Consider the following 1,153,433-nt stretch of genomic DNA (forward strand, 5'->3'; position numbering starts at 1 on the left):
TGAAGTCCTCACTCTTCTCTCAGGTCTCCACCTCACTGGATCCTCATCAGTCAAGCTTCTGTTCCAATGCTATCTTCTTGGGAAAGTTTTCTTAGATCCTCCTAGCTAAAACATTCTTCCCCATAGACACCCTCCTCTCATCGCTGTGCTTTACTTTTGCCAAGGCACCTAGCACTATGTGAAAGTCGTATGTGTTTATCAGTTTGCTGTCTGCTTTACCCATCAGAAAGCAAGCTCCATGAGGGCAAGGGACTACAGTATGTTCCTGTGCCTGCCACACTACCAGACAGGCAGTCAGTGCATGATAAATACTTATTGAGCAAATGATCTCCATGGAACAAGTCATAATCAAGTTCATAAATAACATCTAAAAGGTCAGTCTCTATACCTGGAGATCGCACCTTGTATAGGAGTCCAGGGACACTGGCCCTGCAGAGAAAATTCTGTAGCCAGCTCCTGGCAGAAAGGGCTCCTGGCTCAGACCAGAAACCCAGTTGGCCATCAAGGACTTCCTGTGCTCTTGCACTGATCTTCCCTCACCATGACCCCAAGTCAGAGGGCAGCGTGAACTCAGGGGCCTTCCGGTGGGTTTATAAATAAGTCTGGGCTCATTGCTGATCCCAGAATGGCCTACATGGCAACTTGCCCTCAGCTTGCTCAGATAGTAGGACTGCTCCCAGCGAGGTCGGCAAATAACAGTTATGGAGAGCAACCCAGAACAACAACCTGGCCTGCAGATCATGTTAACACCACACACTTAAGACCTTCTCTCAAACCTTGACCCCAGTTTCTACCGAAACAGTTTTTCTCAATCAGGCCCCAGAGTTAGGTTTTATTTTATTCATTGAATCCATGAGTGTAGGATTAAGATGCTTCACTGTAGTGTAAATTTCTTGCCTTTCAAAGGAGGAGCCAGTGGTAATGAACTTCTCAGGCTTGGTACGGTAAGGCAGAATAACTGAATGGGTGAGAACAGGGCTCAGGTGGCAGATGGTTTTGACTTGAGGGCCTTGGTTCTCTCACATCCTAACTGGGTCACCACAGGTGGGATGTCCCGTGTGAACTCGAGCATTTTACTTAATTCCTCTGAGCCTGCACCTCTTCATTTGTAAAGTGGAAACAACTCATAGATTTATTAGTATAGATTAAATTACATAATGTATGCAAAACACTTAGCATAGTGCACCCCAATGAGATATTGCCACCTATAAAGAGTCTAGCAGGCATTTTCTAACTTCTCTTCTCAAATTCAGAATAATCTCTTCCAGGGACCACAGAACTAGGAAGGATGCAAGGCCACATGAGTTGATATCAGGAAACTATGCAATTCACAGCATGTAGATACCTGAAGCCAGGCATGGCTAGAAAATGCATAGCTACTAGTGGGGAGTTAAGAAACACTGTCAGTTCAGTTTCAGCGTGGATGATAACAGTGCCTGTGGACACTATGTTCTACACAACTCCACAGAAAACCGCCCAGTGAAAAACACGTCACCTAACCCAGGCTGCGTGTAGTACAGACATGCCATGAATGTTGTCGCCATTTATGGAAACAATCCCTTCCCAATTCTACTGAAGGTAGTCACAGGTCCCTTACCTCACAGAGCTACTTCTGTCTTCTTGATATTTATACCATTGGCTTAGATTTATGCAATTCCTTCCTGTTACCCATTGGCATGTAAGTTGCAGTCCAGTTCATTTAGTATTCACAGTATTTCAAGGTGATACACAAAGCAAGTAGTATTGATGCCGTTGTACTTTTTTTTTCTTGTTTCTATTTTGTTTTAACACAGGAGGAGTATGAGACCCAGAGAAGCTAAATAAGCAACTTGCCCCGAGGTCGCATAGCTGTTCAGTAGCCAGACTGTAGGAACACTTAGTCCAGTGGGTTCCCGTCCACAACAGCACTGCTCAGACTGTAGCGTGCAGAGGGATCACGGGGGATCTGATTACAGTGCAGTTTCTGAATTCAGTATGTTGGGGGAACTAGGATTCTGCACGTCTGACAAGTTCACAGGAATGCTGCTACTTATAGAATATTCTTCTCCATACCCTCATAACAGCCCTGCAGTAACTTCCTCAAATGCAGTTGAATCATTTGGGTATTCATTCATTTCCCCCAACTAGACTATGAACTCCGCAAGAGCAGGAGCTATGTTTTGTTCACGACTTTGACCTGGCTGCCCAGCACCAAGCCTGGCAAAAAGGAAAGGAACGTATATTTTAGAAGAATGAAGGAAGGGCCACCTATTTTATTTCTTGCTTTATTTTTATTTTTTATCCTCACCCAAGGACATGTTTATTGTTCTATAGAGAGGGGAAGCTGAGAGAGAGAGGGAGAGAAACATCGAACAGCTGCCTCTCACACATGCCCCAGCGGAAAACCAAACCCACAACCTTGGCATGTGCTCTGACCAGGAATCAAACCCCTGGCCCTCTGGTTTATGGGTAGATGCTCCAACCAGCTGAGCCAGGGCTTTTGTTTTTTCCTTAATCCCTTCGCCATTTTTTCCCAGCCCCACAACCTCTCTCCCCTCTGACAGCTGTCAGTCTGTTTCCATTTTATTTATTTTGTTCATTAGATTCCACATATGAGAGAAATCCTATGGTACTGGCCTTTTCCTAATTGGCTTATTTCACTTAGCATAATGCTCTCTAGGTCCATCCATGCTGTCACAAAGGATAAGATTTCTTTCTTTTTTTACAGCTGAGTAGTATTCTACTGTATAAATGTACCACAGAAAAGCAATCTATTTTCAATGCCAAAGCCATCATATTTGAATGTTAAGACTCTTGCTACTTATTGAAAACGGATATTTATCAAGTAACCTTTGTTGTCTCAAGTCAGATGATGACATCTAGTTGTCATCGACACATTTCAAAATAGCATAACCAAAAGAAGTTTTGAGGATCATCTAGTTTAGACACCTCTCACAGAACGATGCCAGGGTCCAGTGCAATAGAGCCACATCTGGGGCCAATTGGATGGGCTAATGTGAGGTCATTCTAAGGGAATGGGGGAAGTACAGAACAAGCAGGGTGATTGAGGCACCCTAACACTCAGCTGGAAGACAGCCACATCACCCCTGCCTCCACCTGGTGATGCTGATAACACCAATCCACCATGGGTCGTGGGTTTTCCAAGTGCCAAGAACTTGAAAGTTCCACACAGCATCTCATTTTATCCTCTCTCCACACCTACAATATAAGCACTTACTGGTAGGTAAGGAAGGAAAAGCATAGCATTATTAAGCTGTAAGAGGTGAAGCCAGATTTGGACCCAGGCAGTGTGGCTTCGGAGTTGATACTTCTAACCACGTTGTCTACTGCCTGGAAGCACACAGGAAAAAGAAGCAATTGCCTGAAGATGGGAGTGAGTTTACTCCCTCATCAGCAACCTGATAACAGGCTGAGACAAATCCCAATAGAGGGAACTGGGGAGAAATACATCACACGAGCAGGAGATGGCCCGTGTATGGAAAAGGAAGGGTCGGACAACGTAGTGTAGAAAAAATAGGCTTTTCTGTTACAGCAAATGCTCAAATAGTTTGATTCTATGTGGCTTGTAGTTCAATATCCAAAACCACTGAAAAGTTAAGTACGAGTCAGTTAAGTAGTAAGTCTCAAAGGTCCCAGGTTCTTTTCACACTCCATTGGATCTCTTATGAAACTTGTATTAATAATTGGGCGAAATCTGAGAGGGTCATCACATGGAAGAGACCAGAGTTTTGTGAAGCATGTATATCCAATGTAGCAAGTTAAAAAATCTAAAAGACAGAGAAAACGTTTTTTAAAAGCTTAAAAAGCAGAAGTTCAACTGTTATGTTTTAACACTGTCAGAAAATGAGGAATCAAGAAAACAGGGGAAGAGAATGCATTGTCAAATTGGATATGAGGCCCTGACTAGTGTGGCTCAGTTGGTTGAGTGTTGTTCTGCAAAATGAAAGGTCACAGGTTCAATTCCCTGTCAGGGCACATGCCTGGGTTGCAGGCCTGGGTTCCCAGTAGGGGGCATGTGAGAGGCAACAAATTGGTGTACCTCTCACACATTGATGTTTCTCCCCCTCTTTTTCTCCCTCCCTTCCCATCTCTCTAAAATAAATAAATAAAATATTTTTTAAAAATCAGAAAATTTTATGACTCAATAGTGTAGATTGCAGGGGGATTCTACTTCAATTTATGGAAATGTTTTATAAGCCATAAAGTACTAAATAATACACAATACTGTTTCTATGTAATGTTCTGTTGGTTTTGAGAATAATTGGAGATGTCATCAAATTAAAATCACTCAACACATTAAACTACAAATTTTTATCCACAGGCATTTAATATGAAATTTACTTGCAAAGTAAGGGAAGTCAGCTTCCTAAGAAGTTACAACAACATATATAATAGACAATAAGTCAACAAAGATAACAAATAAAATTTTTAGAAGTCTTCCCACAATTTCATCTTCCAGACTTGTGGGTGTAGTCGTAGAAATTAATATCCAGTTTTTACACGTCATATCCAGAATGCTCCTGTGTCCTAGGGAAAAAAGGGAGAGAAGTATCCTCAAATGAACACATAATTCTGATCAATTAACGCAATCTAATATTTGCACTGCAAAGAAACAGTGATGAGGAAACGTCTTTAAGGCAAGACTCCACATAAGTGTAACGAATAAACCAATAAACTAAAATGCTTTACTCCTGAATGAACTAAAATATTTTTCATCTACTCATTTTGGCCACTTCATGTCATAGTCATAGACTGTTCTATATGCTAAACTTGCCTTCTTTCTAAAAGAAACAATTCAACCACTTTGTAAGGTATGTAAATGTCTCATCACTGCTATACACCCAAACGAATATAATGTTGTATGCCAACTGTAATTGAAAAATAATTTTTTAAAGGAAAAGAAACAGCTCAAGAAACTATCAGAATAACTCTTCTCTTTTTGTATTATCAGTATTTATGAAGTCTTAGATGTTAAGTTATTTACATTATTTTACAATGGAGTCAGTGAAATTATCATTCTTCCAACCCATACAGTATTATCAGGAAATGAAAATCTGAAAACATGGAAAAAGGGAAATTTTTTTTAAGTTTTAAAAAATTAAACAACAAAAGGTTTTTTTTAAATTTTTTTAATTTTATTTTTTTATTGTTATTCGACTACAGCTGTGTGCCCTTTCTCCCCATCCCTCCACCCGACCCCAGCTGCCCCCCTCCCTTCCCCACCTCCACCCTCCCCCTTGATTTTGTCCATGTGTCCTTTATAGTAGTTCCTGTAATCCCCTCTCCTCACTGTCCCCTCCCCACTCCCCCCTGCCCATTGTTAGATTGTTCTTAACTTCAATGTCTCTGGTTATAATTCGCTTCCTTTTTTCTTCTATTTATTATGTTCCAGTTAAAGGTGGGATAAAGGTATTTGTCCCTCACCGTCTGGCTTGTTTCACTTAACATAATGCTCTCCAGTTCCATCCATGCTGTTGCAAAGGGTATAAGCTCCTTCTTTCTCTCTGCTGCATAAAACTCCATTGTGTAAATATACCATAGTTTTTGGATCCACTCGTTTGCTGATGGGCACTTAGGTTGCTTCCAGTACTTGGCTATTGTAAATTGTGCTGCTATGAACATTGGGGTGCATAGGTTCTTTTGGATTGGTGTTTCAGGGTTCTTAGGGTTTCAGGGTTCTAGCAGCGGAATTGCTGGGTCAAAGGGCAGTTCCAGTTTTAGTTTTCTGAGGAAATTCCATATTGTTTTCCACAGTGGCCTCACCAGTCTGCATTCCCACCAACAGTGCACTAGGGTTCCCTTTTCTCCACATCCTCTCCAACATTTGTTTGTGGATTTGTTTATGTTACAAAAGGTTTTTTTAATTTTCTTGATCTCTCCCTCAAGATTCTCTCTCATATTCTGGTCCTCTAATAAAGAGTATCAATCAATTTCTTCCACATTTCAGTGTAAATTAAACAGCTTTAAAATAGCTGGAATTTTAAAAAGTATAACAGAATTTATAAAAGTATTAAGTTGTGGTTAGTTTAGCATACTCTTGGAACATTTTACCAAATGTCAGTCAGGTAGAAAGTTTAGAACATTCTAAACTCCTTTTTCAGGAATGCAAGGTCAAATAAGCAATTTTCAAGTGCTTACTTACATCAAAGTCCCTTATATACACTCAACTCATAAAGGACATCAGTACTTTTAAAAAGTGGCAAGATTGGGGTGGTGCTATATTCACTCAAAGCCCAAAAGGCAGGTTGAATTGTGAGAGAGGAGACAGAGAGAGGGAGAGGTATATATGACTTACGCAAGAGTAATTTTCTCCCACTTGGAGCAATCTTGACTAATTTCTGTAGTAACTAGCCCCATTCCTGAAGGAAAGACTCGTGCCCTGAATCAGACAGCAATCACCAGCAAAGAAAACACCTATGACATCCCTTACATTCAACAATTCCTTTTGCCTATGTTTCAGAAATAAGGGGTAGGAATAATACATTGGTTTACAAAATGACTTCTCTGTTTCCTATAACCTCAGCCTCCAAATTGTTTCCTGTGTGCTCTGAGGGGTACCTTCAATTTTCTTCAACGACAGTAAGAGAGAGGCTCAAATAGGAGGTGAGGGAAAGACCAGACAACTGGTAGGGATCGAAGAGTAGAAACCCATTTCCTACCTGACTGGATCCCAGGCTGTGGCAGATGGCACTGGTTTGGTTTTCTCTCTGTCTGCTCTGGCTAGAACAAAGTACACTCAGCACAGGTGGTCTCTTGGCAACTTTTGCTCCTGGGTCAAAGCACATTAAAAGGTTTTATTGGATAGTGAGGTAGTGTATACAGTTGAAGGGTAGGGAGTCTACATAGAGAAACTCTAAAATTACTTCTCACAGAAGTCAGGAAGGAGATACTGAAGAGGACTTTGGAAAATATGACACTTTAATTTCATTTTTATCACAAATACATATAGCTAAAAACTGTACCTTTAACAGAAGAATTAAACTGAATTCTAGGCTTTTCCAAGCAGGACAAACATTCACAACACTTTTTAAAACAACTATTCTTGGGGGTAGAGGGATGGGAGAAATGTTTAGTGTACATACTTATAACTAGTAAATAAATAAGTCCTGGAGATCTAACACATAGTACAGTGGTTATAGACAAAAAAACCCATTATAAACATTAAACTTGCTAAGAAACTAGATTTTAGTTGTTCCCAGCTCTAGAAGAAATGAGAACTGTGTGATCCAATAGAGGTGTTAGGGAACGCTTGTGTGGCAGTCATATAATATAAGTGCATCAAATCAATGTCATACTCCTTAAACTTGCACAATGTTGCATGTTAAATATAACTCAATAAAAAAATTCCCTAAAAATTATTTTAAATATATTTGCTTCAATATCAATCATAACGACCAATAAAACGTCTCTGTTTATATAAGAAACTACAACTCATGAAATTGTATGTCTGTTATAAATTCAAAAGTTTTAAGATTTTTATCACTTTCATGAACAAATGAGAAAACAGAGGAGTGAGTTTATTACGAGAGACCAGGCTATAAAGTTCGGTCAAAAAAGGAAGATTTTTTTTGTCCAATAAAACGATGATTATTATAACTGTGAAACAATAGAAGCACTATTTAGGAAGTTGTTAAAACATTTAAAGATGAATAAAACCAATACCTATGACCACCCGTTACAGTCTTAGGTATATACCCTGAGGAAAGGCGTGAATGTCCACACCCAGGACACGTATCCAAACACCATCTGTAATATCTTCAACCCGAATGCTCATTAGTAGATAGATGATAAATATTCATATGATGGATTTTTTACAATAATGAAAGTTAAGCTACAGCTCCACAAAAAAACAGAGCTGATTTTTACAAGCATAATATTAAATTTTTAAAAAGCAACATGTAAAAGAAAACACACAGTATAAGTATATTCATGTAAAGTAGAGAAACAGAGTTAAAAGTGCATAGTTTAAGAAACAAACTAGATACATAGAACAAACTGATGAGGAAAGTGGGGAGATGGGCAGAAAAGAAGAAGGGGACTAAAAAGTACAAACGTCCACCCTGGCCAGGTTGCTCAGCTGGTTGGAGAGTGCACCAAAAGGAGGTTGGGGGCTGATCCCCATTTGTGGCATGTACAGAAAGCAGTTGATCGCTCTCTCTTTCTCTCCTCCTCTCTCTCTCAAATCAATAAACATGTCCTCAAGTGAAAATTAAGGGGAGAAAAAGTACAAACTTCCAGTTATAAAATATGTCATAAGGACATAACGCATAAGGCATACAGTCATATTGCTGTAATAACTCTGCGTGGTACTGATGGTTACTAGATTTATTGCAATGATTGCTTCATAAGGTACTTAAGGTTGAATCACACCTGAAACACACTATCGTAGTGGAACTATGATTAAAAGTTTAATTTAAAAAGTGCACAGTTTAGTGGCTGATGTACAGGTGGCAACAGTGTAGAGGTAAATACATCCAGAGAAGTGAGGCACTGGCTACCATAAACTGGGGAGAGTGGTGACTTCAGTGAGAGTAAGGGAAGGGGGGTAGACATGAGGAGCTTCCAGCAACGTTTCATTTCTCGTCCTGGATGTGGTTACACTGACAATCACTTCTTAACTACTTGTTAAACTGTAAGTAGAAGTTCTATGTGCTTTTCTGTCTGTATGTTAGACTTCACAATTGAAATATTTTAAAAAGAAAACAGAAATACCTACAAATGTAAACGGTGGATGTAACGGTCGAGTTTGAGCGATTTTTTTTTCTTTTGCTTTTTCCATTACTCATATTTTCATTTAAAAGAATGTTGCTTATATAACTTTAGACAATGAAAGACAGTGGTCCTCTAACTGCTAGTCTTCTTCCTCCCCATATATTTAGAAGTAACATATACTGATTTTATTTCTGTCAAAAAAATCATTTAACAACTGATTATAGCCTGGTCTTTTGTAATAAATTCATTCTTTTGTGGAAGAACATGTTCTTGTCTCATTCAAAATGCTCATGAGGACCAGGAATGCACGTGATTCCTGTTTGGTTCTTCCCTTGCTAGTAGATGTTTGTAGATCTAAACCATTGAAGGACACAAATTGGTATCATCACAGGATTACAAACACTCAAATTCTATTGTGCGTTACAATTACATGATCACAGTATTTTGATTTACATTAGCTAGAAGCTCAGTAATCAAGTGTTTTTTATTTGGAATTTCTGGGACATTCTTTTGGGGAAAAACAATTTAACGACCAATTTTTTAGGGGAAAACTGTTATTGGATAAAACATGCACCAAAAATATAAATAAATTTCAATGGGTGAGGAAACTTTTGATAGTATAGTCGAACATATATAGTGTGACTATCTCTTAGACCATGGCCTTATTGGAATGCAGTATTCAAAAACCAGAGTTAAAATAATGTCACCTCCAATTTCTGTAATAACACATCATAGGTTGCTTCAGCCCAAACATATTTCATGTTGAAATTTCAGATGATTGCAAATAATTTCCTCTCCTATTTGTATGCCTCTACCTAGTTTTTACCCCCCTCCTATATCCTGGGAATCAATTTATTATTTTATAGAATATACTAGAAACAGAACGAATATTCCCTTACCAGGTTTTTAAAACTTCTCTTTATTTTTTCTTTTGTTTCCATCAGGATTCCAAATGATCTAACGCAAACTGACCTGTTCACTGTTTATGGAATGGTGGAACAGGGGTACCCCATAAAGCGAGTCAGACAGACAGAGAGCAGGCGTAACCCTTGGTCTCTGGAGTTGAACTTCACTGAATTCTCTGTTCTTCAGCCTGATATCAGCTTGAAGCCTCTTTTCTTTTCTTTTTTAAAATGTTATTTATTTATTTTTAGAGAGAGGGAAAAGGAGGGAGAAGTAGAGGGAGAGAAACATCACTGACAACGACGTGTGAGGGAAACATCAATGAGTTGCCTCTCGCACACACCCCAACCAGGGACCCGGCCCACAACCCAGGCATGTGCCCTGCCCAGGAATCGAACCAGCGACCTTTGCTTTGTGGGGCAACACTCAACCAGCTGAGCCACACCGGTCCGGGCAGCTTGTAGGCTCTTGATTAAAACCTTTACAAACATGTTTTATGAAAAACAGAGTTTCTCAAATCAACTCTGACCCCTGAGACTAGTGCATTGACCAAAATGGCTTGGTGCCATGGCAAAACCAAAACAATCCAAAACAAACAACCCAAAACACACACCCCTCTATTATATAAAATTATTCCTACTAATTATTTCTACCAAGACATCACACCTTTCTCAATTTCTCTCAACTTCTGCTCTCTCGTTTTATGTATTAGGCGTGGATCCTTGGTCAAGACAAAACTGTAAAGTCTCTTTTTCAATCAAAAGAAAAACACTTTTCATTGGATTCAAATTTATATTCTTAAACACGAGTCACATTTCAAAAAATATTTTCTTTTTTTGACGAGATGTGCTAATCCTACTTCTTGTTTCCATCAGTATCTAATGGTCAGCATAATATTGACAGAGCTGCCTTGAGACACATGTTAAAAAATGAGATAAAAGTGAAATCTGTCCATTTTTGCTTAATAGGTCACTTATGTAAAGCACAATAATGACCCTTTATTGAGGGTCAGGTATGTGCCGGGCCATGCCCTGCAGGATCAGGATGGGGAGCAGCTGCCCAGGCTACAGCACTCTGTGTTGGAGCCTAGATTCTACTAACCTGGGACTCCAGTCCCCAAATCCTCAACTGCATGGATTTGTTAATGTTTTCTCATAAAAAGTCACATTTGAAAAGATCTACATTACAGTGGAAACTGACTGTGCTGAAATGAAAACATCCACGTGTAATTACCAATGGCCACTCTCTTTCTTTGGTCCTGGCTCTTTTCTGCAAAAGTGAACTGCTGGTGGAACAGCAGGATGGACAGTCTTGTGCTTCCTCTCTGGGCCTGAAGACCCCGAGTTTGCCAGAATATCTTTACAACAGCAGTTGTTAAATTATTCACATCAAAACAGTCTGCTCTTTGTAAGTGGAACCTTCATAAACCACCACTAGGAAGTTCTTCTCTAGCAACCAGATTAGCCGAAAGTACAGTTTTTAAATCTAGGTTTTTTGGGTTTTTACTACCGGCAGTTTTATTCTTGTTTATTATTAGTTCATTATCTATCCACTGATCAACTTATGACTGACAAGTTCTCCCCTTGATCTCAGCATTAGCTGGACAGAGAAATAACAAGAGTGCTTTCAGGACACGGTGGTTGAGAGATGGGTCTGGATTTAGACTGATGGGGTTTGACTCAGATCTGCCACTTGCCACGAGAACTTGGACAAGTTACATTAACTCTCTGTGCCTCAGCATGTCTGTAAAATGGGGTGATGATAATAGCATCTACTTCTTACGGTAGTGTGAGAATTAAATGAGCTAATACTTGTGCCTAGCAAGTAAACATCTAATAAGAGAGGGTGACTATTATTATGAATTATCATTTAGCCTATTACATCATAGATGGTACCCTTTGAATGGACCATTCTTTTCAGTTTCTTTTTAAGCACTTAAACAGGCAACACTGTCACATTGCTACTTATCCTTTGAAACCCAGTGTTACCTCCTCTGTGATCCATCCTGACTTCCTCTGGTAGAATTCAGTGCTCACTTGTCTGTAACGTGTCGCAGCTCCCTACACTGTATTATGGTGGTTTGCATGTACCAGCCCCTAGGGAGCTGCTGTCTTCCTAGAAAGCGGGATGGCCTTACCCATCCTGGATCCCAGTGCCTCACAATAACTGCATGTATACAGTTGAAGCTTTCTTGGAAGACTGAAATTTCATTTTTTTAAATGATAATTACAACAAGAACAGCACATACAGCAATGAGCAAAAGGAGGATTACAGTTGTGAGTACACAAAACAATGTATTCTTGTATTATTCATTTATTTTTGTATTATTTATTTGTTATTTATCTTATTATTATTTTAATTCTGTATCCTTATTTAATTTATCCTTTATAATTTATCCCTTAGATAATGATGGCTGGTAATTTAGTCTACTTTTGCTCACCCCTGCATATTAAGTCTGCTTTTCCCAGCAAATATTTTAAAACTAAAATCCCAGAGTTGGGTGCTTTTAATTTATCTACATATGGAAAAATGTCTCTTGCCCATTAAAGTTATGTTCAGTAAAATTACCTTTTAGAAATCATATGGTAATTATGTCTTGGTGTTTTCATTTCTGGGTCTTTTTTCCCCCTTGTAATTAGGAAACCAAGTCAAGTTGTTGGAAGGCACTGACAAGTATACGGCACCAGCCCTAGGATCTCAGGATAGGAGTGTCCTGTAGGGAGGGCCACCGTTTCTATGACATAATGGAGACTTGTCCCCTTAAGACTCCAGAAATGGATGCTGGTCTAGCAGGGCAGGGTACAGAAACTCCTGAAATCTAAGTTATTCATAAGCTAAAGAAAAGTCAGGTATGTTTAATAGTAAATGGATTTTGTATGTTCTATAAATTTCTAAAATTTGAGTTCAGGTTGCATTTTCTGAACTAATTAAGGCTCCATTTGATTCTCCCAAAACTGAGTTATGTGAGAAAGGAAATTTAATGCACATCTGAGAAATTAATTCATCAACAATATGAGCCTTGTATGACAGAAAGCTTGAATGAGAATCATAATAAACAGCACATGGCTTTATACTTACCGTATTTTTTGGACTATAAGACGCACTCCCCACCAAATTTGGGAGGAAAATGGGGGTGCATCTTGTAGTCTGAATGTAGCTTACATTTACATTGGTGAAATATTATGTTATTTATATTATTAAATATTTTACCACCTTTTTTGCTTCAAAATTTTTTTCCTATTTTCCTCCTCTAAAACCTAGGTGCATCTTATGGTCTGGAAAATACGGTAAATGATTGCAGACATGATTGTTGGACCTTGTTTCCTGATTAATATAGGGTTTCAAGGAAATTTTTCTCTTTCCAGCTAAGGAAAACAACAGTAGTGAAAGGTCTGCACTATTACGGAAATGCTGGCACTGGAAAGATATTTGCGATTTTGTGAACTTCTTACTTGACAAATGAGGCCCAGAGAAGTATAGCAACTTGTCTGAAGTCACACAGTTGCTTTTCTTCAGAGCTACTATCCTAAATGCCTTGGCAGTTTTTCAAAATCTCTGGTAAACTGGATTCTGCATTTCATAAGATGTGGCTATTTGGAGATATTCTACCTTCACCACCTCCCAGCTTCTTTGATTCAAGCCAAGGTAAGAGCTGAGAGCCCGGAGTAAAGGAGGCCACAAGTGAAAACTTGGCCAGGCAGACTCACCAGGTGCAGAACTTGACAAAGTGGACTTCGACTGAAAACAAACACGTATGCTCTGTCACACTTGGTCGGTGGAGTGGGGCTTCTGAGAATGTAGATTTGGGGGCCAGATGGAACTGGTTTTAGATCCTGGTCCTGGCTGGCATTAGCTCTGTAGCCGTGGCCCAGGCGCTTACCACCACCTGCCACCTCACCTGGAGAACCGCGATAATACCCGCCTTCAAGGGCGTGGAAAGGATTGTATTCATTACTACAGTTAAGAAAGGCCTACATGTGCTTTGATTTTAATCTCATAAAACCTTATGAGGTGAGTTATTACACTTCTGTTTCCTTAGTTGGAAAGATGGGCCTATACATGCTTTGATTTAATCTCATAAAACCTTATGAGGTAAGTTATTAACACTCCTATTTCCTGAGAGGTTAAGTAACACGACACAAGATCACACACCAGGGATGACCAGAGATTTGGAGACAAGTCTGTTCAGCTCCAAAGCCTTAGCCACTGCACTGTCTCAGGACTGGAAAAGGCAACACGAGAGCCCAGCAAGCTGCCCGACACTGGATAAAATACTGATTGGCACGATGAAGCAGCAGAAGCAGAAAGATGGCCGCTTCCCTGCAGCCCAAGTACAGTTGAGAGACATGAGCGATCAGAGGGATGAGAGGGAAACCTGCTCCTCCAGAGGGGCAGGGCGCCCCAGACCTGTGTGGAACCGCTCTTCTGCTTTTGTCTTCAACGGTACTTCCCGGGCTTTCTTTCTGTGTCAACACCTGTCCAGGTTGAGCCTCCCCAAGCCATCTACAACCATGCCTCACGTGTTTTAAGTAAATATTTTGACCCTAGAATAAACTATTTTTCTACACATGACCAAACATCTCCTCTTAATTATTCACTCCCAAGTGTCCTGAAGGCTGAGATTTCCCGTTATCACACTCCTGCCCCAAATAGGAGATTGGGCATTGTCCCTAAGAAGACCTAAATTACTCAACTACAGGCACTTAACATGAAGAAATATTCTAGAACCCAAATAATCAAAATGTTTTCAACCTTCTCCCTGCCAAGTTCCCCCCCCCTCTCTATGAATGACAGCTGTAGTGTACTGTTACAAGGCCCGATGAGTTTTCCAGGGCACTGGCTGGGCCCCAGGCCTACCAGGCTTCAACAGGAAACCCCAGCACAGCAATGCCGCCCAAACCTCATCCTTCTATACAATGAGGATGGGACTGAGGGTGCTTGTTTTTTATCTGCAGAACTCATACATCCAAACGAGTGTCATCACAGGTTTGGGATTGGTGAGTGGAGGACAGTAGAAAATCTCTGGACCTGTTTCCATTCTAAAAAGCATTTGCCAAAATCGTTTAAATATCTTCTTGGACTGCAATGCACACTCCTCTGCATAAACTCATGGGTGGTGATTTGTCATTCACAGAGGTACAGGTGTGATATCTGAAACCAGCTAAATGTTATTTGGAGTCAAGAAGCTACATGGCTAGGCTGGAGAACACAACTTCCAGTTAAATAAAAGCCTGTGACCTCCTTTTAGGAAGAATTTTTATTTCCAGCATGTAGCACAGGGATTAGAACAAAATAGGTGCCCAATTAAAAAAAAATGTGTGCTGAAGGAAGATGAGCTATGACTTTATGGTGCTGTTCTCCTATGCCTCACAGACTCATTACTTAGGAGGTGAACCCAAAGAGGAGCCCCGTAAATCAAGGAGTCATTTTTCCAAGAATATACAGCCTTCCAAGGGAAAGACTGCTTGTTTTTGCTGAGTTTGGGGTATGAAAGTCCTGTGGACTGCTACTGTGTCATAATACAGTTTCCTGTCTGTGCTTCTCATGTATCATGGAACAAGTCCACTTCGACCCATATCGTGAAATGTCTTCTACATTACAGCTTACTGACCCCTTGCTAATTTAGTACTGTGTCTTGCACACACTTAGAATTGCATAAAAGTTTGCAGAACAAAAGTTTATAGAGGAAAACAAAAATCTCATCCTGTCTGCTGAGTTACAGGGTGACTGGCACTTTGGGAAGCAGGTGTTGTTGGAGACAACCCTCCTTTCTGTCTCACGCAGACATATAATTGGAATCTAGCAAGGCAGCAAACCGGTCCTTTGTAACCATAACCACAAGAAAACATTTAGAATGCTGACTATGGCAGAGCAGGTAAGTTTGGTAAACAACAGCTTAGGCTTTGAAATGGTTTTGCAAGGTTCCCCACCATCACTGATTTTAGCTGTGGCCTCGTGTTCTGAACTACTAACTATACACCACCCTTCCATGCCCGCATCCTCAGCATTCACAACACCTACACATCCTGAGGATGCAGTTACTAAAAGCAGCAGAAGCCAATTATTGTCTCAACAGCTTAGATTAAAGTTCCCCATCAAGTACCACATTGAAGGCTCTAGGCAGGGTCCAGCACAGATAACTCCCCTTTTTTATTACAAAATCATAAGCATGTAATTCTGTAACATAACAATGTCACACTCAAGTGCACCATATGACATTTTTGGTGAAATGTTCAAATTAAAACTGTAAATTATCACACCCATATTATTACTCTACCAACCACACTCAAGCAGGCCTTACTTCTACCGGACCCTGTAGGCTTTAATTTGAAAACAAATGAGAGATGATTGAGAAGATTCAGGTGCTGGAGTTATTGGGGTGATCACTTCACAAGTTATATAAATGTCTAATTATGGGGCGGAACACCTGAAACTAATATACTATTGTACATCAGCTGTAATTCTAAAATAAAATTTTTTAAAAAAGAAGATTCAGGTAAAATTCAAGTGAGGGATTTCTTAAACAATGTTACCATACTTGGCCACTTTATATACATTATGGGTAAACCCCACTACCCTGTCAAATAGGTGATGACTCTTATTTCACCAATAAGGAAACTGAGGCTCAGAGAGATTGAGTAAGGTCACGCAGTTTGTGAGTGGTCCAAGCCAGGGCTCAGTACCAAGAGGGCTTTTCTGCCTCCTTCCAATTCACTATAATGCCTCCCTTATACATTTTATCTAGAAGCCCGATGCGCATGCTCAAGGGCACTGAATGTATGGAACCGAAGCAGAAAGCTTTATCAGTTTATAGTCCTGAAGAAGGACTGGAGTGTCAGGTTTCATCCCTGCTCTCAACAGAGCTGGACACCAGCCTTCCTGGGCGTCAGGGTCCTCCTTTCCAGACGGAAAACACAGTGACCTACTTTGCAGGACTCTCAGAAGCAACCATTATAGAAAGACTTCATAGACAAAGCCTTTGCCTAAAATAACAAGAAGGCAATGAATCTGTGGAACAAGACAGGTACCCTCTCTCACCCAAATCTCAAACATGGAAGAATGACAGGACCCAAATCTCCTATCTGACACTCCCCTGCGATACTTTTCATAAGTGAAATTTCTCTTTGAAATCACAGAAATCCTCTGTTTGGAGAGGAAACAGGGGAGATGAGTACATCAAGCACAGCCACAAGGCTTGTTCGAGTAATCTAGACATCATCAGTCCCTTGCTTCCTCCTGCCTTTATTAAACCAGAAGGAAATGGAAAGAATAGAATGCCAGTTCATTAATTTATCTAATAATCAGCCTTATACAAATTGAGCAGATGCTGAAATGCAGGGAAGGGAAATAGGCCTTATGAATCTAAGTTTTAACTTACTATATTCTCTCTCTATTAGAAACAAACAACAGTCATACTAAACTTTCTTCCTATGTCAACATTTTAAAATACCACATTTTTTAAAACCCAAAACTTACCGTTCAGGGGTTCAATAAGAGAAGAAGAGAAGTCCGCAGTCAAGGAGATGATCCCTCTCTCTCTCTTTTGTGAAAAACACCATATGCTCTTAGATGGATCAGGAGTCACTGGGCTGTTATTAATAACCGGCCTAGAGCTTTATGAAGAAACATGAGCCAGACCATTGCAGGAGGAGGCCAGTCGAAAGGAACTGACAGACACAGGTGGGATAAATTACGACCAGCTTACACTTAGGCCCACACAGGAGCTCGAGTACCCCATGGGGAGGGCCTCAGCGCTTTCGCAATCAATAGATCCCACGTCCAGCACTCTAAGAGTTCAACAATCAGCTAACAGAAATATCCTTATGTTTAACTCCCTTGAAAAACGACATGACTCACTTAATCCTATACTATCCTTTGTTCTTCTGAGAAATGCTTTCTTGTGGATATCTGAATATATTCTCAAATTTATCCATTTTTCCCTTGTTTACATTGACTCCCCCTATTTTTACAATATATGAACAAATGGATTTTCAAGGCCTGGCTGGGTGGCTCGGTTGGTTGGAGCATCATCCCGTACACCAAAAGGCTGCAGGTTTGATTCCTGGCTGGGGCACATACATAGGAACATAGGTTGAGGGTTCGACCCCTGGTTGGCATGCGTTTGGGGAGCAACCGATCGATGCTTCTCTCCCACATGGGTGTCTCTCTCACGTCTCTCTCTCTCTCTTGCTTCTTCTCTAAGATCAATAAACACATCCTTGGGTGAGGCTTTTTTTAAAAATGGATTTTCAAGTGTACATTATCAGTATTCTGAGATTTGTTTACCTGTGAGCATGTCAACCTCTCCCCCTCAGGGATCCCAAAGCAATCCCTGGGTGTGTGTGTGTGTGTGTGTGTGTGTGTGTGTTGAGGGGCAGGGAGGTGGATCTTGGGAAGGCGTAGAATTGAAGTCTGAAGAACAGAAGTGTACCCCTGACCTGGCTCCTGGTTGGCAAAAGCTCTCCTCTTTTGAAAAGCTGTATTTCAGAAAGCCCAGGTCCATGCCTCCACTGTCCCCGGCAACTGACATCAAATTGTTCGGGCCACTAAGAGTGTCTTCAGACCTAAACTATATTAAACACTGGCTCTGTACAAAGTGTTAAAAGAAAACAGATGATAAGACAAAAGTTATTAAAATATGTAAAGGTATTAATTGAAGGGGAAAAATGCTTGTGAAATTGCTTCATTCTGAAGGTTCCAGCTGCCTGTCACCCCGACTCAGGCCTGGAAACTGGCCCTTTTTTCACACTAAACCCTCTTTCAACTAACTGCTGAGAGTGGGGAGGCTGGAACACCTTACAAACCTCACCCAGTGGAGTGGTGTTCTGCTGAGGCAGTTGCCCCCCCCCACAAAAAGCAATATGCCTGTTTAATAGATGGGTAAGAGTGTATGAAGTAGGAAAAGAACACAATTTTTTTATTACTCTGATACATTTTAAATTTTTGAGTAACCACTGAATACACCTATCTTTGTAAAACATACTCACAAACTATAGTAAATATGTTATGTTCATCATACAACACAAGTAGGATTTTTTAAAGATAAAATTTAAGAATAAGTGAGCGTTCTCTCAGCGCTACCAGTGGGTCCCTGGGCCATGAACACCCCAGTGTGCAGAGGGCTGGGGAGTGGTGCAGAACCGCAGCTTCACCCCTTGTTGGCTACTGTGGGTTGAATTTTGTCTCTCAAAAAGATACGTCCAAGTCTTAACCCCTGTCTTAACCTGTGAATGTGGCCTTATTTGGGAATGTCATGTGACGAAGGAAACAGACACTTGACTGATGTGTCTACCAGCCAAGCCTCCCAGGACTCTTGGGCAATTCTTGGACTGAGGCTCTCTGCTTGACTTCTAATGTGATGCACAGAATCTCAGAAAGTCCAAAGGACTTAATCATTCTCCTAATATGGCCCTTCACAGATGGGGAGATGGGGCCCAGAGATTACAGTGTGTGAGTTCCAGTCTGGCGTCTACTGAAACCTCCTTGAGCCAGGCAGAGTAGCTTTGACAGCCTTAAGGAACTTAGCCAAGTGGGAGATAGGTAGGTGAACACACTCAACAATTTCCCCAAACCTACCATGTCTGGGCTCTGAGCTTGCAAATGCCATTCCTTCTGTCCAGCCAACTTTTCTTCCCCTAGATCCCCACTGTAAATTTTTCCCATCAGTGACTTCTTAGTTGTACCATTACCTGCCCTGGGAGTGCTTTCCCCACAAGCCAGTCTGGGTTCCTTGACCTGCGCGTGTCCTCCCGAAGTGCCCTTTGCTTATCTTTCCTGTACGGCTTTTTCACCTCTTCTCCCCAGATGAGCATTAGGTCCTGAGGACCACATCTAGAGCTTGGTTTCCTTGTCTGTCCTATTCCTGACATAACGCAGCCCCTCTGACGTTTGGAGGTGTGCACAGAGCACAAGGGAAACACAGGTAGGAAGGCTGACTGATGGAGGAGGTGATGCCAGGGCCCAGTTAACAGGAGAAGGGGAAATTTGCCAAGAAGCCCGCAGGGAAGGGCATTCCAGGGAGAGCCCCTGACGGGAGCAAAAGTATGGGGAGGAGGGGAGTGGATACAGGTGGGGCAAGCTGCACGTAGCTTGCATTGCTGGAGGATAAAGAATGAGGCTGAAATGGCCTGGGATAAAATTGAGATTAAGCAGGAATACATAAAAAACTCAGATATTCTGTTTCACCCCTGGTGAGCAGTTTAACCCCAACCAAGTTATTTAACCTGTTTGTCTGTTGCATCACCTGGAAACAGAAGATCATAATGTCACCCTCACAAAACTTGTTGCAAGGATCGAGTTAACATGTGGGAACGTATAAATGCACAAGAGTAAGAACTACGAAAGTTCTTCCTATTTTTATTATGTTGCACACTTCATCCTATAGACAAGATGGGGGCTTATGTTTCTATTCTAAGCAGCAGTGCAAAGTGGCCAGGTTTTCCTTTAGAAAAGCTTGTGGAGTTGGGGTTACTGAGCAGGTCCTGAGGCCAGAAAAGCAGCGGAAACTGTTTCCTACAACAGCCCAGGAGCGACAAAGACTGCACTGACTTGAGGCAGGAGGGCGAGGACGAGCAGGAGTAAGCAGCATTTAGTAGATGCAATTGGCAAGATTCAGTGTCTGGCTAGAATTGGGTGGGGAGAGACTGCCCAGGCAAAGAGTCGGCGAGCACTTTCTATGTATCAGGTGCAGAGCTCGATTCTTGAGGCCAAGAGATGCTGAGGAGCCGGTGCAGGGCCACAGTGAGTGAGCAAGTGGGCAAGGGAGACTTGAAACTCTGTCTCTAGGCGCCGTCTATGTACTTCCTAACACACCCTGCTGCAGTCCGGGAAACGGTCCTTCCCAGGGATAAAATTTCTGCCTTTCACATCACAGCTCTAAACCCATACAGAGGACCAACAAGGAAAATTCGGGCACTGAAGGAGGTGGGAGGAGGACTTTTGAACATCCAGGGCCTTCCACATCAAAAATGATGAAAGTTTCTTACCTCAAGCCACTCACATTGGCAAATTCCTTTCATTCCATTCATTTTGATGTAATGTGTTTTATGCAAACTTGAATACTTTGCCTCTCCCTCCCATTTTTATTGCTAGAGGCAGATCTCTCATGTTTATTTCTTAACTTTCCAAAAGTGTTGCAGTCTCACACTGCCATTGAGTATATGACATAAAACATAATCTCTGCCTCCTGCCCAGGCCTCAGATCCTAAAGAAGCTGGTGATTGAGGGGGAGGGGCCTGTGGGAAGACCTGCCCCCTCATTGTCTTCAGCAAGGACCAGCTCCAGAGGTCTACTACATCCCCACTGTCTTTGAGAACTACATCGCAGACACAGAGGTGGACCCTAAGCAGTTGCAGCTGGCCCTGGGGACACAGCAGGGCAGGAGGACTGTGATCACCTCCAGCCTCTCTCCTACCCCAACAATGACATTATTCTCCTGGACAGCCTGGGAAACATTCCTGAGAAGTGGACTCTGGTGGTGAAGCAATTCAGCCCCAACATACCCATCAGGCTTATGGGCAAAGGAAGGACTTGAGGCAAGACCAGCACACTGGAGAGAGCTGGCCAAGGTGAATCTGGAGCCCGTTCCACCTGAGGAAAGCCAGGACATGATGAGCCAGATCAGTGCCTTTGGCTACTTGGAGTGTTCAGCCAAGACCAAGGACAGGGTGCGGGAGGTGTTCAGACGGCCACTCGCAAGCTGGCCTGCGGGTGCGCAATACTAAGCGTCCGAGGGCCTGCCTCATTCCCTGAGATCCCCAAGGCCTCCCCTCTTTCCCACTGCGCTTGCTTTCACAGGGGTTCAGAAACATACCCGTTCCCCAGCCTCACCCTCCTTTTCATTTCTCCCCAGGCCCAAGATTGCATGGAGTTTCCCAAGCTCCCAGCCACCCCCCACCCCCCGAGCCCCGCCCCCGGGGTGGTGGTGGCAGGCCCCTCCTCCCTCCCAGCAGGAGGAGAGTTCTGCTGCGGCTGCCTGCGTCCAGGGCCAGGGTCCTTGGTCCCTCTGGCCTTCCCCAGAGGATCATCAACAGCAGCACTTGACAGGCTCCTGGCTCACGTGCCTGGGGTAGGGGACTTGGAGGATGAAACCCAGAGTCTGGGCCCCTGGGGTTTCTGCTATACTTGGTGGGGGGCATGAATAAAAAGGCCATTGGCTCCAACATCTTAAAGAAAAAAAGAAATGAAAAACACCCTATGGAATTATGTATTCAAGCTGTTTTTAAAGTATCTTTCCCTCCGTTTCATTTCAAGAAGCTGGTTTGAGGCTTTTTGTTTTGGGTTTTTTTTGTTTGTTTGTTTTGTTTCGTTTTAAGTAGAACCTGGCTTGATAAATGTGTGTTGCATGAAAGAGTCCATGAAGCTAGAAAGAAAACTGAGCAAATCCTCAAACAATAAAATTCAAGACCCAACACATTCCCTTCTCACAAGCTCTTGGCCCCTCCAAGTGCCCTCAGGGCAGCGGAAGGAAGTGGCCCTTGAACTCCAGGTTCCAAACATCCCTCAACAACACTGCCCAGGTGGGAGAGAGCTGTTCCTGTTGTCACTGAGCGGAATGCCCAGGGTCCCAGGGGGCTGCAGTGTGGTTTGAGGAAGGGGGACTTGCTTCTTGCAGGAAGGTTCTTCCAAATGAAGGTAACCAACAACAGGCGCCCAAAGCACTGCCCCACAGTCCCGGGTCATAGTTATTAGGAAATGAACTTCCTGTCCTTAATCAGCCCAGTATTTTTAAAGAGATGAGACTGGCTTGGGCACCTTGGGGGACAGTATGGAGGAAGTGACAAAGAGCAGTTATCAAGCCATCAACTGCGCAGTGTCTCCATCCTATCCGGCTCTGTTTTGGCCCAGTTTCAATGTCTGGGCCAGTCCAGGGAAGGCTGTGGGACTGACACCGGGGCAGGTGGTGGGGTGTTCTGCCCCGGCCTCAGGCCTGCCAGACATGCCATCACATTTTTGAGGTGGAGACTTGATAAGAACAAGCACAGAAGTAGAGTGTCCCAAATGAAATTATATAAAACTCAGAACAGTCCTGAAAGGTGATCTGACACCTTTTAGACACAGCATTCACACGTCACCACTGCCAAGAAAAATAAATGTTGGTTTTGAAGAATGCCATTGTCTTTTTGTAAAATCGCATTTTCAGAAAGTGAATACGAGAAAGAAAAACTTAGAGATACGACACACTAACTTGGTATCTGTCATCAGAACAGTCCTGGCTCTGTACAGCCGTGGGGTAGAGGAATTTAAAGTAACAGTGAAGGCTCAAACCTGCCCTACGTTCCAAGTCCCTGCTGTAAGAACTTTGTATGTAGAAACATGTTTACCCCACACAACTCTACGAGGAAGATGCAAGAACAGACTGAGCGGTTATGCAATTTGCCGCAGGAGCTCAGGGTCAGACCAGGGTCTGAAATCAGGCCCGTAGGTCCCGGTGCCCATCCTCTCCCCTGCCTTCTGAAAATAGACACAAGGAACTAACACAAAAGCATGTTTTGATGAAGGAAATTTTTTTTATTGAACCCTTTGATTTAATAGACAAGACTAAATGTGTGATGGTCCTTTTAGAGATGGAGTTCAGAGTATCATAAATGTCCTTTGACACACTTGTGGCCATTTAACATTGTTTTAAATCAAATGTTTAAATATCAAATGAACTGCTTACCCTGGTCTCCCTGTAACCAGCTTTGACAAGAGGGTAAACATTGGAGAAGTATAATTGGTAGAAACTGGCTAACCTGGAGAGTTCAAGATGAATGAGTATTGGCATCCATCCTCTCTACACACAGGCTAACCTTTCCTTCAGACAGGAATGGGCTTGATCAAACAAGCTTAGAGATAATTCCATTTATCGTGCGAAAATAAAGAAAATGCAGCTCATGGTGCAGGCTCATAGGGATTTCAAGTCAAACCTGGCTCCGTGTTTCAAATGTGGGGTTTTCTCCTCCCACTTTTAGAGAAACTCTCAATGCATAAAATAGGCCAATAATATGGTTAACCTGCACTTTATCTGAAAGGTAATAAAGTTGTTTAACAATTGAGGAGCTTAACGTCAATTTAAGGCACTTGTTTTCCTAAAACACACAAAGAGTAGGTCATATAAAAATAGTCACTTGGTTTTTAATTGCATTACAAATAAAATCATTCCTTTTCCCCTCCAAGTGGCTACAATTCCCATCTCAGTAAATCACACCCATCTGAAGTATTTTCTTTATGACCTAGGAAATCAGGGACCTCTTTTCAGATGAGGGTATGGAATTTGAAGATAGGGTTCCTCAGATTAGGAAGGGAAAATGGTTGGAAATCTGGGTGCCAGGAGAATCAAATCAAACTTTTTCTGGTTCCATGGCTCAGCTGTCATTGTCCTAGACCCCACCCTATTGAATTGACAAATTTTATCCTTGTAAAGTAGGAGGAGAGTAGAAAATGGTAGCGGTTCCCTGTACTCTACATTTTTTTTTTAAGTTTTATTGAACCATTTGGTTTAATAGACAAAATTAAATATGTGATGGTCCTTTTAGAGATGGAGTTCTAAGTATCATAAATGGGCTCCAGCATCCATGTGGCCATTTAAAAATTTTTTTAAATTACTATTCTTAAAAAATAATAATAAGATAAAATTACTATTCTGGCTAGTGAGACAAGTGAGTTAGAAGCTACTTAAAGGTCTGACATTGGTCAAACAGGACATTATTCACACCTAGGAGCCAAACCCGCGAGGACTGACCCCTTATTCTGCGTCTCACCTTGACTTATGTGCAGTCGTGCTACTCAGCCTGGGAGCACGTTGTGTAATGTGAAGGCACTTACGGCGAGTCATGAACAACCGCCATTCAGCAACTTAAAAGCACCCAAAAGTTGAGCTCATATTTCCACAGAGAGAATGAAAACTCAACGTAAAATAAAGCTTAATGATTTCCTCTCCTTAATCACATTCTTTTTTTTTTTTTAAGATTTCTTTCATTCATTTTTGGACAGTGGGGGAGGGAGAGAGAAAGAGGCAGAGAAACATCAATGTGTGGTTGCCTCTCATGTGCCCCCAAGTGGGCACTGGGCCCGCAACCCAAGCATGTGCTCTAACTGGGAATTGAACCGTCAACCTTTTGGTTCGCAGGCCGGTACCCAAGCCACTAAGACACACTAGCCAGGGCTTTAATCACATTCTTAAACTGAGGTGTACTAATGGGGGGTTTCACTCCATACTTGTTTAAGTATAGACTGTTTCTTTAGAAGGCCCATGACTGATACACTTTCTTTAGGTCTCATAAATTTGCCCTAAACCTCTTTTGGTCCCAAAGTTCCATAAGGTCAACCAAAAATGTAATGACAGCAACGTCACATCTCAACTAAAAAATTGGAACCCTAAGGGACAGTTGTAGTCAGTGGCCTTTTCCAAGCGAAAGGGAGGCTCCGAGCATGCCAGTCCTATTATCTGTGGAAATGTGTATATGGGAACGCACAGAATAAAGGAGAGAACGTCCTCCTGTTTAACTTCACCAGGATATCAATCACTCCAACCCAGTTGTCCAGAGTCAACAACTCGTAAACCCATAAACCGAGGCTCAGGCCAGAACCACTTCTCACCATGTTTCTCACTTCGGAGGGTGGTGCATAAACACTGCTGCCTTCCCGCACAAATTAGATCTTCTGTGGCGCCACCGCTAGCACCTTCTCCCAACTCCCTGCTTCCTCTCCGTTCTTAAAATCTCTTGATCCCCTCCTCTCCATTTCTGAAAATTTTATTATGAAAATGATAAACACACAGAAGTAGAGACTAGTATAACAAATGTCCCGTTATCTCTCACCTAATGTAGGGAATCAACATATCGCTTTCTTATTATTTGCTGGGCCTGTGCCAGGAACTTCCCATGCAGGCCTGGCTCCAAATGGGGCTTCGATTTTCACCTCTCAGCGTTCTCCTTTCCCCTTTCTCTTTCTCACACACACGCACCACCTCTAGCTGTGTCAACCTTCCCTCATTCTGCAAATACCTCGTGCTAGGGATTCGCAGACCGCAAAGGCTGCAGGGACCACACTCTTGATAACTCATGTCGTGGGCAGAGTGACCACCGTGTTTGCAGGGGCGAGGCCCTGTTGCAATCTCATTTTTCCAGAGAAATTAAGAATCTTAATTTTTAAAGAAATAAAAGTCTCCCTTTAAACCAAAAACTATTTCAATTTTTCATCACCTGTGACTATGTGAGGTGGTGGATGTGTTAAGTAAGCGCATCGTGGTAATCATCTTATGACACACACGCACCTGTATCAGATCTTTACTCTGTACGTGTTAAACTGCACAACGTTATGTGTCAATTAGTTCTCAATAAAGCTGGCGGAGGGGAAAAAATAAAATAAAACATGCTACATTTTTTCCACCTTCGGCGAATTTTTTTTTTTCATGAATACTTCAGGCCAAACAACTTAATGATGGTGAGAGGTACTTGGCGCACAGGCCACCCACCTGTAGCAGACCTGGTGCAATGTGTCACACCCCTTGGCCCACCCGATTTCACCAGACGCTCATGTACCCTGCCGGCATCCCTCATCAAACCTGGGGTGGCTGCTCTTGGCTTTGCTGCCTCAGGCTGTCAAGGAAGCCTCATGCACAATTCAGAAAATCCAAATGTGGGTCATTCTCCCCATGGGAACCTTCCACCAATACAAGAAAGAGTTGGTGGATCCAAGCCCAGCATCCCTGTCCTCTGGGGGAATAACTCGGAGTCCCCTTTTAAATTATTCCCTGGGGAGACTCCATGGGGCTGCGCTTCAGTTGCCCACAATGCTAACAAGCTCATCAACCCAACGGTCACTGGTTTGGCTTCCTCCACGATCTCATTCTACTTTCTGGAATCACCGTGCACCAAGTCCTTGTCTCAGTCTGTTTGCAGGGGACCCAGTCCTCACTTGGATGGATGCTCTTACTCCAGGTTTTGAACATGCTGTTCCCTCTGTCCCTAACACTCTTCTCCTAATTCCCACCTGTTCTTCAACCATCTGCTGAAGATCAGTTTCTCTGGAGTCTTCTCTGACCTTCCCTTTCTTCTAATGCCGAGGGCCCCTGCTGCACCACACTTGGATGACGCTGCTCACACTTGTAGGCAGTAAGCTCCAAAAGAGAGGGAACTGTAGCCTCCTTGCCCTCCACTGCATGCATTCCCAGTATTGTACACAACGGCTGGCACAACTTGTTTTAAAAATATTTGAAGAATGAATGAAATTATATTGGAAAGTTAAGAAGTTGCAATCGAAGAACCCAATACTCTCTATAACTTAGTTTACAGTATATTCATTGGACCCTAATGACAATGCATTCATTGGGTCCTAATGGCCCCATTCTCACTCCTATTTTGTACGTGAGGAACAAGCTCAGAAAACTGACTCAGACCAGACTTGAACTCCCTGGACACTTTCTACCCGACTACGTTACACCTTGAGGCTTTGTGCCCGACATTAAAGTGACTAATAGGTGGAGTGATTCAGTTCCCGAGGTTAATCATTTCCCAATAGTGGTTCCATCCAGGCAGAGCTATTATCCCCAGGGCACGGGGGCAGAGGAGATGTGGACAAAGTTACTCAACCAGACTTAACTCGAATTTCAGGAGTTGCCTTTTTATAGTCCTTTAGGAACATTGAAAGAGCCCACACCTAAATCCCTAAGACTTAAAGCAAGTTTTTGTTGCTTTAAATTTGAGATATTGTAGTTTTCATCTTTAGAAATTCAATTTGGTCTTTTTTGTATTTTCCATTTCTTTTATATGCTTGTGCTCCCCTCTGCCTTCTTGAACACATGGACAGTGTTTAGAATAGATATTCATCACCTCGACCGTTAATTCTTTCACCTGTTTCACTTTGGGGCTGGCCGGACTTTGTTTTTAAAATGAGAAATTTTAAAATCAATTACTAAGATCTCTTTTTCAAATAATTAGTAATCTTTAAAATTGCACTGTCATTAGTAGGGTATAGGGTGATATGTAAGAGAACAGAAAGATTTAATGGACAAAAATTAAATTCCTCATGTCAACATAAACATCAGACAAACCATAACTGACCATGTACTGATTTCTTCCTCTATTTTCCATTTATTTTATTGTTGTCCAAGTACAGTTGTCTGCCTTGTCCTCCCACCTCACCCCCACCCCAGCCATCCCCACCTCCCTCCTGATTCCACCCCCCCCCCACCTTGGTTTTGTCTGTGTCCTTTATAGTTGTTCCTGAAAACCCTCTCCCCGCCCCCATTATCCCCTCCCACCTCCCCTCTGGTTACTGTCCATTTGTTCTTAATTTGTGTCTCTGGTTATATTTTGCTTGTTTGTTTTGTTGATTAGGTTCCACTTAAAGGTGAGATCATACGGTATTTTTTTCTCTATTTCTCAAGAGAATGTTTGAAAGTTGGGGCATGAATTAGACATTAGTGACTTAATACAACTGCATGTCCAATTAAAAAAAAATTTTTTTAAAGCCTGTATGTTAAAAACAAGAACCCAGATTTAGTTAGACTCTCATATAAACACAAAAAAATTTCTAAGCCAACCATTTCAATTTTAGAAGAAACATGTGAACACACAGCCTCTAAAATGTATTAAAAGGAAAAAAGGGGCACATGTGGCTTAAGCTTTACCTTCTTATTAATGCATTTTGGGTAAATCCTGCTTTCTTCAAACGCCACCTGAAATCTGAATGGCTATGCCCATTACACAGATCAGAAAGCCAAGGCTGGCAGAGGAAACCAAGACTTAAATTCAGGCTTCCTAGGTAATTTCCTGGTCAACATTTCCATCAAGTTATAATTAAAACCTAGCTGCCAAGAGTAGGGAAGCATTTTGAGATTTTGGCCATTTCAATTTACATGACTAAGCCAATTAAAAATTCCTTCTATTAACTAAGTTAATATGGAATCTTGTTCAAGCCTGAGTGAGTCAAGGCTCGAGATTTATTTAGCGGTTTTAAATAAAAAGGGTCCCAGGTTTAAGTAGTTTGAGCTCCTAAAATGGTATCACAGCGGGGTCCTGGAGGACTGTGCTCCTGAGACAGGATCCTGCCCAGTACTGAGCCTCCCCCTCAGAATGTGGGCTCCAACTGCCGGGGCCTTACTAATGCAACTGGTGAGCCACCCACCCCTGCCCCACCCAAACATGCATAGAAGTCCCCAAATGCTCACTCTAGGTTTCTTCCTAAGTGAATGGGTGTGGAAGGGACTTGTCTCGTGTCTTACTGTGTGTGAGAAACTGTACTAAAGGCTTTCATCTGAATTTCCTCATTAATATAGTTACAGAAGATCCTTGTTTCATAGGTAAGGAACCTGAGTTCCAGAGAGGTTAAGTAACTGGCCTAGTGAAAAAACTAGTACTCACACCTAGAACTGATTTGAAAGCCAGGCTTCCTACAAAGTAGGAAGCGGAAACCATACAGAGGGCTTTAAAATTTTAAGAAAAGCCAATATACCAAATACAATGTCCAAAGACTGAAAAAATATATATATGTATTTGTTTACAGTAACATTTTGGGAATTGAGAGTGGCTTTCTTTCCTTTATCGCACTCTCCTAGATTTAGGGTTTTAAATTGATATATAACACAGATAAAGAACAATGGACAAATCATAAGCATATAGCTCAGTGAATTTTCAAACAGTCATTACATCCAGGCAACCGGTCCCTCTTGTGTGCTCTCCTTTACTTTCTAAGGTAGCCTTTGGCATTTAGAATCTAAGTTTGATATCATGAGAAGCAACTGGGGAACCATTTTCATTTTCCGACTCAAAGACCAGAAAGAAATAAGGTTTAAGGGCCAAGAGTTACATTTTAAAAAATTATCTTTATTTAGGTTTCTGATTCAGCACATGTATCAAAGACTAATCAACATAAAGAAGTAAATAAGACATTAATTGGAAATCTTACATCTCTCTACACTCTGACCAAGAATGTCAAGATTGCCACTATCACCAGAACTCCAACCTAGTCGCGCCATAGACGCGCTATCAGGGACACACAGTGCGCACCAACAAGCAGAGGCAAAAGACACGCCAGCACTCGGCTCTCCTCTCTTCCTTGTTGCCGTCTTGCAGTTTGACAGTTCACTTTTGCTCTCCATGCTCAGTTCCAAATAAAGTCCAAAGAATCCTCACGGTGAACCTGGCCAAATACTCTTCTGGAGGAACGCATTCTTTAACTGTTGTGCCTGCAACTCTGTTTTTGCCAGGGCGAAGTTCAGATCGAGATGTACAATACAATCTAGATGACGGTGCAGACTAAGTCAAGGACTAAAGTTGAGCAGTAACCCGAGTTAAGGCATGAATGCGCGCGCACACACACACGTCCACACACAGCACCCACACTGTCACGAACACAGGGTTCCTCCAATCGCCTAACGAGAGGCAACCAGGCCTTGGCAGTTAAACACAACGGCGGAGCATTCTGAAAAATGCTCCCCATCATTTTATGCTAACAGCTGTGTGTGTATGTTGAATCAAAAAAAAAAAAGAGAGAAAAAAGAAAACTAGAAACAAAACAAACCTAAAATCCCCTTAATCTCTTACAATGGCTCTTGAGCATGGAACTCACGTAGCAGCGTCAACGGCTGGCTCTTTAATAATTTGGAAATAAAAGGTTGCTTTACTCTATTTCTTTGGTAGTCATCACTACAAAGTTCTCAGTGTTGGTTACTTACAAGACAAGTACTAGACAGAAGACTGAGTTACACAGAAATATTTCTTCTGTACTGATTTAAGATAAAAATATCGAGCTCTTGAAGCACAACTTACTATGCTTTTTCTTGTCTGTCTGGGCACCCTCTACGAGCAAGGCTTTGGGCAGGAAAAGTCTGTCTACCTAACAAAGGGTGATACGTGTTCTGTTTCCCTACAACTGCACAGTTAACAAAAATTCACACTCAATTATTTCTGGTCAAATCAGAAGCCAATTGCAAAGGGACAGCAGCACTTGGTGTCAAAGTCACATTCTGGCCACATATTCATTCCATGGTGGTGGCCAGTATCTCAGGAGCTCAGAATTTCAAACTCCTTTCAGTCAAAAAAGGGGCAAGGTAAATGAAATCTTAAATACTTGCACCATCTGCCGAATTTCTAGAATTCTGTCTACAATGCCAGCACGCTTTTGGGAGAAAGCAGTTCAGAGCCCAGAGAGCGGTCAGGTATCAGGTGATTTGGTTTCATGTAAAAGGCATGGTAATCTGGCAACAAAGTACTTATCCTATTAGCAGCACAGTGGTAGCCAAGGGTCTCTATCAGCAAGACAGCAAAATGAAGCTGCCGAAGCTACTGCTGGCTCCCGTCTGCCTTTGGGATGGCTACTGATTTTACAAAGGCCTCTGGGAGTCTGTCCAGGGTAACTCTGGGCGAATGGGCAAGAGGAATGGCAGTAACCATTTCCAGCCCCCATGAGAAACGGCTGAGGTAAGTCAGCTTCCCATGCGGAAGGGGGCTCCTGCCCCCGTGGGCTCAGGGTCTGAACCTGATGGGTCCCTGGTGGCTAAACAGCTGCCAAGAAATTGCCTTTGCAGGTACTACCCAAGTGTGACAGGTTCCACATGGGGTCATAAAACACTTTAAAAGGACATGAAACAGCATAAATTCAAAATAGTAGTGTTTGTCCATCAATTCCGAACGTCTGCAGGGAGAGGAAGCTAGATTTATGCTGGAATGGTGCTGTTTGAAGGGGCTGTGTTTTACTTTAAAATGAAATGACTCGTCCAGGGGACCCAGCACTACATTTCGGCAGAAGTCTGAATGTCAAGAACCTTGTCTCTAAAAGGCATTTGTCAGGAACTGTTTGCTCACTCCAAGTGCTTTGTCATTCACCATATGGCAATGTTTTGACATTTGTGCTTTCAGGAGGTAACTGAATTGAGAGGAGGCAGAGGAAGATCACTTCTTGTTTGAGTGCAAGACACTATCCAACAGCACTGAAATCTCTGAACTTGTAGAAGATTCTTGTAAACATATGCCATATTTCTCCGAGGAGAAAAACCAAGAACTGTACCATGAAGGCAAATTCTGTTTGCCTGCTTTCAGGATGCCTTGGAATGGCGATGTACCAGGAGGGGCAGGGAGCTGTTGGGGGAATCCCGGGTTTGATCTGACCCAGTCTGATCATGTCAAAAATCTTAACCCTCAATAATATGCCAAACTTCTCCCCCTATTTGAGAACTGTACTATGATTATGTATATTACACACACATTATAAATAAAATTTATAGAGACATAGGATTTCTTCCAAACAACTGAGGAGTGACGTTCTCAATTTGGGGGGGCGGAAGCAGGAAGAGGTGAAAAATCCTATTGTTGCTTTTACTCTCGAGTTCTTAAAATGCTAGTCAAACACTATCAGCCAACAAGACTTTTTCTTTCTGTATCTCTTAAATATGCATTCAAAGGCAAAATGGAGGTTTCTATACTGTACAATATTAAATATCTACAATGTCATTCATGGTTCCTTATTTTTAGGAGTGTGTTCAATAAAGAGCTAGCTATTAGAGATGGTTGCCACAAAACATGGACTCTTAAAAATTACTGATAAATTAACTTTCAGTCCTCTGATTATATCCAACAGATACACATTCTCATCATAAAATATACATTCTCTAGTAAGTTATTTTCATCCACAGCATATATAAATATGCAAACACAGGTGGTAAAAATCACTTTACTACCAAAATACAAAACAGTAACTGCTGAAAAGCAAAAATAAAGATGTTGCAAGTATTAAGAAAAGAGTGACTCACAGTGTTCCACTTCAGAGTGAAACCAAAGAATTTATTTGTGCTAAATGAATGGAAATAATGTATTCAGAATATACTTCTTGGTACACACTGCACTCGCTTATACTGGACAAAAGAAGCAGTCATCAATACTAACGTGCTACTTTCCTCTACACCTCTTTGCTGCCAAGCAACAAAGTATTGTGTGGCCATTATGCCAAGATATTCCTATAATGTTCATTTCAAATAATATCTTCTAATAGTTTTGCACCTTTAAAATATTTGTCAAACTCTACTGCAGGGGAACACAAAGAATGGAAGGGGAAAATAGCTGTTTGTTGTCATAGTCGCATTGCCTTCTGTAGCAAGAAATCAAACACCACGTTCTCATCAGCCATCGCAACCGCTGTGGGAGGACATGTATGGACTCACGTTAGCGGGGGCCAGTTCGGGCAGATTAACGTTAAGGACAAAGGAAGAATCACACTTTAATATACAATATTTAACCATCCCATGTAGGTGGAAAAGGTACAGCCATGTGATCCGCCACTTTTTGGCCATCTGTTTTACAAGAGGCATGGATGCTAATATATACCGAAAATAAACTAGAAAAAGTGTATCAGTAGAAAGCTCTATTAAACAGGACACTGTCTTGGGCACTGATCTATCTAACTTTCCATTCTGCACTGAAAGCTAGACTTTCCAGATTGTAGTGCTAAATTATTGGGATGTTTGGTAAACACCACTATCGTGGGGGTGGGTGGGTGGTAATAACAGCTCAGTGATTTTCTGCAAATTCATGGAAAAAATATAAAAAAGATATCCCTTTATATTTTACAAACCTAAAAGCCAGGAAAATGAAGCTCTGGGGCCAAGCAAAGAACTGCACACTGCTGCTGAGTTGCCAGATACCGAGTAGCAAATGTTCCAGCCAGGGAATGGACATACGTGTCGATTCAAGTAAAACACTGATGGAAAAAGTCGTCTGTTTAGTGTTGTAACCCACAACACTGGCTGCGTTTCTGACAGACATTTACAACACAATTAATAGTGAAGCCTAGATAACCTCAGTGCAAATAAGTCAGATCCAAATAGGCCAGGGAAGGAAGCCTTTGGCATTGAGCAGACGGCTCCACTGGACGAGTCCCAACATGAGATTCAGACTAAGCACATGCATTAAGGCTGGGCAGAGGGGTGCACCGAATGTGGCGGAGGGGCAGTCGGCGTGGTGGCTGCGGAGGGCACTGTGGGCTGCATGGGCGGTGGAGGCGGAGGCGGAGGAGGCTGGACTGGGGTCTGTGTGTTGGGAGACGGAGGCGGCGTGGGCCGTTTGAATTTGTCGGGGCTGTTGCTTCTCCGTGGTGAAGGCCTCTGGAAAGGACAGGAATATCAGGAGATCAGTTCTGGTACAAACGGCTCATTTCTAACACTCCCTGACTCGGAGCTGAGTCCAGTAAAAAACTGACCAACGAAGAAGAGAAAGCAGTGGTTTCCTTGTCCATCCCTACTGGTTTCTAAACTAGTAATGAAAACTTAAACAAGGTCAAGTTTATGCCTACACCTATGAAAAAGCAAAATTACTGCGGAACTTGTGTTGACCAAACTACTGGACTTGTGCCCCTTTAGTGAGACAGCCCTATTAAAACACAGTCCTCACATCCTCCCCTTAAATCTGTCCCAAGTTCCTTCTATCACTAAAAGAAAGTTTTCAATATCCTGAAAGCTGAAGATCAACCAAAAAGTTTCTGCTTTTACACGAAGCCCATCAAACCAGCAGAGCAGCTTCAGAGGGATCTTACATGCTTTTACAGAACAGTTTCTTCCTTTAAAGATTCCCTTATTGGGATCCTTCAGTGCTGTCCTATTCTCGAAATCCCTATTAAATACACTTCCAACTGCTCTATCAGTTGACTAAATAACCAGTTCTGAAGAAAAAAAAAAGTTCCCTGAGAAAGGTTTGAATCAGATGCACGTAAAGTTCCTTCCAATTTCAGGAGAAAAGTTCTGAGTGAAACTAGAATAAGGCTAATTTCAGGAAGAATACCGAGGGTCAGCGAACTGTGAAGGCGCAGACAATAAATATTTTAGACATTATGGCCACTAACAATAATGCGTTATGGCAAGGAGCTGGCCACGGTTCAATCAAGGCACTGGCCACGGTTCAAAATGCACTTCACAAGGGCCATGTTTCAAAGAGAGTGAAGCTGAAATTTTGCTTCAAGGATGGATTTCAGTGTCAGCACCAGAATTTGATATATAACTATTAGGGAGTCTCTACAGTTTTTAAGGTGAGCGGGGGTGGGGGGGAGGAGGAAGAAAGGTGAATGTCTGGGCACACCCATCCTGGTCTCCTGAGGAGGGCCAGTTGCGCCCACCATCTGGAGCAAAGCGCTGCTTCCCACCCCACGGATACTCACTGTGATGCCGTGGGAGGCTCCCATATGCTGCACATGAAGACCCGGGGAATTGTAATACGACATTCCGGCTCTAGTCAGTGAGGTGGGTGGGGTGAAACCCACCGTGTGACTTGCATACGACAGACCTGCAACACAACAGCACCTTGTAAGTATTATTTCAAACGCAAATTACCTCGTGTTGTCAACCATCCAGGAGGCTTTAAAATGCAGAAGTTCTCAGTCACCCACAAAAATAAAAGTAGATGAAAAGCACAGTAAACTCCCTGGATGGCCTGCTGGATAGCAAGGGATATAAAAGTCCCGCTCTGGAAAAGAACAGAGAACCCAGAAATAATTCTGAGCATGCATGGTCAAATGATCTTCAGCAAAAGTGCTGGGAATTCACAATGGGGAAAGGGTAGACCCTTCAACCCCTGGTGTTTGAAAAACGGGACATCCACATGCAGAAGAACGAAACTGTGCTCCTACCTTACACCAAACACGAAAATCAACTCAATGGATCAAACGCTCGAATGTAACACCTGAAACTAAAACTCCTAAGAGGAACACAGGGAAGAGCTTCCTGATATTTCCTCGGCAATGATTTCTCAGATATGACAGCCACAAAAGCAAAACAGTCATCAAACTAAAAACGTCCTGCTCAGCAAAGGGCACAATCAACAGAAGGTAACCTCTGGATGGGAGAAAACAGTTTCAAACCACATACCAGGCATGGGATTACCATCCCAACCGCACCAGGAACTCCTAAAGCTCAACAGCAAATAAATAAATAACCCAACTAAAAAGTGGGCAAAGGACTTAGACGCTTCTCTAAAGATGACATACAAATGACCAATAGGCTTATAAAAAGATGTTCAACACCACCAATCATCAGAAAAACGCAAATCAAAGTCACAATGAGGTAGCACCCTACACCGGTTAGGATGGCTATTACCTTATAAAAAAAAAAGGTAAGTGTTGGCAAGGAATGCGGAGAAACTGGAACCACTGTGCACTTCTGGCAGGAATGTCAACTGGTGCAGCCACTATGGAAAACAGTGTGGAGGTACCTCAAAAATTAAAAATAGAACTACCATATTGCACAGCAATCCTCCTTCCAGGTATTCACGCAAAGAAGTGAAATCAGCATATTGAAAAGGAATCTGCGCCCCCACACTCACTGCAACATCACACGGTAGAATCAACCTGAGAGTCCACCAATGGGTGCGTGAAGAAGATGTGGTATATACATACAATGAACTACTATTCAGTCTTTCAAAAGAAAATTCTGTGTAAAGAGTACATAAATGGACCTTGAAGACACTGTGCTAAGATAAGCCAGTCACGAAAGAGCAAGTACTTACAGGAGGCATCTACATCAAACTCAGAAGCAGACAGTAGGAAGCTGGGTGCCAGGCGGTGGGGGTGGAAAGAGATAGGGAACCGTTCAACGGGCCAAAGTTTCAATTACAGAAAAAGTGCTGTATAGCGCTGTGTATTACAGTCAAAACGTTGTTCAAAGGGTAGATCTCATGTTCAATGTTCTTACCCCAGTTGGAAAAACAGAGGCAAGCCCTGCCAGGAGACAAAACCACTGTGCGCACAAGTGAGCGAGCGAGCGTGCGTGCGTCTGCAGCCCTCCGGCAAACAAAAATCACCACGCGCCTCTGCAATTTCAGGATATTCAGTGACGAAAACGAAAGCTCTACATGTGCCAAAGTTCCCCAAAAGAAAGTTATACGGAAGGAAGAAACAAGCCCAGCGCACTACAGTGCTCTACAGTGTTTACCTAAGACCTGGAGTCATCTACAAAGTGTTTGAGAGGTACACGCGCCCCAACTCCCCACAGTTACTAGTCTGGGTGGAGGTCCAAACAGCTGGAGGTCCAAAGAGGTTTTTGAACAGCTTTGGGAACACGAGCACAATCTTAATTCCATTTCCTAGGAAAGTGATGAAATTTAAGAGAAAGGCTATGAAAGTGGATCCTTATCCCCAGAGAGAGAAGCTCAGAGGGTTCAATTCATAATAACAAAAATAAGATCTAGCCTATTTTCTAGTATTACAAGGTTAATCACTATTATGTTAAACTGCTAATCAAAAATCTTCAGGTTTAAAAAAAAAGGTGGAGGGAAGCCTTTATAGTTGATGGGTGACTCCGATTCCTGTTGCGTAGAGTTTAATGCTCTGTTTATTTAAGCCTAAGGAAATCTTTAGAAGCTTGTAATTTCCAGTTCATTGAATATAATGTTGTGGTCATTGGGGAAAAAAAAAGTCAGACGTTTGCTGGCAATATTAACTTTTATTGTAACAAATATTCTGTAGGAAGATCTTATTCCATTTTCATTATGTTGACTTTCGTCACACTCTGTCCCTGTAGTCGGGGTTTGCGTGTATAAATAAGCTATTTAGTTTTCCCTTAAACTACGCAGTAACACCTAGATATTTTTTGCTTTCAGCCAGGCTAAGTGAGAACATTTATATCCTATTTTAAGTCCCATAATATCATCAAAGTAATTTTTATCTCCTATTTGGCAGCAGAATTACTCCTATTCTAGTCCACTGTAGTCCTGTACACAGTGTATCAGCAAAACCTGAATTTTCAAGTGTGCTTTTCACTTCCGTTTTTATTAGAAGAATTTTGGCGATGGTGCTGTTCCTATAGTTTTCATTTCCATTTTAAGCACTTGGGCTCTTCTCCCTCACCATTTGACACTGGCAGTCTTGCACTTTCACCAAATTATGTTAAATATTGTTTCACTATTTGAAAGGTAAATTTCCTAGGATTTAAGAAGCATCCTCTTCTTGATTATATGTGGACTTAGGTGGATTATCAATGGGGAGAGGATTACTTTTCAATAATTATTTTTCAGGATTGTCCATTATTTTATACAGCTTGAGAAAGAGGCATTCCCAGGGAGCAGATTCTGATGTGCCTACATCGGGGATGAGGGGCAGTGACTGACGTCTGCAAAAGGGTCCGCATCCCACACGCACCATGTGCTCCCACCACCCAAGTCGTGGTTTTGAATTCCACTCTGCAGTGAAAAGACCGAGGACTCCTTGGAGAAATGGGTGTCTCTAGGCCTGAGACGGGGAATGTACTAAGTGAACCGGAACACCTGGTGATGCCAGAAGTGAGGAGGTGCTCAGAAACAAAGGGAGGTGAGACGTCAGAGCAGCAGAGGGGCCACCACAAGAGCCCCTAAGGTCCACATGGGAACAACAGGAACAGTAACACAGACAGTGTAACATCAGATTGTAAACCAAACACGAAACAATGTCCATGAGTCCACGCTGATTACAATAAATGACTGAATAAATAAGGGAGAAGAGACAAATCTCTCATGCAGAAGAATTTCAAATTATTTACACAGGGACTCGGCCCTCGAAGAAATGGAAATAACTCCCCACTCTTTAAGTGTGGGCTGCACATAGGGACCTCCTCCCAAAAATGCGGCACAGAAAGGAAAGGGAGAATAAAAGCGTACCTTAACAATGGGCAAACCTGACAAAACCCTGCGTCAGCCCAGACGATCACGGTCAACATCGGCAGTGTGAAGTCACCTCAGTGGTGTGCGCTTTTGATGTGATGTCATGGGAATGGCACTGTGCCTCCGTGGTCTTCTTCCCCAGAACCCATGACCCCTGTCTAACCACGTGGTGAGCGTCAGACAGATCCCATTTAAGGGACAGTCTGCTTAAACACACCTGAGCGGTACACCTTAGAATTGACAAGGTCATCAAAAACAGGGAAAATTGAGGGACTGTCTCAGCCAAGAAGTGCCCACGGAGACGTGACAACTAAATATAATGTGGCCTAACAGGGATCCTGGAACAGGAAAAGGACGTGAGATCAAAACCTCAGGAAATACAAGTGAAGTATGGGCCTGAGTTGAGAATAATACGTGAGTATTGGTTTATTCGTCGAGACAAACATACCATATATTCACATATAAGATGTTAATAATAGGGGAATCTGAATATAGGATACCCAGGAACTCTACTACTGTTGCCATGTTTTTGTAAACCTAAAACTATTCTAAAACGTAATTTTTTAAAAGCTACTGACGTTAGATGAGAGCAGCTAGTCATAGAAGATAGAACAAAGAAAAAACCTCCCATCTAATCCTGAAACGACTATAAAATTTAAAGGTCAAGTATGGGAGGAAAACGTGGCAAAGAAGATTGAAAAGTGGAAGGAAAATTGGTATATGAGTCACTGAAGTTAAGACAAAGCATTTCCATGAGAAGGGAATGGTCTGCTCTGTCAGACATTGCTCCAAGGTCAAATAAAATGATAAATATTGGCAATTGCAGCTGGCAACACGGAGAGGCTGCTGACCTTTGAGAGTGCAGTCTTGATGACGTGGTGGTGATGGAGTCAGGTCAGGGAGCGTTAAGGAGGAAATCATATCTAGACTGTATGAATTTTTACAGTGTTTCCATGTATGACTTGTGTAACTGAAAAAACGTTTCTGTCCTTAGGTTGCTTATATATGTGTTTGTTTTCTTTAGCAGAACTATATCAGAAAATTGAGGTGGCAATCAGAACGGTATAAAGAAGCAGAAATAAAATCATCCAGAATCCTTTGATCCAAAGGTGGTGTTAATATTTTACTGTTTTCAGGTGGCTCCTCTCCCTACCCCTACTTCTTGCAATTTTCCTATAGGTGGTTGGTTTTATATGGATTACATTTTTGTATCTTGCTTCATTTTGCTTAGTGGGGCTTTGCTTTTGTCATGAATTGCTTTTAATTAATGTCTTGAGCTTGTGGACAATGAAGTCCTAATCTTCTACTTTAGTTAATGCATTTCTCTCTCTCTTTTTTTTTTTATTGTAGTAATCATTTAATTCTATTAGGCAAGAAGGAGTTTACAGGAAAAGGAATGGTTTCCAGATGAGGGATGCTAAGTTTGATTCTCAACATGGAATTTAAAGTGTCTGTAGAATGTCTGGTAGGCATTTGGAAATAATACTGCAGTGTTCAAGAGGTATGTAGTTAATGCATTTCTGTGTCAGAGCAAAGGAATTTATTCCAGCAAGAGCTTCATAAAGCCATAGTATTTTATTTAAGTAGGTTGGTTTTGGGGATTTGGCATTTTCAACCCAGGTTTTTTGGATTCTTACTCTGTATTATATTCCTGGGCCAGAGCGTCAGATGCATGATGATTAGAACTTACAGGAAAACAAAAATTAGTGAGACATTGTCTCTGGCCTCTGCGAGCTTATAATCAACCACAGGCCTGAGAAGTGGGGGGGAAATACAAGAAAGAAGAAACTCTTAATACAAGGTCAACTGCAATGAATTTTACATGTTTTATATCCCTTAAAAAGCTTAGTAGTTAAACTGTAGTACAACTACTCCATGGAATACTACTCAACAATAAAAAAAAAAATTAACTTGATACATGTAGTTAAAATTGACTTGATACATGGATTACAAAGGTGTTGCAATGAATGAGAAAAGCTAATCTCCAATGGTTACATACCATATGACTTTATTTCTATAATAACCTCAGTGTGAATGAACTATAGTGAAGGAGAGCAGATTAGTCCTTGCCAGGGCTCAGGGTGAGAGAGAAGGCGTGACTGTTAAAGCAATCCCACGATGGAGTTTCTCTGTGAGGGAGCAGTTCTGTGTCCTGACCGTGGCGGCGGGTACTCGAAGCTGTATGTGTGATGAAACTGCCCTGAGCTGCACATAAAACCAGATGACATCCAAACAAGCTGTACTGGAGTCACTCCTGTCAGGGCGATGCCAGCTTCCTGGTTTTCGTCGTGTGCTGTGGTTGTGGAAGAAAATCATTGCGGGGTGCTGGGGGGAGGGTGAGAGGAGGGTACATGGGAGCCCTGTAGTATTTCTGCGGCTTCCTGTGAATTATAAACTATTTTAAAACAAGTTGTAATAAAAAAACTAATTTTAAAAAAAGGTTCAAACAACAGAGATCCACCAGCTTAGAGCGCTTTTGAGATAAGCCTCAAAGGAGACCTTAACAAGCTGAAACTTAACAAGCCTTTACTTGGTACCAGGCCCTCTCTGAGCACTTTGTGATATTAACTCATTTCATCCTCTCAACTGCCTGTGAGGCCACTGCGAGAATCTCATTTTACAGCTGAAGGGTTAGAGGTCCACAGTCACTCAATGCCCAGTGGCAGGACTAGAGTCCGAGATATGGTGGCAGTGGGCTGTAGAGTCTGGACTCTCTGCATCTTCAGAAAGGCTGGGTGAGGGCCTGACCAACGGGAGGGGTGGGTAAGGACGGAGTAAGTGCAGTTCTGTAGTGAGGAAAAGATATGCCAGGCAAAGGGCATGGTATGAGCTGAGATGTGGATGTCAGAATCAAGAGTGATAAGGTCTCTGTGGTTCTTAACGCCTGCTGCCCTGGGTCCCTGTTCCCCACAGATTCGCACTCATTTGATTTGGCTTGGTCGAGGCTCTGACCTCCACCAACCCAGAACATCAGGAGATAGTTTGGAGCCAAATGCACAGGCCTTTATAACATCCAGAAAAGAGGATTTCTAATGCGCGTCTTCTTCCTAATGTGTGTCTTTCTTTTAGGACAATAAATCAGAAAGCAGAAAAGATCTTTACTATGGTAATGAAACCCAAGTGCTATTTGGGGAAAAGTGAGAGGCAGTGAAGAAGGGAAGCTTTCAGAGTGATTAAAGGCTACTGGAAGTAGGAGAAAGAGTTTTAGGAGCATCCTTTGGGCAAGAACAAGGGGTGATGACCAAGACATAGATCAAGACAGAAAGTTGTGTTGGTTTGCAAACTGCTCCTCTCTGTGCTGCTGGATGCCAGAGACAGTATGTTGGCCCTGAGCGGACAAACACTGCCATGGTTTGTGTAGAATTTTCTTTTGATTTCACCTTTTAAAAAGAAAGGAAGGGAAAGGAAGGGAAGGGAAAGGAAGGGAGGGGAGGGGAAGGGAGGGGAGGGGAGGAAGGAAGGAGGGGAGGGAGGAAGGAAGGAGGGGAGGGAGGAAGGAAGGAGGGGAGGGAGGAAGGAAGGAGGGGAGGGAGGAAGGAAGGAGGGGAGGGAGGAAGGAAGGAGGGGAGGGAGGAAGGAAGAAAAGAAGGGAAAAGAAAATCGCAGCACCACAGAGCTGGGCTGGATCCTAAACTCACGAAAGTAAGCCATTTCTACCTGACGCTCTATCGCTGGCCACCTGCCTTCCTGCGGCATTTCCCCTTTACCAACCTGAAGGGCATCTCCCATTTTTAATTTTCTAATTATTGTAACAGATAATAGGAGATGTCACCTTACTATGAGGTTCTTTTACTTTCAAAAACCACAAAACCTCCATTACTGCTGCCCTTCCAAGAAGTCACTTCACTTTATTCTGCTGGGAAACTCCTCCACTTTCCTCTCCCTGCACACACTTCCCCGCCCCGTCCCCCTCCCCCCAAGATCTGTTTAAAATCTGTTTACCACCAAGCACAAGAAAATCAGTCTCTTTACTTCAGTCACAAGACTCAATCTTTGGCCTGCTACCTTTTCTTTCTTCCCTCCACTCTACTCGCCAACCTCCCGCCCCCCACTGCTTCCTCTTTCTTCCTTGCTGGATCATTTACTTGCCCTCCTGGCCTGAGAGCTCCATGCTGTGCTGGCACTGGAGCCAGAGACCCCGGGGAGAAAGTTTTCGGGGTCAGATGAAGACAAGCACGCCTTTGAGGGAGAGGCTTCTGAGGAGCAAAGCCAGAAGCAGAAGCAAAGCCAGCTTCTTCTTGCACGGCCTGGCTACCAGGGCCGAGTCCTACTCACAATTCACTGGAAAGAGCAGGACGTAGCCCTTGCTTGAAAGAACACAGGCTTTGCAACAAGACATGCCCCTACTCGCCACTTCCTGGCCATGTGACCAGCAGCTTCCCAATCGCTGCTTCCTCAATTTTAACATGGGAAAAATAATGCCTACGTTAATTCTTCCACGAGTAAAAATGAGATACTGCATGCAGTACATAAGGAAAGAACCCATAAAAGATGTGCTATGATCCATCTCAAAAATCTACCCAAGGTTTTGTCAATGCAGCACCACTTAAAATCATAAAGACAGTCTTTTAAAAAAGGTTTCTGTAGTTAAATTCCATTTAGGTTAAAAAAATGAAGAAAAACACCAGCTGGCACTATAACATTTAGGCTTAAAAATTACACACTAAGACTCAGTTTAGATAGTGATTTGTTGTTGATGTTTCTCAAAAACATATAACCATTCTCTCTGTTTACGAGACTTTTATATGCCAGAAGGGATGCCTAGCAATGTAGCAGAAATCAGTCCCAGATGTAGCAAGGACATGTACTCACCGGGTGATATAGGCCTGCTTGAGCTTGGAGAAGGAGTGTAAGGGATTGGGCTGGACACAGTGCGAGGTCTTAATCCTTGTGCAGACATCTCGTTAAAACACCTAAGAGGAGGAGAGGGATGATCAGAAGCGCCTGCATTTCAATAGTTCCTAAGGGGCCTCCCAGGAGAAAATGTTTGGGGTTCACATATTGAGGTCTGGCTCCTGAATGTGTAGAGAGTGATGCTGTGGCTAGGAGACACATATAATGGACTCCTGCTGCTCAGTGCTCGGCAAACCTCTCCCCTCAGGGCCACAGGTTGGGGGATCTGGATGTCCCAGCTCAGGAGGGAGGCCGGGTGACAGAGCTGCACCACACAGCAGCTCTTCTCCGTCACACAACCACTATGTAGAAGTTCACTTCCAATGTCCCAAGAATTACAGACATGTACACGTTTTAATGGCTAAATTTAACTTGTGACTTGAAACTCGAACCCAAAGAAGCCCTCTGAGATTCATGTGATCAACTTAAAGCTTAAGATAAGTCTTCCTGTGAACTGGATGTCAATCATTTACAAGGCAAGGCTTCCTTAACAAGCAGTCACATGTTAGAATATTTTTTAAAAAAGACATTTAAAAGAACACTGATAAGGAGAAATTTCTGCTTGAGAGACTCCCTAATATGCTATCCTCAACAGGCCTGACGGCCAAAGGAAGAAACAGGCTGAGCCTGCAGAAAATCTCAGCCCTGATACGCAGTCAGTTCACGAGAGAAACTGGAGCACTGTCATTCCTACGCTGGCTTGTTTGACGCAAAGAAAACCCAGCTCCTGAATTTGACATGCGTCTCTCAATGAGCCACCCACCACTAGCGCACCCTCTACTCTTCAGTGAGGCCGCCATGGTGGCACCAGGCTGGACCCCTTGGATTCTGCCATCCTGCTAGCAGCTAGGACCGCCTCTTGGTCTTTAAGAAATAAACTTACTTGTAAATGTCTCAAGCATCGGACTATTTTCTTTCTCCCAAATGTGACATCATCATTCCCGGTAGGGAGAGGAGACGCCTTTATTGCTCTACCTGAGATAATCTGACCTACAAAAGACAAAGCGAACCTTCTGGAGTGAATACCAGTTCTAGGAAAAGACACTGATGGGGGAGCCTGAAGTAGCTTTAGCGTTATCACCATAGTTGGAAAACACTCCAGAGTGCACCTGACTCGAAATCAAGTACAGGGAGCTGTGTGTGTTAACGGACGGTCTGCTCTGTGTCTTAAGGTCATTAACACAGCAGTTAGTAAGTTATTTAGTACTCGAGCTGGTGTTTTTCGTCAAATGGTTCTCAGGGGATAAGGATTTCCCAGAATGGGACATTGTCAGAAAGGAATCAATGAAATTCAGAGTTAAGGATGACAGTTTTATGCTATAAACTTTTAAGAAAGAATACTCTTCATTCTTTTCAAGTGATGAAGTATGCACACAGATGTTGTAAATAGGATGACCCATTGTTTTTGTAACTTTTTAAATTACAAAGTTATAGACCTTTGTTATAGAAAATCTCAGTTTTCTTGAAATAATATCACTGTCCACGACAAACTGATCAAGTCCTGTCAGCCCTCTGGATCTATTCGATAACACAAGTAAGAGCTGATGTGGTAACATTGCCCACCGGTTTTCAAATCTACAGTCTGTAAAACTCATCACACCATTAGTTGGCCCTGGTCTCAGACACTGGCTACTCAGTTCTGTTGGAGGGGCCCTGGAGGAGGCTCAGTCTCACCTCCCACACGGAGACGCCCACCATGTAAGGCCAGGGCACCCCTGATCCACACCAGGGAATTCTCCTACAGAAATGATCTGGTTCGGAGACAGGCTAATTTCCCAACTGCTGAGTTTCTCTGCTGGCTAAACAATTTCTCCAATGTGAATCTGTGGCTTATCCTAACCATCACCTTACTCTCAAGTACCGTGTTGGGGGTGGGAAGGGGAAAGAGGAAGAGGGGAGGGAGAGGACAGTCTGGATGAGAGAGAAATGCTGACACCATTTCTTCTTGTTAACCCATTGATGGCTCTTATTTCAGCCCATTTCTCAATGGGACAATCAAGGGGTTTGATGTTTGGCTTCAGCAGATAAAGGCATTACATTATTATTTTTTTTAAGTAGCTACAAAAAGGCTCAAAAGTTACTAAGTGTGTTAAGGCAAGGCCTCTGGCTTTGAACAACCTCCTGTCTCCTACTGATTCTTTCAACTGTGTATATACATCTACTTCCTTGGGTTGTATGATGGTTTGTTTACCTGTACCTATGATTTAAGGTTTTCCCATACTTGAAACAGACATAACACAGGATTAGACAAATTCATCAACAAATGCAAACTCTGCTTCTTGACACATAACCCTGCCTCCACATCTCCTCTCACCAAATAATTTCGGAAAAGCGATTTCTTTTCATCTTTTTGGGTTTAAGGAAAATGGTCCATCTTCTTCATTTACCCCATTCTCAGCATCTACCTGTGATGATGAACACCACTGCATCCAACAAAAAAGTGTAGAAGCCATTTCCTCCCCATGTAACAAGATGTAAGGAGGGACCTCTTGGAGCCTTTAAAAAGAAAACAAAAAACAAAAAACAAGGATCATAAGACACATGCACACCTCTCATCATCCATCTCCAAGCTGGACTCGCTCTCAGAGAGCTGTCGGCAGAGGGCTTCCCTCCTCTCCATCTCCCTCTGCAGCTTCCTCTGCAGCCGCAGGTTCTCCTCTCTCATGTGACGCTCCTCCTCCAGATACTGCGCCATTTTCTCTGAGTCTGAAAAGCCAGAGTTCTCAATGAAACCGTGTCAGGCAACCATACACAGACCTTAAAAAAGAAGACAGCAGCCCAGCTCCTGTGCTATAGACAAGGGCTGTATCCGGACCAGAGTTTTCACTCTCCTACACTTTCAAATCTGGATTTCAAGTTTACCCCAAAGTGCCAACGTTTACCAGCAATCTGCAGTCAGAAAAACATACAGAAAGCGGCCCTGGGAGTTTAGGCATCTTCACTCCCACTTACTTGCCTTCAGAAGTACCTGGTGCGGAGGAGGAAATGGTGGAGTTGTAGCTAAGTCTGGGTTGAGCAGCTACCAGGGCTCTCTGCGTGGCTGGAGTTCAAGGGGAAGGGGCGCAGTCAGGGAAACAGATCCAGCTCATGGGCTCCCCTCTGGGCAACAAGTCTGCTGCTGCTCAAGTCCAGGAAGAGTATGGCACGTCACCTACGGGAGCCTATCACACCCGTTAGCACCCCAGTGCACTGTGGTGGAGGCACGCGGAGAGCCAATGTACTAGGACAGGCTTGGTAACAGTTATAATTCTTATTAAAAAAAAAAATCGACAGAGTAAACGGCTTTCATATTTCAAATGAGTCTAATGTTTAGCGTGTGTGTGACTCACATTCCGGCTTCCTGAGTCAGAGAGCAGGCGAAGACCTGCGTGCAGCCAGGCTCTCGGGATGGCGTCTTGATTACGCCAGACACCCCCTCTGAGGAGCTGCACCCCACAGGGGTGGGCAAAGGTAGGTTCACAGTTGGGAGTACGCAGAACAGTTTATTCTTGCGTTATTACGTGTTATTCGTTTGCATTACAACTATAAAGCTACTTGTGCCCACCCCTGTATGTCGGGTCTCTACTGCAGCACCCGTCTGCCAGGCCAGAGCTCTCCAGCCCCACGGTGCAGACTGGATCCAGGAATCTGCCATGCGGAACTGACATCTTCACCAGGCTCTACCCTCCTTCTGCAGGGTTCCCCGAGGTTATGGGCAGGACTCTGGCCCACGCCAGCACCAGGCCGTTGAACAGCATCACATGACCTCCTGGCTCCTTTTCTGGTTTACCTCAGACGGAATCTGTGTTACTAAGTAACCAAAAAAATCTTTTTGAAAAACTCAGCATCTACCCATCTTCCTGCTTGTTCCTTTTCCCTGTCTTAGCCCAAGAATTTGGGAGAAGTAAAATCTCAAAAACAAGGTGGTATCTACTTCTCTATTCTGAAAATAGCTACATATTCAGAGTGGCCACGATCACATCTGAGAGAGAGTCCTATGGGTCACTGCTCCACATTATCGGTCCAGGTGGAAGAAGGAGCAGAATGCCACATTGGCCATTTCTCTCCCACAAACTGACCTTATTTCAACTTCCATGTCCACCAAATTAGTTTGTTTTAAGCAACTCGATGAAAGTCTGGTGTTTTAGCAAATAATGACTTTTGATGATAAATATTTAGTGATTTCCAAAACATTGTCATTACAGAATATATAAAAGCTCTTGCCTATCTTTATTCTAGAAATTCAAATAAAAATACCAGAATTATTAAAGTCTAGTATGTACACTAAACACTAAATCCCTTGGTTGTTTTCACTATATCCAAAATCCTGCTATTTAATCCAGTTGCAAAAGTCTCTTTAATTGAAGGCATGCTGGGAAAATATTTACAAAGCACACTTTTAATATAAACATTTTAAATTACTTCATCCCATATATGCAAGTGTGCAGCATTTTTCACTAGCTCTACAGGAAGCATTAGATTGTCCCCTTGGAATACTTATTGTTTCTAGACCCAGAAGAGCGGCTGTCAGAGCAAGTTGCCTTGTTTTTTCATAAATAGGAAAGTTTCACAGAACTGAGGATTCATGAGGCTTCAAGAACAATCAGTTAAAAGGAAACATTTTTCAAAGAAAATGGCAGTCCTGTCCCACCTGTGGAAATCAACAGGGGGAATCCTTAAACAATCATCTGTAGACAAGAAAGCTGGTCAGCGGGAGTGGTGGCTGGAAGACTTCCTAGCCATTCAGCAAGTAAGAGAGAAGCCACAGGCGTGGAGAAGGCTCCGGGTCCAACACCTCTGTGCATTACTGACCCAGGGCGCTCCCTGGCTGCCGTCTGTGGGTACACTCCCACACCTGATTTCAAGAGCCTGGACTTTCTCCCAGGAGTCAAAACTTACCTCCTTTCATACAGAGCTTCCTAAGACTGAGGGGCCACAGCTCATGTCTCCTTATCTTTAGCCATCTTTCAATACTGAGTCAGACAGCATCAACCGAGAGTGACTTCCCATCAGAGTCCAAAGAGGTGGTTCCCAAATGATCCAAAGGTGGTCTATACATTTTGCATTACCTTTCAAGTTTATGGTTAGAAAACACCAATGCCCACACCCCACCCAAACCAATTAAATCAGAATCCCTGAGGATGAGGCTTCTACACTGGTATACTAACCAACTCCTCCCCCCTCCCCCGGGATTCCAATGTTCAACCAGAGTTGAGAAATATTGGGAGAGAGCTTCAGGTCTGCTACAGGTCTCCAAGTTGGACTTGGAGGATGAGGATGAGGTAGGTAGGTGAGGAAAAGTCATTAACTCATTCTTTACATCCAATCCAAACCAACCGTGAGAAGCTAAGTGTTGAGAAGCTAAGTGTCCCCTGCTGCTGTTCGGTTCGGCTTCTCTGCCCTAACAAAATCAAAACAGCTCTGATGGATGCTTCTGCTGGCGTCTGCAATCTCTTCAAAGACCAAACGTGGTAGGAAAGAAGTAACGAGAATAAAAAATTCTCACCAAATTTCTTCTAAAAATGTCTGGGGTACAAGGCAAGTATACCAGAGGGAAAAAAAATGCAAAAAAAAAAAGACTAAAAAATAAAAAAGCAAACTGATAGCACTGGAAAGAATTCAGAAAGGTGCTAAAAGACATCTGTTGGCCCAGCAGAGCAAAATCTTTAAAAAAATCCTAAAATAACATTTGAGAACTCCTTCATTTGTTTTCATGGAGTATATGTTGTGGTTCTCAACCCAAGGTATACAACAGTTACTTACATTAAAAAACAAATCAACATACAGATGACCAGGCTTTGCCCCTAGAGTACGGCTAGAAACCTGTATGGGGTTAGACAGAATACAGGACTCCCAAAGATTCCCAAGTCCTAATTGCTAAAGCCTGTGACTATGTTACCTCACATGACAAAAGGAATTTTGCAGATGTGATTAAGTTAAAGACCTTAGATGGGAACCTATCTTGAATTATGTGGCTGGGCCCAGTGTACCCACAGGGTCCTTATAAGGGGGAGGCAAGAGAGTCAGAGTGAAAAGGAGGTGTGACCACAAAAGCAGAGGTGGAAGTGATGCCAATGTGAGGGTGGGGCCGTGAGCCAAAGCATGCAGGCGTCCTCTGGAAGCTGGAAACAGCAAAGGAGCAGATTCTCCCTTAGAGCATTTTCCTGCCGACACCTGGATTTTAGCCCAGGAGAGACCTCTTCTGAACTTCAGACCTCCAGAACTGTAATTCAGGTGTGGGCAAAAGTAGGCTTTCAGTTGTTCTTATGGAAACAACTCATTACTTTAATAAATAATAAGACAGGAATAAACTGTGTTTCATGCACTCCCAACTGTAAACCTACTTGCCCATCACGGCATAATCCGTTTGTATTGCTTTAAGCTACGAGGCTTGTGGTCTTTTGTTAGTATCAGTAGGAAACTAACACACTGTGTTTTGTAAAGGCTCTTGATGTACCATCCCAGACCCACTAATGGACAAAGTAGATCACAAATGAATTTTAGAAGAGAAAGCAAAGATAAAAATCACTAAAACTTTAAATATATATTCCATTTGACTCTGCAAATCCTAGTATTTATCCTGAAAAGTGTTCTTAAACAGTTTTATCAAATGTGTATACAGACGTCCACTGTAGTCACAGCCTCATGACCAAAAATGGTCCATTGGTATGCGGCTCGTTAAACACAGTATGGGATGACCAAATAATCAAATACTGATGCTGCCTTTTAAAAAAGGGAGTAAGGCACCTCTATCTACTGGCAAGGAAAAGGTTGTAAACTATAGTAAGAGAAAACAGAAAAGTGCAAAAGAGTATGTTCACTGTACTATTATTTGTATTTTAAAAGTTTATATACACACATATCTGGAAAAACATATAAAAATGTGTAATTGTGAGAATTGAATGGCTGGGGATCAGAGGTGAGAAAGAGACTTATTTTTCCCCTGCATACCTTTCTCTACATTATCTAATCAAACAAATAAGCCTGAGCAGCCTAAAAGCAGAAAACAGGAGACCCACGAAAATGCACAAGGATCTCATCAAGTATTCAGAAATCTAGTTCCTTTCATTTCCAACTCAACATCTCGACCTTTTCCAAAATAATAAGTATAAATTTCAAAAGCATTTATTCAAGTACCATGAACAAATGTTAGCTACGGCTAAAATTTAGCAGTAAGGAAGATAAAGATTCTAATCTCTGCATTAATGCCCCCAAAATACACTGTGGTCTCCTGCAATATTTTGTTAGCACAACCCTAGAGATGAATGCAGGGGAGAAGATTAAAAATAATACCTGGGAGTCTGGAGCCTCCTGAAATTATTTGAATTATTTTTTAGGAGTATTCTAAACTAGCTGCCCTGCCATACAACAATAAATTTTTAAAATAATCTATTCCAGGCTGACAAGATAAACATGTATTGATAATGAAATACAATATGAATTTGATTAGTACAAATTAAATGGTAAATGTCAATGAAACCCTGTATTTGGTAAGTGGACTAATCTGCAGACGGAAGACCAGTGAAACCAGAGGTTACATACGCTGTAACTGAGCGGCTCTCAGCTGCTTCTTCAGCCGCTCCACCTCGTTCTTTAAAAAGCGGATGTGGCGCATCATGTTTTCTGGAGAGTCGATCTCCATGGAGATGTCTCTAGGTGATGGGGGCGCCGAGACCGGCTGGTCTAATTTCTCCTGCAGGATTCTGTATTGGAAAAAAATCCGACAAGGAGAAACGGTTTGCCTTTGAAAGACAAAACAACATACTAGCTGCAGGATTTGTTTTATAGAAGCTCCTGTAATGAATGAATTACAGAATGAATTCACAGGGCAGCTTATCTTCTCTGCCCCCTTTATATCAACTTCTGGTCACCCCTACCTCGCTTTCAGGGCAAAGGACAGAGCGGAAGGATCCACTCTCCTTTTTTTCCCCTTTAAATAACCACTGGTAAGTACGCATTCCTGAAAAAATCGCTAACACTTGCTTCTAAATAGTATATCTGGCATACAGAAGGCATTCAGAGTTATCTGTTCATGAGATATTTGACATGTCGGTTGAGGACATGGAGATACTAGAGGAATTTCACTCTCTCAATGCTTTCAGTTGAAATTGATTAACTGCATAGTATGAATCTGGATGGTGGCATAGCATGGAGACTCAACTTATAAAATCCCTCCTGAAAAACCAATCCTGAGGGAGTGGCCAACTGGATGAGAGGCCCTTTGCTTCTGGCCATAGCTAAGGTAAAAAGTTAAAAACAAAACAAAAATTAACAGGTTAATAATTGGTAGTGCCACCCCCTCCACCAATTATGGTTAGTTTGAAGCACATGAAATGCTTATTTATATTCAACACCTTTTAACTTACAAAATGTCAATTTCACATTACTCAACCCAATAATCGTGATACATGACTCGACTGTGTTCTACAAAGGAAGACTGGATGGCCACAGACCTCCATGTCCCCTTTGATAGGCTGCTGGGTTGGGTTTTTTTTATCTTTTTACATTTGAGTTTGCCCTATTGGGCATATTGTGAATAGGGCCTGCCTTAGTTGAGCAAACTAGTATGTTAAATGTTGTAACAGTCTCTACATTAATTATGTTAAATAATGTTTCCTAATTCCATGTATTAGTACCGATACAAAATGCAAAACACAGCTGGTTCAACTATAGCTTGAATATTTCCCTGTAGATATACCTCTAATCTTCACTTTTCTTACAGCCTGTGGTGTATTTCTATTTTGCAGATCTTGAGATGAACTCAAAATAATTTATAATGTTCATCCGAATCCAATACTTTTGGCAAAAGGAGCTCGGTTAGCACACAGAAGATCCTGGTGAAATGCATTCATAAGCATTTTCAGGAAACTCCTTTTCAGTGCCCACCCACACATCCCACACACAGAACCAGAACTCCTTGCCGTTCTTCAAGCCCTGTGTGCAGCCCTTAGAAATAAGGACCTAACAGGATCTTGCAGAGGGGCTCAAGAAATGTTTGCTGTTGAATGACATTTCAGATCCACATGCATACATTTAATGCAAAGACTCTGAACCTTAACCTATGTGCAAGTATTTCTTTATAACAAGTTTTAAGACAATTAGATAATAATTATTTTATCAGAACCTCAGCCTTCCTAACCAAGTACATTCCGGAGATGTGTAGTAATTAATGGTATGTAGTATATATGCTGTGCACTTGCGAAAAGAATGGGGAAGTTAGTTCAATAAGGTAGAAAAATTGAAACTACAGCCACCCTTCAAGAAATTTAAAGGCGAACAATAGCACCTTGACCAGTTTCTTCATAGCCTTTGACACCAAGTGGAAAGACATTCTACTGGGACAGTGGGAGGGAAGCAGAAAGAGGTGACCAACATGAAGATAGGTTAGAAGGCTTTCAACACTTTTTTCATTTGGCAAATTAAATGACATGCATCAACCACAGAATTAAATGTCTCTTTGTTATTCTTCAGTCACACCCAGAATAGTACCCTAGTCACATACACATATCCCACACGGAACAGCAAGACTAAACAAACCGCTTTTCAGCTTCAAGTTTATCCATTCTTTTCCAGAGACGATTAACTAGTGCTTCTTGTTCTTGTTCCAAAGTATTTTCAAGGTCAATCTTCTCTCGTCTCAACTAGAGGAAGAAAAAAAGTTTTACTGGCAATAGTAGGCCACCTAAACTTCGTTAGTTAGATTTCTTGATTGGACCATTAAGACCCCTTTACGTGGAGAAAACTGCAAAAGAAATTTTATGGCACAGACACATTAAGTACATCTAGTTCCTAAACTTTGATTGAGAAAACCAAGACAGTTTCATTCTTTGATGTTAAATCTTAATTGTTGTACAGTACATTGCTTGTATTAGCACTTATTCAAGACACATAGCTGTCTTCCTTAAAGAGGGTGTGGGGAGTTCTGCTAACTGGCCATACCAGGACTTATCCACCCCGACCCAGCCCCCAAGTCCTGCATGTAGTTCAACATTAAATTAAAAAGATTTTATCCGCATTTATATAAATAACTCAGACACCTGAAGATAATTCTACATACTGGGCAATGGATGCATATCAGTATGTCCTAAAATACAAACGTAGGCAAAAAATGATAACCACGGAAGTCACAATACTGGTTACTTCTGCAGAGGTAGGGAAGAAGGGAAATTTGATTTGGGGCAGGGTATGCAGTTGTGAAGGGAACCCCAAACTGCAGTCTATTCATACAAAGAAGCAATAATGGAAAAATTCATTTCATCAATCAATACTGAAAAACATGAAAATATTGAAAACAATGCCAGACACTGGTTAACAGGATGCAGCAGGGAACCAAGAAGTCAGAAAGTTCTGCCTTTGTGGAACTTACATTTTAACGGTGTCAAGACAGTAAATGAAACAAATTATACACTTGGTAGAGGGTGAAAGGGTATGAAGAAAAACAGGGCAAGTGAGAGGGACAGGAAGTGCAATGATAAATAGATTGCACAGTGACGGGGAGAGGGAAAGTGTTCTATCAGTTTTGGTATGTGTCTATACGTTTGAGATGTTACAGAATTTTAACAGGGATTTTCTTTAAAAAGAGAGAAAGGCTATGTTACCGCCCCTATGCTGTCCCTGCAACCAAGAGCAATCCACCTTTTCCATCCCTGAGTCAACAAATTATTTTTGATCACACAGCTGCAAAAATGTCAAAGTGGCAGATTTCCCATTCCCTTAGGAGGTCACAGAGGCAAGCTCCGCACTGATCACAGATCCCTGTATATGCAGGGAAGTGAGACCAACACCGTGTGTAAAACGCACCTTTTTAAGCAACCAAAGTAGACACCATTCAACAAGTAAATGAGCCCAGATCACATAGTCAACGAAGAATACAGCTTTAAGATATTTTCTTTGCATGGGGAAGGAGGGAGGAAGGAATGTGATTTCAGAGGAAGTAAGAAGCATTTTGTGCTGTGAGGTTGGGGGTGGGCTAATGGCACGCTGGCTCCTCAGAATGTTCAACAGCTCCTACCTGAAGCCATGAGGAAAAAAACCTAGAAAGTCTTGCAGGACTCCTACATAACTTAGTGATTCTCCGTGCTGACCACATGTTTGGCCAAGCTCGGAATATAATTCACAGCCATTTTTTAAACAAATAAAATTCTAAGGCATTTGTCCGTTATGGACCCTGTTCCTGTGTTTAACTAAAAGCATTATAGCAGGTACATCGTAGGCAAGAAAAAACTCAAGCAAGGCATCATCTATCTTGTAGCAGAGAAACTTATGCCCAATTACTTTTCATTTTAGAGTATAATCATGCATAATGCTAACTAACAACTCTGAAAATCAAAAGCAAGATCAAGCAGTCTTTGCCTATGGATAACTGACTAGACATGTGGCTCTAGCAAGTACTCACCTGCTGTGAGCCTCAGCCTCCTCATCTGTGAAAGGAGAGGTTGGCCTGGTTGACTTCTGAGGCCGCTGTCCTGTCTGGGCTACCCATTCTATCATTCTCTATCATTCTCAAGATGGCAGCCGTCTTCAGTCTGAACTAGCTCAGGCACTGATTTTCAGAGCTAGAAGCAGCAGCAAGACAAATCATCTAAACCCACACTCTCGTTTTAGAGTTCAAGAAACCACCGACTGGCCTGAGAGCTGACTTGACTCCAGCGAAGTGATACCACCAGGAGAGGAATGCAGACACTATGGTGTCCGAAAGAGCTGGGTCCCGTCCTTCCAACAAGTACAGGGTGTCTTAAGGGAAAAGTAGGATTTGGGGTAAACTATGCTATGGTTTGTGAGCCTATCTGCCGACAAGTCTTGGGAGTAGCAGAGTAGGGGGCAACTTCATGAGTCTGAGAGTGTAAGGGAACAGATGAGAGCTGGACAAACGAGTTGGAAATGAACACGAATCTCGGCTTCTTTTAGAGCCAGCTATCCATTGACTGCCCACTGCAGCAAACCGAGGCTTCCTGGGAGTGACACCTGGGTTTGCTGTACCAATTTGCTCTCCCAATTTATTTCCACAAGGCAGGCCACACGGAAGGTCCCAGCTCAGCAGCTTCGACTTGGGTGTCTCATTACACAGGCCGGCAGCGCTGGAGGAACGCACACGGTTTAGCGCCTGAAGAGCAGGGTTTACCGTCTTGTTTCTCCAACTTCAAAACTTTCCACTTTTCAGCACCGCTGGTGAGTTCTCATGGACATTAAGGGGCAGCGAATTAAAGAAAATGGTATTATTTATGACTATGATTAACTCCCCCTTAAATTCGTTATCATAGTTGCCCTTCCACCCCCTGCTCACTAATTCCACAGCCTACACATTTAGACCCAAAGTGTCCACATCAGTTCTGCCAATTCAGGCAGAAGGAGATTTTCAGTGCCTGCTCTACTTTCCCGATCTCGAACAATCCTCAAATCTAGCAGTATGTGTTAAATTTACAGGGTAAGTCAGAAATTCATGCTTAAGTCAGAACATCAGCCCAATGATGCATTGCTTTCATTATGCTAGTCTCTATCTGTATTACTATCTCCTATTTCCTTCCTAATAATATATGATCACGTTTTAATTCAGTGTTCATGCAGTAGGCATCGTCATCCATCGCCAAGCATCAGATTCTCAGGCTAACCCGAGCCTCTTCTGACTACGTATTCTGCAAGCACCAATGGATATAGCCGATTTGTAGAACATATTCATTTGAAAGGCTGCTTTGTAACTAAGTTCAACGGGCTGCCAAATTCTTTACTTCTCTTCAGTAGCTCTCCTTCTCATCACAGGTTAATTAATATCAGACCAAGAGTTCTTATTTTGTTCCCAAAATAAATACAGAACTTCTTTAATGGATAAACCTAGTGTATATAAATATGACACTCATTTGAATTCACAGCCCTTCCTACCCGTGTCTTCTCAGTGGGCAGATACCAACAGCCACCAAAAAGCAGAAGATAGTGAGCAGCTGAGAGATGGCTCCCAACACTACCAGACTTGTCTCACTGTAGCATTTTCCCATTTAAAGGGAACTATGACGCTGGGGTGGAGGCAGAGGTGAGGGAAAGGAACATCTGACAAAAAAGACATGAGAATGTTAGCCCACCACTGTACTCAACCACAGACTTCTGAAAGGTTTTAGTGGATCTTTTCAATCTACGTTGAAAAGTTTTAGTCTAACTATCGTACAATCATCATTTCTATGAGAAAATGTATTTCGAACCCCAAATATCTGACTTAAAAAACAAATTCTGGGTCTGGGGGGATGAGTGAAGAAGGGGAAGGGATTAAGAAGCACGAAGTGCCAGTTATAAAAACCACGGGATGTAGAGTACAGCACAGGGAATGTAGTCAATAGTACTGTAGTAACTGTGTGTGGTGTCAGATGGGGACTGGACTTACCAGGGTGATCACTGCATAAGCACAATGTCATACACCTGAAACTAATATAATATTGTATTTTGACTATAATTGGAAGGAAAAAAAAAGTTTTCTAAAAGGCAGCCCATTACAACTAATCCAAGATAACAGAGAGAGGGGAAAGCGCATGGTGGGCTATCATCTAAACTGAACATAGACACACAGTCTATTATGATGTACAGTAAAAAGTACTTAGAATGCTGATGGTGTACAGAGTGTAACTAATGTTTAAAAAAAGAAATAGCAGAGTACTGTCTAGGTCCTATGTTAACCAAACTCTTAGAGTTGGCTAGATTTTTTTTTTAACAGAAAGAGGCAAACCCAAAGAAAACAAGTAGGTGATGGGGGTTAACACAACAATCCCCCAAACCTCCCAGGTTAGGTAGTAGTATCTGAAGGCCATTAACGGCTCAGCCCAATTTTCTATCAATTTATTATGTTAATACCATAGATGTTCAAAGTGGTGACTGTGGAGGTATATCAGAATCATCTGGGAAAATAAAAAGCACAATAATCAGAAAATGATTAAAACAAAGTCAGAAAAACTGACAGTTTTTGCAATGGACTAAATGTTTGTGCACCCCACCCCCACCCCATAAAAAATTAACACGTTGAAGCCTTAATCCCCAGTGTGATGGTTTGGAGCTGGGGCCTCTGGAAGGTAGGTAGTTGAGTTGGCATCATGAGGGTGGGGCCCCCACCATGGGATTAGTGCCCTTTCTAGGAGACGTGAGAGACTCTGCAGCTTGCTGCAGCCTTGAAGATGGCCCTCGCCAGCACTTCATCAAGCTGGCACCCTGATCTCAGACTACAAGACTCCAGAACTGTGAGAAACAGATTTGTTCTTTATAAACCAGTCTCTGATATAAGTTATAGCAGCCCAAATGGGTTACGACAGTTTTGTTTCTAGTAGAGACAATAAAAGATCTTAACTCATTCTATCCTACTTTGCCAACACATCTGAGTTAATCAAGGTTTTACATATACAGGTAGTCCTCACCTAATGTTGCTGATTGGTTCTGTGACTTTATGCAAAACAATGTGTAATAAAACCAATTTTACCCTAGACTAATAGATACAACCAAGAGTTAAGTTCCTACGGCATCTCACGAATGTTGTAAAGAACCGATGTTAATCGAGGCCCTGCAGCACATGTAAAGAAGTGACTAATGGGACTCATGAGGGAACTATTAAAACATACCTTGTGTACTGACATGAAGAGCGGAGAACAACGTACAACGGTCCCTGCTGCAAGCTCTGCAGCAAAGCGGCAGAGACGAGTAGAACTTAAACACTGCCTCAGTTGGCGCCTGTTCAGGCAATCAGTGGACTTTCACTCAGCCCTGGCAATTCTCCTAGGCTGGAAGACATCTGACCCTTACCTTCTGGAAAAAAACCATTTTTTGAAGAAATCAAGCAGCCAGTTTGTGTTACAGATGAGCTACGACAGGTGTTCCTACAGCACGGAGCCCCCGAAGTACCTATCTGATTAATCAAGCTGAGGCTGGTTTCAGAATTAAAAACAAGTTCTAGGTCATCCCCACAGCTTGTGCAATGCTGAGCACAGAAGGAGCCAAAGGAAGCTTGCCAGGGGAGAGTTAGAGAGAAGGAAAGGGAGGATGGCCACGTTCATGTGTAGAAACGAGATTTATCTATGTACCTTGGAAATACACTGACAGAGAAAAATAAACATGCAAAAATCATGACGCATTACATATACAGCAAGATAAACAGAGCTGTCCCTTGGACGAAAGTAATACTGGTGATAATTTACCTTCCTACCTTTTCCAACCCCCACCCAATTTAATGAAATGCATTATTTTAACAAAAAAATCTAATCCTAAAAAATGACTATTTCCTTATATAATTTGTATACCCCTTCATTTAGGGTGTTAATTTACATCTATAAAATACAGAATGAGCCAATAAGCTCTCAAAGGACAAACGGTAGTGAAGACTTAGCTAACTGGAAGACTTGAGAATTTTCCAGATTGCCCAGAGTTAACCTTCTTTATGAAAGCTTACAACTTTTTCTTCTCAAAAATTGTGTTCCTGTAAAAATTAGTTTTTTGAAATGGATATAACTTCAGGACAGCATTAATATCCCATTAACTTTCACATGTGGAAAACGGTGCTGTGTATTTCATAATTTACAAGCTCAGTAAATGTTGCATCTGTTCAGTGATGCTGAGAAATGAAGGTCTTTATGAAAGACACACATATAATTACTCAGACTTCCATAGTTTCTAGACTTAAATTTCCATCACATGGATATCAGCACAATATTAAACAAACTTGTGCACTAGGTTTATAATGCTAGGGGACTCTTGTACCAACTAATTGCCATGGATGGAAAGCAGGTTTCAATGTCCTGGGTGGACATTCTTCTGGCTACCTCAGGAGTGCAGTGGAAACGCCCTTGGGAAGGAAGTCCTCTCATAGTGTACGTTGCAAATGCACTATTACATCAGTGGCTACCATCTGTCCATGATCTAAAATAAAGTTCCTCAACAAAATAACATTAGGGAAACTTTCTTTGATGTGCTTTATCCAAAATGGAAACGCTTGGATAAAAGAAGTCACTTCTTTCTAGTCATTACCACACCCATCCCACTGCCTTACACAGAGCTGTTAGATTTACTGGGCCATTCATTTATTGGCTGTGGCTCAGCAAAGGGAGACTGCCTCTTCTAAACCATCAAGCGAATTCTTGTTTTGGTCCTAAAGAAAGACTTCATACATTTCAAAAATCGGAAGCAACTAGACGTCTCAGTGTAGCATCTCTGGCCTTCGGTGCCCCAGATGCAGCACACCAATGCCCTTCGGTTTAGCAGGCAGTCTCCACCCTCAGTGCATGACCAGCAACGCACGCTGCCGGATCGTGATGAGGTTCCTCTCTACACATGAAACGCATTTTGAATATTTTCCCTGCCATTGTGTAACACTGTACAAACGGATCCATGTGGCAAGCGGCATTGGATATTTCCAAATAGAGTCGGACAAGATGGAACACAGTGAGTTTCTGTACTTCTTTGAAACAGGGTGTAGGGAAGGAATTCTGCGGGGCAGGGTGGGGGGTGGGGGCGGGTTGTTGTTACATCCTGTAGAGCACAGGGGGGCAAACACAAGGCCTGAGGGCCAAATCCAGCCCTCCACCTTATTTTATCCGCCCGGCACAGCACTGTTTCTTGTTTCTACCCCGCAGCAGCGCTGAGCTCCTTGCCCCTAGTTAAGGAGTAGTTAACTTACACAGTCCTAAAATTACATTCAGCCCTTTGAAGGCAACTGCAAGGCTGATGTGGCCCTGGTAAAAATGAGTTTGACACCGCTGCTATACAGACACTTATCTGTGTCTCTGGCAGAGCTGTGTCACTTTCATAGGTCTACAGTTGGGACCTCTTGGTTGGCGTCAAGACGTGCTGACAGCTCCTTGATCACAAAATAAATCTACAGAAAAGAGAGCCTGCCGAAGCTTCTTCCGAGTACTGCATATTGCCCTTAGTTTGCCTACTTCCAAGGCACCAAATCCCACTCACTTCTCACCTATGGTCTGAGGCTTTCCCCCTTCCAAATAAACAACAAGTAGAATGCTTACACCCAAGCTTCTCAAATAGCCCCGACATCCTCAAGGATTTGGCTACAAATTCCCACAAAGTGGACTTCAGGGTTTACTATGATCATGTCCGGCTGTACCCCAGTGCAGCTCATCTGAATGTGCACACACAGGTTATCACTTTTTACTGCCCCCCAAAAAGAAGCAAGGCAGCAAGTTATATACACCATTGTTAAACGAAAGGAGGAGGAGGAGGAGAGGGAAATGAAAAAAATATAAATAGTTGTTTGGGGAAGCTGTAGTCTAGCTCATGTTTTATCATTTTTGTATTTATATGTTTTCCAGTTTTCTTAAAAAAGCCATGGATTAATTTTATAATGCAAATGTTTAATAATACAGATCCCTAGACTTCTATCAGTGGAGGTATTTAAAATCAAATTGCAAAGTATGCACAGTGGTCACTAAATTTCGGCTCCTTAATGCAAGTGAACCCTCAAGGAACACGGATGCTCTTTGGGGAAACAAAATGGCACACAGACCCAGCAGGCGCTGCCCAGAGCGATGCGGCGGAGCCCTCCCACTGCCAGGGGCTGCAAGGGCAGCTGTGCGCGTGAATGAAATACTTAGAAACCCAGTATGGTCACACTGCCCATGAATTTAAGAAATATTTGGTTCCACCTCAAAAAAACAAAACCAAAAACCCAACCAAGGACGCAAACCTGAAATGAGCCCCTAGCCACTCTATTCACAGCTGTCTCAGTCAGGAGGACACAGAGGGTGGTTGCCTGCGTAACTCACGTGAGTTAGTCGTTCTGGCTACTCAAATAGCGTCGGCACTGTGCGTAGACTGGCAGCGCTGTCAGTTTCGTTTGTACTCGGAATGAATTAACTTCCAGACATCTTGCAGCCTTCACTAAGAACCACTGTTCTAAGCACCAGAAACCTAAAACGTCCCTGTCTTCCTCCTACAACTTAAAATATACTCTGTTTCCTTGTTTCATTTTAGAAAATGAAATGAAATTTTGTTCTTTTTTTCTAAAATAGTAATGCTGCTCCTCTCTACCACACCACTGCACAGAGCATCTCTCATCACTGTCCCTAGGGTCACTGGCCTCCTGAGACAGGGCTCCATAAGGCCAAGGGCCTTTCTTAGCGGAGTGTGTGGCAAGTGCCGGGCACATAGCAAAGGTGTGTTGAATTCACGCAGGATGTGTGCCCTCCAAGTGCACTGACTGCAGCATGGACGAAAAGGACGTCAAAGCGCTAGGGTCACAGATGACATATGAGCACAGAGATTCATAAATTAGACAGGTAACCAGGTGAAGGAAGGTGAGCCTCAACATTATTTGAGACTCAGATAATATGCACGCACATTTTCCTGGACATTTATATAATATGTCACATACCATATGGAATAATATAATGTCATTTACCATAGACATTAGGAGGAAACATTCATTATTAATGGCAACAGCTACAATTTTTGGAGAGCTGATTAGATGTGACTCACCAGGGACTTTACCTTACAGGGAATTTATAGGGAAGAAACAATTTAACTGTTTGCTAATTACTATTTGTGTGCCAAGCGTTACAAGAGAAGGACTGAAGGTTTGGAAACACTTCATAGCACAGATACCCTAAGTGACTGGGAGGGCACGTAGGTAAGACGAACAAGGATGGAGATGGGGAAGGAGAAAGCGGTCCAGGTGGAGGAAACAGACCCATGGAGATCTAGGCCAGGAAAGCACTGGGCACATCAGAGCATGTTTCAAACTGCAGGTCACAACCCATTAGTGGATTGTGAAATTAGTTGAGTCAGTTGTGACCTATATTTGGCTAAAAATGAAACAGGGTTGAATGAAAATCAGTGCAAAGCATGTAAGGTTGGTTGATGAAAACTTTCTCAGTCATATATACAGTAACAAAAACACCGGTGCACTGGGTTACATTTCAACTGACTTCTGGCTATGCAGTCTGCACTGGAACAACTGCAGCAGAGGGATGAAAGGACTTCACTGTGCCCGGCGAGGGAAGGAGGCACAATGGAGGATTAACCCTCCCGACAGACCGACAGGTTAGATATTCTGTCTGCTTCCCAGCAGAGATCAAACTGCTTGCCTGACACCACCCAGCTTATCCAGATGGAAGGAAAATTTGAACCTAGAGAAGAGCATCCCTGAACTACAACAGACTAAAATACTGTTGGTGCAAATGAATGCTAATGAGTGAGATTTCCATTCCAATTCTAAATCCAACCTGTAGATGTGGTCCTCTATAGTTTGGGAGGAAAGGGCATCTTGGACAGGCAAACATAAACCAAATTTCAGGAATGACTGAGAAAACGACACAGGACCCACTGCAGGGAAAGAGTAAAGTGTCTCACACATGGTAGGCGATCCTGTTCATCACGTGTCAGCTGAATTACATGACATGACTAATGCTCCACTAATTTATCCCAGTATTTTTCTCCTGTACCACCTAATGCACAGTTAGGCACGCAGTCCACCTGTTTACGGCTGCTGTTTTCTTCTTTCCCATAAGACAATTTTCTAAGCCAAGTACACAGAGGGCCCTCGTATCTGCTGAGCTGAAAGTCACTTAATAAATAAACCAGTATGTGCCTTTTAATGCTAGTTACCCTTCTCCAGAAAAGAAAAAAAATCCTTCGTAGTTGGCAGAAATCATTCAGATCAAGATTTCTTGACACAGAGAATATTCCAATTTCTAAATGTTCTTACCTAAGATGATGTGAATAGCAAATGAGAGGCTAACAGTGAAGACATGTTTGAACAAAAGCCTTCAGCTAAGGGCCACCAGTGTTTGTGAGGAGCCCCTAACAGCAGTAAAGTCATGGTGACTACACTAACCCAGTTTATTAGGCCAATACTATTAGTGCTGCAAAGACCTTGTAATTTTACATCATTCTGAACATGATTTTTTAAATTGTCTTTTGGAGTTAAACATTTAGGATGCTAAATAAATGCCAAAATTTTAGGGTAACTAAAATAAGTGATTAAGAACTCCTCCCTGGCTGGGTGGCTCAGTTGGTTAGAGCATGGTCCCGATACGCCAAGGTTCCGGGTTCAATTCCCTAGTCAGGGCACATATAAGAATCAACCAATGAATCATAAGTAAGTGGAACAACAAATCTCTCTTTTTCTCTCTCTCCCCTCCCCCACTCTCTTCCTCTCTCAAATTAATTAAAAAACACACACACATGAAAACACTCCTTAGCTATGTAACTTGAGGAAAGCCTCTTGTTTTCTGTCTGGGCTTCCATTTCTGAAAAAGCAGTATAGGCAGGTTAGGCCACTCACAAGCCAACTTGCTCTGTCACCAAGCAGCAAGCCGCGCCACGCCCTCCTCTACAGCAGGTTCTGGGCAGACAGAAAAGGTGAGCAGGAGGCTGTTGTCCCAAATCCTGGTTGGAGATCCGATGCCCCTGACTCTGGACTTCCTTGTGATTTCCCCACTGGCTCATGTCTCCACTAGAGTCCGGGGACAAAGGCAGTCTTCCCCCACACAGTCTTCCAGCTCGGAAACCCTACGAATTCATATATTGCAGAACACCAGCAAGGACAGACAGCACCATTAACAGCACAGAGACCTGGATGACGATCAAGCTGGTAACATTCCCTCTTTGAAGAACGAAAGGATCCCAGGTTCTGGGTACGAGGGAAGAATAAATGCTGTCTGACTGATTAAGTGTGCATGTGAAGGCCTGACTTTTGGGGAGAGAAACTTAACAACGAGGGCCTTCTGGCCTGTGAGCTGATTGGGGCTTACTTTGAAAAAAAGGCCAGGACAAACATGGTTAAGTCTCAACCACTGTTAAGGTCTCCTTTACAGATAATGGGCAGGGGCCTACTTACAAACCAGTATAATCCAAGCTACGCCTTTAAACAAACATATTATGGCCAACACAAGCCCCTGGTACAAGACCTTTCCATATCCCTTCTGCAGGTCCAACCCCTTAGGTTCAAAAGATGGATTATTTTAAAATTATTAGCAGCAACCACCTCATGGTGAGTGCTTACAAAGCAGGCCTTATGTGAGCCACCTTACGCTCTCCCCCATTCACCATATCTAACTCAGTTTGCTAACACTGCCATTTCATCAGTAAGGAGACTGAGGCTCAAACGTGAACGGACTGGGACAGCAGGACAGCCACAGACGAAAGAATGAATTTGGGCCCCTATCTCACACCGTACCCAAAAGTTAACTCAAAATGGATCAAAGACCTAAATGTAGAAGTCAAAAGTATAAAAGTCTGAGAAAACACAGGCATAAATCTTCATGACCTTGGATTTGGCAATGAAGTCTAAGGACAGCAAAAACCAAAGCAAAAAAAGAAGAGATAAACCAGACTTCACCAAAATTAAAAATTTCTATGCTTCGAAGCACATTACCAAGAAAGTAAAAAAAAAAAAATCAAAGTACATATTTGTGAATGATATATTTGATAAGGCACTTGTATCTAGAATATATAAGGAACTCCTGCAACACAATAATAGAAAGACCTTGAACAGATATTTTTCCAAAGACGATATACAAATGGCTAATCAGCACCTAAAAAGATGCTCAACATCATTAGCGATCAGCGAACTGTAAAACCACAAGGAGATACAACTTGACATTCACCGGCATAGCTATAATCAGTATAGCGCAGCCACTCTGGAAAACAGCGTGGCAACCTCTGCAGAAGGTAAACACAGAGGTACCATGTAACCCAGCAATTCCATTCCTAGGTATGTACCCAAGAAAAATGGAAACAGATGTCCACACAAAAATCTGTATATAAACGTTCACAGCAGAATCATTCATCATAACCAAATGGTTGAAACCACCCAAATCTCCATCAAATGATGAATGGATAAACAAAATGTGGTATATCCATACAGTGGAACATTATTTGTCCAGGAAAAGAATGAAGTATGGACGCATGCTACATCATGAATAAAAACATTATGCTAAGTGAAAAAAGCCAGTCACAAAAGACCACATACTATATGATTCTATTTATGGAAAGTATCTACATAAGGGCAAATATGTAGACACAGAAAATAGAGTAGTTCCTGCTTAAGATGGGTGGGGGTTAACAGCTGAGGGGCACACGGTTCTTTTATGAGGTGATGAAAATGTTCTAAAATTGACTGAGGTGATGGTTATACAACTCTGAATATGCTAAAACCAATGGATTATACATTTTAAATGGGTGATTTGTATGGTATGTGAATTATATCTCAATAAAGCTGCTAGCAAAAAAAAAAAAAAGTGAACCAAGATATTAAGCAGAGGAAACAGGTTCACATCTGGTTCCTTACAAGTACTGTGCCCAGGTCTGGAACGGTGCACCGAACCGTCTTCCAAATGACAAATGACCACTCTCCAGTCACCTGTCCAAATCGACACTTCTTCCAACAAAGCAGTGGTGGGGCATGAGACACATCGAAAAATTGCCTGCAAATAGCTTATAATTTTGTCAGAAAAGCAAAGGCATGTACTACACATACATTATTATAAAGCATAGTGTAGTGCATGCCTTTACTCTTCTGATAATAATCTGTAGTATAGAATACATTATATAATATAGAGAATGACATACAGTATATAATATAATACAGATGACAATTCCAAGAGATGACCACAGAGAAAGTCAGAGAACATCCACGGATACAGAACAGAGATTTCCTTCCACTGGAGGAAAAAAAAATAAACATTTCCCTTAAACAATGACTAAAATTACTTATAGTGAAACAAAAAAAGGAGTCAATTCCCCAACATTTACTCATCCTCAACCTGTCCAAAGCACAGGGGAAAACGTTTTACGATGATGTGAAATTTCTCCACCTTAATTAAAATAGGGACTTAATATCCCGGATCTGAGTTTATTTCTTCAACAGGGCTTAGCAAAGCATGTATTCCATGGTGGAAATCCATTTCTTTACTGTTGAAGTCTGAAATACGCACTAAGTCATTAACTCAGAAAGAACGTACACTTTGAACCTCATTTTAAAGGGGTTCAGTTATTGAGGTCACCAAAGAGCGGTAAGAGGGTACAGGCGAGCCACCCTGTCTCTTAGGGGCCTGCGTTTCTTTGACGCTAGGCCACTACCTCCCCCTGGTGGTCACAGCGAAAGGCTGGGGCTTACAGCCCTATTTCCCAAGACCTCCTTTGGAGCCTGTGAACAAGAGCAAAACTGTTTACATTATTGACCACCATCACTGTGAAGGCCATGACCAAGTGAAGTTCTCACAACACCAACTACTGGAAGAACTTCACTTGGTTAAGTCTTTATTAACAAGTACCACTCACAAGTACTTGTTGTATCAGGTACCCGAAAGGGACTCTTCAAAGCCTTAACTTGAACAGAACTACCTGGCTATTGCCCATCCTGGGAATTAAACAGGTGACATTTGGAACAAAATGCTTTTAAACTGTGCAGGGAGAATCTAAATTTAGATACTGTACACTAATTCTAAAGATAAATGGTAAAAATACATTACTCTGAATATGTATAAAATAGTCAATTCCTGGGAATGGAACTTTTTTTTTCTTTTATCTGAAAGGGATAGAAAAAAAAATTTAAGGCCATTATTCATAGTCTTGGAAAACCTACTAACATCCCTCCCTTCAACATATAGGTACAAGAATAACACAAAAAGTCAGCTAAGTTTCAAACAAACCCTGACTTTTCAAACCTCACATTCCCATCACCATTCATTCTCAGGCATAATGACGAAGCTGGAGAGGAAGGGTGATTGAAGAACCTGTCAGCACAGATACACAGAAAGATCCCAACGCTGGGATAAATCAGACAACTTAGCATGGAAGAGTTAGTCAAATCATCAAAATGGCAATAGGAATCCAAATTGTTAAGAGCTGGAAGATGTTAACCAATATACTGAATTTTACATGGAAACCAGATAATAGTACACCATGGTCAGCCTTGTATTCATCTCAGGGAAGTAAAATTTCAGGACACTAGAGTGGGGAAAAGCATTAAGAGCAGATCTAAGCCAGGAATTAACAGGTAACTGTCTGGCGCACCAACCGTGGTGGACCAGTAACAGCTGCCTACACTTCTGTGTGTCGGAGTCCAAGGACCTGTCCAGACTCCCACAGGCGAGGACTGTGACCAAATACTAATATCTGCCAAGGGCAATGGACAAAGGGATTATGCACTATTACTTTCTACCTTTTGTGCATGTTTAAGCTCACCATTCCTGATTTTAGTTTGTCCTTCCCTGTTTATAAACAGAAAACTTGGGCCCAAAGAAGTTAATGATGTTAATTCAAGGTTATACAACTAGTTAGTAGTTGCACTGGGTGTGCAACCAAGTCTATGACTCCATATCTGAATCCACAAATCTAGTTAGGAGAGGACAGGTTGCATAACAGGTTGTTAATAAATACAAAAAAATGCTAATGTTTGTTCTGAAGAACCCTAGAAATAGAAGCTTTAGTTCCACCGCCACACTGTCTCAGGAACTTTCACACAAACTATCCTGTGGTTAAAAACACATTCTTCCACCTTTGCAAAAAGGAACCTAACATTTCCTGTCTATAAATCAGTACGACACAACACATCTCCTGAAAGTTTATTAACTGCGGTTAGAGAAAGAGAAAGTACGTGAGAGAGTGAGCAGGTGCTACGCAGACCCTCAGTGCTGACTTCAGAAATGAAGTCTCCACTGTAGCAACAAAGAGCTGAAAGAGTTTTCACTTATATTCCTCACAGCATCTTAAAAGCTTAAAAGGACAGTTGATGATATGAGAAAAAACATGCGCAGAGACCTTTAGATTCTTACCTGCTCTAATGTCAGCTGCTTAGAAATGGTATCATTCTCCAGTTTTTTAATTTTCTTCATCAGTTTGTTGACCTGGAATTCCTGCTCCTGTTCAAGGTGCTGTTCTAACTCAGCTTTCTCATGCTGCAACTGGAAGGCAAAAAAGACACAGCTGTGGCAATCAAGGCACTAAAAAAGTGGCTTCAAAAGCTGGTTTCACTGAGCAAGAGACATCACCACAAAAGTTGTTCTCACTTACGCTCATCCATTCCAATGTGTGCCTAGTAACCTGTTTCTCACTGGTTGCTTAACTTACAGCCAACAATTACACTGCACACACACAGGTGCTTGATCGTAGCCAAAGGCCGAGAAATGAAAGGGCAAATGCGCGTGAGCATCAAACCATGATTAAGGCGGATTTCAGTTTTTACAAACATGTGATTGACTCTGTAGAGAGACTGGGAGGCTAGGAAATGAGGTAAGGGAGGAAACTTATTTTTTAACATATAACCATAGGCATAAAAATTAATAAATTATAAAAGAAATTTTGTACTGTCAGTTTTTATTAAATGAATTAGTTTACTCAGATTTATATACAGTGACTTGGCCATGTATAATGCGCACCCATGTTTTTGGCCCACACTATCAGAAAAAAAAATCTTTTAATTTTTAAAGTCAATTTATTTATTTATTTATTTACTTATTTATTTATATTTAGAAACAAAATCAATGATCATATTCCAGGTTATTTTGTATACAGAGATCATTGTTGCTTTCTAGAGTTATACTTTTAACACATAAGCATAAATAAAAGAATTAAAAACATTTATATAGATACGGAATTAGCACTTCCCCTTTATAATGTGCATTCTTATTTTTCCCTCAAAAATTTGGGCAAAAAAGTGAGCATTATACATGGCAAAATATGGTAATGTGTGTAGAGTAGGAAGAGATGTTACAATCACAAAACATACATACTTAATTATTCTGAATGCTATTTCCCAATGAGCTAGTAAGCATGCTTTGGCAAAAGTAAGGACAACTCACTATCTTTCTATAATGAGATCATACATCATACCTCCTACCATCTTCCCTAAAAACCAAGGGGAAAAGCCTCTTACTTACGTACTTAAAAGGTTATGGTGCCACTGGAAGAGAATATTCAAAAAAATAATTTACTCCAACCTTTGAAACCAAAAAGGAGTAACAAAAATCCAGTGGGCACACAACGGGTGGGGTTCTCATTAATAAGGATGCACAGTTTCCAACAGTTTCAACTGGGGAGTTTTGCCGATCCACAGTAGGGACTAAAAGAAACAATACCCACAGAGCCTAATACTTTCAGAACCAAGGAGAGATGAAATAAAACCTATTAAAACCAATAAAGCACATCCAGTTTTATTAGGTTTAAGATGACACTGCCCCCTAGTTTGTCCGTTTCTTTGGGCAGACACTGTGTACCATGTGTTAGGCAGGCACATCGCCCTATTTTATGTCACAGAACAGGTTAGTGGACCAAGGCAACTCCGCAGAAACTGGCACCCAAACACTGCTCTGAACCTCAAACCTGTGTTCTCCCACTGGTATTTGGGCAAACCTGAGAGGGGTCGACTTCGGACTCTTGACCCACTAATGCCCCATTCACCTTTGGCATTGGAAAGTCAAACGATTCACCACAGAAAATAACGAGCCGAGCAGGCTGGCCCAGAGGATGCTGCGTCTCTTTGTAAACCCCGTCTAGGGTGCAAGGGACAACAGAGGAAGCTCATCAGGACCCGATCAACCTCGATACCTACCTCTCCCCACATTCGACAATCTCCACTGCTCTGAAAGCACATATTTGGGTTAAAAAAAAGGAGGTTTAAAATCCAACATCGTCTTCTAACACTGGAAATGTTGACTAAACAGATGCTATGTTTTCTCCAACTGTTTTTGATATGCAACTCCAAAACAAAAAGCTGGTCAACCTTGCAGGGACCCAGAAAACAAGCAGACGTGAGGAGGTGCTTACAGTGACAAGTCTATTTTTAGCTAGCTCTTTAAAACTCAGGTTCTGCAAGATCAAGCAGTAATTAAAAGAACTAAGAAGAATGGACAGAGAAGAATTCCTGGCATTTCAGACACAGAAGATCCAAATGGGGAAAATATTGACGTACGAGGGAACAAATAGCAAAATGTGTACATCTTCAACTAACATTTTTATTCTATGAACATTTTCTATGTGCTGTCCATCCGCAGATGATATGCTAATGGTAGGTAAAACCTATGGTTACGGTATCATCCTTACCCTAAGGTAATTTATTAACACTACGCTTAAATGGTAGCTACTGGTTTTAGAAAAATGAACTTTAGTCTTATAACCTTTAAATCATTTGCATAAAGCTTTTCTTGGAGTAGCTACATTTTCTCCCAATATGTTTTCTATTGGTACTATTTTTATTTGAAAGAACCTTGTCTCCTTTTTTTAGCATTAGGCTTCTGTCCTGAGGGAAATTGACACAATAAAGGATGCAATCTAAAACTGAAAAATCTCTTCCCCACCAAGCAGCACTTATCACAGAATACTATTCTAAGAGAAGGTTCTCATTGGCTTACCAGAAAATATTCATATTTAGACGGATGGTCTAGTACTATCAATATCTGATTAATAAAATCCATAAAAGCTCTCAATTTTAAGAGGTAAAGCTCTCAGAAGCTATACCCCAAGGAAAACTTGACAGTAAAGATGTCATAACCAGAACTGAAGTAAGGTCCTTGGGTTCTACTAACACATTTGGAAAACATCAAGCCATCCTGAGCTCTGTTTGCCAAGAATTGTTTTCATCTTCCCCCAAAGACAGAGCTGAAGCGAACAGCTTTGCTGTCTGCTGCGTTCTGCCATCTCTCAGGTGACATGCAATGCAGAAGCAGGGCATGAAGTTTCTGAGCAGAACACTAGAGACAGAAAATGTGCTTCTTCCTTGGAACAAAGAATCCAGCAATAAAGAGAGAAAATCATGGGACGAGAGTTAAGATGAACAAGGAGAAGGAGGCAGAACAGGGGAGGGGGCCCAGAAGACATTAATAACCACAGAGTTCGCTTCACTACAGTCTGCCTGAGAAAAACCCAGAAATTGATGGTTTTAAATAGATACCATGTAAATTCAAACCATTTGGCCCCACAGGGTTTAAAACAATACCTTGAATTCACTTGACTATTTTAAAGCTGCAGCTCTTGAGTACAAACGAAAACCCGAAAAGGAAGCTGGTGTAGGCTGACCCGAGACTATCGGAAATACAGTCCAGTTTCATCTCAGAGCAGCATCTTCAACATGGGCATAAAGTTCAAGGCACAATTTTAAATTTCTAATCAAAGGTCTTAATGCTTTTATGAGCAATTTTAAATCTTCCAAGAAGGTCAGAGATCCTGAACTAGAACAAAACTAATTCAAACTAAGAAAGAGTCAAGCGAATTCTATTAATGTGTTTGAAATACAACTTATGTGTTTGCCTTAAATATATTTAAAGCAAAATGTTTACTTAGGTAGGTTGTTTTTTTTCCCCAAATCAGAATTTTCTGTAAATGCACTTTTTATAAAGTAAATCTCAAACATTATGGAATACTTATTTGTGCAGTGAAAGGTTAATGTTAACAAAAAAGAAATCCCCATGAAACTGAAATCACATTACATAACAGATGATTCACTGCAGTACAGTACATTTTCACTGGAATTAGAATTATATACATAAAGAATTGGTCCTTAGGATTCAGCATGAAAACTATTAACATAACTGAAAAAGCCATAAGCAAAAATATAACTATGAATCTGTAAGTTTTACGTACTAAAACTTGGAACATTTTCTCATTGTATTCGATTATATGTGGAGTCCCAAAGCGAACTTCGGCCCATTAAAAAAATACAAGTATAGCAATAATTTGATCTAAAACAGGTTAGATGTAAGCATCATTCGATTATCAGTAATTGTTGTCTTATAATTTACAAAGGCTTTCTGGAGACATTTCAGTGGTCCAGTCCTCTTGTATAGGAGATTCAAGAACTCTTCACTACATTTATTCTGGGCAAAATTCTCCCTAGCAGGTAGAAGCACTGAAAATCGTTCACCTGAGAAAAGGACCATAGGTGCACAGGTAGGTTGGCTGTTGAGGCAGGTCAGCATGCAGCAGGTGTGCCAAATCCCAGGCTGGGCTTGTCAATCCAGCCCAGGCCAAGTAAGGCAAGACTTCTGGGCACCTGTCTCAGAATCCAGCTTTCTTAACGCAACTTGAAAATAAACTCAAGCCCTGGACAGGTAGCTCAGCTGGATGGAGCACTGGCCTGTGCACCAAAAGGTTTGCAGGGTGAATTCACAGTCAGGGCACATACCTAGGTTACAGGTTCAAGACCCTGCCTGGACATGTACAAGAGGTAAATGATTGATGTTTCTCTTTCTCTCATGTCAATAAACATATGCTTGGGTGAGAATTAAAAAATAAAATAAAAACTAAAGAGGAAAAATTTGAAAATAAACTCAAGATACCACTACCCCTGTTTTCACTAGTCAACACTAATATTTCTCTGTGTACTAAGGACAGTCCCACAACCATCTGCACTGGACCAAGTAAAGGCCACCATAAGACAACCGCACATTAAGTCACTGTGATATAGGTAGACATGGCCAGATAGCCCAGCCAGACCTTGGGGTACGGGAGGGGCCACAGAAAATGCCCAAGGCAGCACCACAGTGCCATGTTGCCCCAGTAACCGAGCTAGCACAGCAGGTAACAACAGGTTCGCTGCCCCTTGGCAGAGACAGGGCAGAAGGAAGTCACTGTGCTGAGTTTTCATGAGGTTAGAGCATGATGAACAAAGGGAAAAGCCCTCCTACTTCCTTCTCGTTCCTGATTGAAGGGGAAACCATAGGACACAGCAGCACTTCTACCATAAAGGTCAACATGGCAGCAGGGGGAGGTGCTGACCTGCCAATCTAGCCTGGGAAAAGGATAGGATTGGCTGGGCAACTGGACCCTTCTGGAGTATGCAGAAGACTCCAATGGGAAATTTAAATGGAGGGGAGACAGAGTTGAGCTTCTTCCTCTGGGATTCATAGTATGGACATGGGATCTGAAGCATTTGTAGAACCATTGGGCCCTGGAAGCCATGTGACTGGGCAGCGGGCACTGGGCCCTGTGGCCAGCATGTCAGAGCCCCTGCACAGCCAGCCACAGCCTTTGGCGGTGGCCCTGTGCCCCTGTGCAGGAAGTGGCAGTGGCTGCATGGCGGTGGGGACTGTGTGCGTAGACTCCAGGGAGAAGCCTGAAGCTCAATGTAACCAGAAACAAGCTAGGCTGCCTAGATAGTCATTCTGCAGCCACCTGCGGTGTTTTTAAATGGGAGAAGGAACTTCAAGCACAGCCTTGAACTGGTCTGGCAGAGGGTGGCGAGGTTTTTTCTCTGGGTTTTCTGGAGGGGACAGGCTGTGAAAAAGAAGCCTGCCATTCTTCCAAATTGTATAGCTTTTAAATAAAAGACCTCTTTCTTTCTTTACCAAACCTCTGCCTCCAGAGTTTGCCTATGGGTGGCGGCTGGCTGCAAACCCCACTTTCTGTTTGGTAACAATTGGACTGTCAACAATCATCATGTCATTAACACGAGCTTTGAAAAGAATGTTCAAAACTCTCTCTCACAACACGGAGTCTCTCAAACACCAACTTTCACAACGGCTCCACGGAGCAGCCTAAGCAGAAAGTCAGCCTCCCACCTCAAACTCGGAACATCACCACCGAGTGCCTCACAGGCCCACACTAATTCCCACCTCCTCCCCCTGCTGTTACTGGTACTGGTATTCTCAGTCAACACCGCCCATCTCTTCGTTACCAAACGGCATCAAGGCAGCCTCCATAACAGCTGTCAAACACAGCTCTTCTTTCCATGCTCATGCCCCAGTCTAGTTCGAGTCTTTCACTCCTCCCCACTGGGCCACTGTCAAGGCCTCTTAACGCATCCTCCCAGATCTGGTGTAGGTCATCCTAGCAGACAAACACTAATACTTGAACACCCTGTTCAAGACCCTTCAACAGCTCCCTATGACTTGCAGACTAAGTTCAAACTCGTTAGCAGGATGCTGAAGTCCCTCCACAATCTAGTCCCTTTACAAACTCCCTGTGCTTGTCTTGTACTATTTTCACACTCAGCCCAAGAGACAGTCTAAGGTTTGTAAATATAAAATACCTTCAGGGTCTAGGCATCTAGCAAACAAAAAATAGATGACTCTTAAGTACAGGGAGCGGTGGCAACTGCTGTTAAAGGCAAAGCTTGCAAGTTTTTAAAATGAAACCCACTGTGCTGGCCAAACACTCTGGACACTTCTCTGGTCCAGGGGCTTCCTAGTCACACTGAACCCCTCTAACACAAGCTGTTGCGCATGTCCTGCCCCCTCCCCACCAGTCACACTGTAGCCTCTGCCTAGAGTCCCTGAATCTCTCCTCCCTCCAACTTACAGAAACTGGGGGGACGGCTCAAAAGACATCTGCACTGTGCCTTCCCATACACCCTAGCATAAGGTACACTCCCCCTCCTTAAGCCTGACAGGCACAAAGTGTACTTGGTGCATATTTTAATGCCTAGTTCATTGTGTTGTTTACATTCTTTCTATTAGTTACTTCTAAAAGTGGCTAACACTTCAAGGCACTAGTTCCTATGTGCCAAGCACTTTATGTACATCAATACACTAAATCACCATACTCTATGGTCGAGACTCCTGTCTGCACTTTACAAAGGATGAAACCACAGATTAGAGAGATCAGGTAAACTGCTCAAAGTCACACAGTTGTTAAAGGGTAGATTCGGAGTTAAAACCTAGGTCTCTAGCTTCGAAGCCTTTGCCCTTTTACCCCAGATGTGTGCTGCCACGCTCAGGCACCTAGGTACACCCTCAAGCACCTCGAGCACATTCTCAATCACCTTCACAGGACTGCAAGCTCTATGGAAGACAGTGACCAGGACTTACTCAATTCTGTTCGAGAGATCTAGAGAACACCTTATCTACTGATTAGATAAATGATACCCCCACTTCCTATAGACTGTTTTTCCCTGGATAAGCCTCAGAATGAGAAAAACTAGGCAAGTATAAATACCATTAGTGCATATGTAGTATCCTCAGGTGACCAACACCCATATCAAGGAATATGACATTGCCAGCTCCTCCAAAGCCTCCTGTGTGTCTTCCTGGTCACAGCCCCGTAACTACCAGACATAATCATTCTGATTCTTAAGGTATTTAACTCCTTGCATGTCTTTTTTTTTTTTTTTTAATACTGCCTATTTATTTCTGAACAGTAACTTTTTTTCTACCTTCTTCTGCTAAATGATCTTGTGATTTCATTCATCCATGTTATTGAGTCTAATTGCAGTTTGTATTTTATTGCCTTATTAGTATCCCATTGGTGAATATATCATGATTTCTCCATTCCATGAACGATGGGCATTTGGGTCATGTCTAGTTTTTTACTATTATGAACAATGCCACAGAGAATATTCGTCTACACACCTGGTGCACACGTGCACACAACATGAAATAGATCCAGGAGCAGAAATCCTGGGTCATAGACAATGAGTATTTCCAGCCTCATTAGGTAATAACGAAGTGTTTCCAAAATGGTCGTAACCATTTCCATGCTGAGTCTTGTTGCGCTGTACGTCCCCTCTCCTGATCACTAATGGGGTTGTGTACTTTTTCATGTTTACTGACCATTTGGCAATCTATTCACGTGAAGAGCTTGTTGAAGTCTCTTGCCATTTTTCTTGAGAGTTGTCTGTTTTTCTTACTGATTTGTAGTTCTATGTCAGTTATATATGTTGCAAATATCTCCTTCCACTCTGGTTTGTCCTTGCAGTTTCTTTACACGATTTCCTATGATACATCTGTGGTTCTCTTCCTAGACAACACTGCCATATTTATATCTCTAGACCAGGCTTCTCTGTCCAGAGAACCTCTGTCCAGCTACTTATTTATCTTCATTTGGATGTCTAGATAGCTCAACTAAACTTCTGACCTTCTCACTCCAAGTCTGCTCAATACTTGTGTCTTTCCCATCTTAATTCTTCCAGTTATGGAAGTATTTCTAAGTCTTCCTTGATCCTGTCTTGCTCACACCCATTTCTAATCCATCCTCAAATCCCACAGGATATTCCTTTAAATGCATGCTAAATCTACTGGTCACCATCTTTACTACTACCATTCTAGAACAATCTACCCAATCTCTGTATGGATTACATAATATCCTTTAAGAAAGCTCCTGGCTTCCCCCTCCCCCCCCTGACTCTATAATCTCTTCTCAACATAGCAATCAAAGCAAGATCATTTCACTACCTTGCTCAAAATCCCCTGATGGCCCCCATCTTAGAGTGAAAGCCAAAGTCCTGACCAGAGCTTGAAAGGCTCTACGTGATCTGCACGCTGGCCATCGAACCCCCAGACCTATTACCTCCCAATCTCATCTCTCACTCCCCAACCCCCAAGCCTCCATTCCAATTACACTGGCCTCTCTGCTGCTCCTCCAATACAGCGGGCGCAATACCACCTCAATGCAGCAGCAATTTCTTGTTCTCTCTGGCCTCACCGCTCTTCCCTCAGAAATCCACATGACTAGCTTCCTCTTTTCCGAGATTTTGCTGATATTACCTCGCTGTCTGACTTAAAATTTTCAACAGCCCCTTACCTGTCTTTACAGTGTTCTATTTTTTTTCCTGTAGTGCTTAATACATTCCCATGGTGTTTGAAGCTATCTTTTAAGTTTTCACATTCAACTGGTCATTGTTAATTACAGAAGTACATTTTTATGTGGAAAAACTCAATTATTTACCGGGAGGTTCTTTAAGATTTTCCTATTACCCAGTCACAAATGAGTGGCAGTCTTAATACCCCTTTCAATCCTTCTTTTTTTTTGCCTTTCTGCACTAAAACAATGATGAACACAAGTAACTACAGCAGGCATCACGGTCTTGTTCTTGATTTTAAAGGGAAAGCTGTTAAATTGTTGTAATTAAACACAATGAACTTTATTAGTGCCTTTTTAAAGACACTAATAAAGTTCTTGGTCCCCTATGATTTTATCATGAATTGTTATATTTTATCAAGTCCCTTCTCTCCATCTATAAATATATTTTTCTTTCAATTCTGTGAAAATTGCAAATTACACTTACTAATTTCCCACTGTTAAAGTAACCTTGCATTCCTTGTATAAATGCAATATGGTCAAAGTTTTATCCTTTTAATATACCGTTGGATTCATTTTCCTTGTATTTTATTTAAGATTTTTGCTGATGATTGGTATTTCCCTGTAACTTGCCTTTCTTGAGCTGTACTTAAGTTTGACCTTATGGTTATGTTAGCCTTAAAATAAGCTGAGAAGCGTCTTTTTTTTTTCCAACTTTAGAGTTTACAGAAAATAGGAATTATTTCATCTTTGAATGTCTGGTACAAGTCTTACTTAATGCAACCATTTAAGCCAGAAAGTCTTTTTCTTAGTCTGCTGATCAATGAATGACTCAATTTCTCTCATAGCTTAAAAAACTCATGCTTTCTATTTCTTCCTCATTCAGTTGTAGAAAGTTATGTTTCTCTAAGAATTTTGTCCATTTCATCTAAAACTTCAAAGGTACTACCATATACTTACTCATAAGTTACTCACTTATCTTTTATCTTTTGAATGTTTGTAAGAAAAGTTGTGATGTTCCCAGTTTCCTAACAAAGATGTCAAGCTTGGCTTTTATTTTTTTGAATGTAGTAAACACGGCAGTCGATATGTGATAAATCCAATATCCAAAGTCTCTGTGAAGTCCACTTCTGTTCTGTTTTCTGCTGGTTTACCATTCATGAAATCTCCTATCTCCAGCTGCCTGGCTCTCCTTGTGTACTGTATTGGACAATGTATGTGAAATTTTAATTGTAGGAGAAACTTATGGCCTAAGCTGATGGTATCTTCCCCCAGCAAGTTTCATTCTCTTTTGCCAGTTTGGATCCATCTTAATCCAAAACCAAAGCTTCATGTTCTCTAGTTCACCCAGATGACGCAAAACGGGTATGCTCGCATCCTGGAGGTGCAGCTCTTCACGAATCCAGCTTGAATGAAGTGGGGGTGATCTATCACTGTGTCCACCTCTGGCCAGCCCCGAGATCTGACTTCTGTAACACCAGCCCCACATTACCAGAAGCACGACTCGAGTTTCTCAGCTGTTTCTTAATGAACAGCCAATGCTCTCAGGACAAAAGCCACCCTGAGTGCGGGGTCTCAATTCCCATCCTCTCTGGAATCTCAGCCCAAGAGGTTCTTCCTATGCTGTTAGTTGTTTGACACTTTTAATAAAAATTTAAAAGCATTTTGTTTAGCTTTTATTCATCTTTAGTGAGGTCTGTCAGAATTATCTAATCTGTCATTTTCCAGAGAGGAAGACACATAACTTTTCAAAGGAGTGAAATAGCTAGGTCCTTCCAGAAAATTAATTACCCTTTAAATGTTATTTCCTTCTCAGCACTGTCAACACCAAGGACTGGAGTCAAGCCCTCACTTCCGAGCAGATGGCCCCAAGAGAACATCAGACTTCCCATCCACTCAGAATAACTAAAGGGCTAAGTTGGAGTTTCCTGGATTTCCAACTCTATGATGCTGCTTAAAGTAGTCATGGCTTTAAAGAAATCTGGTGGTTAGGAAGGAGGTTAGAAAACGATGCTCTACAAGTAAGATGAAGTCCTGTAGGCTCTGTGGTCAGCCTCCTGCACTAGAAATCTATTAAAACTAATAGTTTTTTTCTTTTAGCAAACAGAGAGTGCTTAGCCCAAAGCACAATTCATTCTAAACTGAGACATTATTATAAATTACAGTGAAAAGCCTCATCTTTCTTATCTAGCTTATGAATAAAGAAGGAAAAGAAAGGTTAAGACATCTGTAAGATATAACTGTATTTTAAGGTAATTACTGGGCTGGCTGTAGTTCATAGTTTGAAAATAAAAAGAACCCTACACCAAAAATGCAAAACACTACAACATTTATAACTGCAAAGCTTTAAAAGCATTTGAAAAGCGTTTCCAGGGATTGATACAAAAGTATCCTTCAATAATCAAGATTTACCTTTTCAAATAGAAAGAAAATGCTCACCTCTATTCTGGTGAATAAATCAACTTCTTAGACCTAGCTTCATCTAAGTATTTTTATTTTCATTTTACTTTTACTGTTAATTTCTCTCTACCTGCATTTTCTCACATTTTGTCAGGAAGTCAGCATAAGAAGCTTCTCAGCCCTTACTCATGGCATGAAGCCCTTACAGTTTGGGGAATCGTGCTGGTACATCAAATCTAATCACAACGTCAACACAGATACACACACTTTGAAAGAAACTCAATGATGACTTAAGACTAAAGGAGTGCATCAATGCTACTCCTTTCTCATCATTAATGCTACCGTACTTTCTAATCATTATGCACCTTATATTGGACTGAGAGATTTTTAGCATGCAACTAACAGGAAATTTCCAGTTTCTAGTTTGCCTTTTAATGGTTGCAGCATTTAAAATGCATTAAAAACATCCCAGGAGCTCATGGCAGATGTATCGGGAATGCAATGCATAAGCTCCTGTTCCATGAAAAGAAACAAGGGACAGACAAAGCTGAGGGTCAGCTAACTTGGAATGAAAATCATTCTCACTCACACACACACTCTCTCTCTCTCTCTCTCTCTCTCTCTCTCTCTGCCCCAACTGTTCTGTAAGCTATTAGGTGATACCAATTTTTTCTGACCAGCTCTAATAGCCCTGAAAAACTAAAAGCCAAGCAGTCCGCTGGTCTGCACCTTAATAAAGAACATATTTCAAGTCTCTCCTCCGCTGCCATTGGGAGAGCCAATTAATCTGAATGGATGCAATGGCAGTCTTAGTCCAGGTGCCCTTGAAATTAACAAATGGAGTTACATACATTCGTATCTTTATGACATGAGTTTACTGACTGCACAAACAAAAATCACTTCACTGCCATCTTAATAACCTAGGTAACTTGGAAGGAAAAAAAAAGACAGCCTCAGATTCTGGTTTACACGCTTGAGAAGAACGGTACTGAGAGTCTCTGCTCACTTCTTATACCTGCAGCCACATGCCCGCTACCCAGAGACACAGCCTTTCTGGGGTTAGGGAGGCATCTGCTCCAGACGACCGAATCCATTAAGATGGCACTGGAAGGAGAAACTACTCCGGAACAGAGGGGAGGAGAGGGAGAAGGCAAATAAAGTTTGACAAGCCTCCATCTAGGTGAATGGACAGACTTGGAGATTTGTTAAACTTCTTCCTCCCAGGTTTTATTCCTGTGCTAACAGAGATGAAAGAATAATGCATTGCATGATATCATTCTGAACCACTGCTCGGCCATAGATCATTCGGTAGAGGCAGCTTCAGCAGTGGTTTCTGCCCACAACTTCCTTCCTTTCCGCTATATATCATCTTTCCATAGATGCTAGGAAACTTCAACCACTTTAATTCCAGGAGGCATTCTAACCTCAGGGACCAAGCTACTAATAGGAAGAATAAGCCATGCCACTTAACAAGTGATCCAGAAAACTTCTATTCTTAAGTACTTTCAATAATCAATAAGAATGTGCCCTCCCCCAATAAGGATATGGGTATCATAATTTCTATTATAGCTATAGTGGCATTTTCTGAGGACCAGATCCAATTTCAAATGCAAATCAAAATTACAATACTACAAACCTATTTTTTATTTTAAGGTTTGAAATTTCAAAGTCAGATCAGATTGAAAGGAATCAGAGATATATGTAATGCTCAGTATTCTTCTTATCTCAATCCTGTTCCAGGGTATTAAAAAAAGGGAACAGTATTAACTAACTTTTGGCAGTGGGATGGTTCAGAAGACTGTAGGCAACAATTGAACAATTTCTTTTTCCAAAGAGCAGGAAGTGAACTTACGTATCAGGCTTACATAAAAGCAAGTGAGAAAATCCACAATTGCTAAAACCATTATTCATCTCAGCAATGACAGGTCTTCCAGCTGGCAATGGTGAATGGAGGTTAACCGTTAGCCAGCGGAATTAGGAATTAAAAAAAAAAAAAGCTTGAAGCCGGTGGAGTGAATCATATCAAGAATGACAAGATGGTTAAGCTAATCATCAGAGTGTCTGTGTACACCAGTTATGAACAATTTGGGCAGTCTAGAATCTTCTATCACCCACAAATGAGCCTGCCTCTGCAGGGAGCTTCAATGTATTGTTGTTCATGATGAACAGATACAACTGTAATACAGGACTCTGAGTTTTCAAAGTCAGGGACACAGAAGGAGGTTTCAAAAGGTAATTATAAAGCAAGCATCAGAATTTTAAAATACCCTCTTCAGAAAATAAGATAAGCAAACGGTCCCCCTTTTTCTGCAGTTTTGCTGTCCACACAGTTTCAGTCACCTATGGTCATTTGGGGTCCAAAAATATTAAGAGGAAAATTCCAGAAATAAACAACTTCTAAGGTTTAAATTGCATACTGTTCCGAGTAGCGTGAAGAAATCTTGCACCACCCCGCTCTATCCTGTCTAGTACGTGAATCATCCCTTTGTCCAGAGTAGCAACGCTACAGAGGCTCGCAACCCATTAGTCAGTCAGTACCATCTTGGTTATCAAAATGACTAGCAGGAAACCACACTGCTTGTGTTCAAGTCACCCTTATTTTACTTAATAATGGCCCCAGAGCACAAGAGTAGTGATGCTGGTAATTTAGACACGCCAAAGAGAAGCCGTAAAATGCTTCCTTTAAATGAAAACGCGTGTCTGTACAGGAAAAAACATAGTATTTATAGTATATATCCATATACATAATACTCTCTGCAGTTTCAGACACCCACTGGGGTCTTGGAATGCATTTCTCATAGATAAGGGAAAACTACTGTATTTTGTAATTGTGAAAAAAAATTCATGTTGTTTTTACAAAATTAGAAGGAAAAGGGCACAAGAGATTAGCCTAACTTGTAAGTTCGGTACCCAAATATAATTACAGCTAACGTTTGGAGAGTAGCCACTCAGATTATTTGACATATAGCACTGCATGAATTTAAAGTGTATAACATATTGATTTATATACTGTAATGTGATTTGTAGTGAGAGCACCTCCACCACATCACAGAATTATCACTTCTTTTTCTGTGGTGGGAATCACTGAGATCTAGTCCCTTCACAAGTTTGATTAGAACATAACGTTGTTGTCTGCCTTCACTGTACTGTTCATTAGGCTTTTTTATTTAACATGCACTTATAAATCAAATTCTGATGAACAGTTTGCTCACCCAGCATTTCTTGTACATTTTAATTACAAATTATGATTAAACTACAACCTCTCTTCAAGGCATTCCAGGGCAGAATTTAGTTCTGATACAGGCTTATGCTGAGTTTACCAAGAAGTACAAGGAACTTCTCAATCGGACAATTTTCACTAGTCAGGTAATCAATCCCAGTCGAAGCTCAGAAGGATACAGATTTTTCGGACAAGAATTTTTCCAAAATGAAGATATAATTTTGTGCCAATTTATCAGCTGTATGCAAAAGCAAGGGAGAAAAACTGCATGTTCTCTTGTGTGTGTGTGTGTGTGTGTGTGTGTGTGTGTTTATTTCAGTGCGCATTAACATATTTGGAGGTGTTTAAGCTGTCTCCCAAACTTGACCTTCCAGAAGGGCCAAGAGCTGTCGTCCTCTCATTTCACTTGAAGAAACTGGATTCAGTTTATAAAGGTATTAGATACCAGCTCATTCAGCAAATGGGAAGGAAGGTGTCTCCTCCACAGTAATAAGCTCATTTTGTTCTCAGGCCCAAAGAATTCCTTTGAAATGCACATAAAAGCAATGTCCAATCAGTCTGAGAGACAACAGCCAAAGCATAATGACAAAACCAAAATTGTTCAAGAAACTGCCTCTCAGTGGCCTTTGGGTGAAAAATGCTGAACACTTTCATGGAGAGCAGATCAATTCACTCATTTTTCTATCTGTGACACCTGCTGTACGGTCTCTTAGCAGGCTTTTCACAACAAAGTCCTATCCAGAAGCAACATCCTAGAGAGCCAGATTAAAGTAATTACATAGTTCAAAAAGTCTACTGGTACCAATTACTCTAAAAGTCTTCCAGATGGAGATCACTCCTTCCACACTGGGTGGCAGAAAATGTGAGCCTTCCACGAAGGACTGGTTGAATCGAGGAAATACACACTGAGGAGCCTGGGGATGGATCACAAAGGCCCTCAGCCTTTCTTCCCTGCAGTATCCAAGATCTCCCCAACTCACAGGAGAAGAGGGCTTCTTGGGTATTTACCACAAAATGGCATGTAGTGATACCTGATGTTTAAAGTGAGAGATCACCTATTGTACGCAGAACAGACATAGCTCTAAAGAGACAGCAAAACCACACTCCCTGCCACCCGTCTCCATTCCAAAGTCTAAGAACCAGGAGTGGGAAATGACGAGTTATTACTGTGTACAGAGTTCGTCTGAAAAAGTTCTGCGGATGGATAGTGTGATGGCTGCATAACAGTGTGAATGTATTTAATGTCACTGTATTACACATTCAAAAAATGACTGAAATGGAACATTTTATGTTTATTTTACTACATATGTACCTCCTAAGAACCAAGCCAGGATTCATGAGAGATTATCTCAGAGACCTGCTGACCACTCATTCATCCAGATACTGTGAGTTAGATCACTAACAAGCTACAGACCCATCCAGAGTTCCCTAAACAGTAAGAGTCACACCTTCATACCATACCCTTTGTTTTGACGGAGGGCAAACCTAAGACCAGCACTACACTGTCCAGAGAGTACCCAGCCATGTACTACGAAAAATAGAGACATTTACTGAAGATACAAGAAACACTGTACATAGGACAATGATGCCTCACTCCCCTTCAAAGTAGGCACCTTCGGACCTCACACAGTTCTCCCTGGAGGGACAGACTCATGATGGACAACACCTTCCCAATCAAAAAATACAGTTAACATGGTCTTGATCTCGTTGCCACGCCTTCTTTGGGCATGGAGAACCAAGCAACTTCCATTGGGATGACTGGGTCTTCCTATCCAGATCACAGCCATAGACCCACCACTCATCTCTGGTTATGACCTTGAGGAAATCTGGTTCATCGGTAGTGGTTTGAATAAAGTCATTAGCAACTGCAGCACGATGTTCCTTCTGCTCTGGCAGCAGAAGCCACGGATTGAATTTTGTCACGACACATTTCATACCAAGATTCTGCATCAAAATCTTGGACCCAGTAGTTTTGGAATGCCCAGATCAGCTCCTAGTTCTCCCACTGTCAGCTGCCGATATTTGTTGACTGCAGCCCACACACGGTCAACTTTCTCAGGAGTTCTGCTTGTTGCAGGCCTTCCAGAACATGCATCACTTTCAACAGATTCTCAACCGTCTTTGAAGCATTTGTGCCACATTTTCATTTGTGCTCCACTCACTACATTGTCCCCAAAAGCTTTCTGAATCATCCAAATAGTTCCCACAGAGGAATGTTCAAGCTTAATGCAAAATTAGATGCAGATTTGTTGCCCTACTCATTCAGTCATTTTGAATGTGATGGCCACACAGTACACAGGCTCCCTCAATGGCATCTACTGCCCCCACTGACTAGTACAGTGAAGTCATCACTGTTCATGCATGCACATTCCAATCTACCCTCATTGGCTTCCAGGTTACATCAACGTCACGCAAACCGTTCTTGTTATATTAACAATGGCTGAACTCTTTCCAGATAAACCTTGTATTACTTTTGGCAAAAAGAGTTTAGTGTGTTGTTCAATTTAAATATAAGTTTCTTTACAAAGATCCAATGTCTCTCAAAATTTTTCTGACATATGAAAAATTTTTCTTTTGACCAAGTAAAACTATTTTTTCAGACATATGAATTATAAAAAAAGAATCACTGTATTTCTCCAAGTTATGGATTTAGAGGATGCTCAGAGCTTAAACTTTAAGTTCAAACTTTCTTATGTCAAGTGTATTTACTGTAACTAACTCCCCTTTCTGTTACTCATGGCTCTTAATGTTTTCACTCCTACTTCACATCTTATTTTAATGTCCTTGGAAAGTAGGTGGGGCATGATAAGTGAATGAAAGGCTGATTATAAACTACACACTAAAGAAGCACTCACAATGAAGATGAGTCTTTACAGAGAAAAGGAGCGTGATCTGGCTCGCTTTTGACAGCTTCATAATGTACTTTGGTCAAATAGTCCAAATATTAACAACCATGAAAGTTGAAAAAAATGTTTCTTACAATGTTAAAAATTAGGGCGCCTGATTACAACACACCAAACTCAGAACAAAAAACCATCATTGCATCCCTTTAGTTCTAGAAGCAAGAGGGAGAATAAGTTGTTTAATGCTGCCAAAGTGAGACATAGTCAAAGGCCAAACTAACATTCCCCCTCATTTTTCCCCCAGTAGAATGCACATGAATAAACAAAAAGTGTCCATGCAGAAATTCTGCCATAAATCTTTGCTGGACACAAATGCCTGGGTACCTCTGTTCTTCACATTTCGCCAGCTGCCATATAAATCAAATTTTTCTGCAAGATTATAATGGTATCTTTATTCAGTAACCAGGTAGAAAAATGGGAATAAAACAAAGATTGAGGAAAAGTTGCCCAGGCCACTATATAGTCTTAACACTAAAGTTTCTATACCAAAGTTTCCAGTCTTCTCTGATAGGATAATCCATGTTGGATGGGAAAAAAAGAATTTAGGAAGTTTTTTTTTCAGAGTCTTGGATATCCTTTTATTATAACCTCATTAAAATACACATGTCAACCAAATTAAGGAAGGAAATTGTTAGTTATGCCAGTGAATGGAAAACACAAGGGTGTGTTTCTATTTCTCACAGCCTTGTGACAAAATGAAACCAATGGTCCTCCTGGGATAGCTTTATCTCTGCTCACTATTTTGAACAAGCTGTGTTAAATGGTAAGAACTCAATATTCTACTTATTCTTAAGTCCATACTAAGTAACCCAGAAAATGTCTGCCCTAAACAAATTTTAGTTTTGTACTTCACTAGTAAGCTTTCGGTGGGGGAGGGGCGGGGAGAGAACCTTTGAAATAAAACAATCAAACCTTCCCATATGTTTTGTGTGGTGTCTTTTACATACTATTGGTGATTAATGTTAAGTGTTAATAAATGTCTGTTATTTGTTCAGCAACATATTACTTAGCCATTTTAACACACATAACCACAGATTGTGAACATCTTCTTTCTTTCCCCTAAAGGGACATCTTACTTTATATCCTCGTATTTTAGTACCAAAGACCCACTTCTGACTGCCCAAACTGTTTATGCATTCATTACAGATGCAACATACAAGGAGAAAGAAACCTCACACTTGGTATTAATCCTCTTATTTCCCAAATACTGCACGCTGCATTTGCTCCCAGGCTAAGGCCTCTGAGTCCTCAGAACTTCTTGAATGCTGGATAAAATATCTAACATTCCCTAAGCAGACGAGCTACGGAACCACAGTCTTAAGTACACGCTGCTGCCATGTTTACCCAGCACTTTTTAATCTCCAAAGAACATTAGCTGCAACCTCATCAGCAAATGTTTCAAGCAAAATGCTCTATGTCAAAGTCATTTTTTCCTAGAAAGGACAACAGCCAGAGAAGATGAGAGGGGAGAAAAGATAGTTTACCTGCATCAATTTTCTGGAGAGCTCATTAGTGAGGAACTCTTCTTCCTTCTCATAATTTACAGCAAGGGTTTCTTTCTCCTTCTGCAATGCCTGAATTTTCTTGAATAACGTGTTACTGATGAATTCTTCTTCCTGCTCAGCCCTGGCTTGCTGTTTAAAAACAAAAATTAAAAGGGAACAAACAAACAAAAAAAACCACATGTTAAGGAAACAGGAAATTTACTAATTGAAATATAGTTCTTATTTCCAGAGAGAACACCCATTTTAATTAGAGCTCTATTTTTAACTGTGAACCAACATACCTAAGAAGCACAAAACAGAGGAAACTCGGCAGCAATCCTATTATCCCAAGGGCCTCCCTGTACTATGTATGGTCCCTCTTCTTAAAGCAGTATCTCACAGAAATTAACAAAGATTGTTTTGGCAGTTTTCAGAAGCAACCCGAAGTCAATTGCCAGAATAGAGAAAGTTCCTTCTCATATGGCAAATAAGTCTAATCCTGAGGTATGTGTATCAATTCACATGTCTGTAAGTCACTACATCTCAAAAGTTCATACAGCAGGTCCTCGCATAATGTCGTCTTGTTCAAGATCATTCATCATAATGTTGATGAGATACGCAGGAACTTAACTCTTGTTTGTTATCAATTAGCCTGTTTGGCAGCAGTTCTAAGAACCTATCCACAATGTTAACTGAGGACTTACTGAAAATAAGTCCTGAAAATATCTAGGCAAAGAATTTCAACTCACTGAAAGTAAAATTACGTCACCTCTACTGAAAGGGTTGGCATATGTCATTGAAAAAGCACTACAAATACACACGGCTTCATTTGCATGTTCACTGAGTAGTTACCAGAAGGAAATAAACCAATAGCTGAAAAATACTTATGCAAAGTAGTAGGAATCCAGGGGGTAGAGAGTAAGGGTGGACGTACAAAAGGAGTTTCATTGTTTTACTTTATGTATTTCCCTACTGGGAATTTTTTGGAGGTGTGGGAGAGAAAGGTCAGGTATTACTGAATTTTTTTTTAATTTTTATTTATTGATCTTAGCGGAAAGAAGGACGGAAGAGGGAGGGGAAGGGAAGCATCAATTGGTTGTTCCACTTATTTATGCATTCATCGATTGCTTTTTGTTTGTGTCCTGACCGGAGACAGAACCAGCCACCTTGGCATGTTGGGACACTCTAACCAACTGAGTCACCTGCCCAGGACCAGGCATTACTGAATTTTAAAAACAGATTAAAAGGGGGTCAGGCGTAATTCAATGGAGTTGAAAATATTCTTCTGTAGTTCTGTAGATCCTCTCCTTCTACCTATGTATGAACAGAATAAACAGAAAAACCGACCATCCTTGAAGCAAATTAATGTTTTCAGAAAGAATGTACTTGTTTCAAATGGACCAACTGTATTCACAGCCCTTTTTAAACCGCAACATTTTGATGCATTAGTCCCCAATAACGCATTTCTGTTTCATCTGCCAAATCAAGGGAAGGAAAGCAATTCCAAGCCTGGTCCAGCACCTGTCACTTAGACTAACAGGAGAGCCAGAGGGCAAGACTCAAAAGGGCACCTGCATTAAGCAATTACCACCTTTGACTGTAAAAAGTCTGACAACCACTCCCGACTCTGGTGGTTTAGATTTCTGTACAAAGTCACCAGAGGCCCCGGCACCCACACCTGAACAGGCACAGTTTCTGGGGGTCCGTCGTTCCTGCTCCCCATCACGGAGGCCCGGAAGAGGCGCATCTGTCCCTGGAGCTGCCGGCCCTGCCGTCCTATAAAAGACTCGCACGCAGTGAGTACCAGACTGAGAAACACAGTTACGTAAAAAGTGGAGACCGTGAGAGAAGCTCTAGCACTCCACTTCTCTAAGAAACTATACGGGATAATCCAGGAGAGCCGAGCGATTAGCAACACATCACGGCTAATAAATCTGCATCATCAGCCAAGAGCATCCAGTGTGCAATCCGCCACATCCCCAGTGGCTCCCTCACACACCTCATTTCGTGTCAGCGAGTCTCAATGTCCGTTCCGCCCACTACGATCAAGGGAAACTACTGAGGACTGGTGCTTCCCCTCCCCCTTTAAATTAATCCCCACTCATCTTCAAAACTCATAGACTTCAAGATCTCATACAAGTGCAACGGGCAGCAATCCAAAGAATTTAAAGCATATCTGACACATATATCCAAGCCCACAATCTGCGCAAGCGAGATTGACAAAGTCCTGTATGATTTGAATTTTGCTTATTCTAAAGTTACATGACAAAAAGATAGAGCGGACATGTAATGCTTTTGTCGGTGATTCCTCATTTAGAATTCAAAAGGGTATTTGCCATAAATTAAGTTCATTAGTAAATCAGACTCAACTCTTTGCAAGTTAGTACCAGACATTCAGTATTTTAGGCTGGTAAATTTAATCACAAGTAGTAAGAGAGAACCAGGCTCACTGGCTCAGCCGACCACCTTCCCTTTGCACAGGGGCCTGGGGGGCCTGGAAGTGAGAAGTGGAAAATAGGAGGCTAGGCCCTAAGAGCTTGTTCATGTAGCTTCCACCCACTCCCCTTTCACCTAACCATTAAGTCATGGGGACAACAGATTTCAATGTAATATGAAACGGAATATTCGACAGAAAGTTTGGGGTGGGGGCAGGAGGGAATGGGGAATGACTGGTAATGATACAGGATTTCTTCTTAGGGTGATGAAAATTTTTGGAATTAATGCTGAGTTTATACAAACTTGTATACCAAAACCCAGTGAACTGTACACTTTAAAAGGGTATAGGAATTATATCTCAAGTAAGGAAAAGAACTCTGATAATGAACCGGGTCAATATTTCACAGAGCACCTGGTTTCCTATGCAGTTCTTCCCAGTGTTAAAAAAGCAACAAAAGACCCAAAAGGCCCTCGTGGTAAACCCCACCAAGACTGACTTCCTAACCTCACTGTAGTTTCAGCCACTCCCAGGAATGGAATTTTAAACCCATCAGCCTGGACTTTCCTGGTCTGGGCTAGTGAGGTTTTCTGCCGGACACAACCTGCGGCCTTCAGGACACTGGCCTTGCCTGCAATAATCCACTTTTGTTCACCTTCCTCGTGCCACCCTCTGTCTGCCTGCAAACACCTTCCATCTTGCACAACTCCTCCCAGCACCTTTTTCTTTACTAGATGGCTGCTGCCCAATTCCTGAGTCGTTCAATAAACCAATTAGATCTTGAAGCTGACTTGAACTTTTGTTCTTTATCACCAGGCAAAGTGGCAAAATTTAAAAGGATGGGGGCAGGGAGATGTGGAAGAGAGCTAGGTCTGCTCTAGAAGTTCCTCTCAGACTAAGTGACACATCACCAGTCGTGAGAGACGGAAGCCTTGGCAAACAAAATCATTTGCCACTTTTGAACAGCCACTTATTTCTAGGCAAACTCGTTAATAAAAACAATGCCACTCTCAGGACCCATTGAATAGCATGAGGAACTATTGTTCTATGCAAACTGGAGAAACCAATCTAACTCAACAAGGGGGTTAACTGAGCCTAACAGATTTAGCCAAGTTTTTGCTACTTAGTAGTTCTCACTGGGGCTGTTCTTCTGCCTCCCACAGCACCTAAACATCCACAGAAAAACCATCCGAGGGGAGGACAGGATTCCAGGTCCCCCAAACATAAAGCCCTACTTCACCCTTTTTTCAATTGGTCACAGATCATTTTATAAATTAACACATAAATGACGACAAAACACAAGAGGCTGTATCTAATTACAGCCTCAGAGGAAATTGTTTTTAAAAGGTCAGATAAGGTGTGCTGACCAAGTTAATTATCAGAGTATGAGCAGAGCTTTACAGAAAAGCAACAAGTATCCCCTTTGATCTTAATCTTAGACGCAGCCTTTTCTTCCCCTAACTGCAAAACAGGCCTTTTTATTTAAGCCATAAAATAAATCACCTTTCCAATTTACCCCCACCCCCCAGGAGCAAGCAGCAAACTCCACGCACCACGAGCAACAGGCGCCCCAAACAGGCCATATGTACCACATGGAACCGCCTTAGTTTTATCTATGTATCTATCTATATTTAATCTGAAATGCTTAAAAACCTCAGCACACCTAAATATATCCCAATTCAAAAATAAAACTTTATTTCAAAAACTAAATAAAATTGTATTTCAAGGTTTACCTATAACTCAAAAGGAAATGTAAATTTAAAAAATTAGGAAATTTTTGAAGGAGGAAACACCTTTTCCTAGTGTTTGCATATATTTGTAGATTGAAGATTGGAAAACTCTGGGGGGAAATCAAAAAATCTGTGATTATACGTTCATGTACAATGGTTCCAGTTGTTCTGTTTAGAACTAGAGTGAATTTGGTATAATCTTACTCACTTATTAGTAGCTGTCATTTTGCCCCTCACCTAGCAGTAATCGCTCCATGTCTACTAATGCAAGGACTAGAGTATAAAATATCTCTCCATCATTCTTTCCCCATCCTACCAAATATCCACTATAAAAAGGGGGGAGGGGAACAACAAAGAACTGTTGGAGGGGGGGCGGGCACGGAGGGAAAACAGGAGAAATTTACCAAGTCCCCTGGAAAAAATAAACACCAAAAGAATGATTAAAGAAAACTGTTCTCTCCTGAGTGAGCCCTTAGGCAACCACCCTCTAACTGAGCACGATTTTCTGCTCTAAGGAAAACCCGGTTTGTTCCAAGCCACTGCTGTTACGACCAAGGCACAAATTGGAGAGTAGACCCCACTGTGGCTGTTCAGTGTTTCTGTTCTTTATCAGTGGCATTTGGAGATGGAGGGTCAGTGCAGAAAGGGGAATGTAAAAACTCTCAATGGCACTCACTGCTAAGGAGAAAAATCCAAGGGCCAAAACCGGAATTACGTAGGATGATGCAATTCATGATCTGTCAGGAATTTTTTAAAAAAGTAACCTTTCAAAGCAAGAATTACAAGCAAAATCAATTCAATAGCAGCCACAGGTAAAGAATATAATCAAGAAAGTTCAAGTGACTACCAAGATAATCAAGTGATTACCAAGATAAGTTGCATTTGTTTTTTAAAAAAATTCCTTTTAAGTTGATTGCTGACTTGTTTTCATACCAAAAAAATCATAAAACTAAGATAAAACCCCTTGAAGCTCTAATGCATAAGAATCCAGACAGGCTCTATTTATTATTTAAATCATTTAATTTAGGAATATATTTAAATGTGTTTAGGAATATATTTAAATGTATTATTAAATTTAGGAATAGATTTACATGCATTATTCTAATTATGTGAATTTACCATTCCGTTGACTAGTCACTTACAGTCCACATTTTAATAATTTTAACATCGCAGTTTGAAATAGCATCTAACACCAAATTATTACAAAAGGTAGGAACCACCCAACACAAAGCCAGGCAACTGAATACAGTCCTGTTCTTTCTCCACTGTCATTTATGAGGAGTACCACGGCACTACAGATTTTTCTGGGAGATGCTCCGAGTTCAGCAGAACTCATGACTGAGGGCTGGCACCTCTCACAGGATTAGCTCAAATATCAGTCATCCCACCGGCTTTAACACCACAGACCACTGTCCTGCACTGTCTAACATTTCAGTGTCCGTACTGCAGGGATGGGGGTGAGTGGCAGGTGATGCTTTCCTTCTTCTGCTGGAAGAACTAGGAAATGATTTCCATTACATGCCTGAGAATTACAACTCTCTATTTAGTCAGAGGAAGCACTACGTTCTTTTGTGCTTCTTCCACATATTGCATACTATCTTATATTTCAAGCAATTAGTAGTCAGCAAATGAATATATTCTTTATTAAATTCCAGCATTCCCAGCAAGTCACCAAGTACCCAGGGATCAGAGCGGAGTCCTGAGTGGGCCTCATAACTGTACAATTCTGCCCCAGACACTACGCCTGAGCCATGTGTACAGGACTGCAGGAGAAGAAAGCATAAACAAAGGGTGACTTCCAGGACAAGAACTCGGACCCTAACAGTACCAGGTTTGATGGAGCTGCAGTGCCTCTCAAGCCACAGAGAGAGCAGCCCTCACCACGGCTCCACAACAGGCCGACACATACAATACCTCCTGCATGTCCTATTACACATGACTAGAACACAGCTCTGAATACATGCCTCACCACTTGAATTCAATACCACCCAAACTGGTCCACACCCAATTCAAGACAAGTCCACTGGTCACATGCTGGGATACAGAACAATGAGGAATTGCTAGGGAAGTTGCTAAACGTTTACACTGGATTATGAATTTATCTCCTTGTGGCCCAGGATAAAGGGAGCACCAGTTCCTGGGCCACACTTTGAACAGCACTGGGTTGGGGGAGGTTCATAAACACCACCAGACTCTAGAGTCATGGTGCTCACAGATGGCTGTGCTCACCTCCAGCTGTGTGACCCCAGAGGAGCCACAGGACCTCTCTGGGCCATTGCTCTGTCCTCTGCGAAGTGAAAAATAATGGCACATCCCTCTGAATTGGTTGTGAAGATAAATTCAAATAATTCACATAAAGAGCTTATAGTACCTTGCATGAGTAAGCACTCAAAACACACAGAAAGGCTTGGAGAGGGGGCATGTATGGGAGAATTAATGAGAACACACTAAAGGCTTCTGGAGTCTTCCTTCATTTAACTAAAAGGAGAAATGGACAGAAGTATGGTACGTCCATAGAAAAAAATATAGCGGAACCACTGATAATACATGATTTGTACGTACTGTCACGAAAAGATGTCCAGTAGCAAATGGTCAAGTGAAATGCCAAAGCTGTGTGTGTGTCCGTGTGTGTGTCCATGTGTGTGTCCGTGTGTGTGTGTGTGTGTGTGTGTGTGGAAGCAGGGAGGGGAGGAGGGAAAGAAGATGAGCACAGGAGAGGGGAAAGACCCCACGCTGAGCTCGCGCACAGAAACCTACAGCACGGACACAAAACCACTATGACTAAGTTAGCGGAAACCACCTATTTAGGACCCCTCTCATACGACCACTACTCTCCCCCCACAATCGGCAAAGGCTTCAGACATCCCAAGTCTCCCAAACTATAAAATAACTTTATCTAAAACAGTACAAAGAAATAAAATGTGGTAAATGAGCAGCACAGAACTAAAATAGATCAGACAGTTTTGAAAAAGAAAACAGAACCTCTTGAAATAAGTGCCTAAATTCCATCTTGCATTTTCATTTCAACAGCAAATTCAACGCAGCTGAGTAATAAAAGGGCTGAATGAAAGACCTAAGAACTAATCCAAAATGTAGACAAAGAAACAAAAAGATGAAAAATGTGAAAGATACCAATAGATATAGGAAAGGAAATGAAAAGACTTATTAACACATTGGACTAAAGACCAAGCACAGCAGAGGAAAAGGAGGGGGAGAATATCTGAAGAGATGATGGCTGGGAATATTCAATCTTTATCTGTACAAACATTTACAATCTGAAAATATCCCAGAATTAATGAAAGACCTCAATCTATAGATATAAGAAGCTCCAAGACACATTTTAATCAAACTGCACATTAAGACAAAATCTTAAAAAACACCCTAAAACAAAAAACACAGATGATCCACAAAGAAACAAACAGACTGACAATGACTTCTCAGTATCACCAGGGAAGGAGACAGGAATATTCTCAAAATGCTAAAAGGAAACAACTGGCAGACTGCACTAGGATGTCAAGGAAAACATCTTCCAAGAAAGAGGCACAACCCATAGTTCCAACATAAACCAAAACTGAGAGCGCGAATCACCAACACACCTCACTGAGGGCTTCTGCAGACCGCACCTGATGATGTTTCTCTCCCTTTCCCTCCCCTCTCTAAAATCAATGGGCATGTCCTAAGATGCAGATTAAAAAAAAGAAAAAAAGACATAAAAGATTTACATGAAGAACATAAGTCTTTACTGATGTACAGTAAAACAATGTGTGAAGATGTACAAAACTTACTTCTGTAAAAATGCCAATTCTTCCCCAGACAGTCCATAAATTCAACACAGTTTAATCAAAATAACAACAGTGTTTTGACAAACTTAAGATGATTCTAAAATTCCCACTAAAGCACAAAGGCCAAAAAGAGGCAAGACTCCTGAAAAAGAGTATCAAGAAGAAACTTGCCCTCCCACACTCCTTATAAAAGTATAGCTATTATCTCACACGCTGCTGGTAAGAATGTAAAATGCTGCAACCACTTTGCAAAACAGTCCAGCAGTTTTCTCCAAGCTAAACCTTGAGTTATCCAATGACTGAATCCACTCTTAAGTATGCTATATCCAAGAACATAGAAAACCTACTTTCATGCAAAAACCTGTACACAAGTGTTCATAGTAGCATTATTTATAGAACCACACAAAAGAAAAAGGAACCAACCCGATACCCATCAATTGATGGACAGATAAGCAAAATTTCTTATGACTGTAAAAAAGAACAAAGTACTGCTAGTATAACATGGGCAAACCTTCAAAACTTTTTACTAAGTAAAAGGAACCAGACAAAAAGAGCCACATGTGATATGATTCCATTTATATGAAAATAGGTAAATCCAATGGGACAGCAACGAGTTTAGTGGCTGATTAGGGCTGAAGGTAGAGGGAACTGAGAACTGACCAATACAAGGGCACGGGGTTTGTTTTTCAGGGTGATACAAATGTTCTGCAATTAAAGAGTGGTGATGATTGCCTAACTTTACTAAAACTACTGAACTGTGCATTTTAAGAGAGGAGGGTGCCTCTGGGATAGACAGCAAGACTTCCAGTCCCCAGGCAGAGCCCCTGCTTCAGGAGGGGTAGAAGCCAAACAGGTCTGTGTGTGGAGCAAGGGAGGAAACCCTCTTCCCCAAGACTGGGGCAAAGACCCATTGACTCCAGAGAAAGGGAAGGAAGCTCTCCTGCCCAACGTCCAGGGCAGGTTCAAGTCAAAGACTGGCCACAGAGGAGGAATGCTGACAACACCCTGTCTCCATAGTCCAGGCTCACAAACCCTCCTAAGATTGGACCAGAGAACTGGGAACCACCCTCACCCTCTATGAGGAGCCTAGAAATGAGAAACAACCAACAGTGCTCTAATGGTGAAGACGGGGCAAGGACGTGAAGATATAGCCCGGGCATTCAGGAAATGCTGATAGCTGTGAAGGTGAAGCAAGACCCTGAAGGAGAGCGAGGTACTACAGGCTCCACTCCAAGTATAAGGTAGGAATAGCAAGCAGCCACCACTGAGAGAATTTAAAGCTTATGGTACAATGTCAGAAATAATCCAATAACAAAACTCAAACCCAGCTCTAGTACTGATCAGATTGGCTCAGTCCCACAGCAATGGCCTAACAGAAGAGGAACATGCTCATTTCTCAGTCTTCTACAGATAGGGTCTGGAGTCAGTCAAAAATTACAAATATCATAAAAATGCATGATCAGAAAAAACTATCATTCAGAGACAGCAATCAACAAATTTTACTTAGAGATGATGTAGATGGTAGGGATTATTAGACCATTATTTTATAATAACTATGATTAAAATGTTAAAGGATTTCATGGAAAAGATGAACAACATGCATTAATAGATGGGGAATTTCAGTGAAGATGGAAACTAGATGAGTTAAATGGAAATACTGGGAATAAAAAAAAAAAGACAGATGTGAAAAATTCCCTCAATGAGATAATCAGTAGACTTGGTGTAGCTTAGGGAAGACTCATTAAATGGAAAGATAAGCCAATAAAAATTACCCAAACTTAAATAAAAATTGGGGGGGGGGAAGAGTGGCAGGAAGAGACAAATCATTAAAAGAACAGGAGCAAAAGGTCTAATTGTGTAACTGAAGTCCTAGAAGAGAAAGAGAGCAAGATAGAAGAATTACTTGAAAAGAGAAAAGAATTTTCCAAAATCAACAAAAATAAATTCAAAAAGTTCAAAGAACCTTAATCAGAACATCAACTGAAAGCAGATATATGCCCCGAATACTCATATTCAAACTGCTGAAAAATCAAAGAGAAAAAGAAAACCTTGAAAGCAGCCAGAGAGAGGCCCACACTGAGTGAAAAGGCCGTCCTCAACTGATGGAAACGCCACATACCAAAGCAATGACTAGTATCCAGAATATAAAGGAGGTCAGTCCTGAAAAAGTCCAGCCATTGTTAATATAACAAGAACAGTTTGTGTGACATTGATGTAACCTGGCAGCCAAGGCGAGTGGACTGGAATGCTCATGCATGAACAATGATGACTTCACTGTACTTGTCAGTGGGGGGAGTCAACACCACTGAGTGAGCATGTCTATGAGCATGTGTACTGTGTGGCCATCACCTTCAAAATGACTGAGCAAGTAAAGCAATGCATCTGCATCAAATCTTGTGTTAGGCTTGAATAGTCCTCCGTGGAAACTACCCAGATGATTCAGAAAGCTGCAGCCGTGGGCAACTGGTGATTGGCAGCTCCATCATGACGGCGTGCACCCACTCACACATCACATCTCCTGCAGAATTTTCTGGGGAAACATCAAATCACCTGGGGTGACTCAGCTCCCCTACAGCCCAGATTTGGCACCCTGTGACTTCTGGCTTTCCCCAAAACTATGAGTAAAATCACTTTTCTTCGTAGGCCAGTGCTCAATCCACTGAGCTACACCAGCCAGGGCTTAAAATCACTTTTGAAAGGGAATAGATTTCAGACCACCAGTGAGATTCAGGAAAATATGGTGCGACAAATGATGGCAACTGGGAGAACTGAGTGAGGTCCCAAGGTGCCTACTTTGAAGGGGACTGAGGCATCATTGTCCTACATACAATGTTTTTTGTATCTTGTATCTTCTTCAATAAATGTCTGTATTTTTCACATTACATGGCTGGATTATCTTCTGGACAGACCTCACAAACAATTACTATAAAGAAATATAACCTCTAACAGAAATATGACATAAGCAGGAATTTTGGAAAAACAAATATTTAAATGGCAATTTAAAAAATTTTCATAATCAGCAATCTCATTAGTAATCAAAATGGTGCAAATTAAGATCACCATTTTCGCCCTGGCTAGTGTGGCTCAGCGGACTGAGTACCAGCCTGCAAAGCAAAAGGTCACCAATCAGACTCCCTATCATGGCACATTCTTGGGTTGTGGGCCATGTCCCCAGCCAGGGATGGGGGTGTGGGGGTGGGTATGAGAGGCAACCACACATTGATGTTTCTCTCCCTCTCTTTCTCCCTCCCTTCCCCTCTCTCTAAAAGTGAATGAATAAAAATCTTTTTTTTTTGTTTTAAATCACCATTTTCTACACCCAAGATTAAGGAGTAAAAATTAAGAAATCTGATAATACTAAATGTTGACGTGGATCAGTGAGAAGTCTCATACAATGCACACACGTGTAAATTGGTACAGTATTTTTAAAAATTAAATACTTTTTTTTTAAATGTTTAATGAACTCTGAACTTTTTCTTGGCCTCCTGCCCCACCATGGGATGCCCCACTTCTGCTGCTTTTAATGCCTCAGAACTTTGGTGTCATTGCCCTCAGACACCGCTCTGCCATCCACAATCCTGCGGGTCGTGGTCTTTGGATGGTTTGCAAGGAGTGGCTCTTGTCCAGGGCGCCAACAAAATTGAAGTCCTCCCCTTCTTCCAGTAGGCTGTGGTAGGTGGCAATCTCAGCCTCCAGCTTGACCTTGATGACCACCAGTGGGGCCTCATACTCCTGGGCCTGGCGCTGCCCCTCTGCCCAGGTCCGGGCCAGCTCTGACTCCAGGTGCAGCAGGATCCCACTGAGTTGTTCATCTGCATGGCATAGCGCATCTCCACCTCCCTCAGGCTGTTCTCCAAACTGGCCTTCAGATTCCTCATCGAGTCTGGGTCAGTCTCCAAGGACTGGACGGTACATCTCAGCTCCGTGAGCGACATCTCAGCACGCCTATCTCGGTGGTCTGAGAGGTGACCCTGTGGTGCTCTCCTCAGTCTGATGGGACCAGTACTTGTCTAACTCTTCTTGGTTCTTCTGAGCCAGCTCATCATACTGGGCTCAGATGTCGGCCATGATTTTGTTGAGGTCCTGTGATTGGGGGCACCCAACTCCATGGTCAACCCAGAGTTGGAAATCTGGTTTTGTAGAGCATTTACTTCCTCCTTGTGGTTGTTTTCCATGAAAAGCAACTCTCCTTTGAGAGCCTTCATCTCTATCTCCAGCGCAGCCGAGTGATATTGTAGTCATCAATGACCTTTCAAAACCCATTGATGTCATTTTCCACAGACTGGCGCATGGCCAGCTCCATCTCATACTTGACTCTGAAGTCATCAGCAGCAAGACTGCCATTCAGATTGCCATTCCACTGGCAATCTGTGGGATGATGTGGGCATTGTCCACAGAATTTGCAAAGATCTGAGCCCTCAGGTCCTCAATGGTCTGGAAATAATGCCCCCAGTCTCTGACCTGGGGTCCCTTCTTCTCTAGGTGTTCTCAGATTTTGGTCTCCAGTCTCTGATTATCAGCCTCCAGGCTTCTGTCCCTCTCCAGGTAGGAGGCCGGGTGGTCATTCAGGCATTGAGAAGAAAGGAGTCAGATTGATCTAAATTATACTAAAATGTAAAGGCTTTTTTCCTAATCCTGATGAGTTTTTGAGAGACTAGGAGGACAAAACAGGACCCTTGCCTGTGTTCTTTTCTTTTTTAAGGTCCTTATTTTATTTATTCAATTAATTTTTAAAAAGATTTTAATTATGTATTTTATTAGAGAGAGGGAAAGGGAGGAAGAGAGGGTAAGAAACACTGATATGAGAAAGAAACATCAATCACTTGTCTCTCGTACACACCCCAACCAAGGACCAAACCCACATCCCAGGCATGAATGAGTCCTGACCAGGAATCAAACCAGTGACCCTTCGCTTTGCGGGGCCAACACCCAACCAACAGAGCCACCCTGGTCAGTAGAAGTTCACTCTATCAGTTATCTCTTGTTATGTATAACAAACCACCCCAAAATGTCATCATTCTCTGGATGGATGGGTGTGGTTCCTTGTCTGTTTCACCAAGCTCACTCATGAGGCCATATCAGCTGGCGGTTCAGCTGAGCCAGACTGTCCAAAATCAAGAGGGCAGGAAACAGACTCGAAGAGCCTCCATCTATCTCTGAATGGGAGGAGTAGTAAAATACTGTGCCTGTAATTCTCAATGGAGCACACTCAACCACAATACTTCCCTTTCTCAAAGCTTCTTCCCTTTTTTTTTTTTTTTTTTTTGAAAGGCACAGATTTCCTAAAACTTCTCAAGGTTTTTGGTAACTGATCAGCATGGGAGAGGAGCAAGGCTAGAATATGGTTCATACTTCATGTCAGGTATAAGCGGAAGGAGGACAATCTGCCTTGTTAATGTCCAAACTAAGTACAGTCAGAAGCTTTTTTTCTTTTTAATCTTACACAATACATTCATAGGGCTAAAACTCATTTCCTCTCTTGTTGACAGCACCAGAGCACAGAGTGTCTCCCGGCGGAGTCACAACCCACTTTCCCAATCATAAACGCAGGCACAGCTCCTGCAGGGTCACGATGGGTAACCTCAGATTTATAAGCGATATATAAAAAGAGATCAGACACAGAGACATCTGTGCATAACAGTCTCAAGCCACAGGCAAAAACAAGTGTCACACGCTAGACAGAGATCCATGAACAGAAACACAGAGGGAGGAGTTACTACATCAGCGTTCTGTGCGAGCCACATCACCGATTAACTTAAATCCATGGTCTTCACGCTGATGCATCACTACCTCCTGGGTGCACCTTGTTCAGAAGCCACGGGGGAAGCTCCCCACCGACTGCTCCTGGAGGATGTGTAATTAAAACTGAGGTCTCTCTCATTTTCCCCGAAGAAACCGCCAGCGCCCTGTATGCCTCTGCCTATCCCCAGCCACTTCAAAGTTTCCACACCTGCCACTGGGGCCGTGACTGAGGCCTGGGGAATAGGGATATGACGTGTCTGCCACTCCCCCTGCTCGGAAAAATGAGGGTCACTACTCAGTTGCCACCAGTACAGAGAGGAGCGAGCCAGGTAAGGACATCAAACTCTATAGAGTATAAAGAATCAATAGGGGGCACTTTGGAAAAGTGACTTCTAGAACAGGGAAGGAAGGAGGGCTAGCTACTGCAAAAAAAAAAACACCCCAAGAATCCACTTCTCCCACTCTTTCCCCTACAAGGTACATTTCAAAAGCCAGAGAAATTGTTGAGGAAATCAAAAATGACAAAAAAAAAATTGAGGAAAGAATAAACTCACCGGCAGTGAGTTTCACCCTGGAAGGTAAGTTGATTACAAATGAATATTATTCCAGACCAAATAGTGGTCAGGCACCATTCACCACCCGCCTAACTCGAAGCTTCCCTATGCCAGGAGCCCTGTGTTTCTACACATGTCCCCACTACCGCCGACACCGTCAGCGCTGAGCTTCAACACGGCTCCCAGGAGGCATTCTCCACCTGCTTCCCCCCAATAATAAGGTCCCAGCCAGAACAGCTGACAAGGAGAAGTGGCCACTACAGTCATTAAGTTTTTCCAATTTAATTCAACACACAGAACAGAGGGCTCCTCCACGGCAAGTGCTGTTTGGACATGGCAGTGAATGCCACAGACTATGTCCCCGCCCCGGAGGGGGACGTAATCCTCCTAACAATTAAAGGCAAGCAACATCATTAATCCGTATATTTAGCAATTGGCCTTGGCTGCAGAAAATAGCCTGAAGAATCAAGGGATTTAAAATGAGATTACACTACACAGAAGGAAAAAGGCTAAGTATTTTATCCATGACAACCACTGAAGAGATGGCTTGCACATCGCACTCTGAAACTGCTGAATGAAGAGCATAAAGGCACACAAATACACGAATTTCACATTATATTATATGTGTGTGTGTGCTTACATGTGTGTGCGTATATAAACATCTAGTGTATATGTGTGTCTATATATTCATAAATGGATATTTAGCTCCGTGGACTCCATTCCTACAATAAGTGACAATGGCGGTCAGTGTTTAAGTACTGATTGCATTTATGGAACTGTAGCAGGCTCCTCCACACATTCTCTCATTTAATCCACACACTGGTGGCATACAGTTCAGCCCCACATCAGGCATGGGGGAATGGCCTGTGAGAGAGAGGTCAAGCAATGTGCCCAAGGATCCAAGCTACTAAGTACCAGGGCTATAAGTCACACCTCCATCCTGGACCGGCTCCAAAGCCCCTGGTCTTCCTACGGCCTACCCCACCACTCCAGTAACAATGTCCTTCGCTGGCCCAGGGATGTAGCATCTTGCTCCAGAACCAAACCCACTCCCTTTTTACTGAAGCCGGCATGACCCATGCTGCCCTGCAGTGCCTAAGCATCACAAAGCAGCTCTTCTTAGGGAGGAGATACCCCGTAATTTCCTTTCCCAAACAAAGTAGTGTTGGGTGACTGACAGGTCATCTTTACAAACTGCAAAGGAGCCGCTTTTTGCTACTGCTACCTCTGCTGCTACAAGTAGGAGATTATAAAGCTCCTGATGGCACACACGCCATGCATATTGTTCCCGTGTGACGACAGCAAGCTCTGGTCACTCAGCTTTTCTCCACACACTCCCTCCTCCATGCCTGGCAAGGGTAAAGAAAGACACGTCAAAGAGACCATGGGGGCAGGTCTGCCGTAAGCAGGCCAGTGAGGATGTGGATTTAAGCCTATAAAGAAACTGCAGGATAAAGAAGGTCCTCCAAGGACTATCCATCACATTCAGAAATAGCAGTCCCTTCTCATAATCTACCACAACTCCTGTAAGTAAGGACTTAGTTAACAAGGATACATAAAATGCATTCACTTATCGTATTGTGCACAAACATGCACCTGGGAGGGGCTGCCTTGTCGGCAAGGGATTCCCAAAGCCCAATATCGACTGCATCAGCAACACCTAATACCCATTAAAAAATGAATAAATAAATAAACAAACTACTGGGTGGGTCAAGGCATGGGGCCCAGAGGTCTGGACAGGCAGTCCAGGTGGACCAGAAGCAGAAGAAAGGACACTGTACTAGCCCGGGGGGCGGGCTCCGCTCTGGTCCTGGTTTTATTTTAACTCCTCCTTAACCTTGGAAAGCTTCCTTCTTCACGAAGCCTGCATTTCGCCCTCTGAAAACCATGACATAATCTAAAGTCCTTTATGGCATGGCACAGCAGCTAAGGGGAGGAAAAAAGGAGTCACACCTCAAGATGAATTCTTGGGAACACCTACTGTCGCCTGAGGACACTGAGGCTGACTAGGAGGGAAGTGGGAACCAGAACCCACATCTCCCCCTTCCATGCTCCTCCCAGTCGTCATCCTGCCCTGGGAGGCAGGGAGGGATCTTACCCTGCTGTGAACAGCCACTCCTATGAAGTACCCCCCAACTCAGCTGATACTTGGTAGTAAAAGAGAATATTTCTATGATTAAATATAAGGAAATACAATTCTCCCCCAAGGGTAATAGGCCTCTGGATCAAGGGACTTAAAGGAGAAGTGAATTAAAAAAAAAAAAAAAGAATTGCTACATACGAGTAGAAAACTTCCAAGCGTATTTTTTAAAGTCCATTATGAAAAGCATTGCTAACATTGTTATCCACTCGTGCTAGACTCCATGCTAACACATGTGATAAAACTGATTCACATTACAGGCACACTGTATCCCTTCATCCTGCTTATTAAATTGCGTCTTCTCTGTGATTAAATGTTCCTCCAGCCTTTTTTGATGTTGCAAATATCCTAACACGGATGTGCCAGAACTGGCTCCCTGACATTCCAGACGTTTCCAATCCTTTCTGCCGTAAGAGCTGTTACAATGAACGTGCTTAAACTATGTCTGATACTGTACCAGCCAGAGGCACTTCCAGCAGGTTCCCCAACCTGGGGTTTCCGTTTGCAGTTAAGACACAGGGATTTAGGCAAACTGCGTCCTACCCTCACAGCTGCCAAGCTGTGTCTGTTTCCCGTGCAGATGTAAGCGAGAAAGTGGCAGCCAATTTACTTCCCGCTCATCCAAAGGCGTCAAGGGGTTTGGCCTCACACTGACTTGCTGTGGAAGCCAACCACAGTGCTTTGGTTAAAGGGGAAGACTGGCTTTGTGATTTGGGGGTTGTTGATGTAGGGAGATTCTGTTTTCCCACGAGGAAGGAGGAAGACAAGGGTTAACTTCTAGTGAGGGTTTAACTTTCAGGATAGTTTCTACTCTGGATGGACACAAGGACATAGTGGTCAAACACCTCTTTGATGCCCAGAGCTGGGTCTGTGCAGCCAAAGAGGACAGCTTCCCAGAAAGGGAAAAAAAGAAAAAGAGGAGGGCGACAGCATTAGACAATACATGAGTAGTGACTCTCCCCCGACAGAACTTCCGAGAAAGCTCACTGATCCACTGTCGGGAATTAAGGTGAGACCACGGCACAGGTCCCCAAGCCTTTAAACCCAGCTCCCAAACCCAAAAGACTCTGCAAACCAAAAGCTGGAGCCATCTGGCAGAAAGCCCACCGGCCAGACCACTTATTTGGTGGCAAAGCCTGATCTGAAATGAATAAGCCTGTTTGCAGCTTTATTAACACACTCAGGGCGCTGTTCACGTGTTTTGCTGGACTGCTGCTCTAGCCCATTAGAAATGTTATGTTCTAGGCATGTGCTCAGTGTTACCTTGCCATACCCCACCCCATTATGCACTAAATTGTGCCCCAGCTAAAAAAAAAAGTTATGTTGAAGCCGTAACCCCAAGTATCCGTGGCTGTGACCTGCTTTGGAAAAAATGTCTTTGTAGATGTAATCAAATTAAGACAAGGTCATTAGGGTGGGCCTTCATCCAACAGGACTACTGTCCTTATAAGAAGGGAAAACAGACACACCGGGCGGTGCCCTGTGACTGCAGAGGCAGAGACGGTGCTGCAGCTGCACGGTAGAGAGCAACGCCCTGAACTCCTGAGGCTGGCAGACGGGAGGAAGGAGCCTCCCTAAAGGCTTCTGAGGAAGCAGGGCCCTGCCAACCCCTTGGTTTCAGACTCCCAGCCCACAAAACTGTGAGAGAACAAACTTCTGTTCTTTTCAGCTACCCAGTTTGTACAGTATTTTCTTGTGGCAGGCCTAGAAAACTAATACGCCGCCATCCCCACCACTAAAAAAACCTTAATTCCAATACACATCTGGCCCCATGGACAAAGGACTGCGGCCCTACGTTTTAATGTGGGATTTCATTCTGCCTATTTCAGAGTAACTCTAGGCTTCATCTACTGTTTCTGGCAATCAATTTGTATATAATTTTGTGAAGATTCTGTAATAAACTGTTATTTTAAAAGGGTAGGGGGGAGGAGAGGGAGACAGGGAGAACACAGGACATGTATACAGCCTTTGAAATTAGGAAGACAGAACAGAGAGCATCTGAAATGCTTTATATGAGAATAAATGTCCCCCATTTCAATGCTGTTGAGGCAGGATTACATTTAAACAGAAAACAGCTGTCAAAATGCTGCAAAATTAACCATGCTTAGTCAATCAAACAGAATGTCTACTGAGATTCTGTACTGGAAAGGCAACAAAGTAAAAGGAGTTTAATGGGGAAATGCGCTAAATGCATGCGTGTGGGTAATAAGTGTATTTACTCATTTCCATACTCATTTATCTAGCAAATACATGCCAGTAAATGTGTATGACATATTCCAGAAGGCACGGAGACTATAATACAGCGATAGTGAGGGACACACCCTTATACTCCAACAGGAAGCTACAAAAGGGCAAGTTGGTCTCCTTCCAGCTCTGAAAATTTCTTTTGGGCGCTACACTTGCCTTCTCTTCTCCTCTACAACGAAGACTGAAGTTTGTAATTTGGTAATTTTTGTCAAACATATTAAAATGATCACTTTGAAATATTCTACTTGCAGAAAGGTGGTTCCCAAATTGATCAGAGATGGACAGAGATGGACATATGAAGGCATTCACTGAACTGCCTTCTGTACAAATGCAAACAACCCGTTCATCAACAGAGACTAGTGCAGGCAGAATAATGCCACCCCTTCCCCACAAAAAAAAGATATTCATGTTCTAAATCCAAGAACCTATAAATATATTACTTACATGGCTAAGGGATATTAAAGGAAGAGATGGAATTCAGGCTGCTAATGAACTGACCTTGAGTTAAGGAGATTATCCTGGGATAACTGAGTGGGTTCGCTATAATCACAGGGGTCCTTTAAAATGGAAAACAGGAGGCAGAGAGGTGGTCGGAGTGATGCCCTTGAGAAGGACTATAAGGGACCACCAATCAAGGAATATAGGCATCCTCTAGAAGAGGGGTGAGGGGAGGGAACAGATTCTCCCCGGAGCCTCCAGACAAGGCGGCAGCCCTGCCAACACCTCGATTCTCACCCAGTGAGACCGGTCTTGGACTTCTCGCCTACAGTACTCTAAGATAGTAAGTGTGTGTTTTCAGCCACTAAACGTATAGTAATTTGTTACAGCACAAACAGGAAATACTGGCATAAATGGTAATGACCCTGACAATGGAATAATGATGCTGCCCTAATTAAGAACAAGTGACAACTGTCATAATGTATTCTCAGTAGGAATGACCCCGCTGGGAGTCACAGCAGGGTCCGGATGATGCTTGCTGAAAAGATGCACACCAACCTACGGATGCGTTAGAAGTGACCAGAAGCACGTAAGCCAGAGCAACACAGGTCACTCTGAGGGACAGCACTGCTGACACAGCCTCTGGACAGTAAACATGTTTTTCAAAGTTTCTGCAACAAACAGTTATCTATCATCAGAAAAAAATGTCTAAAATCTGGCAGAGATTGCTCATCTAGGTCAGCTATGACAGGCTCCTCAGTGACTGAACCAGGTAAGGCCTGGGACAGGCAAACTCTTGAGGGGTGAGCAAGAGCATGCAGAGGACAACACAGAGGTTAAAAGTGCCTAGAAGTTCCAAGATTCTCGTCCAGGGGAACTTCAAGGACACGGACCTCTAGACTGAGTTGGGCACACAGCAGGTACCCCTAGCACTGCCAGTTTATTGGAAAGTTGCTGCTCTGCTGAAGACTGCCCCACAGGTCCAAGCTGCATCTCCCAAGCTGCCAAAAACTTAAGTTAGTTCTCCAGTTGCGACATCGCATAGTTTGAGTGAGCGAGTGGGGTGCCCCAACACGACTGGTAACTTCAAGCCCTAATATGTTGAGTGGGTGATTTTGGTGTATGATTTTACAGAATGCAAAGTGTTTCAAGAACACATACATCATATTAGGGCAAAACCCCGGTCCCCAGTTTGATGTTTTAAGGACTACATAGGCACCAGACTGGGTAAAACTAACCAAACCAAAAGCTCCATTCATTCCAAGCCTGCCACATGGTATAATGAATGTTTTTTCTTTTTATTGAATTTATTGGTTAATAAGATTATATGGGTTTCAGATGTACAATTCTATAATAATATATCATCTGTATATTGTTTTGTGTGTTCACCACCCCAAGTGAATGTGTTTGATATGATGCCACAAATATAGATATCTGGATATAATTTGGTACTACACACTCCTACAAAAATACTAAAGTAAATTCTGCAGTTCTGAAAAAATGGTTGCTAAAAAAACCTCGAAGAGCAATTTCAATCCCAGGTCTGTGTGTGATGCACACAGACAGACATGAATGTCTGTCATTTTATTTTTGACAGACATTCATGTCATTTTATGAATGAAATGTCTGTCATTTTATTATTTAGATTTTATTTGTTTATTTTAGAGAGGAGGGAGGGAGGGAAAGAGAGGGAGAGAAACATCGATATTAGAGAGATACATCAATTGGTTGCCTCTTGCACACCCCCAGCCGGGGACCTGACTTGCAACCCAGGCATGTGCCCTGAGTAGGAATCAAACTGGTGACCTTTCGGTTCACAGGCCGGCACTCCACACCAGTCAGGGCCATACCTGTCATTTTTTTTAAAAAATCATCATTGACGTGTGACATGCCCAGCTAAACATTACTTGCCATCACTATTCTCCCACCACGAAAGCTTCTGACGTTTTTAAAAGCATCTCCTATGTAGAAAGGACAGCAGCTCTAGATGTTTTCTACAGGCAAGATCCACCAAGTTTAAGATAACTGTCATGCCATGTAAACCCTGCCTGTTAATTAAAACAAATCAAATCAAGGCAACTAACCCCCCAAAGAGCCAAAGGTACTTTTATCTGTATGTACAGAAATCGCTCATATTAGAGAAAATGAATATAGGAACGTATTAAAAAATTATCACCTAGTAGGCTTTATTGCAGGAAAAAGTGGACCGTTCAACATTAAATGATGTATCATATATTTCATTACATTAAGATGTTTTCAATATCTTCTCAACAGATGTAAAACATGTGACAAAAGTCTGCTCATGCGTGATGGCAAAGAAAACAAAGCAAACATCCTATGTCCAAACTTCTACCAAAAGCTGTTGTCGGACCACGTGGTTAAGAATAAAGCACTAGAAGCACTCCCATCACAGCTGGGAATACGAGAGGACACCGGCTGTCATCAGTATTACTCAACACTGTGCAGAACGTCCTAGCTCACGCAATAAACAGAGAGAAAAAACAGTTGAGGTGCTACTTATGTTGGGATTAGCTCCCAAGGTCAGCATGTAAGTGGGAAATGGCAAAAAGCCAATTCTCCTTCGCTTATGATGTGGTTGGGGTAGGGTGAGGGAATCCCACTCTAGTACAAAAACATGCCCCAGTGCAAGAGCGCAAGGAAACACCAGCAGCCAACTGAGCAAGGACAGCCTGACCCGGAGCCCACAAATGTCCATGGAATAAGAGAGCAGAGGAGCCGACACTGTTTACATTAGTACTCGGTTTAATAGGTATAAATAGCTGAGCATGTTAAGTTAAATGTATGATCTAATTCTGTGGTAACTGGAAGATGCTAGAACGGAGAGACATAAATCTGTCATTGCAGATGTCATTACCTGAGAAGTGCAGAGAATCAATCAACAACTTTAGTTCAGCAAGGTGACCAGAGCCAAGCAACATTAGAAACATGAAATAAAATCATTCCTAAGCATGAGAAAGTAAAATGAAAAACACCCTACTCACAATGGCAAGAACAGGGTACCTAAGAAGAAAGATGGCCAGCCTGAAAATCCCAGATGAAGAAAAGTGTTTTGAGAAGCCTCGCTAGTGGGTCAGAATAAGGACCATAAACCTAACAGTTAGATAACGAGGAGATTTGTAAGAGAGAAATTCCCCCAACACAAAATCCCCCCAGGGTCTAAGAGACTGGCCGTGTGTGGGGGAGGTGGTCCTAACAGTCACGATGATTCTGCAACCAGTACGTCAGGACTTGCATACAGCATAGTGAAAACCTACTATAAACTCACAATAATCAAAATATAGCCATTAACACAGGAACCCAGAGATTAAGGGACCACCAAAGAGTACACATAACTAAATCTGGATTTCAATGGGGTAAATGGCCATATATCTAGACAAAAATAAAATTAGACAAGGCCTCAAAACACAGAAAGTATTCTACTTGAAATCAAAACTATCTACTGTATTTTTCGGACTTGGAGACGCACTTTCCCCCCAAATTTGGGAGAAATATGGGGGTGTGTCTTATAGTCTGACTGTAGCTTACATTTACATTGGTGAAATATTATGTTATATATGTTATTAAATATTTTACCGCATTTTTTGCTTCAAAAATTTTTTTCCTATTTTCCTCCTCTAAAACCTAGGTGTATCTTATGGTCCGAAAAATACGGTACTTCTAGCCACCTGCCTCTCTTGTATTCCCACCCACTTGCATGGGTTTGACGCTCTTTTTCCACTGATCCCAACACTCCCCATCTTCTTCGCTTCATTCTCTTGAACACTGTCAGGCAGGGCGTTGCCAGGTGAAACTCCCCATTCTCACCAGCCAGGTCCACATGCTGTCCATGAAACCCGAAGAGAATGCACACACAGCTGCAGCTCACAGATATGGCCACATTTACAAGCCTGCCAGTAGCAAAACGCAGGTGCCAGAAATCAGAAGGTTAAATACGCTGTTAGATAAGAATATTAGAAAAGCATATGCTTGCTGCTCAAGGCCCATGTGAAAGGGTCTTGTGAAAGGTCTAGCTCATGTAAAAGGGTCAGCAGTTAAATACTCTGTTAGACAAGAATATTAGAAAAGCATATGCTTGCTGCTCAAGGCCCACTCCTACGTAGCTCATGTGAAAGCACCAGGAGCCTAAGAATGTAGGTAACCCAGAATGTGGCCCACAGGCCCCTACCTCCTCACAACCAATCAGAACACTGAATCGCCAAAGTGCAAGCCTTCTGCTCAAACCCCGCTCTAAAAAGTGATCACAATGAGGTAATTCAGGAGCTCCACGGGCATCCCTAGATGAAATTTTCTCAGACTGAAGACCCCCGTTTCAGAAATTTTTTTCTTTGTGGGCAAGGAGCTGTTTCCCCAGGGTGACTGCTCATTTAGGCCAAGCCATGGAAGAAGGGAAGGGGAAGGGGAAGAGGAAGGAAAGAAATGGCTGGAGAGTACAGAGGGGAGTCACATCGTCTCAGCCGCCCGAATCCTCGCGGGAAGCAGGGCAGTATAAATTCGCAGCCATCATCTGGCTGTGAGATCGAACCATGACGTCACAAGGGGCCATTAAGAAATTTGGGTCACTGTTTTAATTACCCTCACTCAACAGGTAAGAAGAGAAGGGTAAGTGTGATTAAGCAACTGCCAAAGGCCCATGTGACTTCACAAGGATTACCTAAAACCTCTGACAACCAGTCCACACTGGGCAAGCCCAGACACTAAGAAGCCTGGAAACAAGATCTGAAGGGTAATGTCCTAAATATACTTTCTGTTCCAATTCTTACTTGGTACCTTCAGAAATAAGTAAATATCTACTAAAGGTCAACCCTATTTTAAGAATACCCGTATTATAAAGTATAGATCTATGAAAAACAAAAGCCTAGAAATTTTCCTTAAGAAAAAGGAAGCAGCAGCCCCCAATATCCAGGAGCTGCTCCAAGGCTCACTGCTAAACCTCAATATTCTTACAAATCAATGTGACACTTACATTAGGTCCGGTTGTTCTCCTCTAGGACATAATCGATCTCTTAGAACCACAGCTAACAAGGTCACTCTGGGACCATGACAAAATGAGACAAAACAAGGTCATGGAGGAAACCCACAAAGCATCAAACATCCCACTTTCGGGCTACAATGTGCGACCAATGCTTCTTCACCAATTACAGCTATCCTCCAACTCTGCTCTGCCCTCTCCCCTGGTAAGATGTGCTGAGACACTCAGGGAACTGCCCTCACTTTCTGAAAACACCCAGTCTAGAGAGTACCACACTTTCGTAGACCCTCCCCAAATTACCCAACCAACACCCAAGTCCTGCAGTAGTTTCTCTCTAACACTCTCTTTCTCTCTAGGCTTCGGTGCGTGATACACTGAACTTGTTCCCCGACAGGTGTGTCCCGGGTGGTCACTGGCTGAAGGGCACAAATTTCACAGGGCAAATTTCCAATTTCTTTCCCCATTAAGAATCCACCTGCCTATGTTTACATTTTGATAAAACCAAATTTAACCTCTTTTACAAACAAACTTTTCAGGCTCCTGGATACTCATAAACGCAAGTTATGGCCATACGACAAAATGTGTCTGGCCTAGACTGTGCATTCATCAAGATTTTCACTCCATTCTTTTATTTTTTTAAATTTAACTTTTATTGAATGTATTGGGGTGACATTGGTTAATAAAATTATGGAAGTTTCAGGTATGTAATTCTACAACACACCATCTATATATGGTACTGTGTGTTCACCACCCCAAGTCAAGTCCCCTTCCATTGCTATGTATCCCCCTTTTACCTTCTTCTATAACCTTTCACCCCCTTCCCTCTAGCAATCACCCCACTGCTGTCTGTGTCCCTCAGTCTTTCTTTCCTTTGCTTGACCCCTTGGCCCTCTCACCCAGCCCCTGACAGCTGTCAATCTGTATCCATGAGTCTCTCCACTTTTGTTAGTTTATTTTGTTCATTAGATCCCACATATAAGTGAAATCATATGGTACTTTGTCTTTCTCTGTTCTTTTAAAAAAATTCCGAAATGCAGTTCCCTGGTAATATATTGAACGCTTTATCCTAAGGACTCTGAAACTCCAGATAGCTTTTTCTCTTATAGTTCACGATACCTCATAGACTACATTTTTCAAATTTACAAGTTTTGAAAATACCAACTATACAATTAGGGGATTTTATAGCCCTAGAGTACAAATGTTTTTTTCTAGACATTCAAGGTCTTGAAACCCAATCTCAAAAAAAAAGAAGAGAGGGAAAGAGAGAGATCAACAACAGAAACGACTCACAGATATAATGTTGGGGGAAAGAAGTTAAACACTAAAGAGTCTATTCTGTATGATTCCAGTAAAACAGGGCTCCACCTCAGGCCAGCAGAGGGGTAACGACTGGAGGGGGCAAAGCAGGGTCCCTGGTGTCATAATGTTCCATTTCTTGACCTGGGTGCATGTTAAACAAGTGCCTTCAATCTGTGAAAATCCGTCAAGCTGTGTATTTAGCTTGTGTATATATCATGTATACTTCAAAAAGTTTTAAATGGTGGGGGCGCGGGTGACGATGAAGTAGGAGCTTGTCACAGTGATGGGGGATTCAAGAGTTGGAAAATTTCAGTTCAGGTAATAGCTAACAGCTTAGTAACGAATGCACGTAAAAAGCTTTTGTTCCAGGAACTGAAGGCACGACCCACCCTGACTCCAGGAGACTGTAAAAAGTTCCACCTTTGTGCCTCAGGAGGACTGCAAGCAACTCAAGATGGAATCTGAGCCACTGTGCTCCAGGGTGAGATGAGGAAGGCCCAGGACACAGATAAAGACCCCTGCTGCCCAGGACACTCACAAAGAATCATGGGGCAACAGATGAGAGAACGCTGCAGGTTTTATCTGATTAACATTTTCCCTGAATTCCAAACCCCTTACCTACACTTCTCTCTTCTCCTTATACAAGAGGTCAGTTTAAAATGGAACGTAAGATGGTCTGTAAGGGTACGTAACCCAGTCTTTTCAGATCGCCAGTCATCTGAACAAAGCACCCGTAAAGATTCGACCCCTGACCGTCTCTGCCTAGTGGTTCTGGTAGTGACAGGCAGCCCAAACCCCGGCTTTTCCAATTGCAACAGAGCAGCCTCCACTTAACTGAGACTCTGGAGATGACATGTCCACCATTTAGAACACTTTAACTTCCCCAAGCCTCATTGTTCATCTTAACGGAGGCTAACCACACACTCACAGGGTTCGTTTAAGGGTTACGTGAGACAATGTCTGTCCACGGCCTGGCGCCTGGTACATAGAACATGGTGATCCAACGGCCCGAACGCACGTCCTACAACCCAGTCTCTGCCCCATGTCTCCTCCCTCCCTCTCAGGGCAGGGTGGTCATCTCTGACAGCACGCAGAGACGGCGCCAAGCAGATCCATATCTGACCGCCGCTCCCCTCCGGCACTCTCTTTACCTCTTCCTTCGCCCACCTGGCCAATCCAGTCCCGTCCGGCTGGTCTCACCAGATTCCTCCAGCTGCACATGTTCTGGCCATCTCCTCAACATCTGCCATTTCACGTAATACCCATCTCCATCCTCCACACTCCCACAGCACTGGCAGTACTGTCCATCGGGACCCCTTCTACCATCTTCACTTTGTTCTCACAGACGTAACCATTTAAGGGGTGCTCACTTCCCACCCATGTCATGGGCCCTGGTAACGGAAGTCACACCAGGCAGCACTTTCCCTACGAGAATGTGAGGCGTGGGCCCTCCCCAAGGAGTGGGTGTGCACCGGAGTGTGACACACATGTCCTGTAAGACTTAAGATGAGAACGTTTTTAAGATGAACATCCAGGCAGCATATTCAAAAGAAAAAAAACCAAAGCACCGGGCTTTAGGTGGGGGAAATTCCACTGGCTTTCTCTTGGTGTCCCAGAAAGGGCACAGTGAGATGAGACCATTGTGACCCAGTCCTCCCAGAGGGGTCAGCTGAGGGCCTACTGCAATTTCAGATTCCCTTGGGATAACTGTTATATACCAGTTCATTCTAAAAGCATTATTCTTTGCATAAATGTGTAAGATTTTAAAAGGGGAGGAGGCATGAGCAGTCAGAGGGGGGGACCGAATGGAGCTGAGAGTTACACAGATGCTCATCAACAGGTCCTACGCATTTTGAAAATTTAGCTGAGTGTCCCAGCACCTAGCACCTTTTGTTGTCCTAAAACTGAGGAGCTTTACTTGGTATTAAGACCTAAGAAAACAATTTCCTCTGTGAGTCCCCATACAGGGAACACTGTGTGACAGGGCAGAAGGCAGCCTCACAAACACTCTCGTTCCCATGTCCCTGTTCCTGGGCATGAACACTGACTACTCAGGAATGAAGGGACCTGGGACCTGAAACCTCCTATCGAGATGGTTGGGCGGAAAGGAAGAGACACAGACAAGCGAGAGAGGAAGGAGGGAGGGAGGAGGGAGAGAGGGAGGGGTGTGTATGATGTGGCTAAAATCTGGTGAATTTAGGTGAGAGCAGAAGGGTGTTCACTGCACTGATCTGTCTAGTCAGGGGTGTCCAACCCGCGGATGGCTATGACTGCGGCCCAACACAAAGCATAATTTTACTTAAGACATGACTTAGTTTTATTACTAAGTTTTTATACTGTTTTATTATTCAGATATGTACATTTTCTACATTAGTGATCACAAACTTGGGACCTGCTCGACGATTTTAAAAGATTATCGAAAGGGCTGCTGCATAATTAGGGTTATTATATGAGGACTTTTTTTCTTATCTGTGGTGGTGGGTACCACGAAAATTATGCACAGGCCTTTTTTTTTTGCTCATCAGTTTTCGTTAGTGTTTGTGTATTTAATGTGGGGCCCAAGACAGCGTTTCATCTTTCAGTGTGGCCTAGAGATGCCAAAAGGTTGGACACCCCTGGCCGACATTTTAAATGAAAAAGACTGTGGACTTGGTAGGAAAAAGGGAAGAAAAGGAATATGTTGTTACCCCAGAGCACAGTGAGTAACAGGATTCTGAAGAGTCGTCTCAAGGTAACGAATCCGCTGGGTTCACTGCCCGCTATGAGCGGGCAATTGTACCTGCATAAAATACATCCAGAAAATACTTTAAAAATGCCTAAGAAACTAGTACTAGTGGTTATATCCATGAAGATAAACTGGGGTCAAGAATAAGGCTTATGTACCTTTTACTTTTATATGGCTTGAATTCCAAATGCACCAGTTATTTAGTGTTTAAACCTACCTTTCCTAAAAATACAAAACCACTTATGTTTTAAGTTTTAACACGGAACCTACGCATTTCACATTAGTGAAATACAAGTCTCAGAGGATCCCCACAAAGTGAGAGAGAGAGGGCTTGGCGCTGGGGAAAAGAGATGAGCAGCCAGTAATATTTAATAATGGAATGGGGGGAGCACACACAATACATACCGGGGAAAATGCCAGTAGGGTATTCCCGCTTGCCTTCACCTACAGATTAAACCCGCCACGCAAAGAGACGCGGCAGCCTCGGCAGGACACACGAAGGAGCTCTCTACCTTACAAGTCAGCAAAGCCTGTCTGGCTCCGGCTCCCTCTGCAGACCAGATCCCACGCTGGATAACCTGCTTCTCCTCCACTCAGGCCCTCGGCAGCCGATCCTCCAGGAGGGAACTTTCCTACATTCGACCTCTGCCTAGCTAAGCCTCTAATATCAATTGTTTCTCCTCACTCACCTCGACCTCTCCTCTGGCCCACCTCACTGGTAACACCAGCGAACCCACTTTTTCCTCCAGGTTCCTTTCCCACCCCCGAACTAAGCAGCCAAGACCTGAAACGTGCACATGAAACATTTCACATAAACACAAAGGTGCACAGGCTCTGACACGGGAAGGTCTTCGGGTTCTGACTCACTCCAGGGGCAGATGGAGGGCTCCTCGACGCATTAGTAAAACACCAAAAATCCCACAAAGGCCAGGAAGGGAGCTAGTTATTTTGGATAAACTTACTCTATATCCACAGTCCCTGCATCTTCATTCCTTCTTCAATCCCCCAGCCAAGTCAGGAGGTTTGCCTAACAAGCAGTAAATCTTTTTGCCACATTTGAATTTTAAAACGTGAAAACTATTGAAAATGTGAAAAACACGTCCCAATGAAAATCTAAAAAGAAATGGATTAAAATGTCATTTGGGCAGGCCAAATGTACTCATGTGAAGAAGGTTGTGGACTAGAACAAAAACCTGTTCCCAAGTTCAAAGGTGTGTGGCCAGTACAACTCCTCGATCGGATGTTTTAAATACCAAAGGGTGTATGTACAGAAGCTACAGGGTTAGAAGCACGGTCATGGCCTCGGCACATCCCACGTTCTAGAAGACAGTCTTCTTTTTACGTGGTATTTTTAATAAATGTTACTGAACAAAATTCTTAAATGATTTAATCTGTATACCTCTCATATAAGTCGAGGAAAAAATTTTTTTTTCAATTTTTAGCCAGAGCACATGTCTTTTCAGGAAGGAGGAGGTGCAGAGTACAAAGAACAGTCTACAAATCAGGAGACCTAAGTTCAAGTTCTTCCCCTACTACTGGCTACCAGACTGTACTGAAGTCATTTGATTTCCCCGGTCTATCATTTGGAGGAAAAAAAAAAAGAGGGTGAGACTAGCAATAAGTGACATTTAGAGTATTCTCCGCTCAGAAATTTGAAGACAGCAAGAGATAAAGCCAAAGAAAAGGTCTCTTCCCTTCAAATGCACACCTTACATATTGTGCTAATGGTTCCGGTTTCATTCACAAACTCATCAGCATCCGAAGAGAGACTACAAACCCTGTCTAAACTGGCCCACCTACTTCCAGATGCTTCCCAAGGCCACGTCCAGATCACACTCTGACCACACTCGTCTCTCGGTTCCTCAAGTTCACCATGCTTCTGTTGCTCTCAAGATTTCTGCATGGCCTGTTCCCTCGGCCCAGAACATGATCTTACGAATCTTCTGCATGGTTAACTTGTATTCATTATTCGGCCCACGTGGCACCTCAGGGACGCTCTCCCGGGCTGTCCCAAACTAGTTCAGTTCCCCCCGTTCATACCCCCTGAGAACCATCTGCATATCTCTTGATGTACCTTTCACAATTCTAATTCTGTAATTTGCAATTAGTTGTCTGACATCTATCCCCCACCCCGCTAAAATATAAGCTTCCAAGAGGCAAGGACTGTGTCCTAGACCCTAGCACAGTACCTCATACACAGACTACGCTCACGAGTCTGTGAGATCAACAAAGATGGCTGGCCAGTCGGTCAGTACAGAAGCAGATTAAATTTAAGGTCCAGAGCTTTAAACCTATCTTTAAGCAGGGGAAATGGAAAATACTGTGGGGTGAAATAAAACCACCAGATAAACAGAGTTGGAAACTAACCAGGTGAGATAAATCATGCCAATTAAACTTAACTCTACTTCAGAAGGTTCTGGAGAAAGGAAAAGGCTACAATAATAGTATCCAAAATGCAAACAATTCAGTAATTGATGAATTCATCACAGGAGATTGATCCTAATTCAAGATCTTATATGAAATACAAAGTAAAACTGCACAGAAAAATGAGGGGGGGGGAAGATACCAGGAGATGTGTTTCTAGTAGTTGGTTATAAATTCAAGTAGTTTAATTCAGTTTAGAAAAACATCATTACTTGTATGATTTCCTCTGATTTCTCTTAAAGGCTCTGTACATCAGTTAAACAAAAACACAAAGTAGTCTGTTCTACACTTTTAAAAAAAAAAAAAAAAGAGCAAATACGGCGTCAGATTTACCATAACATCACAACAACATTTCCTGTAGATTATAAGTGACATTAAGAAAACATTTAAAAACTTAATTGTGGCTTAAAAAACACCTAAAGCCAAGACAAAAGGGTTAAGTGGCAAATGGGAAAGTTTTCTGCAAATCAAAATTAGAAAAAAGGACAAGAGAGAAAGGATAAGAGAAACACCAACATCCCAACAGACAAATGAGGAAGACTATGAACTAGGCATTTATAGAAAGGGAAATGCAAATGCTCTTACAAACATATAAAGAGATGCTTACCCACCCCCCCACCCCCCGAGAAATGCAAAGACTAGACCAAGATGCCACTTTCCAAGTACCAGACTGGAAAAATCCAAGTTGACAAAAGCATGATATGGGGTCACACATTCTCTCTCATATCCTGCTAGTGGGAGTATAAATGAACACGAGCTTTATGGAGGGCAATTCGGCATCATCTATTCAAATTACACATGTATAGGACATCTGACCCAGCAGTGTCTCTTCTAGGAATCCACCCAGAAAGGTGGTATACGTATCTCAAAGTGAAGGAACTCCTCTGGAGTCAACTTGCCTAGGTGTGAATTCTGGCTGTGCCACTGGCTGGGGTATGATTTTGGGGACATCACCCAATCCTCTTTGAGCCTCAGTCTCCTCATCTGTAAAATGGAGATCACAATACTGCCTACCTCACAATACTGACATGGGGACTGAGCCAATATAAGGAAAGGGGTCAAGAGAGTGTTAGCCAACGCAGTGCACCTCCTTAGATACACACTCAGCCACATACACGGTGGCCCATGTTCCCAGTTACCCTGTTATTTGTGAGACCAATGACTGAAAACAAATCAGATGCCCAATGGTTGGTGACAGCCACACAATGGTTTACCATGCAACTGGAAAAAAGAATGAGGAAGTAAGAGATGTACTATTAGGAAAAAATCTCCAAGACCTAATTAAGCAAGAGAGAAAAAAAAAATCCCCACAGAACAAAGAATTATCTATACCTTTTGTGTAAAAGGGAAAAGGCAACCATATCATGAGACACTTTTCCTACTAAAAAATTCAATTAAAAAATAAAAGAACACTATGGGTAATTAGGTGTCATGAGGTGTTAGGTAACGTTATGGTGGTATTCCCAACACTGTTCTCATTCTGCCATAAATACAAGGCTATCAAATCAACAGGCTGAACATCTTAAACCTACACAACGTTATGTATTATTTTTTATGTCAATTATATCTCAATTAAGCTGGAGAAAAATAATGTGGGGGGAAAAGCACAGCCCTTTCTCAAGCCTCGGGTACAAATATTATGCACTCACAAATATGTTTACCACTGATGCCCAAACTTTGTTGCTCAGTCAAAATCAATTTAAAAATTACCTCAGAATCTAAAAAAATACTAATGCCTGGCTCCTCTCCCCAGACCCTGAAGGATGTGACCCCAGGTATCATGGCTCTGGAAGTTCTCTAGGTGATTCTGATGGACAGCAAAGTCTCAGAACCACAGATTGAAAGGTGAAAGGCTACGGACAGAGGTCAAATTATACCCACAAGGAGCAACGGCTTCAAAAATAACCACTGTCGCTAGCCCCCAACTCAGCGGCCCACTTTAAACACTAGCTGACACAGGCAAGTGAGAGCACAATGACGTGGACCGTCCTTGGAGGTCATTTCCACAGCTAGCACCGTCTGCATGTCTCTTCCTTGACTGACTCATCATCCAAGTGAAGGGCTTGTCCATCCCGTCCCGACTGAAGCTTCATTTCCCCCCTGAACTGACCCAACTCACACAAGTCCAGCAAGTAAAACTTCTGGTATAAAGAGACTTGCTACCGTTTGCCTCATTCTCCTTCATGAATTATGGCCAAAGGTAAACTCAGTGTCCTTTTGTTTCCAAGAGCTGAACTACCAGACCCCTCTCCTCCTTATCTGCCAGGGAGCTGAGAGTGGAAGGAGCCCAGGCCTGGGAGTCAGGCTATCTACCTTGCAAGCCCACCTGCCCCATTTACCCACACTGTTCCCTGGCCAACAATTCCACAGCATTTCACCTGAGCCCCAGAGCCTTTGTCTGTAAGGCAAGGCACCCCGGAGACTTGCTGTGAGACTCAAATGAAATGCTGAAACCATCCCATACAGATGCTGCACAAGTTACAGATTCCAGGGCTGGAGATTCTAGGCAAAGATGCTTTTCTCTGTGTGTGTTGGGGGGGAAGGGGGGCTGCCCAGAACACATCTGTTTGCACACACTGCCCACAGCTTCTTGTCTGGTGCTCTCCAGACCTATGTGGCTTCACACACAACAGAACTTCTAGAAGTCCCACATGTCAGCCCATCTTCTGACGAAATAATTCCTGCATCACGCTCACCAGACATTTCCCAGCTAAAATCAAAGGGTTCCTCATTTCAGATTTCTTTGAGGCCGAGCTGTAAAAGCCAAGATTCTTGCCCCACATACAGGCGGTGACGACCTGAGATTCCTGTTGCTATGTATCATGCCAGCGGGAGGAGGCCGCTCTGCATACTGTCCTGGGGACAGAACCAGCAGGACTGGGATGCCTGGGGGACTGATACCAAGAAGCAGGACAGCAGGTAAAAGGTCCCAAAGCTTGTTGGAGACTCACTGGGGGAGAAAAGAGATTAAGATCAGGAGCCAGCAGTCTCAAGGCCCAAGGGTAAAGGCTTAAAGCAGAGGGAAGCAAGGGCAACCTATTTGATTCCAGAAAAGCCTTTGCTGTTTACCTTTCAAACACAAATTTACTAGGGAAAATATTATTTTTTAGATGTAATAATAGTATGGGGCTTGTAAAATCCTTCTCAGAGATGCAAAATGAGCTATGAATGAAACAGCTTTAAAGACAAAGCCTGTGTTGATAATTGGAGAAGCTGGGTGGTTTGTACATTTACTTCCTTTTGTGTATGTGTGAAAATTTCTATAATAAAAAGTTTACAAAACCCTCTATCATCATAAAAACCAATTTCACAGCAGGGGAATGTGAGAAACATATTCTAACAGCGTGATCAAGTGCCAGACGTTTGGGGCCAGGAGACAAAGCCACTAAGTCACTAATGTGAGGAGCTTTTCTCCTCCCAATGCGTGGTGAGCATCCTCATCAGAGCCCTGGGTGCAATGGGACCCAGGCACCAAATGTAACTGTCACTGGGTGCGAACTCCCTTCTGGGGCTGGCGAGGGCCCCCAAGCTGTTGGACGACAGACTGAGGAGATCAGGGTGCAGAACTCCCCACCTGGCTTTCTCCTATGAGAAAATTCAGGTCACCCATAAGTGACAACATGGACACATGAGAAAGTATTCTTCGGAAGGGGCTCTGAGGCCGAAGAGGGGTGGGAAAAAGACCCCACAGTATCAATTCAGTCGCCCGGAGCTGCATACGATGCTGGAAGTGTGGAGCCTGCTGTTTCCAACTTGGTCCAGGCAGCTCCCTCCTGGCGTGCCCTTCACTCACATCCTCCTAGGGGAATAAAAACCTACAAGTCTTCCAACGTTCTGTCATCTGTGCAGTGCTCAATGACCACCCAGCCAAACATAGTCATTTCCTTTTCATTTCTTCCTCAGCCAGTCCTGGGTCCCTCTGGCCCAAGAGCGCTCCACAGACCTTCCCCTGCTCTGCAGCGTAGGGTGACCTCTGCAGGTTGTGTTTCCCAGTTCCTAAAAGTCAGCTAAGTTCCACCTGAACTCAGCCAATGAGAGGCACTGGCCAGAGTCTGGAGGATGGGAAGCAGGAAGGTGTTTCTCCCCTTTCTTCTCCACCTTGGGGAGCATTTCTGTCTCAGGCCCACCACTGTTCCAGCTTTCTCTGGGTGGCCCCTTTGCCTAGGCTCTGGTAACACCACCTCCTTTCTCTGCCTCCAGAGGGCATGGGGGAGTGGTGTCCTGCTGTTTCAAACCACCTGGCAGCCTCACAGCACCTCCCAGTGGGTTGTTTTCTCAGCAACTCCACCACTGGGATAACCAATTCCCTGGTGCAAGTTCTCTCCTTCTCACTCCACATGGTTTCTTTTCTCCCGTGTGAACCCTGACTGGTCAACTTACCATCTTCCTTCAACCACGGTGTGGTCACTGCTATCTCACCTGTCTCTCCTACCAGCCTGGGAGCTCCTTCCCAGCAAGCCTGAGGTACTCTTTGGCCTCTGGGTGCCCTTAGCCCAGGGTGGGGCAACCCATTATTATTCATACCCGGCCTTGCTCCTACAAAGGCATCTCAAGCACATAGTGGGCGCTTAGAGGTGTCCAAAAACTGCTGAGTTAAATGAACACCAAGGAAATCTCATCATCTATATAAAGGTTAGAGAAAAGTCACAGGAAAAGAAAACCCTTGGAGATATGTTTACAGGCAAAAGAACAAGCCTTTGAAGGAAAACTGATTATAAGGATTCACTAGTGGAGACTCAGAGCCACTGCCCACATGGCAGGGCAAGGACTTCGATCGGGAATTCCAAAAACCAGCCAACCAAACGGTGCTATATTCTGAATCCCCACAGAGAAGTTCACAGAACCTCACAGCTGCAAGTGGTCACAGAAATACAACCCAATGGGTGAAGGCAGGGGGCTCCGGAGCCCGGGGCCCAAATCCTGGCCCCAGCACCTACCAGCTGAATGGCCCTGGCAGGTTAACGTCTCTGTACCTTGGCTCTCTCAGCCGGCAGAGTTGCAATAATTGTGCCCTGTGGCTTTGTTTCAAGAGCTAAATCAAACTGTGCACATTGGCTTCATCGGTCATTACCTGCAGCACAGCTCCAGGGGTCTCAAACTTGACCACCCTCGGGGTGGGAAGTAAACAAGCGTGTGACAGCCACGGAGGCAAGAAGCACCAGGGACAGGTGATGCTGAAGACGAAACCAGAGCATCTGTGCCTTCTTTCCTAAGACACTCTCTTTCCAACCAAGGTCATTCATAACTCTGGAGCCAAACCACTCACCTGTGGGCCAAATGCCAGCTGCCAGTTTGCAATCCCTGCATTCTAAACAAGTGTTCTCGATGAAACGAGAAAACCAAGACCCCAAAAGGATATGTCTTTGCTGCCTGGCCCCACAGACAGTGAGAGACCAAGAAGCCCTGTTCTCCCTGAGCCATTTTAGGCTCAAGAGGAAAAGAGAAATGAAACAAGAGGGCTGGTAGCACGTGGCCCGATAAAGGGAGACACCTGATACATGCAGGCAAAGATGGCCTTCAGGGAAGAGGAAATAAGGAAGTGGGTGGGTGGTGGAAGGGCAGAAAAAGTGAAAGCAAAGTGAGAGCCCTTTTGCTCTCACTTTGAGGATAAGGAGAAGGTGACGTCCTGAGAAGACCCCAAAGAGCCACACTAAGGAGAGGGCACTTGGTTGGTTTCATGAAGGAGGAGAAGGGAAAAGGAAGAAGATGAGCAAGAAGCAAATCCAGAATCATTGGCTAAAGCAGGAAAAGGAAGATATGCTGAATGCGTCCTGGGGGCTTTCATAAGTCACATCATTTATCCTCAAAACCTGGGAGGTAGGATCAGGACCCCTTCATAGAAAAGGAGGCATGGTGTCTTAGGGGTCAGGTAAGTTGCCATATGATTACAGAGCTAGGAAGGAGCCGAACTGAGAATTTTCTAATCCTGTGGGCTGTGTTTATAAAATACAGGATGCCCAGATACATTTGCTTCTCAGATAAACAATGAATAATTTTTAGTATACGTATGTTTCATGCAACATTTGGGACTACATATACTAAAAAAAGTATTCACTGTATCTGCAATCTGAATATGGCTCCTCATCCTGTTTTTATTTGCTAAATCTGGCAACCCTATCTGATTTCCAAGTATTTCTGCGTTATACCAAGTTCTCTCAAAGAACCCTGGGGTGGAAAAACAGAGAGTAGTTGAGCAAAATTGAAAGGAAGAATAATTCACACAGCCTAATGGAGGCTGCTAATCTGCAACACAAAATTGAAAGCACAAAAAACCAAAAAAGGTGACCAGTGGACACCACAGGAATTTTGGAAATAGAGAAAGAATACACTGGACTTATGAAAAGCAGCAAAGCCTACTGGTTTTCATTTGTGGGCTAACAAGTGAATTCCAATCACCTGATTACATCACCCATCAGGTACCAATGACCCAGAGTTGCAAGACTCTGGGCCAAGTCAGAACCAAGCAGATAGGGATTAAAGTCATTAGTGTGAATCTGTCTCACCTGAAAAAGAGTTCAATGGGAAGGCATTCACAGTAGCCTTGGAGGGAGACAGGGAGAAGCCAAGGACTCCTTCCTGGTAGTCTTGGCTAGTGCCCGCGCCCCCCCCCCCCCCCCCCCCCCCCCCCCCCCCGCCCAGAGATGACAGTGCGAGAGCTAAGGGCATTCCTGGGTTTGAGATGGCTTACTGTAACTTGTGTCTTTACAATGCCAGTGGTGTCCCTGAATTCCACAAACTGTCTCTCCTGCCCCCTTTCATCATACCAAAAGGCTCCACACCAGGACAACAAAATCGCGACATACCCCTAGTGAAAAGCATGTTCCTTCAACCTTCGAAAAGTCCCCAGGCTACCATTTCTATCGCTAGAGAGATCCAGAGGCAAGAGAAAGAAAAGAGGTCACTTGAGTCCCTGCCCCCAAGGGCTCACAAGCTGGGGCCGTCCTTCTGTCATCTGGGGACTGTAAGGACGCTCCTGCAAAATCAGCCAGTGTCAAGGCTATTCATGTTTTGGTTTCTCTTCTTTAGGCCAGCAGTTAAGCAGAAGTGGTACTTGTGTCTCGGTGGTCAAGTATGCCCTCCAGAATCCACACCCCTTCGAAACAGGGTCAAAGGTTACAGGACAGAGAAGCAGGCTTTGATTGGCTGCTGCCCACAGTGCTAAAAACAGAAAACTGGGAAGAGGCACACATGGGTTCTTTTTTCAAGAAATAATGGAAGGAACCCTGCAACTAACCTACAAGGGGAAAAAAATGGATCTTTTAGGAAATGTGTTTGTCTCCTGCAGTCCTATTACTTTACAGGGCCACACAGGCCGGTTTAACCCTGACTCACCAAACCCTAGGAAATGGGCCTAGTTCCCAGGCCTCTGGCAAGTGCCAGAGAAGGGCAGGCCCTGAGAAGCCAGGCTGCAGAGCTCCCCAGCCTGAGGTCTCCGGAGTTTGGTGCTTGTTGCCTCCACCACCCGCTCTGGGCTTTCCAGAACATATTCTGCTGCCATCATCTGACAGGATAATCAAGAATAGTTTTTGATTGTAAAATACATTTTGGAGAACAATAGAAAGGGTTGGTTACTAATAATGGCCCTGCTGGCCTTGCCAATTTCATTTCTTTCCCCGCATTCAGGTTCTTCCTGAGTGAGGGAGGCCTGCCTCCTAATGCCACGACCTTCGAATTGTCCTTCACCTCATGACATGAAGTGCCCTCCTTGATCACGGTCCCAACTCCCCAGATGCAGTCTCATCCCAGTTCTTAAATATGGCACCCTGCCTGGCATACAGCAGGTGATCAATTCATGTGCTGAAAAAAATCCACTATTACTGTGCTGGTCAGACTATTTTTAAATAGGGGTTTTAACGTAAGTACTACAAAGAGACTGATGCCAGACTGGGATGGGAGCCCAGACAGCAGGGCCATCGGCAGAAGTGGCCATCTCCTGGGGTTTGATGGACCGGGTACAGGGATGGAAGAGACCCAGGCCCAACAACAGAGGGGGACAGCGCCAGCGAGGGGTGCACAGGCTGCCCCCCAGGCGCTGAAGGCACCCTGTCCATCACTGTTTCTTTTCTGAGGCAGGGAGTTTGTGGCCTTGGAAATGCTCCCTGGGGCCTGGCATCCTGAGAATTTGCTATGGTAATGGGGCAGCCCTGACTACGGTAACTGAAGGAATTGAACACTGTAGAAACAACTAAAAGGAAAACCGCTTAGAAATTAATTTCTATCCCACCCTCCCACAGGCTGTGGAGCCTTGTGCTTAAGCTCTGAAGCCAGACCTGGGTTCAAATTCCAGCCACAAGTTACATACCGTCTCTGGGCCTGAATTTACAAGTCTGTACTAATGGCTAACGTCAGTACTGATCACACAGAATGATGGTGAGGATTACATGAGAAGATATATGCAAACCCCTCCCGATAGTACCTATCCCACAGTAGGCATGGGATCAACACTGGCTGTTCACACAGCAACACAAAATAATTTGGAAGTAGAGCGATGCTAGTAAATAAGAATTGTTTGTCATTCCCTCAAGCTTTTCTTCAAACTTTCATAAATTATGGAATATTCAAAATGCTATCAAGGAAATCAAATACTCACAACACATTTCATTTTTTAAAAGAAGCACCTATCATGTATTTGGTGTCAGGGCAAAGTCCTTCCTCCTTCCTGGAGGACAAGCTGCCACTGTGGATAACTCCTTCCCAAGGTTCTGCACCTCTAGGTGCTTACTCTGAATGCAAATTGGAGGGGAAAAAAAGAAGGAAAGAAAAGGCACCAAACCCAGGGCTGGTGTGCCATACATGTTTGTTGAAGACACCAGATGTGTGACAGCCAAAAAGCAAAAAAAAAAAAATTAGGTGAGAGCAAGATATCAACAGCACTTTAACCAAAAGGCTTTAGGTCCAAATTCATAACTTCAACACCAGGGCATTGAAAAGCAGCTAGCTGTTTCTATAGATCAGAGTAAGCTTTCCCTTCAAAAAAACAAAAACAAAAATTAAACTACTAGAAACAGAGGTTACGAGGGGCTGGTGGCAGGGGGAACTGAGTTACTGTTGAGTCCAGACGGAGGTTCTGTTTGGATGAGGAAGCAGTTCTACAAAAGGACAGTGGAGATGGCTGCCCTAGACTGTGATGTACTCAGTGCTGCTGAATTGTATGCTTAAAAATGGTTACAATAACATTTATTTGTGCATATTTGACCACAAATTTTTAAATCACTAAAAAAAAAAAAAATCACTGGCCCTATTCTCTGGGACCTACGGTACAAGCTACATGCATTCAAGTTTCAAAATCATTTGAAATAGTTAATATACTTTCCAAAGAGACGTGGCACTTTATCAGGTAGTGATTTGAACTTAAGTGAGTCCAAACTTCTACTTTATGGCATATATACTTAAAATTGTACTCTTTGGTTAGTAAAAACATTAAAATCATCTAGCTGATTTTCCCCTCTCAGATTTTAGTAGCTTCTATAAACAGGAGCTACTAAACGAAGCAGACACACAATGTTTTGACTCTCAGCAAATGTCTTTGTTTAAATAAATTAAGGCCTGTCCAATGAAGAACCAAAAGCAACAACAAAAAAACCTCAATCGAATAAACGTTATTATTTGAGTTGGTGTATTTATTAGGACAATTGAAAAAAAAATCGCCACTTACATGCAAACAATTTCATGAATTGAGAAGCTCTTTCTATAATTAAACACCAAATAAATTTTTCCCAAGACTATTTTAACCCTTTAAGTCAGTTTCGAAAAGCCGATTAACACAAAAGACTCTGTTCACTTACAGAAGCAACCCAGTCAGGGTTTGAAGCAGGTACAAGATTTCTAGGAACTTGCTGCAGCTCACCCGAACTCCACGCTGCTTTCATTCTTTCACTTTCCTCTCTCCTTCTACGGAAAACTTTTCTGAATCATGACCTATGTCTGGCTGAATATCCCAACCCTGCACCTCACTACCGAGCGGCCTCATTTGATCCCAAGTGCCCTAAGATGCCCTGGAGGGTATTAACCAGATCCCTCTGGACACACACCTGGCACCCAAGGATGACTTGATCTGGAACAGATGTGTGGAAGATTATCCTGTCAATCAACACTGCTTTAAAAAAAACATAAAACTGGCATTCTAAATTGCCCGTAAACTAGTATCTCTAATTTTAAGATAAGAAGTCTTTGCTTGCACAGATTTCGGACTGAAGACAAGAAAATGTCAGTGTATCAAACAATATTTTATGAGAGCAACGTGGGTGGGCCCCACAATGTAAGAGAAATAGAGGGAAAACCTCCTAGATCATTTCTATCTACAGGCAGATGTAAATCATGACATTAAAACATCAATGGCACTTCTTTTCAATCATCACCACATAAAAAGGAAAATTAAAAACAAAAAATTAGAAACAAACAAAAGCCTCCCATGCCACCTTGACACAGACAAATTGAGCAACAGCTCTCCCCATCTATGCCTTAAAAAATAAACTACAAGCTAATTAAACTGAGTGAGTATGACACATTGTTTTCCTTAAAGGTATTCACAAAACAGACGACCCTCATTCCCGAAGGTGGAAGGTGACAGAGCCCGTCCTCCCTGGGCACCTCTACAGGTGCATGCCCGAATTCCCGTTCTTGCTTCCACATATATTATGGTTATCTCTGTACTTCACGACTCCCTGGGCTGGAAAATGCTGGAGAAGGCAGGCCCATTCCCTCTACTCTGAATTCCCTACAACACCCAGCCAGGGCCAAGCTGAATGAAAGTCAAGTGCAATCCTTGGCAGGCTGCTGGAGAAGCCCTTACATTCTTTCTGAATATTTTGGAATATCTGGCACACAGTCAGCCCTTCACAAGTACTTGTAGGTTGCACCCTGCCTATTTCAGGCTGTATTTGTCACATACCATTTTGTGCCTTCCTGAGGAGGCAAAGGGAGGGGGGAAGTCATAGAAAATTTCCCAGCACTAACCATGTACTATAATATATTGAAATCCTTAAACTACAACCTACACATCAGTTCTAGGGACCAATAATAAGGAATGGGGGACAGTTACACCTAAATAACCATCCATTAAACTATTAACCTCCCCCTTTCTTTTAGCATTCTTCTCCCTAGAGGAGAACACCTATACGAAGTGAGTTTGCAATTTACTGGTACGAGCACTGGGATAAAATTGACAGCTGTGGGGCTCGACAGCCCTGGGGAAGGAGGAAGAGTCTGCAAGTTAACACCACCCCAAATCCGGAGGACTAGAAATATCTTCCAAAGCGTTAGTTTCCCTGTCAAGAAAATTTCAATCACCACCAAGCAGGAACACACCTAACCTGGAAACATTTACTTCCCCAGCTTTACCAAGAATGCAATCTACCTCAAAGCAACTGCATTGTGATTGAAAACAAAAAGCAACACCTTACCCAGGGAAGGAACAAACAGGGAAAATGACTGCTGCTTCTTTGCTCCTCCCAGCTGTAGCGCAAAAACTCAGGTTAGTATTTCTAGGTGTGAACGCAGTTATCTCCACAAGACATGATTTAAGGAAAAAGAAAAAAAAAAAACCACATGTACACTATGTGTGATGCTATAGCAACCTCCCAAACCCCACTCTCAGGCCACACGCGGCCATCTACTGTGCAAGGATTCAGTAGGTGTCCGGATCTTGCTGACACTTCCCCAGCTGAAGCTCCAGGTCCTTTCACTGATACATCCTCCTTGCCATGGTCCACAGTTGTTCCCCAGAGGCAGCTGTGGGGCGTTTCAACATTAAAGAAAGTCAAAAGCAATGCCTGGAGTTATTTGTCAACAGGAGCAAAACTGAAGGGGTAAATCTGAACACTTCTAACAGAGCCACTTCTTCCCCTAAGCCTTGCTCAAAAACCCTGGGTGAAGTGTACCTGAAGACCCTGTCCCCTTTCAAAGGTGAAATGTATCACGAATCAATGTCTAGGTGTACGCTACAAGGTAGCCTACAACATCCCCGACAGTTGGAAGGCAGGAGCTTGGGGCACACACTGATTGTAGTTGTCCCCCAGAGTATACAGTGTATCCATTCGTCCACCCGATCTGTTCAACAAACTATGGAGAAGATGGTGTTTGCTTGCGGTTGTTGAGGACACATGCAAGAGAGTGACTCTAAGGAGCACAAAGTCAGGAGACAGTATTACTCACCCCAGTAAAAAAAATACAAAACAAAACAACAAAAACCCCATGCCTCTGGAGTCAACCCAAATACTCTACCGCACCCAGAAACTGAGGAATGGGAGTGAACTGGGCAAACTCTACATTCCCCCCTAAAAAATTCACACATCCCCTGGGGCAGACCTTTGTGATGGGGGTGGCGGGGTGAGAGATGGCTCCTGTGGGACATGAATGGGCACAAAACCAAGTGGGTGGCTGGCAAAGAGGCAGTGGCAGTGTACACTCAGAGAGGGGAGAGTCACAGTCCGCTTGGATTTCCAAGGCAAATGCAAGGGTGCGAAGGGAGAAGTAGGGAAGAACAGTTAAGGACATGAGGTATATCGTAGAAGAGCCAGAGAAACCTGCTAAAATTAATTCCCACAACTAGCAGTTCAGCCCAGTGAGAGCTTCAAAAGTGAGGGGTGCGTCTGTGCAGCCAGCAGGGGCCAGATCATATGGAATGTATACCACGAGGATGTTTACTTGATCCAGAGGGCAGTGGGGAGCCCCTGGAAGTTGTAAAGCAAGCAGTGACCACTTCGGAGTTTTGCTTTACACCAGTCTATCTGGTTTTGAACAAGAGTCACCACAAACCAGACACTGGAGATTCTCTGAACTAGTCTCCAACCCAGCAAAATAAGCAAGAACACTGTGAAAAGATTGTTACAACCTCCACTCAGGTTTTGTGCCTTTGCAATGAAATACAAGCAGATTACATGAAACACACAAAAGGAACCTACAAATGTAAAGAACTTTAACTGCAAAAGAAATTTAAGAATAATCTCTTTAGGAAGACTGAACTTGTGTACAATTAGACCTAACTGCGGAGGTTGTACTTAAAGTTCTGTCTAAAGCTGAGTGTTTCCATGAAAATCTAAAAATGTTTTTAAACAGGAAAAAAGAAAGACACAATATACCTCTTTACAAGGGCAATGTTGATCTGCTATCTTCAGAGAGTCTGCCAAAATGAAGTCTTTAAAATGCAAAATGGTGTATTAGGGCTTCCAGGATAAATAATCCAAAATCCACAACATTAACTCTATGGTGGCTTTTATTGGTTAATGAAACCATTACACTGTTACTGTTTAAAATAGCCGGGTTTTTCTAATCAGGCCATACCAACATGTTTTTCTACTACAGGTTCCAAATGCCTTTGTATTTCTGTATTTCCATAAACTTCTATGATAAAGGACTAATTTTATGGTTAGAAAGATACTTAATAGTGCCCCTTGCTGGTGTGGCTCAGTGGATTGAGCGATGGCCTGAGAGCCAAAGGGTCCCGTTCGATTCCCAGTCAGGGCACATGCCTGGGTTGCAGGCCAGCCCCCCGGTAGGGGGCATGGGAGAGGCAACCACACACTGATGTTTCTCTCCCTCTCGGTCTCCCTTCCCCTCTCTAAAAATAAATAAAATCTAAAAAAAAAAAAAATATATATATATATATATATACACTTAATAATGATTAGCTTTTATTTTCAAACCAAACACATGCTAAAGGTCTTAACTAGAAAAGCACACACGTAGAGAATTAGCCACTAGGTGTGAGGTCCTGGCTACACTCTGAGAACACCAGCAACTAGTCCAGAAGGTTGAAGCCATTCACTTACTGCCCACAATTGCATCTCCTCACCTTCTCAGAGACCACCACCCCTGAATACCTCTCACTAACAATGAATCAGATCAGGGCTTCCCAACCTCCACGCCTTGGACTGGAGAGTGCAGGCCTGTTAGGAACTGGGCCGAAGAGCAGGACGTGAGCTTGAATATAATGCTCTTGAATCATCCTGAAACCATCCCAACCACAGTCTGAAAAAACTGTCTTCCACGAAACCAGTCCCTGGTGTCAAAAAGGTTGGGGAGCCCTGAATTAGATAACCTCCAACTCTCACCACAGTACAAACCAGAGAGATCTAACCCATCATCTACAGGCTACTCAACAGGGGGACTGAGCATTTGTTTTTTGTTTCTTTTCTTCACTCCAAAGAAGAAATTGTGATCTATAATCAGCAGCCTGGTTCCAGTGCTGACTTACTAGGAGAAATTGAAGAATCACTTGAAACATTCCACTCCACCTTTAATTCTTCAAAAAAATACTAGGGGCTTGAGGCCCCCAACTGTAACTCCCAGATACACTGGTAGAGATGGATGAAAGCCCTCGTACATCTGATTCTTCCCCATAGATGATGTTTACCTCGAAATGCTGAGAACACAGACCCAAGAAAACAGTCCTGTATTAAATGGGTCGGTAGATTGATCAGAATAAGCACTAAAATACAAAGAGAGAGAAATGACCATTACTTATGACCTTCTATTGGTCTTTGGACTTGGTCAAAAAAAAAAAAAAAAAAGAGGGCACAACAATGAGATCCCACTACACACCTGTTACAGTGGTCAAAATCCCCAACACTGACAATCTCAAATGCTGGCAAGGATGTGAAGCATCAGGAACTCTGTTTCATTGCAGGTGGGGATGTAAAATATTGAATTACAGCCATTTTGGAAAGATAGTTTGGCAGTTTCTTAACAAAAGAAGTACTCTTATATACAATCCAGTAATTGTGCTCCTTGCTATTTACCCAAATGAGCTGAAATCTCCTGTCCACACAAAAATCAACACACAGATGTTTACTACAGCTTTATTCATAATTGCCAAAACTTGAAAGCAGCCACATCCTTCAGTAAGTAAATGGATATATTGTAGTATATCCAGATAACGGAATATTATTCCATGTTAAAAAGAAATGAGCTATTAAGCCATAAAAAGACATGATGGAAACTTAAATGTCTATTACTAAGTAAAAGAAGCCATTCTAAAAAGGCTATAATACTGTATGATTCTAACTCTATGACATTCTGAAAGGGCAAAACTGTGGAGAGAGTAAAAAGATCAGTAGCTGCCAGGGGTTAGGGAAGGATGGAAAGGCAGAGTGCAGAGGACTTTTAGGGCCCTGTGTCTCCTCTGTGTGATTCAGGTGGATACGTGTCATTACACTTTCGTCCAAACTCAGAGAATGTACAACAGCAAGATTGAACCCTAATGTAAACTATGAACTTCGGGGGATTATGGTGTGTCAGTGTTGGTTCAGTGGTTACAAAAATTTACCACTCCAGTGGCGGGTACTGAAGAGGGGAAGGGAGGTAGGGCACGGAGTACATGGGAAATCTCTGTACCTTCCATTCAATTTTGCTGGAAATCCAAAAGTGCTGTAAAACATAAAGTCTATTAAAAAAAAAAAGAGGGCACCTCTCTCTTTTCCAGGGTGTAGCTACTTAGCTATGTACCCTCCTGATCGTGTTCAGGGAAAAGACATCCATGATCATCTTTTTGTGCTCATGAACATGACAATTAGTATTATTAACTAGAAGAACTACTACGAGCCAGGAAGGCAAGTAATAAGATCATGGCTCCGTGTTTGCTTCAAATGAACTAAAATAGTGAAAAATCTAGCAAGGCCTTCACTGAACTGAGTAGCTAGGCCTTGTCACAAATTTCCCAGGCAGCGACTAGCAGGGGCTATGTTTAAGTTAGTGTCATCAGGGGTTGTACAGCTTAACCTTGACATAAATGACAACACAGTGTTCTTCAAGGGACTCCTTATATCCACAGACCCATTTCATGTAGTCACACACTCTGGTCATAGTTCAGTTAACAAAATTTTCAAAAGCTTAAAGGAACCTCTTCGCTGCATTTGCCTTAGTAACATGTGACAAGTACTAAGGAACAGGTAAACCACTTTTACCTGCAAAGGTAAGCACTTTTATTTGTCTCCCTGAATATATTCATCAGAGATTAAGGAATAATTGAGAGGCTTCTGGTACTTGTAAGCTGTCACCTAAAACAATTTTTAAACTTTACTCATAAGGGCATTTCACAAAGTACATTTGGTTGGATGTCAGTTTTAGCTGAGGGCAAGGGCTAAGAAATAAAGCCACCACCTCACACACTCTTCAAGTGTTCAGAAGGCCTCTGATCTTACACACCAGGAATGAACATGTTTACATGTTTGTCCTTGCAAAACCAACGTGTTTGTGTACAATTTACAGACCTACTTATAATATGGTCAAGTGTAAACAGATAACCCTTTCATAGTATCTCCACTCCACATTCTCCCTCCCAAACAAATAAAAACAGCCTGAATTGCTTACTGTATGCGAGAGGCTGGAGATTCTGTTTCATGTAAGTTTTACTACTTTCCGTGGTTCACATTCTCCAAGACACTCACCCTCTCATTTACTAACTCAAACCTTAAATAAACTGCTTCTACCAGCTCCCCCCTCCTCTCAAACCCTCACTCAGCAGAGACATCTCTCTTGGCTGAGAAAGCTACAGAGGCTTGGAAGCGGCTGCCTTTGGAAATGTATCCCCCTTCGTACCAAAGGGGCACACTTCAAGAACTTCACAGTTCTAGGTCCGATCACCAGGGCTGGATGTGAGCATGCAAAATGTCTTTCTACAATCGATTTCTATTTAGGCTGCCAATCACACTGAAACTTTAGAGTAAACCTGCTTCCTAAGCAAATTCAGACAACCAACCAATTCCCATATGTGAGCTTGCGTTAGGAGAGCAAACACACCCATTCACACATACACACTCTCACTCCACCACCGAAGGCTTTCACGACACAGGGGCATCATAAACTTGCCCCACTTCCAGAGTGTGATCTTTGACCCATCCCCAAACTCATATCTTTCTCCATTCTGAAGGTTCAGTATAATCAGCTATTGTGCAGCAGCTATGGCAATTCATTCCTTTGATTTCTTAACGTTTTCTTCTCCGCTCCTGGCTGGGAAACTGTTTTGATCTGAATAGAGTTTTCTGCATGGGGATTCTGCATATTAATGATGTGGCTAGCTGGCAGGGATGTTAGGTGAGAGCACTCGATGTACTTTTTCCAGTTATGTTTCGCCTCATCACAGCTGTAGTGGTCTTTCTAGATGCCTGATACGAACATTACGCTCTTCCGAGCAGCCTCCGGGAGCGAAGTGGAAACAGAAGAGACAGCCTGTCCTTCCGTCAAGTACCTGGACTCACAGGCAAAATACCCCCGGACACTTCATCAATGAAATGAACACATGTACGCACGTCTTGCTCAGCAAGGGAGTCGCTAAAGTCGCTAACCTTTCACCCTGGTCTCTGCCTGTTCAGGCTTCATACCCTTCACTCTGTCCAGACCAGGGTAAGATGCTGCATTCTCCCAGCTGTACATTGCCTCCTACAGCCCCCACCCCCACCCTCCCCACCCAGGAAAGGACTGCCAACAAGGTAGGAGCATCGACTCCGTACCCGCCCTTCCCTCTCGATCCTGGCCAGAAAACTCCACTTCCCGGATTCCCGGCCACTCTCTCCCGCCCCCTCCCCGGGCAATCCAGTTAGCTCGTCCTGACGCCAATGAAGTGCCCAGCCTAGCTGCGCACCCCTACCCCCCCGCACCCCAAGCCTGGCCCCCGAAACAGGCCCCAGCTTCCGCCCTCTCCCCTAGGGTAGGGCACCGAGATTCTGGACGCACCCCTCAGTCTTGCTAGGACTGAAAAAGTCCCACCCCGCCCCCCAGCCACAACGCCAGCCTCTAGCTCTGCCCGGGAGGGGCCTTCTCTCCAGAGGTGAAAAAAGAGCGTGGGTAGGTTGTCCCAGCAGTCTTCTCCCACATTCCGCAAGGGGCCTGGACCCCCAGGGAAGACAGACTCGGGTGGCCCCGAAGGGACACCTCCCTCTCCCCGACCCTGTGGAGGCCGTCAGGTTGCGAGAGAGTGAGCTCGCTGCGGGACCCGGGAACCTCGGGGAGACTGGGGGCTGCCTGGGTCTGGGTATGGCCTCTCCCGGGGGCAAGCAGAGGTCGGCGCTGCGGCGCATCCCGGGGACACTCACGATGGTCACGCTGGCTTTGCGCAGGTCGCGGTTTTCCTCCTGCAGCGCCTTGCACTTGAGTTTGTAGGTTTCCAGCTCTATCTTCAGCACCTTGTTCTCCTGCTGCAGCGAGGCCAGGCGGTTGGTGAGCTCCTCCAGACGGAACGGGGAGATGACAATGCCCCCAGATTTCCCACCGCCGCTACCTCCGCCACCGCCTCCACCGCTGCTCCCACCGCCACCGCCCGAGGTCGGGGAGCAGGACGACTGCATGGCGGCCGAGCTGCTGCTGTTGCCCCCCGCCCCGTCCGTGTCGCTCTCACTGGCGCTGTCCGCCATGGCTGCAGCGGGCTGGGGTAAGGAGGAGCAGGGAGACAGAGACGACGACTGCGGCGGCGGTGGTGGCAGCGGCGAAGGCTGGGCTGCGAATGAGTGGGCGCGGGGCGAGCACAGGGGAGCGCCGAGCTGGGCGCCTGGCACCAGGGCGCAGACTCGGAGCGCGGCGCGAGAAAGAGAGGGAGCTTCCCGCTGCCAAGGGACCTCCTCTGCCAGAGAACAGAGACCCCGCCCGGGCTCGGGCAGTATTGCACTGAGGCTCGCTCCAGCCGGCCTGGCGCGCTTGGTAGGCCACCGAGCTAAGCTATCCGAAAGCTCCGGGACCGTCCGGCCGCCACCGCGGGCCCGCCTACTGGCGTCCGCCAGCGGGCCAGGGACGCGCAGCCGCTGCGAGAAATCCAGGCTAACCTCTGCTCCGGCTGCCCGCTGGCCGCACGTGTTCTGAGGGAGGGCCTCCGAGTCCCCTAATTTAAATCCAAGGCCGCCCAGCCTCTTCCGGGCTCGCGCCCGCCCCTGGGAAAAGGAAAACCAATGCCCCACTAGCCTTGCAGGTGCTGGGGACACGTGGAGAGGTCAGCCGGGTTCCGGCAGCCCGCCCTGGACGAGTCTTGGCCCCATCTTCCGCCGCCTGTGTGTGCTGTGTCTCCCTCTGTCTGTTTCAAACCTCCACGCAGCCCTTTCAGTGTTCTGTTAGTGAGCCCGACAGGGAGGCGTTGAAGAGCCGGTAGAGAACAGTAAGTTCCGCTGCGAGGAGCGGAGCGGGGTGGGGTGAAACACCACCGGCCACAGGTTAACCTCCTTAGCAAAGATTTGCTGAAGAACGCGCCACCTTCTTTACTCCCCTTAATAACTTAATAAACCCCACTCGGCTCAATTGTTACACAAGGTGCGACTTTTTTTTCTTTTTCTATTTACATCTTGCAAACAGTACCAGGACATATCATGTAATTGGATTAAGACACTAGCATGTAATCCAAAAAAAAAAAAAAAAGGATAACACTTTTCGTGGATTGAAAATCCTCTCTTTAAGTGCCAGTTTTCCAAAGTAACTGCAGACATAGAATTATGCTCTACAAACAGTGGTGATTAAGTAGGACTCAACATAACCATCACCTTTCCTTACTATAGTCCTGCCCACTTCTAGAAAACTTTAATAAATCAAAAATTAAACCAATTACTCTAATGTGGTCTAACTCAGGGTTCTAGTTTTGAAGCATAAGAAATTTAAAATGAAAACTTTTATCCTCTCTCTCCCCCCCAAAAGAAGGACTTTTAGGAAATTGGCAGGTTGAAAGATTCGAAACATACTGTTGACACAGAACAGCTTTCACTTATGTATAAAAATTGGAAAATGAAACTGACCAGACTAGTTTTATTATCCAAGTTTAGTCAAGGGAAGAACAAACATATGGAAACAAGAAATACAAAAAAAAAAGTAAATTTTTTTTTCTATTTCTTTGAACTTTTGGAAAAGTTTATAACGCATTAAGAAGTATAAAAATAGTGGGGGAAAGAATGATTTTTATTTCCACTCCTTCATTTTCTTTAAACCTAAATTTGATCTAATAATTAAACTGTTATTCAATGGCTATCGGAAACTGCTACCTCGGGAAAAACTAAAACTCCAAGCGTTCCAAATGACATCATCTTTTACCAAGATGGCTGCTTCTAGCAGACCGCTCAGAACTGCCAACCGCAATTAACCCCCAAATTTCTCCTGTTTTTTATTGTAGTGCCAGAAAACCTCTGAACTCGGTCGCGTCGGGTGGGGGGGGGGGGGGCGTGGCCTTACTCTTCAGAATCGTCGAGCCAATGTAGTCGTTCTGTTAGAAGTGATCCAGTTTAATGTTCACTGAAACTTACTTCTCTCCCCAGCGTTTCCCTTGGGGGGTCTGGTACATGAGACAAGCAGCTCATTAAATTGGAAACGGCTTCTGGAAAACTCACTTGCTGGGTGAAATGGAAGAGAAGAGCTAGCGGGGAGTAGCACCACAGGGGGAAACTCAGATTTAACAGCATTCTTTCCACTTTATTCAGCACCGTGATAGAATCTTAAGGGCCGGTCTGGCTTCCATACTTCACAAGTTTCTATTGTGCCCTAACCCACAGTATGTTAAAACTTCCACTCTTAGAATTTATTGCAACAGAAACATTCCTTCCAAGCAAGGGGGGCGGGGGGGGGGGGGGGGAGGTGGCTCCGTCTTAGCTTTATCACAAAGTGCCTCGGAAAGGCGGACCACTGCTTCGAGTCAGCCGAGGGGTGGGGCTTAAAGTGCCTGGCTTTCTTAAAGGGCCCACGTTATAGTAAATTTAAGAATCTATTGGTCTTGAAGAGCATTTGGAGAAAAAGTACATTTTGACATGATGCTTTTAGGCAGTAATCCTGTTTAGTAGACTTTAGGGGGAAAGCTATCTTCTGAAACTTCCCTGCTGATACAGATGGGAATAAACTGGAGAATTTTTTTTTCACTGTGGTTTTTATTGTTATTGCAAAGCAGAAGTGTGTCTAATTTTCTACTTCTTGTAAAAGTGATTCTTCTTATAAACAGACCATTTATCACAACACTGGTTCAGTAATAGCATTACAATGGAAATACTAGTTACAAAACCAATAATACTATTATAAAACTCCTTCTTAGCTTTCTGGGGGAAATCAGAAGAATAAATGGTACTTTGTGCTGTGTGGAGGAAGAAGAGATGAATTTAGACAATCACTTCCATTTGAGACATAATGGTATTTACCTTTGCCCTAGATTCAAGTTGGAAAAATGTAACAACAAAGGAAAAGAGTACCTTAGAGTCTAATTGCAAGGCACAACACCCAAATCTTTCACTGTCTAATGCCATTTGTGCAGCTGATTTACTCTATAGCCTTGGAAATTTCGATACTAAAATTGGAATAATGGCATAAATCATAGGGAAATTTGGTTTTTTAATTTTTAATGGCTATAAATAAATGTCTGTACATAGCTTTTTACATCAATGTCAGAATGAGTAATTGTATTCAAACTGTGAATGGATTTGGCGGTTGCAGGACCCATCATTACAGTTTTGAAAAGAATTTGGATAGAATCATCGAAGAGTGTGCCACTGTGGTGCTATCATTTCTTGAAAGACAGGGTTTATTTAAATATATTTTTGATTTAGAGGTTGGTTCCAGTCCCTGGGTCCAGTATAGGGTTTCTCAACCTTGGCATTATTGACACTTGAAGCTGGAAAAGTCTTTGTTGGGGTAGGTCTGAGGAGTCCTTTCCTGTCCTGTAGGATGTTTAGCAGCATCCCTAGTCTCTATCTACTAAATGCCAACAGCACGCCAACCAAATAGTTCTCCAGATGTTACCAACATCCCCACGGGGACAAATTTCCCCCAGTTGAGGACTACTGATCTAGTCAAACAGACATCTTTGGAGGGCAAAAGCAGGGTCATGTTGGAGTGGCTCTTCTGACAACACATAGCTTACGTCCCCCTGAACCATCAAGAGAATTCTCTCTCTCATTTCATATTCCCGCTTTCAACTATCCAGGAGATCCTGAACCCAAGTCACCATACCCACACTTCTTACCATTGCTTGTCTTCAACTACCCCATTTCTTTGCCATGTATTTTCAGTATTTCATACCTATTCATGTCAAACTAGCTTTGCAGCTGCCGCATCCCATCCAAAGAATCCACCGTGCAATATTAATTATATATCTCATCTCTATCTTCATGTTTGTGTTTGCTCATCATTAGTTCACGAAATCAAAAGCATTTACAAATGCAGCCTGAAGAAACAAGTCAAAGGCTGAATAAAGTAAGTCAACTAAAGTAAGTCAGCTTACTTGACTGTCAAGTAAGAATGTCAACAAAAACTGAAATATAGGACTTGTATGTCTGGAAATTTAGCAGCCTACAAAATCTAAAACTTGTCTCAACACAGATCATATAGAATTGCTGAACAGGAAATGCTTTTTAAATTCTACTAAATACACAGCAGAACTTGAAGGAAAGTAAAGGGAAATCCTAGGCTCCAAAAGCAAAGAAGAAAACTGGAAACAACCCAAATGTTCACCTACTACATAAAGCCTGTTACATTCATGCAATGGAATAATATATAGCACTGAAAATGAACAAACCGCAACTACATGAAGCACCATGAGTAAGCTTCAAAACAATGATAAGCAAAGGAAGCCAGAGACAAAAGAGTATGTGCTGTATGATTGCACTTATATAGAGTTCAAAAATAGGTGAAGTTAATCTATAGTGTTAGAAGTCAGAAAAATGATTCTCCTTGAAAGGAGATAGTGTTTGGAAAGGATCCCAGGAGGTTTCTAGTAATGTCCATTGTGTGAGTACTTGTTACAAAGGTATGTTCAGTTCTGAAAAGGTACAGTGTGATCTATTTATGATCTGTGTACTTTTCTATATGTATATATACTTTAATAAAATGTATGATTTTAAAAAGGGGGAGGGTCTGGGCATTATAATCCAGAGTAATAACCTGTCAGCTGAAACTAGGGCAGCAGCATTGTGGGTCTTGTTAATCATGACATTTGAGTTCTGTGCCCCTGAGGGATGGGACTTGAGGCTTTGGGTTTGTGCGAGGAAAGATGTAACTAAGACACCTACAAAACGCCAGACCATCCAAGAGCTACACATAGACCGCAAGGCTGGACTGATGGGAAAAGTCTTCCAACCAACAAATAGGAAAACAACAAGGAAACTTGTTTAACTTAAACTGGATTCGGAGCTTTAAAAAAGGTCTTTTTATAAAATTTATTATCTAGATTTAAGCTCCACAGAGTCAGGAGTTTCACATACATAATTTATATTACCTACATAGTCCAGAAATCCCCAAGATGACATAACATCTAAAAGTTGGGCTGGCATGGGAATTCTTTGGGTGATACAACTGTTCTATATCTTCACTGTGGTGGTGGTTACACAAATGTAAACATTTGCCAAATTTCATCAAACATACTTAAAAAGGGTATCTGTACTCTATGTAAAACCCAACTAAAAAAAATTAAATGCTATAAAAGAGTTGGTGTTGGGATGATACTAACCATAGCTCACCTGACAGAAGCAAGTAAAAAAATTCACCTGAAGCAGTCTCAACATGTAAATGGGATTGCAATAAAAATATATAAAACACAGAGAAATAATCCATCATGAACAAAAGTTAGCAAACAATAAACAGGATGTTATCCCTTGAACATCCGTTAAGGCAAATGTTGACCATCATTGAATTTAATAAGATTAAGTATGTTTAAAATAACTGGAGCCATAAAAAAAGGACTAAAAAGCATAACAACACAAAAGAAAAGTCAGAATTGAAGACAACAGTCAAATTTACAAAAGAACCAAATAGAACTTCCAGAACTTAGAGGAGGTTAAAACCCATTAACCCAGGGATGTCAAACTCATTTTCACCGAAGGCCACATCAGCCTCGTGGTTGCCCTCAAAGGGCGGAAAGTAATTTTAGGACTGTATAAATGTAACTACTCCTTAACTAGGGGCAAGGAGCTCTACATTTGGTCCTTTGAAGGCAACTGCAAGGGTGATGTGGCCTCCCTGTGAAAATGAGTTTGACCCCCCTGCATTAACCAAAGACCAGGACTATACCTGCAGTCAAAAAGCTGGCTTTATCTAGCTTGCTGCTGCAAAGAAAAGTGTACATCAGTGCAACAATGAGAGGGATTTATTATAGGATTTGTGCTTGAACTGGGTAATTCTAAGCAAGGTTTAAGAAAGCAGAGGTCAGTTCTGGATCAGATGTTAAGAAGTACAAAAAATTTGATGACTGAGTATCTTGATAATTTTTATGTAAGAGGCAGGAATATTAAAGTGGGGCTAGAGTTATCATTGGCAAAGAAGCAGGAGTTACTCATATCGGTGAAGAGTTCTTTTAGTTATTTTGGGGGCTGCAGAGGGTTTTTTTTTCTGTCTTTTTCCAAACATCAAAAGGAGAGGCTTTATTTGATCACTGTTTTTATTTTGTGAACATTGTTTTCTTTCCATTAGAAACACCTGAACTGTCACCTGAGCAGTTTTTCATTTTATTAAGTGATTAAATATTAAAACCCTCAAGGAGTAAACCAATGAACAGACTGGACACAGCTGAAGAGAAGATTAGAAAGAAGGAGATAGATCTAGGAAAATTAGAATGCAGCACAGAGACAGATACAAGAGCATATTAGAGACTGAGAGGATAGAATAACAATGTCCAACATGCATCTAATAGGTATTCAGGGATTAGAGAACAACAAGGAAGAATGAGAGGCAATATTTAAAGTGATAATGGCTCAGAACTTTCCATAATTGATAGAAAATATGAATGGTCATATTTGGGAGTTAAAATGAGAAAGGAATAGGGTAAATAAAAGAGCTGTATCAAGAGACATTCAAGGCAGTCATGGCTCCTCTTCACCCAACCACATCAAAATTACAACTAAAATATAGAACAACCATTACTCAAAATTGTCAGAAATTGAGTTGAATGAAGTCTGACAACTACGGAATTAAAGAAACCACATCCATCCAGACTGGTAGGAGGGGTGCTGATGCAGAATGGGCTGGTCCCTCACCCACGTGTGAAGGATAAAAATTTGGGAGGGATTCCTCAGGAGGGAGGAGTCCCAGCCCCACATAAGGCCTCCCAGCCCAGGGTTCCAGTGCAAGGAAGATAAGTCTCCACAACTTCTGCCTACAAAAACCAGTGGGGGTTAAGTCAGTGGAAGAAACTTCTCGAGTCCCAAGCAATTCCTCTTAAAGAACCCACACATGGACTCACCTACTCAGACTGACTCCCACTGAGCTCCAGCAGCAGGATAGCAGCTTGAAAGGTACCAGTGGTATACAGGGAGAAACTGAAGTGTCTGGCATCAAGGCAAGCAGCGGCCATTGTCCCTTTTCCAAACCCTCTCCCCACATATCTCAGATTCCCTCAACCTGGTTAACACTGTTTAACCTGCCTTGGAGATCCCCAGAGACTCTGTCCCACCCAACTTACAGGTCCATCCAAGCTGCTTTTCCATATGAATGGCTGATCTTGGCTCATGCTTCACAACTTCCTAAATCTTCTCAAACAAACAACAGCTGGCCTCAGGGAACCCCAGGCCTGGTACTAGCAGCAGCCAGCTTAGATTCACAGCTTGTCTTTGCCTGGGAATCTCCAAGCCAAGTACAAGTGGCAACCATCTCAGATTGCTTTATACATCAGGAAGGGTGGCACAGGCAAAACACAGGTAGGGACTGACCTTGGCCTGCACCACCTGGGAAACCCCAGGGCCAAAGTACCCAGTGGACAGCTACAGACCACATCAGAGCACCACCACCCTGCCCCTGCAAGCTGTTCCTCCACAGAAGGCAGATGGTGGTAAGTGGTCACAGCCAATCCTTGTAGCTGACTAGCCTGGGTAAATCCCTACCATTGACCTGCCAACAGTAATCAAGGCTCAACTACAATAGGAGGGTGTACTCAGCCCACACAAAGGGTGCACCTTGAGTACCCAGCTTGGGTGACAGGGGAGACTGTGCCACTGGACCCTACAGGACACCTACTACATTAGGCCACACTCCTAAGACATGGAGTCAAGGCAACTCTACCTAATACATTGAAACACACAGGTAGGCTGCCAAAACAAGGAGACAAAGAAACATGGCCCAAATGAAAGAACACATCAAAACTCCAGATAAAGAGCTAAATGGAATGGAGATAAGCAATCTATCAGATTCAGAGTTCAAAACACTGGTTATAAGGAGGCTCGAGGAACTTAGTGAGGACCTCAGCAGCATAAAAAAAAATCTCGTCAAAAATGAAAGATATATGAATTGAAGTAAAAAACAATTTACAGGGAAACAACAGTCGAGTGGATAAAGCTGAGAATCAAATTAATGATTTGGAACATAAGAAAGTAAAAACAACCAATGAGAACAAGAAGAAGAAAGAACATAAAAAAATAAAGATAGTATAAGCAGCCTCTGGGACATCTTCAAGAAGTCCAACATCACATCATAGGAGTACCAGAAGGAGAAGAGAAAGGGCAAGAAATTGGAAATCTATTTGAAAAAATAATAAAAGAAAACTTCGATAATTTAGTGAAGGAAATAGACATGCAAGTCCAGGAAGCACAGAGAGTGCCAAACAAGATGGCTGCAAAGAGGCCCACTCCAAGACACAGCATAATTAAAATGCCTAAGTTTAAAATAAAGAGAGAATCTTAAAAGCAGCAAGAGAAAAGAAGTTAGTTACCTAAAGGGGAGTTCCCATAAGGCTGTCGGCTGATTTCTCAAAAGAAACTTTGCAGGCTAGAAGGGAATGGCAGGAAATATTCAAAGTCATGAAAAGCAGGGACCTATAGCCATGATTGCTCTACCCAGCAAAGCTATCATCTAGAATCAAAGAACAGATAAATAGCCTCCCAGAGAAGAAAAAACTGAAGGAGTTCATCATCACCAACCATTATTATATGAAATGTTAAAGGGACTTATTTAAGAAAAAGATCCAAACAATGATCAATAAAATGGCAATAAATATAAATCTATCAACAATTGATTCTAAAAAAACAAACAATAATAACAAAGAGAGAATCATGGATATGGAAAGCCTTCTGATGGTTGCCAGATGGGTGGGAGTGTGGGGGAATGGGCGATGAAGTGAGGGGATTAAGAAGTACAAATAGGTAGTCACGGAATAGCCATGGGGTTGTAAAGTACAGTATAGGAAATGGAGTAGCCAAAGAACTTATAGGCCCGACGTATGGACATGAACAATGGTGGGGGGATTGCCTGGGGAGTGGAGCATGCCAGGAGGAGGGGGTCCCCAAGGGGGAAAACCAGCACGACTGCAATAGCATAATCAATAAATTATAATTTAAACAAAAGAAATTCAAAAATATACTGGTAGAAATTCTGAAGGATAAGTCCAAATAATAAATAAATAAAATCTTATATAAAACCAGAGAGAAAAGAGAAAACAGAGATTACCTATAAAGAACAATTAACTATAGAGTTCAACAGATTTCTTAATAGAAAAGACAACCAGAAAAAATCCGAATAAATAGCAACCAGACACATACAAGGTTATAGAAATTTGTGCAAATATATCAGGAAGCATAGTACGTGCAATTGAACCTACCTATAAAAACACAGAAATAATCAGACTGGAAAAAGGAAAAAAATCCATCTATATTTTTTACAAGACTATAAGACATTAGCACTAAGGACTTAAAAAATGTAAAAGCAAAAGAATGAAAAAAGATATACATACACAAATACCTACCAAGAGAAAACAGAAAATTGAATAAGCCATATTAAAATGAGCCCCTGATGGAAATCAAAAGCTCTGTAGAGTTTTTTAAGTAGACACCTAATAATTGAGGGAAATAATACCAGGAAAATATAACAACTAAAAATTTTATGTGACTCATAATATAGCCTCAATCTATGTATTAAAAGTTAACAGAATTATAAGCATAAGTTGACTAATCCACAATCATTACAGGTGATCATAGCACATCTCATTATTGAAAGATTACACAAATGAAAACTTAAAAAGAATGTGGAAGATTTGAACACAATTAACAAAATCAATTGTGTGCGTGTATCTGCACCCAACAATCACAGAACAAATATTCTATTCAGCACACAATATACCAAAACTATGAGTTAGGCCACAAAGCAGGTCTCAGTACATAACTTCTGTATTAGATGCTTACTCTGTGCCAGGAGCTGCTTACATGCTTGAGTGCCGTACGTGTATTAACTTGCTTAGTCCTCTGAAAACCCCACTAGAATAGGTACTATTATTATCCCCATTTTAAAGATGAGCAAACTGGGCTAAAAGAAATTAAGAAATTCACCTGAGCTCATCAACTGATAAATTGGAAGAATGTGGTTCAAGTTAATGCAATCTGCAGACATGTGCTTTTCTTTTTTTCACAGAGGAAATTCAAAAAGATACACAGAAGCACACATTCTCAACACCCTGAATTAAGAAGTTTTGCCATTTGGTCACATTGTTTTAGTATTTTCCTTTTCTAAAAGACACAGAACATTTACAGTTAAGCCCCTTTCAAATCAGTTTTATTTCCACCTTCTCCATAATAGATATGTATCCTTCCAGTGTATATTTTTATACTTTTATAATGACCAAATCTTGCATTATTAAAAATGTTTAGCCCTGGCTGGTGTGGCTCAGTGGATTGAGTACCAGCCTGCAAACCAAAGGGTCACTGGTTTGATTCCCAGTCAGGGCACATGCCTGAGTTGCAGGCCAGGTCCCAAGTGGGGGGCGCACGAGAGGCAACCACACATTGATGTTTCTCTCCCTCTATCCCTCCCCCTCTCTCTAAAAATAAATAAATAAAATATTTAAAAAAATGTTTAATGATGATTTTGGTGAACATGTATATACATGTGTACACATATACATGGGCCTTAATTTTAACAGTTATATGAAGATAAAGGGCATTTTTTGTAGGAAAAATAGCTTATGGTATAGACCAAAAAACAGTGAGAAATTCAGTAAGGCCAGAGCATAAACTAGAAGTATAATATTGGCTTTATATTAAAGCCAATAACTAGAAGTATAAATGGAGACCAGATTTGAAGCTATTATTTTATGCCACAAGAAAGAATTTGGATTTTATTTTTTGGGAAATAAATCAGAACAGCTGTTTTTTTTCTTTCTAAGGAGGAGAGTGATATATTCAGATACACTAAAGTAAAATAGAGACATCATAGTGTTTCACCCAAAAATATTGTCGATGTAACCACAATGCAATTATTATTTCTAATAAAAATAACAGTAATTGCCTTAGTATTATAAATACCCTATTGATATCAAAATTTTCCTGTTTCTCTCCAACATGTTTTTTATTCCTGGCTAATTGAAACCAAGGTCTAATCAAAGACCCTACGTTGCACTGCTTTTGGTTCTTTGTCTCTTCAGTCTCTCTTATTTTAGTAAAGCCATCCCATCACTTTTTTCAGGTCATTAACATACTGAAGACACTTGTATAGTATTGCACTTATAGATTTGCCCAGTTTTTTTTCTTTAGATGTTGTCTCAACTTTTTCCTCTGCCCTTTATGTTTGTGTAAACCAGAGTATTGGTCTAAAGCTCATTTAGATTCAGGTTAAAACTCGTAGCAAGAATGAGTCATAGGTGATTCTGTGTGCTTTACATTGCAATGCATCAGGAAGCGCACAAGGTCTGGTTGTTGACTAAAAGTGGATGCACAAATTAATCACTGAGTTAAAGTGAGGACATACAGGTTTCATTATTGCAACGCTATGGTTTACCTTTTTCTCCCACCACATAATTGGTGGGATGATATCTCAGCAATAGATGCAACTGTGTTCTGGCACTTGACCAGAACACAGCCAGTTGACCTGGCTGGTGCGTCTTAGTGGATTGAGTGCCATCCTGCAAACCAAAGGGTCACTGCTTCGATTCCCAGGTAGGGCAAATGCCTGGGTTGCAGGTCAGGTCCCCAGTGGGGGATGCATGAGAGGCAACCACACATTGATGTTTCTCTCCCTGTTACTCCCTCCCTTCCCCTCTCTAAAATTAAATAAATAAAAATCTTAAAATTTTTCAAGCACAGTCTTCCATGCTCTTTTCTTTTACAACTAACTGTAATGGTGACGCCCCCAAGGCCACCACAGAGGGCCCTAACTTAAGATGGCAGAGCCCCTGTCAGCCTGGACCCCTGAAAGACTACATATAGAAAAGATATTTGCACTGCATATAACTGACAAAGGATTAGTCTCCATATTCTATAAACAATGACTGTAAATACATAAGAAAAAAGATAATCCAGTAAAAAATAAAAAGCAAAGGACATTGATCAGACAATTTAAAAGAGCCAGAAAAACAAATTGCCAATAAACAAATGACAAAATACTCAATCTCACTAGTAGTAAGTGAAATCCAAATAATAACACAGTGAAATACTCTTGCAAAGCCCTTAAGTTGGCAACAAAATTCAACTCTAACAGTATCAAGAATTGGTAAGAACACAAAATAATGAGAACTCTTCTGTCATTCACTTCTCATAGAGGTATAAACTGCAGAACAATTTAGTAATGTCTCATAAAGTTGAAAATGCACATTTATTACATAATCCAGCAATTCCATTCCTTACTGTACCTTCTAGACGACAACCACGCATGTGCACAAGGAGACATTAACAAGAATCTTTGCACAATTTTGTGAAAGAGCAAAACATAGGAACAAGTAAATGTTCATCAACAGCAGAGTGGATAAATCAGCTCATTCTGTATAGCAAGGAAATAAATTGAAAATGAATTCTCTAGAGCAATAATTCTCAAAAACATGTTAGGGGGAAAAAAAACAAGGAGTGGAAACATAGTACATATGATACAATTTATATAATGTTCAAAAGTAGGCAAAACAATAATCACTGTGAATACTTAGATTTGTAGTCAATATGTAAAGGCATGCATAATGACAAGCACCTAATTCAGGATAGCAGTTTCCTCTAGAAAGGGAGATAACAAAGAGCTTCAACCATTTTGTAATATTTTATTTCTTTAAAGATAACTATATAAAGGATTTTATGTAAATGTAGATTTGATCCGGCTGGATCATGCATGCCTGACTCTTCAATACTTTTTGGTATGTTTGAAATACAGCTGATCCGAATTATTCATGAATTTGCCTGCCCCGAAAATTTGTTTGTAACTCCCAAATCAATATATGTGGTGTTTTGTGGTCATTCGCAGCCATGCACAGTGGAAAAATCTTGAGTCACGTGATAATGCATGTTCTCTGCTGAGACAGAACAAGGCAACGCACTGCATTTCAGCCTTTATAATGTAAAAAGTGTGCTTTCCATGGTCTGTTTAGTGCCTCGTGTTTTGCATTTTTGTGCTTTTTGTTGACAATTTCATTAAAATGATCAAGTGTAGTGCTGAAGTGCTGCCTAGTGTTCCTAACCACAAGAAGACTGTGACATGACTTAGGGACAAAATGCTGTGTGTTAGATGTTTCCTTCAGGCAAGAAGTACAGTGCTGTTGGCGGTGATTTTAGAGCTAATAGATGAACATGTATTATATAGTGTCTTTAAAGAGAAGCATGCATAAGACAAGGTTATATATTGGCGGGTTGATGAAAGCATCGTGACCAGAGGCTGGCAGGAACCTAATCTGTATTTCCCCTAGGAGCAATGGCTCCCAATTCAGTGTTTCCTGATTTGCTAATTCACTGTTTGCAGAGATAGTATAGACTGTAAATACTGGGACTAATGAGTCCATTGGATTCAGTTAAAAATATTATGACATGTATTTTCAAGAAAGGGGCAGGCTGTGGTATTTCTCTGAAAATGTTGGAAAAAATGAAAAGGATGTTAACAAGAAAGAAGACAGATTTCAGGATGAATCTAATCTAACTACAGAATGATTTGGACCATATTTCCTTGTGTTTTTATATGGCACTTTTTATACTTTTGAAAGGGGAATATACCCTATAATCCATGTGTTCATTGAATGCAGAAGTATTTCTTTTAATAGCCTCAAAATATTATTACACTGGTGGTAGGTTGTAGCATTGTTTTATAGTATAGAAATTATGGTCAGTTTAAGTAAATTTTATAAACTTTGTTGATACCCAGCAATTTCAAGAAGAACTGAGCAGGCGGCTGGGGACTGAGGATGTGACCTGAATGTTCTCTCTGAGGCTCTGCTGTACTCGGGCAGCAGGTGTCTTAAACTTCATCATAGATTTTTTTTGCTCTTTCATGATGGAAGACATAAGACAAAAGGGGGAACAACTTTTGAAGAATAATTGTCTCAAATAAGAAAGGCTGAGGGATGTGTCAGCAATGTGGAGTATCAGCGGATCAGAGGGAAGAAAGGAGTGTTTTCAAGCGGGGGAGGGGGGGTGGAGTAGAGCAGGGTGAAATGGTATGAAAGCCAAATCTCAGAAGGTACCTAGTTACACAGTTCTTGAGTTTGGAACCGTGTAAATGTTTTGCATGATTAAAAAACAAAAGAAATTGTGTTAATTAAAAAATTAATTCTTAAAAATGAAAAACTGACTCAAACAAAGAAATATAGGAATTCTCTATACTGTCTTTACAACTGTCCTTTAAGTCTAAAATTATTTAGAAAAAAATAATTTTGTTTAAACTACCTGAAATAATCTTTTTTTTCTTCACCTGCAGACATGCTCATTGATTTTTAGAGAAAGGGGAAGGGAAGGAGAGAAACAACCACAGAGAGAAGAATTACCACCAACCATTGGTAGTTGCAGGTTCAAAGAGAATATGGAGACATGAGGGATGGACCTAAATCCAACTTGCATCCTGGAGTCTGGAGCTTCTGTACAGAGCTGGGAGAGAGCCGAGTCCAGCTGAATCCAGGTGAGTCCAGACAAGCACAGCCAGACTATAGGTGGAGGCAGAACAATAGCCCTTCAAAGACCTCCTCACTCCAATCCCTGGAACCTGTAAATATGTTACATTAAAATGGCAAAAGGGAGTGTGCAGATGTAATGAGAGTTATGGACCTATAACAGGGAAATTCTCCTTTATTATCGGGATGGGTCCAATCTCATCACACCAGCCCTTGGAGCAGAGAACTTCCTCTGACTGGAAATAGAAGAGATGTGGCAGAAGGGGAAGTCAGCTTTCTGGTCTAAGCATGAAAAGGATCCAGCATACTGTCACTGGCACTGAGATAGAGAGGCCCATGTGCATGAAATGGAAAGAGGTTTCTAGAAGTTAACAGTGACCCCACGCTGATAGCCAGCCAAGAAATGGGAACCTCGATCTTACATTTACAAGGAACAAGTGTATGCAACAACCTAAGTGCACTTAGAAGTCGAGTCTTTCCTGGAGCCTCTAGATAAAAGAGTCCAGGCAGGCCAACAGCCTGAGTTTGCCCATGGGAAACCTGAAGCAGAGAAACCGGCCAAGCCAACTGGGCTCCTGAACTACAGAACTATGAGATACAATAATAAATTTGTGTTGTTTTAAGCTGCTAAATTTGTGGTAATATGTTTTGGCAGAAATAGAAAAGTAACACACTATAAAACACAATATTTTGGCTGCATATTTCTGGAGGGATATATTGTTAGGACAAAAAGAAGAATCATAAATAAGAAATTTCATACAGGGAAGTCTTATTTTTAGTATTTACATTGGCATTATTAATTTGAAATGATTAACAGATTTATCAGTCATGGTTCTGGGAAGAAACAAATAAATCACAATTTAAGATAATTTGAGGAGATTTTTTTAAAAGATTTTATTTGTTTATTTTCAGATAGAGGGGAAAGGAGGGGGTAAGAGAGGGGGAGAGACGTCAATGTGTGTAGAGAAACATCAGTCATTGCCTCTTGCACACCTCCATCTGGGGACTCAGGCCACAACCCAGGCATGTGCCCTGACTGGGACTCAAACCAGCAAACTTTTGGTTTACAGGCTAGTGCTCAATCTACTGAGCCCCACCAGTCGGAGCTGAAGAGAGTTTAATAAACACACTACAGAAGTGTGAACAGAGTGTAAGGAAGCACACAAAGAGTGATGAAGGAACCTACCATTCCTAGACTTAAAGGGACTAGGGAGTCATTCCTAGAATCTGTAAGGAGAGAGCTGTATGAAGGTAGCTATTTGATAAAACCAGTGAATATTGTTAAATGAATGAATAAATGAGCAAACGAAATGAATGAACTAATTTGATTAAATGGTAGGTCTAAAAAAATCTGCCCATACAAAATACATAAGCAGAAAAAGAGCTCTATGTCCATGAATGGAGTATACTTCCTGTCCTATTGACATGAGAAGAGCCATTAAAGACGTTTTCATGATTTGGGCTTAATCTCTTGCTCTTCTATGACCCACCAATCATTGGTAGCTGCAGGCTCAAAGAGAATGTGGAGACATGTGGAATGGACCTAAACCCAACTTATATCCTGGAGCCTGGAGCCTCTCTCTAGAACTGGGAGACAGCCAAGTTCAGCTGAATCCAGCTGAGTCTAGACAAGCACAGCCACAATAAAGCCTGGAGCAGAGCTTCTCAGCCAATCCACAAGCTCATTCCCATTGACTCAGAAACATTGTTCTGGATGTTGCAACCAAAGCAATTGGGCAAGAACAAACAATAAAAGGCATATGGATTGGAAAGGAAGAAATAAAACAAGTCCATTCACAAATGAAATGGTCTATTATATAGAAAAACCTAAAGTATCCACTAATAAATTACTAGAACTACTAAGTTCAGCAAGTTTGCAGAATTCTAGGTTAATATGTAAAAATCAGTTGTATTTCTATACACTAGTAATGAACAATCAAAAAATGAAACTAGTAAAATAACTATATTTTATTTACAACAGCATCAAAAGTAATAAATATTTAGGAATAAATTTAGCAAAAGAAGTACAAGACTTGAACACTAAAAAACTATAGATTATTATTGAAAGAACTTAGAGAAGACCTAAATAAATGGAAAAATATTCAACTGCTTGAAAGACACTATTGTTAAGATAGCTATACACCCCAAATTGATCTACACATTCAATGTAACGCCTAGCACAACCCCAGCTGTCTCTTCCACAGAAATTGTCAAGGTGATTACAAAATTAATATGGAGATGCGTGGAATCCAGAATACTGAAGAAGAACAAATATGGAGGACTCACACTTCTCAATTTTAAAACTTACTGCAAAACTACAGTAACCACAACAATGTAGTACTGGAATAAAGACAGACTTATAGCTTGATAAATAGAATTAAAAGTCCAGAAATAAACTGAGTGAGATTGGACCCTCTACTTCACACCATATAGAAAAATTAACTCAAAATGAATCATAGGCCTGAATATAAGGGCTAAAACTATAGCACTCCTCGAAGAAAAATATCTTCTAGAATTTGGATTAAGCATTGGTTTCTTAGATGTGACCACAAAAGCACAAGTGACAGAAAAAATACAAAAACTGGAATTTATTAAAATTAAAAAGTTCATGCTTCAAGAACACCATGAAGAAAATGAAAGCTATCCCACATAAAGAAAATATTTGCAAATCATATATCTTATAATAGAGTATAACTAGAATATATAAAGAATTCTTACTACTTAACAGCAAAAAGGAAATTACCAAAATAAAAAGTGAACAAAGAACGTAAACACACATTTCCCCAAAGACGGTATACAAATGGCCGGTAGCACCTGAAAAGATGCTCAATGACATCAAAAGATATCATTTGTCACTAGGGAATTTCAAATGAAAGTCATGAGATACCATTTCACACCACAAAGAAAGAAACAAACAAAAGTAGACATTATCAAGTGCTTGTGAGGTGGTAGAGAAATGGGAACTGTCATACATTGTCGTTTGGATTGTAAACTTGGCAGGCACTTTGAAAAACAAGTTGGAAGTTTCTCAGGATATCAAACATATTATTACTACCCAGCACTTTTATTCCTATGTATATACCCAAAAGAACTAAAACATATGCCCACATAGAAACTTGGGTGCAAAAGTTCATAGCAGCATTGCTCATAATAGCCAAAAAGTTGAAACACCCCAAACGTCAATGAATTGATGAACAGATAAATAAATGTGGTATATCCATACAAAAATATTATTCAGCTATTAAAAGGAATGATGTACTGGGACAGGCCACAACATGGGTGAACCTTAAAAGCATATGCTACATGAAAGAAGCCAGACATAAAAGGCACACATCATATGATTCCGTTCCTATGAAATGTCCAGAGTAGGGAGATCCCCAGAGACAGAAAGTAGACTAGTGGTTCAAGGACTTGGAGGAGGGGGAACTGAGGGATGACTGCTAATGGGAATTGTTCAAGTCCACATAGACAAAAAGAGGAGCTTCACGGTCTGTTTATTTGTTTTTTAAATGCATGCTCTCATATAATAAACCAGAGATCACAAAGCAGGGTGTTTGAGCTTTGGTTACCATCCTACCCAGGTATGTCACTCTGTCTTATCCTTGCTTCCCTCCCTTCCTCTCTTCCAGTTTAAGCTTTTCTTTTCACTACAGAAGTTTTAAAACAGATTCAGAATAGATTGTATAATGACTTTTTATTTGAGAGGACAATGAACGGTCAGACATACCCATCATCTACCTTTTAACACCTATTATAACACATGGCCAATTTTTTCATCTACCTCCCCATCGACCCCTGCGTTAGGTTTAGTACTCTGAGAAGGAAGTGTAAACACGGGATAAGATACATGGACAAGAGATTTATTGGGGAAAATGCCCCTCAGGAGATTCAGAGAGTTGTCAGACTGCACTGCAGGGTCTGACCCCTGTGGAGAAGAGAAGGCAGAGATGAAACCTGGGGAGGAAGAGTCTTTGACTCAGTACGGTTTTAGGAAAGTTTCAGCAAAACCAATGGGGAATTCTTGAGCCAAGGTGACATGTCCTAGGAATGGGCCTGCCTTAGAGGTCTGCCGCACTCAGTCATTGGCTGAGGAGTGTGGCCTCAGTTTAAACTGGTGATGAGTTGATTTCAAAGCTCAGGTCAGGTGGGTGCAGTTTTGTACATTCACCTAAGCTTTTCACAAACAAAACTGCACATAAACAAACACAAAATTTGTATTATGCTCAAATCCTTCCCTGATAAATCAATTGCATTGGAATAAAGTCTCATTTTCAAAACAAGCATTATAAGCAGAACTGACAGAACAGCAAAAGATACCTCCACCTCCTCTTCAATTAGCACTGAAAAAAAAACAGTGGAAAACTATGGGAGCCTGGTGAGTCACCGGGAAAGACTGTGTGCCATGGCTGTTCCTAGACTGGAGTTCAATCTCATTTCCTCGATGTGTATATGCATGGGTCAATTTCTACGTTTGTCAAAAAGAATGAGGTGAAATCAAATATGCCTTTGATATTTAGCTTTTGTAGTTAAAACTCAAAGAGAATTCTCTAGAGAAGTTTGTATCATCTGGAAAATTGCCTTTATCCTTCAATTCTTCAGGTCATTCACTGTGAGCATTTCAGTTTCTCTTTCGTTTACCTTCCCCAAAAGGTCATCAGTTTTAAAAGAATTTTTACTAAGGTTCTCAGGAATAGCTAACCACTTAGGAATACATTTCTTTTGTCTAAGACACTACTAATAAAAAAATTTAAAGGCCTTCAGTTCCCTATTCCTCACAGGGGAAAAAATGATAAAGCATACATAATGTTGGCAATATGAGTACAGTATTTTTTTTAGGGCAGCAAATTTATTTTAAAAGTTTCTTTATATTCTTGTAATTTGGGAAGGAATGGGGCAGCCCAGGAAAAGGGACCAAATGAACCTAGGAAATTGATTTATGTAGGTTTTTTATTTTATTGTAATATATTAATAATTTTAGAACTTACAACATTCCCTGGAATGAATAGTTACTGGAACCTACTCCAAAATAAATTGTAGAAACTGTATATCCTTCTCTACTTAAATTTTGATTTTTGAAAACTATGTGATCAGTTAATCATTAAAGAAGCAATAGTTCACTTTTTAACCTTCATGTATGTATATTATTTTCTCCCACAACTGTTACAATTTGGCTTTTTAAGTAAGGTAGCTTTATTGGACTATAAAAGAACAATAAATCTAATATAATTTTATGGGTAAAAACTTCCCATTTTTGCAAATAAACCTCCACTTCTTCCAATTAGTTTTTCATTCCTTTAATGAAAGATAATTTAATATTATTCTTGAAGTAATGTTTGTAGTGGTAACATATGATAATGAGTTATTAGCCACTTAATTACTGCTTTTTGAAACAGTATTGAAGATGGTGAATTTTCTGTGTAACTCTTTTGCAATGATATAATAATTAAAGAAATAAATTGCATTTTGTAGATGGCAATTAAAATTCTCTTTTCCTCTCCTTTTACTGAGATTAGAAACAGTTTCTTGCTTTTGGTTTTGAGGATTTTTACTCTATGTCAAAGAGTAGAAACTGTCTTCTTAATAAAATCCATTAAAAAGCCTCATTTTTTATGGGTTTTTTTTTCTCATTTTTTTAAAATTAAAGGGAAGGAATTCAGCATTTACTGTAACTTTTTAGGAGGAAATGTAGTTCAGCCCCAATTAATGGCATAAATGCTCCTTTAAAAAAGAATCACAGCTAATAAATGTAGAAGAGATATGATTAGAATGTCAGAATTCTACATCTCTCTCCCCCATGAAATAATTGATGGAGGTAAGGGTCATCAATAGGCGCTAAATAATTTGGTAGAACATTGTTGAAAAAGAGAATACTCTCTTGATGCCAAAGCATTTATTCCAAATAAAGAGGAAAAGTATCTAAAGCAAACTGGCAGTCATTATCATACATAGTCACCACATTTAGAGATACAAATAGTGGGATAGCAGATTAACTTCCATGGCCTAATATCTTTTTGTAAGCAGGTTTTTTTGAGTCACAAATGCTAGCCAAAAGACTGGTTTGGGGGCATGGAGTCTAGACTACCTAGGTAGAAAAGGCAGTATGTCAGTTGCCCCAGAATTTTGCAAGCGTTTTTATACATCCAGTATGTGGAAGAGAGAAGAAAGAGCCAGTTCCGGGAGAGCAGAGTCCACATAAAGAAATGTTGGTTCCTGTGGATTAGCTGGGGCAGCGGTCTGGGAAGCCCACGTGTAAACAAGTGAAGGCTCCTGGGATTAGGTGGTGCCCAGCTAACGTAATCTGCAGAAACAGCCACCTGGAAATTAATCCAATCTTCCAAGAGGCCAAACAGAAAGGTGAGAAATCTTTTGTTAACCAGTCAGCAGTCATCATCAGACTAAAAGTTGTGTCTCTTTCTCTCCTTCTCCAGCCACTGTAATTTTATTTAGAACATCTCAGAAATTTCTTCTTATTGTATATATGCCACAAATGTTTAACCCACATTGAAAGAGGCCTTTAGATCTAATTTCCAGCTTATAACACAAAGAGGTCGGTGATAAAGGATCAAGTTGAACACACTATAAGGAAATCATAAATCAGATCCAGAAGGCAGACACAGCACAACTACCTGATCTCATAAAATACTCAACACCATCAAAAATTGGAACAATATTCCAGACAAAAAGATATGTAAAAGCCAAATGCAATAGAAGGATTTGATTGAATCCTAATTTAAAAAAAAAAAAAAAAAGAACAGCTATGGAAGACATTTGGACTGTTAGAAAAATTTTAATTTTACTGGGTGTTAAATGACACTAGGGTATTGACGTTAATTTATTTAAGTTTTATTTATTTATCTATTTTTCAGAGAGAGGGGAAGGGAGGGAGAAAGAGAGGGAGAGAAACACTGATAGAATAGAGAAACACCTCTAAGGGGCCGAACGGCAACCTAGGCATGTGCCCTGACTGGAAATAGAACCAGTGACCTTTTCCTTCACAGGACGACGCCCAACCAACTGAGCCACACCAGTCAGGGCTGGTGTTAATTTTTTACATATGACATTGATATTCTGGTATGTAGGATCATTTCTAAATTTTTAGGAGCTGTGTCCTGAAGTACAGATAAACTGATGTGTTGTCTGCAACATCTTTTCAAAAATACATATATATGTGTGTATATATATATTTTTAAAGGGAAAAATGTAAAAATAATGCTGAATAGAAATGGCTGATTATTGAACTAATCTTTCAACTTCACCACATATTTAAATTTTTCATAATTAAAACATGGATGAGGTGGGAAAAACTTCAATTTTTATTTCAGTGAGCTGGACGTTATTTCCTACAACTTTCATAACTCTTTGAGAGACTTAAGAATATGTGGAATCTCGGCAGCCCAGTGTAAAAGTGGAAGAGAAGTACAAGATTCAGTCTCTTACCCTCACACACGCTATGGACCAAGCTCCTTGCATAGAACCAGAAGCCTTATCTGAACTGAGGTGGTTTCTTGAGTGCTATCTCAAGGCAGGTGCCCACAAGGGGAAAATAATTCTCCAAGATGCTAAAATTCTCCAACAATATAAATTGAAACAGAAGGGAAGGAAAGACAAGCTCATGACACCCTCAAAAGATCCTACTGTCGGGGGGCCTTTGCTCAGCTTGCGAAATACTGAGACTCCTGACCAGTTCTGGGGTACGGGAACCCATAGACATCATTACTGAATCCCAGGGGGAAGAAATCTTTACTAACATTAAATTGAGCCTCACGAAATTGCTGATATGGGGCCATATCTGACCAAAAAGAATAGAAGTTTGATGTGGCTCAAGTTATTACTTGACTCTCCTCCGAGTCCTTGACAAAGGGTCACCCAGTCCTTCACATACAATGGAAAGATTAGGGAAGCCCATTTCACTTTCATTCAGCCGTTTTAGGATAGTTTTTCTTTTGTCCAGATGAAAGTTGCCAGTCTGTAAGTACCACTCTCTCCCTCTCTGTGGCCTGGCGTGGCCCTTAACTCTCTTCCAATTTTCAAAAGCAGTTCTCAAGTTCTCCGGTTGCTCCCATCTCCATGTTAAACATTTGTGGCTCCTTCAGCCATTCCTCGTTTGACACAATTTTAAGTTCTTTAATGATCATCCTTGAATTTCCTCTGGAGAAGTTTCTGTTCTTCAACTGCCCAGTGTTGCTTAATCTTGAAATTATTGACATTTTGGATGAGATAATTCTCTGTGTGGGGACTGTCCTGTGCATTGTAGGTAGTTGAGCAGCATTCCTGGCCTTTATCAACTCAGTGCCAGTAACACAACATTCCATCACCCCTAGTAAGGACAAAAACATTGTCTACAGATGTCCACTGAGAGCAAAATTGTCCTTGGTTGAGATTTCCTGGTTTAGCCACCAAAGAAGAACACGGAAGAAATTGCGAATGTTAACAGACAAACTCTCCAACCAAAACCAAGTGACCCTTGCCCTTTCGGAAGAGTGGGTTGCTCTGCATAACAAAGGAAGGATTATTTGTAGTTCAAAAGGGAGAGGATGAGAATAGGAGTTTGGAGAGGAGGCATACTCCCCTGAAAGTTCTGATGTTTTCAAGCCTGAATAGATCTGAGTACAGACGTGTCTGAAACGTGATTTTAGAATCTGCTGCCATGTTTACTCTGTAACAGACGTCAATGAAATTTACTATGCTTTGGGTTAGGTTTGTCAAAGAGTAAACCGCAGGACCAAAGTGTCACTTGTGCTAAAGCCCATGATGCCAAACAGAGATTTAATACCTGGTTTAATTGTAGTTTCAACCTCTCCCAGAAATAGAATCTTAACCAGTCTAAAATTTTCTGCTCAAGCACCAGTAATCTGTCGTGTGGGTCGTCTCCACACCATCCCCCAAAGGAAAAAGAGGCAATTTGAATGATAAAACCCTTGCGATTCCCTGATTCCTCCCCCACCAAAAAGAAGCCTAGATCTAAAAAGAATGCTTTCTCTTCTACTAATGCCCCTTCCACACCCTTCTTCCTATAAAAGCCTTCCATTTTTGTACAACCCCTCAAAGTGCCCTTCTACTTGCAGGACGGGATGCTGCCCGATTCATGAATCACTTAATAAAGCCAATTAGATCTTCAAATTTACAGGGTTGAATTGTCTTCTTTAACAGGTCGTATGACTTGTAAAGCTAAAAAAGGGATTCAGTTCCTTATCTGGGTTTGTTACCAGAAAGGGGATCTGGCCCTTGAGCGGGACTGCCCCGGGGCCGGCTGGAAGTGTGTGGGTCCTTGACTTTGTGCGGGAGAGATTTCACACCACCAGTCCAGGTGACTTTGAGAGGACTCTTACAAAGCTGGGTACAAGTGAAACAAGGGCGGGCCTAGAACAGAAGAAGAAGCAGGAGAGCCAAGGCTGGGCTGCTTAAGCTCACTGGGAAGTCAGAGAAAAGGGGGCCTTGGGGACAGTTTTCTGGGTTTAGCCTGGGACGAGCTGCTGCTGCCCACTGCTCACCTGGTTGCAAGTTTCGTGAGGTCCCTTAGAGTTTAGGAGAAGCACACCTGTGGGGGAAGAAGGAAGGAAGGAAAAGGCACAGGCATGCTCCCCAGAGGAAGAGGGCACACTGGGCCCTTTGTCTTGAGGGTTTGAAAGGCCAGGGTTGTAGGGGAGAACCTCAATAAAATATTCATCAGCTTTATGCTGATGTGCCAAAATGAGCTTTATTCCTTCAACTTCATCTGTCTTTGAGTGTGGTTGGCAAATGGCACTAATTTGATTTCTGCTCTCTCACTGAGGTGGGTGATATAAGCTGTTTACCACTCTGGCTGGGGAGGAAGTATGTAAACCATTTACTTTAAAGTGTCCTCAGTTACAGATAGGATTTTGCAATTTTCAAGTTGGGCTTGGCCTTTTAACTATCTGTTTCCACTTGTCCTGGTTTACTGGCCTGTCTCAGGGCCACATTACGCTGAAGATTCGTGTATGTGTGTATGTGTATTTATGGAGTTGTTTGGGGTTTTTTTAAGATTTTATATTTTAGAGAGAGGGGAAAGGAGGGAGATAGAAAGGGAGAGAAACATCAATGTGTGGTTGCCTCTCATGCGCCCCTCACTGGGGACCTGGTCCGCAACCCAGGCATGTGCCCTGACTAGGAATTGAACCTGCGACTCTTTACTTTGCAGTCCAGCTCTCAATCCACTGAGCCACAGTAGCCAGGGCAGGAGTATTATTTTAATACAGTAGTTAAAAGCACTGACTTGAATTAGACAGCTTGAGTTCAAATCATGGCAGTGCCGTGTTACCCCTGCCACTATGCCATGCTGCTTAAGCTTCAATGTCCTCACACTCTAAAATGGGGATAATAATGCTGTCTCACAGGAGTACCTGTGAGGATTGAAGGAGCTTGTGTACGCCCTCAACAAATGTTTGCTACAATGATTTAGATGAGTCTTCACCCGTTTAAAAACATGTTTTCTTCCACATATGCTGACGTTCACAATTCCTCATCATGGGTTTAAGTCTTTGCTGTTGTTTTTCTCTAAGTGCAGGAATTTACATTCATCTCTCATCAATTTCATCTTCGTGAGCGCATGACACCCAAAAGCGGGTAACGTCTGTTTCAATTTCAACTTTACCTACCTCTTACCAGACTTAAATTTTTCAAAATGTGGCAAAGGACTAAATCAGTGGTTCTCAATCAGCGGGGGTGATTTTACTTTACAGGTGACATTTGGCAAAGTTCATGTGGAGACATTTTTGGCTGTCACAACTGGAGGCCGTAAGTAGTATCCGGTGGGTAGAAGCTAGGGATGCTGGTAAACATCTCAGAAAGCATGTGACAGCTCCTCACAACAAAGAATGATCTGGCCCAAAATGTTAATAGCTCTGACATTGAGAAACCCTGCATTAAATTGTGAACGTCAGTTGTTGTCTATTCTAGCACCAAACAAGCCTATTGAAATAATTTTGATTTCTTACTCTGACCTCTAATATTTTAGTGCCTCCTCCCTGCTGTAGATTATGCTTACATTTGATCAGCATGCCATCTCCACCTTCATTCCGATTATAACTAAAAACTGATAGCGTCTAAGGACAGAGCGTACCAGTCAGGCTGCTGTGAGGTGTTCCGCGTAGCAGTTAAGCATGAGTGCCCTGACGTGAATTCGCTGGAGTTCTAGTCCCCTCTCCGTCTACCACCAGGTGTGTGACTGGGGGGGTTGTTTTACTAATGTGTGCCTCCGCCTCTCCATTTGTAAAACAGAGAAAGAATAATAATACTCCTATAGAATTGCAGTGAGGGTTACATGAGACTAAAGCAGGCAAAGCATTTAGTCTGGTGACCAGCCCACAGCAAGTGTTCAGTGTTAACCCATCACCAACCACTAATTGAGTGAGTATTCCTTCTTTGTAGTTGTTCAAGGATTTATATATTCCCTGCTCTCTACCACGATTCAAACCACATTTTACCATTTTGTGAAAATAATAAAAATTATGACGCTACTTGTTATATGCTCTGCTGAAATCCTGTCATTATACATATTTTATTAAAAATAGTAACTCTAATGACCTTTCTTTTCTCTTTTTATTGCTAAGACCACTGTGAGTGCCCCAGAAAGCTGAGCTCTGATTACCTTGAATGCTCCCTTTGAAGTGGCTAGATGCTTTCTAATTTATTTGTTGAAATTCTGTTAAAATTTAATGAGACAATGCATGTGAATAACTTATTCCCATGCTTACCACATCCAATACTTTCATAAATCTTAACTCTTACTGTTATTAAAAACACTACAATTCATAGTTAACTAAAAACACGATTCACATTTGATCACGACAGTTTTCTCATAGATATGAAGGCTACTACGATTCCTTTTTGGAGAAATGGCCAAAATACCAGCCTGAGTTCCCCAGTTGGGGGAGTTGCTTGGGTTGAGAATTCTTTAGGAAAGAAGCCAGGAGGCCCAAGGAGGGGATCAGGTTGCTTAGGGGAAGGATCATTGTCCTGAGATGGGGCTTGGATGGTGCAGGCCTCAGCGCCCTAGGCCCACAGAAGGTCTGGGCAACAGTAGAAAGGAGGCAGACCCCATTCAAGGGTGAGATTAGGAGAGATGTGAGGTGTCCTCCAGAACCCCGCATCTGGTGCAGTGGTAACAGTGAGCAAGTGAGCGAGGCAGGGCAGAGAGCCGCGCAGGCACAGTGGCAAGCTCAATGACCACTCCCAGAAGGCACCGAGGCCCAGAGGACGCCAGGAAAGAGGACTTTGCTCCTTCTGCAGATTCTGGTGCCTCAAACCTGAGCTGCAGCCGCCTGCCCCTAGGTACTGGGGTCAGACGGTGGTGAGTCAATACAGGAATGAATGTGCTTAGGAGTAAATAAACACCATGGGCTGAAACTCAAAGTCCAGGCGCATCCCCTGAGGTGCAGGTGTGTGGAGGGGCCTGGCTGGTCTGAGGCCACGACTCTGCCCAAACCTGAATTCCTTGAGGTGCAGGTGGGATTTTGCATGGAAGTTTCCCAGCCCAGTGGAAGTCATGTGCCTGAATCTGGAGTTCTGAAATGCCATTTTTAAAAAAAAAAAAAAATTAAATTCACATGACATAAAACTTATCATTCTAACCACCTGGAAGTGTATAATTCAGTGTCAAATATATTTACAATCAATTTTTATTTGTTAAAGTCAATTTTAACAGTAAAGAGTATGTATTGAATTCTTACCATGTAGTGCAGCATTTAGAATAAAATTCAAAGTTCTTACTACAGCCTACAAATGAGTTGCTTTGACCTTCAGAAGGATTGGACATATTCGTTCTTTAAGTAAGTATATATGTTGATCAGCAGTCGGTGCAAGTGCGATGGGCAGAAAGAATATCAGTCATCCAAGAGAAAAGGTGAGACTGCTTTTCTGCAAAGGGTAGTTGCATCTCATTAGGTGAAAGTCCCTCTATGGAAGCTCACATGCACATCATAGTTACAGAAAGATGAGTAGCTGAGGGGTGAACAGTGAAGACTTTTAAACTACGACTCTCAGCAGCCAATTTGTAGTGTCTCAAAGGGCTGAGGAGTATTTGAATTGTGCCACGTCAGGCAGTCAGCAAAGCCAGGCTGTAGGAAACTCTTCCTGGAGGGAGAGAGGGAATGTAGAGTCCGTGCCGAGGGTGCTGTCTGAGGAATGTCCTGCTTGGAGACAGCAATGTCTTGATGTGTTTGAGAAATAGCTAGGAGCTAATGTGAAGAGAGGGAGCAAGAGGGGACAGTGATGGCAGAGCAATGTGGGAATCTGAGAACACTTGCATGCCACTAAAAGGATTTTGGAGTTTATTTCAAATGAGATAGGAAGCTACGGGAGGGTTTGAACAAGGATTCCATTACGGTGAGGAGAAAGTAGACGGGCTTGTAGATGAAACAGGAATGGCCATGCATAATAGTTGAAGCTGGATGACTAGATACAGGGTTTCATTATGTTATTCTCCCTTCTTTTGTATTGTTTAAACTTTCCATGATGAAAATTAAATAAACAAAAAAGAACCCTTCAGCTTCTGTGTTAAAAGTAGGTGGAAGAGAGGCACATGCAGTAAGGAAAGAGGACGGGTTAGAAGCTCTGTAGCTTGAGGAGAATTAACGGTGGCTTGTGATGATTAAAGTGAAGGGGCTGAGAAGCAGGTCGGTTCTGGGTGTATTACTAAGGGACAGTGGAAAAGATCACGTAATGGATTTGGATGTGGAGTGGGAAAGAAGCAACAGTCAAGGATGACTGAGGCGCTGGCAAAAAGTTGTTATAACTGAGATGGGAGAGAATGAGGGATGCGGGGGAAAATCGAAAGTTCAGTTTTAGTCCTGTAACGTTTTGCATGCACATTAAAGGAAGTGCAGATGTCAAGTAAACTGTTAGATATAAGAGTCTGAGGTTCAGGGGAGAGGTCAGGCCACACATCCAAATTTGAATTTAGCAGTGGGTAGATAGCGTTTAAAGCCGTGAGTGAGACTGGATGAGATCACCAACTGTAATTCTCTAATGTTCTGTGATTTCTTTTCAAAAACAGACCTTCCTCCTTACAGAGCTCTCTCTCTCTCTCTCTCTCTCTCTCTCTCTCTCTCTCACTCTCTCTCACACACACACACACACACACATACAAGTTGGTTCTCTCAGTGCAGGAACAATAGACTATCTGAGAAATGACCGCACACAGAGCTCTGAGTGCACACATATTAATCACTTTTATGAGGACTTCCAAGTGTCATTTAATAAATTGTATGGTCCTTGGCCACACTAAATGGAGTCCATTTGTTCTGGCAGCAGGAAAAGAAATAATTTTACATCTTGAAGGGTACAATGGAAGATGAATTAAGTCATTCTCTCTCAATGTCAGTAATCTCAGTGGCTTTTTTGAATATAAAGTGTTTAGCTTTTTAATATGCTAGTCACCTTTCTAAAAATATGCCAATGAAAATGCCCATAATTATTTAAACCAAAAACCACGTGTGAGGGCTAAAGAGCTAAGATTGTGCTTTCTCACTTTGGGCCTGCTAAGCATTGTGCTCCATGGGGCCTTCTTTTTCCACCGAGGTATTTATAGTATTTTCCCAGCTGGCTGATCATTACAATTGCCAGAGGTGATTGTTGGGCTCCACCTTTAGAGACTGAGTCAGTAAGCCCGGGGTGGAACACAGGAATATGTATTTTTAACAAGTGCCAAATTTGGGAAATACTGCTAAGCAGTGTCAAGAAGCATTTGATTTCTTCTCTCTCTGTGGGTGTGCTTCCCATGCCCATTTTTTCCTGCCGCATTACAGGTTGGGTTTTTTGGTGGTGGTGGTGGTGGTGTGTGTGTGCTTTACATCTGCTTCCCTTTTACAGTTGGCAGCAGGGAACCAGGATGTGAGATGAGCTGGGGTGGGCTGTGGCAGTACTGGATTCAGATAGCGGGGACTCTTCTGCCCTGACCCCAAAGTCACTCTCAGTCTGGTCACTTTACATAGGGCTAGGCTTGTCTTTGAAGCTAAGCCTCTGAAGTTAGTAGACCTTGAGGAGAGTTTAGATGTAAACACTACCTTAAGAGAAAAAGGAAGGTGAGACGCCTGCCACTATGGCACTCAGGAAACCAGAAAAATTCATGTTGATACTTTGGGGGAAATGGAGGACACACAAAATAAAATGATTTTGAGACATTTACTGCTCTGTGGGGCTGGGCCAGGTAATTTTCCCCTATTCAAGGTAATGAACCCCCTGAATTCTGTCTATGGACTTGGGAGAGTCTGTGTACTTCTTGTTGGGAATCTCTGCTCTAAATATACTCTCCACAGAGCGAAACTTCAAAAAATATAGATCAGAGCACACCACTCCCCTGTTAAAAGTCTCCAGGGACTTCCTCTTGGCTTAAAAGGCCAAGACTCTTTTGATACTCTCTTCCCCAGAAGCCCAACATGATACTTTTCCTAGGTTCACCTCTTCAACCTCATCTCACAACTCCCCCACCCCCGTGCGATATAGCCACACTGGCCTTCTCCTGGTATTTACCTCAAGGCCTTTTTCCTACTCTTCTCTGTACTTGCAATATCTTCCCTCAGTCTTCACTGGGCTGATTTTATCTTCACAGTTCAGTTTCAGGTATAATATTGCCACCTTATCCTCTAGAAAACATTTCTTACTAGCTAGTGTTTTCCTATTTATTCACTTGTTTACTGATTTACTGTGGTTCTCGCACTACAATGTAACCCATGGGAAGAGGGAAACTTACCGAATCCAGAAATAGCTATGTTTAGAATACTGCTTGGCCCAGGGTGCCCACTCAGTAAATATCTGCTGAATCAATACATGAATAAGCAAGAAAGAAATTAGCAGGGTAAATAAGGACCAAATAGGTAAAGGGGGCTATCTCGGGGATAGGGCTGGTGAAATTGAAGGGGAGGAGGAAAAGCCTTGATTGTTTTACTTTATACTCTTTCTTCTTTTTCTGTTTTTTTTGTATTTTTCAAATAAACATATTTTACTTAGAAATCATAAAAGTGAAATAAAATATAAAGACATTTCAGTCACTTACCAAAATTTGCATTTGAGAACCTTGCCTCCACATTCTTGCATAAACACCATTGCTTTTGTTTTCCACAAAAGACCTAGTCATCTATTTTGGTGTAAAGCCATATATTAGAATGTTTTCTGAATAGGTATCTGTCTGGGTTTTCTTGGATATCACTAAGGAAAAGTTTAATAATTAAATGGTCTCTATGGTAACTAACTCAGAGCCAAGACTGATCCTCAAGGATAACAACAGTGGATATTCCAGCACTGGAAACATTTTTTGGATTTCCCTCCCGGTTGGGAGCAACCTGTGTGTTTAGTTATCTGAGCAACAGTCTTAGGGACCTTCCTTAGCCAGAGACTTTGCTTTACAAATATGACCTGAATCCAAACTGGGAGCAAACCTGTGATGAATCAGCCACCTGGGTCTGTGAGGTCCTGCCCCTGCTACACAAGTCTCTTCCTATCAGAAACTTACTTATCCCTCCCCGTCCAGATAAGAAGTTAACTCTTGAATGACATGTGAAACTTGAACCCTTTACACCCCTCACATGATCTTTACATGTCTATTCTTCTGTGATATTGATGGCAAAGACAATTGCAGACAGAGAAACATGAATAAATGTGGTGGTTAATTTTATGTGTCAACTTGACTGGGCCACAGGGTGCCCGGAAGTTTGGTTAAACATTATTCTGGCTTTCTGTGAGGGTGTTTTTGGATGGGTTTTACGTTTGAATCGGTCAGCTGAGTAAAGCTGATTATTCTCCCTGATATGATTAGACCTCACTCAATCAGTTAAAGGCCTGGATAGAAGAAAAAGGCTGAGTAAGAGGGGACTCCTCCTACCTGACTGCTTTTCAAGCTGGGGATTAAGTTTTTTTTCTGACATATTGAAGTAACTTCCACAGAGAACAAAAGTGTTTATTACAGAGAAAATAATAAAAAGGTGCTAATTTAATACTTTCACGTATTACTAAAGTTCAGTTATAACAGCAGTTGTTCAGAACAGCAGTGCTCAATCATTTTATTTTCAGGACTTCATTGCACTCCTAAGAAATTTCTGAACTCTTTGCCTTTTTTTTTAATGTGTTACATTTATTAATGTTTACCTAGTAGATATTAAAACTGAGGAAAAATGTATATATCTTAAATTAAATTTCCATCTAAAAATAATTATCCACTGCATATTAACATATATAAATACGTTTATATAAATAATTAATTTTCAAACCAAAACAAAATTCAGCAATAAGAATGATATCGTTTTACATTTTTGCAGTTGGAGTCTCCTAGGTGCTTCTGCATTCAATCTGCTGTGATATCTTGCTCTAGTTAAAGTATGTGAAAAGAATCTGGCCTCACACAAATTTGTAGATGGGGAAGAGAGGTATTTTAATAGTCTTTTTAAATAACTGTACTGTTCAGCTAGACTTGAGGAGGTTCTGAATGGTGGTCAATCTGTGGCTTAGTTGTAATTTTGATGTGGCCGTGGGAGGATTTCTACCTATGCCCCCATCTTGACCTCTAGCTATAGGATTTTCATACATGCGTCTTATCAGGTAGAGGAAGTTTCCTTCTAGTTGTAGTCTCTGAGGGAATTGCAAGCTACAAAACTAATTGTCTGCTAGGCATAATTTTGAATAATTAAAATATTATATCTCAATTATGTTCTTCAATCTTGATGTATATTATCTTTTCAATAAAATGTTCATCAGTAATACCTGAGTCAGTTAGAGCTCTTCTCTTGTTTTGGACAGAAAAAACCACACTGACTAAGGTAAAAAGGGGTGTTATTTGATCACATAAGTGGAAGTTGCTCACGGGGACTTGCGATGCCATCAGGGCCCAGTTTCTATCTCCCAGGATCTCTGGTCATCTTCTTTCTGGCACCGTTTTTAGACATCATCTCTTCTTATAATGGTAAAAGTAGCCAGCAGTTCAGATCTTATGACTTCTCATATTAAAAGCCACCAGAGAAGAGTGTCTCTGTCCTGGAAGTCTCAGCAAAAGTCTCGCTGCATCCTTGGCCTGGGTTGGGTCACTTGCCCATCCCTTAGCTTGGCCTGGGGAGTGTGATAACTTGCTTGCCTCAGGCTTGTGTCCAGTGTACTACCTGGAACTGGGGTGAGGCCAAGGTCCCCAAAACAACACAGTCTGAAAGTAGAATTATAGTGAGTGATTGGGAATGTTGGAAAAATAGGTGAGAAAGTGAAATTTCAAGTTCCTGATGAGGAAAAGGCCCTCCATGTGGGTGGTCAGTACTACCTATGGTTAAATTTTGTGGTGGCACAGAAACAATTTCTTATCAAGTTTCTACTAGGGTTGCTGTGCCAAGAGGCTGTAGAATAAATGCCATGGTTGACAATATGTGGGTTCTAGCCCATCGCAGCATTTGTAGTCTGAGCTACCTGCTAACACCTTTAGGTGGCCTGGGACCCGTGCCCAGGCTGGTACTGATAAACCCACAGAGCCTTGTTAGCTGTTAACTCCTGGCACGGCTCTCACGGCTGTCACCCTCAGGTCCGGAAAGCAGCCTCCTCAGGCATTTCATTCTTATTCTTTTCCATTCTACTCTGTACACGTTGCCCTCTGGGTCACTTCTCATTGCTTCCCGATGTGGACCTCTCTAACAGCCCTCAAAAACTGCTCTCTGGCAATCTTACTCTGTTCTCCACAACATTGTCAGCCTCTTCTCAGAACTCGTTATGTTCTTGTCTTAATGTAAACATGGCTTTTCCTTGACATCATCACTTTTCAGGCAGTTTTCTTGAAAGAAGCTGGCCATTCTTTCTTCGTCTGTGTCTTTGCACCAGGAAATGGTAGCCCCTTAGGCCTTCATTGTCACTTCAAACCCCGACTCTCCAACTGTGTACAAGAAGCCCTCTTCTCTGAGTTGTAGGGTACCCAACTCTGACACCCACTACTCTGCCTCGACTAGTCTGGTCACTTCTACTGTCCCGAGGATAATGACATGGAGTTCCTCATCAAGAAAAATGTGAAATGAAAATTGTCTTTTCCCTATCTCTTCCAGTCCCCCAGTAACCCTACCTGGAAACAACTATTATCACCAATATTTGGATTTCTTCCAGAGGTGTTTTATGCAAATATAATCATATAAACATATGATTATATACTATATATAGTATATACTATATATAGTATCTTGGAAATACACAAATAGTAGAATGTTCTATGCAATGTTCTGAATCTGGTTTTTTTTTGCTTAACAAAATGCTTAGAATAATTATTCTTATCAGTACATGCAACTTTTCCTTTTTTTAAAAAAGTCTTCTGTCATTTTAAATAATTGTATTCTTTTTTGATACTACAACAAAACTCGGCAGGAAGTAGTTTTTTGCAGGTTAGTTAAATAAAATATGTGGTGAAACCATGTAAGTATACTTTCCATACTATTACATTAAAATCTACGGGCTTATCTTACATTCTGAATGAAAGTCACGCATGACTCTGTATCATCATGCATTGGCGATTTGGAAAATATGACTTCCCTGAGTTTGTGCAGCTTTTCTGTGTTGACACATTTCATTTTATAATAGCAAAAATGTTACATTTGTTAATATCATCATCGATCTCATTATAGGGGTCTGTAAGCCCACAGAAGATTTCAAGCTCACAATAGCTTCTCTCATTCAATTTTGGTTTGATAGCTCAAACTTAAGGTAGCAAATATTTAAGCCATTTTCTTTGAAATGCCAGGCTCACTTTGTTCATTTTTGAGAACATGCTTGCTAAATAACCAGGACTCTAAACTATAGTCTATTAGTTGTTTTTTCAGGTGAAAATGGAATTCCATTAAAAAAAATGGCTAGATCAGCTCACAAGTCAATGATCACTAAAATGCTTCTTCTTGAGACAGCAAAAGCACTTTATTTTCCATTTCATTACACTCACGCACACAGAAATGGGGGGTCTGTTTTACTAGGGATATTCTTAAGTAAAACTAGGTTTTTGCTATTGTTCACTTGGTGCGTAGTGGTGAAAACACAATGCGTGCTGGTATGATCTGTGCTGCTGCCCTCACTCAGGCTGAGAAGGAAGCAGATTTACTCGCCATTGTCGCAGGACCGTCAGTGCACATAATGTGGTGAGAAAGCAAGTCATGTTTTATATCGTTATGAAAATATTTTTACCCCATAAGCTCTCTAAAAGGATCTCAGGGTACTGCAAGTCTGTGGATCATACTTAAGTTCAGAACTTATGCCAACAAAAGATGTTTTTTTCTAGGCAAATAATTTATTATCGTATTGTTTAGAATTTACCCAGCTCATGGTAATAAAGTACAGGCTTGCTTTTAGTCAGTTTTATTGCTTTTACGTTCTCCACAGACAATACACCCTTTTATTTCCCAGCCCTGCTCTTGGTATGCCACTGGATGTTTTATATAAAATATCTATCTGTCTGTCTGTCTATCTATCATCATCTATCTGTATGATATATTATATATATATATATTTAAAGATTTTATTTATTTATTTTCAGAGAGAGAGGAAGGGTGGAAGAAAGAGAGGGAGAGAAACATCAATGTGTGGTTGCCTCTCACGTGCCCTCCACTAGGGACCTGGCTGGAAACCCAGGCTGTGCCCTGACTGGGAACTGAACAGGCGACCCTTTGGTTCGCAGGCTGGTGCACAATCCTCTGAGCCACACCAGTCAGGGGTATCGTATATATATTTAAATGAGTTATTTATTAAATGCATTTATTACAAATATTTTCTCCCAGTAAGTGGTTTGCCTTTTCCGTCTCTTAGTGGTCTTAATGAATAGAAATTCTCTTTAAAAATAAACTTTATTTTAGAATAGTTTTAGATATACAGTAAAGTTGCAAAGGTAGTACACAGAGTTTTTATATGTCCCTTACCCAGTGTCCCCTAACATTAACATCTACATTGCCATAGTACATGTGTCACAACTAGGAAACCAGCATTGCTACACAACGATGAACTAAACTCCAGACTTTATTTGAATTTCACTAGTTTTCCCACTAATGCCATTTTTTTTTTTCTGTTTTTGAATTCAGTTCAGGATTCCACATTGCATTTAGCCATCCTGTCTCTTAGAACACTCTGTTCTGTGACAATTTTTTAGTCTAAGTTTTGGATGACTTTGACAGTTTGGGGGGATACTCATCAGATCTTTGGTAGGTGGCCCTCAATTTGGGATTGTCTGATGTTCTTCTCATGGTTAGACTGTACTTGTGGGTTTGGTGGGGAAGGCCCCAAAGGTGGAGTGCTGTTCTCTTCACATCATATCAGGACACTTGTCACTGGTGATGTTAACTTTGGTCACTGGGCATGGTCAAGTTCAACGGGTAAATTGTTTAACATAATGTTGTATTTATCCTTGAGTGTGGTCACTTCTTGCTTTATATATTTTGGAGCTATAATGTTAGATGCATACAGTATTGAGATTGTTATATCTTATCAATTAATTGAACTTTTGTCATTACACAGTATCTACTTCTAGCAATGTTTAAAAATTTTAAATCTGTATGTTTGCTACTGATGTAGTTATACTGGTTTTCATTAGGGCTAGTTTTGGATCCTTAGTATATCTTTCCATTCTTTTCTTTTTCAGTTTTTTTATTGAGTATAATTGACATATTAATTCCAGCTGTACACTATATAATGATTTGATATTTGAATATATTGTGAAATGATTACCACAATAAATCTAGTTAACATTTGTCACCATGCATAGTTACAATTTTTTTCTTGTGATGAGAACTTTTAAGATTTTCTCTTAGCAACTTTCAAATGCACAATACAGAATTGTTAATTATAGCCGTATGGTGTATATCATATCCTCATGAATTACTTATTTGATCATTGGAAGTCTGTGCTTTCTGACTGCCTTCACTCATTTCCACCCTCTTCCCCAACCCCCGGCGCCAGCAACCACCGACCCATTTACTGTGTCTATGAACTTGGTTTTGTTTTTCATTTCTTTTTAAAATTCAGATTCCACATGTAAGTAATACCATACAGTATTTATCTTTCTCTGGCTTATTTCACTTAGCAAAATGCCCTCAAGATCCATCCAAATGACAAGATTTCATTTTTCATGGCTGAACAACACTTCATTGAGTATAAATGCCACATTTTTAAAATCCATTCATCCATCCATGGACCCTTAAGTTGTTCCCACATCTAGGCTATTGTAAATAATGCTGCAGTGAATATGGGAGTTCATACATCTTTTCAAGTTAGTGTTTTTGTGTTCTTCAGATAAATACCCAGAATTGAAATTTTTTGATCATATGGTAGTTCTGTTTTCAATTTTTTGAGGCACCTGCATATTGGTTTCCATAGTGGTTGTACCAACTTATATTCCCACCAATAGAGCACAAGAGTTCCCTTTTCTCTACATCCTTGTCAACAGTTGTTACTTCTTGTCTTTTTGATATAGAAATTCTTAATTTTAGTGGAGTCTAACATTCTTTTATAATTTGTGCTTTTTATGCTTATTCCGAGATTACACTTCTGGCATAAATCCCACATGGTCATAATATATTATCCTTTTTACCTAAAGGCAAAAAACCATATAACTTCTCAATAGAGGCAGAAAATTTTTCATAGTTAACAATTCTTTATGAACTCTCAATCTAGGAATAGAAGGAAAGTCGAGATTATGCCAATTTTTAAAAATGAGTTGGAAACTATACCCTTCTTTTTTCTGGTCTGGAAGAGTTTTTTTTTTTAATATACAATTAGTATTATTGTTTTCATTAAATGTTCAGAAGAATTCACCACTGAAGCTGTTTTGATTTGAAGTTTCCTCTGTGGGAAGGTTGTTATTTAAGGATGCAATGTCATTGATAACTTAATTTCATTCGGACTTCCTGTTTCACTTGCATTAGCTTTGGTAAGTTGTGTTGTTTAAGGAATTTGTCCATTTCATCTACATTTTTCACTGCTTTCTTGAGTTTTAATTAACATGCCATAAAGCTCTCTCATTTAAACTGTACAATTCATTTTTTTAGTGTTTTTTCAAAGTTGGGAAACTATCACCAGAACCTAATTTTAGAACATTTCCATCACTCCAGACAGAAACTGCTTGCTCCTTGGCAATCCCTCCCATTTCTGTCCCCAGGCTTAGGCAAACACTAATTTACTTTTTGTCTCCATAGATTTGCCTGTTCAAGATATTTCATATAAATGGAATCATAAAATATGTAGTGTTTTATGTCTGACTTTTTTAGTTAGTATGTTTTTAAGGTTCATCTGTATTGTAGCATATATCAGTACTTTGTCCCTTTTTTCTTTTTAAAACCAATTTTTATTAAAAGGTATAACCTCCATACAGAGAAGTGCACATATTTTAAGCACAATAAATTTTTTTTAAGTGAACACATTCACAAAATCACCAGCCACATCAAGAAATAGAACATTACTTGGACCCTGGAAGCCCCCTCATGTCCCATTCTTAACTTTACCTCCTCCTTACGAGAAACCCACATCCTTAGTAATAGCATAGACTAGGTTAGCCAGTTCCTAAACGTAATAAAAATGGAATACTGTAGAATGTGTTATTCTGTATCTGCTCCTCATCAACAATATACTTTGAAAAGATTGCTTTTTTCAGAGCAGTTTTATGTTCACAACATAATTGAGAGGAAGTTAGAGATTTCCCATACACCTCTAATCCCCCCAAGTGCATGGCCTGTGCCATTACCAACATCACTGACCAGAATGGTGGTGCAGTGCTCACCAAGGCTGACCCTGCAGTGACCCAGACTCCCCAAAGCCCAGAGTTTACCTTAGGGTTTGCTTTCAGTGTTTTACATTCTGGGGTTTGAACAAATGTATCATGACGTGTAGCCCCTGTTATGGTAGAATACAGAGTATTTTCACTGCCCTAAAACCTACTTCGTTCCTTTTTATTGCTGACTGTTATTCTGCTATGTTGACATATACTACATTTTGTTTACCCACGCACCAGTTGATGGACATTTGGCTATTTTGAATAATGGTACTATGAATGAATTTAAGTACAAGTCTTTTTATGGACATTCATTTCTCTTCTGTTGATAGCTCGGAATGGAACCGCTGAGTCATGTGGACACTCTGTGTTTAACATTTTTGTAAAACTGTTTTCTGAGTGGCTTGTACTACCTTACATTGCCACTAGCAATACCTGAGCGTTCCAGTTTTTCAACATTCTTGTCAACGTCTGTTATTTTCTGGGTTTTTTCCCCTAAAAGTACAGCCATTCTGGTGTTTGTGAAGTAGCATCTTATTGTGGATTGATTTGCATTTCTTTAACGATCAATGATGTTGAGCATCTTTGGGGGTTTATTGACTATTTGCATATCTTCTTTGGAGAAATGTCTGTTGAAATCTATGCTTTTTTTAATTTCTGAAAGTGTATTTGTTAGATTTCTCTTGATTGCATGTGACAGAAACCATCTCTACCTATCTGAAATGAGAGAGCGGAATTTACTTTGCAGGTCGTGTGGTGTCTAAGGGCTCAGTACAGTGAAATGAGGAAAGATGGGCCATGGATGCTGGGAGATGTAGAACATCCAGGAAACCCTCTTTATCTTTCCTTCTCAGTTGCTTCATCCTGATCTCTCTTCAAGGTCTGGCTTTCTCTTTTCAGACCACACAGCAGTTATTGCTAATTCTTAGGTTTTCCAGTCTTCATATTAAAAGAGCACTCAGACATCTCTTAGCCATATTCTAATTTCCAAGGGAAAAGAAAAGATTCTAATTATCCCAACTTGGGTTATGTACCCATCCCTAGACCAGACAACTGTGGCCGAAAAGGTGGTAACTCATATATAACCAGGTGGATCCAGGGCAGACATTGGCAAGTCTCACTGGCCCATAACCTGTTTTTGTACAACCATTGAGGAGAGAATGTTTTTTGCATTTTTAAAGACCTGGGGAAAAAACTAGCAAACAAAAAAGAATATGTGACAGGGATGTATGTGATCAGAAAAGTCTAAAATATTTATTATCTGATCTGTTAGAGAAAACGTTTGCTCATTCCATCTAGGCGGAGGAGAGCAGCTTCTCAAAAAAGAGGAGGCAGTGAGATGAATAGGTCTACCACCCTAAAAGAAATCTGCAGACCACCGATTTCATAGGATATGAGCAAATGACCCCACGCTCAGTGTGCTTGGGAAACAAGATAGCAAAATGTAAAAAGACCTCTGTTTTGCAGAACTTGTCATAATAGTTGATAAGCTAGAAACCTTTGTGAACCTTCAAGAATCTATAAGAGGAAGGGATAGTACGTTCTGTTTCCCAAACTTATTTGACCACAGAAACTTTATTCCCTTCTACCTCCAAAGAAATAGTATTTCTTGGAACACACTTTGGGAAAATTTTTATAAGTAAGCTCTCACGCGTACTAATATGATCTTTGTTTCCAGTCTTCCTTAGAATTGAGTTCAGCAGTGACTGTATTCCAGGTCCGTGGTGCCATATGTCATGCAGACCCACAATGAATAAAATGAGTTCTCTGTCCTCAGGGGGTTTTTAGTCTAGTGGGAGAGGCTGATAGAAACACAAGCTATGCTATAAGGATGTGGAGAGGGCTATAAAGGGCAACATATCATATCTAGAAACATGGAGAAGGGACACTTCCTCAGCCTGGTGGAGTAGCGGTGGGGACATCCAGGAAAACCTTATTGATTGATGATGGAGCTGAACCTTAATATCAACCAATAGAAGTTAACCAGGAGAAAAAGGAGAACAAAAGATGAACTTTTGCATAAAGGCAGGTGGAGGCAGGTGTGTTGGATAGAGTTGCATCATTTTAAGAGTAATTGGGTAGAGCTCAGGGATTGGATGTAGGAGACGAGAGAAGAAAAAAGCAGCAGATAACTGTGAAGGTTATGAATTGGACAATTTGGTGGGGACGTGTAATGAATTCAGTCTTGGGTTTGTAGGGCTTACTGCCCCGCAGGCCACCCTGCTGGAGATGCCCTGTGGAGGGCGGGCACATGAGGCTAGAGCTCAAAAGGGAGGTCTGGGCTGGAGATACAGATGGAGGAGTCATCACCATGCAGATGACAGTTACAACTATTTGCCTACTTTTTAATTAGGTTATTTGTCTTCTCAATATTGTGTTGTAAAATTTCTTGATGTATTCTGGACACAAGTCTTTATCTAGTTTTGCACATATTTTCTCCCAGTGTGTGGGTTCTCTCTCACCTTCTTTTATGGTGTTGTTTGAAGTACCAAACCATATTCCTCTGATTTCTGTGGATCTGACGAATGCTGTTTCTATTATCTCGTGAACAATTCTATGTAATTTTTTGAAACTTGAGAAGGTTTAGTTCCTTAATGGGCTCATGACAAAATGTGTGCTGCTGCCTCCTGGATCCCTGGTAAGGGTTGCTCCGGTTTATGTTTTGTGGACAGAACCTGTGGGAAATAATTTTATATTGGAAAGAATTTTATAGTCCACATTGCCTTTCTGTTGGAACAGGAACAACTTTAATGTCATAGCTGTTTACATACAGATCATGCCTAAATCTGTTCATCAAAACCAGATGTAGATTCTAAAAAGCCCTAATGCCAAGGCTGCGGCTATGACCAATTTAATCAGCATTGCTAGGGGAAGCGGGGACACCCAGGCATCAGTGGCTTTGAAAGGTCTCCAGGTAATTCCAATATTTAGCTAAAGTTGAGAACCACGGTGGTAGAGTCCTCTGCTGGACTTCATTTCCGTCATTCATTAAATCAACAAACATTTATTGAAAGTCAGCTATGTTCTGTACACACCGTCAGGTGCTGGTTATTTAGTGGTCAATAGGAAAAAAATAGTCTGTGCTCAAAATCTAGCTGGGAGAGACAGATGCGAAATAAAACATTGTATGAGTAATCATTTTATTGTGGTTTCAAGCTCAGTGTCTAGTAGATAAATTTCCATTGCATATCCTCAAGTTCATTGTGCCAAAACTGGACTCTTAATTACCCACCCCAAATCAGTTCATCCTGGAGGGTTAATGCCCATTTCACCCAAGTCTTGCCTCTCTCTCCGTTATACTTCTCATCCAGTCAGTAACTAGGTACCATGTTTCCGCCTACATATTGTGTCCCATAATTGCTCTTTCCTCTCAATCCCCACTGTATTGTCTTAGGGCAGGTCCTCATCATTTCTTGCCTGGATTACAATAGGTATAATAATACCTATGACTAGGTATACCTATCATAATAGGACTACCATAGATTGGTTCTCTTCCAATCTAGTCTCTATAATACCATCAAAATGATTGTTCTATGATGCAAAATATTTAATGGCCCCACAAGACTTCTAAGATCAAATCCAAGTTCTTTACGTGGCCTTCCATGATCTGCCAATTTTTCTAGCCTTAACTGCAACATGTGAAACCCACTTTCCTCCCATGCTGTTTTTGTTATATATCGCTATGTAACAAACCTTCTGAAAGCTTAATGGCATAAAACAACAACCATTTATGACCTAAGAGTCCCAGAACATCATTTCTACTGATCAGGCAAGTCAGTAAAGCCAGTTCAGGGGAGAGGAATTGCACCCCCACCTCTCACAAGGAGGAATAGCAAAGAATTTATTTGTGGATGCCTTTAGTCTACCACACCAAGTAAATGACATCTGTTGAGCCATAGGTCTCTTTTTCCTAATGTCATTTCATTTGCATCTTCCCTAATTCCTCAGTTTAGGAGATTAATGCTCTTTCAGGCTTGACTCTGGTGGTCACAAACACTTGCTTAAGAGGGCAACTGCATGCTGCTTTTTCTGTGACTTAGCATTTACTGAGTGCAAGGCAACATGCCCTAAAAAAAGAATAAACCGAGCCCTGGTTGACGGTCTAGGAACCTTTCAAGCAGAGTTGGTCCTTCTCTCTTTTGTGCCATGACTATATATTATATTTGTGCCTATATCACATATTTTTACAATCATTTATATATGACTGTTCTGCTCCTAAATTGACTTCATATTCTTTGATTTCATCTAAATATTCTCAGTTGTATGTAGCTCAAATCAGTGTAAACAAAAAGTCTGCATGGGAAGAAGGCAAGCTTTATTGCCTCAAGATCAAGAAATTGATTTTTTGAAAGGGTGGGGTGACACTGGTATTTGACATGACTGGGTCCAGGCAGCAGATAATGCATGTGATCTCCCTTGAACCTTCTTTACACTCCCTTTTATCTCTCTCTTCTCTCTTTCCTCTCCTCTTCTTTTTCCTTCCCCCTCACCCTCTTTCCTCTCTTCTCCCTTTTGCCTTCTCTCTGCTTCACTCTGTGTGGTAACTTCCCTCACTTCTACTGCAGACATTTTTCCTCCACTTGGTGGACAATTTGGCCATAGTAGTATTAGATTTCCAGAATTGTGTCCACAGAGGCAAATGGCAGTCTTTCCTGTTAGTCCCAGATGAAAACTCCTAAAGAGGAAAGGTTTCGATTTAGGCTGGGGAGTGGAGCGCTTGTGGAGAGCAGGACCAATAAAATAGCATTGGTCTGGTCAAAAGACCATAAAGCATATAAAACAAAATAGAATCACTCGTGTCAACCAAGATGGCTGCCAGTCAGCCATGACACTTTGATTCAAGAGGAAAACTACCTAAGTCATGCTAGACACATCTGGCAAGGAGACACAGCTAAGGTATCTGCACACATGGTCAGAACAGCCACATCTGCACAGCTCCTGGGGAAATTGCCCACTTGGCATCAGGGGTGCCAAGACATTTATCAAGAGACCCTGAAGAGTGGGGTATACCACTCTCAAGGTATAACTGAGGCAGGCTCCAGACCACTGCCAAGACAGCCAAGCTCCACACACCACAGTGCTGCTCCAGGCCACACTGATCTCTGTTGGCATCGGCTGCGGAGGTTCTGCCCTGCTGCCTACCTGGCTCCAGAGATTCTTCCTCAAAAGACACTGATAGCTCCCTGACTCACTGTGCTGTCTCCTGGGGCCACAGACTGAGACTCTGGGACTTATCTTTGTTATCCCCCAATTCTCTCATGTGATGTTATTCTCTCTGATTGTTTCTGAGTGATTAGTGTTGTTACTAGGTTAGTATGGATTTGAATTAAATCTGCATTAATAATAGCTGAATGAACCTACATTAACAAGATCCCAGTGAATAGCATAGTCACTTGTGTTGGCTCCCTGTTATTTCTTGGTGCTGGTGTCACTTGTAGGACTGGTGGTCACACAGGCGGCTTGACACTCGTGGTTCTTAAGGCCCAGATTAGATGATCTGAGCGGGGACCGAAGGCCAGCTTATAGGAAAGACTACTGTGAACATAAACTCGCGACAGCACTGTGGTTGGCCAACCTGCGATGCTGGGGAAGGGCTTGTCTGGTATTAGAAAGGTGGTGGGGAGTTGTCCCAGGTCAAAAACTGTAGGCTACATGGTATTTGTCTCTGTTTCCCCAGGTCCCTGCTGAGTCACTGGCATATAGCAGGGGCTTCCTAAATGTTTATTGAAGGAAATGAATGAATGAATGAATGAAGGAAGGAACAAATTCTAGACCTGAAATGGCTCCCTCTCTGCATAGAAGCCCTAACTGTGCCATTCTCTCTGACTTTTCTCACTGCTTACAGAAGTCAGGGTTGCTTTTTAACTGCTTTACAGCCACTCTGTGTGAGTCTATCTTAAAGGTACTGACATGTAAAAGAACATGATTAAAATATTAAATCCCTAGGCTTTATTTGGTTTCATATTTAGTTTGAGTTTGTTAGGTCAAGAAAGGTTTAATAGGTGTGGTGTGTCCTAGAGCAAGATCCTTCAGGAAATCGGAGTTTCAGTGTGAGTCAGTGCTGAGGTTGGGGCTAAAACGCAGCTATGAGTCTCAGCCCCTCATCAGTACCAAGCGATACGTGCTTGACTTGAAAACTAATGCAGTTTCTGGTGACCTTATCTCAGGCAGCAATGTTGTGTCACAACCTTGGCCTGGATCTTCTCAGGTGTAATCTGAAACTAGCCCTCCTATGGGAGGTGGGGCAGGGACAGACCCAAAAGCGGCAAGATGAGTAGTTTTCTGCACCCGCTTGTCAAATCTTTAAAGTTTGTACGGAGGCCTCACCTGAGGTCAGTCACGTACACAGAGGGCCCTTAGCAGAGTTTAGTCACATGGCCATTCCAGATAGTCTCATCACTACATTTCTATCTCAAGGATATGTCCTTGGGCAGTTTCTAGTTCTGGGAAAGGCAAACAGACACACATTCGAAGCACCGGGGAGGGGGTGTGGAGCCTCCAAGTGCCTGGGGTTCAGCTCATGGGTCAACTCTGTAGTCACGTCTTCTTGATGACCTTCCCTAACACGTAGTCAATCCACAATTCCTCTCAGAGGCTGGTGATTGAACCAGAAGCTTTATGAAAACTCTTCCTGAGATATTTGTGAAATATATTTTATTGATTATGCTATTACAGTTGTCCCAATTTTTCTCCCTTTGCCCCCCTCCACCTGGTACCCCCTTCCCTCCTGCAGTTGCTGCCCTTAGTTCATGTCCATGGGTCGTGTGTGTAACTTCTTTGGATTCTCCATTTCCTCTGCTATTCTTAACCTCCCCACTGTCTATTTTGTTCCTACTAATTATGCTTCTTAATCCCTGCAGCATTTCCCCATTCTCCCACTTTCCCCTCCCCAATGATAACCCTCCATGTGATCTCCATTTCTGTGATTCTGTTCTTGTTCTGGTTGTTTGCTTAGCTTTTGGGGGATTTTTCCAAAGATTCAATTGTTGATACTTGTGCATTTGTTGCCTTTTTAATGTTTATGGTTTTTATCTTTCTCTTAAATAAGTCCCTTTAACATTTCCTGTAACAATGGCTTGGTGGTGATAAACTCCTTTAGCTTTACTCTGTCTGGGAAGCATTTTCTCTGCCCTCCCATTCTAAATGGTAGCTTTGCTGGATAGAGTGATCTAGAAAGTAGGTCCTTGTTTTTCATCACTTTGAATACTTCTTGCCAGTCCCTTGTAGCCTGTAAAGTTTCTTTTGAGAAATCCACTGATAGTCTTATGGGAACTTCTTTGTAGGTAACTCTCTGCTTTTCTCTTGCTGCTTTTAATATCCTCTATCTTTAACCTTTGGCATTTTAATGATGATGTGTCTTGGTGTGGTCTTCTTTGGGTCCATCTTGTTTGGGTCTTTCTGTACTTCCTGGACTTGTGAGTTTATTTCCTTCTCCAAATTAGGGAAGTTTTCTTTCATTATTTTTTCAAATAAGTTTTCAATGTCTTGCTTTTCCTCTTCTCCTTCCGGCATCCCTATGATTTGGATGTTGGCACATTTGGAGATGTCTCAGAGGTTCTTCATCTCTCCTCATTTTTTGAAATCTTGTTTCTTTTTTTTGTTCTGGTTGAATGTTTACTTCTTCCTTCTCTTCCAAATTGTTGGTTTGAATCCTGGCTTTCTTCCCTTTTCTATTGGTTTCCTGTGGATTATTCTTTATTTCACTTAGTGTGACCTTCATTTCTTCCTTTATTTTTTCGCTGTACTCAAGAAGTACTCTGAGCATCCTGATAACCACTGTTTTGAACTCTGCATCTGATAGGTTGGCTATCTCCATTTTGCTTAGTTTTTTTTTCTGGGGTTTTGTTCTGTTCTTTCATTTGGGCTATTTTGCTTTGTCTCCGCAATTTAGCAGCCTCCCTGTGTTTGTTTCTGTGTATTCAGTAGCACTGCTTTTACTCCCTGTCTTAGTAGCGTGGCCTGTGTAGAAAATGCACCTGTAAATTGTGTAGGGTAGAGCTTTAGGTAATTGCCAGGGTGAGGCAACCCACTTCACTGCTTTGTGGATGTGTGGGGAAGGCTCTGAGAGGGGTCAGTGCCACCACCTGGCATCTGGCAGTTCGACCGGCACTTGGCCCATTTCCAGTCACTATACCCTCATTCTGTGTGCCACCGGCACCTTTCCAGCTGCTGCTCTGGTGGTGAATCCTGGAGAGGGTGGGTTTGCATACATTCTAAGGCTGTGCTGGCCCTTTAAGTGGTGAAAATCCCACAGTTTCTTCTAATGCTCCAAATCCTGCTAGGTTTCACAGCCAGAGGTAAAAGGGACCTATCTTCCTGGTGCTGGAACCCTGGGCCATGTGGTCTGGTCTGGGGCTGGGATCACTGGCTTCCAAGGTATCCCTGCCCCATTTGTTCCATGGCCACTGCTGCTGCCACTTTTCCATTCCACTCTGCCCCTTGTACCCATCTGGATGAATGTGTCTTCTTTAAATCCTTGGTTGTCAGACTTCCATATAGTTTGATTTTCTGGTGGCTCTGGGTGTTATCAATTTTGAGATATAATTGGGAAATTGTTATCAATTTTGAGATCTAATTGAGAAATTTCTAATTCTTTCTATGGTTGTACAAGGAGGCAAAGCATATCTGCCTATGCCTCCGTCTTGACTGGAAGTCTCTTCCTGAGACTTTTTTAAAATTCACATTCACTGTGCTCAGAGAGATGAGAGAATGTTAAAGACCCTTCATCATCTCCTTCTCACTAGAAGTTATTTCTTTTGACACTAGTAATATGAAACAGAATCTTACAGAGAAAGAGAAAGAAAGGCTAAATGATTTCTGCAGTTCATTACCTTCCAAGAGTAATGCTAAGCACATCATCCATGGCCTGGTTCATTTTCTTTTCGGACATGTTGTCTGTGCTCCATAAATGCTAAATCATAGACAAACAGGTAATACTCTCTCATTCAAAGAAACATTGTACCATTGGTATAGTCACTGGGCTCTCACCTCAAGGGGTTCCCAATTCTCTCAAGATACTAGGCAAGTGATAAATAAACTAAGTCTCTGCATTTAGTGGCCTTTCCCTCTGATGGAGGACTCAATTAAACCTATAAACAAATACACACATGAAATAATTTCAGTTTATAATACATGCTATACATGTGTTTTATAATGTATTAAATATGATGGGATTTAGGGCAAACTTTAGGGATGATTGTTAGAGAAGGCCCTCCGAAGAGGTGACATATGAGCAGAAAACCGAACAAGAGGGAGTCAGTTATATGAGGATCCATTGGTGAAGAAATAGAAAGTATTGCCAGGGGAAGTGAACTGGGTGTATATGAGAGACATGAGGAAGGTTTCTGTGGCTGGAGTGTGCTGAGCTAGGGGGAGCCGGTAGGCAAGGGCCAAACTATGAGGCACCTGGTGGGCCAAGTAGAGCTTTTTTATTTTTTAAAATTTCAGCAGAGGGTTTTAAACAGATAAATTATGTGATTAGACTCCTGTTCTTTATCTCTGCTGTCCAGTACGACAGCCACTAGTGTCGTGTGGGTATTCAGATTTAAGTTGATTGAAATTTACTTCCTCAGTTGCACCATACATATTTAAAATAGTTACACGTGGCTAGTGGCAACCTCATTAGACAGTATAGATATAGAATATTCCCACTGCAGGAAGTTCTATTGGACAGTGTTGTTCAATAGAGAGTGGGAACGGAGAGCAATTAGGAGAGATATTGACAGCTTAGACTAGGGGCTGTAATGAGAGAGCTGGTGAGAAGTGGTTGGGTAGAATTTGAAGGCAAAATCAAACAGGACTTACTGATGAACTGTTTATGAGGGAACGAAGAAAAGAGGTAAATTAGTTATGCCTGCATGTCCACTTTAGGTGGGTAAAGGATTAAAAATGTTTACATGCAGAAGAAATAGATTTCTGTTGGCTCGATGGGATAGAACTCATCCTTCACGCATAAGGCAGCAAGAACCTTTAAAAATCACTGAGATACATATGTGACCAAAAAATAAAAATGCCTATAGGAGTTTGTGGGTAACTGCTGGATTTTGGACTTGTAAATACCTGAACTTGTGATTGAAAAGTAAGTGAGGTCTAACACTACAGTGATGAGTGTCATTCTCAGGGAATTTTAGTTACTATTGAGTCAGTGTTGGGAAATTTTTCTGGGGTCCAGAGACTGAAGAAAGAGGCAGATAACTCAAAATTACATCAAGAATTTATTTAGGGAAATTATGGACAGAAGCAGTTTCTTGGGTGGCAGCAAGATGATGGATCCCCACACCCTAAAGGGCACGGGGCTTGTTATAAGTAGCCACGTGGCACGTGCCAATACAGGTGGCTCGTAGCCAAGTGTTACAGGCTAACACAGGTGGCTCATAGCACGTGCTTGTTAAGAGCTGTAAAATCCAAAGCTGTAAACAACTAAATGGGCCCACTTACCTATGCAAGAATATTCCTTTCAGGTGATACAGACTCACCTGTCCTGGGGTGAACTGGCAGTCAGCTTGCTTCGTAAGATGGCATCAGTCCCATTAAGTGCCAGGAATCAGTTCACCTAATAGTCAAGCACATGGATTCAAAGAGAAGAACATCTTTTTCCAATCTGCTCCAACAAAACTATTTTCTTTGTTGTTTAAAAAAAAAGAAAAACTGCTTTACTGTTTCTCAAGTTGACAAGGTCACCCTGACATTGCAGGTACTGAAGGTCATCAACAGGAACGACTTGGGTTTTGGGAGGCTGATTATGCACTTTTACGGGAAATTAGTAATTTGAAAACTCTAAGAGCAAATATAGCACTGTGGTTCATTGTTACTGCTCATAAAGGGATTTACTTGTGGAGAATATGTCTGCACTGGAGAAAGATTCACAAGGTCAAGTCTTAAATGTTCGGTTTACTCCTGAAGGACTCTGGTATCAGGCAAACCATTTACCATCCCTGGGCCTTCATTTTCTCACCTATGAAATGAGATTAGAAATCCTTGTTCTGTCTCTCTTATGTAAATATTATCAGCTTTAAATTAGATGAAAATAATAGCAGTGACATTACTTGACATTTATTAAGTAATACTTATTTGCCAGGCACTCTGCTAAGCAGCGTGAGGAAGCTAAGACAGACATTGTGCTGACCTCTGGCTTAAAACAGCAACCATTGTAAGGGCCACTCCTGATGCTGTGAGTCATCAATTTGGGCTGAACTCAGCTGGATGGTTGGTTTTTCTGCTCTTCTTGCCTGTGGTCCTGCAAGTGGCTGCAAATTATTTGGCAGCTCTGATGGCTAACTTGTCCCCCCTCATATGTCTGGCAATTGGTGGTAGCTGTTAGCTGGTCAGTCTAAGGGGCCTCAGCTGGGACAGCTTGTGTCTCCTCTATTGATCTCTCATCCTCCAGTAGGCTAGATGGGGTTTCTTCACATGGAGTTTCAGGGCAGAATTTCAAGAAGTGACAGCAGCAGCTGCAAGGCTGGTTGAGCTCTAGGTTTGGAAGCTCCACATAGCACTCCCACCACCTCCTCTCAGTCCAAATAAATCACAGGTACAACCCAGACACAAGAGTAGGGAGGTACACTCTTCCTTTTTATGGGAGGAAAAACCACATTGCAAATGGGCAGGCATACAAGGATAGGAAGTTATCAGAGTCGTCTTTGTGAACAATCAACATATTATCTCGTAATCTGCACAGCAACCTTGTTCTCCTGATTGGATGATGGGTAAACTGAGGCCCCATGAGGCTGAATAACTTGCTCAAAGTCACCTAGCTAATAATGTCTAAGCTGGGATATGAATCCAGGAAGCCCAACTCTGTAGGCTGTGCTCTCTCTCTCTCTCTTTTTATGGCCTTCAAAACAGAAATCGCATTATGTTAGAGAGATGACTTGTGTTTGCCTATGTCCAGTTCTCTCCTTCAGGGACACAATACACTGCACTTCCCGCCCTTAGAGTTAAAATGGGGCCATGGAGGCATTTAACATCAGGTGTCAGTTCTTCATTCTCTTTCATCCCCTACTTCTGGGACCCTAGAAACCGAGGTTGAAATAGTGGAACTATAAGATAGAAGTAAACCCAATTGCTGAGTTACCATTCAAAGGGAAGCTGTGCTGTAGAGCTGCCAGATGGCCGCAGAAAAGAAAGAAAATAGCCCGTGTTAAGCCACTGAAATTGTGGGGTTTGTTATTGTAGTGATGCCAATTCTGTCCTGACCAATACAAACCTCACTGTGTTTTTCTGCTGATAAAGTGAGTTCAAAAGCTTATAAAGGTTTTCATTAAACAGGAAACAACAAAGAAAATTTTAAAAATTACTCCAAATCCTACTACTCAGGGTCAACAATTCTTATCTTTGGGTTAATACCACTCCAAATAATTTTTTGCATACAAAAGTACGCACACAATTTATATAAAAGGTTCACCCTTTCCAAATTTCCTGGTAGCTTTCTTTTTATCATCAAACCACCTAATTTCAGAAAACATTCTTGGTTACGTAATGGAGACTTGTGTAGGAAGCTGTTTGAAATATGTAACATACAAAAGGAAGGTTTTGAGAGCTTATAGGATAGGGATTAAGAGTATGGGTTCTATATCTGAGTGCTTGAGAGCAAATCCACACCTCATCCCTGACTTTGAGAAAGTTACTTCATTTTTCTGTGCCTCAATTCCTTCAACTATAAAAGGAGGGTAAATAATAGTACTTCATATCAAGAATTAAATCAAATAAGGCTTGGAGAACACTTTGCACAGTACCTGGCATATAGTGAACACTCAATAAATGTTAGTTGTGATACCAGGGTAGCAAACTCATGTATTCCACATAGAAGTGCAAAGGAAATTTAGCTTATTTACTTCCTCGGACAAATAATCTTTCTTATATCCCTGCTGGACAGCAGAGGGCTGCTTTTGGGGTTGGAAGAAACTAATGTTGCCTTCTGGTTTTAAAAGTCTTCCAAGGAAATATTTAATCAACTAAAGTCCATTTTCATAAAGGGGCTGTTACTCCCTCCCCTTGTCATTTTCTCCCAAAGGTGGTATAAAGGAAACCTCAGTCTTCCTCCTGTGTATCTTTTACTCTCACACTACTATCACACTCACATTTCTAACACAGATATGTCGGGTTTTTTCCCCAGCCAGCAATTCACTGTGACACTACATGGGTGTTCTACAACTGAACTCAATCGTGACACTATCTACCTGAATGTTCTACGGGTTGAGGGCTAAGTCCCACAAGACTTACCCCCAACTTCAGATGCCAGTCGGAAGTCCAGGTTGTTACCTGTGCTTCTGACCCCTCAGCTATAAATCATAGGTTCCCATGACCCCCTCCTTGGGTCCCATTAATTTGCTAAAGCAGCTCACAGAACTCAGGAAAACAGTTTACTTACTGTTTACCAGATTATTACAACAGAACGTGATAAAGGAGATGATGAACGTTAAGATGGAAAAGATGTGTAGTGTGAGGTGTGTGGGAAGGGGTGCAGAGCTTCCACACTCTCTCCAAACTCCTCTGTGTGCTTACCAACCTGGAAGCTCTCTGAGTCCCGTATTTCTGGGATTTTTATGGAGGCTTCATCACAAAGGCATGATCATCACTAACTCCCTTTTCAGTCCCTTTCCCCATTCTGGAGCATAGGGAGTGGGGCTGAAAATGCCACGCTTCTAGTCTTGACTTAGTCTTTCTAGTGACCAGTCCCCATCCAGGAGTCTACCCAGAGCCACCTCACTGGAACAAAAGACACTGCTATTGCCTAGGAAATCCCAAGGGGGTTAGAAGCCTGTGTCAGAAATGGGTCAGAGACCAAATATTAGAGTAAAAGTAGCTCCTAATTCTCTTATCACTAGGATATTACAAGAGTTTTGGGATTCCTGTGCTAGGGAGGCAAGGTGGGAGAGAGATCTATCTATCTATCTATCTATCTATATTCTATGTTATCTTCCAGGTGGTTTCTCTGCGTAAGGAAAAAACGGATGAGATCTCTTGTCTTACCGTAGTCTGGATGATTGGTGTGCACCAGCATCCACTGCAGGAAAACTAGTTCCGTTTATTCTTTTGGTGAACAGTGGTGTCTACTTCTGTCTGTCGGTGGCTTGACATTGCCTCCAGCTATTGAAGGTCTTGACCTCGCAGGCCTCCTTTTCCCAACTCCAGGCCTTTGCAAGTCCAATGGTCCTCCCAGTCTCCCCAGGACCACAGTAACTTTCTAGATCCTTTGTACATCATGCACAGACCTTAGGGAACAGGGAACACTGCCTCTCCTTCTACTTTTGCTCAACCCATCCACCCTTACCCCTTGCCAGAGGTTGGAAGAGTCCCTTACAGAAGTTCTCATTCCAGGATTCCAAATGGGGAGTGAGTCAGAAACCCTTTTGATTTTGGCTTTTCATTCAAACCTCTGCTATGATCTTTGGCCCTCAAGGCCAAAGTCATTTCACCTGTCATGCAGCTTGCTTGCCCACCCACCCACCTTGTTCATGATTTCCAGGTGTTGATTGGGGCAGGCTTTCTCCTTCATCTTTTCTACAGAGACTTGGCTTATACCACTGGGCCTCATTACTGAACTTTAACGATAGAGAGGCAAAAATCTCTATATGACAAAGAAACTACATGGCTCTTGATATGAGAGATACAAGTCAGGTAACTCAAGTCAGGAACACAAATACATTTGACAAGATCTACCTGGAGATTGCCCTGTTACAGAGTTTTTACTATGTGTGAAGTATTTACTCCCTCTTCGATGCTCTTTCACCTTTGCCATGGACTTACATTGCTTGCCGGATTCTGGAATTTGAAGTGGTTTTCTCTGTTAAAACAGTGGGAGGGCAGTCCACCTGCTGTTTGCCTAGAGCACAGGAAATGAGCATCTTACCATATGGATTCTTTAACACCCACCCACATGGCCCAGCACAAGCAGCAGGTCCCCTGGCAACTGTGGGCCAGGCACCGCTGGGGAGGCTGCTTTGCTTGGGGATAACACATTTTTATCCCACTGATAAATGATTAATTGTTGGTATTTCTCTTGTTTATAAACTGACCCAGGATCTCGCTCCTCCCTTGCCTGTTCTCCGTGCAGCCAGTAAGTGTTCCTATCAGCGGCAGCTGCATAATAAACACTCTCAACAAGCAGTGCTCACCTTACGTAGACTGAATGAGAAACCTGTCTAGGCGTGAGGGCAGGGCCTGCCACTAAAACCTCTCCTAACTATGTGCTAAAGGCCCAAATGTCACATTTTGGCATTTATTTCTTTCAGTTAACACACAGTTTCTGAGCCTTTAGATCAGTGGATTTACCAAACAGTATAAGGAGTCTGGAAAAGATTCATCCAAGGAGTCTGGATGAATCTCAGCTTTTAACAAGAGCTCCAGGTGATTACTTCTTTCTTGATGACTGTATATTATTTCAAAACAAGATGAAAGCTGTTATTCTTTTGCTTCCTTCTTGAGGTTAAATTATCCCAAGTGAGTCCAGCTAAGGAGACCTCCTGGGTTCTCTTTAAGCTGGGATCAGAATGATCCAGCAAGCTTCTATGTACGGAATTTTTGAGCTCTTTTCCCTGACATCATTGTAGCTGAAGTACTTCATTTTAAAGTCTTTCCAGACTAAAAATTTAAGATCTGCGTCTTGGGGACAGAGCTGCAAAACTATAGCACTCTCGTGTTTCATTTAAGACAAGGAGGCCATTCTAGAAATCAGTGTTTGCCTATCCTCACCTGTTAAGTAATCACACAGGTGGGAGTTCAGAGACTGGACTTGCCCCTCCTCCTCACCCTTCTGTCCTAGATGAGACATATTTTGCTGGTTTGGTCCCAATTGCTAGGATTCTGAACCTCTTCTCAGAGATTTCAGAAAGCAGCCTTTAGATGCAAGTTCCAAGGTATGATTTATTTAATTTCTTTTGAATTGGTGAGGACTCTACTGAGAACTAGAGTTAGACTGGTTTAGCCTCAGGAGAGTCGATTCCACAGTTGTCGAAGTTGACAGCAAACACTGTTACTGACTTTCAGTGGAGGAAACTGAACATAAATGGCAGTGCTGTCGAAAAGTGCTTTGGTTTAAAAATGTGCGGCTACCGATGCTTCTTTCTTACCTGTGCGTTTTTCTGCTTCTGGCTGGAAGTCAGTATTCTTGTTTTCAAATGCTGTTTGCTCAGTAGCTCTTTTGGTTAATGTGATAGGAAAGATTAATATGGTTATTGGGGAAAAGATCCCATCAAACTGCAGTTTCAATAATTAAGTCTCAATTTGGGCTGCTAGGAATACTCTTGGTGTGCAGTTTCTTTAAAGTAGGGTTTATAATCTCATAATATTAAGCCAAGCCTTGGGGGTGTCAGAAAAGGTGAGCGTGTGTTTGACTCCGTATGTGCGTGCAGGTGGGCGCGTTGCAGCCACGCCAGCCTGGTAGAGGCCAGAGAAGGAAGGGAGGGACTGGCATAGATCTTTCTTTTTAAAAATTTCTTTTAAAATTATAGTTGATACACAATATGACGTTACTTTCAGGTGTACAACATAGCGATGAGATATTTGTAGAACTTGGGAAGTGATTATCCCTGCAAGTCTAGTACCCATTTGACACCACAGATAGTTATTTTATTGATTATATTGCCTTCACTGTGCTTTACATCCCTGTGACTTATTCTTTAACTGGCGATCTGTACTTCTCAATCCCTTCACCTTTTTTAGTCCAGCTCCCAACTCCTCCCATCTGGTGACCACCAGTTTGTCTTGTAAGTTTGTTTCTGTTTTGTTTCCTCTTCTTCTCCTCCTTAATCTATTCCTCCTCCTCCTCCTCCTTTTCTTCTTTTTAGATTCCACATATAAGTGAAATCATATGGTATTTGTCCTTTCTCTCTCTTACTTCACTTAGCATAATACCCTCCAGGTCCACCCATGGCACAGATCTTTAAAACAATAGATAACTACCAGGTGCGAAGAGCCTCTCTTGTTTAGTATCTCCCCACCTCCTCAAATTTACCATTCTCCATCTGTGTTCCTTTGGGGACTAAACACAGTTTTCTACTATTATATCACATTTACTGGTTTAAAGAATTAATTATATTCATTATAGTTATTTTAGTTATTAGTCTGTCCTCTCTTGTTCCACCTCTGAAAGTGTATGTTCCCAGAGGGCAAGGACCTTCCTCGCCTTTATTTGCTACTGAATTTCTAATGCCTAATAGATGTTCAGTAAAAATGTGTTGAATGAATGAAGGATTGAATGCCCTAAGCACTTCAAATATATTACCTCTCAGTAACTTACGTTCTAGAAGAATTTAGACTAGAAGTAGTTTTTATAACTTTTTTTTTGCTGTTATATATACTTAAAACAAAAACCTATGGGTAAATAGTTGAAATCCAAGAGTTTAGAGGATAGTGTTTGGAATATGATCAGCACAGTACTAGATATGTGGCGCCATTCCATTACTTTTACGGAAACTATATGCATTTCTCTGATAAACAAGGAGTACAAGAGAGTTTATGAAATTTCATCTAGTCTATTTTAGGAGAGCTGGTCTCTGGCGTCTGCGCACAACTGTTTAAATGCATCTGTCATTTTAGTCTTCATTGTCCTAAGTCTAGCCCAGAGCTGCGCTTCATCTTGGCAGAATTCCAAAGTTAAAATAAAGATTGTGCCAGAGCTCACATTAAGAGCCACATAGCCCACCTCCGCCTGCTACTGCTCCTAAAAAAAGTATCTTGGAGCTTTCAGCTTGGATACTTGTCTTAAAGAAAGTTTCAAGCCTTGGAACAGGGAAGGTAGATGAATCAAGTGTCAGAAAAACATGGGCTATTTTTGGATAATATTGTTGCATAAATTTTAATCCTTTTTTTATGGCTCTGTAAAGTCTTTCAAAGGATACCTCTAGGTTTTGCCCTTTCTGACTTTTATCCTCTATTATGCACAGCTTTGTTTTTTACAAGGTACACCCAGTTTTAGGAAGAGCATAAAATGACAAATTTACATCCTTGTTTTAATAGTCTGTGCAACCAGACTCCTTATTGATAGATAGAATGTCCATGCAAGATTGCAGTTTCTAAAAGAGGAAAAGGAATTATAAATAGTATATTTAATAATGTTTATTTTCAAGAGACTTAGAAATAGGAAACTTACATACTTTTATTTTTGTTTCTGTTCTTCGGTGTTATTGTCTTCCTGAAATTCAGATTTTAATTTATATGATGCCCACTAAGAGGTAACGTGTTATACCTATTATATTAGAAAAAGAAAAATCAGATAATATCAAAGACAGGATCTGCTGCATTGTAAGTGAACATTCACACACGTACACCCACACGTGACTGGAGTGACTCGACAATTTTTTTGTGAACAAATTTTGTATAATACCCAATAAGAGCTTTTCATAGATTTTTGTCCCAATAAACCCACCTTTCACTGAAGCACTATTCATAATTGGGGAAAATAAAATGTCCAACAACTGGAAAATATAAATTATGTATATTTTATAAATTACATATCTACTGGGAGGAATAGATAGAATTATGATGTATGTATATTGTTATATATAAAGCTATTAAAGTAGATTTATGAAGATCAGGTATGGAGAAAGACTTTCATTCTTTAATATAAATGAAAAAGGAAGACAAAGTTACATCACTGTGATTCTACTTGTGGAAAAAAGTGAATATATTAGATGCAAACCGGAAGGAAATATTTGTTTAAGGAAGGTAGAATTAAATATGGTCTGTGTGTGTGTGTCTGTCGTTCTTGTAACAAAATGAAAAAAAATCTAAAAAGATTCTGGTAGGTTATGTGATTTCTAGGAAAAAAAATTGGCAAAAACCTGAAATCAACAACAAAAAAGTCCATTTGTTACACAAAATATTTCACCGTTCAACTTCATTTATCCCACCAATGCAAATATTTGTGACCTAACTTTTGCAACCTTCCCAATGTCTCTCCACTGTTTTTCAAAGCTGTTCAGAAATATTTGGAATTAGATTTTTCACTATTCTAGGTGTATCCAACCACACAGTGAGGGAAACGAGGGCCCTGATCTCATAGCTACCAAGGGCTGCTGTACCTAGCACAGGTGGAGGCATGCTGAGTGATCAGGGAGGATCTCTCAGTGGGTCTGTGACCGAAGCTGTATTAAGTTGGGCCTAGTGTTTGTAAGGGACAAAATACAATTCAGAGTATATTAAGCATAAAGAGACGGTATTAGCTTGTGTGACTAGGAAGTATATAACTTGTGGAACACAAATGACTTTATCCGGAACCTCTCCCCAAACCAACTACCCCTCCCTCCTCCACTCCTCCCCTCCTCTCCCCCTCCTATCCCACTCCTCTCCCCTCCCTCTCCCCTACTCCCTCTCTGTTTCTTTATTCATCCTTCAGAAGAACTTCTCTTTGTTTGTGGGCCTCCCTCTCTCCTACTTCAGGTAGCCTCCCTCCAGGCAGCAGGGTTTGCTATGGACTGCCTCAGGTTTCTGTCATTCAGTTTGGAGACTCCAAAGAATCAGAGCTCCAGGGGCCTCATTTCCTGTTGTATTCTGTGTGCTATCCATGACTGGGGTTGCCTTACATATGTGTGGTGGCTGTGAATTATGCTGACGAGTGAATGTCCCTGGCTGAGGATGCTGTGCCTGGGCTGCTGAAAGTCAGGACAGCCTCTGTCACTGATAAAGATACTGATAATAAGAATCTCTCATATTATTAGTGAAAAGTTAGCCAGAAGGAAATAGAGTATTATTACAAAAACTCCCATTAGAAGTAGTTGTCTTTTTAAAAAGTTCTACTTGCTAACCATAGCTTTCTATAAACATGAAATTTCAGGCAGTAAAACAGAGTTCAGTGTACAGACTTGAGATATGCTTGGAAGACAAGCTCAGTTTCTTCCCTTTTATTTTGAACCCTTGATTCTCTAAAACCTTTAGTTTTTTTCCTCCCCCTTCCTGCCTCTGGTGGTTCCCATGGCAACAGCAGCTTGCTGGGTTGGGGCTGGGGTAGGGTAGTAGTGTAGGTCTGAGTCATTTGTTAAGTTGAGTGTGTACAGAGTGGGGTCTGTATTGCATTAGTCATTGTATCTCACCCTTTAAGTAGGTCAGTTGTCCTTTCTCTAATGAGGAAGTATTTGTTCTCTGAACATTCTGGCAAGCTTATTTATTCTCTTCCTCATCCAAGTCATGCAGATGAATGCGTTCTCGGCTTTGATCTGCAGGAGTATATGGAGTCCAAGGAAACCTTGCGGATGGGAAAGAGGAACAGGTGGGAGTAGCTGGAGTGGAAGAATCCCGCCAGGCAGGAGTGGTCAGTGTCTGTAAGAATGTTAGTGATTCTGCCGTCATTCACTGAGGCCGAGTAAATGTCGTGCTAACGAGCAATCAGTTCTATGTGAAGGTGCAAACATTTGGTGGTCCCCCTTACTGGAAGTTCTTTCCAGCAGACTGTTAGTGGGCCTTGACACCTTCATTAGTTGTATTTCTCGGGGATGAGACATGGCTGATTTCTTTCTGAAAAGGCATACGTAAAAAAGCGCAGGCCGTGTCTTACGCATGTTTGTGTCTCCTGCACCAGCACAGTGCCCAGTGAATACTGAGTAATGACATGATCAGCATTATCAGCTAAGAATAGTTCACAGTCAGTATTTCTAGCAGATTAATTCTAGTCATTTGTCTAATCATTCATTCAACATGCATTTCCTAATGATGAAAATAATAACTTCTATTGTGAATATAGCACAAATTAGGTGATGAGCTAAGTATTTCATGTACATTCTTTCAATCCACACAGCCTGTGAGACAGGTACTATCAGTATTACCATTTTGCAGGTGAAGAAACCTGAGCTTACAGAGGTCAAATTAATTTCTCCATGCAAATTGCTGAGAAATAACATATGCAGAATGGGACTGTAAATCTCTCTGGTGCTGAAAGTCTGTATTTTAAATCCCAGTGCTGCTGAGTGTTAGATAATTCTGCGTGATTATATTGCATTATTTTATTGTAATTTTTTGGTAAAGAAGCTGGGATGTTTATCTTGTAATATTTCCCAGAGTATGCATTTTGCTGCTTGCATCTCTAAAGTATCATTTATTTTCACCTTTCCTCTGTACATTTTGTAAATTGGTAGTCAGATAGAGAAGCTTCATCAGATTTTAGCTCAATTTTGTTGGCAAACCTACTCAAGTGGTATTGTGTTCCTCCCTACGCCAGCAGACCTATGGTGGCCTCTCTTCTGCATAATATTAGCAGCCATTTATATTGACTGTTTGGTCCAACTACTTTTTAGTTTTCAGAATAGTGATTTTTAAAAATTATATTGGTTATACACATGTATGTTTGGTGTGCTTGTGTGTGTAAATCTCTTTATTTATTAGATACAATACTTCTAGAAATCTCTTTCCTTCAGCCATTAGTTGGTAACTTAGCAGTATGCTTTGTTTAGGAGAGAGAAGATGGATTTTAATTCTTTTTCTTACAAATCCAGAAGTGGAATCAATGGGTCATATGGTGGTTTTCTTTTAAAGGAACCTCCATAGTGTTTTACACAGTGGCTGGACCACTTTGTATTCCTACCAACAATGCAGAAGGGTTCCATTTTTTCTTGATTCTTTAACTTAGATATTTTCAAAATAACGAGTTGGTTTCCAGGCATCTTCCATGATTATCAACTAGTTGTTTTTATTATAATAAACTCATAGATTTAAATATATATTATGGTTTTTATTCCACTATAGTTCTTTTTGTTGATAATAAAATCATCTCACTTTTGATCTGTCTGAGCTTCTTCAAGTTTGCTCCTGTGTCATTTGACACAACCCTAAGTAGTCTTTGATAACTTTTTTTTTCTTTGTCTATACAATCTGGTATTTATTAGTACTTCGATCAGAAAATTCCCAAGTCCACCATACTGGAGCTATTCTGGAATTCCAGGCAGTCTCAGGCCGTAGGCTGAAAGGCCTTAGCTTGTCAAACTGGATGAGGTTTGCCCAGGCGATAGACCTAAAGCTGCACCAGCAAAGAATCTAAGAGAAGAACCCTTTTCTTCTAGCTGTGGTCTGGGGGTGAGTGATGCTGATATAGCCAGTGGAAAGAAGAGTCGGACACTTCATCCTCATCAGGAAAACTGTACCATTCCATGACTCACTCTGTGTCATGGGCCTCAGAGTACAAAGCAGGAACTGAGGCCCCCAGCTTCTCCAAGAGGATCTTGCATTTGGCTACCACCTGTGGGACTCTCAGTGATGATAGAGTCCCACGTCAAATTGGAAGGGTCTACGGACTGAGGTGGAAGGGAGCTATAGAAACCTGAAACTGCTGGGAAAAAGGAGTAAGGACTGGTTGATGCTGTAAGTGAGGTGAGCACATTCTTGGCTGGAAGAATCTGATTTGGTTGCTTTAGTGACAGCTGTTGCTGCTGCTTCCTCAGTTTGACCCGTTGGTTCCCAAACCAAATCTTGGTTGTTGACTCCAGCAGGTTGAGTTTCAACGGAGAGTTCTTATCTGGAAACCTGGTGTCACTAATGAACAGACCCTCCAACTGTTCATGCTGCCTGTGCATAAACGAGGTGCGTTTTTGGTGCTGCTTTCATGGTGCGGGGTCAGCTGGATTCTGTGGTATCCAGTTCCTGCTGGGATCATCCATTCTGTTCCCCAGAGGTACTGACATCGGGGATGAAAAGCTGGGACCAACTTTGCTTCGTATCATGCCGGTGCTGTAAACACTCATGTGGACAAAAGAGTAGGTCTGGGGAGTGACGGGGCTCTTCTGTCCATCTGCGCACCGGAGGACTGTAGTGGCAGGTCTGTCATGCGTGCCCTCAGAGTGCCAGTTTCCAAGCCTGCGGTCATGTGTCTCTGACAATGCAGTTCTGTAGTCTGACAACTGCTTAAGCTGTCCCGGCTCATCTTTTAAAGTTTCCTTTCCAAACTTGGAACTGTCTGAATCTCTAAGGAATCCTGGTTTTCCTAAATGGAAAAATGATATCCAGAGACTCTTGGCTTTTATATTAGTACCTAACTTAAAAATATGTATCTCCTGCATGGAGTCAGCCTCTGGCTAGCTAGGCTGTTAGTTAGTGATCACTGGTCAGACTTAAGCAATAGCAGTGGGAATTCAGAGAAAAGATGGAAAATAAAGATATTTTTCCCAATTTTTTTTATTGTGGTAAAATCCCCATGACATAAAATTCACCATCTCAACCATGTTTAAGTGCACAGTTCAGTGGTATTAAATGCATTCATACTGTTGTGCAGCCATCACCACTACCCACCTCTGATTCTTCCATCTTGTAAAACTGAAACTCTATGCACATTAAACAACAATTCCCTGTTCTGCCTCTTCTCCCAGCCCCTGACAAGCACCATTCTTTTTTTATGGTTATTCTATTACAGTTGTCCCAATTTCCCCCCCTTCCCCTCCTCCTCCCAGCCCACCCCCTGCTCCCACAGGCCATCCCCACACCACTGTCCGTGTCCATGGGCCACTCACACACATTCTTTGACTAGTCCCTTACCCCTCTTCCCACCATTATCCTCGTCCCTCGGCCTCTGTCAGTGTGTTCCGTGTTTTCATGCCTTTGTGTCCATTTTGCTCCTTAGTTTATTTTGTTCATTACATTCCTCTTATAGGTGAGATCATATGGTATTTGTCTTTCACCAACTGGCTTAATCTAGCTTAGCATAATATTCTCCAGTTCCATCCATACTGTCGCAAAAGGTATTTGAGTTCCTTCTTCTTGCTGTGTGATATTCCATTGTGTAAATGTACCACAGTTTTTTGATCCACTCATTTACTGATTGGCATTTAGGTTGCTTCCAGCACTTGGCTATTATAAATTGTGCTGCTATGAACATTGGGGTGCATAGGTTCTTTTGAATTGGTGTTTCAGGATTCTTGGGGTATAATCCCAGCAGTGGAATTGCCAAGTCAAAAGGCAGTTCCATTCTTAGTTTTCTGAGGAAACTCCATACTGTGGAGTGGCTACACCAGTCTGCATTCCCACCAAGTGGAAAACAGTGTACTAGGGTTCCCTTTTCTCCATATCCTCTCCAACACTTGTTTGTTGATTTGTTTATGATGGCCATTCTGACTGGTATGAGGTGGTACCTCATTGTGGTTTTAATTTGAGTCTCTCTGATGGCTAGTGATGCTGAGCATCCTTTCATATGTCTCTGGGCCCTCTGTATGTCCTCCTTAGAGAAGTGTCTGTTCAGGTCCATTTCTTAATAGGGTTGTTTGTCTTCCTGGAGTGGAGTCACGTAAGTTCTTTAAATATTTTGGAGATCAGACCCTTGTCCAATGTATCATTGGAAAATATGTTCTCCCATACAGTGAGTTCCTTTTCATTTTGATGATGGTTTCTTTAGCTGTGTAGAGCTTTTTAAATTGATGTAATCCCATTTGTTTAGTTTTCCCTTTATTTCCCTTGTCCTAGGCGATATATTGGCAAAAATATTGCTATGTGGGATATCTGAAACTTTATGGCCTGTGTTTTCTGCTAGGGCTTTTATGGCATCACCATCTTCTTTCTGTCTCTATGATTTTGACTAACCTAAGTACCTCATGTAAGTGGACTCATGCAATATTTATCTTTTTGTGACTACTTCATTTCACTTAGCAAGATGTCCTCAAGGTTCATCTATGTTGTAGCGTATGTCAGAATTTCCTTCCTTTGCAAGGCTAAATAATATTTCATTTAAGTATTACATTATTTTTTGCATGAATCCAGAAGTGGAATTGCTGGCCTATATGGTAGTTCTATTTTTAATTGTTTGAGGAAGCTCCATACTGTTTTACACAGTGGCTGGACCATTTTATATTCCCACCAAGAATGCAGAGGGGTTCCAATTTCTCTATATACTCACCAACACTTGTTATTTTTGTTTCTCTCACTTTCTCTCTGTCTCTCTCTGTCTCTCTCTCTCAGTAGCCAAAAAGTAGTAATGGGGATGATGTGGTACCTCATTATAGTTTTGACTTGCATTTTCCTAATGATTAGTGATATTGAACATCTTTTCATGGGCTATTGGATATTTTTGTATCTTTTCAGAAATGTTTATTGAAGGCCTTTGCCCATTTTTGAATGGGATTGTTTTTTGTTGTTGAGTTTTCATAGTATTTGATATATCCTAGACAACACTAGCAGATATATGATTTGCAAATATTTTCTACTGTTCTGTGGGTTGCCTTTTTATTCTGTTCATATTGTCCTTTGATGAACAAAATTTTTAAAATTTCAATAAGTTCATTATACCTCTTTCTCCTTTCATTGCCTGTGCTTTTGGGGTCATATCTGAAAAATCGCTGCCAAATCCAATGTTCTGATGCTTTTGCCCCATGTTTTCTTCTAAGAGTCTAGAGTTTTAGGTCTTACCTTTAGATCTTTGATTAATTTTGAGTTAATTTTTGTATGTGGTATTAGGTAAGAGACCAATTTCATTTTCATTTGTAATTTCATTTTTGGCATGTGTATATCCAGTATTCCCAGCAGTACTTGTTAAAAAGATTGTCCTTTCCTCATTGAATGGTCTTTACACACTTGTTGAAAATCATTTGACCACTCTGGCTTGTGTAGCTCAGTGGATGGAACGCAGGTCTGTGAACCAAAGGGTTGCTGGTTCGATTCCCAGTCAGGGCACATGCCTGGGTTGTGGGCCAGGTCCACAATGGGGGTGGTGTGAGAGGCAACCACACACTGATGTTTTTCTCTCTCTCTTTCTCCTTCCCTTCCCCTCTCTCTAAAAAATAAATAAATAAAATCATTTAAAAAAGTCATTTGACCATATATATACAAGGGTTTAGTTTGGGCTCTCTATTCTATTCCATTGGTCTACATGTCCGTCGTTGTGCTAGTACCACACTGTTTTGTTTTGTCTTGTTCCTGAGGCGTAATTGCTGTACATCATTTTATTAGTTTTAGGTGTACAGCATAATGATTTGGTATTTACATATTGCAAAATGATCACCACAATAAGTCTAGTTAACACCTATCACCATATATAGTTACAGATTTTTTTTTTCTTTTGGGGAGAACTTTTAAGATGTATTCACTTACCTTTCAAATATGCAATACAGTGTTATTAACTATAATCCAGCATGCGCTACACTGCACCCCATATTTATTTATTTTACAACTGGAAGTTTGTACCTTTTGAGTCCCTTCACCTACTTTGCCCACTCCCTGACTCTGGCAATCTCCAATTTGTTCTATGTATTATGAGCTTGATTTTTTTGTCTTTAGATCTCACATATAAGTGAGATCATATGGTAAGTGAGGTCCCACGTATAAGTGAGACCATGTAAGTGTCTCAGTTCACTTAGCATAATGTCCTCAAGCTCTGTCCATGTTGTTGCAAATGGCAAGATTTCATTATTTTTTATGGCTGAGTAATATTCCATCATATATCTGTACCACATTTCTTTTTTAAAATTTCAATTACAGTTGACATATATTATTTGTTTGACTATTATATTTGTTTGAGGTATACAGCATAGTGATTAGACATTTACATAACTTATGGAGTGATCACACCGATAAGTCTAATACCTGTTTGGTACCATATATGGGTATTACAATATTGTTATCTCCCCTCTGCTGTATTTTACATCCCTGTGATTGCTTTTATAACTGAAAATTTGTACTCTTTAATTCATTCACCTTTTTTACCCATCTCCCAACCCCCCTCCCATCTGGCAACCATCAATTTGTTTGCTGTACCTATGAGTTGTTTCTGTATTCTGTTTATTTTGCTTTTAGATTCCACATATATAAGAAATCATATGGTATTTGTATTTCTCTTTCTGACTTATTTAACTGCGCATAATAACCTCTAGGTTCATCCATGTTGTTGCAAATGGCAAAACTTTGTTTTTTAATGGCTGAGCACTATTTCATTGTATTCATATAATACATTTTTTAAAATCTGTTAGTCTTTTCAATGGACACTTTAGGTCGCTTCCATATCTTAACTATTGTAAATAATGCTGCAGTGAACATAGTTGTGTGTGTCGGGGGAGTGTTCCTATATCTCTTAAATTAGTGTTTTGGATTTCTTTGGATAAATTCCCAGAAGTGGGACTGCTGGGCCATATGGTACTTCAATTTTAATTTATGTAGGAATCTCCACCTTGTTTTCAATAGTGGCTGTACCAGTTTGCAGTCCTACCAACAGTGCACAAGGGTTCTCTCTTCAACACATTCTTTCAACACGTGTTTATTTATTTATTTTTATTTATTGATTTTAGATAGAGGAGGGAGGAAGAGGGAATGGGAAGAAAGGAGGGAGACAGGGAGAGAGAGAGAATAAAAATTGGTTTGTTGATCCATTTATTTGTGCATTCATTGGTTGCTTCTTGTATGTGCCCTGGCCAGGGATTGAATCCACAACCTTGGCTTATTGGAATGATGCTCCAACCAACTGAGATACCTGCTTAGGGCCTGTTGATTTATTGATAATAGCCATTCTGACACCTGAGGTAAAATCTCATTGTGGCTTTAATATGCATTTCTCTGATGATTAGTGATGTCGATCATCTTCTCATATGTATTTTGACTATCTTTATGCCCCCTTGGAAGAAATGTCTATTAGGTCCTCTGTCCATTTTTTAGTCAGATTTTTTTTTTGGGTGTTAAGTTTTCTGAGTTCCTTATATAGTTTAGATATTAGCCCCTTATCAGATTTGTCATTGTCGAATGTCTTCTCCCAACAATAGGTTTTTTTTTTTTGGTTTTGTTGATAGTTTCTTTCACTTTGCAAAAAGTTTTTAGTTTGATGTAACAACATTTGTTTAATTTTTCTTTTGTTTCCCTTGCTTGAGGAGACAAATCTAAAAAAATATTACTGAGAGCCATGTGAAAGAATTTACTGCCTAAGTTTTCTTTTGGAAGTTTTAAGGTTTTGAGTCTTTCATTTAGGTCTTCAGTTTATTTTTATTTTATTCCTGTATATTCTTTCTTTCTGTGAAAGAAAGTGGTCTAGTTTCATTTTTTGCATATTTCTGCTGTTTTCCAAATTCCTTTTATTAAAGAGACTGTCTTTATCCCATTATATATTCTTGCCTCCACTGTCTTAGATCAATTGACCATATAGGCGTGGGGTTATTTCTGGGCTCTCTGTTCTGTCCCATTGATCTATGTGTCTGTTTCTTTTTGCCAGTCCTGCTGTTTTGATTATGATTGCCTTATAATATAGTTTGATATAGGTAGCATGATACCTCTAACTTTGCTCTTCTTTCTCGAGATTGCTGTGGCTATTTGGGATCTTCTGTGGTTCCAAGTAAATTTTGGGATCACTTATTCTAGTTCTGTGAAAAATCCCATTGGTAGTTTGATAGGAATTGCATTGAATGAAGGCATTACTTTGGGTAGTATGGACATTTTAATGATGTTGATTCTTCCTATTCATGAGCACAGTTTATCCTTCCATTCATGGGTGTCTTTTTCAGTTGCTTTCTTCAACGTGTTCTAACTTTCTGAGTTACAGGTCTTTTACCTCCTTGGTTACATTTATTTCCAGGTGTTTCATTCTTTTTGATGCACTTGTAAATGGGATTATTTCTTAATTTTGCTTTCTGATATTTCATTATTGGAGTATAAAAATGTAACCAGCTTCTGAATATTATTTTTGTATCCTGCTTCTTTGCTGAATTCATTTATTAGTTTTAATAGTGGGTCTTAGGGTTCTTTATATATAGCATTATGCCACCTGCAAATAATGGCAGCTTCTTCCTTTACAATTTGGATATCTTTTATTTCTTTTTTCTTGTCTGCTTTCTGTGGTAATTCTATCTAGTTTCATACCAGTGTGATTGGAGAAAATGCTTGATACGATTTCAGTTTTCTTAAATACTGTATATTGAGACTTGTTTTGTAACCTAAAATATGGCCTTCCCTGGAAAAATAAAATGTTTCATGTGCACTTAAAAAGTATGTATATTCTACTGCTTTTAAGTGAAATGTCCAAAAAAAATATCAATTCAGTGCACCTGGTCTAATGTGCCATTTAAGGTCACTGTTTCTTTGTTGATTTTCTGTGTGAATGATCTATCCATTTATGTCAATTTGGTGTGTTAAAGTCCCATACTATGACTGTATTACTGTTAATCCTTCCATTTATGCCTGTCAACATTTGCTTTGTATATTAAGGTGCTCCTATGTTGGGTGCATAGATATTTACAGGGAGTTATATCCTTTTGTTGAATCGATCCCTTTACCATTTGAATGTCCTTCTTTGTTCTTTTTACAGCCCTTGTTGTAGTCTATTTTATCTGATGTAAATATCACTACCCCAGCTTTTTTGTTTCCATTTGCACGGAATATTTTTTCCATCCCTTTATGTTCAGTCTGCGTGTGTCTTTTTATTTGAAGTGGGTCTCTTGGAGGCAGCATATGTACAGGTCTTATTTTTTATCCATTCTGCCACCCTATGTCTTTTGATTGGAGTATTTAGTTAATTTACATTTAAAGTAATTATTCATAGATGTGCAGTTATTGCCATTAAAATTTTTTTTCTCATGGTTTTTATAGTTTTTCTCTGTTCCCTTCTGGTTCTCTTGCTTTCTTCTCTGGTATGTTCATGACTTTCTATAGTGTTGTGTTTGGGTTCCTTTCTCTTTATTTTTCGCATATGTTTGTTGATTTTTGGTTAGCGGTTACTATTTGCATCATAATACCAAATTATGTTTACAGCAGTCTTTTTTAAGTTGATGTTCACTTAAGTTTGAAACATTCTAAAATCACTACCGTTTTTCCTCTCCCTCTTGACATTTATGTTTTGGTCTTTATTTATTTTTTTACTTTGTGTTGTGTGTGTGTATCCCTCCATTTATTGTTGTAATTACATGTGACTTTCCTACTTTTGTTTTTAACATTTGTACTAACTTTATAGTTGGTCGATCTACTGCTTTTACAATTTGCCTTTGTCAGAGCATTTTTTCCTTCTTATATTTTTTTATCTTTTCTACTTAAAGAAGTCCTTTTAACATTTCTTGTAATACTGGTTTAGTGGTGATGCACTCCTCTAGCTTTTTCTTGTCTTGGAAACTCTTTATCTCTCCTTTGATTCTAAACGATACCCTTGCTGAGAAGAGTAATCTTGTTTCAGGCCCTTGGTTTTTATCGCTTTGAATATTTCTTGCCAATCCCTCAAGCCTGCAAAGGTCTTGTTGAAAAATCAGCTGACGGTCTTATGCCAGCTCCTTTGTACATAAGTAACTGCTTTTTTTCTTGCCACTTTTAAGATTCTCTGTCTTTAACATTTGGCATTTTAATTACGATGTACCTTCATGTAGGCCTCTTTGGTTTCATCTTGTTTGGGAATCTTTGTGTTTCCTGGACTTGTATGTCTACATTCTTTACAGGTTAGGGAAGTTTTCGTCATTTTTTCAAATAGGTTTTGATTCCCTTGCTCTCTCTTCTCCTTCTGGCACCCCATGAAGCAAATGTTGTTATGCTGATGTTGTCCCAGAAGTCCCTTACACTATCCTCATGGTTTTTTTTGGATTTTTTTTTGTCTTGCTGTTCTGATTGGGTGACTTCTGCTACCTTATCTTCCAGATCACTGATTTGATCCTTTGCCTCATTTATTCTATTGGTGAGTCCCCTTAATGTATTCTCCATTTCAGTTATTGCAGTCTTCATTTCTATTTATTTATTATTTATTTGTCCTCACACAAGGACATTTTTCATTGCTTTTAGAGAGGAAGGGAGAGAGATTAGGAGAGAGAGAGAGAGAGAAAGAGAGAGAGAGAGAGAGAGAAACACATTGATTGGTTGCCCCAGCTGGGGATCAAAACCTCAACCTGGGTATGTGCCCTGAATGGAAGTCAAACCCATGACCTTTTGGTCTATGGGATGACAATTCAACCAAATGAGCCCCACTGGCCCGGGCTGTTTTCTTTATTTCTGACTGGTTCTTTTTTATGGTTTCTTTTTCTTTGTTGAGGTTCTCACTGAGTTCACCTAGTCTTCTCCTGAGTTCATTATAACCAATGTTTTGAACTCTGTATCTGGTAGATTGCTTGTTTCCATTTCATTTCATTTTTTTTTTCTGGAGTTTTGTCCTGATTTTTCCTTTGGGACATGCTTCTTTGTCTCCTCCATTTGGCTGGCTCCCTGTGTTTGTTTCTATGTATTAGGTAGATCTGTTACATCTCCAAGTCTTGGTATAAAGGCTTAATGTAGTAGGTGTCCTATGAGTCCCCATAATGCAGTCTCTCTGCTCACCTGAGTCAGGTGTTCCAGGGCTGTCCCTTGTGTGGCTTGCATGTGCCATTCTGCTATAGTTGAACCTTGATTGCTATTGATACGTCAGTGGGTGAGATTAACCCTCAGGCTGACTGGCTGTGAGGACTGGCCATGATTTCAGTGGACAAGATGTTGTGCAGCGGCTCATCCCATGGAGGGAGTTTGTTCATTGGGGCTCTGGTGGCAGCTGAGTCTGCCTTTTGTGCGTATCCTTTATGGAGCTGGTTAAGTGAGGTGGTCTGAAGTGGAGCACGGCGTATGTTGGTTCTGGAGCCTCTGAGGAGTGGCTCCAGTTCAGCTCCCATTTGCGCCCAGCTTAGTGCTGCCTGGCATAAGCTACAAAATGATCTGCTGTTGGTTGCTGCTTGTGCTGGGCTTGGAGGTGATTGGGAGAGACTATACTGTGAACCTGACTGGGAGCTACAATACAAGTTGAGACTGGTTGCCACTTGTGCTGGGTAGGGCCACCTAGCAAAAGGTACAGGACACTCTGAGGCCAGATGCTACTTGTTTGGGTTTTGTGGACCTTTGAGAGATTTTAGAAAAGTCCACACTATGAGCCAAAACAGTCCATTTGTGTGGAAAAGGTAATGGTGGCAGCTTGTGCCGGGTATGTGAGTTGGGTGGGGAAGTGTCTCAGGGAATCGCTAGGGTGCTGCAAATGGCATTATCCAGGTTAATGGAGAGCAAATATTTGGCACCTGCCTGAGCTTGCCGGCTGGGTTGGAAGACAGTTCAACAAAGAAACAATGGTGTCTGCCTGGGCTTCCATCCCCAGAGAGAGCTGCCCTGGTCCGTGCCCTCCAGCCATCGCCCTGAAATGAGTAAATTCTTTTCTTCCCTGTATGTCTCTGGCAATTTTTTAGTGGCGTCTGCTGTACTGGAGCCCAGTGTGAATGAGTCTATGAGTGAACAGTTCCATGCCTGGGCTCCTCAAGAGAAACTCCCTGCACTCCAGGAGCCCTCCATCTCACTTGGACACAGTTCCCACTGGGTTTCACAGCCAGATGTAATGGGAACTCTCCTCTCCCTGGCAGTGTTGCCCCAGACTAGGGAGCTAGTTGTGGGGCTAGAACCATTGCTCCTCAGCTGGGGTCTGCAGCCAAGACATGCCTCCCAGTTCTTAATCACCATACCATGTGGTGGGACCCATGCATTCCACCCCTCTGTCCCTCTTATTAGTGTCATCATGGCGGCTGCTTTCTATTTCTAGTTACAGGAATTCTGTCCAGCTAGTGTTGAGGTGGTTCTCAGTGCTGGTTGATCTATAATTTAGTTGTAACCTTGATGTGGTGGTGGAGGAGGCAAGCACAGCATCTACCTACTCTGCCATCTTCACTGGAAGTCCCTGTATCACATTTTCTGTATTCATTTATCCATTGATGTACCTTTAGCTTATTTTCTTAGGTTGCATCATGGCTATTGTAAATAGTGTAGCAGTTAACATGGGGGTACATATTTTTGTTCAAGTTAGTATTTTTGTTTTCTTGAGATAAATACCCAGATGTGGAATTGCTGGACCACATGGTAGTTCTATTTTTAATTTTTGGGGGACCCTCCATACAGTTACACATAGTGGCTGAACCAATTTATATTTCTGCCAACAATACACAAGTGTTCTCTTTTCTCCGCATCCTCACTGGCACTTTTTTTTTTTTTAATATATAACAGTATTCTAAAAGATATGAGGTGGTATCTCATTGTGGCTTTGATTTGCATTTCCCTGATGAGTAGTGGTGTTGAATTTTGTCATGTTTTTTTCTGCAGCAATAAAGATTGTTATGTGGTTTTTTCTTTTCATCCTGTTTATGTGGCATTATTATTGATATTGTTCAATTTTTGTGTGTTGAACTATCCTTGCAATCCAGAAATAAGTCTTACTTGGTCATATTGTATAATTCTTTTCATATGCTCTGAATTCGATTTTTGAGTATCTCGTTGAGGGTTTTTACATCAATGTTCATAAGAGATATTAGCCTGTAGGGATTTTTTTTGCTTGTTTGTATCGTTATTGTCTGGCTTTGGTATCAGTAATGCTGGCCTCATAGAATGATTTAAGAAATATTCCTTCCTTTCCAATTTTTGGAAAAAGTTTGAGAAGATTTGGTATTAGTTTTTCTTTAAATATTTGGTAGAATTCACCAGTAAAGCCATCAAGTTCAGGGCTTTTGTTGTTGTTGGGAGATTTTTGATTATTGATTCAATCTACATACTAGTAATAGGTCAATGTTGATATTCTATTTCTTTGTGATTTAATCTCAGTAGGTTTCATGTTTCTAGAAATTTGTTCATCTCATCTGGGTTACCCAGTTTGTTGGCATACAGCTCATATTGATTTTTATTTCTGTGACTTTGTTTTTTGTTTTTGTGTTCTCTATTTCCTTTCTCTCTGCTCTGATCTTTATTTCCTGCCTTCTGCTACCTTGTGCTTAGTTGTTTATTTTCTACTTCCTTAACTTAGTTTGTTAATTTGACTTGTTAATTTAAATAAAGTTTTTTAATGGAAGCATTTACACCTGTAAATTTCCCCTCAGCATTGCTTTTACTGAGTTGCAAAATTTTGTTATGTTTTTGTTTTTATTTATCTTTAAGTAGATTCCAATTTCTTTGATTTTTTTTGTTCTTTGATTTTTTCTTCTTTGATCCATTGGTTAAGAAAGTGTTGTGGAAAATTTGTAAATTTTCCAGTTTTACTTCTGTTACTGATTATCAACTTCATCCCATTATAGCTGGAGAAGATAATTTTGTATGATGTCAGTCTTTTACAATTTATTGAGACTTAATTTGTGGCCTAACACATAGTGCTTCCTGGAAAGTGTCCTATGTGCACTTGAGAAGAATGCATGTGCTACTGTTTGGGGTAGAGTGTTGTGGTGTATGTCTGTCAGGTCAAGTAGTATATTGTGTTATTTAAGTTCTCTATTTCCTTTTTTACCTTCTGTCTGGTTGTGCAATTTATTATTGAGATTGGGCATGGATGTCTCTATTATTGTATAACTGTCTATTTCTCGCTTCAATGCTATCGGTTTTTGCATCATATAATTTGGTGGTTTATTAGGTGTATAAATTGGTTATAATTCTTATACCTTCTTGCTGTATAGAAGCTTTTAGTAATATATAATGTTTTTCTTTATCTGTGATCTTTTTTTATTTAAAATCTATTTTGTTTGATATTAGTATAGACACTCCTACTCTTTACTATTTGCATGGAATAATCATATATTTTCATCCATCCTTTCACTTTAAATATATTTGTATCTTTGCATCTAAAGTGAGTCACTTATGTACTTCGGCCAAGATGGAGGTATAGGTGGACTCATTTTACCTCCTTGCACAACCATAAGAAGGAAAACAACCAATCTAAAAACAAAAACCAACCAGAACTGCCAGAATATTGAACTGTATGGAAGTCTGACAGCCAAGGATTTAAGAAGAAACATTCATTCAGACAGGTAGGAAGGACAGAGAGGATGTGGTATGACATGGCAAGGTGGCAGCAGCCAGCAGAATGGGTGGTCCCACATTCATGTGCAGTGGATAAAAACCAGGAGGGACAATTGGGGAGTGAGCAACCCCAGCCCCAGGCCAGGCCATGCATCTCAGCTCAGTTCCAGCCGTGAGAAAATAAAGCCTCATAACCTTGGCTATAAAAACTAGTGGGGGTTGGGGTGGAAGAAGAAACTGCCAGTCTCTCAGGAAAGTCTGTTTAAAGGGCCCACGGGGTTCTAGAATGTATGAGACCCACCCACTCTAGCAATCAGCACCAGGGCAGCAAATAGAAGGGTGCCAGTTGCTTATGGGAAGTGGGGGAAGTGAGTGGAAACAGGTCAGAGTCAAGCACGCAGCATTGTTCTCTCTCTGACCATACCCCACAGATAGCATCACAAAGTGGTGAGGCGGGTTGCACTGCCCTAGTGAATACCTAAGGCTCACCCCTTACAACATAACTAGTATGCCAACATGAGAAGTCAAAGTGGCTCTACCTAATACACAGAAACACAGAGAGCCTGCCCAATTGAGGAGACAATGATTTATGGCCCAAATGAAAGAAAAGATCAAAACTCCAGAAAAAGAACTAATCTATCAGATGCAGAGTTCAAAACACTGGTGATCAGGATGCTCGGAGAATTGGCTGAGTACAGCCACAAAACAAAGGAAGAAGTAAAGGCTATACAAAGTAAAATAAAGAAAAATATACAGGGAACCATGAGTGAAGGGAAGGAAGCTGGGATTCAAATCTACAATTTGGAACAAAAGCTAAAAAAAAACCCCCAAAACCAAAAACATTCAACTGGAACAGAAAGAAGAAACAGGAATTCAGAAAAAAATGAGAGGCTTGGAAACCTCTGGGTCAGCTTTAAATATTCCAATATTTGAATCATAGGGGTGCCAGAAGGAGAAGAGGAAGAGCAAGAAATTGAAAACTTAATTGAAAAAAATAATGAAAGAAAACTTCCCTAATTTGGCGAATGAAATAGACATATAAGCCCAGGAAGCACAGAGTGTTCCAAACAAACTGGACCCAGAAAGGGTCACAACAAAACCCGTCATAGTTAAAATGCCAAAGATAAAAGATAAAGAGAGGATCTTAAAAGCAGCAACAGAGAAGAGCAGACAGTTACGTACAAAGGAATTCCTGTAAGGCTATCAGTGGATTTCTTAGAAGAAACCTTGCAGGCAAGCAGGGTCTGGCAAGAAGTAAGCCAACAGATGAAAAGCAAGGACATACAATCCAGATTATCCAGCAAGGCTATAATTTAGAATGGAAGGGCAAATAAAGTGCTTCATGGACAAGGTACAGGTAAAGGAGTTCATCATCACCAAGCCATTATTATATGAAATGTTAAAGAGACTTATTTAAGAAAAGGAAGAAGATCAAAACTATGAACAGTAAAATGACAACAAACCCACAACTATTAACAACAGAATCTAAAAAAAAAAAAAAAACCTAAAACTAAGCATACAACTAGAACAAGAACAATCATAGAAATGGAGATCACAAGGAGGGTTATCAGCTGTGAGGCAGTAGGGGGAGTATGGAGAAAAAGGTACAGGGAATAAGAAGCATAACTGGTAGGTACAAAATAGACAGGGGGATGTCAAGAATAGTATAGGAAATGGGGAAGCCAAAGAGCTCATATGTATGACCCATGGACATGAACTAATGGGGGGATTGCTGGAGGGAATGGGGGTACTGGCTGGAATGGGGCGAAGAGGAAAAATGGGACAACCGTAATAGCATAATCAATAAAATATACTTAATTAAAAAATAAATAAAATGATTTGCATATAGACGGCATACTGTTGGATTATATATATATTTTTTAATCCATTCTGCCACTCTGCAGTCTTTTGACTGGAGAGTTTAATGTATTTTTACTTAATGTAATTATAAGAAGGGACTTCTGTCATTTTGATATTTGTTTTCTATAAGCTTTCTACCTTTTTTGTCCCTCATTTCTTATATTACTGTCTTCCTTTGTGTTTAGTTGATTATTTTTGTAGTGAAATTTTTTAATTCCTTCTACATTTCTGTAGCCACTCTTCTTCATGTTTACCATTGGGATTCCATTTAACATCCTAAAGTTATAACACTCTTAATTTGTATTTCTACCAGCTTAACTATAATAACATAGACAATCTCTGCTTCTTTACAGTACCCTCCCCACCTCTTTCATTTGTCGATGTCACAATATTGCATCTTTATTCATGTGCACCCCTCAACACAAACTATTAATTCTTTTAAATGCCTTAGTCTTTTAAATTATGGTCTTTTAAATTATGTAGAAATGCTCAAACTTGAGTATTTCTTTAAAAAAATTTTTTTTCAAAGATTTTATTTATTTTTAGAGGGGAAGGGAGGGAGAAAGAGAGGGAGAGAAACATCAGTGTATGGTTGCCTCTTGCACGCCCTTTACCGGGGACCTGGCCCACAACCCAGGCCTGTGCTGTACTGGGAATAAGAACTGGCGACCCTTTGGTTTGGAGATGGGCACTCAATCCACTGAGCCATACCAGCCAGGGCTCTTGAGTATTTCTTGAAGTGCAGATCTAGTAGTAACAAACAGTCTCAACTTTTCTTTATTGGGTAATGTCAATTTCTCCATTTTTGAAGGATAGTTTTCCTGGCTATGGGATTCTTGGTTGACTGTTTTTTATTTTAGCACTTTAAATAGACTGGCTCACTGTTTTCTGGCCTCTGAAGTTTCTGATGAGAAATCTGCTTATACTTTTGAGGAAGATCCCTTGCACGTGATGAGTTACTTCTTTCTTGCTGTTTGCAAAATTCTCTTTGTCTTTTTCTTTTGACAGTTTGATTATAATGTGTCTCATTGTGAGTCTCTGAGTTTAGCTTACTTGGAGCTTATTAAGATGCTTGGGTGTTTATATTCATGTCATTCATCAAATTTGGACATTTCAGTCATTCGTTTTTTCACATATTCTCTCTGCCCCTTTCTCTTTCACTATTCCTTCTGGCATTCCCGCAATGCATATGTTGGTTTGTTGATAGTTTCCAAAAGCTCTCTTAGACTCTGTTCAGTTTGCTTCAACATTATTTCTTTCTGTTCCTCAGACTTGATCATTTCCATTGCTCTACCATCAATTTCACTGATTCTTTCTTCTCTTTGCTCAATTGTGTCTTTGAATCCCTCTATTGCTGCTATTTTTCATTTTTATTTATTGTACTTTTCAGGTCCAGATTTTTTTCTTTTTTAGTTTTCTCTTTGTTGATATATTAGTTTTGTTCATACATTTTTTTCTTGATTTTCTCCATGTCGTCCTTTACTTGTTTTAAAATCTTTGTCTAGTAGATCAGTCATAAGTTTGTTTGTTTTTTTTCAGGGAATGTTTCAGTTGATTTATGAGGTCTGTCCAGAATGTATGCAGCCATTTAATATAAAAGAGACATTTAGTGAAGAAGATACAAGGCACAAGAAACACTGTACATAGGACAATGATGCCTTAGTCCCCTTCAAAGTAGGCACCTTGGGACCTCACACAGTTGTCCCACTTGCTCTCAGCTGCCCTGTTGTATTTTCCTGAATCTCAATGATGGTCTGAAATCTCTTCACTTTCAAAGGTGATTTTAGTTTTGGGAGAAGCCAGAAGTCACAGGGTACCAAATCTGGGCTATAGTGGGGCTGAGTCATCTGGCTTATTTGATGTTTTGCCAAAAAACTCTGCATGAGATGTGCTACATGAGTGGGCATGTTGTTGTGATGAAGCTGCCAATCACCATTTACCCATAGCTGTGGCCATCTGAATCATCCAAATAGATTCCGTGGATGAAAGTTCAAGCTTAGTGCAAAACTTGATGCAGATTTCCTTGCTCTACTTGCTCAGTCATTTTGAATGTGAGGGCCACACACCAGAGTCTACCACCCCCCACTGACTGGTACAGTGAAGTCATCATTGTTCACGCACATGCGTGCCAGTCCACCCTCCTTGGCTGCCAGGTTACATCAATGTTGTACAAACCATTCTCATTATATTAACAATGGCTGGGCTTTTCTGGATAGACCTCGTATATTTTTTCTTTGATTTGAGTCATTCTTTCCTATTTGTATGCCTATGATTGATCTATTGTTCAAAACTGGATATTTGAATCTAATAAGGAGGGAACTGTGGATATCATGTTTTCCTTCTTCTCTAGAGTTCGCTGATTTTGTTATTGTTTTTGTTGTTTTGATTGTCATAGGCTGTATCTGTGCCAGTGATCAGACTGAGGTATAAACTTAATGTCTTCTTGGGTCTTTTCTGAGCCTGTACCTTTAACTGGGCAGTGGAGTCTCTTTCTAATTTTTCTGATATATGCAGTTGCTTTTGAATGTCCTCATTTCTAATGTCTGTCTCCCAGAAGAGGAAAAAGTGAAGGATGGGAAGGAGTGTGAGTGTGCCAGCCCTTTAAATCCCCTGGCAATCGCTGCAGTCCATGGAGGAGAGGCTTGCAAGAATAAGGGGAGATGCAACAATGCTGGCTGACTGCTCCCGTGTTCTCAGCCATCAGAAGCAGCAGCAATCAGTGATCAGAGCACGGATTTTTGATATTTGGAAAACAGAGTCCTTTATGCCCATCCTGGCTCCTGCCAGCTGTTCCGGTGTGTGTGCACAACTGCCTGCCATGGGTGTGGGGATGGATAGCTGCTACTCTGGTAACTGCTGAAATTGACCAAAACTAACCACAAGTTATAGACCAAGCTTTCTCCTGGACATTGCAAGCTTGCAATAGTCTCCAGAGTTCCAAAATAATTACACCAGAGAAATTCTGCCACGGCAGGTACTGTTGTCTAGGTTGGGTGACAAGATTCCTGATGCTTCCTATTCCACCATCTTCCCAGAGTCCTTTGATAAATACACTTTTTATTTGGATTTATGGGAAGGAAAAGGCATTGATGTTTTAGTCCTGGCCAGGTAGTTCAGTTGGCTAGAGTGTTGTCCTGATGTGCCAAGGTTGAGGGTTTGATCCTGGGTCAGGGCTCATACAAGAAGCAACCACTGAATGTATACATAAGTGGAACAGCAATTTGGTCTCTTTCTTTCTCTCTCTCCCTCCCCGCTTTCCCTCTCCCTCTCTCCTTCTCTCCCTTCCTCTATCTCTAAAAAAATCAATGCATAAGTCTTTTTTTAAGAAAGCTTAATGTTTCAAGTGAGATTTAATTATTTTTAAGCTATCATGCTTGAAACTTTATGATATTTACTTAATACATTACATTCATTATTTAACTTCTCACACTAACTTTGAAACACAGGTATTAGTTCCATTTATAGATGAAAAATGGAGACACGGAGGTAGTGTGTGCATGCAGGTGCATGTGTGTGCATGTGTGGGACTTCTGGGAGGTGTTCTAGTGCTTTCCTTTCCCTTCTTGCCCATACTGTTGAAGATATTGGCTTGACTGCTTTCAGCATAAAAATAACAGAGGTTCAATCAGAATTAATGTTTATATCTCTCTCACAGTGATACAAGGGAGGCAGATGGAACTGGGTTTGTAGGTAGTTTTGTTCCATGAGGACGTCCAGGGACCCATGTCCCTTCTGTTTTGTTACTCTACTATTCCCTGAGGTTAAATCCTCATCCCCATATTTGAAGGTGGCTAACCAACAACCACGGAAGGACTAAGGAGAATGAGTGCCAGTGACTCAGTTTTAAAAAGTGAAGGAGTTTTAAGAATGTGTTACTCCTGCTTACATCCTATAGGCCAGTGCTTAGGACAGCTACATGGCCACGGTGAGGTGCGAGGAATGCTATGTAATGTCTAGCTGGGCAGGGGAGTGACGTTCCAAAATTATAGGAAGGATGAATAGATATTAGGGACGTATTTAGTGACATCTTCGACTCTTCCAGTTCACACCTGTCCCTCACCAAAAACATGCCCTAAAATGCTGCCTACTTCAGGGAGAAAAGTGAGTCTTTATTGTACAAAATGAGCCACAGCAGACTTTGCAGGGCGGCAATGTTCGTAATTGTGGAGAAGATCTTGCATGTCCTTGGGATACTATGTAAGTCCCAGGAACACACCTGGAGGCAGGGAGGTAGGTAAACTGGAGAGCTGCCGACAGCAAAATTCGGCTGCTTCACGAAGAACCGCCAAGAGCAAGTTCTTGGTCCAATCCTTAGTTTAAGTTGAACTTTAAGCCTAAAACAACCCCCGAAACATTTTGTTTTCTAAGATTACAAACACTTGAAGCCAGTGCAAACGTCCTTATTATGCAGGGATGAGTGCATTTTCCACAAATGACACTGTGCTTCAGAAGCCAATTTCTTCCCCACTGTTGGCCAAGGTAAACAGTTCATTTATCAGAAATAAGAGCCAATACAGCTCACTCTTAACTGAATTTAAGTGAAGTCATCTGAAATTCCTTTGTTCTTACCAGGACAGTGATAGGTATCTTCAACTGTTTTTCTGTGCTATTGGTATTTTGAGTGCATACAACTCTTCAAACCTGTTTGCTCTTGCCAGTGAAGCTTGACGTAATCCAGCACATAAGTCTTCTGTATCCCTCTTTCACATTCGGAGAGAGCAGGAAATCTGAAGAATATTTTTACTTCCTGAGAGCTTTATTTCTAGATCCCTTATTTTCTGTAAAATGAGTGGTCTCTGACTTCTTCTAAGTCAATAATAGCCAACGGAAGAAGTTTTATAAGTGATTTCCATGCCTCTAAAGCTGTGTTGTTGGCCTGCACCCCGGCATGGGGAGTGGCGCCTGCACACTGACTGGCCTGGGTTTGATTCTGACACTGCTGCTTATTTGTTTAAATCTTTACTTATTCTATTTGATATTTTATTGTTAAATTGCAGGTGCCACTCAATATTATATTAGGTTCCGGTGTGGCATAGTGGTTAGACAATTATATAACGTATGAAGTGATCCCCCCAATAAGTCCAGTACCCACCTGGCACCATGCGTAGTTATTACAATATTACTGACTCTATACCCTATACTATACTTTACATCCCCATGGCTGTTCTGTAAATGCTGATTTGTACTAGATCCTTAATCCTTAAACCTTTTTCACCTGCCACCCCCTTCTATCTGGCAACCATCGGTTTGTTCCATGTATCTATGAGTTTGTTTCTGTTTGTTTATTTTGTTGTTTAGATTCTGCATGTAAGTGCAATCATATGGTGTGTCTTTCTCTCTGACTTATTTCTTTCAGCCCAATACCCTCTACATCCCTCCATGTTGTTGCAAATGGCAGTATTTCATTCTATTTTAGGGCTGAGTAATATTCCATTGAATGTGGGTACCACATCTTTATCCAGTCATTTATTGAGGGACACTTAGGTTGCTTTCATATCTTGGCTATTGTAAATAATGCTTCAATGAACTGCATATATCTTTCCAAATTAGTGTTTTGAGTTTATTGCTGAGACATAAGGTAGTCTATTTTTTCTTTTATCAGCATTTATTTTATGCTGAATTTATCCCCAGACCATAAGTTTTTGTCTCTTCAGTTTCTTTTGGGTATTGTTTTCTTCTTTGCAACTTCCTCTTCTGGTTTAGAAACATTTTTCTCCTTCTAAGTAAGCATGAGCACAATGTGGCAGGGAGAGCTCATGTTTGGCTTAATCTGCCCATGAGCTTTGTAAGTTCTGTGCTGGATCTTGGGAGTTTCGTTCACCTGGATGTGCTCAATGACCAGAGAATCTACACCTAAACCCTTAAGTTCAGCATTACTTTGCATTTTTAAGCATGTGCAGCAAAAATTCAGCACTGCATTTGGGCCACCGACCCTGTGTCCAGCCCCACTATCTGACCTGTGCACACCTACCAATTCTACCATTGTAATGATGGAATGACACAATCGTTTCTGTAAAGTGGCATCCTTAGGTACTTGGTGGCTTTTCAAATATGCAAACCCTTGATGACCTGGGCAGTTTCATGAGTGTTCTTAGCATGAACACGAAGACTTAAATCTCTTGATTTGCATGATTTTGTGGGGTATTCTGGGTCAAGTGAATAGCGGACCATTTTCAGAGGTAACCACAGGCCACTTGTTGGGAAGAGCTAATTTTAACTTTTTTTAGAGGAATGTTCATACTCTTTTCCTCTGGCTGCACCATTGCAATCCCACCAATAGGGCATGAGGGTTCCCTTTTCTCTACATCCTTGCCAACACTTGTTTGTTGACTTATTGATTATAGTCCTTCTGACAAATGTGAGGTGATATCTCATTGTGAATATAATTTGCATTTATCTGATGATTAGCAATGTAGAGCATCTTTTCATATGTCTATTGGCCATTTGTATGTCCTCTTTGGAGAAATGTTTATTCAGGTCCTCTGCCCTTTTTCCTAATTGAATTGATTTTTTTTTGATGCTAAGTTGTATGAGTTCTTTATAAATTTTGGCTATTAACCCCTTATCACATGTGTCATTGACAAATACCTTCTATTCAGTAGGTTGTCTTTGTTTTGTTGATGGTTTCCTTGGCTGTGCAAAAAAATTTTAGTTTGATGTAATCCTATTTGTTTATTATTTATTTTTGTTTCCCTTGCTTGAGGAGGCAAATCTAAAAAATATTATTCAGGGCCAGGTTAAAGAATTCACTGCCTTTCTTCTAGAAGTTTTATGGTTTCAGGTCTTAGATCTAAGTTTTAACCCATTTTGATTTTATTCTTGCATATGGTATAAGAAAATCGTCTAGTTTCATCCTTTTGCTTATATTTGTCCAGTTTCCCACTACCATTTATTGAAGAGACTTTCTTTACCACGTTGTATATTCTCGCCTCCTTTTCCGTAGATTGATTGCTTAGATAGGCATGGGTTTATTTCGGGGCTCTCTGTTCTGTTCCATTGACCTGTGTGTCTGTTCTTGTGCCAGCCCCATGCTGTTGTGGTTACTCTGTCCTTACAGTATAGGATGATATCAGGTAGCATGATGCCTCCAACTTTGTTCTTCTTTCTCAAGATTGCTATGGCTACTCAGAGTCTTCTGTCGTTCCATATAAATTTTAGGATTATTTATTCTAGTTCTGTGAAAAATGCCCTCAGTATTTTGATAGAGATTGCATTGAATCTATACATTACTTGAGTAGCGTGGGCGTTTTAGCAGTGGTAATTCTTCCTCTCTCTGAGCACAGTTGATGATTTGATTTGTGTCCTTTTAAATCACTTTCTCCAATGTCTTTTAGTTTCCTGAGTTACAAGTTTTTACCTCTTTGGTTAAATTTATTCCTAGGTATTTTTAAATTTCTCTTTTCTTAATTTTTCTTTTCTGATAGTTTGCTATTGTGTAATAGTGCAATTGACTTCTGAATATTAATTTTGTATCCAGCTACTTTACTGACTTCATTTATCAATTCTAATAGTTGTGGTTTTTTTGGTGGAATTTTTACGGTTCGTATGTCATCTTCAAATAATGACAGTTTTTCTTCTTCCTTTCCAATATGGTTGCCTTTTATTTCTTTTTCTCATTTAATTGCTGGGGCTAGGACTTTTAACACTATGTTGAATAAAAGTGGTGAAAGTGGACATCTTTGGTTCCTGATCTTAAGGAAAACACTTTTAGTTCTTAACATTGAGTATAATGTCAGCTATGGGTTTGTCATATGTGGCCTTTATTCTGTTGAGGTGTACCCTGCCTATCCTCACTTTGCTGCTGGTTTATATCATAAGTGGATGCTGGATTTTATCAATGGTTTTTCTGTACCTGTTGATATGATCATGTGATTTTTATTCTTCATTTTGTTTTTATGGTCTCTCATGTTATTTGATTTGTATATATGGAGCCAAACTTGCAACCCCAGGAATTAATCCCACTTGATCATGGTATATGATCTTTTTGATGTATTGCTGAATTTGGTTTGCTAATATTTTTTGAGAATTTTGGCATGTATGTTCATCAAGGATATTAGCCTGTAATTTTCTTTTTTTTATAATGTCTTTGTCTGGTTTTGGAATTCTGTCACTTGTTGTGTGAATTTAGGTTAGTTACTTGATCTCTTTGAGGCTCATATTTCTTGTTCAAAGCGTAGAAAAAATTATCTGTTTACCTTTGGGTTGTTAATAGAATTAAATCACAATTATACTACTTCCAAAATGTATGGCCTTAATCAAGTTACTAAAGCTTCTGGTGGCTCAATTTCTTTATCTGTAAAGTGGGATAATAATAGTATCCAGTATATAGACAGGGTTTCTAAGAGAGAAAGTGCTTAGAACTGTGCGTGGCACACATAGTAAGCTCTGTGTACATGGGAGCTTTGTTGCTGTTCTTCCAATACGTAATAACGCCTGTGTGCATTGGATTTGTTTGGGACTGTGAAAAGGTAGGAAAGAGTGTCAGTCTCCAGTCTGGTCGTTCACTGCAGGACAGAATTCTGTGTAGAGGCCAGAGCTGCACAAAACTTTTAATGTAACTGTGGGGGATGCATCTGAGAGAACCTAGTGCCACAAATTTTAGCTGAAAAAGGAAAACAAATCTTATAATGAGAATATCTTCTTAGGGGCAAAATACCACAAATGTTTAAATGGGAGCAACCCTAGAAGTAGATTTTTGTGAGATCCATTTAGTGATATATTTTTTTCTTATTTTAAATTTAATTATTTTTTGAGTTTTCTTTCTTATAGTCCTTGGTAATGTGAGCCTCGTCCTCCTTAAGTTCATGATTTATTTTCCTTCATCTCTGAAAACCCTTCCTGGGAAGAGGGGCTCAAACCTAATGCAGCTCGGCATGTTAACAGGAGAGAGCAGATAATTATTTCATGGGGATTCTTATCAAAGTCTATCTCAGGAAGATTTTACTCAAAAGGCTACCCAGATATGCTCAATTCTTCTATACTTTGTCCTGCAATTTTTCTTGTTTCAAATTCAGCATATTTGAGAACATTTAATTCAAGAAATGGGTGGCATTTGATTTTGGAAAACATTTTTAGCTTACAAAACTGTATTGTCATTTTTTTAGCTATCTTGAATTCTTTCCTTGATCCTAGAAGAGGGTGGAGATTTACAGGCACATTTCATTGATACTTTTCTTCATCACATAAATGATAAATTATTGAGAAGCATGTGGTCTATAAAAATGAAATACACAGCCCATCCCCTTTGAGCATGCTGTGTGGGTTGGCACCAACTGCTGTGAAAGGCTAGGGTCCTGCAGTTGGAAAAACAAAGCAAATTCCTTACACATTTTGGACTTGGTCCTTTGCAGGGGGATAGAGAGAAACAATAACCTGATGGATTATTGGCTCTCTGGATGCTACTGAGGGCCACAAACAGAATTAACTCTTGTATTGCCCCAGAAGGAACTGTGAGTATTGGAGTTCAGAGATTTGGCACTTCTATTACAGTTGGTTCTTTCTGGATTCCAATCAGAGATAGTTATAGCTTCCAATAAATGACAGGGTTTTAATTGTTTTCACATCTTACTACAGTCAGTCTTAACCCTTGTTTGGGTCACATACTCCTTTGAGAATTAGATGGTATGAACTCCCTTCCCTTTCCTCCCACCAGCCGTACTTTATACACGAACGTACAAAAGACTTCAGAGTGTTCATGAATCCCCTGAGCACCGACTCCTCAGCTTTTACAGGTCTGTGAATCTCTCTCACCAGATTATATTTTCCCTGTGGTTTTTAAAAGCATATATTTAATAAACTTGTAATGTATTTCTCTTTCAAAAATAGAAGCATCATGATTTCACTGAGACCTTGTCTTTTTTTTTTTCTTTTGGTTTGCCAAGTTAATTTTTTTTATTATATTTTATTGATTATGCTATTACAGTTGTCTCAAATTTTCCCACTTTGCACCTTCACAGGGCACCCTCCATTTTCTCAGGCAGTGCCCCCACCATTGTTCATGTCCATGGCTCGGCTGTATAGTTCTTTGGCTACTCCATGTCCTACACTGTACTTTACATCCCCATGGCTACTCTAACTACCTATTTGTACTTTTTAATCCCCTCACCTCTTCACCCATTCCCCCACACCCCCTCCCATCTGGCAATCATCAAAATGCTCTCCATATCCATGATTCTGTCTCTGTTCTTTTTGATTGCTTAGTTTATTTTTTTAGGTATAATTGTTGATAGATATGTATTTATTGACATTTTATTGTTCATAGTTTTGATCTTCTTTATCTAAATAAGTCCCTTTAACATTTCATATAATAACTTTTTGGTTATGATGAACTCCTTTAGTTTTTTTCTTGTCTGGGGAGCTCTTTATCTGCCCTTCGATTCTAAATGATAGCTTTGCTGGGTAGAGCAATCTTGGCTGTAGGTCCCTGCTTTTCATAACTTTGAATATTTCTTGCCAATCCCTTCTAGCTTGCAAAGTTTTCTTTTGAGAAATCAGCTGACAGTCTTATGGGAACTCCATTGTAGGTAACTAACTTCTTTTCTCTTGCTGCTTTTAGGATTCTCTCTTTATCTCTAACCTTTAGCATTTTAATTATGCTGTGTCTTGGAGTGGGCCTCTTTGCATCCATCTTGTTTGGGACTCTGCTTCCTGAACTTGCATGTCTATTTCTTTCACTAAGTTAGGGAGGTTTTCTTTCCTTATTTTTTTCATATAGATTTCCAATTTCTTTCTCTTCTCTTTCAAGTACCCCTATGATGCAAATGTTGGAATGCTTGAAGCTGTCCCAGAGGCTGCTTACCCTATCCTCATTTTATTAGATTCTTTTTTCTTTTAGTTGTTCCGATTGGTGGATTTTTGCTTCCTTATGTTCCAAATCATTGATTTGATTCTCAGCTTCATCTACTCTGCTGTTGTTTCCCTGTAAATCAGAGGTGTCAAACTCATTTTCACCAGGGGTTATATCAGCCTTGTGGTTGCCTTCAAAGAGCCAAATGTAATCTTAGGACTGTATAAATGTAACTACTCTTTAACTAGGGGCAAGGAGCTTGGAACTGCTGGCTCAGACTCCGAACCAGATACAGGTGTTTGTATGACAAAATGTGTAAGACTGTTTAAAAACTAAAATCCAGGAAATTCCAGGATTCATCTAGTTTTTCTCCGACTTAAACTTGAATATACTTCAACTAGTCTGCCTGCAGTGTAATATAATGCCTATTATTCCCTCCACCTAATAATCTTCTAGCATTATATTGAAAGTGTGTGGGAACCATAACTGGTCAGATATTTTTGGTGACCTGGGGCTAACTTGCTTGAACTGGAGGTGTAAAGGAGTCCTTACTACCCACTCTCTTCTACATCCTTATGGTACCATGATAGGCTCATCAGTATGGTTTCTAGAAGGTGCCATGTCATTGGAGGGCAGTTATTGCTATCTCAATCTTGCTTCTTATTACCTGGCAGGAAATATCCTCATAAGCATCTATTAGGTGCTTCATTCTTTGACTTAATGTTTTATATCTGAGTATTGTATACTTGGCTGCCTTCAGACCCTGGATTCCTTTATGAAAATCGGCATCTGCTTTTTGCTACTGCTGTGTTGATCTGTTACAGGCTATCACCTCCTTCTCTGTCCTTGCTGTGTACAGTGTCACCAGGGCTTGCTGACCAAGCTGGTGAAGCCTCATTCCTTAGTGTGTAATCATCACAAATCTAATGGTTACCATTCCTTTGGCACAATCAGAATCTCCAAAGAAGTCATCATAGGAACTGGGCTTTGTATGATGTCAATTGGCTAAAATTCCAGTTCTTCATGAGCTAAGGATGCTTTTCTGTTCTTGAGTTAACCTAGTAAGTCCATGGCCTAAGGTCCCAGGCTTTGGTCGTAGATAGATGTGACAGCAAATCATTCTGCATGGGGCTTATCCTACCTGCCTCGTTGGGTCATTCTAAGAGTGGAGATAGTATCTGTAAAGCACATCTTACATGCTTAGTACATGTAGCTGTTTTTACTATGATCTCCTAACCCTAATCCCTACCTCTGAAATGCTAAAGGGAACCAAAAGGCTTTTCTGTTTAATTTACACAAATGTGAACTAGCAGCACGTTTGATGCTGAGCTGGGAGAGCCCAGCACAGTAAGGGAGACAGAGAGAAGACCAGGACCTCTGCCAACTGGAAATGCAGTTCTCGTTTTGGAACAGTGCCTCCTTGGAAACACATAGTGCAGACGTCCATGGTGAACGTTTCTGTTTCTTAGAAAAGATGCAAGTGAGGTGAGGAGATCATTAGCTGCTAGAAATCCTCATTGGTTTTAAAAAATAAAACTCCAATCAAATTGTACCCAGAAGTGCAAATAGACTGCCTGTAGTTGTTACAGGAAGAGAGAAAATGGCCTAATGTTCTGCAGCTTCACAGAAGACAGAGAGAAAAAATGGATTTCTAGTTCTTCTGAGTGAAGAAAAGAATAGCATTCTTGCCAGAATTCTGCCCTATTTGAGGTTTAAGGTCAATTGCTTGGTCTTTGAGATCTTAGTCTGCTTTGGGGCCATTCTTATCTGAACTTGCATGGAAGCAGGCTGTCTCCACTTGTTTCCACTATGTCCCATATCTGGAAGGGAAAGGGGCCTCCTGGGTTCCCGAGGGCTTAAAAGGGGCCCAAAGCTCTGACTGTGGCCCACATTTAAATTAGGTTTACCTGTTTTTCATTTACTCTAAATGGACTCAGTAATACTTCTTAAAAATCCAGACATCTTCTTGAGAAACAGCTATTGTATTCAGTGTTTGCTCAACTTAGTCCCCTTGGGAAAAGGAGCTCAGACCAGGATGGACTGCTGAGGTCTCTTGGCCATAAATCCCACCGCACACTCAGCTCAGAGGACTAGGGTGAGGTGGTTTCACACAGGCCACTCAGCTGGCTCATTTCTGAAGACATGAAGTGCTAAAAGCTCTTGTTGTCTCTGCACTGTTGCAAATGGCTTCTTTTCTTTCCTCTCACCCTGCTGTGGAGTTTACACAGATGCAAACTCCTTCTGTGCTTATGATCCAGGGATGCTAATGTTCCCGCTAATTAGTGGGTGTCTGCCGGGATCGTTGCATATGGCCGTGCAGGTTGAATAGGGCACAACTCCAGGGGTGCTGTTCACATAACTACAATGCGTTTGGGGCCCTGGGGTTGAGCACTGCTTGTCTTGGACATCTGTTCATGGAAGCCCTGACATTGCTTTAAATGCGGAGCGGCAGGGGTGTGGAATTCTCTTTCCTATGGTAATTGCACTTCAGATGTTAGCTTATCCTGGCAGAAAAGGGTGCTCTGGTCCTTGAATTATCTGCAGAACAGCAGCAGTCAGAAGTCCTTGCTCCAAAATTTCCAGAAATTGTGTTGTATCTCTGTTCTCTATGGCTAGTTCCCAGAAACTTTGATCCATCAGCAACAGTACGGTTCTGGCTCAGGGCTAAGCTGCTAAAATTCTGCAAGTTTCCTCATAGTTTCTCTTCAGTGAATCAGTCCCCTTGGGGGCTTGAATGATAAGGCTCCTAAACTACCAGTTGACGGAGTGGGAGTCTGGGACGAGGCAGATTTGATCTTTGAGCAGAGCTGGCCCCCGGCAAGGCTGCACTGGAACTGGTTTGCTTCCAAGTCCTCTCCACCAGCTGGTTCAGGGCTCTTTACATTAGAAGACACAGAAAACCACTCTCAATGGCTTAAGTAAAAATAAAGAGGATATACTGGCTCATTTTCCTGAAAAGTATATGGATATGTCTGGCTTCAGGTGCTCAAATGATGCCATGAGAACCTAGTCTTTTTTTCCCTTTTCCACTCCTCTGCCTGCCTCTCCACCTCTCTTCTCCATCTGTGTCGCTTTATTCCCAGGCAGGTCTTCTGCATCCGGTGGTTCCCAGCATCCCCAGGCAGATAGCTTACAAGCTTAGTAATTCCAGAGGTAAGGAACCCAAAAGTTCCAAAACAAAACAAACCAACCAAACCCAGCTGACGCCAAGCCAAAACAAACATGTAAAGGACCTGGAGAGTGTCACTGTGGTCTGGCTCGGGTTATGGACTCATCACTAAGTCACTTGATGTAGCCAAGGGAATGGGATCCTCTGACCAGGCCTGGCTCATGGGCCCATGTGGTGGTTAGGGAACATCTATCTCAAACCAGTCAGACTCGGAGTGATGGTGGGTTAGCTCTCTAAAGAGACGCCAAGATGCTATCATTAGAAGAAGGAGGAATACATGTCTGGGTAGGAAAACAAGAGTGAGTCATCAGATCAGACCTTTACGTCTCCCCTCAAGCATTTACCACTCAGGGCCACTGTGGCTTCTACTTACCTATGCCTTTTCTGGGATATACATATTTCCCTGTCTGGGGGTAATTCTTACCATTCATTAAAACTGTTTATAACAAAATGTCTAAAAGCCTTATGAATAGCAAACCCAAACAAACATGTTCCTGCTTTCATGTGCAATCATCTGTAATCCTTTGTCACTCTAGCTACCCTGTGCACCGAGATGGAGGTCAGGTGGGTGTCCTGTAGTCATTTTGCCGCTGAGAGGCAAAGCCTTGGCTAGAATGTGGGATTTTGGATGACTCGGGTTAAGGCTCATCTCACCACAGCACTTGAACTTAAGCACTCCTTATTTCTTGGAGAGATTTGAAGGACTTCACTTTAGTATCTTGGCCAGTTATGTGTAGGGATTTTCAACATTGTATACTAGTCGTCCTTTATGTATAAACCTAATAAAACTGATCGAGGAAGACAGAAGAACAAAGTCTAGAAATCCTATGGACTAGGAGAGTCTGTTTATACTGTTTCACACTCTTGGGAATGAAAGAAATGCATAAGGGGAGGGAGAAATAAAAACATAGAAGAATGTAGGGAGAAGAATAACAAATAATAGAAGGCATTTTTATCCTTTCTCCTAGCACCCCTCTGCCACAATCTCCTAAGGCCTTTGTAGTCATATTCTGTGGTTTAAATTCCTTTATTTTTACACATCCATTGATTCTGTACCTTTTCTTTTTTGTCTATTTATGCATTCTCTGAAGGGAAAGAGAATATACAAACCATAAACATAAAAGAACACCTTCTGTGGGGGAACCTTTGTGTTTGGCAGGCTGCCTAACACATAAGCCTCCTTCTGTTTGGAGACTCTGGTAGGAGGTGGGGGTTCCACCTCCAACTGTGGAAGCTGAAAAGGTCAGATCCTTTCAACCTTTGGCCACTAGGACACAACTTGAGCTCAGCCTGCAAGACCATCCCATCCCACCCAGAACATGGTGTCTAGCCTGAGTGTCACAAAGAAGCAAGGACCAGTGGGCTTCACTCCGCCACCAGCAGTGGCGGCATTGTGTCCCTGATATTTGTAAGGTCTCCCTAACCAGGCTGCTTTTGTGATGTGACCTAGCGCTGATGCCTCCCAGCTTCTCTGGGTTTGTGCCTGTTTTCCAAAGCTCTGACATTTCCCATGATTCTGTGAACTGTTTGACATTCTTGCATTAAACTCCTTTTTGCGCAAGTTAGGGTGGGTTTTCTTTGTTTTCCACCAAGAACCCTGACTGGTAACCCTTCCTTATCAGCATTACTAAAGTACAGAGAAGAAATATGCTGTCTTATCTTGTGGTATGTATTACCTAAGTCTCCTCTTTGATTTTACTCTTATCTTTCTTGTCTCTCCCTCCTCCTTTTCGTTCTGTAGCTGTCGATTCTGCCTTTCAGCTGCATTTCAGTTCAAGGTAGTGGATTAAATATGCCAGGTGCTTGCATTTTATCTGAATTGTAAATAATCAGCTTTCTTCTATAGGGGTTTGGCAAGAGTGACAAACACTGGAAATCTCTTTACAGAGAATGCAAACATACCTAACATATGATGCTCAGGGAATGTGTTTCCATGACAACAGGACATTTAGGATTTCAGACAAATGAGGGGATGCAGATGTACTTAAAACAATTTTTTTCTTTTCTATAGTACACACAATAAGCATACCTATGATTTAATATCAGCCCACAGAGCTCATTTTTAGAAGTCAAGAAAATGTACTTAATAATGAGGTACCTTAAACATCATGGATTTTCTAAGACAAAAGCAAATTTCTTTTCTTCCCCTTCTTTAGGGAAAAGGTAAAGTTAGACATTTTCAGTTTCATCTTGTAAAAATAAAAAGACCTCTTATTTAATTAATCTTTTAAAACCCTCACCCTAGGATATGTTTATTGGTTTGAGAGAGAGAGAGAGGAACATCGACAGGTTGTCTCCCATGTGCGCCCTACCAGGAGTCGAACCTGCAGCCTAGGTATGTGCCCTGTTCAGGAGTCGAACCTGCAGCCTGTTGGTGTAAGGGACGACCTTCCAATCAATTGAGCCCCCTGGCCAGGGCAGACCTATTTTTTAAAAAACAATTTAATTTCTCCATAAACAATTTGAAACCTGTATCTTTAGGATAAAATGTTTTCAGAACAATTACAGTGGGGCACATTTAAAGATAGGGAATGTCTTTGACTCCTGCTCCTTCTACATCTCTTCCTTCTGTTACTACCCAACCGTGCTGCATTCCTGCCACAGCACAAGGAACCTGGTTGCCAAACTCAGCTTTGCCTCCAGGTTATTGCTTTCAAAAGCCTCCCGGTGTCCTCGTGAGAATAACCATCGCCAGTCCTGACCGTGGCCCTGACTTTGCTGCCTGTGACTGTGGATCTTTAGTGTGGCGTGGTCTCCCATGCATATCTGTAGCTCAGGGTGCTCCTCGTTCGGACAACTGCCACGACTGTGCACGGAAGAGGCAGTGCCCCATTTTAATATCCTGTTTGATTTTTGCAGGGAATTCGTTTTCATTCCTAACTGGCAAGCTCTGATAGTTCATATTATTTTGGATGATGAAGAGGTAGATAATTGTCCAAGAATCAAAATCTTTTTATTTTAATCTTTTGGTATAATATTGGGCCCAACTCATAAGAAAAGGTTCTGGATACAAGTTTCCCATGACACTACTTCCGCTCCTCACCCCAGACATATACACATTTATACCTCTGAACACCAACAAAAAAACCCAGGTTTTTTTCTGAAGCACATGAAGTGGATTTGGAGAAAAAAGGATGATATTAGAGACACTTGTGTCAGGAGGGGACCTTCCTGATTTAGAAAAGAAGTAGTGACTAAGTTTGGACAGGGCTGGGGCAGCATGGTAGTGACAGAGGGGAATTGTCTAGCAGGATGCTCACTTCTTTGTCCCTTGGCCGGGAATGGAGGACCATTAGTCCAGGGGCAAGGGTGGGAAAGGGGGACACTTGGAGGGTAATGGGGTGGGGCTGGACCAGAGAGCCCCTGAGTGGCTGTCCCCTGGCCTCTGGAGCAGCAGCAGGTAGTGTCCTAGAGGGTGAAGGATTGTCATAGGCCCCCTACCTACACCACCACTCCCCAACCACAGAAGCCAAGCCAAGCCTTGCCTCTGTTTCACCTTGCATTATCATACACCACCACAACTAATAAAACACAGGTAACACATATGGAACACTGTATTCTGTGCCAGATGCTTTTTGAAGTGCTTTATGTGGATGAGCTCATTTCCACCCTTCATGGTTGATAAAAACCATCACCCACATTTTCCAGGTCATATGACTAGTACAGTGTGATGTAAACTGCATAAAAGCACGTGTGCACATAAACTCTTTTCTCCATGTCCTCAATATTTGAAGTGCGGGGCTGCTTCTGCAAACTAGCCTCACTCTTGGCTAAGTAGACATTTATCTAGATGTCTACTAAATAAGTCTAGAGCCAGGCTTTACGTGGCGCTCCAGTGCTTATTAGGATCCACATGGAGTCTGGAGTGGCTCTCCATGGGGAATTCCTCTTTCCATCCTGGCCTCCTACTCTTTCTTCTCAGGTTCTGACCAAAACAAACTTTGTTCATGCTTCCCAATGCCTTTGTCCTTCTAGCCTCCTTTTTTTTTTTTTTTTGGCTTAGGCCTCCTTTTTCACATGTTAAAATCCTATTCATTTCTCAAATCCCTGCTCATGTAGTTAGTGTTTATTGAATGCCCAATATGGGCAAAACTCTCTGCTAGGCCTTCTCCAGTTTACTTTGTCAACAGTAATCCAGAGATCATAGTTTGTGATGATGATGTAATAATACTCTTAACAATCCTAACAATTAGTAGCCAACACACGCAGCATCTCCTTGTGTCAGGGCTGTCTTTTGCTTTATACACATTTCTGTATCTAATATGTAGTACCCCAGATTGTTTTATGTTCTAGTTATTTAAGAATGTATCTTGACATATCTTGGTTTACTGATGAGATTAAAGCTTTTGGAGTCTAGTCCATGGGTCCCAGCTCTTGTTCCTTTTTATTGTTGATAGATAGGTGTCCATCTTAGATCTGCACCTGTCTGTCTATCTAGGACGGTGACTTGAACCTAGTGTAGACTAAAAAAATAGCATTTGATTTGGATTTGATGTATACCCATACTCATATACACTCATACCCCACTTCCATCCCCTCATCCAGATATCAGTGTTCTGGAAAAATAACAAAAGCTGACACTTCAGCACCTGCATTTATAATATTTTGTTAGAATTAACCAACCACTGCGGTTTTAGTTGGGGCATGTGCTCTCAAGTTTTCCACAGTCCCCACTACTCTTTAATGCTCTGCGCCAGGTGCTGTAGTGCCTGCTTCCCGATTTCGATTCCAGCTGCAGGCCGGCCCTGCCAGAGGAGGGAGAGTGGCGGTCGTCACACAATGGAGGTGCTCCGGCTGCCTGAGCTGCTCTTTTCTGTTATTGTTCCATTGGCAAGAGTTTTGTTTCATCCAGAAAGATGGCTCCTATTTGTAGTACCAGGTTAGCAGGGGCGGTGTTGTGTTTGGGTGATTCAAAGAGTTATTTGAAGATCTGATGCCGTGGCACATACCAGATAACTTTAACAGCCTTCCCATCACATGTCCTCCGCACAGGATGGAAAAACACCATGATGGACCCTGACAGTAATGAAGCTTTTACAGAATGCTGTGGAGGAGGAACTGAGTTACAAAGCTCTTCTTAGCAAGTCTTCACCGGGGGTGGGAAGCACAACAACCCGCACAGGCGAACTGACATCTTTTTGATTCTTCACAATGAGTCACTGAACATGTTGCTGTTTCTCCTTGATATTCACAGCATTCAGATGTGTATTCTATACTTTGTTTGTGCTTCCCTCTTACCCCTTAATTATTTACTCAACAAATGTGTGATGAATACACTTATTCATCAAATATATTTTGTACCTACTGGTACCAGGCCTTGTGCTAGATGTTTTAGAAATAGCAATGAAAAGGACGGCAGAATCTACTGTATTGTTCAAAGAAACAAAAAGGTATATTATAATGATAAATGCTATAAATGGAATAGCCACGGTTATAGGACAGAATAACTGGATCAGAGGGGGTCAGGCTACTTTAGAGGGGTGCATGGGGAGGGCCGGCAGTGACACTTGGAGCTTGAGATGAGGCTTTCCCTGGCACAAGGTAAGTACAAATGGGATGGGAACCAGGTAAGGAGGAACTTGGCATTTTGGAGGAGCAGGAAGGAAGCTGGAACTGTGCTGTGGAGAGCATGCACCTGTGATAAGATAAGGAACCTGCACCGGATTGAAAACCTCTGCGCCATTTCCTTCTCCAGGAAGCCTTACTGTGTGTGTGTGTGTTAAAGTCAGCAGAACTAAAAAATATGCTTAGTAACTTAGTTGGTTTACAGGTTTAAAAAATATGCCTTTGCAGATAGGCACCCAAATTTCTCAGGGTAAGACAAGTGCATGGTCTACACTCCGTCCCTGGCCTGGAATGCGGTGAGAGAAAATGGTTAGATGACGTGGTGCGGTTGTAGGTTTGGACCACACCAGGTCCAAATGCACAAGTGAAGATCGGCTCTTCACTAAAATGCTGTCAGATACAAGTTAAAAAGCCAGGGGAGCCCTTCAGAGCCTTAACAAGTTTCAGCATTTGAAGTATACGTAGAGAACAGCCGAGCTGCACTGAGGTGGGGATGTTCGGCAGGCCATGGGGCCGACTTGGAGTTCAGTTATTGGCTTATGCACACCAGCTTGATGGCATGTAACTAAAAATCACACATCAGTCCATTGGTATAGCATGACCTGGTACGTGTTCATTCTGCAGATGCCGAGAGCCAGAGGTTGAAGACCCGTGGCCCACAGGCATGTTTGGTTTGACCCACACAGTATTGAAGAAGAAAAATCATGTTAATTACCAACATTTGAAAACCAGGAAAATCAGGCAGAGCTAGGCTTGTATTCCCACAAGTCAGACTCTTTAGAAAAGGAACGTGCTTACCCAGTACCCACTACCCCTTAATGTCTTCTACATGACTTGAATATTACTCGTGGGTTAGGCTACAGTAACACAGTAACAAATGACCGGAAAAGCACAGTGGTTTGCTAGAAAGGTTTATTTCTTGCTCACATTGCATGTCCATTGTGGGTCAGCTGTGACTGTGCTTCACGTCACCTTCCCTCCAGCACCAGGCCCGGGAGCAGTCTGCCTGGGAACAGTCTGTGGTGTTGAAGTAAGGGAAGAGGGAGCAGGAGGAAAAGTGCACTCGCTCATAGAGCCCCTTGGCCAAAGCAAGTGGCATAGCTCAGATGAGGGCAATGGGGAAGGGAAGTGTAATCCGCCACCGGGGAGAGGCAGCCAATAATTTATGCAGTCCTCCACAACCCATTTGCCTAATTTAGACGAGCTACCTAGTCTCCACAGACATTTGAGATTGTGACTGCTTTGGCCTATGGAACTTGAGAATTCAAAGGTCTATCATACCAGAAGCATGAGTTACTCTAAAGCTGACCACGCTACAGCTGTCGCCACTATATCCATCTATCCATGTAAGCATTTATCTATAGGACTGCCTGTCTGTCTGCCTTCAATGGGTTAAGGTTTCACAGGCTTTTCCTTAGATACCCTTTATTTACTTGCTTTAGGCTTTCCCCTAGGCAAGGCACATGATGGCTCTGTTAGCAAGCCAGGCCGGTGAGGGGGCTCTGGCTCTGCTCTTCCCTGAACCCAAGCACTGCTGTCCAGGGGTGGGGTGCGCCCCCGGGCTGAGCCATCTGTGTGTCTTGCAGCAGAGCCGGACCTGGTAAAACTGAACCATTGAAAACAAGTAAATGATCAGGCATGTGAAGCTGAATGTTTATTATAGCCTCTGTGCACCCAGCTCTGCTCTTGGAACCGCAGAAAAGCACAGTCCTTGTTCTTGAAGAACTATTTGTCCAGAGAAACCCTCCGGGACATAGACCTGAGAGCTGAATCATGGGATACTCATTTAGTTTTTATGAGTTGCCATGAGGGTTGGCGTGAGCAGGGAAGGCTTCGGGAAGAGGTCAGAATTATGAGGGCCTTGACGTAAGTAAAGGACATTGAGCATGAGTTCAAAGTTTCAACTGGTTTCATCTAGATCAGGAATTTTTGGAAATTCGATGGGCATGTGTTTTCTTACAGACTTGTTTAAATACCTTTGAAATATTTAAAAAGTTTTCTAGTGAAATCGACATTTTTGTCAGGCCTCGCGTCTGAATTGTGAAACTACAGAGGCTCCACTCAGCAGCCGCGGAGCTGGCTCTCTTGCACCTCCTACAGCTGGAGGTGTGCAGCAGCAGTCTCCCTTCCCGGAAGCTTTAGGTTTGGACTCCTCACCGGGCTGTTTTTGTTCTCATTTTGAAGGGAAGTGGGCAGGAAACGAATGTGTCCTGTACCTAGGAGAGCATCTGAAAAGCGGCAGGCACTGATACGTGTCAAAGGAGATGGATGCGTGGATGCATGGGCTTGGAAAGCCACACCATCCACTTTCCCACTCCCTTCTTCCCTCTTTCATTTGGCACTGAAACAGGATGAAAATGAGGTAGTTGTTTTGCTTGTCATAAAAAGAAAGAATTTAAGCATGATCTCATCATTTTGCCTTCTTCCCCTTCCTCCATTCATATTGAACGGAGACTGGGAATAGAAATGAATAAAGTGGATTGGGTTTTAGCAGCAAAAGGAAAAGCATGGATGACGGTGAACAGTAAAACACTTGCTTGTCCAAACGTGGCAGGGGCGGTTTTATTCTAAGTGGTTGTTACCATAAGGAATTTAGAAACAACATTGTCACTTCTTTAGGTTTCAAAGAGAACTCAAAACTTGTTTCTCATCTAAAACCTCCTCATTTTTAAAGAAATGTTGGCCATCTTTTTCCTAACTGTGTTGTACAAACAAAACATCTCTGCAGGCTGGGAGTGACCCAAGGACTTTTAGGATATAATTTCTGTACCTTCTGGTCTTTAACCAATCCAACAAACACTTTGCAACACTGAGGTGGAATTTTTGAGGTAGCCAGTTTTTAAAGATTTGGATATCATGTCTGAAGGAGAGGAGACTAATCTGAGTTTTTCATACAGACTAGGGTTCATGAGTTCTCCACACTCTTGCCTGGTTTCTCAGTGGCCTGACGGTGAGGATGGTGAGAAAGCCCACGGCTACGTGAAAGATGCCGCGCTCAGCAGCATGGCTGGTGAGCTGTTTGGTCCTACGGTATTAGATATCCAAACCCAGTTATTTTAGACTTCGTGGCTAATGAGGGGATTGTGCGGCTGGAAAGGGCCAGTGGAGGATGGAGACACAAATTACTCCTCGGTGAGTGAAGTTATTAGAATCAAAAGCTGTGCTTTCCTTTGATTTTCAACTTGCGTGAGCCTGTATAGAAAACGGTGCAGAAGAGTTGTGCAGAGTCGCATTTCCCGTTTACTGTTCCTTGCCCTCTGGTATTTGAGCCATTCACTCCTGTACTGAACACATACTTACGACATAGGAAATGTCAGCCAGTACTCTCGGCGCTGTGGGTGTAGCAGACAACATAACAAAGTCCCCGGCCTCGGGGAGTGTGTAGTTTAGTATGAGGACCTGGTGGGGTGCCTCACAGGTTGGATGGAACTCCGGAAGAGCTGACAATTCATCACTCCCTCCAAGCCCTCAGAACTATGCCATTGCTTGAATTAGATTTTAGAAGAGAAGTGGCAATTGAGGATATTTAGGGAATCTAGGCAGGAAGATCACCTATTTCTCTGGGTTATCCACAGGGCGTTTTAAGGTGGCCCTGGAGGAAAAGTCCTGACGGTCTTGCTTCAGGGGTAGCTCCCACTGCCTAGTGTTTCTTTGAAACCCCTTTATAATCCTCTCAGCAAGTTCATCTCTGCTTTGGAACACCTTTGGAATTGGTGAGGAGTCTCAGCATGTGCTGTTGGAAATGCAACCCTTGGGGCGTTTATTCCTTAACTCAGAAAGCACCAAGGAATAAAGAATAAAATTTCTTCACTGCAGGATTGCCTAGCTGTACGTATTACTCATAGCTTCTGTCATTGAGTGTGGCAGATATAATAGTAAACTTCATTTTGATATGTTTTGAATGGTCTGTATTTAATTAGCAGGCGTGTCCAACCCACGGCCTGCAGGCCACAGGTGGCCCAGGATGGTTATAAATGCTGCCTGACACAAAACTGTAAATTTACCTAAAACCTTTTTTTTGCTCATCAGTTTTTGTTAATGTTTGTGTATTTAATGTGTGGCCCAGAGACGCCAAAACGTTGGACACCCCTGCACAGGGCCTACTACTAAGGATGTTTGTCAGAGTCCATTCTGTTATTCATTTACGTACCTATTTATTTAGTATTGGTGCACGGTTAGCTAGGTAACCATGTAAATTACGCCACTGTCTTTTGTCTCTTACTAAAAGAGCTCCTGTTAGGTCTGGCTCAAGTGTTAATGTTAGAAATGTTTATTTCTGGACTATTTGATCATAAATTCATGAAAGAGAAGCAGTGCCATGTGACTAGGAAATCACATACCTTTTAAAATGTCAGGATCAAGCACACTGAGACTCACTCAGACAGGAAGTTCGTTTTTGGATCAGTGGCTTCTTCAGAGTCAAGGGATGAATTATCACTCCTGCGACTTTTATTTCTGGGCTTCTCGCAGTCCCTGTTGGGACCTAAAGGCAAGCACACAGCTGTTTTGTTTATACATCAGTCTGGATGGAGCCCAGAAGATACCAAATGAACGTGCTGGACATCAGGATGTCATGGCTATTTATTAACAGAGGAAAGAAGCTGACTGCATATGTGTTCGATGAAGGAGCTCCCTCTTAGAAATGGTGGGACAACTCTGCACAGCATATTGCTGTAACTTGGCAATTTAATAGTGATAATATATTTTAATTTAACAAACTCAGGAATTTGATAGGAATATAAAATTGAAAAACAGCAAATATCAGAATCTATCGTCACAGTTCATTTTTTATAGTGATGTCAATCAAGGGGAAGCTTAAATACACTTGATAAGGTCAAAGACTGTATCAGGAATATACAATGTATGCCCCCCGTTCAGTCCATGCAAACACACAGGTACATATATACACACGCAAATAAAATCCTGATCATCCTATCTTGGCTACTTCTCTGATTAAATTTATGGATTTTTGCTTGACCTTTAGTATATCCCTAAAGTCAAATTTTCAGGTACATACACATAACATTTAGTACCCAGACAAGTATGCGTCATTGACTTTCTAGTTCAAGATAAACACATTTTTATCAAGGACTTTGAGCCAAAAATCCATAAGCCTTAGATGGGAAGTTAGGACGCCTGGACTCTGATCCCGGTTTAACAGAGAGGCTTTTTGGGTAAGTTTTTAAAAACCTTTTGGTGGGGTGGGTTGGGGCACGGTTGGGGGGAGGAGTCATAGGATGATTTTGGTGCATGGGGTGGGGGCGCATCCATTTATTTGGGACACCAGACTCATGCAGTCCAGCCTCCTTCTTTATGCAAAGTCGATTGTCTGTACCTGTGTTCTGCACTGATACTGAGCCCCTCCTGGGAATAACTCATTCCCTTTGGCGGTGGTCTTCGACAGACAGGCAACACGTGACTCTGCTGCATGGCTCTGCACCCATTGAATGTTTACGTGGGGACTGTCATGAGCAAAGACAGTACCTGCCGCCGTGACGTGGTCATGAGGACGAAGTGATTTTTAATAAATACAGTCCACTTAGAAGAGTCTGACACGGTGTCATTCCAACTTTAGTGACGATGGTAAGTGCCACCGCCACCACTACTGTCTGCCAGGCTCTGGGCTAGAAGAAAAATATGAAAACAGCCATGGCCTCTGCCTCCGTCAAACTAACTCATCACCTGGTGTGTCTGATCGCAGACTTCAGCGTCTACCAGGCGAGTCAGGGCGCGCAGACGCCGTGGCGGGCAGCACGGCCCTGCAGGCTGTTGCCAACTCTTGCTTCTCCAGAGAAGTTAGAAATGTGGGTTACTATGTGAAATCTCCCAACTTATAATGGAATGTCAGTTAAAAGAATTGCTTTGTGGGCTAAAAGCAGCGGCAAGTGGAGATGGCCACGTACAACTGCTAGACACGCTGGCCCTTATAGTCCAATTCCCCATTTTTTTTTTTTTTTTTTGGCGGGGGTGTAACCCAACCCAGAGGTGAGCAAAGATCAATCGTCAGTTAATCTTTAATTTGTGGCTCCTCCACGAGCTGCCCAGTACGTATGGAGGCTGGGAGTGTGCAGGGCAGGACTGAGCATTAGGTGCTATCTCTTCCGTGGGTGCAGAGGCAGAGGTACGAACAGGTCTGTGAGTCGGGGTCCGGGCGGCGGGAATGACGAGCGCTTAGGCAATTACCTTTTGCCAGAGAACACAAGGACACTGTAGAGCTCAGGTAGGTGAAGAGTTTAACACAATTTATTTTATGCTTAAATAATTGACTAGGTCATCCAGTGTATGGTTTTTCATACATATGTCATTAGAGCGATGTGTCAATGAATGCTGATTTTTATATGAATAGAATCAACAAATTAAAAGAATTTCACCAAAACCCAAATAAAAATGCCCTTTAAAACACAGCAGCCTTATTAACCTACTATGACACCGCTAGAATGGTTACGAATGATTGGCTTACGGAAAGGTGTCTACATCTTGTAGCCAGTACACGATACAGTAAGAGTTTTACAGCGTGCTGCCATTCTACGAGCTAAGGGTTTCTGTTCAGTCCATTTTAAACACCCCCGACTGGGGCCTCTTATGAGCACCATCCACCTCTAAAGCGGCAAGCATTACCCCCTTTGAAGCACTAACAGAGAGCACCCCCCCTCCCCCTAAAGCAACTACTGTATAGGTTGTTTTTTTTTTCCATTTTTAGGTCATTTCATTGGAAAATTGGCAATAGCAACAAATATTAGATGAAGGGCTTTGTGTTTCCAGATAAAATCCCCTGTGTTGCAGTGTACTGTAGTGTTTGCAAAATTGGAAAAGGTTTAATCAAAATAAGGTGATACACATGCATCAAAATATTAGTATTCTGAAGAAAAAATTTTTTCACAGAACTACAGAATTCCTCACTTTGGGAATTATTTAAATTTGCAGCAGATTTTAAAGATTTGCTTTTTTTTAAAATCAAGCTAGCAGTTTTGCATATACAAACATTATAATTGCTAATATACAAGAATCAGTGAAGGTCCCCCGACCCCCCAGAACGCCTCCGGCCTCTGCTAGGGTGAAGTCACTCGAGACCTCTATTATGTTAAATGCATTTGCAATATTCTGTGTCCTAAGAGGCAGTGCCTTATCAACATTTATTCTATTTTTCTGTTAGAATTTATACAGTATTATTATTTACAGCAAAACTATAGATGTTTTTAAAAAAGAAACAAGTAGTGTTTATACCCTGACAGTTTGGGTCCAAGAAAAATAAGGCGAGCTGTTGTGGATTTAGTAACTTTAGTGTTTCTCTGTGTGATCTCATCAGTCCGTCTCCTCCCGTCTCTTCTGGAGGCAGGAATCTCTTCCTTTCATGAGTGACGCCAAAGTGCTGGAGATACACTGTAACAGCATGGCTTCTTGTATATACACTGCATTGCTCATTGCACACGGGCCAGTCCTGGGGATGAAAGTGGATTTCCATGCTCTGTAAATTGGCTCATGCTAAATTAAAATGTGGGTAGTTTTTTCTTCTTTTTTCTTTTTGTGGAAAAAAAAAATCATGCCATTAATGGGTGGAAGCGGCAAACACACACACCCTTCTCCGTGAATTTTTACTTCCTGCTGATGTGTCTTCCACGAATTTCTCAATACTGGCAGTAAAAACATATGATCCTGTGGAAAGACAGATCAAGTAGGTAATGAGTTTAGCTTGCTTTCTTTTCTTTAAAAGGAGACCTTGCCTAAGCCTCTCTTGCCATTCAATAGAAAAGCCTCAGATTAGAATGGGGGCCCTCTGCTCCCTCATGGGGTGGTTTAGCATGGTACTTTGACTCAGGCTAGCGCCAGCTGCCTCAGAGGACAAGGCCCTGAGGTGTGCTGCAAAGTTCGTTGAAGGCAATGACCTTCTGACCTCCATGTAACTTGTTTACTCTATTTGTGGTTTTAGAGACTGAGTAAGAAAGACCATTTTCTAGATCTGTTTCTGATGCTCAGGTCACTCAGGTACTCGGGAGAGCTCCAGGGGCCTCTGTCTTACCCGAGACATGAGGCTGACAGAGGTGCTGATTTCCACCAACAGCAAAACATCAGGGGTACGAGGTTCGTGGACACAGAGGGCCAGAGATATGGAGGCAGGATGGAGCAGCTCGGTCATGACTGGGTTTTAAGTCTCTCACCCCCCCAAAAGGGAGGACAGTGTCATTACTTCCTTACTATGAAACTGCTTTCCCATTTGCAAAATAAAGTGAAAGACTATCTTCAACCATTGGAAGAAATATTTATCTTTTCCTGCCCCACGTCAGTCAAGATGGAATAATTTTTTTTTTAATTGAGGCTCCTCTAATAGTGTCTTGCCTTGCTGGATAATACTTGCATAAAATGTGTTTTATAGCCAGTGTTAGTATGTCAAAAAAACCCCAACATTCTTTGGCAGAGGCTCTCATACTTTTGCGCAGTATGTGTTGTTCTTGGTAGGAACTTCTCCATAAAACAGCCCTATTCCTACATGTGCTTCCTCCTCGTTCAGTGTGGAAGGTGACAAACTTGAGCGCCAGCCTGAGAACGAGACAGAACCCCTAGGGAAAAGGCTGAGGCAAAGGCACGAACTTTAGGACCAACCCTGTTCACGGACATGTGAGCGACAGACTGCTCTTCCAGGTCTGGGAGAACCTACAAGATTGTTTCTGTTAGGGCCCGAAAGTGGTCCCAGTGACCTTGACGTTGTTTACTTATCCTGGGAGAGTTTCTTTCCCTTTAGATGGATCACCCAGGACACCTTGGCTTATGTAGACATGTCGATTCAGCACTTCCTCAGTCTGCTCTACTGTGGTTCTGGCTTCCTTTTCTGTTTTAAAAGTGCTACTGACCTCCACGCCCCAGGTCACTAATGCTTGGAGCCAAGAACACCGAAGTATCAATTCCTTCTGGGGTGATTTCAACACCTGCCCCCTCCCATGACTCTGCAGAGGCTCCAGGGAAGGAAAGTGACTCATTTGGGCAGGCCATGGCCCTGAAGGTGTGCGAATTGGAGTAAGAAGATCAGGATTTTCTCACCTCTCTTTTTACATTATTCCTAATCTTCCAGGCACCAGGCTTCTTAGATGGTCCTATAATGTTACCCTAGTGCTGTGCTCTTGAGCTGTTTTCTTAGGGAAAAATCCTCAGCAACTTTTTCTAATCAATACCCCCCACCCCTGCTTTTTACAGCTTAATTGATATATACTTTATATACCATACAATTCACCTATTATAAATATGTACTTTGATAATTTTTAGTAAATGTACGTAGATGGGCAACCCAGTTTAACTTATTTTGTTTTGTTTCATCTTCCAAAAACCAATCTAACTTCCAAGGTTAATCTTGGAATAAGCAAGGTCTTTCTCTTACCACCCAATGCAAATGACCATTATCTTTCTAGAAATACTGGATATGTTTCTATGATCTTAAAAAATGCTATTAATTATCCCCATTTATATTCAGGTATGATTTGAGTGATAGTTTAAAAAAAGTTGGGAGTCAGTTCCCATTATAAAAATCTCTCCTGTTCTCAGTCACAAAATCAGAGTATGTTGGCCCCAACCATACAGGGCACAGGAAGGTCATTCATTGGATAAAAACGTTTACACCAAGTTGCATGAAAAAGCATTGGAGCCCTGGCCAAGTGCCTGTGCGCCCGTTATAAAATATTGACGCTCTGTATAAACTGTGATAAGAGCGACATCTGATGGAAAGGTATGAGAGTGCGGGATCCATAGAGATGACATTTCAGAGAAAGAATGAGTCACCTTCCCTTTCTGGGTTTAGGTAATAGATTCCAGATAGCAGTATTTGCATTTAGGAATCTGTCTTTGGGTTTTGCAGGCCTTTCAAACACAAAGGTAATAGAAATCAAATCAAAAGGTTAATCATTCCTTTTCATCATTTTACTATAATTCTTTTTCAATTTTAAGAAACACTTTGAAATATAGAAAAGCAGCTATTCAATGGATTTTCATGACAGTTTGTATTTCACAGATGAATGTTGTCCTTTCCCCATTACATTTCAAGTCAGGAGCACGCGTGAGTTATACCCAACTTTTCCTTGTGGGTCCACATACCAAGTGGCTATTAGCCCCTCATGCTTAGAGCTTGAAAAAAGCTCTCTGCAGTTCAGCTCAAAGAACCTTTTCAGGCTTATTGCCCACTGCTCTCCTCCACTGGAAAGCTTTGCTTCCGAATCTCCGGTGGTTCTCACACTTGGGTGCACATTAGCATTATCTTGGGAGACTTAAAAATTCCCAATGTCCTGGCCCTATCTGATATCAGTTTATTTAGAATTTCTTGAGGTGAAACCAGCATCAAAAGAACCTTCAGAAAGCTCTAGATGACTCCAACGTTCAATCAAGTTTGCGAACCAGTGTTCTGGAGGAGCGCTTCTCGAGGTTCAAGGTGCATATATATCACCTAGTAGAATGGGCTAAACCCAAAGACTCTGCATTTCTAACAAGACTCCCAGGTGATGCTGATGCTGATGGTCCGCAGACCACACACACCAGCAGGATCTGGAGGATACAGACTACCTGTCATCAACACATTGGCCTCCGGCTCCTTTTTCTTTGCTCATAAGGTCATATCCACTTAAACTTACCTTCCTAATCTTCATTTGTATCTAACCCCCTCTACCCTTCAGGTTGGTTTCAAATGCCATCTCCCTGAAAGTGCAGACTGCTCTCCCTAATGAGATCCACCTTTGCAGGTTAATGCTTTCTCATCTTTAAAGACTTAGCTCTGCTATGGCTTAAGGAAAGCCCTTCCTGATACGCCTTCCCTAGAGCCCACTGAGAACATGGAGCATTCGTTACTCTAGTCCTTCCTTTCTCTTATCTTCTGCTTTTCATTGGACCCCGGATTTTGTGTTTTTAGTGCTTGAACAACATTTGTCCCATCTCTTCCCTCCTTGCAGGGTGAGAGTTCCAGAAAGGCAGGGGGCCATGGAGGTTTTATTCATGATTGCATATCTGGCCTTTTCATTCTAAGCCAATTGGAAGGTTGAATATTGTTTGAAGGAATGAATGAAACAAGTCAGCTTTTTGACTCAGCTATAGCGTTGCCCTGGCAAGCATGGGCATGGCTGCCACTCTTGGCTGGGAGATCCAGGGTGTCTCCCCTGCACAGGTCTGGAATATAGCTCCCCTGCAGTCTTCTGCAGCTTATATCTGGGCAACTTCCCTTGCCACAGCCCCCCCCCCCCCCCCCCCGATCAGCCCTCAAATGGCACACTAAAGTAAATGCATTACAGAGTATAGCAACCTTAAAAATGAAATTTTATTTTATTTTTTAAAAAAATGGGAGTGTTTTTACTATGTAGAGTGTGAAGAAGTTTACTGCAGGTTGCCTTGTATTGGGTTGGTCAAAAAGTCCATTTAGGTTTTTTGGTAAAATAAGACATTTTTCATTTTCACCAATAACTTTGTTGATTTAGATGTTTTGAATCTATCAGCCATCTCCCACTACCGGCTTCTGGTGGGTAGGGGCCAGGGGTGCTGCTAAACATCTTCCAATGCATAAGACAGCGCCACAGCAAGAATTATTGGCCAAAATGTCAATAGTACCAAGACACTTCGCAAACTGCTTTTGACGTGTTCCATCAGTCACAGCACCTTCTCCATCCACTGCACAGATGTTTTTGCATTTCAGTTGTGTTTTTACCTTTCTTGAAGTAATAAAGCATAATATGCTGAAAATGTTGTGTATCTTCTTCCATCTTCAGTATTAAAATGGCTGCACAAAAATTCACCAATTTTGATAAATTTTAGAAAAACACACTGATATGACAGCTGTCACAATGCAATCTGAAAAAATTATTTCGAGTGATGCTAAAGACAACTGAGCACTACCATAGCCATCGTACGGAAAAAACTAAACAGACTTTTTGGCCAACCTGATACAAACTTTGATTCGCAGTTTGCTTTTAGTTCTTTAGTAGTCATCAAATTCTAATATTTAACTATTAGTAAGTAATAGTAATGAACTAGGTACTGGATAAGTTTAAATATCTTGGCTTTTGATCATCAGCTATAGGACCTTGGGTAAGTCATTTAACTTTTCAAAATTTCATTTCCTCATTTATAAAAAAGGATAGTAGTATTTAACCTTATAGTGTTATTTTAGGCATTATATGAGAAGATATATGTATATATATATAGATAGATATAGGAGATATATATAATTATATATAAGATATATATAATCTTACCTAGTACCTGTCATACAATAATTATTTGCTAGAATAAGACTATTATTCATAAATAATTTCAGAAAGACAGCTTGCTATAATAGAAAGGGCACCAGGCAGACTGTCAGTGATCTTGAGTTCAAGTCCTGGCTCTATCAATCATGAGCTGTGTGACAGCAGAAATGTCACAAGACGTCTCTGAGCCTTAGTCAACAAAACGGGCCTGACCTGGCGCCAGGCTTGTTTGATGGACTACACAAGAAGAAAATGGAAAAGCACTTTATAAATGACAAATCGCTATATACTATGTACAAATCTTTATAGTGATTTTAAGCCATTGGCTTTTCCTTACATTAAAAATAGAATGGCTGTGACTCAACATTAAAGAAAAGCAGGTTCAGGGTTCAGATAACTCAAAATTCCACTGGCTTTAAATGGGAAATAAAAATTTGACGTCACCATCTGAGATTCAGTGAAATTTGGCAGCATCCCACCTGCTTAGTTGTTCTGCAGCCAGCAGGGCTATACAAATTCTCAATATAGTTGCAAATTGATCTCTCCAGAGCACACATTCAGTGGCCTGGACTTCCAGGCAGCATTCTTGGATGCATGTCCGAGGTTCACTGTGGAAGGTAAATGCCACCTGGAGAGTAAAGTGAGGCCTGCAGGCACATCGCAGTTCTTTCCATCGGACACGGAGTCTACTTTCCCTGCCATTACTGTCACATTCATATGGATTCTCCGGCCTGCGTTTCCGTCTCCTTTGAGTGGCACAGCATTGTCATACCAGTTTTGGTGTCATTTATTCATGGACATCGGGTATATGTTACTCTAGAAAAATGGCTTGGCTAGCGTGGGTGACTTTTCTGGTTTATTCCCATTAGCATCTGAGTCTGACTAAATGAGATGTTAAACTTGAAGGGACACACTAAAGTTGACTGAACTGTTTTCTATTTTTCATTTCATTTATCACTTAGAAATGCTTAAAAGATCAATTCACGACAGCAAACTCACGCTCGGTGTTTTATTAACCTGCTACATAATGTCCTTCATCAAATTTAGCTATAAGACATGTGTAATAGGTGTGTTTATTCTAGATATTGCTACACCGATGCCATCCTTAATTTTCTCAGCTCTTACTCTTGACATTCAATAAAAAGTATCTCTCGATTCAGCCCACCTTTTACCAGCCTCACTGCCCAAGCCAGGGTCTACAGTAGTCTCTGAACAGGTTTTCTCCTCATCCCTTACCGCTACTTCCAAATCCCGCTCTGCCCAGCAGCTAGAGTGAGTGATGCGGAACATAACCTGCATCACACCCCGCCCTTGCCTAAAACCTTCGATGGTTCCCCACCATTCTCATCTTTGCAAAGACCAGGATCTTTAGAGAGAGACACGCAGGGCCTAAACACTCAGTTCTTTCCTACCTCTCCAGATACAATGCAAAAGTCTTCTGTCAGCTACACTGACCTGTTCTCAGTTTCAGTGTTCCTGTTTGTCCCTCCTTCTTGCCTTTGCAGAATGCTATGTTGCTGTGCCGAGGTGAGCCCAAATACTATCACATTTCCCACCCCTCACCCAGTTGAGTCCTACTCGTTCTTTAAAACTCTGACACTACTTTCCCAAAGAAAGCCTTCCTGTTACTCAGACCCAGGGCAAGTCTCTGGTTCTGGAGGCAGCCTCGTAGGGGTTGTGTTCCCTATTTTTGCCATTTTTAATTCATGTGACATTGGGCAATTTTGGGCCAGTTTTCTCACCTGTTAAATGGGGCTGATATGGGCACCTATCCAAGACGGTGGGTTGAGAGAATTAAATGAGGAGCACAAGAGAAACACTTGGAAGCGTATGTACAGTAAATATTGTTTCCAGAGCACTCCACAGTTCTTAGTTTTCTCAATGCCCTTAAATACTGATGTGATTGTTGCAGATACGATCGGTTACCGCCGTGTTGCCTAGCGATGTTTTCTCAGTGCCTCCACAGAAGTGAATAAACAGTGGTAAGGTATTTGGGGGAGGAGGGATTACAAGTTTATTTGGGCCTTAGTTACAGTTACCTCTCATGAGACATAGGCTACATAATTTCTCAGTTCCTTCCCTTTATACTTCATGTACCAGGATTCTGGGGGTTGGGGAGCAGCAGATATATGGATGCAAAAACTGGAATCTGTTTGCTCTCTTTGCTGCTTTGACCACTGGGGCTAAGAGAACCATTGGTGAATGGCCCTAAAGGAATCATCTTGATTTACCTTACGGACTTATGGGGAATTGTTCAAAGCCACATCTGCTTTTTCTCCCCACATTGCCTTTCTAATGGTGGCTATGTAGAAGAAAATAGGACAAAGTCCAACTTAAAAAACAATGTTAGATGAAAACACTCTTCTCTATGAAGAAAGGGTCAGACAACTTTAAACATTTTAACTTAAAAAAAAAGTAGTACCATTAACCTATTTAATTTGGTTTATACAAAATGGTGTATAGGGATTTCATTCATTTAATTTAAACTTGAAAACCACTACATTTCAACCAAAATTACATTCTCAGATGCCGATCAGCTAAAATGGTGAAAGGCTGGATCAATATAATTCTGAGTGTATTTGGAAGAATTACTCATTGCCAAATTGTCTTCCTGTTAGATTGCGCAATGCTACTGCATTTCATACTGAGCCTTTGCTCTTAGAGGAGATGCAAAAATCACTATTTACATTTGGCCCTGCAAACATCACTTACATTTAAGTTCCCGTCTAATCTGTGAGAGAGTTCATGGACTGTGAGCTAGAGTCAAGTTGTAGTGTGTGTATGTACATAAACCTAAAAGTCACTCCAACAACTTTGTATTGGACACTCAAAGCTGGAACACAGCGAAATGAAGAGGAAGGGGGGATCTAAATTATTTAGTGAAATCCCTTATTCGGCTTCATAGGGAGTTAAGTCCTGCTCTTTTATGAGGTGAGCACGCTTATCGCCTTGACTGACCGTTTACTGTTATGAGTGACTCTTCTTCTCCACGTGCCGGATTTCTTTCTTTGTCTTCACCTTAGAACCTTCTCCCTGCTACAAAAGGAATGCACACATTGAGGTTTCACGGCAAAGCAGTTTTAGTTAGAAAGCAGTTCCCATTCTGATTCCTTCAGGCTGGATTAGGATAAGTGAAACACAGTTTAAAGCACTTTGTCACTTCATGTCCAAAAATACAATCTATTTGCTTTAATCGCACAGCTTAGCGTCATCAAGGCAAGCTAGAGAGCACCACCCGAATAAATACGACATACCTGTTCTTCACAACAATTGAGTAGGTTAGTGATGAACTGAAAACATGAGCAGCATGTCCATTTCCAGTAGTATGCTAGAAGAAATCATTGCTAAAGCTCTCTGGGCACCAAACCCCAAATACAGAAAATGCTAGTTAATTATCATTTATGCCCTTTTCAGCCAGCAGAATTTTAAGCGATCTGTTGTAATGAGACTGAAAGTTCTCAGTGAAGCACTAATCACAACCACTGCCATGGAAATGGTTGATCTAAGGAACTTGCTTTTTTTTTTTTTTTTTTTAATTTGTGGAATTACCGACCTCTCCTTCTATTCCAGACCGAGCAGGCATCCATTTCCCATAAAACAAGACCTCTCTTCACCAAGCACTGGGGACAAACTTCTCTGAGAACAAAGCTTTTGTACAAATACTCAGCTTTTACCTCATTTATAATGGAGAATAGTAGCCTTTCCATTCTGATTTAGTCCTTCGGAGAAATTTTCAGTTCTTGTTTCTTATGTAAAGACAGGCCACTAAAGCTTCTACTTTTAAAAGGAAAATGGTAAATATCTGAATAAAGGAAGAAGGAAATCAGTAGAAATGTTTTCTCTGGGAGATGGAGCTCCATCTGCTTAGTCCTGAGTTTAGTTTAGTTTACCAGCACATTGGAAACGGGTGGTTAGGAATCTGAATTCCTCCCAATGAAGAAGGAGGAATTCAGGTTTCCCTGTAGAATATATTGTAGAAAGAAAACATGCAGATTTGATACATGGAGCGTGACCTGAGCTTTTTGCCACTCAAACATTTAAAGCCTGTGCCTTTGCTGGAAACAAATGCTGTCTTCAAATGCCCCCTTGTCCGCGCCCAGACAGGCACTGGGCGTGGGGGGGGCACTGCCAAGGGGTTTGGTGGTGGTAGAGGCTTTTACTTTCTCTGGGAAGCTTGCACCGGCGTGTTCTAACCTCCATAAATGAAGGTATCTATGAAATCTCGGAAGACAGTAAGAGCATATAATGTTAAAGAATGTTAGGAAGAAAAGTCTTTTTCTTTGCCCCTGATCAAATGCACAAGATATCAAAAGCAGCCAAGGCTTCAAGCTGCCACACTGCAGAGGCCAGCCTATTAGCAGCATATTCTAGAGAGTTCACAAAGCTTTCATCCTCTGCTTTCTCTTTGGCAGTCCCTGTCCATTACCACGTCATTATGTTTTCTCTCTTGTGGGATAGCAATCCGTCTTATTACTTTCCGAGTGATCTGTAGGAAGCAACAGTGAAAAGTAGAGATTTTCCTGTTTTCTGTTTCAAGAGATGACGCTACAGCAAACAAACACAACATCTAAATTCCAAGAGAAGCATGAAATCCCAAAGGTGATTACTTTTCTGGTGATGAGGGTGCCTTCTTCATCAGTGAATTGTTCTTCTGTGACAGATTCACCAGGAATGTTTTTTGCTTCCTCTCCCTAAAGGATGTGGCATAGAGATTAGCAACACACCAGGGGAGACCTCCACAGCACTCCCTGCACCACACACATGCTCTGCGAAGTGTTAGAAAAAGAAGGCAAGAATTCTCCTCGCTGTTCCAAAGCAAGGGGGAAACGCTGGCCCCACTGATGGTTATTAAGCAGGCAACCGCATTCAAAGCATCAAACCCCACATATGCCCAAGGATGATGGTAAGCAACAAACTCCAAAAGGAAGACTTTAAACATATATAACTATAGAATTTACAGTTATACATTGCTTTGCAAAGACAAATGTTTCCTTGGTGGAAAAACACTGGGGCCAACGAGTAGGACTCTAATGAGATCATCTCACTCTCAGTCCAGTCCGGTCCATTTCTGTGGACTGCCTTATGTCTAATTTGAATTACAATAGTACCCTAGTTGGGGAATTGTGTTTATCACCCTTTGTTAGTTCAACTTAAAATTTCACTTACTAAGCATGATACATACATTTTTTGAAGCACTGTGAGAAATTTCAGGAAAAATCTTACTTTTTTTAAGACTGAGTCTTTCATAGTTCTTAAAAGAAATGAAAATAGCTGTCTGATGAAGTACTTAGTTTCGGAATATTATTTTCAAGGGAAGGGGTTCTATGTGATTATCTAATCCCTATTGCCACAAATCAAAAAAAAAAAGAAAAAAAAAGAAAAGACATTATAAAAGGAATTTAAGATACTATCTTAAGTTAGTGACTGTTATTTGGTTTAGAAGAGGAAAACGTGTCAAAGACCTTCCTCTAGTGATTTTTAAAAATGGACTGAAATTTTCAGTCTCCAAGGTAGGCTCCTATTTTCCTGCACATAGGAAGTTTGGTAGATTCAGATGGCTTCTTAACATCTCTCTATTAGCTCTCTAATTAATTGTATAACAATAAGAACCAGACAGAGAGAACAAAATGGGACCGTGTTTTGCAATATATAACCTCTGGCCTGACACTCTAGGTTAGTGCCACTCACAGTTTGGAGAACAAGGACAAGCATCTTAAGTACAGGCCTACTCTAGAGACCCATTTTCCCATTAGCCAAACTTCTGTTGAAAAGGTGACCTGGGGACACTGCGGAGCACAGAAGTTACTGAACACCGGTGGGTTTTCTTTAGGAAAAGTGGCAGATCATAAAGAGGACTGCTTAACTTCTGGGACAACGCTGACCTTTCAGTGTTACTGTCACGGGAAAGGGAGCTCTGAAAATTCTGTCAGTGCCAGCGAATGGTGAGAAAACTGTGATCGCTTTATGTCACAACAGGTAGAAAGGCAGTTCTGGTTTACAACGACAGTGTAGAGATGAATGCTGTCTTCTTTTGCTAGCAAAATCCTGCTGTCATTCTTCTTTGTTGTTATGAAGTGACTCTGTATTCTTATAACTTGTGGGCTAACAGGTGTTGACAGTGCGTGGGACAAGGACTCCTTTCGCCTCACTGGGGTACAGAGGTAGGACGAAAGTAAAAGATGTTCCCTGCTGCTCGTTTTGTTCACCCTGAATCTTGCTTATGGTTAGTTTCAATTAGTGCAGTAACAGAAGGAGATTGGAAAAATGTGGTGGTCTTATGTCTAAATGCACTAAAATCTGCTATACGTTTTTATGGGAATATTATTTAGACCTAATGTGATTTAATATTTCCTAATATTTGGAAAAATTTTATTTTAAAAGGCATGAAGATGGTAGAAAAACCAGTAAGAAATCATGAAAGGTTTCACGAAATATGAATGAATGAAATGTTTTTGGAAATGTCTAGCTCTTAAGAGTGTTAGAGTATCCTAGGAAAATCCAATAAAATAGAATCCTATTGGATATATTATGAATGGACTCTTTTGCAGTGGAATGTACCAATTTTTAAATTGTTTGGTCAGTCCCTGAAAGAAATGTGAATAGGCATATATATAAGCATATAGTGAATACATAGAAGTGTACTGATTTATATTAATAGCCTTAGAAAAAAGCCAAGTCCTACTTATAAGTAATAAGCCATATATGTTGTGGAGATCAAGTCTGGTATATAGGCATTTTCATTGTTTCCTACTGAAAATTCATATTGTTTATGTATAATTAAAGTTATAGGTATATCTCTTCATCATAAGTGGCCATTAAATACAGTTAATTAATGCTTTAATGAAGCCAAAATAAATTGTCTGATTATGTAAAAACTCACTAACGTGGATTAGATAGAAATTGATTAGACAGGAAAGACAGTAAGGAGTCACAGAGCACATTTTAAAAAAATCGTCCATTTAAAATTTTGTCAAATATATTGAAGACTAAGTGTTATCAAGGAGAGGTCTTTGGGGCCTTTCCTCAATGACAGACAACCACCTCAAATTAGTTTCTAAAGTTCTGGAAAACATTTTTCCACTTTTAAGCAAACAAAATTCCCCTGCCCCTGTCTTGTCAATGGTATTAATTTTGGCAATACCACCCCCCAAACCTCCCAACACACACTCTTTTCTTCCTATTTCAAAGGAAAATTACAGCACTTACGGTGTCACAGTATCACCCCTGGTGGCCGCCTGAATACAGGCTACCTGTAAGCATTGCACTTTGTAATTTTTATTCCTCTCTCCTTGGCTTTTTGAGTAAAATGAAAGAATAAGTAAATATTAAATGTACCAACTTGCTTTGATGTACAAAACATTAATACTTTAACTTTCCAAAAAATGAAGTGGATATCATATATATGGCACACACATAACTTAGCAAATAACTATACCATGTACATCGTATAATCTATTTTTATGTCCTGAGCAACCCAATTGCTAAGGATATTGTGCATGTACATATTGGTGTATGTGTAGAAAAACACTGAAGCTCATGAGCAGTGGTTACTGCCGGCAATAGAATGGTTAGATCAGACTTTATACGGTCCTGAATTACTTGGTTTGGGGAAAACATACATATAAACTTATTCTGCAAGTCAGTAAAAAAATGTCAAAAGTAGACATAAAAATACAGTTGAATTATGTAGTGAAAATTCAGTTATTTGAATCTTACCAAACTTCATAATAGTTTGGCTGTGAGTTGGTTTAAACTTTTACATTTTTAATCACTGAATTTGCTAAGCAAATAATGTATAAAACAATCTCATAGGACTGGTTAATTTTCTTAAACTGCTTTCAAGCATTTGAAACCACTGTGATATTATCAAATTATACAGAAAGAAATGAATATGGTTATGAGATTTAAAAGATCTCCCAAATAAATGGGAGTTTGTTGCTTTGACTCATTCCTTAGCAACTTAAGAATATTAGATGTAAAATAAATAAATCCACATATGAAATTAAAGAGAAAAATGGTAAAATTATACTTTTGACCAACTCATTATTCAAACTGAATGGCTGAGAAGACAGATGGGCCTAGACTCGTAGTGCGGAACCCCGAGGACACCGGTGTCACTTCCCAGGCAAAGCTCGCTCTGAGAACTCTGAGAGCCAGCTTTGCCTGGGAAGGGTGGTTTTCAGCTTTGGAGATTCTAAGTGGCGAACAATCTAAATATGTTGGTTTAGTCCAAGGTTGGATGGCCCCGTGAAGTCGAATATACCAGCTCCATCAAACAGTTTTCAGGGGAGATAGCCTAATTTAGTCTGGAAAAAGTTATTATTATTTTTATTTGTTCTGGGAGAGAAAGAATACGGTATTATAGAAAAAGCCAGGAGAAGCCACTTTGCTGGAGGGCTAGGGATTGGGTGCTGGTGCCAGAACTGCAATTGCCCCTCTGTCATTCTGTGTGAATTCACTCCTGCCTGATCCTCTCAGCGTTGTCATCCAGTAAAAAATACTGATGATCCCTTTAGGGCCTAAGATTCTCAGTTTATGTTTTTGGCAGAGATGGTTCCCACATCACATTTACCATGTCACATTTACCATATACTATTGTAGTCTCAAGCTCTTTTATATTAGAAAAATACTAACATAGGAATAAAGAGAAAAGCAATAGAAGTGTGACTGACCCTTTTCTACTGCCCTGAAAATCTGAACAGGAAAATACTAATCTGAACGATTCTTATGTATGTAACTTATAAAGATTGTTATACTTATAGCTTCAAATTATAATTATAATTATAATTAATCTCTTTAGCTTTTGATTTCTCCTTTGTATGTCGCATACAAGACATTTCTCAAAGCTTATTTGAGTGATTCTATTGTTTCTACAATACTTTGCCCCGTTATAAAACCCATTCTCTGATGATGCCACCAACGTCCCCTAAAATTCCACTGACTTTAAGAAGTGGGGATTTGGGGAGAACACCAACTCCTCTGTTTCATGATGCCTACAGCATTATAGTGCATTTCGGTCTTTTAAACTTAAGTTCTCAATGAAGATGTTAACATATTTTATATAATTAATTATATATTAAGCTCCAATACATAATAACTAACAAAAGCTAACTTAATGCATGTCTATAATGCTAGAGAAACACAAGAAATAAGTCTCACTGACTTGGGGGCGGGGGTGATGGTTTTATTGTTTTGTTTTTATCTTTTTCAGAGTAATATTTCTTTACCCTCTGCCCTCTCACATTTTGCAGGATTATGTTTCTTTATTTTTTATGTCCTATACAGGGATGGGCAAAGTAGGTTTACAGTTGTGAGTATGTGAAACAGAGTTTATTCTTTTTTTTTTTTAAATCCTCACCCAAGGATATATTTGTTCTTTTTTTTTTTTTTTTTTTTTTTTTTGAGAGAGAGAGAAACATGGATCGTTTGCCTCCTGTAGGTGCCCCCAGTGGGGATCAAACCCACAACCTTTTGGTGTAGGGGATGATGCTCCAACCAACTGAACCACGTGGCCAGGACTATTTTTGTGTTATTAATTCATTATTGTATTATTTATTTGTATTATGACTGGAAATCTCCTTTTGCCCACCCCTGTATAAAGGAGAGCCAGCTTTCATAGAGGGCAGCTATTTTAAAGGCATAAGGTAGATTTGCATGCAATATGACTATATAACATATTAAGCAAAAGGCGCAAGTTACCATATGTCTAGTGTGCTTTTTCTAGACATTTCACTTAAAAATACTATTTCTTGGAGACATTGATTATGGGAATAGCAAAGCCTGGGCAAACAGAGAGTATGGCTTTTAACTCCTTCAGAAAACTGAATTATCTCCTTTTTCTAATTCCAGGAACATGAGGAAAGTGATTATAAGGATTTTATGGATAGCAGGTTGAACACTTGCAAATATGCTAGACACCAATAACTAATTTGGCTTGCCTATATGAAATTTTCAAGTAAGTGATTCATGCTTGTTTTGATAGCTCCCTATTGAGCTCAAGATTGATTTGGGGATAATTTAAGATTTAGACAAGAACTTATATTCTTTCTTAATGTTTCCAGAGTCTGAAAAATTGCACTAGAGCAGATTTTATCCTCTTCTTTAATCTGTTCTACGTGGAAAGTCCAAGCAGCAGGATTAAGAAGTTTAGGTATTAAGATACCTAAGCCAATACCTCTGCTTGCTGTTGGGTCTCCTAACACTTTAGAAATGAATGATGTTTGATAAATGGTTTTCAATATACATTTCTCTTCCTTTCTTTCTACAGCTGCCCACCAAAGAGCCTCAAGTTATTTGGACCACGTTCAGAGGCCTGTGCCTTGAAAACAGCTTCCTAGTTCTCTGCAGTCAATTATTTTAACATTAAGAAAGCTCTCTAAAGACAGTAATACAGACAAGCAGCACACTGAGACACATTCTGCTGGACCTCACCATGCCTCAGGCCAGTGCTTTGAAAGGCCTTTGTAGGGGAAAGCAAGATTTTTTCATAGTGTTCAACTGTGCTGTAACAGGTGAAATTATATTTCTTACTGCAGTAAAAATTGCTTCCTATACTTTAACATACAAAAAAATCAGGTTGCATTTTGTCAATGTGAAAACCTATTTCATTTATTGGGGTGACACTGGTTAATAAAATTATATAGGTTTCAAGTGTACAATTCTATGATATGTCATCTGTATGTTGTGTTGTCTTCCCACCATGCAAAGCAATTAACCAAGGCCACCTCAATAAATTTAATTAAAAACCCCTATTTTAGAAGTTTTTGCTTGATTTGCATAATGTCACATATATGCAGGCTGCAATGCCAAAATTCTCAGTCATAATCTCTTTCTTCTTTATCTTACCACAATTGAACATTTTGTTGGATATGGACTGTTCTCTCACCAAGACAGAATCTTTGTTCACACTTCTCCAGGGAAAGCAGGGTCCAATTCACAATTCCCAGATAAAATTACAATTGCCACATGTCAAACACAGGCCCAGACACATACTGACTACCAAGCAACATGTAGTCATGTTGCTTTTTGCTATGTTTGTAAGCTTCCAAATGTGCCAGCAAACATACACAGAGCCATTTAGTTATCAAGCATGCTGAACTGTTCAAACCACAGGGCAGGACCTGCGAGCAGCGATACAGCACTGCCCCATCGGGACCAGCTGCGGGGTACCTTTATAATCAAACGCCGGCGAGTAACGCGGGTGGTGACTCTCCGCTCCTCCTCTGACCATGAATCACTGTCACTGTCTTTAAAGTCCTGATAAATGTATTTTTAGCATAATTTTACCATCACATTTAAGATAAAAGACATTCTGAGAAGGGAAATCAAAAAAGAATTCCTTTTACTTGATGGTTCCCCGCCCCTCCACCCCCCAGGGAAAATCATGATGTGTATTTGTGAAAAATCTTAATTTTGAGCAGGATTCTAAGTGGATTTCTCTCTGTACATGTGTGCATATATGTTTATGTGTAATTAATATATTTAATTACCTTGATTTTTGCCTGCAAATATATGATAAAGACCAAGGTAATTAAATGATAAAATCCTAAAAATAACAATTATAGAGTCTTTTTTGGCTTCAGAAAGTACATGCTAGTATTTATTAGTTTGAAGAAACATTAATGTTCATTTTTAAACTAGTTTTAAATCTATATATACTTGATTTGAAAGTATAATCTTATAGTTCAGGCTATGTTTCACCTGATTACAGAGAAAGGCATGGGATTTGATTTTTATGAAATTGTGGTCAGATTTGACAAATTTATCAAAAGCTATTTTGAATGTTATAAAAAGAATTTATATCAGCATAATTGGTACCTAGCACATAATTGATACTCAGTTAAGAGTTTATTCAAATGAATGAAGGAATAATGTAAAGCATGTTAAAGCTTGAGGTCTTATTTTAAAGAACTGATATGAAATTAGAATTCAAAAAACATTTGGCAGACAAGAATATGTTACAGATAGAATATGGTGATTACACAAATATTAAATTGAAGACAGTAAGGATGGGAATGCGGAAAAACTATCAAGAGGTAAACAGTTAATAATTCAAAGGGAAAATATCTTAGGCTTCTAATTAAATGTCATGGTGAAGAATATTTACTGAATGGTTTTGTAGTTAAATTTTAATGATGGAATTCTGAGAATAATTCTGATATTATTTTCTAAGTTTATTAGTTACCTCAAATCTGATAGTCCCAGAGTTAGAAGTTATAGTTATTATCCATCAGAAAAATCAATGGCAGTAATGGTAATTAAAAAAAAAAACAACTAAAATTGTTATGGGAGGTATAAGTGTCAGCTAAAATAGTTTACGAAATGTTAGCCAAATAATAAAGTAGGCCATTTTCCCCAAAGTTAAACTTAACAAATATGTAAAAGTATAATATCAACCTTGACTTTGTAGGAAATTTTATCTGAACAAAATATCCTACCAATATGGTGTCAAATGGAAATAGTTTTTGAATTTCTGACTCGTTGCAAAGACATTGGTTGCTAGGTTTCCTATTACTTTTCAAGCTTTTTAAAGAAGGACCATAAATTCAGGCCACTTGGAGTGACCTAATATGGTGGAAGGAGGCCCTGCAATGGCTCCAACAAGCACACAAAGGTAAGAGGAGTTCATATTGTGGGAGAAAGGAGGCGCTAATCAGCATTCAGGGATTAACGGATCAGATGAGCAAAGGGAGAGTTCCATTTCCATTAACCAAAGATGGAATCGTAAACTGGGGGAAAGCTTGCGCTTGGATAAAATTAAAGGCAGAAGAACAGATAATGCAAACTATAACAACAAATCTAGATGTCAATAATATCATAATCCTATCAAGAGTCATCTGAGACCAGTCCCTCATATAAAGAGAAAGTGGCCGTTTGGCTAATATTTTAGTTTCTACCCTCTCCCGGGAGTCTGGACTGATCTTAAGGTGATGGGAAGAAAGAATGTGGTAGTAGGATCTCAGGATTCCTTCCAGAGAATTCTCTAGGAATTGGTTAACAGGGTTGACTAAGAGGCCAAATGGAGTTTTCTCAGCACTCCTCGCTGTGAGTTGCTGCCTGGAAGAGGTGGAAAACAGCAGAATTTTACCTTGTAACAGCAGACAGTCATCCGTGTAAGAGCCGCGCCCGGACTTTTGACCTGATTATTTAGGGGACAAAAAGGGGGCTGTTTTCTGAAACCATACATCAGATGACCTCGCTAGTTGCTATTGTGCTATGGTAGAGCACAAAAATCCCATCCTGAACATCTCTGGATTTCTTGTGAGGTCAGGCTTGTATCTACCAGAAGCTTGAACTCCATGGTGAATTTCTATGGTCATAAAGCCTTTATGCATTGGAGTAGGACCAGTGACCGGTACCAAAGACACATACTCGTAAGAAAGTTTGGAAACGTTTTCTAGTAGTGAGTACTTTCCATTACTGATAAACTCAGCTGAGTTTCCTTTCAGGGTTAAGACTTTTGTTTTTAAACCCATTTTTATGCCTTCTCCCTGGTTCCCCAACAGCCAATCTGTAGGCACATGTATGCACATAGAAGTGCTTATTTATAATTTGATTTCCGAACTTTCTGTTGGTTTTAACAGGCTTTTGCAGAATACAGTTTCATAGTTAAACATCAGTCTATTAAAGTCATACTGCTTACGCAGACTAAGAGTGAAGAACTAAAAGACAGAAACTGATAGTCAAAAGCACCCTTGTCAGGAAGGAAGTGAAAGAAAGGCCTGACAATCCTGCTTGCTCTTACTTTCCCTCCTAACAAGCAGGAAATGGTCAAAAGATAGTCTGCAAAAGGGAAAAGGAGAGCATATGATTAGTGGACAAAAAGACAATTAGCTCCTGAGTGACTGGGAGTTTATACATTTTTCTATACATTGTTTATACTGGAATCATGAACTCATTATTTGACAGAAGACTTTTCTACCTAAAACACTGTGGTAGATCTTAAGTGAACCAGACGTTTTAGGGAAAACGGCAAGTACTATTATTCCGAAGATGTGTAACTCTCAGTCTATATCTATTGCATAGTTCATGAAAGGACATAAAAGTTGACAGCAAAACACAGTAAAAAAAAGTAGGAAAATGAGCTGAATTTTATTTTCTTATATCCATCTATGAGTCATAATTTCAATTTAACTCTTCAAAGTATCTAAAAGTGATAAACTTCAATGAATAAAAAATAACTATTAATGATACCACAAAGACATATAAGTGGAAAGAGCAAGCAAATAATTCTATGTCAGTAGATTTTTAAATTATTCAAAATAAACCTTAAGATAATTATCAATTTAGATATAAAATTATTAAAATGACACTTCTAACTTTAAATTTCTAAATGCTGTCAACCAACAGTGGTATGTACCCACCTCATTTTAGTCCTGGGAACTCTTTCTTCGATTTTTAAAACACATTTTCAGACAACACACCTTACGGGTAGCACGCTGTAAACTCTTTAAATTATGCAAAATAACCAGGTAGGGTCAGAACAATTACCCTCCTTGCAGAAGAAAGAAGACTGGGTTGAGATTAGGAAACCTAAATCCCAGGCAAAGTAATACTGGACCTTATACTACTTACTTAGCATCTCTGTAGTTCTTTTCCCTCCTGAAAACTGGCTAAAGAGATTATTTCCTTTTTTCCTACCTTATGAACGATCAAATAGCTTATTTTTTACTCAGAACTTTCTTTACTCCCAACATTAGTTAATAGGACAAAAGCCCCTTTCTCAGGCCCTCTCTCCCGGAGCTGGCTGGACCCCACAAAGCATAACTGACCCTAATTGTTTTATGAGCCTTTATCCTCAGGACTAGAAAATTCCTGGAAGCGCCCCGAAGGCTCAGAGGCTCCAGGAACTTATGAAACAGGACATACCAGACCACAAGGACTGGACCTTCCACCGGAAGATAACATCGAAACAAGTCTCAGTGACATCTGGCTCTGCAGCCGCCCCATTACCTGATAAAAACTCACAGCCCCTGCCCCTCAGGGCTGGTGCTGGTGCATATCTGCACTGAACCCTTCCCCTGTCTTGAGAAAGAAAAAATAAAAAAAACTTTGCTTTCTGCACTTCTCTTTGTGAATTCTTTCGCAGCCCGCCTCACTGACCACCCTAACGTTAAGTGTTACAGTTTTCGATTACGCATTTGTAATTTGGAAATAATAAAGGACCTCGGGTCAAATGTTACAACGTTAAACGAAATGAAGCATCAGTATGTTCAGTTTAAAGAAAATAACTAGAGGACGTACCTTTTGCTCAGACCCACTGGACCCCTCTTCCTCGTGGAGGTTGAGCCTGGGCTTGCTGTCCGCAGGAGAAGTCCTATTCATCTTTTTCATACTGACAGGCACACAGGGTTTAGGCTCTTCTATGACAAACTTGCTGGTTTCTTCTAGAGATTTCTGATATGCTGCTAGTGATGATGCTGGTTCCTCAATACGACCGTATCCGTGTATTTTTGGTTTCAGTGTTTCCTTAGGACTCTGTTTCCCTACATCATTTTGGGATTCTGGAAAGTAGGATTTTGTCTTTGCTTCTGTAGTGACTTCTGCATGGTTTCCATTTGCTTCAAATTTTCCAGGTTCTCCTTTGAGATATGAGGTAATGGAATCTCTACACTGGTCTGGGCTGCAAAAGGTGAAATGGAGACATTTACAAAGTAAACACCTGGCTGACAATGGGCTTCAGAAGGCATAAAATATTGGCTTGGCCAAAAAGTCCACTGTGATTTTATTGTAAGATGGCTCCAGTAGCGCTAGTTGTTTTTACTTCATTGGAAATACTTTTGTTAGATTGTATTGTGACAGCTGTCACATCAGTGTGCATTAAAAAAAACCCAAATTGGTGAATTTTTGTGCAGCCATTTTAATATTAAAGATGGAAGAAGATACACAACATTTTTGGTGTATTACGCTTTGTTATTTCAAAGTAAAAACACAACTGAAACGCAAAAAAAAAGAGAAAAGCTTTATGGAGTGTATGGAGAAGGTGCTGTGACTGATGGAACATGTTGAAAGTGGTTTTCAAAGTGTCTTGGTACTATTGACATTTGGCCAATAATTCTTGCTGAGGGGCTGTCTTATGCATTGGAAGATGTTTAGCAGCACCCCTGGCCTCTACCCACTAGAAGCCAATAGCAGGAGATTGCCAACACACTGAAAATATCCAAATCAATAAAGTTATTGGTGAAATGAAAAATGTGTCTTTTATTTTACGAAAAAAACCCTAAATGGACTTTTTGGCCAACCTGATAGAAAGGCATGAAAACGTCAGTCACTGGGTTTCAACCTGTGTGAGGGGCTGTCCTGGGTGTGAGGGCAAGGAGGTGCCACGCAGGCTCCAGGCAGCCCCTGCTCTCCAGCTGCCTGGCAACCTGGCTGGCTGGGCCGTCGGTTTGTGTTTTGTTTAACTGCTCGTCTACAGCCACCAGGACTCTGTATCTTAAACACTAATCCTGAGCAGTTCGTGGACTGCTCCAAGTTCCAGGTCCACTAATCTAAGAGAGGAGAGTATCTCAAAATGCTTTTATACTGCCAGAGGAAAAACTGCTGATAAGGTGTAAAGGGAGTTCCTGTGAACAGAGCTTGGCACCCTGAAGAACCCCTAGCCCTACCTAGTCTTTGTATGAGTTTCCACTGTGATTCCTGCCATCACACTTCCCAGCTTAATGCCCTGACTTGGCTCTCATCTTACCACACTCCTGATCTCTGCTGACCCTCACCAGTGAGCAGGCTGTTGGTGCTCACACCTTGCTTCTACTTCCAGGAGGGCTGTTTTTCTGTCAATCATTGTCTTTCTCTTCCAGTACTTTAAAAAATTGATTTCTAATTTTTAATAGTTTCAGTATAGACTTTTATTTTGTAGCTTGTGTATTGTTTTCAGTGTCTTATTACCTGTAGAATTCTGAAGGCAATAATTGGTACAATGTTTTATATATATATGACATATATTTTTTGTACATGCATGTGAGTATGTACGTGTTTATGCTTATGAACACATCAATTATCTAAATAGTTATAAAAATATCAATGGCACACCCTTTTCTGTATGTGGAAGGACAAACAATCCCAGCAAACTGTGAAGACCGTATGACATAACTGTTTTTAAGTCTGTTTCCTGCTTACAACTATAAATTATGTGACCATGTCTGAATACAGACATCAAAATTAGGGCTTTTTGTTGTCTTTGCAATTATCTTTTTGGTAGATTGAACATAGAATTCGCTGACACTACCATTCTGCAAAAGGAGTTTTGTAAACTCATCTCTGCAAATTTTGTAAACTCCATATTTGGGAATTTTTGTGGTCATGAAAGTAATCTATTTTTTCTTTCTTTTGCATCAGACTTAAGTTTATCATTAGTTGCCACTGAAGTGAAATATATTTTAGTCTGATATGGGCGTAAAAAAATAATGGCAACTATTACTAGGAGACTATTTGTACTGGTCATTTGTATGCATGCTATAAGCTTTCTGTTTCAATCTATAAACCTGTTTGAGCTCACAGTCCTTCCTATTTTTAAAGCTGATTAAAATGACATATTTAGAGCTTCGAAATTCATCCAAAGTTACAAAGTGCAAACCTAATGACGGTAAGATCTCAACCAGTGTCTGCAGGACATGGAACTCCCACCTCTCTAGAGTAAGGCTGCTATAAAAAGAACCAGATTCATAATTAGGGAATTATGTTGGTTATAAATAAATTTCTATCATGACAATGTTATCTGGGGTAAAGAATTACATATACTACACTGCAAATCATGTAAAACACTCATGTATAAAAAAGGAAGGATATTATATAAAATGTATTTTTCTTAGCATGGTAGAAAGGCAATGACTTTTCTCTTTCCCTGCTCTGCATTTTGTGTGTTAAGAGAGTTTAAAAAATGTATGTAGTAGAAATCCACCAAAATTTAATGGTGGTTACTGCTAGGCGGTGGGGTTGCACTGATTTTTTAACTCTGTATTCTTAAAATTTGTTTAATAACCATACTTATATTTTCAATCAGGAAATAATAGAAGTGTTTATATATTTCTAAAAGATGTGGAATTTTATCTATTATATTATTTTGAATGAACATTAATTACTGGCTATATGAAAAGAATAAAACAAGTAATACACTAGAAAAGAGTGGTATTGTAAAGTAAACGATACATAAGTTTTTGGCATGTATGTAAAACTTTTTTCATTGAACTTCAGGCTGTCAATAGTTTTAAGGATTATATCTGAGTTTAATGTAACTTCTCCTCTCCAGTTTAGCAGAAGGAACTGACCTTTAAAACACGTATTATTCCCAAACTGGGCTGGTGATTTAGAAAAAGGGTCATTGCTAAAAAGTATATACAGTATTCAAAATGAACTGTTAACATGTGGTCTGTGCTTCACTTTCCTTTCTCTGCCACAGCCATACCTGTCGTCCAGTCGGTCCAGTAACCCGCCTGTTATTCTTCGAGCTTGAGCCGGGGACTCTAGGTTCCCACTTGTCTCGTTCTGCCAACCTGTAATTGAAGACATTTCCAGTTCTGCTTGCTGAACATGTTTAAGAATAGCCTGTACTTTTTCTTCTGTCATCTCCTCAGACTCTACTCCTTCTTCAAGTTGAATGTCCTCAAATAGAGATTTGAGTTTTTCTTCTGTCATCTCCTCATCAGGACCAGATTTTCCTTTCTCCTGCTGCTCAGAGCTTACTCTTACTTTCCTAGTTTGTTTCAATGGCTCTGCTGGTTTACCACCTTTTGGGAACCCAGCCACACTTCCAAGGTATTGAGGATACTCACTCAGACACACATTCTCCAACTGGCTCTCATCTACATCCACTGCTGCAGGCATTTCTGTTAAAGGCATTGAGTCTTCAAGTTTGCTGTCTTCTAGGGAAGTGTCTTCTGCGGTTACAACTGGAGGTCCGTCTGCTGAATGCACTACATTTCCCTGGGAAGGCACTAGCCCATCACTCAGTCTACTGGGGGTTCTAAGGGGAGATTCTATGCTAGAGAGATCGCTAAAATAGTCATCTTGCTGGAAAGGGGTGGGTGGTGTGTAGTGCAACCCTGTGGGAGTTTCCAGTTCCACTTGAAGGGAAGAGTAACCTATGGAAGACAGTACATTTGGGCTGACTGGAATGAATTAAGAGCACATCAAACAAAAACACATGGAATGACAAATTATATCAGGTATGAAAATGTATGATGAGTTACAGAATGACAAATTTACTGGTTTAGTTCAGTTAAATGTAATACAATAAAATAAAAGACTACTGCAAACTATAATAAAATAGAATATTAATTAAGGTATAGATTGTTTCTATCAGTTTTGATAATTTTAATACAGTAACTTAAATACACAGACTAATCCAATGTAAAGTTACTTGTCATTATATGATACACTTATTCCATGGCCAAATTCATTATCTTTCTACTTTTAGCATGTGAAATCTATATTGTGCTGGACTAAATACAGCAAGCCATAAGAAACCAATTTTTATAATTACTTATAACATATTAAGAACTATACATATGAGTGATTCTACCCAACTCTAATTTTTACTTATTTCACATGAAATTTACAGCATAGAAAAATGAATTTAATCTTTGGAGAGAAATGATTGTTAGATTTTGGAGCAGTAGCACGGGGAAAAAGTTCTAAAAAGATGTTAGGAAAAGGATTGAAAAAGCAGGTAAAGGAGAAGAGACTCCATGTAAAGTCTTCAGGTGTCATAATGTGTCAGAGATGAGAGGACTGTGGCGTACGCGGAGGCTTTGGTAAACTTGGTGGCGGGGTCCGCTCAGAACCATGAATCAAATAAAGAGAAAACAGAGATGATGCGCGACAGAGACAGGAGGAAAACCATTCGCAAAGAGCTCTGAATATTCGCGACAGGGCTATGAAACATGGCGGTTTATTAAGCAGACTACACGGAGGGGACAGAGGGAGCAGTTCTGTTTCAAACTTCTGCATGGACTAAGGGGCCATTTTGCTCCTTGAGCAGCGAGAAAAGTCAACAATGGTCTGGTCGTGGTGAGGAAAGGAAGTTTCCAGAACTTCAATGAAGAGGAGAGACAGGAAAAAAAGGTCAACCAAGCATATTTTCTGTATTGTTAGTCTACAAAACGAAAGCCTGATTTTTTTGACCAGTTCAAGAGAAACACCAACAGCTTTTATTGTAAATTCAAATCACTATAGGTAAGTGAACATTCTTCTGTTCTGGTCACCTATAAACCACAGTCTTGTAGTGAAGCTTACAAGTGAAGCTTATTTCATATACATATTCCTAAATTTCCCCAAGAAGTTATAAAGAAATATAAAATATTAAGATGTAGTAACAAAAAGCTCTTGTGAATTTATTTAATAATATTTTGATTTTAAAAGGTTAAAGTTAAATGCAGCTTTCAATTCCATTGAATACTTTTATTGTTTTCTGGTGATTTTGTTTATTGAGCTACTATTAAAGAATATTAAAAGATTCTATAAACTGTAACTTGGCAATAATTCATAATTGGATGTGGTGTGTCTTTAGTGCAAAAAGAGTTTGGCTACCAATATACAGTCTCACATGCAAGATAAGGACTTGAAGAGAGCTTTTTCCCAAGGTCCTATAGTATTTATAAGCTTAAAAAATAAAAAACAATTTGACATTATTACCCTCATGCTTATGTTATGTGGATAACAGGGTATGCTTAAAATTCTCCGTCAACTTTGAGACCTTTTGTCACGTAACATTCCAAATTAGAACTTACTGATTCTTGTTAGTCTAACTTTGCTGGTTTAAAACTGGGGGGGGGATCACCATATTATTCAAAACTTGAAATAGTGGATATTCCTAGTTCTTGCCTTCACACTATTATCGACACTTTTTACTCTAAATTAATTATAAGAATAAATTCCATTTGTGAAGGAAGGTGAGCATCTTGAAAAACATGTTATATTTTTCTTAATATCTTGATAAAAAAGCCCAAAATTACACAATGAAGGAAAGATGACATATTATTATATATATTGAGCTAATGTAAAAGAGGAATTATATTGTTAGAGACATCCATGCTCATTGAATTTGAAATTATGCTGCCTTTTATACACTATAGATCAAATAGGAATTTTTCAAACAAAAAAAGAGCACAAGAAGTTAAAATGATGCTGAATAACTACAATACTTTTTTGAGTGATATACTAGACTTTTTCATCACATGTTTAAGTACTTGGTCCCAAAAGAGCAACTCAGCATTTTAACAATTTGCATATTATATGCTTAAATTTGACCCAATACCTTAGTTACTTGGTAAAAGAGCGCCTAATTTGGTTTAACCTACATATGAATAAACTAGCTCAACCAGTTTTCAAGGTTAATGTGAAAGTGACAAAAGTAATGTATCTTCACATTTTTTTCCATTTGGTCACATAAAATATTTGAAGTAGAATTCTTTCAGAGAACTTATGCTCATTATTTATGTTTTACATAACAGAGACATTTATCATTTGTTCTATTAGAGTATATGTTTGCAAACTCTGGCAGAGAAAATGCTGTGAAAATGAGAAATTAAGTCAAGCAAATCACCATTTAGCTGGTTTTAACTGACTGCACTACACTTTGTGTTACTACACTTTCCAATTTTATCAAATGATTAAATAAATATGAACACTGAATTCAATTACCATCGACAGGGTCATGGAAAACATTGTTCTCATCTGCAAAACTTCTGGTGCCTGAAATATTTCCATAATCAAATATTGGTCCTTCTAGCAGAGTCACTATATCTATTCGATTAATTTTTGTCAAGACCGAAGTTAAGGCATCAGCTGAAAAAGGAGAAAAAAAAAGGTTGAAAATCCAATGCAGTTATTTTCTTCCAGTCATCACAACATCCACACAAAGGCTTGGCTTTTGCGACCCCGCTGGCTTTTTAGCTCTTCCTTTACTGCAGCTCTGAGAACCAGAGGGCTCAGGAAACTCGCTGCTGCAGGAAGATCCGTCAGGGGAGAGAATCCCCCTCTAAAGCTGTGTTTGAGAACAGCAACATTCACTCCCTTGTAGGATGCGGAGCAGATTAGCCTAAAAATAGCTAAACTCTCCTTTTAGTGATAAAGGGATCTAATAAAATGTTAAACATGTTCCTCTCCTATTAGACTTTCAAAGTAGGTCACCCTCATATTTATATTTAGCATTTTAATGCCTTACTATGGTCAGGCTGACCCAGGCAACCCCGCACGAACTTGTTCCACATTGTCGGGTTGGCACTTGTCATGGTATAGTACCACGCCCCTGGCAGGCGTCACAACAAAACCAAGCCCAGTCATAGTAGAGAATTCTCTGCCACCACAGACCAAATGGAATCAAATTACTTGATCCCGTAATTTGATCCTAGTTTCCTCTCTCAACCTCCTTGCAATTCCATCTCTGACCCTACCAGTAACTTCAGAGTGCTGGACTACTGCCCCGTGATTTAACAACTAAAATCCTATTTCCATTTTTGATCGTCACAGAGAGAACTACAGACAAAAATGCCGTAAGTTCCCTGCCTTTTGTTTTCTGCAAGCCTCCTAAGGTAGGTTAGAACATTTGCATTAAATTAGGCAAGTATAATTTTAAAAGACTTGTTATTACTTTTTGATTACTCTGATTTTATTTACAGGCTTATCAAAATATTGGATAAATACAGTTTTGAAAGTTAAAGTAAAATAATTTCAGCATACTTGTAGCATTTTTTCCGTCTCTGGTAACCCATTTTTTTAATAACATGAAGCTTTGAGAAATTAAAGAATTTGGATTTTCCACACGTATTTGATTGATTTCATCCACTGAAAAATTCAGTTCCCTTGCCAGTTCTGTAGAAAAGAAAAAGAGTTACTAAGACTTTGTATTCTACTTTTATCACATATATTTCATAAAAGTAATGCTTGACCGCCACGATAAAAGGAAAGGAATTTTACAGTAAAACCAATGTACACCCCTTGACCATTTCATTAATCTTTATATACTTGATTTCACAGGAAAGCGGTGATCATACCCAGGCTGTGATTTAACTCTTAGTTACAATTAGATTTAAAGATTACATAGATCATTGCAAATGTCATACAAGATGCGTAGGGACATGTGGTTCGTAAATATACGGCACAAGAGATGCTGGTCATGTTTGCCCTCCGCAGCCTTCACGAAACACGTGTTACTCCTGTAATACTCTACTCTACATGCCTTCAGGTTTCACGAACTCCACTTCAGGGGTTCAGTGATGACTCTAGACCAGGTCATTGTCCGTGATGTGCCACCACTTGTGCGCACAACAGGAGGGAGATGGCTTTCTGTCCCTCCAGATGTACATACTCAGCCTTGTTAATGCAGACAGTCTTTGGAAAGCTACATGAGTAGGGGTGGCTGCCTTGGTAGAGGGAAATGTAGAAGTCAAAGATGAGAAGACTTACTTTTCACTGTGTATTTTTTGTACAATTAAAAAAATGTATTAGGTATGTAGTATCTTAAATAACTATAAAAAGAAATGGGAAAAGTATCCTTCCGTGGAAAAAGATTCTGTCCTGCTTAAGCAGTATTTGTTTTTATATTGGTTATTTTAAAAACTTAATCAAAAGTACATTTTTTAACATTCAATATTATTTTGTACTAGTTTCAGGTATACAGCACAGTGGTTAGACCATATTTCCAGCAATTTGGCAAAATGCATTCAGAAGCTCAAAAAAGTCCATATCCTTTGAACAAATGATTTTACTTCCAGAAATCTATCTTGAGAATACATAGCGTTGTACACAATGATTTATATACGTCAGTGTTCGTTGTAGGCTTGTACTACCGAAAAACTGGAAACAGTGAAAGTGTTGAACAAAAGAAGAGTTAGTTGAGGTAATGCAGTGCCCTGCAAATTGTTTTGATCAGGGCCTACAGTAAGAAATATAGTATTGATGTAAATGGAACCAGATCCATACAGAGCAAAACGAGCCTTAATACATGTAATACCCAGACGTCTTCCTTTCCATTCTATTCCATTTAAATACAAAACCAAAGCAAGCACTGAGTTCATGACTCACTAGTGACCCACAGTGAGAACAGCAACACTGTAAAAAGTATGTCTATTGGTTATGTAGCCATTAAAACCAAGGCCAGAGAATATTTAATTTTTGTAGAAACTATGTGATTACAAATAAAAAAGCAAAAAATTGCATAATGTATATAACATTTTAAAAAGCTTTTTATAAAAAATCAAAGTACATTAAGATTACTTAACAGTTGAGTCTGAAGGCAGATTTAAATTTTGTTCTAAGGTGATGATAGTTTTCCTAATAATCTTCATCGAACTTATAGGAGTTCGAATTTAAAAAGTTAAATTTGTTTTTAAGTTCTTAATCTCTCCGTGTTTTAAGAGACACAATGAACTTACTGCCCAATAACCCCTCAGAACCGGACAGTATCTTTTGTCTACAGACTGAATGAAGCAAAGACACTCTCACTAGGAATTCCATTGTTTTATGGCTTACGTCTGGCTATTCTCATATCACATCTTCTCCAAAAATGTATTCTGACAAACTGAGAACTGGATTTGCTTATGGAAAGTAATCTAATAGTTATGGACATACAATACTGCAAAATCAATATTGGCTCCAGTACATTTTCACATTACAATTTCCAATGTTAAAATGTAAATATTATTTTTAATTTTATGTTAGCAAATATTTATGTACAATGAATTGCTTAACTCTCAACCACCTGCAAGTGATTACTCACACCACCTGTCTTCTCAGAGCTCCACTAGGCCCCCGGATATTAGCAGTCTGTCTGAGAGCAAGGACGGGATTGGAGGAGGGAGGAGTGCTTAGTAGGAAGGAGGGGGAGGGCCTCACAGCATTCAAAGGAAAAATATTTAAATGACCTTGTTTGTCAATATCTAGTTTCATGTGCTCCCTTCTTAACAGCACAGATAATTATTTTCCATACTGTAGAATATATGTCACTGATGGTATGCAAGATGACTTTAAAAGTGACTATAATTAACATTTTTAAACGGTTATGTTTTTGGGCTATGCATTAAAAAAATACACTCAACCTACAAAACTTAAAATTTCTCCAATTCCGAGCAGGATTATCCAATTGACACGGACCTTATTTTCATCTTTAATAAAGCAAAATAAAGCCAAATATTCCTTTTCTACATAGTGATCATAAATAGTTTCATTCATTTCATAGAACCTAACTGGTTTTGTAAACGAATAGATTTGTGTATTTAAAAATTTTTTGTTATAAAATTATTATTTTTATAATATTTTTTAAACATTTTTTAATTGTTCAAGTACTATTTAAAAATTTTTTAATTCAAAATTTAAACTTACTGTCATTCCTTTGTTTTCTTATATAATTATTGAAAATGGTCCTTGTTTTTCATTATTAAATGAATATTGGAGCATAAAACTGAGTCTGTTTAAAACTATCAACTAAATAAACACATAAATGTGTACTTCATAAAAATTGTGAAGGTGGCTTATGAATGATTAAAATTTGTTAAACCCAAGCATGGATTAAGTGAACTGTGGCCTAAGAGAGCTGCTCTAAGGCTATAAATCATGTTTAAAATGTTTGAGTCACTCAAAAGTCATAGGCCTCAGCTATGTTTTCTTTTATGACCCAAAATAAATTTCCTATTAGATAAAAGGTTCTTTCTATATAATCAGAGAAGTGGCATTGTGAAGAAAGTGCTTCAAATTCTAGGTAAAATATGATTCAGTTTCTATTCCTTAGTGAACATGCATAGAAGGAGCCTGGAAAAGAGTGTACAGGCACTATCAGTAGCTTTCTCTGGGCAGGTAGAATCATGGGTGATAAAAACATTTTTTACTCACTGCTTGTTTCTGTGCTTTATAATGAAGCACTTGCGAATAAGACAAAGACACGAAGAAAGTGTTTGTTTCATTCAGGAGCATACACACTTACCTGTCCAACTAAGTCCCAGGTGATCGGCTACTATTGCCATCCTGATATCTGTCCGTTCACATGGACTCTGTGGACCTACGATTTACAATTTCTTAATTAAAATAATCATCAAGAAACATCCGATACTGGAAAATTGCTTTTACCAGTACTCAGCTTTTACAGAGAGACTAATGCTAACACTGTACACTTAAATGTGTCCTAATCACCTACATGAACACTTCTCTTTTCACATGACTCACTAGATTTTCATCTGTATCAGGCCAAATGTCAGACTACATGGATGCTCAATGTAATGGAACTGAACATGCTGACACGCCAGCTACTGCACAACAGTTACAGAAGGGTTGTGTCGGTGAACACACCAGGATGGGATTTCGACATCTGTGCTTTTACTTTGACAGAATCATATCCACTAGCACATTAAAATAAAAGAGTTGCTCATCGTGAATGACACCAATTCTCTTCAGCATGCTTCCCTAGCTGTCTACAGTGTAGTCAGGTTAAAAGGAAGAAAGAGGAGCATGTAGACGGCACATACAGATGACAATGACAGGGTGAGAAACTACGATTAAGTCACTCCACAGGCAACCACGACAGTTCATGCACTAGGGTCTACGAGTTGGAAAGTGTTTACAAACTATGCTCGTTCTCCAGGATGTGAGCAAAGAGCGCTCGAGAAACCTGACTGCCTTCATTCTCACCAGTCCTCCTACTGCTCCTTTTCTCACTGCCGGCCTTTTCACTCTTTGATTTTAAAGGTGCTGCCTCTGTTTTCTTATCTCTAGCAGACTTCGTTGTAACTGAAGGTTGGCCACCCCGGGAACTCTCGGACAACGACGCGTTTCTTGAGGTACTGTCTTCCTCATCCGACAACTCAGACTGCATCTTTTTTTCTTCTTCAGAGAGGCGGTCCACAAGCTTTAGGGTCTCACCACTAATTCCCTTAAAATATTCAATGGAATGTTTACATACTTCCTTCAGCTGACTCTTCCTGACTTTAACTGTGGTGGTAGTGGTGGTGGTGGTGGTGGTGGTGGTGGTGGGATTGGTGGTGGTGGGATTGGTGGTGGTGACACAGGTGGATCTTACCTTTACTGGCAACTTGGATGGAAGATGTTTGGCCTTGTCTTTCTCTGGCTGCCCTTGCTTTTGTGGGGTGCATGCCTTTCTAACTGAAGCTATGGTATCCCTGTGTGTGTTTTTCACTGGAATCCTGGACTTTACATCTATACATGAAGAAGTGAGGGTTTTGGTTTTCTCAGATTGACTAACCTGCTTACTCACTTTAATGTTTGGCATATGATTTGGTGGGAAGATAGCTTTTGATGAAGTGGCCTTTATGGGAAGCTTGGATTTGCGCCTAGTCCCTACGAATTCCTTTGTCTTTTGCTGCTCTCCAAGAACTTTCTGCTTCTCTCTGACACAGTGTCCCTGCAGCACCCCCGTCTTTTTTCCTGACGAGCTTTTCATGGGATTAGCTTTCTCTGTGGTACGAGTGGGTGCAGAATGTTCTGTCAGCACTATGTTACTCGTAATGTTATCTGTCTGTATAGTGGAAGAATCCAAATTGTTGTTGTTATTAAAGTTATCTTTTTGAAAATCATGTTTTTCTTGGGGCCTAGTGCCCAGGTGGCTATCGGCTGAATTGGAAATCACTGTTATAGTTTCATTGTCTAATCCCTGACAACTGGGCATCACAGCTTCTATCTTATCTGTGACTTCTCCAGGGCCTTCTTTCTTCATGGTCATGGTGGACGCAGAAATTCCCATTTTTATAGGCGTGCGAGACTTGGGGTCAGCTTTCAAGGTGTTAGTGGCTGCTGCTGCTTTCTCCAGGGAGCCAGTGCTGGGCGTGCCTTCCTGACACTCTCCGCTGGTCGGGATGCTGGGGTTAGGGTCGACGGGAGGTGCCTCTACATTTCTCTCTAGATTGGTTTCTACAGTGGTGTCCCCTGACTGTGGCTGTGGTGTGGTAGTGACCATACTTTCATCCCCTTCCCCCTGGTCCCCTGACTTCCCTTCAGGAGTATGCTCACCAATCTGGAAAAATTGGAGCCTCTCTTCAACAAAATCCCTCTTGCTCATGTCAATTGCACCACTGCGAGTCATCTCAAACATTTTTCCTTCATGAAATGGGAAGGGGTTAGGCTCACTAGTTGGGGTACTTTCATCAGTTGGCGTTCTGGCTGGCGTTGTGTCGGGGGTTGTTGCTGGAGAGCGGTCTTCCACAGCCAGGCCAAACGGCTTAGTCTCATCTTCCCGAGATTTACTGTCAAAAATTTCATCATCCCCTCGGTTATTAGACCAAGGGTCAAAATCTAGACCTTTGGTTGCTACTGTTTTAAAAGGAGTGGCAAATTCTTCATCCACTTTGTAACTGAAATAAGTATCAGGAAACACTGATCTATCAGGATGTCTGCCTTCTAGTGTGAAAAACTGGGCCCCTGACTTCTGGTCAGTCTTAATGGGAGTCTTTTCCAGTGAAGGACTTTTAGAAGGTGGTTTGTCTTCATCAGGTCCCACCCTTCCCTCCTCCTCGATAACTTCCAGTTTACTTTGGCTAAAGGAGCGATCAGCTGGCTTGGGAAGGCCCTCTGTGCTCCAGATATCTTTCTTAATCTCCATGGTTTGACTCGGGAGTTTAGAATCACTCTCTGTCAGGCCGTCATCTTCATCTTGCAGGTCGTAGCCATCAAGAGAGTCAATCTCTGTGGCATCTGTATCGTGAGAAAACTCTGCCGTGGTAGCAATGGAGCACTCGGTGATGGACTGGTCATTGTTTCCATTCTGGGCAGTTTCATTCTGAGGCGAATCAAGGCCAAGGCCCAATTCACTATCTTTTCCAGATCCATTAGTTTCTGATTCTTTCTGGTGGGAAGCCTTTTCAGCTGAAGCTTTGGATTTTGTCATTTCTTTCTGTTCATTGTCTTCCTTTAACTTGAAGGTGTATTTTTTAACTGGAACCGGTTGATAAATAGATTCGTCATCGCTCGAGTCACTGACGTCTGCCCCGGGAGGAACTGGTGAAGGCGGCTGCACTCTGATGACTGGTTCAGCCAGCTGGTACCTGTCATGCTCATCTTGCAGACTGACTTCAGTCATGCTGACCTCTCTTGCGGGGAGATAATGATTCTTATCTGACTCGATCTGGTCTGCATCCAGCGGTGGAGGAGGGGGAAACTCAATATAGGCAACTCTGTTAGTTTTGGGTCTTTGGTTAGAGTCTTTGCTCACATGGGTAGGCATTTCGTGTGCGCCTGCTGTTTCCTCCACCACAGTCTGCTTTAAGGAGGATGACTTGCCTTGCTCCTCCTCCTCCGACTCCTCCGAAACCTCGGGAATGGGGCTGGGTTTACCTGGTATATAGGCTATGAGTGAGTCTGGTGTCTTAGATGTAAATTCATAACTCACTTCCTCTGAACTGGGGGTTTCTGGGGTTAACGGGCTTTTCCCAGAGCTGTCTAGAAAGGAAACTTGCTCTAGAGTATCATCTTCTGGACTACCTTGGGGAGAAGGAGGTTGCTTTTGCTGTCTAGTTGTATAAAAGGTCCCCCTGGTCTCTTGTACTGTTTTACATTCCTGACTTATGATTTTTTTTACACTTCCTTGCTGTATCTCTTTTTCATATTGCTTCCCCACCTGTACAAAACTGACATAAACGGGTAAAGTTTTTATCTCTTTCCCTCCCTCCGTCTGTGCTAGTGGTGCAACTTTTTCCAATCCATCCATGGGACTGTGGTCAAACACTTCACTAGAGGGAGATTCCTTTCCTGGGCTAAAGTCTAAAGAATCAGGAGATTTGGAGGGGGAGGTTTCAGTTTCATCGAGAGGCGAGCATAGGCCTATATAACTCTGATGCTTGGAAACTTTGCTGATTTCTGAATAGGTAACTTTTTCATCTTCCTGAGAATTCAAATGCTGTGTCTCAGCTGTCTCTTTACTCAGACTCGCTTGGGGTGACATCTGCGATAGTTCGTGTTTGGGAAGTGGCGGCTGCTCACGAAAACCATCGGGGACATTCGGAGACGGCACTCTCCTTCCCTCCGCCGCTCTGACTGGGATGTGCGACGCGGCCGAGCTCTCCCCGCTCCTGGAGGGCTGCTCGGGAGGTCCGCCAGGATGGTCCCCTTCTTTCACAACATATTCCCTATATAAGACTTTTTTGGAGGGAGATTTTACAGTCATTTCCTTAATTTCTGAGAGAGAGCCATTTGTTAACAATTTGTGTTCTCTCTCAGTCACAGACAGAAATTCACTCCTCTGATCAACACTTTTACTCTCAGGGTGACCAACGTGATTCTCTCGCACATCATGAACAAGCACATGAGAAAGTTTTTCTTTCTGAGACTTATTGTTAGCGGCTCCAGAACTTTCCCATGTTCTAAAGACCTTTTTGTCCCACGGTCCCTTAGTTGCTAACTCTGAGGTTACATGACATGCCAAGTCTTTAGCCTGTTGCTCAGAAAAATGGCCAGGCATTGTTTTACTTGACATTTCAGTTCTCTGTTTTTTCACCTCATCTGAGCCAGAATCATTTACAACAATTTCATTGCTTTGCTCATGCCCATCTTTGGCTTTTAATACCATAAAATCTTTTTGCACAGATACGCTTTCATCTGAGAGGTGTATGGCCTTCTGCTGCTTTTCTCTAGCAAACACTTGGTAGATGGGTAGCTTGCTCTCCTGGATTTTTTTAACTGGGATTCTGGATTGGCCATCTGGCTTTTTGTCCTCTTGAGACATGTCCTTACTTTTGGCCTGTGCACCTTGTTCAAATTTTAATCTAATGGAACTGAGTTTAGATTGCTTGAGCTGAAACCCAGACTGGGGCCCATCTGGCGCTTTGCTCTGTGAAACACTTCCTTTGGCTTCCTCTGTGGCCTTGCTGTCCTCAGCCTGTTGGGAAAGAACCTTCTTCTCTGGGCTGCTGGGCAGACTGGATGCTTTCCTCTCATCGGCTCTGGGGAGGCCTTGTGCATCGCGGCCATGCTGCCTTGCCTTAACCCACTCATCGTTGGACGCCAACAGTTCTGTCAACAGTGCTTTCTCGGGGCTGCTACTGGCAGAGCTTTGAGAAGAGTGTTCTTTGCCATTTCTAGGGCGTGCCTTTTTCTCTGGGGACTGCAGTTCATCATTTAGCTTTTCGGTTTTGTCACGAAAAAACTGTGACACTTCAGTCAGTTTTTCTTCAGCTTCCTTCACGGTCCTGTCCACCCTATCTTCATATATCAACTTCTCTCTACCTCTGTCTAATCTGTCCTCAGTGAAGCGCATCCACATGGCATGTTTGGGACTACTAACATCGCCAGAGTAGTGCAACACTGTCACTTTATCAAAATGCTCGTCTTTAGAGACTTTACCTACACCATTTTCAGACACATCTTTATAGATTTTGGAGAGAATTTCTTTTTTGGGGGCAGTGACTACTTTTTCTCTGGACCGCTTATCAGACCCCTGTAACTCTGAGCTAGGGGGTCCTGTATGGTCTGTAACCGACTCCTCAGTATCAGAATGAGACACATCTAGCTTTTCTGACAGAAGCATTTTCTCAGCAAACCTGTAAGACTCCCCTCTTAGTTCTGACAACTCATCGTCATGGTATTCTATTGAGTGTTGACTCAAAAGCTTCAATGTTTTATAAGAGTCATCGGATATGAGTTGAGCAGAACTAGGGCGACTATCTTCTTCTTGGGACACAGGAGTGTTTACTCTGGAAGACTCCAGATAAGAAGGCAATGACTCTTCAGCAGTTAGTTCTTCTTCTTCTTGCTGACCCTGTTCCTCTGAACAAGGAAAAGCATCATGTTTTTCTGGCAGAAAATCTTTTAGGTTAATATCTCCCCGGGATAAGTCTTTCTGATATACATACATCTCCTTTTCTGGATGCTTTTTGGTTTCTCTAATAATGACTTCAGTGGGCTCAGCTTGGTTACCTTTTTCGATGTGGACTTCTATTATACGCTCCAGTTTGGGTTTCATTTGGTTGTCCTTCTCTGCATGCTGGGCTGAGGCTTCAGCAGCAGACTTGTGAACATCTGGGGACACTGCCGACTTATGCTCAAACAGACCTGCCAGTTCTTTGGAAGGGTCCCGCCCGGACTGAAAGGCCTTCATGATGTCATGGACAGACATGGTTTCTTCAATCCTTTCGGAGCTGCCTTCGCTGCCTGGTGGAGGGTGATAGACCATTCTGGTGGTGGTGGTGATGTGAGTCTCTTCTTTAACACGCATGCCTTTGCTCAAAACGCGACTATGGTCATCTTCTTCACTATTGGCTTTCATCTGAAAGGCTTTAACTTTTTCTTTAATACCAGAAGCGGTGGGTTTTGGCTCTAATTCCATAAAGGTCGGTGAAGGTTTGGGTGACACGGGTTCCTCTGGCTGGGACTGGGGAGCATCTCCGGCTGAGGGCTCGTAGCTCCTGATAACGTGAACCACTTCAGTTCTTGTTTCTGTGATGACAGGAGGGATGGGGACTTCATGAAAAAGCGGTTTGGGACCAGTGCTTTCAGCGCTTTGTGGGGCCGAAGGTGTTTTTTCACTTCTTGTTTCAAAGCCACTGTCAGACAAGGGACTTTTGTCTTGGTCATGTTGAGAAAAGTCATCTGGAGACTCTAAGATCGTATCTGTTCCAAAAAAGGAATCAGCCATTTTACATAGTTCTTTCTCGGAGGTGGAAGTCCTCATGGAGGCTGGAGGCATTTTCAGTTTGTGTTCCTGCAAAGCAATTGCTGGTTTTAAAATTCTTTTCTGTCTCTCTTCACCATCCTTCTTTGCGTCCTCAAACTTGTACTTCAAGTTTGTCAGCGAACTGCTCCCAATATCATTTGTCAGGTAATCAATAACTTTGGTCAAGTTGTAATCCTTGTCGGAGGCAGCTTTTGCTTTTACTTGCACTCTCTCTGGCAGAGTGGGGGAATGGCTGGCCGTGGCTTGCTGTCTCGCTTCTCTTATTTCTTCTGAACTAAATTCTATCCAGTCATCTTCGGGAGAGTGTCCTTTGTCACTCTTTGGTGATTTGGGTGGTCCTTTATTATCTACACACACATCTTTTTTAAGGATTTCACTAACTTTCACTAAATCCTCCTTTACTTTCTCAACAATTTTGAAAGGTTCTTCATCGTCAATCCTCCCTTCTCTGGGGAGTTCAGGTTGGAATGGCTTCTCCTCAGGCACATCTGTTTGCAGTATTGCAGTCATCCGCATTAGGTCCTCTTTCATTTCAGCCACGTCTTTCAGAATCTCCTGACTGGAAGATAAAGAAGATGGTGCAGACAACTTAAGGGCAGAGGGTGCAAGGAACAGAGATGACTTAACTGGAGATGAAGTTCGATTGAAGTGGGGCTGGGGACGGGTCTCCGTAGTCAATGTTTTAATGGGGGACAGCAAGGCTGCCGCTGACTTTGCGAGTGAATTAGAGTCTGGAAGTTTCTTTAATGCTGGTTCTGGCAAAACATTGACTACAGAGTATACTGGCACTGTTATTATTGATGAAGTTACAGATGAGGTAGTTGCAGATATTGATGACCCAAGGGATGTATAGAGTGCACTTGCGGAAGGAGTTCTTAGAGACTGAAAAGCTGATGGTGCTGAGGAAACATATGACCTGAGTGGGGAAAATGGCATTGCTGTAGTGGTAGAAAACACTTTCTCAACTGTGTCGGTGGCTGCATTGACCACAGAGCTCACAGAGTTTGTAGCTGTAGAAATTTTTTCCTGTAATGTGGCAGTGGCTTTGCATCCATTAATTAAAGTTGAGGATGAGGGATATTTCAGAGGGGAAATAGATCCATTGACTAATGCTACCTCTGCATGTCCGGGCACCTGTTTCACGGGTGATGAGAGAGAAGAGGCCATCGTCACTTTAGCTGATGAAATGATATCAACTGCTGATTTAGCTGGAGATACCACTGACTTTAAAGGCGAAGATATTAGCGGCGCTGCTGATGTAATAATTGACTTAAATGGCAAACTTGAGGAATACATATTAATGTTTGATTTGGGGGAGGCAGGGGGTGTCATAGTAATTGATGACCTCTCCAAAAGAGACCCTGCTGTTGTCACTGGAGAGGTTCGAGAGGAAAACGTAGAACTGGATGCCAGCCCTTTCAAAGGCGAGGCTTCCGTGACTGGGGGAGCTCTAACCAGGGTACCAGAGGAGACCTGGACATTGTATGGAGATTGTGACACCACTGTTTTTATTGGCGAAGAAATTGTCCGAAAGGATCTAATTGGAGATGCCACGTCACTAATGGATTTAACTGAAGATGTAGTTGATGCCCCTAACGTGGATTTGATTGGAGAAGGAGTTGAAACAGACCAAATTGATTTTAACGGAGAAGCTGATGGCGTGTTAGAGGAAGAACTTGATAAGGAGGTGAAGCCTGACTTGGCCGGCCCGGGCACCGTGATCGGAGCTGTTGTCCAGGATTGGTATGGTCTTGTAGAAAAGAATGGCTTGTATGAGTAAGAGGTGGGGAGGGATCTTGTTGCTCCTGCACTCCGTTCAACTGTTTCTTAAATTTTAAAATGAAATCAAACACAAAATCAACGAAAATGGTTGAGAAACAGAGAGACCAGAGAAAAAAATTGGTCAGTAAACTTTGAAATATTACAAAAGCAAGTACAATTGTTTGCATGATTTAGAATGGAAGAAGCAAAAGGAACAACTAAGTAAAGGAGGAAAAATTTCTATTGACATAACTAACCCAAAGGTAAAACAACTAAATAAATAAAAAAAAACAGAGCCATGTGAAATGAAAGACAGAAAAAGCACATCGCAACCGAATGGGCCAACAATGAAAAACAGAAAACACGAGGAAAGGACTAATGATGAAAAATAACCACAATGGAAAACTGTTCCCTTACTTCCTATTGACTTTCTTGTGTGCTGGTTCTGAAACATCAGCAGTCGTCGTTTTGCCTGTATAGGTACACGATTACTTTGTGCAACCACAAAACTCTCATTTTAGTAATTTCTAACGGTCCCTTGCCTTGAACTTTGGTGACACAGATTGCACCTATTAAGAACATATCAATGTGTGTAGCTATACATTAAATATCTAACGGTCTTTTGTAGAAAACCACTCAAGCCTATTTCATGCAGAATCCAAAATAACTTTTTAGTGACAGGCGACTGGTGTGCACACTGTGAAGCCCCTGGGTTTCCAATCTGTAGCTTCCATGCACAGTTCGGTTATGCTTCACACCCATGAAAAGCCAATAAGAGCAAGAAATTCTCTGAGTCAGAATTAAACAAACAAAAACAAAAACAAAGAAAAGGAATGTTTGCATTTATCTTTTCCATGCAGTATATTCCTTTTGGTGAGGAAAAAAAATGTCGTATGAAATGATTTTAAAATGCATGGATACATACACACACAAAAGGGGGAAAAGAAACAGAAAATATGGTTCATGGTTACCAAAAGCAAGCAAAGCAACAGAACATTTCGTCATGCGCAGTATATCATGGCAAACAAGCCAACGCAGTGGCATAATTTTCACGCCATAGTGTGCACAGTATATAACCTTTAAAAATACTTTCACAAGAGCATTTAGAAAGAAGAGTACACTTTTTCCATGAGATGTGAAGTCTTGGTACCTTTTGAGATTTTAGGAAAATATTTAATACTGCATATTAAAAATACATCTGCTACTAAACACATTCATGTCTGGTGTTGTCTTCATTATGGATAAAAGCACACAGTTTATTTCATATTTTTTTCATAATCTATTACACTTTTAATTCTCAAAAGGTATCATGGGAAAAATCTAAAAAGCACATTCATATTTTTAACACCCCATATTTAGGTATCTACAGTGGGATACAGTATTTTTCTGTATATATATTTATCAACGGCAAACGTGCCAATTCTGGTGCCTTCCCAGAATGTCCATGGGGCTCATGGACACCCCAGACACTGAAGCGGCCATGAGACAGATCACGGAGACCCCTACCACTAGGAGAGAGGGGTTTACTATGAGCATTCTTCTGGCAGCGGGATGAGAAACACGTACACCAGGCAAGCACGCTTGCTGGGGAAGAGCAAACACACTTAGTCCTCTCTACGTCTACAACTCTTAACAAGCACACTGAACTGCTCACAGAGATTTGGAAAGCCTGCCAAGGGCTAATGTTTATGTCAAAGTGGAGTACAGTCTCGCTCCCAGAAAGCACTGGTTCAGATAAGAGTGAAACCCGGAGTGAGAATCTGTTCATCTTTATGCTCCTCTTCACGCTCTACTCCTGCCACTGCTACAATCCAGTCCTTGGATTAGCAGCTATGCCCTCATGGGTGCAGATGTTCATTCCTAGTGCACATTTAAATCCAGACCTTCAGAACATACCCTCTTCTCTGCTTACATGTTATTCTAAGGGAGCATGGAGGGAAACCCATTCATGACTGCACCTAGCCATGATTCTCAATATCATGTTGCTTAACTCTATTACAAATACCGCATTGCAAATGGAAGGTTTGGGGATTCCTCCAATTCAGCGATTTGGGCTCAGTCCAATGTCTCAAGAGAATTTATCGTTGTCACTGAATTACACCAGAAGTTTTTTTGGGGGGGTGTAGGGGTAGAAAGGACAGAGCGGTGAGAGAAAAGCTGCATTCACTTGGGGTTCTGACACCAGCTCAGGGGCCATGCCATGCCCTTAGTTTTACTTCAGCCCCTTCTAACTCCTTTCATTCATCTGTTTACTGCCCTTCCGCTCACCTTCATAAACCAAAGTGCCCTCTTTCTTCTCTCACCAAGTTGGGGGGACAAGCTGCACACACCCTAACTGACACTAACTAACTAGCAGCAACACTTCCATAAGTGGGGACAACTTAACTGACTCAGCATACACCTGACCTAACAACTCGTATTTTCCCCAAACGAATGCCTTAGGGACCAGAATCAGATGGGAGCTCACCTGTCCAGAGTGCCTCTGGCCTCAGGTAGCATGGAGCCTGCCTAAAGCCTAAGGGGATTGCCTGGGAGTCCCAGCCAGCTACCCAGGGAGGGGCTCAGCTCGGGGACAAAACAGTTTTCCAATGAAAACTTCCAGCCAGGAGACCATCTAGTTACACACATACACACCTTTCCTGCTTTGTAGCACAATGGGAGTTAATTTCAGCCTCTGTGATTTTGGGGGGATTTAGACATCTGCGCTAGAGGGAGAAACTAAGATCTGGAAGAACATTCATGTGTATGGCCGGCCTTCATTTCTTTCACGCTCCCTGTTTGCTGCCTGACTATCAAAGCTGCCCTAGTGGTCAAGGTGCTGGTCTCCAGCAGATCATGCTAAGACCCAGGGTAGGTAGTGTTTTCCATCGGCCCATTTTCAGTGCTATGTTGGCCCACAGGAACAAGAATTCAGGAAAGGTGGGGAAAACCAAAGTTGTGGCTCTTACTAATGAATTTTCTGTTTTCCCTGAATTCAAGTCATTGTAAGTAATGGGAGATAGCTAGAAATGATTCTAATTTGAAAATAAACATTTGTCTAAATCTTTCTCTGACAGTTCAAGTGGCACCACTACATCCATCCAACACACTGCTATTCTCACGCTCTTCGTTCCTGCTGGTGGAGGGGCCATCAAAGGGCTGCAGTGACCACCAGGGGCGCTAGCCACGAGGGTGAGGGAAGGAGACGGGGGCAGGGAGAGAGAATGAGAAAATACAACTGAATGCATCCATACCTCGACACCTGCAAACCGGTTAACAATGAACCAAAACCACCACTGAGAGAAGAAAAGGGTCTAACCAGTCTAGTGAAGACTTAGAACATATTTAATAAGGGGCAGGGGGAGGGGTGGACAGAGGAAAAAAGAGGACAGGGAAAGAGGAAAAAAGAAATCAGTAAACAAGCGGTACCTCAAGAATGCAGGAAAATAAAATCCTTTCAAAGTGGGAAGAAAAAGATTCAGGACTAAGATATGACCTACCCATAGTTAGAAAAATGAGACAACTAAAGTTACTTATCCTCTATCATCCTTTCTACCATCCCAATACATAAAAACAAACAGTTTCTTTTCTGAGCAGAGATTTAAAGCAACATGGATACAACACTGTCTCCCAGCATAGTTAACAATCACAGTTTTAAAAGACAAGTACTAGATGATTCTAAGTAGAAAAAAATGGTTAACAGCTTTTAAAAAACTGGTTTGAACCTATGATCTAGGGGTGTTTGTGCCTCTTATCTTCAACTATGTACAATATATTTCTTAGATTTCACGGTAAAGTTTTCTTGCAAGCAATGTTTCTTTTGCCATTGGGTTTTCAAATGACCCTAAAATTCAGACTGTATAGAAAAAATGTCTCTTCTCATAAAAATGGACATAGTTTAGTAAACACGTTAGAAAACTCACTCATTCCAGGCTCATTCAAGTAGCTGTAGCGCTTACGTAAAGCTAAAGATGCAAAGCTTTGTCTTCTATCTGCTTTCTCGGTCTGAAAAAGCAAAACAAAGACTGTGTCCGACATCCTTGTGGCATTTCCATAGCTTAGAAACATTTTGTAGGATGTTATGCTGATATCTTGTTTATCCTTTTTTTCTTCTTATGCAATTTCTTTACAAAAATGTGATTCTATAACCCCACCCCGATATCTCAAACAAATAACCGTCACTCAGCAAATATCTGCGCATCGACACAGCAGACTACAGGGCACTACAAATAAAACACGAGCGTCACAGAGACTTCTGATGCCGAACGTAACTTTTCCCAGATTCATTCGTACCGAAAGCACATACATCACAGCGGGCACCCACTCTGTGTGAGTACACTCCAGGAAAGAAGGCACACAAAGTTTATTATTCTGGTTACTGCTGTTGTTTCTGGGTGTTAATAGGCATAAAGTATAGATGAGGAGATCAAAAGCAGGTTAATGGTTTCATGAGGAATAATGTCACTGAGTCTTATGGCTGCTTATCTATCATTATTGAGATGTGAGTTTTAAAAACCCAATTACCATCGAATTTGGAGAAATATTAGGAGATAAGTTATCAGGAAAAAATTCATCCAAAGCTTAATTGAATAACTATACCCTTAAAAAAGGCCAAGATAAATTTTTAAAAGAATATAAAATATTTATCAATAGCCATTGAGTATATATTTTGCATTATGTAAAACATAGGTGGATTTGTAGAATACAATTTCATATATTACCCATGATCTTGATTTAAAGTTGCAACACAGTTGATACTACGTGAAAATATGCACAAATGTATACTTGATGCATGCCAATCACATTTTAGAGTGTTTAATGAACTTCAGTTCACTTTTTAAAATCATTATCAGGATTATGACTTTACTGAAGTACTATTATGTACATCTATGTGGATGAAGAGTGAACCATTCTTTAAGAAAATTATATACCCTTTACTCACTTATGCTAAAAAAATATATAATACATTTCCCACACTTCAGCCCCCTGCAACTTCTTTTATACAGATTCAATTTCTATTCTATCTCTGACAGAATAAAAGCAGAAGTATTCATATTACCTCATCATCTTGATCTGACTCAGTCTCCTTTTGGTTCCAAGATGCATTGCAGAGACAAGGAATATTATAATGGACAGCAGAAAAGAATATCAGGATATGAAAAGGACTCAGTAGGGAGCACAAAATGCAAGCTGATTTAGAAGGCACAGCAAATCAAAAGAAGCCAACAAAATATATCAAGAATGGTACATCCATGGCAAATTAATATGATACGCTCTGAAAGCATAAAGCTCTAGGAACTACCAGCAGAAGCAGAAGCAATAAACAGAGGACTCCATCGTACGAACCATAAGAATCTGACACCACAGTAACAAGACTTAGTCAATCTACACAAAGAGACTAACTGAACTTGAGTTTCAAGAACATTAATCATGGTACAAAGCATTCCTTAATTGCATACCAAGGGCCCACTCCTTCAAGACCAGGGAAAGAAAGTTAAAATAAACCGATAGTAAAAGATACCTTTTTATGTGCCGGCAGAGTGATATTTAAGTTGCAAACAGCTGTCTGAGGCAGTCCTTTTGTTGTCTTTGGTTCTTTCAGAAAAGACAGGCGACCACAGGGCTCTTGGCTGGTGTCTCTAACCTAGAAGAATTTATGTAGTTCACAGTTATAGAAAGAGACTTTTCTGAGGATTCCTGTTTGTTTTTGGAGACCTTCAAGAGGCAGGAAATGTGAAGGGAAAAGACAATGATAGCAATTACATGTCAACCAAGGGGGTCACAGTTACACCCAGCGAGATTTAGAATGGCCGGTCCCTACTCTGGGCACAGGATTGCCGAGTCTGCTTGTCTTACCTCAACAATCCATTGGAGAGTCTGGGTTCATGTATTTGCTTCCTGTCAAATAACTTCTTTTTCTCAAAGCCTCAGGATTTGCAACAATCCTAATAGCTAACATTAATGACAGTAAAGTAACCGTCCTACATCCTTCTGTTCTCTGTGGAGAAGGATGCTCTCTCCAGAATGTCCCTGGCTCCATCAGAAGTGAAGGTGGAACTTGAATACTGAATTTCAATTCCATCCACTACTTGATTACTGAGCATTGACCAGATATGACGCATTTTGTTATACTAGAGTATTTGGTCTTACAAATATTTGCTTAAACATGAATGATTTTTTAGCTGTTTAAAATGTAATGACTCTTTAACTAGTTATAAAGCTTTCCTAGCTGGAAAGTACACTCAGGTAGAACTAAGACAAAATCTGACCTGTTCCTACAACTTCAAGTTTGGTGGGGTATTTCAAACTGAATAAATCATTTGAATCTTTTAATTCTCTTAAGAGCATTTTAAAAATTCACAGAGTCTCCGTTGAAGATGATTTACCTTGATGGAGAATGGCAGTCTATTTTCTTTGAAAGCATAAAAGTTAAAAACAAGCTGTTGTCCTCCTTTGGTCAGTGGAGCCAGATTTCCGTAACAATCAACATAAATAGGTTTTCCTTCCAGCACCTTTTGGAGTAAAAAGAAATACAGAATTTAATGTTAATTTTAGTTAAAAGAACTTTGAAATTTTAAGTCACATAATATTGAAAGAAAGACATGTTTCTGTGCCACATTTGTTTCCTTATTAGGAAATTACCCCTGTGGTTCTGTTTACCACCGAGGAACTCTTCTGGCTCACAATTCAATAGTTATGACCGGAAACTGCATTATGGAAACTTACAAGACAGAATTATATATCTCTATTCTAGCAACTTTAAACGTGTTTGAGAAAGTGACATCAATTGCTATTCAGATAGACTTTGAAAGGTTTTCCGTTTTTTGACTCTTGAATACGTAGCTGATGGCTGGGTCTGAAAAGGGAAAACCCTGGTAATGTGGGTAGACAGCGAGCGTTCACATAACATAACCCGAGTAGCTACAGGAGCATGGAAACCATGGCTTAGATTCATTCATACTACATGTTAACCAACCAAGAGAAACTCAAAACACAAAGTAATTTCACAATGAATCTATATCAATTTTTAAAAAAAAAACAAAAGTCAATAATAGACTTGAGAGTTACAGTGATGAGTGCTATTATGATCTCAAAATAAAATCCCGTATCTGGGGAATATAATTGAATAAACTTGTTCTGAACAAGGTACCTCAATATCTTTGCTTCTTGCAACTTCCTCAAAGTTCTCTTGCTGCTCTAAAGTTTTGTCCACTTTGTCATCTGTCATGCAGAAACATCGCAGGGAGGATTCTACAGGATCATTCGTTTTGGCAAAAACAACAAACTTGGCCATATAAGGAACACATATTAATTCTCTGTATAGTTGTGTGGCTAACCCCACCGTTTCTAAAACTTGATGGCAGTCTGCAAGCCAAAATCTGATAAAAACAAAACCAAACCAAAACAAAACACAAATATGAAAATGAAGTGATTTAAATGTCAAATCTTTTAAAAAAAAATCACCATTAAGAAATTAGAGTATGAAAGGAACTAAACCAAAACATTAACTTGCACATCTAAACAAACAGCATGGATTTTTGCTATTTATCAAACAGAAAATGCTAAGACTATTTTTCCCTATTTCTTTCCCATAAAATTCCTGTTCCCCTGGAACATATCCCAGTGATAAGCCTTCTTTTCTACTCCTGTTTAAGACTTTTTAACCTATTACTTTACTATTGGAAGGAGCAAGCATTTTATGGGAGAAAATTCCTATAGTATTTATGAGTAAAACTTGCTAAGAAATTTTACTGGAAGAATCATGTCTAGCACCTTATAGCTTCTTCTAAGAACTGGATTAAATGATGCATCCCAGCAAATTTTAAATTTCTGAGTCACATCCAACTTCACCATCAAAAGTGTAAAAAATAACCATACTAGCATTGAGCACAAGTTTTACTTTCCAAAAGGTAATACAACTAATTCCTTAGTGCTTTTTGGAATCCTTTATTTCCATACCTGGCTGAAACATTGGTTGTAAAAGAGACACAATCCTTTATAAATGTCAAAGGAGTAGTTCCTGTGATGTCTTCCCACTGAGCAGGCGAGGTGCCCCCTGCAAGAACAACAGCAGGTATGTTGACTCTGTTATGAGAGATGCTCCTTGTAATATTTGCATCATTAATCCTGCTCTTCCTGAATGGCCAGTCACTTGTGAAACTTCCACACTTCCAATCAATGATGGCATGCACAAAAGGTCGTTTATACTTTTATCGGCTTGTAGTGATCTCCTTGTAAGATAATAGATTAAAAAATACTTATCTGTTCATTTGGATACTAATGAATGGCTTAAAATGGGGGTAACCAGTTTATAAGTGGATTTTATAAGTGCCAGGATTTATTGTGTCAGAAAGACAATATAACTATTTTATGTTTTAATTTTTAAAAAGGCAAGAACTATCCAGAAAGTTCAGAAGCAACTCCTTTGTATTGCCTGAATCATTTAATGTTCCGGAGTAAAAGGGTGGATGCAGCCATCACTGCAAATGTTGGCTGGCGTCAATAGCAAGGACGGCAACAATGTAACCAAACCTGTAATGCTACAGAGGAGGCGCAGATTCGGTGTGGTGTCCCCCTTGTACCCGTTGGACACGCCTTCTCCCGAGGGTGGGGGCACCGGAATGGTCATTGTGATAGGTTTATGGAATTTCCTTCTTCTTGGTTCCACAGTGACAATTGGGCTAAATGTTGCTTTGTTTCCAAGGATTTTTTTCACAATTTCATCTGGAACAGGCTGAGCCTACAGATAGAGAAAGTACCGTAAATGAAAGTGGGCTTTTTTTTTTTTTTTTAAATCTCATTGGAAAGTTGACTTCCTTTTTGAAAGTTGACTTTAGAAGTGAGGAGGAAAATACCAAAAACACACAACCAATAAATGTCTTTTTTCTTCATCCTTTCTATTTCAGGAAGCTGTAAAAACCCAAACAAATAAACAAACAAATCAAACCAAACAAACCTCAAACCACCTAACACTGAACGAGGAACCAGTCAGCCTGAGCGTTTGCCCAGTGTAGCACACAGCATGGGCTTGCGTGACTGAGCGGGAACCCAATCTCCCGGCAGAGAAGCATCTGATCAAATGCACAGTAAGGGACAACAAACGGTACATCCAGGATAGCTTACACCGATGTAGGACATTCAGTGAAACATTACAAAGGCAACCTGCACCCATGTAAAAATTGAGGTTTTTCAGCATTAAGGTACAAAAAGGCAGTCACGATTGCAAAAGATTTCAATTCCAGTTTACCAAGCTTAGCTTCTTCCTTTTGGTCTCTCCGCTATTTGGTAAAACATTCACTATGGGAGAGAGTTGAAGGGAGCTTCAACCCACTGGGACGGAAGGTGGTGTCTCTTCAGCTAAGTGTTACCGAAGGTCTTGCTACGACGTAGAATGCTCAGCTCTGAACAGCCCAGCTCTCTGGGCGTGAGAGGCAAGCCTCACAAAAAGAACATGAACTTTCAGTTAAAACATTAAATACTGTATTAATTACCAATGCAAATTAAGCTATTTCAGGCTATTTTCCTTATTCAGTAAGAGAAAAAAAATACTGGTGAAGTACTTATTCAGTCTAAGTGAAATGGATAAATACATCAAAGACCATCCTTGCCAAGATTTTCAGACAGCTTTCGAACCAAAACAAGTTTCAACTGGTTTGGACAGAAGGAGCTTATCATTTACAATTTACTTAAATCAAAATTTGAAAGCTTGCAAGTTTCACTATTGCTAATTTTAACGACGTGACATATTCTAAACTAAATCAAATGTGGGTTGTTTCTTTAATGGTGTATTTGCCCTTCGGTGCTTCTGTCCTCCATGTAGTAGTGAGACCAGTAACCTATGGTTTGAAAAAATGACCTTTCATCGGGACCCAGGTAATATTTTTATACAGAAAAAACCTCAAAGTATGTACATGCACCAGGGAAAAGAATTGCTTTGTGAACACTACCTGGAGGCCCACTCGTATTCTCTTGGTTAAAGCACCCTCTGGGAAAGAAGCCTGGACGAGGGGCACGGTGGTGCTGCTCAGAATTCCACCTTCGGGACCGATCTGGTTGCTTTCCTGCTTAATCCGAGAAACTACTGCAAAATACTGCGGGAAATCCTTAGTGATGATCCTGCAGATTCGCTTTTTCCCTAACTCTTCTGGGCTATCAAGCTCTGAAAAAACAAATGAAGGAAAAAGCCATGAGAACAAGCCTATTTCCACAACACCTTGAGACAAACTGGTGTGTAATTTTGATAGTTAAAATGACATATTCAGTAGTCTAAACAGAGTTTTTTAAGACTATGAGAAAACTACAGTGACCTTGAAATAATATCAAGCTTTGCAAAAATAAAGCTATTCATATACAGTAGTTGTAGAAAAATATTTCTGTTGAAGAGGAACAAAATCTTAAGAAACTCGCATTTTACCATATATGGAAAAAAATCCTACTCTTGAAAAAGGGACACTTCATTCTGTGATTATTTACATAATCTTCCCTCTATAGAAGCTGCCAAAAGTAGGAATGAGTCAGAAAAAAATAGGGACCCACAAGAGAGTGAATAAGGACTTAAGTATGTCTGAAAGGCTCCAGAGCTTTATTGGAAAACCTCTTTAAATATTTTTAAATTACCCAAATGATTAGTGACATCACTACCAATTTCTGTCTTCTTCAAATGGCCCTCCCACATAAACTCAACCTGTGTTCGCATGGACACGCTGCTGTTCTTTCTGCCACCCCCAAACCTCTGCTTCCCCCGCAGTCCTAACTCCTGGACAGGGTTTGTTCAGTCCTCCACTCCAACAGCTCTGACCCACTTTCCTTTGCACATCACATCTCAAGGTCAAAGTCCAGATAACTGAGACCACCCCCTAACCAGCTTCCTGCCACTCGCCTCTCCTTACTCCAGCCCATCCCATCCAGCCAGACGCTTCTTTCAAAAGCCAGATTTTATGTAGTTTTGACAGGTTCCATGGAAATAAATGACTTTTAAAAATCATATACAATAACAATTATTTGAGACTAGTCAAGAGTATTCTAGAAAAGTAGACTTGTGAAGGAAAATTTATCCTTTAAGATTTAACAACTTACCCAGAAATACAATGAAACAGTTATATATAGAGACATATAAAACTGTAAGAAATACACACACACACAAATAGGTCGAGGGACAAGAATAGAGAATTAAGAAATAGATTCAAATGTATATATGTATATATATATACCCACATATTACATAGACCTATACGTAGTATATAGATAAGTCCATATATATTTACTTTTATATATGTATTATATATTTAAATGAATATATTGATTTAGACTTCAAATCTGTGGTTTAAAAGCTGGTGTTGAACATAATTGAAAATTTGGAAGAACAAAACTAAATCACTATATCATATATAACTAAAAATTCTAGCTGAGCAAGAGACTTAATTATTTTAAAACATTAAAACATTACAGAAAATCAAGATAATATTTTTTAGCCTTGGTTAGGAGAAACTTTTCTACTCTAAATTGAAAACCCAAAAGCATAAAAGGAAGTTGTGACTATATAAAAATTATAAAATTAGTAAACTTGAAAGACAAATGGTAGAATGGGAAAGATAATGGGCCACACACCTATGGCAAATAAAGGATTAATATTTTCAATACGAACAGCAAGTACTAAGTTGATAAGAAAATGAGAAAGCCAAGAGTAATGCTAAAATGCTATACACAGGCAATTCACAGGGGCTGCAAAATGATCAACAAACATGTATGAAAATCTTCAACCTTGATCATTTACATGGAAATACCAATAAAACAAAGGAAGATCTCCCTCCACACCAACCTCTTGTAAGATGGAAGACAACAAAAATCTTGCCCTGCGAAAATTTTGGGAAAACAGGTGCTTTCATCACTGCAAGTGGGGTGCAAATGGCAGAATCTTTTGACAATGTAATTGGGCATCATCTGTTCAAAACGAAAATGTGCCTGTCCTTGGGCCCAGCAATCCCACTTTCTGGCTTCTTTCGTACAAGCACACGTAATGACTAAACTTGAAAGAGCCTGAATGCCCATTAGTAAGGAAATGGTTAGATAAGCCATGGTCCATCCATGCTCTAGACATTCCCGCAGCTGGTAAATTGGATGATCCACATTCATTCATTTACCAAGTATTTACTGAAGACCCACAATGTGCGGGCACTGGGCTAGGCACTGCAGACGGAGTGGACAACAAACTAAAGTCACTGCTCACATGGAGATCATACTCTAACCTGGGGAGGGACACACGTCACTAAAGAGATATGAAGAAAATAGTAAATTGCGGGGAGATTGAGGGGTGGGGAGGAGAGGTGAATGGGTGACCCGGAAGCAGCTCTCTGAGGGTATGACACTAGAGGAGATCTGAGGGGAAGAGGGGCCAGGCAGGGAGGGACTGAGCAGTATAAAGCATGTAAAGTGAGGCAAGAAGCAAGACACAGAGCAATATGCAGAGTATGATCCTTTTTTTAGGGGAAAATGTAATCTGCACATTTGTATATTTTTAGAAGAGAAATAGGCACAAGAAACATTCTAGAAAATTAGCACTGGTTACTTCCAAGGGATGAGAAATGGACTTGGAGCTGAGAAGAAGGTGGGAAATAAGACTGCACTGGCTTTGGGTTTATATAGCTGGGGTAGTTTTACCTGCTACAAAATAAAGGGGAAATCCCCAAACTTCGGGGAGGGCTGTGCTTTTGTTTTTGTTGTTTGCTACTCTCCTAAGTCTCTCTTGTACCTCAGATACATATAGCACCTGTGCTACCTTCCCTGACCTATGAAGATGTCCGCCTCCTTCATCACATACACAGGGCTGAGATCATGGCTTACTGTAAATAAAAATTTGTAACATGGTAAAATGGAAGGTTAGGTAATTGGATCAGAGATATCTTCTCATTTTACAGATTAACTACTGAAATCTGACATCAGAGCACCAAATTGACTGTCAACTTGGAGAGAAATTGGGTTTAACCCGGATCAAAAGTGGATTTGGAATTTTGGTTCTTTTTGTTACTAAGCACTTCTTTCCTCTCTGCTCTGTCCAAACCTAAATTACTGAATCTCTAGTGAAAAAAAACAAAGGTGAAAAGAATGTTAAAAAAAAAAAAGGTTAGTATGAAAAACAGGAAAAATCAGATTTGCTCAGGAAAATACTCTGGGCAAGTTTTCACCTGTTCAGAAATTGGGGGAATATTAAAGGTTTCCTTTCATAAAGAGCAGATATATAAAGAGCCCTTCCCAAGATATGGCTCATTTTAAAAAGTCTAAATTCCTCAAGTTCATAATTCCTGCTGCAACTGAGAAAGTTCTGTTAATTTGCTTCAATTTCTGTTCAATATGTCATCATCAGCTAAGTAGATTTTCTTTTTTAACTTTCTGCCTCAAACTTGTGATTACGTTCTCCTTTGGAAATGACTTCAGACTCCACATAGTGCAAACAATTTAAGAAGACCCTGTTATGAAATTACATCCTTCAAATAAGTCAGAGGTCCTAACTCTGCATGGAACGAGCTGTGTAGCCTGTGGGTATGACATTTTCTCAAAATTGATCTGGACCTACCAGGGGGAGTGAGGCATCTTTCGGGGGACACCTCTTACCTGTGCGTGTGTGTGTTGTGGGTATGTGCACATCTATCTGTGAGGAGTCAAGGTACAGAGCGCTGATATTACCCCTGGAAACTGTAATAGCAAAGGGTTGGGAAGAACTGCCTCTTTGTGTAGTAGAGGCAGCCTGGCCACACTTACGCTATACGACCTTTGATAAAGCATGAATGCCACCCCAAATATAAAACGAGCATGCACATCCCAGATGCAGCAGATGAGTGGCAAATGGAGAAGCACAGATTTATAACTCTCAATCAACTTCTGACATCTTTTGGGATTTGCCAATGGTTCAGGGTCCCTCTGTGTTGTACCACTTTATTTCAAAGCTTTTAGCAATTCTTCTGACACCACTAAAATTTGCATAGCTATTGTCCTTCAATGAATATTTTAATAGGTATTTTATAGATAAGCCTCAACCCAAAAGAACAACCAATGTGGAAATTTTAGGCATTCGACTGTCCATGCACCATTCATTAAACAGAACTACACACACATTCATTGGCTTCTTGAATTACTCAGGTTCCCAGGCCTCTGCATGATGAAATGGAGAAAACATATCTTCCCTTAACTAAGTTATATTGTTTATACATGTTCTTAAAATATTTTAAACTTTTTTCCTGAGAATAAAATCAATAGAATGTAAATTAAAAAAAAAATAACTAAATCTTGGTTTAGAAAAAGCAGCATAATTTCTTGGGTGAGGGGAGGTAGAAGAAGGTTTAGGAGGGATAAACGGCGGTGGAAGGAGGCCTGACTGGGGGTGGTGAACACACAATGCAATGTGTGTTCAGATGTGTTGTAGAAGTGTGCGCCTGAAACCTATATAGTTATATTAACTGATGTCACTCCTATAAATACAATAACAAAATAGAAAAAAAAAGCATAACTTCTTCAAGAGCAAGAGTTGAATGTTAGGCTCTTTTACTCTAGAAAATATGCATAAGTCAGAAACTAAATGATGTGGATAGCAGGTAATGTGAGGAGGCAAGAGGAAGAATGAAACCAATTAGTAAAGTCACTATGAAATTCTTATGACCTCAAAATCTATCACAAGATCTTATGGGGACTTCCTATCAAGATGGCAGTACAGCAGACATGGCTTGCCTCTTCCCATGAACACATCAAAATTACAACTAAAAAACAGAACAACCATCATTCAGAATCATCAGAAATCTAACTGAATAGAAGTATGACAACTACAGAATTAAAGAAACACATCCATCCAGACAACTAGTAGGGGCACTGACGCAGAACAGGCTGGTCCCACGTCCAAGTGTGGTGGATCAAATTCAGGAGGAATATCTCAGGAGTGAGGAGTCCCAGCCCCACACCAGACTCCCAGCCCAGGTTTCCAGTTCCAGGAAGATAAGTCCCCACAACTTCTGGCTGCAAAACCAAGCAGGGATTGACTCAGTGGAAGAAACTGCTAGAGTCCAAAGCAGTTCCTCTTAAAGAACCCACACACAGACTCACCTACTTGGACTGGCTCCTTCTGACCTCCAGGAACAGAGCAGCAGCTTGAAAGGTACCAGTGGTATACAGGGAGAAACTAAAGTGTCTGGCATCAAGGTGAGCAGAGGCCATTGTCCCTTTTCTGAGTGCTCTCCCCACAGAGCCTGAAAGCTGGTACCTTATCTGAAACTCCATCAACTTGGCTAACACTCTTTGCTCCACCCTGGAGATCCCGAGACTCTTCCCCACACAAATATGGGCTGACCCCAACTACTGTTCCATATGAATAGCTAGCCTTGGTTCTGCTTCACGATTTCCTAAATCCTCTCAAACAAGCAACAGTTGGCCTCAGTGAGCACCAGGCCAAGCATTAGCAGCAGACAGCCTAGATTCACAGCTTCACTTCACCTAGAATCTCTGAGCCCAGCACAAGTAGCAGCCATCACAGATTGCTTTATAGGTCAACTCAGGGTGTCCCCAGGCCAACACAGGTTGGGGCTGAACCTGACCTGCACCATCCAGGAAATGCCAGAGTCTGCAAACCCAGTAGCCAGCTACAGACCATGTCAGAGACCTCTAACCTGCTCCTGCACAGCCGATCATTCGTAGAGGGCAGAGGGTGGTGGTCAGTGGTCACAACCAATCCTTGCAGCTGACTGGCCTGGGTAAATCCCTCCCACTGACCTGTCAACAGCAGTTAAGGCTCAACTACAAGAGAAGGGTGTACTCAGCCCATACAAAGGGCATACCTTGAGTACCCAGCTTGGGTGATAGAGGAAGCTGTGCCACTGTACTCTACAGGACACCTACTATATAAGGCCATGCTACTAAGACAGGGAGTCAAAGCAGCTCTACCTAATACACAGAAACAAATACAGGGAGGCTGAGAAAATGAGTAGACAAAGAAACATGGCCCAAATGAATGAACACATCAAAACTCTAGAAAAAGAGCTAAACAAAATGGAGATAAGCAATCTATCAGACACAGGGTTCAAAACACTGGTTATAAGGAGGCTCAAGAAACTTAGTAAGGACCTCAACAGCATAAAAAAGATCCAGTCAGAAATGAAGGATACATAAATTGAAATAAAGAACAATTTATTGGGAAACAACAGTTGAGTGGATAAAGTTGAGAATCAAATCAATGATTTGGAACATAAGGAAGCATATAACAAGCAATTAGAATAACAAGAAGAAAAACGAATTAAAAAAAAAGTGAGGATAGTATAAGCAGCCTCTGGGACTACATCAAGAGGTCCAACATTTGCGTCATAGGGGTGCCAGAAGAAGAGAAAGAGCAAGAAACTGGAAATCTATATGAAAACATAAGGAAAAAAACCTCCCTCATTTGGTGAAGGAAATAGACATGCAAGTCCGGGAAGCACAGAGAGTCCCAAACAAGATGGATGTTGAGGCCCACTCCTCAAGATAAAGAGAGAATCTTAAAAACAGCAAGAGAAAAGAAATTAGTTACCTGCAGGGGAGTTCCCATAAGACTGTCAGCTGATTTCTCAAAAGATTCTTTGCAGGCTAGTAGGGACTGGCAAGAAACATTTAAAGTTATGAAAAGCAGGGACCTACAGCCAAGGTTGCTCTACCCAGCAAAGCTCTCATGTAGAACTGAAGGGTAGATAAAGAGCTGCCCAGATAAGAAAAAAATCTAAAGGAGTTCATCAACATCATACCATTATTATAAGAAATGTTAAAAGAACTTATTTAAGAAAAAGATCAAAACTATGAACAATAAAATGGCAATAAATACGTATCTCTCAACAGTTGAATCTAAAAAACAAACTAAGCAAACAAGAAGAACAGAGACAGAATCATGGATAGGGAGAGTGTTTTAATGGTTGCCAGATAGGAGGGAGGTGGGGGGAATGAATGAAGAGGTGAGTGGATTAAGTACAAATAGGTAGTTACAGAATAGCCATGGGGATGTAAAGTACAGTACAGGAAATGGAGTAGCGAAAGGACTTACATGCATGACCCACGGACATGAACAATGGTGGGGGGATAGCCTGAAGAAGTGGGGGTGCTGGGTGGAGGGGAGCAAAGGGCGGAACATCAGAACTGTAATAGCATAATCAATAAAATAGAATAAAAAAAAGAAAAACAAAAAAAAAAAAGATCTCATGGACTATCAATAGAAGAGGGGTTGAGTAAACTTTGTTATATTCATACTATAAAATACTGTGCAGTTATTAAAAAGAATGAGGTAGAATGTTGTAATATTTAAATCTCCAAGTCTCATTAAATGGAAAAGTCACAAAAAATATAAAAATGGACTAATCACATCTTTACATGTCTATGTGTAAATTCATATAGTTTACATAAAAATTAGAAGGGAAAAGAGGAAAATTATAATACATATTATAATGAGTGTTTACACAGGTATTATTACATGGGTCATAATACTACCATGCTAGTATTAATATAATAATACACACAAATGACAGACTCTTAGTGTTTTAAAGAAAATTCAACTCAAGCATATTTTTTCCCTTAATTCCTACTTTAAAAAAATGGAAACAGGAAGACAACAGGGAAATGACTGCAAGTTTGCAAACAGGTCACTAAGGACCCAGCTGGGTGAAGTCTCAAGAGCGAGTGAGGGAGGCTGTTGACACTTGGCTACTGTGAAGTCGTGGCTCGTGGCCCTGTTACTGGTGACCTTACTTTTCATTCTTCTTAGAATTTTGATAAATTATTAATGTGTATTAAAACTAGATTTTCTCTTCATAAAATGTAAAGTAACTACACTTAAATTACATTAAATGAAATGATGTTTGATATTGAGGCCAGGCCTCAATTGTAGGTGTTCAATTAATAGCACTGAACAAAGAAATCAATTGGGAATCAATAAGACTCATATTTTTCCTACCAAATAACTGAAATAGTCATTAAAAATCTTGCTCTAAAATATATGTTGTAGTAGTAGTAGTAGTAGTAGTAGTAGTAGTAGTAGAAACTGGTTATTTTTTATTCTTTTAATGGTGATTTAAATAAAAAATATTGTACATGAAAAGGTGGCTCTAGTCTTCCTGCTTTTTAATCCATAATAAAGTCTACTATGTCCAAGTGTTTGTAACTCAGAAATTAGTTCACTTAACGGATATTTAACCAAGCTGAATTAAACTCATGAGAATCTAAAATTCTTCTGAAAAATCTGTGATACAATCTAAAAGGTATATGGTAGTCTCCCTTTAACTGTGGGGGGTACATTTAAAGACCCTTTTCCTATTCCTACATATCTATGATAAAGTTTAACTTATAAATCAGGTACAGTAATAGATTAACAATGACTACTAATAAAATAGAACAATTAACTATACCGTCATAAAACTCAGGTGAATGTGGTCTCTCCCTCCGATAACCAATGTGAGAAGCAAGACGGCTACAAAGTGACTAAGGGTGGACAAGCATACACAGTTTGTGCAAAGGGATGGTTCACGTCCTCGGTGGGACAGCGTGAGTCTTTATTGCGCTACTCAGAATGGCATGCGAGTTGAAATTCATGAGTTGTTTATCTCTGGATTTTCACGTTTAATATCTCAGGACTGCAGTTGACCAGAGGGAACACACCATGGGAAGTGAAACCATGGATGAGGGGGATGGCTGTACCAGAAACGTCAGATTTCCAGGCAAATAGTAATGAAGTCTGATGATGTAAAAATAGAATAATGTCAATGTGCTTTCCAGGACTGGATGTATTCAGATTTTAAAATGCTCTACTACTTAGGCCCTTGCCGGGTGGCCCAGTTGGTTTGAGCATTGCCCCTGTACACCAAAAGACCGCGGGTTCGACTTCCAGTCAGGGCACACACCGAGGTTGCGGGCTCGGTTCCCGGTTGGGGCACATATGACAGGCAACCAATCGATGTTTTTCTTCTCTTTTCTTTCTTTCCTCTCTCCCTCCCTCTCACTCCCTTCCTTATTAAAATCAATAAGCATATTCTTAGGTAAGGATTTAAAAAAATGCTCCACTGCTTAGGCCAGAAGAAGGAATTGCCAAGTATCTGCCTTGCCTCCACCCCTCACAGTCAGAGGTAAACCCAACACAATTATCTGCAGCACAAATGTGGTACCTGTGTCACATTCATGCCCACCAAGAACTAGGTCCTAGCGCGGTGTAGCCCAGACTGGCCAGACCCTAAGCAACACCAGTGCTACACATGAAAACCACAGATTACTAGGTTTCTCTTGTGGAGATTCTGACTTGGTCGCCCAGGAGTGGAACCTGAAAATCTGCTTTTAGCATTCAATCCAGGTGGCTGTGGGTTGACTGACACGTCTGGGAAGCAAGTTCTTAGTATGCTCTCACCTTGTACCTGTTCTCACAAGTTCAGAACGCAAAGTATTAAAAAGAGGACAACAGGACCCTATTAAAAAACAACTCAAGGATAGTTTAATATGGGAGGAGGAGCTTATCAGTGGTAATAAATATCTATTACTTTTAAATGGTTTTGGTTTTTTTTAAGGATATACTAAAACTAAATCACTCCATAGCGATAGAATTAAAGGAGAAAAGCACATAAAAATGAAGAGTTTCTACCTTTCAGGGAATTTATAATGCCACAGAATACGAAAGGACCTCCTTTCTTTCTTTTTAATCTGTTACTAGTAAAGGTTAAACAAAAAATAAATAAATAAAGGGAAAAGACAGAAGTGAGTTCTAAAATAGGTAGTTCTGGCCAAGAGGAAGGCTAAAATTTACATTTACTGAAAGTCTACTTTTTAGTAGGTTAGCTATTATTTGACCTACATAGCATTACAGCAAAGTAGGTGTCCGAAGTTCCGAGAGGTTATGTGACTTGCCCAAATTGACTTCGCTGGTCTGCTTTAAAGCTGACGTTGGAAACTAGGTCTAGAAACAGGGTTGGGGAGAAGGGAATGAAGTCATGCAGACATGGACTTCAGCCACTATTTCACACAGCGTCTGTAGACTACCTGGCACATGGGTAGTGGCTGATAAATGGATGAATAATGGATAGATTTCCAAGTACCCTGGTCCCAAAGGTGACGTGACTTCCTGCTGGCCCACTCTACGAGCAGAAAGCCCTCATCACGGTGGCACTTCCTGCTGCACAACAAAGAGAAGCTAATGTTCTACAGCTTTGTTGCCTCGGTGATTAATGATAAATTTCTTAAGCACCTAGTAACTCATTTATTTTCTTTAGTTGTACAATAAAAGGTGGGACAGTATTCTCTGCAACTGAGATTTTCAAACAGCAGTAGGGATTAAACAATGCTTTACAATTATGAATGGCTATGGAGCTCATAATACAATGAAGTATAAATTACAGAATTGAAATAATGTTCTCACTAAATGGATATTCTTAAAACTTTCAAGTGGCCATCCTGTTCAGTTTTGCCTTACTCTTATACACATATGATTAAATGTCTCAATGACGTGGTCAAATGGGGCTGTGACCCTCTTCCCTATAGCGAATGTGTTTTCTGAAGGCCACCTGTAGCCTGGTCCGAAGGAATACAACCTCAAGGTTTCAAGGGTGAGTTCCATATCTAGGGTTAAATTTCTGGTCAGGTGAATGCTCTGCCCAGCTTACTCCTCTAAGACTGGAGTATCTGATACTGAGGGGCAGGGGAAAATGGAAACTTAGAATGTTAGAATTCAAAAGGGCAAGCTAACTGGTACGGGGCTTGGAACCCCATGGGAGACAGGAACCTTGGATTCAATCCCAGCTCCCCAACCAGGGACCTGGACCTCAAATAAGTTCCTGAACTCTGAGTCCTACATTTCTTGCGTGTGAGATAAGTATAAGAAAAGTTTTGTCTGGGTGGACATGACAAATGAGTGACAGAAACCCAACAGCACAGTTCTGTTCACATGATAACTTGGGTTCCATTCTTTCCAAGGTTACACATCTGTGCAGGAGAGGCGGAGAGCCGACCTGTGGCAGTTCTCGGATTGGACTTTCTAACTACTCCACTATCCCAGTTTTGTGTCTCTACAAGCACATAAATCTGAATTGCTATCATTTTAACTTCATTCCATTTTTAAAGGAAAATTTTACCCATTACAGAAAACTAAATATCAGATAAATTGGGGGAAATGAGGGAAATAAAAGATAAATCTACAATCTTCATTTCTAGCTGCAAAATATAAGAGCACTTGTAACAATTCACTATAGTATTTCAAAAATTACAGGCATTCATTTCTTTGCAATTAAAATGCAGCTCCACCTGAATATGCAATTTTTGTACCAAGCCCACCCAAGATGTTACAAGAAAAATAAAACCTCAAAAGATGTAACTTGACCCTTTTTACTTAAAGTAAACATAATAGAATTTTTTCAATTTTTTCAACTTTTGAAATAATTGTAGATTCATGGAAAGTTGCAAGGACAGTACAGAGAGGAGAAATCGTACAACTCTACAATTTTAGTAATTTAACTCGTATTCTTATTCAATTCTGGTATCTGCTTTAAGTTGGTCTGGATCAGCATTATTCCACATCTTTACCCAAGGCAGGACCCTCTTCGTTCTTCAGATTTGCTCAGTGCATGAAGTGTTAATGATGTGGAATGTCTGGAAACAATGATACACCTGTCTGTTCTTCTCTCCAGTTGTATCAATCTATATAATTTCTGACAATCACGTATCTTAAACTGACTTTTAGAAAACAAATTTTTAATCATTATGTGCCCTTCTCCTGTCCCTTACACCTCCTCTTTCCATGTGGTTGTGACATCCCTTCCTTTAAAAAGTCGCTCTCTCTCTTGGGTCTGGTTCTCTGGGTTACTATCACCGAAAGTGGGGGCCTGGATACAAACCATTTATTTCTCCATCCATTTAACAAATTACAATGAAGTGACAATTCTGTGCCAAGAGCCGTTATCTGTACTGAGCACAAAAGCTGCCAAGATATCAGAGCCCGCTCCTGTCCTCGTGGACTTTACAGTCCACCCAGGAAACGAGCAAAGTGCAAGACTGCTTGTTATAGAAGTCAGGCCAGGTGTTGGTGTGCATTACCACACGGGGCTAACTCAGCCTGGGCTTCAGAGAAGCTTCCTGGAAGAAGCGAAGTGAGGGTGCTGTGTGAAAGCTAACAAGTTAGCGTAATGTTATGATTTAATTAACATTGTTGGTATGCCTTTTGTTTTGCACCCCACCACCATCCTGATTTCAGTTCAATGTTTCCTCTTTCTCCAGAATTTTTCAAGATTGTTAATATATTTCTCCAACAGATGGTGCTGTGTACAGCATAAAGCAACAAATTTCACTTTTCATTTCTCAAATGCTTCTACAATCGAACTTGATACTTTAAGATCACTGTTTGTCTCATGGCTAATAAATTAAAAACAAGTAAATGCCATGGAAATGAACTGAAGTAGCAATTTTTAGCTGAGAAGTCTGTTTCTAAAATATTCTTGATATAGTTAGATAATAAGTCACGGGAAACTTGCTTTTTCTGAATAACATCGCAAGTATTGATTGTCCTTTCCTGATTCCAATCTCAACAGTGAAACTTACTAAATCTAAAATGCAGTACCTTAAAATCTCATTTGCTCTCATCTGCAATTTAAGGCATGACAACAAGTGAGAACATACTTTCCTAGCGTTCTAACATTGGCTGGAGAACTTAGCAACATCGTGTTTCAACAGTGACTGGGGTTTTAAAATCACAGCATGATTCATATATCCTCAAAGCATTCTTGTGATACCTCAAAGGCAGCGATGATTTTGATCTTCAAACCTAATAGATGTTAAAACAAAGTCTGCACACTGTCCAGAGCAGCGCTGTCTAAAAAATATAATGCGAGCCACATGTATAATTGTAAATGTTCTTATAAGACACATAAAAAATAAACAGGTTCAAGTCAAGTTAATTTTATCAATGTTATATTCAGGCCAGTATTTCCAAAACATTACCGTTTCAACATGTAACCAACATAAAAGTTATGAATGACATGTATTGATTTGGGGGGATGGACTAAAGCTTCGTGTACCTGGTGCCTTTTATAGCATACTTGCAGCATACACGTCTCAGTTTGTACAAGCCCCATTTCCGGTGCTGTGTAACCACACGTCGCTGGTGGCTACTGTGCTGGACAGTGCAGGACTAGAGCATCCTCAGTCTCATCAATCCTTGGATTAAGATCTCTAAGGAGGACGGATTCTCCCACCAATAAGCACTCCCAGGTCCAGCATAACCGCGAACTACAAAACACCCCTGGGGGTCTGACTTCAGAGGCACAATTTTAAACGTGTTTAATTGAACTTCGTGAGTTTAATTAAAGTTTTTAATTAAACTTATGAAGTGGATTCAATTTGGTGCACGTTAAAGACGATGCTTTGGGGGGGCAGCCGAATGGGGATTTTCTGTTTTGCGGTATCTTTTTCTCTGCTGATAAGGGAGGAATCGACAAGTGCCAGACTGTGTCCGCTGCCGAAGAGAAAAGCGGCTCCTGCCACGTGATGTACCTTTGTGGTAACGGCAGGTTCTTCACACCCAGACCAACTGTCCTGCATCATTCTAGCCTCTTACTTGAATAGAACTTTGCTGACACGCCTGCTTCATTAGCATAACCACTGACACCCTCACCTCTGGGCTTGCTGCTGACAGAAATAATCCTAATTCCACCGTATTTTGCAATAACAATATTTCCTGAAGACATGCCGTATCCTTTTGAATCATACATGAACTAAGAGGGTTACTTGATTAATAATGGAAAATTTAAATAGCAGCTGCCATTTTTGTAGTACTTTTGTTTCACACCAAGTACTTTCATAGGTAATTTTCATTTGAGAACACACAGAGGCAGAGTATTGCAGAAAAACAGCTAGGGTAAGAGGCAGAAGCCCAGACTTTGGAAGTCTAGGTCTCTTTATTTATTATTCCCTAGCAGGTGGTGGTGCGGGGATGAGGATCACCACCACCAACTGTGACCAGGGCTGCCACTAGCCCTGGTGGTGCCTGTGCGGGTTGGAAAAGGGTGCCTGCGTGGGATGGACGTGGACCTGCAGATACCCGGCTTGGCAACTAGGCAGTAGTTGAGAAAATTAGGTAAGAGTGCCCCTCTGTCCCGCAGGCCAGTGACAGAGCCTGTGGCTTGGCAAGTGCAAGAGGCAGGATTTCAGCCCCCACTTGCTGTCCTGCACAGCTGCCCACGGCAGCCGTGACTACGACAAACTCCGATGCAGTGCCTCTCATGCATCAGATGTCACTAAGAACTTTATGTGTATTAGCTTATCCGTTCCCCTTATAGCCCTATGAGGAACCCTCACTTTACAGATTTGAACTAAAGTTTAGAGAGACTGACTGTGAGGGCCACGCACCTGGTACCTGGTGGAGCCAGGAAGGGAATTCAGGTCTGCATGACGTCCACAGATTGTGATCCTAACGTGCACATTCCACTGGGCAAATATCCTCCAATCTGAATGTGCCTCTCCCTGGAGCTTGTCTAACCACTAAATTTTATTGTGCGCATGGAAACTTCCTGCAAGTTTTAAAATACTATAGAAACAATCTAATTCTTAGAATTGTGTTGTTTAGTAAAAAAAAAAATCAACGATCATAATATTGGCTCAGATGATTTTTAAATACTTGGGTTTTAAGACTTTCAGAGAAGAGCGTGCAATGAAACGGGTTATAAAAGTAGCACACAGATGGGTTATAAAGTAGCACCTAGAATTCATTCACAAAAATGTTAAAAAGGAGACATTTGTAATGACAGTTATTATCAAGGGTCACTTGCCACAGGTGACAGATATGGCTTCATTGTTATCAACTGGGGAAATTAATAGGTTAAATAAAATTGTAGAATGATTTCTTTTTTTTAAGGAAGTCTTGAGTGATCTGGTCATTGGTATGTTGGTGTATTTTATTTACTATTTTCATCCTGGTAATTAACAATTATTCGGGAGTGAAAAAGGGAGGGTCACATCAAACCTCCTAAACGCGCTCAGCCTTCTCTGCCCCTGGAAACTTTGACTAGTTGGACCTTTAAGGAGAAAGAAGGGTTGCTTTTTTTATTTTTTTTAATTTAAAGAGCTAGACTGATTTGTATCCCTGCCTGTCTTTCTGTCTGTTTTAACAGGGGAAATGTTCCGATAAGAATGAGGTGTCTTTGGGAACAGGAGAAGAATGGTGGTAAGTGGGGCGTGAGCCTGGTATGAAATTTGATTAGTGGAGGTTCAGTATAAAAGATGTGTAGTGGTTTCTCCATTATTAATATTTAAAAATTCAAAACATCATAGGAGTCCATTCCATATAAATTTTTAAAAAATTCTATTTCTGCTTGATAGGACATATAATTTACACTAAAAACTGAAGGAGAACATAGTCACTGTTTTTACTAGGAGAATATTCAGTGTTTTTGCTAGAAGTGCAGTGTCCAATGAGGTGGCCACAGGCCGCACGTGGCTGTGTAAAATTAATTAAACTTAAATGAAATTAAAAATCGCCTTCCTCTGTGGCACTGGCCACATGTTGAGGACTCAGGAGTCAGTTGCATGCGACTGGTGACTGTTGCTGGAAAGCTCAGTACACGTAATTCCATCACTGTGGAAAGTTCTATTGCCCAGCACTGCCCTACAACACTCAGAATTCTCGCTAGAATACTGTTACTTTCTCAGGACTTTCCTCAAAGGAAGTGCTCCTCTTTAATTTTTTTTTTTCTCGTGGAGGTTGACACTAATGAATTTTGGAGTAGAGGAAATAAACTGAGGACCTCCCTCCATAAAGCTGCATCTTGTAACGAGGCTCCTCCTTCTGCCCACTCCCCGGGTTGGGTGAGTGTCTGAATTGGCGCTGTGCCTGATTCTGGTGACTCCGAGGTGATCCGGACTCATACCTGCCCTCAGGAGCTTACAGAATCCAGGCAGCTATCCATGAAACAGGAGAAAATTCTGTGTAGCAGATGCTACATTTTAAAAATCAGTAACCTACATTAGCATTTAATAAACACTGGGTATATGAAAATATATTTATATTTTATTTTCCTTAAAAGAAAACAAAAGAAAATACTATCCTCCATGGAAAGCCCATTTTCTTCTCCTGTCCAATGTCTATTCTGAATTATCTATATTCTTTTATTATTTTCAAAATGCTAATTCAATTTATTCTCTTAGGATTTTAAAAAAACTTTTGATTGTTTATTATTATTATACTTTTGATTGTATATTATTATAAATTTCCTTCTAAGAGAATGACTAAATTTCATGCTTTAAAATAAGGTAACAAAAATTAGAAATTTTAATTACCATCGTATGTTCCTATCCATCAGAAATCATTTGAACTTGTAGATTTATGTGATATAGTTATCAGTATTATGTAGAGACATTTAATGTTTGTTCATTAAATATATAACGTTTAAAAGGACTATATTTCTGGACCTTTAAATCTGGAGGTTTGTAGGAATTTTCCTCTTTAGGTTTATGTTCTTCTCTACAAGACACACATTCCTAAAATAAGGGGGATGTAGTTAAACATTTTTGAAAATAGGTAGGACTAGATTCTAACCCTGGTGGGGCTATTTAGTTAGAGTAACCTACTATGTTACTTGACTTGTTTGAACTTCAGTTCTTTCCCCTATAAAGTGAGATTAAAACTTCCCACTTTGCAGCACTACGCTACTGTTTAAAGTTTTAATTAAAAAAGGCATTTATCCGCATCTCATGAATGCTAGATACTCAACGATGATTAGTTTCCTCCTACCATGCTGTAGGGACACCTTGAAATTCTCGGTTGGCTACATTTAACTGTGTCTTACACAAAACTTCTGGCATGGCAATTTTTTTGTCTATAGAATGAATATAATACAGACAACAGCTGATATTTATCAAGGGCTTACTATATGACAGGGACTTTATTTCATTAGTCTTCACCTAATTATTTTTTCTTAACAACCCTATAAAGTAAGGAGGGTAACCCCCATTTTCAGAGGGATCAAAGAGCTTGCCTGTGGTCATCCCTACAACACCCGGGAGTCTGCTGCTCCTTCGTCCACCCTCTGAAACCAGGAGACTTTCCTGGAAGCATTCCAGAAATGAATGAATTAAACACCCAGAGCGTGAATTGTATGTATGTGAATTACATCTCCAATGAAGCTATGATTTAAAACAACTGCTGAATCTGCAGTGATTAGAAAGTCAGTATAAAGTGAAGATTAGCTTTGTTTTATGGTAGGCTTGGGCTGTAATTGCTTTTTACACGTTTTAAGGAAAACTCTGCATCAAGTATCTGCCCTCAACACAAGTCTATTCCCAAGGTCCACTAAGAAAAGCTGCTGTGATTCCAAGGGTCAGACAGCCTGAAGGTGTGTATGAAGAAATGACCTGTTTGGCTCTATGTCAGTCTAGCAGGTCAAAGAATAAGGCACTGAAGCACCAACGATTCTAATAATTAGCCTGAAACTTATTTTTTTAAATGACATATAGGCCAATAAAAATTCATGAAGAATATTGAAAGAATCTGGGAAAAAAACTGAGATTAAAAAATGGTCCAGAAATAATAACTTCAAAAATAAAATATGAACATATTTTCTTAAAAATGTTCTGCATACTTTGCATGCCTTCCATTATTATTTCATCCCCTCCTTATATATTTTTGACTTAGAAAACTTCCGTGGGTATTGGAAAGATTGATGTATTTGAATAAAGACTGAAACAATCACAACAGCAACTGTACATTAGGATTATGGGGGGAAATGTTTGTTAGATTAAATGGGATTTCATGCCTTAGATACAGAAAACAGCAATAAAAGTTGAGGAACCTGACTCCCAGCTCGACATACAAATGTGTGAAATTCAAGGACTGTTTGTTTTAGTCTAGTTATTCCTTTTTTTTTTTTTTCCTGCAGAGATTCACAGAAACAATGAGTCACCAGGATTACCTTCATCCATGCCATTTAGTAATTCGGTTAAATCTTCATTTTTACTGTCAAACTGATGCTCCTTCCACGTTTCTCCATTTTCGCTTCGAAGAACAATGAGTTCTCTCTCTTTTCCTCTCATAGACCCAAAGTGAGGTATTTCCACTATGACAGGGCTGGAAAAAGATCCACATTATTTTGGTGTCATATTCAATATATTTATAGTATCATGCTTTAAAAAAATGTTTCATTAACAGTTTTCATTTGAAAATCAGAGGTGCCACTAAGGTTGGGAATGACTTCAAAGCTGCAGAATCATTTGCTAATTAAATAATATATTAGAAGCTGGAAAACATGCCATCATTCATTCATTCACAACCAATTCTTGAGGGCCGACTGCAGGTTAGGCTTTTGATTTAATTGGGGGTGGGGGTGGAATATTTAGCACATAGGAAAAGAAATTCTGATTCACAGAATTGATCATTATAAAAAATAGACCGTAAGAAAGAAACTTGGTCCATTTAAAAAAACACTATAGGTATATTGCTATATTGTACAAAATGCCAATGATTTAAAAGGACACAGTCATTATTTTAAAAAAGAGATTTTGTAAATTTCCTACTTTAAAGATCACTGATTCTTTTCCCTTCAGCAAGAAAAAATCAGTATAACGGTCCAGTCCTCCCACAGTCAGTTTCCATGGCTTTCACGGCCTGTGTCGTTAAGACCAATTTGTGAAGTGGTAGAAGGCAGCTTAACTTCCTAGCTCTAGTGGAACCTGCAGAGTAATATGTAAATTCTCTGAAAAAGCCCTGGTCGGTTTGAAATTGTACAACGACCTAGTCATTTCTGACAGTGCCCTTTTGAAAACGAATGGCTGCGAATTGAAGACAGCCAATCAAGCATAGGAGTAATTTTGTTAACTTTTAAAATAGGATAAACGTTAAAAAAAGAAATGAATGGAAGTAAGCAGAGCACAATCACATACAAGTTATGGAGTTGGATTGTGCAGCTTTCTTTTACGACATTTAAGGAGACAGTATCATTATTCTCCTACAGAGCTTGTATGCAACCTCACCTCTTCACCTACGCGTTTGTGTACACGCGGTAATGAGATAAAGGCTTAAAGAGCATAAAAAGGTACAGTAGTTGCATATCAAATAACATAGTACCAACATGAATATTTGATGTATTACAAATGTACTCACTTAAAATGGTGTGACAAATACGATCATTTCACTTTGGGCAAAATAATTATGATTAATTCAAAATAAGGATTAAAAAAAACCTTTGTGCCTTTATTTTTTTGACAGGTCAAGGCAAAATCAACTATTCCTGGTAGTGTTAATAATTTCAAGAGTTATTTACCATCGTTTTTATTTTTTATGGCAGCTGATGATTAGATATTAAATATTTTGGGGAACTATATACAATCTTTGCAGGTTAATGCATCAGATACTGTCTCTGTAAATATTTAAGGAATGTGACTTTGCGTATGACACTCAGCATCACTGGAGAGAAGCTGTGACAAGGATCTCTGACTGGGGTGAAAGCCAAGCACAGCTTTTCATAACAGGTCTGTTCATGCAGACCGCCAAGGCACATACACCAGACAGACAAGCAGACAAACAACAGACACCAACAGATTTCAGCTGAAACAAACTAAAACAAAACAACTTAATAACGTCAGTAGAATATTCTATCTGCTGCCTATTGGGTTTTCTTTCTATAGCTTGCATTCCCCACATTTTTCAAAATCAATTTACCTGTTGATCACTTTTCCTTCTCAGAGCCCATGAAAATTAGTACACAAACTTTATTTTTAAATGTAATTCAGCACACACACACACACACACACACACATATATATATGCACACACACACATCTCTCTCTTATAGTAAGTGTTGATCCAAAGCCTGTAAATACCTTCTCTTACACTGGATTAAAATTACACTGTCAGTCTGTCTTAAAAGCTATCGTGTTCAGTCGAAGCATTTCAAATTAAAGAAAGGCTTGCAAAAGCACAGAGTAATGAAAGCGGAATGCTGGCGGTGAGGTCCACATGCTCGAAAAGCACAAGAGAGGTAGCGGTGCTACATTGAGTCAAGCCACTATGGTTTTGTTTTCTTTCAGTGACACACATCCACTGAAAGCATTAACGGTTGAAAATATAAAAAAAAACTGAAGACGAGAATAAGACCATGAGTATGACAGAAAAAAATTGAAAAATGAAAAGAATCGTAGACATTCTGTATCTTGTCTATGAAGAGCCTACCCAATAAATTTTGTTCCTTGAGGCCCAAGCTGCAGGATTCGGCTAACCAAGCTCTCACCCTCATTTACAGGGGGAGGATTGGTAGGAAGATGCAGTTTACTGAATAACATCCATGCAGCAGGAAGAGAAACGAGAAGGGGAAATCGTGAACAAACTGTCCGTCACGACAGAGCCTGCCTGATTTGCACCCAAGTGCCACCTCAGAAAGTGAATGAAATTTCTTTCTTTCTTTTTTATAATACCGTATCACAATGGATTGTTTTCCACAACAGGGATCCTTGTAAAAGGACGTGTACCCAAAGTAGTCATTTGTTCAACGTCGTGATATAATTCTAGGAACTACATTTTTTCCCTAAGAACGGTGCCTTGACTGCTAGGGGGCTGTTGGGCTTCCGTGCACTCACTGAGCAGAAAACATGCTTCTTGGTTAGTAAAAGCTTTGACCAGCCAACTGAGTTAAGGAAGTATCAGCCTAGTAGCTTTTCACAGAATTACACAGCTTCGTGACCTCTGACACTACATAAAAGGTGTACTCAATCAAAATCGTCCAACTAGGTACTTTTAATAGGTAGCTTCTTCAGTTAAAGGTAAAGAAAATCAAAGATGTGGTTATGAGGGCCAAGATTAAGATTGACAAAATAACTTACCCTAAAAATTGTGCCCCTGCAGGACCCATTTCTACCAGCCTACTGGCTAATCCCTCTCCTTCCACCATGGGGGGTGGGTTGGCCAGTTTATGTCTCTTTACCAAACGGCAGGTGATGCGGGTGGGGGCCGTACACTTGCGTGGAGGAATGATGATTCTCATCCCGTGGTGACGGCTTCCCCTCATGGAGCCACCTCTTGCATCCACCATAAAGCTCACCAGAAACCTGCAGGGAGAAGATCAGAGGCCAAATCAAGGATAGCAATAAACCATCCTCAGAGGAGGTTTTGAAATTAAATGTTGAAGTTTAAAGCAGCAATGTAACTAACTATCATTTCCTCTCTTTAACAATAAATTGGAAGTACATACAGTGGAGTCCCATCAAACATGCATTTAACTTGTGAAGCGGGCAAAAAGTGAAACACAACAAGGTAGTTTCAGTAGAGTACAGTCCCCCGAGAGAAGCCAATCATTTGTCAGTCGCTCAAAGGGAAGGAATAGTGACTGTTCCCAGGTTGGAATAGAAACTGGCTATTAAAGGAGTGTCATGCATTTAACACCAAAAACAAAACCACTGCATGGGGTCTCTTGTGGGTGGTTTAAGCTATACTCAAGGTTTGTTTTAACTACAAATGGTCTAGCCATTTGCTGACGACAGAATCTCTCTCCCTGACAAGTAAGATGAAACTCCACAGTATATCCTAACATGTACAACTCATAAAATGAGCGCACATTTAATCACCAACACTCTAGTTTTTACTACCACAAAGCAGAAGGTAATAAAAGCAGATGACGACTAGTTTTGCTAAAGCAATTTTGATGGAAAGGGATTTAACCTTTTCAGTATAAATATCTTTAAAACGGCTTAAAATAATGTACATTTAAGTATTTCTATGGCAATACAAAGTATCGTGACTTGAACTTTTTAGAAAATGTCTCCAAACCAAATAAATCTGTCATTGGCCTTGATATTAAAGCTAATGAGAAATACATGAAAATGTAGATATGATCACGTAAAGAAATTAATTGTGTCCTATCAGGGTGACAGCATATTGCAGTTTGTGATGCCGGCTGGGTGCTCGTGGAAAGCGGTCTGCGGGTGAGTTCTCCCACTTGGTGACGGCGCCGTAAGAAGCACTCCCGTGAGCCTAAACCAAGGAGCCCAACACGTGGAGGAGGGCAAGCCAGACAGGCGAGCAGAAACATGGATCTGTGTGTTCTAATTTTCACATGTGAAAATGTGGTGATTACTGGAACAGCACCACATGTTGATGATTGGAAAATTGTTTGAATACCTACAGTGTTTTAAGGAACAAAATAATCCCATCCATCAAAATCCTCTATTATTTATTCTATTCTAACAAGAGTCCTAACACCCTGCAAACAGATTTTAGGACCCTGCATGGAGGTCCTAGCTGGGGACCCTTTCCCAAAGAGTCTCTTCCCACGGGCCTCTCAACCTTGGAAGAGTAACCTCTTCGATAAAGCAAATTGACTTGCTGTCCCCCTGGGGACAGACATGGCATGGGGGTCCGTTTTTAGCCAAGCAGATTTTCGGAACCTACTCTAGTCATCAGAGGTGGAATCAACTTCACACGCGCTTGCTCATTTTGGATTTAGCTATTTTCCTCTGGATTAATTTATGTTTTTTTATAACATTATACCTACTATAAAGGCCTGGGGCCACTATGACATTCAAAGTAGGAGGGGGAGAGAAGAACCCCCTCAAAAAACAAAAGGAAACAAAACAAAAAAAACACTTCTTCCTAGTCAAAGACAAAGATGCATGTTCACTCACAGAAGTGTCCGCACGAACTGTCTCCAGTGCTAGATGTTACGCGGTTCACCTGACCCTACTCTGGGGAGCCTGCATTTTCTTAGACATATAAATATTTAACAACTACTTTTAGCCAGGAACAAAGACAACGTGGTGATGAAGTCTAAGACAAAATCTGAGCTTTCCCAGCATTTAGTAGTCAAAACCAACTTGTGATTGAGAATAACAGTAAGAGCATGGTCTAAAACGTGATTCAAGACAAACTCTGGGTTTGAAAATTCAGTCGCATTAGTACAAATAAATACCGGGATGTTTACAGTGAGTGGGCAGTGTCCGCCCCGGCAGCAAGCCGCTGAGCCTCAATAATACAGATCGTCTTTCAGAGCAGGTCTGTCCTGCTCACTGCTTCCCCTGCAGAGCTGAGCACAGTCCCTACACACAATGAACGTTCACTGAATGAACTGCTGAACAAAACTATATGTTAACTGTGCTTAGAAACTGCCTAGAGCAGTCTTGATTAATAATAATAACAATAAATAATAATATATGTACATATATATGCACACACATACATACACACATATATATAAGCGTGTGTGTGTGTGTAATATATATAAACATTTGTAGCTCAGCAGTCTGAAGGTAGTGTAAGAAGGTAATCAGCCCTGGCTGGTGTAGCTCAGTGGGTTGAGTGCAGGCTGAGAACCAAAGGGTCGCCAGTTCAATTCCCAGTCAGGGCACATGCCTGAGTTGTAGGCCAGGTCCTCAGTAGGGGGTGCACAAGAGGCAACCACACACTGATGTTTCTATCCCTCTCTTTCTCCCTCCCTCCCCCTTTCTCTATAAATAAATAAATAAATAAGTAAATAAATAAATATCTTTAAAAAAAAGAAGGTAATCAGTATCAATATGAAAATATCCCAACTGCAAAGAATATCAGAACCAAATGAAAAAAACACAGCTTAGAAGATTTTTATGAGGAATGGGAATAACATCTGTGTTCTGATAGCACCCAGTGCAGAGCTGGAGCTCAGGACCAATTATTCGTTGTTCTAAGGTCGTCAATGTTATGGAGCCAACAGACTGTGGAAAGGGGGCAGTATAGGTTAAACAGGGTAGGGGCCCTATTATTCAATTACATTATGAAATGTAATAATTATTTGTTTCCCAAACTCATTCCTTACATATTCTGTACAAAATAAAATTCCATGCAGTATAACTTACAGAAACAAATTAAAAGCTGATGTTTAATTATATGTATCATATCTTACTAATTATTTAAATGAAAGCAGGAATTCTACAAATGATCCTAAAATTAACACATGAATATTTCTAGTTTTAGGAACAGCAAGATGACAGATGCTGATACACTATAGACACCGACACAAGCTAACTGTGGGGAGGAATTCACATAAATTAAAAGTACAAAAAAGGATGGGTCACATAAAGGACACAGTTATCACCTTGAATCATACTGAGGAAGTGGAGAAGAATAGCTGCAAAATAATTTAAAAAGCAAATGGGAAAATTAATGTAAGATAATTACAAGCAAGCAACAGAAAATGTCAATGACAAGCAAAAGAAAACTAAAACCATCAGAACGTGAAACCAAGGCACCTGGCATTTGTGGGACGACTTGGAAAAAATACTTGCCATAAATAAGCTCATCCACAGACCTGGCATTAGCGAACTTTTCTAAGCATATGCCAAGTCTATACTTTCTTTTCAAATAAGCCCAAATTAGCTGCCAATACTTTTGCTTTCCTGCATCTATGTCTATTGTCTTTAATAAATTCAAGGAGGAGAGATGATTTGCATATTCAAATACTCCACTGTCTCCAAAAATGGGAAAGTTCATTTCTGATTGTATTACCCTATGCTCCCTCGACTTCTCAGTTAACTAAGTTAACGGTAGTACTTTCCTTTCCCACATGGAGGGTACAAAGTGCTGGTTCTAGATCTTTTTGTAACACGGTGGCTATTCACCAAGCTTCATTCAAAGAACTCTTCAACATGTCTGCCTAACGAATGTATTCAAGTATTTTATATATTCCTTCTAAACTCTGGGTGTTTCTGCTTTTGCAATTTTAGGCCCATATATATCTAATATAAACTGCATAACTATTTTTAGCAGTCTAATAATTACCATTACTATAATATTAAAGGTTTTCCTAATTTAAAGAAATACAATGTTAATGACTCAAAGACCACCATGTAGTTTATAGTTCATAAAACACTTTTGTGTAAATTACTGCCATCTGAATGACACTGTGGTGATTTGTTTTTCAGAACTGTGGCGGTCCAAGCTACGATTCTTTCAGGATACGTTAATTAACCAGCACATGACTCAGAATCTCAGACTTTTCATCTGTAAACCTGGGATAATGTGTAAAACTTTTCTCATGGTGTCATTTTAGGTTCAAAATGTGTTAAATAAAACAATACATGTAAAACATTTAGCACAACATCAGGAATGTGAAAAGCACAAGGTACATGTTAACTTCATAATTTATTTTAATTAAAAACAGCAGAAAATACTTCATATAAATGCATATGGAACTTAACAAATGTTAATTATTGTTAATTTATTTAATTCCAAATGAATCAGCCCTTGTCCTGGATCACAACTAATCTGTGGTCTAAATGCCAGTTTCAGAGGTGAAAATACCTTGAAACTTCACCATCTGAATGCAATTATTTCTATTCCATTTGTATGGGTAACATCTATCCCAAGTTTTAATAGCCTGTAGGTAAAGAATCCCATTATTTAATACTACATTGTTGTCAATTCCGCAGTCGAAGCAGGCCAGCTTCCAGCCAGCGGCCTCAGGTTTTGCTGACAACGGGACAACGGTGAGGCCTGTCTGATGTGGCCCTTACCACAACGCTTCCTGTGGACATGCATTGGTACAGTTATTTTTTAGAAGTGGATTTCTTTATATTCTTTTTTTTTTCTAATTGCAATTTAACGCAACTTAATTACAATTTTATTTCAGGAATACTGAAGGTACCAAACTTGAATTAGAGATTTTAAATTTATATTTCCTTTTTGAAGGAAAATCACACAAAAACAATCATTTGTCAAATCAGAGGCCTGTATCATGAGAAAAATATTGGAACACCAGTTTACTGCTTATTTAAAGACTGAATTTTTGAGTTAAATTCTTTTGTCATTTGAGGCAAAGCACCAAAGCAATCAAACGGAGACAGCACAGGGACTTGAGCCCAGGAATAGAAAACACGGGGGGTGGGGGAGGGGGCCATGAAGCCAAGTTAAGACAAGGTCAGCGATTTTTATCCAGTGTGCCTCTTGTGGCACACTGGTGTATCCCAAGAATTTTAACCAAGCAACACCTGACTCAATGTAGTCAGGGGCACTGACCTCTTTTCCCTTACACTGTCCAATAAAAAAACGATAACAGCCAATACAACCAATGTAATGGTGTGAATGAATCAAAATTTTACCTATTTTTTTGTTAGATTGGCAAAAATATATTTTTTTGGTGTGCTGCAGCATTTTAGTAATTACTTTTTGGGTGCCATGAGATGAGAAAGGTGGAAAATCGCTGGACTACATGGTCAGAAGGAATTCAGGATAAGCCGGCCACAAATATGTCACCACCCCTCCACTCTGTACTCAGAAAACGCAGAGGTGGCTGATTTTATCTCCCTTCTAACTGCCTGCTTAAACTATATACCTAGTTGATCAAGGTTTGTCTGCTCTGTAACCTTCCTATGGAGGCAGTGATGAGCAGTCTGCCATCCTGCCCCATAGCATCAGCAGGAAATGTGGTCACCAGGTCAGGCAGCTGGAAAAGGAAGCCACCTAACCCTGAAATGGAAAATTCTGCCAGCCTCCTTTTTTTCCTAAAAAGCCTGCCCACTTTGTCCCCAACCTGTAAAAGCGGCCACACAGAGCCAGTTCAGACGACCTTCCTTTCCTCTGGGCTGTCTCCTTGTACTTGAGCATAAGTTTAATAAAACCCATCTGGAAATTTCTCTGGGTTTCCTCTCAATTTCTGTCTTGGGAAATCCAGGAGCCATAACACTGGTAACAAAATGGTGAGGTAAATTAATCAAAATACCTACATATGTACTTTTTATGAGAAAGGAAAATCAGATACTTAATTAAAGACCTAGAAATGTACGAGCACAGCCAGGAAAATTTTAGGCACCAAAACTTTAATGAATTTTCTAATAATGTGCTTTCATTAATAAAAATAGATACACAAATTTGCTTAGAAAACTATTTACTAATGAGTTATAAATATGCCACATACACTCACTAGCGAAGCCCTATAGAAGGTCAATATTTCATACATATGAAGCTTGTCAATATGAGTTTATAACTGCAAATATTAAGTGCAATGTAAATTTAATAGGATAAAGAAAAATGACTTTTAGGTCACTTACCCAGAATGAACAGGACTTGAGACAAGATTGACATTGTCCAAGGTGTCTGCAGCCCAGCTATAGTGTCTAAGAGAATCTGAATCAAATTCTCTAGTGAATGTTAGATGCTGAAAAACAAAATGATAGATTGTATCAACAACCCACACAGACACTGGCTTCTCTGAATTTACAATAGATACCCATATGTCTCTATAAGGACAGATAGTACCCACGTGTCTCTGTAAGTCCAGAGAGTCTAACGTTCAAAATACATTTTTTATATACTTCACTACAGGTCTACATTGATGTTTCAAGAATCAGAAAACAGAAGACTTCCATTCAAGATGGAGGCAAAGGTAAACATGGCTCCCTCCTCATACGATCACAGCAAAATTACAGCTCATCTACAGAATGAATCTCTCTCAGAATTGTCAGAAAATTGAGCTGTATGGAAGTCCAATAACCAAGGAATTAAAGAAACCACAGTCATCCAGACAGGTAGGAGGGACAGAGGGGCGGAGATGCAGAGACACGGAATAGTCTGTCCCAAACCCATGTGTGGTAGATATAAAATGGAGGGATATCTTAGGAGCGAGGGATCCTGGACCCACACCAGACCACTCAGCTCAGGATTCCAGTGCCAGGAAGATAAGTCTCCATAATGTCTTGCTGTAGAAACCAGTGGGGGTTGGGTCAACAGAAGAAACTGCATGATTCTCAGGCATTTTCTCTAGGAGGACCTGTGCACAAGAACTTACTCAGACTCACTCCCTCTGAGCTCCAGCACCAGGGCAGCACCTTGAAGGGCACCAGTGGCATATGGGGAGGAACTAAGTGTCTAGCATCAGGGTGAGAGCTGGGGAACGGCTTCCTTCCAGACAGAACTGCAGAGGGTGGCCATTGTTATTTTTCTGAGCCCTCCCCCACAGACAGCCACAGTGAGGGGCACCATATCTGACTCTCCATCAACCTGGCTCACATGGTGATAAGCTCTTCCCTGACGATTACCTAAGGTCTGCCCCATCCAACTTACAGGCCCACCCAAGCTGGTAGCAGTGGTTTTCCTTGTGAAGGGTTGGGCTAGGCCAGGCCTCAGACCTTCCTAAATGTGCTCAAATAAGCAACAGCTGAGCCCAGCCCCTGTCACTGAGTGGCGCCAGGCCCAGCACTAGCAGCAGCCATCTGCACACTGTTTTATAGCTTAACCCAAGGGGCCCCACAGAGAACACAAGTGGAGACTGACCTTGGCCTATACCACCTGGGATACCCCAGGGCCTACTCACCCAGTGGACAGCTACAGACCACATTGGAACACTACCCAACCACCTCCACAAGCCACAGAGGGAGGTGGATGCTAGCCAGGGGCACAGCCAGTCCTACCAGCTGTCTGGACTGGGTAAATCCCTCCCATTGATTGGTTGACAGCAATTAACACTCATTTATAAGAGGAGGGAGTGTTCAGCCCTCACACAGGGCGCACCTTGAGTACCCATCTTGGGGGATAGGGAAGGCTGTGCCACTGGACCCTACAGGACAACTACCACAGGAAAACTACTGCATGCTACCAAGACATGGAGTCAAAGCAGCTCTACCTAATATATAGAAACAAACACAGGGAGACGGCCAAAATGAGGAGACAAAGAAAAATGGCCCAAATGAAAGAACAGAAGAAAAGTCCAGGAAAAGAGCTAAATGAAATGGAGATAAGCAATCTATCAGATGCAGAGCTCAAAAACTGGTTATAAGGATGCTCAAGCATCTTATTGAGGACCTCAAGAGCATAAAAAAGATCCTGTCAGAAACAAAGGATACACTAGCTGAAATAAAGAACAATTTATAGGGAATCAACAATGAAGTGGATGAAGCCAAGAATCAAATCAATGATTTGGAATATAAGGAAGAAAAAGACATCCAATCACTACAGCAAGATGAAAAAAGAACCCAAAATATTGAGGACAGTGTAAGGAGCCTCTGGGACAACTTCAAACGTTCTGATATTCACATCATGGGGGGCCAGAAGGAGAAGAGAAAGACCAAGTAATTGGAAACCTATTTGAATAAGTAATAAAAGAAAACTTCCCTAATTTGCTGAAGGAAATAAACATACAAGTCCCAGAAGCACACAGAGTCCCAAAGAAGATGTATGCAAAGAGGACCACATCAAAACACAGTATAATTAAAATGCCAAAGGCTAAAGATAAAGAGAAAATCTTAAAAGCAGCAAAAGAAAAGCAGATGATTACCTACAAAGGAGTTCCCATAGACTGTCAGCTGATTTCACAAAAGAATCTTTGCAAGCTAGAACAGACTGGCAAGAAGTATTCAAAGTGATGGAAAGCAAGGACCTACAACCTGGATTGCTCTACCCAGCAAAGCTATCATTTAGAATGGAAGGGCAGATAATGTGCTTCCCAGACAAGGTAAAACTAAAGGAGTTCATCATCACCAACACATTATGACATGAAATATTAAATGGACTTATTTAATAAAAAGAAAATCAAAACTATAAACACTAAAATGGTAATAAGTACATAACTATCAACGATTGAACCTGAAAAACAAACTAAAGCAGCAAGCAGAGCAGAAACAGAATCATCAATATGGAGATCATTGGGAAGGTGGCCAGGGGGGAAGGAGATCTGGGGGAACTGGGTGAAAGGTGGATTCAGAGGTACAAATCGGTAGTTACAGAATAGGCAGGGGGTTTTTAAGAGCAAGTACAGGAAATGGAGAAGCCAAAGAACTTATATGCATGACCACTGACATGAACAAAAGAGGGGGTATCGCTGGAGGAAGTCGGGGTTGCTGGGTAGAGGAGGGCAAAGAGAAAAAACTGGGACAAGTGGAATAGCATAATCAATAATAAGGGATTAAAATATAAAATGTATTGATATGCTATGTTATTTCCATCTTTTAAGAAAGCATTTTGAGTAACTGGTATAGTAAGAGGAATCAGAAAAATAATTCTGACCATGATTTTAAGCACTTCAACACATACTCTAATTCTACAACAACTATAAAATTCTTTCCCACATCTCAAAATATAAAAATAAAAAATTCAATCTCGGTGACTTCTGTTTCCAAAGTGGGGCATAGCAGTATGGTGCTGCTGCCAAGCACACCAGATAAATATGGAAATCACCTCGGGATGCAGCAGAGAACAGCTGAGGCATGAACTGGAGGAGCTACAGCTACTCTGGAGAGGGGAAGATTTTGAGCAGTTGAGCTGACGTTTTGTTGCCATTTTTAACTTGGGCATTTGTCAATAACCAGTGCAGAGGGAATTTGGGCTTTTGTATTTGCAGGGACTATTGCTGGGGAACGGAAGAATCAAAGAAGTTTGGGAGAGACTTGGGTGGCCTTGAGCATGCCTTCCATAAGAACACTGGTTGAATTCTGGGGTTTTGCAGAGCAGGAAACTCAAAATCCAACCAGAAAATCTCTGAAGGGCACATGGAGCTTTTTTGGCAGTTTCATGAAGAATAGAATTAGTTTGGGACTTGTCTGCAGAGGAGACTTGAAAATCACACCAGAATTTCAAATAAAGACCCTGAAGGGCTAGGGACAATCTGGGAGTAGTCTCAGCTGTACCCCAGCTGCAAACCAGCCTCATTTCAGCAGACTCTTAATAGGATTAAATGATGGGCCACCACTGTCTGCCCAGCAGAGGGAGGGTGAACCCTCAGTGGAGGAGTACATCGTCACTGGGTGTATCGTGTCTGCATCTTTGGTACACTTCACGTCTAGCCTGCAATGAAAAATGGCCAAGCGTGGCCAGAGCACATGAACAGAAACAGAAAAAAATCCAGATACTACAAACAGATTCCCAGGTCATCCTCCGTGTTGAAGTACACTAATGAGAACTTGAAATAACTACGATTAGTGTGTTTAAGAAAATAGGGGAAAAGAGAAAAAGGAAAATAAAAGGAGGATAATTCAACAAAGCACTAGAATATATGTAAGAAAGTGTCAGATGGGCATTTGTCTAGTTCTCAGTACAATACTAGTTCTTGTCTAACACAGTAGGAAATGGGGTTAGTGAACTGGAAGCATAAATAGAAAACCATACAAAACGAAGGCTAGATTTTCTTAAAAAGAATAGAAAATACAGAAAATAGAGACATGTGCAACACAGTGAAAAACTTTAAAATAGGTGTAATTTAGAAGAGGAGAATAAAGCAGAAGCTCTATTTGAAGACAGAATGGCTAAAAATATTTTAAATCTGACATAAGATATTATCCCGCAGACCAAAAATAAGATCAATCTCAATTTTTGTCCTGTTAAACATCTGCTCAATACTGAAACCCCATTAAATGACAGAACTCAAAGAAAATAATAAATATGATAGCATCAAAGTTGAAAAGAATGCCTAGAAACTAGGGCAACATTGTTTAAAATAAAAAGTAGGAGAGAACATATAAGAGAGCAGAGAAATCAGTTCAGGAATTTAAAATCTTCTTCCCCTCTCCCCCCAAAAAAATTCTAGAAAGAGAAAAATAGAAAAATAGAGAAGAAATCAAGGAAATAATTCAAGAAACTTTCCCAGAGCTGAAGACCTGAGTCCCAGAGTGAAAGGACCCACACAGCGACGAGCCTATGGAGAAATGCAGGCCCCGCTCTGGCATGTCATGGGCAGCTTCAGAGCCTGGGGACACAGAAAGACTCTCCAAACTCAGAAAAAATGGTCACAGATGGCAGATTTTGACCAGACTTTTAAGAAAAAAAAAACAAAAAACAAAAAACTGAAGTTAAAGGCAATGAAGCAATTCCTTCAGTGTTCTGAGGACATGATTTTCAACCCAAAATTCTATAATCAGCTAAAAAAATTGTATGACTATAGAATTAAGAATAGAATTATATAAAAACCTCTCTCTCTCATATATATATGGATATATTTATGTGTGTGTGTGTACACACACACACACACACACACGAGTACGTCTGCTGCGCTCTGTAAAGGAAACTATTGAAAGATGTACTCCACCAAAATGAAGGACTGAACCAAGAAGTAAGGCACAGGGTCCAACACGCGAACAGGGGCTTTTCGTGGTGACGGTGGGGGAGCAACCGGGAGGACATCTGCTGCAGCACGCCCGCCAGGAACTTGACAAGTAAGAAAGCTCTAGGAGAGATGAATTAACTAGATGAATATAGAACACCTAACAAGTGTGAACATACTGAGAGGAGATTTGCACAACTGGGGAGGAGTGTGTGGGTTGAACTAGTGATTTGTACAGAGAACACCAACCTAATGTAAAATTCTAGGGAAAGCAAAATACTATGCCGGAAAGCAAACGCAATCATCATATACTTCACATCTGTAAGTAATATTTACATAGGTATAATTATAGACGCACTGAACACATACTGGTATGACTAAAATAAAACACAACTGCTTGGGGGAAAAGGGGATGGGAAAATAGGTGGGAGAGGAGAGGTATTTAAAAAATTAAAGCTCCCATCTTCCATTTGGGGGAGTCAATAAATAATTCCTGAAATGAGGAAGATCCAACAAGAAGCAATATACTTATTATTTAGAGGCATGAAAGTGTGTAAGAGTCATCGAAAGGCACACAAGCAGTTGCCTCTGGAGAGAGGAAATTGGGGGCTGAAGGTTTATATGGAAATTCCTTTTTCCCTAATGAGTGTGTCTTGGAAAATGGCACGACTTTTATTACCCAAATTTGTGTAACTTTGATAATAATACAACAAATTTCAAAAAATTACTCTGAATTACAAAGACTTTTTTAAAAGCCCTGAAATCAAATGGAAAAAAACAACTGTAGAGCGCTTACATGCAAGTCACTCTCCTATCTAGAATGCGGAACAGCTCTCTGTGCTCTCAGCGAGAGAGGACCCATTTGGTGGATGAATATGCGATCAATGGTATTAATAAGAGTTCACAGAACCAAGGTCCTAACCCCAAAATACATCACATCAGAAAGTCCCTGAATTCTATATACTTAAACCAAAGGCTAGGTGTTGATTTTAGTATGGCCTTATTTGACGACTTTACTGACTTTTGAACACCCCAACTAACCAACCTTCAGAACAGGGCAAAATATTTAGTATGAAGTGGGTGGTGCTGCGTATGGTATTTTTTTCTAGCGAACTACAACTTCTACATTTGAGGCCCTGAAGTTACTTTTCACATTTAAAAAAAAGTTCTAATAAATAAATAATACCACTCTTCTTTGGTAATTACAGTAAATTATTTACCTTTGGCACTCTTAGAAACGTGACATTAATTATTCAGCCAATGAATTATATCACACAAAAAGGTATCACTGCCGTCATGCAATATTTATCGAGGCAGGAATGTGCCAGCGCCCTGGGATTCTGCATCCCTTCCAGTTTCTGCCACCCCAGCTCCTTCCCTCTCGCAACCCTTCGCCGCTCACTGAAACTTCGTCGTAACACAAGTGAACAAACGTATAATGAACAAATTACTTACTTGTTCTACACTCTCAGCTATATGTTGCAATGTTTGTTCCAGTTTTTTTTCCATAGAGGTCTGCTTAGGTTTATGGGCAGACTTAATAATTCCAATAACTGCAATACTGACAAACAAAATGCTCTTACTACAGAGCGTCCATCTAAATAAAAAATAAGGTGATTCAACTGAACCTTCGGTTTTTAAAGAAGGAGAATGAATTGGTAGCTTCATTTTCAAGCTACCTATTTCTCTGAATACTTCTACAGATTAGCATTTACTTAAACCTGAAATGTGAAATTTGAACTGTTTCCTAATTTTAATAAAAAATAGGAATTTTGAAATATTCCGACATGTAGTGCATGGCACCATGGTAGCAACGAAAAGCTTTCATTATTTAAAATAATAAATAGGAAACCACATGTGAAGATGGTTAAAAAAGATGAACTGGAGTTGGCTCTCAAGTTTCCTACAGGAAGTCGGGGTGTTCCCAGGGTTTAATGGAAAAACTTGGCTTTGACGTTGAGTCACAGACTTGGATCTGAAAACTGCCTTTGCCACTTGTTAATGGAGAACATTTCTTTCCCACTCCTAAGTTTTCCATTCTGGAATGGCAGCTCCACTGTGTAAATGTGGGTCTCTCCCTAGCCCCGTTATATTCCTTTTGGTGCTTGAAATGTGGGGTGGTTGACCTGAGTGGTGAATATGGGAAAAGTTGCTGGGAAGGCTCTGCTCAGGTCTGAGCTTGGTCACAGAGCACAGATATCCTCCTCTGCTCCCTAAGTCTGTCTCCGTGAGGGGTGCGCCTGCCCCAGGCAGGAGATGTGGGCCTCTGACGATGACATCTGTCAATGTCATGGTTTTAGTTAGCGGGCCCACTTGGCCCACTAAGCCAGCCCTCAACCTGGCCTCCGGTGGGAATAAAGAAAATCTAATATTTTGCCTTTGACCTTTCCTTATCTTTGTTTACTGAAAGCCCTTTGGAGATGGCCGACAGGGCCTGCTGGTTTCATGCTCCATTGCATGTTTCTTAACTCTCCTCAGTCTCAGCGTTCTTATTTTCAAATTGAGGTTTGGTTGATAGGGAAATTACATGAAAATATACATTAAAAATCTGGCACCAAAACAAATGTTGGCCTGAAATTATAATGTCTGCTTACACGTGTAGTAGTTTCTACTTTTTCAAGGACTTTCATTTATATTATTAGCTCATTTGTTAAAATCTGGTAATTTCTGGAATAGAAAAGTGTTCCAGTGTCAGAACTAATCATTTACAGTTGTATATACCAAATCAAGAGAGCCCATTCAGTTAAAAGAATGCATCTCATAAATGCCTAGGTCTTATTTCTTGACTTAAAAAATTTTAAATTCCTATGTTAATAGCAATATTTCTAAGGCCTTTCCTGTTTATTGTTCTTTGAATCCTCAGAACCCAGTAGCTCTGGGAGGTAATATTTTACCCATTTCACAGGTAGGAAATTGTAGTTCACAGAGAGACTTCGAACACTTCAAAACACAAGGCCAACACCAGCACTAGGTGGGGTTAGCAGAACACTAAGTTAAGGAAAAATTCATATTGACTTAATAAGACCTTATACTGCCGTATCAAAAATGATATAAATAAGCACATCATTTTTCCTCTTGGCAGTGATGTCAAGAATACTAGTAAAATCAAAATGCACATTATTAATAGAGTCCAAAACCTGACTAATGATGATATCACCATCTCCAAGGGCTTACTACTTTCCAAAAATAGTTTCTCACTATCCCTATTCATCAGAGGAAAGAGGAGAGCAAGTACACACTGGCCTTACAAATGAGGACACACCCAAATGCCCAGGTCTGGAAGTAAATGTCCAGGCATGGAAGGAAAGAGGCAGGAGACAAGAGAGTATTGCAACGAGAAAAAGAGAAATTTAATTAACTCGAATATTAGATAATTCTCCAAGCTGCTGGCTGTCAACCCCCACTGCGGGAGGACAGCAGTTAAGGTTCTTGTCTGTCAACTCTGCTACCCCTGGAAGCCAGCAGATTAGTTGGCAGCCTGGACAGGGCCAGGGCAGGGGGAACCCACGTGGGTGTCAGTTCCCTCAGACAAAGAATAGATGACTTGGTCTGCATCACTTCAGGGCCCAGTGAATGGCACGTCCTAAAAACCTCACTGAACCTCCACTTCTGCATTAGGGGGAGGGGTCAATAAAATCAACTGCCCAAATTCACTGAGAAAATGAAATGACCCAAGTAATATGAAAGTGACTTGAAAATCTTAAATTGCTATGCAAACAAAACCACAGATAGTAATAATTCTATTCTCCCAGGTTTTTTTCAATAATGGAAGATAATTTATTTCTTAAATTTATATAACATTACAGCCACCTATGTAGCTTTTTAGGATAGCATATGTTTTATCAGACTACAGAGATGTTAATCCCTGCTGGATTAACAAGCAATAGGGGTATTGCTGTGACAAATACGTGTCTAAACATCCAAAAGACATATGAAAAGATGCTCAATATCACTAATCAGAGAAATGGAAATTAAAATCACAATGAGATACCATCTCACACCTGTCAGAATGGCCATCATCAATAAATCAACAAACAACAAGGGCTGGTGAGGATGTGGACAAAAGGAACCCTTCTGCGCTGTTGGTGGGAATGCAGACTGGTGCAGCCACTGTGGAAAGGAGTATGGAGATAGCTCAAAAAATTAAAAATGGTTCTGCCTTTTTGACCCAGTGATCCCACTTTTGGGAATATATCTGAAGGAATCCAAAACACTAATTTGAAAGAACATAAGCACCCCTATGTTCATCGCAGTGTTATTTACAATCACCAAGATACAGAAGCAGCCCAAGTGTCCATCAGTAGATGAGTGGATAAAACAACTATGGGACATTTACACAACGGAATACTACTCGGCTGTAAAAAAGAAGATTTTACCATTTGCGACACTATGGTTGGACCTGGAGAACATAATGCTAAGTGAAGTGAGCCAGGCAGAGACAGACAAGTACCATATGATTTCATTCATATGTGGAATCTAATGAACAAACTGAACTAATAAGCAAAATGGAGACAGACTCATAGATGGAGAGCAGGATGACAGCTAAGCAGAGGGTTGGGATAGAGGGGCTGAACAGAGAGGAAAAAGGATTTATGGATGACAATTGTGGTGATTGTGGGGGAGGGGGTACAGGGGGACTAAATGGTAATAAAAAATACAAGAAAAATTTATTTTAAAAAATCAGCTCTTCCTGAGGTGAATGTGCTTTCCTTGGGTCTGCTATATTTCCTTTCTTAGAGTGGCCCTGTGGCTCAGTGGTCACCAGCAGAATGGGTTCAAGTGGACATCAGATTGAAATTCTATTCTCAGCTCTACCATGTAATGCCACCCAACGTGACATCGCGCAAGTGAAATGCTCCTGCCAGCCCCAGTCTGTTGGTCTGTGAGGTGGCAATGATAATACCTGGAGCATAAGGTGGCTAAAAGCATGAAATGAGAAGATCTCTTCAACAAAATGTTGTGGCAGGTGCTGCACTAAGTCTTAAAATTATTGTGACTGACAGTAGATATTGGGCAAAAGAAATGGCAACCTGACACCAAAATAAAGAGTAGCTCTGCCTGGCCACCCAGCACAACCACTTGCAAGTATTCTTTTAAGAAACGAATGCCATCTTTAAAAAAAGTCTAATTCATAATCACGGAGAACAGAATGGTGGTTACCAGAGGCTGTAGGGCAGAGGAAAAGGGAAGATATTAATCAAAGGATTAGTTAATTAATCAACTTTTAGTCATAAGATGAATGAACTCCGGAAGCCTGATGTACAGCACCGGAACTGTAGTTAGTGATGATGTATCATACACTTGGAATTTGCTAAGATGTAGGTCAGAAGTGTTCTCATCACACAGAATAAACGACAACCACTGAAGGTGACGGACATGCTAATTAGCTTGATTGTGGTAATAATCATTGCACAATGTGTGCATGCATCGAAACATCATGTTATACACCTTAAAAAATAGATTCCATAAAAGAAAACCTGATTCAAGCGGCAAAATAAAATAGAATTAAAGACGACTGACTAAAGCAGGTCTTTTTTAAAAAAAGTAATTCTTTCCTTGAAGTCAGCTAATATTACCTCTTAAGACCTATTTAAAACTATCATATAAACCATAATGAAGCTGGGTTCTTTGGCGGTTCCAAATCTGATTGATTTCAAGAGAATTTAGCTACCAACTTCAACAAAATAAAGTGACTGAAGGTCAGGGTAGAAGCTGAGATGCTAACACACCAACATCCAGCTCAAGGTGTGTAAATGAGCTGCACTACCTTAAGTCACAACACCAACTTCTCTGCCTTAAAAGAAAAATCTGTAATCTTGCTGACCAATCTGCCAGAAGTGTGGAATGGATCACCCCAGTAATGCTGGCGAAGCACTTTGAAGAGAAAAAGCAGCATATTAAATGTCGCTAGTCAACGGTGCTTATCTTCTAGGGGACTATCTCTAGCAAATCTTTAATCCCAGGCTGGCTACCTTCTGCCACCATGCACATTTTTGAGAGCACCTTAGAAATTAGCTTAAATGAAAGACATAGGAAGGCAAAGCTGCTGCTGTGGGGGAAGGGAGTGTATGTTTGGGGGGTGTTGTGGAATGGGGTTGAGAGGTAGAGGAAGAAACCTATTAGCATAACCAGCTTTTGGATTAGGCATTGGTCTCCCTTTCTATTACTGAGATAATTGAAAATGGCTAGGTCTTGAAAAAAAATAAATGTGAAATTTCTCCTGAAGAACCCCTCCAACTTGCCTAGTACATGACTTACTAACATATCAAGTAGTACATAACACAATATATGACTAAATACACATGAGATCACCTTTAGCTTCAAAAAAGGCCATGTCCAACTCAAAGGATCTGGAATCCTAGGCCATGAGGTAAATGAGAAAAGTTTCGATACGACAGTTGCCTCCAGGTACAGGGAGACTATAACAAGGCCTCAGACATTAAGTACAGACTCATCTCCACAGTTACCACTCAAATAGCCAAGGCATCTGTTTGCACACTAGTTAAACCTTCTCAACTGGTCGCCCTTTGAAGCCCTGCCACTTGTCCTCTTAGACATAAACACTTGGGCCAATCTGGTCTGAAATGGGAAAGTCTGCCAGAGTCTCCTCGGAGAGGGGCAGGGCTGCGCAGCTGCCCCATTCCCCTCGTCACTGACATCTGCCTCTCCATCAACAGGACGGAAAAGAAGTGGAAGGTGCTCATTCCTTAGTGATCAAAAGGGCAAAGAACGCCTTTCTAAGAGTTTTTGCTTGGAAACACCCAACTTCACAGATATTCTCTTAAATCACAGCTCATTTTCTTTTTACTTTGTTAAAATTAGATTTATTCCTAGAGAGAAAGCACACAATGACAGACTCTCAACACTGAGTGGCACCTTAAGATGCCAGAGGACTTTGTGCATTGCCCTTGGTATGCGGTTGTTTTATTTCGGGGTTGATGACCACCAACAGCAATCACATTAGTGAGGACAGAAACCCAAACTAAACTGGCTGAAGACTCCCTCTCTCCAGGGGTCGGGGAGTAGACCGAGATGAATTTATCTGTTTACACAGTGGGAAAGTCTGGGTGGCACTAACCACGGGCGTGGCTGAATGCAGCCGTGGCTCAGAAGATGTAGGAATCCTTGGTCTTCATGTTCCAACCCCAGGAACTTTGGATTCACTTCATCTTATAGCTTAGCAACCCCCGAAAGGCTGGACCAAGTCTCACATTTAAGTCTTATTGGGCTGGCTAAGATTTTTCATTTAACCCTAACGCAATTATGGTAATCCAGGAAAAGGAATGCTCTGCTCTGAAAGGCCAGGTCTGGGGCTCATCCTTGGAGCAGGGGGAAGAATTTCAACCCCTTCTAAACTACATTGACTGAGAAATGGGGGGCAGAGGTTTGAGCATCAGGTCCTATGACTGCCACCTAGAGAAGGCAGAATCAGTGCATGCAGCAAAAACAACCTGTGTCTCTTACATGATTTCTGCTCTTCTCCCATCCTTGAGTAACTGCCAGAAATCATACTGAATTAATGTTTCTGCCAGCAAAATACATCCCTTGGTCTTACCACTGCTTCTAGGGTCATTCAAAGAAAGTGTAATTAATTAGTTAGCCTGCAAAGTATTTTTAGACCATAATCATGCCTTCTACCTCACATCCATGTAAAGGTCAAATATTTCCATTCCTTTAATGATGTCTTATATGCCATAGTTTTAAGCAGAAATCATTTTCTCCATAATTTTCATAACTTGCTGAATATAAGTTGTCAGTTCCCTTTAAAGCACATTAAATAAGAACTTATTATTAGAGTTAGAAATAAGCATAATGAGTAACACATGTCTAAACATAATCTTTCAGGCTAAAAATGGATAAAGATGATGGTACCACACCCATACTAAGAACACTAGTGAGTATGAGATCCTGGGGGACAGAGTAAAGCTGGGGCTCTTGGCTGGCTTCCTTCTCACTCACACTGAGCAGTGCAGATGTGTGCTGCAGGAGTAGACTGGCGTTAAAAGGAGGCGCCCTGGAGCCAGATGGCCGGGGACTGCCATTTACCAGCTGTGTCCCCTGGGGTGAGTTATTGAAGCTGTCTGTGCACTTGAGTTTCTTCATCTTTCTAACGGAGCCAGGAAATGGTCTCATAGGACTTTTGTGAACTGTAAATGAGTTAGTGCTGGTACAACTCTTAGAATAGTATCTGGCACATAGTAGGAACTCAAAATCAGCTGTTTGCACCACCCTCACTGTAAGCATTACCACCCTACCCCCTGACGCTTATGGCTTCTGAGGACTAGTACTCCACGAAGGTAACGAGGACTGGCTGACCTGGACCACACACAGCAACGTAAGCCACACCAGATGGGACTTTCAGTAATGATGTCAGAAGGTAGGAAAGAACCAGTCTGTTCTATTTGTCTTAGACAACTGGGCTTCAGTTTAGAGTCATCCCTTCCCTTTAGTACTGTCTATTCGGGAAGGCACACTTCCAAGCACGAAGAGACATGGCCCTAAGGCAACCTGACATGCACACACCTGAGCTTATAACACAAATGCATCAGGGGTTGACTGACCAACACACTAGACCCTGGCCAGAGCACTTTAAATCAGACACTCCTATGTAGAGGTGCATTCCAGAGTCACCTGTGGAGCTTTAAAGAAACACGCGTGCCCAGGAACCCAGGCAGAGAAATTCTGGCTCTGCAGGCATCTTGTTTTCCAAACAGCCACAGAGGATTCCAGTGCTGCTCCCAATGAGGAACTCCCGCTGGGTTTCCCATTCCGGGTGCCCCAGCTCCACCCAGGTCTACCGAATCAGGGCCCGAGCAATCGTTGTTTTAAATGTTTTCCAGGTGATTCCCGTGAGTGGTCAGGCCTGAGTGTCACTGCTTTAAATAATAAAGCAGTGACAAACATGATATGTGATTTATTTACATACAATTTTCAGAAGCATATCTACAGGTGGCTCTTGATTAACAGGTAAAGGGAAAGTGCAAGAATAGGAAGTTCATGGATAACCCTATGTCAACGGAAAAAAAAAAGTCCGCTCTTGACTGCGGCAGGGGTGCGGAAGGATTAAGTGGTTTACAGACTGCCCCCGACTGCGCCCAGAAAGGAATGAGGACAGGCTCTCTTCTCCCAACGCCCTTCCCAGCCCTGGCCTCCACACCTGCCTTCGACCAGCACAGGTTCTTAGGAGCATGGGGGTGGGGGACCTGTGCAGATTGTTCTGGGTCCCCACTGTCCCGAACCTGTGGTTAATGTGCAAACCAATTAATCAGCAGCAGGATAATAAAGGGGCAACCAGGCTTTGTGTGGGTGAGGTCCGCTCATGTTGAAAGGAAGCAGCATGCAGGGGAGTTAATTTTTATTTCTTTTCCTCCTTATTTGTCAAAGGAACTTGAACTGGACAGAAACTGGGCAGCTTTCAATGTGACAGTAAGTCATGTCACTTTGCTTTAGGACTTCTCAATACTGAAGACTTCTTGCGTGCTTTAAGCAAAATCAGTACTGTGGAGACACTCCATTTTGAAATTTATAAATATAGCTTTAGAGGCACGATGAACATAAAGTAATAATTTTGTACTTAAAGTCTTAACACAAAGGGTGTAAACGAATCTCCACAGTAAACCCTTCTCAGCCTTGCACAAGAGTAACTGGACTTCTCATCTCTTTTGAGGAACTAGCCTCTTCTCTCCCTTCTACAATGAATGAGACACCAGGGACTAAACAGGTTAATGCACCTCTTTTGGGAATTGTCTTCCCCTGTCCTCCAAGTTTTTATTTTGAAGGTGTTCATACAAAGTTGAAAAACCCATATAAGGAATGCCCGTGTATACTCCACCTACGTTCAACAATTAATATTTTGCCACATTTGCATTTTTCTTCTCTCTCCCCCCACACATACACTTTTTTCCTGAACCACTTGAAAAAAAATAGCTGACTTAACAACTACTTCAGTTCTGAAAACTTCAGCATGCATTCCCCTGTATAGCTTCAATACTGTGATCACTGCTAAGAAAATTAACAATTTCCTAACAGTATAGCCACTCAATGTTCAAGTACCTCCAACTGTTCCTAAAAGGTCATTGTGCCCTTCATATTTTTTTTTTCCAAATCTCTGGTGAATTTATCATGAAGGTGTGGGGCCAGGAGTAAGGTTATATGCTCATTAAACATGTTCTTTCCCCAAGGAGTGCTTGTCAGGCCATGGCATTCTCCGTACTCATCAAAGAGAGCAACTTGCTGCTTCTGCAGTTATTAAGATTCCTTTGTAAAGGTTTCGTGATGTCCTGCACCTTCCTTTCCCCTGACTGGCCGACAGAAGTGGTGACCTCCACAGAGGTGCTTTTGAAAGTGAAGCAGCCACAAACGGAACAAGAGAACATCAGTTTTACCTGAACACTTCTCTTTGTCCTTTATTTCTTTTCACAGATCCTTCATTCTGAGTAAATGCTGCCTCCCCCCCATTCTAGTTGAATAAGCAGGTCTAGGTAGAGACTTAGCGCTAATGGGTGGAGTGAGAACCCTCAGAAGTCTGCTGGTAACTTTGCAGCATTGCAGCCGTTCTTAGTTCACTTTAAGGTTGATGTACAGAACTTGGGAGGTAGTGTCACTATGGCAGCGATCACGGTGGTAGCAGCAATGGAGGTGATGGTGGCAGTGATGGGGGCGTGGTGGTGACGGCAATAATGGTGAGGTCACAGTAATGTTGGTAGTGGTCCCAATTTCATGTCCTTGCCCCAAAGTAAATATATAACCATGACTGGGTTCAACCAAGGATTTGCTATTCCATTACAGAACAAGACACATATTTTATGTAAGAGAAAAATGTCACTGATAGCCAAGGAATCTCTTTTCACCTGCAATTTTATGTTTTGTGGGATTTTTTTAAGGGCATAGGGAATAACAGACATTTCAACACTTGAAAGTATTACCAATGTACCCACGAACATCTCGTTTCAGTTGGGAGCATGCAGAGGTCAGGGTTACCTGACTAGGATAATGGCCACAGCCAACCAAGCGAAGAGTTCTTTAGAGGACCTCAACCAATACTTGGGTAACACCTTCCAATCAAGACCTTAGCTTCACTGTTTGAGACAACTGATATTTTAGTGTTAACACCTACTTAAACCATGACATGCTCTCACATCTGTAATCATTCCACAAAGGGTGTTCTCTTTTGTCTGACAAAACAGTGAAGAGCCACTGTACCACATCTGGGAGGCCCACTTGCTAAGAATGTTCTAGAGAGTGGAAAGTAATGAAGTGTTTGTTGTAGGTCCCTGTGAAGTACAACGTGCATCTGCATGTCTGGAAACCAGCATCTCCAGACCTGGGGGAGTCCCGAAGGTCTGACGGTCTGCTGCTTAACCTCCGACTCGGTGATAAGTGACTCACTTACTCATCCGTTCCAATTTACCAACATTGTGCAGTGAATAAAACCAGCATCACTTTACCAATTATTTATACTGTTTAAATACTATAAGCCACCTTTAAACTTAGTTCTATGGTCCAAACAGTTCCATCCATCACCGACACATGACTGCAAACATAAAACCAGGCAGCGTGTGCGTTTACAGTAACGAACCACCCCGAGTCCAGATGCAGCAGGACGACGTTTTATGGGACGTCTTGTACTAAACCAATTGTCTATCCAACCACAATTACTGAAAAAAGAGATGACACAAACACCCAATGAACCTGGCAGGGATTCTGGCAGAAAGCACAATACTTTACATCTTGGGAAGGCCCACGACAGGGCCTGTGAAACTGGAAGACCGAAAATAGGAAGGATCTAATCTTTAACTATTTGCTGAAAACAGTTTTAGCAAATTCCAACATGCGCACAAAGTTTATTCAGCAAAACCAAACATTCATGTGGATAATGTCAGCAAATTGAGCTGCCAATTATTATTAACTCTCTTTTTAAGAAGTTAAAATAGATTTGACCTAGAAATGAGAAAAGGGATCCATGCCTGTCCTAGGACTTTCTGAGTTCCTGTCTATGGGACTTTAGGGACTCACCCAGAGAAGACAGGGATATTTCCGTGGATGGCACAATTGATTTTTTCTTTAACTGGCAGCACCGGGAGATTTATAAACGCAAACTCAAACATGTCAAAATACAGTTTTTGTCATGGGACAAAGAGGCTGATTCCAACATACAAATGACAGTTTAACAATCAAAGAATATTTTTCAAAGAATGCCTACCTGCTCTTTGGATGGCACAAGGAGTTCTTCGATCATCATGCTGTCCCGGGCATAGGAGCTTCTGTTCAAGGTGTAGGACCTATCCGAACTGAAGGAGCGGAGGCTGTTGTAGTTACAGTTACCCATTCAAGAGTGGTGGATGGTGATGAGATGAATAAAAGAAAATTAATGCATGCAACTTTAAGAACAGGCACAATGGCTAAAAAAAATCAACAAAACTTGTTTTTGAAAAGACATCATCCAAAATGAAAGCCCTTCTGTTTGAGGAAATCTCTTAAGCTTGGACAATCTCATCATCAGGTTTTGTTTAAAATTAGGCCAATTGGTGTTAAATCTGTGAGAAGATGAAATGCATACAAATTTTGGATGTCACACTCTAACAGCTGGCCCACAGGACAACTGAGAAGAACCGGATGACTCCAGATGATCTGATTACCTGAGAGATTTTTCTATGGTAAGACCTCACATTAGGTTCCCCTCTTTCCGGTCCTTAGCTGTCTAGCGTGCCCTATTGAATGAAATTATGTCTGCTATAGATGGTTCTGTTTATATGTGTTTGGGAACTAGATAAGTGTTTAACTTACTGAAAGGTTTATATTTGCTACTCGTGGAAAGCATCGGAAGGAAGGAAGTAGTGTTGTGAGTACATCTCACATGCTCCTTTGTCAGCTTTCTGGCCTTGACAATTCCAATTCCATGTGTGGTTATGTGTTCTTACCTTGCTCTACTCTTTTTGTACTTGCTCCTTCTACCCTTCACCTTTCCAGCTGCTTACGAATCCTCTACACAGCCCCTGAACTTCCCAGAGTGCAAGCTTTCTTGTGTCTTGAAGTGCTACTCACCATATTGACCTCTTAACTAAAAACCAGTAGGGGGTTGGGGATGGGAGAGATGGTTGAAGGTGGTCAAATGGTCCAAAATCCCAGTCATGAAATAAGTCCTGGGGGTATAATATACAGCATGGTGACTATAGTTAATAATACTGTATATATTTGAAAGTTGCTAAGGGAGTAGGTCTTAAAAGTTCTCATCACAAGGAAAAAAATTATAACGGTGTGGTGATGGATATTAACGAGGATAATTATTCTGCAATAGATACATATATATTGAATCATTATGTTCTATACTGGACACTGATATAATAGTATTTGTCAATTATATGTCAAACTTAAAAAAGGCAATAGAGAAAGAGACCCTGGGGACCCTGCACACATCCACACGGGACACGCAGGCTGGTCCGAGCCTTGGCAGAGCACCTTGTGACCCTACAGGAGGGCAGAGGATGGAGGCTTGGGAGGAGCTGCTTCAGGCCATCTCCCACGTGCCTCCCTCTCTCACCGGCCATGGCAGGCTGTCCCCAGGCAGCTTTCCATAGTTTCCTGAGGCTTCCTGCCCCTGTCTTCCTTGGAAAGAGTAGCAGAAGGTGAAACCACTTAGCTGCACTCTAGAACTGGCTCTTCAGCCATGGAGTACCCCACAGCTAGTGTGGCACGCAGCCCCTTGGTTTTGGTGTCACAGGTTTTGGTATAGGGTCAAGGACCATAGTCCTTGGCATCTGTCACTGCCTATGTAATTAATAAACTGTCTGAATATAAATGTGGCTGCTTGAATCTTTACCAGTAGACTCGGTCAGACTCTGGCCTTGGCCTTGGGTGTACTAGACAGGGAAAAGAGCAAAGAAGGGGCAAATAAGGACTCCTTGCTTTACACAGAACTATTTCTTTTCCCCTCTGCAGTTGCTATGCTAAACATTACCCAAAGCGAGTATTTTTTTTTATCAATATGCAGAGGCCCCTGAATTATAAGTATTATTCTAAGTGTCTACGTAAATGGGTAGGTACATTCTTCTAGGATTAAGCCTTAGCTTTCACCAGAATCTTAAAGGGATCTCGGACTCCAAAATAACCATTATTCTACAGCCATTATGTAGTGTATTCAGCAAATATTTACTACGTGACTATTATGAGCTAGTCAAAATATTAGAAACAGGATATAAAAGCAAGAAAATAAAAGCATGACCCCTGCACAGAGGAGCCTACCTAGTAAGCCACATGAACTTGAGCACTGCACAGTCGGGCCTTCAGTGTCCAGCTGTATGACTCATACACCCCCCCCCCCCCTTCCAGTTGTCAACATTTCTTTGTTATTCCTGTTCCTAGTCCCTTTACATTCTCTCCAGTACAATACAAGCTTCCTAAAAGCAGGGATTCTCTTCCTACCCTGTCACTCAACACTGTTACCAGGACTTTTTGTGATGATGGACGGGTTCTAAACCCTCACTGTCCAATACAGCGTCCACGGGTCACAAGGGGCCACTGTGCACCTGCAGTGTGGCTAGTGACTAAAGAACTGCATTTTTGACCGTATTTGATTTCAACTAGCTTTAATCTGAATTGCCATGTCACCTAGGGGACACACACCAGACAGTGCAACTTCTAAGTGCTCATGGCGAGGGTCTGTTTTGCCCCAGTGATGAGATTTGAGAAACTCACTCTACGCATCAGACATTCACTTCCTTAAGTTATGGTTTCTACAGAGTATGTTAATATTGGTGGTACATGAGCACGGTTTTACTGTAGATGTGGACTAAGCCTTAAATGTTTTCAAAAATAATTACATATTAACTTTAATTTCAGTTTTTAAAGGTATCTAAGATTTGTCAACATGTTTTAAACATCCCCTCTTTCTTTTAACTTAAACATGCATGCCAACTACAGAAGAGGGCCCAGAACTGGGAGCCATCAACAGAAAGGCTGAAAGATGTCTCCGTTTTATGCCTCTAAAGTTCTTACTCCTGACTGTCCCAGACCAACTTACAATAGACAGATGGAGCCAATTAAATCCATCAAGCTCCACTCAGAATCCTTAATACAGAGAAGTAATTTCAGCTACTAAAATTAGACATTATTTGCATGGGGATCTGGAAAGCATTAAATTGTTTTTAACTAAGGTCAACTATATTATTCGTAGTCATCAGTATACCTTAAGTGTTAAATACAGGAAGTATTAGAAAAGCACATGCCTAAGAATTCTTAAAACTATACTAATGTGCCTAACACAACTCAAAGAAAACAGCAACCAGCAAACAAACAGCTCTTCAAGACTTTGATGGCCAGTGAAATTTCTCCAGTTTCTTCATGCACTATACAGACTTTGTTAAGGGAAAGAAGTTCCTTAAATATTCAGTCAGTTTTGTGTAGTAACACTTCTGATCATACATTTAGTTACTTGCTAATTTCCTCAGAATCACAAAACTGATTTGCTAGAGCTGAGCAGGAAAAAAAAAAAAAAAGCATGTCGGAACGACACAGCACAGCACAGCACAGCACAGCACAGCACAGCACGATGCCGAAGAAAAGAAAAATGAGAAAATGAGCCAGGGAAGGGCAGGGAAACGCTGGGAAAGTGCCATTTCTTACCTGATCTTGGGACTATTTTAAAATATTTTTAGAAAAAAATCAGGAGAAGAAAGCAAAAAAAAAAAAATGAGACGGGGGAAAAAGAAAAAAATGTTATGGTTGAATGAGATACACATTTAATGTATTACTTTTTAAATGTTACACTCAGAATATTATACTCTAACGGGACCTTTGAACATTGGCTTTCTGATGTATTTTTATATTTGCCTCTGAGCATAACATGAGTTGCCAATGTAAAAAAATGAGTTACATATAACAGCAACAAATAGTAATAATGGTGCAATCAAAACCAGAAGTATGAAAGCCTTAGAACCTTCTCGGGAAAAAATTATGAGACAATATTCAGTTTCATCACCCACTGGATGTCAGCTGCTACACAATTTCCTATATACAAATGAGTAGTCCACAAAATGTTATCTTCTGTAAACTATCTCAGGAAGAGAATCAGCTGGCTATTGGATTATGAAAGCTATTATATCTCTAAATAGAATTTTCCTTTGAGATCCTTTAAGATTCTGCAATTTTCATTTATAACTCGTTGCGATCTGTTAGTACACAAAATATTACACATTATAAAGTTATTTCCCCTTCTTGTTAATGATACCTGTTACAAGAAGATTTTGTCTATATAAGCTATATATATATTAATAAAGCAAAAAATCTAAGTTACATGAGATTCCAAATTCTGTTAAAAAAAAAAAAAAGACTAACAACAAAAAAAATCAATTCAGTATCTAAACTGGCCACATCAAGGACAGTGAGAATTAACTCTCAGGTTTACCTTGTGGGAAGTGTCATTTGCTCTTAGACAATGAAACTTTTTACAACAGACAGTCAAAGTATAGGAAAATGTCCCCGGGCTATGGCTTAGGTGGTTTAATTATTAGCTTTAAAATAACTTGACTGTCAGCAAACAAGCTGTTAATCCAACCAGGGAAAAGAAGTCCCCGAATTTTGGACAAGGCCCTGTTTCTTTCAACCAGTGTCAGGCGTGAGCCAAGCTTTTCCACATACCAAAGTTTTACGCTTTAGTTGTAAGGATTGAGTTCACCACTATTCCTGTCTGTGACTCTTGGCAAGTCACTGTCACACTCCGAACATGTCCCTTGTAAACAAACTAATGCAGAGTTTTAGAAGAGATACTCAAACTCTTGGCAGGCAATTCTAATAAACGATATGTAATTTTAAACCAAAAATACCCTTTCCAGTCTCAATCATGCATTATTCTTTCAGTAATGAAGAGAGAATAGTGAATAATCAACACAAATATTTCTTGTTACTGGAAAATAAGATTTTTCTTTTAATATAGAACAAAATTTAGTTTTGAAACATGTAACCCAGATTGGTTCTCCCCGTTTTGTCTGTGAGCTCTTTTGCTACTATGCTTGAAGCAGGACTACAAGGTGGGAGAAAACAGAACAAACAACTAGCACGTGCACTCACATAAAACTAAGGACTGAAAACCACGAAAGAAAATAGCGGAGTGTGTACACTTGAGTTGAGAACATTTCACCAAATACATCTCCTTATCCAAAGAGCACATTTGGGAACAATGGGGAAAATGAAAATGATGTTGGTTTATGACAAATCATGGTGGTTTTAAATTACCTATGAAAAAACAGCAACAATAAAATACCTGGCAGAACGGGGCCCGAGACTAAAGCCCATGTAGCCTTCAGCAGGCAGAGAGTCATCGCCCAGTTCTTTAAGGTCCTGGGGCCCCAGATACTTGTCGGTGTCCCCCGTCATCGCATCTTCACCTGCAGACGCACAAAAGCAAGGCCCAGGTCAGAAGCTGCCCGTTTGAGAACGGTCTGTGGTGGAGAACCCGCTCCTCTGGTGTTCAGCAAACACCCATCTGTCACAGTCATCTTCTCCTGGCCCCTACATACTGTTTGTACCTGCCATGTAGCAGGAAAAAGTACAGGCAGAGGTTAGTTCATAATTTCAAGAGTAAATTTAAGTAGCAGAAACAGCTCCTGGTGTTAAGTACCAATTTTAATACATTTCCTCTGCCTCCTTCCTCCCACTCGAGCCCTGGCAAACCAGAAAGAAGCATCTTGTATGTCCATTAGTTGTCTGCACGCAGCTCACTGTGATGAGGGCAGCTTGTTTGAATGGATGTTGATGCGAAATAAAAACCATCCCTTCCTTACTTTCTGGAAATTATATGTGGAAAAGGACTTTTGTTTAAATAGTCTTCACACACACAGCATTTCAGTTTGGGGCCTAGGCAAGAAACTAGAACATTACTTAACCTGAACTATACTGTTCAATTGGAGAACCTTGAATCATTTCAATTTTCAACTCTTTCTAAACCAATCAACTTAACGACCCAGTCCATTGGCCCCAGTGTCTAAACGCTCCTTGCAAAGTAGCTCTTCCTTCCATAGAGACCAAATGGAGGTTTCAGCAGTTTGAAAAAGGAACTATATACAATCAATTGCTCTTTAGCCATCGATACAAAGAGTTAACCCCATAAAATACTTTTACTAGCTACATATGCATAACATGACCTCACACGGAAAAACCACATTCCAAGAGTGACAGGGCAGGTTTTCCAGATGCCTTTTGCCCTCAGTGACGGTTCCCATCCTTGCAAAATGTAGCACAGGCTGTGGAAAAGTTCCTTCCGCAAAGAGGCAAACTCTATCTCTTTTTTATGACTCTCATTCTCTTTCTGGACACAAACTTGGCTGGCCGGGTAAAGATTTCAAAAGCGTGCATTATGTTTTCTCAAAGGTAAGTGATTCATCTGCTCCAGCTATATTTTCCAATTCCCTTCTCAGTCCCATTTATAATTTCCATTCATTTAAACTCAGGAAACCACAAGAGCTCAGCCTTTAAACTACCAATCAAGTCTAAAAATACACCATCAACTACTGTTTTTGCAAACGTAAAAACTAAACAGATTAACTTTCTCCTGTGACCCAGTACCCAGAGATTATTTTAAGTAACTATTCACAACTGGGCTAATTTGCACACTCACCACACAGGAGACAAAAACAGCACACACCAAGCAGGACTTAAAGAAAGATCTTACTCTGTCGTAAAGCCATTTCCACCAGGCGGGGCTGATCAGACGCTGCTCTCCTGATGCTTCCTGACGTTCCCTGGAATTCCTTAACCAGTGATTTAGAATCTACCTCCAAAGCAACCCAAACAAACCAATCCCTGGGCTGTATCCACGGTCTTCACCACCACCGCAGAGTTCCTCTCAGCATCTTCTCCTTGTAGGCAACTGAGGAATCGCACATCGTTTGCTATTCATCAGAGTTCAAAGATTTTCAATATTTCAGGCCAAAAAAAAAAAAAAAAACCCAAACCCCAAAAACTCCACAAAACAAAACCTGGCTACTCTTAATTGAGATTAAGATCCTTTTGATCACCGCGCAGACGTCCTTTTAAAGCTCCCTCTGATTGGATTAAAAACTCCTCTGGCAAGCCTCTAGCAGGACCGAATGGTGACATAAATGCAAGCCCTGAGTTATTTGTATGTAAATATGAGGGCAGCTCCAGTGTAGACTTTCGGTAATTTGATACCGGTGCTCGGTGCCTAACCGGGTAACCGAGACAGCACTAAACCGAGGGAGAATCAGCAAGCGAGGTGCTGCCTTTAATTACGAGGTGACTCTTTCCGAACAGGAATGAAGAGCTGGCCAACCCAGGTAGAGAAAAAACAAGAAAACAAAGAAGTGGCCCAGGCGGGGAGTGGCAGGGAGCTTCAGGGAAACTTTCAACTTTGTTCTCAGCTGGGAACACCAGGAGCCTCGGTTATTTATGGTCCCTGTCAGGTGGAAGGAGGGGAAAAAAAAGACAGAGGGAGGGCCTGCCCTTGAGTCGGAGTTGTGAAACTGTGGGGCAGAGGGAGGAAGCAGTGATTCCCATAACTCTCCAAGAAGCTCATGAGAACACACTCATCACTGCTGCTTTTTAGCAAGAGTTTGAGGAAAAGAAGCAGAAGTGAGACCATCTGGAAAAAGCAGTGGATGTTCGGCTTTATTTTTGGCACAGGTTCTTTCAACCCTTTAATACACTGGAAGGAACTAACTGGCTCTCCCTCTTGAGAGGTCCCTGGAGGCGGGTGGGGTGCGGGCTGGGGGGGGAGCGGGGGTCCGGGAGCTTGGGCTGGAGAGGTCTTTGCTGCACTGGGTAGGTGTTTCTGTCACTTTGCTGTTACATTGTTTCCCTCTCTCTGGGACTCCTGGCCTGCCTTCACAGCTGCTCCACCCTGTTTATGTTGGCAAGTGTTGGCAAAAACTAAGCAAACTAAGCAAACTAAGCCTAAGCGGGACTGCTGCACCCTCCATCTGGGTACATTGCAGAGGCAATTTCGTTACTCTTTTTCAGAATAACTGGAGGCTCAGGCTAGAAAGTAAGTAAAGGGTGTGAAGCTGTCCTGCTGAAGTAGGTGGTTTGCAGCACTTTTTTCGTTATAGTGCATCTATCTCACCTTGTTACCTAAATATACAGACTTTTGAATCTGTAGAACTGACGAAGTGGGAAACGGAGTTGGTTTTCCTGGATAAATGCATAAGTAACTGTAACAATAAATGACTCATGGAATATTAAGACAATGCGATACCTAGTGTTTTAATTTGACCAGCCTGGCTGTAATCGACATTGTAAATATGTTGAAATAGGAAGGAAGCCATTTATAATGCCTGGTACATATTGAAAAACATTCCCAAGTTAAAGAATAATTTCCAACCTGGAAGGAAGGGAAAGTCATGGCAAAAACGAAGAAAATGTTTAAAACCTTAATCTGTATTCCACAATCACACTGAAAATCCAAATACTCTAGCAAAGCCTTATTCAATGACTGTCACTCAAACTTCCTCACAAGGACTGCAGTGAAAAAAAAGGGTTATTCCCCTGACTTCTCTCCTGCCTCTCTCTGGCCACTCCTCCACACCCATCCCTCTGCTACACAGAATTATCTAAGTCTTTAGAATTCCTGAAAGTCTTATAGACTTTGCACCATTGCCTAGAATGCATTCTCTTGATCGAACCTTTACCCCTCTTCTTCATCTCAGTTAATTTCTCCAATGTTTGACTCTTTCCAGACCTCCTCCCACCCTCTCTCATCATCTTAAGTGAGGTGTCCCTCGTGTGGGGCTTCCCTTATCAGAGCGCATTGCCAACAGAAACATCTGCTCAGCCTTTCCCCCTGGATGGTGAGATCCCTAGATTAGGAACCACATTTTTCCTGGGCCTAGCGTGTTGTAAATACCCCATAAATATTTTTGAAATCATGGTTGCCTTTATTAAAGAAGTTGGTGTTTTTGCTTTTTTCCCCCATCTAAATTCCACAGTAATTTAGGACCCTTTGGGCACGTCAAGCTTGATGGCAGGTTGGTATACCGTAAAATGTCAATAAAATGAAGTTTTCATTCCTCTTTACCCATCCTTCTTAGCCTTCAGCAATGGTCACTGGGAAACCAGGAGAGGCTGGGGTGGGAGTGGGAGATATCAATACACGTGGTCAAAGAGCAATTAAAATAGGTTAAGAAATTAGGCATTTACCACTTTAGAAAAGTGAAAACATTTCTTACAAGTTCGGGAATTTAGAATTCAAAGGCAATGGTATTATTTTAATGCAGTTTTGCACAGTAGGTACTCTGGATTAAAATCCAAGTTCCATCATTTCTGATTAGGTGACCTTTGGAACACTTTACTCGGAGTCAGTTTCAACCTCTACAAAACTGGGAGAGTAACTCTGCCTCTATCCCAATAACCTCTTGGGGTATTAAATGAACTAATGCACAAAGTAAGAGCTTAATGAGCACTAATTGTTACTATTATTCTGTAGCACAGTGTTCTCTAGTGTCCAAGCATCTGAATGTATGAATTCATATAGTTAGTATTTAAATTGCTGCTATTTATACTGGTGAGGGCAAAATCCAACCACAGCAGCAAATTGTCCCTGTTCTCTGTTGGCTAACACAGGGCCTGGGTCCTCACAGTCATCCACCAAGTATTTCTTGATTGAATGAATGAATGAACAATAATAATAAAGTGAACTCATTCTCCTTCTAATAAACACAATATTCTATAATTATTGTACAGTACAGCACACTACTGAAGATTAGCAAGGCATGAGATGAACTGTACTGAGTGACTTAATAACTGCCTCTGATCCATTCTATAATCTAAAAACATTTTGATTAGTGGTAGCTCCTGACCATTACTTCTTATACAAGTTGAGTATAAACCAACCAAGGTATCCTATTAACAGACAACACTCATACAACACCAGATATATTTGGTTAAAAGATATACAGGGGTAGGCAAAATACATTTAGTTATACAAATAAATAAAATAATTAATACTAATACAAGAATAAACTCTGTTTCACGTATTCACAAACTGTAAACCTATTTTTGTCCACCTGTGTGAGTGGGGACCCTCCATAAAACTGGAATTATCTTCTGGAGGGCAGGCCCCTTGGAGCACAGGCTTCCCCACTAGCTGGGTGTTCTAGTAACCCTTCTGTATCAGTGCACCAGCTGGTGCTGTTATGAGAGGCTGTGTTCAGCTTCAATGAATTTTTTTGAAGACTCTTTCAATGCATTTGTGGATTTCACGATGGGTGATTTATAAGTGCACCTGCCCACACTGCCATTTTAAACACAATAAAAAAATGAATCCTAGTTTTTTTGGGGGTTCCCCCCTTGTATATTACCAAGAAACACAAATTTTCACTGACTAAGAAGTACTTGTGTGGGTTTATGTTTCCCATAAATGTTTGGTACATTGGCTTGACTTTTGAACAATAAAATGCAGGGGAAGTGATTTTGCATGACTTCTGAGTCTGAGTTAAAAAAAAAACAAACAACAAACAAACCTTATAGCTTCTGCCTAAGTCTCTTGGAACACTTTTTCAGGGGAAGCCAATCCCAACATAAAAAATTTGACTACCTCGAGAGCACCATGCTTGAGAAGGAGCTGAAGGTAGCCATGCAGGCTGGTGGCACAGAGATCAGCCCTGAGCAGTTGCAGCCAACCTGGCTGAGGGGACAGCCCTCTGGACGAAGACACCATCTTGAACACCCTGCTTTGATACTCCTGCCTCAGCTGCTATGCGACTGTAATCTCATGAAAGATCTCAAGAACCCAGCTGAGCCCAGTGAACTCACACCACCATGGGAGATAATAATAAATTAAACCACCGAGTTTAGAGATGGGCTATTATATTGTAATAATTGGTGGAAACAAAGCGGAGTGAGAAATGAGAAGGTCCAGAGGTCAGTCAGAGAGGTCACATACGGGTTGCCTAATGCATCCCGCATGAATTAGAGTTAGCTTTAGTGCATTATATGATCAGGGTAGACACAGTCCAGGGGAAGTACACTGGTAAATGCCACTAGAGGCCTCATCGTTTTAGTATTGATTTTATGCCTTTCAGAATTGGGAGGACTGGTGTTCTTTTGTTAATCATTTCTGGCAACATAATACCAGAGGCTGGAAAACATTTAAAGAAGAAAACAAAACACCCCAAATCTATTTTGATCCCACCATTAAGCAAATAACAAAAGCCGTTCGGAGGCCCTGCACTTCAGTGTCCCAGCTATCTCTTCATTGTCCTCCGATCGTGACTGGGCGAAGAGAAGAGGTTTCCGGGACCACAATCAAACTTCCAAAGATTCATACACTTTGTCTGCCAGGAAATAATACGATATAGAACCAGGGACAAAGGACAAAAGAAAGAGAATACGTACATTGAATGACTGTCAGGACTGTGGGCAATCAAACAGGCGTGCCCTCATTCCTTTTTAGGTTTCATGCCGGTGGCGCAGGGCAGTGCCTGCTGGAACGTACCTCACCCGAGCTCCTTGCAGTCCTTCGGTAAGCCCACTAACGATCCCTTTGAGGCTGAATAAAGGAAACAGTTCTTGGCCTAATACTTAGAAGTGTTTGCATGTCCCAGAAGTACTTTTTTTCTTTCTTTTCTTTTGCACATACTTTTCTTCTACTCTCCCTGCCCCCTAAAAACCTATCATCAATGAATACTTTTGTTGCTTTACTAGGGATTGAAAATTGCTTTCCTATCTAAATGGAGACTAGAATCATTAAGAAATTTCTTTCCTTAGAGTAACTACAGCAAATTATATTGTCAGAATCTTTGCTTAATTTCTCTTCTGTGAAATGCAGAATCTCTGCAAGGTATGTATTTCATAACATTATACAGTTGAAATTAATAGCATAAAATACTTCAAATGATTAATAGAAGATCTCCAAAATTACATGGGATTTTTAAAAAGCTAGATTAGAAAGAATAAAGGGGTATTTAGCTTAAATATGCTAGTGATTTATCAGGAGTTGGTTTCTTACTGGAATTCAGCAAAGAGTCTTATAGATAAGCAGTTAATGATCAGAATTTAGAAGATTCAAATTTACTCTGCTTGCTCGGAAAAAAGCGATTTTTTTCATAATCACACAGCAAAGAGAGGAAATGAAAACCATGAGAAAAACCTTTAACCATTTCTTGAGTACATTACAGAAGAGTAGAATGAGATCACATCATTAAAATCAGCACTATTTATTGAGCATTTACTATGTTCTAGGCACTGTTTGTTGTTTTATAAGTATTATTATCATAATAACATTATAAAATAGAATTATCTCCATTTCAAGATAAAACCCAGTTCACGCTGTTGGAGTAAGATCACTTAGAATATGGAGAAAATCAAATTCAAAATGAGTAGGTTTGATATAGAGCCCTACTTTTACCTAATGCAATATGCTATGCTACTGAACAAATACTATAAACAATTGGTAACCGAAATGCAAGCTCCACGAGGGCCTGTTTGTTTTCTATCTAATTCCATGTCCAGTGCCCAGAGCAGAGCCTGGCACACAGTACATGCTCAGTAAAGGTGTGCAGTGCAAGCCAGCATTTGCCTTGGGAGAGGGCGACTAGATCACTCGAGCGAGGAGAAGGGGGGAGACTTACTTTTCACCGTCAACTCTTGTACCTTGGGAATTTTATACCATGTGCATCTAGCACCTATTCAAAAAATGAATACAATTAAAATAAAACAAAAAACAGGGACTGCAGGTAAGTCATTAGGCTGTGTGTTCTATATAACTGAGAAGGTATTTTGACATATAAAGATCTGCCATGTAGATATTAAGATGTGCATGTATACCAACCAGCATGTATCCAGCAAGGCGGAAGAGGAAACTCCGGATTTTACAATATTTGACCTTACTTGCCTCTTTAAGACATGGAGCAGAAGAAATAAACTAACAAGGCAGACAGAAGGAGATGCATGATATTAATGTACTTTCTGGTAGCTTCCCAATTTGATAAACACTGCTCTAAAATATCCTTACAAATTAATGACAATTATCTAACGGCAGTATTGATTCCACAGCATTAAATATCTATTTGCCTGGTGGGAACTACTAGAGTGAGTAAAACATCAGCTTCAGCAACTGAATTCAATGAATTGAGTGGTGTGCCTCTCAAATTTCAGTGGGTATATTTGGATCACCCGGAGACCTCGTTAAACTGCAGATGCTGACCCCACAGGTCTAGGGCAGACCCTGAGATCTTGAATGTGTAACAAACTCCTAGGTGACTGCAAACTGCACTTTGAGTAGCAAGACAGTAGAGCACTGGGCTGGGACCTATGTTTTGAGTAAAGACAACAGTAGCCTTCGAGTCACATTATAGTTAATGGGAAAGTTACTAAGATTACAGATCTGCGCGTATTTGACCTTGCAACTCGCCCTTCGGATCAAGCCTTTGTCTTAAGCGAGGTCTCTTGTGAATGTTGAGGGATGGATACAAGAACTTTGGGATGTACAGATGATGGAATAGTGTCCTCCACTTCAGAGACTTGTCTGTAGCACAGGCACTGGTGTTTGGCTGGAGGCACAGATGGTGCTCTGGACTCCAGTACCTTCTGAGATGGCTGGAGGCTCAGAGAGAGGCTGATGGCCCCAAGGCCAAGGTGAAGAATGGAGGGAGCTCTTTTACCTGCTCCCTGCACTCTCCACCTGCCCCTTCTGTCAGGAAATAGCAGACGCGCATTTAACCATTTGTTTTCCAGCATCTCCTGGTGGCAGTGGGGGTTCTTTCAAAATATAAACTAAATGCTGGAATATAATCTTTTCTTGCTTTCTTTCTCAAACATGTGAGAACAATAGGATGAGCTGAGAAAATGTTTAGATGCGCAATGAGTGGAGTAAGTGGCCTTCAGAAAGCTAAAGAAGTGTGTGTCATTTTAAGGGATCCGTGAGCCTCTTGTGGGAGGCTCATCCTCTGCACTCTCTCCTTTCCCCAGCTCTCCCTGCTCAGAAGATTGTGGCTTCATAGGTGGCCAACAAGGAATCAGGCTTGAAGGGCAAAGTCTGTATGTCTCTCAAACAATAACAAGTGGCTGTTACCCTACAGAACAAACGACTCTTCTTGCTCAGGCTGATTTGTTTTCATAGAGAGAACAAAAGTTAATTTGCTTCTTTACTCTTCAACACTGTTCTGTTCTTTGTGGCTAGATGTGCTTCTTAAAAAAACTGTACAGTACTTCACTGCTCCTTAGTTTAGGCTAGATATAGTTTCTAAAGTAAGCATGCATGACTCAGTGTGGGAACTTTTCCAGATGTAGCAATGAAAACTGTCCCCTGTGAACTTGGTTAATAAATAAACCCATCCCAGCAAAGAAAAAGAATTCAGTGTCTTTCCTGTGAAGAGGTAGAAAAAGACAGTGTTGTAATAGTCACTACCATTTTTCATGGATTCCTACCAATAGTCGTTAACCCTAACCCAGAAATTCCCCTCAGTCATCCAAGTAAGATTACGTACGCAGTACACCGACTTGGTCAAACGAACATCTCGGACCAACGACAGAATGCAGTGAGGAAGGAGTGCCAGGTCACTCACACTCTGCGTGTTATCTAACATCTATGCCACTAGTAAAGAATCCTAGATGATGAATAAATTACTAGCCACACGCTAGCCCTGTGAAATCAGGCACGGAAATGTTGGTTCTTACTTGCAGAGAAATTAGGTAGCTACCTAAATTCGAGGTGGCAGTGGCCTGCCAATTGGTTCTTTCTTCTGTTCATCCTTTCTTAGTGATTTGTCTAGCTTTGACTCCAAATCCAAACCTTCTTAGTCTCGGCTCTTCATTACTGAGGCGCATAAGGACCATATGTACCAAACAGGAATGTGTTCACTGTCCCCAGGTACAAAGGAGTACCAGCACCATGTATACTTTATGGGCAAGGCTTTGGCCTCTTCCTTCTCTTATATTCAAACTGCCTTTCCTTGCGCAGGGCAATAAATATCAGTTTTTTAGTTTGTTTTATATCTCTGTGCTAAAAGACGTGCACATACAAGGTAAAGACACCCAGGCCTATCGTCAGTGCTCCTCCTCACTGTGGTTCTGGCCCAGGTGGTCAGACCACCCCTTCCCACGTGTGCTTGGTTGTCTAACCCCTGCTGTTCCCGGCTCTCTGCCCCACACCCCACCTGCCCCTGCCATTTGCTCTCACTGCGGATGGTGTGTTTTCTTCTCTCTGTAGTAAGGATGCCAGTGTAGAAGGGGAGGCGACGGGGGTGGTTTGATTAGGACTCACGTCCACATGAAGCAGGTCAGACTCTGCAGGTACATGGGCAGGGATTAAAATAATTTGGCAGGGGTGGGGGAGAAATCATGGTCAAAATTGCAATGTGTTTTGGGCAAATGAAAAAACAACCTATCATCCTTAGTCAATAAACATGCTTCATTCCCCGTCCTCTCTTAAGATAACCATCCCTCTGTCCACTCATTCCACAGGCTTCTTGGGGGGAAAAATACACCCACTGTCTGACTTTCCTCTCTGCATTAGAAGCCCTCCTTCTGAGTCTACATTCACGATGTCAGGGACGTGCCATGTGCTAAGATCACCAGGGACTCCCATGTTGCCTGTGCTCACCTGACTGGACCTTCCTAGGGAGGTTCCTCCCGTGGCTTCCCCTAGAACTCACTCTCCAGCTTTCTCTCTCCACTCTGTCTCCATAGCTTTTGGCATTCCTCTTCCTCTTAAATGTCAGCGTGAGAGGGTTTTCTAGAACTGCTTCTTTTCCTGCCATGGCCTGTCTTGGGGTCCTCATCCAGGCTGGTGCCCGGCTTCACCTCCCCCTTGTGCACTGGGCTCTACTGTGGAGCCCTCTGCTCCCCTGTCTCTGTCACTTTGACCAAAAAATTTCCTGACCCGGCAATGCCTCTTTCCAGTACCCACCCTCTCCCCTCAGCCCCAACCCCACCCCTGCAAAAAAAATTATGTTTGTCCAAATTCTATCTATTCCTTAAATCACTCCACCTATTCCTTAAAATGCTTCCTCCTTGAGGCCTTCAGTAATCCACCCTTCTTTTAAATTTCCTTGTCACTTAATCCATTCTTCTCTTGACTTAAAGCATCTCATTGAGTAGAAGAGTGGAAGCAGAAAAACTAAATTCATTTTCCAATTTCCTTGGTACGTGAAACTGAACAAATATCTTAAACTCTGAGCTTCAGATTCCTAAATGTAAATTAGAACTAATAACACTTTAAATTAGGACTAAGTGCAAATTAGAAGTAATATTAGTACAGATAATTCTCTCCACTACTTTGACAAAATTAAGCAAGATAAGGTACCTTGTAACTAACATTTCCTGAGATCTCCGGGCTCACCCCTTCATACATCATTATCTCATTCAGAACTTACAATAATCCCACAGTTGTGGGACTCTCATCTAAATTATCAGGCACCACGGAGGTGCTGCGAGTCGAGTTTACGGACAGGGATTTGAGCATACGCACTGCGCTGACTCATGTGATCTTGATCAAGGTCCTTCACCTTGACGGAATGGACTTTCCACCTCTAGGAAGTGGAAAAGCACAGCTCTAGCTGAGAGGATGACTGTGAGTGTTAATGACGTAATGCATGAACTGTATGTCCCCTAAGGCCTCACCCACAGCAAGGGCTCAATAAACGGTTAAGTACTTGTTCTGGATGTTGAGAGTGTTCATGTATATGGAACCCTGTGGAGGGACAGAGACACAGTAAATGTGTGAAGCTTACCCAGTGACACGTGGACCCACGAGTGAGGGCCTCTGAGTGTGTGTCCTAAGAACTCGGACAGTGACAAGGGCAGCTCCGCCCCGCTAGAACTAACAGGCTGGTTTGAAAGAAAATAAACATAATTACTCAGAGGTTGTCAAACTACAGTCTGTGGGTCAAATCCAGCCTGCCCTCCCATTCCTGTAAATCAGGTTTGGTCCCACAGTCATGTCTATGAGCACCAGAGGTGCTGTCTCCACTGCTTTTGTGCTGCAAGGCAGCTTTGAGTAGTTGGGAAAGAGACAATGCCACCCTTCACAGAAAAGTTTTGCTGCCCCCAATGTATGACTAATACACTGAGATGAGCACTAGGAAGAAATGAGAAAGTATGACTGAGAGGAGAGCAGAAAGGAGGAGGCCAAGGGGCCACCTCCCATGGGACTTACCCACCTCACAGAGGGACTAAGGTTCAGGCTAAGTGCACTGGACAGCCTTGAGAGGCTTTTAGTTCAGTTGTGCATTTGGGGTATATCTGTATTATTTGTGGGGGATGACTACTTTTTTCCTGAAATACAGCAACCACACAGATGACCGTGTAAACATGTAAACATACACCTTAACAAATTATTATAATATAAACACCATCCAGGTTAAGAAACAGGACATCAACACTTCAGAAGCCACGCACATCCCCATCCCAATCACAGTCTCCTCCGCCTTTAGTCACCCGGCTCACAATATCGTCGTCCTTGTGTTTTAAAAATAACCTCACAATCCTACCTGAATTTGATGAATTTTGTCTTTGCGTAATCCACAACCCAGCAACTACACTCCTGGGTCCCGACCCTGCAGAAATGTATGCGTAGGCTACCAGAAAACACAGATAAGGAGGTTTATAGTAGCTTTGTTTGCGACTGCCCCAGACGGGCAACAAGCCTGATTTACATGAATAGAAGAATAGATAATGTAATTATGGCATAGGCAGACAATGGAATATTACGTAAGAATAAACTACAATTATATGCAACAGCATGAATGAATCTCAAGAACATTACTGTAAGCTGTGGAGGGTTTTAAGCTGGGGAAAGGAATAACACGATGCAGTGTGTACTCCGGAAAGACCTCCGAGGATGCTGTGAAGAAGGCTGGGTCTTTGTGGGGAAAGCAGGACTGACTGGAGCCCTGGAAAGAGCCTCCTGCAGTCAGCATCCCATGGGAGACATGGTTGGGGCAGGAGGTGGGATTAGGGCGGCAGCCATGGGGATGCAGAGGACAGGGATTGGAGATGTGCTCTGGAAGTAGAACTAGTAGGACTTGCTGCTGGACTGGATATGACTGGTAAAGAAAAAGAAATTACACTTAACCACAGGTGTTGACTTGGGTAATGTACTCAGATGGAGAGGGGTAGGAAGAGGCACTGTTTAGGAGGGGTATATTCAGGGGATGGTGAGGTAAATTATCTGTGAGAATCTCCATGGAAACATCAAATACATAGCTGGGAATCCCTGGATATTGTGGATAACGTGGATGAAAATCACTAAACAATTCCAGTTCCAAAGAAAGGCTACCCAAGGTAGGATGGGCTCTGTTTTAGAATAAAGGCCTTGGCCCTCGTCCACAGATCTTTTTCTTTAGCTGAAAATTCCTTTAAATTCATTGTTGCTTGAGATGCAAGCACACCCTGGGGGAGTCAATATGAAGCTGTTTATCAATTCAATACACAGTCTAGGACTGTCTCAGTGAGAAGGGATTTAATGGAGAGAAAAAGGAACAGGCACACGTTTTCCATCCTGCATTTTCCGAAATCTGTGAAATTTTCCTTCTCTTGAGTCTCCCTCCACTTCGATGCAACTGACCAAACGCATGTGGAAGATGTGCGGGGCACCAGGCCCGGTACTGGGATCTGGGGCTACAGCTGAGAATAAGACTTGGTCACTGCTTCTGGTGTTTCACTTTGACTTTATCACTGTGAGTAGCGTGTAATTACGTAACGTCTGTGTGAAAGTTCCGTTACGTGCAGAGAAATATCAAGCAAAAGGCTGATGATTTAAGAGGTATTTGTCCAATGATAAAATTTCAGGTGAAGAACAATTTCTGCCTGACACAACCGCCACTCCTTTGAACCATGTGGGGGCAAGCTGATCTCCGAGCATCTTTCCAGAGCTATTAAATAGAAACACAGTCGGTTGGTATACTTACTGGGGTAACAAAGAGATTAGGATGGCAGGATGGTCCTTGACATTTGGTGAGGAGGGGTCCTAATGGGTATTTTTCTGGTGCCGTTCTTGATATCTAGCTCCACATTTCTCAAACTAATTTCTCCTAATTTGTTGAGTTGCAGATTATGCCAAGTAAAATTCAAGTTATTCTCTCCTAATTGAGAATACTTGGACATATTTACTAAAATGACTTGCTTTGATTCTTAAAATCCATTCTAAATCGTGTTTATGTTTATTTTACTTGAACTTGTATCCCTTGGTCAGCATATTTCTTTTGTCCAGATGAATGTATAATATTTCTATTGTAGTCTCATTAAAGTCTTTAAAAAATAATTATTACTGCCTTGTGATAATTTTGAAGAGCATGATTTGTTCCCTCTCCTAACCATAAATTTTTTTAAAAAAAGAAATTTAAAAATACACCCTTGGGCTCTGTATGTAACAGACAGATCATGTTAGGGTACCAGTGAAAGATGCCGTCTGAAAGCACAGCCTGTCCGCTCCATCTCCTGGTCCAGCTCTGCCACTCGCCTGGTCGGGCAAGCCACTCAACATTGATCTGGGCTGTGCTTCTGCATCAGTATAACGGAGAGCGCGGGCTTCATGACACTGGCCCGGCCCTTTCAGCTCTTTGCAATCTTCAGTGCTTCTACTGGGCACTGAACTTGGCACCAAGGTGAGCTGAGCCTGACTCTCCTCACCCCTCACATCACGCTAATACAGGATGAAATTTTATGGCTTTATCAGATTGCAAACTCTTACCTAGTTGATAATTATTTCTAGCACACATTGTACATGGAATGTTATTTTTTATTTTAATATTTTGGATCTGCACTTGATCCTGAAGAGATTTTGCAGCCCTATTAAATTTGTAAGTACCTAAGGATTAAATAATTCCCCCCAGCAAGTTTGCTCACCTAGATGTCTCATAAATCTGTTTAGCAGGGTTGTGTTTCACAGAGCTGCCTTTTTGGATTTTACTTTTGATGGTTTAATTCCATTTCTCATTATGTCCCATCTATAGTTTTAAATTCTGCTACCCAACCCACAAGAATTATACAAGCTAAAATAATATTTTATATACATTAAAAAAAATTACAAAATACATTTTATATGAATTTATCATTGAAAACCAATTTTGATCTAAAGCTAACTGAATTCTCTTGGGAGGGGACCTCCAATTGGAAAACAATTTAAACCTTAATCTCAATTTTCTTTCTCCTTTCCTTCCCTTTCTCTTTCTTATATTTATCTCTTTTCTTTTTTCCCCTTCCTTCCACTCTCGTCTCTCTTTCTTTCTCTCTCATTTTTTCTTCTCTTTCTTCTGAATTACAATCTCAATTGTAAAACAGAAGAATCTAACTGGCACTAGAATCAATGTATTCATGTTGTATGTATATTAATATTGATGTATATAACATTTTCTGGGAAAGAAGACAGTAGAGCATTAAGATATTTGTGAACCAGTCTAGGCCTCTGAGGAGCTCTACCTACCTCCTACCTGTATAATGTTTGGGCTTAAAATCCTACCTTAGACAAGGTTGCTCATCTCCTTTCCTTCTACTGCTCTGCTTTGCTGAGCCTTCATCCTTTGCTCTACTCTGTAACTTGACTCCATCGTGCCCCTAGGTCATTGACTGATAGCATTGTCTAGACTTGTTTCTTTTAATTTTTTTTGAGCAAGTAATCCAAACATTCTTTCTCCCATAATGATTTCTCACAGTGGACCAGAGTAAGAGGAGAAGGAGAAGGAGAAAGCAAAACAGAAAGAAGAGAGACTACTGTTCTGTTAATATTTACTCAACTTTTATAATTTAGAATTAAAATTATATTTTCCCATATTACACATTCATTCTTCTATTCTTTCTTGAGAAAACTGAACAGCACATATTGCTGGTATTTTTATTTGCTTTAAAAAGCTGCTATATCAGCATCCTGAGATACCAGTGTAGTAATCTCTTACTTGTTCTTGTAGAGAGAGATTTTCACAACATGTGGTTTCATGGAGATAATTATTTGCCACAGTTCCCGGGCCTTACTGCAACAGGCAGCCCCAAATCCAACTAAAGCGACAGAGCTCTGGCCACACTCTCAAGCAAATGAGTCAGAAGTAAAAACTATCATTAACATTGTAGGGGCCTCCTAGAATTAACATTTCAAATTATTTGTTTTGGGATTTGGAGTATTAATAGAAATGTTAGTTTCTGCAGCAAAGAATGACATAAACCACATGATAGAACAAATGTGGCTTAACGGTGCTCCTTTATAAGTAAAATTTAGGGACATTAACTGATAGTAATATTAATGTCAAATTAAATGTATATTATAACTTCAAAAATATCTTAATCTTCGGTAATAGATTTTAGTGTCATCCATGGACAAAGCAGTAACTCTTCCACTGTCTGCTTGGACCACACCACATCTAGAACATCGTGTTCAGGTCTGGCCCCTCGGTTCACGCTGGGTAGAGAGAGGTGGACTGAAATGTGCATGGGAGATTGAGTAGGACGGTGAGGGAACAGTGGAAGGAAGTGGTGATAATATGCCTAGAGAAAAAAAGACTAAGAAGAAATATGAAAAGTGTTTTCAAATATTGAAAGGACTATCACATGAAAGAGGCAGATTTTGTTCTAAATAGTGCCAAATATATCAGAGCCCGAATCAATGAGTAGAAGCTACAGAACACTCAAACAAATGAAGAGTTTTTAAAGTCAGAGTTGTTCTCAGTGGAGTAGGCAGCTCGGGAATCAGGAAATTCCTATCACTTGGGGTACCTGGGAAAAGGAAGTCCTAAGCAGAGGATTCCGTGGAGGCAATTCCCGCACTGGATGGTTTTTGTCGGACTTTAAGGAACCCCTTTCCACATTAAATTCGACCATGTTATGAAATCAAAAGCCATTTGACTCCAACAGCCCATGAACACGCCCACAGAACAAGGGTCAATGTGTTTAAAGAAAGATCGATAACATGGGAATTAAATTTTTCTTATTAATTTCAAATTACCAAACTGAGATAAATCTAAAGGAAATGACACTCATTTCTAGTTAAACAGCTAGATCAAGTAGCTTCAAACTAAGAGATTCAAAATTCCTCCTTTTCTTGAAATTATTTGGTTATTCACATGAATAAAGGCTATATTCCTTTGTATAGTCCATTCAAACTTGGTTTCTCATCGATGTGGCTCTTTTGGGATATTTTGTTAAAAACTAGCAAAGTTTTAGGTCTGTGGTTATCATATTTCATACAAATTTCATTTGAAAAACATACTTTTGATGTCATTGGCTGCATGTGTACATATCTATGTGAGAACATTTTTCTTTTATCTTCTGCACATCAGAAATTAGTCTGCAAATATGGCATAAGAAGGCACTGAAATATCATATGACAAGAAAGCATAGTGCTCTTAAAGTCCTAAAGATGATACAAATATTATCTATTTGGGGATAGAATGGACATAAACATATACCTGATGCTTTAGAGGAAAGGAAGGAAAAATGAATAAAGTGTTTAAATTTATCAAAACAGCATTTACAAACAATGAGACAGGTCCTTCCTGGTCCTTAATGACCACATGGCATTAGCTCTTCTGGACGCTCAGTCCCTGCCACACTAACACACCAACAGTGGGCTGTCATTGTGAGGCCCACAGTGAGCAGCCGGGGAAATTCTTGGCAAGTAGAACAGGGAAACTGAGACAGACAGCTGAACAGGATGGCTGAGCACTTTACAGCCAGGTGCAGACGGTCACCAGGGAGGAAGGCCCCTTCCCCCAGTGCCTGGCAGGAAGCAAGACTGGGAAAACAAGGACCTCGCCCCAGGCCAGGTAATGTTTCTACCTCTTCTCCTCTGGCCTTTCCTCCCAGCAGATAACATCCAGGTCTCAGTTGTATTTCAGCTTCAGGCCCAGAAAAGCAGCAAAACCAGGTGGCAGTGGCCAGAACCAACTGCAATAACTAAAGACCCCTGCCCTGTCACTGACCAATCAGAGGAGACCATGACCCTGAAAGGGCACACCTGGAGAACTGATGAATATTCTACTGTATCCCTCCCCTAAGATTCCCAACTGCAAGAGAGAGGTAAAAACCTCAAGACAAAGGACCCACGTCTTTAGATCAGTTCGCCCTATGGGGAGCAGCCCACAGGATTCCCTTCTTCCCTCACTTCTTCCCCACAGGCATGCAGGCTCCTAAACTCTAAGGCTATGGGCAGCTGGCAGCTTGTCCCAGGCTAATGCCCCCAATCTGACCCCAAGGCCTCCTTTTCTCTGACTTCCCAGTGAGCTAAGGCAGCCCAGCCCGGGCTCTCTTGTTGCTTCCTCTGTGATGAGCCCTTCCCTGTTTCACTGTCCGCAGCTTTAATAAACCTATCCTCACAGTCACCTGGACTCGTGTTGTGAAACTTTTTCTGCATGAAGTCAAGAACCCACACATTACAGCTGGCCCTAGGCAGACCCACCCAGGGTCAGGCCCCTGTCCGGTAACAACTGGACGCAAATAGTTAAAGTGACCTTGGATCAGGTAAACTTTTCCACTATTTTGCTTTTCAATGAATTTTGTGCAAATCAAAGAAGCAACCGATAATTAAAATAGGTAAGATTACCTAAAGGCAGAGGAAGACTAGCAACACTATGACTGATCCCAGAGAAAAATACTGCATGCGAGATGGCAAATGGAGGGAGCCTAAGGGAGAATGTACTTGTGGAAAGTCAAATGATGCAAGAAAGAAACATAATATAAATTCTGTAAGTAAACATTTAATTATTTCAGCAAAACTCCATGATTTGCCATCTTTATAATATTTATTCATGGTAAAAATACTAGTTTTCCAATAAACCTTGTAAAGATGTCATTAATTATGAATATCCCAGTCAAATGTATTGATTTTTAAATAAGGCAGAAAACATATAGTTTCTTTTAAGCACATGAAGTATAGCTATGATTCCTCATATTTTGATTTGATTTTTTTATGAAATCAATATTGAAAATTTATATTTTGAAAGCAATTTTGTCTGGGTTGTGTTTTCATTATTAGTTCAAGATCAAAAGCTGCTTTCACTACAAAGCTGAAGGAAAATCTTAGAATGGGAAACTGATCTTGTACCTATAAGGATATTGTCTCTTGCTTATTTAAAAAAATGTTTTAGCTGTAATCATGAATCAGTTTTCCCTTTTGAGATTTTCAGATGTAAACAATAAAACATCACTTTCCTGCTTACTAGAAGCAAATAGAAAACCATCTAGATACTAGTGAGACACGTACTTGCAAGCTGGAGAATGGGTTCGAGAATGGGTTCAAAGAGACTAAAAGACGAGGATCAGTAATAGCTAATAGGCATTGTTTAAATGACACATAAATTAATAATCTAAAGATAAAATGAAAAGTTAGTAACTCCAGGAAGTGTTACATTTGAAAGATTAGAAATGGAAGATAAAGATGGTAGTTAAGTTTCATCACAATAAAAATTTGCAAATACCTTCTTCAACATCTGAGATATATTCGCCATCACTGAGCATTTCAGGGGCGTTGGCTTTACGAACTGCATGATTTAAGTGAACAATGTAAGTGTGTGGAAAATGCATACTCTTGAAACTACAACAACACGTTTTAATGTTTCTACAAATATTTTTGCAATGACTTTCTTCAGGAAAGACATACATAGTCACTCTTAATTATTAAGAACGCAAAGGAGGTTTTCCTACATACCTTCATCATCAGACATATCAAGAACTTCATTCATTGTTTCTGGAACATTCATTTTGTGCTTCTCTGTGACAGTCTAGTAACAACAACAACAAAAAAACAGTGACTTCAGTATGAGGAGAGTACATGTTTTAATGAGGCTCTTTCTTTCTTTCCAAATTAGTTGCTTTATTACTAGTTGATTTATGTGTTGCTTATCCTGAAGCCCCCACCTATAAAATGACATCAAAATTGTCCTTTAGTAGCACTAAGGCCCTCACCATGTATATGGCAGAGAACAAAGACAAGGTGAACAACTTTAGGGACAAAGCACACTGGCTTAAAGTATTTAAGTCCCTAAAAAGGCTTTTCAAACAACAAAGAGCGATATTGCCTATACTTTTTCTCTACTTTTTGTGCTCTGATGCACCTGCCACCTCATTTTACTAAATATCTTGGCTGAAGATAAGCCAAATGAACGGCAAGAAATATGTCTTTACCAGTTGTCCAACCAGTCATTTATTTTCTCTTCCCTACGTAAGTATACATTTTAATTCTTGGAATAAATTGATATTTAGATTGCATAAATCACATGATTTAACTACCATGCATATGAAGAAACTATTTTGGATGTAATGCATTTGCAAGATCATTTTAACCTGTACAAGAAATTTAAAGAACGATACAGGGCAGGAGAAAGGCCTTACTGAGTCTCTTACTTGCTCTGGCAACTTCTTACCTACAGAGATCGTATCCATCTGAAGACACAGGCAGCATGACTGTTAGAGAATCTTAATGACTTAATGTTTCAAAGAGCCCTCTCAATTCTGAACATATGAAAGACTATGGAACCAAGGAAGATACACGTCTAAACAAAGCAACTGACATAAAGCTCCGCTGTTAAAACTCAGAAAGGGGAAAGTCCACAGTTCCTTACAGCAGTTCTTACAGTACTGGGTCAATGTGATCCCACACCCTGTCCTCAGTTATTGTGGTGAAATAAAGCACTATTTGGTGCCTCTTCCACCATGTGAAACTGCAATTGAACCTTGTTTTACATAAGCTTCTTATGTTAGAACAATTTTAGATTTACAGAAATTTTGTAAAGATAGAATAGAGTTTACTAGTTTCTCCTATTATTAACATCTTACATTATTATGGTACATTTATTACAATTAATGAACTAATATTAATGTATTATCATCAATGAAAGTCTATATTCAGATTTTTAAAGTTTCTACCAAATGTCCCTTTTTTCTGTCCTAGGGTCCCATCTGGGACACCATATTATCTTTAGCTGTCATTTCTCCTCCTGGCTATGAGAGTTTCTCAGCCTTTCCTTGTTTTTAATGACCTTGGTAGTTCTGACGTGACCTGGTCGGGTGTTTTGTGGACTGTCTCTCATCTGGAATTTGTCTCATGTTTTCCTCATGACTAGAATGAGGTAATATGGTTTTGAGAGAAGACCACACAGGTAAAATGCCATTTTTATCACATACCATCAATGTGACTTATGGGTGTTGACCTTAACCTACGTCATCCGGCTGCCGCAGTGTTGGCCTGGTATCTCCATTGTAAAGTTACTCTATTCCCTCCCAGCCCCCTGTCCAGCCTGTTGTCTTTGGAAGGAAGTCATTATATTGATTCGAGATTTAAGCAGTGGGGAATTACATTCCACCACCTTCAGGGTGGAGTATTCTCAAAAGTTATTTGGAATGCTATTGCCTGAGAAATTTGTCTCTACTTCCCTACTTAATCAGGCATTTATTCATCAGTATGGACTCTGGACATTTATTATGCACTTTGCTCTATACACCAATACTATTTATTTATTTTTGCTCAAACCGCTCCAGCTTTTGGCACTGAGGACTCTACTGTTGATTCCTGTAACCCTTTGACATATCCCCACCATTTCTTGTGTACTTATTTACTTATTTATTTGAGAGGGAGCGATTCCTTTTTAAAAAAAAAATTTTTTTGGCACTACAAGATGTTCCCAGCTCATCTTTTATATTTCCTGCCCTGGTTCTAATTGGATTCAGCCATTTCTCCAAGGAGCCCCGGTCCCCTTTATGACTCGGGTGGACTCTTTTCTACTCAATGTGAGTACTTCATCTGTGGAAGCCTCGATTCTTTCATTAGGCCCACGGACCCTTTTCTGTTAGTATGAGCCCTGTCTACTGGCTCTGTGAGAACAAGTCTGCTGATGAGGGCGGGCATGAAATGGCTCAGCCCAGCCGGTGTTTGTCTTTCCCCAGGAACCCGCACCTTCAAACCCATCTCTTTCAGATGAGTTCCTGAGACTGTAACTTGATTCTCTGTCTGCAACTTTATTTTCTCTGAGAGCCTTTTTGGTATCAAAGAAACAATTTGAACTTTCTGAATGGGTGACAAACTCATCTTCGTTCAATCATTTTGTATTTTGAACTTTCCAATGAGTTTCAGTTTGCTAAGAAGTCTTATATGCTTGTTGCAGTGACTTCAGGTCTTTTGTAGTAAGGTGACACTTGGCCATTGTTTCACCCCTTGTCCTCCTCTCTCCTTCCCCATCCTAGAAAGAGCTACGTCAGATGTCTATAAAATTAAGGTTGAGAAACATTATTTGTTTAAATTCTTTACTTGAGAATTGCATAATAGATTTTAGGATGATGAAATGCTCAAGAGGTATGTGAAAGCACCATGTGGGGCTTTATCTCCTACACGAATGATACATTGACGTCAGAGATGTGCCTGGGAGAGGGTTCGAGGGGGAGGGGTAAGTGGTGACTTGGGGTGGTGAACCCACAACATACGGGTGATGTATCACAGCACTGTACACCTGAAACCTATATAATTTTATTACCCAATGTCACCCCAATGAATTCAATTAAAAATAAATGAAAGAAATGTGCTCTGATGGATAACCATCACGTTAGTCCATCAAAGCCATTATTTTCTCTTTTATACATCATCAAACTTCTCTCTTGTAATCAGCAGGCTTATTATTTAGTTTCTAAAGCATGCAGATAGCCAAATAGCTCAATCTGCAGGGAGCTGAAGAAGCCCTCAACGCATGTGTTTCACACGAACTGTGCAGATGCTAACTGTGCCTTCTTTCCTGTTGGAAGGGGAAGACGAGAAGAGAAGACAGTGATGGTAATTCCAAGTGTTCCAGAGTCTGACATTTCCCATATCAATCTCAGGCCCGTGTGCTGAGTCATTCAGTCTGGGATCACTCAAATAAGGCTCTGATATGGTGCAATGTCTGCTCTGGATTCCAAAGTTACCAAATCTTGATGCAGTTCAAAGAAACCAGGTGGGGTTACAAAAATGACTTATCCTAGAGGCTGAAGCTTGTAAAGATGTATCTGACTCAACAAGGCCTCCTGGCAAAGATTTACTTTAAATTTTAATAAAGCAGCTATTGTTTTCTCCACGAAAATGCCAACAGATGAATGGAAGATGAGTGAGAGTGGTGGAAAATCAATTTGCTCCTGTCTCTACTGTTTTGTTTTTATAACAATGTAATTTTTACAATAATGACAACAACATATCCATTATTATTTGTGATTTAAAATATTTCAAGGAACCAACTTAGAATTTCCAATTTTCTTACATTGTCAGAGAAGGATGTTAGAAACACTTCTGCCTTCATCTCATTAAAACTTTTTAAAATATCAAAACAAATAAATACATTTAGCTTTACATGCTACTAAAAACTCTATAGCTACTACTGCAACTTTTAAAGGGGTATTTTTAGTGTTTTGAAGTTTTCATGGTGTCAGAAACGAGAGTTTTGCTGCGCTGACTGCCAACAGTGGGGTGATAACATCTGGAAACACAGCTCGTAGTCTGGACAGAGAAGGTTCATCTCTGAAAAGCCCAGGAGAATCTCCTGTCTGAGGAGTGGCTCCCTTGGTCACCACGGCCGGCGCCCACTACTCACCGTTGTGGTAATGGTCTCTTCAGTCACGACCCTCAGCGTGTCGACCACCGAGATGTAGCCAAGCCTCCGGGCAATGGCCAGGGCAGTGTTTCCATTCTGGCAAGAGGGAACGTGGACGGGGAATTAACAAGTCATTGCAGACATCTCAGTGCCTGAGTGTTTCCGCATGTTTCAACCTACACAAAGGCTAAGGCGAGTGTCTCATCAGTCCCATCCCATTGTCACAGCAAAACGCTGTTTCATCAGACACATACTTTGCACGAAACCCACCTAACCTGTTCCTGCTCGTACAGCAGAGTCTGAGCTGCTACAGACAGACTCCAAGAGGTGTTTAATGTCCTAAGTAATCAAGGAAACAAAAGCCTGTTTCTTCTGATTATGTACTTCCTCCTAGGTGGCAAGGCAATCAGTTTTTAAGTATGAAACTCTAATCACAACTCTCTCTCTCTATGGAGAGAGCTCACAACAATATAATTATCGTCCTTTCTTTTCACTCTGCTGAATGCTTGTTCATGCCTATTAGTGACAGTGAATAAACAACACTGGTGCACAATGAAAAATGTAAGAGGATCTGGGTACCCAGGCCCATCTCCTCCCTCTTCCCCAGCTGGCCCTTGGCTCTTACCACAGTGAGCTCATTGGGGGAGGCATTGTTCTGAAGCAAGACGTTGATTATATGTGTATGTCCTTGTTGGGCTGCTTGATGCAATGGCGTATACCCGTTCTGCATAAGGAAGATGGAAGAAATGACGCACATTTCCTTGGACACACTCAATGATTTTGGTGGCTACAAAGGAGAAAGGACTTTACCTTTGTTTTGGCATTGACTTTTGCAGAATGCTGGAGTAGGAAATTAACAATCTTGATGTTTCCATAGTGGCAACCCACATGCAGTGGCGTGTATCCCATCTGTAATTACATATTTTTAAAAAGAAACAGTATAAGTACACTTTTAGTAGTAGTTATCTTAATTAGAAGCAAAATTGTTATTTAACCTTTCTTTTTGAGCTGACAAAAATAGCTTTTTCCTTCTTAAAAAAATAAACAGCAAGAGAAAAGGAGACATTTACCTACAAAGGAGTTCCCATTAGACTATCAGCTGATTTCTCAAAAGAAACCTTGCAGGCAAGAAGGGCTGGAAAGAAGTATTCAAAGTCATGAAAGGCAAGGACCTACATCCAAGATTACTCTATCCAGCAAAATTATCATTTAGAATGGAAGGGCAGATAAAGTGCTTCCCAGATAAGGTCAAGTTAAAGGAGTTCATCATCACCCAGCCCTTATTATATGAAATGTTAAAGGGACTTATCTATGAAAAAGAAGATCAAAACTATGAACAGTAAAATGACAACAAACTCACAACTATTGAAAATGGAATCTAAAAACAAAAACAAAAACAAACTAAACAAGCAACTAGAACAGGAACAGAATCACAGAAATGGAGATCACATGTAGGGTTATCAGCGGGGAGGGGGAAGAATGGGGAAAGATGCAGGGAATAAGTGGCATAAATGATAGGTACAAAATAGGCGGGAAGGTTAAGAATAGTATAGAAGATGGAGAAGACAAAGAACTTATTGTATGACCCATGGAAATGAATTAAGGGTGGGGAACAGAGCGGGGAGGGGTTGTGCAGAGTGGAGGGGAATAAGGGGGGGAAATGAGACAATGGTAATAGCATAATCAATAAAATATATTCAATAAAAATAAAGAATACCCTTGATAATTCTCAGAGCTATAAATTCTCAGAGCTTAAGTATAAATAATAATACTATCTCACATGTAAATAGTTATCCATATCAATTCCCAAAGTGCTCTTTCTTGCTTTAGCTAATTTCTTTCTCATAACACATTTTCAAGCCTGGGAAGAAAGACGAAGTGACAGCCTGGATAAACTGTGCATTGGCTTCTTGTTGAGGGGTCAGGAGAGTGTTCTATGGAAGGACTTGGGCTAGAATTTACTGAAAATTCTATTCTCTTAAAAGTGTATCAAAAGTAAAAAAGAAGTGGTTAAATGATAATACAACGCAGGAGATGACGATCAGAACGCATGGCAGAGATAGAAGGAAAGAGAGAAATACTAAAGCCAAAGAGGCTGTTGTGAGTTTGGGAGGACTGAGAAGTCTGCACCTGATCTAGGCGTGCGTGCTCTGGTTGAAGCACCCTGCCTAGCTCACCACCGTGTGAGAACCGCTGATTTAGACGAAGCAATGGACTGTTTCTCAAATGAGTACCTACAGAAGCCTGAGGGGTTTTAAGTTCTGTCTATTTAAAAACATATTATATAACGTGTGTGTGTATTCTAGACAATGACGTTTGAAAGTACGGGTATTCCAGATGCTTTTCTAGATGGACACATTGCGATAGACACTGCCACCCGATTTCAGTGCCCACGTTCAATCTCTCTTTACATCGACACTGGGGGTACCAGTTGGCTGAAGGGGAGGCGATGGGCTTTTTATACCAGTTGCAAATGGGCGTGGGGTGGGGAGTCCATGTTTTCAAGGGTCTGCATCTCACATGCAATGGCACTAGTGTGTCTTTATGGGGACTTGGTACTGTAGAGGGAAGGTGATCTCGAAATTAGCACATTGATGGGGAATTTGGGAGGTAATTAGGTCATGAGGGTGGTGGCTCAGGAATGGGATCAGTTGCTCTCATTCCCCCTTCACCCTCTTCTACCTTCCCTGCCCCCTTCCCCTCTGGTAACCACCATACTTCTGTCTGTATCTATGAGGAATTTTTTTTTCTTTTTTTACCACTAAGAATTTGAAAGTTCATGGGATATAATAAACTCCTTATTATAAGGAGTTTCTTAGGTTATTAAGGTTAGGAAGCCTTAATTACATTAGAGTATATTCTTACATAATATACTAAGGAGCTTGTTATATGACAAGGTTAGGAAGCCAGGCACCCCCGCGTTTTTGTACTCCTGCTTCACACAGCTACGGGAGAGTCACAGCCTCACCTCCCTTGGTGTTGTGACCTCTGCTGAGAAGAGAAAGGAAGGAATTTTTTTTTTTTTTTTTTTTTAAGAAACAGAGAGATGCTTTCTGAAGTGTATCGCTTGTGAAAGGCAGGAAAGATATATACTTCAAAAATATTATAACAAGAGCCAAAATGTCACTGACTGTGACTTGAGTCGGGCTGGGTGAGGAGGAAACCCTGGTAGACCCGAGACTCTTAACCTGCGGGGTCTTGTGTGCAAAAGGGGGGCAGAAGGTGCACAGCGCCCTGTCCTTTCCTCCCAGCTGACCCGTGAGAATCACCGCCATGCCTCCTGACTCAGTTTTGGTGTGTGCCTTGGATGTGTTGAGGCAAATAAATCTTGAGAATCTTAACCCTGTCCATGCCTTCTAGAAGTTTTAATCTGAAAAGAGAGAGGTAACCAAAAAAGTGTTTTAAGTCTGTGTGTGTGTGTGTGTATGAACAAGACAGGGTGAATGCATTTATCATGAAATTGCACATTTCTGGAGATTTCTTTTTAATTAAGTGAATCAAGCAAAACAATGAATATAAGCTAAATCTTGTCTTTTATTTTTCTGAATGAAGAGTGCTTTTATTTTCAAACTGTAAAGTGCCACGAAAACATCCAGCCACTCCCACCGCCTTTGGCGATTTCTCTGTGAAATGCTCAGCTACCTAGGAATGCCTGGGACGGCATTCAGGGCTAAGGACAACAAGATTTTTTAGAAAGAAAATTTGGGAGGGAAATCGAGTGAAGGGAGAGCTGGGCAAATGGGCGACCAAGTGTGGCTGTGGAGTCTCGAGGGCCCAAGGTGTTCTCAGAAGGGACGTGGGGAGGAGCTTGCTAATGCAAAACCTGCCTCAGACTGTCCTGGCCAGGGGACCAGGGACCAGGGACCGTTATATCTGCCTTGCTATTTTAACACGGAGTTTTAAAAGCTTAAAGGATCTTGCCTGGTGAGGTCCCTCTCGGGCAGCTCCTGTGTGACAGACACGGTATGTGCGGAGCAGCCCCAGAAGGCGTCTGGTTGGGTCTGCTCCTTCTGCGCCAGTCCTGCAAATCCAGCCTGGGTTTGGTGTCTGACCACCTTTTTAACCTGGCTAAGTACCTTTATCTTCACTATCCATCCACACACCTCGGAATCTATCTGTATTATACACAGAAAGCTTTGTAATTCATAACATAATATCTAATAAGCATTCATATTTTATGTCAAAAATGTGCCATATAGAAAAAAAGAAGAATTACGTTTTAGGGTAGATAAACCAAGTTTGATATACAGAGATAACAAAATTAAGCACTGGAAGAAGTTGTTCAGGGAAATGAGATTAATATAAAGTCATATCTTTGATGATGACACAAAACATCCATTTTTCTTACCTGAGCTTGAAAGTGTGGCATTATGTGAGATTAATTAATAATTCTGTATTTTTGGAAATAACTATTTTGGCAGAGAGAGAGAATGGCAAGCATTATGGCACACCATAATGAATTTAGCAAGCGGTAATGATGGAATAACATTTTTCTGTTACCATAGACTACACCTGCACAAAGTTTGAGGTCACAAAGTACTGAAAATTTTTCTGCCTGCATTTTTTATGTCAGTCACAGAAACTAAGAAAGGCACAAGCTTTCCCACTCTGTTCTTGAGGGGTGATCTGTGGTAACAAGGGTCAACAGTGTTACCATGGCAGGATACTGACGTGCAGCTAGGATACCACACCCAGGCCATCAACGTAAGAGCAGCTGGGGCACTACAGTCAGAGACTTCAGTGTCCCTGCACAGACACACATTTAATATACTATGTATAAAAGATATGAAGGCGGATTGGTTCTTTTCCCTGTAACAGTGCACTTGCTTCCATACAGGGATCACGCAACGACCCTTCGTGTGGGCGCATTCTTCCTGTATACCTTGGTCTGGGCATCCACATGGGCCCCTTGGTTTACGAGGACTTCGGCCACGTTCACTCTGTCTTCTTGAGCAGCCAGATGGAGTGGAGTCAGGCCGTTCTGCAAAAAGAGTCAAAGTAGAGTCACCTTATAGGAGGGGATGCAGGACACACAGGCCTGTTTGGGAAACAATTGTCACAAATTCTAGGCGAGTAAACTAGAATTTCTATGTTGAAAAACATTCTGGAGAGTAAGTTTATACACTAGCATTGTGGCAACATTATCCACAAGCTTAATGAAAAATTTCAAATGCTCAAAAGCAGACGGAATGGACTGCACTCTGTATCATCACAGACTCAGCAATTAGCAAGGTTTTCCTGCACTTGTTTCATTCAGCCCTATTTCCTTTGTGTAGTATTTTAAAGAAAATCAGGTATTATACCATTTCTCCTACATTCTTCAGTGTTCATCTTGAAAAATACTTTTTTTCCCCCAAATTATGCAATTTTAACACATTATCAGTGGTACTAGCTTCAGCAAAAAATACTAAAACAAAAATTATTTATAAATTGAATTTTGATATATGGTAATATTTTCTTGATTAGATATTAATACTCAACACTGACAAAATTTTCTGTATGTTGTTTCTGGGTAAGAATGATGGCTTGTGAAATGTAATATAAATGCTGTATCATAAGAATTTCCAGGTCATTTAGATGATGTATTGCTTTAAGGAGACTAAACATTTGAAACCAACTATACCAAAGAGTATGTAGGCTACGTGACTATACTCACTGCAATAAAACAAAATCACTAGGACTATGCCCTTGTTTAAAAATCTTTGGTCTTGTGAAGTATTTTTTTCGTAAATAGTAATTAAGAGAAAGTGAGTTGGTATAAGTGCTCCTAGATTATTTTCTTGCATCTGTTATGCACACAGAAGTTAATATCTGGAGGCCTTCTTTCTCCCACTTCGCCATCAGTGCAATGAGAACATCAGCCTGTCCGATTTTTCAGAGAAAACTACTGAACCAAAAGCAGCATCGGAAAGGGCTCAGAACCCTCTAGATGCTGCACATCATTCGTTTAGGGACTGTTATTCTGTCAAACAAACTATAGACTCAGGAAGGGTAATCCACTCCTGACTTTTTAAATAACGTCTACAGAATTTTGGAAGAAGTTCACTGAAATGGAACAAAGGGGAAATACGAAAAGGAGGAATGATGCATTCACTTGAACTCCAAGAAAAATATGCCAGGGCCCTGATGGCACCACCCAAACCTTGACATCATCATAGAAAAATGTTCCATGCTCTACTTTAGAGAAAACAAGTATTGTCAGCCATGACATTTTGTAGAAGTGTCACGGTCATCTACTCTAAGTGTGAGACTTCAAAACTCTGAAGATACTTTACTGCAGGTTATCAGCAGCCTTGGGGACATGGCCTGCTCTCTGGTGCTCCTCTGTGTTCACGCGTGCTGTGGGTTACCATCTACCTGGGACACAGGGGCGTTTCCCGCTTTCTCGGGCTTCCTTCTGCCCCATCGCACAAAGGGCCTCATTGTTGCAGGTATGTGCACACCTGCCCTATAAAGACCATCGTAATCCTGTACTTCAGCTCTGTTTTCTTGCCTGTCTTCTTCAAACCCCTGAGAACTTGTTGGGGCAAATATTGTATGTTTAATCTCTATATAACCAGCATCAGGAATCTAGCTTTTAATCCATCCAATTGATGAATTCATAGGACAAATGCAAACGTCTTCTGGTAAAACAGAACAAATTCAATAAAGAAAATTTTATTTTTATATTTATGATTTTGGTTAAAAAGATTTAGAAAATAATAATGTGATGGTTCAAACAGTCCCGTTTGAGTTCAGAAATTATCTGTTAATTTTTCATGGGGTATCGACCATTGCTCATTTAAAAAACAGTATCTATTGGGAAAAGAGAGAATAGCACCACGTCAGAGTAACAACAGCTGTGTTGAATATTCTATTTGCTTTATAGAGAAATACAGCCTCTTGTGGTCTGCAAAATCCACAGCAACATCAAAGGCAAAACTGAAGCACATCAGACACTAGCACATTAGCAGTAACGTAAGTCCACGGTCTCCTTTCCTTAAGATGGCCGGGAACTGCTGGCTACTAGTAAGGAAAGAAGTAAAACAATAAAGTGTTTAGTTCACCATAAATTTTCACAAAAGTTAATTTTGGGTTAATATTTACTTTTTAGCAAGGAAATAGAATCTAGCATTAAAAGGGAAGGTGGGGTGGGTAGGTGGGAGGAGTAGGGGGACAGTAACTGATGTTTAAACTCTGGTGGTTCAGGAAAAGCTGACAGAAAAACAGTCAGAGTTCCCTGTTGGATAAGCTGCCCTCACATCAGGACTTACTTAATACTTTATACAGAAAATGACAAGTGAGAAGGGAAGCAAAGATTTACAAATGCCACTATGCCACACAGTTTCTTGGTTCTGAAGTTCTTGAAAGTTCCTTAAGTACTTTAAGTGCTAATGGGAAGTCAGCTGATCTGCTCTTTAAAATTTCCCTTGGAAGTGTGTGTGTGTGTGTGTGTGTGTGTATACACTTTCATTCATTCATGTGTATATATATGTGTACATATACACACACATATATACACACACACACACATATATATACACACATGAATGAATGAAAGTGGCTGGTGGTTTATTATGTGTGTCTTTTGTCTTTAGAAGTGCCTTATCGATGTCCACTCTGCCAAAGCAAACATTGACAAATTCTTTGTAAAGTTTTTCAGCCTAAAAGTATTCTATGATTCCAAGGTGAATCAAGACTGGATATATATATATCCAGTGTACATATATATATGCACACACACACACACCCCACTTTACTGAAGTATTTTAAAGAAAAGAAAAAGTCACACTATATTTTGGCATCAACCCCCCTGAAAATGTTACCCTGGTAACCGATTTTTAAGGTCCGCGTTGCCCCTGGGAGGATTAGTGAGATCCGTGTTCCGGGCTCACAAAAGCAAATCCGCTCTAGTGGATGCCAGAATGTGCTTCCATTTGTGAAGGCCAGGTTCTCTACCTCATTTACATAGTTGGATTTTTCAGCAAACTCTAATACGGCTATTTTATATATCAGTACTGAACCTTAGAAAATTCAAAAGCTCAAACAAATCCTGATTATAATGACTATTTGAAATTGGTTTGTGATTCCCATTAATGCTGAGACATGCATTTGTAAAAGGGATGTTTAAAAAGATAGGAGAAAAATCAACTTGATACACCAGAGAAAATGAAATGAAAAAGGTGTTTGCTCTGTAATGGTCAAAAAGGATCTTCAAGGTACTATAAGTGCAAGAAATGTTTCCCTGTTCTCTTATGTAAGCCTTTTGGTCTACAGAATTTGTTAAATTATAACCTTGGGGATTCAGATTAGTGCAGAGTAAACTTTTTTCCAAAACTGTGCAAAGTCCAAAATGAATATGATTACTCATTTCTACTCAGAAGGCGCTGAGTGTTATCTAGTTAATGCTCATGACATTGCTGCAAGGTAAATACTGGGTTTATTCACTAGAGGACGAGACGGAGGCTCAGAGAGCTCACAGAACTCACCCAAGTGACACTCTCTAGGAGGAGTCAGATTTAGGATTCAAACCCTCTGTGATTCTAAAACATGGCCACATGTTAGAAAAAATAATTAAATTACTTGTTATTTGTCACCATAAAACTTTGTGGTGAAACTCTACTCCAGTATCTCAGCTAGAGCTGAGAAATGCCACGGCGGTGCCATCACTCACCGGCATGGGGAGAGCTAGTGCTGGGGAGTCTGGAGTACGCAGGATTTGGGGGCATTCTTGCAGGGGGTTGCATTGTTAGAAGACTTAGAAACACCTGCCCTGTGTATGGGGCAGATCTCAGACTCCTATCAGAAGTAGTTAGCAAACCCTAATTCTCTGATACAGACAATGCGGGCTAAACTTTCACACTGTTTCACGAAACTCTGGTGCTTTCTTCACTAATAATAGGAACGTCAGATATGAGGACGGGAGTTTGAAGAATATTGGGAACAGTCTACAAATTCCTTGGAACTGCCGGCTTACACACTTAGACTGAACGTGCAAGCTAACATCCTCTCCAATCTATTGAATAAGATAGCTACTCTAGATTTCTGTTACAAAAATGAACTCTCTGAAGGCAGCACTGTTTCCAGTTTTCTCTTCATCATCTAGGACTTAAACTGGGCCAGGCAAGGAGTGGGTGCCCAAAACATGTCTGTGGAATGAACCAACAGGCTACCATTTACAGCTTCTTACTTGCTGCATTCTGGTGAGGCAACAATGTTGCTCTTTGAATTAACATTATCACAAAACTTAATGTTTTTAGGTAAACTTGGTGGACTTCATTTTCATGACTGCATGCTACTTAACTGTGGGACTTTGCAGTTACTGACTTACCGTTCTCTCATTGTTTAAACAGGTTGCTTCCAAGTTTTTACTATGTTAAATAACACTTTGGTAAACATCTTGCAATATTACACATTACATATTCTACCTGACCCAGATTTTTCATGACTTCTTAATGACCTTTCTGGAAGGTGAGGTTTTGCTCTGTTGTATGCTTTGTAGAGAAAGAAAAAGGTTACCTTATTGCTCAGATTCACGTTGGCATTTCTGCTGAGGAGCAGTGACACCATGTCCACATGTCCCTCCTGAGCTGCAAGATGGACAGAAGCAATTCCTTGCCGGGTAACCGCGTTTGCATCAGCACCATATTCCAGCAGAGTTGTCGCTATGTCCATCTGGTTCTTTTTGGCAGCGATGTGCAGTGGCGTATAACCATTCTGTCAACACAAATCACTTGGTCACGGGCCCAGCAACAAGATAAAAATGTGTGCAGTACATTTTCAAATCCTCTGCCCCTTTTTCTAGTGATTTGTTTTTGATGGTCTAAAAAAATCATGATTAAATAAGCAGTGTTTGGTAAATTCAGCAGTGTCAGTATTGTAGCGTCCTCACGTCTCCCACATCTGACCAGGGAAACTATACTTACAAACGGATCAGTGCGAGAGTCCGAGTACCACCGGTTTTACCAAGGAAAAGGGGGTTCCCTCTTACAGGTGGTTATGTTAGTAGGTGCTCAATAATCACTTGCTTTATTTAAATGGGGTGAGAGGAAAACGTACTAGGAAGCAGCAAACAATACGGGGCATGTTCAGACCCATTAGTCCACCTTGAAAATCCCTTTCCTGGACATTTATTGCTTACAAGTTGAAATTTTTTTTTCAAGTTGAAAATTTTCATTTTCATGGTAGTCAAGATGCTGTAATCTATCCCTGCTTGGTCTTCTGATTGCCTCTTTCACAAAACTCCAGTCTCGAAGCTATGCTTCAGCTACACTCATCCCCAAAACACATACAGCTCACGTTTCTGTCTGGCCTACTCTACCAAAATCACTTTTTCCCAACATGCCCTCTCGGCCAGCATCCATCAACTGAAGATTTAGTTCAAGGGTCACACCCTCATGAAGACTTTTACTTCCCCTTCCTCTCCTATACCTGTTCCCCATTTGACTGACTCCAGTTAAAGTCCTGGAGATATCTAGTGGCTATCTTAGATATTTAGTAATATTTGTTATTATTTACATATGTGTCTCCTCCTACTAAAATAGAAGTTTATTAGTGATCTCTGCAGGCTCCCGAATCGGACCTTGGCCAACCATAAAAGATGACAACAGCAGCTCGGCCAGCTTTTGAACCTGCGAGAGGTGGGAGGGGAAAAGGAGAAGGTGATTTGAGGCAACTCCCAAAGCAGCATTCTAGTAGAGACCACCTTCTCATAAAAAGATAGCATACAGACAGGCCACTCAGGACGCCCGTGAAGAGGTCGGGCACCGTGACTTCAGAAGAGAGTTGGAAGAGAGAGAGAGAGAGAGAGCTGCTGCAAAGGGAAAGTATAGACATTGTCCAACTCGAGAACACACAACCTCCTCTTCAGTGTCAAAGAAGCCTCAGCTGGACCAGATTCCTGGGATGCAGGTGATCCTCAAACAGGTGAGGAAGATAAAGATTTTGAAGAGGAGAGTGATGATGACGACGACACCGCAGCCCTTCTTGCAGAATTGGAGAAAATTAAAAAAGAAAGAGTGGAAGAGCAAGCCAGGAAAGAACAGGAACAAAACACTGGAGAAGAAAGGATTCGTATGGAAAACATTCTGAGTGGAAACCTTCCCCTTAATCTCACTGGCCTGTCCCAGCCTCAGGCCAACTTCAAAGTTAAAAGAAGGTAGGATGATGATGATATTCTCAAGAACTGTGCAAAAGGTGCAGACGATCAGAAGGAAGGCATATGATCTGCATTTCACAAAAAGTTTATGGAGAAATATATTAAATAGTACCGTCCTATGTGCTTAAAGACTATAAAATGTAAACAATCACTCTGACTTTATTTTGGTTTGTTTTTTTTCTTCCCCCCCCATTCAAATTGTGAACAGGCTTCCCTAATTTTAAGTTCCAAAATATCTTTTCCTTGATTAACACCTTATTTGATAAGGACTTGGGAAATGGATTAACCCAGTTTCCAGTCATATGTTCTCTTTTTAATATGGGAAAGATTATCTTCTTGTAATAAATGCTTTTTATAATCTAACACAATTAAAAATAAAGTATAAATTTATTGAAGGCACGTATTGTGTTGTACTTGCCTTTGTATCTCTCGTGTCTCATAATAACTAGAGAATTCCTCGGAATTCGAGTCAAGTAGGGCTTTCAGAACATGCTCTGATCCTCCTCTTGGCTCACCCTTAATGCTCAGAGGTACAGGCAACCAGACAGACAAATAATTTGACAAATTATTAATTAGCTGTGCCTTGGGAGCCTTCAGAGTCCTCTACCCTGAGAAAGAAAGACCCCCTGCCTTAAGGGACTTGTTCTGGCTCACAATCATTTAACAGAAAGGCATGATTACATTTTGACATGAACACGAATCTGACTACATGAAACATGCCAATAAAATTAGACTAATTTTTACAGACAAGGGGATTTAGAGAAAATAGAATCCAAGGATTTGTATTCGGAAAGATGATCCAAGTCCAGACAATGGGTCATTCACAACCTTTCTGAGCCATGTGGATGGGCCAGACACAACACGGAAGGCAGTGGGGGCTGCTGTCTGATTGGCCAGCCTGCTGCAATTACTCGCATTTTACGTCACTGGCATGGCCCAGTACAACAGCATTTTTCACTTGACAAATACACTTTCTGTAATCGATCGTGGAGCAACAATGTAAGCTGTTGGGTACTAACCCATGGAAGTGGAAATGTCACTTCCAGACTCTTCTGAAACCAGCTTCTGCCACACGGAATGAGCCAGGGTAGAAGAGGAGTTTATGTCCCTATTTTTAGTTTTGACCTATTGCCATCTGCAAATGCCAGCTGACCTGGGAAGCATTTGGCTGTCTGCTCAGACACACCCTCCAGCAACTAGATCACCTTCCGAAAACAGAGCTTCGGACTGAGCCCAGCTCTGCAGTGAGTGAATGGAGGGGGTGAGCCGTCACCATCCCCACCCAGGCATTAAAAGGAAAATTCACAAAGCCGTGCTAAAATAGGAAGTCTGATTAGTCCATAAGTCTAACGCAAGCTAATTAGAGAGGTAGAGGCAAGACAGCCTTTAGCTTCTTAATCCACATCTTGTCATTTTTTTGTTGCTTTTGCTACTGATATAATCTTCAAGTTGGCCACTTCTCAAGCCCAAAAGGCAGATCAGTAGCCTCTGATATATCACAATCCTCTTGATTACTTCTAATTTCATTGGAAAAATCCTACATTCTAAAAACACTTATTTAGAGAGAAGCTCTGGCATCTCTGTGATGCACACCAATTCTAGATTCACTCAGGGGCTTACCTGTACTCCTTACCTGAGATACAAAGATAAGTATAAAGCAAGGGGAAAACAAATCATGGTATTATTTTAGAAGGGAAAGTTAATTTTGCAAGACTTTAAATAATAAACATAGAGTTCATCTTGAGACCTATAAGACCTATGGGATTTTCTAAATGTCCTTAGTTCTTTCTAATTTCTAAAAAGTAAAATGATTCTTACTTGCCACACCAAAGGAGACAGATGCATTTATCAGAAGAGAAATAAACTAGTCAGAGATTCAACTGTAAAAAAGCATTAATCAATATTTTTCCTCTCGATGTAGATGACAAAGTACTTGTCGTGTATGCTTTTGCATTGCAAGATGAAAACAAAAGGAAATGTAATTTTAAATCATCAAAAGAAATATTTATATCATACTTTATATTTTTCCCAAGAATTTCACATCTCTGCTGATCCATATTAATAGATATATTATGCATTTTATGGAAGAGAAATCTGACAAATAGTAAGTTAAGGCTCACTGTCCCTCCCACAGTGAGTGCCCAGGTGGGGCCCAAAGTGAAGCCCGTCCTTTCGTGTAGTATCTGCCTCAGGACATCGGTCAGGCTAAAATGGATTATGGAAGCCCATCTACCTTTCAGGAACCCTCCATCCCACATCGCCTAAAATCCCACCATGTTCCTAGGACAGGTATGGCTGAGAAAACATGCTGTCCATCTTACACAAGGGAGAAAGGGAGAGAAGAAACAACAGATACTCTAAGAACCAAGAATGTGAATTGAGGAAGAGCTCACATTGTCACTGCTGTCATATCCATATGCTAATCATGTCCTTGTTCCTCATTTCTCACCACTGCCAGAATTCAGACATTCCTGAGCTCCCTGGAGTAACGGAGGTTATTCGCCTACCCTCTATCCATTCTCCCTCCCTCCTTAATTAATGAAACCATCACATCGTGTCCAGACGAAAACTACACTTCCCAGCTTCCCTTGCAGAAAGATTTGGCCAGTGAGATGTAAAGAGAAATGGCTGGGTGGAGCTTCCAGGAATACCCTATTGTCTGGCTTTCCTGCCTGTTGCTTCCAAAGGGACCAGGCAGATTGAGCAACGAAAATCTCTGGAGGGAAAAAAACAAAAGACTGCCTACCTCCTGACTGTTTCTGACAGGAGAAAAATGGGCTCTCAGTAGTTTAAACCACTGTGCTAGGTCTATTTCCTAGCAAATGAAGCAAGTCCCTAACCGATGAAACTGCCTGGGCTCGGGCAGCGTCATCAAAGTCTAGAGAAAGCTCCTGACCGGGACCCTGCCCCTGACAGTGGGGCGAGTGGGAAATGCAGCAGAGACAGCTTGACAGGGGCTCTGCTGGAGGCAGCTGCACAGCGGGAGTGGGAAGGAATGTCCCCGTAGAAGAGCCTGTGTTCAATGGACTGTGAAAGATGTGCCTCCAGCGAGAGCGCTGTTACAAAGAATCCCTTCAAGGGCTGCTTCTTAGCTCAGGGTCAAACTTGTTTTGCAGATACAAAACCATGACTACAAAGTCTTGTTTGACAAGTTTAGAGCTAAAATTTCAACTACAAACATGTCAACTTATTGCCTTGTTTAAGAGGTATTTGTGGTTGGAAAGGTGGGTTGGATTTATCTCATTGCACGTGTTATTTTATAATGCTTGTCAAGTCTGAACTGCTCGGCACTAGTTGTGTCAAAATTATTGCTCTCATGTGAGAAATAAATCGTTCACTAATTAATTATTTACTGATTGTCTACCGAGAACCTGTGGTTATTTATAAAACTATTTTAAAAATGGGCCCTGGCTCAAAGGGATAAAAATGAACCGAAATGAAAAGGACAGGCATTAAATTTCATTATAAATTTTTATCATTTTAAAAATTGTGGTAAAATACACATAACATAAAACATAAAACGTTTACATTGTTCTGCAACAATCACCACCGTCCAGCTCCACTAAGTCCCCGTTTCCTCCTCCTCTCAGCCCCTGGCAGCCAGCATTCCACTGTCTGTCTCTAAGTAAGTGACATCATGTACTATTTGTCCTTCTGTGTGACGGGCTTATTTTTCTTGGTCTAATGTCTTTGAGGTTCATCCATATTGTATCATGTGCCAGAATTTCCTTCCTTCTTCGGGCTGTATAACACTCCTGTGTATGAATATTCTCCATTTTGTTTGTCTAGCCATCCTTCAGTGGGCACTTGGGTTGCTCCCACCTTTTGACTATTGTGAATGATGCTGCTAGTTTTTCTCTTTCTCTTTTTTTTTTTAAAGATATAGTTTCTTAAAAATTCAAGGTGTGGCTTTTTATTAGAAAGAATGTTTGTCAGAGTCTGAAATTATGGGAGAAAAAGCTGCATTCAGATGGCGAGCAAGGTTGGGGGTTTGATTTTGAGTTATAGATTTCATGGGGTATAATTCCAGAGAGGATGGGGCAGGAAATGTTTGGGTAGGGCATAAAAAGTGGTTCTGAGGAGAACTTCCTGTCAAAGATAACATATTCTCTAAATGGAGAAGGCACTTAAAAACTTGTTCTCTTAAAGTATCCAAAGTAATCTAAAATAGCCCAAATTCAGTGTTGTGTGTGTATAGGAGAATTGACCTAAACACCAAGGTTAAAGAAGAGCAGTATAGCTTCCCCAGAGTGGAAGAGGAAAACAAAGATAAAGAAAGCATGTTTTTATAAGGATGCCAAAGTTCCTTCAGTCAATAATGTTGAGTGAGAGCAATGGACAGCATTTAGAGTGTGGTTTGCAGCGGTGCACTGTTCTTGATCACAGCCGCTTGCTCAACAACAGAGAACTTCCTAACGCAGCAGGACGCTATTTACCTGTCTTTTAATAAACTCTTCTTTCTTCATGACCCACCTCTCAGGTCCAAATACCAGAGTGACAAGAAAGCCACATACTCTATGCATCTCTTTTCTGGCAAATCTAGGTTGTCTACTGCTCAAAAATGCCTTAACAATAAGAATAATGGTTCTCTTTAGCAATATGAAAAACACATAAACATAACCTTCCAACTTGCTAAAGACTACTGTGTTTTCTCCCCAGGCTCAGGATGTCCTGCATTTTCAAGGAAAATCAATTGACAAGGAAATACTTATTGAGCATCTACCACCTGAGTTGACTAAGTAGCTGAAGGCACAGATGTCCTAGGGGCTTATATTTCTGTGATTTCTAGGTCTCTAAACTGGAAGGGCACTACAGACGATGCAAGAGTGGAAGTGGACATAGAGATGGATGGACACTGCCCGGCAGGGTCCTCATGCTGTCGGATTACAGGTACCTTTGCAGCCGCGTGAGGTGAGGCTCCTTGGTCCAAAAGCAGAAGGGCCACTTTCTGATTATCGTAATGTGCAGCTACATGCAGTGGAGTTAGCCCGCTCTGAAAACACGTGCAGAAACAACAACCAGCGTCAACAGGGTCTTAACATTAGAGGCCTAGATTTAGGAGATGGGATTAGATCGGATACAACACGGTGCGTAATTTACATTCCAGTTTCCACAACACTTGGACCTCAGCATTCACCTCCTATTTCCGAAGTGTTCTTAGTCCTACGAGACTTAAATATGGTTCAGTTATGATTTAGAGGTGGCTGCTGGTGGGCATTAGCAAGTGCTTGTTTTGTTATCATGGAAGTGGCCTGTTACATGGGGTGGCTGGTGACCTCATACCTTCCCAGCAGCATCCGGAGACGCACTCTTCTGCAGCAGGAGATTGGCTACTTCAAGCTTCCCATACTTTGCTGCCACATGAAGGGGAGTAAACCCTTTCTGAAAAAAGAAACATGAAAACAATGAACGACAGAAATGACATGCAGGCATCGCTTTTCTGAAACCGATGAATTATTCCAATGATGATCAGTTTAGCCTGCATTTAAGAACCACGACTGGTAGATAGCAGTTAGAGTCCCCTTACCAACAAAGAAGAGCAGGATATTTCGTTTTTCTCTGTCTGCTGATTGAGCCACAACAGGCCACTAATGCTGGGACTAAGCAGTCATCTGACCAAGATGAAGTTGGAGAGCTGGATCTGGGGCTTATTCTAGGGCCATTCTGGGATTTCACATTGTAGGAAGAATAGGTTCCACAGTCCCAGGTGCTATTTGGATTTGGCGGACGTGAGTACATCCAGGGCAAGTCTGGACCTCCCTTAATCTCAGACTGGTGCCTTTTTCTTCCCCTTCAGCCACTTCCACATGTATACACATATCCTTGTTTGTTCCAGTCTTTAGGAGCAGGAGCCAGAGATTCTCACACCTTAGGCACCACAGGTGCCCTGAATAACAACACACAGTTCTAGCTCAATAAATCTGTAGAGTTGGACACTGAGCTTCAGTAGCTAATCTATCTCCCTTGCTCTCAACTCCTACAAGGATCTGGGTATCAAGCAGTCAATCAGCCAGAACTTTTAGGGAGGGTCCTAAGCAAGAGACAGGGACTGCAGGGTCATCAACACATTTGACCTTATGAGATTACTGCCAAATAGGGCCAATGGCAGCTGGCTCGGTGGGAGGACGGAGGCACTCCGAACCCCATGACCATTACTCTGCTTCATACATTGAATGAGATCCAAGAACTTATATCTCAACTCTGCCAAAGAGCCTTAAGAACCACAGGGGGTGAAGTCTGAGGTAGTCATCATTTTTTTTCAGATAGTTTGCTAAGTATTTGTAATTGCCATCATTATCTTGTACATTGGTTACACATTAATGCTTCTTCTCTGCACCCAAATAAGAAAGTGCAACACCATTTCTAGCTAAGATATGCTGTAAGCCAATTCATCTTCCTATCACACCTGCAAGGTTTACATAGTATCATAAGAAAAATGAGCTCTAAATTTTGCATCCTGCACCTGCAGAGAGAGCAACCGTGTGGACTGTTATCACTCTAAGGCATCGGAGTTAATATTAAAAAAAAAATCAAACCATGAATCAGACAGGACAATAGTAATAAAAGAAACAACAACAAGAAACAAAAGTAACCTAAGAAAAATTCTCTTGAGTTGAAAGTATTATAAAAGTATCAACCAATTGAGCTTTGATAATGCAGTTTGTATACATGGTCTTAGCCAGAGAAATCTCTGGCTATGTTTTTAAACCACCATTTAAATCTATCAGATAACATGCGAGAAATATCTGACTCTAGATATCAACAGGTTTTCATTAGAAGATAATGTATAGAGAAACTTACGACAGACAAGCTAGACCCCCAGACACACATGAACTACACATAACCTAAACTACCCTCCCCTACCCCAGGGCTTTGTGGACCCTGTTTTGACTACCCTGGGATCCCAAGAATAGATGATGTTGTACAGCCTTTGTACCCATTACCGGGATTGTAAGGAGGATGTATTTGGAGAACACGGAAGGAATTGTAAGGACACATTGGGGATTGTAAGGAGGATGTCTGTGGGGGCAGAACAGGATCCCAAGACTTGCGTTCATACCTTTGTTGTTACAGATAAAGATGCGCCGTGATCCAAAAGGAATGCGGCTACGTCCTCATGCCCTTCTCGGGCTGCCAGGTGGAGTGGGGTGTACCCAGAAGTCGTGGCTGCGTTTGGAGACGCTCCTTGCTGCAACAGCTGTTGCACTATATCTGCCTTCCCCAGTCGGGCGGAAATGTGCAGTGGGGTTTGGTCATCCTAAATGGCAAGGCAGAAACGCGAGGCTGATGAACTGAGGAAACGATGGTGTCGCTGTGAAATGTTTGACTTAAATTGCTGGTATCGGAGGCTAAATTAAACTCTTTTCCTCAAAACTAAAAAGAATCTCATTTACCTTTTCTTCCAAGTCCAGAAAAGTGGAGATGATAGACCCTTAATTACCCTTCTACTAAACTATTAGTATGGAGATATGAAAGACACCCTGTCTATAAATTATCCCACTACCACCTGCCACACTTTATCAGATCGTGTTTAAAATCAAATGTCTCCTTTTTTGGGAGATAAGGAAATATATCCTGGTAAACCTCAAGTGCCTGGGAGGGAGATTATACTTCCATCAGTTATCACACCCATATGAAGTGAATTCTTTTATTGGTACTGCCTTCGCACCACCAAAAGCTGAGGGAGAGTGGGGCAGTATAGGGATGCACGGTTACTCCGGCAAAACGGCTCCCAGCCAAGAGGGCCCTTGGGTGCTGAAAGGCAGCTCGCCCGCTGCTTGCCGAGTTGAAATCCTGGCTTCCTTAGGCTGCATCTGCTTCAGTGGAGGGCACCTTGCACACTTCACCCAAAGGCCCGAGGCACTCGCTAAGTCCCGCACCCTCATCCCCAAGTGGGAGGGACATCTACTCATTTGCCCAAACACGCCCTGTGGTGGTGCTGCAGAGAGAAATCCCCTGCTTGAATGTGAGAAAGTTCAGGAAAAAGCTTTCTGTAGGGCAGGTGCCGAGAAGAGGGTACAATGCAGGATACTGCTTTAGAAAGGTAAGAAGGTTGAGAGTCAAGGACAGCAAGGGGTCAAAAACAAGATCAAAGCAAGTTCAAAACTTTCTACTCCATTACTAACCGGAAGTGCTGGAAGAGTTAGGGGAGATGCACGAGGAAGAGGAATACTGAAAACAGAAAAAGATAGTCGCCAAAGGAAAGTTCCATAGAACTCTACAACTGCCGCCACCACCGCTCAAAGTGCACCGCGCACCTGCGTGTCCCGGGCTCTGATTTGAGTACTCCACCTACGTGACTTCTTTAAGCATCTCGACAGTCCTAGGAACTGCAGCTACCACTGCTCTTGTGTTCTCTGGGAGGGCAGCACAGAGTTGTTAACTAACCTGCCCAGTGTCACACAGCCGGCAGGGCCAAGGTTCCAACCCAGGCAGTCTGGCTCTTACCCTGGCTACATACTCCCCCCGCCCCCAACAAACTGACGACTGTAACTCCCATCCTCAGTTTCAGTTTGTGGGTAGCACCGCTCCTTTGACACAATGCTTGATAAGTAATAACAACACTAATAAATGCGAGGTTTCTTGTAATCCATGGTGCAGCCTCTCTTGACTAGTCCACTTAACTAAGTGGATTAACCGATATCCTCTGGATCAAGGGTCAGAAAACTACAATAAAACCCAGGGGCCAAATCCAACTGCCACCTGTGTTTGCACATAAAGTTTTATTGGGACACAGTCATAATCACTTCCTTTTATATTGTCTGTGGCCGCTTTGGCTCTACAATGGCAGAGATGAGCAGCTGTGAAAGCAACGTTGTATCCCTCAAAGCCTAAATATTTACTATTAGGCCCTTAACAGAAAAAGTTTGCTGACCTTTGTTTCTATGTAGACTCTCTATAACATCCCCCGACCGGCGCCACAGAACCATGGACACTCGAGGCTGTGGTCTGTACAGCCTTTGTTCCCACCTGCAGACCTCATGCTCACAAAGACCCGGCGGCATCTATTCCCACAGAGATATGTTCGCACTAGTTACTTTACTAATTTCTATGACATCTGCACTAATTACTTTAATCATACAATAAATAATATGTTAACAGGTTTCATACATAAGTATGAAAAGAAAGGCTTACTTTTCCCTAAGAATACTGAGTTGAAAGCTTTGGAAAGCCTTGATAGATGTTGATAAAAAGACAATTGTGATCTAATTAGATATGGGGGAGACAGCTGAATACGCTGAGAGAAAATCAAAAAAGGCTACAAATATTCTGTTCTCACGCCGCTTCACAAATGTCTCAGTTTCTTCTCAACCCAAAACTAGAATCTACAGAGCATGTAAATAAATAATAGCACATATCCACTTATGTACTGCAGGTTAAAACGAAATGATTAGGGCATTTCGTGTTTACTGGCAATTCCTGACCTGAACTGAGACCAACTACACATCCCCACAGGGACAGACAAGTTGGTTTCCTCGGGTGGCTACAGGTCAGGCAGAGAACGACGCATTCACATTCAACCCTGAAGTTCTTTCTGTGAGTCTCAGGGTTTATGGTTTCACGACTTATAATGAAAGAGTGAAAACTTCCTTTTCCTTTTGTGGCTGTGATAGCTGACATGCACATCAACTCAAAGAGCTCAGTTATGCCTCCAAACTGTGCTTGTTCTAGAAGCTTTGTGCATAAGCCCCTCTCTATAGAGTGTGAAGAACTATGGACCAAATGTAGGTTTGTTTCTTAATCTGATCAGGACTAGCAATGGGTCAGGGATGCAGAGTTCTTTCTGGCACAAAGTGTCTGTTCTATTGAATTCTGTTAAATAATGGAATGGACAAATGACGTTTATTTTACAGTATCACTTGGGTAGAGACTTTTCCCAATGGAGGTTTTTCACTATTTTAAAGTAGCGTTCTTAGAACACAGCATGCATATAGTTAAAGGTTTTGTTAAAATCAAGGGTTTCCCCCTCAATAGCAAATGCTTTCATGCACTGCACGTACCTTAGCTTTAGCTTCTACCTGCGCTCCGTCTTGCACCAGATACCGCACGACTTCGGCTTGGCCTGACCGAGCAGCCATGTGCAGCGCCGTCTCTCCTCTCTGGGGAACGGGAGGCAGAGCGCATTAATGGCAGCTCTGAAGAAGAGCGGCGTATTTTATTTGCATAAAGCTTATGATGTAGGCGTAATTTTTTTAAAATAAAAAAGTCCCAAGCCCCTTCTTAGTGAAAACTAGGAGAGAGAGGAAATGAAATACACAAGAATTTCAGAGGAACCTGATCCATGATGGAAGGACTTTGGTACAACCCTAGGAAGCCTAGTCATCAACAGCTTCAGAAGTAATGTTCAATAATTTTCCATGCGGCCTCAGGAGGGTTGAAAGGTGAGTGCTGACAGGGGCCAAGAAGGAGGGTAACAGAGTGACGAGGGCAGGTGTGGAGGGCACGGGAGAAGAGCCCTGGCCCTGCCTGAGGGAGGCAGCCACTACCTGACCTCTGCCGGCTGCGGTGGGGCTGTGGAGGGTGCTAGCCACCTCATGCCACACCGTCCTATTCAAAAGGAGTGGCAGTCTGGATATCTGTGTACACTTCATGCTCACAAAGACCCCAAAGTCAGAACTGAAAACAAAACAAAAACTAAAATGCTGCATGGGCAACACAGACACACGTGAAGGCCAGCGTTGGCTTGCTGGCTTTTGGACTGCAACCTCTGCTTTATCTCAACAGAACAGCATCCTAGTCTTTAGGCATCATCCCAAGGGGTCATTTTCTTTGCTACTGAACCCCACTCACCTGCCCCTCCATTCCACCAAGGAGAGTTTAATTCAGATGATCTCTTCATTTAACAACAAAAAGTGAAATGAAAATGGTATACAAGACATGGATAGATAGAAACAAAGTCATAAAAATCAAATATATTCTGTCACGCAAGGGGTATATAACAAAGGCATATTTCACACATAACTGCCTGACATGTTTACTGGGAAGGCCTTGAGGGTGTAGCTGACCATATTACCCAGGGGCCTCTGTGGGAGGGAAAACCTTCTCTCCATGGGGTTAGCACTGGGAAGCTACAGGAAGGGCTGAGCAGCTGAGAAGCTGGTCTGTTCTTATCTGTGGACGTGCTGACTCCGGTGGCTAGTGGAGAGCCCTGTTGGTGGCACACCCTCTGGGTCTGTATGCAGGATGCTTACGGCTTGCTCCTTCTGTGCTGGGATGTTGCTTGTTCTATATTTACTCATGAGTCCAACTAGTGTTCTTATGCTGTGGTGCAGTATGCTAATATTGCTGTGACTTCAAACTTAAAATCCTGCAAATCTCTGTCAAATGCCACATGCAGATCTAGGGTGATTGCCTACTCCTTTTACGTGTATCCTGAAGTGAGTCTCATGGTTCTGAGAGCGATGCCTAGTGTGGGAAAGCAGCACCATCTGATAATCTGCAAACTGAGCTCCATGAGTTTGCTGTACGTGGTCAAGCGCACTAGAGAAATTATTCTGAAGTTACTTGAAATCACAATAATGATAATGTTTGAACCACCTTCTCAACATGTAACACTTCCTACTGCTTCTATTGCAAAAAAAAAAAAAATTTCCCCCTCCACAAAAACTTTATTTTTAAATGCATAATATCCAGCAGTAATAATGTATACTAACAATAAGTCTTAACAGTTAGTGACCCGCTGGTGACTGAATGGAGCTTACCTTCAAAGTAAAGGAAACCATAGGTATTTTCAAATTCTGTCCTTTTAAGTAGTCAAATTCAATAGTAATTAATTTACTTATAATAAAAAATATATAGATAAGAGCAGCCTTTGCCAGTTTCTTACAACTGGACCTTCTCTGTTGAAAGAAGACTTACCACGTTGGTGGTGTTTGGTGAGGCTCCGTGATGCATTAGCTGCGATACGATATTTACATGCCCCATGAAGGCAGCCACATGGATTGGGGTAAGGCCCGACTGGGGGGAAAAGAAGGAAATGCTGGTTTGCTGTCTTATCATACAAAAGGGTTTCTCTGCCTGCCTGCTCATCTGCCTCCTGCCGTCCATCCACTCACCTATTTCATGATAACCAGTTCATTGATCAGAAGAGAAAACCCCTAGACAGTCACCACTAAGCCACAGCTTTTACTGGCAAACACATCAGTACAGACTCATCACTTCCCTAAAGCAAGTTCTGTGATTATGAAAGACCTATAACAGCCATTAAAAAGAAAGATTTATTTCACACATTTTATATAGATCTATGAGAAAAATTTAGAGAGAAATAATTTGAAGGTTTTTTCCCCTTGCTATTCCCTTCCTTATCCATATAACTGTGTGTGGGGGGGGGGATGGGGATGGTGGGGAGAGGGGTAGATGTGTTAGTAAAAAGTTGACTTTTATTTCAAATCCTATTTTGGGCTTCACAAAGAATTCCCATGTGTTCAGAATAAATTCATTATATTAGACATGAAAGAGTATGGAGCCTAACACAAAACCATCCCTCTAATAAATAAGCAAATCAGCATTAACAGTCTCAATTATTTAATTTTTAACTACGGGAGTATTATAAATTAAGGTGATATAATTAAGGTAAATATTGTAATGGTCACTAGGTTAGCCCTTAATTGTTAAGTTTGCTTCAAAGCACACACATGCACAACCCATAAACACTTCTGCTTTTTATATGAAATAATTCCATTTCTAATTTTTCAGAATACAATTCCACTTACAATATGAACATCCTAATTTGGTAAAAAAATTAAAAATGGCTAGGAGAAACTGACTTGTTTTTTCAAAAAGGAGAGAGAAGGAGATAACAAATCTCAACAAATTTGAAAAATGTCAAAAAAAGGTAAAAAGAATTCTCTATGATAAAAGTGAGGTAAAAGACAGAAGAGGAAGAATTCTGGTTGCCCAGATTTCAAAGAGTGGGAGTTGAGGAGACAGGGGACAAGGAGAATTTTGCTATAACTTGGAGCCTTTCCGCCATGGGCAGGACAGCAGCCAGACTGAGGGCAAGTGGAAGCCCTCTGCAGGCCTAAACTGCTTTTCAGAGCTCTCCAAGAGCACAGGGCTGGCCGGAGGGACGGCCTTCTTGCTCTCGCTGGCTGCCGTGCAGGGAGATAGACTTGTTACTTTATAATTAACGTAACAGGGTGCCTACCATGAAGCCACAACACTGATAAAAGAGTAAATCAGTATTAATATTTCCAACCATTTAATATTTTAAAAATTGTGAGTGTCACAGATCAAGGCAAGTATTTCATTTGCAGATGAGACACTGAGGTGATGCAATAATCACTAGACTAGATCTCAATTTTTATGTTTGCTTCAAATCCTATCCGCTTACTTGCTGCATTCCACAAACCTTTACTGAATGATCCCCTATGGGCCAGGCGCAGTGCAAGCAAACACCAGTAAGACTCACGCCTGTCTGGAAGGAACCTGAAAGGGGCTGGCTGGGTCACAAGTGAACCAGCTGAATCGGTGCTTTGATGGAAATATGCATGGGGGTAGGTGATGGTCCTGGGAGAAGCTCCCACGCCAGGCCAGGGGGTGAGGGGAGCTTTCCTGGAGATGGTGGCGCAGATCTGGCCCAGAGGATGTGCAGGATTAGCCTGGCCAAGAGGGTGTGTGACACATGGTGGGGGGTGTAGGGAGATGGAGGTGAACAGAAGGGTGTCCGGTCCAGGGCAGTGTTGATGGCCAGAATCCGTGTAGCCCAGTGTGCTGGGATGGGGGGGGGGCTGGGATGAGTCTGGAGGGTAGACACCAGGCTCTCTTAGCTGTGTTGAAGGCTCAGCCCTGACTCTGATGGCTCTTTTTTCTGAGTTCTGTGTTGGTTTGTACAAATGAACCCTAGAGCTAGTCCTTCACTAACTTCAGCAATTCTGTGTTTCATTAACTCTGAGAGCTTAGAGAGAGGAATCCTTCATTTACAAACACACAGAAGTTGTATTATGCAGGGTGTCTCAGCCTCAGCACAGGTGTACATTTTGAGCCAGATACTTCTTTGTGGTGGGAGGCTGGCCGGTACATCGTGACCTGTTTAGTAGCATCTCTGGCCTCTATCCACTAGATGCCAGTAGTGACAAGTAAAAATACCTCCAGACATTGCCAAAATTGCCCCAGGTTGAGAAGCATTGCATTATAGGATTTCATATAAATCATGGTTTCAGTGACAGAGTCACTCCCCTTGGAGCGTGAAGCCTGTATTTGGGGTATAGCTTGTAGTCATGGTGATGTATCCATACTGACCCACCCCCAGCCTCGTCAGCGCTCCTCAGGACGGGCAGCCCCTGGGGTGAAAGGCTTGGGAAGTAGTCTGCGGCAATCACACACAGCAGCACTCATGGGTCATCAGGGCTATACTTTCAACATGTGGAGACCCCGAAATCCTACTCCTCTCACCTCGGTTACAGCTTGGATGGATGCACCATGTTTCAGAAGGAGTTCCATTACTTTAATTCGATTCTTCTTGCAGGCAATATGAAGAGGGGTAAAGCCATTCTGCAAGGGACAAAGACACATATCTGCTTGACTACTTTCTATTGAAATCCTGTTACTCTGTGTGTGGTAACATATTTTTGCTAAAGTGATGTTCTGTAAAGATTTGGAAATGAGCAGTAACACGTGGTGCTAAACAGAATGTAGGTTCTTTAGGAAGTACAGGTAGGCAGGCTAGCGGGACCTAGGAACCCCAAGTGCCCTGGTAATTTTGAATTTTTTGTCACAATCCCTGGGAGCTAAGGCAGAGTGGCCATGCTATTTCTTTTGATTATTTCATTTTGGAATTCACTCTTCCAAATAACACATCCCTCCTCTATCTCATTTCAAACATAGACTAAAAACAGCCACTTGTCCTGAAAGCTAAAACTTCACCGATGCCTAGTCTGATGTCTCTGGTGCATCCAGGGCAACCACAAGACCCGACCTAGAATGTTTTCATTCTTTTCAGCTTTAAGATTTAAGTAGGTGCTTAATCCAAGGAAGCAGAAAGTTAAACAATCCCACATAATTTGGATCATTTGGTTTAATATTTAATCTGATAAAAGGACTTGCTTTTCAACAAATCACCTACCAAACTGTACTGCCTCATAACTGAGACCATGGAGCATATTTTAATCTGGTCGGAGACCTACAAAATGCCAGGGTCCAGTACACAAGCTTAGGTCACAGTCACGGCAGGTGCCGCCGTGGACATTCTGAGACCATCTGCCTGGCCATAGTCCACGCCAGGGTGACTGGCTCCAACTCTCACACGTGGTGAAATGCTCAGAGTCAGAGGAAAATGAGAGTGCGAGCCCACACCCTGTATGAAGGCCTTTTTTTCTTGTGTGGAAAATGAGTCACGACTGCTAATCTACTTCCCTCCCTTCTCAGAATGTAAAGAGATGCCTGATACACAGGGCGGGTCCGCAGCTCTTGAAATGCTGCTCTGATAACAGCTCCTAGAAAGACTGTGGCCCACGCAGCCGCCCAGGGCCGGAGAGCTGCCCTCTGCTCGCTCCTGTCTGCCTGCTCAGAAGGTCAGGGCTGGTGCAGCACGGCCCGGGCAGCCCAGGAGGCCGCAGCGCAGCGGTGGGAAAGGAGCAGGGACCCTGCCCAACATGCTTGACTGGAAGACTGCCTCTACCCCAAAACTGCCAGTAAACTCACAAGTTCTCCCTAGCGTTTGGTGATTTATTTTTTCCTAAACATGGGTGCTTATTCTGAACTAAATTTAAACGGCTTACTAAGTTGGGACCATTTATTTTTCTAAGACAACAAACACCATCTTGCGGAGGAAAGCAAAATATGGTACAGAGCTAAGGGTTAAAATAGCAAATCATTTTTGGAGTTTAGACTACAAACCAGACCAAAATTTAGATGTGCCAGTAGGAAAAGTAGATGACAGGCAATATTTTATTAACTTACATGGCTAGCTCATAAATTCCTAGACTTGTCATGTTTCAGATAAAGGCTTTTTTTTTTTGGTATCATTTTGCCTCAGATAAAAACATTTCATTCACTGAATTATAACTTTCCCTACAATAAGGTAAGGTTGACCATTTCAGTATTTTTGTACTTGTATTGTATTCGGGTTTCATTCATATAAGAGAATCATTAGTGTGACCCTAAAGGGTATTAATGATTTAACCCTAAAAGCCTTGTTTTTGTCAGAAACAGACAGTTTTATAGATTTCCCAGATAGGAAGTATACTTTATTTAATTAGACCGTACATTTTTACCGCCTCAGAAGCAGTCCCTTCACATACAGAGGTAGCACGTTGTCAGCAAGACAACATAGTCTGGACCCGCGGGCTGAGACACTCACCAGGGCTTTGGCATTGGGATTAGCCTTCTTGTCCAAGAGAACCTTGGCGACTTTGTAATGGCCACAGTGGGCAGCCACGTGCAGGGCGGTCAGGTAGTCATTGGTGACGTCGTCCACAGGCACGTTATGCTGGAGGAGAAGCTGGACACAGTTTAAGTGGTCCCCTTGTGTGGCCATGTGCAATGGAGACAATCCATTCTGGAACACAGAAGAAAGTCAGAGTTTTACCTTTTAATCAACAATATGCCTAACACTGAGCACTGTGCAAATAGGAACAGGTAAAACTCCTGTTTTTCACACGGAAATACCTTCTATTTTTAAAAGGTTTTGACAACTGTTTTGAACTTACAGCTACTTTGAAAACTTGTCCTCCAAATTTTTATATCAATAGAAAACCAATTTTCAAAGATAACTTCACACATTCAGAAAGTGTGAATTGCACTAAACCATTACTTATTGCATTCTTAGTGAATTGGAATTCGTAAGTTTTTAAGACTGAAAAAGATAAAACAAAAGCAGGAACAGACTGGTGTTCATTAGACTAGATTTTATTTTGTCCTTATGAGGAACTAATACTTGCCATTGAACACTGTCTTGGTTTCAGTGAGTGAAAAAGGTCTGCTTACAACAATACTTTTCATCTCACCTCTATGTGGAAAGGAATTTTTTTCCATTTTCCAGCAGCGGGTGCCCCCGTGTGTCTGTGATGAGGAAAGGCATGGCAGTGACAAAACCACTAACTAATCTTGCCTCAGTTAGTTTAAATCAGTTGGGCTCAATGACACGGTTAATCATGTGCCATAGGAATGAGTCAAAAATTCACTTCAAGAGTTGAGAGAAGACATGCATGGGTTCAAAGGTAAACAAAACCTTAAAATGTTCAGAGTGATACTTAGCATTCCATACATGTTTCCTAATGAAGGCAAAAACAAGGTATTAAGATGTCAGTGTGAAAGTAATATAATATTGTACATCAGCTGTAATTTACAAATTACAAAAAAATAAGATGTCAGTGTTTTTGAGCATGTTTCCTTTAAATATGTAGGTAAATTGGAGGAGCCTGGGAAATCCCTAGAGAATCCAATTATCAAGAAATGCTCTATTAATTACTGTAACATAACTTAACATTTTAGGGGAAAAAGAACCAGCAAATTCAGTTTCCAAAAAAAGTAGTTATTAGTGAACTTTGAAGATAGTGACATGTTGGTATGAACTGATGAACCAGGTATTTCTGAATCCTCTAGGCCAGGGTATTTCCCTGATTTATCAGTGAATAACATAAAACAGAAGTTCAAAAGAAGAAAAAAAGGCAAGCCTGCGTTTGGCCACTCGCACGGCTCATTCACTGAACGCCATATATTTCAACTATTTGCATTCCTTGAAAGCAAGAGGTTCATGGGTTGTAATTTCCCCATATTGGCCAGCAGAGAGCCTTGCATATATAGAAAAAGCTCAATAAATATTTATGTAAATTTAAAGACTTCATACAATCAGGATACTTCTGCTTTAAAAATTCCCCCCATTTTGAACCAAAGTAGAAACTAAGGTGCAGAAAATGATGGGAACACTTCTCATCTGCGGTACTGCCACCCCTGACCGAGCATATGTACTCATTTGTTTCCTGCCAAAACACTCTTTGGCTTTATGTTTTGATATAGTCTTTGAGGAAAACATGAAGTAAACAAACAAACAAAAAATAAAACCCTGAGAGAACATGTGACTTAGTGAGAGTAGAAAAGGAACGCAGTGTCAGTAAAAAGAAGGACATTTTTTAATGATACACAAAATAACAATATAAGTGGGTAGCATAGGTCCCTGGGGAAAGACAAGAGAGATCATTTGCCTTACAGAGAGGGGTATTATTACATATGGCACCATCACCAAGCTGAAAATATGGATCCATTGTGATGGGTTCTCTTAGCTCAGAAAGATGAAAGTCTTGAAGAATTAGAATAAGATCTTGAAGTTAGGAATGTATTTATTCACTTAATATTCATTCAACAATATTTATTAAAGGCCTACCATATGTGTTAGGCACTGATTTAGGTGCTTGGGGCACCACACCAAATAAACCGAAGTTCTTGCTTTCATTTTAATGGAGAGAGAGAGAGATACAGAGACAGACAGACAGACTGACAGCAAATAAATAGACTAAGAGTTTAGTTGAAAGCTTGTGGAGATTGTAGAGCTCCAGAACAAGCTGAGGGAATTCAGTCTGAAGGACTAAGAAATGAGAACCAACTTGGTGTATTTCAGGAAGTGAAAGGCAGCTAGTTGTCTGGATGATAATAAAGACCGAACGAGAGCAGATGAGGCAGAAAGGTGGCAAAGAGCTTATTCTCAGTAGAGCGGGAAACCTGCGGGTAAATGTGATAGATGTGATGTGTTTATTCATCCTTTTCCCAAATGTCACTAAAAAGCATTCAAGGAATGTAAAAGGTAAACTCCACAAGGGCATGTACATGTGTGTGCATATCCCCATAGCGCGTCCCCCCTCCTCAGGAAAGGAAGCAGAAACAGATGGAATATGTAAAGAGGATTTAAGTGTGTCAACTTATCCAGCAGAAGAAAGAAGGCAGAAACCTATAAGGTATCTGTGGAGGGGTGTAATCAGCGGTGTGTTGATAAATGTTTAACAGCAGCTCTTTGAAAAAGAAAGTCCTCATGTGTAGTATTTGCCAATCTCCATGAGGTAAAGACTCCTATAATGACCAACTTCAAGCTATTAACAAAGTTATTGGATGTGGAACTGGCAATGCCACTGGGTGCAATAAAGACAACTGATTTACCTCTCAAATGCCCCAAAGGCGGGGCATATGGATACCTAGTACCCAGAAAGCACGATTGGTTTGCCTCTGTACAGAGCTGTCGGGTTTCCAGGCCCTTCCAATCCAGTGAAGTTAGAGGTGTGCCCCTTGTAGCTTTTTAAAATGATCCTTACCTGGGGATATGTCTATTGATGAGAGAGAGATAGAGAGATTGATCGATCGGTTGTTTCCTGTATGCACCCCAACCGGTGAATGAACCAGCAATCTAGGTATGTGCCCTGACTGGGAATCAAACCAGCAACTTTTTAAAAGATTTTATTTATTCATTTTTAGGGAGAGGGGAAAGGAGGGAGAAAGAGTAGGAGAGAAACATGATGTGTGAGAGAAACAGTGATTGGTTGCCTCTCTCAGGCCCCCAACTGGGGACCTGGCCCGCAACCAACTGTAAAACCAATTGTAAAGAAGCAAGGACGGAAGTGGGAAGCCAGTAACAAAACTATTCCAATGGTTCAGCGAGAGATGCTGTGGCTCAGAAGACGGCAGCGGTGTGACGAAGACAGATAGGGACTATATGAAAGAAAAAAAGAACAGAGGGCTTACATGAGAAGCACTCAAAGGGCCCAATAAAAAATTGTAACCATATGATCTCACCTATAAGTGAAATGTAATGAAAAAAAAAAAAAACAACAAACAAAAAAAAGCAATCAAAACAGAACCAAAGACAAGGAAAAAAAGAACAAACTGACAGTGACCAAAGGGGAGGGACTAGGGGGGACAATGGGGGAAACAAGGGGAAGAGTCAAGTCAAAGAACTTGTATAAAGGACCCATGGGCGTGGACAACAGGGGAGGATTGAATGCAGGAAAGGAGGGGTGGGCAGGGCAGGGAGAGCAATGGGGTGGGGACAACTGTAATCGAACAACAATAAAAAATGTAAAAAAAAGAAACACTGTAACTGTTGAATTCTGTAGGATGATACCTCTGTCAGCTTGCCAAATAAACTCTGCATTTCAAGTGAGTGGTGGAATTGTCTGGACCGCCTCAACCCTGCGGATCTTCACTAGAGCAGGAAACGCTGATCAGGGCACAAACAGGAGTAGTGTGTACTTCTGCTGTTTTGATAATGTTGGGAGATAAGGCTCTTTATAAAGCTTAATAGAGCTTCCAAAATCATTGATCAATAAAAATAGTAGTGATTATGAGGAAGCTCCAACATTTGTTTATAAATATTCTCTGTTTGAAATAGTGTCAAATGGTGTTACCATTAAAAAATCTAGGAGACACTTAATAAAACAATTTTTTTCCAGGCAATCTTTGTGTGTTCTTTTCACGTACGTGAGCTTTCCCTGTGGCACTCATCAAGGTGCTGTCTTTCCAAAGTTTCTACTCCTTATCCAATGCCATCCTTGGCCTCTTCACTAGTCTGTGAGCCCTCAAGGAATAAACCAAGAGGCTGAGGAAAGAGAGCCAGTGCCAGTCTTTCCTTCCTCAACAAGCAGCTGTCTCTGAGTGATGAAACTTCCGTAGAGTAAAATCAAGTACTAAGTGCTCCTGCTAAACCAAAAACAAAAACACATGCAAAAATGGCCGTGTGGTGCACTGTATTCTTTCTGCAGGCTTCATAAACCCAAGGTGATCTTGAGGTTCTCCAAAGATTTGGTGAACATAGTCACTCTAACTGCTAAACTGAAATGATGGCATTTTCTGTGTAATTCAAAAGCCTGGGTTAAACAACCTGTAAAAAGATTCAAAGCTAAATACAGTATAATGCCCCAAAACCTAGGAAGAAATTACCTTGGTTTTTGAAAGAATGGGGGCGGCTCGATCGAGCAGCATTTCCACCACCTGCTCGTGGCCACTCCGGGCTCCACAGTGCAGCGGCGTCAGGCCGTCCTAGTGATCGAACAAAGGGCAACAGCTTCCATTAGCTTCACTGGGAATTTCTAGAAACGCACAGTATTTCTTCACGCTTCAGTGCAGTATCCAACGTGCCGTGGACCAGTGAGCTGCAAACACTTACTCACATAACTGATACGATAATTTCGTATTTTAATGAGAACTAAAGTTTTCACAGGTTTAAGTAGTTGTAAAGTGTGTGATTTCCCACATATCAGGACACTAACATTGAAAATTATAACCATCCCACTACTCTCGAATATCTAATGGAATCTAAATACTAATTGATATCCATCATTTAAAGAAGAATACAAATAAAATTTGAAAATAGAAATTTGTAACAGGAATTTTACATCGGTCATTTTTTTTTCTCTTGCATTTTTATTTTTATACCACTTCCCCCATATAATTTTATCTAAATGTAATATAGCTTTACGCTTGAATGTTTTTTATTGATTACCATATATTTCTCTGCCACAAAAATGTATAAATTTAAATTAAAAAAAGGTTTATAGATTTCCTGAGAACAAAAGCTTTAAGTGTTAGACACAAATTTCCTGATTAAAATTGTGATAATTATTCAAACACAATGAACTGATCAAAACCTCAAAAATACATTACAATTGTGATTATTAAACAAGAGTAACAATTTATTTAAACATGCCTCTCTCTTTTTAAAAATATATTTATTTATTTTTAGACAGAGGGGAAGGGAGAGAGAAAGAGAGGGAGAGAAACATCAATGCGTGGTTGCCTTTTGCACATCCCACCCTGGAGAACCTGGCCCACAACCCAGGCATGTGCCCTGACTGGGAATCGAACCAGTGACCCTTCGGTTTGCAGGCCGGTACTCAATCCACTGAGTCACACCAGCCAGGGCTCAACATCCCTCTCTCGATGAGATATATTTTTTCACAACTAGTTCACATATCTGCTAATAAATATTACTTACTGCTAAAATGGTTTAGCATCAATACTCTAATTTTTGCTTTTATAAATGTTAGTGCTGAAAAATCTTGTCTGCATAAATAAGTAGATGGACTTTTGTTAAAGCAATGTCACTAATTCTCTGAACTCCTGAATTACATGCCAAAATCACTTAATAATTTTTTACCAAGGATTTTTTAAATGACCCATGTTAAGAAAACTCCTTTAGGGCCTTCATTTTTGTTGGGAGCAATAGGGTTTGTAATCATCCAGTATGCAGAAGAATATGTTATCCAATCATTGCAGTCATGTAATGCATTTCTTAATGGGACACCAATATTTTGAACTCTTCCCTTTGCTCCCCTCATATCCCCTCCCCTGCCACCTTCACTCTCAAAGGTTTTTGCATGTTGGTCCATGTGGGTGAGAGTTAGAAAGTTAGACTTTTCTATCATATTAAGAGAAAAGAATTATTGTTGTAAGAGTAGGTAGGAAAGGAGAATTAGCAGGGAGTTAAGGAAGTGGAAAGTTACTCACTTAAAACCATGTAAGTGGCCCTAAACCCCGTGGAGGAGTCTTCGCGCACACCAGTTTATGTATCCCCAACTGGAGGATTGCCGTGGTTGATGAAGCCCACCCCAAGGAAAGTCACATTTTCTAAAATATATCAAAGTGCAATTCACTGTATTTAATCACTTTTTAGATTGTGTAAGCAGTTCTTGAAAGTAAGCCTAATTATCCTAATGTATAATCAATCCTATTTCTAAACTACTAGCTAAATCTCAGTAGAACTCAAATTCCTTAACAACTTAAATGAGATTCACAAACAGTATGTGACCTGATTTGAACATTCTTTGAGCATGTTTAAATGCTCTGCCTTTTATAGTGATTTAAAACATTTGCTCTTATAAGCCAAAGTAAAGCAATATAACAGTCTTTCAAGTTGGAAATAGCCTTTTGCTAATAAGATAAAATCTGAGAACAAATAAAAAACACCATGAAGTCCAAATGCCTTCCTAGTAATGTAAACCTGAAAATACCTGAAGGAGAAATAACAATAATCACATCTACCTTCCAGTACAAAAAATATTTCACATTCTCTCCATGTGATTATCTTTTATGAACTTAAAGGTCAAATTTTTTTTTTCATTTTTCTCATAACTATACTATAAGACTTGATGGAAGATGTGTAGACATGTTCAAATTGTGGTCTCACAGAAAAAAATAATTTTAGCCCAACTCATTTATCCTTGAAAACAATCTTCCCCCAAGCAAAATGCCACATAGAGAATTCAAAGTATTTGGTAATCTAAGAGCAAAATCATCTCAACTCCTTAGACCTTCGAAATATACTGTTCCACACAGACACACATTTTTACTGATTTCATCTTTAATAAACTGTTAATTATGGAAAATCTCAAAGACACTTCAGACTATGGTACACCGAATAGTGCAGTGACATTTAGGTCCCAGTATTCGGCATCAACAACTGTTGCGTAGTGGTCAGTCTTGATTTGTTAATATCCCAACCTCTTCTTCTTTCTTATATTATTTCAAAACAAATCTAAGACACAGTATCATTTCATACTCACAATTACCCCTGCATGGAAGGGGTAATTCATTGAGGATCATTCTATAATCTTCATTTTATACGTGAAGCGTCTGAGGTTCAAAGAGGTTATATTATTCATCCAAGGTCACACAGTTCAGACCTAGGCCAGGGCTGGCTGTGGGAGACAGTCAAGGGAGGTCTTGGGAAAAGTTATAAAGACAAGGGCCTCTGCTCGAACTTTCGGCCAGTCTCAGCCTTCCTTTATCTACATTCTGAAGCTGCTACCTCTGATCTTTGGTGTTTATTTATTAAAAACTTACAGAATCTAGAGACTCAGGAAAAGTGACCTTTTTCACCACTGCAAGAGCTGTGAAGTGCTATTTTCATTCATATTTATTTATTTATTTCCTCAACCAAGAGAGGCATCAACTGGCCACCTCTCATATGCACCCAGTCCTGGGATTGTATGTGCGTGGACTAGGAGGTCAAACCCACAATGTAGGTATATGTCCAGACTGAGAATCAAACCCTCAACCTTTTTGGGATCCTGCTCCAACCAATCAAATCACTCCACCAGGGTGAAGTGCTATTGTTCTACCCATTGCTCCTTTTATCACCATGTTTCAATGATAAAGTTGGCTAGCTTCTTAAGTTAGGTTCCTAGCTGAACTGCAAAGAGCCACCTGAAGCACAGCTCTTTGTTTTTATTGTTGTTCAATTAAAATTGTCCCCATTTCCCGTTACGCTCCCTTGCCCTACCCACCCCCACCTACCACATTCAGTCCTCCCCACCTTGTAGTTTTTGTCCATAGATCCTTTATACATGTTCCTTGATGACCCTTCCCTTTCTTTCCCCATTATCCCCTTCTATCCTCCTCTCTGGTTACTGTCACTTTGTTCTTTATTTCCATGTCTCTGGTTGTATTTTGCTTGCTTGTTTGTTTTGTTGTTTAGGTTCCACTTATAGGTGAGATCATGTGGTATTTGTCTTTTTACCACCTGGCTTATTTCACTTAATGTAATGCTCTCCAGTTCCATCCATGCTGTCGCAAAGGGTAGGAGCTCCTTCCTTCTTTCTGCTGCATAGTATTCCATTGTGTAAATGTACCACCATTTTTTGATCCAGTCATTTACTGATGCGCACTTAGGCTATTTCCAGCACTTGGCTATTGTAAATTGTGCTATGAACATTGGGGTGCATAGGTTCTTTTGAATTGGTGTTTCAGGGTTCTTAGGGTATAATCCCAGCAGTGGAATTCTTGGGTCAAAAGGCACTTCCATTTTTAGTTTCCTGAGAAAATTCCATACTCTTTTCCACAGTGACTACACCAGTCTGCATTCCCACCAACGGTGTACTTGGGTTCCCTTTGCTCCACGTTCTCACCTGTGCTTGTTTGTTGGTTTGTTAATGATGGCCTCTCTGACTGGTGTGAAGTGGTATTTTACTGTGGTTTTGATTTACATCTCTCTAATGGCTCGTGACGCTGAGCATTCTTTCATATGGCTCCGGGCCCTTGGTAGAAGTATCTGTTCAGGTCCTTTGCCCATTTTTTAATTGGGTTATTTGTCTTCTTGGTGTGGAGTTGTATGAGTTCTTTATGTATTTTGGAGATCACACCCTTGTCCAAGGTATCATTGGCAAATATATTTTCCCATATTGTTGGTTACATTTTCATTTCGCTGATGTTTTCTTTAACCAGGAAGCACAACTCTTTCAACTGTAGCTTTCACTTCCAGTATTTTTAGCATTGACTACAAATGGCTAATGCCTTTGGGTCTTCTACAAACGTCCTCTGGCACTTTTCAAAGGTGCATGGCTCGTCAAACAGCCGGAGTCCTGGCAGGACAGATGCCTCATCAGGAAGCTGCACAAGGTGTCACGACTGCCTGGCTCACAGGCAGTGCTGGCCTGGCTGTTGGGACCTTCACAGGTCAGTGGAAACCTGATATCTAGAGTTAATGTATGATTTTTAATTATCACCGTTTTCATCATCACGAAGATGGAGATAAGACCAGCCGATCCACAGTGAGAGAGAAAAGTACCTGCCATGTAGTGATTCACACTTAATTCAGTTAAAAAAAAATTATCAGGCATTGCCTTTACTTAATACCTATTTGGAAGCACAATACAAATATTTAAATTTTGAATTAATATCTTTGGTTTTGGTATGGCTTATTATTCACTTTCCTGAAACACTGTTCTGATTATGATCTTCAGTAACCATCATTCATGCCTTAGCCAGTTCAAATTCCTCAGGTTAACACTCAGAGTCTTCCAACATTAGTCACAGCTACACTTGACCTTCCCTATTCCCTTCATATCTATCCCAATTAACAAACTCTTTTTTGCAGTGCCTGGCAAAAGTTTATCATTTTCTTGCTTTTCTGCTTTGCCCACATTACTTTCTATACCTGGAAGTTCTCTTTCTACTTCCTCCAAAATCCAAATCCCTACTGGTTTAAAGTACATGTTTCTTTGAATCCTTTTCCCAAAGTAGACATGACCATTCTACCTTCAGGGCTCCTAACTTACTTAATCTGTGCCTTTTTGGGGAACCTATAGCTTTATACCTGGTATTTAATTTTTTAGTTATTTGTGGGCATGCATTATTATTTCACCCATTCTGCTTTTAGGACAATGTTACTTTTTGAAAAATCTTCAACCAAGGATATATATTTATTGATTTTTAGAGAGAGAGGAAGGGAGAGAGGTAAGAAAGAAACATCGCTGTGGGAAAGAAACATCATTTACTTGCCTCCCATCTGCACCATAACTGGGGATTGAACTCACAACCTCGGTATGAACCCACAACCTTTTGGTGTATGGGATGACACTCCAACCACTCGGGCAGGGCAAGGTTACAAGGTTTAAGGGAGATTTAAATCTCAGAAAGAAGGTAACTCAGTACTATGTCCCTGAAAGTTGCTTCATAAGAGTGATTGAATTAACTAATAAATGGAGTGAGTTAATAAGTAAATGTTTGGTCTAGTTTTCAAAAAATTGTTTTGTAGTTAAAAATTGCTTAGCTTTTTATCCTTTTTACACTTCAGAAACATCATTTTTATACTTTGCAAACACTACTAAAATAGCTTGTCTTACCTTCCAGAAAAATAAAATTCTCAATAGATAAGTGACTTGTAAATGTGGAGTAGACAAAAGAATATGACTTAGTCTTTTTAGCTCTCAGAGTAAGAGAATAAGAGAAATATGAGAACGTTTGCTCTAAATAGGATTTTTTCCTCTTTCAGACTCAGAATAACACAAGCTTTAAAAAGGGCTATTGTGAACATTGCACTTTACAACTGCAGTGAACTCACTCCTTTCCCTAAAATGACAGCCATGTGTTTTCTGATACAAAATAAGGATTCTTCCCTGCTCCCAACTCCCAGGAATGTACAATCAACATACAGTGTCACTTAGAACGGGCCCTGGGCCAAGAAGCAGTTCACCTGCACACAACAGCGTCAATCTCCAGTTAAAAAATGCTTGACAAAGGCTATTCTTGGGGCTCAAGGGAGGCTGCCTCAACAAAGGCAGCATATGCATTTGGACAGGAGAGAAAGAGCGAGTTGCCATAGCAACATTACGGGAGGAAAATGAAATTGCATGGAGTTAGTAATTTTTTTCCAATTCCCTTGATTTTTAAAGCACTAGCATAATGGACAAGCATTCCCTTGGGCAGAATTCTGAGGCAATGCAAACTGGCTAGGCCAGGTCTCATATTTCATCTCAGTGACAGCAAGCTTATTAGTGAGGTGGGGAGATGCACTTCACTGGCTGGGAAAAAAATGCTCTCTTGTGTCAGCCTAAGAGGAAAACATTGCTCACTGGAAGGTCAGAAAGACTTTCTTTCACATCCGGTTTTCTGGGAAAGCATGAAGGGGGGCATTAAGGCATCACCCCTAGGAATACTGAAGCCAGAATATGTCCGTAACAGGTTGAATCTGCTCAACGCCCGAACTGAAATGACACAAATTCATGACTTGGGATATACGGTACTTTCCAAATGAGACACTTATTTTTGATTTATATCCTCTAGTTTCTTTTCTTTTTTTTCTTCTAAGCAAAAATCTCACTATGGAGAAGGAAAAGGAAATCAAGCAGAGAGAACTCTGTGGGCATATGCTTTTCCTTTATCATGGATGTAAAGCGGGATGTGACATTTAACTGAAAACTGAAAACAGCAGGTAGTGTTTCAGACAGGAGAGTTATGATGACAACCAGATAAATTAAAGGGCATCATTTTAGTCTGATGGCTATTCTCACATCTGTATTTTTCACTAAAAATTCTGACTGTACCCTCATTTTGTATGTGTTAGGAAGTTGTATTTGGCCTAAGAGGAAGTAAAATAACATTTTTTGAATGCCGCAGGTGCTTTGGTGAAAGCACCCTCTATTGCCACAGGTGCTTTATACTTGTGATCTTACTGAATCTCTGCAACTCATGAAACGGCATGAGCAGTTTCATTTGATAGACGAGAAAGCTGCTCCATAGGATGAATGTACCTACTCGGGGCCACATGCAAGTAAGTGCTTGAGATTAGGTTTTAAGCTCAGGCTTGCCTCTGTCAAAGGGATTGGATTCCTTCTACTATACCAAGCAATTTCCTTTTAAGATCAAGAATTCAGGGGAGATCCAAGATGACTGTAGAGTAGCTAGAAGCTCTGTTCACTTTCCCCCAGACCTGCCCAGTCTAGCAGTTAAATCACAGAGCAACCAACTCGAAAATCCAGTGGAGAGTGAGAGCATGTGTATGTGTGTGTGTGTGTGTGTGTGTGTGTGTGCGAGTGTATACATGGAGGAGAGTGCAGAGTGTGCGTGAGTGGGACTGCAGGGCACTCGGGAGTAGGTGTCCTGGGCTGTCCTAGCAGAGCACTGCTGCCACTGCTGCCCAGCGCGGCTCTCCTGGCTGTGCAGATTAGAGGAGGATGTGGATTGGCTCAGGAGCCGTAAGCCCTGGGGGTGGGGGTGGGGAGGGCAGAGATGGCTGTGGAGGTGTTGGCTGCAGAAACAGTGGGGTGGGAGCGGCCTGCCCAAGGCTGAGAATCACTGGTGGGAGCTGCAAAAGCACCCCACCACCGCCCTGCATTGTAGTATCACTGAGGCACTCCTTGCAGAAAAACATTTTTTTTTTCTTTCTCTGCCTTGTTTCTATTCCCTAGTTTTGTTATTTCTCCTCCTTCGACCCTTTCAAAATCATTCTTCTTTCAGTTAGCCATCTCATATTAGTTTTTCCTTCCTTATAATAATCTCAATCTTTTTATACTTTTATTAATATTTGCTCATTTGCTGTTAAGAATGTGGCTGTGTTGGGTTTTTTTCTGGTGGGGGTTTGTTTCCTGTTTTTTTTTTTTGTTTTGTTTTCTGGAAGCACCTGTACATCATATAAGACATAGCGGGCAGTGTGACTCTCAGTCAGCCAGCTAGAGGGAAGGACTCACCAAAGAATGACCTAACAACAACTAGAACCCAATCACAATTAGAGAGCCCACATGAATGGCATGAATGGCGTCCCAAGAGCATCCCGCTCAGGAGTTCAAGAAGACTGCACCACTGAATCCCACTGGTCTGCTACTGCAGAAGGTCACACCGCAAAGACAGAGAGTCAAAGCAGATAAACCTAACACATAGAAATGGGGAGAAAAAGAAACAGTCTCCAATTGAAAGGAAAGGGGGAATCCCCAGAAAGAGTGCTAAAATAAATTGAGGGAAGCAAACTATTAGAAATAGGTTTCAAAATAATGGTTATAAGAAAACATAATCTGCATATACGCTGTCTACAAGAGTCCCACCTCAGATCAAAGGATCTGCACAGGTTGAAAGTGAAGGGATGAGAAAAAAATAATTTAAGCAAACAGACACAAAAAGAAAGCTAGGGTAGCAATACTGATATCAGACAAAATAGACTTCAGAACAAAAGCCATAAAAAGGGACAAAGAAAGTCACTACATAATACTTCAGGGAATAGTCCAACAGGAGGATATAACCTGTATGAACATATATGCACTCAACATAGGAGCACCTAAATATATAAAGAGAATCTTGGAGGACTTCAAAAGAGATTGACAACAACACAGTCATTATAGGGTTAACACCCCACTGTCAACAATGGATAGCTCTTGCAAACAAAGAATCAACAATAGTATTGTGGCACTGACTGACACTCTAGATCAAATGGACTTCATTGATATATACAGAACCTTTCACCCTAAAGAAGCAAAATAAGCATTCTTTTCAAATGCACCTGGAACACTTTCAAAGCTAGACCACATGGCAGGACACAAAACAAACCCTAACCAATTCAGGAAAACTGAAATCATATTAAGCATGTGCTCAAATCACAATGGATTGAAACTAGAAACCAACCTCAAAAACATTCAAATACATGGAAACTGAATAACATGTTATTAAATAATGAATGGGTCAAAAATGAGATCAAGGAAAAAGTGAAAAAGTATCTGGAAGCAAATGAAAATGAACAGACAACAACCTGAAACCTATGGGACACAAGGAAGGCAGTCCTGAGAGGGAAGTTCATGGCAATAGAGGCCTACCTAAAGAACAATGCCCGGAGCAAGTACAAGGAAGGAAATAATCAACATCAGGGCAGAATTAAATGACAGAGAGACTAGTAGAACAATTCAAAGGATAAGTAAGTCCAGGAGCTAGTTCTTTGAAAACATAAACAAAACTAACAAACCTTTAACCAGCCTCATCAAGTAAAAAAGAGAGGAACCAAATAAATAAAAGCAGGAATGAACGAGAAGTTACAACTGAGACCGCAAAAATACAAAGGGTTGTAATAAATTACTAAAAACAACCATATGCCAAGAAATTGGACAACCTGGGTGAAATGGACAAGTTTCTAGAAATGTACAATCTTCCAAAACTGAATCAAGAAGAAGCAGAAAGCCTCAGTAGACTGATAACAACTAGTGAAATTGAAGCAATAATAAATAAACTCATTGCACACAAAAGCCCTAGAATGGATGGCTTCACAGGTTAATTTTACCAAACATTTCAGGGAGAACTAACTCGTATCCTCAAACTATTACTAAAAATTCAAGAAGAGGGAAGACTCTCAAACTCATTTAATGAGGCCAGTATCATCCTAATCCCAAAACCAGGTAAAGACAAAACAAAGAAAGAAAACTATAGACTAATACCTCTGATGAACTTAGATGCTGAATTCCTCAACAAAATATTGGCAATCCAGATTCAGAAATACATTAAAAATATCAAACACCATGATAAAGTGGCATTTATTCCAGGGATGCGAAGATGGTACAATATTTGTAAATTAAGAAATGTAATACAGCACATAAACAAAATTAAGGACAAAAATCACATGATTGTATCAATAGATGCTGAAAAAGCATTTGATAAAATCCAGCACCCATTTATGATAAAAACACTCAGCAAAGTGGGAATGGAAGGAGCATGCCTCAACATAATAAAGGCCATATATAAGAGACCTACAGCTAGCATCCTGCTCAGTAGGCAAAAACTAAAAGCTTTCTCCTTAAGCTCAGTAAGAAGACAATGGTGTCCACTTTCACCATTTCTATTCAGGATAGTATTGGAAATTATAGCCTCAGTGATCAGACAAGAATAACAAATAAATGGCATCCAAATTGGAAAGGAGGAAGTAAAACTGTCATTATCTGCAGGTGACATGATAATGTACATAGAAAGCCCTATAGTCTCCACCAAAAAACCACTCAACCTAATAAGTGAATTTTGCAAAATAGCAGGATACAAAGTTAAAATTCAGAAACTGAAGGCATTCTTGTACACCAACAATGAAATATCAGAAAAAGAAATCAGGTAAAAAAATCCTGTTTCTATAGCAATAAGAAAAATAAAATACTTAGGAATAAACTTAACCAAGGACATAAAAGACCTGTACTGGGAAAACTACAGAACACTGAAGAAAGAAATTAAGGAAGATACAAATAAATGGAAGCATATACTGTGCTCATGGACTGGAAGAATTAACATCATTAAAATGTCCATACTACCCAAAGCAATCTACAGATTTAATTCAATTCTTATTAAAATAACAATGACATATTTTACAGATCTAGAACAAATATTTAAAATATTTATATGAAACCAAAAAAAATCCCAATAGCCTCAGCAATCTTGAGAAAGAAGAACAAAGTAGGAGGGATCACAATACCCTATTTCAAACTATACTATAAGGCCATTGTAATCAAAACAGTCTGGTACTGGAATAAGAACAGACACATAGATAAATGGAACAAAATAGAGAAGTTAGAAATAAACCCAAGTCTCTATTGTCAATTTATATTTGACAAAGGGGGCATGAGCATACAATGGAGTAAAGATAGCCTCTTCTTATGTACTTGTTTATTTTGATTACTTTTAATATTTTTTTACATTATCTTTTAGTACTCTTATATGCCCCACCTCTCAGAATCACCACACTCTTGTCCGTGTTCATGAGTCCTTTTTCTTTTTTGCTCTATCAGATAGCCTCTTCAATAAATGGTGTTGGGAGAACCGGACTGATACAATGCAAGAAAAGGAACTAGACCACCAGCTTACACCATACACCAGAATAAACTGGAAATGGATAAAAGACTTAAACATAAGCTGTGATACCATAAAAGTCCTAGAGGAAAACACAGGCAGTAAAATTTCAGATTCCCACACAGCACTATTTTTGCTGATAGATCTCCTAGGGCAAGGGATATAAAGGAAAAAAGAAACAAATGGGACTACATCAAACTTAAAAGCTTCTGCATGGCTAAAGAAATCATCACCAAGATGAAAATGGAACTGACCATATGGGAAAATATATTTGCCAATGATACATTGGACAAAGGTTTGATCTCCAAAAAATATAAAGAACTCATACAACTCCACACCAGGAAGACAAATAATCCAATTAAAAAATGGGCAAAGGACGTAAATAGACACTTCTCCAAGGACATACAGAGGGCCCATAGACATATGAAAAGATGCTCAATATCACAAGCCATCACAGAGATGCAAAGTAAAAGCACAATGAGATACTACCTCACACCTGTCAGAATAGCCATCATTAATAAATCAACAAACAACAAGTGCTGGTGAGGATGCTGAGAACAGGGAACCCTAGTGCACTGTTTCTGGGATTGAAGACTGGTGCAGCAGCTGTGGAACACAGTATGGAATTTCCTCAAAAACTGTCTTTTGACCTGGTGATTCCTGTGCTGGGAATATACCCTAAGAATCCTGAAACACCAATTCAAAAGGGGTGAACATATGCACCCCTATGTTCATAGCAGCACAATTTACAATAGCCAAGTGCTGGAAACAGCCTAAGTGCCCATCAGTAAATGAGTGGATCAAAAAATGAGGTATGTTTACACAATGGAATACTATGCAGCAGAGAGAAAGAAGGAGCTTCTACCCTTTGCAACAGCATGGATGGATCTGGAGAGCATCATGCTAAGTGAAATAAGCCAGGTGGTAAAAGACAAATACTATATGATCTCACCTATAAGAAGAATCTAATGAACAAAATAAACTAACGAACAAAATAGAACCACAGGCATGGAAACGTGGAACAGACTGAGAGTGACCAGAGGGGAGGGAGGAGGGGGATGGTGGTGGGAAGAAGAGAAAGGACTAGACAAAGAACATGTATGAATGACCCACGGACATGGACAACAGTGTGGGGATTGACTGTGGCAGTAGGGATTGGGATGGGCAGAGGAGGGCAAAGGGGGAAAACTTGGGACAACTATAATAGAATAACAATAAAAATGGTTAAATAAAATAAAATAAGCAGAAAAGAGAGAAAGAAATAGAATGTGAGCATCACCATCCTGTGTGAAGGGAAAACAGGAGAAAAAGATTACTTTCTGAGCACCAGTACTGAGAACTGCGTAGCACTGATATAAAATAAGAACTGCCCTGAGCCTCTTTTGTAGACCCTGTAAGAGAACAAGGCTTAAGGGGCATGTTAAATTTACCCAGTACTTTTAGATCTCTAATTTTGTTAGGGAAACGAGGTTTCCTGTATGATGTTGAAGTTATTAGGGGAGAAAAAAAGGGAAGGAGGAAGAGAGGTAGGGGGAGAGAGACACGCTGTCATATTCTCAGAACTCTTTGCAACTCTCAAAAAACATTCTTACCTTCAAAGAGATTTTCATGTTTGGAAAGCAAAGGGGATTTCTCGAGTTCTTGTGCATTTAAAAAAAATTAAGGCTATGTTTTTGGAGCAGTTTATGACTCACAGAAAAAAATGAGGCATAGACATTCTTGGCTTTCTTTGATTCCAAATAAATTCTTTCACTTAACTTTTAATATTTGTGATACAAAAATTAAAAATGAATATATTTTTAAGTAACACTTCTTCAAATTAGGTTCGATTAATGTAGAACTCCAGAGTCTTCTGCACTACGTCAAATGCTCTCATCACAATGTCTATATTAGAACTCCAAGGAAGAACACTGTATTAGAATTTTCTCTTTGATAGAGACCATCTTATGACAATTAAATATTTAATATATTTGCCAAGAATTTATTCTTAACCAGGGCAATCACACTTTTGGAAATACAATATAAAGTAACACTCAATACCAATAATTTATTTTCCTTCATATTTAACCAAGAAATAGAATCAGGTGCATTTCTTGGAATGGATAGCCTAAAATTAAAGGACAGCAAGTGTCCCCAGAATAGTAAGAATTTAACAATGGACAGAGTTGAGGTAATCTAAAAACACTTAATCCGCTTGTGCACAAATATCTCTTCATTCTAATAAATCAATCGTATGGCATTAACTTCAGGAGGAAAAATTATATTGCCACAGTTCCAGTATAAAGTCAAGTAAATTAAGAGCTTTTGGCAAATGTACATTAAGGAATGTATCTTATTTCTATATATTCAGCAAACACTTATGACACCCAATATATGCCAGAAAGTGTGATAAGTGCTACAAATACTAAGATGAATGTGTGGCTTTCAGTGCCAAGTTGCAGCTTTGGAGGTAATGTACTAATGGGATTATGTAAAGTGTGGGCAGTGGCCCATTGCTAGGAAAGCTGGAATTTGGGAGAGGCAAGGTTAGAGCATTATTCTGGGAATCAGAGTATTTTTATTATTGACTCTACCCGGAACTCCTGCATCTTCTCTGAAGCACTAAACAGGAGCACAGCTGCCTTTATTACTGGATGGAGAAGAGTCAGTAAAAAGAGATGGAGAACTCACAAGATGCCACAAGATCTTAAAAAGGTTCTAAATTTAGGGTTCACAAAGAACCTCTGATTGGGTTTGAACTGGTGCAAGAGCAAATGAAAATGACAAGAGACCATCAATTGCAAAGTACCTTGTATCTTCCTTCAACAAGTATGCAAACATACACTAGCACTGGAGAGAGTGAGAGTTAAATAGAAAGAGATAGCGGGCTACCGTAAGTAGCCACTCTTAGCGAAACATTGTAGTCTATCAAGAAACAAATAAAGCCATTAAGATATTGTTGAAAAAATAAACACATTTCAAAAATAATTTTAAAGTTAGGATTGAAAGTTTTGCCTTGATGTGTGTTTAAATCTCAGTACATTTTGCTACTGCTATTACAGATACCCTATTTACTCTTGTAAAATCTGTGGGTAATAAGATAACAAGCCAGATGATAATAGCCAGCACTGTGGTACTGGGAAAACGGGAAAAGCTTTCTTGAAATGAGCTAAATAGAAACAGCAGCACAAGGCTCTGGTTCATCAGGTCCTAGCTAAACGCCTTCAAGAAGATTCACCTAGAATCATCCTTTACGGTCCCCAGCTGTATTGACATATAATTGACATAACACTGTGTAAGTTTAATGTGTGCAATGTGGTAATTTGATACACATATATATTGTGAAATGTTTGCCACAATACGGTTAGTCCACACAGTCTTCACCTCACATACATTTTGTTGTTGTTACGGTGCGTACATCAAAGCTCTGCGCTCACAGCGACTCTCAAACATACAACACTGCTCACTCTGGTCTCCACGGTGTGTCTTAGATCCCTGAACCTGATCATCTTCTGACAGTCTGCACCCTCTGACCAACATCTCCCCACTTCCCCCACCTCTCGCTCATGGTCAGCCACGCTTCTACTCCCTGTCTCCATGGGCTTGACGTTTCCACATTCCACATGAAGGCGACACCACGCAGTACTTGTCTCTCTTATTTCTGACTTATTTCAATTAGCATTATGCCCTGCGCTTGGCATCCACTTTGTTGCAAATGTCAGGGTTTCCTTTTATGTTTATGGCTGAAAGATGTCCACCCCCCTCACACACGCACACATTTTTAACCCATTCACATCTATGGATGGACACTTAGTTGTTTCCATGTCTTGTCTATTGTGAATAATGCCGCCACAAACACAGGAGTGTGGATATCTCTTCAACACAGTGATTTCATTATTCCTTTGGATATATACCTAGAAGGTGGATTGTTGGCTTTATTGAAATATTCCTAGTCATCTCTTGGAAATGCAGTTTAAACATATTAAAGCTTTATCAACTAATCAGTAAAGATATAATTTTTTTTTGCATAAAACCTGTGGGTGCTTTGTCATTAATAACGTCTCTTAAAAACTCCAACTCTTGTTCTCTAGGGGCATCCGCTTCTTTGCCAGTCTCCTCCCCTGCTGGCCCTCCAGGTGTGGGCTGGTGTCACAGTTCTTTTTACTGGTTAAGACATCTCTGAGTCTCTTCTCCTTCCGGGTCTCCAATGATGGGTAGATTGTTTCACTTAATGGTGTCCTACAGGTCCTGCAGCTTTTGTTCATTCCTGTTCATTCTCTTATCTTTTGCTCCTCTGACTAGAGCATTTCAAATGCTCTTTCTTCTGCTTGGACCAGGCTGCTGTTAAAATTCTCTACTGAATTCTTCAGTTCAGTCATTGTTTCTTTACCTTCAAAATTTCTGTTTTGTTCTCATTTTGTTTTCTATTTCTTTGTTGAAGTTTTCATTTGTTCTTGTATATTTTTCCTGATTTCTTTAAAATTGTTTATCTGTGTTTTCTTGTAGCTCTGTATCTTTAGGACAATTATTTCAAATCCTCTCTTGTGCAATTCCTATCTCCATTTCTTTGAGGTCAGTTACTGGAAGTTTACTGCATTCCTTTGGTGATGTCATGTTTCCCTGATTCTTCGTAACCCTTGGGGCCTTCACAGATATCTGTGCATTTAAAGAGGCAGACACCTGTTCGAGACTGTGTGGGTTGACTGGTATGGACAGATCTTCACCTGCCAGTGAACATGAGCTGGAACACGATGTAAACTTGGGTCTAGTGCTGCCGAGCACCGAATGCAGGAATGAGTGTAGGGGTTCTGGATCCGGGAAGGGGTGTGATATTTCATCTGCTCAGGCTGCTGGGGTCACAGCATTGACAACTATGTGATCCTTAGTGAGCACTGAGGGAGGTCACAATGGCTGCAAGGGCTTGTTGTAGTCCTCAGTTTTGCCTCCAGGTCCAGTGACCTTTGGGCAGGCGGTGGTGGCCAGAGCTGGTGGTGCACACGGGCTGAGCTGTGGGGGCCAGCTGCAAGTGCCTGTGTGGTGGCAGGGGCTGGTTTCAGACATACATTTACTGGTGGGAGTCAGGGCCAGCTGCAAGGGCCCTGGATGTCACTGTGCATTACTGTGGCTACAGGATCCCTCTGTGGGTGCCGTGGAGGCTGGTGTCGGGAGTCAGATACACAGCTGTAGGGACTAGCTGCAAATGAGACCAGTGGTGCAGGCCAGCGACAGGGGACAGGACCAGATCTGGGCCCACAAGTAGCTGTGGAGACCCTGGCTATTGGAAGGTACTCCTGGGGCCCTAGGGCCTTCCACAGGTATGTACATGGCAGTAGGGGTTGCTCATGAGGATCTGGTCAGGGACGTGCAGGTGCACAGCTGAGGGGTTTGCTGTGCACGTGCTCAGTGGCAGAGGCCAGCGACTGGAGATAGCACCAAACTCAGGCCCACAGGCAGCTGTGAGGGCCACAGAGCTTGGGTGCTTTCCCGAGGCTGCAGGAACTTGCCATAGGCATGTGTACAGCAGCAGAGGCCACTGCCGAGGCTCAGGCGGGTGGTGGTGTGCCCGTGCACAGCTGGTGGGGCTGGCCCCAAGCATGCACACAGTAGTGGGGTCAACCACGGGTGTCCAGGCTGGCTGCTGGTGTGGATCCTGGGCTCTGGTGGTGGGGGATTTGGGAGTGGGTAGGGAGCAGGGAGGGACTCAGGGGCTGGCGCCTGCCAATGTGACCATCTGTGGGACAAACACTGGTGAAATCTGCAGGGGGTCTGTGGCAGCTGTGCTGGCTGTTGGTTAATTCAGTGGCAAAAGCAGCCAGGGCCTCTGCAGAGAAGGTCACAGGGAACTGCAGCCACTCCTGCTGCAGGGCCAACACTGGCAGCTCCTGCTTCTTTCTCTTCCTTGTTCCTTCCCATCTGTTGATCTTGGCTTTGCTGGTCTGTGCTGGGGTGAAGCTGAAACGGGTCCTTTGGGAGGACCCATATCATTCCCACACCCTGCAGGCTGGGGAAGCTGGCCGCTCACCTGCTTTCATCTTCCTGGTGAGGGAACTCCTTCTAGGTGGGGAGTGCTAGCCTGGGGGTGGGATGATACAGGCGAAATGAAGCTGTTGTCCTTCCCTTTCTGTGCAGTTATTTCAGGGCTTTTTTTTTTTTTTTTTTTTTTGGTTCCACTGTGTCCCTCCAGTTTCTTAAGCAGACTCCTGAGCTCTCTCAGAGCTGATTTTGTTTTTGGATATCTGTTTAACTGCTCATCTTTGCAGGGGGACAGGGGCTGGGTTCTCCTACTCCGTCTTGGTCATGTCACCCAACCACGTATCATTGTGATGTTTACAGTAACTAATTATTCTTAGAGATACAATGTCCAGTGCCCTAGCAGCAGGAAGAGCTTGTGAAATCATGGGGACAGCATCTCTGTACTGGGTAGGAAGCTAAGACTCAGGAGGGTGAACTTGCCCATTTCATCACTTGCAGGTCACATTAAGACCAGAGATCAGGCACGAGGGTCTAATAAAATTCACTCTCATCCCGCTTTTCCAGCTGGTAAGATCTTGCTCAGATCCTACCTAAATTACTCCGACACCATTGAAGTTTACTTCCTTGAATGGAAATGCCCTAAGGGTCTGCTTTGAAACAGAACCCTCCCTAAGGTCAGCAGTCCCTGCAGGGAGCAGAGCCAGGGAACAAGGTCCCTTAGAGAGCTGCCCTCTGAGGTGAATCCAGAGTCTTCTCCTTCTCTGCAGGGGGACTGGTGTGTGTCAGGTGTGATTCTTGATGCAGCAAGGCAGCCCCAACAGGAGCACGCACCTTGTAGGAGCTGGATGGGTAGATAACAGTATTTTCTCAAAAGCTACTGGACTGGGTTGTTAAAAATGTATATTTATGAAACATCTTGTTTTCTGTTTTTGGGGCTTGTCCCAGGGCTTTCTGACATTTTAGCTGGCTCCTTCCCTTTCAAGCCCACACACCCAACCATTCGGTTATTTCAGCAAGAGAGAAGGGAAGCTTCGATGAGGAAAACACAAAATAGTTTACATACTTTGAGTATGTGCTGCACTTTGTCCTGTACTGTCAGCCAGGAGCTCAGTCTGTGCCCGATGGGCATTCCACTCCAGGCAGGACAATGACCAAAGAACGACGGCTTTGCCTTTCTCAGGTTCTCCAAGTCCCCTCACATTCACGGGTCACACCGCACAAGAGAAAGGTAACCCAAGTTGAAACCAAATGGATGGCAGAAAGGGATCTTGTTCAAAGTAAGACAGGCTTTCAGAACAGGATGGCGACGTGGCACAGAAACTGAGTCTCACACTCGTGATCGTCCCCCAGCCCTCATTATATGAAACGTTAAAGGGACCCATCCATGAAAAAGAAGATCGAAACTATGAATAGTAAAAGGATAATAAACTCACAACTATCAACAAAAACAAAAACTAAACAAACAATTGGAACAGGAACAGAATCACAGAAATGGAGATCATAGGGAGGGTAATCAGTGGGGAGGGGGAGTATGGGGAAAAAGGTACAGGGATTTAAAAGCATAACTGGGTAGGTACACAATAGACAGGGGGAGGTTAAGAAGAGTATGGGAAATGGAGAAGCCAAAGAACTTATATGTATGACCCACGGACATGAACTAAGGAGGGGAGTGCTGGAGGGAGAGACAGCACAAGGTGGAGGGGGTTAAAGGGGAGAAAAAAATGGGACAACTGTAATAGCATAATCAGTAAAATATACTTTTAAAAAAGTTTCACAATCAATTTGCCAGTATTCATTATTTCACTTCTGACACTTTTATCCAGAAGAGTTTTTTCATAATTTTATACTGGCCCTCCCCTATGATACTACATGCCCCATAAAGATGGGGCCAGAATGTACCCTTTTCATCTCTCTTTGTACCCCAAATAGCACGTGTTTGATAAATGATGCAAAATGACTGACAAGTGATTGAGGGCTGTATCAAGAAGGGAGAAATGAGACAAATTTCTAATGCACACACCCACTAAAACAGCAGAGGGATATCCGGAGATATCTTTCAGGCTTCTCTTTCCTGCTTGGCTGCATTATCCCTCCCTTCTCTTCATTGAGATTCCCCCTATTTACAAATGAATTGTTAGCTGCCCGTGATCATCAAGAGGCATAAGCAAGACATCTCTATCTTTTATGCCTTACAACCTCTTTAAACAGCCTATACTTAGCAGAAGACACCTCGTATTTAAAGCAGTGTTTCTAGCATTCTTTATATACTGGCAATTACTTTTTCTTAAGTGATGCAAAGACAGTTCAATAAGATCTTTACTCAATTTACTTCTCCGGTCAGACAGTCCTTTACAGGTCAACCTTTATCTTCTTGCACTCCTTTTCTTAGAAAGCTTGTTTCTTTTAAAATGCAGACATGGTTTTCAGGTTCGACAGTTACCAGGAAAAAGAAATCTGGGTCTCCTGCCAAATACCTAGGGCCGGGCTACCTTAGGGTTAGAATACGGGAGCAAAACTACCCAGCAGCTTGGGAAGGGCAGAAAAGTGTCCTGTCTTGGTCTGTTGCCCCTCTAGGGCTGGCCCAAAGTGGGCACTCAATAATCACTTACTGGTTGAGTGAATAAATGTAGTGAATAATAAATGATGTGGTCAATTTAGCAGTTACAGGAATCAAGTTCAGGTTACCAGGCTAGTTTTAGAAAACTTGCAGATCAGGATTCTTGAAGGAAGAAGTACAGGATAGTGGGAGGTACCATCCCAAGACAGGAAAACTATCCAAACTTCTTGGATAGCTGGATGTTTACGGCAAGACCACCTTTTTATTAGCCTGGCTCCTGCTTACACCTTGTAACAAATGCACGGAATGTTGAACGAAAATGCCTTGGTTAGAAGTTTAATACTAATTGAAACTCTGAGATATACTAGCAATGGCGGGGATTCATTTCTGGCTGACTTTATACCAGCACAGTTTACAAACATTAGCTCGATCTTATGACAATGCTGCACGGTGGCCATTAATTTTCTTGACTTGCAGAGAGGAATTACATGCAGAAGGCTAAATAGCTATCTACGTCAACTAGCTAAGCCCAGACTCTGGGGTTCAAGCTTGATTTGGTCTCAGTTCTTTCCTCATTTGCAATCCACGCTGAAAAAGCAACCTGCCAAACAACGATCTCGACAGCTTTTCTTTAAAAATTGTAATGGTAAAACAACACAATAATACATAAAATTTACTTTCTTAACCATTTTTAAGTATTTAGTTCAGTGGCGTTAACTCTAATCACATTGTTTTATAACATCTCTAGAACTTTTTCTTCTTGCAAAACTGAAACTCTGCACCCACGAAGCAACCCCCCGCCCCCCGTTTTCTTGTTCCCAGGCAACTACCTCACTATTATACTGAGTATATTCCCAGAAGGGGAATTGCTGGATGATATGGCAATTCTATTTTCAGTTTTTCTGCGGAAACTCAGTACGGTTTTCTCTAGCAGCGGGGCCATCTCGCATTCCCACCAGCAGTGCGCAAAGGCAGACAGGTGTGGTTTTAAATAAATGCCAGTTTCAGTCTCAAACTGACTGAACCGCTAAGCCTGCAGTGTCGAGTAGGGATTAAATTCTTGAAAATTTAACTAAAAATCTAGGCCTCGAACCTTAGCTTCCATAATTAAAGCCACACACTATTTAAACACGTAAATAAAGACTTATAAGAATGGGTCTTCATCCTATTTTAAGAAGAAGAAACTTAGCAGTCATTTTCCAAGAGACTATAACAAATCACAAAAATAAAGCAGGTGTTGAGCCAGTGCAAAGGTATTCGGGAAAGTGCCCCTACTCCCTGAACGTAAGCACAAGCGTGTACGTAAATGGTACTCTTACCCTCGTTTTGGCATCGATTTTAGCTCCTCGATCAAGCAGTAGTTTTACCATATTGGCATTTCCTCTTTTTGATGCAACATGTAAAGGAGTGATGTCATTCTGTGGAGGAAGAGAAAAAAATTTATAGTTTGGGTATCTTCAGTTCAACCAAAACATTGTTTCCTGAAGTGTTCCCAGCCTTTACAGTTTTTCTTATTTTTTAAAACATGTTGAATGGTATGCTTCCAAACATTTCTGACAGTAATTGTCTTCAGAAGAAGCTCCTCTCTGCCCCCAAAGGCATGAATTTTAACAGAGATACATTGTAGGGTGGAGTCCCAGCTCCTTTGTTTTATTTACTTGAAGTGATTGATAATTTTATGTTTTGGCTCTAAAATCCTGTACCTTTAAGTCAATGTGTTTTCCCATGGATTTGTGTAATACATATTGGATAATGAGTGGATGACCAGGAAGCCGCTGATTAAGTCAGCCCAGACTGAGTTAAAAAGCATTTCATGTTACTCCGAGCCTCCCCTGGGTTCACCTGAGCACAGGAGGTCAGAGGGAGACGGCAGTGACACAAACGGGGGATCTGTCACTGCTGTGCACAGTTACAGGGCTTCCCAGGCATGGTGGGCTAAAACGTGTTCATGGGCATCTGTCAGCAATTTCACAGAATGCTGACTATGGTTTGTTCGTTTTTTTTTAAAAACCCAAAACTACCGTGGTGAAATCTGAAATTCCAATCATGACCTCGACGCTGTAGTTCTTCATCTATGCATCTTTATAGGTGCGATGCTTGTTCTCAGACTGCCAAGGACATGTGTGTATATAGTGAGAACATCCTCTATTTCAGTGCCTTATTCCTGTGTGGCAGCAGTATGGGTTTAAGGGCCGCTGTTCCCCAAAGTCAGTGACATGATAAATGAACTAGGCTCAAAAGGGGTTATATTTTTGTTCTTTGATAACAGATACGGAATAACAGCTACCAGGCATTAATCATTTCCTGTGTGTTAGGCACTGTGATAAACTCTTTACTATCTCATCTAATTCACACAATCCTCACAATGTCACATACGATCTGAATTATAATGACCATTTTACAGATGTAGAAGCAACTCCCCAAACCAGGATTCAAATTAAAATCTGACACTTAACCTCATGGTTTAAAAAAACACTTTATAATGAAAATTTTCAAACAGGCACAAAGTTTCAGAGAAAAACATACAAAGCATCACTGTGGTCCAATAATGATCAATCCCTTGCTAATATTTTTTTTTCTTGATAATATTTTTCTCTTGCTGAAGGATTTTAAGAAGAGAAGAAAAAATTCTAGGAATCATGTTTTTTCACCCATAAATACTATGGTGTAATGATCTCTAACAGGTAAGGATATTTTAAAAATGACAGTGCCATTATAACTAACAAAATACAAATAACTTCATAACAGCAAGACCCTGCCAATGTTCTGACTCTCCCATTGTCTCCAATGATCGCAGCTGGGTTGTTCAAATCGGACAACCCACATCTAGGCTGAACTGTCTCTTGGGTCTCTTTTAATGTCCATAGGTGCTTTACTCTACATTCTTTTTTCCATGTTCATATATTTATTGAAAAAAAAAAAAACCCAACCCCGGGGTAATATATTGTGCAGAATTTTCTACATTCTGGACATGGCTGATTGCATCCTCGTGGAGTGCTGTTCAGCATGTTCTTTTTGCCCCATATTTTCTATAAACTTTTCTAGTCAAGTGCTTTTAGCCATTACACATTCTCCCATCTTAAGAACTTTCTATATCTCATTATTCTTAGATGCTAAAGTATAAATCAATACAAATTCATTAAATGAAATAAAAAAGAGACATAAGTGAAATAAATTTGTTTTGGTGATGCGGATGGGGAGTGGATGGGACTCATATCACTGCTCTAGACCAGGGACAGTCAACCTTTCTTGACGAAGGGGCAGATAGCAAATATTTTTGGCTTTGTAGGCCATACAATCTTCATTGCTCTGCCACTGTAGCACTAAAGCAGCCCTACACAATATGCACAGAAATTAGAGTGGTTGTGTTCCAATATGACTTTACTTAAGGGACACTTCAGAATTATAACTAAATTGTAGAACAACCATCACCGAGAACCACCTAAAGACTAGCTGAACAGAACTCCTGTAACTAAGGATGTAAAGAAGGAGCCACGTTGAGACAGGGTGGTACCATCATGCATTCTTGGGTAGCCTTCACAAGCCTCATACTACTGTGGCCAGATGCTGTAGTTTCTCAGATACAATTGAGTGGAGTGGTGGGTCAGTCTGTACACTGCCTTGTGCCTACTCAAGGTACCGAGGCACCTTGTTGGGGCCGAGGCACATGTAGTTGTTCTCTAGGCTCAAATCAATTCCCTGGGACTAATGGATACCAAGTCACCTTTCATAGGAACAAACCTTACAAGATACATGGAATAATTTAGAAGGGGAATGTGTCTTTAACCATAAAAACTAGAGCCCGGTTTGATGGTGGCATGTATTGTTGCTGTATTAAGCATTCAGGGTGGCATAATGATTTCAAAATCAACATATTATTAAACATTAAGCCAGCTGACATAAGATCACTGGTGTTCCAACATCACCTAGTGTCTCTACCTCTGCTCCTGCAATGCCAGCATCTAGGCAGAACCTCAACACACCTCCACCTGAGGTCACCAGTGTTCCAACATCACCTAGTGTCTCCACCTCTGCTGCTACGACACCAGTGCACATACAGAGCATCCTGACAGAAACCACTTCCTTTTTCCAATGCCAACAATAGAAACCCAGCCTATGAACCACAGGAAGCAAATGTGACCAGTTCACCACTGAATGCCGGCCCAGTAGATAGGGGAATAGCACTGGGGCACAGCTTTCAGGTGGCATCTGGCAACACAATGAAACTCATGTGAGTCTAGAACAAAGTCCATGGATGAGCACCAATAAGACACTCTACCTTGAAATCCCCATAACTGCCATGATATTGCTATTTTGGTTCTCATAATTATAAAAAAAATAGTTATGCACAAGAAGAAAGATGGTAAAAATAAGTGAGTTTTCATCAAATGACCCTAACAATGGAATTTTGCAAAATGCAGCTGCAGTGCGCTATCAAGAAGATGACAAAAGCCACCTTGAGATCAATCTTTACAGCATGCAGTAAGGCTCAGTGGTCTTCCAAGGCCTCACGGTCTTGATTGCAGAAGACAATGACCTATCACCATGTCAGAGTCTTTTTAGGGTCCAGAATGATTTTTCTGTCAATTCCCCCTGGCATTGAACATGGCAGTGATGTTGGGTAGTCAAGTCACGCTAGATTATCTATGTGTAGTCAACCTTACTGGTAATAGAGTCCTAATTTTCTATATTAAAAAACCTTATTTATTAAAAGAGATGGTGAGCCTGATTTTGCCTGGTGTTGGTAATTTGCTAGCCCCTGCTCTAGACCTATTAGCTTATAAATGAAGATTTAACCATATGCAGCGGGTTAGAAAAGAGGAAGTAAAAGTCTCTGTTGTACATTGTGTGTGCTTTGGCCCTCGTTGGTGTGGACTATTTTTTGATGTGAATGAAAGCTGGTCAACTCTGATAAACTTCCTTATGACTTTAATTGTCTTGCTTGCCTCTTTTGTCTGAGTGCACTGTGTGTCACTTTAATGACCCAAGCAGCACCGAGGGTGAATTCTAGACCTGAGACAGCAGGCGGAGCGTCAGGTTAGGTCTGTTGGAAATACAGTCTAACAGGAGGCTTACTGAGTCCAGAGTAAGATATAACATGAACTCATCACTTCCCTGCGAGAGTAAAGGCCTACGTGCTATACCTCCCTTTAAAAATGTGCCCTTGCCTGGTTGAGCAGGATTGAATTAACCTTTATCACAAGTAGGCTAATTTTAGTGAGAGAAAGAACTCTGCTTCTAATTTTGTTTTCTTCCTGTATTCTCATATATTCATTCAGTCACGTACTCTCTTATACAGTGGATATGTAGATGTCAAAAGGGTGTCTTGAATATTTCTAACCCCTACATTTTTCTATACCTCTCTGTCCCTTCTTAGAGGAATAGTTCATATTCCTATACCACTTAAAAAGTACTGTAAAGGGCTTACACTATATAACTTCATTTTATCTTCACAACAATCTACTGAAGTGAAATAAATATCATTTATCCTACTTGACAGATGAATAAAATGAGGAGTAGAACCAGTCAGTAATTCATGTATTTAGAGAGAACGGAGCACAAGAAATGTGTGAAGAGATAATGGTCAAAAATGACCTCAGAAGCATGAAGTACATCAACCCACATGATCAAGAAGCTCAAAGGACAACAATCAAAATAAACAATAAACAAACCTCACAACTAAATACGGCAGCCAAATTGCTCAAAATGAAAGATAAGGAAAAAGTCTTGGTAGCCAAAGGAAAAAGAACATATTTCTTGTAGAGAAAAAGACAGTACTGTTATTACAGGAGACTGCTCATGAGAAATTGTGCAATCCTGAAAAAAAAAAAAAGCGACATCTTTACATACTGAAAACAAACAGATCTCAAAGACTTTTATTCTCAGGAAAAATATCTTTAAAAAAACCAAGGAGAAGTGAGAACTTTTAAAGATAAATAAAAGCTAATACGATTCATTAGTAGCAGGCCTGCAATACAAAAAAATGTTAAAGGAAGTTCTCCAGGCAGTTGAAATATGATACAAGACAGACACTGAGGTCTATACAAAGAAATATAGAAATAAAAAGTGAAGGTAAATATAAAAGCTAATTGATTGCCTAAAGCAAAAACATTAACAGTAAATTGTGGGGCTTATAATATATGCAAAATAAAATGTAAGATGCCCACTGCACACGGATGGTGGAGAAGAAGTAGAACTACCCCGTTCTCAGGTTCCCATACTAGGCAAAGCGATACAACATCTGAAGGTAGACTGTTATAGATGAGTAACGTAGGAAACAGGATAAAGTAAGGAGAAAGTAGGGTATAAAAGAACATTAAAGACATGCTCTCATTTTTTGTACATAAGTATATGTATAGATACATTCTAAAAGGCGATAAAGATGAATATTGACACAAATGTTAATGATTTACCTCTTGATGGAGACTACAGATGATTTTTTGCTTCTTCACGCTTTTCTAAAAATTTCTTTGTGTATATTTGTACAATGTACGGTGAAAAACAGATTGCAATTCTTTGTTATTATTACCTAATTTGCAGTCCATGACCATGACCTCTGTCTCAGTTCCCAACATTAGCATGGCCACAGAGAGGTTTAACCTACGCATTAACTTTCCTCATATTTGAACTTTTAAGGAACCTTTTAAGTATGGAGATATCTTGAAGGTTCGTATGTTAGCTCTAATGCAATATTTTTTTCTTGTATGGAAGATGTAATGTCCAATGTAATGTAGTACATTAGCATTTTGGAAGTTTTTGTTTTTTAACTGATGAGGACCTCTGAATTCATTCAGTCTAATTACCTATTTTATAGATAAGGAAGAGACCAGAGAGGTCAAGTGATAGCCAGGAGTCACCGAGCTTGAAGCTTGGCCAAGATCCTGGGGTTCCCAATTCTCAAATGTTGCCCCTTCCACATTACTAAGCTCTTTGGGTTTAGTTAAAAATCACTATTTTCAAGTCAGACAAAGAAAGACAAATGGCAGATGATTTCGCTTCATATGTGGAATCTAAAAAACAAAATAAACAGATAAGCAGAACAGAAACAGACTCATAGAGAATATGTCGAAAGTTGCCAGATGGGGAGGGGGTAGGGAGAGTGGGTGAAAAAGGCGGAGGGAGTTAGAAGCACAGATTGGTAGTTACAGAATGGGCATGGGGATGTGAAGTGCAGCATAGGGAAAGCGGTCAAGAATATGTAGTAATTATAAATGGTGTCAGATGGGTACTAGATTTATCAGGGTGGTTACTTTGTAAGTTATATAAATATCTAATCATGGGGTTGTACACCTGAAACTAATATAATTTTGTACATCAGCTGTAATTAAAAAAAACAACTATTATCTCCAGCACAATAGCCACTTATTTAACTTTTTCATTAAACTATTCAATTTAATCATTATTTACTCTAAAAAATTCTTAAAGTATAAATCTGATTAACCAATCCCTTCCTTCTCTAGTATTTACTTCTCAACCCTTTTTATGAAGATGGTGGTAAAGACAAAACATCACATATATACATACATTTTCCAAACAACATCAAGACAAATTGGCTCTAAAAATATTGTATGAAACATTAACATGACTTGGATATTCAGAATTTTGACCGAAGAAAATCAAAGTACTCAACAGGTGTAATTCTCTCCAATTTCCAGGCCAATAACCCAATCAAGTACTTAAAACAACGTGGATCACCGCTGTGTCCCCAAACGTGAGGTTCTGTGTTCTCACTACACTTCTAGCCTCTCTTCCTCCACCCTCACTTGCTTATTCATGTTCTTCTGTGCTATTCTCCTATTTGACCTGAAGTAATTGGTGAGTTCTGAGAGGGTATTATTACAGTTGGCAGTTCTTAGGATAAATGTGAAAGATGTTGGAGAAGTGTCAGTTCAGCTCAGTTCAGTCTGTGAAAACTTCAGAAGCCCCACGGCTGGGCAAATAGTGACAGAGAGGAAGGGGAAGAAGAGGCAGAGCTGTGGCTGATGCTACATGTATATAACATGATATATATGATAGAACATGATAGAAACATGTGCCATACTTTTAAAAACAAGCACCTGGAAAAAACAACTACCTCTGCTGGAAAATGGTGAAATTGCTTGCCTATTTCTTCCCTCTTCCCTTTTTCTGAAAAACCCAGCTGAGAGGGTAGCCAAGTTCCTTTATGAAATAATCACTACAGCAAGATCATTTCTGCATTCTCACAAAGCCCAATCTGGGCCATTCCTACCTTACTTGTAATAAACGGCCAACTTTTCTTCCATTTAAATATATAAAGGGCAGTGGATTTCTGTTCTCCTCCACTCCCCCATCTTTTCTCCCCCAACACAACCTTAGCTGTACACACAATGCCGCTGTCGCCAGGGGGGCAGGGAAACTGGGACTGAAACTGGTCTTGGACCTCGTCCCTCAATTACAAACTCCTCCTCCACCTAAGCATCACTGCATGTCACACACTGGCTTTTGGAGATATCTTGTCCAGTGGTTTTTAATAGATGCTTTAAATTGAAAACAAATGTTTGTGATAAAATACATACACAACTTCCACCTTCACAATTTTTGAGTAAACAATTAAGTGTTAAATACATTCACATTGATGTATAACCAACTTCCAGAACTCTTTTCACCTTGCAGTACGGAAACCCTGTATTCATTAAACTACTCCCTGTCCCTGTGTGCCCCAGGCTGCAAGAACCGCCATTCTACTTTCCATCTACGTATTTGACTCCTCTTGGCACTTCCTGTAGCTGGAATCACAGGGGGTTTGTGTTCTTGTGAATAGCTTAATTCACTCAGCATAATAACGTCCTCAAGGTTTATTCATGTTAGAGCATGTGTCAGAATTTCCTACCTTTTTAAGGTTGAATACTATTTCACTGTATATATGCACACCATTTTGGTTCCTTGTTCATCTGTCAATGGCCACTTGGGCTGCTTCCACCTTTTGTCTACTGTGAATAATGCTGCCATGGATGTGGGTTTATAACTATTTTTCTGAGACACTATTTTGAGTAATTTTTTTCTATATACATCCAGAAGTGGAACTGCAAGATCATATGGTAATTGTACATTTAGCCTTTTGAGTAACCTTCATAGTCTTTTCCACAGTGGTTGTACTATTTCTCATTTCTACAAACAGAACATAAGGGTTTCAATTTCTCCGAAACCTCACCAACAATTGTTCTTTCCTCATTTTTAATAGCGACCAATTTAATAGGTATTCAATATATGCTTTTTAAATAGTTTTAGTATACATTTCAAGATTTCCGTAATTCCATAAACAATGAGAAATTTCTGATTACTGAAGATTGAAATGGTGTCTTTTTTCAAGAATTTTTCAAAAATTCTGCAAGAGTTTCTTTTTAGAGAGAAAGAGTTCTGCTACAAAACACCCCCCAAAACCCTGAAACTTACTGATTTAGATCAATTAAGTTCTTCATTTCACAACAGACTAGATATAATTAAAATAAAAAAATCATACCATTTATTAAGCTCTTACTTCGTGCAAATCCTATGTGACATACATCATCTCACTTAAGCTCCACAAAAAGTCAGGAGATAGATGCTACCACTCAAATTCAGAGGCGAGCAAAGCGTAGCTGGAAAGGACCACAGGCCAGGTGGCTGGAAATGTCTGCGCTGGAATCTGAACCTAAGTTATCTGAGTCTAGAAGCTGTGCTGGCTCTTTCCAGTGGGTCATATAGGAGAAAAATACACACAGAATATGTAATTTGGGCAAACATTAGCTCCAGTTCTCAAGAAGCATAATCTCTCCACTGAAAATGCTGCTGAGCAATTTCCAACCAAAAGGAAACAGCATATCTTAAAGCTGATAAACATATTCAGTATCTAAAAGAGTGGCTAGTTCAACTCTGTCATTTTAAATAAGAAAAGCTGATGGCTTTCATATTTCTTTAAAGGTGTCACTATTGGTGATGATTCAAAAGTAGCCTGCCATCTGTTACAGCAAAGAAAGCCCCTCCTAGCTAGAAATATCTGAGTAGACACATATAATAATTAAACTGAAAGGGATATTAAAGATACAGATATAAAGTAATCAATTACTTTCTCTACTTTGCAAAAAAGTTGTTTTAAAATGTTTATTTAAAATGAGATAATCAAATATTAGATTTTTTGTAATATTTCTGAAAATGTTATATTAAAAATGTCTACCCCCTTTTAAAATACTCTAAAAAATTCTTAAAAACAAAAATAGTAAGGGGCATTACAATGATACGTTTTCTACACCCCTACAGCATTTCTGATATACCTGGAACTAAATTCATATCTGAATTGAATATTTTTCTTTCCCCTCCAAAAAGTAAGTCACTCCTATAGGTTTTTGAGATGTCAGTTAGCGTGAAACTATTGGTTTCCAGGTACCCTGCCCTCACTTGGTCTTGGGATAAATTAAACTCTTGTTGAAGTTTCAAACATGTCAAAGTGTTTAAACGATGTCCTTGAAGCTTCCAAAGAAAGATGGTGTAGAGACACACAAAGGCGGTCTGGTGCAAAGTACCTTGTCTGTGTGCAGCACCCTGTCCCAAGGAGATGAAGCTGCTCTTCCAGGGCCCTGAAGACCCCCGCCACCCAGTGGCTAACACCCCACCCTCAGCGTCCATCGGGCACTGCTGCCACCGAGCGATGGTGGTGCACTGAGGCAGAGTCAAACGAGTTCGAAGATCTGGATGCAAACTCCTGTTCTTCCACTGAACTCTTAGTAGGGTCTGGGACAGACAAATTCTTTAGGATCTGTCTGCTCATCTGTAAAAATGTCTATTCTTGTGAGTCTCAATTGATGCAAAAGTATTCGGTAAGCTCTAAATATGATGTAAATTCAAGGTTATATTATGAAGGGGTTATAAACATAAAGATAACTGTTACAACGGAATGAGTGTCAAGATTTCTATGGCTCAACTTTGGACAATTTATATAGAGAAAGATTTACATAGCATGGTCTCAATCAATGCTTTTTAGTCAGGCCCGACGAAGCAGCCGAGGAACTTGGTGGAGACGCAGATTGCAAGGCCCCACCCTGAATGAACTGAATCCAAACCTAGGGGAATGGAAGGCTTCTGGCCAGCTGGGGAAAACCTGGTGTGAGGCTTGGACTTGGAGGCTATAGGAAAATGGATTTAATTTTCAAACTCAGAGACTTGCTCTTTCTACAGATGAGTGCTTTGTCTTTCTTACCAGAAAAATGTATTATCAAACCCTTCTGTCATAAGGTCATTAAATTTCTAAATATCAACAGTCCATTCTAAAACATGATTAGGGATGCAAAATGTAGACCATAGTAGAGGTAATAAATAGAACATAGTGAAAATGTGAATGTAGTATATTTTAGAGTGAACTTGGTAATATGTCAGTTGTTTAGGTTTGCTAATCTTTCAATTAAAATGTTCTTAAATGTGTAATGAGATTTCTTAGTAAGTAAGAAAACCTCCTTTAAGATCTTTTGAAAAGCATCCTTAATTCATTTTGCAGTTCTGGCGCAGGCAGAGAACGATCGCCAGCTGGTACAAGGGAGGCTGCTGTCAGTTCCGGCTTTCCTGGGATGACCCTGGATTAAGTCCAAAGCTCAGTACACATTGCCTCCGATTACCATAGTATGAATTGCACAGTCGAATGTGGTTTATTTCACTTTACTCTTTTCATTGTTTTATTTTGCATTATTTACTTTGCTATTTCTTTGCTCAAGCTCTACCACCTTAAAGCTGTGTGGCTTTATACAAGTTGTTTAACTTCTTGCTTCCTAGTGTAAAATAGAAATCATACTCACACCTCACAAGATTACTGCAAAGAATAAATGAAATAATGTATAGAAAACTAACTACAGTACCTAGTACCTAGTTATAAATGAAAGGTATTACCTAAATTGGCTTGAATTTTGTGTTTTCTCCACTTCATAGTTCAAGATCTCAGTAACAAGGGCTGAAAGGAACCTCAGGGTCTTCTAGCCCAACCACTCTGAAGAGTCGCATCACCGGGGGACGCTCAATGCCTCTGGGGAGCCAGTGCAGACTGAACATAAATTTCTGTACACCCCCAAATCCTGGGATATCCCACCTCTCTATCTCCTGGCTGTAAAGAGATGTTCAACCCAGCGTGATGCAGTGAGGGAATCGGTGGCCCTTTGGCTGGGATGTTGTCATTTGGATTGTTATTCTAAGGACAGCAGTGCTCCCCCTTCTGCTGAGAATCCGTGGAACTCGTAGGACTCCAGAAAAGTCACCTCTGAGGGTGGGGGGGAGCATCACACCAGAGTCAGACACGTGTCTCCCTTGTCTGCAGCCCTTTTCCCTGTGTAACCGGAGTCTGCCCAGCTCGCGGCCAAACCTCATTTCCCGCACGTGCACACTGTCCTGCACCGCAAACACGACTGCCATCAACCCGCTTCTCCACCTGCAGACCTGCGATGACTTGTGAACGCGGCGAGTAGAATGGTGGTCGCCAGGCGCTGGGGGGTTGGGGGGGTTGTTTCCGGGTACAAACTTGCAGCTAGTAGATAAACATGTTTGGAGATCTAATGCACAGCACGGTGATTACTATCGACAATACTGCAGTATACATTTCAAGTTGCTAAGAGACTAGATCTTAACTGTTGTCCACTGAAAAAAAAGATAATTGAGTGATGTGACAGTGGTGTTAAGTGACAGTATTGTAGGAATCAAATTGCAATATATGAATATATCAAATCAACACGTTGTACACCTCAAACTGACAGAATATTGCAAGCCAGTTATATCTCAAAAAAGGAGGAGAGCCTGCCATGGCTCTCCCACCTGCACAATCAAGGTCAGGGCCCTCAGTCCAGCACCAGGGTCGGACTCCCCATTCATGTCCAGTCTCATTTCACTTGTGCAAGTGGCTTCATTCTCCATTCTTTGGAGTTGATTCTAATCCCTGAATTTCCATCACAGCTTAGCTTTTCAATTTTTTCAACTGTGCTAACTGAACTTGTTTTCTTGGAAGCTCCTGCTTTGATTCAGGACAGTCAATGACCGTGCATGTGTCCCAAGTTCACTCCTTTGCAAACTGTTGCTCTGCAACATCCAAACCTCTTCCCTCTAGGTGCCCTTTCACCCTTCCTGAATGTTCTTCAAACCATCAGAGGAAGAACAACAAGATTGTCTCATGAAAGAACCCGCAGCGCTCAGGAGGAGACCAGTGTGCATCTGAACTGACCCAAACCCACAGTCTGATGACAGTGAGTGTGGACGGTGGCCCTCAGCAGAGGGCCTCGGTAGTCCCTGGCTGCTATTTGCACTCACAGGAGGAAGTGAAAATTCTACAGCTAAGGAATAATTCCCTTTTGAAACGCATATGAAGAAAGTGAGCTCTGCCAAGTCTTGCCTTAACAGAACGGAACTTTACAGAATTTCAAAGCAGAATGCAGTTGGGCCATTTAGAAAGGTTCTTAGAGCAACAGTTCTGGAGCAGCACTGCAGGGAGCAGAGCACATACTGCAGGAGGAAGAGTGAAGCAGAGAGAAATAAGTACCTTCTGGTTTTTATGATTTCTTTACTGGCATTCTTACTGTCTCAGACAATGCCACATTAATGGTTTCCTGAAGGCTGACCTGCTCACGTTGACGAACGCTGCTGTGAACGACGTAACTGCAACATTCTGGGAAGCAGCATTTATGACCAGTTCCAGAACTACTCTAGAGCGCTGCCGTGATGCCGCCTGCTTGACATGTCATGCTTTATAGGTGAATGTGTCTTATAAGGATGGGTCCCCCCTTGGATGAAAGCAATAGCAACTACCACACGCATGGCTATGACCCTTGCCCATGTGTTGTGGGTCAAGCACTGCGCAAAGCAATTTGTACAGGTTATTTCATTCAGTCATCACAATGATTATGCCCATTTTTAGGGATTATTATTGGGCTCACTTTATGGGTGATAGTGTTGAAGCATTAAAAAGTACACAAAGTGAGCCGCAGGGCCAGCGTGGGACTCGAGCGGTCTGACTGCGATGCCGTTTACTCTGACACTGTGCTATACCTACTCGCTGCTGCAGAAGGGAAGCCCAAGGCTCCTCCACTGCTGTCAGACAAGGTGGCTGGGCAGAGGGGAAGGGCTGTGGTGACTGAGATCTCTTTCCTCCCACTGTTAGAAAAGCTGTGGGCCACGAGATAAAGGAACTCGTCCTGGACCTCATCAGTGATTGGTGATACAGCAGGTCAAGAGCAGGGGTCCAGCATGCACCTGAGGGCTCCACCCTCCCTCCATGCTGCCATGACCTATACACTTCACCTCTTGGGGTGAGGGCCAACACAGATCCCCTAACACACAGCCAGACGCTCGGGAGTTCAAATGTGCTAACAGGCTTAAGATGACGATATCCCTTTAAAATTATATAAGATTTTCTTCTTCGATCTGGCATTCAGGGAAATAAAAGGAATATCCCCTGCCGCCCTGCCCTCCACTTCCTGGTTTGTTCCTCCTGAGATATTACTATCACTATGGCAACAAGAATATTGTTAATGCAGTAGCCACATAGCTACTTTCCCATAACTCGCATTCCTTTGCTAAGGCTCTCAAATCCCTGCTTTCATTCTGAAGGAGGATTATGTAACCCATTTTAAAGACTGTCTTTGTCTTTAATGCTGTTGAGCCTTGTACAAGGAGGTAAACCTATATTTGAAAACTTGTGTCAATGACAATGAGTATTTATCTATTTGGTCTTTAAGAACAGGTATTAAAATGTTAAAGAGAATATAATAGGACTGTTATGGGTGGTTTTTATTTTCTTTCGTTTGCGTTATTGTATTTTATTTAAAAATGAATTATATAATGAGGGAAAAACATATTTAAAAATATATTCGCAGTGTCACCACCATACAAAGCTAAGTAGAGGCTCCAGAGGACCTGCACCCTTACAAAAGCTTTACAGCCACGCTCATCCTGTAGAGAACCGCATCTCTGCAGCTGATGTCCTTTCTAGCGCCCTCTGGTGGTGGCCTTGACTGGGTCTGGACAGCCACATCAGAAGCTCTACTTAAAACACCCTGAAGTGAATCAAAGCTTGTCCGCAGCCCTTGGTAATTAGCCCTTTGTTCTAGGCTTGTCTTCCAGGGTCATGTGCACTGCCCAAAACGAGTCTCCCAGTGCCCAAACAAACCTGCCCGTCGGCATCTGACATTCAGTACTTGGGTTTGGTGACCTGATCTAACATTCCTCTGTTAGAATCCTGTGGATATCCCCTCTCCGTTAGTGATGTCAGTCTGGGAAGCAGTTCCCTAATGCCAGGTGAGGTTCAGCCTGAAATTCTGATAGGCTAAGAAGAGGACCAGGGCCTAAGGAAAGCAGGTTTAAATAGGTGCTGGGTGCCCAGGTGTAGTGGATAAGGAAGACTGGAAGTTATTTCTTTATTCGTTCTTGAATTCCCAATGCTAGGTCCTGGGAATCCAAAGAATGTAATAATACACACAGGCCTGAATTCCTTGAGGAATTTGAAGTCTTGCAAATAAGGGGAAGAACACGTTATGGAAGGTGTATTTCATTACACCTCCACTTCACTCTTATGATTGTTGAGATAATACATACAAAATGCTTAATAAAGAAGCTGCAACTTAGTAAATATCAGGGCAGGTCACCCCCCAAAAACCCTGGAACTGTCTTTAGGAGGGTGGGACCCTGGTAAGTACAGGCTTCTCCTACTAGGTGAGTGTTCTAGGAACCCATCTGTATCAATGCACCAGCTGGCATTGTTGTGAGAGGCTGCATTCGGCTTCAGTGAATTTTTTTTTTTTTGAAGACTCTTTCAATGCATTTGTCCACTTCATGGTGGGTGATTTACAAGTGCACCTGCCCACACTGTGCTGAGTGTTCAGCAGTTTTTGACCAAAAATGGCAGGACCTCATTGCCCCACCTTCCCTATTCACCTGATCTTGCCCTGAGTGATTTTTTTTGTTTCCCCAGATGAAAAAAGTCCTCAAAGGGGAATGTTTTGCCGATGTGGAAGAGGTGAAACAAAAGCCAGCAGAAGCACTAAAAGGCAGCAAAATTGGTGAATTCAAAAATTTTTCTGAGCAGTGGAAAAAACATTTTGATTGTGTATTGTATCAAATGGAGAGTAATTTGAAGGTGACTGAAATTTCAACATGTAAGAATACACAATTTTTTATAAGTAAATTCTGTTTTGGGGGGCCCCTCTCACACTCAAATCATAACTGCTTTACATCATTATTACTGTAAAGTCCACCCGTGGAAGAAAATGCACATCTACCAAGCACTTATGTAACAATCAGCATCCGTGATGTTTATATTTGGAGCCCTCTGGCTGAATGGGAGCGGTGGGACATTCCGGTGGCTCTGTTGGTATGTCCAAAGTACTATTTCGTGAAAGGCAGGTAAAAGCCTGTCAGGCAGCAAAAACAAAGGTCATGCCTTTCTCTGTAGTCCAGCGAGGACTACACTATAGCATGGTGATGAGGTAGCGACGTATTTGAGGGAGTTGGAGAAAGCATCTTTGAGGAATAGGATACCAGCACCCTTCGCACAGATTGAAAAGCTAAGATTCACAGATGTTAATTAACCATGTGGCACAATCTCTCGTAACGAGAGGCCTCACTTGAGATCCATCTCAATTTTTGATATTTCTGAACTCTCCCTAGCATGCTTTGGGGAGAAATTACTATTTTATAGCTTTCAGTAGTTATTTTTATTCCTGTTTGGAAGAGGATTTCCATTTTATTTTTGCTTTTGGTGGTAATGGTGGTGGTGGTGGGTTTTGGTTACATAATGGGAAAGGCAAAAATCTTCCTTTAGAGGCAAGTCTAATAGGAGTAAAATTTCTTTGCCTAACTATTCAAAGGGTCATTTTCCTTGGGGCACAATTTGTCTTTAAAGGTAATTGTGGCATTTGAGGGAAGGAGGGCCTCAGACTGTTCAGAACATTCTGAGATGATAGAAATGTTACGTACACTGTGTTCATACACCAGCCACTGGCCACGTGTGACTACTGAGCGCCTGTAATGTGCATCTGGAGACCGAGGAGCAGAATTTTAAATTAAACAAATTTAGATTAAAGTTAGTACCCACTAGTTGGGTACTGTGTGAAGACTGCCCAGGTGTAGAGGAAATAGGGTTTCCCACTGGGCCCAGAAACTAGGTTAAAGGGCTTGGTCTCTGGCTAAGAGAGACCGAATAAAAGGGGTTTCCATTGGCGGGGAGTGAGAACTGGCAACATCGTGGCCTTGGGGTGATCGGGGGGTGGTACCCGGAGACACCCTGAAGAAGGGCTTATAGCCTTTGGACTTGGGGACAGTGTTGCCCTGAACCAGTCCATCAGGTTTGCCCTTCGGCTTTGAACTCTCCTGGTCAATCCCTGAGAGTTTAGAAAAGTCCCTTTGGCATTAGAGCCCAGATTAGTCATGCTTTGGGGCACGAGGGAGAGACTCTGCGGAGACTAAACAAAAAGCAGAGTAAGGACAGCAGGTCATGCAAGTCTGAACCTCTGGGTCTATCTCATGATAGCTCATTTGCTAGTTTGGGTTTAATTTTAGAAAGAAATCTCCACATACTGTTTATCCATGGACACTGTCTTGCTCATGCATGTGCTGAACCACGGTGGCCTCATATTTGGGCAGAAAATAAGTCTGACATTTTTAATTTTCCACCAACAGGCTTAGTCTCACCATCTAAAAACACTGCTCTCACTTTAACAAAAATTAAATTACTATTTATTAAGTAAACTTTTGTATGATTTAATTGAAAATTTTTTTAAATTCTCACCTGAGGGCATGCTTATTGATTTTAGAGACAGGGGGAGAGAGGGAGAGAACCACTGATGTAAGAGAGAAACTTTGATGGGTTGCCTTTCGTAAGTGCCCTGACCTGGAATTGAACCCACGACATTTCAGTTTATGGGATGACACTCCAACCAACTGAGCTACATGGGTCAGGGCTTAATTGAATTCTGAATGTGGCCCAGCACCTGCCAAAGCCTCATTCAAGACATCTGAGATTTGAGAAAGGCAGTCCAATGGGCCTGTTAACCAGCTGTTGATCTGTGACGCACATGCTAAGATCTACTGCACACAACTGTAGCATCACAAAGTTAGGTAGCTGTGTTAGTGGCATAATTAGCTAGTTACTAATAAACAGAAGAAAGCAAAGTGAAATTGGATGCTGAGCCTGTTTGCTTCACCAGGACACACTAGGGTACCACAACATCATGCTCCAAGGGCAGTGACACTCCTCCCTTCCCTCCTCCAACACCGGACTGCTGGGGGAGCAGGGGAAGGTAGACACGTGCACAGTAGAAGTCAAAATGGTGTGGGGGAGGTGCTTGACCATAGAGACCTGTCAGCTTAGCCTGGGAACAATGGCTAGAGGGTGGACCCATAAGAAACTTGCAAAAGTTTGGAAAATTGACTGGTTACTTTGAAAAAGTTCCTGGTTAAACCACAGGGGAAACAAAGAGCTCTCTCTCTCTTGCTTGTGGCCCACACTTGCCCCGTGCACACATGCATCCTCTCTTCATAAGCATGGGTCCTTAGCAGCCACGTGGCTGACGGCCATGTGGACTCCACATGCAGACTCCAGGTGGGAGCCTGAAAACCTCAGCGCAGCAATGGATTGCAGCTGGGAACATGAGCTAAACTAGCTGGGTGCTGGACGGGACTAAGCTTTGACATGGCAGAGGACCTCTGGACATTGACTCTAGTTCTGGCCCTGATTTTTCCAGAAATGGGACACTGGAGGGCATCCTTTTGACTTTGCTTCCCAAATAAATCTTATACCAGATCTCATCCTCTTTTGTGGGTCCCTGAAAATGCTTTGTCTCATGACAACACAGGAAGCCCATTTCTACCGGCAGCACCGGGGCCATTCTCTCAGCCTCCCTCAGCAAGGTGGCTTTACAGGTAGAGATTCAGCATCAACAGAAACAAGAGCACTCAAACACATACATTCCTAATCTTTTGAGATCAAAACCAAAAAGTACTAAATAACAAGACCAATAGAAGGATTTTTTATTCAATTATCCTCCCCAAATGGAAAGTTGAATAATACGTTACAAAGGAAAGGTTGATGACGAGTGAAGATTATGTTAGGTGGTCCATTACATTTGATCAAAAAACTCTTAGCCAGCAAAGTATCAATCTGTCTTCCTCGATCAGTAAAAGGGACTTTGCGGGCATCCGCATAATGCAATTTAGCTTTTGGTTATTCCAGTGCATAGATGCTCCTTATTGGAATGATAATCATTGGCAGCTCCGGTGTGCCTTGTTTACCTTCTTTTCCCCAAGAGAGCTAGAATGAGTTGCTAAGAGAGCAAGGGTCACGCATAAATTCAGGCAGTGACCACGCCATCTCGGCAGACTCGATTCGAAGGACGAAGAACGCTGACGCTGCACTGCAGCCTTCAGCAGCGCCTCCATTCACTCCCTGCAGCGGACCCGTGAGGCTGAACGCGTCTTCACGGCTAATCCAGAAGGAAACATTTAGGATGTCAGACAGCATACGTAGCAAAATTACGATACGAAAATCAACACTGACATCATAATACGAATCTAAGGAAAGATGGTAATAAAACAGGTCGGTATGGTACAAATTGGTTACCATGATTGCTACGCTGGGGTATACTTTCTCCACTGGCTAGGATCTGCTTTATTGCTGCATAAATTAGCTAGTCCTATGAAGTAGCATAGAAAGCATTCCATTTATTGTGGTTTCCCTTTGGTCACATCATGTTTATCTCTCCTTGTATCTGCTTCGGAAATGGGTATCTACTGGGTGCAGGAAATGATTTCAGCAGTGTTGGCCTTGCCCCTATTCCCCAGGCCTCTTCGCTGAAAGGTAGCCTTACTCCTAGGTCACGCTCTCCATCCACGAAGAACTACAAGACAGTATCTGCTCTTCTTCAATCATCTGTCACATCCAGGTAACAGAAATCACAGCCCTAAGACAAAGGTTGCTGTTGTTGTTTAATTCATCTCTAACCATTTAGTCAGTATCTCTATCTAAACCTGGTTCCTGAAGCATATGTCTGATAGTTATGGTTTGCATCTAGTTCTTAGCAACTGCAGCTTAATGATCCCTTTGTTCTGACGTGGTAAAATCAGATATCTGTGTTCAGGACATCTTATTTTTTTCACCTGATATTTCTGTTACATTCCTGAGGGCTGTGACCTGGAAAAATCCCACTGAAGTTGGGAAAGGAGAGGCATCTGTAGTGCAAAAGTATAGATGCTGAATTATCGTGGAACAGAATTACTAGAGATTTGGAACTGAAATGGGTTTCTTGAGGTAACTGGCTGTTGCCTCAATTTAAGTTCTTTATGAAGACCCGTTCTTGTGACAACCTAAATGCAAGTCGTGCATCACCAACTGCAGGGGGCAGCATAGCGCAGGCAGCCCGCAAGGTCATCGTCAAATTCTACCACAGCCTCCCGCTCAGAACGCTATGAGGCCTCTTAATTAGGAATGACTGGAGCAAATGCTTTCCAAACCAGTAGCAAGTCTGAATTTTAACACATTTTAAACAAAAACACAATGTGATTATTTTACATCTTATGTGGTAACTCAGGCAAAGTTAACATTTGTCTGAGGTCTCCATTGATGTTTAGTCAATAAATCAGCATCACGTGTAATTACATCATTGTTTTAACGTAAATGGATGCTTTGGAATTGATTGGAGTCTGAAAGTACTGGAAGTTGCTTCCTTCAATTGCTCAAACATTGTCCGGACCCCCTCCTTTTCGGTAGCGCCGGGAAAGGTCTGAATAGTGGCACAAAGACAAACTTCAGCCACCACCTCCACATGGATTTTCCCAATGTCCTAATTAGAAGATGGGGCTAAATTAGGTTCTCATTGTACTGTGAATTATAGAAATAAAACCAGAACAATGCATCTTAAAGACAAGAACTTCCGTTTAAATTACTGACATGCTTGGTTTGTACCTCACTTAAAGAAGTGCTAACTTTGTCCTTCAAAGTGTCACACGAGGCCTCAGGTGTGCCCTGTCACTGAATGGCAAGGATGTAACAACACAGCAGGAAGAACAGGGCTCTAGAGTGACAGGAGCTGACCGGCACTCCTGAGTCACTTGCTCCATAAAGGCTTTCAGCAAGCTGATGATGATAGGGTAGGAAATAGCTTCTATATTAGTGCTGTCTGAGGCCTTATTACTTTCATAGGATTAATGAATTAGAAGAAGAAGAAAAATGAACCCTTAACGTTTCCGAAGAGAGGCAAATACTGGAGCGGTTGAGCGTTTTGGACTGCAATCCTGCCTCTGTAATTTGCTAGCTGTCATCCTGGATAAGCTACTTCTTACCTCTAAGTCTTGGTTTCTTCTTTTGTAACAGAGGGTTAAGTAACACTTTTCTGGATATAGGGATAAATAAAACAAAAATGCTGAGCCTGGTATGTGCCACCCAGTAACTCCTTCCAAGATGGTATTAATTTTACTATTAGTAGCAGTTTTATTCCCTATCTCCCTATGTGATCTAGTCCAATTTCTCCTCTAACAAGTGAGCTTTCAGCAGAAATAATCCTTCAAATGCTATGTTCAGCTGCTGCTGACAATAATGATATGTCACTGGTCGAGATAGAGGCACAGGTAAGCCAACTCACCTCCTCACACAACCACAGCAAAAATTGCAACTAAATTACAAAACAACTATCACCCCAAATCACCAGAAAATCGAGCTATATGGAAACCTGACAAGCAAAGAATTAAAGAAGTCACATCAATCCCAGGACTGATGTAGGAGGGGTGGAGGCAAGGAGACACGGAACGGGCAGTCCCACACCCACATGTGGTAGATAAAAATCAGGACGGATGCCTCAGGAGTGAGGGATCCCTGCCCATGCCAGACCATCCAGCCCAGGTTCCTGTGTCAGGAAGGTAAGTTCCCCTATCTTCTGGCTGTAAAAATCAGTGGGGTTTGGGGTAGTAGAAGAACCTGAGGGATTCTCAGGCATCTCCACTTAAATGGCCTGTAGTGGTCTTAGGACTTATGCAGACTTACTCCCTCTGGGCTCTAGCACCGGAACAGCGGCTGGAAGGGCACCAGTGGCATACGGGGAGAAACTGAACTGTCTGCCATGAGGGCAATTGCCAGGGGACAGCTTCCTCCCAGATAAAACTCCAGAGGCCAGGCAGCACACAATGTCCTTTATCTGAGTCCTCCCCCACACAGAGCTACAGAGCAGTGATACCATATCTGAGACTCCATCAACCTGGTTCACATGGGTTGCCCCTCCTAGTGATTACCTAGGGCTCCATCCACCCCATCCAATTTATGGGTGTGATCTTCTACAATAGGCCATGCTACTAAGACAGGGAGTCCAAGCAGCTCTACTTAATACATAGAAATAAACACAGGGAGACGGCCAAAATGAGGAGACAAAGACACATGGCCCAAATGAAAGAACAGAAAAAACTCCAGAAAAAGAACTAAACGAAATGGAGATAAACAATCTATCAGATGCAGAGTTCAAAACACTGGTTATAAGGATGCTCAAGGAACTCACTGGGTACTTCAACAGCATTAAACAAAGACCCGTGCAGAAATGAAGGTTACATTAAGTGAAATAAAGAAAAATTTACAGGGAATCAACAGCACAGTGGATGAAGCCAAGAATCAAATCAATGATTCAAAACATACAGAAGAAAAAACATTCAGTTGGAACCACAAAAAGAAAAAAGAATCCAAAAAATCGAGGATAGTGTAAGGAGCCTCTGGGACAACGACAAACATATGAACATTTGCATCACAGGGGTGCCAGATGGAGGAGAGAGCAAGAAATTGAAAACTTATTTGAAAAAATAATGAAAGAAAACCCCCCTAATTTGGTGAAGGAAATAGACATACAAGTCCAGGAAGCACAAAGAGTCCCAAACAAGTTGGACCCAAAGAGGAACACATCAAGACACATCGTAATTAAAATGCCAAAGGTTAAAGATAAAGAGAAAATCTTAAAAGCAGTGAGAGAAAAGCAGATTAATTACCTACAAAGGAGTTCCCATAAGACTATCAGCTCATTTCTCAAAAGAAACTTTGCAGGCTAGAAGGCACTGGCAAGAAGTATTCAAAGTGATGAAAAGCAAGGACCTACAAACTAGGTCACTCTATCCAGCAAAGCTATCATTTGGATTGAAGGGCAGATAAAGTGCTTCCCAGATAAGTTACAGTTAAAGGAGTTCATCATTACCAAGCCATTATTATATGAAATGTTAAAGGAAATTATATAAGAAAAAGATCAAAACTATGAACATTAAAATGGCAACAAATTGACAACTATCAACAACTAAATCTAAAAAAATAAACTGAGCAAACAAGCAGCACAGAAACAGAATCATAAATATGGAGATCATTTGGATGGTTACTAGTTGGGAGGTGGAAGGGGGAGCATGGGCGAGAAGGTACAGGGATTAAGAAGTACAAATGAGCAGGAACAGAGTAGACAGGGGGTTGTTAAGAACAGTATAGGAAATGGAGTAGCCAAAGAACTTACATATGACCCATGGACATGAACTAAGGTGGGGGACTGCTGGAGGGAATTGAGGCACTGGGTGGAGGGGGACAAAGGGGTGAAATCGGGACAACTGTAAGAATAATAATCAATAAAATATATTAAAAAATGATATGCCAGACACTGCCAAGTGCTTTACATACAACTCTTTTTAATTCCCACAGTGACCCAGTGGGGGAGCAATATTATTATATTGTTATTTAATATCATAATTCATATTATTTTATCTTACAAATGAGGATACTGGTGAACACAGAGAAAAAAGTTAAGGCCACAATTTGAACCCAGGGAGACTAAATCCCAAGTCCATACTTTAAGCCACTGCTCCAATGTGTTTCCTTCCTCATTTCTACTTTTGATGATGGTGTTTCTGATGACTAAGCCTAGCACTACACCAATTTCCCCATTCAGAGCAGTATTACTGTGGTCAAACGTACACAGTGCTGCCTAGTGACACACAGGACCTTAACTCCTTTCTCCATGAATATGAGCTCACTCAGGTTACAGAATCTTGTTACTCATTATGCAAGTTTGTCAGGGATAGAAGATAAAAGCAAAAGATGGTTTCTATTACTTGGGTACTGAAGTTCGGGCCTCATCCAGACATTCCAGCACATTTCCACCTGTAAGGTCAAGATCCTGATACCTAGAGCCCTGGTGGCTGCCCCTTGACCGAATTCTAATAGTCTCAGAATTTCAACCTGGGTTAACATTTGTGGTTTCCAGTCATTATTACTTGAATCACATCTTCCGTATATCCACATATGTATGTATCACCCCCACCCTCATCTTGGTTTACTTTTCCTACTAGAAAACAGGCACACGGTTTAAAAGCAAGACACTGTGTCTCAAGCTCCTTCCCATGTTGGGAAAGGAAGATTAAGAACTGTTTCAAATGCTTTAAAGGCATGTCGCATCGCAGTGCTCTTACCCTTGCGGTGAAGTCCACAGCAGCCGCTCGATTTAACAGCAACGTGGCTACATTGATATTTCCATAGTGAGCAGCTATGTGGAGCGGAGTGAAGCCACTCTGTAAAGAAAACACAGCAGACGGTCAATGGATTCCCGCTGGCCCCTCGTCTGACATGTTAATACCAGCACCCTGCCCAAATAAAAAATGAGGAAGCAAAATATGCTGAGGTCCACATTCCATTCTGTACTAGGTTTCTTTCAGTTAGTGCCAATTGCTCATAGGGTTGCAAATAAATGCCAAAGTCACAGGCAAAGGAATAGCCAGGAAGGAACCAAGGGTGGAGATTGAACAATTTTAGTAACCTGGTAAGCAGTACACAGAGAAGCCAACATTTCAAAAAGTTAAAATAGGAATGACAAGAAAAATCTTTAGAGCTCATATGAAGTTCAATTAGTATCAACTATTTTATTATTGATGATGGAATTGTCCATTGATACTCTTTGCCAAAATCCAATTAGCTTTGTATATACAATATAAGGTCAAATTATAATGATAAGAGCAATTTGGGGGAAGAGGTGAACAACAATCAGGTGATTGCATTCTACAAAAAATCCACAAGTTGGTCTCTTTATTAGCAAATGCCTATCCAATAACACATTTTTTTCTGGATTATTTGTACCAAGTCATTTTACTTCCTTACAAATGCTAAAACATGCAGTGATTCACTTAGTCCCCAAAGATTGAAACCTTAAAGGAACTAGATGCATTTCTAAATTGTTAGCAAGCTTTGTAGCCATGCTAGCTATCTCACTGACTCTCCTGGAAGGGTGGGTCATATCCGTACCGTTCTGAGGGCAATTTGATTTTGCTGACACCACTGAGGGTAAGTGTCATGCAGAACTCTACAGAATCAGTCCTAGAAGAGTAGAATGACAGGGTTGTCTGCAGCTTTAGGTAGAGCTGATAAGCATCTAAAGTGTTGGAACTCTCCATTCCACACACCTCTATGGCAATACCCTTAAGTTTCAAGGATTCCTCATTCTTCCTTACAAAGACCGGGTTCAGCTGCAGAAAGCCCTGGTAATCAAACTACTGTCTTCGCTGGCACATGCTACTTTGGGGTGGGGTTAGAAAGCGGGTATCTAGCCTACAGAAGGCAATGCAAAGAAGAAGGAAAAGAAATGAGGCCGCAGCACTAAGGACTGGGAAAATGATGATGCAGATATAGGTTATATGTAGACATGTATATATATATATATATGTACCTCTGTTGTTCTATTCACCACCATCTAGGTTAACACATTTGGAAGCAAAGAGGAGGAAAAAATGAACGGTTAGTTCACTATCAGTGATATGGGTTGCACAAAGCTCATGGCAGCTAAGTGAAGAGGATGAAAGCTATGATGGAAGGACAATAGGCACGGAAAGAAAGCTAGACTGAATGAAGGGCTACACAATGGCCTACTCCAAATGCCACATTTCCTTCACAGAGTCTCTCCAGTAACATATGCCAGGACACTGGGCATTTTGGGCTGGGACTCGGGCTGCTGGCATGCTCTCCACAGCTGGTCAATACTCAGTGCATTGCCTGTCATCTAGATGTCAACCAAAAGGTGATTTGCACACACTGTTGTTAGCATTTCATAGTTGTTCACCCTGATGTTTGAGCTGAAGTGTTAAATACGTTACAAATATATTAGAAGGAAGGAGACTATCTGGCTTATCTAAATCAATACAGAGGTGGCCTCCCCGTTAGCATGCATAGGGCAGCATCCACAGTTACTTCCTGGCTTTATAGGCTAGGAGGGACATGCTTCGATCGGCTGGCTTGGACTCACATTGTTATCTTTTCCAGTGAAGTGGAATGTTGGCATTAGCTTGCCAAAAGGGAGACCAAGCATCCTCAAGTTAGGGTGCCTAACCCGGGACGGCTGCAGGACAGGCTGCTTCCCTGGTGCCTCACCTTTGATTCCACGTCTGCGTTGTTGTCATTCTGCAGCAGCAGGGCAGCAGCTTTCGTGTCATCTTTTCGGGCAGCGATGTGAAGAGCGGGAAGACGCACTTTTCCCTTGGTGTCATTTTCTAGCAGGAGTGAAACTACTTGATCATGACCTTGTTGCAAAGCTACTGCCAATGGTGTGAAGCCATCCTGCAAATAAACGGACAGGTCAAAATGGGTTCCAGTGCATTTTTGCCCTTTGATTAACAAGCAAAAAGGTGACGGAGTGCCAATTTTTGTTTAGGGTTATTAAATCTAACATAGGCAAGCAAACATATAAGGCTAGCAAAAGTAGGTTTATGGCTGCATGTGAAACACAGTTTATTCTTGTATAATAATTTATTAACTATTATTTATTTGTATTACAACTGTAAACCTACTTTGCCCACCCCTGTTTAAATGAGAAGACATTTTCAAGTATACATATATCAAACCAGAAAACAATAAAATATTTGCAATACGTTTATGGGGTCTTCTTTCTGTTAAAAAGTGATGGACTTTAATTGGGTAAATTTTGAAAATACACAAAAGCACTACATTAAAAATAAAAAAAGCCACATGTCACAATAAAATCTCAGTGAAAACAATAACATTTCAGGTTAAGTCCTGGCATGTTTTTCAAAGGAGCCCAAATGGTATCACTGGTTTGCATGGAAGAATATAAAGTTTAGAATATAATTGAATGTTATGAGAAAAGTAATCTATATTACTATGTAAATATATAATGTTGTTTTCATAAAGAAAACTATGTATGTATTGGGTACATGTACAACATGTGCATGGCATTTAAGTAAGCTATAAAAATTTCCACTGATATTTTAAAATTGGAGAACCTGACTGGTTCATCACCAAGTTGTTGCTTAGCAAGACATCTGATGTTCATCAGTATATGCAAATTAATGAACTGACATCATTGCTATTTCAAGTAAGGTCTACATAAAAAACTCTTGGCTTCTCTGACCAGAGAGGGAAGAAGACACAGGGACCATGCAGACGCACATATTAGCACAGTTTGTATTGCCCTGGGGCTTAACAAAGAGGAGACAGCTACAGATTTCACTGTGGTTAATTAATCTGTGATGATCTAGTGTTGTTGACTGTAGAATAAACAGCACAGAGGGAACTCCTAAGACTGGCTCAAAAATTTCACTTCTGAGGTGCTTTCATTACCATACACTCAAAAGACTGCTTAAAAGTGGTTTTTACTAGAGAACTGGCAAGCTACTTATTACTTTATTGGCCTCAAGATATTTTATTTCTGTAGTCCTAGTGGTACAGACTGAGGACTACTCTAATAGAAAAACATTTGTAAGAGAGAAAGAGAAAACCTAGTTACTTACATACTAGTGTCTTGTTGCTCTTTCTAAAACACCACTTTCCTCATTCTTTCCAAGCTGGCAAACAGATAAGGCCTCCTACCACTTGTTTGATCGAATGCATATCAGCACACTTATATTCAAGGATGTGGAAAATATTGGTCCCAAAGAACCAAAGGGACACTATTGCCCAGGCTCTTCTATAAATCCTTTCATCCAGTCCCCTTACTCTCTGTGGACGTGCAGTTGATTCCTACCCTGGCGTCCACTCATGCTGATTCCCCCACCCTGGCACATCCTCCTCTCATTCTGCATGTAACAGTTTTCTCTTCCCTCCATGCTTCAAGATCTGGCTGAAGCCCCACCTACTCCTTCAATTTTCCAACAAGTCCCGAAAGGGGAAAGGGATGAGTACTGATATAACCAGAAGAATGTTCCAGGCAGCCATAAGTCAGATAACAGGAAGAGGCTGCAGCCAAGACATCGCCCAAATGGCATCACTGGTTTACTCGTAAGCATATAAAGTTCAGAATGTAATTTAATTTGATGAGAAAAGTAATCTGTATTACCATGTAAACATATGTTGATTTTCACAAAGATAACTATGTGTGTATTGCGTATGTGTACAAAAAATCTGGATGAATAAACAAAATTCTATCTTAAGGGAAAATTAACAGTGGCTTTTTCTTCTTTTTCCTTTTTTTTGGCACTTTCTCATTTATGTACTATATTATTTCTGCAAAAAATGCATTTTTAATGGATAGAGGCTAAAAGGAAATATTAAGAGTTAACATTCCATCTCGCTTTTGAAACCTGAACAAAAACTAAGGGGTAAAAATGATAATCTGCTTCTGTTCTAAATCAAAACTAAAGGGCTACATTTCCACTGACTGATATAAATTTTTAAATCCACAGGGCACATACATAAAGAAAACCACTTTGCACCAAAAAATAAAGGGCAACTGAGATTCTTGGCCTCACCAACAAGAATGTGCGGCCTGTATAATCCAATTAAAGACAAAGACACCAGCTCTACCGTATTCATTGCTAATATTAGCAGCTGTCTATTTTGTTTCCGAACCAAGTTTAAATACTTTGGTTCGCTCTGTGCAGTTGTTTTGAAGAGAAACATACACGCCAAGAGGAAATGTGACAGGAACTCCATGAGAACCTCCACTGCCTGGTGGAGCATCTGGCACCGCACTTACTAAGTACTAGTGGGGTAAATGAGCAAATACGAGGAGGGCAAACGTGGGTTTACAGTTGTGACTACGTGAAAGTTTATCCTTATACTCTTGTTTATTATTGTATTACTTATTTGTATTATAGCAGTAAACCCATTTTTGCCCACCCCTGTACACTAACCTCATGCTCCAAAATCTTAATTAACAAAAAAAGGAAGATATGTATGGAACAGATATGATATGCAGTACACCATAATATAGAAATGGTTTAAAAACCACAATAATGCCAAAGATTTGATGCGTAAGTGCAAGACGCATATGAAAAAATATGTATTGAACAATCTTAGCAATATCACACCATTTAATGATTTAAAAGTTCTGTTAAAATTTCCCATCTCTTTGATCCTTTAGTTGCCCCCTACTGTCTGTTCTGTAAATACAAACTCCTGTAAAAATGACACCAATATCGTTGCTAAAAAGAGAGCAATATTATACTTAGAACATTTCATGAATAAAACATCTTATTTCTTGTTGTTTTTGTAACTGTCTAATACCGGAATCCAGAAGAAGAGATAAACGTTCACTCAAAGGTTCAAACGTCTCTAGGTAATCAGACAGCTGTTGCTGATGTCGTAAGGCACCTGAAACCCTCACGAAGACATGAATGTGACTTAGTTTTAGAAATTTATTTATTGTATTTTTAAAAGCTACTGAAAAAGATAACATGAAAGTAAGTTAATAAAGAAGTAAAACAGTTTTTAATATATCCTTTGCCAAAAGGCTGAACTAGTGGTTTGAGGATCTCACACAGTGTTTCTCTAAGTTAGTTGTAGTGCCTCTTTTTGGACCTTGAAAGCTTAAAACAATACCAGAGAATTAAGTGAGTTTTTGATGATTAATTTACCAGGTAATTCAGATCAACTAGCAGGAAGTTGGGCTTATGTTTGCTTCTAAAGGAGAGAGATTTAGTGATCTGTACATCACTGTCAAAAAAAGACTACTACCTGTCCTTCACAGACAAAAAAAAAGTACTATGAAATCACTTTCAGTAGGGTTTTTATTTATTTAGGGTTTCCATCCAAAAATGGGAGTGGATTTTCTCTTATCCCATGACGTCCACTCCCGTCTCCACTCCCCCTGCACATCGTATCTGAGACACTGCACTCTGGCGAGCTGCCCGCCCTCTGGGAAGAGAGGCTCCTCCCAACCTCTATCACGTGTTGTTCTTTTGTTATCAAACCCAGCAGTTATTTCTTAACTAGCTTTAAGGATATTATTATTTTTAAAAAACCCATTCTCATGATAAAAAATCCCCAACAGCACTGAGGGGTGCAGAGTAAGAAGTAAGGCTCCCTCCTAATTCCCAGAATAAACCACGTATAACATTACACTGAGGACATTTTTCTGTATCAATACATATAGTTTTGCCTCATTTTTAATAATCCTGAATAGTATTTTATTGTGTAATTATAGCAATATTGATGAAATAGGTTTCCTAATTGGTGCACATTTAGGTTCTCTCCAGTTTTTAGACAATGTTATTAATTACGTTGAACTTCTTATATACTATTGTTACATTCTCCTCTAATGTACCTTTAATGTGAATTCTTAGAACTGGAATTGCTAAATTAAAATGCATGAGATATTAATCTTTAATACTTATGGCTAAATGTTCTGCAAAAGTGGTGCAGCCAAATACCACCTTCAGCAAGATGGTAGGGAAGTTTTGATTTCTTACAGCTCAAATTTCCGCATCAACTCATGGGCGTAAGAATAGACTTCATTCTTTGCCTGAGCAATAAATTAATGTTTCCTTGACTATGAGGGAAGGGGAGATACTTTCACATACTTCAGGTCATTTGCATTTCTTTTTGTGGGAGCCTCCTCTTCATTTATTTCGTGGTTTCCCCAGAAGGGGACCTCAAAGGCTGGATGGGGTTACATGTGGTTCCCTTACTCCCACCTTTCTTGTGCCGTTCAGGAAACCCATTTGAACGCACTTAAGAGGAGCGGTATTGTGACACAGATATCCCTGTGTTATCTGTTCTAATTCATTATTTTGTTAAAATATACAGAACTCCCAAAGCTGTTCCTTTATTATTAGCAATAGATTTTGAGTGATATACTTCATAGGTATTACAATCTTCTATCCAAATTAGTTTAAAAATAAGCCATATTACCCAATGTAGCACAAATGATTTAAGTAACTTTTTATTTTAAAATTATTCTTCTATTCAAGAGTGCAAAGATGGTTTTTCAAACACCACTTTTATTTAGTACTTAAAAATATATAACTAATTTTGTTTGAAATTATGAATTAATCTAATTAGTTGACTTTAGAAATCTATAAATTATTATTATGCTAACTTAAATTTGGAAAAATACAGATTTAAAACTTGTGTTTTATTATAAAAATATTTCAAAGCAGTGGTTGCCTTTGAAAGAAAATTATAAAAAGAACAGAAAACTGTTCTCAAGCAAATATGTAAATATTAAATAAATAGCTTAATTATAGGGTAGGACTAGGCACTTAAGAACAGAAGGGGTGTCTATGCAATGGAAAACTCTTTAAAATTACAAATAGATAGTAATAGATGTTCTAATGTATTTCATAAAAATGTATGAACCCACACATTAATATACAGCTGCAATTAAAATACCAGCAAGATAAATTATAAATGTTTTAACTCCAGGCTTACAAAATGCCCCATAAACACGTAAACCTCCCCACAGGAAGAGCCAGAGGGCCTCACCTCTGTGGCCAGGCTCTGGCTTGCTCCGTTGTCAAGGAGGAACTTGACGACTTCCAGGTGGTTTTCCTGGGCTGCCATATACAACGGCGTGAAACCGTTCTGCAAAACAAAAATAAAATGTCTGTGTTTTCTAGAGCCAATGTATTTTTCTACTTTGCTGACATTATATGTTTCAGGGAGTGCTCACATATGATTTTAATATTGATGATACTTTAATGTAGATATTTATTAATGTAGATATTTATTAATGTAGATACATAATAGTATAGATAGATTTTATAATATAAATATAATTCACAACTATACTTCATAATTCATAGTTTGAAAGTAGTTCATAGTTAATAGTCCAATTCATATGAATATATCCACTTTAGTTAAATGAGTACATATCCATTTAACCACTAAATTGAGTGCCTACCACGAGTACAGAATCTTACTAGATGTCAAAATAATATGAAGAAAAATACATCTGATCATTGTAGCTTCCAAGCATCATCTATGTAAAATAAAAGATGTGATACTTTTATATAAAATTAAGCATCTGAAATAGTTCCTATTTTGAAAAGAATTTATATTAATTTCAAATGGCTTCACACTTACCATGGATGGAGTAACTTAGAGCAAAGGAAAGAACACCAATTTGCAAAAGGGTATACTTCAATTTCAAAGTAGAATTTGATAAGCAGTCTATTTTAACTTTTGTCCCTTTCATTTTTGTACATAGTATTTTCATGTTCAGAATATATACCATATATGTGTATACACACATATATATTTATACATATACATGCACACTTACACTCTGTATGTGTATGTTTGTCTGAAATGTACCCAACTGCCAAAGAACCTGGATTCAAGCAAATGAATGTGTACATTTGAAGCTTCTAATTAAAGACATATTGCGTGTGTTTGTTCTTTAGAGCAATATAGTTCACATCTATGAGATACTGTATTTGAAAATTTTATTGCAAGATATGTACATCAAAACCTTTTTAAACTATAACAAATGATCTTCGAATAAATTCTTCAGAATGCAATTCTATTTAACTGAAAGTTCTAGAAATTTTATTGTATAGATTATGCAATTTCAAAGAATAAAAATAAATTCTAAATAACATGTTATCAGATATTACTCAAACTTTGCAACTCAAAAGGTTAGGCTCATCATTATAGATATCAATTACTATATAATTACCTTACTTATTCAACCTCTGGTGACATTACTTTTTGGCTTAAAGCTGAGAATGAAGAAGTTAAAAAGATCCTGAGCAGATAAAAGTGGTCACATAACAAGTCTACCCTGGCGTATATACTTTATTCATCAGAGAGGTCCTCTATTCTACTTACTCTGTTCTACACATAATTGTAACAACCTAGGCTATCTGGGTGCCAAGCTCAAGATTAGAGACACAAAATTAGAGGCAGTAGAATATGATGCAGTATTCAAGCTTCTTTGTTTTTTTATCCTCATCTGAGGACAGGTTTATTGATTTTAGAGAGAGAGGAAAGGAAGGAGAGAGAGAGGGAGAGAAACATCAATGTGAGAGAAACATCAACTGGTTACCTCTCCTACGCATTGTAACTGGGACTAAACCCATAACCTCCTCCCTGAGCCCTGACTAGGAATCAAACCCATGACCCTTCAGGTTAAGGGACAACACTTCAAACAACTGAGCCACACTTGGCAGGGCCCAAGCTTCTTCCCTTTAAATTATCTGCCTAGTAGCACCACTGAAGTTCACATTACTCTGTTCTATCCTAAAAGGTTTTATTCATATGAAGCATGAAACATGGAGTAACTGCAGCCCAGTGTGTCTGTGTGTCTGCGTGCGTGCATGTGTTTATGTGCGTTTTGCCCCATCACTCCCCAGAGCTATTTAGGAAAACTGAACTGTGATTAAGATTATCCTTATCATGCTGTTGGCTATTTTCTCATTTTCTTATTTGACCAAAATAAGAGATCATTTGTTTAATCCTTGGTTGATCCAAATATCCCTTAAAAATCTAAACCAAAAGAAAAAAATGATCAAAAATACTAAGAAAAAAAGATGAAAACTGTGTGGATTTTTCGTGTATCTCAGTGAACCTACTGAGTATCTTTCCTCATCAGCTGAAATTTCCAGATGGAAGGTTCAGATTTTAGAAATAAAGTTTTTAAGGAAACATTCCAAAATGGATGCTATCCTTTCAGATATAAACATCAGCTAGGTAATTTACGTCAGTGGATTCTCAGTTTCAGGGGGAAGGTCTGCTGGAGTTCAAGATTATTTAAGAAACACGGGTCTTCCTACAGATGCCTGGCTTCTAGGCCAGTGTGCGTCCACTGTTCTTGATGTTACTGTCCTGATCCAACCGTTTTATGACCCAGAAGGAAACCCCAAATCAGGCACTGAGATTTGGGGATGCTACTCTTAGAGACCTGGAGCTTCCAAGGGAGATTCTTCAGATGTGCAACGTTTAAATCCTTTCACCATCCTTTTTACAATGTGAAAGGGTGAAATGTGTAGAACTGGAATTACTCAGAAATAAGGTGTAGATAAGAGTCAGAGCAAAATGAGGCCATGAATAAAAATATTACCATTATTCTCCAGCACAAAGAGGTGTATGCAAGGCACTCAACGTGCTGTCACTGGACAACCTTCAGATGAAATAGTTTTCTGTGAAAGAGCATCTGGATTTGGCAAATGATAAGGTTACTGAAAAAATGCTATTTTTCTCGTAAGAGTAGAAGTACATCACTGTTTTTATATTAATTTCCTAACTTAGGAAATTTCCACAAGAAAGAGCTGGCCAAAAAGGAACATATGGGTACCCAATTTACATTTTCTTTTCTGTAGCAACAATCGATGCAATTCTCAAAAGGCAGAGCAGCTCAACACTGAGCAAGTATGCTCTGTAGCATCTGATTTAACCCAGTATCTTCAATATCTTTGCTCTGAACATTTACTGTGGTCTTATTATATTCATACAAATCTGCAGACTTATAATTTTATAGAAAATACTGAGGCATGCTACCTTGTATCCACCAAAATAAAATAAAATAAAATATAAAGTCCTCCTATTATTTAAGAAAGGGCTTAAAATTCATCCATGAAATTTTCTTATCCATCCTAATTTCCTAGGGCCAGCCTTTGTATGTCAGAAAGTGCTACTCTTAATTAAAATGTTAAGGGCATGGTGATCAATTTGCACTGATTTACCTACAGAGGTATGCCATAAGGTTAAAGGTCAGAGAGGATCTACCAGAACCACACCCATTGCTTCACTTCATCAGGACCTGACCTCCCCACCATAGGAAACATCAAAAACTACAGAAAGACCAAGGAGACTCTGGCTTAAAGAATCTTTTCTTTGTTAGCACAACTGTGAAAACTTGTCCATTTAGAAAGTTTGGTAGTTAAGATAAAATATTATGTGAAACAGACCTTGCTTCTTTATAAAAAGTGTTTGCTTCTTTGCTTCTTTTGGTGCCTTATAGAATAAATTAAAGACAGGGAAGGAGGCAAACAGTGAGGGATGCCATTTGACATGGCAGTTTGACCTTGTTGCTGTATTTTGCACCACATATTAAGGACTTAATCATACTAGAGTTATTTATAATCATAATTTAATTATTCAATCTGATTTCTTTCTCCAGGCAGACCTAACTGATTCCTGGGACATTAAGTAAAATAAGAAAGAGTTAGCACCTAAGATCAAGGCAATGACAAAAATTAGTTTAAAATAATATCTACAAATTTGTACTTTACAGAGCCTTGGTTTATAAGATCAAAACTTGATATTGCCCAATGTTATTTTTATTTTCAAGGTAAGAGCATTTTTTATATTTAAGGAAGGTCAAGGATTCCCCTTGCACTTTTTCCTATTGGCTATGAAATATTGCTTGGAGAGTAAAATTCCACCTGGGCAGGGATGCCATCCTTGTTAAATATGAATATTCTGAAGATGTTTTAATGTGTCGCCACATAAATGGAATTTATCTCATTTCCTGGAGTTACTGCTTGTTCTTTAGAAGAGCTCCGATTCAAAAGCTGCCACCAGGAATTATCGTGGAAACCATTCCGCTGCCTGGCCGTCTCATTACTTATCCTGTCCATGGAACAATGCAGTGCAGAGGCACTTGGGGAAGGGGTCCTGCTGAAGAAAGGCGGGCTCTACTGTGAAGCGTGCAGCACCGCATGCCAAGCACAGCTGCACGGAACAGGGCGTCTCACAGCCTGTGTTCCTCTCCTTCATGTCATCAGCACTAGGGAATGTGTACAAATTGAAATCAAATCTGGTTAGGATTTTAATTCCACTGCAGCTTCTCCCAGACGATGCAGAGAAGGCTTAAAACTATAGCTGCTCTAAACATTAGTCAAGAATGTGTGCAATGTTTAAAAGGAGGAGGTTTATTTTTCTTCCCTTGGGCGAAAAAAAGGAAATGAAACGGAGTAGATTTTTCCCACTATGTCAGAGCTTACTATTACTTATTTCCCAATAAAAAGTTTTAAGAGCATTTAAAAAACGTTGGTTTAAAAGCCTGATGCTTCTCTTGCAGGCAGCCGGTCTGTACTATACTTGTGAATATTCAACTTTAAAACTTTCCTTTCTGGAGAAGCATTACTACTCCAAGTGCACTCTCATAGGGAATGAGAATAAGTGGCATGGACCAGATAAGAAAGGTCTAACCACAGGGAACCAGGATGAAGTTAGACGGAACATACGAGAACTCAACTCGTGGCTGAAAGCACCTCGAAGTTCCTTTCCCATGACGCTGATGCTGAATGGCATCAGAGCGAGCATTGCTATGGCTGTAGTAACAAGGCAGGAAGCCCCTGCCATCCTGTGGGCCCATAAAATACAGGCAGCTCCTGTTACCCAAAGGTAATCAGTACTGAAGAAGGCTGAGGAAATCAAGTGCACTTAAAATAGAGATCAAAAGGAAATGAAAAGTTTGACTGAGACTTCATCTTAAAAGATAAAACTAGAAGTTGTAAAACAAGCTTATATGATTTAACAAAATGAAGGTTATAACGACATTCATCTATGAGATCTTAGAATGAAAAAAAGATTAAACCAAATATGAATTTTGTGAAGAGAAAATGTAACTTTTCCCATAAAATTGTCTGATAGTTTGATATCTTTCACTTCACTTTTTTCCCCCATAAGAACACAGTCCTTTTGCAAAAGTTATTTGAGAACCAAAGGCCTCACCGAATTTTTCTGTGTCATTTAATCATTTGATTTTCAAATCATTCCCATTTGAAACACCTATCAGAAAAATCGTCCTAATACTCCACACACTGCCTGGTCTAACACCACCAGAAAGCCACACACCCACAGCTTAGCTGGACACCCAGCAATTCTCTCACATCCCTTTCTCCGGCCTCATAAAATCCTGTTTCTAAATCCTTTTAGAAAACTTTCAGTTTTGTTCGATAATCAAATTGTTCAAGATTCAACACCCTGGGGTAGCCTGACAAAGCAGGATGGAAGCCAGCGCTCATCTGGAAGGAACGTTTGAGTAGAGACCAGCCTCAAAAATGGTCGGGTCCGCAGTGAATATTTGTGTGTGAGGATGTTTGCTTTCCTATATAACCTCATGCCCGTGGGGACTCAATTAATGAGCAATTTGAATAACGAGGATCTATATTTTTAAACCAATAAAATGAAGTTAATTCTTTTAGGCTCAAAGTTTATCAAAGGGTAATCTACTAGTGTTCTAAGTACTTGATGCAAGATTCTGAGACTTTCTAGGAGGACCTACTCGATGAAATATTAGTGTATATTCATTACAAAGAATCTGGAAATTTTAAAGTTTATTCTGCATGTTTTTTTCTTTTTAAAATATCTCAGGGAACATTAGTGATGCCTTAGTAGACAGGAATTAAGGAGTAGCTTCCCTTTTTCAACCAGATAAATCACTGATGTATTCTCAACCTCTAAGAGGATCTCCTCATTGAGAGCATCCCCACTTCCTTGGTAGGTTAATTGATACTGAGACTGGCACCATAAAATAGTATAAGACTGTGCATTACAGATACCCTCAAACATTGTGTCTATGACTAGTAGTCATACATAGATGGGTGACTTTTAAACACTTCTACCTCTCACACATATGTATTGTAAATAAAAATACACATAAATTTATATAATCTATCATATGTAACTATTCATTGTATATAGCTCTTAAGTATTGTTTTCTTAGAGGATACTCATATATGAATCAAGCAAGGGTCTGACCCAAAGAACATTATTTGTGAATTAAAACAACAAAATTACTTTGCAATAGACTTGTTGGTTTACCTGAGATTGTGCATTGACATTGGCTCCATTTGTAACCAAGACCTTGACCACCTCTGCTTGCCCAGCCAAAGATGCTATATGCAATGCTGTGTTTCCTTTCTGAAAGATGAAAAACAAGATACATCAACACTCCTATCTTGTTCCCTGTGTTTTGACAGTTTACAAAATATTGAATCCTTCTGTTTTAAGTTCTCCAAAGAGAACAAAGTTGAAAAGTATTTCATGAGAAGCATGCCCTGATTCTTATCAAGAGCTGAATCCTCACTGAATTTGGAAAGTGATATAACATGCATTAAATGTGTGATACTCACCTTTGTAGCTGCATCCACATTGGCTTCTCTCTGTAGCAGTTCAGAAACAACTTCGACGTGGCCTTCTTTAGAAGCAAGGTGGAGCGCGTTCAACCCATTCTGATCAAAAATAAAAGGAACGCTTTACTCAGCAGGTTGAAAATAGAGCAGTGAACAGTCGACCAAGAACTCGGAAGATAACATCTCACCAACAACCACTTGCATGTGTTCAGTGTAGGAACTTGGGGGTAAAAGTACTTGATTAGGTGGGTTGTTATAACATCATCACTTACTGAGTTTTAGGAATTAATTATTAAAGGATGCATAGCTATATTTCTGAGTGTTCCTCTAACCAAGCAGAGAATAATTTGATAATTTAAGCTGGTGAAATTTAACAGAAACACATTGGCAAAAAAGAGAAAGTCTTGGTAATATCTAGCAAAAAGTTTAAGGAGTTTAAAGTCTAGATTTTCAAAATTTTAACTAAAAAATAAATGACAAAACCACAACTCACCTGATTGCAAATGTTGATGTCAACTCCGTTTTTAATGTAGTCAAGGGCCTTTTCCAGGTGTCCCGCTCGAGCCGCTCTTAAGTAACTTGCATTGGCATCAGACTAAAAGAAAAAAAACCCCAACATTTCAATGAAAAATGAAGCTAATATGCATGTTTGTAACTACTCAGCTTGTAGCGCAAGCTAAAAAGAAAAGTGAAACAGATTTTTTAATTGAGCTATAGGTGTACCCCATTTATTGCATTTTACAGATGTTGTAGGTTTTACATATTAAAGGCAAGATGCTCCACCAGCAAAAAGATTATGATTCACTTTACTATAGGGGTCTGGAACCAAACCCACAATGGCTCGAAGGTGTGCCTGTATTGTATTTCTAACATGAAAATACTAATAAAAGGCCTTTGTAAGGTTACCAGAAAAAAAAGACAAATTCTTTAAAAGTTACTAGTTTCAAGGTTACAAAGTTACTCCTTGTATGATACGATAACTGATTCTGAATTGAAAGAGAATATTTTCCACCATGTATAGGCACTTTCAATCAACATAGAATTTCCAGAGAGTAAAGAGAAATCCTGTAATTTCCTGGTGGTTATATTATGAAAACCTCACTGTTTTATTGTATCAGAAATTTAACATCTACTCTAGTCTTTTGTAACTATCATAAACAATTTTACAATAGTTTCACAAATACATTTATGTTGTTATACTAATTTAACAGGAATTTGTGAGTAATGATGTTCTCATGGATTTTCTTACAGATTGTACTTGAAAAGAATTTAAAATATTTACACAGATTGTGACATGTTACTTCCCATATATTTTCAAGCCAGTTAAAGCCAGAGCCTGGAGAAAACTCTACTAGAAGCATTAGCAAATCTATAAATACATAAATTAAAAAAAAAAACAAATGTGTAATTCATTCACTGAAAATTTACAACTCTAAATTGCTAATAAACTTTAATACCCTCAATCGCACAGTTGAAACTACGTACCACTGAAATCTTTAATAGAAAGAGGACAGTGAGAGGAAGCCTACAAAGCCGGGCTTGCATGATTTCTAAAGGAGTCTTGCCTGGTGCAGAACAAGACAACACGGAAGCAGGTTTTCCTGAACGGGCAGCCAAAACCACCTCATCACTGGTTACCCATGCAATCATGCAGGGGATGGCTTCAAAGAGGAACGTGTCTGTCATCAGCCATGTGGCAAATATTGTACCTCCTTCAACGTTCCTGTTCTGTTAAGGCTTCCCAGACCTCTCCGATAGTTTAATTGCTCAGTGCTCCCAAAGCATTATCCCAAAGCATTCATTTCTTGGAGCTCTCTTGGTATGTATCACACGGCACCATAGTTTTTGGTATATCTGTCCTCCTTCCTCCCCGAACTTAAGCCCCTTAAGAACAGCAGAGGCAGATTAAGGAATAGGCAACTGGAAAGCTTCCAAAGTGCCGATCTGTGAGGAATGCTACTTCATCTCTGGAAATGTCATTGAGATGAAGGAAAGTCCATCCTTCAGAGGGGTCTTTAATTCTGGTGTGGGCCAGTTTAGTAAGAACTCGGGACGTCAAAGGAGAGGGTGTGCCCTTCAGGGTCTCCAGTGCTCCCTTCCCAGGAACACTGCACTATTGGCATCTTGCTATGGACAGTTTCTTTGATGTGGGGGAGAACCCTATTTGTGTCAGTGTTTACCAGCATCCCTGGCCTCTACCAGTCAGGCACCCAGAGTACCTTCTATTGGCAACAACCAAAACTGTCTCCAGAATTGCCAAATTTCCCATGGGGGTGAGGGGCACAAAATCTTCCCAGTTGGGTACCACTGCTCTAAATAAATAGTAAAACAGTTTATTTGAAGATGGTAAGCTTCAGTAGGCTCAAGTCTTTGGACAGCCTGGATTGCCACATGACAACTAGCACAAGGCAGTGACCTCATGTATATATTTATCTTTCTGTTTCCCTGGCAACTAGAAGCATCCCTAGCTCATAGAAGGTGCCTATACATGTTTTGTGATTAAATGAATGAATCAATAAATAAGTAAATTGTGTGGAGATAATTGTATTAGATAAGATATTGCCTGGAACAATAGGGGAAGCTTTATTAACAACAACAGCTATTTAAGTTGAGAATCTGCTATGATACAAAACTGAATACCAGAGACTGTCAGCTAAGACATTGAGTTTGGTATTGGGGAGCATATATAGATGTTGATAAAATAAAACTGGGATTTGAGTCCAGCATGCAAATCATTTACTCACTACAGAGAGTTAAGAAAGAGGAGGATAAAAAGGTATAAACCAGACAAAGCTCAAACCAAAGCTTCCAGGGATTTAAAAAAAAAAGTCTTTAAAGAGCTGTGTTCATTGAGAAAATTAGTTTCTTTGTTTTGTAAATTCAGTTAGAAATAAATGAGCTAGGGCAAGGATGGCTCATCTTCTTTGTGCCTGCTTAGTGGCTTATCAGTGGATTTGCCCCGAGGGGCTCTGATATTGTTCTGGGAACAAATGACATCAGTCTGCCTGGGTATTTCAACTGCCAGGGAGAACAACTGTGAGCTAAGCATCCCAAAGTCAGACTTCTGGTTACATAAAAACAAAGGGCAGCTAAAGAAATTTTAAAAAGAGGCTGATAACTCAAGGACAGCCTCTGTTGATCCCAAATCTGAAATAGTTTGGCAATCTCACACCCTGTCCATTTTCCTTTAGAATAGTCTCAGAATTTTCCCATCTGAAACTCTAAAGTAAAGCAAAATATAAACAATATAAACCAAATCTCCTAATTCAGTGGTTCTCTACCTATTTGGAGTTCATTTCTTTTGCGAGTAACAAAAGATAGCAACAGATTCTTTTCCTTCAACAATGGCACATATAGGGTGTACGCACACAAATCTGCACAGACACCAAGTGTGCACCGGCATACACGATTTATACAGTATTTCATGAGGCTCAGGATGGCTAAGTCTGCTCGTGGAGTCATGATGAGAACAGCTGCTCCTGAGAGAGTTCTCTCTGAGATACCTTCACTCTGTCTACTTCACCCAATGACCCTGGAATCAAAGAATTCTCAGAAGTAGCAAATTTTCCACCTGAGAATTTTAGGAAGAGAAGGAACAAAAATCTGTTTTTTTCACTTTCACTTTTTTCAGCCCTCTGTTACATGCAGACATGCTTAACATGCCATTACGTAACATTCGGCCGTGTTATACTTCAAAGTATAGGGGGACAGAGAGGGAGGAAAAGATAAAGGCAGAAGAAGAATAAAAATTGATTTGAAAAAAAATTGGCAACTTAAAAAATGAAGTTAAAAATGCTCACAGAAAAATAACCAGATGTTCCTCCTTTCCTCCCAACTACCTGCAAGCAAAGTCATGTGGTCCTTCCAAAAATATCTCAGCATCAATGATGTGCTAGTTGTGCTAACATCTGGCTGTGAACAAAATAGACGTGGTACCAATTAAGACTCGCTAGCCTTCATCTCACTGCCTCTTACACTTTTCCAAATCGTGTTGCTTAAATGGTAGAGTAACTAGTGGGTTCTTCACTTTTTTTCATATTCTGCCTAGAATACCTAAATACTTTTATTTTCTAAATGTTGAAGAAAACACTTTGTATTAGACTCAGCATCAGTGTGCTGTACCTTCAAACTGTCATCTCATTGAATAACTAGGGGCTACTCTTCATAGGTTACAGCCTGCTTTTTAATCTGGAGCATTCGATCAAAACAATGGCTTTTTAAAGTCAGTTGTAGACAAATTATTAAGGCAGGAAATTAGGTCCCAGGAGAAGCTGAGCTCTGCTATGTGCAAAGTCACACAGAGAAGGTCACTGCCTAAGGACAGCTGGCACAAAGTGAATGCAAGCAGGTTAGTCAGCATTTTCCCCTAAATGATCCAAATCTGAAAATTTTGGAAATTGAAAAGTGTCTTTTGTCATTATTTAATATCTTTTCTACTTAGTCATTTTAGTAGATGGGAGAGAAATGTGAGGCATGTCAAAGAAATGGCTTCAAGGACAGAGTTAAGCAGTATTATGAATTAATCTAATAACAACGGCATTTCTACCTGTACTAGAATAATGATATTATTCAGCAGAAAACAGTGATTGGAAGGAATAAGCATTTCCTGAGTGTTGGCCTCAGTAAGAACTAATACTTCAAACATCTGAATATATATGCTCTAAACTATTACAAGTACTTAAAACAATACATATTAACTAAATAGTAACATAATTAACTATATAAGTCATTACATTAACTTAATCCTTCTAATATTTCTGTAAAGTAGTGTAGTGGGTTAAATAGTGTCTACCAAAATTCACATCCATCCGGAACCTCAGAATGTGACCTTATTTGGAAACAGGATCTTTGCCGATACAATTGGTTAAGATGAGGCTATACTGCATTAGAATGGGCTCTAAACCCAGTAACTGATGTCCTGATAAGAAGAGGAAAAGATATACAAACACTGAATAATTATGTTGCACATCTGAAACTAACATAATGTGATGTATCAATTACATCTCAAAGAAAAGGAGATGAGACAACACACAGACACACAAGGGACCACGTAAAGATGGAGGCAGGGACTAGAGTTATGTTACCACAAGACAAGGAGGCACCAGAAACGGGACGAAGTGGGAGAGGATTCTCCCCATGCTGACATCTTGAGTTTGAAGTCTGGCCTCCAGAACTGTGAAAGATTAATTTCTGTTTTAAGCCACCTAGTTTGTGATGGTTTGCTATGGCAGCCCTAGGAAACTAATACAAGTAGGTACTATGACTAGTTCTGTTTTATAGATGAGGAAACTGAGCTTTAGCAAGGATGAATGACTTTCCTAGAAATATTAACGCAGAAAGTCTGACTCCAGAGTCCAGGCTGCTAATCACCACTCTAAGAAAGGGCTAAATAAATATTGATCTATCATTTATGCTCATTAACTCTTGGTTCCTTTATTCATCTTTCATTAATCAGCCCATCCATCCACCCATCCATCCATCCATCCATCCATCCATCCATCCATCCATCCTTTGAATTAAATATGTAGGTACTTTCCCGTGTATCCTCTCCAGACCAGAACTCCTTAACTGAATTTATTTCAAGCCACAAAGCTAGGCTAGCCATGGATTTCCAGAAGAGAGCAGATGAGAGTCTTGGAGAGTAGATAACCAAACTCCGTTCCATTGCTTCTAAACCTCAGGGTGCAATCTCTGCAGGCCATTAATATCTGATTTACCAATCCTCTAATCTTCCTCCTTTACCTCATCTTCCCAACTATCTGGGAACCTTGTGAAGGGTAAGACAATCTTTCCCGTAAGCTTCAGATTCTTTTTCTCTACTGGTGTCCTGTACTTCACCTACCAACATATTCATGTGTTTCAAAAAACAAAAATCTTTCTTTTCAATTTCTTCCCAGCACCCTTGTAAGCGATGGTATTATTCAGAGCAGTGGACTGGTTAATAGGTCTGTACTTCAGCTATTCCACTGACTAATAGTATTAGCTTTGGCAAATTTCTTAATATATATGTACCTCAGTTTTCTCAGCTGTCAAACGGGGATAAAATAATCTACTATTAGAAGAAAATTAGATAATTCATGTAAGGTGATTAACTGTGTGTACACATAGCAAGCACTCAATATTTTATTTTAAAGTTAATTTGTAAACATCAAGGAGGTGGAAGAACTGCTTTAGGCTCCCTGCTCCTATGCCCTTAATAACTAATTCATACCCAAGTCTCTGGTCATAGGGCTTCTCTTACTGGTCAGTGCAGTCTCCCTGTACAACATCACCATGACCATTTGATGCCAACTATTACATGACATTATTAAAATTTTATTCTGTCCTCTCTTAATGTTGAACAATTCACAGCACTGATCATCTTCTCTTTCTTAAAAATCTTCCCTTTAGCTTTTCTCATTCATTGTTCACTTGGCCCATCAGTGAAAAACTGCCTTTTCCGTGTTCAGAACTCACACTTCTCTTTTTGTGCCCGAAGTGACCACATCACTACATCACTACCATGAGTCCTCCTATTCCAAACCCAGCATTCTGTATCTACATCCCACTACCTGTATTCCAAACCTTTCCCACTTCTGTGTCCCACAGTTCACTCACCACAACAGCAAAAGCAAATGTTTAGTGAGAACATATAAAGTGTCTGGCACGGAAACTACATACTAACAATACAGATATGAATAATTCCCTTAATTTCCTTATTTCCATTTAAAGATCCCAAGATTATCTTAGGCACTCAGGAATACAACTTTGGCACGAATCTTTATTATTTTCTTCTTTATGTTTTCCCTCAAACCCTCTTCCAGAAAGTTACATGTAAGCATACTATCAAATATTCTGTCTCTGGGACTTTTATAGTTTCCATCCTCCTCTAAAAAAGCATTTGTCATAACACATATCATACATACAAAAGCGTACATAAAACATCTATGGACAGTCTAAAGAACAGTCGTAAGAGAAACACCCACATACCCATCAGTCAGCTCAAGCATGAAAGTTACAAGGAGCTTTGTAGACGTCCAAAAAGCCCTCCCTTGACCCACTCTCCAGACGCCCTCTGTTCTAGCGAATCACTCTCAGGCCTTTCTTTACGGTTTTAACAGCTGCATAGACCAGCCTACGCAAAATATCATGTAGCTGATTGTCTTAGCACTCTACATAAGTGGAAACTACATTATGCGCCATGCTTATTTTGTCTAATGCTGTGTTTCTGAACGTCATCCACGCTGACGTGTAACAGTACTGTCTTTGCAGCTTACGTAACATCGCGCTATGTGAATAACAAAAGCTATTTATCTCTGTAGAGTGGATGGATGTTTGTGTTGTTTCCAGTCTGGGGCTGCTATGAACGATGCCGTCATCAACATTCAGGCCACTGGTCCTGGCACACACACACACACAGCACTTTTTAAAAATAGGATCTTAAATTCTGGGTCATTGGGTATGTGCTTATTCAACTGTACTAGTTAATAACACATTTTTTTGAAGTGATTGCACCAATTTACACTTTCTCTGGTTTGTGATTATTGATTGTGAGCTCATATTCCTTAGAAATTAATCTTTGAGAATACTTTCGGGCCAGGATTAACATTGCCATATTCCACAGAGAAATTTATGATTGTTTTTGCCAGTTGTCTAGAGGTACTAAAGACCCAAGATTATTTGAAAAATGCTTGCCTTGAGGGTTTTGGGGTTTTATTTTAAGACTACAAAGACAAACTTAGACTTCACACTGGTGCAGATATGAGGGATTCCTTGTGGTTACAAATACTCAGGGGAGAATTTTTTTTCCCTTCCATCTGGTGACAAATTGAGACAGGGAAGTTTTTGCTGTATTTTTCTCTGTGCTGGGTTTATTTCCTGTTCAACCTTACACTGGACGCCACACCATTCGGGGCTCTGCTCAGTGTGGGGTCTCTTATTGGACTCTCCACTCTGGGAATATTCTAGACTTTGTCTGCAGTGCCCTATGTCTATGCAGCCAAGGAAAACTGGTTCTTGATGGAAATATGCTTAATCTTTTTTTTTTTTTTTTAATTCACCTTATTACTTGCCCAGTTCAGGTCCTAGCCATATGGTGCCCCGATCATTTAAGAAACCTTCAGGAGGTTGTAGTCAGCACACTGTCCCTAGCTCACTATTCTGGAAGCACGGAACTACTGAGGAGCTCGTGAGGAGCTGCTGAGGGTCTGAGGAAATCATGACAAGGATGACAGCTACAAGTCCGTGAGTGCCTGCTACGGGCTGGGGACTGCACTGAGCTACATGTAATGCACATATAATGTATTATCTATCATACATGCATTATCAAGGTGGGACCCCTCATTACAGATGCAAAAACTGAGTTCCATAAGTGTTAAGTGGCTCGTGCAAGGCCACACAGCTCATAAGTAAGCAGTAAGGGTTGAAATCCACAACTTCTCGCCTGATAACAAGCCCAGCTCTTCCCTCACCACCAGTGGTTCTGTGCAGCTCTAGGGTTCAAGCACACTGTCAAGAGTGAGCTGAGTAGGCCGAGTTCCATATGCCCATCTTTGCTTTCATTCCAAGTAGACCTACCTTTACATGTTTAAATACTGATGTTTGATGACATGCTTCATTTGTTAAAAAATGTTGCTTTTAAACCATAGTATTCAATCAATTGCTATGGCATAGCCTCTGAGGCCCTTTAAAACTTACACCAAATAACACTTTTAGCCGGTACTAAACACTGAATACTGAGCTTGAAGGCAATCCACGTGGTTTATTATTCCTCTAGGGCTTATTATTTCTCGACAGGCTCCATAATTTCCTGGCACGGTGACTTCACCCAGGACACCACTTTGACAGTAATGCTCACCTGCACTACTTGTTCCCCATCACTCACCAAGAGAGTCACCCAGTAAATCCTAGGTCCAGCTCAAATGTCACTTCATCTTTTTTATCTTCCCTGATAAACACTGGGTGTGACTGCATCTCTCTGCAGACTCCTACAGCACTTGGTCTGTTCAGCTTAGGTGCCAGCCATCCCATCAAAATTGGACAATAATCTTTTAGGGTAGGTCAGGGCTTATTTTTGCATGACAAACTCTCAGTAAGTGCTGAATGAACAAACACTGACCTCCGATGCGTAGTCCAATGCTGTAACTATCCCCGAGAAGCAAAAGCCTACACCAACTTAATTGGGAACAAATCTGCTTTGTATCTTCCCCAGTCTCTTGCTCTCCATTCATTTCACTAGACGAAGAAAGATACGAGTTTAGGGACAGAATTTGCAGGTTTTCTTCCAAACTTCAGAAGATAAAGGAGTGGGTTTGAGTTTATTCTGATTTCTTAACGCACTGTGGGCACATGGCTTGATTTTTAACATGCTTGCTGGGATCACCTATGGAACAGCGTTTTCGTTTTAGCAGTAACTGACAGAAAGACTATACAGGTAAGGTCTGTGGTACCTAACGAATCATAAGGCATTTAAGTGCCCTGACAGAATCATTGGGCACGTCTATATATAATGTGGGAGACATTTTCCGTAGCTTGCCACATATTCATCCTCACAAGTCTGTGAAGTCTGTGCAGTTATCATGTACACTGTACAAATGTAAAAAGTCGGGTTAGGTAACTTGCCGAAAGGCATTGTTCGAGAAACTGGCAGAGCCAGGATTAGAACCCATGACTTTAACATGAGTTCTGCTCTTAACCCCTCCTGTCTACTGCCTTTCCTGGCTACATGTTCCAGAGAGATACAACATAAGACAGAAAAAGGCACTTACACGTGTTGAGTAAAGAAGGAAGGAAATATCAGCAACATTTATTTAGTGTCATCAGACACACAGGCACTCTGTTAGGTATTTTGCATACGTGAACTTATTTAACAATCCTCGATGTTTGATATTAGTGTTTTAAAGGAGCAAATAGAAGCTCGGGAAGGTGCATCATCTCCCACAGAGGGACAGGGTTAGAACTAGAATCTGAATTCAGGTGTGTGCCATATCACATCCCAGAGATACACTGCTAGAGGACGGCGATTGTTCTTTTAACCGCCCCCCTCATTCGCCATGCCCTTTGTCTGACAGGACCAGTGCCCACACACAGACGACCCCTCTATAGGTTTCTCATACCCACTGGCTCCTATTAGAAGTCCACTGTGTTTTTTCTCTAACATGTTTACGCTTGCTGTTCTCGTTATTGTAATTATATAATTTAAGGTGGCATAATTTACATTAGGAAATACTACATAAAGAAAGAGTATTTTTGTCAAAATAAAATTCAGGTCTTTGGAAAGACTTATTAGAAAGAAGTTCCTTAAAATGTTGCTGCTGTCCTGACAGGTGTGGCTCAGTTGCTTGGGCATCATTCTGTGGAGCCAAAGGTCACCAGCTGGGTTCCTGGTTGGGGCACGAGGCTGGGTTATGGGTTTGGTACCTGGTTGGGGCGCATGTGAGAGGCAAATGATTGATGTTTTTCTCCCATGTGCGTATTTCTAACCCTTTCTCCCTCCCTTCCCTTCCCTGAAAATAAATAAATACTATCTTAAAAAAATGTTGCTGCCGAATCAGATATGGATGACTTTAGGGAATGAAAATAAAAATCTGAAAGATCTTATACTCGAGAGTACTTCAGCCTACTGTAATTTTGGCTTTCCTTTGAAGATACTGAAGCTGGGACTCTCAGAAAAGCATGGAAGGACAAGATGAGCTCCTGCCGGCAGGTCCACGCGCAGAGGAAAGGCCTCGTCCCACCTTTGGGAAGCGCGTATACACTTATGTGGCTATCTTCTGACCTTCTCAGAGTGGACATGCTAGTTTCCATGCAAATGGTGGTGCCAGCATATCATTGCAGACATATCCAGAAAGCACATCAATCTGGTTTTTTAAACCCACATTCTACCTCTACTATGAGGTTGTACTGAAGGTGAAATCACAGTCTGGGTCTTGATGTAATAAATCATACATCTTTTTTTAAACTACTCAATTAAAACAGACTTCAAAGTGGATGTTACATGTTTATGCCACCACCAGGATTAAAGGCTCATATCCAGCAGTGAAGCAGAAACGACTACTTGGCCTGTATCGTGAGGGTGCCGTTCACTGCTTTCAGTGATTTTACAACCTGACTGTGCAGAGTAGCAGCAGCATGTGAAATCAGAATTCACAGTAAAGAAACCAATGGAAGTCGGGAGAGTCCACGTAGGTTCATTGGGAAAAGCTATGTGTGCGTGCTGGGTATAGCTGAGAAAACAGCTAAGAGGAGACTGTAAGATTGTAAAAGGGGACTTGGTGGAGAGGAGGAGGAGGGTGGAGCTGTTGAAATAAAAAGACCTGAGAAATGGTGAATAGACAATCTCTGCTGGGGGGGGGGAGCATGGTGAATTTGAAATGGCAGAGCGATCTGATTTAACTCCACCTTAAAGATATCAGGAGACAGTTAAGAGTTTTGAGGAATGGAAGGATATCTTTAAATCTATATTTCAGCCCAATCGATTGACAGCAGATCAGAGTGTGGGAGGAAATGGAAACACGAAGATCTGTAGGTCAGTTGGGGTCCATCTACATGCCTCCAGGATCTCCTGGGGAAGATTCAACAATGACAACGACGACGACGACGACGACGACACTCAGGTTCTACCCCCAGAGATTCAATTGGTTGTTTTGATGAACAAAGCTCATCAAGAGATTCGGATGTGTAACTAGAGGTGAGAGCCACTGAATGAAGTCACTGTAAAAACGGGCCCTCCCTGTGTGATGTGGAGGTTTGCGGCGATGGTGGGGGGGATGGAGAAGGAAGGAATGCTATGGGAGGTCTTCTGAAGGTCTGCTGACAGACTTCTAACTTCACAGAAGAGAGTGTCAAATTCTCAATTCTCGATTTTAAAATTTTGGCTTTTAAATTTGCCTTTCTCCACTTTCTCTTATTCTTCAATGCCCCCTACCCTCCTTTATAGCAAACTCGTAGGGCCAGAAATCAAAGATGTGAGGCTTTTCTTGGTAACGTCAAACATTAATTTTTGGTGATTAAAGTAATACAGATTTGTAAATTTTCTCAATCAGGAAGAGGACTTACACAGTATGGGGCCTGCTTATTCAAACCCTCTATGGCGTTGATGTTTAATTAGTGTTTCAATGCCAATTATAATTTTGAAATATAGATGGACCTGTTTTGCAGAACTTCTCCCAATTTAAAACTGGTGTGTTTACTTGGAATAAAATAACTTTCAATGAAAAAAGTCAACTAACTTGAGGGTTACATTCTTCTGGGTTTAAGGCTTTGAGATTGGACATGGGGCTGTGATCCTGCCCCAGCACCAGAGGGGAGAGCCTGCAGCAATAAATGGATTTTTTTTTACTCACTAGACTGCAGCAGAATCACTGCTTATTCCCTGAAAGGACATGTCCATTCAGATAGGACCCACTCAAAGTTGTCCGATATTTTAGAGTAAGATATTATGTGCTGCTATTTTATAGATATTTTGCACAGTGATCTAATTTCTGACCAATTTCAAAAGAATGTGCCCAACTGCGCCACTCGGAACAACTGTGACATTCGTGCAACAATCTGCCTCCCGTCAATAAAAACCTCAGATCTTTAGGGGCTGTGCCCGCCTGCCCCCTGCCATCCAAAGGGGTATTAGGTCTTTATGTTAGCAAATAGACCCTTTTTAGGTATGTGTTTAGGGTTGGGGTACAGGGATCTTAAAAAAAAGAGGAATTTTATACGGCTTCTGCATGGCAAATATTTAAAGAAACTTGAGCCCTTTTAGTTAGGGAAGATCTTTGGTCACTAAGATTTTATTCTTTTTTTATTTAATGGCTATCCAGTGAATGGGAAGAAACCAACATTTTCTATCCATAGGAGGAGTAAGAGGAGTTCAGGCAGCTGGGGGCTTAACCAGTAAGAGAAATACTTCCAGGCTATCTGCATCTGTAATCCTCACCATCAAAACCACTCAGTCCAAGGGGCTGCTTCCACAGATTCCTTCCCATTGCTACAAGGCTGTCTTTGTTTGTAAGGATTTTGCTCGGAAGAAACCTCAGTTCATCCCTGAAAATGAGGTCACTGCCCCCTAACACATGTTAGGCGTGGCCAGCATCTCTACCCTGGGGCCTTCGCCAGAAAGGCCCCTGCTGTCGCACATTCCAAACCTGCCATGGAGTCCGTGCACAGTGGCCCCTCTGAATCTGAAAGGCAAACAACATTCCCATCTTTATCTTTACGTAAAGGGCAGTGGGAATTGGTTCAAAAAATAAATATAGTGCTGGCAGGCCCTTGTTTTTACAAAGGCAGTGTTTTCAAGAGATTTACTTTGCTGTACTGATAAAACCCACCCTCATCAAGTCTGTCTACTATGACCTGGTTTACATCAAAAGGAAGTCCCAGAATCCCCGCCCCCTGTGAGGTCTTTTCTCACCCAGATTTCAGGCCCCTAAAAATTCTTCTGAACACTGATTAGAAATAAAAATAAATACAGAGAAGAAAGATGTTTCACATAGGAAAAATAAAAGTGCCTGTTGGGTATTGTTGGGTGGGTGGATATTTCCAATATTTATCAACGTGAAGTTGATTCTGTTCAGTTGCAAAACAGGACTGAGTTACTCGAGTTTGTCTGAAATTTTCTGAGAACATACAGTAAAATTTTAAACAGCCAGTTTCAGCTGTCTCTCAAAGGCTATTAAACCACATATATCAGAGGAGGGGAGTTGTATATGTCTTAATAATATGGGGTCGATATAGTAATCTTTTGTCCTGATTTGTCCCAGCATGGGGCAGAATTTCAAACCTTTGGACTCAAAAGGTTTGTTTTAAAAACTTTCCTCTTGCTATAGAAGTTGCAAGGTATCTTAGTATGCTCGGATACAGATCATGTCCTAACACAATTATGTATTTGGTAGAATGCTGTAAGTGATGTTAGGAAAGAAAAGATTCGATAAACTTAGACTTAAGTATAATTAGATAGACTGAATAACAGGTGAGCCTCCTTCCCTGAGAAGTGTCATAATATTGTGCCATATGAAGCGTCTTACGGCTAATGGTAAATACTTTATTCCCCAAATGAACAAAAATGGAAAAAGTGTTAACAAAAAGTGTTACTGTACCCAGGGTACTTAACGCAAGATGTAGAAAGGGTGTAGCTCTTAATCCAAAAAATATTTTGAAACTTAAAATGAAAACAAAATGAACTCTTCCAATTTATCTTATTTAAGGAATTTTAGAACATAGTGAGCTTGTCTTTACTTGCATAAGAGCAAAGTTATACAACAGTAACCCATGAACCTTAAGCTTTGTCAATATTTATCTTTGGTTACTCTGAAATGTAAAGATCCAAATAAATAAGGCTGGAAAAATAGCCACAGATGAAGAAATCACTTCTGGAAAGTATGTTTTGCAGGTATCTTCATTACCAGGCTTGTTTGAAACCTCTTCTGTGTTTGGACATGTTTCTGGTCACCTCTTGGGACAAAGAAGCACCAGAGAGATGCTACACTTCGCTTTGGGGAAAACAAGTCTGTTCGCAGCAGTCTAAGTGCTCAGCCATTCAGAACACATAACAGCCCTGGAGAATTTTCTGCCTTAATCCATAAAAATGGAATATTAATATGAGGAAGATTTAGTCTTTTTGGAGCTTTTAATTGTCTTTAGTTTTGGAAATTATTTTCCCTGTTGAGTTAAAAACAAGGATGCAACTGAAGACTTCATAAAATAGTTGGCAGTTGACGCCGGTTTGTGACATGGATGTTTTGTGGGTGCCGGGCTCTCCAAAACAGCCGCTGGGGTCGTACACTTTCTCGTCCATTATTCCTTTCTCTTTTCTTTCTGTGCTTATTTGGTTCATCTATCTTAATTATTTCCCACACGAATATGTCTTTCAGGAAATTCTCTGTTGTTCTCCCATGAGCAAGCCATCTATGAAATATTTAATGTATAACCTGTACTCCATTGTTTATCCAAGGAAGTGGTTGCCTTAAACCGTCAGGCTCTCCCACCCTGGGAACCATGGGACGATCAGTTGACATGTACCTCACCACGCCTTCACTTACTATCGTGTTGTTGCATGAGAGACACATACGGGCCCACAACTCACCTCAGCAACATTGACCAAATCTCATTGAACTAGTAAACTGGTAAGCGAAGATTCAACATAGTAACAATTATGTCTTGGTCTTAATATAGAGATTACTTTGTATAAACAAAAATATGTTTCTATTTTTTATATGCATCTCATTTTTTGAGGTGTGTAGAGATCACCAAATCATTTCTATTTATAGAAAGAGGAAACTAAAGCAAAGAGAGGTGTGATTTGCTTAACTAGTTAGAAAATGCCCAAAAGTAGAATTTGGGATTCCTGGATTTAATGTTCTTCCCAGTACCTCAGGTACAAGAACAAGAGTAAATTATTCCAATGAACACAGTGGCTGCAACAATACATAATCCCACCAACAGTGCATGAGAGTTCCCTTTTTTCCCATATCCCCACCAATAATTGTTGTTTGCTGATTTGATGAAACCATTCTGACAGGTGTGGGGTGAAAGCTCATTGTGGTTTTTATTTGCATTTCCCTGATGACTAGTGATGTTGAGCATCTTTTCATATGTCCATTGGCCATTGGCATGTCCTCTTTGGAGAAGTGTCTATTCAGGTCCTCAACACCAATTCAAAAATATGTATATGAACCACTATGTTCACTGCAACTATATTTACAATGACCAAGATATGAAAGCACCCTAAGTGTCTATGTATAGACAAATGGATAAAGAAGATATGGTATGCATGTACAATGGAATATTACTCAGCCATAAAAAAATAATGAAATTTTTTACCATTTGCAACATGAATGGACCTAGAGGATGTTATGCTAAGTGAAATAAGTCAAACAGAGGAAGACAAATACCATAAGATTTAGAACTTTTGGACCTTCCCCAAAATAAACAAAACAGGAACAAACTCATAGAGAAAAAATTGATGGTAGCCAGATGGGAGGGGACGGGGCCTTGGGAGGATGGGTGAAAAAGATGAAGGGATTGAGAAGTACAAAGTGCCAGTTATAAAAACAGTCATGGAGACAAAGGACAGCACAGGGAATACAGTCAATAATATTGTAATAACTGAGTATGGTGTCAGATGGGTACTACACTTAGGGTGATCGCTGCATAAAACCTTATGCAAACAAATGTCTAATTACTGTGTTGTACCACTGAAACTAATATAGTACTGGATGTCAACAATAATTGAAATATAAAAAAGAAATTCAAAGAATGAATTACTCCAGAATTTTATGCTTTGAACTAGTAAAAAAACCTAGTCAAAGATTTTCCTGCCACACTCCTAGGTTCAATGGGATCTCCAAGGTCAACTGGTCCAGCTGCCCTTTCCTCCAAATACTACCCGCGTAGTAGCTCTCCCTGCAGTTCTGCCGCATATCCTGGGAGAAACAACATCTAAACACTGCGACCCACGCCTCACAGATGAAGAGAGCTAAAAATGAGATGGCTTCATCTCTTAGACGGCAAATGAAGGTGCTCTGAGCTCCCAATGCAATACATAGTATTGCGTAGTCAGATTTTGAGAGTCCGCGAGTCCCTTGCAAATGCACTTTGTAATACTAAGCTATTGCTACTTATCACTTTGGAAATGCATAGCAGTTACTTCTGCCATTGTACATGGTGGATTATATAAAACTTGTCAACTGTTTGGGATTTTTTCATTTATTTGGTATGTTATGAATGAGAACAAGGATGTTGGGGTTTCATGCTGAAGGACCCTTGTTACATAGCGGGTATTGGCATGACTCTTAAATTATTTAATCCACGGAACTATTCACATTTTAAATATAGCAACCAAAAGCAGCGATAAGCTAAAATTAGTCTAGATATCAGGAGAAAAGAGAAAGAATTTACTTAAGTGGATGAACATTTTCCTAACAGTTTTTTCTTTTAGCGATCGTGAAATAAACAGCTTGGTTTTAAGTGTGGAGAGACAATATTGCAAACATAACTATTTTCTTCTAACATATAAATTTACTTTATATGGTGGGAATCAGCTAGGAAATCACAATACACTGGACTGAGCTTCCTGGTCAGATAATTAGAGGCCTGGGCTTGAAGGCCCAGGGGAATTGAAGGGTGAGGAGGCGTTAGTTAGCTAGTGAGAGGAAGGGTTCTTGAACTTGTCATCCTAAAAAGTGTGCCATCTGGTGCAGCTGGAGCCTTGCTGGTAAATGAAAGCATATGACTTTTCCGGGGGCTTGTGGTGCGGATGTTTGCATACTGATTCTTTTAAAAACCAATATATCAAAATGTTATCACTCTTTGCACTTAAATTGTTCACTTCCACCTGAGCCTATGATCAACAGAGGGGTCTTAGCTCTTGGTGAAAACATACTGGGAGCTAAAGAAGTTCTTATTTGAATAAAGGAATATATTTAAAAACATTAGGTTGCTAGTGAAGTCAGAGATAGATATGTAGGTGTATAGATTAGCTGACTGATTTGTGAATCTTAAATAATCTTCCTTCAGGCAGCACTTAAACTTTTCCTGCACAAGATTTATAAAGAGAAGGCTTAACAGCTTTATATGGAATATAGTAAAATGGAAGAGAGACAAAAAGAGAATGTATTGCCCAGATGTGCAGAGGAGATTTCTTAAAGTACAATGAAAGCATATAGTAAAGATAATAAAGAAGGATGTTACTTTTTACTATATAAAGTAAAACATTTAGAGTAGGCTTCATCCCAAAGTTGAGGTGATCTCTGGCATATGTAGTCACAACATGGTAAGTGACTTTAAAATATTTGGCTACATAACAGTCTAACAGCTAAGACGCACGACAACGAGGATCCCGGGAGAAGACTCCCATCTAAGGAGCTGCCCTTTGGGTAGGAAAATGAAGGTGCTCAATCAGGGTTAGCATGTCATACACTTTTTAAGTGTTTGAAGGTAGAAAGTGATGGGTTAGGTTAGATCTGTCAACAAATCAATATAGTTTGATGGCTTCAGAGTTCAGACTCTGGACCCAGAATGCCTTGGTTCAAAACCCGGCTCTGCAATGTACAAACCACGTGTCCTTGGACAAGGTGCCTAAACACACTGTACTGTAGTTTTCTTACTTATAAATGAGAATAGCAGTAAAATTTAATGTATTGGGTTGCTGTTAAGATGAAGAGAGCTACTATATGCAAAACAATTAGAAATGGCCTGGCACACAGCTGGCTCTCAATTAATAGTATGCCTTATTACCAGTTAAACATTTTTTAAATTATTATTTTTAGCTTGCTTGGCTATGGCTATGGTCATGAGAGTCCAGTGAACATAAGTGGTCACACAGGGACTCTGAATTTGACCTTATTTAACCAATGCTTTCAGTTACTGTCTTGAACAGTGGTTCTCAAACTTGTTTGCCTTAGGGTCCCTTTATACTCTTACGTATTATTGAGGATCACCAGAGGGCTTTGGATTAAGAGAATTATAAGTGTTGTTATGTCCTGTATTAGAAGATAAAACTGAGAATTAAATAATAATTTATTTTAAAATAACAATAACACACTTATTACACAGTAACATAAAATATGTATCTTAAGAAAAATAACTATTTTCCAAAACAAACAAAAATGGTGAGAAGACTGATATTGTTTTATAATTTTGCAAATCTCTTTAATGTCTGATGAAAACAGATTCTTGTATCTACATCTACATACAATTTGTGACCACGTGTTGTCTTCCTTGAAGTGTGTGAAGGACATCTGGCCTCAGATAGATAATGAAGTTAGAAAAGGGGGGACCTCATAAGAAGTGGAGTACTCTAGAGGGGTCTCAGGGATGCCCAGGGGTCCTTGACCACACTTGGAGAGTGGCTGGTCTACAGCAAACTTGGCAAGGACTTACCTCATGGTATCGAGGCCTGCCACCTCCGAGCAGGAAGGCCGAGTCTAAGTGAAAGCAGTGCTGCTATTTTTGTAAAGTACAGAGCAGATCAGGCTGATCGCTGCCTGCTTATGGCCTTCCCGTCCCCTTGCTTCAGCCCTCTCCCTGACAGGATCTTTCCAAGTGGCCTGGTGTACATACTCCAAATACTTTGACACTGCTACACATTTCTGGGGGATAACACTGTCCTCAGAACATCAATTTAATGTTAATGGAAGTGACATGTGAGAAATGACCAACACATCCCATTGCAATTAGTGCCATCATATCAAAAAGATAGCATAAAAATTCCTTATAAACAACTTGTCATTGTTGTGTAAACACAGCTACAGATACAAATCCTGTATTCTGGGAAACTTCTAGACTGGAAAACAATCTCGTTTTGGTCACTAAAATGGAAAGTTAATGAGTACATTTTTCTGTTTAAAATAGTTTTAAAATATTTAAATGTTTTAAACCATTGTGTCTTATTATCAGACTAACTGGTGGCCAGAAGGCTAAACATTTTTTTAAGTCAAATCTACTAAATTTTTGGCTCATTTTCAGCTGTATAATTAATACCAAGTGGCAATTGAATTTACTTGCCACTGAATTCAAATACTCTTTTGATGAGATGCTTAAAATTATGACAGGCCGCATTCTTTAAGGATGAGGATTTGATTTAAAATTCTAACAAATATTTATTGAGTGCTTAGTATGTGCCAGGCTCAGGGGACCAAATGATGACTAAGACACAGTCCATGTTTAAAAAGCTAGAGAATTCAAAGCAAATTTTTGCTTATTGACACACGTATTTTCAAAACGTAACAATCATTAAATTACAGAAACATGTAAATCAGTAAGATATCAAAATGCTGAGTCAGAGCACAATATAATCAAGGATTCAAGACTAAATAAAACTGAAGCAAAGCAATTTTAAACATTATTGACTTTTTATACTTTTTAAGTTGGTCACATCACTCATCGCTTGACCAAAGAAAAATAGCGTTTACTTCTCAAAATTCTTCTCCAGAAGTGAGTATCTACCATGAATGTCTACATAGACCTTTATTTAATATGCATGTCAAAAGTACACCCCAAGATAAAAGAATTAATTAAATTCTTTCTAGGTTTTTATGTTTAATAAATGATTAATTATCAACTGTAGATATCTACCTGATACACCCTAAAATTATATAATCTAATAATAAAATTATTAGTGGCCCAATTAGAAGATGGTTAAATTTTTATTACTAGGTTTTACAATACATTCTGAAGACATTGCATTGGGATAAAGAGCTGGCAAAAACGGTTCACTTTGTGACTAATGACTGTTCAAACAGATGTGACACTTAGATTTTAATTCTCTCTTGTCTTATAAATGCTGCTTAAAGTCGACTATCACCCAAATTTAGAACAGAGAGGAGGTGGTATTTTTTTGTTTTCACATAGAAGAAAACAAAGCTAGTTGAAAAGTAAATATCACACTACATAATTAAATTTTTCATTTCAAAAGAAATTACAGCTAGTCTCAGTAACAAAAAGACAAATTTAGTGATTCCTTGAGTGTGACTATATAAGTTTTCCTACTTGACCCCAATATCCTCAAGTAAAAATTACCAACAATAAAATTAGTGATTCTCCCAATAATTAAATATGCATTTATTAATTGATAATTGAAAACCAGACATAGAAAATAAAACACACCTGGATTGGAAGATAAAAAGTAAAATAATACCAAGGATTTCTGTTTGGTATTATAGAGTATTTTTACAAATAAAAATAATCTTAAAAAATTTAAAAATAATTCCTATCTATTGAAAGTTCTTATCTTTAGCTGCCTCAAAAATGCACATTAAAACTGTATTTATTTGAGCTTTGCTCAGCATTAGAGTCTAGCTTTTTTTCCTCTCTTGAGCATTATTTAAGAATTCAAGTTTGAGAATTAATTTTTCACCAATCATTTATGGCAGAACTAGTTCTTCCATAAAGACTTGATTCTTAACAACCCATGAAAGTCTCTAAAACTGACAAAGATTCACACACATCTACCTGTCTAGAAAGTATGTACAGCAAATGTTTCACAATAACAAGTTGTAAAATCACAGAAAGTTTTTTTCCAAAACACAGACTAAGCTAACTATAGAAAATCTCTAAACAATACCAGAGAAACCACAAACCAAACAGAAGTAGTAGGAGGTATCAATGATGATTTGTGAAAATGTAAGTATCTACTATACCCTCTTTGCAAGGATTTTATCCATAGTTCAGCTCAGGCAGGCAGACTGTTCAGTCTTCCCTTCACGTCAGAGATGAAACCAGGAGATGAATAATTCTTACTCATTGTCCAACCAAACCCAGCACAGCAATAGTACATGCAACTCTATTGTGACGGGGCTTCTGTGTAATGTGTCGGGTCATTGCCCTTCCAGAGTCACTGCTCAGGGCAGGCAAATTTCAGATTCAGTCTGTCATTTTATTACACGTTTTTTAAACAGCATGCCCAGCACAACAGAAAACGCTGCACAGATGGGCTGAGAGCACATGCGTTCACCGTTTAGTTGATATATTCTGACATGAGGCAGAAACAACAGGGGCTGCTTTATCTGAGCTTTCCTTTCAGATCCCAGATTTTTTTTTTTAATTAACTCATTAATTGATAAAAAGCCAAAGCCTGTCAGGTACATTCTGTAAGGTTTGTTGTAGCTGCACTTGGCTCCAAACTTTCTAGCAATTAGTATTTCTCAAAGCCAAGCCACACTGGGTAGTCAGCAAAGGTCACCATGATTATATGTAAAGTTTTCGGTCCCACAGCTCATGGAACAGAATGTGCACCCAAAATTCAACCTTCAACACAGCTCAGAATTGTTGATAGGTTAGTCGATTATTTTCAGAGTGCCATAACGTGATTTTCAGGACTCATCTGCCAATACCCTTATGTTACTAAGAAGTTATAATTACTGTCTGAGATTCATGAACAATAGTTTTACCATTTATGAATCTCAAAGTTTAACCTGCAAAGGTCTTTCTCTGAGGCACACAGAATGTTTGCAAAATCTCAGATTGAAATCTCATAAATGTCTACTCTAGAATACAGCAACCTTCTGGAAAGGTCACGCAAGAATATTCTTTGCTAAAAAATTAACCTATCTCTCTAAGAATACAAAGATTAAAACTGAATCCACTTAAAATAAGGTCCAACATTGTTTCTTTTTGTTTGGAAATAACAGGTCTTTTCTCAAAAGTTTTAGTATGTCTGATGACCTGATGTTAGACCTGTCACCAATGCCCTCATTTCTCGTGTCTCCTCCTGGTCACTATGACCATTTCACTAAACGTTGCTTAGTGAAGCAAATGTTCACTCAAAAGTGAGCTACAGTGAACTAAAATGTTCACTTAACGGTCAAGATTGAGTATATTGTGCTAATAGCAAATACTATACACAGCACATGCGTATTCTCACAGTTACTAACTGAAAAGACAGAAACAGGGATCACATAAAATCTTGAACTATGCTATAACCTAAATAGTATTTTATTAATCCCTTAGAGTCAAACTTCAACATTTTATAACTATAAAGCAAGTATTTACTCCTATTTCCCATGTAGTAATCCTTAAGGGGGTCATGGCTGACTGTGCCGATCCTTTAAAATTACAAACAAGATAACATTTTTATATCTATGTGCAAACCTATTAAAACAGAAATAAAATTACATTCTGCAACCTCTAATACCTCTTCCATCCACTATTTATATGAGTTTTCCAAAACAAATTTTAACTGTATGGTGCTTTTCCCTTCAATTCTAAAATTCCATATTCCCCCTCACAATTAATATAGCAGGAAAAGCTGAGTTTTAAAGCCCACAGATTTCTCTTGAGAGAAGAGGGAAGACTTAAACATTCTGACATTCTTGGGTCCACGAGGCCCTTCCTGCACCCCAAATCACTCACCATCTGTTTGCATTTCATTAAGCATCCTCTTAAGACAGGCCTGAGCTGAGCACACTCCAAATGACATCAGAGGCAAAACGTACCTAGAATCCAGATCTGGGCAAAACAGAAAGAAAGGACAGCCCATTGTCCCCCACACTCTGAACTCGGGCGATCCATGGTGCAGACAGGCTAGCTTCCTTCCTATCGGCACCAAACATTTTTAAAAGGACAACTATCCACAACAAAGCAGCACTTCTATAAGGAAAAAGCATTTCATTCCGAAACTGTAAATGCTTACTTGTTCTGGGCAGCTCTCTCCCTCATCCACTGCCATTCTGTGTGGCCAAGTATGAAACCTGATAACTCAATTAGTTAACACTTTGGACTGAGCATTGAGTCTAAAAATATCTGCCTTGGAAAATGTAAAGGTTTCCTACCTCCTACTAAAGAGGTAGAAGCTGATCGGAATTTTCTGAACTCTTTAAAGGGGCGGGGGGCCGATGCGAGTATGAAAGGTGCCTTAGAAACAATGTAGCACCTCCCAGAATTCCCCACTGACTTACCATATTTGTGGCCACCAGTCACAGCGTATTTAGTCATGATATGGGGAATACCGAAAATAGCAGGGCAATCAGCTGGAAGCATACCCTGGCTGCTGGGAATCACTCATGAAACCAGCTTTTGTCATTGCGCTTATCAGCATTTTTCTCTGTATGCTGCTACTCTGCCATTCCTTCCAAAGACAATGCCACCATTTTCTCCTCTGCCTCTGGAATCCAGTCAGGCCTGCCCTTTACTAGTGGGCTTTTTAAACTGAATTTCTTTCACTACATTAGCTTTACTATAGAATATATGTATGCACACACACAGTGAGAACACTGCCAATGAGAATGATCTTCTGAAGCTAACTGCCTTCTATCAAAGGGCAAATACAATTGATATTTTAAAAATATAGCGCTATACAAAAGCCATGCATAAAAGCAGGGAAAAATACCACTGAATGCATCTGGTTTGTTGTTTATTTAACTAACTGAATTCAGTTATTCAGATTTGGGGGTATATAATACTTAGGCAACTTTTTACTGGTCTTATACTGGAGTTCAAGAGTGAAAGTCCTGAAAAGCCCACCATCATAACAGATCGCATGTATGTTGTGTTTAGAACGGTGCTAGCCAACAGCTCCCTCAAACCTGCAAGGTTCCAAGTAAAGTGTCTGCGGTGGACTGAATTCGACTCTGGGAAGGCCAGTGTGTAAGTCCCTTTGTTCAACACAGATTTACAGAGAGCCTACTATGTACCAGCTCTGGTAGGTGCTGTGGGGGCAGAAAGACGAACAAAACAGAGAAAAATCCCTGACTCGATGGGGCATATGAGGTCTGTCCAGAAGGTATCCAACCACATCATATGAAAAGTAGGGATATTTATGAAGATACAAGAAACATTGTACATAGAACAATGATGCCTCAGTCCCTTTCAAAGTAGGCACCGTGTGACCTCACATGATGGGGCAGCTGATGGGCCAACTGCCCTTTCAAAGGTGATTTTACTTTTGGGAAAAGCCAGAAGTCACAGGGCACCAAATCTGGGCTGTAGGAGGGCTGATCATCTGGGTGATTTGATGTTTCACCAAAAAACTCTACACGAGATGTAATGCATGAATGGGTGCACATTGTGATGATGAAGCTGCCAATCACCAGTTGCCCATAGCTGCGGTCTTCTGAATCATCCAAATAGTTTCCATGGAGAAATGTTAAAGCTCAATGCAAAATCTGATGCAGATTCCTTGCTCTACTTGCTCAGTCATTTTGAATGTGATGGCCACACAGTACACACGCTCACTCAGTGGCATCTACTGTCCCCACTGACTAGTACAGTGAAGTTGTCATTTTTCATGCATGTGCATTCCAGTCCACTCTCCTTGTTTACATCAATGTTGCATAAACTATTCTTGTTATATTAATAATGGCTGGATTCTTTCTGGACAGACCTGGGGATATACCAGCAGGGTGGGGCAGACAGACTACAATCTACAAACATAAGTTATTGGGTTTGATTAACAGTATAAGTCCTCTAGGAAAAATACAGCAAGAAAGGGGCATCAAAAATATGTGTTTAGGAAGTGGGTGGCTAAGCTTAATATTAATAATAATAAAAAACAATGTCTATGGGGTATGATTATATACTAAGAATATTATGTTGAACCCATATAAAATTGCCATTTTCATAAATCCAGATGTATACCACTAATTTCATAGGGTTCAATCTAATAATATAAGTGTGTATGAATATATTATTAAATAGTTATTAAGTATTATATATGCAAGGCATTATAATAATTTATTACATATTTTTGTTTAGTCCTCATAGCTATGCTGGGCTTCTCTTTAGTGAAATAATCTTTATCTCTATATTTGTGAAATAGAAACTAAAGTTCAGAAAGGTTAAGTAACTTGCTAAGGTCACCAGCCAGCAAGTAGTAAGGATTTGACTCTAATTCTATATGATTCTAAAGGGAAGGTCACACATTGGCAGCAAATAGCAAATACATGTTCTTTTGGCCCTCATTGTGTCTTAAAATATATTTTTTTGTTGCCAACACTTAAAAATTGTGAGATTTCATACCAAAGTCTGGAGTTCCTGTTTTATTTCATTTATTTATTTATTTTTATTACTAACGCAAGGAACTGGTCACCCTGAGCTCATGTTTCTGTTTGGCCACAGTCTCCCGGTGCTGAGTGACAGCTTCCCACCTCAGCCCACCTTACCAACCTGGTAAGACAGTGTTCCCTACTGTCTTACCAGGGTCTGCTTTGCCCTCTGACATTAGGTACCTGGCTGCCTAGAGGCATTTAAATTTGGGCCTGTGTCCTCAAGCCTATGCTTCTGACCGTAGTGCTGGTGACTCCCAAGGGAATGTGACACCCCAGCAGGGCATGAGACAACCAAGAGAGGTGTGACACTCTGGCAGGGTCCTGCATTGCTTTGAAATGCCTGGAGGAGTTTGCTCACTATGGACTGTACGCACCCCCTCTTCTTCCCTCTCTCCTGCATTTATTCATTTATACAGCCACCACATATGGGGTAAGGACCCAGGATGTGCTGGAAACTAGGCTTTGGCAGGAGAAACCAGGAAGCCCGTTTTTGGATGGATGCAGTGAGATGTAGCCAGAGTCACCTGTGGAACACAGCAAGTCTGACCTGCCTGCTGCAGACACAAGACGTATGGGGGCAGAGTTGGATGGGGGAAGGTCCCATCCGCTGAAGCTCTGGAGAAGGTGAGGCTGGTTTAAGAAATCCTCACCATCCCCAGGCCCAGTGCTGCCCAACTGAGAGCAAACTCTTCTCTAATCAAATCCCTGGCTGCGTCCCCAGGACCAGCTCTTTCCTCTGGGGTTGCAGACTTCCTCTCAATGACACTTGCCACACTTCTTGTCTTCTTCAAGGCTGTCCCTTATGTCTGGTGTTAACCACACCTGGTTCTTTCAGAATGCTGGGAGCCTGGGAGTGCAGACCCATGGATCTGCTGCTTGGATCCCATAGGTAGCCCCTTGTGTCCACAATGGAAATCAGAAAGCAAGATGTCTGGCTCCCAGCAGGCCATCGAAGCCTCCTATCCACCCAGACCCCCCTAAGGAACTCACGTTGGTGTTTAATCATGCTTATTGGCAAGGCATGGCTTCCTCACATCTAATTTAGACCTCTCCCACCAATTTCTTAATCTTCTGTGTTCAATGAGAAGACAGAACAGTTGGTTATCGTCTTGCACATATTCAAAACCATTGTTGAGCTATCCCCCTCCCCTCTGGTCTTCTCTTCCCTAGGATAAGTGATCCCTATTGATTCAACCTTTCTCTGGGGCTCTTCAGAAGAAAAACACTCTATAATTTTACTAAATCATCATCATCATAATTCCCATAATTGTGTCTTTCACAACCCTCCCCCTGGCTAGGACATTGTGTTTCCCAAACTATCATTGCTCATCTCACAGACAGTGGAGCTGCAAAAGGAGAAGCAGGGACAGAGGCAAACATCCCTACATGGTTAGCACGGGCTGACACTGGAGGCTGGTGTAGCCAGAACCCGAGGTCTGGCGGGTCCACTGAAAAACTAAATGCTCCATAGTGGGATATGGTGTTACCATCTCCTGCCTCATTTCATAAGAACAAGTGGTGCCCTACACCTCAAGGAAACCCAATATTTGAAAATACATTTTACACAAAAGATAAACAGTAGAGTATATCACCATCTCAGAAATCATTTAATCAAAGCCCATCATTTTAAAGATGAAGAAATGGGAGTCTGGAGTTTTTCCATGATGGCACATAGTGAATCTATGGTGTTGCTGTGCCTAGAATTCACGATAATATTCTTTTGACAAGCAAAAAGGCTGAGAGTACTGACATGGTGACTCAGTCTACAAAATGAGATTCTGCTTGTGATTTCCAAGGTACCATATAATACCATTCAACAAAGGAGGGCAACGCTCGTGACGAGGATGGCGCGAGCATCACTTCTGGTATTTATCATTCGAGGGCTCAGATGAAAGAACAGAAATGTGCATCAGGCTGTGCAAGAAAGAGCCACTGGCTCAAAGGAAAGCCTGGTAAAACTCTTCTGCATGGACCTTTAAAATACACAGTGGTTTAGACAGCCTTTTCATCAGTTCAGGGTGCCAACTAGGAGGAACCAAGGGCCTCTGGTCTGCTCACGCTAAGCCACCCTGAATCATGAGCCGTCCAAGGTGGGACAGGCCAGTGAAGGTATCTCTGGAAGCAGAAGATGGCATCTGGGTGGTGTGGAGGGCTGTGCCAGGGATCTGGCATTCTGCTGGCCCTTCTGCTCTGCCCACAGGCTGTAAGTGCTCTGTGCTGAGTGTGTCTTCCTGTCACCAATCTCTAACCAAAGGGCTCCACACAACAGGTGCCTAACACAGGTTTCAAGAAGGTGGGAGGAGGCACAGAGGAACCCAGGGCTGGTGGTAACATCTGCATATTCAGCAGATTGCAGAGAGAATCCTCAGTGTCAAAAACCACTTCAAGTAAGAGGAAGAGAGTTTTTGTGCCTGTGCTGAAGTCATTTTGAAATCCCACTTCATCACAAATCCTTTCAAGACCCAGCATACAAATGCCTGAAGAGCTGCCCCTCTCCCATCCTGCCCATTCTGAAAATGGGCCACCCACACACCGACTTCTAAACTGTGGGTCTGGTTTGTCTTGAGATGCTGCTGATATCCAGCACAGGGAGTCTTCACACTGTGACCTGAGGGCCAAAACTGACCTGCTGCAGCTTGTGTGCTAAAACTGGGTTTCAGATTTTAAGTGATTGAAATAAATTAAAAGAATAATAATATTCTGTGACACGTGGAAATAATATGCAATTCAAATTTCAGTGCTTACAGAAAAGGTTTGTTGGAATATGCGGGGATACTCTACGGCCAACAAATCCTAAAATACTTACCATCTGCAGCTTATCAGAGAAAGTTTGCAAACCCCTGATCTGCCAGGGGTTTGGAGCGTGTGTCCCTCTGACTTTTTTTTGAAAGGCAATGGAGTATCCTGTGTACTAACATGCTGTCTGATCTCTGAGATTGAAAAACGTCCCCAGTAGGATGCATTCACCCATTCGCTTTATACAATGCAAAATACCACTTTCTTTTCATGTAATAATTTAAAATATTAAGACACTCAATCTTTGTGTGCTATACACAGAATATTGAGGACCTAGATTCTGTATAATTCTTGGTTCAATATTCAGCATAAACATAAAATGCTTTTTAAAAGGAAAAATAATGACAGCATTTCTACTGCTGATGTGACTCCCGAAATCTTGTAGTAACAAAGTGTGCTCTCTCTCTCCCTTGTTTCCCTGCTTTCAAGCTGAGACTGTGACACAGGCATTATTCACAGGAACACATGGAAAAAGCAGCTCACTGAACTTTTAAGAGGGCAAATGAACTAATCTACAAGGGAGCTTTCAAACCGCACAGTAATCTGGATTGGCTGTTCTCATTATTTTCCATATCTTCATCAGGGCATATTTTATTCCTTATCAGCAGGGAAACAAACAAGATAAAGGATAAAAGAAGAGTTTAGAGACCCAGTTGAGACAGAAACTTGATGTTGGCAGAAACTTGACTTTGAGTGGCCTCTGTGGGGCCCCTGGGGTCAAGGACACAATGTGGTGAGGGTAAAAAGGAGCAATGTGGTCAGGGAGGTCGCCCCCTCCCTTTTCTGTCCACTCCCTGGACCTCAAGGCTCCACCATTCAAAATCCAGGGACACCCTGTGTAGGTGAGGACAACAACAGCTACCTCGGGGTTACTTTTAGTAAAACAACGGATTTGATGCTGGGGATGACCAATTCACTGAACCCTCAGGAGGCTTGGTTTATCCCCGACAGAAAGTAGTTACAAATTGCTCTTGAGCTGAATGTATGGGAGATTTTTCCTTGGGGGGCTACTGCTCCCACTGAGTTCACGGCCTCCTACCCCCATCCTCACAGAAACCCTGACTCCCCAAACCCCACTACTGTACCCCCTCCAAAATCTTGTATTCCAGAAGAAAGGGAATACATGGACTCAATACACCCTCCCCCCCTTCCACCCTTTTGCAAATGGCTGTATACGCAAAGGAGGCCAGAAGAAAGAAGATTCTACAAGGAGACCAGAGAGCAAATGATGTGCTGTCCAGTAACGACCAATGACCAGGGCATACTTTCATTTTTCTTTTTTTTATGTACCCAAATACTATTAGGAAAGTCAAGTTATTTCTGGACTACTGAAGCTGTGTTCAGGGTAGCCTGAAGAAACTCAAGGGTGGGATATTTCTGCATTATTTCATATATAAACTTGAAGCATGTGAAATTCAGAGCAGACTAGGAATGAAGTGATCCCTTCCTCCCCCTCCTTCTCCGAGGGGCTCCGTGGAATGTAGACATTCAGAGCTGGATGCAATTGCCTGTGAGCCTGCTGTGGTGCACAGTCAGGGCTTGAGGTTTTGCAAATGTAATGAATTCTGGAGGGGTCTGGCTGGCCCCAAAACACCACCTTTAAAGATGATGAGTTTACAGTTGTGCATTCTCAACACTGACACATAACTCCAGGTGGGTGTCCGGAAAGTGTGACACCAAACACATTTGCAAGGATGAATTAGAAGTCTGGGATAATTTGCATAGGTAGTCTTCTCTGCATTTTGAACACTAGCGTACTCTATTCAGCACTTGCGAGTAAAAAAAGAAGTTGCAGAAATATATCAACTCAAAGATAATATTAATAGATCATTAAAAATTATCTAAACCATGGGTTACAAATAGAGGAATAAAACTAAGTTCTGCAAAATGATTTACCCCACAATCCAGGAATTAGCAGTTCCTAAATTGTGTTTTATCAGTCAGAAATCAGTTAACCCAATTTCTTGAAAAATCTCATGCCATCGAGTTAAAATGTGTGCGCATACACACGGGTGCACACAATGACCAATGGCCGAGGTTTCCAGAAATCGCCTGGTTACTACGCTCTCATTCTGAGCTCGATTTATGGACGAGAGATTTGCATCCACAAGTAAAAGGAATTAGGATCCTCTTTCCAGGCACTGAGTTTGTAACACACACACACACATACACATTATAAAAGACCTGTTAAATGGATAATTCTTTAAAGAAAATTGGTTGTCTTTTATGAATGGAAAACACTAACTATTAATTGAAAAAATCATTCTTTGGAAGAAATTACACATGCTTTGGATATATCAGGGAAAAAAGTAAATACTAGTTTAACATGAGGAACTAAAAATGCAGTTATCTCCCCACCCCCCATAGATGTCAGCCTGCTGTCTATCTGTGAGTCGGTCTCTATTTTGCTTGTTAGTTCAGCTTCCTCCTTAGATTCCACATATGAGTGAAATCATATGGTATTTGTGTTTCTCCGACTGGCTTATTTCATTTATAAATGTTCTTCAGGATGCGGGGAGGGGTTAAGGGGTGGAGAGGTGGAACAAAAAGGAAAAAGGACTCATGGACATGGATAACAGTGTTGCGATTGCAGGGAGAGAGGGGTGGAAGGGGGATAAATGGTAATGGAAAAAATACAATAAAAGAAAAAATAAAAATGCATTTTTCAACAAAAGTTCAGGAGACAGAAAGAATAATGTATGTTTTTATTTTTTTGAAAGTGAACGATTTAATTAATCAATGTAGCTGTTATTAAGAAGCAACTCTAGACACAGGAGCCCGGATGCCTGTGCAGACAGACCTGCAATGTGAGTGCCGTCAGGTTGAGCCCCAGACGGCAGCACAAGCGCCTCTCAATGTCTATAATGTATAGTAGTTATATAATCAGTGAAGCTGTCTCCATTCTACTGAAGGAACTATTTTTCCCAGAAAATCAAAAAGGGGGCAGAGCTAAACATCATCACACATTGTTCCTATCCGTGGTGCCCTTTCCTTCAACTCTGGGACTGCAGAGCGAGTGGGGAGGTCACATGACGGCTGGCTGCTCTGCAGAAAGGTCTGGCGTATGTCATGTGTTCTGTGCTAAGGGGTGAGAACACTTAATGACTCTTGGCCCACATTCCAACCATGTTTAATCTCTCTTGGGCCACAGAGGATGAAGGGGGGTTGGGAAGCAGCAGCCGGTTATCAGAGAGGAGAAAAAGGACTCCTCTCATCAAAATGCCAGGCTCTGTGGAGAAAGGCCATCTTGTGGTGGTGACTGTTTCATTACAAAGATTTGTGCGCACGTCCCTGCTTCTTTATCTCCTAAACCAGATGGAGGTCTGTTGGCTACTGGCTCAAACACAGCATGCAGTCAAAACAGCACATGGACGAAGATGAACTAGGAAGAAAGGGAAGATCATTTGTTCTCACGTGGGTACTGCTGAAATGGCAGCTGGACAAACATTCATCCCTTCAGCCTCCCAGGATGTTAGAAGCTGCCCGTTCTGTTGGCTCCTGACTCAAACAACACTGAAATGTAGCTCTACTTTGCTGCACCAAATGATATGAGTTCTTCATACTTAGTTATCTAACTAAGCAACTGGGTGCTACAAGAGACAAAGGACGGATTAGACCTATTCCCTTCTTTAAGGAAATTACATTCTAACAGGAGGGAAAGAAAACATATAGCATAAAATAATTTTAAAAAATCGATGCCTAAACAAATTATCTGATATCACCTATTACCTTTGCCCTCTCCTCCCAATTTATGCTCTGGACACACTGGTTTCTTTTATATCCTTCCAAATACTAATTTTATTCCTGCCCAAGAGCCTTTGCTCTTCCTGTTTCCACTCTCTAGAAAGCTCTTTCCCTAAACCTCCCACATCTGGTTTCTTATCAGCAAGGCTAAAGAATAAATAGCATCTCCTCAGAAGGACCTTCCTAGCTCTCAATCTAAAGTAGGCCTGAAATAACCACAACACACCATTCTTTTCTATGTAGCATTATCTGATACATTTATCATTTATTAGTTTACAGTTTGTTTCTCCCTTTCTTCTTCACTCCCTTAGAATTTTTGTAAAAGCAGAACCTTGTCTGATGTGTTCATTGATATAACAAGAGCAGGAATATAGTAGATGCTCAACAAATACATTTAAATAATGAGAACCGCCAGAGTTAAGAGTTTGTGGGTAAGACTGAAAGGACAGGTTTGTGCTGGCTTTGAGGATACTTCAAATTGTTAAAGAAAGATGAGCACATCCTGAAGGAAAACATTGGCTGAAGGAAAACATTGAGCAAAGTGAGTTCTGGAAAAATCCGGAAAAACAGGGATAGCTTCAGGAAGGGGGAGAGGAAAGCTAACAATTATTGAGCCCTTTTCTGGAGCCCAGCATGGGACTGAATACTTTGCATTTCAGAGTTGGAAAGAACAAATCTTCCTCTCCACATAAAGATGGCTAGAGGATGGGACTTGGCACAGAATCAGCCCTCATTAAGTATCTGTTGAAGGTAGGAGATGTCTACTCCCTAATGGTAGAATATATTTACTAATGGTCCAGAAAGGCGAAAGTGTGGATGCTTTGTTCCCACACTAAAGGGGGCCTGGGTAGGCAAGGTAGGCACTGTCCCATTGCCTCAGGACCTTGTCACATCACAGAATTCACTTGTAGTCTCCAAAAGGCAAACATGGAATCTTAGGCCTGGATGGGGCCTCACAGACATTAGGAACCAGTTTTCCTGATAAGAAACTGCACAGAAAAGTGACTCGTCCAAAGCCACACCACTGATGAGTGGGTTTCACATCTTCTTTCATTAAAATGCTCATTAAGGTTACAATAAATTTTTAAAAATTTATTGCCAAGATTCGCATAGAGACATTTCATACAGAAAGCCAGGTATCCACCTCTTCAAAGAAATAAATCATATGCTTTGGCATAACCAGTCCTTCATTTGTACATGGCACAACCAGCTGTAGCTCAGCCAAAGCTGTGACCGTTAGCTGGGTGTTTGCTCTAGTTTCCCCCGCCTGGCCTTGGTAGACAGTGGGCTTTTCTACCACATGGAACTTCAGTGCAGGTCCTTGACAGAGAGCCATCAACTAGGCCCAGGTGAGCACGCCTCAGTCCTCTCCAGGGTGTAGAACGGACATGGCAGGGTTCTTGCAGAGAAGATCATTCTCGGTAGCAAGCAGCTATCTCGAGGGACCGGTGTTCTAACCCCCTCTGCACCTCTTTCACTTAGCACAGTACCTGAGCGGTGCTCACTGAACTGACCGAGCAGAACTGAGCTTGGGAATGGCTCCCACTGCCTGGGCCCAGGGGCTGACAGGAGCCGTGGCTTTAAGTCAACGTGACTACTGGAGAGGTTTCCTCAGGAGATTTTGGAGTTTCAAAGTTTCAGGAAGCTGGAAACTTTTGAGTAATATGTGAGTCATAGGAAAAGAAAGAAGCATACTTCTCTGTAACAACCCTATAAATATAATACCCTAAATGATAGTCAGGATTGAAAGAAATGAGCCTCAATTGACTCAGGTGGATAACATTTTGTGCAGAGAGTGAAGTGCTGACTTCACTTTATCATTAGTTATCTTTACCGCAGGCAAGGGTGAGCTGGAATATATAGGCTTTCTCCCGCTGTCCAATGCTTATTGTTCTGCCTGTCCTCCGGAGCCATTCGCTTCCTCTCGAACTTCTTTAACCATTAATCACTCGATTTTCTGATTTTCTTGCCTCTTCAATTGGTCTTTCTTTGACTTTGCTCTCCCCCTGCAGCTCATCACCTCCCTAAAATATTCCTCCCTATAGTTTCAAACCACGCTCATTAAATTCAGCTATGATAACACATTCAATATTTACAGAAATGTTTCTGCAAAACGAAAAAGTCTCAAAGAAACCCAAGAATAAACAGTTCAACAGATGACACTGAATGGTTTACAAATCACCGCTAACTGATCCCAGCATCTCAGATGTTACCTTGTCAGAGACATCTATCCTGTTTTAGCTTTAAAAAAAAAAAAAGAAAAAGCACTTCCAGCCCATCCCACCCATTACCCTGGCTCCTGACTCTTACTTCTGTTCCTGGCTCCTATCTCTGTGCGAATTGGCACGCATCTCTATTAGTTTACTACCTGTCTCCCTGCCAGAATGAAACCTTCTTCAAGACAAGAAGCTGCCTGCTGGTCACTGCAGTGTCCCTCACATCAGAACAGTGCCTGACATTCAGTCAATAATGACCTAGTGATTGAATAAGTAACAATTACTTGGTGGAGATTCTGATTAGGATTCTTTGAGAGAATCAAGTTAAAATGCCAAAGCTTTCAAATTGTCAAATGACAAAGTTTTCATGAAATGCTATCTAGTTAATGTGTTTATTAACATACACAGAAATATGTAATGCTAATGATACCAATTGAACACTTTATGATATATCCCAGGCATTGGCTACGAACTGGGCATTTATTTTCCTGGTTAACTTTCATAACACTGTAAGAAGTCAGTGTTATTTATTCTCTAAGTGTAATGTGCAGTCTCTTTACTATTGTGTTATTCTGGAGAGAATCTGCAAAGCACTAACTTCCAACAGGAGTTAACTACATTAACCCTTAAAATAGCAATTTTTCAGTTGTGTTAGGTACATAGAGCCGGGTCTGGGCCAGGCAAGAAGTTCACGGCCCCGGGAATATGTGTCGTATGAGTCATACGTGACTCACCGGGGAAGGAACAAGCACATTTCAGTGGGACAGTCGCGTGCATATAAAACTGCAAAAGCATAACCAGGACTGGAAACACCAGCCTCGCTCTCCTGGGGTGAGTAACACTGTATGTGGGAAAAACGGGCCTTGCAGACCAAAGGCCCAGGTCTCACCTGAAGGGGGCAGGGCCCACCCAGCTCAAGATGGTAGATGGGTCTTCTAATATTTCAAGAAGTTTGTGAATCTGCATGTTTTCAAGTGCAACTCTCCATTTTTTAATATATTGGCAACTAATTTAAAAATTGGAAGCACACTATGAAGGACAGATCTGAAAGGAAAACACGTGTCCCAGATCTGAGGGCGGTGTCAAAAAGCTACATGGTTTTAAAGGTAAAACTCTACTGCTAGCTCTGACTTCCAAACCACACAGTTATAGAAATGTAGAGGGATTGATATGATTCACTCATTAACGATAACTTCCATCACCACAGAATTTTCCAGTTTATGAATCCCATTACCCTTCCTCTTCTTGTTTCCCAGCACGGCCTAGCACTGCACAGGATGGCAGGGGCTGGGGGAGGGTGCACAAGAGTCTCAGTCACAGCCACTGCGGCCAGAGGAAGAGGGGAGGCAAGACATTGGTGCGTGAAAAAGCGTAGTAGTACCTATAAATCCTTGGATAAATGGCACAAACTCCCAACTTGGCATTGTCTTTATAACATTTCTTAGAAAATTACATTATGTTCTAAGTTGTTAATGACATATCACATTTTAATCTATCTAATATCTAATATAATATATGTGATTTCATTAGGGTGTACAAATTAAATAAGCAGATTGCTTGTGTGAATTCAAGGGTACTTCCAGAATTCTGGCACTGAACCCCAGTGAAGTCCATTAAGATTGTAATAATTCAAATACATACTGATTAGAAAAGTAAAAGCAGGTTCCAGAGTTACTGTGGTTTTGCCAAAATCACTGTTAGAATGGAGTCCTCTGTAAAAAATACTAATAATTAAAATAACAAATGACCTAGGAAGTTGTCTAATCTATCCACCTGTCACTACGAATAGAGAATGTTTGGAACAATTTAATTTCAGATTTAGTTTCACTTGCTTATTAATATGTTCCATGGGGTTTGGGAAAAGTTCTAAAATAAAAATAATGTACCGTTGTCTCCCCTGGTCCTCTGCTAATCTCAGCAATCCATGGCGGTTTGGAGCTAGGAGTGAGCTGGTCCCGTTTACCACTATCTCTCCCTAAGTAGCATGTAAAGGGTTTATTTTAGGTATCCCCGAGAGATTCCACCAGTGGATGTTACAAGCAAGAAGGCGGTCCTTCAGAATACTCCAACGCTTATATCTCTCCAACTTCCACTCCATGTACTAAGGGAGACTAATTCCGATAGAAATGTTGAAGAAAAGCTTTTGATTTTCTAATTTACACCAGTCGGCACAGCAGATAGGATTTCCTGAGACACAGGGCTCCCACAGCATCAAAAATGCTGAAAACAAGGTCCCCACACTGCAGTTGGTATGGAGAGACAGGAAGGGCAGGAGGAGTCCCTGAATTTGGAGGCGTTCTAGGGTTTAAGGTCTGGGTTTAAAAGGTCCTCTGTCCCTTCCAGCTCTTCATCTTGAGCAAATTACTCCATCTCTTATTTCTCAGTTGCCCTGTCTTTAAAATAAGGACAATAATAGCTTCCCTTCATAGGGCTTTTAATGGGAATAAAGAAGTTGGTGTATATAAATATATGTAACATACACAAAGAGGTTAATATATACAGGGCTGGTAAAAGTAGATGGTCAGTTGTGAATATGCAAAACAGTTTATTCTTGTATTATTATTAGTTATTATATTACAACTAAACTTATTTTTGCCCACCCTTGTGTATATGTATAGTCAGTGTTCAACATATATAGCTATAAATACCAATATTGCTGTTTACAAAAAAAGAGAAAATGCTTTTATAATTATCTTATTAAAAACACTATAGCCCTGTCTCCTATGCATCTTTATCATGGATGTAGCTCATCCATCCATTGTATCACCACCACTCCAGAAGGTCAGGAAGAAGGAAAAGTTGACCCTCTCTCTACCCTCCCCCCCATTCAAAACACTTGGTCTTAATGCTCATCATGATCTGATGCTTAAATATCTATCTGGCTTAGGAAAGTACATAATGCTAATTTATGGAAGGAAACTTTCCTCAGGCTAAGAAATACTGACAATTACCCCGAGATCCCTGGCATTTCAGATCAGTGTGATCCTAAGTACGAAACCATTTACTGCCACCAAGTTTTGAAGAGCACTTCAGCAATCAGCAACAGGGCCTCTCGGAGCCTCAGGCACTTGGCAATCAAGGTTTGCACACTTGCCCCTTCGCTACAGAAGACTGGTGAGCTGGAGTTCCTGCCAGTCCTTCGGATCCCTTCAAAACATTATCAGACCATATAGTAAATTCCTGCCTTGGGGGAAAAAAACCCAGTATATATCAACTGTTAGAATAGCTAAGGGATGTTAATAGTTTCTGAGTCTTTGTTACATTTGTTATTTTATTTAATCAGCACTAGCACCTAAGAGATAAGGTACACTGTACAGGTGTTGTAAGCCTTCTTCAATTGACTAGAAAACTAACGCTTGGAAATATTTACAACCTTTCACCAAATGAAGTGGCTGGACTGGATCTGAATGAACTAGAAGCAGGTCTTTTAAATTCTAACCTCTGCGGGTTAACAAGTCTCCCATCACTGCAATGGAAGGAGAACACAGCAACAAATGCCAGACTGGGGGAAAACAATTAAATAGCACTGCTGAATTTGTTATAATGAAATATATTATCTTCTTTTCTATACCCAATATGGATGGACCTGGAGAACATTATGCTAAGTGAAATAAACCAGTTAAAGACAAATACTGTAGGATTTCACTCACATGTAAAATCTAATGAACAAACAGAAATAACAAGGAAAGCAGAGGCAGACTCAGATGGAGAGCAGGATGACAGCTAGGGGTGAGGGAGGTGAGGGGGTGGAGCAAAAAGGAAAAAGGACTGATGGACAAAGACAACAGTGATCGTGGGAGGGAGGGGGTGGGAGGGGGATAAGTGGTAATGGAAAAAATAAAAGTTTAAAAATATATTTTTTTCTTGGGCATCCAGCTTGCTTTAAAGCAGAGTTAGAGATTCAACAAGCATACCAGGCATCTGGCACCGTGCCCAGTACTGGGCTCTACTGTGAATGAAGCCTCACTTCCAAGGAGCTTACCTTCTTGGGGGGGGGGTCTATTCCACCCAGAGTTGACAAAGTCTTTGGAGACGTAGCTATGCCATTAAAACATTTTCTCTACTTGACTACAAAACGCTATGATCATCAGATTTCAAAGGTAAATATTACATTATAGGATTGAATAACCTAAGAGTTCTACCTCTATCTTCTGTATAAATCAAGCCCATTCATTACTCATGATGATTACTCGTAACCTAAATACTCTTCTATATCCTCTGCCCCCATTCACTCCAACTTCTCCCTCAACTCCAGACCAGTGTTTTTGGAGACTAGAGCTCCATACTGGTGCTCTAGAGGAAATCCTAGAAAAAATGGACATCATTTTCCCTCCTCCTTCAATGCTTCCTCTGTATATCCATCATGCCTACCGAAACAAGGCTCTCCCCTTTCTTAAATGCCTTAAAATTTCTCTCAGATTCCAACCACTTTCGTTCCTGGAATAGCAAAGGAGGTGAGCCCTGCACCTACCTTGGTGGCAACAGCCCTGCTACCACCCACAATTCCTTTTCAGAGTGTCCTGGGACCATTTGTGTGACTTTATCCTGATTCTGCCCACCTTTATGCAGACAACACAAGCTGGATAAAGAAGAGAAACCATACTCCAGCCCTGCCTGGGCTTGTATCCACAGCACCAACCTGTCTAAAGGCTGCAGAGCAAGGGAGTCTCAGTGGTTACAAAGATCGGAAGGGAACAGACAGGATGTGGCAAAGCTGTACAGGTGGCACTGCCTATCTATTTTGGAGGGAGAGTGCGAGTGGAGACGAAAGGTTTATCTGTCTCACAGAACTGGGAAATACCACTGAACAGGGTGTACTCAACCTGTGGATGCAATCCCTCCCCTTTGCTCTTTCTGCCCCATTAGTAAGAGTGGCTTCTTCGGCAGTGATTCAGAATCTGTAGTGGGTACGTACAGAGTGACAAAATCCCCCCAGCAAGCTCCTTTGCCCCATCCAGCCTGACTGAAAATCACTATTACAGGGAAACTTTCTGTGCTTCCTTGGTGAAATCAGAATAATAGTACATCCTCTTCTGATTCCAGAGGTGCCATTCTGAACATTAAATGTGTAAAGCATTATATAAACATAATAATGATCATGAGAAAGCACACCTTATGTCTTGGAACTTACAGTGTAGTCCAGGATATACGACAGGTGAATGTATAAACCAACCAGAGAAGGGTATTTCACACTTTCTGACTCTGTGCCAGGCACTCCACTCTGAATTCTGCGTGAATTAGCTCACTTAATCCCCATAATGACCTCATTAGATGGGCACCACCATTGACCTCATCTTACAGGTGAAAAATCCGAAGTTAAAGAGGTCACGTAGCCTTGCCCACGGTCCTGCCGTTAGTGAGCAACGAAGCTGGGACTGAACTCAGCAGGCCGGCCTCACCTCTCGGACACCCTGCCTCCATGGCTGCCCACCGTTAGTCATCCAGGTCACTAGGCCAGTTCATTCACTGAGCCTGGCAGTAATTCACATATTCAGAGTGGTCCTGGCAACTGCAAGTTTGCTTTCAAAATACCTTAATAGGTGTGTTCTCGTGAAGCTGCCCATGTAAAACTGTTTGGATGGCAGAGGTTGGAGGAGGCAGACTTCATTATTAGAAATAATTCATTAGTCATTTCATGGCCCCATCTTGGCAACACAGCATCTCACTGTGTTAAGATCTGATGGTGTAAACCGTGGGTATCTGAAATCCCCAGTGGACTGTTTTTCCCAACTATATGAATTTCTTAACAACAAACAAAGATGTTTGGTTTGGCAAAGAGTGGATTCATCATCTTCAAGCATTTTATGCAGTGTCTTTCATCCTTTCATCCCCAAGGCCTTTTCTCATTCACCGTTTTCTTTCCGCATCCATGCAACTCATTCTGCAAATATTTCTGAGGGCTCACTATGTCCCAGACTCCCTTCTGGGCACGGAGGGTACAACAGCAAGCAAATCAAGTGAACAATCCTTTCCTCACAGAATTACATTAATTGTCTGGAGACAATTTAAACAATGCTGAATATTATACCTTGCCAGAGAGGGAAATCCTAAGGAGAAACACCAGTGGTTCAATTTTGAAGGTAGATCTGCTGACTAATTGTGTATGAGGTACGAGAGAAAAACAACCACCAAGGTTTTTGACAGGTATCTGGAAGAATTACCCTTTTACTGAGACAGGCAAGATCATGGGAAGAACAGGTTGGAATGAAGATCTTGAGCTTAGTTCGGGTCGTGTTAGTTGAGATACCAATTTGACATCTGTCTTAGTTTGGGTTTTCCCATCAGCAGACCCTGAGACATGTATTTGAATGCAAGTAGTTTATTTGGGAGATAATCCCAGGAAATATATAGGGGATTGGAGAAGTGAGAAAAATATAGGGAAGACTCCCTACAGCATACATTACCAGGCCAGCAGGCACCATGGGTAAATGGAGCTCAATCTCTCTGGGAAACTATGGGAAATAGAATATAACTCAGAACACAGAGGTCCCTAAGAGGGAGGGAGCTGGAACATTTACCCATCAAACTCCATTCATCACTGGTGGAAGGGCACTCCTGGTGTTAACTTAGCCCCACGCATGGGCCAAGTAGACCACATAGACTAGCAGACAGAGAATGTCCTTCAGCAAAGTCATAGGCATTTGCAATTAGAAGTTAGATCAAAATGCATGGAAATTGTGAGTTCCGATGAAATACGGATGGGGCAACAACATTGCCAACCATGCAAATGGAGATTCTGAGTAGCTTATTGGATATGCATGCCTGGATTCTGGGGAAAACGTCTGAATAGAAATATAAATATGGGACTTTTCAATATATTTTGGGAGTCTTCAACATATTGAGAGGTTTTTAAAGCCATGAGACTAGAGGAGATGACCAGGGAAGAAGGAAAAGTGGAAATGAGATGTCACCTGAGGACTGAGCCTCAGAGGTATGCTGACATTTAGAAGTTGGAGAGATGAGAAAGGACTGGCCAAGAGAATGAGAAAAAGTAGCTATCAAGGTACGAAGAAAATCAGGAGACCGGTGTCCTAGAAGTGCAGAAAAGGAAATGATCCAATGTGTCAAATGCCAGGCCAAGAATCCACTACAGGGTTTAGCAATGCAGCGGTCCTGCCCCTGCAACAGCAGTGGTGGTGGGGTGGGAAGGGAGAACACCTGTTCAGAGAGGGCTCATGGAGGAGGGGAGGGGAGGCTTGGACAGTGAGTAGGGGCAACTCTTTAGGAGATTTCAATCCTAAAGGGAGACAGAGAAATGAGGCAGTAGTAGATGAAGACAGGAGCAAAGATAGTTTTTTTTTATGGGAGCAGAATTATATATGAAAATGCTAATTGGAGCTGCCCATAAAGGGGAGGAAAATTATAACAGGGGGAGAAATACTAAGTGACGACCCAGAGCTGGCAAGAACAGAAGGATCCAGTGTACACATGAAGAGTACAGCCCTAGATAGGAGCCCAGACAGTTCATGCCAGGACAGAAGGTCAAGTACAAGAAGCAGGTGAGTAGGTGTGGTGGCCAGGACTCATGGGCACAGTGAAAGCTGAGGTGCCCACCTGGTTCTCCAAGTGCGAACTTGACTCAAGGTAACCTCGGGAGGGCTCTGTTGCCAACATGCGATGTTTCCTCCCCGAGGATCATGTTGCTCAGGTTCTCTCATTGCACGTCTCCGCTTCCCAATGACCACTTTACTGCTGTGCTCTCATCAATTTACTGAACTTGGAGCTGGAAAAAACCTAAGCAAGGTTGCTCTCAGCCTCTCACAGAATCAATGCAATCCTTCTACATTTGCAATAAATGGTCAGTCAGCTTCAGTTTCAAATCTAAGGATGAGAAACAGACACACCTCCTAAAATCTTTTTTTTTTTGAGAGCTCTCACATTGGCTGCCTAAACCATGTAATCACTTCCTACCCGCACGATTACAGAATGTTCTCCACACCACCAAACAATCCACCAACCGTGACTATCTGACCACTGAAAGTGCCGGTTCACTGAGAGGGACGACTTCACCCACTGTGCTCACAGTTCTGAGAAGAGCTCATAGTGAGTGCTCCATAAATATTCAGTGAATGCTGGAACTCGAGAAGTTTCCTGGCCGCCTCTCAAATGAAGTGGATATTTTTGCTGTTCAACAAACACCTCCCATTCACACCCTAGGCTGCTTCCTAAGGCACTTGGATTCCATTTTGTTTTAACTTTTACCCGCTGTTACTGCCCATACTGTCCCCTGCTGACCTGGGGAAAATGGTGAGCACTTGAACCCAGCCAGGCCAATCAGACATTTCCTTCCTGAGACTTGAATGTCAGTGACCGAGTCTTGAGTGCCGTTTGGCTTCGTCCATTTGAGCAGAAGCACCCACACAAGACCATCCAAGAAAAGGTTCCTGTTGTCCCTGTTTCTTGGGTTTTACTTCCTGCCCATCACAGAGGCATCCGATGTGCACCTATATCTGGTTTTCCTCTTTCTCTGTGCTTGTGGGAGGATATCATCTCCTGGCAGTTGGGAGGAGATAAGTGACTAATTTTGGCCAGTGGATTGTGGGTGGAAATTACACATGTCATTTTCTGGCTGGAGCATGCAATTGCCGGTGCAGGCTCGCCAGGGCTTTCTTCCCCTGCTGGAATGAACCACAGGCATGGGTGATATGATTTTGGAATAACTCTAAGGAGCTGATTTGCAGAGTCGCTACTCCTGACATGTAGCATGAGCAATAGACTTTTATTGATTCTTTGCTATTTGCAAGGCCTGGTTCTCCAGTCCTGTTCTAGCAGAGAGCTCAGATATCTTTCAGTAAATTAACTTTTTCTTAAGGAAAGCCAAAGTTGGTGTTGATTTGTTGCATTACGAAAGCTTCCATATGTCATTTCACTCATGATCAAGGGCTAAGTTCTGATTACTGCCTTGAAGAGTTTCCTTCAGGAGTCTGTGCCTTACCTGCCAACTTTTATTTCCATATCCTCTCTATCCTGACTGGCTATCCTTGCTTTTTTCTGCACCCCCCCACCCCCCCACACCATGTCTAAGTAGTTGGACTTGGGAAAGCATTTTCCCCCTCCAGTCTCTAATATCACAGTCCTCCTCTCCTTTCAAGCACAGACAGAGCTCCCAGAAACACTCAGAGTAATTATTAGTCCTGATCATTCTCACTTCTGTGCCTGTTCTTCAATAGACGGCAGGGGCTGCTGATATATTCAGTGCATGGAATGGGTTTAGTAAATAAATATTTAGGAAGATCATGCCCTCTCTCTTTTGAGATAGAGAAGAAGCAAATACTTTTCTCTTAGGTAGGACATCAAGCTCTAATTGTTTTTTCTTAGTAAGTGAATAGATACAATACATAATTAGTGTGTAAATTTAGAATGGGATGGTTGGTAAATACTGCCTTATATAAAAACCTTTTTGCATGTGTACTTACTTCTACATTCTACTAGTCTTTTTTTCTTCTTATAGTGAAGCGAAGCAGTGCATAAAAGTTACACAGTGTTCTAGACCCAGAGCTCCTCACTGTCTTCTTTAATGATCAAGGAAAGAATAAGGGTAAGGATATGGGGGAGTGCTGTGGGATTTCTTGGAAGAAAAAGGTAGTTTCAAAGGCTGTGTTTCCTTAACTCATACAGTCTCCTGGTTCTTCTACATGTCCTTCCTTTTGTCTGATATCCTTTTAAATATAAAAGCATCATGGCTCTGCAGGTCTTCAACCTGGTGGATTGTCAGAGCCAACTGATCAGATTTTTAAAGTACCAATTCTCCAGGACCACCCATTGGGTAGTCTGAACTCAGTGGGCCTAGTAAACTGCATTGCTAAAGCATTCTTCGGGTAGCCTGGATTTGCAAACAACTACTGTAGAGTCCACATGATTTACTTTTAGAAAGGTATGTGTACACTGAAGTTTGGTGAATTTGACTACAAAGCACACTAGGGCTGACACCAATGAAATAAACTCTTTAGTTCAGGGGACCCCAACCCCTGGGTGCAGACTGGTACCTCCCGCACAGCAGGAGGTGAGCAGCAGCGGAGAGTGCGTGAAGCTTTGCTGGCATCACTGCCCCCTCCCCGCCCCCATCTGTAGAAAAATTGTCTTCCCCCACACAGGTTCTTGGTGCCAAAAAGGTTGGGGACTACTGCATGAATTTTTCCTTAAAAAAAAATCCTTTCTAAAAGGTGCAATTGTTTTCAAATTTGTCTCTTTTACCTATTCAAATTTAGGCTTCGTTAATTTAAAGTAGATTATTTCTAAGGTAAGAAGCTGCAGTCTATGCAGCTGTGATACTTCTGAGACAGAATAGTTGACGAAGCAATGAAGGTGAATACAACAAAAAATTAAAGTCTCCATGACATTTTAACACCCTATCTCTCTTCTATAGGTGTACGAAGTTGAATACAAGGTTAGTATAAAGTTTAGATCATGGGCCAAAGATGGAGTTAAAGTGGTTTTGCTAAAGAAATAATATTAGATGTGGACACAGATTTACCAAAAAGCATTCACCGCAACATTATTAACAGGAAGGAACAATTAGAAGCAATGTCGAGTAACAGAGGCGCTGTGAACGAAAGGGATTGTATTACATCCCTGTGGTGAAATACGCTGTAGGCGTTAAATCAGTATTTCCAAAACTGAGAATGATTACTTCCCTAAGTTTTAAAAAAGTTAAGAAGTCAATAAAGCAGAGGAAAAACCATGCCATGGAGTTAAAATAGCCTCATCAAACGCAAGTCGCTGTAGCTACCATACAGGTCCTTCAGCAGTGCGTCCGGTGCGCTTGTGATTCAGAATCTGTTCCCCGCTCAGCTCTCTCCCACTGCCAACCCACACAGGCCATTCCTTTCAATAAAACACATTAGCCTGTCCTTGAGTAGCACAGGCTAATAAATAAAGCAAGAGGCTCAAAAAATGAGAGTTTATATTCTACCTTAAAATATCCTATTTAATCACAAGTAGCAATCAAAACTGAAGACTGATGACTTTATTCAGATATGACTATCGAATGCAGCCTACTTCTGCCCAGGAGCCATTTTAAAGATAGCAAATCTTAAGTAAATTTTAAAGAAGAAGAAAGGGGCTCATCACCTTTTGCCTCTCAAATAGGATCACCATCTTCTTTTGTGTAAACCACAGATCTAGTCCTCTAATAACTCACGTGAAGCGCTTACAGCATCAGGACATTTGTCCATACAAGTAACTCAATTTTTCTGTCGTTGCGTCTAAGCCCCTTTTCTCTTGTGCTGAGCTCAGCATACGTGAACATCTAGTTACCATTCTCCTCATGATTAAGCTAATGAAGACCGTCTTCTATCTCTGCCACTGTAAGTATATGCAAATGGGGAAGTTTCCTTAATGTTCTTCTGCTCCTAAACTGAGAAAAGTACAAAGAAGTCATGTGGGGCTTCATTCCAGACAACTAGAGATTTCCTGTGAAAGACCTTTGCAGCCTAATTATGTGCGTGATATTTTAATACAATGTGGAGAGAAAAGGAACATGGTATTTTTCCTTTAGAAGCTTACATCCAATCAAATACACATATGCCTGATGCAAATATGAATTTTGCAAAGGCTGTGCGTACAGACAGATGTTGGCTCCAAGGCTCCGCTGTCAACATCCAGCACATATAATGTGTATTCGTTCTAACTTCCAGAGCGATATTTACTAATTACTGCCATTTGTACCTCTTTGTAGACACCTCCCAGTTGGCCCAGCTAGAGGAACACATGGAGGGGGAACAGAAGGGAATGGCAAGGCTGCTGAAAGTGGCAACTGTCGGGATTGCCACATTTGCTTGGCAGGAGCTGCGGCAGGGGGAAAAGAGGAACACAAGCAGACATTCAGAAAAGGCCAAAACCAAATATACAAATAAAAGCACCCTAAATTCTAAGCCATATTAAATAAAGGCATCGCTCTATTTTAATTATTAATTTCTGCAACAATGAGTTTGAGGCTGCTGGCTGTGTGCTTCCCCCGGAGGTCTCCTCGATGCTGTTTAATTTGGACCCCTCTGAGAATCACTGCCTTCAGACAGTACCAGAGAGGGCGCTGAACTGTGAAAAGTGATTACGGGACAAAGGGAAAGGACCCGTGGGGAGAATAGGTAGAAATAAGAATAAACCACACCATTCTGGCGTTGCAATTGTGAGCAAATTTTTGACTCATTTGGCAGGGTCTACTTGAAGTGGGTACGTATGGATCTATCTTTTTCAGGAGTTGAAGTAGCAAAAATATACAACTATATTTTTAAAGGCCCTTAATCTTTTAATTCTGATAAAGAACTCCGATATGGGTCTTGAGAACAGACACACCCGCAGTCCCCAGATCTCCAGGGTGTATTCAAAGTCAAGTCCCCTTTCTTTTCTACAGAAAGTGCCAAACAAGACACACATATTCTGCTATTGTGAATCTTGGATGCTGTTTCAATTTCTAATTATATTACCCTTTTCTTTATTTCCATCAGGTGTCCAGTAACGATGTGTAATATATGTTATTTAGCTATGTTTTGTTTCATTTCCTAGTTCAGTGCTCACTGGAATTTCAAAAGACAGCAAAAATTAATACTTATCTATAAGAGATTAAAAAAGCCAGGTGATAGCAATTAGGTTAATTTCCACTAGTATCCACAACTCTTATACAATATTTGTAATGTTGGGTACCAATTATCTTGAACTTTCTTACCTAATAAAGATTTTTATTTTTACCAACACTTACAATGAACATGGCTTCACAAATTTACAGGTTAGCCACATGAAATAATCTTTATAATTTGTTAAATTTGAAAGTGTACTTCAGTGAAATATATTTCCCAATAAAGGGTATTAAATAGCATCCAAAAGCTACCAGAATCCTTCCCTCCCCTTGTTACTTCACTAGTTTAGTTAAAGTTCTCCTTTTTAGCACTCTCCCCCTGCTTCATTAGATACATTCCGAGTAGAGAAGCCGAAGAGGTAGAATGATGTGACCAGTCCAGGAGTGGGCGGCCGAACTGGAAAGAATCCAATTTCTTGCCTTGGTAAGTTCTCTAATTGGTCTGCAAGCTGCTGGGCCAGAGACTCCTCTTGCTCCCAAAGGTGCAAAGAAAAGAAATTGCCCCGCAAATCTCTGTGGCAGGTTTTTAATGTCAGATGGTAGATTTCAGAAGTCTTTTGTGATGCGGTAAAGTTTTTCTTATCTCACCTCACTTGGGGAAATAGGAAGTACTTTAACCTAAAATTGAGAACCGGGACAAGGACCATCCCCTTTGAGCAATAAAAAGTACATACAATGAGCATTTTATGGGAATAGAAATAATCACCTAAACTTGAAGATTTTTTATTTATTAACTTGGCCACCAAAGGTCAGGAGATTCATGAACCCTAAAAATGCGTGTGCCTATTAGGCGATAATGTGCATTTGGGCTTGGAAGGCGGCGTCTACTGCTCTCATCAGGTTGTCAGAAGTTTGAAATACTGGCCTTACGTGGCCTTAAATTCCAATGACTAATGTCACTCTCCAGGAGGCACTTAGATTTTTATTAAATATAAAATCCTGGGGATTGCTCATTTATTAAAACATGGCACCTTGAGAAAATGGGACTTCAGCAAAGGACTGGGTGTATTTTTTAGAGTTTGTAAGGAAAAAGAGCGCATTCCAGGGTGCAGGAGGTTTCTGAAGTTAGCAGTGGGTGCCTGGGCAGCCTGGAGAAGCATGAGGCTGTGGGTCCTGGGAGAGGTGAGGCTGCAAGTGAGAATCTGAGGACACACTTGTCTACTTCACATTCTACCTCTAAGCAGGTCAAAAAGAGAGACTGTTTTCTAGAAGGAACAATGCTTCTGTTGTATACACACACACACACACACACACAAAACAAATGATTTCGGCATAGAAGAGGGAATATTTTTTGATAACACTTAAACTGAGAGTTGTTATCTTCCAGATAATTGACAAAATTTTATCCTCTGCAAATAAAACAAGTCAGGCCTGGCTATTCCTGCTGTGCAGCAAAGAGCACGAGGAAAGTAAGTGCACCTAAAGTCCAGCCTTTACAAACAGCTGTAGGGTGGCAAATAGGTGCAAAGAGTAAAGGATCTACAAATGCGGGCAATGAAGACAGTTCTCGGAACTTAGAATTTTGAGCAATTATGGATGGAGTGACCAGAATTTTAATGAACTCCTCAGTCTTGATTCAAAACCTAACCTGTATAAAATGAGCAGGCATGGAAGATGTCATCCATGAGATCACTGTCATTGTATTCTAAGTGATTCGTTCATTTAATCTATCTTTAAAAAGTCCTACATGTTAGGATATCCCAGAAGCCCAGATACTAGGTTCTACTACTAGCTCCAATTTAGAAGTGAGGCAAACATATGCTCTGGGCCCTCTGTATATATGAAAGGCTGCTCAGCATCAGTAGCCATCAGAGAGATGCAAATTAAAACCACAGTAAGATACCACTTCACACGGGTCAGAGTGACCATCATAAACAAATCAACAAATCACTTGTTAGTGCTGGTGAGGGTGTGGAGCAAAGGGAACCCTAGTGCACTGTTGTTGGGAATGCAGACTGGTGCAGTCACTGGAAAACAGTATGGAATTTTCTCAAAAAACTAAAAATAGAACTGCCTTTGACCCAGTGGTTCCACTGTTGGGATTACAGCCTAAGAATCCTGAAACACCAATCCAAAAGAACCTGTGTACCCCAATGTTCATAGCAGCACAGTTTATGATAGCCAGGTGCTGGAAACAGCCTAAGTGCGCATCAGTAAAGGAGTGGATCAAAAAACTGTGGTACATTTACACAATGGAATACTATGCAGCAGAAAGAAAGAAGGAAATCCTACCCTTCACAACAGCATGGATGGAACTGGAGAGCATTATGCTAAGCAAGCCATGTGGTGAAAGACAAATACCATATGATCTCACCTATAACAGGAACCTAATCAACAAAACAAGCAAGCAAGCAAGCAAGAACCAAAGACATGAAATAAAGAACAAACTGACAGTAACCAGAGAAGTGGGGGGAGGGGGTAACAGGGGAAAGAAGGGGAAGGGTCGTCAAGGACCATGTATAAGGACCCATGGACAAAGATGGGGGGCGGTTATTGAATGTAGGAGGTGGGGGATGGGTAGGACGGGGGAGAATGGGAGGGGTGGGCACAACTGTAATTGAACAACAATAAAATAAATAAAAGTGAGGCAAACAAAGCATAGAGAGGTTGAGACAGCTGCCCCAGGTTGCACAGCTACCTCTAGGTGGCAGAGATAGGCTGTAAACTCAGGCTCAGTCACGGAAGCCCAGATACTAGAATTTTAAGGAGCAAAAATCCAAAGTGCCAAATGTTCTTTGGACTTGAAGTCTGATGAGCGCTGGTGCACTATTGAGAATACTGTTAACACAGTTTGGGGGGCAGACGAACCTGGGAGCAAGGACCAGGCAAGAGTCATACTGGCCAGGTTGGGGGTGAAGGCTGTATCTAGGGTATTCTTGTAAAAAGTGAGCTAAAGATGAGAGAAGGTGCATTGGGCAGGGGGTGGGGTGGGGTACCCTAGGCTTCATTAAGATGGGAAAAGAACTGGGCACACTTGCAGGGGGATGTGCAAGGAGGAGAAAAGTTTAACCTGGACGAGTGAAAGGGCATGCATGAGTACCCGGGGTACCACTTTCTCACACCGTATCCCCTGAGTCGGTAAACTACGGTGGCTGATAGACCACAGTGGAGAACAAGAGCCGTGAGACAAAGGTACCGTCCCGCCATTGCAGTTTCCTGGAAGGAGAGATTTATATGTGCAGGACACACATGCGTGTCAGGGGAGTGCAGCACCGAAATGGTGACGGTTATTTCTGCTTTGCTGGGATTTGGAGAAATTTTTCCGTTTTTTAAAAATGTGTGTGTATGTGTGTGTGTGTACACACACACTTGTTTTTAGGAAAAAACTGATTTATCCAACAAAATTTAAAAATGCAGTTTGCTTAAGACAAGTGTAAATGAAGTACGTGCCTATCTGTTAATGCCAGCTGTTGCTTTTTCCCCACAGCTGGGGCTCCAGGCAGCCCCAGGCACTGGCTGGCAGAGCCCCCAGTCACAAAGGATGGAAGTCTCCAATGGTGGGACCAAAAGAAGGGATCCCGCCTCGGCCCAGGCCTTGCACCTACAGTCTCCTCAGTCAGGCAGGTGGAGGGGCGATGGCTCCTGAGTGAGGCGCTGACCCTGGAGGTCCCCGGTCCTCCCCCTCCTGCTGTTCAGGGACATGCTAACAAGGCTGAAGAAAGGGACTGCCACTCAGTGGCTGTCACCCAGAAAAGCCTCTCAAACCAGCTAAAGGGAAAACAACGTGTGTTGCCAAGGACCGAAACGTCCAGCGGGGGCTGTCGGGGAAGGCGGTCAGCCAGCTGTGGGACACTGACAGATGAATAACTGTGTGAGTGGGCCTTCCCTTTGATGATGAAACAATAAGGCTACAATGAACTTTAAAGTCCTGAAGTCTAGCTGATCAAATAAAATATAAAATTCTCATTCCCACCCCTCCCCCACGCTTTTAATTCTCTCCTACCACTGACGGTATTTCATATCTTTCATCCAGCCTTTTTTATTGCCGCCCCCAGCTTGCTCCATTTGGTTTTCTGAACGCTCAATTCTTGTCGAATGCTAACTGCCCAAGTTTTCCTCCTCATACACAACTCTGTTTCTCTCCAAACATCACATTTTCCCACATTTCCTTTTCTTTTTCAACCCCAGATTCATCTTTCCAATCCGCGCATTTTCTCTCATCAGGCTCTCCCTGAATATTTCCCAATTTGCCATGCTTCCCCTCTGACCCCGCAATCCCTTAAGCTTTCCCCTGGTTTGTGCTCTTCGTTTCCCTTTTACCCTGGGTGATGCCACACTCGGCAAGCACGAAGCTCCCCCCAAATCAGAAGGGCTTGGCTTAGTTCCACAGACATCCACTGAGCACCAGACCTGTGCTAGGTATTTACTAAGAACAGCACAATGAATACAGCACGGTATTCCCAGCCTCCACAGAGTTGTGGACGGACATTAATGCGCAATGCCCACGCATGATGGTAAGGCGACAGCAACAGGCTACATCCGAGGAGTGGTGTAGCAGCTAAAAGCAGATTGCACATAATTGTCAATCGAGTAGCCCTAGATATAACCTCTTATATTTGACCTTCTATATGATTTTTTGTTTGGCCCCATTTTTCAAAACACTTGAATTCCATGGTTCAAAAAGGCTGGAACGCCTGCTGTGAACTGTTAGAAGAAGGCAGATGCCTGACCTCTTTCACCTGTGCACCAACAACGCACGCACCTACCTGTCCCCTCGTTTCTCTCTCCAGCTCTGACTTCTTTCTGATATTGGGTTCCTCGTCTCTGCACAATGAGGTTCATTCAGCACAGCACGTAACAGTGCACTGACTGGCTTCCAGCACACGCAGACATACTTAATTAGTATAAAAATGGGCAACAGGCTATACAAAACTTCCTTCTCCTACCCAGGAGGCATACGAATAATACGCAGGTTAACTAGTGCTTATACCACTGGCTCCAAATCACCTGGAGGCCCCACTCTCAGGGGCTTTGGTTCAGTACATTTGCACTGGGGCTTAAGAACGTGCACTGCTAATAAGTTCCCATGTGATGCTGATGCTGCCGGCCCAGGGACCACACATAGATGACTGATGTTAAGAGAAAAATATGCGATAAATAAACTCATTTCTCAAACTGAATGGCTTATAGAATCTTTGTTTCTGTTCTACTCTAATGTCAATGTCATCGGGCTATACACACGAGCCATATCAACATGTGTGAATCAATGATAACACAATGGTATGTGTGGCATTGTGCGGTCGCAGTTGTTGTGAGGTCTACTACTGATCTTCATCCTCTACTGTGGTATATTTATTTCTAAGGTAGAGGGGCCTGGGCTGAAAGTGTCCTATATCCTTTGGCAAAATCTTTAGGTTGCTTTTAAAAATAAATCCCTGACAGAAGCTTGCTCTCTGACTCTTCCTAGAAAAAAATGTCCCCGTATAAGTTTAATGTAGAAAATTTTAGTTATATGAAGGTTTTATTTGGTTGGTTGTCTCCAGATAAATGAGGGTGCTTTTGAGTCTGGAAGCCATCAAGTCTGGGGCAAAGCTTCACAGAGGTTTGGTGACTTTTCAAAGAGAGCGTCAGTATATAGTCCAAGAACAGAGCGAAACAGTGCTTGTTTCTTTCCTTTGTTTGTACAAAAATAGATTTGTGTTTATTCGCTAGAAAAAAATTTCCAGCATGATTAAAAGGTTCAGACATTAAGTGGTACATTTTGAAAGTGCTGCATAGCTATATGCTTCCATTAACGTCTGTGGGAGTTAAATCCTCCGCATTGCTATGAAAATGTAATCCACTCAGAGGCCGAGAATATTTCTGGGCTGTAGAATAAAATGCAAACATTAGCAGAGAGAGAAAACACAGTGAGCCTTCTTTGAGCCCTATTCCTTTAATCTTAGGAAAGGAAAAATCTTAGGACTCTACCTTATGACCTCGACCTGCACATGTTAGTGGAGTCTCCTCAGCAGCCACACTTAGATTATAAACATGTCCCCATTCCACATACCTATTTAACCATAATCCTCTCACACAGCCTGGGAGGCAGTTCCCTTGTTACTTAAAGCAAGGGTGGACTTTTCATCTGGGTACGCTGTATGTGTTAATGAAGAAGGAAATCAGGCCGACCTGGGCTCACATTCCAGCTTTATCACCCTATCACTTGGAGGCCGAGAGCCTTTCATAAAGAAGAAGAGCATTTTCCTCTTTTATAAAATGCTAACCACTATTTATCCTATGTAGTTTTTGAAAATATCCAATGAAATAGTAAAACCAGAGGAGCTCTTCTTACTTGCCCGGACAACGTTCTCCTTCCAGGGCAGAGGTGAGGCTTCTGAGGGAAGGACATGTGAGCAGAGCAGAGGTGAAAATGCTCAGACTTCTGGCAGAAGCAATAGTAGCTGGTAGCAGTCTCGGTATCAGAATTTAATACGCACCCACTGTTTGCCTGTCCATTGCGAACAAATATGATAACTTTGTATAAAATGGAAAGACATGCTCCTTCCTCAAGAAAATGTACCAGTAACTACACATTATCTCCGATGACAACGAGGGGACCGAGTCCCTCTGGAGATGTGCAACGCATATAATCATATGATAGTAAGCAGGAGCCCCGGCTTAACGGTTTGCAGGTTTACCTCATTTAATTCTCACACGCCAAAGTCTATGCGGAGGTGCTATTATCATCCTTTATAGTCAGGGAGGAGACTGTATCGGTGATGTAAAGGTGGCTACTCTGCATTGAATAGTACAGCACCCACAGGCGCCCAGTCTATGCAAACTCTTCTATGCACTTCATGTGCAGAATCTCATTTTGTCCTCACAACGATCCTGTAAACTGTGTAACAACAGAGTTCCCATTTTGTTAACACGAAAACTGAGGCATAGGAGAAGATGAAACTTGCCCAAAGCTTCACAATGAGCTAAGTAGTAAACCTGTGGCTCAAACCCAAGATTATTTAGAACAGAAAATCTAAATCACTATTGCATCGTGTTTGCCTCTTGCCCCTTCTGGTGTCTGCTCGAAACCACTGAAAACCGGACCGCTTCCTTAGTCAGTGACAGTGTTCCTGAGAATGCTGACCTTTCTTCTCTCTCCAGCCTTGACACAGGCTACTCAGCTCTACACTTTTATTACTGAGCATCGGGGCCATTCTAATGTCTTGAGAATGTGTAAAAGACCAATGGAAGCCAATAGAAAGGGTTTTTGAAATGCAAATCAATTCATCTGGTGATTAATCATGTTCTGCTTTATGACAGCTCATGTATCTTTTGGCTTACTTTGGTTACTGATTCTATTATTACCTAAATTTCTGCATTCATGGCTTGTCTCTTGATCAAGTTTTTCAAGGGCACAAACCAGGTTTTACATTTCTTTACCGTCCTCCCAGCATTTCCCAATCAGGATGCCTGGTTAGGATTGGGTAATATCAGAGGTTCCACTAAAACAACCTAAATATGACTGTTTTGAGCCTTCCCCGTCTCCAAAAGGGCTGTGCTCATGGTCCTGTTGCATGGCATGCCTCTGCTTTGCATTTTATGTGCCCATATGTATGTCCGATGTTCCCAATCAAAGAGTGAATATTTAAGGGTGAGGAGATTACCTTGCTCGCTTTGTGCTTGGCACAGTGCTTTACACAAAGTAGGCACTGAGCACTTGGGTTTTGAATGAATGGTTATGCAAAATTCTCAATTGGGTCGAAGGAAACGGGAACTGGTAGTTTTCGGTAGAAAATATCTGGACTGTTTTGAGTATCTCAAGGTTGGGTTCATCCACGCAAGGCACAGGTTTCACATGAGAATGTCAGGGTACGGGGCCAGTTTGATAAGACAAAGTGTCTCAAAGGTGGTTCTGCTGAGTTCACCGTCCAGAGACATAAATACAAGTCCACTTCCTTCTGACTGAGAAATCACACATTCATGAAAAAGGAAGAAACTAAATTTGTAGCAGCAAAGGAAGGAAGCCTTCATTTTGTCACAATTGACTAATAGATATTTTTTATTGAACATCCACTCTGTGTCCATTTGCTGTTGTGCTTGCTTAGATTCCGCAACATATCCCAACATGCCAAGGCCTCTGCCCTCAAGAATGGTATATTCTTAAAGCATGAATCAGACTGAAATGAAATGTTTCCTACGTTGCCACATTCCAAAAACAGTCCTTTCGAAAAGAAAAGGCCTTCTATTTAAGTGGCTAAGACTTCAGATATTAAATCATGAAATCTTAAGAACTGAAAATGTACTCCAGGAGTTTTCTCATATTGAATGAGTCAATTTACTAGTAGCTGGCTCTGCTTTTCAGGAAGGAATTACCTCTGAGAAGTAGATGGTTAAGGTCACTATCCCTAATATAAACTAGGGAAAAAAAACAAAACAAGAGAAACCAAGCATTTAGGAAGCATGCAAATCATAATCCTATTATCTAATAAAAGAAAATCAGTGAGTGAGCCCCAACAGAGGCAGAATGGTGTTGGCATTGCCCGACTCCACCGTAAATCTCTCTCTCTCTCTCTCTCACACACACACACACACACACACACACACACACACACACACACACACACACGACTCTTACAGGCTAACATGGCAGCTGAGGGAAAAGTGTTTTCTCGGGTCAAACAAGGCAGGGCTAGGATCTCGGTGAACAAAGGCTCACTAGGTCTGAGCCTCATACTAGACAAGTGAGGTTCTGTAATTGGCAAGCTGCAGGTTCTAGGCAGAAGGGGCGTCTTCTGGGTCAGGGGACCCACAGATCCCACAGGACAACACTTCCACAGCATGATCTAGATCAGACTGACTCCTTGGGAGTTCCATTAGAGAAATGCTATACACCAATCCCTCTCTCAAGAATTTTCATTAGAAATCAAAGGCTTTGAGGAATCTTACAGTAAGTAGTGTCTTTAAGTTTCCTTGAGTGTTTCTCAAACTCGATTGCCACATTTTTGCTTAACGCCTCCAGGAAACCCTGGGAAATATTATGGGATAGTGTGAGACTGCGGACCAAACCCGGGCAAGCAGTCAAGGACAGGGCGCACACTGGTGAGCAGGGCACACACTGCGTCAGAGACTGTCCCCTGCGCTCTGCTCGATACTGTTTACATAACCATCCTGCTGCAAACACGACTCGTAATTTTCAGAAGCAACACATGAACTGTTCACCACCAAATGTTTTATCATAGTAAAATAGAATGTCAACAGTCTAAAATTATCTGAAAGAGGGAAGAAGAAGGAAGGGGTGGGAAGCAGATGTCAATTTCTCCACTTTGTATAGCACTAAGTTCAATGGGTGAATACTTAAAAACTGCAGTATATAATTTAAAATTAGAAAGGTAATCTCTGGAAGAACCAAAAAATAAAAATTGTAGGTGATAAAAAAATTGGAGGCAGGAGAAAGGCAAAGGAATATGAATAAGTAAACTAAATCCTTATTTCTCAAAGAAGATGGTAATAAATACTTTTTCAGATGATACATACAGAAAAATATATTTTAGAGTATAAAAAGTGTTACTATTATATCTAAAAACAGAAATGGTCAAAAATAGTTCCACTGAGGAGTGGGAGTGTAGGTAGATTCATGGGTGCCTCCCTATAAAATTTGAAATTGTGGGGATTTAAGTATTACGCAGTCATAATACTTAAAAAGTATTTACTTAAAAAGTAATACTTAAAAAGTTTAAAAGTAAAGAAAGGAAATGGCAGTAAGACTGTACTCATAGTCTCTGTTCTTGTAACAGTCTCCGCCGTTAAACTTGAGCGTGCATCAAAATCACCTGGAGGACTTGTTGGAACACAGACCTCGGGGCCCAGCCCGGAGCTCCTGAGTCAGTCTGTCTGATGTGGGGACTGAGAACCCCCATCCCTAACAAGTCGGGTGATGTCGATGTTGCTGGTCCGGGGCCCAGGCTTTGAGAGCCACTGCTGCAGGGCAAGTCCCAATTCTGAGTGTCCGCAGACCTGGGCTTGCATTATTTGGAATGGTTTCTCCTAGCTGACCATGTAAAGGGGCAGAGTTAGAGACAGATTCTAATAACCGCTTAGTTTTAAACCAACTCCATCGAAGCAAACCTGGCCTGCCCTTCACTGCCAATTCCCCCTAAATTACCTGCTGTCAGTGTCCAAAATCCAACAAGTAACTATTTTTCCAGATGGAAGGAGAGCATTCAAAGCAATCTTTGAACTCATTTTAGGTGTCTAATAACATGACTGCAGCTTTCTATTCCACATGGAAGCCAAGACAGATGTCATTCAGAAAGGCTCAGCCATGGGAATAAAAAACTGAAGAACAAAACCAAAACATAGATACGATAGCTATTAAGCCAGCTGGTCCTGACGCCAAAGACAATATGTGAGAGCCCAGGTTTAATGGGAGGAATGAGGAATGGAAATGAACAGCTCGACAGGCGGTTTCAGGAGCACGGCAAAGACACGCAGGAACAGGTCACAGTGGGCACCGTCTCTGCGGTATTTGCATGGTTACAAGAACGCTCCACCTAAAACTGTGGTCCTCCCCTCCGACCCCGAAAATACCTGATATCATTCATATTTGCTATTGGCACCTAGCATGAAACTCCCAAAATTTGGAATTTATTAATTTTTAGAGAAGGAAAGGGAGGGAGGCTGGAGGAAGAGAGAGAGAGAGAGAGAGAGAGAGAGAGAGAGAGAGAGAGAGAGAGAGACATTGAGTGATTTCTTATTCACACACTCACTGGTTGAGTCTTGCAAGGGCCCTGACCGACAATCAAACCCGCAGCCTTGGCGTGTGAGGACAGCGCTCTAAACAATCGAGCTGTCCAGCCAGGGCCAAGGCTGGAACTTAAAACCCTTAAAAAAATTTTTTTTAGATCGCATGTATAGCTATAATATGTGACCAAAAACAAGACTTTACCAACTGTACGGAACTTTGAAGACAGAGTTAAAAAATACATATTTGGTGGGAGGCACTTCATTTCTTCTTGTCTTAGAGTCATGCGAGCATCCACAGACAAGCGCAAACGATCTAATTTACTGTATGACTGGCAAAGTCAAACGAAATGTGTGGTTACCTCTGAAAAATGAACGGGATTTAAATAAATGGGATGTGTGTGCACACAAAAAAATGAAAAGTAGACATCACCTGGGGCTTCTTCATTCTCAGAAGGGTAGTAACACTTCAGATATTTGTACAGGTGGGTCTTAGCAAAGCACCGTGCTTACAGATGTCGTTCTCTGTGACCCACTTCTCTTCGCAGGAAGCTCACACCGTGGAGCCAGCAGCCGATACTGGGAAACAACGCTCAACTAAGGATGCTGCCTGGGTCTCATTCAAACATTAAATTAGATTTATTATGCTATTTATTTTATTACTATGCAGGCGAAAAGCTAGCACTGTAAACATTCTGAAAAAATAAGGGAGTAGAGTCCAATATATCACTACCAGCAAAACTAACCATTTTGATGTTGCTCGTTCTAGGTTTTTTACCATAAATGTGTGAGTGCGCACAAGTATATATACATATGTATGTATAAATGTATTTATAGTTTGTATATCATATCCTGATTTATGCTTTTAAATTATTTTTTCAGTATTTATCTTATTGGCCGTTTCAGTCACTTGCCATCAATATTTAGCTATATAAAGTGTTACTATGAGACTTTTTGTACATGTAATTTTCCCCTTTCTTTTTGATTTCTTTCTTTTGATTAGATTCTTAGAAGTACGTTTTCCTGGATTAAAGATGATGAAAAATTTTATGGCTTTTGACACATTGTAGTAAATCCCTAATAGCTGAATCATACTCATTTAGGTGTGACTTCCTTACCCAGCTGAAATACGTGAATCTCTTAGAAAGTGAAGAGCGGTACAATGTCGATACCAAAGCCCCGACTCATCCGTTCAGCAACCGTTCATTGCGAGTATATGCTCCAGGCATTGCTCTAGGCACCCGCGGGCTTACGTTCTTGGAGAAAATATCATTAAAAATCATGAGCCTTATATTCTTGATGAAAATACCCTTCAGTGACATTTGCATTTCATGTCTTTTCTGTGGAGTACACAGAAGGCAGTGTTCAAAGGAGGCTGTTCTGACAAGTGAGGTCCCTGATTAACTAGCACCTCATTCTGGAGCATCGACTAATCTGGGGAAGGTGCTGAGAAGTCCAAAAACTGGTTCAAAAATAATGGATTCACTCAAGTAAATTTGGAAATTTAATATATAATAGAGGTTGCATTTAAGTCAGTGGATTCTTTATAATGGTAGGTCTAGAGTACCTGGACATTAGGAGGAAAAATGAAGCTAGGTTCTTTCCTCAGTCTTCACCTCTTTATAAAATTTAGATTTCTTACAAATTTACATGTATAAAACCGTAAACCAATTAGTTGAAAACATGAGTGAATATTTTAATTGCTTTGCAGGAGAAAATTCTAAGTAGGAAACAAAATCCCAAAGTCATAGAGAACACAGTTTGTGTTGTACATTTGGGTACATAAAAACAACACTTCTACATGGCACAGCACATAAGCAGGTTAAGAAAAGGACACAGAGGAAGAAATGCATGCTCTTCGTGCAACAACGGGCTGCATCCATACAGCAGGAGAGATTCTTACAGTTAAGGAGACTCTCCAATAAAAGATAACAGGTACAGGACACAGAGACAAAATAAGCATTTGAAAAATTACCCAAACATTTAAGTCTTTATGTAAATACAATCAAAATATTAAAATAGGATTTTGCCTGTTTAGTAGAAATTAAAAATATTGATAACATATCCAATGTTGAGGAAGATAAGAGAGATCAGCATCCACTGAGAGAGACTATATAAACAGATGCACCTATCTGGGGGCAATCTAGCAATTATTGTTGAGATATGAGATGCACATAAGCTCTCACAAATGTTTTATCTCTTCCTTCCTCCTCCTCCCCTCGCTGCCCCTCCCCTCAGTAAATATGGTGCCTCACCCCTCTTTGCCCTCGGCTCAGGGCAACCCACTCCAGTTTACTGTTGTACCGACTTAGTCCCCTAGAAAACACTGGTGGGTTGAATTTCTTAGAGAGAATGGATGTTCTGACTCTCATGATCTCACCCTTTACCCAGCCACTTTTGCATCGTATCACTCAGGCCCTGGTATTCTCTTTTATTGTTTTCTAATGATTTCGTACAATGAATCTTCTAAGTGACTGGAGACCATCTATTATTTCTTTTTTTGTTCTTTATACTCAGTAGGTACTGTAATAATGGAGGTAATGTAAATGCATGTTTACTGAATAAATATGCCCACTAACAGGTGTTCAAAACCTCATAAATTTAAAATCTTACTATTTACATCAAGTTCCATGATTATAAACTGTAGAACAAAAAAGACTGCATGCTTAATCTCTTAACCTTGTCTCTAGTCAGGAAGGGTTTATGTGGGTATTTTGGAGAGAACAAAGGAACATTAGCTTCGTTAACACTCTGTATACTAAAACAAGTTAATTCACTGTCATGGAGGCATCAGAGATAGTAGGGTTTTCTAGTTTTTGCTTGTGTGTGTCTTCCTGCTTGACTGCGAGCTCCTTAGGATGGGATGTCTTGTCTAAATCTCTGCGTATGTGTCCAGAAACTTGGATCAATCCCGAGACAGTTGTGTGCTGTTGGATAAGTCCCCTATTACCTCCTAACCTCTGTTCCTTTAACTGTAAAATGAGGATAAGAACATCCCATGGGCTATCATAGGGATGAAATACATTAACATCTGTCCAAGTGGTTTGCAATGAGTGGTGGATGAACAAATGAATAGGTAAGTTCCATACAGGTGAGTCGATACTATTATAAGTTAGTTCCTTTTGCTTGTTTCACCAGACTTAATTTTAAATGATGAAAAATTAAGGTATACATTAAACCAGTGGTTGTCACATTTTACTCTGCACCAGAATTTCTTGTTAAAGCCCAAACTGCTGGGACTCATCCCCTCTTGAACTTCTTATTTAGCGGACATGGTTTGGGGCTTAAGAATTTGTATTTCCATCAAGTTTCTAAGTGATGCTGACCCCACCAGCTCAGGGACCAAGCTTTGTGAATCACTGCCTTAAACATTTAATAATGCACAAGTACTTTGTGACACAGCTTCTTTTGAGCCCGAGTGACAGTAGGGTTCTGAAGTTTAAGATGTGACCTTGAACTTGTAAGCCCTGTTCTCTCAGTCCCCTCATCACCACCATGCCTTGCTTGCTTCCCTTGCACTGGAGGTGTCAGACAGGAGATGGCTCTGTTTCCGACACTGGTTGAGGGTTTGACTGTCTTTCTAGCCTCATCAGCAAGAGAGCAAGGATAGATTACAAAGTCTTTGAAGGGCAAAAGGGGACACCTCCATCTTGCTTGCAGCTATTCCCCAGGCAAACTCATGTGGAGTATTAAGTCTCTGTCGCCCCAGCTAGTCCATCCTGAGTATGGGTAGTCCAGAGACCTGGGTCCTTGGGTTTTAATTATTCATGCAGCTGTTTTATCTGCTATATGAAAGAATGAGCCAAAAAATAAAACCCCAAACTGGTTGTTTCAGGAAGTATTGGCATTTGACAACTTCCAGGAAAAGTAGGAAGTAGTGACTAAGGACACAGAGTTAGGGGTAGAACAGACTTGGGTTGGAACTTCAGCTCTGAAACATTTTAGCTATGTGACCCAGGATGAGTAACAATCTCTTGAGCCTCAGGCTTCCTAGCTGTTAAACGGAGATAAATTACCCTTTTCAGAGAGCAGGAAATTTTAAGTGAAATGTTATACTTCAAGGGTTTATACTAGTGCCTGGCACAGAGAAAAGCCCCTGTGCTATTATTGTTAGTAGTAGTAGTATTAACACTCAGAAGATATTATATTTCTATTATATAGAAGGGGTGCCTCTAAAAGAAAATAGGCTGATTTCATAAGCCATAAAGGAAATCAATTCATAGTAGTTTCAAACAGATTATATAGGCCCGCAATGCCTGGTACAGTGTGGATGCACATGACAGGGTCCCAGTAACTATATGGTGGTGAAAGGAATGTGGGTAAAGCTGAAAGATCTGCTGTAAGACCTTACAGTATAACTTCTACAGACACGGAGTGCTGAAGCAGTGTGCGCACTTCTCAAATATTTTCTCTTCTCTACCGCCATGTCACAAACTGGTTTCTGAGGAAGCCTTGCTCCAGGACTAAGTGGTAACAATACAGGCTCCTGAGAGAAACGGGAGAAGGAGAAACACTAACTCCGCTAGGCGGAGCAACAGTTGCTTTACGGGAGAGGAATGCAGAACATTTCTGGTGCAAACTCTTTGGTGTTACACTTGGCCTTTTATTTGGTACTTGAACTTCAACCTTTCGTTTAACTTGTGATCTCATGAATTCAACCAGGGAAATCAGAAAAAGATTTCTTTCTGTAAGATGTCTACCCAGACAATCTGAATGCTGGATTTCATCAGCTACTGCACAAAGAAGTACAAAGGCCTCATGTGTTACAGCCCTGGCAGGCAATTCAAAACTGAAGGAAATATCTTTCAGTTCTCATGAAAATAGTAAGCAAAGATTAGTTAGGGAAAACTGTTGGATGCTAAGGAAGATAAACACTCAACAAACAAACCCATGAAATATTCAGTGCATCTAAAAACCCATCCCACACACTTTTTTTAACACATAAAATCTCCAAAATATTAAAAATCTTAATCCTTCCTATTCATTTATAATCAGTGCTTCACATAATGATGGACTCAAAATAACTCAGGTTCTTTGGATATAAATAACTCACTTTATCTGCTAAAAGCCCACATGAACCCTAATTCTTTCTAAATACAAAGAAAAAGAGAAGAAAAAAAGCAGGAGCAATCACTGCAGCGGGAGCTAGAATGAGGGTGGAAGTACAGATTCTCACTCTCTCGGTTCTCCTTTTCAACAGGCACAGATACTCATGCAAAAAGAAGCTTGCAAGCAACATGGGCTCTGGACAAGTCACATCTCCCAGAAATAAGTGGAAACCTAGAGGGCACAAGTGATAAGATAAGAAAAGAGAAGAAAAGTAGGGGGCGGGGAGGAAGCAAGGATTCTATCCAGTTAATAGGCGCTTTCCTGGAAACAGGTGGAATAAGACACAATGGTATTGAGACTACATGCCTAATAACTAACATATCTGTTATTTAATTCTTTTCAAATTGACTGAAAACCATAGTGCTGGCCACATTTATTCAGCACTACATGCAAGGTGGTACACGAGGGAGAATCAAAGATGGATAATGCCTTGTATATAATTTTAATGAATGTATAATCTAGTAGGGGAGATAAGACAATATACACAAATATCTATAATATGCATAGTAGGTTACATAGTAAACATCTAGTAAATGACGGCTAATTATGGAGCTTAGATGGCAGCTAAAGCTTCTTGCTTTGAGAAGAAATTGAATGAATATGAAGGAGGGGGGATGAATCAGGGTGGAGTGGTCTAATGGGATAGAAGGAAAGGAAAAGCTAAGGCTTTAAAAGAACGTGCTCCAAAACATTTAGGGGATGAAAAGATCTTCACTACACCCTAAGCAAGCAATATGGGTCTTCTAACTCTTGACATGCTGCAAATGAAGCGAGACAGGAAGATATTAAGTAATTTGTAGAAGCTGTTCCAAGTTGGTCTGTGAGTAGATAAGGCAGGCCCCTTCGGCTGCTCAGGCCAATCCTCTCAATCCTGCTTCTCCAGGCAAGAGATTTTAGAAATCTAACCCACAGAGTCTCTTGAGCCTCAGCTCAGATCTCTAAAGAAAAAAAGCAGCTGTGGAAAGCTACAAATGTTAACTGTTACCAAGATACAAAGCAGAGAAGGTTGGAGAAACTGGGGGAGGAGAAAGATTCCAGTGCAAGCAACTAAGGTCCATCAAGAAGGGTCCCAGGTCAGAAGCGCTGGAAGGGCCCTTAAGGCTGCAGCAGCCCCTCACTCAGCGTGCTGGGCTAACTTAACCATGCTACTGCTGCCCCACCTTGAGTTCCCCGTGCCCTTCCAAACTTCCCAGGGCCACTGACTGGCTGTGGTCCAGGGAGAAAAATTTAGCTCCAATTACTTAAGCTGTTTTATTGGTTTCACAGAGAAAACCCCCTAAATCGACTTTCATAAAACCAGACAATGCCACATGGAGGGCAAAACCATATTTCCTGAAATGCTCTTCTTTTAGAAACAATTGGAATTTAAACAATCAAAGACACCAGGCTTCCTGCTCTCAGTTTGGTAGAAACCCCTCAATCCAAAAGCTTCCCACAGTTAACAGGATCACAAACATTTAAATATAAACGATCCATTCAGGGTTCACAATCAGAAAGTTTTTCTTCAGGGACGAACACTCAGAAAATAAAACAATGAGGGGGCAGGTCCTCAGTTCTCCTGCATTATTCCCCACCCCCAAATCTGCCAATAACCAGTAAATAACCCCCCAGATGCTAATGGCAGCCACCCAGAATGTACATCTGCTGCGTGTACGAAACTTGCTTTTACATACAACTGCCAAACAGAGAATTATACACTTCGGTGCTATCACAGACTGCTCCATCCAAGGTCAGAAGCATTTGAGAAGATCCCTATTTGAAAAGAGAAAATAAAAGACCACCCATTTGCATCTTTTAGTTCAAGTTCTCTCTTAGTAGAACGTGCAAAACCTACAGACCAAGTCAAGGTGTTAATTTCGATTTTGAACCTTATTGCTTGGAGCCTTTGCAGGGGTGTCCAACCTTTTGGAGTCTCTAGGCCATATCGGAAGAAGAAGAGTTATCTTGGGCATTAAATACATTGTGACGTGTAATCACAAAAAAATCTTGCCCTGGCTGGAGTGGCTTGGTGGATTGAGTGCCTATCTGTGAACCTAAAGGGTCATCAGTTCGATTCTCAATCAGGGCACATGCCTGGGTTATGGGTCAGGTCCTGAGTGGGGGGTGCATGAGAGTCAACCACACATCGATGTTTCTCTTCCTCTCTTTCTACCTCCCTTCCCCTCTCACTAAAAATAAAATCTTTTAAAAAATCTCATAATGTTTTAAGTAAATTTCTGATTTTGTGACAGGCCACATTCACAGCCATGCTGGGCTGCATGCGGCCCATGGGTCACGGGTTGGACACCCCTGAGGAAGACTGTATGGCAGGATAAGGCAAGGAGGGAGCTAAGTACAATTCAGGGTCTGGAAAGATCAAGGCGAGTCACTGGGAATTTGGAGGGGAGTGGCCAGGGGACAGCTGCTCAGGCCAGCAGGGGCCCGCAGAACAGCTTACTGAGCAAGCATCTGGGATGAAAAGTTACGTCCCCAGTACTTTAAAAATCATTTTCTAACAAGGATTATAAAACAAAAATCTCGGATGACAATGCATTAAAGGCACCCAATGCATTAAAACCACCCATTTAAAATAAAAAAAAAATATTTTTTGTTTTTGCTCTATCCCTTCATGCCATTGCCTCCTCCTGCTGACAGCTGTCAGCCTGCTGTGCTCCCTGGGAGTCTGTATCTCTACATCTATCTTGCTTGATATGAATAAAATCATATGGTATTTGTCTTTCACCGTCTGGCTTATTTCACTCAGCATAATGCTCTCCGGGTCCACCCATGCTGTCACAAAGAGTAAGATCTCCTCCTTTATAGCTGAGTAGTATTCCATTGTGTAAATATACCACAGCTTTTTTATCCACTCATCTACTGGTGGGTGGGTGCTGTTTCCAAATCTCGGCTATTGTAAATAATGCTGCAATGAACAAAGAGGTGCATATATCCTTTTGAATTAGTGTTTTGGGTTTCTTCAGATAAATTTCCAGAATGGAATCGCCTCATAAGGCAGTGCCCTTTTAAATTTTTTGAGGTAACTCCATACTGCTTTCCACAATGGCTGCACCAGCCTGCATTCCCACCAACAGTGCAAGAAAAGAGAGAAAGAACTCGTGGACAGGGACGACAGTGTGGTAATTGCTGGGGGTCGGTGTGGGGGAGGTGGAGGAGGGAATAGGGGAGATAAATGGTGATTGAGGAAGACTTGACTTGGGGTGATGAACACAATACGGTGTATGGATGATGTGCTGTAGAACTGTGTACCTGAAACCTGAATAATTTTGTTAACCAGTGTCACCCAAAAATTTAAGAAAAATTAAAAAAAAATAAATAAAATGAAGAAATAATACCACTTTAAAGTACAGGTGCACAATGGCAATTTATTTCTCATGTTTCTGAATTATGGAATTATCAATGAAAATAAGTAGTAAATTGAAAAAAAAAAGCCTGAGTACAAAACTCTCTCAATTCTGATATAAAGCCATCACTTAAGGTTTGCCCGTGGACTTCATTCACACCCCGACACAAATACAGATGCTCATAAACTGGGTAAAGGTGAGTCTCCACATTTAGACAAATGCATGCTGTCTGATTTCACAGTAACTGCAGGACTCAGAAGTTCAAGTTGGTGAGCAGATGTGCATGTGTGGCATCAGTCCCAGGAAATTGTGTTGCCTACGGCCCTGAGGGCACGGGTGAGACTACCCTTCCTACGATGTTCTTACAGAACGACTCCGCTCGGGACTGTTCCTTCAACTCCTCCAACTCCTGTTTCTCCCCTCCTTTATTCTCTTTCCAAAAGATGAGAGGGTGGGATTATCACCAAGCATAAAATAGAAGTTTATGAACCATTAACTTTTCCATTCAACTAAAATCGCTAAGACTTGAATGTTAAGTACTGTGTTGTTGTACACACACATGCACAGGGCGGTTACGTTAGGCTCATATTTAGCTTCAGTAAACTGACCTGACCTTTTTTAACAGAGAGAGGAAGGAAAAGAAGCAGAAAGAGATGAGAAAGAGAAAAGGAGTATGACTAAATGAGTAAAAAACAGGAACTGTGCATCTTAGATCCTCAAATTCGTTTAGTCGGTATGATTTCTCCATAACAATTATAATAGGCACTGCAATAAGCCAGGATTGAAACATCATCTAGTTAAATATCCACTTATTTAAATTCATTTTAATATAAGCTCCTTTCCAAAACTTTCCTTGATTACCCTTGCCCACCATATCTCTTGGGATTCTCATACTATTCGCTCTCTACAGGGTTTCACACAATCTTCTTATCATTAATTTTGTTGTCTAAAAAAAAAACTAAGACTACTCTTCTGGAAGAGAGTTGTCTGTTTTGAAGATGCTGCCTGTGATGAGACTTTTGGCTCACTGCCCCCAGCTGAGCAGCCCAGGCAGAAAAAGTGACCCTCCTTTACTCTAGTCTGTGCACCTGCCCCTGCTTGTTCTAGGGGAAGAGGGAGATCAGGAAGACCCAACATCCACTGAAAGAATGCAAAGATCACAGGGCAATTTTTTGAAAAAAAAAAAAAAAAAAAAAAGACCCATTCTAAAAAAAAAAAAAACACTGCCCCAGAAAACTAGTGTTTCACCCCATGAACCTTTGCATTCTTTCTCTTTGAGGATTTTCTAGGGAGATCCCAGCCTATTCATTTTTCCTAGTAGATGTCAGCAGGCAGGGCCAGGAGAGCCACATGCACTGTGGTCATCGTCCGCTCAGCCTGTGACCAGGCACGAAGAGGCTGTGCTTGGCTCACACATCTCCATGCCCATGTGCGGCCCATGATGTCATGGAGACTGTGCTGTCTCCGGCGGAGAATACTGTATTCCATCTATCAAAATCTAACAAATCACCCAGTTTTCAGTTCAGTCCCACCTGCCGCTGGAATAATTAGCTAGATCTGACCACTGAATATTTTGTGAATTGTTCAATGATTGCGAAAATAAAGCATCGGTATTTAAGATTTATTTGTTAGGAGAAATGTGAGGCATGCTTTGAGAAATCTTTAAGCGAGAGTGCTTCAAGGCTTTTGGATAACCACGTGGTTCTCCAGGAGTTACAGGTGTTTTCAAAGATGCGAGATGGAAAATATCTTCACTTCTTGAAAAACTGTTCTCACTAATGAACTGCTTTCATTACTACAAAAAAAAAAAAGACACTATCTTCAAATTCAATAGAAAACTGAATTTTTTGGTAAATCCTTAAAGTAACTAGAACAATTTTTTTAATAACACATTTTCAAATAAACTGAAATTAAAACACAGTCAGGGAACTGCCATAATTTCTCCTGCAAATCCCAGAAATAAAGAATATATATCATAAAAATAGCTCCTTGCCCCAGTTCTCCCTGGCTCTTGCCTAGATACAGAATAAGAGGAAGAACTGTGGTACCAGTTGGGTGTTTAATGCTAACTCTTTGCTTTTATCCTATTTTAAGGAGTCCCCTTCTAAAATGTGGTTGTAAAAAAGTGGAAACTTTTAATATAATACAATTCTATCTTATGTTGATGAATTTTTAAATAAAAATACTTTTACTTTTATGCTAACTTTTAGACATGTATGGGTTTGTGTTCTTTAAAGAGAGAATCCCACATTCAGTAGGACACTCGAACTCAGACCTGTGTCCAGGGCCTTTGCACATGCTGCTCCTTCTGCTCGACAAACTCTTCCTGGAAAAGACTTCCTTTTAGCAATTCAGATCACAGCCCAGATGCCATCTCCTCTGACAGGCCTCTCTGACTATCGTATCTAAGGCAGCTCCCCTAGTCATACATATGCACCTTACCAAATTCACCTGCTTCATAGTACTTATTTGGACCTGAACTTGTCTTATTGGCTCATATGTCCACATGCTTTTTGATTTCCTCCATGAGATACAAGCTCCAGCCTTGGAGCATCTCAAGTTGCCTCATTTCCTGCTGTATCCTGGTACTTAGAAAGGCGTCTGGTACAGGGAAGTGCTCAGGGAATACCTGGTGTTCGACTACTTGCCATGTCTACACAAATGCGAACAAGGATTCACATCAGGTAGCAACGTGTCCTGACTACACCCTCATTTATAAGCACCCACTGCCCTCCTTTCTACGCAGTGGCTGGGGCCCAGTGACTCGGACGGCCTCAAAGGCCGTCTTCTCCAGCTGGAGCCGAGGACAACTGTGATTGAGAAGCTTGGTCAGTAGTTCCTGTCACATAATTTCTGTCTGCAAATATGTAACAAGCCGTAATGTGGTGAAGAGATAATGGCATTTCTTTAGATAACACCTAAATGAACTACTACTACTTTTATAAATCACCCCGTTGTGTATCGGTCAGTTTGAGGTGCTTTAAAACATTTGTCACGTGGATTAACCTCAAAATTAATTTTGTTCATGTGATTCATGCTTTCCTTTGAGTAATTTGATCTAAATCCTTACCAATTGGTCTTTTTTACATTTCTTAAAAAACAAAGCTGATTTAAATCTGATGCCAGTGTGAAACAATAGTTCATCTATACTACCTGAAGTTTAAAAATTTCTGACTATAATGCTGAGAAATCTAATCAAATTTAGAATGTTAAGCATAGTTCTATTATTCATTTCTAAAATTTCTATTTGGTATCAGTAATTATCTCTGTTCTTCCAAACCATAACCAAGAGATATTAAATTAACTGCTCTTTAAAAAGTCCACAATACCTCATTCTTTTCAGAATCCAAGAAACAGTTCTGACAGATATAAAAGTTGTTTAAACCAGAGGTTCAAATCTCAACACAGCTGGCACTTTGTGTGAGCATGCATGTTTCTGCATGTGCACACACGTGAGCTTGTGCGTGTCAGGGCAAAGACACCCTCGCCTTTAGGCTTCTTGTACTCACCTGTTTTGACCTTAAGGCATTAAGAGCAGGTCTAGTTTTTTCAGACACGATTGTTTTATTCCAGGGGGTCGAATGACCAATGGTATTCAGCTACGAGGTCGAGAAACTTGGACAGTCTTGTTCGTTTCATTTTGCTTAAAGTAGATGTGAAGTATCTCTCACCACAGAAGGAGCAAATGAAGGATACCATCTAAGATAAAGTCCTCTTTTTTTATTGACAGGAGGTTCAAGGAGATAGGTAGCTTTATTTATTTATTGAAGTGAAAGGAAATCTTTTGAATGAAAAATTGCTTTTAACCTTTGAATCTAATACTGTGAAACCTTTATCTAAAAAAAGAGATTCAATTATTTTTCTTAGTTTCTACCTGTGAGTCATCCATAAAAGGAGAAGGAAGTTGCCTTTTGCAGAGAAGCATTCTTTCTAAGTGGCTCTTTCTAAGAAAGTTTGAAGAAAACGAAAAAGAGCACATTTGCTTAAACTAATAATTAAAAACAAAAATCCAGATAGATCTGCTTTACTAAGTAACACATTTCAAATGTTTAGTCTTTAGCCTGAAAACTCTACATTCACATGCTGGCTTCTGTCTACAGGAAGAGAAGAGATGCTGGGCATATTCTAAGAGAATCAAGACGTTAAATCAATTGTTTTTGAAATCTTTCTTCTGAGGCCTTTTCTTTCTCATTTTCCTAAGTTATTCAGTATCCCACAATACTGATGTGTGTGTTCTTTTCTTTCTAATATATTTCCCACTTAAGTCATTCAGAATTTTGCTACTAACAATTATGCTACTTAGAAAAAAGCAGGACAATAGGGACCTAGAAGTGAATTACTCCTGAAAGTTTTCATCTATGCTTTTGGTCTTCAGGAATAGTAAATTGATATATTAGAATCTCACAATCAACCCCGTCCACACCCTCCGTGCCCAGGAGTCCTCTCTTCATGTTCCCTGACTGCCCCTTCCCCTGCTTTCCCCATTATTGACTGTGGGAGTGGGGGCATAGGGTAGAGGAGAGCAACAGGGAAAAAGGCAGGAAAACTGTAACTGAACAACAACAGAGTTTTTAAAAATTTCACAGGGGAATTTTTAAATCACTTTTTCCAAGTTTCTACAGTGAATTCTTTATTAATTAGAATGTTCAGAGGATGGAATCATGGATTGAATTTGGATTTAACCCAAGACCTTTCAGGAAATGTTTTTTTGTTTAGCCTTTGATGATGTTGAACATATGTCACAAATGTGTTTCGTATAGTTCAGCCACTTAATGCAGAAAGATAAGACCTGAGAGAGGCTTGCAGATTATTCAGTGCAGTAGAATAAGGTCCGCGGGAACATGAAGGTGATGTATTCCGAGACAAATTCTGAAAACTATGCTTCACAATGTAATCTTGGTCATAGTTCATTTAGTCCTGATTTCCCACTCTCGTGAACACAAAAGAAAATGGTCAATTCAAGATTTATTGTTAGTTTGGTTCTGGTGAGTGTAAGTTTCATGTATGGTAACCGGTCACACTATTTTTCCATTAGCCTAAGGCATATTTTGTGAAAATTTTATTTTCTGATTATAAAACAAATATATACACACTGTTTAAAGAATAAAACAAGGCCAACTCCCCCCCGCCTCCCCAAACTAAAAACCCCTTAACCTGGCTCAGTTGGTTGGGTGTAAAGCAAAAGGCTGCTGGTACCATTCCCAGTCAGGGCACGTGCTAGGGTTGTGGGTTCTTTCCCCAGACGGGGCACGTACAAGAGGCAGCAGATGGATAGTTCTCTCCCTGTCTTTCTCCCTCCCTCCCCCTCTCTCTAAAAATAAGTAAATAAAAATAAAATCTAAAAACTAAAACGAAACCCCTAAAGAAAGTAACAATTCACCACCTGGAGATAACACGGTCTGCCATTCTGACAAAAGACATCCATCCACACAGGCATAGTTGCAGCTTTGTAAACTGAGAGGGAGTTAAGCCCCACCTCCCCATAGCCTACTTAATATATCCAGCGACACTTCTATGCTATCAGGCTATCCTACCTGATCATTTTTAATGTTTCCCTGGTGTTCCATTATTTTTTATATTTTACTTATTTTTTAAAAAAGATTTTATTTATTTACTTTTAGAGAGAGGGGAAGGGAGGGATAAAGAGAGGGAAGGAAAGAAACATTGATGTGTGAGAGAAACATGGATAGGCTGCCTCTTGTACCCCACAAGTGGGGACCTGGCCTGCAACCCAGGCATGTGTCCTGACCAGGAATTGAACTGGTGACCTTTTGGTCTGCCAGACAGTGCCCAACCAACTGAGCCACAGCAGTCAGGGCATGTTCCATTACTTTTTAGCCCAACTCCTAATGATAAGTTAGAATGTTTTCAAATTTTATCATAAAACACTGCTACAAAACCCCAAGCTTTGCACACATATTTTGTACACGTGTTTAATTATCTCCTTAGGAGAAACTTCAGGAAAGACAAATTCCATATTTTAAATTATATGCCCATTCAAACACAACCAAGAATATTTCCTATGAATAGATATTTTGTACATTCTCCCTTTTCAGAGAACCGTACTGGTTGTTATGCTGAGCTGAGATTTATATCATTCGGAGACCAAGTGACTATATTGAAAACTGTGTATAAACATTCTAGGAAGGCAGACAGCCTACTGTCCCCAACTGCAACATTTCTATTACACACGAGCCAGCAGGCTTTGGCCCAAAGCTCCCAGAGCACCTTAATGAAAACAGCAGTCTGGGCTGTGGTTTCACATTTCATCAGGGGAATGCCCTCGGATGAGGGTGGAATGAATGTCAGGTGGAGGCGAGATTTCCCCATTCAGCACTTTCATTTACCTCCAGCAGCTGGCCTCAGGTAACGTCCAGGGAGGGGATGCACACACGCACAGAGTCATTCATGCTCTTGGCAAACCTTACAGAGCACCTTCTCTTGGGCACTGTGTGTGGTCACGCGGAGCTTGCCCAGAGGGCAGCACGCTCAGCCTCGTTGATGACGACTGCAGGACCAGGGGGTTCTCAGGGAAGAACTCTGCCGGAGCAATTCAGGCGAGTCTTCACACCGGGGCATTACAGCAGGTCCTGCAAGGGTGAACTTGCTGGGCTACCACAGGGAGACTTGTTCCCTGGGTGCCCACTGGATACTTGCCCCACCTTCCTCTGACAGCTGCAAAGCAGAAAGGCTAGCTGACTCCCTTCTCCAGCCTCCCTGTGGCTGGAGGAGCTGGCAGATGCAGGCTGGCCAGTGAAACAGGTCATCTAGGGGCTTCTCAGAAAGGTGTTTTTAAGCCAGGTATTTTGTATTTTAGTTTACTCTTTTTTTAATGTCTTAAAATAAACTTATAAGCAAGGCAGAAATCATTTTCAAAATGAAGAAACTACATACTAGCTCATACACCAAGAATATCTCACCAATGTATAACATTAATGACAGCTAGGCAACCCTAGGTGATATTATGAAGCAGGAGAAATTATTTCAGCTAGATAACATCCTAGACAATGGCTAGGAAGTAGCCAAGATGACATTAATATGTATTAGCTTTGCATGAAATTGTCTTTTTCTGATAAAAGCCCTGAAGTAGCTAGTCCGGCCCCTCATTTGTTTTTGTTCGGAATGCAGATCTGAGGCAGGGAGCTAGTGTGCTGGCCACCGCTCCTGCCGCTCCCAACCAGCCCGGCAGCTGCCTGCCTTCAGAAGCAAAGACAAAAACAATCTTTGTTTGTACCACGTACGGCCACATATACTGCTGTCTGTAGCTGAAGACAGTCCTCACCGGTGTATGACTTCTCCGAACAAGATGGTCTCTTGACAGAGACACGAACACCAGGGGCAAACACGGGGCCAAGACAGGGCGCAACGTGGGGAAGACTGCTGCGGGCTTCAGGCTGTGCGGTTTAACTCTCGTAGGCGCTCGACCCACGGCCCTTTCGGCCGAGCAGGCATGGCTAAGTCTCCAGGGCAACATTTCTCTCAAGTGTCAGGGCCTAGAAGGGTCTGATAATGAATGAAAACTTATGTCTTCCTGAAGACACGCCAACTGCAAAAGTACCAAAATCGAAACAAACCTAATGTAAATCCCAGAACCAAAAAGTATATAATGTAGGTAAAAAAAAAAAAATGAGAGTAAAAAAGGCAGTGTAGCCAGGCAAAGGGAACGCATGTGTGGAATGTCCTTTTTATATCCTGTCTTCTTCTTACAGAAACAGTAAAAGCTTATATGAGAAAAGGCCATTTTATATGAAAAAAGCCAACAGTGATAGGGCTGCCTACCCATTGGAATTAGAAGGAAAATGACTTTATTTTTTAATCTTAAGAGAAAAGAAAACAATACCATCTGGACTATCATGTCTCTTGGCCAACTGAACAGGCTAAAGGTAAGATTACGAAGGATGCTCAAAGTGATCTCGAAATAATGTAAAGAGGTGTCTCATGAGAAGAATTAATGATAAAAAATATAAAAATTGTTAGAGAAATGAGATAATGAACATGTGGACTGTTATAACAGAACAAATGGCCTAGTAAACTACTTCCCAAGGTAATGAGAAAATAAGGTAATCATTGTAACATGGACATTTTATAAAATCGTAAGTAATGGGGAGGAACTACGTGTTTTGAAGAAAAGAATTAACAACAGAAGCAATGAAACGTAAATGTAGAGAATTTCCTACGTTCCCATAGAGGGAGGGATAATTCCTCACAGGCGCTGTTTTGTGGACATCCTCCCCTGGGGCCAGTACCAAAAATCACCACATACTTGGGCATGAAACGGAAGGTATGTAATACACTTCCCACTATGAAGAACATGGGCTTTGAAATCTACAAAGCCAAGTCACTGACTTACTTGCCACTGTTTCCCAGTATCTTGTACAGTGCCTGACAAATAGGTGCTAAATATGTGTTGAAGAAAAGGATAAAAAATAGAAGGAAAAGAGAGAATAAAAAATTTCCTACATGAACAAGATTTTTTTAATAGACTTATTTTTCTCAAGTCATAGAGACATCACTTAATATAAAATACACATAAAATTGCCAAATGCTATTCCAGAAATTTAAAAAATGCAACAGATGATTCATTCTTATGAAGTAGGTTACAGACCCACACATTTTAAAGATCACTTCAAATTCCATTGTAGATTATATTAATCAAAACCTGACAGATAATATCTATTATCTCTAAAACAACAATGGATACTGCTCTTAGAAGGGAAGACTGAATGATATTATTTTGAATGAGATTATAAGCATTTATCACTTGTTAGGAGCAGTTCTCTCTTGATTGCCTAAAATGCAAGAAATACCTTCTGTTGGTTAATAATGGGAAACTTATCCATGAAATTGTCAACTGCAATTTAAATTGAAGCACGTTCTTCACAGGGACAAAAAGAGAGCATCGGAGATTTATTTAGCATTTTCAAAACACTTTACATTGACCATTTCGGGTCATTTCCCAACAATCTCCTTGAGACAGGGATTACTACTGTTCCCATTTTATACATGAACAAACAGACTTTGTGAGGTTAATTAACGAACCCAAAGCCACATGACTTCACACACGCTCAATCTTTGTACGTTATACCAAACCTCAGATGTCCCTCTCCTGCCAAGGGCAGAATACATACTTCTTAGGATCAACTTGGAAATTCTTTATCAAAAGCCAACTGTCTTCTCTCCCTCTTTACCTTAGTGCTAATGACTCTGCCAGGAGAGGAAACACTTTTAGCATCTGCTCCAGGCCTCTGGGATACTCACCAGACAGGGTCAGACCTTACTTCACTGTTCTGACTGTGGTGGTTATGTGTCTGAAATCCTTAGATGCCTGGAGTTCTTCCTCGGGCAGAATGAGGGAGTATGTATCAGCTCTGCAGTTGCTGGGTGCCAGAGGGAAAGTGAATAGCTACTGTAACTGTGCTCTGAATGCATACTTAAGAGATCTCGTGGTGGTTTTTCTAATATAACTTATATGGAAACAACAAAGTAGATTGACTTGGCTTAAACAAATCCTGAGAACTATTATCCATAGTAGGTTATGCTGCAGTCCTAACTTGGTCTTCTTTACCATATTTGAAATATTAAAAATCAGTACCTTCCATGTTTCTCTAATTCTAGTTCATTGATTAGGGAATAGGCTATTTAAAAGTAGATCTTAGCTTTCATGTTTTATGTTGGAAACAACTCAATATTCACATGTTTATGGCATGTTACAGTGATACTACAACTATATGAGTTGGCCTTCCTAGTTAGTTGTGAACTGATAGGAATTATTAAAGATTTTTGGAAAAGGACAAATGCAGAATGTGAATAGGCAATCCATAAATAAAGAATGCCGATGGCTAGCAAACATGTGAATGATACTCATCTGCACTAGTAAAGCATTACAAATTGAAACAACAATGACATGAATATTATTCAATTATGAAATTGGCAGAGCGCAGAAAAAGTTAACACTCAGTTGCTGGAGGGTATAATGAGGTCAACACATTACAGAATGCAAGCTGGTTTATCTGGTCATGGAAAGCGACTTAATAATGGACTATCATCAGATCAGGAACATTTTCTTTACTCTCGAGTTTTAGTCTGCACTGTGTTTAGGAGACACATACACACTATAATAGTACCTTAAATCTGAGCCCAAATACCACTCCTTTGTCTCAAGCCTACAACAGTTCTCTGCAGAATCACTGGAACCTGAGGACGGCAGTCTGCCTGTCCCCTGGATGCCCATGTTCATCTGAGGTCTTTCTATGCTAACAGGCTGAAGGAGGGGAGCAAGGCGGGAGGGATGGAGTGAGGGAGGGTATCACTCAGAATTCAGAACAGCCTGGTACTTAGCTGTCCTTGAACAAGTAAGTTTTAACGTCTTGAAAATGAAAATGTCCTTTTTATAGAATTATAAGGATCAAATGTGATAATGTATATGAAAGTTCCCTGTAAATAACAAATCCATAATACATATCTTTTGAGACCTCAGAACAGTTTTTCACTTTCCTTCTTCAGTGTCCTTCGATGTCCCTCTCAAAACACCGTCGTATCTGTCCCTTGATCCAGGGACAAACTCGCTCTAATATTTTTATTCTTACAAAACTTACATAATTGTCCACTATAAGGACACTGTATTTGACCCTCTCAGGACCCTCCCACGCCACCTCCACCAATATTGTTCCAACCAAGTAACATTATTAAAGTTTCCTATTTCACTTCACCGAGGCAGGAATACCGTAAACACGAAGTCTGCAGGGAGAGGCCCACAGGCGTTTGAGCCCTGGATTCAGGATGGAAGTCTGTTATTCAGCGAGATGGCACTGGCCGCCTTACATAACCGTTCCAACCAAAGGGAAGCTTAGCGTGACATCAGAGAGAGACGTGCTCCCAAAAGAGTTTGTTTAAATTTTTCATCAGACTGCCTTTATAAAAAATTGAAACAGAATATTCTTCAAGTGGGGGAACAGTTTGCTAAAAAGGTCAGAATTTACAATTATTTTTTAAAAATCATCATTTTTTGGACTCTATGCTTTCTATGCCTAAAATATCAAGCAAGTGTTTGGCTTTGAATTTAGGGAAAGAATAAAATGAATTCTTCCTCTAGCCAGAGAAGGAGGTTTTCACTTTTACATGCCTTAGAACGGCAACCTCCCATTATTAAAAGCCTCTGTCCCTCCGGCAATGGGGGACTGTGTGCTGAAGTGACAGTGGGCGCCTCTCTTCTGGACCGATCATCAGTAGTACACTGTAAAAGTACCTTTTCCCCCTTTCAAGGTGATTAGGCTGGTGGGGAGCCGGAAGCTGACCTACAGCAGAGTCACCCTTCATTTCCTGCTGCTGCACTGCAGACTCTTTCTGACCCGACGCTCGCGTCCTCGGTGACATTTAAGTACAAGAGGCGAGCTCTCCTTTTAAAACGGATGCAGCAACCCAAGAACAGATGAGCAGATCCATCGCTGTTGGAAATTAAACATGATGACTCTCTGTTGCTCTCCAATATTAAAATGTTTCAGCCCTGGGTGTTTTAGCAAGATGGGAGTGGGGAGAGGGGAGAATGTGTACTTCAGATGGTGGGTGTCTGCTGTGAATACAGATGGAGATTTTATGGCTTGTCTAATGCTTGTCTATTTTAATAGAGAGTAAATGACAAATGCAGCGCAGTTTCATTCTATACTCCGTGTGTTGCAATACTGAACTAAAAGTAGCCATCTATCCTGGAATCTTCTCTCTCTACATTGTTCAGTTTACCCCAACCCTGGCTCTGAAATTTATCAAAAAGAGCACATGAACTAAAAGCAGAGAAGAAAAAATTTCTAAGGGTAATACAGGATGCTTGATGCCTCTCTCTCTCTCCCCCCCTCCCTCCCTCCTTCCCTCCCCCCTTCTTTGTCCAAGGGAGATAACAGAAGTACCTAGTTTACTATGAGAACCTAATGCAAGAGCCTCAGCTTTGAGGCAATGGTACACAGCCCTGGAGAAGAAATAGATGTGAGAACATTTCTGCAACTACCCCACAGAGGCTGACTGAACCAAAGCAAATGTTGCTTCTCTGCATTCAGGGGGATGTAGCTTTTCAGCTCCATCCATGACATTTATGGATCATTTGTACTAAATTTCCATTAGTCGATCATTTATTCTACTCTAACACAGGTTATACACACCACACAAAGTTAAGGGAAAATCACAAGGCATGGCTGGCATTTCTTTGATAGAAGTAGAAATTAAAAGAGAGCCAAGTTAAAATACAACAAGAAATAAAATTACTTGAGATCTTTTTGACAGGTTGGAAATGGACCTGCTTCTCTTTCAGTAACAATTTAACACTTAGGACGTCCCAGTGGGTTTTAGAAGCAATGCAGGAAATTCAACGTGGCTGTTTTAGATCCCCATTCTTGTCCTATGCGCACACATCGGAATGGTTCCGTGAGGGGGGAGAAAATTCCTGAAAAGGACCGCCTCGTTTTAAAGACACTTCTTTGACACAGGAGGCTCTAAAGTTCAGCAACGGTGCTGGGATTCCTAACACTAGCTGCTTCCAGTGGAGGAGGGACGCTGGCTGGAAGATGGCAAGAAGGGATTTTTAGGGGTGATGAAATTCAATGTATCTTTTTGGGGGGGTGGGTTCAACAACTATGCCTTTCTCCAAACTGATTCAATAAACACTTAGAATCACTGCATCGGTCTCAAGTAAATTAAAACTCGATGAAAAGGAATCTCCCTGGAAACATTATAAAATAGTAAGATTCTAAACACAGAGTTCCTTTCAGTATTTTCTGGAAATATAATGGTAAGGCAAATAAAAAGAATGCCTCTTGTTAAATGTTTACACAAAAGCCGAGGGAGCCCTGGTACCACCTGTCTCTGCCTTGGTGCTGCACTTGACTGAGACATTACCATAACAAGTTTACTGTAATGAGATGGAAACAGACATCGTTGAAACGGCAATTAAAAGCTCTCCATTAAATTGCAGGTTCAAGCTAAAATTCTGGGCTAGGCATTCCTGTTCCACTCTCCGTGATGACACAGGGAACCTGAGGACTTCCCAGCTGCACCTGAGATAGATGTCCCGACTGTGGGCTGCAGCACAGAAGACAGAGTCTAGGAAGGCTTCTCTCCATAGAATTCGCGTGTGTCTCACTTTATTATACTTGGGCAGCAGGCCTCAAAGACAGATACATGGAGACATTATTCTAATGCAAAAGGCTCCCTTTATCACTCTAAACTGCCATCATATATTTTATACCTACCCAGGGAACTTCCTGTTTCACACGACCACGGATTGCATCAAGCAGTAACACACCAGGTTTATCTTTTTAAAAAACCAACAAACTGTGGACTGTTTTTTCCTGTTTTGTCTACTTTGACTCTCAGCTAAACTCTTATTATATGTCTGTTTATTTCTACTAGAACTAATAACTGAAAATACCGAGTCACAGTTCTCAGGCTAATGAAATTAAAAACACAGACAGACATTTGGAAGTTTCTGGAACCCCAGGTTTCAACTCTAATTGTTTTTACTACTAGCTGTGTGGCCTTAGGCATGTTAACCTATCAGAACCTCATTTTTCCTCATCTGTGAAATAAAGAATAATAGAGATAGACTTGCTTCTTAGAGATAAACCTACAGGAAATGGGAGGGGACAGAGCTAGAAGCTAAACTGCTTCTCATATTCCTTGTTTAGTTGATTTTGGGTTTTTTTAAAAAGATTTTATTTATTTATTTTTAGAGAGAAAGGAGGGGAGGGAGAAAGAGAGGGAGAGAAACATCAATGTGTGGTTGCCTCACGCGTGCTCCCTACTGGGGACCTGGCCTGCAACCCAGGCATGTGCCCTGACTGGGAATTGAACAGGCAGCCCTTTGGTTCGCAGGCCGGCATTCAGTCCACTGAGCCACACCAGCCAGGGCAAGTAGAGCTTATTTTGGAAATGAATACTTTACATAAGTATAAAACAACAATTATTAAAAATTGAAAGTAGAATGAGACAAATGAACATGAATGTATATCCAGTTGGTGGCCTAATCAACATAACCACAGTGAGAACAACCATCTCAAGTGACTTCTAAAATCAGGAGCTTGGCTGTACATTTTTTTGTATTAAAATTAATTTCAGTAATCAAAAAACCCCACACAGACATAAAAACACACATCTACACACACACACACAAAGCATTAGAAAAATATTAATCTCATAAATTCTGGGGTAACGGCATTCCTTACTGGTAATTCAGGCTTTAATATTGAAGCAACAAATGTGTTTTTCCAGATGTGTTTTATCAAAGGTGTACTGAGTGTATTAATATTTTTGAAGAAGTCTTTAAAATGCAGCTTCAAACTTCAACTATTCTTTCGATGAAAGCACCTTCCAGAAAACTTAAACCTAGTGCCCGTTGTTACAGTCGCTTTGGCAAATTTTCAGAGTATTCTCATGTCACAAGTGTAGCCATGCCCCTTTTTGTTGATGGACATATCTATGAAGAAAAAAACGTTCTACTAAATTGTTTTTCAAGGTACCTTCTTTTCATTTCTCTAAACTCCTTATAATTAAACTTTTACAAATGCTGTGGGTAAGACATGGATTGTATAAAATGACCATGAAGATTACTATGGATCATTTTCTTCTATTTTTCTACTTCCCTCTTTTAAAGAGTCGCTATAGACTTACTGCTTGCAGACTGCAAGAATACGTTAAAACATGTCACTATTTCGAAGGGCTCATTGTGACTAACAAATAGCGATCGTATACGGGGGGCACGAACATGACATCACAATTCTTATCAGGAAGATGGCCATGAATGTAAATCCGAGACGCCTTCTCCCTAGCACTTCTAAATGCATCGTGCCCGGGAGTGACAGCTCACACAAAGGCAATGGCTTCAACACTTCTCAAAACAATTCAGCCATGATTCTCCAGGTTTTGTATTTTTCAGCTCAGTGGATTTCTGTTCTCTTGGGTTTTCCAAGTACAGAGCTTTGGCATTTTCTGAGCTTGTAGTGAAAATCTAAGTTGAAAGTCAACATAAAGTAACACTTTTTACTTTGCAAAAGCATTATTAATAGTTGACAGGAATAAGGGAAAGCAGAAGGAAGGGCGAGGACACCTGTGACACAAACGTCACTCAACCCCTCTGCATTCCTTTCGTAATACGAGGTGTAACCAGCCTCTTGTATTCACATCCGATGTTTCTGACACATCCTGCTGGGCTCCCCTCCGCCCACACAGTAAGCCATCATGTCCTGTCAATCCCACTTCTGCAAGTTTCTCTCTTCTCTGCGCCATCTGCTCACATTCTCGGTCTTCAGGTGCGAGGTTCAATGTCCCGTCACTCTACCCTCTGCCCTGGCGGACATGCCCATTCATTCGGCCTCCATTTCACTTTATATACATTTTCTGTATCAACTGTAGCAGGCCCTCAGATAATGTTGCTTTGCTCCATCTCAAGGAAAAAAAATCAATTGTGGCCAGGGCCACTGTGTGGAGTGGCACGTTCTCCCTGCCTGTGTGGGTTTCCTCTGGCACTCCGATCTCCTCCCACATCGCAAAGATGTGCCCATGAGATGGACTTGTGCGTCCACATCGTCCTGGTCTGAGTGAGCGTGGCTGTGAGTGGCCCTGGGAGGGAAGAGTGTCTCGTCCAGGGTGGGTCCCGCCTTGCACCCTGAGCTGCTGTGATAGGCTCCAGCCGCCTGTGACCCTGATCTAGAATCAGTAGATTGGAAAAGAATTATCTAATTTGCTTTTATTCATCTTCCTTAAGTTTAGGCCACATTTATTTTAATGTTTACTATTAGAAGTGTTTTGAGTCTTTATTTAGAAGTCTGGTGATGTTTTTATAACCAAAAAAAAAAAAAGCCATGGGAACTAAACTCTTGTTTATAATCAATTAGACCATAGTAAAATTAGTTTTGATCTGTCTTTTCACGTAAAGTCAGTTTCCAAGAACCTGTCGATGACACTAAGTAAGGACTTACTGTGTAAGACTATTTAATTCTTTTAAACTTGTCTGTCTTCCTTAAACTACCAGTTTGAAAAAGAACTAGGAGCATATCTTATTTCTCATTGTATCCACAAGGCATATAAATATTTGATGAACTGAAATGTTGTTGACTCAAAATATGTTTCCTATTCACTGCACAACAAATATTTCAGAATTTTGTTCTTTTTAAGTCCCTGTTATTAGCTAATTTTCCTGTCAAAATAATTCTACATGCTTTAGTTTCTAAGGATTGAGTTCATCAAATTTCATCTCTAAAAAGCCAACTGTTTACCTATTGGTTAATGCAAAAAAATAATCTTTTGGTAAAGTTTAACACATTACCTAATTTGTTGACTCTCTGGTATGTAATTAATATTGAAGTAGTACCTTCTATTCTAGTGAATTCTAGTGAATATTTTTGTGATAAAGAAGAAATGAAAACAGAAACAAAAAATGGATGGACAGAAACTATGAAGAGAAAGAGACAGAAGAATTCAAGACATAAGATTGCTAAGAACCAATCTTGTGTGTCTACATTACCCTAGTCTAAGCGAGCGTGGCTGTGAGTGGCCCTGTGAGGGTAGGGTGTCCTGTCCAGGGTGGGTCCTGCCTTGCACCTTGAGATGCTGTGAATTACTTAGAAAATAATTTCTAAGTATAAGGGGTAAAACAATGGGAAAAACTTACAAGGGAAAATATGGAAGATAACTAGTAGAGGGGTAAAAGCTTTTGCATCTTTATAAATCTATACTTAGCTGCTATTTATAAGTATCCCTATGTATTTACCAATTAGTGAAATGTATGTATTTCAATGCCAAGTAAAAGACAAAACTAAAAGTTAAAGAATAAGGATAAAATCCAAGTGTAAAACAAAGTTCCCGTGAAAAGGGACTGAACAGCACCTTCTCCCTAAAATTGCTGTGACCCTGGCCCCAACTGTGGCAACAGCAGAGGCTGTGCTGTATCACTGTATTACGAGCTGGACAATCCACCCACAAAACTGTCAGTCTGGGACACCATCTGATGGCCGAGGGGGAAATTAAAGGGTCCTTGCTACTATGTCCTGTGAAAATTGGCTAAAGAAACAAGGAGCATTTTGCTTGCAGAGAAGATGCAGCAGCAACACAGCACTATTTTCATCGACACAAATAGCTGGCATATGGGTGCTAGATTTAGTCTCAAAATAAGAGTCTATTCTAACAATCAGAACTGTCCAGAAACAGGGTGGGCTATGTTTAGAGGCAGGACACGTCCAAGCACAGGCCATTTATAAGCAGAGACCGACAGGCAATTCCTAGAGCCCTTGTCAAGGGCAGGCAGGACGGGCAGAGGGCCTAGCTCGGTGACCTCGCAGGCCCCTTCCACCTCGAAGATTCCACGACTCTAGACACTCTTTGGGAATTTTCCACACAACTCTGCCCTTTAGAACTGATGCATTTGTCCTTTACATAAGTACGATAGCTTCAAATTCAGATTCTACAGTGTTTTTAAAAATAAAAGCATTCATTTACTTACTCTAATGAAGTGAATGAATCAAATATTTTATTTTTTTAAAAAGATTTTATTGTATTTATTTATAAATAGAGGGGAAAGGAGGTTGAAAGAGAGGGAGAGAAACACCAATGTATGGTTGCCTCTCTTGCACCCACAACTGGGGACCCTGACTGCAACCCAGTCATGTGCCCTGACTGGGAATTGAACCAGAGACCCTTTGGTTTGCAAGTTGGCACTCAATCCACTGAGCCACACCAGCCAGGGCTGAATCATATATTTTAAACTGCAATCCATACAAGTCATTACTAACATATTAAATGTGATCTGAGTAATTGGTATAAACATGGAGGTAGGATCAACGGATTTTTCCACCCAGTGTTCATTGTAAAACAATTTGAAATCATGCATGTTATCTCAATCATATAATTTGAGTAAAATGTGGGCCTCTTGTACATATAGCATTTGAGTTATGTAGCTGTGTAGTGGCCCCCATCAAAATATTTCCCCCATCAAAACATTTCCTAAGAAAACAATGGTGAATTCCTGCTGACAAAGACATGAGAAACTAAAGGAGAAATCAATTGGGAAGTAGTTAAGTTCATTGTGTCTCTTTGAGTTCAATCCCCCACTGCCTGGTGGCAGGTGGCGACAGGGCCAGGGGGCCTCTCCAGGGCTGACACTGGTGGGAGGTGGACATGTCCTTCCCTAGGCTCAGGTGGGATAGGTGGCAGGAGGAGACAGCTTTTGCAATTTAATGTTGGGAATAATCAAAACAAAAATATGAGTAACACACACGATCCAGGGAGTTAAAGAGCCAGAGAGACACAAGCAAAACAAAGGAATTGGGTCCTTGATGAGACCCTATATAATGAAAGCAGAAACTGTTGCCCAAAGCTAAATTTTGTGTAGTACTTTTCCTACATGTGTTACGGCATGGCCTGTGATAGGTTCTGCTGTGCTTAAACAATCAAGAGATGACAAACATTTAGGAAGAAACAACATCTACTGATAACACTGGAAATTAATGAGTTCAGACTCCTAGAGGGAAAAGAGTGATGGCATAATCAGCAATGGGAGTCAAGCTCTCATAGGAAGCAGAGCGGAGAGGGTCTGGGAGACAGGAGGCAGAGAGGGCTGCTCACTTGCTCTGCACTTTGCTCCCCTGCCCCCAACATATTCCACCAATCTGAATGTGCCCGTGAGGACAGGCGCAGGGCTGTCCTGATTTTAAAAGTCCCGCGACCTGAGAAGCCCCTCAGTCCTGGTCACAGCAGGCTGGCTGGTCACACTACCCCAGGCGCATATGGCACAGCCTCTTCTCTCACCATTGACAGCCACAGTCCTAAAAGAATCTCAAATGAATTCGAGGATCCTGAAAAAAAAGCAGAGAACTGTGTAGCCACTGTCATTTACTCATTTAATAGGACAGTGTCAAGGGCACCTAGAATAGGACACATCAGAAATCCAGAATGATCCTGCTCCAAGGAATTAATTGAAGGTATAATCCAGTTGGAGCACAAGGGAACTATTGGAGCTGGGAAGGCCTCTCTGGGCCACCATGTCAGGAAGAAGAGGCTGAAGTGGCAAACTTATGGACCTTGCCAACATTCAGAATCAAGACTTGCAATTTTTTTCATCTAGACGTCTTCATATACAAAGAATTACAATTCTGTAGACAGTACCTTAAGTTTCCTAAGATATACAAATAGTTGTAAATAGTCACGATAGGGGCTGAGAAATTGCCCTCAGCTGAGAAGACCAGCTTTGCAGGTGCGGCTGCAGATGAGCGTAACAGCTGGCAGAATGAGGGAGGGGGGTGAGGCAGGCAGAGCAGCACCCAGAAGAATGTGGGAACACAGGGGTACGTCTGGAAAGGGTGAAAGTAGAGTCATTCTGACTAGGAAGAAGGCCAACCAGTAGGTTTGTGATAAATGAGGCTGTGTAATAATAAATGCTGGCCCCCACACAACAATGGAGAACCTGGAATGCTGTGCTAAGGAATCACCAGAAATAAGGAGAGTAGGAAATGAGAGTGCAGTGGTTTAGGAAAAAGACGATGTCCCGTTGTCCTTTGTGCCACTTTTTCACAACAGAAATGGAAATGAACTAAACATACAAAAGTTAAAAATTAGTTGGATGCATTTTTGTCCATCTGTGATACAGAATACTACAGATTCTTTAAATGAAAACATATCTATTGGCATGGACAAATGTTCGCGTTATATTGTTCAGTGGGAAAAATGAGGCTACAAAACATGAGGCACCACTTTACCTCACCATTAATTTGGGGGGGAAAGAAAGAACAAAAGAGAGGAGGAAGGAAAGAGGGGGAAAAAGGAATAGAAGGGAAAGAAAGTAAGGAAAGAATAATGTGAGTATATACGGGGGACAGTGGAATACATATTTCAAAATGATAATGGCAGTGCCTTAGCTGGATGATCTTTAGCTTCCCTGCGTTGAATGCTGTGCCTACAACGGACATCGATTATTCACGGTGAGAGAAAGGGAGGTAATGCCCTAGGACATTACAAGGAATTGAGCAGGGAGTGAAAGGACACAACAGGTATTGAAACTGTCACAAGCCTTGAAAGAAGTCTTCCTTGGATGGTACTATTTAGCAAGAAAACCTGTGTGTCTGTGGTTTGCCTATTTGCCTTTAATTGTCCCTGGGAAATACACATCACAGATGGCCTCTGAAGCATTCTTGGGAATGCCACTAAAACTGAATTTTGCTGAGCAGTTTCCTCCACGTGGATTTTACTCTGAAAGTCAAGGAGCAGCTGCCCGAGGGAGACCTTTACTGGAATGCAAAGGTACCTCCAGTAAGGCCTCCCCCAGGGAAGAAAGCACTGGTTTCCCTCTGTCTAGAAAACCTTTCATGAGATGCATGCAGGGGAGGTGGGATGCTCTGGAACAGACTAGAGCTGTACTGAGTGATTTGGGGAAAATCACTGTGTCTCCACGGGACCTGAGCATACTCACACCCTGTACCACCTTCTTCCTAACAGAAATGAACAGGAATTTAACTGTCTTTTTTGGAACATATGTATAAAGTCACACATGTATGTATTGTAACACACGTGCATATATAATTACTAAGTAGTATATAAATATGTCTTTTCTCCATGTACACCCATATATTTCATTTGTTTATTTTTTACCCCCTATGGATAATAACTTCAGCAAATTTACTTTCCACATTTTAACTGACAACTCTCACTAAGTATCCTGAGCATAAAACAAACTCTCATTTTTCCCACATGAACAAGAGAAAGAGGACAGAAGTGGAGAAGTGGGAGGAAAGAGGAAAGAAGTGGGGAAGCCGGTGGAATTAATAACGTTTGCTGAATTACTGCACCGTGCCGGACACTCCTTGTTTGATTTAGTTTTGTCTTTATGTTTCTCTGCACTGGGTGTTCCTACGGAAGAGGACACAGAGGCTCAGAGTACCTGAGTTACCAACCTGCGACCACACAGCAAAGCAGGACGGTGACGAGACTCAGACTCCAGCCTACGTGACTCCACCGCTCAGGCCCAGGCCCATCCGCTCATTCCACAGAGCCTCCAAAAATAAACCTTCCCATTATTTCAGAGATCCCCGGCAGCACATGAAAAGGGGGTGGATTCAGTTCTCTGTGCAGGCACAGCACAGATCGCGTTAATAATTTAGGTTCCGCTGAAGCTGCAGTGATGCTCTAGGAAAGCAGGTCAAAGCCGAGAACGCCAAGTGCACTTACGAACACCCTCCCATGCAAACAAAATCCTAACTAATCCACCAGAAAACAAACAGATAAGGCTTATCGAATGCCAAATGGACGGCTATATAATTATTTTAATCTTATCCCACGGAAAATCCACTGAAAAACATGAGTAAAATCAAAGTACAATGGCTCACCGAAGATGAGGTTCTTCCAGAAAAAACTCAGAAAAAGACCAGGATGTTGATTCACACACAGTGGAGCAAGAGAAGGCCACATTGCCTTGTGCGTTTGTGAGTTTCACATGCCTGAATTACCCAGCACTAATACATTAATTCTATCCGGGAGAAATGTGGCTGGAATAAATGTGTACAATGAAACCATTTATTTGGGGATGGCGAAGACAGACTCCAGCTTAGAAGGCAGAGTGAAGCAGGGATCATTACAACGGCCATTCTTCAAAGAAAGAAATTAATTGCATTCGGCATTTTTCAACACCAGTATGGTTATCTCCCTGTTACTTAAGGGCAGGCAAATGTATTTTGAGTGTTGACAGAGCTAAGCAAATATACTCACTATACTATTGAATCAGGTTGCAGTGGCCAAGTACTGTGCAGAGGGACAGCAGGTTCTTACAGAGAACGGAGGGGTTTTCGGTGACCTCAGAACCTTCCGGCACACCTCTCTCCTTTACCCCTAACCAGCCAGGGAGCAGGAATGGGGCCAGAAATTATGAGACTGGACATTTTGGGGACTTACTAATAGGAAACAAAATGCATTGTTCAAGGTTATAGCTTTGGTAACTGTTGCTTCCCTAGGCTACTGTACATCCACAGTGCCAAAGTCAATTATGATCTTTTTGTACCTGATTCAAAATTGCTCTGTGCTTTGCAATAATACTTAATGTCCCCATGTACCATTTGAAGGCAAAAAATGAAGAGCTTAAGTCATGCATCATTATTTAAAAAGCATTTATTATCTAGTATTTATCATATAAAACAAATGAACAATAACATTGGTAATGAAGAGCAGCATAAAAATGATTTGAAAACTGATCGGAAAATAATGAAAAATGAAAGTTGAAATCCTCTCCAAATGCAAGAATCTTAAGCGAGCAGTAAATCATCTGGAAGCAGAACAGTGAAATGGGGAGGGTGGGAGGGAGAAGCCTGTGGCTTGAGAGCCATGGATTCAAGCTCTGCCAGTTTTTTTGCTGTTACTGATAAATTCAAATTCAAAGCCTTAATATCATCATCTGAAAAATGAGAATAAAATGAACTTGGAGGGTTCATTTAAGTATTAATTGAGATAACAGCCTTTGGCATCTACTGATAATTTTATTGTAAATGGAACCTAACATTTGCTAGCAGATTTCCTATTGATTCAAACTGAGACTAATTTTTGCCAGTTCCTGTCCCCAAATTAAAATTTTTTACTCATTGTTCTTATTGTCAAGAGGAAAAAAGAGTGTTATTTTATAAGGCCTAAGAGATCTTTCCTACCCTGATGATGACAAAAGAATTTTAAACATTTTTGTCTACGTCATCAGCTGAAAAAGCTTTTGATACTGGTGTTAATTTCTTACACCCTTCTACAAATTGTATCTTAATACCTAATCTAGACTCTGAAGATTAGATAGACCGTTTTGAGGCCCTCAGTGAGTTATTTAATAAAATCAGCTTCTTCCAGTTTTCTATAAAAATGACCAACATACAATGGAAGGCATCAGCCAACGTGTGGGAATATACTCATTTCAAAAACCAAGAAATCAGCCAACCCAAAATATCACTGCTTATCTTTGAAAAATACAAACATTTTGGGATTTAATTATGTACACATCTTTATTTTAAAATTAAGATGATTATGATCCTGTTAAGGTAGGATGCGTTTCAAGGGAACATGTAAAGCAAAAGTGACTTGAAGTACATTTACTTATTATATCCAGCACTATCACCCTCCTATCATCCATGCCCCACTGCATACTTTTCTTTTGGGGGGAAGCGAGAAGTCACAAAGATTCTTTTAGGAATTTTCTAGGGGCAGAAACCCCAGCATGGCATTCCAAGGCCCAGGGAAAAGTCGTCTCACGGAGTCCTGTATTCTGTGTAAACGGTGCTCTCAGTGGTGGCCTGGAAGGGATCCGGTCTGGTGGGGACTGAGGAGTGAAGGGTGAGTGGAGGCATAAATGCAGGGCTGGGAATCAGAGTGACCCGGGGTTGCACTCCAGCCTTATGCTTAGTATAACTTCCCTCATGGAGAATTGGGATGATACCACCCATGCATGAAGATTCAATACAAGAATTCACTTGAAGCACTCAGTAGAGTGCCCGGCCCACTGTACTTTCTCAATGGGTCGTAGTTCAATAGAGAAAGGGTAGATTCTGCTCCACATACTTTTGCTGTTGGGTACCTTGCTGTACTGTCCTCCTTTAAAAAGTGAAAAGTCACAGAAGCTGTATTAAAAACATCCAAGGAGAGATGTCCAGGTTTCAGATTCAGTCTTTCTACTTTGGTTTCGGGTGGACAGGAGTGTTTAAACCCACTGATAACCCTAAGGGGCAGTTATTGAAGTGGGCCATTTGGTCTGGGGCAGGGGAACTCGCTGTGTCTGATGGAAGATGGTAGAGGCCTTCACCAGTGGCAGTCTGAGGAAGTGAGCAGAAGGGAAGGTGCGGGCGAAAGGAGGCAGTCAACAGACCGCGCTGGCTTCTGAAACCAGGAACAAATGTGGCAACTCTGCAGCGGTCACATTAGCCCCTCTTCCCTCAGTGCCCACCCGTCCTGCAACTGCAACACCACCTCTCTAGTGGTCGTGCTCCCTGGGAAAGGCGGCAAATCGTCAGTGACAATATATGTACATATCGTGTAGACATATTGTACAGGTCACATTTTGTTTTCCCCCCAACAATATAAAAACTATACAGTAAAGATTGTTTCACTCAGCCCAAGTAGGTACTTTTTCCCCTATATACATATTTCAATGTTTATGCCCCAATCTGCAAATAGTTTGTTTAAAAATGATTTGATACTCCTTCTATATGTATATACAGTTCTTCAACTTTCTCTAAGGTCTACCTAGGCTATCATTTAACTACTGAGGGAAGCTAATTAATAATAGTGTTAATGAATGGAAAATGTATTTAACATATGAGTCTTCAAGAGTGTTTCTCAGAATGTCAGATTTAACTCCCCGAGGGCTGTGGAAAAGGTCTGCGAAGAGCTGAACTGCAGGACTCAATGCGCTGTTAGGGGATGTCGGTCTGCTGGTAAAATCGCATGGAATGATTTCTGAGTGCTTACTGGGTGTAGAAGTTCTGAAAAACATTCCCTTGTTGTCTCTACCTCCTTGCTGGCTAGTCACTTGATTCTATCTGATAGCTCATATGATGAGGAAGAAGGCTGGAAGCCCTTGAAAAGTACTCCCTTTATGCCTTTACAGTATTTCCACTCCTTGAAATACGTACACAAGGAAGGATTAATATTCCCACTTGACCAGTGTGGAAACTGAGGCTCAAAGCTAATAAGTCACAGCTGTGATATGAACTCCCATCCAGTCCCAAAACCCACTTTTCCACTACCGTGACCACCCTCACTTAATGTCATTGATAGGGACTAAGACTTTAAGTGAATCAACATATCAGGAAACCAATTTTACAACAGGCTAATTGATAAACAAGAGTTAAGTTCCAATAACATCCCATCGATGTTATGACAAAACGTTATTTGAGGACCCACTGTCCTTTTTTTGCATCTGTTTTTATGGATGGTTTTAATCCTCTACTAAACAGAAGTTCCCAGGTTTCTATACCCTTTTCAACTGTATAGAGATCTTAGAAAACTGTATTTCATTAGGATAAAATAATGCTGTTCATACTGTGGACATTACACGGTTTTTCAGTCCCTGGCTTCCAGCTGCTAGAAAATCTTGAACTTCCTGCCTTCCAACCTTTTCCAGCCAAGGCCTCTCACCCATTCTTTTCCACGCAGTCATTTCCCTTCTCATGTGGCGATGCTACCGGCTGGCCTCTGTCTGCCAAAAGGCAAGCTACAGACCTGGGAGATGTAAACACTAGTCTCTATTCTACCCGCTTTAATGGGCTTTATCGAAATTCAAACAGAACTGGTGATATGATTTTAATTAGTAGAACGTCACCTATGACTGAAAAGTAACTTACTGGAAACACCTAAATCTAAGTAGAAATCTACACTTTGTACAAGTGGCTGCCGTATGTGACAGTGATGAGCCACTGCATTGCACGGCCCCACTTTGGGCCCAGGACAGTTGAGTGAATGGGACAAGCTCCAGGAAAACCTAAACTATATGTCAAAGATTCACAGTTGATTTTTACTGCTTTCAACTCTTCTTCTTTTAATTCATACAAATTAGAAACATCAATTCATGTAAAACTATAGTAGACAGCTTGTTTTCAAGTGTTACCTTTCTATACAAATATTTCTTTGGATCATGTAATTGAAAGAGTATCATTGCATTTAGACGTCCTCCTTCAAAATTTAGCCTATATGTCAATCAATAGATATAAGCTAACAATTCTAGTTTTTGTTTCAGTGACTGGATTCCTTTTAAAAATTATTTCAAATGTAAAAGTACACTAACTTAAGTGCAGCGATTTATACAATATTTAGATTTTGCAGTTAAATTTAAATGATTACATTACAAATACTCCTATTACTAAGTAATTTAACTTTTAACATTCCAAAAGTGATAATTCTTCTCTTGAAATAGTAATTCACCTATTCATAAGATCCTCCCTTTAAAAGCCTGTCCTGTAGAGGTGCTGGTGAACCAAGCAAGGGACTTTAAACCACAGAGATCTTGGTTCTAAGCCCAAACATTTCTGTGACATAGGCGAGTTACATAATAAACTTAAACTTGGGCAAATGCTTCTATACATGTGGGTGACACTGTAGCATAGTGTTAACAAATTCAAATAAGGTGAGGAATACAAAAGGCAGAGGAAGTCCACCAACATTTTCTTCATTGTTTTCTTCAGGCCACCCCTACCTCACTATGTAGAGTAGTACAAGCAGAATCTAAAAGAGCGCAGGGAGATGGGCCTACGGGTCCCATTCTTTATATTACCAGGCCCAGAACAGGTACGGTGAGGGTGCACAATACATTTTCATTAAGTGAATAGATGCAGGTAGAATGAAATGATTAATGTAAACTTTTCTAATAATATAACCAGAAAAAATAAAGAACTGCCAAATCTTCTCCTTCCTTAGACTTGATTAGGAAAAGGTAACATTATTCCATACTGAGATTCAATAAAACACACACACACACAAACACACACAGAGTATCATTTTGCAAGAGGAAAATTCAGAGACAGAAAAGATCATGGGCCTGATGAGTAATGAAGAAACAGTTTAGTAGCTACAATATGTCACGACGGCAAAAACCAACACAAAATTTGAAAATCACATATTCAGACATTAATGAATATAAAATTTATACCTAATAAGATCTTGCACTGATTATAATGGTAGTTGATCAAGAGCAAGAAAGTATTCGTTTTTAAAAAATAAAAACATAATTTTATTGAGTAGAAATATACTACGATAGTAACAGAGAACCAATCAGCTGATGAGTGTTATTTAATCGCTCCCCTATACCTGAATATCATGGAACAGCAAAGGACAAAGGCTTGCCACTGTTCTTATGAATGAGCTAAGCCCTTTTCCGTCCATCCTCTTCCAAATGGGGCAAGAGCAGGGACAAGGCAGCAGCTGGATGTGCTCCTAGGGAGCTTACCGGCCCGGCGTCAGTGAGTTGACTGCATAACTCCTGAAGCCTGAGGTTGGAAACAGTCCATTCATTCTTCTGCTCACTCCTCTGCTCGTTATGAACATCAACAACAGCAGCAACAACCACCACTAATGGCTCTTACTTGTGCCAAGCACTGCACTAATCTTAACCCACTGAAATCTTATTACAACCTTGTGGCTAACTAAATGCTATTACTATATTCAGTTTGCAGGTGAAAAGACTGAGGTGCTAAGAGGTTAAATGATATCCTCAAGGTCAGACCTGCTAAGTGACAGTGCCAGCATCTGAACTCAATCATACTCTATAGTCTATGCTCTTAATCATTACATTATGTTGCCTCTCACATCCATCTATCCGTCCATTTGTCCATCCATCTGTCCACCCATCCATCGGCTCCCTCTTCTACCACCTACCCTCCCACCCACCTACCTATTCTGCAAGCCCCAGTACAGTAGAAGGTAATTACAATACCACCTCCGCCTCATGAAGCTCATAGTCTCTTGGATGAGACATTCATGTAAACACATAATTACAGGGTAGAATATCAAGTATGCTGATAGACTCCAGATCTCTAGGGAGCCTCGTTCTCTGTGTGCTTGGCAGAGCAGGAACCAGTAGGGTCCCTCCATCTCATGTGGATCCACACAATCCTCTCCCCCCCAAAAGTCCAGCCGCTCAAGTATGAAACCTCACCCTGCCTGGCATCTCTCACCATGGGTGCCATAGGTACCCAGGTAAGGAGGCCTGGGGAAAGCCCGTAAAATGCCAGGAAACACCAACATTCCCTAGCAAGAGATGATACTCAGTAGTTCGCATCTCCTGAAACTCTTCTAAAATCCTTCAAATGCTTGAATCCTAAAAGAGACTGCTAGACTTTCATTACAATAAACCCAGTGGTTAAACACAGATCCCAAAGTCCAATGACCCAAGTTTAAGGGTTCACTACTTAGTAGCTGCATGACCTCAGACAAGGTATTTATTCTCTTTAAGCCTTGCTTTTAACTATGAAAAATGGAGATGAAAATAATACTGCCTCACAGAGAAGTGATGAGAAAAGAAAGTTTGATTCACGGGATGCACTGTGCCCATTGCTGGTACACAGCAAGCATGTAACACTGGCGCGTTGTTATTATAGTAACGTTTCTCTGAGGGTCTGAAGCTCTGGTGTTGGTAATTTACATTTCATTCTCCAAAATAAAAGCAGACATTCTTAATGTTAAGCACGAAAATATATTGAAGAGGGTAAGAAAAACAGACACATTACTCTACTGGGTTACTTGGCGGTAGCCTGTTATTTCAGTTTCCCTGTGTCTAGAAGATTATCTGAATCAAGTCCCCTTTGATTATAGCTGTGAAAACATTAGCTGCATACACTGAATGGCAGTATGGTAGATAAAACCACAAGCTAGAGAGCTAAAGTATTCAAACTGAAATATCAGCTCCATCACTGATTGCTGTGGGACTTTGAGGGAACAGCTTAAAGGCTTCTGCCTCAGTCCCCTCATCTGTAAAAGGGGGATAATAAACACACGTTCTTTATAGGGCTGTTGTGAAGATTAAACAGGCCTCCACCTACAAAGCAATTTACAACCCTACCTGGCGCATTTTAAGTGGTCAGTAAATGTCCTGGGAGGTAAGTCATGAATCTAGGAAATGCAATTCTTCATCTTTCCCTCCAAGCCAGGAATTTGGCAGTTACACTGGAATCTGATCTCTCCCACTCACATCCTATGTACAATCCACTGCCAAGTTCCGCTGAGTCTTCCCCTCAGTGTCTCTCCTGTGTACCGTCCCCTCTCCCTGGGAGAGCCTTGGCCTGGTTCGGACCCCCAGCGTTTCTGTGCCTGTGCCACCATCACGGGCACCTGACTGCTCGCCCAGCTGCTGTCTACAACACTGACGCTTGAGTGATGGTTCCAGACCATAAAGCTGTCAACCTCCTCTCCCTGCCCTCGCCACTGAGTCAGCTCCGGTGGCGCCCTCATTTGAGGAGGATACTCCCCACCCTGTAAAATGACCGGCCCCTGACGACTTTTCGCCCGTTTTTCCTGCCATACACTCATGCCCCCTTTGCTCTAGGTATTCCAAAACAACGTTTGCTTCCCACACGCCGATGTTCCCTCTACTTCCATCACGTTTTATGGACAACTGGGTGGGGACTGACTGTGGGAGCTGGGGTTGGGCAGGGTAGGGGAGAGCAACGGGGGGGGGGGGGGAAGTAGGACAACTGTAATTGAATGAAAACAACAAAAATTTTATTTTAAAAGCAATGGGATCCTGTGTTTCTGCTTGTCTCTCTTGCCTACTCCTCCTCTAGGGCTCGGCTTTGCTAAAAAAACCTCCTCTGAGCCCACGTGAGTTGAACTGGGGGTCTTTCTGTGGGCTCCTGTAGCCCCCTTCTCATGCTTTATGTAGGGTGTTTAATGGTGCGCTTACCCTTCTCCCTCCTCAGCTGGGAGCTACTGTTACCACTAGGCCTTGTTCAGCTTTGTCTCCAACAATGAATGCAACGCCTGACCCACAGAAGTTACTCAATAAGTGTTTGTTGAAAAATGAAGCAATGGATATTCATTCCTGCTCTGTCACTGAATAGCAGTATGAGTTTGACATCAATCATAGAACTGTCATTTTACCTCAGGACATCCTTGTGTCTGTCATATACACGTACATGGAAAGGGGCACTCCATAAAGTTTCCTTGTTTAGTATAAATTTCCTAAGGTCACCTCAGAAATGTTTTCCTCAGGACATAATAAATACATACAAGCCCACAAGCATACATAATAAAAATTGACTGAAGAAATTGAGGTCAATTACCCTAAAATGCCTCACTACTGACACATACTTTAGTGTCTGTAAAGAGGGCAGAACAGGTAGGTAACACGGCACCCGGAGCCGGTGGCAACAAGGGAAGAGCAGGCACTGAAGAACGTTTGTGACTTCTAACCCTCACGGCCCACGGCAGCTTGGCCACTACCTGCCGACACCTGCCGAATGGGGCCCAGCTGGGTGCAGGGGATATAACTAAAGACTTCCTCTCTGCAAGTTGCTTAGTGAGGGCAGGGATTGATATTAACCATACCAAAGGCATTCCACCTACCTTGTGTTCACCTCCCACTTACTGCCCACCTCAGTAGCCCATCAGCAAAGGAGAAGGAAAGGGCAAAATACACCAGGAACAGGGAAGAGCAATGGAAAGTGTGGGCAGGGGAGAGCTGTAAATGCAGTAGGTAGAAACTTCTAAGCTAGATACTCATTGAAACTTTTTTTCTCCTTGAAACCAGAAAAATTGGTGATAAAAAGATTAAGCATTCATCCATACAGATGCATTTCTTTTTAACAAATAGGAAGATCTCCTTTCACTTGACACTAAAGTTGTGCCAAGAACTAAAACACATCATCATTAAAATTCAACTCAGTATAAATTTCTAGAAGTTTTCTTTTTTTTTTTGACTGGAAATTACTTATTCATAGCTATCAATATTCACAATAGACCAAGTGTATAACTTACTGGGTTTAAAAAACACTGCTGAAATGTGAATTCAGTGTTAATTTTACACACATATTATAGTTCGATCGTAACCCTTAGTAACATCCCAGGCTGTGATGCTGTGTGGTGCCGTGTGGTGCCGTGTGGTGCTGTGTCATGCAGCTGCAGTCAAGGGAGTTTATCTTGGGCTTAATCAAACCTGAATTGCAGGGGGCCATGAAACGAACTTCTTCTTTTATAAATTAGATACCCTACAAGTTGTTTCTGTAATTAAAAGATCCTAGGAGAAATTTATGCACATGAACAAGAGGACCTATCCCCATAATAAAATACAAAATATTTAAAAGCAGCTTTTTCAGTGGACATGAGGCCTACAATATGGAGCAAAGTAGCCCACACACCTTAATTAGGATCTTAGGAGAAGGTAGGAAAAAGAAACGCCAAGTCAAAACAATTCACTTTATCAGGAGTAAGTGTTATATATGCTTTATCCCTGAAAGAAATCTTGGGTATAACTTCCAAGTAATTTAGTCTTAACTTTGTGCATAAAAAGTAGTCCATTAAACACCATAGTTTATCTGACTATGAATATCAAGTCTTCTCTAATACAAGTAGCTTGGACAGGGAATATACATTTTATACTGTGTTAAGAATGACAAGTGTAACAGCAACGGAAGTGTTATCCAGCGAGCCACTTTGGGATCTACTCTCAGTGTCATGGGAACAAAACACTGAAATCTGCTTGCACGTTGACAATAGCGATATTGATATTTCTCCATGTTCCTTTTTGGTTGCTAAGAGATTTACATTGGACAGACTCCGTTGTACTCATAACAAAGCTTTTTGGTCTACCAAGCATTTGCTCCAGCTCAGTGAGCCCAGAAACTCCGTTTGCCTCACTCTTGTCCTATTGCTTCCAAGTCAAACAGGGGCCTAGGCACAGAGGCCGAAGGCCTTCCATAACCCTGGCTCAGCTCAGCTCTCTTACAGAAGAGTGCTGATAGTAAAGATGGCATATATCTTTAAACAAATGTATGTACCTTTCCCCATGTCTCTTAGAAGCCAGTTTATCATGGTGAGGGTGGACAGAGGTGCGTGGGGAGGAGCAATCACTAGCGACCTACCCACAGACAAACCTCATAGGATGCAATTAGACCAGAACCTAGCAAGATATAGCAATTTCATAACAGTTCTGCTGTTCAAGCCTTTGAAATATGCCTGCATAGAATTTCCTAACTTAAGTTTGTACTTTTGCGACCATATATTCCAGAAGTTTATTGACAAGAATACTGAAGACAGAACTATCTAAATTTAACATCTTGCAGCAAAGCAACCGCAGCCCTCCAAACTCAGTCTCAGTACAGTCTGCCATGTAACAAAAGGCAGAGGCGTCTTCTATAGATTCCCACCTCTACAGAGGAGCTGGGTATGTACAGAAGGAGAGGTGCACGCGGTGGATGAAATTTGCATGTCATTTAGACAGCACATGCATCGCTGCTCAGAGCAAATTACGATGATCTTTCTCTTGGGAATGCTCACAAAGAGACATAAAAATGGTTTATGGCTTGACTTCTGTATTCAGATCACAGAGTTTTCATCAGATTTTATGAACTGCCATGAAAAAAAGTGTTTTGCGGCCTCTCTCCTGGGTCAGCACCGGGGAGTCGTATTTAAGGGCACAGCCCCAAATGCTCAGTGAGTAACCAAACACCACTGACCCAGAATATTCCTGGGTTTTGCCCTGCATTAGAATAATGGGAGAGGATGATCGATGCCTGTGCTCTGATTTAAAGCCATCAGCGCTGAAGGGTGCAAGGCTCTGCCGTGTCATGGGAATTCCTGCATTCAAGTTTATCCCCTCGCCCAGCAGACAAAAACAAGCCTATGATTTTAGCTGTATTTAACAAAAACAAAAAAAGTTATTTCTAGCAGCTTATTTTCATTGCACAACTTAACTAAAAGCACCATATAGGAAAAAGAGGCCAAATGAAAGGAAAAGAAAAAACACACACAAAGCAGGAAATGACTTTTTCAGCTCCATCCTTAAGGTCACAGATCTGGCTGAGCAACACACACATGTGACACAGTTCTAGCACAAAAGCTTCTTTTCCAAAAGACAGACCTCTAGGAAGTACAAAGCCTGGCTGGCTGGCCTGTCCCTCAAGCCTAAGTCACCGCAGTCCATTTAACCTTGACTGGGCTGGGAAGAAACTACTTTTAACTCCCTTGCACACCTTCCTCTGTCACAGAAACGCGCCGGTGCCTGTGTAGAGTGAAAGCACACTTTCCTTCCGCATCAGCACTGCAATCACCCCCACAAAGGGGACAATCTTCTCTCGCCTCCCCGTCCTATGGCCATGGTCGGCCATAGGATTGTATCATCTGTTCCCAATTTACACACCCAATTTACACTCTACACAGCATAAAAATAGCCCTTACTGCTTCTAACAGATGCTGGGAAGAGATTAAAACAAAAAGAAGCCAGGCTAGATCCAAGCTCTGGCACACATAGCTACCTTTTTCTTCCGATCCCGGGACCGTTTGCGGTGTTTCCTTTTTTTCTCAGTCTCTTCTTCAGCATTGATTTCTAAATCCCTATTTTTCTTTAATTGGGAAGCTGCATGAGCCATAATGCATTGAAAAAGATCCTCTCAAGCACGCAGGGCTTCCTGGTAAAAGGTGATATCCTCAGGCACCTCTAATCAGGGCTTACAGCAGCATTCCAATCACTGGAGAGAAACCTTTGGCTAGAAGCAGGAAGACATTCAAAATGCAAAGATGCTGTCGGAGCTGAAGCTTTTAAAAACCCAAACGACGGTTTCCAGACTTCATCCTACACCTTCCTCTACCTGGACCTTTACGCAAGAGTGCAGCCATTGTAATACATTTACCGTAGTGAAAAGGGCAGCTGGGACAGAGGAGGCTGTATTATGGCTGTATCCCGGCCACCAGCTGGAAGTGTCTAAGTGATTCCTCAGAAGGGGGAATGCTGCAAAGGATGCTTCTCCGGAGGAAAAAAAATCAAGAGTCACCACACATGCAGGAGTGAAAATCCAGCACTAATTCTGAAAACCTATTTTAGAATCCTTTGAAAAAAAGACAGGGCTGCAATTTATGCATCACCACTAGGTCTGCACGGAGCATGATTTAACCCGCAACAGAATGGAGCAGTTCCTACTTTAACTGAACTGCTGATGGTGACAAAATGTATAAAATAAGATTTCACAAAACACACTAAATTCTGCTATGGAGACGCTGACTGCACGACAGGGAAAACAATGCATGCAGTGCTGGTGGTCACAGCACATGCTTTATATGCCGAACTATCAGCCCAAATGCATTTGGTGGGAGAGGACTACAGAAGGGCCTGTTGTCTTTTAAAAACAACATGCTGATTACAACACATCATACAGAAAGACGTGAGCATGCTGGTGTGTGGAACAGATGCCTGATTCACAGGAGTCCCCAGGACTCTCCTCTCGTGTGGTCTGAGGGTCAGAGAATAGGGGCTGTCATCAGGGCTTCTCAGTCACAGGAGCCAACATAGATTGGCTTTTACGTTAGGATTTGCTTCAATCACCTTACTATTTTTGCCACCTGAGTCCTCAATGACTGCAGCCTCTGAATATTCATGATGTGAAGTGAAGCAGCAGCACTGCACAAGGCCTGCTGGGGTATCTTCTGCTAGGACGCACGCACTGGAAGAAATTTAATAAGTCAGGGATTACTTACACACACACACACACACACACACACACACGTTCCACAGCGTTAGCAAGAAACGTCTGAAATACGAGACTGGGCCTCAAACATTTGGGCCCTGGTAAGGAACCCTACATTCATCGAGAAAATAAGCAGAATAAAGGATGATACTCTGCTGAAAAGATGTAGTGTGTGTGCTTCCAGTACCCAAAGTCCAGAACTTTGGGGATCAGTGCACTTAGCTTTGCAGGACTGACGAAGAAAGCGGGTGAAAGGCCAAAGCAAAAAGTCCAAAGGCATTGCGTGAGGATGTGGTGGGGTTCTCTGGGGCTGCTGTCCACCTGCTTCACAAGGAGCCCCGAGTGTGAGTTCCCGCAAACTGCCGCATACTGTATTTCTGACGTGGAAGGTAATTCCCCTCCTAAGGTGCTTTACAATCTCTGCCAGGCAGTGATGGGGGATGAAAGGGAAAGGTACAGGGACCATGGCCTTTCTGGTCCTCCTGCACACCCCTCTTGGGCCTCACTGAAAACCACTCTGGTCAAACAGTTCCTGGGGGCCTACTGTGCGTACTGGTGCTCCTGTACTTACTTCCCCGGAGAAACTCTCTTCAGGAAGAAAATGTTCCAGAACGGCTCTCCATTGCCTATGAAATGATTGTTGGGCAAACAGGAGGGGAGAGGGAAGGAGTGGAATTAAATGTAACTCAGATCCAAAAGCCATAAACCATAGTGGGATCTTCATGGTAAAAGTGTTTTGTTTTAACCAGGATTTTTACTATAAGAGGAATAGATGGGATAGAGAAAAGAATAAATATGAAAACTTTGGTATGCTTTCTATGTAAAATCATCCTGTACTTTTGAGGAATATTCATACAATTTCCTTCCTTATTTTCAGCAACTTGAAGAGGGCAGCCAGCTCAAAAACTGGCTGGTTTCCCACTGGCATTGGGCTTTTTTTTCCCTCCTTCATAGACCTAATGACACTTTAAAATGTACTTATAAGTATTCTTGATCAAGGTACCTAACTCATCCCTCCGAGGCTGGTGAAGCTGCACTTTCCCATTGATCTCTACCAGCCGAAGATAGTTGGGAATTAGGAAAACAAGCCACAGGTATTTTTCTTTTTTCTTTTTCTTTCTCTCTCTTTTTTTTTTTTAATTTTGCCATGGGCATCTTTCCATGCTCTCCTCTCTAGAATAATTTATTGGCTTCCCTGAAATGTTCTTAAGAAACCATTATGGCTTTTAGTTGTCATGATATGAATTTTTTTGTTATGTTGGATTTTGGAAGATCTCAGTAAGTGGTTAACCTTCTAAGAAATAGCTTGTTTAGTTTTTCTTTTTTACAGAAAATGTGGGCTTTTGTCCTCCATTTTTAAACCAGAAAAACTTCTACAAGTGACCTTGCCAAGGAAGGCGTCCTGTGGGTCCAGGGTTTTGATGGCTACATGACTAAGGTATGGGTCCCCTTCTGCTCACCCAGTGTGCTCCCTGACAGGTAACTCTTCCGCAACTTGTATACTTATTCTCAGCACGATGGCATTGACGCAAGAGAGCCACACATTCTCTTCCCCCCAAACTGAATGGACGGCTCTGTCGATAATTCTAGAAAGCAGGCCCTACCCCCGACACTGGCCATGAGGGGTGAGGGGCAGGACTCACACAGGATGGCAATGGCCTATGCACGGGGTGTCAAAGCTCCTGAAAGTTAAGGAAAAACAATTCTTACACCACTTCTCTCAAGGAGGAAAAAAAAGTTTGTTCTGGCTTTAAAAAGTTCCACGTAGAAGAAGTCTGAAACCATCCTTTCAAAATAATTTAAAAGAGTGATCTTTCAAACTTCTATTAACTGCAGAAATTTTCCTTTGGATACATCCTATAGGAAAGGCAATTATAATAAAAATAGGGTCCGGCACAAATAATGCCACTTTTTTGTTACAAAATCTTTTGTTACAAAATCATAAGCATGTAATTCTGTAACATAACAATATCATACTCAAGCACATCATATGACGTTTTAGGTGGAATGTTCAAATTAAAACTATAAATTATTACACCCATATTACTATCCTACCACCCGCACTCAAGCAGGCCTGCCTTGTGTCGGACCCTGTGTAACAGCAGCGTTCTTTGGCTGAGAGAAAGAGTGGTACCCTGGAGCCCCCGCTTGCTGGCTCCCTGCCCGCTCCTCCAGAAGGCAGCCTGGGCGAGCACAGTTTGAAAACCAGCACACTGTCGCAAGGAGTCCTGGTCTGCCTCCCTCCAACCCTTGTCACCAGAAGTTATGTCACAAAGTGACTCCTCCTGTTAAATGTTTCCTCATGATTTTGCGCAAAATAATTCCAGATTTCTTACCAGAAGCAACAAGTTCCACTTAGAATATTTCCTATCTGTGCATTATTACAGCATAAAACTAGTACAAAAAAGTAAAAATCACTTCCCAGTTCGGTATCTAAAGTAATGTTTATACCCCAAATAATTTCTAACCCAAACTTTAAAAAAAAATTGTGACTAAATATTCCACTGAAAATAAACCCAATGAATTCATTGGGATGTTTTACGAACTTCAGAGACCACAGCCAGAAACAGTTCCCCTCCATTTTCGCATGCAGCTTTGCCAGGATTAGAAGACGAACTTTGGTTATGACTTCAGCCAGTTAATAACTTGGCTACTCTTGGCTGTCACTTTACATTGTTGTCTCCACATCGCTGAGCTGAGCTGACACACAAACAATATGTGTGATTTCTATGGCGATGATACTGTCACTTGGTAATTTTAAAGTTACAACAGCTTTGCGTTTTGAAACAATATTACATGGTGATGTAGCAAAGTGGAAAACAGGGAGTACACAGGAGAATGGAGGATAAGACGCAGGAAGGATAAGAAAAAGAGAAATGGCTCAGTTCACCAGTGAGGCTGCACCTTCCGGACCCCGCCCCCGGCTCTGGGTAACGAGCAAAGTGCATGTTGTGATGGAATGAAAACTATTTCGTGCTGCGCCCACTTCAGTTTTCTCAGGAGCAGAGCAGCCTCGCCATAGGAGAGTCAAAATATTTTTCCTTTACAAAGAAAAATGGATCCATCGTCATTTCATTAGTTTTGGCATCTGAGATAAAGGTGATGTCAAGAACTCAAGCAGGCTCTAACACATGGGGAGCGAGAAAGGAGACAGGCTCTGAACCTGTCAATGGATACAAATGACAAAAAAGTGCCCTGGGAAATTCTCAATCCACAGTCACATATTCTTCATTTTCAGATGAGATAAATGAAGTCCTAAAATTTAAAAAAACAAAACAAAACAAAAACGGGCTGTGGCTGAGGGGTGGGGTGGTCCTTTCCACATTCCTCATAGGGTGGCACCTTTGGATAAATAAGCGCTGGCCTCGGTTCCATTTGTCTAAGCACTTGGTCTGTCCCCCTTCCCCCCTAACTTGTGCCTGGAGCAGGCTGTCCATCCAACTAACCGGCCTGACCTCAGCACTGGAGAGCCAGCTGGCCCCAGGCTGCCAGCTGCTTGTGCAACCTCACAGGAGCACCTGGGGCAAGCACATGGGCCGGCTTCCCAAAGGTCTCTCTACCACACCCACGCTGGCCAGCAGAAAGAGCAGGATCCTTCATTGTAGGTGGAAGACCCCTGAGTGCATGTCCCTGTACTCTCTGTCCCCAAAAGTAGACAGGTCATGCCTAGCACTGGGAGCAAAGTTTGCATCAAAAGTGGTGGGCAAATGAAACATACTGGACAGGCCGCCTCCTCTCTGGGCCCCTGCAGAAGGAGGGAGCTGGACCACATGATTTCAAAGACACTCGCCCATAATCCGAAATGCTGCGATTCGAGGTGATAGAAGGTTGGAATAAAGGAAAACATATAGGAAAGGTTTTTTAAAAACGAGTTTATAATCTGTGCTGGTCAATATGGTAGCCACCAGCCATCGCTGAAATGGGACTAGTTTGGCTGCAGAACTGAGTTTTTATTTTTGTTTAATTTAAAACTTTAAACTTGAAAACAGACTCAGTTGAGATACTAGAACACATTAAAGTGTGTTTGGAACAATTTGGATTTGTGAATCTATTTTTTCAAAATTAAATTTTATGAAACAAAATACAGATCAGGTATGTCCCATGATAATTTAGCATCTCACTGAGATAGTATGAAAAAATGCAATGCACAGTATCTCAGTAATAATTTTATATACTAACTCATGCTAAAGTGGGAATATTTTGGTTACATTCAGTTAAACAAAATATATTAAAATTAATTTCACACCTTAAAAAGATTTTTAAATGTGGCTATTAGAATTTGAAATATGTGTGGCTCAGATTACATTTCCATTGGACAGTGCTACTCTCTATAAACAGCTTATATGAACAAAAAGAAAGTCCAGTTATCTTCCTGAGGACAAATGATTCTCCAAACAAGCATCAGAAGCCACTTAGTAGTCAGTCATCACGCTTCCTACTAGAAGAGGTGAAGCACAGGAAGATGGTATGTTCTCAGGCACTTGTGCCAACAGCAGCATTCATGCAACCATGGGCTCACCTCCTCACCCTGCTGGTCACCGTGGTCAGCACCTGGGAGATGAGACTTGGTCCCTGCCCTCAAGTAACTGAGGGGACAGAAGACAAGTAAACCAACAGTTACAACCCATGTACAAGGTGCTTACAGAAGCAGGCGTGGGGTCATATACGAGTAGAACAGAATGAAATGGTCAGCACTCAGAATAATGTTTCTAGGTCAGGTACAGAGTCTCTGGTCCCTATCCAAGGGTAAATTTTGTCCATGGATGCTGCTTCTTTACAGTTTCAGATTCTCCAAGAAAAGTAAATCAAGATAGTAATGAGCCAACCGAGTTGAGCCTTCCATTCTATCAGGGTAGTAATTCCCCCCCAAAAGCCCTCTAAACCAAGACACTGATTGCAAAGGCTGACAGTGAATGTGAGTGGTTCCCAAGCTATGTACTCAATTCAAATATATTTATCGCCAAAGATGAACAATAGGCATGGTTTTGTATCACTTATTTCCTACCAGGGGCCCCCAAACTCTGGGCAGTGGACCAGTGCTGGTCTGGGCCTGTTAGGAACCGGGTGCACAGCAGGAGGTGAGCTTGAATGTGAGGGGCTTGAATCATCCTGAAATCATCCCCCACACCCTCTGATCCATGGAAAAACTGTCTTCCACAAAACCGGTTCCTGGTGCCGAAAAGGTGGGGGACCGCTATACTACCTGATTAATTATAACTTCTCTTACCTTTTATTAACTTAGTTTAATAACTCTTCCAAAAGGTTGATGGAGCACATCAACCAAGTAATGTAATAACTTTTTCTATGTATGTTGTGGAGGTAAGTCTCATTTCTATCTCACTAAATGCCTGTTATTTATTTTCATGTAATAATCATATTTAATGCGCCCCAAAGGAACGACAACACAAGTCAACAAGTAAGGGAAAGCAGGTCTTAGCCCAGCTTTGTTCCCAGTAGCTGTGAGACCTCAGAGAGCCCCTTACCCTTCCTGGTCCCCTGGTTCCATATCTGTAAAAGGAAAGGGTTTCCAAAGTCTCCAAGTGTACACACTCTGTGACGCTGAAATCTAATCACAGGACGAAGGCAATGACTGACTGAGGTATTCTTCAGCTGGTGTGTTCTGGTCAAGCTCTAAGGAAAGTAGGTTCACTTGCAAAATACTTCTTTGAAGTGGTAACTAAATGTCAAAGGTATAAAGGAAGACTGAGGAAACTGGCGACCTACTCAGTGATCATCTGCCGCCCCAGTACACGAGGGATGGAGGGGAGCACAAAAGCAAGCAAAGGTTCTTGGTTCTAGAAAGTGAAGCATCTAGTTAGGTTGACTCATGAGGTGATATTAGAGCAGCCTCGGGTAGGAAACTAAACCATATGCTGAATGCTATAGAGTAAACCAGTCAGATATTCAAGCCTAAACTCAGGTAATAATTCTTTATTAAATTGTCGACAACACTAACCAAGCAGAGACTTATGTCTGAGGAAAAAAAAAGAAGAATCACTCTATTTTCTTGGATTTTGCTCTGACTTACTGCCATAGAAAGAGCGACTTGCAGAATTTATAGCCCCTTCCTTTTACAAAATCGAAATAACATGACATGCTTCTTACCAGTAAGTTTCAATAACAAATGCTTATGAAACAATGCGGCCATCACGAAAGACAAAAGCAGCACATATAAATCCAAGGCATTATCACCCTGGGGTTGAGCCACACAGACAGGCACCTACGGTCCCCAAGTGCATTTAGAAGTCCTCTTCTTCCTCCCTATCCCACTACTTACGTCTTGGCAGATGCTTGTGTCCACGTTGCTTTACAAGACCAATTGTAAAAAAGACTAATGACTAATTAAAGTCTGTTTTACTTAGCTTTCTATTATATCATGTCAGGATATAATCAGAAGAGTCGGTAAAGTTTGAATATTCAAAACACCTTGTTTGAGATAACAAAGGAATATGTTTTGGAGGAAAAAGTTATGAGGCCCTTTTAAAAAAGATAAAACTGGAGAACAATTTTGTTATTCTTTTCCAATTTCTCTTTTTTAAAACGGGCAGGGCAGGGAGAATATCTTTGCAAATGCTGTGAGGTACGGCTTGACTCAGGCAGATTTCATCCTAGTCATTTTTTGTGTGTTCTAAGGTAGGGTCAGCAACCAGTCCTGCAAAGGGCCAGAGAGCACCTGTTCGGGGCTCTGCTGGCTGGAGGACCTTCGGGGCACCTACTCAACGTTGCGGCTGTGGCACCGAAGCAGCCAGAGCACATGAGGAATGGACGCGGCGGGGGTCCAACAAATCTCTACGGATACTGACATTAGAATTCCATATCACTTTCACGTCACCAAATATTCTTCTTCTTCTGACTTGTTTTCAACCATTTGAAAGTTGCAACCTTCTTAGTTTGCAAGCTACACACACGAAGGCTGGATTTGACTCAAGGGCCATAGTGTGCTGAGCCCCCTGTTAGGGCACCACGTGGTTAGTGACATACCATTCTGAGGGTCTCTGAGAAAGAACGTACGGACAGTAGGGTCAAAACCCTAGTGATGCTTGGAATATTTAGGTATATATGCATGTACATGTACATACAGGCACATGCATGTGCATACCTGTAAACACTCATGTGTGAATGTATATTTATGTAATACCCATGGAGAGCTAGCCCTTGAACCTGTTACTTGAGTGACGGAAAGGCATGTTACCATGTACATTCTCTATACTGTGGAAGTCAATTAGAACTTCTTTATTAAGTCACTCGGTAACAAATATTTCTTTGGCACTTTGTTGAAGTAGGGTCCGACACATGTATTTAAGATGCCTAAACTCAACTCAATAAGTGCTCAGCAGAGTGAGAGTGAGCAAGACCAACGTGAAGAAGTTCAGCTGATGCCGAATGCCATTGCACTGGCCGGGCATCTGTTCTGGGGTGAGCCTCCGACGGGACTGCAGACACGATGTCCTCCGTGCGACGACAGGACATCTGGCTCACTGTGTTCCACTTACTCCCCTGGGGTGGGGGCAGAAGCTCATGCTTTATATTTTAACTTACTATAATACTCCACACATGTCCCACTCAGTTACCTCAATTCCTTTGTAGAGAGAGGCACAGAGGAAAGAAATGTTTATGCAGTATCTCCCATACGTCGAATACCGTGCTAAACTTCATATAAAATTAAAGAGGAAATGTGTAACCTTTTTTTAAAAGTACCTGAATCATGATTGCAGACACATGTTTCCTTTGAGCATTATTTCATTAAACTAAACTTGGAGGTTTGTCAATAGTTAATGAATGGTGCAAATTTCAAACAATTACCTGGCAATTAAAGATGTGGAAGCTACGAGGAGAACATGCTTAGGCCTCTGACCTATAAGAAACTATCTGCTCTGAAGGACATGGACTGTCCTTTAGGAAAAGTAAGATTAAGTTTGCTCCCCTTCTCCTGCCTGCATCCCCAGCCCCTGCCCATACACACACTACACTGCTATTCAGAGAAAGGGAAAGGCCAGATGGTTTTAAGGATTAGCGATGAGGAAAGGCCTACATTTCACCTCAAGGTTGTTATTAAATTCTAGTGCAGATTGGCAGGGATACAAAATTTGGGCCATCTGAGAGCTCTTTGGGAGTCTTGGTCCGGTTCCGAATGAGCAGGTGTTGACACGGAAAAAGCTGCCTGTACCACGGCTCTGCAGGCACGGGGCTGCTCCCGCCACCGTGGAGGTGTGCTGAATCTTCCCCGGTCCCTCCTCCCGCCCGAGAAACAAACCCTGCACTCAGCGCAGACACCCAGCCACGTTCTGTGCCCAGCAGCAGGAAGCCCAGCAGATCAGTCAACAACACATTCGAATTGTGATCTCTTCTGCGGTTGTGGGGATTTTACACTATTCTGTCCCACTTTGAAATTCTCTCCAGTGTATCTTTAATTTGAATCTAATTTAACTTGGGCCCAGAAGGTTGCACTGCCCCTTGTAGACATGCTTGTGCATTCCAGATCCCAAACTCCATTAACCATTCCTTAGAAGGAAACTGGCCGACCCGGTCCATTCAATGAGGATAAAATATACATGAACACTTCAAATACAGTGTTCTGTTTTGCAGCCATGGAACTAAAATCTAGTAAAACTTGGTCAAATTCTCTATTCCACCAGTGATAATAGAGATGACTGCAGGATTAATTAAACAGAAACACCACCTCACTACAGGCGTGTGTTACCCCGTTAGTGAACTCATCCATTACACTGGCAGCAGAAGCACAGAATCCTGGCTGGCAGTCTAACACAGATGCAATACCTGTGTCTATTTTTAACAATAATTTCCTAGCCAACTTATTTTTTAAAGACTCCAGAACCTATGAATACTCAAGTTATAAAAATGCCAATTCTGCTTCCAATCAATGGTTTTACAAGTTTTATAAACTTTTTTGGTAAACTCTTTTTTACAATAATGGTGACATTTTAAAAATAAAAATGTGATGTTTATTAGAAAATAATTTCCCCAGTCTTTATAAATACTTGGGAATGTTAACAGCAATAACAAAATTCCTCAAGTAACTACTGCATTCCATGAGGCCATCTTCCATTAGAATTGCAATAAAACCAGTCTTCTCATAAACAGATCATCCTGAGTTTTAGGTAACTCAGATTTTATAAAGCTTGACAACTCTCATTATGTAGAAAGTAACAATAAAAATACAAATAATTCTGAAAATTGTGACTGTGTAGGGCTTTTTATAAAGTAGTTTTTATCTATTTTTCCTCTGCCATGGATTAAAAACAGGAAAATAAAGACCACATTGCCATTACCTTGCACCTGCTAGAATGGCTGTTATCAAAAAGACAAGAACGACAGGTGCTGGCGAGGATGCGGAGAAATGGGACCCTAGCGCACTGGTGGTGGGAATGCAGGCTGGTGTAGCCACTGTGGAAAAAGTATAGAGGTTCCTCAAAACTACGATATGGCCCAGCACTTCCACATCTGCGCATATATCCGAAGGAAACAAAATCAGTGTGTAAAAAATATGTACAACTCCATGTGGATTGCAGCATTATTTATTGTACAATAGTCAAGACTTGGAAACAACCTAAGCATCCATTGACGGATGAAAGGGTAAAGAAAGTGTGTTTACACATACAGCGGAATGTTATTTAGCCATTAAGAAAAAAAGAAGGAATTTCTGCCATTTGTGGAAACATGCAGGTGACCTGAGACACCTGCGTGCCCCTGCCTGGACCCTAGAGCTGCTTAGCTGCTCTCAGCCAAAATGGCCTACCCACGGCTAAATGAATGTTATTATTTCAATCACTAAGTTTGGGGTGGTTGGTTACACAGTATGAGTAACAACTAATACAAAAAAGATAATACAAATTATAGATACTAGGAATATAAGAGGGACTATCACTACAATGCCTACAGATATTACAAAGATAAGTTAATATTATTCATGACTTTATGCCAATAAATCGAAAATTCAGGTGAAACAAATTCCTGGAAAAAAAATGTGACTTACCAAAACTGACAAGAAGGAAGTAAAGACACTTCTCCAAGGAAGACATACAGAGGGCCCAGAGACATATGAAAAGATGCTCAGCATCACTAGCCATCAGAGAGATGCAAATTAAAACCACAATGAGGTACCATCTCACACCAGTCAGAGTGGCCAACATAAACAAATCCACAAACAAATGTTGGAGAGGATGCGGAGAAAAGGGAACCCTAGTGCACTGTTGGTGGGAATGCAGACTGGTGAGGCCACTGTGGAAAACAATATGGAATTTCCTCAGAAAACTAAAAATGGAACTGCCCTTTGACCCAGCAATTCCGCTGCTGGGATTATACCCTAAGAACCCTGAAACACCAATCCAAAAGAACCTGTGCACCCCAATGTTCATAGCACAATTTACAATAGCCAAGTACTGAAGCAGCCTAAGTGCCCATCAGCAAACGAGTGGATCCAAAAACTATGGTATATTTACACAATGGAATTCTATGCAGCAGAGAGAAAGAAGGAGCTTATACCCTTTGCAACAGCATGGATGGAACTGGAGAGCATTAGGCTAAGTGAAATAAGCCAGGCAGTGAGGGACAAATACCATATGATCTCACCTTTAACTGGAACATAATCAATAGAAGAGAAAAGCAAACAAAATATAACCAAAGACACTGAAGTTAAGAACAATCTAACAATAGCGGGGGTGGGGGGAGACAGTGGGAAGAGGGGAGTACAGGAACCACTATAAAGGACACATGGACAAAATCAAAGGGGAGGGTGGAAGTGGGGGAGGGAGGTGGGTTCAGCTGGGGTGGGGTGGAGGGATGGGGGAGAAAAGGCATACAACTGTAATTTAATAACAATAAAAATTAAAAAAAAGAAGGAAGTAAAAATCTTAAAAGCCTATGTTTTGTCTTGTTTTTTTAATTGCAATCACAAAACCATCCCAACAAGGGATACTTTGTGCCATTTGTTCACTAGTAACTTCTTTCAAACACTTAGGAAAGAAATGTCAATATCACACTGACTTTCCTAGAGAAGTAGGGGCACATCAACTCAACTTATGAGAAGAGCATGACCTTAATGCCAAAAGCTCACAAAGAAACTAATAGCAACAAAAAATATAGAATGATCTCTCTCTTCAAGATAGGTGCAAAATGCTTTGGAAAACATTAGCATGATCAAAGTTAGCAACAGAATGGGAATTGCCCCAAGAAAGCAAACTTGGTTTAACATTAGAATAAAAAAAAAAATCAATGAAGACCTGAACAATAAAAAAAAAAGGTGAAAAATTAAAAATCAATGAAGACAATGTACCACGATAAACAAAAAATTCCATGATTGTTTTAACAGATGCAGACAATTCAGTTGACAAAATTCAACCCCCTTATGATATTAAAAATTTACCAAATTTGACAAAATGCAACCCACTTATGATATTAAAAAGAAAAGGCCTCACCAAATTAGGAATAGAAGGAAATTTCTTCAATCTGATTTTAAAATGTCTATGAAAGACCTATAAAAGGCTTTATACCTAATGGTAAAATATTAAATACTTTCCTACTAAGAGTAAGAACAAAGTAAGTTCTCCATTCTTACCACTTCTATTCAATATTATATAGGAGATCTTAGCCAGTGTATTAAGACAAAGAAAAGAAAAAGTCATAAATATTGGAAGGAAGAGTAAAACCGGCACTTTTCATGGATGACATGATTGTTTACGTTTAAAATCCTAAGGAATTTACAAAACTCCTAGAACTAAGTGAACTTAGTTTGGCTTCAGGATAAAGATCAATATATATAAAAAAAACCAACCACATTTTATATGCTGGCTACAAGCAATTCAAAAAAATAATATTTAAAAAAATCCACTTTTGAAAGCATCAAAACCCATAAGCCCACCAGAAATGAGCTTTTTCTGAAGTGTAGTGCCTCTATATCTTTGGCCTCTGTTCAAGCACTGTAAAGCTACGGAGGCAACAAAATACCAGTAATAATTCTAGTTTATCCCCTTCCACAGAATTGTGAGGATGCAAATTATCCAACCTTAAGTTTATTAACATATCAATGGGCAGAGTTGTGAGGTTTAGTCAACCACTAGGTTATAAAGGAAGAGATTATTTTATCCTATTTAACAGCTTACAAAGTAATACCATAATAAGAATAGAGCCATTAAAATGAGCATTTATTATGTTCCAGGAACTTTTTGTGATCATTTCATTCATTCATTCATTCATTCTCACATTCATCAACATGTATAAAATACCTACTGTGTGCCAGGTTTTGCATAAATTATCTAGTGAATCTGTATCCATACCCTGTAAAGTAGGTATTAAAATTCCTGTTTTACAAATTGTGCGAAATGAGGCTAAAGAGCATTAAATTACTTTTCTAATTTCCCATAGCTGCAGATGATCACAGCCACTATCTGGCACAGATCTAGCATTCTGGAGACTTTTAATAAATATTGTGAATATACATTTGATTTCACTTGTTTAAAGGGTTTCTGCATGGCTTTGCCCGCCTCTCTCTGTACGTCTCTCCTGTCTGTGCCAGGACTGAACCAGGAGCTCACTCTGTGTGACTGACCCATGCGGCCCCAGGCACGGAGGAGGGTCAGTAACTTTTGCTGATTCCTGCCCTCAGCCACCAGCAACGTCTGCTCAGGCATCTCGTTCCCCAGCACACCCTTTGCATCACGTTTTCTCGCTTTATTCCTAGCTTCTCTAGAATTAATTGGCAGAAAGCAAGAGAGTCAGGGACTCCCTCTCTGACAAAATATTCTTTCCACTTTGAACTATGCCATCACACTTAAACAATCAGCTCTGCTGCTCATGGTTTCTGTCACTTTATCAAGAAAGAATGTCTCTGGAGGAGTGGCCAAAATAGAGAGAAAGCATCCAGCTGTAAACCCTTTAGAGGATAATGTGCAATCTGAAGAGGTATTTCCTCCTAGTGCATTGGTGTCGTACCCAGCAGCCACTGAAGCCTGATGATGAAGCATTCCGCCCATAGCTGAGGCTTCTTCTCTTTCTTTCTTTTCCCCCAGCAGGCTTTTACGCTAACTCAGATCCTTCTGAGTGAAGACTCCACCTTCTCAGATGTACTTCTTAGATCAGCTAATAACACTGGGAGCATTAACTAATTAACAATAGTGAGGAGTTCAGAAAACAAACAGGCATGGAGCAATGCTATTATTATGTAGCTTCTGCCTGACACTATTGTCCTTATTAAGCAGGCAGTGATGTCAATGTATCTAGGAAGAAAGGCAAATCCTACTGCAAATTGCCAGCTGGGCTCAAATTCCTTTTCGCTGAGATTATAGGCATAGCTACCACTGCAGTGAGGGTTGCAGATGATTTCTCCCCTACTTCTTTTAATTTAATTTTTGTTAAGTCTCTTTTCACTACTGTGCCATGCAGTCTCATTTTGCATTGCTTGAAAATTTGGTTCATGAAATGTGCCAAATACTAACTTCCTAAATTCTAGGAAGCCCAAGGGAAAGTGACGGTACTATTTTAACGTTTTTCATCAGTTGGTACTAGTGGCTCCTTCCTGAAATGCACGGACTGCAAACATCCCTCATACATCACAGGGTGGAGAATATCCGTCTACTTGCATGTTACTCATTAAAACAATGAAGTTCTTTCCTGACCAAATAAAAGATGAATATAGGAAGGCTTTGACTGATTTATTTTCCATTGGTTGCTTGTTATGTCTTTTTAAAAAACTGAAGCTTAGAAAGTAGCTTCTGTAAAAGAGTGTTTGGCTCCTTCTCTGTCTCCTTTGCAGATCCGGCCTGCTCTCCTGTGGAACACCGAAGCCTTCCAAGTCCCCATTCTGGGCCCTCTCTTCTTTTCACTCTGCACTCTCTGCCCAGGCCCTCTCATCCACATCCACAGCTCCAATCATCGCCTGCACTGGATGGCTCACAGGCCAGACCCCTCTTCTCAACTCCCAGCTCCAAATTCCAACCGTCTCTGACATCCAGGAGGGTGGGCATGGGAAACACCGGAAGAGCGGCAGCCCCCAGTTGGGGGTGGGGCACCTGTGTGCCAAGCTAAGCAACCTCAATAAGTCTGAACACAAATAAATTAAGAGAAAGTTGCTAAAAAAGTAGGGGGTGAAAGTTCTCATCATGAGGAAAAAAAATGTAAGTCTATGAGGTGATGAATGTTCAGTAAACTTACCACAGCAATCATCACGTAGGGCATACATGCATCAAATCATTATGTTGTACGCCTCAAACTAATACAACGTCGTATGCCAACTATATCTCAATAAAACTTGTATGTGGGGGGTTTCTGGGAAAGCATCACTGAGTCTTACCGATAAGCCCAGGCCCTTGAATCAGGCTCCCAGAGAGGCCACTTACTAGGATAATGGCCTCAGACAAGTGACCTAACCGCCCAGCACCTCAGTCTTCACATTTCCTGTGAGGATATAGAAGAAACTACTCGTAGTGTTTGTATGGAGATAACATGAGTTAATATCTGTAAAGCACTCATATCAGTAAGTGCTATACTGTAGGTGTGATTTAAAAAAAAATAGACTACAAGAGCCAGAGCAATTAATTTCAGCTGTGTACCATTTACTCACAATGGGTCTTAACAATTCTTGAAGAAACTACTTTTGAATCTACAAGAGGCTTCTGAGCACCATAGAAGGGCTGAGAGATAAGAGAGCCCTAAAAGTAACATTGGTGAGAAGGCACACAAGGAGGATCACTTCTCACTGGCCGCTAGTTAGGAAGCATTTGGGGAGATGCCTGTAGCCACCGGGAAGGAAAACTATACATGTGTTAAAATTCACACTGTCTATTCCTGCCCAGCTACTGGGGCAGTCGAGGAGCCAGCCGTACAGCTCCCTGAGAACTGATACCGTGCCCTCTCCACTACAGTATCACCATTGCTAATGACTGTACCCAGCACAGAGAATATGTGCAACAAATACCCAACTGACTGATATTACCTCTCTAAAGACAAACTTCCTATTTGGAATGACGATTATTTTCATATGCATATCTTACCTCTTTCTAAAGTCACTTGAAAGCAGATTCCAAACCTCATGTATCTTTCCATTCCCACCCGGCACAATGGCTCGTATATAACAGAGATTTTAAAAAAATGAAGGAATTCATGGATCAATAAAGGATGAATCGTCCATGAAGTCTACTCATTAATAATTTTTTTCTCCAATGTGTAGAATAGTAAAATCTGAGTTTACAACACTCAACTGCGAAGTACAAAACAGTTATCCCCCTTCTGTGATACTAATCTTAGGCCCGTTTGTAAAAGGGGATTGTAGCAATCCAGCTACTTATTTCTCATTAAAGTTTTATGTCTGGGAATGAAGACTTCATTTTAGCCAATTTACTGAAAGGGATGTTGAGTTCATAAAAGAAGTCTATTTCCTCTTCTGATTTTATGCCACAAAGTACCCAAGCAAAGAACTCATGACATGTGCAAGAGGTGGCCACCACGCTGCTTTGTGTTAGTGCCTGGGATACCTCCAGGCCAAGTGCCTCAGGTTAAGCTCTAGAGAATAAGTTTTGAAAGGATGATAGATGCAATCATTATTATACTGACAAGCTTCTCATCTAACTCCCAGGAAAGTTACTAAGTCATTTCTCCTTGGTAGCAATATATAAATCTGTAAGACTCATTACTTGAATTCCAAAGCAACATTATTTGCTATCAGATATAATATTAACATTTGGGAAATCTAGGAGATTCTGCAAAGTAAAATAACTATGCAATATTATTTCAGAATAAAAGGAGTTGGAAATGGTTTATTGAGAATTATGCAGAGTATTTAAGTATTTAATAAACTAAGATATACTCAAGTGCTATGCAATTCATAATAAAATTGAGCAAAAAAGAATATCGACATTATGATATAGGTACTATTATTTTACCATAGTTTTTAAAACATCTAGCTTGAAAAAAATCATGGTTTTTATTATTCACACAGCACACAAACTGTGGCATTTTAATTTAGCAGCATTTATGTTCATCATGCAAAACCGGCCTACAAGAGATCAGTTCTGCTCAAGAGAGCCAGTCCAGTTCTCAGCAAATCCCTAAACCTCCCTCCTGCTGGTCAGGGACACAGTGAACTACAGCCTCTTTGTCTTCTCAGCTATTGAACACACTCCTCATTCTCCTGTGGAGGAGACTGCAGAACATGAAGGGAACACCCAAATCCATGTGCATTTCTCAGAAGTATACAAAGTTATTTATATGACAGATCGATCTTCAGAGCAATTCAACGCAAGGCATATCCACAAATAACACAGTAAAAGACAAGATCTTACAATTAATTACAAAAAAAGAAAAGGTGGTGCAAACAAGGAGCTGAGGGAGAACTCCTTTGGAGATCAGGGAAGAAAGCCACTTGAAGAACTGGGCTTTGGGGAGTGGCTAGGGTTGACAGTAACATGCCTTCTCTCCTACAAGTGATGGACTACTGGAGAAAGGCTGATGCTGTAATGCTGGCAAAAATCGTAAACATAAGAATTGTGTTTGTGTAAAATGAGACTCCTTCCATCTTTCTATTGGCTGAGGAATAAGAAGTTACTCGCAACCACCTCCACCTTTCAGAATGAGGTATTAGCATTTGCAGAGTATCTGAAAGCCATATTTAAGACCTTACTTTACTCAGCACCTCCAGACTACAACAGAGGTTAGAAAGGCCATGCAGACAGTTGAGGATTAGAGAGGGATCATTCGAACACGTCCGTGTACTGAGTAATCCCCACCCATTCCCCCACAATGACTGCAGAGCAGAGGCAGGGGTTTCGTTGGAGGTCTTCTGGACTTCCACGAGCAGAATGACCATGGAAGAGGCTGTGGCAACTGACAGAAGACAGCAGGCAGGGGGAAGAAAGCCCAGGTTGCACTGGCAGCTCCTGCAATGCCCTGTCCCACCTGCGGCAAGTCCCGAGTGCCCATGTATTTCTTGTGATCATCTGTGGGCCATTGGGTGGAAAACAGTCAGTCTGGAGCTACCAAAAATCCAGTCCAAAGAACTTCTGGAAGGAGTAGCCTGCCTGCAGTATCCCAGATGCTGAGGGAAAAAATACCAGTGACCAGCCTGTGTCATGCCAAAGGCAGACATGAATATTTTCAGAGGGGGACTCCTAAAAACTACAACAGAGGCAGCTTTGATTATCTGCAAAACACAAAGAGAAGAACCTTTCAACTCCTCCAAGACAGCTGGAAGGAACCGTGGACAGATTACATCAGCGGTAGTCCCTGGCCTCCTTCCTCTATCTGCTGCAACCTCGGAGCGGCCATGAGCTAGCTTTGGTAGCTGGGGGAGGAAGGGTTAATGTACAACGAGAAAGTAGGGACAAAGCCCACACTTCTGCCCCCTGCCAGGGGCTTCCCATCAGGCTCCAACAGGAGGAAGGGAGAAGCTTTTCTAACTTTCAATAAAGTTCCACGTTTTAAAATTATTACAGTTACATGAACGTGTTAATTTCCTAGATGAGCATACATGTGTGACAGAGAGTAACCAGAGGCCTTTTGTTATATGACAGTGACCAGACAAACCACAGGTGAGCCCTCACCTCACCGAGGCAGCAAAGACAATGGCCCCCGAGTGTGGGCTGCGGTGAGCAACGGGAGCATGGACAGAGTTCTTTCTGATTCAGGGCTCCTGCTCATCCAAACACTGCACACGGCTTACATGTAGGTTTCTATTAAGGCAGAAAACAGATGAAAACAAACTAGTATGACACGTAATTACATGAATAAGTCTTAAATACATTGTGTTGAGTGAAAGAAGCCCCATGTACATGTCTATGAATATACTAAAAAACACTGAATTATACATGTTCACTGCATGCATAGTGTGGTACGTGAAATACAACTCAACAAAGCCATCTTTAAAAGCCAGACAGAAAAGAGGATGAGCAATATAACAATTTATATGAAGCTCTAGAGGAAGAAACAAAAATCCAGTACCAGTGGCACCTGGTGAGTAGGGAGGGGGGATTGACTGGGAAGAGGAATTAAGAAAATTTGGGTGTGACTGAAAAGTTCTATGTCTGGGCTGCATAATATACTAGTCACCTGTGGCTATTTCAAGTCATTAATTTTTTTAAAAAAAGCAAATAAATTAAAAGTTCATTTTCTCAGCCACCCTATCCACATTTCAAATGCTCAACAGCAACATGGGGCTAGCGGCTACTGTGTTGGACACCACAGAATAGGACATTTTTTATTGTCTCAGGCAGTTTTACTGGGCAGTAACGTTCTGTATCTTCATTTCACTGGTTGCTACATGGCTCCTCCTCTGCTACAACTTACAAACCTTACTCTTAAAACAGTGTATTTTGACATGTATATAAATTATACCATAGTAGAGCTGACTTAAATAGTTTTTGAGAGAAAATAGCCCTGACAATAGACTTGTCTGAAGTTTAGAGAGGAGCTACGAAGGGAAGCAGATGGGGGTACGGAAAGGATGTTGAGAGAAGTCGGGGGGCAGGTCTCTAGAGAAGCGGGGAGGGTTTGCCGTAGGAGGCCTTGCAGCAGGCAGCAGACTGAAAAGAGCTGCATCAATGGACTCGACTTGAGTCGGCAAGATCTCTGAGGAGGAGGGGCAGGTGGGTTCTGGAGGAAAGATAGTCGACATAAAAGTTCTGAAAGGCGCGGAAGAAAAATGAATCCCTCGGCCAAGATTCAAGCGGTTTGAGAGAGAACAACTTCACTGGGGCCGGCAGAGAAAACTGAGTGCCTCCAGGGTCCGGGGAAAAATCATAAACCTGGCCAGGGCCTGAAACCTGGTGCAAACACATTCGGAAACTGATACACTGGTTTAGCTCGTCTAACAGTGCAGGCCTGGTTCCAAGGGACAGGGGAATTCTGCATGTTTCAGGGGAAACACTCGGCGTGGTGTTTCCGATGGTAGTTGTTTTGAACTCAAACACAGACGTCTGAGCAGGCATTACACGAAGGCGGCTGTAACTGAACAATGGATCCAGAAAACCCTGTTCGGGAAAGGGTGATAGGCCACCTGTGGAGTGGCCAGCCCCTTGTAGAAGGAGGGGATGAAAACGACAGAGGCTCATGTAGGTTGTCACATTAGAGGAGGCCAGAACAGCAGGTGGGCGATGGTGGCACAAGGACCGACAGAAATAAATTAGATGCTACTTCTCATTGAGAACTCTGGGGAAGGAATGCTAGGGAAGTGAATACCAGTGTTCTTTTCTTGAATACCCGTAGACCACTGCCACCTGCCTGGCAAGCAGGCGTTCAGCTATGTACACTCACAAGATAACCACCAGAAAGAAAACCAGTAATTAACACATTTGTACGTGTGTTAATTACAATGGAAAGAGTCTTTTAAAAATTGTATGTGTTTACGACATATACGATTCTTTTGGCCTAAAGTGAAAACACTTGTTTAGTTATCGTCTGCTATTTGTGAGTCCTACATCTAACTAAAAGGCAAGGACTGGCGATTTTTACTTCTGGAAACTGGTTTCGAATGACCAAATTTGCAAATGGGTCTGTTCCTTCTTCAACTGTCACAGCCATAGTCCTGATCCATCATTTCTGAGATGAGGGGACTACTGTAGGGGCCTCCAAGCTGACTTCCTTACCTCCACTCCTGACACGTACCTTCCGAGTCACAGCAGAATGCTCGGTCCGAGGCGTAATTCTGGCCCAGCTTAAAGCTCCCCCCGCTCTTTGCCTCTTACATCAAACACACATCCTGCTGATTCCTGCTTCTTAGCTTTCACCGTTTCCATTGCTTCTGCCTGGAACAGCCTTCGTGTGTCTCGTCACACGGTTAACTTTCTTCCCCTCACTTGTTAAACCTGTGCCCAGGTATCAGTTACTGCAGAAACCTTCCCCCCTTGAATCGCCAGGTTGACTGCGCACTCGATCTCTGCTCTCACAGCTGCACTCGGCGCAATATCTACCTTGTCTGTTCAGATCCGCCCTAAAACCCTTGAAGACAGGCTATTGATTTTGTAATGCCTAGCACTGAAATTTTGATGATATAAATATCTTGAGAAACAAAAATATTAAATTTTGTTTTGTATAAATATTGAATATTTTATTTTGACAATATAATAATGTTGTCAAAAATTACAGTGGAAATAAGGTTGCCAGATTCAGCAAATAACATACAGGACTCACAGTTAAATTTGAATAGCAGATAAACAAATAAAATATTTTAGTATAAGCATGTCCCAAACATTGCATGGGACGTACTTATACTACAGAGAATTATCGTTGTTGATTTGACGTTCGACTTCACCTGGGTGTCTGTATTTTAGCAGCAACTATAAGTAGAAATTTTCAGAGAACTTAAATTATTTTTGTCCTCTTTATGTAGGGTGACCTTTTCAGAGATACGAAGTACTCTGAGTTTCATGAAATTTCATTTCCTTTAACTGATTAAAACCCATATTTTTATTGTCTTTTAAAAAGGTAAAAATGTCATTAGACCTTTATTTATAATCAGTGTCCAGGGAAAAGAAAGAATTCTTATTGTTTTTAATTTGAAAAAACAAAGTACAAGTTTTAGATTCAAATAAAAATTCTCAATCTGATTACTTCCAAGAGCTAATGTGTGAATTCAATCTACTGGATATAAACATCTGTGCTCTCAAATGAAGCTTAAAGTTTTAGAAACATTTGTAAATGTCCCACAAGCTCTGAAAAACACATCCTTTGAAAAGAGATAAATTTCACAGAAAAAGTACTGACCCAAGAATTTGAGAACTTCAGTTCAGCCCCACCTCGGTCATTAGCTTGAAATGTGAACTTGGACATGGCACATTACTCATTTTTCTCATGTGTAAAAATGAAGGGCAATTTTATAACAATCTCAAAGGGCCCTTCTTCCAACTCTAACAGTGTATAACTATAGGTAGCCAAAGCCAGGGGACCTGGGAGGAAGGAATGAGCTTGGGCTCTGAGTCAGCAGACCTGGGCTTACTCCCAAGTCTTCCAGGAAACTCTCATATTAAGTGCACCTGCGTCCAGGCTTGGCTGAGAAAATCTCCATGCACCCTACTCTCTCTGCCACTAGCTTCACATTTCTCCTTTGGGCTCAGCTCACTTTTGCTAAAATAAAACATTAGTAAAGGCAAGGGAGCCCTGGCCGGGATGGCTCAGTTGGTTGGAGTGTCATCCTGTAAAGTGAAAGGTCACAGGTTCGATTCCTGGTCAGGTCAGGGCATGTACCTAGGTTGTGGGTTTGGTCCCCAGCCAGAGTGTGTGTGAGAGGCAACCAATTGATATTTCTCTCTCACACTGATGTTTCTTTCCCTTCTCTCTCTCTCTTTCCCTCCCATGCCCCCCTCTCTAAAATCAATAAGCATGTCCTTGGGTTACAATTTTTTTTTAAAGGACAAGGGAATATCAGAAGCAAAGGGAGAGTTTGCATCGGTATGTTGGGTGCCCTCTTGACCTGTACCATGCATGTGGGGGACACAGAGACCCTTCTCTTGCCTACCAAAGCTTGCCTTCTGATTTTTGGTTTAAGCACCTGAGTTTTTAAAAAAGAAAACAGATTCCTGGAAGTAACATACACCTTCTGGGAAGACCACACTTTCACAGGCAGTAGACCTCAGTAAAACCACAATAGCAGAACACAACATAATGACTCCAGCGTTCCTCTGTGAAAGTTATCTAGTGACATCTAACCGCTGGGAGCCGTGTCTGTCTTTTCTCCATTCATTTTAGTGTGTATCTTCTATCAGCCATCACTTTGCTTGTCCATTAGGATCTCATTCTCAGAGACAGTGAGTCGATCAATAGCCTCTCACTAACATCTCACCTGGATATCTCACGTGGACAACCTCCAACTAACATGTCCACCTTCATACTATTTAGCAAAATGTTGTACCAGCTGCTTCTGATGGTGGGAGCTCCAAGCTCCAGACCAACTCTGTTCACGTCCCATAGGGCAGACCTAAAGACTAGTCTAGGATAGTCACCCAAAGTGGGTGGCTTCTCTTTTTCTGAGGACCACAGAGGCATATTTTATCACCCAACTTACTAAGTGCCTGTGTGAGGCTACTTAGAGACAGAAAAAAATGTACACAAATCACTCGTACTATGCACCAGCTCTTTACTGGTCAAATACCATGTTCAAAGTATGATCCCTGGTCAAGAGCCTGGGTGCAGAAAGTTCTTGCCCTCAGAGTGAAGAGAATGAAGAGAGAAGGGGCTTCATGAATAAGCGATGAGAGAGAGTAAATGATCCCAGTTCTATTCCCACCATCTTTCCTCTTTGGAGTGTGGATGGTACAGCTATGGGGACAGTTACTGGTCAGCTTATTGAATGAACTCAGTGAAATTCCACCAAGACAGATAAAGTAGAGATTCCATAAAGTAATAAATATGAAGAGAATGTTTCCACTACAATATTGTGCCTTAAATTAATTTGGGTCAGAATGAACTGTTACCTACCATCCTTTTCCCCTGAATGAGCAGGGTTTACACATATGACACAGATTCTGAGTTACAAATAAAACCATAGCAAGCTTTGATTACACATCTGGCCATCTCCAGACTTGGGGAGAAGAGGAGATGATCCCTTTCCCAAAAGGGAATGGAAGGTTAGAGTATGGTGGTTCCTCAAAAAGTTAAACATAGAATTACCATAAGATCTAGCGATTCCACTGCTAGGTATGGATGCAAAAGAACTTTGTAAGTTATGTAAATGTCTAACGACTATGGTATCCACCTGAAACTAATATGATATTGAATGTCAGCTGTAATTTAAAAATAAGTTTTAAAAAGCATTTGCAAAAGAAGTGAAAACATGGGTTCAAACAGATACTAACTACTGTGAAATGTTCATTGTAGCATTACTGACAACGGCCAAAAGGTGGAAACAACCCCAGTGTCCAGCGATGGACGGATAAACAAACCAAGAACAGGCATGCGATGAAATACTATTCTGCCATGCAAAGGAATACAGTTCTGATTCATGCTACAACATGGACAAAATATATATGAAAATATATGTTCAGTGAAATAACCCAGGTCCATACAGACAGTATGATTTCATTTACATAATATATGTAAATCAGGCAGATTCATAAAGACCATGCAAATTAGAAGTTACCAGGGGTGTTACTGCTTAATGGGTACAGAGTTTATGTTTAAGGTGATGCAAGGGTTTGGGAAAGAGATAGTGAAGATAGTCGTACAATGTATTTAATATACAGCTGACCCTTGAGCAACATGGGGGTTAGGAGCAACGAGAGCCAGCACAGTTGAAAACCTGTGTATAACTTAAGTCCACACCTCCAACTTCCAACTGCACAAATTTCCAGCCACCAGTTGACCCTTGAATGATATGGGTTTGAACTAAGTGAGTCAGTTGAAGTAAATCCACATATATAAGTGGATCCAAGCAGATCCATCCCAGTTGTTCAAGGATCAATTATAATTAATGCCACTGAACTGTACACTTAAGAAAGGTTATAACTTCTTAGCGCTCCATGCAAACTACAGTGAAAGTGATAGAGACTGAGGAGGGCACATGTGCACCATGTACTGCCCAGTGGGACTAGAGAAATCCAGTCTTGATTTCCAAGGGGAATCAAGCAAGGGACAATGAACAGAGGAAGTGCACTTCTACGAGGCAATTTCCACAGACGTGACAGTGACATGGCCCTGTAACCTCACCTTTCTCCCAAGTCCACCCTCTAAGGGGTGAGTTAAGGGAAACCCTAGCTCTTATGTAGAGCAGACCGGCATTCAAAGAGTATAGTAAGCAGGCACAAGTTATCCCAACAGACCTTTAAAATGTATTGTTAAAATCCAACCGCACTCTTACATTGTAAACATAGCATTTGTGCTGCAATGCATCGAAAGGTCATTGTAATCAAGCTGTATCAATCAGGCCTATGTGTAGGACCTTCGGGCTTCAATTAATTTAGGGAACATGCTGATGGCCATATGGAGAAAGTCTGCTAAAATATGGCTCTTGCTTGGAGGGCCCAGACCCCAAAGTGAATCATCAGAACTAGGTAGTACATATTATAGAATTGTGCCTATATAATGGAAACTGATATAATTTTATTAACAAATGTCACACCAATAAATTCAATAACTATAAAAATACAAATAGATAAATTAGTAACAAACTTGGTCATGCACTCTTAATAGTTACTAGATTTCTCAGTTTTTAAAGCTAAGAATGTTTAAACTTTTTACTTTTACTTAAAAAAAATAACATAACAGCTCTGGCCAGGTGACTCAGTTGGTTGGAGCGTCATCCCATACACCAAAAACAGTTTGTGTGTTTGATTCTTGGTCAGGGCACCTACCCAGGTTATGGGTTCGATCCCCAGTCAGGGCACATATGGGAGACAACCGATTGATGTTTCTTTCTTACATCAACGTTTCTAGTGATACAGAATAATACTGAATGTAAACTGTAAGTGAAAATTTAAAAAATAAATTATTTAAAAAAATACAAAAACAGTATAAAAATATAGAGATCTTGGACAACTTCACTGCAGACATTATGGGCAGGGTTTTGTTGATGAAGAAGCCATCTGTTTTCAGATTCTGATCTATACTTGGAGTATTTTTAAAATGCTGACTTATCTTACCTTTAAATTTTAAATAACTTTCACTGAAGTTTCCCCCAAATTATTCTACCTTTAATTGCACTTGGCTATCGCTTAGAGCCACAGAATCCTGGCTAGTTAAAAGCCACAAGAAACATACATACATACATTCATTCACACTTATTCATATAACTGCCAACAAATAGAAAATTCTGAGTTTTCTACCTACAAAATTATCTTGCCTTTGTATGCAATTAGAAATGTAAATTTCAACTGAGAAAGACTGTTCTAAACTGGGTAATTTGCCGAGATGTCCAGACCCTAAATGGCTATCCAAATTAGTTGAAATAATCATGAATATTTGCCTAAAGGTTAAGCTTTCAGGACAAAATATAGAACACCTTTTTTTATAAGATTCTTAACTTTTGTATTTTAGTTCAATCTGAATTCACCAACACATTATTTTATTCATTTCTAGGTCACAAAGCTTGAGCAAAGCAATTACTTGTTGCCTTTCATTAATGTGTTTATTGTTTTTCCTCGTAATCTGTACTAGCTTTTGTAATACGGACAGTTTTAAAATGCAAATAGGAAGCAGGTACATGGCACAAACTAATTGAGAGTGCTGCTAAATATTTTTTTAAATGTTCTCAAATAATCACACTGACTAACAAAATAAAAAGCTCACTCAGGAGTAACTTTCTGTAACTTTAAAACCCAAAGACTTGGTTTCACCTTTCCCACATGAGGAGGAAACATTAAATGCTACCCAAATCCAAGTACGTGCTCTCCCAGGCATCCCGCAAAGGCATACGGTACTGACGTCGGGGACAGATGAGCCTTCACTGCACAGAACAATCCTGTGCATTGAAGGGTTCAGGGTTCCTGCTCTCCCTGACCTCCAGCAATGAATGTCCAGCCGCTGATGTCCCTCCAGTCAAAGTGACAATCAAAACACCTCCTGATGATTCCCAAAGACCTCTAGGGAGGTAGCGCTAGTCCACATGAAAACCAACGGAGTGAGTCACCCAGGTACATGTTCTAAACATATTGGTAGGGCAAGAAGAGAACTAAAGAAGGTACACTTAATTGAGTCTGGAAAACTTGGTTGTGGTCTATTTCCCTCTCAAGTATCTGCGTATGACCTTTCCTTTATCACTGACAAAGTTGGAGGGAAAGAGAAAAGGAAAAGAAAAAAAAAAAAAAAGCCCACAGCTGTCTCCATGTTAAAAAAAAAAATCTTAATACAAGCTGGCACACAGCAGAATGGAATTCCTATTCCATAACAGTGCTTCTCAGCCTTTCTGTTCTCACGGAACACTCTGGTATTTCACTGCCAGACTTTGAGTAATCAAACCATAGTGATACACTGGTTGACAGTGGCAATAATGTGTCTCTGCTTGTCCCAATCTTCACGTGGACACACTTCAGGCCAAAGTGACTACTTACAGACACCCGCCTTGATCCCTTACATACCAACAAAGCAGAGTTTTTGTGTATCCCAGGAAAAACACTGTCTGCTAATGGCTTCATGTTGCCAACATTCTCTTAACTAAGAGCCGGTTGGTCCCTATTCTCCAATGCATTTCATGGCCCATTAACGCCAGTCAGGATGTCACCAGAGAGGCATTTTAGTAATGGCGTGAAGACCCAGAATATACATTTTACAGGATGATCCAAATTTGGCAATATTCCTGTGAAAGGCTTGCAGTACACTAATGTTCTATAGCACCAGTTGCACACAACTTTCTTACCGCCCTTTCAGAAAAATGACCTCTGATGGTGGTTTTAAAGAAAAATAAACTTTGCTACTCATGCAAGCAGATTAATACAAGGGGGGACCCAAAAAACACAGAATTTATTAAAAAATCATGTATTTTTTCTTACGTATCTAAACTTCAGTCACCTTCAAAGTACTCTCCATTTGATGCAACACACCTATCAAGATGTTTTTGCCACTGCTCAAAAAAATTTTTGAACTCTGATTTTGATGCCTTTTCGTGCTTCTGCTGTTTTTTGTTTCACCTCTTCCACATCAGCAAAGCCTTTCCCGTTGAGGACTTTTTTCATTAGGGAAACAACAAAAAGTCCCTTGGGGTGAGATCAGCTGAATGGGGGGGAGCATGGGGGTCAATGCCATTTTTGGTCAAAAACTGAACACTCAGTGCAGTGTGGGCAGGTGCACTTGTAAATCACCCATCATGAAATGGGCAAAGGCATTGAAAAAGAGCCTTCAAAAACAATTCACTGAAGCCGAACACAGCCTCTCAAAACAATGATAGCTGGTACACTGATACAGGTGGGTTCCCACAACACTCACCTACTAGGGAGAAGCCTGTACTACAAGGGGTCCACCCTCCAGAATATAATTCTGGTTTTATTGGGTACCCCCTCATATTAGCACATGCATAATTCTTCCTTGGCCATTCCAGATTTCTCCCAGGAATTTTACATTTTGAGAAGGTGTGGTGGGCTGCTCTAGCTTTTCTACAATTTCAGAAACTCAGACAATGCCAATCGGATTTACAAGCTTAGTCAAAAGCATTGGATTAAGTCTTTCCTGTGTGAGATGCAGTGTATGTAGGGTGACCACACACTGTGGTTTGCCCACTACTGCTCCAGTCCCATCTGTTCTCTTGATGGGATTATTAACAGCACTCCCTTTTATTCTCGAAAGCGTGACCAATTATATGGTCGCGCATTATATTCAGAGTCACTGGGAGAGAGATGACAAAGTCACCAATAAGAAGATCTACAAAACTAATTTCAGGGGGAAAAGCAAGTCTTTTTTGAATATTTGTTGGTTTTAAAATAGTTTAAATAGTGGCTTCAGTATATATTCAAAGATAAAAATGTATATATTCAAAGACAAGACTGTACTTTAAATTTTTTAGATCCTCATAACTAAGTTTAGCTTATGGGCAGGACACACAGTGGGCCCTTAATAAAGCCTTGCTCAGAGTTCTGCTGACTCATCAAGATGGTCAAGTCTGTCTGCGTAGTTCCGCAAGGATGTTGAAGATGAACGCGACAATATGTAAGAGGTGCTTTTAGCTCTTGTAAGAAAGAAACTCCAGCAATCCAAGAGATGATTATTTCAACTGAAAGGCCATCAAGCAACTTCCCACTATTACTTATTCATAGCCATAGAAGCTTTTAGCAAAGCAAAAATCAACATCTTTAATTAGGTCACCCAAGTTCTACATTTATGAAGGGAGCCAATATGTAAAGAAGAGCTGATGGGAACAGTAGCTGTGCAAAACCATACGTGTCATATAGCCATGTGAAGGGAGAGGCCACAGCAAAGTGAAATCAGAGTGACTGTACCCAGAGAGGTTCAACTGTAGAGAATTTGGAGCCTCAGTTTTCTCATCTGTAAAAAGGGTAGGATTGAATCTAACGCTCTGAGCTTTTGTCAAGCTCCACCATTTACACAACCAGGCTGGAAAAATACTGATAAAAAATATGTTAACTCATGGAAAACTAACAGCATTCAATGAACGTCATTCTGAGAATAACCCGTGTTCAGGGCAATATTTATGCCCAACATTCCAATGTAGGCAACCAAGTCAACAAAATGCCACATCTCAATCAAGTAAGCAATCAGGGACTGCCAAAGAAGGTGCCATGAAACATTTCTTTTTAGAGCAAATTAACGCTGAAAGGCATTGAGAAAGAGACAGGCAGGCAGACACATTCAGACCCTGACCTGTGCATCTGTGGGCATCTGATGGGAAAGTCTAGGGCAGTTCATACCCAGAATAAAGTAAACAGTAAAGTGAGCTTTCCTACCAGTCTTGCTGACAAAACCATACAGATAAAACCACAGGGTTGTTATTTAACAGCACATTTGTATCACTACCTCTCATGACTTAGAATGCAAGCTGTTTGAGCCCTCAGAAACCGCCCGAGTTCAGGTTTGGGAAGTGCAATAAATGGCATGTTGAGCCTGTCAAATGTCTTTCAAAAACAACATGCTCAATATGATATTATTTTGACTGTACTCACCATGGGCATTTTGTGATTTCAAAAACAGCATGGGAATGAAAATTTAATGATTTTAAAAGTGCTCATGGGTTAATAAAAGAAAAAGGGTGGAAAAATACTAACGACACCCAATCTTCATGCCCAGAGAGGCAGAGTGATTTTTCCGAGGTCACCAAGTTAGTTGGTGGCTTGGATAGAGAGCCAGACAGAAACGGAGAACCTCTGCACGTGCACAGAATAGGTTAGCACCACCCAAATTCTTCCTGGGAAAACATTTGCAAATGCAGTCAGACAATGCAGTCCCTAGTGAGGATCTTAGGCCTCAACTCTTCCAGGCACCCTTGCTTTTCTCTCTTTGGTGGCAGCCAGCACGCAGTTCAGAAGGCAGCCAGCACTAACATGTCCTCCCCGGAGCCAGAGCCCGCACCAGCAGCAAGCAGCTACATTTTTCTCCACCTGCTTTGTTCCCTCAAGAATCCAATTCTAAATGGCTAACTGAATTGCATGTTCGCGTAGTGAGCGCAGGCAGTGAACTCTTGATAACTGTTTATAAAGTCCCTTGAAATCCTACTTGGACCATTACTGAATTAAACCAGCATATCGAGAAATGAAGTTCAAACAATGAGGCTGTCTGAAACACAACCAAGCATGAGGCGCACAGTTCTATCAAATTCTGTGTGCAGAGCCATTCCTTAATTCCGTGCTGAGCATTCCTTTGAAATATGGGTAAGCTTCTGTAAACACAACTCATCATTTCCAGGGTGCTGAGACTTGCTTTTGTGGCTCAGTTCCAAGACACAGGAGCCTTAAGAAACCATTTATCTTAAACATTTCCCAAATAAGCTGCTCCTCAGTTTCCTCGCTCCTCACAGTTAACTTGTAAGTGATTTGACTGCCTTATCACTACACTGTGGCATCGTTTCCAGTGGTGCCAGAGTTGTAAGAATGACACCACAACCGCAAGCCTGAGAACATGGACTTACTGGCAATGTCGCGTGGCACTTGTTTCCAGAAACTCCATCAGCACTGAGATCACATCCAATGACTTAAGGAGGGCCTGGAAATGAGACATACCCACCCGGTTTCCCTGAATAAATCAATCCTTTTCTCTCCTTTCCACATCCAGTAGGAAGAGCTGGGTGGTTTCAACCTAGTTTCCATGCCACAGGATGGGCTATGTCATTTTGGAAACCACATCTGCCTAAATAGGCACAAGCAAAGGAGACAATATATCTCTAATAGAGAGTTTTCCCTGTCTGAAAGGAGAAAGACATGTCCTAACTTGTCTTTCATGTTGTGAGAAAAGCAATTCAATGCCAATTCCTAATCAATCCCCAGGAACAAGCACTGATCTTTATGTGGAGACTTCTACATGTTTTCCTGGATAATATCAACAACTTAACAACTAACACATTTCACAGTCCAAAATGTCAGTATTAAAATGTGTGTATAATTCCGTTGCCAAAAATCAACAAGATTAAGGGGCCCCCACCTTCAATATGAAGTCATGTGGTTCTGCAGTTATGATCCTGAATCTGCATGGTCTATCAGATCCAACTAATTGACAATCATTGCATCTGTTGCAAACATTGAAACTTGAGGCGTTTTCCCCTTTCCCAAGCAGCCTACATTCCTACCTGCTTCTCTAGGACACTAGGAGAAAGTAGAGAGGAGGTGAAAGAGACTGATGTAATGAAGAGATGGATCGAAGGAAAGAGGAATGTGGGGGGGAGACAGGGATAACCACTCCAAGTGGCAAAGCGCGCGCTCACTCCAAAGTGAGTGTAATCAAAGTGAGTGTGATTTGTAAGCTTTTGAGTTCACGTGCTGATGAAATGGAAGTGAACAGCCAAGACTTGCTTTGGTTTTGTGGAAGCGCCTTGGTTGGGGGGGACAGTTGCTGGTTTTGGCCTTGGCTTTACTTGCAACTGATAGAAGTCACTTAGCCTCTCCCCAGCTCACGTGCTTCCTCTATATACCAAGTAAATTTGCTGCTCTACTTTAATTACAGGAGGACTAGAGGATCGAATAAGGTAACAGATGCAAAATCTCTTTGAAAAACTGGAACATAAGGAAATATGATATTAATAGTAATGATATACATTATTTAATATTTTATTACTTTTGAGTTAAAATATGGGATGAAGTGAAAACTTAAAAACAAAACTACTTTGATCTTCATACTCTTTTTCTCAAAGGCAAAGCAAGAGTTTGGAGACTGCAAATCCTACTTGTCTATGAAGACTAGTAAGGGTATTTGTTTATTCCATGTGGCTCCTGAGCTATTCATGCACAAGTCACTAAGAATCACATGAAGTGTATTTTTGGAAATATTACTTGAGCAGCTTATCTGGTCCATAAGAATACAGTGTTTGTTAGAAGAGCTGTTACTTCAAGTTTTTCTGACCAATGCATTTGACTAGCACCGCTGATCAGTCAATGGCTGAAGGGCCTTGAGGTCTGAAGGGAAAGTTTTGACACTGCCACAGGCTGACTGCCAAGGAAATCGGGAAGGGAGAACTGAGATGCTGAGATACAGGAGTGCCAGGAAATAGCACCCAAGAACTCACTGATCTGCAGTGTGTAACATCTAGACTCAACACAGTCCAAAGACCCAAAGTTGCCACTCCTCTAAAGACGACTGAAGTAGGTGGCACAGCTGGCCCATGGGAAAGCAAGAGAGACAGCTAGCCATCTTCTCAGGGACCCCAGACTGACCATTCCGTTCTCCTCAGATCTACTCTGGCAGATATGAGGTTATTTATAGGGTGACTACAATCTGTTGTCAACACTGGGACTCTGTTGAGAGTGAAAGGGGGCACTACCAATACGTACACCAGGACGACAAGATGTAAACAGAGCTTGCCCTAGGCGATCCACAGGTGTAGTCATCATAGTCACATGTATTACTACTGGTTTGTTGTGTCCACTCCAGATTCATATGTTGAAATGTAATCCCCAATGTGATGGCATTCGGAGGAGGGGCCTTCAGAAGGTAATTAGGTCATGAGGGTGGAACCCTCGTGAATGGGAGTAGTGTCCTTAAACGAAGAGGCTGGGGGCCCAGCTACCTCCTGTTCCGCAGTTTGCAACCTGGACGGCAGCCCAGCAAAATGCTACCATGGTTCTATAGAATTTCAAGAACATCTTCCATAACTCAAAGTTGTAAGTTGGGAATCAAAGATTTTGATTTGAATTCTAACTCTACTATATCTTACCTGTGTGACCTCAGGCTAAAGAAAACCCCCTTTGAGCCTCAGTTTTCTCACTTATAAGCACAGGAAAAAAAATGTGAGCCTTATAGGTTTGTTTTGTGGACTAAATGAACTAATGCATGTAAAGGACTTGTCACAGAACCTAGAACATAACAAATGTTAATTTGTACAAATATCATTAAAATGTAAATTCTAAGACAATATGCAACACAAAAATATCCAGCATCAACCATATACTTCTGAATGATTCCTTCTAAAAATATGTTATTTATTTTTAGAGAGAGGAGAAAGAAGGGAGAATGAGGAAGAGAAACATCTCATCTCGTGAGAGAGAAACATCAATTGGTTGCCTCTTGTATGCACTCTGATGGGGGACTGAACTCACAACCCAGAGAAGTGCCCTGACCAGGAATTGAACTGGCAACCTTTTGCTTTGAGGGACAATGCCCAACCAACTGAGCCACACCAGTCAGGGCTGAACTACTCTTCCTGTGTCCCAGCCCTTTCGACTAATTGCTACCCATCTGCGGGTTAGCCTGTTTTCCAAGCCAGATCACAACTCCCTCTATCTCACACTCTATCCTGCCTATATCATGGATTGAATTAAAACTTCAGACTACTCAAAGAAGCCTAGAATATGTACAAAGAAGTGACCAATAAACACTGTTCTGGTGGCGACAAGCAAAGTGAATGTGGACCACCTCATATCAAGTGGGCCTAAGGTCCCTACGGGCAGAACAACTGTTCCTCCTGGGAGGGCTCTAGGGCCAGTCTTCACAAACTGTGAATTAGCCTAACGATTGCTATTGACAAATGAATGCTAGTTTTCTTCAAATGGGCTTCTTCTACCTTTATTTCAGGGCCTTGAGAGTTAAGTGCCCTAACTGCCCAGGACAGAACTAGTCCATAAGGTATTTTGTATTAACTTTCAGTTGACTCAAGGGTGTTTCTCTGAAGGTCATTCAGCCAACAGGATCTCACGCGCACTCTATGATAGTTCCTGGGCCCTCCTTTGATTCAGGGTCATGCTGACAGCAGACCATCTGCTAACACATAAAAAGCCAATCACCTTCATTGCACCCTTCACTCAGACATCTATTTATTCCTTAATAATTCCAGGAATTGACTAGACATGGAGGAGTATGGTAGCTCCCTTGTCAAATAGCAGTGACAAACTAATAAAAATGGACAACGTTTAAAACACTATGAGTGTATTCAAAAAAGCTGGACAAGCATGGGACCAAATTATTACAACTTATACATTAAGGCTGAGGCCTGGGAGGAGGCCCTGCATGTGTTTGGGAATAAAATGTTTATCAGCATTGTTCTAAGACTTTACAGTAACGAGGAGAGTGAAGCAAGTTCTCACCAAGCGAAATTATCCCAGTGTGGCTCCGCCAGCATCCTAAGAAATCATTCACAGAATAAAGCACTACAGCTTTTTGAACAAGTTGAATATTTCCTGTATCAGGTAACTCTACCATCAAAAACGCCCCTTTTTCCAGCCTCAGCCAATGGCTGGCCATGAAGATGGAGCCTCCTTTGAAACAGCGCGAGAATGACAATAGAAACTAACCCTAAGGCTCGTTCAGATATGACCAGACTTGGAAGGCTGTGTGTATATGGGGACGGATGAGACATGGAAAATCTCTGGACATTCCCCTTAATTGTAAGGTGAAAAATAAAGTCTACCATAAATTTAAAAACAAATTTGCAGTATCAAACACAGCCTGAACAGCAAGAACTTATAGATAAAAAAAAGAAACGTAAAACAGGCAAGTAAAAAAGAACACTGAAAATGGAAATACAAATAGTGGAAACTAATCCTTAAGTAACCCAGGGGTAGTAAGGTAGGTGGAGGGCAGGAAGTGAGGGCAGAGACAGAACCAGGAAATAGAAAAAAGGCTTGAAATTACTTGATTATGCTTACAGACTGTTTTAGAAAAACATTCTTGATATAACACAGATATAACCACTCAGAATACACCCAGGTTCTTGATCTGTTTCCAAATTCTGAGTATACATGTATATCAAATGCACTGAGTACTGCTCTCCTCGCCCAATTCCACCACCAGCAGAATGTGCACATGAAGAGTAATTCTGAATTTCTCCGACTAGGTATTGTCCCAGCTGATAAAACTTTCAAGACTTAACATGTATCAAACAGGTTTTGTAGAAATTCACAACTATTGACTACATTTATTGTTCATTAACTTAAAGTCAAATGTGTCATAAAAGTGAGGCGAATAGTACAAGAGAGTAATTTAAACACACCTTTAAAGCTACGTACGATCAGGAAAGTCTTGGTTAAAAATCAAAATCTCTATGGAATATCAGAAACACTCTGTGGGAGGCATCGAAGATGGTGGCTGAGGCAAATGCTCCGCGTGCTCCCACCCAAGAACATCTTGAATGTGTACCTATATTTAGAGCAATTCCTCCTGAGAGACAACTGTGAGCCAATTGAACATCTTCTGCACAACAAGCAACAGAGAGAGAGAGAGAGACCACACAGTGAAGGCAGAGCAACCACGAGAGAGCTTGAGGAGGCAAGGGAACAACCCAGGATAAAGGAGTGAGCAGCGTCACTGTTGAAGTTTCCCTTGCACAGTGATAGCTGGCGGGAACTCCGTCCAGGTTCTCTGACCAACCTGCAGGGCACTGCAGTACATCCCCAGCTACCGCTGCTGGAGCTGGATCGGCAGGGATAGGAGGGCATCACAGCATGCACACAAGGCGCGCCTCCACCCAGAGACTGATTAAGTAGGTGCTACAGGGTGCTGCTTTGAGTGCCCACTGGACTACATGCAGGGCTCCCCGGCGTGGAGAAAAGGCATAGAGAGCACACGCTGCAGTGCTTACCTGCCAGGCTACCCTCTTCAGAAAGGTGAGGAGACAGTGGGGGACTACTGTGTGCCTGTGTGGGGCTCCCCTGCCTGAAGAGGGTGTGACACTAGCAACATGACGTGGGTTCTGCCTGCAGGATTTCTTTCAACAGGGAAAGTGTGGAGATGGAGGGCACTACTGCAAGTGCATATGGGCTGCCCCACTTGAAAAAAGGCGCAGAGTTAGCAAAAGTCTGTGGTACCCACACACAGGGCTGACCCATGAGGGGTGAATGGGGTGCAGCTGTGCACCTGGGCAAAGCTGGCCCACCTGGAGAGGGTGCAGAACTAGCAAAGTACAGCTGTGAGCACACACAGGCTGCCCACCCAGAGAAAGGGTGGAGCTAGTAGGGTTTTCAGACTCAAACACTCAGAACAGACCTCACCCAGATCCTAATCTGACAACACTGTTAAAGCAATAGGGCATCTACACCAGGCAGCCCCAGCCAGATTCGAAAGGCATGGAAGCAGGCACAGACCAGGCTGGCCCATCCGGGATCCACTCCTTTAGGCCAAAGGACACACCAGACACAGCATGCACCTGCCCTGATGACAACTGGCCTGCCAAAAGTATTTGAAACCCAGTTTACACAGAGGCCGCTTTTTTTCAAGATTAGGAGAGATAGCTATTGTATAAAACTCAGAGAAACAAACACAGAAGGTCAAACAAAATGGGGAGACAGAAAAATATGCCCCAAATGAAGGAACAGGACCCCCCCCCAATAAAACAGAGATAAGTAATTTGCTTGATAAATAATGCAAAGGAATAGTCATAAGGATGCTCAAAAAACCTAAAAAACTCAAAAGCATTTCAACAGATAGAAGATGTAACAAAGAAACAATCAGAGATGAAGAATTAATAATCGAAATGAAGAATACATTAGAAAAAAATTGACAATAAATTAGTTAACATAGAAGGATGAATTAGCAACCTGGAAGACAGAACAGTGACAATGACCCAATGAGGACAGTAAAATAAGAGAATTTTTAAAAAATGAGGACAGAATAAAATCTTCGGGATAACGTCACGTACACTAATATTTGCATTATAGGGTTTCAAGAAGGAGAAGAGAGAAGGACACAGAAAGAATGTTTGAAGAAATACTGGCTGAAAATTTTCCAATCTGGGAAGGAAACATATCCAGGTCCAGGAAGCACAGAAAGTTCCAAGCAAGATAAACCCAAAGAGACCCACACCAAGACACATTGTAATTAAAATAATAAAAGTTAAGGATAAAGAGACATTCTTAAAGCCAGCAAAATGAAAATAACAAGTCCATACAAGGGAAACTCCTACGAGAAAGTATTCTACAACCTCGAATACTATACCCAGCAAGGTCACTGCTCAGAAATGAAGGAGAAATAGTTTTCCAAACAGGCAAAAACGAAAAGAGTTCACAACCATTAAACTGCCTTACAAGAAATATTAAAGGGTCTTCTTTGTGCAGAAAAGACAAGCAGAAATAATAAAATAGAGGAGAGAAAAAAATCACACTGGTAAAGGAGAGTATGTAATCATCACAGTGAGTTAACCACATCGAAAGCTAGCATGAAGGTTAAAAGCCAAAAGAATAATTATTTGTAACTACAAGAAATAATCGGGGGACACACAAAACAGATATAAAACGTGAAGTCAAAAACAGAGTGGGGGGGGAGTAAAAATGCACTGCATGTGTAATGCAATTGAGTTTCAATGCCCATCAGCTTCATGTGAACTGCGCAGATATAGATGGATATACATGAACCCTCATGGTACCCACAAGCCAAAAACATACAAAAATACAGGACAAAAATTCCGATCACTAAAGAAAACCTACAAATTGAAAGGAAAGAGATCAAAAGAAGAAAGGAACAGAGAACAACAAAAACAGCCAAAAAACAATGAACAAAATGGAAATAAGAACATAACAATAAGTACTTTAAATGTAAATGGACTGAATGCTCCAATCCAGAGACATAGGGTGGCACAATGGAGAAAAGAAAGCATGACCCATCTATATGCCGCCTGCGAGAGACGCACTTTAGACTGAAAGACCCACAGACTAAAAGTGAAGGGATGGCGAAAGACATTCCATGTAAACAGAAACAAAAAGAAAGTGGAAGTAACAATACTCATGAGACAAAATAGACTTTAAAACAAAGAATGTAAAAAGAGACAAAGAAGGATTTTACTTAATTTTAAAAGGGTCAATCTGAGAAGAGATAACAATTGTAAATATTTATGTACCCAACATAGGAGCACACACGTATATAATGTAAATGTTAATGGATGCAAATGTAGAAATTAACAGTAATACGATAGTAGTAAGAGAATTTAATACTTCACTTATTTCAATGAATAGATCATCTAGACAAAAAATAAGGAAATAATGACCTTAAATGTCACATTAGTTAATAGATAGTCACAGAGCATTTCATCCAAAAACTGCTGATTACACAATTTTTCTCATATGCACATGGAGTATTTTTCGGGGTAGATGACATAAGTAGGCCACAAAACAAGCCTCAATATATTCACAAAAATTGATATTATGTCAAACATATTTTCTGACCACAATGGAATGAAACTAGAAGTCAACTACAAGAAGCGAACTGAAAAAACAGAGATACATGGAGATTAAACAACATGCTTCTAAACAACCACAGGATTAAGAGGAAATCAAACAGGGAATCAAAAACTTCCTTGAGACAGAAGAAAATGAAAACACAACCTTAAAACACAAAATTTAAGGGATACAACAAAAGCGGTTATAAGAAGAAATTTTATAGCTATACAGACCTAGCCCAAGAAGCTGGAAAAATCCCAGGTAAACAATCTAAATTTACATGTAAAGTAACTAGAAAAAGAGGAACAAACAAAACCCAAAGTAGAAGAAACAAAGTAAAAAATCAGAGTGGATATAAACAATATTGAAGGCAGAAAAACAATAGAAAAAAGATCAGTTAAACGAAGGCCTGATTCTATGAAAAGATAAATAAAATTCACCTTTTAGTAAGACTTAAAACTTAGCATTGGCATGACTTATCAAGAAAAAGAAAAGTACACAGAAATGTATTAGAAATGAAGGAGAAGCCCTGGCTTCTGTGGCTTAGTGGATTGAGCACCAGCCTGAGAACCAAAGGGTCACCAGTTTGATTCCCAGTGATGGCACATGCCTGGGTTGCAGGTCAGGTCACCAGTTGGGGGTGTGAGAGAGGCAACCACACATTGATGTTTCTCTCTCTTCTTCCCTCCCTTCCCCTCTCTAAAATAAATAAATAAAATCTTTTTTTAAAAAACATTAAAAAAAAAAGAGAAAGAAATGAAAGAGGAGAGATTACAACCAACACCACAGAAGTACCAGAAATACAAAGGATCATTAAATAATACTATGAACAATTACTTGCCAACAAATTGGACAATCTAGAAGATGGATAAATTCCTAGAAACATACAATCTTCCAAGACTAAACTACGAAAAAGCAGAGAATCTGAACAGATCAATTACTAGCAATGAAATTGAAGCAGTAAACACACACACAAACTCCCAACAACAACAACAAAAGTTCAGGACCAGATGGCTTCACAGATGAATTCAACCAAACATTTAGAGAGGAATTATTATTTATCCTTCCAGAAATATTCTAAAAAATTGAAGAAGGAACACTTCCAAACTTATTCTAACAAGGCAAGTATTACCCTGATACCAAAACCAAAGACACTTTACAATAAAGGAGAAGTGCAGGCCAACATCCCTATGAACAGAGATGCCAAAATTCTCAACAATATACTAGCAAAGTGAATTCAAATCTCCATTGTGTATAATTCAAGATCATATACAATGGATATTTATACTGGGGATGCAAGGATGGCTTAACATCTTCAAAACAATTACTGTGATTCACGACATCCATAAAGCCAAGGATAAAAATCATATGATTATCTCAATAGATGCAGAAAAAGCATTTGACAAAATTCCACATCAATTTATGATAAAAATCCTCAACAAAGTAGGTACAGAAGGAACTTACCTCCCCTTGATAAAGGCTGTATGTGACAAGCCCACAGCTAACACCACACTCAATAATGAATGCTGACATCTTTTCCTCTAAGATCAGGAACAAGACAGGAATGCTCATTCTCACCACTATTATTCAATACAGTATTGGAAGTCCTAGCCTCAGTAATCAGACATGAAAAAGAAAAAAAGGCATCCAAATTGGAAAGAAAGAGGTAAAAACTGTTAGTATTTGCAGATGACACAATATATACAGAAAACCCAAAAGAATCTCCAAAAAATTAATAACTTAAAAATTCAGTAAAGAGGATACAAAATTAATATACAGAAATCCACTGTGTTCCTAATAATGAACAATCAAAAGGAGAAATGAAAAAAATAATATTTACAATTTCATCAAAAATAAAATACCTAGAAATAAATTTAATCATGGAGGTGGAAGACCTGTACTCTGAGAACTCTTAAGACATTGAAGAGGATACAAATAAATGGAAGAATATACTATGTTCATGTAGTGGAAAACTTAATATGGTTAGAATGACCATGTTACACAAAGCAATCTACAGATTCAGTACAATCCCTGTCAAAATACCAATGACAGTCTTCTCAGAACTAGAATAATCCTAAAATTTACATGGAACCACAAAAGACTCCAAGTAGGCAAAGCAATCTTGAGAAAGAAGAACAAAGCTGGAGGTATCATGCTCCCTGATTTCAACTATACCACAAACCTATAGTAGTCAAAACAGTATGTTACTGAAACAAAAGGAGACACATTAATCAATGGAATAGAATAGAGAGCCCACAAATAAACCTGTGTTTTTATGGCCAACTAATCTATGACAAAGGAGGCAAGAATATAAATGGAGAAATGATACACACTTCAACAAGTGGTGCTGAGAAAATTGGACACATACATCCAAAAAAGAAAAGAAAGAAACTGAAGCATTCCCCTATACCATATAAAAAACAAACCCCAAACAGTATAAAGCCCTGGCCAGCATGGTTCAGTTGGTTGGGGTGTCATCCTTTACACAGACAGGCTGTGAGTTTGACTCCAGTCAGGGCACGTACCTAGCTCGTGGGTTTAATTCTGGTCAGAGAGCCTATGAGAGGCAACTGATCATAGATGTTTCTCTCTCACATGGATGTTTCTGTTTTTCTCTCTCCCCACCTCTCTCCCTCTCTCCCTCCAAGCAATGAAAAAAGTCCTTCAGTGAGGATTAAAAAAATACTTTAAAAAACTGACTTACATGTAAAGCCAGAAACCATAAACTCCTAGCAGAAAATATGGGTAGTAAACTATTCGACATCATTCTGAGTAATATATTTTTGGATGTGTCCATTGAGCAAGGGAAACAAAATTTTTTTAAAAAGTGGAATTTTATCAAACTAGAAAGCTTCTGCACAGTGAAGAAAACCAATAAAGCAAAAAGACAACCTACTAAATGAGAGACTATATTCACAAATGATATATATGATAAGGGACTGATACCAAAAATATTCAAGGAACTCATACAACTCAATAGGAAAAAAATAAATAAGACAATCTGATTAAAAATGGGCAGAGGACATGGCTTCAAAAAAGACATGCAGACGGCCAGCAAGCACATAAAGAGGTGCCCAACATCACTATACATCAGGGACATGCAAATCAAAAGCACGGTGAGATGCTACGAGACACCAGTCAGAAAGGCTACTATCAAAAAGTCAACAAAGAATGTGTGTTGACCAGGATGTGGAAAATGGAACCTTATATACCATCACTGGGACCACATGTTGGTACAGTCGATGGAAAGTATAGATTCCTCAAAAAATTAAAGATAGGTCCACCACACTACCCATGGATTCCACTTCTGGGTATTTATCCAAAGAAAACAAAAATGAATTCAAAAAGGTCCTAGTTCACTGCAGCATTTTTTACAACAGCCAAAATACGGAAGCAACCTTGGAGTCCACTGATAGATGAGGGGATATAGGAGACGTGGTACATATAGACGCAACAATAAAAAGGAACGAAATCCTGGCGTTTGCAACAACATGGATGGACCTTAAGGTGTTTATATTAAGTGAAATGAGTCAGAAAGAGAAAGACATATACTACATGGTTTCATTTGCACGTGGAATCTAAAAACTAAAAGAAAAAAACAATAAAAAACAGACTCATAGGTACAGAGAGCAAAGGGATTGTTACTAGAGGGGAGGAGGTGAAGGGTCGGTGGAAAAGGTGAAGGTGTGAAAATAGTCAATAATACTGTGATAAGTTTGCATGAGGACAAATGATTATTAGAATGGGTGGGATGATCATATTATAAGGCATAAAAATGCTGAATCACTATATGGTGTACTTCAAACTAATCTAAGTAATATAAAATTGTATAACAACTACACTTTAAAACTTTTTCCTCTCTCAAACTTCTTTTAAGAGTTTATTTATTTTTAGAGAGAGGGGAAGGGAGGGAGAAAGAGAGGAAGAGAAACATCGATGTGAGAAAGAAACATTGATTGGTTTGCCTCTTGTATGTGCCCCGACTGGGGACCAAACTTGAAACCCAGGCACGTGCCCTGACCAAGAATGGAACCTGCGAACTTTCCCTTAGCGGGATGATGCCCAGCCGACTGAGCCACACCGGCCGGGCATCTGTCGTATTTCTTGATTAAATAATATCATTTTTGCCTTTCCTTCTGAATATCCATCCCACTTTCAACTCAATATATACATATATGTAAGAGCTCTTAAGTTTTCAAACTTGTATTTTCTTCGATGTGACCTTATCACAGCCCATATTTGCACTGTTTGGGAGCAGGCCAGTCTAATTACTGCACTACGGGATTACTGGATTGTGTTGTGGAACTCAAATCACATGTTGAACGATGTCCATGAACTCACTGTGTAAAGAATGCTTGTGGGTATAAAACAAAACCAAAATTAAGCCAAACAATTTTGTAATGTAAATTATCTTCCATCTTGTGTTTTACTTAAAAGCATCTAATCTAGGTTTTCATTGACTCCTAGTTCAGAAAACAGTCTTTTGTAGGTGGGCTGCCTTACACTCTTTGGCAGGCCCCATATGTGTACAAGAATGTTCACCCTGCATAGAATTTAAGAGTATAAGGCTTTCCTGCACTGCCACCCTGTGGAGAATTCAGAGAAGACAGTCAGACCTGAAAGCAGAAGGACAGAACCACCACCACCACCAGCAAGGACGGCAACCCCGCCCCAGCACTCAACTTCTCGTTCTACAGTACAGTACATTCATTCTGCAACTCAGATGGACTGGTGTCAGAATTTATACATCTGACATGGTTTTAGGCTGTCGAATTCCTCACTGTGCATTCTCCAAGTAACTGAACATTCACTGACGTTTCATTTTCAAGTAATGTAAAAATTTCTACCTCATGTGACTGTTTAAGCATGTCTACTTTTTTTTATGAAATAGTATTTTAAGTAAACCTGAGAAAACATCTAATGGGAGGAACCGAAGGAGTTCACGAGGCAATCACCCTTACTGAAAAGCGGCTTGCTGTCACCTGAACTCTGCACCTACTCCTACTGTTCATCCTCTTTCCTGAGAACTGTGTTACTGTGGTGGTGACAACTGGAGCAGCACAGGGAACAAAGGGCTATCTCAGAAGCTCACAGTGATCTGCTCAAGATTTTGATTTTAATGTATTGAGTTCTGGCATTAAAGGCATTATAGGACCATGGGCTGATATCTGCTTTTTATGTTGGTTATTGGAATGTTCATGTTGGAAAGTCTGTAAATAAATTTTATTTTCCTGTTGGTTTGATATAAACTATGTCTTATATTAGAAATAATGTTCCACCTATCAAAACAAAACTCAACAACAAAAAATAAAACTATAATTCTTGTCTTGAGAAACGCATTCAGATCCGTCTTCCTGTTTTCTCACTTCTACCACATGTTTTCCTTATAAAGTCTTTTCTTTGGCTTTGGATGAACTCTAATCATCACGGAGGCCTTCCTCAAAAAATCTTCCTTGGTATAAATTCTAGAATGTGTAAAAAGAATTCTTACAATTCTATAATAAAAAGACAAATGATCCAATTAAAAATGAACAAAGAATCTCAATGGACAGTTCTCTAAAAAATATGTACAAATAGCCAACAAGCACATGAAAGATGCTCAACATCATTAGCTCTGAGGGAAAAATAATCAAATCAAAACCCCAGTGAGATACCTCTTCATGCCCCAAGGGTAGCTCTAATCAAAAGGTAGACAAGACAGGTGCTGACAAGGCTGTGGAGAAACGGGAACCCACACACACTGCTGGTGGAAATGTAAAATGCAGCCACTTGGGACCACGGTTTGGCAGTTCCTCAAAAACTGTAACAGAGCTACCGTATGAACCAGCAATTCCACTCCTTGGTGCATTCCCAAGAAAACTAAAAGCATACTTCCACACACAAACTCATACGCAAATGTTCACAGCAGCATTATTTATAATAGCCAAAAAGTGGAAACAGTCAAAACATTCATCAAGTGGTGCATGGATAGGCAGAATGTGAGATACCCACGCAATGGAATGCTCTTCAGCCATTGGAAGGAATGGCGCTCTGCCGCATGTTACAACATGGGTGAGCCTTGAGACATATGCTAAGTAAAGAAACCAGACACAAAAGGGCACATATTTTACGGTTCTATTTACATAAAATGCACAGAACATGCAAATCCAGAGAGCCACAAAGTAGATTAGGAGTTGACAAGAGCTGGAAGAAGGGAGAAATGGGAGGTGGCTGCTAATGGGCATGGGACTTTTTTTTGGAGTGATGAAAACATTCTGGAATTAGATAATGGTAATGATTGCACGGTTTGTAAATATACACTGACTCTCTGTCCAGTGATTTGCAAATACACCTCACCCCTGCAGACTGTCTTTTCACTTTTTTCATGGTGTCCCTTGAAGCTCAAAAGTTTTTTTTTTATGTTCGTTAAGTCTAATCTACCTATTTTTTCTTTGGTTGCTTCTGGTGTTTGGTGTCATACCAATACAATCAGTCTCAACCCACAAATACTGCGATAGATTTAAACAGAACAACAGACATAACTACACGATACCACAGAGCATCAGATACTACACAGTGTCTAATCTTTATTCGGTCACGCGTAGACTGGGGTCAGAGTGCATCATCCTCATCAGCACCCTTGCTCAGAGTTTCCTTCCTTAGCACGTGCTGTTCCTTCCCTTTGCCTGGTACACTATTCCTTCTAGCACAGCCTCTGTTTCACACAGCTATTGCACATCTGACTCCAGACATCTGGTTAGGCACAACAAATTCACAATTACCCTCTAAAGTGGCTGAAAGAAAATGCAGCCTTCAGACGCATCCTGCCAGGCAGCCAGTGCCAATCCAAGGGGGTGAGAGTCCCAGGGGACTCAGCAGGGGCCAAACAGCAGATGGGCCAGAATTTCAGGGTGCTATCATATTTTAAGAAGAATTAGAAATTGAAATGTAACTTGATGCTGGTGAGCAGGAAAGTAAGAGGGCTGGAGAACTCGGCAGAAGATACTTCTGGGAAGGAAAGAGGCACGGAAGACATGCCTCCCCTAGCCAAAGGGCTGCTGCGTGGGAACCTGAAGGAAACCCTAAGGACAGAAGTTCCAGGGTTATGGACTCGGGATTCAATATAGAGAACAGCTTTCTAGCACAGTGCTCAGCACCGACGAGGGGCTCATTAACTCACTGAATAAAGAATGAATGAATAGATTCAAACTCTCAAACTGTGCAGATGGCTATCCAAAGAATTAATGAGTTTCTTCCCCTGGAAATACTCAAGCAGAAGGAGATGGAAAGAATTCCTACTTGGGGCATTCGGGGCAGGGAGAGCTGAGATACAAATTCATTAATCTCTTGACCTAGAACAAGTACTCATAACAAGCTTATGTATTAGAGCTCTTCATCCTTATTGTTTTATCAGATGAAGAAACAGACTTTAAAAGGATTAAGTATCTTATCTGAGACTATACAGACACTGAGATTTGGAAATTAAAAAAAAAAATTAAAAAAAGGCTTACTGGCTTCCTCTGCTGCCCAGTCAGTGCCGCCAGAGGCCTGAAGGGAGGGAGCAGGTAGCCACCCACGTGCTGGCAACAGGGGGCTGAAGACGACACTCCCGTCCTACTTCCCAGGTGTGTGAACCTGTGAAATTAAAACTGCCAAGATGACCCAGTGTATTTTAATTGCAGGGATTCTACTTCCCCATCCAGGATGGGGAAATTGGCCCATCCAGGCTTTTTAACTTCAGTTGGTCAGACGACTGATTTGATTTTATAGAGAAAAAGATCGGGTGACTTCCCTTAAAGAGTATATGGACTAACATAACACTCCATAGTTGATTCAGTTATGAACCTCCCCCCGTGTTTCATCTGTGGGCAATCACTAACTTTGTGGGATTTTTCTTTTAAAAATAACACTAAATCACCACATTGTACACACAAAACCTTAAAGGTCAGTTGATATCATAGAGGCCAAACAAGGCAGAGGAGTGAAAAATGAGGAATTTTTACATTTGTTACCTTTTTTTAATGAACTTTTTGGTTAGATAAAAAATACTGTAAGAATCTGATAATAGTAAATCACGACACCTCAGCTGGTGGCTGGAAGGCTAGCATGGGCCATATGATGCCCATTCTCCTCCTCGAGAGATGCCTCACAGAATGTGCCTGGGCACTGTGTTGACCCAGCCTCCTTGCTTCCCGGATCCGTCAGAATACTCGGAATAAGCTAGGCCTCTAGCCTGGGTCCTCTACAGAGCTCGCCCCTCCGTATACTTTCTAAGTTTATTTTTCTTCCTTCCAAGCCCATTTTAAAGAAAACATACTTTACTTTACCAATCCCCTTTTTCTCTCATAGCTCTTTTTTGGTAAACTAAATCTGTTTGAGGTAAAATAGTTTGATTTTTAGAAAATTTTAACAGAAAGTTCTACATAACACTGGGGTTCTCAACTAAAACGATCATCACTTGGGCTGTTTCTTTGTCCTTTTTCTTAAATGACTGATGACTTTGTCCATAAAATTTTGTTTTTATTAGTGCTAATACCTTGCCTCATTCTTGCTACAGCAGAGTGATGATACTGGCATTCTGAGTAAATAAATACCATGCCTTAAAAAAAAAAAAGAAAAGAAAGTGAGATTTGAAGTTTTGTCTCCAGAAGGTGTATCTTTCTATTCAATCACAATGTTGTGTTAGCTCTGAAGTTTAATAAACTCCAGGATTCTGGGCTTCTTTTACATTTTTGACCATTATGATATAAGAGCAAGGTGGTATTTACTACTTAAAAAAATTATTTATTTATTTTGAGAGAGAAGGGAAGGGAGGGAGGAAGAGAAGGAGAGAAACATCGATGTGTGGTTGCCTCTTGTGCCCCTCCCCCCCCACTGGGTCCCTGGCCCCCAACCCGGGCACGGGCCCTAACTGGGAACTGGATCACTGACCCTTTGGTTTGCAGGCTGGCACTCAGTCCATGGAGCCACAGCAGCCAGGCCTATCTACTACTTTTTCCAAACAGAGAACCTGAATTGCCTACTAGAGCTGAGAGGAGACTGAAATCTCCCTTAGCCGGAAAGTCGCAATGACTGCTCTGCGAGATGATTGCACATATTTTCCATTCTCTATTTCCTAGGTTAACTAGAGCTTTATGAACTTATCTAGCTTAAAAATAACTTTTGATAGATCTGGTTGTTCTCCTCCATAATTATATGCATGTGTGTGTGGCCTGAGGCGTGAGGTTGGAATGGGCAGGAGGACAAGCTTTAACATAGCAAAACAAAAAAACCAGGACTCTCCTTTCTGAAGTAACAGGGTCCCAACCCTGCCTGCCATTAGGCCTACATTTTAAAAGATAAGACCGAAGATCCTACTGAAATGTATTCCAACTTCCTCCTCCTCTACTCTATCCCTTTAAGTACCTACCCTATTTCCCAATAGTCCAACATCTGGTGCTCTATTTCTTGAGTTAAAAGCAATAAAAAGCCTACTTTAACATGCAAGGTAGGGGGAGGAAGACAGCAAATGTGACTGCATAAGCCATTTTCAGCCAGTAATGACCTCACAATGATCAGACTAACTGGGTGTTAGATTTTGAAAAGAAGCACATTGTAAGAGAAGAAGACTGAGCAAGTGCCTAGCACAACACCACACCAGAGTCCTGAGCAGCCAGCAATAATCACTCAGGAAGGAACTGGTAAAGAATAACGACTGTGCCATCACTCACCATAAGGGACAATGCATCAGAGCTGCGGGATATTTCCCAGAATGACACCTTGCTTCTGATTTCCCCTTTGCTGCTGGCATTGAGTGAGAGAAATAATCGTAAAAGCACAGACAATTCTTTTGGCCATCTACAGAGTGAGTGTATATTCCCCAAGCCCCCCGAAACCGAATGAGCAGAGTCTGTCATGCCCTCAGAGAGTCTCAGGACCTCCAGGATATGGGAGACTCTGTAATTCTAGTGTTATTAAATGTTAGACTCCTGTGAAAGTCAGGGATGTCATCCTGTCTAGGTTAAGAACAAGTACTAGAGAGGTGGTACTTGGGATGGTAAGTTGTACATTTGACTCTGCCCTTGACTTGCTGTGTGGCCTCGAGCAACGTATTTCACCTCCCTGGCCTTTAGTCCCCTTCTCTGTGAAATAAGAACTTTGGCTCCAATGTCCTTGGAAGTCCTTGCAGCTCTGACATTTCATGATTATATCTTACGGTGTCCTAAATTCCTACCTGAGCTGGACATCCTCCTAGCAGCTCAATAACCTGTGTGACAACCTCAACAAATTCTAACAAATTTCAATTCACAGAAAGAAATCAGGTAATTAACACATTCTGCATCCTGAGCTTTTGCGTCTGTGCCAAGTACACTTCGGTATGTCCTCCCCTGCTGAGTGTGCCCCCAGGAACCTCCCAGGTTACACAGAACACTCAAGCTGCCAGCAGGCATTTCTAAGTTTGGCTGCTCCAACAATTTATGAAAAAAATTGGTAAGAGTGGGAGGAAGAGAAACAATTTAAATAACATTCACCTACTTGTCCTTGAGGACATGTGGAGCTTCTGGAACTGTGGGCTTGAGACCAGCTGTGCCAAGTTACCTTGGGGTGAGGGCCGTCTGGGAAACAAAGCAGACTCCTGAGACACTCACGGGAACACCCACCAACTCAGGGTCGCCAAGAGTGAGAGTAGGAATCGGCTCCCTGGGTGATTTCTTTGCAGAGTTTGAGAGTTCCCAAGGTTGAAAGATTTATGTGACAAAAAGTGCATAAATGTCATCCAACGGCCTAAGTTAATGTAGGAATTACAGTGTGTGTGGGGGCAGGTTGCTTCCACAATTGGCAGTGACATTAAAATGGCATTGAGTTTGAGGAGCTTGGGAGACACAGGAGCGACACTCACGAGACAGATCTGAGCTGGCAATATCGGTTTAAGGGTTGGTGCCCACTGGCAGGCCGCTGGGCAGCACAAGGATGGGGGAGAAATCAGAAGGGAGGAAAAAGGTTAGAAATATATTCACCTACCAAACATACACAGTAGTCGTTTCTAGGTAGTAACATAGATGGTGGATGATTCCTACTTTCCTTATAGTATCATTCTTCTTATGTTGTTTGGGTTTGGCTTTTCCATGAGCATTACTATTTTTATAATCATTAATCAAAATACCACTTCCTGACTGACACAACAGAGATGAGGAAAATTGATTTTTTAAAAGTCTGAAAAACAATTTCTTGAGAGTTGAAAATCCAAGATAATCCTAATACACTTAAAAATATTTCTATTTGAAAGCATTATATTTATTATTATATGAGTTAATACAGTGAAACCTCTTATTTGTGTTATCAAAAGCTACATTTTTTCCTCTGTATATTTTGCTAATAAGTGAAGTTTCTTCAGCTTAATTCCTACTTACTAAATTTAGTTTTCCCTTCAAAAATGCTTTATGTAGGTCCTGTACACATACACAATTGCAATTACATGAGAATTCCCATAAAATATGTTAAGTACTTAACTTCCTTAGGTATAGAAATACTTATATCTAACAAAAGTAAATACAGTCTAATATATATAATTATATATTTATTGTAAGTACAATAAGATCTCTGAATTCCTCTCCATTTGTGTTCATTTTCTATTCACAACAGCTCCCCCTAGTGTCCAACTGATGGAAAGGCATAGCAGTGGGGAAACAAAGGACAGGGTGAGAATAAAATATTGGAGGAGGGGAAGGGAGTGAGGATGGATCACTGTTGTCTAATGATCTAGATGGAATGCTTAGCTTTTTTTGTACTACATCTGATTCCTTTCTAAGTCCCTGAGACAATGATGAAAGTGAAGAAAATGAGACTTTGCACAAGACTTGAAAAAATAACTACAGGTTTCCAAAAAATGTTCTATCAAGTCTTTCAATGTTTACTTCCACGTAACTTGATTTCCGAATCTGCATTACCTTTCACCCAGTTTACTTCCTGTGAAAACAGTATCCCTTCTGGGGGAAATTGCACGAAGGAGTGGATTACAAATAAAAGCCTTTGAAATTGCAAGGAGAGTCATCCGCACGGTGACACTGACAGATGCTTGGGGGCAGCTGTCCTGCTGTAGTGTGGTCACAAAAGCCCTGCTGAACTTGAGATTATCCTTACTCCTCAAAGCTCCGTTTAAATACTAAGGCTGCCTCATCCACTCTTCCCGCAGGCATTCTCTGCCCCCGCCCGGGTCAGTGCCAGGACAAACAGTAACCGTTGCCTACGCGGAGCCCACATCTACCTCAGGTGCATTTACATCATGATACACTCAACCCTGCATTTTTCCAAGTATTGGACGCCCTTGAACTCACCTTCATTTAACGAGTGGGCCACCCCACTACTGCTTACGCACTACCATTTTGCATGACAATGTCATTTCTAACTAAAATACGAGAAAAGATACATACAGGTCTCAGATGTTACTGGTACTTCTCTCCTTCTACCTTATATCCATTTACTGTGCATTCTGGCAAGTTATGTAGTGTCAGAACTAAAATTTTTAACTATAGAGAAAAACTAAGTATTACTGAAGTTAAAGAATATAAAGGAACTCCAAATGGGTCTCCAAGCTTTCACATTAGAACCCATTCATGATATAATATGGCTTCTCAAAAAACAACAACAAAAGCCCAACACAAACCCTACGTACACAAACATATTACGAAGGTAAACACTACTAACAAAGGAAAGGAGAGACAGACTGGACAAGAAGTGTCTATTAGTACTTAAAAAATCACAGAGTAAATGTTTTCACTCACATTTGCATATTTTAATCTCTATTGATTACAGTCATAAATTATGTTTCATCTGAAACACAGAGCTTTCCTTCTCCAATGATTAGAATTTAACCAAATTTCATTTTGGTGTGAATTTACAACTTGTCACTAGAGGGAGTAGTTGTTCTTTTTCTTTTTAAGCAAGTTTTGCTAAAACAAAAACATTGTCTTTAGTATGCTTAGCATACATTAAAGTTTTAATGCATGGATATGTTATAAGGCTGTGGGTGGTGACATGGTACCTGCAAGATCTTCTAATTTTCTGCACTGTTTGGTTACAATTTTGTAGCTAGTCCAGCTGAATTCAGCACAATCTTGATGCTGATAAATTAAATCTCTAATGACTTCTTTGCATTTAGTTTGAAAATGAATTTCTTCTGCTAGCATCACCATCATATAGCTGTAAAAGTAAGATAAGAAAATGGCAGTGTTCTGACAGCTAGTTTTATCCTTTAATTAACTTGATTTTGAAGCAATTCTGGAACACATATTAATGCAATGTTCCAGATTATAAAATTCACTTGAAATTCCATGTTTAGAAAAAGATAAAACACAGTGGCTGGCACATCCTAGGATCACAACAAGTATTTATTAAGCTGACAACACTGATTTTTTAAAAGTTCAGGGATTCACGGTTAGTCCACCTCTAGTCTGTTCCCTCGACCTTCTGCCTTATTGCAAAATGAGATCTGAACTTCAGATGTAAGCGCCCTTCTTGGTCTCACAAGTCTTGCTATCAAAGGCCCCATCATGAGCAAACAAAATTTCTTAAATGACTGCAGTAACAGCTGCAAACGTGGATTTCTGGGTAACTCCCAATCTGAATAGCAACCTGAACACTGCACGGTAGTTCTCAAGCTTTTTGGTCCATCCACCAGGTTGTCAGGGAAGTGTTTGAAGGGACTGATGCAGAGTTATATCTTGTTTCCCAGGCCCATCATTAGCACATTCATCAAGGACAAAAACACAGTGAGAGTGGACCAAGGCCATGGAACGTGAAGGAGAGCCTGTATACAAGCCCAGAGAACTAATGTGGTTTATACCTGCCTGATGCACCCACTGACATTTATCGACATTATTTGTTTTCCATTAGCACCATTCTTAAAATTACAACTGATTTGTTCAGAGGGAAGCGGAGGAAGAGAAAGCACGACAATCTGTGGCCTGCTGTAAAAACTCATCTCGGAAGCACAGCAAACCGGTACGGGTACTCGGATGCCTTCCTACTTTTAACAGTGGCTAGCTATTTGCAGTTTTAAACCCTGGAGGGTTTTATGTTTCTCAGCGATGGAGAGGTATATTTTAAAGAACGATTTTTCTTGCCTGCAGTGAAGAAAAACATTTCCAGGAAGCAAATATCTCATCCATCAGAACGGAATGCACCCATCCAGGGCCAACTGAGTTTGAGACAGTTGTGTCTCAGGACGTGCTACATTATGCCCTGGGAATCCATTCTTACCCAAGGCTTAAGCAGATTGCCTTGGGATCAGTTAGTATTAATTCTAAGTAGCATCTGATATTCTCGGCATGTTCCCCTCTCCTCTTCCTTTCTTAATTCCTACAGTTAGCGTGAATTAACATGAGGTCCCAGTTTACAGATGAATTACATGTTTAGAAACTCTTTAGAACGCAGACTTCTCCGCGTTCAGAACGACATTCGGTGACGGAGCTTTATCAGAACAAAATATTTACTTCCCCTTTATCTCCCTCCTAGTTCGTTCTTTTGAACTCTTCTATACAGCCAAGGGCAGATAACATGCACTGGCTATTGAGCCTCATGTTGTTTTTCAGAAAGCAATGCCTAGATTGTTCGAAAAGTAGCTCCAACTTCAAAGGTTACTATGGGGCTTTCTATGGGAAAGAGACTAGGGTACGGCAAGGTATTTGTATGTCATCAACACAAATTAAGGCTTACCCAAAACTACCATAATCAATGAAAATGCCTTTGGGGAAAAAAAATCATAACACAGCACCCAAGAAGTATCTGGAAGTAATGTGCCACCTAAGATTATTTAGCCACTTAGTCACTCTGTTTTATCCTCAGATTACTCTGTGTCTTGTACATGAGAAGTGGTGCGGAAGCAGGAAGTGTCTGCTTAAAATACAAACCTTCATGAGTTAGCAAAGGTAATAGGAAACAAATTCCACAAGAGACAGGAAATACCAGTGGCGTGTGAGCCCGGGCAGTCTCCCAGTGCCAACCGCTCTGCCAAATGCCACACAGCCACATCACCGCCCTCTGTGCAGTGACTTGTCCTTGAGGGAAAGGGGGACATGTGTGTTCAAAGATGAAAGGGCTTCCCCAGGTAGGGAAAGAAAAGCCACCAAGAGAGTAAGGCATTTCTCTTTAAAGCTTTCTGAAAATGTCACAGCCTGTGTGACACAGCGGGTATCAGGACAAAGGGAGAGCAGAGATAAAGTCTCGGCGCCGAGCGTGTTGAGAAGGATGGTGACGGTTCAGGGAAGGCAAAAATAGCAGCGTGTCTACTGCTGCTAGAGAGGATAATTCTCCTCCGGGGAACACATGCTCTGAAGGATGCTGAAGTTCACTTAGTGTGCTGTTGAACATTGAGGAGAGGGACCCGTGCTGCCCCCAGTAAAAGCATCTGGGCTCCTGTCGTCTACATTAACTGAGACAGATGATGGCTGCCCATGAAACAGGTGCAGGTGGGGATTCCGAAGTCCCTGTGGGACTAGGGCTTCCCCGGGCCAAACCCATCATGTACAGATTTTCACACTTTATGCCAAAAAAATGACAGCCGCTTACTCCTGACCTTGATTGAAAACTAGGCTCTCGCGATCCAGCTTCTTTCCGAGAATGAAATGCGGACTTAGAGGCTGTGCAGTGAAATGTGGGGCCTGGTGTGGTGGGGAGGGGTGAGGCCGGCAGCTGGGAGACCTAGATGTGTGACACTGCTCTGGGACTTAACCTCTCTGGGTCACCTACTTGAGAGGGTGACAATAGATGATTTTTAAGAATCTTTACCATCTTGAAAGCTCTATGGTTTTGCTCTCTTTAAAGGAATGATATTAATCTACAGGGACTCTTGACATTAACAGTGTGCTCTGTCAATGAAGGAGCAGATGGACCCGCCCGAGGGAATCCGCCACGACATCATCTACAAAGTCCATCAATTCCCAGCCTAGGAGTGTCGGACTCAGCATCGGGCACCTAGGAAATCCAGAGAAGGAGCAGGAGACACCTCCTGGAGCACCCTGCAACTGCTTATCAAAGACAGCCAGCAACACCGCAGCTGAGGCACGAATGTCCAGGCTGTGTGCCTGCAAAGTCGGGGAGAGTCATGATGTTTCCGGGGGTTGACAGAGCAACTTAGAGCACTGATGAAAATCCAAAAATAGTTACATCAAACTATGGCATGTGGAGAAACAAAACTGTCATCGTTACATTTTCAGAATTTCTTTCTTCATTTCAGAGGAGAAAATTGGGGCTTCCACACTGGTGTCTTTCCTTCTGACTCAGCTGGAGCGTGTGAGAGCTCCCTGGCACAGAACAGCAAGCAGCGAGGCCGGCCGATTTATTTACTGACGTGTGTTGGTGTTCCATTTTCTGTTTCCTAAAAGATCTGACCTATTTACACAAACCATACATCATTTTCCCGTACTCCTTGCCTCCTGCGATAATCTGGCACTAAAGCATGGCTAGATCTTAGTTATCTGCTCTGCATAATTTCTCTGCTCATGTGTTTGGAAGTGACTCTCCATCCCCATGACCTCACTGGCTGGTTGGGGAGAACTGTGGGATTCTAGGCTGGCCTATTTTGTGTTTACTGGAAGCAGCTCCCTGTCCTAAAGGAAGAAAGGAATTCATTACTAATTCCTCCCTTCAAATATCTTCCTTTCAAATATCTTTCTTTTGAGCTGTGGTTCTCCTCCAACTGAATGGACCCAAGACTTACTGTAACTGATATTCACAGATTATGTGCCGATAATATTTTGGCCAACAGCTCCAGCCTCGTTCCATGACGCCCTAGATGCCTGACCTTCTCACGAGATACCAACTGGACTGAAGCACGGAGCATTGATCCCTTTATCCATCACAAATGCCTAGTCCCAACGGGTCAGCAAAATGACCAAAAGGCAAACTGCAGAGGAAGTTAGGGACACGTGGCACAGCCCCTGAATTATCATGTGGGAGCCCTAAACTTTTGAGTGCAGGTCTCTCTGTACGCATGAAAGCTAGCCCAGTAATGCAGCCGCTAGAGGTCCCAGGTCCTAAGAAACAGTAATCTATAGTTCCACAGAAATAGAATGGAGCCACATGTAGAACTTGAAATTTTCTAGTAGCCGCATTAAAAAGGCAAAAATTAATACATGTTTTATTAAAGCCAATAACATATCTAAAACAACACTATTTTAACATTTCAATATTTAATGTTTTTTTTCCATAAGTCTTTGAAATCCCATCTGTGTTTCACACTTAATGCAGACTAGCCACATTCCAAGTGCTCAGTGGCCACACGTAACTAGTAGGTATTCTATTGGATGGAATAGGAAATTTCATCGTATTCAAGGAAAAGCTTTTACTTAGTATCTAAGAATTTAGGCTATGGAATGAGACTTTGGGCTTATCCGCCAGCTGTGTGACTTTAGGTAAACTCTACTCACCTTTCTACGCCTGAGTTTTCATCTATAAAATGGGTTAATAGCACTTGTTTTATGGAACTGCTGGCACAGAGAGAGCAGAGGGTATCATTATTCTTCATCCCTTTATCCTCCTCCATTTAACAGACATTTTACTGAGCATCTCAGATGCAGTAGGTACTGTATTAGTCTGCTTGGACTACTACAACAAAGTACCACCGACTGAGTGGCTGAAACAATAAACATTTATTTCTCACAGTTCTGGAAGCTGGGAAGTCCAAGTTCAAGGTGCCAGCTAACAGGATTCTGGTACAGCTCTCTCCCTGGCTTACAGATGGCTGCCTTGTACCTGTGTCCTCACACAGCAAAGAAAGGAAATGAGCTCATTCTCTGCTGTCTCTTCTTATAAAGAAAGGCACTAATGCGCTTGGGCCACCGCTCCAAGCGTATGCCCTCATTTGACCTTAATTACCTTCTTAGAGGCCCTGTCTCCAATGCGGTCATGTTGGGGGTTAAGGCTTCGACATCTGAATCGGGGTGAGGGAACAGCCTTCAGTCCATAGCAGGTGCTAGAAGGTATCAGACAACTCCACTTGGCCTCAAGGAACTCAAAATCTAGCAGAAGGGATGCCTATTCACAAATCTAAGTATAATAAATAATGCTTAAAAATGCTAAAGTAGAGGTAAATACAAAGTGCAATAGAGGTACAAAGGAGGGAAGAAAGAAACACAAAGCTCTCATGCGTAGCGTTTGCCAATTTCCATGAGGTAAACACTCCCACCACGGCCGGTTTCAAGCTGCCAGGCTATTACTGAATATTTAACAAGCAGTGTTCAACTCTCTCTAGTCAGACGGAGCTAGCTCCAGCACACTCCTGCAAAATTTCAACTTAGGGAAAGAAGAGTTAGCCAAAAAAGTGGGGTATCGGTCCAGCCCGGCCAGATAAGTAGAGGAGGAAGGAGCGTTCAGAGCAAAACGGAAGACTACGCCCCCAAAACTGAGAAGGATAAAAGTTGATGATGATTCAAAAAATAAGTAATCTCTAGGGGTTGGATTATATGATAGGAAGTAAATCTAGAAAGATAGCTTTGGATCAGATCACAACGGAGACTACAAAAATAAGAGTGTGACTTTCTTCTATAAAACAGGCCATTGACAAAAGCCTCTAATTGGAGAGTAAGAAGGATAAAAGGTAGCACTTCGCCTTTCAGAAAACACTTAGATGTGCATTATCTCACCGTTGCTAACACAGAGCAGACACTACCACTGCTGTTGTGAGTTGATATGTCCACTGGGACCCTCAGAATGTCACCTGATTTAGAATAAGTCTTCACAGTCATGCACTGCTTAACAACGGTGATATGTTCTGAGAAATGTGTCGTTAGGCGGTTCTGACACTGCAAGCATCGCAGGGTGCTCTTACCCAAGCCTAGAGGCAGAGCCTACCACATACCTAGTCTTTACGGCACACCGCCACCCTGCGTGCGGTCTGTCCTTGTCTGAAAGGTCACTATTTGACGTATGACTGTAATTAAGGTGAGAATCTTGAGATGATATCAGCCAGTTTGCGGGGATCTGAATCTGACGAACAGTATCCTCTCAAGAGACAGAAAAGGAGAAACACAGACACACAGAGGGGAAGACCATGCGAAGACAGAAGCAGAGATTGGAATGATGCAACTGTCAGTCAAGGAACGTCAGGGATCGCCAGCCACCACCACAGGCTAGGGGAGAGATGTGGAATGAATTCTCCCTCCGCCTGCACAAAGAACCGACCTTACCAACACCTTTATTTAGAACTTTTCTCATCCAGAACTGTGAGAGCGTTCATTTCTGTTGTTTAAGTCACCCAGATTGTGGTGATTTGTTATGGCAGCCTTAGGAAACTGATTCAATTTCTAAAGAGAGATAAAGCCTTAAATTAAGGCTTCAGAGAGGTGAAATCATTTGTTTAAACCCTTTGGTCTAAAACTTGATGGGACTGCAACTGGGTCCCATGTTTCTTGGCAGGTGGTCTAGTGCTCATGGTTATTTCACATGGCCTTGACTTTTAAAGAACACGTGGGTCCCAGGAAAAGTGTGAAGCTGTACATATCTGCCTTGGGATGGGGAGAAGTCAATTGCAAACTTCCCACCCAGAAAATGGATTCCTGTTTTTGTTTTTTTTTTTTCTTTGTACGCATGGATGTGTCTATGAGCACACAGACCAGGGCACTCTGCTGGTTCCCAAGCAGGGTCAGTGGCTCCTGGTAGTGCTGGGCCGTAGCGCAGCTCCGCGTGCCGCGGTCTCTAGGCTCTTTGCTCTCACAACTCCCACTCTGCTGGTGTGTGCGAAGCCACCCTTCAGCCACGCCCCAGAGAGAAAAGTCACTTAAGTAACTGAGTGATTTTTTCCATCGTTCAAGGATTTGACAAGTTTATCCCAAGGGTTTCTGCCCTCTTCTAGGACACTGAACATACACTGGAGGGCCTACGGCAAGGTCACGTCTAAAAACGTGGAGTCTCAGCAGCAGAGATATCAGGTGCACCGTCTGTGTCTTGCTTCAGAAACTCCGCAGTACTTGTCTTCTGGGGTGTGGGGGGGGGGCCAGAATCGCACCTTCTAGAGAACTTACTGAAAATGTTATCTTGATGATAATCCTGGGGCTAACAGAGGTGATATCCACCCTCTAGCAGAGAATGCAGAGCACACCAGCAGAGTGGATTGATCAGCTCTAGAACACTTTTAGCCACCCTTCCCCAAGGGCAAACTTCAAGGAACTGTTTCTTTGCCAGTCACGCTGCCAAGAATGTGCCCTTATTGATCTCGGTGTAACCGCCATGGCTACAGGTACCCTCAACAGACAGTTCTTCTATTGAGGTTTCCTCGTGGCAATCAGTGTTCCTTTAGCGATGAAAGTCTGGCAGGACACAAGAATGGGTTCTCACCACCTACAGCAACAGTGATCTTGTTCTTCCAAGGAGATCTTTGGGGAGCATCAGGAACACGAACCCCAGGCAGCCCAACGATTCCTCTCCCTGAGGACAAGGCTTTCTGTAGATGTCTACATTTTGACAGAGGTGCTAACAAGAATGGCGACGCAAAGCTCAAAGCCTGGAATGCAGAAATGGTGGAGCTACCCACCCCCAAAGAATGAAGCAATGGCCAATGTCCCCGCCAGTCTTTTCTGTGGCATCTTTCAAAAGGAAACACTACTTACAAGTATAAGCCACCCATTATACTCTTTCAGCATTCTTGATTCCCTAGACTCAGTGAAATGAAGAGGGACCTCAGGGATCCATTCCTCTACCTTCAATGTCTCAAGTGTTTTAAAAAGAGGGCTGGGCTTCATAATGAGCCTGCTTTACACCACCACACAGTGATAAGGCCAAGTTCAGTTCACAAAGCAAACCTTCTCACGTTCCTCCGAACTTTACAAAGATATCTAGAGACTCACGCTTAATCCAAACATATAAGATTTTATATTTTTAATGAGGTTTTCAAAGGCTTCACTTTTGACCTAAATTAAACACAGGTCGCCTGCAGACTTGGCATGTCTCTCCCAATGTCACTTCTCCTTTTACAGGTGTTGTCGGAAGGGCAGTTTGTTTTCTCGCTACTGGGAAGTTTCACGTCAGCTAAAATCAAGGAATTTAGGTGCTCCCAGCTTCGGGGAAGAATGCCTTCGTGCACACCCGGGAACACGCCCTGAGGTGCCCCGTGAAGAGCTGGTCGCATCAGCGAGGCGTCTGTCCTGTTTCACGCAATGGCAGGAGCTGCAAAGAACTCAGCTCCTCACGTTTGTTTACTTTGAAGAAAACTAACTTATAAAAATTATCTCCTGGGCACTTGCTCTAAGGAGTAGTAAAAGAACATGACTTTTAGAAACAGGAAGACTTGAATTTGAACCTGGGCGCCAGCATTTACTAGTTGTGAAACCTCGGGCAAATTGCTTACCCTGAGTCTTTTTATTATGGTGCAGAGTACCAAGAACAGGGTGCAGTTTACAAGGTGGTGGGGAGCACGGCACGTGTACCACCCTGGCAAAACGTGAGCCAATTGCACGCAGGTGCTCTTCTCCCGCCTCTCACCGCTCTGTCCCAGACGCTCTGGAGAAGAAGACCCTATGACCTACCTCCCCAATCTGTTCCAACCCCTGAAAGTTAAGAATTCTTTGTTTAACTTAAATACATTTTTCCAGCCATGTAAATTGTTCTCAGAATGTCTGTTCTCAAAGGAATTTGAAATGTCCCAGATTTATCTCCATGTGCCACTACTGAAGTCTTCCTGTCTTGGAGGCTTCAAAGCTACATAGGAAAGGACTTTGGGATTCGCATTGGATCGAGAAGACATACAAGAACAAATGGCTAAATAAATGTTTGAGAAAGTTAAACTTCTCTTTTATATCTTTAAATAGAAATTTAAGGGGGAATGCCCCAGATTATGATTGCTTCTGAAATAGTTTTATCATAATTTATCAAGCTTTACACCTAAATATTAGCAATCATCTGGGATATTCCCATTAGCACTGATTTATGAGGATCTGGTTACTATTGGTAACCAGAGACTGAAAACTAAGAGAAATATAAATTAACAGCCAGACTCTGAGCGGCACTGGTTTCTAGGTTTGTCATTAGTGAAGTCTAACAATAAACCAAACAGCTGGCATGTTTTCTTTCTTACATGCAAATTTGGTGTTTTAAAAACCATTTTTATGCATCATTCTTTCTCTCTTCTTTTGTGAAAGTGTGGATTCAAATTCACAAGGAACTGGATACTTCCTTTGTTTTTTCTGTTGCATTGACAAAACCTGAACAGTGGCTGGAATGGTAACTAGTGAACCGAATGTTTGCTCAGAGTAGAAACTGCTCAAGGACTGCATCCTTTGAGAACACTGTCTTCTCTGACATCAAAATGTACTGTGTCATATGCTGGAAAATGAGAGGGGGAGAAAAGGCACAGTCCACGAAAAGTCAGAAGCACAGAAGAATCTGGAATGACAATTTTCTCCTTCTCTTCTCCCACCCGCAGACGGCCCTCCGGCCCCTCCTTCAGTTTCCATCAGCGCCAGCCCCGCCTCTCAGGATCTCTCCTGTGTTCCGTGGCTTTGGAGCCCCATGAAACTGTAGCCCCAACATTGATAAGGACAGGAAGAGCACTTCCTTCATGATGGGGGGAAGGCCAGGCAGGTTGGTTTACAGGGTGCCCCTTGCCAAGGAGAAGCCCCATTCAGTGCACTAGGATGAAAATAGGCCACCCTTGGCTCTGCCTGAACTAGGACATCCTGGAATGATGTTTTTATTACACACACAAAAAGGTTTTTCTGTTTAGCTTGACTGTACCTGAAAATCAAAGATAAAATAATCTCTCTCCCTACTTGAAGTTATTGAAGTTCACAAATAAGATTTCTGGGCCCAGAGCACTATGAATAGACTATTACCCAGAAAACTCAGCCATAAAAACATCTAATGTTATGATGGTAGAACCTGATACAGCACCACAAACAGGTTCTCAAATAATTCTTTTGAAATCACTCAAAACAAACTGAACAAGTGAGAACAACAAAGCCACATTCTTAAATTCGAAAATGTTGCAAATGATTGTGAAAACCTCACTTCTGTATCACAGTACGCAGCAATATGTAGTATTTTTTGGTGTGGAATATCCAAACATTTGTTCTATTGTTGTTGCTGTTAAAATGTTTTCAAAGAATGTAACCATTTTCAAACCTTATAACAGAAATCTTAATACATAGAATAGATAAAAGAGGCTTTAAGTATTGAACATTTTACTTCCCAATTTACTCACTATAAAGTTAATTAATAAGAACAAGGTTGCTTTGATTGACCCTGAAATGTCAACTGAGCATTGCAGATAATATTTGCTTCAGCGTTCAAATTATATCTGTATTTTTTATAGTTGCATGGTACCAAAAAATGCCCAATTAATACAGACAAGTAGTTTCTAGACAGAAGTTTTTATTTTTCGGCCTGCTGAGTCAAGACATTCTTCCATTAAACACAGATGACGCAAGCTTCATTCAGTGTAACTCAACCAGGTGACAGGAGTTAATGCAGGGTGGGGGAGGGGGCATCATGGGCTAACCTTTTGTATTTCATTGTAGTTTTAAAATAGTTTATTATTGGCCACTTTAAAACTATTATGTTCATTATTATGTTTAAGCACAGTTTAAATTTTATTTCCTTTACTTTGCCTATAAATATAAAACATTTGTCCACACCACATTCAAACATTACTTAGAGTTTCACATAATATTTAATCCTCTGTAATTTTAATTCCATGCCTGTCTCTTCCATATACACCCTTCTAATTCCCTACAATTGAGGCATGTGATCCCATCAGCAGGCTGACCCCGTCTCGGGCTCTGGCGCCTTCCTGGCCGGCCCTCCGCAGGCAACGGCAGCTCAGTGTGGGCTGCTGGCCCCGGGTGAACCCTTCTTAGGTCTCCATGGTGCCAACCCTTCTCCCACTGTCACTTCCTTTAAGAGTCACTTCTCTAGGGAGATGTGATGATAACATGTGTGAGATCAGCTGCAACAAGGCTTTCAAAGAGTTCCCCCCTCAATCTATCCAACCAACTCATTTTTGGAAAAAGGTGACTCATCTTACTAGCAGCCTCGGGAGGAAAAGCCAGGTCTTCACAGTTGGTTTGGCTTAGTGTGTCTTCTTTTTAAAACGTTAGGCATGCAACATAATTTAAAGGTCTGTCTCTATTAAAAAGCCTGAATCCATTGCCCTCCAGTTAGTGGAGAATACGTGCCAGGGGTTCCTTCGAGGAGCACACCCTTCCTTCCTGCACCTAACGGGGAAGAAAACGCTGGTGAGGGCCGGCAAGAACTCCAGTGGGGAGCCAGGCCACCACAGCCCCCTTCGAATAAACAAAAATAGGGTGCCTTCCCCGGGAACTCTCATTCACTTTCTTGGACTAATCACTGAATTTCTTGTCATTACCGCTTCCCCCCCCAAAAAAAATTCCCCATGGAGCTTTAGTTTCTACACTCTATTATAAAAGCAATAGGGCTGTTTTCCCTAAGAAAAAGAAAAACACAGATCAATATTTTTTTTCAAAATACCTTTTTCCTAGCCTGATCTCTCAAATAGAAAAATAACACTTTTCTTAAGTTTTCCATCCTCCCACCACTTGCCAACATCACTCACCTAACTGAACGAACCAGGGGTCAAACTACAACGTGGTAGCAAGCGAGGCTGAAATAACACTGTAATTTTGACTACAAGTGTGTCTCCTTATCACGAATCCTCTGCCTCCTCGCCCTGAGGCAACGTGATCCTCAATAGCACATCCTTGTAGCAGGCTCGGGCACCCTCGGACCCCACTAGCCAACATCAATTCTGTCTAAGCTGCTGGCCTAGTTTTTCTAAAACCCAGTCTTGTGGGAGTTGACTTGTGAGAGTCAACTCAGGGATGGGCCTCTGACTCCCCAACACCAGTCTCCAAAACCAGGTCTCTGGTTCCGACTGTCAGTTCCTAGAGCTAACCGATCTTAGCCTATTCTCTGACTGCCCTCTACCACTGAACAGGATTCCTCTCCCTGCTCTGCCCTATCCTGAGCCTGGGTCTTCAGCTGCCAAGTCTAGTTGGAACTTTTCTGTTCTAGCCAACAGGCCACACACTCCCAGAGACAATCACTTGAGGAAGGAGCATGTCTCCTAAGAAGCTGGACCTGTGCGAGAGCATTAAGAAACAAAGAGGGCCTGTCTGCCTTGGCCTTAACCATGGTGCATCACAAACACTCAGAAGAGACTCCTGAGTAGAGGGTGACAAGAGCTAAACATGTGTAAAGTTAGAGCTTAACTGTGGATACCAGGAAGGGGTGGAAATGATGAGTGCAACAGTTACAAAAGGCCTACAAATTTGCACGTGCTCAAGCTCCGTCCTTACGCTAACAGAAGTTATCTTCAGGATGAAGAAACCATTAGACTCACCACGCGGATGTATGGATATTGAAGAAAATGGGCAGAAAGAAAAGGATCTTCCAGTTCTGAAGGAAATGGGGAAAAGGTGAAGGCAGGGAGAACAGACGGTTGTTAATATGTTTCTCCCCAGGCATTTAGCAAGTTCCAGTGGTCTCTGCTACATTAACGGAATGAACCAAAGGAGGGGATGACGCCCTCTCGGAACTGAGGTCATAGGATTGAAAGATTACCAGTGTCTCCAGGGGGAGTAGGTAGCCAGAGAACAGGCAGTGAAGGAGCCTCATGGCAAGGGTGAAACTGGGAGGAAAAGAGTTAGAACCTCATGGTTTTCTTCAAGAGAATCTCCTTGAAGGTTCTGGGTTCTGCATTATTCTTAAAGCAAGCTGCTCTCTTCACATCTCTGGGTGGCTCGCTGTTTCTACTCTGCTGTGCTCTGCCAGCAACCAGGGTCTGAGAGTCAGTCGGCGGTGGAGGCAGAGGAATACAGTTAAGAGCAGATAGGATCTGGGTCAGAAACAGGTTCAAGGATGGATGTGTTTTGCTATTTCTAATGTGGCCTCAGGTAAGTTATTTAACATCTCTCTATACACAGTCACCTATATAGAAGAATATATAATCTTTTTCATAGGGTTATTCTAAGGATTAAAAGAGGTAAGGGATGGGAAGTATCTTTGAAAGTACCTTTGAAAGCACACAGCATGAATGAAATAGTTGGTTGCTATTATTTCCCATATGTAAAAATTTTCCAGGCAATTTGTGTTATTTTGTGCAAAAAGCATCTTCTCTGAATTGACATCCTACCAGTAAGGAAGGCAATTGCTAGGAAATGGAAGTGCACTCCCTTCCATTATGTTCTTCCAATGATCTCATACTGCCGTCAAAATAACTTGAGAAAATGAAATTTGCTAGCATTGCAAGTGGTCCATACTTCACAATTACCCTCCATAATCCCCCTTAGAGGAAGATACAATTTAACATACCCTAGGGTCCAACCACGTGTGTGATACAGTTTAGCCACTGTGAAGAATGATACCCGCCCCCTCAAAACAATGAGTTCATGATCTACAGAAAGAAACAGACAAACGCAGGCTGAATGTGACATCACATACAGGTTGTACAACAGCTGAACTGAGAATATTCAGCGAGAACACAAGGAAGAAAGACTGGCTCTGTCCTTTGGGGGCAGAGGAGATTAAAGCAGAAAGGTTACTTTCCTTGGGTACTTGCAATATTACTTTCAATGAGCAGATGAAAGGGAAACAAAAAAAATAAGGTTAAGTAAAAATATCCACCACAGAGCAATGGGTAGTCTAAGGGAATTGTAGCGCACGCGCGCGTGCACACACACACACACACACACACACGGTTATTAACTTCAGCCAGAGTTATATGAAGCATCCAAATCATTTCACTGGAGTTTTGCCTGCATTAAGATGAGAAAACAGCTCATGTTTTAGGGCCTATAAATAATGTAGTGAAAGTTAAGAAGTCTGTTATTCATACCCAAAAACCACAAGGAGTTTATGGATATGCATCTCCTTTATCAAAGAGAATTAGATTGGCCTTAATGCTACTGGAAAAAAAGAGAAAAAATGTAGATGACACATTTTTCTAATTACAATATGAGTGGGATTTTTTTATAGGAAATAAAAAGCAACTAAAAAGTACCGTAAAACAGAGTAGTACATCAAAACGAATTGCAGTGCACATACCATGGAGAGTCTAAACTGAAAATTTGTCATTATGCAGGTCAATTCTTTGCAAGGAACAAATACATTTGCTTTTCTAAGGACAAATGTGTCATTAAACAACAATATGGGATTCTGTTCCCAGGACATTTAATGGACTTGTAAGTCGCTTGGTCGAGTCAAAAGTTTTTGCCAATATTTTCAGTGTTTCCTTTATCTGAACACTAAACGCCATCCACATCTGTAATTAACAGCCTCTCTTTCACCATATCCTTGTTTCAAAGCCCCATGGGACCTGGCAGGTCTGAGGATCCACCATGTGATAATCACACCCCCCTGGATGAAATGAGTGAGGCACCCGGACTTTCCCAGATCCTGCAGCCTTAGCTGTCTCTGCACTTTCCTGGGACCTTCCTCCGCCTTCTTACAGTCATCTGCTTTCCCTGCTGAGCCATTGTTCTAGGGCGGTTCTCTTTCTGACTAATTGCTTCTTTTGTCAGCTCTAATGAATGATGCATGACGGTGTTTACAATGGTTTCCATAAAGATTTCCCAGTCTGTAGGACCCAGAAAGTAAAATGCAGCTACTGTATGGAATATGACCTTAGTTAACCAAAATGGTCTTAGGTCAATCTGAATTTCTTCAACGGACTGTCCAGGTGAGGACATCCCCAGTAATGTGCTGCTTTTAAAAACCTACACGCATTTTCTTAGATATGTTCCCAATAGGTCTTTATCAGACTCCCTGCACTCTGCCTCTGAAACATACAACAGCTCCGGGGGCGGCAGCTTCAGAAGTACCGGCAAGTGTGTGAGACAGGAGCCTGAGAGAACTGGAAGCTCAAAAGAGCACGTGGCAGAATGGTTTTAGCACCCTGCCCTCTGGAACAAGGTCTAAAGAGAAAGCCAGTGCAGACTGTGTCACTGACTACTTTGAAGACATCTACATGGAAATGGCCTGTTCCTGAGCTGAGCTATACCCGCTTGCTTTGCAACAACTGTGAATTATCTAAAAAGAAGCCGAAGAGCAGAAACACCTAAGCTGCTGATATGTAGGTAATCACTGCTCATCAGGAGGGAACCCTTTGGGAAATAACTGCATCTCCCAGAGGCACAGGCAATGATTCAGCAAACTAAAGCAGCCAGGAAGGCAATATTGGAGAAAGCAGGATTCATTAGAAACTTAGGGAGAAAATATAGCTGGGCATGGTACTTACCTAAGCAATTTAAAGGCACAAAAAGATAATTGCCAGGAAGTACTGTTGGAACAAAGAAACAAACACGTGCAATCTAGAAAAGGTACAGTTTTTATGAATTACTTTAAAACAGCAGCTACCACCACCACAACTTCTGCCACCACCCCAAAGAAGACATCTGGGTTATTTTGTCACTTATCCTAGTTGGATACAGTCAACACAACCTCTTAATTTTCACAGAATTAAAATTGGTGTCCACAAGGTGGGTAGGGACCTATTGCTCAAAACACAATAGAGGCCATGCAATTTCAACAAGCACATTATTTTTCCTGTCTCTTGAATTATGTCTTAAAGCTGCAAAGCTGTCTCCTCTGGCATTTAAGTTAGACTGGCTGGCATTTCAGGTCTTTCAGAAAGGCACTGATCACATTTTCTGCCTCTGGATTATCTATTTTGTATCATTTTATACTTGTACTTATGTAGAATTTATATTCTTACTAATAATTTGATGTATCTATGAACTGGAGGAAAAATGTCTTAGTTCTTTTGATTTTGAAAGTATTACCCCAAAACACTGTACCTCAGAGTCTTAATTGTTCATAATTAAGAATTATTTTTATTCTCATATTTTCTATGTAAAAAAACAGTGACAACACAATGCAAGCAGAACTGTAAGTTTGTAAATATGGATGAACATCAAAATTGCTGCTAAATCTTATTAAAATGCAACTCGATGGCAGAAATACGACATCTATAAGTGGGATATGGCTATAATTATAATGCCCTGGAAGTTTCTGAGTGAGACAAGATTTTAGAATTATTCTAATCAAATGCTCTCACAGAGAAAGACAGTGAAACCCAGAAAAGCTGTGACTCTAGTCAGCGACTGGTTGGAAGCAGGAACAGGACCTCAGCACAGGTCACAGGACTCCAATGGATGCCCACTTTTAACAGGGCACAAATCTACCCTGAATGGCCCCATTGGGCTTCTTTGCATGGCTTCCCCTAGAGGCATACACTGCTAACATTTCATTAGAATGAAGGCCCTGGTTTCTGACCCATGCCCTCATGGAGGGTGCATCCTTTCCCTGACACCAAGTCTAAAGGAAGAAACCTTTGTCTCAGACCTAAACATCAATCAATGAATGCTATACTTTCTTTGCTACATCTTTATACTGCCAAATGTTATAATTAAAATAACATATGTTAATAAATGGCACTTTACAGTTACTAAAATAGAATCACCATAAAAATAACTGGATGAAAATGATAATTTCAGTGCACAGATTGATTGGCAATGCACAAGAATGTCCAAACATCTGTTCCGGAGAATTTCACCTGCTGATGTTGTAGACGCATCAACAAAGCAGGGGGAATAAAGGCTGCCGGCCAGGATGGGTCCAGTAACATATGTGTTTAATGTGAATTCTGGGCACATAAGACATGTTTGGGTAAACCAGGTGTACGTTCTCACTCTAATATCCCATCAAAAATCAAAGCAAACTATCCACAGGAGAAATCAATCAGTAACTTGAGAACCAGTTAATAAAGGGCAAGTATAACGCTGACCCAAGAGTTTGAAATGACTCCCTTGCAAGCTCAGATTGGGCAAGGTCAAGAATCATGCAAGCAAATATAAATTCACACATTTCAGCTCTGACAGTGTAGAGACTGAAGTGAAAATAGTCTTTTCTCACATTGTTCCCTCTTCCATCACCACCGAGCAGTCCCAGTTGCCCATGTACCGCGAGACAGGGGAGAAAAGAGAGGTTCTTTAGAACATTGCTCAGAAGGAAAAGAAGCACTGAGTGGTGTGGGCTCTGAAGAAATCCGTAAGACGATGAAAGTGTAGGTTTATGAATGTGCAATTTGTGCTCTGAGAAATTAACGTAACAAAGAAGAAATTTATAACACCATTTAACAGAGATTGGCAAAATGGGGAGGTGTGGTCAGGGGCTGGCAGGAATCGGTGCTTTTCCTTGATTGGAAGGTCAGGGTTCTACATTCTAAATTAGTCTGTGACAAAAGTTTTAAAAATTAAAGTGTTGATGCACATGCACAACCCCAAATTGTCAAAAGAAGACTCGTTTCAATGAGATCCCTTTTTCTTGCAAGAAAGTCTCTAATATTGAGTCTGTATGAACAATCTAGCCTAACATTTCCTTGACAACCCTGAGTACAGAAGTATGCATGCTGAGATCTCTAAAAATGTTCACTGCCTTATATCCGTTTACATTACCCATCTAAGCATTTATAACTTCTTAAAGGGTTCTCAGGTAAGACCCTTAATCACTTCTTCCCTGTTTTCACCACACTCTTGAATGTGGTCTGATCAAGAAAAAGAGGTGGGCAGGCCTATCTCAGTTACTCTCTTACTGGGTTTATAATCTACGATATAGACAGACTGGTCTTCTATCTCAGATGCACATTAAAGTTACCAGGGGAGATTTTTAAACACACCAATACCTGGGCCGCACCCCCAGAGATTCTGACTTAATTGCCTGGAGTTGTGCCCAGGTATTGGCATTTTTGAAACATTCCCCAGGTACCCACTCAGGAAACCCCAATGTATAACCAAAGCTAAGAACTTCTGCTCCATATTCCTTCCACGCTCAATAGCTAAGAGAGTTCTCTTCTTCTGAATTTGTTCCACAGATTTGCTTAAACCTTACATCTATTTCTAGTCATCCCTTTTATCGACTCAGATCTTGTTACAATATTTTTGGCCAGTCCGTGTATTTCCTGCCCTTCCAGATTTGAGGGGATGTGAATGACAGAAATGTTTTGTTGACATTTTACCCTGGCCACTGACAAAAGTGGTGGCTATGTTGAGGCCCAGGACAGAATCTTGGAGCATGTTTTTATAACCCTCCCTGTCATTTTTAGGTAGGATCATTTGACTATGTACCATTTTCGCCTTTAGCATTTCTCCATCTTTTTCTTGAGAATATGAAAAAAGTGATTTTATCAAATATGCACCAAAATTCCATGATCTACCAGGCTAACCACGCTGCCAAAGGAGAAACTATGGAAACTGATGTTGACAGAACTACTCCATTTCATTTTCAGCTCTCATAGTTTAATCATTTTGCTTCAAAAATGCCAAGTATGCAAGAATTCTCCAGATTTCTTTGAGACAGTTAATTGACTATCTTCACAAATACCTTCCATTTCATTTCTGCACCTAAATTTAATGAACAAACACAATAAAATAGACTCGCATCTTCCTCCTCCAGAAAGATTTTGTGTTTGTTCGGAGGACAGGAGTTCTGCACGTGTGAGTGTTCCACAGGGAACGACGGCTTCATTCCGTCAACAGGGCATTTTAATTCTCTGCTGAGGAACAGAAGAGTCCTTAAAACTTTGCCAAGAAATGCATTCTACTAAAATGTTGAAATGGTCCGGAAACATAGAGAAGACTAGTGGTGTTTAATGTGGAGACTTTCTCTCCACACTGTATTAAACTTTGCACCTCCCTTGTAGACACTCTGAGACACGCATTATGGAAAAAACAGCTAGAAGTCTACTGGGAGATGGTAATGCTAGAGGTTCAGCGTGTCGATGCTGCTTTTCATGAGGACAACTTATATCATGGAGCCAATCAAGAGGTGAGCACAATGTAAATTACTTAGGACAGAAAAATCCTATGGATGAGATTACTGGAGTTTATTTCTTCTGTTCTTACATTTTTAATTATGAACATTTTTGTTCATTTCTTTCTTTAGAATGGGGTGCTTCAAATTAAATACTTTTTTTCTTAAATCATTTCTTAAATAAGTTTTCTGGAAACCAGAGAGCAAATGAAGAAAAGAAGAAAAAGAAGAAATGATAATTATTTTAACATTTCTGTAATAATTGGTCAAAGAATCATAAAGTCTTGATTTACAAAGGAAGATATTCAGTCTTTACAAAAGTAATCTGACTAAAGCACCTTAAAAATTAACTGAAAGTGATCCTCATGCATATAGAACGCCCTGACATAACGTGCTAAGAACTATTTGCCAAAGTTTCTTTGACTGTCTCTTTCTTTGAGCACATATGCAGATGGAACGTTTCGCTCTACTTCTCATGTTCAAAACTCAGTATATTATGCTTAACCTCTACTTCCTGCCTCCCAATGTCAAACTGCCTCATGACAAATGTTCAACAAAATCATAACGGAAATGTCACTTAATGTTTGGTTGCTATGTGTAGAACTAGTTCTAACCCCATGTTACTAAAAAATGCAAAATCTTCACCCTAAAACCTTTTAAAAGATTAATGCTTTCCTTCACCTGCTGCAGCTCATGCTCCATCTCGAAATCAATGAATCACACCCTACATCTGTTAGGCTCTTCAAAGTCAATGTTGCAAAGCTCTATTTTATTTATTTTTTTTACCATGTTTCTATGGCAAACTAGAGTCTCATGAGAGGTTCTTCATTTACTACTGAGACCTATGTAGGAGTTTTATTAGTGAGTTACAAAATTCAAGGAAGCATTTAAAATAATATTTCCCTTGGATCTAACAGGGAAAAAACTCAATTACTGGATCCTATGTGAGCCATGAAAATCCCTGTGTATTCTGTGCAAAAGCGCAGCAATATTTATTGTTTCAGAGTAACTTGGAATAACAAACCCTCATCTACCCATTCACTGTCTAGCGAGAGTAAATAGTCCCTGATCATCAGTCATCATTAACCGTGTCCACAGGGCAGGAATCTGTTGAGCGCAGAAGAAAGGAAAGACATTCCTCTAGAAGAATTTTGGCACAGAATGAAACCAAACTCAAATGAGCCGGGAAGTGAGACCAGAGGGAGACAGGAAACCAGGCTGCTTCTTTCCCCAGGTTCACAGGCAGGGATACCTGTTCTCAAAAGACTCCCGGAATTCAGCATTAAAACCTTGACAAAGTGCTCTATAGCACTGGAAGAACTCCTAAGGGGAACACAGTTTTCAATAGGGGAGGGGGGGAAGACTTAGGAGAAAGGATTAGGGTATTTCATTGGAAAGAGTCAGGATATACATAAAGCTCAGCTATTCTTTTGGCTATAATAGAATCCAGATACTAAGTAAAGGGCAAGTAACTCTAGAGATCATCCCATGAGTCCTCATTTTATAGATGCATTGTATTATTTTATTAAATCAAAAATATTTCCAATAAGTCATGTAAGGTTTCTTCATAGCAGAGAACAGGTAATTAAAAGAAATGGAAACCAGTTTAAAAGCAAAAAACAAGAACTAATTTTATTCCTTGGAATTTTTATAAACTATTTATGAATACGCAAGTTGGGGCAAACTAATAAATACAGAAAGATAAACTACCTGAATTCCCATATACAAAATGTTAAAATTAGTAACTAAGAGTTAAACTTAAAACAATTATATTTGCAGATAGAAATGGAATATAAAAAATTTTACATATTTATGTGACCTAATATCATACATACTAAAAACAGATAATGCCCATAAGGTTGTGGGGACATTCTCATTTGTGAATTAAGCATAATAGATTTTTGTATTACACATCATATTTCTGAAAGAAAAATAGAAATATTTGGCTGTATTCGTGTTTTAAGTACGGCTATTCGATACTCTTCAAATCTACACTTCAACTAAAATGACAAAATTACATTATAAAGAGCTTGTCTCCCTTCCTGTTCCATTCCCAACTGCCCCCTAACCAACCTCCTGTTTACTGCGGTTCCCAGTTCACCCACAAGCATGTCCTAGCCTGGTTTCTAATTCCAGCTCTGCCGCTTACTAGCTGGGTGGCTCTGGCAGATTTATTCTCCTTTACAATGGACCTCACGGTAATGGCAGCCTAAGGTGAGAGTAAATGACGAAACAACTAAAGCACCCCGACAGAACACCTCACATGACCCAGTGAACACTGGTTAATGTTACTGCATATTACATTCTGTACATTAGTTAAATAAAAGGTCATGCTAAAATAAAACACTAAAGTTGTCTCATGTTGATCAATATTTTTTCTTCTTTTAAATTTACATTTATTTTTAATTTTTTCATCACAATTTATTCCTCCTCTACCCTCTTTAACGCATTTACTTGGATGCAAAACTTCGTCCCCCAAATTTTTAACTTTAGGACTTAGTGATACAGGGACCACGATCAGAATTCAATACTGTTTTCCTGTGGAGATAAGAAGATAGTTATAATAATCCTCCATGTTGGTGTGCAAAGTACTTTGGATTTTCTTTGGTTTACCAACCAGTTGAGTCAGAAAAACCACAAAGAATGGTAGAGTGTTAAGCACTTGGGCATCAAAAGAATGTGCAATATCACAGGGGAAATGTGCACGGCTCTGTGCTTTTGTGCAATCATCTAGGGATTATCGGTTTGGGCGACTGTCGTTCTCAGCTGTTCAAGCATACAACCGCACAGCAGGAGAGCTGTGTTTGCTAGATTAATTCGATAACATCATGACAATAAATAAACCGCCAAGTTTTCTTGCAAGTCAGTATCTTCTTCCACCATGCAATGATTCTCATTTTCCAATACTATAAACAAAGTACTATGGTCAAGCAATTTCATAACCATTTGAGAAAAAACCCCCACAGCGACCCACTGTCTCCTAGTGTATGGCTAGACTGTGTCACAGAATTAGTTGATTTAAAAGGAGAAGTCCGGGACAGCAAGTCAGGAGGCGGTGGAAGGCAGCGACCCCCCACTGCCGGCCCGGGGTGCTCTCATGAAGAACACTGGTGTCCACCTGGTAACATCACGCAAATCCCCACTCCTCCCTGCAATCCCAACCTCACACAACAGCAACGAAGAGAGCCAGAATGATCAACGACTGGGAGAGGGAGGAAATGGACCAGCACAGGGATGTGATCCCATATTAAAGAAGATGTACACGGGGAATAAAACATAAAAGTGAAAAAAATAGTTGGTAAAGTTTAAAGCAGCCACCCTTCCCTATGCTTCCCCCAAAAGCCTTCATTTCACGTATTTTCCCTGACTTCCCCCACTTTGACTCCCCACGGCATATTTATTACCTTTCATCTCCTTGAGCCCTTATTTCTGAACCCTAATTTTTTAATATCATATTGAAATAGCAATGTAACACTACTCTAGGCTTTTTTGTGTGTGCTATCTTCATTTAATCCTTATAAAAAAAAAACCCTACTGACAAAATAATAAATGTAATTAATTTAGGAATTTTAAATACAGAAAAATATAAAAAGCAAAATATAAACCACGTAAGTCCCTATCCCCAAAGGAAACATAGTCAATAGTTCTTGTGTATAGCTCTTGAGAACCCTGTGCCCACACACACACACACACACACACACACACACACACACACATACATGTGGGGGTGCATGTATGCATAAACTTTGTTAGTGTTACTAATTTTAAATAAAAGGTATTCTGTGGAAGCCACTTGGTATCCTGCTTTAATACACTTACTATTACATGCTGGAGACCTTCCCATGCAGATGTATTTATACTTTTTAATGGCTTGCTGGTATTAATTGCATTAACTGCATATCACAACATTTATTTAATACATTATAGAAAGACAAAGCTAAAATGACTATCTTTGACATTATATCAGGTCTTCTTTTTAGGAAGTTGTTCACGGGATAATTCAAATTACTCAAAGACTATATGTATATTTTATATTACTCAAAGACTATATATATATTATATAGTTAAATTACTCAAAGACTATATATTTTAACTATTGAAAAAAATTACCAAACTATATTCTAATCATGTTAGAATAATTTAAAACTCCCATCAATAGTAGAAGAAACTACCAGTTTTCCCATACCTTACATACATCAAAATACATTTTTTTACCCATGACCTGCCAACAGGATACATTTCTAAAATACTGTGCCAGAAAATGTACGGGCACCAAATAAGTCGGTCAGCTGAGATTGGAGTGTGACTTATAAATACTTGTCGACGTTGCTTTCATTAAATGATGCTACCACTGGATACTGGAGCACTCCTGTACTGTTAATAAAAGTTCTCCAGAGAGGAGTTACAAAAAGTAGCCAGTCTTCCATAATATTAATATCTGATAAAGAGTCGCTATCAGTAAAGCCCTTGAAATTTCAGAATTTATTTCAGAGAAATTTAATAGAAAAGGTTTTAGAGGAGAGTTAAGACCTTATCAGATCAAGTGGCTACTTCAGCATTTCAAGTCATACTTAGGACAGATGGCAAATAACAGGAGAAACTAACCGAATCAGCTTCAAGCAGCTGTAGTTGGTGCAGCGGCACCGCAGCTCTCTGTGTAATTCCCGGGCAGTGCTGACAGCTCGGGACGGTATTTGGCATTATTACTTGAGATTAATTCAAGGTAAGGAAAAAATACCTAGTGGCAATTTATTCCACCACATTGATTTTTCCAGTAACGACCCACGTCCATGCCAGACCTAAAGCAAATAAATGATTTCACAGACATATAGAAGCAATCCCAAAATACTGTGGTGCTAAATAATCTACTCCATTCATTAGGAGAATTCAGGGGAATCCTAGTGTGTTGGTATAAAGATTTCTGTGATTAGGTGAGTTCAGGAAATGCTTGATTTTAATGAAGCTACATAGAGGTTTGGGGTTTTTCCCCCCTGCAAGAGATTTTAGAGACTTAATAAGCTCTATGAGACTGCAAGAGAGAGATAAGAGCTGCAACATTTTGCAAACTTATCAGACCGATGACTGCTTCTCCCACTAAAATACTTATTCAGGCCTCAAGGACCATTGCTGTGATTTTCAAGAGACTGGGTCATACAACTGGACGTTCCTTGAAGACGGGCCTGTGTCTTACTCTTTCCCTGCTACTCACGTGTTCCTTAGAATGTGACAGAAACTCAGTGTCTGTTTGCTGAATGAGTAACTCACCATTATAAAGTAAGAAAAACTGAGCTTTAGAATGCATCCCACATTTGTAACATCATAGCATTCATCGCGCTAAGGGCACGATCTCTTCTGCGCGGTGCACTAAAGCTCTGGAAAGCTACGTGAACGCTCTGATAACACGAGCAACACCCATTTACCGAGTTCACAGCACACCTTCGGTGAGAGTCCCCACCCCTCCCCACACAGCTGTAAGGTCGGGATTATGGAATACATAAGTAATAGGGTGCACAATTGAGAATATTTTTAGCACAATTAAAGAATATTTAATGACACCAATGAATGCTCACAATCTCACATCAAATAAAAAGAGCAGCATACAAAACTGAACATTAAAAAAAAGATTTAGTTTTGTAATACCTACAGACATTCACACTCACATTTGAACGGACAAAAATTCTGAAAGAAAATGCCTAAAAAAGTAATTTTTGTTTGAGGAATAGGATCGCCACTGATTTTTTTCTTTATATTTTTCTATTCTACATTTTAACAAATAACTACATTAAGAGCCTATATTTAGTCATTCTACAAAGGAAAGACAGGATACAAATCTACTTTTCAATGTTGCAAATTTTCCAGATTCCTAAGTGTTTTTGTCTACATATTAATTCTCTATTCAAATATAAAAAATGTGACTTCAGGGTTTCGTATTTATTATGACTCAGAAATACCGAGGCAGTACTGCTACTGGCTCAAATGTGACCCTGCACAAAAATAACTAAGAAGGTCCCCTTCAGAAAGGCCTCCAGTTTCCCATCATGTTCACGTGGGTGACAGACTTCACTGAATGAATGACTTCGGTGGCTTCCTGACCACACGTCCACATGCTGCAGGTAAGGAGCTTGCAGCAGAAAACCCAAGAGTAAGTATGACATCTCTGTGCAGGGCCTGTTGAACCTAGGGAGGGACAGGGGTAATGGCTTGACATACTACCCTTCTAGTAAAACAAATGCTGATTTGGATAAAACAGAATGCCAAATTTACATGATCTTCTAAAATAAGAGAATTCCAAAAATTTCCAAAGAAATGTAAAGCTTACTAAAGTTTGGGATGGATATAAATTCACTATGGAGCTTTAGGAGCTTTACAAAAAGTTAGGGGTGTACAGAAAAGGAAGATGAGGACGCACTCAGAGAGGATGGCGATACACAAACTTCTTTATGGTGACGGCGTTCCCCCACACCCAAATGCACAGACACAGTTGTGATCTTTAGGGCATTCTAGTGCCAGGGAGGCGGGCCCCAATTTCTTCAGATTGCTCACTTCCTCAGAAGAGAAGGCAGCCAATGAGAGTGGGCTGCAGATGGCTTTGCTTCCCTCTGCAAGGGGGAGGGTCAGGAGCAGTGGGTGTGATCAAACGAAACACACATTACCAGCTTTACATTAAACATCTCAGGAATCTATAACAGAACAGTAAAACTGGATGATCTCAGGATCTGTGAGTTCATACTCTGGCCTCCTGCAACAGGTTTTCAAACTGAATTTTTCTTTTGGTTAAGAAACAGTTTGACTTAATGAAAGGCTCTTTAAGATTTAGGGGAGTTTCTGGTATAATTTTAAAATCTAATTATTATGTGTGCAATTATACTGTTTTAAAGAAATACACTTGTGTATCTGTATAATTTTTTAGCACACATATACGATATGATTAGTTTTCTCCATTTAAATGTTTTTCTAAAAGGTTTTTATATCTAAAATATCTAAAAGAGAAACTGCCCACTACATATGTTTACAGTTATTGTTACATCAATTCACTGAAAGATATGCTATTTGGGAGCTACCATTCAAATCCAATCAGAAATTCAAATTAAAAATTCATAAAACATGTTGGCAGCACTGACATATTCCCAGGTATTGAGGCATTTCATACTACTGCTGAATGACAATGGAACCATGGCCGCAAATCTTAACCCTTTTCTATGAAAGCAAAAGGACGCCACTGACAACCGCACCTGCCCGCCCTGACACTTACCGGGGAAGTACACGTGTGGTAAAACTGTGACAAGACGACAAGACAAGCTCTACCATCTCGCCATTTTATATAAATCCAAGTGGAAAATAATAATCACATGGTAACTATGGTTACCAGTCACAGATAAGAGTTGCATTTTCTGTTTACTGGAGTTAGTAGCCATGTCCATAAATTCTGGCTTCTATTTGTCACATCAGCTCTAAGACATGTCTTAGTCCTATTTAAAATTGAGAATGGAACTCAGATTTTACCTATTTAAGAAAGTATCTTTATTTCTATAGTATCCATTTCTCCTAGCCCAAACTAAAACATCTAAAAAAACTTTTTTTTAAGAGGCCATATAACTAATTTTGAAATTGTTATCTCAGCTGTTAACAGAATCTACTTATAAAGTTTAGAATTCCCTTTTCCTTCTCAAAGAGGGGAAGACCTTCGTGCTCATCAGTCCCAATTACACACGAATGCATTCCTCCTCCTCAGAGAGCCCATCCCCGAGACTTGGGACATAGCTCACCGGCACGTCTGCCCATCTCGCCCTCTCATGTCCTCTGGTCTCCTAGCATGCGATTGCCTTTTAGCACTTATTCCATAGTAGCCACAAGGCACTGAAGTCACATGGACAGCATGCCAATCGATGCTCCAGCTCCACCTAAAAGCAGCAGCTTTAAAAGTGAACATTTATAATCCTAAACATATCACTTCTGATCAATGTGCAGAGAAGAAAACTAAAAGGAAATTTCTTATTAAATTAAAACAACAGGACTTAACACAAAGTGCATCTTCATGGTTTGTTGTTGTTGTGTTAATAATATTTTGTTTTGAGCTGTAAGGCCAGAAGCTAAGAGAAACAATGTGGTATCTAGATGTTATAAATTTGGGGGTGAGGATCTTAGAGTGAAAGAAGAACCAAAACCGTTTTAGAAAGAACCTGAACAGAGGAAAAGAGAACAGTGGAGCTCCACACCTGCTCTCCAGAGTACTTTTCATAATGAAGAGGAGGGAGGGAGCAGAGTTGAAGGAACAGAAGGAGTAACCTTAAGACCAATGAACATTCAAAATGTATGACAGCCCACCTGTGATCTGATCACCTGAAAGTTGCCTATTTAGGGGATAAACAATAATGTAATCTCTCCAGGCACTGCTGATTATGACATCCCTTTTTTAAAGGAATTTAAACTTGTTCAAGGAACAATGAAAAGTAGGCAGAACTGTTTTGTCCCAACTACAAAGAACTTCACATAAAACTGTAAGCTCCTAAGGGTAGTTACTCTGCTAATTTAAACTATTGTATGCAATGCCAAAATTTTATATAGACATTCAACATATGCTTTTGATGAAGTTTAAGGAAGAAATTTCCAAAACTATAGCTCTGCTCTAGTGGTAAAAATACTGGATTTATACTCAAAAGTCTAGGTTTGAGTTCTGGTTCTGTTATTTATATATATACACACACACACACACACACACATATCTATCTATATCTATATCTATATAGATAGATATAGATATAGATATATCTCATATGAACTTGAGCCAGTCCATGAATCTTGGGAGAGCCAGTTCTTTAATCTGTAAAATGTGGTTCTCGCTTAAAAATTAAGTTAGATTATGGATGCAAGTAAAAAATAACAATTATTCATTTTCCGCCTGTTGTTGGAAAACCTAATACAACCATGAATGGAGGGAATTTTTTCTCCTAAATTATTGTAAAAGATTATTTATGAGCATCTTCCAGTTTCAAGGTTGCTAAACATAGCGTACTAATGAAAAGTAGGCCTGCAAATGATCTTCCAGAACACCGAAAAAGGTCCCTGTATTCTTCAATTTGGTGCCCTTTAGAAAACACATGCAATTCCACAATTCTGCATTCCAGAGAAAATTCTTACTTAAAAAACAACATATTAATTTCAAGAATGGGAGAAGGGGTAGGGGGACGGGTAATAGAAGGCCTTTGATACTACCATCTTTAAAAATAAACTTTTCCCCCTGGAGACTTCGTAATTATGAGAGCTGATTTCCAGGGAATAAATAGGCAACAAATGAGAAGCATAAGGGGAATGGACAATTTCTGTTTGAGAAAAGTAAGGATCACAATGCTCAACATAAACTGGAATGAGACCATGCCAGGCCAAATACCCAAATTACATGCAACAAGGGAAATACATTGGTAAGCAAAATGCAACAAGGGAAATACATCGGTAAGATCTGTACGATACTGAATGCTGACTATAGTTTGGTCACTTCAAACTAAAAGAAAAAAGTGCATACATGTAGAAAGCTATTAGCAAGCTCACCAAACTCCCACATAAAAATTGTCAAAATGACCAGAAAAAAAAAATGTAAGCAAAAAAAAGAAGGTAGAATCATTCTGAAACACATTTAGGAGAGTCCGAATGCATATCTTCATTCTTTCCAAAATGCAAAAACAACAAGATTAAGAAAGGCTGAAAATGAGCAGGTTGAATCAGTTTCATGCAATCTATAATTATCCCACAGGAAGGATATCCAGGATAATATGAAGGAAGGTAAAGTTGTAAAGTGTAAAACTCACACTCTATAATTATGTAAGAAATCAACTATCATTACCCACTAAGTAAAATGTTCTTTTAGTGAGAAAAGAATACCGGTCTTCTTTTGGGAGAATCAATTTGAAAGAGATGAGTTTCTCTCTTGCGACATAACATTTAGGACAGATTTTCTAGAGTCCGTCTGAGAAACAGGCAATACTTCTAGCAAATGAACTTGGATAGGCCACTAATCTGATATAATGGGGTCCTTTTCATGGTCCTATTAAAAGTTCAAGTTCAAAGCTTTAGAAAATTGTCCTTCGTGCCATACTTTCTGATTCTCTTCAGAGTCACATATTCTTACCAATGCTAAAAAAAATTCTGTAGCTATATTATAGGTTATATGGTAGAGAATTTTACACAATGGTAAAAACAAAAACCAAATGGAAGGCAGAGAAACTAATGACACTATGAAACTACCATATAGTGCTTCCTTTCAAATCTAAGGCAAGATTGAAAGGCAACTGATGATTGAATAAATGGTAATTATTTCAAATATATCCAGACTATTTTAATATCAGCAAAATATTTCTGATAACAAGAGAAAACTGTATAAGATAAACATCTTTCTTGTACTTTAACTTACCTTGACAAGTAATTTTTCAGTCTGATAAGTATGAGGAAAGTGAAAGAAGAAAATATTTTTGAGGTAATCATTGATGGAACCACTCTTGTTAAAAGAAGCAAAAACTTGATGAATATCTTTCATTAACACAAATGACTGAGAACCAAATGACAGCATGTCAGTGGTTAAGAGTATAGGCTTTAGGGTCAGGAGACCTGATTTACAACCTCTCTGAAACTTCATTTCCTGATTTGAAAGCAAGGATTATAATACAGATCTTGTAAGATTGTGATGCAGTCTGAAAAAGGCAGCATATGGAAAGTACACAAGACTGTTGTTAGCACACGAAAATGGTTGTTGTTTTCATTACTATCAATATTGTTATTTCTAGAATACGTTGCTGTTCCCAAACCATTGTCTTACCTGTACTAACCAAATATCTCTAGATGTACGCAACTACAGCCATATCCAGTATTTATTCTATTCACCCATTTTTAACCAGTTAAACCGAAACTGATGGGTTGTACTAGGAAGTGATTTAAATTGAAGTAATAAAAAGAGATCTTGGCAACTGAATGATGTTTCCTTCTTAAAAAACAAACTGTTTTGAGAGAATGTGCTAACAGCTTCATTTTTGGTTTTCGAGAGTTTTAGAAATTGTAGAATCATAGTACAGAATTAATGATCAGCTAAATAGTTTTCAAAGTCATTATATCTTTATTAAAGGCAACAATGGAACTGAACAGCCCCAAAGAGATGGAGACATTCTTACATGAAAAATCTCATTACAGGCTGGTGACATATACATGAGGACTTTGCCAACTACGTTCATCAAAATCATCAGTTCAGATGGAACAGTTCACATACCATCTTCCAGAAGGCTTCTAATATACGGCCAAAATTAGCCTCCAGGATTTCACAACATTTTAATTACTTACTACACATCACTGACTTGTGTTCAGCATTTGTATAACAAGTCTCTTCTCCTGATTTCTTCGACTACATTATATACAGTAACTCCTCAGTCCTTGGAAGTTAGCAATGACTACAGAGAGCTGGGATGCAGCCTGGAGAGACAAAAGTCACTGTTTAGGAAAGGTGGCTACTCTTGAGCCCTGACACACCAGTACTGATTGGATGACTAGAGAGACAGAGTCAAGGATTACTCCCCGGCTTCCTACATAAGTACCTCAGTCATTACCGAAAGAGAATTCTAGAGAAGATTTGGGGACCACGAGGAGTTCAGTTTGGTCATATTCAATTTGAAATGGCCATGAAACCTCAAGATCTATTAGATTTACAAGTAGGAATCATCAGCATTTACTTAAAACTATAGAAATGGATGAATTCACATAGAAAAGATGTTTAGAAAGGGGGGAGGGGAACAAAATTTGAAAGAATTAACACTTAATGGGCAGGATCACAAAGTAACTCAATTTGTGACCCCAAAATTTGGAAACCTTCAATTCCCATCAGAAAAGTAGAAAAAAAAAATGCAAAGACTAAAATAAATCTTATGGTTACTCAATTTTAACAAAACACAAAGCAATATATATATTTGAAAACACAAAACACAAAGCTCAATATATTTGAGCGCCCACCATTCATTCAATCGTTTAGCAAATATGTAATTGATAAGCACTTGCCGGAAACTGAAAACACTAGATAAGACAGAGTTGATCTAAGAAGACAATGGACAGAGAAACAAAGCAGGAGAAGGGTGATCACAGGTTGCTCCCTGGTCAGGCAACTAGGATGTTCAGTACTTTCGATACTTCAGTCTCCGAACTGCAGATGATATTACAACTTGACACTGGCCAAGGCCATCCAACTACTCCCCCAACCTCTGATAACAATGGCCTTTCCAGGTGAAATTTCCTTTGGACAGGAAAGAGTTGACAAAAGTTTGGGAATCCATGGTTTCTATGTCCATCAGCATTTTGTCGATTTGGTTTCTTATGACCAGTTCCCTTGAACTAGACTGTCAGGTGAACGCACTGACAAATGATGCTTCTGGACTCCCACGCTGAGCACCAGATTTTGAGGTTTATGACCTCACTGAGGAACTGCTGTTGTGTGAAGCTCTGCCTGAGTAACCGTCCATTCTCACTCGTTATTCATCTCTAACTATGCATTTTTCCTTAAAGGTTGCTCAGACTGACTTTATAAAGCCTGAACAACAGAGGACACTATTTGCCGAAAAACAGCAAGGAGTACTTTACTACTACTAAATGCTGATTTTTCTACCTGCCTATGTCTAATCCCAAGTTATCATGTGAACATCATGTTTTTAAAGTGTTTCATCATATCTGTCAGCATGGCTAAAATCAAGACCTCTAGCCAAGCCACACCTTATATTCTGCTGCCTGGCTTTCTCGGTGAAATTCCATGGTTTCTATTGGCTACAAACATAAGCCACATCTGAAGCTCTTATTAAACCTGAGAACAAAAGCCATCACTTCGTACTTCTGTTTGCATCATAGAAGTGACTTCATAACAGATGGCTTTATCCTCAATGAGCTGCAAAGACCTAGGGATTCCCCAGAATTTGGGTTTAGAGTACACACTCTTTGAAAGATTGTCCCTTTAAAAAGCATGTACCAGAAGCAACAGTGGACATTGCTACAAAATCCTAGCATTATTCAAAAAACAGAAGTCAGATCAAAGTCCTGGCACTGCTCTCCTTTTCTGTTCTTCAGTTCGCTTATTCCTCCCACTCCCCATATTGCTCCCTTAATTCTGAAAAGTAATGCCTTCTGTCATCTCCTGTTATGCCTTCATTACCAACTCCCACCTAGAAGCCCTGCTCCTGTGTGTTTTCTCTCCGACTCAAATGGCATAGCTCTACCCACCCAACAGCAATCATAGGATGTTAATACCAAAGCATCTGCACCGTCGCCTATTGGAAACCCCTCTTCCATAACAAAGGACGTTGGGGTCCAGACAGATTAGGCAAATTGCCTGAGGTCAGCAAACTGGTTCCTGGGAGAACCCAGATCTCCTAATTTCCAAGTTCAAGGTACTTCCAGGTTTTCCTTCATTTACTCCCCAACAGTCTTAAGAATCTCCTTCACGGGACTGGCAATTTTCTCAGAAACCTAATCAGAATGAGCGCAACTGCCCTCTACCAATATCTAAGATGCCTCATTTGTTAAAGTGACATAAAAACAACAATACTTAAGATTTTATCCAAGATAAGAAACTCTAATCCAAAGAAAATAAAAAACACTGTTGCAACACATGTAACAAAACCATCCTTCCTGAGAACAATGAGAGAACAAATCACAGGATTACCCTAAATCTGAGAATCAAAGACAGCTATCTCCTCCTCACGCTTGACATGTATGCGTCAGTGCTAAGCTGTCACGTACATGACCGTCTTTCATCCTTGTAACGATTTGTAAGAATCATTTTTCTACTTGGTAGGCAAATAAACTGAAACTTGGCAATGTTATGTATCTTGTTAGTTCCAAGAGAAATGTTAGTGGCAGAGGTAAGATTTGAAGCAAGGTCTGTTTGACTCCAGGGCCCAGACTTTCAATCAGCCTAAAACACCATTTCTCCAGGGGCAGAGGTATTTAAAACAAAACAAAACAAACAAACAAAAAACCCTGAAAAACAAATCAAGATCACGTTTCACAGTAAGCAAAGAAACTTCTGATTTAACATCTCTACAACAAAAAAGTTAATTCTGAAAATAATGGAAATACTAAGTAATATTCCCACGATATTTTTACATGTAGTATCCCATGCAACCATTGCCAAATGTGTAACTGTGGGATCTAAAGTATAGGTCTGTAACAGCAGTATGTCCTTTTCCATTCCTGGCCCATTTTTTGCTTTCTTCTCACTCATATTCCTTCAAAGATAATTTTCAGCATCATGAGAAATAGAGTGAAACAGAGCTTTGACTCAGTGGTCTCGTTTGGCCCTCTTTATGTTTACAAAACTAAAATTCAGCGCCGATGGTGCTAAACAGGGCATATTGAACATGTGTAAGGCATTCCCCAGAGATCTAGGACGGGCAAATCCAGAAAAGAGATCACAAAGAAAACTGCGGGAGGAGAATGTAGAATAATGAGAAACTACTGCAGGTGATGACTGTGACAGCCAGGCTTACAAAGCAAAGGACACTATGAGAGTAAAACTTTATCAAATTAATAATAAAACAAGAAGCCCGCCTAGAGGATTCCCTATTCAACCTTTGGCTCTTCCAACTGGGGGAATTTAAATGGGTGGGTATTAAGTGATATCAAAAGATTTTTACTATGTAAAGTAGGTTTTAAAAGTAGCTTAAATCCTTATCTATTAGAGAGACATATAAAAATGTTTAAAGAAATAACTGGATGTTTTGTGGTTTTGCTTTAGAGTATTTCAAAAATAAGTAAATAAATAAATGGCATGTGTGATACGAGAGACAAATGAACCGAGAACTTAGACTTGATTCTATTACATGTCATCCAAGTTTCCCTTGGTTCTAACACCCTTCAGGCTGGAATCTGTTTCTCCCCATGTCTACACCTGTTCAGGAACCTAGTGCTTACCACAGATTATGACACCTCCAGTTTTTGGAAGGCTCTAGGTCTCAACGAGTCTAGCTGATGGAACAGCAAAGAGAAGTCTATTTCTGGCCTTTCTCATCGGATGTGAGTGAAGCCATGCGAACAGGCATGGAATCTTAGAGTTCTGTCCAGGACATTTGGAAGGGATTACCCTCTGGGAGGAGTGTACCATGTACTCAGTTCTGTAACTGTGATTTGTGGAAGGAGGTTCTAGGGACACCAAGGGCTGCAATGCCTCTGGGAAAGATGGAGGGAGGCAGGCTGGTGGGGAAGGTGTTGCTGATAAATCACCCCTGAGCACAGCTCTCCCAGGGTGGGTTAGATGTCCCTGCCTAGTATTCCCACAGTTTCCAGGACCCAGTCTCTGTGCATGTGCCATAATGATTCATAACTAGCTGTGTGAGCTATTGGGGCAGAGCCTGGGGATTTTTGTTCACAGTGTATCTCCAGCATTCAGAATGGTGGCTGACATTCTTGTGTTTGCTGGGAGAGGAATGATAACAAAGGACGACACGGGAAATGTGAACATAACCGACATATGGAGAACATTCTATCTAAAGCAGCTGCAAACTATAAGTAGTAGATTTAAAAAAACTGGCTTACTGGAAATTAAAAAAGTAGAGGAGATTGGGAAAATTATATTGAAGTGAGATTACAGGAAGAAGGAGAAGTTTACAAAATTAAGGGGAAAAAAAAAGAAACCAATGAAGCAGGAAAGGGGCCCTTGAAGAAAGAGGGTTACTCAGATTAAAGAAACTTAACTCTAAAAGAATGGAGTATCTTATCTTGTAGCCCGGTGCTTCAGTTGTGCAAACTGGCAAGAACTTTACCCCATTAGAAGCAATATCTCTGATAGAAATTCCATGGCATTGATACAAATACAAGCAATTGAAAGAATAATTACTTAATTCTCACTTATATTTTAATATAAAGAATTGCAAATAAAAGATGCTTATCAGTTTTAAATAAATATTAAGCCTCAACTAAAATTTATAGTTAATAGTAATGAAAGTATGATCAAATTTTATAAGCATATTTGAATTTCAGACTTTTTGATTTTATTCTGGAACCCATCTGCAGTCCACACTTTATTCTTAAAATACTCCAAGCGATGGAATATCAAGGAAAAAATTTAACAAAATATATAAAAGAAACTAATTTACTGATCTATTCATGAAAACACAAAGAACGCGTCATCCCAACGTTGGGTAGCATACACAATAACACAGGCTTTAAAAGATGCTTTGCACACACAATACTGTGTACAGATAAGGTGCCGTGGAACTGTGCACCTGAAGCCTGTACACTTTGTTAACCAGTGTCACCCCAATAAACTCAACAAAAAGGAAAAACGATGGGTATGTAAATCTTAAAAAAAAATGCTTCTCAACATACTTTAATTCCTGAAAGTTACATGGCAAATGTTAGTCTGTATAATTATTCATAGTCTTGTAAACAAAATTTAATTTCTCTTTATTAAAATTCCATGCTAAATGCTCAATGCTCAATTTTAAAGTTGTAGAACCACATATATTTTTCCCCAAATTTAATAATGCAATTACATTATTTGTTCTAAAAGTTATAGCTATGAGTAGTTACAAAAGGGAAAACTTAAAACACCTAGTTCTTCAGAGGGAACAAAACAAAATTGTGCAGTGAGAAATCTATATGGTAGGTCTTTGAAGATGTCAATTGTATTTTATTCATGCTGGAATGCCCAGAACATCCAGTACTTAACAGCTCATCTCCTAAAATCATCCAATATGCTACATTGAAAGAAGAGCAACAGGAAGAGTTATAAAAACTAAATATCCGAGGAAAACAGAAGACATTTTAGAAGCAATCTTCAAGAGGAAATCAAATATCTTAGACAACCATTTTGGCCCAACTTTTCAGTAAGCAAAGACTAAAGAAAGCAAAGGTGTGTCCTAACATCCAGGAAGAATAAACCAAATGAGATAGAAAAGACATGACCAATAGTTGAGCACAATAGATAGACAGGACCTTTAATAAATTCACAGCAATTCTCAAAGAGTGAGCATATGAATCAGTGGGGAGCAGGGGCAGGGATACTTGGTGAAATGCAGATCTCCAGGTGCTAGCTGAGAAAATCTAACTTGAAAAACGTATTAGGTGACCCCAAGGATCTCTGGAAATTGGACTTAGGATACTCATTTTTGTTATAAATTTCCCAGATAATTTTGATATTGTTGGTTAGCGAATTATCCTTTGAAGACCCTGGGTAACTAATCAAAGTTTCTTCTCATGAGATAAGAAAAATTATACCTAGGAATACAACAGAATTCACATATTGAATGCTTTTCTACTACACCACAGAAAGTACAGGAAAAAAATGTGTGGGAAAGAGAGCTACAAACAAGTTTTAAAGTGTTTAATTTTATGAAAATATGGATTTTTTTTTTGCATATCAGCTAATGAAAATGTTTGCCAAAAGTAACTCAGTTTAAGAAACTCCACTAGGCCATATTTTCTTTCACTTCCAAGTATAAATGCTCAGACAAGTTCGCACGCAGTGCAGAAGAGGAGGGGGAAGTGAACGGGAAGGGACGTCCGAGAAAGTCTGTGGTGGTGCCGTAAATCAATCACCGACTAAGGAAAATGGAGTGTCACATTTTGGATGAGGAGCTCCTCAAAAGAGGTTGAGAAATATTTAAGAAACAGGCTTTTTATAACAGTTTTATTGAAATATAATTCACATACCACATAATTTGCCCTTTTAAAATGTACAATTCAATAGTTTTAGTACATTCACAGAATTGTATAACCATTACCACAATTCATTTTCGAACATTTTATCACCCCAAAAGAAACCCTATACCCAATAGTAAGTAGCCCTGCTCTGTCCCCCTCCTGCCCCCAGCCCTGGGTAGCCACACTTGTTGTCTCTATTGATTACCCTATTTTGTTTACTTCATACAAATGGAATAATCCAGTAAGTCGGCCTTTTGTGTCTGGCTTCTTTCACTTAGTATACGTTGTCTAGATTCATCCACTCCGTAGCATGCAGCATATACATCATCCTTTTTATTGCTGAAAAATTATTTTTAAACCAAATATTTGGCAAGGATGAATTCTTATAAATGTCTTTATTCATTTATCAGACTACTATACCATATGCTGAAAGCTATTTAGTTGTGGAAATCATAGAGTAAATCCTATCTGATATGATTCAACACCACCAAACATATTCTTGGCTGTTTTTGCTCTTATCTATAAATAGACTCAATCCAGAAATGCAAAATTATAGACTATATTTTTACACTGGCATAATATATTTAATAATTTATTCTAGGCAAAATTATAGCAATCATTATCAATGACAATTTCTACAATGCCTACAGTTCATAACCTCAAAAATTATAATCCAAAGGGGGCATACAACATATATGAACAACAGTATTTCAAACTAAAATACAGATTTGCAGTTACCCTGTGCTGAACGAGGATCAGTGGGCTCACTGAGGTGCAGTGAGTTTCATCATTGATATCCCAAAATACAGATTCTAAAGAGAGGGACATTTTACTTGTTTATTGATAGATACCAAGCTAGTCAAGGTCAACACACACACACACACACACACACACACACAAATCAGTTTTTAGGTTTTCATTACATTATACATTATATGGCATTGTATTAGTTATTATGAGTAATTTGTTTTTAAATAACTTTGTGTGAAAATACTCACTTAGAAGCATGAAGAAACATAGAAAAATTATATTAAAGTTATCTAAGAAAACTCAGAAAAGCCACAGCTAATATTTAGAGCATTTCCTTCTAGCCTTTTTAATTGGTAGACTTGGCATATATAGTTCAGGTCACATTTCACCATTGCTTTTCAATAGAATTTATAAATATATAATTTAAAGGCCTTATATATTTCATGGACAGTACTTTTATAATCACAGTCATGTGATCTTATTCATAATACATGTGATATGTAATATATACACTAAAACCGAAGGAAAGCATGTGCTTGCACATGAAGTATGTACCAATCTTTAAAAAAAATATATAATCAAAATTGCATTAATGAATTTCCTAAAAGCAAACCTTTATAAGTAGAAAACAAAACCAAGCTCTCTTATATAAAGCTACACTCGTGTACACTGGACAGGGCAAAAACATTTATTCGCCACGGCACAGGGAAGAGTATAACAAGGTGACCTTAACAAGACTTGTTTTGGCAATCCCAGCTTCTCCTTTCTCCAACTTTCCCTGCTAGTGTGCGCCCCTAGTTCAACTCTGGCACCCATCGCTCCACTGCTCTCGCTTACTGAAACCAGAGAGGGTCCATGGGATAATCCTGGGCAGCAGGCAGCGGCGGGCTACTTACACATCACAGTTCTGGCCCCTTAGCCGAATCATTTCATTATTCAAAGCACAGCTGTCTCACCAATGAAATGGAAGGCTCTACACCAGTGGTGCTCAGAGTCTTGTCCAGATCAGCATCATCTACAAACTTGGCACATTCTCCGGTTCTTCCTCAGCCCTACTGGGCCAGAACACTCCAGCGTGGGGCCCAACAAATTTGTTTTAACATGAACCACGCTTCAGATAAAGTTTGACAACCTTTCCAGACTTCCTCAAACCTCCTGCACCTCACCTCCTCCACCCTGACAATGAACTGTTTCCTACTGCTCTCAGGGGAGGAAAAAAAAGAAAAAAAGAAAAGCAAAGAGAACTTGTGTAGACTCAGAACAACAGAACCAACAACCGCCCACCACCAGTGTAGCCACATACTCTGCCTTATCCACACCCATTCCAAAGCTAGTCCCTCCACCCACATACATCACTTCACCAGTTCCTCATTGTTTTTTACTCATCCATATTTTTTCTTCAACTGGATCATTTTCACTAGCATGCAAACCTGTTAATACTTCCCCCACCATAAAGTCTCACTGACCCACTTCCCTAACCCTAACCCTACAGCCACCGTTTTTAAAGACTGAGGAATGATTAACATAAAAAAAAAAAAACCCCACAGATTCTAAGGTTACTGAATTTTGATAGTTATCTAAACTCATGTAAAATTAAAGCATAATAATTATCTAAATCATGTAAATTATAAAGCATCTCCATCACAAAACAAAGTTTCTCCCTGCCCCTTTGCAGTGAATTCCACTCCACCCACTCGAGCCACCACCAATCTGATTTATAGAACCCAGATTAACTTGTTTGTTTTACAAATGCACAGAGATGCGATCACATGGCCTGTACTCTTCTGTGTCTGCCCTCTCCTGCTCAGTACAATGTATTTGATATTCAATCATGTGGTTCCATGGTATCATTTGTTCATTCCTTTTTATTTTTTTATTGCTGAGCAGCATTCCATGACATGAACCCTGTACTCTACGTTTATCCCTTCACCTGTTGGGGGATATTTCGACTGGTTCCAGTTCTTTATATTACCACTAGGCTACAGTGAACATTTGTGTATAATTTATTTTGTAGACTGATTTATGTTTGATAAAGTAACATTACAGTGAGGAACTTGGGTTAGGTGTCCTGAGTAAGTCATCTGTTCTTAATGTTCCAGACTTGGCAAAATACAGAAAGACCTCTTTCTTAAAGACACCGACTATTCAATCAAAAACCCTGCTACTATGAGAGCAGAGCTGAGTAACAGTTTTACAGCCTTTGAGAGAAATGTCTGACTCATTTCTTTAGCCATAAATACTATACCAGACATTGCTTTTCCACCCCTTTTTGTCCTCACCCTAACAATGCTTTGTGCCTACTGTACTTGGGACTAGATGTAAATAAGAATTGCTCCGGCCTGCAGAGAACTTTTGGTATAGTTGGGAATTAGCCTGGAAATCAGTGCACTGAAATGTTTTTAGTGCAAGAATAAAAACATGTTTAAGGTACAACACTGCCCAAGAAAAGACTGGCCGATTGAGTCACTGCAAGATGTAATGCCCAAGAACACAGATCCAAGAGCCAGATGGTTTACGGTCAAATCTCAGTGTCACTGCTTATTGCCTCCAAGTCCCTGTGCCTCAGTCTCCTCGTTGATAAGACAGAGGTACAGTAGTGCCTACCTCACAGTGTTTTCACATGGAATAATAAAAGCACCGTTCTAAGTGCTTTATACTGTATGCGCTTACTGTTCTACTTCTTAATTTATATATTTCTATATACCAAAATATATCAGTTATTATCACCACCACCACCACCACATTGTCATCATCCTCAGTTTTCCCAGGGATGTAAGGACAGCAGAGAGTTTTGAAGTCTTTGAAAAGGGGATAATGACTGAACTGAGACACAAGAGGTTAAGTGGACAAAACAGCATAGAGAAGCACTGTCAGGAACAGTTCTGCACATTTGGGGAAAGAGTAGTAAGAAAAACTGACTGAAATGCAACCTTTGAAGGCCTGTGTACTAGGAGAGGCAGGGAATGAGATGAGGCTAACATGTAGAAGGTCCCGGTGTGTCACGGGAAAGAATTTCACTTGACAAAGTGTACGAAATATCACGACTAGACGTACCTTTGGGTAGTGGACTTGGGAGATGTCCAGAAGACACTGCAAGGGGGAGCACGAGCGGATATGGACAGGTCAGTGAAAAGGCAACACACGTGAACAGAAATAGCAGCAGCCCCAGTGAGGCAGTAGCAACATGGAAAGGAGGAGGAAGAGGACAGACCAAGAGAAGACAGAAAAAGAATCAACAGAATTTGGTGACTGACTGATAGGCGTGGTCAAAGATGACACATGGGGTTTTGGGTTAAATGACTTGCCGAGTTGGGGTTTTTACATAAAGATAATAAGCTCTGTTTTGTGCTATAGTGAATCTGAAACTTTGTTGGTAGTTTCAAGGGGAGTTTTCCAGGAAGAAATTAAATGTATAGATATAAAATTCTAAAAGGTATTTTGGGTTCATTATACACTGAGGAAAGCATCATCACACACAAAGGTGGGAGTTCAGCCACAGGAGTGGGTAAAATTAGAGAGACAGGATACAGCAAGAGTGGGAGAGATTCTCAAACACAGTCCTCGGGAATATACGATTTCACGAGTCCCCACCCCAGCCCCCAGGAACTGAACAATTTAAAGTGGGCAGAAAAAGAGGGTATTGGACACCAACATCCATTCTACCCTGCTATAAATGATGAGAACAGATCAGTCATAAGTTCATGTCCTCTGCTAGTAACTAGAACAGATACAGACTCAATCAAGGCCAAAGTGAACTATAGTGGGAGATTTCTGAGAAATTTTTCCTTGCTTATATGAAAAGAAAGAACATGACCGTTATGAAATGGCTGAACTAATGTGTCAACTAGATCTGATGTCCGTCCTACTTCTGGACTTTGTTATGTGAGAAAATAACTGTCTTCAATGTGTGAGCCAGATGAGACAGGATTTCTATCACTTGAAGCAGAAAACACCCTGACTGATAAAAGGCATCCACGCTGGAGATGGCAAGAAATCACTAGAAAAGAAATGGAAAACAGAGTGCTATTACTAAAATCAAGAGAAGAAAATTCAATATGGAAAGACAAGCATAAAAGATATCCTATGTGATCTATAAATACAAGTATATGTACGTATATCAGCATTCTTTACATTGATATACACAGGATCTGGCACAAACAATGCCCATTACAAAATCATAAGCATGTAATTCTGTAATATACAACATCAAACTCAAGCACACCATGTGACGTTTTAGGTGGAATGTTCAAAATAAAACTGTAAGTTATTACACCCATATTATTATCCGACCACCCACACTCAAGCAGGCCTGACTTCTGCCGGACCCTGTATTTCTATATACCACAACATAGGTATTCTCTCTCTGCATCAAAAATGCATGATTCAGAATAAAAATAGTAGATATTTACCTGTTCTGTCTCCAAAGTCTGACCTGATGCCTGGCACGCAGTTTGCAGTAAATGAATATTTGTAGGATGAATGAAAACTGGTTCCATAAGGTAAAGTGTTTTTAGGCTTCTTTTAAAAAACTCGATCACTTTGATTTTCAAACTGTTTAAAATGCAAGTTGGTCTCTCACTTACACTCAATAAATACGTACTTGAAAATGTAGGAATCTTGACACGTTCATGGGGACAGAATTTTATTATTTTTAAATATTGGTACTTCAAGTTAATATTATGGATGATATAATACAGACTTGATGGTCTTAATATAAAGATATAGATACACCCTAATACAAACAGCAAGCTTATTATTCTAAAATATTGCCACAGGATAAAAGGAATTGTACAGAAATAGCAAAAATATTTTTAAGCCTGGATAACTTTAGCTTTCAAAGTAAGTGAGAAATGTAACAATATTTTCTCTACCAAAGAATCAGATTAATAACAGAAGGTAAGAATCAACATAAAAATCCTCATTTCTCATTTTTCTGTGAAAGATAAATCATTATGTCCTACAAGAAATGTCCACAAAGTAGCAAAAGGTTTAGGCGAATAGTAAATGGCAATTGTCTTGTAATGTAGACCAATGAGGCAATTTGAAGATGTCCCATCCCATCAAAGCTTTATAAAGCAAGACTAACACTCCAAGATCAATATGCTATAAAACTATACTAAGACCTCTGAGGTTGCGGCTCATGCCACAGCTGTAGAACCTCACTACTCTGAGTGTGTCCCGTGGACCAGCACCACCGCCTTCATCTGGAAGGCTGTTGAAAAGCAGATTCATGGGCTCCACCCAGACCCACTACAGTTTGAGAAGCACACTTACATAGAGTATTCTGCATATGACCTCTTGCTTAAATTCTCCATTGAAATACAGAGCCCATGACTCATGATCGCTCGCCTCATCATTCGAGGGCAGTGCTTAATCATTCACTGGGTACATAGAGCTCCAGCAGAAAGCAAAAGGCCAACAGCCTGATTCAAGACCAAACAATGACATGACATCTGCCTTTTTATTAAGTAATGTGAAAAGCACTGGATGCAATTTTTAATACTTAAATTAGAGAGGTAATTTCTATAATCTTACTGCAAGTTCCAACATAAGGGGTGGAGGGAGAAAAAGAAAAAATAAACTTGCAATTGCATAATTATAACATGAAGGGAGGCAGAGAGAGCTAAAAGACATCAAGCCTCAAGCAGAGAGGCAACCGTTAGTTATGAATTCTTTAGGAGACTCCCAGAGGCTTGTATTTTAATAATTAACTTGTCTTTGCAAATCCCTATTCCAAAGGCATTTAATAAGTGGTTTTATAGCTGATGGAATCGAAATTACGGACAGATCCACGGTGTGTGCAAGTTTCATTTTTCTTTTTATCTTCTTTGCCCCATCCCACTACCCCGGCCCCTAGATTTCAAAACTAGCAAAACTGTCTGCTCCTATTTTATATGTCCAGGCTCAGCATAGAGACTGGCTCATAAGGGAGCTCAAGGCTGAATGAATGCTTGCTTGCATGCATGCAAACGAGAATGACTCTTTGCTTCTCCGGATGAGTGATGTGTTTACTATTTGGGCAGGGACCAGTAGTGGCACTGCCAAGGTTCAATCTGGGAGTTGTCTTGCTGTACTCTCTAGTTACCCACTGAGCCCAAGAGTTGCCTCGAGTAACTACTCATACCAGGCAGTGTTTATCCATTCAAATGAGTACTGGACATAAATATTTACTTCCAGCTCTTCCTGTATTAAACCAATTGACTCTAAGCAGACTCCATTATGCTTATAATGGCAGAAACATGAATGAAGCCCTTTCCCGTGTTTGAACAATTGCGGTTGTTAGAAAATAACTGAAGATAAGCTTGAAACAAACCATTGTTAAAAATAAGCAAGGCAAAATTAAATATATTTGGACTCTCATTTCTTTATAACTATTTCTCCATAATTAGGAACCTGCATAGTATTCAACTTCTAGAGAAATCTAATCTGCTCACTATTCTCCAAAATGAGGTTAAGAAGGAAAATTTCCACATAAGCATTAGCTTTCCTTTTTATTATCATGGTTCAATTTAGTCAATTTTAATTTTCAAAGGCAAGAGAACCCTCCCTCCAAAATAAGAGACTCCCATTTGGTATTCCTTATACAATCTTTTGAGACACACAGGCATGGTAAGCGTAAACTGCCTGGCTGGGAGTTACTCCAGAGGCAGAGATGAAGGAAGAGAGCCCAGTCTCCCATTTCTCACCCATTTGTAACCTATCTTTGAATGCACCAAGGTTTAGACAGACTACCACCTCACATTTAACTCTTTTTGAGAAAGGACTTATTGCAGGAACAATTTTTTTTAATACAACAAAGACTTTTGAGAAGGCTCCTTGGTTTGGGATTTTGAGTATTAATATCCACCTAATAAGAATGTTCATTTGATTAGCATGCAGCCATCTATTTAAATCAGACGCGCAGGTCCCCTTGCAGCTGGAAACAAATCACCCAGGCGACGCCAAAGCACACCAAAGCTGGAAAAGCATTGTCCTGAATCATAGCCCCAGGCCTAATGCGGGAAGCACAATAAACTCAGGGAGGCAAAAGATGAGTGCTGTAAATCAGTAAAATCTCACCCTTGTATTTCAGACAACAGAACTTTCGGCATCTCTCAGTAAAAGAAAATGCATGTAGGGGCTTTATCTGCAGCTGTGTCTCCTCCCCTTGTGGGGAGAACGTCCATTTTCCCCGTCAGACTCCTGACAATACACTCACAGCACCTGCACTTCCAAAGTGTCTCTCCTCCTCTCTTCTCCAATTTCTTCCCTGGCCTCCTTCCCCCGTCCACCTCTCTGGTCCCCGACCTGTGTCTCCTCTTGTCCTCCCTGAGCCAGAGGGCGTTATTTCACCTTCCACGTGGGATTAGAAAAGTTGCCCCTCACACACTCCTGAGCTTTTGTAGCTCAAAGAGAATTTCCTAAGAAACTCCCATTTACAAAGCACTGTTTCTCTCATGTGCAGTTCGTCAAATATGTCAAATCTGTGTATAATACTGCTTAGAAAAGAACATTTTGAAATAAACCTGAAAATTCAAAGTTAGCTTACTTTTACATTTAACAATAAATTTGCAGTGTATATATACACATCAATCTTGTTCAACATTCTATCCCATTCCGTCTTCTTTGACTGATTTCAACAGGTAGACTGTCATTCAAAAAGATAGTTATTGCATGTCATTAAAAATGCCAAATTTCAACATGGCCAGTAAAATACATTTGTAAAAGGATCAATATGGCCCTGTTGAGGAGAAAGATTATTAGAAGCACTTCATACTAACCCAATGAAAATGATTGATTTTAATGAATATACACTTGTCATATCAAGTGATTAATTAAAACAATCTAGTCACATTATCTTCTTAATCGGAGAATGGTAAAGTGGCAGTTATTTTAAGCACTGTTCATTTATTCACTGTCACAGTCGAAGTCCCTGTTACATTGTCCTCCATGGATGTTGCAGGGGAGAAAGACGGAGTAAGCTACATTCCTGCCCCCATAGGTTCTATCAGCCTAGATTGGCATAAAAACTAGTCAGTATCCTGCTTACTTCACAAAAATATATTGTCTTCCTCAAAAAAGTCATGAATAAAGCCACGGATTTTTTTTTCCTGAAAAGTCACATGAATTGATTGCAATTACACCATGCAAAAAGAAATTTGGATAACTTATACTCAGCTGCTTTTGGGGACCTGTGAGTAGCAATTATCAGTCTTCTATAAAATGCATGATTTACAGTGCTAGTGTGTTATATATACAACACATTTTCATAAATGGTCAAAAGAAAGAAAGCAAAATGCTCAACCCTTTTAGAAAATTATTACACAATTCATGAAACATTATGAAATATCAAAACCAAGGAGTCAAATATTCAAAAAAAACATCAATTTGGTTTGACCTTTTCTGTCCAAATTAAAATGTAAGACATGGAGGGAAAACACCACCTTAATGAAGGTTGCTTAAAACAAAATGTTCCCCTAACACTGGTCCATTGTTGCCTCCTGAGCTCCGCCGCAGTACGCAAGCAGGGCTCCCAGAGGGCCAGACCCTGAGAACACTGGATTGTAACATTTCCGAGGGACTAGTTCACAGACAGCAAAAAAGGGAGCGTGGCCAAGTTCAGTGCAATGTTTTCAGTTCACTGTCTTTAATTCACTGTCTTAGCACAAAAGAAATCATTACTTAGCTTCACTGATTAGCAACATAAGGACAATCTCGTTCCAGCCAGACTGCTTGCAATCCCTCCCACCACATACCTGCTGAAGTCAAGAATTCAGAAACGTCTTTTGGAAACATCTGGGCTGACTAAATGCCACCCACTCTAAAACTGACAACTATGGCACTTATCAAAAACCAGAGAGCTCAGTGAATTCCCTGAGCTGCTGCCATACCTGTTATTTTTATTGAGGTTTAATTGACATATAGCACATTCGTTTCAGGTATACAACATAATTATTTGATATTTGTATATATATTGCTACATGCATTATCAGCCAGAAAAAGCCAAAATATTGTTTGGTTTACTTACTAACACTACCTGTTCTAGATAAAGTCAATGCGTGTTGTGTGACTGCAGTACTTCCAAGAAGAATGACCCTTTGACCCCGGTCACTTCTGCCACCACGCCATCCCCCAAGTATGTCCCCTTAACTAAATTTTCACAAGAGGCATTCACCTGGTTTTGGAGACTGCACTTTGGGAGGGGAAAACAAATTGACCAGGGGTCTGTCATGAGTATCTGACCTCAAATTAGTGTTTCGGTTTTTACTGGAGACAGCAAACTAAACATGGTGAAGAAACATGAGTTTCTACCAGCAGAAGGGACCGGGGATACATCTGAAACAGCCAACCGGCACAAAAGCCACTGAGATGACGTTTTAAGTACAGATTCCTGGCTCTGCCCTATACCCACCCACTCAATCAGAATTTCGACTGGTGAGATCTAGGAATCTACATTTTATAACATGTGCCTCAGGTGACTCCTAACGGTGCCAAAGTTTGAGAATCATCGCTCTAGCAGGGGCGTCCAACCTGCGGCCCAAGGGCCACCCACGTGCAGCCCAGGATGGCTGTGAATGCGGCCCAACGCAAAATCACAAATTTACTTAAAACAGTTTGGGATTTTTTTGTGATTACTGTCACAATGTATTTAATGTGTGGCCCAAGACAACTCTTCTTCCAGTGTGGGCCAAAGATGCCAAAATGTTGGACACCCTTGCAGAGGGTTTTAACACCTTTCCCTGAAGGACTAAAATTTTCACCATAAAATCTTTCTGTCACATACATCATATAGCACTTCTCGATTAGACAATTGACTTTGGTAATTTTATCCCTCAATATATTACTACCTTGAGAGATGCAAATAAGCCATATAAGTATTCTGCCTTCCAGGGCTTCAGTCTCAATTATATGGTCATTGTAAATATGTCATTGAAAAGTAGAAAAAGAGAATGCCACCAAGAAACAAAGAGACTTCCAATAATACTGTAATAACTACGTAAGGTACCAGGTGGGCGCGAGACCTAGGAGTGGGATCACTTTATAAGTTAGATAAATGCCTGAAATTAATATAATATTGAATGCCAAGTATAATTGAAACATTTTTTAAAAAGGGAGAGTCTTACATTCAAAGCTATGCTTTACCAAGAAAAGAATTCCCTGCAAGCCCAAATCAATACATTTCTAAGCATTTTAATAAGCCAAGGAGGAAGGGGTTGGGGAGGACAGGGGGCTGAGAGCAGACAGGAGGTACGGGGACAGCACAGAGCTAAGGTCGCAGTGCTGAACGTTCACTCTCGCTTGCACCCTGGTAGCACGCAAACTATGCAACAGGGAACTCACTTTCTCCTGCAGAGGACATTTTGTCTTGAAGTTACAAACCACAGTGCTACCCAAAGAGAATGCATTTCTTCATACAAGGGGCAGCCCTTAGAAGTGAAGCAGTCCTTGAAGGAGAACATGTATCAGATATTCTCCTAAATAACTAGAGAGTATCCTGAATTCAACCAATGTAACAGGAAATGCTTTATCTACAAGTTTTTACTAGCTAGAATAGTCTTATCTGAAGTGACAAAGTTGTCTGAAGCCTCAAAGATGAGCTGACAGTAACCAAGGGGCCTGAGCTGTAGCAAAGGTTCAGGTGGTCACAGCCATAACTAAAACTCTCAGAACGCAAGAGGCAAACACCCTTCCCTCATGATAACAGATCACATTAGCAAACAGAAGCCAACCTGAGGCCTCTTCACGAACACTAGGTTGCAAAAATCAGAAGGCACGTAGAAGCTAACATACGGCTCTAGAGTTAGAGAGACCTGAGTCATATCCTGGATCTTCCATGATTTAGGAGTGTTACCTGGGTCTCAGTTTCCACCTCTATAGAATGGAGTAATAATGGCACAAACTTACATGACTGTTACAGAGATTAAGTGAAATATCTACATAAAACACTTGGCAGAATATTTGAAAGCTCTCTGGTTAGCTGTTAGAACTATAACTTTAATGGTTCATCATATGCAATTGTTAGAAAAAAGAAAAAGCAATTACATATGCATGCTTAAATATAATAGCCTTATGTATGTCACTTATATGTTTGAAACTTATATTTTTATTGATGTAGGTAGACAATCAGCAACCAGGCTGATTGTGCTTCTGTTGACATGGTGGTCTTTTTTTAAATTATTTAGTTTTATCATTAAAGGACTTTAACATACAAAAATGAAATAACTATCATTCACTAAAAGGAGTACAATTTATAAATACATTTCCCTGCCAGGATTTGCTATGAAGTTCTTAATGAAGGGGACAACCATTAGTTACCATCAATAATAAAACAGCAGCGATGATACTGATCCTTTCCTGAGTAACAGAACTGTATGTGGACTATCTCAATAAATCCTCATTAGTGACTCTAAAAGGCTGATGGTTACTGTTATTGCACCATTTTATAGATGAGGAAACTGAACCATCTCAGAAAGTAAATGTTCTAGGTTCACATGTGCAAGAGCCGTGATGCCAGTCCACCAATGTGAATCTGGAGCTCTTTCTCTTGCCCTCCACCCCACACTGCCGGAAATACAGGACCAAAACCAGCGTGTCTCTACTCCTAATCCACCGTTCCTTCCATGTGCCATGGAGCCTGGCATAGGCATTCTCAATACAATTCAGTTTATCAGAACGAGAGTCCGTAATCCCATTTGGTCTCACACTCTCCTTTGGAAATTCCCCCACTTCTACGATGGGACTGGGTCTTCACGAGCTGCTCCCAAGCGTCCAGAGCCCCAGGCAATATTCCCCACGAGCTGTCCATCCAAGGTCAAAACACTCCTTGGATGGTGCCCACTGGGACCATCATCTTCACTGGAGGACTGTCAGTCTTACATGTTATTCTCCCCAGGTAAGGTGACACATCGGTTCCATTCCAGTACACATTTCCAGAAAGCCCACAAAGATGATCCTAGGAGTGAAAATTTCACACTCTGGGCAGAAGTAGATGAGATGTTGAATTAAATCTCAAAATACACAGGGAAGAAAATGGTACTAGCAAGGTTGGTCAGCAAACCAAATGTTATCATGTTGTCCTGCGATCTATTTCATTCCTGAATGACTTGTTTTAGATGTTCAACCAAAACCAAAAAACATGACCTTTTAATGTAGTGATGGGAGTACAACCTTGCTGGACACCAAAGAGCCGAATGGCAGGCCTGTGTCTCCACAGCCTCTCTGCAACATGGAAACATCTGCTCGCAGCAAGGCTGTGTGTGGGCAGCAGCTTCAGTCTGGCCAGTCATTTCCGGTTTATGACAGACGTGGGAAAGGCAGAGAGGCCGAAGTGTCTACTTTGCTTCTGGTATTTCACGCATCTATTAATTGAGGTTGACTATTCATTCTAAAATATTTAATTACAATAAATAAGGCAGAAAAAGGCTTTTTTCCCCCAGGAAATTACTTGTGAATACTGCAGTAAGTCCATTTGAAGAACAGAGTGAAGTAAGAATAGTTATTAAACAAATGTGGTTAGCATATTGAGAGAATCTATTAAAGCTGCACCTATGAAATATTCTTGTTGAAAAAATTAAAACTAATTCAAATCAATCTTTTAGATACAACTTTTAGTTTACAGAAAGTGTAAGGGATGGTGGAGCTAATTAAAGACACCACTAAGATGAAATCAGAAAAATACAGAATGTAGGCTATTCCATAGGACACCTGACAGAGCTTTGTCAGTAAGTCAGTGGTTTAGAATAAGAACAGGGAGGAGCAGAAATTGTTCTAAATTTTAAAAGCCTTGAGTGTATAACCAAATGCAACAAGTGAAAACTTATTTGGACCCTGATTTAAACAAACTAGCAGTAGTAAGTCACTTTTGAGTCAACACCGGGAGTTTAAGTATAAACTAGGTATTAGAGGGAATGAAGGGATAATTAGGAACCTTCTAGGTGTGATAATATTGTAATTATGTAAGAAAATGTCCCCTTCTTTCATGCACATTCAAGTATTTAAGAGCAAATGATAATATCTAAAGTTTGTTTTAAAATATCTCAGCATTCTCCGCTCCAAAACAAAGGATAGCAATTACAGCAAAAAATTGGCCACTGTTAAATCTGGAATGATAAGATTCATTGGATAATTCTCTCTTGCATATGATGAAATTTCTAAAAAGTTTTACTTAAATAGAGAATCTACAAGATATACAAATGGCCAACAGATATATACAAAGATGCTCAACTTCACGAGCTATTAGGGAAATGCAAATTAAAACTACAATGAGATACCACCTCACACCGATGAGAATGGCTGTTATCAACAAGATAAGTAACAAGTGTTGGAGAGATTGTGGAGGAAAGGGAACCCTCATTCACTGATGTTGTTCTTCAATAGATGATTGGACAAAGAAAATGTGGTACATATATACAATGAAATACTACTTAGCCATAAGAAAAAAATGAAATACTTCCATTTGCAACAACACAGACAGATCTGGAGAATACCATGCTAAGCAAAGTAACTCAGATGAAAAAGTCAAGACCCATATGATTGAACTCATATGTGGGATATAAACCTGAAAGCAACAAATGAACAAACAAGACAAATAAACAAAAACTCAGACACAGTCAACAGTCTGATAGTTGCCAGAGAAAAACAGGGTGGGGGGAGGTAGTAAAGGGTAACAGGGGTCATATATGGTTACAGAAGGAGATTTAACTTTGGTAAACACACAATGCAATATACAGATGATGTATTATAGTGCTGTACACTTGAAAACTATATAATGTTATTAAGCAATATCAACCCAATGTATTTATTAAAAATTTAAAATAAAAAAGAACCTAGAATTCTAAATGTACAAAATACTCTACATAGTGTTTTGAATTAACATGAATTATAAAATGCATCATCTTTGAAAATTATAACTTAAAAGGCAGAGGGATAAAATTATTTTTGAAAGAGCTGATATTTTACTCACAGACTAAAAAAGTCACTTCTATCATTTGACAAAGTTTGTTGAATGTTAATCTTTTTGTTTTGTCCACCAAGATATATTTTTCATTAGATGTCTTTAATATTCAACTCCTGAGGGTTAATCATTGTTCAAAATAAGCACTGGCTAAATAAGTTACGAGGAAAATACAACGAAAAGTTCATCCTTGTCAAAATCATGACTTAGGCGTTGCATGTATCGGCATTTGCAGCTACACTGGTCCTCTCTGATGTGTAATATGAACAGGGGCTTCTGATGCCGCATTGGTCTGTCAGAGGCCGGGCCCGAGGAGCAGCCGGACTGAAGAGGAGATGAGTACCCTAATTATTCTCCCCTCTCCAGCTGACAAACAACCTTCCGGTGCCTCTTGGATCCCCAAGTTTCCAGCAGCAATATCAGGAAACTCTGGAGTTAGAAGTCTTAGAAAGTAATTTTTCTTCTGATTTGATAAAAATTCAGCTCTATATTTTCCAATAAAAATATATTAAATCCCTTACAGATCAACTAACCTTATGGTCCGCACAATGAAAATATAAGTATCACCATGTGAGGTAAGTTCAAACTTACCCAGCCAACCCTCGAAAACAACCCACTTCAACAGCCACCTGAACAAGTTTCCTCATCTGATTAGGTAACTATTCTATTCAGAGTAAGCCCCCAAATCTATTTCCTCAGAAGAGCAGAGCAGAAAAGGGACTGGGTGATTAGTTGTTTTCAAATGTAAACAATGAAGCTGATGAGCATGCTCACTATCATAGGAAAATATGCAAATACAATTATTTTTTTCCATACAGTGACATTTTAATAAAGGAAGTCATGGTCCTGTTAGAAAAGCCACCAAAATGAAACAGTTCCTACATGGAAAGCAGTTTGGTGACCATCAGCACTATTTAAAGAACTAGGCAAAAATCACACTATAGACAAAAATCATTCCAGGAAATTTCAAAGTAGCTCTAAAACGCTCACCTGACATGAACAACTTTGGCTATTTCTGCACTTCTATTAAAGAGAAAGACATCACTGGGCATCTTCTAGGACTTAACAAGATAATATGGTGTGAATCATATACTCCTAACTATAACCACACATAAACACAATTTACGAGTATTGTAAGTTATCATCAGGCATCTTGGAGGTTTTTAAGGGACCCTTGATTTCCCACAAGATCAAAGGCTCTGATTTCAGCAGCTCCGTGAAGCAGACACGATTCTGCTTCTAATCAGAATTGAGAACTTCCATGACTAGGAATGCACCAGAAAAATCCAAAGTACTAGCAACTGATAATATGATGCATAATGTTGAGATTTTTATTTCTAATGAGTAAACTAGAGTAATAAAACTTACAACATATTAGATTTAAGAGTCCAGAAGAAGGTAATCTGAAGGTTTCATACATAGGTCTGAGGTTCATGCACAATTCTCTGAAGGCCTCATTTTGAAAACTTGTATCAACTTCTATCATCATACCTTTTTTTTTAAGCGACATTTCCTATTAGCAGTAAAAGTAGTTACATTACAAATAAATTACCAAGGTAACTTTGTATTTATAAATCATAGTTCCTCTACTTGCGATGTGAAAGATAACATTTCACTGACAAATAACTACTGTAATAAAATGAGATTGATTCACATATCCATCCAGCATCGGAAACTGGCTGTTTGAAAGTGTCAGACGTATGAGACTTGGTGCTTTGAGAGGGCGTTTGTTTGGTCTGACAATAACCCTCCCCAAAGGCTAACATGGCACCGCAGTGTAACAAGGGTTAAGAGAATCATCCTCAAACACACAGAATCTAAAGATAACTTCTTAGGAAAATTACAATTAAAACATCTCAACATGTGGAATATTCTTAACGTTGAGTCTCTCGAGTAAAATGCCTAAAGATAATGACGGCATTTCTATTCATTTGCCCCAGATGAAACAAATGAATCAGATACTTGCTATCTATGTCAACTTGAAAGTACCTCTACACAATGTTTTTCAATAATAAATGAAAACAAGCACAGACAACCAATAAAAATGAAAGAAAAACAATTTATATTTAAACATAACTTCTCTGGCCTAATTTTAATCATTTGTAGTGAAAAAATAATCATTTTCAACAAAAAAACAGCTAGTAAACTGAATCACAAATTTCAAAAACAAAAGTAAAACTGTCACTAGACTTTTTCACTTCTATAGAATTAACAACAATGGAGATATTTAAAGAGTTTAGCTACAACAATCCTATAATATTAGAAAGCTACTGAATACTTCAAAAAGTATCTAATGACATTGTATCTCTTCGACAGTGAATTGAATAGCAATTCACAGCCCTATTTAGCTTAAAATGCTTTTAGATTTCCTTCTAAATATAGATCTAATATTTGAACATCTACATAGTAAATATAGTCTTCAAATATTTAAAAAGGAAACTCCAATTACACTTGAGTTAGAACTGTGAATTCAAACAAGATCTAATAATACTCTAGTCCTCAGGCAACTATTAATTTAGAATGTTTTACTCAGGGTAGGACTTTAGACTCTCCTCTCTCAGCCCAGAGTTCTGCTTTTCTCTGAGCTACAAGACCATTTCATGACCGTCACCATAGTGCCACAACATCCTGAATTTCATCCCAGACTGGCCTGATGGGAAATATGAAGCGCCATGATGCCAGCGGACTTAAAATACCAACAATGCCAAATGATCTCAGGCTTTTGGTAAGAACTGTCCTCTGAAAACACCTCCAACAGAACTGCAAAGTGAATCTCACTGTTCCTTCTCTTAGCTGTGCCAACCAGAAATGCTTATTCAACCAATAGAGCCACTTCCCTGGGAGGAAGCAGGAGTGGAGCCACCCAGCCTGGTATCACAAGGTGTGGATAAAATGGACAACACTTACCTTCTCTCTTACAACACACACTCCGACAGTATCCACAGTACCTGCATATCGGTGATTTCCTAACTGCTGGTTGAGTTTTAGTCCATAAAATGGCAACACCAGTAAGAGCCAGATGGGAAGTATAATGAATTATGCCCAATGCCATGTTCACTTACCTGCAAAAGGAAAAGCAAAGATTTAAAACACTCTAATCATGAGGCACAATCGTCTCCTCGCAGCTCTACTAATTAGCTTTGACTTAAAGCAGATTATATGACAATGGAAAGAGACAACTATAACCTCATGGTTTTTCATAACACTATGTAGAAACAGTCGTTCCCTTCTGCCATCAATCAACTGTGAACTCTAACAGGTACAAGTTAATTGGATGTAGAAGTAGAGTATTTGCATTATGAGCTAATAAACAATTCCTCTACAGTTTATTGAAGAGCAGATGTGACAATAAAATAAAAATAGAAATCTCAAGATCTTGAGGGTGTTTCCCCAGAAGGTGCCTAATGATTGTCATTAGATCAGCTGCAGCTCTTTCTTTATAGGATGAAATGCTGCTGCTCATTGCTGGGGTTTTGCCAGTGATCTCCTAGACAACTGACAGCTACAAGAGCCATAAATAGAACAGCGAACACCATCACTGTTTGCTACCCTGAAGCATTTTGCCCTTATATACTTCATTCTCACACATTCTCGGAGGTATGTTTAGCATGAACATGGCCTCTTGTCATAGGAAATAGACAAATGCTGATATACCAGGGACACATAACCAGCAAGGAAAAGGACGGAAGGGAGGGAGGGAGGAAGGGATGGAGGGAGGGGGGTAGAGAGATAGATAGAGATAGAGATAGAGAGATAGAGAGAGAGAGAGAAAGAGAATGAACCATCCTTATATCTACCTACCTAAAACCAAAGTAACACCTAATATTTTTTAGCTCTTATGTGCCAAGTACCAGAGCACTTTACATGTGCAAACTCATTTTGGTTTTTTAACTTAAGAATAGTTGATATACAATATTATATTAGTTGCATTAGTTTCAGTGATACAATATAGTGACTCGCTGATTTTTCTACCTTACAATGTGATCAGCCCATTAATTCTAATAACTATCTGTCACTGTGCAAACTTATCGCAGTATATTGACTATGTTCCCCTCCACCTTTTTCACCCTTTCTTCTAGTCTCCTCACCTCTGGCAACCATTCCTGTAGTCTCTGTTTCTGAATCTGTTTTTATTTTGTCACTTTGCTTTGTAAACAACTCTTTAAGGCAAGAACTAGCGTTATTTTCATTTTCTATAAATCAGAAAGTTAAAAAAAGAAATTAAGACACTTGCTCAAAGCTCCATGGCCAGGAGTGACAAAGCCAGAATGAAGATATGTATTATTTTATTATTACCAACTTAGATTTCTGAGTCAAAACATCAAGTTCTTTCCCTCATGGCATTCATTTTGACATGTTACTGAAAGACTGAGGAAGAGTCTATAATTGTGCACTTCAAAAAAAAAATCAAACTGACAATATGGTTATATAGCTGTTTTTTATAAGACAGAACATCGTTCCCTCAGAATAAATTAGTAAAAGTTAAGTGCTTGATAGAAATAAAATGCTTCAATGTATCAAAGTTTGTAAGTATCAAATCATTATTTGTCCTTAGACTGGTACTGTAAAAATGGCCTCACAGAAGTGCCTTCCAGGACTGGTTGTTCATAGGACATCGAATATATGTACTGGTTGATACCTGGGACATAGAATATAACATAACAAGTACACATAGCAGAAGCTGTTCTAGCGAATGAGCCTCAGCTCCTTCTGACAGGTCCCCACATGGAAGCTTTGTGCCTACCTCACTACAGCAGCTATTTCTCCATTTTTGGAACCTTTTTTGGATGATGATTTCCACAAGACAATGGTCTCATTACTTTATGATATTTTATTTTTGATTAAAAAAATCATATTTGGTCGGAGGAGTCCTTCACCTAGTGCTAAATAACATTGTCAAAACTCAAATTCACCCATACAAATTATTTGCATTCATGAAGTTTAACACAGATAAATAGGCAAGTAGGTACACGGATGATATAGGTAATCAGGTATAACTTACTCATATATCTGTTTCTCAAGGCTAGTATCTCCTGAATACACACAGTACTTTCCGGAGTGAAGCCTTTGAAGGGCAAAATATTCTTTTGAATGTTCTGGCATGTGTGGGTTTTTTTCACTCCACTCACAACCTTTTCATTGAAGCCCATCATGGATAAAGTATCCGATTCAATTCGTAGTCACCATTACCCAACATGTGCCGAGTACAGTGCTAAGCATTTTAACATGTGAGCTGAATTTACTTTAGTAAAGATCCTCTGAAAAAGATGATTCCTATTTTACAGATAAGAAAACAGACTTAGAAATAAGCAGGCCCAAAGTCAGTATGCTTATTATTCACTGGAACCCTAGCCTGGGTCTCCAGAAAACAAGACATTTTTTTGGACCATCTGCTTCCATATAACTGCATCACTGATCACCATCTCTTTGTAAGGATAATGTGAGATATATGGCTGAGTGGGAATATTTTTTTTTAAAGGGAGAAGGTATTCATCAGGCTTAGTCACCTTTTTCCTTATGATTTATATTTAGATCTTTAACACACATTGAGTATTCTGGATACCACCTGAACTCCGGAGAGAAATAAAGCATGCATATTCATTTACAAGATAATTTCAGCTTAAACAAAAATGATCAAAACTGTCCAAACCGTTTCTTTTCTGCCTTAAATTTATTAGCAAGAAAATGCTAGCCATTGAGGTATGTCTGGGGTGGGCATTTTGTTACTATGGGTATAATTTTTAGTTGTTGGGGAATCACAGAGGGAATAAGACAAGGAGCCAGGCTAAAGAATAGGGAAAGCAGCTCCAAAAATCATTGTGTTTTATCTGTGAATTCCACAAGATTAGAAGGTAATTGTTGTGGTAGAAAAATAGCACTAATACATCTGTGCTTTGTCCTACTAATAAAGTTCCATTCTAGAATTGCATAGTAAAATCTATTAGCAGCTAATGGTAAAATAAATGCTTAATGCATTTTATAGAGAATATCTTCAATAAGGGAGTTACTTTATGCAAATAGCTATGCATATGCTTCAGAATATTATTTTCAAAGCATTTACAGATGACTGCACATGGCCTCCAGCTTCTTGTTAACGCACATTCCTTCAGCAGCAGGCCTCAATTCCTGCAGAATATTGAGACAAAGCAAGTTGCCCCCAGGGCCAGACTGCTTTCCTGCTTCCCCAGCCCTTCCTCAACCCTTCATTCAACCATCACCAGGACTGTGGTGAAGCACATTTTTTTTAATGGTAGGAGACTTTGCAAATTGAGTAGTATACAGAATATTTCTTTCCAAAGGGGGATTCAAATGTCCCTGGGTAGCTCTAGTTTCTGAAACATTTAAAGGTCTCATCCACCAATGTAAACAAATCTCAGGCATAGGCCCACTGAGTAAAGACTGAAATAGCCATCCTGGAATTAACTGCATCTGGAAACATTAGCCGCTCTCCATGAAGTCCAGGGAGAACAAACGCACTGTGGCGACAGATAGGGAAATCACCTTCCACGGACAGACACACACGTCACTGGTTTCAGAGAACCTTAACCTTTCCCGTCGATTAAAAAAAGGTACAATATGCAGACATTTATGCAGGTCAATCCTGTGCATTAACAAAGGTCATCTTCACCTCCCAAAAGACAGAGAGCTAAACTTAAAAGAACAACAACAACAAAAAAGTTAAAAAATAGAATTGAATATGGTCATTTTGCATCAGCTGTCTTAATACATGACTGAAAACCAACACTCACGCGTATCTTGAGCTCTTGCTGGCCCCTGCACCAAGCAATACTACAGAATAAAAATTCTAAAAGAAACTAGTCATCCAATTAGTGAAAAAACCCTACCGGTGTTAAATGTTAAAGTTACCACCAGGTGGGTAAGTGTCGTGGCGTATACTCTGGAGGTTATTTTCACACTGAGGAAATAGCACAAAAGTCTTTCCACAGGACAAAAGAAAATTCTTAAGCGAAATTAATTATTCATTGCAACGCAAGGAAAACGATTTAGCTGCGGGCCTTGGATGCTATCAATTATTTCCTGGCTTTAGACATCCTTGGTCTCTGAATTTAATGGGAGGGTGATTCTTTCAAAGATTTCTGACAACTTGGAAAAATTGTTCTTGAGGGAGTAAAATTTTATGTAACAATATTAACTGTCTATGGTTTTGATGCAAAAGAGAACTATCAGGCATAAGAAATTATTTCTGTTTATTTTTTGAAATGCATATGTATATGTGTGTGTATATATATACATATTTGTGTGTGTGTGTGTGTGTGTGTGTGTGTGTGTGTGTGTGTGTGTGTGACCAAGTAGAATTAAGTACTGTAGGAACAGCTGGGAAATAGCTGCAATGGCAGGCTACATTGGGGGGAAAAAACCTAGGAATTCACCTGAAGTAAATTAAAAAATAAAAATAAGGATAAACAATTATTTCCATAATGTAAATATTCATATTCATTTTAATTGAAAACCTGCACTGAGAAATTTTCTAATCATGAACAACTTTAATGTTATAAACAATAGCTTTGTCTCAATTCAAGAGATAGGGAATGAAACATCAGACAAGAAATCTGAAGTATGAAGTACACGCTTCTATTAGTGTTTTTCTCATTAAACCATGTACCTGCCTCCCTCATCAATTATTCATTGCAATGCAAGAAAAACGTTTTAGCTGTGGGCCGAGGATGCTACCAATAATTTCCTGGCTTTAGACATTCTTCGTCTCTTCATTCAATTATCAAATACATTTTATTTAATGCAAATAAGTGAAAGGTGCACTTAATGTGCTGCTTCTCTCAAATATTTCGTGAAGCGCTGTCCTGTGAAGAGCTGTATCCTTGGCTGATGACACTAACTAGATCTGTAAAGAGTCGCTGAAATAAGATTGCTAAATTTTTTAAAAGAAAAGTGACTATTGCCATTAGATAAATGTGAATATGCTGAGCTTAAAGCTAAATAGGTTTAATAATAAATAAGAATATTAGATAAATACCATTTATTCATTCAAAACATCCTGACCAGGCCCCTGCCTGCAATAGGTGATGTATTATGCTAGGCATTCTGGGGTGATGCGGATATGAAACTCCCAGGAGGTAGCTGACATCATAGGTCAACAGGGGCAGAAATAATTAAATCGACTTATCAAGTACTTTCCAGTTTTCCTATTACTTAGGGAATAAAGTGTGGCTGCAGGAAGCATGGCCAGAAACCCTCCCCAGCAGCTCCAGCCTGTGCACACTAAGCAGGGTCTGGTCTGGTCTGGCTTGAAATGAAGATGAAATTAACAGTTTACAAAAAGTGATATATCCAGAAGAGTTTATCACGCTCACACAGGACCTTTTCTGGACCACCAGAAGAGGAGAAATAATTTTTCAAAATAAATTGGTGACATTTAAGGCCCAGGATAGTGCTTAATTAGTTCATTGACATAAAGTGCTGTGACATAATTATAAATCATTACTGAAATCGCAGTGGCTGGGATACAGATAAGGCCATGTGTATCCTAGTGACTCACAATCCTCGGGATGTTTCAGACCCACCACTGTCCTTCATCAACACCAAGTTCCAGTCTCCAAGGAAATGGCTACAGGACTCCCGGCTATAGCACTGAAATGTGAGAAAAATCCCTCTTTCCTCATACTGTTTTGCTTAAGGCTAGAAGTCAAAGAAAGCAGCTGAAGAGAGGAAACTAGAAGCAAACCAACTGTCAAACACGGAAAGCTAAAAAAAAACGTTGTTGTATGGGTAAAAACGATTCATTCCACTGGTATGCTGGGGGCGGGGGTGGGGGCAAGTATGTGCCAGGCACTGTGCTAGTTCTGGATAAACACCAGTGAATGTACTTACTATGTCCTCTGTCTTCAGGAAATCTGCAATCTTAATGAGGGAGATAGATGACATCAAGCAAAAAAAGCCAATAAATGTGCCAATCAGTACCAAAGGTGAAATTCACAAGGGCAAGGATAATGTAATAAACAGGAAACCATGATCAAGAATAATGAACTAGGGAGGGGCCTACTTAGGGGGGCCAAAGAGGAGGTGACAATATGATAGGTCACCTTGATCCAACAGTCACGGGACTCAATTTCACAACACTGTAGAAGAAGTAGAGAGCACTGTTTTATCTTAAATCATCAAATGTTTACAAGGGTGGTTCTGAAAAGAAAGAAATATCATGTACCTTTTGGCAAAATAGCAGGAAAGTGCTTCTAAAACAATTACATATGACTGAGAGAGAGCACAGGTATTAAGAGCCAGGCCCTGTTCTGGTAAATCTCATTTTATCTTCGGTCCAACCAGTTTCACAGATGAGGAAATTGAGGATCAGAATCAGTCAGATAACTTGCCCAAGATCACGAAGAGCTGATAAGACAGACTCAAAGCCCCGAGAAGCGCTATTGGAAAGCTCTTGCCACCGACCACATTTTCCTGAGGTCTACAATGCTCATGGAGGTATAAGAACAGCATATCCTCTGCCCGTTTTTTAGGAAAGGAAACACCTGCTTTGTGATCACCATTAGTGACAGCTAAACTCACACGTTTGGTGTGCTGTGCCTGGTAGGGGGTGAGTGGAGGTGGTGAGAAAAGATCTGCCTAAGCAAGAGGAGCCACATTATTTTATCTATAGAAGTAGTTGCTATAGTTTATCAAGATATTATGCATTTGACTCATCAAAGCCCAACTCTGCAGTGGAAACTACAGACAGAAGAGAGTGAAAGCTCTGCTGGAGGAGAGCTCCGGGGAGTGAGGAAGCCCCAAGAATGGCTTCCGGTGAGCTGGCTTCCAGCCCTGGTTTTGCCCTGGGGAAGGACGCAAGGGGACAGGGAACACAGGTAACACAAAAGCTGGCTTCTACAAGTACCCTTTGTACCCAGTGAATTTTGTGCCACACTCATTTACTGCCTGCCCCAAAAGCTTAATTTTTTTTAAAGACAAAAATTAAAATAAAGGAATCACTGCAACCCCGGACAAGCCATTACCTTTTAAAGCTGTTTTCTCATTTTAAAACTTGCCTCTCCGGATTGTGGGGAGACCACCCAAAACTTTACATTTGAAAGTACTTTGTAAATTGTAAAGTGTAGACCAATGTAAGAAACTATTTTTAATAAGAAATGAAGAGAAGTGCACTCTGGATAAGACAACAGTTAAGAGGACCCTCAGGGGTACACATGGACCACCCATTGGAGGCTCTCTCCCCAACGCACCACAGAGGGTACTGGTTAAGAGTAAGGCTTAGGAGCCAGAGCACCACTGCCCTGGCCCTATGTGTAACCTCAAACTAGTCACTCGACTTCCCTGGGCTTCCATTACCCGTCTCCCTGTAAGTCTGAAAACACTGAGGGCATTCTGTCTCAGGGAGGTCATGAAGCCTAAGTGGCATGATTCATTTGCCTAGCAAAGTCCCAGAATGAAGTAAAACTTAATAAACATTAGCTATTAATTAGAGTAGCCAAAATACCTTAGCACCCCACCACCTTAGAGGCTGCCTGAGCCAAATTTAAATCTAAAGCCTGAAGTAAGAAAGAAATCACCAAAGAAATTCCACATTGTTGGAAGTGCCTGGTGTAGTCATCAAATAATTTATGTAAAATTCACTTACTTTCCCTACCTTCAAATAACATGGTGCATATCAGCAAACATCAAAAGGGAAAAAGAGCAGGCGTGTGACAAGGCTGTACCTACCATGGCTGCTCCGGACACCATCTGAGCCACACGCGTGCTAGCACTACCACTGGACCTGCGTTCCTTAAATACGAGCATCAGCAGGGCTCCGCACTCACCCCATCATAAGAATCAGCTGAGACACTTGTTGAACAGTTAGATGCCGGTCCTTACAACAGATTCCCTGAACGTGAATCTCCATGGGACAGCCCCAAGAATGTATGCCCCAAATGGGCCTTATATCGGGCCTGTTTGGGGTAGACTGCACACAGAGGCCTAGCTGACGACTAGGCATGAATCATTATTTGGGTATCATTTTCTCCTCCCTTCCAACCCCCAGTCTCCTTGATCGTAAAACCATTCTCTATAACTTTCTAGATACGCATGCACACACTGATCAACCTTAATGACAGAGAGATTATTTTCACCTGAAGACTACCAATGGGTTGAATAAAAATTGGCTGAAAGAAACAGCCTGTAGTTACCCAAGCCAACGTGCAGATCTAGTTTATACAATCAGTGCCTGCAGGCATTTTGATACTTCGTGGCTGATCCAAAGGATCCAAGGCTGCAGCCCCACTGCTGCTGGGAAGCACTGGAAGGCTTCCCGCCTCACCCTTGGCTCACTTCACAGCCTCCTTTCTACTGGGTTCCCTGCTGCCTTGGAGATGGAAAATTAAGGTTCCTCCCTTCTTCATCCTGTATAAGCTGGAGAAACCTTTCCTGTATAAACTGGAGGAGGCAGTGAGAGACTCTTACCTTTCCTTCCCTGCTTGCTGTACGCATCAGGAAAATAAAGGAAAGCAAGACTGCAATTTCTGAGGAGCTGAGAGGTTTCCCTGGCCCAGACCCAGTGCCTGGATGAGACATTAAAGAATGACAAACTCTAGCAAAGAGGTTGACAAGGTACCTGCGTGCCTCAGGGCAGTTTCTGCAATACGGACAAGTCCTGCTGTCTATCTAGTCACCAACTCCCAGTGTCCTATGTAGTTAAGGCTGCAGGCAGTTGCTGTAGAAAAATACAAGCATGTTCACACGAAGTCCCTTCACTGAAGGAGCTGAGTCCCACCACGGCTAAAACATTAATGAAACGGAAGAATAAATGAAAGTGTGTCACAGAAGTTTGGAGGAGGGAGAAATAATTTTTCCTCTAACTGAACTGCAAATATCTTGGAGAAATTGATCTTGCTCTGGTCCTTCATTTTATCAATAGGAAAGTTCTCTCTTACTCTAAATGCTGATGTTTCTAAATGCATTTGCAAAATACGATACGAGACTTGAAAATTAGCTAAGAAACAGGTTGGGCGTTTGTTTTGGGTTTCCTAAGTCAACAAATGCATGTGAAATACCTACTATGTTCAAGGCACTGGGATACAGGGTAAAAAAGACTGAATCACTGCCTTTAAAAAGCTTAAAGTCTGGTGTTAGTTTTATTAGACTTCACCACAGGTAGCGCAAAGGCATAGATAGAATCATAAAGATACCACTGGGGAGTGTGGATGACATCGAAGCTCAAGGTGTGTGTAGGATCAGGAAGGTGGATGAAGGCGTCGGTGAGTTGTGAGATGACTGAGAAGTCTTTGTCATGAAGTGATGAGGTGTGTTCTGATCGTGGGCCTCAATTTAAGAAATGTTCATACAAGCACACACACAAAATCACATAATTCCATCAAAAATGGTGGGCTGGTGATTCAAGCCCAGGTGTGCTGATTTCAAACCCCATTCTCAGTCCTAATCAAGCACAGGGATGGAAAGAAATCATGAAATTAAAATACATGTCAAAGGAGTAAAACAAATGAAGATGAAAAAAATTTTTCAACCAAGACGTCTTATAAGACGCTTGCCCAATTTATATAAAATTTCCAGTACACTAGCAATCCTTCAGTATTTCTTCCTCTGTGAATTTTTTGTCCACGTATTCTGCTTCCAGTGAAGGCACAGGTTTTTCTATTCTTTAAATTACTCCCAGAATACTTACTATGGTGTTTCTGCCCACTGCTGTCACTTAAATCACACTGACTGGCAAAGGAAACCTTATTCTTCTGAAAATTTGCAAGGCATGACCCCTTGGCAAAAATAAAAATCTAACACAGTTTTTAGACATTAATAGACCAATTGCACGTTCCAAATTCTCTGATTCACATCTGACTTGGGAGTCCTAATCATTTTTTCATTTTGTGATTGTCTTAAATATTTTGCTTGCTTTTTAAATTTTTATTCACAAGCCAGCTCAACAGTGTTTTGTGAGTATTCTGTTTCAGCAGCAAACCAGCCATTACTTTCTACAAAATCCATTATTTCAAAAATAAAAGTAGTTACAGTCCTTCGACAAGTACATCCAAGTTTTGTCTTTTGGGGGCAAGATAAGTTGTGGCTGTGAATAATTGTGCACTTACCATTTTCTTTATAAATCAGCTATGAAAGGGTTATTGTTCTTCTTCGTAGGAGACCACCAATATATTCACATCTTTTGAGTTCTAAAGAATCTGCCTTATGCTTTAAGTCACAGTATATGAAGAATGAATTATATAATACTGTAAATAACTTTAAAACATCTAATACAGGGACTTCCATCAGATAATGGAATGTATTATACATTGTATAATGCAAAACACTAATGTGTCTATAGCAAAGACATACTCTACTAATCAGCCGTTAGCTAGCTACTCAGGTTCCTTATTAGAGTATGCTTGGGGAAAATCATACTTTTAAGTATCTTAGCGTTTAAATAAAGCCTGGAGTTCTGAAAACAGGTGAAGATCCTGAGAGCAAAAAATAATTAGCAAATTCATGAGAGATCTGATTAAATTTCACTTGTAATCATGGTGAGTTAAGTTCTCTAGATCTCATAGTTAAAATTAGAGATTAATGTAAAACCGGGGCTGCGTCATTGGATGTGGTGTGGAGTAAAGCACCAAAGTCACTTACAACGGCTTACATTTTAAACCGTCACTCATGTTTCTCACAAGCCATGCAGGGCCTAATCTGGAATCACTTTTGTCCTTTGTCATGTAATTGATCAAAGCCAAGAAAAGTGCTGTTTTAATCTAAAGATGGTCCTACACTAGCAAGTAATTACTAAATTTCCACATTTCCTAAATAACTTCCAAAACATCACCATTTCCTGATTCTCTGTAGCAGATAATCAAAGCTAGGAAAATACCTACCTTGCTTCCAAATTAGAATGGCAGCAGCATAACATAAGGAATAATTTAAAGTGGGAAAAAAAAAAGACCAGGTAACTGTTGCTACCTACCATCAAAAGACTAAATATAGCTTGGCCAAAGAAGATTTTTTCACTTTGAACACTATTTGATTAATCAGAGTGGTAAGAAAATGTCAGCTCCATGGGGATTGGGGGAATGTGTGCTGTTTTTTGAAATAAACCACATGGCTAAAAATCAATGCGAGTCTTTGCAGCTGAGCCCAGCTGAAGGCCATTCATTGTCCTTACCTAGTTTCCAGGAGTCGCTGCCTGCCTCAGCCCACATGCTCCTCTGTTGGGCCAGGTGTTTCCAATTTTATGCTTAGTTGAAATGCCCAGGCTGGGGCTGTTTCCTGCTGACACAGGACCCCTAACGGCTCTGACACAAAGGGACTGCTCAGGCTCCATAGCAAAATATATTTTTTTGGAAGCAATGCATGTTTTTTGGTCAGCTTTCTGGGATCACAGGCTCCTTACTTTCTAGCTCCTTTTTGCTAGATTCAAACTTTTCAGCTCATTGACCCAATATCCACAACTGTTGTTTGTTTAAATCTTTGACACTTGACTTTGCATCCATGGCCCAGACTTGGCATTTGTGCCCAGGATATGGCTGTGGCCTGAGTCTCCACTCCAAACTGCTGAGTTCCAGATCCTCTGATCCAGCATGAGCAGGAGCTCCTAAATTCATCCACATCATCTGGAGGTTTGGGGACTTCAGATCCCATCCACTGGGTCAATTTTTCTCATATTAAGTGGAAATAATAATGCCCACTTTATATACCCTCACAAGGCTTTATAAGGATGATATGAGTTAAAGGATAATCTCTTTAAAGGCTAAAATGATGATTCTTAATGTGAACATAGATAAACACGTTTCAAAAATTTCATGAAATTTATTGGACTCATGGAGGAACCAGTAAGACACTAAACTGGCCTCTTCCACAAGGAAGATGGGTGGGGTCCACTGAGTCTCCACAGACGAAATTTATTCGTCTTACTATCAGTGTTCTGCAACCTACGTTACAGATGACGGAAGACGCACCCCTCACAGAATTAGGTAACTGGGATTCATTCGGTGGGCCATCTGTGTTCCACTGACCTTTTTTGCCCATTAACAAGGCTTTTACAGTGTGGCCTGGAGTACACATAAGTAAATCTTGCAAAAGAGCTTTGTGAATTAAAACATTTACTTACCAAAAGTAATTGATCAGAAACATATTTCTCTATTGATAAAAGATGTGGTTGTGTACTCTTTTGTCACCACCGTTAAAAAAAAAAGTTGTAGCATTCAATAAGACTGGGCACAGGACCCACCACGTGCTTACCTGATGGCAGCTATTTAGAGACAGCACACCTGTTCGTGTGTACACATATGTATACACACACACTGGGCTACTCAAAGTGTATGCAAGGCTTTTGAGACCCTTTGTTGCCTCGCTGTGCAATAGGCAGATTTAATCAATTGTTGTCAGAGAATTACTGTAAGGAGGGTTCTCTAGAAGGACTTCATCAATGTTATCAAAACAGTGAAATCTGTAGCAACTTTACTGACGGTATCCGTATCAGCTGAGGCAACGCTAATAGATAACATTGTTCTTGACACTGATTCTATACATTGGAGTCCTCTTTATTGGGTGTTCCATCAGACAGATGTTCTTTGAATTTTGTGGTGACTCATAAAAATGTCTAAAAATGACTCAGAAAAAGTAGTGATCATTGTGATAAAGCAGATGTTTAATATAATATGCTTGCCCATAACGAATTTGAGATAAAAAACGCATCATTATAGAGATACATCAGAATCTTTCTAAAGAGGCTGTTAGGAGACAGATAATGAGCTTTTTTTCCCAATGCCAAATTAATGTTTTCTTCCACAGATTTCTGCAGAAACTGTGTCAGTGCAGTGGAAGAGGAAGGGGAGACCGGCCGTGGAATATTTGGAAAAGACTAAAATACAAAGAAATAAAGGGTACAGATTGGTGACAGTGCTATTTGTTGTGTTTGCTTTTGTTTTTTTTTTTAAATATCCTCATGGGAAAAACGCAAAGTGGCCAAGTAGTGAGTCTCCTTTCCACACAAACTCCAAATCTTACCCAAGGAGTAAGTACTAACATTTTGGTACTTCTCTTCATAATTCTTTTCTGAATATATGTATATGTCAGTGTGTGTACATACCGATATACATAAAACATATAATATCTTGCTTTCTCACTTAGATATTGCAGAGCTTTTTACATAAAGTGCAATTATATTTAAAAAGAAGTTGCAAGAAACGAATTATATTTAACTTCTAAATCAGCAGCTCTCAGCTCTGACTGAAAGTAGAATCACCTAAGGACCATTTAAATCATACTGATGTTAGAGACCTACTCCAGATCAGGCATCTGCATTTTTACAGGCTCCCTAGGTAAGTCCAACGTTTCCTGCTTACATGCTAAGATGATAATCACAGAACCTCTTCAACAAGCTTTGAAAGATGAATGCACACCATGCAACCATATGCAGGAGAAGCTTTTTGTTTTTAGTAATTCACATTCATTGCAAAAAAAAAAAAACCCAGTAAAGAATAAAAAAGAAAGGGGGGTTCAGAAACACCCACACTTCATGAATTCTTAATAAATACCACCTGATAAAGCAGCACATCAAAAATAATGTATAACCCTCCCTAAAAATAAGAATCTTAGGTAAATCAGATTATCTCAGAAGATGTTATTAAAAGACCCTCCTCAATTCAAAGTCTTCCTAAATTTAGCAGAATGTCCTCTGGAACTCATTCAAAAGAGCATTTATTAAGCAGCTACTACATGAGTCATACTGAGGATAGAGAAAGGAGATAGTCATTGCATTTTAGAAGATCACTGTCTAGTGCAGTGGTTTTTAAAGTACAATGTTGCCTGCTAAACCTTCTCTTCAAATGCAATCTAAATGGAAGCTTGATATCTCAGCCCCTGCTAGAGAGAGATACTCTGATTGACGTGGCAAACAGGATTAGAGCCCAGATTCCTAGAGGTCTGCCCTACAAGAAGCAGCCAGTCACCCCAGATACCACCAAAGAACCCCTAACTGTACCAAAGTGAACAGTATAGTACACATTGGCCTAGAGAATCAACGGCAGTCACCTCAAACCCCAGGGCAGTTTATAAAAACTAGAGCACTGCTCTCCATGGTGGGATACATACAAAGTGACCCACAGGGACGCAGAAGAAAACGTTAGAGCTCTCTGTATACAGTATTTACATTAATAGCCTCTATTAAAGGGGCTATTTTGTGAATTATATAATGTAAATAATTGGTTGGTAGAGTAGTTGACTCATACAATTTATAATTACACATATTATGTTGAAATGTACGGAAATGCTATTTTTATAAATAAAAATTGAGGGAATATCAGCAGTTGCCTATGGTTCAACCTAATATGTGTAATTATATGTGTAATATGTGTGATTTCATGTGGTTCAATCCTGTATACCTGGATTGCTCAACCTCAGCACAATCAACACTTCAGGCCAGACAATTCTTTGTTTTGGGGGGGGACGTTCCATGCATTTATTGTGTTTCCCGGCATCCCTGGCCTTTACCCACTGGATGTCAGTAACATTCCCCCCACCTCCCCAGCTGTAACAAATGAAAAGTCTCCAGACATTGTCCATTGTTCTCCAGGGAGGTGAAATCATCCGCTGTTGACAATCAGTGGTATATTTTGAGTATACGTGCCTATTTTTTTACTAATAGAGTAAATAATCAAAATAGTATGGACACCAACGGCCTAGAAAGAGGAAGGCCGCCATGAACATTCATAACAATGCCAGGAAGCTAAGCCAGTACGGACATTTCCGCGAGTTCCCCATCGAGCCATCTGTTAAAGAGAAGACAGGCTCATCGTCACCGCGAATGCTGTGATCTGCAACCGCAGACTCCCATGACTGCGCTGTGCTGTGTACAGAGGCACATGCAAAGACCCATTCACAAGGAAAGGCGGCAGCTGCTCCAGAGCTAAACGGGGGGGGGGGGGGTAGACAAGGAGGGTGAGAGCAAACATATCTGTGAAGCACCAAACCCAACAGTCACAGAAAGATCACACTCGCATGCAGCCGGCAGGCCTGGGTTTTTCCCAAGCAAAGGCTTTCAGAGGGCTCTGAACACTGGATCACAAAATGTTCCCAAATGCCTAATCAGAAACACGATGAGGTCGCAATCAGGAGCCAAAGTACTGACTTCCCAGATGCTCCCGGTGGAAGAGGCTGTTATTCACTCACAAACTGCTCTTCCATGAACCACCCCCACGCACCGATAGAGGTTTAATCAGTACAATTGATTTCCAAAAACTAAGGCTGATGATACACAGGCTCTTGTGCACATACTCGGGCTAAGTACATATATACACCCAGTGCTAACTGAGCTCACTCGCCTCCTGTCAAATGCAAAAGTGGCAAAGTTGAAACACGTTCATTTACTTATCTGGTCTGAGAGGGAAAAAAACATGCTTCAGAAACATCGGGTAAACAGCTTTTAATCATGAATCGGTTTGCCTTGGTTCCCATTAATCGCTGGCATATGTAAGATGGGACAACATAGCGATAGACGTCATCACCATCTACACACACATACCAGCCTGTGACTCTTTGAACAATTTACAAATACATACAGATATGTGGCAGACATTTTTGAAGTACTTACTTAAAAGCCTCAGAATTCACTTTCTTTCTTAGGCATTAATATTTTGGGGTATTGAGTGGGAGGAAGTGTGGGAAGGAGGGAATTCTCAAAAAGAACTGAATAAAAGCTGGCATTAAGTGAGAGTTGGGATTCCCCCATCCCACCTCCTTGCCTATCAAGGAGGATAAAACAAAATGTGAGTCACAAGAAAGCCTGCCCCTGGCCTGACCCCTTGAGGCAGGCTGACCTCTGCCGGAGCCCTTGCCATCCCACACCCGGCCCTGAGACAGAAGCCAAGCTCAGGGCCCAGACAGCGGCTTCTTTCCGCCAGATCCTCAGAGGACCAGGACTTCAAAGGAGACATCGGGACCTTCCTATTTAAATTAAGTCATGAAAGAAACCTCATAAAAAACCATAAAAATATTCCTTTGTTCTTTTAAAAGCTTTTTATCTTCCAGAGTTCCAGTTATTTTAAGCAGGATTATGACTGTTCTATACAAGTGAATAATCAAGAAACTGAACTTTAATTTTAACTAACTCTAACTAGAACTTACTGCAGGTGAGGCACTGTTTTAAATACCTTATGTGTGTAAATTCCATTAACCCTCAGTTTCATTAATACACACACACACAAAGCCCTTATGAGATAGGTGCAGTTTTTATCCCTAGTTTACAGATAAGGAAACTAAGGCACGAGGTCTGCCTGGAGTGAGGTCCAGCAGGCACGTAAGACACAGTGCATGGATGGCCCCAGGTGCCTCGATCACCACAACCGAGGAGGCCGAGGAGGCCGAGGAGGCCGAGGAGGCCACAGAAATTGGGAATGCTAGGTCTGGGATTTGAGCTCCCAAAAGGGGTCTTAGGCACACCCCCAACCTGAGGAGAGTCATGAGAGAAAGTATGGGGTGCTGAAGTTAGTAAGAAACGAGGTAACCCCTTACATCCACTATTTACTAGCTGTTAACCTTAATTTCTGAGCCAGGTGCCACTTCTGTGAAAAAACATAGTAGCTCCCCAGCAACTGAGTTTGCGAACGTGCTCATGGAAAGGCCTGGCCTCCAAGGTGCACACAATAAATGTTACTTTCCACCCTTCCGCACCCACCAAAACTCTTCATTTAATATTTAAATGGAAATTTTTAAAAGTTGTATTTTTTACTGACCCAAACTGAACTTTGTTCTTGTGTAGTTAGAATCAATGGGAATATATAATTATTGGGCAATGCCAGAAAGTGATCTCTTCAGGAGTTAATGGAGAGTATCAGGAAATTTGCTCATAAGGTTCCTGGACTTTGGATGTCTGCTTTTTGGTTTATTTGTGGACTCCTAACTGGAAACTGAATTATGCCCATCAGTAGGAGGCTGTTTAAATAGATTATGGGACAATCATAAAATGATGCTACACAGCCGCACACAAAGAACCTGGGAGCCCTCCGTGCACTGAAATGGAAAGAGTCACACAACACAGTAGTTAGCAAAAAAGAAAAGCAAGGTGCAGAGCAGTGAATGCTAGGATTTTAATTAAAAAGGACATTCAGTGTATGTATATAAACGCATGGAAACATAAATATCTCTGAAAAGATACATGATTTGCTAGCAATACTGGTTGCTTCTGATGAGGAAACATCAGCAGCTGTGGGCCAAAAGAGGGAATATATACATATTCCTCACTTGAGGACATTTTTTTCATTGCTTCTAAAGAGAGAAGAAGGGAGAAAGGAAGGGGGAGAGAGAAACAGAGAAACGTCCATGTAAGAGAGAAGCATCGACTGCATGCTTCCCGTATGCACCCAGGTGGAGGATCGTTCGTGTTCAGACCAGGGATTGAATCTGCAATCTTTCGGCTATGAGACAACACTCCAACCAACTGAGTCACACTGGCCAAGGCTATTCTTTTATATTTTTAAGATCTTTATTTATGTGAATTACTATCTACTTCAAAAAATATGAAAAATAAAAATAAATAGAAGACTGGGAGGTGATTATTCCAGCTTCCGGTGCACGTGTGTAAGTGAAGTATGACATCTGTTTGGGAGCTCAGAAGTCATTGTTGCGTTGTTGTAGATCGGAGCTAGCTGAGGTCTGAAAGCCATCATCAGTGGGAGGCCTGTTAGGAAAGCAGATTCTTGATCCCATCCCAGACCTACCGGACAGGGGTCTCTAGCAGTTGGGGCAGGAATCTGCTTGAAGAAGCCCTCCAGGTGATTCTGATGCTCACTCACAAGCACAGGTCTAGATCCACGGCTCACACACACTTCCCAGACTGGCGGTCCAGCAGAGTTTATTTAAAACAGGTTCCTGGGCCCCACCCTAGACTGAATTACAGTATCCTGGAGGAAACACAGGAACGTGTACTGTTTAAAAGCCTCAATCTGACATATAGCCAGAGTTTAAGAATCACTTCCTAAAACGAAAGTAGGCTGTGATCAATGCAGAGGTTTTACTGAGATTAATTTGCATATGGCTGTCTAAAGAGACCCAAAGCCATGCGCACTTCCCAGGATTAGTTAAGCTTCTCCACTGAACATACATGTGGTAATAATTCCCTTTGCCAAGTGGATCTCAAACTCAGAATGACCTGGAGGGTTTGTTAGAACACAAACTGCATTATCCCAACTGCAGAGTTCCTCATTCAGTAGAAGGGGCAGAAATGTGTTAGGGGACCAAACAGGGACAGCGCCAGGCCCAGTCACAGAGAGCCTCCCTGGCTATGTAAATGAAGGTGCGTTAGGATAGGTAGACTTTATTAAGGTACAATTGCAGAGCTGGGCTGAAAAGTCCCACCATTTTACAGTGAGGAAGCTATAAACCACAGTGGATGAGGTGCTCAGCAGCTGCCCCAAGGGAGAGCCCATTGCTCCCCCAGGTCGGGGGCTCCATGTTCCGCATGCAGGACTCTCTGCATCTCAGGATGGGCACTCTCCCTGTCTCATCCACTCCAACACCTACACACGTATCAATCAATAGACGCTTCTCAGGAACAGAAGGAAGGCTAGAGGCTGTTAGGGCTAAGTAGGATCACAGGAGGTGGAGTTAAGAAGAAAAAATTTCTGTGGGTTCTAGGGGAAGTATCATCAACTTTGGAATAAGCACCCAACCAGGAGTGCGCTGCAAGGGAACAACAAAGTGCTGAATAAAACTGAATTAGTGTCTGACCTGCCATCTGCAATGCATGTTATTTGTCATTAGTTAGGCCGAACTGTGTTTAGAAAATGGCCATGGTTGTTTTATATTCCAAAGGTAAATTTACAAGATAAAAATAGCTAGTGGAGGGGAAATTGGAGAGGAGAAGCTAAATTGTTCACATGCCCCCTTTACACTTTTCTTTTTCTTATCTAATTTAGAATTAGATTCTTAATAATGAATTAAAATAATTTAAATGATTAAAAAATCATTCTATCATCCATTCAAATAACAGTAAGATTTCTTCTTGTAATATAGTAATACTGGACATATGAAAATATTTGGTAAGTTATATTTCAAGCCCCGTTGAAACTGGTTTCTTTCCTCAACTTCTTTTTCCTGCCCTGACCCATCGGAGGTTTTCTGACACAACCCTATTACTGTGGAAGTGATTCTCAGGAGGACCGTATTAGAAAAATCACAGCTCTAATATTCTAAAAGGGCAACAAATACAACAGAGTGCTGATATGTAGAACCTTGAAAGAGTGAGACAGCTGTGGCTCCCTGAATTCTGGATCCTTCCACATGTAATTTCCTCCACATGCGTAAGTAACAAGGACTACAGGACAATTAAGGTGCAGTGGGCAGCAGGCCGTGGGTGGGTAGATGTCCAAGTCACTTGTTCCTGCACACCGGCCTTCAGGCACTCCCTACACATCCATGTCTCGGCAAAATTGCAGATGACTCCAAGTCACTTGGGAAATGCTGGGACCATGCTGTTAAACCAAGGGTCACCTAGTCAATGAAAGATAAATGGGTGTTTTAAGTAGCAATAACAAGTCAAAAGTCTTCAAGATGTATATTTTTTTCTACTTGAAATTTGTTCAAAGAGTCCTCTGGATACAATACAGAAGTACTCAAGAAAAGTAACACATCTCATTACAGTAGGTCAGGGTGTTACATTTGCAACGATCTAAATGCCCTCCGGGGTACATATGAAGTTTCCATTTCTTGGAAGCCAGTGAGCTTCACCTGAGAGCGTGATTATTTTTTTAAAATTCTAAGTTAGAGCTAATCACATATTGAGAAAACTTTAATCAGTGTGAAATCATGGCCGTAAGCCAACCGTAACAGTTAAAATGACCACTTCCTGTCTTCAGGTATGGAGAAAATGCATGTGTCTTATTACTGCAATTGGCTTGTGACTATAGTGCCAGTGCAGTAGGATGGAAAAACACGTCCCTCGTGTACCAGCAAGGAAAACAGCTCCAGAAAAGAACCCAGCGGGATCAACCAGTGTCAATCAGCTTCCACTGTGAAGCCTGCATAGGTCCTCAAAACCAGCCCCGATTCCATCCAGCTGGGCAAGTAGCCACACAAGGGCTGGAGGCGAGCTGCGCTCACGGCGGCTAGGGCAGCGGGGCTGCCCCCTTGCACACATTTTTCCTTTTGTCAGACCGTGGAGCATTACCACTAGAAATATAGGTCACTGTAGGGTGGTGACCTTGAATCATAACGTGTCGCTTTTGAAACAACAAAACCCTTGTTGGGCTCTGATCTTTGCCTTTTCACAATCACTTAGTATCAGGGGCTTTGAGAGGGAGCCCAGGGATAAAGTTAATAAACTCTGTGAGCCAGCTCCAGACTGGGAAGTTTCTTACTTTTCATTTCTCTGGTTTATTAACAGAAGACAGTGAGGTGACCCGAAATTTCTGAGTCAGCGATATCCACCCAAATTTGTCCTCTCTGGGTATAGGCTCCTTTCACTCCAGAAGGCTCTGAAAGCGCCTTTATCTGAGGATGCCATCGTTATTTTCCCTTTGAATCGTGAGTTGTAAATACTGAGTAGCTCCATGTGGCAGAATAACATGACGCGGAAGCCTTTTGTTATAAGTAGAAAAGTACATACTCTCCACATAACTTAGCCACAAACAGAAGGGACCGTAATTTCTTGGGTCGATACTGATGTGACCTCGTTAGGGCTGAGTGGAGCCTGCTGTAGGCCATGCATTCTAGGTGGGGCGATATTGGCCCCCACAGGGAAATACTGGTTCTGGGCAGGGTGTGAAAGGTGCAACCATCTTAGGTACCACACATTATTTTTGTACATAAAGCACAGATATACATACAGCCTGTAAAGAGATATACAGTATATCTATCATACAAAATTTCGTCCATGGGCGAATAGGAAGAAAAGGCAATGTCTAACAGTTGAGAAACACTGCTGTAGTATTGGCAAAGCAACTGAAACCTCCAGCCCAAACAATCACAATCATTATTTTGAAAGTAACAATTTGTTGTTTAAACTCAAGTTTTCCATAACAATCAAATTATTTTCTTTTTGGGGAAAGCATTATAAATCACAACAAAGCAGAAAATAATTCTATGTGTTACAAATATTTTACAAAATACTTGTGATCTTGTTAGGAATGACTGAAAACTACTTTCAACAAGTGAATCATGTCATTTTTCAGGCATTCATAAACTCTTTCTCCCTTATTAAACCTATCATAAAATATATATAATTATCTTCTGTCAAAACCTGAATCACATTTCATAATTGCTGAGGAAAACTTTAACAAACTTATTTTAAAGATGTAATAATATGCATCTCTTCTGTTAAATTCCAGAAAGCAATTTTGCAGAATGCATCAATTACAAAAGCATGCATGAAAAATTGAACAAGCTCTGTACTGTTTAAATGATGTAATAACAAAAAATGATACAGATGCCACCTGCAACTTCTCTGCTTCCCCCCAAATTCCTTCAAATAAAAGTCTATAAGCTAAACCTAAAAATATTCCCCTCATTAAAAATATTAATAAAGGGTAAGTTTCTAAAGCATTTCCCATTCAAGGAAAGGGACATTCATTTTTGAATACCCTGAAACACACCACCAAATGAGTTTGTGCACAAAACTCCCTTTTCTGGAATCTCTTTATGCCACTTCAAAAACATAGGTTATATAAACAAAAATGGCTACTTCTGCCATTGAAAGTAAGGGTAAGTAGAAAGCTTCCAACCAGCTAATTGTAAGTCAATTGGTGATTGACTTACAAATATTTCCATAACTGAATCTGTCTCATTTCTAAAAACAAGTCATGTCTCCTTCCTTCCAGTTTGTTCTCTTGAAGTAATAGTCCATCCGAGAATTAAAGAGCCAAAAAGACAAGCCTGCTGGCCATAAAAACTTCTAATTTCATTTATACAAGGATAAATCATGCTCACAAAAAGGGACTGGCACTCTTCTAAATTAAAGTAATCCCAATAATTACAACCAAAGTTCTTCAGTTGGCTGAAACGAAGCCAGCAGAAGCATTAACCTAAATGTCTGCTTCAGCAAGAGCCAGAAATGCTAGTGTTGACATTCAGCTTCAAGAAAAATTATACAGAAAAAAAATGGCACACACAAAAAATCACATACCAGTGGAAGGTCTTGTAAGAAATGAAAATCTGAGGGAAAGATTTTAAATTCCACATTCAAATAAACAAGAGTTTTGTTTCCATTAGGGGACTGTCACTTTGCAGAATAAAAACAGTTATCATCTGAAATGCATGGTAGAGCTATTCAGCATTTTAATACAGATTGAAATCTGTTTCTGCTTGATACAGGTTTGTGGGGAAAAGTTAAAAAGTCATGTCTGACAACTCAGCAATTTACTGCAATGTCAATCTAGTTTTAGCTTTTTCATTGATTTCTTGGGTATACTAATTATTTTAAGGTTATTATATGAAAGTACTTTTAAAGCTAACAATGGAGATCATCTTCAGCTGAGAACCTCAAGCTATCACACGTACAGAAAATAGAGGAAGCAATGGCATTGAGTAGAATTTCCACCATATAAACCACCAAATTCATCAGTCGCTCTTAATATATATTATTGTATTATATTCATAATGCTCAAAGTCACTGGCCTAAATAAAAAGTTTGCTTTTGAAATTTATGAAAGAAAATAGAAATCAATACATGGTATTTAAACAAAATGTACTTAGGACTTTCTATAGTATGAAAATAAATTATTTCTTAAATGGAATAAATGTTACTGAGCAACCTTATTTCATGGAAATAAAAATTCATACTTCATTTTCAAAAGCAGGATAAAATTATCATTACACTAGCTACCTGATACAGAATCTCAGGTAAAGTCTGCAGTGTGAGCCACACTTAACACCACGGGACAAACAAGGGGACGTTTCATTTCTCTGCGTCGCCATTTCATTTGTGTCTAATGCCTAAGACGCTCCTACAATGTATGATTCACGATGAGTCATTCTTATAAAAGAATTTTAAGTGTATTAGCATAATGAATAAATTTTAAATTTTTAAAAATAACAGTAAGGAATCTACACACACCATAAATACTTTCAGATAAACGCTACTTCGCTGTGAACAGGACAAACAGGGTTATACCTAATCTTGTGTTATTCTTTAACCTTGAGGCCACGGACAACGGTCCTGTAATTGTGTTGGGTCACAGGTCCTCTGACGGTTGCTTTTAGGAGTAGAGTAGATATTTCAGGATGTTGATTGAAATGAAGAAAGGCAAAGAAAAGGAACCAGTGCAACCACAACAACAGGCAAGGAGAAATTTACAGAATTCCAAATTAAACAACCTACTGTCTACCACTTAAGAAAAGTCTTGCACACTGTAATTGTCCTGTTGTCTAGTGAACAAGAGTCCTAATGACCAGCACCTCACAAATATGCGTTTGTCAGCAGATTTTATGCCACAATACAATATCTGTTGTTTTCCTGGAAGAGAAAATCATTATTAGTACTAGTTCCCTATGTCCAAAATTCTCTCCTTCTGGCCCCTGGACTGCCTCTTAGAAGCCTACCTCTTCACCAGCCTTTTGCTTTAACCACTCTGTTTGGAAGTCTGTTCAATTATTCAGTCATTCATTTATTCAATCATTTAACAAACATCTACATAGGTTATTCTACATGCTATAAAGTCTACCAGATGCTGGGCCAGATACGAAGAAAAATGTTCATATACATTTTAACAGTGTGGTTCTGCAGTTATTTTTTGAATGTAACTTTTCCTTCTCTACTTAAAACTTTCAAAGGCAGGAACCATCCCCTTCCATAGAGAAAGTAGTAAATATACATTTAGGGCTGGACAGGACACCTAACAAGAGTGTCCACTAGAACTACTTTTACAGTTTTCCAAATGAAGTGGTATATTTAAAATTATAATCTCTGCGTTATAGTCATTAAAACAGTAATTTCTAATAGAAACACTTAACACATACATTTCAATGTAGTATTTATTGTTGATTGTATACATTTCACTGACCCAAATTATATCCATAAAGTTCCTTATCCGCGACACAGTAATCTCTGTTAACAGTGAGCTGAATGAAGGACGATGCCAGTGCCACAGCATGTGTCCTGTGGTAATGCATCTTCAGAGACCCATGGTCCAAGGAAAGCACACAATAGGGGATCAGTACCTGCCTAAAACTCACACTTTATAATTGAAATGTAATTATATTGACATTATATTGTGATACAACATTATGAAAATATGACACTAATAGAGATTTCATGTATATAAAACGATTCCACAGGAATTTTTTTCTTAAAAAGGTATATTATAATACCATTGATGTTTTTTACATGATCCCTTGCATTGCCTTATTAAGAAATGATACCTTTGAGCAACATTATTTCATCTTTAGTGAACTAAAAATTCCTTGTTAACTCCAAATAATTAATCCTAGGATCTAGGAAATACTGTGATTAACCCTAGCATAGGAATCAGACACCTGGATTCTGGAATGAGCTCCATTATCTACTAGACGTTTGGCTTTGCACATAACTCGCAAAGTGCCTACTGTGAACCAAGCACTATTTTAGGCCCTGGGGTTATAGCAATGATACGTTCTGTTATTCCACGAAGCCAACAGTCTAATGGAAGAGAAAGACAAAAAGTCTTGATATCAAGTGCCACGATCGACAATGCATAATTGTGAGAGGGAAGTCATGTTGAAAGGGAAGATTTTGGGTGGGTGGGAAAGCGCCCTAAGATAGAAACATCCGAGAATGAGGAAATGAATGGTAAGAAGAAACCTTCAGGCATGCTGATGCTCCTTCATCTTAATTCCCTATCCCAGGTAAACCAAACAATAAAATATTCTTCCTAGTAATTTGGAATCAGGACTTCAAGAACATTATCTTTTGCTCTGGGTGGTGTGGCTCAGGGGATTGAACGCTGACTGTGAAGCAAAGGGTCACCAGTTCAATTCCCCAGTCAGGGCACATGCCTGGGTTGTGGACCAGGTCCCCAACAGGGGGCATTCGAGAGGCATTCACACATTGATGTTTCTCCCCCTTTCCCTCCCTCCCTTCCCCTCTATCCAAAAATAAATAAATAAATAAATAAATAAAAATTTTTAAAGAGTATTATCTTTTAAGTGCTTGAACCAGGCAGTATTGTAAAGATGGCCTGGGGTAGCTTGTTTCTACTTGACGGGCCAAGACCATTGATCATGCAAAGACTGGAGAAGATGAGCACAAGTAGAAATGAGAAGCCACACGGACCTGAGGCAATGGAGGGACCTCAGTTCTGCACGGCTTTCCAGTTCTTGGTTCTAGTCTCCTTTGAGGTACAGCTGTGCTTTAACATCCCAAGGTGCACAAGGTCCATCTGGAGCCTTCAGATAAATTCCCTTTTTTGCTTGAAGTAATCCAAATGGGTTAATCTTTCTTAAATGTGCTTATTATAGCTGGGTTACATTGCTATCCTAGCTCCACCTGGAAGCACGTTTGAAATCCATTTATCAAATTAGTCCTAAACTCTGTCAGCTAAGAGAAAGATGGTAGTTGAGAGAGGGACGTGGTATGGAAGTGGATGGCAGTGAGTCCAAGGGACACCATGGTGAGAGGTCCACACTGGCACACGAAGTACAGCTCAGAATGTGTCTGAACTCAGAAGAGTGGGCACAGTCCGCCACCGTGGCCCCTTGAAGGGAGAGCTGACAGGACCTACCAACAATGTGGCCATTTGCTTTAGGCTCACCCTGGGTTCCTAAAGTAACTCTGCCTTTGAAAAGCATGTATGACAGTGCCAATTTGCTCATTTTAAAGTCTTCAGTTTTTTAATGTGCATATCAAAATTTCACTCCAAATGCATCACAGAAATATTTGCATGAACGTGCATTTTTTACACGTACAAGGAATATTTACTGCAGTGGCTCTAATGGTCAAAATTGGAAATAACATAAAATATACACCAAAAGGCAACTAACGGATTTACTAAAGTGTGGTAGAGTCATAATGAAACATCAGTAGTTAAAAAGTAACTAGGTTATTCTACATGCAATGATGTCAAATTATAATGGCAAATAGAAAAAAGAAATCTTCAGCCAAAAACATATAGTATTATCCTAGGTTCAAAAATAAGCATATGTGCGTGTACACTTATACATGTAATCAAAATACGCAAAGAAAAATCTGTCAGGCTCTTCTCCAAACTCCTTACTGAGGAGACTTCGTGAGGCTGGGATTAAAGCAGGGGTGTCGGACTCATTTTCCCCGGGGGGCCACATCAGCCTCACGGATGCCTTCAAACAGCTGAATGTAACTTTAGGACTGTACAAATGTAACTACTCCTTATCTAGGGGCAAGGACTTCAGTGCTGCCACTGGGTAGAAACCAGGTGCCAGGCCGGATAATACAAGGTGAAGGGCTGGATTCGGCCCGCGGGCCTTGTGTTTGCTGCCTGTGGATTAAAGGAAGATTTTCATTTTCTGATTTGTTGTTTTCTACATTGTTAACATTTTTGACAGGTGTGAATCACTCTTCTAATGAACAAACCAATAAAGATATTACACTCCATCCATGCCTGTGCAGAAAATAAAGATATGTTGAAAATGGTAAGCAAACTCACAGACTTAGAAATGTGAGAGAATGTAAATTTTTTCTTTCTCTTTTTTAAAACTGCACTACACTCCTGGGGCGGGTGGGGGGGACTGTGATTTTACATCTTGCTCACAGAAGCCAGCAGTTTTAAGAAAGGCGAAAAGTGCTGGAAGTGCTAAGAATAACCCCCATACCACCACAGCACCCAGCTTTCATTTAACTGCCTTTGCTATAAATACCTTAAGACTAACACCCCTACTCTTTACAGTACTCCTAACAGTGTGGCTGGAGAGGAAGTCACACTACTTTCTAGGCTAGAATATGGCTTTGGCAGAGGAGAGAGCTCCTTTGGGGAAGAGAAAATGGGGTTGTCATAGCACCCTGCCAGGCTTTCCCAAAAGGCTAAATTGGGAGATCACTGTGCTCAGGTTAAAAATAAAGCAGAGACTCTTCTCCACAAACAGGTGACTGGAGTTTTGCCTTATTTGTGAGGATGCTTTTGTCTGGCACAGCAGGCAGAGCACCTTGCAGGACTTCCACTTGTGAGCCCGCAACACAAAATCCACCTCCGTGGGACTGAGCTGCCACTGACTAATGTGCTCCTCATTTGTAAATACACGTGTAACTTATTTAGAAATTCGACAATCGTGCCAAGAAACGTCCTCTCACTTCCCCTCACACTTGTGAACACCACATCCCAATTACCAACTGTTTGGTTGGATTTTTTTTTTTAATTTCTTTTCTCCCCTTACTGTGAATTCTGGGCTCATTCGATGGTGCTTAGGAAAGAAATACAAGCGTCCCCACCCTCCAGCAATTGTCTGGTTCTTTTCTTGTGGCTGAGGTCCACATTGCAGATACAACAGCAGAAATTAATCCTAAAATCTTACCTTAATACTCTCTAACTTTGGGGACAGCATTCCCTTCGATCCACTAGTCACAACATAGAAAAAATGCTGAGAATGTTTGAATTGACTGTATTCTCCTTTACAGCAGTGGTTTTTTTTTTTTTTTTCTACTAGTAAAACAAGCCCCACAGCTTTATGAAGTTACAAAGGGCTTCGCAGCAGGTGTGGGTATAAAGAAGGGTGGGTGGGGAGAAACCCAGAGGCATTTTATCTATAAAGTACCTTACTTAACAATTTCAGGATCCCCCGGGTGATAGAATGCATGTTCCTTCATTCTATCCTCAACTAGTCGTTGAGGGGGATGGGGAGCAATTAAATAATTAGATGATTAGAGACTAAAACTGGACCAGAGGGTTTGTCTTTTTAACCTCTGAAATCTCATTTTTCTTTTTTTTTCATTTTCACATTTTTTTATTGTTGTTCAAGCAGCTGTCTCCATTTTCCCACCACCACTCCCCCCCACCCCAGTCATCCCCACTTCCCACCCTTGATCCTACCCTCCTTTGGCTTTCTAAAGATTAAGATTAACATTCATTCACTAAGTGGTTCCTTCCAAGAGCTGGAAGCCCACTCAGGGTGAGGTGCAAAACTCTACAGTCCCTTCTACTGATGTTAATGGGTTTAAACTCCGGAAGCCAGAAAAAAGGACATGCAATTTGTAGCCCTTATACCCAACATGATTCAGCGTGCCCTTAGTATGACCTTTTGAGCTATTACTGAAACTTTATCCAATGAGTAATCCTTCTAGTAAAAAACTGACAACGAATCTTTTAAAAATGTCCTGTTTTAAATAGTCCATGAGGAACTGCGCTATTTATATAACTTAAAATCTTGTGAAACTAAGAAATGCAAATGCAATCACAGTGACATACATTTTTCACCTTTCGCATTGACAAATACCAGGAAGTCTAACAACACTCTTGGATGGCACAGCTATGGGGGGGACAGGACACTCCCTATACATTATCGATAGGAAAATGGGGGAGAATATGGGAGGTGTCTGGTGGGGGAAATTTGGCAATATCTGTATGTTGGCAATGTACACATCTTTTGCTCCCCGAATTCCATTTCTAGAAATGTATTCCACAGACACACTGACACATATGTGCAAAGATAAATGAAGGAGATATCACTGCAGCACTATTTGTAAAAGCTAAAGAGCAAAACTAAGCCATCAGCAGGTGAATAATTAAAGTACTTGAAGTAGGCGACTTCCATATAATGAGACGAGCTGTAGCAACGAACAAGGTATCTCCGTGTGAAAAATACCGGTCTGGGAAGAAACACAGACATTGACAGATAGGTCGACACACACCTACACACATTTGAGTATACACAGGCTGTCTTTGCAAGGACGCTGCTAACAGCACTGTCTCTTGGGAGAGGAATATCCTTGTCACTATGTGAGCGCTCATGATTTATACAGAGTGCTCATATCAGGCACATGTAGTACTTACTCTGAAATAACTGTGTTTTTTAAAATCTCATAAAATTTTATCTAACATTTCCAGTAGTTAATTCAACAATTTTCAAGTATTTAGCAACTGTTAATACAAATTTCATTTTTTCACAATGTCTACTTTCTAACACTTACCTCATTAAAACTATTAAACCTGTCAAGGTTAAGTTCAATTCCCAGCTTCGGTATGCAGCTCTCCCCTTGCCACTCTCCCCAGACTCAGTTCTCACTCTTTCTAAACTCCTATAGGATATAGAGTCCATGCCTCCATTATGCTTCCCGTGCAACTAGGTTTGTCGGTACTGTTGATTAATTTCTCATCCTCCGAACAAGAATGGGACACTCCTTGAGGGGAAGGCCCATGGGGTGGGGTAGGAGGCTTTGTCTATACCTCTCTCCGTGGCTGCCTACAGGGCAAATCATACAGCGTACTCTAGACATGTGTATGCTGTACGCCCGGAAGTTTATAGAAAGCAAACGGCAGTGCGTAAAAGACAGTATCTGAAAGGCAACCCAGAGTACAGGGCAAGCATCAATAAGTATCTATATATACTTCAATCTAAGAGCCTATTGGACGTGTCCTGACATGAGAGAACATTCTTCTTGTAATATTTCAGCCCTTTTTCAGATATTACCCTTTAACTCCACTGATTTCAATGTCATTATATGAGAATATAAAATTAGAATATCATTACAATTTCTGAGAGAGAAACTAGAGTAATGAAAAGATGATTACTAAATTCTAAATGCATAAACTAAGAATATAACATTCTCATTTACTACCCTCACCACATCCCTGCTTCTTGCAGGACTTCAGTTGAAATACTGCTTTCCATTTTTCTCTCATATTTAATCACCATGAATAATCTTTAATCCTGACAGGTTAACAAAATTCTCCTTTAAAAAATAATGACTGCACTGAACTTCAAGCTATCTCTAAATGGTAGTTACAAATATGAAAACGTTATTGGACAACCCACTCTAAAGTGACAGACTTAGATTTTAATCTGAAACAAATGCAAGTACCAATATAATGTAAAATAAATACATAGGAACCATTTTTCCCATTTATAAGGCTATCATGATAATTGTGTTTATTTTAATCTATAGTACTTCTCTTATCCTAGGACACCTGAGGAAGTACAGCTCTTCATTGCAGGTGTACAAAGTTCCACACTGCTTGGTCTCAATGAGCAATATTTTAACACATATTTATTCATTTAAAATCCTCAAGGAATTCTGTGATAGATGTGTGGTTATCTGACTTTCTAGCAAATTCAGCATTATAGGACGTCGATAATCTTTTTGAAAATGGAATAAAGTGCCAAGTTATTTTGGCTAAAATTGTCCCCTCTTGATTCTTCCCCAGAAGTTTCTCTTAATTCACCTATAAAGATCTATACATTAAAAAAAATTAAACCACCATAATCAGTGTGTAAAAGTTCCATAACATAGGCAAATCATTATCATGGGGAATAGCGATGGCCTTGTACTAGGACGAGCGGAGGAGCAATTAGAGAGCAGGGGAAAGCCACAGCGCGAGAAAGACGATCGCGAAGTCAGGTGGAGCTGAGAGGGAGAGAAGGGATGGGAACTCTCTGATACACGGAATGGCCAACGTCAGAGGCAGGAGCAGAAGTGAGGTTAGTGAACCAGCAGCCTCAGAGACTCTCAGTCCAGGAGAGCGGTTCATCCTGGGTTCCAGCATCTTCACTGAACCAAATGTTTTTCGAGGTGCTTACCAAACTGGAGCTCTATGGTTCTATGTCAGATGAAGAAAAACAATTCTAAGTTACTAGGGTTTCTGGTGAGTTTTGTGCAAGTGTTATAGACCCTGGATACAAAACCTGAAACACAGATATTGAAAAGGCCTTGAAGGCTACAAATATGATGGCAAGGAATGTTCTCATGATTAAGATTTTCAAATGACTGAAAAAAAATATCAGATTTAGCCTAAAGCAGTCATACAGTCAAGTAAAAGATACTGTGTATCAGCGCGAACTTATGATGTCAAAGATCAGGACAGACCCAGAGGGAGCACGATTGATTAAGAACTAGGTTTGTGATAGTTTGCTTCCTCATATTAAGGACATTGTATACTAGCAGTGCCACCTCAGTTTATATCACTAAAATTACACAAATGGCCCAAGCCTTGGTCTGTGCAGTCATCCACCGACCAAGATGGTAAGATGATAGCGACTTTTCACAGGGTGGCCTCTGCCTAGGGAGACTGGGAAGTAACAGGCTCTGCAAACCAATATGCTAAACCTTGTGATGTCTTCCAGAAAACAAGGCTCCCCTGAAGGAGGCTAAAGGTATAACAGATAGAGTAACTAACATCTTGATAAGCTTTTCATAATTTATAAAGTATTTCCACATTCATACTTTTAGTTACCATACAATATTACTGAAATCCTCGATTCCATTTCTATCCTTCTGAAAGCAATTGTATTTCTCTAGAGCTTCTCCCTGAATGTAAGAGGATCCACAGAAATGAGTGCCCATTAAAAATGTAAGGTACACAAGGAGCTCTGTGTACCTTCAGGGTAAACTATCATATTCTAGCATATTCGGTACTGACTATAACTTTGCAATAATTAACAATCTATTCCATTCAACTGGCTGTTTATTCCCGTGCTACCTTCATTTCCTGTAGACACTTGGCCCCGCCTGTAGCAAGCAACTGAACTTAATTTCGGCAATGCAAGAAGTAGGAAGCACACAAAGAGGAAAAACAGTAATTACAAAACTGAAACCATGTAGAATAAATAATCACATCAGGAGGACAGATTGAGAAATGGTACAATATGTAGGCACTTTATTTGGCAGAACCCCATAATGCTTTCCAGTGCTAGGTGATGCTTTAACTCATAACAGTCCTATAAGGGAGAAAATACTAGCCCCGTTTTACAGAAGATAAAACTGTGTCATAAAGAGGGGAAAATAATTGGTCCAAGGTCACACAGCTGGTAAATGCCAGAGCTTAGATGTGAAACCAGGCATACTTTTAAGCACTATACATATATACACTGCCTTTTTTACGAGTTTTAAAAAACTGAGAAGTAATTGACATATGACCTTGTACTAGTTTTAGGGGTACAATATAATGATTTTGTATATATATTGCAAAATGATGACCAGAATTAGCAGTTTAGTAGTTTAGTAAAATCCATCACCCACATGTAGATACATTTTTTTTCTTGTGATGAGAATTTTTAAGATCTACCATCCAGCAACTTTCAAATGTAGAATACAGCATTATTAACTATAGTCACCATGCTTCACGTTACATCCCCAGGACGGACTTTCGTTATTACTGAAAGTTTGTACTTTTTGACCCTTCATCCATATGCTGCCTTTTCTTTGTGATCTTCTTTATCACTTCCTTCAATTAAATTTTTAAACAACCTTTGCAGCTAACCAGAAAAAATTTATATATATACACACATATGTATGTATGTGTGTGTGCGAGGGGGGGGAGAGAGAGAGAGAGAAGGAGAGAGGAATTGCCCTTATTAGAATAACAATGTGTTTAAGAATAGGACAAAGCCAAAAACGTGAAGAAATTTAGTACCAGTTGGCAGTCACGAACCAGGCCTAGGGTTGTGAAGTGTAGCATAAGGAACAGAGTCAATGACACTGTGATAACTATGTATGTGTGGTACCAGGTGGGGACTGGCAATTTTGGGGGGAACACTTTGTGAAGCATATGAATGTTTAACCACTACACTGCACACACCTGAAACTAAAACAAAATAATATTACATGTGAACTATAATAGAAAAATAAAGTTTAAAAATATAAAAAGAGCAGGACAGAGCAAAAGGCATGCTCTCATCTATTCAAACTTTAAAAAATACTGTAAGATTCTGTTTTAGGAACCACCAGCAACAAGAAAGGATGGAGCCATGTTAATATCACAGCCCTAGATTTTATTTCATTTCTAAAGAGAAAATCCAAAATACAAAGTGAAATTATTAGTAAAATTACAAGGCACCGCAAGGGGAACACACGACAAGTTTGAAATGGCATAACGAGCCCCATTTGCCCTCTGGACAGGTTCTCATCCTTTCCTCCCAAGAGGAACACTTCTCAAAGCAAGTATTTAAAAATATGCACAGAGGACACGCACAAAATCGGACAATAATGGAGTTTCAGGAAATATCAATCCACGTGTTTTATATCACGCATGAGTCTCAGAACCAAGTCTCAAACCCACTTCTACAGATCTCCCGAACAACTTTAGGTCTGACAGCTCAAAATGATTTATTAACATCCTTTCCTCACAGACTTAGGTGGGTAAATATATTGTACTAGTTCCCATTGATTGTAATATCTCATCACTCCATTTCTCATAGACCTGATTCTTAAATATAAGATGATTATGGTAACTCACATTTTTACTATTGTTCTACAACTATAAACTACAGAACACATTCATAATCTTAAAACAATCTCACCAGGCAAGCAAGACTTCACCTTATCCCTGTTTTTTATGTATGAGGAAATTAAAGCCGAGAGATTTCAGGACATTCCAGCATCAGAATTTATAGCTTCTGCTCATTCAATCCACCCATCATACTGCACATAACAGGAAGTATATTTGTCAAATTTACTAATTACAATTCCCTGGGTATTCTAATTCCAAAACAAATTAAGTAAGCAACCAAGTCTTCAATATGATTCTGAATAATATATTTCCTTAGGAAGTTAGCTATTCAAACATTCCCACACAAGTAATGGAGAGAGAAGGGCTCATTCAAACACACACAGGCCTACACAGGCAGGCCCACACGCCACTACGGGGGCTGGTATGCACACAGAAGCATCATGGTCTTCCAAGGCATGTGACACGCCTACATGTTACATGTCATGTTACATGTTACATGTTACCAGTTTGTTAAAATATTTAACAAACTCTGAAATAGATTTCAAAAACTGTAGGTAAAACATTAATAATTAAGAATTGGCTTATGGCTTATGGTTCAATAATATCATGTTCTGGAATGTCATGAAAATGTTGTTCTTACTATTAATTTACTATGGCTCAATATTTTATTCTTGCTCTTCAAGAGTAACTATTATAATAACAAGATATTCTTCTTATCACTAACATAAGTGCAGTTCAAAGGCAAAATCTCCTATTTCTCCATTGGGGAAGAGACCTAATACTTTTTTTTCCCTATTGTATATAATTACTTGAATGAATGCTTACAATGTATTTTAAACTAATTTAAATTTCATTCCAGGCAAAAAAGAGATTATCTATCCAGAATTCTAGGCATTTGGCCATTTCACTCGAAATCTATTGAGAACTGTCAGATTTCTTATTAGGTCAGAATGAAATTCTATGTTGAAGGTTTTCCTGTATCTAATCCAAATATTCTTGATATTAATTGACATTTGGGAGTCCAAATAAAAGAGAAGATTAAAACCAATACACACACAGGTGCCATTCAAAAGTATTTTGATGAAGGTTTACACTGCGAAGTGGCTTTAAGGCTGCTAGATCGCTGAGTGTAAACTGCGAATGCCTTATGGGGTCACTAGGTGGCAGGTTACTCTGGGTTGTCTACACAGGTGTCTACAAGGAGCTGTTACCAAAGAGCAGTAGAGGACAGGGAGTGCCTTAAAGAAATAAGCAAGAGTATTTACTATACTTTAATAAAAATCTTTATTTGTGTTTATGTGAACTAGAATTATTAAAACTAAAACAACAGAACCATTCAGTAATTTGTCTTATAAAAAATTATTGAAACTAAAAATCACAATAGTAAAATGCGTGTTGAACTGTGACAATCTTTTTCTTAGTAATTACAGGGTTATAAAACATGATATGTTTGTGTGTACACATACATTTAATATAGTATATATAGTTTATGTATTTATATATTGCACATTTTTATATTTTCATATAAAAAATTCTTGTGTGTTAGAAGTTTGATTAAAGTAAGACACACGCGCATGCTTCTTTTTTTCTTGAATAGCTTTTAATATTATCATTAACAGATTCCTTTCCTGTAACTAACAGAATAAGAGGCACTTCCTTGGTATTAAATGTACTCTAAAAAATCTCAGGCTAATATATCATTTTTATAAAAAGGGGAAATACATGTGTTTAGGGTTTTCTAAATAGTCAAGAAAGAATAAGAATTTCTAGAAAGTCTAAAATATAAAATAGAATTTTAAAAATATTTATATAGCTTTCTTTTCTCTCTTTCTTTCTTGTATTTTCTGGTATTTGTAGAACAAATGGTATTACTTGTATTCTTAATAAACAATAAAATACATTCTCTAAAATATAAATAAAATAAAACAGCAGAGTGAAAAATGAGAATCTAAACATTTACAAGTAAACTACTTTTTACTCCACCACTGTGTGGCTACCTTTCACACCCAGCAGAAAAGCATAAACACAGAATGTTATGGCAGCTCACCTGTCTTTGGAGAAGCCATTACTGTAATGACGTACATTTTACTTTATAACATCATGGCATTTTTATAAACTGGCAAGGATTCTGTTTCTGCTCTCATTTTGTATTTTTGCTTAATATTCTAATCACTTTATTACAAATACTGTTCTGTGTCTTTTCAGAAGTAAAGTCAAATCTCTTTAGTATATCTGCAGCTAATCAAGAATTTTCTACAAAGTTAAGTTAAACATTTGCTGTTTCTTCAATCATGTATGTGACCAATATCATGATACTGGTTCTCTATATCGCATAATAAATTGTCTGGTTTGGACTTTTTGTTGGTGTTTTCAACTTGATATTTAATCCGTGAACTGAATATTCAAGGACCTCGAACACTGTAATACTTTAAACTTGTGCTTTGAAAATGACCACGTATGACCAATACATTCAAAAGCAGATTAAAATATAACTATATTTAAAACAAGAATCAGATTTAAAGAAAAAGATAGGACTATTATTGATGAAAACATATTTACAGAAAGACAAAGTGAGAGCCAACTAACTTCCGGGTGATTCAATTATATGTTTACATTTGATTTGCTCTTATTTACAAGTTGAAGTTGGTGCCCAGTGCAGACCCCTAGGCTGCCATTTACAAAGTAAAGTGAAAGAACTTGAAAATAAGATATATACAGTTCATATATTTATTCTGACTTTGGTTTAACCTTGAAGAAAAATGTTACCTTCCAAAATTAAATAAGATCTTTTTTATTTTTATTTATTTATTTATTTTTTATTGTTTAATTACAATTGTCCCCATTTTAAAAATTATAATTCAACACCACAATATTATTATAGTATATAGTTGAAACATAACACCATTAATTTGTAATTTTAGTCATAAAAATACAAACTGTTTCTTAACTTTGAATTTTAATTTGAAAAGTTAATTATTAACTATATTATATTTCCTAATCTAAGATGCCATTGATGATGAGGGGCATTGTTTTTAATGTAACATAAAGAAAGTCGCTGTTGATTAAGTTATAAGACTGCATTACCAAATTAGTTCTTATTGAAAAAAATTTAGACTCATTTATACATACACTTTTATAATATATTACCCTTATGTGCACTACAGTAGGAGGACCCAAGTGAAATAAACTGGTTAAGGCATCTTAAAACTTTTGCACATTCACTCTCACTATTCTGTGTTGCCAGTGCTTTGAGGTTACATCATCAACGTGTTCTCACGTGCAAGATCCATCTCTGTGCCATCACGGTGGCGGCTGATGAGGCATTTCTTAAAGTGCTCCGCAATTGTCTCCAGGATTTTCTCCCAGCACGCTACTACCCTTTCTGCAAATGCCTCCCTCAAAGTAACCTCAAGTAGTTTGTTGACTGAAAATCTGAGGCATTGCCGTCATGTACTGGAGCAACAACCAAGTTTGCACACAAGGCAATGACAATTACGTCAGAGCTGCTGTCTGCACAGCAGCAAGGGTAAGAGGTCACGGATTGTATGATGTACTCCAAATTGTAGAGACATTAAAATGTGTAAGACATACTGTCGCTTAGAACTGAGGAAATACGACATCCATACTCATTTCTTGTTAATCTGCAATTAGAAAAAGGAGTTTTTATACATCTCTTATGCTATAATTATAAAATCTAAGATAATTTTTATGCTTTCAACTCAGTATTTAATAAGACTGACTACATAACACTTTTTAAATCTCCATGTCTGAACATTCACTACCAACTAAAATGTACATATGTCAGGTTTCAACAAAATGCTTTTATTACAACAATAAATTTAAACATCACCAGTTTTAAAGTTTCATGTATAATGACATAGTACAAACATGTTCTTGTTATGGATCTTGGACACCTTGTGAATTTGGTATGGCACTTGAGCAAAAATAGATTTACTTGCTACGACTATTCATGTATCAGTCATGAACTTCAAATATGTGAGGTCTGAGCTGCTTTTATAAATCTAGTTTGCTGTAGAATCCTAGAAATTTGCTATATGTAGTAATAAAGTATAAAGAACTGAATTACTTTGCTACATCTACTAAAGCAAGTAATTCTGCTTTTTTATTTCATGTTAATACCAATTGATAAATTACAATGACTCAAATTTAATTTTATTGCCTAAATGGCAACTTTCCGTAACATAGGGAAGTACTAAGGGTAGGAGAGAAGAGATTGGGCTTCGAATTTGGATGTGCCGCAATCCTGGGCTTCCCACAAACCCACAGTGAGCTTAGACTCCTTTCTTGGGTCAAGTTTTATCCCTAGTGAAATAGAAGAAAACAGTTAGTTTGCTGTAGGACTTTTAAAAGTGAGATAAGTTGTGTAACTCTCATAGACTATATCTGGTACGCAGCAAAGTTTCCAAAAATGTTAATTTCATCTTCTGATTCACAATACATTCGTAATAAAATAAACTCCTGCCTGACACACTAATTTGGAAATCTGAAACTTCAGCCTCCATTTAAAGCTCCCGCATGCCTCGAGTGTCCCCCAGATTTTCCCAGCTACAGGCAGGCGCTCTGTTACTGCTGCCACTTGAAATGATCTCTTGTGTGCTTTGAGGAGCATGATGTAGACAGGGCGCACTGACATCATTTTTGCAATGGCCTTGATTGGGTGGGGGGAGGGGAAAGTCTGTTACCAGTATTTGAACAATAAAAAGAGTAAAAAACAATTTTTAAATCAATAAAATGAAGGAAGATAGATTTACATTACATAAACATTTACCACAGTTTCAAGGTTCTACCCAGAGAGAAGCCAGTAGCCAACCCTTCAGAGCACAGCTAAAGAGAGAGGTGCACACTTGGAGCCCAAGAGACTGTGCTGGTTGGTTGTCTGTTTGACTGATTGTTTTAGTCCATGCAATGATTTTTTAAATATATTAATTAGTTTCAGTATTTCAATATCAAGAGATGTCCCCTAGAAATCTAGACTTCTGGCTTTTCTTAAGTAATTACTAAAAATGGCCGCCAGCTCCAATTTATTCATCTATATGGTTTCTCTGGCTCTTTAATCATATGAACTTGCCGGCCTCTGGTTCAGCACAAGCTCTCTCTGGAAAAGCCTTTTCAGATGAACACTACACCTACACCAGGGCACAAAAACACCTTACGTCTGTGTCATTATTGGTCCTGGATTCTTTTTCAGTTTTTACATGTATTACTCTTTCAGACTATATCATTGAGAGCTCTTTCTCTAAGTACTAAGACTCTGAAGGAGTTGTCCCCTGAGATGACAGTGTCTCAGAGAGCAGGGACAGGGCGGGGCCCGGGGAGCGCAGTACAGTGTGTTCCACCATCTCGCCGTGAGCATGCAGAACTGCGGGCGACTCTGCCAGGCTCCAAACTGGTGGCAGCTCAAGAAAAGAGTCCTCGGGTGCTAAATCCTAAGCCTTCCTTTCCTGGAGCAGCTTTCTACGAATGCCATCTGCTTACTGCTGACCAGCTCCAAGGCCATGAAGCCAGAAACTGCAACGATGTGCAGCTTTATAGTTCAAAGGGAGCCAATGAAATTTTAAAGTACACAGTAAGTCAACACCACCGTGAACTTCTTTAGAAAATCCAAAACCTACCCAGTAAATACTCACAAGGTGCATCCCAATGTGGCTTTTCTCCTATACCTGTTGATTAGTAAACCTATTTTCCTGATATAATCAGCCATATTTTACCTTCTATCTTTATTACACTACCTGGTAATTAGTTTTTTCATAATTACTACATACTTTTATAGGTTATATGTTTTAATATAATATACTTGTATCATGTAAGATCCTAACAAAGATTCAGGGAAAACATTTTAGGGGGAATGAAAATGCCAACTAGCTTCTTAGTTGATTCATCAAGAATATTTCTAACTTCTTAGTTTTGAATCTCTTTTGTTTTTAAATGGGACCTGAGTCCAAAATTCTCACAGAACTGGAGAGAAAATAAAGAGAAAAATGATAAAAAGAAATTATGACATTTTTAATTATAAATGCATTTAAAACAAGAAATTTTAAGAAAACATTTAGATAAGGCTGCATTTTATTGGGACATATCCTCTTAGAATTGAAATTATAAAATGTTTCTAATTACAAATACACTTAAAGCAAGAGAAAATGTGAAAGCCCCCATGGATGAAGATACATTGCATTTTGTATCTGCAGACTGTCAATCAGACTCTGAATGGCCTTCCTGCACAGTTAACCCACATCTTCAATCCTGTAACTCACGTCAAGACCAGCAGGTGCCCTGTGCAGTAACAGTAGTTTTGCCCAGTGGACAGTGCAATAACTTAGCTGATTGCTTATTTCCATGAGATTAGGTACCACCAAAAAGAAAGAAACACAAAATGACAAACCTACCCCCCTAAAAGGGATATAGGAACAGGGTATTTCTGGAATTTTTCTGCTTCTTCTGTAAAGATCATGTGACCCACAAGCAAATACCTTTCCGATACTTTTCTCTTTCCTCAGTGTCTACCGTAGAGCAAAACAGTTAATACTTGTTTATTTTTATGTCAACCTTCTTATTACAATCCCAGATTCAGTAACTCTTAAGAAAAAAGAGAAAAACCCTCAGTTGTGCAGCTCACCTGTTTTACCCCGAAAGAGCTGAGCCAAATAGTGGCAACCGTTGTCAGCCACAGCCCACCTGGTGCAGAAACCTCTTTGTAGCATTGCCCAGGGGCACCCTCTCACGCCACATGTTTAAAGAGAAACAGCTGAGGACGGTTGAAAGTACACTATGAAATGAGAATTGTATGCTATTGCTCCGCAGTTAAGTTAACTACAAACATATGCAACATAGAGGGCGTCTGATATATTAAGCCTCGGAATTACTTCTCTCTGGGAGAAACCTTAAAGCCAGATGTGGCTCAATGCACCGTCTATTTTTCTGGCCTTTCTGAAAGCATCGGAATCTACTTCATACACTCTGTTCTGGGATAGGCAACAACTGTGCTGAGGGAAGTAACGTAAGTTGCAAAGACTTAGTTCAGTCACTGTTTGAAGTTCATATTCCACGTAAAAGGCTTCATGAGGAATGTTACCACGACAATTTTAGCTTTCTGCTATGCACTAGAATATAGCTGTTGGCATTTCCACTTGTATTAGACCAGTGTCGCTGTCTTTCTTCACAAGCCTCTTCCCACCATCTCCAGCTCTTTATAATGAATATACAAATTTTCACTATATTTTACCCAAGAAACTCCTAAGACTAATATATTATATGACTGGATAAGTAATAAGATATAGAAATATGAATACAACAAAAATGACACTGTAAAAACCAATCAGAAAAAACTTTCTGAGAGTTTCTCAATAGGTTTTATATTATTCATAGAATCACTATAGGACCAAACAAAATGAACCCCGAGGAACTGGAAACAGATGTCCAAACAAAAACTTGTACACAAATGTCTGTTGCAGCCTATTCACAGTCAGCAAAAGATAGAAATACCTCAAATGCTCTCAACAGAAAAATGAAGAGACAAAACGAGAACTGTCCAAACAATGGAATATTATTCAGCGGAAAAAAGGAAATAAAGTACTGATACATGTAACATGGATGAACATTGAAAACATGCCAAGTGAAAGAAGTCAGACACAAAAGACACATAGTGTAGAAGACATAAACCATTCACATGAAATATTCAGAACGGGCAAATTCATACAGAAAGAAGACTGACTGGCGGTGGTCGGGGACTGGAGAATGGAGAGGACACGGCGCGATGGCTTGACGGGCATCGGCTTTCCATGTGGGGTGATGAAAAGCCCTGCAACTAGGTCGTGGTGGTGGTTGCACAACATTGTCAGTGCAGTTAATGCCACTGAGTCGCACTGTGAAAGGGTCACCGTGCTAACTTTTATGCTATGAGTATTTTACTGAGTTAATAAAAAAGTCAACGTGGCAAACTGTTCATAATGCAGATGCAAACAATGTACCGGTTGTTTCTGAAGGGACTTCTATGAAAGGCCCCGAAATGAAAGAGACCAATGACTCACTTTGCCATTAAATAGGGTGTTCTTTCTAAAACTACTTTAGATGCCATACTTTAAATTCAGAATGTTTCATGGGGTGGTATTGTTAAATATAATAATAGAATGGAAGTTGGGATTCTGCTTGAAAGGGGGAAATAATTAGAAAACGTTCCTCATTTACTTAACACTTCAATTATAAAAATACAAGAATTGGAACGTAAGTTGGTAAATAGGTAGCTGTATTGTTAGAGATGATGAATAGGAGATGGCAGCTACAGAGGAGAGGTTCCCTCGGGCTTTTGTCCCCCTTCAGCAAACACACAGCACCACCCCAATGTCATCGACTGCATTATTGCTTTGAAAATATGAATTCAATACTGTTTATAGGAAGTAGTGTCTTAAAAGCCCTAAATGTCATAAGTATCATCTGGTTTAACTACATTTCAGAAATGAGAAAATGTGGGGTTTTGGTTTACCATCACACCGGTGAACTCAATAAACATTTTATCTACATTGTCTTAAAATATCTTCAATGCAAATATCAGCTGATTTTGAATCTTACGTTCCTTCTTCCACACCATCTCTTGCTGCTCTTCCACCAAAACCAAGAAGAAAACCCACAATGCATTGGTGTTTATATATCAGTCTATTCCACCTCATCGTAAATGGGTAAATACATCTCAGAGTGCCAGGATTTTTTGGAGCACAAATACAAGAGAGAGAGACAGACACTACTGTGCTAATACACTAATGTGAGTAAACCAATTCCTATCTGGCAGGTACCATCAGAAGTTAACATTACACAAATATATAATAAACTCTCTGCCAATTTTTATGATTATAGTGCAGTATGTTCCATAAATCTGTTCCTAAATCAAAATGTTACTAGAGAGAGAGAGTAAACATGTAATTTTCTAAAACAATTCAAAAAATAATTTTATAGATTGTTATATTTCGAATATGAATTTTTAATTTTCTAACCAAAGAGAAAGAGAAAGAAAATCAACATTATACATTCATTTACCATTATGAACAAGCAAGCTGATTGGTAAGGAATGAAAGAGAACAAGTGTCATATTGAAATGATCACAAAAATTCTGATTCGGGTAGACAATTCATTGTAATCATATCCCCCAAATTTTGCTTTTCTTCATAGGTGATTAAGTAGTATCCAAACTAATCTTATCAATGCTTTTAACACTTTTAACCACTACCCTATGCTTTATGCCCACTTTTGGCCAAGAGCTGTGCTAGCTGCTTGACATACACTATTTCTAATCCTCGCATTGAACTTCTACATGAGCAAAATATCTCCCTTTTACAGCCTGGGAAACACAGTCTTAGAACATTTAAGTAGCTATGAATTAACAAGGATTCTGGTGCCTACAATTCCATTCTCTGCTCCTGCCAGCTCCCCATGAAGATGACCTTCCCCTGACCACGCCCGGGAGCATAATAGTTTTAAGAGAACCTCCACTTTAAAGATTACAGAAAAGTTTTAAAGTAGAAGATAAAAGGCACATGTTGACCCATCAGTTCTATGCAGCTACATTAGCAGATGCATATATTTTCTGAGGATAAAACTGTAATTGCCATATTCATAATTTACACAAAGTACTCCGAAAAGACCCTCCATCCAGAGATACGGGGTTAGTTTCAAGGCATTTTATCAGATGGACTGTTTACAGAAAATCAGCCATTAATTTAAGCAATTAAAATCAATATTGTGTCATGTTCACACTGACAATATAGAGGGCCATCCTTCATTTGTAGAGCTTAGCTTTAGAAATCCCCTAAAATAGCAAAATTCTGAAAATAGTGAAAACTCCTTGAATACTAATGTGTTGTTGCAAATTACTAACACCTATTTCCTGCACACTCACATAACTGAATTCATCAGAAAACATATGTAGCAACATTTTTTTTAAAAAGGATGGGATCACGGAACCTACTATTGCTATTCTAATTTCATAAACTTCCTATGTATCTTTTTAATTGTAAGACATAAAAGAGAGTTGAGGAGGATGAGCCCTGCTTAAGTATGTTCCATTAAGGTCAGAACAGGGAACTTGGAATATCTGAAGCCAAGCTGTTTCCTGTGCCTTGCTCTTTGTCCAAAACAGCAGACTGCGTGAAACAACCCTACAGTTACAGTGGGAAGCAATCCATTAACTTTCTCATAAACACTTCTGTGGGTGCAATGGGGTGTGGATCCATAAAATCATAACCGCAGCTGCTTTTGTTTTTAAGAAGAAAGGTTGAAGTTATTCATAAATACAGGGTGGGGCAAAAGTAGGTTTATAGTTGTCCATGTGTAAAATAATAACGAATGAATAACACAAGAATAAACTCTGCTTCTTGTACTCACAACTATAAACCTACTTTTGCCCCACCCTGTATTTACTTGAATAGATGATTCGCTTAATTACGTATAATTACACACAAAATCTTTTTCATTAATATTCTGATGACTGTGGCTTGACTTGGTGTTTTGATGTTTCTTCTGTATTAAAATGAACTAGGTTAAAAATGGTGAAACCATCACTTAAGATTACATGATAATGTTCCAAAGAGATTCTTTAATTTTGTAAAATGCCAAGGTAGATTATCTAGTGATGAAATCACTGCATGTAAAGATTAAATACAACAATGTCATGAAAATAACAAAGAAAAATTACACAATGTTCCCAAAGGAATTGTCTAGAGAGTAAGCTCTGTGCCAATGAATTAGGTTGGTTTGCTATAATTGTTGTTTAATTTTTCATTAAGTACCCACAAAATGCTGACATCAGATATGACACAAATGCTTCGAATTGTAGAGCCTGTATTTTAAGACAACGTATATTTCATAGGCCACATACATTTTGTTTACAAAAATTATTGTGCACAAACATTCAGTTTCTGCTGTGTGCCTTTATTCTGTATTTATAATTTATCGAGGAGACTCTGTACCAAGGAGGAAAGTAACAGTTAATTGAAGGCTTAAGAAATGTGAGTTTCTAAGACAAGTTTTTAAGTTCCTCACTAGACTTACCAATGAGTAACACTGAAGGGAAAGCGAAAAGTAGCATAAAAGTTCTTTATTCTCACAAGTTCTATGGGTACTATACTCTATACTGCTCATATGCAATGTATTTCCAAATGACTCCCTAAAATGTTGTTCTCTACCCTTAAAACTCACAAAATATTGACTGAATTCTGAGAGGAAAAAGGCATTTGAGATGTATGTGTAGAAATCTTCAAGTTCATGCCAACTGTGAGAATCTATTAAAGTGATGTTACTGCCTCAGGACCCAAACATCACGGGGCCTGTTCCCAAACCCCAGGTCTCTTCTGTCTAAAATGTCATCTTTCCAGAGCTGATCAAGTCCTTGTTGTGCCTAAGCTCACCTCAAAGGTCACCTTTTCCGAGGGGCCTTCCCAGCCGCCCTGGCTCTAGGGGTTGGCCCTTCTCTGAGCTCTAGTCTCCCTCCCGTACAACAGCCTCTTGTGGAATTTGCTTATTGACTTACTCCTGGGTATCCACTTTGTATTTTTACTGTCTGTTTTGGTCCTTGATAAATCCCTAGCACCTAGAATAGTAAGTGCTCAAGAAATATTTGTTGAAAGGATAAACGGTGTGGTATCAAGGCAGAACCAAAACGATGGACTAGATTAAATAACTTTGCATGATTATAGTTTAGTTTAAAACACACACACACCTTCACACACACTCATACTCGTGTGCGGCAGAAATGAAAAACCAACAGCGGGTTTTATATGTAATTTTATATACAATTTATATAACATAAATTATATATTTCACAGTGGGCTGCAAAATATATAATTTAAAAGATTAGTGAGTTGGAAGTGAGGAATGAAAATTTTGAGGCTGTCTATATAAACAGCTAGCACTTAACAAACTGTTTAATTATGTTCTGAGTTTCACATCTAAACTCCACCCAAGTATCAAAACTTCATAAATGATTTAGAGTTTTGCTTTTCTTAAGGACACTGTTAATACCAGTATATCAACTAGTATCTAATAATATTAATGAGATGCCTAAACAGAATGAGTTATGTATACTTTGTTCCTATTACTTCCCTGGTGGTGGCAGGACCAATGGATTTCAATGACTAAAGGTATAAAGTTAATAAAGGAATAAGAAGAAAAACTTCTAGATTTTAAGCTTAAATAGCCATACAATAATTACTTTATAATTTTGTGTGACAGAAAATTAAGTAAAAAGTTTAAAAAATGAGTTACGTAAAAAATATAATCACAAATGGAAAATTTTATTTGAGATGGATGGCAGAGAAAGTAATTTTATGTGCTAATTGTGGAAAATTATTTACCCTTCATATGATTTACATTTTGTTGGCAGGTAGCACAATGTTCAGTCAAACAATAATTTCCCCAAGGTTGTATGTTTTCTTTCAAAAAACAGATAATGGAGTTATTTTTATGACCTCATTACATGAACAACAAAAATCAAGAATTTCTAAACAATACATTAGCAACTATTTTTTCTTGATAAGCCACAATTCACTACTTTAAAAAACAAACCAACAGGAAAACCAGACTTTATAAATATCGTCTTCAAAACCTCCCTGTCCAAATGTTCAGATTTATAACCGGGCAAGCTGATATCTGTTAGAATGCTTCTGGAAATAATTTTTCCTACAGACTGAACACAGCATTACAAGCCTTTGATTTAGCGCCTGACACTACAGAGCACCGCTTTACCTGGAATTTATTAAGGGCAAAAACAAGCCCTCTCACCCCAGGCTAACCTCTAGTCATACTAGCTCATCACTGTCCCAGCTAAGAACTCAGTACAGATTCGCAAATCATTGTCTGAAATCTTCCCAGGGGAAAAAGCTTTGGAATTCAAACTTTTCATATTTGAAAGGTATATACCAATATTATGGACATCCCCAGAAGTGCCTTGGGGCAGTACTCCATGAGCAAAGAATTTTTACTTCTGCAACAAAACATACAAATATTCACACTAAGTAAGATAAATAAAGACTATAAATAGCTTCACATAAGGTCAAAACAGGTTTTGTGGCCAAATGAGTTCAGATCAGGTCAGATTTTGCCGCCAAAGAAGTTCGGAAAAATAATCAGATTTTCATTTGGATTTTGGAATTGTGGAGCAGGGATTTCAAAACGGAAGACTTATCAGTGCCTCTCTCTGAAAGCTATGTTTAGAGTTCATGTCCCAAGACTGCTACACATTAATACATTTTTATCAAGTTTCTTCTGCCCTCTTTCTAACAAATAATTTGAAGAAAATCTCAGGGTAAATCTAACTCAGTAAATTTGATTTTTTTAAAGGCAGTACTTTGTTGCAAGTGTATTATTCTATGAAATTCTGAAATCAAGAAGTAATCTCTCAGGTTCTCTTAATCCCTTCAATCTTTCTCTATAAAAAGAAAGTCCCAAACCTACAAACACCCTGTACAAAAACAACATGGAAATCCACATAACATACTAAAGTGAGCAAACTCCAATACTAAATTCAAGAAAATTTAATTATCGGAGGAGTCAAAATTACCGCTTCATGGATATTTAAACATTTTAAGTGCCTATTAACGATAACATCATAGTATTTATAAAAGTAAGATTAACAATCAAGAGAAAGAATAATAGAGAACTTAAAAATCTTTAAATTTCTAGCTATGTAAGACTAAAAGCAAAAACATTTGACAGTGATGCCTACAGGGAGGTGGAAAGTACAGAAAAGCCACTTGACCTGGAGTGCACCATTGGCCCCTCAGAAGTCACACTACACAGGACATGTGATCGTGCTCAGTGAATGACTTAAACAACTCACTCTGTTCACTAGCAAAGGACTTGGAAAGGTATTTGCTTGTAGAGCAAAGGGAGCAGTGAGAGTGACGACTAGACACACGAATGAAAATCAGTCAACACACGTGCCGTGTGCTCCAGGTGTACCAGCACGCCGTCTTCTCATGAGAGGGCACCATGTACTCAGGGCAACCTCATCGAGATGTCTAGAACCGACTGAAAAGCCAACAGTGAAACCCCAGCAATCTTTAACCAATGTACACAAATACATTTAATTAAAAAATTAAAAGAAAAAATAAACTCCATTGGCATTAGGAATATTAATGAAAATCAAAAACGGGCATTCCCTTGACTCTCCCTTAAACCATGAATGTGCATGTGGGTAATTTAAGCTTTGTCAGAGCTCAGCCAAGCACAGCTCTCACACATAAGGCAAGCACATGGGGGTGAGAGAGAGAGGAAGACAGAGAGGGAGAGAGAAGGAAGAGCGAAAGTTGTAAAGTCCACCCTCAGGAGAAATATAAATTATAAAAACTAACTTAATAAAGTAAGCTATTTTGATTTCTTAGAATGAAAAAAGGCAACTTAGGTGAAATGGTGAAAATGCCTTCACTAAATTTCTCTAGAAAATAAGCAAATTCACTCTTATGGGACTCACTGTCCAGCAGGGTATGGATATTAAGTTTTTTTCTCCAACCTGCCACAAAAAAAAAAATCATGGAATGAAACACTCCAGGGACCAAGTCTGCAGTGATCACTGGCAATGAAACTATATGACATATATTCCTACCAGATGGAATGATGACGCAAAATAAAGACCTAGTATGCCTACCAAATACTAGGGTTGTTTTTCTCAGAAGCAAATCTGACTTGGATATTCATCTCTTCAAAGCCTTTTGGTGAATGCCAGAACAAAAAATAAAAAGAGTTTTTGCTCAAACTCCTTGAGACGGTGCTTGTCTTTTCCTCCATTCTTGCATCTTACAATAGGACATCTTTGTTCTCTACACTCCAACCACACAAAACAATGCTTAGATTCCTGAGCAAACCAGGCTGCTTCAAATCTTTCTTTCATCTCACCCTCTCTGCTTGGAAGTATCTGACCCTCTGGGAAACACTTGGGAAGCACACATCCTTTTAACATCAATTCAAGCATGCCTTCCTCTACCTATCCTTTCCTAGTATCATCCTCAAGTGGAATTGACCACTCCCTTCTTTCTGTCACTGATGGAACTTGAACTCACCTTTATTTGGCAACCTTGATGCTTTGTGCATGTATCGGCCTACCATTGCTGGCTCTGGCCCAGGAACTGAAAGCTCTTCACTACATCTCCTCTGACAAATAACTAAATTAATTGAAAGGACTTCAAGCACCATCACATGTTTTATTAAGCATGTTTAAGTTGGGAACTTGGACAAAACATTCTTCTTTAGATGCCCCTATGGACTGAATTGCATCCCTCTCCCAATTCATATGTTGAAGCCTTAACCCCAAGGCTGTATTTAGAGATGGGGCTTTTGGGGGTAGAGCTAAATGGGGTCATATGGGTGAGATCCTAACCTAACAGGATTGGTGGCCTAATAAGATGACGAGGAGAAAGAGTTCCTTTTCTCGCTCCACTTGCATATGCCAAGGAAAGTGATATGAGCCCACAGAGAAAGCTGTGATCTGCAAGCCAGAAGAGATTTCACTGGGGCCCAACCCTGCTGACACCCTAATCTCAAACTTCCAGCCTCCGGAACTGTGAGAAAATAAATTTCTGTTGATTAAGCCACCCAGCCTATGGTATTTTAAGCAACCCAGATGCTAAATAAATGAAATCATTAAATGTCACTTTTTACACTTTGGTGATTGGTTAAACTAAGCACTTCTGGTAGTATCGATATAATAATAAGTGGACAATATATCCTCACTGCTCATTTCTACCACAGAATCAGCCACTCTGTAGTAAGTTTAAAATTCCATGATGAAAACCACTTTGAGTTTAGGAGTTATCATTTTAAAACCTCTTATGAAAATATGGTCTTATTAATAATTTTTATTTTACTCTCACAATATCCCTAGTAGTAGTACCAGGTATATGATCCCCATTTTATAGAGAGGTTGTCCTTTCAAAGGCAAGATAGCAAGTTAGAAGTAGGACTGGAGTAGAACTCAAGTCTCCTGAATTTCAGTTAATCCTTCTCTTATAACTGGAATAAGGAGAGATAAGTAACTACAAGATGTGGACATACTCTCTTCACATTCCAGAACAAGGTACAGAAATTATTGTGCAACAGCATGGACGGAACTGGAGAGCATTATGCTAACTGAAATAGCCAGGCGGCAAAAGACAAATACCATATGATCTCACCTATAACAGGAACCTAATGCACAAAACAAACAAACGAGCAAAGTAGAACCACAGGCATGAAAATAAGGAAGAAACTGACAGGGACCAGAGGGGAGTGGGGAGAGGGATAACAGGGGAAAAAAGGGGTAGGGTCTAGTTAAGAAAACAAGTATTAATGACCCAGACATGATGGACAACAGGGTGGGGATTGACTGTAGGAGTGGGGTGGGGCAGGCAGGGAAGAGCAATGGGAAAAATTGGGACAACTGTAATAGAACAATTAAAAAACAAGAAACTATTAGAAGAAAAACATTTCCTAACATCAGTTTGAATCCTTATATCCCCAATAAAAATAAAAAACAAACATTTATTGTGTGCTAAGGAATAACATAACAATTTCATCACATTTATCTCGCTCACTCCAATATTAAATATGTCCAGTGTGAGACTATATACCCAAGCACCCTCAGCATGTGATCTGTTCTGAAAACACTCCACACCAAAGCATAATTTTAAGACAATTTTGAGATGTATTCCTACACAAAAAAATCCACACTTAATTTTGTATCAAAATAATTCTATAAATAACTAGGAAATACCTAAAATACTGGGTGAACTTGTTGCCACATCATTTGGCAGGTTGCATAAATGTCCTACCTGAAATGCTCTCACTTGACCACACCCACCAATACTGCATACAGTGTTAGGTCATCTGGAGCGCCCAGGGGCCTTCTGAAGTATTTGGTTCAGAAGGACATGGAACACACATACACACAGAGATATAGATACACATATATACATGTATGTGTGTGTATATATATTCAATAAGAATATTATATGCTTTATCCAAAAATGCGGGTGGAAAGGCCTATTATTTTAAAAGATATCTCCTACTTGATGGATATCTGCTCTAACAGTAAAAATGATCAGTGTTTTCTGGTCAGTAAATTGTAGAGATAATTCAATGAAACACTTATTTAGTGTCAACTGCATACACAGAGCATGCTGAGTGCCTCCTGATGTGAATCCTGGGAGGTTCAATGTGGACAAGGGAATAGAGCAGGGGCATGATCACTTGAAAAAGGATCAGAATGTGTTGGGTGTCCTGACAGTAGAAGGTGCTAGGTCAGTCCAGGGGACTGACTGGCTTCTCACTACAGTGAATCGACAGATGTCAACAGGGCAAGATCTGGGTTGGACCTTCATGGATTGGCAGGAGGTTATTAAATAAGCAGGATGGCATGAAGTGCTTTCTCCAAGGACAAAGAACAAGCTTCAGAAGAAACAGATTAATTTAAGGACTGATAAGAATCCACTTTGGGTAGAGACTGATGTGAAGGAAATAAAGGGTGAAGGGGAAAGAAGCCTGGGGTGTGGGTGCAGGTTCATTCGGGAAGGGCCTCAGGCTCTGTGGTCAGGAATTTGGATTTCACCGAGCCAGCAGCAGAGAGCTTGAAGGTGACGGGACCCCATGTGATGATGAAGGCTTTCATAAAGAGTACCCTGGCAGCAGCTGGGAGAGTGTGGAATGGAAGGGAGAAGGCTTCAAAGAAACGGACTTAATATTGTGCTCTGAGTGGGATAACTTTGTATGAGAAGAAATGGAGCACAGCTGGGGAAATTTCAAAGAAGAGAGGAAAAATGCCGGTGTTAAAGGACTGCACATAAAAGCTCAATGATTTACAACCGACCCAGCCACCGCTCACTTTCGTCTGGATTGCACTGCTGTGGTTCATGATGTCTGCCTGGGCTCCCCGTGACGCTCTGCATGCAGAATCATGGTGGAGCCTGTCAGACACTCAAGGCCGTATCTCTTAAACGTGAGCAAAGCTGACAGCTTGGTACGGACCAGCACCACCATGCCAGGCATTAAACAAATCATTTGTGCTATGCAGCTGGGGCCTGCTCCCTTGGGAAATCAGAATAGCACCTTTACAACATCATCAACCCCTGCTGAGACAATGCACAAGAAGTCAAGGCCGACTTAAAGCCAGTCTGCACAGCTTCACCATCTGTAGGGTGCTGAAGCCCTCAACACGGGCATGTTCAGAAACGGGCCCTCCGAGTCTGCTGAGAGTAGCTCCTTTAAGAACACCATATTCAAATGAATCTCTTATAAATAATAAACAGATTAGGAAGATATTTTTAAATGTCTGACAATTCAATGAGTGGTTGAAATCTTTATCTTCTCTCCTACAACCATCCATTCTCTACGTGTCCATTGGCCAAACGACCATGACATTGGGTCAAAGAAGTATGTTAAAGAATCATAATTACATATCACATTCCTGGTAATTAAAATATAATATCTGAAAAATTTGATTGTAGAATAAAAAATATAGCACACATTTTTCTTAAATAGCTGTGAAATGTAATCCTATTTTAAGGACTTATTTTCTTTGTTACAGACACACAACTATCTTTTCCATTGCTGGCACGCCCTGTGGTATAAACCACAATGAGTAAAAAGCAAATGCCAGACCTAGGGAATTGCGTCCCCCCGAACCCAGTTCAAATGTATTAAAAAGTTAGGAGCACATTTTAAGACATACACACTCAAGAAAACCAAAATGAATCTACAGGTTCACAATAATCAGCTATTTCTATTTTGAAGATTCTCCAGTTTACATGGCAAACAAAATTAATTTTATAAATTGTAATGAGCAAATTAGGCACATGGCCACACAACGGCAAGGTCGAATGCAAATCTGAGATTTGTCAGCCGTGAACTGATCGATAATTAAAATGGAGTTCACCTCCATGCTGTAATCTTAAAGTGGAACTACAGGTTTCCCTAAGTTTGCTTAAAATACGTATTAAAGCTAAACATCTATACCATAATAATATTCACTGTAATTGTACCCTGTTGACTAACAAGCATTCTGGAAAATTTAAAGGGGGAAAAACACACCCACCCACATAATTAGGATATGTGTTTACTTAATAATCCTGAATATCACTACGAAAAACACACCACTTCAGGGAAATCTAAAGGACTACATTTAACTGTTGAAATATTTTAGCCATGTATCTGAGTTGTGCTGTTTTTCTCTAACACAGAACACACCCATTAATAGACCAGAAAAACAAAAGAATTCTGATTCTAGCAGCTTCTTAAAATCCAGTCTCTTAACAATCTAGCTGAAAGATCACTTACTCCCAGAGCCAGAGAACAATACAGAGAACATGTTGCTTATTCATTTCTTACCTTTTTTCCTTTCCTTTTCCTATGAGCAGGTTTTGCATTTTTCTCCTTTGGTTCTTCACTCATCTTTCCTTTAAATCAGGTGAGTTGATAAAAGACAGGAGATCACTGCCCGTATTCCAACATCCAAAACCACGACACAGAGTCAAAGCATTTAGACCAAAGTCCATTTACGGAGCTCCCCAGGCAAGCCGCCTCTGCTCACACCCAGCCCCTGCTGCTGTCAGAGCCGTGGCTGCTAATGTAGCTCCGTTCAGCCTTCCTCAGGAAGAAACTGGGTGTTCTCTACACCAAACAGTCAATTATTCCTCTAACAAAAGTCAGTATTTTAGTCTTTCATTTCTAACTTATCATTACCCTGAGATAAAATCTTGACAAGACTTTGTTGCTTGTTCCTCCACAGTGATTCCAGCCTGTAAATGGTGAGAGAGAGAGAGAAACACACACACGCACACACACACCCTCACACACACAGAGAAATAAGCTACAGACTGCTGACAAGTCTCTGAAGCCTTCCCAGAGGCTGATTTGCTGCTTCTTGCAGACTGGGAAGCCGAATGTAAATTGCTCTCAGCGCTGTGAGCCTCCCATATGAACACATGTGTTGAATACATCAGGGCATACCAGAGGAGGAGGCAGTCCGGAGAGTGATAACAGATCAGGTTACGGGCTGGTGAAAAACACTCAGCGATTCAAACAATAAAAGAGCCCTACCACAACTAGAGAAAACAAAGGTTGCACTTTCTCCATTACTTTCTTTTTATCTGATAAGCAAAAAGATAGGCAAATTGTCACTTTTTCAGCTAAAGATTTCTAATAAAGGGCTAATTATAGAAGGCTCCATATCTAATTTGCTATCATTCATATTTAATCACTGGATCCCTTCTATGATCATACCAACCAACCAACCAACCAAACTGACTGATCAACCAACAAACCAGAGAGCCTCCAGGATGTTCAGGGAACACAAACAGCAAGGCAGAAGAAACATTCTGCGCTCCCGGCATATTTAGGGCAGTGCCACTCTCAGATCAAGGTGCGCACTCCATGCTCCGTGCCATCCTGAGACCCAGGCTTCAGCATGTTTCCTGGGGGTGTGGGGGGGTGTGTAGAGGGGTGTGAGGGGGTGGTGAGCTCACACCTGGGTGGAAACTCCCTCACTAGGCCTTCTATCTATTTAAGCATAGCTGAGTTACCTTCAGGAGCTGTCATTTAAGCATCTCTTGAAGAGTGCCAGATGCATTCTGATTCAAGAAGAAGCAAGATTCTACAAGCTGCCCCAGGCAATCACTAAGATCAAAACAAGTCTTTCTGAGCAGATAACTGACACAGGTGTAGAGAAAGACGATGGGAACAGGTGGAAAGAAGGAAAAGGGAGAAGTAAATGGGGAGCAGGGTCAGATCCACCCTTAGGGGCTCAGAATCCAGGGATAAATCATGTGACTTCCTCACTCTAACATCTGTACTCGAGAGGTATTGGGTTAAAATTAACATTTGCATTCAGGAGAAATTGGATTAAAATAACATGAAGCACAGCCCTGCAGGGAAAAAGACATAGCAAGGGCTAATTTTCAGTGATATGTGTCAAAGGATTTAACACTTTTGAGGAAATGACCCTAAAATATTGAGCCAAAAGGACAGATGCTTATGCTAAAATATTCCCCATTCTTCATCTATCATACAAAGGGGGGCTGTGCCGACAGTGCATGCAATTAACATTCCTTCCCTTACTTCTTGAACCCCAAGTCCCCCAGAAAGACCAGAGTCTGAAGGATGCTTGAGATGGTTTCCCCACAGCCAGGCAGGCCAGGGACAGGGGTGTGAATGACCCTGCAAAGAGCTACGTGGATTTTACAAATGGTGGGTTAGCTACTTAAGCTTCTTTTCCACTGTGAGGCTCCACACTACTGAATTACAATAACATACATCTCAGTAAGTCTTATGTGGCCAGAATTCTAAGTGGTGTAAAGCATCTAACTCTCACCTTCCGAGTCTGAGTTCGACTTTAAACAGCTATCTACCCGTGGTCCCCACATTCTGCTGCTCATCCACAAAGCTCCTCTCTTCTTGCAGTAAAAGGTAGAAACTCACAATGTGGCAGGAAAAACCCATTCAACTTCTTCCGTGACTTAACTTTCCCTCATATTCAAAACACTGGGAAATCTGAGGAACCAATAGTATTTTTACCACCTCTATCACTCATTTACTTTAATTGGATAAACCTGGGTTTGTTAGTTGTGGCCCTGTTAATGAACATGGATAAGATAGGTGCTACATACAAATTCTATATAAGGTAAAGGGTGTGAGCAGGTGGACTGAAGTCAGACTGTGCTAGGCAGTTAGACGGGAGCAGATAAAAGAGGACAGGCCAGGTGTAGAAGGCCACCAGGGCAGAACGTCTCAGGTGCCTAGCAACAGACAAAATAGGGAAAACAAGGACCTTGCCCCCAGGGTACCCTTTCCTCACCTAGCGTATCACTGGTCATGTGCTTTAGGCCCCCTGACATTTCATATCACTGGTCATGCAATTTGGACTCTCCCCTGACCTTTCCTCCCTGGCATGTCACTAGTCATGTGGTAGGCCCCCTTAGAGGAGAAACAAGGGGCCAAAAATTGGCCTCGTGTGACTCCCATGCTGGCCCTTGCACGATCACTCCCTTAAGCATTAACCCCTAGGGATAATATCTAAGCCTCAGTTACATTTTAGCTCCAGGACCAGAAAAGAAGCAACACCAGACAACTGACTGACGTCAGGACCAGCTGCAATGACTAATGGCCCCTCTGGTACCAACCAGTCAGTAGAGACCCTGATCCTGAAAGGACACACCTAGAAAGTTGATTAATATTCTACTGAGATCTTCCCTTAAGACCTCCAGATAAATACCCTCTTGACAGAGGACCCAGCTCGCTCTCCCTCTGGGGAGCACTCCCATGCCTCTTCCGTCTGCACCCCAAAGGCACATTACCTTTATCTTTCTCTCTTTCTCCTATGCTCCAAGGGCCATTCTTTTGTCTCTGTAACTTGTTTCCTGAGGCCATTTCTTGTACATCTCACTTCTTCTAAGTCTTTGACTTTCTAAATAAACTCCCTCTTATCGTTTGAGTCTTGGTTCTGAAGTCTTTCTTAGCCAGAACTCAAGTATGGAGGTTGCTGAACCAAAGTCAGGTCTGACTCCCCTGAGCCAACACCTGATGCCCGTTTGCAGCATAGCCAACAAGACTATCTAACCTAAATCTTTGCATATTCACGTGTGAAGCAGCAGAGATAGTGCCTCCAACTATATAGAAGCATATTTTGGCTCTTAGTGGCTATAGAATTACTAAGTTGAATCACCTCCTCAAAAAGTCTTTGTCAACAACTACTTAGGGAGTATCCACAGAGTATGAGGCTATTTAAAAAAAGCCAAAGGTGTACAAAAATCGCAACTAAATTTAGTTTTTTCATGTAAAAGTTTGCAAGTTAACTAGGATTATAAAATATACAATATAAAACTAAAAGGAAAATGGCCAAGTACACAGCAAAGAATATGTTTGGAGAAAATGTTATTATAATACGTTTTTTAAACGATAAAAAAGTTATTATAAATTGATGAAAATTCTAGGAAATTGGTGAAATAAACTGGAATTGACAGGACATGATGAGATTGTGACTGAACATAGCTGTCAGTCCATTTCTTGGATAAAGCATGGTCCTGACTGTACTCACTTATGTATACAAAGCTCATACTATAAGCTAAAGTGCTCTCTGCTGGCTGGATGGAAAAAAAACAGGAGTTTTGGAGAGAGGATTAGATGGAAAATTTCTAAAAATGATCATTTTAGGAAAGAAATATCCTTACTAATGGGAACTCATAAATCTGATTGAATATATTTCAATATGTCACATTATATATTCAAATCGGATAGAAACCCCAGTTACAAAAATTAATTTTAAAACGTCAAGTTGTATAGTTAAATAACAAAATATATAAGCTCTAATTTAATATTAAAAGTATGTGATGTATAACAAGTTTTATGTTTATTTCCTGTAACTCGTTAAGTGCCAGACTTTTTAGAGTGAACAAATGATTACATCTCTAAGAATGTAATCATTCTGGCACAGAAAGCAAAAAGAGTTTCTGTGTCAAAACTGAGGGCTTAAGACACCACAAAATCAATATTAATAATTTCTAACAACATGAAACACATTTTCGCCTGTAAAATTTAACATCATATTTCATTTAAAGGTTGAAAATTAAAACAATTTAGACTTAATAGATAGAAAAACTATTTCTTATCAGTGTTAATGACGTTCCTCACACCTGTACTCCAGAAACGTGCATTCACAGAAATACTGATTGTTTTTAATACCCAAAGGCATACTAATGTGTTTTAAATTAAAATTGCTCTGGGTAAGAGAGTACTTTGATTGATCTAAAAACAGTCTAGGGCTGATTACTTGTTCCAAAAATGTTACCTGTTAACTACTTTTCAATGGTAATCTCTCTCACCCAAATTATAAAACTCCCCCAGCCCTTGAGAAACTTAAATTTACCCTAAGAAAAAACTTACAAGCTAAATACACTGAAACCATCAACCTGGAAATGAAACTGTTCAGTCAGGGCACCAGACAGGAAAACACAGTTGGATTCCCACGCTGCCAACGACGGCTCCACAGAATCAACAGCCCAGTTAGTGTTTACTCCGGACAGAAACCATCATAAACCAGTTGATACAGATCTACTGAGATGGTTCTATTTTTAAATTAAATAACTCGCTTAAGAGGACAACAACCAGAGCCAAGTGAAGTCTCGTAGAACAGATCTATTTTTAAAATGAAAGTAGCTTACCATAGGACAAATAACTGAGCTAGGATTATTAGGAAGCATATTTTTTAAAAATATATTCTACATAAAATTCACTTGAAAATCCTAACACAATATTATTTCTTGATTAAAATTAAAGTAAAATATTAAAGATAAAAAGAAACAACTTCCCATTTAACTTCAGCAGAAATGCCTATATGAATAGGTGGATTTTGTTTTTAAGGCTGGGACGGCACGTACTTACTGTAAAGTTACACTGCTGGTTGGCACAAGCTAAAGTAGTTGCTAAATCCAACAGCATTCCCTTGATACCATTCGTTAGTCCTCAATGTTCAAAATACTTGTAAAGTTAAAGACAAAACGACAGGCAAGCGAGGTACTTATCCGCAAATCTCTCCAGGGAGCCAAGTGAAACATTGAGCTGTTCTCTCTTCCTCTCCCTGTGGCGCCAACAGTTCTTCCCTGAGGTCACCCAGCCAGTCAATGGCAGAGATGGGACTAGGAGCGGTTTTACTGACTCCTCCTCTGAAGGGTTTACGTTCCCCTATGTGGGTATCTCCAAAGAGAGGGGAACATGACCCACAGTGAGGTTTCAGATCACATTCAGTGGTCAGCAAACTTGTGTTCAATAATTATGCATTTACCTGAAGTTAGAAAAAATATATAACTAGAGTTCACTGGCTGCACTTCATGTAACCTTCACTGTGGGGTTTCAGTGAACGCCAGGAGAGAAAGAAACAGGGGAGAGTATGGCAGGAAATAGGGGGTTGCTTCATAAGCCCAACTGCTCAATCTTCATCACACAAATTCAGGGTTGCTTTAGGCAAAGGATGGTCCTTGGGTATCTTCCACCATTAGCTCCATTACTGCTTCATCATCCTGCTTGCCCACTGCCTCACGTGCTGTGCCAGGGCCCCTAAACTTCTGGGTCAACCCTAGTGATGATTTATAAATATGAGAGTATCATAATGGAGTTTTATGTATCAAAGCCACTATGTTATATTCAATGTCTTGCTATTTCTTTTTTTAATATATTTTGTTGATTATGCTATTATAGTTGTCCCAATTTTCCCTTTTTGCCCCCCTCCACCCAGTACCCACCCATTCCCTCCAGCAATCCCCCCCTTAGTTCATGTCTGTGGGTCATGCATATAAGTTCTTTGGCTTCTCCATTTCTGCTACGATTCTTAACATCCCCATCTGTTTTTACCTGCCAATTATGCTTCTTAACCCCTGAGCCTTTTCCCCCATTCTCCACCTTCTCCCTCCCAACTGATAACCCTCCAAATGATCTCCATATGTATGATTCTGCTCCTGTTCTAGTTGTTTGCTTAGTTTGTTTTTTAGATTCAGTTGTTGATAGTTGTGAATTTGTTGCCATTTTAATGTTCATAGTCTCGATCTTCTTCTTTTTCTTAAATAAGTCCCTTTAACATTTCATGTAATAATGGGTTGGTGATGATGAACTCCTTTAGCTTTACCTTGTCTGGGAAGCACTATATCTGCCCTTCCATTCTAAATGATAGCTTTGCTGGATAGAGTAATCTAGGTTGTAGGTCCTTACGTTCCATCACTTTGAATACTTCTTGCCCGTCCCTTCTAGTCTGCAGTTTCTTTTGAGAAATCAGGTGATAGTCTTATGGGAACTCCTTTGTAGGTAACTCTCTGCTTTTCTCTTGCTGCTTTTAAGATTCTCTATCTTTAACCTTTGACATTTTAATTACGATGTGTCTTAGTGTGCTCCTCTTTGGGTCCAACTTGTTTGGAACTCTATGCTTCCTGCACTTACATGTCTATTTCATTCACCAAATCAGGGGAGTTATATTTCATTATTTTTTCAAAAAAGTTTTCAATTTCTTGCTCTTCCTCTTCTCCTTCTGCCCCCCCTATGATTCGGATGTTGGTATGTTTGGAGATGTCACAGAGTCTCCTTAGACTACCCTCATTTTTTTAGTTCTCTTTTCTTCTTGCTGTCCTAACTGAATGCTTTTTTCTTCCTTATGTCCCAAATCATTAATTTAAATCTTGACTTCATCTCCTTTACTGTTGGTTCCCTGTAGATTTTTTTATTTCACTTAATGTAATCTTCACTTCTGCTTGGGTCTTTTTTATGCTGTTGCTGTACTGAGTGAGTTCTTTGAGCATCCTGATAACCAGTGTTTTGAACTCTGCATCTGATAGGTTCATTATCTCCATTTCATTTAGTTCTTTTTCTGGAGTTTTGTTCTGTTCTTTCATTTAAGCCATATTTCTTTGTCTCCTCAATTTGGCAGCCTCCCTGAGTTTGTTTCTGTGTATTAGGTACAGCTGCTTTGACTCCTTGTCCTAGTAGTGTGGTCTATTGTAGAAAAGGCACTTGTAAATTGTGTGGAGCAGAGTCTTAGGTAGTCACCAGGGCGAGGCAACCCATGCCACCACTTTGTGACTGTGTGGGGAGAGGGCTCAGAGAAGGGAGAGTCCTACTGTCTGGCTTCTGGAGGTCTACCTAGGAGGAAGCTGTCTCCTGACACTCATCCTATTTCTGGTTACTTCACTTTCTCCCCCTAGGCCACTGGTGCCCTTCCTGCTGTTGCCCTGGTGCTGAATCCCAGAGGAAGTGGGTCTGTACAAGTCCTAAGTCCATTTAGGCTCTTTAAGAGGAGTTTCCTGAAAATCTGGCAGTTTCTTCCACCTCCCCAACCTCCACTGGTTTTTACAGCCAGAAGTTATAGGGATTTATCTTTCTGATGCTGGAAACCTGGGCTGTGTGGTCTGGCCTGGGGCTGGGATCTCTCACTCCTGAGGTATCCCTCCTGATTTTTATCCACCACACAAGAATGTGGGACTGCCCGTTCCACCACCTCTCTGCCCATCTCCACATCTCCTCCCCTCCTACCTGTCTGGATGAATGTGGCTTCTTTAAATACTTGGTTGTCAGACTTCCATACAGCTCTATTTTCTGATGGTCCTGGGTGTTATTTGTTTTGTGGTCTAGTTGTAATTTTTTTCTGTAGTTATGCGAGAAGGTGAAGCGTGTTTACCTATGCCTCCATCTTGACTGGAAGTTCTTAAGAGACCTTTTTGAGAAACTTTCAGAAGAATTTTTCTGGGCAAAGCAGCTGCTCCCAGTGGTGGCCAGCCAGGCAAAATACCCACTGTCTTGCTGTTTCTAATGTGTGTGAAAACATCTGAGAAAACACACTCTGTATTCAAGCCTGTAGTCTTCTTTGAATCTTCTTCATATTGAAAAATGACATACATTGAATTTGCACATCTTCTTATAGCAACTCAAAATTCAGGTAGGTGTGGGCATGAGGTGAAGTAAAAATGAGACCATGAATTCACTCAATTTTTATTTTATTTATTTTACATTATTTTTATGGTATTTTTTCCATACCATTATTCTTTCTATACCCTCTTCCACCTCCATCTGCCCCCATTTCTCCCCACCACCCCACAATCACCATACTGTTGTCTATGTCCATGAGTTCTTTCTTTTTTTTCTTTTTTGCTCCATCCCTCCACTCCCCCATCCCATTCTCACCAGAGCTGTCAGCATGCTCTCTTGAGTCTGTCTCTATTTTGCTTGTTAGTGCAGTTTTTCAAATACCTACATGATTTTTGCCATATCAAATGACCATCGGTACTAATTAATATTTTTAATGTAATTTCTTAAACCTAGCTCTGTTCTAAGTAACATTAGCTGTGAAATTACAGGTTTGATGACCTAGTTTTCTATTTTGACAATGCATTGGAACCCTTCAGGCAGATCTATAGCAGGATTTTCCTGTTGTGTTCTGGGTGCTCTTTATTTCCTGATTATTTAGCCATGTGCCCATTAAAATGTAATCATATAACCCAAGTAGATTGGGGAAACAGGGAGAAACAATGTTCAAAAAGATATAGCCTGTAAATGGGTGATGTGTATTTGTTTATTTTCTTCCCTGAATCTTGCATGTTCATCAGTATGATTTCCTGACCAGAGTAATTTTCTTTCACTAGGATAATAGTTCTCTTTAGAGGCCTGGTGGTATTGATATGCCAGATACCCATCCTTTTGTGAGGTGACCTGCCTGATGAGTCATTCCTTTGATCTTCATTAAGTCCATGTGTCTTACTTAATAACAATAGAGATCCTAAATGATTTTTAAAAGAACCATAGAGACAGATTCAAAAGACATTCCCTTGCTTTGTAGAAGATAATCTCTATCAATGCTAACATTAAAATGATTAAGAGGTATGATGCTTATGTTTGAATCCACACCCAAAAGGCATCAGCAGTTTTGCTGGGTTTTCCCTTATTGTTGTGAAAATACTACGCATAACATGCAACGCTGCTGGAATCCTTTTTTCATTTAACTGCCCACAAAAATAGCAGCTTCCCAACTCTCCACATTCACCAACATAATAATTTTGAGACCCTTATTTTTTCACCTACTAAAACAAAGTATGTTAGGAAAAAATAGATTTTTAAAAACTGTAACTGAAGCCACATCTCATAGTATAGTAAAATATCATACTGATATTAACGTTACCTTGACTAAAACTATCATGATATAGTGACAAATATGTTACCTTATTTTGCTTAATAATTATTGGCACCAATGCCTGAAATCATTTGTTCATAGAACAGGAGAAGGAAAAGACTTGAGAGATGTTTCTAGCAGCAAAATAATAATAATTATAATAATGATAATAATAATAATAATAATAATAAAGGAGAAACTACAACGAAAAAGGAATTGGTTACTGCAGCAGAGTCTGTGGAATAAAGAGCATGACAGCTGCTCTAGGGGCCTCCTGCCTCACCTCCACCTAAACACCTGTGAAGCCAGGATGTTGTCTCATTTCACCCCGTGATGCAGATGATGTTGGAATTAAAGCTAGGCCTAGGGTCCAGCCAATGATGTTTCACCAAGTCATGACGAATCCTCAGATTAGATGCAAGTACAACATGTAAAGTTAATATCCTTAATTTTAAAATAAGGTTTTTATCGATTGCCACACATATGTGGCTCTGTCATGGTCCTTTACCCATAATCCTCCAATCAAATAAGAGAGAACGCAAATTCCCCTTGAAGTGAGGGATCCCCAGTAATGTCAAACTTTTCACAATCCTCCTCATATTATTTTCATATTGGTGCTTTTCACACAAAAAATACAGCACTAATTTTAAAGGGTTTGTACATTTAAGACATGGTAACATGATTCCGAAAATCATGTCAGGATAAGCATGAGAATGACTTTCCTCCACAGTTTATCACTCATTATCAATCTAAGCATTCCTCAACAGTGTATCAAGATGTGTGTTTATTCACACGTTCACCAACGTAAGTTAGCATCACTCTTTTGTAATAGTTGTCAAATTGACAAAGGAAACATATTATTATGCTCGGTTTTAATTTGCATTTCTCTGCTTGGTGGAAATGTTGAATGTCTTCATGTTTACTAATCACTTCCATTTCTTATTTTATGAATTTTATTCTTATGGATGTACTCAAGTCTATCAGGATAATCTGTGATGGTGAATTTCTTTGTAGGCCTAAGAACCAGAAACTGAAAAACACATAGCCTCTACTCTAAATCAAAATGAGAAATAAGTTAGTGATTAGGAAACCACAACTAGCATCTAAATTATTTTCTAAGAAGTCCTATTCAGATGCCGGTCAGCACACACGTGATTTTGTGACGTGCCATCTTTAGCTAACTGAAACTCAGCATTGCAATGATCAACATGTCTAAATTCTGTTTCTTACTGACCCTCTCTATGAAAGATCTTTTAAATAAGAATTTTTCCACATAATGTTATGTTGACACAATTTATCTTTATGGTATAACACTTCATGGGAACTTATTTATTCTCTGGGATTATCCACTATATCTTACAAATAATGAATCTTGGTATGCAGGCATTCTTTACTATTCAGCTCTTGTTACAGTCTGTAGAACAATTTCCTCAAGAGCAAACTCAGCTTTTACAACGACTTCGACTTAAAATCCAAAGATGTGCTCATCCAGAAAATGAAAACATCCTCAAATAAGTAAATAGAATGCTTTTCACGTTTGAGGGTGAAAAAAGTTCCCAGAGAAATTGACTCCAAGCTTGTCTCCCTTTCCTCTGTGGCAGAAGATACAGTGAGTATCCCGGAGGGTCCCATCTCTGTCCATGAAAACTTTCAACCCCTTCAAAACTGTGATGCCCAATATTATACAACATTCTTTAACTTAATAACACCCTGAAATGTTATTAAGTCCAGTACAACATTCTGAAACTTAATAAATTACGTCACCTCTAGGATCCTGGCACAATGATTGTATCATGTTGTGTTTATCCTAAGTGCCAGCACGGGCCTGGTACAGAACAGGTGCTTCATAAATACCACCTGGATCAATGAATGACAGGATTATAGAGCCCTGAGGAATGCCTGACATTGTCCTACACAAAGTGTTATGCTCTCTAAAATTTGCAGGCCTATCTTTACATTTTGATGTGGCGTTGAAGAGGGCATTGAACAGAAATCTCAGCAGGCTACCTCCCACCCAGCATTAAAATATAAAGATGATGGTTTACATTTTCTCCAACCACCTCTTTCCTTAGCCACGGCCCCTTTCACCTCAGGTATGATCTCCACCCCTCCTCTTACCCATCACTAGAAACTCAGAGATGGTGAGGGGAAGATTGGGAAACAGGCTTAAGGGGCAATGTTGAGTCAATCATTTTGTAGGGGTTTTAAGCTAAATGTTAAATGGCTTATTGATAAGACCATATTAAAACTGCTATCTCAAAACTATGCCATCAATATGTCCTTAGAATTTTGATTAAGATTTAAAGCATGAAAATGTACAAAAGATACATAATAATTTAGGTTTTCTAATCCATATTGTTGAGACATTTTTACTGAAGTTCCAATTGTTTCCTGAGTTTTCCCTCCTTATTCTCTTTTTGTCTAAGCCTCAGGGAAGCCCTCATAGAGTTAGACTAAATCTTTATTCCCAATTCAGTTTGAAAAATATTCATTAAGCCTCTAGTATGAGCCAAGCTAAGCTAGGGCTGAAGGGGCAAAGCTTGTCATGGCCCAGTCAGGCTGCTCACTGTATGGCCTCCAGGTCACTGTGTGACTCTGGGCAAGCCTTAACTATTTTCCTGTCATGGTTCCCAATTCCTAAAATGAAGAGGAGTTGGATGTACCATATGATCTCTAAACTCCTTTTTTAGTTCTAAAATTCTCTAATTCCGTGACAGTCTCTATTACAGTAGCTATCATTGCCCGAACAAATACAGAAATTAGTACCTTCAAGTGATAGGCTGCCATAACAAATATCTAAAATTGGCCTAGCAGGCAGCGAGGATGCTGATGCTGGAGGCTGGAAACCTGGAGATCCTTCGTGTGTACTCGTGGTGAAATACTTGGAAATCTTTCCCATGGTAATTTAAAAAACAGACTGCAAGCTTACTATGCCTGTAGGTTTTGTAAGTGTTGGTTATTATTGGCAGCATGTGGCAAGGCTTTGAAAGAAAGAGATGGGCTTAGAAAAAAACTGTGAAAAAAAGAATGGACTAGAGGACGTCCAGAAATTTGGAGACTTAAAAGGATGGAAAAGTCAAGTGTTTCAAGACCCTAGATGGTAAGAGAGAATACAAAGAAAGGCTCTAAGGGACAAAGGCCCATGAAGACTCAGCCTTAGGGTAAAGATCAAATTAAAAACATGTTTTTCTTCCTACTATTGCAGGTGGCCTCTTAACAGTACCGTTAGGATGAGAGATATAGCCAAAGGAATTGAGGCACAAGGAAAACAATATTTGTCAGTTATATCTTGGCAGACCTTTGGATGAAGTTACTGACATATGGAACTAATTGGAAGGATATTGATCATGACCCTACCAAGGATTTAAAACATCTGTATTGCTTGTTTCTTTTTTAAAAAAAGATTGTTTTTAAGTTTCATAGTGTGAAACTTAAAAAAAAAAACTTTGAATCTCCGAAGTTACCGTCCAACTTGCAAGTATAGGACATGGACTACAAAAAATGTACAGCTCCTAAGGATGGCATAGTCTTCAATACCCAGTTCAAATGTGGACAGAAATGAAAATGGATAATGACAAGCCTTTCACAGAATACAGCCAAGAGTCCACAGAAGTCAATGAACAGGGAATGTCTTCCACCAATTGAAAGTGGAAGTCTTGTAAAATAACAATTTTGCACCCAGAAGTACTAAGTCAATTCCAACCCAGACTTGGCAAAGTGTATCAAACTCCAAGGATCCAAGATGGTGGTGGAGTAGGTGGAAGGTACACTCACCTCCTGTCAGGGCCAAATTGAAATTACAACTGAAATATAGAACAATCTACCTGAAAAACCAACCAAAGAGTAGCTGAACAGGAGTCTTATAACCAAGGATTTATAGAAGAAGCTACATCAAGACTGGCCAGAAGTACAGAGATGCAAAAAGAGCTGATCCGACTCACATGGGCAGCAGCTGAGATTCCAGAGGGATATCTCAACTGCAAAGCCCCCCCCCCCACTGAGGAGAATGGGGTCTAAACCCCATGCAGAGATCCACAACCTAGAGTATGAGAGCTGAGAAGGGATACCCACATAATATCTAGCTGTGAAAATCAGCAGGGATTCCATTCACCAGGGAGAAGGGAGTCTGCTAGAGACACAGGCACCCTCTTAAAGGGCCAACATGCAAAATTTCATTCACAGTCACTTACCCTGGGCTCCAGCGGAAAAATGGAGTTGACTATTATTATGTGAAGAGAGACTGGGGTTTGTGGCTCTGGGGAGAAAACTGCTAAGATCCTTGTGCTGAGTCCCTTTCCCCCCACCATAGACGCCATCTTTCTTAGGTGAAGCATTTCCCCCCTTGTGGTATCAGCCTGGTGGAATGCCACTCCTCTCAGCTTCCTCTAAGCCTGAATGACGCCTCACCCTTCCCAACTCCCCAGCATCCCGACTCCCAGTTGCCCAGCTCTGCTAAGCTCCAGCTCCCAGAAGAAATAAGAAAATAATAAAGATCTGAACAGAAATAAACAAAATAGAATCTAAAAAATGATACAAAATATCAATGAATATAAGAGTTAGTTCTTTGAAAAGATAAACTAGATTGACAAACATTTAACCAGACTCACCCAGAAAAAAAAGAGAGAGGACCCAAATAAATACAATCAGAAATTAAAGAGGAGAAGTAACAACCAACACCACAGAAATATAAAGGATTATAAAAAATATTGTGAATAACTATATACCAACAAATTGAGCATTCTGAATGAAATGGATAAACTCCTAGAAGCATACAACCTTCCCAAATTGAATCAGGAAGAATCAGAAAATCTGAATAGATTGATTACAACTAATGAAATTGAAGCAGTAACCAAACACTCCCAACAGACAAAAGTTCTGGAGCAGATGGCTTCATAGGTGAATTTTATCAAACATTCAAAAAGTATTAACACTTATACTTCTCGAACTATTCCAAAAAATTCAAGAGGAAGGAAGCCTCCCAAGCTCACTTTATGAGGCCAGCATTATCCTAACTCTAAAATCAGAGAAAGACACTACAAACAAGGAAAATTATAGGCCAATACCCCTGATAAACATAGATGCTAAAATCTTCAACAAAACATTAATAAACAAGACCCAGAAATGCATGAAAAAGATCATACATCATGCTCAAGTGGGATTTATTCTGCCAATGCAAGCCTGGCACAATATCCACAAATCCACAAACGTGACAGGCCACACAAACAAAATATAGGCGAAAAATCAAATGATCATGGCGGCTCAGTTGGTTGGAGCATGAGAATTAAAAAAAAAGTCAAGCCACACATTCATATCAATAGATGAAAAAAAGCATTTGATAAAATCTAACACCCATGTATGATAAAAACTCTCAGCAATGTGGGAATACAGGGAACATACCTCAAGATAACAACAGCCATGTATGACAAAACCACAACCAACATCATATTAAATGGGCAAAAACCACAAGCTTGTTTCTTAAGATCAGGAACAAGACAAGGATGTCCACTTTCACCACTCTTATTCAACATAGTACCTAGCCATGGCAATCAGACAAGGCAGCATACAAACTGGAAATTAAGAGGTAAAACTCTCATTATTTGTAGATGACATGGTATTATACATAGAGAACTCTAAATGTCCCACAAAACAACAACAACTACTACTAGAACTGATAAATAAATTCAGTAAAGTAGCAGAATACAAAATTAACATCCAGATCAGCTGCATTTTTACACACCAATAATGAACTATTGGAAAACAATCCCATTCACAATTACTTCAAAAATACCTAGGAATAGCCCTGGCTGGTGTGGCTCAGTGGATTGAGTGCTGGCCTGTGAACCATAGGGTTGCTGGTTTGATTCCCAGTCAGGGCACATGCCTGGGTTGCCAGCACGGCCAGGTCCCCAGTAGGGAGCGTGCGAGAGGCAACCACACATTGATGTTTCCCTCCCTCACTTTCTCCCTCTCTTCTTCTCTGTCTAAAATAAATAACATCTTTAAAAAAATAACTATGAATAAATTTAACCAAGGATGTATAAGGCCTGTCTTATAATGTAAAATTATAAGACACTGAAAAAGAAATTGAAGATACAAATAAGTAGACACATACACTGTGTTCATGGACAATAAGAATTAGCATCATTAAAATGTCCACACTACCCAAAGCAATTTAGAGACTCAAAGTAATTCCTATCAAGATACCAGTAGTGTATTTCCCAGAACTAGAACAAATATTACAAATATTTATATGGAACCACAAAAGACCCTTAATAGTCATAGTGATCTTGAAAAAGAAGAACAAAGTTGAGAAGATCATGCTACCTGATATCAAACTGTACTACAAGGCCATAATAATCAAAAGAGCAAGGCACTGGCATAAAAACAACATATAGATCAGTGGAACAGAATAGAGAGACCAGAAATACACATAAACCCATAGTTTTTTGGTGAATTAACATTTGACAAAAGAGACAAGAACATATAATGGAGTAAAGACAGTCTATTTAATAAATGGCATTGGGAAAATTTGACAGATATGTGCAAAAAATAAAACTAGACCACCTTCTTATACCACAACAAGAATAAACTCAAAATGAATTAAAGACTTAAATTTAAAACTCAACACCATAAAAATCCTAGATGAAAACATAGGCAGTAAAATCTAGGACATTTCTCACAGCAGTATTTTTTCCAATGTATCTGCTCTGGCAAGAGAAATGGAAGAAAAAAAAAACAAATAGGACTACATCAAACTAAAATATTTTTGCATACACCAATGGAATCCATCAACAAAATGAGAATATAACCCAGTGAATATGAAAACATGTTCACCAATGACACATCTGATCATTGGTTAATATCCAAAATTTATAAAGAACTTACACAACTCAATACCAACCCCCCCCAAATAACTCAATTAAAAAAATGGGCAAAAGACCTGAATACACACTTCTTTAAAGAGGACATACAGATGGCCAATAGACATATGAAAATATGCTCAACATCACTAATCATTAGAGAAATGCAAATTAAAACCACAATGAAATATCACCTTACACCTGTCAGAAAAGTTATCATCAATAAATCAACAAACAAGTGCTGGTGAGGATCTGGTGAAAAGGGACCCCTCATGCACTGTTGATGGGAATGGAGATTAGGGCAACCACTATGGAAAACAGTATGGAGCTTTCTGAAAAAATTAAAACTGGAGCTGCCTCATGACCCAGTGATTCTACTTCTCAGAATACATCCAAAGAAACCAAAAACACTTAACTTGAAAGAATATATGCACCCCTATGTTTATTGCACCATTTACAACAGTCAAGATTTGGAAGCAGCCCAAATGTCTATCAGTAGATGAATGAATAAAAAAGCTGTGGTACATTTATGCAATGGAATACTACTCAGCAGTAAAAAGAAGGAAATATTACCTTTTGCAACAGCATGGATGGAGCTGGAGAGTTTTATGCTAAGTGAAAGGCAGTCAGAGAAAAGACAAATACCATATGATTTCACTTACATGTGGAATCTAATGAACAAAATAAACAAACAAAATAGAAACAGACTCACAGATATAGAGAACAGACTAATAGCTGTCAAAGGGGAGGGGTATTGGAAGGCTGGGTGAAAAAGGTAAAGGGATTAAGGTAAAAAAAAAAAAAACCAACTCGTAGTCAGAGACAACAGTATAGTGATTACAAGAGGGAAAGAGGGATGAAGGGAGATAGAATAGGGTCACCCAGGGATAAATGGTGATGGAAGAAGAGTTGACTTGGGGTGGTGAATACACAATACAATTTAGAGATGATGTATTATAGAATTGTACAATTGAAACCCATATAATTTTGTTAACCAATGTCACCACAATAATTCAATAAAATTAAAAATAAATTATTTTAAAGATTGGTATTGTTTCACTTTTAGAGAGGGGGAAAGGAAGGAGAAAGAGAGGCAGAAAAACATTTGTACAAGAGAGGTACATTAATCAGTTGCCTTTCGTACATGCCCCGACCAGGGACCAAACACACAACCCAGGCATGTGCCCTGACCAGGAATTGAACTGGTGACCTTTCACTTTGTGGGACGATGTCCAAAGATTGAGCCACCCTGGTCAGGGCAATAAATACATTTTTAAAAAGTTTCATCCATTGCCAGAGCAGCAATACCTCATAATGTATACCTGACAATATTCCAAAATTTCTATGGACCAGTAATCTTTTTCATCTCATTCTGTTTTCCCAATGCAAATGTTTATTGTGGTTATCCTGCCTACATATATTTATTTTGGGTGGAACATGTTATACTTCAAGCTGGATGCAGTAACTGACTGAGACTTTGGATTATCTCTTTAGTGAAAGTTGAGAAGAGCATATAATTTTGGGTAACAGAAGTCTTGGTCTCCAGCAAAAGGGTTGGTCTCAATGTAGAGTTGCCGGGCCAGGGGCTACCTTTACCACCATATTGCTTCAAGGTGGGCCCATGGGACTAGTCCTCACTGACACTGTGATTGTAGAAATGATGTATATCACTTTCCACCTTTTCTTTTTGCATCACTCTTCTCAAAATAAGAGAATTCTGCGGCACTATGGGTTGTTGGAGCTACAGGATAAAAAGATTCTGAGTGCAAAATCACTGCTGGGAGGATTGCCTGCCAATGTACTAGGTCAAGACAAACTTGCATTGAATTAAGCTGCTGAGACTCGGGCTTCTTTTACTAGAGTTTTCCTAACTAATATAGACTCCAGATTGAAAATTCCTACAACGTAAAACCTAGGTGCCCAGGTATGTTCTTTAAGTACCATTTATTCATTTAAAGAAATCAGGACTCCTTGAAGAAATGGCTAATTGAAGATCTGAGGCAGAGAAATATAAAATAAGCCTGAAACAAATTGGTATCTCAGATTATATATATCAAATGTGTTTAAATCTATGAACTATAAGAATATTAAAGAAGAACATACAAACATTATCTACCTTTGGAGAATGCCTGAGGGAACCAACTCATCTGAAAACTACTAAATAAGGAAAAGAATCAAATATTAATCCTTTCATTGCTATAGAAACTACACCTCAAAGTAACCACACTATTTATAGAGAAAAGTTTTTCTATGAAGAAACATTCTAGCTAATAAATTAAGAAGGAATGACAGAACTAGAATATCTTCATAGGGAGTTTGTAATCCCTAAGGAAGTGAGGGGTCAACGCAATGATCATCCATGGTGGCTAAAAGCAAAGGGGGATAGGATTGAGGGTGGGAGGTGGGAGTGGGTGGGGCACAGGAAAAAGGTGGCGGGAAAATGGAGACAACTGTACTTGAACAGCAATAAAAAAAAAAGAAAGAAAAGTGAATGGAGAATGTTACAATGCAGAGAAGGTCCAGACTGATGACATATGAACATACTAATCAACGTTAACATTAAGGAAAAGAAAGGGAGCCAGACTTATATGCTTCCACATGATAATATACCATAGCACCTAGGACATACTCTTACAAAAAGAAAGGAGGAAGAAGAGAAGGAGAACTTCTGATTCAACTATCATTTTATTAAAAATGCAGGGGTTAGAGGCACATGATAACCAATATCACAGGAATGGGATCAGAAAAACCCAGACTGTGAAGAACTATAGAATAAATTACCTGGTTATCCCAACAAATGTGTTACAAGGGGAGCAAATGGAAAGGAGGAAGCCTATGAATTAATCCTATCAACCAAATGCAATATATACATCTTCACTATACTCTGATCCAACAAGCTTACCATTAAAAAATGACAATTGTGGAAATATGAATATTGACTGGGTGTTTGAAAATATTAAAATTCTTCAATTTTAGGTATGACATGGCATTTTATTGAAGACACTAAAATTACTGGTTGATTATCAGTGATGCTGTATTGGTGCTTCCCGGTAATCGGGGATAGAGTTACAGATAAAAAAGAAATTAGCCATTAGTAAATTATTACTGATGCTGGGCCAAAGGGTACATCAAGGTTCATCATCCTTTCTAATTTTGCATATATATGAATTTGTATTAAAGAATGTTCAGGCAAAATAAAAATATGATGTTAATCTCATGTGAATCCTTAATAAGTCTAACCCCAAAATTCAAATGCCTAATAAATTAAATGTTTATACTTCTTCAAAATGTAATAGCATCACATAATTGTGGTCTGTGTAACTGTTATAATAAGCAAAGTTATTAAAATACTTTTTTTTAATGCTTCAGGTGGCACGTTGATTTGGACCATAACTGTATGGATAACAACTGGAGTTAGTCACAGACAACTGTGGCATGAAGCATCATACCACTCTGGCAACAGATGGCACGAAAGAAGAAAGTGCCTGTATCTCCACCCATCTGACTTCGTTCCAGAGTAGACCACTTGACTGCTTTAAAGGAACAAGAGAGACTGGCGTTACCATTCAAAAAGGAAGAAACTCCTGTAATTTCTCCCTTTTGACAAATATCATGTTCTAACTAAAATGTCTCAGATTTCACTGACAATTATGGATAATTTGCCACACTCATTTTTTAAATTTACCAGTACAATTTTCACCAGCTTCCTTTCAGCATCTCTAAATAACTGCTGATTTTCCTCCCAATCAATAATTGAAGATATAACCTTTCTTTAAATTTCCACAATTTAGCTCTTCCCTAACAATTGTTAACTGCTAGTTGGATTTCTGAAAATAGTCAATCTGGTCTTTAATCCACAAACTTATATGTTTACCCTGAATGAACTTTATAAAAAGCACATATAGAAAATGTACTTTGGATAATTTCTATTTATTCTTTCTCGCTCCGTATTTCTCCTTCAGGTAAGGAACTAAGCATAGTCCAAAGCTGTTGAAGGACAATTCATGGCTAACTCTTGGAATCTAGTAACGTAGTTTAGCCCTGCCCCATCCACTACAGTAGCCGTTAGCCGCGTGTGGCAACTGTGCACTTGAACTGTGGTGAGTGTGAATACAGATGTGCGGTCAGGGTAAAACCATACTGGACTCCAAAGACTTAATGTGAAAAAAAGGTGTGATATTCCTCATTAATAATTATTTATATTTATGATATGTTAAAATATTATTTTAAATATTAGATTAAAATACATTATTAAAATTAATTTCATCCTATTCAGTATGCTTCTTCATGAAGCTACTAAGAAAATTTTAATTATATATGTGAATGTGTGGCTTACTATCTATATTTTGATTGAACAATGCTGATTTAGTGTTGGAGAAATTTTATATAAGCTAAATTTCAGTGCATTGAGGAAGTTAGGACAGGAGGAAACCCGGATTTAATAAAAAGGAGCAACTTTATGTGCCCAGCGTTTTACCAGCAAAGCTCTCCACTACGTTGGGTCTTCTGACGATGGCCGGGTAGCAACCTGAGCGCAGGCACGTCATGTAAAACTCATCGTGGTGCCTTGCGCATAGTAGGGTTTTAAGAAATATATGATGGATAAAGGTACTTGTAAGGAAATGAGCAGCGAAGACAATCTAACATGGAAGATAAAGGCATTTACATCTGGTATTACTTAGTCTTTGTTTCTATAATTTAAAATTAATAAGCTCTTAAAAATATATTAGCTAATGCTACTTAATGCTCTGTGTGTTACAATCTTTTCTGATTACATCTGTATAACAAGCCTCTAAGACATGCACTATTTCCTCAATTTTACAGATAAAGAAACAGGGTTTAGAGACATCGAATGACTTCTCTAAGGTCACATGACTAATAAGCAATAGAACTGGTAATCAAGGCTAGTCCGGCTGAGTTCTTAGCCATATGCAATACTGCTTCTCAAATCTAAGGTTCTGGAGAATGCTGATAATAAGTGAGTCAAAAGCAATAATAAATCATCATTGTGTAGATGCAACTCAAAAAATGGACAAAGAAAAGCAAAGCAGTTTTCATCTCCTTTATTCTGTTTCTTATTCATTTGCCAGGAATGGAAAGCACCGCCTCCCCAGGAGATAATAGCCATCAACCTATTCAGAAGAGGGGAAGGAAAGATTAAGTGTATAATTTCCAGCCTCTTCTAGGACAGACTGAAAGTAGATTCCACATTAAGAACTGAGTGAAAAGAATATTGGTCTAAATAAATGAAAATGTTGGTCAATTCACACAAATAATTGGGAACTAAGCGTTTGAGATAATGATTCTATTTTACTATATATTTTAAGGCCAGCTTTAAAGTAATGAACAGCATTAATAAAGTTACATATATCTTCAATGACATCGTAAACACAGTTCACGAAACTCCTATCTAGCTTTTCTCAAAGGACTATGTGGCCACTTAGCAGACATGTGCATGGGGGGAGGAAAATATTGGGCCCTGGCTCTGAGCCAGAACTAATTCTGGGCACACAACACGACCCTGCAGTCTAACAGTTTCTGGAGGTCAAATTGTAAGTGAGGTTTTGACCCAGTCTACTTCACATTAAGCCCAGGGACACCTCAAACCCATGCTGTGGTTACTTCCATCGTTCTCAAGTGCAGAGTTAGAGATAATCCTACGAAAAAGTCCCACTGAACCAGGACATAAGGGTTATTTTGGTAGGACCAGCCAACTGGAAGCCTTTGAGCTTCTTTTCTTTGTGATCAAAGTCGTAATCAAAGTAATATAACATCCCAGAAGGAACGGCCAAGTTAACAACAGCATAAAGGACTTGAGGCGTTCATACATGGTAATTCCCAATTTGAGCAGAGAACAAATGGATCTTGAAGAAAAACAGCAGTTATTGTATGTTTAATCAGGTGTTGACCGGACTTCTACCTGCCATTCCAGACATGGTCTGCTTACAAAAACAAGTTAGTTCAGCCCCTGGGACCCCCTATGCAACCACTGACTGTGCAAATGCTGGATTCCTCAGAGCAGAATCACTAGAAGCAGTCTGCTTTACCTAGTAAGGATGCTCTAACACCTTCTTCAGTGTCTTGCCTTAGGATTACATCTACTCTTTGGCCATGTTCCAGCACCCAGTCTGCAGGAACTCTGACCATCTTGCAAAGCTACAGGATATCACAACAGTTAAGGAGATTGCTGACATCACACTGAGAGTTCCTGAAGACCCAGCAGTTATCCTAGATGCCTCACAAAACACATGGGCCAGAGAGCAACAGATACAAAACACGGGGCAGTAGCAGGTTATTCACAGAATGGCGATAGGGTTTAGTGTCCAGCAGTGATCATAGCCAGTTCCATCAGTAAAGTCCTCACCAGACACTTCCTGTAGCATGACTTGGGGCTATGTTTCTCTGCTTGCTCCACATTCCTCTATCTCCGCCTTAACTCCAAGCTCTGTTCTCCAGGCTTCCATTCAATTCGGCAAGCTGTCTGACAGTCTTTGATAGATATTCTTCTTCTGTTTAAGTTAGCTAGAAGCAGTTTCTTGTTTGCAAACAAGGACAATATACTAAATGATTTTAAGTTTTAGAGTTTTTAGGGCTCTGAATCAAAGGAAAGCCCGAAGATCACTGTGCATTATGGTGCCTCAGTGCACACCATATTCCGTCAGCACGCAAAGGGAGGCACAGAGAGGTTGGAGAGAAGCCGGGTGAATAAATGAGTGGCCCCAAATTTGGACTACTTGAAGACAGATAAGAGTTTGAGGGTGATCCCCTCAAACATTCCTTCCAACAGTTCTGGTAGGCTCTCAGGGCCACTGACTGCCTACATGCTACAAGAAGCTATAGCTTAAGGTAACATTCTACAACTAATCCGGGAAAATTCTCCCCAGACCTCTTTCCAAGGCATAGGTCCTGAGGGAGAGAAGGGGCAGAAAGGAAATGAGGGGTTCTTTTTCCTCTGCTTTCCTCTCCTTGGAAACTATTTTGTTAGTCATGGGGGTATGACTGACCCCGATGCCTTTGCTGAGATCAACACTACATAGATATCTCCAAAGTCACAGCAGTGCCTAGCAAGATAACGGATACTGACGTAAACACTACAATTAATCCTAGGGGGGTTTATGCACCTGTTAATTAACTTTCACCGTTATAGTTATGCCCGAACTTAAGGAATTGATGACAACTTTTTTCTTACCCCCGTAAAACATTTTCTGCCTATCCTGCAGCCTAGAAGTGGGGGAAAAAACAAAACAAAACGTGTTTTAATCAAAACATATGAATTGCCTTATGTAAAATGTTATTCCTCCATTTCTTCCCCAGGATGTCTTGCCTTGATCTTTAAGAACTCACTGCAAAAAGAATCAAGTATTTGAGGGTGCTGCAGAAGTGGGTGTGAAATGCGGCTGCTGGGGAAACAGCAACTGCAAATCTTTCTCATGCAGCAAATAAAATTCTTTAATCCATAGTCAGGAAAAGGAAAATGATATAAAAATCATAACTTTTAGGATTCTATTGCTTTCTGGGCATGTCAATATTTACACAAGCATGCATCCATTTTCTTCAGGATCTTTAAGTCTGGCTGGCTAAATTTTGGGTTCTCTATAAGAAAATTAAGTCTGTACGAAAGATAATTTTCATAGAAGTATTTTAAGAAAAGTACTCTTGTTCAAGGGAACTGTGGTGAATTTCAGGTTTTCCTCACTCGTTTTAATCCCTTTATTTTTTCCACTGACATAAAACCTAGACGTTGGAAAAAATGGAGATGTCTACATGGATTTCTGTGAGCGAAGCGCCTGGAACCTGTAACTCAAAAGCTACCACAGTGGAAGCACTTACTTACACATTAAAGACAGATGACCTGGGACCAACAGCTATTTTCCACGTGCTCTAGAAAACCAAATTTGGATAAGTCATTTGTAGATATGGTCCCACTGAGGCTTTCTTCCCTACATTCTGGCAGTGGGTAACTAACTAATATCCACAGAGGAGATATGGAGCATGAGAAAAATCAAAAATAATCAGTTTCTTCTCATCTCTCCCCTCTCTCTCCCTCACCTGTCCATCTACCTACAGCAAGCTTTCAACCTCCCTTTCTGTCTCTTTCCCTATAGCCCTCTCAACCCTTCTCCACGAAGATAGTTAAACCAGGAGCTTACAACCATGGAAAGACTAGTACAATCTAAGGCTAACTCCTGCAGTACAGCTTTCACTCCCGTCAAACGAGGCAGCATTTAATAATCCAATGTATTCTGCTTGGCTCTTTTGATGCTTTCTTTAAAAATAAATCTACTTGTCAGTTAAGACTAACTTCTAAGAGATTGGATCACAACATGTATCTGATTTTCTTCAGTATCTTTTTTTGAAACATATGTTCAGTCATTTGTTATCACACACTTGGAATATTATTATAAAACAGTGTTATTAACTTAATCATGGTCATACTTTCCTCGTTTTACCTATAAGGATAAAGACACATACCTCTTGTGACTACCGATATATATCTATAAAAGTAATATGTAAACAACACAGAATTTCTTACAGATCTTTGACATTTTGTGGCCTGCATTTTATCTGCAGAAAATTTATATTCATAGCAAGCTTATTTTTATCCCAGGTATACCTTTGTTTGGACTAGGAGGGCATAGCAATAGGCTCACTATGATGAGGTCTCAGAAGCTTACAGGGTAAGTCCTTGTTTTGCCTGAGAAAAACACACTCTCTGGCTTCTCTGCAATCACCTTACAGGGGATGATAATTGCTCTTTTTAGGTAATCATTTCAATCATAGGCTGATTCCGGCTTAATAGAATCCTTTAGATTGTTATTACCTCGATTGAGGTAAGGACCCACTGAAATCTCTGGTGTTGGAAGGACTAGAACATTCATCCTAAAGAAAGAAATAAGATGTTCAGATCTTGATATTAAGCATAGGGGCTGTCAACTCAAATCCTTGGAAGATCAATTTTTTTTAAATGGCAGATGAAAGAGGTCCATATTTTCCCCAAGATACTGCCAAGAAGAAAGTCAAAGAACCTAAAAGGTACTGAGAGAGGATGGATTGACAGGTCATGCTGAATCTTTTCTTTGCACATAATTCTCCAGCAAGAGGTTCTTAGCCTTTTTAATATTCCTAACAGCATGCCTGCAATATCACATATAGCATCCCTGCTATGAGGCTCAGTGAGGAAAAGAAGAGAAATTTGAGAGAAATACATGGATTTTACCCAACATGAATAAGACCATAATGCAAATAAGAATATAACACTTCTGGGACTGTCAGTTTTGCACATGTGAATTCATCCTACATACTGTGTGTTCTCTTAATAATGAGACAGTGTGAAAATGTTCGAAGGAAAAACAATGCTGGAAATAGATCTTTAACAGGCTGGGAAATGGCTGAACACTTGATCACTCAACACAATGAAACACCAAAACTGAAATGAAAACCTGCCCCCCAAATCCATTGGTATGGTTGTTAATAAAAACAATATTTTGTATGTCAAAAATGCTTGTTCTAATGAAACATGGAAACAGGCCCTTTCACAGTGATTAGCTCATTGTGGGAACCAAACTCATATTTTCATATTGTGGTAACAATAATTTTCCAGATTATCTAATCCAAACCTGATAGGGTTTTAGGACAAATTGATGAGAGCTACCCACAGACTTTTCAATTAGATGCTGTAATGTCTTAATATAAAGTCAATAGGATATGGAACACGTTTCACTTTAATCCAATCCAATATACAAAATACAACATTTTTTAAACCAGTGAATTATAGAAAGACTAAGTTTTAAAAAAGGAATCCATATCATATATAAGAATTCACTCTAAATACGCAATTCTTCCTTTAAAAACTAAAGCTATTTAAATGTGTTTCAGGAGATGGCATAGGAAGAACTCTTGAGACTGCCAGTGGCTAGCGTCCTGGTTGCCAGGCAACACCTTTTCACACTTAGGTAGCAGCTGGGAATGAGCGGCCAGAGGGGAAATAAAGGCAGGCTCTCACCACTGCAGTCTAATGAAGGACATAATACAGGAGGCTAAAAGCAAAGGCACCCATTGACCCAGTTGTCCTGAGCCTGGTTCAATGAGGCTGCCAGGCATTCCAAACAACATGGTGCAGAAGGCAGGGAGCCCTTGAAAATCTGTGTGTATTACCTCCACTAGCTGGGAAAAGGAAAACCTTGAGACTGTGTATTCATCCAAGGCCTGGAAGGGAGAAGGGGAGGGGGACTACAGTATCCAAAGAAAAACCCATAAAACAACTTTGGTTAATTGCCTGCCTCCTGTCACGTATGCAAAATGAACAAATAGAGTCTGGAGCAAGATAAGGATTTGGGCTTACAGACCTCCGTCCATACCTACATTTGGATAGACACGTCCCCCAGTAGAAAGCTGGCACCCCATCAATCAATGTGTAACTCCCTCACCCCCTTCCCACTAACTATATAAGTCCTCAGAACAAAGGACTTGTTCTCTTGGCTCTTGGGCTCTTGACTCTTTCACCCTCTGAGGGCTTGGGGTCCCTGACCAGCCAGCCTCTGGCTACCAGGCCCCTGGCAACACTATTTTGGCCACCCGGGTGCTGGGCCCCTGGCCACCCTTGATTTTGCTCTCCCATTAGAACTTAGCACTAATAAACTTGGCTTGCACACTAATGGGCTTGCTGACCTGTAATTCTTTACTACATCAGCTATTCGAACCAGGGTTTCTCCGGTAACTAATGCATTCTTTAAAAACCTACCACTAAAATGAGCCCCCAAATATAAGGTAATAGAATCATTAAATCAACTGTTCATTTAGAGTCCTAGTAGACCAGGAGACTGGAAACCCAAAGCTTAAATAAGATATATAAGAAATCAAATTTTTTAAACAAGTGAATTATAAAAAAGATTATTTACATTAAAACTTGACTCCATATCCCATAAAAGGATTCACTCTGAATATGGAATTTTCCTGATTAAAAACATACAGCTATTTAGAACATGTCCATTTAACATTGTGAGCATCCCCTCCAGTAAAGTGGGCCTCCAAATGTTGGAAAGTAGAAACATTAAAACAACTGTCTTTCTACAGGTTTCCAGACCAGGAGGCTGGACCCCAAAAACTCATCTCAGAGATGTCTGTCAACATTTATCCAGAGAAATCCTTATAAATCATTTCTCCTACCAAAGATGCTTTTTCTCCTTCTGATTATTTTGCAATCCAATCAGGAATTGCAAATGAGATATGAAGGGAATAAAACAAACTGCCAAGTACCATTATCTGAATATAGGTTATATGGTTGTTACCTTGTCTGACTCAAATGTATATCAGTAATATGTACAGTGTCAGCGCACAGCTATGTTGTCCATCCACGTGATTGTATTGGATCAGTAGCCTCTCTGTTCTGGGCACTTTGTGAGCTGCCTAGTGACCAGCAAAGTGACAGGTACAATCCCTGGCTACAATAGAAGAGCCAGAATGGGTGCTGTCGCTCCCACCTCCACTGCTTTCCACCCATTCAAATTCTGTACTCCCCTGAAGAATCCATGGTGCCAAAGTGCATGGAATTTCCCACGGCTGCACCTTGCCCTGGCGTGTGCTCACCTAGCGTGTTGTATTCATATTCTCCCGGGCACGCACAGAAAGAATGCAAGACAGGACATGAGCAGGATTTTGACCCCGCAACTAGACCGAACTTCCTTAGAAAAAGGTTGCTTCATGTCATCTTCAAATCTGTCACGTTGCTTTCTACAGAGCTCCTCTTTGTTCAAGTACATTGAATCAGAGGATCAACATAATTCATAATGGCAGCTTCCGGTTTGTGCTGCTTTGAGAAAAGTCTCCTTGGACTATAAGAACCACTATTCTTTCTTAAGAATAACAAAAATAAAATATTGAAACACTCCTTAAAAGGACTAAGGCAATATTAACATTTTTCTTTATTTTCATAATCCCTAAAGTATATTTTAAAGTGGTTTACAAGGCTTTGTTCCTGTCTCTAGACTTTACTTACTGAAATACTCCCAAAGCTTTCAGTAAGATGGTACTAAAGAATATTTGACATGTAAGTTAATCGTATTACAAATAATAAATGGGGGCAAAATTTTGTTTGAAACTAATACACATTCTGATAGGGAAGCCCATTTCAACTTATCGCATATGATTCTTAAAAAAAAACAAACCAAACAGTGGTGCAGGAACAGCTGGTACACTGTACACAAGTTAACTATAATACTGCAGCTATCTCCACCCTAATAAACAGACGAGAACCATAGACAGTTAGCATATCTACAACGCCCATCTGTGGCATTCATCTATTTAAGCGGTACTTTTTAAACGTTTATTAGGAGCAAATATTTCCCTCTCTATACCTCAGTCCACAGCAAACCCTTATTTCTAGAATACAGTAATAAATTATCCCTGTCTTGCCCACATTACTCAAAATATTAAATTGAGCCCAAATAAGGAGGCTTTTGTTATCTCAACAAGCAATGTTTTTTCACACAGCAAAGAAAATAACACCTTGAAAATTTAAAACAAATTGTTATGATATTAAATTCTAAGTTTTCATAAAATGAATTGCTATATTAAATTTGCATTTATTCATTCCAAAGAAAGCTCTTTAAAACACTTTACCAAAAAGCATTTTGACCCTGAATGCTCAATGGGTTGGGCATCATCCCACAGACCTAAAGGCCTTCGGTTTGATTCCTAGCCAGGCACGTGCCTGGGTTGCAGGCCAGGCTCCACATTGGTGGTGTGTGAGAGGCAACCAATTGATGTTTCTCTCCCTCACTGATATTTCTCTCCCTCCCTTTCCCCTCTCTAAAAATTTTAAAAAAACCTTTTTTTAAAAAAGCATTTTGCATGAAAGTAACAGCTAAAAATGAAATGTTTTCTCAGTGATTTCAATGTGAAATATCAGCATATGATATAAACTTGCTCTGCATTATAATCATTATGACAGAAAAACAATTCACAGTGTCCATTACAGCAAAAGTTTTATTGCTAAGATGAGAATTTCTGGAGTAGTAATGATCAAATAAATGAATGATTAACTCCCCTGCTTTGTTACAAACCCCTAAAGGCAAATGCTTACTGCTGTAGGCTTGGTAGTTAGGGTGGACTTACTAGATTATAAAATTTAATAGCCCATTAAAAAAAATAAGAGCTCATTAACTTGATAAATAAAGTTTCCTCTTCCGTCAAGACGTGTGGATTAAGTGATAGTGGACATGGCTTCCTAACTTTCCTAGTGTGTTCATGTCAATATTTGCTACCACTCTTCTTTTAAAGCATTACGGAGAATCCAATGCTGATGATACTTTCCTCATGCCAAATTTTTCTAGCATTGGGCCTGCATAAAAGACGATCTATAGTTGAGGCAGATGATATGGCATTATCAACTTATCTTTCTTATTGATTCCCCTCTGCTGTAATAATTTAACCCAATTCAGCTACAAATTTTGCAAGTTCTATCCCTAAAATACATATATCCCAACCTGTCCACTCTTGTCCATCTTGCAGCTTTTCCCTTAGTCCAAGCCATCATCCATCCCTCACATGGACTCTTACAATGGTCCCCTAACTGGCATTCTTGCTTCCTCTTCTGTCCCCTACAACCCATTTTCCACACAGCAACTAGAAGGGTTTGTAAAACACGTATAACAGATCGTGCCATTTTCTGCTCAAAACCATCCAGATAAACTACAATGCTGCCTGGAAGCCCTGCATGGAGCAGGCCCTGCCTCCCTCCACAGCCCCTTCATGGCTACTCTGTCCTCACTGATATCACTCTGGCCTCCTCTTTAGTCCTGGAACTCACCAAGCCCACTCCCAACTCCAAATTTTGCTGAAATACTCAGTGTCTGGTCTTCCTCCAGACTCAGGCTTCAGGTCAACTGCCACGTCTGAGGAGACTTCACTGGTTGCAAAGCCGAAGCGTAACCATCACGACCAAGCAATTCACTAGCACTCCCCCTGTTTATTTTCTCCGAAGCACTTACCACTCATTAAAATAATCTTTGCCATTAATCTTAACGTGTGTGTTGTCTGTGTCTCCCGCCATAAACATGATCTGTCTCACGTCAGGCACTTTATTTGTCTTACCACCAAGTCATGGCTAGGACATGCAGAAGCTCGATAAATACCTGCTAACTGAACAGAGAGCCCAGAAATATAGGAGTCCATACTGAAGTGTTACGTCACAAAGTTACATGTAGCCTTCGATGACAGCAGCATCCTAGATATGAATACTTTCACAAACGTGGCTCTAGGAACAACCGTTCATCTGCTCACCTGAACCAAATGATTTGCTGACAGGTAAGGAGCTTAACAATTATCATCTATGAATATCAGTAAGGCCTATAAAGCAGTACAGTGTTTATTTTGAATTTAGCGCTTTATATAAGCACAACCAAAAAAATAGGAAATTACAAGCAAACCAACCAAAAAGGGCCTCTGGGCAGCTAACGGGAGGTTTCCCAAAATAAGAAAGAGAGAGAGAGAAAGGTTAGATTTAGGGAGGTATCCTTTGGAACTCCAGATCTGATTTTTATTGTGGGGAAAAGTAATAGATATCAAAAATAGACTTCTCACATGCCATGTCAAGGCCAGTGGAACATCACCAGGTCATTAACCACACACACACACACACACACACACACACATGCATCCTCCTGTCAGGGAAGTAGAACCTCAGTCCCCACTCCTGACGTGTGGGCCACACTTCATGACTTATTTTCAAAACGAGGAGTATGGAAAGGGAGGAAAAAGTAACTTTTTACTGCAAAACCTGGCAAACACTGCACTGTACAGGTGACTAAGGTCAGTGTCATCTGTGATAAGCCATGTTGACAGCATATATCTTGATGTGGTGACAGGAAGGTCACTTCAGCTCTGTGGTCGTGTTCCCAAAACCCAGAACCCCAGTCAAACTACAGACAAACTCAAATCAAGGGACCCTCTACGAAATACCTAACCAGCATTCCTTAAAACTGCCAAGGTCACCAAAACCAAGGGAAACCTGAGGAACTCTCAGAGACTGGAGAAGGCTGTCGGAGACAGATGACTAAAAGTAATAATATGACCTGGGAACAGCAAAAAGAACACAAGGCAAGAACCAGTGAAACCCAAACGAAGCGTGGAGTTCAGTAAATGGTAATGTACCGGTGCTGGTTGGTTTTGACAAATGTACCACAGTACAGTAAGATGTTTACAGTGGGGAACTGGGAGTGGAGTACAGGGAACTCTGAACTAGCATTGCAACTTTTCGGTAAAAGTACTCTAAAATAAAAAGTTATTTAAAACAAGGCAAGTCTATATGGAATGATCTCAAAGATGTATTATGTATTGATATACTCAGGGTGAAGTAGAATATGTATAGCATGCAATCACTTCTGTATTAAAGACTGTAAGTGTGTGTATAAAATTCATATATGCATAAAATCTCCCTTTAAAGATAATACTACTATTTTTATACATAAAACACTACCTCTTGGGAGGGAGACTGGATGGCTGAGGTAAAAAGAAGCAAAGAAGACTTATTTTTGTCCTATGTCCACATTTTTATAGTTTTAAAGTTCTATATAATGTTCACATATTACCTATTTTTTAAAAGTTAAATATGTCCCTGATATCATCCCACAATCATGCACTGACAAAGACCTCAATTATTACTGTTTTATTGGTAAATATGGTTCTTTGAAATAGAAACAAAGCTTTATGTCCTTCACAACAAATTTGTAGAATTAGTAGGAATAACATTCTGGAACAATAATCATACCACCAATACAGGGCTTATTATGTGTCAGACATGACTACGTCTTATGTATATACCAATTCACAATTATCTATGACATCAATGCTGTTATTTGTATAAAAGGTTTTCAATATTACTGGCATTATTCACTCCTGTGTGGGCAGTTCCCGTTGGCCTCTTACAGGCTGTTTAGATGAAATTTCTGCACTTAAACTATGGCTTTACTTCTTATGTCTCTTCAATAGTATAATGAAAGTGGGGCAAAGGGCTCAGCCATTCAGTGTCTTCTGTAAAGATTTACCATTCTATTCTATGGATAATTAGGCTGCATAAACAACATACATGTTTGAAACTCACCTGTCTCTGTTATTATATATGCTTAATATAGTTGGAGCTGTATACGCCAATTGGAATATGCCCACGGAGTGAGCATATGTCTAATCCCAAAGAGTTTACCATCTGGAAAGACTATATCACAATCTTATAATATGATACTTTACTTTTTGCTTTTAAAACAAAAACTTTTACAAATTGGGGTTTTAAAATTGGGGTGTATGGACACAACCCCTCCATTGGTCTGTGGATGCATCTTGGAAGGGGGAAAGTACATGTCTATTTTCACTAACATCTAACTGAAAGCTAGCATATCCTTGCATTATTAGTATAGGCCTGATGCAAGCCACAGAGCATTTGTAGTACCCATGACCTCGACACCAGTAGAAATAACAGTTATTTTCCTAGCACACTGCAGTTCGGCAGATATATCACGATATTGCTTAAATTCATGGACTTCAAAAATATACATGGCTGATATTAAATCCTCTGTTAGGCCTTATTACTTAATGCATTAAGTATGCCTCTTATTTATCTATTACTTTATCACAATTTTAATCTTTTGATAACTTGTAATAAAATAAACTTCTCTAATATTTTCTTTGACATACTTAAAATTTTCTTCTGAGAAGAAATTCAGAGGCTTCATCAGTTGGCCAAATGTTCTAAAAAAGGTTGATGGGACCGTTTAGCATGTAACAGGAATGCATCCACCCCACCTGTCTTGAAACCAGTGAAGGATTCTACTGGGCAAAAGCTTGTGCACTGAAGAAATACAAGTCAGCATTCCTAACTAATATTTTATGGTGTGACTTAAAATAGTTCACTTTCCATTTTTCTACAAAGAACTCAAAGGGGGTGTGGAAACTGAGTCATTGACACAGTGACACCCCATAAGCAAAACCCCAGCAATGGACAGAGGCCAGGACTGGCACCCCACTTGCTTTGGGGGAGCCACAATGCCCGCCCCAAATGCTCCCAATAGTTCTGTCTTAAAGGTCAGCATGGCCCAGGCAATGCAACAGAAAATAGCGACTTTCAAAGATAAAAAGCAAAATGTTTTTCCCACAGTAGGCCAAATTATGAGGGGAGAATGCAAATGGTAATGCTTACATGCAAATGTTAGATCATATCCCTGAATTTCAAAGACATTTCTATCAGTTTTAATGTTGTGTTTTATTTCTTCAAATAATTTAGAGAGAGAGAAATTTTCAGGAAAAAATGCTAAATGCTATTTTAAAACATAGACGTTCAGGACTGCAATAATGAAATGTTGATTTTCATAAGAAATTTCATCAAATGTGTTACTAAAATCCATATCCAGTGGCTACAGAATTCCATGAATCACCATAACATAGTAAAATCATCAGAATGCAATGTGTTTAATTTCACATGAGTTTTTCCCAGTGAAATCATGCTCACTCTTCATTATCACCACTTCTTCTGCGGCATCGCTTATGGCCTTTAGTGAGGTAATAACTAATAGCCTAGTTAGTTCAATAACCTAGACTGAAATTTTGCCAGCTATCAACATCAAGCTCGCTGATACACAGTTTCTACCATCCATTGTTTTCTCCCCTGGGGCACAGGCAGAAGATCTGTATCACTTTATTCCCCTGTCCTCTTCTCTACCTGTGGGAGAGCTGTTAACAGTTCTGAGGCACAGCCCTCAGCCTCACTCAATAAACAATGGATAAATAAAAGTGCATAATTGAAAATATTGACACTGATTATAAGCCTTTGCCCCAGCATTTGTTTAAAAGCTGATTGATTAGTATTTGAAAGACAAAAAACTGTGAAGGTCAAGAAAGATTTACATAAAAGATGACTCCAAAGAATTCAGTCACAGTAAATCCCAATGACAAAGGTTCAAGTGATTTTCTATTCAGAGATGACTTTCTGGGACAAGAGAGGGGAAGGTATTACTGGTTCGAAGCCCCTGATTTGTGTCAGATGTGTGCAATAAAGACCAGAAGTAGAAGAATGCAAAGCTACATGTATTTCTTTTTTTATAAAAGTGTGGCTAAAGCAGTATTTGACTCCGTCAAGTTTTTATAAGAACTATTTTATCTGCATCAAGGCCAATTTCAACACCTACCACCTGTGAGGTGGGACTTACCTTTTTTATGTTATATTTTTATTTTTTAGCAAGATCAAACAAAAGTGCTTTCAACAAATCAAAATTTTTCTAGACAAGGCATTTCTATAAATAAAAACTGTCCAAATTAAAAAAAAAAAAACCCTGTCCAAATGATGTAAATACACAATACACAACACAGAAACTGATAGAAAAAAAATACACAATCAAAAGAAAATACTGTCTCTCATTTGCTTGCTGGCTTGTGACAAAGCTTGTGAACTCCTCTCCTGGTTGCATAGCAACCAGTCTAAGCAGCAGTTCTAGCCTGTAAGAAATTTCCATGCCAGAGTTGTGGAAATAGAAGCTAAAATACTCATATTTTTCAAGGTTACTGATATTTGCAAAGGAAGAAAAGAAGATGGAACAATTGCCTTGAGGTTTCTAGAACCAACAACCTGGAAATCCTCTAATGCTTTGAGCCCCTCTATAATAATTCCTCACTGCCCATACTCTAAGTTGGCAACTCCCAAATGGGAAAGAAAGGCTATACACCTATAGAAATACACCTCACTGACACAAAATAAGCACACGCCATAAAACGAAATCACTCAATTTAAGAGTTAGGCGGTAGGCAGTGCCTTTGCTCCTAAGTACCGCCATTCACGGTCCACTCTCTCTGCTGTTCCCAGGATTGCTATTGAACAGAACAAGATTTATTTTAGGGTTTGCTTCATGGTTTTCCAGTAAACACATTGCTATAACTTTTTTTTTTAGTATATTTCACCATCCTTGAATACGGCTGATCACAGCAGTGACGAAGTCCCTAAAATGAGTGATTCACTTCCACAGAGACTCATCTCAAAAGCTTAAGTGTGGTAAACATAATCAGTAAACATACTGAGTTGTGCTGAGTAAGCACAACTGAGAGAAAGACCAGCTTTCGGTCTGTCTCCATCTAGGTTGCAGAGAAGAAGATAAACACCACACATTACCAGGAGTGATGAGTCTACACCTCAATGCTCTTGAACAAGGGAAGAGCAGAGACCTACAGAGAATGATTCACGGGCACTGGTAGACTGGCATTAGTTTCTCTATACTTACAGATTCTCTCCATTGGTGTGTCATGTCCAGGGCACCAAGAAATAGGGCTTGCCTTCTTCTCACAGGGAAACGACATAAATGGGGACACGTGGTTTCTTGAATAAGTGAATCAGATAGTGGGGCAGCAGGAAAAGCACTGGACCAAGGTCTGACCGGGTTCTAGTCCCACGCAGGTCCATCATGGGACTTTGTGTAAGCCATATCAGCTGAGCTTCCGTTTCTTGGTCTCTCAAGGTAAATTCAGAAGAGCTTCTCTGCCCGTTTCATAAAAATGGTCCAAAAATCAAATAACATCAGGTAAAGTATCAGAAAACACATACAAACTTCTATTTGAATACTCTTCCGGGCTACGCACACTTCTTGCTTCCTCAAGCCATGGAGGGGGCTGTCGTTCTGGTTCTGGTTCTCTCCACAGCTCCAAACTATTCCTAGAGAGCCACATATTTCAGCTCATTGCTGTCTACAAAGCAGTGCTTAAGAAAATAAAAAATGCAGCCCTATCATTAGACGTTAAAACCAGCAGAAAATTTAGTGCTAGCTGCTGATGGGCAGCAATACTGACAACTAGAAAAGGTACACAGAACACAGAAGGTAGTCATTCTTCAGTTGCCTATGTTCCTGACTTTATAAATGAGGCATTTCTTAGATTTTCAATTGTTGGATTAGGACAAAAATAAAGACAATTGTAAATTGGGCCAGGAACACTTTCTTTTAGAATACAGATAACAATTCAGTACTACCAGTCATTTAAAAAGTTTTTGATTAATCAAATTAATTGGTCCTATGAGATGATTTAGAAAAAGTACACATTGCTCTTTTTCTAAAATATGTATTTCTATAGAAAGCAAAGTCTTTCTTCATTTGGTGATTAAAAACATTTATGTTTCCATTAAAATTATGCCTTATATAGAAAAGCACTCATATATCTGTTAAATGAAAAGTGAAAGTACAGTTGTCAATTTTACTTTCAGAGACCAGGGAGGGTCTAATAGCTCATTGAGGTAACATCTTGCTAGGCTTATACTCATGAACTTTCAACCTTTGTTTGGCATATTTAACACTGTTTGCAGATACTGTTGAGTTTATTAGAAGGCAGGCAGGTGGGAAAAAAAGTAAAGTCAGCCTTTATCAGGAAGTACAGAATTCACAAAAGTGAGAAGTATTTTCTCCTATGGCTTGAAGCCTTGACCGGCCACATTAGTCATTTCGGCCTCCTCCACAGTTGCAAAAGTATCTCCTATATCACGATAAATATGCTGGAATCATCGATAACTAAGTCTACCAGCAAAATGTGACTCTCAACTCACTGCACCCCAGATCCGGCAGGAAGAACACTTACGCATAACAGATGTATGGAATACACCCAACAAGCTGTTGTGTATTGAGTTCAAAGTCTTAGCTCATGCAAAGGTATCAGGGAAATGAGAAAGCTTAAACCTTTATTTGAAGTGGAACAGATATAGAACTGTAAAGGAAATGCAGTCTTTATGTGAGGAAAGGTTTATTTAATCCGTCTTTTCCCCATAGATACGCATTCGTTGAAGGCAAGAACTTCTGAAAAGCATTCCCTGCCAGGTCAAGATGCAGAGAACTAATACTTGCTCAGTGACGCTCTGTGCTGGGCACCACACTGGGTGTCATTAGCAATCCCATGAGGTAGGTATCTTATTTACTTCAGAGGTGGGTAACCAGAGTTACAAGAAGAAAAGTGACTTGCCGCGGTACACTCCGAGAGTGAGGGATGGGGCGAAAATGTGAGTCTGTATCAATCTGACTCTCAAGCTCATCTACTTTTCCTTATACCACACACATCCTCCATTTCTAATTAAAAAAACAATCTTACCAAGAAAGGCTGACTCCAATGCAGAACACCGAAATCACGCAAAAGGCTGCCTGTTGAATCCTGGAAACTTTTCGTTAGGGAGCAACATATTTTCATGCCAGAAGGCTTTAGCATATGTTCTATCTAATTTCCAAGTACCTATCAGCACAGGTACAAGGATGACACCTTAATTGCTGTGTCTTTTCTCAGGAAGTTATATATGCCCCAAATTATAGATGGATATTCAAACACTGGATCAAAGTTGAAGTAAGTAACTACCACCAATTTTTCTTCGATAGTTGTGAAGCAACTCTAGCGAATGTGGAAACTTAGTGGAGGGTAGGAGGGATAAGAAGTCAGAGAATCGAGGTAAGGAGCAACACAGTACCCCAAGCTGGAGAGCAGGGGCAGGGGACAGAGAGAAGAGGGACTCAGGGCTGAAGGGAAAGCAGCCTCACCCAGTTCTTACTGTCAGCAGCAGCCGCGGCTGGATTCTCTGGGGGCGGCTAGCCGCAGCCGGTACTTAAAATGTCACACCTGAAAAACTCTGAACAATTTTCCTGCTCCTGCTTTCCCTGATTCAGAATCTAATGTATCAGCAGACAGCACAGCTCTGGAAAGAGCATGATTTGGGGGATCATTTAGATCTGGGTTCAAATCAGAGCTCTCCTATTTACCAACTTTTTCACATCTCAGTTCCCCCACCTATAAAATGGGGGTAATTAAACCAACCACACAGAGTCGCTGGAGAATCAAATGAGTTAACATCATGTAGCACATAAAGGCAACTCAATAAATAAATGTTAGTTCCTCTCCTTTCTTTTACTGCACCATTTGAGGTAATTAAGTATCAGCCAACTGGTTATAGGCTCAAAAGACAAACCATAATAAGCCACATCAGGAAGTCTTTTTCTCTTTACTGAATCTAAGAAAGAATTCATATGTGTCCTATTTTTCTTTATGGTCTGAGACAGAATTACTTTTTATTTCAATAAGCTCTTGAGTTGGGAGTCACAGACTGAGCAGTGGACCATATGCATTCTACCCTCCTGTGAAGAATGAAACCCATCATTGACGCTTAGGGCAAACAGTGTTTATCACACTGAAGCTGCTCCCCAGGTCCTCCCTCTGAGTTGAATTAGCAGAGTGACTCCTACCAAGAGGCTCAGTAGGGATCTGGAATTGTGGAGGATATTTTTAGAGCTCTAACTTACATCGCTATATATATATAATACATACTCATGTGTATATACATATAAACATACATAAAGTAATATCTACCGTATTTTTTGGACTACGAGATGCACCTTCCCCCCAAATTTGGGAGGAAAATGGGGGTGCATCTTATAGTCTGAATGTAGTGGTCCTGGCTTGAGGTGGGGGGCAGGGGCGGGGGGGGGGGCGGCAGTGGAGCAGGGTTTTTTTTTCCTATTTTCCTCCTCTAAAACCTAGGTATGTCTTATGGTCCGGTGTGTCTTATAGTCTGAAAAATACGGTATATCCATAGAGTGATAATGCACACATTAGATAAACAAACATATATCATGAAAGACCAAAATAAGATAAACATTCTCAAACCCTGTTTCTCCTATTTTGGTCTAACATTCAGAACATCACAAATGGATAGGGACAGGGAAGCATCCACGCCAGGGAACTTGGACCATTTAAAAATATCATTTCCACCACCAACTTCTTGTCTACTGCTTCACTGCAACACTATTAAGAATTTTAAGTCCTCATAATTTTCTGGGTTTAAACATTTTCTTAAAACCTACTACATGGAAGATTGGCTTATAATGACACCAGCTGAGGAAAAGGAGAGCCGAAGAGCGCTTGCATGTCAATGGCGGTGATATTTAACATTTATCGAACACATATAAGGGACCAGAACTATTTTGAGAATGGTATGGTCATCTCATTTTCACAAGAACACTATGAGGTAATTTCCTGCTGTTATTCCCCTTTAGAAATGAGAAAATGCAGGAATAAAGTGTCCCGGCAACTTGTTCCCAATTCCTAACTAGTGCTTGGAGTCTGGCGGGCTCTCCTGCCCTTCAAAAGGGGGTCATTTGTGATCAGGAGCCATGCCATTACCCAAGCCAGGACCCCACTTTTCATCAAACATATGAGGGCCGCAGAGCATGAATTTACCTTAGAATGCCAGGGTACTAATTTGAGTTCCAGACACTCAGTTAAGACATGTTTACATATGAAATCTTAGAGGTATGATGGTGGGTTTAGATGTGATATGCATAAATCCGTAAAAAGGTCTGCCGCAAAGGGACTCCAAGGGCATTTGCAAGTGAAAGAACATGACAGTGTCCAGGTCACTCGCGCCTCCCCCACTGCCTCGGAGACTAGCGTGCACCAGGCCCCACCACATGGTGACCCACAGCTGCACCCACCGGGAGGTGAAGTGCATCTGTGCTAGGTTTATCGCTGCGGTTGAGAATTTAAAGGCCCTAACATAACTCCAGTCTACATTTTCAGCCACATTTGCCACCTTTGGATTTTTGAATAAGAAATATAATCTAAAATTGTGCCTAAGCAATCCTACAGTTAACAGTTCCACCATACTTAAGATATCTGTTTTTGAACCAAGTTTTTAAATTAAACTTTGAAAATTAAACAAGATAAAAAGAATTCAAAGGCAAAGAAACTCGACAAAAATATTTGCCACCAATGGAGCTAAAAGACTAGTAATCTTAATACATAAAAATCTCATGTGAATTGACAAGAAAACATTAATACCCTAATAAAATAATAACCAAAGACATAGACAATTCACAAAAGAAGTTAAATGTTTACTAAGCATGGAGGAAAAAAGGGTCTATCTCATTAGTGATCAAAGAAAAGCAAGGATGGAACCCTTTTACAAAAAGATTCTTTTACTGAGTACAATATTTATGGTCGGCTTTAAATGTATCTTTACAGGAAAAAATTAAGTAGATTATCCCTCCACCTTCAGGGAGACAGTTAACACCTGCCATCAACTGTCTCAGAGAAAATACTATGATGTTGGACTTCATTTCTGAAAACTTTAGCAACTTTGTAGTGGTTCTGGAAAACAAAGGGTTAGTTGGGAAAGTAGATTTTCTCCTGAGCAGAAGGATAGTATCATTTACTAAGAGTGTGAGATTTATAATTTTTGGTTATGGACCTTTTGGTATGGTGAGCCAGGATTCTAAGCTCATGGGTTCTGAGCTGATGTCAGTACTTGCATGTGATAATTAGATGTTAGTTAATTAATGAGTTGACATTTATAAGATGATTTTTAATATAGGTAAACTATATACTTTTATAACTATTTTGATTAAGTGATATTATTTTTTAATCTTCTAAATTAGTCTCCTCTCTCTCCCTGTCTTTCTCTCTCTCTCTCATACACACACACACACACACACACACTTACATTCCTAACACACATTTTTAATGGGCCTACAATAACATTATTCTCTTTAGAAGAAAAATCAAGGCAAAAATGTCTTCTCTGGATGTCAGCGAAAGGTGTTTCGGAACTGATATGCTAAAGAAAGTGGGAGTCTTCTTCCTACTGGCCACACACATTCAAGAAGATCCCACATGAAACAGCAAAGAGAAAAGAAGGTTGCATCTGAGCTGTCAGATCCATCCTGAGGCTAAGTGAAATGCCAGTGTATTCTACATCTGAGCCTGATACAAACCAGTGTCTCCACGGAAAGACCTTCAGGGCATCGTGTCTGCATTGTGATAGCTCTGATCTGTTCTGAATGTAAAGTGAAAACAAACCTTTGCAAGTAGCAGGAACCATCCAGGTATTTTTAGGCAGTTTCATTGTAACCCATACCCTTAAATTGGGCATGAGTCAATTCTGACAGTTCTTAGAATTGTGTCATGAGGCTTCAAACTGCGCCTCACACAATGCACTCCCGCTCCTGATTACTCATATTCCAGAGTTCAAAGACAAAAGAATTCTACCAGAGAGGCTCACGCTTTCCTTCATCCTTTATATTAAATAACTCGAATGTTCTGACAGCACACCTCTCTTTAAATGTCAAGTCACATTTACAAACATCTAAATCAAAGGCCTGCCTTTGGCGTACAAGAGTTTAAAAGTGACTGTTTCTTAAATGCTGCCACTTGGTTCATATTCTATAAAAACATATAATCAAAGTAGTGGGGGGAAATGAATCAGATACCAGACGTAAGTGGGTTTCCTTTAGCTTTTGTTGACACCCTTCATACCTCATTGAATGCAGAATTCATCCAAGCCACCCCTTTAATTTGTGCACTATGACATCATATCTCCTCATCTCTACCCACAGGAGGACTTTAATATTTTAACTGGGTGAGAGAATCCAATGTCAAGGATTCTGTGTTGCCTCCTGAGGCCCCAGACATAATTTTGCTGGCAAAGTGATTACGTGACTGGAGCTGGAGGAGCAGGGGTGGATGCCCAACAGTGAGGGACCTTTATGGAGTTCAGACCTCTGATTCTGGTGTGTTCTTCAAAACTGGGACAAGAAAGAAAGACGGCAAACTGAGCTGAGAGTCCAGTCAGGGTTCCAAAGCGCCGGGGCAGTTGAGTTCATACACAAACCAGATAGAGGCCAGAAGATACACTCCCAAGATACCAAAAGTGTAAAGTAGAAGAAACCCTTCACATTGGGGATAAAAGGCATCAACTCCCTGCCTCTTTTTGCCCCGGTCAGTTTCAATCCCTCATCTAAATGAATGGTGGTGTTGGAGTCTCTGGAGAAATCATGGGAGCCCAGCACCCTGAATAGCTGCCTCATGTCTTGTGACCATGGGTACCAGTCAGTACTTCAGTAAAGACAGAACTTAAACCACATATAAGAGAAGGAAGCAGGACCACACATTCCTTCCAGAAGCTCTCTAAATGGCTAAAGACTAGCTAAAGGAGACTGAGCCGTGCGCAAATACATAATCAAAGTAGAACATGAAGAGTTCTTTCATTCTCACCAAAGATTTAAAAAAATAAAGTACTTCAGTCTCGAGACAATATTTTTGTTCTTATTAGTGAAATCCATCTTTCATTCATTATAAAAATGGTATCAACTATTAACTATACTGGATTTAAAATTCTAAAATGTGGTCAGAAAATGCTTTTGAGCAACCACAGAATCCTAGAAATACAGTAGGAATGGCAGCAGCTGGAAGATACCTATTCCAAGGTTTTTTCTGTTTTTTTTTCTTTAAATCCTCACCCAAAGATGTGTTTACTGATTTTAGAGAGAGGAAGGGAGAGAGAAGAAACACGGATCAGTTGCCTCCTGTACACACCCTGACCAGGGATCGAACCCACAACCTAGGCATGTGCCCTGACTGGAGACTGAACCCGCAACCTTTTGGTGCACACAATAACACGCCAACCAAATGGGCCACCTGGCCAGGGCCCCATTTCTGTTTTGGTTCTGCCATTATTATTTCAGACAACTTCTTAAGATTTTTAATTATCCAACTATATGAAATGAGAATTTTAGATCAGACATACAAAAGTCCAACTTAGCTTTGAATGATGAAAACTTCTGCAGAAGTCTGTGTATCTACTAACTAGATCTATGCTTTGGTCTAATGACTTAACAGGAAATTCAGTTTTTTAACTTCAGAAAATAGTTACACGTTTACTTCTTAAAATTATTGGAAAAGAAAATATTCCCTAAAAATGCAAACCTTTTTCAAGAGGTCCAACATATTATACATGGGTGAGAAGGAATGAAGTATACAACTCAGATGAACCTAGTTTTAGCTTATCACTAATGACCCAAATAACACCGGCCAGCAACATCCCACACCCTGCAGAGCTTGACTCCTGCTGGTGACACGGGAGAAATGACTACTGAGCCCACGGAAAGCAATCAGTAGACCGCATCATCATTCTTGTTCGCAGTTCATGACAAAACAGCCAGTATTACTCCACCATTTCACGGAATAGCAATTAAAAAGTAATATCATTTAAGGAAAATAATTCAAGTGCACCTACATTTCAAAGAACTACAGTATTAATAAGTGTTAAAGAAGCAAGAGAACTAAAGTTTTCATAGACAGAAAACAGAATCATAAGTTAATTGTTACTGGGTTTAGCCATACAGAGTAGCTGGTGTTTGACTATGTTTGCCATACCAAAATGGCAATCTCACATAATTCAACCTGAGCACTTTCTACAGACTTCTTTTATGAAAACCCATTATATTCATGATTATGAATCTATACATATGAATGCAGAAGTCACTTTAAAAAAAAGACACTAAGCCAGGATAACAATGAACCATATTATTTGATATTTACTGAGATTTTCTTTTGTCGCTGAGTTAATACTTTATCTCACAGCGGATCCATGAGGTAGGTACTATTACTAATCCATTTTCAAATGAGGAAAATGAGCATAGAACAATTCAGTACCTTATCCAAGACCAGCAGAGTTGACATTCAACCGCAGCCTGCAGTAACCCTTCCCTTAGCCTGCCAGTTGAAAAGAATGGCCACCTCCCAGACAAAAAGCAGAAAGAGTAGTGGATGCTACGAGCATATGGAAGGGTGAATGTTGGGGGCTCCCCCAAAATGGGAAACTGAGAGGGAGAGTTGCAGCATTTACTCATCGCTGTTTAGCAGAAAGGTGCCTGAGCCCACTGAGCAGAATACCCCCCAAGGTGAGACATGTCAGGTTATCAGGTTATCATGGCTACAAAGTCTTTCACTACTAAAATCATCACACTGGCTCTCCTTGTCCTAATTCCAGATCTAGAAGCAAACGGCTGATCATAATGGGACTTCCATATAGGCTTTTCAAATAGGAGAGAGAATGTACTAACCAAACATTAGGTTTTCATGGAATTGTAAATGGAAAAAATTGATGCTGTCAGTCTCCAGGGGACGTGCCTACTCTTACATGTCATGAGATCAAACCACAAGCTGCACAGCTGAGGACCAGGTGCGGAATACAGTGAGCAAGCTCCAGGCAGCACCCTACCATGAGCACGTATCCAGGCAGCCCGGTGGCCCCACTAGGCAAAACTACAAAAGCTTTCTAATTGTACTCTAATTTAATATGCTGCATCTCATATAAAAATTCATTTGAGTCCATGTTTATAATTACAACAAAGAAGGGAAGCCAAAAATAATATATTCAACTAGTTCAGTGTAAATTTTCTTTACCTTTCTAGAGCTTCGTGAATAGTAGGATCCGTAGTCACCCTAAAAACAAAGAAACAAACATTTAGCAAACATAAAAGAAGGTAATATATTTACTACGGTAGCAGTTTACAAATGCTTATTATCAACGGACTTAAGAACACAGGAAGTGTCTTAAAAGAGAACACAAAGGAAAATAGGAAATATGATGGGTTATAGTAAAAGACGTCTGCAAGAAATGCTTTGATAACTACACAATAGAGAAATTAAAGGAACACGAATAGAGGACTCATGGACATGGGCAACGAGGGGACTGACTGTGGGAGTGGGGGTGGTGAGCAGTGGGGAAAAGGAGGGACAACTGTAACAAAAACAATAAAAAATGCTCTGACATATGTACATCCAATCAATGGTGCTGATAATTTGAATAGAATTTTTAAACATGAAGTTGTGCCAAATACACAAAAAATATGACCCTGAACTTAAAATAAATATGCCCATGAAATACAACTCTAACCATTATAGTAAAGATAATGCAAAAAAATGTTTTCCTCTGTGTGAAAACACTGGCATCGTAAAACACTTTCCTACACCATTCTCCTTCACATTTATTATAAGAAGAATAATTTTCTCTCTCAAACTCCATTACCCTAAATATTGGTTATTGAGGTCCAAAATAAGGCATGTAAAAGCCAAAAACCTGACTATGCCAGGGATAATATGGTATCTATACTCTTATTAAGGAATACACATAAGGAACAAGCACCACTCTGAGTATAGGTCCTTCAAGATGAAGGTTAGGGCTGACTTTCTCCTTCTAGACAATGCTAACTTTATTCCACCTGGAAAAAATGCATTGTTGATTAGGACACAGTAATATGTGCAAGATGTAAATTATTCCAACTGGTACCAAAGTTTAAACATGTAAAATTGGAAGAAAGGAAAATTCTCCTTGTACCTTTAGCTCTAACAAAGCTTGCACTGGGTAATTCAATTCAACTAAAGCTATATAAATTGACACGTCAAAAATTATTTGATCTTTTCAGCTTTTACAAATCCACTACCAAGTCATAGAGAATTAAATCTGAAATTTGAAGTTTTTCTTTGAGGTTCCAATAAAGAAAATAGAAGAAAATAAACATTTCTAAAACCTCACTTTATTCTTGGTATCTTAGCCATACTTTCTTATTTAACTTTCACAATAGCTTCTTGGTTACTTTAGTGACAAAATGGTTACTTCAGTTACATTTTCTAACCATAAAAAAATATTAGGCATTGTAGAAAATACAAAAAATATAGAAAATAAAAGCCAATCATGATCACACCACTTAGAACAAAATTACTGTCTTCTGTTGTTCCCTGTAAATATACAGTCATACATACAATGAGTTTTAAATAAGACTAGGATAGTGCCACGTATCAGTATATCTTGCCTTTTTTTCTTAACCTTGAATCATTTTTACATATGATTGTCTTTAAAACACAACCTTAATAATTGCATCCTAATCTTCATATTCACGAGGGAAAATCTGTTTATTTTCCGTAAACATTTCCTAATATTTATTATATAAGTTGTTTTTATTTTTGTGTAGTGCATGATATGCTTGTGAAAAATCTCGACATTTTATCTGCTAATGTCTTTTAGTGAAATTTACCAAAATAAAATTTCTGAAGACAAGGCATACACATTTTCCATGTTTATAATCTGCCCGTGGAAAGGAAAACTAGCAGGGCAGATCAGTTCCTGTTTCTCAAACGTTCACCAATATATCTTCACATTTTCATAGTGAAAATGGTGTCTATTCTGAATTTTCATTATTTTTTCTTGTTATTACTTCTGAGCAGTTTTTTAAATTTATGATTATCCTGTATATTGCTTTAGGCCACTTTTACTTAGGAAGTTTGTGGTTTTCTTATTGATTTGTAAAAGCTCTTTATACAATAAAGATATTAATAATTTGTATATCATAATTGTATAAATATCTTGATTTGTCTTCCCAGTCTGTTATTTACATTTAGATTTGTTTTAGAATGGTTTTTGATGCACAGAAGTTTAAATTTTATGTCAACATAGCAATAATTTCTTTTGTTTCTTCTGTGACTTCTATGCTTAGAAAGGTCTTCCCCCGTTCAGTTTCAATTAAATAGTTACTTATATTTTCTTTTACTTGCCCTCCAATATTGCAATGATCTTTCACCCTAGGATCCATTTTCTTCAATCTGTGTAGAATTTTTTCTAGGTATGGCATGAGGCGAGTACTTAATGTGATTTCTGGTTACTCTCTCTATCAGCCTTTTTCCCAACATAATTGGTAAAATCACTTATTCCTTCTTGGTTCATCTGCATAAGAGTCCCTTCGAGAGCGGTTTCTTTGAGGTACAGTCTGAGCTCTAATGTCACTTTTGACACGTGGGTAAGCTTTTTTAACTTCTCTAAATCTTCGTTTATTTGTAACATGGGGATAACAATACATGCCTTCCAGTTTGTCGTAAGGATTAAACTAGATAATTTACAGTGAGCACTTACTTTAAGCCTGGCACAGCATGTGTGCTCAGTAAGTCAAGGGCTGGGTACCAGAGCCGGGGCTCTCTCTTTCTGCTCCTCTGACCCATCTGTCACTGCTTGTACTCAGAATGTAAACGTGCTAAAACAAATATTTGGTGGTAGAAATATCTCCAACCACTTTTTCAAAATTTTCCTGGCTATTTTCACCTGTTTGTTCTTTACATGAGCCCAAATCATTTTCATTTCAGTTATTCTCAGAATGCTTTTTTGCTCTCACAATTATCTCTTTCTGCCTTTTTGACTTGCTTTATTACATAGCCCAAAACTTCCAGAAAAATGTTTTACAGTGATGGTGAACACAGATATCCTTGTCTTTTAACTAATTAAAATACTAAAGATTCTAGAGTCTCATCATTAAGTTTGAGTTGGCTATGGACTTAAAACAAGTTGTCTTTAGAATACGGAAGACACATCCTTCTTTTTTTTTTTTTTAATTTTTATCTCCATCCCACAGAGGAAACTATATCTGAGAGGTAACATGAGTTACCCAAAGTCATATAACCTGTAAATAGAGGAGCCAAATACACACCCAAATTGTCTGGTTTCAATGCTTCTTTATTTTCCAAGGCAACTATGCTACAACCCTGTAATGCAGTCAGTCTCCGACCCAGCAATACGTTTTGTCCCAAACTTACCATATACACTCATTTAGACCTTATAAAATATCTTCTTATAAAAGTAACATAATAAAAGAATGGCTAGTGCTGACTGGTGTGGCTCAGTGGGTGGGGCATTGTCCCACAAACTGAAAGGTCACTGGTTCAATTCCTGTTCAGGGCACATACCTGGGTTGCAGGCCAGGTCCCTGGTTTGGGGTAACCCATCAATGTTTCTCTCACACATCGATGTTTCTCTCCCTTTTTTCCTCCCTTCCCCTCTCTCTAAAAATACATAAATTAAATCTTAAAAAAAAGAATGGCTAATATCTCAGCTGATCTGAAGAAATGTAGATCATCTATTACCCTCTGCTGAAATATTTCAGTATTCACCAGTGTTTGTTGAGAACGAATTTAGCTGGAATACCAGAGACATTGTAGGACTCCTCCCTAGGCATCCGCCTAGGCAGAGAGAGAAGCTTTGGGCCAGCGAGGGCACAAACCCTGAAGCAAAACTGAAACTCTTGAAAAAAGTTAGCAGGTGAGATGGAGATAAAAGTAGGGTAGAGGGATAGAGCCAGAGTGGAGGGCTTAAGTGGCACCTCCTGACCTCTCTTCTCCACAGGCCCATTAGGATTGAGAGTGCCTGGTGGAGCAAACACGAAATCAAAATATTATGGGCCCACCTGCCTTGCTTTTCACGGCCACCAGCAAACTCTGACCATGAACGTGCCATTTTAGAAAGGCAAGTGTTCCTTCTATTGGCCTGATCCAAAATAAATACATGTCTTTCTCTGCAGCTCTAGGATAGTTTAACTTGAGCAATTGTTGAAAAACTGACAGAAGATTGTGGAATTGAAGAAAGTTTCAGTTTCTAGAAACCTCAATCAAAGGGACCATAGTATGTCCTAGAATGAAATCATCCCAGACATGCATTTTCTCTAAGTCTGTTCCGCTGCCTTCTGAGAAAGCTCCTTTATGGGCCAGTTCTCTCCCTTCTCCCTAACAGGAACCTCAGGTGCCCCTCCCAAATTCCTCAGTACTAAAAAAAGTGTTTTTAATAAAAATTAAAAAACCACATTGGTTCTACAATCTTTTCCCTTATTCTCTCCAGAAAAGTTCGGAGAGTCTTGCTAAGACCGCATCTGGACACAAAGGTTCAATCAAACATTCACTCACATACACCTTTTTCTGTTAACCAGCTTCACACCAAGACCCTCCCCTCTCTCCCTTGACCCAGCCCCCAACCACGTTCCTCTTCCCTGTCTTCATTCTGCCAAACAAGTCAAAATCATACACTGTGAAGAAAAGTGGTATATATGAATAAATTTGGAATAAATTAAATAGAATTAAATTAATTATAATTAAATTTAGTTGAATAGAATTTAAATAGAAAATATCCTATCTCCTTTTCTCTTCCTATCCCCAACCACATATCCATGGCTCCACTGTGACACAAAAAGGCTTAGGTGTTCACTCTTGTCTTGACATTCATAAAAATGAAAGGCAGGATCACATGTCCAAGGTTTTCACATATTATATTATGAGAACAGTGGGGCAGCCATTAACATTGTTATTTTATAAGAGAATAAACTGATAAGCAAGAAACAAGCAAATTACCTAGAGTTATATGCTCAGTTAGTGGCAGCAACAGGACTTGAACCTTGGACTTTTACTGTGGAATTCAAAATTCTTCCTGTTCTCTGAAACTGACCCCACAGTCTCTAGAACCACTGGTTACTAAACTTCTACAATTCCATTACAGCCACAGAGGCAATCATGCTTCATTTCTCAGCAACTGTTCTCCAACAAGACTATTCTCAAGTCCAGGGTAATTACTTCGAGACTGTCCTACATAATTCTCATTTCTTCCTAGACTGAACAATCTCTTAAGGTAATAAGCAGGAAAATGTAGGTCAAATCATGCCTGAGCTTATAAAGGCAGAATTAAAGGTTATTATATTGCTACAAATGCTAAATAAAATAGACTGAACACCATTTTCAGTAACTGTATAGAATCTTATGAATAGGTTCTTTCAAATAATGGCTCTATTTCCAAGGATACCTTGAATTTGTGACTTTTCCATAACTGATTTATTTCTTGTGTATATATCCAGCTAGTCAATGTCTATTATAATAAAGAATTATTCCATCCATGATTCAAAATGAATATTCACCATTTAACTGTGTGAAAATCAAGTTTAGCTGTGTTAGTACCATCAATATAAAACGCTGATTTTCAATCTTTCTCATCTCATGGCATACATAACCTAATTACTAAAATTCACTGGCACACCAAAAAATGTGTTATATTTTTTGCCCATCTGACATAAAATAGGTATAATTTTGATTCATTCACACCAGACAGTTATTGTTATGATGGCTGTTGTCATTTTTTTATTTGACAACATAAGGGAAAAGAGGTCAGTGCCCCTGACTGGTCAGGTATTGCATGTTTTATAAATTCTCATGGCATACCAGTGTACCACAGCATACCAGTTAAGAATTGTTGATGTAAAATAATGAGTTAATCCCTGCATAGTACTTACCATGTGCTGTTCTAAAGGCTTTACAAGTATCATTTCGTTTGATCTCCACCTAACAACTATGAGGTTGGTACTTTTATTATCTCCATTATACATACAAGGGACTGAGGCCCAAAGAAAGTAAATAATTTGCCCAAAGTACAGTAAAAAGTAACAGAACTTAGGTTTGAACCCTGGTTGTGTGTCTCCATTGTCCACAGAATTTCAATAACTTGTAGTTTCCAAAAGACTTTACCTTGACATTAAGAATTAAGTATGAATTCAAAACTCTTCACTGTTGACCACTGCAATCAAGTATAACATCTTGAAAATAACCTATAAGAAAATATTATCCATATTGTTGCTTTTTATTCTTCCTTGAAGTAGCTGTTTTTATTTAGCAATAATGGTAATCACTGAGACCACTTATTATTTTAAAGTAGTGATTTGTTTGAAAAAATAAAAAGAAAGAAAACTGATACTTTCTCAAAAATACACAAAACAGCAACTAATCTTCTGGAGCAATTGGGCATTTAATATATGCCCAGCACAAAGTGCTCTTAATCCTTTAAATAATATGAGGTAGGAGTTGTCATTGTTCCCATTTTACAGATGAAGAATCTGACACTTGGAGTGATTAAACTGCCCATAGTTTCATGGCTTACATATAGCAAAGGCAACATTTTAACCCAATTCTGTATTCAGAGCCCTACTCTTAGCCATTCTATTCCCTTGCCCTCAATCTACTTTATTGGAATAATACTGGTTAAATTACAAAAAAAGCAACTAAAAAAATTTCTCCATTGCAACCATGCAAGACAATGAAATGTAATGTGTTCACTTACACTCATAAATGCACCAATACATTTCAGAGAAGTAAATGAAATAAAGCAATATGAACATCTTTAGGGAGAGAAGCGTTGGAACAGTAAGAACTTTCTTAAAAGCAATGTATCTCCCTTACCCCTTTGCATAATTAAAATTGTAGATTGTTTTGCCTTGAATTTGACATTTTATTTTTATTTCCATCAGGAAATAAGCCTGTTATAAACCTCAAAAAGTATAGTTCTCCAAATGTATCAATTCAAATACACTTGAATAAAGACATTCAACATTCATAATATTCTTGCATTAGAGAGTAAAAAACTTGTCACTGATAAACCAACATCCCAGGCCTACCTGGAGTCACATGATTCATTGCAAGTCAACCAACTTGTTAAGAAGAATCATAACTCACTTGTTGAACTCAGACCAACTAATGTAATTAGAATGAACTACTAGAAAATTCTAAGTGCCTCAATTTTTCTTAGCAACTTGAAGCTGGTTAAAAAAATATTTCTGTTAAAGGTGAGATCATATGGTATTTGTCCCTCACCACCTGGCTTATTTCACTTAGCATAATGCTCTCCAGTTTCATCCATGCTGTTGCAAAGGGTATAAGCTCCTTCTTTCTCTCTGCTGCGTAGAATACCATATGATCTCACCTTTAACTGGAACATAATCAATAAAAGAAAAAAGCAAACAAAATATAACCAGAGACACTGAAGTTAAGAACAATCTAACAATAGCCAGGGCGGGGGGGGGGGGGCGCGGACAGTGGGAAGAGGGGATTACAGGAACTACTATAAAGGACACATGGACAAAACCAAGGGGGAGGGTGGAGGTGGGGGAGGGAGGTGGGTTCAGCTGGGGTGGGGTGGAGGGATGGGGAGAGGAGGCATACAACTGTAGTTGAATAACAATAAAAATTTAAAAAATATATTTCTAACATTACCTATTCCATTTTTTCCCCCAAGATGATAGTTAAGCAATATAGAAAGGCTCTGTAAAGAACAAAGATAAGAACTACTGCTGTGGACAGGTAACAGATTTGATCCATGTATTCAGATGATATTGCTATGGTAACTCAAAGTGTAAATTGTATCACAATCAGGCAATGGCTATGTTTGATCACTAGGCTAGAATAAAATGGTAGATCAAAGTCAACTGCAACAAAAGGTGGCAAGGCTCATTTAATGTAGTAGTAACCTATCACACAGTGATGAAGAGTGCAAGTTCTGGAGGAGGCGAACCTGACACATAGCATCGGCTTCCTCATCTACAACAGAATGATGATTATGTTGCTACCCAAAGACTGCTAGGATTAAACAAGGTAATGCACACAGAGTACTTAGCACATAGTAAGTGCTCAATATTGGCAGCTGCGGGTGTTACCCACTTAGCTCTCTTGTTTCACAGACACAATAGGAAAATTACTGAGTTAGAGGCTAATTAAACCAACAGAAAATGAGTCTTGGACTTTTAAAATGTTTTCTAAGTGAGAAAATAAGGATAAAGGCTATTTCTGCCTTGTTCACTGTATCGCCAATAATGGACACTATGTCTGATAAATACGTAGCTGTTAAATACATATTGACTGATTATATGAATCAATGCACTAAAAGAGTTGTCTCTCTCCATGTAAGGCATACTGGAATCTTGGCAGGGTGGAGAAAGAAGGCTTAATATGAGAGAAAAGAGAGGGCACAGAACTGAAGTTATGTCCATGAATTCTGTAAGGTTATTGTCGACACTGGAACCACAGGACCCAGTCAGACTCTTCAGATTAGATTCCCCCAAATCGCTGATCTACGCACAGTGCTAAGTGTTACAAACTGACTGAGAAACACAGTATGAATGTTTATCTGCTCATGTGAATTCAGTTCTTGAAAACACAACTGAATCCTGAAAAGAAGTCCCTCACCACTTCAGCTCACTGTGGATCCGAAGGACACCTATTGCCCATAACGTTCACTTGGCACTGAAGTGCAGTAGAGAAGCCACTGTTTTAAGGTGTTTGTTCTTGTGATGTTAAATGCTTGTTAGAGCTTCCACCAAAAGACAGGAGTTAAATTCTGCATCTACTCTGTCCTCACCAGTTTTCAGGCATTATCTTGGCCTCTGCAGGGAATATGAAGAGGAGTAAGGAGGTTGCTCTCTAAGAGAGAGAGAGACATGAACAAAAATAACTTCAATGCAAGGCAGATCATAGCAAGTGTCACAGAGATGCATGAGGAAAGGTATCCAAAGAGGAAGAAAATAAATCTATTTTAAGCAATTAAGGCTTTGACCGTGGGCCACCTGGATGACACCACAAGAATTCTGAATAGACAAGAGAAGACAGCAAGGAAAGACCCGTTAGGAAATCAGAGGGGGGTTATGTAATTTGGGATCCCTCCAATGTGGCCAAGAAAAGAGAGGATTTGTAATCAAAACCACCTGTAAAGCCGAACATAAGGACAAATGTATGAGAGGACATCACAGGCTGTTGAGGAGGAAAGTAACATGAGTAGGGCTATTGATTAGGTTTGTCTGACAAGAGCATGTTAGGTGGGATGGAGACGGAAAGACATAAAGTAACTCCACAGTGAAAGGTTAACCTTGCCTGAGGAGAGGTCTAGCTTTTACCCTTACTCCTGGGAAGTGACCTCTAAGCCCTGGGACTATCCTGCCTGATAAGCGCGATTCTGTTTAACACTGGGGCTTTGGGCCGTACCACGGACGCTATGCTGATGTGATTTATGATGAGTGCTTGTAGCCACTTGGTATCAGATCAGTCTCAGCAGGGACTGAAACCCAAGGTTAACCAAGAGAGCAGTCAACAATGTCTTTGTGACCAACCAAATCAAAGTGACCTGGCATCAGTAGAAGTTTTGGACCAAGGCTCAAGTGAGTTCCATGGTTGGCAATAGTCCATGTGTGTTGTAACACATCGTTCCTGGGGAGAGTAAAGGTTATCTGCATGGCTCCACTGGGAGAGCGCAATGGAAGTGCAACTCTTCTGGACCCCGATCTATGCGCCTCTTCCCTTGACGGTTCTGAATCTGTGTCCTTTCGCTGTAGCAAACTGTAACTGCGTATGACAGCTTTCCGACTTCTGGGGGTTTTCCTAGTGGGTGGTCATGGGAACCAGAACTTGCAGTTGCTTTCAGAAGTGAGGGTGGTCTTGGGGACTTCAAAACTTTAAAACAATCAATAACACCCTCCATAATGGTGCAGGGGAAAGTCATGGTAGCATAAAAAACAGAGGTGGAATTGCAGAACTATGAATGCTAGAGCTCGACAAAGAAAAACCAATGAAAGTGGATGGAGATGTAATTAGATACATGAAACTAAAAAGAGTTAGCCTAAAAGAAATCAACTAAATTATTAATAAATGATAACTGGGACATCAGAAGGAAGAGCTAGTTTGAGAAGGAAAGCAAGGTGAAACAGGGAAAATGAGATTGTGGGTACCTCCAGTCCCTTCCTCCCCTGTGCACACAGGCCAATGCCCCCACTGAGAGGTGAACTCTGTTCCATCGCCCCTTAGATCTTGCCTGGCCAGCAGAACGTGGTAGATGCAGTACTGTAATGGGTGTGGAATGAGGTTCAGGAGGGGTGTAGGTTGAGAAGCCCCAAAACCTCCACTAAAAGGACTAGGGGTAGGGGAAGGGAACAGGGCCATTGGGAGTGACTTTGCATATCTAAAGAACTTGGCCAGTGTTTTAGTAATGCTAACAGCTGTGCCTGCTGCACTCAGAACCAGGGAGATGGGTGTGATTCTAACCCTTGATGCAGCTGGAGGTGGTCCCCAGGTTACTGCACCTGGGCAAGAGGCTTGGCGGTGGTTGCCCTATGTCATGTGGCCACGTTTGGCTGGACTAACAACGGCAGCCAAAAAAGGCAGAAGAAACCAGATTACTAGCAGGTGTAACCTTTTGTGGAAGGAGTTGGAAATGGGGTTATGGATGAAGATACTTGCTGAGGATTTAAACTCAAGTGTGGCGCAGTCATAAGGACTTAACCATGTAGCTTGGGAAGAAGAGCTCTGGACCATGTGGCTTGGAAGGAGAGTAGGAGAGTCATGAGAATGTCTCTCTCTCTCCCTAGCTCGCTCTCTCTCTCTCTCTCTCTTTCTACCAGCCATACAGGGATCTTGGCCATGCAGTTTGAAAGGAAGCAGAAGGACCCTCACCAGCCCACCATTAGGACAGGACATGAGGTTTTGGATTAAGAGTGGGAACCTAGCCGAGCACAGACTGGAAGAAGCCAGAACATTAAAGTGGGAATCTGCCTAGCTAAGCTACAGACTTCTATTTCTTTTCCTGAGAGAGGGTACCTCTGACTGGCCTGGTTTGGCAAGGGGAGGCAGGACTGTGTGTGTCTGTGGGTGTTTCCTTTGTTTTTAAGGGAGTGGGATTGAACAGAATTCCACCATTGTTCTAAATCTAACTTTTAAATAAATAGTTCCTTTCTTTTTCATAAGACTCTGGCATTGGGATTCATATTATTATTTTTCTGGTGGGGGGCAATAGAACCTTGAGTGGTTGTATTTCAATACTGTGCCCACTGTGGTTCTGGCCTTGAAGAGGACAGGCAGGCCCGACTTCCTGCCTTTTGGCACCTGAGCCACCATATAAAGCAATTCAGGTCACTCTACTGAGAGACAGGCCACAAGGTAGAACTCTGAGGCATGAGACATGTGAACGAAGAAGCCACCGTAAGCATACAGAGCAGTGGGGCCTTCATATGACTGCAACGGCAGGAGAGACCCCAGGCAAGCACGCCTTGGTGCCAGCAGAGATAATAAACGGTTGAGTCACTGCACTTAAGAGTGTGCTGTTATGAATAGATAATTGAATTGCAAAACAGTAAATATAATTCAACTAAATCATTTCCCCTAACTACTTTCTTTATTTAGAAAGTATATGATCCTCCAAGACAGTGGAGGTCAGGAATAAGAAGTATAACTAATTAAAATCCCCAGATGACACAAAGAGCATGAGAACATTTTGCTATGTGGCTACAGATGATCAAAATCCATTTATTTTCCAAAGTACCTCATTTATATGTAAGGAGCCACTAAGGATAATGTGCTCAGTCAGGTCTTTGATTATACCTGATCATCCTTTCCCCCCACTACCTGTCTCCATCTTTCCAGCTTATTAATATCTTCACTCTCATCCTGGTTGATAAATTGCTGTGAGGCCCGCTTAGTTCTGTGTTATTTGCACTCACACGAGAAAGTAACTCATGCACACACACACACGTGTTCACGGAATAATACTTTTCTTAATTTTTATTTTGCTATGTTAAAAGTCTTTAAAAGAGTTATGATTCTTATAAAATTATGGCAGTTTGGGCTCTGGCCAGGTGGCTCAGTTGGTTGGAAGACCGTCCCATACACCAGAAGGTTGCGGGTTTGATTCCCAGTCAGGGCAAGTTCCCTCTCTTTCCCTCTCCCTCTCTTCCCTCTCCCTCCCTCCCTCTTCTCCTCTCTATAAAAGTCAATAAATATATTCTTGGGTCAGGATTAAAAAAATTATGGCATATTGGTTTTAAAAAGTGAGATAAAGTATTGGTTAAAATAATACCTGGGACATAAATAGGTATTTTAAAATGCTGAATGAATAAGTAAATAAACAAGCTGTGTACCATTCAAAGTTTACAATGACTGTCAGATTTTGTGTGAGCACGTTATAGAAAATCAGGGGTTCTTAACCGTATTTTAGAACATGGACCCCTTTAGCAGCTGATAAAGCCTCTGGAGCCTGTCTTGAATTAAGGCTTTTAAAGGTGTAAAATAAAATAGGATTGCTAAAGAAACCAAATGTAGTGAAATTCAGTTATCGAAATGCTTTTAAAAACAAATTTGTGATCAAATGAAGGCATCTGTATTAATGCATTAAATTGTACAATCTAGTGGCAGGTCTAATAACAACTGTAATTTTGAAGTAGCTATGATATTTTCACAACTGTACCATAACATGAAAATATTCATAATTACTATTAATACTACTGTAGCTTCTTACCTACACCCATAATTAAAGAAAAAGCTGGATTTTGACTTAGAGATTACTGAAATGAGGTAATTTTTTCACATCAACATTCGGGGGCCTTGTCAGTCCTATTCACAGCCCTTCAGTTGGAAGCCCTGCCGTAAAGCATCGGCATGCCTGCTGTTAACTGCACTCATCACACAGATCTTCCAGAACACTGGGCCTTGGTGGCTGTGCCACACTAGTAACCCTGGCAGTTTCAAAGGTGGGAGGAGTCACTGGTTTTAAAAGACAACGGGAGCCCTGGTTACTCTGGCTCAGTGGATTGAGCACCAGCCTGCTAACCAGAAGGTCACTGGTTTGATTCCCAGTCAGGGCTGCAGGCAGATCCCTGGTTGTGGGCCTGTGAGAGGCAACCAATTGGTCGATATTTCTCTAACACGTCGATGTTTCTCTCCCTCTCTTTCTCCGTCCCTTCCCCTCTCTCTAAAAGGTAAAATAAATAAAATTGCTTAAAAAAAACCAATGGGAATAGGGTTACGGGGTCTAGTGGGGAGTGTTAAAAAGCACAAAGGCCTTGGGGTGTCAGGACCATTCGAGGTTATGGCAGCGTCAAGTGTAAACTCCTGCGTACGGACTGAGGACTGGCTCTGAAGAGACCAGGATGATGTCAGGATGGTTTACAAGACATCCTCGTAGAAGTAAAAGTGGGGCCATGAGATTGGATGAGGGGACTTACAAAACTAAAAACAGGACAGAGAAGGTCAGGGCTTTACCACGTTTAGGGAGAAAGGTAAAGGAACGAAGAAAGAGAAGTTTGAAAGCGATGAATGAGAAATAGTAAATGCTTTATTCATGTAGTCTGGGAGCACAGGAGAAACAAGAAAGTTCAAATCAGGACTGTGGATTAGCTAAGAAACCCAACTTAAATAGAGAACCTTATGCATCACCATAAGAGGAATTTAACTATAGCAAGAAATTACCAAATCAAATATCAACCTCTAGAAAAACTATATTTATCTTCAGTTTAAGTTTTCTGTTAAGTATTGACTCAAAATCCATCAAGAGGGGAACACAGCAGGTAAAGGAAGATAATATATCATAAAAAATTCTATTGAACCTCATTATCTTTGGCCATTTAAAAAGCAGGGCACCTGTATTATGCTGCCAAACACCTCTATACGGGGACTGAAGGACTGCAGATCATAAAGATTAAGGTTCATAAATCCTTGTTGAGTCTGAGCAGATTCCATCTGCTTGTGAGCAAATGGAATCTTTGGTAGATGGTGTAAAGGCAACTAATGTTATGCCAATGTCTTGCATGTAATTTTAAATCTGAAAATAAGAAAACAAGCTCATTATTTATGGCCTTGTTTATCTGACTTCTTTGACATGAATTAATCTTCGATTTGGTTTGGAGTTTGCCCTCTGGGTAGCCATCATCAGCTGGGTGACTCTGAATCCCACACTTCCTACTTATTTGTACTTTCATTAATGTATACCTAAATCACACTTTCTATGTACAGGGTCCTGTTTCTACCAAACTCTACATACCTCTTTTATGCAACTGCACTTGGCGAAACACTGTTTGGTTTTACATTAATCTCTCAGCTGCCCCATGATTATCCAGGAGCAAGTCATATGCTTGCCAATTGTCTGAAGTTGTGAATTATAACCCCATGGTTCTATGCTGAGTCCCTACTCTGTCATAGAAGGGGCTAGATTCACACGTCCCACAAGAAAAAGCTTCACTGGAAGACTGTTGGAGAACTCCCATATGACACAGCTTCAAGAAAACAAAAACAAGGAGTCCCAACGTCCTCCCATAACTTCAGAGAGGGGCTTGGTGATTGTCTTAGTTTCATTCAGGCTGCTCGAACAGAATACCACAAACATGTCACAGTTCTGGAGGCTAGGTAGTTAAGGTCGTGGTGCCAACTGATTTGACGTCTGGTGACAGTGTGTCTGCTGGTTCATAGATGGCCATCTTCTCACTGAGTCCTCACATGGTGGAAGGAGCTAGGGAGTTCCATGGGGTGTATTCTATACGGGCACTAATCTTATTCTTTTACAAGGGACCTAATCACCTCTCAAAAGTCCTACCTAATACCATCATCACATTGGACATTAGGTTTCAACATATGAATTTGCAGGGGACACCAACATTCAGACTATAGTAGCAATTTTAAAAACAATTTAGACCAGACTGTAAAACTAAAATTGTAAAACTTGAGGTTCAGTCTTTTTTAATCTCAAATATATATCCAATTTACTGAATTATTATCACAACACTTTTCCTGCTTGTCCCTGTGACAAAATAATAATGTATCACTCTATCATGGTAAAAATAAGAAAGGTTATTTGTAGATAACTGACATAATTTGCCTGACATTTCTCATAGGTTAGGGGTTTCAAAATGATTGCTAAAGGGTTGGAAATATCAAAATGTTTTTGAATAGTATGTTTAAAACCTCTCTTCAAACAAGGGATTTGCCATTTTACTGAAAATAGTTTCTCTGCTTTTTTCTTTCTTTTGTAAAGCTACACTGAGCAATGAGTCACCAGGTGATTTCCTGTATTTCTGAGTTCCATTTCAAAGACCAAAAAAGATTCTTCCTCCTCTTTGTCTCTCACATGTACCTGAGCTGCTATTGTTCAAGGTCATGAAGAAGCCATGGTTAGAACAAAAACCTGTTTATTTGGCAGGGAGTGTTAGCACATGGGAGTTTATATGCATGTCAAACATTTAAGGCAATTTAAATATTTAGCATCTCCAGAGATTAAATTAAATGGCTGCTAAAACCAAGCTTTTAAAGCAGCTCTCATTTCTATTTAATTTATTTGAATAAAGGGTAACAGACATCATATTTAAAATATCTGTTGGAGATAACTAGAATATTAAAATATTCTGTTTTATTTTTCATTATTAGACTCCTAAACAAACATCATTCAAATTTACTAACATCTCCAGCTAGCTAATATTGAAAAATACATAATGGTGGACTGTTGCCATGGTAACACCTCTACAACTACACATTTTCTATGGCAACACAGGCCCCATGGAATACTAATGAAAATCCATAGCAACAGAGAGTTAAAGAGGTGATGTCTGGAAACCAAAAAGCTCATGTTACATTTATTACAAGCGCTAAGGATGGATGCCTTTGTGTATTCTATAAACAATGTCTGTGTTCAAAGACATATCAGCTACAAAATAGAAAAGGCATATCTGAAATATTTCCAGAAAAATAACTAATGCCTATGATATTTAAAGAATTCACATTAATGTACTATTAAATGTGACAATATTTAACTCATTTTAAATATACAGAATCATAACTTTTTACAAAAATGGATATATGTTTCCCCAGTTGCAGAAGACTTACATGTCACAATGCAAAGTGCGCCCTAGAAGCAACGAGGAGCACCTTGTTTAAATCTCCTTCTTTCCCCAGCTCTTGCTCTTCTCGAGGCTTCCAGCTGTGTAGCCATGATCACTTACACTAAAGCCTCAGGTTGTCCTTTGCAAAAGCATGTTATATTCAAAGGACATAAAGCTCCCGTGATTTCTATCCTATCACTTACCAGCATATCAATGGGCACCAAACATTTAATCCGAGTGTCAGTTTCCTATCTGTGACAGGGCATTATACCTGCCTCCTCTGCACTAATTTGCTACAAAACGTGCTAGATATGTAGGAGCACTCTGGGGGAAAAATTAACCTTACTGTCTTAGATAAAGAAAAAGAACTGAAATGTCCCTCTTTATATTTTTATTTAAAAACATGAGAGTTAATACAAAGATCCATATAAAAATCCATACACACTACAAACTGTTTTGATACACAATTATTAATTGAGCACCTATTATGTAGCCAGTTACTGGTGTTAAAGCAAAGAAGAAGACAGGTAGACCACTGCATTCACAAAGGTTATGTTCTAGCAGAAAACAAGAAAATAAATAAACAAAGATGACTAAGAATTGTGAAAGTGCCACAGAGGACACAATCAGAGTGAAGTGATTAGAAAGGATTTGTGAGAAGAGATGGCTAGCTTAGGTCAAGTTGTAGGCCAGACCTCCCAGAGGAAGGAAGAAAAACTAGGAAGTGAGATTTCAAGGGTTTGAAGGAGCCAGCCATGGAAAGACAGCAACAGACAGTCAAGTTGAGCGAACAGCCATCGTAAGACCTCAGAGTAGGAAGGTGGATAATGTATTGACAAAACAGCACAGATTAGTGGGGCTAAAGAGAAGAGACTAAATAATATGGAAACCAAAAGGGAACCAGGACCAAAGCAAGGCCCTGGTAGGAACTTGTGTCATTTTGAGTACAATGTGTGGAGAATGGGTTGGACAGGGAGACCGGCTAGAAGGCTGCCTACACCACCCAGGTAGGAGATGAAGGGGCATGACCTGCACCAGGGCAGAGGCAGTGGTGAGGGCAAGAAATGGACATAAATGAGATATATTCTGAAGAAAGAGAACACAGGATTTGCTGATGGATTTAAGACATAAGAATGAGAGGAAATCAATTATGACTCTTAAATTTCTGGTACAAACAACTGGGTGGTAGATGACACATACCGTCATCCACCATAGAAAATATAGGGGCAGAGGATAAAAAGGTTTAGCGTGCTGGGAGGTGTTAGACAGGAATCAGGGCTCTATTTTCTACTGATTTGCTTATTAAACAGTTTCACAGTCCATGGTCAGAGATTTCCTTATAAATACTTACATTATTTCATTAATTGGTCCCCATCAAAATAAAACTTATGAAACTCCAAATATAAGTTGTTCTTTGAAAACATACATAAAATTATACATAAAAGTTGTAAAATCTTTATATGTAAAAACTGTAAAAGTACACTTAGGTTATAGTACCTGTGTGATAATGAGAGAAAACATAGAAAAGAATATATTAAAATAAATACATTTTGAAGTAACTTTTCTGTGATAAAAAAATACATGTTCATTGCAGAGATCTTGTAAAATATGGAAAAGTTTAGAGAAAATAACAATTACCTATAATCCTATCATCCAGACATAAATCATGTTAATATTTTGGTGACTATAAGTCTAATATTTATCTCTGTGTTTAATTAGATTTGAAGTATTGAAAATTAAAATATATATTTCAAAACTTTAAATTAATGGGCAATACATCTTCATGCCTAGATATCGTCAAGAGCTTCAGAGTCTAGTTTTGGTCATGAATCTAATTCCAAACATAAAGATGGAAGAGACCCTTGGAAAGGGCTGGGTCAGCCTTTAGTGATGTCTGTCTCCCCACAGCCAGTCCCCCACCACCAACTGCCACCTTTGACCCTGCATCTGCCGAGGTGAGCTTTCTTCTTTTACTTTTAGATTTTATTTATTTTCAGAAAGAGGGGAAAGGAGGAAGAAAGAGAGGAAGAGAAACATTGATGTGTGAGAGATACATCAATCAGTTGCCTCTCACACGCCCTCAACTGGGGACCTGGCCTGCAACCCAGGCATTTGCCCTGACTGGGAGTCAAACCAGTGACCTTTCTCTAGGTCCCCAGGCCAGTGCTCAATGCACTGAGCCACACCAGCCAGGACAAGAGCTTTCTTTTTTAAAACACCATTTAAACTGTTATATATTTTATAATTCATGCACTACATATTCATTTAGAGTAAAAGCTAAATTGTTCCTACAGCCAGCAAGACACTGACCCTTCAATCATATTTTCAATCTTTTCTAATTTATTTATAAGACAACATTTACCTATAGTATTTAAAATTCTATATTATATTCAATGGAGTTCAAAACACTTGTTTTAAAAAACCTTTACTGTTAACAAAAGGAAAAGCAAATAAATGGGCTAGAAAGGCATAATGTTTATGATAGTACATTTATTTATATTTTTTATTATTTTTTAATTATACTTTTTCCATTACCAGTTATCCCCCTTATAGTTTAAGGCTACATAATGTCGCCTTGATAGTTAATTTTCATTACATAAAATTAAACCTATGGGAATTTTAATAGTTTGAGTTTACCATCTTTATTATTTGTTCCCAGACAAAATTCTGTATACAGATTCTACACTAAAACCAATTTAATAAATCCAAATAAAAATTATATTTAGACATTTAATATTATTCACGTTGGGTTTAACAACAACAAAAAAATCAAATGGGATTTCTACCTAGACTAAATACAAATTTAATAGTTATGCAAAACAATGCAGTCATAGCAATATCAATTTCAAAATAATCATTAGCATGACTAGTGAAAGAACAAAATACAGCAAAGCTTAAGTTATTTTATTTCATGTAATAACTGCACATTAAACAAATGCTGAAAATATAATCTCCCAAGCAGAAAAAACATGTAAGTCCCAAAGACTCCTCTAAGTTACGTTTAGGTTCTGTCCTATGGCTAGGAATAATTTTTTATTCCCCAACAAGAGATTTCTGGAGTTCTGTGATTGTGTTGATGTTGTACTTGTTTAGGTTTATTTTTGCAAGTACAGTGAATTATTATACAAAATGCTAAAAATAAAAAACAATTACTAAAGCAAAGGAAATACGAGTGACTAGAGAATTTCAAAGCCTATAAACTTATGATACGCACATAAATATTTAAACAAATCTAAACAAATGTATAGATTTGGATGCAATCCAAAACATGGTCATAACCTGCTGCTTTAAATTTTGGCTGGCCAATCGAATGAATCGGAACAAGGAAAAAGTAATTAAGCTGAGGTGGGGATATGCAATAATGTTCTAGCTCTGTGGTTTTTCTATGAACACACAACGTGGTATAAAAACATCACTGGTGGACCAATATCCTAAAAGCCCATACCACCTGAAGCATGCAGATCTGATTCGACCCTTTTCAAACTTTCGAATGTTCATTTTCTCTTGAGTTGAAATACCCACGTTTTTCCACTAACTGGTGGCTCTTGTTTTTGCCTAACAAATGTTGCCAATGCTTTCTGCCCTGGGGTCCAATACAAAGGAGAACATCATTTAACATAAAATGAGCAAAGAAATAGAATATGAGTCTCATGGAACTTGAATAAACTCTAATGTTTGAATCAAAATAAGAGATACAGATCTCAATTATAATACAGTCTATCTTCATCAAGTTCAATTATAACGATTAGAATGGGGAGTAGTTATCTGCAATGTATTCACTCATTGTGTATAACAAGCTGTAATAAACCTTACAACTAAAGAATAATGCAGGCCTTTTAAGTTACTCTGAAAGTATTTTGCCTGCTATTTTTGTTTGGAATTTGGTCGGCGGGGTTGAAACTTCTAAAGGTACATGATAACAAGATTATCAAGTATTCCAAAATTCTCCAAAACTTTTTTTTAATTTATGATGTACACCCTCAGTAGAAAAATCAGCTAGTGATAAATCTGATTATTTGCCAATCAAACAAAGTTTTATTATAATTTTAGGGGCTCTGGCTTTACTAAATAATAACCCAGGGCTCATACGTCAGGCATATTCCAGTTTCCCCAACTCTCCACTCTGTTCCATACCTACAGATACAGTCTTGGTGGAATGACCTCCCATCATTCAAAATGGTGCTTACCCCAAACACTGTCCACCTGTCACAGTGGGTGACCTTTCTGAGACACCCTTAGGTTCTACATCTCCTGATTTTCCTGTAATCCTAATAAACTCCTGGAACTAGAATCCCAGCACAAAGCATATTAGAAGCAGTCAATTAAAATGTGAGAGCCGCAAACATATCTAATGAAGAACTATAAAATTACAACACCTGGAAGTATAACAATCTAGGGCCACCCCTTTTAAGGACCGCTAGATACAACCTCATCAGTTAATAACTGATTTCGTACCAGTGGCTCCAAGTCATTGGTGGGGCATTTCAAACATGTTTTCTGTACAAGTAGTGTCCAAATTATGAAGAGGTATTTGCCTAAAACTCAAGCACAAGTCCACTATCTAGGGCTCAAAATGTTCCTAGTCATTAAAAAAATAATTATAGTTTAAACCCAAATGGCACACAAAAAAGGCAATTTAAAACAAAAATAATGTAGGTATCAGTTAACAGAACTTTACACAAAAATTGTATTACACAGCCTCCGAGAGCCTCTCCTCTCATCTCAAATTGCGAGACAAGTAAAAGCCTTAGAATTGTGGCAGAAGTAGAAATGAAAAGCGGCTAGGGATGCCCATAAATCAGGAAAGCTGTTCTGACTCTAACTTTGTGATTTTAGGTATTTTAAGGCAATATTTGACACTCATTTAAGCACTTGATTTACCTGTATTCTTAATAAAATAGCTCAAGGTTAAATATCTGCTATGGATCTAAGATAAATGAAAAGTAACCAAATATATTTTGCTCAGAAATTAAATTGAAACATCATGATGAGAAGATAATTAGTTAAAAATTTAGAATTTTATTTATTTAAGGTTTTGGTAATCTACAAATTTAGATCCTTGCAAAATACAACTAAACATTGCTTTTAATAGGAAACACCAACTTAATTTCTATATCCAAAATGAATGAATTTGGTTTTTTCCTTTTTTTAACTTCTTTTTTTAAACCTTTGTTTATATACTCAAAGTTTAGAACTAGCAGAAAATGTAAAGATCAGTTCATTAATCGAGAAGCAAAGGCCCAAAGAGTTGAGTTCACTTCATCAAGGCCATTCAACCTATTCATCACTCAATAGGCTGGACTAGGCCTATCTCCAAAGTGGCAGTTCAGCTCTGTTCATAACATCTTTCCATTTCCTCCCTTCTGAGTGACGGCTAACTTTACTTAAAGCACATTCGGTTTTACTGTATGAAACACCTATCGTTTGCTTTTGTTCGAATGAGGTGCACATCCAGGAGAAGACCTTCACTTCATCAGAGCTTGGGTTAGTAAGATCCAGCCCCAAAAGAACATCCATCCAGTATAAAGAGCAAATCTTTTGTTCAGCTCAAGGAAGACCGCTCCAGGCAGGGCTATCCGTGCGCAGAGGGCAATGTATGCTGTTCAGAAGACATGAAAGAATTACAAGAGCAGACAAGGTCCCAACCTGCTGTCTTAAACAAACAACCACAAAAAGTCGCTGCAATGATTAGAAGCTGGGTGTTAACTCTCAGATGAAATAGGACCCATGGTATAAAAAGACACTGGAAACCTTTGTAAGGAGTAAGAAAAACTAGCCAATGATAAGAAGTTCAGTGTTACTGCATGTAAGGATTCAGTGCACCATGGAATGTAGGACATTGGAGGGTGTTTCATTGGTCAAGACCATATAGAACCCTTCACTCTCTGCTTTCTGCCTCCAATGCTGCTTTCTTTCCTACTACACTCTCACTCCAAACACACCCTTAGTACCAGCCACACCACTCAGTAAATGTCATCCTGCTTCACACTTCAGTAACCTTAAATATACTATTCACCCTTCTAATATTTTTCTCTCAATGACCTCATTACAAACTGCTTATCCTCGAATATTTAATAGAAAGTTCACCTTCATGGGTTCTTCCTAGGCAAAATTTGATCGCCCTTCCAAAATCCATCACTCTGGGGATAGGTTTATGGTCTCTCTCTATCAGTCACCTATGAGCCCTTTGAGAAAAGAGGCTCTGCTTTATTCTTCCTGGCAATTGACCTCACACTGTAATTGCATCCAATATGTGTTCACACAAAGAATGAAATACGTGCTGCTGCTGGGGGGAAGGGAGCAAAGGGAGCGTTCGCACACAGTGCCAACGGGGAGTTGCTTCAACCATTCCAGCAAGGATGAAGCAACGCCTTTGTGAGGTATTGACATTCTTAAAATCAACCCAATAATCCCACCCCAACAAATACATCTCAAAGATATAACGGAGCATATATATACCCAAGAATGTTGTGCATGGCCTTCTTTGAAAGAGTGGAAAACTCAAAACAAGTGTAATAACCTAAAAATATGGGAGAAGTTAAATAAATTATGGGTCCTCCTCGGGCTAGAATAATAGGATACCTAATAACATGGGGAAAATTTTATGTATAGTATTACATGAAATGTACATTTAAAAAATGAACCCAAACACATAAAGTTTTATTTCTGCTTCTACACTTAAAGGATTAACTGCCATAGGAATTTCCTTTCTTCCGTAAATTGGAAGAAATACATGAAACACTGTTTTTCAAATGTTAGAAAATCATCAGGGTTGGAATGTGATCCCTGGGTGAAGGGAGAAAAGAGGTCAGCCCTACAATTGCCCCAACTCAGTCTCTGGGGTACTTTCAGCCCACGGTACAGGAAAAGAGAACCCAAATACAGCACAGCTGTGTTACTAGGTGGAGGAAACAGAGAGACAATTTGTGGCATGAGTATGAAAGGTGGGGGGAGCTAGGCAAAGGGCTCCAGAGGTTCACTGAATCTTTAATGAATACATACATTGGGTGAAACTCCCTATGGTGGAAGAAAGAACCAATAGGGTAAAACATTCCTAGAGCTTACACAGGACTACAAATAGTTCTTGCTCCTGCCAGTCAGAGTAGAGAGACCATGTAATACATGAGGCATTGGGCAGAGTTCTCAGGAGTGTCATGCCTTAGTAGGTGGGACTAAATTAGCCCAAGAATAAAGGCTATGCTGGACCCACTCTAACAAAGCTCAACAACAGGCTGAAAAGATTAAACTGATCTGCCAATTACTTAACTGCATGAGGAAGAAAAACCTCAACCCTTTCTTTAAAAAATACAATATCCAACAGTCAACAATGCAGCATTCGTCATGTCTGGATATAATCAAAAATCATCAGGTATGCAAAGCAGAAAAATATGTCTCATTAACAGGAAAAACATCAATCAATAGAAACAAACCTAGAAACGGCAGAGAAATTAGCAGAAAAAAATGTTAACAAACATTTGTTAACATTGGAGTTGGCCAAAAACTCCATTCAGTTTTTTCTGTAAAATAAAAGACGCATGTTTCACTTTCATGAACAACTATTAATTTGGATATTTTGAGTATGTCAGCTATCTTCTGCTACTGGCTTCTAGTGGGTAGAGGCCAGAGGCGCTGCTCAACATCTTCCAATGCATAAGACAGCGCCACAGCAAGGAAATATTTGGCCTAAATATCAATAGTACTAAGCAACTTTGCGTACCACTTTTGACACGTTCCATCAGTCACAGCATCTTCTCCACACACTACACAAATCTTTTTTTTTGCATTTTAATTGCATTTTTACCTTTCTTGCAATAAAGCATAATAAACCAAAAATGTTTTGTATCCTCTTGTATCTTCAATATTAAAATGGCAGCAAAAATGTCACCAATTTTGATTTTTTTTAACTGCACACTGATATGACAACTGTGACAATACATTCTAGCAAAATTGTTTCAAATGAAGTCAAAGATGACTAAGCACTAGTAGAGCCATCATATGGAAAAAAACTAAACTAACTTTTTGGCCAATCTAATAATTATTGTAAATATTCTCAAGGATATAAAGGAAAATTTAACCATAATAAAGAGATAAATGAAAAATACATAAACATCCAGATGAAATTTATACAAATGAAAATGTGCTGGATGACCTCTACAATCAACAATATACTATATGTTATTAACAGCTAATTAAACATTGCAGAAAAAAATCAAAGAACTTGAAGACAGAAATAGCAACTATCCAAAGGACAGAGAGAAAAAAGATTGGAAAAAAATGAACAAAATGTCAGTGACCAGTGAGACCACATCAAGTACTCTAGCCTATGTGTTATAGAGTGTCAGGGGAGAAATGCAAAATATTTTGAAAACTCATGGCTCAAACTTTTCCATATTTCATGAAAACTGTAAGTCTATAGATTTTAGAAGCTCAACAAATCTCAAATAGAATAAACATTTAAAAAAAACACCAAGACACATTATAATCAAATTGCTGATAGTTATAAAGTGATAAAGAGAAAATTCTAAAAGCTACCAGAGGTAAAAAAAAAAAAAGCCACATTAAGTACAGAAATGCAAAAATAAGAATGGAAGTAGACTTCTTGTCAGAAACTAAGCTTAGTGTAATGTTAGCCTCAAAGTTTTGAAAGAAGAAAATTGCCAACACGGGCATCTCTATTCAGCAAAACTAGTATTCAAAAATGAAGATGAAATAAAGATGTTTTTAGACAAAGAAAGAAAACAGGCTGAGTGCTGAGAATTCACCACCATCACATCTTCTGTAAAAACTTGAAATTTAGATCAAATTAAAGGAATGAAGAATGCCTAATGTGGTGAGTAAGTATGATGGGGAAATACAAGAATTAACTTTTAAAATATTTTAATCTGTTTTAAAGTGTGACTGTTTAACATAAAAATAATAATGACATAGTTCATAACATGTAGAACTAAAATACACGGCAAGAATAGACGGGAGGAATACATGAAAGTATATTGCAATAAGGTCTTACACTGGTAGGACATTGTTGTCTGAAGACATGCTATGGTTTATGAAATGTGTATCACAGTCCCTAGATTATAATCACTAAAATAAAATAAGATGAAACAAAAGAGATATTTCCAAAGCGCTAATAAATAAGATAAAATAAAACCTTAAAAAAGACTCAATTATTCCCACATAAAGGAAGGTAAAGAAGAAAAATTTAAGAACAGTCAAATAGTAAACTGCAAAATGATATACATAAACCAAATAGTATCAATAATTTTATTTAATGTAAATCATTTAACATCCCAATTAAAAAGCAGAGATTGCAAAGTTGGATGAAAATACAAGACTGAACTAAATACTGTCTATGAGACACCACTTGAAATTTGTAGACATAGGTTAAAAGTAAAATGATAGAAGATATATCATGTCAACACTAACCAAGGCGAAAAAAAGCCGGATATGCTAGTTCCTATCAGAAAAACAGGCTTCAGAACAAAGTAATATCATGGATAAAGACAGACATTTATTTCTATATTAAATAGAATCTCTAAGGTGCTTTATTTTTTTATAAAGATTTTATTTATTTATTTTCAGAGAGGGGAAGGGAGGGAGAAAAACATCACTGTGCTGTTGCTTCTCGAGCACTCCCCACCGGAGACCGTGCCCACAACCCAGGCATGTGTCTGGACTGGGAATCAAACCAGCAACCCTTTGGTTCGCAGGCTGGCACTCAGTCCACTGAGCCACACCAGCCTGGGCAAAAAAACCCCAAACATTTTAAAATGATAAGGAGTCAATTCATCAGGAAGGTGTCATCCACAAAGAGTAGGCATCAAGTAACAGAGTTGCAAAATGTATGATGTAAAACCTGACAACTGAAAAGAAACACAGGAAATGCAACTACATCAGTAAAATTCTCATACACACCCCCCCCCAAGTGTAATATTTTCAAATGCTGTTATTTCTCTAGATGGTGAGATTAGAGGTCAGCATTTTCCCAGAAAATACTTTTCTGTATTTGCATAATGTTCTTTATCAAGCACCCACTAAATGTTAATAATAATGCTGTCCTAGCTCCATCTTGCTTTTGTTTCTCAACCCTGCCTGGATCTGGTAACAGAATCCCCATTTTTCCTCTGGAAACCAAGCTTTTCACATGGAGGAGCTCCTGGTTTGAGGGCCCACACCTCTGCCACAGTAACCAATGTTTCCCCATGTCTTCAGACCCGGTGATGAACACACAAAGGGACAATGACCCAAGCAGAGCTAATCAGGCTCCTGCTCAGGGATTTGCATGTATGCTGGACGGTCTCTCTGTCTGAGGGCCTACTACTCTGGACCCACAGGGACGCCCTTGCCTTTCAGGGAAATGCCTTCCTGGAATGAGAGCCTGTCAAGAGGAAAGCTGTGCTGGGAAGAAATGGAGAAAGAAACAGAGATGTGACAACTCTATTTGAGCCCCTGTATCCAGCGATGCCTTCAAAAAGTGCCTTCCTGGACCTTTCAGTTATATGAGCCAATTATTTTCCATTTTTGTTTAAACTAATTTGAGTGTGGATTCTGCCAGAGGAAATCAAAACAACCTTGACTAATATAAAGCAATGTAAAAGCATTACTTCAACTAACTTCTGTTTTGCTTCTCTGTATTTTTCTTTTGAGAAAAGAGTAATAAATATTAAATGACTTCCCTTTTCTTGTTTTTGTCTGTGCCCAGCAGGCTGCCACTGGATTACCAGGCACGGCCAATCTCTGAAATAAACGCCCAGAAAAAATAAACCACCTCTAGGATGTTCACAGTGGTATCGACCAAAGCCAATAAATGTACAGCGCAGATTCTTCTAAATGTTATTTCAGCCTTTAAAATATATTTCTACACTACTGTTAAACTGCTTTTATGTAGCATGAAACAAGTTGTTTTTTTTTAATTTCCATTATAGAGCCGTGGAGATTTTTTTTTCTATATTGTAGAGATTTCTAAGTAAATACTGAACATGCTACCAAATAAAATCCAGAGGGTTTGGAATTATTCTTGGAACCAATTGAAGGAATAATTATCTTTAAAGCACCACATTTCTCTGTGGGGAAAATGGAGCAAAGATTTTTGAGTCTAATCTTCAGAACATGGTTCTTAAACACTGCAGCTTGGTTTATGGGATTGGTTACACTGTTCTTGGCAAGGAATTCTCCCTGGCCACACAGTGATCCTCTTCACCAGTTCTTCCTCTTCTACTAGATTGGAAAATGGAAGAGACCATGTATCCTACAAAAAAGTGTAATTGTGAGTTATGTAGCAGGGGGGTATTCAATACTTATTATGCCGACAGACAATTTAAAAATCAGTAAGAAAGCTATCCAAGGAAGTTGATTTGGGAAAAAAAAAATTAAAAAGTACTTTCAGATTTAGGCCTGAATTACTGCTGGTTTTAGTTAAAAAAAAAAAAATGATGAGTCATGGCTGCTTCTCTCTGGTGCTCAAATTTAGACATGAAACGTAGGTATGTTTTCAAAAGTAATTGTGGTCTGCGAGACTGGCTAGGACTAAAATTTTATTTACTTTAAAAACGATGGAGCTTTTATACAAATATCTTGATGGCTTTTCCATTTTATTTTCGAATATATCCGGAAATTTGGACTAGGATATATAGAATTCTCATATATTAAAAAAACTTTTTCTAATAAGGTTTTTTTCAAGATTTTTTTAAAAATCCTCACCAGAGGACATGTTTATTGATTTTTTTTAGAGAGAGACAAAGGGAAAGAGAGAAACACTGATCAAGTTGCCTCCCATACACACCCTGACTGGCAATTGAACCCACAGCCTAGGTATGTAGGTGCCCTGATCTGGGATCGAACCCTGAACCTTTTGGTGTATAGGATGAGGCTCCAACCAACTGAGCCACTGGCCAGAGCTAATGAGGTTTTCCTGATGCAATTTGGAATCCTTTTATCATCTAATTTATATTGTCCACAGTTAGAGGCAATTACAAAACACACATTCACACACACACCAAAAAAAATAAAGCCCTGGCTCGTGTGTCTCAGTGGATTGAGCACCAGACTGCGAACCAAAAGGTTGCAGGTTCTATTCCCCATCAGTCCAGGTTTCCAGTTGGGGGTGTGCAAGAGGCAACTCACATTTTTGTTTCTCTCCCTCTCTTTCTCCCTCCCTTCTTCTATCTCCAAAAATATATAAACTCTTAAAAAATATTTAAAAATAAAAAAATTTGGTAATGTCTTCTATTTTTTAAATATTGATATGTAATCACCCCCTCCACGAAAAAGACACTGTGCCACTTTTTAAAAAATACCCTTGGTATTCTAATAAGTTCATTTTGACATGAAGAATTTTAAACAAATTTCTCGTAACAATATTCTTACCAAAGTTATTGTCTAATAAGTTGATATACAATCTATGACAATGAGAAGCTCAGCTTTAGAAATTGAGAATGAAATGCCTGTGAAATTTCCAAGGCATTTATTAAATGTTAATCATGATTATACTAGCCTGGTCTGTTTCAGGAATTTTGCTAAGAACCAGGATACAAGAGAGAACCTGGTGACAACAGCTTGAAGTCTAGGAGGGAACACGTTTTTATATAAAATATCACTTACAGAGTTGTGATAAAGGTTCTGAAATAAATGCCACATGAAATTAGAACTTGTCACAGGAGGAGGGCCTGCTGTGGTCTGCAGGGACGGGGAAGACGTCTTGAAGAAGAGACATTTGGACTCACACTGGGTTGCGGCCCAAAATGAGAACCAGGCGGAGGAGCACAGCTCACACCGCAGGCAGGGAGCTGAGGCTTCTGCAGGAACAAGAAGGCTGCTGTGGATGGACTGACTGAATGAGGAAGAATGGCTCAGGACTGAGCTGAAAACAGAGCTGGGACAAGAATATACAGTGGGGTAATAAGAATTGGAGACTTAACAGCCCTGGCTGGTAGGGCTCAGTGGATTGAGTGCTGGCCTGGAAGCCAAGAGGTCACTGGTTCGATTCCTGGTTAAGTCACATCCCTGGGTTGCAGACCAGGTCTTCAGGGGCACACGAGAGGCAAGTGATCAATGTTTTTCTCCCTTCCTCTCTTTAAAAAAATAAGTAAAATCTTTTTAAAAAATTAAAAGCAACAAAGAGTCTTGGGAATGTTTTCGCTAGGAGAAGTGGGACTGCTTTTGAAAGCTTTCTGAAGAAATGTGGAGATTTACTGGAGGTAAGTCAGGACATAAGAAACCCGGTTAAGAGAGCCTGCAAGGTCCAGCCCCAGAAGCCTTGGCCTGGGGTAGGAGCTGCAGCAATGAGAGGCGTTGATGGTTTGATTGAGGGACATGAGAGAAAGGGGACAGAGTTGACTGTGACTTCAGGAACCTCATCATTTAGCCCATACAGAAGAGGGGGATTGAATGAATGCTCAGCAGTTGCTGCTGGAGAAGGAACAGCAAATTGAAAAATGGACAACCAGGGAAGACGTCGGGGAAGTTGCCGAGAGATCCAAGGCAACCTTAGCAAGAGCAGTTTTGATGACATGGTGAGCGCAAAGCCAAACTGACAGCAGAGTCAATGGGAGGTGAGAAGTGCAGACAAGGGCAGGAAGCACTTTCACTGAGTTTGGCTGAAAGCAGAGGAGAGATGGGGTTGAAAACGACCATGAAAGGCCCACATGTTGAAGTTTCCGATATAAAGTTACATTACGTAGCACGGTCGCGGGGTGTATCTGTGTGCGTTGCCCGAAGTGTCTTTACAGACTATATAGGACGTCACAGGGCTGTATTTTGAATAGAAAGCATAACAGTAAAACCTTCAAGTCATTTCTGCACTAAAACAATCCTGATCAAGTAGTTGAGCAATTACGTGCTTAGCAATGTTGAGAATTGTGGAAAGAAGAGCTGAAATCTCACAACGCAAAGCTAATATGTATACCTAAAATAATATCATACATATTATAAGCAAGAAAGAAGTTGCTTGCTCAGAAATCACTTAAAAGTTCTTTGGTTGTTTATTAAAATGTAATTTATCTTTAAGAAATATGAAGTCATTTTTCCTTAATAATGTGAAATTGCAGCTGCATTACAATGCCTTTTGCACAGATTTATTTTTAGTACAATATCATGCTGCCATCTACTGGCTATTCCCAAAATTTTCTTTAACATTTTTTTTGTCATATCACTAGATAACTCCATTGTCTATTAACTGGGAAGTAAAATATCTAATAAATGCCATATAACAAATTTAAACACAATGAAAACATTTATAGATTACAAAAGAAGCTCTATTTTAATAAATTTCCAAATTCATACTGTCTAAAAACAGCAAAAAGAAAAAATCTGCCTTATTATTATGCTTTATAACTTGTACTATATGGACTTTGAAAGGCAGGAAGAACATATCTCTTCTACTGTCATAGTGATGAGCTGCACGAAGTAACAAATTATGGGACAAAAATATGTCACCCTATATACAGGGCCCGGCAAAAATAACACCCCTTTTTATTACAAAAATATTTTATTACAAAATCATACACATGTAATTCTGTAACATAACAATATCACACTGAAGCACACCATATGACGACTTAGGTGGAATGTTCAAATTAAAACTATAAATTACTACACCCATATTATTACCCTACCAACCACAATCAAACAGATGTTACTTCTGCCAGACCCTGTACATCATAGAATAAAGGAATACCTTTCCCCTTTCAATTGAAAACAGGTTTTGGAAATTTAAAAGAAACAAATAGTTTGCCTTTGGGAAACAGTGTTCTTAGAATTTTCGTTGGGAGGTACTCCTGTCCCTCCTCCCACCCCAGATCCACCTTCCATCCTTATTTCCAAGCTCAACCTCCCCCTGCTTCCCCCAACCCAGAGAATTTGCTAATCATATTGGCCAGAGCCCAGGACAATCACAAGCCATGGAGCAGGGGTAGTGTACCTAAAGGTACACTTTTCTTGGTTCTGTGCAGCAGAGAGCTCAATGGGACTCAGCATTCTTCTTAAGCAATGGGCATTCCTGTGGAGCTACCTGCTCACGCAGGTAGGTAGTCCCAGGGCACAGGTTCGAGCTACTCCAACAGTGTCCCAGTGATTAAGAGGTGGCCTCTGGCTTCTCTGACTGTTGATTTTCTGGTGTGCTGTCCCAGGAACTTCACAGGGAAGAAGAGCACAGAGCAAGCAGGAATCTGGGCACTGTGAGCCCTGCCATCAAAATTCCACCCCTATCACCACCAACCCCTAAAGCAGAGGGAAAAGCACAAAGTTACAGTTATACAAGAGGAGCAAGTTCTAGAGACTGACTGTACCACACACTGCCTGTGTTTACCAACGAGTTATTCTGCACTGAAAACTTTGTGAACAGACTAGGTTTCATGTGAAATGCTCTCACCATAAGCAACGACAAAGGACACAGAAACAACTGCTGGAGGTGATGGATATTTCTATTGCCCGGATTGTGTGATGGTAACACAAGTGTGTACCTATGTCCAAACTCACCAAATCGTATACATTAACTGTGTGCATTGTGTATGCCTATGTTATCTCAACAAAGCTATACACTGTGCAGTCAAAAAATAAAAAATATATGTATTTTAAGTATACCGTCTAAAGTTCTTTTAACAGTGCAACCATTTTACCACAGTAATCATTTAACCTTCTAAAGCATAGATAACATCAATATTTTTTATAGTAACAGTATTTTCCATCACATCCTAGATAAGACTCTTGAGATGAAACACCAAGGGTAAGAATATAAAAGTTCAACAAGGTCAGTGAACTGCTCCCAAAATGACAATGTGATGTGAAATCCATTCAACTCAACACATTCGGTGCACACGTTTGAAACCTAGGACTAGGTTTCCCAATTGTTAGGCTGCCGGTTTTCTTTCAAACAGAAGCTCTCCAGCTATAATCTATGGAGCTCTGGGAGACCCCCAGGGGTGCCTTAGAGGAGGGTTCCTGGCCACCCCATCCCAGCTGCAGACTGAGCAACTCTAGTGTATATGTTCTCATGCTGTGTCATGTTGATCTGATACATATCCCCCCAAAGATACCTTGAGCTGTTCATCAATATTTCAGTTCTCTTCCATCTAGGTTCTTGATAGGACTGCATCTCCCGGTTTCCTTTGACATCAGGTGTGGGGCCATAGGACTTGCTTCAGCCACTGGAATGTGTCACCTTCAGGTGGAAGCTTTAAGGGACAGTTCCTGATCTGTCACCTTCCCCCTTTCTCTCCTGCATGGAAGCACGTATCCAAATAAAGTCCCCATCAACCTGGGTCCCTGAGTGTCTAGATCAAACAGGTATCTCCTGTCATACTGTTCAGAAAGTGTGAGCAAAAAATAAACTTGGGTGGGTTAAGCCATGGGTATCTGGAGGGTCTTTGCTACCAGTGCAGCCTGTCCCTCTGACTGTTACACTGCTAATTTGCCAAACCAATGCCTGAAGGGAAGGATCAGCAAACAGTGAGTGGCACAAGGGGCAAATCCAGCCAGCCACCCTTTTACATAAGTGAAGCCCCATTGGAACACAGCCAGGGCCATCGTTCACATGCTACTTTGGGGATATAACAGCAGAGTTGAGTGGCTGTAACAGAGACCCTGCAGCCCACGGAACCTAATATTCACTATTTGGCCCTTTGCAGAAAAAGTTTGCCAACCCCTGCTATACAGCCCTGTGCTAACTAGGTAGTGCTAAGAAAAAAATAAATAAGATCTATTCTCTTTGAGAGCAGATGCTAGGTCTATAAAAATACACTTAAGGCAAAATTTGTTCCTGAAGTGAAGGACAATAGACTACTGGCATCTGTAGTTTTAATATTAGTAACTGTGGTACTCTGTAGCATCTGTTAAAGGCATTGTTGAAGAAGTGGAATTTTAAAGAGGCAGGGCTCTGGATTATAGCATGGAGAGGCTGTTGTTTAGGAGAGAGACTAAGTTAATAAGTGACCCAGCTAGTAGACTGTTCAACAATCCTATCTCCTCACAACTTGGCTGTTCCCATTCAGCTTTAAGGTTTTCAAAGTAACTGTCATGAAAAATCAAAAAGAGTATGTATCTGGATAATATTAGCCCAGAAATAAAATTAGCTATTATGCTGACGGTAAAAGTAATGAACTCTTAGAAAAAGGTCTTAGCCCGAAAACAGACGCTTTGCTTATGTTCAGGGACAGTGCCTCCAGATCAGTGGTGGCCCCCGCTTGCGACAGAGACAGAGACGACCCCAGCACTCTCTACGGGAAGAAAATGGTTAAACTGCCTCAGCAAGGGACTGAGTCTACACAAAAATTGCTTAGTGCATTAGGCCCAAAACTTGAAAGTCACAAAAACATTTAATTTGACAGATGAAGGACATACGCAAGAACCAACTAATGTCTGAATAAAATGCAAATGAAGTTCCTTTTCTCATCCATCTCAGCAATAACACTGTGAATTAACATGTGCTTTACTGTTAGGTAATGCTTCATGGAGTAGCAATTTAGGGAGACCTCGGAGCCAGGCGCTGGCTTGGAATCCCAGCTCTGATATTTACTAGCTGTCTGACATTGGCACATTTTCTCAGTTCTTCCTGACTCAGTTTACTCATTGGTAAAACACATATGATAGTGTATCTATTATGTTAGTGGTTTTTTGTGAAGACTACGTTAGCTATATTTTTAATACTGCTAAAAATGGCACCTGGCACAGAGTAAGCATTACATAGGTGTTTCTAAACTAGATGCCCCAACAGCTCCTCCTGGTGTAGACACTCCGGCCTCTCACACACAAGAAAACGAACACTCAACCCATCCTTGGTTGAAAGATGGCTAGCCGGAAAACTAGCAGGTAAAACCTTAGAGTAAGTAATACTCATCAGGAAAACAATTGTTAAATTTACGGACAGCTGTTTAATCCCCACCTGTGAAAAGAAACTGAGAAATTTTCTGGAAGGACTGGCATCGTGTGAGTTTAAAGACTAACACATTAGCAGAATTAAAACAGAGAGGTGATTGAAGCACTTGAACAAAGCTCTCATTGAGGGGAAGAACAAACCCATTTGTCCTTCTATTTTATCAAGTAGGAAGTACAGTCAAAGCCTTGGTTCTCCAAATGTTTTGGGTCTTGAACAATTTGGTTCTCGACCAAGTTGGATACGGAAAAAAACGGCTGGGCCGTCTAACAAAACTTTGGGTCTCGATTTCGACTCTGCACCCGACAACCCTTTCATGCTGATACCTGCATGATCAGCTGTGTGTCTCTCAGGCCACAAAGGAGGTTTGGCTTTCGAACCAATCACATCTCGAACAGTTGTCTGGAACGAACTGAGTTCAAGAACCGAGGTTCCACTGTATACTTATACCTTTTATCCAACAAAAAACTAAGGAGAAAAGAAGGGGGAAGACAGGCATACATGGAAGCATAATGATATACAGCATAACATTTAAAATTAGTATTAGACTCAGTACTGAAATTCTTACAAAAGTTTTATTGGAGCTAGAAGGTACCAGTTTGTTTCTATGTTTTTTGTTTGTTTGTTTGTTTCTATGGTTTATTCTTTTCCAGAAAAAAATGTACAAAAATCTAAGCTGGGCATAAAAATTGGACCAGACACACTCCAGTCTCAGGGTTTTAAGCCAGGAAGTATTCAGAATTAAAACCAAAGGCAGAATAAAAAACCTGATACCAAAAGCTGCAGTGAAGAAAGACTGGGCAGGGGCTTCTGGGGAGCAGGTAGCAGGTTAAGCCTGCGTGAATTCTATAAATGCAGACCTGTACATGTTTGCATTCCCTGCATCAGTAACACTGAGCATCTTTTCATACCCTATTGACCATTCACGTATTTTCATTTGTAAAGTGTATGTTAGCGATTTTTACTACTTTTATTAGGATATTTGTCTTATTATTGAGTCCCAAGAGTTCTTTATATATTCCAGATACAAGTTCTTAGTCAGGCACATATTGGAAATATTTTCTTGCATTATATAAATTATTTTTTGTTTTCTGAATGATGGTTTTTGAAGAGCAAAAGTTCTGATTTTGATAATGGCCACCTTATGAATTATACACGGTAGGAGAAAAGTAGGTTTACAGTTGTCCCTATGGGAAATAATAATTAATAAATAATAATACAAAAACAAAAAAATTCTGTTTCCTGTACTCACAACTGTAAGCCTACTTTCGCCCCATCCTGCATTCTTTTTGATCATGCTTTTTACATCCTAAAAACCTTTGCTTACCCTCAAGTTCACAAAGATTTTTCTCTTTTTCTTCCAAAAGTTTTATAGCTTTAGCTTTTATATTTAGAGCTACAATTGATTTTAATTGATTTTATGGTATCAGGTAAGAGCTGATATTAAGTTTTTCCATACAGATTTCTAATTGTTCCAGGAGTATTTTTTGAAAAGACTTTTCTTTCCCCATTCATTTTTGTTGAAGTTTGACAACATATATGATATATATGTAGTTCTCTTCTGGATTTTCTGTTTTGTTCCACGATCCACATGTCTGTCATTTCCCCAACAGCGCTATGTCTTGATTAGCACAGTTTTATAGTAATCAGGTGATACAACTCCTCCCACTTTTTCTTCTATTAAAAAGTTCTTTGGCGATCATCAGTTGGAATTTGAGGATTGTGTTTAAATTACAGATCAGTCAATTTATGGAGAAAACTGAGTCTTCCGATCCATGGGCAAGATTTTTCTCTGCCTTTATTTAGGTGTTCTTTAACGTCTTTTAGCAATGGTTTTGTACTTTTCATGGGCAGGTCTTGTGTGTATTTTAATATTTCATGTTTTTGCATGGTGTAAGCAAACTGTACTTTTCCATAATTTTCCAACTTTTTACCACTAATATATCAAGACACGATTGAATTTGTCCGTTGTTTTTGTATCCTGCAACTGTGCTAAATTCTTTTCTTAGCTCTAGTAGCTTTAACAGTTCATCTCTATTTTTCTTTAACAGTCTAGGTAGAGATTTATTAACATTACTCACATTTCAAAAAATCCCTTTCACCTTAAATATTTTTCCTAAATAGAGATCAAATGTTCTTGATAATACAGTGTAGCAACTCTGGATTGTTACATTCCTCTGAGGATTACTGGATTTTTGTTCTAGTAGGTGGTTAACTTGCCTGAATCCCACCCGCTAACTTTGTCTTCTATCCAGTATACGGTATGTAGCTGCTGAGAGCTGGCTCTGTTCTTGTGGCTTCCCATTAGTGATTTCTTTTAGGTCAGCTACTAGGGGTCTTGCCCATGTTGTGTAATTGGTCAGTAAACATCTGGACAAAGATGAGGCTCAACCCCATGATTATCTTGTTTTATATCTACTCTAATTTTCTGCCTGCTTTGCTGTCTTTGGTCTCCATTCCCCAACATATAAAGCCATAAACTTCAACACTGTTGAAAAATACATTCAGTTAAAATAACCAGAAAACTCACAGATATGAAACCTCATAGCTCCATCTTTTTAAGTGATAATCTAATCTTCTCTCCAGTCTGATTTCTGAGGGGTCTTTCCCACCAGGCTCCCTGGAGTCTCGCACAGACACGTGCATTTAGCTATAGTTTCTATGGTTCTGTCACTGCCAGGATCTCCCCTTTAAATTCCCAGATTTCTGAAAACCTGCTGCCCTTAGCCAGTAAGGCTGCAGTCTGCCACCGCACTTACAAGAGAGAAAAGGTGCTACTGGGCCAGAAAGCTACAAACTCACAGTTCTGACACCCCTCCAATCAGTTTTTTGAGATTAAATTCTCCTCCAGTTTTTGTCTACTCTGTGATACATTATAGCATCTTTAAATAACTGGAATTATTATTTAAACTATTATTTAAATAGTAGCTTTTTATTTTAATTATTGTTTCCTCTGTTCTGACCACTGATGTCTGGGAGAGGGTTTCTGCAGCAGTAGGCCACTCTATAGTTTAAAACTCAAAAGTTCATAATGGTTATTTGGCCTTTGTAAAACCATAACGGCTATACCTGGAAAATGGATTAGACACTTTTAATAAAAAGAGTATTTCCTTAGTTTATCAAAAATTTTTAAAATATGCCCTGGCTGGTATGGATCATTGGGTTGAGCACCAGCCTGAGAACCAAAGGGTCACTGGTTTGATTCCCAATCAGGGTACACGCCTGGGTTGAGGGCCAGGTTCCCCGTAGGGGGTGCATGAGAGGCATCCACACATCGATGTGTCTCTTTCTTTCTCCCTCTGTTCCCCTCTCTCTAAAAATAAATAAAATCTTTAAAAATTTTTTTTTCAAATATATTATCATAATTAAAGTAAATGAAGAAAAAGCAACCCCTTGCTTTCAGGCACAATTTTAAAGGTCAAATTAGCAGGTAAAAAACACAAATGGGAAAAGACAACTTGATATACTGCACAGAAAGTCAAATTAAAAGGGAGGAAGGAGGGACAAAGGAATCTGACAATGGGCACATTTTATTTCCAGAAGACTTTGCAACAAATAAGAGAAATTACCCCTAATCTTCTCTCTTAACTTCTAGGATTTGTTTCTATTTTATTGATTTAATTGCTGATCTACCTGTTCTTATAGCTCAGTCATGGGAGATCACTTTTATTCTAGAGATAGAAAGTAGACAGATATGGAGGAAGGTAGGTATGTTTCTCCTATATTACTTGGACTCATAGTTTATGCCTCTGACATGACATCTAGTTTTCTGATTAGATTATAATGTATTAAACTTTAAGCTGCATTAGGACAGGGACCCCCTTCCATTTGCCTTCCTATCTACCGAAGCTACCACTACATACACACACTACGATTTTTAAATATACACATCTCTGTGTTAGTATATCGAAGGTTAACTGCAAAGCTTATGTGTGCATGTGGCACTGTGCTAAGTGATGCAAAGATGCACCAACAAGCAGTATCTCTCTCCTCAGTCTGGTGAGCTATACTATCATACTTACAACTAACTAAAACACCTGTGTGGTCATGGTTACTATTCTAACAGTAATCACATTTGTATTTATCCACATATTTAGCATTTCTGGTGTTCTTCATTCTTTCCTACAGATTCAAATTGCCTCTGGTAGTATTTCTCTTCTGCCCGAGAACAGGTTAAATATTTTTATTTCTTTACACATCTACTGGGATAATATTTACATTGTAGCAACTCTGGATTCTGTTGTGTTCCTCTGAGGATTATGGCAGAAATTCCATGAAGGAAGGAACATTTATTACTTGTCATCCTGGAGAAGAACCAGGGAGGCTTCACAGCAGAGGTGACATTTAAGCTAGGCCTTAAAGCAGAAGTAAGATTCCCCTAGACAGAAAAATGCAGAGTATTAGAGACCAGGACAATGGGATGAGACAAACAGTGTGAGTATATAGGGGGAATCTCAGGAATCAAGAGTTGTTTTTGTCTCAAATCTTGAGAGAAAAGGCGCAAAGACCTTGGAGTATTAAACTCTCTCTCTCTCTCTCTCTCTCTCTCTCTCTCTCTCTCTCTCACACACACACACACACACACACACACACAACCAGCAATTGGAAAGTATGCTGAGTAGTCCTGTAAAAAATAGGGAGCCATCAAGAAAAGTTTCTGAAAAAGAAAGTAAAATAATTAGAAAGATGACTGGTGGCAATGTGAAGGATGGGCTATGAAGGGAAAAGTAATGGGGTTGGGAGTGAAGGTGGGACAGTGTTTCTGTTTTTTTTTTTTTTTCCAGGAAGATGATCTACAATGGAACTGTAACCATTGTCTAGGTTACATTTTTATGGTCACCTGTCAAAATAACAAATATATATACAAATAGTACTGAAATAGTATATCTAAACTTAATCATAAAATTAAAATAAACAGTCTCTTACAAAGTGAAAGTAAAAGAACCAGAAATAAAACCACTATAATTTCTAGGCATTCCTTTTTCCTTCTACCAAGATAATGCTCTTAAAAATCTCTCTGGTCTACCCTGACTGGTGTGGTTCAGTGGCATGAGTGTCGTACCGCAAACTGAAAGGTCACCAAGTTTGATTCCCAGTCAGGACACAGGCCTGGGTTGTGTGCCAGGTCCTTGGCAGCGGGTGTGTGAGACGCAAGCAACTGATGTTTCTCTCCCCTTCTCTCCCCCTCCCTTCCCCTCTCTCCCCCTCCCTTCCCCTCTCTCTATAAATAAAACCTAAAAAGAAGGAAGGAAAAAAGAAAGTTTCTCCAGTCACTGAACCCAGATATACAGATTATAGGAACCTAATCATGTGCCCTTCTAGTTTCTTTGTTTCCTTAGTCTATAAAAACATGATTGTTTTCCTCTATCTATTGTACACTTTTATTTGTGTATACCAGTTGATTCCAGGGGGATTCCATTAACTTCTATCCTCTTGTAAACACTGAATCAGCTTAAAATGGTCCTATCCTATTTCTAACAAGACACTGATCTGCTTTTCAGAGACAACAGACCAAAACCACAAGTCATGCAGCCAAAGTATGTGCAAAGGAGAGAACTTTGCCCTGAAGCTACACCCAGAAGGAAAGTCTTGCCCCCCTCCCAATGGAACCAGAGGAACTTGAACACTGGAACCCTTTCAGTCATGAAGGGTCCACTTTTCGAGGCAACCAAGCACTGAAGCCCCTTACCATAAATGGGTAAGTTCAAGGTCCTCCAATTAAAACTTGCCCCACCAACACTTCCCCATACTTGTTTTCCTAACCCTTTAAAAATGCACTCTGATCCCTGGTCAGGGAGGCAGACTTGGGCTTTCTCCCCATCTTCTTGTTTGGCTGAAATAAATTCTTGTTGTATATTGGATGCTTTAGTGAGTGGTTTTACTGCACATGATACACATGAACTTGGGTTTGTTCACACTGTTTTATCTTTCACCTTATCTCTTAACTTTGGATTCCAAACTCCCAGCATATTAATGGCCTGCTGATTGTACACAACCTAGCAGACTTAAAAGAATCAAGTAGCCATTTTCCAGATGAATGGCAAACAGGCTGTTTCCAGGTGTAGCTGCAAGAAAAGGCACCCCAAAACATCATCTGTAGGAATGATGCCCTGCCACCCACTGGAAGCCCCCCAGCACCCTCACCTTCCATCTGGTTTCATTGGGCTACAAAAGTGTTATTACTTCTGAGTTCAATTTTTTGAGCTGACTCTAACACTAGGATGTACTTTTATCCCCCAAACAAGCCACACTGGGATTTGAACCAGGACATCTGGTCCCAGTCTTAGTTCTAAACTGCTATACCATACAGGCTATCAAGAGCAGGAACCAAGGCTAAAAAAGAATATCTTAAATCAATCCAGGGAAATGTTTGGATGTAACATGTTCTTTAAAAAACATGAATTATGAACAAATCAGGAAAATTTTGAACATACTTTTTACCTCCTTTTAATTTTTTTTTTTAGTTTGAGAAAAATAAAGAAAAAAATAAAGGATTGAGAAAACTGATGACATGCTAGCCGATTTTAATTGTGGGATTGCCCTGCAATAAAAAGGAATCCAAAATGTTTTCCACTGTCCCAATGCCACATACAGAGATAAAGTTAAATTAGTGTCTGCTTAATTCACAGCTGATGAATGTATTTGTTATGCAATAAACAATTAAAAAAGGGCACAAGACCCTAAAAACCACAACAAATCCTTTATCTGTCTTCCTTCCACAAAATTCTGCAGAAAATTGGGGGGGGGAGCAGAATGATTCCTAGAACCAAATCCTAACAACCTAAATTACTGGCGTATGTATGTGTGTGTGTACATACATATACACACACGATTGCCATCACTCCATAACACAGACTTTTAAGTCACTGGCTGACATAGACACATAAAGTGCACTGACAATCCCCTCAAGCAGTTGTAATTGGAATACACACCTTTACTAATTAATTCTTTTTGTATGTTTATATCTGTTTTCTAAACTAAAACATAAATGCAAGCTCCAAGAGGACAGGAATCTGTTTTGTTTCTACATTATCTTGAGTCTCTAGAACAGCATCTAGCATAGAGCTGGTGCTCAAAGTAATATTTGTTAAATGAATTTGTACAATGCGTCTCACCATTCAACTGGCCTTTTGGATAAGCTATTAAACCGTTCCAGGACTTTCCTCTATGTTTTATTCATTTGGTCACTGGGATGTTTACAGAACTGTGCAGGACCTCACGAGACACACAAATAAGTCTTACAGAAGGTCCTTAAAAAGGTCTGAAGGACAATCTACTTGGGGGAATAAGTCAGGTAATATTTGAGGCCATGGTAATACCAAGCCTTCCTGTCCTCCCCCTTCTTCCTTCCAGGAACTGCCCCCAGCAACTCCCCCCAAATAAATGAGCAATCTGTGTGAAAATAATGTGTTTTGCAAACAGCACACATTCCCCCCATCCGACTGCTGCCATTAAGCCCTTCCTATGCATGTATATACTTGGCTACCAGGAAGGTTACAATTCGGACTCAGGAAATTACTGTAAGCGCCATGTGGGAAAGAGCCCTGAGCTGGCTTTCCTAGAACAGTCACAGGGAGAGGGGGAGACATCCCACTGACACGGCTGCTTCCTGTCTGAAGCGACTGGTCCCCGAGCACTTTGTCTCTTGCCTTAAACCACACAGCTCTAACTTTACCTGTGTCACAGGGCTCTGCTGCAAGGAGATACCATGACATGGCCAAGGGGTGACTATTAGACCACACAGGAGCAGGAAAGGAAAGCAGAGGCGGCGACCGTGGTCCAGGGCTGGAGAGAAGCCCCGGAGTTTTCACCCTGAGTGTCCTGGCTTCAGCGAGCGGACCACATTTTTCAGGTCCTTATTCCTGTTATAGGTGTGATATTATCAGCATTTCTTCCTATGTCACAAGGCCTTAAACTGCTCAAATGGGACTTATATGTAAAAATAACTTGAAATTGTAAAAATACCACTGAACATACATTATTTTAATTCTTTCAACTTAAGTAAGGTGCACATTAAGCCATTTCTCCAAATTGATGCATAAAAATTATTTTTGTATAGGGCTTTTGAATTTACAAAGAGCCTTTGCAAATCACATCTATGTATCCCTGCAACAGTAAGCAGTGAGGTAGAAGGAACAGGGTAGATGCTACTATTCAAAGTTAGGAAATGAAGAGAGATTAAGGGACCTACTCAAAACTAAATGCATCTTGGGTCATTTGCCTTTTAATGTAGGGATTTTTCCCTGCTGAACCCTGCCTGGCTCGCAAGGCTGGGAACCTAAGTGCAGTCTAATGCTCACCCACCCGTGCAGCTTCCCACAGCACCGTCAGGGAGGAAGGCAAGCAGGAATGAGGCAGCACAAACCCTGGCAGCAGCTCAGCCTAAAATGCAACCCAGCACTTCCAAGGATTTCAAACCTTGACGTTTGGGATTAATAAATGAAAGGAGTACAGTGTCTAATTTCTTGCACCAACACTGACAAATCAGGGCAAAGTACAAAAAAAAAGGTTTTATTATTGCATGATTTTATAATTGCGCCTGAAGTGACAGCTGTCATCACATTGTAAGACAAGGAGCCAACAACTGAGAAGCAACGAACTTGTGTTGAATCTAAGATACAATCCAAGATATCCATGTGTAGCAGAGAGCACTCAAGAAAGAAACATTTTATCAAATGACTTGAGAATCGGTCACCTTGATATACCAGATGGACCTAGTGTAAGCTCGTTTCATGCAAAGTTAGCCATTTAGAGTCTCAAAGCACAGAGAGAAACCAGAATAAATTGCCAGTAGTTTGAAAGAAACTGCTGCAGACCAAGTAACAGAATGCTCATGAATTCAGGCAGGCCTAAGACCTAAAAAATCATTGACTGTAGGGTCCATTTAAAAGCATAAACTCAAAATTCCAACAATGTCCTCCACGAATAAGGCACCTGTAAATATTTTCAAAAGGTGTAGCAAAGAGTATTTCCTTCATGCCATATATATGATAATTCAAGAAACTGAAATATTTTCAAGTCTGCTGATGTCAAATGAAGATGAGCAAAATGTAAGAGGAATGAAGTATGAGAAACTTAAATTATTCTTATATCCAATTGCAATTCACTTTAAAAAGAATAAGTCTTAAGACAATCACAGAATCAGTGATAAATTTTTATGGGGCCATGTTGTAAAATAGGCACAGGGGAAGTTTTTCCTGTCCAGAGGGGAGAAGGAAAATGTTGACTTTAATGACTTTGTTGCATTCCCAGCCTGTCTCCTCATCAATAAAGTAAGAAGAAAGCTGCTTCTCTGACGACTGCTGGAGGCTACAAATCACTTTAAGAATTTATTTTTTAAGTTTATTACTATTTTAAAAAACAGCAATAGGCAGTACTGTTTTCTCTCACTTCCTTTAACTACTAACAGTGGCACACATCAACAAAAACACCAAATGCAATTCTATTCCAAAAGCATTTCCTGAGAACCTAAAATGTTCTTATCATGGAGCCTGATGAGCGGTGAGCAAAATCAAAATGTGTTGATTCTTCTTTGTGTCTGGAAAGGGTACTATTTCAGACAAAACACTCGTTTGCACTTGACTGTGGGTTGTGTCTTCAGTATTTGTTTTAATATAAACACTGGTGAAGTTCTGGAAATTTATGAAAAATAAAGAGGCTATCCTATGAAGAGTATCTTGGGATATTCTGGAAAAACATGCAGTTTCTGATCCTAATCCCTGTGTGAGTTCTCCTGCCAACGCAGGCAACCACAGAAGAGGACGGCAGTTCTCAGCCACCAGCATCCATGCGCCTGGCTCACATACTTTGTTACCAATGATAAAGAAGGCAATTTTTTAGTGATTTCCTTTTTGAAAATAAAAAAGGAAAGGTGTCTACCTCATACCTGTTAGGATGGCTACTATCAAAACAAAACAGAACAAATTTTTTTTTCAAAAATCAGAAAGTGACAAGTGTTGTTGAAGATGTGGAGGAACTAGAACCCGGTGCACTGCTGGTGAGAGTGTACAATGTTGCAGCTGCTAAGGGAAACAGCAAACACAGAATTACCATATGATCCAGCAACTTGCCTTCTGGGCTATATCCAAAGATTTGAAAGCAGGGTCTCAAAGAGATACGCGTACACACCTGTTCACAGCAGCATTAGTTACAACAGCTGAAAGGTGGAAGCAACCTAAGCATCCACTGATGGATGCATAAACAAAATGTGGTACATACAATGGAATATTACTCGGCCTTAAAAAGGGAAGGAATTTTGACACATGTCACAACATGGATGAGCCCTGAGGACATTATGCTAAGTGAAATAAGCCAGTGGCAGAAGGGCAACCATTAAATAGACATGGAAAATAAAACAGTGGTTGCCAGGGACTGGATGGAGGGGGAATAGAGTTTCAGTTCTGCAATACAAAGAGTTCTCCAAAGATGGATGGCGGTAATATTTGCAAAAGAACGTGAAACTACTTAATGACATGGAACTGTACACTTAAGAATTAAGATGGTAAATTTGAAGTTATGTATATTTCATCACAATTTAAAAAAATGCACCAATTGGTCACATTATAAACTTAGAAAAACTAAGAGAGGAAAAAAGAGATGTGTATGATCTATTCAAAAACATTGGAAAAACGCTGAATGCCTTCAAGATTACCCCTATAAATCTATCACTCACATTCACTACATTCTAACGTAATTTCTCGAGGAGTGAAATGGGTAGTATTTCCTCTAGAGTGACTAAAACTGTACACAGCCCACAGCCAATCTTATCTAAGGACAGAACTACTTTAAGAAAATTTTAGTTAACAGCTGCAGCAAGTTTGAATGGCTATAATGCTTAGAAGCTATAGTGCACCACATTAAACTTAAATCTCAGATAAGCAATGAATAAATTATTAATGAAAATATGTCCCAAATATCACCTGGGATATACTTACATATTTTTTCAAAAAAGTATTTATTGTTTAATTGAATTTATCTGAGGATTCTGTATTTTTATTTGCTAAATCTGGCAAACCTCCCCCAATTTCTTCTTAATTTTATTCTGGAATAATAATTTGAATAAGGAAAAGATTAAAAAATTAAATCATCTATCTGCATATGAAAGTGATGAATATGCTCTTATTTATTTTAAATAAATTTTATTTTTCAATTACAGTTGGCATACAATATTATATTAGTTTCCGGTGTACACACCAGTAATTAGACATTATATAACTTACTAAGTGATCACCCTGATAAATCTAGTACCCATCTGACACGATACACAGTTATTACAATACTATTGACTATGTTCCCTATGCTGTACTTTACATCCCCATGAGTAATGAATGTGCTCTTAACACAAGAATTACACTCAGGAAAGCAAATGCAGGAAAGTGATGCTACAGTAACACTACTCACACTGAGATGTGGAAATATAGAATACTAAATTATTTTAACAATAAAAAATTTTGCTTTTGTGAATTTCAATTGAGAGAGAGGAAAGGAAAGAGAGGAGGGGGGAACAATGATTTGTTGTTCCACTTATTCATGCATTCATTGGTTGATTCTTGTATGTGCCCTGACCAGAGATCAAACCTGCAACCTTGGCATATTAGGATGATGTTATAACCAGCTGAGCTACTTTCTGTTTTGTTCATTATTGATATATTAAAAGTGCAACTGATTTCTGGATTAATTTTGTATCCTACTACTTTACAGAATTCTTTTATCAATTATAGTAATTTCTTGGTGGAATCTTTGGGGTTCTCTGTGTACAGTATCATGTCATCTGCAAATAAAGACAGTTTTACTTCTTCCTTTCCAATTTGGTTGCCTTTTATTTCTTCTTCTTGTCTTATTGCTGAGGCTAGGACTTCCCGTACTACATTGAGTAACAGAGGTGAAAACGGACATCCCTGTCTGGTTCCCAATCTTAAGGGGAACGCTTGTAGTTTTGCCCATTGAGTATGATGCTGGCAGTAGGTCTATCATAGGCAGCCTTTATTATGTTTAGGTATGTTCCTTCTATTCCCACTTAGCTGACAGTTTTTATAATAAATGGGTACTAGATTTTATCAAAAACTTTTCCTGCATCTATTGATATGACCATGTGTTTTTTTTTATTCTTAATTTTGTTTATGTGGTGAATTACATTTACTGATTTGCAAATGTTGTACCAACCTTGCATTCCTGGAATAGAGCCCACTTGATCATGGTGTATGACCTTTTTGATGCATTGCTGTATTCAGTTGCTAATATTTTGTTGAGGATTTTAGTTTCTATGTTAATCAGGGATATTGGTCTATAATTTTCTTTCTTTGTAGTGTCCTTATCTGGAATTAGGAATTTTGGAATTAGGATAATGCTGGCCTTGTAAAATGGGTTTGGGAGCCTTCCTTCATCTTGAATTTTATGAAATAGTTTGAGAAGGAGAGGTGTTAGTTCTTTCAGAACGTTTGGTAAAATTTACCTGTGGAGTCATCTGGTCCAGGGCTTTTGTTTGTTGGGAGTTTTTTTGATTACTGCCTCAATTTCATTAGGTGTAATCTGTCTATTCGGATTCTCTGATTCTTCCTGATTTACTTTTGGAAGATTGTAAATATCTAGGAATTTATCCATTTCACCCAGGTCGTTCAGTTTGTTAGCATGTATCCAAAATGTATAAAGTACTTACAAAACTAAACACCAAAAAAAAGAAACAACATAATTAAAAAATGGTCAAAGGAACCTGAATAGACACTTCTCCGAAGAAGACACACAGATGGCCAATAGACTTATGAAAGGGCGCTCAATGTCACTCATCACCAGAGAAGTATAAGTTAAAACCACAATGAGTTACCACCTCACACCTGTCAGAACAGCTATCATCAATAAATCAATAAACAACAAGTGATGGCAAGGCTGTGGAGAAAGGGGAACCCTTTTAGGAATGCAGACTGCTGCAGCCACTGTGGAAAGCAGTATGGAGTCACCTCAAAAAATTAAAAATGGATCTGCCTTTTGACCCAGTGATCTCACTTCTGGGAATTTGTCTGAAGAAACCCAAAACACTAATTTGAAAAAAACATAAGCACTCCTATGCTCATTGTGGTGTCATTTACAATCACCAAGATATGGAAGAAGCCCAAGTTTCCATCAGGAGATGAGTGGATAAAACAACTATGGGACATTTACACAATGGAATACTACTCAGCCGTGTTACCTTTTGCAACAGTATGGATGGACCTGGAGAACATTACCCTAAGTGAAATAGTCACAGAAAGACAAATACCACATTTCACCCATACATGGAATCTACGAACAAACTTAACTAACAAGCAAAATAGAGATTCATAGATACTGAGCAGATGACAGCAGTCAGGGAGAGCTTAGCAGGCAGAAGGATTAAGCAGAAGGGAAAAAGGACTCATGGACATGAACACCAGTGTGATGATTGCTGGGGACTAAATGGTAATGGGAAAAAAATACAATAAAGATTAAATCAAAAAATAATTAAAGCTCTCAATCTGTAAAGACATATCAAAGTGTTAGATATAGGAAGGTGGATCATCTCCTGGAAACACCTTTTATGTATATTTTTATGCTTTACAACCCTGTCACTTTTCTGTTTTCCTTTAAAGTTTAACATGTCTTGCTCAAGCTGTCTCCATTTCTTCCAATCCAATTCACATCCTCATCTTGACCCCCTCCCTTTCCCCTTCTTTCCTTCCCAGTGATCACATGGGTAGACTGGGGACATCTCCAAGGCCTCAGAGAGTGGGTTCCAAACCTGTCGATTTGTACTGCTACACAACATAGTCAACTGTAGGTCTGGTTTTATCCCCATTTATTTTTATGCATTTCTGCTATTCTGGAACTGACCCAGGATCTCTTCCTCCTTGCTTAGGGGAGCGCTCTTCAGTGTTTAGCTTATGATGGAATCACCTAGATGGCTTGTTAAAATACAGACTGCTGGGAGCCTCCTCCAGTTTGAATACAATAGGTTTGGGTTAGAGTGAATAGAACTGCCTTTCTAACTAATTCCTAAGTGACACTGATGGTAGTGGTCTGGGGAATCGCACTTTGAACATACGCAATCCTGCTCCTTGGCCTATTCCAAATAACACTGTTACAATAGACAGTCAGAGCGTGGAGAGCCTCCCCCATCGGCCCAGATGGCAGCAGGGAGAGGTTCTTACAACAAGCATGCCAAAAGCTACCAAGATAATTGAATAAAAAAAGTCCTTCCCATCCAGCACCAGATTGGGGATGGGACCAGGGGAAGGCAGGCATGTGTACCATAGAAGTCAAAGTGGAGCAGGAGGAGGTACTAAACCAAAGATGTCTGTCAGTGCAGCTTGGGAAAAGAAGGGATTGTTTGGGAGGTGGATCTGCCTGAAGCACACCAAAGTTTGGAGAGTTGATTGGTCATTTTGAGAAAGCATCTGGTCTGCCCCGCACCCATGCTAATACAATCCCAGGGAGCAAAGAATCTCTCTCTGTCTCTCTCTGTCTCTCACTCATGACCTGACTCTCACAGTGCACTTGCCTGTTCTCTCCATGGCCAAGTCCACAGCCTCCAGGAGGGAGCCTCTCACTCTCTCTTGCCCACCTGGTGATGCTCTGGCCCATGCGTTCATGCCCTCGCTCATCTGAAAGCATGCAACCGTGGGCCGTGTGGGCTCCACACACCAGTTCCAGGAGTGAGCCTGAAATAGATAGCAGCTGGGAGCAGGCTAAGCTACCTGAATGGGGACTAAGACTGCTCAGCAGCCCCCTGCAGGTTCCAAAGCACTGTACTTTAACATGGAGCAGGAACTGCACCCTGGCTTTTGTCTCGGTCTTGCTGAGTGAAAGGGAGCAGGAACTCTGGACACTGGCTGTTGTCTTGGTATTACTGAGGACACTTGTGCTTTCCCAAGGCAGAAAGAGGAGATGGGCTTTGAGACGGGAGTCTGCCATTCCCCCCAGGTTAGGCAGCACCTGAATAAAACCTCTTTCCTTTGCACCAGCATCTGCCTCTCAGGTTTGGCTTTTGTGCGACAGGCAGCTGAACCCCCATTTTTGTTTTGTTACAAATCCTACTTCATCTTCTAAAAAGAGGGAGAAGAAGGAACCTCAGGGAACATAAATTCTCACTTTCCTCCACAGCAGGATGGACTATTTGGAGAAGCCAGAAATAACTCATCAGATTAAGGGTTTAACTTAAAGTCTGGCCTGCCCTCTCTCCCAATTACTCATGACAAAATTAAGATTCTGAGTAGACAAGGTGTCCTGAAATGTAAGAACTACTTAGGAAGTAACTATTCATAGAACTGGGGACCATTGCGACGTGGCATTGATTATAGTACTTAAGGGACCCAGCAATCCACAGAGACCAACCAACTCTCAGACATAAATAAGTACTAGCTCTATAATATAAAGAGCTGGCGGACTGCTTTCTCATCATTGACATCAGGGGGTGAGCACTTCTGGCTCCCAGATGCCAGAAATTTTGTAATTATAAGGATATTATTCATTCGCTGGATTGAAGAATTGTGGAGAGAACACTGGGGACATTTCACTGTAAAAACCAGTTTCAGACCAGATGCACATTAGCCAGGCTCAGCTTGTTGCCATCAAGTTCTGTCCAAGATTCTTTAAAAACTCTAAGCACAAGAAATGATGTTGCCATAGCTTTGGGGGTCAGCAATTTTTTGCTTATGACTTCCTGGTTTCAAGAAGGAATCTCACTAATCAGATATGTATTGTTGCCACACACGTCAAACAGGTTTTTCTCCTTTCAGGTCCTGTTAGAATCTCTTGTACTCGTGAGCTACAAGCAGGGAACAACACTTTTCTGGAACAGTTTCCACACAATCATGTCCATTCCTGACTACTGTCGGTACAGGGGGTGAGTGTTAAATAACTTGAAAAACTGTTCTTTTGTCCCCAAAGCTAGCCTTCAGCCACATACTATAGGGCAGCAGTTCAAACTCATTTTATGGGCTCCATCCTGCCTCCTCTAGTTATGCACTGAGGGTTTTGCTTTCCCTGATGTACACTCAGTTTTACAGAGCCTTGCACCCTATATACAGCAGTTGGGTGCTATTGGGTCCCCACTCCACACCTGAACCCATCCCCTCCACTCCACTGAAACATTTTTATAAAGGGCACCGATGCCCTCCAGATTTCCAGGAATACTGAATAGCTTCCTGGCTGTATCTTATTCAGCTCTTCACCAACCTTGGAAGATTGAAACATGCCATATTGAAGCCCTGCTTTCCCAGGTCTCCATAACTACACCCTCTGGTTTTCCTTGGCCACTCCTTCTCACCTTCCTCTGTTGACATCTCCTTCCCTGTTGAACCTCTAAATGTTAGGGTCGCTTGGGGCAAGGTCATGTCTCTGCTTCCCTTCTCTCCTCTACTCTTTCCCTGAGTGATTTTAAGCATCCTTAAGACCACAAACCCAGTGGATCAACTCTGACCTCCTCTTTGTACTCTTGAAATTACACCCAACTGCTTACTCAATACTGCCTAAAGATATCTCAACCTTAATGTCCTAATGCTCAAAACTAACCTCCTAATTTTTCCTCCAAGTTCACTCCCTTACTGGTCTTTCTCATCTCCATAAATTGCACCATTATCCTCAGAGTTACTCAACTAAGAAGCCTGGATTTCATTCTTGATTCCTCCCCTTTCTTCACATCTCCCTTGCTACTAAGAACTGTAGGTCTGAACTCCAACATCTAACCTAGATCTACCCACTCTACCTAGATCACCACTGCCACTCACCCTCAAGGCCCATTATCTAGTCCCTGAGCGACTGCAACAGGCTCCTTACTGGCTTCCCTGCTCCCACTGTTTCCCTCTTGTAAGCAATGTTCCACCAGGGCCACAGTGTTCCTTTATAAAGCATCACGTTGCTCCCTATTTTTAAATCCTTCAGTGGCTTTCCATTTGTCACACAGGTTGTTGGTTGCCTGACCCAACAACCATTTTTCCTTCCACTAAGTAAAAGGAACATGCTATTTAGTTAGGTGTTCTTCACCCAAAATAAAAGTTTACACTCTCTCAAAGGCCATATGACTCAGTTCTGGCCAAGTGGCTCTGAGTTGGAGTATTGTATGGGACTTCTAGGACAACTACTCAAGGAAAATGATCCTCTGGAAGGAGTTCCCCATTTTGTCCTTGACTTTCCCCCTTCTTCCGGTTTAGAGTAAGGACATAATGCTAGAGCTGTAGCAGCCATATTAGGCCATGACGCATCCTTCAGGATTGGAGCCATGCAATAGGACAGCAAAGCCAAGAGCAGCTGAATAAATAAATGAATCAACAGAAGCCTGGGTCTTAGATTACCCTGGATTTTCTACCATGGAACTCCTTTCATAAGAAAAAGAATAGGCTTTCAGCTTGTATAAACCACTCTTTTTGGGGGGATGGGGCAGGGGGGAGGTGGTATTCAGTTATATTTAGCTGATCTAAATGCAAATGTGCATGGCATTTATATTAAACTTCAACTTCTTATGATTCACAAGGCCCCGCATGATTTGGCTCCACTGTACCTCTCCAACTGTGCCTCACTATCCTCTTTCCAGTGCATTTCATCACAATGAACTCATCTCTATTCCTCTGAGGAAGCAGTCCGGCTTCCTCACCCAGATGTCTGGGCAACTAAGAGAAACAGTTTTCTATAACCTTGAGAATGGACCTGATAAGTAGTGTTCTCATAGCCTTGAGACTGTGTCTGATAAGTATTCCCTTAGCCTTGAGTGGGCTCGCACACACAGAATCTTGCTATGTTCTACAACCTGTTTTGGCTCTCTGCCTGCTTTGTTTGTCTCCCATATTTAAGTGGTTAGGGACTCCCCACTGGGTGCCATGCTGGATGCCACACAGGGGGACAGGTGACACACAGGGACATGCAGTGGGACACACAGTTTGCAGTGTGTGTGACTCGCCCACCCTTGAATGGCATGTCAGACATCCCAACAGCTCCGTGAATGTTCTTCCATCTGCCCGAATCTCATGAACCTGTCCAGCTTTGAACGGTTTCGAAACATCCTCGAACGAGCAAGTGCCTTTCCTCTTCATGGCCTTTGCACAGGCTCTCTCTTCTCCTCTTACATGTTTTCTCGTAACCCTTACTCATCCATCTGGTCTCAGCTTAAGGGCCACTTCCTCTCAGAAATCTTCCCTGGCCTCCTCACCTAAGTGAGTCCTAGTTACACACTAATGCTACAACCCATTTGTCTTCATCACAACACTTTTTGCCTTTGTGAATTTTTTGTGTCACTGAACTTATATAGTGGCCTGTGCATGTAGTCCCCTGGCTAGGCTGAAAGCTTGCATGGCCAGAATGTGTGTCTGTGCACCTCTTGTTCACCTTTATACCCCAGCATCCAGTCGAGCCCAGGATACTGTGAAAATAAAGGAATGTGCCTTATGAGGCTAAGTCACAAAACACATTGAAGTCCCCTTCTTACCCTGTCTTGGATCACTCACTGTGGGGGAGGCCAGCTGCCATGTTGTGAGGGCACTCTAGCAGCCCAATGGATAGGTGCACGTTGCAAGGACACTCAGCACCTATAAAGGAGTCCCCGTGGTGAGGGAGCAAAGCCTCCTGCCAGTGACCTGCACTAACTCTCCCGGCACTGAGTGAGCTACACCCAGTCGAGTTTGTTACAACTGCAGTTCCAGCCGCCATCTTCACAGTGACCTCGTGAGGGATCATGAGTCAGAATCATCAGTTAAAGTGCTTCTGGATTCCCAGCCCACAAAAACTGTTTGAGATAATAAACAGTTTTTGAGTGGCTTATTGTTGTAAGCCACTAAGTTCTGTAATTTGTGACTCATCAATAGACAATGAATATGCATTTCTTCCTTTAATTGATTTTTAGAGAGAGAGTGAAAGGGACAGAAGGAGAGAGAGAAAAATAGATTTGTTGCTCCACTTTAGCTGTGCACTCATTGGTTGAATCTTGCATGTGCCCTGACTGGAGATCAAACCTGCAGCCTTGGGGCATTGGGACAACACACTAACCAACCGGGCTGACAGACCAGGGCCAATGAATATACATTTCAGTCATTTAAATTTGATAACAATCAAATTTAAGCTAAATTTGCATTTAGATGTGACTACCTATCTAAAACATGGAAGACTTGGAAAAGTGCATGTGAGGACAATGAAATACCTTGAAATTTTCAAAACCTGTGCCACAAGCATGTTTTGCTTTAAAATTTCTTTCAATATGCATACAAGAGTAAAGGCATTCATAAGAGGCTATCAAGTCCCATCCCTTCTTCTCAAGAAGCTGAAAAAATCACAAGAACAAGAAATAACTCATAGGATCAGGGATCTCAGTAATTTTGATCTCTCCTCAGAAAACTTTAAAAATTTTTACTTCTCCCACAAGTGTTCAATGTAAAAATAAAGATTTTGAGGACAAAATCCCTAATAAACTCTGATCTTCCTTTGGTTGCTACTCTCCTGGCTCCAGTTCCTTCTGTATCATTCAGGTTGCCCTTCTCTCTCTTCTCTCATGTGGGGACTCAAGGAACTCGGTGGCATAAGTCACAGTGCTTAGACTGTCTCTACTCTGGGGACACAGAGTCCTCACTGCTCATGCATGGTCAAGCTCTGTTCACCTGGGTAGAAGAAAGCACATGGGTTTGGGCCAAAGTCGTACATACTCAAAAATCTTGTTTGGTGACCGGGACAGTTCTTGATCACGGACCCCAAACTCAGAGCCCACGGACCTTTATTCCAATGACAAATTGTTCTTTATCAAGGTAAAATTTACACATAGTGAATTAAAAGTGTATGATTTGATGAGTTTTGATAAATATGTGCATCCATAAAAAAATATACCCAAATCAAGATTTTAAAAAAAGTTTCTATCATCCCAGAAATTTATGTTTACACCTTTCAAATCACTGTGCCAATTATAATCTTTTAAAAAATTAATACAAATACCTTCTGAATCTTCTGAATAACTGTCTCGTAACTGAATACTACACCCACTTTATGTTCACAATCAAGTTGACTTCAGGTAGTAATATTTCAAATATTTGTGGGCTGATTTTTTAAAAAGCAGAAACCATACTTCTAAGTCCTGGCAGCATGGGCGTGCTGAACTCAGAAGAGCCCACGCCGTCATGGTGAGGGACCAGCACCACACTTGTGTTGCAAGTGGTGATTCTGCAGCAACGTGTCATTACCATTGTTTGCGTCGTTTTGTTTGTATGGGACGCGTAAAGCAGTTGTGGGTTTTACAGTTGCACAACAGTCATAAGCATAAGGTTCAAGCCAAGTTTTGTGCTTTTACATATTTAAGTAATGTTAAATTTAAAAAGACAAGTCAACACTGACAGGCCACAAATATTTTTTCCTTCGAAAATGTCCTATATTACTTAAGTCTGAAAAACACTGCTTTAGTCTACAAATCCATTCTGACAGAATCTAGAATCTCCCTTTGAAGATACATCTTTGTAGCCAGGCTAGAATGGCCCATATTTTTCTACCTGTCCTTCCTATCTTCTTAAGCCTAATTCACCCCAATATACCCCAAAACATCCCAGCCCACACGATTTGTCCCTCTCTAAATGTGTGCAGTAGACTGTATAAATTTGTTTCCCTGAAAATTCCTGGCTTCTTCAACACTTAAATTCTATAACATATACAAAGTTGATAATTAATATTTTCCAAATGAATGCAAAGTAGTCTGTAGAAATGGGAAAATAACATATACTAAATAACACAGAAATTTGGGTACTTAATTTCTGAAATTAGACAGGAATAGTGTCTACATACGGTAAAGAGGTTCTTAAACAAGAGTTCATAAAATGCTTAGAAATGTTTACTAAATTTTAGGTTTATAAACATGTATTTTTCTCAAGAAAGTGTCCATAGCTTTCTTCAGATCTCAAATGGACCTCTAGTCCCCCCAAATGGAAAGAAACCATAAGGATATAAAAGGTCAATTAGCTACCACATTTCTCTATACATTTGGGAGCACCAAGCCCCATGAACATAGACAACAAAGAAGTTGAAACATTGAGATAACAGGGGGGCCAGACAGAGTCTATATTAGAAACAGGAATCTGAAAGTTAAACTGCACCACATAAATTTATGTATCTAAACATAGGTTCACCCCCCAATAAATATTTGTTTTTTCTACTTCATCTGTACATCGGAAATTATAAAAATTATAACCAACACAAAAGGTATGACTTGTTTAATTTTTACATAGAATATCATAAAATAGCCACTAAAATAAGGGCAAATGGTATAACCAAGCAATACAGCTGCCGTTCAATTTTAAAATAAGAAATTCAAAGTACTCGCTCTACTAAACTAACAGCAGATAATTCTTGCAATTGGAAAACATTTCAATATTGTACCCTTTATCAATCAAATGAAATGAATAGAAATCAGCTTTAAAGTGTGTATGTATTCAAAGCTTATTAAATTTTAGAATATGGATTAGACCATCACTATTATGTACACGCTTATTATTCTACATTTTCTTTACATTGTTATAGGTATAAGCTAATAGAATTATAAATTAACTTCCATAATAGGCATTTTCAGTAATCTGTGTTCATGACACATAACCACAAATCATCATTATCTGCTGACGAACCCATCTCTGCATTTCTACAGTAAAAATAACACTTACCAATTATAAAACATTAACATAAATTCTAAACTTCAAGGTATAATACATTGTAGAATCATTAATGATCACGATTTCATCAGTGTCGTGTTGAAAGGGGAATAGCTAGCGAATGTATAAAATGTTGAGAACTAAAGGTGACTAACAATGATAAAAGAATATAAGCCCTGTAATTCTTTATCCATTCAAAAGTGTCTGAGGTTAGGTGGTGCCACTCTGATGCTTCCTGGTGTCTGAGGACAGGCTTCCAGGCAGAGGCTGGCTGACACCGGGCGCCTGGAGTATAATGGTAACACTATATTTTGGGGAGAAAACCATCTTCAATAGTCCTAAACCAATTAGATCAAGGAAGCTTCTACATTCTATCTTGTTCCTTCAAAGAACTTAAGGACTCCAATACAGGGTGGGAAAAAAGTAGTTTTATAGTTGTATGTGAAACAGAGTTTAATTTTGTATTATTATTTATCAATTATCGCATTATTTTCCATGCATACAACTATAAAGCTACTTTTACCCCACCCTGTATAATGAGATACACAGTGAAGCATTTAAGTGGAGGAGAAGCTAAGATGAAAAAGAATAGAGAGACTATATATGCATTTCCAGTTGTATGGAAGTAAAAACATCACTTTACTTCTAGATTTAAATCAGTACATGTTACTGTCCAAAGACATTAGTATACATTGTGTCACTTAAATGTTTACATTTTACCAAAAAGAGAAAATCTTTGGTTTGGAGGTGGTGGTGATACAATTTTCAAAAACTAATTTTAAATATTTCATTTAATTTTCCTACTCAAATAAGCAGTTTACGAAGTTGTGACCTTACCAAAGAAAGAAGTTGTTTGGAAGATCTGAATGCCTTACATTTGGAAATAGTTATGGAGGATTTAAAATTATTTATGAACAGTGAAAGCATCGGCCTTTTCAATCAAGCATTAAGTTTGGTCTCCAGAGACGCTCAAATTCCAAGCTGCTTCTCACAAACTCACCTAGGGAATGAATCCCAAGCTAATCCTTTCCCAGCTACCAAAAAAAACAAAACGAAACCCACGAAACACTGCCACTTTTTCCTTACAGGATGAAGCACAATACTCCTTCCAAATGCCAGACCCTGCTAGACTTTTATTGGTCTTTTGTCACAGAGGCTAAATGGCATCCTAGCTGCCCAAATCCTCTCAGACTGCCCTACTTACAGAAGGTACTTTACCACACTCTTAGTGAGGAAATGGAAATGAGGCAGTTATCTGTGAGCTAGTGGTTTTATCCTCATAGATGGAGAACAAGCGATGTGAAGCACAGGCTGAGAAAAAAGCCAACGTAACTTTAGGACAATTTTCTTACTCGCCAGCAACACAAAGGCAGTAATAAGAGCTCTGAGAGCTTCTTTTAATATTTCAAAAACCCTAAAGAAACTGTATTTTAAAGTATATTAAGGTTGCAGAACCTAACAAGAAAGTAAATTGACAAGGCTTTTGTGTGAATTAAATTGGCAGCTTCGCAAAACAAGGTATCTCATGCTGGCCGTTATATTGACTTATCACGGAAAAAAATGGGAAAGCAAATGATTACTTAAGAAACAAGTTAGTGGGCAAAATTTCACAAAACATTGAGTCAGAAAAATAAAAATGAAACAGTCTGAAGTAGCCTTAGAACCACAATGCCTAAGTATACATAAGAGTATATATTTAAGCAAAGCACAACACATCTTATTATGTAGCTTAAACACTGCATGTGGCTTTCTTCTCCTTGGAATTAAAAGAATATGTATTTTAAAATATTTAATTTATAAAATGACTTATTTACTAGAATATATAATCAATATCATTAATAAAATCTACAAAAGCTATCATGAATAATGCTTCCAAACTAACATTTATTATTTTATTCTACTTTATTCAATATCTGTGTAAATCATTCATCTATTGATTATTAAGAAAAAATTAATGACATGATTAGGACTTCAAAGTTTCATAAACACAAAAAGGTTTTTTGGAGGTTAAATCAATGTTCTGTGTTTTTTTTTCCCCCCCATAATGTCTGAGGCCCAGAACTAGAAAATAAAGGAGCAAGCCCTCCACAGGCCTAACCCAACATTGGGGCTTGGATATGGAAGTAGGTCAATGAGAGGAATCTAAGACTGGGTTTTAGAGGGTTGGGTTGCTGATCGCAGGAAACAGGTTGGACTGAAGAGCAAGGGTGGAGATCACAGAGCAAAGGGTTTGGGGAATAGGAACGATGGTTGGTAAGGATCATGTTCCAGGTAGGGAAATGCAGGGTCCCCAGCCTGATACAGAGTTAAAACACAGTGTTTGCACTAGACAACCAGGAAGGGCCATGAACTGATGAATGAGCGCCACAGTGGGCGTGCATGCTAGAATGCCCAGGATGATGGAGGGGACAGGGCGAAGAACCTGGTCTGGGAGATAAACTATTCCAGTAATGGGGCCTGCGTAGAAGGGACAGAGGAAGTCCCTTGTTCTACCACAGGAGAAGATGGAGTGCCTTGAGGACCAGGAAGAAGGCAGTGGCGCTAGCATGGCCCAGTGGCTCCTAGTCATGGAAGGAGTGGGGAAGGGGTACTGAAGTCCTTTTAAAACCAGCTAGCAACCCTGAAGATGCCACTCAATATCTAGTCCATATTCCCCTGGTTTTCTTCCTAGCTAGTCTTGCCTAATCTCAGTCTTCTGGGAAGGGTATGATACTGGTATTCCCAAGAGACCTTCTCCTCTTTTCACTCAACCTCCGCTTCCTTTCACAGTTCAATTACCACGCACAGGCATGTTTCCCAAATCTGTGTCTGTGGCCTGCACTTCTTTTCTAAGTCCCAAACCACTATGTTTCTCCATTTACATGTCTTAAAGGTGTCTCAGACTAAGCGTGACCAAAATTGAACTCATATTCCCCACTGATAAGACACAGCTGAGTGCAGTGTTCAAGAGTCAGCATTCTAGCCCTGAGTCAGTATGGCTCAGCTGGTTGGAGTGTTGTCTAGTAAACGGAAAGGTCGTGGGTTCAATTCCCAGTTGGGGCACATGTCTAGCTTGCAAATTCATTCCCGGTAAGGATGTGTGCAAGAGGCAGCTGACTGATGTTTCTCACATGCATCGATGTTTTTCTCCTTCTCTCTAAATCAATGAGCATGTCCTCTAATGAGAAAAAGAAAGACAGTCAGCATTCTGGGCTCAAACTTCCTGGTTGGAATTCTGGCTTCACCACCTTCTGGGGCAGAGTGTTCATCTCTCCATGCCTCAGTTTTCTCATCCATAAAATAGGAATCGAAAGTACCTACTTTGTGGAACCAAGCACAGGCCTTTTCGGCAAGGACAGAGTAGCAGGAGAAGCCAGACCAACAGCCTCAAACTCGCTAGTGAATGGGCAGCGAACTGCAGGCATCTCACTCTCATCATCTGACATAGTGCAGTACCCTGCCCTTGACCCCAAGGGGAGATGCGCTAGAAAATGTTCCTGAATTTCACAAGATATTGCACAAGTGGGGTTTCCTTTCAGCAGCACACAGCTTACCTTTTCCCAACTTCACCTTAAAAGCCAGAAAACTACCAGACTGCTCTCCTTTTATACTTTCCCAAACCCCTTTAGAGTTACTTCTGTACGTAGTTTCCATAAGCATCAGCCTCGTTTTCCAAATTAACATACGGAGGCCCAGAGAATCAAAGGGCCCAAGCCCAGGTTTCATGCTAGGTCTCCAAATGCCACGGCCGTGCTCCTTCCCACACACTGAAGTCAGACAGAGACATTTCTTTTCAGTACCAAAAATAAAGCGAAATACATTTATCTGAGATGAATTTACTCCTTAAAATTGAGGAAAATACCCTAATTCCCTAAGAATATTTTTAAGTTATGTGTCCTCAATAATTTTTGCTTGTGTGTTTGTTTAGTCAGTGGTAACCAATAGGACCATGTGTCAAACTACGTGTAAGGTTAAAATAGCATGCAGTCATAGTTGCAGCCAAGTGGTAAGTAAAGAGAAAACTTAAATTTGAACCTGATTTAAAGAGAGAGAGAGAGAGAACTAATAATCACTCTGTTGGAACAGAGGGGAAGCTGTCTGACAAATACGATAACCTTTAATGCTTTTTAAGAATCATCCACATTATTGTATTATCATTCTCTTGGCGGAGTATTGCCAGAACAAAACCTCAACATGTTGAAAGTTGTGGCATGGTTTGTAATGCCTTTCCATCCATTGTGAGAAAATGCTTGTTAATGTTCCAGAGTGAGAGTGTGTTTTTAATCATTTAGATTTTTCTTGGCAAGATTACTCAAAGTCCTTATGGAGAAATGCAGCTGCTCCATCCACTTAGATAAGACACAGCTGCCTTAAAAAGAAAACAAAACAAGTTCAATCAATTTGAGAAACACACACACAAATCGCAGTCTTAAGTTTATTGTCTGTATTTTTCCTTACAGCACAAATTCAGAGGTGGGTCTGCGAGGCTAATCTGCTTATGATGCATAATAACCAAACACCCTTTCAAAAACCAATGTAAAGGCAAAATGGCCAACAATATTTCATGTGAAATTTGTTTCACTTTCCTTGAAAAAAGACCTTGTAACTGTACCAACTTTAGTCTAAGAGGCTTTAAAGTACAGTCAGTCTTAAGTCATTAGCATTTGCTAAAGATCTACTGCATGTTTGTTTTATAGAAATGATCCCCAATAGTGAAGAGAAGCCTGGCAAACATCGGCTAATCTAAAAAGCTCCAGTGGCAGATTTTAGAATGGACTATGTCATTTGTAACTGAAAATGGGAGTGCCTACAATGATGACCTGGAGAATTACATATTCTAGCAGGGCTCAGGGCTAGATAAACTATGAAGAGAGACTGCAGACTGATTTACATGGAGGTGAATGTGGGAACTCTGAAAGCCAATGAGCTCTCTGAAGGAAAATATGTAAAGAACAGAAGCTTCCAATGACGACACAAACCCTCCAGTGGACCACATCTGCTCCAAACATATAACAATGGGAAGTAATATATATACAAAATTTTTAAGTAGAGAACAAATAAAATTAGGCTGATCCTCATATAAATGGAACAAAAACTGTCCTGAGTAAAAATTTTCTCATAAATGAGAAAAATCTAACAGCATATCAATTCTGCCCAAAATTAATCTATAAGTGCAAAATAATGCTAATCAAAATGAAAATAGAATTTTTCATGAAAATTGACAAAATGATACCAAATTTTGTAGAAAAGTATGAATAGCTAAGAAAATTTTAAATAAGGAGAGAGAGTTTGCCCTAGGATATTAAGAATATTTACTAAACTGTAATATTTAAGAAAATGCAGTACTGAAACAGAAATAAACAGACTACTGAAACCCGACAGAAAGTTCAGAAACAGACCCAAATATACAGGGTCCAGGAGAAACAACGCCTGCCTGAGTGTGGCTGGTGGGGTATTATTAGGGGTGTAATAACTTATAGTTTTAATTTGAACATTTCACCTAAAATATCATATGTTGTGCTTCAGTGTGATATTGCTATGTTACGGAATTACATGCTTATGATTTTATAAAAAGGGGTGTTATTTTTGCCGAACCCTGTACACACATAGAAATTTGCTATGTGACTAAGCAGAATTAAAATAAATTAGGGGAAAAAAACAAGAATACTCAATAGAAAAATATACATATGTATAACTGAATTTCACCTTTATTCCATAAACAAAAATCCAGTCCTGGTAAATTAAGGAATAAAATGCCAAAAGAAAAACTTCAACACTTTTTAGAAGGAAATTGAGGAAAATGAAAGGATTTCCTAAGCTGGATTTAAAAAGCATAAGATCTAAAGAAAAAAAGTTAAATTAACCAAATTAAATGTTAAACTTCTACTTATCAAAAGACATTATTAAAAAATCTTTAAGTAAATGCCAAACTGAAAATGCTTATGTGCAAGCCAAACAGAAAGAATGCAGATTATATATATAGAAAGAGAGAGAGCCATCAAATAAATGAGAAAAAAACAAAGAACCTTATTTTTAAAAAGGCAAGAAAATAATTAGGCATTTTATAAAAGAGGAGACGAAAATAGCCAATAAACATATATGAGTGAGGATCCCCCATAAAATAGAATTATCTTCTGGAATGCGGGCCCACTAGGTGAGTGTTCTGGGAACCCAGCTGTATCAGTGTACCAGCTGGCACTGTTGTGAGAGGCTGCGTTTGGCTTCACTGAATTTTTTTTGAAGACTCTTCCAACACGGTTGCCCATTTCCTGATAGGTGATTTATGAGCGCACCTGCCCACATTGAGCTGACTGTTCAGCAGTTTATGACCAAAAAACAGCATGACCCCCATGCCCCAACCTTTCCTATTCACCTGATCTCACCCCAAGCAACTTTTTTTGTTTCCCTGGACAGAAAAAGTCCTCAGAAGCATTTTCACAATGTGGAAGAGGCGAAATAAACAACAACTACAACAACAAAACTAGAGCAGCACTAAAAGGCATCAAAATCGACAAGTTCAAAAACTGTTTGGGGCATGGAAAGGATGTCTCAATAGGTGTACTGCACCAAGTGGAGAGTACTTTGAAGGTGACTGAAGTTTAAACGTGTAAGAATAAATATATAATTTTTTATAAATAAATTCTGTTTTTTGGGGCCCCCCTTATAAAAGTACTTCAACCTAATTTGAACTCAGGGAAATGTAGCAAATTAAAACCACAGTGACCTTTATTTCACAACCAAACATTTTAAAGCCTCATGATTTCAAGAGCTGAAAGAATATGGAGAAATATCATCTTGTATACACACTTGGGTGGGCAGGGAGAGTGTGAGCTGTACTCTTACTTAGTACTGGTAGTTTGGAAAGCAATCTGGCAGTATCTTGTAAAGTTAAAGGCCTACCCATCAAAATATCACATTGTACACCTTAAATATATACAAATTTTATTTTTCAACTATACTTCAATGAAGCTGGAAAAAAAAAAAACTTCAATGGCTTAAAGAAAAAAAGATGTCTGTGCCCTAAACTCAAGCAATTCTACTTATTCCTAGTTACATATCTTGGAAGAACTCAACTTCAGGCAACCAAGGAAAGATTTTTTCAAGACCTTTTATTGTTTTATATTTTATATAACAAATATCTATGTAGTACCTACTGTGTGCCAGCACTATTCTAAGATTTTTATAAATATTAACTCATTTAGTTCTTATTATAACTCCATGTGTTAGATACAATTACTATGGCCTGTTTACTTTCTATTTTATGTTTCGATGCCACATACATGACATTAGATTAATTAGTACCCTTTGTTCATGACATCGCCTCTCCCACATCTCTCTGCACAGCCTCCTTTTACCTGCTAGTCTGTTCATTATGTTAATGACGTGGCAAGTATCTGAACCAGAAAAGACTTCCTGAATCCCTGCTTTCAGCCCATGCATGATCCTGACTCTCAGCTTCTAATGTGACAGGCAGAAGAAGAGGAAGTAATAAAATGTTTATCTGCAGAGAATGGATGCCTATAAAAAAGTGTATTTATAAAATGAAATCACCACAGTTAAAAATGAATGTCCTAGAGCCATATATATAAATATGAATAAATCTCAAAATCACAATCATGATGTTGAGCAAAAAACAGAGCAGAATTAATAGAGAGCATGAGACTATTCATATGAAGTTTAAAGCAATACTGTACATTCCTCACACATGTGAACATGCCATAACATAGAGTATAAAATCATGCTCAAGAACAGCAAACACTGACTTTAAGATACAGTTATTCTAGGAAAGAAGGAAAATATCAGATTAGAAAGGGGTAAAACAGAAAGGTATAAACAGTATTTATATAATTTATTTTTAAAGAAATACCTAGAACGAATGTGGCAGAAAAGTAAGATTTCATAAAGCTAGTTTGGTGGATTCACAGGTGATCATTATAATATATTTACTCTAATTTTATATATTAGAAAACTTAAGAAAAAAATTTTAAAGCAAAATAGGTTCCTAGGATATGCTAAGTATTCACAACCCATCATAATACCGAAGGTGGGACCATTACACGGACAGGACCTGCAGAGCAATTTTACAGGTTGGTCATTCTTTTCTAGGAACTACCTCCACAAGGACATAGGCCAGGGATCCCCAACCTCCAGCTGGCAGACCGGTACTGGTTTGGACCTGTTAGGAACCCGGGCCACACAGCAGGAGGTGAGCTTGAATGTAATGCTCTTGAATCATCCCAAAACCATCTTCCTCACCCACGGTCCATAGAAAAATTGTCTTCCACAAAACCTGTCCCTGGTGCCAAAAACGTTGGGGACTGCTGACATAGGCACTTCTGCAGTGCAATATTTGTAGTATTCCTCACTCTCAAAATGTGCAATTCAAATTTAAAATAACACTGACATATCAGTATAGGGAAATCCAAAGTAGTTCTGATTTTAACAATAATTACAAAATAATACAACTTATTGGTCCCTTATATAAACAGGCAATATCATTTTCTAAATTAATACTTTTTATGAAGTATGAAGTAACTTTTTTCCCATTTTAAAAAAAAAATAGAAGAAAGAAATGAGGAGTTAGTGGTTTGGGTACTCCTAATTGGATGGCGCTGAGGTATGTTTTTAATCTTCCTGTTGTATTAAGTCCAGTGCTGTAGCCCCCACCCTCACCAAACCTCTGCTGACAATAACCAAAGGGTCATCAGTACAGCCTACCAACCATGAACGACCTACCACCTCCTTCGAATGACTGAACCGAGAGCTGTACACTCCGAAGGCAAGCAGGGAAATGTAGAAGCGCGAGGCTTCCGGACTTGCAGCAGCAGCAGGATGTGTGATCGGAGGGTCTCTAGCCCATGACCAGAAATGCGTGTTCTGTGTGTGTTTAGATATTGTGCTGGACTACAGCACAGGGTGGCTGATGGAGATTTCCAGGCAACATCTGCCCATAGGCCACTATTTTATAACTCCTGAATTAAATCCACACAGATTTGTCCCACCATTCAGAAAGCTACCTTAACAACTTCAGTCAACACATCAGTTTGTTTGTGTGGTGGCAGTGGTGGTTGCTGCTGTTGTTGTTTCGTGGATATACAGTCAATTTATGGCATCTGCCCACACAGATCCTTAGATCAAAGGCAGCTCTCCCACACTGTATGGCAGGGCCTTCCAATCTTTCCCATTTCTTGACGCAGGTAGAAACGATATTTAGACAAGCACTGGGCCAGAACAAAAGACTGCCACTGCCACAGGCAGACTGGCCTGGGAGCTCCTGCCAACTCTGAAACAGAGGACCAACATATCTGAACCCTGTTCACTACAGCGTGGCACATAGTTCGGAAGCTCTGCTCTGTGAGGTTTTATTTAAACACCCCAAGGACGCATATTACAAAGGTTAACAGCTGAGACTACGGGGGGTCAACAGTCTGTAATGAATCCTTGCTATACCACTTACTAGTGAGTGACCTTGGGCAAATTACTTAAACAAACCATGCCTCAGTTTCCCTCTCTATAAAATGAAACCAGTATGAACTCTATAGGGTTATTGTAAGCACTAAATGAAAGGATGAATGTAAAGTACTAAGAATTCTCCCTGGCACACAGGGAATATGCCACTTTTCATTTAAACTACCAGCAGATCAAAAGCAAATTCTTAAAGAACACTGCCCTACCGAGGGGTGCCTCTGCTGTTCGCAAAAGGCAAAGTGAGACCGTTTTTCCCAACCAAAATATAGGCCAGGACCTTCAACCTTTTAATAAAAAATGTCGATTATATCTCTTATGTGTCGAACATGGATTGCTTTTTATCACACCAATTCCAAATACAGTAGCTGCATTTCAAACGATAACCTTAGGCCTTTATCTGCTACCTTTTCTTTTTCTCAAATGTCCAGCTGAGGTTTTTGAAATATTTAAGAAGGAATAATTGTAGACAGTGGTTCTGAAATGTACCCTGCCCAAACATACACATACGAGCACCCACACACCCTATACAAACTCATTTTCAGCAGAAGAAGAGCTCACCCCTCTCTCTTAAGCCCAGTTAGATGGGTTGTTATGAATACGTAGCCTTAGCTCTAAGGAATATGCCCATGAACCTTCTGTTCCTCACGATTAGCTAAATTCAAGTAGTCTTCGGGTACACTGACCAAACTTATGTAGACTGCATTATTTAAGATTCACAGAGACATTATTCAAAACAATTTAAACTCCGTGTGTATTGTTTGTTTTTAAGACTAACTTTTGGAGTAGTTTTAGGTTCACAGCAAAATTAAGAAGGTACAGACATTTCCCACATACCCCTGCCCCCACAAATGCGTAGCCTCCCCCATTACCAACATCACCTAATATTTGTTACAACTGATGAATCCACATGGACTTGTAATCACCCAAAGCCCATAGTTTACATTAGGGCTCACTCCTGGTGTTTTACATAAGTCTATGGGCATGAACAAAAGTACGAAACGTACCCATCATTATTGCAGAGTATTTTCACTGCTCTAAAAATTCTGCCTTCTGCCTTGCCCCTTCCCAACCTCCCACTGTACTGTCTCTGTAGTGTTGCCTTTTCCAGAAAGTCATATAGTTGGAATTTACCCTTTTCAAATTCACTTCTTTCATTTAGCCATGTGACTTTAAATTTCTGCCATGTATTTTAATGGCTTGAAAGCTCATTTCTTTTTAGCACTGAATAATATTCCATTGTCTAGATGTACTAGTTTATTTACCCATTTACCTTCTGAAGAACACCTGGGATGCTTCCCAGTTTGGGCACTTATGAATAAAACTGTTATAAACATGCAGGTTTTTGTGTGGATATGTTTTCAACTCCTTTGGGTAAATACCAAGGAGTGCAATTGATGGATCATGTGGTGAGTATGTTCACTTCTTCTTAAGAAACAACCAAACTGTCTCCCAAAGTGGCTATCCATTTTACATTCTCACTGGTGATGTATGAGAGTTCCTGTTGGTCCACATCCTCACCAGCACTTGGTATTGTCAGTGATCCAGAGTTTGGCCAATTCTAATAGGTGTGTATTGGTATCACATCATTGTTTTAATTTGCATTTCCTTGGTGGTATATGATATGAAGCATTCTTTCGTATGCTTACTAGCCATCTCTATATCATCTTGGGGAGGTGTCTATTAATATTATGGGTTTGGTTCTGTTTTGACTGGCCACATATTATCTTGTATTAAGCATCTTGTGAAGACAATATCGATACTCTGGGCTGTGACCCTATATAAACAACACTGGCATAAGTCTGCTCGAGCACAGTAGCACTGTCTCTGATGACCTCCAGCTGTTGTTCTTGTGTTACACGAAACCAATGTAGTCCAAGGTATTGTCCCTTCTCTCATAGGTTACCTACAATAGGGGCCTTCACACTAGGGCTCTGTGCCCTCCCCAAGGTTCAGGATGACAAACAGGAACAAGGATATGTATATACATATTTCATTTTCCATAGTCTTGATCTCCATTTCTACTGTCCTACAACTGACCTGAGCTGCCTAAACATATGTGAGAACACCAGTTCTCTGGTTCTCCTCTTCTTCCTCTTTTCTTCTCTCTTCACAGCCCCACTCTCCTACCAATTTACAAAAAAAAAGGCAAACCTCCTTCCAACTCTGAAACCTCCTGGGATAATGGCTTCAGGGTATAACCACCACTGGGGTTCCAAATATAAAGACAGTTCAAATTTCACTGCAGTCAGTTTGAGAAAGAATGACCTTACTGTCTGATTAACACACTCTTGTAATCCAGGTGTTTTCCAATTCCCTGCTTTGAGCAAAACCAGGGATGGGCATAACCCTGTTGCTAGCTGATCCTTAAATGTACTTGCTGATAACAGATTGCTATGTGAGCTTTGTCATGTTGGAGGCAGGTAAAAGAACTGAATGACACTGTTATTATAAAACCCCCTTTATTACCATTTATTATTCATGTAAACCAGGTTTCTCAAGGTTATACTATAAAAACAAAAACAGGAATAAAATTGTTGCTGAATCCTGTTTTATTCTGGTAATATTCAAATAAGACGACATTAAAAAGTCTCATCTATCTCTTAAGAAGTGCATTATTAAAAAATCTGCTTTTTAAAAAACATAATGATTCTCAAATATTTTAATATCTTTATGCTGCTTGAATAAATTTTATACTGCTAATAATTATAATGGTAACTTAATCTTGTAGAAAATTTCTTATCACTCAAAGTTTATGATCACAGAAAATTTTCTAAAAATTATTTTAAATTTATATACATTTTGCATTGCCAGGAAATATAATGCAGTGATTGATAAAAATAAGCAATTTAGCATAAAAGTGTACTTCATTACAATGCAATTCTCTGCAGGAAGGGGAAGGAAATAACACATTCAAGGAGAAAAAAAGAATAATATAAAATTTGGCTATTAAGGTCTTATTTATATCATTTTTAATGGATGACCAGATGTCTCAAAATTGCAATGTTATTTCAGTTTTTTTGGCTACATTTAAAAGAATCGTGTGTGTAATGGTATCATTTGACAATATTTATCATATACAGGAAATCACACCATTTGCAACAGTTTAAACTTAGGTAAAAATGTTAGCTGTCAACTAAGAAAATGTGCAAAGAGGCAAACAGTTATTCAAAATTCTTTGAAGGGAACAGAGACTACATACAGGCTCAGAAGTTCACGTAAATACCCTGCTTAGATGCGGACCCCACCCACGTCACAGCCGAAGTTTCTGCACAGTCCCCTTTTCTCCCATGCCCACTCCCTCTGACAGCCAGCCTTGTTTTGTTTTTGTTGCGGTTGTTTCTACTTTCCGAGAGTTTTTGCTTCCTAAAGATAGATGCACTAAAAATAAATTGAAATAAAGAATCTGTGGGGGGGAGCGGGGGGTAAAATGGAGACAATTGTACTTGAACAACAATAAAAAAAAGTTAAAAAAAAAGAATCTTGATGCAAATGTAAAAGGCCTACTGTGGATACTGTCAAAAACAAACGTAATTCCAACACAGGGAATGCAACTCATTAATGCAATAATTCTCAATTTTTAGCTCATAGAGTAAATGTCATGAGATGTCTCATTAATTTAGACTTCACGTGATTTAAACATCCAAAACTTAAATTAAAAAGGTAATATAAAACACATTTGAAAACCACAAAAGTAAACTTGAGTTGGAAATGGAAGAGTCAACAAGGTCAAGGTTCGACATCGCAAAGATGGCAGCTTAGATTAATTTATTAATTTAAAGCAAGCCCAATAAAAATATCATTTGCCCCCTGGAGACAATTATGAAGTTCATTTGAAAAAACAAATAACACAAAGCCAGAAAAGTCCTGCAAGAGAAGATGGATTTGAGGTGGCTGACTGTACCAGATATTAAAACATATTATGAAGTCTCTCATATTTAAGCAGTCTGGGACTGACACATGAATAAGCAGACCAGTCAAGCAAAATATAAAATCAAGAGTTACTTTCAAGTATAAATGCAAATGTAATATTTGATAAAGACACACTCTCATTGAGGGATGATATTTTAATAACTAAATAGAAAAATATATAATTGGATCCATTTCTCATACCATACACTAAGATAAATTGCAAATGGGTCAGGAACTTAAATGCAAAAAAACCATATAAAAAAACCATATAAATAGTTGAAGAAAACTTGAGTCAATTTCTTTATAAAAAAGAATAGAGAAAACTTTTCTAATTATGAACCCAAACCCTAAAGGAAATAAGACAGAAATAAGCTTGATTACTAGAGAAAAATAAAAACTAAATTGGTAAGAGAAATCGTAAGTAAAATGATAAAATGGGAAAAATATTTATAATTTAAATTGCAAGGGGAATATCAGTTATATACAATTTCTTAAAAATAGAGGAAAAAAAGCACCAATAATGATACAGAAGATGGGCTAAAGAAATAAACAGTTGACTAAAAATAAGGGAAAATATAACTAATCCAATTTAAAGCTCAATATTCCTTATAAGAGAAATGAAAATTTAAACTATGCCAATATGTGACGTTTTACCCACGAAGTTGATGAAACTCATGTCTGATGACATACTCTGGAGGGGAGACTGCCAGCAAATGGGCATTCTCATACACGGATGTCTGCAAAGCATTACAGCCTCTAGGAACTGGAACTAGTCAGTACTCAGCCAAAGCACATATTCATTTGCACTTCGACCCATCAATCTCTTTTTAGACTTTTATTTCAAAGATGCACTAGCAAAAACATGAAAAGGCATACACTGGCAAAAAAAAAAAGACATGAAAATACAAAGCAATTCATGACAGGCGACAGGGTTATATATAATAGCTAAAAACTGGAAATCATTCAAATGTCCATCAAGAGATGACAAGCTAGCTGAAATTATAGTACATCAACACAACAGAATTCCTCGCAGTTCTGAAGCAATCTCAGGGATGCCTCATGAAGTGGAAAAAAAGCAAGACTGGACAGTGTGTACAGTGTGCTGCCACTTAGCTAATGAAAGGAATGCAAATACATATGACTATTTACCAAACATGGCCTACCGTGTTAAAAATAGCAAGTGGTTAAACCATAAACTTTATAAGGTTAAAGGGATAAAGAAAGAACAGGGTAGAAGGAAGACAATTCACATAATTATAAAATTAAATTAAACTTTAAAGCAAGAATCCCTAAAAACCAAAAACGAAATGAAACAAACTTAAATGTGTGGCCACAATAGAGACTGTACCGAATGATTTTAAAACAAGTAATTTGTGTGTCCAAAGTGATATATACACCAAGACAAAAAAAAATGGGGGGAAAACCACGGCTTACAGTGGTCATGTTGTTGACTGTAACATTAGTGTCGCCATTTGTGGTGTTGAGTGTATATTGTCATGAGCTACAAAACAGTTCAGTCAACCCCAGGCTGCATGCATACCACGGCGGTCCAATAAGATCATAATGGAGCTGAACACTTCCCACCACATACAGACTTCAGGGCCGCCGTAACGTAACTTAACAACACAACACATTACGCACGCGTTTGCGGTGATGATGCTAGTGTAAACAAGCCTGTTGCATTGCCAGTGCTATAGAAGCAAAGTTAATGCAATTATGTACAGTATTGTAAGACCTGATAGTGGTAATAAACAGCCATGTTACTGGTGTATGTACTTACTACATTATGTTTTATCATTATTTTTGAGTATACTATTCTACTTATAAGAAACAGTTTGCTGTGAAACACTCTGCCATGGTGTGCTATCGGCAGCCTCGTACACCTTGTGTTTCCTGTGTGTGCTGACTGCATCACTTTCCTTGTGTTGGATTTAATCTCATGTTGTTTTACACAGTGACCCGCTGCACGGGCTTGTGGCCTTCAAGCACAGGCTATCCCGTGCAGCCTAGATCAGGGATTTTCAACTGTCTTCATCTCATGGCACACATAAACTAATCACTAAAATTCTGCAGCCCACCAAAAACTATATTTTTTGTCAATCTGACAAAGAAAATAGGTATAATTTTGATTCATTCACACCAGATGGCTAATGTTTGTGTTGGCTGCTGCCATCTTTTTATTTGACAATTTAAGGGAAAAAATGTCAGTTGCCCCTAACTAAACAGTCAGGTTTTGCATGTTTTAAAAACTCTTGTGGCACACCGGTTGAAAATCATTGGCCTAGTGTGTAGCAAGCTGCCCTTATCTAGGGTTGTGTAAGTGCACTCTATCATGTTTGCACAAGAACAAAATGGCCTAAGGATGCATTTCTCAGAATGTATTACTTCCTTACGTGGTGCATGACTGTACTGTGAAATAAATCAAAAGAATAATTATTTGGCATTCTAGTCCAATCGTTTTGGAGGCCTACAAGACTCATTCTTGATGAGTAAAAGAAGAGATGTAGATGTTAGGTAGAAGGAGACAAGTGAACTGACTTGTTATTTTGAAAACTTATTCTATGAACTATACAAAAAACGAATAGTGGATGTGAGGATTTTTTTTTCCTTATGGGAGTATTTCTGCTAATAGAAGAAAATGAATTGCAGGTTTAGAAAAGAAAAATGAATTCTAGAGTCAGAATACTATTTTGCACTTCCTAAGTATCAGTGGATGTATGTATTTTTCCTCAATAAGGAGACAACCAAGCATTCATTACTCTGCCTCCACACAGAACATACCACAACCTATTAAGTTGTGCCAAAAAAAAAAAAATCTGAATCTGATAAAGCTTCTAAATCCAACTACCAGTTTACAGGAAATAAAAAGCATTCAGTGATATCATAGAGATTCAATCAGTAAACAAAGGAATTAGTTTCTTTAACAAATAATTTTAAAAGAAAAAAACAGAGAAGGTGAAACCAATAGATTAAAAGACAGTCAAGACATATATCAACCAATCACAATGTGTGGATCTTTTTAGGATACTGATTCAAAAAAAGAAAAAAAAATTTTAAGATATTGATACTTAGAGACAACTGGAAATTTGAGCTTACTGGATATTTAATGATATTTAAGAAATTATTGTTGAAGTTTAGGTATTACTTAAGATTTAAATTTATGGTTAATTAGGATTTTTTAAATTTCTCATCTCTCATAGATACAAGTGAAATACTTAGGGCTAAAATAGTATGATACCTTTAATTTGCTACACACTAATACAGGAAAGAAGGAAATGGATAGGATATGAATGAAACTAGATTAGCCATATGTCTGTAATTATTAAGGCTGGGTGATAGGTAGGAGGAAGTTCATTGTATGATTCTACCTAATTATGTATATGCTTAAAAATGTCCCCAATAAAAATATGATCAAACCTGAAACTAATACAAAATAATATTGAATCTAAATTGTAACTGAAAAAAAATTAAAATTTTTTTCACTAATCAAAGCTTTTGATTTCTACCTCCAAATAGCAAATTTATTTTTGATGAACATTTTCTAGTTATGAGCTCTACTTCAAAACTAAGATACTATCAAATATTTTAAGTAATTTTGAAATATTATTTTTTAGTTCTGAAATATAATTCTACTACACAATATTTCAAAAACACCCAAAAGTATAAGAAATAATAGAATCAATAGCTATGTATTTACTACCTACCATAAAATATACAATACATATGAGAAATATAATGTTTCCTCAATTGTATTTCTCCCTTGGTCCACCACTCCCCACCCTCTCCAAAGGTTAACACTATTTCGAACTTAGTGATGAATAATCCCATATGTGGGGGCTACTCTTTAAGGACAGCCCTCCAGTGATCAAGAGTTCTAGGTGTTCACACCCTTGTGTAGGCCCTTCATTTGGGGTTGGCCCTAACATTCGCTCTTGATCAATAGAATATGGTAGAACTGACAGTGTGAAACTTCTTAGACAGGGCATAAAAAACCTTGCAACTTCCACCTGGGAACATTTGCTCTTTGGTCAGTCCTTTTTGCTATACCGTGAGAAGCCCAGAACTCATGGAAAGGCCATGGGTAGGCTGAGCTCTTGGCTGAAAGCCAGCATCGACATCAACTGTCAGCCACCTGAGCCAGTCTTCCCAGCAATCTGGGGCAACTGAGCCTTCAATGACTCCAGCCCAGCTCCAGTCACTGTCTGCATGGGAATCCGAAGAGAGCTGAACCAAGGCTACCAACAAAACCATGAGAGATACAAATATATGTATGTATACATTGATGTTTTAAGCAACTGTGTTTCTGAATGATTTTTATACAACCATAAATAACCAGAATACCACATGGCTTATACTTTCACTACCTATTTAAAAAATAAAGTACTTTAAAGGAGCAAATAGTCATAGTAAAAATATCTACTATTTATGGATACCTTTCTAGCACTGCCCTCATTGTAAAGATGAGCTGTCAGACCAGGGGTCCCCAAATAACAATGCATGCACAAAATCTGTCCGGCTTTGCATAGTGAAACAAGCTAAAAATGGGTTCACATTTTTAAATGTGGGGGGAAAATTTAAAAGAAGACTATTTAATGACCCATGAAAATTATTGGAAATTCAAATGTCAGTGTCCACAATAAAACTTTATTGAAACATAGACACACTCATTAATTTATGCATTACCTATATGCCTTGTCTGTTTTTAACATGCAACAGCAGAGTTGAATTGTTGGGACAAAGACATTACGGCCCACAAAGCCTAAATATTTACTATCTGGCCCTTTGCAGAAAAAGTTTATAGACCCTTGTCATAAACTTACCAAATGCGTCCCACAGAACTCAGAAATTCCTTAGTGTAGATGAAGAACAATATATAGGAGACTTTCAAACTGACCCACAGGAACAAGACATAGACTAACCTTTAAAAAAGCCATCGAAAACAAAATCCAGTAAGAGAAACAATCACTATTCTGCCACCAGATAAATTGATCAACAGATCAAAAGACAGATTGGGAAAAAAGGAGAAAATGGTTTCAAGGTCATCTGAACTCCCTACTCAGAAGAAAATGATTGTTAAAAGGGGCCCAGATAGTGTGGTAGGTAGGGCTTCCTCCCAGAGTGGAACTTCAAGCAGAAATGAGAACTAAGGAAAAAAGAAAAGAGGAGATACTCTGGAAATCAGTTATACACAGAAAACACGCTTTAAACATGCATTCTAAGTTATAAAAATGGCAGGTGCATAAGGTACCTCTTAGGGTGGATAACAAGAAGCCCTTAGTGCCAATATTACCACACATTAATATCCACTATCTCCATATAATTGTAGGGTAGACCTTATCTTTAATAACTGACTATCACTCACAATTAAAGGTTGACATTTCTCCAATGAGCTCTTGTGAGATCTAAGCAAAGCCCCAAAACAGCATTGGCTTTAGAATTTAATCTGTAGACCAATGAATCCCAAGGAAGTAAGGGATGTTGTAAAATTTTTTAATAACAACAATGGGTAAAGAATAGAATACAATTATCTCTATTTTCTTGAGAATTAGCAAAGTTAAGTAACTGTGCAGTCACAGAACTAACATGTGGCAGAGCCTGGCTTGAATGCCAGACAGTCTGTCTGATTCCAGGGCCTATGCCTCTCCAAAAATTAATTTTTGAATTGTCAAGTAAATGTAAGCCTAAAAACATGGAGGTTGAATCAAAATCGAACATTGTACAGTTAAGAAATATTAGTCATTATACTAGTTAAGTATCAGTTACAGTACTTTTACTCAATTCATTTCACATCAATATTAGTTTCTCTTTTTACAGTATCTCAATTTAATACCAGTTGGAATAAAAAACCCTCAGGTCCATGATATATTTCAATCAGTGCTGACTGACTACTTAGCCTGCAGAAATAGCAGCAATCAGCACACGCCTAACTCTGAAACAAGTTTAGTGTAACTATACAGAAAACAAGGATCTAAAACACAAGAGCCTTTAGAGGAAAAGGCCTTTAGCCTAAAACTCAGAAGAAAAATAACCTCAAAAAGCAATAGATTATGGTGATGAAGTAAGAGAGATCTAAAGAATTTTAATAACATAGTCCTCCTGACCTTTCCAACAAAGAATCTCTACAAAGAGGAAGTACAAAGGTCACTGAGGAAATGAGAGAATGAAGGAAGGAATCCAGATGATCAGTTATTATTCCACTCAGACTTCAGATGTGTCTTAATTTGGGGAAGCAAACGGGGGTGTGTAGTCAGCAACTAGACACGCATTTTCATCACAACATTTGGAACCCCAAACCACCACAGCATCCCGTGGGGGCAGCAGCACCTGCACCAGCCACGGACCCCAGGCTGGAGCCAGCGCCAGCGTCCTCCTGGAGCACAAAGAGGTGTCATCTCTGCTACTGCTAGGACCTTCCCGGGTCTGTTTTCTACTAGAGGCTCTTATTTTCCGACTCTGCGCGAGTCTGAACACTGCTTCACTCTTCCTCATCTTTAGAGTGCAGTGTGGGTATAATCTGTTTACTAAAACTTTAGGTGTTCATGAACAGTAAATGCAGTTTTTTCCCTAAGGACTTGTCCTCAAGATGGTCACAATTACGGCCATTGATTCCGGCGGACAAACTGGTCAGGTTTACTATACCTAATTAACAAAATTGAATCAAACAGCTTGTAGAACACATAATAATACTTAAAGCACAATAAACTCAGGTCTGTAAACTAGTTTGTACTTGTTTCTCACTGAAATATTTGGACCATAATTTGACTATATATTTAATCAAAGCAAATAAAAACTGTTGTGGTACTGGAGATACATAAGCAAAGGCAATATTTATAGGAGTAAATATTCTTGAATATAAATACTTATAAATATATACACATGTATCTTCATATGTATGTGCCTATATGTGTTTCACACCTAATAATGATATGTTAATGTGTTCATATATGTAAGTAGTCTTTCACTCTAAGTTCTAGTAGCTCATGGTTAATATTTAATATGCCACTTCTGAAAAAAAGAACAAAAAACAAAAACACCATAACCCCAACCCTTCCAGTCAGTATCAGTATTATGTAAAGTCTAATTTAGATTACAGAGGTTCTAATATGAAATCATTAGCAGGCTATATTAAATTATTTCACTTTTGAAATCTGAATCCTCAAAAGTTATCAGAAAAACCCACATTTAAAAGAGGGCATTTTAACCATTCACTTTAAAACCCAGGTTTTCACATTTCAATTGATTTAAGTGATTGCCTATTTTAGTTAATATATCCACAAGAATGAGGCAGGTAGGTAAAATTAAAACCTCAATTATAAACTTGAAGTGATTTAAACCTAAAATGACAAAAAAAAATTTGTTAGAATGTGACAGAATTGCATGTATCCTGACTTGGGCAGCATAGAACATTTTCCTGAAACTTAACAGACCAATTCTGATAAACCTAGACCTGACTAAGCATGATTATAAAATTTAAAATGCCAATTGAATGATATTCAAGTTGATAAGGTCTGTACATATTATGAGTTTTTAGATAAGCAGCAATTGTACATTTTGCTGTTGCTGTTTCCTTTCCCAGTCACTCACTCCATTCCAGGAGTTGTATCCTCTTTAACTCCAATCTTGCCAGGCCGCAGTCAAGTCTAGAATTCCAATAACCAACCACAGTTTATATTTTCATCTGCCCTAAGTTCCTTTGCTGCTGGTATACCCGACAATCCAGCCTACCGATAGGAACACCCTCTTTAGCTCAAAACAAAAAAAAAGGACTATAATTCAATGCATTCCATGTTTTTAGAATGCCAGAGGTATGACAAAGGTGGGAAAAAATCCATGGGAAGGACTGTTTAAACAGAAACTCGCAGGGAGAATGCATTTTAGATAAGTCCTGAAGAATGAGTAGAATTGCAAAAGAGTCGGGGCAGAGACTGGACTTTGCAATGTCACAGAATGACATGAGCTGGCACCACTGGGCCAACACTCTATCTTTCTTGATGGGAGCACAGTGACAGCCAGCACTGATTTAGAGTTCACTGTCTTGGACACTATTTTTACTGTTCTCTATGCATCCAGTCATCCAACGCTCACAGTGACACTAGGAGGGCAAATTGTTATCCCGCTACTTACTGCAAACGAGGAAGCTGCCTCACAACTCTGTGGCAACTGTGGGGGTTCAGAACAAGCCACCCCAAGATGTGCCTCAGTGGTATGCAGATTACTTTGAGCTAAAGGTAATTTTAGATTCAAACTCAAGAGAAACTCTGCCCTTCCCTCTAACTACCTAGAAGAACTTGAATTAGGGGCCTTGCTCATAATAAGAGACTGTCAGAGAGAATTTCTTTTGACCTATCTAGAGGGCAGAGCAAACTTCTATTTGCCAAATGTCTGTTCTTCTTAGCAGCCTGCAATGACCCTTTGAAGCTCCCCAGGTGCATTACCTCACTCCTAGCTCAGGATGTGTTATGTACCTGAATCCCCCTTTCCATCTCAGAACTTCCCCTGCATGTAGGGTCTCTGACTCATGTATGTGGGGCTCCCATACTGATGAATGTGTTAAATTTGGTTATTTTCTCTTGCTAGTCCGTCTCACATCGATTTGATTACTAGACCAGCCAAAAGAACCTTGAGGGTAGAGGAAAGTTTGTTCCTCCCCCACACGACTAAGAGACAACATGGGTGGGAGAGAGCCTTCAGGGCTAAGTAGCTGAGTAGGTGAATAATGAAGAAGTATGAAGCGCACACTACTCCTTCAAGAAAGCCTGTGGTCTTCTGAGTGACACAATTACTTTTTATTTGGCCTATAGTTTCTGTACCTTCCAAAATAAATATTTCGTTTAATCATCAAAAAAAATAAGAATGTTCATTTTTAAAATGTGTGTCACTAAAGGACACAGAGTGATAAGGGTGTAGTACATAAAACTTCAGCAACGCTGAGTCTCACCTGCAGCATAAATGGTCAGCCCCCTCCGAGTCCACGATTTATACATCCACACACCTCCTCTCCCCGCTGTCCGGTTAGTGCCAGGTGGTGCTGTATCAGCAGTGAAGAGTAGTGCCAAATAATTTTAAAACATGCAATTTTTTTAATGGAGGGCATTTAAGGACTCTTGTTGATTTTTTCTTGTCTAGGTGGATAAAAATAAGTGCTGTATGTAGGGAAGAAGAAATGAGACATCTAAGAGAGAAAAAACGAGGACCTCTGCCTGAGATAGGTTAATCTAAAAATAAATCCTAACAAAGTTATTTTTAAAAATCTGTCCCTATGCATAATAGGATGTCTGGATTTTAACAAATAGTAACTACCATTTACAAGCAACCTTTGTGTGCTAATGTGCCACTCACTGTGCAATGTGATGTACATACATGTGTACCCTATGAAGGCTTCTTATGGGTGAAGAATGATACATTGCTGCATTTTATGAATGAATTTAACAGAAGTGTAATTTCCTCAATGTCAGTGAAACAGAAGGAAAGCGGCTTATAAATACTGAATCACTTAGGGATAAAATTACTTTCTTTACAATATTTTTTGAATCCTTCTTATTACATCAAGGCAAAATTTAGTTTAGTTTGGAAACTTTAACATTTCAACAAGTGCTAATCGAAAGCAGCTCTTGAATCAAAGCCTTTAACAAGCTGCCCTGGCTGGTGAGGCTCAGTGGGGTTGAGTGTTGGCCTACGAACTGAAAGGTTGCTGGTTCAATTCCCAGTCAGGGCACATGCCTGGGGTGCAGGACAGGTCCCCAGTTGGGGGTGTGTGAGAAGCAAGTGATCAATATTTCTCTCTCTCTCTTTTTCCCCCTTTCCCCTCTCCCTAAAAAATAAATAAATATTTTTAAAAGCTTTAAGCAAGCTATAATATCTACCTATAAACTTGTAACATTGTTTTATTGTCATCATCATTTTTATGTTTACTTTCTGTTTCAAGAAAGCCATCATAATCTTCAATTTATAGTAGTGATGTCATTTCATTACTTTAAAAAATAATTTGTACTGGTAAAATGTGAGTGATTTCAAAGATAAAACTTAAATTATCCTTTTTTTAATTCTTATCTGCACCTCATGGATATAGCAACCAAAAAAAACCTTTTTTAAAAAAATCATGCAATCTGGGATCTGAGCCAGACAGCCTGGGAGTGCATTTGAGTTCTGCCCCTCAGTGTCTGTGTGACATTTAATCCATTGCCCTAATCTCTCTCACCTTCAATTCCCTCATCCGTGAAATGGGGTCAGTAACTACACAGGGGTGGGGTAAAGTAGGGTTTTAGTAATACAAATAAGTAATGCACTAATTAATGAATAACAATACAAGAATAAACTGTGTTTCCTGTACCCACAACTGTAAATCTACTTTTGCCACCCCTACCCCTATCTTGTAGCAATGTTGTTAGAATCCATGAGTTAATACAATTAATGACCTCAAAACCACAGTTGGCATATGGTAAACTCTCAATAAATGTGAGCTCTTATCATTCTTTAAGAAAAGGAGAGAAGTGCAGTGATTTTAAATGAGCTATTTTTTAAAATTACATTGGTCGCCTGGAGTCAGAAATTTAAATATCTAGATAATCATTTTCTTTCCTTGGAAGGAACACAATACAGGAAAAGCTACATTCAAGGAACTCAGGAGATGCCAGGAAAACAATACACAACATACAGTCACTTGGTGGACCCTGTACTAAAAGTGTCCCTTAGCAAAGTAGCTGCCCACATTCTGTACAGAGAAGAAGGGTGCTGCAAATTGAGACAACCATAACCCAGGAACCGTATCAAATGGCTCCCTGTCACAGGCTCACTTTTACCTTCTAGTACCCCTAATCTAGGTAAAGAATAGTCAGATTCACACCTCGGGGTTCTAGGTCACATGGTCAGAATAAAATACTTTTAAAAAACTTGAAACAGTTCACTAAGATCCATCCATCAATACTGACTCAAATCCAGCTGCTGAGGGTAAAAAGTCTCATCTCAGATACATAAACTCTACTGAAGAGTCAGTGTCGTACCTACAGCTACAGGACACTCTTCCATCAAACTGAGTCTTGCCTGATAATTCCTCCTCCGATAAACTGGCCGCGCTAAGAACAAACTAAACAAAAGTGGTCATGGTAGCTCAGTGTATCTGTTCCATCCTATCATTCTTGCACTTCGCCTGCTACTGCAGTTTGTCACTGACCATATCCACCCACTGTCTCGAAAAGGGCAGAGCACATCTGCCCCGTAGGCCCACTAAGCCCGTGCTGGTGAGGCAGCTTCTATCCTATATTATTTGTTACTTGTATTAGCAACCACTCTAAAAGGTCCTTGGAATAAGCTTAAATAACATTTTTCAAGAATGATTTTAAGAACATTTTACACTTGAATGTTTTCATTCAATTCAAAACCAAAATAAGTTGCTAATATGTGCTAACTACTATGCTGAGAACACAAGCCATCAGGATTTTTGCCAAACCTATGTACAACTTACTTATTTTACTTTTTTTTAATTTTTCTATCTTGTAAGAGTTCCGCCACATAAAATAATCCATAAAAACAATATGGGGACTTCCAGTTAATAGTAGTACATGGAAAGACTTTACAAGTTACATTCCAGGCCTCACAATAAGAAAAAAGTGAAAAAATAGAAATCAACCACTGTTCTAAGATCCATCAGAGAATTGACGTTACAAGTCAACACCCCCAAAATTGGGGAGACAGGCAATTACAGAGAATCATAGCTTACTGGGAACAAAAGCCCAATTCTGAAGCCAGTATCAGTGGGAAACACAAAAGCTGTGAATAACAATTGTTAGAGGATCAGTGTGGACGGGCTTGAGAGTTTAAAATTCCAGGGGTCCCAGTCTTAGGAGGGCCCCCACCCTTTCATGACTTTCACCAGGAACGCCACCAGGTTCTCAGGGTAAAGACTGACGGAAACAGTGCTCATGTTTCTGGCAGGTAGAAGAGACAGGTAGCAGTTTTGAAATCCATCCAGAGCTTTGTTTCCCTTAACAAAAGTCTGCTCTGAAGGGAAATTTGCCAGAGCCTAACTAACTTGGGTTTCTGGGGAAAATAAAGGACAAGAAACATCTTGAAGGTCACAGTCAATTTCTCTTAAGAAATCATGTAACCAAGAAGAGAATGAGATGAAATATATAAAGTATTAGAAAAACTTTAACAAAATCCAGCATCCATTTATGATAAAACTCAGCAAAATGTGAACAGAGGGAACATACCTCAACATGATAAAGGACATATATGACACATCCACAGCTATCATCATACTCAATGGTGAAAGCTAAACTCATTTTCCTTAAGATTAGGAACAAGAGTGTCCACTATTATCACTCCTATTCAACAAAACACTGGAACTTCTAGCTACAGCAATCAAACAAGAAAAAAAGAAATAAAAGGCATCCAAATGGAAAAGGAAGAAGTAAACTGTCAGTCTTTGCAGATGACATGATACTAAAGACTTCACAAAAAAATATTAGAAGTGATCGATAAATTCAGTAAAGTAACAGAATACAAAAATAATATTCAGAAACTGTTCGCATTTTTATACACTAACAGCAAACTATCAGAAAGAGAAATTAAGAAAACAATCCTGCTCTGGCCAAGTAGTTCAGTTGGTTAGAGCATCGTCTTGATGTGCCAAGGTTGCAGAAAAAGCATTTGAAATAACCAACACTTATTCATGATAAAAATAGATGAGAGGAGATCAAAGATGGTGGAGGGGTAAGTGGAAGCTGCACTAACCTTCTCCCAGGATCAATCTGGAATTATAACTAAATTGTAGAGAAATCATCAGGAATAACCAACTGAACACTAGCTGGAGAGAGGCCTTATCACCACAAACAGACAGAAGAAACCACTTCACCACAATGTGACCAATTGATTAGATTAACAACTGAAGGAGACAGCCACAGACTGTGGATTGCTGGTGGTCTCCAACAGGCTGCCAAGGACCAGACTGACATGACCAGGGACAAATTCAGAAAGAGAAGACAGTGGTAAAGACTACATTCTAATGAGATGAATTCCACCGTGGTCTTCTTCATGACTTGAGTTATAGTCAAGACCTCCTGCATAGCTTTTTAACATTCATTTCTTGTCCTTCAACATGTGCCTATTAGGTCACTAGTTATTATGCTATAGTTTATTTCAGATCTCATATTTTGCTCCTCCTTTCTCTTACTCCATTTTACTTTCTTCTTTCCTCTTCTTATTTTCATTTTAAATTGTATTTTCTTTCTTGCTAAAACTTGTTTCCATTTTGCACTCCTACTATTTCTCCCCACCCCAACCTTTCAAAACCATTTTTGTTGTCATTACTCATCTCACATTCTTTTTCCCATTCTTAAAAACACTCTTAATCTCTCTCCACCATCATCAATCTTTGCTCCTTGGTTGTTGACATGGTGGTTGTTATAGCATTTCTTCAATTCTATTTCTAGATTTTTCACTATTTTTGTATTTCAAATCTCTATTTTACTCCTTGCCTACTCTACTTTTCCTTCCTCCTACTGTTTAAAATTTTAAATTTTCCCTGTCTTAGACTGATTTTTGTTCCTCATTCCTAAGAATCCTTTTCCCTCTGTCCTCTCAAAATAACTTCTCTTTCCTCTAGACATCTCCTAAGCTTTTCTTTATTTCTTTTTCCCCTCTTATTCCCACCCCACTTACATTAATCCACTCATTTGTTGTTTATAGTGCTGTGGTGGATCTTTTTTCACAATTTGGTTCCTTTTTTGTTCTTTTTTCCTCTCTCACTGTATTTTTTTTAAATTTCTGCTTAAGCCTAATACTGTATACTTCCCTTCTCATTCTCCATTCTGCCTTTTTCTATCCTTTTTGATTTGTGATATAAATGGTACTTTCTCTCTTCACCTTGTCTCTATTCCCTAATCTTATTATTGCTCCTCCCTCTACCCTCTCAAAATCATTTTCCTTTCAGTTAGTCATCTCATATTCGTTTTTCATTTCTTACAATAATCTTAATCTCTTTACACCTTAATTAATTTTGGCTCATTTGATGTTGATAGTGTGATTCTCAGTGGGTGTTATTTTTGCAGGTATGTGTTTGTTACCTGGGCTATTTTGTTTTGTTCTGGCCCAACCTGTACAATAGTATACAACACATGGTGGGCAGAATGGCTCTTAGGCAGCCAATAGGAGGGAAGGACCCACCAAAGAATGACCCAACAACCAAAGCCCAATTATAACTAGAGATCCCAGATGAACAGCATAAAGGGCAACCCAAGATCATCAAGGTCAGGAGATCAAAGAGACTGGACCATGGGATGACACAGGTTTCCTACCACAGAAGTTCAAACCATGAAGACATGGAGTCAAAGCAGATGAATCTAAGAAGCAGAAACAAACAAGAAGACTCACCTAAAATTGGAAGACAAAGAAACAACTCCCAATCAAAAGGAAAGGAGAAATCCCCAGAAAGAGAGCTAAATGAAATAGAGACAAGCAAACTATCAGACATGGAGTTCAAAATACTGGTTATAAGAATACTCAATGAGCTCAGTGAAAACTATAAAGAACTCCAAGGAAACTACAAGGAACTTACTGTGAACCACATTAGCATGAAAAAGGACATAGAAACTATCAACAAGAGCCAGGAGGAAATGAAGAATACAATACCTGAAATGAAGAATGCAATAAAAGGAATTAAAAGCAGGCTAGATAAAGCAGAGCATCGAATCCACAAGCTGGAGGACAAGGTAGAAAAAAATTCCCAGACAGAGCAAGAAAATGAAAAAAGACTCAAAAAGAACAAAGAGGGTTTGAGAGAGTTGCAAGACAAATGAAATGTAATGCTATCCGTATCACAGGGATACCAGAAGGAAAAGAAGAGGAGCAAGTGATAGAAAACCTGTTTGAAAAAGTAATGACAGAGAACTTCTGAGGAGAAGTTCTAATCTGAGGAGAGAAAAATCCATGCAAGTCCACAAAGCACAGAGGATCCCAACCAAGATGAACCCAAAGATACATTATGGCCCACTCCAAGACACATCATAACTAAAATGGCAAAATTTAAAGACAAAGAGACGATCTTAAAGGCAGCAAGAGAGAAACAGCTGGTAATATTCAAGGGAGCTCTGATAAGGCTATCAGCTGATTAATCAACAGAAACACTACAAGCCAGAGTGAATGGCAAGAAATATTCCAAGTAATTAAAAGCAAAGGCCTATAACTAAGACTACTCTACCAAGCAAGGCTCTCATTTAAAATGGAAGGCAAAATAAGGATTTTTCCAGACAAAATATAAAGGCCAAAAAAATACACCTCCACCAAACCAGCATTGCAAGAGATGCTAAAGGGACTGGTTTCAGAAGATGAAGAAAGAGTGAGAGGAAGAGGAACACAGGTACAAAGGCAATGAATAAGTACCTATCAATAATAACCTTAAATGTAAATGGATTAAATGCTCCAATGAAAAGGCACGGGGTAGCTGAATGGTTAAGAAAACATGCCCCGCATATATGCTATCTACAACAGAGCCACCTCAGAACAAAAGATCAACATAGACTGAAAATGAATGGATGGAAGATAATATTCCTAGCAAACAGATATGGAAAAAAAGCTGGGGTAGCAATACTTATATCAGAAAAAAATAGATTTCAAAAAAAAAAGGCCATAAAAAGACACAAAGAAGGATACTACATAATATTTAAGGGACTGATCCCTCAAGATATAACACCTGTGTACATATATGCACATAACATAGGAGCACCCAAATATATAAGGAATATCTTGTAAGAATTCAAGAAAGATCTCAACACCAACACACTCATAATAGGGGATTTTAACACCCCACTGTCAACAATGGATAGCTCTTGCAAACAAAGAATCAACAATAATGGCACTGCCGGACACTCTAGATCAAACAGACTTAATTGATATGCACAGAACCTTTCACCCTAAAGAAACAAAATATGCATTCTTTTCAAATGCACTTGGAACATTTTCAAAGGTAGACCACATGGTAGGACGCAAAACAAGGCTCAACAAATTCAAGAAAATTGAAATCATATCAAGCATCTTCTTGAATCACAATGGCTTGAAACCAGAAACCAACCTCAGGGAAAAAACTCAAAAACATTCAAATTCATTGGGACTAAATAACATGCTATTAAATAATGAATGAATAGTCAACATTGAGATCAAAGAAGAAATCAAAAAGTATCTGGAAACAAATGATCATGAACACACAACAGCCCCACACCTATGGGACACAGCAAAGGCAGTTCATAGCAGGGGAAGTTCATAGCAATACAGGCCTACATAAAAAAGCTAGAAAAATCTCAAATAAACAACCTAACTCTACATCTACAAGAACTAGAGGAACAACAACAAACAAAGCCCAGAGCAAGTAGAAAGAAGGAAATAATCAAGATCAGGGCAGAATTAAATGACATAGAGACTAACAGAACAATTCAAAGGATCAATAAATCAAGGAGCTGGTTCTTTGAAAAGATAAACAAAATTGACAAGCTTTTAACCAAGCTCATCAGGAAAAAAAGAGAAAGGACCCAAATAAACAAAATCAGAAATGAAAGAGGAGAAATTACAAGTGATACCACAGAAATACAAAGGATTGTAAGAAAATACTACAAACAACTATATGCCAAGAAATTGGACAACCTAAGTGAAATGGACAAATTTCTAGAAACATATAATCTGCCAAAATTGAATCAAGAAGAAGAAGAAGGCCTGAATGGACTGATAAAAGTAGTGACATTGAATCAGTAATCAAAAAACTCCCAGTACACAAAAGCCCTAGACCAGACAGCTTCTGGAGTATGTGAGAGAGAACCAAGTGATGTATCTCTCACATATTCATATCTCTCTCCCTCCCTTTCTGTCTCTCTAAATATAAATAAATAAAACCTTTTTTAAAAAGAGAGAAACCACCACACGCTTATTAGAATGGCTAAAATCCAAAACACTGATAGCACCAAGTGCCAGCAAGGATGTGGAGCAATAGGAACCCCCATACATTGCTCTTGGAAATGCAAAATGCCACAAGCACTTACTTGCAAAGCTAAAAGTGGTCTTGCCATATGATCCAGCAGTTGTGCTCCTTGTTATTTACTCAAATAAATTACAAACTATGTTTTAACAAAAACCTGCATATGAATGCTTATAGCAGATTTATTTATACTTGCCAAGAACTTGGAAGCAACCACAATGTTCTTCAGTAGGAGAAAGGATAAACTGGTGGATCCATACAATAGACTATTATTCAGCACTAAAAAGAAATGAGCTATAAAACCATGAAAATACATGGAGGAACCATAAATGCATATTGTTAAGTGAAATAAAAAACAAATCTAGTCTGAAAAGCCTACACACACACTGTTTGATTCCAAGTCTAAGACATTCTGAAAAAGGCAAAACCACAGAAAGTAAAAACACAATGGTTTCCAGGGGGCTGGGAGAGGGCAGAGGGGTAAATAAATGGAGCCCAGAGGATTTTTAGCACGATACTGCAATGAAGAGATACAGACATTATACATTTGTCAAAACCCATAGAACTGCACTGCACACATTTTTTTTTAATTTGGTACTTGAGCAAAGATGGTATTTTATTTGCCATTTTGAAATCAGTACTGAGCAGATTGCCTGGCAAAAAGAGGTGTGTCAGTGTCGGAGATATTAAAGGTTATAAGGCATGAAGGCATGAGAGCTCTGAAAACACGCTCATACGGCTGGCGGTGTGAGCTGGCAGGCACAAAGTCAAGAAGCTTCCACCAAAGAGGTGATATTCAAAGGATGAAGAGACCTTTCCTGGGCACACAAGGGTGGGTAGAATATATATAATTTGAACAACAGCACAGAGACGGGTGGAGGTGGGTAAAGGCAAGAGGATAAATTCTGGGGATTTGTTGTTTGAATTTCCTCCTAAGCCAGAACAGTTATTTAGACACTACAATTAGATAATTGTATTGGCAGTTTACAAGATTTATTCATAAATGACAGGGTGTGTATATTTGCAACTCTGTTCTTGCATGAATGTTATGATACTTGTTTACATGATCTTCCTTTTCTTTCTTTTTTAATGCAAGCTTTGCAATGGTTTTTGGCCAAAAGACATTAAGGTCCTGATTTGACTTTGGTCTCTTGACCAAATTAGCTTCGCTAACAAAAGACTGTTTAGTGTAAGAAAAACTAGAAAGGTGTATGTACAAAATAAAGTAAATCTAACTGAAACACTAGATAATTTTCTTCAGATGAGTTAGAAAGGTCATATTCTCCTCTGCGGGACCATACATTATTGCTACACAGAGTACACATTCACGTATTCAAGGTTGTTTGGTGCACCTATTCCAAGACATGAATATGACATCAAAATGCTAATCTCTATCAAGAATGATTAACACAGTATCCCATACAATTTTTATTTTAAGACAAAATACAAGAAATTTGGATAATTCTAGGGGTTGAATTTTCTAATTTTTTTTTGCCATTTCTTAAGAAAAATTCATTAAGGAAAAACAAAAGACGTGTGAAAAAGTGATTGCCGCAATCTAAGTATACCCATTCGAAACAAGCAAGCATTCAGAGGAACAAACTTTCTGTTGCCAAAGTAAACATGAACTGAAATATTGCTAAGGAAGAACATTTCAAACATAGGAAGGACAAATCTTTGGATCTCTGGGCCAGGAAAATAAGTCTCAACCTTCCAGCTCAAGTCATGAGCTGTCCTCTACATTCTCTCACAATTTCACATTCCAAAATGTTGAATGGAAAACATTTCAGAATGGAGAGTTCCATGTTGAATCTCACACTTAGTAACAGAACACACACTGTCACCAGAAATACAAGGTATATGATGTGATGTGAGTAGCTGAGCTCCTGGGACGAATAAAAAGACCAGAGACCAATAATACCTTCTTACAAGGCCATTAGACATTAGTGTCTGCCCTTGAGGATTTGTTACATGTATGTATGTTTATTTTTTTTTTCAATTACAGTGGCATTCAATAGTGTACTAGTTTTAGGTGTGCCTCATAGTGGCAAACTCACAAAGTGATCCTGTGCTGAGTCGAGCAGCACCTGACGGCACACACCGTCACTGACCGCATTCCCTGTGCTGTGCATCACATCCCTGTGACCATTCTGTAAACGCCGATCTGTACTTCTTAATCCCTTCACGTTCTTCACCCAGCCCCCAACCCCCCTCCATTCTGGAAACCATCAGTTTGTTCCCGGAGGATATTTTTTTAAAGCTAGTATTCTACATTGTACTTTTACACTGACCAAACATTTATAATCACAACGTAAAATAAAGTGAGCCCACTCTCCAGCAATCACGGTGAGGAAGGGAAAGGAAAAAAGTGAGCGCCCTGGGGAGCTGAAGCAGGCCCTCTTGAACCCTGCTGCTGAGATAGAAATCGGTGTAACCATTTGAAGGAAGATTCCGCTGTCACACAAAAATAAAATAAAAGGGATATAAAAATGCCCACGTACTTAGTGCACGTTCCACTTCTGGCAACATATGACAAGCCCCATGTGGGTCCTGAAATTGATGAGTCAGTATCTCCTCAGTCTTTAGGGCAACATAAAAGAGCCTAGTGTGGCCACAGCCCCATCATGTCACCTTCGTCTGGGAGCAACTGGGCCTTGGGCCCCAGTGAGCCATGTTATAAAGAGGTTCAGAAGCATGGTGAATGAGGTCTCTACATTAAACATGTAGTGCTTAATGCAGTAAAAACAATAAATATACACGAAGCCTTTAAACTCAGAAATCAAAGGAACTTACTAGGGAACCAATCCCTGAGCTTTACAATTTAGTGCTTTGCAACAAGAGAGTGGTAGGTTGGTACAATTTATTATGCCCATTTTCCAGATAACAAAACTAAGATAATACAAGTCACCCAGGTCTAGTGGTGGAAATGCAGATTTGTCCTTCCACTGTGAACTTTAAATCTCCTTTTTTTTTTTTAATGCCTCAAAATCCCCACAGTCTGTAAATACTCCACCCAAGCATACCAATGTGACAATGCTGGTCCCCACCACAAGTTCCCCTGCTCGCCCCCCGAACTGTGACCTAGTGACATTCGAACACACCAATGTGACGTGCCCTGGGCTTGGATGAATGTAATGAATCTTTTTCACTTCTGTCAGCCTCTCTGTGGTGTTCCTCCACACCCCCATCCAACTGATCAGCAGTAAGACCCATTTTTAATAACATGATTATTTGATACAACACAGTCTGACTCTACCAGCCCTTCACCTCGACGACTACCCTAAGGGAAGTATGTGCAATAAAGTTTTTTAATGAAAGTTACTAAGGCATCGAGAGATTGGCATCAAATGAGTGGGATCTGCATGATTTTTGGCCTCCAAAAGATAGAAATATTACTAGATATTATCAGATATCTAATATTATTAGATATATGTATGCCTTTGCCTGATTTCTTACTCATTTCTAATATCATACATCCACATGTGACTTAAATATAAATATTTTTGCAGGCCACAGCACCTCAACACTGTCCTGCTGCACACCATGCTGGCAAACCCTGTCCACCAGCTGAGTACTGTTTTGTTCAACAGCCGCACACTGAGCGTACGACGTGCTAGACCCCAGGTGGGGGAGGCAGACCTGAAAATGGAGAAAAGGCATACATATGCCCTCTAACAGCCCATTGTCTAGTTCGTTGAGGAAGACTGAGTAATTATTAATTACCAAAAACATGTGCTAAATGCCATGACAGTCAAGTGTACTTGGGGGCGGGAGGGGAGAATAAGGGGACTAAATGGTAAAGGAAAAAATACAATAAAAAATGTTAATATACTTCAAGTGTTACAGCACTATAGAAGACAGGGGGACTGTCACTGTCTGCAGAAGTCTAGGAAGGACGGGGGGTTAGAGCTAGGTTTTGAAGATTAGCAGGGATTTTCCAGGAGGAGAAAAATGAGAGCAGCACATACCAGCAAGAGCAAACTTGGACAAAGACATGGAAGAATGCAAAGGCACAGTCCCTTTGGGGAAAGGCTGGAGAAATAAGTATAGAATGGTCACAAGATCAGATGTTTCGGAAAAAACAAAGGGTAAAAATGGTAAGTTGTACTGGGACAAGATGGTAAAAGAACTGTGCAAACCTAAGATGTTTGGACTTTACCTTACTTACAGTGAGTAACAATAGGAGGTTTTTAAACAGAGGAATGACATCATATTTTTGTTTTATGTGGGGGAGGTCATCTGTCTATTGGAAAACTGTGTGGAAGCAAGGAGACAATTTAGGCAACTGTTCAAATGGCCCAGATGAAAGATAGTAAGTAAAATCAAAGCAGTGGCATGCAGTGGGAGAGACGGTTGGATAAAAACACCATGTGTGGGCCAAAACGGAAGTATTTGTTCTCATTGCATGAAAGTGGGAGAAAGGTCTCATTAATGACTCAGATTTCTAACATAAGCAATGATCACAAACAGATAAAAGGCTTCTTCAGAAATCCATGTACATGTGCTTTAGGTATGTACTCAAATCTCCAGAATCTTCATCAACTTCGGGGCAAACCTACAGCTTAGAATGAGCTCACTCAGAGGTTCTGCAAAACGACAGGTACTAATTTTGACTGACAGCCTCACCACACTTTGGATCTCAGAGCGCGGAGAGTCTGTAAGCAAGCAGAAATCTTACCAGTCATGAAGGTACTCTGTAGAAGTAAAGATGTGCCCAAGTGTGTCAACGTTCTGAGTAATAGACAATCCAAATCTCCCAATCAGAGACCAATTCATTACACCGGTTCTTTAAACCCCTGAAGAATTTCAGGCTGATCAGTTCCACATATTGAGGGATTCAGTAGAGACAGGTGGACATTCACACCAATCTAAGTCCTGCCATTTCATCCCCTGTAACAGCTTTGCAATCCAATCAGACTTTGCAAAATGCATCAATCATGGAGACTCAAGGAGATTTTAATTATTGCTTCATATCTTCTCTGTTGGCTCCAGAAAGCTCAGTTTTCTAGCGTACCTAAAAGTTACCAAAACCTTGAAGAGATGCTAAAAATCCCAAATCTTAAGAAATCAACTTTAAAATATCTAATCACCACTGAGATATAACTAGAAGATGCTGTATTAGTTTGACAGAAAAGCTATCGTACTGAAAAAGAGCAGTACATTTAAAAAATAATGTGTAGCCATCAGGTGTGGATTGGCTGGTTGGGTGTCCTCACACAAAAGGAAAGGTCATGGGTTCGATTCCCAGTCAGGGCACATGCCTGGGTGGCAGGCCTGGTCCCTGGTTGGGGTGCATGTGAGAGACAACCAATTGCTGTTTCTCTCCCTCTCTTCTCCCCTAAGGATAAATAAAACCTTTTAAAAAATAATATGTAAAATAACCACACCAGTATGTTCATATAGCACTAAGCAATTTGAAACAATAAATTATGTAATCATGTAATTTGATCCTTACAATTCTGAGATGGATAAAGTAGGAACAACATTACCCTCATTTTTAAAAAATGTTTTTTGATTTTAGTGGGGAGAGGGTAGAGAGAAACATCGATGTGAGAGAGAAGCATCGATTGGTTGCCTCCCATCTGTGTCCCGCCCAGAGATAGAACCCACAATCTATGTGCCCTGACCATGAGTCGATCTCCCAGGCTTTTGGTGCATGAGACAATGGTCCAACCAACTGAGCCACACCAGCCACGGCCATTTATCGTCGTTTTGTAGAAGAGAAAGCTAAACTGCAGAACAGTTCAGAATCACACTTAGGAATCACATTTTCACATTATCTGACTCAGTTTGTATCCCTTCAGCTAGATAGCAAAGCTTCCCTTTTCCTATTATTTCATGTATTAATAAGTTGCTGGGAAAGATAAAACACAACATTAACATCAATTCGTGGTTGTCAACATTTTATCGCACGGCACTACAGATGAAACGCTTACGCAAGGACCAGGCCTTCCCCTGCAAGTTACAGGCAAACTTGAAACTCTGGTCTGCACAGCACTCACAAACAGGCGGGCGCTGGGGCCACAAAGGGTGTAATCAGTCCTCTCCAACTCCTACAGCTATCATTAAGGTAATTCCGTGACCTTCTTTCCCCACCGAGTTTGCATGCTGCATACCGGCAGCACCTCCACAATAGTGATGAATGACTAGTTCCCAAGGTGGACAATATGCAGTTGAATTTAATCCTTGTGACTTTTTAAAACAGCCAGGATAGTTGCAAAAATACACAATATGTACAAAACATAATTATAACCTTTTTACATCACTACCATTTCAGAAGGGTCACAAATAGTAAGCAGGAAGAAAAGGTAGACTAAAAGGCAATCAATTCAAGATGATGGTCAGAGCAGAGGTCAGAGGGATGTGGGGTGGAGAGCCAAGAAACACAGGCAGGCTCTAGGAAAGGCCAGGAAAGCCTTCTCCCCTAGAGCCTCCAGAACGAAGTCCTGCCAACCCACGGCAGAATTCTGACCTCCGGAACCACCACAACACACATCTGCATCGTTTGAAGCCAGCAAAGGGGGGGAGCTATTTACTTCAAATTTATCTTGGAAAACAAATAATAAAATAGAAGGAGATATATCTGCAAAAGTAATCCCACATTTAGATCCTTTAAAGACAATACGAATGTTGTACATGCAGACAACTAGGCTGGATATTACAGGATACTGAGCGCCTTCTGAATCTATGAAGACTGATAAGGATAGTTCAAGTGTCATTTTATAATTAAATATTTAGTATACTGCCTTCTAGTTCAATAAAAACTAATGACACATCAGTGTCTATTATATAAAATTAAAAGTTTTCAAGGACTTAATTTTTAAATTATACACACTCAGGTGTACTGTATTATAAGCCTTTTCAAAAGAAAAATGTTGCTTCCTGTGCAAAATTTAACTTGAGACTTTAGAAACTAGTCCAAATTGAATTTCATTTGGAATGCATGTCATCATACATATTGGTATCAGGGTCTCTTTGGTGAGGCCTAGTAGTAACAGAGTTGATCACATAAAAGGTATTCAAACTGTATCAAGTCACAATGTGTTATTTTGTTTTGTTTTTAATTTCACCATTGAGAGGGCTGAGTTAGCCAGACTTACTGGTACATAGCACATTTTTACGATGTTTCTTATTTATCTCTTCTTATCTTCATAACCTACTCCCATGCACTGGGCCCCAAAGGTACCCATTCTAATGTGCTCAATGAGTATTTAGTGTAATTGTTCTTACAAGATGTGTGCTGTGCTGTGCTTATGAATTTTTAATTCACATAAACAATAAGTATAACCCATACTCTTATATTTTTCACCAAGCGCTATATTCTTAAGATCCATTCACGTTGCTTTTATCTCATCTGGTGCGTTAAACTAAGGACAAGGCCATGATGTGTACCCACCATGCTTTCTCTGCCTCTCTCAGCAATGGTCACCAGACACCCCCTCCTCCGCTAATAACACAACAGGGAGTAACTTTGGACACATCTTCTTGGGGAACCTGCGGGACACATTCCAGTGTCCACCTGCAGGAGTGAAGTTGGGGGGTCGTAGAGTAAATAACTAAGTGATGCCAGATGGCTTTCCAGAAAGCTGCTCCCACCAGCCACACACAAGTTTTCCTATTTATTCCCTCATTTGGCTTTGCCACTTATTAGCTCCATAAGAACTGTGAACAAATTCACCTCTGAACCTTATTTTTCTTTTCACTAAAATGAGACTATTTACTTCAATCACCTGATATGGTTATTTTGAGACTCAGACTTAATGAAATAACATGAAATTATTTTTAAAAATACAAATAGTCATTTACAAATATAAGCAATTATTATTGTAATTTTTGTTCTTATGATAATTTCTAATTTTCCTCCATTGCACCCTGCCCCCATCCTGCCAAATGGGAGCAAATAAGTGAATAAACCTGAAGCTTGGAAAAAGAAAGTTTCTCCCAGATACCTAAACATTGAGGGAGATTGGGACAGAACGGCAAAATACTTTCTCATCTCTTTTTACTCAAATTTATTTAATCAAATATGTTATCAAGGAATATGTATGGGACACACTACCAGTACTAAAATATAAAAACTTGCACAGCAAATGTGCACATAGTACATGAGCAAATTTTCCATTTAGGCCTTGAATTTTGTACATAAATTTTATTCTGAGATGTAATTACTTCAAGGATGGTAGCTTCTAACATCCCAGAATAGCAGTTCCAATGTATTGAGCACCTACTGTATGTATATTCCCAAACGTCATGTATATTTCCTCAAACACGTAAAGCAATCCTACGAGGTGGATATTATTACTCTAGTTCCTCATATGAGAAAACAGACCCAGTTCAGTGATTTGCCCAGTGGAGCCATCAAATGGTAGAACCTGAAACCCCCAGTGTGTCTTCCAAAGTCCAGGCTTCCCCTTTCCATTCCGTTTCATTTCCTTGTAAAAGATATGTTTCAAAATATCTTTAGTAAAGGGCACACTATTGTAGGAGCTATAAGAATATAAACAAAATGCCACAAAACTTACAAAGATGCAGGTACGGTTCAATAATAAACACTACCACTTATTTAATATTTATTATTACCGAGCTCTCTATGTGCATGATTTGCAGTCCTTATAAAAATATTGTACAGGAGGTGTCCTCATCTCTGTTTCAAAGGTGTAGACACTGAGATTTAGTCTTCCAGGATAACACAGTTGCTCACGAGTAAAGCTCAGACTAACACACGGCCTTCCCAACTCTAAAACCATGGTTCTTTACTATAAATGAACACTTCTTTGAGGATGAGAGGAATGTTAAAAAAATCAGACTCTGGTGATGGTTTTCCAACTGTGTAAACCATGCCAAAATTTTTTAATTATACACTTTAAGTGGGTGAATTTTATGTATATATTATATCTCAATAAAGCTGTTAAAAAACTTATGATTTTCTCTTTATAAGTGGACTTTATTTTACAAGCTTGTAAAGTCTTACTTAATATCAATGTATTTTTTCTATATCCACCCTTCATCCAGAGTCCAAATCATATTTCCAATAATAGTGTGCCCTTTACTAATTTTATCTTGAAACATATCTTTTACAAGGAGATGAAGTGTAACGGAAAGGGAAAGCCTGGATTTTCGAATAACATGCTGGGGGTTCTGATTCTACCATTTAATGGCTCCACTGGGCAAATCACTGAACTGGGTCTGTTTTCTCATACGAAGAACTAGAGTAATAAGATCCACCTTGCAGGATTTCCAAATATTTCCAAAAATTCTCAGATTAGTACCTGCCAAAGGAACAATTCCCCCCACGGACTTTCCCTTTCCTCCCACTCTGATCTGAGGTCACTCTCTACAGATATGAGGTAAGACATGAGTAGTTTCTTGTACAGTACACATACACTACCTGTTGATGCTACAATACTACCCCTAGGTACTTAACCTCCTAGGTGGGCACATATGTGTCAATACAAGATATATGCACAGATGTTGACAGCAGCTTTATTCATAATAGCCAAGAGCTGAAAACAATTCAAATGCATGATGGATACATGAACAATTGTGGCACATTCATACAGTGGAAAACTACTTGGCAATAAAAAGGGACAATCTAGTAATATCTACAAAAGCATTAGGCTGGGAGAAAGAAGGCAGGCACAAAAGAAAAATAAGGCAAAACTAATCCACAGTGAAAGAAATAAGAGCAGCAGTTGCCTGGTGGGTTGGAGGGAGCTGGGAAAGAACGTAGGTGAAATCGGGATAACAAGTATTCTGCTTTGATGGGGAATAACATTTATAAAATTGGAAGAATTGTACATAAATTATACCTCACTAAAGGTGATTAATAAACATGCACACACACCGACACATGCAGAAGGGGAAGAAAAATCTGTTAGACTTTGCTTGACCTTCATAGAAACAGGCTTGTAACAATCCTGTTCCACCATCCTAACACCTAATAATTCAATTACAGACCTCAGTTCTCTCATTTCTAATCAAGATAGTGGAGGAACTACTTGGTGTTTATTTTGTTGTCAGTGGAAAAAGAGAGAGCTAATCAACCATTCTCACTACTAGATTCTGTTCTGTACTTAAAAGTTCATTTAAACAGCCTGCTACACTAAGACATTCTGGAGAGTAAAAACTAGTTCTTATTTGTGTTTCTCCATGTGTGCCTAATAATCTGGTAAGTGCCAAATACATTTTAGATTTAAAAAATACTGATTCAACTAAAAAAAACAACAACAATGCATTTCACTGTACGCAAGTGGTGTGCTGGGATTACCTGATATCAGCGTGCAAGAAAGCCTGTCATGGGCATCTCTTCCCAACTCCCTATGTCCACCGCCCATTGGCAGTTTGAAATCAGCCATGATGGAAGTATTTTGTGATATCGTGATTTATAATAAGAAATATACATTTGGTCTTCAACCCTGTTCCTGGCACAGAACTCCCAAAACCCTTGGATTTTCCCAAGTTATGAAATCAGAATAGGTGTTGTTATGGTAATGAGGTGACTGTTGGACCAGGCCTAAGAATGGGGGCTGGGAGTCAGGAGAACCAACTGTGTAATTAGGGGGTTGGAACTTTCAGCCCCACCTCCTAACCTCCAGGGAGGGGAAAGGGACTGGAATTTGAATCAGCCACCAATGGCCAGTTGCTTAACCAATCATAACTATGTAATACAGCCTCCATAAAAACCCAAAAGGACTAGTTTTAGAGAACTTCCAGTTTGGTGAACACATGGCAATTTGGGGAGAGTGGCAAGCTCAGAGAGGGTGTAAGCTCTGCATCTCTTACCCCATACCTTTCCCTATGCATCTCTTCCATCTGGCTATTCCTGAGTTGTATCCCTTTATAGTAAACCAGTAATCCAGTAAGTAAACTGTTTCTCTGCATTCTATGAGCCACTCTAGCAAATTAACTGAACCCAAGGAGAGGGTCGCTGGAACCTCCCATCTACAGCCAGTTGGTCAGAAAGAAGCACCTGGGATTCTGACTGGCATCTGAAGTGCGGGGATGAGGGGGACACAGGCCTGTCTCGTGGCACTGAGCCCTTACTTAACCTGTAAGGGATCTGATGGTATTAGGCACATTGTTTGAGAGCCAATTAACCAGCATACCATTGATTGTGTCTCAAAGGAAGGAAGGGAGGCAGGGAGGGAGGGAGGAAAGAAAAGAGAAAAGAAAATAAAGAGAGAAAGAAAGGAAAAAAGACAGGCCTAAAGAACCCACAGAAGGCAAGCAATTACCCGAACTGCTCTCTAACTACTATGTAAAGTGTCCCTGTTCTTTTACACCCCACTTAAATCCTTTGTCTTTGATGATTGTCCAGTTGCCAGCCCCAGTCACTGAGAAATCCTCCTGCTATTTTCCCTTAAAACTAATAAATTGCTTATGCCCGAAGATATTGTCAATTGCAAAAGAACACGATTTCTTTAAAATCAGATTTTCAAAGAAAAACAAATCTTTTAAAATAAACAATATAAAATAAACTTAAGATTTTGCAACACTTGGAAAATTATGCTAACATCAGGAATGCCAAAGTATGAGGGGGGAAATGCTTCTAAAAACAAAAAATACATATCACTTTATTATAAATTATCTGTAGCTAGCTCGTATTTTTTTTTAAATCATAGACTATCCTAGCTAGAGTAAACCTTAGAAACAGTTTATTGCAACACTCTCCTTTTTCCAGTGGAGAAACCAAGCCTAAGAGCTGGAAAGATTCGGAGGTTACAGAGCTAGTTTAATCAGAGAGTAGGAACTTCATTCCTGGCTGCCTGATTCTACCATCATTGCTCTCCCCGTGACTCAAGCAGAAAGGGGTTCAAATCCAGTGTCAGCTCTTACCAGACTGCAACATGCATAGCCTTCTTGAAGCTCAGTTTCTTCATGTATAAAGTGGAGTGGGGTAATAATAGCGACCCTACAACATGTTCTGAAGCACACAGCATCTACCATGAGAGGCACAAGAAATCATGGTTGTTATTATTAAAGATGAATATGTCTTCTCTAGCCAACTGGAGCATGAACTTTTTGAATATAAGGATGCTTATCTGTAGCATTGTCTATAAGGTACTAAAAATTAGAAACAAGGTAAATGTTTATTAATCGGGAAATTAGCAAATAAGTCATATTCTATCCACACTGTGAATATTAGGCCACCATTAAAAGGAATAATTAGAGTAACTTTCCAGACAGTTCTCTGAGCCTTTTGGCCCATCTTTTTATTCCGTGGCACCTTGCAGTACATGAATTAGGACGTAAAAGTCTCTCTCCTGCCTGATGCACGTCTCCTTAAATTCCTAGGTGCATTTGTCTGCACTTTCCCTTCTTGATTACATAGCACAGCCCAAACCAAGTTGAGGCACATGATTAAAGGATACCAAAGTTCTAGGCATGGAAAGACGTCTGGTGCTGGCTCTCTTGCAAGTTCTGTACCATGTAAACTCTGTGAACCAGGACTATTAACACTGTGACAGTACAAACCAAGGCTCAGATCCCAGAGATGGCCTTCACGTGACAGCAGATCAAAAACTCTTGCTGTTCGAAGCTGCTTCTCAATCTGAATGGCAGGTTCTTCTCATCGTTTACTTCATCATTTATTCAATAAATATTAATTGAGGGCCCACTGTATGCCAAGCCTTATATTGGATGCTAAAGGCAAAGATGCAGTCATGGAGCTGCTTCTTTGCCAGACTCCACATAAAATGCCATGATATGGGGGGAGGAGGGGGAAGAAAAGCCCCACACCTGTATAGCAGATCTTTGGCATCAAGCCTTGGCATTACACAGAGCAGCTGCACGGTGCAGAAATGTAGTCCGATGCTGGAGAGACAAAATAGCTACTAATGAATCACCACAGTTATCTTCAGCAAACTTTGGGACACAGCCTTTCCAACTCAGCAACACAGCTCTTTATTCTACAATGGCATTTAACTTAACCTCCATTCTGCCTTTCCTCTACCAGGCCAGGTCCAAATATTCATGCCCTGCCCAGAAAACAAAACGTATCTTAGGGTTAATTTTTTATTATTTCCCTTTCCTTAATATCATCTGCAAATGGCAGTAACTAAGCCTCATCTAATGAAAGAAATGCCCAAATAATTTCTTTCATATTTTAAATCCCTAACTCCCAACACAAGTTCAGTTAATAGCATTAATAGACATTATCAAGTACTAAAGACAATTTATTCTGAGAAAAATACTACCATCCACTTAGATCTTAAAATATGTAATTTTCAGGCTTTCTTATTGCCTAATGTAAGATACTTACTAATTAATCCATACAGGACCTCCCCAAGAGAGAAAATTCAGCGGTAATTTCTATAAAACATCAAAAACTGGTTTCTATTTGAGTGCTACTGATCTTACTCTCATAGTCAACAGGAGCCTGGTTGGTTCCTGGAAGAAATATACATCCTATTAAGTAGACAAATCAATTGGCAGATATAGTGTGTCCACTTTGGAACACACCAGGACAAGTGTTCAGGATGTACTTCACCCATGAGTACAGATTTTGAAGATGTTACTACATCCTTTAGGCTCCAGTCAGGAAAAGGTACTCAAACCAACACTGCACTGACCTTTGGTGGAATTTTCAATCTACCACTAACCACAGCTGGGGTTCTAGCACTTTAATAAACATGTCTAATAGAAACTAGACAATATAAAAATAACTTTAAATTATATCATGAATAGAAGGCAAATTTTTTAATTTAAGCTGTCTCTATATGTTGACATAGGATGAAAATGAAAAGAGCAATTAAATAGACCTGTTGTTCCAGGTACCGGTACCTTAAGCATTAACCCAACATTTTCCTTTGCCATTCCCATTTGCGAGATCCCCAGGAACAGTTATGTGAAGGAGAACACAGTCAATATCAACAGAGAAAGTTTACTTCAGATCTGATTAGATCATTAGTAAACTTGATATTTTCAAAAGGATAGGCTTGACTAAGTTTAGAGATAGTGTAGCAAGATTAAACATTCCATTTAAAATCCATTAACTCAAAACTGTATCTTGTGTAAATGTATCAAAAACCTGGTATCATCAATTTCAGTTTAGTTTATTTTTAAAAAGTAAAACTGACATTATATAGGCTAGAATTTCACGAGACCTCCAAATTCAATTATAACGTAGGAACAATTATAGTAACACACTCTATAAAAAGTCAAACATTTAGTACATAAAAAATGGATAACTCTTAAATTAAGAAGGTACTAACTGGAAATCAACCTAGAACAACCACTGAGAGCCCAGAACAGTTCTATTCTTTTCAATTACCAAAATGTTACTGTAGAATTGAGTACACACAGTGGCTCTATCAACCTATTAACAATGTAAAGGGGAAAAAATTAAATACTAAGTAAAGGAAAAGCACAGTCCTCGTGTGAATACTGCCACAAAAATGCAAACAAGTTCACAATCCACAGTTCCCTTGGATTCCAGACCACAACCACTGGTCTTTCTATTGTCTTAAGGACACTGAGCCACAGTCTCTGCTACGGAGCCTTAACACATTGCTGTGTAGACTACGAAACAGATTATGCTTTAGCAAAAAGGACACTGAAAATCATCATAAATGATCCATCGTTAACAACCACCTCATTGCAGTCCAGACTCACTTATCCTTCACTGATTAAAAAACTAAGAGAAACTGGCCTTCTAGATATTAGTAGCTAAGTGAAAGGTATTGTTTCATAGCTGTGGGTTTAATTTTACATTCGCTTTCAATATTAAACATTTGCTTCCTTAAAGATGACCTCATTTGAGCCCAAGTCAGCAGATTATAAGGATGCCTGAACTGCTAAGGCAGCAATCCGTGTCCACCCAGAAACCGTCTTCCTAGAGCCTACCTGAGATGGCCCACCCTCCCAGAATAAGTTCTGGAATAACCCAAGCATGACTCCTAAACCCTGCTTTTAAACAGAAAGTGGCCTCTTCCTAAATTAGACAAACCACACATTCCCAAACAAGCAACATTAAAACTCAGGATCAAGGTGACAATAAACACCCACCAATTGACTTTGTCAAGACTTGAATCTTCTTTTGAACACACCCCCTAATTCCCCAGGGAACGGGAGATGAGAACTAAAGGAAACGTATCATCTGGGTTAGGAGATTTGTGTGTCTCCAGTGTAATTCTACATTATTTGAAACTAGGTAAACTACTGCTTTCCAACGTGCCTCATTTTTTTAAAAGTAGTATTTCTCTTTTTTCTAAAATAGGTAACACACACACACGGTTTTAAAAGAAAAAGTCCCAAAAGGTTTGTGAAAGTAAGCCTCCCTCCCACCGTCCCCAGGTCCCTCTCCAAGGACAAATACAGTCGCTCGCGTTCCGTTCCCTTCCGTAGACATTCTACGCACAGGCAAACATGCGCGAGCGTTTTAAACCAATTATCCTGTATTATACACACACGGCAGCTGGAAAACGCTGCTAAGTGCCTCTGGGCTGAAAGAGGGGTGTGAGATGGAAGGAAGGAGATTTATTTTGAGCTATGGTTCTGCATATCATGCACCTGGTCTTACTCTCCTGTGCACGGAAGGTGCTTGAAGAAGGGAGAAGGCAAGCCCACCGCAGACACCCCGGCCCTGCCTCTACACCCGCACTGGTCTGCACTTTTCTACGTCCCGATGTTTACACTTTGTAGTCTCACTGGGTTAAATGAAGTATCCCGATTCACCTTTAAAAATAAAAAGCCTAAGTCTGAAGGTAACTTTCAGAACCAGGTGATTTTCTTCCTCTCCGCCAAACACGCAGCCTACTTCCGTCGTGGTGTCCTCCACGAAAGGTTCTGCCCCGCACGGATTTGCAGGAACGAGCCGAGAACACAGCAGCCCACCCCCCCCCCACCCCCCACCCCCGACGGGAGGCGGAGGTGAGCGCGTCCCGCGCTCCGGGCCGCACTTTTCTTCTTCTGGACGACGGTTTCGAAGTAGGAGACCCAAACCCCTGGATCCTCCCTCCTTTTTCCGGGTAAGATGCCCGGGCGCTGGGGCCGACTACGAGCCCGAGTCTCTGCCCCGAGCTGCAACTTCAGTCCCGCACCACCCACCAGGATCGGGTCCCCCTGCGCGCCGCCCGGCACCCCCAGAAAGGCAGGGTTCCAGCAGCGCCCCTGCGCCCCTACGGCTTCCGACCCCCCGCCCGGGCCTCCCGCGCGCCCCGATTCCCCGCGCGCCACCGTGGGGTAGGCAGCCACAGGTAGGAGGGCGGCGCGGCGCTCACCTGCGAAGGAGGAGGGGGGCTTTCGGCGCCAGCTGCAGAGGAGGCGCAGGAGGCCATGTTGTGGGGCCGCTGCCGCTGCTGCTCCTTCCAGGAACTCCGCTCTCCCCTCCCCTCTTCGGGCTCCTGCCCCTAAATGTGGGACTTCGCAGGCAAAAGTTCGGCGGCGGCTCGCGGACGCCCAGCGCGGCTCCGCGACGCCCGGGGCTCCGCCCCCCTGCTTGCCGCAGCGCCCGCCAGGTGCCCGCCCGGGCCGGTGCAAGGGGGCGGGGGGCGGGCCGGCCCAGGTGCGGGCGCGGCGGCTCGGCCCCGCCAGCAGGCCCAGTCGGCGGGCGCTCCACGGCCCGAACTGTGGCGGGACCCAGGCCCCGGCGGAGCGGCGGGAGGCCTCACCTGGGGAGGGGAGCAGCGGGGGTAGCTCCCGCGAGGGAGCGAGGGAAAGTCCTGTTTCCTGCGGGCTGCTGAATTAGTCACCTCCACTATAACAAAAGAATAATAACGTGCTATGATTATTTGATTAATTGAGCCTTATTCAAGTGTAAGTAAAGAACATCCCCATTAGGCATTTTTCCTTTTGCTTTTTTATTATTAATCTACAGCACACCACCTATGCGGAAGCAGTGTTTGCCAGGTACAGAGCTTCAAAGCCAAGGTTCAGTAGCGTCCCTTTCACCCCACCGATGTCCCAGCAGCACCCAGATTGCCCGGGCTGCCTGCCCGACTAAAAAATAAAACTGGAGCCATCTGGGGTGTGAGGTGGGCACTGAGCCTGATCTAGCAAGGAAATAGGGGCAGGACCTTTGAGTGTCCCTGTTTCTAGAAGCTCAAATGACAGGGCTTTGCGGGGCTCCTGTCCCGGCCAAGGCTGAGGGACGGTTGCGTTCAGGCTGCGGCCCCCACGGAATCGACTGTTCAGGGAGGGGTGGGGAGGAAAGCAACTGCCCCCCGCAGAGCGTCTCCCAAAGGGAGAACCTCTGGCTGAAGTCATGGTAGATGCGTTTAGTTGGTAGATGGAGTTGGACCAGAGCATTAAATGACAGTGAATCACACTGGCTAGAAAGTTAGTCCCTTTTCAATTCTCTTTCAATTCTAATTACAACAAGAAAGTATTTTCTCTCACTCACTGTCCACCTTTTCTCAAAGAGCAGGCTCCAGGCTCAAAGTCCTAGGTAAGCACTGACATCTAGCAAGAATTTATAGCATTGTTAGGTTTTTATTGTTTAGGTTCATGTTTATTGTTACTGTTACTTTCGAGTGAAAGTATGTGTTCTATTCATGGTAGGGATCTAGTTCCATTTGTAAGCAACTGTGTATAAGGTTTGTTTTCAAATCACATAAACCAAAACTAGTAAAATTTTGGATAGGACTCAGGTAAAGCAAAAATTCTAACGGTAGGTAGGGAGTGACTGAAATATGGAAAACTGACTGCAATATTTTAGTCACCTAGTGGCAACCAAAGGCAGAATTACTCCTTACCCAGAGAGCAGTGAGTTAGATGTGCCTCCTGTTTAACTCCTGGCTTTAACTCCTGGCTTTAACTCCTGAAATAACCTTTCTTGGGCATCAGCTCTGTGTTGCGCTCTGTGCTGAGCCCTTTACTGACATTATCTCATTTAGTCCTCACAATATCCTTGCAAGACAGGCAGCACCATCTGGAAACTGAGTCTCAGGAACCCTCGCTTAGGCTGAGGCCACCATTAGAGGACTAGTGTCTCTAGTTGGGGTACTCTTCACTTGAGATGTTGAAAAATCACTTCAGAATTTAGCACATATTTTTTTAAGCCCTGAAATTTTATGTTAAATTCTGTGTGCTGTTTCATGGGGAGGGGGTACAGAGTTTTCATCAACTGTTCAAAGAGTTCTACATCCCCCAAAAGTCTGAGCCACTGTTATTATTTACAGTACAGTCCCACGCCTTGGATTATAAGGTCCGTGGGAGCAAAGGCCCTGTCTCCTTCTCTCTCCACTGTGCCCAGCCTGGTGCTTCAGCCACTCAGAGGCATTGGTTGAGCTAAATCGAATGTGTGAAGCAGACAATACAGGCTACAAAAACGAGTGGGGTAGCTGGGAAATGTTTCATGTTAATAAATCCTGCGCAAACACAAGTATCTTACAAGCTAGCTCCCTGGCACTGATACAGCCATAAGCACAGCCTTAAACAACAGCCAATCAGGTAGACAACAGAGGGAGAAAGGTGCAAAAGCTCTATAGGAAGGTAGCGCAAGAAGCAGCCCCTGGGAGACTGCCCAGGAAGACATGCTTTCCTGCAGAGCTATTCCAGTCCAGTCTGTTTATCTGGCCGGCTGTTTCTGAGAAACACTAGCGTTCGGGTTAGAGACGCTTCTCCAGAGACAGGCTGCAACACAACGAAAAAAGCTGACTACAAGTCAGAACTGGGCATCTGGCAGCGTCTCTGCTGCCTTAAAAACCCAAAACTAAACCAAAGACCTTTCCATGCAGCTGATAGTCCGTGACTGCCTCTAATTTTGTCCTTCTCCCTGTTTCTTCTTTCATAGCCCAAGTATCTTCAAAGGACAGTCATCAACACAGCACCCCTACTTTCTCACCTGCACACTCCTTTGTCCATAGTAAGTGGGCCTCTGCCCCTCCTCAGCTATTAAAACTGCTCTTCTCAAATAACAGCTGATCTCCTATTTGCCACATCCATTAAGGATTTTTCTAGACCTTATCTCAGTTGATCTTCAAGGGCACTTAACATGGCTGTCAGTGACCTTCACCTTCTCTTCCCCTTTAAGTATATTGAGGATTTTTACCGGTCTTTCTTACTTCTCATATGGTGCACTGATTCTTTGGGATCTCGTAACATTAAGGCTTTGGCTATCACATAAGGACTCACAAATCCAACTAAGAAAATTTCCCTGAGCCCCAAACCCATAGTTCATCATGTCCAAATGGAATGCCAAGCAACACAGGCCTCCAAGCCAGGGGAAGAAGCCTGGAGGTCATGAAAGAGAGGATACTGTGGCCCACTCCCTCCCAGTCCAATCAGATACTTAGTCTAAAAATCATTCCTTGAAATCTCTCTAAATTATTCCTTCTTGTCCATCCCCACATCTCTGCCTTTGACCTTCTAATTGCTACTATTTATTGAGTAATTACTATGTGCCAAACCATGCTGACTTGCATTTTCCAGTATCTCACACCTAAACAATTACAATCTCCTCTTTATTTTGTCTAGTGCATTAGCTCTTTCATCCAGTATTATGATTTTTCTGTAATTTCCGGTCTATTCACACACTGTAAAATCTTTTGGTAAGTGTTTTTATCCTTCATAGTAAAGGTTAAACTTAGCAAGGGTCCCTCCCCACTGCTTCCACCCACTCTCAGCTGCTCTCCCTCAGCATTCCCATGCCCTTCTCCATCTCAGTCTCAGGCAAACCATACACACGGCCATTCTGAATTACTTGCAGTTGCCCCAAACACCAAGGTTATTGCCTTCCTACCAATTGTCCCCACTGCCTAGAAAACCTCCAAATCCTCCAGCCTCTGCCTCCTCCATCATCTCTGTTGGGTCAACTCCTATTCACCCCACAAGACTCCATTCAGAAAAGACACCTTTATGGAACCCTTCCCTAACCCCTTGTTTTGTTAAAATGGAGTTCGTTGCCTTTTCTTTGTTCCTCAAAAATATCTTACACCATATCTCTAATTGTTTTGAAGAATAACTTCACTCTTTTCTACAATATAGAAGTCTTAAAAATTATAAAAACAAACAACCCAAACAAATTGATATAGGCTATTTATAGTCTTTTCCATTTAGTGTGAATACTCATTTAATTATGGGGTACCACCTCAGACCCTTTTATAAGTGTTATATAATATACAGTGTACGCACCATAAGCGTGTCCTAAAAATTCAGAATTGTGAAACACATTTGCCTCCGTGGGTTTCAGATAAAGGATATGGGCCTATATAACCATTGCTTTTCTTGGCTGTCTCCCCTTGAAGTCAAAAGCTTCTTGAAGCTTCAATTGTATCTTTTTCAGCCCAAATATCCAGTATCTAATGCAATGTCTGGCTTAGTCGAGATTTGCTGAGTAAATCAAAGGTGCATTTATGAACTTGGACCAAATTTCATAGGACTGACTCCCAAGGTCGAAACCTGATACCTCTCTTGCTTCCTGCATGGCTAGCCCTCCTCTGGGCTACACCATACCTTGCATGCACATGGCATTTCTGAAGGTAGTGTAATTGTTTGCATGTCTGTTTCCAGTGAAATTGAGAAGGTTGAAAGCAAAGATAATGTAATCTTTGTATTTCCGGGTTCACAGTGCCCAGCACATCAGGCACATTATATTCTGATTCATTGTTGAATGATAGAAGGTAGAAAAGAACAGAGGGGAAGAGAGGGAAGACAGGAAGAGAAAAAAAGAAGAATAGAAGTCTGGGTGAAGATAATTTAATCTCTATTTAAACGACTCTAATAGTATGTTCCAAACTCAGTCTCTTCACAATGTATGTCATATTTGCACATTACTTTTATTATTTATTTGTTTATTTAAATTAACTTATTATCTAAACAATTATTTTATTTTTTAATCTTTATTTTTTCCATTACCATTTAGTCACCTTATATCTCCCCACCACCCCCAGCATTCACCCCACTGTTGTCCATATCCATGAGCCCTTTCTCCTTTTTGCTCAATCCCTCCATCCCTAACCACCCCCAACTAGCTGTCATCCTGTTCTCCATCTATGAGTCTGTCCCCATTTTCCTTGTTAGTTCAGTTGGTTCATTAGATTCCATATATGAGTGAAATTATATGGTATCTGTCTTTCTCTGACTGGCTTTCTTACTTCTCATATGATGCACTGACTTTTGGGGATCTCGTCACATTAAGTCTTCGGTTATCACATAAGGATTCACAATTCCAACTAAGACAATTTCCCTTAGCATAATGTTCTCCAGCATACTTCACTTAGCATAATGTTGTCAAGGTCCATCTGTACTGTCACAAAGAATAAAATGCTCTTCTTTTTTATGGCCTAGTAGTATTCCATTGTTTAAATGTCCCATAGTTGTTTTATCCACTCATCTATTGGTGGACACTTGGTCTGCTTCCATATCTTGATGATTGTAAATAATGCGGCAATAAACATAGGGGTGTTTATGTTCTTTCAAACTAGTGTTTTGGGTTCCTTCATATATATTCCCAGAAGTAGGATTACTGGGTCAAAAAGCAGATCCATGTTTAATTTTTTGAAGTATCTCCATACTGCTTTCCACAGTGGCTGCACCAGCCTGCATTCCTACCAACAATGCAAAATGGTTCCCCTTTCTCCACATCCTCTTCAGTAGTTGTTGTTGACTTATTGATGGTAGCCCTTCTGACAGGTTTGAAATGGTATCTCACTGTGGTTTTAATTTCCATTTCTCTGAGGATTAGTGACATTGAGAATCTTTTCATATGTCTATTGGTCATCTGTATGTCCTTTTGGGAGAAGAGTCTATTCAGGCCCTTTGATCATTTTTTAATTGGGTTGTTTGTTTTTTTGGTGTTGAGTTTTATAAGTATTTTATAAATTTTTGAAACTAAATCCTTATCAGATGTATCAGTGAATATGTTCTCCCATTCTGTGGGTTGTCTTTTTATTTTGTTATGATTTCCTTTGCTGTGCAAAAACTTTTTAGTTTGATGTAGTTCCATTGGTTTATTTTTTCTTCCCTTGCCTGGGAAGATATATCCGATAAAAAAAAAATTGCTATGAGCAATGTCCAAAATTGTGCTGCCTATGTTTTGTTCAAGGATTTTTATGGTTTCTGGTCTAACATTTAAGTCTTTGATTCATTTTGAATTTATTCTTATGTGTGGTATAAAGGTGGTCTAGTTTCATTTTTCTGCATGTATCTGTCCAATTTTCCGAGCACTAGTTGTTGAACAAACTATCTTTAGCCCATTGTATGTGCTTGCTTCCTCCATCAAATATTAGTTGTTATTAATTGTGGGTTTATTTCTGGGCAATCTAATCTGTTCCATTGATCTATGTTTCTGTTTTTATGCCAGTACCATGCTGTTTTGATTACTGTGGCTTTATAGTATAGTTTGATGTAAGGTAGCGTGATTCCTCCAACTTTGTTCTTCTTTCTCAGGATTAATGTTGCCATGCAGGGCCTTTTCTGGTCCCATATACATTTTTGAAATATTTGTTCTACTTCTATGAAATATGTCATTGGAATCTTGATAGGAATTGCATTGAATCTATAGATTGCTTTGAGTAGTAAGGATATTTTTATGATGTTAATTCTTCCTATCCATGAACATGATATGTGCTTCTACTTACTTGTATCTTGTTTGATTTCTTCTCCAGTCTTATAATTTTCCAAGTACAGGTTTTTTACATCCTTGGTTAGGTTTATTCCTAGGTGGGTTTTTTTTTTTTAAGAAATTGTGAATTCGATTGTTTTCTTAATTTTCCTTTCCATTTGTTCTTTACTGGCATATAAAAATGCAACTGATTTCTTAACATTAATTTTGTATCCTGATAGTTTGTTGAATTTGTTTATCAGTTCTAGTAGTTTCTTGGTCAAATTTTTGGGGTTCTCTATGTACAGTATCATGTCATCTGCAAATAAAAGCAGTTTTACTATTTCCTTTCTAATTTGGATGCCTTTTATTGCTTCTTCTTGTCTGATTGCTGTGACAGGCATTTCCAGTACTATGTCGAATAAGAGAGGTGAAAGTGGACATCCCTGTCTTGTTCCCAACGTTAAGGGGAATGTTTACAGTTTTTGCCTGTTGAGTATGATGCTGGCAGTGGATTTGTCATATATGGCCTTTATTATGTTTAGACATGTTTCTTCTATCCCCACTTTGCTGAGAATTTCTATCATAAATGGGTACTGGATTTTAACAAATTCTTTTCCTGCATCTGTTGATATGCTCATGTAGTTTTTATCCTTCATTGTGTTTATGTGGTGAATCACATTTATTGATTTGCAAATGATGTACCAACCTTGCATTCCTGGAATAAAGCCCACTTGATCATGTTGTATGATTTTTGATGCATTGCTGTATTCAGTTTGCTAATATATTTGTTGAGGACTTTAGCTTCTATATTCATCAGGGATATTGGCCATTAATTTTCTTTCTTTGTATTGTCATTATCTGGTTTTAGAATTAAATAATGCTGGTCTTGTAAAAAGAGTTTGGAGCCTTCCCTCCTCTTGAATTTGATGAAATAGTTTGAGAAGGAGAGGTATTAGTTCTTCTCAAAATGTTTGGTAAAATTCACCTATGAAGCCATCTAGTCCAGGGCTTTTGTTTGTTGGGAGTTTTTTGATTCCTGCTTCATTTTCACTAGCTGTAATCTGTCTATTCAGATTCTCTGATTCTTCCTGATTTAGTTTTGGAAGACTGTATATTTCTAGGAATTTATCCATTTTGTCCAGGTTGTCCAGTTTGTTGGCATATAGTTGTTCATAATATTTTCTTAAGATCCTTTTTATTTCTTTGGTGTAAGTTGTTATTTCTCCTCTTTCATTTCTGATTTTATTAAAGAGATTTATTTTTAGAAGAAACATTATCTTACAGTGTTCGTGGAAAATCATATTCATTTGCAGTAAATAGTTATGATGAATATAAGATATTAATTTTTTGTTTTATTCTTTATTCCACTTGAGATTCTTTCTTTGTTCTTAGCAAGTTTTTAAGGGGGCATGAATACTGGAACCAAATGCAAATGTTCTCCTCGGTGTTAACAGAAGGATTGAAAAAGAACAGAAAGGAAGTGTCTTATTATATAATTCAACACTATACAATGCCCTGTTCTTAAGCCACCTAATGTTATCTCAAGAATCACCAGCAGAAGGAGGGCTGCATGAATTTCCCCCTCCCTCTGCTTCTACATTTATATTTCTCCACAACTTCTGTTAGGCATTCTATTTTTCCAGTAGTTCCGGCCCTAATTAGATGCTAACTCATGGTTATGTTTGAACAGTGGGAATTTTCCACCTGACCATTAGCAAGAGGGAAAAGCTGATTTTCATGGTGTCTATAAAATCTGCAATCAACAAAGAAATAAGAGTTAATGCAGAAAGTTTTCATCTGTGAGAAAATTGTCCTTAATTTCAACAGATTATGAGTTCATCTCATAAATAAGCAAATAATAGAAAAGCATTTACCCAATAAGAGAAATATATATTTGGTTACCACTACTCAGGGGACTCTGACTGTACACAGAATTATGTCCCTTAATTTGTAAATTTTATGAGGGAAAACAGTGCACAAAGTTGAACCAAAATGTTTTCTCTCTTGTGGCTTTTGGCCTTTCTCCCCATTTATGGTTTCAACTGAGTAAAAACTCATACTTCTAAATATACAACAAAGATGATGGCTTAGCAGTATTTTTATCAAGGTCAACTGGAATGAGAGTAAAACGTTTATTAAGTTTTTCAATCCCATGGAGAATATGGTTAAATAACTTATTTTAGTGTCTGCTTTCATTACGCAATTCCTTACATTTCTTACACACGTAAACAGAGATGGAGGTTATTCTGATACCTGCTGTGGAATAAGAAATACTGTCTGACTGAACTTATTCAAGATAACTAAGTATCGATTTAAAAACCTCAATCACAAAGTAGTTTATGACATGGGATAATGAACTTCATAGTAATAATTCACTTCATAATAATAATAAACTTTATAGTAAAGTTAAAGATCAGTACGGGGAAGTCTACCTTATCTGAACATTTTGATTACAATAATTTTTCATCAATTCCTCTTTAGTCTGGGGCTTCAAAAACAAATAAAGTGTGAAAACAAGAATAATAGTATGTATCAACCTAAAAAATGCACATAAAAAGTTAACATAAACCAGAACTAATTAGCAACAGGAAATAAATTGGTAACCTTCAGTCACACATTAATAAGGAAAAGCTGACTTTCCTTCTCACCCTTGCCCGAATTCCTAGTGAAATGAACTGTGTTGACTCTAGCTGAAGGAGCTTAGGAAAGAAAGAGAAAGTTTGTTTTGTTCATTGGGATGGCATCTAAGACAGGGGAAAAGGAATACAAGGAGGTGACACCTTAAGTCAACATTTGGGAGAATAAAGAGGAACGGACTTGTAATTAAAATAGTTTCTTCCTTTCCACATACTCTTTTCAGTGCCCTCTTGCTTCCTTTACTCTGCATTCTGATTCTGCGAAACCAGAGCCAGGCTCTCTTAATCTATGTATGTTTTCATCTTTGTCCTGAACAAAGGGAAAAAATAATCATGTAGCCCTTTGACCTAGTCCATGAATGCTTTGCTCCCAGCTCCAGTGGAATTGCCTGATTCAAAGCTGTTTCCAATGGCCTCAGCTGGGACTTCTGTACCTAGGAATTCTAATTGTATACCACTGTGCGACACAGGACCTTGGACTTCAAATCTGAGTTTTTACATTCAATTTGGAAATAAATTAAGTTCAATAAAAATAGAAACACACGAACATAACTCCACAACATTCCCCCCAAATGCACCCTTAGAAAGTACCAAAAATTTCTGGTCAATGGATATCCTATAACTCATCATTTTATTTTGCCACACTCTTCCCCTTGTCCCCTCTTTCAGATACGGTATATAGCTTGCTTAAATTCCACATTGTAAATTTTGGAGAGCCATATGGAATGTCTGTGGACACTCTCAGGACACTAATACAACCGTAATTAGAATCACTGACTTAGTAAAAATTGATAACTAGAGAAGCAATCTTGGTAAGCTTCAACCCAGTGCTCTTCTTCTTCTTGTTATCCTGACTGTCTCATTTGAACACATAACTTTAGTACTTGCACATGTAATAAAACAAGTTTCTATACTGCAGAAGGCTGCCATACCCAAGCACCACTCACAACACAGTAGAGGTGAATATTTCTATTAATATTTTTGGCAGGTGGCAACTAAAGTCGAAGAAATCAATGTATTTTTTAGTGTCTTGAAGGAGGAGAAGGATTTTCTATATTCATACATGGACGCTCTCACATAGTCTTCCAGGTCTTGCCCATAAGGAAACATTAAACCCAAAGTCCCGTGAAAGCAGGGAGAGTGGTTTTCCTGTTTATCATGGTATGTCCCAGCTCCTGGATTAACTTAGCACATTTTTGATGCTAAAGTAATATTTGTTGACTCCCTGGCTGAATTCTTTATTTATGTCTATTCCAACGTATTGATATACATCTTTTCCTTTGCTTATCCTCTCTTATGCTGAATTTATAAATCTATATTTCCATTCTATTCATCAATGAATGTACAATATTAATAGAATGGAAATAGAGAGACACTATGTAAATGTTACACGCTATTATTTATTGCCTTATGTGACAATGACACTTGAAATTTATTTCAAATGCCTCATTTTGCAAATCGCTTTTTTACAGCTGGGGCCTTTTCTTTTGCAGAGCATTTGAAAAATGTAGTACCCGACATGTCATTAAGCATCTCTCTGAATGCTACCTCCCAGGCGCACAGATATAGTTCATCTCTCTTACATTCCTCCTCCTCCTCATTACAATCTAGATCAGAGGTCAGTAAACTTTTTCTGTAAATGGCCAGAGAGTAACTATTTTAGGTTTTACAGTCCATACAGTTTCTGTTAACAACTACTCAACTTCGCTATTGTGAGGTGAGAGCAAGCCTATCTAAACAATGGGCATGGCTATGTTCCAATAAAACTTATTGACAGAAATAAGTCCTGGGCTGAATGAGCCATAGTCAACTAACTCCTGATCTAGATTGTCAGTACCCCACCCTTTGGCTTTGTAGAATGTCACTTAGTATGTGCTGGACGCTCTATTTCACTTCACTTAATCCTCCCAACAAATCTCCAAGATGGATATTATCATCCACTTTTATGGGCGAGGAAATCAGGGCACAGCAAGCTGACTTGACCAGCTTCACCTAGCCGTGAGCCAAGTAGCCAGGTCTGTCTGTGCAATAGCCCCACCTTGTTCAAAGGCCACCATCCCTCACCTGGAATACTGGCATTACATCCTAACTGATTCTTGATTTCCTCCCTCCTTCCTTCATATAATCCCCTCTCTTTGCAGCATCAACAATGGTTTTATTTTTAATGTAAATTAGATCATGTAACTTCCCTGCTCGAATCCCTTCAGTGTCTTTTATTGCCTTTGGAGTGAGAACCAAACTTTTTATCCTTGCCTGCAAAGACTGATGGGGTCTGGCCCCTGCCTGCCTCTCTGACCTCACCCCCTGCTCTATTACCCGCCTGCAGGCTCCAGCTGCCCAACCTCAGTTCTCTGTCTGAGCCGCCCCACTGTAGCGTAGGTACCATCCATAGAAGCAGGGCTCTCTATCCCTCTTATTCACAGCCGTGTCATCAGAATATTCAGTAGTGCTTGGCGTATCTTAAGGATTCCAGAAATATTTATAAACACATGGTAAATGAATGTTTTGTAACAAAAATCCCATGCTCTTCATCACACTTGACCACTTCCCAGGACTGGTTGAGGCTATTTCTCATGAGACATGCCATAGCAGTTGGTTGGGAAAGCATTTGGTTTGTGCTATTGCAGCCACATCCCTTAACTTTTAACCCCCAAAACACACAACACATGGACAAAGCCAAAGGGGGTAGGATCAAGGGTGGGAGGTGGGGATGGCTGGGGTTGCGGGGAGTGGTGAGGGGAAAATGGAGACAACTGTACTTGAACAATGATAAAAAAAATAAAAATAAAAACAAAATAAAGGAGTTCATCATCACTAAGCCATTGTTACACAAAATGTTAAAGGGACTTATTTAAGAAAAAGAAGAAGATCAAAGCTATAAACATTGAAAAGGCAACAAATTCACAACTACCAACAACTGAACCTAAACAAAACAAACTAAGCAAACAACCAGAACAGGAACAGAATCACAGAAATGGAGATCACTTGGAGGGTCATCAGCTGGGAGGGAGAAGGGGCAGAATGGGGGAAAAGGTACAGGGATTAAGAAACATAAATTGGTAGGTACAAAATAGACAGGGGGGATGTTAAAAAAACAGTATGGGAAATAGAGAAGTCAAGGAACTTATATGCACAACCCATGGACATGAACTAAGGTGGAGGATTGCTGGAAGAAATGGGGGTACTGGGCAGAGGGGGGCAAAGGGGGAAAATTGGGACAATTGTAATAGCATAATGAATAAAATATATATTTTAAAATAAATAAAATACTAAAGAGCATAGTTGTGGTAAGAGGTTGAGGTTGGGATCAGGATTTAGAAGAGCTAGCTACTCTGAGGCCCTAAATGATAACTGAAACATTTCCAGCTTCAGTTTCCTTCTCTGTTAAAAATGAAGAAAGATTAAACAATGTGATCTTAAGGATCTCTTCCAATGCTAACATTCTATAATTTCACCAAGACTTTAACCCAAGCAGATGAAAAGATAAGCCTGAAATTCAGTTACATAAGCCACATGGATGTACACTGTTAGTACAAGAAATATAGAAAAAAGAGCAACCAAAATTTTTGCAGATGTTTGGACATGTGTTCTTCATTCACTCACTCGTTCATTTTCATTCATCATTGAAAACTATGCTCTTGAATTCCCACTGGTATTTTACTAGGTGTGGTGAAAAGGACTAAATGCTAGGAGTACTTCATTTAAGTATGCAGACTGTTCTGAACTTCCTAAACAGATAGGAGAGAACACAAGCGACCTGGAGTATAGATACCTGCTTCTAGTCCACACTCTGCCTCCAGCTTTCCCTGTAAGAGCTGATTCTGGGCACTCTGTTCCCTCCTTCAGAGACAACATGGCTTTGCCTGCATGAGGATGTCCTGACCATAGCGCTCAGAAAGGAACATTCCTAACTTGGGGCTCCAGGGGATCTGCCAAGTTTCCTTTGCCACGAGGTGACAGGTTGGCTGCAACCCTTTTAGATATTTAGACGCTTCCTTCCTAGAACTAAACTTGATGATGCGAGGACATCGAAGACAACGTGGTCAGTGAATGTCATCAAACTTAAGACTATTTCTATTGAGACGCAACAGAAAGTTGATAATGGTTTTCCCAAAGTAGAGGACACCCAGAAAATGTATGTGACATTATCAGTAATGAGTATGAAGCCAAAATAAACTTTCTAAACAAATTTGAATCAACCTAGAGGAAAATTTGAATTATGTTTCCATTTTCTATACAGAAGATATTGCAAAGCTGTTGTCAAATTTCATCCCCATGAAATCTGGATCCTGCCCTGGGTATAATCAGCATCAGAGGAGAGGAATCTAGGTGAGACAAAGATCAGTATGGTTAGGGAAGGCTTCCTCAAGTGAATAGGATGGGACCTGGGCATTAACGGATGGGTAGAAGGCAGAAATTGCTAAGTGGATTCACAACTTAGGAAGCACCCCATCTTCAAAGGCATGCCATTGCCAAATGTTTGTCCCCTTGTGTGTTACAGTCAACGGATTGGTCTGGGGTCATTGGAGAAGGGCGCCATGGTCAACTGGTGACGCCTGCCACAGGCCCGAGTTAAGGGTAAGGGTCCGTGTGTGCCACACGCTTGCCTTACCTGCTCGCACCTGTCAGAGAGCTGTTTCCAACATCATGATAAGAACACTTGGCTCCAGCTAAGTTATGCCAATGCTAAGGTGTTCTGGTACCAAGATGGGAAAAGAAAATGAGAAAAGACATGTTTTCAGGAGAGGGTCCTTTCACTTTCTCCCCAAATCCTACCACCCTTCAGCTCCTCTGCTTCTCAGACAGCAGTATGTATGTGCTTGAAGGGGAGCTTGTGGGGGTTCTGGGATAGTATCAATGCAGCCATAGAGTTCTACACAGGGGCCTATAAAGAGAGGACGAGAGGGAATCAATGTGGCAGGATGCCGGGTGAAGAGGAGCTCAATCTAGGAGGGCTTCTCCATGCATGTATTTCCCTCACTCATTCTCCTTCTGACCACAGCTCCTTTATTGCTCATTCCTAGGAACAATAAGATATGTGGAAAGATGGCGATGAAGAAGCCAAACTTCTGTGTGGCTTTGAAGCTCTTCAGGGAGAAAGGGATGGAAAGGCCAAAGGGGCTGTCTCTAGCTGCTGAGCCCCAGGTCACCACGCCTGTGGGGTTGCTGTGCTCCATGTACACGAACATCACAGACATGATAATAATAAAAGCTCACATTAATTAAGACCTTATCATATGCTAAATACTATGCTAAGTATTTGGGATACATTTTCCTAGGGTCAGAAATAATATAACAAAAGACAGAGACTTTGGCATCAGGCCAACCTTGGTTTGAATCTGGGCTGCACTGCTGATCACCTGTATGATTTGGGTTAAAATAGTTTATCTCTGTCCTCAGCTAACTTGCGCATAAGAAGATATCATAATAATACCTACTTTTCATTGTTGCTGTAGTAACTAGAGATACTGTGTGAAAAGCACCTGCCACATAGTAGGCCTTTCCTTAAACAGGTAGTAGTGCCCCATGATTACTGTTATCACCATGGACTCCTGGTAAAAGCCTGGGGAAATGGTTGTCAGCTGCCAGGGACAGCTGGACCAAAAACAGTCCACAAAGGCTACAGATACAGGCTGTGTTTGGTGCACTGGTGGGTCACTGTGGCTAACAAGGCTAATGGTGGAGTCAGAAATGACAGATCATGGAGCTTCCCTTGCAATAGCAACAAAAATGTCCTTCCAGGGTCTTGATGAGATCATGTGTCTCTAGTCCTGGGATGGACTTGGAGTCACACAGGGAACTGAGGGAGTAGGCTTGGACACTCTACGTACTCCTAGACCACTCCCTTCCACCCTTCCCCACTCTAAGTCCTGTTCTCATGGTGCCATACGCACAGCTGGCAGTCACCCAGTGACATTTAAATATGCTGAGTCTTGGGCTAAACCCTTTAGCTACTAACACAGAGGGCCTGTCAAAGAGTTGCCATTTGAATAGATAATCATGAAACTCTTTAGAATCTAAAGAAAAGCAGCTCTAATGTTGAAAGGTAGGCAATGTGATTCCATGGACCAAGGGCCCCCGTTTGGCATTGAAAGCTTCCACTTTGGGAACTAGGGGAGTGTCATGCTGATATGAGCTGGTTGTATTAGTTTCCTACAGCTGCTGTAACAAATTACCACAAACTAGATGGCTTACAACAGCACAAATGTATTCCCTTACAGTTCTGCAAGGCAGTGTTTGAAATGAATCCAATGGGATTGAAATGACGGTGTCAGCAGGGGGAGTTTCTTCTGGAGATTCAAGGGAAGAATCTGTCCCTTGCCTTTTCCAGCTTCTAGAGGCTGTCCTCACTTCATGGCTCATGGTGTCACATCACATTGCCTTTTCTCCCCCTGCTTCTGTCGTCACATGACCTTCTCTTGTCTTCTGTCGTCAGATCTCTCTGCCTTCCTCTTATAAGGACCCTTGTAATTACATTTAGGGCCCACTTGGAAAATCTAAAATAATCTCTCCAAGTCCTTTAACGTAATCATATGTGCTGAGTTTTTATCGTATGTAAGGCAACATTGACAGGTTCTATAAATTAGGATCTGGAGACCTTTGGGGGCATTATTCAGCCCACTACACGTGGTGTGTTAAAAATGGCATAAGCTGCCTCATTTTTTCAGTGATGCAGCAAACACATTTGAGTCTGGCAGGGGAGACCAGGCAGATCACTTGGCTCATCAGGTAAGGCATGTTCCGGCCCTAGGGCCAGGATCCTATCAGGTTCCTTCTTAAGGAAAGCTTTCTAGAATCATAGGGCTGCAAGGGAACTAGAGCCTTCATCTTATCAATGAGAAGATTAATTATTCACAAAATGCCATAAGGTGATTTGCCCAAGTTATTCAACTAGACTAGAGCCCAGAGTTCTCTATTTCTTTAGAGAACTCTGAATTCAATAGTTACTTAATAAATATCCTTAAGCTTCTAAGTTAGCAAACGTTACCTCCTTTATGGAAGCAGTATGGCAAACCCCTCCTCTACTGAAAGCCAGTGTGGAAAACTCACCTGTCTATGGGTGGAACAGCGAAGTGAACTTGAGTCGGAATGCTGTGTGTTTTTATGTGAGTCTAACTCCTTTGTTCCCTGAGGTCTGGAAGCTTCCTTATAGCCCTTTTCAAGCTCAGCTGGCATTGCTGGTGGGATGGAGCTTGTCAACAAACATTGATCTTTCTGGAGAAAAGGAGAAATAAACCAGTAATTCTGCGCTAAGTGGGCCCACTGTCTCAAACAGATTCACCGAGAGGGTTTTCCCTCTGCCATCTTACCTTGTGGTAGTGCTTCTCAAGTCCAGGTGTCTGGCGCAGCAGCAGCAGCTCCCCTGGAACTTATTAGAAATGCAAATTATTGGGCCTCACCCTAGACCCAAGCAGCAGCCTGAGGTTGGGGCCCAGCAATCTGTGTTTCAATGGGCCCTACAGGTGATTCTGGTGTAAGCTAAAATGTGAGGCCCATGTCCTTCAGCCAAGGCCAGACTTCTCTGGGTGAAGGGGGTAGGAAGGCAGGAGGAAAGAGTGAGAGCAGGGCTTGTTTCCAAAGTTGAGAATGGCCTTGGAAATTATCACAGTTAAGGCTGTGTCTTCTTCTCAGGCGTGCTGGGGTAGAGAACTCTGACTTCACTATGACTGACAGGGCACAAGAAATTGGCAAAGGATTAAATAGTGGGGGTAATACTTTGAAAAGTATTCAGGGAGATTCAGGAGTATGGTTTTGGATGACAGCAAGGGGCAACATTTCCACCAGTATGGAGAGAGAGAGAGAGATTTGGAATATATATGTTAAAAAGTCTTCCTTCTCAGTAACCCAGAGACCTGAAAAAAACTTGAGGTTCTGTCTTTGAACAACAGAGTACAAAACAGAAAAGGAAGATGGGTTCTCAGATGCAAAATCATTACAACAGAAACTACCTTACTGGGTGACACCAGCTGCTGTTTGGTAAACCGACCACAAACCGATTAGGAGCCCCCTGTTGGGAGCTGCCTTCAGGTCCCTTCAGTGGTGGGGAGTGTGCGGTGGGTTAGAGAGGATTCCTTTCTCCTCTGAGATCAAGGAGTAAAATATGAAGAGAGATAAGAGATAGCACTCTTCAAACTGGCCAGAGGCAGAAAATCCTCCTCACACCTGATTGGACATAGGTCTAGGGCAGAGGTTCTCAGTGGGGGCTATTTGTTCCCCAGGGCACATTAGGCAGTGTCTGGAGACATTTATAATTGCCACAGCTTGCAGGGTTGCTGCGGGCATTCAATGAGTAGAGACCAAGAGTGCTGCCAAGCACCCTACAATGCACAGGGCAGCCCCCCCGCAGGAATGATCTGCCTCCAAGTGTCAACAGTGGCGAGGTCACCGAAATGCTGCTCTAGGTGTCCTGATGGCCTTGTCTTTGTCACGTATTAGGTAGGTCTTCCTCCAGGAAACCTCTGGCTTTCAGGCAGCAAAAATTGTACCTGTTTGTGGAAGTGACAGACAGCAATTACAAGTGGTTGGGAGACCTGGGGGTGGTGACAGAGACAGAGTTAAAGACCGATGGGAGGGCTCACAGGAGAGAAAGTCAAGTCAACAGGTCAGATAGACAACCCCCAACTTCTCCCTCTGAGGACCTTGCTGCCCTGAAATCCATTCACCTTCCCCCAGCTCATTCTGGGGTGCGGGCAATGGCTGCCTTCACATCAGCGATCCAGCCTTGCAAGGGAGTCGTTCCAGAGGATAAGACTCCCTTTGGGATGAGAAATCTTTAACCAACCACTCAGAATGTCAAACACAAATTACACCCATCTTGAATCGTCGGCATTGTTTCATTGTTTAACTAGTGAAAGCAAAACCTACCCATTAGAAAGGAAGCCCTACAGTGCCCTCCTCCGTGACCCTGTGCACTGAGAGAGCCGCGGTGCGGGCATGTCCCACTTGATATGTGCCAAGGATGCACTGCATATTAAATATAAAGGTCTATCTACTTCCTTCCCGGAGTTGCCCCAGGCTACCAGATGCTTAATTAACAGAGTTTAAAATTCAATTCATTAAAGGTACAGAAGAAATAAAATTCTGATTTTACTCATCTATGGTATCTTTTTTACAATTGCTCATACTTAAATATAGCTCCCCCTTTTTTGTTCACTTAATTAGCCACAAAGATGTAAAAATTTGGAGGTAAAATATAAAATTTTTTGGATTACTCTGTTGATTTTCTTGCTCTTCTAATTAGAGTTGGGTAACATGTCCAAGTTTGTCTTAATTTCTTGAACCCTTAATTAAAATTGTCTGGAATTAAATTAACCTCTAATTAATTCCCTCATTTATTCCTTCATTTTACAAGCAAAGGGGTTGAGATAAAAAAAAATGGGGGTATGGTTTTGATAAATTAAAATTAAAGCAGTTGTAGGGGTTTTGCTTTTGCTTTTGTTTTTTAATTGGGTGATTTGACTCAGCCCAAGGGTGTCAGACTCATTTTCATTGGGGGCCAGATCAGCCTCGCAGTTGCCTTCAAGGGCCAAATGTAATTTTAGGGCTGTATAAATGTAACTACTCCTAAACTAGGGGCCAGGAGCTCGGTGCTGCCGCTGGATAGAAACAAGGTGCCAGGCTGGATAAAACCAGGAGGAGGGCCGGATTCGGCCTTCGGGCCTTGTGTTTGCCACCTGTGACTCAGTCCCTCAGGCCATGTGTTTCCTGGAGCCCCACCTAGTCACTTGGAGCACTTGGAGAAAGTCTGCTTTGGCTTCCAGGCCTCCAGAGACCATGAAGGATGAGCCCACAGACCTCCCTGGTTTTAAAGAAGTTTTCAGAATTAGAAAGAAGAAATGCTATGAATACACTTAGCCATCGGTTTATTTGGTCTGATAAAATCACAAGGGCTACAACTCACTCCGAATTAAAAATAGATATACTTGGAAGCTTGTTGACTTTTTTCTAGTCCCCGAGTCATGTGCAATAGTGAGGAAATTACCCTGATGGAACAAGGCTGCTAGAGTCAGTGAAAGGGTCTCCTGTGCCGAAGCCAACGCAAAGGGGACTGGCCTACTCACAGTTACTGCAATGACTGCTGAGGGTGTCAGAAAATAGAGATGTGATCGGAATCAAGATTTAGCTTTCTACTAGACATGACTGTCCCTTTCTTCGCTGACCTCACACATCCACGCAGGCTTGTCTGTGTGCACACGCATGCTCTTCTCTTTGCACGCAACTACTAAATCCCCATCCTCCAGACCACTTTCACTGACTGGTCCGTGTATAAATTACCAGGATCCCTGTCAGGGAAGTCTTTTTTCACAATTGTATATGGACTTGACTGGACATCAAGCTCCTGTTATTAAAAGTGTCACCTTTTAATGATATGCCCTTCTGTCCACCCCATACTGACAGTTTTACTTAATCCTTTAAAATTCAGCTCGGCCACTGCCACCTTCTGTGGGTAGTCTTCCAGGATGTTCCATCCTCAGAGGGAGCTGTGCTTTCTCACAGCTCTCTGGTGACGTGTGTATTCCTCTGTCTGTATTGTAAAGGTGTGATGGCTGGGGACACGTCCCTCCCTGCCTTCTGCCCTGTACTGCCTCCCAGTATCTTTGTACAGCTGGTGCCCAGGACAGAGCCTGCTACATGCTAGGCAATCAAAACATGTTTCATAAAATGCTAATGAAATTAAAAAATTACTCCTTAACTAAATAGTACAGGAATGCATGACTGTCAAAACCATGGAACTCATGGTAGTGTGTCTCATTAGATAGCTATTCCTGATAGGCCTCACGGGAAGAAACCAAACAATGTGCAGAGAGATGCTAAAGCTTATCGACTTCCTCTTCAGCTTAAAACAAATTTATTCATTCACCCAACAAACATTTCGTTTCGTGTGAAAAGCCAGGCACTGAGTAAGTCTGCAGAGACCCGAAGAATAAAGACAGCACCAGGAATGCCAAAACTGTAGTTGTAACAAAGTGTAATAAGGGCCCCAGTAAGATGCACATGAAACGTGATAGCACAATGATGAGGTCATAAGCTCTAGAGCCAGACTGTCCAGGTTCATGACCACTCTCACCGTTGATGGTTATCAGTGTGACCTGGGCTCGGCACTTACTCTCACTGACGTGAGTGCCTCAGTACAACAATGCCTGGGCCTGGTGAACACTCAACAGATGTCAGGGCTTCGGCTACTGTCGCTGCCTCAATGGACGGGTGTCTGCCTACTGAGTAGACACAGCAACAGTGAGAGGTGAGCTTTTAAAAATCTTTTGTTTGCTTACTATGTAAAACATTAACCCATCGCTTAACCACATTGTAATACAAAATTAAACAATAATCACCTGTGTACTCAAATGAATATTTTGATGCATATTGTGCCACAATTTTATTATTTGCATGTATCGAGATCATACTATATGTATTCTTTTGTATCATTTCCCCACTGTCACTGTCAATAAATGTGTATTTACTTCATAACTCTTAACAGTTGCATGTATTTATTGTGTAATTACATACTATTGCATTTAGTTAATTGCCTGTCAGGGGTTTTTTTTGTTCTATTAGAAACACCACTGTAATAACATTTCTCTCTCTGTGCCAATTGTCTGATAATCAGTTGTCTGATATTCGTTCTGATATATTTCCAGAAGGCAGCAAATCAACAGCAACAGTTGAACTTAGTTTTATTTTTCAGTAGATAAAATGTGCATATTTCAAATATCAAGACAATATGAAATTATAATTAAGAGATCGTGCTAACACCCTGTCTTCATTCATCATGTCTCCCATTTTCTCCTACCATAGGAAACCATTTTAATTAGGTTATCATGTAACTCTTCAGTGTTGTTATGCAAATACCAGCAAATATTCCATGTATGTTCTCTTTTAAAACTTTTCATTTTTATTTTACAGTTTACATTCAGTATTATTTTGTATTAGTTTCCGGTGTACAACGTAGTGGCCAATCACATCCCTCACAATGATTCCCCCTGATATTCTCAGTGCCCACCTGGCTCCATACGTCGTTTTTCGTAATATTATTGACTGTAGTTCCTGTGCTGTACGTCACAGCCCCATGGCTTTTTGTGACTACTACCAATTTGTATTTCTTAATCCCTTCACCTCTTTCAGCCCGTCCCCAAAGTCAACTTCCCTCTGGCAAATGCCAGTCTGCTCTCTGTGAGTCTGTTTCAATTTTGCTTGTTTATTTTGTCCTTTAGATCTCACATATAAGTGAAATAATATGATATTTGTCTTTCTCTGACTGACTTATTTCCCTTAGCACAATACGCTCTAGGTCTCTCTATGTTGTTGCAAATGGTAAGATTTCATTCTTTATTTCCATATATTCTCTTATGTTTCCCATTTATCACACAAAAGCTAGCAGAGTATACTCATGTTCTGCATCTTTTTTTCCCCATTTAACAGTATATTGGAAATGATACCCTGTGATACATGAAAAAACCTTCTCTCCTCTCCTCACCACCCCTCCTTACTTAGCAGTGGCAGGGGAAGGAAGAGCAAAACAATGAGCAAGCTGCCTGGATTGTTCCAAATGCGTGGTAGACAGTGTCTACCATTTCCCCAGTCTGGGGCTTCCTCTCACACAGAAACATGCGAATAGATTATGAGAGATGTTTATAACCATGTACCTTATTAGTTTACACTGACCCTGAAATCAAAACACTGGGCAAAACACAGGTGTATGGTACCAGAAAGCCCTCCCACGCACTGGACGAAGGTGATCCTGTATATACGTAAACCTTTTCTTCCCCTTCAGGACTTCATCCTTTGTTTACAGCACAGACCCATCCAAAAGTCACCCCCTGACACGCTCCCAAAGAATGCTACCTAGTGCAAGATCCCTGTTACTGTTTACGTTGTTTGATTTTGGTTTTCTCATTATGGTATAATTACCATAAAATGACGATCCCATTACCAGGTCAACAAGAAATGGGTAATGGACAATGAAACTTTAATAGTTCAATTTAATGTTCATTGTTTTACCTTCCTCTATAAGGCTGCTCTTGCTCATGTTCTGGCTGACCGTCAGTTTCTCTCGGAATTACTATATATTTTACTTCCATTTCTACCAGCTAAACTTGAAATATTTCTCCTCTTGTTATCCAGAACATTGCTGACCCTTATCACTCAATAAAGTGTAGACAAGGCAGGTAGACATCCCACATAGAGAAAAAGCAATATGATTTATGTGAAGAATCACAAGTTTGAATCTACTGGAACACAGAGTAAAGCATTGGAAATATTAGGAGATGTGACAGATCAGGTAGACTGGGGCTATATTATTAAGAAAGTGGGATAATATGCTAATAGGTTTAGGTTTTATTATCTCTGTGATGAAAAACTACTGAATAATTTTAAGGAAAGTAATGACATGGCCATGGAGAATGAGGAGACACTGGAGAGAGGAAAACCAGTTAGGCAGTAATTGAAAGCCTTAAAAATTGGTGAAAACCTAAATTAAGGGGAGTAGCAGTGAGAATGGAAATAAAAGAAAAGGTAGAATGGACATGTCAAGTTAGCCGTGGCTGGGGAGGAAAATGGTCAGTCAAGATCAACACGGAAACCCTGGAGTAGCCGAACATGGAGAGGCATATCTGATGGATGAAGACCTGTGAGAGTGGATGCCTGTGGGAACTCCAGGTGGAGATGTCCAGTAGGTAGTAGGCCTGGAGCTCAGAAGAGGGGTGAGGTTTGCAAACATGCATTTAATCAGTACCATTATGTGAGTGGTAGCTGTAACCTAGGGGCTCGATGGGACCATGCAAGGACAGAGAACAGAGCAAGAAGAAGGTGCCCAGAATGAACCCCGGAGAATCATGATGGAGAAAAAGAAATCAGCCAGTGAAGGAGACTGAGAAGCAGAAACCGGTGCTAAGAGGAAAACCACTTGCCACAGAGAAGCTGGTGTTGGGAAGGATACTTCTCTTAAAACAGAGTTTCAGAAAAAGAAGTTTGGCCAACAATATGGAATGCCTCATAGAGGTCACATAAAATTATGTATGTATAGCAAACAAATACTTCTTCTTTGACTTTTCCATGTGAATGAATAATGAACCAAGTAGTTGTTATTTGTCAATTTAACTTAATGAACTAGACCTAAAGTTTTTCCCAAACCTATATAGCCTTATCTTCCATCTTCAGTCTTTATTAAATGGACAGTGTGTATTTGTAATCAATATGTAAATACCATTCTTATGCCACTGTCATCTAATTTATTACTCTTTCACTACAAAATTATTTAATGGACCCTTACCATGAGCTAGATTCTGTCCTGTCCCTGTGGGCTCAGATAAAATCCGTCTCTGTCTCCAGGCCCACATAGTTAGCATGATTGTCATCTTAAACTAAACAGCTAGAAGTCACAATGAGATTGGGGGCAATACTGGACCAGAGGGCAGCCCAAAAGAGATGTGCAGGTGAACGGCACACAGCCAGGAGTGACGTGTGCTGACAGGGCTTCCCCGCCCCCTGCCCCCTTCACACTCCCTGAGCTCGGGTACACAGCCTAAGGAGTACTTTCCTTGAGAAAAGCTTTATCGTGCAACCCATGGATTTTATGGTCCTTGGAGCGATCTACCCTAGGCCTTAGTACACTTACGCAACACCCAATCAGGGGTGTGAAGCCCGGAGAATACTTCCAGGAGAATAGAAACTCAGTCTAAAATAACCAGACTCCTATTTAGAAAGAAAAAATAACATGTGGTTACAGATTTCTCCCAAAGTTGTGTTAGAACAATAGGCAAAGAATTTAAAATAAGCCTAAAACATATAATAAAAGAGAAAAGGAAATATATTAACAGTATTAATGATACCAATTGACAGCCTGTCCAGACTGCTGGGAGCAGGCTGAGAGCGGGAGGAACAGGCGAGGCCACCAGGGGAGGTGGAGCTAGGCCATGGGAATGGAACCCGGGGGCCGCTGTGCACCGAGCCATGCCCCTCAGGGGAAGAGGTCAGAGGTTTGAGCACTGAGGGCATGGCATGCAGCCAGCCAATACCTTCACCAACCACCCGAGACCATGGTGAGAACACTGAATTTTGGTTCGTGGGTGAGTCTGTATTGCCTGGGTAACCAAGCCTGTGCCTTCTGAACACTCTGCCCCAGGCGCAGAATTCCTGCTACTGGCCGCAGATGCCCTGCCCCTCCTGCTGAGGCTGTTCTCTGTGCTTCCTCGGATGCCTGGCAGGTTTCCAGGGTCTCTTTACTTAGTCTTTTGGTTCGGTTGCTCTCTGTTGGTGGGCCCCAGGTGTGAGCAACTAGCTCCATGCGGGGACGAGGGCATTGGGTAGTGTGGGGCTGAGCAGGAGGAGGAGATGACAGAGCACCATGGGAGTCTCCCCCACTCCCAGGCAAGGTAGCATCAAAAGGAGGTTCTTACACTGAGCATGCAAAAGGCTAGCAAGATAATTGGATGGAGGAAAAAGCCCTCTTAACCCCTTCCAGTACCATATTGGGGGTGGGACCAGAAGAAGGCAAGCACATGTGCAATAGAAGTCAAAATGGCAGCAGGGGGAGGTTCTAGACCAAAGAGACCTGTCAGTCTAGCCAGAGGAAAGAACGGATTGGTTAGGAGGTGGACCACACCCAAAACTCACATAAACCTAGTTGAACCAAGAAACTCTCTCTTGCTTATCACTCTCTGCTCAGGACCTGCACTTAGTAAAGTGACCTGTCCTCTCCATGGGCCACGTGACCTTACCAGTCACATGGTCTGTGGCCTCCAGGAAGGAGTGTCTCTCTCTCTCTTTCTCCCTCTCTCTCTCTCTCTCTGATGTGTTGGAGCATTTGCCTGTGCATTTCCACCTCTGTGGTTCAGAAGCACATGACCTTGCAGCCCTAGAAGCTGCAAGGCCAATGGCAATGCTGGCCCCACACATGAGTTCCAGGAGGGAGCCTGAAGCTGGATAGCAGCTGGGAACAAGCTAAGCTACTTGGATGACCACTTAGCAGCTGCCCCTGACTCCAAAGGGTGGTACTTTAAAATGGAGCAGGAACTCTAGGCACTGCCTTTTGTTTGGTTTTGCTGAGGATGGCTGGGTGTTGTCTGGGTATTGGGGAGGAAGTGAGTTTGAGATGGGGAGACCCCCATTCCCCCAGATCATTTAGCATATGAATAAAAACCTCTTTCATTTCTCACCAGCCTCTCCCTCTAAAGTTTGCCTTTTGTGGTGGTGGGTAGCTGAACTCCCAGTTTTTGTTCAATAACATTAATAACAGAAACTTTTAAAAAAAACAAGAGCAAAAAATCATTATGGTAAATACATTAGATGAAATAAATAACACACAATAGATAAAATAAATATTAAGGGAATCCAGCTGGGAAAATAATCATGTTAGAAGATCAGATTGAGGAATTTGCAACAAGGGGAGAAAAAAAAGCAAAAGAAAATATAAAAATGAAACTAGTTGAACTACCATATTTTGCCATGTACAATGCACACTTTTTGCCCAAACTTTTGAGGAAAAAATAAGGATGCATGTTACACATGGGTATAATGATGACAAACCATGGGTATAATAACCCCACGTACAATGTGCACAAAATGTGGGTGTGCATGATACACTACAAAGTACAGGTTGTTGATATGAAACAAAGTATAGTTGCTAGTATCTTGGTAAAAAGAGTTATCAAAATGGAGAAAAATAGAAATAGGGAGGAGTGAGTATTTGAAGAAATAATGGAGATAAAAATCTTCAAATTAAAAAAAGATGAAAAACATAGAATAAAAAAACATATAAAACCCCCAAAATAAGAAATAAGAAAAAATAATTCATCTGGATCTATTAAATGAAATTTCAAACCGTCAAATTAAAAAGGATATTCTAAAATCCTGCAGAAAAAAACAAATGTCTTTTTTAAAAACAGGAGAAAGTTTCAGGATCTGGAATATTTCACACAGCTGAAAGATAAAAGCATGGTAAAAATAGTGTCAGGTATATAAGGCCTCAGAAAATTTAGCAAATGAAGATCTACTCTGTGAACAGTTAGATAAAGTATAAATAAAAGGAAACAAGTCTAAAACGTATGCAGGACACATAAAGTAAAAATCTTCAAATACTTCATCAAGTTTGTGCTTACCTTAAAATATCTATATTGGTTTTTTATTGCTGTCATAACAAGTTAGAACAATTGTGGTGGATTAAAGCAACACAAATTTATTATGTTACAGGTCTGTAGGTTAACAATCCAACACAAGTCTCACTGTGATGAAATCAAGGTGTCAGCAGAGCTGCATTCCTTTCTGGAGACTGGAGGAGGGAATCCATTTCCTTGCTTTTTCCAGCTTCTAAAGGTTGCCTCTGCCTTCCTTCCTTCATGGCCCTTGGTTCAAGCCAGCAAGCTTGCATCTCTCTAACCATTCTTCCAGAGAGTCACATTTTCCTCTGACTCTGACTGTCTTCCACTTTTAAGGACACTTGTCAAAGACAGTTGGTTAGATTGAGTTAGACTGGGCACAGCTAGATGATACAGGATACTCCCACCATCTCAAGTCCTTAAGCTTAATCACATTTGCAAAGTCTTTTTTGCCATGTAAGGCAACATATTCACAGGTTCCAGGGATTAGGATGTGGGTATCATTGGGAGGCCATTATTTGCCCAGTATAATTTCTGTATAGGAGAGAGAAAGAGAAAGAGGAAGAGGAGGAGGAAGAGAACAAGAAAGAGAAAAAGAGCATAAATATCCCAAACGTAATATTCTACATAACAAGGGTAGTGAAAGCATGCCAAAAATGGCAATGTATATAATAAAAGAGGATTAACACAAGCACTGAAAGTGTCGTACATAATGAAATAATAAACTATAATTATAGAAATCAATCCATATATTAATTACAATAAATATAAGTGGACAAAACTTGCCAGTTGAAAGAGATCATCACATTGTATAAAAGCAAAAATGAATTCTAGAAACCTTGTTTTAATTAAACCTAAACTAACATGCCATCCAATCCAAGATGCATATCCTACTATGTAAATGTAAGGAGAAAAGAAATGCTATCAATTAAATTATGACAACAGCTTTCTGACCACTTATACTTTATGCTAGTGTAAAGAGCGCTTTTAGATTTATTTGTACATATATTTGATCATGTACAACTAACATGCACATATAAAAGGTAAAATAGAAGTAAAATAGATTAAAGAGTTTCTAAAATATCATCACAAATAACTCATAATACAACTTTTTCATTTGACAATATTATTGTTTGTGGTATCAACAGCACTGATGATTCAGCACTTCCTAAAATAACCCATAAAAAAACCCTAAAAGCTCTTTAAAAAACCCTGGGCTCTTAAAAAAGCTTTGTAATTATGTAGAACTAGTCTATTTTGTTTACTCTTGTTTAGTACATTTTGCCAATTTTGTTTGATTTACACTTTCCTCACCCATTTCCTACAACCACTTAGTTCTTAGAGGCTAAAAGAGAGCCCCTCTATGCTCTCTTGGGGTTTGATTCCAATCCACTGAAATCTATTCTTCACGTTTTGATACTAGTACCTTTAATGTCTGGGCAAGTGCAGGCAACGGCAACTGTGGTGCAAATGCCTGTCTGACTAACGGAGACTGTGATACTCCATTGATTGTAAGATGAATCCGGATTTCAAAGTTGTCCAAATGCCAAGTTTTATGTAGCTTAGATTGCTAAAAATAATGCATATACCTTTTTAAAAAGATTGTATTTATTTATTTTTGGAGGGGAAGGGAGGAAGAGAGGAAACATCAATGTGTGGTTGCTTCTCACGCGCCCCCTACTGGAGACCTGGCCCACAACCCAGGCAAGTTCAACCCACTGGTTCAGTTTGACTGGGAATCGAACCAGTGAACCTTTTGTTCACAAGCTGCCACCCAATCCACTGAGCCACACCAGTCAGGGCAATGCATGTACCTTTTACGAGGACACAGGGATTGAAATTACAGAAAGTTTCAAAGTGAAAGAATGGAAATAGAAGCCATAGACAAATACTAACCAAATGCAAGCTGATACAGCTACACAGACCCCCACTGTCCAATACGGTGGACAGTAGCTACTGAGCACTTGAAATGCAGGTATGGATTGAGATGTTCTGTAAGTGTACAGTACATACAAATTTCAATATCGTATATTATTTTTATCGGAAAAAGTAATAGACAATATCCCACTGATAATTATTGTATTGATTACATGTTCAATTCATATTTTTAATATACATGTTAGGGTAAATAAGCATATTATTAAAATTGATTTCATCTGTTTCTTTTACTTTTATAATGCAGCCACTAGAAAATTTGAAAGTATATATGTGTCTCCCTTCATATTTCCAACAGGCAGTTTTGATGTAGACTTTAAGACCAAAAACATTGTAAGGAAAAAGATATGGTTACTATATAATGGTTAAAGGTGAAATCACCAAGATATAGTGTAACTAAAATGTAGTGCACAATAAAATATCCACCAAAAATGAAGAAAATCTGATAGAATTACAGGTATCAATTGATAAATCCAGCCATTTTGATGAGAAATTTCAACACATTTGTCTTCATTATTAATAGACATGGCCACCAAAAATTCAACAGGGATAAAAAGTCTGAACAACACAATTAATAAGCCTAAATTGAACGACTGTGTATATAATGCTCTGTAGATGAGAGAATACCCAGTCTCCTTTAATTCACATGGAACATTTACAAAAACTGATTCTGTATACCAACAAATTTAATGATTAATACCATAAAAATAAGTTTTCTGTTTTAAGTTTAAAAATTAATTTTAAAAATGATAAATGAATTTTTAAAACACACTTCTAAGTAACTCGGGTTAACAAAAAATCATACTGGAAATTTAAAAATAAAATCTAGAACATGACAGGGCCTTCTGCTTGGAAGCTTGGCGTAACAGGTACTGAAGTTATCCTCTCACCTAAAACAGCCATAAAAATAATAAAACTGATAAAATATATGAAACAACAGTTTTCAAAACATCGGACACTGGGCAACTGGAGCAGTGATCTTTGAGAAACGGGAACCCAACAGGGCAAATCCAGTGATAGTCCCCGCTTGCTGTCTGGAGAGAGTTTCTTGTCTGCGGTGCAGGGAGGGGAGGCCCAGGCCAAGCTCAGCAGACTCCCTGAGTTGAAGAAGAGACAAAGCTGCAAGTCCAGGGAGACAGCCAATGTGGCTCGCATTTGCACAATCAAGTTCTGGGGAGGAGAGAGATACACAGAGAACCCTGGAAGTCTGCGGAGGGTCTCCATCGAGGGTTCACAAGAGCCTTGTCACTGATCAGCACACGCATGGGAGGAAAACATGCAAGGGTAGTCAAAGAACCATTGTGGTGGTTAATTTTACGCCTCGACTTGACTAGCTCACTGCAGTGACCAGCTATTTGTTCAAACATTATCCTGGATACGTCTGTGAGGGTGTTTCTGAGTGAGATTAACATTTGAATGGGCAGACAGAGTAAAGCAGATGGCCCTCCCTAAAGTCCCTGACATCACATAATCATTTAAAGGCCTGAATAAAAAAAGGCTGCCTCTTACCTGACTGCGTTTAAAGCTGGGACCTTGGTCTTCTGCTACCTTGGACTTAAACTTAAACATCGGCTGTTCTTGGGTCTCTAGCCTGACAGTTCTTGGATTGGAACTCATACCATTACATCCCCTGGGTCTCTAGCTTGCTGACTACAGATCTTGAGACTTCTCAACCTCCATCATCACATGAGCCAAATCTTTATAATAATAATATAATTATGTAATATAATAATATAATTAAGCAGTACTATAATTGTAATTCCTTATAATAATATTATATATATTATGACATATACATTCTATTGGTTCTGTTATTATTGGATTATTTTGTATATTATTATTATTATATTATTGTTGAATAAAATAACACATACATACATTCTCTTGGTTCTATTTTTCTGAAAAACCCTAACACAATCACCCACAAAGGATGGAAGGGATTAGTACCTGGTGTTCATCCAGGACTGGGAATAGTGTCTGCTTCCACCTTCCAGACAAGAAAACCTCGTAAATTCTGAGATAACAAGAAGAGTATTCAGAAGGGTCTGAGAAACGGGAAATAATTAGCCCTAGACTAAACACAGCTCTGTTTCTGCCTAACAAATTAGAAAAGCAGGACTAGAAAGGATCAAACTGTTTCCAAGGAAATTGCCTGCATGCACAACAAAACTCAGAAATTTTTATAGGAATTCAAAAGTATCCAGCTGTAGAGTAAATGAAGTCAGGCTCCCTCACCCAGATATCTGGGCAAGTCGGGTGAGCAGCACTCCCATAGCCTTCAGAATGGGCCCAATAAGCAGTGTTTCCATGGCCTTGAGAATGGATCTGCGTGCGCAGAATCGTGCTTTGTTACATTATATCATGGCACCCGGCCGGCTTTGTGGGCGTTTAGCACAGACCGGAGTTGGGACTCCCGCACGGCTTGCAGGGTGCATGGATCTCCCCGCCCTAGAATAAAGGCATGTCAGACACCCTGACAGCTCCGCAAATTTTCTTCCTTTGCCTGAATCCCGCATGAACCTGTCCATGCGGGACAGGTTAAACGGCTGCGACACACCAGCCCACAACAAGGTGAAATTCATAATGTTTGACACAGGAAGAAATTACCAGGCATGCAAAGAAGCAGGAAAATACAATGAATGTTGAAGGAAAAAACTCAACCGAAAATGAAGTAGAACTGACACAGGTAATTAGAATTAGCAGAAAATCACATTTAAACAGTTATTTTTACTGCATTCAAGATCTTCAAAAATTAAAACAGTATATAATAAGCTTATAGAATGCAGCAATAACGATGTATGAGTCATTTTAGATACTAATACTTGCATTAGAAAGACCAGGTGCTAAAAGTTAATGCATAGGAAGAAAGAGGTAATACAAATAAGAGCAAAATCAATAAAATATAAAATGAAGATATAATAGAAAATGTTGCAAACCAAACATCAGCTCTTGAAAAAACAACAAAAATAGATACACCTCTGACAAGATTGCACCAGAAAAAAAGAGAAAAATCACAAATAAGGAGTATAATTAATTTAAAAATATGTAGAAATAATGGAGATGTTAAATGTCATGAGAACACTATTTTCACCGATATGCCAACAATTTGGAAAATTGGGCCTAATGGACAAATTGCTGGGCAAGTATAATTTAATAATCAAATCCTGGCAGAGGGTTCACTTTCAAGCTCACTCACTATGGGAACTAGTTCAGTGCTGACTCTCGGCAGGAGAATGAGCTCCCCGCCCGGCATGCCTCTCCATCATGGCCTTAGTGTCCTCATGGCCCTGCCACATCGGGGAGGGGAATCACAACCCACCTCATGAGCAAAAGAGTATCAGAGTATTTGTGGGCATCTCTTTAAAATGGAAAGAGTTGAGAGTACCAGTTAAATGAAGTGGGCAAACTGCATCATGTCTCTCTTGACAGAATGCAGTGAGAACTGCACAACCTCGTTATGAAGTATCCTTGCCAAACATGGCCTAGCCCTAACCTCCAGTTACAGAACATACTGTATATAATGCAGAAGATATTGAACAAGGTAATTGATACCATAAGGAAACAATTGGGTGTACCATGTGGGGAACTGTCTAAAGACAACTGGTTCAAAAATAACATTATGAAGCCCTGGCTGGGTGGCTCAGTTGCTTGGAGTGTCATCCCATGCACCAAAAAATTGTGGGTTTGATTCCTGGTCGGGGCACACACCTAGGTTGCAGGTTTGATCTGCAGTCAACCAATCAATGTTTCTCACATCAATGTCTCTCTCCCTCTTTCTCTCTCTCTCTCTCTCAAATCAATAAAAGTACATCCTTGGGTAAGAATTAAAAAAATAATAATGATATCATGAAAAACAAAATAAAACAAAAGGCAGAGGGTTGTTTTAATGGATTAAAGACACATAATGAATATAACTCATATATCTTTGTTGTATCTCATTTTATTTTTAAAAAATCTAGAAAAGACTTTTGGGGGCAATTATGGCTATTTAAATATGAATAGTATATTAGAGAGTATTATGGAATTAGTGTGCATTTCCTTGGGTGTCATAATGGAGTTTCAGTTACGTAGGAAAATGTGATTCTGAAGAGATGTGTAGTGAAGCATTTGGGGCAGAGTCATGTTGTCTGCAACTTACTTCAGAATGTTTCAGGAGGGGAACAGAGAGAGATAGGGAGGGAAGGAGGAATGAAGGGAGAAGATAAAGATAGCAAATTTGACAAAATGAAGACAATTGGTGAATCTAGGTGAAGGGTATATGGGTTTTATTGTTACTACTCTCAATTTTTTTGGTTTAAAATTTTAAAATAAAGAGTTGAAATATACACATACACAGACAATCTTTACGTCTGTACAGCTAAGACAAAACAAAAAATGCAAACAGAAGAGTAATGATTCCGGATGGCAGGTACCTAGGGTTGGGAGGTGGCAGAATGAGACAACGCAAAGGGGATCGCACATGTAAGCTTTTATTATGGTCCCAGTTTTAATGTTGGGCGTAGTTTCATGGTATTTATTACACTATTACTATAAATTAATAATTATGTGCATAAAAATGGCCATAAATGCAGCAGTGATGAGAGTGTGTCAAGAACCAAGGATTTCATTAATCTTCTGTGTTCTTCAGGCATCACCAGCCTACTACCACAAAAAGAGTGAAAATAGCCAGATGCCATACTTTGCTGTGTACGATGGGCACTTTTTGCCCAATTTTTGAGGGAAAAGTAAGGATGTGCATTATACATGAGTAGTGCTAATTCCGCATCTGTGTAAATGTTTTTAATTCTTTTATTTACGCTTATGCATTAAAAGTGTAACTCTAGAAAGCAATAACGATGTCCATATGCAAAATAATACCCTGGAATATGATAATCACTTTTGTTTCTAAATATAAACGAATACAAAATTGAATTAAAAATTTTAAACAAAAGATTTTTCCCTGAAAGTTTGGGCCAAAACATGGGTGCTCAGTATACACAGAAGCACATTATACATGGCAAAATATGAGTATCCTGAATGGAAAATTCTAGTGATAGGAGAAAAGCTGGACATAACAGCTATTTGAGAACGAGCTCTAAATTTTTTCACCGTTTCATCTGAAGCTAATAACTGTGGTGTTCCAAGAATAATGAACAACTATTTAAAATACTCTACTATTAACCAATGATTCATCCTTGTTTAATCACATTCTTATTTAAAGCAAATGGTACACTTCTGTTATTTAAGGAGGCACAAGAGGGAATGAAATTATCATTAAGATACATAGTAAGAGAACTAAATATATAATTCTTATTTACAAAAATTGGTGTTAATAGTATTTCTAACAATTTATCATCTTAATGAGTGTCATTTATTTTGTTGCCCAGAAGTGGAATATTGCATGGAGGTAGAGAAGCTGAGCTTTGGAATCAGAAAATCCTGGATTCAAGTCTCAGTCCTGACCATGGGCAAATTATTTAACTGCTCCAGATTTCAGTTTCCTCATCGGAAGCTGAATCTTCATGATTAGGATTGTTGGATCGTCAATTTAAAGTGCTTAGCACAGTTCATGGTGTAAGTCTGAATGTTACACAAGGCAGTAGTAGCTATTATGACCAACTGAAACATTTAAACTGATTTACTTTATTTACCTACATACACAATTTCCTATGTATTGACAAAGTTACACTGTTTATCAAAAGCTTAAATAAAACAAATACACACACAAAGCTTAGGAAATGGAACGAATGTAAACACTTAATCTCCTTAACATTCTCTTCATTTCTCATTAGATTATCTATAAGACTCCATCATCTCTAACATTTTATTATTCTATAAATTCTATGATTATTGTATTTGCAAGTGGTTAGAAGTTCTTTTATCAAGTTAAAGTAATTTAAGGGAATTATTTTGGTTAAAGGTTGAATATACCCATATTTTGTCATATATAATGTGCACCACATTTTATATTCGAATTCCATATATAGATACAGAATTAGTAGTACCCATGTATAATGAGCATCCTTATTTTCCCTCAAAAAATTGGGCAAAAAAGTGCACATTATACATGGCAAAATACGGTATAGTGATTTTTACATTGCGAAGGCTTGAAAGTGTTAAGTTAAATGTCAGTATCTTGAAATTCTAAGTAAAAATGTTAGCTGTAGTATATTTCCCCTTTGGCGTATGGTTGTTGAAAAGACTACATAAAACTAGCTGGGTGATAATGTTTTTAAATGACCACACATACCATCACACCAAGAGAACAATTCTGTGTCTATTTCTTTCTAGTGTAATTCATGCTTTTCTAATCTTGCACTCACAGTGTACGTGTCTGAGTGTGTGGTATTTGATTAAAGGAAGTACCACAGTTACCTATTTAACCATTTCCCTACTACATGTCTTGGCTGGCTCTAAATTCCTACTGTAGAAGATGTTGTAATAAGTTTTTCAAGTATATGACTTTTATTCATATAAGATTATTTCCTCATGGTAAAATAATGTAAGAGGGTATATTAAATTTTGAAAAACAATCAGTATGGGCATTATAGCTCTTTATTGTTGTATTGCTTTCCAAAAGGGTGCATATTTGTGTATAAAAATAAAATATAGCAATATATATAACACAGTAACACATATATTTTAGGATGTTAACTATAAATAAGTATATCAAAATAAGCTTTTTTTCCACTTAAATCATCTAACCAAGAGGACACACCAGAATTAACTTTTACCAATCTTTCTTCTTCTTTTTCTACTTTTGCTTTCACCAATGAGAAACTGGGATATAATATTCAATTTAAAAGAAGAGTTTCCATTCAAGGTCATATTAAGTCATTGTTTATTGTAAAAAGGCTAAATGCCAACTGGTCCTCTGTTCTTGTCAATCCAACTTTATTGATTTCTAAAAGTGGGTTTGTTTGTTTTTTAACTAACTTGTCTAGAATTAACTAACTTGTCTAGAGCTATGACCCACTAACTGTACTTGTCATATTTTCCTTAGCCATAGAATAATTGAATTGAGCAGCCATTACAAAATATAAACAATAAAAAAGAAAAACTTGGCTTGATACTTGGATAATAGCAGCTCCATCAACTTTACCAATTTGTCTCTACTACCCTCTAGTGGAATCATAGTCACAATATCCTGACAGCGTTGCCTCCAGATCTCTCTCTCTCTGTCTCTCTCTCTGTCTCTCTCTTTCTCTCTCTCTCTCTCACACACACAAGTATATGTAGACCTACAAGTTTCAGCTTTATAGAGTTGGTCCCAGCCTTAGATATCATGAACTCCTGGAGCGAATTACCTTTTTTTTATTGTTATTCAATTACAGTTGTCTCTGCATTTTCTCCCCATCCCTCCACCCCACCCCAGCCAAACCCACCTTCCTCCCCCTCCTCCACCCTCCCCCTTGATTTTGTCCATGTGTCCTTTATAGTAGTTCCTGTAATCCCCTCTCCCCACTGTCCCCTCCCTACCCCCCTCTGGCTATTGTTAGATTGTTCTTAACTTCAATGTCTCTGGTTATATTTTGTTTGCTTTTTTCTTCTATTGATTATGTTCCAGTTAAAGGTGGGATCATATGGTATTTGTCCTGCACCGCCTGGCTTATTTCACTTAGCCTAATGCTCTCCAGTTCCATCCATGCTGTTGCAAAGGGTATAAGCTCCTTCTTTCTCTCTGCTGCGTAGAATTCCATTGTGTAAATATACCTTAGTTTTTGGATCCAATCGTTTGCTGATGGGCACTTAGGTTGCTTCCAGCACTTGGCTATTGTAAATTGTGCTGCTATGAACATTGGGGTGCATAGGTTCTTTTGGATTGGTGTTTCAGGGTTCTTAGATTATAATCCCAGCAGCAGAATTGCTGGGTCAAAGGGCAGTTCCATTTTTAGTTTTCTGAGGAAATTCCATACTGTTTTCCACAGTGGCCTCACCAGTCTGCATTCCCACCAACAATGTACTAGGGTTCCCTTTTCTTTGCATCCTATTCAACATTTGTTTGTGGATTGGTTTATGTTGTCCACTCTGACCGGTGTGAGATGGTACCTCATTGTGGTTTTAATTTGCATTTCTCTGATGGCTAGTGATGCTGAGCATCTTTTCATATGTCTCTGGGCCCTCTGTATGTCTTCCTTGGAGAAGGGTCTGTTCAAATCCTTTGCCCATTTTCTAATTGGGTTGTTCGTCTTCCTGGAGTGGAGTCCTGTGAGTTCTTTATATATTTTGGAGATCAGGCCCTTGTCTGAGGTATCATTGGCAAATATGTTTTCCCATATGGTTGGTTCTCTTTGCATTTTAATGCTGTTTTCTTTAGCCATGCAGAAGCTTTTTAATTTGATGAGGTCCCATTTGTTTATTCTTTCCTTTATGTCCCTTGCTTTAGGGGATGTGTCTGTGAGGATGTTGCTGCGTGGAATGTTTGAGATTTTCCTGCCAATGTTTTCCTCTAGGACTTTTATGGTGTTAGGACTTATATTTAAGTCTTTTATCCACCTTGAATTTATTTTTGTGTATGGCGTAAGTTGGTGATCGAGTTTCATTTTTTTGCAAGTAGCTGTCCAGATCTCCCAATACCATTTGTTTAAGGGGCTATTTTTGTTCGATTTTATGTTCCTGCCTCCTTTGTCAAATATTAATTGACCATAAAGACTTGGGTTTATTTCTGGGCTCTCTGCTCTGTTCCATTGGTCTATGTGTCTGTTTTGATGCCAGTACCAATCTGTTTTGATTATAGTGGCCTTGTAACTACTCGACCTAATAAATGAATTTGGCAAAACAGCTGGATACAAAGTCAATACTCAGAAATCAAAGGCATTCCTGTATACCAACAACAAAACTGCAGAAACAGAAATCAGGAAAAAAATCCCATTTGATATAGCAACAAGAAAAATAAAGGAATACCTAGGAATCAACCTAAGCAAGGAGGTAAAAGACGTGTACTCAGAAAACTACACAACATTGAAGAAAGAAATTAAGGAAGATACAAACAAATGGAAGCATGTACCATGCTCATGGATTGGAAGAATTAACATAATCAAAATGACCATACTACCCAAAGTGATTTATAGATTCAATGCAATCCCTATTAGAGTACCCATGACATATTTCACAGATCTAGAACAAACATTTCAGAAATTTGTATGGAACCATAAATGACCCCAAATAGCTGCAGCAATTTTGAGAAAGAAGAACAAAGCAGGAGGGATCACAACACCTGATACCAAACTATATTACAAGGAATTACCTGTTAATTGGCATTGTTACCCTTCTCTCTTCCTGCGCTAATCATCTCTGGAAAGGACTGCCAGATCAATCTGTTTAAAGGGAAAATGTATCCTATAACACTGCCCTGCTCAACCAGACGAGGAAACCTTTCGTCATTCCCATTGAACTGCTTGAAGCGCTGCCGGTGAACTTCCCCACAGTCACCTCCAAAACTCCTCACAATATGAATCCAACTTTTCTTCCCACCTTTCTACCCCTTAACTCTCTATACTCACTCCAACCTCCAGCCCAATCCTGCTGCTGGATCTCCTCCAAAGCTGCCCTGGGTTTTCCTCTTTCTGCTGAGAATGCCACCCACCTAGTCATCTCCACCCCAACAACTTCCTTCTTCCATTTCTATCTGCCGAAATTATGTTCACATTCCAAGAATTATTTCAAATGCACCCTTTGTTCAGCTTTACAAGCTCCCTTTATAAATCCCACATAAGCCAGGTACCTCTCTGACACTACTGTTCCCTTTCCAGGCTCCTCTCCTTCAATTCCCATTTAAACTAACATCAGCTTTTCTACTCAACCCAACCCAAGGAACATGTCATTAATGAAGCCTTATCTGCCTCCCCCAGAGTCCTTGCCCCCCCTGCTTTGTGACCCCATAGCAAGTCTTCCAAGTCTCTACTCCCAGAGGGACAGATAGTGATCAACAGGACTAGGGAAAAATATTTGAATTAGTGCTTACTGTGGGTGAGGCACTGATTTAATTAGGTAAATGTTACATGGCTTACCTCATTTTATGCTCAATAAGACACAACGAGGTACTATTATTATCACCATTTGAGAAAATGAAGCACAGAGGAACAAGCGACTTGCCCAAAGCCACAGAAAAGGCAGGGGCCAAGATTTATGAGGATTTAAGCCCAGGAAGTCGGGCTCTGGACCCACAGCACCGTGCGAAGATATCTGTCCTCCTACCTCTCATTTTTGAGTCTGTGTTTTGGGGTTGGCAGTGGAAAGAATCAAATGTGATCCCTGGGATAGGAAGCAGTTTTGGTTTTGTCTTGTTGAATGAGAATGTTTACTTTCCTCTTTAAAATTCTTTTCTTTGTACATGTTTTCCATCTGGACTCTGAAGCATAGGAAGGCTAGTGCTTCGGCTTCTTAATGTCATCAAATATTGTTGAAACAGCAGATGAAGTCTTTCCTTTGTTACCTTATCTGAATGTGGCATCACTTTACTTTGTATTCCCATAGTGCTTAATTCAAAACACCAGCTGAAGGAAGGTATTTAATTCATTAGATAATTAGCACAGAAGAAGCATAATCACTCAGTGTATTTTTCTTATCTGGTCTGTCCTCTGAAGCTCAATGAGGACAGATGGACTAACGCATCTTTGTATCTTTAGTGGCCCTCAAATAATGCCAGGCAAATAGAAGGCATTCAAATAGTTGGTGAATGGAACTGAAAGAGTTAATTTTCTGTCATATTTCACTATCGCATCACTGGTGTGAAATGATGCTCAGCTGAGAGTCAGATAATTGATGTTTGCTAGGAGGCCTTCGGGCACTACAAGACACTCGAGCGCCTGTCTCATTTTTGAGGAGAAAGTAAATTGTGTTCCATAATATTGTAGCAGTTAGATCATGTTGTAATTTTGCTATTTGGAATTTGTCACTGATAGCAAACACTTAAAATGAAGCAGAATATTTCATAACATGAAACCCCAGGCCTGTATCATTCTAGGTGACAATTTATTGAATTAAACTAGGACTGCATTTGTTTAACACCATTAGAAAACAAACTTTTATGTTAATTATTTAATTTACTGATTGGCAACCTAGTCATAATCCATTGCCCTGAACCATTGGACTGACTCTACAAAGATAAATGTTTAACGAATTATTTTTCACAATAAATTTTCAGTTCTGACAGAAGGGCCTATCTTAGGCACAAGCAGTACTGTGATAAAATTTAAGTGGCATTGAAAATCCATAAAAGCCTTGGCTGCTGTCGCTCAGTAGATCAAGTGCAGGTCTGTGAACCAAATGGTTGCTGGTTCAATTCCCAGTCAGGGCACATGCCTGGGTTGCAGGCCAGGTCCCCAGTAGGGACATGTGAGAGGCAACCACACATTGATGTTTCTCTTCCTTTCTTTCTCTTTCCCTTCCCCTCGTCCTAAAAATAAAATAAATAAAATCTTTTAAAAAATCCATAAGAATATCTAAGAGTTTCAACCGAAGCAACAGCCCTGATCATTTTTCCTGCCTCCAAATATGTATAACATTGGGTGCCAGTTTCAGAGTTAGATTTATGGTGATCCAAGAGTTAGATAAGGTAACAGAGGAATGACACCTAAGGTCAGGGTCCTGCCTTGGAACGGACCCTTTCCAGGGCTCTGAGAAAAGTGTTCACATGGTCACGTTTTTGTAAATTATATAAAATGAGGCATTTTAGTCACAATTCCTTAAGGCCACTGGTTCGTTCCACTTCACTCCCCACCATCCAGTGGCATTGGCAGGAGCCTGGACATTACTGGGATTCAGCGCAGGGGAAACTGAGTCGAGGATATGTTTAGTTTAGGATTTATGGTATCTGGTTATGTATCCACACACTTCCAAGTTATTGCCAGCAGACCTAATGCAGGAATGGTTTCTGGGAACACTCCTTTAAGTCATTCTGCTGACTCTCCTGGCATCTGGGAACGCAGGTATAGGTTCAGAGAACTTATCTGACCTCTGAGTAAGTGGGCAATGGATAATGGAGAAGCTAACCTGTGGAAAATTCTTCCAATTATCAGATGCATAAAATTATATCATTATCTTATCTAAAACGAACTTATCTTGTGTCAGGAATATACTTTTTAACACTGCATGAACAATTATAAATACATCAGATAATTTTTGGAATCTGGAATGCTTATAATCATGCAAACTAGAATAGTTTATAATTCTTGTGCTTGTAGTGCATAAACCTAGAGCAGCAGTATAAACAGCTATGTGAGAGAAACTAGATGTTTTCTCAATTTGACAGAAATTCTAAAAATGTACATGCCATAATCATTATCTAATTCAAATCCTTTAGCATGACCCATAAAAGCCATTTGAGTTATGGGTATCTAGCTCCCTGGCATATTTTTCTGACCCTTTCTCCAGCCCCCAGATTCCTTTTATATTCTGGCATTGCTGAATTAATTTCAGCCCATCAAACGTGCCTTGTTATTTGTTCTCCATGGACCAGAAAGCTCTCCCTACTCCTGTGACTGCTGGGCAAACTCTTCACTCCTCAAGACTCATTTCACACACCATCTCTACTGTGAAGCCCTGTCTGGCCCCTCTGCCCCTCACTGCTCTCCTGCCACTCCTAATTAACTGCCATTCTCTGCACAGAGCAGCCCTTACCTAGGGCCCTGTAAGCATTTTCTCCTCACCTAGACGGGAAGACCCAAGGATCCTCACTGGTCCCAAGGTTGATGGATGAATCTCTTCTCCCTACCCTATCCTTATTTCCTGAGATTCCAATGAAAGCCTGAGGCGGGTCGACACCTGTGCATCTAATGTACAGCATGCCAGAGCATTCACAGTGGTCTCCCTTGTGCTCCCTTTTGTTGGGGGAACGAGAGTGGGACCATGGAGGTTATATATGATAAGCTTTTATTACGGAATTGTTTGAAAACTTTGCCCCCAAATCACCTATTACTTTGTTAGAAAAATGCCTAACTCAGAAACAGCCATGATAGTTCAATGTTTTCAGTTTTGATAAAAAGATCTTGAAACTGTAGGTCTTGCTTTTCCCATCATTTTACTTTCTGAATTATTGCAAAAGAAGATCAGTCTTCTCCTTTTGGATAACATTTTCAGCAACTTCTATGAGTTGTACACTGCAGCAAAAACGTCCGTGGCAAGATTCATTCATTCATTCATTCATTTTTGGGCTAGGTAATACACTCTCACGTGGTCCAAAATTCAAAGGATACGAAAGCCTCCCTGCCCCCTCGGTGCCCCAGTTGCTCTTTTCCTTCACAGAGGCACGTTGTTAACAGTTTCTTGCATTTCCTTCCAGGGTATTTTATGTACAGTGGTCATCCCTTATTGGCAGGGCATATGTTCCAAGACAGAATACACACACACACACACACACACACACACATATACTCTGTTTTTATACATAGATACCTATGATAAAGTAAATAACTTTTTCATCTTAGCTAAGCCCGTACCATGCATTGTTGCTGTAACTTTTGCAGTTTGAGGTTCAACAGCAAAACTACCACAATTTTCTTTTTCTTTCCTCACAATTTCATGGGTAAATTTGTTCTTTCTGTAGATCTTAGCAACCTCAGCATATATATTTTTTCTATGCTTATAAAGTCTAAAACTTTCACATTTTCAATAAAGAAAGCACATTATGGCTTCTTTTTCGCGTGTCCAAATTGCCAGCATCACTACTCACACTTTGGAGCCATTATTGTGTAAAATAATAGTCCCTTGAACACAAGCACTGCGATACTGCAGCAGTTGATCGGATAAGGGAGACGGCTACCAGGTGACCAGCGGGGGCGTGGGGAGCATCTACAGCGTGGATATGTTGGGCAAAGGGATGATTCATACCCGTGTGGGACCAGGTGAGATTTCATCGCACTGCTCAGAATGGCACACAATTTGAAACTTATGATTTGTTTATTTCTGTAATTTTCCATTTAATATTTTTGGACCACAGTAGATTGTAGGTAACTGAAACCATGGAAAGTGAAATTGCTCGTAAGGGGGGTGGGGGGAACTATTGTGGTTACAAGTAACTGTTTCTTAAACTTTTTTTTTAATCTGAAAAAACACTTGTATTAGTACGTTGGCCTGTCACAACAAAATACCACAGACTGGGTGACTTAAACAACAGAAATTAATTTCCTCCCAGTTCTGGAGCCTGAAGTCAGATCTAGGTGCCGGTGTGGTTGGGTTCAGGGGAGAGCTCTCCGCTTTATAGATGGAGGCTTCTTGCTGTGTCTTCACATGACTAAGCTCTCTGGTGTCTTTTCTTATAAGAGGACTAATGTCATTGTAAAAAATGTCAACCTCCTGGTCTCATCTAAACCTCCTTATCTCCCAAAGACCTCTGTCTCTAAATACCATCACATTAGGAGTTGGAGCTTCAACAGGTGAATTTCTTGAGGTGGGGGTGGCCCGTAAGTCTGTCCACAGCAATATTTATTTCTAAAAACAAGACAAAAACTTTGTGTGCAATTTCTTTTCTAAATGGAGTTTACCAAAATATAAATGTGAAATTTTGGGGAGCACCTGCCTTTCCAACCTTTCCTCTTCAGTTCTTTTTTCCCATCACCTCTGAAATAGTTCTAAAACCTGGTTCTGAGGCTGTGCCTCTCCTGAGCAGCCCCTTACAACAGTATTCAGGGCTCTTGAAGATTCTGACGCCAAACTCTCTTCCCTACTTAACCCTACAGGTATCTTCGGTCCTATGATGGAGTCATCCTGCATTACTTGGGCAGACTTTTAGGGCTTTACCCATGACGCTTCCACTACTTAGCAGGCCCACCCCTCAACTTTTTCTCTTGTTTATTCAAATGTTACTTTCTCTGTTTGAATTAATAATTTCCTCCTCTCTGTTCTCATACCACCTTATAGCATGTTACAACATAAGTGCCAGAAGAGTATTCCAAGTAATTATTGTGTGTTCCCACCCCACACCTACAACAGGAATTGTATCTGATTCATTTTTCTTTCTACGAAACACACTGCACTTTAAGGACACTGAATACAAGTGGACCCTAAGTGTAATAACCTGTAGTGTGAATTTACAATAACTCTTAAAACTTCAAAAACAAAGATAATTGAGTTAAATTTAAAAATATAGAATCACAGCTATGGAAGCTTGTGTTCTCTTAATATTGAATGTAGAGTGGATATAATGAATTGCTGCCTGTTTTTAAAATGATGTAAATTAAATTTGTTAATTGGGACCCCCAGAGACAAGGATATATATATTTTTTCATTCATTCATTTACCATTCATTCATTCATTCACCATTCATTCATTCATTCAAATTAGTACCTTCAACTAACAAAGAACAGTCTTTTTTCTAAGAGGATTTCTCTGGGGTAGTCAGTTTTCACTTAAAATGTGAATTTGGGATTTTAAAAGTAAGCTTGGAAAGTTATTAGGTTTAGACAGAGATTTTCCAAACCCCTACCCCCACTTTGAATGCTCTGCCTATGTGACCTAGAAGCATAACATTGTTTCTGCCAATCTAGGGTCAGATGACATATGCTACTCATTATCTAAAAAGGTATTAAATATGTACTTGGATGTGATATACCAGTTCTATTCCTTACCCTAATCTGGGTCATATAATACATATTTTTAGAGGTCATGACAATCAGTCTTTGCTCTGGATCCCTTAGGGTCAGTGCAAAGAGAAATCCTTACTAGAGGACTCTTACTATCTGCAGTTATATTTTATTCTTTTATTTTCTTCAATACTTAAGAATGGTTTTCAAGTGCTGAAGTCTCTCTTAAAGATAAGGTAGAGAGCAATTAAAGAGAAAGTTTTTGATTTATTTAAAGTATAATTTAGATCTCTTTTTCTTTCCATATAGAATTTTGATTTTTTTGTTTTAAAGAACATTTAAAATACCGATGTGAAAATATTTAAAAATTTTTTTAAATGTGAAATTTTCTTTTATTTTTAAATAAGTAAAATTTTAAATAAATACAAAATGAATTAAAAAATGAGGTAAAAACAAAGCGCGTTTATACATTACATATATATTTTTTACATTGTTGAGAGCATCTTTTAGTTTTCCGTTGTCTTCTTAAGGTAACTACTAAAACATGCTCCTTCGGTTTAGCCCGAAAGTCATCCGTTTAGAAAAACGTAAGTATGCACTACCTTTAAGTATTAAAAGTGAAAGTAATGGAATCCTGATGCAAATATAGTATCACTTTTGTGTTAGCTATTTGCGTACACTAAAATATTTGTGCTAATACTGGGAGGTAAAAGAAACCAACTCAGAGCTAACAGTAGATCTCTGATGACTAGAAACAGTAGGACGATGCTCTCCCGGGAAGCGAGACAACGCTTGCGCATAGACTCAGTTTGCGCCCGCCCTCCTGCTTTTTCTGAAGCCGCCGTTTTCTTTTTCTTTGGCGCTCTGGCCACCGGGGAAGGCCAGCTAAGGCGTGACTTGGCTCTGATTGGCTCCTTTGAAAGTCTACGCGTCACCTGATTGGTGGATCCGCCTTTAGCGCGGTGAGTTTGAAACTGATTGCACTTACATTCCAAGCTGGCTGTGAGAAGTTGAGACATTGACACCGACGGGGTAGCCGCAGCCGCCGCTGCTTTCGCTGCGGGGCGATTAGCCGGGTAGAGTTGCCGGGGTGAGGGTCGTGCGTATGGGGCCCACAGGGGGCGGCTCGGTGGCCTTGGAGGGGGAGTATTGAGGGACCGGGTGGTGCCATCCGGCAGCTAAGTGGGTAGCTGGGGTTTGCGTGGGGCCAGGCCGGGCCTCAGGATGCTGGGCCTGGCCTTCGCTTGGAGCCCCTGGTCCGGGCCGTGTGAGCGACACCGGCCAGGCTTTCGGGCGAGGCGTGGGGAAGCTCCGAGCTGGCAGGTTTACCCTGGGGAGGGATGGGGTTGACCTGGCGTCTGAGTTGCCTTCTGGGGTCGTGGTCGGCCGTTGTCAGGAAGAGGCCGCTCACCTGGCCAAGGAGGGTTTTGGGTCGCGGTTGAAGCCAAGTCCGTGCTCGTCTCGACCGCGCCGAGCGCTTGAGCCAAGTTCGGTCCCAGGCCCTTTGTCCTCGCGTTCGTGGGTGGAGAGCAAGACCAGTCTTGGGCCAGGTCCTCACGCCAGCTCTTGAATCCAAGCGCCTCGAAAAACCGATCCTAGGAACCATCTCGTGGGCCTTCTCGGACTTGTCTCTGTGCCCATGGCCTTGCACACGCAGAGCTTTTTAAGAACCCTAGCCAAGGCATGGGGCGAGGGGAACTTGGATTTTTTTTTTTTTGTTTTTATTTTATGCGTATGGTTGTTACATCGAGGGAATTAGCAAAAAGTATCAAGTTAAGAAATGTCGAAAGATAGGTAAATATGTGGGTTTTAATGTCTTCTAATCAATTTTTATTTAATACTAATGTGCACAACGTACTTCCTTAACGACCTGCAAGTCTCTAGGGAGGAGGTTAGGCCGCTGGCGTGTCACGCGCTGCAGCTAGTAGTCCAGAGCCCTGGGAGGCTCTCGGAAGGCCTGCTGCTCGTCCTGTATTTGGAATTGTCACAAGGGGAAAATGGAGGAGGGGCACTTACACCCAGTTTTGAAACTGAGTTAGTTTTTAGCTGTTTGTTCAAAGTGCGCTCAACAATTTTATTGTGCTCTAGACATCCTAAATCTGGATATTGAAGAAAAGCTTACTATCTTAATCGTACATTGCCATTTCCTAAAATTGAAAATTTTTGTTCTGGCACTCATGGCCAATGTAGTCCAGTTTTGTTCATTTAAAAAAGGTGGTTTATTCTACTTATTTCTGGAATGAGTTCGAGGATGGATATGAGAAATAGAACTTAAGGATCAGTTACTCAATGGTCTTTATATATGATCTTATCAGTGATGAGTGTTCACTTGTGCTGTGGGTTTCTAAAGTTTCATTGGCAAATTTGCTGAGAAGACTTGTCAGCATTTCACCTTTTTTTTTTTCACCATCCTTTGTTACTCCAGTATTTTTAAAAATTTGTTCTTGAGATTGTATAGGGTATAATTAGAATTTTATCTGTGAAATTGCATCTTTTCTCTTAGGGTGCTAAGTGATATTTCCTGCTCCATCAAAAAGGACTGTGAAAGTCTTCATCCTGTTTGTGTATGTGACTGCTAAAAACAGGAGCAAGATGGAAAGTCACTTGAGCAAGTTTAAACACTTAGGATTTTAATAATTTTTCTTTTAAAATTTATTTATTTTAGAGAAAGAGAGGGAGAGAGAAAAACGTCTTTTTTGTCCCACTTATTGATGCATTCATTGGTTGACTCTTGCTGTGTCGTGACCAGGGATCAAACTCCCAGCCTTGGTGTTACCAGGTGATGCTCTAACCAACTGAGCTACCTAGCCAGGGCCCGTAACAGTTTTTCTAATAAATCGGCAGTGTGACCACATTTTAGCTCCCCACTTATCTTAAGATTATCTTCATACAATCATAAAGCAGTAAAAACTCAAACAACATTATTTGTTGAAATATCTGAGTATTTGGCACACAGTGGTGCTCCTTAGAAGTGTTCCATAAGAAAGCATACTTCTGGTTTTGGTTTGGGGCGGACAGATGAGCTGATGTCTGAACTCGAGGGTTTATTTGGAAGAAGATAAATCACTGGTATAAGATACAAATGTTAAAGGAGCTAAGAAATTGTGGGGAAATCTTATTGCGTGAGTCCTTTCCCCTGTAAATATTCTTTTAGTACAATAACTAATATTTATGGAAAAGTAATGCTGCACTAGTGGAAACAGCTTTACATATAGTATCTCATTAATAACTTAAGACTGACCTTTGAATTAGTGGCATGTAGTGACATAATTTTTTCCTCTCATTTTAGCGTCTATCATAGCTATTGATTGACCATGGAAGACTATATCAAAATAGAGAAAATTGGAGAAGGTGAGTGCTTTTTAATATAAAAGTTTTAAATGATTAATGATGCTATAATAATCTGTGACATGAAGATATGTATGGTATTTATTAAAATCCAACCTTTAAAGTATCTTACACTACTAATGTGCATTAATACATGTTCTTTGCATAGTAACAAACACGAAGATAACAAAGAATGTTCACATTTCAAGAGAATTGAGATTATTCTGATGACTCCCTGACAACCTCCCTCCCTGATAATCTTATATTCTGATACTAACCAATTAAAACAATATTTGTATTTTGATAAGACTATTCATGTCTTATATATGTGTTGGGAGCAGAATTATGTTAAAGTTCATAATATACTTTTACTTGCCTACAATTATTTTTAAGATGGTAAATACTTTTTTACCCAAATTTTCAAATCAAAAAAGTTATTGGTGAAAATGAAAAATGTGTCTTTTATTTTATGGAAAAAGCTATATGGGCTTTTTGGCTAACTCAGTAACTAAGGGGTTCAAGACTTCCCTAAATTTTCCAGCCGCAGTTTCAAAACCACTCTCTAGGAGGTTACGTGTATCATGTGTACAAACTGGATTTAGCTAAGTAACCCATCCTTTATTATTGCCAATCTCCATCCCCAGATCAGTCTGTATTGACATTGTTGCTTATTGTATGCAGCCCACGTATCAAAATCAGTGTTCTTACCCGCTTCTGAAGGGGCGCGAGGCTTTTCTGCTATGTGGTGAACAACGTGACCTTTATAAGACGTAATATGTATTTAATAACAAACTTTGTCCCCATTCTTCTCTGGATGAGGATTATTGACCATATTTGAGATGAGTAAAACACCGTTTCCAGAGTTTTCGGCAAGTGTCGCAGTGACTCCTGTTAGTAATACTTCCTGTGCCCAAATCTTTCTGTTGCATGCTATACCTACCTTGTTGTCGGGCAGGATATTTGACTGGAGATAAATTTCAGTTTGCAAAGGGTCCATTTTCTCTAATGTATGCTGGAAAATTACTGGTGATTTAAATGTATGGAAAACCTGTGATGACTCCATGAATTTTATTTCTCAGTTACAGATGCAGTAGGTTGTAGTTACCCTCCATTTCTTTTTGGAAGTGATGAGGGTATAATTATGAGTACGATGCTTCTTATCTGGACACAGCAGACATTTCTATCATGTAACGCCTTGTGGGATTCAATCATTTTTTAAAATCTTTTTAGTTTGTGCAGGAGTGTCCCATAGCGGACGTTTACTTTGTCTGTTTCAGGCACCTATGGAGTTGTGTATAAGGGTAAACACAAAACCACAGGTCAAGTGGTAGCCATGAAGAAAATCAGACTAGAAAGTGAAGAGGAAGGGGTTCCTAGTACTGCAATTCGGGAAATCTCTCTTTTAAAGGAACTTCGTCACCCAAATATAGTCAGGTATGGTACAGTATCTGGATTTAAACTATTGTCTGCATGCCGTGTGTGTTTCAATGTGGAAATTTCTAAATTTGCTTAGTTTTTGTGTACCTTACTGGGTGGAATAGAACCCCACTGTTTTTATTAATTGAGGATGCTGGGCATAGGAAAAATAGGCTGTTAGAAGCAGGAACAGAATTAGAGGAGCTTGGTCATAGAGATTAGTATTTGGGGGCTGAAAAGTCAAGGTAAACCGGCTGTGGGAGAAAAGACCTTTTCATTGAACTTTGTCCACTGTCTTCACTCAGAGCTCTGGTCCTTAAAAATCCCTTGTTCAGAGTCCTAAGACAGCGAGCTAGGTCAGACAAAAAAGCATAGTTTTTTCTTTCCTCCTTTTTAAATGTGTGGACTGGTATTTTGGGGTGGGTTGTCTTTCTAGGGGTCCAAGTTAGGATTTAATTGAATTTGTGGGGGCTGAGTGGAGATAGTGAGCAACTATTAAGGTCAGATACTACTTCAAAATTTATTTCTGTAATTTATCTCCATAGAAAGACAAGCTCTGAACAACAACCAGTCAGCCTAGAGATGTCTTGGGATATAAGTAGTTTGACAGCTGGCAACTCCTATACAGCTTAATTTTCAATTGCTGCCCTGAGATTTCTTCTCAAATTCTTCTTTAGTACTGCTAGGGAAGGTTTTCACTAGGGAAGCTACCGTTCTCTTCTCTCCCAAAACAGTCACAGAAAATATCTTAAAGCCACTGTGAAATTTAGGGAAGTTATTTTATGAGAGAGGTCAAAAATGTTTATTTTTTTTATATAATTGTTTTATTTCTTTAGTCTTCAAGATGTGCTCATGCAGGATTCAAGGTTATATCTCATCTTTGAATACCTTTCCATGGATCTAAAGAAATACTTGGATTCTATCCCTCCTGGTCAATTCATGGATTCTTCACTTGTTAAGGTAAGAATCTTGCCTACTTTTATTAGTACATATTCACTGTGAATGTAAAGGGCCTACTCTGTGTAAGTGCCTGTGTTTTGTAGGAATGTGCTTGGGAAATGTATTGGGAAGTAGAATGAGGAAGAAGGGGGTATTTCATTTTCTTTCTAGAGTCAGCTTAGATTGTTAACAGTTACCATTTTATTACTAAATAGTGCTTCTAATTATAAAGTGACGAGTAGTGTCTGAGAAAACAAAACTAATAATTATGTATTGTATTGTTGGAAACTAAGATATTCTGGCCTTTATTTGGCTGTCAGACTAGTAAAACAAAGTAACAAAAGCCTGGGGCAAGATGGAGGTGGCAGGGGGTTTTATTTTTTCTGGTTTTATATATGTTTTGATTCATTAATTGTGGACATTATGTTCTGTTAAAAAGTATAAATGTATACATAATTGTTTAAAGAGTAGTGAAGTGCACAGAGGAAAAATGTCTGATCCTTATACCAGCTTGGGCAAACCACTCCTCCAGGTGTGTTATAAAACACCTCTGAGCTACTAAACAGCCTTTTAGGATCATTGTATCTATTTAAACATAATCATAGTATCTTCTTTGTTATTTCTTTTGGAATCTGACCAGTATCTCCAAAGAGTAAATGAGTATGTAAAGATAAAAGATAGAAAAGAAAACCACCAATTTTATTCAGGATAGAAATAGTGTGTAGAGCAAACGTTTAAGAAACTTTTGTACAGAAGACTAACTTGTGACTTAAAGAATGAGGAAGCAAAAATCAGGCAAAGAAGACAAAAGGAGCTCAATGGCTATAGATGTGTCCCTAAGGTGAATATCTTTGTCTTCAGTGCACAAACATGATGTTGCATATAAATGGGCTTTTCAACCTTCAAATGCTTCTTGTTCATCTTAAATGGCCTGAAGGCTTTTTGATAGTTAAATTTCACTGCTAGTTTCTAAATTTTTCAAAAGAAACTCACCAAGATTATTTAGAAAATCATTATGTGCTACACAGTTAATTTTCTAACATGTTTCCTTCTTCCAGAGCTATTTGTACCAGATCCTACAAGGGATTGTGTTTTGTCACTCTAGAAGAGTTCTGCACCGCGACTTAAAACCTCAAAATCTATTGATTGATGACAAAGGAACAATTAAACTGGCTGATTTTGGTCTTGCCAGAGCTTTTGGAATACCTATTAGAGTATATACACATGAGGTATGTAGAACTGCGTGTTTTTGGTGCTTTTGAATATGTCTGATTGCCGGATTGTCTCCTATATTTGTTCTTTGAGCCAAGAAAGAAATGTCAAAAAAGGTTTCGACTCTGCCAGTATCAGTTTATTGCCTCAGCTCCCAATTCACCCTTCTTTGTATACTATGTGAAAATGGAATTGGAACCTTTCTCTCTCTCTCTCTCTCACTAGCTGGTGAGATGTTATGCTTTGTCCGCAGGCTGTGCTGGAAAAGCACTGCAGAGGGGAAGGATTTTCCTTGCTATAGTTTTTAAGAGTTCCCGTTATTTCTTACCAGTCAGTTTCTCATTATTCCAATCCCCTGTTATAGTTAATAATCCTTTATATTAAGCTTTCCCTGTTCAATCACTGGGTGGCTTCTGTCTGTCTCCTGATTAGATCCTCTCTGATACACAGTCAAATTGGTTGAAAGACAGGTTTGTTTGCTTAAGGGGTACTGTTTCACATACATTTAGGAGCTACATGTTTCATCAGTGTTTATATTGATGATTTGGCATTTCATTTGCTATTTCTGGAGGGAAAGAGAATGTTGAATTGTATAGTATAGGGTTATAGTCATGTGTTGCTTAGCTTAGTGTCTGGGATCTGTTCTGAGAAGTGCATCTCTAGGCCATTTGGCACTGAGCAAACATCATAGGATACACTTACACACAAACCATAGGATACACTTACACACAAACTTAGAACCTACTATGTATTAGGCTATATGGTGTAACCTATTGCTCCTAGGCTACAAGCCTGTACAGTATGCTACTGTACTGAATAGTGTAGTCAGTTGCAACACAATGGTCTGTGTCTAAACATGGAAAAGGCACAGCAAAAATACACTACAGAAATTTAAAAGTGGTTCACCTGTACAGGGCACTTACGGAGCTTACAGGATTGAAAGTTGCTCCGGGTGAGTCAGTGAGTGAGCGGCGAGTGAATCTGAAGGCTTGGAGGTTACTGTGCAGTACTGGAGACTTTATAAACACTATGCGCTTAGCCTACACTAAATGCTTTTTTAAAAGTGTGGTGTTGTGCTATGACATTAGAGGGGCGATGACTTCACTAGACGATAAGAAATTTTTAGCTCCATTATAATCTTAGGGAACCACTGTTGTGTATGTCTTTCGTCCTTGACTGAAGCATTTTTATGTGGCGCATGTTCATATTGAGAAACTGTCTTCTGTGGAGCTGTCTACCCTTGAGCCCAAAGTCTTCCCCCAGGTCCAAACCCACAGTGCTCATCTGGTTAGATGTGCTGGCTTCTTTGTATCATCACTTCATACCATTTTCCCATGGCTCACGCCATTGACCTCATCAACTTTAAGTAAAAGGTAATATTATTGCCATCGTGATATATTATGTCCTAAAATAATAACAGATCAGCTTTAGACCACTAATGAACTGTTATGGCTTCTTCATGTTTTTAGCACGTGAGCAGTACATGACTTTGTTCAGTGTCACCCCAAATCCATTACGCATTGTCAAATGGGCTTTTTTTTTTGGAAACATTAAAGCTATCTGAACTTTTTTGATCTACACTTTAATAATTTGAAAAGCAAGAAAAGACTTGGTATGCTTTTATCTGTTGGGATTTTTTTCCTCACCTTAATGAATAGAATTTAGAAATGAAATATCTCCCATTCAGTATTTTCTGTATGGTTAATTTACTTAAACAGTGTTATCAGGGGCCTTCTAAAGGCACTTGTAATGAAATATAAATGTGTATATTTAGGTAACTTAATGCACCATAGTTATTCAATGTGAAAATTTGCTTTGTCATAGGTAGTAACACTTTGGTATAGATCTCCAGAAGTATTGCTCGGGTCAGCTCGCTATTCGACTCCAGTTGACATTTGGAGTATAGGCACCATATTTGCTGAATTAGCGACTAAGAAACCACTTTTCCATGGAGATTCAGAAATTGATCAGCTCTTCAGAATTTTCAGGTATTTCTGTTTTTTACTTAAGCTGTTAAGAACCTTAAAGGCAACATGAATATAACGAGATTATATTTATGCTTTAATAATTTTTCATTTTGCTATGGCTTTTAGAGCTTTGGGTACCCCCAACAATGAAGTGTGGCCAGATGTGGAATCTTTACAGGACTATAAGAATACATTTCCCAAATGGAAACCAGGAAGTCTAGCATCCCATGTCAAAAACTTGGATGAAAATGGCTTGGATCTGCTCTCGGTGAGGAGTGCCCTTTATACTGACTATCGCTTATAATTCTGAATGTTCTCAATCCTTTCTTTTAACTGGAACATAGGAAGAAAACTAACAGTTACTGAGTTAGGCAACTATGTCTGTTATGTTTATTATATTACTAGCTCCATTTCAGATACCAAGAAAACTGGGTGGTTTTGAGAAGAGAATTAGCATGAGTTCTTTTCATTCTTTTTATTATTTTTATCTGGTACATAGCTACAGTATTCTGTGCAGGAAAGGTCGGTGTTAATACACCTTTGTTGTTGTTCAGGTCGCTGACTTGTAGTAGCCTGCCTTGTTACAGGTGTTTTCCTTATTGCTTGATATTTTTAGTATTAAAGCTTTCCACTGCGTGAACTCCCATTTCTTACTTTGTACCTTGTTTCTACATCCGAAACATTAGGTGAAGGACTGATACAGTTCTTCAGACTGTTTCCTGTCTATTATTACATTGCCATTCCCAACTAACAGTTGTTTTCTTTTGAAACAAGACGAAAATGCTGTTAGGATTAAAAAAATAAATTGTCCTAAGCCTGCTTCAGGAAGTTGATTTTAGAATGGTATTTAAATATTGAGCTTTTAGAAGGAAGTAATTTTTAATAAATCTCCGGTAACTTGATTCTAGAAAAAAATGTTTTGGCAGGTTACTAAACATAGTGAAAAATAATCTATTGCTATATCATCATAGACATGTTCTAATTTGTCTTTGAGCACCCTTCACACTTTCTAAGTCATTGTGCCACCAAATTCAGCTCAGATTTCCCAGTTGTTTGCAGTGAAGTCCAAAGTCCTGTACCTGCTATTTAAAATTTGGTATCTCAATATTGTTGACTTGACATAAAAGACCTTCCATATTCTGGGCCCAATCTATCTTTTTAACTTCTGTAATTCTTGAATATAAAGAATTTCACTTCAGTTAACAAAACAAAAACCAAATACTATAAAATCGGAGGTCCTTAGCCTAGGCACTATCGACTTCTTGGACTGGATCATTCTTTGTTGCTAGGGGGCTGTCTCGTACATTGTTTTTAAAGTTTAGCTTTATTACTCCTTAACTCTATGAACTTGGGCAAATTACTTAACTTTGTGCTTCCATGCCGTAGTTTGTAAAATGGAGGTAATAACTGTACCTTTTGTTGTGAGGATTAGTAACGTGATATTTGCAAAGCACTTAACATAGTGCTAGATAAGTAAGTGCTCATATGGCAACTAGGTAGTAAAAGTATGTCTTGTCTGCGTGCTGATTTGATTTTAAGATTAATATTCTTTAAGATAAACTTTAAGGTCAATATTAAACTTGATCATCTTTTTCTGGTAATATATAAATTAATACTGAATTGTCTGATTCATTTAATGACTCGTAACTGTTTCTAACACATCGCACTCCGGTTTTGTTTTTACCTGGAACTTGATGGAAGCTGTATCAGGAATCACTATAGTTTATTGCCACCATTTCAAAAATGTTGTAAATAACTCGGATGGCCATTTAATTCTCGAAGTAAAATAATTACCTAGATATCTTTCTTAAGTGGACATCTTGGTTTTAAAGCTCTCTCTGAATGCTTGTATCTTAAATCACAATTTATAGCAAAGAGGCTATCGAGATATGTACAACTTAAGGAAGAGGCTGTTCTAGAGGAAGAGGGTGAAGTGTAGGGGATGAGACATGTTTGTGGTTTGCTATTGAACTAATGGAAATGTTCATTTAGCAGATTTTCTTTACAGTTGGCTTATGGCTTATTAGTAGAGAAGTTCAGGCTTTATGGAGTTTTTTTTTTAATTGTTCATTCTTTAAATAAATAAAAACCTTTTTTCTTTTATCTTTCCCCTCCAGAAAATGTTAGTCTACGATCCTGCCAAACGAATTTCTGGCAAAATGGCACTGAATCATCCATATTTTAATGATTTGGACAATCAGATTAAGAAGATGTAGCTTTCTGACAAAGAGTTCCCACGTGTTGTATCAAGAACAGATAGTTATATTTTACTGTCAACTCTATTTTTGTCTCCTGTATTTTTGTTTTCTTTGTTGTAAAACTTAAGCTGTACTTCATCTTCTAACTTCAAAAGTTGTAACTTAAAAATGTAAATATTGTTCTATATGAATTTAAATATATTCTGTATATGTGTGTAGATCTCACTGTAACAACTATTTGTTACTATAATAAAACTATAACTCTAATATCGATGTCAGAAATTGGGAAAAATTTGAGTTAGCTTAAATCATAATCGAACCTTACAACAGCCCAGTTTTCCTGTAGTGAGAATTTAGGAGAGTGTGCTCTTTAAGTTCAAAGTTCATAATGCTTTGAAATATTTGTATGCTCTGGATGTTTAAATTTTCCTGGCAGTTTCTTGCCATGGATTAATTTCTGCTGGCATTTCAATTTGTGGTTTAAATATTTAAGCATTCAGAGTAAGAAAACTTCCCAGATTTGAGAAATAATGCTAAATTTAGAGTTTTTTACTAACTTATGAGAATAACCTTAGAGTATGCCAAAACTTGCTAAGTTTTATAGTTAAAGATCAAAGGCTGCCCATACCAGGGAAGAACAGTTTAGAGAATTTATGAACTATCCTATTTTTAGGTAGGTTATGAAAGATATTTATCTAAGTGAATTCTTATGCCTTGGTCAAAGGTAATAACTATGCAAAGGAGTAGCTTATTGTGGCTTTCATTTCTGACTTAAACACTATGTCAAAATTTGCAAATAAAGTTTTTATTAGCAGCCTTCTTAGAGGGTTCAAGTATTTGTACAAGTATTTAGCAAAAATCACTAACTTTGGGAATTAACAATGCTCATTGTGATTCTTATTAGCAGCCTAACTTAAATTAATTGTTACAGCCAAGAGAAATGTGTTAAGATAATTTTGTCGTTTTTAGTGTGCGTCTTTCCTTTGACCCCAGATCCTCTATCTTTCCCTCCTGTTTACCTGTGGCGGGAACAGGCATTTGTGTGTGTGTGATCGAGCCTGTCTCCAGATTGACTGGGTAATGGGTTATCTTTGCATTGGCCTGTAATTTTTGCACTCTGCAGGAGAAAGTGTACGGATGGGTCACTGTCTTTGGCACTGGCACTTAGGAGAGGTCTGGCGGCTTTGTTCTAGGTCCTTTGGTGAGAGTTAGCCTGCAGTAAGAGAATGCAGAGCCTTGGGTACGGAAGTCACTTAGGGTCATTGTGGAGCATTATTAAGAATTTATGGTGAGGATTTGGTAAATGAAAGGTCTCACAAAAGATTTGAGATGAGGAAATGGCGTATCTACAGGCGTGTGTTTCCTTAAACTACAAAATGAAATAAAATTATCTGTTTTTCGTGTCAGATTGCAACCCCTTAGTGGTTTAGAAACAGCATTAATCACCCCTCGTGCTGCTCCCCACCACCTGTAGAGTAGAAACTATCAGCATACCTGATCTTTTGTTTCAGTTATATGAATGCATGGTGTTATAAATGCGTGGGGCCTTAGGGATTTGGGAGAAGCAGTGTGGAACCTCACTATTTCTCCATGGACTTTAATTAGAAAAGTCAATAATTTATCTATTTAAAACCTACTTGGTGGACCAGGATAATGAAATGGTAGAATAATACCAATTGCTGTAATGAGTGACCTACTTTTTCTGTGCATATTTTTGTAGTCCTGCATAAAGTGTTTGTCAGCTTCAGTGACTGGGTGAAAAGTTACTGTACTGGGTCCTCATCTCAAGCATATTTTTTAATTGGCTTGTGCTGTGATGCTTCTGATTAGTTGTAAAATGGAGCTTGTCTTGAGGTCAGTAGTTCTTAAATCTCTTACAAACTGGAATCACCTAGAACTAACTCTGGTTCTACCCTGAACAATTCTGAAATTGAAAATTAGGAAATGTAGTCCGGGAAGTTTTTTTTTTTTCAAGAGTTTACCAAGCTGATTCAGATGTGGCCCAGTTACCTCTTATTTTTTGGTGAGTTAACAACTCAGACTTGCGTATAGTTTTAGTTGTCTTAAAACTTCATGGCATCATGCAACATCTTTAACTTGTTCTATTTGATTCAGTCTGTGTTCCTTAGGAGGGGAAGGGGCTGTATATTTCATCACCAATGTAAGACTTTGGTATGCTTGAGCATGCACTAAAAATTGCTCTAGCTTGAGATTCTCCCTAGATTCTAGAGGAGGGTTTTTATATCTGTTTAAGTTTAAATATACAAGCAGTAATGGTGAGAGAAGTTCAAGTGCTTGAGATTTGAGTGCTTTATTGGGTGGAACAAACATTAGTTTCTTTAGCAAACTAATTCAAAGGAATCTGAGTTTCCATAGAACCATAGACTCATTTTTGTGTTGAGGACCGAGCAAATTAGTGATCGTGGAGAAGAGAGTAGTGGGTATTGTTTAAATAGGTTTATGACAAGATGGATAGAATATTGAATGACTGAAGAGAAAGTGAAGGAAGGAGGGATAAAGCAGGAAAGATTCTGATGAGGGAGAATTCTTTCTGACTTAAAAATAGCATTTCGTGGATGAAAGAAGATGAAGGGGTTAGCCAAAGAACATTTATGCCCGGCCCATGGATGGACAAGGATGTGGGTATTGCCTGAGGAAGGTGGGGTGGGGGCTGGGTGGAGGTGTGGGGCAAAGGGAGAAAAAGCAGAAACAACTGTAATAGCATAAAGTACAATAAAAGCATTTAGGGGAAGGTAAAGGTGGGATAGTAATGTTATTGACAAAGACATTTTCAGTTTATCAGTGTAAATATTAATTTTCTAAGACCATAAAAGTTTCAGAAGCAATGTACTGAGTCATACCCTTGGTTGTGGAGGAGAAAAGGTAGAATGATTGCATTGCTTTAGAATGCTGAAGGTCTCTGGTTTTCAAACGTGAAAACAGGCTTCTGGCCCACTTACAGAGTCTGATTCAGTAGGTCCTGTGGCCGTGAACACCCTAACAAGTTCCCATGGGATGCTGATGGTCCAGCAGCCTCACTGAGAATCTCTTCCCGGATAGTTTTCAGAAGTCTAGAGCTTGTCGGGTCTGCAGAGGCTGTACCGACGTGCAGGAGAAACTGACCTAGGTCAGGCATACACTTGGGGGTTGAACTGGAATTGGAACCTAAATCTTACACCGTCAGCGTTGAGAAGAATGTATAATGCACAGATTCCAGGCTTTAGAACTGAAGAGATGCTGGCTTGGTTCTCAGTGATGCCATTTCTGTCTAACGCCTTGAATACATCACTTGGTGACCCTTGAGTCCATTTCCTCAGTTGTGTAATGGAGGCATAAGTAGGATTTATTATTTATATAAATAGGATTGTTGTTAGGGATGGAGATAGGGTTGCCAGGCATTCTGCATATATAAGATACAGCCTGTCAGGATGCTCTCAGTGTGCTTTTTTTCAAAACATTACAAAAATTGGGCAGTTAGAGCTATTTTTCTGCCATGTAATTGGAACTTGGTGTTAAATCATAACAGAAGTTGAAGAGTATGGGTAAAGTTCCTGGCACACGGTAATTTTCTCTTTTGGACTCTCATCTCTTCTTATTAGCTCTTAAAGCCCTTCTTTTATTTTCTCCCTTACTAAATTATAAGTCCAGTAAGGGCTGGGCCATGTTTTTTTGGTTTTAAGTTTTATTTTCATATTTCAATTACAGTTTACATTCATTATTATTTTGTATTAGTTCCAGTTGTACAGCATAACAGTCAATATTTCAAGTACCCACCTGCACCATACATATGAATTATGATATTATTGACTATTCCCTATGCTGTACTTTACATCCCTGGGTCTATTTTGTGACTACTACCAGTTTGCAGTTCTTAATCACTTTATCTTTTCACTCAGCCCCTCAAACCCCTCCCCTGTAGCAACCATCAGTCTGTTCTCTGTATCTATAGGTCTCTTTGTATCTTGTTTATTTTGCTCTTTAGATTTCACATATAAGTGAAATCATGATATTTGTCTTTCTCTGACTTACTTCACTTGGCATAATACCCTCTAGGCTCATCCATGCTGGAGCTAGATTTTATTCTTTTTATGTCTGGGTAATATCCCATTGTATATATGTCCCGCAACTTGTTATCCATTCATCTGTTGATAGGCACTCGGACAGTTTCATACTCGGCTATTGCAAATAGCACTGCAGTGAACATAAGGGTGCACTTAGTCTTTTGAATTAGTGTTTCTTGGGTTTTTTGGATATATGCCCTGAAGTGAAGTCAATGGGTCATAAGGCAGTTCCATTTTTAATTTTTTGAGGAAACTCCATACTATTTTCCATAATAGCTGCATTCCCACTAACAATGCATGAGGGTTCCCTGATAGCCATTCTAACAGGTGTGACGTGATATCTCACTGCGGTTTTAATTTGCATCTCTCTGATTAGTGACATTGAGCATCTTTTCATATGTCTATTGGCCATCTGTATGTCCTCTTTGGAGAAGTGTCTATTCCGGTTCTCTGAGCGGCCATGTTTTGTTTAATCCGCACAGCCCTTGGTCCAATGCCTCGACCATTAGACAGGATTCCAGTTCTTTAAGTAGTGGCCCCTCACCTACAGAAATAATTGGACATCTGTAGTAAGCAGCCACCATACTTTATGTACATAAGCTATATGAAGTATATATATAAAGTATATAAAGCCTCTCTTTCCACAGCAACCTTGTAAGGGAGAGGGCATCTTTATTTTACAAATGACACTATTAAGATTCATAGAACTTAAGGACTTGCCAAAGGTCACAATGGGTAGTAAATGCCAGAGCAAGGACCTTCCTGGGGCTTTTTTTTTTTTTTCTTCAAATCATTCTCTTTCCATGGCATCACATTGGTTCCCCAGATAAATCCATAAAGAAAACATGTATTTAGTTTTAAAAGCTTAAGAAGAAAGAACTGAAAAGATAGGCAATATTACAGCCAGCTCAGCCCGACGCCGCCACCCAGGCCCGTAGACCCCTTGCGGGCACTGGAGCTTCTGACTGACAATCAGAAACCGCTTCCTCAAGCTTGAAAGGGTGAAGTCACCAAAGAAAGATTTCAGTCCAGTCCATTTTCCTATTCCATTTTAGGTAGCAATAACCCCTTTTATTTGGGAAAGTCCATGACTGCTTGTGGTCCCATGGAGTGCCTAATTCTGGCTCTCCAATTCTTATTCATAAGGATGACCCACACTGGATTAGTCACCAGATACCATAACCCAGCAGCAGTAACTGCTGGTTCAAGGAGTGGGCAAATGACCTAAATGATCCATCAGGGTCCTTTTTGCTATAGAAACCTGTGTTGCAACCTTCAAGGCCTGACAGGTTCACGGCATTCGGGCAAACAGAATACTCACAGAGCTGGTGGAATGTCTGACATGCCTTTATTTACCGGTGGGTGAACCCCACATGCTGCAAGCCGCTTGTCCTCCTGCATGTGTCTGCCTGTCTCTGCCTATCACCTGTCCCCTCTGTGTGGCACACGTCATGGCACCCAGTGCAGCATCCAGCAGGGAGCCTCTACTGCCTTCTTAAATAGTAGAACAAACAAAGCCAGCAAAAAGCCAGAAAATTATATAACATACCATAATTCTGCTCATGTGAGCCCACTTCATGTTATGGGAACCATTTATCGGACCCATAGTCTCAAGGCTATGTGAACACTAATTATCAGGCACCTCCAAGGCTATGGGAACACTGTTTCCCTTAGTTACCCAGACACATGGGTGAGGAAGCCAGACTGCTTCTACTTACCTTACAAAACCTTGAAAGAAAGAAGTCTTTCTGCTGATATTCCTGAACTGGAATGACGTGACTGGAAGCCTGTGGCATCTCTCCCACTCCGTGGAGCTAGCCAAGCCAAGGAAGACGAATAGAGATATTCCTGGGAGCATTATGTCACTGGTCCTGGTCCGGGGGCCGTGGTTCCTATGGTATTGCCTTAAAATCTGTGAGCTACCCGGGATGTGGCGTAGGAGTGTTTTTGTCGTCGTCTTTATTGTTTTTTTTGTCTTTTTACCTAGTTTGAATTGGGTTTCTGTTGTCTAATCCTCAGAGTCCTGACTAATACAGCTGTCAACCCCAAGAGAATTTATTTGCTAATGAGTATTAGTAGATATTTATGTTCATAAAGAGCTTCATAGTAATTAAATAGCATATGTTCAATAGAGAGAAGCTTCCTATACCATAGAAATGCTCTTAACTATAAAACAACAAGAATAATTATTCCATAACACATTCTTTATAACAGAGAGAAAAGATACATGTCCCAGCTGAACACAGCCATTTGTCTCAATGGTTCTGGTGTTATGACAAACGTATGTATGTGCGAGTAAATATAAATGTGTCCCTCATGAAGTACGCTCACTGTTTCTAGGATCCAAATGGGAAGCAGAGCATTTGCTCCATCTGAAATCTCCTCACTAGAATTTGAACATCATTTTAGAAATGTTTTTTGGCTTCTTGTTTGAAACACTTCTCATGTACAAGCTCTAATGGAAAATGGCTCCGAAATGAAAAAGATTGCAGTTCCGAGTGAGCACAAAACGGTCTGACCAGTCACAGCCCGTGTGAAGCCCCGTGAACTGGATGACAGATGCAATGGTATTTACATGTTGGCAGCTCTTAATCACCTGTGCGAGCAGAAGGCCATAGCGGTTTGGATAACCCCAATGAGCACACGTCCCACCTTCCTCGCCCCAAGTTTCAGCATTCACTGTGTGGCCCACCCACTTTGGCAATAAAGCTTACTTCCTTGTTAGTGCAATCTTGGATATCATGCAATTCAATCCTCATTTTCCCAAGTTGCAGCCTGGAATTTTAGCAATAGAGTAAGAAACAGAACCTAGGTTTTTGAGCTTTCTACTCTTTCAGCTTGACTGATAGTGAAGTTTTGAATCAATAATGGAGGCCAGAAAGAAATTATGTATCTAAAGGATAAAATATTCAGGCAGGAGAGAACTCAGGTAATCAGTGAGGAGAAAATAGAAGTCAGATCAGAGAAAGTTGCATAGATTTTTCAGTTCCCAGGAACTAAAAGTGAAATAGCCAATAATGCAAGCGGCACATGCAAGTCAGGTAACTACACTGTGAGTGATAGGTATCGAGTGTGATTTTTGCCAAAGCAACAGCGGTTTCATTTTCTACTTTCCACTTAGATGCTACATGTATTTTTAAATAGCCATGTCCTAAAAAAAAAAGAAACCAAAGGGCAACCTATCCATCTGCAATTTAATTATGTATCAGATGATAAACATTGTGATAGTTAATATTATATATTCATAAGACCTCTGGCACTGGAATAGCTAATGTGTGTATAGTGAAGGAAAAAGGCAAAGAGCTCAACTTCATCTTTTATCTTTTTCAAGAGAGAAATATGTGTTACCATGTTTGGAATATTTCCTAACATGGCCAAAAACCAAGGAATAAACATGATAATCAGTATGTCTAATGGCAAAAAATAAAAGAATTATTCACAAACAGAAAACTGGACTTTTGAGCAGATGTTTATTTAAATACAAACAGCAACTCATACTTTTCCTGTTATCTCTAATTATATGATGCAACATTTTTACCAGAAGAAGTGCTTTTTAAAAACAGCCTTCCAGGGAGAGAATAAACAATACTATATTTGGCTAACAGCTGCTTTTGGAAAATGAGATGTCAGCAAAGCTGAATGTTGTTTAAAGAAAACTAATTATCTAGCTACCTTTGACTTGAATCGGAGTAACTAAGGCACTTCCCTACTTGCACTGAAATGTTTTGTCTAGGACTTAAATATTAGCTATTAGTCAGATATTTCACTTCCTCTCTCATTTGCCATGTGAGGCAAATGTGTTTAAAGAAGTATTTTGTGTTTGACTGCTGCCCAAACCATTTTGGGTCATCTGGTGCGGCACCAAGCTATCGCCTCTTAGCTTATTTACCACCCACTGTTCATACTGTGTTCAGTGTAAAGCAGTGTGTTTATGAACCCATGAAAACCCAGATAACCTAGTGACATAGCGTATGGATTGCATTTGTGTGAATTTAATTATGCAAATGTCAAATGATATAAAGCGTATGAGTAATCTCATGTGGAGTTCCTCGTAAGACTGGCGAGCCAAGCGAACTGTAGAGCTGGTTCACGCTGTCGCCAGGGCTCTTGGGCTGGTCAGACAAATACCTGCAGCCCTGTTGTCTGGGTGGTGTGAGCCAGGCTGTGGTTTCCCCGAATGAGAGCTCCTGCAGGTGCCTGTGGTGATGACTGCGCTTATTTTAACATTTTCCCCCAGCTGTAATTGGAAATAATGCTACATTCTGAAGCAATCTCATCTGAGCACTCAGTAAATGCAGTAATAGTGCTAGTGCTGAGCAATAGGCCTGAAAATGAGGCATTTTAGAATGGCTTTTGAATGTGCTTTCATGTCACAAAGGAGGCCAAACAATTCCCAGGGTACATTGGAGAGCGAGTACTCCATAAAAAGTTAATGATAATCTTGAGAAAGTAGAAGGCAGCATTAGAGCAAAAGTATACAATAGGTGTAGATTGTGAGGAAGCATCTCTCTACATTTATTTCTGCGGAATAATCAGTATTGAGTTAGGCGAGTTCTTCAAGAATACATATATCCTTTCTATAAAATTCAGGATATGATTTTCATGTAAACAGTTATTGAAAAATAATGCTGGGACAAGCACAGGTTTAATGATTCTATCAACATTTGATCATTTAACAAGTATTTATTGAACATGTGTTATGAGTCCGATGCTGTGCTAGGACATGAGAACACAGTGTTTAACTACATGACTCAATGTTCTTGCCTTGGTGGACTTCACATTCCTTGCAGAGAAAATGGATTACAAGCAAGTAAATAAACGTATTGGGATGTTAGAAGGGCACTCTTCCTGCTTGTTTTGACCAAGCTCAATAAGATAATTATCAGTTATCTGAGTTTGACATCAGATATGCAGATTTACAAGGAAGTGGCTCTAAGACCCGTCCCACAGCTCTTAGGCCCAGGATAAGCTACACACTTTCCAGGCCGCGGTGCAAAATGAACTTGTGGGGCCTCATGTTCAACTATTAAGAAATTCCAGAGAGCGACAGCAGAACGCTAAACTAAAGGTGCCGGGCCCTTCCCAGCGGGGGTGAGGGGAGGGTGGGCTGTGGGACTGCTCAGCTCACACACCCAGCATGAGCCAGCTTAGACTCTTTAGCAAAGAAAGAAAAGTGAAAAGGCTAGAGTGGAGTGATCTTGGGGGTGACGGTCTCGGCAGCGCTGCGCTGTGCTTTGAGAATGCTTCCGTCGACCCATGTCTGAGGGGGAGTGGTTCAAAGGCATCCCTTGAAGGGCTCTGCAACACGATTCGGGCCGTGGCGAGACACAGAGCTGGTGTCTGCTTAAAGCAAATTGTGATGGGAAGCCTGCTCCTACCCTCCATATCTACGTGTCAAGAGAACTCCACTGTGATGGGACCCACCTGCATGTCTAGGGCTTGTGGGAGCAAGAATTGATTGTTTTCCTAACTGGAACAGAGCCAAGAAGTAGAGAGCTGGAGAGGGGGTCTCTTGGGCCAGTCTGCACTGGACAAAAGTCATTAAGCCTGCCTCCAAAACTAGGACAATGGAGTCTCTTCCCGCCCTTTAGAATAGCTAGGCGGGTATCACTCATTCTCCATGCACCTTTGTAAAATTAAACTGTAATATGTTATGAAATATTTCCATATAAACTATAAATAGCAATATACAGTGTCCGGCAGAAGTAACACCTGCTTGAGTGTGGTTGTAGGGTAATAATATGGGTGTAATAATTTACAGTTTTAATCTGAACATTTCACCTAAAATGTCACATGGTTTGCTTGAGTGTGATATTGTTATGTTATAGAATTATATGCTTATGATTCTGTAACAAGAGATTTTATGACAAAAATGGGCATTATTTGTGCTGGACCTTGTATGATACACAGCCCCCATGTATCCATAACCCAGGGCCGTTACTACAGTTGAAACCCTCAATGTCTCTCTCCCTGATCACATTTTCCTTTCTTCCTCCAAAGGATTTATTTCTATTCTTTGTCAACTTTATAATTTTACATGTCTATCATATCTATTTTTCTATTTATCTAATCTATTACTTTCATCATTATATTGCATGCTTTTATGCTTTATATAACATAGGATATTAAAGATTCTGAAATGTATTATGTTTGTCTTTGTGAGATTCATTCATGTTGATAAATGTAGGTATAGTTCATTTGCTTTCACTGCTGTGGAGTATTCTATTGCCTGGCTCTACTGTAATTTTTTCATCTCTTCTATTAATAGATACTTATTTCTCATGTTTTGCTTTTATGAACAATGCTGCCATAGTTTCATTCCACATGGTTCCATTGCTCCTGAGCAACAGTTTTTTGTTTGTTAGTTTATTTCTTTGTTTTTGGCAGATCCATTCCTTGTCCTTCCCCTGCTCTGCTCTGTATCTCAGAGACCTGACCCACACAGGTTGCATTTCCCAGACTCCTGTGTCACCTGGCTGGCTTCTGGGCTTAGCCCGTGGGAAGCACTGGCAGGAGAGGGAAAATAGAAGACAGAGTGCTTCCCTCCGTCTCTCTCAGATGGTGTCACTTCTGCACCTCCAGCTTCCATTGCACAGGTCCTCCCTGGTTCTAGCTTCTGCCCAGAGACTCCAACTCACTCCTGGTCTTCTGCAGCCCCACTTTTTTGTCTCTGTAGCCCGGGGTGGTAGTGGATTCTGAAGTGGCTAGTTCCTGGGTACCTCACTGTCTATGGTCAGACCTCTCAGCTCTTTCAGTCCCCAGGTAGATTCCTTAGATTAAATTCCTTCTGTTTCAATACTAGGGATGTTTTTTGTTTTTCTGTTAGCTCTTAGTATATAGGTTGTGCATATCTTCAATTCCAAAGTGGACATACCAGTCCTACCAACTACTCTCCGAAGTGGACATACGAGTCCTACCAACAATGTATAAGAGTTCCCATTGTTATAATCCTAACCAATATTGAGTACTGTCAGACTTTTTAAGTTTTGCTGATCTTACTGGTCTGAAACGAGGTTTCACTGAGGTTTTAGTTTCCTTTTCTTGAATTGAGGGTCTTTCTGTATATTATTGACCACTTAGGTTTTCCTTCTGGTGAAATGCTTGTTTGCCTGTATTTTTATTTTTTGGTTCTTACCAATTTATAGGAGTTGCTTATATTCTGCATGCTAATCTTGTTGGTTATATGCATGGCAAATATCTTTTTCCATTCTTTGTCGTGTGTTGCCATTTTTTCAATGGCGTCTTCTCATGGATGGAAGTTTTGAATTTTAATGTAGTTCTCACAAGGCTTTATTGTTTCCCTGAGCTGCATGAAACAGCACTTATGGGACAGGATGCACCAGTCGTGGGCTAAGTTGTATAGCCAGACTACCTATATTGACAAACCTTCGCCACCCACATTCCCTGAACAAGACATGTATGTAGAGAAGTGGCTCGTAGCTGTCTAGTCCAGGAACCACGTGTCAGCATTTCCCACTAGAGAAGACGGATGGACTCAGAAGAGAAAGTGCGAGGCTCTGATTGCTGCAGGTCTTACCTGGGAGCGTGGAGCGTCCATGGCTTCACTGGGGGCACCTCCCAGGCTTTAGCAGCCCAACTATACTTCCAGTGGAACGTGAGTCAACAGTGGGAACCTGTTTCTTCTGGTTTCAACTGAGCCTGGACAGTTTATTGGGCAGAACAAGTCCCTGAAATGTCACCTGGTCTGTTCAACGTGGCCAACTGGCAACCAAGAGCCATGCTGGGTTGGCAGTGTGTAGCCAGAGCCTCGCGCTGCCGCAGGAGGCAGAACAATCCAAGCACAACTGCTCAGCAGGCTGAGGAAACTGAGCTCAGGACCAGCCTGGCACTGGCCCAGCTGCACGTAGCTGCACAGCCCTGTCTGCACCTGGCGCAGCAGCCTCCGGCGCAAACCCCCTGACGACCCACTCCCCAGACGAAGGGCAGGAGCTCTTGTAACACTTGTATTTTAGAATAGTTGTTACCTGCTTATGTCATTTAAAAATTCAAACAGTTAACAAAAACTACACAAGTCTTGCTTCTTTCTTGTCCTCCTCATCTGGGTTCCTGCCTCTCACTCCCCTCTTTCTTTCTCCCTCCAACCTCTAACATTTTCTTTATACAAATTTAAGCAAATATTAATATATGTTGTTATACCTCCCTGTTTTTACACAAAAATATCATGTTACACAGTCAGATTTTTTAAAAAACAACAGATCTAGAAGATGTTTGATGAAGAATTTTAAAATCAGGTTTTAATTTCATTAGGAATTTTCTATGAATTGACTGTGTCATTTTGATAATTTTTCTTACTTTATTTCCTACCATTATTTAAATTCTCTTACAAAAGTCTGAGGTCAGCCATCAGTCCAAGTAAGATGGGCACAAAGAGGGTGATTTGGAAAAAGTATTTCAGAATCAGCAAAAAAGGTTTTATGATGTGTTTATTGAAGAAAATTTGGAGAATAGAGAAAAGCACAAAGAAGAAAATAAAATTTAATAGTAATTCAACTACACAGAAATATTACAGTGACAACCATTATAATGTATAGGATCCAATATGTTATAATAGATACATTATACAAATACAGTTAACATATATTTTAAACTGTAAAGTGGACAAGCATTAATCAATACTTGTTGATTTAGCATAAATCACAAATGTTCCAAATCCAAGGTCGCTGGTGACAACAATGTAATTTGATGATGTGTTAAGCTGCTCTCTCTCTGTATTTATTTTTCTATATATATTCCCTCTCTACATATTATTTTTAAAAGGATTCTTAAATAGAAGCACATATTGATTCTGTGCCTAGTGTAAAAGATTACATCATTTCTCTATTTAGTTTAACACATTTCAACAAGTATGTTTTCACTACTTTAATTATAATAGTAATTCCCGACATTTGTATACAGTACCACTGTTCGCAAGAGTCTCGCTTGCTCTTCGGAATATCCTGTTGAGGGAAGTAGCACTATTCTCACTGACTGGGCAAAGAAACTGAGAATCACAGAGGTTAAGTGCCTTGTCTAAGGCCATCTAGCTAATTAGGTAGAAGAGTTGTAGGTTGGGACCTCAAGTCTAGTTCTCGTTTTACCAGACCATGGTGGGGACCAAAGAAAGAAGGAACGCCCTACAACCCCAGACTTCTTTAGGTTTACAACGTGGTTGATGAGGTAAGTGACAAAACGATCAGACACCCACATAAAACAGCCTAACAGAGGTCAAAGTGATCACCCTCATCAGACCCTATGCACTCTTCATTAGCTCCCACCGCCTCTCCCTGTTACTTTACTCTGTCGTCTTCCTCATTTCTAGGACCATCTGAGACCTCCCAGTTCTCTGAGGAAGAGCTCCTGAAGAGAAGGTAGAACTTTCGCTGAGCTGTGGTTCCTGACCAGCTCCAGGCTGCAGGCAAGGCAGAAGATGTACACACCAGCAATGGAGGTGTTTTATGGACAAGTGAGAATTGCACCGTAATTGTGTTTTTCCTGTGGCTAAAAAATGTCTTTCACATATTCATTCAATTGTTCAATCATTTACTCGTTCATGTTGGAATTCAACAGGCATCCCTGAGGACACAGTGTGTCCTTGGTGTCCAGGGCACCTTGCTAGCCCTAGAGGAGGACAAGATAAATAAAACGTGAGTTATCCCCTCAAGGAACTCATTTCCACGTGGTTCTTCTGGTTACTCAAGCAACAGACTTTGAGTGAAGCATTATTGGATAACACACAGTCCATACTTTAAACTTAGACACGAGTGGGGGATAGCACAGAAAAGGTAGCACCCAGCGAAAGCATGTTTCATTTCTTTTGGATACTACCGTCACTCTTGGGAAGATCAGGTCTTCATTCTAGGACCGGGACTGAAAGCAGTGGTCCCAACATGGGATGCACAAGACATCATTAGTAATATGTTTTACATGTGATGTATCATGTATTAGTGTTATATACTTCAGTGCCCATATATACTTTATGAATCAAGAAATACACATATATTGTGTGCCCCAGAGTGTTTTATTAATGAGGTAGGCAATCAAGAATTTGGGCTTCACAGCTCTCAAGACACAGCTCCCAAGCCACAGCTCCCCTGCCTGTCCTTGTCAACGGTATAAAAGCTGCTGAAAGGCTCATTTGGAAAGCTTTCCAAAGTCACTGGGTTCGGATTTGGCCAGATGGCCGAGGAGAAAACTACACAAGGTTTCCAGGGTGGCAGAGTTCAACTAAGGCCCTGCAGACTGTGCCAAATCTTCTCTCTCACACAGACAGAAGAGGCATGGATTTCTTCTCAGCCGAACAAGACCGTCCTTCCTGACTGTTAAGAGCTTACTTTTCGTCACGCATACTTGGAGATAAATTTGATATTAATTTGTTGTTGGTGCTCTCCTCCAGAGTTATTTTCGCCTATTTTCCCCAATCAGCACCATACTTCATCAGCCCCTTCCTCTCTTTCCTCATTCTAGCTGGCATCGGAGGAGCAGTTGGGGTCCTGAGCTCTCATCTCTTCTATGGCCAGACATTTATGTTTGGCAGCAGATGTCAAGCAGGGTCCCCCATTTGTCAACTCCAGAGCATTCTACTAACTTTGCTGAAAAATTTGTTTTCTTCTCATTAACCCAGGGTCTGTGTGTCGAGCACTCCACCTACTTTCTTGACCAGAAATCCTTTCTGCCATAGTGGGTTTTGGACTGAGGATTATTTTTACTTTCATCTAAGTATTCTACTTTCTTCTTTATCCATTCTGCCTCTGCTCGCACGTCGCTGATACAATTAAAATCATTGAGAGTGTCTGCAAAATATAGGTTGTGTTTCACTAAAATTACTAGTCTACAGTAATTCAAAAAGCAGTTAGGGAGTGCCGATTGTGATTATTCAATTGCAAAAAGGTCTTTAAAGACAGATTCTTTTTTATCTTCTTGACATACGATCAGCTTGGTAAAAATTTCAATTTTGTTCAATGGTTTAAGAAACCCATCTATAGAGTAATGTGAGTTTTACTTGAAGTATCCCTTTTCTCCCACTCAGGCCTTCGCTAAAATCTTGCCATGAAGTATCTATGTTTGGTTTTTTTTTTTTTAAACACTTACCCGAGGATATGTCTAGTGATTTTAGAGAGAAAGAGGAAGCTGGGGGAGAGAGAGAGAGATAGATAATCAGTATGAGGGAAAAACTGATTGGTTGCCTCCCGTATATGTCTCAACCAAAACTGAAGCCGCAACCTGGGTATGTACCCCGACTGAGAATCGAACTCTCAGTCTTTTGGTGTGTGGGTTGACACTCCAACCAACTGAACCACCTGGCCAGGGCAAAGGATCTGTTTTGAGATGGAATTTGGAAAAAATTGCTCATCTACTTTAGAGATAAACCAGGTGATCTTCGCAAACATCCACACCTGGTTTCAGATAAGGGCCTCCTGGGAGGGCAAAGGCAGGCTGTCAAAACAGTTTTTGGGGTGGCCATTCTGGGGGATCTTTTCTTCCAAAGTAAATGAGGAATTCCTGTCCTTGATGTTAAAGTATAATGACATGTGAATGACATTTGTAATCAGATAGCGAAGGCTAAGTGCCTGTAACAAACCTGTAACGGATAATGGTTCAAACACAATAGAAACATATTTCTTCCTCTGCTGACAGCAGGATGGCAGGGTGGCCTCTATGGCCAGCAGGATGCAGGCACTATTTCAGGGACTGAGAGTGGCGATGCTCTACCACCTTCAACACATAGCTTCCAGAATTGCCCCAAGAAGCATCTCCATTCCAGCCATCCAGAAGGCAGATAAAAACATGGAGAAATGCGCAGGGCACGTCTGGATGCAGCCTATTTTCCCTCATATTTCATTGGCTAGAACATAGTCATACGGCCATGCTTCACTACAGGCAAGGCAGGGAAATGCGAGCTAGTTGTGTCTTAAAGAAGAAAGGGAGAAAGAATACGGGTGCCAGTCTCTGACACTGCATACTTACCATTTGACTCATAGAAAAATTTATTCCGAAGTCCCCCTATACCAGTCAGTGAGATCGACTGCATATTCAGAGCTAGCTTTGCCATTCCCTTCCTAGACGGGGTAAGTTCCCTAACATGTTATACAGAATGGCAAACCTCTTCGAATAGGGCTTAGTGGCAGCAAGAGGATTTGGGTGTTTTGCAAAAGGTTTTGAGATGATCAGTATGTACAAAACCAAAGAGGATTAGGATCAAGGGTAGGAAGTGGGGATGGCTGGGGTGTGGGGGGAGTGGAGGGGGTGGAAATAGAGACAACTGTACTTGAACAACAATAAAAAAAAAGTAAAAAAAAATCTCCACTGGAGGAACAGCAAGTAGGGGTGACCTTCCTGGAACCGTGCACAGGAATGCAGCACGTCTCTCTCCTCACTGGAGCCTGTCATCCGGTTTTCCCAAGTGTCTGAACAGCTGACAACACTGCCTTTGCACTTGATTAAGGGAAATTTTAGTCTGATCTTCGCAAATAAAAATAATTCTTCTGCTGAAATTGCCTACTTGTTATTTGGAGTGACAGCAGGGATTCCTTAGCCAGAAAGGCCCAGGAGCCAGCCGCAAATATGGGCCATTAGAGGGGGTGGGCCGGTGCCTGGAGGCTTTCATCTTTTGGAGAAACGAATACATGGGGTATCAGCTGAGTTTCCATTTCAGTGCAACTTAAGCCTGAGTGATAAAGGCAGCCGTGCTCTGTGAACCTTATATTACATAACCCTCATGTGATTCAGGGCCGCTATTTATAGCTTTCCATTGTGTGGGCTCTGGACTGGGTTACAGGGAGGCATCTTTCTTCTCCAGCATCCCAGAAGAAGCGCAAAATGACTCTGCATTTATCCTGAGCTTTCACTTAGTCAAGGTCTTTCAAAACTGCCTTTGTTTTATCGTCAAAAATAATCTTGGTTTATACCTTACCCTAAAGCTCATTTTTTCATCTGATCATTTAGTCATTTAACAAATATTTAGTGAGTGCCTGCTAGGCACTGGGGCTGCAAAGTTGAATAAAACACACCTGGTGCTGAGATAGGGGTTGAAAATACTGATTCTGAGACCCTACCCCAGACCAATGAAAACGAAGATAACATAGATACTGAAGCTAGGGGAATGTATAAGGTTTACTATTCTTAGGAGAATGACTAGAAAGAGAACCAAATAAAGAGGGAGCCCTACATGGGTGTTGAAGAACAGTGCAGAAAAAATTGGAAGTTACTTGATGCATAGAAAGAAAAATAACTTTGGAGTCTGATCAATCTGTGGTAGAATTCTAGTCTTTCTGCTGTTTAGCCTGTGTGATGCTGGACAAGCATTTAACCAGTCTGAGGCCCTGCTTACACGTTTTAAAAGAGGATAATAATAAATCTTCACATCTAGGATTGCTGCAAGCGGGAGCAGTTTGTTGGTATACAACGAATCTCAGTTGTTATTATTTGGAACTCAGGAGGAGCCATCGAGCCTGGAAAGGTGGGTAGTTAAAGATATGACTATGGATCCTAAGCAATTCTCTCTCGTTGCCCCATCCTGGAGAACGCCACCACATCTGAGACCTCGGCTCCATGCGATGCATCTTACTTGGGGGAAAAATAATTATTTTTATCTTAAAACTAATGTCAATAGCCTTGGCTGGTGTGACTCAGTGGACTGAGTGCTGGCCTGCAAACCAAAAAGTTGCTGGTTCGATTCCCAGTCAGGGCACACGCCTGGGTTGCCGGCCAGGTCCTTGGTTGAGCGTGTGTGAGAGGCAGCCAATCGATGTATCTCTTACACATTGATGTTTCTCTCCCTCTTTCTCCCTCCCTTCCCTTCTCTCTAAAAATAAATAAATAAAATATTTTTAAAAACTAAAGTAAATATGTTGTTGATTCCAATGCCAAATTTGTATCAATTAGTTAAGATATGTGCCCCCCCCCCTTTCTTGAGGACTCATTAGGGAGTGCTCCTAATGTCCATGAGCTCCTCTTCACACACCTTGGCCATTAGTGTCCTCTGGCCTTCGGGTAGCCTTGAGTAACATGAAGGTCTCACCGTTCTGAGTGGGTTGGGACATTCAGAGGCTGTTCCTTCTGGACATTTAAGTAGCCACTGTTAGCCTTTGTTCCCAGTGATAGACTGTACCATATATGTGTGTGTGTGTAATATTTTCTGCTATATTTTCTCTTTTTGTTTGCAGCACAAATAGTGGCACATTCTATTCATTGTTTAAAGCCCTGAGTTTTGGGGGGAGGGGCCAGAGACTGTTCGTTCAGTGGTGAAGACGGGCAGGGAGCGGAGCCGCCCTTCTATTGACTGCAGACCGGGCGCCCTGGGCCCCACACAGAACTGGCTCTTAAAGCCGGAACACTGGCTCTGGCTTACAAAGGCCCTGAGTTTTACCTTAACATTGTTTGCTGCGGAGTATCTCAACCTGTGAAGGCTTCGTCCATTTTTATAGCTGCTCAGTATTCTTTTACGTAAATGTATTAGAATTTATTCAACCAATATTCTGTTGATGTTTTCGGCCTCTTGCTGTTTAAACATTGCTGCAGTGAATGACCGTGGACATAAGTCCTTCTGCACACGGGAGCATCTTTTGCTCTGTGAATTTTGGGAAGGGGAATAGCGGGGTCAAAGGATACGTGCATTTATAGACTGTCCTTCACAGAGGCTGTTCTGGTTTCCACTTCCACCAGCTGCGTGGGAGAACACCTGCGTCCTCACACCCTCACCAACCACAGTCTCCTCCAAAGGTGTAGTTTCTGCCGATGTGCTGGGTGCGAGATGAGACTGCCCGATAAGTGTAGAGTGCATCTTCCCGTCCTGAGTGACACTGAACGCCTTTTCCTATGTTCTAAGACTCACTTGGGTTTTCTTTGCGGGAAAGAGGTGTTCATATCTCGTCTATTTTTCAAGTGGGCTTGTTTCCTGTTGAATTTAAGGAATTCTTTATACATTTAGGCCAAGTAGCATGGCGTCTATTGCAGATAGTTTTACTTTCCAGCTCTGTCATTTGTCTTTGATTTTTTTCCTGCAGAACATTGTGACTTCTGTGTTTTATGTGTATCATAAACATAAAGATATTCTGCACTGAGATTATTAAGTAAGTGTCCCATGGTTTCTTACATCACTTGTAATGTGCTATTTTTTTTCTTTACATTTAAATTTTTGTACCACTTGGAATTTTTCCTACTGTCAGGTGTGGTGGGATCCAACATTATTTTTCCATGGCCATTCAGTTGTCCTAAAGCCTTTAATTGCATAATCTGTCTTTTCTCCATTAACTTGAGATGTTATTCGTTAAGCTGTATTAAACTTATCACATACAAAATCCCATATGCCCTTAAGTCTTATCTCTGGACTTTCTATTCTTTTTCATTGACTGCTCTGACTAGTCAGGTATTAGCACCACATGTTTGTAATCACTTTATAATAGGCTTTCGTTCCTACATTGGAAAAAATCTGGTACTTATTCTTTTTCAGGACTTTCTTGATTCTTTTGCTTGTTTATTTTTCCTCCCACATGTTAGAATCAACGTATTTAGTTATACAAGTTCACATTCTATTGGCTTTGTGTAACACACTGATGAAGGTGGAGGGGACTGTGGCTCTGCGTGTGTTACTTTACAGCGCAGTGGACCTGCCCCTTGGTTAGGGTGATCCACTGGATGTCTCCCCACAAATACTGCCCATCAGATATAACACTCTTGTGCCTTGGGGATTCGGAGAGTGACTGGGAAGAGAGGCAAGCAGAAGCTGTTACCACTCTTTTCTGGGGAGTAGAGCAGATAACCTCCCCATCCACGGAAACCTGAGGAGCGGGTGGGTCAAGGTGTTCACCGGAAAAGTAAGTGTGAGGGACGCCTGCCCACCAGGGTTTCCCCCAGGATACACTTCAATGACTCAAAGGAATTTGGTCTTATGGCTCTGGAGGTCTGAGACACTAACGGTGTGTGGGGGGTATTTTATCTGCTGAAAAGGATAGTGCAAAGCAGGTGTAGGGTTGAGTATGAGCCCAATGGGACTGAGCTTAAATCCCAGCCCTGCCAGTTGTGTGATTTTGGGCATTTGATTTCCCCAACTCTCACCTTTGTCACCTTTAGAAATACCTTGTAGAATTGTCAATATCAGAGTTAATATATGTCGGGATTCTAGCAGAGCACCTGGCATACAGTAGGTATGTACTGAATAAATAGTTAGATGCACATTTTGCACCAAAGACAAACGACTTTCTTTACAGTCTCTCTGAAGTCCTTGGCCACCCTCTCCTGGGGAGGGTAGCCCACACTCCAGAGACAGACCCGCTTCCTCAGGTCCACAGGGAGGGCACCTAACACACGGGACAGGGTTTCTGGCTGGAATTCCAAGCATTTCAGCGCTTCCCCAGTGACCTTGCTCTCAGTCCGTGGGTCATTCAGCTTCCCTCATCTCAGAGCATTGCTGTGCATCTCATTTTTCAGGGTTGTTTATCAAGTGTTTGGGTCATCCTGAAATGGAGATATTTTACATATAAACAAATAGAACCTCAGTTCTTAAAAAAAAGTTGAACTTTTTCCGATTATGATTTAAATATATGCTCATTTAAGGAAAAATAAAAGATATAGAAAAATACAATCAATATTAGTTGTAATGGTATAACACAGACAGTGTTCCTCCTGGGCCTATTTCTGTGTCTCCACCGGCCTCCACAGGGAGGATACTGACATCTACAACCACACTTGTGTAGACATCGGCATGCATATAGAGACTCATATTGGTATCTGTATAGGATCGTGTGCTCGCCTAATTTGTTGTCTTTCTCTTTTAACATGACATCATATCTTCTATGTTTTACAAAAGTTCTGGTAAGCATCATTTTTTATTGCTGCATCATACTTGGTACCTTTTTTTTTAAAGGTCAAGAATTACGCAAGCAGATTTTATCTCTATTAACACTGGTTAGGGAGAGTAAATAAAGATTGGAGAGTCATTATTTATACATTTTCATTTAAATATTAAGCAAGTAAACAAACCATCATTTTCTGAAAGCTTAGAATTACAATAATCAGTGAAAGCCATTTAGAATTATTGTTGCTTGTCCCTTTTTCAGCAAAAAAAAATTAATGTTTTTTACAGTTATTACTGAGTAACTTGCACAACTCTGTTTTTAGGAGAGATCCATTAAACATCCAAAAGCAAGAATTATTTCCTTCCTCTCCTATCCAGGACACAGCGTGTTTATTCTCCCTACGAGGGCAAAGTTGAATATTTCTGTAAAGAAAAACAACCTGGAAATCCAGAGTGATTTGAGCCAAATGGTAAATACAAAGCAAATAAAGTAAATCAAAAAATCCTTGTGGGAAAATGAGCTAGATCACTTCTGTCTTTCCGGCAGGACCACGTTTCGCTGCACATCTGATAGTTGACCACAAGATGTCACTATGGCATCTTTAATCTCAATTAGCTTGTAGCTGGCTGGGGGTGGGGAAAGAACAGAAAAAGAAAATCTTACGGTTTTATGCATAATGGAATAGTTCTTTTTTTTTTTTTGGCAGGCAGCCAGACTAATAAAAATAATTTCTTAAAAACCAACACTATGAACTGAAAAGGTTTTCAAGAAACATCTGCACAGTGAAACTGTGAACTCCAAAGAAGTCCAACTTTGTATTTATTCTGTATAAATTAAAATGGAAAATAAGAACCCATTTGGGCCAATGTGCAGATTCTCCAAAGCGTGAGAGAAATACTTCTGAAGTCAATCCATTTTCAAAACGATGGTATTAAATATGGAGGATGTAATAGCTGATAACCAAACCCTGCTCAGTGAGGCTTCAAAAAACTGGTTTCTAAAACCAAATATTGTTCATTAACCAAATTTCCCTTCAGACTTAGAGTAAAAAATCATTTTCTTCCACCAAAGCACTCCAGTGCTTGTAATTTATTTGGTCTTTCGAACCAATTTCCCTGACTTTTTAAGGGATAGTGAGAGTAACCCAAGAAGCCTCAGAGCATGAATGCTTCATGATCTTTGGGTGAACTAGATTTGTGCATTAGAATTCTAAAATGTCACTTTCCTATGTTTGTTTCTTAGAACACTAATCCTACAAGTGTTAGGAAAAAACCCAAACTATTCCACAGTGGAATATGTTTGGGAAAAATGCAAAATGTATCTCCCTCTTACAGACTTTTAGTTTATGTTCAAATGGTAAAGGCTCTGGCGAGTCCTGCAGAAAGGAAAGGATCTAAATTTGTTTAGCCAAGGATTTTCCACATTTATGTGATAATAGATTTCTTTTTTGGAGGGGTTACCTCTTATTGGCAGTACTTTAGAATGTCACTTAAAATATTTGCTCAACTTTGCTTTAAAGCCAAACTGAGTTTGAGGTGGGCTCGCCTTGGGAATTTTGGCATGAAAGGCCCTGGAAAAATCTCAGTCTCTCACCCTCCTGCCTCATTGCCCTTAACTAGTCAGGCAATTAATCAGGAGGCTAGGGAATGGCCCAGACAGCCAGGGCTGTGGGACAGAGCGCCTGTGGCTCCTCTCACAGCTCCTACACTGCCCAGAGTCCTGACGTTGTGCCTTCATTTTGTGCCTTTTTTCAAAATATAACGCGCGCAAAGAAAAGTGCATAAATCGGAAGTGTACAGCGACGAACTGTTATAAACTGCCTCACACACTCCTGGTAACCAGCACTGGACCAGGAAACAGTATAAGCTCGCAGAAGCCCCTTCGTACCTTTTTCAGTCACATCTCCCCACAAGGGTCACCACTATCTGACTCTATGCCTTTTCTTTCCAAATTCATGGATCTATCCTGGAAGGCAGAGACAGATCTTGGTGTCCTTGGATTCGTTTAATGTCCAGGATAGGACGTAGTGAAGGACGGTTCGTGCGGCATGGGATAAGCATGGACCATATGTGCATACGTGTCCAGCAGATTCCAGCACAGGGTGATGGGAGGGTCCTGGAGTCAGACTGCCGAGTTCCACTCTGCCTCTTCGCTCCCTCCTGCCTGACTCTGGGCAGTCAATCTTTAGGGACCTCAAGTTCCTGATTTGCAAGAGTAGCCTGGATTATTGGGGCAGCTCTCAATGTCATCACAAGTACTGTCTTCATGAGAGACAAGCAGAGGAAGATTTGATGCCCACAAACACAGGAGGTGATGTGAAGATGGAGCAGAGAGAGATGGGAAGATGCTGTAGTGGTTCAGCCACGAATGAAGGAATGCTGGCGGCCACCTGAAACCACAGGAGCCCCCAGAGGGAGGGAGTGTGGCTCTGCCAGCATGTGATTTGGGCCCAGTGAAACTGATTTCAGACCCTGGCCTCCAGGACTGTGAAAGAATAAATGCCTGTTGTTTTAAGCTAAGTTTGTGGTAATTTGTTCCAGCAGCCATGGGAATCTAATACACTTACCCTGTGATAGGTGTTGGGAAGAATTCAGAAAAAACATCCTTCGTGGAGCTTATGTTCTAATGTGGAAGAGACAATGAACAGATACACAGATGCACAATTTAATGTCGGATATGATGTTTGCTACATACTAAAAATAAAGCAGGATGGTGGGCACCCACGGAGTCTGAGAGAATGGCAGGCAATGAATAGGGCAGGGTGTGCAGGGTTCTGCAGCCGGTGCAAAGGGAGGGGTGAGGGTTTTGTATTTTCTTCTGAGCATGGCTTGGAATTTTCAGTACGTTTGGGAAGCCAGGGGGTCCCTTTTCAAGTTGTCCTAGGAGGGCTTCCAGATTAGGGTCAGTTGATGAATGTCCCTGCTCTATTTAGCCCTTACTTTGTTGTCTCGGGAGACTTCTTTAATCTCTCTAAATTTTAATAGCCTTAACCCAGGTTAGATTAACCCATTTGTAAGGCTCGGGCTCCTGATACGAGAAACGAACGCTCACAACCCCCTTCCCGAACCGGGAAGCCACCCGCGGTCTGAAACACAATGGCTTTTCTGGCCGTGGCGATCCTACGCAGGACCACTAGAGGGAGGCGGGCGAGGCTACCTTTGCAGAACTGAAATGTTGAGAATAAGACGGAGGATGTGTTGTTTAAAAAAAAAAAAAAATCCTTTGCTCACTCCCTTGATCTGCTTCTAATTATACATAGGGCTAGACTCTTAACCACACACATTTCAGCCAATCCTAGATGGCCCAGGCTTCTGCACCCACAAAGCAGTCAAACCACAGACGAGGCTCTCACTTTCAGACCAGAAAAGTGGAGCAAAGAGTCACTGATACTGTGCCCCACCCTCTTCCCCTGTAATCCAGAGCCGCCTGGAACCGAGAAGCTGCTTTTGCTAACATTCCCCACCAACTGTCTTAACTCCCCGTGGCTAAAGCTACGACTTGACAAATGTCTTTCTAAATTCTTCCGAGTAATTTTATAATTGCTCTTTTTTCCTCTTCGTGGTCAGTGTTAGAGACTGGCAAACAAATGATCCTCGTTCCTCCCCACATCAAAGTAGAAACAAAATAATTTGGAGTTCATGTAGTGAAAAGGTCTATTTCAGGGTTGTCAAGGCCCTTTTAAGAGCAATTGCAAGGGGAGGTAAATTTTAGAGGTACTTTAATTTTAGCACATATTGTTAATGCAATATAAAGATACAATGATAACCATTTTAAGAGACTTTTCTTTTTCTTCCATTTAATCCTTCTAACATCAAAACCCAGGAGCTGAAGTTGGAGTATCTAGGAAAAGATTCACGCATGTATTCATTTGTAAGCTTTACTCCCTTTTAACTCCTTCTTTTGACATAGTTTCCAGCAGAAGAGTTGCACAAATAATGCAAAATGTTTCTGAATTTTCTTTCCCAGGGTCCAAATATTAACATTTTACCTCTGCTTCTTTCTCATCTTTCCTCTTTCTCATATCATTTTCTGACCCTTTGAGAGTTACAGCAGAAATTAATGACACCTTTCCCTTATTCACTGTGTATTTCCTAAAGACAAGAATATTCTCTTGTATAACCTCTGTACAATGACCAAAATCAATTAATTAACATTAAAACTATTATTTTCTAGTCTACAGACTTTATTGTCAGGTTTTCCAATTGTCATTAATTTTTTTATAGTAAAAGAAACTCTCAGATAACATCCATTTCTTGGTTTTGCTTTGTTTTTCTTGATATTGACATTTCTAAAAAGTACAAGTCAAATACTTGGTAGGATGTCGATGTTGGATTTGTCTGCTATTACTTCATGATTAGACTCAGGACGTGCGTTTCTGTTGGGAACACCATAGAAATGCTGCTGTGTCTTCCTCGGTACATCACGCTGGGGAGCAATGATGCTGATTTCGATTTGTCCCAAACCTGGGGGTATTAACTTTGATCACCTGTAAGGTGGTAGTAAACATATTATGAAAGCTATAATGCAAGCTAATATATAATATATAAGCTAAATATAACAGAGTATAATATATTAGGAAATGTGCTAGGCTAGTGGTTCTTAAGTTTCCATCTCAGGAATACTTTCCACTCTTAACAATTACTGAGGGTCTCAAAGAGCTTTTGTGTATTTCAGTCATGTCCACCAATAGTTACTGTATTAGAAGTTAAAACTGAGAAATAAAAAATATTGACCTTAATTTATTTAAAAGTAACAATGATAAGCCCATTACATAATAACACGAGTAACATGTTTGATGAGCAGTAACTATATTTTCCCAAACAAAAAATTTAGAGAACAAAATGACGTTTTACATTTTTGCAAGCCTCTTTAATGTCTGGCTTAATAGAGAGCAGCTGGGTTCTCTTATCTGCTTCTGGATTCAATCTGTTGCAATATGTTTTTTGGTTGAAGTATATGAAGAAAAATACATATGTATTACATATGAAAAATACATATGGAATTGGAAAAGGAAGGGGTATATGAAGTAGCTTTTTCAGATAATTGTGGATAATCTTTGATACTATACCAAAACTCGGTAAGTGATAGTTTGTAAAAGGTTAGTTGCATGTGAAACCTGACCATATCGACGAACATTTTGTTGTCTGTTAGGTTAAAACTCCACTGGTTCATTATGGATATTGAGTGGATCTTTTACCCACGCGTGATTTTGTAAACACCGTGCACTGGTCACGTGGAAAATATTGGCTCCCTGAGTTATACATACCTTCCAAATGTTGCCACTTCTTTAAAGCTCAACCCCCCAAATTCACATTTGTTAACATCACCACTGAGCTCTTCAGAAAAATGTTTAGGTTTTGAGAAGCTGTGAAATTCACAGTGGTGGATACAAATTTTTCAAAAATTTGAGTTTTCCTTTGAATATCCCACGACAAATATCATCAAGTGTTTTCTTTGAAGTGACAGGTTAATTTGGTTTACTCTGAGAAAACGTCCACTACGCTCTCAACTCTGAATACCATAGTTTGTCAGCTGTTCTTTCAAGTAAAAACGGTGTTGCCTAAAAACTGCTAGTTTGGCTCACAACTCCATCAGTCGCCCAAGGGCTTCTCTGGGACAACCATTGTGCTTCGGTGTGCAGCCGAAGTGCCTAGTGCATGCTCCCCAGTCATCACACAGAATACTAAAAGCCCGGAATCCACTGGTCAAGATTTAATAGAATTAATACATTTTACCGCTTCATCAATCAAGTTAAAAAACTTGCATATTTTTCAAAGCAAAAGTATATAACACTGAACATTATAATTACTGCTAGCCCAGTGTGGGGCTGCTTACCTTGATGTGTGATAAGATGCCAGCAGTGTTGCACACCATTGCTTTTGTAATTTGTGCAAATATTAACATAGGCAAAAAGGGCAAATAACATCTTAATGTTACTATAAAAATACTCTGACCTAAAAGTATCTCAGGGACTCACAGGGTCTAAGGACCGCACTTTGAGAGGACAGTGAAACACTAGCGTCTATAGCATGGAAATGTCATGTCCTCCGTGAACTTCACATCTGGTCGAAGCAGCAGAACAGCTGATGTGAAGTGTGTTGGAAGAAGAGTCTACCGGTAGATCCAAGTGATTGGTAGTATTTTAGTTCTTGTTTTTGGTCACACATGCGTGGCGTTTGGTGACACCCTCAATCTGTGCCGTCTAATGTGGTACCACTGACCACACAGGACCATTGACCACTTGAAATGTGATGAGACCTAATTAAGTCATGCTTTAAATGTAAAATACATAACAGATTTTGAAGGCTTCATACGGAAAAAATGAATGTAATTATTTCATTAATAATTTTATATTGATTATATGTTGAAGGGATAATCTTTTGCATATATTAGGTTAAATAAAGGTATTTCAACTGTAACTCTACACTTTTTAAAAGGGAGCTACTAGAAAACTGAAAACTATATGTGTGGCTTCCATTACATTTCTATTGGGCAGTATAAATAAATATATTTATTTATAAATAAAACACATAAAACAAAATACTAATTATAAAACAGAGCCAAGCACAGGCCAATGATGATAATGCATTAAAACCAAGGATTATTTTTAACCAATTCTCTGCATATGATGCCAAGGGCAAAAAATAAATTTATTTAAACAGTGTGGTAAAGGTTATTTAAATCATCTGATAAAGATTCAGGTTGCTAAGACAACACAGAGGAGGGGCACCTAACAGAGTGTTGGGGAGATCACGGGGTGACTCAATTATAAAACTAAAGGAAAATTAGAACATTTTCAGAAGAATCAGGTGTAAGTCGGAAGGAAGGAAGAGGGTTCCAAGGAGAAGGAACAGAATTTGCAAAGACTCGGAGCTGGCGCCCAGAGCCCGCTAGGAGAACTCCAAAATTTATAGGTGGTATTGTAATGCTGCTATTGCCATCTGCAGCTATTTACATAAAACTCTGTTTTCCTCGAGGCAGTTGTATATAAAAGAGAAGATTTATTTTACTTTCCTGCATTTCTCCAGAGAATCATGAATTTTAAATTATATATTTTAAAGTCTGGGAAGCATCCTGGGCTCATGCTAAGAGATGGTTTGGAGTAACTGTTCAGTTTTACAGGCACACATGGGGTTTTGCTTATCCATATCTTGCCAAAAATGTGACCTTTCACGTCTAGGATAGTAAAAGCCTGACTCCACAATACGTAGAGCTGCACAGAATTTTCAGCGAGAGGGAAAGTTAAAAAAAAGTCTGCAAAGACATAAAAATGACATTATGGTTAATTCTGCAGTGACGTCACATTGATATTATGGTGAAAGCCAAGTTGAGCAGTGGGAGCCCAGCGTGTCAGGACCTCGGTAATCAGCAACCTTCCAGCTCGGCTGCTACCACGGCAGTTGAGAGAACAGGCCCTGGTGAATGGAGGAGACAGGGCTTAAACCAAACTGGTGGTTGGATCTCTAACTTGGCCTCTCCCTTCTCCCTAGGATGAAAATGTGTCTGAAGTCCTTAATCTTTCAAAAAACTGGAGATTAGAACATCTTCAGAATGAAAATAACATCTTCAAACCCTGCACCAACTACCAGAGCTCGCAATTTACCTTCATAACCATCTCAGGCAGTACCCCACAAACATGGTCCCGTGTTTCTGTGCTTGCTTGCTTATGGCCCACTGGAGTGAGTGTAAGTGCGGTGGGGACTGGGGCCCCATCTGCTGTGTTTGTGTCTGTAGCCTTAGTGTCGAGGACAATGTCTGGCACACAGCGGGTGCTCAAAACATGGGGTTGCTCTTGTACTTGTTGTTTAGCTCATCCTGTCTTTCTGGACTGGCGACCTACCCAGAAATTGTTCTATTGAACATCATCGAGGTTATAATGTGATAATGATAATGAGTGAGACAGGATAGTAAGAAGCTAGGAAAATTCCTTGGCAAGTGGACTGGGGAAACTGAGACAGACACCTACCTGACTTGAACTGGCCTCACCCAGCACCCTGACTCACCTGCCTCCTCCCTTGCACTACTACTATTTTAAGCATTATGTCCTCAGGAAAATGGGGTTCTGATCAGCATCAAATAATCTTAGGAACAAAGCCTTGGGTCCGTTGACCAGAGAGAGAGAAAGAGTTTTGATGAAATTAGAGAAAACATCTAGACCTCAGTTGTGTTTCAGCTGCAGACCCTGAAAAGCAGCAAAACTAGCAAAGCGACACCATGGCTGACATTAGGACCAGATGCAATGACTAATGACCCCCTACCTTGGCACTGACCAATCAGGAGAGACAATCACCCTGAAAAGACACACCTGAAGAGCTGATGAATATTCTATTGAGATCCTCCCCTGAGACCTCCCCTAAAATTCCTGCCTTTAGAAGACAGATAAAAACCTTTAGAGCAGAGGACCCAGTGCATACACTCTCCCTCTAGCAGGGGTGTCCACCCTTTTGGCATCTCTGGGCCACATTGGAAGAAGAAGAGTTGTCTTGGGCCACACATTAAATACATTGTGACATGTAATCCCAAAAACAATCTCATAATGTTTTAAGTAAATCTACGATTTTGTGTTTGGGCTACATTCATAGCCACCCTGAGTCACAGGCGGTCCGCGGGCCGCAGGTTGGACACCCGGGCTCTAGAGCATGCCTGTACCTTTCCTCCCCTTCTCTCCTAGGGTGTGCCTCTCTGCTTGCTTTCTCCAAAGGGCCCTTCTTTTGCCCTGGTAACTTGTTTCCTTAGTCCTTGCAGGCCGGCTGGCTCACTTCTGCTTCAGAAACTTTCTTTCTAAAGGACCAGCGTAGCCTAGGCTCATTTCTGGTGCTGTAATTTTGCCTTCCTTTGCTTCACTGTCCCCAGCTTTAATGAATATACTCTCAAAATCACCTGGGTTCGTGCTGTGAAATACTTCCTGCACAAAGTCAAGAACCGAGAGCCCACATCACCACTAACACGAACAACTTAACCCAGGTGCTGTCTGTGCCCCAGAGGCTAGAAGAGGACAAGACTTAACTATAGGCCTTCAGTAGTTAGCCTGCTCACTACATAGGAAGAGCAAGTGTTGGCAATAACAGCATTCCCCACCTCTCCCAGCCCCTGCTGACTTCTGCCTCAAAATAACTTCCATGGACTCAGTGCCTCCTCTTTGCTGTGCTGGGCACTTCACAAGCATTATTTCCAGTCCTTACAACAACCCTACAAGATAGTGGCTATTAACATTGTCATCACCTCCACTTACAAATGGAGGTACCGAAGCCACTTGCTCAAGTCCATACTGTTGGTAATAATGGATTTAGATGGGATTTGAACACTGCTCTGATGTCCCCCGTGTCTCTGGCCTTCCTCTTCCACCCACAGGTAATCAGGTCTCAGGTTCTACAATGTTGGCAGCTGGAGGGGGAGAATTGGTGTCTTTGGGGTACTTGCAGGAAACTGAAAATGAAGAGCCAGATGTCCCCATGGCCTTTACCACTTCCTAAGCAGGTGCCACGGGCCTGCCCTACATCAGACATGTTACTGGTATATCCTGATTACCTGTGGATATTATTTTTATGAAAAAAGGAATCTTAGGCTTGGGGAAGTCACAAACTTTGTAACTTGTGCCTGGCCTTGGAGCTATGAGTGGCAGAGCAAGAGTTCAGACTGAAGGCTATGGGCACTTGTAACTTTGATAGATCATGACAAATTGCCTTCCAAGGGACTCGTACCCTTTGCCATCTCCACCGGCCACGCACCAAAGTGCCTGATTCCCCATGGCCATGTTCGCACAGGTCCATGTCATGAGGCCATGCCCTTAACCACTGCACCATACTGTCTTCCAAGGACAAATTAATTTAAAAGCTGTGCAAGTCCCAAAAAAACTCTGTTGCATAAGAAAAGGTCAAAAACTTGACCTGAGTCAAATATCTGGCCAGCAACACTTATACCAGAAGCAAAACAGAACGTACTTGATAATTATACTCAAGAGATACAGTGTAAAGACATTTATGTCAATAATTGAATTTCCATTCTGGAGTGCCTGGATTTCTAGACTGTCTCCTTCCTCTGTAGAGAGAGGAAGATGGTTGAATTCCAGGAAATGCCGCTGGACTCCGAACACAGACAGGAAGCGTTCTGTCTTCTAAGGGAAGAACCGCTGGACTGGGCTTCCCAAAGCCCTCTGAGCTTACGTGGGATACAATCGCCTTTTCTTGTTCTGACTCTGGTGTCCTGGCTGAGTACATATTTGGGGGAGCTTATCAAAAAGGAACAGGCAGGACCCAGATTCTTCAGTGGGTTGGCGACTGCACAGGAGCTCAGGATGAGGGTTCAGCTTGTTCAGGGGCTTCCAGATAAGTGCACTGAGCTGGTGATACAACCCCAGATGATTTTGGGTTTTTTTTTTCTAAATTCTTTTGAAGAAAATAGTTTCTGGACTTTTTAATAGGGAACATGCATTACTTTTACAATCAGGAAAAATAAATAAGTTATTAAAACAGGCCAGCAACTTTCCGTAGAGTGAGATTCAAGGACCCCAGGAGGTCCCTGGCTACCCCAAATTCTTCCATCAGCCTTGCAGCTCCTGGGAATATTACAGATGCAAAGTCTGTTTAAGATGAGCACACCTCTCCATTTATCTATTGTTCCTAAATCTGGCTGCAGCAATCAGCTTCATATTAGAGTGTGTAGGTTCCTTAGGGGTTTGGGTGGAGAAGCCAGAGGCACTATAGGCCTGAACATGGGGGACACAGGGAGGCAGGACGGAGGTAGATAGAGGTGACTGCATGAATGAGTGGAAAGCAAGTGATGTGGTACCAAGGACTTACTGGGACTTCTCCAGATTGTCTGTAGCTAGCCCTACGCATCACAGGTGAAAAGAACCCAGAGGAGAAATCTTCACTAAAAACAGGTTGGTGAGGGACAAATACCATATGATCTCACCTTTAACTGGAACATAATCAACAAAAGAAAAAAGCAAACAAAATATAACCAGAGACATTGAAGTTAAGAACAATGTAACAATAGCCACAGGGGAGTGGGGAAGGGATAGTGGGGAGAGGGGTCTATAGGAGCTACTATAAAGGACACAAGGACAAAATCAAGGGGGAGGGTAGAGGTGGGGGAGGGAGGTGGGACTGGCTGGGGTGGGGTGGAGGGATGGGGAGAAAATGAAGACAATTGTAACTGAATAAAAATAAAAAAATTAAAAAAAATAAAAACAGGTTGGTGAACCCTCACTGCTGGTAGGAGTAGAAATCAATCCCATCTGAATGGAAGCTTGGTAACAGAGATGAAGATTCTAACCGTGTAATTCTACTCTTGGGAATTTACCCTGAGGACATAACTTGAAGTATGAAAAAATGTTGTTTACTGAAAGATAATTGCAGCATTATTAATCTTAAAAATAAGACATAACTTAAATGTCTCATTACTAGGAACAAGTTATATAAATTTGGGTACATACATACAATGCAACATTATGTAGCCATTAAAAAATTCAAGGTACAATTTTAAATGAGAAGCAACATGCAAATGTGATTTACTTTATGAATAAAATTATGCAAAAATATGCATAGAGAAAAGCTATAATGAAAGATACTAAAATGTTAAATTTTCATCTTTGGATGGGTTAGCTTAGATGTGCAGGTGCAGTTATTGCTTACAAACCATGATGCTACCTCACACAGGTCGCACCAGTTAGTAAAGTGACCTAATAGGGAGGAGGGAAGCCAAGTCGGAGAGGGCTTCCCAGATTGAAAGGCTTTGCTCAAATCTTACCATTAGGCCCTCTGTGGTTCAAGATAAGTTAGCAAAATGGATTTTTACCTAAGCTCTCCAGATTTAATTTTAAAAGTTATCAACTAATTTAAAGTTTTTAAACACATTTGGATCAAACAAAAAATCCCATTGGGCCACATTAGCCCTGAAGGCCACAGATATGCAACTTCTGGCCTTGAATGACAAAATACCTCAATATGTGTCTTGTTGTGAAGAGATATGGTAATGATACTATCTCACAGGTTTATGAAAAGCACTAAATAAGACATCGGGTGTAAAGTGCTTGGCAAATGACCACTCTTAAATGTTAGGAATTGGTGATACATTTCATGTGCCGAAGATAGAGGTAATCAGAGGGTGGAGCTACAGATTGTGCAGGGAAGAGGCAGAGAGAGTTTCTGGGGGTGGTGACACCTGAGTGTTGTTTTTTTGTAACAGCTTTATTGTGACATAATTCCTATACCACACAATTCACTCATTTAAAGTACACAGTTCAATGGCTCAGAAGGATGTGCAACCATCACCACAATCAACTTTAGAACAATTCAATACCCCCTAAAAGTAATTCTGTACTCATTAGCCACCCCTTCCCTTTGCTCCCAACCCTGCCAGAGGTAGGCAACCGCTATTATACTTTGTCTCTGTAGAGTTGCCTATTCTGGCCATTTAATGTAAATGGGATCTTATACTATGTATTCCTTCACTTAGCATAGTGTTTTCAAGATTTATGCACGTTGTAGCATGTATCAGGGCTTCATACCTCTTTAGTGCCCAATAATATTCCATTGTATGGGTACACCACATTTTATTGATCAGTTGAAGGACAAATGGGCTTCTTCCATTTTTTTTGACTACTATGATTAAGATTGGTATAAACAGTTGTGTACAATTTTTATGTGGACATGTTTTTATTTCTCTTGGGTTTATTCTTAGGAGTGGAATTGCTTGGCTAAGCATTATTTTGAATGATAAATAGAGTTTTAGGCTGAAGAGGCAGGGAGATTCAGAGGAGGGAGGGAGGATGGGTGGGAAGGGATAGGATGTTTTTATTTTGAGCAAAACCATGGGAGTATTAAATAAAAAGGTATATGCAGGAACCTTGAAGTGGTTCTATGTGGAGAAAGCAGTGAGAAATAAGGCTAGGAAGACAGAAGGCTTCAGGCTGTGGAGAGGCTTGTTGGTCTACACTTTCTTTTGTGGGCACTAGGGAGCACTGCATGGCAAAAGGAAGGCAGAGGCAAGACTACTCCAGAGCCCGTGTGGATTTGGTTTCACGGCTGAACTCCTACCTGGCAGGCAGCTCTGGTCAACATCTTGCTCTTCTGAGCTATCCACATTAAATATTTTTACTGGCTTTTTGCAACCAAAATAATGTAATATGGATTTGTGATATGTGATCTATTTATAATATGACTAAGGGAGTTCTAAGATAAACCATTTTGTTGTCTAAAAGCCATTGCAAAATTGGGCATGACTTATTTGTGTTGGTTCCGAAAAGGTGTTTGGATTAAGTTTGAAAGTGAGTGTGCTGATTTGCTTAGATTATTTTTTTCCGCAGTAAGAAATATTCATTTTAACCAATGAAAAGTATACCAGAATTGTGATGGAAATGGAGAAGATGACTCATGATTTGAACTTGAATCTTCTGAAATGAAAATTCCTTCTGCACTGGTAGCTCTTAACAATAGGACATTCAGAGGGGGCTCCTCGCTTATTCCGGGTTGAAGGACAAAAAGCAGAATTGAGATGTTGTTATTCCAAGTAAACATTTATGTGCCCCTATGCTACGAGAATTATTAGACATTATTAAGAGTGCTTTTGTGTATTTTTCTTTCAAATCTGCAAATATCAGGCTATGCTTTATTTTCTCTGAGTTTCATTTAATATATTTTCCAGTCCTTTTCAGTTAAGGGCCTTCAGAAATAATATTTCTCCGTGCTGATTCCAAATTGAATTTAAATCTGCCTATTAAAACAGTTTGTAGTTGCTTTTTAATTTCCTTATCCACTCGGTAAACGGCAGACATGGAGCAATATGAAAGGATTCCAAAAAGTTGTATAAAGTCTTCTTGTTTCCATTTGTTACCATTTAATATATTGGATTTGCTTACTCTCTTTAGAAATTAAATACAAGTTGGGAAAGTTTAAAATGCTATCAATATGCATTCAGTCCACAAATATTTATTGAATACCTACTGTGTGCCAGATACTATGAGAGGTTTGGGTGAGGGGTGGTAAGATGACTATGGTAAAGGCCCCTTTGAAGGTGTTCGCGACCTCCTGGGAGAGACGGGCACGTACGCAAATGGCTCCGCCAGGAGGGGACGGGGCCCAGGAGTGGCACAGTTCAAGTGCATGGGGTGTAGCCTGTTTTCATGGGGGATCTAAGAAGGCTTGTGCAAAAAAGGGGGGCCTGTGATGGAATGGATTAGGAAGCCCCGGGTTAAACAAAAACACATGGGCAGTATAGTGCAACAGCTGGGAGTGCCTGGGTTCAAAACCCAGATCTTTCACTGACCTATTGTATGATTTTGGTCAAATTATTTAACCCTAGAGTCCCTTTTATCTGTAAAATCAATGTATTCTGTAGAGTGTGGGGTGAGGATTAAGTGAGAGCTGATGTGGAAAGCATGTAGAACAGCCTGACGTAGAATAAGCTCTCAGTAATGGCATTATCTTAGTACAGGACTTCTCGGAACCCAGACTGCTAATAATACACATTCTGAATCGGAGAGAGAAAAACACAACTTCTCCCAAGTCTGTTGGATCACAGAACATTTCTCTCTCTCTCTCTCTCTCTCTCTCTCTCTTTAAATAAATCATTTCCAGGAGCTAGTGTTTTCAGGGACAGATTTTGAAAGCCCTGGCACAGGGAGATTGGAGGCCAAAAAGACAGCAGTTAGACTGGGCCTTGTCCAGTGAGAGCGGCTTCGTCAGATGAAGGTGGGGTACAGGATATTTTAGGCAGAGCAGAGGAAAAGCAAAAAATAAAGTGTTATAATTGAAGGCAACAACAATATTTTGTAGAATATATATTTAATCAGAGGGAAAAAATAAATTTGCTGATGGAAAGAATATAAGCTAGAATGATTGGAGCGGACAGTTACAGCTTTGGCCGTTCAGAATCCATTCCCCCTTCTTCAGGAAACAGCATTCGAATTTTCCTCGGGGAACCAGCAGAGGTGCATATACTGTGAAGTTACTGGAGCTGAAGCTTCCACGCTTCTCATTGCCACGGGCCCCTTCTAAGGCCCTGTGAGGGATCCCAGCAATGTGTCACAAAGCTATACGTGTACGATGTATAATGTGCAAAAAATGAGAAATTTTAACAGCAGTTGGTTCAGACCACTGTCTCTTTCCATTCTGATGTTCCTCATTCACACTTCCCGTCCTGTCTGAGGCATTCGAAGGGCTATAGACATGGTTTTGAATCCAGTTAAGGGGAAGTTGACTTGGGAATACATTTGGTTTGTGTTTCAGTGGATGTATTTATGCAGTTCACCGTCATTCGGTTCTGGTTCAGTGTGTGCTGGCATTCTAATGTGATTCCTGGATCCCAGGGTCACTCCTACTGCCCACTGAGGTGGCTGAAGCCACGACAAGGTCACTGACAGCAACCTGGCTAATGACTGTCGTCAATTCAGAGTATTTAAGATGAGTCAAAGTTGGACGAGAAAATTTGAAATGTCTTGAAATTATCCAGCTAATATGTAGGAGAAATTTGAGACATGTCCCAAATTTGGCAATAACCGTAAAAATATATGGAAAATTACCAATAACACATTGTGAAGTTGAAAGAACATTTTAAAGCTATCGGTAATAACCACAACAAACCAAATCCCAATCAACCATGTTAGAAGGACTGAATAATCTCTCTATTCTTATTTAAAAATGGTATTTTGGCCCTGACCAGTATAGTTCAGTTGGTTCTGCGTCGTCCCGCAGAGCAAAGGATTGTCGGTTCAACTCCCGGTCAGGGCACCTACGAGAGGCGAGCGATCGATGTTTCTCTCTCACATCTGTATTTCTCTCCCTTGCTTTCTCCCCCCTTCCCCTCTCTGTAAAAATAAATACATAAAATGTTAAAAAGATATTTGGAAGTCTTTGTATTAAGAATGATGAAGATTCACTTTAATCGGCCAAAAAATGTAGGGAAAAAATAAACAATGATACATAGAGACATGTCAGGAAAGACTTTGTGATGATTGCGGTATTTCTTAGCTTTTTGGGATTAGTGGTTTATTTCTTTTCTTGTTCAATATATTTTCTTTTAATATCTAATTTTGAATTTGTAATTTTGTCTTTTTTTTTTCTCCCTTAAAAAGCCCTCCCCGAATCTGAAAAAGTGTTAGAATTCACAAAACCTGATCTACTGCTAGGAATGACCCTTTTCATCCATTCGCTTTATGACGTTCCAGTGGAACCGGTTCTATCCCAGGCTTCAGAAGGGCAGATCTTTCCAGGCTGGCCTGCAGAGTATTGCGGTCAGCTGGTGAGAGAGAATGGCTCAGGGGTTCAGGGTCATGTGGCCCAGACATTCTTGGGCCTGCAGAGGAAGCCAGCTGGTTAGGAAGCAGACAGAGGCTTCTTACCATAAACCTAAAATATGGTGAAGCTGTAAATCAAGGTGTCGAGCTGGTTAATAAGATATATTTTGTCCTTCCACTGTGGAAATATACCTTCATAATGACAAAATCAAAACACATGTAAAGCTATGATTTTCATGTGCTTGAAAATGGCTAAATACCCAAAGACAAATGAATTAAATTTTTATTGAACATGATTGGACATTCTGTTAGTGGGCTGGCTGGTGATGCTTAGATGAGTAATAAAATAAACACACACAAGCATGCACACACACACACACACACACACGCCAGGGGTGATTAAGTATTTATTCCTTACACTTTATTTTCCTTTCATTTGTGTCAGCAAAAATCACGTATAATCAAGGTTTTCACTGCAAACATGTTCTATTGACAGTAATAATACAACAGATTAAAAAATATAATTTGAATATATTTTCATCAAAAAAGATAAAACTAAGGCAAATGTAGATTTAAACAGTTAATATTTGTACGTCTTCAAAAAGTTATGTTGCTTAAGATTTTAAACATTATCTATTAAAATAAATATATATAGTTAATGTCAAAAGTAGAAGTCAAAGATATGTAAATGTAGCTTAAATTTTAAATTACTTTTGAAATTTTAATGTAATCTTATTAATAAAAGAAATTAGTCACAATTCTAATGTCCAAAGTTCTAGTTGCCCTGTGTTAAATTAAGATTACATTTTGTGCATGTAACAATCTAGACCCATATGTAAAAAATTTCAGTAACATGAATTCTTTAATATGATAAAATGTTTCTCAGCCACCAAGTGAAAATATTGCATAAACCTAATTGTTGGCTTTCTCTGTAACTATAAACTGGGACATGAAGAGACACAAAAAAGAATGCTCGGCACTACTGGGAATGAATATTTCATTTGCAAGATTTATTGCATACATGCCACTTAAAAGAAAGGATTTCACAAATAACTTAATTTGTCGTTTCCCTTGCCCGAATTCTTTCTCCTCTCAAATCCTCCCCACATTCCCAAGCAGTGTCCATCTCAGACACTGTCAGCAAGACAACCCACAAAATTTCATGGGGTTCAGATGTGGTTAATTTGAGGCTGTAGAACAAGAGGTGGGTAGAAGCGCTTCCCTGGGGCCGCAAAGATGTTATGCACAGAGCAGATGTTTAGAATGTTCTTTAATGAATATAAATACAATTATGTGTGTGTTTGTGACAAGTGCAGCCCTGTCCATGGGGCCCAGAAGACGGGTGCCTCTGGCTCTGGGGAGAAAGGGCTGCCGGCATGACCACCATTCTGTGGCTGCCCAGAGTGCTGCTCCTTGTCTTCTGGATACGCTTCCCTCTCCGGGGTTGGGGGCAGGGGAAGTAGTGGTGGGGAGAGCTATGATTGGCAGGAGGTGATCTTTCCCTTCACTCTCACTGCTCTCCAAAGCCATCTTCTAGCTCTCTCAAGGACTATTTGTATCTCTTTAGTAACTTAGGTATTTTTTAAAAATTAGCTAGCTTCAGATTTCTGGGTAGGGGTGAGGAGACAATCTTTAGAGGCAAGAAATTGTGGAGGGTTTGGCTATCTGCTTAAAATAGGCAGAGGGAAGGTTACAGGAACAACAAACAAGTGGTGGGAAGGTAGGTGTCAGTTGTTACCTTCAGCTCCTGAGTTACAATAGGGGTCATTCTGGAAATCAGGTTAGAAAAATGGAACAGATATTGCTGATAAAACCTGCAAGTCCTATCACCTGAAAGTGATCTCCAGCTTCAGGAGCCAGCTGACAAGGGGTTGGGGAGGAAGCGAATATTAGGAGGTCTTCGGGCATTTGGAGAGCCTTTCCCCAGAAGCTCAGAGTGGCAGTTTGTTTCCAGAACCAAGGTATTGTTGAATAAGACACTGACTAACCAGCCAGGTGTGTTTTAGTAAGCCAGCCTGAGAAAAGGGGTGTCGTGCATCAGATTGAGCAGGTATAATTACAACATAGGTTAGAAGAGTGGTAAAAAACCAACAATCACACACACAAACAAACAAAACCCAGAGGAGAAAATATCAAAGGTTAATTGTAATTTTATGTTGTGAACTAATTGGAAACTTTCAATGGCAATTGAAATTCTTTCTGGGCCTCAGGGAGATGAGGTGGCCTTCTTCAGGCTGTTTGAACATAATTACCAGGTGTAGCCAAAGCCAAATGAATTTTATAAAATTACTTCAAATAATCATTCTGGACACCAGAAATTGTTATATTTATCTAATGGTCTTAGCACAGCTTTCAAGTTGAAAGATAATTTGAATGATTGAAAATTTGGTAGAATTTCAATGTGTCTACAGATGAGTGGGAGAATGTCTAAGAAATGTGTTCTGTACCTCGTTAGAGATTCATTTGGGTTTAAAATGTATGTGTGTATTTCTTTAGCGTTATATTGGCAACAAACATTTTATAGTCCCAAAAAAACTTTTAAAAGGAAAAAGTAATATAATAACCTTACAAAATTTTTAGGAAAAAAAAAACATCCACAATCTTACCAGCCTGCTATAAGAACTCATCTTTTTATAATCCTCTGTGGGCATATGGTTTTCATATTGTTATGCAATTTCGTATCATGCTCTTTTTTCCTTATTATAAGTTTTTTTTCTTATGTTGTTACATATCCCACATTTTAATTTAAAATTTTAATGGTTGCACGGTACTCCTTCTAGGAGATGTGCCAAAATTTACTTAACTGTTGTCTGTAGGATAAAGCATTTAGCTTTTTTGCAATTTTGCCATTAAAAATAAAAATGCAATGAATATATTCATGTGTAAAGTGCCCTCCTTCATCTCTTGTTCTGGTTCCAGACTTTGAGTTATTTCTAAGAAGTGGAATTAATGGGTAAAAGAATATAAGACATTTTCTTGGCTCTGAATATATATTGTTAAATTGCTTTACAGAAGGGCTGTGCCAAAGCAATAGAATGCTGCGGCATTAGATCAACACAGCCACTGTGCTCACTGGCATTTTGTCTTTCCCTCTCTTTTTTATCTTTCATGCTAATGTAGTTGTTCATAATATTTTCTTATAATCTTTGTATTTCTGTGGTGTCAGCTGTTCCTTCTCTTTCATTCCTAATTTTATTTATTTGGGTCCTCTTTCTTGCTAATGTAATAATAGCCATCTTTAATTTGTGTTTTGTATTTGTGAGCAGAGCTAAATAGTTTTGCTTATGTTTGTTATTGCTTATGTCCTCTGTGTATTTAGGACTTACAGATGAACCCCTCTCCTGGGAGCCTACATTTAATTGATGACAAATGCATCACAAGTTACTGAAAATTTGTTAGAAGAAATTAGTTATACTCCCAACCCAAGTGAAAAAAATTTTTAGTTATATTTGAATGAGAAATGGAATGTTTTAAATGAATGTTATTTAAGGTAACTGTTTTCTTTGGCTACCTCATTAATCTCGAACTAATTTCCCTTAAAATGTTAATAAGGCTTTGCTGAGAAGAGTTCCATAATCAAATAAGTTGGGAGATAGCCCTCAAACAGGAATGGTAGGCAAAAACAAAGCTTCCTCTGATTAACCACCAAGAGCCTAGACAAATTGAATCATATAATCCTTTAGCCTTAGTGTGTAGAATTCCTAAACTGTTCCAAAGGGACCAGACCCTAGCCCCTCCTGGGGTCTTCCAAAGCACATTAGTGTATTAACAGCTCTGTGAGGTCCTGTGCTAAATAAATCTGTTTAACAAACCATGTGGTCCTACCATTTACATTTTCATGAGTTTGATTCTGAGAGGAACCTAGGACCTCCTTCCCTTTGAAAAGAGGCATTGTCTTCCTTTAACTTTGGCCCTTCTCTACCAAAGCTGAGTAAGCAGCAAACAGGGTTCGGGAGCAGGTGATGCCTATCTGGGTCTTGGGAGAAGCCCCCATGGCCTTGGGTTCCTGTTTTCTTGGCCTTTTTGTCATCAAGCTTTGAGTTCTGTAGCAGTGGTAGTGCTTGAGGATGCTGGCGGCTGTAGAAGAATGTCATAGAACCTCTGGTTATGTTTATTTCTCATCTTATCTTTTGGATATTTCTATTTCTTTATGTGTTTTATAATATAGAGTAGTATATAACACACAAATGTGTATTAGGAGTACATGCTCAGGCATACCAGTGATCTAAAATCACTAAGATTGAGTTGTGAGCTTAAAAGGAAATAGTTAAAGAGGCTGTTCATTCACTTATTTGCTCAAAATCGTTCTTGAGCAAATACTGAGGGTCCAAACTATTGGGCCCTGAAGGTATTATAAGAAACGAAGGTCGCTACCTTCAGACCAGAGGGCCAGAAAAAGTGCTGGTAGCTCCTGTGTGATGAATGTAGCTCCTCAGACAAGAACACTGGAGTTTAGAGTGTACTTTAAAAAATTTTTTGAAGACTTTATTTTTAGAGCGAGGAAGAGAAACATTGATGTGAGAGAGAAACATCGATGGGTTATAGGCCCCAACTGGGGATGGAACCTGCAACCCAGGCTTGTGTCCCGACCAGGAATCGAACAGGCTATTTATCACTTTGCAGGACGATGTCCACATGACTGAGCCTCACGGGTCAGTGATGCAGCATACTTTTACCTGGAGTTTCCTCTCTGCTTTTGTCCATCTCCAAACGGTTGTGGCAGCAAATGGCCTGGTAAGAATTTGGGATTGGTATTTTCAGTCCACGTCTTTCTTTCTATGGCTTTCCTTAGTACAGACACGATGCGCAATACGCTTCATTCTAAAATCTGTGATCCTCAAAACTGGGTGCACTTTATTTTTATTTTTATTTTTTATTTGTTTTTAAATTACTCTTTTTTCTTTTTTTATTGACAACTATACTCAAAAATGGGTGCACTTTAGGAGTTAGCTAAGAGGTTCATTATTATATAAATAGTCCAGTTGGTTTATATTAACTTGGAGTCAGGAGGTGATGATATATTAGTTTGTAGGGTTGTTGTAACAGAGTATCACAAATGGAGGGGCTTAACCAACAGATTTATTTTCTTACTGCCCTGGAAGCTAGAAGTGTCTCTAGGTGGTGGTAGGTTTGGTTTCTTTGAAGGCTCTGAGGGGGAATCTGCACCATGCCTGCCTACTGGTTTGCTGGCAATCTTGGGCATTCCTTGTCTAGCAGATGTGCTATTCCTATCTCTGCCTTCATCTTCACATGGAATTCCACCTGCATGTGTCTAAATTTCCCCTTTTTATAAGGACATCAGTCATATTGTCTTCAGGCCCAACCTAATTACCCCAACTTTACTCGATCATCTGCAAACACCCTATTTCCCCATAGGATCACATTCAGAGGTCCTGGGGGTTAGGACTGTAACACCTTTTGGGGCACACAGTTCAACCCATAACAGATGGCTTGAATGTGGGCTGGCAGATGGGAGGATGGCTTGACAAATGCCACTAGGATGTACAATGATTTTGTACTGCAACATTTTTATATGTTAGGTATTATCCACCTGTTTTCTTTACAGGAACCACTTTCTTAAATATTTAATTTTAATCCACTTAGACAAAGACTGGGAGTTGATGCCATTTCAATTACGACTGCCCAATACTTTGGAACTCTATCTGCTTGGTGCCTGTAGTGAGACAAAGGCCTGAGGAGTGGCTGAGCTCACCGAGAGCACCGTCTGATCACCCTGGGGGCACGCTTCTGACCGGATGCTGTCAGCGCAGACTCCTGCAGCCCTCTCTAGGGCCAGGCAACTCAGTTCTGATGGCCTGAAATTCCCCCTGGGGAATTCACAGTAATTGCTTCTACTTCCACTACCCTGGCATCTAATTGTCTGCAAATTTTCTGAGACTTTATGACATGCTTGAATATAGAATGGAAACACATACACAGAATACTATGTAGTCTGATAATATAGTTCCTAAATGCTGCTTCATGGGGTGGGGGCAACAGAGTCCCTGGAGGGAACAGAAAGACCGATTCCAAGGTCCAGCACTGTACCCATGGAGATGCTGATCAGAAATCCTGGGATCGGGAGCAGAAATAGGTGGTTCAAGAACCAGCAATTTAGGGATACAGCTCACTTATCTTCTACTTCCTGCTGAGCTCTTCCTAATGATGGAAGCCATCTGTCATACTCTATGGGGAGGGATTCTTTTCCAGGACATCTAGCAGTCTAGGTTCTCCACTCCAACATGCAGAAAGAGTTGAGAATGCTCAGGATGGCAGTGTGGTGTAATGATTCAGAGCCTGAGTGATGGCTCCTGCCACTGACTAGCTAGGTGACCTTGGGCTTAACTTCTCTGGGCCTCAGTTTCTTCACCTATAAAAGTAATAAGAGCTACCTCAGACATTCGTAAGGTTTAAATGAGTTTCTACATGTAACATACTTATGATAGTGCTTGGTAGATAGCAGTCTCTCATATGACCCACGTGTGAACTATGATTACTCTCCTTAGGGAACTAGTTTTTATTTTCTTTGGTCAAGGCATCTGTATTTATATTACACATTTTCTGAAATGTATTTTTATGTTCTAAGAGAAATTGACAGACTGGATTAAAAACTAAAACATAAGCTAAGGAGCTTCCTGGTCTGTGTTACCAAAAAGTTTGGAGGCTGTGCCCGTGGGGAGTGGAAGGGGGCCAGGATAATTCCAGTGAAGTTAAAAGTTTATGCTCAGGCTCTCAGGACCTGAGGAACTCTGCTGGCTCATTTCTAAAATTGACTCCTTGGAATAACCCCACCTGCCCCAGGATGACCTGGGTCAGCCTGGCTGGTGCCTCGTGTGGAATAGCAGCTGCTTACAATTTTTCTGTGTTTTGCCTGTTACAATCTTTAAGTTTCTGCAAGGATGAGAACCCTACACAGAACTGCCCCCAAGTGGTGGCCACCCTCTTTGTCTCCTGCCGTATGCGCAATCTCAGGGCTCAGAGTGGAAAACATAACACAACGTTGTCTCTGTGTATAGCAGCTGGTCTGGTCAGAGTTTCAACCTTTAGGCCAATGATTTCTTATTTCGAAAGAAAAATAGATTGTAAAGATTCTTCAATGAGGGTTACTGACATGTTCTTAAGGAGGAGGTGGGGTCACAGAATTGGCCCTGATGGAAGAATGAGGAATGGACGGGAAGCATCTGAAAGGAGAAGTAACCAGGCAGAACGGGAGAGGAGGCTATATTTGTACTCAGTATGTAGGTCAAGCTGACCCATTTGGGAGAGGGAAGTTGAGACGGGGGCCGGGTGTGAACATTTCGACGAACACAGAAATAGAAGTGGCTTGAGCCAGTGCAACTCAGACTTCAACGTGCACACGAATTCCCAGGGCCTTGTTAAAATGCAGCTTCAGATTCAATGTCTGGGTGGGGCCTGGGAGTCTGCATTTCTAACAGGCTCCCAGGTGCACAGATACTGCCGGTCCACGGGCCACACTTTGAGAAGTGAGGGCTTAGAAGATGGAAGGGCCCCAAAGAGGACTCTGGGAGGCTGAGAGGAGCACGGCATGCCTCGTTTGAGCATGTTAAGGTCAGCTGGGGCTTCCTAGTGGCAGAAATTATTTGATCAAGTGGGAAGCCACCTATTTACAGCCAGTCGTATTCAGGAAGCTGTTGGTGTGGTGGAAAGGAGATCAGGATTTTTGAGTTATGTCGACAAGGGTGTGAATCCGAAGAAGCTTGGTGTTTATTTTGTAGGGGATGGGGAGGCTTTGAAGGGTTTAAGCTTCTACTGGTCAACTGCTTCCTTGGCCTCCTGGCTAAGTCCCTCATTCGTGCTTGAGCTGTGGCCAGCCTTCAGCAGAGGTGGCCCATCGCCACCATCCTGGCCGGGTAGAGGGCTGCCTCCTGCCCAGAGCTGCTTGCCCAGGAAGGGAGAAAGACTTGAAAGGCCAGTCCTCTTTCTGCCATCAGGGGACACTCAGGACCCTCACAGCCCCTTCGATAAGGAGGTTGGCATCCTGGTCTATGTTATCTGCACCTTACACCTTTTGTACTCAAAGTCTGGTCCGCACACCTGTCCTATGTGCGTCACCCTGTTAGAAACACAGAATCTGACCACATCTCAGACCTTTGAAATCAGAGTCTGCATTTTAACAAGACCCCCAGGTGAGGTGTACACATGAAAATCTGAGAAGCGCTGCCTTACATGACCCTTTCACCAGTGCCCTTCAGTCCGGGGAAAGAAACTCAGTTAATAAATAAATCACACAGTTGCTTGCACAGCCTCACGGTGGGCCAGGCAGCGTTCTGAGCACCTTTCAAATACTAATTCTTCTGATAACCCATCAGACACCTCACCACACTCTTCTCTTGACTGCTGCCCATGTCAGGGCCACTGTACAGTATCCAGGAGGGTGGCAGGGCCTGGTCACATGGAGTCCGCACACTGTCCTGGCCAGCTGGGAGATGACTGGAACCTTTTTCTGGGGCTCAGCAAAGAGCAGAGCCTAAGGTGGCCGGGGGAGATTTGCATGTGAGCGAGTATTCTTTCTAAGTGAGCCTTCTGGGCTCTGACAGCGACTGCATTTCAGAAATGGGGCTGGGGGTTTGGCTTCCGCCCTCTCTCCAACCTCCAGAGGGAGGGGAAACATTGGTTTTTAAAATCTCAGGTCATGCTTATGGGGTGAGTCTTTGGGGGGAAAATTTGTGGGGGCCCTTTCAGCACCTGAGTCTCAGGGGTGGGGGCGGAACTTTCTGTTGGATAGAGCAGTGGTTTAGAGCTTGGACTCTGAAGAAAGACTTCTTAGTTTCAAATCCGCATCCTGCCACTTGCTAGAGGTGTGGACCTTGGATAAATTACCTAACATCTCTGTGCCTCAGTTTCCCATCTGTAAAAGGGGGATATAAAGTACCTGCTTTATAGACTTGTGGTGAGAATTTAAATAAATTAATGTGCATAATGTACTTAGAAGCACTCGCAATCCAGACAGGGTCGGGTGGGACACTATTCATTAGGGCCAGACCATGCTGGGGAATTCCAGGGATCCCACAAAATTTGAAGAGGGGATTGGTGGGTTTTCCGGGTGAAGAGGGCATCATTAGTTTCCTATTGTTACTGTAACAAATGACCACAATGTAGCGGTTTAAAACAACTAATACAAATTTACTGTTACACTTCTGGAGTTCCTAAGTGTAAAATGGACTTCATGAGGCTAAAATCAAGGTGTCCCCAAGGCCAAGTTCCTTCTAGAAGCTCTAGGGGAGAACTGACTTCTTTGCCTTCTCCATTTTCTCAGAGTTACCTGTATTCCTCGGTTGCTGACCTGTTTCTCAAGCCTCAAAACCAGCAGCCGAACACCTGCCAATCTACTTTGAACCACAAAGACCTCTGTATTGGCCTTAACCTCTCCTCACCTGTCTCTCCCTTCCCTGTCCCCTGTTTTCACCTGCGAGGACCCTGGTGATGTGAGTGGGCGCACCTGGGTAACCTGGGGTACCCTCCTCATCTCACGATCTTTAACTTCATGACATCTGCAAACTCTCTTCTGCCATGTTGGGTAACATTCATAGGTTCCGGGAATAAGGACGGGATATTTTGGGCAGAGGGCACTAACCTACCTGCCTATTACATAGGCCAAAGACAATCAGTAGCAGCTTATTTTGCCAAGAAACTGAAGAAAGCCCCTGGTAATTTTCAGAAGAGGTTGGTAAAATCTCTTGGTAATCAGAGGGCCCTATCATTATTGAGGGCACTTACATGTGCCAAGCCCTGCTATAGGGGGTCCCATGGTTTTTACCATTTAATTTGCACATTTGCCTGTTTTATAAATGAGGAGAGAGAATGGGAGAGATGAGATCACTCTTTAGGGGCAGGGCTGCTTTTGGAACTCAATTGTGCCTGGTTGGAAAGTCCATCTTTTTACTACCACACCATGCATTTTACTCAAAGTGAACTGAGCCCAGCGAGGCATGTCCATTCAGAAGCCTTAACATCCTCAATGGAATCCATTTTTACAAATATTACTTGAGTATTCCTACAGCTGAGAGTGGGCCAGAGTAGAATTTGGCAGTAGTCTCTGGAGTCTCAGACTCATTCCAGTGCTGGGGAGGGTGTTGGGAGCTCCTGGGGGAGGAAGTCTCAGGTTGCTATGGGACCCCTGGTGGCCTTATCTCAGAGGTCCATGGTTTCCAAGGCAATGCAGCCCAGCAACCCTGCACTGCCTGGCCCAGCTAGATGCCCAGCCCCAGGGTCGGGTCCTCTCAGATAAACAAATGAGAGCATCTTATAGTGTGCAAACCCCTCCACAGAATCAGTTCTGCACCTCTGGCAGCAAAACTGTTTCAACTGTAATTGAAAAATAGTCAAAGAATATTGGAGGAGTTCAAGAATAATGGAGATTACCCTAAATGGGAAAGGAGAGGAAAACCTGGCTTGGCGAAAATGCTGTTTTGTTATCACAGCCCTTGGTAGTGGTGTATTCGAGAGTCGAAACACACTTGGGCAAAGACCCTCCATGATGGGGTCGTGGGCAGGGGGAGCCCCAGGGGTGACTGTCATGAAGGCGCTCTCACAGGGCAGGGGCAGTGCTCTCTCTGTTGGAACCGTGGCACCTCCTTATGTGGCTTCTCCTGAATCAGTTCCAGGAGAGTGCAGTGAAAAGTGGGTGGTGGGGGAAATGATGGAGAAGCAAGCCTCTGCTTAATGTGCAAAGGAGCTTTCCAGAAACTAGAACTACCCAAGAATGGAATGCGCCAAGAAGCACGCTGCCTGTTTTCAGCATTATTTAACGAGAGGTCACGCAGAAGTTTGTTAGGAGCCTAGAGGAGTGTCACTGCAGCGTCACCATCCCTCACTTATGGGCTCAAAGAAGGCCCCACTAGCCTTTAAGTCCACATTTGAGTGGCTTGTGTCTCCTCTAGAAGTCTCCCAGGCTATTTCTGGGAGTCCTCAGTTCATCCACATGTACTCAAATCAGTCTTCCTATGTTCTTTAGAATTTCCCTGCTTGTTGATGTCACCTGCCTACCAGTTGCTTGAGGAAGGCATCTCATGCCCATCACTGCCCCAGTGACTCCATGGTTGTGCAGCTGGTTGCCAAATGCTGTATGTACCAAATGCACTGTATTCCCAAAGAATGGGAAGAAGGCAGTGGGGTGCCAGTAAATGTTTAATAACTGGCTCTCCAGAGGCAAAAAAAAAAAGACAGACTGACTCTGATTTGGAGTGTTTTCCAATTTCTGTGGTGTAAATATTCTCACCATGGCTGATTGCAAGACACCAATTTGACGACTGGCTTGCAAAATTTCTGCAAATTTAACAAATTGATTTTCCTAAACTGGTGTGGGTCAGCTTCAGCACACCACAGGCAGAAGCTTTCTATGCCTTTCTGTCTCCCAGTCCCTGTTGCTTGTGACCGGAGTGTACTACGAAAGCAGCTGCTGGGTTTCTGCCTGTATCACCCTTTTCCATAGTGGACCAGACCAAAGTTCTCAGGGCAGGCTGGGGGGTTATGTGCTCTCCTTACTTCTTCCTCACTCCTCAACATGATGTTCTCCTGACTCTAGGCATCCAAACACTAACCCTGTCAGGAGGACCCTTCCACATGCATTTCACTTGTGCAAATAGATACCCCAGAGAGTGTCCAGATCCTCCTTCAATTTCAGTTTCAGTTTAGGTTTAGGTTTTCCCCAAAGTGGCTGATCATCCGAATTTCCTGTCGAGCCTTAAAAATAGAGAATCCTAGGCTGTCCCTTTCTTGAGATTCTGGTTTTGTAGATAAAGGGTGGGGTCCGAAAAAATGGCGAGACATGTCTGAGAATCGCCATACATCACTACTTTGGGGAGGTTAGTTAGAGAGTATAACCTTTAATAGCCCTTCCAGAAGAATCAAAGCTATCAGACATGCGTCCTAATGGGAGGGGAGCACTGAATCCAGGGGATATGACTGTCCCTTCTTTCTGCCTACAGTAGAGTAGGCTTAAAGCATCAACAGTGTATTCACCACGATCCCAAGAGAGTGGGTAAGCAGGACAGTGACAGTTGCCTAAATTAAGTAGCACTGAACCATGTGTTATTAATGACCATCGCCCAGTGCCCATGGGCTGTGATTGGACTAGTTCTTAAGCTCTTCTAACTCTGACCTCCTCCCTCACCCTTTTTCCCCTCGTCTTCCTCTCCAACTTGGATCCCTGCTGCAAATCTTGCAGCTCAGAGGCAGGCCTTGTATACTAGATGTCTCCAGAGGGCAGAGGACTTTATTCTCAGCCTGGCTTAAGAGAGAATGATCTTAGAGACAGGCAAAACAGATAGAAAGGGAGAAAGAACTAAGGTGGCCTTCACAGGGGTGTCCAACCTATGGCCTGCGGCCCAGGATGGCTGTGAATGCAGTCCAACACAACATCATAAATCTACTTAAAACCTGCTTTTTGCTCATCAGTTTTTGTTAGTGTTTGTGTATTTAATGTGTGGCCCAAGACAACTCTTCTTTTTACAGTGTGGCCCAGAGATGCCAAAAGGTTGGAGACCCCTGCAGAGGGAAAACAGAAGAAGCCCAAAAAATCTCATGCACATTTACAGTTCACTTTTGATGAAAGTGGACACATCTGTTTTGTTTTGTTTCCTGCCTTGTTTCCATAATTCATGTAGAATGCTTCCTAGTAGAAATGAAATTGCTTGTTCTCCTGACCCTTGGTGACTAGAATTGGGAACCATCATGTGAGCCAAAAGGCAAATGGCCTGGGAGTAAAGGAGGTTGACTCTGATCAAGAGAGAGGTTTTGTTCCTGGTGGTGAAGAACCCCTCTCACTAATTCTGTCTCTGGGGAGGATAGATGTAGAGGGAACAATGAGAGAGTGGGCCTCACAGCTTGGGAATCCCACATGCTTCTGTGCCCCTTCCTAGTGGCTGAGAACTCACCTTGCCCCCAGAGCTGGGAGAATTGAGACTTGAGATGACTGAAACAATTTCCTTACTACATAGGTCTGTCCAGATGGTCTCCAGCCATGTAAAATGAAAAATAGAGACATTTATTGGAGAAGATACAAGAAACACTGCACGCAGGACAATGATGCCTCAGTCCCCTTCAAAGTAGGCACCTTGGGACCTCACACAGTTCTCCCAATTGCATCAGCTGCCCCATCATATTTTCCTGAATCTCATCGATGGTTTGAAATCTCTTCCTTTTCAAAGGTCATTTGAGTTTTAGGAAAAGACAGAAGTCACAGGGCACCAAATCTGGGCTTTAGGGGGGCTGAGTCAACTGGGTGATTTGATGCTTCACCAAAAACTCTGCATGAAATGTGATGCATGAGCAGGCACGATGTGATGAAGCTGCCAATGACCAGTTGCCCATAGCTGTGGCTTTCTGAGTCACCCAACTAGTTTCCGTGAAAGAATGTTCAAACTTAACACAAAATTTGATGCAGATTTGTTGCTCTACTCGCTTAGTAATTTATTGCGATGGCAACACTGTACACATGCTCACTCAATTGTGTCTACTGCCCCCACTCACTAGTACAGTGAGGTTGTCATTGTCCATGCAAGCGCATTTCAGCCCACTCTCCTTGGCTGCCAGGTTACATCAATGTGGCACAAACCATTCTCGTTGTACTAACAGTGGCCGGACTTTTCCCAGACAGACCTCGTGTGCATAAGGACCATCACGGCAAAGTCTTCGTGGCCGTGATCTGTAGGCTCTGTACTCCTGTCTCGTGACCCCAATGACCTTGACTGAATAGCTGGAGCTTCACTTCCAGTCTTAACTTATCATCTAAGTATCAGGATGCCAAATATAATACTCTTAGAATTCTGACTATCACAGCGGCCAGGGGCACGTTTACCTGGAGTGGGGAAGGGAGAGTTTGAAACATTTCAGTCTCTGTACCCAAAGCAACAACCCAGACTATGGATCTGCTACTAGTAATGAGAGAACAGCAGTGCTATACACGACTGCATGCAGGAGAAGGCTTAGGGCTGGGGGTGGGGGTAAATAGCAAATGGGACCTGGGTACGATTCTCACTAGTCATCTGTCTTGGTCATGGGGGGCCTTAATCAGCCTGTCTCTGACCCTGCCTTTCTCTGGGGCCCAGCATGTTCTCTGTGCCATACACGTTGGCATTGATTACCTAGGATCTCTTACGGGGTTCACACTGGTGGTTGGTTTATAGTCACCTCTAAGGTCCCTTCCATCCTCCCAATTTCTGAATTTGCTGCCAAGACTCTTGAGGGCAGGGTTTTCTATGTCGTTGTTATCTCTCCCAACGAGGTGTCTTCTGAACAGAGGTTACCAGAGAAATATTACATCCGGCTGGCCTCCTGCCTCTGCAGAAAACAAAGATGCAGCCACAAAGCCCACGTCTGCCAGACTTGGGGCTCATCTGTTACCTATACCTGCAGATTACAACACAGTGAACTTTGGACGACTTCACAATCCCATCACAGGTTAAACTTTAGCCAACCAGTGAAGTGGAAATGAGATGCACATTTCATTCAAAGAACCCTGGAACCTAATACCATGGCTCTGTGCACATAATGATAAGAGGGCTTTGCGGGTGTAAGACAGTTTGCAGATATGGACTCACGCAGAGAACAGGAGGGTTATCAGTCTCAAGAGGGAACTATGGTGGGCAAAATGGAGAAATACCCGAGAATAAGGTCAGACTGGCTTTTGGCTGAGTAGCTTCCACTAACTCGGTGTGGTCTGGGTAAGTCGCTTACATTCTCTGGCCCTCAGGATCCTCATAAATAAAATTTTGATTCTTTAGAGTTGAAACACTCAGTTGTTGGTATTCAAATCTTCAGGAAATAAACAAATGCTGTCCCAGTCTCAAGAAGTTCACGCAGTTTTGTGTTATTGCTATGGTTACATTTGTTTTATTTTACACTGAGATCTCTAAAGTTAAAAATGATATGAAAGTATGGAGTATCTTATATTTTCTTTTCCAATGGCTATCCAGTTGTCCCGTGACTATTTATCAAAAAATTCTATCTCTTTCTCACTTACATGAAGTACAGCTTTAATCATAGGACAAATGAACTTGTTCATATGTTGATTATTTCTGTACTTTCAATTCTACTCCATATTTATGTCTGTCTTTATGCTGACATTGATTGTGTTAATTGTAAAGCCTCCTTAGATATTTTAATAACCAAAAGAGCTGTCCACCTCCTATTTTTTCTCTGCTTGTTTTTAGAGCTTTCAAGATGTATTAGGCTGTTCAGGCTGCTATAACGAAAGTGCCACAGACACTTCTAAACAACAGCAATTTATTTCTCACAGTTCTGTAACACAGAAGTGCCAGCACATTCTGTGTCTGGTGAGGGCCACCTTCCTGGTTCAGAGAAAGCCATCTTTTGTTCATGCCTGCATATGGGGAAAGGGGTGAGGGAACTCTCTGGGGGTCCCTTTTATAAGGGCACTAATCCCATTCATGAGGGCTCCACCTTCATGACCCAATCACCTACCAAATTCTCCACCTCTTAATATAATCACATTGCAGGGGTTGGGGGGGGCTAGGTATCAACATATATAGTGCGGGGGCACAAACATTAGGTCTATAGCACATGGCTAATGTTATCTATCTCAAGAACTTGAGAATAAATTTGTCTAACTCCAGTAAACAAACAAAGGTAGCATACAAAAAAGTGAGAGAGTGAGTTCTAAAGTAAGTTCAGATCCCTGTTCTGGTGCGAAGTGTGTAAACTTGTTAACTTCTTTAGCTTCTCTGGGTAATTTTCTCATTTGTTAAGCAAATGGGAAGCTGTACAGTATTGCACTGCATAGAGGAATTAGGAAATCAGACAGACTGGAGTCCTATTCCTACTTTGGCCACATCCCCCTGAGTCTGCTTTAGGGCTGACACAATAGAATCGAGTCAGGAGAGCGCCAGGCTCATAGTGAAGAGAAAAAAATAAAGGTGGTAGTTGTGTGCTTGGGGATCATTTAGTTATATTTTCCTGCTTCCAGGTTTTAACTGGTAGTGAAAAGATGTAAGTGGACAAAAGCAATCAAAATCTGACTTAGGGTGCTGAACACATAATACAATATACAGATGAAGTATTAAAGAATTGTATACCTGAAACCTACAAAACTTTATTAATCAGTGTCACCCCAATAAATGCAATATAATTTTTGAAAAAAGTGTGGGTTATATTTGTGCTGTCAAATGTCCAATAATCCCGAATGCCAGGGTTTCCTGGGAAAGCTCACTAGAGACACCAGCTAGGGCCTTGGCCAAGTGAGGGCTTCCTGCTGTTTCTCAAACCCAGGCCTTTGCTCCTGTCTGTGGGGAGCTGATGGGTGGCACAGTGGGCACAGGAAGCCCAGCTGGCTTTAGGGAAGGGGATGTCTCCTGCCCTCACTTCCATGGCCCACCTCCGTGGCAGAGAAAGACTCCTGAAAGAACAGCAGCCTCCAGTTGCATCTCCAAGTCCTGACCCAGAGGTTGTTTCTGTGGAGTAGAGAATATCAGAGTCCTGGCCCTTCCCACACTTCCTCGAGGCAGAGAAAAGAGAGACTGAGCAAGCCTGTCCAGTGAGCTTCATACTCCTACCAACCAGTCAGCCTCTGCTCCATAGGGGAGGACCCAAGGGGGTAGATGGAAACTCTGGAGGGCTGTCCCAAGACACCACTGTCACGGTGAGGGGTGTGAAGGCTGCTGAAACATAGACAAGCAGGCTGAGGGTTCCTTCTAAAGTTGTTCCCGTGGTGATGAAAATAACAATTGTACTATTGTGAAGAGCTCTGGGCTAAAGGTATTTGCAATCTGGCCACTGGATGGTTCCAGGAAATGTACTGGGTGAACACCCTTTCTGACACTGGTCTCAGATATAATCTGCCATGTTTCCATTCATCTTAAAGGATCCAAATATCAGTTCCTGTTGAAGTTTGCAAAAGCCAAGGGCAGAACATCTGGAACTTTACAGTGCCAGATGCCCAAGAATCCGTATGAGTTAGTGATTCTGATAAAAAGAGACAAGATGCCTGTTTTGGGGAAGGTTACCCTGGGGGAAGGGGGACATTTTTCCTCCCGACACTCCCCTCCTCTGGCTCTCATCACTACATTGGAATTACTAACTGGCCATTTCTCTCTACTCCACTCCTGCGCCCACACACTGCTCCTGAGAATCAGGGAAGGAGTAGCCAGAGAGTGGGTGGAGTTGCATCCAGGTTGGGAGCTGATCAAGGAAGAACAATGAGTTTACCTAGAAACCATCAAGAGAGTGTTTTCAGATAAGGAGCTACGTGGGAGGCTAGGTCACTGTTGCTTGGCTCTGATGGTAAAACAAATAGGTGAGCATGATGTGTGTAATTGCAAAAGTTCAAGGCTGAATTCTTCTTCAACTCTAAGCTGGGTGGCTACTTCTAGCTATAACATGAACCCTTTCAGCCTCCTTGAAGATGGCCATACAAATGGATAGAAACACAAAGAGGCCTGCTTTGTGTGGTGGGACATCCAAGGAGAAAGAGGGCTGCTTCGTGAAGCTTTATGGTCCTGGTGCAGTGAGTCAAACAGGCAGCCGGGGAAACAGCATCTGATGGCTGAGGGGACAGCTTGTGCAAAGACCACAAGACAAGCACGCAACCTATTAAAGGCTGGTCAAGGGGACGAGTGGGGCTGGACTACATTAAGCAAGGGAAGGAGTGGCAGGAGAAGCAGGCAAGAAGGGAGTCAGGACAGATCAGCTAGGATAATTCTCAACCTTGGCACATATTAGAATCACCCATGTGCTTTAAAACCACAGATATGTGGGCACCAGCCTCTCAGTATTTTGTATTGATTTGTAGGGTCTCTGGTTCCTCCCCTGAAAAAAGAAGATTGTTGATGCAGCTATTGTTATTTATGAAGAAATACTTGTTTTTTGAATTTTTACTGAACCAAAGGCAATTTTAGTTCAAAAAGTTCAGATGCTCTCTGGAGAATTTGTGTGAGGAAAATGAGAGGACATGGCTTCAAAAGAGGTTCTTACCTGGGAGATCCCACAGGAAAACAGCAGAGCCTCATGGGCATCAATAATCTTCAGACAGTTGAAGCTGCCGAAACAAGGTGGCTGCCCACTTGTAGAGTTAACCGGAAGCTTGGGTGAAATGGGTAGAGTTCTGTCTGAGTGAGCATGGGTTAATGCAGGAAATCAGGCAGGAAAATTGAAGAGCAGTCCTGGCAGTAGCTTTGCATGTGAAAGAAGATGTCAAATAATGAAGTAAGTGGTGGCAGAGCTTTTCTTCCTTGCTCCAAGCCATGACTCTACCTTTCTCCTTTAGGGCAGAGAGAACCCTTCATTGTCTCTCCATCTCATTTTCTTTCCGACACCAATCAAAAGCCAGCTCTGGAAAAGCATCCAACTCTCTCACTGTAAGGTATTGTAGCAGATGGCAGCAACACTATCTCCCATCCCATATGTTCTTCTTCCAAGTTGACCTTGACACACCTCCCATTGAGTGGTGGAGTCTGTGTCCTCTCTCCTTGAACTTGGATGGACCTTTTGACTGCCTCAAATAATAGAGACAAATATGGTAGAAGTGATACCATGTGACTCCCAAGGATAAATAAAAAATATTCCACGTACTTCTACCTTCTTCTCTGGGGACAATCACTTTTGGAGCCCAGCTGCTGTTCTTTAAGAAAGACTAAACAAACTCAGGCAGAGAGACCCCAGGGAGAAACGCTGTGTAGGAGTTCTAGTCAACTGCCTTGCTGAGATCTCCATCAAGAGCCAGTACAAACCAAACATGTGAGTGTAGATACCGCCAGAGGATTCCAGCCCCTAGCCATTAACTCGCCGCTGGCCTCCAAGTCTTAGCTGAGGTCACAAATATTGTGATGTAGAGATGATCTAGCCCTGCTGTGTTCTCTCCAAATTTCTGGCTCACTCACTTAATTCAAGTCTCAATTCAAATACTACTTCCTTGGAGAGGACTCCCCTGACCACTTTTGTCTAAAATGGTATTTTTAAAAATTGAGATGTAGTTGACATCAAACATTATATTAGTTTCAGCTGTGTAACATAATGATTCCATATTTGTGTATAGTGCTACACGGTCACCACAGTAAGTCTAGCTAACGTTAGTCTCTATTCATTTTTTTCTTGTGGTGAGGACTTTTAAGATTTAGTCTCTTAGCAAGTTTCAAATACAAAATATGGCATTATTAACTATAATGCTGTACCTTACATACCCAGACTTATTTTATAATTGGAAATTTGTTCATTTTGATTACCTTTGCCCATTTTTTTCCCCTAAAATGATATTCTTGATTCCTTTCTTTTAAAAAAAGATTTTATTCATTTTTAGAAAGAGGGGGAGGGAGGGAGAAAGAGAGGGAGATAAACATCCATGTGGAGAGAAACATCGATCGTTGCCTCTCCCACGCGCCCTGAACCTACTGGGGATGAACCCGCAACCCAGGCACGTGTCCTGATCTTTGGCTTTGTGGGATGATGACCAACCAACTGAGCCACCCTGGTCAGGGCAATATTCTTGATTACTTTATATCTTCTCCCTTTTTCCCTTCATAGCAGTCCTATAATAAAAACATACATTTGTTTGTTGGTTTTCATTGCTTGCCTCCCACGGTAGCATGTAAACTCCATAATGATAGGGACATTGATACTTATCAAAATGCCTGCACATATTTGACAGGTATATCTGTGTAGTCGCTATCTGGGGAGTGAAAAGAACTTGACAATTATGCCACTAGTTCATCCTTCCAGAGCCATGTCAGACATCATTAAGCAACCCCAGCACTCGTTGCCCTGGAGCCTGGATTATGCCTCAGAATAACTCCCAACACAATCGTGCGTTACTGATCCCAGTTAGCAGATGAAGTGAAGCCTGTTTTCCACACCTGGTCTATAACATCAATTTTGGCACGTTCATTTATTGCCTTCTTCTTATAATTTAGGTGTATCCAACTAGATACTAGGTGCTCTCTGAGGTTGTAGACTTGGCCTCATACTATTTTTGGCTATAGTAGAAGTTCAAAGAGTCTTAGATGAATTGAAATGATTTGTAATAATCTTTAGATTAACCATTTGGCAAGGTAGAAGAAGGACTAAATCAACATATGATCATAAAGCTTCGAAAGTTGAGACAAAATATAGCAGATGAGGGAGTTAGTTCTGATGCCAGAATCTGGGGTTGTAAGACATTCAATATGAACCTCTGTAGGATTTAAAAAGTAGACCTTTTCCACCTTCTCACGATGAACCATCCCAGTCTTTCATTTGTGTCATCTACCTGCATATGGCATGATGTTGTTCAAATGGAATTTCTCCAGGGCTCGGCCCAGAATCAGGGCTTAGGCTTCAGGCAAAGGAGAGGGTGGGATGGAAGCAGGACAGCTGCACGCACTCCTCCAGAGCCAAAGATCAAAGTGATCCTGTTACCAAATTGGGCTGGGAATGGGTGGTCTGTTTTAGGAGAAATGAAATATGGAATTATCTTAAACCTGGAAGGCCCTGACTTCCTGGGTAGATTTGGGGTCAAGACACTCTAAATAGAAACATGTCATTTAAGGGCTTGCTCATACCAAATGTTTTTAAAACAGGAGAGAGATATTCTAACTGGTTACAAATACACTCATCGCAGCTTTAGGATCTGCATAGTCAAGAACATCCCCATTGGAACAGAGGCGAATGCCATCTTCGGAAAAGAACTAGTTTCAGCAAAGATTATCATCACACATAGAAACATCAGCCACCCCTATTATCAATATATCACTCAGAAACAATGCCAACTATGAAAAGAAAAAAAAGATACCCCACTGGGATGCGGCATATATTTACTCCCCCGTCCTCCTGCAGCAAATTGCAAGAAGATATATGGATCAACGAAACTATTCTTTTCTCCATAGAATTGTCTGAATAATAGGGGAGAAATGATCCAAGGCGGGGGTGGGGGTACTGCCCATGGCTGCGGCTGGCAGGGTTGCTTAGCCTTTGGGCAGTTGGAGGAATGCTCTGTGTATTAATTAAAGCTCGGAGTCAGGTCTAAGTCCCAATGCTTGGGCTCTGAGTGAAAACTGTAGCTCCTATGGTAGGCTAGATAAAAATCAGGCAGTAAACGCCATGGAAATCAGGAAGTTGGATCGAAATAAAAATTTCAAGATTTGCCTCAAATCTTTGGTATTTGGTCATTTATCACAGACTGATTCTCTGTGTGTGTGTGTGTGTGTAGGTGGTGGGAAACTGAGGGAGAATCAGAATTGCCATCTTGGGCTTTTTTTGGAAATTGCTGAGGTCTATAAAATTTCAGAAATTGCTTGATATATAAAATGCTGTGTGGCAGAAATTTGTGTAGGTTCAAAGTAAATCATTATTAAATTTGTTTTGCACAATCTAGGGAAAATTAAATGATGCCTTTTCAAGTAAGATCTTGTGTACCTTTCTGAAAGAATGATTGCCTTTGAGATTCTGTAATTGTGAAGTTAATCAAGGTGAATTTATTGTTTTAATGTTCTTCCAATTGATTGCAGAGGCTTTTTGACATAGAAGCAAAGGAGGATGCAATGTTTTTCATCCATATTTACTCATCAGCATGCAAAACTTCCATCAGTGTGCCTCATCAAATCATCCAGGTTGTTTTTCAGAATTTCAAAATGGAGATTAGGGGGCCAATTAATCTGTGCTCTTCCCAGATGCTCTTGGGTCCTTTTTGTTTTACTGGGTGTCCTTCCTGGTGTCCGTGTTATTCTGCTTACCTTTAAGAGCCCACATCTGTGACTCTCCTTAGAGGATTTCCGGCATGCTATTGGAGCCACTTTCCCGACTCTCCAAAGCCAGAGAGCCTAAAATGCCCATGAGTTTACACTTATTCCCTACTCCTCCTTTGCCTGCAGCACTAGTGTTTGGCCACTGGTGCAGGAAGAAGAACAGCTCTGAGGTACAGTTTATATTAGAGCATATCGGGAGACCAGGCTGAGAGTGGGATTGCCTGAACTGTGCCCCTGCTTTGCTTCTTGCCTTCCCGCTTCCTTCCTCTTTCCTTGTTCGCCTTGCCTAAGAGCTCTGCCTACATCAATGACTTCCATATGAATCTTTATCTCAGGGTCTGCTTCTGGGGAACACATTACCTTCCCTTTAAGGTAATGCTGTGGGAATTAAATAGGTAAATGCATGTAAATCACTTGTCATCATGTTTGGCCACAATATATACTAAACAACGTTAAATATTATTACTATTACGGTTCTCACATCAGTGTTTTGGACTCTGATAGATTGGTACCAAGACTTGGAACATCAATCCATCCTGCTGGGCACGGTGAAGAAACATTGAACCAAGACTGAAAGAGCACTTGAAAGCATACCTTCACACACCAAGGCCTCATACCTGGGCTATGGGTGTAAATGAAGCAAAATGAGAGCCAGGATAACCGGCGGGATGGAATCTGCTGGGAGAGAGTGCATTTCACTTTTTTTAAAGATTAGTAAGCCCATTTCTCTAAGAGTTGGAAATTTCAGATGTTTGGCCATTTACTATGACTACTTATTTTTAAAGAAATCTCTCAGCTATACGGCCGTGGTGGCAATAAGGTCCAAGAATCCCAATGGAGTTGGGGCTAGAACAGAAATCACAGTGGTCTGAACACCCCCCACCGAATGAGTTAAGTGGTGTTGCTCTGTGCTTTACCACCCAGGGCAGGGAACTAAGAAGGGGAAGTTTTACATTCATATTGTTATGATTCCACAAAATGTAAGAATCATAAAGAATCTCAAAGACTCCGAGAGAGCTTGAACAAGCTATGGAACTTGTACTGACAGCTTACTCTTTCTTTAGACATCTGTGAAATGACAGAATTAGAAGGCAACCGTCAATGGAAGTACATAAGCTCAACAGAAATTTTTTAAGGCAGACAATCAGGAATCTTAATATTCAAGAAGCTCTTGAGAAGTCATCTTGTTCTCTCAACTCTCAGGAGGGTCAGATGACACCAAATACCAAGACCAGATGGGACTGAGTAATTTATTCTAATATTTCACAATTTTCAGCATCAGGAAAGTCTCTTCAAACCTCTAAGAGAGCAGGGCGTTACGCCCACCATCTCCTCTTTTTGGCCAGAGGACAGCCGGTCTCTGCACTGGGCCAGGGCCTTTCAGATTCTCTATGGCTTAAATTCCGTAGAATCATGTCAACTCAGTGCCGGCAGCAGGGAAGGATTTTCGTCACAGAGTCCAATCACCAGTGGGTTCCCCTGCATGTCCATCACCTCAGGACGCTTTGATCTACAGGTCAGGAGCAGGACCTGGAATCTGGTTTTAGATCTTGACCCCTGGGTGTGTACAAGGTTCATTGTGGTGCCAGATAGTGGGACTTGACTAGGTGTTTTACTGCCAGTGAAGTGGGAGAGTAAGATGCAGAAGCAGTCTAAGGAACACTAAGCAGCCACGGGGAAAAAAAGACAGGATGTACATATTGAAGATGTCTGTGTTTCCAAAATCAGTGTGGAGTATTAAAAGCAGCAGAATGAAATTATGTAACACCACTTGTGTAATGACCACATACGTGAAGCAACACAGTATAGAAGGATACCCACACCCTTCAATACATACGCTGGAAATAGTATGGGGGTTGGATATTATGGAAGAAGGTAAAAACGAAAAAGGGAGGCCCTTGTATTGACTGAAGATGACAATGCTGAGCAGCGAGGAGCATTGAAGTGTCTGGTTAGCTAGACTCCTCACCCAACCTGTAAGAAAAAAAATGACGGGGAGCGAAAAAAAAAAAAAAGTGCTACAAATGAATCAGAGGCTTAGCCAAATTTCGCCTTGGGGTGGCCCAGCCCCATTCCACAGACAGTGGAGGCCCAGAGAGGGGGACTGTCCACTGAGAAAGTGCCACGCTCTCCTGTATTCTGCCACCACCTACCTGCCTTCTCTCTCTCAGGGGTGTCTCCCAGGATGGCTGTGAATACGGCCCAACACAAAATCATAAATTTACTTAAAACATTAGATTTTTTTTTGATTATGTGTCACAATGTATTTAATGTGTGGTCCAAGACAACTCTTCTTCTTCCAGTGTGGTGTCGAGATGCCGAAAGGTGGGGCACCCCTGCTCCAGTTTGTTGTTTTTCTTTTACTTTCCCATAGCTCTTGTTTTCTAATTCCTAATCAGTCACGAAGCACTAAGCAGCAAGGCTAGCATTCGGTTTAGGAGAATGGCCGGGAAAGGCCACATTGCCCTATTCTGTGACACGCGGCACTGCCCCTCTCTTGGATTTCTGGCCTTGGTCGTCAACATGCTTAGTACATGGGCTCGTTTGCTGAATGTTTACTACGCGCCAGGCACTGTGCTTTACCTAAATCATCTCAGTTATTCTGCACCAAAAACTCAGTGGAAATCTGTTCCTATGTTTTAGATAACTAAAGCTTAGAGAGGTGTATCTTTTCACACACCAGGTAAACTGAACATTCCATGGATATTATTACCCTGATTGAGACTACTGTGAATCAACAAGCCAAAAGGGTGTTTCTTTGATAGGACTTGGAGAAAATAAGAGAAATGCCAAAAATTTGGTTGGCATCCAAACAGAGAGAAATAGATCAAGTCCTTTCCTCATTGAATAACTGTAAAATATAACCAGACCTGTCATTGGAATTAAGAATGTATTCAGACTCAAACAATTTAAATATTCCTTCCACGGGCCACCCTTGGGTATTCCCCACTTCATCTGCATTCTACTGGAAATCCATGTCACTAAAATGGTCTGTTTCTAGAGAAATGGCGAATTGCTGGCAAGACACTTCATGTCTTCTGCTGTTGTTTCCACACTTCCCTGCCTGTGCCTGCGAGACTATATGACTGATCGACTTCTACCCAGGTTATCTGTTCCCAAGTGATTTCCATAGTTTGTAGACTAGAGTCTGTAAATAAGTAACTGATGAGGTACCTGCCCACGAACCTGGTGAAAAAACATGCATGTAAAGAGCTTAAGTAAAAGTACTCAATGTAGAGGTACTATGAGCATAGGGTGGAATTTCCAAATGCAGCCGGAGGGCCCGGCCTTGCTTCTGAAGCGTTGCTTTGACAGCAGGTCACTGGGGTTGCCCCACTGGTGCCTTTTCCTGTTGCGTATCGCCTGCCTCGCTGGAAATCCCAGGGGACAAAGTTGTTATCGGAAAATAAATTAAGTCATGAGATACAGAGTAATCTCATAATTTTAAAAGAAAGAGAGTACATCTGTGGCTCAGAGTGCTTAATTCTGCTTCCTTAGTTTCTGTCAGTGGCCCTTCTTCTCTCTTTTTACCTTTTTAAAATTTTCCTTAGCCTTCCCCCCCCCCCCCCCCATTATGCTGCTTCTTGATCACTTAAACACATGGACACGCACACACAGCAAACACATTCTCCCTGGCTAACTTCAAACTTTACATCTCTTATGCAATAGTCACATTTTTCTAGAAAGAAAAAAAGCCTGGTCAATCTTCAGCGTGCAGAAAAGCATTCATTTCAGAAATGTTGAACTCATAAAATAGCTTCTAAACTTAGGGTTCACTATGTTTTTATCTCTGACTAATAGAATGCATTTTGCTTAGCTAATGTCACCATGATGAAAAACTGAATTTTGACAACTGGTATACCATAAAATAGAAGCAAATGTAAAAAAATATTTTAGAAACATTGAATTCTTGGTCTTGAATATCCATAATGAAAATACTTGTTTTCTCTAAACTGGTAGGACGTGTGGTTCCTATAATGTTAAAATAGGGTTGTTGAAATTCTTGGTGATTTGCCAGACATTGGCCAAGGAGAAAGTGAGACTGGGTTTTTATAGGTAAGATTCCATTGGTGCGCACTATGTAAAAGGTGCCGTGAGCTGGACCACCCCCTTTGAAAGGTGTGGGAATGTGTTCGAATCTCACTGCCTTCTTCCTGCAGTTATTTCCCAGTTGTCAACTCCTTTCCATAAAGTTTTAGAAACCTCGCCACTCAGAAAAGTCCGCCTATGAGATCTCATTGGAGGCTCTTCTTCCCTCTGAGCTTGGGTAAACATGACACCACCTAGAAGTCCAGAAATTATTTACATGTTTTCCTAAAGGTTTTCTCAGATGTGCTTCTGAAAGACTGATTTTCATGAGCTCACCAATGCACGCTTTCACTTAATTGCTGGCGTCTTGCCCAAACCCAGGTTATAGTAAGTCCATTAGCATAGAGACATCATTTGTTTTTTTCCAGTGCTGTACCATGTGTAGTGACATAACCATATTAGCCAAGAGCCAACAGCCAGACCCCTCATTTACATCATGGTGGGCAATAGCTAAAACAAAGATGTCGGTCATTCCAGCTGCCTTGTTGCCGGAGCACGCACACCAACCCCCCCCTCGCCCCGCCCCGCCACTCGGCCCTGCAGCCTTGATGTTTGACAGTTTTTTAAAAAGCCATTAACATTATACTCGTGATAATGATGGTAGTCCTTAAAAAGAAAAAACTGAAGGCATTTTATAGCTAAACAATTTTATTGGCTTTTTGTGAAATAAAAAACACAAAACCACCATGGTTAAAGGCCATAGTCAGTATCAACCAAATGAACCAGCCACTTGGTTAAAGTAGCTGATGACAAACACTGGTGGATATTATTGCTTACACCCCAGGTTCGTTTACATGTCCACTACATTTTTGGCAAGATTACAATCACATGGGCGCTTCGGTTGTGTACATTCAACTCTGACTCCACACTGAGAACCAGCCTCTACCGTTTAATGACAGGGTACATGCCGATTCTCCCTGAGTCTTGACATGTATCCTCTCGTTCCATCTCCTTTCTCCTTCCATTAATGATCTATACAACTCTATTGATGAAAAATTAAAGCAGATGAATTTACAACCAACCATCCATAGTCTACCGCCCTCCTCCCTTGTCGTGAAAGGGTGATGCATTTCTGGGCCTCTCCACACTCTTGTGTGGGGTACGTTTCCTCTGTCAGTGATAAAAGCCCATCTCTAATCTGGATAGGTTTTCAAAGGCATATGACTGTCATCCTTGGGGTTTGGACTCTGTTAACAGTCTCTTTTCCAAGTTCTGAGAGCTAGGGAAACCCCCCACCCCAGCCTTCAGCATCAGTAAGTTGACCTCCTAATAAAACAAGCCCAAGCTCCCGCCCCACGGCGCCCCATGGTAGGTCTGGAACCTTGAAAGGCTCTGTATGACGGCTCTAAAGTTTTAGTTCACAGAGAAGCAATGACTGCCTCTCGAAAGCTCCCCTGTTCAGAACTTTGTATTTTAACACTGAAACTCAGAACGACGAAGGGTCAGAGTGAACTCACGATAGCACCATTTCCTGGACTCTTGGAATAAGGTTCCTGTCTGCACTGGAGAATGCAGGGACCCCAGACCACCCAGCCTCCAGCTTTGTGCCTTCACAGGCCCTGCTGATTCGGCAGGGGTGGGTAGTCTGCCTTAGTCGATTTCTGCAGCAACATGGGTTTTCCCTGGGAAGAGTTAAAAATACATCTTACAAATGAAGTTGGCCGCAGGTGAGAGACCTGAGGAAGCTTGTTTCTGGTGGTGAGATGTGACGAGCCTTGCCCTTCCCCACTAGATTCAAGTCAGTAGAGAACCTGCATGCGGACGCATGGCGAGGGCAGGGAACGCCGCAAGACGTGGACCCGACACACCAATCCAAACACCGACGCTCTCGTGGCAGCTTTTGTATTCAGGTCCACCGGGGAGTTTGCCCTGAATAGTGCTGGGATTTAATAAGCCCTTCTAATGCTTATAAAGATTATCCTCTTGAATCTAGACATGTTAAACAACAGGAGGTTTGATATCACTATATTTTACATGGCACGTATAACCATACAATTACTAGCACTTAACACGGCAAATATTGTAAATACACATTCTTGGAGTTGACTTGGTAATTATACCAGTGTTATTCAGCAGAACAAAGATGAAACACTCTCTAACTTGCACTTTGGGGAATTTCATTCCAACCCTTTACTTCACAACAAAAGGGTAACCCTCTAATCATGTAATAACCCTCTGCGATCTTGTGGGCACAGAGCATCACAGGCGACTTCATGGTTAATGTGTGGCCTGTAAAATAAAGTAATAGACAGTATTTTCATTTCAACAAAATGCAAGAGACCATATAAAAATATTTTTCAATTTGGAATTTGAAACATGAAAGCTGGGTTTTTCTCTCTTTTGTATAAAAAGAAACAAAACAACGGACTAACATTTAGTAAGCCTTCTAACAAAAAAATATACATGTAAGTTTAAGGAATGCAGTGAGCGTTGTCAACTTCCCTTTTTGTCCAGGCTCATTGATGCTGGGCTTGTGCTTTGACCCCAACCAAGGTGAACGCACAAGAGTGGAGGAGGACCAATGCCTGAAACCTGAACTACATCTTCTCACTAATAATAAGACTAATTTACAGTAGCTTTTAAACGGTGTGTTGGATTACTGACTGTCTTCCTCTTCCTCTTCACGCAACTGCAGGAGATGAATTCCAGAAGCACCACTTTCGTCTCGAGTGACGTTTATTTAGTGCAATGTCTTCCTTCTCTCGTTCCCTTTTCACACGCTGGTAGTGGTCTTCTTCCTTCAGGTACCACACAGGGGGCCAGCGGTGGCGCTCAAAGTATTCCTGGTTGTCTGGGGAAGGAACGCAGTGGATGATCACGCCTGCTGCTCATTCACTGATTGCCTCTATGCCTAAAGTCACGGAGCTGGGTACAGAGAACCTGAACCCAGGACCACTTGATTTGGAGTGTGAGCTTGCTCCTAAGCCTGCCTCCCTAGATGAGGCTGAGCTAACAACTTCAGCCTGCTCCCCAGGAGGGACCTGTGAGCCCCACTCCACCCAAACCACAAGCACAAAGTCTTCTAAAGAGAACTCCCCACCTACATCCCTGTGTCATGTCACATGGATGTGTGACCACCAGCCAGTCACAGGATTTCTCCACAAGCTAGCTGCCTGCAGTCCATGTTCCTTCTCAAGGGCAAGGAGGGCATCAATTGAGTCAGAGGTGGTAAGCATTGGATGAATGAGGGCCCAGAAGTCTCACCTGCAGATTTCGATTTGATTTCCTTGCGGAACTTGGAACAAACACTGTTGTAGTTGGTGCAGATGTGGTGTAGACACCAGGCGGCCAACTGGTGGGCGTTGTGAAACTGCAGGGAAGGGACCAAAAGAGGGTCAGACTTTTTTCTAAAGTGGGGTGACAGACAGACAGGAAGTCACTGCAGGGTTCACAGAAATAAGGCCTGTACACTGCTTCAGTAAACACCTTGTTCTGACCTGGACTGTGGTTCTCATCCCAGCCACGTGTAGCATTTGGCACACCCCTCCCTTATCCCTGGTGATAGGCGCACCAAAAATAATCACTGCATCAGATCAGGAGTTCAAGTATGACCTGCTCTCCCGCCCACCTCGCCACCTGGCCCTCTACTGTGATAAGTGACCGTGGCCTCTGGAACGCACCAGCCAACTGTAGAAAACAGCTATGTCATCTCTGTTTTAGGAAACCTGGGCAACGCAATACTCCGTGTCACATGTCAGAGCTCAGCTTGCTGGGGCCAAAGATCTGAAAGAGGAGACTGTGGAGTGTGTGACTGTCCTATACCTGTCCTTTGATTACATAAGAATAGCCGGCGGTGGGAGCACGAGGGGAGGGGTCCGAACCCTCCACCCCTCCCTTTTGAGCAGGTGCTTGGGGAGGAGGCACTGAGGTAGCTGTGACTGAAAAAGACCTGATGCGCAGAAATGGGCAGTCAACTCCCCATTCCTTCCCCAAACTTGGCAGGTGTCCTTCCACCCCTCCCTGTCTTTGTCTGCACCTTTTCTCAGACATCCATTCTGTTGTTTGTTGCTCTTGTAGTTTCTTGGATTAGAGGGCACTCTGAAACCTACAGCCTGGCTTCTCTAGGGCCCCAGGGCCCTGCACAAAGGCCATGAGAAAAGCCAAAGTCCTCAGAAACTAACTCAAGAAACTCTGAAAATCACAACCCCAACATCATAGATAATTTTAGTTGGTGCTTTCAACTTTTGATATTAATTTCTTTCTGAAAGTAGGATTAAGATAGTAGTATATTGGAGGTGACTTGTACCTGCTCAGGAGAGCCACTTGTGGGGATTTCTTCCCAGCTCTGAGTTCAGTGACTTCATGTTGTTAAAATTGGTCAGATGGAAAATTTACATCATGGAAATTAGAAAATGCATCAGATCAGGGTCCCACCTGTCAGCAAGTCGACTGCTAAATACTTCCCAGCACTAACGAATGAGCTAAGACATAGGAGATTGCATCTTAAACTCGTCCTCCCGAGGCTTGTCAGAGCTTAACATTAATCATATTATTTCCTTGCAGGGTGTACGTGTGGGCAGGGTGGGGGAGGGGACAGGGCAGGAACACAGTGCAAACAAATAGACACAGCTACAAATCATTAGCTCAAGAGGACTGGCCCTATATAATATCCTGCATCAGCCCTGGCTGGTGTAGCTCAGTGGATTGGCATGGGCTGTGAACCAAAGGGTTACCTGTTGGATTCCCAGTCAGGGCACATGCCTGGGTTGCAGGCCAGGTCCCCAGTGGGGGACACACGAGAGGCAATCACACATTGATGTTTCTCTCCCTCTTTTTCTCCCTCCTTTCCCCTCTCTCTAAAAATAAATAAATAAAACCTTTAAAAAATATTCTTCATCACCACATCTTCTCTAGGAGGAATACTGTTTGGACAGAGCATACATCTCAAACTGTCCTCTAGGCCTGTTTAAAAGACCCCAAATTCCAAGTCTGGACAACCCACGGGGGCTTGCCTGTCCTATTGATGTCTGTTCTCAGTGTTATTATAACCTCTATTAGTTTGTTTTTCACCTTGGATTTTACTGAGGGTGCTTGTGTCTACTTCTCGTACTTGCCTATGATTGTCAGAGGAGAAAAAAACAAACACTTCGCAGACTGCACAGGTTGCTGTGAAGTTTGAGCCCACCTTGTCCCCTTTTGAATCTGAGCCGTCTCCTGTGGCCACGGCCGCAATGGCCTGAGCAACACCTGCTGTGCCTCCCTCCTCTCCCCGACACCACCTCCTCTCCCTCGGTGGAGAAATATCGCTTTAAATGGCCTGACCTACGGCTTAATAAATCACTGCCCTAACTGACGGGGGAACAGAGAAAGCCAAACCCAGCAGGCTGAAGAGAAAATCTGACAAATTTATTCTTGGTTCCTTCAGAGTGTAAAATCATTGTCAATAAGTCTATGCCAGGGCCTGGATAATCCCACCTATGTGCCCAGAATAACGAGAGAGCTTCCATTATTCAATGCTCTTTCTTGAACATTCTCTCCCACCTGATTCTCAGAATAATCGATAAGGTTAATAGGGTGTGAATTACCATCCTCACTTCTTGTAGACAAAGAAACTGAGGTGGAGTTTAGCTCTGTCCCTTCATTAAGTTATTCAGTGACAGAGCTGAAGCTGGATCTCGGACCCTCCCTAGAAGGGTACAGGGGTGCACTGGGATTACAGAATCACAGTGTCAATGTTAACAAACACTGACTTTAGAAAACCCTGGGGAGCTGCAGTGGGATGTGGGGCCTAGAGGGACTTCATGGAATCCTGGGGACTGATCTTGGCCAACACACGTCCCAGAATTTTAAAAAGGAGAGACAAAATCTTCCCCTCGCATGCCCCAAGTTGTTCTCCCACATGTGAAGCTGGTGCCTCGGGGGGACAATGGGGCTGGTGTGGGGTTGAGGACCCTGTTGTCTTTTCAAAGGAAGCCCAGCAGGGTGAGTGATGCATGAAACGTAAAACTCTCAGATCTTCTCAGTGTACGCAGGGGCCTCTGTGACTCAGTGGTGACATCTTTATTTAGACAGATGCAACAGTGGAATGTTTTATCAGCATTAAACGAACTGGTCGAACACACTTAAAAGGTGAACAGCAAATTGTTACAGACCTGGGCCAACTCCAAATAAGAGAGCACTTCTCCGTCAATGCCCACGCCACTCATAGCAGCCTTGGTCAGCTCCTGAACTGCATGCTGCTCTGGGGGAGACAAGCAACAGGAGAAAGTTAGACCTTCCTCTGCGAGCCAGACGTCTTGCCTGGAGGGTCTGGTCCGGGGCCACTTAAGAGGGGAGGAGGCAGGGAACACTGTCCTGGAAGCCATCCTAACTGAATCTGAGGCCCATTCGGATGTGTGGCCTTTCAGTACATGGAGTTCTGGTCGCCGGCCATTGCACCTATGACTCTGGGGACACTTGTTAGTGTGTCTGAAATAGGCAGAGTCCTCCCGGCCTTCACTGTCCAGGTTGGCAACCACTAGCCATGAAAATGTTTATATTTAAATTAATTTAAACTTAAATAAAATAAAAAGGTTCAGGTCTTTAGCTATAGCCAGCCATGTTTAAGTGCTCAGTAGCTGCATGTAGATCAGACAAGGCAGGCACAGAATGCCCTGTTGCTGCAGAAAGTATTATGAGACAGTGCTGCCCTAGAAAGCACCTTCCTAGAATCCTCCAGACCCTCTAGTATCTTCCTGTTGGACAGCTTCCCCACTCACCTCACTCTAATTCTCAACACTCTCTGACAGTGGAGAGATTGAGTCACTGGAATGAGTCCGTGCGGGGAATTAAGAATGTGAATGCATATGTCTGTCTCAACAGCTGCAGATGGGCAACATATTGTTCAACCTCTTAGATTCCAATGAGTGGGGGGACCGTCAGCCAGAAGTGACAAAAGTCCAGTTGGGAGGGCCATTTCTGCTCGGGAGCTGTGTCCAAGGCTCCTAAGTTGAACTTGAATTGTGGTCCCGAGACCAAGCTGTCTTGCCTCCGTGGAGGCTGCCACCTGCCTCTGGGAGTGACGGGAGTGGGCAGGCTAGGCCCCGCATTTCTAGCTCCTCGATGTTGCTGTATTTTTTCCCATCTATATCACTGCATCTGCTCTTCTAATTCAGCATCTTGCCAAATCATGCTTGCTCTCTGCTCTGGCTCTACATACTTGTTAGTCAATATGCTTCTATCTGGTCAATAAGGCATCTGGATTTCAGCAGTTTTCTTGGCACACCGTTTCTCAGCTAGGTTGACAAAGAGCTATTTGAAACTAAATTTCCCAGAGAAGGCATCAGGCTTTTTAATTTAGGTAACTGCAACATTTCTTGATATTCATTCAACACTTCGGCTTGCAAAGCATTTTCACCCCTGAAAGTGATTTTTGAATACTATTCTAAGCACTCTCTACTTATACTAAACAGTGCATGCCAAACAGTATAAATGATTAAAAGAATCATCTTAGAAAGCCATATGTTACACAGTTGTAACAGTAGTGAAAGTAAACATACAGGGAAGTCCACAGTACACAGGAGAGGGTTTCTTTGGGTCGGTTTCTTTCATGGAGAAACCAGTCCCACCATACTAATATTTAGGCAAAAATGGCACTACTTTGAGACTGATCACAAACCTTGTTCAACAGAGGTGGCTCCAAATTGCTTTTGACTCTTAAAAAATCAAATTTATCCTTAAAGGACAAATACTTGTAAAAACTGTGAACAGTCAAATGGTTTGTAACACATACTTCTGAGACAGGAAATTGTCCATCGCAGCTTCCCAGGGCTACTATTTAAGAAGCCTTGCATACTCATTTAGATGTATGCCTTCAGGTGTATTAACTGGAAACAGTTTTTAAAAAATCAGATAGCAATGCTTCAACTATGTCTCACTATCTGAGGAAGAAGGAGGTGAGGGGAGGACTCTGCTCTCCTGTTGGTTGAGTGTAGTAGAAATGTAGAATATAGAGAAATAAACCTTTTTTTGAAAGACATTACCAGGAGATCAAGCACACCTATGACTGGCTGGTTTATTTATATGTACATTTTCATCCACTTAATGATTCAACAAATACTTATTGAGAAGCTAATATCCCCAGGCCCCTTTCTGTGTGCAGATGATGGGCCAGTAAGCAACACAGGCACTGTCTCCGCTTGCACGGTTAACAGGAGTCAACTAAATGTAGCGATAAACATCCAGATTGTGAATTGACACCACTGGTGAGTGAAGCTGAAGGTTTACATTTAAATAAAAGGTGTTTGAGTGCGTATATCCTATTTAGGCCAGCTTCAGCTTACCAACTGAACAAATCCAGAAATAATACATAAGATTTTGCGAAGTTACGCCAAGACTCCCTTTTTTTTTCTATCTCCCAAAATGATCTTGACAATGTCAGAACATTTTCTAAAATAGCTTAAAGAAAACCACTTACATAATGCTGACTAGGTACCAGACATTTAACTCTTGAATCTTCACAACAGCTCTATGGTATAATACCATTATTCTCATTTTAAAGAGAGTGAAAGCTGAGACAAAGCGGTTAAGTCAAGTATAAAGTCAATAAATGCTGGAGTCAAAATTGGAACCCAAGCAATCTGGCTGAGCAGCTTATGCTCTTAACCACTGCCTCCTATTGCCTCTTTCTTAAAGACTGTGTCTGAGCGCACAGTATGAAGACGAACGTGGACACGGGAGTGTCATTTCAAATTCTGTGGTCCACAAATGAGGCAGTGCAAATAGAGCATGGGCCATGAGGGGAGGGCTGTGCATTGCCCATCGTTTTATATTTGCATCACCTAACAGGGCCTCCCACAAAGGAGGGGCTTAACAAATGTTTGTTGAATTGAACTGGGCTGTCTGATACATTTGACCAGTGTGTGTCACCCTGTACAAGACTGCCCTATACAGGGTGATACAAATTGACTTTTGTTCCCTGGAAATCTTATGTTTGTTTACATGTGATTTTGACAGATAGGACAGGCAGACACTGCATGGCCCCATGTCCCTCAGCCTTACCTGCGAGAGCAACCAGGTGTGGCAGGCAGAATCTGTTTGCCAAGGCGATTAGTTCCAGTGGGTCCAGGTCCAAGGTAGGTGACAACTGCTTGGTGTAGAGATAATCCAGCACCACCTGCATTGACATCTTGTTTATGTTTGGGAGATATACCTGAAATGTTATTTGAAAAGCTAAGTTCTGAGGAAGAAAGCAGAGGGCACATTTTCAGGCTGTACCACTTGTAAATGTCCCAATTGTGTGCTTCGATATTGGCAAGTCAGAAGCACCTGCTTTGAGGCTGTGTGTGGAAGTCACTCACTATTTACAGCTTCACACATAACAGTTTGATTTGTAGATGACAAAAGAGTGGGGCTGCCTGACAAAGCCTGATTTGGAATTTTTAAATGGCTATTTGGACTTATAAATCAGACAAATGGGCTATAAATGTACGATGACATTATGGGCCCTTCTTGCCAAGTACCTTATAATACTCTATTGTGGGGAAAGAAATCTCCTAGCAACATGACAGGTGGTGGGGGGAGCTGCAGAATGCACTGTTGCTGATCCACGACAGAGCCCGGCTCTCTAAGACGTCAGAAGCAGAGGATGTGCAACCACTCATGTTGCCACAGTGACTGGCTTGATTCCAACATTCTACCAGTATATGCTAATACTTTGTACACACAATCATTCTTTCTATGGCACAACAACATAGAGTCAGAACTACTGGAATGTTAACAGGTAGCAGTAGATTGAGAGAATCCAGAGAAATCCTCGCCTGGGACTTCTGGAGGAATAGTTGATTGGTAAGGTGAACTGTCCCCCTGTAGGATTCCCCCGATCTCCCTCCTGAGCACCTGTAGTCGCTGCCTATATATATACATGCTGGAGTTCACGAGAGAGCCAGGGAGTTCTGGGTGCCTGGGCGTGGGTCAGTGAGTGGGGATGGACACCGCACGGCAGCCACTCTTCACTCCAGCTCTCCGAAGGCATGACGGCGGCCCTGGTGTTTACTATTGGAATGATGGCAATTATAAAGATCAACCTTACTTGAAGGCCTCCAATGCACCAGGTACTGTGGTAAGCTATCCACATGCATGATCTAATTCGATCCTCGGAGGAAGAGATGATTATTTTTGCCACTTTATAGGTAAGGAAATTGAGGTTTAGGGAGGTTAAGTTGCATATCCAAGGTCACAGAGCTAGTAAGTAGTGACTGGGACTCGAAACAACCAGGCAGCATAGTTCTAAAGTCTATGTTTGGAACTGCCGTGCAGTACTAGAAACACTTTACGGCAAGGAAGCAAAGGTTTGTGTTACAATACAACATATTTCATTAATAGTTTTTAAGAATTAGATTTCTAAGTTCAAAAGAATGAGCAGTTATAAACTCCTTAATCCTGGTACTTAATAAACCTCTATACAGCATATAAAGATACACATCTATAATTACATATAATTATATCTATATTACATATCTAATGTTGCTCTCTTTCTCTCTACATACATATATACGTATGTATCAATGCATTCCAGTGGTGTGGTTCCAGAATTGTTTAAGCCATAGAAACCTTCTGTATTATTATTCTCCTGCACATCCACCAACCCCCTCAGACAGGGAATATCCTTTCAGACAGAACTTCCCCTTAATGTATCAAAGGAAAGTCACAGAAAAATTCCTATAAATGTTTAGAATATTATCCCCAACCCTTCATACACGAGGGGTGACCCAAAAACCCTGGAATTTATTTATAAATCACTGTGTATTTATTCTTACACGTTTAAACTTCAGTCCCCTTCAAAGTACTCTCCATGTGATGCAGTGCACCTACTGAGACTTCTTCCCACTGCTCAGAACAGGGTTGAACCCCTCCATTTCAATACCTTCCAGTACTTCTGCCATTTTTTGTTTCACCTCTTTCACATCAGCAAAACGTTTCTCTTTGAGGACTTTTTTTCATTGGGGAAACAAAAAAAGTCGCTTGGGGTGAGATCGGGTGAATAGGAAGGGTGGGGCTGGGGGTCATGCTGTTTTTGTTCAAAAACTGTTGAACACTCAGCGCGATGTGGGCAGGTGTGCTGGTAAATCACCCGTCATGAAATGGGCAAACACACTGAAAGAGTCTTCAAAAAATTCACCAAAGCTGAATGCTGCCTCTCACAATAACACCAGCTAATACTTTGATGCAGATGGGTCCCTAGAACTTTCATCTACCCGGAGGAAGCCTGTACTGCAAGGGGCCTGCCCTCCGGACGATAATTCCAGTTTTTTGGGTCCCCCTTGGATAGCCAATGGAACAATTATGATTCCATTTATAAGGTGTATGGGTTATTACCACCAATGATTTGACAAGTGTGGCCATTTCAAGTTTCTAGCACAACCTCTGCAATAGATAGAACTTGGCGAGTAGAAAGAAACTCTTACTGATACTTACTAATAGTATTGTAATTAATTGCTATATTCCAGTGAATCTAACATAGAAATATTTATGTGCACATGCATTTCTCTTATACAGACAAGAGTTTATTTATAGATATCTACTTGTTTCTGTACGTATGAGAAAATGGCAACATTTTATTTCTCTCAATGGTGTTTGGATTACTGCAATTATCTAGGTAACTGACGGTTAATTAAGTTATAAAACTTTAAAATTTGAGCCATTTTGAATGTGAAAGTTCAGTGTACATTTTATAAGGGGCTAAGTGCTGTGAAGTGTTAATAACTATACATGTAAAAAGCCCAGCACTTCCTGGGTCCCCTGCTCTCGCGGAGAGGAGGGTGTCTGCTGTCCCTGAAACCGAGGGCTTGAGGCTGTGCCGTGCGGCGCGTGACGCACCACTTACCCTTTAGGGCTCTCCGTTTACTCTTCTGTTACATGGGAGACATTTGGAATAGATGGTATTGGGAGTTTTTTCTTCTTCTTCACTGAGATCATGGATTCGGATGATATTCAGATTTCTTTAGCTTCCCCTGCCCCTAGGAGTGGGTTCTAAGTCATGGCAAAATGGACACCCTAAATTAAAAAAAAAAATTCCTGGCAGCAGGCGATGACAGATCCCAGTGAGCAGCTCACCCCTATACTCTCAATGTCTTCGGAGTGTTCTCACATTTGTAATCATTCGTGACCTGCTGCTTCCTTCTTGCTAATGATATCAATATTTTTTTGAAATAATGGCTCTTTTGGGCAAATAATGTTAGGGACTTTTGGCAGTAACCAGCGCATAAGAATAAACTAAAAACACTTTCATAGTCCACATTTTTTTTTCTCATGGTTGATTTTCTTTTAAAGCCTGTGAATGTGATTTCAAAATGTATAATGAACTATATAACTATAAAGAGACCATTTTATAGAACTTTTAAAAATAATATAAATAAAGCTACATAACAAATGGAATTAAGAATTTTGCATTCAACCTGCTTGATGTAGCTTTACAAAAAGTAATAAAAGAGACTATAATGCTACCCTAAACAATGTTCCACATTCCAGTTCAGTTGCTTTAAAATTTTAATTGCAAAGATCAGCTCAGACTATTAGGCTTATAATTAGAGACAGTCTCCCAGAGAATGAGGAAGTACTGTAGACCCAGAGCACTGCTTACCACAGCCCAGGCCTGCATTTTTAATAAACCACTTGCTGAGGACCTCTGGGAGAGAATTATGCTCACTGCTGTATTAAAAGTAATGAGAAAAAGATATGTAAAATAGTGCCTTCTTAAATATTAAATGACAAAAAAAATGAAGTAACATCAACGGGCATATTTTATTCTTTTCTGAAGATGCATGTGAATTCTATTAATGCAAAAAAAAAAAGGCTGAATTTTGTAGGGGAAGTGACATTTTCACAAGACAAAATAGAATTAAAAGGCAGCCTAGAAAAGACAAATCCCAAGAGCAAATATGGGCCCATATCAACCCTGGAGCATTTATTGGGCATGGAGTGCTCTTCCCATCCCTGTTACTCCTCTACCAGGAAGAGAACTGGGGGCTTTAACTTAGGGGACAAAGGTCTTTAACTCCTCTTTGGAAAGTGCTTAACAAGAATCCTCCAGGATAACAGGCACTAACAACTCTTGATCATTTGTATGTTCTAGGCACCAAATTTGATGCTTTACACATGTCCTCGCATGCCCTGGCTGCCCTTTGAGGAAGGTTCTCTCGTTATTGCCATTTTATAGACAAGGGAACAGGTTTAGAGACGGCTGGTTGCTTGCCCAGAGTCGAGCTGAGACTGAAGTTCAAAACTACATAACTATTGTAGTCTATTCTGGAAATAAAGAGAAGGAGCAAAAAGGGGCAGGAATGCCAGCTGCTCATGGCACCCTTCATATACCGGCAGGAGGAACTTTGGCACGGACCTTCAGTTGCTTGGTTCCAGGGTCTTTGTCTGTTGAGTTGGGTTTCATCTATACATATGTATCATCAGCCTTAGCTACAGCTCAAAGGGGTGAGTGACCTCCTCTTTCGGGGGTGGAGGGGAGTGCTCAGCAGGCCACCACCTCCAGGAGAAGCTATTTAACAGCCACAGACGGGCGCACATTCACATTTGCTGCCAAGTTTTTGTTTTGGTCGCCTCTCCTGCACATTTTAATCTGGAGACAATTACAATCCATTCTGGGAAAGGATAAAGGGGATTAGCATTTGTGAGGTCAGCTCTGACAGTGTCCCTTTGTGCCTGGGTTCCCGACCTTGATCAACTTCTCTCTGCTGGGTTAATCACAGGCAGGCTGCCTACAGCACCATCAGCACACATTTGAGTGAGCTGCAAGAATAAGGGAAGCCGGCTGCTGGGCTCTTTATCTCTAGAGATTATTGAAGTCAGTGAAATGCCATTTGGATGTAGTTTTATTCATCAGTGGCTTCCTCACATTTTTTTTTTTTTTGGAAGAGGCAAGGATATCATCAACACTGTTGACATCAAAGTAAGACTAATGACAGCTACCATTTATGTAATGTTTATGAGCAGCTTTGCAAGTATTCGTTTTTACACCTCACAACCATGCTTTGGGCTAGTATGGTGTTTTCCAGATAGAGAGGCTGGAGCACGGAAAGGTGAGCACTTGTCCAAGGCCACATCGCTCTTACAGAGAGAGCTGGGACTTGAGCCTCCCAGCTTCTTCCTTGAGCGGTCTCCAAGAGCTGGAGTGGTCTCAGCAACAACTCTCCAAGAACACCTCTGATGGCACAGGAAATTTTTCATTTAGTTTCAAGCGAGGAGCTCCTGATTCAGAATGGCTGACAGATACCAGGAGAGGTCATCAGGAGGTTCTGGCATCTTTTCTCCAAACAGCAGAAAAAGGCTTTTTCCTGGGGGGTGGTTTAGCAGCTGCAGTTTGTTCTGGAAGCAGGAGGGTGGCCCAGTGACCCCATCCTCAGCCTGGCCATCCCTGCTTGTGATTGTAGGGTTCTGTTTCCCTACTTGGGGATGCAAATGCAGGCTCCTGGGTCACAATGGGAGTGCTCAGATTTCTGGTGTGAGCATCTCTTTTGAAAAGTTAGGCATTGTTTTTTTGTATTTCCTTTAAAAGTTTGGAGAGGTGCTGAGATAAGCAAAACAAGCCTCTTAGGACAATAAACTTGATGGAGTGTCCCCATGTTTTTTTTTTTTGAAGATGGTCAAAAATACTTGAAAAACTCAACAAAAATGCTTGCTCACCTCTAGACTAATGTTGAGGGGTTTGAATAGAATTTTTCTTTCTTTCCAACAGAGTTTGTAAAAAGATGAAGATACAGGGTCTATAAGATACAGCTCTCTCTGCTATGAGAATATCCTTCTTTTGGAGATAAGGCCAGTGTCTGACGGGAATCCAGGGACGTCCACTAGACTGAAGCATTTTGAGAGATGTATTCAGAGGAGTAACCATTTGCTTTGCTACTGTTTCCCTACTGTTGACGAACCCTCAGAGAAGGCTAGTCAGAGCAGAGCGTCGGGCAGTGTCATAGCTCAAGGGGGCCTCAAGGGCAATCTAGTGTATTCCTCCTCTTGAAGATGAGGAGAACGAGGCACAAAGAGGTGGCTTCTTGAGGACCCCATCTGGTCAGGGCCAGAGCTGAGCCTGAGACATAAGTGACTGAAGAAACATTTCATGGTCTTGAACTTCGGGAAGATGGGTTCTGCCTGGGCACATGTGTTAAAAAGTGCAGCTGACCATGTTTTCGGGGTAAGAGGAGAGCTGTGGGCATGAAAGGATGTACATGTAAAGTGCTCAAGGGCTCACACATCACAGGTGAACAATAAACAAGGGCTCCTCACAACTGCAGAATGTAGGAGAGGGCGACCTGACACTCAAGCACTGCCTGAGGAACTATTTCCTGGCAGGAGCTAAAGAATCGAAGGCATCTGGCTGATAAACACTTTATACAAACACACAGGCACATTCATGAAGACACCACTTAGGCGTTTTGCAAGGCACGTACCTCGCTGTTGGCGCTTTCCACAAACGACCCCCCGAACATGGCGGCCATCCACTGGCAGCTACAGATCAGCAGCGGTTTGTGGGCACTGATGGCTCCATCATCCAACTTAAATGTCACATCTGCCCAAGGATTGAGGAAACACTACCGTGAGCCAGTCTCGCTGACAGTCCCACCCACATTCATCAGTCTACATCTCTGGGTCTCTCTCTTCCACGGCTTTTCTCAGTGACTGTGGGTCCACTCCCACCCGTGGCACACCCAACTCCCTGCACGTTCTCCGGGATTAGGGAGAAAGCACTCACACGTGCTGACACAGACTCTCTGAACCATAAAGAAACATAAAGGAGTATTTTTTCCTTCCTATTATGAACAATTTCAAACATGTACAACAGCGGAAAGAATAATGCAACAATTCACTTATCACATTGTTAATATTTTGCCATGTTTGCTTCAGCTATATGTGTATATATACACTTCTTTCATATGTGTGTAGACATCTTTAACAGATACTATTACACTTCCTTTCTAACTACGTCATCAAGAGTTTCTAAAAATAGGAACATTCTCCTAGATAACCATACCATTATTATTCCTGAGAAAATTAAAAATAGTTACCTAATATCATCCACTATCTAGTTCATATTAAAAATTTTTGAATTATCCCTAAAGTGTACATTATAGCTTTTTTTTTTTTCTTAAACAGAATTCAGCTGAAGCTTCCTCACTGCATTTGGTCGTTATGCTTCTGCAGTGAGGAGAGCATGATTTCATCAGCTTCACTCAAGGCCCGCTGCTTCATTTGCTGCAGGTTTAAATGTCTTTTTTCCATTAACTTCCAAGACTGCTTCTATACCATGATGGTCAATATTTGGAGTAAATATTACTCATGAGCTTTCAACTTTATGAACAGACTCAGTAACCACTTATTAAATGTATGTTCTCATGACAGGCATTATGAAAGACAAAGACACAAATGAATTATACATATAAACAGAAGTCAGGAAGCCAAATAATGACATACACACCCCCCCAGAGGACAACTTCAGAACAAAAATAGTACAGGCATGTAAAACAGTACAAGCATGGCTATGTAATTCATCTTGGATACAGGCCACCAGTGTGCTCAAGCAATTATGTAAGGACTCTGTGGGCAGATACACATAGTTATCAAAGACAAAGAAGGAACAAGAAAAGAGTGTGAGAACAAAATAGAAGACAGGATGGAAAGAGATGAGTCACGCCTGATGGGAATGCACAGGGTCACCAAGGTTGCCTCCAGTTTTTCAGTAGCCTCAGGACAAGAGGTCACTGATTTTTGTCACGGGTAAGTGCTGAGGGTCGGTGGAGCACAGATTTGGTCAGGTAGGAATCCTGAAGGGGAACTGTAGGCATCAAGCCGATTGGCTCAGGCTTGGGGGTAGCCTGACCTACCCCTGGAAGCTCTACGATCCCATGGCACTGTGGAGGAGAGCTTGGGTGGAAATCCTCTCCCCCATTTATAACCTGTGTAACCACGGGCAAGTTACCTAGCTTTCTCTGCCCCTCAGCTCCCCCATCTGAAAAGTAGAGCTAGTAATATTTATCCCTGAAGTCTGATGAGCATTAGGTAAGTACATACATGTAACTTAGGCGAGTGGGGAAAAATAAGTATTTATATAGGTTAATGACAGTTATCTTTTCCCCTGCTCATGTCTGGCTAATGTTTGATAAAACACAATCAAAGGTACCCATGACTTGGCCGTTGGACCCACTCACCTGAGAACGTCCCCTTGCTGAGACACTCTTTTATCCGGTTGGCCTTTCTGACATGAAATGCTTTCGTAATCTCCTGGTTCATGAAGGCTTCCTTGTTCATGATGTTTTCCACCATCATCCTCAAATCAAACATCTCCAGGATCTCTGCGATTTGAGCCAGGCCCACCAAATCCTTTTCCTTTTCATCCAGTTGCCCTGTGTAAAGAAACTGTAGCAGGGTCCGGAAAGGGCCTGGCTGGACTGATGCGTCCATCCTGACCACAGTCACGGGGCCCACTCGCTTTGAGATGGGGTTGACCTGCATTTCCTTGTGCATGCTAATAAACCCCTTACTCCAGCCTGCCAAAGTCTGCGTCTCCGGGATTGAGATCTCAGCTTCCACCTTCAGAGTCTCCTGTGGCAATAGGTTCTGGCTGGAGGACTCCCACTGGTCAGCCTGAGGGGTCCCTGGGATGCCCTCCTCCTTTTCCTCATCTGGGTCAACACTCAACACCCGCCCCTGCAAATCGCTGCTGTGCCTCTCCTTCTCACAAGCAACTTCGCTCCAGTCTAGGGTTTCTTCATAGTCTATTAAAAAAAGGTCATAAAATTTGGAAGAGGAGGTAGCGAGGTAAATTCGGTGTGCAAAGATGTGCTCTTGGTCCTGAAGGATGAACAGGACATCGGCACACAGAGGATTGTCCAGTAAACAGGCAGCTTCGTTTGTCCCCATGGAGGGACATTCTGGAACTTTGATAACTGGTGGAGGGGCTTTTGGAGGTAGGAATGGTGCCTGAAGTAAAGGTTTTTGAACCTTCTTTAAGTGGGATTTCCAGAACTGCAGGTGCCGGCGGGAAATCAGCGCCGCTCGGATTGCATTGTCAAACACATCCTTGATTCCAAACTGGTCAAAAACGCTCGTTTCGTAGTATGGTATGCCAAGTTCCTTTGCAACCTCTCGGCCTTTTTCGGGGGGCAGAATGTCCCCTCTCTTTATAGGCCTGAAAGAAATATTTTTAAAAAATTATTATCAGCTTTATTTTAGGAAAAAAGTAGTAACCAGAGTCTAAGGACCTAATTGAATTATACATTTAAAATCCTACTCAGGCTTTTAACAAGGTTCTTAAAAAGTCTACTACAAACCTCAAGTCTTTCAAATATAAAGGACTTGTGACTACAGGAAAAAATGCTTTCAGTAGGAACCATAGTAACTGAAGTCACAGCCATTTACTAGCTATTTGGTCCTGGGAAAGTTAATCTCTTTTAAGCCTTGGTTCTCTCATCTGTAAAGAGGAATATTAATAATGTGGACCTATATTTTCAAAGACTGTTGAGAGGTTTAAATGAGATAATATGCTTAGCACAGTACCTGGTCCACTATTGCTTGATAAATGTTAGCTGTTGTCATCATCACCACCATCATCATGTCCTTCATCATCATCTTATGCTTAAATTTTGCTTTATGATTTTAAAATGAATCCATGTTCATTATCTCACTTGAGCCTCACAATAACCCTATGGGTGTTATTTTCATTTTACATTCCGAAGAAACTGAGGAAGAGAGTTTGAAGGGTTTGCCTAAGGTCACATTTGCAAGTTACTGAGAGACCTCTACTAAGCAATCAGAGTCTAGATCTAAATGGCCCACATCCAACAACTCATTACATTTTCTATAACTAGATTTGTAAATCTTCTTTCATATCTTTCCCCTTCCCTTTTCTGCCACTCTCCTTAGTCAGGACCTCATCATCTGCTTGGATGAGTGGATTAATCTCTTAACTGGTCTTTCTTCAGCCTCTCCACATTTTAACCCACAGTTCTCACTCCTGCATGAAAAATCCTTACATAACACAAGTGTGACTTAGCCGCCATTCTTGAAAAAAATTTTCTTCTTGTTCCACAAAACTCATGGAATAAAATCTACAACTTCCGGGCTGGCACATGAGACAAACTTACAATCTAATCAAACGCAGGGAGGCCAAAGCTTTGGAAGCAGTACGAGCAGAATAGTTCTGTGATTGCAGCATAACCACAGCACAGTCACAGACGGCTTCTGGAGCACAGGGAAGATGTGACCTGTTATCCCCTTCACAAACGCACACTTGATTTGGGACATACTCTTAGGAACTGATCTTCCTAAATAAATATTTGGCTTCCAGACCAAAGGTAATGTGTGTGTGACAGGCAGTAGTCTTCAGGGAGATAAGATAACACTGGGTAAAATTTAGATTTGAGAAGACCTCGACTGAAAAGAGTTAAAACTACAGGGTGTTGCAAAAGTGGAAGGGAAGTATAGGGAAGAAAATGAAATGTCAGGGTTTGTTCCCAGGGGCATTTTGTGCTCCTTGTTCCTGGGACTGACTGGAAGATCACTAACTGAGGACACTTTTTCAAGGTGGAGTTCAAATATCCCTCCTTTATGAGGTCTCAGAACTGTGCTGTAGAAGGGCCTGTCCCCTCTGCCGTCCTCTAGGGTTCTGTAACTCCCTTAGTCCTCCACATGTCCATGGTTGTGAGGCCTGGCCATCTTCACCTATTCTTTTATCTGGAAAGTTCTGAGCTAGGTGGTCTCTTGTTCACCGTGAGTTCTCTTTCCCTCTGTGTGGCTTCTAATATTCAATTCCTAGTCCATGCCTTTAAGAATAGAAAGATTGTGAAAACCTAACAGGAAATGTTTTCAGAAAAGGTATCCACAATGTTCCCAGAACATTAGAAATTTCTCAACAAAGTACCATTTGCTTTTGCTGTGAGAGCATAAAAATTGTATCCATATAAAATTACAAAATTGTATTTGTATCCATATAAAATTTTGCACATTAGCAAACACTGAAGAAGGGTTTTGATATCAGCATTTTGGAAAAGCTATGCTCTCCAGAAAAAAATGTAGCTAAACATAAAACAAAATTATTTTTATAAAGGTAATATTTATTCAAGGAGCGTAGGTTTTTAAAAACTCTCATTCCATACTCCCCCTAATTGGTAACCACATTTTATGTAGAGTGAAAAAAGTCCTCCATTGAGTTGATTTTTAAACTTGTGATCCATTAAAAACATGATCAGTAGAGACATTTAAAAAAGCGTTTGCAACTATAGTTCCATATGATGTTTAAGGCTGGACATGTCATCTTGGTAGTGAAATACTCTCAGAGGCTGGACTGAGGGAAACACGAAGATGAAAACCCTTGGATTTGCTTATGTGTATGAACCTGATGTCCTGGGGCCAGAAACTGTGGCTGATCACTCTGTTATTTACCTTTATTATGATCATCATAATTTTTCAAACATGAATTATGAGTAGCTAACATTTATTTTGTTTAACACTTTACATATTTCAAAAACACTTTTCTCCACACCATGTCCCAATTCCAGAATTCACTTCAAGCACTGGCCAACCTTTTAGAAAAATGAGTTCCTACCTAACAGGTGATGGTGAGCTGGAGAAGGGTCGGGACACGCTCCCTCATGGTCAGTAAGCAGTAAGCCAACCGGGAGCGTACGGCTGGTCGATGGGGTCCTAGGGCCATCCCCGAACAGAACTCTGGGTTACAGAGACATCTGCTATCTCCACATTTTAATTTGGCCAGCACAAGGAAACACTGAGTACCTTGGCTTACCTTGCTAAAGGGCGTCGGGCTCGATTAACAGCTTCAAGATCAGCATAGCGGAGATCTAGCTGGCAGCCAACTAGGACAACAGGTGTGCGGGGGCAAAAGTGCTTGATTTCTTGATACCACATTGTTTTCACATGATTTAGGGAATTGGGATTAGCGATCGAAAAACAGAGAACCACAACATCAGACCTAAAAGGAAATCACAAAAAAGCTGTATTGCCTTTTAACTTTTATCTTTTATCACTATGGCTCCTCCTCACCCCCTTCCATCTAATGCCAATTATCATGTCACAATAACAAAAAAGACTAGATATTAAATTACACCTTGGAGTCATGCAAACAGCCTGATAAGCTCCCACAGTCCAGCACCAACACAGCCCAAGTCCATTTCCATATGGCACTACAGCATGAGTACGTATTGAAGAGTTTCCGGTGAAGTTATCTCACAGTAGGGATGGTGATGCAGACTTGAGTCGGTCCTGGAACCACAACATGCTGAACTATTTCTGTTCACCACAAGAAATAGTTTCAAGATAAAAGAAAATAATACAAACTACCTTTTACCAGTTAAAACATAAAGGTGATGATGACTCAACCCAGTGAGATAAAGCAAACAGCTTGAACATTACTGAAAATATAACAGTTATTGCAGAACAAGGTTGGCAAATGCACAGAAGGATTTCCGCCCTTCTTCCCACACCTGTAGAGAGCACAACCACTGATCTATTTCTTAATATGCAGGAATTTAGACTTTTTACTAGGTATAAGGTAAGAAGGTAGTAGTAACATTAAAACTAGCAAGGGTTAGATGAATGGCTCATAAAATGAGAAAATGTTGGAAGTAGATTTCTCAAATGTTATTTGTGACACATAGCAGGTATATAGAGAAAAGAAAAAAATTGCTTTATAGTCAATTTTGACCTGAAATCTTCCATTTTTATATAACAACTTACCATTCTAGAAGCAGTTGTTTAATTATGGTATTTGACAGATAGTTGCTAAAAGGTATCTTTTATAATAATTATAAACCATCATTCTAGGTTAAAATTAGGCTGAATGATGACTTTGAGAACATGGAGACAGAAGAGTATAAGGAATAGGAAAAGTTATGCCCAAGTTATGCAAGACTATCTTGCAGCTCAATTCAGAAATAAGCTCTTACAGTTTTATTAGATGTTAATGTATTACCTTTATTGTTTATATAATGAAAAGAATCAAGTTGATGAATCAAAACACCGTTTTTTTTTTTTTTGAGCTCAAAATAAATAAAGGAATTTATATATGTTGGAAACTAGGGAGGCAGTAGTTCAAAGAGCAATGGCTAAAGTTCCATGGGGACCGGAAACGTACCCTGAAAGCCAGCCCCTAACATGCACCACCTGGCCAGGAGGTTCCAGGTTTGGGAATTCAGTAAAGTAGCAGGACGCAAAATGAATACCCAGAAATCAGTTGCATTTTATACACCAGTAATGAACTAGCAGAAGGGAAACAAAGAAAACAATGCCATTCACAATTGCTTCAGTTAAAAAAAAACCCAAACCTAGGATAAATTTAATCAAAACACCTTCTTTTAAATCATTAATGAGCTTTCCTCCTACATATCAATGAAGACAAATATATCCAGGCAATCATAACAATATCTAAAAATAATCGTTTGCAACGCAGAAAACGGCAGGGTGCTTATATTAAATGTAACTCACAAGTTGAGTCTTTAAATATATATATATATATTGCAACAAACCACAGAAATATAGCAAAACAATCGTGAGATTAAAATATTTACAAATCATAAAAGAGGATCTAGGACTCCAAGTAGACGAATGTGTTAATCTGCATATTTAGAATGTCACTGAAATAAAGATAGTGTCAAAGAGTCTTGAATACTGGAAAATATAATATGTATAAAAGTGTTCATAAATAATGAAAAGAAAGCATGTCTCATCTTTGGGGTTCTGATTTAGGAGAATATTCTGTGCACAGTCTTACTTCTAATCAGTGTAAATAACAGCACCCACTAAAGCCGAGAATGCTTTGAATTTTACATTTTTTAGGAGCTCAGTTTTCTATTATTCAGAATCTTATTTATATAGGATATCTGATGTAGCTCTGCCGTAAGCTTCATCCTGATCATAAAATAAAGCCACCATGAATTTGGGCACAGTGAGAATAATAAGGCAATATCTGAGGTTCAGTATTATGGAGAAAAATTGAGGAAATATACTCAGTACCTAAAAGTGGAATAGTATGTATATGTATAAACTTGTTCTAATTGGTGCCTTCTATTTCCATATTAAGGTACCTGGCTATAAAAAAATCATTCTCCGAGCTTAATTTATATGACAGACGTGTAGCTAAATGTCAATTCTCTTATCTAATTTTATGATACAGCATGTGATGTTTTGAAATCAGAGCTAGCTCGGTTGCCAAGGTTACCATGATAACACTCATGCCACTGAACACATATCACTCTCCAGATGACCTGTAAACAAGTACAGACAGGGCCTTGGGGCTGGGGAAATGGGATCTCCTGATGGTAGTAGCACAGCGCGGCCACACAGCACAGGCCCGGAGGGCCCGACTTCTGACTCTGTCATGTCAGCATCTCAATGTAGGAAATGCTGTTGGAAAGCCAGAAAAATAAGTCTCTGTAAATATTTGTCTTCGAAGGAATGATAGTTAAAGAGAAGAGATTGCACTGAAAACAACATTACCTCTGAAGCTAAAATAACTTACTGAGTCAAAATTCTATTTGTATCCTTAGAATAGTTATTTTTTTCCTTTTTTAATGCACATCTGTGAGAATCTGTCCCCATAATTTCACATTGAAAGTAGTTACAATATCATACCTGCTTAAATGCCTTTGGTTTAATCCTTCTTGGGCTAAGTACAAATGCAATTGAAGAAAACCCTGTGCACAGACTGTACAGAATCTTATTCCTTATGCATGAGGTACTTGCACCCGGGTTTTAACCGAAAGGCTGGCAGGTCAATGGACAGAGTGATAGGGCCAGAGAAAGATAGACGTTGCTTTAACACAGCAGCATCTTTATCTCAACGTTCTTTTCTAATTCCTAATTCTCAACACCTCAGTGGCCACTGTGACATAAACACCTATAGAATCAAGAAACTAGCTTGAGAATTCCATTTATTCCCTCTAGATTTGGAGCATTTTTTAATCTAGCCAAAGGCGGCACAAAACCTGCAGTGTGGACTATCTCCAGTTTTAGGCAGAATTCCAAGGAACTAGAGATATTAAATAACTTTTAATCAAAACATTCATTCCCATGTGGAGACTGTTCAATGTCTGCCACAAGCTCATGTTTAAAAATGCCATTCCTATGAAAGATAAAAAGAAAAAGGCAACATTTAGCGTTTTTACTTCTATGGCTCTGTTACTTTTTTTTTTTTTTTAACCTTTCAAGAGCCTAGTTTAAAAATAATTGGTAGGGGGAGGTGTGATGAGGACATTTTCACATATTAGGCAGTAGGTGAGCCTAGAAATGACCTCAGGGTTCCTATTTCAGCTGTAAAGAGAATCTGATAGGATTTAAATGGAGTCCTACAGCTATTTGGAGTAGAAAGCACAAGAATCAAAGAATGCAGAGGCAAAGCACAAAGCAGACTAAACTCTTAACTCTGGAACTTGAATATTCAGAAGGGGTAGGAAGAGGTTTAAATATATATATGTATTTTTTTCTGTGACTGGGCTAAGTAATTGGATTAAAGAAAGCCAGGATTACCAACAATTTAAGAGTGTATAGTCTCAGTTGCTTGTCTATGAAGGTTTATTGTTTTTGGAGAAAACGTGACTTTTTGTTCCTAAGGGGAAATATCAGTATAAAAGTTTCACTGGGGTACTAACATATCAAATAATGCCAATAAAATACTGTTTTGATTAGTTAAGTAAAAAATAATCCAAAGTAAATCTGTATGGAAACACAGTTCATCTCCAGTTTCACGGATGGGGAGGAGGGGGGAGGGCACGGAAGGAGACCTAGTCATCCAAAAATGCTTGCGCTGAGAAAGCCAACCTCAGTTTTCCTTCAGATATTAAACAAACAAAAAAGCACATTTTTTCAGTGATCTTTCAAGGAGAACACTGGCCAAAGATAGCATACAAAAAGATTGGCAAAGATATTTGGATAACATAAGGAGTTCATGCAAAGGATTAAAGGAAAAAAATCTGGAAAAAGTGCATCTTATCCACATTTCTTGGCCCAAGCTAGATTTTAAACAGCAAATGCCACGCATGTTCTTGAGGCTTGTCTTTGTAACATCTACAGCCGAATACAGCAAGCTTGGTGGGGAAAGTCACAGGAGCAATGAGAAGCTAAACTGCTTTTCCAATCTGAAATACCAAATTCATCCTTTGGAGAAGTGGTTCAAAAGGGTACATAATCAATATCAAAGACTGGTTATTAGAAATGAATCTTAAGTTCTTTTCTATCACAAAAGTGCTTCCATCTTCTTCCCTTTTCTAGTCCCATCTATTTTGCCACCATTGTCCAGTTAAGGAGCTGTGAACCTTGGATTTTCTTATCTGGTTAAGTGAAAAAGAATTCTTACATTATCCTTTGTCCAAGAGCCTACCACCAGGCCAATTTGCTGGGCAATGTGAAGGGCACTGGGTTCCATGCAGAACTCCAGATAGCTCTGCATGGGACAGCCGAATGCTCTTCTCCAGTGTGCCAGTCTGGTTGGGTTTCTTGCACTCAATGACTAAAAAGAAGCTAACAATTATATCACCCTGAGTCTTCCCTGGAAGTGTCTCCCTATTTTAACAAACATTTTTAAGCCTTTTGTTCTATGGTAAGATCCCACCACTTTATATGTTGCTATTGCCTATTATTATTTCTTTTTTTTTTAGTAGAAACTCCCATATTCTTTATATGGGTAGAGATTCTAATAACATTTTAAAGGGTTTCTTTTTTTTTGTCCCCCTTTGGCAAAGATTCAAGTAGGAGTCTCTGACCTCCACTTTTGGGGCTTCAGACTCCCCCCTCCCACCCTGCCAATAATCAAGGTAGGCTCTTTACAGAAACATTTTCAAAATCATTCATATCAACAGTGCACCTTTCATGCATATACTCTGACAGCGCTATGCAAACAGACAGATCAAAACAGCACAAAACAGCTGGGAGCATGGCAGAGGAAAGAAATGTGTAACATGTGGCTTTGGGAAGTTTTAGTAGGGGAGCAGCCCGGTGTGTATGAGGCGCGGAGGGAGTAGTCAGTGATGGCGAACATAACCACCTGGAGATGAATGGAAGCTCATACTCATGGAAGATGGAGAGGCCCGCAGGGGAGCGCCTGGCAGGGCAGGACCATGCAGCGCCCTGGAGGTGAGCGGGGAAATCAAGTCAATACTTTACCAATAGCAGTGAGGCTTCTTAAGTACAGATGTTATGTGGGGAAAACTGTGAAAACATCCTGAAATATATCCAGATTTGGGAGTGATTAGCATGCGCAACTCTTTCTTCCAAGCCCACAACTGCATGTTTAGTAGGAAGCAACATTTTAAACCAGTTTGCCCCCACCCTCCAAAAATGGGACCAGAGCAGTGCACACTCTTGTGCAAGAAAGCCATAGCCACACACCACCACTGCCACCAACCCCTGAGGTAAATAATACTCGAGTCTTAAAAATGGTTGGCTCTACCGTCATGGTATAAATATCACAGGGAGGAATGGCCCTGCCCTAGAAGGTTGTTGGTTATCATCCAATGGAAACTGGCTGTTTTTCACTTGATGTTTTATTTTCTATACTTAGCAATCTATGATCCCTTTAGTGTATTCTTACACCTCCTCACACAATCATCAGAAAAAGTCAAAAGCCTGTGAAATTGGGTGAAGCACAAGTAATTTGTTAGAAGAAAGAGCTTAGGCAGTCTCATTGAACTCCTGGTCAGTGATAGCAGCAAGCGCCGACATGAAGGCTTAACGGGAGAGGGTGCAGCTGCGGTAATAAATGCTGTCCCTGCTCCCCCTGTCCTTCCCATTTCTCTTTGGCTTTCCCTGAAGCTAAATGACTGAGAAACTTCCTTCCTACACTCCTGAAGTTTTCTCCTGAGAGTAAGAGGAGCTGTAAACGGAAGAAAGCCTCTCTGTCAGCTAGCATGGCAGCTGGGAGGTCTCTGGGATTAACCTCCTAGACTCTTCTGAAATAAACCAGCAAGATCATTCCACCTCCACAAGAAAGGGCATTTAGCCCAGGCCTCTCGGCATTCCCCTTTGAATGGACAAAGGTGCAAAAACTTGTTAAGTCACTTATCCAATATCAATAAGCATTCGGTCATTTATTCCATAAATATTAACTGATAACCTGCAGTGCACCACGCAATCTTCTAGCCATTGGGAATACAGCAATTAGTTAAAGACACAAATCACTGTCCTCGTTGTGCTCATCCTTGTCATGCTTATATTCCAGTGGAAAACAGAGACAACAAGCCAAAAAAAAAAAATATGTAGTATGCTAGACAGGAAAGTGCTAAACAGGAAATGAAGCAGGAAATGGGGACAGAAATTTTTGGGAGCAGAAGTTGCTATTGAAATGTGGCCAAGGAAGCCCTTACTGAGAAAGTGACATTTCAGTAAAGACCTGAAGGAAGTGAGGGAGCTAACCTGCTGATATTCTGGGGGAGAATACAGTGGAAAAGGAAACAGCTAGTGCAAAGGCCCTGAGGCAGAAGCACATCTGGTATGTTTCCCTGGGGGTCAGGGGGAAACACAGCAGGAGCCGAGCTCAGAGAGGCCGAGCTGGGCAGAGGCAGGGAGGGCCTCAGGGGTGTCTGGCTCTTACTTCAAGTGAGCTGGTAGACCATTAGGAGTTTTTGAGCAGGATGGCATGATGTAATTTATGTTTTAAAAGGATCACCCTACTGCTATAATGAAAACTGACTAAATGGCGGTGGCGGGAGGGTTGTCGGGAGGGATGAGGTACAACGAAGGGACCCGTTATGAGATAATAGTCCAGTGGGAGATGAAGGTGACTTTGGCCTGGGAGCAGATGGTAAGAAGTGGCTGCCATTCTACTTACACATGGAAGGCAGGGCCAACAGGGTTTGTCGATGGACCAGGTGTGGGATAGGACCAAGAGGAGTCGAGAATGCTTGAGAGCTAGCCCTGAGCAATTTTCTTTTTTTCTTTCTTCTCTGTTTCTTGCACTGACATCTTTGGTTCAGCATTTCTAACACTGAATTGTAATAATTTATGTGCTCTTTTCCCCACTATACTGTGAGTTTCAAGTTTAGGGATTTTGTTCTGCTCCTATTAGTTTCTCCCCCATTGTACACAATACAGCATTTGTAACAAAAGAGCCCTTCAATTACTGTTTATCAAATATGAAACTTACAGATATTAGGATAAAAGTATATCTATATTTTGAATACAATATATCTATATTTTTTTATCCAATATGTTTGCAGACTCAAAGTCTAAAAGAAATGAATTTAGGCCTAAAATAAGTCAGGGGATATGTTTGAAAATTTAATAAAGAATGAAAATAGCATGCGAGCTATTATATTTCTTCAGATAATTATTGCTGAAAGACAACAATATAATAATACCTCTGGTATATAGCAAAGATTAACCAGGTAATATATTTTTTAAATTATTTGAATTTATCTAAAAAATCCATTTACCCAATCTAATTGGATACTTTCATAACAGCAGAATAATAATGGATTAATGATCTCTTCCAGGAATTAGATTATCTTTAGAAGCAAAGGAAATGTAAAGAAATAAGGAGGTTACTTTCAGAATTAATTCTGGGTTAGTTACACAGAATTAAGGCTTAAGGGAACACATTCTATTTCACAGACCATCATTAAAAAAATGTCAAAAATCAAATTTAAAAAAGTCACTAAAATAGAAAGATAGCCAAGGTGATAAGTTTAAAATGTAATTTGCTAATTTGCTTTATCTTTCTGTAATTCAGTACTTTGTCCTTCTGACTATGCTCTATATACTACATCCTAGGTGCAGAGTAGTACTGGGTAGAAAAGAAAGTGATGGAATAATTGTGGAATTCTAATGAATGGCCAATATGAAATGTTACTGATAGATTGTTTTTAAAATTCACTGAGAAAAATATTCGTGGAAATGTTCTGTAAACTGTAAAGTACTGATTACTGTCACACAAATATGATGATTATGGATTCAAAAGTCACCAAGGACATATCTTGTATATCGCAGCTAATAGGAATGGCAGAATATTGTCATCCAAAGATCTTTTCCTATTGGCTTCCCAGCTCATGTTCTTTATTGATACAGAATTGCTGAAAGATGGTAATAGAGTTACCCTCTGAAGACACTGCAGAATTAATCAGCAGTCTCTGTCTTCTTACCTAATATAAAAGGGAAAACTCTGTGGACTGAAATACATTTCTTCATCAGGAGATTCCAGCATAGAAACATCGCAAACTGATGTTGCCTCTACTTCCATGAGGAAAAGCCAACACACTTAGGTAGATTTGACTCAAGTTACTAAGCTTATACTTACTTAGTAGTAATAGAAAAAGGTGAAAAAAAGAAGGCAGAACACACCATGTGAATGTACTGAATAATGCATAGGTTCCTCATTCTTTTTACCCATCTGGTGGCCTCATTATCCATATTTCTGTGGCATCTTTGGGGTTCATCAATGTTTTCTTGGGTTGAACCACAAAAGACCTTCTTTCCCAGCCATGACCAGTGTTTGGGCGGGGCAGCCAGAAGCCTTCTAGTTCTGGGAACACAAGGGACCCCCGTTATCAATCAAGTCCTGTTGCTATCTCATTTGGCACTGCTTCTTCCCAAGGCCAATTTCGTCCTGGGGACAGGGCTGGGTCTGGCACAGGGGGAATCTGGCTCTTGGGATATTTTGTCTTCTGGCTACAATACAAGATGTACCAGTTCAGAGCAGGCAGGACAGTGTGGAACAGCAGGTGGAGGGGGCACAGAGCAGGGCACAGACATATTTCCTGTGTTCCAGATGATGCAGCATTGCTTCGATCCTATGCTTTACTACAGAATCCATAAAATTCCATCACCTTCAATTTTATGAATTATTTGTATGCACTTAGTCTAATGTCTTTTTGATTGTTTCGGATGAGCACAAAGCAGTAATAATCAACTTTTAATTGTTCTACTTAATGCCTCATCTTTGGGCAAGTGGAATAATTATATATATAATTATTTTTTAAAATGATTCTTATAAAGATCTTGGAAATGATACTCAGAGGAGAAAAAACATATAGTTGGAAAAGAATTAGTATTAATACAAGTAATTCTCTCTTTAGTAATACTATCCAAACAAGTTATTCTAAAAAAAAAAATCTACAAATCCAAATATTTGGGGGGGAAAGGGAGGTTTGGGGGTTGTGGCTGACTGTGGCTCCCTCCTTCTTCTCCTGGCCTCACAGCTTACCTTTTTATTCGCTAATTCATTAAAGAGAGGCGAGGCACCAGGGTTTTCTATCTTCTTTACCTTCAGACTGGTACATGATTTGTTTGCTAGTCTTACTTTAAAAGTGCAAACATAAAATTCAACCTCGTGAAATAATTTAGAGTTTGTTATAAGGACATTTCCTTGTAGGTGCCTTAGAAGATCCTGGGCTGTATATGATCGATAGATTCACGCACTCCTTCAACTAACATTTATTAAGCTCCTACTATGTCCCGGGCCCAGGCAGTGGGGTCGTAGAGTAGAAAGACAAAAATTTCTATTCTAAAGATATTAGGAATAATAGGGTAAGGGGAATGGGAAATGACTATGGAGCAAACTTCAAACATTGTGATCGTGGCCATGGCAGAGATGGGCAAAGGTACTGATTGAGTGGGAACGTAAAGGAGAGGCACTTCACCTGGACTCTGAAGGTGATAGGGATGAAGAGGGTTCCTGGGAGTTTGTGACCCTTGTTCTAAATTCTTAGAACATTAGTGGTAATTATGTAGACAAAGAATAGAGGGATGGGGAGAAAAGCCATACAACTGTAATTGAATAACAAAAAAAATTTTTTAAAAAAGAATGCCACTCAAGAGTTATATTCAGATATAACTAAATATAATACTTCTTTTAGCATTAAAAAAAGAAAGAATAGCTGTGGTAGGGACTGTAATTTTTCTACGTAGATGAAAAGCATGTTTGTGGGCTTAGAGGCAAAAGAGGACAGTGAACTACAAATATCCTGTTAAGCCTGGAACAGGAGATGAGGCTGGAAAGGCAGGCGGGACTCAGCCAGAGAAACCAACAAGAATGGAGCCACACCCCTGCCCTTAACCGCCTAACCCAGGGAGAGGACACTCCTGATCTGCACCAGGCTCCCAGCTCCCAGCCAGAGTGACAGAGTATCAAACGCAGAAGGTCTTCTGTGCGCTCCCAGAGGCTACTACTGCATCCTCCAGTTCCTGCATGAACCCGCCAGGAAAGACAGAACTGTTACTGTTTGATGGAGTCATGGGAAACTTTCATGGAACATGGTGTTCTCTCTTTGGATATCACAGGGTGTCTGGTCAAATTTAATCTCTCAAAAAAAGATACAACTATAACCACAGTCAAAGACTAGGCTACTTGGTCAGACTACAATCCTCACATCTCAAGAGTCTATCTCTTGGAAAAGGGAAACAGCAAGGGAACCAGGATGATTTGGGGACAATTTAATAGTGTCCCATCATTAGCTTTGAGATTCTAGAAATATCCCATTTCCCACATTCTGCTATTAAAAATCAGGCCTCATCTCCCACCCTCGTGAGTTCATACAAATGACCTATATTTTCAATGAGAACTAACTTTAGCTTCTATAAATCAAAACATATTGTCTACCACGCAAATTTTCTCATATATCATAGCCTATTTTTATTGCCTGTAAAATATTTCTATTTAAAAAAAACCTTTGAGATGCAACTGAAATACACTAAACTTTGTATACTTAGTGTTGAATTCAATTAGTTTTGACGTAAGTATGCACCGTTGATACTATCATCCCAATCAAGATAACAAATATCCATGACCCCCAAAGTTGCCTTGTGTCCCTTTGTAATTTATTCCTCTCTCCATCCTGTTTCGTAGGCAATCGGTGATATACCTTCTGTCACTAGAGACTAGATAGCATTTTCTAGAATTTTGGAGAATGGAATCACACAGTGTGTGTTCTTTGGTTTTCTTTACCCACAAGCTCTTTCTCTCTCTAATCTTCAAGACATTTCTCCCATTTGGCTGAGGTTCAGTACAGAGCATGATGATAATTCCATGGTGGTGTTTTCCAAAGCATGGCCTGAGGACTGCTTGCTTTGTAATCATCCAGGTACTAGCTCATGTGCCGATTTACCTCTTCCCCAGAATGCTGAAACCAGAATAACCAGTGTGGCTAGGCATCCTCAAGCGTGAGAGTGAGCAGTTTTAGTTTAACCCTTAGGGAATAACTATTACTCTACCTTGGTCCCACTTTGGTCCAACTAGATGTTTTTCTCACGTCTTTCTACTGTTTTTCACAACCTGGGCAGGTCTTAGTCCTTTATGCCACAGCAGTTTACAGAACTAAATATCTTTAAGACATAGGTTGCAAGAACTTCCCTAGATCCCTTTGTACGACATCTTTGCAGATGTGGTTTGGATTACGTACCCATGAAGAACGTGCATTACTAACTTTCCTCCCCTTGCTACCTTGCTGTCAGTTTGCAAAGTCCACCAAAGGTCCAGGTCTTGGGTGAAGCAAGTTTGCACTTGCCTCAAGTACAAAATTTATACAGGTGCCAATCCCCCCCCCAAAAAAACCCCTTAGTAATGCAGATGAAACATACCTTTAAAGAAAAATTAAAGGGAAAAAAATCCATGATGAACAAAATACCAACATTTTAAATAAAGTCAAGACCAGTAACAGTGCCATACTGAGCCTGAGACACAAATAAAAAATCAGTAACAGTGATCCTATCTTTAAAAAATGATTATTGTTTATATTTTATGGTGAAGGTGGAATGCCTTACTCACCTCACCCTGGTCTTGGCCCTGGTCCACCCCCCTCCCTCCACCTTGACATACTTCTCTGTCTGACAGCTCTTTTGCCATCCTGAAGTCATCATTAGAATGTTACTTCTGGCTTAGAGTTTACAATGCGCTATGAACAGTAAGAGCTACTTGAAAATACTCCAGCTAGACACATGAGTTGTTTCTGACTCTTCCCTTACCATTACCCCCGAGCACAGCCAACCCCAGACAAAGGCATAAACACCGGTCACCCATGGTCCTGAGTTTTTTAAAGGGCCTCAACCAAGCACTCAAAATGGGATGTATTTGTGCTGTATCTGATTATATGTGCCTTCAGTGTGAAACTGGACCCATCTCATCTGAACAGACACACAGAAACCACAGTTCTGATTAATGTTACCATTTCAAACACGTATTATACTTTTCACGGGAGCTAATAACACTTGAGAAAAATCAGAGTGTATGAACAATTTATATAATGAATGGATTTCAACTGGACTGAAAATACGCCCAGAAACTGCTGGGGAGAAGGACAGGTGCAGTGGTTCTGCACGCTGAAGTTAAATTTGGGGGAGAAATCACGCCACATAAAGCACAGTTGTCACTCAGTACCCACGGGGGACTAGTCCCAGGACCTGCTGCAGAGGCCATGACCTGAGGATGCTCGAGCCCCCTTGTAAAATGGCACACTATGTGCATAAAACCTATGCACGTCCTCCTGTATGCTTTACATCATTTCTAGACTATTTTTGATACCTAAGACAATGTAAATCCTTGTAAGTAGTTACTATGCCATATTGTTTAGGGAGTAATGACACGGAAGAAAAGTCTGTACATTCAGTACAGATGCAACCATCACAGCATTAACTCCACAGGACATGCCAGCAACAACATTAACATCCCCCCCAGATATTTTCGATCCGTTGTTGGTGGAATTTGTGGATGCAGAACCTTTAGAAATGAAGGACCAACTGTGCCCGAGATTCCTACTCACTTTCAGAAAGCTCACTTGAATATATCATTTCTACTCCAAGTGAAAGAACTTACGTTTAGTTACTTATGGATTCACAGAAAGAATTAAGTTGCTGCCTATAAAAACTTCAGAGGAACAATGGAATATTTGAGCTGGTGACAGATGGTAAATGCTGGTCTTCAGTGTCCATAAAAAACAGCACAGGGATTAGACTGCACCAGGAACAAATTTAAAGTAAGTTTGTGATCAGTTGTCCTCGGCAGCCACAAAAGCATGGTGGAAACGGAAGATACAGGATTTGTCGTCAGACAAAACTGAAAGGAAACGTTCAGCTCCACTCTTTCCTAGCTGTCTAACCTTGGCAGCTGTGCCTGTTCGCTCACCTTTGAAGAGAGCCTGCTTTACAGGGTCACCCCAGGAATGAAGTGGGACAAGATGTGTGGAGCACCTATCACAGGTCTGGCTCATGGGAGCCCGAATTAAATCACAGCTGCTGTTATCACCACCACCTCCGGCACCACAGGCTTTATTAAGTGTTTGAAGGCTATCTGACCCTGAGACAGATCAATGATGGAGGTTTCCAGTGAAAGGAAACAGTACAATTGGTAGTAGCTTATGTGTGGTGTGACTATCGGAGAGGAACAGAGGGGCCCAGGTGTCCTGTTGAAGGCAGGGCCCATGCTATTTGTCTACATTTTCAATGCCAGGTACCTAAGTGTGAACGTTTCACTCTTATAATAGTTCCAGAGAAAAACTTTGAGTTGAGTGATATCCCTTTAAAAAGAGGCTCTTTACTTGCCAAATAAAGAGCAGCTGATCACAGTCATGGTTACTATGTAGAGTTTTGTTCTTGACATTTTAAAAGATCCAGAAAAGAGCTTCAAAAGTTCATCCAAAAGTGGATAGAAAGTAGGTGGTGGGAAGACAGGCTAGGAGAGTTGGAGTCATTCACTCCAGACAAGAGAGGGTTTGACAGATTGCAAATATGTTAGGTGTTTGGATGCCGATGCTACTCCGCTACCTTTCACCTCCAGCGCATGGACTTCTTCCTATCAATACTTTTTCTTGGATGGATGATTTCCCTTTCTGAAGAACAGAAGTCAACCAGATGACCTTGTGAGATCTCTTCTAGTTCTGTCTTTGCACAAATACGAAACTGCAAACCGACACCTAGTTCTTCGATGTGGAATGGTTTTCAGCTGCAACCCGTTTAAAATGAGGTTGAGGTAGCCTGGTGGAGTAGAGGAGTGGGAGCCAGGGATCGGGCAGCGCTGAGTTTGAATCTCCCTCTGAAACTCACTATTGGGCAAGTTATGGCAATAAAAGAACACAACTCACTCAATTGTAGCATGAAATAATCTCTGCCTCCTAGGGTTCCTAAAGGGATTAATTTAACAAATGTTGGCAAAGCACCAAATATTTTGACTGGCACATTATAGGCCTTGGATAAATAGAAGTTATTATTCTAGTTGGCTTAAAAATGGTTTGAATAGTTGACTACCATAAAAAAGAGCAATGCCACTCTGGTTATAGTTATACCATGCTAGGAAAACTGCAAATTCAAGTTAGCAGACTGATACTGCCTTGGCCCACAGAATTCACTCCACAAAGTAGTGCTTTCCCATGCCAAGGAATGTTTGAGGGGGCAAATTATTAACTAGTTTGCTGCTAAGAGCAGAAGAAACTGATGGTGAGGTCTAAGACACCTTGCTAGGAATCTGGTCTCTCTCACTGTCACCACAAGAATCAAATGAATTATTTTAAGTACACTTCCAAGTGTAAGGAATATATCACATCTCACTGGCTTATAATTCACAGTAAGTGTAGTAAAAACATCAGTCAAAAAACAGGTTGGCAAACCAAACTGATTGCCAGGAACTGTGTAATTAGGATTTCTCCCTTCCACAAGTGATATGAAGCTAAAAACGATAGTCATAAAGAAATTCAACAGCTTTCACATAGCAATGGAGTGCAATGGTTAGAGCCATATACTGACTAAAAGAAACCTTCAGAAAATGTAATTTTTCAGTGCTACATGAATATGGTGTTATATTTTTAGTATTTACAGAAAGATACTAGAGTCCAAGACAGAACAGCTCTGGTTTTTGTTTTTTACCAGTGGTGGGGTCTGGGGCAGGACTCCTGGAGGCTGTGGAGAGTCGGAAAAGACAGAAGGACAAGGTACAGACCTGTGCACTGAGCGAGGCACACAGAGGGCTCGGCCAGCCCCATGGAGTGTTTCCTGAAGCCCCTGTGTGTCTCTCTGAGCACCAGACTTGGCTTGGAGAGCGTATCCTGTTTCCATCAAGGGGGGACCGGTTACAGTTGATAGAACCAAACACCACAGGCCAGGGAGCAGAACAATGCTCTTTGAACTGATGGAGTCACATGAAAAAGCTGCTTGTTTTTGTTGGTGAATAAGAACAGGCATGACAAGTTGTAAAATGACTCCAGACACATCAGGGAAGGAGCTGGCCGAGGTCCAATGTAGATGCCTGTCAATATTAGATCAATGAAGGCTATTCTGCCATTAAATCAATCCTAAGTAGGAATCTCACACGATAATGAGGCAGCCTTTCTATTTCCACCACACAACTTTTACGTTGTGGACCCAAGTTAAAATTCATTTCAAAGGCATCAATTTCCAGTGGCAACAGACCAATGAGGTGTTAACCAGCCTACAGAAACAAAACCCAGTGTTTCAGCAAGCTCATATGTAGGCCTTTGAAAACTACCATGTACATCCTTACTTTGCTTCATGTCATCATTTTATTATGTTTCCTAAAAACCACAGATCTTACAAATGTGATTGCATAGCACTTATAAGCAGGTTCATTATTGTGTGTGTGTGTGTGGAATTATTGGACAACAGAAAAAAACTAACATGGCAACTAAGATAAAAATCAAGAAGATCATGGAAAGAAAAAAACAAGAAAGCAGCAAACTAAGGAGAAGAAAAGTATCTATGATGCTGAATATCAAGTTCAAAAGTCCTTGTTACCAAAAGTCTTTGTTACATTAAAATTAATGTTTTACTTTCAGATGCCTCTTTCTGTGTTCCCTTGAACAAACTTGTCTAAATCGCAGATTCTTTCAGTATGTGAATGACTTCTCAGCAACGGGCAAACCCTTCCAGTGGTTCACTCAGTATGTGAGACCACTTGGGTAAAAGCCACCAGAAGTGTGCTCAGAGGCTTGCAGAGAGCTACTGGCTTAAAGAAATGGAGATAACTTTCAGAAATGCTTATCTCAATACCACGGAGTGACTCACATGTTTGGAGGATCTAAATAATTCAATTCTATGAGGAAACATCATGTTTGATGCTAGTAAGGGAACTGATCCATAAGACCTAGATTCCAAACTTAAAATGAAATGTGTTAGTTTACAATTAAGAGATCAAAAAAATCTCCTTATCTGGACTTCGATAACTGTAACACATTCCCTGAGACGCCTTTGAGAAATTCAGAGTCACAAAGAGTCTGGTGGAGTTAGCGTGGCAAGAAGTTTCTAAACACTTTAAGGCACTTTGACCACGTTCCTACTCATGTTAACGTCCTTTTAGACCAACCTTTCCTTTCCTGGACTTTCCCTTCTTCATTTTCTTTTTTTTAATGAAAAAAAATAGATATTAATGCTTCAGTTCATTTTGGAAATGTGCCTTGTGAAGGACTTCAGAGATATTTTTCTTTCTTTTTAAAAATGACCTTCACATAAAAGTAATAGACTTTTCAGATAACAAAGCCCAAAGCAAATAACATCAGACTGCAAATATAGTCACGAAAAGGCCAAAGAGACCTTCAGAAGTGGGGTGGCCATGTGCTAAGCAAACTTAAACCATTTTCACAGAAGCAAATAAAGCATTATTCAGGAAAACAGCAATTCCAGCCGCCCGGGGCTCAGGGCACAAAAGAATCTTGTCTAGCAAACATCCTAGTTTAGCGAGCACTCTGGTTGTTTTCTGTCAAGTACTTCCTGGGAGGGACAGGGTGGCAAGGCAGACTGCTTTTCTTGACAACAGGAAACAGTGTCATTTTGCTGGTGGTGGTGGGTTTTTTTTTTTTTTTTTTGGTCTTTTTTTAGACACAGTGCAGAACCCAACACATTTCAAGGCTGTATGATGTGGTTTTTGTTGTTTTATGAGCTGCTGTGGGTTTTGGGAAGGAAATTGTAGCCAAGCTCAACCCCCCTGACTACTCCAGGTTTACCTGCCATATGCAAAACGCCTGTCTTTGTGATGATCGCCAAAAGTATCCCAAAGCCTGAGAGAAACACTCACTTCATCAACCACATCCCGGGAGCGTTCCAAGACCTGCAGGAGAAAGAGAGCATCCATGCTCAGTGCCATTCAAAGGCTCCCAGGAGAAGGATGTCTGGGTCAGCACTCCTCAGTGCCCATCTGACTCACCTGCTTTTAGTTTTTTCATTCCAACAGGACTTAAGCTAAGCCTAATTCTCTTTCTGGAATCACATGATTCAAACCACCTCATTCAGGATACCAGAGCCATATTCCCAAGTTTGCATTTTGCTTTTGTTTTCCCTTGTGGCACTAAAAATGTTAGTTTTATTTTGAATGCACTCATTGCCCCTCCCCTCTTTAAAAATCAGACTGGCAGGAGTGATGATGTGCCCTGAGGATTCTGGAGGAACTCTGTACATCTTACCTCCTGGCAGACCCGGTACTGGTCAATGGCCCACACGGTTGGTACATGGGTGGCCAGCAGCTGATACTGCGTTAGCGTTGTGTTACACGCTCTGGCACAGATCAAGCGCGTCTTCCCCACGGCATTGTCTCCCACGACCACACATTTGATGGTTTCAACGTTGGGTCTTTCGTAGTCCATGTCAGTTTCCATTTATACAGCCCTGTAAGAAGAGGGTGGACGCCACATTAAAGACACCCGGGCTTTCCAGAGCAATCAAAGACTGGAGGGGTTCAGGCAGTTTTCTCTCTGTTCAGGAACTGCTTTGGAGGTGCCCAACCATAAGCCAAGAAGTTTGGCAGTTTTTTACTAAGCCTAAGTGAAACTTGAGTTTTCTTTTTATATCTCACACAACTACAAAAACACCAGATTGTTATTTTGACCCCAAACGGTTTATTCCAGTTAACATGTTATTTTCTCCTTGGTTTTCTCTAAATACAACCTGCCTACTGGATATCCATCCGGAGGAGCCAGGACTGCTGGAACACTTTTATAGCTCACTAGCTGCTCACGTTGACTTGCTAAAGGGAACTCATCACCTGCAGGTTTGGCCTGAGACGTTATAATGGGCCTGAGCTGCCCTGGCAACCCTAGTGCCCATACCATCAGTCTTCCAATGAGTCAACATCTCCCATTGGGAAGCAGTTTTCTATAGGTCCTCAACTCTCGTGGTGACTTAGAGGAGATTCCCAAGTTCAAGTAGAAAGCACCACCCATCATTCCTAAAGAGTAAATTTGCTACATGAAGAAAATTCACTTATATTTGCATTTATCCATTTACTGATTTTTATTAATCAAATCCATTAAAAACTATATTCCCAAGAGGGGCACCATTAAGCAATATATATATTTTTATTCTCTTCCCCTCTGTGTTTTCATCAAGAAATCTGGAACATTTGGTAAGGAATGATTTTACCAGGATGAGGAACTACTTTGGAATCTTCCTGAAACCATCACAAAAGATTTAAAGAGAGTTGCTGGGTTGGGGGCTCAGAGGAAGAGGAAAAGCTGCTGCCACAGAACGTGAAGAAGACTGCCTCCTGGAAGCGGGTGGATGGACGGCGAACCATTTTAAGATTTTAAGATTTAAGATTTTACTGAATTGTAATTGCCCTTTAGAGGATGTCTATTGCCAAACTGAGAAAACTGGTTAGATGGTCATTTTTAAAGAGTCAGTAATGGTTTCAATGGCCATAATGGTAAAGAGACTGTAGGACCTAATACATAACGGGGACTCAATAATTGAACTGATTTGACAAAAGTGATCATCTGCACAATATGAGATTAAGCGTATAGCAGGAGAGAGAGAAGGAAGGATATTAAGAAGAATGCTTTTTCACAGTTAGGACCATCTGAACATGAAACTGTCTCCTGTGACACCATCACAGGAGGTGATAAACCAGAGGCTGGAGCACTATGTGATGGGAATGGAGTGATTCCAGGAACAGATGTGTGATGAGGTTAGGATCCAGGCTACACAGCGGAAAGGCTCAAAATAGGTACTTGCCGCCCATCTGGCAAATGCTGTTCTGAAGGTTTTGGGTGGGAAAAGAATCTTAAACAAATCTCCAGTTCTGAGGGTCATCCAGGTGTGGTAATTCCTAATATTTATCTCTTTAAAAATCAAACACTAACATTCTATGGTTTTACTAGTTCCCTATTCAATAGTATAATATGACAAAAGCATGACTTTGGCAGTCGATCAGTGGGTCTTAAGTTCCAGCCAGAGAACAGTTAGCAATGCCCAGAGACAGTTTCGGCTGTCACAGTGGGTTGGGGGAGTGCTACCGGTTTCTAGTGGGTAGAGGCCAGAAAAGCTGCTAACACAGGAGAGTGCACAGTACAGCCCCCACAACTGAAAGTCATAGGGCAGCCCCCAAATGTCATAGTGCCGAGGCTGAGAAACTCCTGCCTTAGATGGATGTGATTCTCAACCCTGGTCTCTGCATTTCCCAGTCATTTGACTTGGGGCACATTATTTGCCCTTTGGGAGGCTCAGCCTCCTCATCTGTGAGGTAGGAGTCCCCCAAGGGTGTTGTCAGGATTAGGTGAACTGATGTTTTCAGTCCCCAGTGCCATACCCAACACATGGATGATTTCAAAAATTATAATCATGATCGTGAAGATGAATGCCTTTAGATGACAACAAAATTGAGCCAGTGGAAGATCGGAATTAGATTAATAATCACAAAGATCTATAAAAAGGATACATTTTAGCAGAGCAATTAAAGGGTAAGTCCACTAAAAACAAGGAACATAAACACAAGATGGAGCATATTCTGGGTGGGAGGATGATACAGTTAACTAAAAGATAATAGAGTTAGGAAAGTAGCTGAATATTCTTAGGAGGTATTTCTAGGTTCTGGAATAAGAACGGGAATGCTCCTTCACAGTCTTTGACACGATTCTGGTGACATTAGCTTGGGGTAGCCTGTGCCAGAAAACCAGGTTCCACTTGGAGCCTCACGCTCTGGAAACTGAGATATATTATTTTGAATGCCTTATGTGGAAGAAAACTTTACTCTTTTGAGAGTGTATTTTATTTTATTTTTTTAGCTAATTAAGAGTCAGAGAGCCAATCCCTAACATTTGGTGAATGCTTGAATTTAGTAAAAATTGAGATACGACACAAAAAATATAGAATTGGTTTTATTGCTGCCTTGAAAACTAGCTCTGATGACAGCCCCCAAAGAGGGAACCCCCCAACAGTTTGAAACATGGTAGCTTTGGTGGAATAGCTGTGTAGCTTTTACAGGAGGCTGCTTACACTGAGGGGACCACAACCCTTCTAGCTTTATATTACGGCTGTGATTACAAAAATATCATTACTTATTTATAGACACATCTCACGCGCAGCCCTAGAAAAGCATTTCTGTGTCAAAGGTGAGAATAACATCTGTGAGTCTTCTAATCTCTAGCAATCTGCTCAAAACCGAGGTGACGGCCAGAGGTGCTGAACCCTGTGCGAAGGGAACAGCTGCAAGGGAAATAGAAGGCAGGGCAGAATGAGACATTCGCAGCCCCGGGCACTCGCTTTAGACACGGGATGTTCAGGAATGGTTTTCTGGACTTGCAAATATGGAAGACTTTTCGGTGTGTGTGTGTAGAAATTCATTCTGTCATAATCTAAAAAGCATTGTGAGGGCATGAAATTACAGCCAAGGATGTAAACTCATACTACACATGTATTGCTGTAGACTGTTCATCTGTTACACATAAACGAGGGAACATTAAATTATGGTAGCAATTAGGAAAATAGGCAACTTTATTTTTCTTGTTATGGGCTCTAATTTATTCATATCTGGCACTCTTATGGTTGAATGAGCTCTTGGGACCATCTGGGTAATGACTATCTGGTTTCTAATCTTTATTTACCCAGAATGAGAGTAATAAATATTATTCATTTAGCACTATTAATAAATTTCACCACCATAAATCCTGCAGATCTGTGCAGATACCCTTTTGCCTTTAGATCCGCAGCTGGGGGGACAAAGAAGGTATAAAAGAGAAAGGAAACCTAGAAGAACTGACATTAGTGACCTGCTACTATGGCAGCTTTGTAGTTTTCTTACTCAAAACGGACTTAAACTTCATGTCATACTTTCACTGAATCCTCAGGACATAGATGCTGAAGTTAAAGTAACTGAAGAATCTCCCCGCACACTCTGGAAATCAGAAGTGGTAAGTTTGTTTGAAAACTGGCAAGAGAACAAGACAACGTGGAGGCTGGCACGTGAAGGACTTGGTGAGGTGGTGCAGGGTGGGCTGCTGCTCTGGACGCTAGTGTCCACCATCCATAAGGCTGAGGCAGAACACAGGGATCATGATCTTCTGGCTATCAAATTATCCCATTGGACTTGATTGTCCCATATTTCCCCGTGCCATCATTGCCGTCATCGCCTGAACTTCCGGTCCCTCTTCCACAGCCACCACTAACTCGGCTTTCTTGCTGTGGCTACAGGATGATGCACCGAACCCCCTGCCCTCAGTTTCTTGACCTTTTCAACACCAGCATATCTGCCACACTCTACGTGAGCCAGTCATACTTTTGGCCACGTGCTGCATGCTGTGGTCATCCAGAAACTTTTTGCCTCTTGTACTAGATGAACTATGGCCATAGCAGCAACTCCCGTCATAACGTGCAATCTATTTCCCTTCCCCTTGAATTTGCCTTGTGACTGACTGGAGAAACCCAAAGGAATGCGATGCTGGGTGAGTCCAGAGCCCTCTGCCTGTTGTCGGAATGCTGTCCTGAGGCCATCACCTAAGAAAGCTGGCCTGGCCTAGCAGAGGATGAGAATTCACAGTGAGGACAACCGAGGCAGCCCTGCCAAGGGCCTCACCAAATGCCACATGGTGTGAGGCATCTTGGATCTTCCAGCCCAGCCAACTCTCCAGCTGAATGTAGCTTTATGAGGGAGCCTAGGTGAAGCCAGCTCCGAAGTCACCTAGCCAAATCTCAAAGAATCATGAGAAGAGATTTTTGGTTTAAGACACCAAGCTTTGGGTGATTTGTTATGCAGCAATAGTTAACTGAAACATACCCATGGAAAAACTCCAGCACATTGCCACCTCCATTAAAAAAAAAAATCAGGTCGTAAGCCCCTGATATTGGGGCCTGATATGAATGGATGATATTTTGTCTTCACATCACCTTCAACACCTTGTACTGCATGTGCGGTAGGCAGAATAATGGTATTATTCCAATATGTCCATGTCCTAATTTCTGGGACCCTTGAGTATGCTTGCTTACATGGCATGGGGGAATTAGGGTAGCAGATGAAATTAAGGTTGCTAATCAGCTGACCTCACTATGAGGAGATTATCTTATATTATTAGGGAAGGCCCAATACAATCCCAAGGGCACTTTAAATGCAGGAGAAGGAGGCAGAAGGCCAGAGTCCGAAAGGACTGTGAAGATGCTACACTGCTGGCTCTGGAGACAGGGAAAAGGGCCACAGCTAAGGAATGCAGGGGACGTCCAGAAGATGGAGGGGGTAAGGAGCCAGCTTCTCACCTGGAGCCTGCAGAAGGAATGTCATCTGCCAACACCTTAACTCTTGCCCAGTGAGACCCATTTGAGATTTTTGAAATCCAGAACTATAAGATAATGTATTTGTGCTGTCTAAAGCCGCTACACTTTTGGTAACTTGTTACTTCAGTATAAAAGGAAACTAGTATAGCATGAATTAGCCACACAAATGGCTTCCCAAATTCTAAATGTTTGCTACCTAGCACCTCTACACGTATTTCCTCTGCCAACCCTCTACCATTCCTTTTCTGCCTGGCAAATTCTATTCATTCCTTAAACCTTATTCAGATATTACCTCCTTTAAAGAGCCTCCCTACCTGCCCCACCTCCACACACACTAATTTACTTTCTCTTCGGTACCAATAAGTGAAGCAATCACAAAGATAAACACATATACACACACATTTCTTTCCTATATTAGCAAAGCATGGAATGGAGGTTTGTGAACTTTTTATTTTTCCTGGGCTATACCCTCAAGGTGCCTGTCTCGTGCACTTAATGCATCATTAAGTATTTCCGGGGAAGCTACCGTGTGCTGAAGTGCTTGGAATATATAAATATGCAATGCCCCTCTTCTGTAAAGCTTTCTCAGACTGCCCAGTCTGGGCCATAGGCCCCCTGATTTGTGACTGCCTGCTAGGGCCAATCATGGGCAAAACAGGGACACGGATGTGACCACAGCTGCCCTGATTTCCTCTTCAAATCATTTCCCTTTCTACCGTAGAACTTCATCCCCACCTCTGTCCTTGAGATAATGGCCTTCATGGTGTCCGGTTCCTCTGTGAAGAGGCTCTCAGAAAGTGTCAGACACATTCACTCCCTCAATCACACTACAGCTAGATGACTGTCAAGGAGTCCTGTCCCATAATTCACAATTCAGGGACACTGTGGCTGATGAAACTCAAGATATTTCTAATTGCTCCAGAGAGGGGCGCCTTAGTATAGAGCCACTGTCTGAATTCAGGTGAGGTATGAGTCCCTTCTAACATTGGAATTTCATATATCAGGGAGGTTGAGCAGAAAAATGTTTATCATTTGTCTAAGACATCTCATTAAGCATCTCCTAATTGCTCTGAATCACCCTATCATCGGAATATGCTACCTTTTACCATCACTTTTGCTGTGTTTCTTGTTATATTTGCTATTTTAATTAAGGCACAGTGAGCAATCTGCTTAAAGACAAAACTCTAAGGCCCACAGATTGGCCTTGTACTTTCAGCTCCATGCAGCTGTTCACGTAGACAGCTTGAGCAATGCTATTGCACAACCACTAAAGTTTCTCATCCTGTAGAAGAGCATGTAATCTGAGCATCAAGAAATACTTTAATGTGTTTATTAAAAAATACGAGTGGAACAAATTTTAGTGTATTTGAAGAGTTTACTCTGAAAGAAAAAACTGAGAATTTTATATTATTGACAGAAACAAAAGGGAAATGTTAAGAGTTGCATAATAACTATAGCCAACAGCCAAGTTTCAACTGTGCAGATTTCATTATTCTGAGCTCTTAATCACCAGTCCTAGGCAGGCAGGAGCTGCTTTATGCATAATATAAACATCTCAGCTGGAATGGAGAATGGGCCCAGAGCTGGGAGAGAGTCAGGCAGGGCTGGGTTGGGCTTCCTTAAATCAAAACTTCACAGAAATATAGCTCTAGGTTAAAATTGCCTTTCATCATTCAAATCAACACTGTTTTTTTTTTCAGTTGGATGTTTTGATTAAAACAGAAAACAGAGGAGATTAAGTAACAGAAAGGACACTATATAGAAGTCCAGGAATACAAATAATACAGAGGCGCTTTTTTTAACCATTCACTCATCATCCTGCCAGAGTCCTGTGTTAATGGAGACCTACACAAGATCGTGTTCTCTCCAGTGTTTTTCTAAACTCATTGTCAGTGGGGGAAGTGAGCCAGGATTAGATAAAAACTTTCTATCTATCCATTGCAACTTAACAAATGTTGCCCCAATTAAAAAATAAAGAGCAGCCCTGGCTGGTGTGGCTCAGTGGATTGAGCACGGGCTGTGAACCAGAGTGTCGCCAGTTCGATTCCCAGTCAGGGCACATGCCTGGGTTGCGGGCCAGGTCCCAGTATGCGGCATGTGAAAGGCAACCACACATTGATATTTCTCTCTTTCTCTTTCTCTTCCCCTCTCTCTAAAAATGAATAAATAAAATCTTAAAAAAAATAAAGAACATATAAAAAATTTAGCTTAAAAATGCATAAAAATTCCAGGATAGGTTTCAAAACCACCACAAGTAAACTGTGTGGCATCCTCTAAGCACACTGGCTGTCTACTTTCCTCTACAAATACGCCCTGTAACCTCTCCTTCAGTGACTTTACTTTTGCCATTACTTCTGCTCAAACGCCCTTTCTCTTGACCCTGATCCTGGAATTGTCCTCCACCTTTAGGACTCAGGTCATCTTAATTAGTTAAAGAAATATAGACTGAGCACTTAGTGGGTGCCAGGCCTACAGGTATACAGGAGTGAATAAGCCAGGTGTAGTTCTCGCCCTCAGGGGCCATAGTCAGGTGGGGAGGGACAACCGAACAGGTAGATGCAATCATGAATTTGTTAAGTTTCTTGAAGAAAAAACCAAATGGGTGTTATGGGAGAAAATAATGGGTGGAGGCTTGCAGGGAAGCTCCATTTTCCTGCTCTTGGGAGAATGAGAGGGGCCCAGTCACAAGATGGGGAGCAGCCCCAGAAAAGTGGGAATGAGGGGAACTGGTGAGATGGAAGGTTAGAAAGGCAGGCGGGGCCAGATCATACACTGCCTTTTTGGCCACAGTCAGGATTAGATTTTATTCTAAATGAAAATAAATGGATTTATTCTCATGTCAGTGAGAAGCCACTGAATTGCTGTAGGCAGAGGAGTAACAGGTTCTGATCTGCTTTTGAGAAGCAGCACTGATATCCCGAGACCGCTGTGGGGAGAGCGCGCTGTGGGGAGAGCGCGCTGTGGGGCCTGGGAGCGGTGGCAGAAGGACCAGGTAGGAAGCTCTGATGCACTTAATGCACTTAAAACATGCTTCCTTTATACTGTACTTATGACATTCCCATTTGTAATAGTAATAATTGTACTTATATGTATTTCCCTTTCACGCCACCAGGATTACACATTTTTGACAACAGAAACTGTTAGTCATCGTTAAATCCTCAAATGTTTTCTCAGTGCCTTAGCCATATGTGGCTTTCAGTAAACATTATTTCAATAGAATATAAAAATACAGCCACTCCATTCTCCTTAGGAAAACTTGCACCTGGGGCTGGCAGAGAACTTGCACTCGGCCGTCTCTGATGAATGATCATTAAGCCCGTGGCCTCGAAAACAGTAGCATGTGGCTAAGCCTGCAGTTGGTGAGAGGAACACCTTGAGGGACATCTGTGTGACTCATCATGAGAGTGGTGTTTGACAGATGGCATCGCACCAGCCATGGCTCCTCATCAGGAAAAGCATCAGTAACCATGGGAACCACCAGAGAGCAAGGACCAGGCCCCTTCACCAAACAGAAAGGTGGGGAAGGGAAAAGACTCAATATAGGCTGGCAGGAGTGGTTTAGGGCTAGATCTGATTTAGAAGAAAAAAAAGGAATATCACTTATTGCACTTTGGTGCCTAGAATCAATTTATGAATCTTAATAACATTTACATATAAGGGTCTTACAAAATTCTCATCCACTTTTAAATTTTAACATCCTAATTGAAAAAATTCCTGATGCTTGTCAGTGAGCCACGACTTGGCTGAAGGAAAAGGGAAAAAGGCAGGCACACATATCCACCACATATAAAGAACAACTTGTAATTGAAATGAAAGTGAGTCTTGAATGAGGGAGTTCAATCTATGCCTAAAAGAGCCACATCACAATAAGCAATCAGCTGGACTTCAAGGCTTTGGATCTCCCTCTACCTATGTCTCACTAAAATTAACCCTAGATAGCAGACTTCATGACAGTACCAGAAGCTAAGGATAAGGAGTAACCGTATACCAGAAATTTGAAGGATTTCTGCCAAATTCATTTCTATGGGGCCAAGTGAGAAAGTCACTGAAGACCAGGAGACAGCCCATTTCCACAGGGAACAGGGTTTGCCTGGGCAGTAAGCAGGATACCCTTCGGGATAGATGCCCGTAATATGCAATAATGGTAGCTGCCTGACATGGGACAAGGGTGGAAAGGGTAGATTGTGGAGCCACTGAAGAGCCATTAGGAAACCGGCATGCTGCCATGGGCAAGGAGCAGCCCCAGCGATTGTCCCTTGCTTAGAATGGACCAGACAGACAGCACTGAACATGGAAGAGACTCTGTTTTTGCTTCTTCCAGCCTGTTCAACCATGCCATTTCAGCTTTGACTTTGCAATGGGAGTGACTGATCTTGTGATATTAATGTGACAGGGAGTGGGGCGAGGGCGTGCAACTTCTAAGACTGAACACTGGTACATCTTCAGTGGTGAAATTACTCATCGTTGTCCTTATCTCACCTTCAAAAGTTCTCTCAAACTGTACCCCCCTGAATAGCTTTGCTTGTGCACTCCGGAACTGGGCTGGTTCCTAGGTCACTATGGAGCCCTACCTTGGCCTCTGACAGAGCCTCAGGTTATCCAAGCATTTGGAATATACTTTGATCTTTTGTCAGCATGAATTTTTTTTTAAATGTGAATTGAATAAATAAGACCACTCAACATACGGTCTATTAAAAACCCTGACACATAGAAAAGGACAAGCAATAAGATAAAAATACAGAGGAAATGTCTACTGAAGTAGATATGCTATAAGAAACAGCAGAAGAAAAATTAAAAAAAAATAATCTGATCCATGTACTTGATCGCGCAAAATAAGATAATGCAAGTATATAAACTAATAGCAGATGAGGCTATAAGTAGGCAAACTACTTAATTTCTCTAAGCCTCTATTTCCTTATTTTTAAACTGGGGATAATTACCTCTCACAATGGGTTGTTGTGAAGATTAAAGTAGATAATGCTTGTAAAGTATTTTAATCACTGTGCCTGCCATCGAGACAAGGCTCAATTTGTCTTATCTATTAAGATTGTCATGATTTAATATTATGTTTACATTGTGCTTGCAATAACACAGAGAAATGCTAATATTATGCTACGAGAGGGAAAGTGCAGGATAGTAATCTGAAATGTAATTGATGAAAACTACATAAAATAAACAAATATGTGTAACTCAGATAAAATTGGGACCTCTTCCTCAGTCTTTCAGTTGAAGTACCACCTAGGCACAGTGACATATCTCAAATGTGGTTTACATAATATATCAGGCATGTTGCAGCAAAACTCTTAAAAAAGAGTTCCACGTCTCATAGCAACTGCTCAAATCTGTCTCTCTGCCTCTCAGGAAGAACCCAGATCTTTTCCCTTCAGGTGCTTCTTCTTCCCCTCTTACAGTCCAGCCATTGCTCTCTCTTCCCTTAATTGCATTTCTGTCCTTTATTCCCCTCTGCCAACTAAATGGATTTTCCTTGGGACCCACCCTTTTCTGGGTAGAGGGGAAATGGGTGAGCATTAATATGTGAATACTTATAATTTAATAATTGGCATCTCTGTCATCTAAAGAGAAGCAACACCAACCTTTCCCTTCTGCAACAACGATACATGGAGAACAAAATGGAAGGGAGATACTAAGCAGACGAGAGTGACTGTTGCCGAATAATGGGACTCTAACTTGTTGCAATTTTTCTACTTTCTTCTGGTTTCCAAATTTTTGGCTGCAAAAATATTTTACCTTTTCTTGGCAAACTGAGATGTAATTCACATGCCATACAACTCACCCCTTTTAAAGTGTATGATTCAGGATGTTTTACTGTATTCACAAAATTGTAAAACCATTCTCACTGTCAAATTCTAGAACATTTTCATCATCTCAAAAGGAAGCCTTGTGCTCACTAGCAGCCATGCTCATTCCCCTTCTTCTCAGCTCTGGAAGTCACTCGTTTACTTTCTATCTCTATGGATTTGCCTATTCTAGACATTTCTTATAAGTAGAATCATATAATGTGTAGCCTTTGGTGTCTGTCTTTACTTAGTATGTTTTCAAGTTCATCTGTGTTGCAGTATGTATTAGTACTTCATTACTTTTTATCATTGAATAATATTTTTACACATATTACTTCTATAATGGGAAAATATTTTATCTCTTACAAAAGTAATGAGTATGTAAATATAACCATTGATTGTTAATTCTACTAAGGGTACTCTGATACAATTTGATAATAATACATGGTTTTTGATGATGCATAAATTATTTTTCAAAACCATATACTTATAAAGCATCATGAGCCTGTAAGACCTGTTTTTTTCCTGACTCAGACTGTTAACTAAAGATATCTTACTGAGTATTAGACAAAAGCAAATGATATAGAGACCGGTATGGACACCCAGGACACATATGAACAATTCTATCTCAAAAAGAAGATGAAAAATTTGTGTTCAAAGTCAATACTTTTAGTACTAAAATGGGTAATTTTAAGACACCATTTGGAAACATAGCACATGATCTATTCTGTGAAAATCAAATAAGATATTTTAAGCTTGGATCAATGTAGTTTAATTCAATTTTACACTCATTAAGAAGAAAGAAATCCCTAACCTGTTTGTATACATACTGTATGTGTATAGTATTTGTGTACCTGCAAATCAAAAACACATATTGATATATACTCAGTGCACAAATTTATGTTGTAATCTTTACTTGTTAAGGCAGATTCTACATATCTTCAGTTATAAGGAAGGTAACCCGAGCAAAGCTGACTACAGCTAGCTCATACAAAGTAAGGGCTCAGTGAAAAATCAAATTCTATAAATGAATGATTTACCCTGAACATAAAATATAAAGCATTTCAAACACACTGAGAGTGCCATGGGGTGGTGAAGAGAAGCAGAATGCTTGTGGTGTTCTTGATCTAAGTGCTGGTTACATAGGTAGTTTTGCTTGCAAAAATTCATCGAACTGTCCATTTGTGATCTTTATATATTTTGCTATGTATGTTATACTTCAATAATTTTTTAAAGTTAAAATAACAACAAAAGACCCTACACACCAGATTTGGAGGGCTTGTAGTCCTCATGTGGGTCAGCCTTTGCTAAGGACTGAATCAGGAAGCTTTGTCAAGAATTAATAATTAAAATATTGGTCAAGCTTTTAAACAGTCAAAGTTGTGTTTGTATGAACAAGTTAAAATCAAATCTGTAGACAAGACGTGCTTAAAAATCCATCCTTATGAAGAAAAGTCTCTATAGGGTTCTGTGGCAACTTGTTCATTGAAAGCATTCTCTAAAGATGTCACTGGGCCAGCTTTTGTACTACCAGAGAGACCACTTGCTGTGAAACCTTCAGATATGATGACAATCACACAACTGCATTTAATCATTTATGAGACTGTAATATGACAGTTAGGATTACGTTATGCTCTGATTGAAGCTAATGAAGAAAACTGTTTTGTTCCCCCTAGAATTTCCTAGCAAAGTTAGCACATCATTTGCAAAAGTGCTGGTGGACAAAACCCAGACTGCTTAAAATCTCATATTTTATTTAAGGTTACTGCCTAACATCAATATATAGATTCTCGCTAGTGTTTTCAGGACATGTTCCTTTTTCTTCCAACTCTTGGTGGAAGTTATTACATGAAAGATTGTACATTTTTAAAAAGCAGGATGGGGCACTATTTGTGGGAACAGAAGGTGATACCATTATTTAGGAGTGTAACTGGCACTCAGAAGACTTTAAAATGTCCATAACTTTCACCAGTTATAAGATTTCACTCCTGGAAAAATAATTAGGATATACAAAAAGGTTCCATTAAATGGATGTCCATCATATCACTGCTTTTGGAAATAAAATACTGGAAACAATTTCAGAAATACAACTACAGGGGATTGGTTAAAACAACAACAACAATAAATATCCATATAAAAAGAGAGTATATAGCCACCCGAAATGTGTTATAGTAGTACATTTATTGTTATAGTTAGATATTCATGGGAAATCTTTAAAGAAAAAAGATTACAAAAATATTTATAGGATAGCATCATTCCTTAAATATTATGTGCCTAAATATACACAGAAACATTTGGTATAGAGATACATTAAAATATAAATGCCAACTGCTCTTCTAATGGATTTTATGTTTTTTCTTATCTACTCTTATAATTGATTTTTTCTTATCTACACATCCCATCTTTTCTATCGTGGACTTGGGTTCTTTTATAACAATGAGTTTTACAAAAAAGGGAGGGTGAGAAAGTAGGGAAACCCAAGACTAGAATATTCTCCTTTTATTATATGGAATAATGTCTACTCTTGACCTTCTCTCTGCATACCTTGAGAGCTTTATGTGAAGCGCCTTTCATATCACAGGAAACAGTCCTGCTGTTCCTGGAAACTCTCAATTCTGAGCAGACATCCCACTCGTCAGCAACATCATTTTGGAGCTCAGGGTCATTCAGCTCCCTTGACTTATAGCAAAGAAGAATCTATCACCTCAATAAGCCCAAACAAGAAAACCACATAGCCACTCCACCTAGAACAGAGCAGCAAGAACATCGCAGAACACAGGGGTAGGAACAACACAACAGGAAAATGTCCTTCTCTAATCTTTTCAGATCAAGTCGTCAGACTTTGAGAGATTTCAGTTCTGTTTCAGAAAAGAGTCCCTGGTCTACTTCAAATAAACAGATTTAAAAAAAATATTAGAATCTAAAATATCTAGGGGTTCATTGTTAGTTTTTGTTTAATGCATACAAAGGGAAACAATTTCCCTTCCTTGAAGCCTCTTTCTAGGAGCCTGAATGATCTGCTGCCAAATTTAGCCTTGGCTACATCTCTATCATGTCTATTATTTCTCCACACTATTGAGGTAAGGCCAAATCTCATTCCCGTTTAGAGCACACGAGAACAGATGTCTCGATGAAGGGGGAGTTGGTGAACGTATATGAAAAGAGCCAGGAGAATATTCTGTACTGAAAGGAAGCACAGCTTCATGGCTTATGGTACTAAAAGCTCATTGCCACATGAAAGAATCAATGGCCCTGGTCATACTATATGAGGAATAAATGAGAGGAGGAGTGCAGAGAAGGCAAGCCAAGGCTGAGGTCTATTTACAGAACGAAATATCACACAGCACTAAAAACGCAGGCACTACTGCGTCATAACACAAACACAACATTGAGGGGGAAAAGCCTGGCACAAAAGAGATTTTGTTTCTGTAAAAGCTCAAAATCGGGCAAAGCTAATTGATGGCATTAGGAATCAAGATAGTGGTTACCAGGTTGGGTAGTGACAGAACGGGGGTTTCAGAAGGCCTCTGGGTGGTGATGTTCTGTTTCTGTGTGCACGTGCTGGTTATGTGGGTATGTGCAGATTGTGACAAACCTTGAAGTAATATACTTATGATTTGTGTAGTTTTCTTTAAGTAAGATACATACCAATGAAATATGTTATATTCCGATTCCTGGGCCCTACCGCAGACTGACTGACACTGTAGGTGACATATTTCCTGGGGTATTCCGAAGTGTAGCAAAGGTCGAGAGTCACTGGAACAGAAAATGTACACCTAGTCATGTGCTGGAGCCAGTCCCTATTAGCCCGTGAGTGCCAGTTTTTAAGATTTTAGGATTTTTGCAAGTCTGTTAAAATAGGGTCAGTATTAAAAATTAAAGTTTTCATTAAATAAATTATACTAAAAGAGAGGTCCTAAATACTCAAAACTCATCTTCTTCTATTTATTTTGCTACATTTTACTGTTGTCTGTATTTTTGAGGTTATTTATGCCAATTTTATCTGTGTGGTGAAAATACTGTATAGTGGTGTGTTACTGCCCCATTGCTTTGGAACTCTATGCTCTGTCTTAACGATAGCTTGGAATTGGCTATGGGGGAGTCTTTACACCACAGAAGTTAGCGACCACTGCACAAAAGCTTTAATGATCTGTTGATTGTCTTAAGAAAATGACTAAAAACTGTTAATAATGTAGATTAAAATTAAAAGTGTTCTATGTGTAGCTGCTACACTGTGAATAGCACATTTAAGGAAATATCCTTACAGTATTTAAAAACTATCGCCTGGTTCAGTAAAGAAGTCATTCGTATTTTTAATGGATGTACACAGTTCTGACACGTGACTTTGTTGTTTCACCTTTGTCTTACTAACAGAAAGAAAACTATCAGCCAACGTTTATATGAGAGTTACACCTCTTTGTCAATTGTATCATAGGTAGGCTTTGGATAAAAGAGTTCTGCAGAAAGCAACAACATTCTGTGAAACCCAATGGGCTCTATGGAACTTACAATAAAGAGTATTGTATATTTTGTTACTGTTTGTAAATTATATGCTACACACATTCTGTATGTCAGTAAAATTTATGATCAACTTATGTAAGCACATAAATGCATTTTTTTCCAGAGAGCTGGTTGGTTTACCAGCTCACCTCTGTCTACATTCCTCCCATATTTAAGATTCCATGACTCTCTATGATGATTTAAGAAACAAGCAAACAAAATAAGGTGGGAGTTTAATTTTAATGCATGAATTTTAGCATAAGGTATAGTAACGACTGTACTTTAGAACCTTTCTACTCAAAATGCGATTCTCAGACCAGCAGCACTGGCCTCCATGGGAAGTTTGTGGGAAATGGCATAATCTCAGGTTTCATCCCGAACTCCTGAATCAGAATCTGCATTTTATCAAGATGCCCAGGTGATTTGTAATGCACATTAAAGTTTGAGAAGCCCTACTTTAAAAATAAACTGCTTGGGCCCTGGCTGGTGTGGCTCAGTCGATTGAGCCCCAGCCTGTGATCCAAAGGGTTTCCAGTTCGATTCCTACTCAGGGCACATGCCTGGGTTGTGGACCAGGTCCCTAGTAGGAGGCACGAGAGAGGCAACCACACATTGGTGTTTCTCTCCCGCCCTCCCTTCCCTTCTGTCTAAAATAAATAAATAAAAAATTCTTTAAAAAAACCCTCTGTGCTATGAGCTGAAACTTATATAACCAATTTGAGATTAGTAATAAGGTTAGGGACAATCTAGCGATTAGTGATCTTTAAGCATCTAAAACCAGTTTAGCCACCTCACAACACTTGGGGAACATCCATAATTGCTACCCCTAACCCTGAAGAAAAGGACCTGCATCTTGCAACATACATTTGTCAAACATTGAAAGGGCAACTGTACCACTAGGAAAATAAAGGCTATTCTAGGTCACTCAGATTATTAATTTAAAGAGGAAAAACAGTACAAGGAAGAAAAAAAAATCACAACAGTAGCTTTCCTCCATGAACATGATGAATAGGACGTGTTGCCAAAGGCTCGGCTCGGAGAAGTCAAAGCAGGGCCGCCAGAGCCGCATGGCAGCGTGTGGCAGCTGGGGAGATGAGTGTGATGAAATGCTTCCCAGAGATGCCATTTAGGCCCGGGTAGTTATCAAGTGCTGAGGTGAAGGGGGAAATTGTAGTGCTTATGCTTTTCCTATCAATGTATCAGTCAGCCACACAGGACAAAAAGTAAAGCCAGGGCCAGCACACAGAAAATACTCAATGCTAGAGTTAATTGAAATGATGGGAGGAAAGTGTCACATATTTTGAAATTGAAAGCAAAAATGTTCTACTGGCAATAACATTCTCTGGGAATAATTTCTTAGTTATTTGGGTGAAAATATTATAGCTGCTTTGAGATGCAAAGGTCTATGAGGAAAACATGTTAGATACTTAAATAGTGTCTGGAAGGAAATGAGAGCCACAAATCTCCAAGAAGGGCTTGGTATTAGTTGCAGCAGAAACTGGAACAGTGAAATAACTCAAGTAAATTTTGGCAATCCTATATGAAGAAAACAAATCAAATGTAATTGTGATTGGGCCACTGGTACCAGAAAGAACATCATGCCTGTTATCACCCAAAAAGAAAAGCTACTAAAACCATCCATTGTGATATCAGATTTCAAATGATTCCAGTACATTTAGGGGTAAAAAGGTGGAACTGCTCTGATGTGTTATAACATTTTTCCCTGAAATAATCCAGGATGGCTGAGAACTAACCCTTATTGAACTCCTACCATGTGCTCCACATGCGTGATTTCATAGCATCTGCATAATCCCCTGGGTGGGGTGATACTGTCCCTATTTTACAGATTAGAAAAATGAGGTTGTGACATAGTTAATAAAAATCTGGAGCTCTACAGACAAAGTTAAAGAGTTCCTTACTTGATTAAAACAAATTGCTCAACAAAGCTTGGCAGGGATCAGAGTTATGGGGCTGTTAGGTTTTGAATAAGAGGAAAGGATTGTTCTGTATCAGTGCCAATGAAGATAAGTGAGGTTCTCTTGGTACCCAACATGTCTTTACATTGCCAGATCCTCTTGTCACCCACTGCTGGATGTACCTTAGGTTTCAGATGTGTTACATACTTGATGGTTGTAATTTTGGCTAAGTTGGAGGGTGTAGACGACTTGGCATTTTTCTGCCAGTATTATGTAATAGAATTGAGCCCTGGGCTGGCACTTGGAAGCCTGGGTTCCACTCCAGATGTGTCACTTATTGACTATGAGAGTGGGTAAGTTCTAACTCTTCTCTAGGTGGCAGTTATTCTTCATGTACATGAGGTTGGACTGAGTACCTTAAGAACTTTTCTGGATCCACGAGTCAACCCCCCATAACTCAACTGTTTAAGATAGAGACTTCCATCAAAATATATTAGAAATGACCCAAAGAGTTTATAAATTTGTTGAGGCAAGCCTCCTGTTATTATGGTTCAAATTACATTAAACTTAAAAAAAAAACATAAAAATAATTATGTAACTCCTATACTCTACCATCTGCAGGAAAAACCTGGAATAAAATGGTTTAAAGTGTTGTTTTTATTTCTAGGTATTCCTTTAAAATGACCATATATACAAGTTCTTAGATCTGGGTGAAAACTCAAGTTCTACCTCCTATTAGCTCTTTGACTTAACATATCTGAGTTCCCCAGTTTGCTTCTGTAAAATTGAAATCGGTAATGAACATCAGCTGCCATGTAGTGAAAGTGTCTGGCTTCTAGTAGCACAAGTGCTGGTTTTTGATTTTCCAGTGGTAGTTAGGAGTTGGAACTATGGTTGGGTATCAGTTCAAGGGAAATTTCTCCAGAGAGGTGGAACCTGAGATGGTAACCTCATTAGAACTGGGAGCTTGTCAGGAACAGTGTCTGTGCAGTAAGTACACTCAGATGCCGAAGGGGGAAATGTAATTGCTTCTTCCAGACATAATGGCATCTCTCTTTCTTTTCAAACACTTCTTAACTCGCCCTTCGTGGGTAAAACCTTGCCAAAGCACCGGAAGCCCAGAGTTTCCTTGGACGTTTGGAAAGAGTGGCTGTCATACCCACATTTCACTGCAGTGCCTGCCTTGCCCGTTGCCCAATTTCTGCCCTATGTGCACAGGAACAAAAGCTTCTAGGAAAAGGGGGTGGTGAGTCACTTTGCTTATATAATAAAAAGCCAAACAATTCTGATGATGACACTTAAATAACTAATCCACACACATGCCGTCCATTTGAGTGACTCCTTATGCCCCTCCCCTCGCCCTTTCTGGTACTCACACACGCTGCCACTTCCTGTCCCTTTCTACACTACTTTTTGTGACTTAGTTTTTCTTCTTTCTCTAAGCTTCCTTTTGGTGTTGTGAGGCTGGTCAAAGCTTGGGTGGAGAAAGAAAGAGGAGTGTAAGAACCAGATTCAGAGCACCTGAATTCTTTGAACCAGTCCTATTACATGAAGCCCACGTGATACTAATGAGATTGAACTGCCCATTTTCTAAAATGAAGATGAACAGAAAGATTAAAAAAAAATTCTTCTGTTTTATACAGGTAAATTTCCTGAGCAAAAACATAGTAAAATTTCAAATATTTCCAGTCATGTTTTGAGATGAGTTAAGCATATAAACTAAAACTTTCTGAAGTTCAAAAAAAAAAAGAACATTGATTGCTAATTAAGTTAGCATTAAAGTTATCACACAAAGTCTAAGATCTCTTTTGGTGCTAGCACTATACGATTCAGAGTATAATTTTACTCTTTAAGTCATTATAGGTTTATAGTGGTTATACTGATATATTTATGATCAACTATCAGTAGATGCTGAGGTCCCAACCTGTAATGGGATCTTCCCAGGATAACGGCGCTGTTTTGTAATAATACACTCTATAACAACTTCCCAGTATAGTGCTATTTTGTAATGATAAGCTATATAACAACTTTTACAGGAAAAAGGTGTTATAGGGTAGCTTATAACCGCCCCTTAAATGCTTAAAAGTATATCTTAACTAATTAAGCTTTTAGGGCTATTAGGCTGAGTTGATAGTATCAGTACATTAAAAAAAAGATGACATATTAAGGTTTTCTTTAGTAATTTTTCCCATTTTTTTACTAGTCCTTTATATAATACTCCCTAAGAAAGATAAATAACTGTTACAAATTATTCTATAAAAAGTAGGGAAAAGGAAGAAGAGAAGACTACCAACCTAGGCAAAAACCGAAAATGCCTTATTTAATTTTTTAAATATTGACCATTTTCAGGACTTTGGTTGGGATTTATCTATTATGTATCCAAATCTATTACATGGCACATTTCAGACAAATTGAGGTTCCAAAAAGAACACAGTACTTTTAAGCAACATGCCAAATTGTAATGCTTTCTCAAAGATGCTATGCAGATTCAAACAGCTCACAATTTTGTTACAATGTTTTTGAAGCAATAACACCTTTGAGTTTGAGATGCTGTACTGTAATTTAGTGGTTCTAGATGACTGCAAAATCTCTCCATTTGGTTGAAATTCTACATTCTGTCTTTTCCTAAACTCTCACCCATTTATCATCTATCCAGACAAAAAATGTACTGGAATATTTTTTCCAATGACAAAGTAATTCCACAGAGTGGAAAATGCTGAACTTGTCATAAATGTACCACTGACTTCCCATTCAGCCTTTTGATATATATGATCTTGATTTATTCTCTAATTTGTTCATACATGAATGTTTGCAATCTTGCCTTTTAAATCTATTTGTAAGATCCCTTAAGATCAAAGATCTCATGACAAAAACACTCTTCAATCTTTGTCAGTCCCATGCCAGAAAGTAGACATGAATACTTATTATTTCACTGTTTTACTTTAGAAAATGACATTTACTTATTTATTCTTTGTGAAAACAGTTATGATATAAACTCTAATTACCAAGATACATTAGGTAAGTCACTTAACCTTTCTTGGCCCCAGTTTCCCTATTGGAGAAGAACTTTTCAACTAGAGACTCCGGGTTTTAGAGTACGATAGAACTTAAAAAAAAAATTCTATTTCTTCCACTTTCTAGAACTAGGAACTGAACATATTTTCTAACATCTTTGAACTGGAAGTTCGTCATCTGTTGTTTGGGAATCAAGATAATAATCTCACATCAAAGGAATTTTTTTAGATGCAGAATGAGGACATAAATGTAAAGAATGCAGCGAATTACCTGAACTTTGATTCATGCTCAAAAATGTCAACTATTATCACATCAAGTTTCTTCTAGCTCTAGAGTGTTAAGATTAGGATGGAAGTAAAACCTCAATTATCAAGCACCCAGATCTCTGGTCTTTTAAGCTATTCAGCCGTCTTGCCCCCCAAAAATAGTCTTATAAAGAACAAACTGACTTAAGGTCCATTTCAGTACCATTTTACTCACAGAGTAAATAGAATAATTCAATAATCATTGAACTTATGATGTTCATAAATTATTCTATTAAAATATGACAAAGACAAATTGTTGTAAGACGAGTTGACTAAGAAACCTGTTCGAAAATGCACGCTCAGAATTAGTGACAAGATTTAACCTGTGGTCACGGGTTTGTACAAAGACACTAACCTGGCTTGCTGGAAGGGAACAACAGAACACTCCGCTCACAGCCGGACTTACCTACATGAGAGAGAGAAATACTTTATAAATCGTACTGCTTGCCAGGAACACACCGGGAGCCACGAACATTTTCAGCATACCTTGTTTTCATCCCCTCCCCCACAGGGTAGAATCTGCTTTACTTTTGTTAGGTGCCAATGTTGGAGTAGCATTTCTTTGGGTCAAATACATCCTGAAATAGCCAGGTTAAAACATTTGGTAGCATTTGTGAAAATATATTTCTGTCACATTTAGGGATATTACAAAAAAAGCATTTGGCCACAAACCCAAGGATAGGAATGAGGAAAACCTAATAGGCATTTTATAATATAGAAGTCATAGAAGCGGACAAGCTATTTCTCCAAAATAACATTTTTAGACAATATTATCACAAGCTAAAGTCCAAATGATTCTGTTTTTTTTCTATTAAATTATATTTGAATAGTCAATAAGTGGTGCAATTGAGCCAATGACATCAAACTCCCTGTGTTTCTATTTCTACCCCTTGGTGACACACAGCCTTTTGTACTTGAAATTTACACTACCTTCAAAACTTTGGGAAGTAACAATTGATGGGCCAGTTTAGAAGAATACTGACCATGATTTTATTGCTTCATGATTATTTCAGTCCTCCAGATTGGAATTAACTGGTTAAACCCCTTTCCCACTAACATATCCAAGTATGAACCGGGAACCTTAGAGGAAACCCTGTTTAATTGAAAAGTTTACTGCCCACTCTACCTGCAGAGCAGGGTGCAGGCGTTATTTACACTGACAAGAACTCGTGTTTATTTTCTAGCAAACAGAGACTCTCTTAGGCATTTACGAAGTTATTGGAAATGAAATATAATTCCAAATTTCTAAAGAGTGTTTGTAAACCAACTTAGTGTATGTTTGGAAAAGCCCAGAGCTTGCCTGAGATCGAACAAACACAGACTATTGGCTATGTAAATCTGCGGGTAGAGAGGGTATACAAGGGTGAAAACTACTGATAATAGTATTTTTGCAGTTTAGAGAGGATACATAGTTCAGTGTAGAATATGCAGCACAGCCTGGTTGGGGGTGGGAGAGCCCCAAACTAGAGAAACCTCAAGTTGAGCATCTGGCTGGGGTCCAACAGAGCTGAATGAACTGCGCAGGTTGGGGGAAGTTCAAAGTCAAGCAGACTCTTTTGGTCTTCCTAGATCTTCCTAGGAAGGTCTGGGTGCCTTTGTGTATATTATCAACCTTCATGCATTTTTTCCCCCCAGCAAATGTGTACAGTCAGCTCGAAAGGCACAGCTTGTGTGCTGACGTGCAAAGCCAAGTCAAAACCCTGTGCTTGGCGCTTGCTTCTAACTTTCTGGCTTGTCCAAGTCTAAATATTGACATTGCTCCTCAGTTGAGATGTTTGATACTGCTGAGGATAGAAACGGCGCAGCTAACAGTAGGATCTAATGATATATTTTTACATAGTTGTGCCTTCCTCTCACTTCTTTTTTTGGAGAGGAGGTTGGATTCCCTTGTCTGCACACCCCCCCACCCCCATTGTTCCCCCAAAAGCTGAGCACGCAGAGACGAGGTAAGAGGTTTTGCAAGCCCCTCGTGGCAGCTCCTACTGTTGTCACAGCAACTCACAACAGACTCCACAGACATGGGGCCGGGGGTTGGGAGCTCCAAGCTGTGGGCTGACCAGTCAACTCACGGGGGCTGCAAGCGCCAAAGGGGCAAGCTTATCCCCCCCTTTCGGGACCTCCGGCTCCCTGCCACTATCCTTCCAAGGAAAAGAGCCCTCTTGTCGGCGCGGCACCCCCCCTCCCCGCCCCCCTGGCACAGCCAGCCTGCTAGGGGTGCCTGTTGTTCATTTCCTCAGCTCCAAGTTAGGGGTGCGGCTGTGCGGGCGCTCCTAGAAATCTCTCTTCTGTTTGCCTCCGGTGTGAGGGTTCCCGGCCTGTCGGAGAGGCGAGGGCGGCTCCTAAGGCAGCTCGGTCCCACAACTCTCTCGGGACGTTGCTTACCGCGTGGCGCGGCCCGGGGCCCCCACATGCCACCCGCTGAGGCCGGGACGGTGGGGGCTCCTCCGCGGCGGCTGCTCCGAGAAGTTTCAAACCGTAGCGCACTCACGACACAGAACCTACCCTGAAGCCGAGCGAGACGCAAGCTCTCTCCGCCTTCAAGGGCTGGGGGGGAGGGTAGGGGGGCTCCCGCCACTCAGCAGCAGCCACGACTGCGCGCGGTCGCGGGTGTGCGGGGCCCCTGCGCGCGGCGTGCCGCCCGCCGCCCAACTTTGCACAAAGGCAGCATGGCACTGCCTTGCCTGGCGGGCTCGCCCAGCGCCGCGCCCGCTCTTCCCTGTCCGGGGACGGAGGGGTCCGCTTCTTTCCACCCCCCAGCCCTCCTCTTCTCCTGCTGCCCACACCCCACTCCCAGGCCGGCCAGCTCCGCGGAATAGAGCTCCCGGCCCCGAGCTCAGCCGCGGTGGCGGCAGCCGCTCGCACTGTGACGTTAGCAGCCTTCACGGCTATTTATATCCACACGATTGGATTTCATTCATGAAACCAGGGCCTGGTGTGTCTGTGCGCTGGGGCGCTGGTAGCAAAGGTGCCTCAGCTTTACGCAGACGGGGGCCTGGGCTCAGGGGCGGATTGCCCGGGACAAACATGCGCAGAGCATGGAAGACCCCGGCCCTTGTTCCAAGCCTCTGGGAGGGGCAGGTAACTGCGGATTGTGTCCCTGTTCCCATCCCTAACGTCCCACCCATTCCCCATACAACTGCTGGCCCTTTGTCCCAGGCTCTTGAAAAGTAAGTTGGGCCACTAACCGGCTGGGCAGCATGGATTTCTTTCCCCTAGCAGCTGACCGGCCGCGGACTCCGAGGGAGGACATTGGCTTTTGTTTCAAAAACGAGCCCAGCTGCTGACTAAGGGCTGCGTTAGCCCAGCCTCCTCCTCCCCTGGGCGGCTGCACGTGCTGGCGGGCTCCCCCCTCTGGGTTACCTTCCTCGGTGACTTGGCTCTTGGGATCCCCGCAGAGGGCTTAAGGACGCACCGGCTGCCCCCGACCCGAGTAAGGAGGCGATTTACAACCTCCAACAGATGGCTGAGTGAGGAAGTGAAATCGACTTCTGTCTGCTCGTGGGTTGTCAGAATCCTTGCAAACCTGTGATAGTCCATCTTCTCCCTCTTCCAGGCTGACTGTGACCTTTGAGGACAAGACCAGGGGTATCTTTGCATGCTTCACACATTGTGCCTACAGAATGTCAGCTACCCTGTCAAGTTCTAAGGGGGTGAGGATGAATACAACCAAACTGTTCTCAAAGCCCTCAAGGAGCTTTGAGATGGCCTGCGACAAACACTCCCAGCCTGGAGAGCAATGGTATTGATATGCTCAGCTCCCTTAAGGAGTTTATTCATTTAATAAACCTTTATTGAGAAGGCTGCGTGTCAAGGACTGGGGATGCAACAGTGGGTCCTTAGATGGCGACAATGGGTCCTTAGTCCTCAAGGAGTTCTCAGGTAGTATGTTCTGAGGTATTGAGGTCTGGGAAAAAGGGAACCATATTTTATTGCAAGGGTGCAATATTTGCCATATCCCCCAAGAAAGAGCACAGGGGGGTAAATTCTAAAGGCAAACAATCCCCTCTGTCCCTCAGTTTCTTCCAGGAAACCATCTTCAGTTTTCAAGATGGAATACTTACTCTCCCTTCCCAGGCTCCCCAGGTGAGTTTTAGTCCATTGGGCATCCCTACCCTTCCCCGCTAGTTTATATTTCCTTCAGAGACAAAGGCTTGCCTGGTGCTCTCTGAATATCCCAGAGACTCCAGAATACAGTGAAATTCAATGTTTTTAAAAGGAAAGGTATTAAGGGCAACCTGCTTTGTTTAAGCCATCCTTATTGAACTATCTTTGGAAATGGAGTTATCAGTCTCTAATCTTTTCAAACTAACCCAGAGGCTAAGAAACAGGGTAGAAACTCAAAAGAAACGGGAATCACAGGTATTGAAGCCATCATATGTGGCAGGCAATGGGCTAGGAGGTTTAAAACATAGTTTCTCAATCATCACAACAATTGATGAGGTAGATGCTATTAATATCATAATCATTTTATAGATGAGGCAACTGAGGCACGCAGAAGTAGTTTTTCTGAGAATTTGACATTGGATCTGTACCCGGGTCAGTCTGTGCTAAGGCCTTATTTTATCACTAACCTGCTTTTTGACAACCTACGTTTCATGTTTCTTTAATTTCCTCAGTAATAAATTTTAAAAAGTTAAGTTGCATGCTTAAGCAAGGTAGGTGCTAGGTGCTAGAAAGACACCTATACAAGACTCCAGGTGGCAGGCAGCTATTCATAAGTTGCCTTCCACCCCCAGGGAGCACTGAGGCTCAGATAGGCCTTCCAAAGGATGCTTTTTTTTTTTAGGGGTAAAGAACAAATAGTCATCATGAAATCACCTAGTTGCATGTCTAAATCTGAGGGAAACTGACCAGAAAATCTTGCAGGAAAATTAATTGATGCAAACAGTAATTAAGATATAGGAGAAGAAAAGTCACTATTCTATAAAGTCCTTCCAGACTAGGGCAGAGATGTGAGAATTTGCCTTAATTATGCTACATAGCTCCCACATTTTACACATGAAACCCCGAACCCTAGAAAAGTTGGAGAAACTGCAGGAAGGAGACTCTATTTTGCCAACAGAAAAGGAGAAAAAAGGAACAATAGCAACTTGATCTTCAGAATCACTGTCATGAATTTATTCCTGTTCTTTTTATTGCCACGAAATAATCCACACTTGTATACTAAAATTGTTGTTTGCTAATACCATCAATGCTGTTTACTTTCAACAAATATAAAAATGGGTATTTAAACATAATTAAACCAACACTGTCTATTTAAACACTTTCAGGATTACACTCAACCAAAGTGGGCGTAAAAACTTTTGGCTAACTTTTACGGTAAATATTTACCAAAGTCATAGGATTAAAAAAACTCCCTCAATCAAGATAGAGAGCTGTTCCATTATCACAAAAGTACTTCATCATGCTACCTCTTTGCATTTGTATCCCCCCCCACCCCCACCACGAGCCATTCATCTGTTCTCTATCTCCAGAGTTTTGTCACTTTGAGATTGTTATATTAATGGGAGCATGCAGTATGTAATGTTTTGAGATTGATTTTTTTACTCAGCATAATGCCTTTGAAGTTCATCCAGAATGTTACATGTATCACTCCTTTTTTTATGAGTGATGACTAAATTGCTATCATACCAGAGTATGTTCCTCCATTTATTCATTGAAGGCTGTTTGAGTGGTTTCCAGTATTTTACTATTACAAATAACACTTCTGTAAACATTTGTATACAGGTATTTGTGTGAGCATAAGTTTTTATTTCTTTGGGATGCATGCCCAAGAATGTAATTGCTGGGTCATAAGAAACTGTCAAACTATGTTTCAGAGTGGCTGTACCATTTTACGTTCCCACCAGTAAGGTAGGAGAGATTTAGTTTCTTCCCATTCTCACTGGCATTTGGTATTATGGCTATTTTTTTTAAACGTCAGTTGTTCAATAGTTTTATAGGGACATCTTATTGTGGTTTTAATTTGCATTATTCTAATAGCTAATAACGTTGAAAATCTTTTCACATGGCTTATTTGCCATCCATATCTCTTTGCTAAAACATCTGTTTATTGTCTTTGGCCTATTTTATAATTGAATTGTTTACTTATTTTATACTATTGAGTTTTGAGAGTGTTTAAAGAAGTATATTCTTGGACCATAAGACCAAACTGCAGATAAATACTACCTCAAGATAACTATTTTAAGTTCAATCACTATTGTTCGGCATTTCTACTGCCATCAGTTTTACAGAGAATATTCTCACGTAGTTATGTAAAGCATACTTAAGTACTTACACAAAAAAGATGGGATCTTTTCGCTATTATTTTGTAAACTTGTATCTCAGAGTAGGCAACCGACACTCAGGGGCCAGTTAACACGTGGCAACAGACCCGGGAGTGGAGTCCTGGCTTCTGCGCAGGCGCAGATGCAGACACCGCCTGCAGCTGCTAACGAGCCCCAACCCAGCTCCAGCGCAGCACAGGCCCGCGAGGAGGGCCGCGTAGTGCGGTCGGCCCTTTCCTCCTTCCCTGCGGGCCTTGGGTGTAAGCAGGGCACTTACTACCTTAGGTGGCAAGTTTCAGTTGTTGCAGAGAGTTTTTACTACCACTGTTTGAAGACGTGGAAGAGAATCGACTCATTCTTATGCCCCCTTTTAAGAATAGATGCGTGGTAGCAAGACACGAAAAAACAGCTATGGGAGAGGACGCCTGGAGCTAACACGGCGGCTTTCACAACAGCCCGCAACTCTGCGGTACTCTAAAGACAAGTGGCTGGTGACACAGTCGACACGCTGACTCGTTTGCGGGTTTTCTGGCTTTTCAAGAAACACGTCTGCTCTCCAGAGCAGAGTAGGCCTCTGGACCCTAGCCTTAAGCAGCGGTTTAGTGCGGACCTCCTTGTACAGATCGTCTTGCTTTCCAGCTTCCCAGAACTGGGGCTCTGGCTCCCACCGCCAGGCCGCGGAGAGCGTGGCCCCGAAAGGCCGGCTGCGGCTCCAGCTAATGACAGAAAGGTAAGACTGACCCTGTCCTGGGGCCCTTCATTATGCTAAATAGTAAAGGTCAAGAAGAAAATGACCTGAGCCTCCAGGGACCTCTGTTTCTCCTGAACTGCTTTCTTGTATTCGGGAACTGTAGCATTTCTGCCAGAGTAGGTGCTTCTCGCAGCTGTCAGACTACTGTGTGGCCAGGCGATGCTCTGGCACTGCGTGCGGGGCCCTGCCCCAGCTTTCCTGTGGCTGAAAGCAACAACACGGAAAACCTACCACCATGATTCTCTTCTGTTCCTTAGTGTTCCAAACACAGGGGGGCTTTGCATGAGTCTGTGCTAATAGGTCTTTTACTGGGGAAAGTGTGAAAACCCTTCAGCCCAAGGGGCTTACCCTTGTGGGGTTTTGATTACTTGGGAATTTACCTCAGGTGTTACTCAAGACAGCTCTTGAGAACTTTGAACCTCCTATTTTCTGTCTACTGTTCTGAGTTATTTTTGGCTGAGGGGATCAACTGAAAGAGATGTTCTCAGCCTAAGAACTCTATGTGGAAATGAACTTCCAGTCTTGGGTGTTTAGTCCAGTTACCAGTCAGTCCTGATGTAGTTTCCACTAGAACCTCTTTATTTAAAGCTTTAAAAAATATTTAAAGGAATTTATCTTCAAATACATTTAAAAGTGCTTATATGTGTTTATAAATGAATACACGGATACTCAAGCTCATTTGATGGATCCAATGCTGAAATTTCCTTAATTATCCATTTAAAGATAGAAGCATTAAATACTGTGTGCTCTTCAGTTGTCAGTTCTGTGACGGCAAAAATGCTTTTCATTTACATTGGAGTTCCTGTTTTACTGGGCACCAGTGGATAGAGTCTATGAGCTGGAAATCAGCAAAAAGGTATCCTTTTCTTACAGCATGTTAAATGTATTTGTGCAAGTTTGCATAAAATCCTTTCCGTATGGATCCATTCATTAGGTTTTCTGTTGGGCATGGGGCAAGTTTGATAACAACGTGATTACGCAAACTCCACAATTCTAATTACATTCTTCTTCCTGTGAAAATCTCCCTTACCGAGATGGTGGTGTCCACTGGTCGAGCTCAGCACGTGTAAGAGGGTAGCAAACAGCTTTCAGGGTCATCTGTCTGGCTTTGTTTACCATGGCATTACTAAGTGGAAAACATGTATGTCACACCTCCAGAAAGAAGAAAAACAGTCTAATGCACAATGTGTATCTTTGATTTTTTTTTAGAGTAAAAATATGATTCTCTACTGGAAAAAATCTGCATGTGAAAGAGATATTTGTTTCAGGAATAAGCTACATTCCTAATATTTGCAAAAGGTGTTAATGCTAGATTTCAACTTTACCTAATTAAAAATAAATGAAAAGATTTATGAGCTATAGCATGTTTAAGACGATCTTGCCTGACCAACTGTTTCATACAAAAAATACAAAACTGTGTTTCTCTTCATTAAAAACTGAAAAAAAAAAATCCCCAAACACACATTAAGGGAGCACAGGGTAGTCGAAAGCACAGAAAATGGAGATTGTACTGTTTTGGCTATCCCATTAACCAGCCTTGTAGGTCTGTGCTACTTCTTTAATCTACAGCAACTCAAAGCTCCATATAGGAAATGAAGACAAGAATAATAACTTTCTGAAAAGTTGTTAAGCAGGCTAAATGAAATAATGCTTATGGAAGATGTCCTGTAAAATGTGAAGCTCTGTACACACTGGTAAATGTAAAAATGGACTCATAAATTATGAGGCCATTTAAAAATAATGTGCAGCACAAGGTATCATTTGATTTGGGAGTTCCAAAGATCAATCATATAGGAACTATATCATTTCCACAACTCATCCCCCAAATGCTGACTGTGAGCATTATACATAATAGCCGCCATCAAATTCTCTCTATAAAGTAGAAAGTATAGTATTTGAGATTTCTGCTCTGCCAATGACTTGCAGTTGCTTTTTCTTCCATCTATAGAAGTGAGCTAAACTACATGCAGAAACTACAAAAATATATAGACTGCGCACGCACAGATGTACCCAGAGCCCATTTCAGAAAAATAAGTCCATCTAGATTCATATCACATTGTTCCATTCACCAGACTTCTCTAGAATGCATCTTTATGACAGACTGGAGAGTTATTATCTGGAATATGTGAGATGGGGAAATGAAGTTTCCTCGAAGGTGACTTGCTCCATGTAAGCAGAGGGGAAACCAGAATTCTGCTTAACCCAGAATTCTAACCTTGGTCTTCTGATCATGTGGAAGTCAATATTCTGAAGTAAACTAGTGCAGAGCACACTAACTTATGTGCAGGTACCCCTTTAAAAGGAGACAATGTTTTTAGAAAACCAGTGACCTGGAAGGACACATCACCAGTCAGTCCCCAGAAAAAAGCTGAATTGCGATGCTTCTCCTGCCTGAATTGGCATCACTCCTGCTTTTGTAAAAGCACAGAGGACCTGACTCAGGAACATCAGACACAATGCACACAACTGCAGTCTCTCCCTAGCTCTGTAAATATTTATATTTACTTTAATATTTTATATGACCTCTAATTTGCCACTTGGTAAACTCCCCTTTGTGGACAAGTAGTTAACTGCATTGCAAGAAAGAGACATAAGCAGTAAGACACGTCAGATGGATATTGAAGGAGCATAATCCCTTAGCCTGTAAACATAAACCGATGACTCCTAGGGCCGGGCCCCAAGCCTCACTTGCCATCACAGAGCAGTCTTAGAGGAAAACGACGTTTTGGTGGGAGGCATGGAAGTGTCATTGTGTTTTCATCCCCACAGTGCCTCGAACAGCGAGAAAGCCCATGGTAGATGGTTTTTAATAATGGTAAATGATAAAGCTTTTATAAGACACCTTAGTTATAACTTCCTGTGGTCTATATACAGGTTATCTATGTGGCAATTTGAAGGGAAAACTATGATTCAGGTTTTTATTTGTTTACTGTAATCATTGCCAGCATTACTTAGATCATCCATGAAGACATTTGAGATTATGAAAATGTTTTGCAAAGAATAAAGTGTAATAAACAGGTAAGCTGCCTAGTGTGCATGAATGATAGTAATAAACATCTAGATCACCACCTGACTTTTTAATCTGTAATTGTACCGGTTAATATTTTAGCAAGTGCCCACATGTGTTGGGCAGGGTGCTAAAGCTTTCACACTCACATTAACTTCACAGTGACTCGATGAGGAAGGTACCATGGTCACTCCCACTTGATGGATGAGGAAACGGAGGGCCAGAAAGGTCAAGTCACTTGCCAGAGCTCAAATACCTATTTAAATATAACTCACCGTAAAGACGGAACTCCGCATAGGGGAAAAAACTACTTTCATATAATTAGCACTTCATGTCTACCATTCCTTAGTCATTCAGTGAAAGTAACACTGATTACAATACATATTGTATTGTTTTGATTACTCAATGTAATAAGCAGACTAATGGGCTAGAGCTCCTCTTAAATTCTGATGTCAAACTCAATTAAGCTACCTTAATACTTTATATTTCAGAAGCCTCAGGTAGGCTAACGGTCAAGTAGAGTTGAAGAGAGTTCATCTCCATGACATGACAACGTCAGGACTGGCAGGGTCCTTGACAAGCTGGCTGACACCTGAGGGTCATTTTTCTGTGAGTGATGTCACCTCACCACCACCATGTCACATAAAACTAAACATTTATGGAAAAATATACAAAGTAATCTCTAATTCATTCTTTGATAATTCCTTAGGAAATTAAATTATTGCTCCACTTCCTAATGAAACAAGTGGGATACTACACTGGTTTCACCTTGCGCCAGCAACGTCAGGTGGATGAGATGATATGGGAAGCTTATGCAGAAAGAACACAGCCCATCTTAACGGATGATGTGATTATGAAGTTTGATTTAGATACATGGGCAGTATGGGTAAGGCAGGGACTTAGGCTCCTAGTAAGTGTATCATTGCCAATTATTCAAGTAAAGAATACCTCTTAATGTTTAAATACCCGCATCTATCTAGAGAAGGAATAAGCTAGACACATAAGAACCCCTCAGTTCAAAAGAGATGCTTCTTTCTTATTAATTCTTGGCCAACCCAGAGTCCTTGTTGAAGACCCTGGGTCCCTCACTCCTTTGTCTAAGTTACATGACACCTGAAGGGACAATGGTGTTTGTGTGAAATGGTTACTAAGTGTGGCACTCACAGGGAACAAAAAGAAATACCTAAGTGACTTTTTTTCTTAGCAGTTTTCAGCACTCCAATCCTGACAATGTTTTTTTGAATAGTAAAGGTGATATGACATTTACTGTGAGTATAAATAGTTCTTCTGCTTCTATAAGAAGGAACCTGTCACAGCTGTTGATCTTATGAGCATTACTGCGTGTACTGTGCGATTATTGCTGGGCTCGGTGCTTCTTCTCGATAACACATTGGAGGTGGCTAGTGGGTGAAAAAAAGCATATATATCCTGAACAATAGTTTATAAATAGAAACACCCAGTCACACAAAGAAAGTTCCTTACTCTCGCATACTCTATAGCAACTGAGACATTGGGAAATACCGAAGTGCCTTCTGAAGGATATAAGAAACATTAACATATCCAGTGTGATTTAATCTTTGAATTTATTTTATTATGACTGTATTAATGAAAAAGGTAAACTTAGATAACTATAATTTAAGACACCAGTGTATTACTTTTTTTTGGGAATTGGTATTTTTCAGCCCTGCCAAATACAGTGTTGAACAACAGTACAGACAGCCTGGTTGTGAGGCTAGACCACGGCTCGGGGGTCAGGTAATGAGGACTCAAGACTGACTGTTACCAACTCCTTGTGGGAGAATTTTCTTGGGTGAATCAAGTCACTCCTCTCAGGGCTGTTTCCTCATCTGTGAAATGAAAGAGCTCATATTGGAATAAAAGTGTTTATTTCAGTTTAGAGTTCCAGAGCGATTGTGCTATTCATGTTGAAATTGTTCTAAAAAGGCCAAAGATACAGTGGTCTTAAGAAGTGCTTCACATTTGTGTTATTATAAAAGATTCAAAAACCATACTCGACAAGCATTGAATGACTTACTCCCACGTCCTTGTGACTGAATCGAGCTGAGTCTCTTTAACTACTTACAGATGGCGCTCATGTGGCTTGGGGTTAGGGCCGCCGGATAAAATGTGGGGCACCTAATTACATTCAAATGTCCCACGTAATATTTGGAACATACTTACATTAAAAAATTACTCGTTGTTTTTCTGAAATTGAAATGTAACTCAGTACCCTGTATTTTTATTTGCTAAGTCTGGCAACCTGGTCGGAAAGGGTGAGAAGAGGGGAGACAAATTGGATGAAAGGCAAGTAGATGAGCATTTTTGGAATTATTGAATAGTGAATTAGATTGTAAATAGAAAGACAAATTAGGCAAGTAGCACTTCCCAAAGTATATTCTACTGGACCAGCCCTCTGTGAAACTCTGTTAATAATGGAGAATAGTCCTTTATTTATATTCAAATGGCCAAGTCAGTTTTGGAAATACTTCATATTTTATGGTATTCTTGAATGAAGTTATACTTTTTATTGGAAGACTCCTCAGGGCATTTCTATGTGAAAGGAAATTATGCCTTTATAAGAAAGAAATAGTCTCATTTTGGGCTGCCCATACTTATTTGACTAAGTAACCCTTCTTTGTGATCAACAGTCCAGTGTTCCACTGAACACACTTTGTGAACCTCAGAGTAAATAACACAGAAACGGTGTACGGATGGGTCAGTCATTGCAAACAGCTGAACATGGAGGCTTCCTTCTGATTGGGCAGACATGTGGGTCATTGTAGTCAATTATTTAAGGAGTAGCTGCCCTGGGCTATCCCAAACCACAGATAATTGCCAGCTATCATTACACAGCACAAATGCATTCACTTAAGTTGCCAGTCCAGTATATACCAGCAATGCTGGTTGTAAAACACCCTAATTAGTTAGGGTAGCATAGAAGCAGTGCCCCAGTATTGGAAAGCATTCTCTTAGTCTAAATGTGTGGTCCAGAACTTGTCCCTGATAGGTACTCAAACACATCCAGTGTTTGATGCAAAGGGAACAGGAACTCGCGTGTGCACTGAGCTTATTTGTTGCTTGAAAAAGAACATCACTGTTTTGAAAATGAAGTGTGTGCTATCATGGTTGATGAAGTATTTTTCATTTAAACATGTTATTAAATTCATAACTGTTTCTAGCCAGTAATATTTTTCATGAACAGTAATGTAGTATTATCATGTGGGATTCTACAAAAGTTTTACAGTTGGGCCTTATTTCTTTATAGGATGGTGATACCCTTCTGAGTGGCTTCATCTGTCCTCAAACAATTTGGTACAGTGGTGTAACCACCACTAAGTCTTAGGAGTCAGCTCACATTCCTTCCTTCTCCCATCCTTAAACCAACCTGAATCAAATGCTAATTGATATTGAGAATGCTAAAAGGCAGGTCCAAATAAGTAAGTGGGGAAGGTGGGGGGAGCAAGGAACTCACAGTTTTGAGATAATTGCAAATTTACTAATCTACTTCTGAAAAAGTGAAAGAGTATTCTTAATAATTTGTCCGATGATAATAACAGTAACAATATTTACTGAATGCTTACTCTGTTCCTATAGCTGGCACTCTTTTTGGTGCTTTACATGCTTTATCTCATTTAATCCATACGGCAGCCCCGTAAGGTACTGCTGTCCTCGGTTGTGCAGAGTGGGGAGCTGAGGTGGAGAGAGGTTAAGCCACTTGTGCAGAATTACATGCTTAGAAACAGGAGTTCAAGGATTAACATTCTAAGTCTAAATTCAAACCCAAATTCATAGTCACCATACATTACTGTTACAGAGTGGAAGGACTCGCTGTGAGCAGATACTACTTTTAGTGTTTTTCTGGCTTTTCCAAAAGACACAGACCCCAGTGTTAATTGGATTAAAAAGTCAGTAATTAGGTTCTCAGAACATGTGGTTAAAAGACTCAGTACAAGAACAAAAAGGCTAATGCTAAACTAAAGGCAGTAAAAAGCCAACACCTTTAAAGGAAGAAGTCACAGGGAACTTGACTTGATTTCATTCTTATAAGCCTGAAAACATTTAGTTTTAAGCACAATGTGTTACAAGGAATGCTAATGCAGCCCCAACTTTTCTGAAAAATTTTCCAGTATAAAAATATTAAACTCTTTTTTTTTTAGAAACCAAACTTTCTGAGCCAGCCCTCTTGCAAAAGAAGCCAAGAGGTTTTCATTTTAAAAGGGTCTGGGGCCCTAATATTGCATAGGTCAGAGTAGCTACATTTTTTTTTTCTCTTTTTGTTTGATGAGTAAGCATGTAACAGGATCTATAAGGCAAAGCTTGGAGTTAAAGCATTAGGTAGATATGAATTTCCAAATATTTTTGTTTCAGGAAACTCTTGACAACATATCCACCATAAACCACTTCTTCAACAGACAGGACAGAGTAAGAGTTTACATTTAAAAAATGACTTCATTTTTACAGGTAATACGGCAACATCATCACTGTGGTAGAGTGTTACTTTGGTGGCCCCTAATGAACCAGCCCTTGCAGTATTCCTGCCCATGGGCGGTCCTTCCTTGGAGAGGCTGGCCCTGTGACCTGCTTTAGCCAATAGAACATCATTGAAGAGAAGCTGTACCAGTTCTGGGCCCAAGCTTTGAGAAGGCATGGCAGCTTCTTGTGTGCATGCCAGAGGAAGCAACCCATTATATAAGAATTTGGACTACACTGGGACTGCCATTCTTAAGAATCCTAACCTAGCCATGTAGAAGGGCCCTGTGGATAAGAAGCCAAGCCCCAGAAAATAGCCTCAGCTGAGCTCCCAGCCAACAGGCAGGTGAGTGAAACCTTGGAGGTGGATGTGCCAGCCCAAAGCAAGTCACCCTGAGCCGATACCATGTGGGGCAGATGGGCTGTCCCCACAGAGCCTTGACTGAGTTGCAGAATTTAGAGCAAATAAGTGAAATGATTGTTGTTTTAAGCCTCCAAGTTTTGGGTTAATCTGCCATATAGTGATACATAAACATAATGCCAGATCTTTTTTGTTTTGGATGAGTCATTCATTTATTTATTGGTTTTATAAAATGTTATCACGTCACAGTCTTCCCCTTCCCCTCGTTTTGTATTGGAGCACACAATTATTCTTTCAATAAATGTGTACCAAGTACCCCTGTTGGCTGCTATGGGGCCCTAGATACCCAAAGAGGAGAAAGAGACTCGGGAGCACTCTCAGCCTCACAGAGGAGGCAGGAATACTCCCGCACAGGGTGTGTTTTCTGTGCTAGAATGTTGTGAGCCCAGTGTAATGGTAGTACAGAGAAGGGATTAACTCATTCAGGCGGTGGCTAGGAAGGGGGACAGAATCTTCCAGAAGTGTCCCAGAAGGAGCATTACTTGTGTTAAGCCTCGAAGGATGAAAGGAATTCTCCCAGCTGGAGAAAGACAGGTATGGAAGAGAGCACTCTGTTCTGAAGGGAGAGCATCAGCACATTTCTGACAATATGAAAGAATATGATGGTTCTGAGTAACTAAAACTAGTCTTGTGTAGCCTTGTACCAGGTGAAATAGCAAGGATTACCCAGCTGTCCAAGCAGACAGAAGCCTTGAATGACATTCTAAGGAATTTGGCCTCAGAATAAGGTGAAGCCATCTGAATAATTAAAAAAAAATTGTACTTAAATTAAGTGCAATTTATGTATAGTAAAATGTCTAATATCTTAAGTTCAGTGACTTTTAACTTGTGTAAATACTGTCGTGAACACCATCTGGACCAAGATGTGGCCAGCCGAACACTCATGACACAGTCCGACAAGGATGTCACGAACGTAGACACACACAGCCTGGAACAGAACACTAGCAAAGGAAATGCGCTATTAGCAAACCCAGCAATTTAACAAAGGGCAATACATCAAGGCTAGTTGTCAGGAATGCAAGGTTGGTTTAACATTAAAAATGAATAATGTTAATCACCATGTTAGTAGACTAGAAAACCATATGATTATCTCAATAGATACAGATAAAACAATTGATAAAATTCAACACCCATTCATGATTTAAAAAACCCAAACAAACCTTTATCTTAGTATTTAAAGCAAGGGAAAGGCTGTTTAAAATAGAAGACTTCTTTATGAAGCAGTTGGAATAGGGAGCTACAGTGTGACATTGTCTAGGAGAAATTTCCAGAGATAGGGGAGAAAGCAAAATCCACGGAAATCCAACTCTGCCATTTGAGGAACTGTGCCAAGTGCTGACTGCGACTAACTGAGCAATAGATTCACTACAGACCTCTTTAAGAGCTATGCAGACAAGCAAGGACTCAGACAGGGTCCATTAAAAATATGATTGCTCAATATATCACAGGCAGCAGTGATAACAGATATTACTTACATGTCTCTGGCTGCTTTATGCTGAAACAGAAATGCAACAAGATAAAAAGCTGAATAGCTTAGGCCCATAGTGATGGCTCATGGCAATGGAGATAACTGGTGGAAACCTGAGCCCTAGTTTTATCTGCCACTACCCAGCCATATGCCCTTGGGAAAGACCGGTTATCCCTCTGGGCCTGTTTCTGTATTTATGAAATAAGTGGGTTAGACTGGAAGGAGCGCAGAATGAGTCAGATCTGGGTTTCAGTCCTGGCTCTACCCTTTAACATCTGTGTGACCTGTGCCTCACTTTCGACATCTGTATAATAGAAAGAAACCTCAAAGTACTTCTCTGAGATTGCGTAAGATCATGTAAGTGGAATGCTCAATACATTATTCACTGCGCATATTGAACACTCAATAAAGGTAGATATTATTCATGCTGTTAAGAATTAGCTATAAGGCCCTAGAATGCTGTAACAATAAGTTGTAGACTGGAAATACTAATTTGTTCTGACGTGGCGATGTTGAGGACAGCTTTGAAATTCTGTATAGCCTGCCCGTCATCACAGGTGGTACTGTAAGAGGCTGGATCACTTTAGCAGGAAGGAAAACAGAAGGGTAGATATTCATGATTTAATCTTGGTAATGTACCAATGATTTCATTACCATGTGCAAAAAACTATGATGACATTTCTTATACTCTGATAAGTACTAAGTGAAAATTGTAATTAAATGATGTGTCCATAGAATTTCCATAGAATGTAATTAATGTGACAACCAGAACCCCCTATTGATTACACTGGTAAATTTAATCAAATAGTATGTTTATCTAAATAATCCAACAGAGTCTGACATCCACAGCCAGACATGTGGTTTCTGCCAGTTGTAAATAAGCTGCTCACACGAACAAAGGACCCCCTTAGAGAACTGGAAACTTAATCGTCTGTATTTGCAGCATAACACGTTGTAGCAAATAAATGACTGCTTTTTTCCAAAGTGATATTTATAGTATCTGAGACTTTGAACTATTTGGTTGGACCAAATGTTTAAATAGGGAATACTCACGAGAGAGGTTTAGATTGTGCTTTTCGTATCATGCCCCCACCATCTGACGCTTTCTTATTTACTTGTAATCATAGCCCGAGTCATGGAGAACTTGTAATAAACTACAGTTGGATTGCATTTTTGGTGGCTTTTTAGGCGGTACAGCAGGTTGGCTACCCCCACTGGCCTGCACCCTTTGGCACCTGTGACTGCTACTCCATTGCTTACCACCGCCAACACCTGCAAACTGGTCACTCCCACTTCAGGAAGATGCTTTGTTGCAATCACGTGGTGATAGCAGGATGGTGGAGTCTTTCCCAGACTTCATTCTATTTCTCCCCCCTGTCTATTTATGGACTTGGGGGCAGGTTTGTAGGTAGGGGAGTCATAACTCTTCCCTGTATTCAAATAGTCAAGTGTTCCTTTACCCAGGCCCTGTTTTTTTCTACCATTCAACCAATCAATGGAAGAGGGGTGGGGTGGCCCTCATCCTCAGAGGGCCCTGGGGCTGGCTTCCCAGATTACTTCAGTTGGTCCTCCACTGATGTTCAAAAGAGACTGTGGGATGCATGCAAACTACAGTCAAAACAGAGAGCCCACACCAACATGATTTGGAGCATGTAGAAAACCACATGTCCAATGAAAACTGTAGCAGTAAGGCAAAAGTCAGCACAGAACTGTGTGGCAGTTTTAACATAGAACAATTAGGGGAGTGAAAGCCCAGTCTAGAATAAAAGCTCATTTTATTTCTAGAATAAAAGTCTACAAATGCACTGGAAAGAAAGTGCATTTCCAGCAGACAGTGTGGCTTTAGAGCTGGACCTTCTGCATCAGAAACCTGGCTCCACTGCTCCCTAGCTGTGTGATTCTGGACGCTTTATTTAACCTCTGTGGGACTCTGCTTCCTCCTCTCTAAAAAGGAGACCTGTGCCTTCAGTACGTTGCCTGGCACATAATAATAGCACCCTTCTGCACATATTGCATCAACTCGTAAGTAGGCTGCCTTGTCTAATAAAAGGAACGCAAAGATGTAGTACATGCAACCTCACTAGAATGTCCTGTAGGTCTGGACTCACAGTGCACAGGTCTTGTCTGGGAAGGATTTGGGCAATTTTCAAGCCATGTGATCCGGGAAGGCCTCCAGGCTCTCTAATTCTTAGAAATGTCCCGGATGGGCTTCACTGCACTCACCTAGGATCAGCGCGGCTGTGTGTGGAGGCGCTTTTACAAGCCTGATAGGTTATTATTCTATCGGTATGTTCTTGCAATGCTATTAAATGTAATGGTGGTTTATAATTTTTTTAAAAGAAATTGACCATTTTTCTGCCCCTTAAGTTTCATTAGTAGGACTGGTGTGAGTGGAAACTTTCAAAATGAGCCACATGATCAAAAATGCCTGCTGATTATAAAGCTTATATATAGTTAGTGGTCTGTAGTTCTTTGTTGGAACCGGCATTAAAATCACCTAGTTATCTGTGACTTCCAATATAATTCTTCCCAACAGAAAAAAAGGAGACTCTTTTTCTACAAATAATATATTAAAATATACACAACAGTTATATTTCCCTTTTAAATATAAGCACACAGAAATGGCAGGAGAAAGGAATGCCTGATGTCTAATAGTAACCATTTCACAGGCTCACCTCAAACTGCAAATGTAAAATTAGGAGTCCAGATTGGCTCTTATACCCACTCTTTCTACAAACTTTTTTTTTTTTTTTGCCTTTTAGGGGAACTTTCCATACCTTCAGGAAGGAACAAATAATGTAATGTCTTTTTCTTCCTCTGGTAAACTGTCTTGTGTAAATGTCTAGGTGTTTTTCAAGCAGTCATAATTTTCTATTTTCTTCTAAAGTTTTCTACTTGACAAGTACTTAGAAGCTTGTCTATCCTTTGATAAAGTCTTAAGATTATTTACTGCAGCCCTGGAAATAACAGTGAGCTTAGTCCTATCTGGGAAAATAGAAATAAATTTTAGTTTAAAAAATCCAATTGTAACAGTTTGTCCCCTTGCTGGATTGGTCCTGGCTGCATAAACATTACCCTGTGCACGGACAGTACTGATTCTGCTACTTTAACTCTTTAAAGCAATGCCACTTAAAATAGGCCCCATTTTTAATGTACTTAATCAAAAACCTCATTCCTGATATAAAGTGAGGCCATCGTAAATGATCACTGGTCATATTGTTAGGACTGGAAGTCCATTTTCTGACATCTCAGTAAAGCCTTGATTATAATGCAGATCACGGCTACAGATGTGACGGCAGAATTCCTCAGGAAGCATTGCAAATATGTATAATGTCCAGCCAGAGCCACCTGCATAAACAAGCAATCACATGAACAACCCACACCATTTGGTTTGACCAAAAGTTATGGCAGGAATGCTTTCAGAGCCACTCGCTGCTCTACAGGTAGACAGATATTATTACCCTCTGCCTCATACAGAAAACCCAAATGGCTCAGTAAATATTGACTGCATTATAATTCTGACATCATTAATCTTTTCCTTTACATACTTGCGGTTGGTATCTTGCTCCTAATTTCACAAGATAAAAATGAATAAAGAAGTTTAATCAGCAAATAACCCGAATGCAATGAAAGAGATCCTGGAAGATAAATTCTCAGGTATTATAAGAGGCTTTTAGGGCAGCTTTGCAAAAAGGCTCTTCTGAAAGTTGCACCCTTTGCATAAAAATGTCTGTGAGCAGAATGAAATATTTAAATAGAAACATTAACTAAAATTCAAGACCTCAGCATTAGAAAAACTCACAGTCAGGTTCTCTTTTCCTGTTTAGGAAGCTGCCTGTGGTTCGTCATCACCTTTTAAATATAAAGTTATGTATTCTGTTGGACCGGGACAAGGTTTTTGGACCTGGGAACCTCCCAAAGAAATCGAAAACATTTATAAAAGGAGCAAAGGTTTTTATGTTACATTGCTACCAAAGTTGACAACTAGTGGAGTATATTCCTGTGTCATCCTTCCCTGAAAATTGCAATTTAGTATCACTTTCTTAATTAGAAGCTCCCTGCAGTAGTTTCTTTGTTCCTCACGTTACCAAATGTTAGCTTCTAATATGATGAGTAGCTTATACATAGGTAACTCTGGAATGAACAGTGAATGAATTAATATGCATTCAGTAATGCTATGGTTTTCTTCTAACCAACTAAAGGGAAAAAACACATTGATTTCTTTGCTTTGACACTACTGTCTTACATAATTTTCTACTTCAAAATGCATGACCAATGAAGGAAAAGAACCAACCAAGGTGTGTGTATGTGTGTGTGTATTAAGTGATATACACAAGCATAAAATATCTTCATATGTTCTTTTCTTTCAGTCTCTGTAAAAATATACTTTATCCAATGTCCCTTTCTAGCATTTAGTGATTCTGCTAGTTTGGTACTCAGAAATAAACATAGCACTGCCAACTCGCTTACAGAAGACCTGTGGAGGCGGTGAAGGGATTGAAGGTTGATGCCAGAAAGGACACTAGACAGACAGAAAATCCTTTCTGTGTTTTGGTCATCACTGCCCTCTAGGGGACACATGGAAAATGAGCAAAGTCCCTCAAACTTCAAGAAATTTGAGACGGCTTTGGAAAATTATCTGGTCTATCCAATTTTTATTAAGGAAGGCAATTAGAAACTAATTGAAATTACTTCAAAGACAGCTGTATAATCCTAGAAAATCTTTACATTGCATACTTTTCTAGAGTCACCTAGTTTAGAGTCACTCTCAGAGGATAAAAGTTTGTATTTTGTCTATCCTAATTTCCCTGCAGTATTTTCAACATGTTATTTCTTGTCCTGTTAAGGAACATCTGCTTACTATGACTAATATGTTAGTCATTGTTTATACTTTAAGCTTTTAGCTTGCAGTCACCAAGAAACCCCAGCTTCCTCAGCATTTCTTAATAAAGTTAATTTGTACAGAGGAAAATATGTAAACATTTCCAAAGTTGCCAAATTGTTCCTTATTTCTGGAAAACGAAGCATCACCAATTCAAAGTGAAGAAGAAAGATCAGCTTGTGATTTTTATGTGGTAGATCCAATTTAAACCGCCCTCAGGTCATTCAGTCTTTTCTTATACAAAACGTGGAAACTGTGTGGTAACATTATCGTAATTGTACTTTATAGGCACAGATTGATTTGATCTTTCATTTCTAAGATCTGAAAGGAGAATTTAAATCACTAATACTAAAATAAAGGTTTTGGAAATAAATATTTTGCTTTAAGAGAAAATTTTATGACTTTAGTGTGATATTGTGGAAGAGTTACGCATAGTGCCTGGCACATAGTAGGTGTTCAGTAAATATTTGCAAAAGAATTAATTGGCATACTTTTTCTAAGTAGTGTATTATTTACTTTCATTTTGGTATCTCAAGTACTTCAAACTATTGTATTTGGTACATAACAGGTCCCCAATAATTAATAGTTGAATGAATGAATGATCGTAGATTTTTTTAGGAAGTGTCTTTTGAGTGTTTTTTAATTACCTTAATTCTTATGGTATATCAGTAACAGTAGAATGAAGTCTTAATGCTAAATGAGGCAAGTGTGTCATGAGATGCAGTATTGATGGGAGTCTCTAAACAACTACCCTAGAATCCCTTTTCAGCTAAACTCAGGCCATCTGAGAGGTCATGGACCTGCCCTGTTGGCAATTTCACTGTCCAACAGTTTGAAGAAATAAAGGGAGGAACTGACAGTGCAAAAAAAAAAGTCAAATTGTAACAAGGGGGACCTGGTTGATCATGTAGAAGTAATAGGAATTTTATAGGACAATAAAAATATAGTTTTAAGAAATGTGATGGGATTGGGGGGGGGTGTGAAAAATATCAGACAAATATTGCAAATTTGTGAGAGCACATTTTCAAAGGTTCAGGAAACAGATTAGAAGAATTCTATAGCAAGAGAATATGAATGGGGAAATGCCTTGGAAAGACTGAGAAGTCTGCAAAAATTCTAAACATCTAAACCTCTTAATATCAGTTTTCTCTGGTATTGGGATTATGAGGAATTTCTTTTAAACTTTACCTCTCTATATTTTTAACTTCTCTATAAAGTGGTTTTCAGATGCTCAAAGCAATTCTGATTATATTATAATCTAAAAAAATTAAACAAAAGTTACCTTAAAACAAGCGATTTCTACCATATAGTTGCACATAATTCTGATGTGGAAGCAAGTGGAAATGATAAAGAGGAACCTGCTGTGGTGGTTTTTATATAATCTTCTTTCTAGTTTCTCTGCATCTCTGCTTGAAATAATCCATTTATTGCTCCATTCACTGAGCGGCTTCTATATAGCAGCCCTTTTTCAGGCACTGGGGGCACCATACCAAGTCAACAAGACAGAGTCCTTGTTATGAGAAGGCTAATGTTGTAGCAGGGGAGAAAGAAAGTACACAGGTAAAGCATATCTTTAATTCCAGGCAGTGATGGTGCTTTTAAAAAACATAAAGCAGGATGAGAGGAGAGGGAGCAATGTGGTGGGGCTGCTTTAAACAGGTGGTCTCAAAGTCCTCTTTGAGAAGGCAGCAACTCTTAATCAGAGGCTTCAAAGCTATAAATTGGCCTTGGGACAGGGACAGGTGAAGAGCTGTCCAGGCAAGAAAATAGCAAATATAAAGAAAAAAACCCAAATGATCTGAGACTGATAAAAAAAAATCTCAGGATACAAATATTTTTGTTTGTCTGCTTTTTAGATTCAAGGACATTATGATCCAATAAAAGATGGACTTGGAGCTTAGAGATGATGGTAGCACTGATGCATGAGAGAGAGAACAGAATTGCAGGGTTTCTGTTTTCTTTGTCCATGTCAAGGAGATTTCAACTTTGGAATGGAAACGATAGACCACTGTTGCTAAGAGGGAAGAGAAGATGAATAAAGAGGGTATGAGATGACGTCTTCAAGGATTCTGGTTGGTGGGAACTGTGTCCCTGGGCATTCAATGTTTCGTCACTTAGAAATGATTGCAACCCTGGGCCAAGAGACAGGATTGATTTTTTAAATTATTATTTTGAGTATAATCTCGGTTAATTACCAAGATTTATTGAAATGTGAGATTTGGCCGTCACCACCTTCTACTTGTTATTTTTAGAAGATCTTCCACCTGGAATTCTCCTGTCCTTCTGGCTTAAGTTTCCTTAAGGAGGGTGATGAAGGGAGAAGTATAGATTATATTATGCTGATGGAAGAAGGACTGGGTCCTAAGAGAAACTGGCCTTGGAGGAAAAAAAGAGGGAGCAGAGGGACTCCAGGCCTAGGGACACAGACGGGTGAGGCCTGGAATCCTTGCCTCTTTCTGTCCTGCCAAAGCCCTGTCACCTTCCTCTTAAGTTCTTCAGTGCCACCCATACGTTTTTAAATCCTTACCCGAGGACATATTTTCATTGCTTATAGAGGGAGAGGAAGGGGAGAGAGAGGGAGAGACAGAGAAACATCGTTGAGAGAGAAAAAACATTGATCGGTGGTCCTTGTGGACACGCCCTGACCAGGGGTCAAACCTGCAACCTGGGTATGTGCTCTCACTAGGAACTGAACTTGTGACCTTTGCAGTCGGTGGGACAATGCTCCAGCCAACTGAGCCACATTGTTTAGGGCCCACCCATGCTTTTTCTTCCTCCCTCTTATACCAAACAATTTAAATGTGGCTCCACCTGAACCTCATCAGGAAAACTAGTGCGCACCCCTAGCCCTGGGTGTGATGCAAATAATCTTTCTAGAAACCTGGGGCATGTCATTTACAACCACAGGAAGAGAACTTGGAAGGGTGTTGAATAGGTGTGGCATATGGACAGATGCGGGAGTGTTTCTTTGCCCAGTTTAGATTTCTAATGTAGTGTACAAATGAATTTTGTCTCCAGGCATATGTAATTCCTATTTCAGAATTTTAAAACATGAACATAACCACCAAAATATGAAATTTTGCACGTTTTGATTCTTAAAAATAGCAAGATACCTCTTATGTTTTAGACACTCTACTAAGCTCTAGGAAACACGAGTAATAGGAGGACTGAACTGAACCACTGCTGGATATCCGTGAGGAACTGTGGAAAGCAGGACAGGTGTATACAAGCAAAGGACTGGCAAACATGAATGTGATTTTTAAAAGGGAGAGGGAGGCAGTTTCTCAGAACCTGCGTTTCAGCGGGCCTCCAGTCAACCATGGTAAGGCTCCCAAGTGGGCTCCAGATGATTCACCAAGGATTGGACTGTAGACGAACATCATTTCCTTCTCTGAAAGCGTTACCGGGCTAACCAGTGGGGGTAATTAATCTACCAGGGCTTCTATAGGATATTTGTCAAGGCCTCACATAGCATCCTAGTGGCTAAGATGAAGAAATATGAGCCAGAAGTCAAGGGTGTTGGCAACTTGTTGAATAGCCACACCCAGAGGATGATTGGAAGGACATTTTTAACGGTGATGCCTTGGTCCTGTTTTTGTCAACGTTAAAAAAATCAGGCATTAAAATAAATAGAAATTATTTTAGTCAGATTTACCAATGCCATAAATTAGGATTTCACTTAATGAATGAGATAACAGAATTAGAATGCACTCCCTTTTCCAAATGGAAAGAAACATTTAATGAGGTAACATTAATAGAAATAAATGTGAAGTCTGTGGTGGTCCAAAACAAAAAGATAAAAATCCAACACACAGGTACAGGATGGGGCGCATGTGGCTTGGCTTAGATGTTTAAGAAGCACTTAAGAATTTCAAGTCCACTCTGATATAGTTGCCACAAAAGCAAATTCAAGGTTAAGAGAAAGACAGCCCTTGGATACGGCTATTGCTAATTGTGTTTTATCCTGTGCAGGTCAGATTATACTCTGAGTTTGCCAAATGTTAAAAAATTAGAGCATGTTCAGAGGAAAGTGAGTAGGGTTTGAAGGAAGGAAACAGAGAGAATGAGGGAGTGTTTGAAAGGAGCTTGTCATTTCATTAGTCCAAAAGATTGCATCTAGTACAAAGAAGCGGAGTTTACAGAGAGGCACATTGTAGTTCGATTTAAGGACTTTCTATCAATTGGAGCAGTCTGACATTGGGAGGCCAGGAGAAAACTATCATTGAAACGATCAATAGTGGTGTTTCACCAGCGCTGCAGTCATCAGAAGAATGAGCATCATCATTCATCACATTCAGGGTCCCTTTCAACCTTGAGAATCTTCAGTTGTAGAGTTGTTTACTAATCATTTATTGTATAATGATATTGATTTACCCCTTTTTTGGGTCACCTTTAGGCTGTATGTTTAGGAATTGTGGGTATGGAGCAATAGAGACCTTATCATCTCTCTGCCTGACCCAATGTGAGAGCCTTAGAGAGCAGACTACGTATTGCACTTCATATCTACCCTTCTTGGTTCTGTTGTCAGCAAGGAGAGAACAGGCAAACTGGGGCAACCGCTTAGTTGATGCATTCAAGGCCAAGTGGGTAAAACCATCACCTGGACGCATGTCCAGTGTAGTCTAACTCCATCTGGTAGAGGGATCATTCAGTGCTATGGATGAAACTTGCTCTTTGTGCTGTCGTTTAGAAAAATGCCATTATGATCAATGATCATTTAATTATAATAGTATCAACCTTTCTGTCAGTGCTATGATAAAAACATAGGTGGGTCCTGGCCGGGTGGTTCAATTGGTTGGATCATCGTCCCATACACCAGAAGTTTGTGGGTTTGATTCCCGGTCAGCACACGTACCTAGGTTGTGGATTTGATCTCTGGTCAGGGTATGTGCAGGAGGCAGCCAATCGATATTTCCCTTTCTCTCTCTTTCTCAAATCAGTAAACATATCCTCAGGTAAGGATAAAAAAACATAGGTTGTTGTTGTTGATAATTCTAATTATTCCTTTGCTTAAAAAATGCTTCCCAGTTTTGATTACAGTGGGGCTGAGGTGATGCAATAGTCACAGTTTATATTTGTCACAATGAAATGCTACCCTCTTTAGGTTTATAAGCCCATTATTTCAACCATAACACAATCAAGAAACAAGGAAGATTAATAACAACATAATTTTTCCTTTGTAGTGCCTTATACCAAATATTTGCTGATCAATACAGAGTTCAGGTCTGTATTGAATATTAACTCTATATTCCATGGCTCTTGGTAATTTTCTTAAGTTCAGTGGTGCACATTTGCCTGAAGAACTAATAAATTTTTTATAAAAATAGTTTACTATTTAACTTCAGAGTCATTTTTGATTCTAGCATAATTGTTTTTCACTGGCAGTACACACAATAAAAAAGCTACCAAACAACACAAGAGTTAAATATTTTCTAACAATACTAAGCTCAGAAAAGGGCTTACATAGCATTTTTTTCTGCTTGCTTTACATTTATATTTGTGTCACAATACAAATAGGGCTTTTACAGGTTAAGATTAATGCTATGGGTTTCTGCATTCATTCTATATCACCTAAACTGCAGTCGGACCAAGCAACAACAAAAAGTAATCAACCAAATGCTGAACAATTCATTGTGAAGATATTCATGGACACTCAGGGTCAATATCAGAAAAAAATACAAAAAAAGACTGAGTTAACTCACCATTTTTATTTTGGTAATATATTTTTGATTCAATATAAATAATATACATAAAGCTCTGCCAAGGATTAGCTCAAGGTAGCTAGTTCTTATGCAACATTGTTATCGTTGCCATTACTAGTAGTAATAATGTAATTAACATAATATTAGCACCTGAATCTACAGTCAAGCCAATCACCCATTTCGTATGCGAGAGGTCTGTTTTTCACTTTTTGTCTAAAGTTTTCCACTGGTACAAAAATAGTGGACTAGAAGGTATTGAACACTAGCAACCTAACTGTTGTACCTTCAAGTATCACCACTGGCTTCCTACACCAAGTCAGTAGTGGGGGATTAAATGGCAAACTCAAGGACTGCTTTATCTAACTACTGCTAATCTTCATCCAACAGGCTCATCTGATGTAATTTGCTCCACGGTAACCCTGCTCAGGAGGTACCTGCGTTTGGAAGTAAAATGTCCCCTGATGTTAACAAAGCTCTCCTATTTAAATAGAATAGAAAGCAAGAATGACTTTAGTTTTAAGAAAGTAGGGTTCATGAGTCCTATAACCACGCCTATAGGAGTAAATGTTTCTAATGCAGAGGAACAAAGGCTAGTCAAGAAATAAATTGCATGTCATTACATAGTATACATGTTAATTTTTCTTTCATAATTTTCTTTGGAGTTAGTGATTCATTATGGGCTGCCTCAACTATAAATGTAAGCAATTGTTAAGAAATTACTTTTAAGAAAACAAGCAGAACCTTTCCTCCATTAAAAGGTTTTCATCTTTTAAACACTCTCATATGTTAAAGCAGATTAGATTTTAGTGTTTGAAGAAAATGAGATGCTGGAAGCTAAGATTATCACAAAATCACAGGGCTGGGGGATCATCCAAAGGTTATTTAGTTCATCTTCCTATCTCCATTCAAAATAGCATCTGAGAGAGAAAACTTTATCTTCTTGAAAATTTTCAGCGTAAATGGCATTTGAGCCTGATCGGAGCCAGCCCTCGTTTGTTTGTTTTGTTGTTGTTTTTAACGAGCACTTCCTTTCTGAAGGAGTTTTGAATACACTATTTGGGGGTTGTATCGTAGTACCATCGAAGCTGTAGTGAGGACAGCAACACCCTTTGGGTTTTAGACTCATAAGAAACAACTCAGATACCTGCATACAGGTAGGGCATGTGAAGAAATGCTGGTCTGAAAAAACTTTGAGGCCTGGCACAATGGAGGAAAGAATATAGACTCAGACCAGGCACTAAAAGAATGTAAAATCCAGAGTAAGGCAGATCGTTTGGTACTACATTACCTGCAGAAAAGATGATATGGGACATTTTGGAAGAGATTCGAGTTAGATATTAGAAAGAATTGATTCAAAGTGAGAACATGTGCTGTGAATCCCTGTACAGGTTATACAATGTTAATCTTCAGTGATAATCTTTTCTTAAAGAAAATGTTCTGATGTTTGGGCTATTTTAGGTAAAATAGTTTACTGGAAGATTGAAAGATGACCTCACTAAGTTAAATCTAAATGACTTAAAAAATGCTGTTAAATACCTATAATTCTTTAAGATGAAAAAAATAATCTCCAGAATTTTTTATATCTCCATAACAGGAAATGTATTACTCCTAATACCTAGCATGCATAGTCAAAATTTAAAATATTTTGTCTGTGCATTACTAAGCTTATTATTAGTCAGGAGTATCCTCACCTCTATCCCAAACAGCTCCAATTAAATAGGTTTAAGACCTTTTCGGATTAGTTTTAGGTAAACAACATAAAGTATACTCGGAAACAAAACTATATTTCAACTAACGAAATGTAATAATGAGAACTGGGCTCATAAATAATTATATAGCCAGATCAAATAAAGAGATACACAAATATTAAGAGAACTATGAAACTGCTTGATGAAATAACATTTTTTTGCTTTGCAATTGCCTGATAAGTCATATACATAAAATTCTTAAGTTTACTATGAACAAATATCTTTATACTGCATTCATTCAAAAATCATACTCCACAATATAGGTACAGCTAAATTATCAGACAAGGTTTCTCCCCATATCCATGGAGATGAGCGTGCCAGTTAGAGAACACCCATTAATTGGGTGTGGGATTTGGGTTTAGGCTTGTTTAGAAGAAATAGCCAATAGGACTGAGGTTGATTCTCTGGCAGCCTGAGAACTTTCATCTGCTTCTCATAGTCAGGGCCTGTTGCTAGTAGTAGATTCAAAGGAAAGACACAAGTTTACTGGAAAGCACATCTGTCAGACCTGAGTTTTAATCTCATCTCTATTACTCACTGGCTGGGTGGACCCGCACAAGGAACTTTGTTTCTCTGAGGAAAGTGTACGACCACCACCATTTCTTGCAAGCATTGTTTCCTTTCCTGTGGGGTAGGGAAAGCTTTGTGATAGCATGTAGGGGAGTGGCTGTATTTTATAAGCAAATATAGAGGAGAAATAATTCTCTCCAGTCCTATGTTCCAAAAATGGAACTTCTATCTCTGTGTGTGTGTGGCTAAAGTTATGACTTTACAATGATCTCATTGACAATATTTACATTAATTAGAAAGCTTCTTTATAGCAGAATGCCAATATGTTGCTTTATAATAAGAACTACATCCATCAAGCTAATGAGTTATATTGACTGCTATATTTTCTCCCTGTAAGTATAGATATATAGACATGAATATAAGTATATGGGAAGGAGAGTTATAATCGATGAACTGATTAGCAAGTGAATCTGGGCTCAGAAGCATGGGAATAAGTTGCAAGTGTAAATGGCTGATGTTCCAAAGCCAGGCCAACCTAATGGAGTCTTTTCCCTCAGGGATGCGGTTGCTCGTGGCCTAGAGACCTGCGTTCTTGGGCCAGCATCTTCTTCCCTGTCAGGGCTGGGCAGGCACAGCCCACACGTGCCCCTTTGTCTTGCCCTTCTCTGTACCAATCCTGACGGACGAGAATGCTTACTCGTAAGACTTTATACTTGTAAGGATTCTTAAGTTACATGGAGACGAAAAGCTGAAATTTTAAGCTGAAATACCCTTTTTATTAGTTAGCCTGGAAATGCTAGGAAATAATTGTGTAAATGCTGTACTGACTTTGCCTGGAAGACAGATTGAGTTTCAGCAACTTCTCCATACGCAGCTCTGAAAAATCAGGAACACTCGATTTCATGTAACTTTTTTCTTTGAAAAAGAATAGTGTTTTTACTTAGCATGAACATGATTTTCCAGATTTCCCATGTAAGAAACCCTCCTCGAAATGTTTCTTTTTGGTAAAAGCTAACAGAACTACATAAAAAGATGACAATCAATGAAAACAGAAACCCCATAGTAATGGATTCTGGGATTACAAGACTGAGAACCTGGGAACCAAGCCCAGCTCAACATTTACAATAATGAGACGCTCACTTGTATCTCATGTTCTATGAGGGGCTGTGGAAAATGAGGAAGTGTAAGGGAGTCCTATCTGGTTCTCTGCCCATTTAGTTTATTGCTACACCAGAAAGTGATATAAATTCACGATTTTCCTGTATGGTTGTATAAGGACATGGAGTTCTCAGGGGAAAATTATATACCCAATTTAGAAGCTGCAATGTGGGTCAAATAAATGTAAATGGGAATAATAAATGCTGTCAAAGTCTGGACTGGAAAAGCCCTGAGGTATTAGATTTTGGAACAGTGTCATATAAGGAAAGCTATAATAGCATTTCATTTGAATAATTTATTAGTTGGAAGGATTTTAAAAAGAACAAAATTTCTATTCTTTATATATTAAATTATACTCTAGTATTCAAAATATTTCTTTTGATTATATGCATATTTTTCTATTGTTATAACAGAGAATATGATGTCTAAAGTCTTCCAATTTATATTTAAGGTAAATATATCTATATTATGTGAAAATAATCCGCAGTACCTATTTAAGGGTTGGGCATATATAACTCGGAGTTAGAGAACTGCACACCGAAGTGCTGAATCCTTTTATAACTCCTCTCTAAGCGAGAGGCCCGAGGAGAATATTTCAATGACCTTTTCTGTAGTAATGCTCCTTGCTTTTTTAAAATCATTTTTAAAACTTTTATGGCTTGATTAAGTAGCTAATGTACAATGGATCCTGTAGCAGATCATACAAATTTTAAAATATTACTTCATAATATATTGTCTTATTGGTAGCTCTTATGTAATGGAGTTTATATTTTAGTCTGTACAAATTTTTAATAATAAAATTATTTTCATAAAATTCTTGTCATAGCACTTCCTGGATTTTAAGTACTTTCCTGGTTTCAAAATATATTTTAATTTTGAAAGAGACAATTATTGGATTCTGAAAGAGTTTAAATACCCAGCATGCATAATGTGTTTTAAATCATCTGCCTTTGACAGCTAACCTGCCAATATTTAGATTTTTATCAGAAACTTTTGCATTTGAAATTAGGGCAGGAACTCTTTGCAATGAACCTTTAAAATCTTAGTTTTATTGGCCAAATTAAGAGTCTTGCAACCAATAAATGAAGGAGTATTATATATAATACATTGTAATCAAAAGGAGGCACATTTCTAATTAATTAAAAATTAGACTTCTAAAATGACTGAAGTTTTTGGTGCTTTGTTCTCTAAATTATAGGACTAAAATAGTAAAATGATATTAGAGGGGTGTTAGCAGTATTTTGACAACCTTGGACTTTAAGTGTGATGTGCATTGAGAGAAGCAGTTTTACTAATAGCTCAGTAAAGTGCAATATAGACAAACAATGCAAACAATGGTAATGCAAGGGGCGTTACCCTTTTTATTAAATCTTAATATATCACTTATGTGTGCCAGTTAGTTCTACTTCTCCATACAAGCAACCACAACAACCGTCTTGCTGATGCAGAAATTGATAAAGATAACAAAAGGAAGAAATGAAAGCAGAGGAGGAGGAAAGAAGGAAGCGGGCAGGATAGAAGCCCCACAATTGCTGTTACGCAGTGGGCAGATACAAAGGATCACATTTGTTTACCCTTCCACTCTAGCGCAATGTAATTTTAAACCTTTCGATTCTTTTATTTTACAGTTAAGGTTTTAAACTATTAAAATCTGAATACATCTTTTCTGTGTCACCGGACAGGTGCTATGTGAACATTTTATAGAAGGACCATTTCTCAGCCCACATGAATCAGAGGGGGGAGGAAGAGGGTTGATTTAAATACCCTAACTCAGAATTTACTGTGATTTAAAATCTCTGACTTAATGCTGCATTAACTACTGGTGGCTGCTTTACTGCCTTTAAAACATGCATATATAATTGGATACTGTAATGCTTTGCGGGTAAAATAAATACCAACTTGCACTAAAATAAATACTCTGCATGATGAAGTTCATGTAGACATAAATTAATCATTTACCCGTTAACCAATATTCACAGGAAAGAAATAGATCACTTATTAAAGGTTGCCTCATCTATAACATGGGAAAAATAAAATGCTGATATATTTTACTGTGCTGCTGTGAGGAAAAATGTATAAAATTATTGCTAGAAGTTTATAAACCATAAAATGCAGTATGAACGTTAAATTTAATAATATTTGTACTAATTCAGATTCAACACCCTCTGCATTAAATATATCTTTTTGTCTATTGAAGCATACACAAAACCAAGCTGAGGCCTTTTATTTAATTTTATTGGTGTCTTTGGGATTTTGCAAAGCATCACCTAAGTTATTGGCTATATAACACTAGAAACTTCAGTGGCTCACTTCCACCATTCCTAAGATAAAGTTCTTCACTGTTCACATCCCCAACCCCATTTTTAAAGTCTACTCCCAAAGGACTTTATGTATTTCATTTGCATAAACATAGTAGTTATGAAGGGAACTTGGATTTGAATTTTTTAATCAGGCAGGCATATTAATATACCCTGTGCATATTCTAACGTGTAGATTGAGATAGGGACGTAATGTTAAACTGGGAGGGTGCATTGGGTCTCTGCACATTGTGTCAAACTGATCTGCAGTGTAACCCTTTGGTGCTGGGACAGCCATGTGGTCTCAAGGCCTTCATGCTGCTGCGAATGTTGCTGCTTCCTTTAGGCTTTAGAGCTAAGGAGAAATAAGCAACACTGAACATAGTTCCTTTATTCCTCATCAACTACTTTTTAGATAAATGGACTCTTGCTATTTAGAAGACCAACTTATACAAAGCCTGCAATCCACTCAGTCCATTTTTAGTATTGGCAATGCTCCTTTGACTCTCAATGATAAAACACATCAGGTGTTTCTCCACTCACTTCCTTTTATCGGGGCCATTAATAAAGAAATACCTCCTCATCTTCCACTGTGAAGTGATAAATGACTGACTGGAGATGTCTGAAATATTGCTAAATCTCCCCTGTGTATCATGTGTCACCAGCAATAATAAACGGGGTCTAATCTTTGGTCATGAACTATATTTATGGCTTGCTTGTCATCAGGAGGTAGGTATTTTCTTGAATTAGGTTGAAGGCTCTAATATTTGTGCTAGGAACACGTGTCCTAGGAAAAGTATACCGAGGTCCAAAGGAAAATAATCTTCCCATTTTCTTTCATTTGACTATTTAGAGAGCTTGACATTTCCATCTGTATCAATCTCTTCTTTTGCATCAGGATGCACCCAGGAGTGTTCTGATCAGGAATCTAATTTATGCTGGTCAATTTACCATTTTGGTGATAACAGTCTCCCAGTATGACAGGAAAAGTAATAGGGAAGGGAAAGTGGCTAAAATGCAATCGGATCCCAGTTAGAGCTTATCAGTGATCAAAAGGAAGCACAGTGGAACTGTTTCCTCCACCTCCTAAATCTCAGCAGGGGTGGGGGAGTCAAAATTCTTATAAAGGAACAATGCATAAGAAGGGCAGCACACCAGAAGACAAAACTAACAGAAGGCAAATTAAGGCTTTAGGGAAATGAAATAAGAATAAATGATGGTATAATTCTACAGAATTCAATTTAGTTTAATATCTATCAGGTGTCTGCTGGATACCAGACACCGGAGTGGATGCTTGGGATACACTAGTCAAAACTAACAAAAATTGCTCTCCTCGTGGAGCTTACATTCTAGTTGAGGGAGACAGTTAATAAATGATAAATTCCATAATTTATCAGAGGGTGGAAAACATCACAGACAGCAATCAGGGAACAAAGAGATTAGGAATTATGGGAAGGGGTTGCATTTTTAGAAGGCTGGTCAGTGAAGATCTCACTGAGAAGCTGACATCTGAGCAAAGACTTGAAGGACATGAGAGAGCAACAAGTCATATGGATTTCACGGGGAAGAGTGCCCCAAACAGGAAACAGCACACGCACAGGCCCTGGTGCTGGAACTCCCCTGGTGTGCCGGCAGAACTCATTAGAGTGATGGGAGTGGGGTGAACGTGGGAGCACAGGTAGGGGAGCTGGTGGTCATGATGGGCTGAAAGAAAACACAGATGCCCTCAAGGACCATTGTTAGACTGTAGCCTTTACTCTGACGGAGCCACTGGAGAGTCTCCAGTCAAGGAGCAAAATGATCTGACCTATACTTTATTGAAAATAGGCTGTAGTGGGCAAGGGTGTAAGAAAGGAATCATTTAAAATGAAAAGTTCAACTCTCTTCTCTGCGTAAGTTTAATGACTATGAGCCGGAAATTTATGAGACAATAGTTTAAAATCATATGCAAACACAATGAAGTTGTAACAACAACAAAGTTAAAACCAGTTGGAAGAGACAATTCAATAAAGCGATCATTTTCATTTCTATAAGACCAAATGGTAAGTTTGAAAACTATTTATTTTTAAAAGCTTTTATTTATTTTTAGAGAGGGGAAGGGATGGAGAAAGAAAGGGAGAGAAATATCAATGTGTGGTTGCCTCTCACATGCCCCCTACTAGGGACCTGGCCCACAAACCAGGCATGTGCTCTGACTGGGAATGGAACCGGCAAACCTTTGGTTCACAGGCTGACACTCAATCCACTGAGCCACACTAGCCAGGGCTAAAAACATTTTAAACTAAGGACAGGAGCAACCAGTGATAATAAACAAACATTAAGGTCTGGCAACTTCGAACATCTATCGCTAAGGAATATGGGAAAAATCTCCCTTTGTAACGTGGTCTAGGTTGTGGGATTAAACAGGTGCCTATTATGATGCTGAGATGGTCTCTTTACGTACCTTTTAGTTCTTTGCTTCTCAGGAGTTGGAAGTTGGGGAAACTTCCGTTAAGAAGCAAGCCATCAAGAAAAATGAAGGGAGCCATAGTTTGGATTAATCATAAATGTTGTTATTGCCAAATACAAAACACTGAATGATGGGAAGATTGAAAAAAAAATAGTTGGGTCTTCTCCAGGGAACAAAGAAAGTGAAAAAATAAATACTGACAAAAGGTGAATTTAGCTTTATAGTCAGCCTTTCTGGCAGTTAGAATTACTAGGTTATGAAACAGAGCTCTCCCCATCTCCCCTGGGCCGTTTAGGTTTAGAACAAATTGGACCTGAAAAAGTGTCAAAATTCACAGTAGGAGTGCCCACTCGGAGCGCCATCTCTCTCTCTGAAGTAGGTTCTACATTTACCTAGGGAAATTTCTATTGAATTATAATTAGGTGGCTAATTAAAAAGTGGATTATCAGCTATATTAAAATATGCCAGAAAGATGTGCATATCATTCAATCTTTAATTTAGGAAATTCACTTTTTCCTTAAAAAAATTCTCACTGGGAAATTTCATGTATAACGTGTGCATTTTCTTTTTTTCTTGTATCAATTTTTTGAAATAAGTCTAAGAGTTTTTGTTTATTGAGGCAATGGAAGTAATTTGAGCTTCCTCTGCTAATAAAAAGTACCTGCACCTGGCTGGTGTGGCGCAGTGGATTGAGTGCCAAAGGTTCACTGGTTCGATTCCAAGTCCAGGGCACAGGACTGGGTAGTGGGCCAGGTCCCCAGTAGGGGGCGTGTGAGAGGCAACCACACACTGATGTTTCTCTCCCTCTCTTTCTTCCGCCCTTCCCCTCTCTCTAGAAGTAAATAAATAAAATCTTTTTAAAAAGGACCTGCACATTGTAATCATTCTTCACAATGAAAACCCATGGCCATGATAATAACCCCAAGGCAATGCAAGGTTCCCAGAAGAAAATGTGAACAATGAAAATAATAACTGTTACCATTTATTCACTGTTAATACACAGGGTTGGGCAAAAGTAGGTTTACAGTTGTGAGTATGCAAAACACAGAATTTATTCTCCTATTATTATTTCTTAATTATTGTATTGTTTTCCATACAAATAACTGTAAACCTACTTTTACCCTACCCTGTATGTCAAATTCTGCCTCATTTAATTCTCCCAGAAACCTTATGAGGTAATTTTATGTTTATTAAATAGATGAGGAAACTGAGCTTAGAGAAGTCAGGCAAATTATCCAAGGACACACAGCTTGAAGGTTATAACGCTGAAATTCAAACTCAGGTCAATTTTTAACCTCAAAAATTTTGCATTAAGCAAGTTTTCCATCCTTAAACTATTTCAACATTAAGCTAAAACTATATTAAGCTAAAGCTACATTGTTGCATTGTACTGGTTTTGAAATTGGTATATACCATATAGACAGTTAATTAGCATCTTGTGTTAACCGGACCACGTTTGCTAGCCCTGGGTCCCAATATCAGTTTATTTGATAAAGTAAGTGACCATCAGGAGGCTCCAGAGCCTTTCCTGAGCGCAGAAATTAAAAACTAATCGTTACCTAGTATTGTAAGTTACTTTTTATGTGTCTTTTCCTAGTTTCTTATAATTTCTAAGAAGGTACAAATTAAATGATAGCCCATGCACTTTGGTACAATTCTTTCTAGGAGTCTGCTAGACTGGTCAAGTATTAAGTGGGTCATTTCACTCCTGAAGGCCCTCAAACATTGGCCACCCCAAGCAGGTAACTTAGCACACCTGCGTGATGGACTGTGCTGGGGTGGGCTTACTGAAATACTCACAGTACTCAGTTCTAACACCATGGGGATGATTGGGAGTTCCTTCTGAAATAAATAATGGTGACAATAACAGTATAGTTATTTTAATATTTTTGAGGACCTACTGTGTATCAGACATTGCTCATTACATACATCAGTTTACTCCAGGGTTTCTCAGTTTTAGTACTATTGACTTACTGGGCCAGGCAAACAGTTGTCAGGGGCTGTCCTGTGCATCTGAGGAAGACCAGCAGTACTTCCGGCCTCCACTCATAGCACGCCCACCCCTTCCAGTTGCAACACCCAAACTGTCTTAAGACGTTACCAAATGTCTCCCGGTGGTAGAAATCAACCCCAGTTGAAATCCTCTGTTTTATTTTCTCAATAACTCTAAGAGGTTGGGACTATTAGACTAATAGTATTACCGATGAGAAAACTGTGGCTCCATGAGGCTTAAATAAAATGCCTGCAGTCTCACAGTTAGTAGGTTACAGAGCTGGAATGTGCATAGGTCGCCAGCCTCCTGAATGCTGTTGTTGTGGTTAAAACACACCGGGGAAGATCTGCCCTCTTTCCCACTCTCTTTATTCCTATATATGACATCACAGGGGTGGAGCAGTGGTAAGCGGGGCGGGGGGGGGGTGCATGTAACATAGGGAACAGAACTTATTTTTGTACCATGGCCTTTTATTTGACAGATTAATTCCATTTTAATTGGAATTCTGGAAACTAATGAAAAAAATTACAACTGTTAGATGGTCTATTCTCAGGGTTTTTGAATGTCTGATTTGATTTTAACCAATTAGCATGCCATTATGGAGGAGTATTACATTGAGAATATTACACTAAACACTAATATTTTATTCAGCATTAAAAATTTATACAAATGCTAATACCAGTGCTTTATTCCTACTTTCTTTAAATGAGAAGAAATGCTTCCTCAGGGTGATTCCAGCTACAAGGAAAATGTTATCTTCTTTGGAGTCTGTTGGTATTATGCTTTCATTAAATCATTGCTTAAATGAATTGGTAAGATTTAATTGAGTGAAATATATTTAATTTTTAGAAAGTATATGAGTTTTTCAGCCTCTCAACAATTGTTTTTCATTTTCTACCTATATCTCATGTTAAGGTAACAATAAAAGTACATTATTGTGCAGTACTGCTAAAAAGGACAAAATAACTTATAATCCTGATTTTAGGATATTCCTCCCTTCTTTCCTCCTCTCTATTTGTCTCTTTTTTCCTCTTGGTACTCTACTTTTTAAAAAAAAATTATTCAGAGATGATTTTAGCCTGGAATTTGAACCCAAATGTATCCAGACTCTGCATTTTATGACTTCTTTGCAAAGAGGAACTAATATAGTTAAATAAACTAAACTACATAAACATGTAATAACCACCTAGAAATAGTTCAGTTAGGCATGATTTCAAAACTGGATTTCAGATCTACTTCCCAGATTGTGCCTGTGTGCCCTGCCTGGATTCTGGCCTTACTGTGCTCTCTGATTTTGGACTTGGGGCCCACTGTGTGGATCCTATGGCTCTTCCTCCCCACCCAACCCCAACCCCATTTAGCCTGTCCCTCTGTTTCTTTCCTCCTAGCTTTGGTAGCTTTTCCAAGCTTCCAAGCTATTATTGCATTGAAAGATTTCCATGGCTTAGACCTAATGAAGGCATTTACAATTTTTAAAATCACTTATGTATTTTAATTTCCAACTTCTCAAATATTTGAAAACTATGAGAAACTATACTTTTTATAACATCCTTAACTTTGTTAATTATTGTACTCTGTTCCTCAGTATTAGACATGTTTTGCTCCATGTTTTAGAGATCTCCCAGCTGGGCTGGCCAGGCCAATCCGTTAATATGCACATACCTTGAAAAAGCTACGCCTTAGGAAAAGGTTGCTTGAAATTCTAAAGGCATTATTAGGAGTTAAAAACTGCTATGCAAAATTAAAGCAAAAAAAATTGAATAAATTAAGCTAACTGAAAAATTGGAAATTAGTGGTATGTTTAGCATAGTAATCACCATTACAAATGGGAAAATTTAAACTAAAAAAAATAACAGTTAATGGGCTGACTTTTCTAAAATACTGATTAAATTTAATTAATAAGCATTTTATGCATATGGCTATTCTGAAAGTTCTTTTAAAATGAAAGACCAGTGACTTAGTGAGAAGTATTATTACATGAACATATTTGAATCTGGCTTATGAAAAATAGGACTTGAGAATTTAAAATGTGTGTATAAAATGTAAATGGATTTAATTAACTGAAAACCCATAAGACAGAACTTCTTCAAATAAGCAATTACTTTGGGGACTAATAGTGTAAATAGGATCCTGATTCATTAGCACAAATACCCATATGGGACAAGGATCAGCAAATTTTATCCTTTAAGTTATTTATGCACACATGGTAATATCTCATTAATTTAGTGCTTCAGTAAATTTAAAAAGCTTTTGATAGTTTGTTCATGATCTGGGCTGACGTTTACCTTTGCAAACACATTTATTTATGGGTAGATAATATAAGGTGTTTTAAACATTTATTTTCAATCTTATGTACATTTTTTAGATGCAGAATAAACTATTTTCAATGAACCTCAGGCACTTTACAAGCTTCTATATACATCTAATCTATATGCTAATAACAAAATGTTCATATGATTTATTATAACAGGTCTCCTTAAGGATTTCTACTTTGTTTCATTGAAGTTACTATATGTAGTTTAAAGTAATAAAAGACACATTTGTTTAAAAGTTATCTGTAAATCAGCCTTCCTATAAATTCAGATATGCTACCCTTCTAATTCATTAGAATAAATGAAATTTTACAATATCCACAGTTACAGATATATAGAGAATTTTTCTCTTAAATATGCATTAGAACATAATAAAGAAAAATAAAATACAAAGAAGAGTGAAAATAAATGTTTTGTGGGTAGACAAAGGAGATTAGCCATCTCAAACCGTAAGTCCTTTCGGCACAGTACTGTGGTGAAAGAATTCAATAACGGGACCCTTTCTTCAAAAGCTGATTTTGTTTACTTGGGATGACTCTGTTCTAATCACTTGGAAAAAGATAGTAAGTTTTTCCTATTAAAGGCAGTCAATGTGCAGGCCCAAAGCAGTGGATGCTCCAAACAAGGGCATCTGGGAGAAGAGAAATACCACCACACAGCAATCTGGCATTTTTAAATCATCCTTGTATATGGCCATGACTTTTAAAGTCCACATGTCCACTTTCTGCACAAGATGCTGCAGTGACACTTAAAGAAGGGAGGCCTCGTTTAAGTTGGAGTCAGGAGGCCAGAAGAGGGAGCCATCACTTATTACCACCACATGTCAATTACACCTCCCTAGGAAGAGACACCTTGCAGATCCATACTACTTTCCAACGACAGCAGGTAGGAAGATTTCCTTCCTTGTCCAGCAACTCACCCAATGAGGAACTGTCACCACCCTGACTCTTGCTTTCCCCCAATGGTCTTTCAAAACAGCCCGTCCCAATTTCCATTTTTTGCTCTATAAAGTAATGTTCCTCTCCTTTGCTAGTTGGACTTGCCTAGTTTTTGTACCAAAATTGCTTGTACCAAGTTGCAATTTTCTGCTAGTCCCAAATAAATACACTTTGCTGGTAGAATAACTGGTTGTTTTATGACTTAGGACATTATTCACTAAAGAATTTTAGATGTGTGTATAAAGTGGGTACATGAGTTCTGTTATTTTAATGGTCAAAACCCATATGTAGGTCAAAATGACTCAAATTCTAAACCAGATAAAACATTTTAAACCACAATTTATAAAAACCACAGTTGAACAGAAAAATGGAATATTGCCTTTTTTAATGAAACGTTTTGAAGACAAATTGTTTGGATATTACTCATAAGTCATCTTCACACAAGAAGCATTTCCATTTCTTTTACAAATATGGAGATAAAATTAGATGGAGGGAATGTCGATTCTGTTACCCAAATCAGTAGTTACTTACCATAGAAAGAGGGAAAAGAAACTTCAATTCCATTGTCATAACTTAATCAGGAATACTTGATGAAAGAGGCCCCTTTCATGTGCTTCCTGATGGTTACAAAACCTGGGAAGGAGACACAAGGATGAACTATTTCATTATCAAGAAGAAAACTGCTCAAACAATACTAGTTTCTTATGTCCGTGATTATTTCTCACCTGAATGAGAGCTATCACAGTCATATGCTGTTCAGAAATCAACCAGCTGCCCACAAAAGTTCAAGCAAGAAAGGCTGAAATGACTACTGTCATTAGAGAAAAAAGCTCAGGGGTCGAATCCCACTCAGTACTTGTCTGAGTGAACTTTAAGTCTTCACCCTCAGTGAGTTGCGTCTCCTCATCAGGTGGAGGTGAGAGTACCAGCTAGTCAATGGGCCACTCTGATGAGGAAATGAGGGACGTGTGGAAAGACGTTTAGTTAATGGTGACAGTACTTATTTGTGCCCTGGCTCTTTAGCTTAAAATTTTAAGGTGGCTTCCAAAAGGCAAAAAATAATGAAATGTGAATAAAATTTAGAAAATAAGGTCAAGAGTAAAAAAAGGAGGAAGTATATATGCCATCTATGTTGGTCGGTAGATGAACTGCTTGAATTTATAATTTGGATTTGAATTTCTTGGTAATTTAAGTAAAAGGAAAACAGTTTCTTCTATAACTCCTATTATTAGAAGGGAGAAAATACATCACTCTCCCTAAGAAACTAAGTATTTTATCTTTCTGATATGAAATTCATAGCAGAAATTTTCATGTAAAACATGATACAGAACCTGAGATAAAATGGACTGTTCTATGTAACGAGAGTAGGACTGACTACCTACAATGAAAACTGAAGGGCAAAACAGTACTTTTACTTGGAGGTAGTTATTATTGCTGTAAAACTTACATTTCTCCTAGAGACAAACCTGAAGCTTGAATTAGGGAAATCCTAAATGTAAACCGACTAACTCCCAACTAACAAATCATCCAGCTCTCTTCCCTTGTGCCTTCCTAACAAACATATGAGGAACTTCTTCACTTAAGACTGATTTCTGCTCACTAATAAATAGGAGCTAGAGCTGTAAAGAGCTGTATCACATCGCAATACAGTACCGATGTGATACAGTACCGATGTGTGATACAGTACTGACAGCTGCAGAGCCCAAGTGGTGGGGCCATTCCAACAGGGAAAGGAGGTGGAAGGGAAAAGACACAATCAAATGACTATGTAAGTGCAACAAATCACAGCAGGAGGCCTTTTCCTTGAACTCCACATGTTTTTCTTAGCTTCCTTGAAATGTCACCTCCAATCTCCCAAGGAATGCCTCTCAATTTTCCTCTTCTGGTTTTTCTTTTTCTACCTCCCCTTAGATGTGGGCCTTCCTTGAAGTTCTCCACTTGGCAACAATTTCATTCACACTCATGGCTTAATTATATCTTTCTTTTTTTATATTTTTCCAGGCTGGATCCTCATCCCCCCGCTCCCGAATTTGCTTTTTTTTTCCATATGGAAAATCTTTCTGACTTGAATTCTCCCTTTCCATCACTGCATCTCCCCACAACACACACATCCAACTGACTGTAGCTACTTTGCCCACACAAAGCTGTATTTTCCTTTTACAAGTCTAAGGCCATTGTCATATCAGAAATTCACCATCTACCATCTACCTTCAAAGCAATAGCCTCCCATCTCATGTACTCCCTGCTTCCAATCTTTATTTCCCAACTTTCTTGATGATTTCAGGTTTCTTCCTGAACCTCATTATTCTTCACTTGCTTGAAAAATTCCAACTCTTCAATCCCTGAAGAATCAAGTCTAAAACTTCTCAGCAGAACTTTCTAAGATCTGAGATCAGTACATTTACCACTTTCCACACAACTCTTCGAGTAATACTATACTATTTTTCCTCACTGTCTCTCCTCCCTCCAAAAGCTGTTTCCTGCTTCCCTGACACTGGTTAATAGCTTCCTGCTGTCTGAAATGTTTGTCTTTTAACACCCAGTTCAAATACCACCTCTTTGGGGGATCTTCTGGAATTTCTGAGTAAGAATTCAGTGTACTTTCCTTTATATACCCAAGGATGCTTAATTATATCCTTACTACAAAAATCTTGTTTATAGTGTTCTGGCTTTATTTTGTATAGCTATATACAGTAGTGCCAAGGGCTCTCTGAAAGCTCATCATCTAGTAGGGAGACCCTGCTTTATTTAAATTTCGGACTACCATGGGAAAATATTCAATGCTTGAATATTGTGCATGCTCTAGCAGTAACCTATAAATAACAGAATATCAGGTGATTTTAAAGACACCATTCTAGGAAATGTTTTCTAAATAAGTGACAATGACAAGACTTCACATTTGAAACATGGAAGGAATGGAAGGAGAGAGGATGAGAAGAAAACCAAGTATAGATGGATGTGTTATTTTTCTCTTTTATTTAACTCATTTTCTCGATGATTTTATAAGAATTCAGTAAGGGTTTATATCTGAGGAAAATGTTGAATTTGTTGTGATGAATCAGATCACAAAATATTTAGTTATTATTCATTTGAAATTATCACATGAAATATATGGCAGATCTGCCATTGGGGATGGAAAATGTCTTCCTAGTGCCCATCCTAGTGCCTGGCACATGTAAGATAGTTTAATATTTGTTGAATGAATACATGCTTACTCATTCACTTCTCTCTCTCAGCTGTGTCCCTCAACCTCTCCCTCTTTGTAGCCAAGCTATGGCAAATAATTACTGAGGCTCACCTTTGTTTTTTTACCTCTCATTTTCAGTTCACACCATGTCAGTCTGGCCTCTACCTTATCATAATGCGCACTGTGCTGAGATATTGACTTCCACTCTGCTACCTCTGGGGGGAATTACTTTATCACCTTTCTCTAGGCAATCATATCCGTCTATGGATCACATCAATCACATCCAGACCCATGAATGTGAAGGTGAGTCATAAGTTTATGTCAAAACCCCAGAGGTCTCTGGCAAGCTCCACACCCATAATCAAATGACTGCCTGCTCTGTCCTGTGATGTGTCCAAGGCTTAAACTCATCATGTCCGGTGCTGACTTTAGCATTTATCTTTGCAAACTTGCTCCTCTTCCAGTGTTCCCTGACAATTTCTCAGAAAATGGCGCACCAGTTTTATCCCCTATATATCTCTTAAATCTATTGACTTTTTAGAAAAAACCAATATCCCATCCTTCTTCCACTAGGGAAAGCTACCAGTGTATCTTTGCTGAAAAAGTTCAACTTGGCTGCATTACTTTTACCCTTTGCCAACAATACTCTGTAGCATAGCCAGAAGTATTTTTCTGAAATATAAAATTGATGATGTAACTAACTACAATCTCTCCTCCTCCAAAAAAACCACCCCACCTTTCTAATTGGTCCTAGGAAAAGGGCATATTCTTTGATATGGCTAAAAAGCCTTTTACAGAGATGGCCTCTGATTACATCTTTAGATTCAATATGTTCAGCCCTGCTCTCTGTACTGCAGGTAACTGCCTTGCTTGTCTCTCACACAGCACTGCTCTCTTCTGCTTTCCATACACCGTGACTTCTGCCCATACTCTTTGTCTAGTTGGCTGCTGTATGTTATTTAGATCTCATTTTTCAGAATCTTGTATTTCTTCTTTGTAGCATTTAGAACAGTTTCAGTCTCATATCTATTTGTGTCATTCTTTTACTGTCTGTCTTCCCCATCAGCATTTAGGCCAAATGAGGGCAGTGAATGTGATTCACTGCATCCTGATGTGATTCATTGCATCCTAACAGTGTCTGGCACTTAGTAAGTACTCATAACGATGACCTCACTGAAAGCATGAGTAGATGAAATGAACATGAAAACAAACAAATATAAATTCAGTGGGAAAAATGTACCCTTAGCCTATTGTTTAAAAATTCTAAAGATAAGGACAGTGTTCAGATCAGTAACAAGAACACTAAGAGCTTTTGATGGATTTAAGAAATTAAGATAGGAGGGAATCCTTTCTCACCCAGATTCAGTAGTACATGAATGGGAATGATAGGGATATTTTTAATGAAAATTTCACCTCTGCTGGAGCAACTGGTTTTAGCATATAAGAAATATGCTAAGATATTAAAGTAGTACTTTTCATTTCTATTCTTGCCATTTTTGCCACCGCATATATTGAACAAGGGCCATTGCAAAGAGAGGAAGAGAGGACTAGGACAAGAGACATACTGGGAAGGCAAAGGAGAAAGAAGATTTTTAAAAGGTTTAAGTCTCTCACTCAGGATATTCTGCTGGTTAGGCCTTTTTTGTATGCCTGGTTCTAAAATCCATGTCATTACATGAAATATAATTGTCTCTGCCACTTCCATATGGTGACAGAATTCTAGCAACTGCATCAGGATCTCATCAAATAGACAAAATGAAAATGTTGCATAAGTTGTTTTCCCTCAGTTAGATTACAAATACAGACCCCCTAATAATGAAACACAAATATTGCAAATTAGGATGTATCAGTTATAAATGTACTCTTGTAATTATGAGAGTAAACATTCCACATTGAAATAAGAAATGCCATCTGATTTTGATTTAACACAAAGGGGGGAACACATTCCATTTAAGAATGACAAATAAAGATGTCAATGTGATCCATTTATAGTTCCTCAGAGAATGCCTCAAATCCACCTAATGTTCTGAGAAACTAGTTATTGTATTTGCTCTCTAAAAGAGAGAAGAAGGCAGAGAAGTCCCCAATGGACTTCCATTCAAGGAAACTAAGGTTAGCTAGGATAACTTGCATTAGTCAATGTCCTAGGTGCATAACCCTTAAAGGAGAGAATGAAAGCTTCAGGTGTTTCATTTAAATACTGTGTAACCAATGGAATACTACTCGGCCATAAAAAAAAGAAATTTTTACCCTTTGCAACAGTATGGATGGACCTGGAGAGCATTATGCTAAGTGAAATAAGCCAGTCAAAGAAATACCATATGATTTCACTCATATGTGGAATCTAATGAACAAACTGAACTAACAAGGAAAATGGGGACAGACTCATAGACAGAGAGCAGGATGAGAGCTGGTGGGGAGGGGGAGGTTATGGGGTGGAGGGATTGAACAAAAAGGAAAATGGACTCATGGACATGGACAACAGAGTAGTGATTGCTGAGGGGAGAGGGGTATAAAGGGACTAAAGGGTAAAGGAAAAATATGATAAAGATTAAATAAAAAATAAATAAATAATGTGTAATAACAGAGAAACTGGAACGCTGCAGGGACTGATGGGGGTATGAAAAAATGGAGAAAATCATTTGCCTTCCTTGTCCATCCATCCCCCCAGTCTTCTCCCTCTGAGTTCTAGGATGGTCTTACTGACCTAATGAGGCTCTTTCTGCAAGGCCTACTGCTAACAAAAATCAGAAAGAGCCATAAAATATTAATTATAAATATCTAAAGTGCTATTTATTTTTAAACATTTTATTATGGGTTATTTCAGGCTTAGGTACAAGGGCTCTTGCCAAAAACCAACACTGGAAATATAATCTATGTTCCTTATCACTATACTCACGCTTCATTCTTTTAAGAGGCAGTTTGCTTGCCCTAGCATGTTGGCTCAGTTGGTTGGATTATTGTCCCATACACCAAAAGGTTGCAGGTTCAATTCTCAGTCAGGGCACATACCTAGGTTGCAGGGCACGCATAGGAGGCAATTGATCGATGTTTCTCTCTCACATCAATGTTTCTCTCTCTTTCTCCTTTCCTCTCTCTGAAATCAATAAAAACATATCCTCAGGTGAAGAATAAAATAAATAAATAAGCAGTTTGCTGTTAAACGCATGTACTATACATATATATTCATGTATAAGCATATATAAAATATGACCCTTTGTAAGGCATAATTGGTTATTTTCACTTCATATGGGCTGATAAAAAAACCTAGAACAAAATTTGTTACTATCTTGTAGCAACAGTATTGAATTTCATGGCATGAGTTTTGAATATGAATCTCTTCCCTGGCTCTATCTTCTGTTCTTAGCCTTATTTTTGACTTTGACTCATTTTTCCTTACCTTTTTGAAATATATTTTATATTGTTACACAGTATGTTTATCATCCTATTTCTATAAGTCTAAATCATTTCCAGCATATAAATAAAATATACATTTATAGATAGCCTTCTTTTTCCTTCAGATGGTTGCAAAATTTCCCAAGGCAACCTCAATATATAACTTCTTATCATGCATGTTGAACATTAAGACACTGATGTTTTATAGTAATTACTTTTTTGGTGATATTTAGCTCAGTATTTTAGTTAGTTTTTTAAAATACTATTTATGCATGCACTTTTAGGACTCGATTTCCTAGCCTGAGGTCCATGGACTCTCAAATTATATGCAAAATTTTGTGCTTGTTAGTTTATATTAAGGAGGGGTTTCATGATTTTAACCCAATTCTGAAGGGTGATTTTAACCCAAAAGATTAACAATTACTGATTTGCAATTGAATAATCCCAGAAGACCCAATATTGGTTTTTTGGCATTTGACTAATTGACAAAATATTTATTAATTACCTATAAAATGCCTGGCACTGCATACTCAGAAAACAGCAATAACCATACAGCATTGACCTCTGACCTCAGAGGTCACTTCTGTTCCAGTGGAGATGAGGGTAGACAATAAAAATAAAATAATTGGATGGGTATTGTACAAAAACAAAAGAGTGATGTAATAGAGAGTGAATGAGATTGGGTGTTCAGGAAGACCTGTCTGAGGAAGTGTCATTTTATCTGGGCCAAACAGGACTGGAGCGAAGGGCGTTCTACGGAGCGGGGCCAGCTAATGCAATGACCCCAGTGGAGAGACACGCTTGGTGTAGTCTATAGCTCTCCCAGGAAATATGAGCTGGAGGCCTTCAAATCCACTTTTCAAATTCATTTTTAATACTTCAGTCTAGAAATATCAGACTAAAATGTATTTTGCATAAAGATTAGATATCTTTTCCTTGTTTTCGTTTCCTTTTTTTTAAAGTTATATTTCCTAATGTGGGGGAAAGTTATCCTCAGAAAAAGAATCTAGTGTATTTTCATCCATTAAGTTTCTTCAATAAATATGTGAGTCTATCATCTTTAAGGCATCCTGGGAGCTGCCCTCAAAGTGCTCAGCGTGACCAGATAAAATATAACTGCTGGATACATAGCCATTATGTACCTCTCAGCCCAGACAGAGTAAGTAGCTTGAAGAGCCAGCCTGTGCTGCCTCCCACTGCAGATGACTCTAGTGTCCCCAAGAGCCCTGGCAGCCTGGAGTCCATAGAATAATATGAGAGTTCTCTATCATGATTGCACATATGGCTTTTGCTGCAAGACAGCAGATGCCCATCATGCCTTGTAAACCAGTTTTGGTCATTTCTGCTATTTGCTAGATTTAAACTCACCAAATTCCTCCCCAAATTCTTTGCTTAAAAAAATCCTCTTAAGAGAAAGGACTCCTTGTACACTGCTAGTGGGAATGTAGACTGGTACAGCACAATTAAAACAGTATGGGATTCCGCACAAAATCCGGACGAGAGCTGCCATGTGACTCAGCAATCCCTCTTCTGGCTATCTACCTGAAAATTTTGAAAACATTTATCTGTAAATATATATGTACCCTTGTGTTCATTGCGGCATTATTCATGGTACACAAGGCATGGAAACAACCTAAGTGTCCTTCAATAGATGATTGGATAAAGAAGATGTGGTACATATATACAATGTACACAAGGGTACATATATTCCATATACACAATGGAATACTACACAGCCATAAAAAGGATGCAATCTTGCCATTTGTGATAACATAAATAGATCTTGAGAGTACCATACTAAGAGAAATAAGTCAGATGGAAAAGGACAAAAACCACATGGTTTCACTCATATGGCAACAAATGAAAAAACAAACTCATAGACACAAACAGTAAGGTGGTTACCAGAGGGGGAAGGGGTAGGAGGAAGATGAAGAGGATAAAGGGGGTCAAATATATGGTGATAGAAGGAGGCCGGACTTTGGGTGGTGAGCACACAATGAATATGCAAATGATATTTTATAGACTTGCACACCTGACACTTACAGTGTTATTAACCATTGTTACCCCAATGCATTTAATTAAAAAATCCTCTTAGAAGGAATCTGGGAAAAGTCGAAACATAGCAAAGTTATTATTGGCCCTTCATGTGAGATCTTCTGATCTCCTGACTGAGAAATCACTAAAGGTGTTTGTTAAAGATGCAGTTGTCTGGGTGTGATCTCAGACCCATTAACTCAGAACTGTGCAGAATGCCTACGAGAAATCTGGGTTTTTAAAAAAGCCTTCAGATGATTTTTATGCCCTCTGAAGTTTAAGAACTTCTTTCTGTATGGATGTAATACTCTAGCAAGGATTGCTCTCTAGGTTTAAGAAGAAAAGTGACTTTAGTCCTTAAAAACAAGCCATCATCATTTGGAGTTCAAAATATCAATTACCCTTTAAATGCATCTTGGACCTGTCACACTAGTATTAAATGCTCCGCACTGTAAATTTTCCATTCGGAGCTCCCAAGCATTTAAATAGAGTTGGTAAACTAATGATAGGTATTAACAGGCTGCCTGATGGCTCATTAAAATAGTGAACGAGTCGCTGATATTATAGAGGCCATATGAAATTTAAAATAAAATGACCTGATGTAGGATGTTCCACTATGTAGTGATGCTGTTACTTATCATTGGTCTGGGACACCTGAGGCTCTTTGGAATTTCTGAAAGAAAGCATCATTGTCCAAAGGTTGTTACTCCTATTGATTAGGTGGTCCCCCAATTTTTATTCTGGGTGATGTACAGAGCACTGGTATGGAAGTCAGGAGGTACAGGTTCTGTGTTTTTCTGAGCTCAGTCTCCTCTTCAATAAATCAATGGTCTTTAACTGGTCTTTAGCATATCTTCCAAACCCAAGTTTCTGTTATTGTTTTGAGGTCAGTTTTCTCTGCTGTAAGATACAGGGGTTGGACAATGTGTGGTGTGTCCATTTGTCCTGTGTGTCTGAGGGCAGCCCCATTGTCTCCATTGCTATATTTGGATCCCCATTCATAATTCAGGCTCACTCTCTCTAAAAGTTTAAGATCAATGATATTTCATTTAAGGTAGCCCAAGAAAGGGGCAATATATTGTTACATGTATTTATTTATAAGAGACAATTATTCATTCAACATATACTTATTGATCACATACTATGGGATACTTACTCACCGAGGTAGGCCCTGGGAATAAAATAATGAAAAAAGACAAAAAGAGTTGTGGCCTTATTCTGCTTACAGTCTGATGGGGGAGTTATGGGGGAAGATAAGAACCCCATGTAAACTGACATGTAAGTAAAATAACTGCAGCTTATCGTCAGTGTTATGTGGGGCCCCTAAGAGCTGGGGTAGAGAATAACAGAAGCCGGAAAAGTGTTGGGAAAAGCCTCTTGGAGGTGGTAATATTTACTTAGACATAAAAGATGATAACTAAGGGAGGAAAGGGAAGAGAAGAGTATATTCTGAAGTCCTGTGGGAGGAGCAGTTTATGCGCTTGACAACCAAAACCCTGGAGCAGTTCCTTCCTTCTCTGAGAGTTTAATCCAAAACTGCAGAAAGGAAGCAGGGGGCCCAGAGGGTTTAAGGGATTTATCTGAAGTCAAATGCCAGTTAGTTAATGATAGAACTCTTCCACACTTCAGTCCAGAGTGTGAGTCCTTCTTAGGGATCACAGTGCAGCAGGATGTGTCAGAATGCCTTGGTTCAAATCCTGGCTTTTTGACTCATAAACTGCTTGTCCTTGTTCTTTGAGACTGAGTTCCTTTGTGCGAAACGCAGAGGACATCTACTGCATCAGATTGGTAGAGATTTTAATGAGATAATGTGGTACAGTGCCTGGTGTACCACAGGTGCCTGATAAATGTAAGCTCTTTGGATTTTTCACTCAGCGCACTTTCACCCATAGCAAGCTGTTGGCACATGAGTAGGCAGAGGTTGTTACCTGGCCGAAAGGAGTAGTGGCAGAGAGGAAGTTCTGGAATACTAGACTGCGGCTGATTTAGCAGCTACCCATCTGAGAATGTGGTCTGGGGGAAGGTGCCAATGGAAAACATCCCCAACTTCTTGATTTTGCTCACCACTTAGTATGCAGTAAGTGGCAAATGTAGAGTTTTCATAAAACAGAAAGGACCATCCATAGCAATTTTTATTCTAGGAGACCAGTAAACAAAAGAATGGCACACTTTATTATAAAACACATGCAAAAAAATGTGATGTTAACATGTCTCTCAGTCCACTAGGAACAAGCTAATTCAATTATCTGCAGGATATTCAAATGATTGCTGGTGTTAAAGATGCTTGAAAACCAAGCCTATGATATTGGAAGAATGAATAATTTATTTGAGTAACCATGAGGATTTTCTTCATTGTCTATGAATTTCAGCCTTAAAATACCATGAGGCATATTTTATGGATTAAAAAGCAGACAGCTATAAGGCTATTCCACAAAACCTGTTTGCCCTCCCTATAGGCTAACCCAAAACATAAAGGAATATTTATGGTTTGGGTACGCACAAACCAGGGCTGAATATTTCTTAGTTTTAGAAGTTCACTGGGTCCCTTTTACCCCAACCATAAGGTAAATGCCATTCCACATATAGCTTTTTGAAATGCTCCTTACTTTATGGTTTTCTGCCAATGGTGCCTTATGGGAGAAATTTTATTTCAAAGTTTCTTAGGATGTGAATTGAACTCATTATTTTACTCCAAGCTCATTGTTTAATTGACAGGAAACATGCATTCTAAATCATCTTGTATGCATGGCAGAAGCAGCTACATAAATTTAACAATGGGTGGATTATTACTGTTTAGCATATTTATGGAATTTTATATTTGGGAAACATTTTACAAATCTTTTATTAGTTAATCCTTACACTTCCTAGTGAGTCTGACAGGCGATAAACAATGCTTTGGGTTTTAAATTGCCAATGGGTGAAAACTGTAGTGGGGGGAAATATCTATAGCATTCCTTCTTGCTCTCGATCTTGCCTCAAGCACATTTCTGAAATCTTTTTCCTCTCCCAGGAGAACAAGGTTAGAGGCCAGGGGAGTGGGTCACACCCACCCAAAGCCCTAGTAATAAAAAGGGCTCTGTCCCAGGTTAGGTGGTCTACACCAGAGGAAACCTCCCAAGGCCCAGGTCATGTGACAGGATCCCCAACAGAGATGCATCCTAGGACTGTAGCCCCCAAAAGAAGCAGGTAAGGAATCTGCTTCTTTAATCACACAGTGAACTTAGTTTTCAATTCTAATGATCCCATACCTGCTGGATTCATTATCTAATGGCATCACCAGTTGTTCTCTTAAAATGCATGCGCACACATTTAAAAAACAAAACCTAGTTCAAACCAAGAGAGTTTGTATTTTCTTTTTGCTTTGAAAACTCACAAGTTTTTAAGCTCCTTTAAACACCCACTTCCAACTTTTTAGAATGGTCCTACATACCCCTCTTCCAGACACCAGAAGGTGTTGGAGAGCAGGGCAAAAACACCTGTGTAGATCAAAGTCTCATTCTTGACCCAAACCTTTGTACAGTCTGAGGCTTTCAGAGCTAACAAACCGAGAAAAATCAATTACACGTCACCAGAGGGCTGGACAGGAGGAACCGCAGATGCTGCTACTTTCTGAAGAACCCAGCTTGGACAAATTCTGCCCGGATTCTAATCTCTCTCTGATCCCTGGGGCCCACCTCTACCAGGGCGCGAGCGAGCGTGTGAGCGACCGTGTGTGTGTGTGTGTGTGTATGTGTGTGTGTGTGAGAGGGGGGGGGAGAGAATGAGAATGAATACATGAATGAATGAACAAATGAATGAATATGTATGTTTTGGACAGTTAGTTGGGAAGGTGCAGAAAACCCAAAGTACTTTGGAATCCAGCCCCTCTGGGGCCCTGTGCTTTCTCAGAGCCGTTGGGCAGCTCTCAGGAGGTCTTTTGTAAGGTAACCAGGTCACCTCCCTTTCAAGGGTGCAAAGGGATTCTCCATGCCCTGGCATCTCCTGAGGGTGTGAATATGGGGTTGGTGGTGCGCAGAAAGCCCCCCCGCAAATCCCACCCACCCAGGCGCTCCCTCTCCCCACCCAATCCCGCCGCTCCGCTGCGCAGACGCTACCTGGGGACACTGGCTGCTCCGACAGCGGCTCGCGGTCTGCCTAGCGGCGGGACTGGTGTGGTGCGCGCTCCGTGAAGGCTGGAGCGGCCAACCCCACCCCGCCAACCCTACCCTCTCCCACCTCGCCCCGCCCTTCCCCTCGTCCCCCACACCCAAGCCCGCCCCCATCCGCATCCCCCCCTCCTTACCCGCAACCTCTTGGCCACCTCACTCCTGCTAGCTGCTTCCCTGAGGGCAGAGGCTGTGGGTCCCTCCCCAGGAGTCATCCGGGCGGGTCACTGGAGCCAAAGCCGGTCAGGGAGCCCTAGTGGCCTCCTGGGTCGCAGACTCTGTCACCCTACTTCTGCCGGCCTCTCTCGGGACCCCAGTAGCCTGTGCTGGCCCAAGTGACCCCACCCTTCTCCACACATGGCCAGAGGGACCGAGCCACACCTCTGGGACTGATAGGGCGCCCGGAGGGGGTGATTTCTTCTACCAATGGAGGTAAAGTCTGGGTAAAGTTTCTGGCGGTGTCAAGGGTCAGCCATTTCTTGTAAGAACATTCTCCAGCCAGGAGACGGAAACTTGAGCGATTCTATCAGCGAGTTCTGCTGACATCACAAACCACACATCACTCAGTGTCATCTTGTACACAAACACTGTTGGCCAAGTATTGCAGCCTTTTGCACTTTCACCTTTCAATGGGTGACGCTGCAGCGAAAGAGTTAAGGGAACTTACTATTTTTTTATAAAAAATTATACTAGAAACAAGTTAGCTCTGTTCCAAACTCTAAAGATGGTAACCTCTGAATAATGCAGTGATCAGGATTACCTAGGCCTGTCACTACTTTGAAACGACATATCTTTAAAACTATCCATCTCCTTACTCTTCTTTTATTTCCCGGGAAATGTGAAGGAGGGTGAAAATGAAAGAGCTTTCAACAGCTGGTATAAAAGATTATGCAAGAGGCAGTCTGCAATCACTGAAAATCAGATTCAGAAATTATCTGTAGGCCCCACTCTTTAGTGTTACCATTTTTCTCGAGTTTGAATAATGGACAGCTAGTGGTAACTCTTATTTTAAGTAGAAATAATAATTTTCTAAGAATGGTATGATGGTGCAACCTCAACCCAATGAACAAATTTGGCAGCACCTCCCAGAATAATAGAAGCTTGAAGGTTAATCTTATCTGGACCTGAAAATAGAATGGGTATTCAAGAAAAATAAGTGTCTTCTTATAACTTTGTTGTCGTTTGTTCAGGCCTCATTGAAGCTCCGAGGAGAAAGAATGATCCAGGCACTCCAGTGAAAAAAATACTGTTTCAAGAGAGCTCAGCCTCTAACTCCATATAAGTTCTCTTTTTCCTCCCCTTTTTAGCTGGAGGACTCATATGCTGATGTGTTCCTAGAACATAATCATGGCCTATTGATATTCAAGCAAAGTATCAGATGCTTCAGATAACAGGTTTACTTACCTACTACAATTGTTTATATTCTTGGTCTCCAAAATAGGCTATGGGCAATAAACATTAGAGCTTCCACTTGTGTTTTTTATTAAAGTAAAAACCCTAAGCTCCCGCAAATATATAATATACAAGTTGTTACTGGCACCCTCATCTGCCCACAGGTTAGCTGGTCTCCCGTCCTCCCTTGAAGAGGCGTCTGGAGGAAATACTGGGCGATCCACTGCATGGAGGGGCTAACATGTGGTTAATTGAGTTAAAAATAAACTTACTTTCATTTTGTTGCATCTTACTGATTTTTTGTGTGTTCATTAAGGAATTGAGGGTTCTATTATCCAATTTTAACCAAAGAAATGGTCTCAAAATGGAAAAGTGGCTTAAAAGGATTTCTGTAAACAAGATAATACTAATAATACAAGCTTAAGCAGACAATAGGAAATTGGTGGAATTTAAGCTTTTGCTACTATAGTAAGAATTCTTAGCCATGATGGGAGGGGGGTTAACAATGCTGATGATCTATTTAATTCAGTTTTAGAAGAAGTCAGTTTCTCCCTCCCATTGAAAAAATCAAGAAGACATGTGAAGTATGGATGTACATCGACTTTAATTAACAATAAGCCTTGCCTTCAGTACATATTGTATTTTGAGATATAGGCTAATGATAATATGAAGCATCGTGTTAGCAAGAAAATAAAGATCTATTTCATCATTAAATGATTTTTACCAATTTTCTTTATGTGTATGTTTTATAATATATAATAGTACAATAACCCGAGTAATAGATTAATAAAAGAATAAACATTGGGGATATATACCAAAGATTTTTAACTGATGGAGTGTCCTATCAGAAAAGTTTGGAAACACTGGTTTACATAACTAAGGGTAAAATAATTTGTTAGAATCACAAACCCTGGTCCTGACAGATAAGAACAAATAAAACCAACTTTTTAAGCAGAGAATACCTATTCAGGGTATGGATTATCCAGCACCTACTTATATCTTTCTTTTTCTCTTCTGTTTTGATAATTCCATAATTTCAAGGGAAATAAGGGGAGAAGAAACCTTTTATATTTACCATGATATTTGGCAAAGGAAATTAAACTTACCTAAAAAAGGAGTTTGGGATCTACTTAGGGATACTGGTTACCCTGCTACTCTAGTTTTGAATTATTACAGATTATAATAGTATGACTTTATATTCACCATCTTCTTTAAATTAGTTGATTTTTTTCTTATAGTGCAATATGTTCGTAGAACCTGGGATTGAAGTAATATTAAAACACAGACAGCAGAGAGAAAGAAGGAGCTTATACCCTTTGCAACAGCATGGATGGAACTGGAGAGCATTATGTTAAGTGAAATAAGCCAGGCGGTGAGGGACAAATACCATATTCTTTACCATAGATTATTTTATTTTTCTCCTTGTTGGAGTGGGGGTCTCAGAATTTAACTTACCACTAAACCACTGCCAGCTACCATTTTCCCAATTAGAATGTTAACCTTACCAAAAATATTTTTGTAATACAGTCCTAATGAAAAAATAGTAATAAGAATATCAGTAAGAGGTAGGCAGAGTGCTTTAAACTACTTGGTGGGGATTATTGGTTACTACTTAGCAACGATATCTAATATTTTGGCAGAAAATTCTCAAGGAAAGTGAGGGAAACCTAGTTTTCTGAGATACATAAAATTGGACCAAATAAAATAGTGAAGGGTGTGTTGTAAAGGTAATCTAGTTGCCCAAATGGCCTTTTGTTAGTTACAGCTTTTATGGTTCTCCAAATGTGTGTGTTCTTTATTCTTTTATGAGAAAATAAAGATTTTCTTTCTCCCAGGGGCATGGAGTTACCCTGCAGTTTCGTCGTTAAAATGCGTTGAATATTTTTTTCTTTGTTACTTCTAGGACACTCATATTTATTCTGGAATGTACCTTAGTTTCTGTGTTTTCTTCTTACATTTGAATTTCTGGCTTTAGACTCCAGATTTTAAACTTGCTAGTTGTATTTCTCTTGATATTCTTGCTAAATCAGTTAATATTAGATTTTACGGCATGGATTTAAGAAAAGAATTACAAAGACTTGATTACAATCTTATCTTTCTAACTTTGATGTTTTTCCTGCCCTGCACTTTGAAAGCTGCATTAGGGTAGAATATTTCTGAAAGGAATTTGGAGAATTGTTTGTAGTTCCTATAAATGAGACTTATAAATTCTATGACCGAATTCTGTGCAAAGTTTTATTTAGTTTTTTAAACAAAGTCCCAGAATTTGTGAAGTTCTCATTTTTACAGTAATATGGCTTCTGGGTTTTATTAAAGAAGAAAACATTGGATGGTAAAACACCATCTCTTTGGTGGATATTGCACAAGGGGCACCATCTTTTTTCCTTCCATAAAACAAGACAAGTCCTTGATTATAAGGATTCTGTTCATTTTTATTTCTCAGTATGTGGTGCTTAATACAATTATTTTATGTTGGTATTGTGTTCATTTTCCACCTATAACAAGCTTTTGAGTAGAAACTGTAAAATCTGGAATTTATTGCAGGGGCTGTCTTGAATTCGGGAACCACATTTCCAGATTGCCAATGTGAGAGAGGATATTTCACCCTGGGAGGATATTACTAGCCTGAAGAGATGATGCCCATAAATATTATTAAATTTTAGTAAATTAAAGTCTGATTCTTCATCTCTCATGAACTCCATTCTTTCCTACAACAGAACTGCTTGTGGAAAGTGCAGAAAATCCATTTACTATTAGGGTTTTGTGTCTCCATCTTTTGGGGTACCTTGTGCATTCATTATCTTTTTAGTCTCTCCTATTCTTTGTTAAAAAATGATGCATTCTCTGCACTTTAAAAAATTTTGTCATCGTATCATGTCCCTTCTCAAAACGCGGCACTCATTGCACCCAGAACTGAACTGTAATTCTTAGCACTGGCAACGAGGCCCTGTTGGGCGTGGCTCTGCCTCCCGTTTTCATCTCTTCTACACATCTTCCCCTGGGTCACTAAGCTCAGTGACATTAGAGGACTTCGGGTTCTTGAGGACAGCACATTCATTCCTGACCTTGCACTTGTGAATTTGTAATTCCCTCACTCCCGAGTGTCCCTAACATAGATTTCCAAATGAAAAATATTTCCCAATATTTCTTCCCAATGTTTCTTTCTTCATCAGTCCTCTAATGTTGCCACCTACCTCTCCAGTCCTCCATCACCTTACTGTATTTTTTCCTTTGTAAAGCACTTGTCACTTTCAGAAATGATACTATTTATTTACATGTTTATGACATGATCTCCATTGAATTGCGATTACTATGATGTTAGGGACTTCTATCTGTATTGTTCACACCTGTATAACCATTATTTAGCACAGAGTGCAAAACAGTAGGTGATCAGTAAATATTTATTTTTAATAAAACATGAATGCAATGATAGTATAAATAGTTAAAAACATAGGACTGAGATTAGTGATTAAATCCTGGCCTCTTGCCATTTAACCTATCTCAAGTTCTTTGGTTGCTTTAATCACTATAAGGTGACAAAAATATTTATTTTATCAATTAAGTCTACTATAGGTATTAGCTGAGGTGATGTATGCAAAGTGCCTAGCGTATCCCTAAAATAATAAGGCAATTGCTTACTTGTAGCTATGATAGTTTTTCCTCAAGACAGGAAAGGAACATTATGGGCTGGAGGCCAAGTACACTCTGAATTCTGGGGGTATGCCAGGGGTCAAAAGCCAGGAAGCAGATTCTTTCATCAAGTTCAAAAGCACAAACGTTCAAAGTTCAGAATTTGGGTAGAGCAGGTGAGAATAAGTAGGAAGGAAGAAACAAATGTACAAGGCTTAAGGTGATCGCCGCTGATGGGATCCCAGTGCCCCGAGCAAGGCCGGAGACTGGTTGTTGGTAGGGCTGACAATGGTATTAATTTGTTGGTTAATATTTCATTTTTTGGATATTATATGTATCTCATTCCACATAATTAAAAAGAGCCCAGTTTGATTGTTTTGTAAACTAAACAATCCTCTTTTATATGTATTATCTTTGCAATTTCATTCAGAAACTTGAAGGCCAAATAAACCAAATTTGATCATTGGCTGGTAGTTGGTCCTAAGTTACTAGTAAATAACAGGCAGACAAAGCCCCGTTGAAAACAATTTTGTCCTTGATCGTTAAAAAATAAACAGGAAAGTGAAGGGACAGGGTAATGGTCATGTGAAAAAAAAGTAAAACTTGATTAGAATTCCTTACACATGCTTATGAGTTTGCCTTGTTGTGTTGAGTTACACGTGGGTAGAAGGGTCAGGACCAAATAAAGCTGCTCCAGTGCTTGGGTCTCCAAAGGCTCTAATTCAGTCTTCCTTAGGCATGTTTTAGAAAGCAGGATCGAGGCCTTTAGATCTCAAATCCAGGTCCCATTTCCAAACTTTGGGTCTCAACCCTAAAGAACATTTCCTTAAAACTAAACCAAACAAACAAAACCCAAACCCAAAACCACACAACCAAATCTTTTCTGGAAAGAGTGGAGTGTGTGTGTGTGCTGGGACTAGTGGGGGGGAATGTTATGAGTTTTGAATTTTTGAAAAATCTCTAAGTAGAGAAAATTTAGACAATTGAAAAAGAAAGGGATATTCTAATTCCTGATGTCATTTTAGAGTATTCAGTATTTTTCTCTATGCATTTTTTATAACCTAGTAGTCATTTATTAAGCAGAGGAATTGAGAGATAATTAGTTGCTTTGGTTGTTTTTATAGACAGTAGTAGTTAGGATAGATTAGGTTAAGTGCAATGAACAATCCCAAACCCTCAATGCCTTAACATAATAAGAAGGTCCACTTCTCACCCATGCGAAGACCCAGTAGTTTGGGGCGACTCTTCATTGCAGTTGTTCTCCATGGGGTGACTCGACAGTCCAGGCTCTTTTGATTATGAGGATCTGCAATCTCATTTCAAGACCTTCCTGATTGTTGCAGAGCAGAAAGGGAAACCATGTGCCCCTTTTCCTTCCTTCTGCACTGAGAAGTGATACTTATTATTCCTGTTTACATTTTATTGGCCAGAGCTATTCACATGGTCCCACCTAACTGCAAGTGCATTGGTGCATTGGTAAGAGGTTCCTGTACCCAAGAAGGAGTGAGGCACCTGATATTAGTGTATACTAGCTATATATATTATTCCCTGAAGTTGAATTTTTTTAAAGCAAAAGACTTAGCTCAGAGCTTAAAATTATCCAAGAAGGGGCCCTGACACATGTGTGAATTTACAGCTGGTAAAATTGGATTTTTGGCTACTCAGAGATAAATGGAGACTCAAGGTTTACTCATGGATTGTACTTAGAAAATATTCTTATGGCAAATGTGACATAGCCAAGTATATTCTCATAATGCCATCTTACCTATGCTCCTTAGCTTCTTTTAGAAAATTGGTTCTGTGTTTGCTATTTTGTCTGACCTCCCACTTTTGCAGTGGCTCTGAAAAGAGTAGGAGATTTAGGCTCTTCCGGTCTGCTTTGGTAGACTTGCAATACTACCCTGAACTCACAATACACTCAGACACGAAACCCTCAGACAATTGGGTTAAACCTTCTGAAATTAGTGGTATTTCATCACTTTTTTAAAACTTACAGAAATAGCGTTTTTTATTATTCAACCTTATAATTAATAATGAGGATATCAACATTTCCCTTATGTTCCCTATTTGCCTTGGTGTAACCCTAATTTAGCTGTTCTGATAGAATCTAGAATCTTTGAGTTCATTTCTAGTAAGGAATTTTGTACACAGAAGTTTGACTTGTAAGCATCATTGTTTTTACAATCTCTTCAACCATGACCAACTGATTCACAACATGACAAGTGGTTAATTTTAGTGAATTATTTCACAAGTTAATTATCCACAATTTCCTCCAAGCCTGTGGTTCTTCCTTAGGTCAAGTAGTGATTGCACATCCCTTAACTGCATGGCTCATAGTGACGAAAGGTGCTTGCATTCACTCCTTAGTCCAACCCAAATATCGTTGCTTTGCAATAATATACCAGGGCAGTATAAACTCTCGTCTAAATTCTTTTTGTTAGTTTTTGTTGTTGCAACATTCCTGAAAAATTACAAACCATATTACCTTTGCTCCCCAGTTTCCCTCTTTTCTAATCGTGAGTATGACTCCCATTTACTGAATATACGCCTTGTTCCCAACAGTATGCTAAGTCCTTTACTTATATCACGTAATCCTCACAATAACTCCATTAGGGAAATAGCACAATTATGTCTGTTTTATGGTTGAGGGAAACTGAGGATTGATGAAAGTAAATCACGTGCTCAAGGCTGTGTATCTAGTAGGCGGCAACATCAGTGTTGGAATCCAGTTCCACATCTCAAGGACACCAGGTTCACAACCTCATGTTACCCTGCTCCTTTTCTCCTTCAGTTCCTTTTTAAAAGCAATACAGCTCTTAAAAATATACTCATGTAAAATTACCCATGTATCTAAGTATCATTTCTATTTCAACTGAAGGTAAATTTCAGTAGACTGGTTTTGCAAACAAAAACTATCAAAGAACTCAGAAGGTCTGAGTATAAGGAATCCTAAGTGAAAAACTGAGTTATTTGTTCTGATATATCCACCTGGATTTTTATGTAATAAAAATAGGCTAAGGAATATTTAAAATACTTTACCTTTCTTAAATCTAGATGTTGTGAAACAGGTGTCTGTTTTGTCATTTTCATAATTAAGAACAGAAAAAACAAAGCAGTCCAAAAGATAAGCTCTTTGAGGGCATATTCAACAAAGTATGCCTCATAGGGTCTTGAATATGAAAACCCTCAATAAGTTTTTGATGTATAAATAAGAGCAGTGGCTTTGAAATGAATCACAATGCATTGTGTTGTTCTAAGGGCTATTTGGGTGTATTCTCACATTCTCAAAGTACTTATTTGCTTCCCAGTGTAAATATTTAAACTTTTTAGGTTTCATAGTTTTAAAAGCAAGGAGTATTTGGCTCTTAAGTTGCATGTAATTTTGACTTCAGAACGTAGAACCAGGAAATATTTCTGATTAGTAAGCTATTTTTATTAAGATACTATATTAGGCATATGTTCTAAAAGGCTCATAGATTCTTTAAACTTTTAGAGAATGTGGCTTTATACTTATTTTATGCACATAATCCTGTGACTATTATTTTAATTGTACTACAGCAAATGGAAAATAAAAAGGAAACAATGACTATCAAATTTTACATATTATCTTTTTCATAAAAATCAATTTGTAAATGGATATAATGTAATGTGGTACTATCAAAATCTGTGGTTAAATTTACTTTTAATCATCTCTGCTTTATTATCTTTGGCAGCTAGAAAAATCTTTGTTTAATCTTTGTGAAAAGAAATTAAACTTTAAACCTTACACACTGAAAAAAACTGCTAAGGTACACAGTTAATAAACTTAAGTATAAAATTAATCAGTCAACACTAGCAAATTCATGGTTAGAAAACTATGCTGATAATTATATAATACTTACATTATGTTCCTACTTTGTACTCTATTTGATAATATTGCAGTAATAATGATTCATTATATTTTTGATAGCCTGTAATTATTATTGCAAATGTTTCACTTGCACTCGCTGTATGCTTTTGATTTTATGGCAGAATTTTAAAAGGATATGCACACTTGAGAGAAATAATTATACAAATACAAAAATTACGGAATTTTCCAAAATGAACAGGTTCAGCCTTTCCTCCCACCCCCAATACAATAATCTGGAGTGAAATTGTCTGTGTTCCATTTCTACCTCCCTTACTTATTAGCTATAAATATTGAAGTGATTATTTACCCTGTCTAAACCTTAGTTCTCTTATCTGTAAAGTGGGGTTAATGAAAGCTTCTACCCGGCATGATCCTTGGGAACAGCAATGACATGGTGTACGCTGATGCATTTTGTGCTAACACAGTCGTCGGCACACGGCAAGGCTCAGCACATCTTAGCTGTTTTTACATTAGCGTGACAGAAAGTTATTAGGAGTAAGGGATAACCTGGTTCCTTTGAAGTTTATATAGACGTACGTAGGTCCATGTTGGCAATGAGGGAGCTGATGAAACAAATAGTAAATACAATAATGGTGTTGTAACAATGATGGTTTATTGGTAGCATTTGTAACAGTAATATAAAGCACTGCTTATAATAATGAAGATCCCCATGAACAAATCCTCTTTGTAATAAGGATAATGATAATGGATTAATAGCATACTTAGAATTGTGATGACTATTTAAAAACTGAGTTCGAAAATATTAACATTATGTTTGTGCTAATATAGATTGTTTATGCCAGTACAGAATTGTGAGTGTGTGAAAGCTATGAGATAGCAATCAAGAAAATTATGTTGCCTGAAAAAGAGAACTGCATGTAGGGAAAGCATCCTTCAATCACAGAAGTGTATATGCCTGGGAACAGAAAGACATCTTCCTAAAGTAAGTACGCTGAAATCACGTGGTAATAAGTTAAAAGGGGGCAGGGCATTCCACCAGGACTCAGTATGCTGGTGCTATTCCACACGGGAGCGGTGGACTATTAACATTTGACAAAGAGTCTATTAAAGCACCGCACAGATGATTTGCATGCGGGGTAAGGGGAGTGCTTTTGCCATGTCACTGGATTTCATACAAACTGAGTTCGTGCAGATACTACAACTCTACTGTGACTTTTATTTTTGGAACTGCAACTGAAGTATAAAGGGCTTTCCATGCTTCCTGTCCTCTGTGAGATCTTTCAGATTCCACTAGACTGAACTATGTTACATTAACTACGAACTGGCCATATATGAAGGAAAATAAAGTGACTAAGAATGAGTGATTTTTATAGGAGTGAAATTTTGAGATTCATAACAGCTAAAGGAACGAAAAGTCAGAATTTTTTCATCAAAGATAACTTGTTCCAAATCTTTTTCTCTGAAAAAACTACCTTATTATAAAATGTATCATTTACTAAATAAAGTATTATATTGAAGCTACTCTCTTTTAAATTCATTTAATTGGTTAAAATTGATGAAAGACCCCATAAATGCAGCAAATATATTCAGAACGGCACAATGAATAAGGCACAGATCTTAACTTAGAAAGTTTATGGTCAAGGAGGAAGGTTAAGAGTATATGATTATGGACAACAGTGTGGGGACTGCCTGAGGGGTGGGGCTGGGTAGAGGTGGCAAAGGGGGGGAAAAGTGGGACAACTGTAATAGCATAAACAATTATATATTTATTATAGATAATTATATAATATACACCTCATATATTATGTGCGTGTATGGGGCCCCCGGCTCACTCCTCAGCACCTCCACTGGAAAAAAAAAAAGAGTATAAGTTTAGTCAGGAAGAGATTTGTCTATAAGAGATGTACTGTGAAGTCCATTAAGCTATAAACAGGCAAAATTACATGTAAGTGCTAGCTCTTCTGATAAGGTTTAGGATAATGATCCCTGGCTATTTAGAGAGATAATGTAAACTCGTATACTTAAGCTCTTCTTACTGTTTTGCTGTGGCAATCATCCATCCATCCATTCATATATCAAACATTTATGGAATGTCAACTCTGCCAGGCACTGAGCCTATAAAAATGAATTAACCTTTTATGGAGTTCACAGTGTGGTAAGGGAGATATCTCATTTTATTGTAGTTTATTTATTTGTTTCAATGCTAGGACTGAAATACATGTCAGGTGTATAGAGGTAAATGGGATGGAAGTTTAGTGTATAAGTATAGTAATTATTAATTATTAATAAGGGCTTAAAATTAGCAATTTAGAAATGCAGAGGTTTGGATCTTTGGGGTCATGAAATTGATGTCCTACCTTTTGCACATGAAGGAAGGTTCAGAGGAGATAAATGGTTTGCTCAAGGTCACGTGGCTCATTGGCAACTGAACTGAGCTGGATCCTCACCTTGTTCTTTCACTCCACCCTGCTCCTCTTCTGATCAAGCCAACTGCCTCAGGAGGGTTAATAGTGAATATAAATGTTTTATGTAGACCTGAGCCAAAGAAAACATGCACAAATTGCTGCTTAAAGAGGGAAAAAATGAATGATGTGAACAGCTTAATAGAAGGTACTGGATTAAAAGTAGATTTACTTTGCAAAGACCAACAAAGGAATTAATGCAGCTTTATGAAGATATCACCTTACAAATTAGGGAGTCTCTGATATTCCATGTAACTCTGATGTGAATGTACAGATACATTTTATAGACAATTAAAATGTATAAAAGATGAGGGCAGATTAATAAAAACCAGAAGGGAAATATCCATTCCCAAGTAATGGTGAATATATTCATAAATGGATTCTGAGTCCTTTGCAATCTGGTGTTCCTTGTGATAGAGCTGAAATAGACTTTCAATAAATTATGGCTTCTCTTTGGCCATTTTTTTTTCTGCCAGACAGGAATGTGTAGGCCAATGTTCAACAATTGCTACTGAAATAATATTTGGATTCCAAGATACTCTGGTGTAATAAAACATTCTGGTGTAATAAAGATACTCTGGTGCAGTAAATCATGGCATCTACTCTGCCATTGACTAGTTATTGATTTAGGGCAAGTTACTTAACCTTTCTGAGCCTCAGTTTCCACACTGATACAATGTAATATGGAAGATGAAACCACTTAGGATTTCTTCCAGCTTTAAAATTCTATGCCTTTGCAATAGACAATACTCGCCTGTTGGGAAAGTACAGCCACAATGGTTAGCTGAGCTTTGTGTTCCACTTAAGATGCACTGGTAAATAAAGTTGCTGATAACTAGGAATCTAAAGAAAAATGATAGCTCACTCATTTTAATGAGAATGCTGAAAGCATATGTAATGGCTTATTATTAAACTATTCCACTGGTGGGGAAATTGGAAATATCACAATAAAAATTTTCAATTTTCCATTTCAGTAACTTTATTGAGTTGCCAAGGCACATAACAACAGCCAAAGTTGATACATTAAATGTGGATGTTTAAGAACAAAGTTAATATGTGATGTTATTGTTTCTCATTTTAGTCCCTTTCTGCCAACCTTCTCCAGAGTTAAATAAATCTTCTTCCTTACTTACTGCCAAAAAGTGTCTCTTTCTGATGGTTTAAGTATTTTTTTGCCTAATTCTTTATTCTTTGTAAAGGTAGTAAATCACTATAGATTTTTATTTCTTCACTGCCAAGTGTAATACAATGTCACTATTCCCTTGGTTTCCACTGAGCCTGTCTTCTGGTTTCTATTTTCAGTTTATGATCCTTGTGTCTATATTTGGTAAAAGTCTGCTTATGTTTTTCAAATATGATGTAAGGCAATCTTTTAACAAAATGTTTCTGAGTGGAACCTAAAGCAATCTGAACTATTATAATTTTAGATTCATGCTTCCCGAAAAGGTAATATAATGCTTTATTAAAGCATAGAGTTGCTGTTTGATTTCAAATATTGTTACATTTTTATGTATTTATTCTATAGTTAATGATATTCTCATCATTTTCTTTGGTACTAATGTTACTGTAGAAGCTGTCTGCCTCCTGACTCAGATTCCCCCTTTGTGTCTTCCTGCCAGACACGTGACATTTTTTTTGCGGGGCTCCAGCCCTTGTTCTGCAACAGCTGTGGATCTTCATCCTGACCACTAGGGGGCTTTGGCTTCAATCACATTCTAAAGATCAGGCAATTAATTAGCATATAAATTACACAAAGAGCTCATAGTCCTATTTAATCTATATTATAAAAATTATACCTCAAAAATTCTGAGTAGATGAGTGTAATCCACAAGTAGACATGATCAGTAAACACTAAGGATAATCAGGGATGATCTGAATTTTTTGCTAGAATTTGGGTAAAGCCCAGCTCAAAGAAACAGTGTTTTCTAATGGGCCTCAGTGGTAGCAAGACTGGAGGTGGTTTTATTATCATTGAATTCCACAGGTGGCGTGTATGGCCAACAAGACTTAATTTAGGCAAGGAAAGCTCCTCACCTCTGCGGTTTAAGAAATCCCTCTGGGGATTAGAACATATAATTAAATTGCCTAGAAATCAGGTATTATATAAATAGTTTATGCATGGGTTATACAGAAAGTGAAATATTAACCATTTCTCTTTGGGTAGGGGATGAGGCTCAAGGAGAACCACACAGCCATCCCCTCTCTCATTTACTTCTTCCATTTTAGGATGAATATTTGGAAGAGGAAGTATAGATGGAGGAGGACCCAGCATTTGATGTGGCAGAACCTGTTTGGAGACAACCGCCCCAACCTTTAATAAGATCAGCCAGGCTTTGCCTCAGGGCCCAAGGTGGGCAGAGATCAGAACAACCTCCCAGGGCTCATTTGCTTCAGCCTCTCTTGGTGGAGATCTGCTTCCCATGAGCTTACTGCATGATTGGTTTCTAATTAGCCTCCCAACTATTTTTGTGCCCTGAGTCCTGGATCAATGGTCTCATCTTCCTCTACTCTCCCCTTATTTTACTCAAAACCTTTGCCTGGCGAATACACAACTTTCCTGACCAAATAGCTAAGTCCATCCTGAGTCTGACAGACATGTTTTTCATTCAGCATGTAGGAAATGTTTATTAATCATCTAACTGTAGTACAGTAATAGAGATGTAAAGGTGAACAAGAAACAGTCCCTGTCTCTGAGATGCTTCTAGCCACTCTAGGGACTAAAAATAGGCAACTAGACAATTTATAATAGTATGTACGATATTTGGGTAAGCATGATCATGTTTAAGAGCACATTTGAGCAGCTCTCATCTCATTACTAGGCTCTACCAAACAGCCGAAGGCAGAGAAACTTGTTTGTTTCTGTTTTTCAAAATCACTGTCATCAAGAGGACTGTATTTGGCTGACGTAGATCATGATATTCCAGTACCTCTCAGATGTCTTCCTCCATGACTCCCAGGCCAGTGAATAAGGTGTATGCAGCAGTCACATACTGTGGAGGCTTCCTAGGTCGCAGAGTTCTCCTAGTCATACTTACTTACCCTTTTACTTACCCTCTCTCCTGGTCACACTTAACTACATGGAGGATTGAAACTCCTTGGGAACAGCCAAATACTTTCTGAGACCTTGAAAAGATGTGATTGGAGTCAGGCAGACCTGGAAACAAGCTGGAATATTTAATGGAGGCCTCCAGAGAGGGGATTCTCAGCTTCTGCCACTGAGATTCCCCAATTCTTAGCCCTGTTCTCATCTTTTATGAGATTTGTTTGTTCATTATCTATGATTCTAGAAGAAACTCACATATTCTTCTAATAACTTTTTAGAGGCTTAAATATTCCATTTTTTTGTGCTTGTAGCTCAAGAATGCTTATGATGTGTGTATGTATGTGTGTGTATATGTATAATCTAGAAAACACACTATCTATGCTCAGAAAGTACACACCAGTTCTGTTGTTATTAGCTGCAAATGTTAGAGGGATGCATTTGACTCCTTACAACTTAATCTCTCAGACATTAACAGCAGAATTGATATCCCTCTGGTTTCTAGGTCCAAAGGTCAGCTGAAGAGAGAGATGGTGTCAGGGCATCTTCTAGAGCTTTCTCTGCTCATCTCTCTGTGTAGAGGCTGCCTACTCAATTCAAGAGTAAAGGATCGTTGGGAGAAGAGGACCCATTCCTCATGTGTTGCCAGTCCAGTGCTTCTTAGCAAACCAGGACCCTCACTCTTATATTCCAAACCTGGTCTAGCTCTGCTGTTTGCCTTAGCTGGCCCAGGACCCACGCCCACACTGACTTCTTGTCAGGCCAGTCAAGCCTGCCCATTCACTGGTAAACTTCTTGTTTTCCACTGTGTTTTCTGATATGTGGGTTCTTCCTATGAAATGTATGAAATCATGACTGTCTATGTGGATTTTGATATTGTTCCCCTCCAAGATGGTGCCTGCTAAGTCACTTGCACTCCAGCTTATTGCAGTGGCACCATCTCCTTTACCTAATCTAGACCACAGGAAACCATACCCTAACCATGGCACAGCACCTGGGCTGCTGCTGTTCAGGCGTCTTAGCATTTTAATATAAACCATTAAGCTCTATGCTTTCTAACTATCCAAATCATTTAGATTCAGCAAGTCTTCAGTCTTCCTCCACCAAGAAATCTTACAATATCACAACAGGTCACAGAGATTACACTGTGTGGTTTTAGAATTTAAAGCATTTAAAAATATATCAGTTGTTTCTAAAAAACTTAATTTGAGGCCTTTTCTTGGTATGAAATTGTATGTGAAGACCCTGTACAGAAAATAAAAAACAAAAATGGAAAACAAACCCTAAAAATCTCAGAGTGGAGGTGGAAGCCCGGAGGGTGGATTGCTGTAGTTTCACTTGCTTGGTGCTTCTATTCTTCTCTGCTGCACCCTTGTGAGCTTCCTCTAGCTGAACCCTGAGGTCTCAGTGTCATTCATTTAGCATCGAATCAGTTACTATTTTTTTGACACTTCTGTACTTCAACCACCTTATTATATTTTACATGGTTATTTAATTTTCCAAGTACATGTTTTGACTTCTCCACTATACTGTAATCTCCTCGAGAGTAGAAAGAGTAACTTGTCTTAGAGAGGGGCTGAATCGAAATCTACACAAACTAACTCAGTGTTCAGCTTGTGAAAAGGATGCTCTGTCAATAATTGCTGATTGACTACTGATTCTGTCTGGCATCTAACACTCAGGAGAGGAAACCATTCAGGAACCTGGCCATGACTAGTAGTAGTCTAATTACCACAATCAGGAGGTGAATTGGGCTCTCCTTCTGTAAGGTCCAGATAATGACCCTGTGCTATTGGCACTTCCAAAAAGAATGCTGTTAGGTGCAGAGATTCAGAAAACTGTGTGTTATTTTAATTGATGACTATATTTACTTGATATATAACTGGTCGATATGCTCATAAAAGACTCAGTATGGCTCCACCTATTCATTCCAGGTGTGACTTCCATGTGAGTCACACATGCAAAGTTTCAAATCACAAAAAGTTTCAAGTCCCTTCACAGCACACTCTTTAGTATCCAAGAAACCAGAAAAAAATATAAGAAACCAAGCCCTCTTATCAGAGCTAGCAATGTGACTAATTATGTGCAACGCTTCAATAGTCAGTTTGGGATGAAATTTTTCATTCTGTTCATTGGCGTTACCACTGATTAATAACTAGCATGACTGAGTAAAGTATATTTGTATCCACAGTAGTTGGCTGACTCACATGACTGAGTGTTGTTTATCCAACATACGCTATCTGATGATGGTTGTATTTTTCAATGTGCTTTCTAATCAGAAACCACTCGTTTCTTCCAATGTGAACTAAAAGCTTTATAAAGGAAGATTAAGCTTACATTATATCTACTAGAGAAAGGTTTTCTTTAATTGATATCTGTTTTAAAGCTTTGACTTCTTACTTAAGTTAAAACTAACTCAAACAAGTCTCTACAAAATATTTAGTAGTGAGTGGTTGTATAGTGACTTCTGGTTGCGTACAGATATCTTCATATAGCCAAAGCCCAGGTAGTACAAAGGACTGCTATCAACACAGAGGAATTACACTCTCCTGGCTTTGACAACGATTTCTTGGCGGAATTTTTAAATCCCATTTTTACTACTAATAATATAAGGTATGCTTATATTCTCATTTTCTGAAGAGTGTCCCCATGCTTGTGACCTGATTCCTCTTCACAAGTGCCCTATGCAAGGGCCGAACAAAAATGGCTGTGATTCTTTTGTACCTGGAACAGCTACCAAACAAAGAAGTGGCTGGCCTGCCACAGTCACACAAAGACTGGGGTGAAATGAAGGTTTCTGGTCTTCTGGCCCAGTGCTCTACCCTCCAGCCATGGATTCCTAGTCTTGCTTTCCCGCGGACATCAGTCCTAATGTAGGAGACACGCTTCCATACATACTCATGGATTACAACCAGAGATTTTCGTGGGGTGTGTGTGTGTGAGATTTCAAAGGGCATATATATCAGAGTGTTGATGGGGTTACTGAGAATAGTTTCAAAATACCCCAAGAAGTAGTCTCCAATTCCTTGAAAGTTATGGGTAGTATTAATGTATTTTCTGTACTTTTTCTAAATCTTTTCTTCTGTACCTCCTGTATCTTTCTCTGGGAGTCCAGGAATCTTTTACTTCAGAATCTAATGTGCTTCCTCATTAGACTTACACTTCATATAATATATGTTGGCTGCTTCATTTATACAGCAATCTCTTTGCCACCTTTATCATTTTTGGTTTGGTTCAAAGCCACCCTGTTGCCTGATGAAACCCAACCTCTTTCTCCTGGCAGATGAAGTTTGACCTGGCTCCTGCTGTGTATTTCCCCACACCTTTGAAAGAGTACAGCATGGTCCTATCCTGTCTTCTTCCCTTTTTTGCTCACTCCTTGGTTTCCAGCTCAGTCAACCAAGTATTTCCCATGTAGTAATGATCGAAAGGTAGACCAGTGTCCCTGTGGAGGTAAGCTGAAGGTGGGGGAGGGTGGAGAGAATGTGACTCTGTCTGTTGCTAGGAAAATAAAATGCCCTTTTGCCCAAGATATGCCTTGGTGAGATATAGAGACTCTAAAGGAATATGACTAGAACTAGAAAAGTGCAGGAAGGTGTAAGCAGAGCTGTGGTATGGGATGGTCTGAGTCAGGGATGGTGGGCAATAGGGTGTCATATTCATTATTCCGCACTTTCTAATATCCAGAGGAAAAACCATTTCTAACTGTCAAAAACATGATAGAATCATCAAAAATACATGCAATTATTTGTTCATTCAACAAATATTTGTTGAGGGCTTACGAAAGTGAATAGCACATACAGAGCGCTGATGGAGTGCCAGGCAGTATGTGGACAGCTTTGCATCCATTATTTATTTCATCCTTACAACAGCATGTAAAATACTTCACTGTCTTGAAGGTGAGGAAGTTGAGACTTTGAGAGGAAGGGTAAAATGTGTGAGGTTGCACAGCTGGTAAGTGGAAGCTGGATTTGAACACATGTTGACTGACCCCAGAGTTCCCATTTTAACCGCTACACTCCATTACTATGGGCCCTACACTGAGGATATTCTAGAAGGTAAAGCAGATGTCTGCCATTGTGAGACTTCCCTGCTGTTAGCCAGCACTCTTGGTTACTTCAGAAATGTTCTAGTGTTAGCACTGGAAGTCTCATATCCCAGCACACCTTTCAGTCCACGCAAACCAAGACAGTTGCTCACCAATGCCATTAATGCACATCTGTGTCTCCTTTGGGCCTGAAGAAGCTTGTCACAACCACACCCAAAGGATCGATGCCTCCCCTGACATGTCAGTTCTCTAAAGCTCATACTGAAGGGGTTTCACAGCATGGAGGAGCCCAAGACTCTTGGGAGTGCACTTCTCAGCTCTCCTAGCTGCCTATGAGGATGTAAATATAGCACAGAAATGTGACTCCGGGATAGAAAAGACCGGACATGGGGAGGAGTCAGGGCGAGTATTTTCTGCCCTCTCCTAATTTTCCTCTCTTTTTCATGACGTAGTACCTACTTTCTCCTTCTGGATATTTCCTTTGGGGGAAAATTTCACTGCTTAGTAGTTGACTCTCTGATGAGAAAGGTAAATCCTCCTATAGCTACCTCAACATATTCAGCCCTGACCAGTGTGGCTTAGTTGGTTGGACATTATCCCACAAAGCAAAAGGTCACTGCTGGTTTGATTTCCAGTCAGGGTACATGCGTGGATTGTGGACTGCAGGTGCGGTCCCCAAGCTGAGCACATAAGGCAACTGATTGATGTTTCTCCCTCACATTGATGTTTCTCTCCCTCTTTTTCTCCCTCCCTTCCCCTCTCTCTAAAAATAAATAAATAAAATCTAAAAAAAACATATACAGATGAACGTATATTAAAGGAGACTAACTCTGACATGATTAATTTCTACAAGGATATCCCTTATTGCGGAGAAGCATTAAAAAAACCTCCACTCTTGCCTAGCAGCAATTCTGGCTGACACCGATCAGAAGCGCAGATTTAAACTGATAGAAGCTTTGCATTTTACATCTGCTTTACATCTGTTCTTTTCCTTCCTATTATTCATCACATACATTCTAATTGTTCTTCATTTATAGTCTGAGATCCTCCCTACCAGACTGTAAACTCCTCGAGGGTAGGGACCACATTGGTTTTATTTTTCACTGTTTTTAATGATGTATTCAGCACAGCACATGGCATAAGGTATGCATTCAATAAGTATTTCTTGAATGAATGAATAAATTCTGTATCAGATAAATGATAGCATTTAATTTAAGTTCATCATTTTAGGCTTGCTTTGTGAAAAAGCAACAAGGGAAGAACATACAAAGTAAAGTATGTGAGCCTAAGCTGTGACCTAGTCTTTTTCAGTGTGTATAAAACAACTCACACTTATTGAGAGTGTATTATATGCTAAATGTGTATACATGTGTTGTATAACACTCTATATATACATACACATATACGTATATATAGTTACGAAACGGTGAGAATTGGATGAGTTTATACATATTTGTTATGTGTGTATATAGATATTTATAAACAAAGGCACGAAGAGATTAGTTAACTTGCCAAATGATAAGTAATGTGATCTGAACTTATTACTGATCAAAGCATAAGCTTGGGAAACCTGGCTCCACTTTTTAACCACTATGGAGAGCTGTCCTGTCTCCATACTTTGCAGCTGACTTCGTGACTGTGGCCCAGCAATCTGACTCCGGGCTGTGTACCAGACCAAAATGGATGGATCAGGAGATACCCTCTTCTGTCACCAAAAACCATAAATATGCTTACATGATCCAATTTCTTATTCTCTCATTAACAAGAAGTGTATTTTTGGCTCCCCTAAAATATATCTTGGCACTCACATATTCCATACCTGCCTTTTAAGGAAGGAGTGTTTACACTACCATGCAAAGCCTTCAAAGACATAGGCTTGTTGACAGTTGCAGAAAAAGGAAAGGTAGGAACCATTTAAAGATGGGAAAGACAATGAAACTACTTATATGAGATTATTATAAAGGCCCCGTGATTAAGACTTCAATGTGAACTACATTAAATCTAAATACAAAATTGTGATGGAGAGATCAGATAACATATTAGTTAAAAGAGCCACCAGGTGGTCACCCCTACTCAGTTCTTCTTTGAGTTTCTATGAGTTAGTGTTCCAGTTTTCTGTGGAGCTGATTACGCATCCTGGCCTTGGAATCACAGGTCCTCCATGACCTTGTGGTTGATGCTGCCCTAGGTCCCTAATACCCTTGGTAGCAAAACATGAGCTTACCTCTTCCAGCAGTCATAGAGAGCTATGCACTACGTGATGGATATATGCATGTATTTATAGTTCTAGACTATTGAAGGCCACAAGAGAGCTTTTAAAGATGGAATTGGAAAGTTCTCTGTGATGAGTTTTACTCAATAGATGACAGTTTCATTGACATCTTGAATCTTGGGGATACTGTGCTTTTTGTGGGGGGAACTAACCAAAGGGATAAGAAGAGCAACTGTACCACATATTAAATATTATCCATTAATTGTTATAATAACAACATAAGTGAGATGTTGTACTTTATATATTGGCAAAAGGGTCTTAAATAGGGCAACAAAGTGGCAATGCAAAAAATGAGTAAAATATATTAGGATCCATATAACTTGAAACCCCATAGGAAACACTAAAAATTTTGATTACTGGTATTTAACTACTTTTTGAATATATACGCTTACAATGAGATTAAAGCATTCCATGATACTTTGCTTTTGACGGGCTAAATATTCATTAAAATGGTGGTATAAAGAACAAAATGAAAATCAGCCAACTGAAACTTCCCCCAAGTCTTCAAAAATCTGTTAAATCTCATTCAGTACTAATTGCTGTAAACTTACAAATAGTTAAGAGGAAAAAAATGTTAAATAAACTGATTAATTTGGTGAATTGACTCTGCTTAATTGATTTTTCAGCAAAATGAACTTTGAAGATAAGCCTAGCTCCCAAAGGCCTCCTTTTTCTAGCTGCCACCCGAAACACGTCTCCTCTTACAGGCGTTGCATGGGAACTACTAACGCTGTCTGGTATTACCACCCCAGGAGGGGCCCACGTATCTTCCGATTTGCCGCGCTGACGGTAGTTCTCTCCTGATGTGCCCTGTGAAGAAGGAAGGATGTAGGTTCTCTTTTTCACTAAACCTTCCATGCAGCTTCCCCGTATGTCCTTGTCTGTGCTTTACCCCCAAAATGCCCTCCCTCCTCTCCGAACCTTGCTTCGTTTGTTATATTCTCTCTTAATCTAATCCTCAATTAATTTATTTATACCTCCTTCTTGTCCTAAGCCTATGACCACATTCACCCATCCTTACAGACTCACTTGTTGGCGCTACATGTTCCCCTGACCATGCTTCAAACTACTTTCTATCTTCTTTCTTTCTGTATTTTGATAATACATTCTAATGTTCAGTATTCTGATTAACTGCTTCTTATTAAATTCTCAACCAGTTGTACTCGGCTTCCAAAATTCCACTCCAGTCAACTGAAACTATTCCTAAGATTATCAATGATTTCTTAATTTCCAAACACTGTGACCTTTTATTGGTCAACATCCCTAAAAGCATCTATGCAGCATTCAAATCTCCTTTTTTTCCTTTTAAGACCATTCTCTCACAGTTCTCTTGCCTTCAGTATGTCTGTCCCTTTTCAGTCTCTTCTGTTGAATTTTCTTCCAAAGTTCTCCTCTTAGTCTAGAGCTTTATACATATGTAAGTGGGATCATTGACATTGATTTATTGATGCTTAAATTCAAATAAAGAACCGGAGGTTTGTTTCCTATATCAAGAAGAGGACACACACATATACATACACAGTCAAGTAGAACAAGCAAGTCATCCGGAATTCTACATAGAATTCTCCTCCTGGCCCCTGGTTACTTTGGTAGCACTAGAAAAGTAAACAGGTGTAACTATGTGATAGTTTCAGAAACACCATGGGCCCTGGAATCAGGAAAGAAAGGGCAAGGAAAAGGCAAGGTGTTGGTTTCCTGGATTCCATGGTGCAAATATCTTTCCCTCCCCAAATTTCTATGTTGAAGTCCCAATCCCCAGTTCCTCAGAATGTAGTAATATTTAGAGACACAACCTTTAAAGAGGTGATTAAGTTAAAATGAGGCCATTAGGGTGGGGCCCTCATCCAGTAGGACTGATGTTCTTATAAGAAGGGAAGAGACACTAGGGGTGTGTGTGCATAGGGGCAACATGTGAAGAGGCAGCAAGAGGATAGTCATCTTGAGCCAAAGAGAGAGGCCTCAGGAGAAACCAAATTTACTGACACCCTGATTGTGGGCTTCCAGCCCCCAGAACTGTGAGAAAATAAATTTCTGTGCTTAAGTCACCTGGTCTGTGGTATTTTGTTGTAGCAGACCCAGTTAATTAATGCATGGAGGAAGTGAAATTCCTGGATAGTCAGTTTGACACCTCGAAGCTGAGAGGCTTATTGGTAAAAGGGATTGTGCTGTAATACACTATTCCTGCTTGGAGTAAGGAAAATCCTTTCTCTTGAATATTTTTCCTCCAATCAGGAAGTTGGAATTTTCTATTTCCAGAAGAAGAGTGAAGTAACTTGACCCAATAGGCTATTTGCTTCTGTAGTCAGAGCTACTACCTATGTAACATAAAGAAGATTCTTTGTGACAGTGATATGGCAACTTTAAACATTTGTCTCAGTGAAGAGCTAAAAAGCAAAGAGAAACAAAACAAAAAATGCCTGATATCTGAAGAGCTCACATCCCTTGCTCTGGAAAAAAATTTTTACAATTCAGACAAGTTTTTTTGCATCAGGATTTGTGCTAGCTTCAACAGAAGATATACTAAAATTGGAATAGGGCTTTAAATTGGTTTCATGACAAAGGCTATAAATTATACTAGGTGACTCAAATTATTCATGAGAGAGAGGAGATCTTGATTTATGCACTAGTTTTGTATAAATTTCATTTTTGTAAAGTAAATCACTTTCTCCATTGACTCACATTACAATTTGAGATACACTTTATCTTCTTTTCTGAGTAATCTTCAATTGACAGAGGCTTTTTGCTCTTCCACGCAAGCATTTAATGACCTAAATGCAAACACTTAAATGCAGCATAGCTATTTACAGAAATTGCAAGAGAACCGTGTATTCGTCCAACACACACCACTAACACCAATTATTTGGCAGGGGCTGTAGATTGAAAGACATGGATCTCTTAGCTTCAAAATGCTTATTTTCTTCGGTGGATTGAAAAATTCTTTTGAGAAGCAAATGATCAGCCCCTAAATGCAATACCTCATAATATGCATATAATGGTTGTTCTTAAAAATTGAATTACTTAAAATTACAAAGAATTTGCCATTGTTTGCTCAAGTAAAATTGATGTTATGTGTATTCACCAGCATTTCCATGACCATTTGATTGTTTGGGGAACACAGGGATTCTTAACCTGAAATTTTAAAAATATTTTTTAAATGTTTATGTGCTTTATAAGGTCTATGGAACCATGTAAAGTAATATGTAAAATCAAACGTATATGATAGTGGGGTTAGTATCCAAATTTATAAAGAACTTACAAAACTCTACTCCAAAGAAACAAAAAATTCAATTAAAAAAATGGGCAAAGGACCTGAACAGACAGTTCTCCAAAGAGGACATACAAATGGCCAGTAGACATATGAAAAGATGCTCAATGTCACTAATCATCAGAGAGATGCAAATTAAAACCACAATGAATTATCACCTCACACCAATCAGAATAGCTGTCATCAATAAATCAACAAACAACAAGTAGTGGCGAGGATGCGGAGAAAAGGGAACCCTCATGCACTGTTGGTGGGAATGCAGACGGGTGCAGCCACTGTGGAAAGCAGTATGGAGATACCTCAAAAAATTAAAAATGGAGCTGCCTTGTGACCCAGTGATTCCACTTCTGGTAATTTATCTGAAGAAACCCGAAACACTAATTCAAAAGAATATATACGCCCCTACATTCATCGAAGCGTTATTTACAATAACAAGATTGCGAAGCAGCCCAAGTGCCTGTCAGTAGATAAGTGGAGCTGTGGTGCATTTCCACAGTGGAACACTACTTGGCCATAAAAATGAAGAAAATCTTACCCTTTGTGACAGCACGGATGGACCTGGAGAACATTATGCTAAGTGAAATAAGCCTGTCAGAGTAAAGCAAAGACCATATGATTTCATTCACATGTGGAATCTAATGAACACAATGGACTAACAAGCAACATAGAGACAGACTCATAGATAGAGAGCAGGTGGCCAGCTTGTCAGACAGAGGTCAGGGGCTGGGTCAGGAGGGGGAGTGGAGGAATCGAGAAAAAAAAAAAAAGGAAAAACTCATGGACAAGGATGACAGTGTGGTGATTGCCAGGGAGAAGGGGAGTGGGGGGAGATGGAGGAAGCTATGGGGGAAAATGGTGATGGAGACTTGACTTGGGGTGGTGAACACACGGTACAGTGTACAGACATGTGTTGTAGAATTGTGCACCTGAAACCTGTATAATTTTCTTAATAATTGCCATCCCACTAAATGCAACAAAAAGGAAAAGAAACAAGAAAAAACCAAATGTATATGTGTACATGTTCATTTTTCTGGGGAAAGAGTTCATTACTTTCATCATTTTCAAAAGGATCTATGATCTTAAAAATGGTTAGAATAAGAAGCAATGAGTTCATTATCTCAGTCCAGTTTCCACACACGGTATTCTTTTGAATCTAGCTTTGATGCAAGCAAGCAATTTTGAGAAAATAAACTACGGTTATCAGAGGGTTCCTTTATAAACACGAAGCATTTATTGAGCACCTAACATGTTCATTGCATTGTAATAGAATTTGCAGGGTCAATGGGCTATGTTGAGAGAGAGCTGAAGAAGGCATAGCTTTTTTTAAAATTGGCGATTTGCCTTGTGGTGTGGGGATGGGCAAGGCTAGCTTAGAGGAATAAGATCAGGATGGACAGGTTCCATGAACAGCTAATAGCTCTGTCAGGGACTATATAATATTTGTGCCAAAAAATCCCATTAAACAGGGATGGCCAGTTACATAAGGGATTTTTAAAATATTGTGCTGGCCTGTAAGTAGTAAGCAAGTTATTGAATTGAAATGCTTTATTGCATGGAAAGCATTAGTAACAGAGAGTATTTTCCATTTTCTATTCATGTTTTTTCCTCATTATTTCTCTTGGGCTAATACTGTTTAGACACAATGAACACATTAATAGTACCCACCCTTGAACGCTCTTTAGAAAAACACAAAGTATTTATTGATTCTTTATGGGGTTTTTTAACCTAATGAAAGCTAGTTAGAATCAACAACCTTAACAATAATGTGTTGTATTCTCCCTGCTGCTAAAAAAAAACAGCAGGAAAACATTTTTTAAGCAACAGAGTCACGCTGCAAGTTAGAAGTAAATGAGCACTTTCCAGCAATAAGATCTGCTGAATTACTGCATTTATATCCTTGCCTTAATCCCTATTATGAAGATCACACAATAAAGAATATCTCTGTATAATGAAGACTGTTGCTAACTCGAACACGATAACACAAAGCTGGATGCCATCTGTGAGAATAATTTTACAGTTGTTGGGAGCCCATCATTACTTTTCTATTTATTTAAAATATATATTCAAAAACCTGATGCTTCAAACTTCATAATAAGGCTCTAGTGATATGTTCTATGAAAACATGTCACTCTACTTTTCTTTGTGCTTGTCAGGCAATGTCTTTTACAAGTGAACAAAGAAAACCTCTAATATTGAATCCAAGACATTAGGAACATAAAGAAAACAGATTGACAAAAATATTGTATCAACTGTATTTACTGTGTCAGTACATAGATTCGGTACTTGGACTCCACTGTAGCAGTGGAGGGGTTTAGATTTCAGAGAATTCGTTAATGTTGTAACATCTTGGTCTTGATTTTTCAGGAAGTGTGAGCACTTTCACCTCTGGCCCTTTTCAGGCAACTGGTTACCCCAAAGGCATGGCAGACAGAGAGGAGTCAGTTATCTCAGAGAACGTGAAAAATGGAAAATATTTGTTGAGGTACAAGGGCCTTATCATATTGCTGAGTGTAGCTTCTGGCTATGAAACCAGAGAACGCTGATTTGTCAGTTCTCTGAAGGGAGACTGTCTCTAAAGGCTCAATTCTTCTTGGCTATTTGGATCTGAAATATGTTTCAGTTATGAACACAGCTTGGGGGGTTGGAGGCTGAAGTGGGTGGGAACTTCCATTCTTCGGCAAACAAATTCAGATCCAAAAGGCAAGCACTTCAGCGATTTACTCACGTCACACAGACCTTGGGAGTAGCAGAATTGGGATTAGAATTCAGGCCCACAGGATTTTTAGTCCAATATTATTGCCTTTGTGTTCTGGTGCTAAATTATGTTCCCAGGCCCAATTCCAATGTGGTGGAGGTGGTGGTAGTGGTGGTGGTATTCTCCCCATACCAACAAACAATTCTCAGACACCTTGCAGGTGTCTGGAAATTCAACTCAATTTTGACATTCTCTACTGGGAGATAGCATCAGATTCCGTAGGTTAAGTGTTTAGTTCTATAACATTCTTTCTACCCCTTCCACTCCCCTTCACACTTCAGATGCCAGCTGCAAGCCCAGGCTTTCTGTGTGTCTGATGAACTGGCTACAGATCAGAGGTTCCAATGACCCCTTCCAACTCAGAATGCCAATTGCAAGTCTAGGTTGCTACCTGTACTTCCGACCGACTGGCTATGAATCAGAGGTTCTCAGAGCCCACTCCTCACATCCCGTTCATTTGCTAGAGCAGCTCACAGGACTCAGAGAAACATGTGACTTATTAGATCTCTGGTTTATTGTAAAAGGATATAATTCAGGAACAGCCAGATGGAACAGATGCATCATAGGGCAAGTGGTGTGGGAAGGGATGTGGAGCTTCCATGCCCTCTCCAGGCATGCCACTCCCCCAGCACCTCCACGTGTTCACCAACACAGAGTCTCTACAAACTCCGTCCTTTTGGGGTCTTATGGAGGCTTCATTACATAGTCATGTTTGATTAAATCATTCACCTTTGACAATTGATTCAACCTCAAGTCCCTCTCCCCTCCCTGGAGGTTGGGGGATAGAGGGAGATGGGGTAGGATTGAAAGTTCCAACCCTCTAATCACGGGGTTGGGTTTCCTGGAAACCTATCCCTGTGTGCTTCTGAAAGTTACTGCACTTACATAACAAAAAATACTTTTATTAGCCTCAGTATTTATCAGAATTGTGGATGAATACAAAATATATATATTTCTTATAAGTCACAGTATCTCAGGTGCCTGTCTTCAGATGTCATTCTATGTCTTCACTTCTGAGCAGATATAAACCATATCCTCAAAGATGCCCAGTCACAAGGGTTTTCACAGCACACGTTTTGGGCTCTGTAACTGCAAGTTTGACCATTTGACATTTACACCAACTCTCTCTTCCCCCTCTCCTCCATATTTATTTTATTTTATTTATTTTTTAAAGATTTTCTTTATTTTTAGAGAGGGAGGAAGGAAGGGAGAAAGAGGATGAGAAACATCAATGTGTGGTTGCCTCTTGTGCACCCCCTACTGGGGACCTGGCCCACAACCCAGGCATGTGCCCTGACTGGGAATCGAACCAGGGACCCTTTGGTTCACAGGATGGCACTCAGTCCACTGAGCCACACCAGCCAAGGCAGATATTTATTTTGTAATTCCTCTTCCACTTTACTTGTCTTGTCTTTCCTTCTCAGGATAGTCAATAGAAAGAAGTAAAGTGAGATGAAAGAAGAGCTTAAGCTACCAATTTTAATGCCTTCATTCTCCTTTTCAAGTTCTAAGGGTAAAGATTTCAGAAGTAATGAAAATACTCAGGTTCTCTCCCTCTTAGCTATAGAGGGAAGTCCCCACAGCTTAGCTGGCTGGTCCCATTGCTGAAATTCTCTTTCTTTTGGTTTCTTTATCCCTGACATAGAGATAATACTGTATATCTTGGTAGAATGGCAAGGAATTGGTTGATAATTGTCAACAATTTTTTTCTTGGTCATAATTCCCCTCTATATTAGGGGTGAGTTGTAGCTTAAACATAACATCATCTGACAATGCCCGAAAGAAGTGTATTCTGCACAAAATGCACTTTCTTACTCTCTGAGAACTCACAAAGGCTGTTATCTTTCACAGCCCTGCTGGTTGTGCAGTGGAGCTTTCTAACCTGTCATCTGGGTGTTCTGATACACAGATGGCCCAAGAGTCAGCATGCTGGCAGAATAAGGGGAGCAGGGTCTGGGGGACACATAGGGATCAGCAGGATATACCCTTCCCACGTGCGGGTATGGTTTGGGTGCTGGGCAGTCCATCGCCATCCCAGGCACAGCTGCCTCCCAGTCAGGAATATTCCCAACAGTTCTTAGCTTCAGATGTTGAGGCGGTGAAATATTACAATATACATGTGCATTTATTTTTCTAATATTCCTTGCTTCCCTGTTGCTGTATATGCCTTCCCTTCCACACTGAGCATTGGTTCCTGTTGCTCATTTGGCTTTGCTGGCTTCATAAATACAAATTTTATGGTTTACGTCCTTGACTCTATCTTAAATGCTTCCCACTCTGTCAGTTTCCCATGCAGTTTTGAGCTGCAGCCAGTTTTCTTTAACAAGCTGTAAGTTCCTTCACAGTCTGTTAAAACCCGCTATTTCTTTACTGCCGTCCTATAGACTCTTATCAATATTTCAAGTCTTGTGATCGCCAAGTCGCCCAAGAATAGCATCTGCAGTTAAATTAACAAGGATAAAATTACAAGATCTATCAATCTCCATGCTTCATGATGTAAGGAGGTCATTAACTGAGGTCAGGAGAAACTTTCCCCTGACAGCGAGCTCCTTCAGAATTAGTGCATTATGGGAACATTTACAAATTAGTCTCATTATACTTAGAAGCCTCTGGTATGAACCCCTTGTCACAGTCGTGATTCTGGGAAGGCAATTAATAGGTTCTTGTGAATTCTCAGTAACCTCCAGTCTTATTTAAAAAAGAAATTTGGATGAATTTCTGCTGTTTCATCCAAAAAGATTTTTCTTTCCCTCCTTCTCCACAGTTGTTAATCCAGTGGCCAAGGATACATCCTGAATCGTGGGTCTTGCTGTAATTCTGTAAGTAATGTCAGTTAACACGGGGTGACAGTGCTACTACTCGATGTATGTCTTATGCCTTTCCACTCATTACTGCTCAGAGGCACAGAATCTAGAGCTGGGAGAGGCACCAGAAGTCATCTGCTCCAGCATTTTCCGAAGCCTGTTCTGTGGAGCCCCACTTCTGTGCGGTGCTGTAAGGTGTGACGTTGGGGGTGGGAAGATCTGTGGTCACATCATTGGATCGCACAACTTCTCAGAAACTTTGGATCCAACTTTGGTGGGATCGGTGGGTGATATGAATAATGGTAGGGTGCAGTATTTATTCCCCTGCTTCCTCCTTGCCATTGTTGCCATCGGCTGTCTGTAACCCTCCTCTGAAGGCTACAACTCCTTGTCCGTCTACTCCATACACCCACTCCCCATAGCTAATTCTTCTGGAATATTGTTTTGGGAACTATGGGCTCTCTGTCTTCTCATGCCTAAGGGTGGTAACAGCACCCCATTATTGCTAGTCCTAGAATACTGCACTATGCCCCCTTTTTGGTTTCCTGAGACCCTGCCCATGTTTTATAAACAACTCATTTATTTAATTTTCTTTAAATTACTCAGTGTGAGTGTCCCACCTCTTTCTTGCCATGACCCTGACTGGTATAGTCATTGGTTTATCAGTGATGTTTTGGGGTTAGATTGGCTTTGCCCAGGCAAAGTGATGACATAGCTTTGCAGGATGCTGTGAGGGCAAACTGAACAGTTAAAAATCTCTTCGGCAGGCTGCTGGAATGGAAACCAAGTAAAGGGACCTCTGAGCTCAGGCAGGGCCAGTGACACTGGTAATTGGGAGTGGTAATTTTTGGCCAGCCTAACTCTGAACTAGCGACTACTCAATTTGGAAGCTCAGATAATTTTGTGCTAATGCTGAGGTTGGCAGGGGTAATTGGACCTATTTGCCTCTATAGCATCAAACTCTTAGATTTTACATAAGAGGTAGGATCTAAGGCAGAAACATATATCCGTAGGCAGCACCAGAGTGTAGGGGTATGAGAATGCCCCCCTTCCAGTCCAGCCTCTGACTCTGGATTTAAGTTGACTAGTTGCTTGGTGCCTGTCCAGGTAGCATTTGACAGTTGCTGCAGATTGTGGTAACATGACTCTTAACCGTTTCCAGGAAGACAAATGTCTAACAGGTCTTGAGATTGGATTCACATTCATGGACCATGCCAGAGGCACGTTCTCTAAGTAATCCTGATCCAGATCTCTGCTCCCGAACCTACTCCTGGACAGAGCTTCAGGTTAGCCCGAAAGTTGGTCCGGTTAGGTGATTTGCCCAGGCTATGTGAAGAATTCTTTATTATTTATTTATTCATGCAGCAAGTATTTATTGACTTCTACTGCGAGACAGGTACTGTGCTTCGTGCCAGCGACGCTGTGGTGATCGAGCCATCTTTTGGGAGAATATCCTGATGGGGAGTCTGACAGAAACAAGCAAGGAATAAAGTAATTACAAATTACAATGAATGTTGTGAAAGATATAATCAAGGGATAAAATGAGAGAATGACAGAGAAGAGATCCTTTAGATGGGGTGCAGAAAAGGCCTCCTAAGTATGTGGCATTTAGACTCAGAGGGAAATGATGAGAAGGTGCCAGCAGGGAAGAGTTCTGCAGGCAAGGAGAATGTGCACAAAGGCACTGAGGCAGGCAAGAACTTTGGAGGGACTAAGGGACCGAGAGACTGGAAAACAACAGGTGTCTGGAGTAAAGGCAGCAAGTGGTATGGCCTGGAGAGGCAGTGGCGAAGACTGTGGCTGAACTGTCTGGGTTTGCATCCTGGTTCCAGAATCTAAGTCTGTGACCATGATGAAGTCCCTTAACCTCTCTGTACTCAGTTTCCTCTTCTGTATAACAGGGAGAAAAACAGTATTTACTATTCTTAAAGTCAATTAAGATTATTAAGTATATAGCTGCAAAGTCCTTAGACTTTGCACATAGTAAGTCCTCTCATTAGTAGTGTTAATATGAGGCGGCATAGACAGAGGTCGACAGTAATAGAATATGCATAGGATTTCATAGAGAGAAATAAGCCATGGCCAAGATACTAAAAAACCCAAAACAGAACAACTTTTTACATCATAAACTTATGCCTGATATAATATGTGTAGTATATAAGTTACCGATTTATTTTTAAAGACAAATGATGTCTTCTTATGGTCTTTTGAATTCATCAGGGGCAGATAGGACCCTCTTTTATCCTCTACTGTCTGATAATCCACTCTGATACATATAGATCATTTTTTCTCAAGGATATTTGAAAGAACAGAAGTATGAGGTACTATTGATTATTTTAGCAAGTGTACCATGCCTGTCATTTTATCCCACCTTTACACCTTATCAGAATTTAAAACTATTTTTAGCTCCACGTGGGCATAATTACACGTGATCTAGAAGGATCGTGGAAGGAATAATGCTGGGCAAGGTCTCGGGCACACCGTAGCTTGTATGCCAGTAGAGTTCACTGCAAGCTTTTATAAAAGATCTTTATGAGTGCAACTTAATAGTATATTTTATTTTCTAATTTTTCCCATACTTTGAAGGGAAAAAACCCCACACATCATTTTCATATATGTCTGTACTCACAAAAGTGGCAAACAAGAATGTGAGGGAGACAGAAAGAGAGAGAAAATGTACTGAAGTCATGTGTTCAGAAATCTGCTCGAAAGAGATGGAGGAACCAGAATGAATATTTTGGTGAAACCTCCAAATGGGGCCGCACACCAGAAGTTTTCCAAAGCCTTTCATTTTCCTTGGTATGCTTTCTGCACACAGTCCTACAGAAGGTGTTCTTCCAACTGCAGAACGACCTCTTTGGGATCGATTTCAGAACTGGTGTGTACTCAGGCAGACTGCCTGATCCTAATTCAGTACTTGGGATGCCCAGTTTAGAATATTGCCTGTGACACTCTTTTCCAGTCTTGGCCAAGAGAACTCACTCTAAGAGCCTTGACCAATTGGGATAGAATGGAAACAATGCCTTTTAATGTCATGCATTTGGAAAGTGCTTGTTTAAAACAATAGATGTTAGAGATAGTCCACATTGTCAGGAATCAGTGACTGCATTTCTCAATAGTTTTAGAAAAATAGGGGCAAAATAATATGCCCCCATAAATAATATGTTAAATACTGAGCTCTGACATGCTTCTTAGGCTTTGTACACAGACTGCCAGGATGCGAGGCACCAGTTGGCTGGGTCCAGCACAAGGGTTATAAAATTGTATTCTTTGATGTTTTCTAATCTTCTTATCTTGCCTCTTTCCACGCCCGTTTTATCTTGCTGTTGTTTTTCTGCTGCGTTCAGTGTTCTGTGAGGTAGGAAATAAATGAAAGACCTTCAGAGGTAGGGAAAAGCATATAAAGCATTTTCCTAGGTTTACCCCCACATTTCTAACCTCAGAGAAGAGGGATAATCTAAAGTTCACAGCTTGCTACTGAACTGAAACTTTTTATTGTCCTATAAGTGAATACAATGTCCTAGTGATTCACATTTTAGGTTTTTAAAAAGCACTATACTTTTGGTTTGTCTGGGACTGAGGGGTTTCTCAGCTCATGGGATTTCCAGTGCTAAAATAGGGAAAACCTGGGCAATTGCTTACCTCAATAACATTGTGATTTCATAGGATTTTCTTCCCATCTTCCTTTCCCCTCCTGGTCTTTCTCCGAGCTCAGAGCCTCTGGTAAATCGTTTTGGCTTAGTTCCGTATGTTTCAGCATGTGGGAACTTCTAGCAGGTGTTGCGTCTCTTTCCCACAGCCATCTAGTGCCCTCCGAGTTAGGTCAGTGGAATTTGAGAATCATTACAATAAGCACTTCTCACAGCAATTTCACATTTCCCATATCCTTTGAATTCACTTCATAGACACCAAAGGCAGGTGTTAGCCCCACTTGAACAATAAGAAAACAGAAACTCATAGAGGTTGCTGGTAACTTCCTGGGAAGTTACATACCACCAGACTCAACCCCAGGTCTGACATTAAAGGCAGTGATCCGTTACGTTCACAATGCTCAGTCTTAGAGATTTTGTTGTTGTTGTCACGGACAGATGGAGGATACTCTTAGGATAAGAGTCAGAGCTATTTCTGGGGCTGGTAAATGGATGGTGGAAAAGAACGTTAGCCTGGAAATCATGGGACTCAGGGCATCTTCCCAGGCTCTGGCCTTTTAAGCGTTGCCATTGGGCAAGTCCCCCTACATCTGTGCCTCATTTCCTTGACAGTTATAATGAAGAAGTTGGACTAGATGAATTCTAAGAATCCTTCTAGTTCTAATTTACATCCTATTTCCTCTTTACTGCCTGTTGCCCCCTTTTGGATCTCCTTGAAAATCATTTGATGGTATTTTACTTGGATATAAAGTTGGGGGATGATGGGAAACCCATAGATGGCTTGCAGCTGTACTGGCAGGGTTAATGGTCTGAGTTAGGCCTTTTGAGCACCTCCTGCATGTCCCAGAGCTCCACCTTTCCAGGGATAACTGGGTTAGGAGGTTTTTACTAAGTAATCTCTCAGTCATACCTCTCAGCATGGGGCCAATTATGTTGAGGTATTAGAAGCAAAGGGAAGCAAAGAAGGTCAACCTAAAAACCAAGAACTACTGCCTTCAGATTGAAATGGAAGGTCCATGTCCTCTGGTATCATGCGTTGGAAACTGCAAATTTAGGCTAGATATTCCACCTATAATAAAGGTCTAAATTCTAAGTGAACTGGGATTGTATGTGCTTCTTAAAGTTAAACAGATTTCCACTGAGATGCAAATGGTTCTTTCAATGCACTCCCAGTAATCTCTGTCACTCTCTGAGAAAAGTTTATACTAAGGAACTATTGGTATATAGCAGGACACAGTACCATATCTTTAGTGTACTTTGTAAGTACGGGTTTCTACATCTGTGCACAGCAGCTAAGATAATGCCTAAGGGTTTTCTAAAAGAGCGTTTGCAGAGCTCCAGAAAGGGGGAATTGAGACAGTTGCTCTTTGACCTCCTCCTTCCTGAGGCATCTGTGAAAGGAGGCAGGGCAGTAATTCAGGGAAGGAGACTCAGATGCTTCCTTGAAACTTACATACAGTCAACCCAATTCAGCCCCCATGATGACAAGACAGGTGTTGTGGTGGGGAAGTGGGGCCCCTTTCCACAGCATCTCCTACAACTGCTCTTGGTGTTCGTTTTAGGGGACTTCTGACTCCCCTTCCCCCAATCCACCCCAATTACATAACATACCTGTTACTCCCTCCCAAATCCCAAACCCAGTTTAGTGCTTGCAGAAAAGTCTGGAGTAGTTGCTGACAGCTATCTGTGGGTGACTGATAAATTATGATTTAGACTTTCAAAGGAATAAGGACAGCGGCTTGGTAGGTGGACAGAAGTTTGTGTCAGGCATCTTGGGTGGCGTGGGTGTCTTGGGTCCTGAACAAGTTCATACCCTTCCCTAGCAGTCTGCTCACTGGGAAAGCTCACATAATTACACAAGAGAGGAAACATCCCATTTCTTATTCAGAACTCAATTTGTATGTTGTTGTTTGTTGCGATAGTGAGTCCAAATTGTCCATTTCTCAGAAGCAGAACCAGTACTAACAAAGGAATACTGTTTGTGTTTCATCAATACATAGATATAAAAATGTTTGAGGTTATATCTCCATGCCTTTCCCTGCCCACCTTCACTCCCAGAATTTCATGGTTCACAGACCTCTCCTCTAATTGCTCAGGTTGAGATTCTTGATAAGCAGTGAGCCATTTACCAGGAGCCAGACTTATCAGTTGCATCCCAGCCTTGAAGGGGATGCCATTGGAGACTTTCAAGCTGTGTGCTCTGTTTTTGGAAAAAGAGCTGCAGTCCAAAGCCTGAAGCTACTGCTCTCTGAAGGTATGAAGACATTCCCTGTGGCATCTCAGCTAAACCAGTAGTTCTACTTTCAGAAACTGCTTCAGTTTATCGTTGTACGACAGTTCATAAAAGGAGTTGTTCTCCAAGTCACAAAAGATTTAGTAACTTAAGAATGGTTCCCAGTTTTGCCACTGCCCCATGATATCTGGTGGAGAATAGATTTGGTTGGGATGGGGGGAGGAGATTCTAGTTTACAGAAACATATCTGTTACATTGCAGAATAAAGGATAAATTATCATCTTCATTTAACCCAGGGATGCAAAGGACCTTAGAAGTCTCTGACCTCCCGTGCCTCAGATTCTCCATAAGAGTGCAAGGTGGCCTCTTCTGAAGTGTGGTCACACCTAGAATTGTACTGCATTCATTGACTGAGGGGCTGCCATGAACTTCTGGGGCGGGTACTTGCTCCAGGTCCTCTAATCCTCACAACAGATCCAAGAGCAGGTACTCTTATGCCCTTTTTACATAAAAGGAAACTGAGACTTGGAGTGTCCAGGTTGTATAGTTGAAGATCATACAGGCTTTAAGTGGTGAAGATGAGATCATTTAAATCCAGGTCTCTTTGCCTCCCAGCTCTGCAGTGTTCAGTTGTCTCTCTAAAGTCATTTGAACCACAAATAAAAATGCTTTCTAAGTGTCTAACAAATGTAATGAATAAGATGAAAGTTCAATAATTAAGAGGAAGGGAGGAAGGGGAAAGGGATTAAGAAGTTCTTTCTCCATTTGAACAATGTCTAGTAACTGTGCTGCCTGAGAACTAACTTGTGTCCCTAATTTGTCTAGTACTTGATGGTGGTGATTGCATTTCTCTGCACTCACTCCTCCCGTGAGCCACTGGGCAGTGAAGGGCTGCTAGAAAATACAGGCAAAGACGTCACGCCTCTGCTGGGAAGTCTGCTTTGCTCACCCTCCTTGCTTTGGGTGCAGATGATAGACAACACTCCAGTGGGTGAGCCCTGGATATAAGGTGTGAGGATGAGAGCTTTAATCCCCACTCTCTTGTACACATTGGACATCCTTGGCAGGTCCCTTACACCCTCTGAGCTTTAGTTTCTTCATCAGTATCATAGATATTATGTCACAATGTTATATATAGAGAGAGAGTCTTTGAGAAGATTAAATGGAGTAATGCATTGGACAGTTTGTAAAACAATGCTTGGTGCCCCGTAAATCCATTATGGAACCTAAATAATAATTCTGGTAAATGTTGTGTTATAAATATTAGTATTTCAATGTCCAGTAAAAACAAATATTCCAAATCTGCTCCCATTTTGGAGTTTTGGGGCTTGCTTTTCCCTCCTCCCAGGCTATTCTCTCATATCTGTGTCAAGTTGCCAGGTCTCATCATTCAGGTCTCAGCTTAAATGTCACCTTGGTTTAAAGATCTTCCCTGCCCACCCTATCTAAAGAGAAATATTCTGGCAGTTTTTGATTTTACTGTCTTCTTAGCACTGTTATCTAAAATTAATTTTGTACTTGCTGTTTATTCTTTCTGGCCTCCATTAGAGTGCAAGTTCCTTAACAGTGGGGACTTGTCTGTTTTGCTTATGGTTAAGCACCCAGGACAAGACCAGTGCTCTCCCATAGCAATGGATCACAAGCCACACACACAGCCTAAAGTTTTTTTTGTAGCCATATTAAAAAGCAATGAGTAAAAATAATTCTGATAATGAATTTTATTTAACCCAATGTATTTCAAATATTATTATATCTACACATTATCAATATAAAATTATTGAGATTTTTTTGCATTTTGTTTTTCATTCTGATAATCTGCTGTGTATTTGACACTTAATGCACATGCAAAGCCCTCAATAGTCACAGGTGTCTCGTGGCTGCAACACTGGTCAGTACGGGCCTGGAGAATTAGCATGCTCACCTATTCAACATTTGCTGAAGAATGCGTGTGGTTTTTCTTCTTTGTGTGAATTGCTCCAAGCCCTTTGTTTTCAAATAAAGAACTTCAGAACTAGAATGTTAGAGATCGCTTCTGTACTTCCTTGCATCATATATGAGGAAACTTTGACCCCTAGAGGGGCAATGTTGGTGTCTTACTGAAGGTGAGACACCTTCTTATAAGAAGATGGCAGAGCCAGGCCTGAAACTCATATTCTCTTATTCAAAAGTGAGCGCTCATTTCAAATATGCAGCTCTAGAGCTTTAAAAAACACTCTCTGTAATATATACTACTTATTTTTTCTGAACATATCAAATGATTATATACAATACTCCTTGACATAAATGGGTGTAATTCCCAGAGTTTGCCATCAAACAAGTGATCACATTTTTAGCTACCATTGTTATCAGATGTGTTTATTCATACTTTGTTTAATTATATCATTTAACCTAAATCACTCTGAAAACTTTTTAAGAACCTCAGCTTTAGCTTAAAATGCAAAATTATTCATTTTCTTTCCTAGATTTTATATTCCAAGATGTTAAAAATTCAAATGTCACTCACACACCTGCAGAGCACGTGGCTACCTTATTCACATTCCTGTCTTGAATTACTGGGAAGAAGGTGAGCAGCTGCTTCTGAGATGGCATAATATTGATTAACGGTGTCTACAGGAAATCAGCTCAAGACAATTAATTTTTACAGCGCCAGTCCTGTACTTTCAAGCGTTCTATTAAAATTATGCATTGTTAATTGATACTGCTGGGAATTAGGAGCAAAGACCAGTTTGCCAGAAAAAGAAAGCAGGACACAACTCTGTTGCATATTCATATTGAGTTTCTACTTAATAATCCAGTGGGGAGGGGAAATCAAAGCTGAGATCTATCAAACCCAATAGAGATGAAAAATCATTGTCTCTTTCCTTTTATTTTTAAGTCATGAACATTAGGGATTGTGTTCTAAGATAATGAGTTGTCACTTCTGCCAACTGCAACATGGTACATACTTTGTCAGTCTTCCACTTTGGAACCTCTAGGGGCAAATAATACTGAGTCCCTGTGCTGCATTATGTTCGCTGCTCTAATTCTCTTTCCGTATCTATTTGTATCTCTAGAGCACCGAAGAACGTGGCATCACTGCCATCTTCCCTGTGCACTGTCTGGGGAATGAGACTGAAGAGAGCCCTTTGCAGCCGCTCCGCACATCTCCGAGGCCCAGCCCACACATTACAAAAAATGATCAGATTGAATGTGGATTCTAGGAATGCAAATTTCTTTGACTTAGAGAAAAATTCTCATTCTTTTTTTAAGCTTTTATTTATTTATTTATTTATAAATTTATTTTTCAATTGCAGTTTACATTCAATATTATTTTGGATTATTTTCATGTGTACAGCATAGTGGCCATTTACATACTTTACAAAGTCCCTGGCCCCTCTTACCTTCCCCCTCAACCCAGATATTTCCAGTACCCACCTGCTAAAGTCTTTCTTTAAATAGCTCCAGCAAACCAGGAAATAATATATGTCTTAAAATTCATGGAAGTGGATTAAAATTCTGGATGTTTTTGCTGAACTAAAAATGTTTTTATTTTGAGTTGGGCATTTTAGTTTTACATTTCAAGCTTTGCTTTTACATTTGAAAACAATTAACTTCTCATCATTCATCTATTCTTCATTTGAAACAAGACCTTTGGTCTCAGTGAGATTGGAAATAGGGGCTGAAGATGGATGAGAAATGTAACTGAAATGCAGCTTCAGACACCCCACAATTTAGAGTGTGCTCATTCAGAGGCTATTCAGGGTGCAGTTAAAGCTCCAGGCCGTGGACCATTGTGGACAGGGACCCCTCCGCACCTCCAAGCCTCTTACTAGCTGTGTGGTCTTGGCCAAGTTCAGTTTCTTCATTCGTAAAATAGGGATCATCTTGGCTCCTATCTTAAGTGTTTGTAGGGTGGTTTAATGAGAAAATACATGTGAGACTTCTGGTACGTTTTAAATATCCATAAACATTAATGACTATCATCTTTATTGCAATTCTCATTAAGTGAAAGTATCTCGATCCCAGAGTAAAAGCAGTTGATGTTTGTGCACTGCAGGAGCTGTATATTTTTGATATATTACAATGCAATACGAGTCTTTGGCCATTTTGTAATTTTCTTAATTTAATTTATTTTTAGTACTCTTATATATCAAGTTTTGAACGTGCACAATATTTGCAAATAATAAAGCCATACTTTAAAGTCATTCAAAATGTGGTCTTCCACCGACTCCTTGATTTTCCCGTCCCAACATTTCTGAGATTTTTAAGAGACTGTGTTGTGATTCCATGTCATCCCAGAATGAGAGCCCTAATATAATTGCTATCTCAGGGTCAAGGCAGAAAGTCACAGATCTGTTGTTGTCTGCAGGCTCAGTCTCCGATTCCGTCTGCACAGTGCCATGACAACCGGTTAGAAAGAGACAAATTTAGTTAATCAGGCAGTTGTTTTAGCTACACGAAACCAAACAACTGGTTTCAATCTTATTTTCTTCTGCTTCATTGCATTGATGAAATTTAACCCATAGCTCTGACATCATGTGTGTGACCTAAATCAGATTCTTGTACGTTCTGGAATTGGCTTTAATGGAGTATTTAATGGAGTATTCGCTTTATTTGAAAGACCTTTCTTTGCTCGAGTATATGTGAGGAGAATTGTAATGCCATGATTATGTGTGCTAGGCGGGGCTCTGCCTCCATGCTGGAGGGTTGAAGTGTTATTCCTGTGGTTGGGTGGGCGTCAGTGATTTTGGGTCAGGTTCCCCCAGATTACTATCATGGCAATGAAAGCCTGCTTTGATGATGGCTGCTTGTGCACATTTACTTCTTGCTTTAAGTTCTACCCAGATTTACCCACAACTATTTGCTATATATTGTGTTAGGTAGGAATGAGCATTCTGAAGTTCGATAGACTATGCTGAGTCTGAGAGGAGAAACTCTTAGAAAGATACTTCATTTTCATGAACTCTTGTTTTCTCACCAGTAGAGTGGTGTTTGGTTAGAAGAAAATGAGGGAATTCAGTGGCTATTTTTATTTTTTCTGTGCTCATGGCAATATCCTTGGCATGTGGAACAAACACATAAGTATTATTTTCCTTTAAAAAAAGTCTTCTGTTCAAAGTGAAATGGAAGCTGCACAACAATGTCTAGCATGTAATTTTCAGTTAAAGAATGCTCATCTACCTTTCTTGGGCTAGACGTGTGAGTTCCAAGAATTCCACATGGGCCTTCTAATCTCGCGTGAAAGAATGAGTCAGGAATGCGCCTGAAGATAGGCTTGGGAATGACTCTGCAGTTTTCTCCCCCAGCAACTCCAGGACTTGGTGGCAATGACAAATAGCAAGTCAAAGCAGTTTTCAAAGGCTTCTTTAAAACAAGCCAAACAGATCCCGTTTGATTTGGCCATTTACTGTCATTCTTGCATGAAGAGAAAGAAATGTTTGGCAAGAACAGACTTCAGCATACTGACAGAAGGGAGCTTCCAAGGAGCAGTGTGTCACTGGGCAGTCATTCAATCCACCGGGGGAACAGCATTTAAACTCTGCTTGAGTAGTGCCATTTCTCTGTAGATGGTATTGCTGATAACAGCTGTTCAGAGTCACACATGGGTTACAGGTGCATTCACACCCTTATCACTGTTTTAACTTTTTGTCTTAAAATAATTTCAGACTTACAGAAAAGTTACAAAAACAGCACAGATAGCTATCATTACCCTTCCGATACAACATTATATATCACTATGGACAACTGCATTCTTACTAATTCCATACGTATCATGAATCTTGCAATATTATTGGTAATAATATTCTTCATTCTTTTCAAAATCCTATGAATAGGTAATGGGAACTATCCACTTGGGTGCAGGCAGAAGCCAGTGCATTGTCTTAGAGAGTTTAACACAAAATCAAACTGATTAAAAGTCATCTGTTTGTTGTTATAAAGTACCATGTGCCAGCAATGGTAAGGAATATCAATGGCAGAAGACTCCCTTCTGTGGGGGACTGCCTTGCAAATTCATCACCTCTTTGTTTTTCTTCCCAGCTTTCCGGAGCTACTATCTCAATAAACATTGTGTATCTCATTAAACATTATGTAACTTTAAAGTGTACAACATGTTGATTTTGATACAGTTACATATTTCAACATGATTATCACCTTAGTGTTAGTTAACACCTCTGTCACATCACATAATTACCATTTCTTTTTTGTGGTGAGAACATTTAAGATCTACTCTTTTTGTAATTCTCAAGTGTATTGTACACTATTATTAAATATAATCACAATGCTATGCATTAGATTCCGGAACTTAGTTACATTATAACCAAAAGTTTGTACCCTTTGATCAACATCTCCCCATCTCCCAGTCCCTGGTAACCACCATTCTAACTGTTTCCCTGAGTTAGGCTGTTTTGGATTCCACATATAAATAATGTCATATGGTATTTGTTTGCTCTGTTTGATATACTTCACTTATCCTAGTTTCCTCAAGTTCCACTTCAGTTGTTGCAAATGGCAAGGTTTCTTGTTTTTCTCACGGCTGCATAATGTCCCATTGTATGTATCTATATATGTATGCAAAGGAGATGTATCTCCTTTAACTGGACACTTAGGTTGTTTCTATATCTTGTGAATAATGCTGCAATAAGCATATAATGCAGGCATCTCCTTGATATCCTGTTTCCATTGCTTCTGCATATATACCCAGAAGTAGGATCGCGGGATCATATGGTAGTTCTGTTTTTAATTTTTGAAATGAAAACTCCATGCTGTTCTTCATAGTGGTTGTACCAAATTACATTCCCACCAACAGTGTTCAAGGGTTCCCTTTTCTCCACATCCTCACCACCAATTGTTATCTCTTTTCTTTTTGGTGATAGCCATTCTAACAGGTGTGAGGAGATATTTCACTGTGTTTTTTATTTGTATTTCCCTGAGGATTAGTAATGTTGAGTATTTTTTTATGCACCTGTTGACCATTAGTATGTCTTCTTTGGCAAAATGTCTATTCTCCTTATCAGGTTTCAGATATTAACCTTTTATATATGCTTTTCAAATATTTTCTCCCATTCCATAGGTTGCATTTTTATTTTTATTGATTTATTTTTTGCTGTGCAGAAGCTTTTTAGTTATATAGTACCACATATTTATTTCTGCCTTTTAGCTAGTGTTTTTGGTGTCACATTAAAAAAAGGTAATTGCCAAGATCAATGTTAAGGAGCTATCCCCCTATGTTTTCTTTTAGGAGTTTTACAGGTCTTATGTTCAAGTCTTTAATGCATTTTGAGTTCATTTTTTTCAGTGGATTAGGATGAGGGGTCAAATTCATTTTTTTTCATGTAGTCATCCATTTTCCCAACACCTTTCCTTGAAGATACTATCCTTTCCCCATTGAGTAATCTTGGCTCCCTTGTCAAATCAGTTGACCAAATATGCAGAGGGCATAACTATTTTGACTACTATAGCTTTGTATTATAGTTTAAAATCAGGAAGTGTAATGCCTTCAACTTTGTTCTTTTTCAGGATTGCTTTGGCTATTCAGGGTCTTTTGTAGTTCCATAAAATTTTAGAATTATTTGTTCTAGTTCTGTGAAAAATGCCATTGGTACATTGATAGGATATGCATTGAATCTATAGATTGCTTTGGGTAGTATGAACATTTTAATGATGTTAATTCTTTTTATCCATGAACACTGTATATGCTTCCATTTGTTCGTAGCTTCTTAAATTTCTTCAGTGTCTCGTAATTTTCTGAGCACAGGTCTTTTAATTCTTTGGTTAACTTTATTGCTATGTATATTATTTATTTATTTATTTATTTATTTTTGATGCAACTGTAAATGAGATTGTTTTCGTAGTTTCCTTTTCAGATAATTTATTAAAGGTGTACAAAGATGCAGTTGACTTCTGAATATTATTGTGCATCCTGCTACTTTACTGAATTCATTTATCAGTTAATAGTTTTTTGTGGAATCTTTAAGTTTCTCTATATGTAGTATCATGTCATCTGCAAATAATGAGAGTTTTACTTCCTTTCCAATATGTATGCCTTTTATTTTTTCTTTTCGTCTGATTCCTGTAGCTAGGACCTCCACTACTGTGCTGAGTAAGAGTGGTGAATGTAGACATCCCTGTCTTGTTCCTGATCTTAAGGGGAACACTTTTAGTTTTTTTATGTTGAGTATGATGTTAGCTATGGGTTTGTCATGTATGGACTTTATTATGTTGAGGAATGTTCTTTCTATTCCCACTTTGCTGAAAATTTTTGTCATAAATGTGTACTGGATTTTGTTAATTGCTTTTCCGCATCTATTGACATGATTATATGATTTATATCCTTCATTTCGTTTATGTGGTATAACATCTTAATTGATTTATGGGTGTTGAACCAACCTTATGCTCCAGGGAAAATCCCACCTGATAATGGTGTATGATCTTTTGAATGTATTGCTGAATCTGGTTTGCCAATATTTTGTTGAAGGTTTCAGCATCTCTGTTCATCAGTGATATTGGCCTGGAGTTTTCTTTCTTCATTGTTTCTTTACCTGGTTTTGCAATTATGATAATACTGGCCTCATAAAAAGAGTATGGGAGTCTTCCCTTTTCTTGAATTTTTTTGGAGTAGTTTGAGAAAGATAGGATTTAGGTCTTCCCTAAATGTTTGGTAAAATTTGCCTGTGAAGCCATCCGGTGTGGGCTTTTGTGTGCCAGGAGTTTTTTGATTACTGCTTCAGTGTCACTATCAGTCTGTTTAGGCTTCTGCTTCTTCTAGATTCAGTTTTGGAAGATTATATGTTTCTAGAAATTTGTCCATTTCACCCAGGTTGTCCAATTTCTTGGTATATAGTCATTTGTAGTAATTTCTGACAGTCCTTTGGATTTCTGTTCTATCAGTTGTAATTTTTCCTCTTTTGTTTCCTACTTTATTTGGGTTCTTTCTCTTTTTTTTCTTGATGAGTCTGGTCAAAGAGTTGTTGATGTTGTTTATCTTTTCAAAGAACCAGCTCTTGGATTTGTTGATCCTTTGAATTGTTCTTTTAGTCTCTATTCACTTAATTTTGCTCTGATCTTGATTATTTCCCTCCTTCTACTTGCTACGGACTTTGTTTATTGTTGCTTCTCTAGTTCTTGTAGCTGTAGGGTAAGGTTGTTTATTTGAAATTTTTCTATCTTTTTTATGTGGTCCTGTATTGCTATGAACTTTCGTCTCAGGACTGCCTTCCCTGTGTCCCATAGGTTTTGAGTTGTTGTGAGTTCATTTCATTTGTTTCCAGAAACTTTTTGATTTATTGCTTGATCTCATTGTTAACCCATTCATTATTTAATAGCATGTTATTCAATATTCATGAATTTGAATGTTTTTGTGTCTTTTCCTTGAGATTGGTTTCTAGTTACAAACCATTGTTATCCAAGAAGATGCTTGATGTAATTTCAATTTAATTGAATTTGTCGAGGCTTGTTTTGTGACTTACCATGTGGTCTATTTTTGAAAACCTTTCATGTACATTTGAAGAGAATGTATGTTTTGCTCCTTGGGATGAAAGTTTCTGTGTGTATCAGTTAAGTCCATTTGATCTAGAGTGTTGCTCATCTTGAGTATTGTTCAATGCCACAACATCCTTGTTCATTCTTTGCTTGGAAGATCTATTTAGGGTTGACAATGGGGTATTAAAATCCCCTTCTCTGAGTGTGTTGCTATCAATATTTTTCTTTCAGTTCTCCAAGATTTTCCTTATATATTTGGGTGCTTCTGTGTTGGATGCATAGATGTTGGACTATATCTTCTTAGTGGATTGTTCCTTAAGTATTATATAGTGTCCTTCTTTGACTCTTCTTATTGCTTTTGTTTTGAAATCTACTTTGTCTGATGCAAATATTCCTATCCGAGCCTTTTTTTCAGATCCATTAGCTTGGCATATTTTTTTCCATCCCTTCATTTTCAGTCTGTATAGGTCTTTTGTTGTGGGGTGGGTCTCTCATAGACAGTGTATATGTGGGTCATGTTTTCTTATCTATTCTGCTACCCTATGTCTTTTGATTGGAGCATTTAATCCATTTCCATTTAAGGTTATTATTGATAGGTACTTATTCATTGCCATTTTTTCCCATTGCTCTTGTGTTCCTCTCTCTTTTTTCTCTCATCTTCTTGAAGCAGTCCCTTTAGCATCTCTTGCAATGCTGGTTTGGTGGAGATGTGTTCTCTTAGCCCTTTTTTTTTTTTTTTTTGTCTAGAAAGCTCCTTATTTCACCTTCCATTTTAATTGAGAGACTTGCTGAGTAGAGTAGTGTTGGTTGCACATATTTGCTTTTCATTACTTGGAATATTTCTTGCCATTCATTCCCTTCTGACTTGTAGTGTTTCTGTTGAGTAATCAGCTAGCTGATAGCTTTATCAGGGCTCCCTTGTATGTTACTTGCTGTTTCTCCCTTGCTGCCTTTAAGATTCTCTCTTTGTCTTTGAACTTTACCATTTTAACTGTGATGTGTCTTGGAGTGAGCCTGTTTGGGTTCATTTTGAGTCAGACCCTCTGTGCTTCCTGGACTTTTTTCTCTAATGAGGTTAGGGAAGTTTTCTGTCATTACTTTTTCAAACAGGTTTTCTATGCCTTGTTCTTCTTCTCCTTCTGGTATTCCTATGATATGGATATTATTACATATTATGTTGTCCTGCAGTTCCCTTAAACCCTCTTCATTCTTTTTTAGTCTTTTTTTGTTTTGTTGCTCTGTCTGGGAGCTTTTTTTTAATGTTGTCCTCCAGCTCACTGATTTGATAATTTGCTTTATCTAGTCTGCTTTTAATGCCTTCCTCTGTGCTCTTCAATTCCAAAACTGCATTCTTCATTTCCTCCTGGCTCTTATTAATAGTTTGTATGTCCTTTTTTCATGCTGATGTAGTTTGAGGTAAGTTCCTTGTAGCTTCCCTGGAGTTCTTTGTAATTCTCACTGGGTTCATTGAGCTTCCTCATAACCATTATTTTGAACTCAGTGTCTGATAGTTTACTTGCGTATATTTTATTTAGCACTCTTTCTGGGAACTCCTTCTTTCCTTTTGATTGGGAGTTTTTTCTTCATCTCTCCATTTTAGTTACTGTTCTTGTTTCTTTCTGCTTCTTAGATTGATCTGCTTTGACTGCTTGTTTTCACGTGTGACCTGCTATGGTAGGAGACCTGTGGGATTCAGTGGTGCAGTATCATTGATGTCTTGAACTTGATGCTCTTGCAATGCCCTTTATGCTATTTATGTTAGTTATCTAGTTGTAATTGGATTTTGATTGTTGTTGGGTTATTCTTTGGTGGGTGCTTCACTTTAGCTGGCTGAGTGAGGGTCACTCTGCCCACCATTGTGCAGGTACACTGTTTTTTCTTTCTGGATCTGCCTCTGGTGATGTCAGATGGTGTTCCAGTTTGGCCTTAGGCAGTCTGTTCGGGAATATCAGGGATCTATAGTTTATGGCTGACTCCTTTAGTTGTTAATCTAGTCACTCTGAAATTAGCAGTCAGGCTTAAGCACCACAGGGTGAGGCAGAGTAATTCCTGCAGGTGGGGCTATTGCTAGGCTGGTGCCACTTGCAGGGGAGTGGTATGCCTGAGCAAGAGGGCTCCTGCAGTATGGGGGGTGACTCAGCACCAGGATCCTGGTGGCTGTTCTCTCAGTTCTCACCCCAAAGCCACCATATCCAGTCTCTCCTTAAGCATCTGTTGTCCACTTTGGCCCCCCTTTGCTGGAGCCCAGGGTAAGTGGCTGCAAATGAAATTTTGTGTGTTGGCCCTTTAAAAGGCTCTCTGTGACTCCAGCTGTCTGTCTAGGGAGAGAGAAACCCTACTGCTTTCCACACCTGGATGTTATCAGGGTTTTATTTGGGCTCTGGTGCTGTAGGCTGGGGAGCCCAGCTTACAGTTTACACTCCACACTTCTCAGGGGAACCCCCCAGCCAGCGAAACACTCCTCTGGCACTTCAGCTGCCACCCTTGGGAGCCCAGCCTGCCCACTCATGTCTTCTCTGTACTCTGTACCAGTCATGTTGTGGTGAAGCTGTTTCTTCTGTCTATCCATGGTTTAAGGCTTCTCTTCTGCTATTGGTTGGTTATTTATTCCAGATGATTTCCCTGCAATTTAGTTGTAATTCCAGATTGGTCCTGAGAGGAGGTTAGTGTAGCTTCTACTTACTCCTCTGCCATCTTGGATCTCTCCAGTTTAGCTTTATACCACATGACTTTACCTTTTGCCACATGTACTTGGATCAATGTGGACACCTGAATTCAGGACAATTCAGTTTATGCAGGTCAGCAGGAGAAATCAGATTCTATCTCAGAAAATTACATTAAGATACTCACACTACAACTGCGAGCCCATAAATGGATCTTGCAGCAAAATGTCAAGGCTGGAATAATTGTATTGAACCATGTGCACAGTAATGAGAGAAATTTTTTTTTAAGATTATTTATTTTTTTAGAGAGGAAGGGAGGGAGAAAGAGATGGAGAGAAACATGAATGTGTGGCTACCTTTTGTGCACCCCCTACTGGGGGTGTGGCATGCAACCTAGGCATGTGCCCTGATTGGGAATTGAATTGGTGACCCTTTGGTTTGCATGCAGGTTGGCGTTCAATCCATTGAGCAACACCAGACAGGGGAAGGAAATTAATTCTTCATAGAAAACATTTGGATTGAACATATTTGAAGGGAAGCTGTGGCATGTGCATTCAGCAAATCCTACCAGGAAATGGAACATCCACCATTTTCTTTTTTCCTGCTCTGTGTATTTTCATTTCTTATTGGTTCTTTTTTATATTTTCTATGATTTTTAAATGTTTATTGTCTCTTCATTGAAATTCTTACTGAGTTCATTTATTTTTCTAAGTTTATTGAGCATCCTTATAAACCAGTGTTTTAAACTCTGTTTCCAGTAGATTGTTTGCCTCCATTTCCTTTAGCTCTTTTTATGGAGTTTTCTTCTGTTTTTTTTCATATGGGATATATTTCTTAGTCTCTTCATTTGGTTGCCTCTGTTCATTTGTTTCTGTACATTAGGTTGACCTGCATCTCCCAGTCTTGGTATGGTGGTTTTATAAAGTAGGTGTCCTGTGGGGCCCAGTGGCACAGTCTCCCTGGCCACATGAGCTGGGTGCTCCAAGAGTGTCTTTTGAATGGATTATGTGTGCCCTCTTTTTCTTTTGAGCCTTAATTTATGTTTTCTCACCAGTGGTTGGGGTTGACCCTCAGGCTGACTGAATATAATGATTGTCCATAACCATATTGGGGGCTGACCCCACCGAGCAGGATTCTCTGTAGTGAAGCTCTGGTGCCTGACACGACCACCTTTTGAGTGTATTATTTGTGGTGCTAATCAGATAATGCTCTCTTGTGGTCTGAGGCCAGGTACTGTATGTGTTTGGTTCTGGGGCCTCTTGGGAGGGGCACTGTTGCTGGTTAGGTGAGCTGCTGCCTGTGACCAGCCAAGGGCCATGGTAGGTATGGTCTACAAAGCAAATGTGGTTGGTAGCTGCCTATGCTAGGCTGGGAGGCATGTGGGAGAGGCCATCCTGTAACCAGAGGCAGGCTGCCACCCACTCTAGGCCTGGGGCTACTCAGCAAAAGGCTCAGGGCACACCAAGGGCAGCTAACACCTGCCTTGGGCCTGTAGACATTGGGGAGTTTTTAAGAAAGCTTGCAGCATAGCTGAGGCTCAGGCGGGGTAACAGCCTCTGAAAGAGCCTAGGGCAGTATGTCAGTTGGGTGGAGCATGGCCTCAGGGAGTCACCAGTGTGAGGCGAGCAGTGCTTACCCAGTTAATACAAATTCAGATTTTGTACCTGCCTGTCCCTGTAGGCTGTGTGGAGGGAGGGCTCAACACAGGGACAATGGTGGCCCTTGTCCTGAAGCCACACAGTTAAGTTTCTCTCTCTTTCTCTCTTGCATGCTTCCCCTTTGCTGAAGGTTAGGGCAAGTGCCTGTGAATGAGTGTGTCTGGGTGCAGGCCCTTAACATGGCTGCTGGGTTTCCAGTAGCTCTCTGTCTTACCAGGACACAAACCCCACCAATTTTTATAGCCAAGTTGCCTTGGGGATCCCTCTTTCTGGAACTGGAGCCCTGGGCTGGGACTCCTCCCTCCTTAATGGGGACATCTGCAGCTGAAATATCCTTAAAGATTCTTAACTACCACACGTGGGTGTGGGGACAGCCTGTTTCACATCTCTGCCTCTCCTACTGACCTCTTCTTTATATCCCGAGTTGTAAGAGTTTCATTCAATTAGTCTTCAGGTGGTTCTCCAGGATGATTGCTATACATCTCTGTAGTATTTCATATAGATCTCTACTGGAACTGCTATTGTATCATGTCACAATTTCTTAATTATCTTTTTATCACCCAGACCATGGGATCTTTGAGAACAGTAATAATGTTACCTTTGTATTTTCAGTGCCGACTACAAGCCCACAATAGATGTTTATATGAATGAGGTAGAAAACTCAGAATTACTTCTTTTATGTCCTTCCTTGGAAGTACTTTCTTATTAGTAATATATATATATGTATATATATATATATACCTTTCTGTTCTCAAGAAATTTTGTGAAGGAGCATATTTTCAAATGATATAATTGCATATTATAATCAATGATTTTAAAAAGTATATGGAACCAATCTTAAAAAAATAAAATCTGGGGAGCCTGAAGAATCTGGGAACCACTAGTCGACTAGCATTAAAGTGACATATTCTTTAGGACTCCGTGTAGCATCCTGATGACAAGCATCAGCTTCGGAGCTCAAGAGACCAGAGGCCTCGTCCTGGCTCTGCCCCTCCTATCACAGGCACTAATTATCTCTGGCACTGAATTTTCTCATGTATGAAGTGGAGGCTGTGAAAAGTAACTGTATAAACATAGATGGTGTGTCTGTGTTTATTAGTAGTATCTGGCACATGTAATTTCCAATGATCATCAATTCTCAAAATTTTGACATATTTATAAATATTTCAGAGATTTATATAGCATAATTTGTTTTAGATAATATAAAGTAATTTGATAAGGTTATCTTAATTATGAAACAAAAATACAAGTTTTTATGAGATCAAAGAGAAAAATGCAACTTCGTTGTAGAGAATTTTCCATAGATATTACCCTGATTTTGGTCCACTGACAGGGAAACTTTGCAGTTGATTGCCATGCTAGGATGCTAGTCTGAAGAGATCATTTTTATCTTGACAAGGGTTTAAAACCCAAAGGCTGCAAACATCAAACTTTTTGGTAGAAGTGTTGCCTTGTTCATACTTACCAGGAGGTTGATTCGAAATGACCATAGTAGAAGCCCTATCATCTGATGTGACTGGCGCTGGTTAATAAATTTCAGTAAATTGAAAAGGGATGTATGAAAACAATATTTTTTCCAGAAAATAACATTTTAAATATTCATGTTGTCCACCAATATTTTGATGGGAAGTCAAGGTCTTTTTTTTTAGTATAACTGTAGTAAGTAGAGTGCTCAGGCATCTTTCTTGCATACACCATATCACAAGGTCTTATCTACTACTTCTAATAGTTTCAATTTGCTAAAGGATAGGCAGACATTAAAGAGCTGTGAAACAGTTCAAAAGCAGAATCTGTCCAGGTTTTCACGAATATTTCCCACTCTTTCACAGATATCTTGTCCACAATGACTTTCTCCAAACTAGCCTTTATCAGTTCTTTCTAAAATATTCAACTAGGTTTTCACAGAAAGCAAAAACTTTCCAAAAAAAAACAACCCTAAAACTTTCCACATTCATATTTCATCACTTTGTGTAATATTTAATTAAATGTTGTGATTGTAATAGCAAGAAAACTAGCATAAAGGGACTTGAGAAAAACATAGGGACCTCAGAATAAACATAAAACTTATGTGTTGACATTCTAGAAAGTACCCTGCTAGTGTAATTGTCCCCTGTCATGTCAGCCAGATGTCTCACAGAGGAGGGGAGTCCAAGGCTGCACTGGTTAAGTGGAGTGGTCAGGAACGTCAGCTGGATGTAATCTCGAGAGCTTAGCTTTCTTCTACAAACTGAATTTTGCTAATTAGAAATGCTGTGGTATTCTGAGCTTTTTGGCCCTTAAAATGTTTTAAACTTTTATAACCTTCCGGTTAGGTTATTTCAAGGCAATTCAATTTAAGATGCCGTTTGGTGTTTGAATTTATATTTCGCCAACCCATTTCTCTTTTCATGATCTCCTCTAATCTGTGTGCCCCAACAAAAATGCTAGTTTAATTTTTAAATTTGAGATAAATGAAGGGACTAGACAAACATATCCTGTGCAAACAGTGTCCGTCAAACACTTGCTGAGGAAAATCACCAATAATGTCCTAATGCTCGGCGGCACGCTCATATTCCTCAGTCCTCCCTGAGCAGCCCAGCTTTTAAGCTACCTCCCAACACTTTTTACCTAATTTGATGTTGAAAGTTTTAGTGCATACCAGAGAGAAACGATCTGTTGTTAATTCACATAAGTCTCCTTTGGCCTCTGATAGTACAAATATTTTCTTAAAGAGAAACAATTCAATAGTCTTTGTTTAGGAAATCCGTATTTTAAAAGATTATGAAATGAATGTGTTTAGTATAGGAGAGAGAAAAAGAAGGCCTTTATTTGAAAATCTTGATATATTCGATCGTATAAATTCGTAACTCCTGCTGAGGCTGAGAGCTAAGTGCATGCAGAGAGCCAGAGGTCACACTTGAAGTGCTGGAAATTTGGAACTGTGTCGCAGAGGGGTATGTAATCTGAATCTTCCGGCTGTCCCTCCCTTCTTGAAGAGCCATGTGTCTGGGAAAGATAAAATTTTGCATGACTCCCTCTAATGTGATAGATTAGGTTGGTATAAGTTTATAGATTTTCTTTTTACTTTGCAGGATTTTAAAAGCCGGGCAATTTTACAGTTTAAGAGTGAAACATGGGGTGACGGGAGATGTATACTGGCGCATGGCAACTGGCGGGAGCTAAGTAGCAGCTGCCCCTCGGACAGGGCCTGCTCACTCGCTTCCCTGTAATTCCCCTTGCGCCATTGCCGACCTGTGGCCAATCGTTTATGTTACTTCTTCACTCCTATAGGCAGGTGAATTTTCAGTCGCTGCCATGGACTTTAACTATTTCTTGATGTAAGCTTTTCGTACGGTGATATATTGGTCTAGAAGGATTAGGTTCTTCCAGTGTAATAAATTGTTCCATCTGCTGTCTGCATGAATGCTTGCAGGCTGTCCCTTAATCTACAACAAATGCTCACCATAGAAGAAGGTGCCTCCCAAAGACATTAAGAATCCCAGTTCAGCCAGATTTTACAATTTACAGCTATAATGTGAATGCAACATCTTGCAAACACACCTTCAGATACATATCTCCCCGAGCCTAAGTTACACGTGGTCATTATTTACATTTTGACTGCCCTACTCCTGGATTTCCGGATTCTTCAAGATTCATGGGATTTCTTGAGAGGGTACTGAATGAAGTACAAGGGGAAGTCCAGAATTAACTCTCAGTTTTTGTACTGATTTCCTGAAACATCCGAACAGGTTGTCCTCGGTCCGTGCCCTTGTCCCTAAGATTTGTTGTTGTACTTCCGCAGTGGTTTGACATAAGGAAGAGTGGGGTTGGAAATCATTCTGGAAGGAGAGGTTACCTGGGGACAAAGACATACCCAGAATGGTGAGGAGGGAGGTTAGAGTGGGTGTGGCAGGTAGAATCAGGTCTTGGTTGCCACAGGAAAGATAGAGCTGCGGGCCACAACTAGACTGGAAATGACTCTAGAAACTAGAAAAAAGAAATAAAAAGAAAGAGTTCCATGGTCTCTTACTTCTATATTCACTGTTTAGTTTGGAAATTTACTTCTACCAAACAAAAAATATATATATGACCAGCATATTCCTTAGGGTTATATGAAAGCTAAAGAGAAAATAAAATAATTTCTCAGGAAATACATGTTTATTCCCAGTAACACAACACTTCACACATATTAAGGTTTTATTTTTAGTCATTAGCAAGTGCAAGGATAAGTGGGCTAATGAGAGACTTATGCTTAAATGACTTCTTCATCCTTAAATTCTCGTAGTTTGCAGGCTGGTGGGCCTGCGTGTGGGAGATGTCAGTGTTGGCAAGGGCATTTCTTGCACCTGTTTATGGCTCTGTGTCTGGGAACCCTGGCAGGTGCATGTGATGACAGAGAAATCGGTGCAAGAGAGAGGGTGGGGAAGTGGGGTGTGGCTTAACTGGAGGGAGCACAGTACGTGCGGCTAAATAGCCAACTTTAAAATTCTGATACAAAAAAATGTTTTTCGATATATTACTATTTGGATCCTTTCCCGGGTAAGTACATGAGCCATACATCTTTGACCTTGGCTCTAAAATGTGGATTTTCATCTTTAAAGAATTTGGGGTCATAAGTTATACATTTTATTTGAATTGAGCTGGAAAGGAGTTAGAGATCTGCTAGTCCATTTCTTTATGGATGAAAAAATTATTCTCAAACTTAGTTATATCTAAGCATCTTTTTTTCTTTAAAAGTTATTATTTTCTAGTGTTGTTGAGATATTGACATATAACCTTGTATAAAATTAAGATGTACAACTTATGGATAATATACATAAGATATATATCATAAACTAAAATGATTATCACCCTAGGGTTAGCTAACACTTCTATCATGTCACAGAATTATGATTTTTTTGTGGTGAGGACATTTAAGATCAACTCTCTAAGCAACTTTCAAGTGTATAATGCAGTATTATTAACTAAATAATCTAACACTTTATAAATATTTGATAAGGAAAAATTGACATATAAGATTAGTTGTAGATGTACAATGTGATGATTTCATACTTATGTGTATTGTGAAATGATCACTACAATAAATCTAGTTAACATCTGTCATCCTACATAGTCATACGTTTTTTTCTTACGATGAGAACTTTTAAGATCTCACTCTCTTAGCTACTTTAAAATATGTAACACAGTGTTATTAACTACAGCCACCATGCTGTACATTATATCCTGGGAGTAAAGTAAAACTGGAATTTAGACTTTCGACGCCCCGCCCCCATTTGTCCACCTCCCAACCCCTGCCGCTGGCAGCCACCAATCTGTTCTCTGTATCTATGTGTTGTGCTTTTTTTTTTTAAGATTCCACATTTAGTGAGATCATATGGTATTTGTCTTTCTCTGTTTGATTATTTCACTTAGTATAATGTCCTCAAGGTCCATTCATGTTGTCACAAATGACAAGGTTTTCAATTCTTTTTTATGGTTGAGTAATATTCCACCGAGTGTGTATGTGTGTGTATATAATTATATAATTTTATTTAATTCTCAATACATTGAAATATATTAGGTAATATGTCAGTTTTAATTGATTTTCTTACAGAGGAAATGTCTGGGGAGCTCTTTTTGCTCCTGTTCCACTCTGGATTAGTACTTTCTGAGCCTGGGCATGGCCCCTGACCTCCCCTTCTTTACCATCATCCTAGGGCACACGTTGCCTTTTTTTTTGTGGGATTACCAGTTACCTTATTTCCATGACTTTCTCTTGTTTTATTTTGGTGGAGAACATTATTTATCTTGTACCTTCTAGAGTAGGAGGCCACAGCAGGCAATTTTCTCAATGCTTTGCATGCTTAAAAAGTCTTTATCCTAACATTTAATTGATAACTTGGCTAGACATCGAATTTTGGAAATAACTTCTCCGCCTGAATCTTGAAGGCATTGTTTTTCTGGGTTTTAGCTTCTAGTTTGGTGTTGAGACATCCAATGCTAATCTGGCTCCTGATTCCTTCTGTATGACAACTGTTTCATCCCAGTAGTTTTTATGGCTGATGCGTTGATGAGGGGCCTTTGGTGGGTCTTATTCATTGGACAGGGTACCAGTTAAGCCCATTAAACCTGGAAACTTTTATCTTTCATTTTATGAACATGGTATATATTACTAATTTGATAATTTCCCCTTTTAATTTTTTTCTGTGCTCTTTCTTCCTGTGGATTCTAGACTCTCTAATTTTCTGATCCTTTTAAAAATTTTTCCTATTTTTGTCTTTTTGTTTATTTTCTGGAAATTCTCAACACTCTCTACAAACGCTTTAGTTGCATTTAAAGAATCCCTGCTATCATAGTTTTAATTTCCAGGTGCTCTCTTAATATTCCTCCTTTTTGTGCCACCTTGTTCTTTGACAGATGTGACATCTATCTACTCTTATCTCTGATGCTATAATAATAATAATTCTATACATTATTTTGTAATAATATTTTGTAATTTTTTATCTTTTTCACTTTTAATGTATTTTTTTTTAGTTTCTCTCATGTTAGAAAATGTCCCTACGTTTCTGTTAACACTGGTTCATTTTTCTTTTCCTAGTGAGGACTTCAAAGTTTGTGAGCATGAGTGAAACTTGTGAACTGCCAGCCTTGTGTGTTTATACTTCTTTATTGTGTTAACAGGTTTCGGGAGGGAATGAAAGTAACTGCACATGTTCAATGCACAATATTTAAGTGGATGTTTTGTTTGATATGCTCTCACATTGGGCAACATTACTGGGATCTAATAAACCTTTGGAGCTTGTCTCCCAACTATTTTCCCCTTACCAATACCCCGTGCCCTTCTTCTTCATTGTCTATCTATGTACCTCCCTTCTGTTATATCCATGTAGTGTTCAGGGGACATTTGTCCAGGAAATCTGCTCTTCTTTCATCTTGAGCAATTTGAAAACAGTCATTATGGGCTGCAGCCCAAGAAATTGTTGATCTGTAACTGTCAATATTTGTCTAAGGCTAGAGTGTTAGGGGAGGATGAATTCACAGCCAGCGGCAGCATAACTCATATTTGCATGAAGCTTACCTAAGACAGGTATTTTCTCTGTAAGGCTCATCATAGCCGTCTTGCACGTAGGACCACTAGACAGCGCTTCAGCACTATGCTTGGGGGCCATTTTAAACAGTGACATTACTAAGAAAAAGCACAAAAATGTGAAAAATGTGGCACTACATAAACTGTGAAAAGGACACTATTTATAGCATGAGAACTGAAGCAAGGAGAGGGAGCCTTGCCTTGTTCACTCAGCTGGGGACTTGCGTGGGCAACGAAAGTGTTCAGCCTGCTCTGTGCATGTATATGCGTGTTCACATAGCACCATGGATATCAATTTTGGGGTAACGAGCACATTTTAGCAAGTAGGGAAATCTGCAAATAATGAGGGTTGATTCTGTGTGTGTGTTATGGGCAAATGGAAGGCAAAATAAAATTAATTTCCAAAGCTTGGGGATCTCTTCAACTTCACATGTGCATGATAAGTAACAAGTCTGACCTTGACATTTTACTCAATGGAGGGACAGGTCCTATTCCTATCAGTTATGGTAGCTACTAGCTAACATTTCACATGGGACTGCAGATTGCTTTTTTTCCTTTCTTTTTGTTTCCGTAAGTTCTGTGTCGTGGAAGAAGCCAGGTGAGTACACAGTTACCAATATTCCGGGTTGATAATAGGTAGGCATTGTTGAAACAGCTGAAGCCAGCCTCCCTCCTGCCTAGGGCTGAGATTTTAAACTCTATCTACTAAGAGCTGCCTGAATTGCCAGAACCATCTGCTGTTGAATTATTTAATCTGGCCACATAGGCAGGTTTTGATCTGTTTCATTTCTTTGTCCTAGTTCATGACATTTAAAAAATCTGCTTGAATAATTTCTATTCTTGTCAAGTGGCATAGTGACTCACCTGTACCTGGAAGGAAAGACCAAATCGTGTTCCTATGGGGGGAAAATCTGGCATAGATTAACATGGGTGTTTATATTCACCTGTATTGTGGATACGTAAACTTGCAAAAGCAGTCAATATTTGATAAATTTATTTGAACTGTGTAAAATAAATTTGTAGCAACAATGCACTTAAAAAAAACCCACTGAGTAATTTATATTAAAAATTGTGTTCTGATTCAACCTGAGTGTTGCCACAGAGATGTGGGTATTTTGTGTCAAGCATCACACTGTACCTTATCAAATGCTTTTTCCGCATCTATTGATATGATCATGTGATTTTTGTCTTTGCTTTTGTTTATGTGATGTATTACATTTATTGATTTGCAAATATTGTACCATCCTTGCATCCCTGGGATGAATCCCACTTGGTCATGGTGTATGGTCTTTTTAACGTATTGCTGGATGCAGTTTGCCAATATTTTGTTGAGGATTTTAGTGTCCATGTTCATCAGTGATATTGGCTTGAAGTTTTCTTTCTTTGTTGTGTCTTTATCTGGTTTTGGGATTAGGATGATGCCGCCTTCATAAAAAGAGTTTGGGAGTCTTCCGTCTCCCAATGTGTGAGGAGGATGGGAGTAGAGGGAGAACTAGATGGTCTGCAGACCTTCTTCAACCCAACTTCCATGAATGAGAGAGAAGTGACTGAGAGCTGATCCTGGTCCTGGGAGGACTAATTGTATAATCTTAGATGGGTCATAAAACAACCTTAATTCTAAGTGATACTCAGCTTTGGATTCATCAGGACTTTGTATTTTTCAAGTGGAGAAAACCTATTCAGATGACTTTTTGCCTCCAGATTTAGGTTTGTTGAAGTATTATTGACAAATAAAAATTATATTATATACTTAGGTTGTCCCATGAGATTTTTAAGATATAATGTGAGGATCTACAATATGTAACACATTGTGAAGTGCTTACCACAGTCAAATTAGCTAACACATCCATAACCTCACGTAGTTACTACCATGTGTGTGTGTGTGTGAGTGGTAAGAACACTTCAGGTCTACTCTCTTAGCAAACTTGAAGTACAACATTATTAACTGTAATCACCATGCTGTACATTACATCTCCAAACTCATCTTTTTTCCCCACTCCCAATGGCTGTCAACAACCATTCTACTCCTGGCTCTATGAGTCTGACTTGTATCAATTAGCATACTGTCCTTCAGGTCCATCCATGTTATCACAAACAGCACAATCTCCTTTTTTTATGGCTGAAACGTATATACATACACACACCACACATCCTCTTTATTCATGCACCCACAGATGGAGACTTTGGTTGTTCCCATGTCTTGGCTACTGTGGATAATGACACAGTTAACATACAAATGCAGATATCGCTTTGACATTCTGTTTTCATTTCCTTTGGTTATACACCTATAAGTGGGATTGCTGGATCGTACGTGGTAGTTCTATTTTTAATATTTGGAGGAACCTCTATATTGTTTTCCACAATGATTGTATCAATTTACATGTCCACCAACGGTGTACAAAGGTCCCCTCTTCTCTATTCCCTTGCCAATACTTACCTCTTTTTGATAACAGTCATTCTAACAGGTGTGAAATGAGATCACATTGTGGTTTTGATTTGCAATTCCATGTTGATTAATGATGTTAAGCATCTTTTTATGTACCTGTTGGCCATTTGTATGTTTTCTTTGAAAAAATGTTTATTCAGGTCCTTTGTCCACTTTTTAATTGAGTTATTTATTGTCATCATTTCTTTGCAGTTGAGTTGAATGAGTTCTTTATGTATTTTGGATATTAACCTCTCGTATGTATAGTCTTCAGAGATTTTCTCCCAATCTGCAATTGCCCTTTCATTTTGTCAGTTGTTTTCTTTGCTGTACAGGAGATTTTTTGTTAGTTTGCCTAACAAAAATGTTGTAGGTAGGCTTTAGATATGGTTGGATCCAGGGCTTCCAGTGATATGATTGAATCCATTTCATTTTCTCTTTCCCTCAGATCTGCTGTTTTCCCTATTGGTTCTCCCCTTGTAATTCCAAATTAGTTTACATACTAATATCACAGCAACTACATCAGGTATGAGTTATTCTGTCTTCCTCACATTTTATAGAAATCCCAGCTTCTTTGTTTCCTGTTGGGCCAGGTGCTCATCTGTGAACCCATCCCCAGAATCTGGGGAATGTGGTGCTATGATGGGTGGCTATCTATCATATGACTACTTGTGGAGCCAAGGATGCAGTCAGTGCTACCTGGATTATTGGGAATAAAAGTACTGTAGGGATTTTTCATTAGGGAAAATCAGAGTGCTTTTATCAGAAAAAAAGTAAATGAATGCTGGGAAGGCAAGATAAAAAGTAATTTTGGATTCCATTTAAACCATTGACATTCTGTGTGTTTGAATTAAGATCATGGATATAGAAGTTCTCTTCAAACAACATATATAAATGTAGTATGTTCATATTATTGTGTATAAATAGTATACATTTATTAAATATACATATATTTGTGTGTCTGTGTATATAGAGCAAATGCCTACATGTTCACTAGGCATTATGGACGATATCATGGTAAAGAAGAAATAATACTTGTCCTCAAGGAACATGGAGTTTAGTCGGGGATATTGGAAAGTAAAAAACAATGAAGTATAACATGAAACAGGAGTGAGATAGGGTACACGGTGAAACAGCTGTAATCAATAAAAGCTGCAGGAACTGTCAAGAACATAGTAAGACCAACCCCCACCAGATTTATGGCTTAAAACCAGCAAAGACCAGCTCCATTGAACATGGTGACTAATTTCACCTTACAGTAGCTCTCAGCCGGATTATAGGCTCATTGTGAGACATTAGCAGCTAAATGACACACCCCATACCACCGCGACCAGAAACAGAAACCCGAATCTGGACACAAAACAGCCCATGGAGATCTTCTGATTAATCTCCACACTTTTCCTGAAAAGATCCTGAAGTATCCCTCCCTCCCACTGAATGCCTCACCCCTTGATTAAGTAAAGCTTAATAAAAGAAGAAAATCCTGCCAAAAGGGGTCGCTCTGTCTGTGGGGCAGCCCGTTCTCTGTCTCACTGCTTCACTAATAAACCATTTTACTTTAAACTCTATGCTGGCTCATTTTTTTGATTTTTTTTCCTGCTCAAAACCAGGAATCCACAGTGGGTCCTGGGCCTTTGGATCCCCAGACCACCAGAATGCCTGAATCAGGAGGAAATGATAGCTAAATAGCAACATGTATGGGAAAACACAGAATGTTGGGATATTTTCATTTTGAGCAAAGGAAATTTAAAACACAAATTAGTGCCTTAGAAAAAGCTGTGATAAACCTAAGAAGAAGGAGAAAGGGGGAAGAGGACACCAGAGTTGGTGATGAGGAGGATAAAAATGAGAGGAATATTAATATAAAAAGGGGAAAGCAGTACCTGGATGGGAGTAAAAATGTGGGAGGCTTATTCCTTGTACTTTTCAACCCTGGTACAGTATTAACTAGGGAAGTGTTAAAACGTGGTCCTCTTTCCTTGATCTTCAGAAGTGGAATTTCCAGCCAGGGGCCCAGACACACTTGAACCTGTGGACATGCTCCACCTGGAACTTTGAAATGTGTGACTGGTATAATTCCTCAGAAATTCAAAGAAGAGTGTTTGCTAATATGCTGTCTTTTTATATCTCTAGCCAAACATTTGTGATTCCAAATTAGTACTTTGCTCTTTATGTGATAAATTATGCTTTACACTCAATAATATTTTATTTACATTGAATACCAAGGCTGCATAATTTGGAGGTAGAAATAAGTCAATTTGAAACTTGAATGGATTCTTTAAAGCTTCAACTGAAAAGAATTGATATAATCTCATGGTCCATTAATACTTCATTTATCAGGATGTCACTTAACCAGGCACATCAACAGCTGAAAGCTTCACTCAGAAACAGGGAAAGAGCTCTGAGAAGTCACAAGTGTGGCTGTAATGCACAGTAACTAAACTGCCTGCACTTTACCTTTGGGAGAGTCTTGGAGGAGGGCAAAAGGGAAGAATACGGGGGACATATGTAATATAACAACAATAAAAATAAAATAAGCTGGTTCACAATCATATTACACACACATACACTCTCACTCACTCTTCTAAAAATCTAGTCTATTTGTCCATAGCAGATTAGAAGTAAGGAATCAGAACAAGAGAGATTTGGGGTAGCTGTAAAAAATCCCTTAGAATCACCAGCCTGAGATGATACCAAATAGCTGAAGGAGACCAAAGATCTATAAAAAGCCAAATCAAAATGCAAAGCAATATTAGGGTACTAAGATTACCACATGAACATGTGTTCCTGATTAAGGACCTGTATTATCAAGAAACATGTTTAATACCTTCTGTTTCAAAAGGCAAAAAATGAGCCATACACTCATATATAATTTTATAACTTATATATATTATAAAATTATAATTTGTATATATTTTATCACATATAATTTATATACGTGTTTTTAAGAAGTTTATGCTTAATGGAGTAATTTTAGTTATTTGGAAAATTCATTCACCTGTACTTTACTGTTCTCTGACTGTGTCTGTTAAATGAGACATCATGGCATTTTGTGAATTAATCTGCCAAGATCTGATATTTCATATGTGAGGGAAGAGGAGTAGGGCTAGGAAAGAAGTAGTGGTACATATATTACATTTTTTTTTTTGCTTTGTCTGTTAAGGTTGTTTTCTAGCAAACCAGCACACCAGGAACTGGTTTAATCATTTTCTCATCACCAAGGTCATTACTGCTAGTAAAACACGCTTAACATTTTGTCACAAATGTTTCTTCCTGAGGATGGAAATGCCTTTCTTTGTGATGTGAAGCTAAGGGTGCTGGGGTTTGGACCTCAGTGGAGGTCCAAAGCTGAGCTGAGGCCAGAAGGTTTCTTGGGCATCTAAAGTCACAACCTGGCAGAAACCACAGGGTCATGTCCCAGTAGGCTCCTGACTATTTCTTCCTCATCTGCTGGAGTCCCCATTTCTTCACATTCACTAAAAATGAAACTAATACATAGCAACAAGCCCATGGTTACTCAAATGGGGTTATAATTTAGAGGTCTTTGCAAATCTCTGTAGTGATGAATACAAGCAGGCATTTCCTAGTCAGTGTGTAACGTTAAGGCAGCTGTAAACTGTCTGACATTACTGTAGAGTGAAGGGCTCACTTTCCATCTAGATTCTTGTGCAGTGCCTTTAGGTGTACATTTAATTACAGTCTCAAGTCAGGTATGTCAACACTCTCGATGGAGGGTGACTGTTCAATTGCTGGAAGAATGGTAAATTGGATAAGCATATACGCATATATTCTATTTCATTGTTATTGTTAAAAATGAAAATGATTTTGTTAAAGGGTGGGCAATATTGACTGCAGTTAAACCTTGGCTGACTTCTAATTTGACTTGGTGTTTGAAGTTGACAATTTGGAATATTTCTGCAGAGCAGTAAGGTATCTTGATTAATGGAAGGCAGTGGTGTAGACAATGCCTTTTCTCTTGCCTCATACAAGCCTGGTCTTGTATAGAGAAGGTGGGACATTCTTCATCAGCCTGAAATTAGTTTAATTCCAGGTTTGAATACTAAGTGTTTTTTTATTGGCATATTAAAACTATATTTTATGCTAAATGTAATATTTAATTTAAAAATAAATATTCCAATAATGGATTTAAAATTTTATCAGACATATTTTAGCATGCTTTGAGATCATTGCAGTTGGAGTTTTTTGTTTTTTGTTTCTTTAAGCTTTTGCTTGTTAGATTGAAAAATCTATCAGCCATCTTACATTTTTAGATTAAAAAAAAACTAAGCTTGTTTTCTGGAATCACAAATATCTGAATATTTCTGGTTAAATTAGTGAAAGATTTTTTAAATTTATGAGTTACTACTTTAGCATTAAATAATGTCAATATGTTACTTCTTTTTGTATTAAACTTATTGGACGACATTGGTTAATAAGATCATGTAGGTTTCAAGTGTACATTTATGTGGTACATGATCTGTATACGGAATTGTGTGTCCACCACCCAAAGTCAAACCATCTTCTGTCACCACATACTTGCCCCACTTTACCATTTACTACCCCTCCCCACTGCCTTCCTTCTGGTGACCACCATACTGCTGTCAGTGTCTTTGAGTTTCAGTTTTATATCCCGCACATGAGTGAAATCATATGGTTCCAGTCTTTCTCAGACTGGCTTGTTTCATTTTGCATAATATTCTCAAGGTGCATCCTTGTTGTTGCAAATGGCAGTATTTCATCTTTTCTTATGGCTGAGTAGCAGTCCATAGTATACATGCACCACATCTTCTTTATCCAGTCCTCACAGGTTAATTGGAAAAGTTCAGCCAGCTCTCAAAGCAAAGACTTTATCTTTCTAATGTTTGCCAGGGATTGGGTTCCTTTTGAAAGACATCGATGGTTATGGTCAAAAGCTTTCCAAAAATTAAGGGTAAAAAAACCAGTTTGCTTCTTTACAAATAGTCTGCAAAAGCATCCCCTCTTAATCAAAAACATTTCCTCTGTGGTTTAGCAGATGCCAAGGAACTCAGAATTTCAAGAGTTTGGAGATTTCTATCTCCTTTGCAGACCCCCCCAATTATTCATATCACCCTTGATTTTTCCAAGGCCCATGAATGGGTGAAGGAGACTCTGGTGCCAGGAATACAATTTGCACGATTCCCATCTAATGTGAGAAATATCATGATGCTTCATTTGCTTCTTCAAAACAGTTTTTCAGGGCCCCAAAATGTAAACCAGGCACTTTCATAATTGAAGTTTAATAATTTTAATGTTTATCTTAGATCCTTCAGTGGATCTTTCAGACCTCGTGGCTTGTATTTGGTATTTGGGATGATGGTGTGGTGTCAAAGATTCACTCTGCACAGGAAAAAAAAAAAAGACATTCCAAAATGGATGTTTCTAATTTAGAAAAAGAAAGGTTTTTCTGGAGAAATGAGGAAGTATTTGATTTTTTATCACTTTTATCCCTTGCCACAGATGTACTGCTGGGGCAGATGAAATGCCTTGTTCTTCAGGCGCGAACATCACCCTTTAATGACAAGCCATTAACTTTAGTTAAAAAGTAATGCTCCAGTGAGAATGCAGGAGATGGATTGAACATTGTCTGTAATCTCATGTAAAGAACCCAGGACTCAGACCTTTAGAAGCAGGCAAAGGAGAGGGAGTAAATTCACAGTATTATTTTCAGTATAGTTCTTTATAACAAACGGGTAAATCTTTTAGAATAGGGGGTCAGGAACTTTAACTCCTTCAGGGGCCTAACTAGTAAAGGAACATAGTTGGCCAGGACAGGTGCCAAAGCAGGTGCTTTTGGAGCGGTGCAGAATGTGAACTGAAGGTGACACATTATGTCAAAGAGCAGGCAGCTGCTCCACTCCTGCCAATTTAGGCTTCCCAGAAATATGGGGTGCAGTGATCCTCCATCTATGAAATCTTTCCAAAAGAAGGTAAAGATTAAATTAGGTAAACTTCCTCCCTGTATAAGTGCTTGTCCAAATTGATAAAAGCGTTATGTGGCCAAGCGAGCGTGGCTGAGGCGGCATGGGGCCCACAGGCTGCCCTGTTGTACGTGCACTGGTAGAACGTCAGTGTCCTCACACCAAACTCAGCATGAGGTAGGTTGTCACACACTGTTCAAGGAAGCACCCGTAATCCCAAAGAGCAAAACCCATAAATGCATATACATTTTAATATACATAATGTATAATATGGATTCGTTTTTAAAAATAAGGATACAACTGGCCATCCCATAAACGTCATACATGACAAGAAAGAAATTGTCCCAGAATTCATGGGCCAGGACTGAGGTCCAGAAGTCAGGAACTGCGGCATCTCTCTCTCTGTCTTTCTGAAGATACATGGTCTTTTTTCTTTTTATATATATATATAATACATATATATATACATATATATCTTTAAAGATTTTATTTATTTATTTTTAGAGAGGAGAAGGGAGGGAGAAAGAGAGGGAGAGAAACATCAATGTGTGTTTGCCTTTCAGAGACCTGGCCTGCAACCCAGGCATGTGCCCTGACTGGGAATCGAATCAGTGACCCCTTGGCTCACAGGCCAGCACTCAGTACACTGAACCACACCTGCCGGGGCTCTTTTTTCTTTTTAATTGAATTTATTTGAGTGACACTGGTTAATAAAATTACATAGGTTTCAGGTACACAATTCAGTACTACGTCATCTGTATGTTGTGTTGTGTATTTACCACATCAAGTCTCCTTTTGTCACCGTTTATCCCCCTTTTCCCTCTTCTACCTCCTTCCACCTTGCACTTTCCTTTAGCAATCACCATACTGTTGTCTGTGTCCATGAGTCTTTCCTTTTTTTCTTTGCTTATTTCTTCACCATTCTCACCCAGTCCCAACCCCCTCCCCTCTGACAGCTGTCAGTCTGTTCTCTGTATCCATGAGTCTGTCTTTACTTTGTTAGTTTATTTTGTTCATTAGATTCCACATATAGCTGAAATCATATGCTACTTGTCTCTTTCTGACTGTCATACACGGTCTTGAGTTTCTGCCTTTTCAGGTGCGTCTCTCCACATCTTACTGCAGACTGTCTCTTTCCTCTGTGTACTTCCAGGTGTGCTACCTCACATCTGAGGCACGTACGTGGCTTTGGTTAGCTGAGGGGATGACCCTGGACCTTACACTACATGGATTTTTAGCTCCTTAACCTACCAGTTAGTAAAGACAAGCTCTATGTTTCAGTCTAGAAAATCCGATTGGCTGAGTCAAGCCTGCGGATTGGTTCCTTTGAATGAAGAGCCTTCTGCTGGTCCAATCAGCAATGGCTGGACAAGGACTGGGGTGGCTGAGGCAGAACTGAATGTAATCCTCTGAAAGGTCTATGGGCAGATTAGATTAAGACCAAGAGGAAGTCAGGTGTGGAAGCAGATTGACTGACTTCTTATATACTACATACATTAATGTTGACATTTTAGGTTTCCAATGTCAACATTAATATATGTAGTATATAAATTTAAATTAAGTAATATATGATCAGCAAAGAAAGTTTGAGAAATTCATTAAAGGGTAAACATAACAAAATCACCCTCAATCTCATTGCCCATAGTCAAATACAAACATTTTGGTAAATTTACTTCCAGTCTTTTTTCCTATGTATAGGTCTTAAAACGCTATATTTAATAAGGAAAAATCCTGAAAGGATGGGACTATGCAGATTCACTTCTTTATAATAATACACATTAAGAAAGACTTAACAATATGCGTGACCTTTCGTCTAGTAATTCCTTATTTAAGGATTTACCCTGAACAAATTCTCAGACTGGTGTACAAAGACGTATGCATAAAGGTATTCTCTAGTGCATTATTGATCATGGAAAGGGGGAACACCTGAAATATCCAACAAGAAAAGATAATAAGATTATAAAACAGGCACCAGATGAAATATTTTCTAATCAATAAATAATTTTTGGAGAAATATATTTACTGAAGTAAAAATGTTCACAATAAATTGCTAAGCAGTTTACAAAATTACATGTGCAGCAAAGCATTTTTTTGTATAAAATTACATACACATTAAAAGAACTTGGAAGACATTTACCAAAATGTTAATAATAGTGATTATCTCCAGGTAGTGTGAAAATGAATTCTTTTCACATTTTGCATTTCAATATTTTCCAATATTTTTGTACTGAGCATGTGTATAATGTGTAAACAAATAAACCCAATGCACACAATAAATAAGAAAATGAATTTGGTTGCAGGAACAATGTAAAAAATGAAATGAAAACTTATGGCAAGAGATATTTGAATAGTGTCTAAGCTCAGTAAACAGGAAGTTTGTCATAGGGCTCCTTGATCAACACTTCTTGTAGGAAGCTGTCCCACCCTGTGAGTAAAAACCAAAGTGTATGCACCTCCTTCCTTGTCTCATAAGTGCATCATATGGAATTGAAATGTATCCTCCTTTCTTCGATAATTGAAGTCTTTCAAGTTCTCATTCTTGGATTGTTTTTTACTGCCAAGAGTTTTTCTTTTCTTTTTTTTTCTATACTGAAAATAATGTGTCTACATTATGCAAAATCTGAAACTTATTAAAAGGTATAAAAAAGAGGGGAAAAAATGCCTCCTAGTTCTACAGGGTTATGCTTTTGAACCTTAGCGAGTCCAGGGAGATTGCTGTGAGTTTACACTGGGCAGGCCTAGTAACTTAGTCTTTCTACTAGATGAGAAATGGAGTGAGATGTTTACATGTATGTTTCCTTTCTTCTTTGGGGTAAGATGCAGCAAAACAACAATTGTAGCCATATTAAGTAGCAGCATCAGCAGTTCTGATTGAAGGTTCTACAATACTGGATTCTAAAGAATCAAGAGTTTACCTCATGTGTAATAAACTCAGCATATTTTTCAAAGTCTAAACACTGGTATTCTGCCTGAGCATATCTGATTGTTTATGTCAGATGAGATTATTTCCCTTACTTATCCCTACCACTTGGTGTTTAATTTGGATGTAGATTGCTATCAGACAAATAAACATGGCTTTTACGGAGTTTGGAATGACTGGGAAATGATCCCCATGCTGCCGCAACGTGGAGAGTGTTGAGCAGCCACCAAAGAAATACAAAGGCAGAGGCAGCCTCTCAGATGGTTTGAGTTTGAGGTACATGGAAGCTATTTTTTCTTAATATTGAATTAAAATTTATGTATATATTTAATGTAATGCTCATGGTTCAAAAAGTCAAATAGCATAGAAACACTTAGAAAAAAATCAATAATTCTTGGCTTCTGGCTATTTCCTTACTCCAGTTACACTTCTCAGAGGTAACTACTTACGTTTGCTTTTGTCTATTCATGTGTTTTCCTCCACTTTTTTGGTTAAGATGCTCATATTGCTGTTTTTTTAATTTACCTTTCTTACTTTGTTAGTATCCTGGCTACTATGTAAAGATTTAACTTAATAATACTGGCCTGTATATTCCCTCCTCACTTCTATTCTCAGTTCCTTCACAGGACATTTTTGCAGCTCCAATATATTCAGCCACCATTTCTTATTGTGTCATACTTGACAGTGTTCACTGACTTCCTACTAGGAAGATAATGACATCAGTGTTCTGATACTTTCCTCCGCCTGTATCTCCATTTCAAATCCTGTTCTATCCACAGGCAGTTACAACTTTCCTTTTACATTAGCAAAGTTAAGAATATATACATTCTGTTTAGTAATTTTAGTACAGTACTCCATGGCGTATCCACAAGTTGATGCTAATAATTGGAAATAAAGAAAATTTATATTATCTAGACAAGACTTAACAGTATTTTCTATCTCAATGTCTTTGTCCTACTGTCTGGGAGAATTTCTTGATTTAACACTACAATGCATTACGATTTTTTGAAAATTGAACAATTTTCTTATTTTTGAGAGTTTGTTTTTTGGTTTTTACATTTTGTCACAGCAGTCTCTGCTTGGTTTATGGTTGCAAGATTTTTCCATTCCTCTCTATGAAGTCCAATTAGAAGTACTTTTGATCTCTCTTTCTCTCATTCTCTCTCCCCGAATTACCCAAGATTCATATTTAAACTTTTGTTTGTCTTAATTTTATATGTTTCAAGTTTTCTTAAATGTCATTACTGGTGGCATTAAAAATTGATGTGAACCTTGTGTATGTGAATGGGACTTGATGAAGGGGGGAATCCAGAGATTACACACTGGGACTCCTCAGTGCCTGAATGGCGAGGGATTGGCTCAGGGGTACTCATTTCTACACTGACTGCCACGCTTCTCCACAGGTAATTCAGTTAACATATGCAGAGGATGTTCTTTTCCTTTCTTCCTCTGGGGGATAAATGTCTCACTTTAGAGTGTTCTGCATGCTGGTGGGTGAAAGGAAGAATTTCTGTTCCATCTGTAGACTTTCAGTTAATCCTCTTTTCAAGCCCATTACTTTGAACCTGTCCTGCACCATACCTACTGTTTCCGAGTCCCCCAGAGCAAATCTGTTCTCTTGCTGATTGCAGTCCGCTTCATTGCAGTATCCTTAGTTGTGGTTTTCCCCGTCTTTCTCCCATCAGACTTCGGATTTGCTCATCCGTTTTTTTGTCATGCAGAAACTTTATAAAATGTCTTGCTCACTGGTGATTCCTCTCTCATCCCTTTTGTGTGGTGATTTTTATATCTAGCTCTTCCTTCACTATCAGTGTGATGGTGTCTCAAAAGGGAGAGGAGAGAAATGCATATGCTGTATTGAGATGTAAGCCACCACTGTACTTTTAACTCAGAGATGTTCTGGGCTCTATGTTCAGAAAGACCAGCGGGTATTGGTGTACTAGCAAGATGAATACAAAATAAGAGTTAACTGATACATAGGTTTCATATGGTGTTAGGCTTCTAAGTTTTGCCCTAGAAGAGGGGAAGGATATAATTTGTTATTAAGACAAGAGATTTGTTGAATGTGAAAGGTGGAGAATCGTGATTTAGATATTCACGGTCATGAATTCCATCCAGTTGATGTGTTCAGAAAAGTAATAGCTGACAACTGTGATGTCTGCTGAAGAGCAAAAATAGACAGTCACTAGTGGGGCGATGTTTTTAGTAACAGAATTAGGTGTTTTTTATTAAGTTGTTGAAACCAAGAGAATACACCAGTGTATACTGACTAAGACTTAAAAATGTTAAGAAACATCAAAATTTCCTAACAAAGAGAGTTAGGGACTCACAATGTGCACAGTTGATGTAGTGGCTCTTCTAATAACCCTTTAAAGCTAAATACCCTGGTAAATAAATAAAATGACTTCCTCTACACGGTAGAGTGCTACAGTTTAGGAAAGGCAGATACTCTTAACTTACGTTTGGCAAGGCACGTTCCAAAAGAACAAACTAGCATTTCTTCAATTTAACTGTGTTCTTATTTTTTGGACATTCACATTAACTAAGGCCAGCCATCATTTTCTGAGTGTCTTCTTTATTCCAGTACTGTCCTAGATGCTGTACATATATTAGTAAGTATCTAGTATAACATATTTCTTTTCAGTGTATCTTAATAATTATTAGTAAAATATTAATGCTATATGTTTATTTATTCATAGAATTCATTGTAAATCCAATTAACAATCTCATTCTTTCAGAGGCACCATTTAAATCCAATGACCAGACTCCTGACAGAGCAGTGTCTAGTTGTCTGCATGAAGCAAAGGTTTGTAAGGTACAAGCAAGTGTTGTCAAATGTCTGTTCCTATGAGCCCCAACACGTGCATAGAATTTTTACATGGACTTTTATGTACTCTATCATTTTCAAAATAGGAGATAACATTTTAGCATTTCAAGTTGCAAGTAATAAATAAATTCCAAGAAAAACAAATTATTCTTAAAGCAGCCTCTCCTTTTCATCTTTTGGTGCCGACATTAGAATTGGGCCCAGCTTCATGTGATGTATGTTCATTGGCAAGTTTGGTCATGTGATCTCCCAGCTAAACACTCTGGAAACAGTGAAAACTACACCCAGATGTGTTTGGCTTCAGAACCTCCCCAAAGCCCTACAAAATGGATGTAATTTTACCAGTTTGGCAGAGGAGGGGGGGGAGCAGAAGCCCAGAGAAGTCAGGCACTTTGTCAAGCACATAGATGTTAGCCGGGCGGTGGAGTCAGGATTCACATCAACGCTAGTCCAATGATGGATTCACACCCACATATGGGACTGCAGAGCCTGGTTTCTTTTACTGTCCTGCCTGGATCTGCTGGACAAGATGCTGTCTGAAGCCACCTGCCTCCTTAAGAGGCCCCTCACTTTGATTGTCTCCATGTCTTGGCCACCATGAATAACAACACTGCAGTGAACATCAGGGTGCACATATCTTTGTGAATAAATGCTTTTGAGTTTTTTGGGTAGATACCCAAGAGAGGGATGGCTGGGTCATACAGTAACTCTGTTCTTAATTTTTTTGAGGAATCTCTGGACTGTTTTCCATAGTGGCTGCACCAGTCTACATTCCCACCGGCAGTAAATGAGGGTTCCTTTTTCTCCCCAACCTCTCCAGCACTTGTTGTTACTTATCTTGTTGATAACAGCCATTCTAACAGGTGTGAGGTGGTATCTCATTGTAGTTTTGATTTGCATTTCCCTAATAACTAGTAAAATTGAACACCTTTTCATATATCTGTTGGCCGATTCTACTTGTATGTCTTCTTGGGAGAGGTGTCCAGGTGCTCTGCCAATTTTGCGATTGGATTGTCTGTTTGTTTGGTGCTGACTTCCATTTGTTGTTTATATATTTTGGAAATTAACCCTTTGTTGGAGCTCTTGTTTGCAAATATCATCTCCCACTCAGTCAGTTCTCTTTTTGTTTTGTTGTCGGTTTCTTTTGCTGTGCAGAAGCTTTTTAGTTTGATATAGTCCCATGTAATGGAGTACTACTCAGCCATGAGAAACACTGCCATTGGTGACATGGATGGATCTTGAGAACATTATGCTAAGTGAAATAAGTCAGTCAGAGAGAGCTAAGAACCATATGATTTCACTCGTGTGTGGGATATAAAACGGAAACTCATGGATACAGACAGCAGTGTGGTGGTTACTAGAGGGAAGAGATTGAAGGGGTGGGGAGTGGAAGGGGCCTGATACACGGTGATGGAAGATGGTTTGACATTGGGTGGTGGGCACACAGTGCAATATACAGACCTTGTATCACAGGAAATGTGTACTTGAAACCTATACGATCCTATTAACCAATGTCACCCCAATAAATTTAATAAAAAATAAAAATGAGACCACTCTCTGTATTTAACAAAAGGAAAATTTAAAAAATCTTATTTTTATGATTGACCCTCCAAAGGTATTCTTTATATGCCTACCTAGTGGGTTAAATGATGAATTTTTGACATTAGCTTCCCTTCCCTTCGAGTCCATGCCACGTAAGAAAGATGAGCCAGTGAAGCACTGGTGATGTTCAGAAGAAATCCTTTATCAAAATATTGCATTATGATTGCTATGAAACCTGCCTGTCAGCATTATATTTTATAAGCCATCCAGTTCCAGCAGAAACATAGACAGGATGTAGGTATTCGCCATCAGCTCAGCGGAAAGGGTGGCCGTATCATTTTGAAAGTGGAGTTTGGAAACCCAGAGTCCGAGCTGTCAGGGTAGATCATTGCTCTGCTGTGGAGATATGCTTCCCTTTCCATTTTCTGAGCATCACTCCATTTCCCTGACCTCTGGTTTTCTTCCTATCTGCTCATCCGTGACAACAGGAAGATCTGTTCATGCCAATCCAGGCAGATTACCCCAGTTCTGTCTCAGCAACGTGGGTCT

The 1,153,433-nt window shown here is 40.3% G+C and overlaps 5 protein-coding genes, 2 long non-coding RNA genes and 3 pseudogenes across 17 annotated transcripts; 5 read left to right on the forward strand and 5 right to left on the reverse strand.

Annotated features, from left to right (window-relative positions):
- Positions 1-4,321: 4,321 nt before the first annotated feature.
- On the reverse strand, positions 4,322-17,191 carry MRLN (myoregulin). 2 transcript variants are annotated; one of them, XM_024561138.3, is made up of 3 exons: positions 17,092-17,191; positions 6,660-6,769; positions 4,322-4,527 (listed from the first exon to the last, which is right to left on the reverse strand). In XM_024561138.3, the coding sequence occupies exon 3, from the start codon at positions 4,505-4,507 to the stop codon at positions 4,367-4,369; it is 141 nt and encodes a 46-aa protein (XP_024416906.1). In that variant the 5' UTR covers positions 4,508-4,527; positions 6,660-6,769; positions 17,092-17,191; the 3' UTR covers positions 4,322-4,366. The 2 variants fall into 2 exon arrangements, with proteins under 2 accessions (XP_024416906.1, XP_045052121.1); XM_045196186.3 differs by lacking the exon at positions 17,092-17,191 and adding an exon at positions 13,323-13,464.
- Positions 13,902-21,366, forward strand: LOC112305326 (rho-related GTP-binding protein RhoC pseudogene; annotated as a pseudogene).
- Positions 21,367-29,402: 8,036 nt separating this feature from the next.
- On the reverse strand, positions 29,403-136,140 carry CCDC6 (coiled-coil domain containing 6). The gene is made up of 9 exons (XM_024561390.4): positions 135,050-136,140; positions 86,516-86,665; positions 67,835-67,963; positions 52,620-52,723; positions 50,625-50,785; positions 45,653-45,809; positions 43,023-43,123; positions 34,741-34,865; positions 29,403-33,694 (listed from the first exon to the last, which is right to left on the reverse strand). Exons 1-9 carry the CDS (start codon positions 135,365-135,367, stop codon positions 33,500-33,502), a joined length of 1,440 nt encoding a protein of 479 aa, XP_024417158.2. The 5' UTR covers positions 135,368-136,140; the 3' UTR covers positions 29,403-33,499.
- Positions 136,141-195,260: 59,120 nt separating this feature from the next.
- On the reverse strand, positions 195,261-198,716 carry LOC112305325 (arginine-fifty homeobox-like; annotated as a pseudogene).
- Positions 198,717-235,203: 36,487 nt separating this feature from the next.
- LOC123479785 (uncharacterized) lies at positions 235,204-252,413 on the forward strand. The gene is made up of 3 exons (XR_006655528.3): positions 235,204-235,666; positions 251,505-251,610; positions 251,923-252,413. It is a non-coding gene; the product is annotated as an uncharacterized lncRNA (long non-coding RNA).
- On the reverse strand, positions 235,674-851,917 carry ANK3 (ankyrin 3). 5 transcript variants are annotated; one of them, XM_053922530.2, is made up of 50 exons: positions 851,591-851,917; positions 749,736-749,774; positions 448,877-448,978; positions 448,384-448,482; positions 448,073-448,171; positions 441,785-441,883; positions 436,496-436,681; positions 434,551-434,649; positions 411,441-411,539; positions 390,474-390,572; positions 385,912-386,109; positions 384,006-384,104; positions 381,471-381,569; positions 379,613-379,711; positions 376,672-376,869; positions 374,895-374,993; positions 374,506-374,604; positions 367,973-368,170; positions 363,357-363,455; positions 359,285-359,383; positions 359,100-359,198; positions 358,475-358,570; positions 354,574-354,646; positions 354,344-354,406; positions 342,572-342,625; positions 335,251-335,374; positions 330,196-330,298; positions 313,015-313,121; positions 306,826-307,050; positions 303,924-304,078; positions 285,948-286,159; positions 284,533-284,740; positions 283,960-284,056; positions 283,151-283,379; positions 282,387-282,512; positions 281,522-281,644; positions 281,060-281,086; positions 279,924-280,005; positions 268,272-276,086; positions 267,571-267,645; positions 264,333-264,464; positions 263,295-263,438; positions 260,059-260,734; positions 256,899-257,277; positions 254,743-254,793; positions 252,825-252,911; positions 246,263-246,346; positions 246,082-246,141; positions 244,614-244,691; positions 235,674-237,099 (listed from the first exon to the last, which is right to left on the reverse strand). In XM_053922530.2, exons 1-49 carry the CDS (start codon positions 851,645-851,647, stop codon positions 244,623-244,625), a joined length of 14,040 nt encoding a protein of 4,679 aa, XP_053778505.1. In that variant the 5' UTR covers positions 851,648-851,917; the 3' UTR covers positions 235,674-237,099; positions 244,614-244,622. The 5 variants fall into 5 exon arrangements, with proteins under 5 accessions (XP_053778505.1, XP_045051934.2, XP_045051936.2 ...); XM_045195999.3 differs by lacking the exons at positions 246,082-246,141; positions 246,263-246,346; positions 252,825-252,911; ... (3 more) ...; positions 749,736-749,774; positions 851,591-851,917 and adding an exon at positions 705,336-705,911 and having other exon boundaries at positions 260,059-260,146; positions 260,426-260,734; XM_045196001.2 differs by lacking the exons at positions 246,082-246,141; positions 246,263-246,346; positions 252,825-252,911; ... (2 more) ...; positions 749,736-749,774; positions 851,591-851,917 and adding an exon at positions 547,225-547,455.
- LOC112305442 (spliceosome-associated protein CWC15 homolog pseudogene) lies at positions 369,006-370,611 on the forward strand (annotated as a pseudogene).
- On the forward strand, positions 851,269-865,069 carry LOC128780667 (uncharacterized). Its single transcript, XR_008426656.1, has 3 exons — positions 851,269-851,338; positions 864,733-864,821; positions 864,994-865,069. It is a non-coding gene; the product is annotated as an uncharacterized lncRNA (long non-coding RNA).
- A 30,913-nt stretch (positions 865,070-895,982) lies between these two features.
- CDK1 (cyclin dependent kinase 1) lies at positions 895,983-906,348 on the forward strand. Of its 2 annotated transcripts, none has more exons than XM_024561293.3 (8): positions 895,983-896,110; positions 898,310-898,371; positions 899,625-899,781; positions 900,600-900,723; positions 901,761-901,931; positions 903,739-903,902; positions 904,008-904,149; positions 905,999-906,348. In XM_024561293.3, the coding sequence occupies exons 2-8, from the start codon at positions 898,335-898,337 to the stop codon at positions 906,095-906,097; spliced, it is 894 nt and encodes a 297-aa protein (XP_024417061.1). In that variant the 5' UTR covers positions 895,983-896,110; positions 898,310-898,334; the 3' UTR covers positions 906,098-906,348. The 2 variants fall into 2 exon arrangements, with proteins under 2 accessions (XP_024417061.1, XP_045052155.1); XM_045196220.3 differs by having other exon boundaries at positions 895,997-896,096.
- Positions 906,349-969,590: 63,242 nt separating this feature from the next.
- Positions 969,591-1,068,898, reverse strand: RHOBTB1 (Rho related BTB domain containing 1). Of its 5 annotated transcripts, none has more exons than XM_053923247.2 (11): positions 1,068,775-1,068,898; positions 1,028,227-1,028,277; positions 1,007,264-1,007,465; positions 1,006,808-1,006,911; positions 989,671-989,856; positions 986,078-987,057; positions 984,323-984,441; positions 977,928-978,078; positions 975,041-975,129; positions 972,153-972,258; positions 969,591-971,739 (listed from the first exon to the last, which is right to left on the reverse strand). In XM_053923247.2, exons 3-11 carry the CDS (start codon positions 1,007,453-1,007,455, stop codon positions 971,570-971,572), a joined length of 2,097 nt encoding a protein of 698 aa, XP_053779222.1. In that variant the 5' UTR covers positions 1,007,456-1,007,465; positions 1,028,227-1,028,277; positions 1,068,775-1,068,898; the 3' UTR covers positions 969,591-971,569. The 5 variants fall into 5 exon arrangements, with proteins under 5 accessions (XP_053779222.1, XP_045052082.2, XP_045052081.2 ...); XM_045196147.3 differs by lacking the exon at positions 1,068,775-1,068,898 and adding an exon at positions 1,031,057-1,031,157; XM_045196146.3 differs by lacking the exon at positions 1,068,775-1,068,898 and adding an exon at positions 1,030,374-1,030,740.
- Between the last annotated feature and the right edge of the window lie 84,535 nt (positions 1,068,899-1,153,433).

This window comes from Desmodus rotundus, chromosome 4 (genome assembly GCF_022682495.2).
Source record: "Desmodus rotundus isolate HL8 chromosome 4, HLdesRot8A.1, whole genome shotgun sequence".
Classification (NCBI taxonomy): domain Eukaryota; kingdom Metazoa; phylum Chordata; class Mammalia; order Chiroptera; family Phyllostomidae; genus Desmodus; species Desmodus rotundus.

Bases quoted from the DNA above. Each gene is read 5' to 3' on its own strand.
- ANK3 (XM_053922530.2), bottom strand. From the start codon at position 851,647: ATGGCCTCCTGCGCCTCCTCTGCAGCTGGCGCCGAAAGCCCCCCTCCT. The intron at 282,513-283,150 runs GTACCTTGTTCA...TTACTCCAAAAG, and splicing joins CAAGAAGCAAAGATATTGAG to GTGCTGGAAGGAAAACCTAT. The intron at 246,142-246,262 runs GTAATCACCTTT...TGCTTCCTACAG, and splicing joins GCACCCTCATCACCAGAAAA to ATCACTCGGAAAGTAATAAG.
- MRLN (XM_024561138.3), bottom strand. From the start codon at position 4,507: ATGACGTGTAAAAACTGGATATTAATTTCTACGACTACACCCACAAGT.
- CDK1 (XM_024561293.3), top strand. From the start codon at position 898,335: ATGGAAGACTATATCAAAATAGAGAAAATTGGAGAAG. The intron at 898,372-899,624 runs GTGAGTGCTTTT...TGTCTGTTTCAG, and splicing joins AATAGAGAAAATTGGAGAAG to GCACCTATGGAGTTGTGTAT. The intron at 899,782-900,599 runs GTATGGTACAGT...TTATTTCTTTAG, and splicing joins CGTCACCCAAATATAGTCAG to TCTTCAAGATGTGCTCATGC.
- CCDC6 (XM_024561390.4), bottom strand. From the start codon at position 135,367: ATGGCGGACAGCGCCAGTGAGAGCGACACGGACGGGGCGGGGGGCAAC. The intron at 52,724-67,834 runs GTAAGAATCTAA...TTCTTCCTCTAG, and splicing joins AGCAGCTGACATTAGAGCAG to TTGAGACGAGAGAAGATTGA. The intron at 45,810-50,624 runs GTATGTAACCTC...CTGGCTTTTCAG, and splicing joins GAGAGCCGCTCAGTTACAGC to ACTCAGAGAAAATGGCGCAG.
- RHOBTB1 (XM_053923247.2), bottom strand. From the start codon at position 1,007,455: ATGGAAACTGACATGGACTACGAAAGACCCAACGTTGAAACCATCAAA. The intron at 1,006,912-1,007,263 runs GTAAGATGTACA...TTTCTCCTGCAG, and splicing joins AGTACCGGGTCTGCCAGGAG to GTCTTGGAACGCTCCCGGGA. The intron at 972,259-975,040 runs GTCTGTAACAAT...CCTTCCCTGCAG, and splicing joins CTTATTTGGAGTTGGCCCAG to TTTCACAACGCCCACCAGTT.